Source organism: Gopherus flavomarginatus, chromosome 2 (assembly GCF_025201925.1).
Source record: "Gopherus flavomarginatus isolate rGopFla2 chromosome 2, rGopFla2.mat.asm, whole genome shotgun sequence".
Taxonomy (NCBI): Eukaryota; Metazoa; Chordata; order Testudines; family Testudinidae; genus Gopherus; species Gopherus flavomarginatus.
In genome coordinates, this window is record NC_066618.1 from 260,712,824 (window position 1) to 261,784,406 (window position 1,071,583).

General features: G+C 41.4%; 3 protein-coding genes across 20 annotated transcripts; 1 reads left to right on the forward strand and 2 right to left on the reverse strand.

The window, feature by feature from the left end:
- Positions 1-6,092: 6,092 nt before the first annotated feature.
- VPS13B (vacuolar protein sorting 13 homolog B) lies at positions 6,093-919,608 on the forward strand. Of its 12 annotated transcripts, none has more exons than XM_050940452.1 (62): positions 6,093-6,213; positions 7,840-8,017; positions 16,156-16,299; positions 87,153-87,273; positions 98,447-98,614; positions 100,806-100,987; positions 108,184-108,358; positions 167,931-168,199; positions 171,041-171,136; positions 171,499-171,621; positions 175,944-176,081; positions 181,212-181,299; positions 186,379-186,570; positions 188,584-188,753; positions 191,988-192,182; positions 195,822-195,946; positions 225,326-225,510; positions 322,259-322,393; positions 323,274-323,447; positions 421,906-422,015; positions 451,790-451,937; positions 506,538-506,665; positions 517,945-518,179; positions 531,221-531,441; positions 541,596-541,802; positions 575,008-575,179; positions 579,925-580,039; positions 581,431-581,497; positions 585,420-585,828; positions 591,550-591,667; positions 645,165-645,365; positions 676,976-677,102; positions 678,927-679,070; positions 719,145-719,847; positions 748,556-748,693; positions 766,998-767,405; positions 783,727-783,929; positions 792,283-792,490; positions 792,792-792,976; positions 820,258-820,454; positions 829,693-829,874; positions 831,810-832,159; positions 840,472-840,633; positions 865,417-865,572; positions 867,765-868,028; positions 868,496-868,579; positions 868,772-868,947; positions 869,388-869,558; positions 873,828-874,029; positions 875,252-875,440; positions 875,829-875,975; positions 876,919-877,202; positions 880,368-880,495; positions 881,491-881,690; positions 891,541-891,659; positions 892,415-893,238; positions 897,110-897,286; positions 898,165-898,335; positions 905,317-905,493; positions 908,502-908,604; positions 909,278-909,527; positions 917,268-919,608. In XM_050940452.1, the coding sequence occupies exons 2-62, from the start codon at positions 7,868-7,870 to the stop codon at positions 917,514-917,516; spliced, it is 12,039 nt and encodes a 4,012-aa protein (XP_050796409.1). In that variant the 5' UTR covers positions 6,093-6,213; positions 7,840-7,867; the 3' UTR covers positions 917,517-919,608. The 12 variants fall into 12 exon arrangements, 11 of the variants coding, with proteins under 11 accessions (XP_050796409.1, XP_050796406.1, XP_050796408.1 ...); XM_050940449.1 differs by lacking the exon at positions 581,431-581,497 and adding an exon at positions 582,086-582,227; XM_050940451.1 differs by lacking the exon at positions 581,431-581,497 and adding an exon at positions 582,086-582,227 and having other exon boundaries at positions 451,793-451,937.
- Positions 919,609-931,925: 12,317 nt separating this feature from the next.
- On the reverse strand, positions 931,926-940,856 carry LOC127045399 (cytochrome c oxidase subunit 6C). The gene is made up of 4 exons (XM_050941491.1): positions 940,756-940,856; positions 939,573-939,700; positions 935,758-935,896; positions 931,926-932,044 (listed from the first exon to the last, which is right to left on the reverse strand). The coding sequence occupies exons 2-3, from the start codon at positions 939,684-939,686 to the stop codon at positions 935,771-935,773; spliced, it is 240 nt and encodes a 79-aa protein (XP_050797448.1). The 5' UTR covers positions 939,687-939,700; positions 940,756-940,856; the 3' UTR covers positions 931,926-932,044; positions 935,758-935,770.
- A 21,529-nt stretch (positions 940,857-962,385) lies between these two features.
- On the reverse strand, positions 962,386-1,068,467 carry RGS22 (regulator of G protein signaling 22). 7 transcript variants are annotated; one of them, XM_050940589.1, is made up of 26 exons: positions 1,068,406-1,068,467; positions 1,058,565-1,058,786; positions 1,052,972-1,053,057; positions 1,051,548-1,051,713; positions 1,050,667-1,050,835; positions 1,047,607-1,047,690; positions 1,044,225-1,044,924; positions 1,027,849-1,028,010; positions 1,026,310-1,026,490; positions 1,023,828-1,023,991; positions 1,023,036-1,023,144; positions 1,017,270-1,017,395; positions 1,015,591-1,015,692; positions 1,001,688-1,001,882; positions 993,549-993,641; positions 992,709-992,875; positions 989,839-990,001; positions 987,007-987,165; positions 984,966-985,034; positions 981,322-981,483; positions 975,810-975,989; positions 974,093-974,254; positions 966,989-967,087; positions 965,400-965,502; positions 964,521-964,640; positions 962,386-963,016 (listed from the first exon to the last, which is right to left on the reverse strand). In XM_050940589.1, the coding sequence occupies exons 1-26, from the start codon at positions 1,068,442-1,068,444 to the stop codon at positions 963,000-963,002; spliced, it is 3,999 nt and encodes a 1,332-aa protein (XP_050796546.1). In that variant the 5' UTR covers positions 1,068,445-1,068,467; the 3' UTR covers positions 962,386-962,999. The 7 variants fall into 7 exon arrangements, with proteins under 7 accessions (XP_050796546.1, XP_050796548.1, XP_050796545.1 ...); XM_050940591.1 differs by lacking the exon at positions 964,521-964,640; XM_050940588.1 differs by lacking the exon at positions 962,386-963,016 and having other exon boundaries at positions 963,203-964,640; positions 984,966-985,028.
- Between the last annotated feature and the right edge of the window lie 3,116 nt (positions 1,068,468-1,071,583).

Here is a 1,071,583-nt window from a genome sequence, read left to right on the forward strand (position 1 = left end):
CAGTAGACGGTACAGAACGACTGATAACCATCTCTGCTGTCATGCAAAGGCAAATGAATGCTGCTGTGTAGCGCTGCAGTATCGCCTCTGTCAGCAGCATCCAGTACATATACAGTGACAGTAAAAAAAAAGCTGAACGGGCTCCATGGTTGCTGTGCTATGGCGTCTGCTAGGGCAATCCAGGGAAAAAGGGCGCGAAACGATTGTCTGCTGCTGCTTTCCCGGAGGAAGGAATGACTGATGACATTTACCCAGAACCACCTGCGACAATGATTTTTGCCCCATCAGGCACTGGGATCTCAACCCAGAATTCCAAGCAGCGGGGGAGACTGCGGGAACTATGGGATAGCTACGGATAGCTACCCACAGTGCAACGCTCCAGAAATCAACGCTAGCCTCGGACCATGGACGCACACTGCCGAATTAATGTGCTTAGTGTGGCCGCATGCACTCTACTTCATACAATCTGTTTTACAAAACCGGTTTATGTAAAATCGGAATACTCCCATACCATTAAATGAAGGAAGGATAGAAAGGGCAATCACCCCACTTTCCCTTAACACACTATCAGTGTTTCCCTTGTATCCAAACTAAGCTTCTGCCATCTTATCTTTATCTAAGGGTGTGTCCAGAGTGACCGAGACAAATTGGATTGGGCCAAAAGAAATCTGATAAGGTTCAACAAGGACAAGTGCAGAGTCCTGCACTTAGGATGGAAGAATCCCATGCACTGCTACAGGTTGAGGACCGACTGGATAAGCAGCAGTTCTGCAGAAAAGAACTTGGGGATTACAGAGGATGAGAAGCTGGATATGAGTCAGCAGTGTGCCCTTGTTGCCAAGAAAGCTAACGGCATATTGGGCTGCATTAGTAGGAGCATTGCCAGCAGATCGAGGGAAGTGATTATTCCACATCTGGAGTATTGCATCCAGTTTTGGGCCTCCCACTACAGAAGGGATGTGGACAAATTGGAGAGAGTCCAGTGGAGGGCAATACAAATGATTGGGGCTGGGGCACATCACTCATGAGGAGAGGCTGAGGGAACTGGGCTTGTTTAATCTGCAGAAGAGAAGAGTAAGCCGGGATTTGATAGCAGCCTTCAACTACCTGGAGGGAGGTTCCAAAGAGGATGGAGCTCGGCTCTTCTCAGTGGTGGCAGATGACAGAACAAGGAGCAATGGTCTCAAGTTGCAGTGGAGGAGATTTAGGTTGGATATTAGGAAACATTGTTTCACTAGGAGAGTGGTGAAGCACTGGAATGGGTTACCCAGGGAGGTGGTGAAATCTCCATCCTTAGAGGTTTTTAAGGCCCAGCTTGACAAAGGCCTGGCTGGGATGATTTAGTTGGTGTTGGTCCTGCTTTGAGCAGGGGGTTGGACTAGATGACCTCCTGAAGTCTCTTCCAACCCTAATCTTCTATGATTCTATGTCTTCACTACCAACGTTAAAGCGCTTTACTGTGGCTGTGTAGTCGCAGCACGAATGCTGGGAGAGAGCTCTCCCAGTGCTGTAAAAAAACTACCCCCATGAGGGGAGTAGCTACCAGCACTGGGAGTGTGGCTCCTAGACAGCTCTGTAATGCACCTAGACCGTTCATATCCATGACTGAACGTTTCCAAGGGAGTGGCATCTCTAAACAAAGGCTCTCTGATTGCACAAAACTCTGCTATCATCAGTGCAACCGCCAACTCCACATGGGGATTCGCACACATTCCACTAGAGCCCTATCAACCTCCACTGCTTTCCTGCACAATGTACCCATCATGGGCATTTGTAAAGCTGCTACCTGGGCCTCAGCCCATACCTTTACACAGCACTATGCCTTAGAGCAACAGGCAACATCGATACCTCATTTGGATGCTATATACTATCGTCTGTTACGACTTCTACTCTGAAGCTCCCCCTTCCATCGGTGGGCACTGCTCTGAAGTCACCTGAAGTGGAGCACCCACAGGGACAGAACTCAAAGAAGAGAAGGTTACTCACCTTGTGCAGTAGCTGAGGTTCTTTGAGATGTGTGTCCCTGTGGGTGCTCCACTACCCTCCCTCCTCTCCTCTACTTCAGCGTTTTCTTAATCAGTCTCTGCAGTAGAGAAGGAATGGAGTGGGGGTTGGTCACACAGCATCAGTTAACTGTCTGGAACAGCACGATACAGGGACCACGCATGTGCGACCCATCCAGGCACTGCTACCAAAAGTCCCCGACTATGAGTGCAGGGGCGCACAAACACCTAAAGTGGAGCACCCACAGGGACACACATCTTGAAGAACCTCAGTTACTGCACAAGGTGAGTAACCATCTCTTTTTGTGGCAACACTCTTATGCCCAAATAAATTTATTAGTCTCTAAGGTACCACAAGGATTCCTTGTTGTTTTTCCTTTAGCTTAGTTGTTCTCAAGCTGTGGTTCAGGACCTCAAAGTGGGTCGTGCCCCCATTTTAATGGGGTTACCAGGGCTGGCTTAGACTTGCTGGGGCCCAGGGCTGAAGCCCAAGCTCCACTGTTTGGGGCCAAAGCCGAAGCCCAAGGGCTTCAGTCCTCAGTGATGGGGCTCAGGTTACAGGCCCTCTGCCTGTGGCTGAAGTCATTAGGTTCAGGCAGGCTCAGGCTACCCTGCTGGGGTTATGTAGTGATTTTTGTTGTCAGAAGGGGGTTGTGGTGTAATTAAGTTTGAGAAACCCTGCTTTAGCTTAAATAGCTCTTCATGCTCTCTGGTGTTTACCCCCAATGTATTTATAGACATGAGTCATGACCCCTCTCAACCTTTGTTTTGCGAGTCTAAACAGGACAAGCCCTTCTAGTCTCCTCTCCTAAGACAGGCCCTCTATTCCCCGATCATCCTAGAAGCTCTCCTCTGCACCTGCTCCAGTCTGAATTCATCTTTCATCAATATGGGTGACCAGAATTATATACAGTATTCCAAATGAGCTCTTACTAGTGCTTTGTATAATGGCATTAATACTTGTCTATCTCTACAGGAAATGCCTTGCCTGATTCATCCTAGGATCGTATTTGCTTTTTTCACAGTCACCTCACACTGGTGGCACATAGTCATTCTATGATCCATAAGCACAGCAAGGACTTTCTCCTTTGTTGCTTCCAACTTGTAGCAGAAATTTTATTATTAGACTCAAAGTGCATGACCTTGCATTTTGTACTATTTCTAAATGTAGTAAATTTCATCCCATTTCTGTTACTCTAGCCTTCAAGTTCACCTAGATATTCCTATATAATATCCAGTCCTCCTCTGTAATGACCATGGCCACCAACTTTATATCATGTACTAAATTTAATTACCACATTCCTACTTTTTGTGTCATTAATAAAAATATTGAATGAGACTGGTCCCAAGACCAATCTCCACCAGTAACTTTCCTCCAGTCCAGTAATTCACCATTCAGTACAACCCAAGGCCTTCTTCCCTTTAGCCAGTTCTTTATTGACCTTACAGTTCTTATACTCATACCCATCTTTTCTAACTAATCGTTTCCTAGGTGGTACCATGTCAAATGCTTTCGTGAAGTCCAAGTATATTAGATTTACTATATTTCCCTTATCTAAAAAAATCAGTCATTTTCTCAAAAAGGAAATCAGATCAGTCTGGTATGATTTACCTTTTGTAAATCCATTTTGCATTACAACTCTTTTACTTCTATGAATTTAATTATTATTTCTTTCACAATTTGTTCTAAATATTTGCATACTGCTGAGGTCAGACTAATGGGTCTTTAATTGCCCAGATCACTTTTTCTCCTTTTTCTTAAATATAAACAACTTTAGCTATTCTCCAGTGATAGAGTACTACCCCTGAATGGACTGGTTTATTAAAAATCCTTGCTACTGGACTAGCAATCTCTTGTATCAATTCTTTTAGTATGCTACGACGGAAATAATCTGGCCACCCGATTTGAGCTCTTTTAAGTTTTTCTTCCATTTTAGATGTGGTAATTTCCATTTTTGTACACTCATTTCCATCAGTCATCCTGCCCTCATGCTGATATTTCACGTTATCTCCCTTACTGAAAAATGAGGCAAAATACTAAGTTAATTTTTGGGCCACATCGAGATTAACTTTAATCTCCTTCTTGTCCACACTGCATAGCAACCCAACCTCATCCTTCCTTATTCTCAATTACATAACTAAAAAACTCATATTTTAATTTCCTTGGCAAGAGCAATTCAGCATGACTTTTAGTAATTCTCACTTTATTTCTATATTTTCTAATCTCCAATATGTAGCTTTCTTTGCTGATTAATCCCCCTTTCCGTTCCTTATAGCTTTCTACATACTCTTAATAATCTTTTTGAGGTGGTGATTCATCCAGTTGTGTCTGGAGCCTTTCCTAATCAGTTTTTCCCCCTTGCTTGGGATGCAAAGTTCAGATAGTTTTTGTATAGCTGATTTAAAGAAATCCCAAGTCTTCGCCACATTTAAGTCCTTCAGTCCAGTGACTTCTTTAACTAGTAGATGCGCATGTAACTAGTCACACTTTGTTGCTTTCATAGGTTGATCAATTTGCACAACAGGAGCTCCTTGCATTCCTCCATTCCCCACTCCGTGTGCCATCCTCCCATCTCCCTCTGTATCAGGGACTCCCTACAACACCCTATCCCAAGCAGGGGCTGTGCGTGACCTCTATTCCCCCCTCCATCACATACCAGGAGCTTTGTGTCCTCCTTCCTATTCCCCCGCTTTTGCCACATGCTAGGGACTGTCTCATTGTTGTCCCACTCATACCATTTTCCTCTATTCTCCCCCTACATCCAATGCCAGGGCTATGTGTGCCCTATAATTCCCCCATATAAGGGTCCCTCATTCTTCCACTTATGGCAGGGGCTCTGGGTGCCTTTTACCCCTGCTATTTTTATTTCTTTTCTTTCTGGGAGATACATCAGTCAGAGTGTTAGCATTTTTAAATTGTACTGGGATGGGCAGAGCTGAGAGGGTAGTATTGTTATGCTGGAAGGTGTTAATGGCTGCTATCAACTGGTTCTTTGATTTATAGACAATTTAGAAGCAGCTGAAACTGCTGGCTCTGCTAAGCAGATGTAGGGGCTCTATATTCCTCATTCTCCTCTTGTCTTCCAGTTTTCATGAAGATGAAAAGGGTTCAGGTCATTGAGGCCTAGAATATTCCCTAAAATGTTGCAATTGATCAGATGCAGTGTTCAAAAGTTATCATGTTATGAAGGGACAGACAAACAAAGAAATGCCACTGAATTGAGTGTAAGACCCTCAGCAAGATCACAGGTGTGAATATAATACTGTACTGGTACTGTAGTTTCAATACTGCCCCATATTTAAAAATTACAGTAAAATTATCACTGTTTAGTCCACAATTTAAAATGAATCTATTACACATCATCCATAAAACTGAGGCTGGTTACTTCAATTATCTGTATTTTACAAATAAAATTACTGTATTTTAAATAAATTACACAGTGGGCTGAAAAAAGGAGGATCACCCTGCACCCCCAGTCCTCTTCCCTCATGGTGGAAGTCAGCAGAGTGCAACTTCCAGTCTCATTCACCATATGGGGAGACTCAGCACAGCAGTTGCAAACCCAGTCCCTCTCACAGCAGGTCCACCCCAACTCGCTTCTGCTCAAGGGTATCTGGCTTCTTTCTCCCTTCAGTTGGGCCCTGCTGTTGCTGTCCAGAACCCTCCCTCCTCGCAAGGCTCATAGAAATGAAGAGGCTCAGCCTACAACGGGGTTAAATAAAGAAGCCCATTCCAAGTTATATTACTACCTTCTCCACGTGTGTGGGGAGCGGAGAGGGGGAGTTTTTAGCCAGGCACAATTACCCCCATCTCTACCTGGGGGGCTTTCACCCCGGCACTATTTACCCTTCCCTCATCTCCACCCCGGGGGCTTTTACCTTCCCCTCATCTCTCCCCGGGGGCCTTTTACCGCGGCACGATTTACTTTCCCCCCATCTCTACCAGGGGGCTTTTACCCCGGCACCATTTAACCTCCTGCCCCAGCGATCGTCTCCCCGCTGAACCCCCAACACGCAACTGCCACACCGAGGCCAGGCAAGGCCCGCGCGGCGCTCCCGCCTCTCGGTGTCACCGCCCGATCCTTCCGGCCGGGCTGCGCGGCCGAGCCTGCGCCGAGAACGCGTGGGGGGCGCGTGAGGGGAGGACACCAACCGGGGAACCCGGAACTGCCCAGCCGAGCGGTAACGGCCGCGGCTGCCAGCCGTCACGGTGAGGCGCTGCGGGCAGCTTAGCGTGGGACCGGGGCTCAGGAGCTCGGCTGCTGGGGTCGGCGGGGAGCGGGCCTTGGGAACCGCGTTCAGTGCGATGGGTGCTGGGGGTGCGTGTTGGGAAGGTGGGGCGCCTGGCGGGGCGGCAGTAGCGTGAAGGGGTTGGTTGGTGGCAGGTAGTGGCGAGTGCAGCGCGGGGGGAGTGGGGGTGTGTGTGGCGGGTTGAGGGCAGGCGGGGGCGGGGTAGTGTGAGAGGGTTGGGGGCTTTTACTCTCCGCACAATTACCCCCATCTCTTCCTGGGGGGCCTTTACGCCGCACCATTTACCATTACCCAAGGGGAGGTTGGGTCAGTCAGCGTGAGGAGTGGGAGGGTGTTTGGGGGTACACGGGGCAAGGGATGGTGAGGGGCAAGTGGGAGGGTTGGGAGCAGGCAGAGGCACGGCTGGGTGGTGACAGCAGGGAGGGGTGAGGGGCGGGAATGTGGAAGGGCTGTGGGCTGGCGATGAGGAGGGCGAGTGGGAGGGTTTGGGGCAGCAGGGGTAGGTGTGGGGATTGGGGGCAAGTGGTGGTGAAGGGTGATAGTGAGGGTGGGAGCTTTGAAGGCAGGTGGTAGTGAGGGGTGGATGTCCTGATATAGGTGTGGAATGATTAGCAGCAGATTTTTATTGGTAAATGTCAGGAAATGTTAATGTCACAGTAGACAAACCTACAAAAAATTTCCTTCCACAATAATAGAAATTTACAGACAAGCAAAGTAAGAAAAATGCTGCTTGAGAATTTATTAGAGTCTGGTTTAAGGATGTTTACTGTGTATGTTTGACATGTGATGTTGAGAATTTGTTATTTATGGTTTATAAAGCTTTAACTCTTTGAATCTGAATGTCTACTTTCATTAAATAATTATTCTAACTCACCCCCCCATAATTTTGTACAACTGTGAAAATTAAAATAGATAACAATTGAGAAAAATGTTTAAAAATAAACCAATATTGTCCATCAAAATTATAAAAAAAATCAAATTCTGCCAAGCCTATTTATAGGATTTGAGTAGTACTGAAGTGGGCTAATATAAGATTGCATTATATGCTGGACAGTCATGAAAAGAAGATATGCATGTCTTGTGACTATCTGTGTCAGAAACTGTGCTGTGCCAAATGCAATTAGTACTTTGGTTTGCCAAGAGTGGTAGGAAATAGAACTTCACTCTTGATATCTAAAAATTGATCAAAACTCATTATAAGATCAGTGCCAGTTCAGTCCGAGCCAATGTTCTAATCTGTCTGTTGTCATCAGCAAAAGGTGAGTTTATAAATTGTCAGGATTTGTGTAGATCCAGAGATTATTTTCCTGTTAAGTGTTATGTAAGAATATGGCAAGCATGCTGTCCTGCAGATTTATTTTTTATATATTGTACAAGCTTACTACTGGTTCTAATGCAAATAGGTTGGAAATTCATGAATACAGATATTTAATATATGTACATTTTGTGTGTCAAATGTTTTCTTTAAGTATATATAACCCCTGTTTAGTAAGCAAAACTTGAAATACATTTTCATATTTTCATACATTGCATTAACTAATGCTGCTAATTTTTAATGTGGTCTCTTACTGATTTTTTTTTAAAGTGCTTGGTGTATAATCCAGAAATCTTCCATGATGCTAGAGTCCTATGTGACTCCTATTTTAATGAGTTATGTGAATCGCTACATTAAGAACTTGAAGCCCTCAGATCTACAGCTGTCACTATGGGGAGGAGATGTGGTTCTTAGCAAACTTGAATTGAAGCTGGATGTACTTGAACAGGTATGTTAACAGTAGCTACTATATATGTGGCTCAATTTAAAGTAAGTTCAGTAAAATGTTCAAGATGCTATCGGTATATCAGTATTCACTTACATCATTATTATTTTTGCTATCTGTTTTGTTCCCATCTAGACCTCTTTTTGGAGGTTTTTCCCCCTATTGGTTAGCTGCTCTGGGGATCACACATCCCCTGTTCTAGTGGATGAACATTTGCATTTCTGCAAATCACTGGACTTGAAGAGACTGCTGTCTCTTCATGAGCATATCCCTTCTTTCAGTGATCCATTATTTCACAGTACCAGCACTTAACTGAACTGCTTCTCTCTTTAAAAAATATTATCAATCTTTTATTTTACTATCTGAATTTAATGATGTTTAAAACCATTCAAAATGTTGTGAATCAAATTAAAATCCTCCTTTTAATCATTTAGATGCAGATTTTAACTTACGGGACTCATTGCAGAAAGGTTCCAACTTCTTCGGTAGCAGCTTTCCTCTTTCTGCTGGGTTGTGCATGGAAAAAATGTAGTTCTGTAGCAAATTCCCCTCCCTCACCAAGTGTCTAATACCTTTCGGTGATCTTGCAAGTCCAAGTCCAGCTGGGTATCCTTGCTTGTATCTGTTGTTTCTGGCATATCTAATTTCCTCAGGTTATTTGTCAGTTCATATGTGGTCTCTTCTACCCCTTTGCTGAGCCCTGACAGGTCATACTGATGTCTGGCTCCAAACTTCATATCAGAGTCTTGTACCAACTCAGTTTCTCTTTTTGTGGTTTAAGTTTTACAGCACCATTCAAGCTAGCAGCGAGAACACCCTCATCCCCAAACACTCTACTGTTCCTATCACCAACCATTCATTTGGGGTATGGTAAAATGAACTAAGAAAGTCTCCCAGGAAGTTTTTTCCTCAATGATAGTGGAACTTCTGAATTATTTTAGCCCCTGAACATTGGTTTCTTCCTTATCAGAGTTCCTGTAGGCTACAAATAGAGTGGAAATTTCCAGTTTTACCTAAATTCTGGCTCGATTCCTATGGCAGTGGCTGACTTCTAAGGTTGTCTGCACCCTCCTGAGTTTTCTCGCAGAGCAGTTTTTCAGTCCTTGAAGTCCTTGCTGCATCTAAGCTTTATTAGCAAGTTCTGTGTTGGTCAAAGCTTTCTGGTTTATTTCTATTTCTTGAAAAACTTTTTGGTCCATGGTAATTAAGTCAGTGGTCACCTGTTCAATCCAATTTGTCAGCACACACTAGGCGTTTTGTAGCTGGGTTTCAAAATCTGCCCTGACCCTTCATGTCGTCTTAATCAACAGAGGTTTTGTTTCCAGCTGATTATGTTAGATCTCTGCCTTTGGGCTATCTCTCACTTCTTTCTGAGAAGTTTCCAGAAACTATGTTAGGTCATCTTTTAATTTCTTCTGGTGTGCTTTGATTTCTGCTAGTGTCTCAGCTATTTGTTCCATTTTGGTTCAGCAGTAATACCAGCTCACTATCTCTCTCCTTGGAAAGTATCTCACTTTGATGACTACTCGTATTGCCTCTCCAATGAGTTATAGAGCCTTGTAGGTCAGTTTTCCTTTGAAGGAGAAATTGATAGTGTGGACTGTGGGTATTTTCTTTGGGTAACTTGTTTTTATCTACACCGTATGCTCTAGTCCTTGAGCAGGTGCATTCACAAACAGCATGTAGGCAATCCGCTCTTTAGGGAATCTCAGCCCACAAACTGCCTGGTTCCTAGGAGGCAGGTCTGCACCTAGAATTTACTTCAGTTAAATTTAAGGCAGAGAGCAAAACATCTTGTTGCTTTCTACGGCTCCCTCAAAAGGAAACTTCATCACAAAACAGTATTTCTTAGTGAAGATGCTACCTACATCGATGGGAGAGCTTCTAGATATAGGTACTCCTCTTCCCGGAGAGATGGTAGCTATGTCAGTCGGAGAAGTCCTCCTGTTGACATAGCGCTGTCAATGGAGTTCGGTTGATATAACGGCATCCCTCAAGAGTGTGAATTTTCCAAACTGCTGACCGAGATAGTTATACTGACATAAGTCGGTAGTGTACATCAAGTCCAAGAAAAGACTTAAAAAAAAAAACAACTTGATAATTTCCAGGAGGGATAGGTATGTTAATGATGCTACATGATACTCTGAATGTCGCCAGCCTCTGTTTGCCAGAAGCTGGGAATGGATGATGGGATGAACCTCTTGATTGTCTGTTCTGTTCATTTCCTTGGGGCACCTGGTATTGGCCACTGTCAGAGGACAGGATGCTAGGCTAGATGGACTGTTGGTCTGACTCAGTGTAGCCGTTCTGATGTACTTGTAAGATTGTTTAACAATCCCATCTGGTGATTCCTGCCATAACGTAATTACTTTTACTAAGTATAGTAAGTGGACATGTTTTTTTGAAGTAGTTGGATTGGAATAGAATCCCTTGAATTTAGGAAAGAAAGCATTGTTTTCTGGTGGTCCATGAAATCTGGGTTCATTTAATGGCTCCGCCATAAACTTTCTTTTTAACTGTGGGCAAGTTGTGTAGGCCCCCTCCTGCAAACATTTGCACCTGCAAATCTCATTGAGCTTTAGTGAGACTACTTATGTGTGCAAAATTGTTTCCTTGTGTATGTGTTTTCAAGACTGGGTCCTTAATCTGTATGTGCCACAATTCCCCACTGGTAGAATGGGATAATCATAGTAAGAAGGAGTGTGGTGAGGACATATTAATTATTGTCTGCAAAGTGCTCAGATACTATGATGTAGAAAATTCATGTAAGTATTGAGTTTAATATTTGGTATATGTATATATCTATGGGAAACAATGGAGTCTGTTGTCATTTTACTTATAGGTACTAATGTTGCCTCAGATACTTGCATGCAACTCTTATTGACTTAAATGAGAGTTGTGGATATATATCTGAAAGCAAAATTTATATCAATGAAAGCAAGTTTTTTAACACCTGTTAGTCTACATGAAATGAGTGATCTGGTGTTCTTAGTTTAGTTTTACATGGGTAGGTGCCCTCTTTAAAACAATAACTATAATTGACACTCTAGTTGGCAGCCTCATCAGAATTCAGAGAGTGAATGGGAATTGAAGATGGACCACATACCGCCTTATAGAGCAGAGGTTCTCAAACTGTGGTTCGTGGACCACCAGTTATCTGCGAGCTCCATTCAGGTGGTCCGTGGATAGTTCCTTCTAAGGTGCGCACCTGGGCAGCTGCACATGAGAGAATGAAGGGCAGCCCACCTAATTAGTGGAACCGTGCAGGCATGGCTCCACTAATTAGGAGCCTGGACCCTGGAGAAGATGCACATGTAAGGTGAGATGGTGGCCTTGGGAGGAATAGAGTGTAGGTGGGAGGGGCCAGGGCGGTGAAGTGGGGGAAATAGGGGGTAGGTGGGGGGCGGCAGTGGGGTGAAAAGAAGGGGTCGGGGGAATTTGGGATGTGCAAGGCTGTGGCTGCCAGAAAAAGAGGCAACTTGCTCCAGCTCCGGGGCTGCGGCTGCTGGGGAGAGATCCCTCTCCTTTCCAACCCCAGCTCGGTGGCTGCCATGGCAAGGAAGAGACTACTGATATTAAAATATGAGTTGTGTGCTTTTATTTATAGAACAAAAACATGTTTATTATTATTTAGTTTTTTTAATATAGCACTTTTATCCAAAGTACTTTACAATAGTTAGCTAATTATACAAACAACATTTGGAAGGATCATTAAGTGGTACACCAAGACCCTCAGCAATTTTCAAGGGGTCTGCGAAAGAAAAAGTTTGAGAACCATTGTTCTAGAGAAAGGCACTTCAAGCTGGGATGGAGGTACAGTACAAAAGCAACTAGAGGAAATGTGCTAAATCTATTCCGTCGATGCCAGGTTAGAGCCAGTACTCACTGAACTCAGTTGAAAGATTCTCATTGACTTCTAGGAAGGCTTAGAATGAGCCTAAAGAGTTTTTCAGTCTCCTGGGCTATCAGGCCACCCTCCTAAGGTTTTTTTAAAAAATAATTTGCAGAATTTTGTGTAAAGAATGCTAAGTGCATATAAATGAAATTTAACTTCTGTTAAATTTATCTCAAGAGCACATGTATTTTTTTTCTTTATTATGCAGGCACTGGTTGCAACTATGTAGTTGAGCCTAAGTTCCATTTTTCACTTAAAGGAAAGGTGCAGCATATTTGTTATGTATGAAAAATACATGCATCCTTATAAAAATGACAGCACCCACTCTTTGAGTACAGAATGAATTTTCTGAGAATTTACAAGTAGATCTTTGGAGTTTGAAGTTAATTAAAATGTGGTCCTTTAAGAAACTTTAGACATAAGTCTTTTCCTTGTCCCAAATGATCTTGAATGGAATAATGGAGACTCTTCAAAATTTTTATATAATTAAAATGAATTGAAATATTGTACATAGATTATAGTGGAAAAAATTGTATTGAAATTAAGTTATAAAGTATTTTGTATTACTATAGGCACTATAGAAAGCAATAGCTCAGGTAACTTTTAAGGGCAGGGGCATTGTGGTATCAGAAGAAACTCAACAAATCATCTTTCTCTTTACAGCTGTCTTGCATGCAATGTTTCTATTGGTTGAATGAGTCAGTAGTGTGAGGGAGACAGGATACATGTCAGGCATTCTCTCTGGTATTATTATTATTTGTATTACTACTACGAGCTCTACTCGAGGACCAGGACCCCTGTATGCTAGGCACTGTACAAACAGAACGAAAAGACTGTCCTTCATAGATTATTTGGCCTCTTTGCACTGTTGTTTAAAGGTTCTGTGGCTGCATTATGGCTGGGTGTCTGTGCTTAAAGTACTCTCAGCTGCGCTCAAGGTAGCGCTGCTGGGGAACTGAAGCAGAAATGCAGAGAGATCTCTAATCGCATACAAGCAATGGGACTTTGGGGCTGGACTGCTTCTACCTCTTTCTCATATTGCTGGTCTCAGTGAGACAGTTGTAGAAATCATTAAGTCACTTGCAAAGTAAAGGACAGATTCACCTTACATTTTGATAGTTTTACGCTGCTTTGGCAATGCAAAGCAGCAGTAAACCTCACTTAACTGGTCAATATACTCTGACTGCTTTGTGCTTCTCTGGTGTATTGGTGAATCTGCCCTTAAAAGTTAAAATAATGTTTTAAAGTTGTTGTATATTTTCAGATCATTAGAAGTATTGAAAATAGAGATGTAAAATATTAACTGGTTATCCAGTAAGTATTGGTCTTACCGTTAACCCACCCTAACTGTTAACCCCCATGCGTGAGTATCAGATTGGTTCTCCTGCCCCGGGCCGCGCTAGCTGGGAGCAGCCCTAGCAGGCCGTGGGAGCTTCGTGGGGGGTGACCAGCCGGACGGACAGGGGCTGCGGGTCGGTTGGGGGGGTAAAGTAGTCCCTGGCCTTCCCCTGTGCCACTGGGAGGGGAACGGTTGTGGAGGTAGATAGTGCGCTGGTCAGGGAAAGGAAGCTGCTGCTGGGGTGGGTAGCATGGAGCATCTACAGAGGCAGCATTGGGACAAACAAGGTAGTATACAGTCTGGACTCTGTGTGTGTATAATTACTGGTCTGAACTTTGTTCTGTTTGCACATTAGAAATCTGATCAAGTCATGATCACTTGTACTGAAGCTACCATTAATTTTTAGATCCGGTTAAGGTTACACTTAAGAGAAATCCAAACATGTTAAGGTAGAGAAATGCACGGTTAAAGCATCCAAACAACCTTATAGTGGTACAATGAAGGGAAAATATGAAAAAACTGTCTTTAAAAATTAGTTTAACCTAATCTTGGAACTGCAAACACAAAATGCCTTAATTATTATCTTATGGCTATTGTATGGCATCACTGTAATATATTATTTATAGAGCAGAGTCCTGAATGTGAGGAAGACAAGTTTTGATTTTAATGTGGAAGTAAAGGTAATAATACGTAACTTACCTACTTGTCCCACAGGGATATTGAGGGTTCATATATTTGAAGGCTAGAAGGGACCACTAAAATAATCTAGTCTGACCTCCTGCATAAACACACGCCAAAGAATCTAACCCAACAATTTCTGCATTGAACCTGTATCTTGTGTTAGAGCTACAGCATATATCTTTTAGTGTTTGTACAGTACTTCAAATACGTAAAACACTATGTAAGTGTTAAATATTAAACAAATGTAATCTAGTATAGTTCAACATTCCATGTAATACTTAGTTTAATGGGAAAAGATTCCATGAGAGTAGAAGGGGAATAAAAATAAGGCTTCTGTTATGTTCGTTAAATTAGTAAATGTGGCACACACGTTTGTTCTGTGTTGCCTCAATTATCATTCTTAAGTACCACAACAAAGAGTTTGCATTATATCACTGCAGAGACAATTATTTGTTCAATTAGGATAATGTCAGACAACATTTGTATCAACATTCCTTTGGCACAGAAAAGTTGATTTATCTTCTAAGTATATAGGCAACCTGTATCTCTCTGCATTTTGCTCAACTTCCTGCTTTCAGAAATGTGTGTTGTTTTTTTTGTTGTTGTTTTTTTCTTTCCCCCTTCAAAGCATTTTTCCATATCTTGTAGGAAGCTTTGGACACAAGTGGGACTTTGAGTTAAATCCATGTGGTAAATAATGGGAGAAAAATGCTATTTCAGAATGTCTTTTAAAGTAAACTTAGAATTCCCACATGTAAAGGCAAATCAGTGTCTAAATAAACATTGCTATACTGATGATTGGCATAGAAATTAAATATTTGAGAGACAAGAAGCCTAGCTTACTTCTACAACTCAATTAAATTGCAGCTCGTACTGGCCTGCTATCTTCTTCCTGTGTGAAAGCCTCATGTGTATGTTATACATTTTTTTTTTAATTTTGTCAGGCTGTTGGAGAGCGTAATGCTTCCTATTCTTACCTGCTTGTTTGGGCTGTTGGAAAGCTGGTGTAAAGTGATTGGTTCCATTTGTTATAGGCAGCAAAATGGCATATAACATTTTGAGTACAGAATGAATTTTCTGAGAATTTACAAGTAGATCTTTGTTTAGAGTTAAAGTGAATTAAAATGTGGTCCTTTGAGAAACTTTGGATGTCAGTCTTTTCCTTGTCTCAAATGATCTTGAATGGAATAATGGAGACTCTTCAAAATTTTTATATAGTTAAAATTAATTGAAATCTTGTGCATAGATTATAGTGGAAGAAACGTTTATATTAAAAAAAAATCTGAATGTATTTCATCCTGACCATGTTCAAAAGATTTGTTGTATATACAGTGTGTACAGAAACTCTCATCCGTATGTCAAATAAACTACAAAGTAAATCTTTCTTTGCTGTGTGGAGTGCAGCCTGATTAGATTAGTCTTCCCATGTTGACCTCCTTTCCTCCTGTTTAACTTGTTCCCTTCACCTCTAATATTGCGTTAACACTGGAGGAAAAGAGTACAAACTCAACTTTATATATTAAAAGGAACCAACAAGATACATGTGTAATAAAAACATCCCTCATATTCTTTTACCATAGCCCTCATTCTTTAAGTACCTGCTCCATCGTGTGTTCGTCATTTCTTGCTGTCTTTCATCTGATTTGAGCCTGTTCCTGAGAGATACTGAGCACTTGCAACTCCCATTGAAGTATTAAAAGGTTTTTGGAGCAGAGACCTCTTCTTTCCCCCTCTTCCCCCCTGCAGTTTTTAATATTAATCTGTAAGGCTCCATGCTCTCCACAGGCACTGTGGAAATAATACAGTATGCATATGAATATAATTAACTTTCATTGTTAATTGTTGTGAGTATGCTATAGTTATGTTTCTAGAGTAGTGATGCATTTCACTGTAGCTGCATATAAGAGAGACTGTGGTTTAAACCTTCCTTAATTATCAGGGACATAGTAGAATCCAGATGTTTCCTTTGAACACATAAGCACAATAAATGTGTGTGAGTAAATGCATGTGACCAATTATTAACTAAAGTGACAAGACTTATGCAATACATAACTGATGGTGGAAAAAAGAACTTTTGAGGATTTTTTTGGGGGGAGGGCGTGGGCGCGAGGTGGCTTTTAAGATTTTATTCTTAGTCTTTTGTAAAGTAGCAAACGTGTCCTTGACAATTTTGATTTTGTTTTTAATTAAGTTTTAATATCTAATTGGTTAATTCATATTTTTTAGGAGCTGAAACTACCATTTAGTTTTTTAAGTGGACATATTCATGAGTTACGAATCCATGTACCATGGACAAAACTAGGCTCAGAACCAGTTGTCATCACTATCAATACAATGGAGTGCATCTTGAAACTAAAGGATGGAGTCCAGGTAAAAAGCCTATGATGAGTTTGTATAAAATATAGTTGTTAAATTGAGAGTTTTTCAAAAAAATTGATAAAGTAGTTGATGTTGTATTACAGGAATGCTAATTTGTTTTGTCTGTCACGTCTGGCCAAAAGTCTTTATCTGCACTGAAGCAATAATCATGGTTAATATCACAAGAACTGTGATACCTTCTCTTCTTTCACTTTATTTGCTGTAGTGTTGTTCCTGCAGGTGTAAAAGCAGGTTAACGAATCTCTGCCAAAATTTTTCTTTGACTAGGCAGCAAATGAATCTTTAAGAGCAACATAGCAGCCTAAGTGCTTCCAGCTTTTACCACCCAAGAAGTTGTGTCCCACTGCTGGATTAAGTTATATAGAGCATCACTAGGCTGTGTCCTCAAGATATGAGTTATTGCTGTAGGAATGCTTTATTAAAGTTCCTATTATTTCAATATAGCTATCTTTTCTATTTTGATGTAAGAAGTTGTTTGCTTAAAATATAAAGTCGTCTTGGAAGACATTTTTTAGTGTCTTTTAAAAGCTTTTTATTTAGTTGTTTGTGACAGATGCATAACAACATTTCATGTCTATAAAATTTTAATTCCACCACATTGAAATCGGGTATAATACCAACAAGTGGATATTATTATATTTTGCATATATGAGTTTAAAAAAAAAAGTACAGAGCTTTGTGAAATATGCAGTAGCATCTTGCCATACTTCAGCATTCATTGTTAATCAACAATACGTTGGAACACTTTAACACTAAAGCATGTTTTAGTTCTAGGTTTCTTACTTTGTCTAAATATTTATTTCATTTCAATAGATACTTCAGTTATATTAGAGTCCTGGGAAATAAACATATGATTAAGCCATCTTCTATAGAACTTCCACAATTTGCTTAATGAACTGTTAATATTTGATACCAATATTTAGATATCTGAAAGTAATTACATTGGAGAACATTTCTGCATTACATTTATATGATAAATGTTCTGTAATGAAAGTCAATCTATTTCTGGAATTAGAGATTTTTGTTTTGTTTTGGAAAACCTGGTCCTAGTTATGCCACCCATGCAGTGTGCGCGCTCTCTTTCTGTCTCTTTCATGTATATCTATATATAAAAACAACACCCAGACACTAAGTATTTTTTCAATGGTAAGGTAGAGGTTTTAAGGCCAGATATCCCATAAGAAACATTTTAGAAGCAGCAAATTATAATTAATTATGGAAGCTGCGTAAAAAAGATATGTAACACATGACTTTGTGCAACCAAGAACTAATATTTAATATTGGACCACGCAGAGGGCTACTGCTGGTATGATCAGATTTCCTGCTTGCATGGTATTTGAAACTTAAATTTTGTGGTGCGTACAGCAAAAGGTCAGATGTCATGAATGTAAAGCACTCTCAAAACAAGTATTTGTTACAGATGTTTAAGATTCAGAGGCAAGAAAGGATTTTTGAAAATTACAACTGACATTTGAACAAATTATTCAGTGGTATGTACACCCTGGAGAGTAACATTTGGGTCTGTGCCAATGATAGCATTTATCTTTGAGTAATAAGAGTGCAAATGAAAACATTTTGTTGTTTTCTATGGGTATATTTTTAAGAGCCTATGGGTTTGATTTTATTTCATGAAAAAGTACTTGGATTAGAAATTAAGTGTTAAGAAAAATGAAAATGATATCTAATGACTTCCATGTCAAATTTATTTAAGTATTTTTAGGCTATTTTAATTTGCACTATATAATTGTAGATTGAATGGCTAGGACTAAGCCTTTTATCATCAAAATATTTGCTTGTTAGAAGCTGTTAAAATGTACACACATTGTAATAGGTAAAATGTCTTCTCAAAACACTGATGATGGAATCAGTGTTTAAATTTTTTTTTATTTTGAATTAACTATCAACTAAAACAATTGCACCAAAGAACTTCAAATCAGTAAAATAATAAGAAAACGTTGTATCCTGTTCCATGTTAGCGTAATCTTGCATTTCGTTCCTCAGGCAAAATGTCTGTTGGAATCATGAGTAGTTTGTTTGAGCAAAGTGTGTGCAGTCATTGACCCTAACTTACTACTATGAAAACCCATGGTGAAACTCGTGGAGAAGAGGTGAAGTTAGTTGGGTTTCTGATGAATCTTGCCTGGGTTTGCAAAGGAGGTAGTGGGGCATGGTTTTAAAAATGATGATCTTATGGGTATCCATGGAAAGGAAGTTCTGATCTTGTGTTCCAGCCCCTTTGCAATGCTTCCATATATGCATCAGCATAGGGATTATATACCTGCAACTCTTTAGGAGTTGTGCTGCTGCTGGTTCTTTGTCCATGCTTTGGCAATATCCCTTTCCCAAGTGGGGTGAAAGCACAGAGTGGAAGATGAGGCTGATTCTAGCAGCTTTAACTTCCACTAAACTTCTATGATGATGATTACCTTTTTGGAAGAGGAGAATGTTTGTTCCCTCTGAAGCATCTGGCATTGACCACTGTCAGAAGACAAGATACTAGGCTAGATGGATCATTGGTCTGACCCAGTATGTCTGTTTTTTTGTTCTAATGTAGTATACAGTGATGTGTTTCACCCACACATACTGTAAACCCACAGAGTAGAAGTAGAAGTACTTCTGTAAACTCTGGGGGATTAGGGGTGCATGGAGAAACTGCCTCTTCCACTTTTATGCTTCCCAATATATTTTTGCTCAGTTATGCTTTCTGTGATGAAGTGGGATTTCCTGTGACTGACTTGACTAGGGATTGCTATCCAGGGGTTCAGACGGGTTAAAATGCTTCTACAGCAAAGCAGGCAATGTGAGTTTGTTTGGGTCATATAACTGTCTGGGGTGGTAGGAATGGGTTGTTAAGGACTGGCTGAAACTTCCACCAGTGGAGGATCTGGAAGGACAACGGGAACTCTAGTGACAAAACAGTTGACACCTAATGGCTCAGCAGTGGTCCTTTGAGAGGATGACAGTAGAACTGGAGGTGAAAGGAGAATCAGAGCTTACTTTCTAGAATCAGAGCTTACTTTTTGAGAGACCAAGGAAGTTCTGACCTGAAGCTGACAGGAAAAGGGACAGCAACAGAGAGAAAGGAAACCAAAATGGTTTCTAGAGCAGTACGGCTCAAGGAAACCTTGGCTTTAGCCAGTATGGACTAATCTTAACCTTTGTTTCTCTGTGCTAACCTAAGGACTTCCCAATGCAGTATTCCAGTTGACTAATAAGTCCTACAGTTTTGAAAAGTTTTTCTGGTGTCTCTGCAAATACTTGCTGAGGTGCATTAATTCCTGAAGAGGGTGAAGATTTCTGTTCAGAGACTTATCTTGGTTGGACTTGCTGGGCAGAGCTCATGGTTAGAAGCAGCAGTACTGGAGCCCAGAGACTCTGTATCAGAGGTGTTGAGCCCATATGGCCTATATTTAAGGAGGTCTGGCACAGTAAGGAACTGTTTAAAAGCTGAGCATAGTACTGATCATGTGAATCCATGACCCTTTCTTCCTCCCACAGGTGAATGAGAGCCTTGAGGAAGTAAGCAAGACAGTTTACTAGCTAGAAAAATAGGTTGCTAAATGTGTTCTCTCTTTTGGAGAGGGAGTTTTTGAGTGAGCCATTCATAAGATGTACAGTTGAATATGAAGGCAGAATATATCTTGATTACAGTTTCTACAATACCACAGTGGTAGTTGCAGTAGAAATCAGGTGCCCATTCTTTCGCAATACCATTATTGCATGTATGATGACTCATAAAGTCAATAGAACTCCATGGAGATGTATAGGTCATCATGGTTGTCTTTCACAGTTGTGTGGCCTAAACATCAGTGTTTCTGATGTCAAGTTACGATAATACTCAGGTAAGCCAGTTACATAAGGTGTAAGACCCAAATAAGTGTGAGTCTAAAATGAGGGACACTTGGGAGGAATTTACTTTTAGTGATTACTTCCTGGATAAGTTGAAGATGTGCTGATCATGATTAGAGCTGAGTTGTTCAGTTCTACTGGACACTGTTAGAAAATTACCGTATACGCTCGTTCATAAGCTGAATATTTTTGGTAAAAAAGTGATGCATCAAAGAGCGGGGGTTGGCTTATAAATGTGTCTGCACCAAAATTTGATGATTTTAAACTCTATGGAATCATTGAATTGAATATTTAATACATTGTCATTTTGTTTATCTGGAGCGTTCACAGGCACGGAGCCCCTCAGCTCCCTGTGGCCACGGTTCGCTGTACCCTAGCACCATTTGTTGCACAACACATCCTGATACATCGCACATTTTAAGAGGCAGGGACCTTCATTAAATATGAAACAGTGTTTAATCATGTAATTAAAGACTGTATTATAATGCCTATTCACAAGGAAGTTTACATTTGTTTGTACAACCTTAACTGTCGTTTCTGGACTTTGAAGAAGATTCACTCAATCTCAAGTTTTCATATTGTATAAAATTTCCTCTTCTTTTATTTTTTTTTAAACAAGAAATAAATTCTATCATAGGTAATTATTTTCTAGACAGAGGTAGAATGCTCTATACAGCACACTATGTGTGATCAGTTGAGGTGAGGAACCTTGCCTCTGCCCATACAGAACCTTGCCTCTGCCCATACAGACTTTGATTTATGGAAACTGGCTGTACACTTTGAAGCCCTGTCTGTTTCTTTTAGTGTATAGCCTATTTTAATGTTAAAATAGATGTTCAGTTTACAAATCTAATTATAATATTAAGTTTTAATCTTTGTGTATGAATGTCAAATTTAAAAAGTGAGAGAGCCGCTCTCCAGGCAGAAGCCCAAACCATCTGGGCTGGCTGCCAGAGTTCCTTGAACTCAGACTCTAGGTTATCATTAAAGTGCTTTGTGTCTATGCACAAGTTTTTAAAAAAGTGAATTATTTGGGGTGTAAGGTCACAGTAATTAATCCTATTTGGAACTGGAATGACTCTACTTTATAGTGAGTTGATTAGGAATACATCATATGAATCATAAGCTAACTACTTTGCTTCTGACAATTCTCCCACTGCTATCCCAGACTGTATTGCTTCACAGTTTGATCAGCCTGTCTTTGAATCTGTGTGCCCTCCACTGCTCCAGTTTAATTTTGACTAGATGCCACCTCTCTTTTTGAACTGCTGGCATGCAGCCATATGTGTCCCTTTTTGATGCAAGGTAAGTTCATGCAATGAGACATATGCCCATTATAGCAGCCATGCCCCTTGTGCTTCCATGCTCACAGTTGCAGCGTTCCTGGATTTCATTGTCCTCTTTGGACTGCTGCACATCCAGTCCCATCTGGAGAAGTCACTGGAATGCAAACATCTACAAGACATTGTCATAGCGCTTCCAGACTTGTTCCCAGTGCTAAGTGAAAGCAAAGGAGGTATGGCAGAAGTAGCTGAAGACAAGGGTCAAGAACTGGACCTCTGGTAATGCTCCTCCTATCTGCCCATACTGTGAGCAACTGGACTGGATTTTTTGCAAGCAATGTCACCACCTAACCCACGAATGGTGAGGAGAGCAATTTTCCACAAAGCACACAAGACACCCAAGCACCTAAGACACCACAGAAAGCATCCTTGCCTTTATGTATAGCAGGGGTCAGCAACCTTTCAGAAGTAGTGTGCCGAGTATTCATTTAGTCACTCTAATTTAAGGTTTTGCGTGCCAGTAATACATTTTAACGTTTTTAGAAGGTCTCTTTCTATAAGTCTAGAATATATAACTAAACTATTGTTGTATTTAAAGTAAATAAGGTTTTTAAAATGTTTAAGAAGCTTCATTTAAAATTAAATTAAAATGCAGAGCCTCCTGGACCGATGCCAGGACCCGGGCAGTGTGAGTGCCACTGAAAATCAGCACACATGCCATAGGTTGCCTACCCCTGGTGTATAGCATAGAGTCTTACCAGAAGGAAATTCTTCAGGGGAAGCAGTAACTGTATGACCTGGCAGATTGCACAAGTACACCATGCAGGCAGTCATACGGAAACTGCTGTAGAGGAGAGCTCTCCCCATTCAGGCATCCAGTAAAAGGCTTCTTAAACAAGGGAAGCCGTCATAACTCTGTTAATGTCCATAGTAGTCTGAGGAGCAAAAATTCTCCTGCTCTTTCAAGCAATCATGCCTAAATTTGTAAAGATCCTGGCATCACGGTCCTTTTCAGACTGTCCCATGTGAATATTGGTGAGCCTTCCACCATGATCTACCAGGCCTTGCAGCACCATGGAGAAATATCCCTTCTTGTAGATGATAAAGGCATTGGCTTGGTGTGGGAGGCAGACAGTAGGTATCTGGGTCACATCAGTAATGCATATGCAGTTTGGGAGCCCCATCAATGCAAAGCTGTCAGTAACCTGTTCGTTGCCAAGTTTGCAACAGGACACAGCAGCACCCTCTTCATAGCTCTGCAAATCTCTTTAACAGTAGCCTCATCAGTTGATCTACCTATACCAAACTAGTAAACTGCTGATTGATAGCCCTCAAGAGGGGAGTTTCCAGATGGTAATGGCCAGACATTTCTCTCTGCTGTGGGGAACTCTCATGTCTGTGTTCTGCTGTAGTTCTGGTGACAGATCTGCATAGATCGTTAGGAAGGTAGTCTTCTGCATCCTGAAGTTCTGCAGCCACTGCTGGTCATCCCAGTTCTGTCTCACTATCCTATCTGACCAATCAGTGCTAGTTGATTACTTCTAGAGGTGATGCTCCACTGAGTAAAGTCCCTCCAAGTATATGTAGGTAGAAGTAATTGCTTGATTTCATCCTTCCGCTCCTCTTACCTGTAGTCCTATCACCACTGCATCTGAAGCTGCTGAGTCAAATGCAGTCAGCTGAACAACTGCAATAAATGTACACGTCCTGTGTGTACTAATTATTGTGATGATCACGGTGTTCAGCAGTATGTCTTCCACGCTGTCTGAAAGCAATTTGAAAATTGAATTGGTGCTGGCAAAATACAGATGAATTTATGGGTTTCCAAGACAGGAATCATGGGAATTTGTTAGTATGACCCTACATCCCAGAATTCCTGTGGCTTCTGGTAGGCATCTGTGATAAATAAAGTGGGGGGATAGCTCCCTTTGATGGACACCCAGCCAGCCAGTTAGCTGTAAAAACTCTCTTGGTAGCTGTTCTTTACTTGCTTTAGCTGTAAAGGGTTAAGAAAAAAAAAGTAAGGTATAGAAAAAAAAAAAAGTGGCACCTGACCAAAAGAGCCAATGGGAAGGCTAGAACTTTTTAAAATGGAGAAAGAAAGTTTCCCTTTGTCTGTTGTTCTCTGGGCTGCAGGGACACAGGGCAGCAATGCTATAAGCAGAAATGCTATGTAAGGTTTGAACTATGTATGAAAAAGTGTCTTCCATACCTTGAAAAAATAATTTGGGTAGGGAATGTTTAGTTAGACGCTATCAGATTTATTTCTTATTTCACCAATATTCACATGGGACAGTCTGAAAAGGACTGTGATGCCAGGATCTTTAGAAATTTAGGCATGTTTGCTTGAAAGAGCGGGAGAATTTTTGCTCCTCAGACTACTACGGACATTAACAGAGTTACGATGGCCTCTCCTCTGTGCTAACCCCTGATGCTTTTGTTTGCTTGTAACCTTTAAGCTGAACCCCCAAGAAAGCTATTTTGGGTGCTTAATTTTTGTAATTTTTTTTTTAAGATCTAGCAAAAAGTCTAAGTTCCAGATGTAATGTTTTCCTTTTTGTTTTTAATAAAATTTACCTTTTTTTAAGAACAAGATTGGATTTTTGGTTTGTGCATGTTGTTTGATTAGCTGGTGGCCACAGCTAATTTCCTTTGTTTTCTTTTTCAGCTCTTTCCCGGACTGGGGCTGGTGAGTGGGGAAGGGTGAAAGGGCTTGAGGGTACCCTACAGGGAGGAATTCCCAAATGCTCCTTCTTGGGTTCTAAGAGTGTTTTTTTTTTCCCATTTAGTTGCTGTCAGCGTTTACCAAGCCAAGGTCAGAGAAAAGCTGTAACCTTGGGAGTGTAATACAAGCCTGGAGTAGCAAGTATTAATTTTAAAAATCCTTGCAGGCCTCTACTTCCATCACTCAAAATGACAGAGTAGGGATTCAGCCTTGACAGCATCCCACAATACACCCCAAGAAAAATCCCAGAATATAGAGCTGAGAGGTGAATATTGCACCATGGGATGCATTCTGCGTGGTTAACTTGAAAAAGTGGATAGATGTGTAAAGGTTAATAAGGAAAGTGTCATAAAATGGGCAGAACAAAGCAACATGGATGCACATACTTTCACATCTGTCTGTACTCATCTGTTGTCTCTTGTCTTGGATTTAGATTGTAGTCCCTGTCCCAGAGTCTATCTTTTTTGTTCTGTGTTTGTACAGTGTCTAGCACAGTGGGATTCTGGTTTGTAACTAGGCTCCTATATGCTACAGTAATACAAATATGTAGTAACAATCCCTTAACCCAGCTCCTGGCAGGGCCGGTGCAAGGATGTTTTGGGCTCTAGGCGAAACTTCCACCTTGCACGCTCCCCCCCGAGGCGCTTCGCCCTGAGGCGCCCCCCCTTGCAGCAGCTCTCCACCCGCCTCCCTGAGGCACCCCCCCCAGCTCACCCCTGCTCCGCGCACAGGCACGAACACCCCAATCACGCCCTCACTGCTTCACTTCTCCCGCCTCCCAGGCTTGCGGCACCAATCAGCTTAGGCGCTGCAAGCCTGGGAGGTGGGAGAAGTGAAGCAGCCATGGTGTGCTCGGGGAGGAGGCGGGGCAGGGGTGAGCTGGGGTGGGGAGTTCTCCTCCCCCCCTTTCTTGCTGCAGGCGGCGCTCCCCTGCTCCAGCTCCCTCTGCCTAAATGCCGGCGGTGACTGGGGCGGCCGAAGATCCGGCTGCTGCGGTTGCTGTCAAAGAAAATGGTGGCTCCCAAATGCCAGTGCGGTCGCCTAAAAGGTTGCACCGGCCCTGGCTCCTGAAACTAGATTATCTAGGGGAATCCTTAAGCATATCACAAGGAAAGGTCTTTCATCAGATATCAGAGTAGCAGAGTTTCAGGACTAGATTTAAGTCCTAATTCAAAGGAAGTGCTTTTTGCCTGTCACTGCTATATTAATAGAATCTATGGCAGTCTGTCTGGAGTTAGTCCCATGGCTAACTTCTATATGATCTTTCCAGAGCCATGTGCTATATTTACAGCTGCAGGGCTATTCAACTCCAATCTCTTCCTTGCCAGAGGTAAAGACAGTATTAACTTAATGGTTGCACTTCTCCAAGGGAGTTCTTCTGGAGACCTCACAGTATCTGGTTGTAGTGCCTTGAGCACCATTTGGAAGTATATAGTCTTAATTTGCATTTATTTTATTATGTTGTTACAGTATCAGCCCATTGGACAAGTTGTTTCTTGAGGACTGATGCTTGGATATTCGTTCTATATTCATCTGCTTTTGTGCTGTTTTCATACCAAGTCCAACTTCTGAAAAATTAATCTTCAGATTTTTTCCTATTTAACTGCCTTCATTAAAACTCATTTGTAACAAGCATTTATTAAGGGTCATTATGGTTCTTTTTTAATCTCTAGTGTCTTGTTTCCATTGATCTTTTAGTGAGTTTTGAACTATGTATTACCTGTGTGATTCAAGAGAAAACATTGAAAGCTTATGGTTAAGCATTTTGGCTTTTGTCTCTAACCTCCGTTCTCCAGAAGCTGGGAATGGGCGACATGGAATGGATCACTTGATGATTACCTGTTCTTTTCATTCCCTCTGAGGCACCTGGCATTGGCCACTGTCAGAAGACAGGATATTGGGCTAGATGGACCTTTGGTCTGACCCAGTATGGCTGGTCTTATATTCTTATGTTTAACTGATGAACTCAATTATGGTTGTGTGATAATGCACTTCTCATTCAAAGGGTTAACACATATAAAGTATATGTAAGGGGTAGGCTTCTCTAGTCACCAGCTCTCTGGTTGGGCCCATTGAGTATCAGAAGACTCATAAACTCATAGAATTTAAGGTCAGAAGGGACCATTATGATCATCTAGTCTGACTTCCTGCACAATGCAGGCCACAGAATCTCACCCACCCACTCCTGTAACAAAGCCCTAACTTATATTTGAGTTATTGAAATCCTCAAATTGTGGTTTGAAGACCTCAAGCTGCAGAGAATTCTCCAGCAAGTGACCCGTGCCCTATGCTGCAGCGGAAGGCGAAAAACCTCTAGGGCCTCTGCCAGTCTGCCCTGGAGGAAAATTCCTTCCTGGCCCCAAATATGGCAGTCAGTTAAACCCTGAGCATATGGGCAAGACTCACCAGCCAGCACCCAGGAAAGAATTCTCTGTAGTAACTCAGATCCCACCCCATCTAACATCCCATCACAGATCACTGGGCATACCTACCTGCTGATAATCAAAGAACAGTTGCCAAAATTAGGCTATCCCATCATAGTATCCCCTCCATAAACTTATCTAGCTTAGTCTTAAAGCCAGATATGTCTTTTGCCCCCACTACTGCCCTTGGAAGGCTGTTCCAGAACTTCACTCCTCTAATGGTTAGAAACCTTGGTCTAATTTCAAGTCTAAACTTCCTGATAGCCAATTTATATCCATTTGTTCTTGTGTCTACATTGGTACTAAGCTTAAATAATTCCTCTCCCTCCCTAATATTTATCCCTCTGATATCTTTATAAAGAGCAATCATATCTCCCTTCAGCCTTCTTTTGGTTAGGCTAAACAAGCCAAGCTCTTTGTCTCCTTTCATAAGACAGGTTTTCCATTCCTCGGATCATCCTAGTAGCCCTTCTCTGTACCTGTTCCAGTTTGAATTCATCCTTCTTAAACATGGGAGACCAGAACTGCACACACTATTCCAGATGAGGTCTCACCAGTGCCTTGTATAATGGTACTAACACCTCTTTATCTTTGCTGGAAATACCTCGCCTGATGCATCCTAAAACCTTACCTTGTGCCCCATCTTACCTCTGTCTGCGCCTCTTCCCCAGAGCTGGGTCTGTGTTTGTGTGTGTATGCGGACAGGGGTAAGTGGGGTGATGCTGGGGCTACAGATGGGGTTGGGGCCAAGAGCATGGGGCTGGCAACCAAGACCAGAAGTTGGGGCCAGGAGCAGAGCTGGGTGGCATGCCCTCCCCACTCCCCATGGGGGCTGGCCCGGATCCCAGCTGTGTTCCCTCGAATGTTCCTCTGTGCCCTCGTTGTGGCGGGGTTGGGGTGGGGGAGAGGAGTTTGGGAGGCACCCCACAGTTTGGGGATCTCCGTACTACAGACTGGGTCACTAGAAAGGTGTTTTGTTTTTTTGTTTCTTTTAAGTATATAGTAGCTCTGTGATACCTAACTTCCGGAGATTATTCTTGGAAGAAAATATGAGTTAACAGGTATGCTATTCATCCTCTCTAGAACTAAATGTTTTCCTCCATGAAATGGTTTTATATGAAGAGCATGGATTGAAGGTCTGTCTTTCAAAGTAGTAAGAAGAGGAGAGTGAAGCTAGCGATAGTGAATTGTGGAGAAATGAGTAAAAGGATGAAGGAACAGAACAGAGGCGAAGGATAGTTGTGTAGAGAGGAAAGGGTGCTAAGTTAAGTATGTGGGAAAACAGTTTCCCTTTAACTTAATCATAAATTATTAATTGGTAGTATTAAAAAAAGCATATGACTGACAAATGGTTCTTTAATAATGTGCCCAAATTGTGTGGATGCCAGAGAGCAGTATTTGAAATTTGTTTACCTTCTGTATAGTACAGTAAAATTGCAGTTGGAAGGAGTGCATCTTGTCTCCTCATTTGCTCCTGACCTTCAATGACTTATGTACTTACTTTGAGTTAAATTTTAAGGTAATACTTAAAAAAAACCCAGATGATTAGGAGTACACTTTATCAGCACTTCCTATGTCTGTTTTAAAATGCATAATATTTCCTATTCTTTGAACTGAGGCATGTTTCTGTAAAATGCGCTTTGTTTTATGCCACACGTTTGCAATATCTTCATTTTGTTTGTAAACCCCATAACAATTGGGGAAAGACTTTTTTTTTTGTTTTCAGTTTTTTGCATTCCCCACTGCTTCTTTTGTTCTATTCTTGAATTTTCTTGTGCTGTGCTTTTTAAGCCCAGTATAAAGTCTTGAACACTGTTTTCTTAATTACCTGCTGAATCATTTCCTTCCTTCTCGTTTGGAACTTAATTTTAGAGGTCATTGTTCTTTTTCAGTGATCAGTAGAACTTAATCATATTCTTTATGTAACCTCTTCCCCCTTCTGATTTAGGTCTGTTCTTCCTCTCAGTCAGCGTTCCCAGGCTTTTATTCCTGAATACTAGAAAATATTATTTGTCAAAAATCTTAAATGTAATGTTTCACTGGTTCCCATAGGATTGTGAATACTGTACATTTTGAAAGAGAGAGGAGATGTTATAAAGTGAAAGAATATCTTGTCTCTGAGGATCTAAGCAGAAATAGGCAAGAAGTGGTTTGAATACTAAGGACCAAATAATTTTCCTATTTAAGCGAATGGGAAAATATCCAGCTGACTTAAATTTTTGGCCCTCTCCTGTTTAGAATAAAAGTCTGGTTTGGTAGTCCAGAGTGAAACAGTTTTAATGAAGGCAGTATAAAATCATGATTTAAATCACTTGATTTTTTAAAAAAGATTTAAATCAGGTTGTGGCTTTGTAAAATCTAATTGAAAACTTGTGCTATGTCAACTTTACACTAACAGTGACAATGAACTAAATTGTAAATGCTGTTTTTAAAAAAACAGATGCCAGTATTGGGGAAGTTATTTGAAGTTTACACAACTGCTCTAGGCAAAAAACAAAACTTGATAAAAAAGACCCTAATCTTGTAATCACTTAAGCAGGTACAACTTGACTCATATTATGGTCTGGAAACATTGTTGCTGGAGAGGGGAATTCTTTTGTTTGCTCTCCAGCAAAACTTTCCTTTGACTGATTTATATAGTGATGTTAATAGGCTAAAGAGTGAACCAGAATGAGCATGGAGTCCTTGGGAGTTGGAAGAGAGAAAAAATGAGGGTTCACAGGTAACTTACTCACTCCTCACACTGCTTTACAAACGGGTGAGAGAGATGTTTAAATGACATGAACGTTAGTGGGGAGTGAAAATCAACCACACTTCTTAAAATAATGGGGATACCAATTGCGAGTCCATAGTTAAAGTTGAGTTTTACATTTAAAACAGAGATTCAGTCTCTTTGTTATGTAGGAAGAGTGCAGTCTAACAGCATTTACTTTTTAAGTACAGAATGAATTTTGAGAATTTACAAGTAAATCTGCTAGTTTGACTTAATCTCAGAGTGCTGTTTAATTTTGTTTGTCCTGAATGACTTTAACAGAGTAACATCCTCTTCAAACATTTGATGTAGTTAACTTTTTGAAATCACATGCATAGACTATATTTGATGAAATTGGATGTAAGTAATGTTGGTAAATTACTAATGAATATTGTATTAAATTATGATTATATAGGCTGAACCAGATCATCAGTTTATGTCACACTGGTGCAGTTGTGACCTCATAGGTGTAACCAGTATTGCCACTCCAACTGCCCAAAAATCACAACTAAAGCCCTGCAAAAAACATGGTGTGGGGGGAGGGAAAGGGAACTTTTGGGGTTCTTTTTATTTGCCATTTTGTTTTTGAACCTTTAGGGTGCACTTAGGTTACCTTCTCAAGGTCTTTTCTGCAGCCGTAAGGACTAGAAACTTACTTGTTTTTAAATGAAAGCTGAGATTACCTCTTAATTACATGATTCCAGGAGTTCGGTATTTTTCTTGAAGCCCAAGTACTTCGAGAGTCATGATAAAATTACAAGAGTCAGTAATTCTGGGTAACTCAACCAATCATTGCCTTTCCTCTTAGGGTTGGCAAGAAAGTCAGTTGAATGGTCAGATAACATAAATTAGCTACCTACTATTTGGATGCGGTCAAATATTCCAGCAAGAATGCTGTAAGGTAGGCAGTGGCCTATCGTACTGTCTCTTAGCAAGCCTACTTAAATGTTTCGATTGCTCATTTTACTACATGCTAATACTGTTTGTTGGGGAAAAGTAACTAATTAAATGCTGAACATCTTGATAGGCTAGAGTCTTCTAGAACAATCGTATATATGTTTTGATCTGTATACCAGGCTGTCAGTGTGTGTGTAGGTTTACAAACCATGTTAAGACAAAACAAATTAAAAGACATGGTCCCTGTCCCAAAGAGCTCACAAGCTGAACTGACTAGACAAACATACTGAAACTAACACAGAAGGGAGCTGGGGAGGCAGAGGAGGGTTCAAGGTAATTAAATCTGCTCCCCCAACACAAAGAAAATAGATACACAGCCACATGGGAGGCAAGTTTGTAGAAATTTTGGTGGTGCCCAGAACCCACCCCCCAACTCTGCCCCCTCAAACTCTGCCTCCACCTGCCTAAGGCTCTGGGCGGGATTTCAGGGGGGAGGTCTGGCGTGCAAGTCCTGGGCTGGGGATTAGGGTACAGGAGGGGTGCAGGCTTTGGGAAGGAGTTTGGGTGCTGGGTGCAGGCTCCGGGCTGGGGCACAGAGTGGGTGTGCAGGAGGGGGTGAGGAGTGCAGGCTTTGGGACGGAGTTTGGGTGCAGGCTTGGCTGGGGGGGGTGTAGGAAGGGGGAGCTGGTGCATGCTGGGGCAGAGGATCAGGCTGCAGGGGAATGAGGGTTGGGGCTGAGGATGAGGGGTTCATGATGCGGGGGGACTCAGAGCTGGGGCAGAGGCTCAGGGTGCGGGGGTATGAGGGCTCTGGCTGGGGCAGAGGATTAGGGTGCAGGGGGATGAGGGCTCTGGCTGGGGCAGAGGATTAGGGTGCAGGGGGATGAGGGCTCTGGCTGGGAATGAGGAGTAGGGTGCAGGGGGATGAGGGCTCTGGCTGGGGCAGAGGATTAGGGTGCAGGGGGATGAGGGTTGGGGCTGAAGATGAGGGTTTGGGGCTTTGGAGAGGCTCAGGGCTAGGGCAGAAGAGCAGGGTAAGGGCAGCCTGCCCTGCCATTAGCAGATGGCAGGCGCTAGGACCCTGGGGCAGCAGACAGCAGTTCTGCCGGGAGCCGTTCTCTGGCAGCACGAGCAGAGCAGGCAGGGACACGGCGGAGGGGGGGACGCAGGGGGAGGGGTGGAAGGCGGAGACCGGGACCCGCTCCAGGCAGGGACGCGGCGGGGCAGTGTGGGGAGACCCGCGGGGGCCGGGACCCACTCCAGACAGGGACACGGCGAGGCGGTGTGGGGAGACCCGCGGGGGCCGGGACCGCTCCAGGCAGGGACGCGGCGGGGCAGTGGGGGGAGACCCGCCGGGGCCCGATCCAGGCAGGGCCAGGGGAGAGACCCAACTCCAAATATTGCTGGAGCAGGGCACCTGGCCCTGAATATTCCTGAAGCCCGGGCACCTTGAGCCCATATAACTCGCCGCCTATGCACAGCCATTAAGTTGCTTGAAGAGTTGATGGGATGCCTCCTAGCATAAGAGAGACAAGATGGGTGAGTGAAGAGCTCTGTGTAAGCTCGAAAGCTTGTCTCTCTCACTAACAGAAATTGGTCCAACAAAAGATATTACCTTTCCCACTTCTTTTATCTAATATCCTGGGATAAACACAGCTACAACACTTCTAATGGAACACAAGTGAATACATTTTTTCTTTTATAGTTGCTATGTGTTTGTTTTATTTTTGTTTAATTATTCTTTTGTTAATTCTTCAATCTTGAATAATAATCACATTTAAATGCTAACTAACATTGCTTTAAAATTACTTTCTTTTTTAAGAACTTCATTGTTTTACATTTTTCTGAGTTAAAATAACTCAGTTAAGTAACTAGGCATAAGGATCTAAGGCTAAGCCTGTTGAAGACCATCAAGTCTTACTATCTACTGTTTTTACTGTTCTATTAAATTAGTGCTTTTAAAATAAACGTAATTTTTTTTAGGTTATTTAACCATTCAGTTGACCAGTTATTTTTGGACGGGTCAGATGCTCAACCTTACTTCTGCTACAGCAAATGTTCATGCTAAAATTCTGTAGGTTGTAATGTGTCAGTGGTATGAGAGATTGGCTTCATGTATCAAGAGATGATATTTCATAGATGAAGTAACAGTTAGGACCAAGGCCTGGTCTAACCTACAGGGTTAGGTCAGTGTAAGCTGCCTTGTGCTGACCTAGCTGTTGCAGTGTCTTCTCTTAAATTTGTTTTCTGCCAACATAAGTTCTTTTCTATGCCGCTTTCATAACATCACATGCCAAAGTGGCATAGAGTCACGGTCAATGTAATTAGGTCGATGCGATAATAGTAAAGACACTGCATTGCTTATGTTGAGATTGTTAACTAGCTTTCAGGAGCTATCCCACAATGCATCACACTGACAATTCAATTGATATAAGTGCTTCTGGTGAGGACATGCACTGCCAACACAAGGAGCCAATTGTGTGCACAAGTGATTTAACAACTATGGTGGCTGTATGTTGATATAAGTTAGGTTGACATAATTTTGTAGTGTAGATGTACCCTAAATCTTTAAGGCTGACTTCCCTAGGAAGAAAGGTGTATTCTTAACTACAGTTGGTGCTATATACATATAATATATATATACAAAATGAACCTCATATTTAACTTAATTTGCCACTCGCAAGTTAAGTTCTAGTTAAAAAAATCAGGAAACATACCAAAAGCCAGCAAAACCTCTGGACCCCAAATGCACATATTTCTCATCAGTCATTCTCATGAAAACACATAAACTCATGCCAAATGCAAGCATTAACACTACATGCATTATTTATATAAACCCAAAACAAGTTCTTCCCTCTCCTTTATTTAAGAATGTCAGGCTACTTTCCCCTCGTGGGGTCCCAGAGCTTGGGCTTCAGCCTGATCCCAAACAGCTACATGACGCTTTTACAGTCCCGCAGCCTTAGCACTGTGAGCCTGAGTCAGGTGATACGGGCCAGTCAGAGATGATTGATTGCAGTTCCTTAGAGTACAGTATACTTGTGTTCTGAAAAGTGACTCTGTGTTTTAACATTTCATATTTGTGTATTAAGTATTTTAAGATCAAATCTGTTCAATTTAAAATTAAGTCTTTTTTGGTGTGTGTTTTGGGGATAACTGCAGGGCTGAATACTTGGAATCTGAATGAAAAGTTGAGGTCTTCGAGAGATGAAGCATCAACAATAAAGTTTCTGTTTTCAGTATTTAGTTAACGATTCTGTTCTGTACTTACTGGAATAGAATCCAGAACTCACTTTTCAAGAGCTGCAGTGACTTGAGGGCTAACAGGTAGAAAACAGGTATTTTAGCAAAGAGAAAGGATATGATGAATTAGACACAAGGAAAAGGTCTGTTGACAGAGAACCAATTTTTACATACATTTCAGAGAAGAACTTACAGTGAACTATCTTGTGGAACTCAGAATCATGGTGGCTTTGAATGTGAATACAATAGAATTATTTTTAGTTGACTTGTAAAATTTAATTGCTCTTATGTTTAAAAGGATTGTCAAAGTTTGATGGTCTCTTCTCACCTCAGACGTACCTTGCATTAACAATTGTTGTAGTTGTGTGCAACTAGATTTGAGATTAGATAAACTATGCACAATTTACATGAAAATTTAGCAGCCTGGATACAAACTAATTGCCCAGCCTGTACCACTGTGATGATGCTGCTAAATTAATATTTTACTTGCCTTGTGCAATTAGAATTTTGCAATACTGGATTAGACAATGTACAGTATTTTAGGATTTTTCTGTAACACCAATCGTTATAGTAAGTAAGTGCTTCTCAGTTAAATTAGAGCTGCATAGTGATGTCCCTAGTGGATTCTGTAGTCTTCTGCTCTTCACCCCGTCTGTAGAAGGCTCTGACTGGGTAGAAATATACATAATTTAAAAAATAAACGTACTTCTCTGATTATGCTGGGAAAACTTCCTGAAAGAGGGGAAGGGGGAATCTTTCAGTACACCTTAAAGATGTCTGAGCTGTGGGTTAGCCAGAGTTCTTGTGGGAGCTCATTCCATAGCTAGATCCCCTCGACCGATTAAAGCTTTATTTCTGTATCTCACGCATTTTTGTCTGGATTTTATAAGCTGCATTGTCCCAGAGGAGCACAGCTGTGTTGGCGAGTCATGGATGGAGATGTAGTTGCAGATGTAGCTGGATCCTAATTAGTATATTTTGAATAAAAGCTTGTGTAAATATGATTCTTATTTAGAGTTCTTATCATATGCTCCACTTATCTTAGAAAAAATTGGGTGATATTTTTTATCCTGATAAAAACAACCAATGAAATAATATTTTTCTCTTGTATTTCTGACATGTATAATAAGCTAGGTGGATACATGGATAGGCAGAACAATTTTCCTTTTGTTTACTTCCTTGCCCCCCAAATGTAGCAGTTTCCTTGTACATTAATCTCTGTTAAGTTTAAACCTTTGGATAAGCTTACCCAGGTCATTAAAAAAATATTAGTTTCCATTTACGAACATTTTTTTTCCACACTGAGATTCTTTTCTGAATTCATGGATTTGTGATTTTTATTTTTATTAGCTTACAGGAACCTGCCATCTTACATCTGTACAGCTTCATACATTGTATAGCGTACCTACAAGAAGTTCTTTGAGTAGTCTCCTTATGGATGCTCCATATTAGGATGTGTATGCATCTGTGCACTCTGTAGTGGGAATTTTTCATCAGCAACATCCGCGTGTCTGCATGTCCTCTCAACGTCCTTTTGCTCTGGCACAAGAGCACATAGGGAGGAATGGACTTGGCGCAGCTCAGTTCTTTCTCAGCTGCCTGAGGCTTGAGATAGCTCATCATGGTGTCTGCTAACATGTCTTGCTACCCCTCTTGTTAAAATGTCTTTTTTTCTTAGTATATTTTTCTTCGTGTTTTACACAATTGGTACTTTTAAAAAAGGTTTTTTCCTCCCTCCTCTTTTTTTGTCTGATTTGGGCCTTTGATCCATGGCCTTGAGTACGGGTTATCCCCAAGACCTTAGGCTTCAAACCTTTCCTGACCTGCCACAGGACTTCCCTCCTTGTCCACCGCCTCCGCTCCCAGCGATGAACATTCAAGCTGCCTCTGATGCTTTAGGGAGTCTTATGTCCCATCCAAATATAAGCTCTGCTCAGGGTTTAAGAGTAGATGCAGTAAACTGAGGGAGGATAGGCTCAAACTCCTGTTAATGCAATGCTTACTGAGATCTGTGGGGTTTGAGTCCCCTCTGTGCATCAGATTGGCAGAGACCTCTTGTGACTATCCCTACTGAGACTACAAATAGCTCTTTTTCTCTCCTGCTGATAATAGCTCACCTTAACTGATCACTCTCCTTATAGTGTGTATGGTAACACTCATTGTTTCATGGTGTGTGTGTGTGTGTGTGTGTGTGTGTGTGTGTGTGTGTGTCTTCCTACTGTGTTTTCCACTACATGCATCCGATGAAGTGGGCTGTAGCCCCTGAAAGCTTATGCTCAAATAAATTTGTTAGTTTCTAAGGTGCCACAAGCCTATGTTTGTTGGGGGTGTAGATGGTTCTAAGCCAGGCCTAAACACACTGGGAGTGGGTCCTTTTAGAGCAGACTTTTCAGCATTGTGGTGAGCAGAACAGAGATAGGATCTGCTGGTTGCTGTATGTGTTTCAAAAAATGGCTGACCTTTCAGGAGCCAATTGTCCAGATGGGGAAAAACTGTTATTTCCATTTGATGAAGATGGACTGTGGTGGCTGATAGAACTTGACTAAAGACCTTTGGAGCAGTGGAAAGACCAAAAGGTGGGATGTGATACTGGTAGTGGTCTCTACCCAGGATAAAATATTGTAAACATCTGTGCAAATGTTGCATGGCTGTATGGAAAATAAGCATCCTGGAGGTCAAGGGAGACCAACCATTTCCCAGGTCCAGAGAGGGAATTACTGCTAGGGTTATCATTCTGAATCATTGAGCTCAGACAAAGATGTTCAGTGTCCTGAGGTCTAGAATTGGTCTCCATCCTGGGGTCCAGGAAACACCTGGAACATAATCCTTTCACAACCAAGTCCATTGGGACAGGTTTGATCACCTCCACTGTTAGGAGGGATTGTACCTTTTTGCCTCAAGAGACTCTTGTGAGGGGAGTCCCTGAAGAAAGCAGTGGGGGGTGGGGATATGAGGGTGGAAGTGAGTTGAAACGGATGAAATAACCTGTAGATATCACTTTCAGGATTTGTCTGTCCAAGGGGATGAGTTCCTATCAAGGTAGAAAATGAATGAGATGGCCCTTATGGGGTGGAGGGAGGATATTTGCAGCATAAAATTTGGAGGAGGAGAGGTCAGCAGGTCAAAATGGTCATTTTGAGGATGTCACCATCTATGATTAATCGCAGTTTTAATCACACTGTTAAGCAATAGAATACCAATTGAAATTTATTAAATATTTTTGGATGTTTTTCTACATTTTCAAATATATTGATTTCAATTACAACACAGAATACAAAGTGTACAGTGTAATATCACTTTATATTATTTTTGGTTACTAATATTTGCACTGTAAAAATGATAAACGAAAGATAGTATTTTTCAGTTCACCTCATACAAGTACTATAGTGCAATCCCTTTATCGTGAAAGTGCAATTTACAAATGTAGATTTTTTTTTTGTTACATAACTGCACTCAAAACCAAACAATGTAAAATTTTAGAGCCTACAGGTCCACTCAGTCCTACTTCTTGTTCAGCCAATCGTGAAGACAAACAAGTTTCTTTACATTTGCGGGAGAAATGCTGCCTGCTTCTTATTTACAATGTCACCTGAAAGTGAGAACAGACATTCACACTTTTGTAGCTGACATTGCAGGGTATAAACATTTGTATGCCCCTTCATGCTTCGGTCACCATTCCAGAAGATACGCTTCCATGCTGATGATGCTCACGTGACATTACGTTCCATATTCTTTATGGAAATATGCTTATGATATAACTGAGATATATCTTACGCAAGATAGCCCATGTAAGATATCATTGGAAAGGTTACAACTTACTGAATGTGATTATCCAATTCTTATGCGTGCCAACACATTTAATGAGTCTGTGATGTTGCGGTCCATATGCTTTATGAAAATATGCTTATGAATCTGAAAATGATGTAACTGAAATATGCTTTATGCAAAAGGTCTCTTGTAAGGTATCATGACAAAGCTTATAATCTGAGTCTGTTCATCCTATTTGTATGCATGTATCGTTATATCTGAAGCTAGAAATATGAAGTATAAATCTGAGGTTCTATTGTAATTATGAAAACTGTTGGCCGTTAATGGTGGTTTAGAATCTTGATGTCTCCCATTGACTATGACAATTGGTTGTGGATGGTTTATTTACTTGCAAGCCTTCCTGTGTACGTGTGGGCCAGCCCATGGGTAATGAAGAATGAGGTCTTACAGTGACATGTGACCATGTCACCTGATAATGAAATCCATCTTAAATCTGGTACTTTTCCATTTAGAAGCAGGGGTGGGGACCCAGAAAGACAAGAGCCCTGCCTTGTGCCAAAGCTATAAAAGGGGGTGGAGCAGAACAAAAGAGCCTGCTAGTCATGACAGAGCCCCTGCTTTCCACTGAAGATGTCTGCTGGAAGTAATAAGTGTAGTAAGAGGAGGCCCTAAGATATAAACCTTGGTATTAGAGGTCCAGTATGAGGCCTGAGGCCTGAACTAAAGTAATGGTCAAGACTTTGCTAACATAAAGCAAAGTTAAGCTGTGAGCCAGAGGTAGACCCTGCTCACAGAAGCTGGCAAGGAAAGGGCTGATGCTGCAAAAAGAGACATACCTAAAAGGTACCGGACACCAGATATCAGAACATTCGCATACTTGTACACTCCACACAGATAACAAGGAACAGGCTGACCCATCCCAGTGACAGGGCCAAAAGGGTAGTATGATGGATCGAGTTGTTTTGTTCGAACCAACATGTACAAGGTGAGAGGCGGCACCTTACTACGTAGAGGGGTTGTATCTTGCTACGTAGAAGGGTTGCACCTCAATACGTCAGGAGTGATGTGTAACTTGTTTGTACCTGTGTATAAGAATGCATCCCTGGGGTGGTGTCTTTCTCCAGCCGAGGGGGCAGTGGAAAGTCCTGCCACTGACTGAGCTGAGTCGATTGCCAGGGGGCACATACTCGTAGTATGTCCTGTAGAGTAAAATCTAGAGGGAACTATCATTGTGCTTCGTTTGACAATAAACCTGGCCGAAGTGCCTTCATACCTTACTAGACTCTGTGGTCATTGGGGGTTTTCTTGGGATCTGCCGTGTCAGCTATCTGCGCAGAGCTGGGACAGCACACAGAGGGAACACACGCACGCAGCTGAGTGATATCAACATTAAAGAGAGCAAAGCACCACACCGGTAGCATCTGACAACAACAAGGATTGTACCAGGGGAAAGGAGTCTAGTCTTTGAAAGAAGCTTATTGGGACATCTCTGATGGTGAGATATTACCTGTAATCAGTTTCTCAATGTGTTAGGCTTAGACTTATGTGTTTTTCCTTTATTTTGCTTGGTGACATACTCTGTCTGTTATTACTTGAAACCATATAAATTCTACTTTTTATTCTTAATAAATTCACTTTTGTTTATTAATGAACCCAAAGTAAGTGATTTAATATCTGCGGGGTCAAGTTTGGAAAGCAAAGGATTCCCACCTTATGTAAACCTTATTTAAGGGTGGGGAGGAAGGCAAACGGGACTCCTCTCCATGACCTGTCTGCCCAAGAAGAAAGACTGCTAAAGACACTTGAAGGGAAGGTGAGGGGGGAGTTCAGACTGAGACGGGGTCCAGTCTGAAAAGAAATATAACTAGATCTCTAAACTACAGAAATTTTGCAACCTCCCTAAAATAACATTTAGAGTAAGAAATTACATTTTGTAGCCTGTTTCTAAGTATATTGAGCTAAGCTTGCGTATTTTGTTTTGTTTGCTCATTAATCTGCTTTATTCTGTCTATTCTCTTATATTCACTTAAAATAAGTTAATAAACTTATTGCTTGTTTATAATATAACCCTGTTTGTACAATTCTCTGTGTGTGTGTGTGTGGCATAAGAGACTGTGCATACCTTCCTCCACACTGAGAGAGGAGGCAGATTTCATAGTATACTTTTTGGGTCTGCACTCCAAGGGAGGCGGACACCTGAGTGCAGGGGCAAGTCTCTTAAGCTGAGTCTTCCCAGAACTGATCTCAGGGTCTGTGTCGTTCTTCAGTTGGGTGTGGTACTGCCTGTGTGTGTTCTGGAGGAGGCTTAATAGCCTTGCTCAACAAGATAGGTAAAAGGGTGTCCAAGATGGCATAACGGGTGTGCTCAGTGGTATCTCAGCACATCAGGTGGCATCCTAAGGAGAGCAACCTGTCACAGCTTGTTTAAAAAAATGTGTTAATTAAATTTGTGACTGAACTCAGGGGGGCGGGGGGAGAGGATTGTATGTCTCCTGCTGTGTTTTATCCACATTCTGCCAAATATTCCATGTTATAGCTGTCTCAGATGATGACCCAGCATGTTTGTTTTAAGAACACTTTCACTGCAGATTTGACAAAAGGCAGAGAAGATACTAGTGTGAGATTTCTAAAGAAGCTACAGCACTCAATTTAAGATTAAAGAATCTGAAGTGCCTCCCAAAATCTGAGGGGGTTGAGGTGTGGAGCATGCTTTCAGAAGTCTTAAAAGAACAGCACTCTGAAGCGAAAAGTGCAGAACTTGAACTACCAAAAAAGGAAATCTTCTGCTGGTGGCATCTGACTCAGATAATGAAAATGAACATGCGTTGGTCTGCACTGCTTTGGTTCATTATCGAGCAGAACCCATCATCAGTATGGACGCATATCCTCTGGAATGGTAGTTGAAGCATGCAGGGACATATGAATTTTAGGGAATTGGCACGTGAATATCTTGTGACACTCGCTACAACAGTGCCATGTGAATGCCTGTTTTCATTTTCAGGTGACATTGTAAATAAGAAGCAGGCAGCATTTCTCCCGCAAAGGTAAACAAACTTGTTTCTCTGAGTGATTGGCTTAACAAGAAGTAGGACTTGTAGCCGCTAAAGTTTTACTTTGTTTTATTTTTAATGCAGTTTTTTTGCACATAATTCTACATTTGTAAGTTCAACTTTCATGATAAAGAGATTGCACTACAGTACTTGCAATGGGGGAATTGAAAAATACTATTTCTTTTGTTTTTTACAGTGCAAATATTTGTAATAAAAATAAACTGTACACTGTATTCTGTGTTGTAATTGAAATCCATATATTTGAAAATGTAGAAAACAACCAAAAATATTTAAATAAATGGTATTTTATTATTGTTTAACAAAGCGATTAATCATGATATTAATTTTTTTTTAAATTTTTTGACAGCCCTACTTTTTACTGGAGCAAAGGTGGTCCAGTAAAAGATATTATTTCACTTATCTTTTGTCTCTAATATCCTGGAACCAGCATGGCTATATCAGTCCTCCTCCATCTGTCTCTTAAAACCTCATGTCTCATCATAGCCATTATTTTGGCCAGGAGGGTAGGGGAACTTGAAGCCCTTGTGGCTGACCCACCATACATGGTATTCTGTTGTAACAAGGTGACACTACCTCTGCACCCTCATGTCCTTCCTAAGGTTTCCTCAGAATTTCACATATCCCAAGCCTCAGTCTTCAAAAGACAAAATGAGCCTTCATTCACCAGATATAAGAAGAGCTCTTGCTTTTTACCTAGACAGGAAGGCTTACCAGATACTTCTTATCTCAATTGTAAAAGGACAGGTGATTTCCACTCAAAGACTGTTGATTGCAGGATGCATCTTAACCTGTTACAAAGTTGCAGGGATTTGACCCCCTCCAAGAGCTATTGCTCACTCCACCTCTGTTGCCCTGCTGAGAAACATACCTGTCCCAGACATTGGCACAGCAGCCACCTGGTCTAATATACACAAGTTCTCCCAGCACTGCACTTTTGTGAGTTCTTCCAGAGCTGATGCAGCTTTTGATGATGCTGTTCTACAATCTGTACTGGATCCACCTCCAAAGTGACAATATTGCTTGGGAGTCTCTTGATGTGGGACACCCATGGGGATACTACTAGAAAAAGTTAGAGGTTACTTACCCTTGTAGCTTAACTGAAATTCTTGGAGATGTTTCCCTTTTTGGGTGCTCTGCTACCCACCTTTCTTCCCCTCTGCCGCAGAGCCAGTCATTGGATTTCCATGGTCGAGAGGGAACTTAAATGGTGCCAGGTCCACTGCTCCCTATATGCTGTCATACTGGAGCACAAGTATGTGGACTTGTGGATGCTACTGATGAAAAGTTTCTGAGCCAGAGTGCACAGGTGCACACACATCCTGATGTGGAGCACTCTTAGGGGGATATATTTCAAAGAGCTCCAGTTACTATAAAAGGTAAGTAACTTCTTCTTCCTGATGGAAATTATATCAAAATAAGTGGGGATATGAGAGAACATCTTTTCACTTTCATAAAGTAATAAAAACGTGGAACATTGTAAAATGTATAAATACTGTGCACATGTATATAGATTAACATTTACACCACTGGTATAATACAACTGCAAGTTTTGGGAAAATGCAACCATACATTTTTCAAGAGAATCAAGAGCACAACACAAATATTGATCTGGTTCAGGAACTGCTTCCTTTTATTTCTAGGTGTGGTCCTGTTTAGAAGAATGACAAGATGAAAATGAGACCTTCATATTCAATAGATATGCTCCTTATAGTCATAATCTCTGTTGCTTGTTTCAGTGACAAAAATAAGTTTTAATACTTCACTGTACTGCTGAGCCAAAACAAATCTGGGAGTGGAATCTGGATTCTGTTATGGGTTAAGAACATAAGAATGGCCATACTGGGTCAGTCCAAAGGTCCATGATAGTCCAGTATCATCTCTTCAGACAGTGGCCAATTCCAGGTGCCCCAGAGGGCATGAACAGAACAGGTATTCATCAAGCGATCCATTCCCTGTCACTCATTCCCAGCTTCTGACTTGCACATAATTAAGTTCTAATTTCAAGGCCAAATTGTGCTCTCATTTACCCTGGTACATCGCTGTTTAAAAACAAGTGGGTTGCACCTGGTTGAGGACAGAATTGGATAAAAATCTTAATAGAGGTTGTGAGGCATGAGATAGAAAGAAGGGACCTTGACTCTTGGGTCCCATGCTAAATTTGGTGAATTTGTAGGGCTGATAGTTGGAGGTGGTGGTGGGAGAAGGGAACACTTTTGAAATTTTTTAACTGAACACATTTGTTATGGAAATCAATATACAAACACTGACCCCTCACAGTGCTATTTCTGTAGAATTGCTCATAGATCAGAACTTCATTTGAAGTGTATATAAGGGAGCATATATTTTATCCTCTTTCTTTTATGGAGTTGCTATTTCAAGTAGATGACTGAAAGGTTTCTCTCCCCCTCCCCCAGTAATTTCCTATATGGATGATTGTTTCTCAGCGTTTAAACTTATAAAATATTTTTGTGACTCAGAGTTATTCCTTTATTTTGTGTTCTAAGAATAGTCACGGTTTTTCATGATGTTTGCTTTAGTGCTTCTTGCTATTTTCTAGAATAAGACAAATTATTTCTATTTTTATAGTAATACATTACTTTACTTCTGAATTTGCCATAGTAATTTTGTTTGTTCATTTACAGAGCCAATGATTCTGATAGTTTAGGAATACATTTCTTATAGTAAATATAGAGAAAACATTCCTTTGGTGAATATAGGAAATTATTTTTGCAGTTTAATATAAAATATAAGTACTTATTGGTTCACAGTCAAGCTGGAAAGGCACATTGAATGATGTCCCACAGGGATTGGTCCTGAGTCCTGTTCTGTTCAGTATCTTCATAAATGATTTAGATAATGACACTTAGAGTACACTTACAAAGTTTACGGACAATACCAAGTTGGGAGGGGTTAGAAGTGTTTTGGAGTCCATGATAAAAATTCAAAATGATCTGCACGAACTGGAGAAATAGTCTGAAATAAATAGGAGGAAGTTCAGTAAGGATGAATGCAAAGTACTCCAATTGCATACATACAAAATGGGAAACGACTGCATAGGAAGGAGAATTATGGAAAGGGATCTGGGGGTTTCAATGGATCACAAGCGAAAAGTGGGTCAACAGTCTAACACTGTTGCAGACAAACCGAACATCATTCTGGGATGTATCAGCAGGAGTGTTACAAGCAACACATGAGAAGTAATTCTTCCACTCTACTCCACGCTGATAAGGCCTCAACTGAAGTATTGTGTTCATTTCTGGGTACTGCATTTCATGGAAGATGTGGACAATTTGGAGAAAGTCCAGAGAAGAGCAACAAAAAATGATTGATGTTATAGAAAACATGATCTGTGAGGAAAGATTGTAAAAACTGGGTTTGTTTAGTCTGGAGAAGAGAAGACTGAGAGGGGACATAACAGTTTTCATGTATGTAAAACAGTGATTCTCAAACTTTTGTACTGATGACCCCTTTCCCATAGCAAGCCTCTGAGTGAAACCCTCCCTTACAGATTAAAAACACTTTTTAAAATATATTTAACACCATTATAAATGCTGGAGGTAAAGAGGAGTTTGGGGTGGAGGTAGACAGCTCGCGACCCTCCAATGTAATAGCCTTGTGACCCCCTGAGGGGTCCCAACCCCCAGTTTGAGAGCCTCTGACATAAAAGGTTGTTACAAGGAAGAGGGGGAGAAAATTCTTCTCCTTAACCTCTGAGCAGAGGACAAGAAGCAGTGGTCTTAAATTGAAGCTAGGGAGATTTAGGTTGGACATTAGGAAAAAATTCCTAAATGTTAGGGTATTTAAGCACTGGAACAAGTTGCCAAGGGAGGTTGTGGAATCTCCATCATTGGAGGTTATTAAGAACAGGTGAAACGCCTGTCATGAATGATCTGGTTCTTATTTAGTCGTGTCTTGAGTGCAGGGGACTGGACTAGATGACCTCTCAAGGTACCTTCCAGCCCTACCCTTCTGTGACTCTGTCTTTCATTTTAGTGGATGCTAGTGAGACTTTTTTCTTAATATATTACAATAAGAAAATAAAATACCCATAATCAATTACTTTGTGTCCAAGAAGATTGTGAAGGGATTTATTTTCTCTACTTGGCATGTTTCCTCAAGTTTTAGGGCCAGATTCTCATCTCAATTATGCTGGTGTAGAGCTGAAATAACTTCATTGTTTTATATTAGTTATTCCAGATTTATACTCGTCCAGCTGAGATCAAAATCTGAGCAGTTTTGTGTCCAGTTTTGTTTCATGTAGTTGAGTGAATACGTTGGATTGGTATAATATAACAGGAAAAAGGTGAGGTAATGCTTTTAGCAATATTTCCTTAGAGAGGAAATAGTTTTTCCTCATTTGTTGGTAGATGAAAGCATAGCTAAATTAGTTGGAATGTATTTTTTAGCTCCTCATTATAGCAAAAGGTACTATTTCAGAATGGGTATAATCACAGATTTTGTAGTGGAAAAATTATGTAATGTGTCCTTTCTCTGGTAAAGGCTTTTAAAAATGTCTAAAGACAAAAGTTCTGTTAATTCTCTCAAGTAGAGAATTACACAGAGGCTATAACTTGCCCCCTTTTTTTTGGTTGGAGGGTCTGATACAATTTTGATAGTTTTATTTGATACCATGGTGATGGGCATAGGGTGACCAGATGTCCCGATTTTATAGAGACAGTCCTGATTTTTTGGGTCTTTTTCTTATATAGGCTCCTATTACCCCCCACCCTCTGTCCTGATTTTTCACATTTGCTGTCTGTCAGCTTAGATGGGCACTTCAGAAATAATATTGATAGATTTATTTATTACCTTTGACTTATCATGAAGTATCTTTTCTAAAGGAATTGCTTCTGTAAAATAATTTTAACATACACAATTTGTATGCATTATTTCATTTAGCAACTCACCCATAACAAAACAAAACAAAAGCGGCGAATGAGGCATATAGATGTAATGAAACATACCCCATTTATTTTGAAACTGAAACTTGCCACCACCACCACTCTGGTGGGGTGTTGCGGAGGTGGAGGAGGGGAGAGAAGCACTTATTTTTCGTAGAAATGGTAAATATGACCCATTTTCAAGTGTCCACCCATGTTCTCTCTTAACTAGAAATCTCACTATCCTACTTTGCCACTGATAGGGAAGAAGTTGGTGATCTGCTGTTATCAAAATGCGGAATCACCGAGTCTCCAATCACTTCAATTTTTGAACTCAAGCTATTAAGCAAATGAACGGTAAATGTTCACTTGTAGAGAACTTCTCTGAAGACAGCCAAATAATCTTGATCATTTTGTCAATAAATATGAAAATCTGGTCCTCTTTAGCTTTTTGGACTATTGCAGCTATTTTAAGTCTATAATATACTAAAATCATGGCTGGTTTTTGAAATAACATCTAAAAATATCTGTGACCTGATGCAATGTATAAATAACCAAGCAGTTTGTTTACACTCATGGTGAACATTAGGCCTATAGGTTGTTCAGTAAGTGGACACTCTAGGTAAATATTTAGCTGGCATCAGAGAAATCTGTTTTACCCAACAATGAGCTTTCTAATTCCCTTTACTAGCCTGCTTTACTAAGGAAGTATCTGGTGGACAGAATAGGTCAGTTTCTCAGTTGCATACAGTAGTGCTGTAGCTTCATTATCATCAACAGCCATGGTAAACTTTTGTTGAGACTTAATTTATACATAAATTAAATGACATTTCCTCCTTTATTGTGATGTCCTAGTTTTACTGGAGTTGTACAGAAAGTAAAGAAATATGAATTTATCATGTGAAAGTCAGAAGGAACAATGTGTAATGGAGTTACAGTGGAGGGTCCTTTTATAATAACTTACTTAAGTTACTTACTTAAGCTTGTATACAACAAACTTTTCTTCCTAAATATAAAGTTGCTAATAATAATGTACTATTTTATTTGGAAGCTACTTTCCCTCTTTAGAACCACAGAGGTGCTGATGTTATATCACGTCCTTTTTATGATGTAACTATGAATGTACTACTCACAACTGTGGCTAATAAAATTGTACTATATTAACCACATATAGATTATTGTAATCACTGCTGCTTTGTCCCACGATGATGATGATGATGATGATGATGATAATAATAATAATGAATAAAAATAGTAAACTTTCCAAGTGGCTGTTGTATGTTAAGAGATCCATTTCTCCATGAGTAGCTTTTTGTTAAGATGTGGTATTATCAACGGTTATGGTGTTATAATCAAAATCAGCTTGAGGAAAGAACCATGTGTGTTACATAGAGATGGTCAGGAATTTTCCATCTTTTTATTTTTTTAAATGTTTTTGCAAAATACAGATTTTTGCAAGGAAAATTATTTGATTTACCACTGAGAAAGTCAAAACAAAAAAATTCAATTTGCGTTGACCTGAATAAAACGATTTCAGTTCGTTGAACCAAATTGAAATGTTCAGTTTCTGGTCAGTTCAGCATTCATCTGTGTCTGATTTAGCTGCTTCAGTATATCCTGGGAATTGTAGGACAGGTGCCTGATGCCCCCATTCTCCTCTATGGGCTGGGCTTCTGGATGCATCTCTGAAGATACACCATGGTCCCCTTCTTGTTCAACTGCCCTGTGCACCATGGAAATCCATCGGGGAGCCTAACCCAGAGAGGATATTTGTAGCATGAGGCATTGCTGTAGCTCAGGTAATCAGATTAATGTTTAATCAAGCCAAAACATGTTTTGATTTCACAATATGAAAAGAAACATTTTGAATCAGGAGTGATGAAAAGTTTTTAGTTTTGAATGAAAATATCGAAATGAAATGTCTTGACATTTATGAACTATGGAGCTTCCCATTGAGTGAATAATTTTAATATTTCAGCTCTTCTTCCTGATGTAGGACAAACACAATTTGAAGGATAAGAATGTTTTATGGGATGAAAGTTCAGATTCTTGATGGATTCTTATGTTCCATGAGCTATTTCTGGGACAATATCTGGACTCCATGAGGAATGTTCTAACTTCAGAATCATTGTGTTAGATAAGGAACATCTTTCCTTTTGTGGTATCAGGGCTGGCATAAAGTATGAGCACTGTAGACTTGTGCCTCCACCCTGGCTCTTGAAATCATGTAATTAACATCAGAGTCTAAATTTTAATTAAAAAAAATTCAGCTAGCACATTTTAAAAATGCACCTTTTTATCTAAGTCTAAACAAGTCCTTAATAATGGGTTGTTAATACCAAGACCTACAGTGTACACAGCATAGTGTATTGATTTTTTTTTAAATCAGCAATTTTAAGCATGATTTAAATCAGCAAGCAGGAAGCCTGGATTTAAATAATTGATTTCATTCTTGTTTTGCATCTTTAATTTTTAGTGATTTCCTAATGTGAATGTATCTGTCTTTGGTAGGTAGAAATATTATAACATGTTAATTTGCAACTAAATATTGTCTTTACATTGCATTTGGTACTTTTTGCCAATCAGGAGTATACATTACATCTATATACATTTATTTAAACAGTTACATAGCACAGCATACATTTATTAAGATTATTGATTTTTACCTTTTTTATGTCAGAAATGGTGATACATTTTTATTTGCTAGATAATACTTTTTTACTTGTGATTTGTATCAGACTGCTTTTATATAGAAATTGGAATTTAATGTATAATGCATAATATTTTAAAATTGTTTTTATTAGTAAAACTGTCTTCAGTGTTTTGGATACACAAGGAGAAAAGTTTATGAAAACAAATTTTTAATTAAAAACTTATTTATTAAGTAAGTATTATTTGTATGTAGTGAATTGACAGATTACCTCTGATCACCATGGGCCGGATTTTCAAAGGTATATAAGTGTCTAAAGATAGCTTCCTGGTGCTTACTTAAGTAGGTTTGGTGCCTAACTGCCATTGAAATCGATTGGAGTTGAAATAAATGAAATCAGGTTAGGTGCCTATGCACTCTTGAAAATCCCTTGCATCTTTAGGCGCCTAAATACTTTTGAAAATCTGGCCTTAGGTCCTTCAAGTTTTTAGAATTAGTAGATCTCATCCTCTTCCATCTGGTTTTTATTTATAGACTGGGAGAGAGAAAACAAACTTCCAACTTTTTAAACTCCCAGTCAATTTCTTAAGTTGGAACTAGTACAAAAGAAGAAATTATTCTCTGCACTTGGTAGCTAAACTGAAACCAAAGTATAGTAATTAAGGCAAAAACTTTTGCCCACAACAGGAACTGAAAGCACAGTACATCTAGGTGGAAAATTTAAATTCCAGCATTCACTCAATTGTATTGAAAGAAAATAATGTAGATATTTCCTTAATACAGTACATGACATTGTAACATTTATAAAACTTGATTTTACCTTGAATTCTGTATATACCTAAAAAAAAAAATCATTTTTTTAACTTATTCAAATTTGAGGAGGGTTCATTGATAAGCATTTTTTTTAAGTTATTTAAATTATTTTAATGGCTTGGAGTAAGTTTAAGCCTTAACTACAGTTGTCATAATTTGAAATTTGATTATTAAAGGTTTATTTTAAAAAATAAAAAATGTATTTAAATAAAATAACTTTATTTTTTTTTTTACATTGTTATCCACCTTGCTACCAAATTCTAACACCACCACATGAGAGCACTCTGTGTGTGGCAAGAAGAATGCAGTGGGCCCAGTGCACTTTTACAAGCAGATACACTGTGGCTGCTATAGTAAGTATTGGTGGACCCCTGCTGCCTCCCCTACCTCTTCAGTGGAGAGAGGCACCTTCTTTTCCTGAAGGGAGGGACTACAACTGTGGAGGAAACCAAGGAGTGCTATACTTCTGTGTCATCTTCATTGGGAAGGAAGGCTGGTCTCCTGCCATCAGTAGGACCATGAAGCAGCAGTGGACCCAGCCTTGGGTGCCTATTACTCATTCATGAACCATGTGGACTCCTAGCCTAGGTACTATTACAAAAGAGAGAAGGGGCAAGCATGGTCCAATGGGATTGAGAAGCAGTTTTCTCTGATAGGAGTCCCCAGACTGCAGTGAGCCTTTTCTTCTCCTCCACCTCTGTTGTTGGAAATGGAGCAATGCCTAACTCATTTTTTGTCCTGTTACGCGCCTCCCCCTCCCCCCATGGCTATCAAATTTTGTTGTTGTTTTTTTTTTTCACCCCTTCCCCTCAGTTTGTCTGGGCTTGTTGGTGGTTGCTGATCTTGGATGTCGCCAAAAAAGAGATTTTTATATTCTGAATAATTTTGTATTCTTGAGAATCTGTAACTTGCATTTGAAATCTTAATCTTGAAGACAACGTCTTCATTGACATACACTGCCAGTTTGTGTTTCATATTGTTACTCTTAGTATCCATTATTTTAAGAACATTTCTTAGTTGTTGTCTTACGCCCTTATAATATTAAATGGAGCAAATCCTCTATTTTCAATGTTTGTCACTGCCTCAGGGGAGACATACTGTGCTGCCTTTTAACCCATTTCTTAAATAACCTCCTGAACACATCCAACACATAATAGTCCACAAAAATTTCTTTTGTACATAATGACATTTTCTTTAGCATTGAACATTATTGTAACAAGTCTGATTTTAAAAGTACGGTGTCAACTATGTTGGCCTGAATATTCCTTTATGCTGATTTCTTGTAGGAATTGAAATATTCTTGCTATTTTCTCTCTTTCACTCTCCCTCAAAAAAAAAAAATTACATTTTAGCTCCATACATATTTTATTTTGGGGTTGGTAAGGCATGGTGGTTTTGTTTTTCCAAGCGCAGGCCTCTCCTTCCTGCAGCTTAAGAATTAAACAGAAGTGCCTTCCTGATTAAACTATTGAGCCTTGTACTCAGGCTTCGGTGTATGCCATATCAAGTTTATTTCCAAACAAACAATAACTCAAAATCTTTATCCTCTCTTGCTTCTGGGTCTGCACACACAATGAGAAATATATGTATGTATTCTGATGTGTAGGTCTTCTGTCTGCGCAACAGTCCTTGCTTGGTTTACTGTACTCTGGCTTGACTCTGAGGCTAATAGATGTAGAACTGCAGTTTTGCACTGGTATTTCCCACAACAGATATATCACTACTGCAATTTCAAATAGTTTCTTGGAAATGCTGGGGGCAATGACATGATGACATGATCATGGAAGATCATGACATGGCCACTGTAAGGTGGGTTGTGTATGGAAGAGGTAGAGGTCCGCAATTTGTAAAAATGATTCTGATGTTTACAGCCTGAGACCTTTCATGTGCTTCAGCTTTGTATTCATGACTCTATTTCAGGTTGCCACTTTACCTGATCCCCTCCTCACTTACCAGCAGCTCTTTTATATTAATATTTTAATAATTTAGTTAATATTTAAAAATATAGGTTAATTAGCACTACTGCATGATCTGTTTTGTCTTATTTCCTAATTAAATTAATTATGAATAGTATGGTATTCATCATTAGAAAACCAAACCTTAGAGCTCTATATAGTTATCCTATATAAATTTCCATAAAGCTTTGCTTCATTCAGAATCGTGATTTAAAGCAAACTGGCAAATAAGAGGAGTAAGAGGACAAGGAGGTAACTCTCATGAACAAAATACTATGATGGCTGGAAAATAGTGTTTCCGATTTAAAGGTTTATAAAGCTGGGAAGCTTACCTGACACAATCATTAAACTGTGCTTATGTTTGAAATTATCAGAATTTTAAAAATATACTGGAGATAAATTTTTTTTATTTATTGCAGAATCTGAATCCTAAATAAAGTTATTTTAATGAGAATACAAATAATAAAAAAATCTTGCCTGCATTTCTTGCAAAATTTCCTGGAAGAGTTCTGAACTCTATTAGCACTGATTAAGTTAATATGAATGTAACTTCTTTGAGTGATTGCCCCTGTCATTTCCACTCCAGTGTATGCATGCCCAGTTCACCAAAGTGAGAGGAGATTCCCTTTGTGGTACCTGTCAGGGAAGCACATGCCATCTGCTTTCATTGTGCTGCTGCACAATGGTATAAAGAGTGGAGTCACCCTGATCCTCCTCAGTTCTTTCTTACCACCATAATCAATAGCAGCAGTGTGTTGACTTGCTGAGCAAGTGTCCTCCTTTTCTCTTTCTTTTTTTGTATATAGTTAATGTATTTGTCATAGTTAATTTGCAGCAATAATGAGCTTTACAACAAGTTTCATTTCTTGTTTTATTTTGTTTTTGTGTTACTTAAGAATGTTGGCTCCTGGGTTTTCTGGGTGCCAACTCCTGGTACAGGAGAAGCCTTGGTCTCTGGGTTTTAAGAGTTGTAAGAAATCGATGCCAATGAGTGATCCTCACTCAAGATGTCTGCAATGCCTCAGGGAGAGCCATGTTTGTGATGTGTGAGATCTGTAAAGACTTCAAGCCCCAGATTCAGAAGGACAGAATGGCGAGACTCTGTCACTGCCTCATGGAGGCAGTCTTGGATCTGCTCTCAGAGCCTTCCTGCTTGGGTTGGGAACCGAGCATTTCTATGTCAGTCAGAAGTGCCCCTATGGACGTTGCAGGGAGTTGGTGCCCTTCACCTTCCCCATTACAGAGAAAAAAACGTAAACATTATGCTTCCAAGGAGTCAGCATCATCCAGGAGATTAAGGTCCCTGATACAGTCTTCCAGCAGATAGCCAGGGGCACAAGAGAAAATGTCTTGGACAAGAGAAGCTACCCAGAACCAACATCATCTTGTACAGAGTCATTGACACTGACCAACCCCCTTCTGTGGTTACTGACCCCTTTGATGCAAAAACAGCAGCATCAGGGGAATGGGTTGGTTCTTACGATGCCGGAGACATATGCTGTGTTGTGGGGTCTCCTATGCTTCTCTGTATCGAGTTCTCCAGCAGTTCAGGATACAACTTGTCTGGTACTGATTGATATTCAAGCTTTGTTGGCGTTACCTGCAGGTATAATCCAACCACTTGTACTGTGGCCATGTTCAGACTGTCCAGCGCCTCCTTGCCCGGTGCCATCTCAAGGCAAACCCAACATTCTGTGTCTGATATTACGTCGCCAAAGATACAGCTCTGGTCCTCAGTATTGTGTGGTACCATGCTTTTCTGGTCAAGTGACTCAGGTTCTTCCTTGGAGTCACACGTTGCTCCTGTGCCTCTTGCCAGGGTAGAAGGCATCACTCACCTTCATCGAGAGGACTGCGCTCCTGGTACCGAGGTCCCACAGTGGTCCAAAGACCTAGATTCATGAACCAGTAGATGTTAGGAGTTCATGGCCTATCAGTGGCCATACTGGAACCTGTGGAAGGTCTTGTCTCACCACCATATCCTCATCGGTTCCTCTTCCCTCCCAATCCCCGAGCAGATATCAGTGCAGCCCTGGGGCAGAGACACAGGAAGTTACCCGTGGTACTGAGGTTCATATTGAATGCAAGCAACCTTATCTGCCAGAGCCTACCGCAGAAGAGGTTTAAAAGACTGCATTTCAGCCCCCTTTGCAATCCTCATCTTCATCACTGGGTGAGGCTGTAATGTCTGGGGTGTCTCCCCTTTCCTGGACAACTATATGGCATACCAGAACCTGTTAAAGAGGAATGCTTCCTTTCTGGGTGTCAATTTTGAGGTAATTGATTAGTCCTTCCATAGTCTGGTGGACATATTGTGATTTAGCAGGACCTTCTCATGTGGCTTTTCCTATTAATGAGGACACATTGATTCCCAGAAAGGCACTGTCTTTGTTGCCAACTGCTAAGACGACCGAGCAGAGGTACCACATTCCCTCCCTGGGATTTGAACATTTCTACACATATCTCTCTCTAGGTTCCTTGGTTTTGGCAGTAGAAGAATGTCCTTGATGCTTCCTTTCATTTTTTACCCCAAAGGCAAAGGAGGCAAAGAGATTAGACCTTTTCGGTAGAAAGCTTTATTCTACTTCTGGCTTGCAGTATCGTGAAACAGCAAACCTTACTGGCTGGATACAATTTCTCCCTCTGGGACAATGTCCTTTTTCATGGAGAAGTAGCCAGAGGATGCCAGGCAGGCATTTTAGTGAGTACTGGAAGAAGGTAAGCTGATGGCTAGGACCTCTCTTCAGGCCGCATTGGATAGCACAGATTTGGCAGCTAGCACCATGGCATCCACAATAACAATGTGCAGATGCTTTTGGCTTTAGTTGTTGGGTCTTCCACAAGAGGTCCAGCAGATGATACAGAATCTCCTCTTTGAGGATCCAACTTGTTTCTTGCAGCAGACTGATGAGAAACTTCACAGTCTCCAGGACTTGAGGACTATGGTGATATCTTTTGAAATTTACACTGTATTCCAGAAAAAAAACCCACTTCTGTCTTGTCAGTCCAACATTACTAGGTGTTTGTGCCTAGGCAGTTTGACCAGTCCAGAAAGAAGGGGAAGAATTATAGAAGACCTCCTCCTCCATATTTTTGTTCTGCTGCAACTGTTTCTTGGCAGCCAGGAAATACCAAGCAGTCTGTTTTCCTGCCAGGTCGAGGGCAGTTTACCAGTCTGAATTATACCAATTTCTCCTTTCCCAACAGGTTATCCCACTTCCTATTTGCTTGGTGCATATTACTGCAGATCAGTGGGTTTTAGGCACTGCAGAACTGGGATACACCCTTCCGTTTATTTCAGTCTGCCCTCCCACCCCCCTTCTCCATCTCCCTTCAGAGTCGACTCTCAAAAGACTGTCCTCCTCCAGAATGTCCAGTCTTTTCTCCATTTGGGACCTATAGAGGAGGTTCCTCCTCTCTACTTGGGAAAAGTGTTTTATTCACACTAATTCCTGATTCCAAAGGCAAAGGGAGGTCTCAGACTCATACTAGACCTGTGAGAGGTGAACAAATGTATAAAGAAAATGTCTTTCACGGTCATCTTTGCCTCCATTATCCCATTCCTGGATGCTGGTGACCTTGCTCTCGACTTCAGCAATGCATATTTTCATGTGACTGAAACCACAAAACCATGGGAGATTCCTAAGATTTCTAGTCAATACCGATTATCAGTTTACAGTCTTGTCCTTTGGCCCTGAGAATGTTTACAAAATGCATGGTGGTGGTGACTGGTTTCTAAGGGAACACAGGTATTTCTGTACCTGGATGACTGGCTGGTAAAGGGTTGGTCCAGGAGACAGGTAGGATGCAGTGTGGTTAATATCTGGTCCTTTTTCAAAGTTCTAGTTCTCCTGATCAACAAGGACAAGTCAGTCTTCTCCTCCAGTTCAGAAGATAGAATTAATAGGAGTGAGCCTAGTTTCTATGGTAGCCGTGGGGTTTCCTGTCTCAAACCAGATTTCAGACAATGTTAGCCATTTCTTCAGACCTAAAAAGCCCATCCTGCATGATGGGAAGACCTATCTGATACTTCTGGGGCATGTGCCTTCCTGCATGTATGTGATTTGGTGTGCTAGACTTCGTCTCAGAGTATTGTAGAGTTGGGTAAGCTCGGTATACTCCCCAACTCACCCACCACTAGCCATGCAGGTTTGAATGCCTGCAGGAATGCTAACTTCCTTGGAGTGGCGGATGGATCCAAACAATGTGTGTATGGCAGTTCCCGTTGCCCCTCACATATGTACATTGACACTGATTACAGACCCTCCTTCTCTAGGTTAGGGGGCTAGGGAACCTGAGGACTCAACATCTCTGGTCACATCAAGATTGAGCTCTCCACATAAATGTATGGGAGTTGAGGGCCATTCATCTGGCATGTCAGGCTTCCTTCCCCCACATCAAGGAAAAGACTCTACATGTCCCCAGGGTCAACACAGCAGCAGTGTTCTAAAACTACATGAACAGACAGGGAGGGACAAGGTAAGATTGCTTTTCAAGAGGTGATACAGCTTTGGGAGTTTTGTATCACCAAGACAGTTCACCTCAAAGAATCACACTCGTTGGGGATTCAGGGCAGTTTGGCAGACTGCTTGAGCAGATCTTTCAGCAGAGATCATGAGAGATCTTTCAAGCCAGATATATTAAGACTTATTTTCCAGGCATAGGGAGTTCCCTTTCTGTTTGCTTACCTGTTTGTTACATTCCACAACAGGAAGTACCAACTCTTCTAGTAAAGAGCAGGTCACAGTCAAGGATCTCTCACAGATGCCTTCCTCTTAGCCTAGCAAGACAAACTATTGTATGCTTGCCATCCTGTTATGCTCTTCCCTAGACTATTTCTCAGGATCATTCAGTCCTCATAGCACCAGCATGGCCTTGTCAGCTTTGCTTCTCTATAGACCCACTCCAGCAGGTCTTGCTTGACATTTCCTCCAGAACTGGACCTGATCTCAAAGGCCACAGTTGCCTGCTTCATACCAGCTCAAATGCTCTTTGTCTGATGGCCTGGCTGCTCCGTGGTTAATGCCTCAGGAGGCAGTCTGTTCAGAGAATGTGGATAAACGTTCTCTTGAATAGTATAAAGCCTTCTACTAGAAGACAGACTTGCCTGTTAAAGTGGAAGCCATTCTCCTCATGGTCTCAGAGAAAAGAGATTTTGCCTGTCCATGCTTTTATAGAGCATGTTCTGGATTATTTGTTCCATTTGAAACAGCAAGGCCTATCTGTTGATTCAGTCAGGGTTCACCTGGGAGTTACCTTGATGGGATCCCCGGGGTGCGGTCTGGGACCATGGGACTGCTGCACCCCCTTAACTCTCTCCAGCCTGGGCTCTCTCTCACAATGCCTTAATAGTGACAAGTAGCAAGCCCCTCCATGTGCTGTTATCACTCAGTACAACTGCATGTGGAGACCTACAGCCAGCTAGATTGCATGAATGCTCCCAGAGCCACTCCTGAATCACAGAGAGAAAGGTACCAAAACCAAATCCTTCCCAGCACTGTACCTCAGGAATATGCCGTCTTGCACTGCTCAAGATTGGCAGGGCAGATTTATTAATTGGTTCACCACTTCATCAATGGAAAGTGGACATAACCTGAGCAGATTACCAAACACATCAGGCAAACTCACTGGTAAAGATAAACAGTTACATTTGACTAGAAAAGATAGATTTTAAATGATAGGCAAAAAGTCAGAGTTAGTTACCAAAAGAAAAGAAAATATAAGCACGCAGTCTAAACTCTCAACCCTATTAGACTGGGCAACATCTGGATTAAGCAGTTTTTCTCACCCCATTGGATATTGCAGTCCTTAATATACTGGTTTGTCCCTTAAACCTGGGCCACTATCCTCTGTTGGAATCTTCAGTCTTCTTCTGAGTGTCTTGGTTGCTTGCGGCATAGATGGGGGCAGGAGAAAGGTCAAGCATGTGTTCTGTTTTATATGCACAGTCCCATGTGCTTGGGGAGTACAAGTCCAGGCATGTCTGGGGGGCACTGCTCAGTGTCCACGGAAGATTGAGCAATTCCCTTTGTGTGGCCTCATGCAGATGAGTCATTGAATTGTAGCTTCCTTGCTGGACAATGGCTGATGGGCTGTATGATACCCCATCCAGGCATTGGCTACTTTATATGCAATATCACAGTTATATGTAAATGAAGAATATGAGGGTCACAAGATCTTCCTCCCTCCCCCAAGGTATAGTATGTCACAATCTCCTCTTTCCATCCTTCAGTTGCGTGTCATTCACTATTTTCCAGTCCCTTGTCAATTAGGTTCTCAAGGGGCCTGGACAGATTAGATTCTGTCCCTCCCTGGGATTTGAATCTTGGGTTATCCAAGTTGATGGATCTTCCCTTTGAACCAATGGTTATCTTCTCTTTACTTCATCTATTTATGAAAGTAGTGTTTTTGCAAGCAATTACCTATGCAAGCAGGGTTGGAGGAGTTATGAGCCTTAGTTATGAGCCTCCGTACATAGTCTTTCATAAGGACAAAGTGTACTTATGCCTGCATCCAAAATTTTTGATTAACGTAGTACTGGAGTTCCACCTCAGTCAATTTACCAACTTTTTTTCCTAAGCCTCATTCTAATAAGGCTGAGGAAAGACTCCATCCCTTAGATGTCAGAAAGGCATTAACTTTTTACTTGTACAGGAATAGATTGCTTTAGTCCTCATCTCAACAGATTATGGCAGTTCCACAGAAGATGAAGGGCCTTCCAGTTTAGAGACAGAGGATCTTGTCATGGATTTCCTCCTGCATATGCATGTGCTATGACGTTGTCAGTATAACCCTGTCAAGCAAGATGATAGCACACTCAACAAGATCTCAAGCAACTGCAGCAGATTTTCTAGCTCTGGTGCCCAAAGCAGGCATTTACAAGGCTGCAGCTTGCTTGCTGGGTCATACCGTTATGATGCGTTATGCTATATCTCAGCATTCCAGAGACCATGCTAAATTTGGATGTGTAGTCTTTCAGTCATTGTTCAGGTAGACTCAGATCCTGCCTCTGGTTTGAACTGCTTGTGAGTCACTTGAAGTGGAATGGTGGACCTGTGCAATCACTTGAAAAAGAAAAAATGGTTACTAATCTGTCTTGTAACTGTTCTTGGAGATGTGTTGCACATGTCCATTCCTCGACCCACTCTCCTTTGTCTCTATTATGGATTCTCTCTGATTAAAAAATGAAGAGAGGAGTGTCAGGGGATGACTCTGCCATTTATGCCAGCAGTTCTCAAACTTTAGGAATCTGAGGACCCCCATTTTGATTTAATTTTTTTCATGGATCCCCAAGCTGACTTCTAATTTTTCCCTGGGAATATTCAACCCCCATTCAGTCCCAGGCCCCACCCCACCTCTTCCTGCCCCTACTGCAGCTCTTCCCTATTTCTTTCCTCCCTCTTCCCCGAGCCCACCCCATCCCTGCTCTTCCCCTGCCCTCCCAGCACCTCTAGCACACCACTGAACAACTGTTCTGCGGCATGCAGGAGGCACTGGGAGCGAGAGGGAGTTGATCAGCGGGGCCGGCAGCCCCGCACATGACTTGCGAATCCCCTGGAGGACCCCAGTTTAGGAATCACTGCTTTATACCATTGTGCAGCAGCATGAGGCAACAGAGGGTGCATGCACCACCCCAACTAGTACCGCTAAGGAAAAAAATCTCTGATTGGCGAATCTCCAACACTGGTTCACTGGGTGTGCAAATGTCTGAAGTGGAATGGACATGAGCAATACATCTTGAACAACAGCAAAGTTACAAGCAGATTAGTAACTGATTTTTCCTGTGCTTGATAATACTCAGTACCTAATATTTCTGATACAGATGCTATCATTTTCCAATGTTTATACTAGTAAAAATACAGCCAAGCTTTTGTACTATATCAGTTAGCTATTCATAAATCAGCTATAGAGAGTGCTGGTTGGCAATTTTCCATAAGAATGATTTTTTGAAAGAAAAATGGTTTCTATAAAATCAAAATGTAATTTTTTCCGGAAAACTTGGCCATTTCCCTAATGTGTCACATTGATTCACAGGAGCTGTAATTTGGACCCCAAATTCTTCTGTGGGCAGGGCTCCCTGGAGGACTAAATGTCCCAAGGTAAAGTGCAGATTCCCCTCTCACCAGTTACGTGGTGTATAATGAAATTTACATGAGTTCATATGTATCATGGGAGATGTAATCTGGACAGAGAGCCTGGCGTGTAGGGAGAACAGGAGCATTAGGTTCCCAAATACAACTTCCATTAGGCAGTACACCACAATAAGGAACTGTAGTTCAACAACTCGAAGCAAAACATTTCCATTTGGGAATGTTAAAGTGTTTCATTTACATCAAAAATGTTAAAGCACTTTAACATTTCTAAATCAACATTTTTTTTGAAATATTCTGCAAAAATTTTCAATATTTCAATGTTTCATCCCAAATTGGGATGAAACAAAGTTGAAATATCAAAATTTCCCACAGGATAGAAATTCCGAATTTTTCTCAACTCTAGTTGTTAAATATGTGAATAGCATTTCTTTATATTATTTCCTTTCAGTGTATATTATGCTGTTCCAAAAAAAAAAGTACCCATCCAAGATTCTTGGTGCCCTTGTTAGACTTTCGGATTCATTTACTGCTTTGGGGATTGTATTAAAGAAAGAGTCTTAAAATTATTCCATTCCCGCTGAATTATTTATTGTGTCAATGAAGGGTGTAGGACTCAGAATATTCCACGACCCCATATCTGATGGTTTATGTTTCTGCTATGGCATCTTCTTTGTAGAATGGAATTCTGCCTTTGCCAATAAAGTTTGCCTTTCTACCGCATAGGTGTTCCTTTGCTGTTTGGGTCTCATAGACTCATAGACTCTAGGACTGGAAGGGACCTCAAGAGGTCATCGAGTCCAGTCCCCTGCCCTCATGGCAGGACCAAATACTGTCTAAACCATCTCTGATAGACATTTATCTAACCTACTCTTAAATATCTCCAGAGATGGAGATTCCACAACTTCCCTAGGCAATCTATTCCAGTGTTTAACTACCCTGACAGTTAGGAACTTTTTCCTAATGTCCAACCTAAATCTCCCTTGCTGCAGTTTAAGCCCATTGCTTCTTGTTCTATCATTGGAGGCTAAGGTGAACAAGTTTTCTCCCTCCTCCTGATGACACCCTTTTAGATACCTGAAAACTGCTATCATGTCCCCTCTCAGTCTTCTCTTTTCCAAACTAAACAAACCCAATTCCTTCAGCCTTCCTTCATAGGTCATGTTCTCAAGACCTTTAATCATTCTTGTTGCTCTTCTCTGGACCCTCTCCAATTTCTCCACATCTTTCTTGAAATGCGGTGCCCAGAACTGGACACAATACTCCAGTTGAGGCCTAACCAGCGCAGAGTAAAGCGGAAGAATGACTTCTCTTGTCTTGTTTACAACACACCTGTTAATGCAGGGTCCTACACACATAGGTTGTGCAGCCTAGAGCTCAGGTTTCTGTATTGGGTTGCAATTTGGGGACGGGGGAGGGAGAGGAGGACACTTTATTTTTTCCTGTAAATTAGATGTGACACCATTATTGATTATCCCTCTCATATTTTCACTGTCTCCCATTCCCCATCCCTCCAAACCACCTTATATTAATTAGGAATCTTGTTTGCTTTTTTCATGTTAATTAGGACCTTTGTTCATGCTTTTTTCATGTTTGTTTGTTTGCTAGGGCCGTCAAGCCATTAAAAAAATTAATCAAAATTAATTGTTCTGTTAATAATAGAATACCATTGCTTTAAATATTTTTGGTGTTTTCTACATTTTTAAATATATTGATTTCAGTTACAGCACAGAATACAAAGTGTATAATGCCTCACTTTACATTTATTTTTTATTACAAATATTTGCACTGTAAAAATACAAAAGAAATAGTATATTTCAATTCACCTAATACCAGTACTGTAGTGCAATCTCTTCATCAAGAAAGTTGAACTTACAAATGTAGAACTATGTACAAAAAACCAGCATTCGAAAATAAAACAATGTAAAGTTCTAGAGCCCACAAGTCCACTCAGTCCTACTTCTTGTTCAGCCAATCACTCAGACAAACAACTTTGTTTACATTTGCAGGAGATAATGCTGCCTGCTTCTTCTTCACTGTGTCACCTGAAAGTGAGAACAGGGGTTCACATGGCACTGTTGTAGCCAGCATCACAAGATATTTGTTCCAAATACCCTAAAGATTCATATAGACTGTCAGAGTTGGAAGGGACCTCAGGAGGATATCTAGTCCAACCCCCTGCTCAACGCAGGACCAATCCCCAGCTAAATCCCCAGATGGCCCCCTCAAGAGTTGAACTCACAACCCTGGGTTTAGCAGGCCAATGCTCAAACCACTGAGCTATCCCTCCCTTCATGCTTCAACTATTATTCCAGAGGACATGCGTCCATGCTGATGATGGGTTCTGCTCAATAATAGTCCAAAGCAGTGCAGACTGACGCATGTTCATTTTCATTATCTGAGTCAGATGCCACCAGCAGAAGGTTGATTTTCTTTTTTGGTGGTTCGGGTTCTGTTGTTTCCGCATCAAAGTGTTGCTGTTTTAAGACTTCTGAAAGCATGCTCCACACCTCATCCCTCTCAGATTTTGGAAGGCACTTCAGATTTTTAAAACTTGCGTTGAGTGCGGTATCTGTCTTTAGAAATCTCACATTGGTACCTTCTTTGCGTTTTGTCAGATCTGCAGTGAAAGTGTTCTTAAAATCAACAACGTGCTGGGTCATCATCCGAGACTGCTATAACATGAAATATATGGCAGAATGCTGGTAATATAGACAGGGGACATAGAGTTCAGTCTCAAATTTAATTAATGCATTATTTTTTAACAAGTGTCATCAGCATGGAAGCATGTCCTCTGAAATGGTGGCCGAAGCATGAAGGGGCATACAAATGTTTAGCATATCTGGCGTGTAAATACCTTGCAGTGCCGGCTACAAAGGGGTCATGGTGCCAGAAGCCAGGTTTTCAGTTGATTTCTATTTTCAATAGAAGGCCCACATGTTAATGTTGGTTTTAAAGATAAAATACATTTATTCATTACTAGAGTGTAATGGTAGGTGTTATTTATCTCTCTATAAAACTTTGTTACAATTTTTAAATTAGTAGTTAAAGAAAAAGAGCCTGAATTTTTCGATATTTAATAATACTCTCTTCTCAAAATGCTTTTCTTCACAGATCTCAAAGCATTTTATAAAGAAGAGTAAGTATAATTAACTCAGTTTTACAGGTTGGGAAAGTGAGGAACAGAAAAGTATTTATGCATCAATTTTAGTTATGAATAGTACAATAACTTTTTTTCTTTACGACTTAATCACCTTCCTGATATGACTGTTTAAGTTTTGCAGAGTACTGTAACGTCTTAGTAGTATTATATTGTGTATGTTGGTGGACTAGACCATGAGATTTAAGCACTGGTTCTTTCTCTACATTTGTCAGAGGATAGGCTACTTAAACGTTTTATGTTTTCAAGTTACTGAACCTTGATGTGATCTGGTGTGAGTCCTAAACTATTCCACCCAGCTCATCATAGAACCAACTTCCTTGTAACAGCAGCCATAGCCAACTTACTCAACATATGATAAATTGCAGTAATTAGAAAATAAGAGATCACGGTAAAAATGACAATTTTTGATCATTTTAAAATTAGAATTTAGAGTACATATCTAGCTGAAGCTGATTTCAGTTTTTTATTATATTAATATACAATTAGTAACAAAGTAACGTGAAAGATGTAGTCTCTGCTTTATTGGAAATAGTCATTGGATGTGTTTGTTTTATACTATTTCTAGTGTTCAGTAAAGCATTTTACTGCCTACCTGACAATAAGTGCCTATTAAAAGGTTTGATGTTGTTTATAATATCTGCACAATATTTTTAAATTTTATTAGCTATTTGGAGTTAGTGACCTGCCTCCAGTTGCTTGTCTAGAACACTTGAACAGAATAACTTTGGCATTGTCAGAACGGCATTATTTTTGTACAGCCCTGTTTTACATCAGGAACAGCTGGATGCATCTGAAGTGAACGTTAGAGCCTGTTCTCTGAATGTTCTGCCATGAGGTATTCAGATGGTTGAAGAGTTAATCACCTAAACAAATGTAGGTCAATAAGGTAAAGGATATTTGTAATAACTATTATAAATAATACTGAATTTACATGTGACTATAGATATGATTAATTAGTGTGTAGGAGGCACATTGATTAATCAGACATAATTTTGTTTTTTGATGCTAAATTAAATTTTACTGTGAAAGCTGTTGTTTTTTGGCAGCTAACAGTACTAGAATTAAGATTTACTGCACTGTATATATTTCATCTTGGTATTTTGCAATTGTCTGAAGTATTGCCATGGGATGCTTGTGAGAGTTTTTTTCATACTCTTTGGTTTGGCTGTTGTTCAGAGAGCCATTTTCAGAAACTTCTTCCAAACTATTTTGGTAAATTTACAGGACTTGTGAGTAATGAGTCACTTAGTGAATTTTGGTGCACTCTGACCTTTAGAGAGACAACCACACATACTTAGGTTTCATTTCAGAAATTTGGCAAAAAGGGACAGCAATCTGCAAAGGAAAATATTAAGGATCATAATAGGTTTTGTCTCAGCTTGCATCAGGTGACCTGCCATCTGTTTCCTAAGATGGAACATGCTCTATTGAAGGCAGCATTAGTGGTGGTGGTTGTAGTGGGATAGTTCCCCCTCGCTCCCCTGTGTTGTTTCTGCCTCTCCACTTTTGTCTGCTGTTTTTCTTTTTCTCTCCTGTTTTTCTATATTTTATCATCCCACTACTTTACCATCTCCCATTTACAAGTCTCTTCTTTCTCTAACTAGCAGAAGTTCGGTCATCTAATGCTGATGCTAGGTGATGTACAGCAATAACTAGTAAATGTTGATGGTGCTTCCTAGCATTCTAGATTCATAGAGTTTATGGTCAGAAGGGACTCTTAAATCTAATTTGACTTCCTGTATAATCCGTACCATACAATTTCAATCAGTTACCCTGGTATTGAGTCCAGTAACTTGTTTAACTAAAGCACATGGTCTCAAAAAAAATCTTCTTAATTTGAAGAGATGGAGAGCCTGCCACTTCCCTTGAGAGTGTGTTTGAAAGGCAAATCACCCTCCTTGTTTAAAAAAAAAATTATACCTTATTTCCAGTTTAAATTTGTCTGGCTTCAGCTGTTGGATCTTGTTTTATCTTTCTGAACTATATTAGAGAGTCTCCTAGTGCATGGATATTGTCTCCGTATAATCCAGTTACCTCATGAGCTCCTTTTTGATAAACTCAACAGATTGAGCTCTTTAAATCTCTCACTACAAGGCATTTTTTCCCATCCATTGGATCATTTTTCATGGCTCTTTTCTGCATCTTTTCCATTTTTCAATAACTTTAAAAAAAGTTATTAGTTAATATAACTGTTGTTAATGTCTAATTCTAGGTGTGCCTGGCAAGATAATTAAAAATGCTAGTTACTGGCTTTAGAGGCTGTTGTGTCGACATGTGATATTTAGGGTCACTGCAGGTTTTATCCCACGACCTCCTACTATCCACACAGAATAACCTCTGACTTTGGTTTGGAGGTGTTTTAAGCCCAGGCTATCTTACTTGGCTGTGGTTATAAGTTAGAGCTCTGGTTCTCCTTTAAGTCAGGCTGAGCCCTGCTTATTTTGCAGTGAGGACACAAGGAAAATCACTCCAGTGCTGACAGTCCTCCAATACCCATCCCACAATTTCTCTTGAAGGACAAGCCAGTTCTCCCAGTGTTATCAGTAGTGAATGGGAAAAATCCTAGAGGGTCACAGAGAATCATGGGTTATGCCCTCAGACACCAATTGGCAAGTTCAGAAACAGTGAGGGCTTAGTAAAGATAGTAGGGCTTTGTTGTGGGAATGCTTGTACCTGGGCAAGGCTAACCTGGTTGTTCAGACTTGGGTGTCAATGCATCCAGGTTAATTGGGTAGTAAAGACCTACCCTTAATGATAGCAGTATTACTCACATCCAGAGCCTACTGTCATAAGGGATACAGTTTTTTTCATCATTGAATTGACATTGGACATTTAGGGTGCCTCTGTGACCAGTAATATATTTGACTTCTACAACTGGAAAGAGGAGATTAAAGTTGCCTGGTTCTTACTGATAATTTTGTTGTGGATTTGTGCATATGTTTATATTATTCAAAATATTGCTCAGCCAAATTTTAAAAATGTATTTTTGTCACTAACTCATTTAAAAAATATGAGCTAAAATGTTCTTACATGATTTAATAGAAAATCTCTTGCCAGAAGCAGGGAATGGGCGACAGGGGATGGATCACTTGATGTTTACCTGTTCTGTTCATTTTGTCTGGGACACCTGGCATTGACCAGTGTTGGAAGACAGGATACTGGGCTAGATGGACCTTTGGTCTGACCCCATATGGTCATTCTTATGTTCTTAAGAGCTTTCTGAAACACCTGCCAACACTTTCTCCCCCGACCCATGACAGGGCTGTACAGATTCTCATGGACATCTTGGTGACTCTGTTTTATGTAAACCGCCAAGGAGGGGCTGATATTATGCCCTCTGTTCGGAAACAGTCCACCTCTGGCAATGATGCATCTCCAACAACATAGACTTCATAGTATCTTACCTGCTTGGATGCCAGAATGCAACAGCGGATGACCTAAGCAGGAACTTTTCACTAACTCATTAATGGGAAATGGATCCTGGAATAATAAAAACTCTGTTCATAAAATGGTGATTCCCCTCAATAGATCTCTTTACAATGAAACACAATGCCAAGTGCCTGCAATACTGCTCACGAGCAGGATTGGGCCACAATTCTCTGGGAGCTACCTTCCTTATGAAATGGGAAATCCCACTAATGTATGCCTTTCCCCCAATCCCTCTGTTGCATTGTGTCCTCCAAAAGATCAAGCAAGACAGGTCCAGGGTCATCCTTATTGCACCAACATGGCCCAAACAAACATGGTTCCCATACCTGAAACAGATGGCAGTGAGACCAACTCGAATCCTTCCCCTTCTGCCTCATCTGGTGACACAGGACGCAGGATGCCTTCACCACCCCAACATCTCGATACTCCGTTTCAAGGCCTGGCTAATCCATGGATGACAGGACTTGAGGCTCACTATTAGAAGGAAGTGTAAGACATACTACTGAACAGTTGGCGATTGACCACACGACAGACATACTCCCACAAGTGGAAACAATTCTATATTTCATGCCAGAACAAGCAGATTACTCCATAGTTGGCCCCACTACCTCTAATTCTCGATTACCTATTGACCCTAGAACAACCAGGCCTATCTAGTAGCTCACTCAGCATGCATCTAGTGGCCATAATCTTCTTCCATTCTAAGGTGGACGGAGTAACCATCTTTGCTCACCCACTGATTAAATACTTCCTCAAGGGTATAGTGAACACTTATGCCACATTACGGGACCCAACCCCCATGTGTGACCTCAGTCTCGTTCTCTATGCCCTCATAAGCAAGCCCTTTGAGTTACTAGTGATCTGCTCGCTGTTGCATCTCTCCATGAAGGTTGTCTTCCTTGTGGCCATCACATCAGCAAGAAGGGTGGGAGAGCTTGGTGCACTAATGGCACACCCACCTTTTGCCATGTTCCTCGAAGTCATAAGATTACTTTGTCATCTCAAGTTCATACCCAAGGTTGCCTCTCCCTTCCACCTCAACCAGCCCATTTACTTAACCTGTATTTTCCCCCAAACCTCATGCTGACAGCAGGGAGGCCTCTCTCCACATGCTGGATGTCCACAGAGTGCTAGCATTCTATAAAGAAAGAACAAAAATGTTTAGTAAATCGACTCTTTCTATCCACAACAGGACATTCTCAGGGTCTCCAAGCAGAGGCTATCTCAATGGATATCTACATATTTCCAATTATGTTACCAAAATCATAATATGCATGCTCCCTCTGGACTTTGCACACACTCCACTAGGGCGCTATCCACATCTGTCGTATTTCTCAATAATGTACCCATTACGGACATTTGTAAAGCACCTACCTGGGCATCAGCCCATACCTTTACCAAACACTTTGTGGGATACCACCCGGAGGCCAGTACCGTCGATTTGCGGCCACACTAACCCTAATCTGACATGGCAATACTGATTTCAGTGCTACTCCTCTCGTCAGGGAGGAGTACAGAAACCGGTTTAAAGAGCCCTTTATGTTGATATTAAGGGCCTCTTTGTGTGGACAGGTGCAGCGTTAAATTGGTTTAACGCTGCTAAATTCGGTTTAAACGCGTAGTGTAGGCCAGGCCTAGGTCTGCAGCTAGAAGTGCTGATCCCATTAGTGGGAGTTCACAGAGGCCCTTGTAGAAGAATCCATGCTTACATGTGTTCTCCAGCCCCTTCTAGTAGCTGGACCACAAAGAGGCCAATGAGTTGGATACTGCTTTTGAGCTAACCACTGAGTCTTTTAGCTCAGGCAGCGAGAGTCTTTTTATTTTTATTTATTTATTTTTTTAAACGATCTAGACTTCTTGAGTTTAATTCCTTAGAGCTGATGACATCCCACCATGGATCAATGTGTTACATTTAGATACCACACTGTTGGGCATTATTAAATAAATTCTCTTAATTGGGTTGTATTACTTGGGAGATTTTATGTGGTCATGTAATTAAAGACTGTCTTGTAATTCATGCACATAATGTACAACCTATTTAGCATTTCTTTTTAAGTTCTTAACTATGAAATATTAATTTTAAAAATATTTTATGGACTATATCTACGTCATCTATGTTGCTCAATATTGTAAGGTCAAACTATAGCAAGTTTAGTTTAGGCACTTGTGATGTGAAAAAGTGACCAGTTTAGCTGATACAACCCAGCTTGATTGAGAGATCTGAGTGTTTGCCTTTCTTTTGGGGATATCATGAAAATGTAAGCAGAGGGTATTAAATTCATAGCTCTCGTTTGACTGTTTTCTGGATCATGATTTGGACTGCAAACTTGATTCCATAAGAGTGAATAATTTTGTACTGCAAGAGAGTAACTGCATAGATTAAATTAATTCCCTCTAGTGCTATTAAAACATTTAGAGGGGCATCTGCATTTTATTTTTTAACCATTACATGTTATGACAAAATTTGATCTCAATTTTGAAGTACAGTTTAATAGGGAAAACTATTATCTGTTCATTCTAAAACCTGTCAAAAATATAATAGATTTTAAAAAATGAGCACATACAGTATGTAGTGGGGTAACATAGTTTGTGGGAGATGTGCATATTTGTGTGTGCATAAAGGGTATATGGTGGGAATGAAGTTGATAGTAAAAGCAACGGCTATTGGGGAAATTATACAGTTATAAAAAGTTGTTGCTAATGATAAATGATTAAATCATACTTAATTTTAGAATAAAGGTAACTTTTGTGCTTTTTTCCTTCTAAAATTTGTAATTTGTTTGCTACATCTGGTGTCTGAAATGCAGACTTCTAAAAATTTGAGAAAATCATAACGAGGATATATAGGTAAAGAATATACCAATATTTAAATATCAGTGTATGATTATATGATAGCAATTATTGCAGCATGGAACACTACCATGGTTGTGTCTTATGGTAGCTTTCTGAACATGTATCATAATATATATATTTATGTGGGCCCCATAATAATATTTAAATCCTAGTTTTGATGCACATATAGATACCCAGACTTAAATGAGGATCTGCATATATTTATGTACCTATTTGAGGCATCCAAAAGTCTAATGGCTTAATTTTAGAGTTAAATCTGAAAAAACTATGTTAAAATATAAAATTCCCAGTATTTTGCCTGGGCTGTTCGCTGATGTTTTTATTCTGTTGATCAGTTAGGAGGATGATAGTTTAAATTTTCATTGCTGGCTATTAGCCAGTTTTAAACAGCAGTCCTTCAAATGACCTTTGAGCAGCCACTGCTGCCAGTCTCAAAACAAGAAGAAATTGCCTGAGCTGCTTACTGCAACCAGAGCTCCTCCTCTGTGAGTTTTATGTAAATATTGTTGTTTAAAAATCAGAGTATGCATATTCTGCAGTGTTTAGTCAAGGAAAATGGAATTGAGTATGTGAACTCATTCAGAATTGGAATGAACTGAAAAAATATTAACCTATAAAATAATTAACTTTTACATTGAATTGTTTAGTTTTATCTAATTGTTAAAGCGATAAGCATGGTAGAAATTCATAAATTAAAATTGTGTGGTGCCCTTTATTTTAATTCTAAAAATGATTTTAGTCTGAAAATGAAAAATTATTATTGCGTTATACCTTTGAGAGCTTGTGGAGGACAGGTGATGGGAAAGCATAGTATTTATCTTCAGAAATAAGCAAAAAGAAGACCCAGGGAATTATAGACCAGTTAACCTTACTTTGACACCTGGAAAGATTCTGGAACAAATTAAACAATTTTGTTCAAAACTGGAGGATAATAAGGTGATAAGTAATAGCCAAGAAGAATTTGTCAAAAACAAATCATGCCAAACTAATTTAATTTCCTTCTTTGACAGGATAACTGGCCTAGTGGCTGTGGGGAAACAATAGATGTGATATATCTTGATTTTAGTAAGGTTTTGACACTGTTCCACATGATAATCTCATAAGCAAACTAGGAGAATATGAAAGATCAAATTACTGTAAGATGGGTGCACAACTGGTTGAAAAACTGTACTTTGTAGTTATCAAAGGCTCGCAATCAAACTGAGAGGACATATCAAGTGGGGTCCAGTAATGGTCTGTCTTGGGTCCAGTACTATTCAATATTTGCATTAACAAGTGGGATGATGGAGTGCAGAGTTTGCTTATAAACCTTGAGGACAGCACCAAGTTGGGAGGTGTTGCAAGCACTTTAGAGGACAGGATTAAGAATTCAGAATTACCTTGATAAATTGGAGAACTGGTCTGAAATTGGTAAGATTAAATTCAATAAAGACCAGTTCAGTTAGGAAAAAAAAAATCAAATGCATAAATAAAAAATGGAAATAACTGATTAGGCAGCAGTCCTGCTGAAAAGAATATCGGGATTATAGTGGATCACAAATTGAATGTGAATCAACAATGTGATGCTCTGGTGAAAAAGGCAAGTGTCATTCTGATGTGTATCAACATGAGGGTTGTGTAAGACATGGGATGTAACTGTGTCATAAACAGATAGCTAAGGGTTAATGTCTCTTTCACCTATAAAGGGTTAACAAACAGTGACCTGCAAACACCTGACCAGAGGACCAATCAGGAGACGAGATACTTTCAAATCTCGTGGAGGGAAGCCTTTGTTTGTGGGTTTTGGGTTTGGCTTTGTTCTCTCTGGGTCCTGGATGGGGCTAGAGGTGCAACCAGGTTTCTGCCAATCTCCCTGCTACAGTCTCTTATCTATTCAGAATTGTAAGTAAGAAAAGGCGGTCATAGTCTTTTAATTTGTTTTTTTCTATTTGCATATGTGTACTTGCTGGAAGTAGCTTAAATTGTGTTTCTGCTGGAGAAAGTTTCTTTCTGTTGTTTATAAGTTGAAAGATCCTGTAACTGTTTACCATCTAAAGTGCAGCAATAAACCTTTTACTTTTTTTCTTTCTTTCTTATTAAAAGTTTTGCTTTTAAGACCTGTTGATTTTTCTCTCCTAATTAAGGCTCAAAGAAATTGAGTCTGTATATACCAGGGAATTGGTGGGAAGCAAGGAGAGAAAGGTAAATTTCCTCTTTGTGTTAGATTCAGGCAGCTTGAATCTGTATTGCCTCTGGGTGAGGGGGAGAGAGAAACTTGATCTCTCTGTGTTGTGTTTCAAGGAATTGATTCATGGTATCTCCTAGTGTACCCAGGCAGGAAAGATCAGGGAGGAGGTAAAGAGGTGGGAGGGAATGGTTTATTTCCCTTTTTGTGAGACTCAAGGAATCTGGGTCTTGGGGTCCCCTGGGAAGGTTTTGGGGGGACCAGAGGGTATCAGGCCCTAAAAATTCCTGATTGGTGGCAGCGCTACAGAATCTAAGCTGGTAATTAAGCTTAGAGGACTTTATGCTAGTACCCATATCCTGGACGCTAAGGTCCAGATTTGGGAATTATGCTATGACAAACTGTTCCACTCTGCTTGACACTAGTGACGTCTCTGATGGAATACTGTCCAGTTTTGGGCACCACACAAAGATGTGAACCAATTGGAAAGAGTTCAGAGGAGAGCAACAGAAATGATAAAAGGCTTAGAAAGCCTGAGCTATGTGGAAAGTTTGAAAGAATTGGGTATGTTTAGTCTAAGGAAGAGAAGACTGAAGGGCGATGTGGTAACAGTCTTCAAATATGTTAAGAACTGTTATAAAGAGGATCATGATCAATTGTTCTCCATCTCCACCAATGGTAAGATAATAGTAATCAGCTTAGTTTTGGAAGCAAGGGAAGTTCAGGTTACATATTGGGAAAAGTTTTCTAACAATGAGGATTGTTAAGTACTGAAACAGGTTACCTAGGAAGGTTATGGAATCCCTGTAATTGGAGATTAGGAACAAGTTAGACCTGTCAAGGATGGTCTAGATATACTTAATCTTGCCTCAGCACCAGGAAGGGAGGGCGGGGATGACCTCTCAAGGTTTCTTCTAGCCTTATGGCTAGAAGCTTCTGTGTATTATATACCTATACTGTGCAGCCCAGAGTAGCATATACAGCACTGGACTCAGAAGACCTCAGAAGGGTTCTATTTCTGGCTCTGCGAGTGGTCTGGTGGGTGACATTGGGCGAGTCACCTTGCACTCTCTGTGCCTTCATTTCTGTAAAATTTGGATAGTGATACTGACCTCTTCTGTGAAGTGTTTGAGATCTGTGAGCGTATGTAAGAGCTAGACGATATTATTTATTTATTTGTTACTTGGTTTAAGAACCCCCAAAACAAACAACATCTCTTCATCTATTTGGAAAAAGTTGTCTGTTAAATATGTCATTTAAATTTCATTTAGTTTTTTAAAAAGTGCAGTGCTTTTGAGGTTAATTTACAGTGACTGCATGCAGTTTCCTAAATTTACACAGAAAGCTGATTAAAAATATTTTCCTTGGACTGAAATACTGTTAGAGAAACTTGGATGACTTGGTGACTTACATACTGTTTATTTTTCATTTGATTAGAGTTGGGCAAATTAACAACCATGTCTATATTATGGTCACTATAGTGACGCAGCTACATCATAGTGCAGACACTTTCTACACTGATGGAAGGGCTTTTTCTGTTGTACTGATAATCCATGTCGCTTAGCCAGAGATTGGCTTAATTATGGTGTTCAAGGATATGAGGCTGAGCACTATAGCTATGTTAGCCTAACCTTAAAGTGTAGTTCAGGCCTAAGCTACAAAGGCAAACTTTATCAATATAATATGATCAGTTAAAACACTGAATTATAGAATAATCCTATATTTTTTTGTCAGTTTGACTCTAAATCTGCCATAAGCTATATAAACCACTTATTTTGTATTATTCAGTAAGACTGTTCCAAAGGTTATTTTGTGCTTTAATTTAAAATGAGATGCATTCTTTTCTCCTTACACACTAAATACTCCCTGAGCTATTCTGTTTGGCATTATATAAGATTAGAAGATGTTTCCAAATTTTTCATTTTCCCACACTCATATTTTTTTCCCAAGTTACTTTTAAATCTTGTTTTCTCCACCCTGTTGGCCAGTTTTAACCCTTACTTTTGCATATGTTCAGAGTACACAGTTGAACACCACACAGTAACAATCTTTTCCCGCTTTCAGAAATATTTATATATTTTGTTTTCCATGGGTATCTAGAATCCACTCAGTTCCATTTCTTGCTGACACTTACTTTCCTTCCTCTTATTAAATCTTTACTATTTCTTTCATTAAAAATTAGACCAGGGATGACAGAAGAATTAACTTCTCTTCCAGGAAAGACTAATAAAACGAGAGCTGCAGTCCTTATTTTTAGCTAGAAATATTCTGATCAGTCAGTAACAAAGAAAATAAGTTCAATTTGAAGAATTGCTCAGCAGTCTTCATGGGAGAAAAAATATTTGTCATGAATGTGGTCATTCGAAAGGATAATAAACCCTGTGTGTGTGCTATTAAAAAGTATCAACTATTTGAGACGAAACACATTGCTTTTTAAATTGATTCATGTGATAAGAATTTACACATTATGATGATACAATTACAGAGATCTTTTGTAAAGCTTTCTGACAGTTATAATGTGCAGTTGACATTTGCACTCTTTAATGTATAGAATTTTTGGAGGTTTAGGTGATGCATATCTAACAGGCCTGTTTTGGAAGATAAATAGTTAGTTTAGCATTTAGTTAATAGTTTGAAAGCCTTTCTTGGTATTTGAAAAGTGATGCCTTATACATAGTATTAAATTCTATGAAATAGTGTACACATCACAAAGATTGACATTTATATAAAAGAAATGATTGATTATAAGTAGAAATAAGTCTTAATTTAAATGTCTTGAATGAGTTATGCCTGTGTGTACTCTTGACATTTATTAACCAGAAAGCTTGTAGAGTGACCCAGCTACCTTTGCAATTTAATCCATTGGTTTTATTAGTCTGTTATCTGAGCACTTGGACTGTTTTAGTTCACTGATTACATTGGGTGAAAATTAATTTTTGGCCCTTATTGGTATATAACAGTAATTTAAAATACAACTAAGAGTATATCTACACTACCTGGATCGGCAGGTAGTGATCGCTCTATCAGGGATCCACGTATCGCATCTTGTCTAGACGCGATACATCAATCACCAAATGCGCTCCCCGTCGACTCCGGAACTCCACCAGGGCGAGAGGCAGAAGTGGAGTCGATAGGGGAATGGCGGCTGTCGATCCTGCGCCACGAGGACGTGAAGTAAGTCAGTCTAAGTTGATCTAAGATACGTCAACTTCAGCTGTGCTATTCCTGAATCTTTTATGGAAGGCTGTTTCAGTAAATCATGCCTGAAGACATTGTGTGAGTAGCTAGGTATAACTGGAACTCAGCACTAACTTGGCTTCTATGCTGGTAAGACTTTGACCAACTCGAAATGTACAAAGTTAACTAAAGTCATGGCTTAGGTAAATGATCCTCTTGCCAGGCAAAATATTTAAAAACTTGGCACTCTGTTACATTCAACTAACATGTTTAAGTTGTGGTATAGCCATCCTAAAAAGAGAGCTTGTTTTGAGTGTAGTAGCATACACGTGTGGGTAAAATGCAAAAAAAGTACATTAAAGAAATATAAATTTGTAGAGTAAAAATGAGTATTCTTTTCGTAACTAACATGACCTTGTTCCATGTACACAGTGTTCGTGTGTTCCTTGAGAAATGTATTTAATTTCCTTGCCTTTTTAAAAAAGAAAGGGAGGACAGGTTTTTTTACTTGATTGTATGTAAGTGGTTCTAATCTGCCCCCAAGAGATCACTATGCATGATGAGGTCTTAATTTTTGTGTGTGTGTGGGGGTGGGAGCAGGGGTTTGGAAACACCTTTGAATTAGCAGAATGCAGCAAAAATTGTGCAGATATTTAAATTTTATGTTCACACTTTATGCAGGATAAAGAATCTGGAGTGGTGTAAAGAATTCTGAAAAACCCAGTTCCAACTGGGAGCTAGGATACCCCTTGATGTAGGTACTGTGGAAGACAGCCGCAAGCACATTTTCTTCTTGTCATCTGGAAGAGAAACAAGTGCCATAATTTTATAGTGGAATTGTGAAGAGTGTGCGTAAGAACTGCTGTCAAGCTAACATTAAAATTAAATAGGGATCTTGGCAATGTAAGCACAATGAGGGTTCTGCTTGGCTAGACTGCACTAGTCTCAAACAGTGACCCATAAAGAAAAACTCTAGTAGATTGATAACCATGATCCCACCACATTTTTGTGTGTGTGCACGTCTTTTTATGAATGGGGGAAAATTTTTTGAGATGGAATTCCTTGTGGTTTAAGACTCTGGACTGGGACTTGGGAGATCTGGATTTAATTCCCAATTTTGTCAGAGACTTTCTGTGTGATTCTGGGTAGATCATTTAATCTCTCTCTGCCCTGCCTCCCTTTCTGTAAAACAAACATAACAATAATTCCCTACCTCACAAGAGTGTTGGGAGGGTATGTTCATTGTTGTGTGGGATCCATCCAAATATTCTACCATGAAAGTATCTAGATAGATGATTATTAGGAAGACTATAAAATAATGATTAACAGCAATAAATCCCCAAGAAGTTAGTTTGTCGTGAAGAAGGGTGAATCTCATCTTCTTGCAGTGGGCTTAGCTGGCTCAAGGAGGAGTAGTTTTTGCCTCCTTGTATCAACTTTGGCCCAGTGTTATGAATTATTTGTAAATATTCATTCATTCATTCATTCATTCCCATAATTGTTTGGACAATCAAAAATAAAGTCATGACTGGGAAAAGTTTGGGAACTCGTGTTCCAAAAAAAAGGGAAAGGTTTGGGCTAAAATAGTTTTGTTTTATACATTTCTATGTTGTTTAAGTGCCAGGTGGACTAGGAACAGACTTAAGTGCTCAGGGCACAAATGAACTTGCAAGTTCACTGGAGTAACTGGGGAGAGCTGGAGATACATGAATCACTTAGTTGTTCCATAGAAGCAAATCTGGGGCAGATGGAGAGGCTAGGTGCAGCAGGTGTACATCTGCACCGTTTGGGTACCTCTGGGCCAAGTCCTTTGCTCACTGAAATTCAATGGGAGTTTTGCCTGAGTAAGAACTGCAGGATTTGGCCCTTCATTATTAGTCACTTTTTTCAAACTTTTTCGAGTATTTACTGTAAAATGAACGCTATATGTCAAATTTGAAAGCTTACACATTTCTGTGTGTGTGTTTGGGGGTCAGGGGAAGAGGGAGTGTGATAGTGTCTTTTGTTTTAACAGTGTGAAAAGTCTCCCACCAAAAAACTGTCCTTAACTAACAAATTCTGAATGCATTCTTCAAAAGTTGCCCTAAAACAAACAAAATATCTTTCAGCACAGATCAAAAATGGAACATTTTAGGCTAAAAGCATTTTCAGAATGTGACATATATGAAAAAAAATATATACATACACCCCCCCCCCAATAATCTTAACATATTTAATTACATAGGATGTAATTCAAAGTATGCAATTTTGTGTTGTCATGGACCCTGGAACTGTTAATGAGTAATTCATTTTATTTTAGCAACATATTTAATCTATATATTCTGTATTAAAACAAAACAAATTTTCTAACTCCAAAAAATGCAATAGAGTTACTGAAATTTGTATAAGCATCTTAAAAATGCTCATATCAGCTAAAAAATATTACAATTTTTCATGGCTATTCACACTTCCTCTTGGTGCCTGGGATAAAAGATGCTATATACAATAATTTAGTGTGTGTTTTTACATTCATATGAAAGATGAAACATCTATTTAAAATATTATGCTGCTAGTCAGATATGTGTAATTATTATCATGGCACAGTAGCATCACTATCCTTTATGCACAGCTCACTTCTACTAAAAATCTCAGTTTTTTTCCTGTAAATGAGCTGATTACATTGCAGTTGGCACTTTCTGATTGTGATCTCGTTATTTCTCATAAGGTAAGCGAGGATCAGATCTGGTATGGGAGGCCCTCAAGAAATATTTAAATACTACAAAAATTGATGTTGGTGATGCAGTAGATGGAATTCTTCCTCTACCAGTACTGAACCTTGTGGCCTTAGAAATTAGGAAGACAGTCTGTGTCTGAACCAGCAGGGGAAGAAAACTATTAGCCCATTAGAGAATATGCAAGGTTCAGTGTTAGGTCTTGTCTTCATATGGAGCTCTTGCATTTTGAATTTGCACCATAGGCATTCAGTCGTCTTGTGATTTTGAGGAGGAGTGCTCTTGGCTGATCGGTGGGACACAGGGGTTCAGCAAAGCCTATTTGCTTCCATGCATTTTAATGAGAGGATTTATGAATCCTTCTTCCAGTCTAAGGGGCCATTCTGCACAGGAAGAAAAGCTTCCGTCTTGTGATTAGAGAAGGACCAGGTCTTTTGGGCCCTTGCTGATTGCATCATGCTAGCTGCCTTTGGGGCTAGGGAGGAAATTTTTCTCACTGCCAGATTGGCCTGGGAAAGGTGGGTTATTTCACCTTCCTCTTAGCTGCCCGGCACCTAGTGGGTATGTAAAATTCACTTTGTTGCAACTTGGTAGGTGCTCATTGCTGGTAATCCTTCAGTAGTGGGTTGATCCCTGATAAACTGGAATTGGAAATGGATTAGGAGAAGGTGTCTCCTAAAGAAGGTGGGGAATGGGGCTGAGGTCCTAATGTCTGGTACAGTGAGCAAGTAGCCTTGTTTTTCCCTCTCCCCTTAACCCTCAGATGAGGGAAGTGTTAAGGTCTCAACAGCGGTACTGGGACTAGGCTAATTGGACAAGTTACTGCTGTATAGTTCCCATAAGTGTTATTTAATTAAGCTTCAGCCTGGTTAAACCACATTCCTGGTATTTCACCTTTCTTCCTGTGGTGTTCAAGACAATGCCCTTGCTAAATACTGTAGGCACTGTGCTGCTGGAGATTCTCTTATTCATTTAATTTAAAAGAAGTGCTTTGAGTATTCATAGTTACTGAAGGTGGGTCATGAGACTTTTCACAGGAATTGGGATATTAATAACATTTGATGCAGTGTCTTTACAAAATCCTACTTATACAATAAATTACAATGGTCTCAGACTGCAAAGAGGCTGAAGGAACACAAAGGAAAGGACTGTGGGGTCATGAGAGAGAGTGTCTAGCAAGGTGTTGCAAGGTTCAGTGTTAGGTCTTGTCTTCATATGGAGCTCATGCGCTTTGAATTCTCACCGTTCCTTAATCTGAATTAATTTTAAGAGAGAAGACCCTGATGCTGATCTTATTTAAAATGTTAATGGTTGGGACGAGGGTGATCTTCTAACAATATCTTAGTATCTGTGAGTTTCATTAAATTGGAGGGTTCTCTGAACATCATTCAAGACAACGAAAAGGTACCTAAAAATCTCTCTAGGTTGTGAGCTCTGTGGGACCAGTAGTCAGTGTTTCCCTTTAGTGCTTACTACAGTGAGTTGATTGACTGGGGCTTCTAGGTGCTAGTGTAAGACACATAATTAATATTATGAATTTTTAAAAAGTGTTGCCTTTTTTTTTTAAAAGCTAAACATCAGAAAAAACTTCCTGAAACATTAGTAGTCTCCTAATGGGAGTTTTGGAAACCCTATATTTGGAGACATTAATTATTTTTATGTTTTTATTTTGATTTTTACAATTAAAAGGTACTTATCGCAAATTATAGGTGGCCTGATAATTTTTTTTTAAAAACACAGCAAATACAACAAATATTGCTACTCCAGTAGACGACCCAGCTCCCATATAATCAAATCTGAGTCAACAGGTTTACAATATAAATCACCCTCCCCCAAAAGAAAAATAACGTACAGGCAAGTCAACCTTATCAAAGAGCTGAGACAAATAAGTGGACTTTGACAAATTTTTAATATTGCTGACAAAAGTGAGGGATGAATTCAAAATTGAGGTCTCTAATGGAGTACTGCCCATGTTATCTATCTGTACTTTTGCGGACCTTATCACCATAGTTTTTGAGAAGCCAGCAGCTCCCTCTCTTGTAAACAAATAGATGTTGCACTCAGATATCTGTGCTAATGACAGCAGTAACAGCACTGAACATAGCAGTTGTTCTCCCCAGAAACCCATGGGCAGCCAGCACATTTCCCAGAGCACCAGCGGCATGTTTTCACTGCAAGCTACTTTACTTCCAGAGTGGGCTGCTCTGGCTGCATACGACATTGTCTTAAGCTTTCAAATAGATTTAAATTATAGCACCATTTAGAGCACATTGCTGTAAACTAATATAGAGGTAACAAAAACATGGATCATGATAGTGAATTCTAGAGTCAAGAATAATGGATTCAACCTCCTGATCCGATGCAGATGGTAAAAAGCCTTTCTGGTCATTATTGCCAAACACCCTCAATTAGATGACTTGATACAGTCTCTTCTAAAGCCTTTGGTGGTTTACCTCAGCCTGCCTTCCTAACTTATTCAGGCTGAGCCTTTGCCTCTCTACCCTCATTCATGCCACCAGTCTCAACAGACAATCATTAAGGTACCACACCAATTGGCTCTGATGAGAAAGAGAAAAAGACATGGATATCCTCATTGGACTAAAAGTACCTCAGATTGGGACTCCTTACTATCCATTCTAATAGTCTGATATGTATTTTGAATAAAAGAGACTATAAAATGAACCTTTGAGAAACTTCACATGAGAGCACTCTTGGAACCGAAATATAGTCCCTCAGAACAAGCTCCCCTGGGATCTCTTGGAGAGAAAAGCAGCCATTCACGAGTTACTTTGTCATTTCTGTTCTGGTCTTGCAGGTGAGTCAGCAACAACTCTTTATTAAAGGTAACTCAATAGCTCTAAAATCGGTATGGATACCTAAAACATCTACTGGAAGAGATTTAAAACTAGACTGGGTAAAAGTGCAAGAAAATATGTTGTCATAAACAATCTAACTCTGGCATTGGGATAAATATCTAATTCATTACTTCACAATAGTAATTTCCCAGTGGTCAAATTCCAGCCTGGATAAATATGTTCTATTTCCTTAAAGTTCCTCCTGCACTGTCAGTTAAAGATGTTCTCTATTTTCCCTTCAAAGAAACAGTTATTAAGGTTGTGTGCAAAACTGATGCCACATACAACTACTCTTGGGACAGAATTTCAGTGTTAGAGTACACTCTCTAAATCATTTTGGAACCCTTCAAGATAAAAGATGCTATATTTATTAGAATTTTGAAAGATGCAATATTTATTAGAGCTTTGAGTAACTTGAGCTCTTTTCCTTTCAGCTTAAATAATCCTAATTTTGGCACTATTATGTCATAAGTATTAAAGTCATAGGTATTGCCATCTCTTTAACCATATGATTGGTTTTGTAAATTTTGAAGTGCCTTTAGATACATTACATAACAATCATATTTCGTTCTATTATCTGTTTCCAATAGTCAGACTGCTGTTAAAGTTCCCAAGAGCCCAAGTTTTACAGCAGTTAAGTTTATATCAAACAGATCAAAGCAAATTAATTTTCTATATCCACTGTTTTTACTTGTTTATATTGCTCTTCATTAGAGCAGTAGTAAAATTGAGTCTACATTTTTCAAGGTTTAGTTTGACTTCAGTATCTATTCCCAATAAATCAGCTTTGTGAAATCTGTTTGCATGCTTTTTACGTTTGATAGGGGGAAATGCGATATTTTAGTCAAAGAAGTATACACCTTAGAAGAGCGGTCAGTTAGATTTTTGCAAGGGTGTAATAAAGTGCTCTATTAATGTATTTTTTGTATACATGCATCTACATTTTGATGCCTATCTGGTAGTATTCTGTAGGAGACAATACACATGCTATAGTTTTTTCTGCAGTGAAATCCTGCAGATCATAACCAGTTTGACATAGATTTGTAACAGATCTTGAAACGATTCTTTGCTCAACTTCCCATGGGTACGAATGTTTAATTTTAACATAGCCCTATCATTGGAAGTTATTTTGTGGCCCACCAACCTTCCTTCCATAAATAGGAAATGGTTCATCATTTTGGGTTTCTGCAAGTAGTCTGGACAGTAAATTAGGTTTATTTTTCTAGAAATAATAACTGGAAGAGTAGCAATAGGATGAGAGAGAAATTGGTTGGGGGGGGTGGATGGAAGTGGAGGAGAGAGAGTCAAAACACTAACTTGAAACAACCTACCCATGTAAGTATGCAAGAAAGTTTCTGTAAAGTAGCTAGTTAGACTGCATCAATATGATTTTGCAGTGTAATTCATAACTGGAATTGATTTTTTTTTTTACCATAACTCCCCCTATTTTAAAGAAACGACGTTTTTACTTGGTTTCTTGAGAGCATAGGCCAATATTTGCAGAAATAACCATATGATCCCCACAAGAAAACATTCTTCTCCCATGAAGTATTCTCACTAGACATCTTGGAAGTCTTGCAGATTAAACAAAGCTTGTGTTGTGAAGCATGTTTTAAAATGGAAAAAAATCTTCTAAAATTAATTAAAGCAAAAAAATTGTCTGTTTTATTTAAATAAAATATTTAATAGACTATTGGGAAAAGGTTATAGTAAAATTCAGAGCATGTATTCTGATGCTGTCAAATACGGTTTGTATGTGACAATATGGCAATAACCATTTTATTTATCAAATATTTCAAGTCAAATTTGACAGAACATTAATCTCATGGATATTTTACTTATTAATTACACAGCACTGGAGGTGCATGTGGTGCTTTACAAAACAGTAAAATGAGGTCCCTTCTCTGAAGAGTTTTGGGGTGGTTGCAGATTCTGCAAACATTTATGTATGTGAGTAACTTTACGCACATGAGGACTATATGCATGGGACTTGTAAGATCACCAGCCAATTTAGGACAAGAACAACATGAGTAGATTACGTACTCTGGTGCTTCAATGGAGGAGAAGATAGGAAATCATAATTTTCCATATATTTACTTTCTAATTATAGAAGTATGCCCAGTTTATTTTTTGTTTAGGAAGAAAATAGATATCTTCTTTATTTACGCTAAAGATGCTGCTTATTATGTCCAGTATTGAAAGCAAACCTAAATTATTGCTAAAGGCCAGCATTTTAAGTTATTGCATAGTTATTTCACAAAGTATTTTTAGTAAATAATCACTGTATTTCCCTGTAAAGATCAGCAGTGAAAATACAATTTTTTGTCTTTTTACAATTTAGATAGTTATTGTTATAACTGATACTTGCAGTCATTCCCATTATTAAAATATATATGCAGTTTACTAAACTTTTCAGCTAATGATATTTTAGAAATATATATTTTTGAAAAAGTGTTTCTTTAACTTTAAAATGTTTGTCATGTGGTGTGAGCTAGATTTATTAGACTGCAGTAGTTTTAGTGCATTTTGGCTGTGATGTTTATTATGACATCACTGTAATCTATATACAGTATGTGATTTCAGTTGGTTTCAGTGTTAAATATTTTCATAATTATGCTAGTTTTGGCAGTTCACTTGGAACGTTTTCTCTTTAATGAACGTGTTTTACTTCTGGGTATGAGAGACAGCCACATGTTTGAAAAATTAATAGCATGCTTTTAAAGTTAACGTTGAGCAGAAGTGTGTAACTACATAACTTTTTTTAATGTAAGTAGAACTTAATAGGAATCTAGTTCTTATAAGGTCATGGCCATAGTAATTGTCATCTAGTAATTAGAGTATGACATTTGTTTTATAAAATATCAGTAGCTGTTGTGAAAGAAAAAATGTGAATTAAAAAAAAATACTAGCAGAAACTGTTGGATAATTGCGTAGTTTAAGGAAACTAGTGCATATTAGCTAGCACTAAATATAGTAGTACTTTCAAACATTATTGTATCATGTTGAGCTCTTTTTAAGCTATAGCTAGATACATATTGTTACAAGTGTTCACATAGGTGGGAATAAAGTTGTAAGTCTTCTATTAGAATTTCCTTATTAATAGTAATGTATAGTTATGTTTCCCAGGGTGGTGTTTGTGTATTATTTTTGTCACCATCCTGAAGCATGTAAATATTATTTTGACAATCCTATTAGGTCCAACACACTAAACAAACTATTGCAGCCTCTTCCCCTCTCAGCAAAGACTAATTGCTCAAGTTATAAAGTTATAAAATTAAAAACAAATGCAATATAACAAAAATATAATAAAATCTTAGAATTCAAACAACAAATGAAGGGATCCATTTAAATAAAAAAAATTTGTAATTGGAGTTTATTCAGAAACAAAGGTATTTTTCTTTAAAAAACAAACCTTACAGATTGAAATAAACTTTATAGTGCTTTTTGTAAATGGAGAGGAATGAAATGAGACTGATTCAGGCATAAGCAAATTCTATGTTGTGTAGGAGTCATGTTGCAAAAGTGCAATCGCCAGCAGACTTTGCACATGCTAATGGGATCCTTGTATGACAGGTGGTTTGTGAGAGTGCATACTGGTTAGTACAAGGCTGAAAAAAATGTGAATGTAGCTAGGGTCAACACCATTAATGGTTTAAAAAGAGGTAATACTAATTTAAAGAGAATCTTTTTTTTTTTATTGGTAGCCAGCATAACTATCACAGGGCAAGCATAATATGATCGTAATGATTCATATCAGTAATGACAAAACATTCTGTGTAAATGGTAAGTGACAGTGGCTCTATGACAAGCTCAGGAAAGAGGGGATCATGCTTATTGAGCTGTGTGGTCACCAGGCCATCTGTTGCTTTGGCAAGATCAAAAGATAAATAAAAATGCAGTGATTCATCAGAAAAACACTTTTGTACAGAATCTGAAACACAGTTTTCTAAGGAAAGGGCATTGTCAAAATAATGCTAAAATTCTTAACTTGAAATCTATGAATAAATTCTCCTCAACAAGAGAAGGAGATGAGCAAGCGTCCTGTTATAAAAGATCTCTACCGAACAGCAAAACTTCTATCTTCTCAGTGTTGAGGATGTGAGAGGGCAAGTGTATCCAAGTGTCATTATTGCTCAGGTATCCTTCCAAATCAGAAATTTAATTTGCAAGGTCCATGGACGAGAACAATACTGTATTAATAAGATTCTATGATATGTTTAGAGGTGCTGAAAAACAGGTGTTAAAACAAAGTCTTGGTGAGATGCTGTATTATCCATAATCACCAACTGATTCCTATCTTCTGATTTTGTCCAGAATCGCTGGAACGTAGTCCCAGACAATACAAGCAACATTCCTTAGTTGTTTATATGATTGATCAGCCATTACTGAACAATTATATAAAAAGGTGAGAGAGGTCCCATATCACCCAAATGACCAGTTAATCCTAATTTAAGATCAACTGAAGATCACTTGTAATTTCTGCATGCACAATCTCAACTCCGAAGAAATCTGAAACTCAGCTGGGAGTAAATTCTGTATTTCCTGGAAACAAATGTGTCTTTTGCATTCCCCTTTGGTATCAGTTATTCATAAAAACCTGTGGAGGATTGAGAAAGACAGTCTTTGTCATCCTAGTTGGGCCATCATGGCTGCAATGAGTCTTGTACAAAAAACAGGATCCAGCTGCCATCAAGAGTTCTCTGCTTTCTCATTTTCTCAAAGCTATTAAGAGAAGTGCTGCATCGAGACCTGCCAAAACATCTGTAAAGTCTCACTCTGAAAAGCAGATAGTAGATCTTCAAATTGTGCACATTCCTAGTTTCCAGAAGGATTTGGGAAACTGTTTTCTTCACTGATAAAATGCTAGGAGGGTAGACACTATAGTGATCTCTAATTCTTCAGCAGAAAGTTTGAGATTTTGAAGAAATTGGGACCTTGCTCCTAGGCTTCTGATAGATCAAGTTTCTATCCTTTATAGGCCATGAGAAAGGTGCAAGGTAGTAGGGTCATATGCCGTATTAATAAGATTTGAGAACATTTGTTTTATTATTCTCTCCTACTTTCCCAGATTTAGAATATCTCTTTTGTTTTTGTGACACACACATCCATTGGTGCCAACTAGAAAACAGTTAACTACTAGGATGACCAGACAGCAAATGTGAAAAATCGGGATGGGAGTAGGGGGTAATAGGAGCCTATATAAGAAAAAGACCCCAAAATTGGGACTGTCCCTATAAAATCGGAACATCTTTTCACCCTGTTCACTACTCTGTTGAGATACAGAGGCCTGTTAGTGCCAGCTGGTAAAGGGTTCACTACTCTGGGTCAGCAACTCCTATCAGGCCTGACAAACTCACTGTACCCAACACATTGCTTTTGTTGTATGTATCCAAAAAGTGACCTATAAGGTATCAAATGAAAGCTGATGATACTGGTCATTAATATCACTGTGAAATGTATGTACTGACAATATATAAGAAAGTGCGTGTGTGTGTGTATATGTATATATGTATGTATGTATATATACACTGAAATTACGTTTTAAAGCCTGTAACTAGGCAGAGAGGACAAACAGCTCTTCTTCCAGACTCTTATCTCTGTCTCTGATGTAAATTAAGGATTGTAAGGCAACACAATGGAAGCCCTATTTGCATTTGGAGCCAACAGAAAAAACAGATTGACTGGGGGAGGAGTGAAGGGGTGTGTGTGTGAGGTGGGAATGTGAAACCTGCAGTGGGGAGCACACCAGAGGACCCGCCACAGTGGAGAAGAGTCTTATCTAGGAGTGCACTTCAAAAGGGATATTTCAAAGATTTATTAAACTATAAGAGGAAGGAACAAGGCCTCTTATCCTTCACCATGAAGTAAAGAGGACGGCACTTTTGGCATTCATTAAAATTGGGTCCTGGCCATGAGGGCTAGCGATGTTGGGGAGTTGCTTTAAAGAAACATTGCTTTAGACAAGGATTTAACTAAGCTTAGACCTTAAGGGAAGCATTTTATACCTTTTGTTTTACATGTAACCTGTTGTTTATTATCTTTGGTCACTAGCGCTTAAGTTTATTTACAAAGATGAAGATTTATGTGTTTTCACTATAAGTAGATTCCAGTGCTGTGTTGTTTTAGGGGACCTAATCCTTAGTTTTGCCAGTCAAGCTGTGTGTACACTGTCTCTTCAGAGCCAGGCGTACCTGGTTATTTCTGGGAGTATCCTGTGACAGGCTGGATATGACAGAGTCACACTGGCAGAGGGGCTCGGGGATTGGTGTGTGTCTGTCTCTAGTCTGCACAAGAGAGGGTGAGCTCTGTGGAGTCCTGGAAGACTGTACTTCTCTGTGACCAGATACTGATAGTTTCAGGGAGCTGAGCTAGAGTAGGCATCAGGCAAAACTGCTTTACTCTAGGAGCGGGTAGTGGTGAGGTGTCTCTCAGCCCTGACTACTCCTGGGGAGTGTCAGGGTGGTGTCTTAAGTTTTATTTGTTAATAGGCTTTTTCTTCTGCTGTTTTAGCATTTGGGATCCATTTTTTTCTATAAAAGGCATAGTCTTACCTATCCTCCTTATTTAGATGGGTCAGTATGTTAGTTGTTGATTTTATGTTTTGTCATTTATTTAGTCTTCTTCTAGACCAAGGTGTTGGTACATATTATCTCTGCCTTTCTTCCTGAAATGTTATCTCCATTTTATGTCAATCAGGAAAATTGACATAAATAGTTTTTCTCCCTCTTCCAAATATGAAATGGAAATTTTGTGGCATTCCCTTGAATGTCTTTACATCTCTTTAAGCTCTGTGTATATACAGACCTTTTCATAATTGTCTGAGGAAACCTTGAAAGGACAAGAAATTTGGAGTTAAGATCCCCTGGTAATTCTTACAAGAACATTAAACAAGTAATGTTAGAAAATCAGGAAATACAGATTGAAGATGCCACTTCTCACACAACACAACCATGCAATTTTAACTGTGTTGTAGCAGGAATGCCAAGAGGAACTAGGAATGTCTTCTCTCCATAAAACACTGCCACTTTTATTGCCCATTATAGTTTCATAACAGGACTTGTGTTCATACACTCCTGCAAACCCTTGTGATCTGGGCAACATTATGATCCAGGACATACTTGCTACTGGTAGGCTGAGTTCAGTTAAAAAGGTTTAAGAATGGGTAAGGTACCCTGATCTCCCTAAGGCAGGACAGGGATCATAGGTAGCAGAATTAAAGTGTGTGTTTTTTTTTTTTGTTTTTTTTTTAGTATTAATATTCTATGAGAAGGCATTAACTATAATGTATTGGTTTTCCAAACATGAGTTTTGATAATAAATGCACATTGTGGAAGGGCACAGGGAACGGAACACAACACAATAGTTGAGCCTTTGCAATCCTAACTCCACATAAACTATGTTTTGTGTGTGTGAATTTTCTATGTTGCAAGTATTTAACATTTAAGATACATTTTTAACTCAGTTATTTTATGAGTGAGCCATGTTTTCAGTTGCCAAAGTGCTGAAGGTAAATCAGTCATATAAAAGCTTAAAGATGAGCAGTTACTCCAGGTTTGTTTATCTATTTTAGGGCAGTATTTGCTGTTTTAAAGGTCTGAGAGAATGTCTTGCTTCATGAGGCAGCTTTAATTAACTGTGGTAGAAAGGACATGACTCTGACATGTTGGAACTGTTCAAGATTGTTTCATGAGCAAACACTTACGCTAATCCGATAAAGGTGGATAATGTTTCTCACATTTATTTTTATAGTCTGTAGAGTTTTTTCTTTGATTTTTTCAGGAATGTTTTGTCTGAATTGCAACTAATTATGGTCATCACTACAATGTGTGACTTTTGCTAAAACAAATCCAATCAAATACTGGATTGATACTCTTTTTTATTTGCATTTCAAATAATCTGTTTTTTACTTTCTAGTTAATCCCAAATTACTGTATAATTTATGGTTAATCACAAACTATAGGGTGCTAGGAACAATACTGGCAAAAATATTATATTTATCAAATCTAGCAATCATAAATCCCTTACATTCATCTGCTCTTCTGTTATTTGTTTCTTCTTTGAATAATTCAGATTAATATTTGTTTGATTTCCAGGAAGACCATGAAAGCAGTGGTTCCAGTTCAACAAACCGCAGTACCACAGAGAGTGCAAAATCATCAGTGAAATCACGAAGAATCCAGCAAACTGCTCCTTCTGATCCTGATTTACCGCCAGGTAATGTACAACATAGCTTTCATGAACTGGGTTGTATTTGTGTTTATTTGTATGCTTTATATGAATTTTATAAATAAACTAGGTTAAAGGTTTATTAACTTGGGCCCAAATTTTCAAATCTGTGCTTAAAGTTAGGTGCATTAAATATATTTAGGCACCTAATAGTAGCCTAATGTTTCAGAAGTGCCGACCATCTGCAAATCATGCTGAGATCAAAAGGATCTAGCAGCATTTCAAAACACAACTAAATTAAAATAAAACTTGAACTTAAAAAAGAAAAGACAAATTTTTTCCTGATAATTCCTTATAGGCCTTTGCACAAGGACTAGCGCACTCTAGTTTTTCCAGTAATTTTGGCTGATGACCCTGTAGTCTCAGATTCATGTAATAGTTTGAGGCATTACTCTAGTTTTAAGAATATTATATCTGAGGTTGCTTCATCCTTGAGTTGTCTGTCCATTGGTAGACACACTAGTCATTTGCTTTCTGCTGAAGGTTTTGACTCTGCTGAGCCTGAGGACGTTGGCTTGCCTTTTATGTATGTGTCTGCCTAGTTGAACTGAGGATGGTAGCTTTGTCTGTGATGTTTCGCTCTTTGTGTTTAGATGGAAGACAGTTATTTTTATGTGAAGTGTACATCTGTATGTTCAGGATGATAAACATTGAGAATCTTATCTCAATATTTTATCTTCTTTGTCTTACAAGGTTTTCAGTGTGTGTGAATATAAATTTAAGAAATCATCCTCTTTCTGTTCATAGCGTTGGATGTTTTCCTTGTGGTATTTTTCTTGCTGGCAAACTTCTTGATCTAGGTCTAGGGCACTCCTGTTTTTTAGGAGTTTTCTTGAACATTATTATTCTGGGCCTTCAGAATTTATTAGACCTTTCTCTACCTCTTCATAGCAGCAGAAGGCTCAAGTTAATAGTTGTCTCATTAATCTGACCTTGGGAGAGGACATTAAAGTTTGTGTGCAGAGCACTTTGTGTTAGGGAATATATTAAGGGATACAAGCCTAGACAGCTCAAGGATAATCCTGCCTTCGTGTGTAGAAATAGACTGGATGATCTCTTGAGGTCCCTTCCGGTGCTATATTTCTATGATTCTATTATATGTTGTTTTGGCTCACTTTGGTAAATTGACACCTGTGTTAGAGCCAAGGGTTTAAAGACTGCTTTGACTTGTTTGCCTTGATACATTGGTGTTGAAGGCAGTCTGGAACTTCAGTGACTCGGATATACAGGAGTTTTGGCACACATCTCATACCCGGGCAGCACTTCAGCTCGTTGGTAGTAGAGTTTGTCCATCTTGGCTCATTGTGTCCTGTCTCCACATCATGAGGTTCTGAGACCTAGTTGTCCTGACCCAACCCACAGAAGCCTTGTGCGGGAAATCATCAGTTCGTCAGTGATGGTTTCGGCACATTGGAATATTGGTTTCTATGAGAATCTTCAGAATATAGGTGCTCTGGATGCATGCTTTTTGGAACACAGGCATCTCCTGGAGTGTAGGCCCTCCAAAGAGGGCCATTCCTCCAAGAACAATTGCATCATGAAATGCACTTTTCCAGGCAGGGACCTGTAATTGCCCAAGGTGAGCATGTTACTGGGCATGTCAGTATCAACACCTGGTGGCTATCAGTTATCATGTTTTTCTCTTAGTGCTTCAGTAGTTACTTTGCTCTTGTGGATCTGACAGTACATTGTTACTTCGGGTCTGCAGGCACACTCTATGCATTCAGTGGTGTGGTGAAGGGACAGACATTCAGTATATCAGTGTGATAAGCTCAACAACTAGAACTGTTACCAGTGAGCATCAGTAAGAACTGATGTCTTTGGATAGACCATGGAGAACTTAGCTGCTCTGAAAGTCTGTCAAGTTCAGTTTTGTTTTTTTGATGCATCTAGCATCAGTCACCTTCCATGTCACTCAAATGTTCCATATAATATGCAGCATAGGAATCCCAATACTGTGTATCTTGTTCTATGATTTAGATGTCATGTCCTAGGTAGGCTTTAATCCACATACAGTAACTCCTGACTTAACATTGTAGTTATGTTCCTGAAAAATGTGACTTTAAGTGAAACGATAAGAAGAGAATCCAATTTCCTGATAAGAATTAATGTAAATGAGGGGGTTAAGTTCTGACCACACACACACACACACACACACACACACACACACACACACACAATTGGCTGAGCCCTCAAGGGTTAACTTTCACACTCTACAAGGCAGCAGGAATGGAGGGAGGGGAGACAGCATCGCAGACAGAGAGAGAGAGAGACACTGTGTGTGTGTGTGTGTGTGTGTGTGTGTGAGAGAGAGATGCGCATTTCCCCTTTAAGTACGCTGCCTTGTTAATTAGATCAGCTTGCTGAGACGCAGCCGCTGGCAGCAAGCTCCCTCCATCCTGAGCCCTGTCGTATGTCCCCTCCCGCTCTGTGGAAGATGAGGTAAGCGGGGTGCAGGAGCAGGGGGGAGGGGGACACCCTGACATTAGCCCTCTTCTTCCCCTCCCCTCCACGCAGCAAGCAAGAGTCTCGGAGAGCAGCTCCAAGGCAGAGGGCAGGAGTAGCACATGGCAGTGGGGGAAGGGACAGCTGCAATTGCTAGCCTGCTGGGCAGCTGCTGCACAGGGAACTTAAGAGAGCGGGGAGCTGATAGTGGGGCTGCCGGTCCACCCTGGTTCCAAGCCCCCATCAGCTAGCTGCAACGGGCTGCTCATCCTACAAGCAGTGGACAAAGCAGGCGACTGTCAAACAACGTTAGAAGAGAGCATTGCACAACTTTAAAGGAGCATGTTCCCTAACTGATCAGCAACGTAACAATGAAACAATGTTAACCGGGACGACTTTAAGTGAGGAGTTACTGTATCTCACTCTTATTAAAGTAGCATATCTCCCACTGTAAACAGGCTGCTTTTGGTGTTTAGCAAGCATCAAACCAGAATGGTGGAATCGCTCAATTCAACATGAGCTGTCCAAATGGCCCAAATATTTTCTCAGAAACAAGTATAATGTAGTGGAAGGAAGTGCTGCTTGATAGAGTTCAGCACACAATCTTCACATGTGGGACAAAATTCAGGGCTGTTAGTTTGCAGGGAAGCATCACCAGTTTGGCAGAAACAGTTTTGCAGGGTCAGCAGATCACTTTGAATGGTGGTGGTGATGGTGGCAACTGAGAGAGGCACAGGGGCTGCCTGGGTTTTTACAGGAATGCTCTGGGTTAGATATATGCATAATAGTTCACTGAACCATGGCATGTGAGGGTTCTACTGAGAGCCAGTAGCCCACGGGTCATTGTAATCATTGTAAAATGTATGTGTGGATAATATTTAAAGAGTTATATATTTATACTGAAAATTATGTTAAGGTCTTGGAGTTAAGGCAGGTCAGCAGGAGGTGACATGCCTCATCCATATTCCTTTCAGGCAGAAAGTAACATACACTTACCTCCCTGTCTGGTCATGCATATTGTACCCTTCACAGTGTATTTGAAATATTGTGAAATCTACAAGAGAAGAAATTCACAGGATGAAACAAACAGCAGGCAGTATCCTGTTAATGACTAATGACAAAGGATTGTTAGGGTATATCTGACGGTACAAGGAAATGCTCAGGGTCCTTCAGTGGGGGAGGCAAGCTGACCACGTACTTGTCTGATGAAAGGAGGATCACAGCCAAGTCTCATTATAGAGCTCTGCAAGAACTTTGGGTCAGCATTACTCTACAAGACATGAGAATACCTAGTTGAAGTGTAGGCTTTTAGAATGCTTCTATTTATTTTACTGTATATATAACCATTTGTTTCCAATACTTCTACTTGCTATTACTTGAATTTATTTTATTAAATAAACTTATACTTGATTTCACTATAAACATATCTAAGTGTTGTGTTTTAAGTCGAGTGGTGAGGTGAAACTGGTAAGCTGAGGAGTACAGTTTCTTTGGAAGCAGTGAATCTGTGAGTACTGTGAGTGCAAGAGGGGCTGAACATTCCTGGGAATTGCTTGGCGAGCTCAAGGTGGAGTATGCCTATTGCTAACCTGTAAAGAGACAGCGGGACATAGAGGGGAATGCTTGTATTGCCTGTGGCTGGTGGAGTTGGCAAGCTGCTCCTTGGCAAGCACAGTTAAGGCTTCCTCACACTAAGGGCAGGTGATAGCAAGATGCCTCACAATCCTGCCTAGCCCTGGAAAGCATCACACTCACCCAGACTGATCCTGTTTAGTTTGTGAGATCCAGTTCTTCCTTCTCATTATATTTGAGCAAAGTAATTACTGATGAAAGAGAAAGCAACTTGAGGGTTTTTTTTTTAACTTTAATTGTTTTGCACCAAAACTGTACAGGAAACTATTGATAGAACTCGTTTCCCAGCTTTTCATTCCCACAATCAGAGTTTTCTACAGCAGAAAATCTTACTATTTTGTGGTTTTGCAAACTATGGTGGATCACAGAGAGAGCATCACGGATGTCAAAACTGACTGGCTTTGAAAGGCTTATGAAGTCAGAATATTAAAGAATTTCCATTTGGACAGGTGGAGGGGATACTATTCGCTCCACAAAGCTGGAACACTACTGTTGTTTCTGTGCCAATTATGATACCTGGGGACTCTGTCTACCCTTTGCTGCCACAGTGGTGAAGCCATATTCAGATTTTTGAGGGTGCTGAAAAATAATAATTGAACTATTGCCTAAATCGTGCCAGAAAGTTGCCTTGTGGAGACTGAAGGGAAAATAGACATTCCTACTGAAGCAAAATTGCAGAAACCTGAAGTACATCCCTGCAGTAAGTGCTGCTTGCTGTATGGTCCATAACCTCTGAGAACAGATGGGATCATTGTGGGCTGGTCTACACTACAGCTGTAAGTCGACCTACGTTACGCTACTTCAGTTACGTAAGTTACATAACTGAAGTCCACGTAACTTGTGTCTACTTACAGCAGTGTCTACACCGCACTGTGTCGACAGGAGACACTCTCTCGCCAGCTTACCTTGCACTTCTCAGAGAGCTGGAGTACAGAAGTCAACGGGAGAGTGTCTGTCATCAACTTAGCTGGTCTTCGCCAGACCTGCTAAATCAACACCGCTTCATCAATTGCAGCAGTGCCAATCTAGCTGTAAATATAGACATGCCCTATAACTAAGATATTAGGAAAGAGGAAATCAGTATTTTTAAAAAAAATGAAATTGTATTCCATATACATTTTAAAAATTAAATTTATAAGCTTTCTACTCTCTGAATTGCCTCATGGTTCTTATAAATTTTGCCACAGTTTAGTGCATGCAGTTGTGAATATTTTCCCGCATATTTAGGAATTTAATATATTTTAGTCTATCATATCTTTATAATTCACCTAAAGCTTACAGGAGACTTAGCTGACTGAATAGCGTTGAAACTGTCGAAAGGCAATATTCTCGCCATAAGTGTCTGAATTATATATGAAACATTTAAATGATCATTATGTAAGTCTGATGAATAAATCAGAGAATTGAAAAAGTGTCAAACTCTTTTTTGCATTATTTTGAAATATAACAATACAACTAAAGATATATCGGGCTTTGAAATAAAAAAGCTTTGTTTTAAATGTTTTCAGAATTAAAAAAAAGTTAGAGCTCTCTTCATTTTATATTTAAATATGAGTGAAATCCTGAGCATACTGAAATCAATGGGAGTTTTGCTATTGATTTTAACAGGGTAAGGATTTCACTTGTTATGCTGAACCTGATTCTGTTTCTTTGATGCAAATCAAGAGTAACTCCATTTAATGTATTAAAGTTACATCAGAAGAAAACAGTGCAAGTTAGATCAGAATCAGACCATTTCAATTTTTACCATAAAATATAGTCTAACTGATATTTGTACTGTGCACATTGCAACTTTAAAAAAAGTCTAAATATGTTTGGGCCTGATTCCTATTTGCACTGAGGCCACTTCACACTGCTTTAATCATTTAATGTGGTTTTAATGTGGATGTAAGTATAATTTACTTCCACCTTTTTCTTTTACGCCTTCAGAGCAGTTTAAAGTGGTCTTAATGTAAGTAGGAATCAAGCACTTTATAATACTGCAAATCATTCTACAAATATTTTTAGTCTATATTCTAATCATCAAGGATGAATTGGTACATTTCACCCTTTCTCATCTTTTGAATTTCAATTACAAGCTTTTTTCAGCAAGTTTTATACTTCTACATGTTGATTTAAGCAGTTGGTTGACAGTAGGGCAAAAGGGCAGATTCAGTTAGTGAAAAGGTCATGTAAGGTTAGAGAACTTTAAGTTTCACAGCTTAATATTGACAACTTTCACTTGGCCTCCTGGATTCCATCTTGTTTCCTTACACATATCTCCAAAGAAATACTTCCCCTCCTTAATATCATATTTGTTATGCTTTAATACACTCATGATAGTGGCAAGATCATAGCATAATAGAAATGTCTAAAAATAAATAATTATGTGGGCGGTAAGCTTGTTCAAAATATTTTTAATATAATGAAAGATTCATTGCACATTGTGTGGTAAACCTTTCATATGAAATCTTTAAAAAAAACTCAGATATTGAATACCGTTGATTCTGAATATGTTCCAGGGAAATCTTAAAACCACATTTGGATATGTAAAATAACTGTTTTGAAACATGGCTAAGACTTCAGTTTGAGCCATTTTGAATTATGCAAATACAAATCATCTGATAAGAATGTATACAGGGGAAGTATGTGAATTTGTAGTTATATAACTTGAAAATGGCTAATGCATTTTGCTCAAATGTGGACCAAAAAGCACACACGCATTTTAGGATGAAATCAAACAAAGAAAATTGCAGCCCAAAATTTGTATGATAAACTGGAAAAAGGAGAGTTAGAATAGAAGTTGAATCTCAACTTTAATGCTAACTATCTCCAGCTGTCTGAAATTTTGGTCAAATTGCATACAGATCTATTAACATGGAGGGATGGTTGCTGATGTCCATTCTTAAATGACACACACTAAAACTACAGGAAATCCTAAATCAAGGATCTTTCACAAACTTAGAAATCACTTACTATTTTATACGTAATATTTCAATCAATACCTTCTTATGCAAGTGCAAATAAATCAAAATTCACATAGCAGCTTCAGCTCTGACCACAGTAAATTTGAATTAATTTTTCAGTACATATAATTAGGTATATTTATATGCTTTGAACTTTCTTAGGTCATTTCTGTACTCTTAGTTCTTAACAATTATAACCTTACAACTTTTCTCATATTTGTATTCAAACACATTTATGTAAAATAGTATTACACCAAAGTGATGCATATATTATAAAATATTTTCTCAATGTATATTACAACATAAAATTTATGAAACAGGAGGAAAAATTACAGAACTCTTCATAAAAATATTTTAAAACGTAATCCTGAGTTCTACTTGTTTCATAATCTTTAAAAATCACTTTATTTCAGATATTATTTCTCACATGTAGACATCTCATGTTCTAATACAAAATATTGCATTAATGTGGAGTAAACAGACATGTTAAGATAGCATTCTAGTACATCTTATATAAAAACTTCTAATTATACTTTAATGTATGATAATATGAGAAATGTGTGTGTGGTCAGGGTTAAGGTTGATCTTGGTGTCTTATTCACCTCGATCATAACTATGGAGTTGTGGCCAATACCTACAGAATTTGTACTTAAATGAGACCTTACTGACTGCAGTATTGTATCTGAAAGAGGAAGTAGTTCTAAAGTTTGTGAAAGGACCCCAACTTCAGGCTTTCCTTCATTTTTATATTTAGGAATGGACTTCAATTAGTCAATATTGAAATAGATTTTTTTGTGTTGAAACTTTGTTTTTGTTTTCTGGAGTGCAAATGAACAGTTATTAACACGTGCACAGGTTAAATGAGTTGATGAAGGAATAATTTTTATTAAGTAAATATTTTCAAATTCAAGTCTTTAAATTGTTATTCCAGGAAAAGTTTAAAAACAAACTCCCACCTAACTAAATGCCAAAATTATCCATTTTTACCAGCCAGTGATGATCCTGTAGGGAGGGAAAAGAGCAGGAGTATTTCCTCTGAGGCCTTGTCAACACATGGACACTCAGAAAGTTGAGATGAATTAATTAAATGTGTTTAATGAAAGCATATTAGTTAAAGTGTATTAGTCCCTGACGTAGATTCTGTCATTCAGAAGTAAAGTGGCCTTAGTTTGCTGTAATTTAGTCTCTGGGATTAATCTGTGTGTTCAGTGTGTTAACTCTGTATTTACAAAAACAATGGACATATTAATTCCCAAACACAATCCTTGGGATTAAGCACTAAGAGATGTTTTAGTACTAGTTCACCATCAGTTTCTATAAAGAGAAATTATCCTCAAATTCAAAATAATCTTTCTTTGTGAATTTAGTGCAGAGGGCAGATCCCACCTTAAATAAAGTGGATTAAGAAATGGAGCCCCACATTAGAAGCAATATTATCAGCTCTCGTTAATGTGATAATTGAACTCACTGAGAATGTGAAGTATCAGAGGGGTAGCCGTGTTAGTCTGGATCTGTAAAAGCAGCAAAGAATCCTGTGGCACCTTGTAGACTAACAGATGTTTTGGAGCATGAGCTTTCGTGGGTGAATACCCACTTCCTCAGATGCATGTAGTGGAAATTTCCAGGGGCAGGTATATATATGCTAGCAAGCAAGCTAGAGATAACGAGGTCAGTTCAATCAGGGAGGATGAGGCCCTGTTCTAGCAGTTGAGGTGTGAAAACCAAGAGAGGAGAAACTGGTTCTGTAGTTGGCAAGCCATTCACAGTCTTTGTTCAATCCTGAGCTGATGGAAGTTTCAGTTCCTAACAGCCAGAAATTTTCTGTTGTGAATGGATCCACTGACTTTCCTTTTGAAAGATCCAGTGTGGGGAGCTTAGAGAAGCTCTCAGATGGAGTAGTGCATCTTGAAGATGTACCTACTTGGCTGATTATGCTTCCTTTGCACAACATTAAGATGACAGCAACTACAGAACCAGTTTCTCCTCTCTTGGTTTTCGCACCTCAACTGCTAGAACAGGGCCTCATCCTCCCTGATTGAACTGACCTCGTTATCTCTAGCTTGCTTGCTAGCACACATATATATACCTGCCCCTGGAAATTTCCACTACATGCATCTGAGGAAGTGGGTATTCACCCACGAAAGCTCATGCTCCAAAACGTCTGTTAGTCTATAAGGTGCCACAGGATTCTTTGCTGAGAATGTGAAGGCTCTATTAAAGTGAATGTTGGCAATCTGTCTCCCAGTGATAATGCCCCATCCTGGGCAGATGGTACCAACTTGTAACAGGGACCTGAGTGTTGACTGTCTCTTGCACGTTGGCAAGACTTGTATTCTGTGACATGGCAGTGAGGTGGTATTAAAAAAAAAAAGAAATTTAGTAAGGGTATCTAGCTGGGCAAGAGATGAGGCATTATCAATAGAGGTGGTATGGGAGGCACAACAAAGGGGAGATGAGTTTTCTGGGAGCAAAGCATAGGGTTGCAGGAATGCTACATGTTTCGTTTCAAAGGGTGAGGCTGCTGCATGGTTCTGGGTCACAGAGAGTCCTGCTTTGACAGCTTGTTGAAGGCCCTATAAATCCTATCTGCAGCCCCAGTTTAAAAGCATCTTACCTTTGCTCTTGTTTAGTAAGAATCCCTTCACCGTCCATAGAAAATGGCACCTATCATCAAATGTCTTGACATTAGTGAGTGAAGTTATGGAGGTTATGTAAATAAATATTTAATTGTGCAAATATGACATTCTATGTGTACCCTATACATGAGACATTATTATTGGTACATATGGTATGTTTGAGTTTGCTCTGTTTTAACAACATTGTTTGAAAGCTGCCCAAAGAACTGTTAAAGATTGTGTATGGTTCTTCCCTCCTTTCCCCTTCCCACCCTCCAAAAAGGCCTTTTTAAAATGCCTCTCACTTAGCTGATTAAACACTAAAACACTTTAAAAAGTAGATCAGACCCCATTAATATGTGACATGAGTTTCTAAAGGCAATATTTTACTTTGTATAAGTGGAATAAGTTCTAAGTTTGACTGCCTTTTTTCAATCAGTTTAAACTATAGTGACCATCACTGTCTCCATAATATATAATGCATGTGTTTTTACATATTATATTGGTATATGGGTAGGTAATAACTTAAAATATAGTGATGTGCAAGTAATATAATTTTTAAATAGTTGTATCTGTTTCTTTTCTCTTAGCAGCATAAATTAATTCACATTTTTAATATATTCTGTATACAGGAAAAACTTCACCATGGATAGGATTGCATTTCTTTCCTGTATTGTTCAGATGAGAATTTTTACCCTCTACTGGGAAAGCATAAAAGAGTTAGTTTTTCCAACCATGTTATGGTTGAACAAATTTAAATAGGTTTCTTCCCAGTAGGCTTTATTGCAGGTGCTAACTGTGTGAGTTGTTGACAGAAATTGATTCTGTTATACCTAACAGAGTTCTTACTGAGGAGCACATGAATATATTGGTCATTAAAATTTAAATTGAGTAATAAAAGTACTAAGAAAGATGAATGATGTTCTGTGACTTCTTGTAAATGGATTCAGAGGGAAAAATATATGTAAAGGCATGTATATTTGAACTAGTATTCTAATAACTTTGTATATTCTTTCCAAGTCCATTTCTGTCTTTCTTTGAATATAGTTATTTTTGTACGTTCATATAAAATTTTTTAGTAGCAGTATTTTGTGATCTTCTCCTCTCCCCGCGCCCCTCCCCCTCCAAAATAAATTTTGCACTATCCTGAAAAATTAAATCTGAAGGTTAATTTTTGCCACCAGGTTTCAACATAACAATCTAACACCTACTACTGCATTAAAATCCTAATAGATGAGAATTTTTGTTTTTGTGTTTCCTCTGCCACACTTGCTGGAAGCTAATGCACTCAGTAGCACTGAATGCAGTTTTAAAGAAGTTATGTCCTTGGGCTTTTGGCTAGGGAAAGGTTAGTGTGATAATGATATTCTGATGACTGGGAATAGATTCACCTTGGAAATAATTTGTTTTATATTTTTGTAATTAACAAATTTGAGAGGAGAAATTAATAGTAGCATCTCTTCCTCATAGCGTCTGAGAACTCTGAGAATCATTCTGTTTTGTCTTTTTGTTTCCATTTGATAGGTTACGTGCAGAGTTTGATTAGGCGTGTTGTCAACAATGTCAACATTGTGATCAACAATCTCATATTAAAGTATGTGGAGGATGATATTGTTCTCTCAGTCAATATCACTTCTGCAGAATGCTATACAGTGGATGAATTTTGGGATCGTGCATTTATGGACATCTCTGGTGAGTAGATACTTTTGGGTCTTAGATTCTATAGTATTAGAGCTCTTATTCCTTAGATGAGAATTTAAATTTCATGCAAGTAGCTTTCCAAGTGTTGGAAGTGAAATTGCTTCCTATTATATTTTCAGTTTTCTTTTTTAACATAGTTGTTGTTTTTTCCATTACCTGTACCTTGCAGACCACATTATGGTAATTTTATATGTTGACTATTAAGTAGGTTGAATGGAAATGCAAACACATGCAATGTATTTTATGGGATAGAAAGACCGTCAGTTATTACATCAGTTAAGTGAAATAGTACATGCCGCATCACACATCAGTAGGGGAAAATATCAAGTTATCTGTTCATTTTAGGGTGGGGTGTGTATTCTCCAGGACCTTGGTATCTGAGTGCCTCACAATATTTAATCTATTTATCTTCACAATTCTCCTGTGAGGCCGGGAAGTCCTATTATCCTCATTTTACAGATGAGGAACTGAGGCATAAGAGAGACTTGCCCAGGGTCACAAAAGAAATATGTAGCAGAGCAGAGAATCGAACGTGAGTCTCTTGCATATTGTGCCATTACTCTAACGACTGGACAATCTTCTCTAGCTAAAATTTATAATAATTATGGTAATATTATAACATTACAAAATATATCTGAAGCCAAGATGATGATAAAATATTTTATTTTATTTTGCTTCAAAATAGCAAGATAAGATTTTATCTGATGAAAATGTGCATTTTTGGCGGGTTATCAAATAGACAAAACTCTCCTAGGGGGAAAGAAATGAATGGGCTGGTCTCATCCTTGTGCATAGCCTACAGTAGCTAGGAGTGTTTTTAAGGTGAGCACTGAGGTGCAAAGTGAATTGGGAAATTTGCACTGTGCATAGCTCTAGCCTGTATTGTTCTCATTTTTATAATCACCAAATTCACAAAAAAGACCATCTTTGAAATATGCATTCTATTGATTTAGTTGGGGATTGGTCCTGCTTGGAGCAAGGGGTTGGACTAGATGACTTCCTGAGGTCCCTTCCAACCCTGATATTCTGTGGTTCTTTGATAAAAAGTTAAACTGACCACAGCATGGAAAAACGAGTTAAGGCACGCTGCCCTTCTCAGCTGTCATTGGATTGCAGAGCAGGGGCTGGAGAGTGATCCATATGTCTTGGCTTCTCAGTTGGACTAGTCATCCTAGATAGAGTTCTTCTAAGAGGAAGGGTCTCAATGGATAATCCATTTGGCTGGGGCATAGGACAATTGATAAAAGGGCCAAGGAAGGAAAAAGAGGGACTCGCCCTGTTCTGCCTTTGGCTGCAAGATATAAAATTCTTCTTAAATGGGAAAATGTATATATTTTTTCCTCAGTAAAGACCATACAAGATCTTAAAAAGAAACTTCTCTTTTTGTGAGGTGATTTTGCATCTTGGGAGTTTTCGGCAACTCTGTTATTTCTAGCAAAATTGTGACTATAAGGAAAAATTAATATGTTTTTGGTTAATGATAGTGCAAGAATTTTTTTGTCCTCGCAGATTTATAATAAAGTATATGAAAATTGAGAGAGTATTTTGGTTACAAACTTCCATGTTCTCTGTTGCCTAATTTTTAACTATTGGCTTCAGCTGTCGTGTCTCCCCTCCCTCCCCCAGTAAAACTGAATGTAACCTTTGAGTGCATTATTGGAAGTGTAATGTTGTTTAGATTTATTAACTTCTTTCTTCCCCTTTCTTTCAAGATCAACACTCTTCCCCCTCCTCTCCTCTTTTCTGGATAATCATTATTCCTCAGGGATTTGAGGCATCTGCTGTGTTTGGGACAATAGTTTTTAATTGTGGGTGGGATCGTTATCTTTGTGGAAATGTTTTTGTTTTTAAAGTGCAAAACACACACTTTAAATGTGTGTTTAAATACAAAACATTTTAGTAAGCTGTAAAGATAAATATATTACCAAATACTTACTTAGCAAATGATTTTTCTTGCTAAAGCTCTTTATTTTAGCCATGTGAGCCGATAATATTTGTGGTAGCTTAAATAAAAGATAACACTGTTAACTACAGTGGCAGTCTCTTCTCTTTTTCTGTCAATCTATTTATTTTTTATTGATTATTATTGTTTGCTCATAGAATAGTATATTATGTATATTAAGTATTTGCTTCTTATTTTTTGTTTTAAACTGTCTTAATATTTTTTCTTATCTTTTTAAAGCAAATGATCTGGTACTAAGGAAAGCGGTTAATTTTTCTGACTGCACAGTATGTCTTGATAAGAGAAATGCTAGTGGAAAAATTGAATTTTACCAGGACCCTCTCCTTTACAAGTGTTCCTTCAAAACTCGTCTGCATTTTACTTATGATAACCTTAATTCCAAGATGCCATCTGTTATCAAAGTAGGTACCAAAGTGTTTTCTTTTGTTTCCTCAGAGCCATATGTATGAACTACTTTTCAGTAAGTGTGTAATTTGACATTCATAAGAAAAACGAAAGAACATGAACACTAACATAGTACATTAACTACTATGGAATTTTTGTGTCTTGGTTTATTAATAGACTGCATGTATTATGTATACTAACAGCTGTAAGAAAGAAAAGTCCTGTTCAATCCAGGCAGCTTTTTGCTTGAGCTTAAAAAATGATTGTAATTGTACCACAGAATAAAGATTTGAGAAGACAGAGGGGAAAAAGGGAAGCTTACAGTTAAGTTTGGAGACTGCATGATTTAGGAGATTAGTAATGGGACATAGAGCATTTTCAAATCTGACCCAGACACAGATAGGTATTAAGCAAAACTTAATATATTCTAATGACTGTTCAGTGATCTAGATGTAAAAAAATAGTGGTCCAAGTCCAGTTCTTAAGAAGCAAGTGTCCAATATCACGCCCACACACATCTGGTACTAAATGACAGGTTTATTGATAGTCAAAGCATAGAAATCAACATTTGAATGGGCACAGAGGTTGAATTACCTTTTCACCTTTAAAGACTCTTCCTTCAGTTCATGTTGTAGGTATGTTGGATAGTATGGGGGAAGCTTTTTGCTACTACCTGCTCTGTAAATGGTATTTTGCACTTACATAGCACTATTGATCTGAAGATACCAAAACTCTTTACAGATACTTGCTATTTTTAAGTGCATATCTAGAAATGTATTCATGTAAAATGCTGCATGGTATTTTTTTTTGCTTGTTTTGCACACGTGAACATCCAGTAGCATATGTGCAAAGCAGGCAATCTGCACCTCTCCTGATCATTAATTTAATTTTTGCTGATACACTCTAGTGATTTTTCCTATCAGATGTAGGTATCTTAGTACATAAAATACATCCTATTGTGCACTGGTCTTATATTTATACAGTACTTATACACAATGGGACCAGTTAATCCTGTGTTAATTTTTTTTGTAAATTCATTTATTTTGTGTGTGTTTTTGGTTTTTTTTTTAAGAAATGCGTAAAAGCTGAGTCTTTACGGATATTAGGATCTTTTAAACTAAATGGTCAATGATTTTAAAGTTTACATGGACTGTCCTGATATTAATGATTTATCATATGATTGGCTGTGACATACATATTAAGGCTTTTACCATTTGTGGTACTAGTAAAATTGGTGCATATGTGCAATAATACTGCATGCTAAAAATCCTGTATTTTTTCACTTAAAATCAGCAAAGTTATTCTTTTTAGTTTTGGAAAAATATTCAGTCACAGACTTGAGATCTTCTGTGCCAAGTTTTAACACGGAGCAAATTTTTAATGGCTGAATTATAAACCTCTGACAACAGATATTTATAGTGGAAACATTGACACGGTCTTCAGGATAGTGTCAAATGGCGCTGCTGTTTTAATAATGAATTCTTTACTTTATTTTACTTTATTACATAACATTTTTTTATGGGTCCTAGATTACCACAAAACACATGCCAGAGTACATGGAGCAAAGTTAGTGTAATTAAATTTATATTTATATGAAACCCACCTGTTTATCTCTGTTGGTGGTCAGTCATTCCCATCTTTTTACATATTTCAATTGTTCAAAGACTCATCTTACCGACTATTCATATTTTGTTGATTTTTGGTGATATTGTCCCTAGTTACCAATTGTTTTTCATTTTCAGTGTGTGATTTACAGATAAAATATCTTCACTTTGTACATTGTCCTTAGAGATGTCAATAAAAGATTAGAACATTTGGTTTTATGTTGCTGGATAAATGTTGAAGTCAATTGTCAGTTGTAAATGAAATAAGCCATATAGTAATGTTCCATGTCAATGTTCTTTTATACTATTCTAAAACTATTTTTATGCTGCTTGATTCCTATTCGTTTAAACACTGGGGCTATAATTATTGATTCAGTAGAGAAATATTTGCTTCATATATCATTATTAATTTGCTGCATTCTGATTGCTATAAACAAGATGGGTGCGTGCTCTAGTTGGAGAGCAGTTATAGAAAAAAATACCTTTTAAAAATACATATACTATTTTAAATGTTAGGTTTCTGAGTGGATATAAGTGTTCTTTAAATGTGCTCTTGTAATTTATACTAATGAAGTCTGTGCCAGCCAATCAGATCACTGGATGGCTGGCATTCATTCATGAAAACTTTAAAAATGTTAAACTTCGCTGTAAGTGAAATGAATTTATAGCTTCAACCATTTCCTCTAGTAGATAAGTGTATTTATCTCCCAAATCATCATTACTGCAGTTGTCACTAACTAGTTGACTGTCTTAGCAGAGAGGCTAGAGAGTGGAAAGGTCTGGGCCTTATCTCGGTAACATTAACTCAAATCCATAGCCAGTTCCCCTGGAACAGGTAAGAGGAAGGATGTCAGTTTGCATTAATGCTTCACGTACTGTACTTGTTCTGTAGGTAAATAGAGGGTGCAGTCTTTAGGAATGTTTGTTTCATTTCATGAGTTCCATTTACTTAAAAACAAAAATTTTTTTTTGTATACCTGGGGACTAGTGTATTCATAAATTATCTCTTTTTGGAAAAAAAAAACAACAAAAAAAACTCACAAAGACATTGGACTTCCACTCTATGATTCCTCCTTTATGGTTTCAATCCCACTGGCTTCTGTAAAATTACAGGAAACTTTTGAGATCCAACCCACTGATTCAGTCTGGGTTACCACTGGCAGCTCCGTCTTCTCCTGGCAGTGGACTGGATCTGACTGGTGCTCAAAATGGCTGCCAGTTTTGTACCCCTGACAGAACTCACTACTTATTGGTCAGAAGTGTCCAGCTTCTAATTAAGAGTGTATGTGTGTACATGCCGGACTGTCTGCCATTAATGAAGCCTTCCACATCAGCTTGAAAACCACTATTGAGCATGGTTGACATCCTGCACTCCTTTTAGTGTGCTGAAATAACTACTTGTTTGCAGTCACACAAATCTCTATGCTGCCACTTTGACTAGGAAGGTTTCCAAATCAACTCAGAGTAAGTAAAAGCTGCAACTGTAATTAACATAATAAATATTTTGGCTCAACACTAGAAAAGAAGAAGAAAAATGAAAAGAGGGTTACGTGTGTGGATGGCAAAGTTTTCCTTGTATTTTTCTACATTCTTGGATATCATCATGAGCATCTTGGACTATGTTTGTGATTTTATTTTCAGATGTCGGGTCAATAGCAATATGCAGAAGTGCATTTTGCCCTGTGTGGATACTTGGGACTATTATCAAGACACTTTTCACATTTCATGAACTATGTATTGCATTAATGTCAATATTGATCCTTTTTATTCTATTTAGTAGATCTATGAGTTTAAATCTGGCTGGCAGAAAATATCTAGGATGGTATGTAATTCATTATAATAGCTGATTTTGTGCTACACTGAAGATTATAAAAGAATGTAGCCACTTTTTTTATCCAGCTTGGGATTTTGCCTTTCAATTGTTTCTTCTTTAAGTGGTTCTGCATATTACCCTTTATGTGCAATCTCCTAACTTGTCTACCCTTCCCCATAGCATCTTTGAATGTTCTCAGGGCAATGTTATATAAGGAGGTGTTGCACTCTCTACTGCCTGTTTTCCTTCCAACTGCTTCTGCCAGATAGAAGTGAACTAATCTGGTCCTTCAGAGCTGGGTTTTTTAGATAATTGTTGTTGGTAGTTTGTAATGTTAGTTAAATTAGAGAGTTTTTAGTTATACTTAGTTTAATATAATTTTAGGTTTGGTTCTGTATGATGACAGAACCAAAGGTAAAAAAAAAAGCAGATATAAGAGGTGTGCTTTATGCCTAACTATCTTCCCAGTGTCGGATGACATTGTTAGGTGCCTTAAGAGCCTTGGAGAAGGCCACTCTCCTTTTGGATGTTCTGTTTGTCAGATTTTTACACTCAGAGCTCATAAGAAATGGCAGAATAGACTGCAACTGTTCCTGCTTAAAGAAGCTTTTGCTGTTAAGTCGTCTGCCTCCAGGAGATCATCAGATCCAAAGACTAAGAGGCCTGTTTTGGCTCTAACTTCCTCGTTTAGTAAGGCTAAGGTGCTTAAAATATTCTGTCTTCATTGGTTCCAGATGAAGTTCAGAAATTGCTTCTAATAGATGCTGAAAGAGGTAGCCTAGGGTCTGTGGGGTCAAGAGTTGTATTCAAGATATTTGCTGGTGTGGAAAAAAGAGGGGGTTTCTGACCAGTTTTAGATTTGAGGAAGTTGAACAGGTTTGTTTGGAAGTTTCGTTTTTGAATGTGAATTATAGCCCCCATAAATCCCTTACTTTCAATTATGGATTGGTTTACAACTTTGTATGTAAAATGTGTACTTCCATATTTCTATCTGCAAAATCATCACAAGTACCTATGTTTTGTGGTGGCACAAGGACGTTTTCAGTACAAAGTCCTGCTTTTTGGCCTTTCTACAGTCCAAGAGTCTTTACAATGTTACTTTCTATATTAGCAATGCATCTTAAAAGGCAGGACACTTCTGTTTACCCATATTTAGACAGTTGACTGCTGAAGTCTCCTTCACACAAATATCTGCTAGGCTACATCCAGTTTACTATCTCCCTTCCTACGGATTTATGATTGCTTCTGAATATTAAAAAGTCAAATCTATACTCCACTTAGACCCTATAAAATGGATCTTCTATCCTGGACTCTGTAGTAGGAAGAGCTTTTCTCCCTGAGGAAAACATTGTGAAGATAGTGCAATCGACTTTTGAGATACATCATTGTTGAACTCAGAATGTGATTTTTCTTTTTGGATCTTATGGCAGCAACTACTTACGTTACTCAATTTGCATATTTCAGAGTGAGGCAATGAAGCGCTGGTTGGCTTAGTTTACAAGCTGGACAGCCTTCACATGTTAATCACCATGCCTAAGAACATTTTAGATTCTTTGATGTAGTGGATAAGCAGAACTAATGTTCTCGAGGGGATCCTGTTCAGTCCCCGTTGCTGTTGATCATGATAACATCTGATGCATCAAATGATGGGGAGCTCAACTGGAATCTTTCATAATTCAAGATGACTGGGTGTCCCAGGAAATCTGTAAACCTGCTTTTTGGAAGTCAGTCTGTACATCTACTAAATTTGCTTTGGATTTGGCTTCGAGAGCAGATGCTAGATTTAGTAGAGCAGTGCTTCAATCATCATTTAATTAGAGCTCTGTTTCCTTCTGTGTTTTTCAGTACTGCTTGCCAAAGTACCCATAAGTGGGAATATGAAGAGCCACTTGAAGAAATGAAGGTTATTTACTTGTAACCAGAAAGGTTTTTTGAGGTGGCCCTGCATATTCACTCTTCCCATCTGTCTTCCCCATCTTTGTTAGAATCCTCTCTTGGTTTCTCTGGGCCGGTGGTAGCAGGAACTGAGATGGTAGAGGGTGCAGGGCCCCTTATATAGCCCCACTTTCAGAACGTTTGAGGATGCTGAAGGGAAGGGCAGGAGGGGGCTCAAATGTGCTCTAACAGGCAATGTTTGGAGAAGATTCTACTGCTGTATCAGTCAGCACATTACCCATAAGTGTGACTATGCAGAGTCATCTTGAAGAACTTCTGTTTTTATGGCATAATCACCAATTGATTTAAAAAAATTTTTTTTTTGAGTATCAGGAACAAATGGAGACTGATTTTGAATGATGCTGCTGAAGGGTTGCTGGAAGCCTTGAAACATAGACTTAAATTACCAACCTGGCTATGTTTTGATAACAATAGCAATTAAATGTCTCATTTGTGGGGTCATATACATCAGTGTTCTTTTCTTCTGCTTCAGCAAAGTTTCATGCTGTGGTATATTCAGTCATGAAGAACCCAAAGAAACTAGTTTTCAGTACTTTTAAATGGGCATGACTTTTCCTTTCTTGCTATGTAACAATGTTTATATTTTACTTTTGAAAAATTGTCTATTTTCATTAGTGCAGTTGCTTCTTTTCTACCACTTCCCTCAGCCTTAGGCATGTTGACAGATAAATTCATAAACTTCTGATGCTTAGTTATCATTAAACGCCAAGCATCCATTTGCAGTATTGATCAGCAACTTTCGATTTACAGAAGTTGAAATGAGAAACAGCCACCTACTGATTTCAACACTGTAAAGCAAGGGTAGCCAATTATTTTTTATCAAGGTCTCAAGGTGTAGTCAGGACCCAGACTCCAGAGGAAATATTTTTAAAAAACAGCAATAATGATGATAAATAAGATGATTTTGGGGTCCATTCAAAAGTGTCTGGTGGTCCAGATTTGGCCTGCTGTCCGCTTGTTGAGTACACCAGCTGTGAAGTCTGAAGACTGTTATAGATGAGCTAAACAGCTTTCCATAGGACACTTTCCAAAATTTTTCAGATTCTAGTAAATCAAGCCCCCTTCACAGTTCATACATCTACGCATTTTTTTCTTTTCAGCTTCCAGTGATTGTTAATTCCAACCACTGATCACACATCTCCCTTCAGTCACCTCTCTTCAGCCATTCTCTTATCTTCTCTGGACTTCTAGATGGTTTCCTTTTTTCCTAATAGATATAATCAGGCATAAAAGTATATAATTTGTTCTCATTTTGCTTTCACCTTTTTAGAATAAGTAGTTGTCATTCACAGATTGAAATTAGGAACTTGATGTTTCTAGGATCAAACTTTCAAATATATTGAAATATAATAGTTCAGAATACTTCAAAAAAAAAAAAAAAAAAGAAAAAACCTCCCCAAAACCTTCCAAAACACAACAGACTTACATCTTTCTGAAGAGTGGTGTGTTTTCCTCATTATTGCGAGAGTTTTTACAGCCCTGGAATGCTGTGATCATTTTGTCCTACATAGCAAAATGTGTTCAATCAGTTTCAGACACCCCAAACTTTAGTTTAGAATGCTCTCCTTTATTATAACGCAAGTTGTTATAAAAATGTAAATTAAAATATTTTTCATGCAAATCTCTCTGCCATTAATACAATAAAATGTTGTTTTTATTTAGGTTCCAAAGTGTGAATATTTTTGACTTAAAGATATAATAATATTGTGATATTGTTTTTGAAGAGAAAAAAATAGAATGTTCCTATATATAGTATGTATCATATCTTACGTTTTAAAACTTGATTTTAGTGAAGACAAAATTATATGATTTCTTTGTTTCTGTATTTTTTATACTGTAGATTCATACATTAGTTGAAAGTTTGAAGCTTTCCATCACTGATCAGCAGCTCCCTATGTTTATACGCATAATGCAGCTTGGGATTGCTCTTTACTATGGAGAATTGGGAAACTTTAAAGAAGGAGAAAATGAAGACCTGGTTTGTCATACTAAAGATATACTGGGAAACATCTCAGGTACATATAACTATTATTTCTCAATCAAAAATAATATTTAAAAAAATTGGGTTTTATTTTCTGATTTTTAAAAATGTGTGTGTTCAACATACAATTACAGTGTCTTGACAATCTATAATCTGTTAGAGCTAATACATTGTGCTATGTAAGTATGTAATACTCTTAACATTATTTGTGTTATGTTGAGAAAGCTATTTTGATGATCCTAGCTAAGCTGAGGTTGTTCTTTCTGGGCAAAATTTTGGATTTTGATGATCATCCAATGTAGCAGGAGACTTGGGGTTGTTAGATAGTTTTTGATATTTTTTAATTTAATTAAAATATTACTTTTTGATTTTGTTTTTGTGTTTTGACTTTGAAACTGTATTTTTTTTTTATTGTGAATAGAAATGTCAACACTTGTTCTTGTTCAAATGGTTGCACATGTGAATTTCATTCTTGGTGTCTGTGTACCCAGTGTATAGCCATCAGAAACTTTTTCCATCAGCCATACCCAGTGGGTGGCTTGAGTGCCGTCTGCTGTTATGTGCCACTGTGTGCAGGTATAAAAGGCAGAGCTGCCCACAGCCTCTTTGTTTCTCTGACCTTCTGCAACGGTTGTTGGAACTCCCTTTCGTTGCTAAAACAGTTTTCTCTAAGCCTTTATGTACATAGTCTAGTTGTAGTTAGTTAGTTTTAGTGGTTAAAAAAAGTTAAGCTTTTACAGTTTTTCCTTTTTTCAAGTTTCTATTGCCAACACCGTGTCATGTGTGGGTCACTGGGCTTTAAATCATGTGCTTCTTGCTCAAAACCTATGCCTGTGAGTGACCCATACACCATTTGTTACAAATGCCTGAGTGGGGCACATGTGAAGGGCCAGTGCCAGATTTGCCAGGACTTCAAGCATAGGGTGAAGAGCGATAGGGAGGCTAGGCTGAAGTTCCAGGTAATGGAGGTGGAGCTGAGATGACCCTCAGAGCTGTCCTGGTCTGTCTCTGTGCCAAGTGCTGCAGCTTCAGTCAAAAGTTTGCCTCCAAGAGTGTCAGAGTCCCGGCACTGGTCACTGTCACCTGTGCCTAGAAAGAAGCATAAGTCTTCCAGAGAGGCTCTGATCAGAGGAAGATCTCCATCCCCCAAGTCTGCAAAGCAGAGGGAAAGGGAGTCAAGTAGAGGGCAACTGAGATCTAATCACCCCTCCTCCAAATCAGTGCCTAAAACTGCACAGTTAGCTGCAGTGCCAGAATGGGCATTGTCGAGTCCTCTGCCAGAAATGGCACTATTAACTTCAGCAGCACTGCATCAGTCAGATATGATCTTGGTGATGAGTACTCTGGAGGCATTTGCAGCAGCGAGGAGTTTACTTTGTTGGTGCTGGTATTGTTGACGGTACAAGAATCAGCTCCCATGGTACTGTTAAATCGCCCTGTGCCAACATCTGTGGTGCAGCACCCCATCGTGCACCAGCTGCTTACTTTCTGGACAGTCTACCCATTTGTGCCATCTAAGAGGAAGCTGGCAACGATGGTGTCTCTAGCGTTCGCTTGGTTCTTGGCACCAGTCACTGGAATCAACTTGGATTGACCCTCCGTGGTCTGCAGAAGGGGATTCTTCTTCATTGGTCTCCGAGGTGGGTTCATATATCTGTCAGTCTTGGAGCAGCACCCACTGCTCCCCACATAGATTCTTCCTCTCTGGGTACCCTGTTGAACCCACAATGGGAGCTTCTGTGGGAACATGGTGAGGAGGTCATTGGGATCTGGTCCCTTATCAGTAGCCCTTTTGGAACCACTGGGATTTTCCCCCAACTTCTAGATCCTCCCCTCCTCATTCCTCCTCAGTGTCCTTGTCCAGGACGAGTGAGTCCTTGCACCAGGCTGCCCACCTGCAGTGTCTGGTTTTGGGCCCAATGCAGACAATCAGGAAGAGGTTCTGGAGGAGCCAGCCAAACATCTTGCAGCAGAAGTTCAACTACTTCTAGTCTTGGGTTCATCCTTGTCCTCTCTGGATGAGACGGTTTCCTTGGAGGCAACATCTCCCCCTCCTGACAACTACGAGACTTATCAGGAATTGTTAGATGGGTGCTTCAGACTGGGGATTCAAGTCAAGGAGGTCAGAGAGTCCTCTCTTCGCCTGATTGATGTATTATCTATGTCATGTCCCTCTAGAGTGCGCTGCCAATCAGTGAGTTGATTTTGGAGCCTATAAAGGCCCTATGGCAGACCTGATCTTCCTTGCCTCCTACCTCAAAGCATGTGGAGCACAAGTATTATTTGCCCTATGAAGAGTTTAGCTGTCTGTTCTCCCATCCTCCATCAGGGTTGCTAGTGGTTGCAGCAGCTAACAAAGGGATCACTGGAGGCTTCAAGCTCCCACCCCCAAATCAAGAGGCAAAGAAATGTGACTTATTTGGTATTGGGGGTATTGTAGCTTAGAATTGCGAACCAATGAATTCTGCTGAAATGTTCTGATTTTAATTTGTGGGGCTCTATGGAGAAATTCAGATGTCTGCTCCCTGAGAATGATAGGCAGGTGTTCTCTTCCCTGGTGAACAAGGGCAGATTAGTAGTGAGAATTTGGCTGAAAGCTGGGCTGCATGTGGTAGACTTGGTAGCTAAGATTATGGATTCTGTGGTCTCCATGTGGAGGTCTTCATGGCTGCAGTCTTCTGGTCTACCCTATGAAATCCAGAATATTATTCAGGACTTGCCTTTTGAGGGTCTTTCTCTGTTCTCAGAGCAGACAGACATCAAGCTCCCTGGCCTTAAGGCCTCAAGGGCCACCTTGAAGTCCTTGGGTTTGTATGCCTCTACCCTAGTCAGAAAGCACTATCAGACTCCACAGACTCAGCATTGTCCTGCTTTTCCCCTTCATCAAGACCTGAATAAAAAATCCCTGGGTTATAGGAACAGACCTCCCACTCCTCCTTCTTCAGTTCTAGCTCCTGGTCCTCCTGGACACCTTCTAAACAGTCATTCTGGTGGGTCAGTCAAGAACTCCATACCAGTCTCCATGTTTCCAGATCCTATCTCCTCAAAAATTTGCAAAGTATTTCCCGCTTCCTCAGTGCTTGGTCCAAAATTACTTCAGACCAGTGGGTCTTAAACACTATGAAAGTGGGGTATACCCTCCAATTTGTTTCTACCCCTTCCTGCCTCCCTCCCTCCCACCTTTCCTCTTCAGGCCATTCTCATGAGGAGCTCCTGCTCCAGGAGCTGCAATCTGTCCTTAAGAGAGGGTACAATAGAAGATGTTCCACAGTGTCACAGAGGGAAAGGGTTTCATTTCTATTTCCTAATCCAGAAAGTGAAGAGAGCTTTCAGACCAATTTTAGCACTGCGTCAACCCAACAAATTCTTAAAAAAGATAAAAGAACAGGAGCACATGTGTCACCTTAAAGACTAACATTTATTTGAGCATAAGCTTTCGTGGGCTACATCCCACTTCATCGGACACATAGAGTGGAACATATAATGGGGAGATATATGCAGAGAACATGAAAAGGTGGGAGTTGCCCAACCAACTCTAAGAGGTTAATTAATTAAGATGAACTGTTGTTAGCAGGACAAAGTCGCAAAGTTCAGCCACCAGGTTAGCCATGACATTATTGGGGATACTGTTCCTGAAGGCTTTTAGTCCATCTTTGTGTGGAATGTTGCTTTGCTACTTTGTCCTCACCCACAACTATTTTGCATTTGGGGACAATATATACCTTCAAGTCAGTGGCACTGCTATGGGTACCCGCATGGCCCCACAGTATGCCAACATTTTTATGGCTGACTTAGAACAACGCTTCCTTAGCTCTTGTCCCCTAATGCCCCTACTCTATTTGCGCTACATTGATGACATCTTCATCATCTGGACCCATGGAAAAGAAGCTCTTGAGGAATTCCACCATGATTTCTAGAATTTCCATCCCACCATCAACCTCAGCCTAGACCAATCCACACAAGCGGTCCATTTCCTTGACACTACTGTGCTAATAAGCGATGGTCATACAAACACCACCCTCTATCGGAAACCTGCTGACAGCTATACTTACCTACATGCCTCCAGCTTTCATCCAGGACATACCACATAATCCATTGTCTACAGCCAAGCTCTAAGATACAACCACATTTGCTCCAATCCCTCAGACAGAGACAAACACCTGCAAGATTTCTATGAAGCATTCTTAGAACTACAATATCCACATGCTGAAGTGAAAAAATAGATTGACAGAGCCAGTAGAGTACCCAGAAGTCACCTACTACAAGACAGGCCCAACAAAGAAAGTAACAGAATGCCACTATCCGTTACCTTCAGCCCCCAACTAAAATCTCTCCAGCGCATCATCAAAGATCTACAACCTATCTTGAAAGATGATTCCTCACTCTCACAGATCTTGGGAGACAGACCTTTCCTCACTTGCAGACAGCTCCCCATCCTGAAACAAATACTCACCAGTAACCACACACCACAGAACAAAAACACTAACCCAGGAACCTATCCCTGCAACAAAGCCCAATGCCCATCTATTCAAGTGACACCATCATAGGACCTAATCACATCAGCCACACCATCAGGGACTCATTCACCTGCACATCTACCAATGTGATATATGCCATCATGTTCCAGCAGTGCCCCTCTGCCACGTACATTGGCCAAACTGGGCAGTCTCTAAGTAGAAGAATAAATGGATGCAAATCTGACATCAGGAATCATAACATTCAAAAACCAGTAGGAGAACACTTCAACCTCTCTGGCCATTCAGTAACAGATTTAAAGGTGGAAATTTTGCAGCAGAAAAACTTCAAAAACAGACTCCAACGAGAAACTGCTAAACTTGAATTGATATGCAAACTAGATACCATCAAGTTAGGCTTAAATAGAGACTGGGAATGGCTGAGCCATTACCCACATTGAATCTGTTTCCCCCATGTTGAGTATCTTGTCAAACTGTCTTAAATGGGCTATCTTGATTTATCAGTACAAAAGTTTTTTTTTTTTTTATCCTGCTGTTAACAGTTCATCTTATTTAATTAGCCTCTTAGAGTTGGTTGGGCAACTCCCACCTTTTCATGTTCTCTGTATGTATATAATCTCCTCACTATATGTTCCATTCTATGTATCTGATGAAGTGGGCTGTAGCCCACGAAAGCTTATGCTCAAATAAATTTGTTAGTCTCTAAAGTACCACAAGTACTCCTGTTCTTTTTGCGGATACAGACTAACACCACTGCTACTCTGAAACCTTAAAAAAGATAGTTTCGTATGTTGACCCTAGCTTCTGTTATCCTGTCACTTGAGACTGATATGCCACCACTAACTTTAAAAAATGCCTGCTTCCATGTAGTGATCAGTCAAGCTCGTGGAAAGTATCTCATATCTTTGGCAAATCAAAATCATAACCAGTTCACCATATTAGCAGCTCCCAGAGTTTTTACAAAGGTTATGGCAATGATAGCTGCTTTCCTCAGAAGATTGGAAGTGGAAGTTTATCGCTCTCTGGATGACTGGCTTGTCAAAGGCCAATCCAGGGTGCAGATACTGTTAAGTGTATCTCTGATCCAGTCAGTGTTCAATGCTCTGGGACTTAGTGCAATGAAGTCTGTCCTCTCCCTGGTCCAAAGGATAGGGTTTATAGGAATAGTACTGGACTCGGCTTAAGCAAGAGCATTTCTTCCACACTTGAAGTTTCAGACAATTCAGTCAGTTGCTATAGATCTCAAAGCTTACTTGGTCACAACAATATGAAACTGTTGGGTGGGAGGGATAGCTCAGTGGTTTGAGCATTGGCCTGCTAAACCCAGGGTTGTGAGTTCAGTCCTTGAGGGGGCCACTTAAGGATCTGGGGCAAAATCAGTACTTGGTCCTGCTAGTGAAGGCAGGGGGCTGCACTTGATGACCTTTCAGGGTCCCTTCAAATTCTGAGATAGGTATATTTCCATATATTATTGAGGCTGCTGGGGCAAATGGCCTTCTTCACAGATGTGGCTCAGTATACCAGACTGTGCCTTGGAATTCTACAGGGTTAACTGGCCTTGGTCTACTCACAGTGCTGTCACCATCTAGACTTGGTAGTGATTATGTCCTCTCATGCTCTCGCCTCGCTAGATTGGTGGACAGATCTGGCCAATATATGTGTGGGCATTCTCTTTGCCCCCCTGCAATTGATCCTTCTGCCCTTGGCTGAGTAGCCTTGGGTTCTCTACAGACTCAGAGTCTATGATCTGCAGAGGACTTAACTTTAACATCAACATCAGTGTAAGAGAGCTGAAAGCTGTCAGGTTGGCCTGCCAAGCTTTTCTGCAGCAGATCAAGTGAAAAACCCTGTTAGTTCTCACAGACAACACAGCAGCAATGTTCTACCTCAACAAATAGGGAGGAGCCTGCTCTTCTCCACTCTGTCAAGAGGCAAGTCTGCTTTAGGAGTTCTGCATTGCCAGCTTGATAGATCTAGAAGCTTTTTACTTATCAGGGTCCCAAACCATCAGGCAGACCGACTGAACAGATCATTTGAGTTACTATGAGTGGTCTCTTTGCGCAGTTGTGGCCAGATACATCTTCCAATGGTGGAGGTCTCCTCAAATAAGCCTTTTTGCCACAAGGATCAACAGAAAGTACCTTCAGTTATGTTATCTGTGAAGTGGTCTCCTGGGTTCCCTGACAGATGCATTCATACTACCGTGGTCACACAGGCTCGTCTATGCTTTCCCACTAATTCATCTCATTCATAGGGTATTACTAAAGCTAAGATGGGACCAGGCCAGAATAATACTCATAACCCCAGCATGGACCTGTCAACACTGGTATTAGATTCTTTTTGCACTTTCAGTGAAACCTCCTATTTCACTTCCATTGAACTTGAACTTAATCTCCCAAGATCATGGAAGTCTACTCTACCTGAGCCTGCATAGACTCATAGACTCATAGATTCTAGGGTCAGAAGGGACCAATGTGATCATCTCGTCTGACCCCCTGCACAAAGCAGGCCACAGAACCTTACCCATCCACTTCTATAACAAACCCCTAACCTATGTCTGAGTTATTGAAGTCTTCAAATTGTGGTTTGAAGACCTCAAGCTGCAGAGAATCCTCCAGCAAGTGACCCATGCCCCACGCTGCAGAGGAAGGCGAAAAACCTCCAGGGCCTCTGCCAATCTGCCCCGGAGGAAAATTCCTTCCCGACCCCAAATATGGCGATCAGCTAAACGCTGAGCATGTGGGCGAGACTCACCAGCCAGCACTCAAAAGAATTCTCTGCAGTAACTCAGATCCCATCCCATCCAACATCCCATCACCGACCACTGGGCATACTTATCTGCTGATAATCAAAGATCAGTTGCCAAAATTAAGCTATCCCATTATACCATCCCTTCCATAAACTTATCAAGCTTAGTCTTAAAGCCAGATATGTCTTTTGCCCCCACCACTCCCCTTGGAAGGCTGCAATCTTTTCATTTAACTGTATGGATGCTCCATGGCTAGATGTTAGGGAGCACTCTTGCTCAAAAGGGTGCTGAACAGTAGAAAGCCACCTTCCAGGGCTACTTACCTCTATAAATGGAGATTTTTTTCCATCTGGTTGTGCCATTCTGGACTCTTGCTGTCCCACTCTTCAATTCAGTGCATACTAAATTACTACTTATACCTGAAACATCAAGGATTGGCTGATAGTTCTGTCAAGGTACATCTAGCAGCTATTTCAGCTTTCTATTCCAAGGTGGATAATTGGTCTATTTTTTCAAACCACATTTCAATAAGGTTTTTGAAAAGCCTAATCAAATTGTATCCTCAGGTACATGATCCTGTTCCCCTGTGGGATCTAAACTTAGTGTTGTCAAGGCTTATGGGGCTAACATTTGAGCCTTTATTCACTTGCTGTCTGCTACATCTATCAGTGAAAGTGGCATTTTTATTGCCGTTACCTCTTCCAGAAAGGTGAGATAGCTGTGTGCTGCATTAATGTCTGGGCTTCCCTATACTATCTTCTTTTAGGACAAAGTTTACGTGCACCCTCAGTCGATGTTTGTTGCGAAGGTAGTGTCCACTTTCCATTTCAACCAGCCTGCTTACATACCTGCATTCTTCCCAAAACTACATTTGAGCAGGGAAGAGGATGTTTGCACATGATGGACATCAGAAGAACTCTGGTGTTCTACCTTGACAGAACTAAGCAGTACTAAATCCTTTCAACTCTTCGTGGTGGTTGCAGATAGAATGAAAAAACCATCTGTCTCTTCTCAGAGAAATTCCTCTTGGATAATCTCATGTATACTCACGTACTATGACCTAGCTAATGTCACCCCACCAAGCAGAGTCACAACTCATTCGATGAGATCAGAATTTAACTGCAGCTTTTCTAGCACATATTACAATTCTGAATAGTTGTTGCAGTGTAACTGGTTCTCAGTCTGCACATTTGCTTCCCATTATGCCATTACTTAGGACTTGAGAGATGATGCTAGAGGTGGATGAGTTGTTCTCCAAACTTTATCCTATCTCCTGTTTCACAGCTTGTGGGTCACCAAGACTGTGAAGCACTCTAAACAGAAAAATGGTTATTAGCCTGTTCCATAACTGTTCTTCGCAAGGTGTTGCACACGTCTTTTCCACAACCTGCCTTTCTACGCCTCTGTACTGAAGTTCTGGCAAGAAGGAACTGAGTGAGTGCTGGGTGTGGCTCTACCCTTTTATATCTGCATGCAGTGGTGTGCGTCAGCAGAGGGCACTCAAATTGTCCAATGGGTATCATTCAGGGAAAAAGGTTCCTACGGCCATGCACTGGGTTCACATGCACAAACAACAAGAGCGAAACGAACATGTGCAACACATCTCAAAGAAAAAGTTATGGAATAGGTTAATAACCCTTTTTTTCTACTTAAGTGTTAAACTGCAAAGTATCTCCTAAATAAATGTTTTGCATGGTGTTTTCACTAGTGCTGTGTTTTGTTTTATTCTCTTTCTCCTTTTTCTGAGAGATGGTATATACCCTGTGTCTGATGTTTTATGATCCCTCACTTAATAATGGTTATTGTTTGTTGAAACAATAGATCAGCTGTGCAGCTTTAATGGTTTATTTTATCCTTCTGATAGTTATATCTTGCCTTGAATGTCAATATAAAATATCAAATAAGTAATTTTATATGTTAATAACTGGGTTTGAAAAAGCAGCAAAGAGTCCTGTGGCACCTTATAGACTAACAGACGTTTTGGAGCATGAGCTTTCGTGGGTGAATACTCACTTCATCAGATGCATGCAGTGAATATTCACCCACGAAAGCTCATGCTCCAAAACGTCCGTTAGTCTATACGGTGCCACAGGACTCTTTTCTGCTTTTACAGATCCAGACTAACATGGCTACCCCTCTGATACTTGGGTTTGAAAAGACTTTCAGAATTCAAAATGTCATGTCTGTCTTAATTAAAAACAATTAAGATACTGAGTATTCCACATGCTTATCAGAAAACTTTGTTTTGTAGTGGGGCATTGGGCAGAAGGAAGAGGGAGAGGAAGTATCATCTAAATTATGTAAATTTCTCATTTTTGATTTACATTTTTGGTGGAGGTGGGGAAATAATTTAGAGTTTTTGTTTTTATTTTCATCTTCTCAAGAAATAATCTGGCATAGGTCAGATGGGGTATTTTTGGGGGTCTGCTGAAAGGCGCCACCTGGGAGTGTCAAGGAGGGTCACCTCCCCAGATGCCTGGGTGGGAGGAGGGGCACATTCAGCCGGGAACTGCATCAGTGAAAGGAGCAGAACGTGGGGCCACTGCCCCCAACCCTTCCACGCAGCTGCGTCTCCTGGGGTCTTCGCAGCTGTGCTAGAGGACAGGGCTGGGGGCAGTACCGGTAAAGCCGTGCCGGAGGAGTTGCCAGCAACCTTCTGCTCCTTTCACCGCTGTGGTTCTTGGGAGAGCTCTGTGGTTCAGTTCAGCGCTGAACTGAAATGCAGGGCTCTGTTGGGAACCACAGTGGCAAAAAGAGCAGAATGTGGGCCCAACGCTCTCAGGAGCCAACACCCTGAGCTGGCAGCTCCTATGGCGTGGCTGTACCTGTACTGCCCCCAGCCCTGTCCTCCGGCAGGGCTGTGCTGACCTCAGGGGATGCAGTTATGTGGAAAAGCTGGGGGCAGTACAGCCGTACCAGAGGAGCTGCTGGCATGGGGTTGCCCTCCTTTCACCTGAAATCAGTATCTGGCATAGCGGGAGGACAACATTTCCCCCACCACCACCCCGGTAACATGGGATGTGGAGGGGATGGGAAGAAGCACCGGGGCCTGGGCTTGGGGCTGGATGGGGAGGAGTCATGTGGGGGTGGGGTTAAGTGGGGAGGTCATGTGCCCCCTTTAGCTGGTGCCCATCTTTGTGTCCCTCCCATGAGTCGCCAAGTCCACCACATCGCACTAGGTAACTGGCTGATCGGCTTCTTAAGCAACTATCTATAATGTGTAGACAAAAAACTGCATGATCCTGCAGTTTGAGTGATGTACTGCCAATATTAAAGCATCCTTAGAATTTCTTAATATTATAGATGATTTCTTAACTCAAAACCGATTGCATCTAACACAAGGGAATGCTATATTGTGCCTCATCTTGACCGATAAAGAGGAACTGATCACAGAACTAAAAATTAACAGTAGCTTAAGTATTAGTGATCATGACTTGATAAAATTTATAATTCAACGGCAAAAAAATTATGTTAATGCTGAGTTAAGGTTTCTGGGTGGTATTTCATCCCCTTGCAGCTGAAAACCAGGAAATGCATGATTAAGGTAGTTCATGCAGCCTTAACTCTGCACTCTTTCAGATACGCTTATCTTCTTTTTCTGGCTCTTCCTCACTTGATTTAACAAAAAGTTTGGTGAGACTGGCTGCTTACTATATTCTACTGTCTTCACAGTAAACCTCTGCATAAAATACAAATGTTATGTTGTAACAGAGACAACTTGTAGCAAGTAATATGAGTTATTAAATCTTTATTGCACAGGTCTGCAAGGATCAGATTAGTAACGTCAATGGCAGGGACAATGGTATTGGAAATTCCCTCAAACAACTCTAGGCAATCATAAAATGGCTGCATAGAAACCTTCTCATGTTTTTTTTTTTTTCTTTATTGGTGCGTGCACACTGTAATTGAGAGGTTTTCAAACTGGGAATCGGGGCCTCTGAGGGGGTCTTGTGGTTATTACATGGGGATTGCAAGCTGTCAGCCTCCACCCCAAACCCCGCTTTGCCTCCATTATTTATAATAGTGTTAAATATATTAAAAAGTGTTTTTAATTTATAAGGGGAGGGGTCACACTCAGTCACTTGCTATGTGAAAAGGGTCACCAGTACAAAGGTTTGAGAACCACTGCTGTAATCCTTCCAGACTGCACAACTACTTAAGTGAAGAAGTGAACATGTTCTTATATACTGTTTACAGTCTGGGTCTCCAAAGGTTTAGTGGGTGCCATACAGTACCTTGGCTAAAACTGGACAGTTTGAGACCATTTTGCCACACATTGCAACAATAGTTTGAGCTCTAGCTTGGAGCCAAAAAAAAAAAAAAGGCCACATGCAAACTTTTTGTACAAAGGCTATCTTTTTCAGAACTTGTATCTCCGTAACCACTAGTTCCAATTACCCCACATTAGGGTCACTAATCTTATTCTAGATCTTCCTGAGGCACATTAAATTTCAAAGGAATCTGACTAAGCATATCAGTTTTAGAGGACTTAGGCCAATTTTTAAAAGGTGCAAAGCAACCTTATTTATAGTGGAGCCATTGCTATAATGTCCAAACCAGTAAATTTTGTTTTCTTTTCTCTCTCTCTCTTTCTCTCTCTCACCCACACCCACCCATTATAAGACCAGTTTCTGAAAACAATTGTGAGCCGAATCAGCTAGAAGAAGGATTTAATCAGAAAAACGTGAATGATAATTGGAAATTGTTTAAGAACACTTCACTAGATTCTCAAAAAGCCACAATCCCACAAAATACTTGAACTGGTGTAGAGGGAAAAGTGAAGGCAGCTGTGAAAACTGTATTTTTTATATATATATATATATATATATATATATATATATATATATATATATATATATATATATATATATATATATATATATATATAAAAATAAATAAATAAAACTAATGGAAGAAGGGGGATATTGATAGTAATGAATATGAAATAGAAGCTATCAGTTGTAGAAAATTGATAAGGGAAGGAAAAAGACACAAGGAGAAGTCTATGGCCAGCATAGTTAAGGACAATAAGGAGAAGTTTAAGTATGTTAGAAACAAAAAGAATCCTAACAGTGTTATTCATCTATTATGGTTATTTCATTTAACAAAGGTAATTGAAATATTTATGAAGTCAGTTGAACTATTTCCAGTCCAACAGGTTAATCATTAATATTTGGAGGATTTTCCTGTCATGCTGTTTTAGGAGGAAAGTATCACCAGACAGACATACAATTGTTTTATTTAACTAAAACGATGTTTTTATTTAACTAAAACAACAACTAAAAGTGTCTGGGTTTTGTCTTCAACAGCAAACATATATTTTAACAAAGCGAGCATATTAATTTTTGAATTTAGTTAAACATTCACTATTTTAAAATCAGGTTTGTTTTTGTTAAAATTGTTTTTAACTAAAATAGTTAAATGAAATATTTAAAAAGAAAACGCAAAAATTAAATCGACTGTCAGCCAGGTCAACATGAGAAACTTAAAATATTGGCTTCTGCAGCTAACTCAGTTGTCTTCACCTTCATTTTCCTGTTTGTCCATAACCTGGAAAAGAAAAACAAGCTTTCCTGCTTTTTCAGGTCCAAAACGATTTCTCAATTTGGAATTAATTAGTCCAGAGTTGCTAAAAGCAATATGATCACGTCAACAGTCTCTAAATCCAAGTGCTTAAGTGACTCCCATCAGTTCACTGGTGTGACTATCTTTAAAACATCATCAGCAAACATATATTTCTTTAATGGTTCTTATTCCCAAACTGGGTCTCTTTTGTGGCCTGCTGCCATTATAGATTTTCCCTTCTAGTGAGAAAATGGTATGGTATTGTACACTCAGAAAGTCCTCAAGATTTCTGGAATATGCTGCTCAAACAGTTTCATTTTTGTTTCTGCTGCCTGTCCCTCCCTTCTCACATTTATCTCCAGACTTTTTCTCCTTGTCCAGATCTATTCAACCCCCAACAATCTTCTATTCATTGAACTTTTTGAAACTTTGCACTTTCAGACAGAGGTAAGGGATTGACTTTCTGTACACAAATTTGCAGAGGGACAATAAGGTTAAAGTCTGTTATTTCTCACCTCTCTATATTATTTATTTTAAAACATTTTTGTTGTTAACAAGCATGTTATCTCTGGAGACACAAATCCGCAGTCTGAGAACTGCAAAACTCTAAGCATCTCTGATGGTATCTTCTAGACTGAGCAGTGAGTCACATTGGGTAGATAGAAAGATTAACCTAAATCTATTCAGAAGCCCCTGTGACCCCATAAGATAGGTCCCTAAACCATGAACTATTAGTACTCATTTGCAAAACTTTTCTTAAACATTACATAACATAAGAACGGTCGTATTGGGTCAGACCAAAGGTCCATCTAGCCCAGTATCTGTCTACCGACAGTGCCCAATGCCAGGTGCCCGAGAGGGAGTGAACCTGACAGGCAATGATCAAGTGATCTCTCTCCTGCCATCCATCTCCACCCTCTGACGAACAGAGGCTAGGGACACCATTCTTTACCCATCCTGGCTAATAGCCATTTAGGGACTTTACCACCATGAATTTATCCAGTTCTCTTTTAAACACTGTTATAGTCCTAGCCTTCACAACCTCCTCAGGTAAGGAGTTCCACAAGTTGACTGTGTGCTGCGTGAAGAAGAACTTCCTTTTATTTGTTTTAAACCTGCTGCCTCTTAATTTCATTTGGTGACCCCTAGTTCTTGTATTATGGGAATAAGTAAATAACTTTTCCTTATCCACTTTCTCAACATCACTCATGATTTTATATACCTCTATCATATCCCCCCTTAGTCTCCTCTTTTCCAAGCTGAAGAGACCTCTTTAATCTTTCTTCGTATGAGACCCTCTCGAAACCCCTAATCATTTTAGTTGCCCTTTTCTGAACCCTTTCTAGTGCTAGAATACCTTTTTTGAGGTGAGGAGACCACATCTGTACACAGTATTCAAGATGTGGGCGTACCATGGATTTATATAAGGGCAATAATATATTCTCAGTCTTATTCTCTATCCCCTTTTTAATGATTCCTAACATCCTCTTTGCTTTTTTGACCGCTTCTGCACGCTGCGTGGACATCTTCAGAGAACTATCCACGATGACTTCAAGATCTCACTGTACCTTTTAACTTTTGTTTAACTAACCCCCTCATTTTTGTATAGTTCTCCCTTTTGAAATTAAATGCCACGGTGTTGGGCTGTTGAGATGTTCTTCCCATTACAGGGATGTTAAATGTTGTTATATTATGGTCACTATTTGCAAGCGGTCCTGCTATAGTTACCTCTTGGACCAGCTCCTGCGTTCCACTCAGGATTAAATCTAGAGTTGCCTCTCCCCTTGTGGGTTCCCGTACCAGCTGTTCCATGAAGCAGTCATTTAAAGTATTGAGAAATTTTATCTCTGCATTTCGTCCTGAAGTGAAATGTTCCTGGTCAATATGGCGATAATTGAAATCCCTCACTATTATTGGGTTCTGTATTTTGATAGCCTCTCTAATTTCCCTTAGCATTTCATCATCACTAGTACTGTCCTGGTCAGGTGGTCACTAGTAGATCCCTAATGTTATATTTTTATTAGAGCTTGACATTTCTATCCATAGAGATTCTGTGGAACATGTGGATTCACTGAAAATTTTTACGTCATTTGAATCTACATTTTCTTTCACAGATAGTGCCACTCCTCCCCCTGCATGACCTGTTCTGTCCTTCCGATATATTTTGTACCCCAGAATGATTGTGTCCCATTGATTGCTCTCGGTCCACCAGGTTTCTGTGATGCCTATTATATCAATATCCTCCTTTATCACAAGGCACTCTAGTTCACCCATCTTATTATTTAGACTTCTAGCATTTGTGTACAAGCACTTAAAAAACTTGTCCTTGTTTATTTGTCTGCCCTTTTTTGATGGGCCAGATTCTTTTTTATGTGACTGTTTACCATCTGATCTGGCCCTTACATTATCCTCTTCCGTCCTCTGCTCCTGACTATAATCTGGAGATTCTCTATCATCAGACTCTCCCCTAAGAGAAGTCTGTGTCCGATCCACATGCTCTTCTGGAGCAGTTGGCTTTCCCCCATCTATTAGTTTAAAAACTGCTCTACAATCTTTTTAATGTTTAGTGCCTGCAGTCTGGTTCCACTTTGGTTTAGGTGGAGCCCATCTCTCCTGTATAGGCTCCCCCCATCCCAAAAGTTTCTCTAGTTCCTAATGAACGTAAAATCCTCCTCTCTACACCATCATCTCATCCACGCATTGAGACTCTGAAGCTCTGCCTGCCTACCTGGCCCTGCGCGTGGAACTGGGAACATTTCTGAGAATGCCACCATAGAGGTCCTGGATTTCAGTCTCTTCCCTAGCAGCTTAAATTTGGCTTCCAGAACATCTCTCCTACCCTTCCCTGTGTCATTGGTACCTACATGTACCACGACCGCCGGCTTCTCCCCAGCACTACACATAAGTCTGTCTAGATGCCTCGAGAGATCCGCAACCTTCGCACCAGGCAGGCAAGTCACCATATGGTTCTCCCGATCATCAGAAACCCAGCTATCTACGTTTGTAATGATCGAATCTCCCATTACTAACTCCTGCCTTTTCCTAGAAACTGGAGTTCTTCTTCGAGTGATTGCTCACATCCATTCCAGTTAGGTGTGCGCGCCGTGCGTGCACGTTCGTCGGAAACTTTTTACCCTAGCAACTCCAGTGGGCCGGCAGGTCGCCCCCTAGAGTGGCGCCGCCATGGCGCCCGATATATACCCCTGCCGGCCCACCCGCTCCTCAGTTCCTTCTTACCGCCGTGTCGGTCGTTGGAACTGTGGAGCGCGGCATAGCTGTCCTCCACGTCCCTAGCTCTCCTTGTTAACTACCGTTATTGTTACAGTTGTTAGTTAGATCGTTAAGTATAGTTAGTTAATTAATTAGGTGTAAATAGTATTGTATATAGTTGTTCGCCGGTCTGGGCTGTAGCCCTTCCCGGCACCCGGCACCGGGCTCATGCCTGGTTCGCCGGGCTTTAAGCAGCGTGCGGCCTGTAAAAAAAGCCTATGCCGACCAGCGACCCCCACGACGCGTGTCTGAAGTGCCTGGGGGAATCGCACAGGTCGGACAAGTGCCGCATCTGCAAGGCTTTTAAGCCCAGGACAAAGAAGGAGAGAGACCAGAGACTCAGGACTCTCCTCATGGAGGCGGCACTTGACCCAGCAGCTTCACAGGCCGTGATCTCGGCGCCGGCACCGGATCGCACCGGCACCGGGAAGACTCCCCGGCACCGACCTTCCCCGGCACCGGATGCAGAGGTGAGACCGTCAACGTCTGCTACTCCAGCCAGGCAGACCCGAATGGAGCGCCCGGCATCGACATCGGCCGCGGCACTACCGGCACCGTCGACTCCGGGCCCGGTGGGTCTGTCGAGTCCGGTGCCGCCAAGCTCCCCCATAAGATCTGGGGTTGAGCTATTGGTCCCTTCCACACCGGAGACCTTCGCCTCGGCACGGGACCTTATCGCCCTAACTGAGTCTACTCAGCCGCCACCCCCGGTACCTCCGGTGCGGGTCGCATCTAGAGGCAAGCCCATGATGACGGCACCGTCTCGAGACTCGCACTCGCGATCCAGGTCCCGACGCCTCGGTCGCTCGAGATCCCGCCGCCGCTCGCAGTCCCGGCACCGCTCCCCTCGGCGGTACCGGTCGCACTCGCGGCACCGATCGACCTCCAGACGGTCGCGGTCTGACTCCAGCCGTCGATACCGGCACCGTGACTCGAGGAGCCAGTCTCGCCGTCACTCACCGCGCCGGTCGACCTCCCGGCACCGAGCTGGTGGTAGGTCCCGGTCCCGGTCGACCTCCCGGCACCGCGTTGGTGGCAGGTCCCGGTCTCGATCCCGGCACCGAAGCAGCGGCCGGTACCGTTCCAGATCCCGGCACCGAGACAGAACCCGGTCCCGATCCCGGCGCCGCTATGACTCCCGGTACCGATCCCCGGCACCGAGAAGATCTTCGGTGCCGACCCGCGCAGACCCTTACCAGCCGGGGTCGGCCCCGCCATGGCCTTCTAGGCAGCCGTCGGTGTCTTCCCAAGCAGACAGCATGTATGCGCTGGGCACCGACAGGCAGGCGGCATTGTTTCAAGATCCTCCGCAACAGGACCAGGGTCCGCAGCAGTGGGGGTTCTGGACCCCCTGGGCATACCATCAAGCCCAGGGCCCCCAACAGCTTCCTGCTAGGCCTGCAACGGCGGAGCACAGGGTGCCGGAGGCTTCGTTGTCTCGCCCCCCTCCCTCCCCGGATGGAGAGGAAGGATCCAAGCAGCAAGACCCTGCTCTTGCTCCTGAGACAGAGGCGAGGGCTGAGGGGGACCCCCCACTGGACACTTTTTTGCCGGGGGTCTCCTCATCTTCCTCCCCCGATGAAGCGGTGGCTGGCACCTCCTCCAGTAGCCCTCCCCCGCTGGATCTCAGGGCGCACCAAGACCTCCTTAGGCGAGTAGCTCAGAATCTGAGCCTGCAAGCCGTGGAGGTCTCTGATATCGAGGACCCTTGTAATAACCTTAGTCCCAGATTTGGACCTTAGCGTCCAAAATATGGGGGTTAGCATGAAAACCTCCAAGCTTAGTTACCAGCTTGGACCTGGTACCTGCTGCCACCACCCAAAAAATTAGAGTGTTTTGGGGCACTCTGGTCCCCCTGAAAAACCTTTCCTGGGGACCCCAAGACCCAAATCCCTTGAGTCTCACAACAAAGGGAAATAATCCTTTTTCCCTTCCCCCCTCCAGGTGCTCCTGGAGAGATACACAGACACAAGCTCTGTGAAACTACACAGAGAGACTCCCCCTCTCTGTTCCCAATCCTGAAAACAAAAAGTACTTTCCTATTCCCCCAGAGGGAATGCAAAATCAGGCTAGCGATCCAACACACAAATCTCCCCTTGATTTCTTCCTCCCACCAATTCCCTGGTGAGTACAGACTCAATTTCCCTGAAGTAAAGAAAAACTCCAACAGGTCTTAAAAGAAAGCTTTATATAAAAAGAAAGAAAAATAAGTACAAATGTTCTCTCTGTATTAGATGATACAACACAGGGTCAATTGCTTAAAAGAATATTGAATAAACAGCCTTATTCAAAAAGAATACAAATCAAAGCACTCCAGCACTTATATTCATGCAAATACCAAAGAAAAGAAACCATAGAACTTACTATCTGATCTCTTTGTCCTTACACTTAGAAACAGAAGACTAGAAAGTAGAACTACTTCTCCAAAGCTCAGAGAAAGCAGGCAGCCAGAAAACAAAGACAAAAACACTCAGTTCCCTCCACCCAAAGTTGAAAAAATCCTGTTTCCTGATTGGTCCTCTGGTCAGGTGCTTCAGGTGAAAGAGACATTAACCCTTAGCTATCTGTTTATGACACGCCCCCCAAATTGCAGACAGTGGGGAAGCTCACTGGCGGCGATTTCCTTCTAGAACTTGAAAATAAACAGATTAATACAACACATACACCTTTACATATACTCCTAAGTATATAACTAACAGACTTCTACATTTTAAGAACACTTTTTAACTACTGAATTATGGGAAACTCTCACGGGAGAGTGCATCAGCAACTTTATTAGAAGCTCCTGTGATGTGTTGAATTTCAAAATCAAAATCTTGGAGAGCTAAACTCCAACGAAGAAGTTTCTTGTTGTTCCCCTTGGCAGTATGAAGCCACTTTAGTGCAGCATGGTCAGTTTGTAGTTGGAACCGCCGTCCCCAAACATATGGGCGTAGCTTTTCCAGGGCGTACACAATGGCATAGCATTCCTTTTCACTGACTGACCAGTGACTTTCCCTCTCAGACAGTTTCTTACTGAGAAACACGACAGGATGGAAGTTGTGATCTGTTGCTTCCTGCATGAGCACTGCTCCTATACCACGCTCAGATGCATCTGTGGTTACTAGGAATGGCTTGTCAAAGTCCGGGGCCCTGAGCACAGGGTCAGACATGAGCGTTGCCTTAAGTTGGGTAAAGGCCTTTTGACACTCATCAGTCCACTTAACTGCATTTGGCTGGGTCTTTTTGGTCAGGTCGGTCAGTGGGGCAGCGATTTGGCTGTAGTGTGGTACAAATCGCCTGTAGTATCCGGCCAAGCCTAAGAAGGATTGGACCTGCTTCTTTGACTTTGGGACAGGCCACTTTTGGATAGCATCCACCTTGGCCTGTAGGGGGTTTATGGTTCCTCGACCCACCTGGTGCCCCAGGTAAGTCACTCTGTTTTGGCCTATTTGACACTTTTTGGCCTTAACAGTTAGTCCTGCCTGCCTGATGCGCTCAAAGACCTTTTTCAGGTGTAGTAGGTGTTCGGGCCAGGAGTCTGAAAAAATGGCCACATCATCGAGGTAGGCAACTGCAAATTCTCCCAGTCCAGCTAGTAGACCATCTACCAGCCTCTGGAAGGTGGCGGGTGCATTTCGAAGGCCGAAAGGAAGGACATTGAATTCATACCCCCCCGCATGGGTGACGAATGCTGACCTGTCCTTGGCAGGTTCATCTAGCGGTACTTGCCAGTACCCCTTGGTTAAGTCTATTGTAGAGATGAACTGGGCACGTCCCAACTTTTCCAATAGCTCATCGGTACGTGGCATTGGATAGTTGTCCGGACGAGTTACAGCATTTAGCTTACGGTAGTCCACGCAAAAGCGTATTTCCCCATCTGGTTTGGGTACCAGACCCACTGGAGATGCCCATGCACTGGTAGATGAGCGGATTATACCCATCTGTAGCATGTTCTGGATCTCCCGTTCTATAGCGGCTTGGGCATGAGGAGACACTCGGTAGGGTGGGGTTCTGATTGGGTGAGCATTACCTGTATCAATGGAGTGGTATGCCCGTTCAGTCCGTCCTGGGGTGGCTGAGAACAGTGGGGCGAAGCTAGTGCACAGCTCCTTGATTTGTTGCCGCTGCAGATGTTCCAGGGTGGTTGAGAGGTTGACCTCTTCCACGCCACCGTCTTTTTTCCCGTCGTAGTAGACACCGTCAGGCCACTCAACATCATCTCCCTGGACTGTAAACTGACAAACCTGTAAGTCTCTGGAATAGAAAGGCTTGAGAGAATTAACATGGTACACTTTAGGCTTTAGTGAGGAATTGGGAAATGCTATGAGGTAGTTTACAGCTCCCAGGCGCTCTTGGACCGTGAAGGGCCCTTCCCATGATGCTTCCATCTTATGGGCCTGTTGCGCCTTCAAGACCATAACCTGGTCTCCTACCTTGAAGGACCGATCTCTGGCATGTCTGTCATACCAGGCCTTTTGCTCTTCCTGAGCATCCTTTAGATTCTCTCTAGCAAGGGCTAAAGAGTGTCGGAGGGTGCTTTGTAGGTTGCTTACAAAGTCCAGAATGTTAGTTCCTGGAGAAGGCGTAAACCCCTCCCATTGCTGCTTTACCAACTGTAATGGCCCCTTAACCTCGTGACCATACACAAGTTCAAATGGTGAAAACCCTAAACTGGGATGTGGTACAGCCCTGTAGGCAAACAGCAACTGCTGCAACACTAGGTCCCAATTATTGGAGAATTCGTTGATGAATTTTCGTATCATGGCCCCCAAAGTTCCATTGAACCTTTCAACCAGGCCATTGGTTTGATGGTGGTACGGGGTGGCAACCAAGTGATTCACCCCATGAGTTTCCCACAGTTTTTCCATGGTCCCTGCCAGGAAATTAGACCCTGAATCTGTAAGGATGTCGGAGGGCCAACCTACCCTGGCAAAGATGTCTGTTAGGGCCAGGCACACAGTGTTAGCCCTGGTGTTGCCTAGAGCGACTGCTTCTGGCCATCGGGTAGCAAAGTCCACTAAAGTCAGTACGTACTGCTTTCCTCTGGGCGTCTTTTTTGGGAAAGGGCCCAGAATATCCACAGCTACTCGCTGAAATGGGACCTCAATTATGGGGAGTGGCTGGAGAGGGGCCTTGACCTGGTCTTGAGGCTTTCCCACTCTTTGGCATACCTCACAAGACCGGACATACTTGGCAACGTCCTTGCCCATCCCCTCCCAGTGGAAGGACTTCCCCAACCGGTCCTTGGTTCGGTTCACCCCAGCATGGCCACTGGGATGATCATGGGCTAAGCTTAAGAGCTTCCCCCGGTACTTAGTTGGAACCACCAACTGTTTTTGCGGCTGCCATTCTTCCCGGTGTCCACCAGAAAGAATTTCCTTGTATAAAAGTCCTTGGTCTATAACAAACCGGGATCGATTAGAAGAGCTGAGAGGCGGTGGGGTGCTCCGTGCCGCCGCCCACGCTTTCTGAAGGCTGTCATCCGCTTCCTGTTCAGTCTGGAACTGCTCCCTTGAGGCTGGGGTCACCAGTTCTTCCTCAGACTGTGGACTTGGGCTTGGTCCCTCTGGAAGCGATGTAGGTGATGGGGTTGTTTCCGTTGCTGGTGTACCGCTCTCCGCTGGTGCACCTGAGGGTATTTCAGGCTCTGGCTGAGCCTTTTGGGTATGGCTGTCTTGTGCTTCTGCCAGTTTTGGCTCGCTGGCGCCCTCTGGCGTTGAGTTTGAAGATGTAGTTGCACTTGCTGGTGCTGGTTGCTGTTCCAGTTCCGGGCCTGGGACTGGAGATGCTGTGGCTGTTTCAGTGGTAGGCATGGAATCCGGGTCCACTACCTCTGTCTGGGTCTCTGGTAACACAGACGGGGCCTCTGTGGACGGTTCAGGAACAGGAGTGGGTCTGGAATCTTGCCTGGTTTGGCTACGTGTAACCATTCCCACTCTCTTGGCCCGCCTCACCTGGTTGGCCAAGTCTTCCCCCAGTAGCATGGGGATAGGATAATTGTCATAGACTGCAAAAGTCCACATTCCTGACCAGCCTTTGTACTGGACAGGCAGTTGAGCTGTAGGCAAGTCTACAGCTTGTGACATGAAGGGGTAAATTGTAACTTTGGCCTTTGGGTTGATGAATTTGGGGTCAACGAAGGATTGGTGGATAGCTGACACTTGTGCCCCCGTGTCTCTCCACGCAGTAACCTTCTTTCCGCCCACTCTCAAATTTTCCCTTCGCTCCAAGGGTATTTGAGAGGCATCCGGGCCTGGGGATCTTTGGTGTGATGGTGGTGTAATGAATTGCACTCGCATGGTGTTCTTGGGACACTTGGCCTTGATATGTCCCAGTTCATTACACTTAAAGCATCTTCCATCTGATGGGTCACTGGGCCGAGGTGAGTTACTGGAGACTGGTGAGGTTGAAGGGTAGGGTATCTGTGGCTTTACTTGGGTGGTATGTGGGGTCTTTGGCTGTCCTCGGTTGTAGGGTTTATGGTCTGTGTGCCCCCTGGGGTAATCGTTCCCCTTGACAGTAGCTTTCTTGCTTTCTGCCAGTTCCATCCATTTGGCTCCAATCTCCCCCGGCTCAGCGATATTCTTGGGGTTTCCATCTTGTATGTACCGCGTGATGTCTTCAGGAACACCATCCAAGAACTGCTCCATTTGTATGAGGAGGTTCAGTTCTTCCAAGGTTTGAATGTTGTTTCCTGTTAGCCAGGCCTCATAGTTTTTTGCAATGTAGTAGGCGTGTTTGGGAAATGACACCTGTGGTTTCCACTTTTGGGTTCTGAAGCGCCGACGGGCATGATCTGGGGTTATCCCCATCCTGTATCTGGCCTTGGTTAGAAAAAGTTTATAGTCATTCATTTGGTGCTTAGGCATTTCAGCTGCCACCTCTGCTAAAGGTCCACTGAGCTGTGACCTCAATTCTACCATGTACTGGTCTTCGGGAATGCTGTACCCAAGACAGGCTCTTTCAAAATTTTCCAAGAAGGCCTCGGTGTCATCACCTGCCTTGTAGGTGGGAAATTTCCTGTGCTGTGGAGCAATATTTGGCGCTGGGTTGTTAGGGTTGGCTGGCACAGGCAGCCCAGCTTTTGCCAACTCCAGTTCATGTTTTCTCTGTTTTTCCTTCTCTTCATTCTCTTTTTGTTGCTTTTTCATTTCTCGGCGGTGGGCCAACTCTTCTTCTTCTTGTTTCCTTCGGTGGGCGAACTCTTCTTCTTCTAGTTTTCTTTTGTGTGCTGCCTGTTTGATTTGTTCTTCTCTTTCTTTTATCTCCATCTGTCGCCTGTGTTCAGCTTTTTTGATTTGTTCTTCGGCTGCAATTTTTGCCTTAGAAGTCATGATTCCTGTTTTCTGGTGTTGGGGTGCCCTCCGGTGTTTATCTTCTGAACTGCAGGTTCTCTGTTGCCTCCTGAAGTCTGCCTAGCAACAGTGCCTTTAGCTAATTTTCCTTTTCTCTCTCTAGCTAATGTTCAATGAAGGGAAACCAGAAAAACCACTTTATTTGCATGCCTATAAGTGCTGGTACTTGACTCCTAATGGGAGGGCTATTGCATGACAAAAGACCCTTAACATGCAAGCCACAAACTGCGAGAGAGAGCAGAAAAAAAAAATTCTCTCTGGTTCCCTTTTAAAACCAACTGCTTCTCTCTGCTAAAAAGCCCTTAGCAGAGAAAAGAAAAATATAATATTTCTACTGGCTTCTGGATTCTGTCTCCCACCAGCTGCCACTCATGTAATAACCTTAGTCCCAGATTTGGACCTTAGCGTCCAAAATATGGGGGTTAGCATGAAAACCTCCAAGCTTAGTTACCAGCTTGGACCTGGTACCTGCTGCCACCACCCAAAAAATTAGAGTGTTTTGGGGCACTCTGGTCCCCCTGAAAAACCTTTCCTGGGGACCCCAAGACCCAAATCCCTTGAGTCTCACAACAAAGGGAAATAATCCTTTTTCCCTTCCCCCCTCCAGGTGCTCCTGGAGAGATACACAGACACAAGCTCTGTGAAACTACACAGAGAGACTCCCCCTCTCTGTTCCCAATCCTGAAAACAAAAAGTACTTTCCTATTCCCCCAGAGGGAATGCAAAATCAGGCTAGCGATCCAACACACAAATCTCCCCTTGATTTCTTCCTCCCACCAATTCCCTGGTGAGTACAGACTCAATTTCCCTGAAGTAAAGAAAAACTCCAACAGGTCTTAAAAGAAAGCTTTATATAAAAAGAAAGAAAAATAAGTACAAATGTTCTCTCTGTATTAGATGATACAACACAGGGTCAATTGCTTAATAGAATATTGAATAAACAGCCTTATTCAAAAAGAATACAAATCAAAGCACTCCAGCACTTATATTCATGCAAATACCAAAGAAAAGAAACCATAGAACTTACTATCTGATCTCTTTGTCCTTACACTTAGAAACAGAAGACTAGAAAGTAGAACTACTTCTCCAAAGCTCAGAGAAAGCAGGCAGCCAGAAAACAAAGACAAAAACACTCAGTTCCCTCCACCCAAAGTTGAAAAAATCCGGTTTCCTGATTGGTCCTCTGGTCAGGTGCTTCAGGTGAAAGAGACATTAACCCTTAGCTATCTGTTTATGACAACCCTATCGTCACCATCCTCTCATCTGATGCTCCCACCAGGGTCGCCCTACCCTTCATTAGGACGATCCAGGCCAACGCCAATACAATCTGGCAGTCACCGGCCTCCATCCCCCCTACGGCGAGGGGCGTCGAGAGGAAGTACATGGCCCCCTCCAAGGGCTACGAGTACCTCCACGTCCACCCGACACCGTGTTCCCTGGTGGTGCAGTCGGTGAACGAGAGGGAGCGCCATGGACAGGAAGCTCCAGCCCCCAAATCCAAGGAGGCCAGACGTATGGACCTCCTCGGCCGCAAGGTCTATTCAGCTGGGGCCCTTCAGCTCAGGGTTTCAAATCAAAAGCCCTGCTCAGCAGATATGCCTTTAACTCGTGGGTGGCAGCGGACAAATTCAAAGAGCTGCTGCCACAGGAGGCCCGCCAAGAATTTGCGGCCATTTTAGACGAAGGCAAGAAGGTTGCACGAACCTCGTTGCAAGCTTCTTTGGACGCTGCAGACTCGGCTGCCCGCACCCTCGCCTCGGGGGTAACGATGCGCTGTATCTCCTGGCTTCAGGTCTCTGGCCTTCCACCGGAGCTCCAATATACCATCCAGGACCTCCCGTTCGAAGGCCAGGGCCTGTTTTCAGAAAAGACAGACCCCAGACTTAAGAGTCTCAAAGACAATCGGGTCATTATGCACTCCCTCGGGATGCACACGCCGGGAACGCAGCGCAGACCCTTCCGGCCACAGCAGCAACAACAGCGCAGGCCATACCCCCAGTTCCGCCAACGGCAGGACCTCAATAGGCGCCGTGGCAGGAATGGAAGGCGTAGGCATTCGGGGAACCAGGGGGGGCAGAATCAAAGCTCCTCTAAGCCCCCGCCTGGGCCCAAGCCTTCGTTTTGAAGGTGCGCCCGAGGGCGCAGTACCAGTTTCCCCCACGGATCCTTCCCCCCCGTTTTCCAACCGCCTTTCGTTTTTCCTCCCAGCGTGGACCCAGATAACATCGGACCGCTGGGTCCTACGCACGGTGCAGACGGGATACCGCCTGCAGTTTATATCATTTCCTCCTTCCCGCCCCCCTTCCTCGTCCCTCTTCAGGGACCCCTCTCACGAGCAATTCCTTCGACAGGAGGTACAGACGCTCCTCATCAAAGGAGCTATAGAGGCGGTTCCGGAAAACGAGAAAGGCAAGGGGTTTTATTCCCGCTACTTTCTGATCCCCAAGGCCAAGGGAGGCCTCAGGCCTATCCTCGACCTGCGAGAGCTCAACAAATACCTAGTGAAGTTGAATTTCCGCATGGTATCTCTGGGGACCATTATCCCATCCCTGGATCCGGGAGACTGGTACGCCGCCCTCGACATGCAGGACGCTTATTTTCACATTGCCATTTGGCCACACCACAGACGTTTCCTTCGATTCGTGGTGGGCCGCCTTCACTACCAATTTGCAGTCCTCCCATTTGGCCTTTCTACGGCCCCGAGGGTATTTACAAAATGCATGGCAGTCGTTGTGGCACATCTTCAGCGCAGTCGTATCCACGTGTTCCCTTACCTAGACGATTGGTTAATTCGGGGCACGTCGGAACTACAGATTTGCAGCCACGTCTGCAGGATCACCGGCCTGTTTGCTACCTTGGGCCTCATGATCAACATAGACAAATCCACCCTGCTCCCCACGCAGAGGGTGGAGTTCATCGGGGCCGTCCTGGACTCCATCGTGGCCAGGGCTCTTCTGCCGTTACCGAGGTTCCAGGCGTTGTCGGCGATCGTTCAGCGATTGCGGGCAGCCCCCTTGACATCAATACGGACATGTCTAACCCTGTTAGGCCACATGGCAGCATGCACATTTGTGACCGGTTACGCTCGGCTCCGCATGAGGCCCCTCCAGTTGTGGCTCATCGCACATTACCGGCCGGCAAGGCAACCGCTAGACATGCTGATCACAATCCCCCAGGGGGTGTTAGATTCTCTCGGCTGGTGGCTAGACCAGTCCGTAGTGTGTGCGGGGCTCCCTTTCCACCCACCTCAGCCTTCGGTGTCCCTAACAACGGATGCCTCAGATCTCGGCTGGGGGGCCCACCTGGGAACCCTGAGAACACAGGGCCTGTGGTCCCCGCAGGAGGTGAAGCTGCACATCAACATGCGGGAGTTGAGAGCGGTCCGCCTTGCTTGTCAAACGTTCTGTCACCAGCTTCGAGGTCGTTGTGTCGCGGTGTTTACCGACAACACGACGACCATGTACTATATCAACAAGCAGGGCGGCACCAGATCCTCTCCCCTATGTCACGAGGCGATGCGATTCTGGGACTTTTGTGTAGCCCACTCCATTCACCTCACAGCTTCCTTCCTCCCCGGAGTACGGAACACGCTGGCGGATCGCCTGAGCAGATCCTTCCTATCGCACGAGTGGTCCCTTCGCCTGGACGTCGCCCTCTCAATCTTCCAGAGGTGGGGTTATCCCCGTGTGGACCTCTTTGCGTCCGGGGGGAACAAGAAGTGCCAGGCGTTCTGCTCCTTTCAGGGCAGGTAGCCCGGGTCTATAGCGGATGCCTTCCTTATTCCGTGGACGACCCACTTGTACTACGCGTTTCCCCCGTTCCCACTGGTCCACAGGGTCCTTCTGAAGGTGCGCAGGGACAGGGCTCGCGTGATCATGGTAGCCCCGGCGTGGCCCAGGCAACATTGGTACCCCATGCTGCTGGACCTGGCCATAGCCGACCCAGTGCCCCTGCCCCTTCACCCGGACCTGATTACCCAGGAACACGGGACTCTCTGTCACCCGGACCTGCAGTCGCTGCACCTAGCGGCGTGGTTCCTGCGTGGCTGACCGGTTCTGAACTGCGCTGCTCCACCCCGGTACGGGAGGTACTTTTGGGCAGCAGGAAGCCTTCCACTAGAGCGACATACTCGACCAAGTGGAAGCGTTTCTCCTGTTGGTGCGTGGAGAAAGGTCTCCGCCCTATGGAAGTTTCGGTGGTCAATATCTTAGACTATGTTTGGTCCCTCAAACAACAGGGCCTGGCGATATCGTCTTTGCGGGTCCACCTGGCAGCTATCTCCACCTTTCACCCAGGTGGGGATGGCCGCTCCGTTTTTTCTCACCCCACGGTGACTAGATTCCTAAAGGGGCTGGAACGTTTATACCCTAACGTCCGTCTCCCTGCTCCAACCTGGGATCTTAACCTGGTGTTGTCTCGGCTCATGGGGCCCCCCTTCGAGCCGTTAGCTACTTGCTCCCTACTCTATCTCTCTTGGAAGACTGCCTTTCTAGTAGCTATCACCTCAGCTAGGCGGGTGTCGGAACTCCGGGCTCTCGTGGTAGACCCCCCGTATACAGTCTTCCACAAAGATAAGGTGCAGCTGAGGCCACACCCTGCCTTTCTCCCCAAGGTGGTCTCGACCTTCCACATCAACCAAGAGATATTCCTCCCGGTTTTTTTCCCGAAACCTCACTGTTCAGGCAGGGAGCAACAGCTCCATTCGCTTGACGTCCGTAGGGCTCTCGCGTTCTATGTGGAGAGGACCAAACCGTTCCGCAAATCCCCCCAACTTTTCGTGGCAGTAGCGGACCGCATGAAGGGGCTTCCTATCTCCTCGCAGAGATTATCCTCATGGGTAACGTCCTGTATCAGGACCTGCTATGAGCTGGCCCACGTTCCTACGGGCCGTGTGACTGCGCATTCTACTAGGGCGCAGGCGTCGTCGCTGGCTTTCCTCGCCCGTGTGCCCATCCAGGAAATCTGTCGGGCAGCGACCTGGTCATCGGTCCACACTTTCGCGTCCCACTACGCCCTGGTTCAGCAGTTAAGAGAGGATGCGGCCTTCGGATCTGCAGTGCTCCATGCCGCGACTTCTCACTCCGACCCCACCGCCTAGGTATGGCTTGGGATTCACCTAACTGGAATGGATGTGAGCAATCACTCGAAGAAGAAAAGACGGTTACTCACCTTTGTAACTGTTGTTCTTCGAGATGTGTTGCTCACATCCATTCCACACCCGCCCTCCTTCCCCACTGTCGGAGTAGCCGGCAAGAAGGAACTGAGGAGCGGGTGGGCCGGCAGGGGTATATATCGGGCGCCATGGCGGCGCCACTCTAGGGGGCGACCTGCTGGCCCACTGGAGTTGCTAGGGTAAAATGTTTCCGACGAACGTGCACGCGCGGCGCGCACACCTAACTGGAATGGATGTGAGCAACACATCTCGAAGAACAACAGTTACAAAGGTGAGTAACCGTCTTTTCCCTCCCCCGGGGAGGTAACCTCAGTGCGAGAGGCAACCCCAGCACCATCTGGAAGGAGGGTCCCAACTATGGGAACGTTTTCCTCTGCTCTCATTGACTGCTCTGATTCCCTCGGCCTTTCTTCCTCCTCAACAGTGCAGGGGCTGTCTGATCGGAGGTGGGACAATTCTACAGTATCCCAGAAAGCCTCATCAACATACCTCTCTGCCTCTCTTAGCTCCTCCAGTTCTGCCATTCTGGCCTCCAAAGTTTGTATGTGGTCTCTGAGGGCCAGGAGCTCCTTGCACCGACTGCACACATATGCCACCTGCCCACAGGGCAGGTAATCATACAAGCTATACTCAGCGCAATAAACTGGATAACTCCCATTCTGCTGCTGGGCTTCTGCCTGCATTGTTTCCTAGTTAATGAAAGGGTGGTTTAAAGAAAGAGGTTTTGGATGTAGTTTCGTTTATAGATTTTAAGGGGATTAAAGGGGCACAGATAGGACCGACAAGGGACCCACGCTCCCTTCCCACTCCCCTGCCAAACTCCCTTGCGAAACTCCCTGGTCGCTTGTGTGCGGCTTTATAAAGCTGACCTGAGTGAATGCACCGCCCACTGATTAAGGCTAAGGCTGTTACCAGAGTCTTCTAGCTTTCAAACCTTCCTTTGAAGCTGACAGCCTCCAACTGCCAGCCACAGCACACGATCCCCACAGATGCTGTATTCGCTCCTCCTTCACCTGGAGAACTCCCTTGCGAAACTCCCTGTTAGCAGCCTCTGTTCGCAAAAGAATATATTTATTATATACATGAATATATTGTCTCATACTATAGAATTAGAATTTATAATCCCTATTCCATGATGAGATATTGTTGAGCTTTAATGTATCTTAATTAAATCTATCTTTAGATAGGTTTTTTTTCCTCAAAAAGCATTTTATCTAAAAAATCTGATTTAAATAAAATATGATTTTTTATTATTTTTTTTTAAATTGTTGATTTTTATCCACCCTGATTGCTGCTCTGTTTTTTGGAAAACAGATGATGCATTCATATTGTATGATGATTAAATATTTTCTACTTCAGCAGTAGCCAACAAAGATGTTAAGCAGCTGCTACTAAAATTAGACAGTTACACCAGAGAGGGGCCATAATAATTGCATCTGAGAGTTTTAAAAGAGTGGGTTAAGGAGCTCATTGCACCATTTAAGATGATTTTCAATAAGTTTTGGATCAGTGGGGAAGTTCTTATAGACTGGAAGAAAGCTGATGTGCTAATATTTAAAAAGGGTAAATGAGATGACCCGTGTAATTGTAGGCCAGGTAGGCTGACATGAATCCCACACAAGTCAGTCTAGCAGAAAAGGTGTAACATGATTCAATGGCTTTAAGCTGAAGCTAGACAAATTCAGGCTGGAAATAAGGTGTAAATTTTTAATAGTGAGAGGAATTAACCCAAGGAACTCTTTACCATAGGTTATAGTAGATTCTTCATCATGGTAATTTTAAAGTCAAGAATGGATTTTTTTCTTAAAGGTATGTTCTAGGAATTATTTTCTGGAAGTTCTATGGTTTATGTTATGCAGCAGGTCAGATTAGCTAATTACAAAGGTCCCTTCTGACATGGAATCTATTAAAGCAATGAAAGTCAGCCAAAGGAAAGATATCCTAGAATAGGGGTTCTCAAACTGGGGGTTGGGAGGTCATTACATGGGGGTCATGAGCTGTCAATCGCCACCCTAATCCCCATTTGCCTCAAGCATTTATAATGGTGTTAAATATATTAAAAAGGGTGTTTTAATTTATTAGAGGGGGTCACACACAGAGGCTTGCAGTGTGAAAGATGTTGCCAGTAAAAAATGTTGTGACGCAGTGTCCTAGAGTTTTACAGAATGGCTTGAGGATCAAGACTAACTTGGAAAACACAAGAGTTTGCAACTGCAAGTGTATTGAACTGAAAGAAACAAAGGAGACTATCTAATTATCATGACATAACCAGATTCTTAAGTGCCACCATCTTTAGCTCTCTGATAATATGCAGATTGCCCTAATGAAACCTTCATAAAGCCAAAGTCCAAGCCTTCATAAAGCCACAATTCTAGTGTCCTCAGTCAGTAGCTGTTTACCTCTTCTCATTGAAAGTAACTTTTGTATTTGCTATAATTTTATTCAGACAGATTTCAGCATTTGGTAGACCCTCTGTTTCATGAAATGGTAGTTCTTGTGGTCGTCATTGCCAAGGTCAACACGATAACTTAGAGCAGTGGTTCTCAAAACTGGTCCGCCACTTGTTCAGGGAAAGCCCTTGGCAGGTCGGGCTGGTTTGTTTACCTGCCGTGTCCGCAGGTTTGGCTGATCGTGGCTCCCTCTGGCCGCAGTTCGCTGCTCCAGGCCAACGGGGGCTGTGGGAAGTGGTGCTGACTGAAGGATATGCTGGCCGCCCTTCCCGCAGCCCCCATTGGCCCTAAACAAGTGGCAGACTGGTTTTGAGAACCACTGTCTTAGAGAGGACAGAAGCAATATTCCTATCATTTTGACAAAATCTAGAACATCCTAAAGAAGTAGAATAGCGTAAGTTAGAAAGTGGTGATTTTATAGCTTTCTACACCCACTATTGAAATTATCATATTTGGAGGGTCCAGGTAATGGGAAATTTGGTTTTACTTGTGAAATTTTTTTCTTGGGTGCTCCATGTCTAAAAGCCTGACCCTTCCTTGGAGAATCACTCTTTGTGTCCAGAGTGTTTATGGCAATTACTTCCTTGTTAAGGAATTTTAAAAGGGTATAGTGTTTGATTTTCTTTTGTGAAATCCATTAACCTTTCTTTTCAATGGTTTGTTGTAAATTATTTGAACTGAATATTAGTTTTTAACTTTTATTATAGGCAGGGCTTATAGCACCAAGTATTACTAAGGTTGCCTGACATTTCCTGTTGTAAGATTTCAGGTGTTCATAACTTTGCCAAGTTTCAGTCATTTGGGATGAAATTTTCTACACTAGATGTCTGCTTCAGACTGAACTTTTTTTTTTGAAAATTTCAGACAAAAGTGTCATCCGTTTCCTAGAAGAAGGTTAAAGAAAAATTCTTGTCCTTTTTAGAAACACTGGCATTCCCGTGCTTTATGGTGGGGGTTCGAAAATTGGTATGGATGTGCTTTTTATCAGGCATATGCTTTTTGCCAGCTCTTTGAAAATCTGCCCAAATTTGACCAAGTTATAAGCCTTTTTAAAAAAAAAATCGCACTTCATACATGCTCAGTAAGATCTCACTAGAGCTTCACAGTTAGCATCTCCTAAGTTTCCATCCTCACTGAGTACACAGCAGTCCAGGGCTGAGCAGGACTTTCCCTGCAGTTTCAGCTCTGGGGTTTGGGCATCAGAACTGAAAGCAGGAAGACTGTCTCTCCTGTGATCTCATGGATGAATAAACTGTTTGATTTGAGTGCAGAGGGGACAGGAGCAGGATCTGGAGTAGAGGAGGGGAGTGGAGGAGTAGATTGAGACAATGGGATACTGGGAGGAATCACGAGCAGGAGAGCGCAAGAGGGGAGGACTCCTGTGTCATTCTGAGAAAGTGAGACAATCAGCGAGTTATCATAAGTGCGTAGACACAAATACAAGAAGCCTGGGAAACAAGCAGGGAGAACTGGAAGTCCTGGCACAGTCAAGGAACTATGGTGTGATTGGAATAACAGAGACTTGGTGATATAACTCACATGACTGGAGTACTGTCATTGATGGATATAAACTGTTCAGGAAGGACAGGCAGGGCAGAAAAGGTGGGGGAGTTGCATTGTATGTAAGATAACAATATGATTGCTCAGAGCTTTGGTATGAAACTGCAGAAAGACCTGAGAGTCTCTGGATTAAGTTTAGAAGTGTGAGCAGCAAGGGTGATGTCGTGGTGGCAGTCTGCTGTAGACTACTAGACCGGGGGATGAAGTGGACGAGGCTTTCTTCTGGCAACTAACAAAAGTTACTAGATCACAGACCCTGGTTCTCATGGGGGACTTCAATCACCCTGGTATCTGCTGGGAGAGCAATACAGTGGTGGACAAACAATCCAGGAAGTTTTTGGAAAGTGTAGGGGACAATTTCCTGGTGCAAGTGCTGGAGGAACCAACTAGGGGTGGAGCTCTTCTTGACCTGCTGCTCACAAACAGGGAAGAATTAGTAGGGGAAGCAAAAGTGGATGGGAACCTGGGAGGCAGTGACCATGAGATGGTTGAGTTCAGGATCCTGACACAAGGAAGAAAGGAGAGCAGCAGAATAGGGATCCTGGACTTCAGAAAAGCAGACTTTGACTCCCTCAGGGAACTGATGGGCAGGATCCCCTGGGAGAATAACATGAAGGGGAAAGGAGTTCAGGAGAGCTGGCTGTGTTTTAAAGAATCTTTATTGAGGTTGCAGGAAGAAACCATCCCGATACCTAGAAAGAATAATAAATATGGCAGGCAACCGGCTTGGCTTAACAGTGAAATCCTTGCTGATCTTAAAGACAAAAAAGAAGCTTACAAGAAGTGGAAGATTGGACAAATGATCAGGGAGGACTATAAAATATTGCTCAGGCATTCAGGAGTGAAATCAGGAAGGCCAAATCACACTTGAGGTACGTCCAGACTACCTGCCGTATTGGTGGGTAGCGATCGATTTATCGGTGATCAATATATCACTCCCTGTCAACTCCGGGATTCCACTGGAGTGAGCGGCGGTAGCGGATTCGATGGGTGAGCCGCGGCTGTTGATCCCGTGCCGTGAGGATGGGAGTTAAGTCGGAATAAGATACGTCGACTTCAGCTACGGTATTCCAGTAGCTGAAGTTGCGTATCTTACATCGACACTCCGCCCAGTGTAGACCAGGCCTTGTTGGAGTTGCAGCTAGCAAGAGATGTTAAGAGTAACAAGAAGGGTTTCTTCAGGTATGTTAGCAACAAGAAGAAAGTCAAGGAAAGTGTGGGCCCCTTACTGAATGAGGAAGGCAACCTGGTGACAGAGGATGTAGAAAAAGCTAATGCCTCAATGCTATTTTTTGCCTCTGTCTTCACAAACAAGGTCAGCTCCCAGACTGCTGCACTGGGCACCACAGCATGGAGAGGAGATGACCAGCCCTCTTTGGAGAAAGAAGTGGTTTGGGACTATTTAGAAAAGCTGGACAAGCACAAATCCATGGGATAGATGCGCTGCAACCGAGGGTGCTAAAGGAGTTGGCAGATGTGATTGCAGAGCCATTGGCCATTATCTTTGAAAACTCATGGCGATCGGGGGAGGTCTCAGATGACTGGAAAAAGGGAAGGAGGAGGATCTGGGGAACTACAGGCCAGTTAGCCTCACCTCAGTCCCTGGAAAAATCATGGAGCAGGTCCTCAAGGAATCAATTCTGAAACACTTAGAGGAGAGGAAAGTGATCAGGAACAGTCAGCATGGATTCACCAAGGGCAGGTCATGCCTGACTAACCTAATTGCCTTCTATGATGAGATAACTGGCTCTGTGGATGAGGGGAAAGCGGTGGACATGTTATTCCTTGACTTTAGCAAAGCTTTTGATATGGTCTCCCATAGTATTCTTGCTGGCAAGTTAAAGAAGTATGGGTTGGATGAATGGAATACAAGGTGGATAGATAGTTGGCTAGATCATCAGGCTCAATGGATAGTGATCAGTGGCTCCATGTCTAGTTGGCAGTAATGATTTGGAGGATGGCGTGGAAGGCACCCTCAGCAAGTTTGCTGATGACACTAAACTGGGAGAAGTGGTAGATATGTTGGATGGTAGGGATAGGATACAGAGGAACCTAGACAAATTAGAGGACTGGGCCAAAAGAAGCCTGTTGAGGTTCAACAAGGACAAGTGCAGAGTCCTGCACTTAGGACGGAAGAATCCCATGCACTTCTACAGACTAGAGAACGAATGGCTAGGCAACAGTTCTGCAGAAAAGGACCTAGGGGTTACAGTGGACAAGAAGCTGGATATGAGTCAACAGTGTGCTCTTGTTGCCAAGAAGGCTAACGGCATTTTGGGCTGTATAAGTAGGAGCCTTTCCAGCAGATCGAGAGATATGATCATTCCCCTCCATTCGACATTGGTGAGGCCTCATCTGGAGTACTATGTCCAGTTTTGGGCCCCACACTACAAGAAGGATGTGGAAAAATTGGAAAGAGTCCAGCGGAGGGCAGCAAAAATGATTAGGTGGCTGGAGCACATGCCTTCTGAGGAGAGGCTGAGGGAACTGGGATTATTTAGTCTGCAGAAGAGAAGAATGAGGGTGGATTTGATATCTGCTTCCAACTACCTGTAAGGAGGTTCCAAAGAGGATGGATCTAGACTGTTCTCAGTGGTAGCAGATGACAGAACAAGGAGTAATGGTCTCAAGTTGCAGTGGGGGAGGTTGAGGTTGGATATTAGGAAAAACTTTTTCAATAGGAGGATGGTGAAGCACTGGAATGACTTACCTAGGGAGGTGATGGAATCTCCTTCCTTTGAGGTTTTTAAGGTCAGGCTTGACAAAGTTGGGAATTGGTCCTGCTTTGAGCAGGGGATTGGACTAGACGATCTCCTGAGGTCCCTTCCAACCCTGATATTCTATGACAAGGAGGTTGAGGAATGGAGGAGAGACTAGGACTGGAGGCTGATAGTGTGGAGAGAGGCAATGTGATTTGAGATTAGGTAATAATTGGAGCTATACCAATCTCCTAGAACTGGAAGGGACCTCAAAAGGTCATTGAGTCCAGCCCCCTGCCTTCACTAGCAGGACCAAGTACTGATTTTTCCCCAGATCCTAAGTGGCCCCCTCAAGGATTGAACTTATAACCCTAGGTTTAGCAGGCCAATGCTCAAACCACTGCACTATCCCTCCCCCAATTATAGGTGGGGATAGAGACTTGGACTGGGTGGGCAGGAAGTCTCTGAGTTTGAGTTGGGGGTAGGAGACTGGAAGCAAGTGCTGGGGCACACTTTATGGGGTAGTCTTTCTGGGTGCCTGTCTTGAGACCCTAGATTCTGATTTGAAGAAATGTTGAGCAGTCATACTGCAACTGAAATCAATGGGAGCTGTTCTTTAAACACGTAAAGTACTTTATAATACCCAGTACTCTGAAAAATCAGGTCTTTAGTGTCTCAAATTGGACATCCAAAATTAATGAGTACTTTTGACCTGACCCTAATCTATGTCTCAGTTCCCCATCTTTAAAATGAGGATAATAATATCCCCTCATTGCAGAGGAGTGTTGTGAAAATAAATATGTTAGTATTTGTGTAGCACTCTGCTATTATAGTGATGAGCACCATAGAAAATTAATTAATTAATAATTTTGTCTTCCAAGATGGGTTAGAATAGTGTGCAGTAAATAAGGCATGGGGATCCACATTGAACTGTGAGGATAAAACTGAATATTGAATTGTTACTAAGTGAGTACTATCCTTTCTGTGCAGTGAATGAGATGAGTCCTGTTGAGAAAATAGTGTGGTAAGGTAATTAGACTGTATCATAATGCATACACTCTAGGGGCCGTGTACAGGCAACTTTAATGGCCCCTTAATGGCAACTTTAATGGTGGTGTAGAGACTGTTAGACATGTTGATTACCAGAAAACAACTCACAGGTGAATCCAGATTTTCTCTACTCAGTGTGTTGAGCACATATGTCAGACCTCTGGCATGGAATTATTAGCTGACATTAATTAGCTTTGCTCATTAATTTAAAGGAAACAAGAGTGTTTGTCTATCAGTGGACAAAACTGAATTGTTGAAGTTTTTGATTTTTTTCATCTACTTGGGATTCAGAGAGAAGGCTCCTGTTTCAGGAAATATTTTGAAAAATTGCTGTATGTCAGAAAACATTTTAATGTCAAAAGAAACTGGATTTACTTCACACTCTTGGTGATCTTTTTCTTCTTTTGTGTTTGTATTTTTCACTTTTGCTACTTTTAGGCCAGGTGATTCAAATCCTTTTGTATAGTGATCTTGAGTCCAGGAATATTGGCTCATAAAGCTTTGACGCTCTCTTCTAACAAGCAGCAAGCTGTATTAGTCTTTCGCAAAGAAGTTTCAGATCAAATAAATCTATTTGTTGTCAAGGGTCTGCGAATGTCCAAACCATCAGTTTCTGGCTTTTAAGGTGTATTAAACCATCTTCTGAACATGCAGATTGCACAGATGCTCTTGAGGAACTTGGAGGAGGGTCAAGGCACATTTCACCAGAAGTTTAGTCATTTCCTTAGTAGAGGTTGAGACACTGGCTGTTCATATTTGTAAGACTGTTGTTTGCATCAATCCCTACTCTTTTGAGGGCCATGACAAAGTTTCCAATTTTCTTAGCCAATATATAGTGCAGACTTAGCTCCAGAAACAGTTGTCTACATCCAACTCTTTCTTCAATACTTTGTCAAATGGAAGCCAAAAAAATTAGCAGCAGTTTTCCTTATATTTTCTTAGTTTTTCCTTCTTATGCTTGTTTTTTGGATGGCGAGTCAATCTTAAAAAGATTATAAATATCTAGTGTTGGCTTGTCGTTCTTTTTGAGGAGTAATTAAGCAGAACGGTCATACGGGAGACTTGCAAAATTATCTGTACCCTTACTTGTTAGTTAAGATTGCCTATATTTTAAAAAATCTTTTATGTTATGCCCGAGTGGGTGCTGGAAAACATTTTTCCTTAGTTCTTCATAGTGTATTAGTCATCCAGATTTCCAACTACAGATTTTAACTTTTCTGAGGAAAATTCAGTGTGCTGCTTTTTTCAAACAAGTCTACTAGCTGATTAACTAACATAATAAATAATATCTATTATGTATGGTGCTATACTGGCCACATGCTTTTCAACAGCAGCACTTACTGATTCTCAAAAGTAATTCCATTCAAGAATGTGCCTAAATTGTTTATGGTTTAATATTTGAAAGAACTACCTTGCAGATATCATATTTATAACTCTTTGAAACAGCTATTCATGTTCTCTTAAACTAAATATTTATTATAGTGAGTCTAGTACCATTGTGTATCATTAAGGTTGCCTGACATTTTCCATTATAAGACCCTGTTTTCAGTTGCTTATAACTGCCAAATGTTAACCATTTGGGTGAAGTTATCCATGCTGGGTATCTGAATCAAGCTAAATTTTTAAAGAAAACATCAACCAAAATGGTTCAATTGTTCTGAGAATGAGGCTGGTGAAAAGCAAGTTGTTTTGCCCATGTCGAAATATTCTTGTGACTTTGAAAATTTCTAGTGTCCCCCTGCTTGTGGGGGAGGAGGAGGGAGAAGTGGAAGCTCTGAAATTTGGCAGGGAGTTGGCCTTTGTATCAGAAATGCCCTCATAAATCTTCTCAGCTTCAGCTATATTCTAAGCATCTGAAAAATCCCAGGTCACACATGCTCAGCAGAGACTTGAAGATTCCATGTGTACTGAGTATGCTCTAGGCAGGGCTGAGCATGTCCTACAATACCAGCACTAGGCTGCTCTTTGCAGTGCTGGGTCTGAGTCTGGGCACCTGAAATGAAAGCAGAAAGCCAGTCTCTCCTGTGCTTGGCAACAGCATAGAGGAGGAAGTTGCCTAATCTGAATGCAGAAAAGACAAGAATCAGATGTGCAGTGGAAGGATGTGGGATTGCGAAAGGTATACAGGAGACTAATGAGGGAGTGGGAAGGAGATAGAAATTGGGAGTGGGGTGGCAGAGAGAATGGAACTGGCTGTACAAGGAGACTTACTGGGGGCTTGGGGAGACTGGGATGGAAAGTCCAGAGGGGTGAGTCTAGGGTTGTTTGGTAAGAAGAATAGGACTAGTCTGACAGCCAAGGATGGAAAAGAGATAGGACTGGGACTGAGACAGGTAGAGAGAAATGTTGTAGAGAGGGAATGGCCAGAATAGTTTGTACCCACTAGAGTACAGTCCTCTCTAAAATCTGGAATGGAAGGCAAGATTCCTGAGTCTCACCATTCCTTTGCTACCAGCAAGTATCTGGGAAACTCCCAGCAAAAGTGTGTGTGTCTCATCCCCCTTTAGTACCGGTCCCTACAGAGGATGGCTGTGATGGGTTCCCCCTGGGGTGCCATCTGGAACTGGGGTACCACTAAGCCCTCTGACCCACCAGCCTGGGCTCCCTTTCACACACACAGGGTGGGCAAACTTTTTGGCCTGAGAGCCACATCGGGGTTCTGAAACTGTATGGAGGGCTGGGTAGGGAAGGTTGTGCCTCCCTAAACAGATTGCCCCCACCCCCTCCCACTTTCCCGCCCCCTGACTGCTCCCCTCAGAACCCTCGACCTATCTAACCCCCCTTGCTCCTTGTCCCCTGACTGCCCTCTCCCAGGACCCCCTGCCCCTAACTACACCCCTGACACCATCCCCATCTAATCCCCCCTTCTCCCTGTCCCCCGGATGCCCCACCCCCTATCCACAGCCCCACCACCCTGACAGGCCCCATGGGACTCCCCCGTCTATCCAACCCCCTTTGTTCCCCGTCTGCTGACCGCCCCTCCCCAGAACCTTCACCCCATCCAACCGCCCCCTGCTCCTTGTCCCCTGACTGCCACTCGGGACCCTCTACCCCTTATCCAAGCCCCCTCCTCCCCACCTGCTTACCATGCCGCTCAGAGCACCAGGAATGACAGTCACACCGCCCGACCGGAGCCAGCCGCACTGCCAGGCAATCTAGAGCACTGGTGCAGGCCACTGACACTTGCAGCTGCGCTGCCTGGCAGGAGCTCGCAACCCCACCGCCCAGAGCACTGTTGGTGTGGCGAGCTGAGGCTTTGGGGGAGGGAGGACAGCAGGGGAGGGCCTCCCTGACGGGGAGCTCAAGGGCCTGGCAGGAGGGTCCTGCGAGCTGGATGTGGCTCGTAGGCCGCAGTTTGCCCACCTCTCCTTTAGCATATGGCGAGAACCCTTTGTTTCAAAACTTGGTTCCCAGACCAGTTTGTGGAAAAATACTGACATTCCAAGATGAAGTCCAGAATCATGTGGCCTGGTCACATGTCCTTCTAGAGTCATAGCAGCCATTATTTACAAGCTGTCTGTAGCCTTCTCAGAAGGCTTACCATGTGGAGGATAAACTTTTCCTAAGGCCTATTGTTTTTCCTAATGGCTCATTGTCCTGAATAGACCCTTCCCAACCAGCTATCTAGACTGAAAGCATCTTGTCTAGTTGGTCACCAATGTATAGAAAGGATGTGGAGAAACTGGAAAGGATCCAGAGGCGAGCGACAAGGATCATCAAAGGGATGGAATGTAAGCCATATGAGCAAAGGCTGAAGGAACTGGGGTATGTTTAGTTCAGAAAAGAGGAGATTAAGGGGGGACATAATAGCAGTCTTCAAATACTTCAAAAAAGATGAAGAAATGTTGTTCTCTCTTGCCACAGAAGGCAGGACAAAAGGTAATTGGTTCAAGATACAGCATAGCAGATTTAGATTAAATCTCAGGAACAGTAGGGCAATGGAACAGACTGCCTAGGGAGTTTTAGGAAACTCCTTCACTGGAGGTTTTCAAAAGGAGGTTGGATAGCCATCTGTCTTGGATGGTTCAGACCCAATAAATCTTGCATCTTGGCAGGAGGTTACAGTAGATGACCGTTGTGGTCCCTTCTAACCCTATGGTTCTATGATTCTAGTCCTTATGAGACCCAAACCTTTAAGATAGAAATAACTGCATGCTCAAGAGCTTCTTATAGAAAATTCAGGGAGAAGAAGTGTATTACCATGAGGAGATAAAACCAAAAGGATTAACAGTAGATCCAGAGAACTGCTTATATTTGAATTGGAGAGAGTTTGTCATGGAATCCCCTCCCAGCTAGCTGAAAAGAATTTGTGCAAGAAAACCTAGGGCAACTTTTGAAGTTGGAGAAGGGGAGATGAAACTCTGGAGTTTCATAGAAGGGTAAAAATGAACAAGCCAGAGTAGATTCACCTTACCCGAGAAAGACAGCTCTGTGCTTCAAGAACCAGGCAGCTTACACAGTCAATCCCAGTGAGTGGACAATGGCAACAACACTGATTTTCAGATACTTCTCAGTTAAGTGTTCCCTGCTGGGGTCTGAGTGCAAAGAGTGGTGGTATTTGAGAAAAATGACCTTTCTCTCTATTTTGACTGAAACCCTGCTGGATAAAGATGTAGAGATTGCCAGGCTTTCATAAAGGATGAAGCATTGTATGCTGGTATTTCAGCCTGTAAAGGGGCCAATGAGTGAATTTTTTTAGGCATCTTTGCACATTTTTGCTTTCTTTAGGTATTCAGATCCTATGGTGATGAGCATGGTACTAATGACATTGAAAAGGAATTTTTACTCAATGAACTTGATGTCCAAGGTCCAGGGTATCAAATATTCTATGGAGATAGCCAGAATCCATGAATTAGTCTGTGGGCTGAGGTATAAATTTAGGACCATGTACAGTGGGTCTTCCACTCATGTCTGAGTTTTTTGCAGAAATATCAATGGTAAAATATGGCCATTATACAGTAGTTCAACTTTTACTTATCGGTGTTTATTATTTGTTCTGTACCTTATTGTCACATTCAGCATCACTCAGTGGGGAAAATACACTCCCTTTTTCTTTAGATCTGTTGCAACTTTTGGTCTTTGTTTTCCTTTTCTAAGACAAGCAGCTGCAGCAGTTATAGCCACACAATGGGGTAGGGAAGCAGCCCCAAGCCCAGAACTGTGCAGAGGATGTGACCTCCCCCCCCGACCTCTCCCCCCAACCTCCCGAGGGATACCAGGCTCCATGCAGTTTTTCCCCCTTGCCTTCCCTTAACAAATAAAAATTAAAAATTGTGGAATTAATACTACATTTGCCAGGTATCACATTGATACTTTGCCAGTATGTTATCCCCCTACCTCACCATTTGTTTATCTTGTCTCTGTAGTGTATAAACTCTTTGGAGCAGGGACCGTCTCTTTCTCTGTAGTACCTAGCACAATGGAATTCTGATCTTGGTTGGTGCTGCTAGGCACTATAATGCCAAATAAATATGATACTCTATTTCTCTTTCTCTTATCTGTCTGTATGTTTTTTCACTGATTTTTTTCCTTGCAGCATTTCCTAATTCCTCCTCGTGTGGGCTTCATTTCCACTTACTCTCCCCATCCAGTGTGTTAGAGTGATCACCAAAGAAATAGTTAATTTTGAAGATTAAAGCTTCCTCAACAAATAAGCTTAATAGCATCAGTTTTGTTGCATCCTCTTACTTTAAAAAACTGTCATTTTAGTGGCAATAACTTTGCACAGAGTTTAGACTTTTTCTGTTGATGCATTGTACAGATCTATTCAGATTTTGTTTGGCATTTTCTCTCAAAGGGAATATTCCCCATCAGTGTCAGACTCCAAACTCTCTGATAGCTTTCTTGAATTTTGAGAGGTATAGGTTTGTCTCTCAGGTTTATTTGTTTTTATTAGTTTCTCATATAAAGCTAAATACTAATTCTTTCTCTAGCATTTTCTTTAAATTGGTTTTCTGTGGCTATGTAGCAGCCTTGTAGAGAGAAAAATTGAGGCTTTGTGTTTTGATTTCTGTAATGTAGCTATGCAGCCACCCTCATATGTTACCCATTTGCCTGAAAAGAAGATGGAAGTTGTTAGGTTGATATAATTGCAAAACGTAGGCAATTTTTGAGCGCTTCCTATCAGTGAAGCCTAATTGCTATTACTTGACTTAAATTGACCTACAGGAGTCAAAACAAACACATTATTGGTTCAGCACTTAACTGTAGTTGTGGCCTGGTTCCTTGATCAAATTGGTGGGTGAGTTTGGCATTCTGTTTAGCTAAACAGGATTTCCCTAAGAAGTTTGGATGATTATTTCCGCCCCCCCACCCCGGCCCACCTCCTTTTCTCTGTACTTGTTAGCTCTGGTTTTAGCTAATTTCAATTTATAATAAGACTGAGAGAGTTGAATGTGGATAGGGAGACTGTGTGGAAACACAATATAACAAATGGAAACAAGATTCCAATGTGGAGTGTCTCTTCAGACAGTGCACCTTGTGGAACAGAAACTGAAACTTCCCTATAGCAGAACACTTAAAGAGCATTCCATGTCTAGCAGGCGGTATGACAGCTCAGTAGTGAAAGAGAGTTATAATTTCTTCCTTTAAGAGCATTGTTTGCCTGGAAAGGCATCTTTTTGTCTGGCCTGGTAGCATCCAGATTAATCTGGATGCTATTGTTGACATGGGAATTAATAATAGACCCAAAATCCTACTATATTTCAGTGTTAGACCAAATGCTATTTGAGCCATGGATGACCTTTTTGTATAAAAAGAAGAAAATATTTGGAAACTTTAAGTAGGCATTCTCCACTGATGATGTGATTTTCTTATAACACTGCATTCATACTGCAATTATCATGGTGTCAGGTTTTCTAGAATGGAATTCTGTTTTTAGCAGGGGATGTAGAGAATGTCTTTCAGACTAGAATTTGGTCTATAGGATTTTGTTTTTTGGTGGTAGTGGTATCATGTCCAGTGACATAAAAATTGATGCATCAGCATTGTTTGCTGTCCACGTACATTTGTGGTGGCTAAAGGTCTGCATTCTTTGTTACATTTCACGTGGTAAGTGCATGTAAACACCTAAATTTGGAACTGCTGGCATAGTCGGTAATCATTACCAGTTACTCCGTGATACTTGAGTTTTTTGTCTTATGCCATGTGAATCCAAAAGATAGATCTTCTTTTGGACTAAGAACCTGTATAGTACCACTGCTATCTGATAACTATATGAAGCATATTGAGGAATTTGCTCAAAAAATGAATCTGGTAATTTCCCTGTACTGGCAATAATAAATAAATTTGGGATGGCGGAATGTTACAAGAAAAAAAGTGTGTGAGATGTTAAAAGGACTCCTGGTTAGAGTTAATAATTTGAAATTATTCAAGAACCCATTTGCTTACATAATGATTGTGCCTGTAGAACTGCCAAGGTCAGCGTCAAGCCTGCATTTTCAACCATGTAAATATTGATTGCCCAAGTTAGAGCTCGTTAGGGAATTTATTCCAGTAAATTTTATGTGTGAGAATTACTGTAAGTATTGTTTTATATTGGGTCCTTCCTTGTCTCTTCCTTCCATTTCCTTCTTTTTAAGTTGTTCACCCAATCTCTCCTTTGATATAAAACAATTGAAAAATCTATGTTGTTGTAAATTAGATAGGACTACTTTATCTATTTTGAATGATAAATTTAAGCTTTTTATGCAGCTTAATCTTCCTCAGGATAAGACACAGAATGTAAACAGTTAAAAGCTCAGTGTGAATGAAAAGTGAATTATAACAATATATTTAAATACTTTTTGATCAACTCTGTTTTTGCTCCCCAATGAATTCAATAAGTAAAAAGTCTTCAGATATGCTCCAGATGTAATTCTATAATATTACACTAACAGCTGTGTGTTTATAGCTTTTCCTTTCATAGTCTAAAACTAATAAAAGATCTGGCTGGCAAAACTCATCTCTTTATCCAATACTCAGAGCTACAGGAATAGATAATTGCTGCTTCACCCCGGAAGCTCTTACTCAGCCCCTCTAATCTAAAGCTTTCACTTTGCATCACTATTCAGCAGTTATATGTTCATAATCTCTAGCTTCACCATAGAAATCTGAACAGTTTCTAAACCACAAAACCCCTTTCTAAAAAGAGTAGTGGACTTACGTGGGCACAGAAACAATAAAACATAGGCACCATGATATGGTTAAATACAAAGGTAGAAACTTTATATAAAAACTGCTACCTAACTGTGGTAACCTTCCCAGACTACATGATAAGGGTTCCACTCTGGATCTCAACTGGCCCCAATGGCCTTGGTGGACTGGACTGTAAATCTGATGAGTGGGAAGAGCAGGCCCCCTGTATACCCTCAGACCTGTCAGTGGCCTTTGACTAGAAGCTAGAGTTCCAACCTGGTCCCACGCTGGAGATAGGCGAGAGAATATTAAAGGAACCACAAGATGCATGAGTCATAGAGGCATACCCAAGACCAGTGCTCAGACAGCACACTGGGTTACAATCACCTCACATCAGACCCCTTCTAACCTAGCACCTGCACTGGAACCTGCCAAAGTTGCAAAATTGTAACTTAAGCCCAAAAGACAGACCTCCAGGACACTGGGTGATGGTGGAAAAAAAACACGATTGCCAGTTTTCCTTTCAGGCCCAATCAGCCTAGCCCCTGGAATTGCCAGAGATCCAGCAACTAGGTTAAGAATGGGTCTGAAACAGGGAGCCCATAATGGCTACCTGGCCCAGGCAGCAAGCTGTATCAACCCCCTTCATGCTCCACGGCCACCACATGAGACTCAGTCACCTTGCCCAGCACCAGTTTCGCTGCTTGGTGACAGTGGAAGAGGGTGACACAGACCCCAGAGCTCAAGCCCAGATACACCATGTTACTCCCCTCTTCCCCATGCCTTGTAAAAGGAGGAAAGGGGAAGAAAGAAGCAAATCCCAGGTTCCAAAGGCAAATAGATAGTGAGAATCCAGGCTGACAGGATGGTGGGAGGGATGATTGTATCAGGGCCCTGAGGTGAGGGGGACCCCCAAAACATCTGTAACATCTGTATGACAAAAAGTGAAATGGAAGGGGTTGGATCCCAGGAAATATGATGTACCCAGGCCCCAAATTTCTTTTGCCAGCTTGGGGGGCGGGGGGGGGAGTAAAGGAGGAATGGTTACTTTGAATGCTGCCTCAGCTCTTCGCAGTTGAATGTTTCCTTCTCCTATCCCAGAGGCCATCTTCACTGCTCCTGAACCCACCCGTGCCTGTCTCTGGCTAGGAGGGTGAGCACTAGCTTGTCATCTTTTATAGTTTAATGCTTCTGATGGGAAAATATGAGTTTTTTTTTTAAACCTTCTAATATAGTAATTACTAAATATTTGCTGTTTCTTGTGGTTTGGAGAAAACTCCTATTGGGAAAGTATTTTAATGTATAAGAAGCTGGGCATTTGGCTAGGTATCCCTCTCATCCTCTTTTTAAATCAATATCATAGCCATCACCATTTCATCATCATTAGTTTGCCCCATTGTATGTGTCCCATGTGGCTCTAGTTGAGAACTTATTCATGTGCATGAGGTATTAACTTCAATCCAGTTATATTTTGAGGGATTTTTTAAAAGGAGAAAATGACTATGGCTTAAAATATTTATTTCCTCTGGTGGTGGTGAAGTAATTTTTGTGGGGGTTTTGACTGCTGTGCAGTATGTGTTGGGACAAAACAATCTCACTGTCAACGTATTTGGACACACACAGTCAAAACATAAGGTTGTTATTAGTATCTCTATAAAATTCTTACTAGTAAAAATACTAAACCAAAAGTAGACATTCGTTTTTTTGTTTTTGGAAGATTAGGATGTGATAAAAACATTACTTGAATTTTATATGCACTGGCTATCCTTTATAGTGGGTAACAGAGTATCTGAACAATCAGGAAAAAAAATCAATTTCAAAACTCAAGTTGAATTTCTATGTGACCAATGGTGTAGTTTTAAGATGTACAGAAAATCAATTTGGACAGAGATTTTCCCTCCCCTGTACTGATTCACACTGTCTTCTGCTCCCTCTGTGACAGTTGGGATTGGTAATGGAATGCAGACCCTTTTGTCTCTGGCTCACGGGTTCAGAGCTGGCTGAGATCCATATCAGAAATTTCCAGTTGCTGGCTTTCCTGTGGCCTATATGAAACCAATGGATAGCTTATGTCCAGTTCTTAGTGGATAAGTGTCTAAATTCCCTCCAAAAATACATCAGCTAAAACTGTTTGGATTTTCTTCAAGTAGTGACCCCAGGACTGCTCTATTTCACCTCATTTGCTTACACCCCATGCACTTTTGATCAATATTTTTGCTTCGTAGTGCCAGTTTAACCTGTGTATGAGCCCTAAGCATCCTCATGCCCTGCACCGAGGCTGTATAGGGCTGCATAGTCAAACCACCCTCAGTTCCTTCTCAGCAACCTTGGCCTTAGATGGAGCATTAGTGTGCCTTTCTGTTTGAAAGTACTCTATTACTCTGTCTTTCTCTTTCTGTCTCTTTCTTTCTCTGTCTTTTTCTTTCTTTCTTTCTTTTAGAGGGGTTGGTCTCAACCCCTTCACTCTTATGGTGGAGAACTTCCTCCTCAGATCACCATTGCTCTGGGGTAGGCCAGACTCTCTGGATTTCAAACAGTGCCTTTCTTGCTGGGAAGCTATCCGTGTCAGCGATGGGCATTCTCATTGTATCCTCTCCTTGTGGGAGTTGCATATTACTCAAAATGCTTTTAAGGGCAGGGCTAGAAAGAATCATGAGATAAGATTCAAACTCTTAATGATGGAGCATTCTCTTTATCTGGCCTCAGATCAGGCTAGGATGCCTCCTTCTCCACCAGACATCAGCCTGGCAGTGAGCACAGTGCGCCTTCGACTTCAGCATGTTCACCAGGATCTGCTCATGGTAAATCTTCAGTGAAGACCCGTAAGAAAAGAACATATTCTTCTCAAGAGGAGCCTACTTCAAAGAAGTCTGATTCCTCCAAGTAAGACCATTTCAGAGACCTTATGACTTGTTTAGGAACTGTTGAGGCTTCAAGTGCCATCGATACTGACCTCATGTCTGGTGCTCCCAACTCTTCTAAGAATGGAGGCACCAAACATCCTTCGGTATTGAGACTATACTGCAGAAGCAGAGCACTGCACCACAGGAGTCTAAGCACTCCTCTTCTAAAAAGGGAGTACCTACATGTCCTTTGGTGCCATTTGTACCAACATCATCGTCCTAGACATTCTTGATACCAGGTAAGTGCCGTGCCAATCATACAACCTCAGTCTCTCCTAAGACATCCTCATTGGTACAGACTATATTTACCAGGAGAGACCTGTTGGAACAGCTAATGTCCTCAGTGCCAACAATGGAAGTGGCTCTGTACCTCAGACTTGTGTGGCACGACAGGAATTCACATATTTCAGAGACCTCCTTTTTTCTGACAAAATTGAGTCTCCCTTGCTGGTCAGATGTTTAACCCCAACCTGAGGATTCTTCATTTCAAAGCTTGGCTCCTCAATGATTCATGGGAATAGAGACTTCTTGTTCTTAGGAGACACGAGAGGTATTAATGAATGATAGAAAGGAGTCCATGAGATGCATTATCTTTAGAAAAGATTCAGCATTTAGTGTATTTAGAGATGTTCTCCACCTGCTCAGTATCCGTCTCGACCATTTTGGGATTCCCTTCTAGAGTTGAAAAGACTGAATTATCTACTAGTTTCATCAGGGTATACCTAACGGTCATAAGTCTTTCATTCCTCAGTTGAGGGATTCTCAGTTTTTGCATATCCCACAGCAGTGAGGTTTCTCAGAGGATTAGGGAACCTTCTTCAAGTTAAGGAACCTGCTCCAATTTGGATGTATTTCTTTATGCCTTCTGAATTTTTCCTTTCAGCCAATGGTTACATCTTCCCTCATTCGCTTATCTATGCAGATAGCCTTTCTAGTGGCTATCACCTCTGCCTAAAGGCTTGGAGAAATAGGATCTCTAATGATGGAGCCTCTCTTTTTATAGAGTCTGTCCTATCTTGGGGCCTCTCCTTCTGCCTCACCATCCCCACGAACATGATACAGTTCTGCAGTGACCTGGAATCCTACTTTTGCCATCTCCAACTCAAGGAATATTTCCATCACACCACTGACCAGCACATTAACCCAGAGAAACCTTCCTACCAATGCTACAAGAAGGATTCTGCATGGACTCCTCCTGATGATTGAAACAACAGACCAGACTTCTACATAGAGTGCTTCTGCTGAAGTGCATGGGCTGAAATTGTGGAAAAGTAGCATCACTTGCCCCATAACCTCAGCCATGGAGAACACAAGGCCATCCACAGCCTCAGAAACAACTGACATTATAATAAAAAAGGCTGACAAAGTAGGTGCTGTAGTCATCATGAATACAGTCAGAGTATGAATAAGAAACTGCTAGGCAACTCCATGACACAACATTCTACAGGCCATTACCCTCTGATCCCACTGAGGGGTACCAAAGGAAACTGCACCATCTGCTCAAGAAACTCCCTGAAGAAGCACAGGAACAAATCTACACAGACACACTGCTAGAGTCCTGACCAGGGATATTCTATCTGCTACCCAACATCCATAAACCTGGTAATCCTGGATGCCCCATCATCTCAGGCATTGACACTCTGACAGCAGGATTGTCTGGCTATGTGGACTTTCTCTTCATGCCCTACGCTGCCAGCACTCCCAGCTATCTTTGAGACACTGCTGACTTCCTGAGGAAACTACAATCCATTGGTGATCTTCCAGAAAACACTATCCTAGCCACTATGGATGTAGAAGCTCTTTACACCAACATTCCACACAAAGATGGACTACAAGACATCAGGAACAGTATCCCCAACAATGTCACAGCAAACCTGGTGGCTGAGCTTTGTGACTTTGTCCTCACCCACAACTATTTCAGATTTGGGGGCGATTTATACCTTCAAGTCAGTGGCACTGCTATGGGTACCTGCATGTCCCCACACTATACCAACATTTTTATGGCTGAGTTAGAACAACAGCTCTCGTCCCCTAATGCCCCTACTCTTGCTGTACATTGATGACATCTTCATCATCTGGACCCACGGGAAGGAGGCCCTTGTGGAATTCCACCAGAATTTCAACAATTTCCACCCCACCATCAACCTTAGCCTGGACTAGTCCACACAAGAGATCCACCTCCTGGACACTACAGCGCAAATAAGCGATGGTCACATAAACAGTACCCTATTCCGGAAACCTACTGACCACTATACTTACCTAGATGCCTCCAGCTTTCATCTAGACTACATCACACAATCCATTGTCTACAGCAACGCCCTAAGATACAACCACATTTGCTCCAATTCCTCAGACAGAGACAAACACCTACAAGATCTCTATCAAGCGTTCTTAAAACTACAATACCCACCTGGGGAAATGAAGAAACAGATTGACAGCGCCACAAAGGTACCCAGAAGTCACCTACTACAGGACCGGCCCAACAAAGAAAGTAATAGAACGCCACTAGCCATCACCTACAGCCCCCAACTAAAATCTCTCCAGCGCATCATCAAGGATCTACAACCTATCCTAAAGGATGATCCCTCACTCTCCCAGACTTTGGGAGACAGGCCATTCCTTGCTTACAGACGTCCCCCCAACCTGAAGCAAATACTCACCAGCAACTACACACCACACAACAGAAACAGAAATCCAGGAACCAATCCCTTCAACAAACCCCATTGCCAACTCTGTCCGCATATCTATTCAAGGGACACTATCATGGACCTAAACACATCAGTACACCGTCAGGGGCTCATTCACCTACATATCTACCAATGTGATATATGCCATCATGAGCCAGCAATGCCCCTCTGCCATGTATATTGGCCAAACTGGACAGTCTCTATGCAAAAGAATGAATGGACACAAATCAGACATCAAGAATTGTAACGTTCAAAAACGAGTAAGAGAGCGCTTCAATCTCCCTGGACTGGACACTCAATAACAGACTTAAAAGTGGCCATTCTTCAACAAAAAAACTTCAAAAACAGACTTCAATGAGAAACTGCAGAACTGGAATTAATTTGCAAACTTGACAAATTAGGCCTGAATAAAGATTGGGAGTGGCTATGTCACTACAAAAAATAATTTCCCCTCTGATATTCACCCCTTCTTGTCAACTGTTGGGAATGGGCCACATACACCCTAACTGAATTGGCTTAATTAGCACTGACCCCGCACTTGATAAGGCAACTCCCATCTTTTCATGTGTTGTATATTTATACGTGTCTACTTTTTTTCACTCAATTCATCTGATGAAGTGGGTTATAGCCTATGAAAGCTTATGCCTAAATAAATTTGTTAGTCTCTAAGGTGCCACAAGGATTCCTCATTGTTCTTATAGTATTTTCGGCCATGGATGCTCCAGTATCTGCCCTCTTTCCCCTCTGCTTTGGAATGTCCTTTGGGGACTTTGCGATAGAGAACAAACGGAGGGAGGTTCAACTGCACAGTCCTATATAATCTTGGTGCAGGACACGAGGATTTGTAGGGGGCATGTGCGGGTCAAACAGGCACTGCTGCCAAAGGTACATGGGGTATAAGCGAACATGAAGTGGGGTACCCGTGGGGACACACATCTCAAAGAACTCCAGTTACTGCAAAAAGTGAGTAACCTCTCCTTTTCTTGTTGTCAGCCTCAGCAGAGAGGTAAAAACTGAATGGACATGGAGATTGAACAACATTATACCAAAAAATTCACCCTCCAGAATAAAGGGAGTTTACTTACCATTTTAGCTGGGGTGAGAACCCCTGGTTAATGTGCAGCACTCTTATAGCCCTCTTGAGAGTGATGGAGACAGCTTCCAGAGAGATGTGCCTCTGGCCCTATTTGGGTAGAGGGATGGCAATCACACAAATGTCACATCTATAGTTCTTTGAGTAGTTGCACATGTGCATTCTAGTCTTGGTGTATGTGCACCTTGTACACAGCTGGAAATTTTCCCCTCATCAGTACCTGTCAGAGCAGCTCAAGTGCCCTCTCCTGCCACTCTCCCTTGCTTGCAGAAATAAAGAGTGGAGTTCCCTTGTCCTCACTCAGTTCCTTCTTACCACCCATAACAGTTGTTGGAATCTGTTGTTCTTACATTAGAAAGATCTTTGCATGTTTATTTTTGTAGATTGTTACCTGTTGGTTCTTTGTTGTTATTAGTGGATAGTTACCCTGGTGGTCAGAGGAGGCTGATTTTTCATATTCTGACTCAGGGACTGGCTCCTATGTCTCACAAGCGCAAAGTGCATCTCGCTGCTTCCATTCTAGAGCTAACTGCTCAGGATACTTCTAGGACCCTGGAGCCTGTGCTGGTGAGAACACGTGGCTTGTAAGGCATTGGGGTCCAGTGCCTTTTTAGTGGCCTTGTGAGAACTCATGGGCATTTCCTCATATCTCCATGTCCTCCCAACACTACTCCTCTTTAGTTTCATTGATTAGGTGTGGGGAGTTTTCTTGTTGAGTTCATTGTGATCTCACACCCAGTACAGAGCAGTAAGTAACAGTTCAGGAGAATCCTGTGAGTCAGTTGCCGGAGGAGCCTCAGCCTCAACCTCTGTTTGCTCCATCCTCATCTTCCCCAGATGAAGCAGTATCCCTGGGAGTGTCCTAACGTACACTTGATAACACCAAGCCTTCTGTTACCTGGGTTCTTTCAACCCAAAGCTTTTGGTAACTTTTACTTTGTGCGAGGGTGATGTCAGGAAATAAATCAAGGCAGACACAGCCGTCCGACTGATAGATGGCTGGCACAAACAGGACAGCACAAGAGTACTTGCACTTAAAGCTAAACTTTACTTAGTCTCAAGCACTTACACATGTCCTCAGCAGGTTAATAAAACACCCCCAACCCTCAATAATTACCGAAGCTGAGCTTGGCTTTTGAGTGGCACTGTAACAGGCTTCTGCTGGCCAGGCTTCTGTCTGCCGGTGCAGACTCTAAAATGCATCCAGAGGGAATGTCCCTGAAGAGCCTCTTCTGAGTAGTCTGGTTACCTCAAACTTTTCCCACTTATTTATACATTAGTAACATGATGACATATCCCTTAAAGAAAACATGCTAAGCAAGCAGTTTTTTAAAGATCAAGCAGGAGATTTCCTTATGGTCATCAATTTACCAGATATGTTTTTTTCCCCCCTCCTCCCCAAAGTGTCCATGCCTTGGAGCCCTGACAAACATTCCCAGGGGCACATATAAACAGACTTCTTGTTTTTCTAAAATACATACATCAGCAGTTTCAACATTCTCAGCAGGAAGGGTGAGGGGTTAAGTTGCCCTGTCTGTGGCACCCAAAACCCTCTCTCCTCCTGTCTTGGTTATGTTGAGGCCCGCTGCATGACCAATTTACGACCTGCTGATTTGGCTACTTTTAGCAACACGCAATAGTGGTTCAGTATGGCCGGCTAATGTGGCTACTGTTAGCAACAAGCAATAGTGGTTTAGGCAGTTTACTGGTTTGCCAAAATCTCCCCTTACACTTACACCAAGAGCTCTTAAAAAGAGTTGCCTCAGCCTTGGATATCCAAGAGGAGGGAAGTTTGGGGAGTCATACCATAGACTTATTGACATTGTAACCACAGCTGGCCTGTCTTGTGTGGCCTTACCGATTAATGAGGCAATTTTAGAATCCACCTGTCAAAGCCCTGTGGCATACTCACTCCTCCTACACCCAAGAGGGTTGAGCCTCATTACTGTGTATGCCCCCAAGGCTTTGAGCAGTTTTATTCCCTCCCCCTTCTGGGGTTGGGGTTGGTGGTTGTCACAGCTGCCAGTGAGAGGGAATGCCGGGGTCAGCAGGCTGCTACCCCTAAATCAAAGGATGCCAAAAAACTCTACCTGTTTGGTAGAAAAATCTTTTGTACAGCTGGGTTACAACTTAGAATTCAACCCACAGGCTTTATTAGGGCATTATGACTTCAATATCTGGGACTCTATATTGAAGTTTAAGGATAAGTTGCTGAAGGATGCAAAACAAGAGTTTCACTGGTAGATGAAGGGAAGCTGGTAGCAAGAATATCACTACAGGCCAGTTTGTACGGTGCTAAAGGGCTGCTAGGATCATGGCCTCTGCCATCATCATGTGCGGGTGCTCATGGCTGCAGTCTTTGGACCTGCTCTAAGAAGTCCAGCAAACTGTTCAGGACCAGCCATTTGAAGGGTCATCCGTCTCTGTTAGAGATGGATGAGAAACTTCATGGTTTAAAGGACTCCAGGACAATGTTATGTTGTTGGGTGTATATATATATACATTAGCCCTGAAAAGAAAACACTTTCATCCTTAGCAGTCCCGCCGATATTCTATTCTGTGCTTCTCCAAGATCTGCGAAGGAAAAAGAGTAGAGGTTATAGGCGCAGACCATATACTCCTGCTACTGCAGCAGCTCCTGGTTCATCTACACACTCTGCGAGGGTGCTAAACAAACATTTTGATGGGTCGGTCAAGGATGCCATACCAGTCTCCAAAATTCTAGCCTCTCTTTGCTCTCTGTTTGCGAACAGTGTATCCTACTTCCTAGGTTCTTGGTCCCAAATTTCTTCAGACAAATGGGTCTTAAGCATTGTGGAAGTGGGATACACCCTTTCTAGCCCTCCTTCCCACCTTCTTTCTCTGTCCTTCTTCAGGGACCACTCTCATAAGGAAGTACTCTTCCAGGAATTACAATATCTCCTTCAGTTGGTAGCTGTAAAAGGGGTTCAGAAGTGTCACAGAAGGTTGGGATTTTATTCCCATTATTTCCTTACCCAAAAGCAAAGGGAAGTCTGAATGATTTTAGACCTGCCTCAACTCAACAGATATCTGAAAAATACGAAGTTTCTCATAGTCTTGCTGGTTTCCATTATTCCCTCCCTGGATCCTGGAGACTGGTAGGGTGCCCTCGACTTATAAGATGCAATCTTCTACTGAAGGAAATATTAAAGTTCTTGGTAAACCAATCTCAGTACGAGTTCATAATGCTCTCCTGTAGCCTGTTCACAGCTCCACAAGTTTCTAGAAAATTTGTGGCGTGGTAGCTGCATTTCTGAGGAAGTGTATCCCTACAGTTGGCTTGAGAGAGGCCAGTTCAGAGTTCAGGTACTATCCAGTCAACCTGCAATACAGTGGGACTATTAAACAACTCAGAGAAGTCTATCCTCTCCTTAGTTCAGAGGATAGAATTCATATGGGCAGTCCTGGAATTAACTCAAGCTAGAGCTTTCCTTCCACGGCCAAGATTTCAGACAATTTGATCCATCATTTTAGATCTCAAGGCTCACCTAACCACAAGAGCATGGAATTGTATGAGGCTTTTGGAGCACATGGCCTCTTGCATATACATAGTCTGTCATGCCAGTTTGCGCCTTAGGGAACTACAGATTTGGTTAGCCTCCGTATTCTCTGAGTTGTCACTCTGGAAGCTTTGTGGTGGGGATACCCTCTCAGGTTTTAGGCTCTCTGGATTGGTGGACAAACCCTGTAAACTTATGTGGTAGGTGTTCCCTTTGTCCTGCGTTAACATTCATTGATATTAGTGACGTACAGACAGCATCTGCTCTGGGTTTCAGGGGCTCATCTGGGTTCACTACAGAGGCAAGGGTAATGGTCCACAAAGAACTTGTTTGGACACACAAATATCAGGGAGTTAAGAACTAACCAACTCGTGTTTCCGGCTTTCCTAACCCATATCAAGGGGAAAGTCTGCTCATTCTCAAAGATAACACAGCAGTGATGTTCTACCTCAATGGGCAAGGAGGGGCCTGCTCGTCCTTGCTTTGCCAAGAGGCAATCCAACTCTGGGAATTTTACACTGCCATTTTGATCAATCTCCAAGTGTCTTACTTTCCAGAAGTGCAGAATGAGTTTGCAGTCTACGTATGCAGATCGTTTACATGTGAGCATGAATGATCTCTCCAGCTGGATGTAGGCAGTTCATTTTCCAAGTGTGATGGTCTACCCAGGTAGATTGGTTTGCAGTGAGCACCAAAAGGAAGTGCCAGCACTTTAGCTTCCTGCAAGGTAGCAGTCCTCATGGATGCTTTTCTGTTGCCTGGGACAGGCAAGCTTCTGTATGCTTTCCCACCAATCCCGCTGTTGAGAGTATTGCTAAAAATCAGACAGGAGCATGCTTGAATCATACTTATAGCTGCAACTTGGCCTTGGCAGCACTGGTTCTCCACTCTCCTGTCTCTTTTGGTGAAAGCTCTGATATCGCTTCCATTGGACTCAGGCCTAATTTCTCAAGATTACCATTACCTACTCCATCCAAATTAGCAGACACTTCATTTAACTGCCTGGATGCTCTATAGCTGGACCCTTGAGAAGAGTCTTATTGTAAAGAGGTTCAGGATGTGCTATTAAATAATAGGAAGCCATCTAGTAGATCTGTTTGGAAGCTATTCTCTGGTCCTAATAGTGACTGGATGACTGGAAAATTCTAATGTATTGCCCATCTTTAAAAAAGGGAAAGAGGAGGAACTACAGGCCAGTCAGCCTCACCTCAGTCCCTGGAAAAATCATGAAGAAGGTCCTCAAGGAATCAATTCTGAAGGACTTAGAGGAGAGGAAAGTGATCAGGAACAGTCAGCATGGATTCACCAAGTGCAAGTCATGCCTGACTAACCTAATTGCCTTCTATGATGAAATAACTGGCTTTGTGGATGAGGGGAAAGCAGTGGATGTGTTATTCCTTGACTTTAGCAAAGCTTTTGATAGGGTCTTCCGCAGTATTCTTGCTGGCAAGTTAAAGAAGTATGGGTTGGATGAATGGACTATAAGTTGAATAGAAAGCAGCTGGCTAGATCATCAGGCTCAATAGGTAGTGGTCAATGGCTCCATGTCTAGTTGTCAACCAGTATCAAGCAGAGTGCCCCAAGGTTCGGTCCTGGGGCCAGTTTTGTTCAATATCTTCATTAATGATCTGGAGGATGGTGTGGACAGCACCCTCAACAACTTTGCAGATGACATTAACTGGGAGGAGTGGTAGGTATGCTGGATGGGATAGGATACAGAGGGACCTAGACAAATTAGAGGATTATGCCAAAAGAAGTCTGATGAGGTTCAATAATGACAAGTGCAGAGTCTTGTACATAGGATGGAAGAATTCCATGCACTGCTACAGACTAGAGACCGAATGGCTAGGTGGCAGTTCTGCAGAAAAGGACCTAGGGGTTACAGTGGACGAGAAACTGGATATGAGTCGACAGTGTGCTCTTGTTGCCAAGAAGGCTAACGGCATTTTGGGCTGTATAAGTAAGGGCATTTCCAGCAGATCGAGAGACGTGATCATTCCCCTCTATTCGACATTGGTGAGGCCTTATCTGAGGTACTGTGTCCAGTTTTGGGCCCCACACTACAAGAAGGATGTGGAAAAATTGGAAAGAGTCCAGCGGAGGGCAGCAAAAATGATTAGGTGGCTGGAGCACATGCCTTCTGAGGAGAGGCTGAGGGAACTGGGATTATTTAGTCTGCAGAAGAGAAGAATGAGGGTGGATTTGGAGCTGCTTTTAGCTACCTGAAAGGAGGTTCCAAAGAGGATGGATCTAGGCTGTTCTCAGTGGTAGCAGATGACAGAACAAGGAGTAATGGTCTCAAGTTGCAGTAGGGGAGGTTGAGGTTGGATATTAGGAAAAACTTTTTCAATAGGAGGATGGTGAAGCACTGGAATGACTTACCTAGGGAGGTGATGGAATCTCCTTCCTTAGAGGTTTTTAAGGTTAGGCTTGATAAAGCCCTGGATAGGATGATTTAGTTGGGAATTGGTCCTGCTTTGAGCAGGGGGTTGGACTAGATGACCTACTGAGGTCTCTTCCAACCTTAATATTCTATGATTCTATGACTTTGAATCTTTTTCCACACAGGACTTAACTCCCTTGATCTCATCTTGATTAATTCTTCTTCACTTAATTTCTGCCCTTTTCCTTTTATCAAAGCTTGAAAAAAATGACTTAATATCCACTAACCAGGGAGAAAAAATCCCGTGCTGCCTTGTCCTCTCAAATCCACATTCTGCAATTTAATATGGATGAAACAGTTGTGTATGGTTTATAGTCCTGTCTATATTTAATTGTAAGTTATTATGAATGAACGTCATATTAAAACTTTGCAGTTGTAACTTACTACAGCTCTTGTTTTTGTATACCATGTTTCCCTTTTTGGCTTCCCTCTGCTCCTCTCCATCCCACCTCATCTTTTTTGAATACTTTGGAAGATAGCACTGCATTCATTTACATGGTACTCCTATTTGCAAGGTGATCTGCACAACCATAAGGATTAAAACCTTTTATTTAAATGGCAACTCAAATTTGCAGGAGTTGATGGTACTCAACTCTGAAAAGCTTTCTAATAACTTAAGAAGAGTGCTTTTTCCAGCCTTGCTTTTTATTATCTCTTTTCCTTCTACTCTTTGTTTTATTCCTACATTTCATGCTGTGTTGATTCCTTCCACTTTTCCCCCACTTATACCTTTCGTGATGTTGCCTCTTTCCCTCAAACCTGGAGAGTTCTCTTTCTTCCTAAAAATCAGGTCACTTGACATCTTTAGATTTTTTTTCAAAATTAACTTATTTTGTTATCTTTCTATTGCTGAGCTCTAATCCAGGGCCTTCTATTGATCTTTTTCCTTACTCTTTCTCAAAATAAATATCCAGACCCATAAGATACGTGAATATACAACATAAAAAAATCACAATAATTTGTTGTATCCCTTGCTCCTTGTCCTGTTCTCCTCTTTCTTTGGTCAATTATTTTAATTTCTTGTATGTCTAATTTAGATTTTCACTTGTTTTATGATAGTGACTGTTTCTCCCTCGCCATGAAGCAACATGCCCACATGTAGTGATAATATGTAGGCAACATTATACTGTAAATATATTCAGGCTGTTTGTCAGTAATTAAGATGGCCACCTCTGCTTCTCACTACGTGAGTTGTAACAGGGAAATTCCAAAATTTAGATTTGGTGGAGAGGAGGAAAGAGAATCCTACAGAAAAGAATGAAAATGGGTGTATGAAATGGGAAATTATTTCAAAATAAAAAAAAATTAAAAATACCTTTCAATTCATTTTCCTCCTTCACACTCAGTTCTATTCCACTGAAGTCACTGCATGAACATCGGTGGGAGTAAGATCATACCAATCTTATTTACTTTAATACCTGTTGTCTCTTCTCCCTCCTTTCTGGTCAACAGGGCTTTTATTTCTAGAATATATGACTTGTGTTGTTTAGTTTGTGTTTTTATTGTTTGTCAGAGAAGTCATCTCTCAATTCGTTTTGAAACAGCCATCAGCCGTTAACTTCAGTGTTTTTCCATGATGATGATGATTATTCTTTATTTGTATTTCTGTTGCTCCTTGAGTTCAGGGCCCTATTGAGTTAGGAGCTGTACAGACATGGAAAAATAGTAACCTTCTTGTCCCAAAGAGTTTACTATCTAAGTTTTTATCTCATAAACAGGAAGGACTCTCAAGTTGTCATTAAAATCATGCGTACCCTGAAGGGCAGAGAAAAAAGCAGTAAATAGAAAAATAATGTGATGCATTAAGCCCCGAATTAGGAGGAAAAGGGACCAAAATAAAGGCCAACATAATTCTTTGACATTAAGTTAAAAGTTGTTCTGTGCTAAAACTGGATGCTGTTTTTGAGTGTTGTGAATTATATGGTGGAGATGCAGTACACATCTCTGAAAATAAGGAGTTGTTGTATAATTGAGATAAAGTTTATTTATAGGGTAGCCGTCACCATAGTATACATGCATCAGCATACGACTGTGTTAAACTTTCATTAGTGGGGGTTTTAAAAACAAAGCTTTCCTCTGACTTTTTATAAAATTGAACTTTAAAGTTGTAAGATTGCCTTAATGATATTTGGTTTGAAACTTCAAGAATAGCCTCAATGAGGGAGGACTGAATGTGACTGAGAAACATGTACCATAGAGAAAAACACTTGAAGTCCATAGCATTTCTGTAATCATAAGGGAAAATATCGGTGAAAGTCATCAGAGCTCAGATTTGATACCTTAAAATCTAAAAATAAATATATATATATATATATATTTAGGAGCTTAGGAAGCCTTAGCAGGAAGCTTTTATTTATAAAAATGTGTATTGGTATTAATGAGACCAGAAACAACAGAATGGTGTGTGAAACTTACCCCAGATAACTGCTTACATATTATAATTGTGGACATTGCATAAAAGAAGAGCCTTTAATCATTGATGAGTTGAAATTTGATATATATTTTTGTATCAAAAGGTGTAGAAGATGAAACAGGTTCAGATATGCAATATTCTACCCAGTATATTAACCAAGAACCCTACATGCATCAAGATGATGATCAGCAGCAGGGATGGGTTTCCTGGGCCTGGTCTTTTGTTCCTGCTATTGTGAGTTATGATGATGGAGAGGATGACTATACTGGAACAGAAGGTGGAACAATACTTCATCAGCAGAAATCCCAGGCCCTTAAGGATCCTATTGTTTCTATTGGGTTTTACTGCACAAAGGCAACTGTGACTTTCAAGGTAAGTACATCTTTACATTATAGTTTAATAATTGTTTTGCTGAGCAATGAATTAATGTATTAGATTTCAGTGTATGGTTATTTGTCTTTTTAGTAAAGAGAGGAAAAGCTTACATTGCTGGAAATACGAAGCAATTGTTAAGTTTTATTCTTCATTAAACAATTTGCAGTAAACTTGGGTTTGTGAGATGACTGATACAAAATTTAATTCAGTGAAAAAAAAATCTAATTCTGAAGAGAAACCATTTTAATTTAGCACTAAATAGATAAAAAACTTGAAAGAAAGAAAAAGTTCTTAATACCAAAGAGTATCCATGAACATTTATTTTAGTATTGGCTTCTGAGTCTACGTGACGTTTTTGCAAATTCACTTGATTTCTTGTAAAAGTACTTTTGCTGATATAGCAATTTGATACTGGCTGGAGTTATTTTCTTTACTGTGTAATAATAGATAGAACTGGACCTGTTACTCTGGAACATCCAAGATTAAAGTAAATTTTAGTTGACATTGGGAGTCACCTTAGGAACAGTAAAGTAAGAAATCACACATGCGTGCGCGCACACACACATTGAGATTTGTATAATCTCAATAGATGAATAGATCTCTACTTATTCGTGTTATGCGTTTTCAGAAAGCAATACTGGGCAGTCATTGATTTTATGTAATTTTGTTAACTTAATTACTGATAAAACACTAAGATTTACTGACAGGAATTAACTTGATAAAAACCAGGGGCTAGTTTAGCAAAGTATTTAAACACATGCTGAATTTTATGTTCATGATTAGCCCGACCAAAGACTACTGATGAGTTTAGGCATATGTTGAATAAAGGCCAGAATGCTTTAGAGCAGGAAAAGAGAGGATGGTGGAGAATCTGCATTTTAAAAAGACATGTTGCTGAAAAGGGCTTAAAGTTTCAACCACTTCAACTCTGACAGTTGCTAATTATTTGACACTTTAATCTGATGTAAGAATGTAAATAATTTTATTTAAAGGATTTATTAGGTACTTGAAACATATCTTCATGTCTTCTGTTTAGTTAAAAATGTTAATTAATATGAATGAGGAAAATATGGAGCTTTCCCATGATTTTCACTTACCTTGTTTTGTTTAAAAGAATGGGAGTTGTAATTTTTAAAAAATCACAGTTGGAACTTAAACAGTTTTGCCTTGTTTTGTATTCCCATATGCAGTATTGAATCTTGGTTCTACAGCCCTTGCTCACATGAGAAATCCTACTGAAATCATTGGACCTATTTACATCAGTGGTTCTCAATCTTTCCAGCCTACTGTACCTCTTTCAGGAGCTTGATTGGTCTTGCGTACCCCAAGTTTCACCTCATTTAAAAGCTACTTGCTTCCCAAATTGGACATTAAAATACAAAAGTATCACAGCACACTATTAAAATTCAAAAGTGTCACAGCACACTATTACTGAAAAATTGCTTACTTTTTAATTTTGTCCATATGAAATTTTAATTTCTACTGACTTTGCTAGTGCTTTTTATGTAGCCAGTTGTAAAACTAGGCAAATTTGATGAGTTGGTGTCCCCCCAGAAGACTTCTGCATATCTTCATGGATATGCGTACCCCGGGTTGAGAACCACTGCTTTACGTGAGCAAGGGTTGAAGGATTGGGCCTCTTAATGTTGCGTTAATAGGCTTGTGCATTTAATCTTAGGATGTGGTAAAAATTACTTATGAATGCATCTTGCATTTTATATTTTTAGAATGTAAAGTGGTATATGAGAGCAGTATGGTGACATTTAGGAGGAAAACATTATAATCCATTGTTCTGCTTGCATGCAAAGAATGTATGGAATTAATTTGTGGTTCATATTTTGGTCAAAAAATAAGGTCAAGTTTCTGCATTAGCATTTAGAACAGTTGATACCATTCCAACTAAAAAATCATGCCAAATTAAATGTAGCATTTTTCTAATAATGTTGAAAATTGTTCTTGTAATGTCTGAGTTCTTTTAATCAATTAATTGCTTTTCCTCCACAATAATTGCACACAGCTGAACGGTGATCTTTTTAAAAAAATTTATGTATGTATTTATTTATTTATTTATTTTAAACCAATTTTACTTGAGCTTTTGGATTACAGAATTTTACTTAGAAATGGCAACCATTTCTACACACGCTTGCAAATAACTAAGTAATGAGAGCCGATGTGTATTATATAAAAATTAAAACTTGAATTATTAATTTCAGGAGATGAAACTATAAAAATGCAAAACAAAGAAAAGTTGTACTAAAACTTCATATAATAGTGTTTAACTTTTTCCATTGCATGATTTACAGTTTTAAAGTTTTGATAAGTATCTAAGTATTTAGAGCATAGAAAATATAATTTAATGGAGTTTTATTTTAAAATAACATGACAAAAAAGAAATGTAGGTGTGATTCAAGTTCACAAAATTTTCTTTAATGTTATTTATGCTGTGAATTATTTACTTCGCAGCATAAATGTTTTAATAAGTTTATGGATTTTTAGAGCAGTTTATAAACTGGCATGTGTATTGCAGCCGCATATCTGTTACTTGACTTTTTATACAATGTTAATATAAAAAGAGAAGCTAAATAAAAGTACTAAACTGTTTAAAACTTTCTTAGTTGTACTTGAGATTAAATTGGCATATTTCAGCTTGAAGTTCGTGTATTCTAATATGGATAATGTGTTACAGCTGTTTTTACTGCACCTGTTTCCTGCCTAATAATAAATTTTGGCCTATACTAATGTTTAATTTGTCTTCATCAATTCTTATAGTAATGACAGATTACTGCTATTTAATGCTAATATTGGCTAATATAAGGTGTTTATCATATTGTTTCATAGCTTACTGAAATGCAAGCTGAAAGTAGTTATTATAGCCCTCAGAAAGTAAAATCCAAAGAAGTTATACTTTGGGAGCAAGAAGGAACCACAGTTGAGGTAATGTTCCATTACGACTAAATTTTTCAGGTTATAGTAAATGTCTTGGCAAATTGATGTATAATAAATATTTTTCATCAGTTAAATATTTTGAAATGGCAGTTAATATTTGGTTTTACATTTCTATTTTTTAATAAAGTAATTCCTATTCTCTGTTACTACAAACTTAGAACACCATAGTATTAAGATTTGGTAAGAATGTACTTCTAAAAATTTGTTTATTGAATTAATTTCTTGATTAATTAAAAACTACACTTGTAAAGCTTACCATATAATATATTTAAATTTTCTCTACTTTTTCTATATTTTAATATCTTCAGTTGTATAGTACTTATTGTCATATAATGTTTTTCCTCCAACAGGCCCTTATGATGGGAGAGCCTTTCTTTGACTGCCAAATAGGTTTTGTTGGTTGCCAAGCTATGTGCCTTAAAGGAATTATGGGAATTAAAGACTTTGAAGAGAATGTGAACAGAAGTGATACAGTAAGTTTATTAGAAATACTGCTGATTGTTAAATACAGCAATGTTGTTGTGCTTTATTGATTTAAAATATTAAAAATATGTAATTTTCTTAGCTGTGGCGAAGAGTACAGTGTCACAGGAATCCAGTGTTTAATGGTATAGTATGTATAACTGACATGATTTTGGGGAACTGTCTCACTCAGAGAGAAAGGATGCTGTAAAGTTACTGAACCATAGAAGCTATACTCTTATTTCTTAGTAATGCAATTTCTTGTGCATTTATTTGCCAAGGGTTTCTGATTTAATAATCTTAAAGCTACTAATACATTGCAGCTACACAGCACCTTCCGTGTGAATATTTCTAAATGTTTTTCAGAGAGAGTTATTTTTCAACAATCATGCCATGTATGATTGTATTGAATCCTGGCTGCTACCCTCTGAACTCCCTAGCCTCCCTGCAACAGCCGTGGTTGTTCTTTGAGTGCTTGCTCATGTGCACAGTTGTCTGAGATTTTTGCCTTAGCGGTATCTGATGGGCTGGCTGTGGTGTCCTGTGTAGTACTGTGCTATGCCTTGGTATATTAGGTGCTGCTGACCCTACGCCCTCTCAGTTCCTTCTTACCACCCATGGCGGTTGGACGGAGCGTCTTTTTCCCTTGCCTAGCAGATGGTCAGCAGTTCTCTCCCTTTCTTCAAGTTTTTAGTGTCTTGTAAATAGTTCATTTACAGTAGTTAGTTAGTAAAGTAATTGTTAAGTTCTGTAATTAGTAAGTTAGAGTCCTGGTGAGGACTTTGCCCCAGGTGGGGCCTGCCTTGATCTCTGGGTTTTAAGCCCTGTTCTGACAGTAACGGGCCTATACCTATTAGTGACCCCCATAGCAGCTGCCTGAAGTGTTTGGGGGAATCACATGTGAAGGACAAGTGTTGCATCTGTAAGAACTTTCATCCCAGAATAAAGAAAGAGTGCAACATCCGTTTGAGGGCCCTTCTCATTGAGGCTGCCTTCTGCCCAGCCTTGGAGCGGTCCTGGCCGGACTTGACTCATACCACTTCAGCCTTGGTGCGCAGTGCTTCTCCAGCACTGCTGCACTTTGCTGGTGCCCAAAAAGAAGTCAAAGAAGCATGAGTCCCCGGCACTGGGCAAAAAAGGCCAAAGGGCATCGGGTAAAGGACCCAGTTTTGGTCACTCACCAACCCTGGAACTACATGGGGGTGCCTCCCTCATGGGGCCTCCTAGCTCCCCGAGAGAGCCGCCACTGACTCCAGGGAGTGGTAGGGGACAGATTCATAGCGGGACCAATGCCTTCCCAGGCCCTCCTGGTGCCCAGAGAGCAAAGGACTCTCCCAGTGCAGTCAGCACTGGATGCTGCAATGGACCCGGAAAAGGTTCCTCAGAAGAACAAGTTAACCATAATAACCCCACAGAGGGCAAGTGAACGCCCCTGGTCTCCAGAGCAGAGGCAGCGCTCCCTGTCGCTGCACCCCAGGTCTCCACAACAGTACTGGTCACCAGTTCTATGTTTAAGATATCAGACACCGCGCTCCCGATCTCCACCCTCTCAGTGAGGTTCATCCGGAGGGAGGCATTGATCACTGTATGGCTGGCACTGGTCATCCTCCCACCATCTGTCTCCACAACATGGGTTGCCATCACCTAGACCATGGGAATGTTCTCTGACACGATACCGATCTGCCTGCTCTGGGCATCAGTCTGCCTATTTGAGACATCGTTCACCCACAGTGATGGTAGGCTGCTGGACTCAGGCATTGGTGGCCCCACCGTGGTCACCAGAAGGGGATTCCTCTGGCCTGGTAAGGGAGTTCAGCCTATCACCAAGGCATCACCGGCGCGACTGGGCACCTGAGATGCATCAATGCCATCCTGGCAGCACGGAACAGTGACTATACTGGAATGCCTGGTGCATTGTGGTTATGCTGATGCTCCCTTTGCACCAGTCTTCAGTCGCCACTTTGGAAAAGCAACCGGTGGTGCCAGGCTCAGTGCATGAAATGCAATCGGACGCTGCGGTGGAGGAGTGAGTGCGAACCCTGATATCCTCTTTCCCCCATGGGGATCGATGACCCAGGCCCTCCCCTGGTGGTTCAGTCATTGTCATCCTCTCCAGGTGAAGCTGTGATGTGACCCTCTCAAGCTAGCCCATGGAGGATTTCAAGGAGCACTAGGGCCTGCTCTGAAGGGTGGCCACTGGAGTTTGAGGAGATGGTGGAGAAGTCGGACATCTTCCGGTGCAAGATGGGGTGTTGAAGATACCCAAAGCCCTCTTACAAACTCCACCTTCATTCCCGCTCACCTCCAAGAGAACTAAAAAGAAATATTTCGTCCAAGCCAAGGGGTTCGAATGCTTGTACACTCACCCGCCTCTAGGATCACTGGTTATTTCTGTGGCCAACGAGAAAGACAGATAGGGGCAAACCAATTCTACCCCCAATACTAAGGAGGCCAAGGCACAGGACCTTTTTGGAAGGAAAATGTATTCAACGGCCAGCCTTCAATTCAGGGTTGCAAACCACCAGGCTTCTTTGGGGAGATATAACTTCCTCCGTAAGTTCAAGGATTTCCTGCCCCAGGACTTGGCCCAAGAATTCAAGGCCCTAGTGAAGGAGGGTACAAGAGCGGCAAGATTCTCCCTCCAAATGATGTAGGATGTGGCCGTTTCAGTGGCTAGGATGGTTGCATTAGTGGTGGTCATGAGGTGCAGTTCCTTGCTTCAAACTGCGGGCTTGTTCCAGGAGATGCAGTCCTCCATCCGGGACCTCCTGTTTGATGGGAATGGTCTCTGCAGAACAAATGGATGCAAGGCTGCATGGACTAAAGTACTCTCAGGCTACCCTCTGCTTGCTGGGTCTGCATACACGTCAGTCGGCAAGGAAGCAGTTCCATCTGCCCCCCGCCTTCAAGGCCCTGGCAGCCTCAGCTAGAGAAGGAGAAGGGCTAGAGATATGAGTTTTAGCTGTCGATGCCCTTCCTTCTCCCACTCACCTGCGCAACCCGGCCCGACAAAGCATCATCGGGGCCAGAAGTGCTCATTTTTAGGGGCGCTTGAGAGTGAAGTCCCAGTCAACTTCCTGGATCCACCTCATTCTTTCCTCAACCGCCTACACCACTACTGTTCAGTCTGGTCATGGGTAACCTTGTACTTCTGGGATACACCCTGCAATTCTTGGCCACTTCCCCTTCCCCACCCTTTCTCCGTCTCCCTTCAGGGACCCTTCTCATAAGCATCTCCTCATTCAAGAGGTCAAGAACCTTCCGCAGCTAGGGGCAGTGTAGGAGGTCCCTTGGGAAATGAGAGGAAAAGGGTTCTACTTCCGTTATTTCCTAATCCTGAAAGCAAAAGGGGGCCTAAGACCCATCCTGGGACCTGCGGTGCCTCAACAAATCTCTCAGGAAGTTGAAGTTTTGCGTGGTCTCTCTAGCTTCCATTATCCTCTCCCTGGATTTGGGAGACTGCTACGTCTCCCTTGATTTGAAATATGCTTATTTCCATATCTCCATCTTCCAAGGATACAGACAGTTCCTCCTTTTTGTAATGGGCACTGCCCTTTGGACTCTTGTTGGCCCCAAGGATGTTCACAAAAAGTTTGGTGCCAGTGGCCACTTACCTGAGGTTTCGAGGTGTCCAGGTTTACCTGTACCTCAACGATTGGCTCATCGAAGGCAGATCTCAGGAACAGGTGCAACGAAGCCTTGATCTGGTATGTTCCACCTGCCATGAGCTGGGCCTATTGATAAACTAAAAGAAATCAACCTTAAAGCCAGTGTGATGGATGGATAGAGTTCATGGAGGAGGTCCTTGGCTCCACATGAGCCCGAGCCTTCCTTCTGAAGGCCTGCTTCCAGGCAATGTCGGACCTGATCTCCCATGTGAAGGACCACCCGTTCACCACTGCTCACTCTTGCCTGAGGTGGTTAGGCTACATGGAGGTGTGTACGTACGTGGTCCGTCATGCTCGACTCCATCTCCAGCCACTGCAAGCGTGGTTGGCATCGGTCTACATCCCCAACAGACGTGATCTGGAATGGGTAGCCAGTATTCTGGGCTAACAAACTACAGAATGGTAAAGTTCATTAGCCCAGGATATTTTTATTAACTTGTAAATAAGGAAAAGCTTTGAAGTTAATTAAATAATTGTTTTAATATCTTCAGCTATACCAGTGTTTTTGCTGAAAACTGAGGAGTGGATTTAAGGTGGCCTGTTTCAGGTTTTCATAAGAATTCATTGTATGAAGAAACAGCAAAAATGTTTGATCATACTAACCTGACTTTTTCTCATGTTTGCCCTCATCTATCTCTTGCTTTTTTTTTAAACCACCTTTTAAGGAGGCCTACTTCTTCAGTTGTGGAGAAAATCTGAGTACAAAAGGAATGACGTACCTTACCAATTCACTGTTTGATTACAGAAGTCCAGAAAATAATGGTATTCGTGCAGAATTTATTTTGGATGCAGCTCATCATAAGGTTAGAAAATAAATTTTGTTTTCTTTTTTTTTAATTTTTCGATGGATTTTAAAATCTATGTACTTTTTAAAGACCACATTCTGCCACCCTTTCTTATGTTGAATAGCATACTCTACAAATAGCCTTAATGCGCCCCCAAAAGGGCAAATTTTCAAAAGTGCTGAGCAAGCAGTAGCTGCATTAATTTCACAGTTTGAGCACTTGTAAAAGAAACCAGAAATTAAGGGGAGCACGAGCACCATGTATCCAAACAGTTCTTCATAGACCACCAGCAAGTGCTCATCCAATTCACCAGTGGTCTATGGATCACAGTTTGGGAACTGCTGTTTTAAAGAGCCCAAGTCTGGAAGAATGTTAATTGTGTTGTACTTGCATGCTATATCTATCTAATTGAAAGGTGTACTGCTAATTCTGCTTTTATCTTTGGTAAAGGTGCGGTTGTATATTTTGACAGCTATTGTGTTACTTAACATGGAACATTTGTTATCTCTTCAGTCAGATATCCATATACTGCTTCACTGTAAATTAGATTCTCTCTTATGTTCAGTAATAGGGTGTTTAGCAGTCATTTGTCCAGTATGTAATAATTTCTCATTCCCATTAGGAAACCCAATAATCTTAAATTGCTGGAACAGATGTCCTTTGGCAGTTCATTTTTACCATTATTGTTCTATACTGTTGGAGAGCAACATGCTGCTTCTCTTGCTATATCTGTCTGGGTTATTTGGGATTCAATAATTTTCCACATCACTTCACATTAGTTCTGTATTTGGGGCTGATCCTGTTTTATGAGATTATACACAGACTTTAAGCTGAATAATTTGAATATGGTATTCACATACAGGAGAAAAGGGCTATAACATTTAGTAGTTAACAAAATTCCTATGCTGTAGAATGTCTACAAATCAGAAATGGTTTAGAGAAAACTTGTGCAACATGGGGTACCAGACCCAACAAATTTCTGACAATTAGACGAGGCACAAAATTCTTTAGTGAATAAGATCATTTTTTTTAGCTAGAAGCGTTATCATTTCAAAAGTCAGGAAATTATCTTACACTGAGTCATTCTGCTAATGTATGCTTCATTCTCTGATTTGTAACGCTGGCTATATTCTCAAATACACACTTTGTCATTTTTGGACTTTAAATAAGCAATGTGTCAAGGGGTATTTTTGGAATGAGTCAAACAAGTCTCCTTTCTGTGTACGTTGTTAGAGTTCTCCCCATTTTGTTCTCATGCGTAGAGAGCACATCCACTATTGAATCAAATCTATGTGAGACTGCAGATTCTGGGTATAATTTTGAAAATCCTGAAGTCCCATTTTCAAAAGAGATTTAGGCACCTAGGAGGAGTCTGAGATCTGGTCTGCACTACAGAGTTTTCTGGCATTGCTACATTGCTGAGGAGTGTGCAAAAATCACACCTTCTAGCTGACATAGCTATGCTGGCAGAGCTCTCAGTAAAGCCCCAGCTATGCTAACAGAAGAGTGCCTCTGTTGCCATAGGATTGCTGGTGTAGCTATGCTGGCAGCAGAACTCCTTCTGTTGACATATGATGAATATGCACTAGTGTGCTCTACTGTAGTGTAAACAAGCCCTACCTTTTATTGTGTTTCAATGAGATATAGAGTACCTAAGTCACTTAGTCTCCTAGGTCACTGAGGGTATAGCTACACGGCAGTTAAAAACCCATGGGTGGCCCATGTCATTTGACTCAGCTGGAGCCTGAGCTCAAATGTCTATACTGCAATTAAACAGCCTCTTAGCCTGAGCCCTGTGAGCCTGAGTCAGCTGACATGGGCCAGCCGTAGATCTCTAATTGCAGTGTAGATATACCCTTAGGCACTTTTGAAAAAGTTATTCTACAAATATTGAAATTCTGAATCAGGTACATGTTGATAAGATCATACTCTGATTTTTTTTTAAATTATAAGTCTTACGATAGAGAGCTTTGGGTCGGTATTGTAAATATATATGTCATGTCTCTAGAACAAGAAACAGAAGTCTCCAAAACTCAAGATTTGGTAGGAATGGGTGATTTTAAGTACTCTGACATCTGTTGAAACAGTAATATAGCAAAACATAAAATTTCCAAGAAGTTCTTGGAAGGTGCTGGGGACAACTTCTTGTTTCATACGGAGGAGGCTGTAAGCAGATGGGAAGCCCATTATAAATGTGATTATAACTAACAGGGAAGAATTGTTTATGGGGATGAAAAAAAATGATGGTGATTATGAATTGATAGATTCTATGATCCTAAGTAAAGGAAGGAATGAGAGCATCAGAATCAAAACAATGGACTTCAAAAAACAGACTTTAATAAATTTAGGACTGGTAGTTAAGGTCTCTTGGGAAGGAAAAAGGAGTTCAGAAAAACTAGCAGTTTCTCAGAGGCAGTGTTTAAGGCACAGCAGCAGAATATGTGGATGTAAAGAAAAAATAGGAAGACTAGTATGAGGCCAATATGATTATACCAAGAGGTCTTTAATGAGCCAAATATAGAAAAGGAATCTTACCAAAAGTGGGAACATGGGTAAACTGCTATGGATTAGTACAAAAGAATAGTGCAAGCATATAGGAACAAAATCAGAAAGGCTTAGGCACAAAATGAATTGCACCTAACCAGGGATATGAAAGGCAATGTAAAAAGGTTCTTTAAATACATTAGGAGCAAGAGATAGATAAAGAAGAGCGTATGTCCTCTACTTAGCAGGGAATGAGAGCTAATAATGGATGACATCAAGAAGGCTGAGGTGTTGAATACCTGTTTTGCCTCAATCTTCATTGGAAAGGTAAATTGTAACCAGATACCTACCATGATTGATATTAAAAAAGGGGTAAGGAGCACAAACTAGAAGAGGGAAAGATCAGATTAAAGAATATTTAGATAAGTTAGATGTATTGAAGTTGATGATCTGACTAAATTCACTATAGGATACTTAAGGAACCAGCTGAGATAATCTTGGAACCATTAGCAATCATCTTGGAGAATTTATGGAGGATGGGTGAGGTCTGAGAGGACCGGAAAAGGGCAAACATCCTTTAAGAAGGATCCAGGAAATTATATACTAGTCAACCTAACTTCAATATGTGGAATTATTAACCAATCAATTTTTAAGCACCTAGAGGATACTAGGGTGATAAGGAAATAGCCAGCATGGTTTTGGTGAGAACAAATCACGCCAAGTCAGCCTAATTTCCTTCTTTGACTGAGTTGTTGGCCTTTTGCAGAGGTTCTCAAATGGGGGTGATGGTGGTGCGCCAAATATATTTTGATGGGGGGAGGGCATGAGAAGCTTTCGGGGAAAAAAACTTACTACGCACATTCAGAGCTGAGTGGCTGGAGAGCTGAGGGGCTGTGTGGGAGAATGTAAACTACTACAGACACAAAGAAAGGGTGTGTGTGCAATCAAGTACATTTGAGAACCACTGGCCTACTGGATATGGCAGAAGCTGTAGATGTGATATCTTGATTTTAGTAAAAGCGGCAAAGAATCCTGTGGCACCTTATAGACTAACAGACGTTTTGGAGCATGAGCTTTCGTGGGTGAATACCCACTTTGTATTCACCCACGAAAGCTCATGCTCATGCTCCAAAACGTCTGTTAGTCTATAAGGTGCCACAGGATTCTTTGCTGCTTTTGCAGGACCAGACTAACACGGCTACCCCTCTGATACTTGATTTTAGTAAGACTTTCTGCCATAATCCCACCTGAAATTCTCATAAGCAAACTAGGGAAATGCAGTCTAGATGAATTTACTGTAAAAGTTGGTTACACAACTGACCGAAAGACCATACTCAAACTAATTACCAATGGTTTGCTATTAAACTAGGAGGATGTATCTAGTGGGGTTTTTGAAGGATTCTGTCCTGTGTCTAGCATTAGTCAACATTTTCATTAATGACTTGGATAATGAAGTGGAGAGTATGCTTATAAAATTTGCAGATTACACCAAAGTGGGATAAGTTGTATGCACTTTGGAGGACAGGATTAGAATTCAAAATGACCGGGACAAATTGGAGAATTGGTTTGAAATCAACATGATGAAATTTAATAAAGATAAGTTCAAAATATTACACTTAAGGAAAAATCAAATACATGACTATAAAATGGAGACTAATTGAGTAGGCAGTAGTACTGCAGAAAAGGATAAAAAATGATAAAAGGTTTAGAAAACCTGATCTCTGAGGAAAGGTTAAAAAAACTGGGAATGTTTAATCTTGAGAAAAGAAGACAGAGAGGAGATCTGATAATTTTGCAAATATATTAAGGCTTTTATAAAGAGGAGAATGGTGATCATTTGTTCTCCTGAAGGTAGGAGAAGTAGTAATGGTCTTAATCTGCAGTAAAGGAGATTTAAGGTTAGATATTAGGAAAAGATTTCTAACTCTGAGGATAATTAAGTACTGGAATAGGCTTCCCACGAAGGTTGTGGAATCCCTGTCACTGGAGGTGTTTATGAACAGGTTGGACAAATACGTGTCAGGGATTGTCTGCGTATATTTGGCCCTGTTTCAGTAGGACGGGAGGATGGACTAGGTCACCTCTCAAGGTCCTTTCCAGCCCTACATTTCTACAATTCTATATACTGCTTAGAACACACACAAAAAAAAAGAGCAGTACAGTAGATATCAATCTAGAGATGCCACAACAGAGTGAAATTGGTAAAGTCCCAAACCCAAACATTTATGAATATCCTTTACTTCTCCTTAATTAAAAAATGCCCTTTCCTTGACAAGTTTTCTATGGTTTTCTTGCTTCTATGAATTACAGTATGAGATATTTTCTAAAAATCGTAATGATGTAGTGACTTAAGTTTTCAAAAGGCTAAAGATAAAATGCATTGTTTGGTTTTTAGAAATCAAAATATTTTAGAATTAACAAGCGTTAGTTTTAATTAGAAAGGTCTGCTGTGATGTGGGAGGTCTAGTGAAGAATATTTACTCCATTAAAGGTATTAATAAACTATATGTTATTGATAAAGCGGTCAAAATGTCAAGCAGAATTATGGATCTCCTTTTGTGTAGTGTGCAGTAGAAGTTAGATTACCTGTCTGACAGGTGAATTCTCTGAGATGACCTCTGTCCTTATACATCTTTTATTTTATTTGCTTTGTTTTGTTGGTAGGAGACATACTCAGAGATAGCTGGAATGCAGAGGTTTGGTGCCTTTTACATGGATTACTTGTACACAATGGAAAGCACCAGTGGCAAAGGTACTCCTTTTCTTTGTTTTTCCTCTTTTAAAAAACAGAAAGCAAAGGTTTTTTTGATGGCCACCTGGGCCTTGACCAGCTGTCCTCTACCTTACTTTAGATTTATTTTTGCAGTAGCTTGTTGGAACCGACATGTGTAAGTTTTCTTAGATTCTTGGTATTCTAACTTGTTTTTTTCCTCATAGATCAGTGTTTCCCAAACTTGGGACGCCCTTGTGTAGGGAAAGCCCCTGGCGGGCCGGGCTGGTTTGTTTACCTGCCCCGTCCGCAGGTTTGCTGCTCCAGGCCAATGGGAGCTGTGTGAAGCGGCAGCCAGTACTACGTCCCTTGGCCCGCGCCACTTCCAACTGCTCCCATTGGCCTGGAGCAGTGAACCGCGGCCAGTGAGAGCCGCCATCGGCCGCACCTGTGGATGGGGCAGATAAACACAAGCAGCATCCCAAGTTTGGGAATCACTGTCATAGGTGATTGGAAAGATATTTTTTATAGTCAGCAGCTAAACGTAAAGTAGTTTTCTACTAGTAGTACAGTCTAGTAGTGTACTAGATTAAATTTTGTGTAAAGTGTCACGTTTGAATGACTTTAAAAAAAACAAAAACCCTGATGCTGTAAAGAAAATTGAGAAATAATTCTAGTTTTAGAATATATTTTCTGTGATTTCTTATTTTATATATAGATGATTTATATGACAAGATCTTTGTTTCTTAAGAGTTAATCTGTTTTTGTTGCTTATTTTCTACTTGATGTCCTAGGGCCATATATTCCCCGGGAAAAAATGTTAAAAAGAAGACAGTTACAACACCCAAATTACATGGCTAAGTGTGTAGACTACCCTACACATTTATTATTTTGGGATAGTGGGATTAGCAAATGCACAGAAGATGGTGGGTTTATAGTACTTTTAATTATGCAGTTCGAGGATTTATGGGAAATATTGGTTCAAACCATGTGTATATATGGACTTCTGCACCAGTTATCAGCCTTTCTTGAGCTTTCTAATTTTGACAACATGTCTGGCTCATTTAAAAGTTATCATGTTTCTCTGAGGATAGCTAAAGCTACCCAAGATTAGTTAATACTTCAGTATGTAGCATTTTTTTTATATTATAATTTTTCTATAGGTAATTCAAGGTCATTTTCTCTGAGCGAATATCCTGTAGAGATTCTATTCCATAGCTCCACCCTATTGGGTAACTGCTTGTTTCCCCACCTTTATTTAAGGATGAACAAATACTATTGCCATGAGGGTTCTTTGGTACCTACTTGGGAGCTTCTGACCAAGCAGATGTATATGTGCCTGCTCCAAATCAGCTGTTTTCTGTACATATGCTTACCTCTGTGCTGTGGAACTCACAATTGTCTGTTGTAAAAACAATTTTCACATATATAGAATAGTGATGTTAGCTGGGGAATGGTGAACAGATGTACTATTAAAGAAAATATTTTGTTCTTATGCAAAGTCCTCAATTTAAAAAGACACAGTTAAGTTTAGTACCTCTAAAACTGGATTTTTTTCTTCAAATGTCCTGTGCATATTACCACTCTCAAGATGTTCTGAACTATTGCAGTCTGACCCTAGAGCTTTAACGAGCAGTAGTCATTAGGGTGCTCACGTTCCTCCCTCTCCCCTCCCCTCAGAGAATGTCAAATGTTCCAAGGCATGAGTATAAAAAGGGTGTAGCCCTCCAGCTACCTCTGTTCCTTTTAACTGTGATCAGCTGAACCTTTTGTGTGGAGCTCAGGTATCCTCTTGTATCCATGATTAGTTAGTTAAAGTCTTAATTGTTAGTAGCTATAGAGAGTTTAGTCTTATAGTTAGTAATAGTATAGATAGCTGTTGAAGGAACCAAAAAAGAAACATGGTTTCAAAAGATATGTATCCTGTCTCGAGATGTTCACAGCATCTGGTGCACATGCTGAGTGCCTGTCATGTTTAGGGGAAGGACACTCATCTGCCAAGTGCTCAGTTTGCTCTACATTTACCTTGAGAGCAAAGAAAGAAAGAAAACAGATAACAAGCAATCCTGTTGAAAGTAGCCTTGGCTGCAAAGTCCTCTGGAACTGAGAAGATGATCCATAGAGTGTCATCTGCCTGGATGGTTCTGTGGGTAAAAAAGATGTAATCTCTGTTGGACTGTAAGGTCTGGTGATAAGGCCCAGAAAAAGAGGAAAGCCTCTGAGATGTTGGCTTCTATGTCTAAAACCAGTCCTCTTGATAATGATTTATCTATGCAGGCAGATGTCAGTAATCAGTCCTCGACAGTGTCAGCCTCTCTTAAGAGAGCCAATCCGCAAGTGAAGGATTCCATTATGTACACTAAATATAAAGAACGATATACTGAGATGCAGCTGCATGGAAAAGTGAGGAAACCTTCTTCTGCTACCCTCAGATCTGGATGAGCCAGTTCCAAAAAGAGACTTAAGGAGCTAGTGAAGCAAGGACATATTGTGACACCAGTGACTGATACTATGGCACTACAGTGCGTAATTGTTCAGGTGTAGGTTTATAGTTTGGATTTGACCTCAGATCTGCCAGATACGGAGTCAGTTGTGTTATTGGAGCAAGGAGAAACCATACTCCTCAACAGTCTCAAATATGTCTGACTCCAGAAGGGAAAGGCTATGTAGAGGAGTGTGGGGGTTCTCCTCTTCCTTCAACTCCAAGGACATTTTCTGGATCCCTAGAAAAGAACTATTCTCCAGTTTACCTTGTTCAACCAAAATTATTATTGTCTCCAGTTTTGTTGGAACTGAGAGCAGTTTCATATTGGAGAAAGAATTTGATTTGTGGACAGGATCCGCAGAAGGAGTATTACTGGTAAATTTGCAAAGCTGCTGGCTTCTTCACTTTGCTGGTATGCGTGGTTGTTTCTGGTTACGAAAGTCAGTTTTGCTGGGCTTGCACCAGAGATTCACCAAAATCTGTCTATGCTTCGGTGACCATGAAGCAGTGCATTTTGCAAAAGACTTGTTCTGTTCTTTGCAAATGCAGAAGGCGCTCTGATGTGTTTGCAGCTTGGTGATCAGAAGACAATGGAAGGGTCAGTGCTGACTCAGTGAGCTGCTGCTGAACATCAAGGGGTGGGGTTGTTTCCATTTTCTTTGGAGTCGATTGGAGATTCTTTGGATAGGGCATAGGAATTTGGCCCGTGAAACTGTGAGATATTTTGGCTACTCCTAGAACCACTCAAGGGGGTGGAGGAGGGGCTGTGTCTACACTGCAAAGGATTAGAGCTCAAAACCTGGGTCATGGCTTGACTAGGGCTCACAGCCTGCAGCTCCACAAAGTCCTGGACCCCTGGGCGCAAGCCCTGGTTTAGCATAATTTGTGGATAGACGGAAGAGGGGTTAGGCTTTAACCGGAGTCTGAGCCCGACCTTACACTTCAGTGTAGACATACCTGCAGGGGAAATATCTAGGGAATCACTTAAGCAAGTATTAGTGTTCCCAAAGCCAGCTAAAGTGAAAGACATCATAGTTTCTACAAGACAGCTTGACCATTTAAGTCAAGGATTACGTTTTGGTGAGACAGGTGTCTGCAAGGGAAAGGTTTGGAAAACTCCAAAAAACAAAGATGAAACTCTAATCATCATTGCCTTACCAGATTCCCCACTAACAAGTTGTCCAGTAGCAGACAGTAATAAATGCTGTGCTGCAGGTTCTCATAAAACTGCCTTCCTAGCCCTCACAGACTGTCTCTATTTTTGTTTTGGTAAAAGTATGTTTCCTGTTTGGCACCACTTTGGTCAGATGGATTTTGGAGTTTGGTGTGTTATCAGTTATTCAGATAGCATCAAGATATGATACTACCTGGAATGGACTAGGTAGGCTCTCGTTGGTCATCCTTGACTCAGATTTTTCTTGTTTTTGTATGTTTGCTCTATTTTTTTGTGTGTGGTTAGAGAAATGGGCTGGAAGTCAGTTTGATCCTGGTTCTAGTTTTGTGTGACCTTCAGCAAGCCATTTGATATTTCAGCTCTACAAGGACACTATAAAAACTGCTGAATCACTGTAAAAAAAAATCAGTGAAAATGAAATGAGTCTGAATGGACCTTTCCTAAGTAAATATGCTCAGGAAAAGGTGAAGAAATCTTTTAATGAATAGTGTAAAAAAAGTTATAAAACCTAAATCATTAAAGTTAGAAGAATTTGGCTGATGTATTTTATTATGAAATAGTTTTATAATAATATAGTCACTACCATCTAATGGTTGTCCAGTGGCCTGTGCAATGAGTTGGTGTTTTCAATCCATTTCTTCCAAGTGCCTGTATCACAAGAAGTACCATCACATTTAGCTCTAATTGGTATACTTATTGGTGGTCTCAGCACAGAGGCCAAAGATCAATTGGAAATGGAGATTGAACAACCCTTTCATCCCTGGGGTGGTCCTTGAAAAATTGGACTGAAGTACATTGGTGAGGAAGTTTGCCTTCTCACTGCCTGTGCTGTACCTCATGTGTGGACGAACGAGAGAGATTTATCTCCTGGGGCTGGCAATCCAGTTTCTATTACAATAACTTAGAGTGAAAGTCTCAGTTCTGCTCAGGCCCCTTTATGCCAGGTAAAAGGGCTTTAAAAGCTCCAATTCCAACTTGGTGGGAATTCCCCTGATGCAGGAACTGAGGTCACATTAGAGTTTATTGAGATTGGGGCTGCAATGCCACATTGCAGAGATTATGAGCAGCACAGTTATCCGTAGGCAGCTGGTATCAGGCTTCTGTAATTTAGAGTTTCCTGAGACTGCCTAAATTATCTGGAAATGTTTTTGGCTTCCAAAAACATGGTATAAAGCCACCTTAGTGCCCCCTCCCCGAGTCTGCTGTTATATATTGCACAGCACAGAATCTCACCCTTCGTTTTCTCAACATGAAAAGGAATAAAAATTCTTAAATATAGATTAACCCTGTGTTAACAGAAGTGTTGCATTTACTTAATTATGTTTCCTGTGGAATTTTTTTTCTGATAATAAATCTGGGGTCATAAGAGCTGTATCAAAAAATAATTGACAAAATTAATACATCTATATTCCCAATTGTCGTCATTCATTTTACTGACTGAAAAAAATACACTTTTATTTAGTTTCTGGAAATCAACAAGAACTTTCTTCATCAAAGAGTGAAGATTTAATAAATGTGCAGGAGATGTCTACAAAAAGCCTCATTGTAGGTCCACTTAATCTTCGATTGGATAGCAGTGCAGTACACAGGATTATGAAAATGATAGTTTGTGCTATGGAACATGAATATGAGCCATATAACAAGCCCAAACCAGGTATGCTGCTTATTTAATTACGAATATGTTGTTTTTACAGACCAGATTCAGCACTGCTGAAAGGTGCAAACTGCAAATAGTGGAAGTGGAATGCAGAGAGGAAATTTAATCTCTGCCTGTGTCTTCATGGGAGTCACACCAGCGAAGGCTAGGAGGAGGGTAAAGTGAATTAGCATATGCCGTGGCAGTCTTAGCTATGCCATTCTCTGACCAGCACATACCATTTTTATGGCTGTGCCGTTTACCTACAAGTCCTGTGGTTGGTAGAGGCTTTGTATCATCACAACATCTACACTCCTGAGTGTACTTTCTCCTCTAAAGTCCCAGAAAATAAAAGGAAACCCTTAATGTGGGTTAATGTTTATGAAATTATGGGAGTAAACAGAAAAAGGGAGTGGACGCTAATTATGGCCAGCTATTAAGATTAACATTTTAGATAAAACAGAGAGCCAGTGTGTATTTTTCACTCTACAAGTGTGGATTTCCAAGTGAGGAAAGTAGTTTATTATTATTATATTTAGCATTAAGTAGAGCCTAATGTAAAAGGGATAATATTCCCAAATATATAGAGAGAAAGATAAAAAATTGCATCTTTTACTAATCCACAAAAAATACTATATTGGACGCTGGAGAAAATATTTACAGGTAATTTTAGGCCTGTCAGCTGGACATTGATACCAGGCAAGGTAATGGAGCAGCTGATAATAGGACTCGATTAATAAAGAACTAAAGGAGGGTAATGTAATTCAAATCAAATTAGCCTGGGTATATGGAAAATAGATCCTGTCAAACTAACTTTTTTAACTTTATCAACTAAAGCAAGACAATAGAGTTGATTTAATATACCTTACCAAAGTCTAAGTATTTGACTTGGTATTGCACAACATTTTGATTTAAAAAATTAGAAGGATATAAAATTAACACAGCACACCTTAAATGGATTAAAAACGGATAGATAGCGTAACTGTGAGCAGGGAATAGAAATCAGGTGGGTCTGTTTCCAGAGGGCCCTGCAGGAATCAATTTTTGGCTGTATGCTGTTGAACATTTTTATGAATTACCTGGAAGAAAATGTAAAATCATCACTAATAAAATTTACAGATGATACAAAAATTGGGGAATAGTTAATAATGAAGAGGACAGATCACTGATTCAGAGTGATCTGAGTAGCTCGGTAATATGGGTGCAAGCAAACAATGTGTTTTAATATGGCTAAATGTAAATGTATACATCTCGGAACAAATAATATAGGCCATATTTACAAGATAGGGGACTCTATCCTTGGAAGCAGAGACTCTGAAAAGGGTTTGGGGGTTGTGATGGATAATCAGCTGAACATGATCTCCCAGTACAATGCTGTGACCCAAGAAGGAATCTTGAGTAGGAGCAGATAAGTTATTTTACCTCCGTATTTGGCACTGGTGCGACCACAATTGAAATATTTTGTTCTGTTCTGGTGCCCACAATTCAAGAAGGATATTCATGAATTGGAGTTGGGGCCGAGAAGAGCCATGAGAATGATTAAACGGTTAGAAAAGATCATAAGAACATAAAATAAGAATATAATCTATTTAGATTAACAAAGAGAAGATGAATGGTGACTTAATTACAGTCTTTGAGTATCTATGTGGGGATACTAATGGGCTCTTCAAGCAGAGAAAGGTATAATTTGAACCCAGTGGCTGGAAGTTGAAGCTACACAAATTCAGATGACAAATAATAAAAGGCGTACATTTTTAACGGTGAGAGTAATTAACCATTGGAACAGTTTACTAAGGGTTGTGATGGATTCTCTGTTGCTGGAAATTTTTAAACCAAGATTGGATGGTTTTCTGAAAGATATGCTCCATAAATTATTTTTGGGAAATTCTGTGGCCTGTGTTATACAGGGAGTCAGGCTCGATGATCAAAATGGGTCTTTCTGGCCTTAGGATCTATGAATTTTAAGGTAACTCATTTACTTTTATTTTAATCGTATGATGAATTTATATGTGTAATCATGATTGATTTTAGATATTGTGGAAGGAAACAGAACTATGCCAAACTCAGAAGAAGTAGCATCTTTGGAGGAATACATTCCCACTCGACTCACAAGCTTTACCATTCTTAAATGCACTATTACAATCTCTATGGCTGAATTCAATTTACTGGGCCATTTGCTACCTATAATCATGGGACAGAAGGTAAGATATTTTTATCTACAGTAAATTTTATATATATTTGCTTAATTTGTGTGTGTATGTGTGTGTGTATGTATATATTACACACACACACACACATTTATCACACACACTTTAATCTTGGGTATTTTTAATTTTATATATATATAAAGTACATTAAGGTTGCATATTCAAGCATTCATTGTCATGGTTACAGGATTAACTACATCTGTATCCTCTTTTGGCTCTCTGAGTGCACTCCCTCAAGTCCTATGCCCATGCCTTTAGATTCGCCCTTTCTTAGACCAGGCCCTGGCTACTGTACTTTGTGTGTCAACTAATCTTACCCAGGAGGTCCAAATAGATTTAGAGTCTGTGGTTCTTCCCTTCAGGAGTTTGTGACCTATGGTGTATAGAGTAACCCAACAACCTTCTCAAAACCCAAGCATGATTTATCATAACAGTAGGAACAAAGTATTTGAAAAAAACAGCCAGTCTACATGCATGTCTGTCTTACCATTCCTTGATGGAAGTCACAAGTGGCCTAGTTTCTGTACACATGCAAGTGGGTACCTGTTTGTCTGCTCTCCCAGACAACTGCTGAACAGTCAACACCTCTCTCTATTGACAGTCCTTTTTAAAACTGCTATAGTACTTTGTTCTCTTCGGTTTCTGGCCATTGGCCTTGGTCATTAAAACTGGGTCTGCAAGTTGACTGAATCCAGGTGGTAGAATTTTTAAACCTAATAGTTTGGGTATTGTCTTTTACAACCCTGAAGTGTTTACTGTAGGTTAGCTTAGTTTGAGCCATAGTTTGCTTCCTGCTTGCTTTTCCTTACAGCCTATAATACCCCAATAACAGGGTCAACATACCGTATTCATAAATTATTACAGAGCAGTTCTTCTTCTGTCAAATTCATATGCTAGGAAATGCCAGAATTAAGCTTACCTATGCAAACTTGTCTCTTTGTGCCATATGCATTATGATACAGTGTTTAATTACATGATCACATACTACTTTTTCCATGGAATTCCTGCCTCGTTTATTGCACAGGATGAGAAGGTATTAAGTGAACCGTGTTGCTGTGCGGTATTTCTTTTTATCTCAGTCCTTGAGTATGTGGTCTCATGGCTGACTTACTACACATCATCCAATATTTACATTGAATGTGAATTTGTTTCTTCACAAGATTTCTGTTGCACTCATCACCATAGTTTTTGATCGCCTCATAAACATTAATTCATTAAGTCCTTCCTGCTTTAAAGACATTCTGCTAGTGATTTACAATTAGAAAAAATTGTAAATTTTAATTAGCTGGTAACTTTTCTATATCTTTTTGATGCTTTTGAACTCCGATTATTTGGTTTTTAGTATACTCCTCTTTAGTAAATCCATCTTTCAGTGGTGACATTGGGCATCATTCTAGATAAAGTAGTATACCATCTGCTCAGTGTGACTTGGGCTGTAATGGAATTTTTTTCCCCAAAATCATGGAGTAGGCACTGTAAATATAGTAAAAGTCCTGGGTTTTGTGATTTTTTATTAAAAAAATGATTTGGCAAATGAGGAGGAGCAGCGTTGGCGGAGGGGACTGTTTAAGGTGACAGACGGAGCCTGGAGGAGGAGCCTATTCTGCATTCACTCATCAGCAGTGGCTCCTGAGGCTCCTGTCCCATGGGGCTGGACCCAGTTCTTCACTCTGGGTGTTGTGACCAGCACACGGAGTCACAGCACTGCTCAGGTTTGAGCCAGCTGCCCTCAGTCATGAAGAACTTGTTGCGCATATATCCGCAGCTACATGTAGCTTTGCAGTGATCTGGCTAGTGAAACAGCATAGGGGCTGAGGTAAAGGCTCAGATAGACTTGGTATGATGCACGAGGTCTGTAGTAAGAGCCTTGGACAACACTGAAAGGTGATCATGCATTATGGCAGGGTGCCTGCTAACCTTGCAGGGTTGCATATTTCTCCTGTGTACTTAAGCAGATGGTGGCTCTGATGAACTGAGGCAGAGTCAAAGTTGCATGTACAACCTTAACCTTTGGTATTTCCTAATTTCTCAGGGTTTAAACTGAAAATATAACACTTTTAAAATTTATTCTATTTATAGAATTGTGTGTAATCATAGAGATGAGGAATTGAATTGCCAGAGCAAGCAACCTATCTGCCAGGAAATTACAGGCATGGCACATGGACTTATTAGCCATTTCAAAACTGGCAAAATTATAGCAGAATTGCACTGAGAGCATTATTTATAGCTTGTCTGTTTAATACAGGTCCATTGTGGTGCTGCAGAGATAGACTTGTTTTCCCTGGCTAAGCCAGGCTCTCATTACTCAGAAAGCAAAAAGAGAAAAATAGAAATCAGGTATGGAAGGAAAAATGACACCCTGTGGAGTGGATAGTACTGGTAACCTTAAGTTCACATCTCAGGTTTTGATTGAGATTTAATTGTGCTCAACATAGGTGTTGATGTTCTCTGATCTACTCCCCTTATATAGTCAGAATATTTTTCATGTTTAGGATAATGGAGGCCTAATGGTGTTGTAGTTTTAGTTCTCAGTAGGGGTGATGGCAGCCATGATGATGAAGCTTGCTTCCACTCCTGTAGTTAGATCCTTTGAAAGCTTCCTACAGTTAAAGCCAAGTTAAACAAGATGCCAGTTGACCACCAGAAAAGCAACATCCAGGTCAGGTAGCAAACTTCTCCATTAGAATGAACCAATAAAAACACATAACTGGAGTCCCTGAAGGAATATTTCCTGTCTTTCTCAGACAATCTTTGTTGTGTAAGATAGCAATTTTGTGGCTTCACCGGGGACCTTGAAAGACCCTGATCAGTTTTTACTTGAAATGTATGCAGTTCATACTAGATTTTATCTCCAACTTATACTTATTTCATACAAAATCTTTTTATGTAACACATTTTTGAAAATTAAATGCATTATTTTGTTATAATAGTTAAGATATCTGGCACATTTATAAACACTGAGATAGTACAGAGTGGTGTATAAGTTATATCATAATGAGTCTGGGGACATTTTGCTTTCAAGTGGTGAAGCAATGTGTAAATAACTTTTTTATAGACTAGCCACTGAACCTTCACATACTCTGTACATGAAAACTTGTTACAGGAAAATTATTTTAGAAATGTTTCAGACTCTTTAAAAATTTTTATTGATAGAGGTATGAGGTCCACCATAGGGTATTGCATAAAAGTTTGTCTTTAGAATACTTTTTCTTTTCTTTTTCTTTCTAGAGTTCAAGTGGTTTGTTAAATGCTGGAAGCTTCCAACCTTTACGACCTTTGCCTGCTATTAGAATATTGATGGACAAAATTAACCTGGAACATTCTGTGCCAATGTATGCTGAACAACTTGTGCAAACAGTCAGCAGCCTTAGCCAACCTTCTGATAACCTGCTTCATTACTGTTATGCACACTGCTACCTTAAGGTAAAAGAAAATATGAAGTGTATTTATTATTAAAGAACACTGAAAAGAATTAATACAAATACAGACAGTCCTAGATGTTAAGAGTTGTGATCTCCCAGAGCATGTTCAGTTTTGCCAAAGAGGGGTATAGCAAATATCAAGGGCTTGGTTTTGCACTCTTAACTTAGGCAAAATCTCCTATTACTTGAATGAGAATTCCACCTTTTTAAAGAGTACAGGCTGAAGCCCCAAGGAATTAATTTTTTATGATTGTTGTTCAAATTATTTGGCGAAAACCTTTGCAAAATTGCATATAATACTAATATAGTTAACACATTTGTAACAAATCATCTTTATACATTCTGTTATATGAACACGTTTAGTACAAAATTAGTAATATTTTGGTAATATGGTAATGTTTGCTCTTGATTACAATGACACACACATTTTAACATATTTTGTGCATAATATTAACTCCAGGGCTCCTGAGTGTGGGAGGAGAACCTCTAAACATTGTATTTTAATATCCTTTAGTGAGGAGGAGGCCCTTTTGCTAGGTTAAGAGTTTGCAAAAATCCTTAAAAAAAATCAATTTGAGAATGTGCAATGTGCTAAGATTATCAAAGAATCTGTTGAAACTCTGCCCCCTTTGGATCATCAGAAGAGTTAGTTTCCCTGCCAGGCCAAGTGCAGTGGTTTGAATCATTTGAAGGGTCTTTGGATACTACCATAATATAACAATTTACTATCATGACTACTGATATTACTACTAAGTTTTACTGACTCTTTTGAAAGACATACAGAAGCATGAGTTTCCACTGCACTGTCTACTCATACAGTTGTCTAAGCCAGGAAATTCTTAGAATGTCCTTGTAAAACAGTAATACTGTGTTGGCTAATTACTTGGCAAATTTTCATTTTTCTAGAATGAGACATTCACCTCATAACACATTTAAAATAATTGGGACAGCAATATCACATTCAACCCTCCTAAATATTTTTCAAGTTTTCCTTACTTTCCCCTCCCCCTCCCCAAGTTACTATATAAATGTTAAAGAAAACCCTTGATGTTTTCGGTACTGAAGGGTCCAGTTCTGTTCCCATGGAAGTTGATGGGAGCAGGATTAAGACCATTGTTTTATCTACCAGTTTTAATGTAAACATATGAATTGTACTCTTACAGGAAGTGTTGCAACATGTGTTGAAAAGATTCAGTTCCACAATAATTAATTTTCACATTAGTACAGAAAAAAATTAAAGAACAATTATAATATACTGTGTAGAATGTAATTTAAATTGTCACATTTTATTCAAAATAACAAAAAGGTTTGAAGAAAAGCTACTTTTGTCACTAAATCCCACTGTTTTTGTAAAAATATTACTCTAACTATGAAACAATGGATATCTGCATTTTGTTTAATTTGTATTAAGTATAAAGGCCTGGTTCAATTCTCCCACTCACTGAAAGGGCCATTGACTTCTCCTGATCTTCACCAATCTGTCACTTATCTTTCTGTTGCTGATTTCCTCCTCTCCGACCATCACATGGGTTCAACACCATCCATTAGCCTCCAACACCCCAAAATCACTCAGTCTTTCTGGACTTCAAGTTTATCAGTGTTTGATGACTTCTCATCTGCTCTCAGCCCTCTCCTCTCTTTCTGCCTTTCTCTTCCCCTTCCTCATCAATATGATTGTTGATTCTCTCCATTTCACGCTCTTTTATTTCTTACACCTTCACTCTTTGCTCCTCTCTCTCATCTCAAGGTCTGCCCTGCACCCCCCTGCACTGACTCATCACCAAAATCCATTTCCTCTGTCCCTATTCTTTTGCTGCAGAGAATCTGTGATGGAAATCCTGTGACCACCCTGACTTTCCTCCATTACAAATTTGTTCTCTCTCCTTTCATTTCAGCCATCTTCCTGGTTATGCAACTCTGTTTCTCCAACTTAATTGAATTTCATTTCTACCATCTCAGCCAGCTTTTATCACTTTTGAATCACTCCTCAAACACTCTCACTCTGCTGCCTTGCCTTATTTGCACAGGATCTTGCCATTTTCTTTCAAGAAAAAATGAGTTCTATATGAGCTAGCCTTCCCTTCTCCCTTTTCCTCCTACAACTCTCTTCCTCCTCCCTGACACAGATGCAGATATTTCTCATTTGCTCCTCCTCTCTAATCTCTCCACTTGCCCCAGTGGCCTCATGCATCTTATCTCCTGAAATCCCTCATGCCCACTCTCCATCTTCCTCCCTTACTTTCTCCTTAACCTCTCACTTTCCTCTAGCTTTTCCCCCTCACAATACAAAACCTGCTTTAGTCTCTCCCATCTTAAATCCTTTACCCCACTTGTCTAACTACTGCCCTGCTTTCGTTTTTAAGCTAATTGAGAACACTGTCTACAACTGCTGTCTGGAGTTCCTTTCTTCCATTTCCACCCTAGACTCTCTTCAATCTTGCATTCACCTCTTCCACTCAACTAAAACTGCTGTTGTCAAAGTCTCTATTGACCTCTTCCTAGCCAAAGCTTGGAACCATTACTCCTCCATCTTCATTCTTCGTAACCTGCAAGCCACCTTCAACACTGTTGACCATGCTCTGCTTCTAGAAATCTTATTCTCCCTTAGCTTCTGTGACTGTGTTCTCTCCTGGTTCTCCTACCTCTCTAACCACTCCTTCTACATGTCTTTCCCATTCATATCTATTCAGTATGCTGCTGCAAAGATGATTTTCCGGGCTCTCACTTTGAAAATGTCATTTATCTCTTTGTATTTCTCCACTGGTTCCCTCATCTGTAGTGTATCAACCATAAGCTACTTGTCTTCGCTTTCAGTGCCCTTCCCAACCTACCTCCACCTGACCTACACTCTCTAATTCAGTATAGAAAAGTTGACTCCCACTTCAGGTTAGCCCATGATGCCAGCCTCTATGCCCATTTGTTAAATTTTCAAACAGGCTCATTTCTGCTTTCTTCCTTCAAACCCTTCCTTCAAACTCTACTTTTCCGTGGTGCGTACAAAGAAATGTTGACAACAGTTTGGTTCCTTTTGTGCTGAGAATACAGCCTATCATGCTGACCAATATTGTCTCATTATTTCTTCGTACTCCCTGTCTGTCCGTATCCATTTGTTGTCTCTTGTCTTGTACTTAGACTGAAAGCTATTCTGGGCAGGGACTGTCTTTTTTTTTTTTTTTTTTTTTTTTTGTGTTTGTGCAATACCTACAACAGTGGGACCCTGGTCTATGATTTCCTAGCTGCTATGAAAATAAAAATAACAAATAACAATATGCTATTGTAAGGAAGCATGTGGGATGATGTTTACATCTTAATGGGTGAATTAAAATAAATTTAAAGTATTTTTTTCAACAGATATATTTCTCTTAAAATAAAACACTTGCACATTTTGTTTTTGGAGAGAACTTGGACATGAGGAATTTTCAGGTTATTTGTGTGTGCTGGGAAAGTATTCTCTAACTATCATAATTATTTATGTTTATCTAGTTTAATTTTAACAAGTTGAAATTTTGGGGAGTTAGATTGAAAACTGGAAAGAGTTTAGTGTACAGTTATTGTAAAGAAATTTGAAACTGTTAGATCTAATCTTATGCTTGTTAAATCTTATATCATTATATAATTTGACCTTTTTTTCTTGTTTCAGATATTTGGTTTTCAGGCAGGATTGACCTCTTTGGACATTAGAGGATCATACTGCTTACCTACTCCAATTATCCCCTCTTTTAGTACTGCTATTTATGGCAAACTGCTTAAGTTTCCCAAATATTGGTGAGTATTAAACTCACAATATGAAACAGTAACAGATAATCTTTCACTTCATTTTTGTGTTATACTGACATAGGTTAAAGATAAATTGAATTTTATTGAGTATAGTACCATATTTGTCTCTAGGCCTTTGTGTTTCTTGTAGACTATATTATCATATAAAGTCTATTGTCTGCAATAAAATTTAGGTGAGGATGTATCTGTTAATTGGTGTTGTAGACCCTTCTTTGGTTGAATGAACTAAAGGAACAAGCTACAAAAGCCTACAGCAAATGTTTTGCTTTTTAAAATGAATGGAAGTCTTATGGACCAGTTGTTCTTTGAGTGCTAGTCCCTTTGTGTGTTTCACACATTGATATTCATGCGCACCATGCACCTGAGATCAAAGATTTCTAGCAAGTAGTGTCCATTGGTCTGTGCCCAAACAGTTGTTTCCCTCATACGACAAGGGCATAGGGCATAGGGAGCAATATGGATCAACCCCTCTCCAGTTCCTTCTTGTTGCTGCATGGCCTGAGTTGGAATCCTGTGTCTGTAGATGTCTAAGTGGGTGACTCCAGTCAGGAGGTCCAGCCGGTAACTCTTTGGTCCATCTTCTGGCAGCGTTCGGAATCTGTCAACAAAGAAAAGTCAGCATTAACTCCCACAAAGATTATGGACTTTATAGGAGTGACCCTAGATTTGACCTCCGCAAGGGCCTGCTTCCCTACGGAAATATTTGAGACCGTGAACAATTTGATAAGACAAGTCTCTTTCAGACCACAAACTCTGTCAGTCTGCCTTTTCCTACAAGGCTACATGGCATCATGTACTTACGTAACACTGTTTGCCAGACTTCACCCACTCTGGTCCATTTACCCAGCAGACACAGACCACATAAACACCAGAATAACAATAGTCACCTTGCCTCTTGGATGAATCTGGAACAAGTACATGTGGGAATTCTTTTTACCATAACCACAGCAGACGTGACTGTTATTACGGAGGCATCCCTTCTTGGGCAGCCCACCTAGACAGTCAGACCACACAAGTAATTTGGACTCCTTGTGAGGCCAGAATACACATTAACCTCTGAGAAATGAGAGCAGGCCATCTAGCCTGCAATGTATTCTTCCCACTAGGATCCTGCCATGTCCAAATAATGTCAGACAACATGACAACTCTCTTTTACGTAAACAAGTTGGAGCACAATCCCTTCTCTGAAGCAATGAATTTATGGAATTGGTACATCAGAAACCACATAACTGTCTCAGCTGCATGCCTGCCAGGTGCACAGAATTATCTAGAAGACAGTCTCAGCAAGCACTTCTCCACAGAGAATGAGTGGAAGATACACAATTCTGTCCTGAATGATCCGTGCAGTGGGGAACACCTTCTTGGGATCTGTTTGCATCCCAAATGAGTATGTAATTCACCATTTACTGCTCCAGGCAGCTCTTGGCAATGTCTCCAGGGCATCGCCGTTCTGCTGTCCAGGATAGGCCAGCTCACATATGCCTTTCCTCCCATCCATTCGCTACCACAAGTTCTGTGGAAGATTTGCTGTGACCCATTCAATTCTGGTTTCTGGACCGTCTGCAAAGTCATTCCATCCTCCTATCAGTATCCATCACTCCCAGATTTACTAACTCAGAAGAACAGAAAGATCAGACATTCCAACCCAGCCCATCTTCATGATCTGGTATTCAGAGGGGGGACAGACCTAAAACATTCATGCTCAAAGGCTGTTCAGTCTTTTCTCAATCAAAGTAGGAAAGATTCGACCAGAAAATGTTTTCTGGCTAAATAGAGGTATTTCTCTATCTAGACATAACGTAATGATGCCGGCGCGGACCAACGCTGATCTCAGGTGCATGGTGTTCATGCTTACCCACATATGGAATTATCTCCAGACTCTGCAGATATCCTTGCTATTTTAGGTTGTCTCCTGTCCTTGAAAACTTCAAGGCTTTCCACTAGTTACTTGCAGATCCATCTAGCAGCAATCAGTGCCTTCCTTCTAGTAGAGGGATAGTGTGTTTTTGTTCAACAACTAGATTCCTGAAGTTCCTTGTTAGGACATTCCCACTGGTGGTGAAATCTGCACCACAATGCAACCTCAACCATGTGCTGCCAGTATTTACCAGACGACAGTTTGAACCACTGGCCACATGTTCTACAACTCACCTTTCCATGAAGATTGCATTTTGAGTTGCCATCACATCAGCCAGAAGGATGAGTGAATGGGAGCACCTGACCCGCCATACACTATTTTTAATACTTCTTCATCCGAAATTAATTCCTAAAGTAATTTCTGTGTTTCACATAAATCAACTTGTCCTGTATGCTTCCCAAAACTTCATGCTTCTAATGAGGAGAAAAGACTTCACTCTCTGGACATCAGATGAGCTCTGGCATTCTACCTGCAAAGGACAAAACCAATAAGAAAATCACAAAGACAATTTATCGTTACAGTGGGACAGTCGTGAGAGCAAACATTATCTGCTCAGTGACAGTCTACCTGGATCTCTGGCTGCATCATTCTGTGTTACCAGTTAGTATATATTCCTTCCCTGGATGGGGTAAGAGTCCATTCCACTAGGGCACAGGCAGCCTCAAGAGCATCTCTTTAAGAGAGATCTCTGCTGGACATATGTAAGGCGGCCACCTGGAACTCCATCAATACATTCACGAAGCATTACGCATTAGTCCAGTCTGCATCTGGAGAACTGTAGGAACTGTAATATTACAACCACCTATACCAACTGTATCCTTGCTAGTCCCCTCCTGTTTAAATATTGCTTATCACCCACATCTAGAATACACATAGGAACCAGCACTCGAAGAAGAAATGGAGGTTAATTACCTGTGACTGGAGGTTCTTCATGATGTGTGGTCCCTATCTGTATTCCGCTACCTGCTCTCCCTGCCCTCTGCTTCAGATCTTATCTGATTCGCGGTAAGAAGAGAAACTGGAGAGGCAGTTGGTGTGCACTGCTCCTTATGTACTTGGTTAGAATCACAAGGGGAGCAATGATGCCGGTGCGGACCAACGCTGATCTCAGGTGCATGGTGTTCATGCTTACCCACATATGGAATACATATCAAATATCTCAAAGACCCCATAGTTACAGGTTAGTTTAACTTCAATTTCTTCTTCGAGTAGTGTCCCTGTGGGTGCTCCGCTGTAGGTGTGTGTATGCCTTTGCGCTGTCGATTGGAGAATTTCAATAAGCAGTCTGTCCCACTCATGCATGCGAGGCTAGCCAGTGTGCACGGGCATTTCTCCCTCAGTTTCTCCTCAACTGCCCTAGGTTAGAGATGGAGCTGAGAGCCGTCCATTCACGGATTGTTAATTCCTGATAATTTAGCAAATTTTTGCTTCTTTTGAATCCCCTTTTCTTTTAGTACTTGTTTGTTTTTAGTTGACCATGGCAGATAAAAAGAAAAAGAACATAAAGTTGGGGGGACTCCCCGAACAAGTGTATGCCTGGCTCTCCAGGCTTCAAAAAGGTGTCTTAGCTGCAAAGAATCCATCCTAGTAATGGATGGCCACTTGCAATGTATTCGCTACTTTGTGGAGAAGCAGAATCCACAAAAGTGAAGTTGGTGCCAGCAGGTAAACCCAGGTCCAGGAGGCATAGAGAGTTAAGGCTAAAACTCCTGATCATTGAATTGGCCCTTCAGTCACCGAAGAAAAAGGGAGATTGGAGACCTATACTGGACTTCATAGCACTCAACAGATATGTCAAAGTGCAGAAATTCAAGATAGTCACGCTGGCAATGATTGTCCCAGCGTTAGAAGTGCAGGACTAGTTCTCAACCTTTGACCTTCAAGATACATACTTTCAGATCTCTGTCATAGAGGCACAGATGTTACCTCAGGTTCACGCTGTCCCAGAACCACTACCAGTATAGAGTACTCCCTTTCGGCCTCTCATGAGCCCCAGGGTGTTCTCTAGGGTCCTTTCTATAGTGGCCCCAATCTACATTTTACAGTTTTTCCCTATCTGCCTTCTCAGGGCATGATCCTTCGTAGAGGTCCCACTAGTCACTCAGACCACACGAGACCTTTTTCTGAGACTGGGCCTTCGGAGCAATGAACAAAAATCAACCTTAACATTGGTTCAGAAACTAAAGTTTATTGGAGTCAACCTCGTTTCTGTTCAGGGTGCGCTTGCCATATCACTGATTTCTCAGTCTCTCCTTGTTGATAGAGACAATGCAATCCAGTCCTCAGATCCCATCCAGATACTGCCTTAGCTCTGGGGCACATGGCTGCAGGCATGTCAGTCATTGCTTATGCCAGACTATGCATGAGGTGCCTTCAAGCATGGTTTGGTTCGGTGTACAGACCAAAGACAATATAAACAAGCTCCTATCGATCCCCACCTGAGTCTAGCAATCCTTAAACTGGTGGAAAGAGCCAGTGAACGTTTGCATGGGAATACTGTTCACTCAGTCCTCCCCATCCCTTCTCTTGACCACCAGTGCATCCCTCAGAGACTGGGGAGTACATCTCAATGGTCACACTGTACAGGGCAGATGGTCCCCGTCAGAGACATGTCTCCATGTCTAGTAGAGCTCAGAGCGGTCCAAACCGTGTGTGCTCACTTTCTCCCTCAATCAAGAACATGTATTCTACGGTTATAGCAGACAATATGAGCTGTATGTACTACATAAACTGGCAGGGAGGTGCCAGGTCTCATTCCTTATGCATAGAGCTCTGAAGCTATGGAGCTAGTGCATCTCCCAGAATGTCATAATATCAGTGGCCTACAAACTGGGAATACATAACATGACGACCGACAGTCTGAACCGCAAGTTCCAGCTCAGCCAGAAATAGGATGTAGAACCATCCATTCTGCACAATTGTAGCAAAGTAGTGTGGCCTCCCTCAGAGACTGACAGCAAAGGAGAGCCAGATACCCCCTGGTGAGTGGAGCCTGGAAGGTCTAGGCCTCCATGTTGGAAGTGGAAGGGTGGGACAGGAACCGGAAGTATAAGGTGCAGGCCCTGCAGCTCAGTTGGGCAGGCGCCACCGAGGGAGGCAGACACTTAAAGCCCACTGCTGGAGCTGGAACCTGTGGAAGACTTCTGCTGCCCTGAGGACACCTCTTAGGTACCAGGACTGTCAGACATGCCTGATGCGGAGGAGCTGCTGGGTTTGTCAGTGGCAGTATACCCTGGGGAGATGGAGGACAACCCTGGGGTTGAGGTATACCTGGAGGAGAGGGTAGGAAGGAGTCTGGAGATAGTCGACTGTAGTCTGTCTGCAGTGCCACTCGAGACATGATCAGTGTGTTGCGGCTGGATTCCCCACTGACTCAGTGGCAGACCATACTGTCACTTTTAGAGCCTTGGGTTGGGATGCAGTGGAGTCGGGTGGGCCTGTGTCCCCCTACCCCTGCCGCCCCACCCCTGGGGTAGCAGTACTCCCCCTTCTTCCAAGAGGCATGTGTTGGTCTGTTGCACACTGGATTCAAGACGACAGACTGGGGTGTTCCTGCCTGAACCCCATAGACTGCAGTTGGTGCTCACCATTACCTGAGCCCCATAGACAGCAATTGGTGCCCAACCCCAGCCGGCTCCCTAGATGGTTTGCTGGATGCTCAACTTTCTGCCGGTGCCCTAGACTGTTTGCTGGGGGCCCCGCCCTGGCTGAGGGTCTGTTATTGCACACGTGTGGCAGCAAAGGGAGGTGGCCTCTGCCGGAGATAACAGTGAGGGAGAGCCACCCACACCTAGGACTACATCGATATATTTCGACAATGGGGGGTGCCAGAGAGAGACTTGTTCGCCACTTACTAGAACAAGAGATGTCTGCAGTATTACTCCAGAGTAGGGATAGAATAACACTCCAGGAGAGATGCTCTTCTTCTTCCTTGGGGCAATGGCCTTCTTGACGCCTTTCCTCTATTCCCTCTGTTGCTGAAGGTCCTGTTGAAAATAAAAAGGAGAAAAACAAACATCGTCCTGATTGCCCCAGACATAGTACCCTTACCTGTCTAGGCCAGACAGACATAGTACCCTTACCTGTCTCAGCTGACTTTGTGTTCACCAATGACCCTATTGATCATTACTGTACTTCCTCTGAACAGTATGCCTCTATGGGCTGGAACCATGAAGGAGCCATATTTTGAGATGTAGGACCCATGGATTGAGGTGAAGGGTGTGACCCTTTTTCTGTGACAGGAGATATTGCACAGTAGGAAGGGTGCTACTCATTGCACCTTCCTTCAGAAATAGAAGAGATACCAGATATAGTGCCAGCCTAAGGATGTCACCCCTAATTCAGCCACCTTGCTGGTGATCCTGAACTACCTGTTATCTTCAAAGAAATCGGATCTCTCTATTCGCTTGCTGAAGGTTCACTTGGCAGCAATTGTAACTTCCCACCAGCAGGTAGAAGGCTACTGAGTCTTCACCACAACGATGAGGAGGTTTCTAAAAGGTATAGCAAACCTTTTCCCACAACACAGGATCCCCAGTCTGCAATGGAACCTTAATGTAGTGCTAAAGGGCCTGACTAGACCACCATTTTAACTCATGTCCACTTGTTCATTAAATCACCTTTCCATGAAGATGGCAGTGCTCATCTCCATCATTTCTGCCAGAAGGATAGGGGTGATAGTAGCTTTGATGGCACTTCTCATAAGAACATAAGCACAGCCATACTGGTTCAGACCAAAGGTCCATCTAGCCCAGTATCCTATCTTCCAACAGGTTTCAGAGTAGCAGCTGTGTTAGTCTGTATCCGCAAAAAGAACAGGAGTACTTAGGTGCCACAAGTACTCCTGTTCTTTTTGTCTTCCAACAGTGGCCAGTGCCAGGTGTTTCAGAGGGAATGAACAGATCAGGTAATCATCAAGTGATCCATTCCGACACCCATTCCCAGTTTTTGTTGAACAGAAGCTAGGGATACCATCCATTCTGGCTAATAGCCATTGTTGAACCTATTCTCCATGACTTTTATCTAGTTCTTTTTTTAACCTTGTTATAGTCTTAGCCTTAACAAACATCCTTTGGCAAAGGGTTTAACAGGTTGATTAGACCCCCTTTTACGGTGTTCTTCCTGGACAAAGTCTTGTCCAGACCACACCCAAAGTTCATTCCCAAAATAATTTCTGCATTTCACATGAATCAACTTATTCAACTCCCAACATTCTATCCAAAACCTCATACGGGTAACAGAGAGGCCATCCTCCATACGCTTGATGTGAGGAAAGCCTTGGCCTTGTATTTAGACAAGACAAAGACCTTCAGAAAATCTCCAGGACACTTCCTCTCAGTGGCAGATAGGTCAAAAGGTACAGCAGTTTCAGTTCAGAGACTCTCCAATTGTGTCTCTTGCTGTATTTAAACTCTGCTACCAATTGCATGGGATAACACCCTCATCTTCAGTATGCATGCATTCCACGAGGTCAGTGTCCTCATTGATCGCCATCTTCAAGGGTATCCCCAAATCAGAGATCTGCAGAGCAGCTACATGGGCATCTACACATACCTTCGCAGAACACTATACCATCCTGAGTGATTCGAATCCTGACGCCCAATTCCGGGCCTTAGTACTTTAATCTCTATCAGACTCAGTTCTGAAGTTCCAGCCTCCAGCAGTGGGTACTGCTCGGGAGTCACCTACAGTGGAGCACCAATAGGACACTACGTGAAGAAATAACCTTGTGCACCAACGATGGTTCTTTGAGATGTGTCCCCCTATGGGTGCTCCCTTCTTTCTTCTACTTCAGAGTTCTACTGGTTGACTCTGGTAGAGAAGGAACTGAGGGAGAAATGCCCATGCATGCTGACTAGACTCATGGCAGGTGGGGAGCCACACGTGCTCGGGGGACATGGACTGCTATTGAAATTCTCTGATTGACAGTGCAAGGGCGCGCACACCACACACCTACTGTGGAGCACCCATAGGGGGATACATCTTGAAGAACCATCGTTACTGCACAAGATGAGTAACTTCCTCCCATTTTTTCTTGAATGAATACCAAGAGTAGATGTCAACTGACAGATTTACATGTGTTTAACTGAAGAGCTGTGTTCTCACTTCAGTCAAACTCAGGGTTTGAAACAAAGTAGGGCAATAATCTACAACCTAGCTCCACAAGTAAGGTCTTGTGTTTAAAATAGTATGCTGCAGAAAAAAATTATTTTTGTTTTTTTTTTAAAAATTTTCAATTAAATATGGCATTTTGCTTGTCATAGCAGAAATTTTTAGGGTTTTCCCTTTGGTTCTAAAATATAATATATATATATATTTTGCTTGCATTGAATGAAAGTCTTCTCCTTGAGAAATATTATTAAAAAAAAAGCAGAAATCAGGGAGAAGAAAAGTTAGCATGTTAAAAATACTGTCCTCATATTTAATATTTTATATACATGAATGGGAAAATGTATTTTTGTCCTATTAATATTTATGAGCTATGCAAATACACTAGATTTATATATAATACTACACTGGAATATACTAAGTTGTTTACTACTGATAGTTGCACTTTGTTATCTTAATGGATAATAATATTTTAACACAGTCAGTACACCACCAGGTGGTAGTAGATTAATTTTTCTTGGTCATATTTTTCATTGATACGTCACAAAAACACCTAATACTTTATGTGAAATAGTGTGCTGATCTTTCATTTTTCTGATGAATTACTGACTTTATTATGGTATTTTAGAAGTGATGTAAATTGTCAACACTGGTGAAGAGTACTTTAGTCGTTAACATTAGGAGAAACAAACTTTTTTCACTCAGCGTTAATTTGCTGTACTTGTTAAGAAGTATTAGCATGTAAAAATGAATTAGATGTTTAAAACCTAAATATAAATTTTGGTTTTATATTATTTTGAAAAATTTGTGTACATGTGCGAAATGAAATTTTAAAATGATCTAATTCTTTTGAAGATGTTGGCACTGAAAATCTGTCAGTAGGCAAGCTACTTAGTAGTGTTTAGCAATGTTTGTCTCCGAGCATATTATGCCTTCTATCATTTTATTTTTTATTTGTAGACTGTAGGTTACTTTATGTGATGCAACATGATAAATTCCTGAGGCAGAAAAAACAACTCAATAGGCCACCAAGAAAAAAGAAAACTCGTAATTTAAGCAAAATATGGTGCTATCTTAAAATGAGAACATATATGTCAACTTTTGGGAACAGGATTTATAACCCGAATAGCATCTATAGCTTACTACGTTTCTAAATTATTTTAATAGCGAGTTTGATCATTTGTCTTCAGAGTATAACACTTTTGTAGTTTTTTAAAAAATGTAAATGTATTTCACAATCTTAATAAGATAAAACTAACTTATGCGAACAATTTATCTAAACCAAGCAATGCCAATTTGAGGGTAATAAAGTAGAAAAAATAAATGAGTACAGCAGCAGCCTGCTTAAATGAAGTGTAGTTTGAAGTGAATAAAACTCCAGATGAAATGCATCAAATAGCACTTGAACTAAATCGAAATCGGCATAAGGACTGAGAGCTTCATTGAAGTCATGCACTGAGTGAGAATTAGTCTGGTAGAATATCCTGGTAATGTCATTAAGCTTCAACTCATTTTTTTTCCTTCAAAATTATACCACCTGCTTTATTTGGATTTTTAGATTTCACATTCCAGAATTTCTTAAAGTACACACATCTGATGCTACATATGTTCTTCTATTTCTTGGGAGAAAATGTATACCACAGCCAGAGCTTTTAAAAACAAAGACATTTTATGAACTGTTATGGAATCCCTTAGGTAGTATGTTTTCGGTTAGCAGCGAAAATCTTAACTTTATTTCTGACATAAATCAACGGAATAGCTTTCATTTTTCTTGTTTCAAAATAAAAATTCCAAACTGTACATTAACTATATACAATATATGCTATAATTTGCTATATTTACATTTTTTAAGTGTAGTGGAGAAATGTAGGTAACATTTGATAGATGAAAGTAAATTAGTTCTCCCCCCATCTCCCATAAAGATGCTGGCAACTATTTTTATCATTTAAACAAATGATATTTGTTTTTGTTTACTAATTTGGTGTTTTAATACAAATGAATATGTGGGCTTAATGCCAAGAGATTTGCTCAGAGCAATTAGTTCAATGTGTTTCTGACTATATTTTAAATTGCTGTATATGTAACTTAATTCTATAATTAAAATAAAAAATACCTTCTGTGTCCTTGTTCACAGTGGCAGTAACCTACAAAATACAATTTTAATATTTGTGTTTTACAACTAATTCATGTAGTGTTGCATGCCAGGCTATTAAACAGCTTTCAAACCTTCCAGGCAGACATTTAAAAGCAACTGAAAAATTAGCAGAATATGGCTCGAAAAACATACTGACTAATAATAATAATGCAAAACAGAAATCTTGAGAGGAATTAACTTTTTTTCGTTTTTGGCTAGAATTTATTTTTCAGCAGATGAGGTAATTGAGTGTAGGACAGTTTAGTATTGTAACACAGTATCACCAGTAGAGTAGCACTTTGTTGTTCTGCAGATGAATATTTGTTAAGGTTCCTGTGGTACTAAAGATTAGATTCCTAAGAGAATTCTGTTTTTTGTTTTAAATATCTGGTCTGATACAGAAATGTTTCATGTATGTTTTATGAGGTAGATTTTGGTCCAGGTCTCATGTCATTTATATCATTATTTTCTCCTCTGCACATTCCCATGCTTGGGATGCATCATCAGTGCAGCCTGGATTAATGCAAATGGCTTGAAGCAGTGTCAGCTGGAATGTCCTCAAACTGCCTGTTTACTCCCCTGGGAAATCTGAATGTCTGGAGGGTGAGAACATAAAAGAGGACAGGTTGAATGAGCTACCTCAGTTCCTTCCAGCTGTGGTAGTAAGAGGCCAAGGATCTTCCCTGTCTTCACTTATTCAGTCTTTTTTGGAACAGTTGTTTCAGTTAATTCACTGTATTTTAGCTACATCTAGTTAGTGCAGTCCAGGTTAGTGTTAGTTTAGTGTTGTGTTTCATGTATTTCTTCTTTTGTCTGAGAGGATTGCGTTGCCCCGTCATGGGGTCCTTGGTTCTGCTAAGGAGGAACAAAAAGCGAAGAAACTGCTGTTCAAGAGTTCTGCCTCTGCCCCTGCTGTTTTCTTGTCCTTGGACACCCATGCTTGATGTGTGGCTTGCTGGGGGGATGCCATTCCACCAGACATTGTTCCATCCTTTATCCCAAGGGCTAAAAAAGAATGACAAAATAGACTCTAAGGCTAAGTAGTGCTGCTTCAGGAAACCTTAACATCAAAGCCTCCTGATTCTGACGGACAGGATTTCATAAATGCTTGGAGACCTGCTTCAGCTCCAAATCTCGAGGGAGATAAGGTTGCTTGGCCAATGCAAACCCTATAAAGTAAGGAAATAGAAGGGTATGTCTATACAGCAGGTTACTGCATGATAAGCTGGGTTGCTCCAGGAGGTTTGCACTAATTGTCCATGTGGATCCTGCTGTTACAGACTAAAAGTTCTGTAGTGTGCTTTGCATACTGCTTCAGTAGGTACTAACACGCTGTATAGACAAGCCCTATATTCAGGGCCGGTGCAAGGATGTTTTGCGCCCTAGGCGAAACTTTCACCTTGCACCCCCCCCCGCGCCCCCACTCTGAGGCACTCCCCCCACGGCAGCTCCCCCCCTCTGCCCTGAGGCGCCCCCCTTGCGGCAGTTCCCCACTCTCCGCTCTGAGGCACCCCTCCCCCCACCCCAGCTCACCCCTGCTCCGTGCACGAGCGCCCCAAGCATACTGTGGCCGCTTCACTTCTCCCACCTCCCAGGCCCTACAGAAGGCAATTATATTCTGAGTGTTCACAGCCAGATGACCTTGTACTGCCAGTGCACGGAGAGCTCTGTTGAACTGGCATGTTGGGTTCCCTCCCTGTCCTGAGAAGCCACAACTACAACACAGAGAATCCTGATCAGTAGCTTCTTGTGATTTGGGAGAGAGTGTCTAAGGATGCAGAAGACACTATCCAGCCAGCTCAAGGAGCAAATCCCGCAACAGACCTGGACCAGAGGGGGAAAACCCCTGAAGAGCATCAAAAACTGAACCCCTAGATACTGCAGTGGGTTCTCAGCTCCCTAGGGAAAGAAGTAGGGCTGCTAGACAACCCCCTTTCCTTCTCAGTGTACATCAGGGAATTCTCATGGTGCTCAGGTATAAGCCTTGCAAACCCTAGAGATTCTAGGTCCCAGAAAGGTAAAAGCAACCATCACCTTGGTAGTGCAATAATTAGTGTGATTAATAAGCAAGTGGTGAAAACCAGTGGTTAACCCCCTTCTTCTTTACTTAAGGGAGTGTTTGTTGGGGCCTTTCCTATACAGAGAGTATGTCTACACTACAAAAAAAACGTATGGCATTGAGTCTCAGGGCCCAGGTCAGTTGACTTGGGCTCTCAGGGCTTGGGCTGTTAGGCTTAAAAATAGCAGTGTTGATGTTTGGACTCAGACTGGAGCTTGACTCTGAAACCAAAGATCTCAGGTGGAGCCCAGTCTATTTTTAAGTCTGAGTCTGAGTCAGCTGACCTGGACGCTGAGACTCAATGCTGTGGGTTTTTCTTTGCGGTGTAGGCGTATCCCAGAGAAGTTCTTGCAGTGCTCTGTACCAAACTCATCATCCCCTCCCACCTCGCAGCATGTCTGGGCATACAGAGGATTCTGTCACTGTCCTGTGAAACTCTTCCTCGGGTTGCAGTGTAATGGGAATTGTGCCTGTCTGACTTTCAACCCAGGGACTTTTACTCTATCAGGGCATGGGGCTCAGATTCAGGCAGCAGCAGAATGGGATTTATGCCTTCTGGTCATCATCCATAAACTTTTGTTTTGTCAGGGAAAGGGGCTCTCTTTCCTTCTCTTTCCCTCATCATAGACAGGCCACGCTTTAAAATGTAAATAATCGGTAACCAGAACAAAGGCACACGAGGAGTCTACTTCCTAGAAACCTGCATCATCATGGCGTTACTGGGGAGGAGGGCAGGGGATGTGGAGATAAATACCTTCTCATGTTCAAAATGATCCTGATTTACTGATTAAAGTCCTGAGTGCAACTAGGTGACTTCTACTATTCTTACTTGGGTGCTAGACACCCTAGAGGGGCAAGCAGGCAGGCTTTCAGGCTCCTAGGGCATTTAGCAAGCATCTTCTACAGTTGAGGTATTTGCATGTTACCACAATGGTAAAAATTTGCAAAGGTCCTAAACTTTATTGCATCAAGGCATTTCCTAGCAGTGGTCATATTTACCAAATTATCTCCAGTGACTAAGATTGCTGGTGTCATTCATCAGCTTCGTCCATTGAGTGGGTTTCTTAAAATGTGCCTGCAGAATTTCCTTCTAATGACGTGGAACCACACACCTAATGGAATGCGAAAGTAGATGTTGTTCTCAAATCACATCCAATTGTCCCTTTATGGGCAGCTAACTACAAACAACACGCTCACTGCCAACCCAGTATTCACTCCAGACCTTGCATTATCGGTATGGAGGCAAGGATGGAGTAGCATACTTGGAATAAAGTCTCCAACATCTGAGAGTACATATCCATTTAGTTTATTCATGTCTGAACAAAAAAAAACCCTAACCCACAATTATGGCCCTAAGGGTTGGACCAGTGATCCATCAAATCCAATATCCTGTCTAGGTCAGTGGCCAGTACCAGCTGCTTCAGTGAAAGGTGCCAAGAAACCACATAGTGGGAAACCATGGTGCTCACAGGGGAAGTCTCCTTTTACCTCCTGTTAGAGATTGGCTTATGATAGAGGCACGAGTGTTTGGTTACTCACTAGTTTTGGAAGGGATATAGAGTTCTATTTTTTCCCTGGAAATATGAATTACATCCTGGGCAGAGAAGAGTCTGCCACCTTTCAAGGCAGTTCACATAAAGGATATAGCAAAGAGGAAAATGGAAATTGAAGTTGTCATGCTACTCTTCCGCTAATCTAGAAGGCACTTTGAATTTGCTAGACAGCCAAGGAACCCATTCTGGCACTTAAAGATTATACCTATAGGAAAGTACATAGGAGGAATGGTGATGCAGTACTTTGATTAGTGCATAAACCCCCTTATTTTTGCCCTAAAATCAAAGAGGTGGGCTTATCTTGCATGTCATGGATGAGTTGCAGGAACGTTTCTGCAACAAATGTTTCTCAGGGTAAGCCTGTAGAATTTACAATATACTGTGGCTGTCAAGTGATTAAAAAAATTAATTGTGATTAATCACATTATTGTTGTTAATAGAGTACTATTTATTTAAATATTTTTGGATGTTTTCTACATTTTCAAATAGATTTCAATTACAACACAGAATACAAAGTATGCAGTGCTCTATTTTTGATTACAAGTATTTGCACTGTAAAAAACACAAAAGAAATAGTAATTTTCAATTCACCTAATACAAGTACTGTAGTGCAATCTCTTTATTGTGAAAGTTGAACTTACAAATGTAGAATTATATACAAAATAACTACATTCAAAAATAAAACAATGTAAGATTTTAGAGCTTGTAAGTTCACTCAGTCCTACTTCTTGTTCAGCCAATCGCTCAGACAAACAAGTTTGTTTACATTTGCAGGAGATAATGCTGCACGCTTCTTGTTTACAATGTCACCTGAAAGTGAGGCCAGGCGTTTTCATGGTACGGTTGTAGCCGGCATCACAAGGTATTTATGAGTCATATGCGCTTAAGATTCATATGTCCCTTTATGCCTCAACCACCATCCCAGGGGACACGCATCTGTGCTGATGACTGGTTCTGCTCGATAACAATTCAAAGCAGTGCCGACTGACACGTGTTCATTTTCATTATCTGAGTCAGATGCCACCAGCAGAAAGTTGATTTTCTTTTTTGGTGGTTCCAGTTCTCTAGTTTTCTCATTGGAGTGGTGTTCTTTTAAGACTTCTGAAAGCATGCTCCACACCTTGTCCCCCTCAGATTTTGGAAGACACTTCAGATTCCTAAACCTTGGGTCAAGTGTTGTAGCTATCTTTAGAAATCTCACATTGGTACCTTCTTTGCATTTTGTGAAATCTGCCGTGAAAGTGTTCTTAAAATGAACAACATGTGCTGGGTCATCATCCGAAACTGCTATAACATAAAATATAGGACAGAATACGGGTAAAACTGAGCAGGGGATATACAATTCTCCCCCAAGGAGTTTAGTCACAAATTTAATAAACACACTTTTTTTAACGAGCATCGTCGGATGGAAGCATGTCCTCTGGAATGATGGCCGAAGCATGAAGGGACATATGAATGTTTATCATATCTGGCACGTAAATACCTTGCAATGCTGGCTACAAAAGTGCCATGCAAACACCTGTTCTCACTTTCTGGTGACATTGTAAATAAGAAGAGTGCAGAAACTTGTTTGTCTCAGCAACTAGGAGTCCTGGCACCTTAGAGACTAACAAATTTATTTGGACATAAGCTTTCGTGGGCTAGAACCCGCTTCATCGGATGCATGGAGTGGAAAATACAGGAACAGGTATAAATACATGAAAGAATGGGAGTTGCCTTACAAGTGTGAGGTCAGTCTAATGAGACAATTCACTTAACAGCAGGATACCAAGAGAGGAAAAATCTCTTATGTAGTGATAATGAGAGTGACCCATTTCAAACAGTTGACAAGAAGGTGTGAGTAAGAGTAGGGGGAAATTAGTATTGGGGAAATTAGGTTAGGTTTTGTAATGACCCAATCACTCCCAGTCTTTATTCAGGCCTAATCTGATGGTGTCCAGTTTGCAAATTAATTCCAGTTCTGCAGTTTCACATTAGAGTCTGTTTTTGAAGCTTTTTTGTTAGCGATTGGCTGAACAAGAATTAGGACTGAGTGGACTTGTACATTGTTTTATTTTTGAGTGCAGTTATGTTACAAAAAAGATCTACATTTGCAAGCTGCACTTTCATGATAAATGCACTACAGTACTTGTAAGAGGTGAATTGAAAAATATTATTTCTATTTATCGTTTTTATAGTGCAAATATTTACATTGGCAAAGATAATTTACATGTTGATTTCAATTGCAACACAAAATGCAATATGGATGAAAAATGTAGAAAAACATCCAAAATATTTAATAAATTTCAATTGGCATTCTGTTGTTCAACTGTGCAATTAAATCTGCGATTAATCATGAGTCATTTTTTAAATTGCAATTAATTTTTTGGTTAATCATGTAAGTTAACTGCAATTAATCGATAGGGTTACAATATACCTATATTGTAAGTTGTGTCTCCCACCTCATCATTTAGGTTGTATACATATTCTTTAAAAAAATCATTATAAATCAGTTGCCAGCGAACCAGTCAGTTAAGAAGGGATGGAAGGCAAAATTACATGAGAAATTTTGAAAGTTCTGACTCCAAGCTGGTTTTGACATTTTTTTATACTGTTTTAATATCTTGGATTTTCATTACTATGTAATTCAAAAACATCTCGACCAATTTCTCTCAAACTTACTCCCCCAACAACACCCACGCACTCAATTTTCTGGCCTGAAATGAATCATGAGAATTTACAGCCATATGTTTTTGTTTTTGTTTGTTTGATGAAGTCAGGGAAGCAGAGTTGTGAAGATAGGAAATTGTTCCTTTTCTGAATGTTTAAAAATAAGATGTTCAGTAGAACAGTAAACATTGTATAAGAAACAAGGACCCAGGAAACATGTTTGCCTAACATGGTTTTGGTATTTCTTTTGCAAGTCAAAGGATTTGCAAATGTTTTTATGAAGATGTATTTTAGGGTTTTTTTTTTAATATGAGGTGGTATTAACTTTTATAAGAATTTGAGTAAAGTACTTTATAGTTATATAAGACAAAGCACATTCTAGTGGCTAAAGAGCAAGACAAAAAGACTGGCTATCTGGGTTATTTATATGCATTAAATGTAACTTCAGTACTTTGCCAACTCCCCCCCCTCAAATAAGGTGGTTTCCAGTTGGCTGAAGCACAAATCTGTTCTTCAGTCAATCTTTTTAGGTGTGCAGTTGCAATGCAAAAATTGTATGGATGAAATCTGGGTCTCACTGAAGTCAATAGCGAGATTTCAACCTCTTTTTCTAGTTACTTATGGAATTACATCTCGCTGAGTGCTTAAAATGCATTCTTTGCAGTCTCCAATATACTGAAGTCATTTGGCATAACAGCAATGAAGTTATACTGGAATACTGTGTCAGACTGAAAGGCTCTTGCTTTGAAAATTAGTATATCAGTTATGTTCCAATATGTATTTTCCATAGATGTCTTGGCTTTGATTTTGCATTTATGTTACAGTGGGAGAATGTTATTCTGTGACATTTTATTATACTTACAGTATCTTTTTAAATATGTCTGTATCTGATTATTTTGATCGTCTTGAGACTCACCAGGGTTTGTGGAACTATTTAATGTTTAAATAATAGTAACAAGACACTTTCAAAGTTAGTAGGCTAAAACTAAACCCAACTTTTTTTCCCCTTATATGTCTGCAAAATCTTTTTGTGTGTTTAAAAACTGCTTCAAAGATTTTAGTATTTTTTAGAAAGAATTATATGGCAAACCTGGGGCTATTGCATTTAAATCTGAAATATAGTTTTTACTAAGGGCTAGTGTAGCTGTTGGAGAGAAATGAAACACATTTACTAGTATATAATTATTTACGTTTAATACAAGCAAGAAATTTTGAGTCATACCTGAAATACTTTAAAATATTTTTAAACAAAGTTATTAAGTAGTGAGACTGCCAATATAATCCTTCCTTTACAGCCTGCACACTCTTTCTGCTACTTGTACAGTGCATAATCGTGGAACATAAACATGAACTGTAACGTCTCCATCAGTGCAATGTTTCAGCTGGACTTTGACATTTACCCCGCCTCCCCTGCCTCACACACTCTCTCTCCCACACACACTAACACCCCCCACCCTTTTTAGTCTTTCTCCTCTGATCTTTTCTAGTGATGATTTCATAGGCTCAATCTACACTAGAAAAGGTTTGCTGGTATAGATATGCCTGTGGAGATGCAGTTTATGCTGGCAAAAGAGTTTCCTTGCCAGTATAGTTCATGCTGGTTTCCCAAGCGAAATACACTGTATCAGTGAAAGCACTTCTATAGTTGTAGAACTGCTTCTACATCAGCGTTATGCTGATGTAGAACTGTAAAAAGAAAAATCTCACCCTGGTCAACATTATTCTGCCAGCAAAAATTTCTAATATAGACTTTGGGTTAGTCTGTAGTGTCACCTAAAGAGTTGCATATCTTGTGAATCTTCTGAAAGAGAAATGGAACCAGTTTCTTAGTCCATAGCTAAGTCCCTACCTTAGAAAAAAAATCCCATCTATGAGTCCCTTTCGGTCAGCAGCAGTTATCCTCTGATAATGGTAACCTCATACATGCCAACATCTTTAAAGCAAAAAGCACCAGAGATGTAAATGTATTTGTTTGCTTGTTTTGCATACATTTTGATATATTATTCTAGGATTACTTAGAACTGAGGAGAGAGATGGAGTGCAAAAATAGAATAGAGAGAACAATAAAGAAAGGAGAGGAAAGAGTTGGACTCCAGCATTTAATTCTCTTCCCCTTCCCATCATCAGCATTTCATTCCACAGCCACCGTCCCCTTCTATCTCCACAAAGAAATTTCATTTTTCCTAACCCTCGCTTCCTCTTCCCAAGTACACACACTCACCACCCACCCTCATCTTCCAAGTATTTTCCCCACTCTTACACCCTCCTCTTCAAGCCTTTCAGCTTAACTACCTTGTCGTTACTTCATCATGTTATTTTGACACCTGTCTTCACCCCCAGATCTTCTCAATCTTCTCCCCTCAAAGGACTTCATTTGACTCCTCCCTTTTCATTAGAAACCTGGGAGAGGGGGTGTTGATGGGAGCCTATTCTTCCCCACTCCAAACCCTCCTCAGGTCAGGCTGGAATCAGTTGTGTGAGCATTCTGGCAGCTTTCCACCCCTTTCTGGCTTCCCCTGCTACACTGCCTCCACGCCAGGGGGGAGATGAAGACACTGGGCTTGTGGCCTGATTGAGAGCTCATAATGAGTGATGAAATCATTAGATTTCCACCACGTCTTCCAGGTGCTCCTGTTCAGGACACCTTTATCTTTGCCCCCACCAACAAGGTAGTTCTTGTCTGGGGCCCCTTCCTGCCTACCTGACCCTTTCCTCCTAGTCCTATGCTGGCTCCTACAAAGCCACCACTCCTTATCCCAGGACACAGATCCTCCCCTTTATCTCAGGAGTCTTCTGGGAGGACCCCATGGCTTCCCATATGTTTGCTTCAGGGAGTGTCCAAATGTCCACCTTCTTCAGTCTTTGAGGGCAGGAGGCAAACTAAATTGGAGCTCCATCTCTGTAATCTACAAATTTCCAAAGAGTTATAAGAAAAAATAATTAAAGTTGAAAGATTAACTACAAAACTTGGGATAGGGAGGGAGTTCACAGTCTTAAATTATGCATTGTGTTTTGGCAGACTTAAAAGTTAAGGTACATTTACTTTTTAAAATAATTTTTGACTTTTTTTCCCTTTGACCTCCCAGCTCCTGTTGTTCTCTGTTTCCCGTACAAGAGTTGATTGATATATAATAAATATAGACACACATGTATAAAATTTAACTGTTACTAATAATTCCCTCGATTGTTAAAACTGAGAGAATTTTAAAATTCTATAACACTTCCTACTCCTTCTCCTGAGCTTGGATTATGAAGATGGATTATTTAGTTTCACTTTTGTGTCTAGTCAGTTTTTAATCAGTTTAACTTTTAAGTTCTCATGCATGAGCATAATGCTACAATATTAGATTTACAAATACTATGAGGAATTTTTTTTCCCTAGCTTTAGTGGCTTTAGCCTGCTGCTGTCATTCATGACTAAAGCAGCTTCCTCAGCTAATAGTAGTCTGTGACATTTTGATAAAAACTAGAACAATACAAAATTTACACAGCAAACGTTAAATGGATTAGAAACTGGCTAAGTGACAGGACTCAAAATGTAATTGTAAATGTGGAATCGTCTTCAAGTGGGTGTGTTTCTGATGCGGGCCCACTGGGATTGGTTCTTGGCCCTATGCTATTTAACATTTTTATCAATGTTATATTCCTAAATTTAGAATTCCACACTTTAGACTTATTCTCTAAAGTATCTCTGAAGCTTGCATTTTTTTCTTTTTTCGAAAATTGTTTCTAGCAAAGGTTTGTCAGTCTTTTTCCAAAGACAATGTGTCCTCTGGCTCTTCACAAAACAGAAATGAAACTTCATTATTACCCAGCCAGACTCTTCTGCCTTTACATTAAACAGAAAAATCCTGGTTTGTGAATACCATAATTTAGTGGTTTCCCCATTCTGATGAATTGTCTGACTAGCATGCTTTATAGAGGTCAGATTGGAAAAATTAGTGGTACTCCCTGAAATTTCACCCATTTAAGAGACCAAAATGAGATGCCACACACTCAGTTATGCAGAACTTAATAAAGTAAGTAGAGGTGACCTCTAATGTGTCACACTTGAGGTTTTTTAATGGAGCAAAGTAATACATTTTTATTACACCTGCTAGTTTTATATTTTTATTTAATTTGTTTTACTGGCATTTCTGTAGCACTCATCACAGTAGTAATGTAGTGCCTCAAGAGTAAAGATACATCATTTATCTCTAGAAGACAGAATTTCCTCCTATAAGGAGAAAATGAGGGCCATAACTTGCATAGCATATCATAGTGACTGGAATTCAGTATCTTAAAAACATTTGTTAGTTGTCACTGGATTATTTTTCTCTTTTTTCTCTTCAGAGTTTTGGTATTCCTTATCAATTAAATGCCATATTTGTATAGTCATGGATTGGATTATCCAATAATTCTTGCTTAAAAGATGATAAATTAAAGGTTTAAAATTGTAATGTTGGCAATATAAATGACTTTATTCCTCAAGTTTTTGTCAGTTTAAATTGAGGATCAAAGAAATCAGTGATTGAATTACATGGGAGACATTGCATATACTGCAATTGAATCTTGTCCGTATTAAATAACTGAACATAAACATTATATATTGGTTATATAAAAACAAATTTGTTAGAATGTCTCCCAATATTATTTAGGCTTTTAAAGTACATTCACTAGGTTCTAGTAGCAGGTTACCCGATTTGTTATTTTGGAAAAAATGAACTAATCATATTTTACTGTACAGGATATGAGTAATAACAAAAATTAAATTTTTGGAAACAGTTTGCAGGTTCCAGTCTTGCATTTTGGGACTCTGTATAAACCTCTGGAGCCAGCTGTTCACCACTATATTCTTTCAATCACTATGAGGTGTTGATTTTAAAAGAATGGGTTGCTGTTCCTAAAGTCTGCACACTGCAAATATTTCATGGCAGACCTGTGAACTTGCATGGATTGGTTATATTAATGCCTATGCTTGGAGCATAATAAGGACCAATTCATGATTTCATTCAAAAACAGTGAAGAAAACTATTTTCTTTAATGATATGCCAGATTTATCCAAATATTTCAGCAAGTCTGTATTACAGTTTGTCAGCAAACTGGGTACAGCAAAGTGTATTTAAAAATCATTTAATTAGAACAGATTCATTTTCACTCCATGCCACTACACAGCAAGACTTGCTTGTTCCTATTTCCTTAAATTTATCCTGGAATTTTTCCAAGTTTAGCTTTAATGAGTTGCCTAACCCGCTAGTTACATTAGGATTTATTTTGCCCTGGAGAATAATATTTGAATTGATAGTTTTTTAACCTGTTTTGTTAAATGAACATATGTTCGGATCTGAACTTCAACTCTGGATATAAGAAAGATTTGAGAAATAATTATTTCTAGTATTGTTGTTAATAAGATTTTTAAATGGAATTTGATTAGAGCTTTTCAAAGTGTGGAAGCAATCAGCTATATAATTACAGTAAGTTTTAATATGATTAATTTTAGTATGAATTCAAATTCAGTTATTTCGTATGAACCAAAATGATCTACCAAAATATAACAAGACAAAGTTGAAATAAAGATCTGACGTGGTTCAATGAAAAAAATTTAGTTTTACTTGAATATTCGTTTATATTTATTTGTTTGAATATATCAGTTAGGTAATAAAAGCAGGTTAAATATAGCTCATTACATTTATTAATAGTGGGTATTTTGTGTTAACAGGTACAGCTTGGTAGCAAATATATATTATATAGTGCTTTTAAATGCACTGTTTGTACTTCAAAACCATTATAATAAAATTTGAATTATAAAATGCACTTTCATTGTTAGCCAGTCCTAGTTAAAATTTCCTTTAAGAAACATTTGCTGCACACATGGTATAGTAGAATTTTTTTTCCCTTTTTTGTTTCCTGCCTTTCTGTGTATAGAAGGATTTATTTTCTTCACCTTTTCTTTCTCTGAAAACGAATAATGTATTTTGTCCCTATGGTAGTATTAAAAACTACAGTAAGTTTAGAATTTGCATATTGTAAAAAAAGTTTGTATTTAATACACTATTACTACCCATCAGGGAATCTTTTACATGAAATCTGTAAGTGTAAAAGTCACTGTAGTTCAGTATAGTAGCTGCACTGAGCATTAAATGAATAGTCTTAGTTTTTAATATTAAGTTTTTCCAAGATGTTACACTGTAAGTCAGTATTGTTGCATCTCTCTGGATATCTCCTTTTCTCTGCAAGTACATTTATTAGTAATTAGAAAAGCCTTCCTATAGAGACATGCTTTGATAATTATATTAGTCCTATTTTTTGCTGAATAGGAGTTGTGTGCCATTACGTTTTACTGTCTTTCTTTGAAATGTATGTTATGAAACGTCCTCTGTCAGATTACATATTAAAGGAATTGGAAGCATTAAGTTTAAGGAGCCAGACATTAAAACTAAAGAAATCATACTGTGAAAACAAAAAGTAGAAGAGCATATTTTTAAGATACATAAAGGAAAATGGATCAATGACACTAATGCATTGAGATCCATGTTACAAAAGTGGGTATGGCTTGAGAGAAGGCCTGGTAGGAAGGACTCTGACAATTGATACTACCATAGTAGTACATCAATTTATGCTGGTTTGCCTTCAGGGAAATTTGGAGATTTTCTGTTAATGTCTGCCAAAGGCTCTGCTAACGTGTGTTTTTGGGCTCTGGCTTGTGACTGTTCTAACTTTGCACTTTTGCCCTTCACATGGCTAGTGGTGTCTTGTGTCATGTTAGAGAGAAGGGACTAGTAGTATGAGACTTGTGGCTCCCCTCTTTCTGCATAACGTTTTTGTCTTGAGTCTTGTACATTAATATATCTATTAATATTTATTTATATAAGTATTGCACAAATTCTTCTTCAACATAACATTTATTTTTGTAGTTTCCCATATGCACTGTTTGCAATGAGAGACTACATAACTTGGGTTTAAATAACGTTAGAGTAGCAGGCTCAGATTCTAGCATGAGGCACAGATAATAGAACAATTTTTCATGGGTTATCATAGCGCTGCACCAAAAGTGATTGGCACAGTGTGGGAAATATTGGCATCTCCATGATTCCCAGGGGATTCAGTGCCTCATCTGGGTATGCTCAATTAGTGTAGCTTCCGTAGTCGTATGTGCCCTTCCCTCGAGGCGGGGGGTGGGGGAGTGAGGGGAAGGGAAGGAAGAAGAAGGTTCTCTTGGCCTGAAGAGCTTCCAGTCTGTATTATTATTTTTTTTTTTTAGATGTAACATGACAAGTGAGGGTAGCAAACAAAAATGTTTATAGTAATTAATTTTTATGTATTCCCAGACCACCACCTTCATATAAAACTAGCCTATTCAACCACTTATTGTTGCTCTACTCTCCATCCCCCCACCCCTTTTTTTGGTTCCTGCACCCACTTATGTCTCATTTTACATTAGGCACCAGTCCTACAAAAGCGTATCATATGTTTAACTTTTCTCCTGTCAGTATTCCCATTGAAGTCTGTATGACTTCATGACCACATGACCGTTAAATCGTGGAAGTAAATGTCTGGCTGTGCAGATGGTGTCAGCGAGAGTGCTTTGGCTTCTTTGACAACGAGCTGATGTTCTAGGAAAGAGGATTACTGTTCTGGGATGGGTTTCATCTATCACATACTGGGAAGAGTGTCTTCTGATATAGTCGGGTAACATGATAAGAAGAGCTTTATACTAGGTCCTGTGGTGGACGGTCACAAAAATCCGGCCAGTGTACCTCTAGGCTCAAGTAACGAGGACAAGGGGAAAGGAGTAATTATGGGAGAAGGGTCTAGAAATTACAACTTCATTAAAAAGGCAAAAAGAAATGCAACAGGACAGTCTGCAGAAATCTTTCATGCCTTTACACAAATACAAAGAGTGTGGGAACAAACAGGATGTACTGGATGTCATGGTATATGAAGAAAATTATGACTTAATTGGCATCAGACAGACTTGGTGGCAAAACTCCCATGATTGAAGTACCAATATTGAGGGATATAGCTTGTTTGGAAAGGATAAGTATGGGAAAAAAGGAGGAGATGTTGCTCTGTATGTCAAGAATGTATACACTTCTTCCAAGGTCCAAGGGGAAGTGAGCAACAGACTTATTGTAAACCATAAAATCATGAAGAGGAAGTGAAGGAGTTATTCTATAAGCCTCTAACAAGATTAACTAATACAAATGAGCTGCCATTAATGGGTTTTGTTTTAACTTCCTTGATATCTTTTGGAGCACTATTGCAGTGAAACATAACATGTTCTGCAAATTCTTAGCATGTGTAGGGGATAGCTTTCTGATTCAGAAAGTTGATGAAACAGCGAGGGAGTCATCCATTTCGGATCTTGTTTTGACCAACAGGGATGAATTAGTAGTGAATGTGAAGGTGGTCTGGGACTTGCGAGGGAATTGATCATGATCTGATGGAATTCAAGATCCAATGGAAAGGAGGACATGAGAACAGCAAAACAAGGACGCTGGGCTTCAGAAAGGCAGATTTCAACCGACTCAGAGAAATAGTAGGCAAGGTCCTATGGAAAGACCAGTTAGGAAGAAAAGGAGTTGAAGGGGTTTGGCGGTTCTTAAAAGATGTAATACTAGAGGCTCAACATCAAACTAGTCTGATGGAGAAGAAAGAAAAGAAGAGCTAAAGGAGGCCAGTGTGCTGCACAAGATGCTTTTTAGCTAATCTAAAAACAAAAAGGGATACATACAGGAAATGGAAGGAAGAACATGTCACCAAGGAAGTATACCTGGAAATAGCATAAGCATGGAGGGACAAAATCAGGAAAACTAAGGTAGTAAATGAATTGCAGCTGTCAAGAAATGTTAGAAACAACAAGGAGGGGTTCTTCAAATATGTCAGACAAAAAAGAAAGATCAAGCGTGGTGAGGGTCTGCTGCTCAATGGAGAAGTTGAACTGGTAACAGAAGATGATAGGAAGGCAAAGCTGCTTCAGTCTTCTCACAAAAAATAACATGTGACCAGATGACTAATGAAGTTATCATAGAGAATAAACGGGAAAGGATGCAGATCAAGGTAAATAAAGAACATGTCAGAGATCTTCTGTCCAATTTGAATGAATTCAAATCAACAGGCTGGATGCTATTTGATGTTCAAAGGTCTGGAAGGAATTAGCTGAAGAAATCTCGGAACCACTGGTGGTAATATTAACAAACTCATAGATGACAGGAGAGGTCCCAGAAGACCGGAGAAGAGCTAATGTGCCCAACTTTATAAAGGAGGAGCCAAGGAACTATAGACCAGTCAGCCTGGCTTTGAGAACTGGGAAGCCACTAGAGCAAAGTATAAAACATTCAATTTGCAAATACTTGGAGGATGAAGGGATAATTGCTAGCAGCCAACATGGATTTACAAAGAACAAATTATGCCAAGCCAGCTTAATTTCCTTCTTTGACAGGGTAACTGATTTTGGTGGATAGGGGGAATGCGGTGGACATAATGTACTTGGACTTCAGCACAGCTTTTGACACTGTCCCACATGACATTCTGATGGGTGAGCTGGAGAATTGTGGGCTTGGTGGAATTACCACTGAGTGGATACATAATTGGTTAAACAACTGCAGACAAAGAGTAAATATTAATGGATGATGTCGGATTGGAGGGAGGTCTCAAGTGTGGTTCCACAGAGATCTTGTTCTGGATCCAGTGTTTAACATCCTTATTAATGACCTGGATATAGGTACAGAGAACATACTGATCAAATTTTCAGATGACACAAAGCTAGTGGGAGTTGTCAGTACTTTGCAGGATAAAGCTAAAATTCAGAGGAATCTTTATAAATTGAGGAATTGAACTGTAGATAAGAAAATTAAATTGAACAAAGGCAAATGTAAGGTGCTACACTTAAGAAAGAAAAACCAAATGCACAGAGTGAGAGAAAACTGGCTTGGTGGCAGCAGCAGCACAGCTGAGAAGGATCAGGGATATGGTGGATCACAACCTCGACATGAGTCAGCAATGTGATGCTGTTGCAAAAAACGAAAAAACAAAAAAACAGAGGCATAGCATGCAAGTCACAAAAGGTGATAGTACCAATCTACTTGGCATTGATTAGGCCTCAGCTGGCATACTGGGTCCAGTTTTGGTGGTCATATATAGAAAGGATCCAGAGGGAGTGACAAAGGTGATAAAAGGGATGGAATGAAAGCCATATGAGCAAAGGCTGAAGGCATTGGATATGTTTAGTTTGGAGAAGAGGTGATTAAGGGTGGATACAATAGCAGTCTTCAGATACTTGAAAGGCTGCCTTAAAGAAGATGGAGAAAAATTATTCTCTCGTGCCACAGAGGCCAGGACAAGAGGCAGTGGGTTCAAACTACAGCACAGCAGATTTAGATTAAATCTCAGGAAAAACTTCCTAACAGTAAAACAATGGAACAGACTGCCTCGGAATGTTGTTGAAGCTTCTTCACACGAAGTTTTCAAAAGGAGTCTGGATAGCCATGTTTCTTGTATGGTTTAGACCCAACAAATCCTGCATCTTGGCAGGGGATAGGGCTAGACAATCTTGTAACCTTTTGGTTCTGTGACAATTTGTGTGAGTAAACTTGAACATAAAAATATAAGTGTCTATGGGATGAGGGCGTTGAATTGTAAACTGTTTGGGACAGGGATCATGTCTTTGTTTATAAGCAGCTTCTTTTACAGTCTTGCTCCAATCTTGATTGAGACCTCTGGGCACCACCAAAATACAAGCAAATAATAAAAGGGGTGGGGAAGGGCATGGGTTAACATGATATTGTGGAGATACACAGATATATACTCATTGGCTTGGTGATATAAAATGTGTATTTACACACAATTAAAATCTTATTAATTAGCTTGCTAGTAGGCAACACAGGAAAAATGAGTTTATAGTAAAAATATGAATTAGGAGTGGGTAATGCCTTTGTGTGGAGGGATTGGGAGTATATACCATGCATAAGGAACAGTATCGGGGGGGGAAAAAGAGATCTGGAGAAAGAAGTTGGAGAAGGAAAGAAAGGGGGCATCAAAGCTGGTGTCACTGGCAGAGTAAGGGCTGGGATATGCAAAATTATTGAGATCAAGGAAGTGTGTTTGGTAAGTGTAGTGTAGTACCTTGAAAGTGAAGATAAATGAAATTTAATGTGTGGGGCACTGGGAAGCCAGTCAAAGGATTCTAAATGGATGATACCATAATCTAAATGATGGGTATGGAAAATAATTTTGGTGGCATTGATGGGATTTTGGACAGATTGCTGGGGACTGATGTGGATGTCAGGAAGAACTGATTACTGTGATCAAGGCAGATGATTACGTTAAGGACAAGAAAGTGTCAGTTTTCAGATATGTTTTGGAGTAAGAAACTGCAGGATGAAACTATTGGTATATTTCTGGTTTTCAGTGAATATGATACACTTACTTATTGTTTATAACATATAGATCTTACCTGAAGCTTAAAGAAAAATGTAACTCCTGACTACTGATGTAGAGTGCTACTTGCTTGCATTGTGTTCAGTGGGCTACAAATGTATTTTTGTGTCATTCCCAGAAGTGCTGTTGTTGGAAGCGGATGTGCTTGGAAATAAATTAAGATAATGCTGTGAAAAGGAATCAAATCTGAGTAAGAACTTGAAAACTGATAGTGGCTAAATAGAGTGCATATTCAGCAATTTCTAAGTATGAGGAGTGAGGAAAAGCTCATTTCAGTTACTTTTGTTTGCCAAGATACCGTCAGCGTGGCTGTTTTCAAATTATTTTCTTCTGGTAGTGCAACGTAACAGATGTTTCACTTGGTGACTCACTACATTTTTTTAAATAAAATATTTGCAAATGATTCAATTTATAAACACTTTCCTCCATTTTAGTAATGTTAAACAACTAAATTGCCAAATCTATAACTAATGTGAAACAAAAATAATTTTAAAATATTATGTATATTAATATTTCATATTTATATGTATATAATTGATATCCCTTTTACTACCTTTAGATGTAGTTAAGATCAGAAAAATGACTGTCAGGGGTTTTATGATGATAAATCCCTGAATACTTGGGAAATATTCAGATACTCTAGTGCTGGGTGGATCACAAATATATAAATAGATAATAGAACAGCTTGATCTGGTGGAGTGTTTAGGGGAAAGGTTCAGAAGCAGGGCAAGATATGCATAGCTAGAAAAGCAGTAGTGATAGGAGGATTGACCATGAATAAGGATCAACAGTGGAAGTGGGGGAGAATTTAAGGGAAGATCTGTAGTAGCAGTTTGGGGCATCTGAGGTTGGAAGATGGTGACAGTAGCAGATGTGGGAAAAGCAAAAGGTGAAGGCAGCATTAGTTGGAGTACAGAGGAAGCATGTGCCTTGATTCATATTTTATATTAAAAACCGCTCCAGAATATTTGAATTATGGAGATTATAACATTGAGGAGTTCTGAGGATTAGATTAACTATTTGAGCTTTGCTCTTGTGGTTTGTCATCAACAGTACTCGCCAATGGACTATAATCCCAGAGTGAATTTTCCTGTTTGTTCTGTATTTTATGCACACAGTATGGTTGCACACAGTACAGGCGCCCGGTGCTTAGATTTGCAAGAGTAAAAACACCAACTACTATTTTGGTGGAAACATATCAGTATGACAAGTTTTTTTAATTTAAATGTTTTAAAACTTTGAGATAATTGGGATGAAGGCATGCAAAGTCAGTTGTTCTTTCTAATAGTGCATGACATATTTTTTTTAGGCAGATAACAATGAGAAATGAAATTTCTTTTGATATCCAATCATATTTGTAATCTAGTGGTTTTTTGTAAATTATGAAATGCCACCAATAAAGTACAATTCATGCCTTAAAAGCCAGCTGCTTGCAGCCTCAGCTCTCATTATTACAGTTTTTTGGTATATTTGCCAGTACTGGACACTGAATTAATCACATTGTTTTGTTTTTCAATTTTTAAAACAGGACCAAGCAATCCCATGTTCCACTAACAGAATGCATATTTGAACTTCCAAATCTGACAGTTCAAGCAACTAGAGCCCAGACCCTTCTTCTACAAACTATTTATCAGAGCTGGTCTCATCATGTTGGAAATGTCAGTTCTGCAGTGGTAAATGAAGGTTTGCTGAATGAAGTCTTCCAAACTTTAGGTAAGGACATAATATTTCTGACAATTTGGTAGATTAAAATCTCTGCGGTAATATAGAGCACTGCTAGTAGCAAATGAATGCACATTCAGCTATTTTTAAATCCAGGGTTTAACGTACTGTAGTTAAATGACTGAATGTTTTTGTGTGCATATGGTATTTATAGCTTATGCTTAAAATCCAGGATGTAAGCTAAACCACCAAGCTTCTCTCCCTGGCACCGGTTTCTGGATGCATTTAATATTGCCATACAGGATAATTTTTCCATACTTCCTTCATCATTTGAGACATCCAGCCTTGCTGCCTTATACTGTGTAATGTAGTAACATAAGATCATTCAGAGGTGAAGTTGTTGAATGAAGTACAAAGCAGTAGGTTTAAGGGCTTTATTCATCAAGGACATTTTGTAGAATGCAGATATGGATTTGTTCAAAAGGGCTACCAATGTTCCTCATCTAAGCCAATTTAATCAATAACTGTTTCCTTGACTATTCTGAAGTAGCTACAGTGATGCAAATCCAAGACGTGGAAGAAATAAAGGAGCTGGCTACATGGATTCATAATGCAAAACATGGATGGTTTTCAGAAAAAAAGTTTGTGCAAATTAAAGACTGATTCTGCAAAGCTCTTGAGCACATGCGTATTATCCATCTTTACACAGCTATATACATGCTTTAAAATAAGCATGAACTTAAGTGTTTGGCTGAATCTGGGCCTCGCTTAGCCCATAGACAATTCAGGTTACCTTATTATTCAAGTTTATTTAAATCCAAGTACTCAGTGATATTGGCAAAATTATGAGTAATGGTTTTACTAAGGATGAACACTTTCTTCAATGTATTGGTTCAAACTCTCAGAGAAAGCCTGGCTTCTTTTTCTTCCTGTTTTCCCCCCATGAACAAATGTATTTATTTTGGCCAAAGACAGGGGAAAACAACAGTTTTATTTCCTCTTTTTCCCTAGTACAGCATACAAGGGCAGTGATTCAATGTACTATCATATGTTGACTCCATGGTGGGTATCTTTTTCAAGACTTTCATGTCATCCAAGATTATATGCTGGTACCTGAGGATTCAGAGCAGTGTCTAGAAGGACAGCAGCAGAGAGAGCATGGACGTGAGCTCCATCTCTAGAAGTAGACTATGGTGAAGTAGTTGTCTTAGGCCTGGTCTACACTGGGAGCATAGCGTAGCTGAAGTCGACGTATCTTAGATCAACTTAGAATCACTTACTTCACATCCTTGTGGCGGAGGATCTACGGTTGCAGCTCCCCTGTCAACTTTGCTTCTGCCTCTCACTGAGCTGGAGTTCAGCAGTCGATGGGAGAGTGATTGGGGATTGATTTATTGCGTCTACACTACATGCGATAAATCGATCCCCAGTAGCTTGCGATCGGTGGGTAGTGTAGACGTACCGTTAGTCTGTGTTACAAAACAGTGCTGATGATATCCATTTCTTTGAAAAAGGTGTAAAGCAATACAAGTAGTCCATTATGACACTGGACTGGCTCTTTCCAAGAGCAGAAAGGACTAAAAAAAAGTGGAGTTAGTTTGGTTGTTATTTGACCAACTAAAGCTGTATAAAGTGTTCATCTTGTCTAAGTGCAGCTAGAGAGGATGTTCACAGAACTGTCAGGCAGTTCCCAAATAAGAACTCTAGAGCGGATAGCTGGAAAAATTATCCTCCTGCTGCATTTTGTTACTATTTGTTTTTTATGATGATGATCAGTCCTGTTAAGACTATGGCCAGGGTCCTGTATGCTCCAGGGCCTCTGAATTTGTTATAGAATTGTGCTCCAGAATCTGTTTTCATTTTTAAAATAGTGTGTTTAGCCCATATGGTTGTGATAAAAACATAGAAAATGTAAACTAAGTGTAAACCAATGCAATATTGTCTTCCTGAGTCTGCAGAAGGCCTGAAATAATAGCTCTGAGAGAAATGAATTGTTCCATTCATCTCAGTGAAGGTCCTTGTGGATGCTGTGATTCTGTGGCCGCAAAAATTGACATTTTCTCAAGAAGCTGAAGAATTCAAAAGTTTTACAATGGAATTTACAATTCTTCTGCAACCAGGCACCCAGCATTTTGCTTTTAGTGTCCTTGAGTGGCCTGCACCTGCCTCTTGCTCACCAGCTTCTTCCGTAAGAGAAAGGTAGTTGGGCTACAGTGCATGCCTCCTATGTTATTTCAGGCAGCAGGAAGTCAGAGAGCCAGAGCTGGAGTCCAGCCTCTCGCCAGAGGGCAAGGAGAGCCAGAAGTGTAGGCTGACATCCTTTAATTCAGCTTGGAAGTTTCTTAAGCAAACTATAACAGAATTACAGAAAGTATGCATGCCCCTAAACAGTAAAGAAATCAGGAAGCAAAAAATCCAAAATTCTAGTATGGTTCAAAAGTTTCTTCAAGCCGAACAGATATATGATTCAGAAAATGGAAATCCAAACCAAGGGAAAATAGAATAAACTATAGTAGGTAAAATGTAAGCTGGAAATTCAGAGGTCTAAGGAATTTGAAGAGGATAACTAGCCAAAGGGATAAAAACAAAATAAAAAGAAATTACTTAAGTGTATTGGAAACCTATGGAATTCAAAGGTTCCAGTCTTTTCCCAGGGAGTAAAGGGAGTAATTTGAGAATAAGGACAGAGGAGTTAAATGATTTATTTACATCTGCCTTCACCGCAGAGAATATTTGAGGGGAGATGCCACATTGAGATTTTGCCCGATTCTGAAAAAAAATTCAGGGTGGTTTTTTTTTCTTCGGGGAAATTAAAAAATTAAATGAAACACAAAAGATTGTTGATTTATTTTGTAAGTATATTTATTAAAAAAAACATAAAAATGCATGCATGTTATTCACAATGGAAGATATTGCAATTCTGGTAGTAAAACAACAGAACACGGTAGTTGAGTTCTCCAGGCTACTAACTAGTTAGGTCTATCACTCTTCTGAATTTCCCCTTCAGTAATGATACCTTTTGACCCATTTATTTGTTTTTTGTGCACCTAGCTGATAAGAACTTATTTATTTTTATTTTTTTAATTTTTATTAAAGCTAATGTTAAAAAAATATATATAATACACAGGTTGAGCAAAGCGTGTACAGCTGGGTATAGTGCTTAGATTATCCACAAATACAAAGTTTGTTTTTAGAAGTCATATGATAAAGTACATAATCAGCAATAATCCAAATTTAGGTGAATAGATTTAACAATATAGTTTAGATATTAGAATCCAAATACTCGGGTGCATCGCTCATGAAAAGTTGTACAGAGATTTGGTTGCACAAAGTAAAATATATCAATGAGTTGAGATTGTCCCTCAGTAATTGAGAATTAGGTAGATTGTCCATTTAGAAAATACAATTCATGAGGAAAGTATTTTAGTTACTTTCCTAACTGCACTTCTCATCGACACTTCAGCTCATCCTTTGCCACATTAGCTGAGCGTAGCGTTGACCGATTCCGCATTCTCTCAGCACTTACTCATTACTGGGGTCTCATGCGCCCAAGGCTCTGTTGATCAATGCGTGTGTCTGAACCTGGTAGCCCTTAGCTCTCAAGGTTTCAGCCAGAGGGACGTATTTCTCTACTTTTTGAGCTCGGGCATTGTGGAAGGCCGAGATCCTGTTCCTGAAGGGCACTGTGACGTCCACCATGATGATCTTCTTCCAGTCCTCCTTGGCGATGAAGATGTCCGGTTCTGGGGATGGCAGAGTTTACAGCAACCTTCCCCATGGGTGGCCGGATGGCTCTGACTAGGCGATCTTGGATGGCGTTGTGTCACAGCTGCCAAGCTCTCCAATGGGGCTTGCAGCTACACAGGATGTGGGGCAACTACACAGGACGTGGGGCAGCATCTCATTGGTGTAGCCGCACTTCCTGGATTGCTTATCCCGATTCCCATGGTGGACTGCTACGTTTAGTGGGATGCAGTTGAGCTGGACCTTGTGGATGAACCTCCAGTCAGCAAATCGGGTGAAGCTGCCCCAGGGGAGGAAGTGCTTGCTGGTGTCCCACTTGCATGTCACTTCAAAGCCTGGTCCTGGTCTGGCTTCCTGTTTCAGGTTTTCCATGTATTGGCAGCAGATGACATCCTTCAGGGTCCTCTCCAGCTTGGTTCTGGCTCTCGGAATGATGATGGTGCACTCTGTGTTCTTCACTTGTGGCACCAGGACTCCCAGCTCTTGACATTCCTTGCACCACGTCCAGTGGCAGCCGATACGCTTCTCCAGTCGTTGCGTAGCATTGCAGGTACGAGTCCAGAGTGAAGCAAAGTCTCTCCCCTCTCTTCAAAATTCGCCTTCCAGTGAGCCGCTCAGGTAGGTGGTAACATCTTGGTTTGAGGGGATCCTGGTGATTTGCTTCTTGATGGCATCCTGCAGAGCACTCTCTGCAATGTTCCTCTCCATGGCATCCAGGCATGTCAGAAGGCAGAAAGCTTGAGTGATCACAGCAACATAGCACAGATCACCTATTCGAGGAATGTTGGCACTGCCCTGCTGGGTGAGATGTACACCAGTTCATTGCTGGCCCTCTGGGGAAGAAACATCCACTTCTTTACCAGATGCCTGATGGTGTTGTCTGCCTTGTTAAGAAGTACCTTCACCACAGCAGATCCTCTCAGGATGAATACAGGGGATTAGGAAAGTGTTCAAGGCATCGATCTTCTGGCACGGTGCCAGTAGGGAGGAGTCAATCCTGGCCACATCTTATAGGATCTCTGCAATTGTATCCTCAGGTGTCTGCTGGACGCGGAAACCTGTTGGCATGGCGAGACGTTGGTATGCTTGCCCATCCTTAAGGAGATCATGGGTTTGCCTGGATCTGGGATGACGTTTCCTGGGCCGAATCCCTTCTGCCATCGATATGCAGGGATGCACACTTCCTGGCATTGAAGTGGAATCCCATCCCATTGGCAGCCTGGCTGGTGATGTCAAGCATTTTTTGGAGACTCTCGGGGTTGTCTGCAATCAGGACCAGGTCATTTGCCTAAGCCAGGATATTCACTCTGTTGTCGTATAGATAAAAACTGCATAGACTGCTGGAGATCGCTCAAATGAGTGGCTCCATGGCTAAGTTGAAAACGATGGAGCTCAGGGGACAGCCTTGTTTCACGCTGCTATGGATAGGAATTTGAGGTATCTCTTCTTTCATGGAGCAGATGGTGGTGGTGCAGCCTTCATACAGTTCCCGGATCAGTTGCAGAAAGTTTTCAGAACTCTTGAAACATGTTGAAAATGTGCTGGTGGGGCATCGATCCAAAAACATTGGCCAGGTTGAGCCATGCTATGGCACATTGCCTCCATGCCCTCCTGACCGTGTGGATGGCAGTCTGAAGGACAAAGTTGTGTTCGTAGCAGCCTTCACATGACATGAAGCCTTTCTGGATGGAGCTGATGGCTCCTCTGTTCCCCAACCAGTCTGTGATCCTAGCCGTGTGACAGCTGGCATACAGTTTGTACATGGTGGAACTGAGAGAGATGCATCTCCAGGTGTTGGGGTTGTCTTGCATGCCTTTCTTGTAGACAAGCGCCATCATAGATTTCTTCCAGGATCTGGGAGTACGGCGGAACTGTTTGCATTTCTTGAAAATGGTAGTTAGTACCAGGCAACCAGGGTCTTTGTTTTTTCAGGAAGTTGTAGCGAATGCCATCTTTTCCTGGGGCTGTGTTTTTGGTCTTTGTAAGTCTGACCTACATTACTTCCCGTGATGTAAAGTCTTGTTCCAGGTCCTCTACATAGTCAACCCAGTGTAAAGATTGAAGGCACTCCCGACGCTGCGTGTCAGGGTCAAACACCCCCTTGAAGTATGAGATATTTAATATTTTTCATAAATTGAGTCACTACATTTAAAACTGATAAAAAAAAAGAATTGGAAATAAGGTGTCTCAGCCTCATGCTCTTTTCTTTAGATTAGTGCTACCTCATGTTTTTTCCAAAATATTTTCTAACGATTACAATATGTAAGCCTAGTAGTAGTATACTAAATACAGACGCTTCCCGACTTATGCAAGCGTTCCATTCCAGAATGCCTCACATACGTCGAATTTTGCACAAGTTGGGAACGTATACCTGACAATTACGCGGAAAAAAACAAGCACTAAAAACCCAAAACTTACGGAACTTTTCCCGTAAGTCCAGATTTGCGTAAATCGGGTTTGCGTAACATGGGGAGTATCTGTACACGTTTTAATTAACATACTATCCCAATAATGTGGCAGGCATATTTTATAATTCATGCAGTTTCAGTGGGAAAGGAAACTTGGGTCTGAAATGTTCATGTTGTCTGCATATGTACAAGAAAATGTTATTTATTATCATACTTGATTATAAACATACAAATATAGGAAATAGCTAAACATTGCAAAGCAGTAATTTCTTTAAAGAACTGTAGTATTATTAATCCTTTGGAGTTATTGTTACATATTTTTTCTGTTAGTGTGTACCTAAACCACTTAGTTTCTAACCATATCAGTCTGCCAAGAAAACACATATACAGTCACATATGGCTTTACTTTGCTCTGGAAAACTGGAACTTGCTACCACTTTTTCCTTGTCCAGTTCAGGTAGTTCATTATTTTGTTGACAGTCCAGTTCCATTAATCTGGCATATTTGGGAAAATTGCTTGCAGACCTTAAATTTCTCTGAAGGCGATCAAATAGGCATTGGAATCCCTCATGTAAATGATGTCTTAAAGTTAAAATAAAATCTACTTTCCAGAAAGTAACTGTAAAACTATTTTATGCAAGATTTCATGTGGGATACCTTAATGGTTGAATAATAAATTTTACCTCATAAAAATGAAATTCAATAATACAGTAGCTTTCTCAGCGCAGTAGCATCTGGTTGAATCTCATGAGAGCCAATATTTTCCAACTCATTAGGATCATGTCGTTCTGTATGTCGTCAACATTGACTTAGCCAAGCTACCTTTACTTACATAACCGCCAAACTATTAAATAGGTCTCTTGTGGAGTGAAGTCAAATATTCCTCTTATTTTGCTTTTGCCTGGGAAGAAGAGAAGAAAATGTGCATACTGTAACATTTAAACATCTGGTCTAAACCACATCAGGGTAGCGCTGAGGAAAGTAACAGGATTCAGTATTCTTCCCAGGTGTACATGTAAAAAGAGTTTTGGAGTTGCTGCATAGTTCTTTAACCACTTAGGAAAAAGATTGAAATATAGTGATTTGCTGTTCTAATCCCCCTGTTTTAAAACTACTTTCCCCCTCTTTACATTTCTAAGTTCAGTTGTAATGCAGTTTGAGCTGTAATCATTTCCTTGCAATGTACTGGCTTTGAATCTCTGTTTGTTCCACATAACATGGCCAAGGTTGGCATTCATTTTGAGGACTGAGAGTTAGACTTTCTGTTTAAAATCAAAGTGCAAGAGTGCATTCTCTTGAGTAATTGCTTGGGAGTGGCAGAGCACAGCTGTATGAAACTTGCACAGTATAAACATTTTGCTGTTTTTCATGGATGATTGTACCCACATGTATTCTGATCCATTATATAGGTTTCTGCATACAATGCATAAATAGTACTGGTTTTTATATACAGTTAACTTCTGTGCAAGTAATGCATTTGAAATTAGGTAGAAACTAATCATCTGCAAATAGTTTGGAAATACAGCTTAGCATCAAATTATGGTTAATTCAGATATGTTAATTGATTGGCGTATATATGATCATATCACCTTTAATTGTTATGATGAAGATTAATCTTCAAGAATATTTTAAAAACATGAAGATGTGGGTGCATTGCAGAGATAACAACATTGATCTCATCATGAATGTGACAGTGTGTTACTCTTACAATCACCATTGGTATTTAGATTATGAAGAAGCTTCTAGTGTCTTAGAGAAGTCTTCCTACTACAGCAGTGGTTCTGGAGTGACCCAGCACTGATGAGAAATTAACAGCATTTAAAAAAAAAAAAAAAAGAAAAGAAGAAAAGGAACTAACATATGAATTGTGTGTATAGAGCACAGTGGTTAAACAATTTTAATTAACAGTTTCAGACTTTTCTTATTAATTTTGTTGACATTCATGTTGTTCAGTCAAAATATGTACATTAAAGAGCTTTACAGTTGTAAGTTTGTTAACCTAGATAAAAATTCAAAGACAAAATTAAAGAATGTTACAAACACTAAAATAAACAGTAAGGAAATGTGCAATTAAGGCATTCAAACAACCTTAACTCCACCCTGTAAACGTGATAGGGGAAAAAAGAAAAACATATTTTAAAATAATTTTTAATCTACTTTGGGACCACAAATGAAATGGTCACATTTGCTGAAAATGCAAAAATGGGGTCTCAGTAATACAATGAAAAAAAAATATAAAAAGTCAGTAACATAGTGTCATGGGGGGCACTCATCTCCTGAGTGCCTCCTATTGGCAGAGTGTGGTGCTGCAATCTTTTTTTCTGCTCCTGTTGCCCCTTGCAGGTTGCCAGCCTCACTAGGCCGGTCTTCAGTTGCTCAACCCTCTGGCCAAGTCACACCATCAATATGGGTTAACCCTTCCAGTGTAGCAAAAGTCCATCAGAACTATCTGCCCTCACCAAGGTCTTCAGCCCAACGTCTGGGCCCTTTTAAATCCAGCCCTTTGCTTGGGGCTTAGGCCACTTTCCTAGTGGCCAGTGGGGTAACCCGGGCCTGCCTGTTACTCTGGGTCCCAATTCAGGGATGCTATGAACAGCAGCCACGTACTGCTTTCTTTGACTGGTTGCTGCCGTTTTCCCTGGGCTTCTTCCCACCTCATCCCTTTCCTTTCACCCTTTACTTAAGGTTATAGTTCTCAAGTCCTCTCTTCCACGCCCAGTAAAGGCAGCCCGTTAAGGTCCATTGGCCACAGCAGAGCACGCTTCCTTCCCCTCTAGTCCCAACCAGGAACTGCACTGCTCAGATCCAGCAGCTTTTTAAAATCTGAGCCTGCTGGGCTCTGACTGACTGCTTCTATGCTGCCTCTCTAAGCAGGCCTGGAACACCCACCTTCCCTGCTCCTTTCCTGGAATAGCGTGAGGTAGGACAGCAGGACCTCCAGCAAGTGGCCACGGAGGCCTGGTACAACCTCTCACACATGGAAAAGGAAAGGAATGATTAGCTTTTGGCCTAAAAGATGAGCACTACTGGATTAATACCACAGCCATTACCTTGAGTAGTGTTATATAGTTGTAGAAGGCACAGTTTAGCCTTGAGTCTGTGTGTTTTTAGGATAACATAGACTCCTGTGTATATAATGGTGGGCTACCAAGAGTAACAACAAGCCAAAGACAGGGCTTATTCTAAGAATTTGGTTAATTTGGACAAATAGTGGCCATGGAAGCACTGATGGCAATCAGACCACCTGTGTGACTTTGATCCCTGCCTTCCTAGATAGGAATTTTTTTTTTAAAGAAAGAGAATGCTGGGATCATGTCTAAAGGTGATTATTGACATCTCCTTTGATGGGAAAAATTTCCCACCCACCTTAATACATACAGTAGTCTAGCCATCACTTAATGAGAGTAATTGCTCAAACTACTGCCCAATGTCTAATATCTGCTTTCTAAGCATGTTTATCAAGAAACTAGCACAAATCAATTTTAATGAAAAGTCAGCTGCCAGTGTTCTGGGTCCCACTTAAGGAGGTTTTAGATCTGGTCATGGTATAGAGGCAGCACTTGTTCCTCCAATGAATGACCTCCTCTCTGTCCATAAATGAAGAAAGTAAATCTATACTTATCATGTGGTGACCCAGCTAGGCTATGTTAACTGTGAGGAGGGTCAGAGACAGGCAGAGACAATTTTAAATTTTTAGAACTTTATAAGCGAAAACACAAAAATTTTACAAGAAGCATAAATTATTTTGAATATTACCAAAGGCTTACTATTTATAATAATTATCTATAGTTTACCAATTCATTAACATTTGTAAGCTTATACATGCTGTGCAGCTAGTACCAAGTGCATTGTCACTAACAAAAACAAGAGATTATTCAACAATCACTACTTTGTGTCACTTCAGAGAAGATTCAGCTTTTCCTTTCCTTGGCTGTAAGGCCAGCTCCACTCTTGCTGTCCCATTCTTTCTTCTCTTCAGCTTGAAATGCTCCTTAGATTCAATGTTCCTGTGCCTGTACCTCTTTTCACTGAGTTTATCCGTAAGTGGGATTCTTCTTAGAGTGCTTGCACATGTACATTCCCACATAGTTATGTGCGCACTCCGAGCACAATTGCTGGAAATTTCCCCCTAGCAGTATCTGTCAGGTTGACTCTAGCACCCTCTGGTGCCATGTGCGTGCGGTGCCAGTATAAAGGGCCATGCTGATCCCGTTCCCCTTTAGATCCTTCTTACCACCTGTGACAGTTGGCTGGAATCCTTCATTGCTTAGGCAATTCTCTCCTAGTGTTTTTTTTTCATACAGGTTTAGTGTAAATAGTGGTTACAGTTAGAGTAGTTTTTAGTAGTTTGAGGTTTTAGCTGGGATGCCTCAACACTTAAGGTGCAGGGTTGTCTACCTTCCTGATGCTGGGGCATGCCTTGGTCTCTGGGTTTCAAGCCCTGCATTGCCTGCAGTACGCCTATACTCTTGAACGACCCCCACTCAAGCTGTCTCAAGTATCTGGGGGAAGCTCATAGGAAAGACTGCTGCCAAATCTGAGGGACTTCAGGTCCTGGACCAAGGAGGACTGAGAGGCCCCACTGAAAGTCCTTCTCATTGAGACAGCTTTAAGACCAGCTTTGGAGCCGCGCTCGGACTCAGCACCAAGCATCTCAGCTTTAGTGCAGAGTGCTCCTCCATTGACTCAGGACTCTAGGTGCTGATCGACCTCCCCGGTACCTAAGAAGAAGCACCTCAAGCCCCAAGAGAAGACCAGTTCTCTGGTGCCGAAATCAAAGGGAGACAGGGAAAGAGCAAGATCCGTGCCGGACCGCTTATCTTCCCCTGCACCACAACATAAGGTGTTGGCAACTCTGGTGCCACAGCAAGCTCCTTGGATACCTACAAAGTAACAGTCTTAGAGTTGGTGGTGCAATCAGCTCCTGAGGTGTTTGCAGCTGCTTGGGACCTTCTCATCCTACCAGTACCACAGTCCCCGGAGAGTAAGACTCAGCATCATTGACAGTGTTTCCTCTGACTTTTTTCCATCCGTGTGCAAAATGAATTTTATGTGCATCAGTATCGAGGTAATGTGTGCATGTGCGCCACCAGTAAAAACAAAAAACAGATATAATATATATATTTTTTAAAAGTTACCATAGGTATGGAAGAAGAAAAAGAATACTAAAACAACGGATAATTAACAAGGTGCATTGTTTAATATGTTTAATATGAAATCAAATAAAAAGAAAATTAACACTGCTAAATATTCAGTAGCCTTTCAGGAAGACACTGAGAAACCTGATGACACAGCCAAACATGACACTTCACTCCCTACTCATCTCTCACCTTTGTCACCAGCTGAAACAATAATGCCATCACCCCCTACTATGGGAGATGATTTCAGATCCTTTCAGGACCTCTTCAGAAGGGTTGCTGAGTCCCTAGACATTTCATTGGCTCACCTACTAGAAGCCCAACATAAGCTCATGGACATGCTCTAGGCATCCTCATCGGCAAAGATAGCCCTGGTGATAAATGAAGCTATTATGGAGCCTGCGAAAATCATCTGGCAGTCTCCAGCTACTGCATCACCCTTGTGTAAGAGGTCTGACAAAAAATATGATGTGCCAGCAAAAGGAGCTGAATTTTTATTCACACATCCTGCACCAAAGTCCTTAGTGATGGAGGCGATCAATCAAAGGGGGAAACAACACCAGTCTCGAATTACTCCATATAATAAGGATTGGAAAAGGCTCGACCTTTTTGGGATGAAAGCCTATTCCTCAGCTACTCTTCAGTTTTGCATTGGTAACTATTTGGCTCTTCTGGCTAAATATACACACAATCTGTTCTCTAAAATGTCAACCTTTATTGAAAATTTGCCAAAAAAGAACAGGACAAAGCAAACATTTCTGAAGGGTCTTTGATTGCCAGGACAGTTCTCTAGGTTTCCCTTGACTCTGCAGACATGGCAGCATGATCCATTGCCACATTCGTGGTCATGTGCGCCGTGCATCCTGGCTCCATCTCTCCAGATTCCCGAGGATTTACCCATTGAAGGACAGAAATTGTTTGCAGACAACACCAATGTTTTACTACACATCCTAAAGGACTCAAAGGCAACTTTGAAAACCCTTGGCATTTGTGTACCTGCAAACAAAAAGAAACAGAGCAGGTTTTACAATCAGAGATTTCCATCTACGCCATACTCCCAGCCCCAAAGATAATATGACCATTGGCATAAACAAAAACAGAACAGACATCGGCAGAACGAAGATCAACCTTCAATGTCTCAACTATCCACGTCCAGACAATAATTTTGAAGGTGTGGTGGAAGGTATGAGAGTGCCACACTCTCTGATTCTGGAACCAGAAACGGTCCTCCACCCATTCAAAAACTGTCTATCACCAGACTACCCAGCCTGGAACACCACCATGACAGACAAATGGGTTTCAAAGATTATTCAGAAGAGCTACTCTATCCCCTTTATTTGTCTCCCACCTACCCACCTCTCTTCCCCCTCCTTGTTTAGGGACATCTCTCATGAGCAACAGGAAATAAACCACTTTGTACAATTAGGTTCCATGGAACAAGTACCATCAGAACAGAGGAAAAGAGGTTTTTGTTCACATTACTTTCTAACTCAGAAAAAGACTGGCAGGTGGCGGCCCATCCTAGATTGAGGAGAACACAATATTTCAAAATGGTGACTCTAAACGCAATAATTCTGGCATTATAGAAGGGAAATTGCCTCTTGGCCAACGACTTTCAGGACACTTATTTTCATATTACCATTCACCAGTCACACAGAAGATTCCTGAGATTCACTCTAGGAAAACAGCATTTCCAATAGAGTACCACCCTCTGGCCTTTCCACTGCCCCAGGAGTTTTATTGAAGGTCCTCACTTTCATTGCAGCTCATCTCCGCAGACAAGGAGTGATGAAATTTCCAAACTTGGATGACTGCCTGATGAGGGCACCAACGCAGCAAGAAGCAAGAAACAACATGCAGAACACGATAATTCTGTTCACAGACCTAAGGTTACAAATAAATGTACAAAAGGCCACAAGTTGGAATTCATAGGAGCCTATCTTGATTGTCTCACAGAAACAGCAGTGTTACCTCAACAACGCTTTCTCACTCTAGTCAACCTAATTTCAACAGTGATGGACAGCCCACAAATATCCGCCAGAATATGTTAAAAACTCTTGGGGACAGGGAAAGAGCGAGATCCACACCAGACTGCTCGTCTCCCTCTGCACCACAACATCAGGTGTTGGCAACTCTGGTGCCACAGCAAGCTCCTTCCTTTGCCATGGGGAAGCACCTTTGGAATTGGTGCATCACCAACAACATAGAGATATCCACATCCTATCTGCGGGATGTCAGAATACAACAGCGGATCAACTAAGCAGGTATTTTTCAGAAACCCACGAGTGGGAGATGGATCCAGGAATTCTCAATGGATCCTGGGTGTCAGCCCATACGTTCACTAAACACTATGCTATAGAACAACAGTCAGCATCAGATGCTCGGTTTGGACTTAAGGTGTTATTCAGGAATTCTCAAATCTATATTCAAAATGTGGGAGTTCCCCACCGTAGATCTATTTGCAACAGCTCAGAATGTCAAATGCCCACAATATTGCTCCCAGGCCAGATTGGAACACCACTCCCCAGGGAACCCTCTCATAAAATGGGAGGAGCCACTGATGTATGCATTTTCCCCAACTCCACTTCTAAGCCAAGTCATTCACAAGATCAGACAGGACAAATCCAGGGTCATTCTCATTGCACCCACATGGCCCACACAAATGTGGTTCCTATACCAGCATCAGATGTCAGTGACACAACTACGAACCCTTCCTGTAATGCCTCACCTTCTACCACAAGATGCAGAACGTGTCCGTCACCCCAACCTCGTAGTACTCCACCTCAAGGCCTCATTACTCTATGGCTGACAGAGGTCGAGAAGGACTATTTTGAGGAGGTAAAAGATATATTACTGAACAGACAGAGACAGCACAAGAAAGACATATATCCATAAGTGGAAACAATTCTGTGCCTGGTGCTAGGATACACAGATCTTTCCACAGTTGCCCCCCCCCCCCAAGAATCCTCGATTATATACTGGGACTTTAAAAATTGGGGCTATCCACAGGCTTCATCAGAGTACACATGGCTGCCATTACCTACTTCCACAGCAAGGTGGGCAGAGTCACTGTGTTTGCTCACCCGATGATTAAATGCTTCCTTAAAGGCATAGAAAACACTTACATCACTCTAAGGCTAGGTCTGCGCTGGGGGTGGGGGTGCGGGGAACGGGGTCCACCTAAGATATGCAACTTCAGCTATGCGAACAGTGTAGCTGAAGTTGGCGTATCTTAAGCCAATTTACCTGGCTGTGAGGATGGCAGCGAGTCAACCGCTGCTGCTCCCCCGTCAACTCCGCTTCAGCCTCTCGCCACGATGGAGTTCCGGAGTCGACGGCAGAGCGATCGGGGATCGATTTTATCGTGTCTACACTGGACATAATAGATGGATCCCTGATAGATTGCTCACTACCCGCCGATCCGGCGGGTAGTGTAGACGTACCCTGAGAAACCCTATGCTCATGTGGGACCTCAACTTTGTTCTATGCAGACTCTTGGGAAAACTGTTTGATCCCATTGCAACTTGCTCTTTGTTGGATTTATCAATGAAGGTGGCTTTCCTCTTTGCTATCATATCCACGAGATGGGTGGGAGAATTAGATGCCCTAATGGCTCACCCATCTTTATGCAACATTCTTTAAGGATAATGTAATCATATGACCACATCCTAAGTTCATACCTAAGGTCGCTTCCCTTTTTAATTTAAATCAACCAATCTAATTACCTGTATTTTTACCAAAGCCGCATGCTAACGGGAGGGAGGCCTCACTCGACACACTACACATTCGCAGAGCATTAACTTTCTACACAGAACGAAAACATTCAGAAAATTACTTAGACTATTCGTTTCTATAACAGAACACGCAAGGGGCCAAACCATCTCAAAACAGAGACTGTCCAAATGGATATCTGGATGTATTCATTTGTGCTACCAAAACAGCAGTCTTCAACCTCCACCGGGAGTTTGCACATGCTCCACCAGAGCACTAGCAGCATCTGTGGCCTTTCTCAAGAATGTACCTATCCCTGACATTTGCAGAGCAGCTACCTGGGTGTCAGCCCATACGTTCACTAAACACTATGCTATAGAACAACAGTCAGCATCAGATGCTCGGTTTGGACTTAAGGTGTTATTCACCATCAATAGACCAACTCCGAAGCCTCTCCCCTCCACTGAGGGGCACTGCTCAACAGTCACCTAAAGTGGAGCACTCACAGGGACACTCCTCGAAGAAGAAAAGAAGGTTACTCAACTTGTGCAATAACTGAAGTTCTTCGAGATGGTTGTCCCTTTTGGTGCTCCACTACCTTCCCTCTTCCTCTCTATTCTGGAGTTTCACGCCTTTTCTCTGAAGTAGAGAAGGAACTGGGGGATGGTTGGCTGTGCACCAACCTGTAACCAGCAACAAGAGCAGCAACTGTACCACCTGCAACATCCTTTTGGGTGGTTTTTCCCTCCCCTCAGACAGCAAGATGACCCCAGAAAGGGGCATAGGTCCCAGAGGTGGAGGCATTGAGGTTTTGGGTTTGGCCAGTCCACACGCCCTCTCCCGGTACCTCTCCATCACCCATTTTGACTCATTGGTCCAGAGCAGTGGTCCAGTCATGACTTCTATTACCCCAGCCCCCTGTATGGGGACAGACTAGCTCATTTTCACAATGTTTGGGGTTCAATTGCCACCAACATTTGAGTCCTAAAGACTGTCAGATTGGGCTATGTTGTCCAGTTCTTCTCTCCCCTCTCTCCCTGTCCCTCTTCAGGGACCCCTCTCATGAGATATTGGTCCTTGAGCAGGTCCAGTCTCTTCTGGCTTTGGGAACAGTGTGGGAGGCTCCTCTGGAGCACCAAAGTCAAGTTACTCAGAATGACTGGTTTGCTTCTCTGGACCTTCAGAACACTTATTTCCATGTAGTGATTCTCCTGAGCCGTAAAAGATTTCTCCAGTTCATCGTGGCAAACAGTCATTTTCAGTAAAGGTCCTTCCTTTTCATCTGTCTTCTGCCCCTGTGGTGACAGCATGCCTCAGGAAGAAGGGAATCTATATCTTCCTATATCTGGATGACTGGCTATTAAGGGACAAGTCTAGAGAAGGAGTTCTTTCTTATGTTTTTATTACACTGTGCTTACTTGATCATCTGGGTCTCATCCCAAACATCAGAAAGTTAACATTTGTCCCCCTCCCCCCCTTCAGAAAGTCACATTTATTGGGGCCCTCTATGAGTGTGTGTGTGTTTCTGAAGACTGACCATCTCCAGACAATTGGTCACCTTTGTTTTGGTCAGCTGTCTCAACCTTCCAAGACATTTCGCATGTGCCTGAGGCTCTTGGGCTACATGTCTGCATGAACGCAAGAGGTTCAATTTGCAAGGGTGCGCCTTTGCCATCTGCAATGTTACTCAGTACAGTTTACTATCTGATCCTTCACTTCTTGGACAGGTTGGACTGCCTCCCTCCATTGATCCTGAACTCCTTGCACTGGTGAGTAGTTCCGGGGAATGTATGTCAAGGCATTCCCTTTGTCCAGCCTTTCCAACCAGGACTGTTGTCGCCAACGCCTCCCTGATAGGTTGCAGAGTGCATGTGGGGTCACTGAAGGTTCAGGGTCTATGGTTGGAGCAGGCAGCTTCACTGCATATCAGTGTCCTGGAGCTTTGGGTCATCTACAATGCCTGTCAAGCTTTCCTAGACCACATCAATTGTTCAGTGGTTCACATGCTTACCGTCGATATCACCATCAGGTATTATGTGAAGAGTGGAAGTATGCTTCAGGATGCTCTGCCAAGGCTGTGGCAGTTCTGCATTGAAGAGGGTATCATTCCAATAGTGGATCATTTGCCTTGGGTCCAGATTGATCTCCCAGACCATTTCAGCTGGAATTTTCCCCAGAATCACGAATGCTCCCTGAAGCCCAGTGTTTTGCGAGTCATCTTTGGGGCATGGGACATCCTGACGATTGACCTATTTACTACTGTAAATATTATGCATTCTGCTCTCAAGGGGGCCTCATTCTGGGGTTCCTGACTGACATCCTCCACCTCAGATGGCAGTTGACTCTCCTATATGGTTTTCCTCTGATCTTGATCATTTCACAGGTCATCTTCAAGATGAAAGGGGATCTGCTCAAGGTCATCCTCATTGCCCCAGCATGGCTGAGGCAGTGTTGGTTTTCTGAGTTTCTTGCGTTGTTGATTCAACCTTCCATATCCCTTCCTCTCCATCCTGACCTGCTCTCAAAGTATCATCATCTCACTTTGCATCCCACACTCAGCTTCCTGCATCTCACAGCATGGCTGCTCCATGGTTGAATGAGGAGGAAGAGCAATGTTTGTTGGATGTTTGACAAGTCCTATTCAGTAGTAGAAAACTCTCTGCCAGGATGGCCTACTCAGCAAAGTGAAGTGTTTTTCAATGTGGTCATTGGCCTGTTGAATTCAGCTAACTCTGGCTAGTATCCAAGACATCTTGGAGTGTTTGCTGCATTTTCAGTAGTTGGGCCTTATGTTTAGCTAATTGAGGATGCATCTAGCGGCGATATCACCTTTTCATCGATCCATTCATGGAAGATCAGTGTTTTCCAGTGCCATGGTGGTGAGATCCTTAAAAGGAATCAGGTTTCAGAGTGGTAGCCGTGTTAGCCTGTTTCAGCAAAAACAATGAGGAGTCCTTGTGACACCTTAGAGACTAACAAATGTATTTAGGCGTCAGCTTTCGTGGACTTAGAACCCGCTTCATCAGATGCATGAAGTGGAAAATACAGGAGCAGGTATAAATACATGAAAGGATGGGAGTTGCCTTAATAAGTGTGAGGTCAGCCTAATGAGGATTCACTTAACAGCAGGATACCAAGGGAGGAAAAATAACTTTTGAAATAGTAATGAGAGTGGCCCATTTCAGACAGTTGACAAGAAGATGTGAGTAACACTAGGTTTAGGTTTGGTAATGACCCAACCACTCCCAGTCTTTATTCAGGCCTAATCTGATGGTGTCCAGTTTGCAAATTAATTCCAGTTCTGCAGTTTCACGTTGAAGTCTGTTTTTGAAGTTTTTTTTGTTGAAGAATTGCCACTTTTAGGTTTGTTATTGAGTGACCAGAGAGATTGAAGTGTTCTCCTACTGGTTTTTGAATGTTATGATTCCTGATGTCAGATTTGTGTCCATTTATTCTTCTACTTAGAGACTTTCCGGTTTGGCCAATAAGGGTCCTTCCCTCCGGACTGTTCACAGCTACCCACGTGTTCTCAAAAACACTCGTGGTAGTAGCAGGACATTTACGACACAATGGAGTCATAATCTTCCCCTATTTGGAGGACTGCCTTCTCAAGGGTGCCATCTGACAAGAAGCGGCAGGCATGCTGTAGACCACAATAGACCTGTTTCACCAGCTTGGTCTACAGATAAATGAAATGAAATCCACGCTGGAACCAACCCAGCAATTGGAGTTTATCGGAGCTGACCTGGACTCCATACAAGCCAAGGCAGTATTGCCACCAAACCACAGATTCACTACATTGACCAATCTTATTTCCATGGTGACCATCAGCCCACAAACTTCAGTGGGGACATGCATTCATATTCTTGGACTAATGGCAGCTACCGCTTTCATAGTAAAATATGCCAGACTCAATATGCGCTGTCTACAGCACTGGTTGAGCATGGTCTGTGCACCCAGCAAGCACTCTTTCAACAGATGTGTGACACTGCCACCAAGGGTTATCCTCTTCCTACAATGGTGAACATAGCCAGGGAATGTATGTTCTGGGGTTTCCTTTCAACAAGACCTCCCCATCAGTGACTATTACAACAGGTGCCTCCCTGATAGGTTGGGGCGCTCACTTGTGTCACCATAGTGTACAAGGCAAGTGGTCTGCGATGGAAACCTGACTACATATCAATCTCCTGGAACTCTGTGTGGTACACAATGCATGCCGGCACTTCTTCACACTCATATGAGAAACCTCAATCTCTATTCTCACCGACAATGTGGCGTGCATGTTTTACATCAATTGCCAAGGAAGAGCCAGGTCTCACTCGCTATGCACAGAAGCCATGAATTTATGGAACTTCTGCATCCACAACAATATAAACATCCCAGCATCAAACCAGGGTGCCAAAACACTACAGCTGACAACCTCAGCAGGCACTTCTCACAGGAACATGAGTGGGAAATCCATGATAGTGTTCTTGACGCAATATTCAAAAAATGGTGTCATCCAGTAATTTTTTGCCTTTGACCTTTTTGCCTCAGCAACAAATCACAAATGTCCACTGTTTTGTTCCAGGGCATGCCTGGCACTGGGATCGTTAGGGGATGCCTTCCTCATCTCATGTACGCTTTCCTGCTGATACCACTGATCCCATGGGTCATCCGCAAGATACGACTAGACAAAGCATACATCAGTCTCATTGTCCCTACATGGCCCAGACAGACTTGGTTTCCATACCTCTCACTTCTAGCGATCTGTGCCCCACAACCGCTGCCTTTCTGGATGGACGTCCTACCCCAAAACAAGGGCCTGATGCTCTATCCAGACCCATCAAAACTCCATCTCAAAGCGTGGCTCCTCTCTGGTTCCAACATGGGGAATTGAACTGTTCAGAGAAAGTAAAACTGGTATTACTAAATATCCATTGCCTCACCACTAGAAATGCATACCACCACAAGTGGAGAAGATTCTCCCTTTGGTGTCAGCAAAAACAGCTGGACACAACCATCGTGCCTCTATCTATGATCCTAGACTACCTACTAGATCTGAAGGAAACGGGGTTAGCCATAAGCTCTATTAAAGCACATCTTGCTGCCATTACAGCGCTCCATGAATAGATAGAAGGGGCTTCAATATTGGCTCCCCCAATTACACAGCACTTTCTAGCAGGTATACAGAGCATGTACCCAGAAGTACGCCAACCTGCACCACCATGGGATCTCAATCTTGTGCTCAGATGTCTCACAGGACCACCCTTCGAGCCTCTAGCAACCTGCTTGCTCCTTCGTATGTCAATGAAGGTCGCATTCCTAGTGGCAATCATGTCTTCCAGACATATCAGTGAGATGGGAGCATTGATGGCTGAACCACCCTACACTGTATTTACCAAAGACAAAATCATGTTAGATCCTCACCCAAAATTCTTGCCCGAAGTGGCTACACATTTTCATATTAACCAAACCATACACTTACCTGCCTTCTATCCCAAGCCACAGAACGACTCTTGAGAAGCAACATGGCACATGCTAGATGTCAGACGGGCTGTAGCCTTTTACTTGGACAGAACTAAACCATTTTGCAAGTCACCAGGACTGTTCATCTCTACAGAAGAGCACTCCAAGGTCTCTACAATATCGACCCAGAGATTGTTTAAATGGGTCTCTATCTGTATTCAAACTTGCTACCACCTGCATCACAAAGAACCCCCCATGGGCATCTGATCCAACTCAACACGAGCCGTGATGACATTGATTGCATTCTTGAACAGTGTCCCCTTAATAGATATTTGTAGAGCTGCAGCCTGGACATCGGAGCACACTTTTCTAAAGCATTACACTATCACCTAAGGCCATGTCTCAGACTCTATTGTTGGCCTTACAGTGCTCTCATCACACACTTATATATAACTCCAAACCCCTACCACCGCTGGTTGGGTACTGCTCTACAAGCACCTAGAGTGGAGCACCCACAGGGACACCACTTGAAGAAGAAGTTATTCATCTTGTGCAGTAACGATAGTTCTTTGAGATGTGTGTCCCTGGGAGTGCTCCAGTACCCATCCTCCTCCCCTTTACTTCAGAGTTCACACAGCTGACCTCTGCGATAGAGAAGGAATGAAGGGGACAGTCGGGGGAGTGCACATTACAGGAGGTGCCAACAGCACTAGATGACTCCTATGCGCGTCCTTCCCCCAATCGAGCACTGCTGCAAGAAATCTCCAATCTCCGGCATAGGGAGGCACTAACACCTTGAGTGAAGCACCCACAGGAACACACATCTCGAAGAACCATTGTTACTGCACAAGGTGAGTAACTTCTTCTTTTGCGATGTCCAAAGACAGGAGGGAGTTCTGATTTTTGGAGATTATTTTTCCAAAACCTATGTTTGTTTGAAAATAGTTTTATGATGTTAGTTTTGTGTTTTCATAAAGATTTGTATGTGTGTTTGTGTATAATACATATATTTAGAAAAATCATAAAAATATAGAAAAAATCTGTACAGCTATCAATATCAGCAAGCAGCAATAGGTAGAAAACTTTAAAATGAAACATTAGAAGTTTCAGTTTGGTCATAAATTTGTAATTATTTGGGGGGAAAGTTACTAAGTGAGGAGAAGAGGTTATCATTCTACAGGAGTATAGGTTACTGCTATTCAGTAAAGAGTTTTTCTGTCTGTGTGAAATAAAATCTGAGGAGGAGAAAGAATAAGAGAGAAATCAAATGTTTCTTGCTTTTCCCAGACATCTCTTTGGCTTGACAAATATGCACCAGAAGATGCAAGCCCCTTTGTACTTCTGCCTGAAGTGCAGGGGCATCACAACAGAGAATATTCTGGGAAAGATGTACCCCAGAATTCTCTCCACTTTGATGTGTTGCTGTAACGCTTTTCAAACAAACGAAAAGAGTTGAACACTCTCTGGGGGTGTTATTGTGTGGTATAACACCAAAGAAGAATTGCAAGCTATGTCAGTGGATTCCATGTAGAAAGAAAACAAGTGGTCAACACCTGAGCTTTGTCTGACCAAAAGGATGATCTCTACATCTATCCAGCATCCTTTAACAACTTGATGTGGAACTGACATAGTACTGACTCAGAGGGAGGATGTCATCAACACTATTTCCTGAAACACCTTTGGAAGCCTCCTAAATAAGTACTGTCCCTAGCCTGAACTTACTTAGCTTCTTTCTTTTGAGACTATATCAGGAGGGCGGCAGATCATATCAAAAGCGTCTTACACTTTTCCTTTCCTTTTTTCTCTCTCTGACTTGGTGTTTTTTCTTTGTGTTGGGGGCAGCATGAGACACAAATCCAATCCTTAACTCTCCTTTTTGTGATGGTGACTGCTCCCAGTTTCCTGCTGCATCTGATCCTTAACCTTCCTTTTTTACTGTTGGCTGCTGCACCTGATCCAAGGGACATCCTACTACTTTGCCTTCTCTTTTCTTGGGCATCCTCATCTCTGATGTTTCCTCTCTCCACTTGTTGGCTGCCCTCTCTGTTCTAGTTTTCCTTAGTTAGTAACAGTGAGTTATTTACAGAGTTGGCTTTGATCTTCTCTTGGCACATAGACACTACTGAAGTTAACTCATCATTTGCTGTTGAATAGTTAAAGTAAAAACCATCTGGCAAGTGCCACTTTTTTTTTTAGATTTTTAAGCGTGCCACATTTTTAACATATAATGTTAAATGCTTTTGAAAATAAGGGTTAAATGAATATACTTGTAAATAACTAAATATTTGGTCTTACAAAAGATTCCCCATCCAAGAAGTGGTCTATAAAAGCCCAAGCTCTCTCTGAGATGGAAAAACAGCAGTGGAACAGCTGGAGAAAAAGTCTCTTTTTATCTCATTCCTTGGAGGTATTTTAAAGCTGGAGGTTCTGAATTCCTCCTCTTTCCCCTGAGCTAATGGCTTTTTAGGGCTACTTGTCTTATTTTCAAAATATAATTCCTGGATATTTCCCATTGTCACTGGTAGATTTGCTATAGCTCTCTTCACTCATCCACACCCAATATATTGTGTTCTCTTTTCTCTTGGGAGAAAGGAGGCCTAGAATTTTAAAGGCAATCCATTCTCTCTGCTGCAGGGCTAGTAACATTTGTTCCTCTTAGATGAATGTTCTTTGAGTTGCTACTTGACTTATTGAAGAAATGGTCCATGGAGAGGTAAGTCACCCCATCCTGGTCATGAAGTAGTTAAAATTTTTTTGTTGTAAAGACTTTCATATTTCGAGTCACCATGAGTAACTATTGTTATAGAGACCCACTTGATCTGATTGTATCAATTGCTTTCTAGCACTGTCATTACTTCCAGTTCAGTCTCAGGAACTCGTATTCCAGTCCTGTATTTTTCCCTTTGGTCTTTCCTTCCCCAGAGCTTATGCCTAGCTTATATCAGCTGTAGGAGCCCACCTCAGTAAGAAGGGATGGAGGGTGATAGTAATTCCCTGTCTCAGTTACTGACTCACTGGGGACAGTGTTCTGATTCCTAAACAGAAAAGCTCTCTGACCTCCACTTGGAATCTTAATCACCTGGGGATCCAGTCTGTCTGTAAAGGCTGATAAAATAACATTACCAGTCTGAGAGTTCTGTTCTCTACAGCTCTGTCCCTTTTATGAGCTGTTTTTTCCCCCTTGTGTCCTTCAATGAGGTTTTTCCTGGTGCTTCTTCTAGCTTTCAACCCTGCAACATTTCTTTTTGTGTACCCAAGCCAAATGGGAGCAGAACTTGGACAAAAGAAGCATCACTCTGTAACCCTTCTGCCAGGCAGAGCCAGCAGCAACCAGGGCCATATTCAATATCTAGGGGCTCCTTTCCATTGATACAACACAGAACTGGCTCAAGCCCCTACCCAGTAACCTGGAAAAATTACACACCACCCCTGGGTGCCTCTGAGAGGCATTATTTCCTCACTCACAAGTACGGAGTCTTAGTGTAGAAAATAAACTTTTATTAAAAGTAAAGAAGGACTCATTGTTAATTTGGGAAAACAGAGCAAACAGGATTTATAAACATAAACCATGAGCAAAAGACCCACCCACAAGTAAGTTGGACAGTGTCCTTTTCCTCTCTGGTTCATAAGTCCAGCAACCCAAAAATTGCTCTAACGTGTCCATCTCTTCTCTGCTCCCCACTCACAGTTGCTGTCCTTGGTCAGTGCAGACCCAGAGTTCAGAGGTGCATCTGCAGAATTCACCTCTCACCATGGGTGGAGGGAAAGAGGCTCCGTACTCGCTCCGCGGCCCCTCTCTGCCAGCTGCCCTGCTAGGTGCTCACTGCGCCTCTCTGCCTGCCTGCCAGCTGCTCGCTGTGCCACCTGGCTGCCCTACCAGCTGCTCATTTGCCAGCTGACTGTCAGTCACCTTCTGGTGCCACTTGTCTCTCTGTGTGACCTCTGCACATCAGTCTCTTACTGATTTTCAGATCTTTGGAGGTTGGGCAGAAACACTGCCCCATCTCAAGTGATTTCAGCTCTAGGTGGAACACAGTCCCACCACAACTGATTTTGAGCATTTAAAATAACAAAGAGGCTCCTAATGAAACCCATTTAGCTATTTCTTTAAACAGTGGGGAGGAATAGGTTAAACCAGTCCAGGGAGAACCCTTGGTGAGAGTGTGCAGCTTCCGAGTTGAGACATCTGTCCCCTCCCCTTCTTTTCACAAGGCTCTGGCATTCAAGCCCCTGGCTTAACGAGATCCTTTCAGCTGAAGGTGACCCCCCTCATTTGGGACAGGTTAAGCACAGTCCTGCTTCCTTGTATTCCTACAATAATTACAACATTTTGGTAACAGCATTTCACTACCCCTGCATTCAGTACTAAAGTAATTTGTACCCAGCAACAGCCAAAATTGATTACTTTGTCACTGTTCTATGTGCTGAATATCTAAGCGGAGCAGGAGCAAACTGTAATTACATAAACATACCCAGAGTGTCTCCCCCTCCCAGCTAGCTGTCAGGGAAGCGTTCATTCAGACCCGATTTACAATTCTTTGGATAAAATTCTCGTCTGAGTAGGCTTCAGATTTCTTACCTTTTGCAGGGAGAGGAAGCTCTTTCAGATTTTTGTTGGGCTTTTCTAATAGTTTAGTCTTTCCCTGTTGTTTTTCTAGAGGGTAGAATAAGGTGAATGTGTAGGGCATGGAAAGATGGTTCAGGGGAAATGCAGCTCTGAGTGAGTTCTAAAGAATTGTTTTACAATTAAGAATCATAAGGGCCATGTTTGTTTTGTGAGGACTCCTCAAATCCATCAGTTGTAGCTTATTTAATTAAGAAGGGGGAAAATGAGTCCTTAGTTTTTGTCAGTCAGCCTTGCCATTCCATTGGAAGGTGAAAAACGTTATTGTTCTAAGACCACTAAACAAGTTAAGAATTAAGTTAAGCATCTTAACATTGTATGAAAATAAAAATTGCCACAGTGACTCAGACCGCTGGTTCATCTAGATCTGTATCCTGTCTCTGATAGTGGTCAGTACCTAATGATTTGGAGGAATGTTCAAGAAATCCAACAGTGCACAATTATGGTTATGACACTGTCCTTTTTCTGGTTTCTCTGAGTACAGCCCCACATGTGTTAGACTTCTTGCCTTTACCCATCAGGAGATTAAAATCTCACAATTCTCCAATTCCTATACGGGGCTCTGGGTACAATTTCCCATCTATGTCAAATGCTAACCATCATAGAGACCTGATGGGTTCAGTCATCTGCTTGATCCTCTTTTTGGAGTCCTGTGACCAGTGATACAGTGACCAACAGCCTTCTTAAAACAAATATGTTTATTAGCAAATGGAACAAAGCACTAGAGAACATTATTTCAAAATAATTAACAGCCTGCACACATGTACTTTCATTTCAAGCTAAGTTAAGTGGGCTTCCTTCTAGAGTTTCAGAGAAAGAACAGAGCCTTCTTACACTCTGTAAGGAAGTGAAGGAGCTCCTGGGCCAGGCTTTGTCTCTGTGTGTCTATCCATTTGTTTCCATTTTTTCTCAGCCTTTTCTGAAAGATGCTATGTATGCGTGGGTGGAATTTCAATATTACTCAGTGGTCTTTGTTACAGGACCTGAGCATGAAGTCCTCTCTCTGCCTCAGGCTGTTTTTTTCCCAATTGACCAGGTTGGCCATTTAGGAAAATGCCTCCATGATGGCTGTTCACTGTTTGGCAGTTAGATTCATTCAGCTTTGCTGGCTTGCAATTACTGTCTGTTCCCTCTGACATTCCAACATGCCATCTCAAGAAATCCAATACATAAACCACATTTGGAGGGTACAAATAAATGCTCCTTACTAAGCACTCTTACATAGAAAAACTGATAATTTCTTCTAACACTAGTTATATTAATTAAATCACTTTCCTTTTCCTTTTCTAAAATGTTTCTATACTGAAATTTCCTCAATAAATTACTTAAGCCTAAATTAGACTCTTTGTCTAACCAGTTACATTCCAACAAGTTGTCTCATGCTTCCTAGTTTTAAAGCATATTTTTTAATTGTAGGTGCTTAGCAGTGATCATTTGCCAGTTGCTGTTCTGAAGCTTTATATTTGCTACTGAAAATATATTTATGGCCTGTTGTTTCCTGTATTTGAGTCTGTTCCAAATTCATTGCATATTGTTGGCAATAAAGGTCTGCAACTGTGGTATATTTAGAACACTGTAGTGTGAAGTGTAAAAATCCCATTCTGTGTATTATCTAACTTGTAAAATGTAAACGAAGGAGTTTAGTCATTTAACTAGGGCTTTTCTTTTTCTTTTAAAATGTGTCTCTCTCAATAGACTTATTCTCAAGTTCTTGAACTTTATTTAATGTAAGATTTAAAATAATGCTTTGTGACATTTACTCATCAGTGATTTCAACTGTATCTGGGCATTTATAGGAATGTCTAGGATCCAGTACATTTCAGCCTTTTAAAAGACTGAATTTTGTTTTGAGAATAGGATCTCAACTTTAGCTTCCTCTTGCAGCCCTAGAACTTATAAAGGTTTAGTTGTTGTTCTCAAAAAATACTTCCTCTAAAAAGAAGTCTATTTTTCTTGATTTGACAGTAGACAAGCTTATGTTCTCCCTCAATCTTGTTAATTTATAGTTTTAAAAAATTGTCAAGTCTCTGTAAAACTTCAGTTTTTTCAGATCTAATTGATAAACCATCCACATTGTCTTCTATACACTTAATGACACTAAAATAATTAAAGCTATCCCAGTGGAAGTGCTTCTCTACAGTGTTGTTTACCCTGTAAGAAATGATAGTCTAGGTTCAGGGTTGCTTTGTGGCTCTTTTTGTAAGTATAGCTGGCACAGAATTGTTCCAAAACAGCTGCATAAGCCCCCAGGGGAATAGTCCCAAACCAAGGAGCCCTCCATGGAGTCACAGAGCCAGCTGTGCACTTCTTCCCAGTGCAGTGTGGGGGCTGGAGAGGAAGTCACTTGTGTCCTCTGCCTTGCTGCAATGGCTTGTAAAGTGCTTTCTGCATTACTGACATTGCCTGCACCAGGGTACCAATCTGACTGCTGGCAGCTTCTGAATGGAGGAAGAAGCCAGCTGGTACTCCTCTATCCAGGGCCGGCTCCAGGCACCAGCGAAGAAAGCAGGTGCTTGGGGCAGCCAATGGAAAGGGGCAGCATATCCGGGTCTTCTGCGGCAATTTGGCGGCAGGTCCCTCAGTGCCTCTAGGAGCGAAGGACTCACTATCAAAGAATGAAGTGGCGCAGTAAAGTTGCAGCCGAAGTGCCACTGATCGTGGCTTTATATATATAATTCCCCCCCACCCCGCTTCGCTGCTTGGGGCAGCAAAAAAGCTGGAGCCAGACCTGCTTCTATCCATGTGCCAGCTGTAATAATTACCACCAGTAACTGTCTGAAAATGTAGAGCAATTGGCACCTACCATTGTTAGTTTCTTTGGATCGAAACCTATTTCACAGGGTACCAGGATGGTCTAATCCCACTGGAATAAACAAAAAATATCAACCAAGGGGCAATGAGCCAACATAAACTAGTGTTAAGATAGATGCTATCACTGAACAGCTTCAAAGAGATGCTGCCCCACAATCTTTTTATTGTTTCATGGTTTGCACATTCCTTCAAGATGTTCCTTCTTGCCCTTCCCCTTTCTTTTCACTCCCAACAAAATTAATTAGTTTTGCAATCCATTTTGGGCCATTAATAGGCAGGAGTTTAAACATACTTACAGAGATACAGTTGCATCATGAAGTGTTTGGTTAGGTTGGTTGTCAAACAAAGTTACAAGATGCTAAAACAAAAGCAAAAAAACCAAACCAAAGCTACTAATAATGCAATATTTATATTGAGGTTTGCTAGGTTTAATTGAACTTATAAAGAGATCATATAACGTTACAGAGCAATTCACAAAAAGTTTACAGATATGTTGAAAAGTAAGAGAAAAATTGTTGCTTTCTATTTAACATTGTGTACACCATTAGCTTTTGCTATACATTGAAGCCTCTTTCAAACATTCTGTATATTTCTTGCAAATGGGAGATAGCTCCTCCCAGGTGTTCACAAAATGCATCTTAGATTATTTCTTGCTGTAGTTTACTTTTGTTACTGGTTTCTTTAGTTAACTCTGAATTCCTTCTATTGGATTTAGATTAGGTGACTGTGATCACCAAGGTGCTAAGTGCTTGATCTTTCCTTAAGAACGTTTTTTATAAAGCCTGTTTTGAGGTGTGAAGCTACTTTTCAAGTGGTATAATTTTTATGCTACTATCTCATCATACATTGCGCTATCCAATATATTTCCAATAAAGCACAGCTTGCCAACACATTTAGAAGAGATGTGGTCTTCACCAAGACTGTGACTCTACCATGCTTGACAGTAGGAACCAACCATTTTTCTTTATTAAATTCATTTTTATTCATTTAGGTAGTTTGTTTATAAAATTCGAACCACTGAACCTCAGTGCACGCTTAAAAATCTAATAACATTACATTTTATCTTGATAACAATAAAAGGACCATCCCCAAATGAGAACAATCCAATAACAACCTTATTGTTATTACCCATATCCTTCCCTATTCCATCCTCTCCTAACTCTTTTGTCACCTTCACTTGTTGTACAACATGTACATTTAGATGGCAAACTCTTTGGGAACTGTCTTTATGACATGAATAAAGAACAATTCTAGCCCAGCCTCCTGAGGGTAAATGACTGACAGAAGAGCTAGGCCTTGCAATATGCTGTAAACATCAACACAGATGTGACCACTGTCAGACCAGGGAAGGAAACATTCCAGCACTTTCAAAAAAAGCATACTCCAACTCCTTCCACCAAGTATTAACTCAAATGCCTCAGTTGCTGTGGTTACATGTGCTGGAAGAGTTGGCCTCCTAGAAAAACAGGACTTAAGTTTCATATAGAGTTTTAAACACTGAGTTGCACACAGAAATGAAGAGGAAGATAGTGAGTTTCTGGAGAATTAGTGTAATGTGTTCTTATGGCTGCCACATTCTGAAGTAGCGATAGCTTCTGAATTGGCCTGCAAGTACTTAGCCCCATATAGAATGTCTAGGTTTTCTCCGTACCCGTGTACAGTATCTAGATATGTTCAGCATGATGGAACATGTGTATATATTTTATTATACCAGATAACTTTGCTCCAAAATTCTTCATCCTTTTGCAGATTGTCTTGAATACTTGGGGTTTTGTTGTTTCTTTCATACAGGGGCAGCTCCAGCCTCTTCCTGGTAGGGGTGCTAAGGTGAGCATAAAAATATATACAGACAGATCTGTTTTAAGCTTCATCTATGGCAGCTCACTGGTGTAACATTTATTTCACAATCAATAGAAAAAAAACCCTAAGCCTCTAAATAAATAAACTAATAATATTAATATTATTAACAATAATAACAAATGCAAACTCCTGGAAAAAATCACTGGTTAAATAATACTAATAGCTAATTACTTTAAATAGGAGAATGTACTGTATTATATTTTAAAATTAGCCATTTGCACACCCAAAGAAAACGAGACACAACACACACTATTATTTAAAGCAAAATAAACACCCGACGAAAACTAAATACACTTTTTTCCCTAGCTGATTGAGCCTATATTTCCATTCCAGTCAAATCAAAATCCAATTAAATACATATAATCTGAAAATTCAAAACATTTTTAAAGCTGGTGGGGTTTTTCAGGGGGAGGGGTGTCACTCTTCCTGTGACTGTTGTGGACCCACCTTGAGCCACAGTCTTTGTTACTTTAACAAAAGCAATTAATCTGTTAACTAAACCAAATGTCAGTTAATACAAAAAAAGCATAAAATAAATCACTTCCAATAAAGCACAAAACCAGCATTTGACAGGCAGCAAAAATCATATGTAAATATAAGTAATTTCTTAAACATACAATGTGGGGCAGGTATTTCTAAAGGTTGCTACTAAATCAGTGAAAAAACTGACATACCTTATAAAACAAAAAAAGGGGTGTACAAAGATTGAGCTGCTGCTTCCCACAGAGAAGAGGTTTAACTTAAGAATCTTGTTGTGATTTGCAGCAAAGGAATCAATGATTTTGTCAAATTTTAGTCCCTTTCCTCTCCTTGAATTTATAGAAAATAAGGTGAGGTTACTGGTTCGAAAGTCTCATAATTTTTCAGTTGTCATAGGCAGGAAAAGCTACGTTCACAGGCTGCTGAATTAACACCAATGCACACAAGTTTGTACAAATCAATAAGTGCATCTTGATATGGTAGGAGCATAGCCGAAAATGCAAGTGTAAAGTTAACATTTCCCCGTTGCTTTTTTCTTTCAAGAAGACATCGCAGTTGATGAAGTTTTGTGGCCAGATTGTCTTTGCAAATCTCACATTGGAGGACCAACGGCAGAACACAGTTTGTCCAGGAATGATTTATGTTGTGGAATTAGTGCGTTCACACCTTTCAGAATGTTGCAAGAGTCATGTGAAAAGTGCTGATTCAGTTAATTAACCAAGTTGTTTGTGCTTAGGTAGAAGCAGTGGTTTTGATAATCATCAGGTTTTGTCAATGAAATCCTGTACACGGCATGGTTGTGCTCATTTTCTCACCTGTTGATTCTGCTCTATATTAATCCCAGCTTGTTCATATAGATCATTTGCTCTGTTTTATATATCTTCCCATGTTTTTTTCGTTGTGCTTATCCTTAAGGGCAGATATGGCTGAGTGAACAAGATCAATTGCAGAGGCCAATTGCATGCCAGGGGACTGTAGATGATTGGACATCGTTTTTGTAAGACAGAGAACTTTCCATCATAGTGAGATTAACTGTAAATGACTGATCAATCAGTGTATTCAATGCTCTTGCCTCAGTTGCTGTGAGGGTTTAACTGGTTGATGATGTCTATAAACATTGCACTTATAGCTGGCAGTGCTTTTTGTATTGCCCAGCAAGGAGCATATTGGCAAGCCCATCGTGCGTCGGATAGTTTTTTCAGTTCAACGGGTTTTTTTTTTGTGGGCTCACATTCCTTCTGTTTTTGAATGAACAGTTCATGTACAATTGGTCCAGAAAAGAAGTTGTATACCATCTGAATTGTGGCAAAAATCTCAGTAGCTGTTTGCACATTGTGAACACAGTCAACTAAAACTAAATTGAGTTGATGAGTGTAGCAGTGTACATAAACTTCGTGTGGCACTTTCCAAAACTTATCCTGAACACCCTGGTGGCACCCATATATTACAGCAGCCCAATCATAGCACTGACCTATGCATGCATTCTTACCAGTGTTGTATTTGCATAGGATATGCTTTATTTTCTCCAGGAGGAAGTCGGCGTCAAGACCCTCTGCCTGGGTGAAGTGTAAAAAGTCCTCATGAATACTGTCGTCATTCAAGTAGCGCAAAACTACAAATATCTGTTCCTTCTTGCTGATATCTTTGCTTTGCAGGTATATGAATGCAAAGTGCTGTGTTGCCTTTCCCTCCTAATTTATTTGTTTTCTAATCTTTCTGTTTGCCTTGATATCCACAACTTAATTTGGTATGTCATGACGGACATATTTTGCATTTCCTGGATCATCTATCAAAATTACTTAGCAAATGTAAAAGTTCAAAGAACTTACCTCTATTGGTATATTGCTTGTTTTCCCTGTATACACGTTGTGGAATATTTTGACACCCGGTGAAATGAAGTGATTCTACTACTGCTCATATGAATATTTGTTCAGTGCAGTTGTGTGGTGGGTTTTCAGAGAGACATTTGCTTTCTTCCAGTTCTTGAAACTATCATGTGTAAAGGCAGTTTTGGTATAGACAAAATGTTGGCAAGCAAAACAAAACATGGTGTCCAATACAACTAAATACTCTAACCAAGAATATTGTTCATATCAGCTGTGATTGAAAAACCTGGCTTGCATTCCAAATATTTGTGATGGATATCTTTTAAGTTCAGGATGCTGTGGCCCTTCATCTGGAAGTTGACTGATATCATCAGACTCAAGGGGCTTTTTGTAGTATTAACGGCAGTAGCACTTTTTCTTTGTCATCTTCTACCTTATTTAAAATAGCAACACACTGTTCATCACTCTCATTGCTGCCAGTTGCAGTTACCTCTTCAGTAACTCCGTCATCCTCGTCCTTGATTTCAATGGTCTCGGCTAGGGCAGCAGTCTGTACTGGGTCCTCATCACTGGTTGACCGACAGTCACTTTTTTGTAGAATTAAGAAGCGATCCATAGTTAAAACGGATCCTGATGACCAACAAACTTAAACAACCTCAACCTTGCTGCTTCGCTCCTACTCTCACGGTGTTGACCTTCAACCTACATCATCATGCTTTGAGATTATGCTAATATTTATTGTTCACACAGTGCACAGGCGATAGCTCAGATTGACGGTTAGTCATGTAGGCCAGAGGTTCTCAAACTGGAGGGCATGGAATGTATTCGGAGTGGGGAAAGGGGATGGGCCACCCAGCTCTGAAGACAGAATGGAGAGCGGTGGCTGTTGGCTGGGTCCCCAGCTCTGAAGGCAGCATTGCTGTCAGCAGCAGCACAGAAGTAAGAGTAGAAGTGCAATACCATGCCACACTTACTTTTACATAGCATTTGACCTTTGCACTGGGAGGGGTACTTACAGGAGGAGGGCTAATGCAAATTTTGGGGTGTCTGTAGCCCCCACAAGCTTCCTCGGGTGCTGCTCCTGCTTTCATGCTACTTTTCCATTGAAACTCTTATTCATCATCACTATTTTCACTGTGTGTGAATATCAGCAGTATTACATTCTTTAATCCCCCATGTATGCCATCCTGTGCACTTCCTATTTTTCCAGGTGTTTCAGTATTGCTGTTTTGACTCTCATACATTTTGTTTCCTGTGTATTTTGCATTTTTGGTTTCCACAGTCCACTTACAGTACAGTATTTTATTAAAAACTCGCCTATGACCTTGTAAAATTCCGTAGTGTTTTACAAGGATAAGACATGTTTCTTACCCCAAAGAACTTGCAGTCTAAAGGACTGATTATTCCATTTACCCTGTGCGGATGGATTGTGCTCATGTGGTGACCCAGTGGGGTTCCACACAGGCTCAGTAGTCTACCTACATATTTTAAATTGCATAATCAGGGCCTATGATTGATAAGACAAACACAGGGTAACAATTTAGTACAGGGACTTTGTGATGAATGAAGAAAAGAAAGGAAGAGGAATTATTTGAGGAGATGGGATTTAAAAAGAAAAAGATCCTTGGTAGAGAGAGGGGGAGGTTTTTCCAGTTGAGTGGAACAATAATAGAAGAGACAAAAAGGGAATAGGAGAGGAAGGGAGCAGTAATATGAAAAGGTTAGTAAGAGTAGAGAAAGGGGAAATGAGTATACCTGTTGTTTTGGGTAGGGTTATATGAAGCTTTGTTGGGGAGGAGAGGGAGCTTGAATTCGATGTGGTAAAAGATGGTGTGCTAATGATAGGATCTAAGGCTTGTGGTGATTATTCTTGAAACTGTTGGCTTTTTTCAAGGAGAGAAGCCTCTTTGATGATATGGCAGTGGTGTCAAACACTTTTGGCCTGAGGGCTGACCATATTATTTCAAGAAGGTGTCAAGCTTAGATGTTCCTAAATTCAGACAGAGTAATTCAAGTTTCTGTTCTGTTAGACTGCCACAACCTAGCAGTGAAGCAGGCAGCAGAGAAGCCACCGATGCTCTCTCCTCCCTGCCTTTTCGCCTCCCTTGTGATGCAGCAGGTGCCCAGTTGGAGAGTATCAGCTGTGGGCAAATACCCCAGGTAAAATAAAGCCTTAAACTGTGATTCAGTCCAAAGTTCTTTGATCAGAAATGGCTTTATTAACAAAAAAGAAGCAAAACAGGAGCAAAGCAACTCCAAATGCTTGTTCATAGCCACCAGGGGCCTTTTCAGCTTTCAGTAAACTGGGAAGGTGTAGCCCCACTTTAGCTGCTTTCCCTGTGTTTTAAAATCCCACCTCAGATCACCCATGTGATAGGGGGTAGTACTGGCTTTCCTTAAAACCCCTTGTGCACTTGGGCTCAAGGTGTGCCTTTATACTTTGTTGCATGGAGCTTCTGAGCAGCTGCAGCTGGAAAACGACGGCAGGTGCTCCATATGCTCCTACCTCATGCCAGAGCTGCTCCTTTGGTTTCAGAGAAAGCAGTGCGTGGCAGCTGGTGAAACAGTGCCTCTATCTCTTAACTATACTGATAATATTTTAGTTTAAAAGTTACAGGGCTTGTTCAGGGAAACCTTTTTCAATTTTTAAGCAAATATAAATGTTCTTCCTAACACAGTTGCTCTTAAAAGCCAGCTTTTAGAGTCCCAAGAACCACAAGAGGCTTTTAGGCCACTGATAGAATGCCATTGTGTTACACCTTAGTGGTTGGAGCTGAGATCTTCTTGCTTGTGGTAACATGATACTTTTTCTTCTCTTTAAGTATTTAACATAATATATTTGTCTCACTAAACAGCTGGAAGATATCTATTTAAATAATGATTTACATTTTCTTTTTTCCTTTCAGTATGTATCTACACTAAACTGGATGTCTATATTCAGATGATGAATTTCACAAGGCCTTTACTGTTCTAATCATTTTTTGATGTAGATATTTTTTTATAAAGAGTTGATCAGTATTCTCAAACCACATGTGCAAACTTTTAAAACAAGATTATAAACCAAAATTAATTACAAAATAGCATAATGCTGACAAAGGATTATTCAAGCTTCAACAGTATATCAGGACTCGGAACTACCTCTCCCCAGGGAAAGCCTGGGAGAACAAACTGACACTGCAGGGTGCCCTGAAAGTCATTATATCTGGGTTCTAATAGACCACTATGGTCACTGGTCTCTTTAGCTGATATTTCCAGAGTTCTGTCTTTATATTCTATTAATCTTGTCCAAGCCCTGCCTTTAAAACAAGCTCCACCCATGCTAGTCACCAAAATGAGAGTATATATGTACTGCTGACAGTATACAATGTAAATGTTCAAAATATCACTGTATGCTCTCTGAGCCCTACTGTGGTCTTTGACCTTGGTACCCCTCAATGGGGTTGCATTATGCCCACAGCCTCTGCTGAGGTCCTTAGGCTTGGTTCCTTCCTAGTTTGGGAAAAATGAAAGTGGGCAGTATCTCCCAAACAGGACTTACTTGGGTCACCAGTGTGAAACCACAGAATACTGTGTGGATTTGTGATCATCCCTCTCTTTTCTTAGAGGATGGGTGAGGTAATTTAAATGACAAACTTTATTAACTATCATCATTGGGCATTTGAGTTAACACCTGACTGAGAAGAATAAGTCAGTTTACAACTCCATAAACAATTGTTCCAAGCTCTCTGGAGACTTCTGTAGATATTCCTTCATCAGTTGCAGTTGAGTCGCATATGTGTGGGTTACATCTCAAGCATAATAGCTAGAGACAGATTTTTTTTTTTTAGCTAAAAGCTGATGCTTTGGAGAAACAGATAAGAGTGGGAGGTCATGTACGGTATTCTCCCCTCCTCCCCTTTTTTAGGGATTAATAATTTTAATTATGTGCCTCATATCCAGACACTACAGTGACGGAACCATATAAATGGTCAAGAAGAACTGACACACACATTCATTAGATAAAATAGTTTAAGGTCAGTATTGCACAAACGCTCAGGGAATGAAGAGACCATAAATAGGCTCTCCTCTCCCTTTCAACTCTGCTTTGTAAGGGCTAAGGACAATGGGAATCCATGTGCTCAAGAATATGAGAACTTCACAGAGTAAGTGATGCTAACTTTCTAGCTCTCTACTTTCTTCTCTCCCGTCTTCCCACTCTGCTGACCACTCACAGCTGGAATTCTGCCGCCCTTCCAAGGTGGAAGAGGGTCCCTCTTGATCCAGTGCTGCTTGGTGCCCCAGGCAACATTATCCTTTTAAGTACAATTCCATCCAGATATCTGATTGGGGCATTGTTCCTATGCAGCACCCCCAACATCAGGCTGTGGCTATTAGCTATACTCAATCCCTTTAGTTTTTAGTGGTAGATGTTATCCAGTGTCTTTGTAAGACTATTTTTGTTCTATTTTTACTAAGATTTTATATTTGTGTCTTTTTTCTGACATTTAGTTTCTTTCAGTCTGAGATGTTTGTTCTTCCTGCTGAATGTTGAGCTAACTGAACACTTACGAGTATTGCATTTTTGATCAGTAGTAAAATGGTGGATGTATGATAAGCTTTTATTTTTGGTATCCTAACTTTGAGGATCAGAAAACCAAATGAGCCCACAATGCAAAACTTACAAAGCTTAGTGGCTGAGCCTCATTATAAGAAATATGAGTTTGGCTCTCATTTCTCTCATGTCCAGAGTTGAAATGCTTTACTGAATATATTTTTTTAATATAGCTGTTAAATTGGTTTAAAATAAGCTCATTAAAAATGACTTTATTGGTTAAATTAGATTGAAATAGTATTTCCTGATGGCAATTATTTTATTAATGAATAGAATCATTAGATGCTTTTACAAGAGAGAATAGAAATGTTGACTGTTAATGTACAGCTGTTCATAATAATGTCTTATAGTATTGGAATCTTTTTGTACATTACTTAGAGACCATCCAAGAAGCAACCATGTAATTTTAAAACTTGTACACATATTATCAATCCTTTAGAATTACATTGTAATTTTAGAAATTGAACCAGAATGAAGTTACCTTGTTTTACTGAAGATACAGTAGGTTTGTTTAGATTTATTTGACCACCTCAAACTTTAAAAATATTTTTGGCACTTTCTTTTAACAAAGAAAACGCTGTGGTTATAGAGGAAAAGATCCACCAGTCAAGGTAGGTTATAGAATGGGTGGGCATAGTCTTACCTGCCTCTAAAGGTTCCCCAAATTGCTTTTCATGCCAATTTTTTCTTTACCAAAAGTGAGAAGCATGTTTATTCAGAAGAAAGCTGGGTTTTTTCTTAGAGTGCTTGTTCATGTCAATTCCAATCAGGTGTGCACGCGCCACGTGCGCAGTTGCTGGACATTTTTCCCTGAGCAGCTTCCGTCTGGTCAGCTGTGGAGTCCCCTGGAGTGGAGACTTCATGGTGCTCGATATATGACCCTGCCAGCCTGGCCCCTCTTCAGTTCCTTCTTACAACCTGTGATGTTTGTTGGAACTGTGAGTGGCTTTCTTACAAGTTCTTCTCGCTTCCACTAGGTTTCTAGTGTTGTTTACCTTAGTAGTTTATAGTTCTAGTTTTATTAGTTCCTAGTAGTTCTGTTAGAAATGGGAGGTTTCCCCTCCAGTCCGACCTTTCCCCTTGGGAACCTCAGGGCATGCCTCGATCCCCAGGGTTCTAGCCCTGCAAGTCCTCCAATAAACCCATGCCAATGAGCGACCTCCACGGCACTTGTTTAAAGTGTCTGGAGAGGCTCACCAATCCGATAGGTGCAGGATTTGCGGGTTTTCGACACAGGACCAAAAAGGAGCGAGATTTCAGGTTGAAACAGCACCTCAAAGAGGTGGCTCTTAAACTGCAGCCCGCCTTGGCACAGCAGGACTCTACACTGAGCTCCTCAGTGCGGAGCGCGCCGGCATCAGTGACAGAATCAGCACAGTGGAAGATCTCCGAGCACAGAGATTCGTGGCAGTGCTGATCCCCCACGTCTATGACTGTGGGAACTACCCAGCACTGGTCCCTCTCTCTGGCATTGCAGAAGCAGCACACCAAGCAGGGTAGAAGTGGATCTCCTGTGAGACACTCCCCAGTGGTCTCAGCCAATGGAGTGCATCCCAGAGAGGAACACCCGGCCCCAAGACCCTTGGAGTTGCTCCGGGAACTTCAGAAACGCAAAGAGTATAGTTGAGCCCGGGACCATTGGACTCCCCAATACACGTGGTGGAGGAGGTGAGGCTGCCGTCCACTCTAGGACCTCATTTCCGTGACAGCACCACCGTCTTCCACTCTCTGTGACAAGCCCCTGGCACCACTGAGGGCTCTACTGTCCCACAGCAAGCCAACAATGATGTCCCTGCCCACATCGCCAGATCACCGGCACTGGAAAGGGGACATCGTCCTGATTCCTGGTGCCACTCAGAGTTCTGGCCCTGATCGAGCTCGCAGCTCCGATCGTCTTGGCACTGGTCCCTGGATCATTGGTGGTCTCGCTCCCGGCGCCAATCATCATTGTGTCGCCGATCTCCTGTATACAGATTGAAGTCTTGGCACTGCCTCCCTTCTGAGTGGCACCACCATGGCCTTCTACATCCCTGCCCCCATCCTCAGAATGAGACGCGGGGTCTAGGTACTCACACCAGAGGCGGCACCGGTTGACACATCGATGGGCCGACGTGGGTACAATACCATGGCTGCCCCAGTTGAAAGGACTGGCACAATGGCCTTTTTGAACTTTCTGGGCACATCACCAGTCCCAGGGTACCTTGTCCAAGGGCTCTCGGTCAGTGGCATCCAAGCCGAGGCTGCCAATGGTTTCGGTGAGCCGCCCCATGCTCAGAGGTGCTGAAGGGATTCTGGTTACAGCACCTTCACTGACACAGACCTCTGCCCCTATGGTGGAACAGGGGATTGTCAAGCAGCAGGTGCCCGTGGACCAACAGGCCCAGCATGACCTGGTTCCCCCGCCTGCGTCCTCGTCCTCCTCCCCGGATAAGGCGGTAGCGGGAAACTTCAGTCTCAGGACCGCCACCTGTAGATTTTTGAGTCCATCAAGACCTACTCTGCTTGGTGGCGCGCAACATGGGCTTGCAAGCCGAGGAAGTGGTGGAACAGGAGAACCCAATGGTGGACATTTTGGCCGCAGAAGGACCATCCCGAGTAGTGCTGCCACTCATTCGGACCATTGAAAACAACACCAAAACTGTGTGGCAGACCCCGGCTTCCATCCCGCTCACCCCCCAGTAGCCAGGGGAGTAGTTACAAGTATCTATACTCCGACCTGAAGTCCTGCTTTTTGGTGGTGTCTGCGGTTAATGAATATGAAAGGCAGGGGCAGTAGGGACCCCCACCTAAGTCCAAGGACTCTAATAAACTTGACCTTTTTGTTAGAAAGGTTTACTCCACAGGGGCCTACAGCTCAAGACTGCTAATCAGCTCGCAGTCCTGAGCAGATATAATTTTAACTCATGGAATTCCATGCTCAAATTTAAGGAGCTGATACCATCAGAGTCCAGGGATGAGTTTGGGGCCATTGTGGAGGAGAGCATGACAGTGGCACGGACCTCTTTACAGGCCTCACTGGATGCTGCTGACTCGGTGGCACGTACCTTGTCCTCTGGCATAGCCATGAGGAGAACCTCGTGGTTTCAAGTTTCAGGCCTACCCCCTCGAGGTTTAACAGACTCTGCAGGACCTTGCTTTTGATGGGACAGGATTATTTGTGGAGCAAACAGACTGCAGGCTACACAGCCTAAAAGATTTGAGGGTGACGATGAAGTCACTGGAGATGCATACCCCAGCTACTCAGCGAAAACACTGTAAACCTCAACATCCTTACCATCCTTGCCCTAGGCAAGACTTTTCTAGAAGGCGAGGTAGGAACGGCAGGCATAAGCCCGCCCCAGCCCTCATCATCACAGGGCCAAGCACGCACCTCCTCAGCCTCTAAGCAGGCCTTTTGAAGGTGCACCCAGGGACAACATGCCAGACCATATACCGGATCCTCAACCTTGCTTTCAGAATCGTCTGTCCCACTTCCACTGTGCCTGGTCCCAAATAACGTTGGACCCCTGGGTTCTCCGATCTTGGATGCTTTTTCGCTCCCCTGAGGAGACTGTCTCATGCATGCCTTTCTACCATTCCCACTTATGCACCAGAGTACTGCTGAAAATCCACAGAGACAGAGCTGTAGTAATTGTACTGGCCCCGGCATGGCCCTTCCAGCATTGGTATACCAGACTTCTGGAGCTGTCAGTGGACACTCCCATTGTGTTACCACTCTACCCCGATCTGGTCACTCAGGACCACGGTTGCCTTCACCACTCAGATCTCCAGTCCCTGCATCTTACGGCTTGGAAGCTTCATGGTTAAACCCAGTGGCACTCCTGTGCTCGGAACCAGTAAGAAAGGTCCTGCTCAGCAACAGAAAACCATCTGCCAAGGCCACTTATCTGGTCAAGTGGAAAAGGTTCACTTGCTGGTGTTCCCAACATCACACTCCTACACTCCAGGCATCTATACCACTCATCCTGGAGTACCTTCTGTACCTGAACCAGGAAGCCCTGGCAGCATCATCCATCAAGGTACACCTTGCTGCTATCTCGGCCTTCCATCCGGGAATGTCTGGCCGCTCCATATTTGCTAACCCTATGGTAAGATATTTCCTTAAGGGCCTGGAACGGCTATATCCTCGGGTTAGACAGTCTCTTCCTGCATAGGACCTTAATCTGTTCCTCTCCAGATTAATGGGATCCCCATTCAAACCACTGGCGACTTACTCCCTTCTCTACCTGTCATGGAAGGTAGCCTTCCTGGTCGCCATCATGTCAGTGAGGAGGGTGTCGGAGTTAAAGGCCCTTACCTCCAATCCACCGTACATGGTCTTCCACAAGGACTAGATACAACTCAGACCTCACCTGCCCTTTCTCCCTAAAGTAGTGTCACAATTCCATACTAGCCAAGACATTTTTCCACACAACAGTACTCAAGAGCAAAGGCTGCGTTCACTGGCTGTTCGGTGAGTATTAGCATTCTACATTGAATGCACAAAGTCATTCAGGAGGTCGAACCAGCTGTTTGTGGCAGTGGCAGACCGCATGAAAGGACTCCTGGTTTCATCTCAAAGATTATGTTCCTGGATCACGGCCTGCATCCACACATACTATGAGCTGGCCAAGGTCCCAGCCCTGCCTCTTAAGGCTCATTCCACAAGGGCATAGGCCTCATCAGCTGCATTTCTGACCCAGGTCCTGCTACAGGAAATCTGCTTGGCAGCTACTTGGTCCTCAGTGCATACGTTCACCTCTCACTATTCCATCATACAGCACTCCAGAGATATTTCAGGTTTCGGCAGAGCAGTACTCCAGTCAGCGATTCCTTGACTTCGACCCCACCTCCATAGTAGAGCTTGGGAGTCACCTGATTGGAAGGGACATGAGCAAGCACTCGAAGAAGAAAAAATGGTTACTCACTTTCTGGTAACTGTTTTTCTTCGAGTGGTGTTGTTCATGTTCATTCCAGTACCCGCCCTCCTACCCCTCTGTTGGAGTAGCTGGCAAGAAGGAACTGAGGAGGGCCTGGGTTGGCAGGGTCATATATTGAGTGCCATGAAGGCGCCATTCCAGGGGCTCCACAGCCTACCCAATGGGATCTGCCAGGGGAAAAATTTCTGGTAACTGATTGGAATGGACGTGAACAACACATCTTGAAGAACAACAGTTACAAGAAGGTGAGTAACCATTTTTTATCTGAGATAACCATATAGTGAGCAGCCTGTTGCCTGTGCAGGTTGACCATGCTGGGTGTGAACATGGAACTGGGAATCTGGAATCACTGCTTTTGCACTGATGCCTTTGACATAATTTGACAAATAATGTAACCTCCCCAGCTTGGTTTCCTCATTTGCAAACTGGGGCAGCCATCATTCTTGACCTTGGAATTCAGGTTCATCAGCTGAATTCTGTATGCCAGGGATTGGCAATGTTGTGCACATGGCCCATCAGGGAAATCCGCTGGTGGGTCGGGACTGTTCGTTTACCTGCAGTGTCCACAGGTTTGGCTGATCTCAGCTCCCACTGGCCACGGTTTGCCGTTCCAGCCCAGTGGGGGCTTTGGGAAGCGGTGCGGGCCAAGGGAGATACTCATGTCATTCTTGAACCCAAGTCTTCTCATTAGTGCACGGTGTCCTGCAATACTACTATTTTTGAAGACTTTTCTTAATTCTGCACCTGTTTTTCAGAAAAGTTTTACCCAATTTATAAGCACAACAGAGTTGTCTTTTAGATCATTCTCATCTGTGTTAAGAACTCTTTGATTTTTTTAAGTTGTAGGACTCTATTTCCAAACAAAAATCATGTGACATAAGCAGTGAGGTGCAGTAAGAGCTCTCTTAGGATTACTTTAAATAGAATGGAAGAATTTGGGTATATAAAGTTGTGTGGCCTTGAGTGTGATTTTTATTTGATATATGAGCTGTGACATAGCTATTGCATGACTGAGATGGGCCTGTAAGCGATGTAGTATACAGATGGAGTTTCTCTGAAACAAAGCCAGAGACTAAATCTGAATGTGTTCTTTTAGAGGGTAAAGAATACTTCATAAAACATATGGAAACATTTCGATGTTTTTTCATTAAATAACCTTCTTAGACTTTAAGCACATTTTTATGATTGATCATTTTAATGTGTCATTTACCTGAATCAAGACCACCTACATATGTGATTTAGTAAAAAAAGAGGAGGGGGAGAAAAGAGAGAGGAAGTATTGCTATAATGTTATGAAGTTTTTACAAAAATAATTTGAGACACTTACTTTTGTATTTTATTATTCCAAAAATTTTAGTGTATTCCAGTATTTAAAAGCTGAGAACAGTATGCTTCTACAGGGTCATTTCATTTGCTGAATGATTAATGCTGAAATCCATGATTTGTTTATAGTTTATGTAGAATGGTAAATAATGAGGAGGACAGGGCAATCATACAGAGTGATCTCGATTGCTTGGTAAGTGGGGCTTATTCAAATAAAATGTATTTTAGTACAACCAAATGCAAAGTTATAACTTTAGGAGCAGGGTAGGCCATGCATATAGAATGGGGTCCTGTATCCTGGAAGGCAGTGACTCTGAAAAGGACTGAGAGGTCATAGTGGACAAGCAACTCAGCATGAGTTCCCATGGCATTTATGTGGCAAAAAGGGCTAATGAAATCTTCCAGTGTATAACTAAGGAGTAGGTATAGGGAGGTGATTTTACCTCTGTCTGCAGCAGGGTTTCTCAAACTTCATTGCACTGCGACCCCTTTCTGACAACAAAAATTAATACATGATCCCAGAAAGGGGGACCGAAGCCTGACCATCACTGCTCCAGGCTGGGGGGCCAAAACTGAAGTCTGAGCCCCATCATCCCGAGTGGGGAGGAGGAGAGGGGCAAAGCGCTGAAGCCCGAGCCCCACCGCCCTGGGGTGGGGGCTGAAGCTGAAGCTTGAGGGCTTTAGCCCCAGGTAGGAGCTGTAATCTGAGCCCAGCTGCCTAGGGCTGAAGCCAAAGCCTGACCTCCCCGCCGCCCAGGGCTGAAGCCCTTGGGGTTTGGCTTCAGCCCTGGGCAGTGGGTCTCAGACTTTGGCTTCAGCCCCAGACGACAGCAAGTCTAAGCCAGCCCTGACAACCCCATTAAAACAGGGCCATGACCCACTTTGGGGTCCTGACCCACAGTTTGAGAACTGCTGGTACAGCATTGGTGAGAACCATACTAGAATACTGCATACAGTTCTGGTGTACCCATTTTTAAAAAGAGGTTGAAAAATTGGAGAGGATGCAGAGAAGAGCCACAAGAATAGTTTAAGGGCTAGAGAAAATGCCTTACATTGAGAGACTTAAGAGTCTGAGTGGTATGAAATGAAATTTTAATATTGTTTGAGGTGGTATATAATTGTTAGTATCTTCCAGTTTAAAAACTTTCACTAGATTGAATTGTCCAACTTGAATGAGATAACATATGCTGTTCAATATATGTGGGTGCACATGTACATGCACATATGCATACATATTTGTTTAATCGATATAGCAACAGTCCCATAGTTATTTCTCACCTTTACAATCAGAGACTATGGACTTTACTCTTCATTCTGTTACATTAGTGTAACTCCATCAAATTCTATGGAGTTTATACTAATATAAATGGAATGGAGAATAACTTTATATTTCAACTTTGTGTGGAAACTTGTCCACTAAAAGAAACTCAAAACAATGTTCACATCATTTTAATTGTTTGTATGCAAATGACTAAAATCAACTAGTGTCTAAGATTCACAGTCTGAGGATGATTCTTGATCCTCACCTGATCATGGATTTGCATGTAGCATTGGTGTCCAGAGGTGCCTATTTTTACCTGTCCAGCTAAATGAATGCATTATTCTTAATATAGACTGTGTCACAGCTGTGTGTGCTTTTAAGAGCTCCAGGTTTGATTAATAACACGTTTTCCTTGAAAGGTGAAGGAAGGTTTGTGAATAAAAGCTAAGACTAACAATTGGAAGTTCTGGACTCCAGTCCCAGCTCTGTGGGACATGCTGTGTGATATTGGCAAAGGCACTTAATATTGCCTTGTCTATTTGCTCATCTGTACAATGCAGGTAATATTACGACTTTGCTCTGTCTGTGGGGAATGGGAGTGTCAGAGCTCCTGGCTCAGCACAGACAGGAGAGGGAAGACCCCAACATCCTGACTGTTCCCCCTCCCTGCAGGGCAGCTGCTTGATCCCTGCTCCGCTCTTTGGTCCCCCTTCCCTCTCTGGAGCTGCTTGTGTTGAGGCACCTGGCCAGCATGCACTGTCAGGGCAGTGAGCGGGAGCCAGCTCTAAAACTTCCCCAAAGCCTCCTGGGGATCCCTTGTCCCCGCTTTCTGGGGGGCATCTAGCAGCAGCCAGGCTGGGGATGAGTGTGTTTTTCCTCTGAAACCTGCATCTTATGTCAAACTTCCAAACAAACAGACAAAAATAAATTAAAAAAACAAGCAACAAAAAACCCTTCATTGAACATCCCATTTTAAAAATTAAGAATTGCAAAATTTCATTATAATAGTTTGACAGCCCTGGAGAACAGAACAGGTACACGGGTATTTTCCTGCCAGTGTGTCTCAGCCCAATTCTCACTCTAGATGATAGTTCTGTATAAAGCCTTCTCAAACTACTGTCATTTTACTGAGAGAGCCCCAAAGGGGCTAATTATGCAGTTCATGCACTCGTGCTTCTTATGGGCAGCTGAGTTCCATCAGTAGCATTGTTATAGTTAGGAAGCAGAGTGGGCAATAGAGTTCTTCCACACTGCAACATATGCATAGGGCTAGAGTGTTGACACTGAGTGGGGACTCTGGGAACTTTGGGATATGGTAACTTCACTGCAGTGTCAGAAAAGTCCTTAGCCTAGGGTTAAAATGCAGTGTAGACACTCAAGTCCAGGGTTTCCTGACATGGGTCAGCTGACTTGAGTCTCACTAACCATAGGCAGACATTGCTGTGTAGACATACTCGGTGCTAAAGCAGGGCTCAGATACCTCAATATAAATAATATTTCTTGTCTCAGGAAGGATGTCAAGTTCTTCAACTAAAAGAAAAATCCCTTCACCTAAGCACTAGGTTCCTGGTTTATTACTAAAGAATTATTGCATTTGTGTGAGCAAGTCAGTTTTTCTTTTGGAATCATGAAAATCTTCCTCTAGGCTGTCAAGTGAAAACAGTTTCAGGCTTATTCACAGTTTGAAGTGGTGTTTGAGCTCTTCCTTTTTAGTAGTAATATCTTACCTATGATGGATTCAGTATTATTTTGTTCTCTGTGGTTAAAGCTTATATAGCAACCAGACTACCTGCCTTGTCCTTGCTCAATCTTTTCTTATTCCTTGCCAGAAAAGGTTCTTTAAGGCTCTGATGAATGATTATATTATGGTTTATAGACCTGGGAGATTGAGACTTACCAGAGGCTTCTAGCTTTCAAGCCTTCCCTTGAAGCTCACGGCCTCCAACTGCCAGCCACAGCACACGGTCCTTCAAACAAACAACCAACCAACCAAACGAACAAACAGACTGACAGACACAAGCTCAGCACACAGCACACAGCAAGTAACTCCCAAACACAAACACACACACACTACAGACAGTCACTTACCCCACAGATGCTGTATTTGCTCCTCCTTCACCTGGAGAACTCCCTTGCGAAACTCCCTGTTAGCAGCCCCTGTTCGCTGACCCTCCTTCCAGATGGTGCTGGGGTTGCCGCTCGCACTGCCTCTCGGGGGGGAGGGAACTCCAGTTGCTCGGAAAAGGCAGGTGTTAGTAATGGGAGATTCGATCATCAGAAACGTAGATAGCTGGGTTTGTGATGATCGGGAGAACCGTATGGTGACTTGCCTGCCTGGTGCGAAGGTTGCAGATCTCTCGAGGCATCTAGACAGACTTATATGTAGTGCTGTGGAGGAGCCGGTGGTCGTGGTACATGTAGGTATCAATGACATAGGGAAGGGTAGGAGAGATGTCCTGGAAGCCAAATTTAGGCTGCTAGGGAAGAGACTGAAATCCAGGACCTCTATGGTGGCATTCTCAGAAATGCTCCGAGTTCCACGTGCAGGACTAGGTAGGCAGGCAGAGCTTCAGAGTCTCAATGCGTGGATGAGACGATGGTGTAGAGAGGAGGGATTTATGTTCATTAGGAACTGGGGAAATTTTTGGGATGGGAGGAGCCTGTACAGGAGAGATGGGCTCCACCTAAATCAAAGTGGAACCAGGCTGCTGGCACTAAACATTGAAAAGGTTGTAGAGCAGTTTTTAAACTAGGAGATGGGGGAAAGCCGACTGCTGCAGAGGAACATGTAGATCGGACACAGACTTCTCTTAGGGGAGAGTCTGATGATAGAGAATCTCCAGATTATAGTCAGGAACAAAGGACGGACGAGGATAATGTAAGGGCTGGATCAGATGATAAACAGTCACATAAAAAAGAATCTGGCCCATCAAAAAAGGGCAGACAAATAAACAAGGACAAGTTTTTAAAGTGCTTGTACACAAATGCCGGAAGTCTAAATAATAAGATGGGTGAACTAGAGTGCCTTGTGATAAAGGAGGATATTGATATAATAGGCATCACAGAAACCTGGTGGACCGAGAGCAATCAATGGGACACAATCATTCTGGGGTACAAAATATATCGGAAGGACAGAACAGGTCATGCAGGGGGAGGAGTGGCACTATATGTGAAAGAAAATGTAGATTCAAATGAAGTAAAAATCTTAAGCGAATCAACATGTTCCATAGAATCGCTATGGATAGAAATTTCATGCTCTAATAAAAATATAACATTAGGGATCTATTATCGACCACCTGACCAGGACAGTAATAGTGATGTTGAAATGCTAAGGGAAATTAGAGATGCTATCAAAATTAAGAACCCAATAATAGTGGGAGATTTCAATTATCCCCATATTGACTAGGAACATTTCACTTCAGGACGAAATGCAGAGATGAAATTTCTCGATACTTTATATGACTGCTTCATGGAGCAGCTGGTACGGGAACCCACAAGGGGAGAGGCAACTTTAGATTTAATCCTGAGTGGAACGCAGGAGCTGGTCCAAGAGGTAACTATAGCAGGACCGCTTGGAAATAGTGACCATAATACAATAACATTCAACATCCCTGTGATGGGAAGAACACCTCAACAGCCCAACACTGTGGCATTTAATTTCAAAAGGGGGAACTATAAAAAAATGAGGAGGTTAGTTAAACAAAAGTTAAAAGGTACAGTGACTAAAGTGAAATCCCTGCAAGTTGCATGGGCCCTTTTCAAAGATACCATAATAGAGGCCCAACTTCAATGTATACCCCAAATTAAGAAACACAGTAAAAGAACTAAAAAAGAGCCACCGTGGCTTAACAACCGTGTAAAAGAAGCAGTGAAAGATAAAAAGACTTCCTTTAAAAAGTGGAAGTCAAACCCTAGTGAGGCAAATAGAAAGGAGCACAAACACTGCCAGCTTAAGTGCAAGAGTGTAATAAGAAAAGCCAAAGAGGAGTTTGAAGAATGGCTAGCCAAAAACTCCAAAGGTAATAACAAAATGTTTTTTAAGTACATCAGAAGCAGGAAGTCTGCTAAACAACTAGTGGGGCCCCTTGACGATCGAAATACAGAAGGTGCGCTTAAAGACAATAAAGACATAAATAAATAAATGGATTCTTTGCTTCGGTCTTCACGCCTGAGGATGTTAGGGAGGTTCCCAAACCTGAACTGGCTTTTGTAGGTGACAAATCTCAGGAACTGTCACAGATTGAAGTGTCACTAGAGGAGGTTTTGGAATTAATTGATAAACTCAATATTAACAAGTCACCGGGACCAGATGGCATTCACCCAAGAGTTCTGAAAGATCTCAAATGTGAAGTTGCGGAACTATTAACTAAGGTTTGTACCCTGTCCTTTAAATCGGCTTCGGTACCCAGTGACTGGAAGTTAGCTAATGTAATGCCAATATTTAAAAAGGGCTCTAGAGGTGATCCCGGCAATTACAGACCGGTAAGTCTAACGTCGGTACTGGGCAAATTAGTCGAAACAATAGTTAAGAATAAAATTGTCAGACACATAGAAAAACATAAACTGTTGAGCAATAGTCAACATGGTTTCTGTAAAGGGAAATCGTGTCTTATTAATCTATTAGAATTCTTTGAAAGGGTCAACAAACATGTGGACAAGGGGGATCCAGTGGACATAGTGTACTTAGATTTCCAGAAAGCCTTTGACAAGGTCCCTCACCAAAGGCTCTTATGTAAATTAAGCTGTCATGGGATAAAAGGGAAGGTCCTTTCATGGATTGAGAACTGGTTAAAAGACAGGGAACAAAAGGTAGGAATTAATGGTAAATTCTCAGAATGGAGAGGGGTAACTAGTGGTGTTCCCCAAGGGTCAGTCCTAGGACCAATCCTATTCAATTTATCCATAAATGATTTGGAGAAAGGGGTAAACAGTGAGGTGGCAAAGTTTGCAGATGATACTAAACTACTCAAGATAGTTAAGACCAAAGCAGATTGTGAAGAACTTCAAAAAGATCTCACAAAACTAACTGATTGGGCAACAAAATGGCAAATGAAATTTAATGTGGATAAATGTAAAGTAATGCACATTGGAAAAAATAACCCCAACTATACATACAATATGATGGGGGCTAATTTAGCTACAGCGAGTCAGGAAAAAGATCTTGGCGTCATCGTGGATAGTTCTCTGAAGATGTCCGCGCAGTGTGCAGAGGCGGTCAAAAAAGCAAACAAGATGTTAGGAATCATTAAAAAGGGGATAGAGAATAAGACTGAGAATGTATTATTGCCCTTATATAAATCAATGGTATGCCCACATCTCGAATACTGTGTACAGATGTGGTCTCCTCACCTCAAAAAAGATATTCTAGCACTTTAGAAAGGGTTCAGAAAAGGGCAACTAAAATGATTAGGGGTTTGGAGAGGGTCCCATACGAGGAAAGATTAAAGAGGCTAGGCCTCTTCAGCTTGGAAAAGAGGAGACTAAGGGGGGATATGACAGAAGTATATAAAATCACGGGTGAGGTGGAGAAAGTGGATAAGGAAAAGTTATTTACTTATTCCCATAATACAAGAACTAGGGGTCACCAAATGAAATGAATAGGTAGCAGGTTTAAAACAAATAAAAGGAAGTTCTTCTTCACACAGCGCACAGTCAACTTGTGGAACTCCTTACCTGAGGAGGTTGTGAAGACTGGGACTATAACAATGTTTAAAAGAGAACTGGATAAATTCATGGTGGTGAAGTCCATACATGGCTATTAGCCAGGATGGGTAAAGAATGGTGTCCCTAGCCTCTGTTCATCAGAGGATGGAGATGGATGGCAGGAGAGAGATCACTTGATCATTGCCTGTTAGCTTCACTCCCTCTGGGGCACCTGGCATTGGGCACTGTCGGTAGACAGATACTGGGCTAGATGGACCTTTGGTCTGACCCGGTACGGCCGTTCTTATGTTCTTATGAGACTTGTTTCTTGTCCTCACAAACTCTTAGATGCTATTTTAGAAGCCCCTGGTACCTGTTTCTTCTAGCATATATTGTTAGAGTTCTTTTTTTGTGGCTTTTCCATAAGCCAGGAGAGCTTCAGCAGCAGGCTTTGATGACAGATATTTCAAATGTTAATTTTTCATAAGGATAAGATAGTTTTAAGATCTCATCCAAAATATTTTACTTAGGCAATCTAATTTCATTTTAATTAGTCAGTTTCTTTGCTACCATTTTTTCTGAAAGCCTCATGATCTCCAAGGTGAAGCTTTGTTACATTCCTTGCATGTTTTAAAGGGTTATTCATTATAGCTAGTTCTAAACCCTTTATACATTGGACAAGGTTATTTGTGAGTCTTGCTTGAGACTAAAGGCCAAGCAATGTCAATCCAGAAGCCATCAACACGGATTAAATTGTGTATTTTGTTATGCTGTGACCTAACTGGAACTACTCTTTCAAAAGTTCCAGGTGTCCAATATTCAAAAGGGGAAATAGTCTCTACAATATTTTTTGCCAGTGCAGCTTTCTAATGCTCTGATTCCTGAAGTTCAATTAATATGTTTGCAAAGTAGTATTTTCTTAGTGCTGAACCCAGAGTGAATGTTCAGTTCAGCAAAACCATGCTTCAGTTTCTTTTTAATTAGTGATAGTACTATCTGTTCATCATCTTGAGGACTGTCATTTCAAATTAATTTTCTACGTTGGGTTATCTGCAGAGGCAACATCTTTTAGAAGAAGGAAAGGTTACTTGCCAGGAACTGGTGGTGTTTCAATGTATGGTCTCTACGGATCAATTCATCCTCCTGTGTACTTCAGAAATTTAAAAGGATTTATCCAGAGAGAAATGTAGGGTGGATATGGGGCACAGAGGCTTGTAGCTTTATGGATGGAGAATGCCACATCTGAAGGACATGCTTATAGAAACTGATGGATAACTCCTGAGACCTACAGTGTAGATCAGAAGTGGCAATATGTTCAGAGAACAAACAACTGATAAGTAACCTTTCTCTTAATTAATACGCACACCTTTCTCTCACTACATGCACTCACTGTTCTCTCACTAGACACACACAAACATACACGCACGTATATAAAATTTAAGCATTTATATCATGCACATCTTAGTATTCTTACAAATAATATTGTAAACGTACTAGGCTTGTGGTATGGTTTTCTCTTTTTTTATTGGAATCAGTTTCATTAGATAACATCGAAACAAATGTGGAGGTACATCAGTTCCTTTTTAGTCTTTGATTTTTATTATACTGGGTGTGTAACTAAGTATGATACTTCAGGTCTCGTGTGTGTTTCTTTATCTGAACTGTTGTCATTCTGGCATGTTTCATATGTCCTCCTTAATACGTGGATTATTACAGTATTTCCTTCAACACGATAGACATACAGGAACTCTTTGTATTTCTGCTTGTACTGTATACGGTTCCTGACTAGAGAAGGTAAATAAATTACCTCAACCCTTAATCAGCTCTCTGCTGCCACTGATGACCCAATATTTATGCTGCAATATTGCTGCTGTTGAAGCTCAAACAATCTCCGGGGGCTTTTTTGTAATGCAGTGCTTTTTACCGTGGTTTCATTTCCACTTTCATTTCCAATGGGAGTTTTATTTCCTTTGGAGGGTTAACCTTTCCTTCAACTGCCTGAATATTTAAATTGCCTGCCTGTTGTGTGAACAGCGTGTGGAATACAATAAATGGTTTTTCATAGTTTTTATCCTCTCCCCTTCACCATTTCCTTTCTCTTTAATATGTACTGTGTGATATGCGTATGCTAAATAACAACATAATTGCTGTATAACACGTGTGATTTCTTCAGATTGAAGTACTTTAAAAGATGTCTCTTTTTGACATTTTGTTTGTTTGTTTTTTTATACTACTTTTATTTCATGCATTACTAGTAGGAATGTCTTAGTTACATTTTCCAAAGGCTAGAATGGTACTAAGAACTGTCAGCTATGTGCAGTTGAAAAGTTTAATGAATTGTAAAGCTGTGCTGTCCACATTTTCTTTGTAACAAATGTATTATCTGTGAGGAAGTGGTTGGGATAATTCTAAATGAATAGGCTCTAAAACTGCTAGCAGTCTCCATTTTTAACATTGACAACTGTCTTTTAGAAAAATAAAATTTGATCACCAGAAAGATTATGCTTAATCTTTTTTATTAAAACATCTGGATAGTTTGGCCTGGCCCTACAGCGATGACATATTCTGCAGTAGAAATAAAATATGCATTCCACATTTGAGAAGTGACATCCTTAGATTTATAAGATGGCTTTCTTTCCTTCACACTGCACATTGTCTAATGTGTGTATTTTTTGTCTGTTAAAAGGGATTTGAATCTTAGCTTTGTGGAATGTATTATGATGGTACATACATATAATGTTGCTGCCATTTCTAGAGTTCTGCTTCTATCATTTTCTTAAGAGCCACTTTAGGTCACTACTTTTAGTATTAATTAAGTATAAGTAGCAAATTATATTAACATCTTTTGTTTCCTTTATTTTGAAGTATGTCCTATTGTAAATAGCTTACATATTTTACAAGTTCCTCCTTTGGAATATTTTATCTACTATTTCCATGAAATATTTTGGTGTTAGTCCAGCAATAATCAGCATCTTTTTGCATCAGCCATTATTTGCACAGGTTAGCACAGATGTAATCCATTTCATGTTTTTTCTTTTTTGATTGTATACTCAGTTGGTACTTCTATTGTTTGTCCCCCAACTCCTACTGTTTATACTCTGCTTAGAATAACAGGTAAACATTTAACTGAATTCCCTGTAGGATTTTTTTTTAGCATCTGCTTGATTATTAATTATGCATTATTATTATTTATTATTTTTATTATTGTAGTCCCTAGGAGACCTGCTTATGGACCAGGACCCCATTGTGCTAGGTGCTGTACAAACAGAACAAAAACAGTCCCTGCCCCAGAGAATTTACAATCTAAGTATTGGCCAGCATGTTGGAGAAGATTATTCACTATATGGGACAGAGGTTGTCTGAGGTCTTGAGAAATAGAATAAGTGTAATAACTTTAAATAATAAGTGTAGTGATTCATTGCATAACTGATTAACAGATATTTGCCATATATTTGGTTTGTAAATTGGTCAGAAGTTGCATAAACCCACAAAGAATTTTATCATTTCAGTACATACATTTATGGATATGTCTATACTAGTGTCTTGTCATGTAAACACAGATGTTTAGCATTAGGGTATTAACATTTTACTTATTTTAATATACCTACAAACAAAAACAGTTAGGGTTGCTTACATGTAACTCCGTCCCCCTGCAAATTCTTAAAAGCAGTGAAATAAGTTAAGAGAACCTTCTTTACTGTATACCCACACATCACATTAGCCATTCTCACTGATGAACTATGGGCATGTTAATTTACTTTGTAACTCAAGTGTTGCCCTAACTCAACTCCCATCCATCCACAAAAACCCGTCATTTGGGTGTGGTGGTGCTTTTAATTCAAGTTGGTTGGCATGAGAGGGGGCATAGGCTAGTGCAGAAGTAAAAGCGTCTTATCAGCTGCTAACAACCATTCTGCGGTGTGGATGGAAGCTATTGTCATTTCAGTACTGCTAGTTTTCCCACTGTTCATCTTGTGTGTTCAGAAAGGACAGACAATTGCTCTCATAATGCCTTGCAAACAAAATGCATAGTGAGCTAAAAATCATAGGATTTGCCCCCTGAATTCTGAGCGCCACGCATGAGCGAGAGCATGCTAGTGTGGTTGCAGTAGCTGACATGTTTCATAGTGTGGCTGCTCTCATTCAAGTGAGGCAAACTCAAGAGGAATAACTCAAGTGTAGATAATTTGTGTTTACTCTGCAGTGAAGACATAACCTGTACATTTAGAAAGATCTCTTCTAGCTCCACATTATAGTGCTTCTAGTGCAGGCATGCTCTGAGTTCCCCTAATTTTACATTCTAATGTAGAACCTTAACTTCTAACCTCTGTAACACTAACATATTTACTGTAGAAGTATGTATTGATCAAGTGTAAGATATTGTTTTTTCATGTGGAAAGTAGAAGGTAGGAAGTAATGTTCTGTTACTATGCAAGCTAGAGAAATTTAGGGTGTGTATATATTGTTTGTTTCTTTGTTGAAAGAGGTGGAAAGGAATTCCTGGGGAGGCAGTGTGTGCCAGCAGTGAAGTGTGGGCTTAAAGTATGGTAACAAGGTTCTCTTCTTTTTATTATTTTTATGGTTTTGTGAGGGTTGGTTTGCAGAAGGAAATATACAGTGTACTTTCTTAAAAGATGGTATAGCAGACCTATATGCCTGCTCTGTACCACCACTATTGTGGGTTTGTGCCTATAAGGCAGAAAGGACCCCTTGGAAATTATAATAAAAATGTCTATGGTTGCTTATTGTATTGCAAGCTTCGCATACTGTCATGGAGGAAGGGAGAGAGAAAAAACCCTTTTGCCTAGTGTGACACACGTAATGTTGAATTAATTTCCACAGGAATGTCTATTTCTCATTTTTAAGATGGTACTGTATTTAATGCATACTGGGCATATGAAAATGATTATGGAAATGAGGGTATGTGATCTGAGCTTCTCTGCCACTTTGATGCATAGCACAACGTCTGTTACAGACCACATTATTCAACACCTCTGCTAATAGAGATATTAACATGCCCTTTTAAGGGCAATGATCTGTTCTATCTTACTATATTTATGTATGGGATTTTTTTTAAATATGGAGGCTTGACTGCATTTAAGTTCCACTGTCAGTTTATTTTGACACCTTCCCTCCAATTTTTGATCTGTGTAAGTGATTTGTTTGAAAATATCTCTGTGATGTAAAGGGTAATGTTTGGTGGCTGTGGTGGGCTAGAGAGTGTCCAGAGCAGTAGGCAAGTGTGCATGGGTCGTCCAGTAGCTGGCAGGTCATTCCGTATCAGAGGCAGTGCAGGGCGGTGGTTGAGTTCTTGAAGGGACAGTAGCCAGACGATCCAGTCCAAGGGGCTGGGTAAGTTGGTTGGGAAGGCAAGGTTAGATAAGGCATCAAGGCAGCAGGGCAGGGTCAGAGGAAGCGGCAAGGCTGTCTGGAGAGCAGCTATCAGGCACTTGTCTGTTTCTCAGCTTCCTTTTCCTGTTGTAGCCTTTATATAAGCCAGGTTCTCAGTGAGAGTGCTGACTGTCCATCCAATCAGGGGCCTAGTGCATGGCTTTTGTGGGCCTGTAGGCCTTTAACACTAAGGCTGTTTAGTCAGGCCCTCTGCTTCAGTGTATTGCTGTGGCACAGTGGTTAAGGATGCTGCCTAAGGACCTTGTGGGCCTGGCTTCAATACCAGGGTCCTGGCATATAGGCTGGAAGAATTTTTTTCAGAAAACTTCCTAATTCTATGATATGTAGCTTTCCCATGCTGTTAAAAAACAAAAATCCAAACACCCACTGTAGGGAAAAAATGTTGTCCTCATGTCTTATCTGAATAGAGTAATTGGAAAACTTGTAGAATGCAGAAAATGTATATGAAAACATGCCCCTTGTGTACAGTTCACCTAATTTCACTGACTCCTATAACCTGTAGAATTGTGGCATGCCAGTTAATTGGAGAAGAATGGTGATGACTCATTAAGTTAACTTCTCTCACAGTGACACCACTTTAGAATGATCTGTTTTATTGATCTGGACCTTACTGTAATCATAGCAGATAGTTAGCTCAAGGGGTCTCAAACTTCATTGCATCGTGACCCCCTTCTGAGAACAAAGTTACTACGTGACCCCAGGTGGGGGTGGAGCCTGAGCCCCACCACTCTGGGTAGGGGTGGAGCTCAGGCTTCAGCTTCAGCTAGGGGTCCCAGCAAGTCTAAAGCTGACCCTGGCGACCCCATTAAAATGGGGTTGAGACTAGTGTTCTCTCTAATTTTTCTCACCCATGTGCGGAATGTGGCACATTACCTTCATATTGGTGCATATAACAAAATTCATGTGGTGGGGATGGGACTGAGGGGTTTGGAGTGTGGGAGGGGGCTCAGGGCTGAGGGAGAGAATTAGGATGCAGGGATGTGAGGACTCTGGCTGGGAGTGCGGGCTCTGGGGTTGGGCCGGGAATGAGCGGCTCAGGGCTGGGATGCAGGACTGTGATGACTCCAGCTGGGGGTGCGGGCTCTGGAGTGGGACTGGGGTGCAGGAGGGTGCTTCAGGGCTATGGCGGGGAGAGAAGACTCCCCCCAGCTCTCTCTTCCCACAGCAGCACCTGGGCTGGGGGGAAGGGGCACCCGTCCCCTTCCCTTTGCGGCAGCTCCGGGTCTGGGACTGCAGGATAGGTGCTCCTCCCTTGGCTCCTGGAGGTCCAGCTGGGGCTGGGTTCAGGGAGGGGTGCCCCATGAGAGGTCTGGGCCAGGCCACCCGAGTTCAGGCCAGGATGCCCCGGCTGTGGCTGGGTCCAACCTGCACCATGCTGCTGTGGCTGGGTCCAAGCAGGCTGCAGCTGGATCCGGGCTGTGCTGCCCCACCCCAGCCATGGCTGGGTCTGGCATGCACCGGGCTGCACTGCCCCAGCCATAGCTGGGTCTGAGTCATGCCGTGTTGTCCTGGCTGGCAGGTCCAAGCCCGGCATAGATAGGGCTAGGGGGCTGCCCTGGCTGCGGCAGGTTGGGGGCTGGGCTAGGTTGGAGCTGGGGGAGGGTCATGTGATGCTAAAGAGGCGTCTGCGCAGCATACAGGGAACTTAGGTCAAGACCCACTGTGGGGTCCTGACCCCACAGTTTGAGAACCACTGAGTTAGAGACAACAATCATTTATAACTTTGCTTGATTGCAACTTAATAGCTTCAAATACGCGTTGTAACTATGTGGACAGTTTGAATGGTTAATAAACTATTTGTTAGCTAGAGAGAAACGAGATGAGACTAATGGAAACATTTCTTAAAGGACTCATTTCAAATTATTTTTAACTTATCAACTATTAATTGTGAGTTCCCAGAAAATTCATTCTGTTCAGAGAGATGTAGTGCTGTAAGTGTGGGACGGATATAATATATAATTCGTACATAACAAGGAGTATGTCCTCACAGAAGGGTAAGCTTGGGCTTATAGCCAGGTGTTGCCCCAGTCCTCCCTCACGCCACATACAAAAACCTCTAACCTGGGTTTGAAGGTGCTTTAAAGTAGGATTAGCACAGCTAAGGGTATAGGTGTGAGCTCATGTTTTGATTCAGCACAGGCTGGCAACCCACCTACTTTACAGTGAGAAGGCAGGCTAATCAAGCCTAGGTGCTGTTAGTTCTCTGGTTCTATCCCAGAATGCCACCTGAGCTGTACTCTCTTGTCTGATACCTCCCTTCTTCTGCTCAGCAGTTTAACCCCATGGTTGCCTGTTCCATTTCTGTGGCACTTTCACAACATTTTAACGAAGATGCCGCCTAAGAAGTCTTCCTCCCATGCTGCCAGCATGTTAGATTCTGACACCAGCCTTCTGTTAAAGTGTGATATTAGCAAGACTCATACTTTGGGGAAAAGGATCCAAAATGACATTTTTGTGTTTAGTGGATAGGAAAGAAACCTAGAGGAAGATAAGTCAGTTGGGAGCTCTATGATTCACTTTGTGGTTTGCAAACTGAATTCCTAAATGACATTCTCATTGAAAGTTCCTGCTGCAAAATGCTGTTTGCTTTCGCCTACATGAATCTCTGTTGTTAATGAATAGCTCCACTTGGAAGTTATTTACATAAAGTACTGTTCTCACATCAGTACCACAGACTTCAGCTCCATACTACATGGGGAAGAGAGAGAAAGAACAACGAATAAATTCATAGAACAGCCCAGTTTAATGCATCACTGAGAACTGTGGGGTATCCCACCAGAAATCCATTCCAGCACATGGGCTTGTACAGCAGCATTGGGTATGCAAAGGGGGCTGGCAGAGGTAGCTGTTTGCAGTAGGGATGCTCCACTCATGCTAAGGGTATGTGTACACACAAACTGCTACAGCGGCACTGCTGCAGCTGTACCACTCTAGTGCTTCAGTGAAGACACCAACTGTGTTGACAGGAGGGGTTCTCCCTTTGGTGTAGGTACTGCACCTCCTGGAGAGGCAGTAGATATGTCAAGGGAAAAATTCTCCCATCAGCCTAGCACTGTCAACATGAAAGTTAAATCTGCTTAACTGTGTTGCTCACGGTTGTGAATTTTTGACAACCCTCAGCAATGTAGTTATAGCATCCTAATTTCCTAGTGTAAGATCAGTTTTAAGCTAGTGAAAATTCACCCAAAGAGGCTTAATCCCTATTGTAAGGAAAAATACTGAATTTGACCTTAACCATGGAATCATGACCAGTACCTAAATATTTTTAGAATTTCTAGAAGTCAATTTGTTGAACTAAAAACATCTGTTTTTGTCCTTCAGGACTTCCAGATAAAGGTGAATAGTTCTTATTTTAGTAAATTATTCAGCCAAGCATCGAGTGGGTTAACTATGTATGAAGGATATATTAAAAGTTCCAAAATCTACAAGACCAAAACAACTGCCCAAAGATTTTCTCTATCAAACTCCGTAAAATAAGTATTATCTTAAACCCACATTGCATGGACATGTAATGAAAGGAAACTACTTATCAACGGACATATACTGAGCAGATAATATGCAAATAATTGATCCCATTTTCCCCACTTTGATCTTTTCCCCATATCTTTGAATAATGGAGTAAATGAAATTATAACTATTAGTGTGGAAATAAAAAGAAAATATAACTATTTATTGAGATGCTTTGCCTTAAAATAGTATAATAAAATACAAAATAGTGGTGGTCATTTACTGATTTAATTACCAATAAATGTAAGATGTAGTATTTTTTTGGGGGGGAGGGGGGAATAAAAAGAGTAAAATCCCAAGGGTTACGCAGTTGTGTAGATTCCAAACAAGTAATACAGGACACATTTCAATAACATAAGAAATTATTTAATTTAATTAACTGTGGTCTAATATGTTGTGCATCCCACTCTTGGTAAACCACAGTGGCATTTACTGGCTATTGCTTCAAAGCACTACTGTTTTTCATCCATTTTCATTGGCCAAATGTGTCATAAGAACATTAACTAAAGTCTGGAAAACAGTTCTCATGGATTTTGCTTTAATGATAAATCTAACATCTAGTGCACTTGCTGATATAATCAAGTGAATGGAATTTCCAAAATCTTGACTTAATGTCTTTTAAGTATGAAGCAATAATGTTTTTATGAAGTAGCTTTTAAATGGCATTTGTTGAAGTGGAGAGCAGATGGATTAGAAAGATCTGTTTTTAACTGCAATCAGCAATGATCATAGTATCATATTACAATCACCCTATAAAATAGACTGTATTTTTTTAAAAAATGGAAAAAAATGCATGGTGATATGTGTTGCCCATAGGGGTCTGGAGCTGGTTACAGTTTGATAATGTTGCTTCAGCTGCTTTGGCTAACAATGCAGTTTTCAATCTGAAAATTCCTCTGTCAGTTAGGTTTTTGTCAAGTTTTCTGTTCAGTTTTGCATACACTTACGAGGTTTGGCTGAATATGGAAAGATGATATTTTTCTTTCTTTCTCTCTCTCTCCTCCCTCCCCAAGTACTATTCATGTGTTATACAGGTGTTTAGTTATAATGCTTGCCAGGCTGCTACTTAGTAAGAATTAAGGCTACAACCACAGCATGTTTGCCAGTTCTTTCCCTTCCCCCACACGTGAGAAAGTGGTAAATGCATATTCAAGCTCACCATCTCTGCTACTGCTGTGCTTGCAGATAGTTTAAAACAGAGTATTCCTCTAGGTCTTCGAACACATTTTTGTGTTGTCAGTTTGCTCAGATTATAAATTCTTTTTGGGCCAGCACAGTATTTTCTTCTGTGTCTTGTACAAACTAAACTCAAAAATGAATAATAATTAGGGCTGTCAAGCAATAAAAAAATTAATCGTGATCAATCAAGCAATTAAACATTAATCATGATTAATCGCACTGTTGAACAATAATAGAATACAGTTTAAATATATTTGGATGTTTTCTACGTTTTCAAATATATTAATTTCAATTACAATACAGAATACAAAATGTACAGTGCTCACTTTATATTCATTTTTGATTACAAACAAGTTTGTTTCAATTTGCAGGGAATAATGCTGCCTGCTTCTTGTTCACAATGCCACCTGAAAGTGAGAACAGGCATTCACATGGCACTGTTGTAGCTGGCATTGCAAGATATTTGCATGCCAGATCTTGATGCTTCAACCACCATTCCAGAGGACATGCGTCCATGCTGATAACGGGTTCTTTTCGATAACAATCCAAAGCAGTGCGGACCGACGCATGTTCATTTTCATCATCTGAGTCAGATGCCACCAGCAGAAGGTTGATTTTCTTTTTTTTGGTGGTTTGGGTTATGTAGTTTCCACATCAGATTTTGCTCTTTTAAGACTTCTGAAAGCCTCCTGAACACCTCATCCCTCTCAGATTTTTGGAAGGCACTTCCAGAATCTTAAATCTTGGGTCGAGTGCTGTAGCTATCTTTAGAAATTTCACATTGGTATCTTCTTTGCATTTTGTCAGATTTGCTGTGAGTTTGTTCATAAAATGAACAACGTGTGCTGGGTCATCATCCAAGACTGTTATGAAATACAGGGCCGGCTTTAGGCCGATTCGCCCGATTCCCAGGAATCGGGCCCCGCGCCTAAAAGGGCCCTGCACCTTAGACATTTTTTTTTTAAACTTACCCCGGGTCCCTGGCTGCAATCTGCTCAGGGGTCTTCCGTGGTCCCACTCCCTTGAGCGAAGCGCAGGCGGGAGCGCGGCAAGCCCCGCTCTCCTGGCTGGAGCCCCGGCCGGAGCGCGGCAAGCCCCGCTCTCCCGGCTGGAGCCCCGGCCGGAGCGCGGCAAGCCCCGCTCTCCCGGCTGGAGCCCCGGCCGGAGCGCGGCAAGCCCCGCTCTCCCGGCTGGAGCCCCGGCCGGAGCGCGGCAAGCCCCGCTCTCCCGGCTGGAGCCCCGGCCGGAGCGCGGCAAGCCCCGCTCTCCCGGCTGGAGCTCCGGCCAGAGTGCGGCAAGCCCCGAGGCCCTGGTCTCCCGGCTGGAGCTCCGAGCCTTTAAATAGCCTCCAGAGCCCTGGGGTAGTGAGGGGCTCTGGGGGCTATTTAAAGGGTCAGTGCTCCGGCTGCCTGCCTTTGCCACCCCGGTCCTTTAAATAGCCACCAGAGCCCCGCCACCACCATGCATTCCCAGGGCTCCCGTGGCTATTTAAAAGGTCCAGGGCAGGGTAGAAGCTGGGGAGCCGTGGGCCCTTTAAATAGCCCCCAAAGCCTTGGGATAGCAGGGAGCTTGGGGGCTATTTAAAGGGCTGGGTCTCCAGCTGCCTCTGCTGCACCTTCTGCCTTGCCCACACCAGCCCTGCTCCCCCTGCCTGCAGCCAGCTCTGCACCCCGTGCCCACAGCCAGTCCCTGTCAAACCCCCTGCCATGTCTCCAGTCAACCCCTGCCACACACCCGTGGCCCTGTCCAAAGCCAGCTAGCCCCACACACGCTGCTGCCCGCACCAGCCCTGCACACCCTGCCCTGTCTCCAACCAACTCCTGCTGCATCCCCCTGCCTGAAGCCAGCCAGTCTCTGCCTCTGTCTCCAGCCCCGCCAACCCCTGCTGCATCCCCCCGTGGCCCTGCCTGAAGCCAGCCTGCCCCACACACCCCCTATCTCCAACCAACCCCGCTCCCCTTGCCCTGCCTCCAGCCAGCCCCATGTCCACTGCTGCCCTGCAGTTCCAGGACAGTAACCCTGCACACCTGCTTCAATGAGGTGGGCAGAGAGCAGCTGGGACCCACACATCTGAAACAGCAGTCATTAATAACCAATCAACAGCATATATGATGCAATGTACATAATTCATAATTTTATTATTTATATAGTTATGGAAAGTAAATAATACATGAAAGAAATGAAAGGCTTTTTTTTCCACTTTTTTTTTTAAGTCATCCCTGCCAGGGTCCCGCCGAAAATGTTCGAATTGGGCCCTGCACTTCCTAAAGCCGGCCCTGGTGAAATATATGGCATAATGTGCATAAAACAGAGCAAGAGACATACAATTCTCCCCCAAGGAGTTCAGTCACAAATTTAATTAACACATTATTTTTTTAACATGCGTGATCAGCAGGAAAACATGTCCTCTGGAAAGATGGCCGAAAGGCTTCTACACCACCTTTCTGAATAAATCCTTCCTTCAGGGAACGAATCCCAGGGGTTCTCCTCTCTCGCTGGGTTTCCTCCTTTTCCTCTCTAATGCCCAGCGAGTGAATACAGGGTTCCACACTGCCACTTCTTTCTGCTGCCAGCTTTTTGCCTAATACCAGCCCCTCTTGCACCTGCTCAGCTTAGCTCCATCCTCAATTAGGGATTGTCTGTCAAGCCTAACTCTCCCTTAGGTGTGGCTTATCAGACTACTTAACCCCCTCTGAGCCACATTAACTCTTTCCGTACTAGTGTAGGATTAACACCCCATCACAAGATAATACCTAGAATGCTGTGTTCTGTTTGGAACTGGAGCACCTATGTATTAGAAACATATTTCAGACGTGGAAGACAGTCAATAAAATGAAGCAACAATGATTAACAGAGATGGGCCCAGTGAAAACTGTGGAGCAAGGACTTGAAGCTGTAGTGGTGGGAAGAAATAATGGTACTCTCCTAAATTGTGCGGTTCACAGTAGATACTACAGATGTTTCAAAATATAGTTAGTTCTGCTGGGCTCCGCAAGCAGGGTGGATTTGATTTAAATCAATTTGATTTAAATCACTAGTCAGGAAGACTTGATTTAATCATGAATTTCTACATAAAAGTGCATTCTTGTTGGTAGTTATAACCTTAATACATATTCTTCACAACTCAGAGATAGATGTAGGTTTCATTTTTAGAAGGTGCACACTATACATTTTAAAAGTGATTTATTTGGAAAACTTTTCAGATTAGGTTTACAGCTATATTAGAAAATGAATCTTTGGTCAAAGGTAATTGAGACAGATGTTTATGAAGTCATTGGGAGGTGAACTATCTCCAGTTTAACAGGTTAATCATTAATATTTGGAGGATTTTCTTGCCGTGCTGTATTAGGAAGAGAACATCGCCGAACAGGCATTTAAATTGTTTTATTTAACTAAAACAACAACTGGATTTTTTTTTTCAACAGCAAACATATCATATTTTAACAAAACAAGCATATGAATTTTTGAATTTAAACATTCAAGTTTTTTTAAAATCAGGTTTGTTTTTGTTAAAATTGTTTTTAACTAAAATAGTTAAATGAAATATTTAAAAAAAAACAAACCAAAAATTAAATTGACTATACAGCCAAGTCAACATGAGAAACTTAAAAGTATTGGCTTCTGTAGCTAACTCAGTCGTCTTCACCTTCATTTTGCTGTTTGTTCATAATCTGGAAAAGAAAAAAGGTTTCCTGCTTTTAGAGGTCCCAAACGATTTCTCAATTTGGAATGAATTAGTCCAAAGGAAGAAGCAGTAGCTTCTTTCTACACCGGCAGAAGAAGCTACTGCTGTTAAAATGAGATGATCATTTCAACAGTCTCTGAATCCAAGTGCTTAAGTAACTTCCACCAGTTCACTGGTGTGACTTTCTTTAAAACATCATCAGCAAACGTATATTTCTTGAATGGTTCACCCTTAGCTCTGAAGTTTATTATAGTTGGCATTATGGAGGGATGATTGCTGGATGTCCATGTCATAGCCATCTCCTCTTCTTCAACACTTAAGGTTTGACCCTGGTACCAAGTATTGAGAATATTTGCAAGAAAATGAGCTGGAGATAGTGCATGTCCCATTTGTGGGGTTTTTTAAATTTTTTTTTATGCTTGTAATTTAGCTCTGTCATTGCATATTTCTCTTTTTAAGATCTCAGTCAGTTCCTTCCAAATTTCAACAGCATGAGCAATAAAGCAGCTATTTCCCTGCATTTTGTTCAAGGCTACAGAAATAGGCTTCAAGGTACTCAGCATGTGTTCAACATTTCTCTTAAGCCCAATATTGAGAACTTCCTCTGTGACAGTGCCATCTATTTTTTCACAATTTTGTTCACAAATTGTCATCAGATTAGACCAGTTCTTGATATAATGCTCAAAACAGTCCACTACTGAGTTCCATCACACGTCTTGTGGGAGAGTTAGCTTGGTTCCTCCCACTTTTTTCAGAGCAGCTGCTGCAAAGTGGTTGTTATGGAAGTATTTTGCAGTTTCAACAACGTTAGCCTTTATTTCTGAAACACTGAAGTCTTTGGCTAGGAGGTGCATCAAATAAGCACTGCAACTGTATGTTGTTAGCTTGGGATTTTCTTCACTCTCTTCTAAATAATTTCTTCTAATCTTGGATACATTTGCAGCATTGTCTGTGACCAAGCTGTGTACTAGACATTTGAATTTTTTTTCAGTTTGTTATAGCTTTTACTGCTACTTCTTGTAAGTATTCTGCTTTGCATGAATTTTCTAATGTATCAATTGTTTCTGTAAGGAAAACATTCCCTTCTTCTGTTGTCACACAAGCACATATAACAGAATCATTGTGGACGTTGCTCCACCCATCAAGACTCAGGTTAACAATTTCACCCTCTAGACCTTTTGCACACAGCTCAATTTCTCTTTCATACACTTTATCCATCAATTTGCCTGTGACATCTGCTCTGTTCTTCTTCGAGTGATTGTTCATATCCATTCCAGTTAGGTGTGCGCACGCTGCGTGCATGTTCGTCGGAAGATTTTTACACTAGCAACATTCGGTAGGTCGGCTGGGCGCCCCCTGGAATCGCGCCGCTATGGCGCCGGATATATACCCTTTCCCCTCACCTGGTGCCGGGGCCCATTCCCGGTTCACCAGGTTTCAAACCGTGCTCGGCTTGTGACAAGCCGATGCCGACAGGAGATCCTCATGACTCCTGCCTTAAGTGCCTGGGGGAATCCCACCTCGCACACAAGTGCCGCATCTGCAAGGCCTTCAAGCCGGGACGAAAAAGGAGCGGGACTTTCGTCTCAAACAGCTCCTGATGGAGGCAGCTCTTACTCCTCTGCCCTCGGCACCGGGGGAGACAGTCCGCACCGGGGGAGAAGTGCATCTTCAGCACCAGAATGCACCGGCACCGTGAAGGCCCCTCGGCACCAACCATCACTGGCCCAGAAGCCTGCCCGGCACCGCTCTCTCTCTTCACAGGTCAAGAAGCACAAGACTCCTGCGACTCCCGTGCCTACATCGCAGTCAGAGCACCCACCTAAGTCTGACTGCCCGGCACTGACAACTGCCGCGACACCGAAAACTTCAGTGCAGTTGATTCCGGCCTCGCAAGAGCTGTCAAGTCCGGTGCCTGACAGCTCCCCGGCACGCACTGTGTTTGAGCTTATTGCTCCTTCCACGCCGGAGACATTCTCTACAGCAAGGGAGCTGATTGCCCTGACAGAACCTGCACTGCCTCAACTCCCGGCACCGCCGGTGCGGGTTATCCAAACAATAGGCAAGCCTGCCCTGCTTAGACCATCTTCGCTCGGCACCCGTCACGATCGAGGTCCCGCTGGCGTTCTCGGTCCCGTCACCGATCCCAGTCCCGACGCTGCTCGCAGTCCCGGTACCGCTCTCCATCTCGGTACCAGTCGTACTTGCGGCACCATTCGAGATCCCGCCGATCCAGCTCCCGGCACCGCTCCCGGCACCGCACCTCTCGCAGCTGCTCTCGACGTCGAGCTTCGAGTTCCCGGTCAACCTCCTGGCACCGCTCCGGTCGCAGGTCCCGGTCTCATTCCCGGTACCGGTATGGTGCCTGGTACCGTACTCTGGTGCCGCATGGAGACGGATCAACCAGACACATAGACCCTTCCCAAGTGGTTTCAGCTCTTCCGTGGCCATCTTGCCATACATCCGTATCGTCACACGCGGACAGTGCTTCCTACGCACGGGACCGTGATTCGGATACACACAGCCAAGTCTTCCAAGAGACCCACGGCCCAGACCAGGGACCTCATCAGTGGTCCTTCTGGACACCTTAGGCATATCATATTTTTTAATCAGTTACTTCTTTTTTGTAATCTGTTGGTTCTTATCCCAAATTTATCTATGGCTGTTTCTGGATGATGGAGATTTTTTTTCTCCTTTTGCTACAGGTGGTATATTGTGGCTATGTGACATACATGATGTGACTGAAACACTGTCATTGGCAGATAACTCTGAAACTATAGAAAATGATGGTGATCTTGAACGTGGATAGTCTTCAGAATCCTGTATGTTGAGGATGACTTCTCCTAAACAAACTAAGTCAATGCAGTTATTTAATTATTATGACCATACTGCTCATTTAGTATTACTCATAGCATTCACTGACACTCAGTACTACTTTAAAGGTAAACTTGTAAAAGGAAGATCTGCCTATTTCAGCTATTTATATTTTATCACAACTGAATCTAAAATGATAGTACCATAGAGTAACAACTATATTTTTTGTTCAAACATGAGAATTCAATCCTTGAGGGGGCTACTTAGGGATCTGGGGCAAAAATCAGTACTTGGTCCTGCTACTGAAGGCAGGGGGCTGGACTCGATGACCTTTCAAGGTCCTTTCCAATTCTAGGAGATAGGTATATCTCCAATCATTCTTATAAAAAAGAATAGTCCAGAAGGAAGACAGGCAGTCCTTAAGAAAGAAGTCTTAAATAAACAAGTTTACCAACCTGAAGTTCCTGCATGTTCAGACATGTTTCTTTCATCATCTTCAGTGCAGCTTCCTCCTGATAAGGAACATTTCCCCCTGCCTGCTCAGCTGCTTACTCAGCTGTTCGCTTCTCCCCTGTTGGTTGGAGGGCTGGACAAATGGAAGCCCCGGGCCGTAGTTTGGAGACACCTGTTCTAGACCAGGGGTGGACAAACTACGGCCTGGGGACCACTTCCGGCCCTTCGGACGTTTTAATCTGGCCCTCAAGCTCCCTCTGTGGAGCAGGGTCCAGGGCTTGCCATGCTCTAGTTCTCCAGATGGCAAGCAGAGTCGGGAGTTTGCCCTGCGCCGTGCATGCCGTGGCTCTTCCTGGCTTCCAGAAGCAGCAGCATGTCGCTCCTATGCGTAGTGGCAGCCAGGGGGCTCCGTGCATGGCCCTGGCCCCAAGTGCGGTCCCCGCAGCTCCTGGTGGCTGGGCATCGCACCCAATGGGAGCTGCAGGGGCAGCGCCTGTGGATGGGGCAACACATAGTCGTCTGGCCATGCCTCCACATAGGAGCCAGAGGGGGGACACGCTACTTCTTCAGGGAGCTGCTTGAGTTAAGCGCTGCCTGGAGCCTGCCCCGCTTCCCGAGCCCCAACTCCCTGCTCCAGCCCTGATCCCTCTTCTGCCCTCTGAACCCCTCCATCCTGGCCCGGAACACCCTCCTACACCACCCAACCCCTCATCCCCCCCCCCCCCACCTCAGAGCCCTCACCCCCAGCCAGAGCCATCACCCCCTCACACACCCTAACCCCTAATTTCATGAGCGTTCATGGCCTGCCATACAATTTCCATAACCAGATGTGGCCCTCGGGCCAAAAAGTTTCCCACCCCTTTTCTAGATTGAGCACTGAATCCCATTGGGTAGATAGAAAGATTAACCTAAATAATCTATACAGAAGCCCCTCCCTAATCCATGAACTATTGGAACTCATTTACAAAACTTTTCTTAAACATTACATGAATATATTGTCTCATATGATAGAATTAGAATTTATAATCCCTATTCCATGATGAGATATCTCTGAGCTATAATGTATCTTAATTAAAACTACCAGTATCTTTAGATAAGTTTTTTCGTCAGAAATCATTTTATCAAAAAAAATCCAATTAAAAAAAATCATTGATTTTTATTCACCTTTTCTGCAAGTTTGATTCCTCTCAGTGAGGTTTGGAAATAACCATGGGCAGGGCTGGATTAAGGCATAAACACAATAGTCATGTACCTAAATTCCCCATTTTCTAGAGTCAAGTGATGGTGTCAAGATTCTGAGCTTTCATTAGAAATGAATTATTTCTAGCACCCATTGTTGAAAAACCTTGAAATCATGAACTGATGCATTCAGCACTGGCTTAAGGTATAGGCATTAAATGTGTATGTATAAGGTGACAGCTCAATCAACTTGATTGAGTTCAGAATCTCAGTTTTCACTTTTTTTTTTTAAATAAGGTTATAGCACTCATGGTTGTGAAGAAAAGCTTGTTAAGGTGAGACCCAAGTGTAACCAGTGCAGTGGTGTCTGAGTCTGCAGACAGCCTAGTACAGTAGCTCTGTGAAGTGTGAAGTACTCCATGCATCTCTGTGGGGGGTTAATGTCATAACCTACTGCTGTAGGGACCCCCCACCACAGCACCCCAGCAGAGGGATCTGTGTGTGGCAGAAACATGCATTTGGCCTTGCCTATCAACTTATTCTGAATCAGCCCCCACTGCTGGGAAAAGTACTGCCTCTCCCTTCTGTCACCAAGAGTTGGACAGGGATATTTGCTCCTCCTAGGGAAAGAGTTCCTACTATTCTGGAGAGAGCCCCATTCCACTGCTTTTGACACAGCCATTCTAATTGTGGGACAGCCACAGCACAGGGATGGGGCTAAGGGAGGCTCTGGGTCCTGATGTGTCTAGGGTCCTGGATTGCCATAAATGTTTTTGGATGCACTGATATCTGTAAACACTGACTGCCAGGCCAGATGCCTACTGGATCTGGTCAGGGAGACAGGTCTTGTATTTATCACTGGGCTCTGTAGGGATTAGCTCCACCTTGATGAGCTCAATTGCCTCCAGGACTCTGCTCCTTCCCAATGGCCTTTTGTCCCCTGGCCTGGATCAAACTCAAAGAAAATCAGAAGTGTTGGGTCTCTCCCAGCACTACTCACTCAAAGTGAGTTGACACTCACAGTAGACTGTGCAGATCTTTATAATGTGATCATGTCTCTCCTTTCTTAATTATTTTGAATGATATTGAAATAGCTAACCTTTCATAAAAGATTGGATCTGAATAATCCTGGACTTTGTGGAAGTTCAGATCTGAACTTGATGGCATGGGTCCATCGCTCTGATTAAAAGATGGATAGGGATTGATTTATATAGAGAGATTTAAAGAGGTAAATACATATTAGGGCTAACATTTTCAAACGTGAGTATCTGAAGTAAGGCAACTAAATAAATAGCCTGACTTTTTTAAAGGTGCAGAGATCCTCTGAACTCTCATTGACTTCACTGGGAGCTACAGAGTCTTGCCACCTCTGGAAATCTTGCACATGTAGGTTTCTAACAAAGGTGGAATTGTACTCAGTACCTTTGGAGATAATTTATATCATTTTCTTAAAACAGGAGCCTTAAAAGGACAATCTCTTCTATAGGCTTCTCTGTGTACAAATTAAAATATCTATGTAATACTGGAAGCACTATAGTGGCTCCATAGTTAAGGTGTGTGGAGATTTATTTATGTAGTATTTTCCAAAGCACTATCAAAACATAAATTCTCTCCTGTGTGATAGCTTCCATTTTTCCTTTGGGGAAACAGGGACACAGAGAGATTTGTGATTTGCCTAAATCACAGAGCAAATCAGTTTCAAAACCAAGATTAGAACCCAAGTCTCTTGGCATTTAGGCCTATGCCTAGTCTGCTACACCACTGTGCCTCCTAGGAAAAAGTCATTTAACTGTCTTTTTTACCATAACATCCCTACCCTGGACACACCACATTGGCCCTATTGTCTGAGGCCACAGATTCAAGTGAGAAAGAACAGGTCACTCATCTAGGTCCCTTTGAACTTCTTCAAAGTTTTCTCTTATCTGGACTATATAATTTGGTTCCTCTGAAAATGTTGCTACCTCACTTGTTCTCCCACGTTCCGAGGTTAATAATATACATATTGAAATTTGGGGGACACAACTGCTAATAGTTTGAAAATTAGCAACTTATTGCTACCCTTTTATGCCACATAGCCAGTTTTTGATCTGTGATGGTATTTACCCCTATCACCTGATGGCTTACTATATTCAGTAGCATTTTGTTAAATACTTTTTCAGACGCTTTTTGGAAGTTCAAATACATTTTGATAAACTCTGATCAAATAATTTCTAGTAGATTAGAGTAGCACAATTTTCTTTTATGGAAGCCATGTTGTCTTGGCCTGATGGTATCATGGACATTTTAGTGTTTTGTAATGTTAATAATAGTGTCTAGTATCTACATGGGGAACAAATATTTTATAATGGGCTCTTCAGTCCAGCAGACAAAGATATAACACCATCCAGTAGTTGGAAGTTGAAGCTAGACAAATTCAGACTGGAAATAAGGTGTACATTTTTAACAGTGAATATAATTAACCATTGGAACAATTTACCAAGGGTGGTGGTGGATTCTCCATCACTGGTATTTATTAAATAAATTTTAGATTTTTTTAAAGATATGCTCTAGTTCAAAAGGAATTATTTTGAAGAAGTTCTGTGGTCTGTTTATACAGGAGGTCAGACTAGATGAACACAATGGTCTCTTTCAGTATTTGAATATGTAAGTGACTTCTTGGAGCATGAGGAATGGTTAGCCTTCTCTAGCTCTCTTTAAACATGTGTGGGGCATGTTGAAGAGAGTTTGGCTCTCTCTTTTTCCTTGTTTCGCTCCAGGCATGAAATGGGTTCCTCAGCAGAAGAACCTGGGCAGAGAGTTTTGAAATTGGGTTTATGTTACATTGTCTATATCTGCTGTCAAAAACTGGTCTCTTCTGGAAGAAAATGTGGGAGCTCATTTCTCCAAACGTGCATAACTGGCCTAATAACTGTCTCATCTTAAAAGTCTTATGTGCTCAATTTTGAAGTTGCCCCCCCCTCCCAATTGTCAGACATTGTTACTAAAATTAGTATAACTATGCTACTTTTAGAAAATTCTGCTTACTGGTAAGGTATTTTATTTTTGTGCGATTTCCCTACTATTTCAAAGTAAACACCATTGACAAATAACATTAAAGGATATGTTTCATTTATCAATGGAAAACTAAGATTTAGTATCTACTCAGTTTTGTAGATAGCTTTTGTATTTTGTCATCCTTACAAGTCAGTGATTATACCTATGAGAGATACTATAGTTTGAACATTGTGGAGAAGTATGCTGGACGTTTGCACAGAGGTGTTAGCTGTTTAGTTGATTGTTATTGCCTTTAACTTATTAAAATACCACCAGGTTTTTAGTGGAGACTTGAACAAAATAATTCTTTAAAACATTATCTTCACTGCTTCAGTAAAGTTATTTTAACACTTACGTGACTGAGAAGAGCTAAGCATGTGTCTTCCAAATGTGGTTTTGACAGGAGAAATCTCTCCTATTACATTTTAACACTGACATGATACTATTAAAAATAAACAAGATTGTCAGAATTATAAAAGATAAAGCAGATTTACTCTATGCTGTCCTTTTTCTCAGGTATACATATAATAGAGAATTCACCTGAGTTAAGCAGTTAATCATGGAGCTAAACAAATACAGATAGAAAAATGTTATATAATTACAATAAATGTGACAAAATATAATATATATAACTAGCAAGAAGTTTTATGATATACTAACTGTAATTGATTCCAGTGATTTGTCTGTTATTGCCAATGCAAATAATTGTAACATCTGTCAAAAACCAACCACTACTATGAAAACCTTTTAACGTTTTGCACATAATAAACTATTTTATACATAAACTACCTTATTGTTTATATTAAAAACTAAAAAATATTCAGTCTGTTCCAGCCATTCTAACAAAAACTTTAATAAGTAGACATTGCATAAAAATGACACAATCCAGCAGTTATTTGGTAAGGCAAGCACAATCATAAATTTACCATCCATGCTTTTCCAAAAATACTAACCCATATTGTTCTCTCTGGACCTGTTGCAGGGATGACTAATCCAGCTGCTGAGGTCTCCCTTTATGTGTTTGATGGAACACTTGGCTTGGTAGACTACAGCTGTGTGTTTATGTGCAGTGCACACCTGCAGGGGCCTGACAAATAGCTGTAGTATGCAGAGTATACAAAATTACCCTGGCAGTGCTGCAAATAAGGAAGTTTCTGTTTTGAAGTCCATATGTGTGTGAGCTTTAGATGCCAGCTGGGGTATTTATGTTGCATTGCACAGATGTAAAACTGCCAACTGGTTTTATACCAAATAAAGGCTAATCTTTTTATACATACTTGGTGTCAGAGTTATGAAGTGGTACGTAAGAATGTTCTCACGACTTAGCTCTTTTAAAATAAAAGCTGACATTAAAAATACCTTCTATTCATATTGTGAGTTCAAGCAAACTGACTGCATTTATTTACATATGTGCTGTACTATAGAATCTTAAAGGTTTTCTTATTAGTGATGTACACTTCAGTATAAATAATAAGGACTTGATTTATTGTGTGCGCATACAGTATGCTGCATATCCTTTTTTTCTCTAGATTGGTTTAGCTCTGTGTTGAATCCAGTTTATGGGTTCTGAAATGTTAAAGCCAAATTTATACAGCTACTTAACTTGAAAGCTTTGCCTTCCTATTTTCAAGTGTGTTTAATTTATAGCAGACTGAATTTTTTATCAAATAAAACACAGTTTGAACATTTTAGCATTGGAAAGAAATACTTTTTTTAAATGTAAGAATTTTTCCAAATGTGTGGGAAATAGAAATAGCAATGTTCATTTATTTGCTAAAATAAATAAAAGGTAGTGCAGATTTAGGGCTCTATTCTGTTACCACTAAAGTCTGTGACCATACTTTCAGTAGGAACAGGATTGGGGCCAATAGTGAAAAGAAAAGAAAAAATGAAATGATGAATTTATAATATTCTGTTTTCCCATATATCATTTATTTTTAATGCTTTAAAAACATAAAAAGTGGTAATTTTTGTCAAGGCATATAGTTTGAGTCTGTGTGTTTCTAATACACCCTCATACTTCTTAAAATCCGCACGCTAACTTCAGTTTTAGATTTGTTTCCCTATATCCCCAAAATATACCGTTTTGTCTATGACTTATCAAATTCTTTTTATGCTTGTGTTTTTGAAAAATTGCTATTTACTCCAAACTACTGATTGTTTGAAGGCATGCAAAGTTTTGCTTTTGGGTGTCCGTCTGTCAAATTATACATTTGAAACACATTTATCTAGAAGTGTACAAACAAATACACCATGCTGAAATGGGCACAGCTCCTATTAAAAATGGGAGGTACATCTGTGTATACTAGATTGAATTTTGTCCACAGAATTTAGAAATTTTTCTTTTCCCAAAGGCTGATGTACAACTTAGGCATTTTGTTGCCAGTGCTCACCTTTTTGTCGTAAATGGGACAAAAGGAGATAAATAACATATGAGACCAAGGCACTGATCCTGCAAAGTCTTAAGTGCATGTTTTAAACATTTGAACAAGTAGTGCTCCCAAAGATAGGCATGTGTGCAACTGTTTGCAGGATCTGTGTCTAGATCATATGTAAGTATGGCATCAGACCATATTTATTATAACTGTAAAACAATGTTTATAGAAGGTAAGCTGGCTAGCATATTTCCTGCCTAAATAAATAATGTTTTCTGTTTCTACAACATGACCTAGAATACGATTCTTTCACATTTTGTGTTGTGAAAAAAGATATTTAACAAAAATAAGTGACAAACATTATCCTGATTCAGAAATACAGCATTTTGTTTTTAATTTTGAGAGTTTAGGAACAAATCGGGGATCTTGGATTTGAGGGCAGAGTTTAGCTGAAGAGATGATATATTTAGTGCAGAAGGAAAAGAGAGGTTGGTGTTTAAGCTACACTGTTTCAAAAATATCGTCTTCCAACTGGCTGACCTATAGCGTAATTTTGAAATAAACATGGTCTTGTGATCCTCCAGCTCAAAGGAAGCTTTGTACTAGATATTATAACTGCTGAGAACAGAGCTATACAATAGAGAAAACTGAGAATTGAGAAGCACAAGTCAAACTGGAAAACAAAAACTTCAAAAGAGATTACTTTTGCTATATGGGATATAAGAAATCTTAATTATTGTTATATACCCTTATTTACCAAATACTTGTCAAATAAATGACTAAACCTAAATTATAAGACCAGAAAGACCGAACTCTTTATTACTCATGTGAGAGATTATGTTGCAAAGATGGCCTGGTTATTTAGTGTCAAGGCCAGCTCTCTTATAGAAGGATATTACTTCAAACAGTGCTGCCGCCACTGCAGGTTGCAAACATACAATTGAAGACTTCTAGTTCTCAGCTCATGCACAGATGTCTTTCCATAACTTTCTCCAGTAATTTCTTCAGATTGCTCAGTTTATCAGCAGCACATGTCATCAATCCTGGAGTGGTTGCTCAAGTCAAACTACAGAATCCTTAGCTTACAGATGCAGCTGCAAACAGGTGAACAGGCAGAAAGTAATTTGTGCAGCTTGGTGGTTGTCAGACGAAAGACAGACAATCTGTGTTCAAAACAGATTGCAGGCCTTGCATAAGCCAGACAAAAGGGTTTTCTACAACTGCAAATAATTCTAAGGTTAACATGTTTTCCTTTCTGCTATTAGGTGATTTGTTAAAATTGGAAACAATGAACATTATAATTCTACAGAGAAACTAGAGATAAGTTGAAAGAAAAAAACAGATCACAAATAAGTTTGTATCCTTCTGTAGAAAAGGATACAACCAGCATTCATATAAGCCTCCTTACAAATTAAGCCAAGTTATAAAATAATGCTTTGTAAGAAATAAAGATATGTCAGTACACATTTAATGTTATAGTAAAGACTTCTAATTGCCAAAAGAAATAATGTTGGAATAAGAATAAGTTCATAGTACTAAATCTTTACATTAAAATTTTGATTTTTTTTCACTAGTAAAAAGAAAAGCAAGAAAGGTGTATGTTTCCCAGTTTACAGATTGTTAGAATTTGCATTTGTTATGTCAGAAGTTCTACCAAAATATTTCTGTAGATTTTTGGCTGACATGCTGCAAACATGTATAAGGATTTCATTTGAACTTTGTCATTCCAGTGCTTCAAATGTTACAAGATATTACTTGCTAGATTTATAAAGTTTTACTTTACTAAAAAACTAAGAACATCAAAAGATTTTGGAAGTATTATAAAGAGATTAACTACAACACTAACCTAATTACGGTAGACATTTTAAAATTTGCCAGAGATACCAATTTATGCTTGCTTTCCTGATCATGAGTGTTAGGTGTACTATGTAGTAAAACAGAAGGCCTAATCCTTCCACTTCTCATGATTTATATAAACTTCCATTGACCTCACAACTTCTTTAGCAGTCTTCCAAAAGGTACTCATCAAGCTAATATAGCCCTTCTTCCTGTTTAGTTTAGTGGGTAAGTAGTTATGTAGACTAATATTGACAGGTAATGCTATGCTTGGTTCAAGTTGTTTTGGCAAAGTTTATCAGTTTAGAGATTTGTAGATGGAAAAAGGTCCACAGCCTAACTTTCTGCCATGAGTAAGAGAGTTTTCTGCAGATGCTTTCAATAGTTTTCATAGAATTATGTATCAAGAACTCTTATTTATACTAAACCAGGGGTCGGCAACCTTTCAGAAGTGGTGTGCCAAGTCTTCATTTACTCACTCTAATTTAAGGTTTTGCATGCCGGAAATGCATTTTAATGTTTTAGAAGGTCTCTCTCTATAAGTCTATAAACTATTGTTGTATGTAAAGTAAACAAGTTTTTTAAAATATTTAAGAAGCTTCATTTAAAATTAAATTAAAATGTAGATCTTATCAGTTTAGTGCAGTGGTTCTTAACCTGGGGTGCACGCACCCCGGGGCAGGGCCGGTGCAAGGATATTTTGCACCCTAGGCGAAACTTCCACCTTTCCCCCACCCCTTGCACATCGGTTATTTGAGGGGTAAATCCCAACGAGCCTTTATAGACCTCAGGGGCTAGCCGTGCCCAGGAGCTGCTCCCAAGACCAGGTTCCCCTTTCCCCGCCCCCTGAACTCCCCTGGAGAGTGCACAGCCCCACTGCAAGCCCTCCCCTCCTCACCACACCCTGGTGGCCCCTGCCCCAAGTCCACTCACAGGCGTTGCTGGGCTTGGGCCGCTGCAGCAGCTCAGCAGGGAGGAGCCTCCTTCCGGAGGCGTCGGAGAGCCAGAGCATCCCTCTTGCGGCAGCAGTGAACCCCAGCCATGGAGGAGCCAGCGCAGTGCAGGGGGGCAGCAGCCCTGCAAAGGTGTTGGCGCGCTAGTGGGGAGCATCCGCTAGCCCCTTCCTGTCCCTTGATTGCCCCAACCCTTATCCACACCTCTGCCCCCAGACAGACCCCTGGGACTCACACGACTCATCCAACCACTCCCTGCCTCCTGACAGGACTCCCAGAACTCCCGACCCATCCAACCCTCTCCCTGATCCCTGACTGCACCGCAGGACTCCCCTTTCCATGCCAGCCAGACGCTGGCTCCACGTGGAGGCAAAACACACTGACGGGTTGCTGTGTGGACAGCCCCTCCCCCACAGAGTGCTGAGGTAGTGGGAGGTGGGGAGTTGCGGGAGGGGCAGTGACTGCGGCAGCTCACACTTCCGGGAGCAGCAGAACCTAAGCGTGATGAGAGGGGAAGCCGGGGGCGCGCCAGCCTGGGCTGCTGCCCGGTGTCCCCCTGGGGGTGCTTTTGCAGCGGATGCATGCGGGCAGCAGTGTCCATGTATCCGGCAGCTCCCCCCTCGCCATGCTCGAGCTCTGCAGCTCCTGGGAGTATGAGCTGCTGCACCTCCCACAGCAGGCTTAGGGACTGCGCCCTGGCATCTCACTCTCCTGGGAGCCGCAGAACCCAAGCGTGGTGAGGGGGGAGTCAGGGGGCACACCTGCTGCCGGTCTGGGGTCCCGGACGCTGGCCCCGCTTAGCCTTCTGCTGGTCTGGGGTTCCGTTCATTCAGCTGGCAGCAGGCTGAGTGGGGCCGGCGGCCGGGACCCCGGCTCGTAGCCGTGTGCCAGGCAAAATCGGCTTATGTGCCACAGGTTGCAGACCCCTGTACTAAACAGTCAAAATCGCCATGATAATTTTTTAAGAAATTGAGGCTAAGATATTTTCCCTGCTTTATGAAAAAGTATTTAATACTTGTTGAGTTTTGGTTAATTATACTAAATTGCTACATGTGTATAATTGATTTTGCACTCTTCCTCCCACAAGTCCCAACTTTTCCAGTCAAATGTTCTAAAGGTACATTGTAGTAAAATGTAATATGTTCATCCTACCATAAAGTTAGGCATATAGTACATACTGCAATCCAATTATAATATTCTTGCAGTGGAATAAATACTTCTGAACTGTTGGAATGTTTGTTTTATAAAGTTAAACGTACATGTTAATGAATATAGATTAATGAATACTCCTATAGGGAGAGTTGTGCTGAGATTGAAATTAAGAACATGACATTTCTTGATAGCTGAGAAATGTAAGGCACTGTAGAGGCTTGTGTTTTATTATACATAGTGTTTTTCTTTATGAAATGCAAATTTCAGTGTCCTTGAAATCCATCGTATTTTTGAAACATTTTAGGTAATAAGATATTTTGAACCTTTGACAGAGGAATTATTTGAAATAAAGGATGTCTTCTAACTTGCTCTTATGTTACATTAAAAGAATATATATGATTTTAGTTATAGTTTAATTTTTTAAAGTACACATAGAGGATTTTTCTTTTAATCCATATCAAATCAGAGAGATTTTTAACATCTTGTTAATTAACAAGTATTCATAATTAAAGAGAATTGACATTATTCAGACAGTGAAGCCTAAGGTAAAAATTATTTTCCTGTTTTTATTCTGCTGCTAGCATGCCTTTTTTCATTTAGTTGTGCAGGGTAAATGTGCTTTTGTATTCTGTAGGTGTGATAGTGTACTGTACACACATACATAAAGTACCCATATATGTACTGTATATATTCACTGTGAAGGTGAGATCACCGTCTTGTAAAGGATGGTTTTAATTTGTCTTGGTGAATCAAGTGGATACTATATTTAGGGGAAAAAAATGCACTCATGCAGGTTGCTGTCTGCAGTCCAAATTGCTGATCAGAGAGTCTTTATACACATCAGTAATGTGCTGTGCAATATAAGCTGAAATACATTCCACAAGGGAGGAAAACGGAATAGGTTACATACGCTGTTCCTAAGTGCAATGAATATAAAAGTCCATTACTCACTTTAAGCAGGTGCTTTTTATATGAGGCTTTAAAGAAATATAAAACTGCTGGTGAAATGATTGGTTTGTACGGACACAACTCAACTTCCAGTGCTTTGACCAGATAAAAAGAGTCTAAAAATATTCCTAAAACATTTCTTTAATGGTTTTGGGGATTAAAGGTTAGTATCCTTCTGGTGTAAGAAACTGCCACTTCAGATGCTAAAGGTACTGTTTATTTTAACTACTCACTAATGATACATAATATTTTGGGGATAAATAAAAACATTTCTTACTCTTTTTTCCACTAAAATTAGAACACTCTGTAAGTTTAACTTAAACCATATATATTTGAATTATTAGGGCGAATTCTGTGATTTTTAACTGAAAAATTTGTAGATGTACACAAGATGATTTGAGTGGATTTGAATGCTACTGAAATTAGAAATAAAATACACGTTTTGATGTGTTGAAATTTTGGCCTCCCTGGCTACAGAAGGTTAGGAGTGAAGGTTCAGATTCAAATATTTGGGTTTTTGTTTTGTTTTTCTTGTTTAAGCAGCCAGTATTTCCCAAGAGAGAACAATGGTTGTTTTTAAATAATGTTGGTAAATAGCTGCTTAACATTTTCACATGTAATCCATACCACTTCTTACCTTTTCATTCCCTCAGGCTCCTATTGCAATCACTGTTGTTCTCCAACTGTCCCATTTCCCATCCAGTGACTGTTTTCAACAGCAACCTGCAATGCCACAGCACAATGTAGTGTATATCCCTATTGATGCTTCCCATTGGGTCCCCACCACCTCCGCTTATTCTGCCACTATACCTGCTGTTTTTAATGTTCAGCCTATTAATGAAAAATGTCTATTCTTACATGAGCACCTTGAGGACTAATTGGTGTCTTTGCCCGAGACTCAGAATTTGTGCTCTCACCTCTTCATTTTACTTGAAATATCTTTTCCCATCTCATTCATTTTGAACAGTTCTGTTTCTATACTTATAAAAGGCAAGTCTGTTACTGGCAAATTTGGATTTGTTTTCATCTCAATATACACTAACACTTCAAATACATAACTACCGTTCTTACATCTTATTCAGCATAGAAGTTCTTGATTTAACAGCTCTACATCCATAGTTTCTCTGGTTTCATGATGACAATAGGCCTTTTCTACTGTAATCATCACTTAACTGTCAATATCTCTGGTGACAGCCACTCTGACTCCCTTGCTTCTAGCTTCCTTTACCTCATAAAGGTAGGATAGTAATGATCTTTTACATTTTCACACCATTAACCTCTATACACTTTAAATTCTTCTCCCTTACTTTTTCTCATCCCGCCATTGAACTTATCTGTATTAGTTTGTATCTCCTCTTCCTCAGTGTCATGCATCACTGAGGAAACTAGTAACTCATTATCCTTGTTCCAGATTATTTTAAGTAATAAAATTTGCTTTGTCCTTCCCTCAGAACAGGAGTTCTCAAACTTCACTGAACCACAACCTCCTTCTGACAACAAAAAAGACTACATGATCCCAGGAGGGGGGACCGAAGCCTGAGCCTGCGCGAGCCCCAGTGCCCTGGGGAGGGGGCCAAAGCCAAAACCCGAACTCTGTCACCCAGAGCTGAAGCCCTTGGGCTTTGGCCCCAGGCAGTGGGACTTGAACTTTGGCTTTGTCCCTGAGCCCTGGGGCTTGGGTTTTGGCTCTGGGCCCCAGCAAGTCTAATGCCAACCCTGGTGACCCCATTTTGAGAACCGCTGCTTTAGAAGATTGAAAATATACCTGATCCTCTTATTATCTTAAGGGCAGTTGTCTGTTTCTATTCTTTATATGTTTGCAACCCCGAATCCACTTCCAGCCTTTTTTTTGCCTTATAAGATCAGCTATCATCCCTTGTGTCAACAATTCCATGTCCTCTAGTTCTTTCCCTGTCATACTGAAAATTTGCTCACCTTAATTTTGGTCTTAGTGATTAGTTAACTACTGCTCTCTCCAGTGCTCTTATCCTATTTTATTCAGGTTCTTACACTGTCCTTATCACTGTAGTATCTGAGCGAATTCCAGCAGTGCATTGAGCAGTATGGCCTAGAGCTTGTCTTCACTGCCGCACTCCATTGGTGATACTGCATGGTGAAGACGTGCTATGTCCATGGGAGAGCACTCTTCTGTCTATGTAATTACTCCATCTCAATGAGAGGCAGAAGCTATGTTGGTGGGGAGTTCACATCCCTGAGGGACATAGCTTACATCGACTTAAGCGGTAGTTTAGACAAGCTCCAACATCTGTCACATGTGGTTCATTTTCTTTCATCCTCTTCCATGGGGGAGAATTGTGCATGCTGTGTAGTGTTTTGTTTTGTTTTTGTTTTTTAAATATACATGTTGCTATATGTGTGTGAGAGAAGGCAAGGTCGAAAGAGTGTGCCATGCACTAGGAGCGGAAGGTGGTGAAGTTTGTAATGGGCTCCTGTATGACTTCATTCAGCTGTCTTAGACCAGTCCCCAAGAAACATTCTCTCGTGCATAGACTAGTATTCTCTTTATGGTAGTTTCATTCTGCCTGAGCAGTGGAGTTGTCAAACAAAGTCTTCATCCCAGAGTTTAAGATGTTCATTTAGATATTCTGAGGCCAGGCCATGGAGCAACTTGAAGATAAGGATTGAGGCCTTGAACTTGAGTCTATATTCTATGGAATAGTGGAGGCCAGGTTTTATGTGCTTATGGTACCTTGTGTTGATGAGGAGATATGCTGTAGTGTTCTGTTCCGATTGGAGTTTTGTAAGAATGACTGGCTTCCTGCCCATGTATATTAGATCACTGTAGTCCAGCTGAGAGGTGGTGAAGGTGTATATAATTGAGGCCAGGTCATCATCGTCCAGGGTTGGATGGAGTCTCCTGGCCTGGGAGGTGGTAGAGATCATTATTTGTAGATGCTGCTATGTGAAAGCTTGGTGTCAGCAAGGAAACCAGGAGCATTCCTAAACTACATACAGAATTGATTAATAATCACTGTGTACCTTGGCTGCATACCCTTCAAAGAGCTTTCCTCTTTTTCCCCAGCAACACCTCTGTCTTGTTCAGGTTCAGCTTCAATCAGATCTTCCAGTTACTGGACTATCTTGGTGGTAATGGTATGGTCATTTGTTGTAAGTAGAGCTGTATATTGCTGGCTCTTCAGTCTGTGTCATCCTACCAATTTACCTGTTGGCTGAATGTAGGTATTGATAGGTCCGGAGAGAGAATATATCCTTGTGGGACTCCACAAATGAGGTTTTTGGAGTGTTTCCCATCACTGGTCATTGGGTGCATCCCTTTAGGAGGAACTTAAGCCATTTTCACCACAATTGCCTGGGCCCCTATTGCTTCTCTTGGGTAGGACATGAGGATGAAAATGAAAGTCTTCCCTCTCTCCATTTACAGCAAGAGAGCATCCATCAATGCCACAAAAACTGTTTCCATCCCATGTCCTGGCTTGAGTCCATCAATTAGATGAGCTTGTAGTTAGCTTTTGTTTGAGCTTGCGTAGGAGTGGAAGGTTTAATACTGAGCAGTAATTGGCTAGAATCATATGTTCAGGGTTGGTTTCTTCATTGTTGGTTGCACTATTGCATGTTTGAAGGACAAAGGGAGTATTCTTTCCCTGAATGAGGCATTAGTATTTGCCACAAGAAGCACAAGTTGCTTATGACTCTTATTCCACCAACCAGGAAGGGCATGGGTTGGATTCATGTATCTTGGGTTGAGACGCCTTTTAGGGTGTCCAATATTTCTTCGTGAATGAATGTACTGAAAGCTAGGAATGCAGGCAAGCTGTTTGGTGCCTGGGTTGATGGAGTGGATCCATGGTGTTTGAGAAGCCTTCTCAAATGCACATGATCTTTTCAGTGAAGTAATTTTTTGCAGTGCTTTGTGCTGGTTTCAGTTATGGACTTTAGACACTCAGGACTGATGAAGTGGTTTACCACATTGCATAGCTACTTAGGATGGGATTTGGCATCTTCAGTGGAGGTTGATAGAAAGTTTTTCTTGGCCTGTAATACGACTTCAGAATAGTCTTTGTCATTCTCCAACCTGTTTATTTCAGCTTTCGTTTCTCGCCATAGGTGCTTGAGTTTCCAACCTCTCTGTCTCATCTGGTGCAGAGTATCAGAAAATCAAGGAGATATGTGTGAGTGAAGGGAAGGAATGAGCTGTATGGGGGTCAATTCATGGCTGCGGCTAGAGTATGATAGTGATTATTCACTAGATCATTGAAACCTTGTCCTGTGGTGGAATGTTGTTCTGCTTCAGCATGCTTTGAAATTTGATTAAGTCTGAGTCTTTGTGTTTGAATCAGGGTCATGTGACTTTCTTGTCATTTGGAATTGGACCAGTCTGTTTTTTGAGTTGTGGTGGGTGTGTTGGAAGCATGTTGGCATTACAACAGAAAGGATAATAGCAGCAACAATAATACTAAGTAGGCTGAGTCTAGGAAAAGGGGGATGTAAATGGCATCAGATGTCTCCTTGAAATAAGCTGTCTGTGGTCATGCTGCATCTGCTGCCTTTTTCTGCTTTGGGGGAGAGGGGTGAGAGGAAGCTAAATAGTTCTTACTATTGAACTGTAAAAATGTCCTCCTGGTTAGAAGAAGGTAGCAAAGGCTGAAGGAGCTGGAATGAGGCTAATGACTCCTTCTCCATAAGAGAAGTGTCTTCTGGGAGCCAAGTTCCTGGTGGCGGTTCTTGAGCTGGAGAAAGTGACTTGGAGAGTCATCACAACCTCATTTTCAAATTTTAGAAAATCTCTCTAATTTTTTCTTTTTTTTTTTTTGGAATTGAACAGTGGTCCCTTCCATGCTGCTATGTCCTCACTGGTGGAGGGAAAGAAAGAACAGCCAGAGAAGTGGGGACCCTGAACCCTTTAAGGGTAGTAAAGCTCCCCTGCTGCTGCTGTGACCCTACTGTTGGAACAGGACAAGTCCCCTTTATGGGTGCTCTGGCTCCTGAGCTACTTCCAGTTGGGCTGGTGGCATGTGGGGTTGGCTACATTTGGTTCCCATTGCTGCTGTGTCACTTCTGTGGGAAGGAGGGAAAGAAGCTCTGTCTCCAACTCTCTAACCAAGCTTTTTCACCTCTCTAACCAAGTGCAAAACAATCTTGTTAAAACTACAGTTCAACAAATCAGATAAGCATGTACTGAATTTCAAGCACATGAGTAGTCTCACTGAAGTCTTGTGGTTAGAGTTAAGCATGTTCTTATATGCATTACTGGATCAAGATGTAAGGGCCTGATCTAACGTTCTTTAAGACAGTGGGAATATTTCTATTGACTTCAAAGGACATTGTATTAGTCCCTAAATTTTCTTTCATTTAGGTAAAAACTACTTGCTCCCATTCACTAATCTGTCCCTTTTCACACAACTCTTAATCATTCTGATGTTTGTGTGCCAGTCTTCACTTTGTGTCCTGGCCATACCATCATTTCCTGCTACTGAATGCTTTAAATACTGAAGTCCTCTCTTTGAAGCCACCTCAAAAACGTTGCTAGAATCCATCTGGGGCCACTTCTGAAAATTTTAATCATGCCTTACTCATTTCCCATCTCATATTTTGCATTTCCCTCTTTTATGATCTTCCTAAATCATTTCTCTTTAAACTTAATGGGTGTTCAGATACTTAGTTCAGACTTTCTTGCCCTAAGTAGTAGTAATATATCACCTTTATCTTTCATTCCCTTCACTGATTTCCTGTATATCATAAAATTCAGTTCAAAACTACCCTCCTGATTTTACCACTAATCACTGCAAACTCATTACTTTACCAGTGCATTGGTAATGGATATAAAGGTTGCTAAGTTCACCAATTAAGATATAGATATTTAAAAAAATAATCTTAGGTTAAGTTAGGGCTCACAATAAGTATCAGATTGACAGCCTTGGTGATTGAAGTCTTTAATTTAGCCATAAAGTGCCAGATTGTGACTTGTTTTGCAGATGACATATGGAGGGGGAAGGTTGCAACCTTTGTACTCCTTCACATTTGAGGAGTACCCAGTAGGAATGTGAGGAGGCCAGGTCTTGGCCCCAATGGATAATGCTGCCTTACCTATAGAAACCTTACTACACCTTTCTAAGGGTAACACAGTTGCTATGCTCCCCGGGAGCTCTTAAGTAGCATGTCTCCTTGAGGCCTTTCTGTACATATCCTTGGAAAAGAACAGCTCTGTGCACTTCTGGAGACTAATAGAATGAACATTAAAGTGAGTTATTGTACCGTATAGGGAGTGTAAAATGTCAAGGCAGAGCTTTGGGAAATCTTTCAGCCAGTTTTCCAGTTCTGCAATATAGTGGAACAAAATTTCATGTATCTGGTGGTGGTATGTTTTACACTATGTGAAATATTCCAGTTCATCTAAAACAGAAAAGCTGCATGTGACATACTGAGAGAAGAGTTTGATTTTGCTGAAATCTGCTCCACAGAAAAGCAGGTATCTTCTACAAAAGCAATACAATCAGAAAAGAGTAATCTATCTCTGCGTTCTTACCTGAAGCAAATGTAAAATCTGCTTGAGTCATACTACATCTCAGTAGTCATGTATACTGACTATCTCCCTATAGTCTATGGTTACCATGTAGCTGAGATAAGAAAGAAATTAGCTAAAGAAATTTGTCAGTTGTGATGGAGAAAAAAACACATAATGAGCATGACTGCTCTCTCCTACTTTCTCTCAATGAATTTGTTGATGTTGAACAAGGGAGTGAAGTGAATCTCATAGCAATTCTATTGGAACATTGAGTTCTAGAGAGCAACATATTTTCTCCTCACATTTTTTCCCTGTAGTTTACTTGCAGAAATTCCAGGAATCAAAGGACAGCCCTGTATAGAACTTGCATATTGTACTACCATCTTAATGGCACATTTGAGGACAAAATTGCAGCTTTGGTACAAACTGCACTGTCTTCTTTGAAGAAGAGGATGTACTCATCCAAACGTTCTGTGTAGCGGAAAACAGGAAAAATTAACAGCAAAGGAGGTAATACTGCTACATAGATTCCAAGGCCAGAAGGAACCAATGTGATTATTTAGTCTGACTTCCTATATAATACAAGTCATAGAACTTCCCTGAATTAATTCCTGTTTGAACTAGTGCATATCTTTTAGGAAAAAAAAAGTCTTGTTTTTAAAATGACCAGTTATGGAGAAGCCACTGTAACCACTGATAAGTTGTTCCAGTGATTAATTATCCTCACTGTTAAAAGTGTGTGCCTTATTTCCCGTCTGAATTTATCTACCTCTACTTCCAGCCATTGACTCTGGTATATCTGTGTCTGCTATCTTGAAGAGTTCATATCAAATATTTGTTACCTATGTAGGTATTTATATACTGTGATCAAGTTATATCATATCCTTCTTTTTGTCAAACTAAATAGATGTGTTCCTTGAGTCTATCACTATACTGTATGTATATCCTTTAATCATTCTCATGGCATTTCTCTCAACCCTCTCCAATTTATCAGCATCCTTACTGAAATGTGGACATCAGAACTGAACACAGTAGTCTAGTAGTGGTTGTACCAGTGCCATATACTGAGGTAAAATAACTTCCTTGCTCCTGGAGATTCCTCTGTTTATGAATCCAAAGATTGCATTAGCTCTTTTGGCCATAGCATTGCACTAGAAGCTCGTGTTCAGCTAATTATCCACCACGACCCCTGTCACGCTGTTTGGAATGGCTCACAACCATGAATGCCAACCTCAGGGCAGACTACCAAGAAGCAGGGCAGAGACCCCAAACTGGCTGTATGTTCTATGTTTAATTTCACCAACCCAGTAACAAGTGTGAATTCCTAAAGCACTGTAACAGTCTTACTGTGGAATCACAGACCGTCCCCTTGAGGATTCCAGTCTATTTTGCCACCCAGGCAAACTGGACTTAGTGATAGATAGTTGCTGTACACTACAGATCACAAAATTCAGGTTGCTCCCAGTGCCAAGAGATCAGCCACTTACCCCAGGTTAATGTGTACATTAGATCTCATTCCAAAGACAACACTAGTAGCCAATCCTATACTAAGCTATCTAAAGATTTACTAAGAAAAGATGTGAGTTTTTTTACAAGGTTAAAGCAGCAAGCCTTTATACACAAATGAGTCACATTCTATAGTTCCAGAAAGTGACAGAGTTGTAGTGATATGTCTGCTCTGAATGTCTTTTAGGGCTATCCCAGGTCGACCCTGGGGATCTCTGTTTCATATACCCTGTGAAAGTTCAAACTTCAAAAGAGATGACAATTTTTTTTTTCTTGTCAGCTAATTTTATTTCTTTCTTCCAGAATTCAGGATGATGTGATGAACCCTTTTGCACGTAGCCTCTCCATGGGTGTAAGGGATAATTAGTAAAATCTTTGTATTGTGATGTCCCAGAAGGGTCCCTTTAGTTTTGGTGGCCCATCTGGGTTCACAGTTTCAGAGCAAACATGTTTTTAGTTACAAAGCAAAAATGTAAATATTTCCTTATAGCAGGTGATAAAGATATTATAAATGAGATTAATGCATGCAGCAATTTACAAACATTTAATAAAGTCTAAACACATTGTTCTAAATCCAATACTCATCTTAACAATACTAACACACATGTGAAACAGACTGGTTTCCAGCAGTGAATTTGTCAGTGTTCAGCTGAGGCCTAAAGCCTTGGCAAGAGTAGGCATCTGTTCTGTCAGAGTCACAACCCACAAGTCTTTTTCAGAGCCATTGCTTCCCAGGAAAGAGCTCGCCCATCTTGTACGTATGGCCACCATTCTTTGCTCCTCAATTTATACCTTTACATTTGTCCTTATTAAAACACATGCTGTTTTCTGTACTCAGTTTACCAAGAGGTTCAGATCACTCTGTTAGTAACCTGTCTTCATTATTTACTGCCTCTCTTGCATGTTTTGTCATCTTCAAATTTTATCAGTGATGATTTTATGCTTTCTCCAGGTGATTAATAAAATTGTTAAACCAAGTAGGGTCAAGAACCAATTCCTATGGGACTCCAGTAGAAATACACACACTTGATTATGTACATGCATCTGAGGAAGTGGGTATTCACCCACGAAAGCTCATGCTCCAAAACGTCTGTTAGTCTTTAAGGTGCCACAGGATTCTTTGCTGCTTTTACAGATCCAGACTAACACGGCTACCCCTCTGATACTTGATTATGATTGCCCATTTACAATTACATTTTGAGACTGAGCTATTAGCCAGTTTTTAATCCATTCAGTGTGTTACTATGTAAAAAGATCTGATCTGAGGCTGCAGGAAGAGTTTGTATTTTGTTTTCTTTAATGGCATAGTGTATAAATGATGTCTTCCCCCCCACCCCCTTTTATTTAAGTGAGCTACAACAAAATAATTTGTTACTAAAGTTCTATATCCAAATGTTGCTACACTAGTTTAAGCAGGAAATTAGCTTGATGCAGAAGTTTATATGCACTCCATTAAGCAGAAGGGGTTTCAGACCTTGCTCCTAGCATTTGTTCATGTATGCAACATAGTCTTGAATAAACATACTTTGGGTAGGAAACATCAAACTTTTGTAGTGTTGGCAATATTATTTTTGCAATGGTTTCAAAATTAGTGTTTTTTCTTCAGGTGTGCACTGAAACATTTTTTAAATCTTACAGAGCATTGTTTGGTTGATACTAGCCATTAAAATGTCATATACAGTGTAGTTGTAGCTGTGTTGGTCCCAGGATATGAGACACAAAGTGTGTGAGGTAATATCTTTTATTTTACCAACTTCTGTTTATAGAGACAAGGTGGGTGAATGTCATGTGTAAGACACAGGAAGTATTTGGCATATGATGACATCACGTCCTGCCCTCCTGCCTGTTTGATTAATGAAAAATTGTGTGTGTGTGAGAGAGAGGGTTAGATATATACAGCCTGAAATATCTCCATACAGCTGCTAGTTATGAGCAGGTGAGGTCACCTTGGAATGATGTGTATGACTTTTCCTTTGAGCAACATTGGCAGAGACTCAAAGAATTCTGAGGGGAGGGCAGGAGGAACTGCCAAAGGAGATGATGAAAGAGTCTTAGAGAAACAAGACACAGCTGTGGAAACCAATGGAGAACAAGATGCTGAGGAGGAGGGACTGATTTTCTTTGGCAAAAAGACCAAGATAAATGAGAATGAAGGAAGAGCCAACTGAGTTTCTTGAAGAGCGGTGCAAACGACTTTGGTTCTGTTATTACCAAGCTGAGCTAAACTGGTGACTTAGAGTTTTGCATCTCGTCATCAATCACTTGAACTTGCCCAGTGCTCTCTAAGTTGAAGGAAGTTATTTTTGGCTACTTTGAATGCTGAACGTTTTCTTTTAAGTTTGCACTTATAGTTCACTGAATTAACCTTAACTACTTATTTAAAGATGTACACCATTCATACCACACTTTAACTGTTCAATATATCAGGTGTCTTAGTGATACATATTTAGTTTACTAGCTGAACTACCCTTTTCTTAGATATGTGCATTATAACTTGCTGTTCAAGCCATTTCATCTAACGTCCTTATTTTTAAAACATCCTTCTCGAAATTTATGTCATATACCTCTAAGTATGATCTCGATGACAAGAATGTCACAATTATTTTGTAGAAAATGTTACTTAGTGGCTCAACCACACTTACTTCCTGAACCAACACCTGTGTGTAATTGAATACTAAATCACCAGTAGACTCCTATTCTTGTATGTTCCAGAATAAGCTGTTATACAAAACAATTATTTTGATATTAAGAAATTTTCTCCAAATGTGCTTTTCCACCAGTTTGGTTTTGGGAAATCGAATTTGGCCATTATTAGTGCACAGTAGTAGATATGGTTACCTCTTTAAATTCTCAACATTGAGTTTACTATCACTAGTCCAGTTAAAAGACTGGCAAGGATGCTTGTTGTCACCACATCTCTTTCTCCTCGTCATCAATTGGATTATGAAGACATTCACTTACGAGCGTAGGAACGGAATCCAGTGGACGTTGTGGACCCAGCTTGATGACCTGGACTTTGCTGACTAACTTGCACTGCTTTCGCACAGTAAACAGCAGATACAAGAGAAGACCAACGTAGTGGCAGCCACGTCATCACAGGTTGGCCTCAACATTCACAAGGACAAGACGAAGATCCTCAGGATTAACTCCACTAGCAATGACCCAGTCACACTGAATGGAAGCCCCCTGGAAGAAGTGCAGTCCTTCACCTACCTAGGTAGCATCATCGACCAGCAGAGTGGCACAGACGCAGACATCAAAGTAAGGATTGGTAAGGCAAGAGCAGCCTTCATACAGCTCAAGAACATCTGGAGCTCCAGAGAGCTGTCTTTGGCAATAAAAATTTGACTGTTCAACTCCAATGTGAAATCAGTCCTACTGTATGGAGCTGAAATCTGGAGGACAACCAAAACAACCATCAGGAAGATCCAGACCTTCATTAACAGTTGCTTCAGAAGGATTCTCCAGATCCGCTGGCCAGACACCATCAGTAACATCCACCTCTTGGAGAGGACCTGTCAACTCCCAGCAGAGGAAGAAATCAGAAGGAGAAGGTGGGGTTGGATAGGATATACACTACGTAAGCAGCCAACTAACATCACCAGACAGGCACTGCGGTGGAACCCCAAGGCAAGCGGAAAAGAGGCCTTCCAAGAAACACCTGGCGACGCGGCTTTCAGGCTGATAGCAAAAAAATGGCTATACCTGGAACCAGCTAGAGCAAATGTCCCAGGATAGAGGACTCTGGAGATCTGTGGTTGGCGGCCCATACCCCGATTGGGGTGACGGGCGTGAGTGAGTGAGTGAGTCCAGTTAAAACACTGGTAGTCTGTATATATTTGTGAGTTAGTGACTATGAATTAGTATTTTGATGTACGGATGTTACCTCTTCAGAAATATTCTTTGAACCATAGTTCTATAATTCTTTTCTATATACTACTTCCCAACCTCTATTGCCTAATGTTTTAAATATATTTTTATTGAAGGGAAACAAGGCATATCACAAAGATTTCTACTACAGCTATAAGGGCTTTGATTTCACAAACACAGTATATTATCATTGAAGAAGTGGTATAGTAGATTGGGAAATAACTTAAAAAAAGAAATCCTTGGCAAGAAAGAATGATATAAATAAGGCTTTTCACATGAGAATAAGAAGCAGGATTTGACCAACAGAATTTATTTTGGATGGGTCAGTGAAGACTGCTGCCCAATGGAGAGCATGTTTTGAAAAAAATGATTTAGAAGCATTTTAAAAAGATTAGAAAGTGATGGTAGAAAATATAACATATTAGAGTCATTCCCGGTGTAATTCAGTTTACTTGACTGATGTTACAGGAATGAATTTAGCCTCCTGACTGTTGAACAAATCAATGTGAGTTGAAATATGGTGTCTATCTTTTTCTTTGCCTTATCTTCAGAAATATATAACTGAGATTAAAAACTTCCAGAAGAGCACATAAAAGATAATTTGAGGAAATACATGTAATGACATTTGCAAGTGCTTGGATTATTTTTCTGAAGGACTCAGAATTCTGAATGCCAAAAAACCTATCAGACCTGCTTTTGATTGTTTCATATAAAACAAAAACAATGGAACTCTTGTTAACTTTGTAATGAAATGAAAATATCTACAGTTAAATTTGATAGAATTATTTACAGTGCTAAATTATTTGTGTTTATGCATGGGTGTACATAATTGTGTACAAGCATGTACAAATAAAGTACACTCAAAGAACATTAAGATTGCAAAGTCAAGCACTAAAATTAGGAAATGGCAGGTGTCCTGTGGAAAAAAGGTGAGATTGTGTAATTAAAGATTGTTTATGCATAAAAGGGCTAGATTAAGGTTGCACAGGCAACCTTAATCCTGGTATTCCTAATTTTTGAGTGCTTGACTTTGCAACCTTACAGATCTTTTAATGTAAGTTTTTTTTAATGTAAAAAAAAATCCTGAAAAAATAGAAATTACATTGCATTTAACCATACTGGCTCACATTAGTCATCAAGCAGGTTGGAACCTTTAGACCTACAATGCAGACCTTTACCACTTGAGCTGACCGAGTAACTGACAGCAGTAGTAGGCTGTCTCTTTGTGAGCCAGACACTTGGAAGTTAGGATACACACTGTTCAAATGGGTTTCACAGGTATTTGCTAGATGGCAGAGACATTTTGGGATTTAAGAATTCTGGGTTTTAGTCCATATTCTAGAGGAGAGTGTGCTATAAAGGTTATAAAGTGGAAAGAATCAAAGGTAGGAGACATTCTGCCTTACTTAAGAATGCTAATAGAACCAGGACCCTCGAATGGCGTGAGATCAGACCATGGGGATTGCTTTCAGGACTGTTTGTTGTTTTCCATGGGTTTGTAACTCTTGTGCTCTTAAAAAGATGTTTGTGATTAAGAAATTCTTCTGCTAAGCCTGTGTTCATTGCTTTATTGCCATGTTCTCCCTGAATAAAGTATCTAGGTGTGGAGAATGTGGGAGCTGTACAGTATTTTTATAAATATGATATATCCTTATGTCTTTCTGGTTATCATTTTGATATTAACCTGCCTGACTGCAAAGAGTTAAATCAAAGGAGGCTGTTAAAGGTGAAACCATGAGGAAAGACTAGACCGGGGTAGGCAACCTATGGCATGGGTGCCAAAGGCGGCACGCGAGCTGATTTTCAGTGGCACTCACACTGCCTGGGTCTGGGGGGCTCTGTATTTTAATTTAATTTTAAATGAAGCTGCTTAAACATTTTAAAAACCTTATTTACTTTACATACAACAATAGTTTAGTTATGTATTATAGACATATAAAGAGACCTTCCAAAACGTTAAAATGTATTACTGGCACGCAGAACTTTAAATTAGAGTGAATAAATGAAGACTCGGCACACCACTTCTGAAAGGTTGCTGACCCCTGGACTAGACAGTGACAAAGGTCAGGCTCACTGGGGAAAAAATATGGGAAGCTTCTGGTTTCAAGATAACTCCTGACTAGCTCTTACTAGTCTGGTAACTTTTATTCTTCCCAGATCCTAAACCTGAAAGATGCTAGCCTCAGGAACAAGGATGAGGGAGTGGGTTGTTATCAGTCTGAGGCTGACACTCAAACTGACTAAGGCTAGTGTACACTTACAGTGATGAGTAGAGTACAGACACTACACATGCAACTAGCATGCGTATAAATAGTAGTGTAGACAGTAAGACACAGCTTAGGTGAGTAGAGTACACAAGAGTGCTACATGCCTGAACCCCTAGGGTGAGACAGCTCTCTACATGCCCAAGCAGTGCTTCCCATGTCAACGTTGCTATTGTTAGCAGTGTAGCATCGCACGGCCACCCCCAATCAGAGTTTTTCTTCACCATAGTAAAAGACTCTGGCAGTGGGGAGCTACTAGAGCTTTTTACTGAGGTGTGTAGTTGCACATCACTGTGACAAGTGTGGAAACAGATTGCCTACGTGTGTAGTGCCTGTACTCTGCCATAAGTGTAGACTTGGCCTGATACTCGCAGACAGAGAAACACGGACTGTGGCAAACAGGCTGGGTCTCTCAACCAAAAGGTTAAGTTTAGGTAAGGACATGGGCATATAGGACTTTTTGTTGTGTTAACCCATTTTCCTAAATGCTATGTTCCCTTTGGCAATTAAATGCTACTTTTATTTAATGATGCTGTTTTTGAGTCATTGTAGTCAGCTGCTGCCACCAGTGCCTGAGAAAGAAAGTTTATAGGTGCCAGACCCAGTCAGACCTGTCAGATAAATGTGGTTGGTAAACGGGGGGCTGCAGCCCAAAGATCCAATCTAAGAGTGGTTAGACCGTGTGGTTCAGTTCACAGTGGGGTGTAGAAAGCCAGACCTGGCACTCGAGGGACTAATGGGGTGTAAGGCATGGCTCACCCAGTAACAGTGTCACTAAGAAACCAGAGCTCCCACAGCCAGGCAGACTCCTAGAGGTTGGGATGGGGGAATGTTTCTAAGCATCTGGGCACTCGAAAAGCATTTGGCATTGTTTCTGGGGTCTTGGTGGCTAGATGGTGGGCTCCCACTAACCAAGAAGGTTACCCAGACGTGTACCCAGAATCCTCCTACTGCAAGACAAACCCAAGAGAGAAACCAACAGGACTCCACTGGCCATCACATACAGCCCCCAGCTAAAACCCCTCCAACGCATCATCAAGGATCTACAACCCATCCTGGATAATGATCCCACACTTTCACAGGCCTTGGGTGGCAGGCCAATCCTTGCCCACAGACAACCTGCCAACCTGAAACATATTCTCACCAGTAACTGCACACCACACCATAATAATTCTAGCTCAGGAACCAATCCATGCAACAAACCTCGATGCCAACTCTGCCCACATATCTACACCAGCGACACCATCACAGGACCTAACCAGATCAGCCACACCATCACTGGTTCATTCACCTGCACATCAACCAATGTAATATACGCCATCATATGCCAGCAATGCCCATCTGCTATGTACATCGGCCAAACTGGACAGTCTCTACGGAAAAGGATAAATGGACACAAATCAGACATTAGGAATGGCAATATACAAAAACCTGTAGGAGAGCACTTCAACCTCCCTGGTCACACTATAGCAGATCTTAAGGTGGCCATCCTGCAGCAAAAAAACTTCAGGACCAGACTTCAAAGAGAAACTGCTGAGCTTCAGTTCATCTGCAAATTTGACACCATCAGCTCAGGATTGAACAAAGACTGTGAATGGCTTGCCAATTACAGAACCAGTTTCTCCTCTCTTGGTTTTCACACCTCAACTGCTAGAACAGGGCCTCATCCTCCCTGATTGAACTGACCTCGTTATCTCTAGCTTGCTTGCTAGCACACATATATATACCTGCCCCTGGATATTTCCATTACATGCATCTGAGGAAGTGGGTATTCACCCACGAAAGCTCATGCTCCAAAACGTCTGTTAGTCTATAAGGTGCCACAGGATTCTTTGCTGCTTTTACAGATCCAGACTAACACGGCTACCCTCTGATACTTAACCAAGAAGGGTGTCAGACGCAGAATCTGCTTCTAGGCGAGACTCAGAGCTAGGGAAACCCAGAGTTGGGAGCAGTAATCAGTCATTTTCCAGACCCAAAGTGGTTTAGAAGCACATGGCTTCAGTGGTTAGATTCAGTCACAACAGACTGGAGTCCATCCAGAGAGCAGCATGGGTCCAGATTGTGACAGAAATGGTTTTAATCATTGTCTGCTATAGGTATTCTTGAACTTTTTTCTCTGAAGAGTTTGGTACTGGACCAGATGGGCCACTAGTTTCATCTAATATTGCAGAGGAAGGATGTTCCAGTGGCTTGGGTGTTTGTTGGGACTTGGAGGACCTAGGTTAATTTATTGGCTCTGCCCCAGGCTTCCTATATTGGATGAGTCAGTCAGTCTCTCTGCCCCAATTCACCATCTTTAAAATGGAAATATGAGTACTTCCCTACCTCACAAAGGTCTTGTGAGATACATGTTACAAAATTGTGAGGCACTTAGGTACTATAGTGGGAGCCACATAAGTACCTAAGATAGATAGATAGATAGCTGTCACGGCTTATTCTGCACTCTGGCACTTTGAGTGCAGAAGTTGGGGGCCAGCAAGGATTTTAAAAATTAATACTGGCCACTCCAGGCTGTTATTAAACTCCCAAGATTACAGCTTCTCTCTGACCTTTTATTGGTAGATGCTGCCACCATCCAAGTGCAAAAAACACACACCCCCTTCTGAGAACCTAGGAAGGAGGACCTGGGAATTCCTTCCTGTGGGGTACCCTCAAGCCCTTTCACACACATCCCTCCCCCTTCCCCCCGGGAGGAAGAGCTGCTGTATAAATAACTTCACTGGTACGTAAGCTGTCCTTAGCAAATTTAATTGCTTTACATAAGGGACTTTGGTACTCTCCACTTTTTCCCATAGCTCCTAATTTAAATAATACTTCCAAAGTTTTCCCCAATACTACACCCCTTACATGAGTTGTCATTGTGTGAAAGTCCTAATAGGTTCATTTGGAATTCAGTGTTACCATTCATGGGATTGTGTTAATTGACTGTAGAGGGATTACTTGTGTAATTTAATTTTTAGTTTATTCCCAGGTACGGGTATATTGCAAAGGACTGAGCAGCATGATTATACATGCCCAACTGAATATGCTGTAGTATCTACACAATGAATTGTACTAAGCACAGAGTTTCAGACTTAATTTTGAATTTTCTGCCTATTGTCATTTTGTAAATTAAGTGCTGTGTATGTTTTTTCCTGTTTACTTAAAATAATCAAAAGAATAATCTTTAATGCAAGTGTCTTTGACAGCTAATCCAAGAAAATATAGTCTCTTAAGTATTTAGGGGACTTAAAATATATATTTATCCAGTTTCCCTAATGTCTCCATCTATCATGAAAATGTATATCAAAGTGCTTTAAAAAAAAGTATTTTTGCCTGATGGATCATAATAGTTTCTTTGTATATATATGGATTCTGGCAGAAATACTGTGTTAGCTATGCACAGTATTGATCCCCATAATTAGGCTAATCCTCGCATAATGAACAAAATGCTTGCCAAATCTAATTTTTGAATTCAATATCAGTTCTGTGTAGGGAAAAAATCATTTATAAAATGGTAACTTCAATTTCTCCCCTGCCACATGCTCTTTACAAGTGTCAAACTATTTTTTTAATATAATTTGTAAGTGTATGTAGTTTTTCTGATGGTGAAAGTCTATGGAATAATAGAGTTGACTTGAGCCATACATGGTGTGAGTGGGTGATATTGTGTAAGCTTCCCCATAGAACTCAGCTAGTGTACCTAAGTCCTGACCTGCAATATCCCCTGCTGTTACAGTTCTAGGCATCTCTTCAGAAGAAATTGCCAATAACAGTGATTTGTTCCAAACTGTGTCTTAGCTTTCTGTGTGCACAAATGGGGACTCAGAACAGACCACCAAACTTATTTAACGTGTGACCTAAAGCAAGGTTTGAACTCTGGTTTCCGTAGTGAAATGTCAAGTGCACTAACCTGCTGTGCTACTCAGCTGCATGTATTTAATGTTTTGATTTTGCTACTGAATGAAACCCTGTTTTCTAAGTGTCGTATGAAAACATTTTTAGTCATTTAAGATCCTCAGATTTAAGGGATTATAATAATAATGTTGATAGAGAGCAGTTTAAGTGTCATGGCTAAATTATAAAATGAAACAAAATTATCTGGATTTGTGTATATACATATTTATTCTAAAAGTTGTAAGTTGCCATATGTGTATGAAAATAACAAATAAATATTTTGTGCATTATTATATGTATATGTATAAAAGTATATAACAATATTCTCTCACTTCACAAAGTCAGCCATGAATAGCAAGAAAAATGCTATAAGAATATCTAACATGGATAATTAAAGTATAATTAAGTTTAAATACCTTGGTGAAGGAATATAAAAATATTTAAATTCAACAGGCTAGTACATTTGCAGTTTTCTTTTATTAGGTGTGAAATCTAAGAATCCCCTGCCAACTCTTGAGGGCTCAGTCCAGAATGTTGAATTGAAGTACTGCAGCACATCATTGGTCAAATGTGCCTCTGGGACCGTGGGATCAATAAAAATTTGTGCCAAAGCCCCAGGTATGTGCAGCTGGACCATGTAAAACTTTATTGCCTGTATAGGAGAATTGGCCTTGCTTTTTACAAGGAGAGTTACTGAAACAAGAATTTACTCATTGTTCATATGAATCAGAGAGGGGTTTTTTTGTCTTCTTTTTTTTTAAATTGTGCCAGGATGATATATATAGTAAATTTGATTTTGATGACAAATAAATAAAATTAAAACCTGTTGGATTTTGAACTCAAAAACCAGTGTCTAACAACATTGAAGAAAATGGATATGAAAACTGAACTTTCAAATCATATAGTACATTTGTGTTTTATCCCACTTTCTATATAATTATGAATGTATATTATGATTTTTTTAAATCTATCTCATCGTTTTCAAATAAGACAAAAGTAAAATTTTCAGTTGTGGAGATTTTAAGAGGTTTTGTGGTATAATAAATCTTTACTGCTTCTAGTGAAGAGAGGTGTATACAGTAAATATTTTCAACCCATACAAATACTTTATGTAGTCAGTGTTTAGAGTTTTTTCAACATAGTAATTTATAATTAAATGTGATTTAGGAATTCCCAGGTGATTGTTGAGATAAGTGAATATTTTATTAGTCAAGAGATAGTAATTTACAAATTATTTAATGACTTGATTGATTTATCTGGGAACATTATTTTAAATTAAATTTTAATTTAAATTCTTCTGCATATAAAGACATTTGCAAAATAACTTTATAAGGAAGTTGTTTACTACTAACAAGTTTATAAATGCTGTTCATTCTTTGTATTTTGTCACTTTGTTCTATACTTGTGTATTTAATAGCTGCCCTGCTCAAGCCAGTGAAAGTAAGTGTTGAATTACCTTGTTGTTAGAAAAGGTGTAAAGAGTTTAATCTTTATTTAGGTGATGGTGGAAAAGAGAAGCTGATTCCTTTAATTCAAGGCCCTTCTGACACCAGAGACCTACACAGCGGCAAATGGCTCAATGAAAGTAGAAAGCCAGAATCTCTCTTAGCGCCAGATATGGTAGCCTTTACAATCCAAAATCCACGGTATATGGACTATTGCCATAATTCTGGTAAGTGCAAAACTCTTGTTAAGCTGGTATCACATTACATGTTCATATCCAATGTAGTTTTCGAAAGGGGGATTTGATATAAAATGTGCCAAATGCCCAGAGTGTCTGTTTCACATACTGCACACACTATAGCTTCACCCTAGTTCACTCTGAAATTTAAAAACAAAATACACCATTGTAATATATATTCTCTTAGATAGTGCATGCCTAACTGACTTGGTTTGCTTTTTGAAAAAATTATATACTGTCTTCTGCCTACTTTTTTTTAGTTTGACAAAATCCATGTTGTAGATGTTCATTTTATTCTAGTTTCTTATCTAACTAGGGTTTGATATACAGAAGCAACAAGTTAGTTCTTGAGTTGACATTGGATTCAAAATGGCTCATGTAAATCTGTAGCATAAATAATTGCCATTAAAAATTTGTTAACCCACATAGTAAGAAGTGACAACTTTGGAAACAGTTCGTAAACTATACATTTAGCCTCATCTATCTTGCTACCGTGCTATAGATTTAAATGGTAAGCAAGTTTAGAGTCTCTGAATAGCTTGTATAGGAGTTGAAGGAAGTTGCTGATTTGAAAGGTTTGGCAATGCTTGCATAGGTATGAGCACTCATGTGGCATTCTCATGAGTTCTGTGATATTTAAACAAAACATTGACCACTAGTGGTCTGTTTAAATGGACCTTGTCAATTTGAAATCCAGTTCGTTAAAAACAATTATGTAAAAGCCGTTTCAGGTACTGTATTTGGTCTTACATCCCCCTGCTAATATGTGTTGATGTAGTTATCACATTTTCCTATTTTTAAAATATTGTTCTCACCCTTGACACTATTTTAAAGATCAAAACAAAGAATGTGGGAAGCTGACAAATATACTGATTTTACCAGAGAAACAATAAAATTAACTGCTCTCAAAACATTGCAAAACAAAAATAAACTTCTGAGAGCACAAAATACACGTGGAGGCTATACTAGGATCCGTTTGAATATCTTGTCCTATGTGTGCTGTATGTAGTCTGTATTTTTTGTTTTTGTTTGTTTTGTCTTCACTAAATTGTCTGTGCAATAGCTCTGCCCAGTCTGGTTTCAAATATTTATAGCAGGATTTTTATAATGATTATATTAGGTAGTCCAAGTACTGCAATGAACAACTGCCTGGAGCCATTAACTTTCAAACATCCCCTTTTCCTTCCTTTGAAAACCTTCTGAACATCTACCTATTCCTCACCAGTTTTCATAGCATTAGTTCATGACATTTATATTGTTTTGTACCTTTTTTGTCTTTTCTTCGTAAGTTTCTCAGTCTAAGGATCCCATGTTTGACTAGCACATATGACTCATTTTAAATGACTATATATACCTACCATCACTATATAAATTATTATTATTTAGAGTGTTTAAATATATTTTAGATCACCATGAAAGTAGTTCCATTTAATATTTGAGCTTTTAAAAACAAATTTAATTGATTTTTAGAAGAGGATGTTTGAGAGAATTGAAAACAAAAAACAAATATAGGGCCAGTATTGTGTAGGTGAATTCACAAGAATAATTAACAGATGTGTGAGTTTAAAATGCCATAAATCAAGTAGCCAGTTTTTCTTAGCAAATTGGAGAGTTTCAGAAAAGAGCTACAAGAATGATTGAAGGATTAGAAAACATGCTTTACAGCAATAGACTCAAGGAGTTCAATCTGTTTAGTTTAACAAAGGGAAGATTAAGGGGTGACTTGATCACACGTTACAAGTACTTGCACGAGGAACAAATATTTGATAATAGGCTATTCAATCTAGCAGAGAAAGGCATAACACAATCCAATGGCTTGAAGTTGAAGCTAGACAAATTCAGATCGCAATAAGATAACATTTTAACCATCAGGGTAATTAACCATTTGAACACTTTACCAAACATGGATGGATGCATACTCTATCACTGGCAATTTTAAAATCAGGATTAGGTGTTTTTCTAAAAGATATGCTCTAGGAAATATTTTGGAGAAGTTCTGTGGCTCGTGTTATATGGAAGGTCAGAGTTGATCACAACAGTCCATTCTGGACTTGGAATCCATGAATCTATAAAATTAAAAGGCTGCTAAAGAATGTGCAATGCTGAAAATGGACAATTTTTTATCCTTTCCTTTCCTTTTTTTGAATAAGGCCATGCCATCTACATATGCACAAAGTATTTGTTTTCCATTTATGAGTGTACAAAGGGTGTTGTGAGCAGGACCAGCTCTGGCTTTTTTGCCAACCCAAGCAAAACAAAAACAAAACAAAACAAAACCTGCAGGGCAGCTGGAGCAGCGAAGGGGGAAAAAAAAACCTGTGGGGTGGCCGGAGTGGCGAAAGGGGGGGAAAAAACAAACAAACCTGCGGGGCGGCCAGAGCAGTGAAGGAATGAAAAAAAAAACCTGTGGGGCAGCCGGAATGCGGGTGCAGGGCGACTCCCAGCCCCGCAGACGTGCCCCGGGCAGCGGAGTGCGTGCCCTGGCTAGTAAGGGGGAGAGAGAGAAGGGGGGCGGGCACGGAAGGACATGGGCTGCCCTGCTGGGCTTGCTACAGACCTGGCACCACTCTCAGCAGGGCGCTCCCCTCCTCCACGCTGCGGCCCCACAGTGCAGCTGGAGCAGTGAACCAAAAAGAAAAACACCTGCGGGGACGGCCAAAGGGGCAAAGCAAAAAAAAAAAAAGGATTTGAGGGAATGCCGCCCCTTGGAATCTGACTCCTCAAGCACGAACTTGCTCGGCTGGTGCCTGGAGCCAGCCCTGGTTGTGAGCATCATCTGAAGCCACTGACAGAAACCATTAAAGCTAAATTGGATAGTTTGAGAGCTATAATAGGTTTAAACTGAGTTGGGATGGATATGGAAAATGAAGGGGTATTGAAAGATTATGATGCAACCAATTTAGAAGAAGAATGGAAAAGATCCTATCAGAGGAGAAATTGAAACAATTGTTCTCTACTGATAATTTGATAGTGAAGAACATGGACCAGACAATATATGATCCAGATAAAGAGAAAAGGAAGCTGTGCTACCTTTCTGGGAATCCAGCCAAGAAATATGACCAGAAAGGCCAAGGATAGATTAATTCCAGATACGTTTCTCAGTGGCCTATATAGGAACTAGTGACACAAGAAATATTAATTAGAATAAAGGACAATTTTCCAGATCTTGGAAGAGAATTGAAAATATCTTGCAGATGAAATTATTACAGTTCCTTCTATTACAAGTATGAGTGAAGGAAGAATGACTAACTTAATTTTGCACCTATGGTGTAGACAGGAGGTTTTGGCATTGTACAGAACTGATTGCTTTCTGTAATGAGATGACTGGGTTATAAATCTCTACTTAGATTGGAAATCAACTTCTGATATGCACAACTAGTGGAGTGGTAGACTGGCTTTAAACTGGGTATAAATTGCTAGGAGGAGATTGTACAGAGTTAAAAAAACAAGTGTTAATATTCATTTGGAAGTACATGCCAAGAAAATTTTATCAAAAAGTGAATAATTAATTAACTAATTAATAAACCCTACATTAACATTTTTGTGTCTATTTTCAACTTAAGGAATTGATGGTGGAAGGAGTAAGATAATACAGTATTAATATTAAATTACAGTGATTGTAACCTAGTAGAGAAACCTGAATCTTGGTAAAATGAGTTTTTTCCTTTTTTCTGTTAAGACTTTTGTAAATGATATATAATAGCCCATGTATATTAACAGTTTCTTAACAAGGGCTCATACTTGTGGTAGTGTTTTTTGTTAACATTTGTGTGTTTACAAAAAAGTGTGGCAGCGGTATCCGTTTGCCTTGTGTAGATAGCAAAGTATTTTCCAATATAAAAATAACAGTTCATTATTGTCATAAACAGATAGCTAAGGGTTAATGTTCTTTTACCTGGAAAGGAGTAACCTGAAACACCTGACCAGAGGACCAATCAGGAAACAAGACTTTTTCAAATCTGGGTGGAGGGAAGTTTGTGTGTGAGTCCTTTGTTCTTGTCTTCTGCCTGTACTCTCTCGGCTATGAGAGGATTTTTCTGCCTCCTGCTTTTCTAATCTTCTGTTTCCGAGTTGTAAGTACAAAGATAGGAAGACCATAGGTTTGGTTTTTTGTATTTACATGTGTGTAGTTGCTGGAATGTGTTAAATTGTATTCTTTGTGGATAAGGCTGTTTATTCATATTTCTTTTAAGCAATTGACCCTGTATTTGTCACCTTAATACAGAGATACCATTTTTATGTATTTTTTCTTTCTTTTTACATAAAGCTTTCTTTTTAAGACCTGTTGGAGTTTTTTCTTTAGTGGGGAACTCCAGGGAATTGAGTCTGTAGCTCACCAGGGAATTGGTGGGAGGAAGAAGTCAGGGGGAAATCTGTGTGTGTTAGATTTACTAACTTGACTTTGCATTCCCTCTGGGTGAAGGAGGGGAGTGGGGGGGAGCTTGTCTCTCTCTCTCGGTACCTATTTCCAGGACTGGAAATAGGGAGGGTGGAATCCCTCTGTTTAGATTCACGGAGCTTGTTTCTGTGTATCTCTCCAGGAACCCAGGGAGGGAACACCTGGAAGGAGAGGGGGAAGGGAAATGGTTTATTCCCCTTTGTTGTGAGACTGAAGGAATTTGGGTCTTGGGGTCCCCAGGGAAGGTTGTTGGGGGGACCAGAGTGCCCGAAAACACTCTAATTTTTTGGGTGGTGGCAGCTTTACCAGGTCCAAGCTGGTAACTAAGCTTGGAGGTTTTCATGCTAACACCCATATTTTGGACGCTAAGGTCCAAATCTGGGATTATGTTATGACAATTATGATTTTGGTAACAGTAGTTCTGGCCCTTAAATGTAACTCTGTATGTTAACGCTCTTAATTCTGTCATCATTCATCTGTTTCAATAGATCGCTCAGTGGTTTTTTTAATAGTCTTTGGTCCCATGAATATCATTGTAGCATTAGTGCTCCCTCACCTTTGTCTAGATCACAGCATATATATAATATAATAGAGAGGGGATGACTGGCAGGATTTTCTTTGTTAAAGGACCTAAGGTTTGGTAATGCCCTCCTACCTCTATCTGAAAGTTTCAGCTGTCGTTTTAAGGCGGATGGGGGACTTTGAAGATGAATGGTAGTGCTATGCTGTGTCTACACTATCAGCTAAATTGGCACTGCTGCAGTCAATGCAGCAGTGTCGATTTAGTGGGTGCATGAAGACATGATAAGTTGATGGGAGAATGCTCTCCCATCAATGTCTGTACTCCACCTCCACGAGAGTCGGAATCTGTATTGACAGTAGAGCGTCTCCTGTTGACATTGTACAGTGTAAGACACTACTGTAAGTCAGCCTAAGTTACGGCGACTTCAGCTATGTCATTTATGTAACTGAAGTAGCATAACTTAGATTAATTTACAGCGTTAGTGTAGACCAGCGCTTTGTGTTGAATTATGAGATTCTACTGAAAAGATGGGGTGAGCTGATTAAACTGTTTTATTTTGTACTATTAAATAATTGGCAGGGCACTCAGAGTCTTTGTACAGGCAGTTTTTATTACTTAAATCAGAAGGAAATAAAATAAATATAATTAGTAAATGATCTTCTTTGAACTGAACTTAAATATTGAATACTAGAGTAGTGAAGCAAGGAAGTAAACAAAAGCAATCATGTTAATTTTGGGTTCGTTTGATATAAATTAGTGCATCCAGTAGACAACGACCAAATTGATGGTAAAAGATTTTTCTAGTTTTATGGGGGAATTAGTAACAGTGGAGAAGAAACATTTTCATACTATTTTAAATGTTAATCAGGGATTAGTAGTGCCCCATTAACTGAAAGTGACTTTCTTTTCTTTCTCTTCCTTTCCTTAGAGTGACTTTTCTTTCAAGCATTTTGAGACTCTTCTATTTAAAAGTATTGGAAATATATGCATAATTTCACAAATCTCTGAAAATAAATTACTCTGAAATTGAGTATTTATAACTGTATGAATATTTCTCAGCTTTCAAAAAAATCCTATGAAAAAGAGTGCACTGAGATTTACAAAAGTCTCATAAGTTATAACAGTAATAACAACGTTATCTGATATTTTTCCTACAATGCAAAGGTTAATTTTGTTCAGTAGGGTCAATTGGAAAGGAAAGGATGGGCTTAAAATCCAATTTTGCTTTTCTTTTTTTTTAAAAGCCCAAGGGTTAAAATGAAGTTATCAATGTTTATTATTTTTACATTTCACCATTCTGGTCTGGAATACTGTAAATTCTAGCAGAAGTTAGTTTTTTTAAGTTACAACAATGATGTTTTATACATTTTTCAGTTTGAATTTAGATGTATGTCTTTATGTTGTTAAAAATAGTAAAATCTCAATGAACTGCTTAAAGTACCTTTTAAAATATTTTTGACACGACAAGTAAGAAAGAATGCTTATATACTGTAGTGAATAAAGACCATTCACATTTGTGGTTTGGGCACAAATGCGTAAAAATTATACCCATCTATCTTATTACATTTCCTCTCCTATCCCTGAGGACTTCGCTATGTATTTTATCTACAATTGTTGCCAGTTTTCTATCATGTTCCCACTGGGCTTTTGGTGCAAAAAACCTTATCCTCTCGATGACAGAGCTTGCCCGAATGATTTCATGCTCTTAGCATTTTTGTTCATAGGAATTAGGAGCAAAATGTAACTACAGCTGAACATAGCATCTATTTTTGTAATTTTGAAGTTTAGACTCTGTTATTGGAACTAAATGAAGAGATGCAGGTGTTCTCCAGTTCAAGTCCTTTGGGATTTTTTGATGGTAGATGCTTGAAAAGAAAATGCATATGTTTCCAGAGTAAAACAGCAGCTGTGGACAAGGATTTATGTTTTTCTCAGAACTTTGGGATTTCAAATGTTACATTTAATCACATGCACAGAAAGGAGTGCAAATGTTAAAGATGTTACATATAAAACTACGGATCTGATCTCTTTACCATACCAACTAGTTGTGGGAATACAGGAACAAAGTGATCTTTTAATCTTAATATCAACAATTTCAAAAGGATTATGATAGTTGCCAGGACTCACTCTTTTGAGAACTCTGCAGTTGCAGCACAGAACATTTTTATCCTCTTAATTACTTTTAAAATATAATTTATTCTCATTATTTTGCCGTTAAAAAAATCCTGGTACCAGGTAATATATGTTTCTGAAAGCACAATGTTTTGTTAGAATGAGGTAAATTAGGTTTCAAGCACTTAGATATTCTATGATGAGTTCCATTAACTATTGCCTGTAGTTTTCAAAATTGGGTTGATAACAACAGTTAAAATACTTGGAGTGTGAGGCTAAAATTAGAAAAGTTCCCAAGTTACAAACCTTGCCAAGTGAATGTTTTACTGGTAATGAGTGTACTGTCAGATCTGTATATTTTAAGAATTTGAGATTTGTTAGTAAATGAAAAGTGCTGTCTGCAAACACGTCATCCATGAGGAGTAATCTTAATATATCTCATGTGTATAGTTTTTGAAAGTGGTGATTTTCTGTGTCTTAATTGTTCCTTCCTCATAAAAAAGTGACTTGCATAATGTGAGTAAACTTGATTACAAAACCTTTGAACACAGAACAATATAACTTTTTAGTAATGATATGTGACCCTAAATCACCAAAATGCTTATGTTCTTTAGTCAGGGCCTACAGCTGGCCTGTTTCTCTGCTTGCTTAACCTCCAGGCAGTCTAATGAGCACAGGTAGGCCCAAATTGAGCCTCCTGATTGGTATAACAGCCTGATTGGCTGAGGGGATCCACAGACTTGCTTTGAAGGCCAGCAGCAGGGTGCTGTCTGCTCAAAGTATTTCCCAGCAGCAGCACTTGGTTCCAGCCCTGCTCCTACCTTCCCTGACTCTGGATTTGACCTTTGGCTCCAATTCCTGTCTCTGACTATGGCTTGACCTTTGGCTCTGGCATCTACCTTCTGACACTGGTTCCGACCCTCAGCTCCTTTTTCTTGGCACCTGGCTTCTGCTCCCACCATTAGGCAGGACTGTCCACATCCCACTGCCTAATAGTTTGAGCAGCCTAAATGGAACCAATGAGGGGGAAAAGGGCCTTCTTTCCCACTGACATGGATCCCACCAAGACAAACGCCTCCCTGTTGGATATAGTGGGTGCTGTACACAATCTGTATACTCCGCAGGTGCAGAATGTGCCTCTTCAGGTGCAAGCTGCAGCTCCAACTTCATCTCCCTGCAAACCAAAGATTCCACTGCCAGGTGAGTACAATGGTGACTGAAGCAAATTCAATGGATTCCTGAGTCAATGTCAGCTTCTGTTGACACCATGGGCATTTCCCACCAATCAAGCCTGAGTAGGACTTATCATCAGTTTGGTAATGGGTAGACTCTGGCCTGGACTTTCCCACTCCTGGAGAAATCGAACCCACTCTAGGCTAGTATGCAAGCCATGGTGCCAATTTTCAATGATCCAAACCACACATGCACAGTACAGACTGAGCTCCAAGCATTGTGACAGAGGTGCCAATCAATATCCAAATAGCCATGGAATTTCAGAGCCTGGTAACAGATACCAAGTGGAATGAGGCTGACAGCGTTACTACCTCCAGCCTAGCCTCAGCAAAGAAATCAAGGATGAGCTGGCATGGGTGGAGTTCCCACCCGGCTTGGATAATTTAATTGAACCTGTGCATAAAGATTGATAGCTGTCTGACAGAGCAATGTGAAGAGCAAAGCTTAGCCTCCTGTGCCCCAGTGGTTTCTCTGGCCCCAGCTCTCCAGTCACCAGCTTTGTCCCTCTATATTGAGCCCATGCAAATTGACCAAACCCAGCCTTGCCTTTCAGATGCAGAGAAAAATGGACACCAAATGATGGGCTTATGCCTATACTGTGCAGAGCCTGGATACATCAAATCAGGCTGTCCTGAAAAGGTCCAACTTGCATCCCAGCTGGGAAACGCCAAGTCCCAGTCCCAACAGAGGAGTCTGGGCTGGGCTGGTATTCCTCCTGTTCCTCCAGTACACAACATCAATAAATGCCTGCTGGTACTATGGCAAAGGCTAACCAGAACCTGACACATCTCTGATTCCCCTTCCAACTTCAGCACCCCACTGTGATGGTTTTGATCACTGAGACCCCCTTGGGACTGTCATCTGACGTGCTGGAATTATCTCTGAGGCCATTTTCATTGCCAGCTTGGGACTCCAGAACACTGCCTTGTTTAGACAGACATGCTAGCCTGCTGCAGCACAGACCCACGTCTGGTCCACACCCCCAAAGTTGCGGACGTTAACAAAAAACTGCTCAGCAGGTTACCTGCCTCCAGCACTGAAACACCCACCTCCCAATGAGATCCAAATCCCAAATAAATCTGTTGTACTCTGTATAAAGCTCATACAGGGTAAACTCATATATTGTCCACCCTCTATAACACTGATAGAGAGAGATGCGCAGCTATTTGCTTCCCCAGGTATTAATCACTTACTCTGGGTTAATTAATAAACTAAAGTGATTTTATTAAGTATAAAAAGTAGGATTTAAGTGGTTTCAAGTAATAACAAACAGAACTAAGTAAGTCACCAAGCAAAATAAAGCAAAAACACGCAAGTCTACGCTTAAAACATTAGGAAACTGATTACAGATAATATTTCACCCTCAAAGATGTTTCAATAAGCTTCTTTCACAGGCTAGATTCCTTCCTAGTCTGAGCCCAATCCTTTCCCCTGCTACAGTGCTTGTTAGTTCCAGCTCAGGTGGTAACTAGGGGTTTTCTTATAATTAGCAATCCCCTTTGTTCTGTTCCACCCCCTTTTAGAGCTTTGGCACAAGGCGGGAATCTTTTGTCTCTCTGACGCCCCACCTCTCCTTCTGAATGGAAAAGCACCAGGCTTAAGATGGATTCCACCATTCTTCCTGGACTGGCTTACACGAACACCGGAAGGCTTGCAAGTAAACAGACATTTACAACTAATTGTTCTAGTCAGTGGGAGCCATCAAGATTCTAAACCATCATCAATGGCCCACACTTCGGATAATTACAATATTACCTCAGAGTTATACTTTATATTTCCAGCTTCAGATACAAAAATGATGCATACATACAAATAGGATGAACACACTCGGTAGATTATAGGCTTTGTAATGATACCTTACAAGAGACCTTTTCCATAAAGCATATACCAGTTACATTATATTCACACTTATAAGCATGTTTCCATAAAACATATGGAGTGCAACATCACACCCTCTATGACTGAAGTCCACAGGAAGCACTGGTGTATTTGAATGCCTCCAGTAATTTCATGGACTTGGACATTGTATGAGCTCATACTGTCCCCATCCACCATAACGCTCTCTGGACTTAGTGGAGTCTATTGACGAGTTGCTTCTCTCATCGTGCCTGGCTACACAACAGACTGTTCCTTTAGGTCATCACCCTCCAGGGTCATCGAGAAACCCTCTAATTCAGACTCATCCAAGGCCCTGCACTCTCCAGTTATGCTTGGCATGCTCTGGCTCACCACCCAACATCCTCATATCCGTTGGCCCGCAGGCACAGTACGTTTCAAGTCCCTGCACTGTTGACGTTCTTGTCTCCCAAAACTCAGATGTGGGCCAGAAGTCCTCTGCAACTTGGTCTGCCTTCTCTGAGAACCTGAGTCTGAGGCTGTTAGTTCACAAGAAATTTCAGCATCATCTGTGCTGCTTCTTACAATTTCAGCGATATCTGTTAAATACCAAGAATTTGTCAACATGTTCGTTAAGAAGAATACAGACACCTTGCTGCCCCTTCACAGTTATGACTGGCCCATTAACCTTCAGCTAGGAGCAGAGATCCCTTTCAGTCGCATCTACTGTCTCACTGAGAGTGTGCTATGGGTGCTCTGGAGCTACCTTTAAGAGGACTTTCATCCGTCAATCCATTCACATCTTCAGCTGGGGTGCAGATTTTCATTGTAAAGAAGGAGGATGGATCTCAGTGGCCCTATGTGGACTACAGGACACTAAACAAGATCACCATCCATAACTGGTACCCTTTTCCCCTCATCAATGAGGATTTTAAATGATTTTGCTCCACCAAACTCTTCACGAAATTGACATCCATGGAACATACAACTTCGTGAAGATTAGGAAGGGAGATGAGTGGAAGACTGCCTCCTGCCTTCCTTGACTCTGAGTAACCAAGTTCTGACCCTCAGCTCCAATTCCTGGCTCTGACTCTAACTTCAGTCTTGACTCTAGCTTTCGGACTCTTAACACTTTTCCTGACCTTCAGCTCCAATTCCTCACTCTGGCATCTGGCTTCTGACTCTGGTTCTGACCCTTAGCTTTTTATCCTGACTCCTGCTCTGACCACTAGACAAAACTACCCATGTCCCGGTCCCTCACAGTGCCTTGCTATATCTTGCAGACTAAAGATGCTTTTTTAGTACTATTGTATGTGTAAAAGAGTTATTTTCTTTGTTACTATGCACTTTCTCCATTTGCCAGCTCCCATAATGAAGTTGTAATGATCTGTTGTCATGGTACTTGTGATGTAACGAATTGAGCATTTAAATTTTTTTGCAGGTAGGAACAGCAGATGGGGATGCCAAAGAAAAAAGTTTAGTAATAAATATCCTTGCTAATTAGCAACAATGGTAGATTTATGTTTAAAATAATTTCTATTTGTAAGATTTAAAAGTCCTCTGTTTAGTTTATTTTATTAAGCTGTTTGTGCAATTGTAACAATAGCTACCTAAGAAATTAATGTATTTTGTGTCACAATTAAATAAATACTGAAGACTTTATCCAGCCCCACATCACCTTTACATCTGCCAGTTTATAAAGATCCTGCAATTTTCTTAGGCTATGAAATTTAGAAACCTGCTACTTGTACCGAGGGGGAAGTAATCCCTTTCTTGAGTACAGTCTGTTACTCTACTCACTATGATTGCATCCATCTCCTGGGAATAAAATCAGGGTGGGGTGTGCTGTTGTACTGTAACAACTAGATCAGTGTTACATCTAGTGAACTGCATAACCCCAGCAGTTGGTAAGGAAGATGATCTAATTCTATATAGGGAGTTGTATTGTACAGCAGGTAGGAAGTTCATTTCAGTGATCTGTCCTTTCCCACCAAATGGCACTGCAGTTTCCGGAAACATAGCTGTATTTTTTTTTCTTCTCCCTGTTTCTGCAGTGTCCTATTTTTCCCCTGGGTAAGACAGCCTGGTATGCAGCTTTTAGTGTTTTGTGTGACTTAGACAAACATGTATAATTTTTGCTAAATAAGTTCCTGAATTGTGTCAAATAAAATGGGAAAACTGCTTCTTTTTAACAAGAATAAAGAAAAAAATGAATATACTGTGTCAATGCAATTGTTATAGGGGCCGCTGGTAAAGACTCCTATAGGTTGTCTATCACTTTCCATTATTAAAAAAAACCCAAAAAAGTGTGCCTTTTTTTTTTTAGATGCACTAACATTTTTATTATTTGCAGCAGCATATTAAAATTTGGTTGAGGAAAACCCAGTGGCAAGAGAAATGTCTTTTCTTTGTGCCATTCTTTGAAAATAGCCATTTCTCTTACCTTGCTTGTATTGTTCAGGAAATATTTGGCAATAAGCCAAAATAATAACTAAACATAAATCTTTTAAGGTTGGATCCATGTGCTCAAGGTCCACCGCATTCATCTGAGAGTGGAATGATTTTACGAAGTAGAGACACGAGAGTTTTCTCTGGTAACAGATAAGATTTCCACTGGCATAAAGTGGTACAGTTCTGTTTGGCATGACCACACCTCCCTGGAGTGTTTCTACGTCAGTGTTTGCAGCATTAGTGAGATGAACCACCTCAGCTCATCATAACTGATGCAGAATCCATGTACCTATAGTATGTCAACTAAATTGTGAAACCCAAACTCATGGTGTAGCAGTGCAGCAAGACTAATATGCAGTGGTGTGATAATTTTGGAACTCTTAAATACTATGAACTCTGCAACTGAGAGGCACCTGGTTTGAATGTCTTCTGAAAGATGATACACATTGCTAGCTGAATTATATGCCTCTCTATCCGTCAACCAAAGGACAAACTCCTGCACCGGTTGGGGCACAAAAGTTGCTGACCTCTGTAAACTGATGTCACCGGCTTTGGAGATAATATTCAGACCCTTTCATTTTGGCTATTTCAGATGAGAGGATTGAAACACCATTAAACAAAACCACTTGTTCATTTGAAAGCTTATCATCAGGCTCACTTGCCAGAAGAACAGTCACAAAACATTTGGATTACTTAAATTTGTGCTTCAGACTACTGGCAATTTGCATTAGCATCAGCTACATGTTATTGTACTGTATTGAAAAATGGTAGACTCGTCTCGTTGATGCTGTGTATAGAATGAAACTGAAGAACTACAGTGTTTTTCTTATTTTGCCTATCATTTGCCACTGAAATAGCTTTCAGTTCTTCGAGTGCTTGCTCATATCAATTCCAATTAGGTGTGCGCGCACCGCGTGCATGATCATCGGAGAATTTTTACCTTAGCAGAACCCTGTGGTTCGGCTGTGGAGCCCCCTGGAGTGGTGCCTTCATGGCGCTGGATATATACCTCAGCCGACTCAGCGTCCACTCAGTTTCTTCTTGCCGTCCATGACGGTCGTTGGAACTGTGGAGCGCGGCATAGCTGTCTTCCACTCTCCCTAGCTTTGCCTACGGGTTTAGATAGTTGTTGTAGTTCTTGTAGTTATATAGTGATATAGTTGGTGTAGTATAGTAGTTTTGATGGTTTTAGAATTGGTTTGTAAATAAAGTTAGTGGGTTGGAAGGGGCTCTTTCCCCTTCCTCCCTGCATGCCTCCTGGGCTCATGCCCAAGGCTCCGAGGTTTAAGCTGTGCTCAGTCTGTTCAAAGCCTATGCCAATGGGAGACCCCCACGTCTCCTGTTTAAAGTGCCTTGGGGAGTCTCACCAGGCCGAAAAGTGTAAGATCTATAGGGCCTTCAGGCCTCGAACTAAAAAGGAGCGGGACTTTAGACTTAAGCAGCTCCTTCTGGAGATGGCCCTCAGCCCAGATCCTCCTTCGGCATGCCAGGTTCTGGCACCGAGTGCCTCGGTACGTAGTGCCCCAGCTGCACCTTTGAGTACTGCACCGCAGGGAAACTCTAATAGAGACTCACGGCACCGGTCCTTGTCGGCACCGTGTCCAGTGCAGGCACCTCGGCGCCATTCACTGTCCCTGGGACATAAGAGACCTTGCAAGCCGGACGGGGCTGCCTCTCGACAACAACATCAGGCGCCGGCACCCCATTTGTCAATTTCCGACTCGCGTCCGGCACCGGAGCGACCAAAGGTGTAAGCACCTTTATCGGCACCATTGACTCCGGTACTGAGGAAAGAGCCATTGAGTCCGGCGCGTACAGGCTCCCCAGGCCGCACTGTGTTTGAGCCGGACTTCCATTGACGCCAGAGACGTTTGCTACAGCAAGGGATCTCATTGCCCTTACAGAACCGGCACTGGCTCAGGCTCCGGCACTGTATCCTGCCCGTGTGATACAGTCTAAAGGCAAACCGGCCCTAATACGTCCACCAACTCCGAGCGTGAACACTCAGTACTGCTCCCAGTCTAGGAGCAGGTCCCGGCATTGCTCGCAGTCCCCGCGCCGTTCTCTATCACGGCACCGGTCGTACTCGCGGCCCAGACCTTACTCCCGGCACCGTTCTGCCTCAAGGCACCTCTCCGGACCTCAGTACTTCTCGGACTCCTGACACCGCTCCCGGCACCGGTCAGAGCGCCGATCCTATTCAAGGAGTCGCTCCCGGCACCGCTCCCGCAGGTGATCTTCATCGCGATCCAGGTCTGGACCCCAGTACCGACATGACCATCGGCACCGTTCTAGATCCCGGTACCACTCCCCAGCACTGCATTGGCACCGCTGCCCTGTGGTTTGACACCATTCTCAACAGAGTCGGCACAGGCACACTCTGCACTGCCCTGGCCCTCGTGCTCTGCCTCATACTCCTCGCAGTCGGACGGCGCATCCCACGTGGCCTATCCTGCACCAGACCAAGCAGAGGGTAACCTGGGTCAATGGCAGGATGAAGCTCAAGACCCTAGCCAGCAACTGCACAATGGTCCTTCTACGTCCCGAGGGAGTACTACTAAGCCCAAGGGGTACCATCCGCAGCCTCCCGATCAGCCCATTCAGAGCTCTGAGTACTGGAGGCCAACATCAGTCGACCCCCTCAAGGGGGTGTGGAGGCATCTGCACCCACCCCAACGCAGGCCCCAGACCCTGGCATAATGGATCCTGGGCATCAGGACCCCTCGCAGCTGGATCTACCACAAGATCAGTTAGCCCCTGTAGCCTCCTCCTCATCTTCTCCAGATGAGGCAGTGGCAGGGACGATGACCTCAGGTTCCCTTCCGATAGACCTACGTGCTCACCAAGATCTGCTACATTGGGTGGCACATGGACCTCCAAGCAGAGGAGATAATGGAGTTGGAGGACCTGGTGGTGGACATCCTTTCAGCTGATGCTCCATCACGAGTAGCATTACCCATTAGCCATATCATCCAGGCCAACGCCAAGACTATATGGCAGACCCCGGCCTCTATCCCACCTATGGCCAGAAGAGTAGAGAGAAAAAACTCTGTTCCCTCTAAGGAGTATGACTACCTGTATACTCACCCTCAGCCGTGTTCATTGATGGTGTCCTCAGTGAATGCAAGGGAGTGGCATGGTCAACAAGCTGCAGCATCCAAATCAAAGGACGCCAAGTGCCTCGATCTGTTTGGATGCAAAATTTACTCAGTGGGGGGCCTTTAGCTCAGAGTCGCAAACCAGCAAGCACTTCTGAGCCGTTATGATTATAACTTGTGGAGCTCCATGGGTAAATTCAAGGAGCTGATTCCATGAGAATCTAGGGATGAATTTGGAGGTTTAGTAGAAGAGGGCAAAAAGGTTGCTAGGACCTCCTTACAGGCCTCCTTTGACGTAGCTGACTCTGTGGCTAGCACCCTTGCGTCGGGCATCGCTGTGCGATGCTCCTCCTGGTTTCAGGTATCTGGCTTACCGCCAGAGTTGCAACAAACCCTGCGGGATCTACCATTTGATGGGAAGGGCCTATTCTTGGAGAAAATGAATTCTAGGTTACAGAGCCTAAAAGACTCCAGAACCATCATGTGCTCTCTGGGGATGGATGTCCCTGGTACCCAGCGCAAGCCTTTTAGACCACAGCCTCAAAGGTTCTACCCTCTCCCCATCGTCCAAGGCAGGACTTTTACAGGAGACGTGGTCGAGGCGGCAGAAAGAGATCCACCGTCCACCAGCCCAGTCAGAACCAAGGCCCTCCTAAACCATCATAGGAGCCTAGACAAAATTTTTGAAGGTGCGCCCAAGGACGGCGTACCACTCTCTATCCAGGATCCTTTTCCTCCATTTTGAGATCGTCTCTCCCATTTCCACCATGCTTGATCCCTTATAACTTCAGACCGATGGGTTCTTTGCACGATGTTTGATTCGCCCAGACATCATCCACTCCATCTTCCTGAGGTGGGGTTTCCCCAGGTCAACCTATTAGCCTCACGCAACAATCGGAAGTGCCAAGTGTTCTGTTCTCTACAGGGACATTCTCTGGGATCTCTATCGGACGCTTTCCTACTCCCATGGAAAGATCGGCTCTTCTACACATTCCTTCCATTCCCGCTAGTCCACAAGGTCCTGCTCAAGTTACGCAGGGACAAGGCACACGTGATTCTGGTCGCTCCAGCATGGCCCAGGCAGCACTGGTACACCACACTCCTGGAGCTATCGGTAGAGCCCCCAATCACACTCCCCCTGTGGCCAGACCTGATATCACAAGACCACAGTCGCCTCTATCATCCCGACCTGCAATCCCTTCACCTTACAGCGTGGGTGCTGCATGGCTAACTTGGTCAGAGTTACTCTGCTCTCAATCGGTGCAGCAAGTTCTATTAGGCAGTAGGAAACCCTCCGCTCGGGTTATGTATCTGGCCAAATGGAAGCGATTCTCCTGTTGGTGCAGGCAGTGTGCCATGCCTCCGTTATAGGCGTCAATTCCTTTCATCTTAGACTACCTCCTATTCCTGAAACAGCAAGGCCTGGCAACATCATCTCTCAGGGTGCACCTGGCAGCCATATTGGCTTTCCATCTGGGAGAATGTGCTTCCTTTGTCTTCTCCAACCTGATCATTGTTAGATTTCTGAAAGGTCTAGATTGTCTCTACCCACCAACACGACAACTGGTCTCAGCATGGGACCTAAACCTCGTCCTCTCTAGACACATGGGGCCCCCCTTTGAGCCGATGACCACCTGTTAGCTCCTTTATCCATCTTGGAAGACAGCCTTCCTTGTAGCCATCACTTCAGTGAGATGCGTATCTGAAATCAGAGCCCTCACATCTGAACCACCGTATACCTTCCTTCCCAAGGTGGTATCAGCTTTTCATGTGAACCAGGATATTTTCCTCCCGGTCTTTTATCCGAAGCCCCATGCCACTCGAAGTTCGTAGGGCCCTCACCTTTTATATCAAGTGCACAAAGCCATTTAGGAAAACAACCCAGCTTTTCGTTGCAGTGGCCAAATGGATGAAAGGCCTACCAGTCTCCTCACAGTGCATTTCCTCATGGATCACCTCTTGTATCCGCACTTGTTACAATTTGGCCGGTGTCCCAACCCCTCATCTCACAGCTCACTCCACGAGGGCCAAGGCCTCATCGGCCGATTTCCTAGCTCACATTCTGATTCAGGAGATCTGTAGAGCTGCGGTTTGGTCATCTGTACATACCTTCACCTCTCACTATGCATTAGTCCAGCAGTCTAGAGATGACGCTGCATTTGGTTCAGCGGTTCTACACTCAGCGATAGCTCACTCCATCCCCACTGCCTAGGTAAGGCTTGGGAGCCACCTAATTGGAATCGATATGAGCAAGCACTCGAAGAAAATACGGTTACTCACCTTTGTAAGTGTTGTCGTCGAGATGTGTTGCTCATATCCATTCCAAACCTGCCCTCCTTCCCCACTGTCAGAGTAGCCGGCAAGAAGGAACTGAGGGGGTGCTGGGTTGGCTGCGGTATATATCCAGTGCCATGAAGGCGCCACTCCAGGGGACTCCACAGCCGACCCAACCCAGCTGTTGCTAGGGTAAAAATTCTCTGACGATTGTGCACGCAGCGCATGCACACTTAATTGGAATGGATATGAGCAACACATCTCGAAGAACAACAGTTGCAAAGGAGAGTAATCGTCTTTTTCTACATCTGAGGGAAGAAGGGCTTAATATCTTCTCCAGCTTGGACAGGAGAAGAGCCTTCTTGTTGTGCATAAGATCACTGTCTGTCTCTTGGCATCTGATAAAATGCAATGTCATAAGATGACTATAGTTGCTGTGTAACTGGATGGTTTTGCTTTAATATTTGTTTTGCTCAAGTAGAAAGAAAGTCATGTTGAGTGATAAACTGCATCCTTAGCAATCAGGTCTTCCATAGATACTCTGTTCAATATGTCACCATCTCCTCTTTGAAGTGCTGCGTCCTTTAGGCTACTTGCTCTCTCAAAGGTTTCTGTTTTATAAAGTTTCTTATCTTGAGTGTTTTTCCTCAAGCAAATAATGTAAAAGGATCAATCACTGGAGGACACGATTGCTCTGATGGGTATAGAAGCAGGTGAACATGATGCTCTCTGATCAGGTTCAGAGTCTGTTTTATATCCTGGGTTCAATACAACTCTGATGTGCAAATTTGACTTGGTAGTGTATTTTTCAAAGCAACCCCTATGATAGAGTATTGGTGGCACATCATCTAAACAAGAAAACTCATCCAGTAGCTGTCAACACAATTAATCACTTCTGGCTGCTTCTTCCAGCATCACAGAATTGTGCACAACACTGGTGACTTTTGCATTTTTTTGGTTTCTTGACAAATAACACATATTTTCAAAGTTTGTGGAAAGTCATTTTCTTTTTGATGCAACCTTTAAGATGCTTACATCCTCCATGTTTTCAGATTTCGCATCTTCCCTGTAGAGGTAAAATTTCCAAAGTATATTGCTAACATTACCATCACTACTATCACCATTTTTCATTTTGTTTAAGTATACAAACTTGTGCTAACTTATATATAAATTAGATCTATCGGTTAGTATAAAAATGGCTATTTTTGCTTAGTGAGCACTTTGATTGAAGCCCATACGAAGCTGTGCATTGTGCATCTCTAACACTAATACTGACCTGTGCGTAAGGGTCACTGCGTTTAAAAGCTAGTTTCTAGCATATTTAAAAGGCTAGTACTGCATGCACAGGCAATTACAAATTTATAATCTTCTACCAGGCAGACTAGTTGTTGCATTGTATGTACAAAAGCTTACAAATGGCGAAGCATTACATTAAGAATTCACTTACATTTGTACCCACTGTGCAGTACAAACTGTGGGCATGCAATCTACTGCTACTGGTGCACAACCTTCAGTGTGAACTATTTGATCAGCAGATTTCAATTGAAAATGTGGAAAACGATTATCATTTGTGAGATACTTCGACAATTAAGAATGTGATGTGAAAACATTTCATGTTAGTATATTGCAAAATGTTGATATTTGCCATTTTTGCCACATGTTAAAGAGCTACATCATTTCTGAAGAAAAATTATTTGCCCATGCAAAACCAATAAAAATCTTTTAATACATTATTTAGTAGCTTTGATCAATAAACACCATAATAAGGTGTTGAAATTAACTGAAACAGTAAAAACTGTGGTTATAGTCATGTTGCAGTATTTTTGGAACTGTGCAAAAAAATGACACTTTCTCATTTTGGATTCCACTGTTTCACCTCACCTACAGGCTTACAGCACCATTTGGCAGCAACACATCATATGTCATCTAAATGCATATAAAATAAGCTTTTAAATGGTATATATGGGTATAAGCAGCAAAGAATCCTGTGGCACCTTATAGACTAACAGACGTTTTGGAGCATGAGCTTTCGTGGGTGAATACCCACTTCCTCAGATGCATGCATATATGGGTATGTGTAGGATGGGTACATTAAACTCCCAAAATATGGGTATTTCTGGAGAATTGCCATATACCTATGTGTAGTAGGGGGTTGGAGATAGTGTTACGCTGAGTTCCTCCCTAACCAGCAGTGCAAGTAGGCTGGTATTTATAGCCGGTACAGCATACTGGAAAGACACAGCAGCAGCCCCACAGGAGGAGAGGGCTGTGGGGTGGGGCTAGGGGTTCTGCTCCTTTCACCGCAAGGAGGGACAGCAGGGAAAGGAGCAGAATGCTGGCAGCTCTTCCGGCAGATTTACTTCCCCCAACCTCACTCCCCTTCTCCCTGTCGCAGGCAGGGGTACTGCTGTAGTATGAGGAAGGATGGAGACGCAACTCTGTGCCTGGAAGGGCAGGGGCGGGGCTGGGAGTTCTGCTACTTTCCCCGCTGCCCTTCCCAGCAGGGAAAAGAGCAGAACTCCCAGCCCTACTCTCTGCCCTTCCACAGAGCTGCATCTCCGTCTGTGTACCACAGCCCTGCCAGAGGAGAGGGCTAGGGGATGGGACTGGATGTGGGGAAGGACAGATAGAGCGTGGGGGCCCCAGGCTGGGAGTGGGGCAGTGAGAATTCACTTGAAGGGTCAGGTGGGAAGGTCACATGCCTACCTTAACTGGTGGCCCGCCCTGTATCGGTAAGACATGGATTTTACTTGCACCCCTGTCCCTAACCCATCTTCCTCTCCTCTGGATAACAGCTTTCCATTGACAACTAATGTAGTTAGTTTTGTAGCTGAAGTGGTAGAGGTCTGTGCTGCAGTGTTGGAGGTTTAGGGTTCAAACGCTGTTGATGATGCGTAATTTGGGAGGACTGTTAGTTGTACATAATAGAACTTATTTTCCTTTAAAAAGAGAAAAGCCTAGGAAATTTTGTACCAAAAATATGTTGTGTTGTTTAGGAGGTTTCAAAATTAAACATTTGAAAAATAGGAAATGCTAGATATAAGGTTACATGTGCAACTTTAATTCTGCCCCCTTGTGTATAAATATTACGATACAGTCCTTAATTATATGGTCACATATTATTGTTTTCTATAGGACTCCTGCCTCATTCAGTTCACTGGTTGGCAGAATTCAAGTTGCATAGGCACCATTAAATCTGGTGTCTGCTAATTGCAAGAGCTTGATTTAGCAACCTAAATAACAACTCTTAGGTGGTTTTTTTTGTATGTAATAAATTCTGTATGGGAGGCCAAACATAAGATTTTATTTCAGTAACAATATGGGCTAATACGTTTTTCTATAATATATTTGTATAAAGCAGCTTTCTCACTCAAGATACCTCAGAGCATTTTATTAAGCAAGGTGACTAGATGCTGCTTGTGCAGAAAGGTTTTGGAAACCTGATAGCCATTATACCCTCCAGAATTGGTGACACGCAGCTTTGGACACTAAAATCTGTTTTAATTGAGAGAGTATATGTTGGCCAAGATATCAGGATAGCTCCTACTCATTTTGAAAAATTGCCTTGGGATCTTTAACTTGCATCTGGGTGCTCACCAGAGATGGGTATAAAGGACCATGGCTGTTCACTTTCATGTAATGTTTAAAATTCTTCCAACTTTATAATTTAGTTAAATTGCTGCAACCATCCTTTTTTGGAGCCGACGCATATAATGTTGAATGAGAAAAATATTGCATTGAAAATAAATGCAATATGCATAAAACACAAATGTATTTCACATGTTGCTTATTTTTATGTTTTAGATTAATTATTCAATTTTCAAATGACACTGTTTTCTTCAAAAAGTGTAATAATAAATTAAATGTGAATATATTGTAACTGTTTTTTCTTTAAGGGTACTGTATTTTAATGCAGTGTAACCGTTATTAAATATTTCATATAAAGTTGTCATAAGTATGCACAAATAGTTGTGATTGTAATTTGAGTTTTAGTAATTGTTCTGAAACTCTGATTACTACCTAACACTCATACAATTATAATTTTATACCAATGGTTTTCAACCTTTTTTCATTTGTGGACCCCTACAAATTTTCAAAGGGAGGTGTAGACCACCTTGGAAATCTTAGACTTAGTCTGTGGACCTTGAGTGGACCACAGACCAAAGGTTGAAAATCACTGTTCTATGGTAACAACAACCTTCCATGGACTTGTTAACATTAACAAGTCACCGGGACTGGATGGCATCACGCAAGAGTTCTGAAAGAACTCAAATGTGAAGTTGTGTAACTATTAACCAGGGTTTGTAACCTGTCCTTTAAATCGGCCTCTGTGCCCAATGACTGGAAGATAGATAATGTAATGCCAATATTTTTAAAGGGCTCTATAGGTGATCCTGGCAATTACAGATCGGTAAGTCTTAACGTCAGTACCGGCCAAATTAGTTGAAACAATAGTAAAGTATAAAGTTGTCAGACACCTAGAAGAACATAAATTCTTGGGCAAAAGTCAACATGGAAATCATGTCTTACTAATCTACTGGAGTTCTTTGAAGGGGTCAACAAACATGTGGACAAGGGGGATCTGGTGGACATAGTGTACTTAGATTTCCAGAAAGCCTTTGACAATATCCCTCACCAAAGGCTCTTACGTAAATTAAGTTGTCATGGGGTAAGAGGGAAGGTCCTTTCATGGATTGAGAACTTGTTAAAAGACAGGGAACAAAGGATAGGAATTAATGGTAAATTCTCAGAATGGAGAGGGGTAACTAATGGTGTTCCCCACGGGTCAGTCCTTGGACCAATCCTATCCAACTTATTCACAAATGATCTGGAGAACGGGGTAAACAGTGAGGTGGCAAAGTTTGCAGATGATACTAAACTGCTCAAGATAGTTAAGACCAAAGCAGATTGTGAAGAACTTCAAAAAAATCTCACAAAACTAAGCGACTGGGCAACAAAATGGCAAATGAAATTTAATGTGGATAAATGTAAAGTAATGCACATTGGAAAAAATAACCCCAACTATACATACAATATGATGGGGGCTAATTTAGCTACAACGAGTCGGGAAAAAGATCTTGGCGTCATCGTGGATAGTTCTCTGAAGATGTCCACGCAGTGTGCAGAAGCGGTCAAAAAAGCAAAGAGGATGTTAGGAATCATTAAAAAGGGGATAGAGAATAAGAAGGAGAATGTATTATTGCCCTTATATAAATCAATGGTATGCCCACATCTTGAATACTGCATACAGATGTGGTCTCCTCATCTCAAAAAAGATATACTGGCACTAGAAAAGGTTCAGAGAAGGACAACTAAAATGATTAGGGGTTTGGAATGAGTCCCATATGAGGAGAAATTAAAGAGACTAGGACTTTTCAGCTTGGAAAAGAGGAGACTAAGGGGGGATATGATAGAGGTATATAAAATCGTGAGTGATGTGGAGAAAGTAGATAAGGAAAAGTTATTTACTTATTCCCATAATACGAGAACTAGGGGTCACCAAATGAAATTAATGGGCAGCAGGTTTAAAACAAATAAAAGGAAGTTCTTCTTCACACAGTGCACAGTCAACTTGTGGAGCTCCTTACCTGAGGAGGTTGTGAAGGCTAGGACTATAAAAGCGTTTAAAAGAGAACTGGATAAATTCATGGTGGTGAAGTCCATTAATGGCTATTAGCCAGGATGGGTAAGGAATGGTGTCCCTAGCCTCTGTTTGTCAGAGGATGGAGATGGATGGCAGGAAAGAGATCACTTGATCATTACCTGTTAGGTGCCCCAGAGCGAGTGAAGCTGGCATTGGCCACTGTCTGTAGACAGGATACTGGGCTAGATGGTCTGACCCTGTACGGCCATTCTTATGTTCTTATTACCCTTTAGACACAGTCTGCAGACTCCAGCTTGAAAACCACTGTTTTATACAGTTGAAATATTCTTTTTAATGAGATGGTTTGTTTTCAACTCTAAATATTTTCATCATGCTACTGCTTCTGTACTCCATTATTCACCACAGCCTAGCCTCTGTTGTAGATGAAGAGGGAATGTAGATTGCTCCACAAACATTTTCGGAAATGGTCACAGATTCAAAAGTTTTGATTGCACACATGCACAGAAGCTTATTGAAAATCTTTGATATACATGGTTTTTTATTAAAACCGAGGCTACTTGTTCTGAGACATAATCTCAAATCTGCAAAGCAATGAACATTTTCAGAACATTATCAATATCAATCAAGTGCCTCATTGATTTGAGGCTCATAGGATTTGCCATACCAGATTACAACTATCGTCACAAGATAAAATTACACAGTTACCATGTGACTAAAGAAATGTGGTGCCATGTGAGATGTGGAACAGATCAGAGCTCGGATTAGTCAATCCCAAAACTTCTTGGGATTTAATCAATAAACTAATTGTAATCCAGAAAGACAATGCCAGCGACAAACTGAGCTAAAACAATATTTTTGTATATCTAGAAAAGTTGACCAAGATTTTCAGAAGTGACTGGTGATTGTGGAAACCTCAGTTTTCACGTCAGAAACTCTAAAGAAGCGTATATTCAAAAAGTGCTGTGTACTCACCCTGTGAAAATCAGGCCCCCTTAAACTGGACATCCAAAAATTGAGACTTTCAAAATCACTACTCATTTTTGAAAATCTTGGCCATTAATCTTTTGTATACTGAATAAGTAACATCTGCATTTTTCTCCAAAGCATCTAAGTACAACTAGTTTGCACTAAATACCAATATGCCTGCCTGTATATAACAATATTGTATTAAATAGCTAGGCATTGTGGGTGCTTTAGAAGTATCTAAGATAGATATATTATTATGTAGAATAATAGTGGATATGCTGCATGTATATTACGTGGTCTTAGTTGTAAATATCTCCATAAAACAGTTTTTTAAAAAAACTTCAAACACAGGCACCATAAACATAGTAGAATATTTAATTTACATGCAATATAGTAATTTTAAATCTCATTTGAAATTCACTTTTGAAACACTTCCAACATTCTTATTACTTCCTGGCAAGCTAAATGTATTTGAAAAATACACTGATAAGATTATATAGTTTAATGAAATAACTACATTTTAAAAATTGTTACTTAACTTGAATTTGGTTTGTGGTTAAATTATTTTGAGGAGGATTGTAGAAGCAACACAGCAGGGCAGACAATATGCTTTACTGAAACAGTGGCTAAATTACAGATTACTATGTCTATAGCCCCAGTCCTGCAACTAAATCTATGCAGGCACTGGCATCTGCCTGAGCAGAAACAGCTGCAGGTTCAGAGCCTATGTTTGTACTCAAACAGGTATAAGGCTGCTAACTTACCAAAAATGACCAGGAGACAATCAAAACAGATTCAGAATTATATTTTCCAGGTCATGCAGGCAGATCTAAAACCCTTCTGGTTGTCATTTTCACTAGGAAACCTGGAAAAAGAATTCTATGCCTGTAGAATGAGAATAGCAATAATTTAAGGCTATACAATATGAAATTAATGGAAAGGTGTCAGGGTACGTGCCACAGTAATAGCTATTACTGAGGAAGTGGACAACGTAGTAATGACAGTTACAGATCTGGAGACTAAGGAACAGCATGGATGCCAACACAACAGCACTGCAAACACAGCAAATATCTATGCCATCTTCAAGAACCTGATAGGAGGAAAAATGAATATGTTTCTAAAATTATTATGGGCACTAAAAGATAACAAATGATACAACTGAAAGTTCTGAAGATCAGTTTATTACTCTCAGAATGATATTCTGAATCAGGTGATGCCTCTTTGTCTTGAAACACTACCCAAATATGTCCTCAGAGTACCGCAACGTAAGATCCGAGAGGATCTACTATCTCGCTAAATATATTTGTATCTCTAAAGATATAGTATAGCCACAAAACATTTTATTAAAATTCATCATTTTTGTGTATCCTGACATCCTACCCCCTTGAGGTGCATGTGAATTATGTATACTGGAATTTGTCTTTTTAATGTAATTGTATTAATGTTTGATTCTGTTTCCATTGAATCTATAAGCAATCACTATTATCTGTTTAGAGGGGCAAGTGAATTCTCCTCTCTCTCCCTTAATCCGTAGAGTATCTTACACAGGGCCTTTGGGTGGGGATAGAAAGAGGGAATTCCACTGTGTGTGTACCAACTCTGTGGCCAGTGAACTGAAAATTAATAAATACAAAGTTAGAAAAAATAACCATTATATTATTTGGAAAACATTTTAAATAGTTAAATTATGCTTTAAATATATGTACCAATATGGTTAACTCATAAACATTTCCTAAAATATATTTTCATGTTCAAAATGTATTGAAAATAGTTAACAGCTATTTTGTAAATGTTTAATTATAGAATCACTAAGTTACATTCTTAAGATGCACTAAATTACTCCTGAGGGCATTCTGTGCCAAAAAATGTAAAATTCTGAACACAATATTTTAAAATTCTACAAATGTTATTCATCAAATACATGTGGCGTCTGCAGCATGGCATTGGGGAGCACAGGCCATGGGCTACACAGAGATGGGAGATCAATGTGCAACCTCTCCACCCCCCGGACACAGACTCAGAGGTGAGGCTGCACCCAACCCTGACACAGTGCAAGGACCCGGTCTGCCCGAGAAACGCCTCAGGGCGCTGCCCCTCTGTGTGGGCAGGCAGGCTCAGCAAGACAGGATCCAAATGTGGAGGGGCTTAATGTGGGGGGATCTAGGTGTGAGTTGAGAAGGTTCTGTGTGAGGCAGTGTGGGTGCAGGCGGTTCAGGGGGGAATCTGGATGCACAGGGGCTTGTTTGGGGGTTCTGGGTGCAATGGTAATGGGACTCTGCAGGGGGGTCTAGGTCAATGTGGTTGGGACTCAGTGGCAGGAGGGGATATGGGTGTGGGAGGATAGAGCTCAGCAGAGGAGTCTGGGTGTGGGAGGCCCAGTGGGGGATCTAGATGCTGGAGGAGTTGTGCTCAGTGGTGGAGGTATTCAGGTGCAACTGGTTGGGACTTGATGGGGTGGGGATCTGCATGCAGTTGGCTCATCAGGTAGGTCCAGGGGCTGGGGAAGTGGGGATCATCAGGTGGGGTTCTGAGTGCAGGGAGGGGAGTGAGGCTCAGCGGGAGAGTCTGGGTATGAGGGGAGAGTTTTCAGAGCTTCCTACAGCCGGGGGAGAAATCTGGGGTTGGGTTTGACCCGGGCCTGGATGCTGTGCAGGGGAAGAGGAAGTCCCGTCCTCACCAGCCTTGCCAGGACTAGCAGCTGAGCTGATGCAGGGTAGAAGTCACCAGCCCAGTCTTCCTCTGTCCCACCTACTGCCCCACGGTGATTTATCTCTCTGCCAGCTCCCTTGGGCGCCCGAAACATACTGCTAGGGAGGGTTACAAGACCGCTCTTGTGGTTTCCCTTTGCTTCCTCGTGAAAGAGTCATTTTTCTGTGGGGAAGCAAAGAAATCTGTAAGGGATATAAATTCTGCGCATGTGCAGTGATGCAGAATTCCCCCCAGGAATAATTATGTTCTGTCAATTATATTAAAATGTCTGTATTTAAATCAGTTTTCTGAAGACTCATCTGTTGGCAGCGAAAAAATAGAACTTTTGATTCGTGTGCCAATATGATACACAAACTTTAATAAGTTGAACGTTCTGTAAACAAATTTATAGTTTAAATGGATGGTTAATACATTATAATGCTTGATTTTTAAGTAATGTGATACCACTTGAATTAAGACAGCAATCAGTGAATGAAATTATTTTTAATTCATTAGCCAAGAGTTAAATTCTTATGAAAATAAATGTCAAAGTTAATAATACTGCCTTATTTTTCGATGGTTACAAAACATGGCATAAGTAATCCTAATCAGCCTGTGAAAGGGATGACTTAACACAACTGTTGATGCACTTGGAGTGAAACATCTTTATCAAGTTAATACAAGAAGCAGTCATGCCCTACTTGAATTACTCATTTATAATAGCTGAGCAGCAGCCTGCATGTGGACTTTGAAATCCTGGGAAAATAAGATGCATGCATGCATTCAACTGTCTAAAGGCTTTACTCTAGAGCAGCTGGGAAATGTTGAAGTTAGTTGTCAGCTACTAGCTGTTGTCTACATTTTTGGTCTTCAGGGAGATGTGATCAGTTTAATTACTGACCAACTTCACTATTATTTTAATGGTCCTGGATTAATGCAACCTTTGGACTTTATAGTTTCAAGAGGCAGTCGACCACTTAGGAGTCAAGTTACAAAATGATCATCTACTTTTTGCACATTTTTTATGCATAAATTCAGCTGACCTAAAATGACATATTTTTAAAATGCATATGTGATAATTATAGATTTTTCTATATTTACAATACTGTAAATGTTCACCACAATGTAAAAAATTAAACACAGTCCTTTGGGTTTATAGGTGAAAAGAAGAGAGCTGAGTAAGGCATAAGTGTTGCAGAAGCGATTTCAAAGAGCATTATCTATCTGCTTGCTAGGGCTTGATTCTAGTCTCTTTGATAAAATGCATATCTTTTAAAAGGTATTTATTTACACTGAGGGCAACAGAATACAGTATATTACTCTGTTTTGGTAGATCACTTTTGTTGGATGTGCCCATGGGCAGGGTTTCCATAACCAAGCTCCCTGCATATGTAGTTGTTTAACCGATACCTTGCCTAAGCCATCTCGGATGTTTTTTTTTGCTTGTGTTTTTGTCTACCGTACACCTTGATTGGGTTGTCCAATCAAGGATAAGCTTCCTAACTCCCTGTTCTTCAAGTGCTGGTCCCTATGTGTATTGCACACATGAGTGCACATGCATGCTATGAGCCCAAGTTTGGAAATTCTAAAAATCAGTGTCTGTTGCACCGCAGATATAGTGAAGGTCTCCTTGTACTCCAGACCAAGGACATAAGAGGCAGTGTGGGCTGATGCCTCTCCACTTCTTTCTTACCGTGACATGGGCAGAGTTGGAATCACTGTGTCCACAGATTTCTCCAGCTTTTATCTTTGATAGCCTGTAAATAGATATTGTAGATAGCTTTTATAGTTTTTACATTGGTATTGTTAGAATTTTATAGTATAGTTGGTATTGCTAGTTCTTTCCCCCTGCGGTCTGGGACTATGCCCAGAATCCTGGGCTTCAAGAACTGTCTCTCTTGCCCTCGCTGCTTCTCCACAAGTGACAATCACCAATACTGTCTCTACTGCTTGCGGGAGCTGCATGTTGTTGGAATGTGCAGCATGTGCTGCTCATTTTCACTGCAAACATGCAAAGCTCATGAGCTTCAGTTAAGGAAACACAGTATGGAGAAGGCTCTGAGGCGTCACTTTGATCTGTGCCAGGGAGACTCCCCCTACAAACTGGCCCCATCAAATGAGCAGCGCCCCTCCAAGAACAAACTTAGGAGCAGAGTCTACAGCTGCTGAGTCCAAGAACTGTTCTTCCCAGGCTTCCTATGAGAGTAGGGGGTACTCTCATGGTTGAAAGGACAGATTCCCCATAAAAGAAGCCTGAATTTGTTTTCTCCCACCCTGGTGGTACAGGCAGTCATGGATAGAGCAAGATCACAGTGTCCCAAGAACACTCTGGTTGACAAGAGCTCAAAGAGGTTGGATCTCTTGAGAAGAAAGTCTTTTCCTCTGTGAGCCTGCAATTCTGTATAGCTAACTATCAGGCCTTGTTAACCAAGTATAATTTTAACAATTACTCCAGGGTGGCTGATTTTTAAGGACAAACTTCCCTCTGATAACAGAGCCCAATTTCAGTCCTTCAGAGGAGGGCAAGTTAGTGGCAAAGACATCCCTTCAAGCTGCAGTGGACACAGCATCCAGAGGCTTAGTCACTAGCATAGTGATGAGGGTTGAGTCTTGGCCTCACTCTTTGGGGTCCCCAGTGAGGTCCAGAACATCATATAGGACCTGCCTTTCAACGAGTCACATTTTTTTCAACAAGGAAATGTATGAGTCCCTAGACTGATTGAAAGACTCAAGGTCAACTCTATGGTCCCTGGGACTTTATACTCCCACCCCAATGAGACAACACCAGAGGCAAGTGTATTAGAACAAAGCCACTCTCTCCACAGACGTTCTACCACAAGTGTCCAGCTGAACCCTTGTGTAAATGTCAGAGGACTCAAGAGGCCTTGGTTTTCAGCCCCCTCTGCTGCCACGACCTTTACCCATTCCCAGCTGTACATTAAGGTCTACTTTTGACCCTTCAGTCAAGATCCGTCCACCTGTATTGATGCCATCCACCTCTACTCCCCTTATTTTTGTGGGCTGTCTCTCATTTTTCTCCCACAATTGGGCCTCTGTCACAACAGACACTTGGGTCTTAGAAGTTATACATCAAGAATATTCCATAGAGTTTCTCTCCCTCCTCCTTCTCAAACCCCCTTTCCTGACCCCCTTCAGGGGCCACTCTCACAGGTGATCCTTCAACAGGAGATGGACTCCCTCCTCCAGTGATGGGCAATTGAATGAGTGCCATCTCAGTATCAAGGGAGATGGTTCTGTTCCTCTTGTTTCTTAGTCCTTAAAAAAGATAGAGAGTATAGACCCATTCTGGACCTTCAACAACTGAACATCTTAATTTGAGAGTCAAAATTCAGGATGGTTACACAGGTGTCAATATCATGTGGTTCATGGCTGTCAGCATGAAGGACGCTTATTTTCATGTAGATATTCCTCCGTCCCACAGAAAGCTCCTTTAGTTTCTAGTTGGTTAGGAACATTTCCAGTTCAGAATCCTTCCGTTTGGACTAACAGCAGCACCCTGAGTATTCACAAAGGTCTCCTCAGTTACGGCAGCCTAAATCAGGGTTACACAGTTTTCCCATATCTTGATATCTTTTTAAGGCCCGGCTTGACAAAGCCCTGATTGGGATGATTTAGTTGGAGTTGGTCCCGCTTTGAGCAGGGGGTTGGACTAGATGAGCTCCTGAGGTCTCTTCCAACCCTAATCTTCTATGATTCTGTGATGATTGGCTCCTAGTAGGTTGCTCCAGCCATGAGGTCAGAGTGGTGACTTTGTTCCTGCTCCATCTTCTAGCAATACTGGGTACCTGTGTGAACAAAGAAAAGTAAATTTTAACACACACAAAGACGATAAACTTCATTGGAACGACACTGGGCTCCATTTCAGCAAGAACTTTCCTTCCCACATAAAGATTTCAGTTAATGAGCCAGCTGATAGCGCAGATTATTTGCAGACCAAGGACTACAGTCAAGGTATGCCTTTCTCTTCTAGGTCACATGGCCTCATGCATGTATGTTATATCATTTGCCAGACTTCATCTATGCTGCCTATAGGCCTGGCTCTGGTTGATCTACTCACCAGACAAGGATCACATCAACACTAGAGTGGACTGTTACCACCTTGGTCATCACCTGTTTTACCTGGTGGTCAAATCTGGATTGAGTCAATCTGTCCTCTTATCAGGATCCACCCCTTCCCTGATCTCCTTACTCAGGAAGGGGGCAGAATCAGACACCCCAATCCAGATCCATTCCACTTAAAGGTCTGGTGTTTGGATGGGCACTGGAACTAGAATGAATTTGCTTGACAGCCGTCCAGGCTGTTCTTACTCAAAGTAGGAAAGACTTGACTGGAAACTGCCTCCTAGCTAAATGGAGACATTTTGCTGGGTCTAGGATAAGCAGCCTTCTTCACGTTCTGCAGGTATCCTAGTCACTTTAAATTACCTCCTGTTTTAAAAAAAACTCAGGTCATTTCATTAGCTCACTGCAGGACCAGCTTACAGCAACCAGTGCCTTCCTTTCTTCAGTGAACAGGCCATCTTTACTTAGCCTATGACAGTGAAATTCATGGAAGGCTAGTCAGGACTTTTCCTCCAGTCATCAAACCTTCACCTCAGTGAGACCTCAGTGTCATCCTATCAGCACTCGGTAGGCCTCCATTTGAACCCTTGTCAACATGCTCCATATCCCACCCATCCATGAAGGTAACTAGAAAGGTGAACAAGATGCGAGCCCTCATGGAAGACCCACCGTATACTGTTTTTCAAAGGAAAATCTCCATTTGCCTTCGTTCTAAATTCCTGTCCAAGGTTATTTCTGAATTCCATGTCAATCAAACGATCCATATACCTGTTTTATTCCCCAAACATCGTACCTTCACTGAAGAAAGAAGACTTCATTTCCTTGATGTCAGATTTGTGTTGGCATTTGACCTGCAGAGGACCAAATCTATCAGAAAGTCACCAAGGTTATTTCTTGCCATAGCAGAAAGTTCAAAGAACAAACTATATCCTTTCAGAGAATCTCTTAATGGATTTCTGGGTTCACCATCAGATAGTATCAGTTAGTACATATCCCACTGCCTGTCGGATGAGCGCACACTCCACGAGAGCACAAGCTGCCTGTACAGCATGCCTGTAGGAAGTACCTACACTGGATCTATGCAGAGCAGCTACCTGGAGTTTCATGCACACAGTCACAAAGCATTATGTGCTGATTCAGGCCTCCACTGCAGATGCAGCAGTGGGAACTACAGTACTTCAAGCATCTTTGTTGCTGGCATCTTTGTTGCTGGCATTCTTGCACCCCCCCTCCAGTCTAAATACTACTTGTCAATCACCCATATGTGGAATACACATGGGGACCAGCACTTGAAGAAGAAATGGAGGATAACTTACGTGTAACTGGAAGTTCTTTGTTATATGTGCTCTATATCTGTATTCCGCTACCTGCTCTCCATCCCCTCTGCTTCAAACCCTGCTGGATTCACTTTAAGAGAAGGAGCTAGAGAGGCATCAGCCTCTTATGCCCCTGGTCTGGAGCATGAAGAGAACTACTGCGTATGTGCAGGCAAATGGACACTTTGTTAGAATTTCCAGACTCATGTTCATGGTGTCCATGTGTACCCATGTGTATAATACAGATAGGCACCACACATCTGAAAAAACTTCCTGTTACCGGTACGTAACCTCATTTTCCTTCACACAATGTGGATCAGAATAGTAACTAAGGGCTTACCTGCACTGTGCTGGCGAAGTGCACTAGAAGAGCGCTGTAAAGTAATCTGATGTGCTGTGCCCTAACTGTCCTGTGTAGACCCTGTTGGTGCACTCTAAAAGGTAGCTGGTTCACATTAACATAGTCTATTAATGCAAACTAAGTACCTTTTAGAGTATGCCAACAGAGTCCATTTGGGGCAGTTAGAATGCAGCATGTTAGAGCACTTTACAAATCACAACCCTCTGGCACGCTTTGCTGCACAATGTAGACAAGCCCTTAAATTGTTTATTTCTCATTAGGAGGCATCAATCACAACTCCATAAAATAGGTTGAGTTCTGTTTTGCATTTGAATCAGTGATTCAGCCTCTTTATGTATGAAAAATATAGCATATCTTCCCCAAACTTACAGCAGTTAGTTTAAGTACAAAATGTATTTTCTGAGAATTTACAAGTAAATCAATTGATTAGTTTGAGTTAAAATGAATGAAAAGCCATGTCCTTTAAGAAACTCAGGTGCTTTTTGTCCTAAATGAGCTCAGGAATAAAATAGCACAGATCATTCAATCTTTCCTTATAGATAAATTAATTTTGTTTGAAGAAATTAGGTTGCAATTCAGCTAAATTATTAACAGTTTTTGTACTTAATTGTTATGATTACATGGCTAAAGATAGGATAATTTCAACAGCACAGGTAACACTTAAGTGAGTCCATTGTGATGTCAAATACTGAATCAAACATCACCACTTCTCTACAGCTAACTTGCAGACAACAATTCTAATGGTTGTAGTGAGTCAGTGGTATGAGGGAGACTGATCACATGTATTGAGTTCTCACTGATAGATTCCTTGGTCCAACTGTCACTTCTTTTTAAAGGTTCCATGGCTATATGCTAGCTTCAGCTTCAGTGCTTGAAAGGTTCCTCTGGAAGTGGGCTCCCTTTACCCCTTTAACATTGCATCAGTCTCATGAACACTGCCCTTAGACTATAAATTAAAGGTCAGATTTATCCATATGATTTGGGGGTAATTACAATATATCTTTAAGTAAGCAAAGGAGGCACTACTCTGGGTTATGCAAAATGACCTCACTGTACATTAAGTGGTAGAGGCTGTTGTCTGACTTGTTGGAAAAGGTGTGTGCCCCTTTCAGGCTAGAGAGCAAGGGAGTGACTTTCTGCTGCAGCTGCAGACCAGGTTGGTGTGGAGGTGTTGACCCATCCCCCTCAGGTGACTGGAAGAGAGGGGAGACTATGTAAGTGCATGTCAGTGTAGGTAAAGCCATCTTTTGTTTGGACCAGAGGTAACAGCACCCACCTTCCCACACATGGAAGTGGTGGAATACTGGGTTTTGTCAGGATCTGCTGTGGGCATTATGCAAGTCACTCCTTTCTCAGGGGGCTGGGAAGTAATTTTTCTCTCACCACCAAGTATGCCAAGGCAAAGTGGGTTTTTTTGCCTTCCCCACAGCAGGTTTTGGGGGCTTAGTTGGGGCAAACATAAAACAGGAGTTAGGCTATGGTGTCGCAACTCATTACATAACTGTGAAGTGGATGTCCAGTGCAGGTACTCTGTATTGAAGGGATATAATGATTAGATAAAATGAATTGGTAAAGGATTTAAAGGAGATATTCTTTAAAGGAGAGGAAATGGGGGTGGGGAGGTTCAGGGCTCCTATGACTAATACAGGAGAGAGCCACACCCTCATCTTTTTTGTAACCCCTCCCCCAATCCTCATTTGAGGAGGGAATAGTGAGGTCCCAGCAGCAGTTGGCTGCGGACCAAGATGGGTAATGGGGAGGGTTGACAGAAGCCCCCTAGGTATATATTGAAATGATTATGGAATTATCTGCACTGTATCCTTTTATCTGCTGGGTACTCCCAGATTTTTAAGAATAAAGTTTTGTCCTATTTAAACCATATACAATGTTTCCTGTCCTCCTTCCGGCATAGCCAGACAATGGCTGTAAATTAGGTCTGTCAAGTGATTAAAAAAATTAGTCGCGATTAATCGCACTGTTAACAATACAATACCATTTATTTTAAGTATTTTTTGATGTTTACAATTTGCAGGAGATAATGCTAACTGTTTCTTGTTTACAATGTCACCTGAAAGTGAGAACAGGCATTCACGTGGCACTGTTGTAGCTGGCGTTACAAGTTATTCATGTACCAGATGTGCTAAAGATTCATATGTCCCTTCATGCTTCAACCACCATTCCAGAGGACATGCTTCCATGCTGATGATGGGTTCTGCCTGATAACCATCCAAAGCAGTATGTACTGACATGTTGATTTTCATTATCAAAGTCAGATGCCACCAGCAGAAGGTTCTTTTTCTGGGGGGGAGGGTTCTGTAGTTTCACATCAGAGTGTTTCTCTTTTAAGACTTCTGAAAGCATGCTGCACATCTCGTCCCTCTCAGATTTTGGATGGCATTTCAGATTCTTAAACATTGGGTTGAGTTCTGTAGGTATTTTTAGAAATCTCACATTGGTACTTTCTTTGCGTTTTGTGAAATCTGCAGTGAAAGTATTCTTAAAACGAACATGTGCTGGGTCATCATCCAAGACTGCTATAACATGAAATATATGCAGATTGCGGGTAAAACAGAGCAGGAGACATACGATTCTTCCCCTGAGGAATACAATCACAAATTTAAGTAATGCATTATTTTTTTAATGAGCATCATCAGCATGGAAGGCTGTCCTCTGGAATGGTGGCTGAAGCATGGACAAGGCATATGAATGTTTAGCATATCTGGCATGTAAATACCTTGTAACGCTGGCTACAAATGCTCTCTTGGCAGCTACAAGTGTGGAGCATGGAGAGAAAAAAGAGATGAAATTGAGTTGCATGAAGTAACAAAAAAAATCCATGGTATAATGCCCTGATATTGTATTATGATGATTGAATGATGATGATATATCCTTATTTTCTGAGTACACTGTCATAATAATTAAACATAGCACAAATGTCATGACACAATGTGAAGACTTCCCACAGTGATTATTCCACTTTCTGTAGAAGAAATGAGCCTTCAATATCTTTATCAGTGATTTAGAGTATGGCACAGAGACTACACTTATAAAGTTTGTGTATGAAACCAAGCTCGGAGGGGTTCCAAGTACTTTGGAAGATAGGATTAAAATTCAAAATGATCTGGACAAACTGGAGAAACGATCTGAAGTAAATAGGATGAAATTCAATACGAACTAATGCAAAGTACTCCACTTAGGAAGGAACAATCAGTTGCACGCATACAAAATATGACATGACTGCCTAGGAGGGAGTACTGCAGAAACAGATCTAGGGATCATAGTGGATTACAAGCCTAATATAAGTCAACACTGTTGCAAAAAAAGCAAACATCATTCTGGTACAGTATGTATTAGCAAGAGTGTTGTAAGACACGAGAAGTAATTCTTCTGCTCTACTCCGCATTGATTATGCCTCAGCTGGAGTATTGTGTCCAGTTCTGGGTGCCACTTTTCAGGAAAGATGTGGACAAATTGGAGAAAGTCCAGAAGAGAGCAAAAAAAAAAAAATGATTAAAGATCCAGAGGACATGACCTATGAGGGAAGAGTAAAAAAAATTGGCTTTGTTTAGTCTGGAGAAGAGAAGACTGAGGGCAGACATAACAGTTTTCAAGTACATAAAAGGTTGTTACAAGGAGGAGAGAGAAAAATTATTCTCATTAACCTCTGAGGATAGGACAAGAAGCAATGAGTTTAAATTGCAGCAAGGGATGTTTAGGTCGGACATTAGGAAAAACTTCCTGTCAGGAATAAATTGCTTAGGGAGGTTGTGGAATCTCCATCATTGGTGGTTTTTAAGAGCAGATTGTCAGGGATGGTCTAGATTATACTTAGTCCTGCCTTGAGTGCAGGGGACTGGACTAGAAGACATCCTGAGGTCCCTTCCAGTCCTACAATTCTATGATTCTGTGTCAGCCAGATGTTCAACATTTTGTTTTGCCTCCCTGATCTGCTGGGACCTGCCTGTAGTTGCAGTTTGTGTTGCCGTTTTCCGAGCAATGGGGAGTTAATTGGATTACAGTACAGCCAGGCAGTAGGGAGTCAAGGAGCCAGAGCTGGAGTTCAGATTCTAGACAGGGAGTAGGGGAAACCAGAAATTTAGATCGGTGAGCTGGGTTGCCTGCAGAACAGTGCAGCAGCTGTAGCCAAGAGCTGGGGAGATCAGGCATTGATTCCATTGCATCAAAACTTCCTCCTTCCCTGGTTCATATGGGGGAAGAAGATGCTGAGTCGGACTGCCTGGAAAACCTCAATGTGAGTGAAATTTGGCTGCCTGGAGAGCATAGTGAGGGGAAAAAACCTTCCTGTAAAATAATCATGCTTGATAATCCACAATGAATTTTATGATGATTAATTTCAAGCTTGAGCCTAGTATGTGTGGGTTTTTTTGTGGTGTTGGAAAATGGGAATAAAGGATATTTTTGATGATAGAAACCATTGGTATGGAATTTGGTGATGGATGTGATGGAATTTGGTCCCACTGTACAGAGAGTACACAGAACCCAGGCTAGTAGTTATTACAAATGATTTTTCCCACTGAAAATACTGATATATCCATGGAAATCGGCTTAAAATGCTACTTTGTTTAGCTTGCTCAGAATTGTCACAGTACATAAAGACCTTGAAAATGAGTCCACTGGCCAGGATATCTCAATTCATTGGTATAATAATAATGTATCTTTATCTAAATTGCAGTGAAAATGAGATTTAAGAACCTTTATGACATAAAGGGTGTATACACAGTGGATGCATAACTGTGTATATTTTAAAATAATTATTGAATTAACATAGTTTGCTGGTAGCACCAAGATGGTCAGTTGAAACAGATACATTATTCCTCTGCATAAACATCTTCTAATCTCAAAATATGTCTGTTTCATTTCTAGGATACACTTTATACCACAACAGTTGTACAGTGTTTTCTGCTGTAAAAAGCATGTCTGTAAGAAGCCCATTAATAGTACTATGTGGAACAAACATCAGTGAAGATTTTTCTAACTTAGACTTTTCTAGCACTTCAGATAGTAATTGGAAACCCTGCTCACTTTTCAAGTAATCTGTCTATTTTGGAAATTTGCTTTTCTGAGATATTAAGGTTCATGTCTATATAATGGGCTATTTCAATATATAACCTATATTTGACATAGTATAATATCAAGGGAACTGTTTTAGAGTGGTACACACTACATGGCATAGCAGTAATTTTCTCCTGCCACCTAATTAGTTCTGTAGCTCAAGTGGTAGAAGTCTGTGCAGAAACACTGAAGGTTTAGGGTTCAAACTGCTGAACTTGCATGATTGTGAGTGGAAGGGAATTCCGTACTTGTACATAATATAATTTATTTTTACCTTTTTCCTTAAAAAAAAAAAACTAGGAAAATAACCTTACGATCTTAATTTTACTCACTTGTGTGTGTGCATTCTTTTTCACTGTCTTTAATTCCATGGTCACATACTGTTTGTTTCAAAGGACCTTATAGGTGGAGAGATATGAAATACAGTATCAATAATAATCTTTTTAAAAAAAACCTAATGATATTCAATAATAGGTTTTCTATAAGAATATGGCATAATGCACAGGTGCATCATGATGTGGAATAAAGCTTTTATTGACATTTACTTGGAATGATTTATATCACTATTACTGTCCCTGCCAAACAGTGTGATCATACCAAACCTTTGCAAGTAAATTTTTTATGCCACATTTTCACATATTCTGTATATATTCACTCAAACTATCATGTAAATAGGAAGAACAAAGCATATAAGGTGAATAATTTGTGTTTTGGAAAGTGATCAATCTGAAAGTTTTTTTGTTTAAAATTTTATTATATATATATGCTTAAGGATTAATATATAAAATATACTCACTTTAGAGCTCAATCTAATATTTGGTTGTACTGTATAGCAAAATATCAAATGGGTATTTAAAAATTGTGCAGTTTCGTACTATATTTTCTTCTACTTGTAAGCTAAATTACCTTTTCAACTAAATCTATATTAAAGATACATAATGTTATCTGGCTGGAAATCCTAAACTATAAAAGACAAGTGTGGTAGCTGAAATTTGTAAAGAGTAGTTAGATTTTAAGTGTATTAATTAAACAATAATGCTCTGATATTGACTCATTTGGCCATAATGATTTGTCTTGCATGATAGTATACTGATTCAAATAGATGTTTAGAGTTTTCTAATTTTTTTTTGATTATTATATTTCTCCTACTAAGTGCAATTTAATACTTAGCTACTGATAGTGTTTATTATTACTGTTATGCTTTAGATCAAAAGAAAGATAACATAGTTTGTTACAAAGCATCAAATAATTTGATCTTTGTACCTTGGCAATAACTAAAAGTAGTGGACTGAAGTTCAGATTTATATAGTGAATGAGTCTAAGTAGTTTTCTGTGCCATTAGCGGAACAAATTAAACTTTCACTGGTTGAGTGCATATTTCTAAACAGTGTAGTGTGGGAGGATTATCAGCCAGTTAGTCTTATTGTTTTATTGGTAGCAGAGCAGTTTTAAACCAAATTTTCCCATGTCAGAGGTACTGTACTAAAAATCCCAGAAGTTCTGCTAAGAAATTTATGAAGTGGTATGAAAGTAAATTACTGAAGATCCATCAAAGCAAGTATGTTATTAATTGACAATTTATTGACTTCATCCTCAGTGCTAGTTTAAAAGAAAAAAAAAGATGAGGTTTCAGATTACACTTTGAAAGCTGTGTGAGGTCTTTTGTAAGATATTTCAGTTAAGCTGTAATTAATTAACTTAATTAAACAAATATTAGTAAAAGAGTAAAAACACACTTATTCTTATGGATCTATAAAAGTGGTAGTCATGGGCTTAATATAAATAGCTAACGGAAAGTGTGAATCTGGGTCTGTTTAGGACAGAATGCAACACTAGTTATCTTTGATCTTCTGAGAAATGTAGTTCTTTCTCAAGTAAATTTCCCATTGACATCATCGATTTATTGACTAAGAACTTACCCTCCAGGTTAAGGTTAGTAATATACTACTGTTCATCACACTAAACTATTGCAATATGTCTAAGTGGGTTTAATTCAAACAGCATTGTCATTTACTTTCATTGTTTATTACTTTACCTTACATTGTGTGGGCTGTGTATTACAGCAGAAAGATTCCATCCCATGATGTATTCTTGTCTCTTCCACTTACTTACTGACCTTGTCTGTTTCACCTAACTTCTTTTGTATATCAATTTATGTATAAAATGTGCTATTTCATAATCTACTTCAAAGGAGTGTTGTGAAACTTCAGAATCTCATTTGGAATGTACAACATGGAGTGTGGAATATTATAAATGAGTGTACTTGTGTCTTTAAGCATTAGTAAAACTTTGATATAAAAAATATTTATACACAATCCAAATGAGATTTTCAATAGTGGCTAAATAAGTGAAGCACCTAACTCATCCCACTGACTTTCAGTGGAAGTGGGGAACCTAACTGTGTTAGTCATTTTTGAAAAAATCCCATCTCCAGTCTTTTTGATTCATCTGTAATTTAAATATGTCATCTCTTGAATTTGTATGTATATGAAGATGCATTATAAATTTGTGCTCTGCAAATACATTTTCTTATTAGTAGAAATCCCCAAAGCCTACTTCACATAAGACCTGATCAAGTGCGTACAGAAGTCATTAAGAGTCTTACCACTGACTTGAATGGATGCTGTACTGGGGGGCTCCCAGCAGCTTGCAAGATGGGGCTGAGAGAGCTCATTGAGTATGACTCAAAGTGCAATTTCTTATGAAAATATTATGATAAATAAAAAAAATTAGAACAACAACTTTTAATACATTACAGCACTAATAATTCTGGAATAAAATCTCTTTTATCCTGGAATGGTGTCTCCATATGGGGATCAACTCCAGAATATCTGAAGCATGATATTTTATTCTGCTATGGTTATGCTACTCAATTTCCTTATAAAGACAAGCCCTTCAAGGTTTACCTAATCAGAAATATTGTTATTAGCATAGACAGTATCTAAAGGTATCCTTCCCTTTTTAGTTAGGGCCTCAGAGCAACCTTAAGCTGCTGCCTTAGTATTTTTTTAAGTCAGCAGTGATCTAAATATTTTCTTTACTAATGTCAGCTTTATCTCCTTTGCAATTTTGTATATGCTTTTCAAGTACTTTTCCATGTAAAAATCAACTTTTGAAATGCTTTGCTGACTTCTACAATTCAAAGATTTCCTAAATTAATTAGGGCTGTTGATTAATCACAGTTAACTCATGCAATTAACTCAAAAAATTAATCACAATTAAAAAATTAATCACAATTAATTGCAGTTTTAACTGAACTATTAAACAATAGAATACCAATTGAAATATATTAAATATTTTGGATGTTTTTTCTGCATTTTCATATATATTGTATTATGTAATTGGAACCAAAGTATATATTATTTTTATTATAAATATTTGCACTGTAAAAATAATAATCAAAAGAAATAGTATTTTTCAGATCACCTCATACAAGTACTGTAGTGCAGTCTCGTTGTCCTGAAATTGCTTTGTCCTGAAATTGCAAGTTACAAATGTAGATTTTTTTTGTTACATAGTGTTTTGTTCACTCAGTCCTACTTCTTGTTCAGCCAATCCCTAAGACAACCAAGTTTGTTTCCATTTACAGGAGATAATGTTGCACTCTTCTTATTTACACTGTCACCAGAAAGTGAGAACAGGCATTTGCATTGCACTTTTGTTGCCAACATTGCAAGGTATTTACATGCCAGATATGCTAAATGTTCGTATGCCCCTTCATGCTTTGGCCATCATTCCAGAGGACATGCTTCCATGCTGATGATGCTCATTAAAAAAAATGTTAATTAAATTTATGACTGAACTCCTTGGGGGAAAATTGTATATCCCCTGCTCAGTTTTGCCTGCATTCTGTCCTATATTTCATGTTATAGCAGTCTTGGATGATGACCCAGCACATGTTTTTCATTTTAAGAACACTTTCACGGCAGATTTCACAAAACGCATAGAAGGTACCAATGTAAGATTTCTAAAGATAGCTCCAGCACTTGACCCAAGGTTTAAGAATCTGAAGTGCCTTCCAAAATCTGAGAGGGACAAGGTGTAGAGCATGCTTTCAGAAGTCTTAAAAGAACACTCCAAATGCGGAAACTACAGAACCTGAATCACCAAAAAAGAAAATCAACCATGTGCTGGTGGCATCTGACTCAGATAATGAAAATGAACATGTGTCGGTCTGCACTGCTTTGGATTCTTATCGAGCAGAGCCCATCATCAGCATGGACTCATGTCCCCAGGAATCGTGGTTGAAGCATGAACAGACATATGAATCTTTAGTGCATCTGGCACATAAATATCTTGCAATGCTGGCTACAACGGTGCCATGAGAATGCCTGTTCTCACTGTCAGGTGACATTGTAAACAAGAACTGGGCAGGATTATCTCCTGCAAATGTAAACAAACTTGTTTGTCTGAGTGATTGGCTGAACAAGAAGTAGGACTGAGTGGACTTGCAGGCTCTAAAATTTTACATTGTTTTATTTTTAATGCAGGTTTTTTTGTCCATAATTCTACATTTGTAAGTTCAACTTTCATGATAAAGAGACTGCACGACAGTACTTGTAGGAGGTGAATTGAAAAATATTATTTCTGTTTTTTATAGTGCAAATACTTGTAATTAAAAATAAATATAAAGTGAGCACTGTATTCTGTGTTGTAATTGAAATCAATATATTTGAAAATGTAGAAAATATCCAAAAATATTTAAATAAATGGTTTTCTATTATTAACACTGCAATTAATTGGACAATTAATTTTTTTAATCGCTTAACAGCCTTAAAATTAATGCATTGCATAATATATAACTGAGTAAAGATATTTCTTCCACAGTATTTGCTATGTTGTATTTGCTCATGTTGCAAATATAAAAAAGGTTTTATATCTTAATAATTAAGCAATTAGCAACATTGCTGGACACAGGACAAAAAATTAGGAAGCTGTAGTTAATCTGTGTTATTTAATATTACAAGATTCTATTTTTCTAAACTGAAGGAACATTATACAATGTATTAATGGCAGTTTATTGTAGTTTGAAGTATGGTTCTCCATCTTGTAGTGCAAAACGTTTATTCAGTAAAAGCTCAGCTTGATTGTGTGTACCAGGGTTGGGCAAACTTTTTGGCCCAAGGATCACGTCAGGGTTGCAAAACTGTATGGAGGGCTAGGTAGGGAAGGCTGTGCCTCCCCAAACAGCTGGCCCCCACTCCCATCCAACCTCCTCCCACTTCCCACCACTTGACTGCTCCCCTCAGAACTCCCAACCCATCCAACCGCCCCACCCCCTGACTGCTCCCCTCAGAACTCCCAGCTCATCCAACCGCCCCCACCTTGTCCCCTGACTGCCCTCTCCTGAGACCCCCCCAACCCTAACTGTCCCCCAAGATCTCACTCCCTATCCAACCCGCCACTCTCTGTCTCCTGACTGCCCTGCCCCTATCCACACCCTGTCCCCTGACAGGCCCCCTGGGCCTCCCACTCCTATCCAACCCTCTCATTCCCTGTTCTCTGACTGCCCCCACCCCGAACCTCCACCCCATCCAACCGCTCCCTGTTCCCTGACTGCCCCCTTGGATCCCCTGTGCTATATCCAATGCCCTGGCCACCTTACCATGCCTTCCTGGCAGCCGCACCACCAGCCGGAACCAGACGTGCTGCCACACTTACCTGCAGGAGCTCACAGTCCCACCGCCCGGAGCGCTGCCCGCATGGCGGTGTGGCTGCGGGGAAGGGGGAATAGTAGGGGAGGGGCCAGGGTCTAGCCTCCGGGGCCAGGAGCTCAGGAGCTGGTCAGGATGGTCCTGCGGGCCGGATGTGGCCCACGGACGATAGTTTGCCCACCTCTGGTGTATACTGTGGTCTTGATTCACCAATGTGTTTCCACATTTATGCTGGGATACTCCATTAAAATGAATTAAATTACACCAGAAGAATACTGGAATAAGACTGAACAATGAATCAAGCCCTGTAGATCTTTGATAATTAATTTTATTTGCATATGTAAATAATTTAAAAAAGACATGAACTTTGTGAGAGCTCTTCTAGGCGCAGCTGAGGAGAAGGGTACCTCATCCTCTCCAGTCTCTTGGCTCTCAGCACCTTCTTGCCTCAAGATATCACATGAGGAAAATGCTTGAGAAACCATTGTGGGGTGAAATCTCTAACCCATCGACTCTTCTGTTAGTTTTGGCAAAATGGTAAGAGAACTTGCTTCCCTTTGCATCCTGCTTGAACCTTATTATTCACAGATTGGAGGCCTGCATGTGCTAGCCAACTCGGGCTTGGGCTGTGGGGCTATTTCACTGCTGTGTAAACTTCCAGGCTTGGGCAGGAGCCCAGGCTCTAGGACTTTGAGGGGTTGGAGGGTCCCAGTGCTCAGTCTCCAGCCCAAGCCCGGAAAGCTACATAGCAATGAAATACCCCTACAGCCCAAGCCCCGTGAACCCAAATTGGCTAGCACAGGCCAGCCATGTGTGTCTAGTTGCTGTGTAGACATGCCCTTTGAGTCTTAATAGCAAAGGGAGAAAATTCACCCAAGAAAGATACGTGTTGAGAATAAAATAAGATTTGGTGAAACTAAGTATATTTAAGTTAATATATGTTAACTAAAGCTGTGGGCTGAGAGATAAAGGAGTAAAATTTCATTGTATAGTAATAGGAATCTATAGTAGAATTTTTGTAGTTTATTATTGCTAAGGCTACATTTTAGTCACGGGTATTTTTAGTAAAAGTCATGGACAGGTCATGGGCAGTAAACAAAAAATCGCGGCCCGTGATTTGTCCATGACATTTACTAAAAATAATGGTGACTAAAACTTGAGAGGGGCTGCCGGGGGCCCTGTAGGTGCTGGGGTAGAGTGACCTGGGTGCTGGGGGAGGATGGCTGACAGCGGTGTGTGGCCCAGGATCCCTGCTGATGCTGGAGATTGGGAGGTTGGCGGAGCCGGTAGGCTCCCTACCTGGCTCCGTGCCTCTCCCCCCTCCAGTAGTAGAATTTGGGCATGGGAGGGGGCAGGGGATTGGGGCACAGGATGGGGTGAGGTGGGCTTTGGATGGGGAGCAGTGGGCCAATGGGAGCAGGGTTTGTGCCCTGGGCGGAGGCAGGACACAGTGCTGCCTGACCACAGCTCTGCTTAGCAACTGAGCTAGGGAAGTGTCACCGCTTGCAGGGAGCCACCCAGGTAAGTGCTGCCCAGAGCCTGCCTCACTCCTGTCCCATGCCCCAACCCCATGCTTCCTTCCCCTCCCACACCCAAACTCTTCTGCTGCGGGACAGGGGGGCGAGACTGCCTGAGCAGTCTGAGCCAGGTGTACTGGCCGCCAGAAAGTCACAGAATCCGTGAATTCTGTGACCTTTGCGACAAACTCACAGCCTGCAGTGAAAGTGACAGTCCTTAAAAGAAAAAATCTATTTAACTGGAGAAGCTACTTTTCTAACATTAATCGCCACATGCATCTGAGAGCAGGATGGAGCCACAGAATTCATTAGTAATATAAGAGCTCCTTTACACAGGTAAATTAAATTTCCATTGAAGGCAATAGAGATGCTGGGTGTACTTCCTGACAACAGAATCTAGTGCCCACAAAAGTTCCTTTAGAACCAATGTCAGTGCTTTGTAAATCACATGGTTCAGTATGTTGCCTGCCAGTAAATGTTACCATTGAAATTTTCATGATCTTTGAATCCTTGGCTATTAATTTCACACTCTGTTTCCCACCAAAGAGCATCCATGAGTTAATGGACAGTTGCACAGATTTTTCCAGATTCTGATGAGTGGGAGCTTCTTTCTGATAATATTTAAGTTTTCAGTGTGGCTGAGGGGAGGGACACATTGGGAATGCACATCTGAAAGGTCATATATCCACTCATACATGTTTACACAAACAAAATGTTACTTTTTGTCTTTAAGATTGTTTTATCTCCTTGAAAATATTACACCATTCTTTTTTCTTTGTAAAAGTCCAGACCAGAATTCTTTATTTCTTCTCTATTGTGTTTCCTTGTCAACTGCTCCTGGTGCAGTCTCTCTAGGGGTCTCAGCTTCCTTGTAACTGGTCCCCTTTAATTTGCTTACAATTAGACCAGTCTATAAACTCCTACCCTAAATTGAGTCAGTCAGCCCTTAAACTTCAGGGCTTGCAGTCTTCTTTTGTCTCCTTGTCAGTTTCTGAGAGTGAGCCTGGTGTGGGGCTGTTATCCTTTTGCTACCCTTTCTGCCTCACTTTTCCTCTTTGTCCTGTCTTATTTTCTTTATTGGACACAGGTGTGGGTGCAGCCTCCACAATTGGCAGTTCTGGCCTGTAATCAGGGAAGACTCTCCTTTCCCTTCTGCATGTGCTCAGTATGGGGTTTGTAGACCTCATTACATTCCTCTGTTTATTCTTTGTAATCTTTTTTACTCTGTTAGCTCTCTGTCCTCCCCTGTTTTACTGGTTGGATGTCTCTGGTTTCCCATGGCTTCCTACTTCTCTTGGTCACATGCCTCAGTGTTTCCATCCTATCTATTTTGGTTCCTTTCCATACCCCTCTAGTCCTTTGTGCTATCTCTGTTGGGAACCTGCAACATGAAACTTAATTCTTTGGTAAATTTTACTCTGGAGCCCATGGAACAGAGCAAATAGGCTATCAGCTGCTAAGTTCTGCTCTGTGGCTTTGCCCTATGTGGATGACAGGTTGATAAGTGAAACTTTAACAAATAATTAATTCCTTTTCAATTTGGATATCCACTGTGCTATGCATAACGAATGGGAACACAGAGCGGGTGAAAGAGGAAGTGATGCTAGTAGGATGTCAAAGTAAAGACATGGGCTTGCAGGCAGGGTACAGTGCTTCTTGCAGGAGAGCCAGCCAGATAAATTTCTGAACAGTTGTATGTAGATCCAAAGAAGTACTTAAAAAGTCCTTTTAAACTCCATTTACAATGTGGTATACTAATCCAGAAGAGATACTACCACACTCCATTTCTTCTCAAATGCCAAAATTCAGTATTTTATTTTGAATTGCACCATGTTTTAAGCACCAGAAACAAAAGCTGCACCACTTTTCTAGGTAAGTTAATAGTGTTAGAAGAAAGTACATTTATTATAACCACTACTTTCTTAGTGTATGTGCAATAAAAAAGTAAAGAAAACATAAACTACTGTTTAGTCAACGGGAACTGCTAGAGATAATGTTACCAGAAGATTAATAGCTTTCAGGGAGTTAAAAAATTTACAATACTGCACAGATTCATTAAATGTTTAGGGTTCTTTTGGTATTGTATATCTATTATTTGATTGATTTTTTTAAAACTAAATCAGCTGGCAGACAAAATTAAATAACAATGTGTGATGGGGGCTTTCTCATAAGATAGATACTCACATTTAGAAAGCAAGATGGGGGCAAAAAGATGTTTCCTCTTTTACTGAATTTCAAGTTTTGTAGCCAGAAAAGTAAAATGTGATATAAAACGATTAAATACAGTACAAATCAAATTAAGCCACCCAAGCTGGAGTCTCTAGACCACCCAAGTCTTAGATCACACAATGGACCAACAAGAGTCAGTTGCCTGGAAAAGATGGCCTTTCAGAAAAGGTTGAACAAATTGTGCTACAAACCTTGGAGATATTTAAAGTGATTTCTTCAGCTAGTAGGTCATCTGTTGGAGGTGGTCCTTATTGCAAATGTCTGTGTGAACATGTCCTCATTGCTGTGCAAGTGATCTTAATTCTACTATTGTTTCCTTTGGGAGTGAGAAAAAATTGGTACTTTTAGCAGAGTTTTTCCCAAACAGAGGTCCCAAGTCATGAAAAATGTGTGTGGTACCCTTTGTGTGTGAGATTTTGAATTGGAAATAATTGATGGATTTCATTTTCAAGACTTCAGGTGAGAAATCAAACCCAAACTCCCACAGACAAAAAACTTTATCTCTTTAGCTATCCAACTCCTTTCCCAGTTGTGAAAAATAAAGCATGAAATCCAGAGGAGCAATAGACTATCAGGCTACAAGACAGGACAGAGGGCATGGGAATTGTAGAGAGAGAAGCTAAATTATTTATTTTTTGCTTTGACTTAGAAAAAATGATTGCTTGTTTAAATGAGACACTATCAGATACATGAATTAGAAGAATGATGGAACAAATCAAGAAACTAAAGTTACAGGAAAACATCAAGGGCTCTACTTTCCAATTGCCGGATATAAATAACTACATCATCATAAGTTTTTAGATAATAAACATATTTTAACGGTAAAACATATCTAACAGTAAGTTCTTAATCTTTCTGAAGTCAGAATTAAGGTTGTTTGGACTTGAGCATGTTTTTGGGAAATGGGATGTGTGCATTTTAGATGGTTGAATATTGAAGTGGAAAGGGAGCTTCTTGAGAAATCTGAGAGCGTGTTCGGGTATTATGATGTTTGGATAATAGAGTCTGTGAATTGAGGTTAATCTGCATGTTAATGTTGGGTGCTTAACTATTGAGTTCCTAGAGTTTTAGTGATAGGAAATGCACATGAGTAACCTTAATTATAAGTTAATACTTTTTTTGGTTTTGGTTTTGGTTTTCAGCATTTTTTGTGGTGAAATATAAATGTAACTTCCAAGGCTTCCATTGTATAACTCACTGTTCCTGTGAAACGGTTGTGGGTGTCAGATTTGGGCTATTTTTATTTACCTGATGAAACATCTGAGGATAGGTATACACTGGTGTTAGTGTGCTGCAACTTATCTGTATGTTGAACATATGTACTTGCTGTTTGATTTAGGGAAGGTTGGGAATTCAGTAGCTGGAGCGAAATACAGAAGATCTTCAGAACAACTGAAATATTTTTTTCTTACTGCGCTTTTATCTCCTTCTCCTCTTTCTGTATTTCACTCTTTGTAATACTGTGGTGGTGATGCTGATGCTGATGAGGCAAAGCTTGGAATAAACTAGACTATCCATTTTTCTGTTGTTTGGCTATTAAGTATAGCAATCAAGTCTTTTATGTTTTTTTTTAAATCAACAAGATAGGTACTACTAAAATACTAATAGATTATTTGGTAATCCTGTGTGCAGCATATTTTGAGTATTTCACCCCCTTCATTAATTTTCACCTAGTTTCATATTGATGGTAATTCACTGAGAATCTATGTAAGCAGATTCTTGACAGGCAGTATATAAATGGGAAATTTCTGGCTGAGGGTTTTGTTAACCTGACATTTCATGGTTTCGCCTCATAAAACTGGCAAAGGACTCTCTGCACGGAATGTTAATGGGGTGAAGTAATGAATGCAGGATGGGATGTAAGACATGAGCAAGCATAAAGTCCATACTTCAAGGTTCTTGGGGGAGGTCCTTGCAGACAGTAGCTTTACTAATAGATAAAAGCAGTGGGAAGACTTTTAAAGCCAGCACTTGGATCCTCTCCTTCCCCTTCTCCCTCCTCCTTCCCCCATCCTCCTGCAACTCAGGCTTTGAACCTAAGTGGTGGGGGTGGTGTTATGAATATAGGAAAGTCTTTAAAGTAAAGCCATAGACATTTAATAATTTGGTCTTGCTGAAAGGAGCATAGTTGAAATAAACAGCCTTAACAGAATTTTATAGCTTAATCTTTTTCTTCAATGTGATAGTCTGTGAATGGGATTTTTTTTCAGTGGCATTTGTATGTCTTGATGACCATTAAATATTTTAAGAGAAAAATGTCATTTTCTTTTAATAAAAATGTTAGTGCCTTTACTTCCACTTTAAAAATACTATTTCAGAGAGCATCAGGAGCAGCTAATTTGAAACACATGAGTTTGTCTCTCTCTTTGGGGAGCATTTATTGAATACTTTTCCTTAGCATTCCCATACAACATATAACAGAGAATATTTAGGGTAGGTGCTCTTTGCACAAAAACACACGTGCTTTATTAATAATAATATGAAGATCTTAGGTTTTTTGCAAACCTCCCAATGCTCCTCTGAGTTAGAGACGTCATAATATACACATTTAACAAGTATACTGAGCTGTAGAAAAATTGAATTCTTAAGATGACACAGCTAGTCAGTATCAGAGGCAGGGGTAGATGCCAAGTTACTGATTTTCAAGAGAGTTTGGCAGCCAGGCAGATGAGTACAGCACCACATGGTCATGCAGTTGTCCCTGGTTCAGTATCCGATGCCTGATGGGAAGGACACCAAAATCAGGATACAAGAGGCAGGTTAGCAGGAGAGGTCCAGTAGATGGCATTCCTTGACCTAAGAAACAGAAGAAAGAACTTCGTACAGGTCTGAAATTGTTGCTGTTTACATTGGGTCGGAAGACTAAGAGATGGACTGTAGACCAGACTGGAAAGGAATATGTGAAGCAACTGATAATAGATAAAAATAAGTTAGTTAGAACTGGCATGACACATTTCTTTTTGGATATAATGATTTATATATTAGATAAATGGGACTGCAGTACGGTAGATAATACCTGATTTTTTTTTGTTAGCGCCTCCATTCTTCTAGGCATAATTCTGTGCTCTCAATGAATTAAAAACACATTTTCACAATTTTGTACTCTTAGTTAACTTATGCTTTTTCTTGACAATATTGGAAAGGGTATAATATTAAGGATCTTAATGTTTTCAGAATTTTGAGTAACATATAGTTAATAGGCATTGCCAGTTCCTTTGGAAATATTACTCTCTATGATGCTTCAGGAAAATGCAGTGACTAGGAAAATCAAGCTTTACTATAGATTCAACATGTTTGCCTGATATTGAAATCAGGCTTACTGGCTGTAATTGCCAGGATCACCCCTGGAGCCTGTTTTAAAAATTGGCATCACATTAGCTATCCTCTAATCATTTGGTATGGAAGCTGATTGAAATGATAGGTTACAGACTATAGTTAGTAGATCTGCAATTTCACATTTGAGTTACCAGGGGGGAGGGATAGCTCAGTGGTTTGAGAATTGGCCTGCTAAACCCAGAGTTGTGAGTTCAGTCCTTGAGGGAACCACTTAGGGATCTGGGGCAAAATCAGTACTTGGTCCTGCTAGTGAAGGCAGGGGGCTGGACTCAATGATCTTTTGGGGTCCCTTCCAGTTCTATGAGATAGGTATATCTCAAATTATTAAAACAATTAATTACTTCAGAACTCTTGGCTGAATACCATCTGGTCCTAGTGACTTATTACTGTTTAGTTTATCAGTTTGTTCCAAAACCTCCTCTAATCACATCTCAATCTGGGACAATTCCTCAAATTTTTCATCTAAATCTCCCTCACATCCTCACCCATGAAGACCGATGAAAATAAATCATTTAGTTTCTTCACAATGGCCTTATGGTCCTTGAGTGCTCCTTTAGCATCTCAATCGTCCAGTGTCCTCTCTGGTTGTCTAGCAGTTTTCCTGCTTCTGATGTACTTAAATTTTTTTTTGCTATTATTTTTTGAGTCTTTAGCTAGCTGTTCTTAAAATTCTTTTGTGGCCTTCCTAATTATATTTTTATACTTTATTTGCCAGAGTTCATGCTCCTTTCTATTTTCCTTCCTAGGATTTCACTTCCCCTTTTTAAAGGATGCCTTTTTGCTTCACACTGCTTCTTTTACTTTGTTGTTTAGCCAGGGTGGCACTTTTTTGGTTCTTTTCTATGTTTTTTAATTTTGGGTCTAGATTTAAGTTGAGCCTCTATTACGGTGTCTTTAAAAAGTTTCCATGCGGCTTGCAGGGATTTCACTTTTTGCACTGTATCTTTTAATTTCTGTTTAACTAACCTCCTCATTTTTGTGCAGTCCCCCTTTCTAAAATTAAATGCAACAGTGCTGGGCTGCTGTGGTATTTACCTCACCATAGGGATGTTAAATTTAATTATATTATGGTCGTTATTACCAAGCGGTCTAGCTATATTCACCTCATGGACCGGATTCTGTGCTCCATTTAGGATCAAATCAAAAATTGCCTCTTCTCTTGTGGACCTCTCCAGGACTAGCTGCTCCAAGAAGCAGTCATTTAAGGTGTAAAGAAACTTTATCTCTGCATCCCATCCTGTGGTGGCATGTGCCCAGTCAACATGGGGATAATTGAAATCTTCCATTATTATTGAGTTTTTTATTTTAATAGCCTCTCTAATTTCCCTGAGCATTTCACAGTCACTATCACCATCCAGGTCAGGTAATATATCCCTACTGCTATATTCTCATTATTGGAGCTTTCTTTCACACATATTCTCACATATTCTTTCACACATAGTACTTTGTTTCACATATAGTGCCACTCCCCCACCAGCATGACCTGTTTTGTCCTTCCAATATATTTTGTACACTGATATTACTGTGTCCCATTGGTGGTCCTCATTCTACCAAGTTTCTATGATGCTTATTATATCAATATCCTCATTTAATATGAGGCACTCTAGTTCGCCCATCTTATTTAGACTTTTAGTATTTGTATATAAGCACTTTAAAAACGTGTCACTTTTTAAATCCTCTCTTAAATCCTCTCCTCTCCTTTCCCTTCTTAAATCCTTCTTAAATCCTCTCCTCTTTAATAGAACACAGAGAATTTCCATTAATAGATTCTCCTCTAAGGGATGTCTCTGTCCAAACCACGTGCTCCTCTGCATCTGTTGGCTTTCCCCAGGCCTTCATTTAAAAACTACTCTGTGACCTTTTTAATTTTAAGTGCCAGCAATCTGGTTCCGTTTTGGTTTAGGTGGAGCTCATCCTTCCTGTATAGGCACTCCGTCCCAAAAGTTTCCCCAGTTCCTAATAAATCTAAACTCCTCCTCCCTATACCATTGTCTCATCCATGCATTGAGATCCTGCAATTCTGCCTGTCTAACTGGCCCTGCGCGTGGAACTGGGCGCATTTTAGAGAATGCTACCATGGAGCTCTTGGACTTCAATTTCTTACCTAGAAGCCTAAATTTGGCCTCCAGGACCTCTCTTCTGTCCTTACATATGTCATTGGTACCTACATGTACCATGACTAATGGCTCCTCCCCAGCACTACACATAAGTCTATTTAGATGTCTTGAAAGATCCACTACCTTAGCACCAGGCAGGCAAGTCTCTGTGTGGTTCTCCTGGTCATCTCAAACCCAGTTATCTATGTTTCTAATGATTGACTCGTCCATTACAATCATCCTTTTTATTCATTTCCAAAGGGTAAACTGCACTTCAGTTACTAAACTGTAATTTTAAAATGGAAGCTTAGACAATGAGACATTCCAAATATCTGAAACGACTGAATTTTGTTTTGTTCATTGCAGTTTCAATTGAACGGAAAAAATATTTTTGATCTGTAATATATAGAGAGCTTCACTTAATATGAACTTTCAGAATTGAAGGAAGCTAAAGCAAGTGTAATCTTTGTTCAGACTGACTGATAGGATTTATAAATTCTTGTGGGAGTAAAAGCCTGAAAATACAAGTTGATCTAAAATGGACTTCCAGTCATTAACAATTGTTAATCTGATTAAGTCTGAGATGAGTTGGAGTCATTTACTACTACAAGTGCTTGAGAAAGGTCTTCAAAGATTTGAGGGGAAGTTCTTACATATGGAACTCACTTATTAATTTGAATAGAAGCATGCAATCTGAAAATTTAATTTAGTACTGAAACTAGGGTAGTGGCCCTTTAAGGCTGGAGTAAATAGCCTGGGAGGCTAATTATATCATTCCAGGTGTCTGGAGAAGGTGAATGAAGGGCATAGGATTAATTGAAACAGACTTTGGATGAGAGGAAGATGGTCCTGAAGAATGTTAGTATCTGAGAAGAGGGAAGAGTAGGACAACCCAAGCCATTGTTCCTTTAAGGGCCTGGGACCAGGAACCTTGTAGCAGGTAGTACAAAGCTCCCCTTTGTCCTAGGGGTCAGACTGATGATTGGAGTTATTGAGAAGGGTCAAATGAACGGTCAGATGACTGAGTGGATGAATCAGAAAGGAGGCTCCAAGTCTAGTGAAGGAGAGCCTGCTGAGAGGAAGACTCATGCAGGTCACACAGCTCTAGGAGGGCTGTATAAACCAACTTTTGAACAGACCCCAACATCTTTTTTTATTTATTATTTATTTATTTATTATTATTGACTAAGAAATTTGGATCTTAACAAAAAATTGACTACTCCTGGAAACCCTAAAATTAAGGGGAGAGTTTATAGGTAGGGGAGTCCAGGACTGAAATCATGCAGTCTTGAGAAAGAGCACAGCAGAGCCCTGTACCTAAGGCAGACTCAAAAGAGGGTGTGGGTTTTTTTAGAAGCTGGCTATTGTTTAATAAATTAGACCCCAGAAGTGGCAGGGAATATTGTTTTAAAGACTCTGGGTGTGAGTAGAAGATTTCTGAAATTTAGAGGGAGATTGAGGCAGGGGATTGCAATGGAATACCATGTCACAAGAGTGCGCACTCTGTGGCTGCATCATGCCTACAAGTATATAGATTAATTGTTACATTGTCTATAAAAACATTATACTATTTTGAGCCTTAAGCAGCTTGGCAATTGCCACACACCACCACCCCTTGCAAATTTAGAAGGCTTATAAGGGAGTTCCCTGCATCCACAGGAATTGTGAGGCTTGTTTGGGCCTTCCCTGAGCTTTAGGAGGGTGATGGAGGTCTCCAAGCCTGCACAGCCCATGTGAGCTTTAGTAGTTACTGGGGCAAACTGTTACCTCTCTCCCCTGCCCCCAAGGTTTAAGAGCTTGTTCTTGTCTCATATATTAAAACTGGATAATCAACTATCAAACAAGCCTATCCAACAGTTTTGCAAAGATCCTTTTAGGCTCATCAAGGGGGCCGCTGTGTTGTGCTAAGCTTAATAAGTCTTTAGCTTGTTTGCTGCGAGGGATCCCATGATCCTACTAAGGCTTGAGGATAGAGGGAAGCCTATGAGCCGCTAAGATTAGTAGTAGGTGAGTAGGTGTCTTGCAGTAGGATGATGAATCTCACAGAGTGATGCACCCAATTCTTCTTCTCCTCTCCCCCTTCCCGCATTCTCTCTGTCTCTACTCTTCCCTGCATTTCTGCTCCCCCAGGCTCTATGCTTTCCCACATACTTCCTCACACATTCACCACATACACATTCTAAGATCTCCAGGAAGTGTGCACCTTGGGAGGGCTGAAGAAGAGTAGTATTTGGGCTAGCAAGGGAGTTGGGGTGGGGTCAGTACAGAAGGAACCTCTCCTTAAATGTGTGGACCAAATAAACTTAATTTAAAATCACTCCCATTTTCCATTCTCATGTTTGGAACATACAATAAAAGTGGTACAGGAATTCTAACTGGCGACCACCACTTTCTTTAATATGTCTTCATTTCAAGTTAAGAGAGTTATGCCTATATGCATCAGATTACCTGCTTTGTAATTTTCTTTTTTTATATGCACTCGTAAGTGAGAGTCTTTTGATGCCCTATCATATGATATTTCTATCAGATCAGTAAAATTGTCATTGTGCCATTATTATTTACAATCTTAAACTTTCAAAATAAAAATTTGACTAATTTCTTTCTGTGCAATAGATGTCTAGTAAACTACATTTAAATTCCTCTCCTTCTTTTAATGTTTTTTTAAATTGCAAATGACAAAGAAAAATATAAGGCCAATTTCTAATAAACATTTATTTTTAAGATGTCAGAACAGAGGAACCCATTGTCTAATGTACTTCAAATTTGGCACAAAATTCTACCTCAGCCCCAGTCCTAATTACCAATTTTGAGGTGCTTTTTCTCTGAATTTTTTAAGGGGAGCCAAAATGGGCTTAAAATGGAAACTCCTTAGTTGCTGCTACTCCATAATTTGAAGTATAATTAAATAGTAATGAGTTGGTTTCTTTACTTCCTTCATCTTTCGCAGTAAAAGTGGCTAATATCCTTATAAAGATGAACAGCTGTTTGGTTCCTACTGACTTTCTGGCTTTGTGATTTGATAAACCAAATCAGTAATAATTCTACTTCATTAAAATGTCAAAGGTCTAGATCTGTCTTTTGCATGATAGAGAGCAGACCTAAAGGCTTTAGAGCTGTCACTACTGTCTGATTGAATTATGCTGCTAATTTATGGACTTGTCTGTAGAAGAACTCTCTGGTGACACCAAATTCCATTGTTGACACCTTTCTTATCACATTCTTTTTCTCAACTACTTATTTATTTCTGTTTCTTCTCCTGTGGGGTCTGCTGAGGAGAAAGTAATGATAGATTTTCATATGCTGTGATGAACAATTTAACCAGTAGCTACAAGGATGACACTAGGAAGCTTAGGGCAATGCTTTAAAGTAGTATCAAATTAGTTTTTATTCTATTTTATTAGTGTAGTAGAGTGAGTAGTTTGTCATGCTTTGTTACTCAGTATGAAAAATTATCTTAGCCCTCCAGGTGGAGTACTGGCTTCTGTTGATTTTACTGTCTTCCTCAAAAGTTTTCAATGGGTTACTTTGTGGCATTGTTATATTTAAAATGTTTGTTTCTGCATGTTCTTGGTAAGATAGCGATGAAGTGAAAGCTATGCTTGTGGTGATGAAAATGGTTATCAAACAAATTACATTGAAAATGGGACAGTTTATTAAATTTCTGATGTCTTGTGACAATTTTTCTATTCTGAGTATATCATATGATAGAATTTGGTATCATTTTGCTTTTACTGTCTGCTAAGGAGACAGTGGTCAAATGATAAATAGCTTCTGTAATTGACAAATATTTTATTTATTTTGAAAAGTACCTACAGTCCTGTACTTCCATCCTAGAGCTCTTGTTTGTCAGACCTTTTCCTTTTCATTTACATACTAGTGAACCTACTAATATAAAATTACTAATTATAGTGAAAATGTGCACTCATCTCTAATATACACTGCTTTTACTGTTTTTGCAGTACTGGGTAATGATAATTTTAACATAGATATCCATCTGTATCACCAAGAATTGATTTTTAAATTTTCAATTCAGTTGTGCTTGTGGTAATTTTCTTTGGAAATTAATAGAGAGTTGTATTTTTATCTTTTATAAATATTTTAATAGGATTGTAACAAAAAGGTGCAAAAATTGATAAATGACTCTATATCACACATTGCTGATGTGACCAAATGGATTTTAATTTTTTTTAGTTGTGGGGGAGGAAGAGAAACCCAACCTAATTGCCTGGAAAATGTCTTTAATTCTTATGGCTGAGGCATAGACCCATGAGTTGAATACTTTAAGTGGAAATGAATACAGATTTTTAATGAGTGGAATTATGGAAAACATTGTAACATCCTGAAAAGTGATTTCATAGTTGTCATTGATATTTGTGATGAATTAATAATGAAATATTGACCTGTTCTGTTAGTACGTTGAAAAATAATGCATTGCAATTATATGAAATGTTAATTCATTTATTTAGAAGATTGGGCTTTACTTTGGGCCAAAACAAAAAGCTTCTCTATATAAAAAGTTGTATATAATGTGGAATATATGTAAACCCATCAAACTTTGATATAATAGTTGCCAAAAGGACAGTCAAATGGCAAAACAGAGTCATGCTTTCCTTTGAAATGGCAGAAATCAGCCTTCTTCCCAAGTCCGTTTGTTGTTTCCCATTCACATCTTCACTTTCCCCATGCTGTTCCTATGCATGGGACTCCTTCCCTCTGTTCATTGAAATTCGTTTTCAAAAAGTCATCTTCTGTGAGTGCTGTCATTTATAGAAATAAGCAAAGAGGATTGTTAGGTCATCCAGTCACTCTTGCTGCTGATAAAGCAAGAAGGGGTCAGCAGAGCAGGGAGGAATGTTTCTATGTTTCCTCTAATGCATTTTAAAATAATGACATGTCCAAAGTAAAGCCCAATACGGATCCTTTTTTTTTTCTGAGTAGTGCTCATGGGCCTGAGATGTTTCTGTATCCAAATCTTCAAACTTTTCAGTATGAATAAAGCTCTGGATTTAATACTAGATGGCTGAGACATAGAAAAGAAACCAAAGATGTGAGAATAAGGAATAAATATTAAAACTCCTATTGATAAGAGAGAAAATAACTGGGAAAGAGAGAGGCAAGAGAGTTTATGCAGTACTTGAAGCAATTGGAAGATTATCTGTCAATGACCTGAACTTCTCATGTAATCATACTAGAGCTTGAAGTGATGGACATCCTGATCATAAAGGTATCAGACTTAAAGTTCCCTGGAAGAAGAACAGATCCTCTAAAATGGTTTTTTTAAAGGATACATTTTTACTTAAAGGGAATAATAGATTTCATCATCAAGGGTGAGGTGTGTTCATTTGTTTCCCATTTAAGGAAAATGCTTTCTGAGAAAGAGGGAACTGATAACACTCAGCTGGCAAACTTATGTTAAGCACCATATGCTGAAAATGTTTATATATTTTGTTTGTGAAAAATATACTGAGCATATTGATAGTGTAGTACTGTGTTCAACTACAGTATAACCTCAGTTATGAACGTCTTGGGCCACGTCCAGACTAGGGGAGGAAAATCGATCTTAGATACGCAACTTCAGCTACGTGAATAACATAGCTGAAGTCGAATTTCTAAGATCGAGTTACTCACCCGTCCAGACGGCACGGGATCGATATCCGCGGCTCTCCGTGTCGATTCCGGAACTCCGTTCGGGTTGATGGAGTTCCGGAATCGATGTAAGCGCGCTCGGGGATCGATACATCGTGTCCAGACTAGACGCGATATATCGATCCCCGAGCAATCGATTTTAACCCGCCGATACAGCGAGTTAGTCTGGACGTGGGCTTGGGAATGGAGGGTGTTCTTAATTCTGAACAGAATATTTTGGTTGTTCTTTCAAAAGTTTACAAATGAACAAATTGACTCAATACAGCTTTGAAACTTTCCTATGCAGAAGAAAATATTGCTTTTAACAATCATATTTTAAATTAAGCAAACAGAGAAACAGTTTCCTTACTTTGTCAAATCTTTTTTAAAATTTTCCTTTTTTTAAAAGTAGTTTACATTTACACAGTACTGTACTGATTTGCCTTTTTAAATTTTTTTGTCTCTGCTGCTGCCTGATTCCGTACTTGAAGTTCCAAATTAGGTGTATGGCTGGTCAGTTCGTAACTCTGGGGTTCTACTGTAATGTCATTTGAAGGAGGACAAGGAAGATGGGTAAAGATGGGATAAGTCATCTCTGGCAGAGATGATTTGTAGCAGTCCCCAGAGACAGGGAATCAACTCAATTCCAGCTTGGCTGGGGAATTTTAATAAAGGTCTACAAATCTCTCCAGAGAGCCTACTCCAGTACGCCATTGAATTTTTTTATTGCAATATGCTTGCAATTATTTTAAAACAATGACTTTCTAATTAGAAAATAAAACTACCTATCACTGTTCAATAACTCCACTCTTTAATCCAAAGGGGTAAGTTCCACCTTCTCTCTGCACTCAGACAGTAGTCACCAATGATAATTTGAAAAACTGCCACACATGGAGGTGTCACATTTTTCTCTGGTTCAGAAAAAATACAATCTAGTCTTTGCCTTTGAGATTTGAAGAACGGTAATTTAGAGGCATTGTGTATTTTTACGAGGGTCTCCTTTCAGGTATAAACTTTATACTTGAAAGGAGACCCTCGTAAAAATACACAATGGGAGAATACGCCCAAACTCACTCTGAGATAGTGGAAGCAGGGATGATTCAAATCTGCTTTCCTGGAGCAAACTCATTCCAGGCTTCCTTCCTTCAGCAGAACGAGTCAGAGGAAAGACTGCTACAATCTAGATCACAGCTAAAGTGTGCATCTGAGAATTCCAACTGAGTGGGACAGAAGGTTGTGGGAGGAAAGAGTCCTATCTGATGCAATAGCTCTTTCAGTCTAGATCACTTTGGGATATCCTGATCAGAATTTCAGTTGAGACAGTTGTTAGTTTTCTCTGTTTTTTGGCTATACAGGTACTTAATGTTAACAATCAAGCTCCTTCTCAAATGGCCAGAGAAAATCCATCTGCCTACAGAGGAAACTCCCTATTAGTTCCAAATTATGAAGAAAACTGATCTCTTTTCAATCTTAAAACCAACTTCATGTGTAATACACCCTACAATTCCCTCTCGCTGTCGGCTGGGGTAATGGCTATCAACATAATCACCAGACATGCTCTGTGGCTTTGACCCTTTTCTGCCCTTTATATAGGGTAGTGTCTGTTCTGTGAGCTAATGATCAGACATTGATAATAAGGATTTCCTTTCCTTGCCCTGGAAATCCACATCAGGCTTGTCATTCTCTGCCCAGTAAAGTTGCTGTGTAGTCAAAATACTTCCCTCCATGCCTTGAAAGTAAGAGCTCTCCTCCCCATCACTTCTTTTGAAATGTGCAAGCCAAGCCTATGGAAGCACCAGCTTCTTCAGAACTTTTTAGAGGTGATTCCTATTTGTCTGCTTTCCTTTCAGAAGTACAAATATGGTTCCCATTAATAAAAAATTGTATTAGATAATGGGTTATTTCAGTTCAAGAGAGGCTATAGTTTCAATTTCTTCCTTCTATCCAAATATCTGATTTCTTAACTCATTCCTTCCAGTGCATAAAAAGATAGGCATCATTGTCCTGAGACAACTTCTTTCCACAATATTTAGTTGCCTAGTGCAACAAGAAGAGATTTGAAAGTTTGTACTGCCTCTGTTTCATACTTCTACATAGGTCACAGAAATCCCTACTGATCCATAGCAACAGCAACAACAAATGGCTGAATCAATGCTGATTATCATCAGCAAATGCAAAGTTCTTGTCATAAAAGTAAAATGAGCCATGATTTTCTCATGTGAGAAGATTGGAACTTGTGGTCTTTCCATGAATTTTAGAGACTTTGCTCAGAATTTTCAAAGTGCTGAAAGTTAGGCTTCTAACTCCTTATGTAGACCTAAATAAGTCGCCTGATTTTCTAAAGTTTTGAGCATCCAGCAGCTCCTGTTAAAGTGAAAAGTCAATGCAAACTGTTGGGTGTTCAACACTTCAAAATCTGGCTGCTTATCTGGGTCTTCAAAATACACCTATGAGCCTAGTTTAAAATCTTTCACTTCATGTTTATTTTTGACACAGTATTGCCAACCATTGTGATTTTTATCACAAGTGTCACTTCGGTGCAAGAATTCTCTCTTTTTCTGTGTTTATACAGTGCCCAGCACAATGGGGCTCTAATCCTGATTGGGACCTTTAGTCACTAACATAATATAAATATTTAATATTACCACGACTATAAGATTTTATTTGTTTCAAGTTTCACATGACCTCAGATTTGTAGCTTCAAAATGTGCAAAGTTTTCCATTATTCAAAATGCCCCCTTATCTCCCATTACTTTCAATGGGACTAAAGTCAAACTGCTCTCAGACATAGAATATTGTGAAGGGAAAATGGGACAATTGAATGTAGAGGGTCAGCTGAGGACACTTTTGTAACTACCAGTTGGGTGGGCTGTGGTGGTAGGGTATGGAGAAGGGCAGAAGACTGGATAGGGTAAGGAAGGGGGACAGAGAGGGGACGGAGACAAGATAGTGAAAGGGGAGGAGGATAGAATGGCAGCTAACCCACTTCAAGGTGATGAAAATCCCCCTCCGAGAAGCCAGTGGGGATGCCTGCATTTTAAAATATGCATTTCAGGAAGAATTTTGACCCTGAAATGCTTACATACAGTTTTGGGTGGGTGTCTTCCACCTAAAAGCTAAAAAAACTAGAAAGCAAATACCCTCCCAACCCCTCAAATTTATATTATTTTTAAATTGTTGTGATGAAGACAATTTAATGATTTTTAGAGGGCTGACTCAAGATTTTTGAAAACATGGAGTTGACAATACTGTTAATATTACAGAGAAAATGTAAAATGTATATGGTTAAGAGGATTAGCAGAATTATATGCCGTATATATTTGTTCATTAGCCCTTTCGTTTATAAGCCGACCTCCCAAGATGAATAAGTAAAAATAGCAAAAACTGATGAGCCTTTCATAAGCCGAACCTATATTTCAGGGGTTGGAAAACTTTGGCTCCCAGCCCATCAGGGTAAGCCGCTGGCGAGTTGGGACGTTTTGATTACCTGGAGCGTCTGCAAGCATGGAGCCCCTCAGCAGCCTGTGGCCATGGTTCGCCGTTCCCAGCCAATGGGAGCTGCAAACCGCGGCCATAGGGAGCTGAGGGACTCCATGCCTGCAGACGCTTCAGGTAAACAAAATAACAATGTATTAGATATTCAGTTCAATGATTCCATAGTGCAGGGATTGGCAACCTTTGGCACGTGGCTTGCCAAGGTAAGCACCCTGGTGGGCCAGGCCGGTTTGTTTACCTAACGTGTCCACAGGTTTGGCTGATTGTGGCTCCCACTGGGGGCGGTTCACCACTCCAAGCCAATGGGGCTGCGGGAAGCGGTGGCCAGCACATCCCTCGGCCTGCACTGCTTCCCGCAGCCCCCATTGGCCTGGAGCAGCGAACCGGCCAGTGGGAGCCACGATCAGATGAACCTGTGGATGCGGCAGGTAAACAGACTGGCCCGGCCCACCAGGGTGCTTACCCCAGCGAGCCGTGTGCCAAAGGTTGCCGGCCCCTGCCATAAAGTTTAAAATTATCAAATTTTGGTGTAGACCCATTTATAAGCCGACCCTTGCTCTTTGATGCGTCACTTTTTTACCAAAAATATTCGACTCATGAATGAGTATATATGGTAATTTCCAGTCACAATAAGCACAGTGATAACAGTGGTGTATGATTTTATTGATATGAATGACTTATAAAAAAATTATGGACTCTGCCATTGTATTATGTACAGAAAGTGGTGTTCATTTTGGACAAAAACTTTTTTTTCCTGGAATCTGTGTTGTTTTAAGATGGAGACACATTTTTTAATAATAAGTGCATTTCATTGGTCCTATTTTTAAGTGAAAGATTCATTATTATTTAGCGTGTACATTACAGGAGCATCCACATTGTGCGAAGCGCTTCCCAAATAGTGTACTTAAAAGACAAACAAAGGTTGGAGGGAAAGGATTCAAGGGAAGATATCAGAGTCATGGTGTCTTATTAGTTACATGTTTGTTTGCTTTTGTTAAACATACTAAATTCCCCTCCTTCCATAATTCAAACTTCTTATCTTTCACCTTTATCAATTCCCAGCTTCAGTTCCTGTGTCCTTACAATCTTTCTCCTCATCATTAAATCACCCTCTTACCTATAGGTTAACATTACATTCAGGAGATAGATAAATTAAATAGATGAGCTACATGACTTAATGAGCTAGTTTAATGTAGATGGCATGGAAGAACTGGATTTTCTGGATGAATGTAAATGAGGAGGATTAGTGCCTTTGCAGACTAGCTCTGGAAGGTGTTAAATGCACAGCGTGTGATATGAAAGAAAGCAGTGCTAGTTATGAGAGAAGCATTCTGCTTCAGAGCAGCTTCAGATCTGAGGAAGATACTCAGATATAGAAAACACAATGCAAGTTATTGAGAGGGAGCACTACATACAGTTATGCCAGGGAACTAGACACCGAGTGGCCTTAAATATGGTTTACTAGCAGTAGCATTTTAAAGGGAGTTGTTTGACATGCAATAGCCTTAATATTTTGTGTTATTTCTTTGGTGCTAATAGCTATATATGTTTAAAATTTCACTGATTGTGTTCAAGAAAGGTCTCTGTGAACGAATTAATTAGGGTAGCTATGATGGAGTTGTTATTTTCTTAAACATTACTGCCCCCACATGGACATAATAATAACGTGCAGTGACTTTAGGGAAAACATTTTGTATATTAAGTAGTTTTAAAAGCCAAATCAAAGTCAACTGTGCAGTTGCCTATTAAATTTCAAGTGGTTTTTTATTGTTTGGTAGTTAAACGAGGTTACAGAAGTGTGTGTAAGAAAAGTATATGGTACTGTATCACCCGATGCTGTGAAAATGATATTTTGAAGTGCAAGAAAACATTCTTTAATAATATTTTATTTATTAATATTTGCAAATGCACCTGCTGTCAACAAGATTTTTATAAAACCTTCCTATTTAGAAATTAAAGCATATATGCCTCATCTTCTTTATTTTGTAGATTAATTTTACCTAAGCGTGGAACATGTCTTAAATGAAAAACCCATAAAATTTATTTATAAGGTTATTTTATAAGATTTGGTAAGTATCCTCAACAGCTTTCTTACTGAGTGACATCCATCTCTCTTGGCTGTGAGCTAAAACTGAATTAGAGGTCTCTTTTTGCAAGTCCCTAAACAAATAAATCAAATGGAAGAAATGTGTCTTATCTTTGGAAATATCTGTGGCAACATCAATTAAGCTAAACTTGCTGACAGAATTCACTGGCTCACATGAGTAAGGAACAGCATGTGACTTATCTTTTTCCAATATTTGCCTGTGGTTCATTGGATCAGTACTACATTTCTAAGCCTGAACTGGTTGGATTCAAAAGATTATTTTTAACAAGCCCCATGTATTTGCAGGGAAATCCAAAAATAAGGAATTAATAAAGTTACGATTTACTGTTGCCACAGCAGATTTTTTTTTTAAATGGCTATTTCCTTGCAAGTAGGGGAACAGTTAAAACTCTTTTTAATCAGTTAAAGTGTTACAGACCAAGTCAAATGTTCTTTATTTATTCCGAGTAGCTCATTCAGTAAATTCTTTGAATGTCCCAAAGGGCTCAGTATGGAAAGGATGTTTATGAGTACAAAGTCAGTGTTATACTTACACTATATGCCTGTTTAACTCCATTTGTTTTTATACACATAACATAGGTTACCATTTGCTGCATAGAAGCACAAAGGCTTTATGTAGTCAGCAACATAGCAAAAATATAAAATTTAAAACACAAATTTCTGTCTAAAGTTTTCTTTTTAGTTTCTCCCCCATATTTTCACACTAACATATTTGTAAACAAAAAGTCCAGCTATAAAATTACAGCAAATTACTATATTCTGATGCCCTTTCAGTTTTGGGGAACAGCTTTCTCCCTCTGTAGTTGTGTTTGGCATAGTGCATTGTTTTACACCTGTATTGAAAAGAAAGCAAAAACATTTAGTCTGTTTTTCTACATTGTGGTGATCTAATGAAATGATACTGTTTAATTCCTTTCATAACAGAGGGAATGAATGATTCGGTAAGATTGATTTAGAATATTTCACAAATTAAGCAAACATTTTACTGCTTTTTGCTTGGAGAGAGAATATTTTCTGTTTTCAGAGTGTATACGTTTGGAACAGAACTTTTATGCCCCAGAAGAAATCTTCGTAAATATCAATAATGTATCCATTCTGTAATTCATATCTTCACTCTTCAAATTTACATTTAGATATTAGTAATCTATTTATAACAAAAATCAGACCAAGACCAAAATAACATGGAAAATGACCAAGAAAATGTTTTTGTTATCATATATATATTCTTAATTGTTTAGGTGCTGAAATAATAAAATGACCATGTCTGCATTAGAAATGGTTAACTATATCAGCATACTCTCCTAAAGGAGATGCAGCTTACACTGGCAAGAGTTCATTTGCCAATATAGTTTATACTGGTTTCATGGACAAAAAAAACTATATTGGTGATAGGACTTTCTTGCTGGTATAACTGCATATGTATTAAGGCTATTGCTTGTGTACCTATGTCAATTAGGAGAGAGAATTTTGTCACATTTTTAACCAAAATAGCTATACCAGCAAAACTGTTAATATATGGCCTGGTCTACACTTAAGTCTTCTCCTTTTACAATAGATCATAAAGGAGCAGAAGCCATTGTTGAGGTGCGGAAGGGGGAAAAGTAGCCCCACAACATATACTCTGTTCCACCATGTCATGTCTTCAAGTTAGGAATACCGTGTATTGGCAGGGGTTGTCTGATGGGCATTCCTCAGGTGCAGCCTGAAACTGAGATACCACTGAGCCCTCTGTTTCACCAGCCTGGGCTCCCTCTCACACTCTTCAGGGTGTAACAAGCTGCAGACCATTCCAGGTTTTGCACTCACACAAACATTCACAGGCAGGGACACGTGCAGCTGAGTTACACAAATGCTTTTGCCAGCCACTCATTAATCAACAATAGAGAGGCCTCAGTCAGTTCTCCCCAGCCTATCACCACCTCAGAACTGTACGGTCTTGCCCTGGTCAAAAGTCTGACCAATGTAAGTTTATTAACCAGTCCACCCCTCTCTCTATGTGGAAGGAATATGTACAAACTTTTTGTTAACTGAGCTACAATTTTTCATGCACATCACTCAAACCACACGTTTTTTAAGTAAAATATAAAACGGATTTATTAACTTCAAAAAGATATATTTTAAGTGATTGTAAGTAACAAGTGTACAGATCAAATTAGATTACCTAAGAACAGTTCCGTAACAAAGGCGAGGCGAGTGAGGCACTTGCCTTGGGCGCGCAAAGTGGAGGGATGCAGCTCTACCGCGATCAGTGGCAGTAGCTTCTTTGGCGGCAATTCGGTGGTGAGTCCTTCTCTCCAAGAGGGACTTAGGGACCTGCTACTGAAGAATGAATGCAGCAGCGGCGGCAATTCGATGGCAGATACTTCCCTCTGAGAGGGACTCAGGGACCCCCGCCAGAGAGTCTGGAGCTGGCCCTTGCCTCGGGCTCAAAAATTCCTTGTTACAGCTCTGCCTAAGAAATAAAACAAAATCGCAATCTGAGTTCTATTAACTAGACAGGATTTAAATCAAGCAGTGTCTCATCCTAATGGTAGAAACAGTTCACTGATCTTCCATACACTGGCTGGGATTCCTTCTTTCCCACCTGGGACCACCTCCCCAGTCCAGTCTTTGTTCCTGAGGTATTTCAAAGTGTTGAGTTGTGGAGAAAATGAGGCCAAGCGACGACATTACTTCCTCCTTTTATAGCTTCTTTCATGTGGAGAGAAGTTCATTGTTCCAAGCAAAGTCCCCAGCATGGTTTGTGGAAAACGACTGGCACAAGATGGAGTCCAGTATCACATGATCTAGCCACACACACTTGTATGCTTCTTAGAGTCATAGCAGCCATTATTCATATACTGGCTGAAGTATCCACAGGAAGACCCACTAGGTGGGGATAAGTTGCTTCTAAGGCATATTGTGTTACCTAATGGTCCATCTACTTGAATAATCCATCCACAATGTGCTGGCTAGACTGGATGTAAACTACCTTGTGGGTGTCACCCCAGGAGCAAACATATTTGAAATACTGGTACATAGTCAATATTCATAACTTCAGATACAATGGTTAAGCATACAATCTAACAGGATATTAACGTTCAACAGATCAAGACTTTTAGAATAATACCTTACAAGGCATAATCCAGATCGTTAATAAAGATGGTCAACAAAACTGGCCCCAGACCGGCTTGATACCGGTTGCCAACTAAACATCGAGCCGTTGATCGCTACCTGTTGAGCCTGACGACCTAGCCATCTTTCTACCCATCTTATAGTCCGAGACCTCCCCTGATCACCATGAGTTTTCAAAGATAATGGCCAATGGCTCTGCAATCACATCAGCCAACTCCCTCAGCACCCACGGATGCATTGCATCGGGCCCCATGGACTTGTGCATGTCCAGCTTTTCTAAATAGACCTTAATTTGTTCTTTCATCACTGGGGGTGCCATATGGGGGTGCCCAGGTGTTGCTTTGGAGTACAAAATGTCAAATTGACATAGGTGCATTTAAGGAAGAAGCCATATTAAAGTACTACCACATGCTTCCCTCTAAACCTGACATACTCAAGCAAGAATAAATGGCATGCTAAGCAGCACTAATTCCCATTGTACACATGTGACCCTTTAGAGAGAGCGTAGGAGCTAATGGCAAAATAAGTCCAGAAGAAACAGCTGTCATAGGTTGGGGGAAGGGAACAATCATCTAAATGGAAATGATTAGCATACAGAACTTCATCTTAGAGAAACCTGAACTCCAAAAAGTTTGTAGGCTGTGTGCTCTACTGCTTCTACAGTCCTACATCCTTCTTCCTCAAAGGCAGCATTGCAAGGAACCTCCATGAGGTGAGCCTTGTAGAGGATTATAGGCCTCTTGTCCCATTCCCACAGGTTTTACTGAAGGCAAGGTACAATATGGTTGTGACAGGATGTATAAATCCTCCACCAGTGGCAAAGGAGTTAACTGCTGTGTCTCCAGTGCTGTCAATCATGTAATGGGTGAAGTAAGATTTTAAAAGCAGGAAGATCCAGACAGTTGCTGGGCAGCTCTGGAAGAGAGAAGGCTACAGTTCTACAGCTCCCAAGAGGCACTCCTGGATAGCTTCAGAGAAACTGCCCTCAAGAAGATGACACACCAATCCTAAAGAAAACAGTAGAGTCCAGTATTCCTGCCAGGCAGTATAGGTTTGACAGTACCACGGCAAGCTGTTAAATGATTGACACTGCTATCCTCAAACCCTCGTAGAGTTAGGGAATCAAGGACTATACTGAAAGGACTTGGAGAATGGGACCCAGGAGCCTCATCCCCATCAAACGCAATCAAAGTACACCTCTATCTCAATATAACGTGACCCAATATGACATGAATTCGGATATAACGCAGTAAAGCAGCACTCTGGGGGGCGGGGGCAGCTGTGCACTCTGGTGGATCAAAGCAAGTTTGATATAACGCGGTTTCACCTATAACACAGTAAGATTTTTTGGCTCCCGAGGACAGTGTTATATCAAGGTATAGGTGTATTCAGCTCAATTTAGTATCACTGAGACTCCTGTGTATGTAGATGGGGATGTCCTAAAGGTTTTTCAGCACCTAGATAGCAGGACCTGCCTGTCAGTAACCTGAGAACTGTGACACATAGTGGAGAACACGGGCATTAGAACACCCCTGAGGTGAGGGAAGGCATAAAAAAAATGTTACTTATAGGTGGTCTAAGCAAAATGGACTTGGACAGGCTATTTCAATGGCTGAGAGAAAGATAACAGCAGTTGCTACAACAGTTATCTACGAAGCAGCAGCAGCAGCAACAACAACAGTAGCTGCTTCTGCGGGAGAATAATAATACCAGAGCAGCAGGACCAACAAAAACACTTGGTACAACAATGTTATCTTTTTTTTAAGCCAACTGGAGCAGCTCAGGGGCTCCATTGAGCCTAGCAAGTGTGATAATGGAAGACCCACCCATGCTGTGAAGTCTGTTGAAAATGGGTCCAGAGGATGAGTGACTCAAGCAACCCGGTGGCCTCAGGAACACTGGGCTGTCCTGCTTGCCTCTTTCCTTTACCAGATAAGCCAAGGCAGCATATTGAGAACTGGATGCAGTGGTTGCGCAGGATTACCTGAAAATGAAAATGGCTATCTTCGATTACTTAGATATTACAGAATAAACTAACTCTGGCACTTCCAAGAGGAGAAGTACCCCACCTTTTCTCCCCAGAGCATGATCCTGAGTGGTGGCTCAGTACTTGCTGAATTAAAGCCAGAAGCTGGGACAGGGATACAAGTAGCTGAACTTGGGTTGGTGGAACAGTTAACACTCATCCTGCCTGCTGGGAAAAAGGGCCTGGGTGTTAAAATACTGCCCAGAGATATTAGCAGAGACAGTTAGCCTTATGGAAAATTATGCAGTTGCTGATAGCCTACTGGCAGCACTGGGGAGTAGTATATGGGGAACCAGAGGAGGACCTGATCGAACAGAACCTGGGACCAGCTGGGGGGACAAACCTCACTTTGGGCCCCTAGAAACAAAGGTGAGTGTGGCGAGGAACACAAGAAAAAGGAACTAGGGCATGGTCTGGAGTTCCCAGGAAACTACAGTCCTCTAGAGAACGACTTCCTTGCACAAAACCAGAGGCCCATCAGACACATCAGGAAGACCAACTGGTGGTTCATAAAAGACTTTTTCAGAGAGAATTACAACCACCTAAAACAGAGCCCAGTGTGTCTGTAGCTCCAGGAGTATGCTTTTCATGTGGGCACCTGGGCTACTTCCACTAAGACTGCACCTACATGGAATGTAATTATGGGCAAGTATGGACACTCAAGGCCTGAGCTTGGAAGAGGAGGAAGGCCAAGCTAGTGGTGCACATACGAGTCAATGGCCTAGTAGACTATGGCTATGCACAAACCCTGGTAGATGAACAATTACTTGGACAGGAAAGTGAGGCTCAGGGGATGGTCGTTCTCCAGTATATATTTGTAGATGTGAAACCTTTCCAGACATAAACTATACAACTAATGATGGGTGCTGGATAGCAAATTTTCTCGTTGGGTTAGCTCCTGCCTTGACATATCCAGTTATATAAGGAAGAGATTAGAAGTATTTTCAAGAAACCATAGCAGAGTGTGGGAGAAAGCCCTGTGAGAAGGCTAGCTCCTCCTAAAAGCTGGAGACAATGGCCATATAAGATGATCTGGTTGAAATAGGCGAACAACTTGACACAGGGTAAGTTTCCTCAGGCGCAGGAGCTCACCACCCAAATCCGTGGGTCTCAATGAACTTATAGGAACCAATATTCACACCCAAAATACTGGTTTTTGTACAGAAACAGTGGGCCAACCCCATGCTTAGCTGGGTTGCCAGTCAGCTTGCTCTGGTAAATGGCGAATTGCTTGAAACCCAACTACTGAATCAGTGGCCTAGTTTCAAACTCTTGGATGAGCAGGTCTACGTCATCGAGAGAGACAAACATATGAGCAAGGTCATGCCTTATAGAGGAATGAGGTTGTGACGTTGCACCCTATATGATTTTATGAAACTATGCTAATGAGTATATATATGAGTATATAATGAGTGAATATAATGTAACTGGGGTATGCTTCATGCAAAAGGTGTCTTGTAAGGTATCATTATAAAGCTTATAATCTACTGAGTGTGTTCATCCTATTTATATGAATGTATCATTCTTGTAGCTAAACTAGAAATATGAAATATAACTCTGAGGGCCTATTGTAATTATGCAAAGTGTGGACCATTAATGGTGGTTCGGAATCTTGATGGCTCCCATTAACCAGGACAATTGACTGTAGATGGCTCTGTTTTACTTGCAAGTCTTCCTGTATACGTGTGTGCTGGCAAGTGGGTAATGAAGTCTTACAGTGACGTGATCGTGTCACCTGAACTGGAATCCATCTTTACCTGGTGCTTTTCCATTGAGAAGGAAGAGTGGGAATCCAGAGAGGGACAAAAGATTCCCTCCTTATGCAAAAGACATATAAGTGGGCGGAACAGAACAAAGGGGGCTGCAATCATGAGAAATCCCCTAGCTACCACCTGAGCTGGAATAAGGGCTGATTAGGGAAAGGACTATGCCCAGACTAGGAAGGCGTCCAGTCTGTGATAGAAGCTTATTGAAACATCTATGAGGGTGAGATTTTATCTGTATTCAGTTTTCTTACTGTATTAGCCTTAGACTTGTGTGTTTTATTTTATTGTACTTGGTAATTCACTTTGTTCTGTCTGTTACTAAAAAAAAAAACTAGAAAAAACAGTGGGGCCACTGGACAATCGAGATGCTAAAGGAGCACTCAAGGACAATAAGGTAATTGCGGAGAAACTAAATTAATTTTTTGCATCAGTCTTCATGGCTGAGGATGTGAGCCATTCTTTTTAGATGACAAATCTGAGGAACGTTCCCAGATGGTGTCATGAGTCAACCATTTTCTAGAGATGAATTCTGCGATGAAGACAAACGCTTCTGTTAAATATTTGATCTATTCTCTATAGATTATGCTTTGTTCTATGGAAGTGGTTTATTTTACCACCATTTTCTGTTCGATGAATGCTCTTACCCAAAGAAGGTAAAAGGAAGCATAATTCTGCATGTGGACTGGCTATAGAGCTGAGCCCTCTCTATTAGGGGCACTTTTTAAGCCTTCATTGGTGATCTTGGCAGAGAGGCTTTATCAAATAGAAAGGGGGATTTTACAGGAGTACATTCCTGCCAGTGAGTTACCAATGAGGAAACTATTGAAATATTCCCTTCAAGTCTGCTTTCTTACTACTGTAATAGTCTAACAAAAAACAAAAAAAGAAAGAAAGAAATGTTTTCCATCACTAGTCTTAACTATAAGAAGTTTGATGGTCCCACTATGAAGGCCATATTAACTTTACTGAGAATTATTGCCTCATGTTATATAAATTCTATTCAGTTTGGATGAAAGCTTTTGTACTTTTTTCAGCCAGAAATGTATGCTTAAGCAGGCCAAACACACTGTGTGCTCTTTGTGAGTTCAATTAGTCTATTTTTTTTTGTGCTTCTAAAGTTTGTGAGATTAGGCCATGGAAGTTAGTGAACCAAATAATCAAAGAATGCCACTTTTAGAACCTAATTTTATATGTACAGTATGTATGTGTGTACACACACATTATGAGCAATCTTTCCACAATAATAGGGGCTTGATAAAATGTTAGAGAAGGATAAAATTTGAGGGAAATATTTTAAATCAGTCGTTTTCAAACTGGGGTATGCATGCTCTTGTCAGAGGATATGCCAGAAAAATCCTGTAATGGCGGACAATGCATTTAATTTAGCAGAACTTGGCAATCTAATCTACTATTAATTTCCTTTCAGTTAAAACTACAACTACATTGGTGAACATTTCCTTTCTGCTGTGCGAAGTTAACGATATAAACACATATAAACACTATAAGAATGAGGCCAAAGACCTCATTAGTTAAATTAATGTTAATGAGAACTAATTGGCCTCATTCTTACAAGCCATTATTGATGTCTGATGTCAGAGTTAAAAGTTTTTATTCTTCAATTAAGTGAAAAAATATGGATTGTTGGCTCAAGACTGGTACATTAGCAAAGAGTGGAACACATAGGGATCAGCAGGATCTCAGTGCAACCACAGTTTCAGCTAATTCAACTACTACTGTTGGCTCTAGCGGTGCGAATGCAAAGGAAGCCACGCATGATTTGCAAGTTCAGCCTGGGAAGTGTGCGACAGGGCAAGAAAAGAAAGTGCATCAAAAAAATTCAAGTATGATTAAAGTTACATTGAACTTGGATTTACATGGACCGGGGACTCCGGATATTCTCAGCCACAGTGTGTCCTATAGTGTGAAGTTTTATCAAATAACAGTCTTAAACCATCCCTTCTTCCCCAGCATCTAGAAACTAAACACAATACATTTAAAAGACAAACCGGCTTCATTTTTCAGCTGCAAACTGAAACAGGTAAAAAGCAGTAAACAAATTCTGCAATTGAATTCTTGCATAGAAAACATAAATGCACTTCAAGCCTCATACCTTGTGAGTTAGAATCACTGAAAAAGGGAAACCACACACTGCTGCACAAGATTTAATTATACCTGCTGTTAAAGACAGGATAAAGTGCATTTTTGGTGAAAAGCAGAAAAAAAAACTTAATACCATACATTTCTCCAATAACGCTGTGTTGTGCTGCCTTGATGATAGGACTGAAAAAATTCTTTCTCAGCTTGTGAATCACATTAGAAACAGTGAATATTATTCTCTGCAACTAGATGAATTCACGGACTTAGTTAGCCTGGTTAATCTTTCGGTTTGTGTTTGTATATGTATGAAGGTACCATACATGAAGATTTTCTGTTTTGCTGTCCCCTGCCTACTGAAACAACAGAAGAGATTTTTTTTGTTTTTTTTACTGCTTGATAACTTCATGAGTGAGAATAGTATTGACTGGTCCTGCCTTGAAAGGATCTGTACTGATGAGGAAAAATCAATGACGGGAAAGCACGGTGGAGTTGTGGTTTGCATGAAGGCCTTTACAACAGAAGCCACATGGGTATACTGCAGCATCCACAGAGAGGTCCTTGCTTCCAAAAAAATGCCTGAAGACTTGACTGTATCAGACAATGTTGACGTTAAAATGGTTAAACTTGTTAAGGCATGGCCTTTAAATTCAAGAATTTTTGCTACCTTGTGTGATGAAATGGGAAGTGATTATTTGATGCAACTAATGCACCCTGAGGTTAACTGGCTGTCGTATGGCAAAGTACTGACACAACTCTTTGATTTGAGCAGCGAGCTTCACATTTTCCACAGTGACCACCCCCCACTTTGCATTGTCTTCTTGCTTGGAAGATGCTGCACCAGCGATTAATCTACTTGGTGGACATTTTTTCTTGCCTCAACGATCTCAATTTAGGTCTTCAGGGCTTAAGTGCACTATTTTCAAAACACAAGACAAAATTGAATCCATGATTAAGAAAATACTGTTTTGGAATAGCTTCTTAAAGAGAAATGTGATTGACTACTTTCCAATACTGTAAGAATTTCTCACAACAAATGACAACATGCAGTTTACACGAGAATGTGAAAGCTGATATTATGGAGCACGTGCAACAACTTAGCCTGAAAAAGGACAATGCAAATGTTTTGATATGCAATCCGTTTGAGGTGCCTGAATCTCTCCCAATCTCTTATCTCTCAGTGCATGCGCAGGAGGAACTTTTCGATTTCTGTTCTGACAGTGGGGCTAAATTAGTGTTTGCACGCAAATCTTTGGCAGAATTTTGGGCACAAAGAATGGAAGATTACCCAGACCTGTCAAAATAAGCTGTCAAGTTTCTGATGTCCTTCTCCATAATGTAACTTTCCTTGCCTGGATTCTCTGCCCTCACAGCAATCAAAACCAAGTACTGTCTGAGATTAAACACCAAAAATTACTTGGAACTGAAGCTCTCCCCAATTTTCCCTACCAGGAGTGATTTGTCTGATTAAAAAGTAGGAACATCCATTATATTGATAGATAACCATTTTATTATTATTATTTTCAATTAACATAGATAAGTATGATACATTAATCACCAAGAATTTAAAAATGCCAATAATATATTTTCGTATTATTCAGGTCAGCTGTAGGAATGTGTGGGTAGTAAGCTTTTCTTTTCCTCTTTTTCTGTATCTTTATCATCAACAAAAATACATGACTGGCATTTTTAAATGCTTAGTCACGACATAAGAATGGCCATATTGGGTCAGAGCAAAGGTCCATCTTGCCCAATATCCTGTCTTCCGACAGTGGCCAATGCCAGGTGCCCTAGAGGGAATGAACTGAACCGGTAATGATCAAGTGTTCCATGCCCTGTGGCCCATTCTCAGCTTCTGGCAAACAGAGTCTGGGGACACTATCGCTGCCCATCCTGGCTGATAGCCATATATGGACCTATCCTCAATGACAGGCTAGCATGGGATATGTCAGTTCTGAGTGAGACAGACCAGCACAGAGGCTTCATTCATTTTAATTGATTACAACAAAATGTCGCTGAAAACTTCCAATTTAATGTTTACAACAAGTAGAAACTTGTTTGAGGGATGGGCTATTTTTATTCAAAGCAAAAGTATATATAATTAAATTGTTTGTAATAATAATAATAAATTAATTGTATCCGTGACAACACACTTGAACATTGTGTTATCCTTTACATACCTTTCCCCTCGTTTTCATAGGTATATTATGACCCTATCTCAGATAGGGGTTCACAGTAGACTACGTTATTTGGAAAGGGATACGCAGCCTAAAAAGTTTGAAAGCCAGTGTTTTAAATCCATTGTCCTGCTCTTGCATAGACAAGTATATTCATATACAGAAAGATTGGTATGAGTTAGGTAGATCATTTAACAACATGCAGGTTTCTTATTTAGATTGTTTGCTTCTCATGACAAAGCTTGTCAACCTCCTTTAATTCACCTTCTACATATACAGTGTAAAGCAGATTATGATAATGCTTTTTTCTTTATGTAGGATAATTTTATGAATTATGTGGCATTGTGAAAATTTTTGCATTTGAGGCAATATAAACATGATCTAAAGAGTGTAGTTTTAGGCTGCTTGTTTATTTTGGTTTTCATGTATTTTGATTTCAACACACAGTATACAGATACCTACAGAAGGCTCTGGGTCCCTTAACAAATATTTCAAAACGCAGTACACAACAGAACAGCAGTGGTTGCTGAGTGGTCTTGTCCTATCCCAGCACAGAAAACAAGCTGTGGAAAAAAAGTAAACATCCCCACATTATTTACCACAAAAATCCTGAACCCATGCAGATTTCACATTCATCCCACCCACATAACCAATCCTGAATCCATTGACCCATATATCCCTGGCTGTTTGCACCTGTAGTGGTGTTGCACTGGGAGAGAGGCAGTCTCTCTAGTAGGTAGGTGCAAGATCAAAACCTGCACCACAAATTTAACCTGGAAATCTACATGTAGTTAGTGCATATTTTGGTATTGGTGTCATGTGCTCACTGTGAGATACTTTACTTAAGAAATAGAAAGGGTTTTTTTTGTTTGTTGTTTTTTGGGTGGTTTTTTTTTTGATAGCGACAGTTTCTGAAAGTATTTAAAATGTAATCTCATGTCCAGTTTATGGGAGTAATCTAATTTCAAGGTGAGTAGCAAGGTTCGCTATTGAAAGAAGCTGCTGCAACTTCTTGACCAGATACAAATGGAAAAAAGTAGTTTTGGTCCTGCTACTATATGATAATCCAAATAGCATCTAAGAACACCACAAAATCACAAATTTGAGGCAATTGATGGACACATACTTTTAATCAAAGGAGCAGATACAATCTTTCTCATCCTTCAGTTAATTCCCTCAGCTACTGTAACCACCAGTTTTATCTGGTGTGAGCTTTAACCATCTTACACTCATTCATGTGCCAATCTCTACCAAACACACCACAGTGCCTATTTTGGGCACTTCACTACTATCATGCAAATAATAATTCCACAAAGGCTTTCATCCACCAGGAAGGAAAAGGAAGCAAAACATATATTGTAGAATGAAGTTCTCCCAATGCATCCACAACCTCAGTTAACATCTCTGGTGAAACCATGTGCAAGCTTTTTAAATGGCCATGGCTTGTTGTTATCCTTCAGCTCAGATCGAAAATAGCTAAGAGCAAAGCTGAAGCATCATGAACTGAAATAGGCTGTCAGTTCATTCATTTGAGTGCTCTTTGCTGTCCAACTTTAGCTCCAGTTAGAAATAGATGAGCAGAGATTAATTCTGCAGAAGACCAAACAAAAAATCTAAATTTGACAAAGATTAAAATTAGTGTACTTTTTTTAAAAAAAGAACAAACTGCATAACACAACAGGAGTGAAAAAAAAAAGAGGAGGAGAGAGGTTTAAAAATCCTCTCTTGAAAGAGTAAGAAGGAGTGACTACTAGGGCTGTCAAGCAATCAAAAAAATTAATCACAATTAATCGCACTGTTAAACAATAATAGAATACCATTTATTTAAATGTTTTCTACATTTTCAAATATATTGATTTCAATTACAACACAGAATACAAAGTGTACAGTGCTCACTTTATATTTATTTTTATTACAAATATTTGCACTGTAAAGAACAAAAGAAATAATATATTTCAATTCACCTAATACAAGTACTGTAGTGCAGTCTCTTTATCATGAAAGTTGAACTTACAAATGTAGAATTATGTTCAAAAACCCCCCTGCATTCAAAAATAAAACAAGAGCCTACAAATCCCATCAGTCCTACGTCTTGTTCAGCAAATTGCTCAGAGAAACAATTTTTTTTACATTTGCAGTAGATAATGCTGCCTGCTTCTTGTTTACAATGTCACCTGAAAGTGAGAACAGGCATTTGCATGGTACTGTTGTAGCTGGCGTCACAAGATATTTACGTGCCAGATGCGCTAAAGATTCATATACCCCTTGATGCATCAACCACCTTTCTAGAGCACATGAATCCATGCTGATGACGGGTTCTGCTCGAGAATGATCTAAAGCAGTGCAGACTGACGCATGTTAATTTTCATCATCTGAGTCAAATGCCACCAGCAGAAGGTCGATTTTCTTTTTAAGTGTTTGGATTCTGCATCAGAATGTTGCTCTTTTAAGAGTTCTGAAAGCTTGCTGAACACCCCTCGTCCGTCTCAGATTTTGGAAGGCACTTCAGATTCTTAGATCTTGGGTTGAGTGCTGTAGCTATCTTTTAAAAACAACAAGGAGTCCTTTGGCACCCTAAAGGCTAATAGATTTATTTGGGCATAAGCTTTCGTGGGTTAAAAAAAACACTTCTTCAGATACATCTTTGCTGATGCTGCATCTGAAGAAGTGGGTTTTTTACCCATTAAAGCTTATGCCTGAATAAATCTGCCAGTCTTTAAGGTGCCACCAGACTCCTCGTTGTTTTTGTGGATACAGACTAACACAGCTACCCCTCTGATACTTGTAGTTGTCTTTAGTAATCTTGCATTAGTACCTTCTTTGCACCCACAGGGACAGCACTCGAAGAAGAAGGTGTTCTTAAAACGAACATGTGCTTGGTCACCATCAGAGACTGCTATAACATGAAATATATGGCAGAATGCAAGTAAAACAGAGCAAGAGACATACAAGTCTTCTCCTCCCCCCCCTCAAGGATTTCAGTCACAAATTTAATTAACACATTTTTTTAAAACGAGTATCATCAGCATAAAAGTATGTCTTCTGGAATGAAGGCCGAAGCATGAAGAGGCATACGAATCTTTAGTGCATCTGTCATGTGAATATCTTGTGACACCAGCTATAACAGTGCCATGCGAACATCTGCTCTCACTTTCAAGTGAAATTGTAATTAAGAAGTGGGCAGCATTATCTCCTGTAAATGTAAACAAACTTGTTTCTCTTAGTGATTGAACAAGAAATAGGACTGAGTGGACTTGTAGGCTCTTAAGTTTTACATTGTTTTGGTTTTGAGTGCAGTTATGTAATAAAAAAAACATTTGAAAGTTGAACTTTCATGATCAAGAGATTGCACTATAGTACTTGTATGAGGTGAATTGAAAAATACTATTTCTTTTTTTTATAATTTTTACAGTGCACTGTAAACTTTGTATTCTATATTGTAATTGAAATAGATATATTTGAAAAAGTAGAAAACCTCCAAAATATTTAATAAATTTCAATTGGTACTCTATTGATTAACAGTGTGATTAATCACAATTAATTTTTTGAGTTAATCATGTGAGTTAACTGCAATTAATCGACAGCCCTAGTGACTACATATAACCAAAAATAAAATTTCACTTGAATAGTGCTGCATGTTTGAAATACTTGTATAATAGTAACCACTATCAAAGAGTTGGAGCAGCAGCTGTTCAAAATCTTCCACCTGCACAAAAAAAAGCAAAGTTCTGTCCTTGAGGAGCTTATTTAGGGATCTGGGGCAAAAATCTGTCTGGGGCTTGGTCCTGCTTTGAGCAGGGGGTTGGACTAGATGACCTCCAGGGGTCCCTTCCAACCTTATGATTCTATGATCACAACTGAGTGCTGCTCCACTAAATACAGATTTAGTAACTGGGATGGGAAGAAGCAGCTGGCCAGCACCAGTTTTCCCCTACCACCAGAATGTGATGGGATCAGAGCCTCTAGCTTTGTGTCTCCTGCAGCTCCACTAACCACTCTGTAACGCAGCATGCATGTTGATATGTATATACCTGGTGTCTGGAACTAAACTTCCATTTTGGTTGAACACTGGAAGATTTGAACACATCCTTGTGATGCGTGGATTAGTCAACCATTTAATTACTACACTATAGCTAAATTGGAGAGCCCACACATCTGAACAGGAAATGTTATGGCATGAAATTGTAAATGTCCTTGGAGTATCAACACCATCAGGTATAATTCCATTATTTACAAATTGTCATTATTTCTTATGACAAACACTATTTGTAATATTTGACTGACTTATTTAAATCTCTTTCTAATGTTTTCCTTAACAGTTTTAGATATTTGATATTTGCTTCCTGGTTTAATAAATGAATGTAGAATTAATGTAAAATATGACCCAAGAACATACTACAGTTTCTGAAAGTACTGTAATGATGTCACGATAATTTTGCTAGCTTTCTGTAGGATTGTTTCCTTTGTAAATAAACTTGGTATTCCATAATGCTAATGCAGATGTTTTATACAGTTTACTTACAAACTTTTGCTGACATTTTTAAATGAAGTTGATAAAATTATAAAGCTAGTGTTAATTTTAAAGCCAACATAACTGTAAAGGATACTACTGTCTGTCGATTCTTAACATTTTTCTTAGAAGATGCTGTCAAGGACTTGAAAAGCTAGTTTCACTTAAAAATCAGTTTTTCAAGGCAGTATATTTAAATTTCTCACTGTGGTCTAAAGGCATGATTGCAGCTGTCTGTACTGCTAGTTGAGAGATGCAGGTTTATAGATTTATTTACCTGTAATTTCCCAAAATGTGTATTGGGGAAGGTGATACAGTTCTTTAGATCTAAGGGAATGTTGTCAAACAGTTTTGTTAGTGCCTGCCATAAAGGGAGTCCTCACTCAGGATCCAAAACAGAAAGTAAATATGCTGCTGATACTGTGATTCAGAAGTAGTTTTTGAAACTGATTTAACTGGGCAGTATTTTGGAGTTATTAAAATAACTGCACAAGATTAGATTAACTCTTTTTCAAAAGTTGGATATTTGTTAGTATTTTTAGTGGAAGTAATTAGAAGTTAAAAAAATTTACTTGGAAAATAGGTAAACAGTAATATGTGACAGATTATTGAATCCATATTACCCCTGTTAATTAAGAGATTTAGCCAATCTTCCACTGCTAAGGCACTGATCAGGTAATGGTGAGTGAAGAGAGAGTAATTATTGCTTGGTTTTAAGAAACTGTTAATTCCTTATTTTAGGTTTTCTCATTGGTAAACAATTGTGATAATTTTTTGTTGTCTAATATTTTAGGGTGAGTGTCCCTGAATTATGATGAATCTTGCAGTAAGATTCCAGACCATATGACAATAAGATGCCTCTCTCATAAGGCTATTCCAGAACATTAGAATCAGATATATTAATATCTGATTTTATTTGCCAGTTCAAAGGTTATAAAGTTGCAGGTTATAAAGAGGAGAATTTTTCTTTTTCAGCTGAACAATGCAACAGAGACAACTTAAAAAAACCCCGTGAACCCAAATATACCCATTGACATGTGCATTGCAGATATAAATGAATTGTACATGCTTTGGCTCAGTTGTAGTGAGTGTGCACTGATTTCTTATGTGAGCTAGTTAGAAGTTAATTTTCTGTCTGTTGCATTGATTAGTTGAAGAACTATATTAGAGGAGCTCTCCTTTTCGCATTTCAGATGTGCAAGAATAAAGCAATATTTATGGTCAACTAGCTTGGGAATCTAAATGTCTTTAAATAAATAAAGGAAGTCATATTTCACTTATTTTAAAATTACATTCTGAAATTTATACTTCACTCTGCCATAAAGATGTAAGTATCAGATTTAAATTAATCATTCAATTTTATGTCCTCATGAACTGTAAGGACATACTTTCATTATTCATCTCTCAATTGATGATTAGATAGCAGTCATTAAACTGTTGGCAAAGATATACCAAAACTGATTTCTCAGTTTTGTTCTGTATGCCTGAGAACTTTAAACTCATTGATCCAGATCAGGGGTGTCTTTATGGCTTGGCCCTGCGGCCAGATCACTATAGTCCTTCCCTTCCAGGGTATCAAAGTCTTTCTGGTGCCATTTCCCCAATGGCTGGTAGGGGAACCTGGCCCTACCCTACCCTCTTTTTTTGGTTCCAGCCCAGGGATCCTCTAATCAGCAGCCAAGCTCTGAGCCATCCTAAACTTTGCTACCTTTTCCTTGAGCCTTTTCTACATCTTCTGGTTTTGCTTCCTGTGGGTTTGTCAGCCCAAATTCCCTCCTCCCAGGGAATAATTGAAGATTAAAATTCCATAGGCCCAAACACACCTCCCTCCCTGCAGGGAGTGACTGCAGACTGCATCCCTGAAGCCCCTTCCTATTGCCAGCTTTATCCTAGCCAAGGCTGTTACTTCTCAGCCTGACTCCATCATCATTCAGGGGATTACTTAGGCCCCCTAATTCCCCTCAGCTGTGTCCTATCTGATTAACTGACCCCTTCTCAGCCACATTAACCCCTTTCAGGCTGGTGTGGGGTGAACACCCCGTCATACCATTTCATTCTGTCATTCGCGTGTACAAGTATTAGTACACTTCACATGCAAGTAACTCTGCGAAGTTTCACATTGAAAAGAGACTTGTGTCCCCTTAGATAATATGGCCCCTTTAAGTGTATAATATGTGAAAGTATTAAACTTCTATTTCTTTGGTACCATGTAACTCAAAAACTGTCAGATTTTTTTTCCAGAGTTTATCAGAAAACATTTGCTCTCAAACTGAGACCTCATATGCCAAGTTTCAGCTGGAGTGTGCTTGTAAAAAAAAGTTTATGGTGGAACTGCCTGCACAATCTTAACTACACTGTAGTGTCACAAATGTGATACTGTAATGAACTACAGATGGTTTTTTTTTCTGCCACCCTGTTAGAATAATAATCCTAGCTCAGAAAATGGTTGATTGATTGGCAAATATATTTATTTGTTATTTATTGCCGTTTTTAATTTCTGCAGTATTGCATGATGGGTTAGATCAGGGGTAGGCAACCTATGGCACAAGTGCTGAAGGCGGCATGTGAGCTGATTTTCAGTGGCACTCACACTGCCTGGGTCCTGGCCACCGGTCCAGGGGGCTCTGCGTTTTAATTTAATTTTAAATGAAGCTCCTTAAACATTTTAAAAACCTTATTTACTTTACATACAACAATAGTTTAGTTATATATTATAGACTTGTAGAAAGAGAACTTCTAAAAACGTTACAGTGTATTACTGGCACGCAAAACCTTAAATTAGAGTGAATAAATGAAGACTCGGCACACCACTTCTGAAAGGTTGCCAACCTCTGCATTAGATGAATTAATTGAGGTTTTCTATTTAGAATAAATGGTATACTTCAGGTTACCTTTCCTTTTCTTCTATTTATGTTTTTCTGTCCCCTATAGAAAAGGACAGTCAGAAATCCAGTCTGGTCTGTAAGAACTGTTTGCCCCTTAAAATTATTTTCTTATGCCTCAACTGCTCTGGTAATATATATTTTTATTGAGCACCTAAGAAAGTGTGTGAAATCTTCAGTATGTTTCCTGTTGCCTCTGGGGAACTATAATGTTTAAGAATAAAAGGAAATATAAGAGTTACAGCTGCATATTGTTCAAATTATTTTTAAGAGAAGGTTCATGAAGCATCTACTGGTAAAGTGATTTTAGGTTTGCATTTTTAAGTTCAAAACCCATTGGTATCCATAGTCACTATGCTACAAACATTCTACTGCTAGAGAAAGAAGGAAAATAGTTCCCTTGATGTACTGTTACCGTAGGGGGAAGAGAGATTTCTTGCAATTCACTGAGGAATACACCAGTAAGAAATTCCAAAATAACACTTCAGCAGATGATATGAGGTATTTACAGATACAGAAGCTACACTGTACTAGGCAACTTCCTGGCATTTATCAAAGTGTTGGCTGCTCCCATTTTAAGAGAGATGAAAAATAATATATGGTTGTAAAAATTATGTCAATAAATAATGTAAAAACCCCACCATAGTACAGACTGGTTCATGTCAACTCTTGTTTCTACTGGTAATACCACTATATTAGGAAAACTGATGTCATAATGAAGCTGTGAATATATTGCAGTTCACTCAAAATGACCCAGCATTCATTTTATCTAGGTCATTGGTTCCCAACCTTTTCCATATTGTGATCCTATGCTAACAACAGAAATAAGTTTTCTTATAAGTTTCCTCCCATATAGCCATAAATAAAAGAAGATGGGTTGCAACACCTAGGATAAGAACCTGTCATGTCGATAATTAAGCACAGCTAATTGTCTTGTAAATTATGGATTTCTTTTGACAAATAATTAACAGAATGTCATAAGAAAAGTAGGCCTACATAGTTCTTATAGAGAGAAGTACTATATTGAAGTGCTCAGATATTAGTTACAGCCATGATATAATAATCTAGATATAATCATGATGTAACAATCTAGAAGTCAAGGGGTTGTATTTCCATTTAGCCTTACCATATACTAGTTTACAGTTAGTATAAAAAAAATACGTTTCCTTTCCTATAGTGAAATTAAATATGTATCCCATTCTTCTTCCTCTAGCTTTCTAGTTTTATCCTCTTATTTATTGTCTTGTCTCAGCTGGGAACTATTATATTTATCTTACAGGGTAATATATGTATCCTGGGCTGGGTTTGTATTATCTGTTAACGATAATACAAACCCAGGATACTACAGGATACCCAGCCCAGGATACTACAGACTCCATCCATTATTTTCTTCTAATTTTAACTCCTTGTTCTTCACAAGTTTTGGAGACCTCCCTGTTACCACTAATGCATTTCACATTATTAGTGTTACATCAACAGATCTCATCTTTAGGATTAAACACCATTTATGAGAGATTAACCCATTCTGTGCTTCAGTTCATGTTCCATTATATCAGCATTGATCTCACTGCTCATGCCCAAGCTCTTGAGGCTTGTATTATCAAAACAGTATCCATTCCTTACTTGTATGCCTTCATTCAATCAGGATTCTCAGTACTATACTGAATCCCTGATTGGGTATTAGGTTTCTGTATTTCCTTACAATCTTTAAAATCTAGTGAAGTGGCTCCATCTTTCTGAGGAAGAAAGCGTGGTTTTACTGACATTAGTATTGAGAATCATTTTGATTACCTTTTGTATGTGTGTTAGTGAGTGTACTACTCCTGGGGGAATTCTGCAACACTGCATGTGCACAGAATTCATGTCCCCCGCAGATTTCTTTGCTTCCCCACAGAAAAATGACTTTCTGACAGGGAAGCAAAGGTAAGCTGCAAAAGCATCACGCACCACTCCCTAGCTGCAAAGGTACATAGTTTCAGGCATCCGGAGCAGCTGGCGGAGAGGTAAATCACTGCAGGACTCAGGAATACCCCCTACCCTGAGCCGGGATCAGTTGCTAGTCCTGGCTTGGCTGGAGGCACGAGGGAATGGGACTTCCTCTTCCTCTGCAAGAAGTATCTGGGGCTGTGTCAGACCTACCCCCAAAAACCTCCCCCAGCTGCGGGGAGCTCAGCATCCTCCCCTGCTTCCTGCCCCCATCACTCCTCAGCTGCAGAGGGGAGGGGTCACTGTATGGGGAGCTTCTCCCCTATCTGCCCAGCTCCCATGCATCTGGGCCTTCCATACCCAGACACCTCCATCAAGCCTCACCACATATACCCAGAACCCCCTATCCCTCCTTACATGAATCCCACGCCACTGAACCTCAGCCTCTGCATCTGGAGCCCCCTTTCACCCAGACCTCCTGCCTCTGGACAGCCACCCTGCACTGAGATCACCCCCCAGTGAGCTCCCTGCACTCAAACCTCAACCCTGATGAGCCCCACCTTCCTGCACCATCCTGAGCCCCCACATCCAGACCCCCATGCCACTGACCCTCAACTAGCTGCACCCAGATCCCCACTCCACCATGCCCCAATCCCCTGGCACCCAGACCCCCTGCTGAGACCTCCACATCCAGCCCCTTCTGCTGAGCCCCAACCACTTTCACTTGGAAGCTGCAGCAGAGTCCCATTGCCACTGCACCTGGAATTCTCCCCCACCCCCCGCAACAAGCCTCTGTGTATCCAAATCCCTCACACCTAGACTCCCTGCTGGGATGCTTGCACCCAGATTGTCCCACACCTAGATCCCCCCACACTGAGCCCCTTCACACTTGGATCCTACCTGGTTGAACCTGCCTGCCCAACACCTGGTGCATTTGGCGCAGGGCAGCAAGGCCTCTGGGTATTTCTGGGGCAGGGCCAGACCTTGTGCTGTGTCAAGGTCGGGTTCAGTCTTTCCAGTGAGTCTGTGTTCCAGGGGTTGGGGAGTTTCCAGTGGCCTGTGCTCCCCACTGCTATGCTGGAGCCTCTGCATTTATTTATTGACAAATGAAACTTGCAGAATTTTAAAATATTGTGCACAGAATTTTTTATATTTTGGCACAGAATGCACTCAGGAGTAGTATGCAGTGTTTGACCATTTGGGAAGGTCCAGTATATTTTTCCTGCAGGAGTACAAGAAAACCTGAGAACCCATTATGGGCAAGCTGAATCCTACCCTCCCCCCCACCCCTATTACAGCTACCAGAACTTCCATTCATGGAATCAGAATTTCTTCATTTGCTTTATTTTAGATTAGAATATCATCCAGAACTAATAAAGTACTCTTTGGTTCAAAGTAGCTCAGATCCTTATTAGTCAGAGATTGCTAGGGCTGGGATCGGGTTTCCATATTGCAGTTCCTGAGTAATGAGAAAAATGGGAACTCCAGTTTGTCATGCTCCTTCCATTTCCAGTCTTGGCCTCTTTAATAAGGTAGTAGTGTATGCTGCCTTCCTAAACTTCTTGCCCCCTAAGAATCCCCCAATAAACACTATATGGTCTCTCTTCACTTGGGAAGACACCAGCATTCAGTAGTTTGGCACAGCCCCAATCCCTCGAACCTCTTCCTTTACAAATGAGACTAGAAGCCCTCATGGACTAGAAGAGGGCCACAGTGTTTTGAGCCTCTTCTTTAAGAGGATTTGAAAGGTCTTGAGGTCTTGGTTAAATAAATAAAAAATGAAAACACGATTCCTGGCCCAATGAACACAATTTTTAATTTTTTTAAAAGTATGTACATTCTGTGCTTTGACCCAGAAAGAATTGAACAACTGGAAATTATCTTTTCTCTACAAGAGAAATTAACTAAAACGATCTCTCGTTTTAAACCAGTTTTGTAATTCTCATCTTGCCCCAGAAATAAACAAACTGGAAGGTCTCCTTTTTGTAATTCAAGGGAAGGCAGACCAACTAGTCTTTTTAAACAATCTGAAAACTTAGGCACTGTCTGGCAGCTTGACTGTTGATCCAATCACAGCAGCACTAGTATCTTCCTTTTTTACTTTTCCGAATTGAGTTTCGGACTCTAATGAGCCTCAGTTATTTCCGAACTCAGCCAGTGTTTGCCTCCCCATCCTTGTGCTGCCCAGCTGGCTAGGTACATGGCCATCCTGAACACATGAGCAGTTAACAGACTTCACACAAGGGCCTGTTCCAACAATCTAAGACTCCTAGATCACTTGTAGAATCCTATGAGTCCAAAGATGAATGAGCATGCTCAGATAGAAGCTTTTCAGATCTATTTATGAGATATTTTGGTAATGGATCCAAAGTTCTGAGGTTCTTTGTTTATCCAGAAAGTGCCCATAGGACCGGCATTGGCAGTAAAGAAGTCTATCATTTTATTTCTTTGATGGGACAAAGCCTGTTAAGAAATTCTCAAGATGGTTTATAGCTTTTGGTGGAAAGATAAAGGCCTGTCCATTTAAGTCCAGAGCTGATTTAAATGGATAGCCTGTCTGAATACTTAATTCTATATGTCCACTGAAATTCCTACACCAGAAGTACTTAACACTCTTTCTACTGTGGAAAGGAGGGGTTACCAGTTTATGCAGCATCTACTTGTCATATATCAGTTGTGCAGATCCTCAAAGCTCCTACCCAGGACTTGGTTGATATCTTTATGTAATATTATTCTCTTGCTGCTTAGTCCAGATTAGATTGGATTCTCCATTTAACTGTGTTTCATTCATTTTTGAATTAGCTGTACTCTTGAATCTTCTTTCAGATAGTTGTTACTATATTTAGTCTCTCTCAATGGGTACCTGGAGAGGCAGTGTCCTGAAGGATAAAATGAGGTCATTTACCAAAGTAACTTGCCTTACTATTCAAATACAAGTCTCATTCTTCCTTGTAGTATTACTGTGACATGATTGCTCACAGTTGGTGGTATAGTATTGTACATGTACAGTCAAGCCATGATACACTGAGTTAGCTATTATAGGGGAAGTGACAGTGACACCTATATTTAAGTTGCCTATCACTTTCCATTAAAAAAAGTTATTTTTAAGAGCTCTGAGATTTCAGTGGTTTTCAGCAAGACTTTGAAATTTGGCATGGTAATCATCTGACGGATGTGCTTCTTGCTGACACCCTGAAAATTCATTCAGATTTGGTCAAGTTATAAACTGATGAAAATCTGCTAAATATGAGGCTGCATGTCATGCTCCTTCATTTTCGTATCAAATGATAAATAATAGAAAGGTTATAGCTAAATAGACCTATCTAAAACAAGAATGTGGACATGAGAATGTTTCATAATAGCTTATAAAGAAATGATCCTTATGTTAAGAGCTACAATTTAGGGGAGGGAAGACTGTTCTGCTCAGCAGGGTAATAATAGCCATCTGTCACCATGTTTTCACACAGACAAATCAGAAATAACCAAAAAGAGAGCTGACACATATCATGCATGCTGCAGCTGCCCATCCATTTGCTAGTCATACTGAATAAGTGGTGTTTCTTCTTTAGCCAACTTTCCAACCCCACATCCCCGTACCCTCAGAAGTCAGTGTACATAGTTTTGTTCAGATGGAATAGACAAAACTAGGAAGCAATTAGTAGAAAAATACTTTGTATTTCAAAATTGTATACCATACAGGCTTAATATTAACGTTTTAGCAATTTTTGGTGAAAACTGGTTTAACTCAGATTGTCACATATGCAATAAACTGCATTTGTTTCTAAAATAAGATCCAAATTTTACCCTGTAATGAAGATATGGGTCTTAACTGACTTAGCTCCAATCTTAACGTCAGAAGGCAGAACTAGGCCCTGAGTTTTTACATGAATGATGAGTGCACGATGAGAACTATTCTTAACAGCTTGATTGCGTATTGTTCACTTTGGGGTCTGATTCTGATCACACTCTTTTTTTTTAACCACAGTGTAACTCCTTTCACTTCAGTGAAGTTGCACCTGATTTAAAGCAATAAGCAGCAGAACCTTTTGTGTTTAGCCAATGTGTTGAATGAATTTGTGTATTTTGATGCTGTATCTTCTTTAATTTCATCCCTTGTGGTTTGCATATGTTCAGGTGCATATATAGATGGCCATACATACTTCGATTTTCACAAACCCCTAACATTGTTTGTTAGAACATGTGCTTGAAAGTTGTGCCACCACAATTTATATATTTTTATGCAAAACAGGTCAAAACATTACATTTATATTATTTGCATGTTGTTTTCACTACTATGTACAATAGATGCTTAATTGCAGTACATAACATACAAGTGTTGACCATTAAACTATGAAATATTTCCTAAGACCAAAAGCTGTTACTTGGAAGGCAAATAGCATTAAAACATAATTAAATATTTAGGATTCTCTGTGTATGTTTGCGGGAACATGTGTATATGAGTGATCTGTGGAGAAACTGTATTTTAAAATGCCCGAGTTGAAGGGAAAAGCTGGTTTTAACATTTGTACTGAGGAAAATACTGTGGTTGTTACAAAAAGTATTTGAATATCAGCCTAAACAGCTAAACTTTTCAATTGTACTTGAGAGTTTTAAAACAAAAAGAAAACTTTACTAAAGTAACCATGGAACTCTGCAAATGTGTGTTCATTTTTCTTCAAGTTTCTGTGCATTGTCTATAACATAGCTTTCCCTAGTGAATATTTATGCCTTTAGGTAGCCTGTGTAATGTTAAATAAAGGTTTACGGTTTTTGTTTATTATTCTATAGGATTTTCAAACAATAGGAGAGAGTTGAGCTAAAATATATTTGACACTTTGACTGCTAACATTACATAAAAATGAAGTTTATAACAGTCAAACTGGGCCCGATCCTACTCCCATTGAAGTCAATTAGGGTTTTGTCAATGATTTTCATGGGATCATTACTTGCCCACATTGATCCTCCCACTCTCCTTAGGAACTAAGTACTCTTTCTTCCAAAACCCAGCCCATTTTGTTGTGTTTTTTCTCAGAGATAAAGTAACATTGTTTGTAAAATATTTGTCTTAAAGTTATTAGTGTCCCTAATTAGATCTTTTTAAAAAGCCACTCAAATAATCCTTAAATAGCGAGACTTGCAGACAGATATCTCAATGGGTAGACGATAAAAAGTTGTTGACTAACTGTAGCTGCCATAATGCAAAATATAAGTGTTCATAGTCACTTAAACTTTAATGTAGATTGATATGTCTGCTCTCCCTGTTTGGTTCAGTGATTCCAGATAAAATGCAGGACACTTTGTCCCTCAGATAAGTTGATATTTTACAAAGCAATCTTACTGGCTTGTCATATATGTTATAAAACTGACAAAAAAGTGTGCATGTTTAATTTTTATGCTGTGTAACTTCAGTCTCTAACCCCTGCTTCAGCTCTCATTCTTCACTTTGGGATGTAACTGAAAATGATTGTGGTGCCCTGGGATAGCTAATTGGTAAAGCCTGTTTGGAATGTGGCTAAGTGAACCATTTTGGCAGTAAGCAGAGTAGCAAAGCACATTTTTCCCTTACTTGTCTCTCAGGCTAAAATTAAACAGAGTTAGATATTTTCACTTTTAGTGATTTACAGTGGATCTGTTCTGAGTCAAGCCATCATAAAGAGCTAATTGCCTGCACACTCTTGTACAAAAGAACTCTTTATTTGTGTGTAATATGTAGGTCTGTGTCTAGTACAGTGTATTGGGGATCGAATAATCTGATGATGATAAATGAAAAATAAGACTTTTTTTCATTCCCCGTCCCCTTTGAAATAATTGGATATTAAATTTATGATGCTAAGTTAACCTGCATCAGCACCTGTTTAGCATTCATGGACTCCAAGACACCTCAGAGTCATGAGGTCATTTGGAAAAATTTATGATGCAGTTTATGTAGCATGCTGGTGTAATGTTTTCTTAAGCTACTTAGTTACTAAAAAATAGACAAAACTCGTCAGAATTAATGTTCATTACAGAACATTTTCATTAGTTTTGTCATCCCTCCCTCAAAAAAAATCCCAAATTTATTGTAACTAAAAAAGGTGTTGGTGTTTTTTTTTTTTTTAATAAAGGTGCTACTATTCTTTTCTCCAGAAAAATATTTAAAATCTTGAGAGAAAGAGTTTCATTTCTGAAGTTTTGCATTGGGAACAATTTAAATATTCATATTTTTAATTGAAAGGAGATTTCAGGAAGTGTTCCAACAGTAGAGCATTCTTTCTTTTCTTCCAGAGATTAAATATTTTAAGCAGCATCTCTGTCAGTCCTGTTCACAAAGTCTCAAGACTGCTTCTTATCTCAGATCATCCACAAAATTAGCTATATCACTGCTGTCATGTGCTCGCTGTTGAGTTAGAATAATAATTCCACTTACAGTTGGAATACCCCTGTCCATTTTAAACAATGGACTCATTTTGACAAAAAGATGAGAGAGACACAGACACTTAGAGTACTGGGAGCCCTTCCCTTCTAAGAACACCCCAGCAACAGAAGTCCACTTCTACACCTCTACAACCCAGGCTCTGCACACCTCTGCTCCCCAAACAATTTGCTTCCTCAAATCTCCAATCTTTCCTCTCAAAGCACTCCTTCTCCACCAATCATCTCTCTTTCACTCTCCACCCAGCAAACCCCTTCATTAGCCTCTCCTTCTCTCTCACCAAACTTCTCCTCTCTCCCACCAAACACCTTTTCTCCTCCACCTGCCCCAACTCCCCACAAATCTGTTATCCCAAGTCTTCTTCAAGCCTGTCTCCCTCCCTGCCACCACTTTCCTCCCAAGAGATTCCTCCTATAAGTCACAGCCCCCTCTCCCAAACTCTTCTCTCAGACACCAGTGCCATCCCCCAGAAATGTGACCAACCCCCTCTCCCATACCTGATCCTGCTTCTTGGGTGTGCAGCAGTGAAGGAATGACGAAGAGGGACTAGAGTTGGTGCTTCTTGGCAAAGGGGCTGATGGCTGAGTCGCACTGCCTATCAAGCTTGCGCACTCTCTGCTCTGTACTTAGAGCTGGAGGTGATGATGGCGGGTGGGGATGGGGGTGGAAGGGTTGGGTTGGGTTGGAAGGGAACAGAGAGAGCTGCCTGCCTATCAGGGAGACAGAGCTGATTCCTAGAGACAGAAGATTGCAACTTCTGATGCCTCCTCCCTGCCCAGCTCATTAGCTAGCTTATCCGTGGGGAAAGAGAGTTCTGAGTGCAGCTGTACTAGGTAACTTCAGACTACAGTAGAACCTCAGAGTTATGAATACCTCCAGAATGGAAGTTGTTCATAACTCTGAAATGTTCGTAACTCTGAACAAAATATTATAGTTCTTTCAAAAGTTTACAACTGAACATTGACTTAACACAACATTGAAACTTTACTATGCAAAAGAAAAATGCTACTTTCCCTTTATTTTTTTAGTTGTTGTTTTTCACAGTACTGTACTGTATTTGCCTTTTTATTTTTTGGTCTCTGCTACTGTCTGATCATGTACTTCCAGTTCCAAATGAGGTGTGTGGTTGACTGGTCAGTTCATAACTCTGGTGTTCGTAACTATGAGATTCTATTGTACTCTCTTCTCTCTTCTTTGTGCCTGGCCCCCCTCCCTCTGTCTTCTTCCTCCTCCAGGTTGGGGCTGAAAGTTGGGGGGAGAAACAAATTGTTTTTCACTCAAGCTGAAATTTTTTTGGGAGGAGGGAGGAGGGGAATGTACCCCCATATCTCCCTAAAATGTACACCATGACCCTAAGGTCTTCATATTCTCAAAGACTGCATAACAATTGTTATCAAGATTTATATTTTGTACTGGTTAACTAGAAAGGGGTATGAGATAAATATATGTGAACTGGGCTTTGAAAGTGAAACACAGTATGTCAGTAAGACCAGTTCTTCATTGAAACCTTAATTTAATTCAGTGAAAAAAGTGAGTGAAAAAAGTTCAGACCACTCCTAATGAAATTCAGGAAACTTTAGTGCTTTTTCCTGAAAAAGATAAAATAGTCATTAAAGAATCTTTAATTAAATATAAAACTTGCCTCAAAAGAATCTGTTTATGTCCTGATCCTGATGCCAATGGAGTCAATGAGAGACTTCTATGGCAGTTGGGTCAACCCTTAATTTTTGGCATTCTAGCTAAATTTAAAAGTAGCTGATTAAGTAGAATCTTTTGTGCTTGGATTTCTTGGGAGAGGTCCCATAAAAAGTATTTGTGTATTTTACATGTACATATAATATTTGTCCATCAACATAGAATCTAAGGCCATCTCTACAGTTACTGGGGGTCGATGCTGCTGCGATCGATGTAGCAGGGGTCAATTTACAGAGTCTAGTGAAGACCTGCTAAATTGACTGCAGAGCACTCTGCAGTTGACTCTCAGGACTCCATCAGAACTAGAAGATTAACATACGTCGATGGGAAAGCGTCTCCCGTCGATGCAGCGTGGTGTAGACATCGCAGTAAGTCAACCTAAACTATATCGTCTCCAGTTATGTTATTCACATAGCTGGAGTAGCATAACTTAGATCAGCTTATCATGGTAGTGTAGGCAAGGCCTAAGCAAAATATGCGGAAGTTAAATTTAATAAGTGATTAGTAGCAAGCTGAACTTACCTGCCACTCAAACTAAAAGGCAAAATAATTTAATTATTTATCTACTTGAACTGTTTTTCTGAGACTTAAGGGATGAACAGCTAAAGAGGTTTGAGAAACTAAACTACAGTGTCCTCCTCCACCTCATCTTTGAGCTTATGGAGCCATCATAACAACTCCATAGTTAAGATTGACAGTCAAAATCATGCTTTAACTTGAAATGATTTCCAACCTCCTAACAGTTTGAGCTGAGTTCTTTTTTTGCAGTACTAAATCATGTTACCTGCTAACACTATGTTTGTTGTTGTTTTGGGGGAATTTGTTATAAAAAACAAATGTCCGCTAATTTTTGTGCCTAGGCTGACTCCTCCCCAAATCCTGCCCCCCCAGGGAAGTCTGTCCAATTCGTATTTTTTATTTGACACATATAATGAATCTATCATTAAGGCTAGCTGACATCAGACAATATCTTTTAAAGATGCAGGAATCCCTCATAATTTTGGCGCCTAAAATGTTGATAAATGCTAATTATTGTAATATGCTCCATACCGACCTTCAAGCATTTTCTGTTTCCAGTCTCCAATCTGCTGAAGATCCTACTGCAAGGCTTATTTATCGTTGTTCGCATTGTACACATGTTACTCTTTTATTTTATGTCCTACCACTGGCTTCTCCTTAAATTGAAGATTTATTTTTAAGGTTTGTTACTGACATTTAAAACTATCAGATCACAAAGCCTCTTCTAGCTACAGGAGTTCCTCTGTGTGTGTTCCAGCTCAGAGCCTGTGCTATACTGATGATTTATCTTTGTGTATTTTTCAACTGTCTCTTGCACATTTGTACTCCTCAAGTCTTCCTCACTTAACCCCACTTTGATAGTATTTCCTGCCTTATAAAATTCAACAGATTTGCTCACTTTTTATGTAAAATACATTCAAATTTTAATATTTTAGCTTTTTTAAAAATGTTGTGAAGTATCTTGTATCACTGAATGGGATATTTTTTCTGTCTGTGTCCAAAGTGTGTTGATATAAATGAAAGGATTATATAAATTAAATTTAAAATACCATGCCATCTACTTATGAAATATCAAATACGATATTTGGAGAAATCACTCTTTTTGTTCTCCTTGAACAGTATTACTACTAAAAATATCTGGATTTTGTTGCCTCATCTTCCAATAATCAGCTGCTTTTTATGAACTGAATTTCATTTTTCATTGCAAAATTTCAAATCAGGTACATGGGTCTTCATCATTTCTCTTTGCATGACATTTATCCATTTGGTTTAAAATTTTGCACCTTTGCAGTTAAATAGCTGTAGTAATATAAATGCATATAAGTACATTCTAGTCCTGAATGCAGAATACTTGCTGCATTAACATGTGTTAGTGTAACTTTCAAAAAAAGTTAATTTTAATGTCCATGAAAATGCTCCATTGTCTGTATTTGAAGATCTTTAGATACAGAATAATTCCAATACACATGCAACAGCAGTTCACACTCCTCCACCCATACTACTAATGCATCTTCTCCAGGACTTGAAAGTTCCACCTTTGGGGCAGAGGGGATAGTACACTCAGTGTTGTACTATCCATAGTTTAATCCATAGTTCTCTGCCTAGACTGAAGTACTGCCAACCCCAAGCATACAAGAATCATGAGTCAGGCCCCAAATAATCATTAAATTGATTTCAAAATAATTAACTATTAAAATAATACATTTGGGTATTTTTTTATTTGCCATCTGTTTTTTTGAGCTTTGAGTCCCTTTCCAAGCTTTTCTCCATAACTGAAGCAAGAAACTCTTCTAAAAAATATAACTGAAATTATTGTATAACCTCGCAAACTGGTGTTTTAAGAAAAGCGCCAACTATTGTGAGGCTCATGATAAAATCATGAGGATTGGCAAAAGTTTAGACTGCTGACAATGGTAGTGTTTAAAAATGTATTTTAAGAAAAGAAAATATGTCCAAAATTTGATTGTAAAGCAAAAATGCAGTCTTAATACTGCAAGGATAAAGAATGTCATATTACATAAACAGATGCTAACTGTAATTGATACAAGAGACAGGTGCCCTGGTCTTGCTATTGGACAACTTGTGTGTGAAGTTGGATTTCAGTGGGATTCAGGCACCTACCTCCCAAAGATTGAAAATCCCATCTTAAGCCTTACTAATCATCATTTAAGACACCATAGTTAATCATAGTTGCTAAATGATTACATTTGTGGGAATTAAAATAAATTCATACTACATTGCTTATACTGAAGAAAATAAATGAAACTTATCAAGAACCTATTAAAATGTTAAACATAAATTTTGAACGGTGAGGAATTTTGTGCTAATTATGTTTTAACTAATAAAGTTTTAAGGAATTATTTGTATTTATAATTATTAGCTTTGCTTCTGTGCATAGCTCTAGTCTTTAAACTTCATGCTATTTTACGTTTAGGTGCCAGTAGTTAATTTCCTTGTGTGTGATGAACAGGGCCAGTGCAAGGAAGTTTCGCGCCCTAGTGAAACTTCCACCTTGCGCCACACACACCCCCAGCTAATCCCACCCCTCCGCTGCAGCTAACCCAGCCCTTCCCCCCTCGGGGGTCCGCCACCCCTTCCCGGGAGCCCCCCTCTGCAGCAGCTACTCCCCCCCCTGCGGCAGCTAACCCCGCCCGGGGAGACCCCCCCCCTGCGGCAGCTAACCCCACCCACAGAGACCCCCCCCATGGCAGCTAACCCCACCCAGAGAGCCCGCCTCCATGGCAGCTAACCCCGCCTGGGGAACCCCCCCCCCATGGCAGCTAATCTCGCATGGGGAGCCGCTCCCCCCCCGCGGCAGCTAACCCCACCTGGGGAGACCGCCCCACTTCACCTTGGCTCTACCTTCTCCGCTGAGCACACTGGCTCTTTATTCTCTTCCCCTCCCAGGCTTGCGGCGCCGACTGGAGGAGAATTAGAGTGGGGGCTGTGTGCTCAGCGGAGGAGGCAGAGTGGAGCGGTTCCGCTGTGCACCCCCCCCCCCCCGTTACTGCGGGCAGCCCTCCGCATGCCCCCCCCCGCCCCAGCTCACCTCCACTCCACCTCATCGCCTGAGCGGGCTTTTAGGCACCCCCAACCACTAGGCACCCTAGGCAGCCACCTCGTTTGCCTAACTGGTTGCACTGGCCCTGGTGATGAAAAAGTGTTTTCCAAGGGAGACCTCCTAAACTTTTTGTCCACAGCAGTAACTGATTCTAAGGATTTCATAAATTGAAGAGAACCCAAGCAGAAAAATTCCCCAGCATTTCTTATCTGCATGATCTTCTAAAACACTGGTTATAAAAGAAATGGGAATGCAAATGAATATTAATATTTAGACCATAACATTTTGAATACAAACTTTTCAGAAACAACTCATGGTTCGATTGTTTCCTTTTCATGGTGGCTCAGTTTCCTCTTTTCTCCATTCTAACTTTTTTCTTATCTTTTTTTTTTTTTAATCTTCTGGTCAGTCTTGTAGAAGAGCCTTTTGTGTGTATAATGTCTCCCTCTCTAGTGTTTTGCCTTGTAATCTCTAGTGGGTCAGTAGGGTATCTGACAACATCCATCCAAATAATGTTTTGCCCAGGATAGAGAGATAATTGAAGTCTGCTTTGGGCAGAGCACCAGCTGGAAGAATGCTCCAAGGCATCCCCCTCTGGCTCACTATAGAGAAAGTTGACCCCACCGACCGATTACAAGTGTTTTCTTTTTGAGGGGAAGAGTGGGTTACATTATTTTCTTTGGGCCTGGGGCTACAAGGCTCAATTCTAGCGTAGTGTTTCTGTTGGCTGAGAAAAGAGTCTAGGGAGAGAAGTTGTGAGCTTTGGGTTACATTCACAATTTTTTTGTGAAAACAGCTGTGTTTGCAGCACAAAAAAGAAAAAAAACGTACAAAAGCAAAACCAAGAAATGTTGTGCATTTTCTCCATTTTGTATTCTGCTTCCTTTTCCCCACACCATTTGCAAAGCAGCCAAGTTTCTCACTTTTGTGATATGATGAATAGGGGTTTATATGATATACACAGTTCTGCTGTCTTGTGATTTCCACTATCCACTAATCTTCACGATAAGTCTCTGCTGGACATTTGAGTTTGTTCTTTCTCCAACTGTTTTACTGCTCTGACTGTGAGGGAAACACAGAAGCCTCAGCAGTTGCTGGGAACAAAGAAGTGGTTATGAATTGTCAGACTGACAACTTGCTGGAAGCAAAAGGGACATGATTACAATTGAGAGGCCCCCATAAGTTGGGTGTCCCTGCTGGCAGTAAGAATGGTGGTCAGTTGCATTGGCCTTTGTGACACACTTCATTTTCCATGAGATCTTTGCAGTTTCCACTGTAAATAAGATGAGCTGTAACTGTGTGTCTGGAGTCCCTTCAACTTTTGAGGTTCACTGTTAGGGTTCATTTTAAATTTTCACGCAGTCTAGTGCATGGATGATGGAGTAAGGCCTGTCCTTCTCAATAAGGACAATTAGCAGAAACACGGATCCTAGTCAGACCTGGGTAGTCAAAGGTGAACAGAATTATTTCTTCAGGTTCTCCTATCCCCAATTTAGGGCAAGCCTCATGAAATGTAGGCGCTTAGAGGAGTTGATTGGCAGATTTTAAGAATCATGAAAGCCAAAAACAGTTGTGAAAGACTTCACCTAGAGGCTGTGAATAGTTTATGGTATCATTGACAATCAGAAATTAACAGCAGTCTTATGTAATGTCAAGGGGGCGTTTGTATGAGGAGGTGAACATTGTGCAGAACTATTTTCTTTCTTCTGTAAGATTCCTTGATTCTCCATTCTTCTTCCACCTTTCTTTTTCCACTTCTTTTATAAAGATATAGGGTCATATTTTGTGCTTAGAAATGTTTATCACTTTCAAAATTGCCATTTTACAAAAGCATTTATTTAAAATAAAGCAATATTGTATTATGATATACCATCAACAAAATAAAAAAATCCCATCCTAATCAAAAGAAAATGAAATTTACAGTACATCCAATGTTCACAATTAAAAAGTTACATCCATTTTAAAATATTCTGTCAGTTTATGTGGTACTTATTCTCCATTTTAACACTATCTCTAGAACTGGTAACATCTCTAAAACTGGACTGAACTTTTAAAGTGTAAAGTGTAATCACTGCACAATGGTAACTTTATTTTTCAAAAAGGATTTGTATCTACTAAAGAAAATATATATTTGTATGTATGTTTATATAGTTTATCTTTTTAATTTCATTTTCTCTTTATGCTATCTAGGTGCTGTACTTTTGGCCAGTCTGCAGGGATTAGCAGTCAATATTGATCCTGTCTTGTATACTTGGCTTATGTACCAACCTCAGAAACGAAGTAGTAGACACATCCAACAGGTAGGAATTCTTGAGAAATCATTTCTTTGGATATATAAAAATAACATTTTCCTATATCATATTCTCTCATTTAATATGAAAATTTTATGTTATATTACTCCAGACTACATTTATTATAAAGGATACTGTCACAACCTGTCCCTGTCCTGCACTCTGTTTTGATTGGCTCCAACCTCTGAATCCCATATGCTTTAAACTCCTGGGTCTAGATAATGGCTGATCACTAATCTGGAGGCATGTATACACAGCAGTTACGAGGTGTATACATTCCTTCCCAGTGTGAATACACATACATGAGCTAGCTGTGCTCAAGCTAGTGCACTAAAAATAGCAGTGTGGCCATGGTGGCACAGGTGACAGCTTTGATTAGCTACCTGAGTGCAATCCTGCCCGACTCCCATGGTGGTAGTACCCAGGTCCCTAGCCCAAAGCTGCAGCCCATGCCTCTAAGCCATATTGCTGTTTTCTGAATGCTAGCTCTCCCAGCTGCTGTGTAGACATACCTTGAGTGTATCATGTGCACTCCCGGGTACAGGCCTCCATCAGATACCCTTCTTAGGTGGTGGGATCCTAAAATCCAGCCACGAAGATCCCAGAACCAGTGCCACAGCTCTCCTGAGCCCCCAGTTGCTTAGACACATTCCTCACAGAGTCCACCCAGCTGTGGGAACTCGGGTATCTTAGTTACACCCTTCAGGGACAATGTGGCAGTAAAGCAAGGCAGCATAGGCTTATCACAGGAATATCTTGTCTCACACACTTTACTCTTAAAAAGCCCAAGAGAATTACAGATTCATGGAAAATAACAACCTTCTAAACACAAATTCCCTCAGTCTGACCTCTCCACCCAGTGAGTCGTGGTCTGAGACCTTAGGCCACGCAGCCCTTCTGGCCTTCTCAGCCTGGCCATCTTGGTCTCTTTGACTTAGAGAAGTAGTTCTTTTAAAACTGACTGTCTCCTCAGTGAGCTGGGGGTGGGAGCAGGTCCAGGCTCCAGGGCTCCCTACCAGTTGGCTTCTCTGTAGGAAAGCATTGAAAGTCAATGAACCTGCTCACAGAAAACCCATTATTTTGGTAGGAAACAGTCATTCATTATCGATCCCCCTTGATCGTTCTGTCACAGCTGCTCAGACAGTTTGTCTACTAGGTGTCAAGCCTCTGCTACAAAATCTGCACTGAAGGTTCTTCTTCAAGTGCTTGTACATGTGCATGCCATTCTTGATGTGTGCATGCTGCATGCCCAGTCATCAGAAAAAATTCCTTCAGTGGTATCCATCAGGGCAGCTTGAGTGCTCTCTGCTGTCGCCCGCTACTGCTGATATAAAAGGTCCAGCTGCCCCAGATTCCACTCAGTTCCTTCTTACCATCCATGATGGCCCTTGGACTTGCTTGGCTTGCTTTAGCAAGTGCTCTTAGAGTACTTTATGTAAATTTAATGTAAATAGTTTTCTAGTTGATCAGTACTTAGTTTGTAGTGTAGCCTTAAACTGTATAAGGCTCCTGGGACATAAAGTCTTGTGCACATACCAGATTATATCTCAGGGTTCTTCAGAGTTGGCTGGCCTCCATTTATTCACCAATTTGTCACCATCTGAACTCTCTGCTGAATGTGCTTTCTAGCATACTGAGATCTCTAGATTGGTGGACAGATTTGGTCAATCTATGTGCAGGCATTCCTTTGGACTGCTCTCAACCTTTGCTACCATTGGTGATGGATGTGGCTGCCTGGGAGTGGAGCTCATCTGGGTTCCCCTTACAAGCTCAGGGTTTATGGTCCTCGTGGGCTCCTCATGTCTCTACATATCAATGTCAGGGAGGTAAGGGCTGTCTGCCTAGCCTCTCAGGCTTTCCTGTTTCAGACAGGGAGGAACCCTCTGTTTTCCACTTTGTCAAGAGGCAGTTCACCTATAGAACTTTTGCATTGTCAATTCAATCAATCTCAAAGCCTCTTACATTCCAGGATTGTAGAATGAGCTTACAGACCACCTAAGCAGATCGTTTGAGTCACTGCAAATGGTCTCTCTGCCTGGATGTGCCCAGGTGCATTTTCCAGCAGTGTTCACAACCAAGGCCAAAAGGAAATGCCGTCAGTTTTGTTTCCTACAAGGTTTCAGTCCTGGTTCCATCATGAACACTTGCTTGCTGTCTTGGCTGACCAAGCTGTGCTACACTTTTCCTTAATTCCACTTCTACACCGAATGTTGCAGAAGATCAAACAAGACCATGCCCAGGTTATAGTAATAGTCCCCAGGAGGTCCTGGCAGCACTGGTTCTCCACTCTCCTCGATCTGTTGGTAGAGGCTCCAATTTCACTTCCTTTGGACCCAGACATAATTTTGCAGGACCTCTGTCAGGTGCTCCACCAGAACCTGATTTCATTTAACAGCCTGGAGGATCTATGGCTAAATCAAAAAGAGGAGTCTTGTTTGGAGCAAGTTTGCAATGTCTTGTTAAATAGTAGAAAACCCTTCACCAAGACTATTTACATTTTGAAGTGGAAGCATTTTTCCATCTGGTCTTGTCGATTTGGGGTTTCACCAATCCAGTACTCTATCCATCATATCCTGGACTATTTATTACACCTAAAACATTCATGGTTGATGATTAGTTCTGTCAATATTGATCTAGCAGCAATATTAACTTTCCATCCTTAATTGGACAGCCATTCTAAATTTGCTAATGATATGACAAGCAGATTATTGAAAGGCCTGGAAAGGTTGTACCCTCAGAGAAGGGAATCTATTCCTCCATGAGGCTTAAATTTAGTTTGAGCTGTTAGCAACGTGCTCTTTGCCAAACCTATCATTGAAGGTGGCTTTTTTTTAGTATGCATCACTTTGCCAGGAGTATGGCTGAGCTACGTGCTCTGATGTCTGAACCTCCTTATAAAATTTTCTTTAAGGACAAAGTATATTTCCTCATCCAAGATTTCTCTCTAAAGTGGTATCTAACTTTCCTATTAACAAGTCAATTTACTTACTTATGTTTTACCCCAAACCACACATCAATAGAGACGAGCAACCCCTGCACACCCTAGATGTTAGAAGGGCTTTGATGTTCTACACAGATAGTACTAAACAGTTCCAGTTTTCAACCCAACTATTTGTGGCCATCACAGACAGGATGCAGGGTCTCCCAGTCTCTTCACAGACAGTTCAATTGTGGACAGCATCCTGTATTCATGTATGTAGTGATCTGGCTGGCATTTCCCTGACAAGCAAAGTAACTGCTCATTCCACAAGATCTCAAGCAGTCTTGGTGGAATTTCTTGCACAAGTCCCCATCCAGGATACTTGTAGAGCAGCAACCTGGCTTCAGTCCACACCTTCGCATCCCATTATGCCAACACTCAGCATTCAAGAGACAATGCTAAATTTTGATGAGTTGTCCTCCAGTCTATGTTACATAGAATCAAACCCCTTCTCCTCCTTTATGGCTTATGAGTCACCAAGAGTGGAATCAAGTATCAGAGGGGTAGCCGTGTTAGTCTGGATCTGTAAAAGCAGCAAAGAGTCCTGTGGCACCTTATAGACTAACAGACGTTTTGGAGAATGAGCTTTCGTGGGTGAATACCCACTTTGTCGGATGCATGTAGTGGAAATTTCCAGGGGCAGGTATATATATGTAAGCAAGAAGCAGGCTAGAGATAACGAGGTTAGTTCAATCAGGGAGGATGAGGCCCTCTTGTAGCAGTTGAGGTGTGAAAACCAAGGGAAGAGAAACTGCTCTTGTAGTTGGCTAGCCATTCACAGTCTTTGTTTACTCCTGAGCTGATGATGTCAAATTTGCAGATGAACTGAAGCTCAGCAGTTTCTCTTTGAAGTCTGGTCCTGAAGTTTTTTTGCTGCAGGATGGCTACCTTTAGATCTGCTATTGTGTGTCCGTGGAGATTGAAGTGTTCTCCTACAGGTTTTTGTATATTACCATTCCTAATATCTGATTTGTGTCCGCTTATCCATTTCCATAGGGACTGTCCAGTTTGGCCGATGTAAGAGTGGAATGCTCATATGCAATCACTTGAAGAATAAAAAATGGTTACTAAACTTCTATAATTGTTCTTTAAGATGTGTTGCACACTTCCATACCATGATTCATCCTCCTGCCCCTCTGCATTGAAGTTGTCTGACAAGAAGGAATTGAGGGTGCTGTGGGCAGCTGGACCCTTTATATTGGGACACAGTGGCACATGACAGCAGAGGGAACTCAGGCTGCCCTGGTGGGTTTTTCTGAGGGAAAATTTTCTAACGACTGTGTGTGGAGCATATGCACACGAGGAGTGGAATGGATATGTGCAACACATCTTGAAGAACGGTTATGGAAGATTAGTACAATTTTTTAGTATTATAAATGGCAGGGCATTCATGGCATTCATAATTTGACACACATCTCCAACTGTCACAGCTCCGATACATAATCTGTAATTACATGTGTTCTAAATGTGTATTTGTATGTTATATACATAGAAGAGATACAGGAAACCAGTGTGTTTGTGTCCATCTGACAAGATATTCTCTGTGAAGGATTCTTATCTATAGCATTTGATTCCCCTTTTGTCTGGCAAAGCATGAATTTGCAGGTTTGTAGGATATGTTGCAAGGTTGGAGCCTTCTCCAGCAGGGTGCTGGATTGTTGGGCACTTTTGTTAACATGTTGATAGAATATGTCCTCAGGTTTTTGTGTCCTTTGAGTTATGATATTTTGTACAGTAATATTGGGTGCCACAATCAATGTATCTATCTTTTTTATTTTAAGTTTTGTATAAAATCCATCCTCAGTTCATATAAAGTAAAAAAGTAATCTCTCAAAAACAGCCTTCTAGACGGTTACGGAATAAGATTATGAAAGTCATCTGGTTTGACAGTTTGTTCCAAATTCAGATATTGGCCCAGATTCCTTGGTTCAATGCACGTTTTGGAAATCATCCAGGAATTTCAGGCTAGGGCTTAAACAAGCCAAGCTTTGCCTGATTTTGAATCTTCTTTTACTTGAGAAATCTCCTTCACTTTTTTTTATCTTCTGTGTTAGGCAGGCCAGTGGCCTGTTAACATTCTCATTGCTGATGTCTTGGTGGGGCAACAGTTCTAAGAGAACATTAAAATTGACATAATGGATCAGACCAGTGGTTTGTTAGTTTAGTTTCCTTCCTCACTGTGACCAGGACCAGATGGAAGAGATACCCATAATTACAGAATAAGCTGTCCATAGTGGAAGTTTGTTTGTCTAATCCTTATTTTTGACTCTTACTAAACTCTTGCTCCCATCGACATCTTGTGAAATTGAGTTCCACAGGTTAATTAGGTGTTGCGTAAAGATATTTCCTTTTAAATAGTTTTTCTTTCAATTTTATCAAGTGCTTCCTTGTCCTTGCGATATGAGAGGGAGAAATAGACATTCCTGATTTTTCTTCTCTTTCCTAGTCATAATTTTTTACCGTTTTGCCATGTCTCCTTTCTAAAATAAATGGTCCCAGTCTTTTCTTCATATGGAAGTATCTCCAGGCCTTTAATCGTTTTCATCAACCTTTTCTATTTCTTCTTTTTTTTTTTTTTTTTGAGATAAGTGAGCAGTAAGGCTTCTTCTTTCCTCTTCATTCTAAAGCGATCTGTCAGACATCATCGGGAACAGGTGACCTATCTGCCCACATTCTTGAGTGGTTGTATCAGAAAAGTTTCTACTAGTCCTATTACTGCTGGGCAGCTTTACCTTATTTTGGGACCTGAAATGCCCCAGAGCTAAAGAAGAAATGTGTAAGCTTGAAAGCTTGTCTCTTTCACCAACAAAAGATGGTCCAATAAGAGAGTCTCACCCACCTTGTCTCGCCCAGTGTTTACTGGGTCAGTTGACTATCCCCATGTATTTAATATTGAAGTTCATTCTATTGGGTGTGATATATGTAATATGTATTAACAGATTTGCATTTGGATACCCTTGTTTAGCTTTTATTTTGTTAATTATGTTAAATTGTGTTTTAATTTGTGTCATTATATTATATATACAGTATTATACAGCTCTTCAAGAATCTTGGAAAGGGGGTGCTTTATATATAAAATTATTGCCCCAGGTTTTCAAACCTAGGTACCTTCATCGAGGTTTAGACATATAAATAAAAAATGGCCTGATTTGTCAGAAGTGCTGAACACCTGCTGTTATTACTGACTTTAGTAGGATTTATGGTTGCTCCTCTGAAAATCAGACCACTTCCATCTAAATGTTTAAATATGGATTTAGGAACTTCTGTGTACGCATCCAACTTTGAACATTTTTGCTATTATTAACATTGTAGTTTTGCTTATAACTTGGATAAAATTATAAAAAATATCATTTTCTTTATGATGTCAGAAATGCATTTTCATTTAAAACTATCGCTGCTTATGCTGAAATAATCTTATCAAGGGAACGTTTTCCTTCAGATGATATCCATTCTGAACACATTCAAGGATTTAAAGTTTGAGTCTGTGCTAAAGCATTGACACCGTACGAGGTAAAATAATGTAGCCAAAGAGATGATCACGTATCTGTTTTATTGAAGAGAGGTACAGTTCATTATCTTAAGAACTGATTTGTATAAGAAAACAAAAACATTCTGCGACAACAACATGTATTTTTCCACAGTTTAGTGGTTTTTCCACAGTTTCCATACTTTCCCTTGTTTTGATTTCTTTTAATTTAATCTTAACTCTGGATTTCCAGAATTTGTAATGCTAGGTTTTGGGATAATTACAATATCCCTGTAATGTATTTTTACTTTAAATTATTCATGTGTACTTGTAACTGTAATTCTGTCTTAATGTAATTTTGTCTGGGTATATAAAGAGAGGTTGAAAAGATTGGAATCTGTGTAATTTAGATAACAGATTAATAAGGGGGGATATGACAGAAGCATGCAGAGTTGTGAGTAGTACAAAGGATAAACATGTGTGCTGTATTTACCTTCTTTCTCATACTACAAGAACAAGAAGACATTCAAATGCACTGACGGCATTAATTTTGATAAAAGAAAACACTTTTTAAACAAACTACATAATCAAACTATGGAACTGACAGTCACAAGATATAGTTGAAATGAAGATCTTAGTAAGATTCTTCCCTGTTTTTCATATAAGAAGCCTTAAATATATCGGTTCTACCTGCACTATTATCTGTAATGGGAGTCTTGTAGGTTCCCTGTTTATACATACACCAGGTTGAAATCTCTGTGCGTGTGTGTGTGATTTTTTTTTTTGGTGTTTTTTTTTTTTTTAAACAAGAGGATTTTCACATGCTGGTGAGGCAGAAAGTTTTATAAACTCACATTAATCTGCCAGAAGATCCAAAATAATAATGAGTAAGATTGAGTAATAGTTTTCAGTGACTCAAACTACTAATGATTTGGTTCAGAATGCTATTCTATGTCTTGTGTAAAATTAGTACAACTATGCATCTTTCTATGAGAATGTCATAGAAATAATTGTGTCTGTCCTTACTGAGAGTCCCGCCAGGAGGAGCGAATGCAGAAGGAACCAAACCAGGGCCAACAAACTTTCACAGAACTACAGTTTTGAATCTCTCTTCCCCTCCCTCCCAGTCTCTTCATCTGTATTTCACTCCACATTTACCCCTTTCCCCTTGCGTTAAATGTCCCCTCTCTCTTCATTTTTCTTTCCATTCAGTTTATCCCTAAGTAAACCCACCATAATAATAATAATAATTGTGGAATTGCCATGATGTTTGCTCCCATTATATTGTTCACTCTGTGTATTATATCTAAGGTTAAGATTTTGCCACCATTATTTTTAGTATAATTTGGAGCCAGGAACTGCCTATTACTCTGTGTTCGTGCTTGGTACTGTGCAATGGGGACCCATTCTTGGTTGGTCCTTAGACCTTACCATAATAAACATGATTAATAATAACAATAGACTAAAAAACATAGCCAATGTGTGCTATAGCAAATTCCACTTTGCATTAGTCATTAATTTCATGCAGTTGAAAAATTCACAAATGATTTAATTGTGAAGTGCATTAATAATAATAACCCATACCAAAAATTTAGGATTTTGAGAAGTCATTTATTTCTCAACTACACACATATCAACTGTGCTGTCCTGCTCACATTCAAGTTGCATACATCATTCTTGCTTTGACCTCCTTAAACTAGAAATGGAATAGTAGAGAGAAAGTTAGGAGCAGCATAACTCTGCTTGTAAGCTTCTGGCATAATTTTGGAGGAAGAATGGAATTTTGGGAGTCTGATGTTGTCAATGTATGGTTTAACAATGTATTAAGTTTATGTATTTTTTCCTCAGCATGTGAATGTACGTGCCAAAATGTGGCTGCTGTTACATATTTGAGTAAGGATCCATGTAGTTCCTGTTGTGACTATGTGGTCAGTGCTCTAGGGGTAAAGGGGGATGTTTTCCTATAATCATATTTGATTTCCACATGCATCTATCCATTTTTCATTTTAAATAAAATGAACAATGCGAACTTTGATTTAATATGTAAAAAAAAATCCATGACAAACTTTCTGAATGCCTGCATAAATCTGCATAATAGCTTTGAATTTCTTCATTGGATACTAGTGAAATATGGTACTGATTTTAAGCTTCTTTTGCTGAACTGCAAACTCTCAGGAGGGGAAGAACAGTCTGCATCTCCAGCCTTGTTATCTGCTTATCAGTGATTGGGCTGTAGTGTGATATAATCCCATACTAATGAACGGCTCTGGGATTTTGATTTTCAGTAGTAATGCCCCATAACTGTAAAATCTACATCTGGCTGAAATGAAAAACTGAACCATTTTTTGAAAATAATTAAAAACATTAAAAACATCCAATTTACAATTATAAACATATATCTTAGTAATATTTCTGGAGGAGTAGCTATAAAGCATATTTATTAAGGTATTTAGTATTATGATGTATAAATAAGCAGTAAAACATGCCACAGTATGCATTTGTCATGTGAAAGTTATGCACATTCACTTACTAGTGTGTTTTCTATTGATAAGATGGCTGTTTATATTTTTAAAAAGTAAATGGCTACTTTCACCAAAAAATGTATCAGTTGCAGAAATCTGTAGTAGGTGTGGGTATATGCACATGTACATGTACACATACATTATATATAAAACGGAAATTATACATAATTTCCTCCATAGGTCATTAGCTGGGTTTGAATACACAATCTTCATTTCCATTGTTCAGACCTCTTTCACTTCAGCTGTAAGAGTAAAGTTGGGCAGGAGATGGTTTTCCCATCCCATGAGACTTTTTGAGATTTCTGAAAGTTTTCCCATCCCATATTGGGATTAAAAAATCACAGAGATATTATCAGCAGTCTGTGGAAAAACTAGGACTAGAGCTCGTGGTGTCCTGGCTTGAGCTCAGTACGTTTTCCCATAAACTACAAAGCATTGTGTGGGAGTCTCTATCCCTCTTCCTCTGAAATCACATGACTGCAGGAGCTTATCACATATTTGCAAGCGCTTCTGCAGAAGGAGCCAAAATCACGTTACTTGCATAAATTCAGTAGCGGTGACAACACTAAAAGCTTTCAAAACTGATATTGATGGTCTTCACAGATAATCAGAGTAGCAAGTATTTCTTGTTGCTAGTTTTTTTTTTGTCTTTTTCTACAATATGTCATTAGTGCAAACCCTTGCAATATTCTATATAATTAAACAAATTAAGGTTGTTTTTCTAATTCTCATTACTCTGATGACCCACACTAATTTCAGAGACATATCCTCTTTTCACAGAAGTGCTTTACTGATTGGCTGGTGTCAAAAGTTTTGTCCAGTCTTCCTTGACTGATGTTGTCATATCGCAGAGGTCAGCAAGGTGGGTGGGGAAAATATTGCTCAGTTTTCCACTAGAAAGATGGAACTTAGTAATATATAATAATAATATGTAGCTCTTATATAATGGAAATACTAAGACAGGCTTAAAGATAGCAGAACTTTCAAGCATTATTCTAATGTTTGACACATTTGGGTTAATTTTCAAAGAATTGCATGGGGTTTTAGCCACATAACTTCTATCAAACTTTAATGGATATAAAACCCCATCCACAGCTTTGAAAATATATCCCATAGTGTTTTCTCTGTGGCTCTGTGTTCTGAAATGTAATGCATGAGGTGGAAAGCTAGTAAAAAAAATTAATTTTTGTGCATTGTATATAATCCTTATGACTGCTCAAAAGAAAAATTAGCATACACCAAGATACATTGTACTCTAGCCATCTGTTCTACATAAAAAACACATATTTTACATTATTTGGGTATTAAAAATAATCACATCTTTAGTTCTCAAGATTTGTTATACTTCTCTAAAATAGACTTATGTTACCATCATTTTTGTAGTGGCTGGCAATAAGCCACAGATGAAGGGCAGCAAATACAAAGGATATTTTCTGTAACCTTTTTGATCATTGATGAAACATTGTTAGAAAATAGTTGAGAATTTTTTTTCATTCAAATATTCCAGTATATGTGAGACTCTGACAGATAAAAACTATCAGTTTTTAAATTCTATTTATATTAAATATCTAGTTAAACTCAGCTAGATTTGGAGCAGGTTTAGTCATTTCTTTGTTAAGGTTGAAATTAGATCCCCATTTGACCAATGAGCCTGATTTTGAAAGCTCCTTCTCTTTCCCCCCTCAAGAAACCAACCTTTTTGAAATTTTGCATCCCATATCCTACCGCAGGATAGAGTTTTCTGAGAATTTGAGTAGAAATCAGGTAGTGTTTTAAACTTATGGTGTTTTGAAAAAATAGCTGTAGTTTACTGTTTTTATTATCTTGTAATTAGTTTGGTTGATTTTGCTGAGTAAAAGTTCCTTTTGGTATTTTGGGGCAGTTAGTTCAGGGCACAAGTTAAGAAGATATAAGCAGTTTTTAATTACATAAACAGAATGTAGTATAATTCTTGTTCCCTCATTACTACCTCATCTAAACATATGCCATCTACCACATATTAACATTACCTTCTTATAAAAAGATTACAAAGTCCCATTCTGTGTTCAAGGGTTCCATTTCCTATAATCATGATGTCATTTTGATCTCTGTTGCTTTCTCTCATATGTAAGCAAATTTGATAAGGTTGAACATAAGAATGGCCATACTGGGTCAGATCAAAGGTCCATCCAGCCCAGTATCCTGTCTGCCAACAGTGGCCAATGCCAGGTGCCCCAGAGGGAGTGAACCTAACAGATAATGATCAAGTGATCTCTTTTCTGCCATCCATCACCACCTTCTGACAAACAGAGGCTAGGGACACCATTCCTTACCCATGCTGGCTAATAGGCATTAATGGACTTAACCACCATGAATTTATCTAGTTCTCTTTTAAACTCTGTTATAGTCCTAGCCTTCACAACCTTCTCAGGCAAGGAGTTCCACAAGTTGACTGTGCGCTGTGTGAAGAACTTCCTTTTATTTGTTTTAAACCTGCTGCCCATTAATTTCATTTGGTGGCCCCTAGTTCTTGTATTATGAGAATAAGTAAATAACTTTTCCTTATCCACTTTGTCCACACCACTCATGATTTTATATACCTCTATCATATCCCCCCCTTAGTCTCCTCTTTTCCAAGCTGAAAAGTCCTAGTCTCTTTAATCTCTCCTCATATGGGACCCGTTCCAAACCCCTAATCATTTTAGTTGCCCTTCTCTGAACCTTTTCTAATGCCAGTATATCTTTTGTGAGATGAGGAGACCACATCTGTACGCAGTATTCAAGATGTGGGCATACCATGGATTTATATAAGGGCAATAAGATATTCTCTGTTTTATTCTCTATCCCTTTTTTGATGGTTCCTAACATCCTGTTTGTTTTTTTGACTGCCGCTGCAGACTGTGTGAATGTCTTCGGAGAACTATCCACACTTACTCCAAGATCTCTTTCCTGATTAGTTGTAGCTAAATTAGCCCCCATCATATTTTATGTATAGTTGAGGTTATTTTTTCCAATGTGCATTACTTTACATTTATCCACATTAAGTGCATTATTAAGTTTTAGTGGATAGTCTGTATTTATCTTAAACAAAAATAGCTCTACCAGTTGTTGTGTGTACTCTTGTGTTTCCTTTCATTACTCACATTTATATATTTTATATGTATATATAATACCTACATATTTAATTCATACACTATTGTTTGTTTCATGTTATGTTTAAACTTTAGTTTATACTCCTAATTTAGGTTTACATAGGGATACTTGAGTGTCTTGGCACAAAAATTGTAACTATATTTTGGTGTGCTATCTCCTCTGCAGACCTTGATATCTGGGTATCAGGTAGTCATCATTAAATTGTTTTTGGTGTTTTCATAGGAGATATATGAATCTGTGTGAGAAATCTCCGTTTTTAGGAAGTGCTCATCAGGTTCTAAACTCTTGACATTTGTCAATTTTCTAAGTGTTATTGGATTTTATTTTTATAATTGTTTCACAATTTGGAAATTTGATATTTTTACCAACATTGTTAGTTATGGAGGTGAGGGTGTGGACTGTATGTGTATGTTATGCCTAAACATTGTGTCTTCCTTTAAAATTATTTAGGAAAGAGAATGGCTGTAAAAACCTAAGTTCAGGATTGTCTGAAGCTGACATATACTGAAGGAGGGAGCGAACGGGGGTAGTGACTAAGGAATAACCTTTTTTACCTCTTCCAGATTCATCAGTGTCCATTGGCACCCTGTGCATGTTATCTTCCATTTCTGATTCTTGCAGTTTGCGCACCTTTCAGAAGAAAAATTTCTCATCTTGTTATTGCTCTGAAAGGGTCTTTCAAAATCTGTTGCAATGAAAACTGAGAACTACAGTATTTTTTTTTCTTCTCTTTAGGATAAAATCTTCAAGGTGTTTCAAATAATGCATGTGCATAGAGAGAAAGAAAACTTACATACTGATGGAGATTTGTTGGATCCAGTTAAAGACATCTGGGCCCAGCCTGCTTCATCCTTTTAGTTGTTAGCAGGCCTTGTAGGCTTTCTCTTTTTTCTCTCTCATCTTTTATTTGAAGCCTTTGTAGGGTTGATATAATAAGAATGGTCAACAGCTTTGAAGATGTATAGTGACTACCCTTAAACTTAGTTTGTTTAAATAGGAACAGAGGTAGAAAGGGTGATCTAATGGGTAGTGTACTGGACTGGGAATCAGGAGAGCTAGGTATAATTCCCAGCTTTACCATTACCATTCTGTATCCTTGAGCAAGTCATTTAATCTATATGCTGTGCTTTAGTTCCCATCTGTAAAACTTTGATAATGCCTTCCTACCTCAGAGAATATGGTGATGATAAAACTTATTAATTATTGTGGAGGTGCTCAGATATTCCAACAGTGAGGGCCATCATCTTTCTATCTGTCTAGACAGGCAGGTGACATTACCTCAGCATTTGCAACATTCCCTTATTCTAAGGTATCCAACTACCAAAAGCAAAAGTGGAAATTTTTGAGACTGACAGACCACTTTATTTTGCTTCCCTTGACAAGGAGTCAAGACATCTAGACCCATAAGAGGAAATCTTCTTCAGCCTTATGGAGGATGAACAACAATAATTAATATTTTATTTATATTCACCCTTCAAAAGGATACTTCCAATGTTTTTCAGTATGTGCATCATGCCCATTACTTACAGTAACACAAAAGTAGCTCATTTATGGCAAGTTTTCTGGGACAGTGACAATAAGGAACAAACTTTTTATCAGAGGAAATGTAAATAGTAACTTTTGTATTGAAGCTCCAAAGGGAAATATAAAGGGACAGTCGCTTGTCTGCCTCTATTGTTTGTTTTATCCTTTCACTGAGCATTTTCTTGACATGTATACTGCAGTATATGTCAGATTATTATAGTTGAGGTTAAAGTTGTAACTGTCTTTTAAATACATTTTCTGTATCAGATAATAAATTGGATATTTGGCATATTTCCACTTCTTTGTACACCAGGAAATATTTGGAATTTTATATCTCTGGATGGTTATTTTTGAGTTTGGTCTCTTTTTTATAATTCCTGTGCCTGCCTTTGATTTTACATGGTTCTTTATCAGTTCCAGAGTCATAATGACAATGTAGTATAATGAAAAATAAATGAATAAATAATGTGTCATTAATGGCTGAAACAATCTGAAATTGAAGATGTTTTGTTTCTGTTGGGGTTTAGGCTCCATTTAAAAAAAACCAAACCTAATTCTAACAATATAATTATATTGAAAAGAAAGTCACAAAATGCTCATTTTTAAGACCATGAGTTATTATTAATCTATCATAAAATTTGTTTTATCTATAATAATAATGTGTTGGTAAAACTGCACTCAGTAGTCAGGAGTGGTCAATTATCTCTGTTTCTGGGATCAAAGCAGCCTAAAACTATAGTATAAAACCCAGCTGATTGGTAGTTAATTCAGTACAGTACTTTAAATAAACCATGAAATCAGACCGGCTTTCTGATGTTAGTCAAACTCTATCATCTTCTGAAATATTTTTAATTACCATGAAAACATAGACATTCAAAGCAATCTTCATATAATAGAAGTCTACCACTGGTCATGTATTTTCATAATCTGAAGAGAAAGGTTATATTTTTTAATTATTGGGGTAGCTAGTAGTGACTGCTATATTTAGATTGTCTAGCACTTTTCATTATAAACGATCTTGTGACCTTTTTTGAGCAGTGCTAACTTCTCCATTGTTTCAAGTGTGCCTTTGAAATTCAGCAGGGAGAAAGCCTAGGGGCAGAGAAGTGCCTTTTCTTTGTCCCATGAAATTGTATTGGGTTTAGCCAATTTAAAAACGATTGAAAATTACCATTTACCTTCTATCATTTGCATTGTCCACAAAATGGTTTCAGCCTGCCAACATAATAACTGAACTTTAACATTCTAATCTAAATCCAGGTCCATATCGCTGTCAAACCACCATCAGCAGCAATACACGGTGAATGGGGAACCCTAGGAGCAGAGAGCATCTCGGGCAGAGAAGGGGATTCAGGCTCAGCTTCCCTCAACACCCTACCTAACACATGACCCTAGCGGCTTGCATTCCCATCTGGGGACATCATTTAGGGCAGTAACTTACCTCATCTCTTGAGAGAGGGAAGAGAGAGCTAAGCAAGGCTTTTCCAGGCCATGCTCTGAGTTGAGCACATTACCCTAATGTCAAGTGGTACCATCTCAGGCAGGAGCATCCCCTACTTCCTTGTGAGAATGAAAGAGCTGAGCCAGGCTTCCACGAACCATCTCCTGAACCCAGCACATATGGCTCAGTCTTCCATCTCCTCTCTGGGATAATAACCTTCTGCTTCTGCCAGCTAATGTAATTAATCCTTTAGCTCAAGTGATAGAAATCTGTGCTGCAATGCTTGAGCTTAATGGTTCAAACATGATAAATGGTGCACAATGAGAAACAGATTTCAGTTGCTCATTATAGAATTTATTTTTATCTTTTTCCTTAAAAATAAACAAAACCTAACCCTTAGGATATTTCACTGACAAAAAACATTATTAAGTTTGCAAAGTTGAGCACTCAAAACTTAGGAAATGACGGAATTAAGTTTTCCTGTGCAGTCTTTAATTACACGAGCACCTTATTTTTTTCCATGGGACCTCAGCTGCACTCAGTACACAGGATGGGAAGTATTCAGCGAATAGGCTGCTCTATAGTATTCCTGCCTCACTTGCTCTAAACATTTGGAAAGTGTATAGAGAATGAGACAGGAAAGGAAAGAATATTCTGTTGATTAAGGTAATTAATGCCTGCATAATCGTTACACACAGGAGCCAGATTAAGGGTGAACAGGCAACCTAATTTGTCGCATTTCCTGACTTCTGGGTGCTTGACTTTGCAACTCAAACAATATTCTGTTAACATGTTGTGTAGGTTGTTTTTGTTTTTAATTTCATAAATGACTTTGGAGGGGAGGCATCATGATGTAGTAGATAGCCTGGCTGCTGCATGGAGAGCTGGAGATCTGGTTTCCATTCCCAGGTCTGCCACTGAGTTGCTGTATGGCTTTTGACAAGTCATTTCACCTCTGTGCCTCTGCTCCCTCTCACCTTTCTATTGTCTGTGTAGACTGTAAGCTTCTCTGGGAAGGGTCTGTCTCTAATGATGTATTTTATACAGTGTCTAGTACAATGCAGCTCCAATCTTAGTTTGGGCCTCTAGGCACTACTCCAGTGAAAACTCTTTTAAAATTCTCACTTACATGCAGTTCTAATTACTGTGGTGAAGAACTACAAAGTATGGGGCTGATCCTGTCAATACATATGTGCACAGTGTTGCGAACCCCAAAGCTTAAAAAATCATGAATCCACCCCCCCCACAATGAGATTGGGAAAAGGAACAAAAAGGTGGGGGGTTGGGGTCTTCCAATTTTTGAACTCCCCCTGACATTCTCTATGTCTGTGTGATATAGCTGTCACAAGCTCTTGTAAACTTATATTGAGTAAGATAGTTTTGGACATCTATTTTAGGGGCTCTCAGTAGAGAACTCAACTGAGATTGGGTCATCATTTTGCTAGGCACTGTTCAAAAACATAGTAAGGGATAAATCCCTGCCATGAATATCTTACAATCTAGTGCAAAGTTTTTGATGTGGGAGCTGGAACTGGGACTCGCCAAATTCATTTTATTTGGGGGCTATCAAACATCCATTAGATGGTAACAACTTTTCCCACCTCCAGACATGGGCAGGATTCAAACTGGTGACCTATAATTTGGGAGCATAATATAGTAAAATCTCATTTTGAGGGCAAGTTAGTGATGTAAAGGTAAGGAAGGTGTCATTTCATTAGTAAAAACCTACAGAATCATAATTTCAGAGGTGGCACCCCCTACACCATGACACCATCCCAAATCCAAGTCCTCTGGTTGGTGTAAATTTTGATAATACAGTGTTTGTCAGAAAAGGGATAAGTTGGATATCATTTGAAAGCCCTTTCTCCTATGAACACAGTGATACCAAACATAACAGACCTAGAACAATTATGTAGCTGTATATTCAAAAAATGTTTAAAAATCAATGTTTTTAATTATATTTTAACACAGGAATGCATTGCTTGCATGAAAAAGAGATTGATTTTTGGTAATTGAAGGGAAGTTAGCCTTGACATATAGGACTTAAAACATTTGTTCATCTAAGTCATCATCAGTGACGTCTCCATTTAGGGCACCACTGCTAGACACGTCACAGTGATTCTCCTCTGTGACGCACTTGCACATATCAGTACAATGCAGGCTGCTGGGCAAACATTTGCAGGGTGGTGAGCATCTGGTCTTTCCATATAAGCAATTGATTAGCGGATGGATGATTCGGAAGTGCATTTCGTATCAGTCCATCCTGCATGACCCATCCATGCCTGATAGAGGAGGATTGTTTTGAATGTGCTCGCTCATCCCAGTCATTCCATTGCTTGATAATCCTCTTCTTGATAGAAGCTATACATGCACCTCTGGACGGTGGCAAGTTTTCTTAGTGAAATGAGCGATCATTGGGGCTAGCAGGTATGACTGGCAGGATGTATACACGGGTCATTAGTTGTCTGCTGCTGCTGTTGGAATGTATTTTTTCCCCAAAATGATGTATGATATGTCCTAGATTTCCAGATCATTTGAGAGTATGTCTTCTCCCTCTTCAGCTGAAGCCATACTCAATTATTTTTCACTTCTGGAGTGCATCCCACTTTTCCACAATAATGAAGTGAGGTCAAGGTTAGTGAATGCAGAAAGCTCTGCTTTAGTCAATTAAACCAATACTTTATTGAAAACTGAATTTTTGGCTTCAGAATTTTTGGACTTGTTAGAAAAGTATGTGTCATGAAGTCAAGAAGCACTTTCAAGGAACAGTTCTTTGCTGGTCCAGACAGCACCTGAGGCTGGGACTCGTCCCCATTAATATAGTCCTGATAGCAGACCATAACAGTAGCATGAAGAGTACCTGTGCCATCTGGTGTATCTTCAAGGAAGTCTAAGTTATTGGCAATACAAAAATATAGACCTTCCCTTGATGAGGTCTGGGGAATGTACAACCGTTCATTCAGTTCCATGCAGCTGAGAACATTGCTTGCTATTGCAGTCTCCAGGAAGAGTACTTTGTACTCAGTGGAGGAGGCAATGCTGTGCATAAGCTGCACAAGGAATTTGCTACAGGTTTTAGAATTAATTGTTAAACCAACAGCCATTTGTAGTGGTAAATTGTGCATATGCCTCACAGTTGTCATGCATGTGTTGAAAACCTGCCTTTCACTCAAGCACTCGTACATGAGGCTTTGTAATAAAATGGCAGCCTTGTGCTCCACTTGCTTACTGTCATGCTTGCTGGTACTGAAGTAACCATGATCAAAGATGCACCATTTAAAAAAAAAAGAAAAACAGGTCACTCTGTATTATTTTGTCAGATTTGGCATCAACTATGGATCCCTGAAACTCCCACATACTGCAGGACACAATACTTTTCCGTAAACATTTAGCATCTGGAAACAGTCTTCATATTACTGTTGACATCAACGCTTTGGATAGCGCCACGTCTTTTGCAGCTTATAAGTATATGTGCTGTGATTCGTTTCTGTGGATAGGATTGCTAAAAACTACATCCACATCCCACAGCTCATCTTCAGTATATGCTTTCAGAGCTTTTCTGCTAAGGATTTGTTCCTCTTCAATCCATTTCTCTGTACTAAGCCTTTGCATCACCCATCACCACCACTTTTCCATCCATTTGAGCCCTCTGTGAGGCAGTTTTTGAACTCCAGGTGAGTTGCACAGTTTAGAGTGGTAACATCAGTATTTGTTTCTATTGCTTTTACCGTTTGACACAATATATGTTATTGGTGTAGTACTTGATGTGATACACAATATCATATGCATGGGCATCTTTTGGGTCAATGCACTCACCTTTATTTTCCATGCAACATTCTTACTAAGAATGACTGCTTCATACAGTTTCACACCTGTCTTATGTGTCAAAACTGTGCTTAATGGATACTTTCGGGCTTCTGGAAAACTGCAGAAGAAGAGGTATTCTTCTCAAAACACATGCCAAGGGATCTAGGATAAGGTGACTCTTGCCCATGACTGGCAGTTGTCTTCGCATCTTGAACTTTTTCCTGATGCTCGATGTACATCTTCTCCAAGCTCGCCAAATTCAGTTTATGCGTGCATTTCTTCTAGCCTGTAAGGTGCTACCAAGCATTTAACTAGGACTTCCACAGTGATATTCTTCAAAGATTCATAGACTCATAGACTCATAGACTCATAGGTCAGAAGGGACCAATCTGATCATCCAGTCTGACCTCCTGCACAAGGCAGGCCACAGAACCCCACCCATCCAATTTTATACAACCCCTATCCCAGGACCGAGTTATTGAAATCCTCAAAAATGGTTTGAAGACCTCAAGCTGCAGAGACACCACCAGCAAGCGACCCGTGCCCCACGCTGCAGGGGAAGGCGAAAAACCTCCAGGGCCCCTGCCAATCCGCCCTGGAGGAAAATTCCTTCCCGACCCTAAATATGGCGATCAGCTAAACCCTGAGCATGTGGGCAAGACTCACCAGCCAGCACCCAAGAAGGAATTCTCTGCAGTAACTCAGTTCCCATCCCATCCAACATCTCCCCGCAGACCATTGAGCAGACCTATCTGGTGGTATCCAAGATCAATTGCCCAAATTAACGATCCTATCATAACATCCCCTCCATATACTTATCAAGCTTTGTCTTAAAGCCAGGAAAGTCTTTTGCCCCTACTACTTCCCTCGGAAGGCTATTCCAGAACTTCACTCCCCTAATGGTCAGAAACCTTCGTCTAATTTCAAGTCTAAACTTCCTAATATCCAGTTTATACCCATTCGTCCTCGTGGCTACATTAGTACTAAACTTAAATAATTCCTCTCCCTCCCTAACGTTAACCCCCTTGATATATTTATATAGGGCGAGCATATCCCCCCTCAGCCTTCTTTTGGCCAGGCTAAACAAGCCAAGCTCTTTAAGTCTCCTTTCATAAGGCAGTTTTTCCATTCCTCGGATCATCCTCGTAGCCCGTCTCTGAACCTGTTCCAGTTTGAATTCATCCTTCTTGAACATGGGACACCAGAACTGCACACAGTATTCCAGATGGGGTCTCACCAACGCCGTATACAACGGTACTAACACCTCCTTATCCTTGCAGGAAATACCCCGCCTGATGCATCCCAAAATCGCATTTGCTTTTTTAACAGCCGTATCACATTGGCGACTCATAGTCATCCTGCTATCAACCAGTACCCCAAGGTCCTTCTCTTCCTCCGTCGCTTCCAACTGATGCGCCCCCAACGTATATCCAAAATTCTTATTATTAATTCCTAAATGCATGACCTTGCACTTTTCACTATTGTATTTCATCCTATTTCTATTACTCCAGTTTACAAGGTGGTTCAGATCTTCTTGAATAGCATCCCTGTCCTTCTCCGTGTTAGCAATACCCCCCAGCTTCGTGTCATCCGCGAACTTTATTAGCACATTCCCGCTCTTTGTGCCAAGGTCAGTAATAAAAAGGTTAAATAAGATCGGTCCCAAGACCGATCCTTGAGGGACTCCACTGGTGACCTCCTTCCAGTCCGACAGTTCACCTTTCAATACGACCCTCTGGAGTCTCCCCTTTAACCAGTTCCTTATCCACCTTACAACTTTCATATTCACTCCCAGCTTCTCCAATTTAACTAACAGCTCCCCGTGCGGAACCGTGTCGAACGCCTTACTGAAATCTAGGTAAATTATATCTACCGCATTTCCTCTATCTAAGTAATCCGTCACCTTCTCAAAGAAGGAGATCAGATTGGTTTGGCACGATCTACCTTTAGTAAATCCGTGTTGCAGTTCGTCCCAATTACCATTGACCTCTATGTCCTTAACTACTTTCTCCCTTAAAATTTTTTCCAAGACCTTACATACTACAGACGTCAAGCTAACAGGCCTATAATTACCCCGGATCACTCTTTTTCCCTTTCTTAAAAATAGGAACTACATTAGCAATCCTCCAGTCATACGGCACAACACCCGAGATTATCGATCGCTTAAAAATTCTCGCTAACGGGCTCGCAATTTCACGCGCCAGTTCCTTTAATATCCTCGGGTGGAGATTGTCCGGGCCCTCCGACTTCGACCCATCAAGCTGTTCAAGTACGGCCTCTACCTCAGTTGCAGTAATATCCACTTCCACATCCACATTCCCGTTTATCATCCCTCCATCATCGCAAGGTTCCTCACTAGTCTTATTAAAAACCGAGGCAAAGTACTTGTTTAGATGTTGGGCCATGCCTAGGTTATCCTTAACCTCCATTCCATCCTCAGTGTATAGCGGCCCCACTTCTTCTTTCTTTGTTTTCTTCTTATTTATGTGGCTGTAGAACCTTTTACTATTGGTTTTGATTCCCTTTGCAAGTTCCAGTTCAATGCGGCTTTTAGCCTTCCTCACTTTATCCCTACATGTTCTGACCTCAGCAAGGTAGCTTTCCTTACTGATCCTGCCTTCCTTCCACTCCCTGTAAGCTTTCTGCTTTTGTCTAATCCCCAACTACTTCAGCTACTCCGTCTTTCCATTGATTCCTAAAAATGATCAAGATGAGAGTAAAAATGAAAAGATTGTAATAAATTATTTTGGGATTATAATTATGTTATGTAACTATGTGCATACCATTTGCGGATGGATTCCAGTAATTTCTGGCATGATGCTGATGTCTTCATCAGTGCCTCAGTACAACTCTTGGCATAGTAAATAAAGTTGATAATCAGTTCCACTGAAACAATTCTTTTTTTGCCGATGATGCCAAACCAACATGATGCATTCCTTTCTTTCATAGTAATCTGTAACATTAAAGAAATGAATCAGGTATCATGTTCTGAGACTGAACTGATCACGCAGTACTGTCAACTGAGGGCCACAATTTAACATTGTGAGGGCTGCATGTTTGACAAGACTTTTTTAAAGTATAATTTAAAAAAGTTTAAGCATTCTCTTGAATATATAGCTACATAGTTGTTCTGGGTTTGTCATGTTTGGTACCATTATGTTTGTGGGAGAAGGGCTTTTGAATGATATTCAACTTGACCCGTTTCTGACAATATTATCCAAATTTCCACCAGCTGGAGGAGTTGGAGGAGGGAGCCATGGCACGCAGGAAGCCTCATCTACCACGCTGCGAACAGTGACACTATTGAAATTATTATTCAGTCAGTTTTTACAAATCAGAAGACACCATTCCTATCTTTCTGTCATTAACTTGCCTACAGAATTACATATGCTCCCAGATTACTACAGGTGAAAGGCTCCATAGCTCCAAAGCAATGTTCTGAGACATCCAATCCCTGTTAATGTTATACTTTTATAATTATGTTTGCTTTCTGAAAAGATAATTTTATTAAATCAAGTTCTGTCCTTTTTGGACTGTATGTTGGCAGGGCTTCCTCTCCCTGGACACACTGCTAAAATCATCCACACATTGCTATTAGTCTGAAACACACTCTGCATCTCCCACACCCTATTCTTAAAAGGAAAGCTCCTATTAAACAAATACAAATAATACAAATGCAACAATAAAACAAATTATTAAACCAAGATGCACATTCACTTAAATAAATAAAATTTTTGCAATATAAAATTGTTCTAACAATTACTCTTGGGTCCACTAACTTTTGCTTACACGCACACACACACACAATTTGTCATATTCACATGGATCATCACCAGGTTTTGAACCCACGACCTTCAGACCTGCTATACAGATCCCTTACACTACAGCTCTAAGAGTAATGGGGAAGATATGTTGTTGTTCCCTTTGTGGACCAGCTCATGCAGGGTGCTAAAACACTCTCATTGCCAGTGGGTTAAGCAAGTATTTGTGAGACAGCAGTGCAATGCTGGGCATCAATATTTCTGGTTTCTATTTGTGGCTATGGGAATGGATTGTGATCCAGTGGTTACAGACAGCATCACTAAATGTAACAATGCCTTGCTTGGGTCATCTGTGTGTACTGAATCCAGTACCTCTGAATGTAAAAGTGGCCTCTTCCACTTGAGATAAAGAGCCAGATCTCTTAGCACAGGAATACTCACAGTCAGAAACCTCTGTATGTGTAGCTACTAGAGAGCGATGCTGTCATAAACAGATAGCTAAGGGTTACTGTTCTTTTACCTGGAAAGGAGTAACCTGAAACACCTGACCAGAGGACCAATCAGGAAACAAGACTTTTTCAAATCTGGGGGGAGGGAAGTTTGTGTGTGAGTCCTTTGTTCTTGGTCTTCTGCCTGTACTCTCTCGGCTATGAGAGGATTTTTCTGCCTCCTGCTTTTCTAATCTTCTGTTTCCCAGTTGTAAGTACAAAAGATAAGATAGTATCTCTCCAGGAACCCAGGGAGGGAACACCTGGAAGGGAGAAGGGGGGGGGGAAATGGTTTATTCCCCTTTGTTGTGAGACTCAAGGAATTTGGGTCTTGGGGTCCCCAGGGAAGGTTTTTGGGGGGGACCAGAGTGCCCCAAAACAATCTAATTTTTTGGGTGGTGGCAGAAGATGTTGGGAGGAGGCCATGGGGAAGTAGCCCAGGAAGTTGCAGCTGTCATGCAACTGTACCAGGAGGAACTCTAGACAGCTGCAGTCCACAGGGCCCTGGGCTGGAACCCGGAGTAGAGGGCGGGACCGGGTTCCCCCCAAACCTCCCAACTCCTGATCAGACACAGGAGGAATTGACCTGGTCTGTGGCTTCTGCCAGAGGGGAAGGTCTCTGGGCTGTTTCCCTACCCACAGGGTGAATCTGTGAGGCGAGCAAATCCTCCAATAAGCGCAGGACCCACCAAGGTAGAGGAGGAACTTTGTCACACTGGTTTCTATTCGGTTATCTGTAAAATGGTGAATGATAGTTACCCCCAACAAGATATGAAAGCCTGGCTCGTAGTATGATTTGTGAAGGGCACAGAAATATTAAGAGCAGTCAGTGGAAGAGAAAGGAGTAAAACTCATGGGCTCTTGGCTTGCTGTTTAGTGCACCTAACACTAGACTACAGAACTTTGTGTTCTTTCTCTTTCTCTGCCCCCTCGCCCGCTCCCCAATATATGTGAAGGCTGGAGTGAGGGCCAAAGTCACGTTATTTGTGAGAATTAATACTGCATACACATATAATTATCCCAGACGGACTCTCAGTGACTTCAGTGTGGCTCCCTGAGGAAATACGTAAACCTTCATGTGTAAGTGAAGTCCAATAACAAGAATAGAGTCAACATGAACTGCACTTTTGTAATGTTCATCTCAGCTTTTTTTAACTGAATGGTTTTAAAGTTAGCCATGTCCTTGCAGCTGGATTTTACTTCGTGATGTGACTGCAAAACAATTACAAAAATTAGAACAGCTTTTGGTGCATTTATTTTTCTTTTATGACAATGTTGTATGAAAGTCTGATCTCTATAGTTAAATCTTATAAGCTTTTCCAATCATAGACTCTGAACCTGGAAGCAGTTACTCATGAGCATATATTTATTCCTGCATGGAGTCCCATTGGAGTCAATGAATTTTGCAAATCACCTTTTAATTTTGTTTCCCCTCTTGCTATGGGAAAAACTTACAGAAACAAAAAGGGGAGATTATTTCTGGACGGCAAGCAAGGGAGCTGAATATAATCAAAGTACAATCTAATATACAAAGTTAACACACTGAAAAACATAGAGAACATGTTTTTTTCCCCTCAAATCTCTTTTAATTATTGAAACATTAGGAGTTACTTGTAACAATGTCAGCTTAAAAAATGTAAAGTGAAGTATGATTTTTTTTAAGTAGATAAAATGAACCTTTAAATCTAATCTATTATATATGCCCTGTTTTGATTTTCCAGACGAGTTCTTTAAAATTCTCCATGTGCTCATTTAGATTTAAGTGATGCTTATTGACAGCTACTTTCTTCCTGTCACGAATAGATGATTGGCCTTGAAAACTAAAACGAGCATTGCACGTATTTTAGTCTTGACAGTTGTTTTTCTGAGAACTTCCCCCTTAGTGTTCCCAGGTGAGCTAGCTGAAGTCATTGGTATAAAAGATAGGAATTATTCATGATATTATCAATTTTAGAAAGATATCGCTGAACAATTTGTGTATTAAATTGACCCTATGGAATTTTCTCTCTTACTGCAAAGGGGACATGAAGCGAGAGAAATTAAGACAAGAAGAAACCTTTTCGGCATTCAAAACTATTAAAATAGCACTATATAATGGGCACTATTTTTATATAGTTTCAGTAACTATTAAATATGCTTAGATAAATACAATTTTTGTTGAAGTATCTCAGGTCCTTCCAGGTTAATTAGATTAGAAATAATGAGGTTTCTGGTGGACTTCATGGAGTCTCTGGTTTTTCTCCCTTTCTGTGTTATAAAAAGTTCTACTTGGGGTAGTTTATTGGTTCTTTTCTTGGATGAGCTAGAGATGGGATGTCTGCTGTGAATGTCATTCTGGTTAAGATGGAAAAGCTTTATCCAAGAGATTTATGTAATATTTCCTAGAGGTCCTCAGACTTTGGATTAATACATGTCACAACCTGAGATTGGTTTTGTGATCTTCACTGTCCCAGAGAAATGCAGTTACTCCCTTATTAAAACACGTGAAAGGCTTACTGAAAAAAAGTTCAGTCTTGGTCATTTGTACCCCTTTTTCTGCTCATCACCTTCTTCTCTTTTTCCTATTTGCAAGAATAATTCCCTCTCTATCCCATACCTACCAATAACATCAGCAGTTCCCTAAGAAGCCCTTGTAAGGATAACTGCTATGGTTGTGTAGGTGGTGGTCTACAGACAGTTGTCCCTTATTCCCCACAAGCTAGCTATATGGGACTTCATGTGCTTTTCTCCAGGCTCTGTGCAACTTCTTCAAGTGTGTACTCCAACCAACAGAACATTTATAGTTGTCGGAAAGTGCAACACTGTTATATATTATATCACTGACTTGGGGAAGGACTTCTTACTACAACCAGGACAAAAGCAGGAAAAGCTAGAGGGGAGCCAAATACAATTTAAAATTAAACAAAAATCCATTTTAATTACATCAGTATGACTCTCTTATTCAGTAAGGCTGTAAACATTTTTATGACATTAGTTCACTGAGCATAAATACACTTCAAGTTCCCTGAACTTTGATTCATTTATTTCCAGACAATTTTTTTAAAACTTTTAAAGATCAGCAGAAAAATTGGTGTGGAATTAGATTTTTTTCCCCCTTTGTAACATATAAGATGTCCTGCCATCTGTCCTGTTTCAGTACAATGCCTCTTGTTACAGTGTCCTCTAGTGTGGTACAACTTTTTATAAAAAGCTGCTATAATTTTTCATAGCTATATTAAGTCTTCTGTATGTTTACCCTTACTATAACAACATCTACTAATAATCACAAGGTGGTTCTTAATTAGGTGTAGCAACAAATGTGCAGTAGAGTTTATCTCTAAATTTTTGATGTGATAAAATGTTGATGGTAACACTTGAGTGCGTCATTACCTTTCCCATCAGATTCATCATCTTCTGATACAGCTGTGGTGCTGTTGTCATCTTCTATTTCCTAAGCCACAATTTCCATGTCAGTTTGTGGCTAAACCCCAACATCTTGACAATCCCTTTTTATCCAGTTCAACATTGAACTTGCATTTACTGCTTACTTATAACTGGCATTTTTTGCCAAAAAACTGACAAGACTGTATTGGGCCTCATCAACAGCATCAGGCTTGCTTTTGGACAGCAAAGATGAAGCAGCTATTTCATTGTCCGCTACTTGTGCATTCAATATATGGCCCTATTTTTTTTCCATCTTTCTCTTAGTATTACAGTCTTGATGGTTTTCCCTACATGTCTAGTGGTGTTACATATACTTCTACGTTGTTGAGACAATGGTTCAGAAGTAGATTTTGTCTCTAAAGACAATTTATTTCCATCATACCACTTTCATAGAATCATAGACGATTAGGATTGGAAGAGACCTCAGAGGGTCATCTAGTCCAATCCCCTGCTCAAAGTAGGACCAACACCAACTAAATCATCTCAGCTAGGGCTTTGTCAAGCCAGGCCTTAAAAATCTCTAAGGATAGAGATTCAACCACCTCCATAGGTAACCCATTCCAGTGCTTCACCACCTTCCTAGTGAAATAGTGTTCCCTAATATCCAACCTATACCTCCCCCACTGCAACTTGAGACCATTGCTCCTTGTTCTGTCATCTGCCACCACTAAGAACAGCTGAGTTCCATCCTCTTTGGAAACCCCCTCCAGGTAGTTGAAGGCCGCTATCAAATCCCCCCTCACTCTTCTCTTCTGCAGACTAAACAAGCCCAGTTCCTTCAGCCTCTTCTCAGAAGTCATGTGCCCCAGCCCCCTAATCATTTTCGTTGCCCTCCACTGGATTTTCTCCAATTTCTCCACCTCCTTTCTGTAATGTGGGGCTCAAAACTGGATGCAATACTGCAGATGTGGCCTCACCAGTGCTGAACAGAGGAGAATAATCACTTCCCTCGATCTGCTGGCAATGTTCCTACTAATGCAGCCCAATATGCCGTTAGCCTTCTTGGCAACAAGAGTACATTGTTGACTCATATCCAGCTTCTCATCCACTGTAATCCCCAGGTCCTTTTCTGCGGAACTGCTGCTTAGGCAGTCAGTCTCCAGCCTGTAACTTCATTGTGTCTCATAGTCTCTGGTCATGTTCTCCAAGCCACTGCTTTAATTTGGCATGCCAGCACTCTTTGCCGTGTCATATCCAGAAATGCCAAATTGTAGAAGGAAAAGATTCTCAATGGTAGGCGGTATAGGGTGACCAGATGTCCCACTTTTATAGGGACAGTCCCGATTTTGGGGTCTTTTTCTTATATAGGTTCCTATTACCCCCACCACCGTCCCGATTTTTCACATTTGTTATCTGGTCACCCTAAGGCGGTAGGAAAGGTGCAATCATTTTTGCCATATAAAATAGTCATAGAAGGATAAGTGGCTAAATTTTCAAAAGAGAAATGTAGTATTACTAAATGTGTCTTGACAAAAGTGTGCTTGACACATTTTCTTTTGACCTACCTTTCCCTATGGAAAATAATTTTACGCCATAAACCTTATCTTGCTTTTCCAGTGCTGACTGAAAATTCCTTTTGCGTTGCTAGAATGACTTTTAGGGCTTTTTGGTGCATGGCGGGTGTTTGATGGGCATATCCTGGGGTGTTCTATTTGTCTACAGCAGTGGGGTTGCTCTTTTCTGTCTCACATCCCACTGTAGGTGCGTTCAAGTTGGCTTCTTTGGGGTATGATTAAAACATGCTATTTCCTCAGTAGATGCTGGATTTTTCTGATGAGCAGTTTGTTTTTCTTGCACTAACTTATTTTCCTAGTGGAGTTTCTAAGCATTATTAAAGGTGTTTAGCAGTCACTCGTCCATGGATGATATTTTGTGTGTGTGCACGATGCTTAATGCAGTAATCTGTTTTCCATTGGGGGAAATTTACAGGCACATAACCCCTGCCTGACACAAACTGTTTCCCACAAAGATTCCTCATGCAACGTGTGAGGTTTCTTTTTTCTCGTCTATATGAATTACATTATCACTCTAGTACCAACAAACTTAAACAACAACAAAAAACTTGATTAAAGTATGTGTAACCCTGTTGTATGGTCTTCACAGAAACTGTATCATCTGTAAACAATAAACAAAAGCAAAATCAGCATTGGGAATGTGTAATAGTTCTCTCCTACTAACAGTCAGGCTTTGGGGAAAAAAATCTCCTATTTCCCAGTGACTGTTGCCAGGTATGGTGTAGCTTCTAAAACAATTTGAAGGGCTGTTTACTTAAAGAGCCTAATGATCAATTGTGTAGCAGTGGCCCACAGTATTGTCATTTTGATTTTTTGTATAACATACATTAAAAAGAAAACATGTCTTGATGGCTTGAAGACATATCTTAGAGTCTAATCTCAGCACTGACACTGACTCACTGTTTGGCCTTGGGTAAATCATTTAATCTCTCTCGACCTATTTCTCCACTCCATAAATGGGAAAGTAACACTTACTTTAGGAATGGATTCTAATACCCTTACTCATATTAAGCAATATCTTACTTCATGTGTAGCGTCATTGATTTTACTCAGACTGCCAAAGAGATAAGATGATATTCAACATTAGTAACTGTAAGAAGGTGGTCCTTAGTATTTAAGGTATAGATTTCATCTTTTTTTTTTTTCCTATAAAGCACCTGGTATATACATGGCATTGTGTAAATAATAAAAATGTTTACTTCATCCAACATTTTGAGGCTTAATTAGGCAAAGTTTGTAAATTGCTTTGTATATAAAGGACTGTACAATTTATCATTATTATTATTTATTAAAATGTCTTAGAATTCATATCTCATACAAACATCTTTCAGTTTCTGGGAACCTCAGACGTCCAGACTTCAGTGTTTCTGTGGTCATTGTCATTTGTCCAGATTTATTCTTTAAGTTTTGGTTAGTTTACAGACAAAATATTACCATTTTTTGATATTTCAGAGCGTTTTCAGGAACAAAGAGTTACATGCAGAAATCTGGATCTAAAAATATTTAAGGATTTTAATCTATTTAATACATACTGAAGGAGTTCAGTGTGCAAATTTTTCACATTGTATGTGCTTGAATTATAATTTCAAGTTATTTTTCTAGGAGTTTTTTTGGGCGAAGTAACAGTTTATGATACGCTTTCTATGATGATGTAATGTTCTGTCATATATGTTAATTGTCTCTGAATTAGTCACCATATAGCACTTACTTTTTTCCTGTTTCTAGCAGCCCGTAGGAACTGTTCCACTTGGTATGCCAGTAACGAGAAAAAAAGAGGATGAGGTGTCAGTTGGAAGTGTGCCTTTGGCAAAGCAGCAGTCAAATCAAGCTTCTGAGTATGCCAGCAGCCCTGTCAAAACAAAAACTGTAACAGGTATGTTCTCTTTTTAATTGAATCTGGCCATTTTGTCTTCTCGCCAACACATAACACACAAGCATTTTTAGCGGTATTACATTTTTCAGACTTAAACAGTTCTTTTTAAAACGCTCATTTTATTTATAATTTATGTAATTAAAAATCATCAGATTTTTCATTGCTAAAACGTTTGAGTTGCCTCTTGTTTTGCTATAAGTATTGAGGTTCATGCTCTTTTACACAGTGCTCTTGCTAAGCTGGATGAAGCAGATGCACTTACAGTAGAATTTTAATTATTGTCTTGATATATAATGTCAATGGAACTACTCACATAGTCTCGTTCTAGCATGTTCAGAAGTCTTTGTAGTATCAGGGTCTTATGTTTAAATAAAGTACAATGCAGTATTTTCAAGACCACCTACTTAAGGAAAATGTATTAGCCACCACTTTGTTTTCTGTCTTTAACAAAAACTTAAATGCTGGTGTAGTTTGTGATCCTTAACAAATGTCTGTGCTTATGTTGTAGCGTGTTATTACTGATTGTCAATGGACATAATAATCTGTACATTTCTGGGCTATGATAGCGTGCTTTACTTATTATTATAAGACACAAGCCAAAAAATTGATTCTATCCATTTAAAAAGTGTAGTAATCCTTATAAAATACACAGATCCAAATTCTGCATTCGTTCACACTGGTGTATATTCCCACATAGAACTTATCATTGTCCTCATTGCTATGTTCTTCTGTCAGCGCTATATGATTGACATCTTTAGGAATCTGGTTTGGAATCTGGCAAAAACGATGCATGGATTAATAGGTTCCCAGTTGATGAGTGATTTTTCAGCAGAATCTGTTATAATGAGCATTACTGCCTCTGAGGGTTTGTTGTCACTACAACCTGAGTAAATGAGATGTTTTTTCTTTTGCTTAAAGTGCTTGTTTTCTGCACCTATCAGTCTGCTCTCATTGATACCCAGAATTTAAAGTTTATAGTTGTCCATCTCCCTCATGATTGCTGAGATCTTTTGTATTTGAAATGTTGTTCTCATGTTTCAGTAACCAACTCTGGAATGTTTTATTGTGATAGTGTCAGTTTTTTGGGTTCCTGGCTTCCGGCTTTCACAGGAGCTGTCATGCAGCATTAGGGGTCAGCATAGTTAATTTTTAACAGAATGGTAGCCTGATTCCATTTCTATAACCAGTAAGATGTTTCTACAAAGCCAAATGGTTAGCCCTGTGTTCAGCCCTCCCCGCTTTACCTGGGCTTGGGACCAGCAGTCACATGAGTGTGCAGCAGGTGGGCTTATGTTGTAGAGCTAGCAGCTGAAGCTGCTGCTATGATAGGGAATCACAGAGCTGTTTACCAAGTGACGAAAACTCTGTGTGAAAATTTCAAAACAGGACATGAGCCAATAAAAAGAAAAGATGGAAAAATGTTTACAACTGAGGTAGAACAGAAAAACAGATAGGCAGAGCATTTCAAAGAAGTACTCAGTAGACTCAGCCCCACCACAGCACCAGATCTGATGAAATGTGAATCTGATCAACTTGACACTAACATTGATCCAATAGAGATATCAGAAGCACAGGCTGAAGTAAAAAAGCTGAAAAATAACAAGGCAGTGGAGGATGATCAAATTACAGCAGCAATGCTAAAAGTACTTGCTACCCCCATCTAATGAAATTGACAGAATTGTTCAATGAAGTTTGGGGAAAAATTAGTCCTCTTCACCAGTGGAAACATGGAATCATCTGAAATATCACCAACTAGCAGCTCATTTGCACCAGAATCAGAAGGAAGTGCTGGAGATATTTGGGTCATATACTTTGGATGACAACACAGACTTCCACATGAAGCTTGTCAAGTGAATACCGACTGATTTAAGGAAATGAGGCTGCCTTAGAGCAGTGGTCCTCAAACTGTGGGGTGTGCCCTCCTAGGGGGACATGGAGGAACATTTAGGGGATGCAGCGGGGCCTGGGTTAGCCCCCCTGCTCTGCTCTGGCCCTGTCCCATCCCTGTCCCAGGCCCAGCTGTGGCTCTGCTCTCAGCCGTACCTCCGGCCCACAGCACCCCCGGCTCCCGCTTCCATCTCTGGTCCTACTCCTGGCCCTGGCTTCCAGGGGGGTGCAGCCTGCGTAAGGTGGGGGCATGGCCAAAAAAGTTTGGGGACCCTGCCTTAGAGAAACCTTAAAAAGAATCTTAGTCAGGAAAGGCAGAGTAGTTGAGCGAACACCACCGAGCAAATGGAAGTGGCAACAAATTACACAGATGAATGGAAGAGATGGTTTCCACCCTATATGCCAACATTGGTGTGGGAAGGATATAAAATGTGTGTATATGTATTTTTCCAGGTATTCAATAGAATTACTCAAGATTTTCACTGATGTAACTGAAATCAGAATCTGGTACTCTAATCCTAGTGCTTTTTTATTGCTATTTTGTTACTGAATTAAAGCATTTGAAAAGGAACAATGACAGAAAATATGTCTTTACAGTGGATATTACAGATATGGCTATGACATCATTAATAGTGAAAACATCTGAAAATTGTCCTAATAATACATGCGTGCTTTCAATGGTTAATATTGTTTGAGAAATTGTTCTATAACTAATTATGAAGCCACAATGTGTGTTCTGAAATTGATTATAATGTTATCATAAATATGTGACTGACTGAAATTATGTGAATATTTGTGAATATAATTTCAGTAATGAACTATTGATCAAAAAACAAAATAGAATAGAATGGTGACAGGAACCCAAGCTGAATACATCTGTATTTTTTTCATAAATAGAAGAGAAAATTTTGGGGAAAACATAGTCTTTATAAACACCATATTCATGTTAAATCAGAAGGGGGGATTACAAACTGGGATTTTCAAAGGGGAAATAGAAAAGGGAGTTGAGAATGATAAAGTAGGAAGGTAAAGTCTCTACCCTTTGCTTCTTTCAGATATTTCCTCAGAACCATTCTACAGTGATACCTATAAGAAATCAGTCAATTAAAGGTGGTTTGATGGACAAACAGGATGTCTATTGGCATTTTATGAATTTATCATTTTTAAATGATTATAAATGTGTATATGTACATTGTGAGAAAGCAGAGGGAGAGAGGGAACTGCATGCAGGAGCCTAGAAGCCTGGAGCAGGCTTGCTAAATGAGACAACCAGAGACATCTGGTGCAAGGAAGGAACCTCTAGCAACTGGTTCGTTATAAGAGAGCTATTGCTGCTCTGGAAAGAGGGGACTGACTCTGAGAAGCTGCAAGGGAGTCAGCTTGGTTAGGGCACCCACAAGCTGGTAAGAGAGACTGTGGAAGTAAACCTTTTCCTACTCCCTCTGTCACTGAGGTAAGAGTCATGCCCTGAGACATATTTCTGGGGACTCTGTAAGTGATTGGAGAAATTCATTTGTGTGTGTGTTTGTTTCTGTTTGCATTTTTGGAACTTTGTAAATAAAGAAACCAGACCCCAAGAAGGGTTGTGATTGAAGGAAAAAGACTATGGGGTGTATGTGTTGTTTAAAGACCTCTGAAGAAGGGGAAATGTGCGAGGCACTACAGAGGCACTTTTGCCGCCAGACATAAAAATGTATATATTAGACTATATTCCTCTTCCACTTTACCCTTCATATGCCTCTTATCTCATTATATTGTAGGCTCTTCAGGGAACAGACCTTGTCTTCATATGTGTTTGTTCAGAGTCTAGCAAAATGGGACTCATATTTTGATTGGGGTTTCTGGGTGCTGCCATAATTCCCCTTCTTCTTTTAGCCTTCATTCCATTTATGTGGGGTTGGCTCTTCGAATCCTTTTTCTCCATTTCAGTCTTTTTGACTCAGTTCCTTAGAAACTCCACAGCTAACCAGATCTCTTTGTATGACATCTATCCATCCAGTGTTGGATCTTTCAACTCTTTTCTTACCCTCCACTTTGAAGTTTAATATTCTGTTCTTATTTGAGTGATTGCATATGTGCATTCCTCTCTTGGTGTGTGCATGCTCCACAGTTGCTGTATTTTTTTCCTCAATCGTGCCCTTTGGTGCGGCTCGAGTACCCTCTACTGCCACACAATGTTGGTGCCAGTAAGAAGCACCCAGCCAGCCCTGTCCCATCTCAGTTCCTTCTTACCTCCTGTGACGGTCACTGGAACTGCTCTTCTTGCATTTGCAAGTTCTCTCTGTGGACTTTCCTCTGTATATTATAAATAGTATTAGTTAAGTAGTTAGATTTCAGTGTTTCATTTTTTGGCCAATTCCCAGTGATGCCTCGGTCATCACGCTTAAAGCCTGCATTTCCTGCAACAAGGCTATGCCTGGATGACCCACACACTAGTTACTTAAAGTGCCTGGGGGAAGCTTATACTGGGGACCATTGACAAATCTGCAAGGATTTTAAGCCTCACACAAAGATGGATTGGGAGGCCAGGCTAAAGTTTCTGCTCATGGAGGAGACACTGAGACCTTCATCTGAGTCAGGCCAGTCAGACTCAGCACCGAGTGCCGTGGCATTAGTAAGAAATGTTCCTCTGACTGAACCAGAATTCACATTACCAGTTGGCAGTGCTTGCATGTTCACAAAGTGTATAGCCATATTGGCAGCTTTCCTGAGGAGATTAAAGGTTCAGGTCTACCTTATCTGGATGATTGGATAGTCAAGGACTGGTCCATGGCTCAGGTTGTGTTCAGAGTTCAACTCAGCCAGTTGATGTTCATAGCATTAGGCCTTCTGATCAATGCAGACAAGTCTACCTTTTGTCTGGTACAGAGAATAGAGTTTATTGGGGCGTTGTTGAACTCTACCTCGGCCAGAGTGTTCGTCCCCAAGTTACAATTCCAATCAGTCCAATTGCTGGTGACACACTTCAAAGATCATCCAATCACAATAGCCTGACATGGTGTTGGGCTCCTAGGCCACATGGCCTCATGCATATATGTGATACAACACAGAAGATTGCATCTCAGACCTCTCCAGACATGGCTGGCCTCAGTATACTCGTCAAGCCATCTCCACCTTGACATTGTGCTCACAGTACGCTCACAGGTTCTCATCTCTTTGAATTGGTAGTTGGATCCTCTCAATGTTTGTGCAGGCGTTCCCCTTCATCCGCCACCAACTATCAATTACTCTGGTCTGAAACGCATTAACGCTAGGATGGGGAGCTCACCTGGGGCTCATCAGAACTCAGCGTCTTTGCTCTCTGGCAAACTCTCTTTTCATATCAATGTCATAGACTCAAGGCGGTTTGTCTTGCCTGTCAGATGGTCCTGCCTCATATCAGGGGCAGAAGCTTATTTGGAAACAACATTGCAGCCATGTTTTACATAAATAGGCAAGGAGAGAGAGCTCACTCTTCCCTCCTTTGTCAGGAAGCAGTTCACCTATGGGAATTTTGTACAGCCCATCAAGTCCTCTTAACTTCTGGAGCTGGCAGATCATGTGAGCAGGTCTTGCTCCTGTCTCAAGTGGTCTCTTTGCCCAGATGTAGTTAGAAGCATTTTCCAGCACTGGGAGACTCCCCAACTAGACCTGTTTGCAAACAAGGACAACAGACAGTGTAACCAATTCTGCTCCCTTCAAGGCCGCAGTCCAGATTCCATTATGAATGTCTTCCTGCTACCCTGGATGGGACAATTTTATTATGCTCTTCCCCCAATCCCACTCCTACACAGAGTGCCACTAAAGTTCAAGTGGGTTATATTTATAGCCCCACCAACATTGGTTCTCCACTTAGACCTCTCAGTAGCGACCCCAATCTCACTCCCATTGCACCTGGATCTGATCTCTCAGGACCATGACTGGTTGCTCCACACAAACCTGCGTTCCCTTCATTTAACAGTCTGGAAGCTGCATGGCTAAATCCCAAAGAACAGGCTTGCTCGGAGCAAGTTCGCCAGGTCTTACTAAGTAGTAGAAAGCCCTCCACCAGCATGGCCTACCCAACAAAATGGAAGCGGTTCTTGTTCTGGGATTCCCAAACCAGAGTCTCGCCAATGCATTCATCCATCCAAAATATACTCAACTATTTGTTGCACCTGTAACAGCAAGGCTTAGCAGGACCCTCTATCAGATCCACCTGGCAGCAATATGCGCTGTCCATCTCGGGTGGACAATCACTCTGTTTTTTCAAATCCCATGGCAGTCAGATTCCTCAAAGGCCTAAAAAGGTTGTACCCTGAAGTAAGGGAACCCGATCCTCCTTGGGATGTGAACCTGGTCTTCCCAAAACCTGTGGGACCACCGTTGAAGCTGTTAGCAACGTGCTCCTTACTATACCTCTCTTGAAAGGTGATATTTTTAATTGCCAGCATGTCTGTCAGAAGAGTTTCTGAACTGTATGCTCTCACCTTAGAGCTACCATACACAGTCTTTTTTAAAGATAAGGTGTATTTATGTCCTCACTTGAGTTTCCTCCAAAAAGTAGTTTAGCAATTTCATAGTAATAGAGCAATTTACCTACCTGTCTTTTCCAAAGCCTTGTGCAAATAAGAATGAACAATGACTACAGTTATTGGATTTTAGACACGCTCTAGAATTCTACATAGAAAAGACTAAACTGTTTCAGCATTCCACCTAATAGTTCATGGCTGTAGCAGACAAAATGAGAGGTCTCCCTGTGTCTGCACCGAATTTCATCCTTGATAACTTCATGTATCCACACTTGTTGTGATCAGGCAGGCGTTTATCCGCCAAGTAATCTGACTGCTCATTCCATGAGATTGCAAGCAACTTCAGCAGTGTTCTTAGCAGTGTTCTTAGCACAGACCCCTATCCAGGACATTTGTAAGGATATGTCTACACTATGAAATTATTCTGGTTGTACATAAGTCAATTTTTGGGAACAGATTGTATAAAGTCGAGTGTATGCATCCACACTAAGCACATTAATTCGGCGGTGTGTGTCCATAGAACCGTGGCAAGCGTCGACTTTCAGAGCGGTACACTGTGGTAGCTATTCCACAGTTCCTGCAGTCACTGCTGCCCATTGGAATTCTGGGTTGAACTCCCAATGCCTGATAGGGCCAAAAATTTGTTGCAGGTCGTTATGGGAAAATGTCATCAGTCAACCCTCACCCCCGCAACCTCCATGAAAGCAATGGCAGACAATCATTTCACACTCTTTTCTCTGGATTGCCCAAGCAGACGCCATAGCACGGCAAGCATGGAGCCCATTCAGCCTTTTTTCACTGTATGTCTACTGGATGCTGCTGACAGTGCTACACAGCAGCAGCTGCAGCTCCTTGCCTTTGCAAGTTAGCAAACACGGTTACCAGTGATACTGTACCATCTGCTGCTGTTACGGGTGCTCCTGGCCGGCCTCCGTGAGGTCGGTCGGGGGCACTTAGACAAAATGGGAATGACTCCCCAGGTCATCCTCGTCTTTAAGTTTTGTCTAATGGAGATTCAGTGCTGCCTAGAATATCAGGCAAGCCTACTAAAGAACCACAGATGCAAGCGGCCGCTCCGGGTTAGAGCCCCAGACGTCCCGCAGAAATTATGAGCTGCATGCCATCCTAGGGGGTGCCCGTACAACAACCCCACCTGTTGCTTCCCTCCTTCCCCACTCCTCCTGAGCTACCATGGCAGTTATCCCCCCATTTGTGTGATGAAGTAATAAAGAATGTATGAATTTGAAACAACACTGACTTTATTGCCTCTGCAAGCAGAGATCAAAGAGGGGAGGAGAGGACGGATGGCTTACAGGGAAGTAGAGTGAACTACCATTCTGCACTTGCTCAGCCTATAGCTGGACTGCGCCTTACTACTGTCCAGGCTTCATGAGCCATGAGAGCAAGGGGTAGGCGCAACTGTGTGGTGCTGCCAACTGGGAGAGCAGCCTGAGGCAGAAGCCTCCAGCTCACATGATATTCGAGGCAGGACTGAATCTCCATTACACAGAACTTAAAGAGAGAATGACCTGTAGTCATTCCCGTTTTTTTCCAGGCACACCCAACCGACCTTACCGAGGCCGGCCAGGAGCACCCATGTCTGCCCAAGCACCGCCTACTGACCTCACCGAGGCCAGCCAGGCGCACCCACAGGACGATGATGATAGATACCAATCATACTACACCATCTGCCGTCCGCAAGGCAAGGCAAGGGGATGCTGCTGTGTAGCACTGCAGTACCACTCTGCCAGCAGCATCCAGTAGACATACACTGACAATGAAAAAAGGCGAGAAACTATTTTTTCCTTTGCTTTCATGAAGGGGGGCGGGAGGGCTGATGACATATACCCAGAACCACCCGCGACAATGTTTTTGCCACATCAGGCATTGGGAGCTCAACCCAGAATTCAAATGGTTGGAGGAGACTGAGGGAACTGTGGGATAGCTACAGTTGTCAGTCGCCCCTCCCTCCGTGAGAGCAACTGCATACAATCATTTCGCGCCTTTTTTCCATGTAGATGCCATAACATGGCAAGCGTGGAGCCCGTTCAGCTCACCGCAGCAGTTATGAGCATTGTAACACCTCATGCAGTATCGTGCAGTTTATGCAGAAACAGAAGCTGAAAAACCAGGTGAGGAGTCGACGGCAGCACAGTGATGAGAGTGATGAGGACGTGGACACAGACTTCTCTCAAAGTGCAGGCCCTGGCAATATGGACATCATGGTGTTAATGGGACAGGTTCATGCCGTGGAACGCCGATTCTGGGCCCGAGAAACAAGCACAGATTGGTGGGACTGCATAGTGTTACAGGTCTGGGATGATTCCCAGTGGCTGCGAAACTTTTGCATGCATAAGGGCACTTCCATGGAACTTTGTGACTTGCTTTCCCCTGCCCTGAAGCGCAAGAATACCAAGATGAGAGCAGCCCTCACAGTTCACAAGCAAGTGGCAATAGCCCACTGGGAGCTTGCAACGCCAGACAGCTACCAGTCAGTCGGGAATCAATTTGGAGTGGGCAACTACTGTGGGGGTTGCTGTCATGCAAGTAGCCAAAGCAATCACTGAGGTGCTGCTATCAAAGGTAGTGACTCTGGGAAATGTGCTGGTCATAGTAGATCGCTTTGCTGCAATGGGATTCCCTAACTGTGGTGGGGCGATAGATGGAACGCATACCCCTATCTTGGGACCGGACCACCAAGGCAGCCAGTACATAAACCGCAAGGGGTACTTCTCAATGCTGCTGCAAGCACTGGTGGATCACAAGGGACGTTTCACCAACACAACGTGGGATGGCCAGGTAAGGTTCATGATGCTCACGTCTTCAGGAACTCTGGTCTGTTTAAATGACTGCAGGAAGGGATTTTCTTCCCAGACCAGAAAATAACTGTTGGGGATGTTGAAATGCCTATAGTTGTCCTTGGGGACCCAGCCTACCCCTTAATGCCCTGGCTCATGAAGCTGTACACAGGCACCCTGGACAGTAGTAAGGAGCTGTTCAACTATAGGCTGAGCAAGTGCAGAATGATGGTAGAGTGTACATTTGGATATTTGAAGGATCGCTGGCACAGTTTACTGACTCTCTCAGATCTCAGCAAAAGCAGTATCCCCATTGTTATTGCTGCTTGCTGTGTGCTCCACAATCTCTGTGAGAGTAAGGGGGAGACATTTATGGCGGGGTGGGAGGTTGAGGCAAATCGCCTGGCGGCCAATTACATGCTGCCAGACACCAGGGCGATTAGAAGAGCACATCAGGAAGCACTGTGCATCAGAGAAGCTTTGAAAATCATTTTCATGACTGGCCAGGGTACTGTGTGACAGTTCTTTTGTTTCTCCTTGACGAAAACCCACCCCCTTGGTTGACTCTAAAATTCCCTGTATGAAAACCACCCTCCCTCCTTCGATCACAGATTGGAAATTAAGTCACTATCATTTAAACACCATGTATTCTTTATTAATTGATTATAAAAATAGGGAGATAACTCACAAGGTCGACCAGGTGGGGCGGAAGAGGAGGGGAGGAGGGAAGAAAGAGGCCACTTCAAAACTTGTTGAATGACAGCCTTCTGTCCACTAGGGTGGAGTGATTGGGTGCCTGGAGCCTACCCCTCCACCCCCCGCGTTCTTGGGCGTCTGGGTGAGGAGGCGGCTATGGAACATGGGGAGGAGAGAGGGTGGTTATACTAGGGCTGCAGCGGAAGTCTCTCCAGCTGACGTTCCTGAACCTCCACCAGACGCCAGATCATGTCTGTTTGTTCCCGCAGTAGTGTTGCTTCGTGTATCCTCTGATCTTCCTGCTGGCACCTCTCTTCACGTTCAGTGGCTGCTTTCCTGTCCTGTGCTATTGTGTCCCTCCACCCTTTCTGCTGAGCTCTTTCAGTGTGGGTGGCCTGCATGAGCTCAGAGAACATTTCATCGCACATACATTTTTTTCGCCAATTTATCTGAGATAGCCTTTGGGACAGAGGAGGGAGGCTTGAAACATTTTCAGCTGCAGGAGGAAAAAAAGGGAGAGAAGTATTTAAAAAGATACATTTTACAGAACAGTGGGTATACTCTTTCATGGTGAACAAAACTATTCACATTATATAGCATATGTGATTTCAGTACAAACTAACCAGCCCATCCTTTTCTCTGGATGACTGCTTTAACCCTCCCCCCCACCGCACTGCGTGGCTGGTATCAGGGAAGATCCCAGCTAGCCAAACACAAACAGCTCAGTGCCAGTGCCTCCTCTGCCCCCCACCGCTTTGCTAACTGCGAGGAGGATTTCTTTTCAGCCACAGGCAAACAGCCCAGTAGGCCACCTATGAATGTCCCCATAATTAAATTCTCGTATTTCAACCAGGTTACCATGGACGATATCGCTCTCCTGAGGATAAAACAGAGAGATAAAGAACCGATGTTGCTTGAATGCCAGCATACACCAGGACCATATGCTGCCAGGCTTTGTCATGCAATGATACCAGAGTACTTGCTACTAGCATGGTGTGGTAAAGTGTCCTACCATGGAGGACAGAATAAGGCTGCTCTCCCCAGAAACCTCTGCAAAGGCTTTTAGAGTACCTCCAGGAAAGCTTCATGGAGGATTTCCGCTCCATCCCCAGACACGTTAACAGACTTTTCCAGTAGTTGTACAGGCCACAAATGCATCCCAAGTCCTCAGGGCAAATTAATCATTAAAAAACACTTGCTTTTAAACCATGTTTTATATTTACAAAGGTACACTCACCAGAGGGCCCTTCTCTGGCTTCATGGTCCAGGATATGACCTTGGGAGAGTATTTTAGTCAGGCTGAGAAAAAGATCCTGGCTGTTGGGGAGAACAGTGTGCTGTGTGGTCTCCTCAACCTCGTCGTCCTCATCTTCCCCGTCTGCAAAATCCTCAGGCATGGCAACTGAGAGTACCCCATCATCGGAGTCCACGGACAGGGGTGGGGTAGTGGTGGCGGCCCCCCCAGAATTGCCTGCAGCTCAGCATAGAAGTGGCATGTCTGCAGCTCTGTCGCAGAGCATCCATTTGATTCTTTGGCTTTCTGGTATGCTTGTCTCAGCTCCTTATGTTTCATGTCGTACTATGTTGAGTCCCTGTTGTGGCCTCTGTCCATCATGGCCTTGGAGATTTTTTCAAATGTTTTGGCATTCTGTCTTTTGGAACAGAGTTCTGATGGCACGGATTTGTCTCCCCATACACCGATCAGATCCAATACCTCCCGTATGGTCCATGCTGGAGCTCTTTTTCGATTCTGGGACTTCATGGTCACCTGTGCTGATGAGCTCTGCATGGTTACCTGTGCCGATCAACTTTCCACGCTGGGCAAACAGGAAATGAAATTCAAAAGTTCGCGGGCCTTTTCCTTCTACCTGGCCAGTGCATCCGAGTTCAGATTGCTGTCCAGAGCAGTCACAATGGTGCACTGTGGGATAGCTCCCAGAGGCCAATACCGTCCAATTGCATCCACCCTAACCCTAATTCAAACTGGCAATGTCGATTTCAGCACTACTCCACTCGTTAGGGAGGAGTACAGAAATCAATTTTAAGAGCCCTTTATGTCGACAAAAATGGCTTCATTGTGTGGATGAGTCTAGGGTTAATTTGATTTAATGCTGCTAAATTCAACCTAAACTCATAGTGTAGGCCAGGCCTAAAGTAGCAAGCTGGTCATCAGTGCACACTTTCTCCTCCCATTATGTCATCACCCATTACTGTAGGGACGATGCCAAATTTATTGAGCTGTGCTATGCTCTGCGTGTATGTAAACGCTGATTCATTTGCCTATATTACTGCCTGGAAGTCACCAAGAGTGGAATGCACCGTGCAATCACTCAAAGAAGAAAAAATGATTAGTCACCTTTTGCAACTGTTGTTCTTTGAGACGTGTTGTCATATGTCCATTCCAGAACCCGCCCTCCTGCTTCTCTACATCAGAGTTTCTAGAAAAAAGGAATTGAGATCGTCTGGGCACTTTATACTGATGCTAGTGGCCCAAGGGAGCAGAGGGCACTTGAGCAACCCCAATAGGTACCACTGAGGGGAAAATTTCGGATGACTGTGCGTGGGGCATGCATACACCAGAGTAAAATGGACATGTGCAACACATCTCGAAGAATAACAGTTACGAAAGGCTAGTAACCATTATTTTCCAATATAGTTTTCTGATCTTCTTTTCACATGTCCAAACCATCTAAGTGTGGATTCCCTCAGCTTTTCTGTAATTGATACCAACATCACATTTCTCCCAATTTGTTCGTTCTGAACATGGTCCATCCTTGTAACTCCAAGCATCCATGTTGTTGGGTTTAGTGTGTGAGTGTTGGATGTCATTGGTGGCCTGTGATATAAAAAGGAGGTCAAACTAGATGATCGAGTGGTCACTTCTGGCCTTAAACTCTATGACTCTATTAATATTTTAATTTCCACTGGATTCAGGACCTGCCTTTAAATAAATATTAAATAATAAATGAAGGTGCTGCCTTTAAATAAATATTAAATAATAACGTTTTGGGAGCCCTCATTTCCCATCCCACTCTTTTACTCTAAGTTTGTTTGCTCTTAGTGTTGATCCTCATATTTCTCTCAGGCTGGAAACTATTGGCTGAGGAGGAATACTTTTGCATGGAACTCAGGAACCCAGAGCAACTTCATAAGTGTGAAGCTAGTAGTTGGGAGAAAGCAAGTGGGAAGTATGAGTGCTAGAGCTGGGAAAATACCCTTTGGAAAGCCAGGGAAGTGAGTCTTCATGAAGTGAAGAAGAAGGGTTTACTCAGGAGTGGGAAGGGAGGTGGGCCTGCTACGTGGAAAAGTAAAAGTAAGAGGGAACTAGGATAAATTTATATTTGGCATTGAGGACTGGTTAATTTGCAATTATAGAATTTTTAATGGCTCTTCAATGTTGTTATGGAGGGAAGGAGTGAGGGTAGGGGCAAGTGTATATTTGTACCAAGTGAGTTTTTGAAACGTTGGATTCTGAATTACACCTACAAAAACTGCACAAACTTTCATTTTTGCACAGGTAATTGCTCATGCAAGTATTTACTTGCATGCACAAATGTAACATTAGTATATGGCAGTTGTCTGTTTATGCAAGCATCTACATTTTATCTGGACATAACTTTGGACCCGAGTTTTAAGAATTCGTCCCTATGGCTGGCTCATTCTCTTTTTCAGTTGTCTAGCTGATTCTGACCTTTGACCTTTGCTACTATCTTCTTTGTAAAGGAATTAGATTTCCCATTGCTGGTAATGGTCAAATCAGAAATTATTAGTCAAAAAGTCTGTTGTTCAAAATCTGGAGATGTCAAGAAAGGTGGTGATGTTGATTTTACAGACAACCTCTTTTTTTGGTAGCAAAAATTTTGTGGCAAAAAATTGATAAATGATAAAGGTAATGATAAAGACACACAACTATTTTCATGGGTCATCAAAGTACTCCTTAGTTTTCTAATGCAAAACTGCTGAATTTAAATTAAAAGTGGATGTTGAAAAGTCATCTTTTTAATTATTTAGCAAAATGGACATTACTGCAGCAAAAAAGAAAACTTCCTTGTTAGATTTCATTTATATTAGGAATCGCTCACTTTAATCACGTACTTTATCTCACTAGTTTAGACTAAATCCCATTCCTTTTATGATTAATCGGGTATTTAGTTTCATTGTAAAATAATTTCATGGCACAGAGTTTGACACTAATGAACAAAATATGATAGCTTTGTTTCTCTCAGGAGATAGAGTGGTTTGACTAAGTATTCTATTTTCCTTTTTGAATTAAAAGTAGTTAGTCTTTTGAAGAATGCATTATGTAATTTGGCATAGTTAACTCGTGCTTTAAGGACTTCCAAATTATGTGAAAGTGGGAAATATTATATATGACAAGCAAAGCTACAGCACAGCACTGTTTGTTTAAAAAAAGATCTCTTCAAAATTTGTTCTTTTATCTTTTTTAAGATTGCAATGTACATGAGAAAATGTTTGGTCCTAATCTTAGACCTCAACTTTTAAATATGTGCACAATTTTTGCATGCTCTGGAGTTGCAGGTATAGAATGCATGATGTACAGATGTAGATAGGAGTTGCATCTGCACACGGGTATGCAGATATCCGGCTTGCCTATGTAAATTTCGTGCACATGTTGTTTTATGTACAAATTTAAATTTAAGCCTCAATGTGTAAAAAGTAAAAGCTAAAACATTGTTGGTTAATAAAAGTGACTTACAGGGACATCATGTTCACCTAAAAGGGACCCCTAATGGTAAAGAGAGATAATAGGGTTCTGGAAATGTCACTCTTAGCCTCTGTACCTTCCTGTTTTTCATCAAAAGCTTGCTGGAAGTGGATGGGACAACAGATGTTTTATTTCTAGAGTTCATATTGTAGCCTATTGGGCAGAATTGGTTTCTGGTTAGAGGATTTAGGGAGGGAAGATCTGGCCTGTCAGTGAAGTTGAAGAACACTAGACTTGAACTTCCATTTCCTATAGTCTGTGATTTGACTAGCTAGAAAGACCTCTGTTGTGGATGTGAGGCCACAGGAGATGGTGGTTATGAGAATTTGGAAAGGTTCAGCTGTAGAAGGTGAGGTTTCCCCATCAAAAGAATTACAATTGACTCTTTACCCTTTCTTTCAGCTCCTCTTTTCTGCTAGAGATGTATAACATATATTGGAATATGGCTAAATTAATACGAAGTGTGCTAATCTTAAAATTGTATATCTGTGCCTTTATTCCATTTCTTTGTTCCCTTCATTCCCATCTCCTAGTTTAGTTGACTCTGTCTAACATATTTCCAATTTCATTTTACCTTTTTGTATCTAGAGTTTCTTCATCGAGTGGTGTCCCTGTGGGTGCTCCACTCTAGGTGTCAGTACATCCCTGCACTGGAGATCGGAGATTTCTCACAGCAGTATTTGGCAGGGGGAAGGGCGTGCACAGGCGTCATCTCATGCAACTGTTGGCACCTCCTGTAGTGTGCGCACCCCTGACTGTCCCCTCAGTTCCTTCTCAACCATCCTCAGCTGCAGATGGAGCTCCGTGGCAGTGCTCTCTTTGATACTTTCTGGAAAAAAAAGAGGTTACAAGTTACATAGGAACTTCTTTTTAGTCTATACTTAGTTACATTGTTTCCTTAGTTCCTCTTAGAAGTTTTTCTTCCCCCTCCCAAAAAAATAAGGTGAGGGGAGAGAAGAAAGAAAAAGGCTTTTTCTCTCCTTAACTCCCCTTTAGGAACAGTTTCTACAGTTTACCTTTACAATTAACTCCCACTCATGTCTCTTGAAAGGTTTTGTTCAATACCTTCATTAATGATCTGGAGGACGGTGTGGACTGCACTCTCAGCAAGTTTGCAGATTACACTAAACTGGGAGGAGTGGTAGATATGCTGCAGCGTAGGGATAGGATACAGAGGGACCTAGACAAATTAGAGGACTGGGCCAAAAGAAACCTGAAGAGGTTCAATAAGGACAAGTGCAGAGTTGTGCACTTAGGACGGAAGAATCCCATTCACTGTTACAGATTAAGGACTGAATGGCTAGGAAGCAGTTCTGCAGAAAAGGACTTAGGGGTTACAGTGGATGAGAAGCTGGATATGAGTCAACAGTGTGCCCTTGTTGCCAAGAAGGCTAACGGCATTTTAGGCTGTATAAGTAGGGGTATTGTCAGTAGATTGAGGGACGTGGTCATTCCCCTCTATTCGACATTGGTGAGGCCTCATCTGGAGTAGTGTGTCCAGTTTTGGGCCCCACACTACAAGAAGGATGTGGAAAAATTGGAAAGAGTCCAGCGGAGGGCAGCAAAAATGATTAGGGGCCTGGAGCACATGACCTACGAGGAGAGGCTGAGGGAACTGGGCTTGTTTAGTCTGCAGAAGAGAAGAATGAGGGGGGATTTGATAGCTGCTTTCAACTACCTGAAAGGGGGTTCCAGAGAGGATAGATCTAGACTGTTCTCAGTGGTACCTGATGACAGAACAAGGAGTAATGGTCTCAAGTTGCAGTGGGGGAGGTTTAGGTTGGATATTAGGAAAAACTTTTTCACTAGGGGGGTGGTGAAGCACTGGAATGAGTTATCTAGGGAGGTGGTGGAATCTTCTTCCTTAGAGGTTTTTAAGGTCAGGCTTGACAAAGGCCTAGGTGGGATGATTTAGTTGGGATTTGGTCCTGCTTTGAGCAGGGGGTTGGACTAGATGACCTCCTGAGGTCCCTTTCAACCCTGATATTCTATGACTCTGTGAAAGGCAGGAGAGGCTTAACTGCAGTCCTGCCAGGCTCAACAGGAGTTAAAAAGTGTGACTCCTGTAGTGAACTGATGCCAGTCTTTGACGGCCACACATCCTGCATTCTCTGTCTGGGAGAAATTCATATCCCAGAAATGCGCACTTTGCACAAACTTAACATCAAGGGCAAGACATGATAGGAATCTCCACTTGAAAATGCTTCTGCTGGAGAAATCCCTCCAACCTCTGCAAGAGACGTCCTCTGGGGAGTCTCACAGACCAAGATCCCTGAGCTCTAATAAGGCTCTGACTTTGAAAACTGTCAGGAAGCGAGCCTCAAGCTCTTCAGCAAGGGTCTCTCAGAAAAAGAGAACTTCCTCCTGTGAAGTCTTTACCCTCAGTGTTCCACTCATCCAGATTGAGCACTTACGAGGCACCTGGCTCTTCCGGCATCATCCCTCAGTGAGCCCCTGCTGAGCCCCAACGCGTGGCACCGGAGCTGAGACGTCAGGTCTCCTCCACGGCATCGACTACCCCAGTGCAGAACGTGGCACGGGCAGTGGCACCGCAATCAATTCTTCTGCTACTGGCACCGACCCAAGACTTGATGCCAGCTAACAAGCCAAACCCAGCACCGGTCAGCGCTCCAACGGTCGATTGCAACCCCAAGGCGGGACCAGCGCAACTCCTGTGTCCTGCTGACATAGCAGTTTCTTCAGCACCACAGTCACCACTGCTCGACACCGAACACTCCTCAAGCTACATAGCACGGTACCATCCTTCATCTCCTGCACCACCCTCCATGCATGATGGCGAGGATAAAGACATGCACGACATCTACTTCTCCTCTCAACATTCATAGGGGGGAGGGATAGCTCAGTGGCTTGAGCATAGGCTTGCTAAACCCAGGATTGTGAGTTCAGTCCTTGAGTGGGCCAATTAGGGACCTGGGGCAAAATCAGTACTTGGTCCTGCTAGTGAAGGTAGGGGGCTGGACTCAATTATCTTTCAGGATCCCTTCCAGCTGTATGAGATAGTTATATCTCCATCACATATAAGACTTACATGGAATGCTGTGAAGCCAGAGCCTCATCCCTCAGAGCATTCACAGTCCTGGTATGCACAGCACTGGCCTTACCGATTGTCACCTTATCCCATGCAATGGCCACAGTGGAGTCCTTGGCCCACATACCAGAACCCCTATTCTGGTCCCCCTTCCCCAGCAACAAGAGCTTCCAGAGTACATCTATCATTACCACACAGAGAAATCTCTGACCCCCCCGAGAGAGAAGAGGAAGAGAGAGATACTCTTTCAGGCCGACCTGGATAGTTCACCATCTGCCCCACACTCATCTTCTGTACCAAACGAAGCGGTGACGCCGTCTACCCCTACAACACCAGATGACCTGAAACAGTTCCAAGAACTCAGCAAAAGAGGAACAAACTGCCAAGAAATTGCCTTACATGAGATGCAGGAGAAACAACATAAGTTGTTACAAATCTTATGACCGGCATCATCGACCAAGATTGCCCTCCCCATAGATGAGGCTGTCATAGAGCCTGCAAAGGTAATATGGCAAACATCGGCATTGGCACCACCCACCAACAAAAGGACTGACGGGAAATACTTCATTCCAACCAAAGGCATGGAATTTTTGTTTTCACACCCACAAGCCTGCTGTCTGGTAGCAGAGTCTACTAATCAATGCAGTAAACAGCCTCATTTCTGCTCCTCACTGCACGATAAAGAACACAAGAGACTGGACCTCTTTGGGTGGAAAGTTTACTCTTCTACTTAGAGTTGATAACTGTTCTGCTCTACTAGCAAATCACAACTACTCTAACTATAGTAAAATACAAGAGCTTGTGGAGGACCTCCCCAAGCATAAACATCCTCAACTCACTGCCATTATCAACAAGGGTCAGTTAATAGCCCACACAGTGCTACAAGCCTCAATGGATGTAGCAGATACAGCTGTCCAAACAACTGCAACAGCTGTGGTTATGAGAAGAAACATCATGGTTGCAGGCTTCGGGAATTCCAAAAGAACTACAGCTAAAAGTGGAGGACCTCCCCTTCGATAGGCATAAACTATTCTGATCGCAAACAGACGATGTCCTCCATACCATGAAGGCCTCCCGAGCAACGCTGTGTACACTAGGTATACACCCAATGCCTGACAAACATCTTCGCTTTACACCCTACCAAAGGTCACGGGACACCTCATTTAACCGTCAACAACCACGATATTTCACTGAGAACAGACCCAAACAACGGGCTCGGAGACGACGAGGTCCACAGAACCAGACTTCGTCCACCCATCCATCTACATCTAAGCCACAATTTAGAAGTCTTGGTTGAGGGTATACAAGACCTCTCCACACCTCTAACGCCAACAGATACCCCATCCCACAATTCTGGTCACCGCCTATGTCGCTTTTACCATGCCTGGGCTGTGACAACCATAGATCAATGGGTTTTGGAGATCACACAATCTGACTACACCATTCCTTTCACAGCCATCCCCCTACCCTCCTCCCTTCCTTGTTCCTCTTCAGGAACCCTTCTCACAAGCACATTCTGCAACAAGAAGTAGACCACCTCCTACTGCTGGGTGCTGTAGAACCAGTACCACATCAATACCGAGGGAGGGGCTTTTTTTTCCAAATATTTCCTGACAGAGAAGAAAGGAGGGGGATGGAGACCAGTCTTAAATCTCCAAAAACTCAACAGGTTCGTATGTAACCACAGGTTCAAAATGGTCACTGTGGCCACAATAATCCCAGCTCTAGATGTGGGGAACTGGTTTGCAGCCCTCGACCTCCAAGACGCATGCTTTCATATTACAATATATCCTGCCTACAGACGGTTCCTGAGTTTCTCAGTAGGACCCAATCACTACCACTACAGGGACCTTACCTTAGGACTGTCCACTGCTCCCCAAGTATTCTCAAAAACACTCGCGGTACTAGCAGCACATTTACGATGCAATGGAGTCATCATCTTCCTGTATTTGGACAATTGCCTTCTTAAGGGTGCCATCCGACAAGAAACGGCAGGCATGCTGAAGACCACAATAGACCTGTTTCACCAACTAGGTCTACAGATAAATGAAAAAAAAATCCACCCTGGGACCAACCCAGTGATTGGAGTTTATCGGAACCAACCTAGACTCCATACACGCCAAGGCAATATTGCCAAACCATAGATTTACTACCTTGACTAATCTTATTTCCACGGTGACCATCAATCCACAAACTTCAGTGGGGACATGCCTTCAGATTCTGGGACATATGGCAGCTACCACTTTCATAGTAAAGTATGCCAGACTCCATATGCGCTGTCTGCAGCACTGGTTGAGCACAGTCTATGCACCCAGCAAACACTCTCTCAACCGACGTGTGACACTACCACCAAGGGTTATCCTCTCCTTACAATGCTGGACACAGCCAGGGAATGTATGCTCCGGGATTCCCTTTCAACAAGACCCTCCATCAGTGACAATTACAAAAGATGCCTCCCTGATAGGTTGGGGCGCCCGCTTGGGTCACCACAATGTACTAGGCAAGTAGTCTGCGACAGAAACCCTACTACATATCAATGTCCTGGACCTCTGCGTAGTACACAATGCATGCCGACACTTCCTCCCACTCATGCAAGAAACCTCAATCTCTATTCTCATCAAAAATGTATCATACATGTTTTACATCAATCGCCAAGGAGGAACCAGGTCTCACTTGCTATGCGTAGAAGCCAGGAATTTATGGAACTTCTGCATCTGCAACAATATAAACATCACAGCATCATACCTACCAAGGTGCCAAAACACTACAGCCAACAACCTCAGCAGGCACTTCTCACAGGAACACGAGTGGGAAATCAACAACAGTGTTCTCAACACAATATTCCAAAAATGGTGTCACCCAGTAATTGACCTTTTTGCCTCAGCAGCAAATCAGAAATGTCCACTATTTTGCTCCAGAGCAAACCTGGCACTGGGATTATTATGGGATGCCTGCCTCATCCCGTGGAATGTGTCACTCATATACGCCTTTCCGCCGATCCCACTGATCCCACAGGTCATCCGCAAGATACGACTAGACAGAGCATACATCATTCTCATTGTCCCCATATGGCCCAGTCAGACTTGGTTTCCATACCTCTCATGTCTAGTAGTCTGTGCCCTGCAACTGCTGCCTTTCCGGACAGACCTCCTGTCCTAGAGCAAGGGCCTGACACTCCATCCAGACCCAGCGAAACGCCGTCTCAAAGAGTGGTTCCTCTCTGGTTCCAACACGGGGAATTGAACTGTTTGAATAGCCGCTGCCTCACCACTAGAAATACTTACCGCCACAAGTGGAGAAGATTCTCCCTTTGGTGTCAGCAAAAACAGCTGGACGCAACCATGGTGCCTCTATCTATGATCCTAGACTACCTACTGGAACTGAAGGAAACGGGGTTAGCCATAAGCTCTATTAAAGTAAACCTCACTGCCATTACAGCCCTCCATGAACAGATAGAAGGGGCTTCAATATTGGCTCCCCCGATTACACAGCACTTTCTAGCAGGTATACAGAACATGTACCCAGAAGTACGCCAACCTGCACCACCCTGGGATCTCAATCTTGTGCTCAAATATCTCACAAGACCACCCTTCAAGCCTCTAGCAACCTGCTTACTCCTTCATATATCAATGAAGGTTGCATTCCTAGTGGCAATCACTTCTGCCAGACGTGTCGGTGAGAAGGGAGCATTGATGGCTGAACCACCCTACACTGTATTTTCCAAAGACAAAATCATGTTATGTCCTCACCCAAAATTCTTGCCCAAAGTGGCTACAAATTTTCATATTAACCAAACCATACACTTACCTGCCTTCTATCCCAAGGCACATAACGACTCTCGAGAAGCAAGGCTGCACATGCTGGATGTCAGACAGGCTGTATCCTTCTACTTGGACAGAATTAAACCATTTCGCAAGTCACCAGGACTATTAGTCTCTACAGCAGAGTGCTCCAAGGGCTCTACTATATCGACCCAGAGACTCTCTAAATGGGTCTCTACCTATATTCAAACTTGCTACTGCCTGCATCACAAAGAACCCTCTGTAGGCATCAGATCCCACTCAATGCAAGCCATGGCAACATTGATTGCATTCTTGAACAATGTCCCCTTAATAGATATTTGTAGAGCTGCGACCTGGACATCGGAGCACTCTTTTGCAAAGCATTATGCTATCACCCAAGGCCTTGTCTCAGACTCTATCATTGACCTTACAGTGCTCTCATCACACACTTATATATAATTCCGAACCCCTACCACCTCTGGTGGAGTGCTGCTCTACGAGCACCTAGAGCGGAGCACCCACAGGGACACCACTCGATGAAGAAGAAGAAATTACTCACCTTGTACAGTAATGATGGTTCTTCGAGATATGTCCCCTCGTGGGTGCTCCACTACCCACCCACCCTCCTCTCTTCTTCGGAGTTCACACAGCCAAGCTCTGCAGTAGAGAAGAAATAGAGGGGACGGTCAGGGGAGCGTGCGTTACAGGAGGTGCCAATGGCTGCATGAGACGACTTCTGGGCCCACCCTTCCCCCGGCTGAGTACTGCTGCGAGAAATCTCCAATCTCCGGCTCAGGGACTCACCAACACCTAGAGTGGAGCACCCACAGGGACACACATCTCGAAGAACTCAAGGTGAGTAACTTCTTCTTTCTCTTACCACTCCTCTTCCTCTCTCTCTTTTCTCCATAAAACAAGGAGCAAAAATCACACTAATTATAGGTCCAGGCTTTTGTTATATTCAGTGTCAGACCAGTTTAAAAGAAAAAAACACTTCTCAACAGAGAGATCAGTAATTATTTTAAGATTGGTATGTTGTTAGCCTTCGGGTCTAGCTATGTGTGGCTTAAATGGACAGAAAGCTGGGGGTCCTGCATTAGTGTAAGATGCATGTGTAGTCCTTGACAGTTGAGAGAGTTATTATCTTAAAATCATACAGTTCCATTAATTGTCTTGATCTTACCTGTTTCTTTTTCAGCATGCTCTTAGAAGCCAGACTCCTGAGACCAGCTAGAAACCAAGCTTATATATTAAATGACAGCAGCTTGGAATTGCTGTGACATAATTTAAAACATTGATCTCTAATTTTATCAGCGTGTGAGATAAAGGCTGCTGAAACCTTGCCAGAAATGAAGTTTGGTAAAAAAGCAAAATTGTTACTTTTATGGCACCTAAGTGCCCAGCAAATAAATAAGACAAGGCCCCTGCTCCAAGTGTCAAACTAATGTTATTATTTATCAAGCATCCAGCAATATCCTAGACACGTCACAAAATAAGAAAAAACAATAGAATGTACAGTCTAGAGTTAACATGTAATTAACAAGAAAGGAACAATGGAGAATGGTAGAGAAAAAGGACGGGGGTTACATTAAGTTCACACAGTTACTCAGTAAGGATGTAGGTGGTTGCCTGTCCTCCCATATTTATATGTTGTTTACTGGTCCTCTCTGTTGCTTCTTGGAGGTGAGATAGCACAGTGATGAAGCTGCAAAAATTATATTTGCCATTTGTCTTTTTCCATAGATTGTTGGTTTTTTCCCCTCTTTCTCCAACACACACACACTCTCACCATCTCTACATTGAAAGACTGGGACTGGGTTTAATAGACCTGTAGAAAAAGAAGTTAGTGTTACAGTGGTGAATGTGTTTTAAAGGTCCTATGACTGGACCAATGATGAGGAGAAAGCACATAGTTGCATAAAAAAAAATTAAATAACCCTTCCTCCCCACTTTAAAACATTCCTTCCCCTTTTCTCTTACTTTTAAATATCTTTTAGTTCTCTCCATTCCTGGTTTTCTGTGCTCTTTCTGTCTCCTCTCCGAGTTTTGCTCGATGTCTTTTCCCTTAATATTCTGTTTGCTCTATTTACTTCTTCCTCCTTTTATCTTTGGTTTATTCTCTTGCTTATCTAACCCATTACTGTATTTCTTGTCTTCACTCCATAGACTGACAGTCACCAGCTTGTTTTGTTTCACCCTTCTCTTCTCCCACTTCTAGATATTCATGTCTTTCTTGTAGGTGCTCTTCATCCATCCAAGCTCCAAAAAATCATTTCCAATCACTCCCACCTTCCCTCATCATCTTCTCTGATCTTTGTTCCCACTATTCAAAGTCCCCTAAATTTCCCTTTCTGCTTCCCAAGTGCACCATAATCTTTGCTTTCACACCTGAATTCCCTTTTGATATCGGTTCTTCCCTTCTTTGAGGCCCCATTTTAGCCTCTGCTCTTTAAATTCTCTAAACTGAAGCCCTATCAAGGAACAGAAAGGCCAGCTGAGTTCTTCTTTCAGCTCCGACAGCTACCCAGATCTTCTGCTCACATTCTCAGCAGCTATATTAGCTGAAAGAAAAGAAATAGAAGCTTGGCTGACTTGCAGCCAACTAGAGAAGGTATCCATCATCAGGCAGCCTTAGCAAAATATTCGTGTATATAATCTGTATGACACAGGTGGGTGAGAAAATATTATGGGTCACTGTAACAGGAAACACCAGCTGTGGGGAAACTTGAATGCCAGGACTTTCAAGCTTCCAGAAGTGCCAATATGTCAGATACCAACTATAATGTCAGCTGAATCTTTTGCAGTGTTCTATAAAAACTGTATTTGTTCATCTCTATTATTTTTTAAATTTTCAGTTATTTTTACTTTTTCACTGAGAACTGAATTACTTTAAAAAAAATTAAATTAAAATGTTTTAAACTTGCTTGTGAAATAGTAAGTTGTAACCCTGTGGCTGACATCTCAAGTGATACCTTACAAGACCCATCTTGCATAAAGTACATCTCAGTTATGGCATATTCATGTCATAAGCATATTTTCATAAAGAATAAGGAGTGAAACATCACGCCTTCCCCCGGAGATTACTGCCAGAGGATTGGTCACTGACCAATGTGGAGGCAGTATGCCTACAATCCCTTTATGGCTTTGGTTATACAATCCCCAAGTGTTACTAAACACTGTAATGTCATTCATAGATGCTTTTGCAAAGTTCTGAGTTTCTGTTCCCAGGTTGCTACAAAACATTTTGATGTGTAATATTGCAAACATAATGCAGATATCAATATCTTTTAAAGTATAGGTGCCTTGGCATTTAGCCACCAATGCCATGCGCTAGTGTGCCTCAGTTTCCCGTTCCACACAGCAGTATAGATTGGTTATGCTTTCTCTGCTGTGCCCAGCTTTAAGCCTGTTTATAGGTACTAGCTGAGAAGCAGTATTGTTATAGGACTTTCTTGTTACCGCTCCCAGTCTGTACCAAAGACTCTTCCAAAAATCATGCATGTTACACATTTTAAAAGTATTTACCATCAGTATCAAATTCTTTGTCTTAACCCATAGTGTGTGGAGTAAGAGATATTAAATTACTAGCAAATTGATGACAGAGCGGTGCTGCCAAATATGATTATCATACCGCACCTTCTGTCTAAACAGATCAGTTTGTTCAGCATTCATTGTATTTCTCATCCCCTCAATAAAGGTTCTTACTTTAAGTATGTCTTTGCGGTTTTGGCAAGAAAAGGGTGTAAGACCTTGTATGTTACTGGCCCACTCCCTGTGCAGTTGCATTTCCTCTCCAGGAATAAGCCCTTGGGAAGGAATCCAACCCCTCTCCTGAGATTCCTTTGTGTTGTTCACCCCCATCACTCAGTGTCTGATGCTTAGCTATGAGGATGGGTTTACCTGCCTGGGAAGTGGCTATCTCCACTCCTTCATCAGATGGATCATTAATATGTTCACTGACACCAAAATGCTTGGATGAAACTCCGCCCCCGATCACCATAAAGAGACAGAGTTAGTTTTCACAAGTACATCAGGAAAAACATTTTGGCCCCACATTTCCCTATGCATCTCGCTGTTCCCAAGAGGTCAGCTATATGGCTGCTCCTCTCAAGGAGGTCAGATAAACCGTTCCCCCTTAAAACCAGAGCCACAGGTGAGGTGCCTGGGATTACAGATGCAGATCCAGCAAATTTCTCCTGGGCAAAACCTTCCCTGTAATGAGAGTGGAGACACTACTGAACTCCCCCACATTCTTTCTTAACCTCTTTTTCTGGGCCCCCGCCAGGGCACACACCCCGTGCTCCCTGGAGGGTAATCTGTCCCCTATCCATCTGTGGGCTCACAGGTACCAGCCATGACAGACCCTTCACTGTCAAGCCCTATATCCTCCTCCATCTTTGAATTGGGCTGGCCTCCAGGTACAGAGCCCATGGAATCCTCATCCTCAGCAGTAGTTTCTCAGATCCCATCTTCCCCTTCTAGGGTTTCCTCCAGGACACATTTCCGTATGCATCCTAGAGCAGGATTTATCCCTTGCTTAACTGCAACTTCCTGGCAGCCAGTAACCTGGACAGTCTCCCTACCATCAGGCAAAACATTCCTCTCCCTTGAAACAACAGCCACCGGACAGGAGCTGGTTCTACCCACCCCTACCCCTACTCCTTGTTGCAAACTGCTATGCACTCCTGGAGAGGAATTAAAGAGACACTTTAATTCCTCAGCTATTTCTGTAGCTTTTCTCTTTCTCACTGGGGCTTCAGCACAAGATTTCTTCTCACTGCTGACAGAGGGCTTTGTAGCCCTAGCCACACTGAAAAAGTCATTTCCAGGGAGGTGTGTAGGATTTTGAGAAACTGCAGCCATGGTTAACTCATCTTGCAAATCCCCAGTGTCCATGTGTACTTCAGTGAAAGGCACAAGAATTTTGTGACCCCCTACTAACAGAAGCTCTGCCATCTGTCCTGGCAGTATGTCTTTCTCCTGAACCAGATCTCTCCTGACCGCATTGATTTCTGCACCAGTACCTCTCCATGCACGGAATTCTCTGCCATTTACTCTGGCAGCCTTTATGTGCTTACTGCCTGGCTGTGCAGTGGATACCTTTACAAATCCTGTGTGATAAGTGGCAACTGCCTGAGGTGCCTCTGTGCTCTGGGTAGCAGCATTTCCATGAGTTGCCTGCTGCCTGTTTCCACTCAGCACAGGACATTTATTCCTCAGTTGCTCAGTGGAATTACAATGATAGCACCTTCTGGGCTCTTCTGTTTTTACAGGAGATTTGGGAGGAAGACAAGAGGAATGGACTTGAGGAGGTGAGTGTCCAGCCACTGATCCACCCTCCTCCTTCCCAGGGTAAAACGGGGATTTTTGCTTCCCACCAAACTTGAACCCCTCTGCCTGTGATTTGTTCCTACTAGGTGCAAGTTCATCGATCGTTTTTATCTTTTTATCACAGAAACACTGTTTTAAATCGTCACTAGACATATTTAGGAACTGTTTCTGAGCAATCAAATCACACGTTCCTTCAAAGCTTATAATATCTTTTCCCTTCACCCGTTATCCAGTAAATCTTTCATTCGGTTCACATGAACCACATTACTTAATCCAGCCCCTCTCGTAAGGCTTCTAAATTTTACTCTATAAATTTCAGGTGTAATCTGAAACTGTTTCAAAACCAAGTCCTTAAATTTAACATAATTGGAAGCATCACCAAGTGGCATCTTATTGAATATGTCCAGAGCTCTCCCAGTTAACTTTGCAACCAAAGCGGTCATCTTCTGATCCTCAGGAATTGCATGGAGCATACACAGCCTCTCAAAGGTGATGAAATATTCAGCAATGTCACCTATGGTGGACACAACCACTCCACTTGTGGGTTTTTGGAGAGGTGGGGTCCCCTAGTGGGGGGTTCTGTCTCCTCCACTCCATTACAGCCAATTCATGTTTTGTCTCTTTTTCCATCTCCTCAAAGGGTATCCTGTGGCTCACCCTGGCCATCTCGTGGTCTGTTTTTGTCTGGCTGCTTGTGCCTCCAGCTTTCTCAGTTCTCAGGATTCCCCAGCCTCTAGCAGTTCTCAGGATTCCCCAGCCTCTAGCTGTCTCAGTTCATGGCTCTCTCATGAGCTAACTTCTCCCTGGCTGCTTCTGCTTCAATTTCCATCTGTTCCAATTCCATCTGTCCCTTTATGCATCCCCTCATTTTTTTCTACTAGCAGCCTATGGAGATCCAACTCTTTGGTAACTTCACTTTCACTCATTTTGCTGCTTTTCCTGTCCTGACTTCTCTTGCCCAAAATAAGCAAACCGAAAATAGCAAACCAATAACCACTTCGTCTGTTCTCTAACCACCACACTTAAAACTCACTTAAAATCACCACCAGTGTTTCAGGGCAATAAGCTGTGCACACTATTCTGCTCGACTACACAACTGTGATGTGTTGGGGTTTAACTGAGCCTCCCCTGCTCAATCAGCCAGGGTTCTCTCTTATTGAGTTGCTGGATTAGGCTCTCTGGCCTCTTGCAGCACACACACACAGATAGGACCACACCCTGTTGCACACACAGAATGAAGTCAGCTCTGTGTGAGAGGGCTCCCCAGCACTCACCTGCCACTCCTTTTAAGGGGTACAAACCCAAAGGTTTTATGAAATTCGCCCCTCCCTCAATGTGGAGGGAGGTGCAAAACTTCTTGTCCCCCCCCCAGTTAGAAATGACATAAACTGGGTTATATTATAAACAAGCAATAAGTTTATTAACTACAAAAGGTGAATTTTATGTGAATATAAGAGATAACAGACAGAACAAAGCACATTACTGACCAAATAAAGCAAAATACGCAAGTTAAGCTCAATATACTTAAGAAACAGGTTACAAAATGTAATTTCTTATCCTAAATGTTATTTTAGGCAGGTTGCAAAGTTTCTGCGATTCAGAGTACCAGTTTTATTTCTTTTCAGACTGGATTCCTGCCTCAGTCTGGAAGATTTATAAGCAAGATTTACCCAAAAGTAAGCCAGTCAGTGAAATAGCCAGAACAGAACACATAACTAATGAATATGTAGTTTAACAATTGTTCATAGGTAGGAACACTTTCTGTGGGCCATCAAGAGAAAGAAAATAGCTTTAAGGATTTTCCTAGTTGGGGCTCAGCCTACTTCATGCACTGGAGGAAAGCATAAGTCGGGCTGATTGGCTGGATAGAAAGGTTTAGCAGAAACCCATTGGCTCATGCATATCTGTGGGTGGAGAGCTTATCAACTCTTTCTCTTGCCCAAGGTGTCATTCTGTGCCTGGGAGCAATAGCTCCCTGTCTTCCTTGGAATTAGAATAGGATCAGGTTTCTGAGTCTTGCTGTTGGCATCATACTAGTCAGTTTTGGGGTCTAGGAAGGATTTTTTCCTTGTCCTGAGTGGTGTGGGTTTTTTCACCTTCTCCCAGCATCCCAGGGTCCGCTTGTTCGGGTAGGTCATAAAGATGTTCGTGTCACAACCCAACAAGTGTGCATTGCAGGTTCTTGTTTAATAAACAAAAACCAGCGCTGCACACTTCCCTAATAAACTGGAATTTGAATCAGGAATAGATGAGGAATTAGTTTGGGACTCCTAATATCTGGCATCAACTCCCTTTCCCCATAACCCTAACTCTTATATAAAGGAAAGGTGGTGGGACCCCAGGAGTGCTTCAGGGATCAAGTTAAAGGTTTGGAGGGTGGCAGAGCTGAGGTCAATCTTCCCCCAGCTGGTACAGATTACAGAAGAAAAATTGACCTGCACTGGAAGAGATACCTTTCCAAGATATGCTAATAACATTGTAGCCTAGCTAAAGCACATTCCTGATGTCTTGTCTTGTCTTCCTGTGGTGTCCAGGGCAATGCTAGTTATATATTTTATGTTTTAGTATTTAGTTCATACTAGTTTAAAATTCTGAAGTTTAAAATATTACAAAATAATCAAGTAAGCATGAATATAAGTATGTGTAAGTAACTGATTGTTACTTCTTCATTAATTGATTTCTCAAGGAAGACAGTTCTCCAGCTGCTATGTCCCCCTCCTTCTATATACTTATCTTTGGTCCAGTTTAGGAAGGTACTTAAAGCTTGTGTCTTTAAAGCTGTAAGTACCCAAATGGCTTCAATAGGCGTATTCTTCTGCCTAAAATTAGGCATGTGTTTAAATATCTTGGTGAATCAGGGACATTGTGCATTATCAGGTTCCTTAGAATACTCTGTACAGTTGTTGAGCCAACAGTACTTTTTTTTTAATGTCATAATTAAGATGGATATACTCTATATAACTGAAGTGGTTGTAAATGCTTCTCCACTATTCTGTATATTGGCTCTATTTCTAACTCATGTTCCTTCTCTTCCAAGTCAGCTCATATACTTCCATTGAGGTTGTTTTTCTTTCTGCTGATCTCTTTTTATGAAATTTCAATTTAAAAAGTTCTGACGTTAAAATCTTGCACCTCCTCTCTCACATATATAAATATGAGCTTAATCAGAAAAGAAGCCGTTCCTTCTAAAATACAAATTACACACATTCAATCAAAAATATTTTAAATATCTGAAAAGAATGGTGAAAAAGTTAAACTTGTCTGAGTAAGGTGTAGATGTGTGCTCTATTTATTTAGGATTTATGATGCTTATTTTACAGCTACTTAATAAATCAGTGAATTCATAACACCTACATACTGTAGCACTTTTCCTCTTCAGAGCATTTTGCAAACATTAACTAATTAATACCTAGCATAGCAAGCAACCACAGTTTCAGTAAATACAAGAAAAATATTTTCATTATTGGAAACATCCATGTCTCTGCTTACAATTTATTTTTTCACTAAGTTTCTATACAAGTATATATAAATCTACAGTTTAACTGTCTAGCTGTAAAAAATATACTTCAACATGTATACTGTATTACCTGCGCACTTCTATATCTAATTGAGTTCCTATTGTATAACTGCAACCCTTGCCTAAAAGTTTGAGTTCAAATGTAAACATTATAAATTTTTGTTTCCAGATGAAACGTAATGTATCATTTTCCTATTTTGCAAGAGTGACTTAGCAAAGTATACAGTTTCATATGCGATTACATGCACTTTTCAGGTGTCCAAAAGTTGTTATATCCAGAATGATAATAAGGGTGACAGTGATAATATGAAACTTAGCACACATCACTGCATCAGGTCTCAGACGACGTTTTTAGACTGCCTGTCTGAATTAAATAACAAATAACATAACTTCTGCAGAAAGTCTCTAGAGGCAGGAATATGGAGTTAGGAATCATGGACTCTTGTGTTGTAATACTCGCTCTACCATTGACTTACTGAGTGACCCGGGGTAAGACACTACATCTCTCAGCTTCAGTTTTCCCAGATATCAAATGTCATACCATTTACCTTGCCTACTAGACAGGATATGTGTGGTGAGAATCAAGTGTTCGCATAAGTGAAGATAATAATCACTTTTATCATAGTCATTAATAAGAATAAAGTAGAATGCAAAAACACTGAAAATGAATTAGAGGAACTGACGATCTATAGATTGTGTGTGTGCACGGTACTGCATCATGTTGATTGCTGGTAAATTTACCAAGACCTGGTATCAAAATAGACAGTATATTGGTAAACATAACCTTTAAAAGCTCTATTCTAAGGCAAACCAATGCAGAAGAGTTTAGGGGCAAACTTATCCATGAACAGGCAGTCATGCAAATCCCAAATTGCAAGTCGTATACCTGGGCTGACCAAACTTACTGGCTGCCTGAGTTGCATACAACAATCTTCAGAAGGTCGAGAGCCATGGTGTGTCTGCTGGGAATAGGGGCTTCAGTCCCTTGGGGTAGGGGATCTTGGTGCCTCAGTCCTACGAGAGGTGTCTGCTGGGGCTTGGGGCTTCAGCCCTGCTCCAGCTGAGGCCTTGAGCCATGGCAGGTGTGCCCTGCAGGCCTGAAGCCCCAAGATGTCCCTCCCTGCTGGGCAGAAGCCAGAGGTAGGATGACCAGGTGTCCAGTTTGGGACTGGAACACTCAGTCGAAAAGGGATCCTGGCGGTGCTGACCGGACCGTTGAATGTCTGGTTTGTGGCTCTGTGCAGCGGGGCTGGCAGGCTCTCTGCTAGCCACTGTGCCGCACAGTTCCCGGGTTGGGAAGCAGCCAGCATGTCTGGCTCCTAGCCTTAGGGGCTCCCCATGGGGGTCGGCATGCTGCCTGGCACCCCCTAGAGATGCGGCTCCCATTGGCTGGGTCAGGGCCAGGGAGTAACTAGCGCAACTCATGAGCTCTCAGCAGGCCGCTGTTGAGGAGTCACATGGAACGTGTCTCTCCCTCTGCTCCTTGCGCTCTTCTCCTTGTGCTCTTCGTGTGACTGGCCTCCAGCTGTGGTGTGTGCCCTGCGGCAAACTGCGGTCTCTCTCCCCATCGCTGGCACCCAGGAGTTAGAGGTATTTGTATCCCTGTCTCCGAGTGCTGGGAATGGGTCTGCACCCCCACCCTCCTCACTGCACCCCTTCCCATCCCAACCCCCCATGCCACCATTCCCCCATCCCTCTCACTGCATCCCTTCCCAGTCCCATCCTGTCCTGCCCCCCACACCTACCCATCCCAACCCTGTACCCCTTACAGCACTCTCCCACCCATCCTCTCCACCTCCCAGAGTTGCCACCCCCATGTGCCTCACCCCCCACACCCCTGCACCGCATTCACCTCCATACACTGCTGTACTCCCATTATGTCCGTATATATCCCTGTGCCCCCACGTCCTCATGTACCTGTAGCCTTCTGCCTCCCCCTGCATCCCCATCCACCCCATATACCACCACACCCCCTCCTCTCTCCTTCACCGCCCCCTCTCACCTCCACCCTGCTCTCATCCTTGGCCTCTGTCCCTCTCCATTCTCTCTCCTCCACCCCCCCATCTTTCCCCCTCCAGCCCACCCTCCTCCCTTCCTGGCTGTGTATCTTTGTGCAGGCAAGTGTGTGCATGCATACACTGTATGTGTGTAAGAAACTGTTTGTCTTTGTGTAGGGAGGTGCGTGTATTACTGCATGTGTGTATACCTGTGTGAATAAAGTTTGCACCCTAACTCTTTGACTTTTATTCTTTTTGCTGGCTTGTGCACAAAAAAATGGATGACCTAAAATATATGTGTATTCATTTCATAACAAGTTTTTAAAAGAGAAGGGAATTCTAAAAGAAATGTACTATTTCTTAAAAGTGAATGTTGTTGACTAGTAATCGCAGAAGAGCCAATGTATCACATACATTTTTCCCCACCTTTGTCTTGCTAAACTCTTTGTTGCAGACACTCTCTTTTTATGTGTATGTGCAGCATCTACCACCTTGGAGCTCTGATTGTAGTTGGGGTTTCTAGGCACTAACCAACAATTGTAATAATCAATAATGTGGAAGTATATGTGTTAGTGTATGCTAGATGTGTACACATGAATACACGTGTGTATCTGCATGTAGATATGGGAGTCGATTTCTACAGATTTATTTAGGTGTACATGGACACGTGCATTATTTATATAGGTGTACATGGACACTTGTGCATTTCTCTGGTTGTGCTGTATGAATTTGTATTTGGGCTTCAGGAGTGGGCCTTTAATGGACCCATTGCAGCTGTGATAATGTGCGGTCCTAATTCCACAAATAAAATTACAATAACTTTAGTGAACAAAAAATGGGAATTCAGGAGGGAAAGAATCATTAAAACCTTTGTGAAATTTCATTTTTTTTAAAAATGACCCTTTTTGACTATTTTACTGCCAGCTCTAGCATCCTATAAGAAATAAAACTTGAAATTAGGATAATACATCTGTCAAAAGAATAAATAACCTGTTTGGGTCTTGCAGTGAAAATAAGCACATAAGAAAGGGTGGGGGAGAGCAAGCCACAGAGGGAGGGCGGATGGAGTGAGCGGGCCTGGGGCCTCAGGGAAGGGGTCGGGCAGCGGGTGCGGCAAGGGCGTTTGGTTTTCTGGAATTAAAAAGTTGGCAACCCTAGCCAGAGGTGACATATGGGGAGGGGCGGGAGGCACATGGGGTCATGTCCTCCACCCCTCAATTTTTGGCAGAGTTTGCTGGTCCCACTCAGTCACATGGTGCCTTCAGGATCCCTCCCAGTATGGCAGGTGCTGGATAATGGGGGCCAGGGCTGGTGCAACCACTTAGGCAAACTAGGCGACTGCCTAGGGCGCCTAGTGGTTGAGGGCCCCTAAAATCCCGCTCAGATGAGGAGGTCGAGTGGAGGTGAGCTGGGGCAGGGGGGCACGGGGAGGGCCACCCGCAGTAATGGCAGGGGGAGAGCACAGGGGACCCGCTCCCCGCCCCAGATCACCTCCACTCTGCCTCCTCTGCTGAGCACACAGTCCCCACTCTAATTCTCCTCCAGTCGGCGCTGCAAGCCTGTGAAGGGAGGAGAATTAGAGCAGCGCCGGTGTGCTCAGCGGAGGAGAGCTGGGGCGGGCTCTCCAGGTGGGGTTAGCTGCCGCGGAGGGGGGCGTTGTTAGCTGCCGCGGAGGGGGGTGGGGTTAGCTGCTGCAGGGGGGGGGCTCCCCGGGCCGGGTTAGCTGCCGTGGAGCAGGAGGCTTGCGGACGGGGGTAGCTGCTGCAAGAGGGGGATCCCTGGGTGGGGGGAGGGCAGGTTAGCTGCTGCAGCGGGTGGGGTTAGCTGCTGTGGAGGGAGGGCTGGCAAGGGGGGGTAGCTGCTGCGAGGGGAGGGCTCCCTGGGTGGGGGGGGGTTAGCTGCCACGGGGGGGCTCTTCAGGTGGCTGGGGTGGGTGGGCGTGATTAACTGTCGGGGGGCGGTGGGTGGGGTTAGCTGGGTGGGGGGGTGACACAAGATGGAAGTTTTGCCTAGGGTGCAAAACTTCCTTGCACTGACCCTGATGGGGGCAGGGCACGGGGAGCTCTGTAAGCGGCACTTTAACTGTAAAAGAGCTGCATGTGGCCTGCGAGCCACAATTTGGCCACCTCGTATATACTTTCCTCAAGAAATCTTCAGCTATTCAAATGGTTCTAACAGTGGTAATCCAGCAGTAGCTGTTCATGTTGTGCCAGAGCAAAAATAGAAGGTTGGTGAATATTCTGTCTGCTTCTTAAACACCCTTGATTCTGCCGGGCGATGGTTCAGGTAAATGTAAATGCAGCTGTTCACGATACCCACCAAACAGTTGTACACATCATACCTTCTGGACAGAAATAAATTTCCATATATTGTTGCAACTTTGATGGGGCTAAACCTAGAGATACATGTTAAAAGAAATTAGCAGGACTAGGAGAGATGTGAGTGTATGGAACAGTGTATTGCAGGGTGTTTTCATTGTTGTTTAACAATACATCATGCAACAAAATCTTATCTGTTGCAACAGGATGTTGACCTCAGTGGGGCTGTACTCATATAAATGAGAGTAAAACTTTGCCCTTTAATTGTAAGCCACTTTATATACATAGACATGGGGGAGCTCTGATTTCATGCTCTACTGTGGTTACAAGGATATTATTTATTCTGCTCCCTTGTAATTAAAAAAAAAAAAGTCTAATTTAAGTGTGTAAGTGTAAAGCAGATGTCGGTGTGTCTAAATTGCTTCTGTATAATACATGTAACAGAACTCAGACCATTTTAGAAAAATGAAACGGGGGGGGAAGAGAAATGTTTTAGTCAGTTTTGAAAATATGAAGAGACCTACAGTAATTGAATGATATGATTTTCCTCAAGAAAATCTATGATCCATTCAGGTTTTTAATTTTTTTTAAAGGTATTTGGAGACTGAATTTTCCCCTTGACTGCCTTTAAATCACATTTCTAATCTCTTAGACCCCTTTATCAATTACTCAGTGGCTTATGTTTTATCAAACTCCTAGGTTTTATCATTTTTCTTCCTGATTAAAAGCCAGATGTATACAGTATCTTAATGCACACATAAACATAATTACATTAAGATCTCCAACGCAATTGCTTGTAACATTTTAAACTATTATAGGTGTAATGATGTGCACAGAAGGTTTAGAAAAGGTTTTTTAGATTGTAAACTCCTCAGGGCTGGGTCCTCCTTATGTTTGTAAAATACTTTGGATAAATTTGGCACTAGAAATAATAAATATTACTAGAAAAATGTTTCCAGGGTAGCTGAAAGATAAACTTATTTTTTTCAATTATGTTTTATTTGAAATATCTGTTTCTGTCAGTTTTTTTCATTGTCATGCCCATTTGATATTTGTGGATAGCTAGTACTATGAAAGAGCTAAGAAGTATTTATTTCTAATGCATTTTACCTGGTCCTATATTCAATTTAGCAGCTTACGATAGGCAACTTTCCACAAGTGGTGTCCAGCCCACCAGCAGTTCCTAGACCACATTTGGAGAGCCTCTGACCTAAAGTCCTAATGAGGACATTTCCATTCCTCCTTTCTGCCACAAACCTTGGAATTCCAAAAAAAGTTCTGCTCTATTCCTTGAATATTAATATATTCTTTTAAGAAGTCTTCTGTTTTTTATAACTCATAGACTCATAGACTCTAGAACTGGAAGGGACCTCGAGAGGTCATCGAGTCCAGTCCCCTGCCCTCATGGCAGGTCCAAATACTGTCTAGACCATCCCTAATAGACATTTATCTAACCTACTCTTAAATATCTCCAGAGATGGAGATTCCACAACTTCCCTAGGCAATCTATTCCAGTGTTTAACTACCCTGACAGTTAGGAACTTTTTCCTAATGTCCAACCTAAATCTCCCTTGCTGCAGTTTAAGCCCATTGCTTCTTGTTCTATCATTGAAGGCTAAGGTGAACAAGTTTTCTCCCTCCTCCTGATGACACCCTTTTAGATACCTGAAAACTGCTATCATGTCCCCTCTCAGTCTTCTCTTTTCCAAACTAAACAAACCCAATTCCTTCAGCCTTCCTTCATAGGTCATGTTCTCAAGACCTTTAATCATTCTTGTTGCTCTTCTCTGGACCCTCTCCAATTTCTCCACATCTTTCTTGAAATGCGGTGCCCAGAACTGGACACAATACTCCAGTTGAAGCCTAACCAGCGCAGAGTAAAGCGGAAGAATGACTTCTCGTGTCTTGTTTACAACACACCTGTTAATGCATCCCAGAATCATGTTTGCTTTTTTTGCAACAGTATCACACTGTTGACTCATATTAAGCTTGTGGTCTACTATGACCCCTAGATCGCTTTCTGCCATACTCCTTCCTAGACAGTCTCTTCCCATTCTGTATGTGTGAAACTGATTGTTCCTTCCTAAGTGGAGCACTTTGCATTTATCTTTATTGAACTTCATCCTGTTTACCTCAGACCATTTCTCCAATTTGTCCAGATCATTTTGAATTTTGACCCTGTCCTCCAAAGCAGTTGCAATCCCTCCCAGTTTGGTATCGTCCGCAAACTTAATAAGCGTACTTTCTATGCCAACATCTAAATCGTTGATGAAGATATTGAACAGAACCGGTCCCAAAACAGACCCCTGCAGAACCCCACTTGTTATACCTTTCCAGCAGGATTGGGAGCCATTAACAACTACTCTCTGAGTACGGTTATCCAGCCAGTTATGCACCCACCTTATAGTAGCCCCATCTAAATTGTACTTTCCTAGTTTATCTATAAGAATATCATGTGAGACCGTATCAAATGCCTTACTAAAGTCTAGGTATATCACATCCACCGCTTCTCCCTTATCCACAAGGCTCGTTATCCTATCAAAGAACGCTATCAGATTAGTTTGACACGATTTGTTCTTTACAAATCCATGCTGGCTATTCCCTATCACCTTACCACCTTCCAAGTGTTTGCAGATGATTTCTTTGATTACCTGCTCCATTATCTTCCCTGGCACAGAAGTTAAACTAACTGGTCTGTAGTTTCCTGGGTTGTTTTTATTTCCCTTTTTATAGATGGGCACTATATTTGCCCCCTTCCAGTCTTCTGGAATCTCCCCCGTCTCCCATGATTTCCCAAAGATAATAGCTAGAGGCTCAGATACCTCTTCTATTAACTCCTTGAGTATTCTAGGATGCATTTCATCAGGCCCTGGTGACTTGCAGGCATCTAACTTTTCTAAGTGATTTTTTACTTGCTCTTTCCTTATTTTCTCTTCTAAACCTACCCTCTTCCCGTAAGCATTCACTATGCTAGACATTCCTTCAGACTTCTCAGTGAAGACCGAAACAAAGAAGTCATTAAGCATCTCTGCCATTTCCAAGTCTCCCGTTACTGTTTCCCCCTCCTCATTGAGCAGTGGGCCTACCCTGTCCTTAGTCTTCCTCTTGCTTCTAATGTATTGATAAAAAGTCTTCTTGTTCCCCTTTATTCCCATAGCTAGTTTGAGTTCATTTTGTGCCTTTGCTTTTCTAATCTTGCCTCTGCATTCCTGTGTTATTTGCCTATATTCATCCTTCGTGATCTGACCTAGTTTCCATTTTTTATATGATGCCTTTTTATTTTGTAGGTTACGCAAGATCTCAAGAGTAAGCCAAGGTGGTCTTTTGCCACATTTTCTATCTTTCCTAACCATCGGAATAACTTGCTTTTGGGCCCTTAATAGCGTCCCTTTGAAAAACTGCCAACTTTCCTCAGTTGTTTTTCCCCTCAGTCTTAATTCCCATGGGACCTTGCCTATCAGCTCTCTGAGCTTACCAAAATCCGCCTTCCTGAAATCCATTGTCTCTATTCTGCTGTACTCCCTTCTACCCTTCCTTAGAATTGCAAATTCTATGATTTCATGATCACTTTCACCCAAGCTTCCTTCTACTTTCAAATTCTCAACAAGTTCCTCCCTATTTGTTAAAATCAAGTCTAGAACAGCTTCCCCCCTAGTAGCTTTTTCAACTTTCTGAAATAAAAAGTTGTCTGCAATGCAGTCCAGGAACTTATTGGATAGTCTGTGCCCCGCGGTGTTATTTTCCCAACATATATCTGGATAGTTGAAGTCCCCCATCACCACCAAATCTTGGGCTTTGGATGATTTTGTTAGTTGTTTGAAAAAAGCCTCGTAACCATCTTAAAAGATAAAGATTCTAAAACAACAGTGTCCCAGTGGATTAAAACTGCAGTTAAAGAGGAATATGTCAGTTTCAAAAGGACATCTGTTTCTGGATGTGTGCCTCTTATTCTTATTCAGCTGCATCTTTCTCAAGAGAGCAGAATTAGATGATGGCCTATTATGATTAATTTTGCAACACTGACACTTGGAGCCTTATTAAACACTAAAAAATAGGTGTCGTCCTTGGCAAAATCTTTTTTGCTCCGAATCCTGAAGTCCGTACATCTGTGGGGGTTTTATGTTTTGTTTGTTTTATAAGTCTCTGTCTCTGCGTGTCTCCCCTCTCTGTATATACTTTGCTGCTGTTTCTAAATTTGTTCTTTGGCTGGAAAGCTTTTGTTCTCTCCTGCTGTTTTCCCTGCTTTTCTTTTCTACTACTTCCTAATATCCTAATAGTATGTATAAATTGTCTCATGAGATAGTGGGACAATTTTGTCCTACATGTATATTGATTTTCTCTCAGGGTATGTCTACATTACCCGCTGGATCAGGTAAATTGACCCCTGAGCACTCTCCCATCGACTCCTATGCTCCACTGCCGTGAGAGGCGCAGGCAGAGTCGACGGGGGAATGGCAGCAGTCAACTCACCACAGTGAAGACACTGGAGCGAGTAGGTCTTAAGTATGTCGACTTCAGCTATGTTATTCATGTAGCTGAAGTTGCGTAACTTAGATCTATCCCCCCACCTAGTGTAGACCAGGCCTTAGACTCCAAGTCGGCCAACCTCTAGCAGGCCTTCTTTTCCTTCTTAATTTGTAAGGTTTTGTTTTAGCCAGGGAATTTTCCTATCAAGCCTTTGATGCCCAGCTGTTGCCCAAGACTGGTTTCACTGTGAAGAATAAATTTTGCTAGATTTTCACAAGGATGTGATCAAATCAACAGTAGCCATTGAGTGTCATAATTATCCTTAGAGATGTGCAACTTAGAATTGAGACAAAAAATTGAGCTGACCCGTGATAGCTGGCCTAGATTGCAGAGCTGGGAGGACAGGTCACACCACATTCCTGGCAATGTCACCACAACTGCCATCTAATAATAGTCCTCCCTTATTGGCAGGTTGCCCCTGACTCATCCCAGCACTTCTCTAGCATTGGGATTGTTCAGAGAGATATTTGGGTCTGTCCACACAATGCAATGCTGGACAGAAGGCTTCTTTCTGTTCCGCCCTTCAGTAGACACTCCGATCCCTACTTCTTCCTCTGGCACTGAAAAATCACTCTCTTTCCTACCTGTCCTTTCTTTCACATCTTGATTCTCCCAACTCACATAGTGAATTGGGACAGTACCCCCTGTTCTGAGTACCCGGCATCAATCTACTTGGATTTGCAAGGAAGTCCCAGCCTGTTGATTGCCTTTTGCAGAAGCCTGCAATGGGTTGTTGCAGCTTTCATTGGGCTTTGAAAGGGCTGCAGGCTTTGCTTAGGCCTTGGAATAATGTAGACCAGATAAGACCTCAGTTTTAAGAGGGCTGGGTTCGGCCTGAGACATGTCGGGATGCTCTTGATATAAATATTAATTTCCTGGAATGCTAGTGACAGCTCAGGATGGTTGATACTTTCCCCACTTTCATTGCTTCCTGGACTTTTAAGAGTTACAGTCAGACCCCTAATTTATGAACTATTTGTGGATTAAGGAGTTGATAAAATCAATATGTTTATAAAACTGATCTCAGAATTATTATGGGTAAGCTGCATTAATCATTCAGTGATAGTGTACATAATGAATAGTTAAAAATGTATACAGTGTGTCTGATTGTTCTTTAAGAGAAATGCATTATTTCTCTGCTACCAAATCTGTCTTTTCAAACCTGTATAGCTGCTTGAACATTGGCTGGGTAGCAACAAAAAGATTACTTTGGTGGCAGAAAAATGGTTCCTATGACTTATTGTTCAGTAAATCAGTCTTCTACTATACTATGTTTTAAGTGTGAAGTTGCAGTTCCTGAGCCAAAAGCTTCTAATCTATCTTTGTCTTTACTGGCCCATTTACAGTTATTCTGTTGCACAGGAATAGTTCCATATTGGAACAGCAAGAATGTTTCATATTAGGGTTTGCAAAATTTTGAGGGGAAGCTTGCTCAGAGCCCGTTGACATAATGCTTTATCATGATGATAGGATGATAGTTCATGTATGTTCCAAAACACACACACACAAAATCTCTACCAGACTCTCATTATCTTGTTGTAAGTGAAATGTATCCAGGTGGGTATTTTTTGAGTGCTTGCATATATCTGTTACACTGTAGGTATCTGTGTGTCTCATGCATCAGTGCTGGAGAGTTTCCCTAGTGGTACCCTTAGGGTCTGCTCCACCTATCTCTGGCTTCTCATGTTTGGGGAGGTGGGTAAAAAGGATGGAGCCACCCCACCTCTCCTTCAGGTCCGTTCCTTCTTATCATCTGTGGTCAGTAGTTAGAGCATTGTGTGTTCACAGCCTTATTCTGTTATAACGAAATTTGGGTACTTTAGTTCACTTTTTTGTCTACTGGTACTGTTTTTCATCCCTTGGACTCTCCCCTCCCCACCCCCCCTTTTGTTTTAATATTTTTCTTTTCCTATTCATTTTTTGAATCTGGCAGGCCTTGTCCAGTACCAGGGGGGCCATTGTCAAGGTTCCCAGGTTTCAAACCTTGTTCTGGTTGTTGAAAGTCAATTCCTGTTGATGAACCTCATTCTTACTATCTAAAGAGCTCAGTTGAGGGCCACATAAGAGGTGTTTGATTTGCTGGGGTTCAAGAGCAGAACAAAGAAACTGACAGAAGAGTGATATTACATATCGCTTCAGCGGGTGTCTGAACATGCTTGGTTGACAAAAGGGAGCGCAGTGATGACTCCTTCCCAGAGTGCTCCCCATTTTTGTCAGCACGCAGAAGCTTTAGAAGTTCCCTGTCACCTGGAAAGTCGTCTTTGGGGTCTAAGACATTAGAGGTATTCCAGCTTCAGAAATATAAGTCACCATTGAGTCCTTCTAAATCCAGGGTACGGTACTCCTCTGGAGAAGGTCACTCCAGTACCAATGATAGAGCACATCCTTCAGCTCCACTCCCCAGTAGTACCTCACACTGATAGACTTGAGCCGTTAACTGTGATACCTGTCAGGGACCATTAAGCATGGCTACTTCTTCAGCAATGACAATATATCAGTTATCTTTGATCATGGTGGGACAATCATCTGTATTGTACCAATAATGCCAGAGGCCTATGTGGCAGTGAGGGACATATTCTTCTTCGTGGTACTGCCATCTCTATTGATTCAGAGCAAAGACCTTATTCTGGCACTCTCACAGGCACGCCACTCGTTGGCTCTGCTACACTCTGCTGTGGACCCACTGACTTTAGGCCTGATACCACATTCACTGGCCTCTTCCATGTCCATTTCAAGACCTCTGGTACCAGCTCCATCTCATTTGCCTGGCCCCAGTAGCTAAGAAGCCTTCCATGCTTCATCTGGCACTGCATTCCTAGCATAGATTATGGTCACAGTCTTTGAGGACTTCTCTCAGTTGGGCACTGCCTTGGCTTTCCAGATACTCTGTTTCTTTGTTGGAGTCTGAGGCAGGCTGTTGAGTCTCACACTTCTGAGAGTCCAGAACTTTCTCCAGATCCTGTTCTCTTACTCAAGGAAGGAAATATGAGAAAAATAGAGCCAGAGTTTGGGAAGCCTGGTCCAGGCACAACCGAACCCCAGTACTATATCAGCCCCCTGATTAGGTGTATTGGATGCCTTGGGGGTTGCTCGCAGAATCAAAATCTACACTACCATTCCCCCTTAGTAGCAAATAACCTGGAAGAGAGACTTTTTCTGCTGCTATCGAGAGTACTTTTACACTGATCAACCTACTGGCACAGATTTAGCAGACCTGCCTGAACTTGCTTTGAAATACCAACCTATCTCAGCAGCACTGGACAACCTTGGGAGGCTTCTCCCTTGCATGTCATCAGTGCATCATCCTCATCATCAGATACCAGACAACTTTAAAGTATACCAAGAGCTCCTCAGGGGAATGGCTGCTTTCCTTGGTATTGCAAGGAAAGTTGTGGAGAAGAAAACCCACGAACTAATGGATATTTTGCGCCCAACTTATAAATGAGGCTACCATGCAGCCTATTAAGACGCTGTGGCAAATCCCTTTGTCCAGTGCACTGGCACTAAATGAATGGAATATAAAAACCAAGCGTAGTAGGAGTTTTACTCAAACCCTATGCTGGGCTCCCTAGGAGTAGCCTCTGTAAACAAGGCTAAAACAAGGCTAAAGTCCACTTCATCGGATGCATGCAGTGGAAAATACAGTAGGAAGATATATATACACAGAGAACATGAAAAAATAGGTGTTGCCATACCAACTATAATGAGAGTAATCAATTAAGGTGAGCTATTATCAGCAGGAAAAAAAAACTTTTGTAGTGATAATCAGGATGGCCCATTTCCAACAGTTGACGAGAAGGTGTGAGTAACAGTAGGGGGGGGAAATTAGCATGGGGAAATAGTTTTTACTTTGTGTAATGACCCATCCACTCCCAGTCTTTATTCAAGCCTAATTTAATGATGTCCAGTTTGCAAATGAATTCCAGTTCTGCAGTTTCTCATTGGAGTCTGTTTTTGAAGTTTTTTTGTTGGGCTATTATGACTTTGAGGTCTGTAATTGAGTGACCAGGGAGGTTGAAGCATTCTCCGACTGGTTTTTGAATGTTATAATTCTTGACGTCTGATTTGTGTCCATTTATTCTTTTGTGTAGAGACTGTCTGGTTTGGCCAATGTACATGGCAGAAGGGCACTGCTGGCACATGATGACATATATCATATTGGTAGATGTGCAGGTGAACGAGCCTCTGATGGTGTGGCTGATGTGATTAGGTCCCATGATGGTGTCCCTTGAATAGATATGTGGACAGAGTGCACTGCATGCATCCGATGAAATGGATTTTAGCCTACGAAAGCTTATGCCCAAATAAATTTATTAGTCTCTAAGGTGCTACAAGTACTCCTCGTTCTTCTAGCATCCTGAGTTATTCATTTTTAAGAAAATATCTAAAAGTCCATCAGATACAGTAAGTCTGTGGTGAAGACTCTTTTGTAATCAAACTTAGGTTTGCTAAGATTCAAGATGATTGTTTACTGCTCTGGAAAGTAAATTTTAACACTAGTTATTTTATTGTTTTGCTATTGTTTAAACAAATGCAGCCTTAAAATCAAAGTGTACCATATGATAGTTTTAAAATCTTGCCATATACTAAACTTTAATTCAGCAACTTTCAATTCAGTATTAATTTAAATCAGAAAGTAAATTTATTATTTCCAGCTGTTAAGTATATTTTCACAATATATTGTCCCCTCAGGAGTGTTCCGGTACAGCTGACTCATTTTGACACTCCTACTGACTGAAATGTGGAACTGTAATATTTTCATTTACATTGTACTTGTTTGTTCACCATTACCTTCCCCTTCACTGATTTCTCCTCATTGTCTCTCTGTCTGTCTCTCTCTCTTTCAGGAATACCTGTCTATGAAATTTCCTTGTAGTTAAGTTACTAGTCTCCCTGTTATCCAGATAGGCATCTCTATAGGGTCCATCAACTGTTCTATTTTTCCCCCCCTTCACATTTGGGCTCTTACCAAATCCTGATGCTTCCTTCTCTGTAATATCTCTAGTATTCATTTGGTTTTATTCTCTCCAACTCAACGGACAACATCCACTGCCCATGTTCTAGTTCTTCAAGTAGATGCAGACACGTATTTCAAGTAAGTGTGTGCACACCCCATGGCTCCGAGCCAGAGACTTTTGCCTAGCAGTACCCATTGAGGGGTGGCACTTGCCCCTCTTGTCTGTAGCCCCTCCCTGGGCTATATGAGGTGGCACCGCCCTGACCTTCATCAGTACTTTGTCACTGCCCATCAGTTAGAGTTGGAACTCTGTGTGGTTATTCCTTCACAACCTCGCAATTTGTCTCTTGGACTAGTTTTTGTTGTAAATAATTAAATCAGTTAGTGGTGTTAGTTAAGGGTTATAGTATATATTATAGTGGTAGTGCTCTCCAGTGATGCCCTCACTGAGATTTATGCATTGCCCTTTGTGTGGAGTGGCGATCCCTAACAGTGACCTACAGATGCATTGCTTGCTCTGCCTTGGTGAAGAGCTGTTCAATCTGCAGATCATTCAAGAAGAGGACTCAGGTGGCATGGGACCTTCATCTTAAACAGCACCTGCTTCAGCAGGCCATGAAGTCTGACCTGGTACCGAGGCCTTCCTTGGTCTGCAGATTGTCCTTCAGCTTGGAGAATGCTGCTGTCTCCCATTCGTTGCACAGACCTCTCCGAGGAGGTACAAGAGTTGTTCTCCATCATCAGCATCAAATCAGAGGTTGTGTAAGACCCATCAGGAGTGCTCCAGGTTCCAGGCTGATTCGTCTGCCTCTGCTAAGAAGAATACAGACCATTATGGTGCCATTTCTGGTATGTGGGATGGCATAGGTGAAACTGATCCTCCCTCGGTACAGGATAGGAAGTGTAACACCCTGTACCATCAACTCTGGTTCTGCCCCTCGGCCATTCACTGAGTCTGGTACTGATGGGAATGATATCAGGACCAACAGAGTCAGTGGTGTTGGTGTACCAGGTTGCGGTGGATCTACTCTGCCTTTTGGACTTGACCTTGCCGCTGGTGCCCGCAATGGCTCCTGAGTTGGAGTGTGCCCCTGAAGTCTCGGTATCGCACCATGAAGCACCCGTTCTGGGGGTAGGTTTGTATATGGTACCGGAGACAATACAAGGTTCTTGGGTACCAGGCCCTCCCTCAGCATCAATACATCAACACTGCAGATGGTTCCATGGCTGGTGTTGTTGCCCTCAATGTCAAGGCACGCGGGTGCTCTTGTACCATTGTTTACATTGGGATAGACCTTGCCTGTGGCACCAAGCTTTTCAGCACCAGTGAGTGCCAATCCCAACTTCATTCTTGGCTATGGATGAATGGGGTGACCTCTTGGTTCCCTGTGCAGTTGCCCCGCCACATCTACATGGTCCTGGGACTCTCGGGCTTCAGATTTGGGCTCCCCATCCAGAGATCACCAGTGGACCAATATGGCTACCAAGGTTGGCACGTGCCTCGAGGCCGAGATGGAGGCCCCTGGCCCAGTGCCTACTGGCCACCAATATCTTACCCATACCAGTGGCTGCCTGAGGCCCCGTGGGAAACTCCTTGCCCCCATAGGTCTCACTCATCATCAGAGTCAAGAGCAAGATCCCCTGCTCGTTCAACATTAGTGGCTGCAGAACAGCGCAGGTCCAGATGTCTGAGTTTCCTCCTTCCTGTGGAGTCACCGGAATGTCTTCATCTGGACACATTGCCCGAAGAGCAGGATATGCCTGTAATCCAGCCAACAGCTTATGCGGTGTTGCCTGGTTTGTCCTCTCCTTCAGTCCTAGAAGACGTCACAGCATACCAGGACTTATGTCAGGTTGTCTCATCACTGGATATTCAGGCAGACTTTCTCCAGGAGAATACCCATAAACTCACAGGTAAATAACTTCTGTGTAAACAAACTCCGATAAATGCAAGATAACTTCCTCAACTGGTCGGCTATGGCCAAATTTAAGGAGCAGTTGCCTGAGGTTTCCCGGGCTAAATTTCAGGCATTTGTTGTTGAGGGCTGCTTGGTGGCAAAAACCTCATTGCAGTCTTGCCGTTAATGTGGCTGGGCTATGGCCTTGGCAATTACTATGATCAGGGAGTCTTTGCTCCACAACTCAGGGATTGTATTGCATGTTGCAGTTTGATGGCAGAACTTTGTTTTCGAAGAAGAATAATGAAACCCTGCATTCCCTTAAGGATTTAAGGACTCCTTTAAGGTCTCTGGGGATATACATGCCACCCACACAGAGACGTCAATACGAGCACAGTAACAACAGCCACACGGACCACAGCATCCCTTTGTATAACCTTTCCCCCTGAGACAGCAGGACTGCCCGGGAAGAGGGATAGGTCTCACAAGAGGAAACACTGAAGCTCAGGGCCTGACTGCTCTGCACACCCTTCTTTCGCAGCTGCTAAGTGCCCATTTTGACTCAGTTCAGAGCTCTGTTACGATTGTTTTCCTTCCTCCCTCAGCATCCCCCCATTCCTTTGGGGATTGACTGGCTCATTTTTACAATGCCTGGATCTCAATAACATCTGGCAGCTGGGTCCTAGACACTGTGAAATTGGGCTACACCAGCCAGATCCTCTCCACACCCCACCTTCCCACCCCTCTTCAGGGACCCCTTTCATGAAATACTGCTATTCAAGCAGGCCTGCTCTCTGCTAGAATTGGGAGTGGTAGAGGAGATTCAGTGAGAACACTGCGATCATGGATTCTACTCCAAACATTTCCTGATACCAAAATCCAAGGGCAGGATAAGGCCCATGCATAACCTTCGCAATCAAATACCTGAGGTTCCACGTGGTCATTCTATCATGTATCGTCTCTGCTTTGTCTCAGAACAACTGGTTCGCTGCTCTGAACCTTTAAGATGCCTACTTCCATGTGACCATTCGGCCAACTGACAGGAAGTATCTTTGCTTCATGGTAGGAGACTGCCATTTCCAGTAAATAGTTATCCTGTATGGCCTCTCTTCTGGCCAGTGGGTCTTCATCTAAATGCATGGCAGTGGTCATGGCATACCTCAGGAGGAAGGAAATCCATATCTTCTCCCCACCTCAATGACTGGTTGCAGAAGGACAGCTCCAGAGAGATTCTTGCCACATCCACACCCCATTGTGCTTACTTGACCATTTGGGACTTTTTCTAAATACAGTAAAGTCAACCTTGGCCCCTACTCAGCAAATAGAGTTTATTGGGGTCCTGTTAGATTCTATTAAGTTGAGAGCATTCCAGGAGATTCAACAGGTGTGCCTCATTTTGCAATCACAACCATCCATGACTGTCTGTGTGTGCCTGAGCCTGTTGGACCACATGTCTGCTTGTACCCAGGTCATCTATCTTGCCAGGTTAAACCTTTATCCTCTTCACATGTGGTTTAGGACAGTTTGCCGCCCTGCCCTGCATTCTCTAGATAGGTTGGTTCACCTTTGTCCATCAGTCCTGGAGTCCTTACACTTGTGGGAGTCCCCATGCAATATGTTGCAGGAGGTCCCCTTCACTTGGCCCTCTCTGACCAAGTCATTGGTTACCAACGCATCTCTTCTGGGTTGGGGAGTGCCTCTGGACTTGCTCTGGAGGCGGAGTCTGTGGTCAGAACATGAGGCCACACTGCATATCAACCTGCGCGAACTTTGGGTCATCCACAATGCGTGTTGTGCATTCTGGGACTGCATCAGGCATTTGGTGGTTCATATAGTCATGGACAATACCACTGCAATGTACTATGTGAACAAACAATGAGGAGTTTGCTCCAGATTATTCTGCTTGGAGGTGATCAGCCTGTGGTTGTTCTGTATTGAAGAGGAAATCCCCCTGATAGCTGTCCACCTACAGGGGTCCAGCACCCGTCTTGTTGATCATCTCATCAGTTTTCTCTCTGAATGGTCCCTAAAGATGGAGGTGCTTCGGATGGTGTTCACAACGTGGGGAATCTCTATGATTGACCTCTTTGTAACAAAGGAAAACAGAAATTGTCACCGGTTCTGCTCTCAGGAAGGGTTCAGCCAGAGCTTTTCACTGCAGCTGGAAGTCGACTCTGCAGTATGCATTTCCTCCTATCCCGCTCTTTTCCCAGGTCATCACCAAGCTCGAGGCAGATCGAGCCAGACTCATTCTGATTGCCCCTGCATAGCTGAGGCAGCACTGGTTGTCAGATCTTGCTCTGTCCGTTCAGCCTTCCATGCCACTTCCTCTCCTTCCTGACCTTCTCACACAGGACTGCAGCTGCACTCTGCATCTGGCGATCAGCTCCCTGCACCTTACAGTGTGGCAGCTGCATGGCTGAATGAGGAGAGAGGGCATTTCATACAATTGTAGAATCATAGAAGATTAGAGTTGGAGGAGACCTCTGGACGTCATCTAGTCCAACTCCCTGCTCAAAGCAGGACCAACATGATCTAAAACATCCTAGCTAGGCCTTTGTCAAGCTTAGCCTTAAAACCTCTCTGGATGGAGAGTCCACCACCTCCCTAGGTAACCCATTCCAGTGCTTCACTACCCTCCTAATGAAATAGTTTTTCCTAATATCCAACCTAGACCTTCCCCCACTGCAACCTGAGACCATTGCTCCTTGTTCTGTCATCTGCCACCACTGAGAACAGCCGAGCTCCATCCTCTTTGGAACTCCCTTTCAGATAATTGAAGGCTGCTATCAAATCCCCCCCACTCTTTTTTTCTGCAAACTAAATAAGCCCAGTTATCTCAGGCTCTCCTCATAAGTTATGTTCCCAAGCCCCCTAATTATTTTGTTGCCCTCTGCTGGACTCTCGCCAATTTCTCCACATCCCTTCTGTAGTGTGGGGCCCAAAACTGGACACAGTACTCCAGACGTGACCTCATCAGTGCCGAATGGAGGGGAATAATCACTTCCCTCAATCTGCTGGCAATGCTCCTACTAATGCAGGCCAATATGCTGTTCGCCGTCTTGGCAACAAGGGCACACTGCTGACTCATACCCAGTTTCTCGTCCACTGTAATCCCCAGCTCCTTTTCTGCAGAACTTCTGCTTAGCCTGTCGGTCCCCGGTCTGTAGCAGTGCATGGGATTCTTCCATACTAAGTGCAGGACTCTGCAGTTGTCCTTGTTGAACCTCATCAGATTTCTTTTGGCCCAAACCTCCAATTTGTCTAGATCACTGGACAGTATGCCTACCCTCCAACGTATATACCTCTCCCCTCCAGCTTAGTGTCATCTGGGAACTTGCTAAGAGTGCAATCCATCACATCATCCAGATCATTAATGAAGATGTTGAACAAAACTGGCCCAGGATCGACTCGAGTTGTTGATCACTACCCGTTGAGGCCGACGATCTAGCCAGCTTTCTAGCTACCTTATAGTCCATTAATCCAATCCATAGTTTTTTAACTTGCTGACAAGAATACTGTGGGAAGCCATATCAAAAGCTTTGCTAAATTCAAAGTATATCACATCCACTGCTTTCCCAATATCCACAGAGCCAGTTATCTCATCATAGAAGGCAATCGGGTTGGTCAGGCATGACTTGCCCTTGCTGAATCCATGTTGACCTTTTCTGATCACCTTCTGATCTTCCAAGTTCTTCAAAATGGATTCCTTGAGGACCTACTCCATGATTTTTCCGGAGACTGAGATAAGGCTGATAGGTCTGTAGTTCCCCGGATTCTCCTTCTTTCCTTTTTTAAAGATGGGCACCATATTTGCCTTTTCCAATCATCCAGACCTCCCCCAATCATCACAAGTTTTCAGAGATAACGGCCAATGGCTCTGCAATCACATCAGCCAATTCCCTCAGCACCCTCGGATACATTGCATGTCCAATTTTTCTAAATAGTCTGTAACCTGTTCTTTCACCACTGAGGGCTGCTCACCTCCTCCCCATACTGTGCTGCCCAATGCAGCAGTCTGGGATCTGACCTTGTCTATGAAGACCAAGGCAAAAAAAGCATTGATTACCTCAGCTTTTTCCACATCATCTGTCACTGGGTTGCCTCATCCATTCAGTAAGAGTTGCACACTTTCCCTGACCATCTCCTTGTTGTGAACATACCTGTAGAAACTGTTCTTGTTACCTTTCACATCCCTTGCTAGCTGCAATTCCAAGTATGCTTTGGCCTTCCTAATTACATCCCTCCATGCTCGATCAATGTTTTTAGACTCTTCTCTAGTTTTCTGTCCACTTCTTATAAGCTTCCTTTTTGTGTTTAAGTTTGCAGAAGATTTCTCTGTTAAGCCAAGCTGGTTGCCTGCCATATTTGCTGTTCTTTCTGCACATCGGAATGATTTGTTCCTACACCCTCAATAAGGCTTCTTTAAGATACAGCAAGCTGTCTTGGACTCCTTTCCCCCTCATATTAGTCTCCCAGGGGATCCTGCCCATCAGTTCCCTCGGGGAGTCAAAATCTGCTTTTCTGAAGTCCAGGGTCCATATTCTGCTCCTCTCTTTTCTTCGTTTTGTCAGGATCCTGAATTCGACCATCTCATGATCATTGCTGCCCAGGTTGCCACCCACTTCTGCTTCCCCTACCAATTTTTCCCTGTTTTTGAGCAGCAGGTCAAGAGGAGCATGATCCCTAGTTGGTTCCTCCAGTACTTGCACAAGGATGTTGTCCCCAACACTCTCTAAAAACTTTCTCAGAGGTTGTCCAAGAGTTCCTGCTTAAGAATAGGAAGACTAGAATGGCCTAATTGGCTAAGTGGAAGAGGTTTTCCATGTAGTCCTTGGCCCATGGGAACCATCTGGTTGAGGCTTCCATGCAGGTTAACTTGGAGTACCTGTTACGCCTTCAGGAATCAGGCCTAGCACTCAGTTCTCTGAGAGCGCACTTGGCAGCAATATTGGCACTTTATCCCCCTGTCTAAGGAAAATTGGTTTTCTCCAATGACATCGTGACAAGATTTCAGAAAAAGCTCCTTCACCTGCATCTTCCAGTGTGAGAGCTAGTCCCCTTGTGGGACCTGAACACAGTTTTAGCGGCTCTAATGGGGCCACCATTCAAGCACCTTGTTTCCCATCCAGTGCTGCTCTTGTCTCAGAAAACTGCATTCTTGATAGCCATTACCTCTATCAGGAGGATATGTGATCTGCAGACCCTGATGGCTATGCCTCCTTCCATGCAGTTCTCCAGAGACAAGGTTACACTTTGGCCACACCTGAAGTTTCTATCCAGAATGGTCTCTCAGTTTCATTTGAACCAGGTGCTGTATTTGCTCGGAGCAGCACACTTCCATATGCTAGACATTAGACATTGTCTAGCCTTCTGTCGGAACAGAACTGAACAGTTTCATGCCTCGCCTCTTCTTGCCCTATGCGGACCCCATGAAGGGATAAGCAGTCTCTGCGCGGACCATCTCTAGATGGATAACATCTTGCATCAAGACTGATTATGAGATAGCGTCAGCTACGCCTTCTCTGCAGATATGTGGTCTGCACGTACATTTGCAGACCTTTAGGCAATTGCCGCTTCTTCCAGAGTTCATGCTAATGTCTGCAGAGCAGTCCTGTGATCCTTTACTCAGATAGACTCTGAACCCTGCCTCCAGATTGGGGTACTGCTCATTAATTCCCTACTTGGAATACACATCTGCATCTACTCAAAGAAGAAAAAATGGTAACTTACTGTAACTGTGGTTCTTCAAGATGTAATGCAGACATGTATTCCACAACTCACTCTCCATCCCCTCTCCAGAGTCTTACCCTGGATAGTCAATGTGAAGGAACTGAGGGGGTCAGGGCAGGGCTGCCTATTATAGCTAGGGAAGGGGCTACAGGCATGAGCGCCTCCCCTGTACAGGTACTGCTAAGCAAAAGTCTCTTGACTCCAGCGGGTGCACACACCTACCTGGAATACACTTGGAATGTCTGCATCACATCTCAAAGAACTACAGTTACAGTAAGTAACCATTTCTTACCTCCTTTCATCCTCACTACCACTGCAATGTCCTGCTCTATACTCTCCCATGTCTTTTTTTCTCGTTCTATTCCATTATAACCCAAATGCTGCAACCAAAATAATCTTTCCTTCCTGCTTTTCAGACCATCTCTTCACCTTTTCTTTATTTCCTTGCTTACTACATAAAATTCAGCTTTCTTTTTTTTTTCAAGGTAGGCCATAAACTACAATCTATCACATTTTTGAAACTGAGTTTTTAAGTGGATTTTGCCTAAATTATTAGCCAGCTGTAAGTTTTTTGGTTTTTTTACCCTCTCATAGCTTTTTACTGGAAAAAAAAATCACAGATTAATTTCTAAGAGAGCACGCTGTTGCCTCAGTCTCTCCCCCTCTCTTGCCCATGTCCCTTTTGGGGTGCTTTAGAATGCGATCTTTTGCCTTGTTCCTATATTTTCAAAGATGATTGAAATTGTCTAATGGCCAAACTTCTTTGAGAAGGGCATACAGTCAGATTTTGCCAGATTCAATTTTAAGATGCATATGGGACAGAAGGAGGCTGTTGGTTGGTTGTTTTTTGGCGGAGTGTATATGCTACAGACTGCTATAGGCATTAGAATTCTATTGATTTTAAATTCATTTTAAAATGAACTAGAAAGAATTCTTAATTTATGCCTGCCATTTTCTCTGCCCATTCATGGATGTGATAGAATAGAGAAGTTGAAGAAGCTGAACACATCAAAAGATAGTCCAAAATCTCAAAGCGATAATTTAATATGTGTTGTGGAAAATGCATATAATTGCTGCTCCTACTGAAAAAAATGTTATATGGTAGATCATTGTTGCAGGATGACTGCCTCATGAACCTAGAGTGGTTCTGCAGTGGCCTTGCCTCAGTTTCCTCTTGTGAGAGTTTGGCTGATCCAGTGACTTGGCCCCACAGCTAAGGCTTTAATGGAAGTTGCCCCATTCTGTAGTATACCAGTCAAAAAGACCAGTACAAAAAACCCAGAGTCTATGTCCCAGCCTCAAGCTGGGCACAGCCCCTGCATCCTGAGGGGTTGGTCTGTCTTCCACTCCAGACACTCTCCATAAAGCCCTTTGATTCAGTATTCAGCTATTTCCAGGCTCTGTTCAGTCTTTCCCTGTCAGCCCTTCCTGGGCTCCTTTGAGTCACTCCTTGCTCTTTTGCTGAGCAGCAGCTACCAGGGCTTCCTTCCTGAAGAGTTCCTCCTAATCTCTCCTCCACCCTATTCCGCCTCCGAGTAGGATTACCACATATCAAGGTGTTCCCGGATATGACCTCTTTTTTGTTTGTCCGATCTCTTTTCAGGTAGATTTTTTTATATATGAACAAATGTCCATGGTTTTCCTTGCTCATCCTGTTTCCAACATTGATTCCGGTAGGACTTCAGTTCCTGGCATGCCCTAATAGTGATGTGTGAGTTTACTGGATTTGCCATCCTTATTTCTGTGCTGCTGCCTTCGGACCTGGGCAGTTAGAGAGCAGCAGCAGCTGGCCAGGTGCCCAGCTCTGAAGAGAGTGCTGCCGCCATCAGCACAGAAGTAAGGGTGGTATGGTATGGTATTGCCATAGAAACTGTACCCACCCCTTCCAGATTCCCCTCCCACCAGCAGTATCCTCTATTTAGCAACTTGAAATATGGTAACCCTACCTCTGAGGAGTTTCTTCCCTAAGATACCTAAATGAGCCACATGACCCATAAGTCATATGATCATACGGGCTCTCACCATGCAGGGAGGTAAGCTAATTGTGTCACAAGTGAGGCTGAGACCCACCTCCTCTCAAAGGGCCAGACACTGTGACAGTCTGGTAGTTCGATTCTGCTGGCATACTTGTAAATGAATTCCTCATTTAAATCATTTTTATATTCACATATTTATAACTAAATTAAATGTATTATTAATATGGTATGAGGCAGTCATTTTTTGTTTTTTCCTTATTAGAAAATTTTATTTTTTCCAACATTTTGTGATTTTTTTGTGCATTTTAGAATTTTCTTAAGCCTGTTAGATTTTTTAAAGTTTAGGAACAACATTTAAATGATGATTTAATTTTCTTGAATATTTTGGCATGTTTGCTGAAAAACCTTTCCTTAAATTAATAATTAAAGATACCAAGTCAAAGACTGAATTTTGACATGGACACTGTCTTGCTCTTTGCATCAAGTTTACAGAACTAAATCTTGGTTTAGATTACTCAGGCAGCAAATTATGTGGAAAACTTATTACTAGTACATCATCAAATATGCCATCACACGTTGAAAACTGACTTTAATTGCTTAGGTCAAGCATTCTTCATAATATTTTTTAACAGCTTACGTTGGAAAAATTTAGGATGTCTCTAAATGCTGTTAAAATGTTGAATTTCTCATCACACTTAATTGATACTATTCCCTTTCCAAGCTTAAAGCTAGTAAATAAAACAATACTAGTCCACTCAAGTTTCTGCTATACAGTGTAAACACTGAAACATGCATTTTAAATTGGGAAGTGGAGACAAACTATTTATAGACTTTAAATAAAAAAATAATGTACTAGTAATCAATTACTGAGTGAAGGTACATATCATCCAAGTAACTAGTGTATGTTGTTTGCTTTAGAATCTAGGCCTTTGTCACTTCCATTGAAAGCCATGCTGACCTCATCTGAGAGCTGCAGAAGTCCTGAGGAGAGAATGAAAGAATTTATTGGGATAGTGTGGAATGCAGTTAAACGCCTTACACTTCAGGTAAGATGAAAAGAGAGTGAGAAAAGTTATGTCTTCCCACTTTTTATGCGCTTTAGCACTTTTAAAAAATCTCTATTAAAAAAAGCTTCCCCGTTTTATTATCGTATTTTACTTTAAAATTACTACAGACTGAAAATTAAAATATGGCTATTTGATAAATTCACCAAAGATTCATAGAATTTAAAATATTTGTATTCAATGGACTTATCTTTCTACTTAACTTTAAAAGGAGAAGAAAAACATTAAAAACATTACTTTTTTTATATCACACGTATGGAGGTCTTACACCAGCTGTAATTGGCCCCACAGAGCAGTTTTCTTTCTAAAAATAAACTATTTCCGTACTTTTAAGTATGGAAATAGTATGTGTAATTAATGCAGTCATAGTGGTAGCTCATTTACTTATATTTTTGCCTGTTTGTTGAGATAAGAAGTAGACCACTCAGACTAAACTGTACCATTCTGTTCTGCATAAATTTGAACTCAATGGAAGCAATGCTTTTTTATGACAATGTATATACACCTCTAACTCAATATAACTCTATCCTCAGGAGCCAAAAAATCTGACTGCGTTATAGGTGAAACTGCATTATATCGAACTTGCTTTGATTGGCCAGAGTGCACAGCGCCCCCCGCCCCCAGAGCACTGGTTTACCGCGTTATATCAGAATTTGTGTTATATCAGGTCGCGTTATATCGGGTCAGAGGTATATATACCACACAAACACACACAAATAAACTGTTAAAAGAACATTAGTAAGGTTGCAAAGGCAAGCATTCGGAAGTTATGAAATGCCTCAATTAAGGTTTCCTGTGTAACCTTAATTTGACTCCCTTGTGTGTGCACATTATGATACAGCCTTAAATTACATGATCACATGCTTTTCCCCCCTAGCCAGTCCCACTTCTCCCCCTGAGTCCTAGCTCTTTGTCAAATCTGTTTTTTCATCCCTATGTGTGCACACAGGCAAACGTGTATGTATATACATATGTGCACATGTGCGCACATGCAGACTGACACTCAGAAATTATGCAAAGTTAGCATAATATTTGTGGAATGCCTAACAGATTTTTTTCTTTATTGAGACCACTCAATGGTATAAAATATGATAGCAATGCATTTTTCATGTTAAACTTAAAAATTATTATTGGGGAAGCATGACCATTGGATCTTCCATGACCCCTTCTGCATATTAATTTATTCACTTGTTTATGGCCAAATACCAAAGCCTTCACTTTACTTATTCTGTACTCAGATAAAACTCTCATTGACTTCATTATAGCATAGAGTGTGAAAATTGGAGTTTTTCTGAGTAAGGGCTTCAGGATTGTGGCTTAATACAGAACCTCCTGAAGTTGATGAGATACTATCTTTTGATTGGGGTTTGAGTCAGGTCCTTGGTTCATAGTTTCTAAGCGGGTTTGTCTCTCCCCTCCCCAATGTCATTTTCACCACTGGGAAAGAGGACAGCTGGAAAAGAGGAGTCAGATATTTACTTGTAAGCAAAATATTTTTGTTATGTGTTTGTACAGTGTACAGCACAATGAGGCCCTGATCCTGGATTGAGGCATGAAGGTTCTATTGCAATACAAACAGATGAGGATGATGATGATAATAAAGGAGTGAGTTATGAATGAGAGAATTGGGTGGGGAAGGGCATGGGAGTTTAAGGGTGTTAATTGTCTCCTGTGCCCAAAATTTCTCCTGGTGACCTTCTCTGTTTTACCAATAACATTTCCGGCGTTTTGCAGCCAAAGCATCTGCCAGGAAAATGAAAAATTAGTTCATGTGTTGAGGTGTATGAAAGATATTGACCAGTTAAAATAAATACCCAGTTTTTCATATTTGCAAAGAAGTAAAAAATGTTGCAGTTATATTCTGTCTGGTTTTTTTGCAAAAATTAAAGGAGGTTGTACAAATAGATTTGTGCATTCTCAAAAAAAATTCTGGAAGTGAAGATAAACTGTTGTATAACACATGTATTAGCTCGATTCCTTGATGTTAGGATATTGGTAGATTTTTTTTAATGCTAGATCCACTTTTTATTTTTCAAATTTTTTTTATCTACAGTTTATAATTTTGGTTATATTTTTGTGAAACAATCAGATAGATACCTTCTGGTTTTAAGTGCCATGAATATGAAACTGTATTTTTTATCTATTTTAATACTGCAATAGTTCTGTAAAATCACAAAACACTTTACAAAAATAAAAAGGACACTGTTGTCCCAAAGGACTTAGCACCAGATTTTTAAATGTAGCTAGCTGCCTAAAAAATGTAGATAGATGCTTAGTGGGGTTTTCAAAGTATCTAGGCATCCAACTCCCTTTGTGACTTGGGGACCATTCTGAAAATCCCATTGGGAACCTCCTATCTGCATTTTTAGATGCCTAAATATCTCTTAAAAACTTGGCCCTTAGCGTCTAGGCTCCAATCCTGCAAAGACTCAAACATGCTTAATTTGCTGCCCTGCATAATACTCTGATTTGGTTCCAGACCTTAGACGTAGAATGCTCTCATGAGGTAAAAGACGTGTTGTTGTCAGCCAAAAGTTGACCGCTCAACATACTTACCTACAAAAATGGAAATGATTCCAAGTTTTGTGTCATTCTAAGCACACAGACCCAACCTCGTCTTCCATCTCTCTGATTTTAGACTACATTTTAGATCTTAAGAGGTAAAAACTCACTCAGCTTCCTTAAGCTACGTCTTGTGGACATAATGGCTTTCCCCATCAGGTCGATGGATACTTGGTGTTTGCTTACCTGCTGATGCAGAGATTCCTTAAGGGAATTGGAACTCTTCATGCATGTAAGACCACCCTCTCCAACCTGGGATCTTGACCTAATTCTCAGAGCTTTGACTAAACCTTCCTTTGAGCCCATGGCAACTTGCTCTCTCTTACAGCTGTCCATGAAGACAGCATTTTTAATTGCCATCATCTCAGCTAGGGGCATAGGAGAAATGGCACATCCACCATACATGGTCTTTTTTAAAGACAAAGTAACGCTGAGGCCTCATCCCAAGTTTCTCCCTAAAGTCGCCTCCACTTTCTATATGAATCAACAGATCCATCTTCCTGTTGTTTTCCCGAAAACCACATCATGAAAACAGGGAGGTGACTGTGCATATGCTAGATATTAGAAGAGCACTAGCATTCTACTTGAACAGGACTAAGGACTTCAGGAAGTCCTTGAATTTCATTAATCACTTATCAAGAGTACAACCTGTTGCCTCTTTCTGGAATCTGTACACACTCCATGAGGTCAATTTCTACATTGGTTGGATTCCTTAAAGATGCCGTATCTCAGAAATTTCCAGAGCAGCGACTTGGGCCTCTTATCCCATGACTGCCTACTTTGCTTAAGAACCTTTGATGAGGGACCTTGTCAAAAGCTTTCTGAAAGTTCAAGTACACTATATCAATTTGATCATCCTTGTCCATGCATTTGTTGACTTCCGTAAAATTGGTGAGTTATGATTTCCATTCACAAAAAACGTGTTGGCTCTTCCCCAACATATCATGTTCATCTACGTGTTGGTAATTCTTTGCCAGTTTCAACCAATTTGCTCCATACTGACGTTAGGCTTACTGGCCTTTATTTGCCCAAATTGCCTCTGGAGTCTTTTTAAAAATAGCTCTTACATTAGCTATCTTCCAGTCATATGGTACAGAAATTGATTTAAGCAATAGGTTACTACCATAGTTAGTAGTTCTGCAATTTCATATCCGAGTTCCTTCAGAACTTTTGGGTGAATGCCATCTGGTCCTTGTGTCGCACTACTTTTTAATTTATCAATTTGTTCCAAAACTCCTCTGTTGACACCTCGATTTGGGGCAGTTCCTCAGATTTGTTACCTAAAAAGAATGAATCGTGTGTGGGAATCTCCCATACATCCTCTACAGTGAAGACCCAATACAAAGAAGTAATTTAGCTTCTGTGCAACTACCATGTCTTCCTTGAATTCTCCTTTAGCACCTTGATTGTCCCTTGGCCTCCCACTAATTTTTTAGCTGGCCCCCTGCTGCTTTAAAAAATGATGTACTTTAAAAAAAATTGCTATTAGTTTTTGTGTTTGTTTCTAGTTGATCTTCAGATTGTTTTTTGGTCTGCCTAATTGTATTTTTTACACTTAACTTGCCAGAGCTTGTGCTTCTTTCTGTTTCCCTCAGTAAGATTTTACTTCCGGTTTTTAAAGGTGGTCTTTTTGGAAATGAAGCTTATAAACTGCAATATTTTAAAACAGAGAATGAGGTAAGGTGATTATTTTTATTGTTAGTGCTGAGTAACTTAGGGCATATCTACACTGACCCACAGTTTGAACTACAGGAGTTTGAATAGCAGTGTGCACCAAAGTGCTGTGCTGTTATTTCTCCGTATGGATGCTGCAGGCGCAAACTAAATGGTTCCTAGTTCACATTATTTTAGCTCTCTTCAAACAAGATTACATTACTGTGAGTAAAAACTGGTATTTCATACCTGTACATCCAGGGAGTGGAGTTACAGTGCAACACTTTGGTGTACACTGCTATTCACACTCCTGTAGTACAAACTGCAGAAGCAATGTAGACATGCCCTTAGAGTTGCTTAGGAAATATAGCTATTTGTATGCCCAACTTTTTAATAAACTTTCCATGTTTGTGTCCCTAAACCACATTACTTGCTCATTTGTCCTGGTTTCTCTTCCATTTTCCCTGTTTCTCCACTGCGTTTTAATCACCATACCATCTCAATTTACATAGTGAGATATATGGATAAATTTTGGTGAATATTTATTTTCTTTAACTTGCTGGAAAGAGGCACATTGAGAAGCCATCCAAAGAAAATTACATCAGCTCCCAATGAGAAACCACATATGTAATTTAAGAATAGATTTCTAACAATGACTTGGCATTATTTAGGGTTGCACATCCTGACGAAGTATAGAAGTTGAGTGTATTTCTTTGCAGGTGGTTTTCTTTCAGTTGTACAATATAAAAGTCTGCAGTTGGTCATTGGATAAAACAGAACTTGATAATTTAAAATCATCAAAGGATTTTTTTTTTAGTGAAAGTTTGAGTAAGTAAATGTGTTGAACCAAAGTCGTGGAAAGTTTGTTTTGGAGTTAAGACTGGTACTGGTTTAGCCCTGGCCCTTTTTGCTCATGATAGACCCTTGCATGAAGATATTGTGCATTGGACTTGTAAACTATTAGCATTTCAGTGAAAAAGACTTTCAATCTTAACTAAAAATAGTTTTTATTATTTAGTTGTGGGGTTTTATATGCAGCCTTGAAGTCTTTTGGCAGCTAGGCTGTGGGGGCGGTACTCACTTTTCACATGTTACTTGTATTAATAGTTGCTAAAATCATGAAGCGGCATAAACAATTATTTTAATTGGTTGTTAATGATGAGTTCTAGTGGGAATAATGAGGCATCTGTAGTAAAACCAAATTAATTGAAGAGCAATGTTACAATGAATGACAACCCAATAAGTGTACAATGATTATTTGTAATGTTCAGTAGATAACTCTGTGCTTTAAAATATGTTGAAAATTAAGCCTGTTTCCTGCAATTATTTGAAGTAATATTTTCTCTAAAGAGTATAATTTCCACTGAATTTTTTATTGTTTGAAAGAATAGAAATCTAATCAGGTTAACTTATATTCTTGTTCCTTGTGCAGGACACAGAGAGCTTTTGTAACATGTAACTTAGCAATAATATGCAGTAGGTATGGGAGGGAGAGAGACTATGAATTGACTCGTTATTTATCACACAGTGAGACTGATAGGATGATCCTGCTCATTTCCTGCTAACATCAGTAAGAGAGTTCCTAAAGTTTTCACAAGAATTTCTATAAAATGTTTCCATTTTGGAACATTTATCTACAAATTTAGTCTATCAGTTTTGATTTCTGTAGTTTCATGACCAAATAAAAATATGGTTTTAAATTTAGTGAACAGTGAACTGTGCATTGTTCAGAAGGTAGTAGGAAATCAATCAAATATTATCAGTTATGTTTTAAGATGTTTTTAACAAAGTTTTAAGTGTGAAATTCTGTCTCCCTTGCAACATACAAATAAGCAGAGCTTGTGTGGTACACCAGCAGAAAAGCTAGATAAATAAAATGCTATTACCCAACTTGGAAGTAGGAGTCAAGCACCTGTGCAGCTTTGCCACGGCAGCCCTCATTGTTAACCTCATCCCCACCCCCCCCACATGAGACTTCTGGCAAGTGGATCTCTTCAGTTTGTGGGACTCATTAGGGTGACCAGATGTCCCAATTTTATAGGGACAGTCCCGATTTTTGGGTATTTTTCTTATATAGGCTTCTATTACCCGTCACGTCCTGTTCCGACTTTTCACACTTGCTGTCTGGTCACCCTAGATCTCATATATGTGTACCCCCATCTTGTCCCCCCTCCAAACCCCCCAAAACAAAACAGACAAACACACACTAGCCTTTTTACAGCAGGAATACATTTGCAGGGCTGGGACTTAGAGGGGACAGAGGCCACACTGCTTAGAGATATCCTTACAAAGTTCCCCCATTGGGCGGTTTCTATCACCTATAGCAAGTAGTTGGATTGCCTGGGGCTGGCTATCAAGGGCTCAGCAGGGAAGGTGTGAATCTTTTAATTGTAGCATAAATGAAGCATAAGGGGCCGTAGATATCCCTCGCACATCTTCTCCACTCTCCTACACAGCAGTACCTCTGCTGCATTTTGGGCCTTTAGTGGCCACTCCACAGCCAGGATGATTTTTCCCTAGTACAGTACATATTTTACAATTCTCTCTACTGAACAACCTTCTCTTTTATGCAGTATATAATTTTAAAAATAGTATAAACTGCTTTAACAATTCTTGTGCCATCACTTACTTTAGTAAATTAATATTTTCCTTTTTAAATAGCTGAGATCTGGTGATCCACTCACCTTTCAATGTATATATGTTAGTAAAAACTTAAATACAATATGGTTCACTTAATTCTTTTTAATTAGAAGGCAAAACAGTTCTTTTGCCCTTAGTTTATCATTAGTATATGTTATAGCCCTTGACATAATAGAAATCAAAATAGGAGGTGATTCCATTTCAAGAATTTGTAATAATTCTTTCTCTTTAACACATGAATATGTTCAGTATTGGCACAAGAACATGTTGCTACCAAAACTGAAATAAGATCCTTGAAACAGAAAGGATGTTGCCATGGAAAAGTGAAGTAACACTCAGTACAGCTGCGATACATTAATGAATAGGATATTTTTTTAAAAGATCATTTGTGTTTGGTGTGGCTTGGAGGGTCCCAGCCAGATGGTTTCCATGAACAGGATCTGACCCCCAGCTTGAGGACTTCTTACTGGCAGATTACTTCATTTTCTTTCCCTTGGATTGTCAGATCCTTACATTAATGCAAGATTTACTGCTACAGATTTATATTCAGTTACATAGATCAGTCACATTTTACGTTAAAGTCGCAATTTTAGAAATACCATTTCACAATTATTTACAAAGGTAAAAAAGATTTATATGGTAGCTTTACTATATGCAATTTATATATCTTTAATTTTAAAATATTTTGATTACATATAATTTAAAGCACTTTCCATATCAATAAAATGATACATAACATATATTATTATTATTTAATCCAACATATAGTGCATCAATATTGGATGTGTTCTTCCCTCTCTTTACTAGAGCTTGCTGTAAGCCAAATCTCCCGAGTGGGATTGGGCAGGGGAGAGTGGGGGTGAGAGAGACAGATTCTGCTTTCAGATGCATGTGAAAATCCTGCTGAAACTTGCTGGAATTTCATGAGGGGAAAATTTGGCCCAATGAGAAATGTAACGTGTTCCTTAAGAAGCCACTGTTGAATGCTCTGCCAGGCATTTCCACATATAAACTGATAATTTCCTGTGACAGGTAGTAATTGCCTGATTTATACAGGAAAATTTGTGTTTTTAGAGGTTCATCCTTTGTGTCCTCCTTTGAAAACCTTAAACTGTATATTCCTCTCATTTAAGACCTCCTATATGATGCATTCATTTATTTATGCATGCTTTTTCATAAGAACATAAGAACAGCTGTACTGGGTCAGACCAAAGGTCCATCTAGCCCAGTATCCTGTCTACCGACAGTGACCAATGCCAGGTGCCCCAGAGGGAGTGAACCTAACAGGTAATGATCAAATGATCTCTCTCCTGCCATCCATCTCCACCCTCTGACAAACAGAGTCTAGGGACACCATTCCTTACCCATCGTGGCTAATAGCCATTAATGGACTTAACCTCCATGAATTTATCCAGTTCTCTTTTAAACGCTGTTATAGTCCTAGCCTTCACAACCTCCATAGGTAAGGAGTTCCACAAGTTGACTGTGCTCTGTGCGAAGAAGAACTTCCTTTTATTTGTTTTTAAACCTGCTGCCTATTAATTTCATTTGGTGACCCCTAGTTCTTGTATTATGGGAATAAGTAAATAACTTTTCCTTATCTACTTTCTCCACATCACTCATGATTTTATATACCTCTATCATATCCCCCCTTAGTCTCTTCTTTTCCAAGCTGAAAAGTCCTAGCCTCTTCAGTCTCTACTCATATGGGATCCTCTCCAAACCCTTAATCATTTTAGTTGCCCTTCTCTGAACCTTTTGTAGTGCCAGTATATCTTTTTTGAGATGAGGCGACCACATCTGTACACAGTATTCAAGATGTGGGCGTACCATCGATTTATATAAGGGCAATAATATATTCTCTGTCTTATTCTCTATCCCCTTTTTAATGATTCCTAACATCCTGTTTGCTTTTTTGACCGCCTCTGCACACTGCGTGGACATCTTCAGAGAACTATCCACGATGACTCCAAGATCATTTTCCTGATTTGTTGTAGCTAAATTAGCCCCCATCATATTGTATGCATAGTTGGGGTTATTTTTTCCAATGTTCATTACTTTACATTTATCCACGTTACATTTCATTTGCCATTTTGTTGCCCAATCACTTAGTTTTGTGATATCTTTTTGAAGCTCTTCACAGTCTGCTTTGGTCTTAACTATCTTGAGCAGTTCAGTATTATCTGCAGACTTTGTCACCACACTTTTTACCCCTTTCTCCAGATCATTTATTCACTTAAATTGGCTTGAATTTATATAGAAATGTATTACTATTATTACACATTTTGGACCAGATTTTACCACCCATTAGTCCATGAGCAGTCCCATTGAAATCAATGCGCCAACTCACATTAACTCAAGGTACTACTGAACATGAAAGGTGGTCTAATCGAGGCCTAAGTGAGTGATAGCTCCTTCTAAATAATATAAGGAGTGCTATAGTTGTGATTACACTTCAGTGTTCTTAATACGGTAAAAACAAATTAAACAGAGGAAAATAACCTGAGCAACTTGTATTCAATGCAATTTTGCAGATAAAGTGTAAAAAATCTTAGCATTTCCTGGTTCTGTATACTTGTAAAGTGAACTTTGTTAAACATCTATCGTAGACCCTTGCAGTGAGTAAACTGATACAACAGTGTATCTCTGAGTTTGTGGAATTTGTGGATTATTATAACCACATGTCTTGTATATTCTGGCAACATTTGATGTTAATCATCATAGAGATATATATTGGGTGATTTGTTATAAATTGCTTACTCAGTAAGTGCATTGATAAAAGAAAAGCTACTCTGATCATAAGTGCATTGCCTTTGTCATCTATTTATCACTGCCCACCAGTTGTCTTAACTTCAACTTATTGCTAATAGACCAGAAAATACTCTTATATGTCACCATAAAAATCTTTGAACATTGACAGAATAATTAATTTTTACAGAGTTTTTGAAAATCAAAATGTGTTACATTTGTAACAATACACAGTTGCTTCTTGTCTGGTATAAATAAAGTACATTCTAAACCTTGGATCAATAAATTACTTATCAAAGATGTAATTAACTTCATTTTATAGCTCAAATAACTCTAAAACTAGAAACAGACACAGACTTCATGTAATGTATTTATTTTTGTGAAATTCTACTTATATTTTTTGACAGTGAATTCTTGTCACTTTATCTCTGTTCACCAGGCTGGCAAATTATTCATGGTATTGAGGGATTCCAATCCTGTTACACATCATTATTGCTCTTGTGGGGGAATGTCAGCCTTTAGGGGAGTTATCGTACACTAAGTCTTCATTATCATTTGTAAGATATAGTTCCTTTAATTATATAAATTTATAGTATCTTGAAGCATTTATTGGACACTGCTACGTGAGTTAGAAAGCAGCAAACAAAAGTACTTTATCATGTCTTCAAATAACATCTTGCATCCAAAATATTGTGAAGAAACGGATTGAATCATAGTTTGTATTTGCTTAACAAAGCATTCAAGTGTGTAGGCTGTTATGGTTATTTGATATCCAGGTGCAGAATATTACTTGCAAGAGCCAAGTAAGACTAACAGTCTTTAGCGTACATTACCTTTGAATTAAGAAGTCATGATGAGTTCAGTCCTTGGTTTGGGCTTACTTAGCCTTGCTAGAAGTCTCTAAGGATATGGCAGAATTATCAAAACTGTTTCATAGCTGTCTAAGTAACTGTGCACTCATGGAAACAGAAGTTTCATATGAAATCACATGTTCTTGTTCTAATCTGAAAAGTGACAAGAAGAGACAAACCTGTTAGTTTCTAAACTTTATTAACGTTTTTCATTACGATATATATACTAATGAACATGTCGATATTTGGCTGAGGCTTTATTTATGTTTGACTGATTGAGCTTGACCTTTTTATGCACTTTAGTCTATGTTAAGTACAAAGTAAGGGAAGAATTCTCACTGAAATAAAACTTTTTTAGAAAGTAACAGCATATAAAATGTTAGTCAGCTCTAGAGCCTTAGCTAGTGATAACAAAAGCTAATGAACTGCAAAAGAAGGAGGATTTTGTCACCTTTTCTGCCCGCACAGTTTCTAACTCCATTATGTTTCCTGAAAACAGCTGTGGAAAGGCAAATGTATGTTCAACTTATGTGGCTACACCCTTTTGATCAAATTTATAGACCAAAATGGCACCTTTTCAGGTGTTATTTTCTATGTATGTAATTTATGAAAGTGTAAGCATTTGCCATTTTCTGTTGTCCTTTCTTTAATTCTGTTTAAGAATTTAGACAGGTTTTTAATGAACTGTGATATCGGTAATTCTGTGATATAGTCTTTGATGCTGTATTATAAATGAATAAATATGTTGGGAGAATGTTGAGATCTATTTCTGAGAATCCTGTCTTGGATTTGTTTTTGTTTTTCCAGCTTGAAGTGCAGTCCTGTTGCGTGTTCATTCCAAATGACAGCCTGCCTTCCCCAAGTACAATCGTGTCTGGTGACATTCCTGGAACTGTCCGAAGTTGGTACCATGGGCAGGCCGGTATGCCTGGTACACTAGTTCTTTGCTTGCCCCAGATAAAGATTATGAGTGCTGGACACAAATATATGGAACCGCTGCAAGAAATCCCCTTTGTTGTGCTAAGATCCATTCTTGAAGAAGGTACAGTATGAGAAATTTGGAAAGTTGTCCTGTTGTTATTTCAATGTATAATTCTGTTGTATGATCATTGTTTTATATTGCCAACATTTTTATATAAATCAGTCTTCTTACTAAAAGATTTCATATCCAAAATATGTGAGCTAAGTGCCACAGACACATTTGTATTCTTTAACCATGATCCATGAACCTGTACAACTATAGCAAAAATTTAAACTTTCTGGAACTTTCCATGTGCATTTAATTCATTACTCTAATCTTGAAACTATAAATTTTTTAGAGAGGTTTTGCTGTTTTTGTGTATTTGCATTAAAGTGAGCAGAGAAAATGGAGAACTTGTTAAAAGGTTTTCATAGGAGAATTTTGTACATAATATTTTTCTCTTTTTTTGCACACAAAGTTTACAAATGAAACTTACCAAAAAATTATAAAACACAGATTATGAAAAATGAAGTAAGAAGTATTTTCAAGTACTACATTTTCTCCTGAGTGTCTGCCAATTTTTGTGATTTTACAACTACATTTTCCTATATTTTTTTTATTGATTTTCCCCTCCCTTTTTGTTCTATAACAACCCCAGTCTCTCCTCCTCCACATGCACAACAGCAGAAACAGATTTTAGTGAATTTTTAAACGATGAAACTCTCTGTAATGGTACTGTTAAGTGCTGTCAAATGCACAAAGTAAACAAGAATAGAGAAATAAATGTTTCCTCTAATTTCTTTCAGGTAAAATAACCTTATTTGTTATAGTAACAAGAAAAGGTAAATATGTTTAAACAGAAATGTGATTTTTTTAAGTTGGTAGTGCCCTTTAAACCTTTTATGAAAGCAGACCATACTTAAATTTTCTCAGACTCAGAAAAGAAGGAGCAATCCGAGAAAGAGAGATGAATCCCCTTGTTTGGGATAAATCCTACTGTAAGGGATTTATTTGTGTGTGGCTTTGTGCTCTGGGAATAATGCCAAACAGAAGTTCTCACAATCTTGATATTTTTGATTCTCTAATGGAGCTGTTACTTTCTCCCATGCCAAAACTTCCCCTTAAACAGGCTAATAAAAAAATATTTTCAAAGCTTTTAAGTCGCCTTCTTTATTTTCTCCATGCAGAGGTAAGTACTTTTTATAGCCTTTTATTAGGGAGAGTCTAAATGACTATCTATATTTGAACTGGACTCCAGTGACGACATGTCATTCGTAAAACGTTACCTTCTCTGTGAAATCATATGCATGTAACCTTACTCTTCGTGAAAGCTATTTTGGAACTGTTCATTCTTTCGTAAAGAAGATCCAAGCAAATGTCCAATTTCGTACAGGACTATGTAGTTAGTCTGACTGCTATCTGCTCATTCACATGTTTTTCTTACTTCTTTAAAAGAAAAAACAGCACAATCATCCTGTCATCTAGGAATATTGCAACTTTGTCAGGAAGGCTTATTGACCTCCAAATGTCAATATACAACAAAAATAACTCCTACACTCAAATCTTTGTTTCCAGAGCTCTGACAAGAGGATTCCTCTGAGATAACTGTAAGCTGTAGGAATACTTTTGGTAATCACATTCAAAAGAGCATATTAAGCATGGCACTATAATTCAGAATTACTGTAACTTGGATAATATTACCAAGTAGCATGTGAAAAGGAGATGGATTTACACAGGCCATGTGTGTAATCATAGGTTCATCTTTGAGTGCTGGTCCCTGTGTGTATTCCACATGTGGACATGCATGTACCTAAGACGGGAAAATCTTTCAAGTAGTGTTCATTGGTCCATGCCTGCACCTTCCTCATGCTCCGCACTGAGGTTCTTAAGGGGAGGTATGGACAGACCACCTCTCCAGTTCCTTCTGACCACTTCATGGTTTGAGTTTGAATTCTGTGTCCAAAGTTATCTTCACACTGCCTTTCTTATCCGTAAATATAACTGTATATAGTTCTTAGTGTTTTAAGTAGTCTCTTTATAGTTAGTGTAGATTTGTTCTTCTCTGCCCCGGGGACCCTCTGCATTTCTGCACTAGGGAGAAGGTCTATGCCCAGAGTTCTAGGGTTTAAGAACTGTGTCTCCTGTCCTTGCTCCTTCTCAGTCAGCAATGACCACTAACATAGCCTTTATTGACATAGGGAGGCTCATATCTTCTTCAAGTACAGAATCTGCTGCTCCTTCCCTTCCCAGACCTGTGAGGGATGAGAGCTTCAAGTGAGGAAGTACCTCTTGGAGAAAGCCATAAGTCTCCAGTTGGATTCCAGGCCAGGGAGATCCCCACTGAACATCAGATTGAGCCTCTGAGCACGAGCTCTGGAGCAGGCCATAGCTAATAAAGCCAAAGTCCTGTTGTCTCAGTGTTCTCATGAGAGTAAGGAACACTCTCGCAGACACAGGAACAGGTATCCTTCCAGATCTTCTCCCAAGATAAAAGATCCCTCTCCATATCCTTCCAAATTGTGAGAGTCCTCACACTCGGGTCCTAAAGACTTAGGCCCACCTTAGCATTCCAGCCACAAGAGTAAAGCACACAGAAGCAAGGATCCAACAGTACCAACTCTGGTACCAGCCAGTAAGCTGAAGAATTGGCATTTGCCAGCACTGACTGAGGGCTCCAGGCAGGACTCTTCTTTGACGGCACCCATCATCCCATAAGGACCCACTCACCGTTAAGCCTGTGATATACCAGATCCAACTATACCGACTACCATGACCCCTCACATTGTGGGACAGACTGAGACTTATACCTCCTCTTGCCCTCCTGTGCTCATAATCTCATTTGCTTTTGGGTCATTCTGCCTGAGGGACATTTCCACACCAGAAGAAGAATCCACCTTGAGAAGAAAGAGCTGCTACTCTGCTCTGTCCATGATCTGAAGTCTCCATCCACTGGCACCAACGGTACCACTGATAAAACCAAATCCGACCTGCTCATGGGCTGAAACCAAAATCTGAGCTGAATCATCTAGACAGAGTTTCTAGACTGCCTTGAATCCATCCTCTGACCAGACAAGACCAACTTCTCAGGAACTGCTGGTACCCAGTGCGTAGGGGTCTCCCCAACCGGCCTCTTGAACCATCATGTTGGCCCTCTTGGGTTCCTTGAGATCCCTATGCAGAGCACCCTGGATCTGTGCAAGAGTCTGATTGGCCCTCTTCCCCTAGGCAACAACAACCAGCTCTGCCAGAGTATATGGAGAAGGAGGACATCAAGCCAGATCCACCGGTACCAGCAGTACCGACAGGAGTATAAACCTCCTCACCTGATGAGTTAGTCACTCCATCTTTGCCATTCCTGCATGATGACCACAAGCAGTACCAAGAACTACTGCAGAGGATGGCAACTGAACTTCAGATTCCACTTAAGGACATTCATGTGGCAGTATATGCTCTTTGATATACTACAGCCCACTGGACCCAATTGGGTAGCTCTCCCAGTGAATGAGGACCATGGAACCATCCAGGGTGAGAATCGTGGCACCATCCAGGGTGGTATGCAACACAGCTGCATGAAGCACCCATACGACCAAATAAACTGAGAAGGTGATATTTTGTCCCTGCAAAAGGGGCAGAATTTTTGTTCATCCATGGAAAGATCCAGGCAACAACACCCCAAGACCACCTCTGCAGACAAGGGCACTAAATATCGTGACTTTCTGGGGAGGCAAGTGTTTACATCCACTAGCCTTCAGTTTAGAATCACTAACTACCAGAACCTGTTGGCAAAGCCTGCTTCTGTGAATTACTGCAAGTTTTTGGAGTTTAAGAATAAACTTCCTCAGGACAGGGCCCAGTTCCAAGACCTTGTTGATGAGGGTAGATGCATGGCCAAAACTTCACTCCAAGCCACAGTCTATGTGGACAATACTACATCTAGTGCTATAGCAATGGAAATAGTGATGTGGCATAAATTGTGGCTCCACTCTTTGGGGTTCCCCAGAGAGGTCTAGTACACCATTGATGATTTTCCCTTGATTAAACTAATGTATTTAACAAAAATAAAGATCAGTCTTTGCACTAGTTAAGACTCCAGGACAACCCTCTGCTGCCTGGGTATTTATCCCCTGGCCCAAAGAGGAAACATCATAAACAGGTATATAAACCAAGGCCTCTTCCACATCCTTTCTGCCACCAATAACTATACAAACCACCATGCAAGTGCAGAAGGTGGAAACTTTAGACATTTTATTTGTTGATTTTGAGGCACATAAATGAAATAAGACTGCCTTCCAGTAGCTCTAGGTACCTTTAATGTTATGTGTATATGCAATTATAGCCAATAATAGCAGACAGTTACTGCTGAGCTTTTTTTTGGCCAGGACAGGAGGGAGGATTCCAAAGTCAAGGCATCCATATAATGAACTGTCACCTTCTCAGCTGTGTGCATACTCAAAAGGAGGCTTCAAACCAGAAGCAGCCAACGGAATAATGCCTTTTATTTTCGGTGACTGGAGGACACACTTGTGGAGGCCCAGTCTGTTATATTGAACCATAATCCAAGCATGTATAGGCAATCCCTGTAGTGGGGCCACCTGTGGTAGTTGGTCTCTGTGGATAGACTAAACCCAGCTCCCCAAGACAAGCAAGTGAGCCCAGTCCAGCTAATTAAAGAGGACCGGGCTACACCTGGGCCTATAAAGGGCTGCTAATAGGCAGCTGGAGGAAGGAAGAACTGAGACAGGCTGAGCCCTTGGGAGGGAAAGCCACACTGGAGTGCAGCTAGCTCCTGTGGAACAAGGACTCAGGAAGGGAGCAGAGCTGACTGAGGCTGGGAGGCTGCCAGGAGCTGGAGTGCCAGAGACCCCAGGGTGGGGTGTCCATGAAGCCTGTCACCAAGGATTGAGTTAAGACTGTGTTCTGTTTGTTGGTTAACCTCTATTATGAAAATAAACCTCCTTGACTAAGACTGGGTATGGCAGCACGTGCTTTGGAACTAGGCAGTGATGGCTTTGGTGACACTCAGGATGTAACAAAAGCATAGGTTTGTACACTGAATAGATCATCAACTGACTCCGGAAGTACTGGAAGATTAGGACCTTAAGTACATTTGTATGAGTGAGCTGTAAGTAAATATGTTGGCTGTAAGATCTTACTGTCTAACAGGTACAAGTGTTTAGATGCATAGTTCCAAATATAGCAATAATTCAGTTAATGCTTATGGCAGAACTATAGTACATTAGTCACTCTTAATAACTTGCTAATTTTGCCTTAGATAAACAAATATATTCACCTCAGCATTTGTTTAGTTGTGATCCTAAGAGCATCCCAGTACCAGATGGCAAGGGGTTCATCAGTATCATGTAATGAGTTTAAGCTTGCATGATCAGTTCAGTGTAACCTAACTCACTATGCTTATAATCTGTATCTAAAAAAGTGTCATGTAATATGTCATTGGAAAACTATAGTAAAAGCTAAAAGAGAGAGAGTTTGGGTGCAGGAGCAAGCTCGGGGCTGGGGTGCAGGAGGGGCTGTGGGACATGGGCTCTGGGAGGGAGGTAGGGGGCTTGGGGCAGGGTGTTTGGGTGTGGAAGGGGCTTTGAGGTGCCGGATCAGGGCGACACTCAGCTCAGATGGCTCCCTGCAAATGGTGACATGTCCGGAGAGGCACAGCCAGGCAGCTCTGCATGCTGCCTTTGCCTGCAGGTGACACCTCCACAGCTTCCATTGGCTGTGGTCCCCTGCCAATGGGATCTGCGGAGCCAGCACTTGGGACAGGGTGGAGGCAGTGCACAGAGCTCCGGTGGCTGTTTCTCCACTTAGGAGCATTGACTGCAGCCAGTAGGAGCTACAGGGGCAGCGCCTGCAGGTGGAGGCAGCAGACAGAGGTAAAGATACTTAGTTGAGACAACTTGTAAGTTTTTAATGCTGTCTACTGCTTGTGACATTTAAATATTGCAGGTCACTCATTTTTTACTAAGTACCATTTTCTATAAACTAAATTAATAACTATAATACTTAGCTGAAATATTACAGATAATCATTTTAGAAAATTAGAACCTGAACTGCCATTTTACTAACAGTCTTATTGTTGCATTAGAATGCTAGTGAGGGTTGCATTTAAATAACCCCTGTCACGTACAGAATTCTGGCTCTTGCTAGTATAGAATTTGATTCTGTAAGGTGCTGAGAACCCTGGCCCAGTCCAGCAAAGTGCTTAGAAGTATGTGCTTAATTTTGTAGTCAATGAAACTACTCGCTTAAAGTTAAATGTGCTGAAGAGCTTTGCTGGATTGGACATGAGTGTGCAGCATCTTGCATGTCTCAGCATAGGATTTTAAGAACCACAGACAATGATTGCTCAAATTAAAGAACCTTTAAAATGTGTCTTCTGTATTTGCACTGTAGATCAGAACTTACTGAGTCTCTTTATATTGCTATCTCTACCTCTGTCCTTTCCATCATAAAGTCTTGTCATCCCAGCTGCAATAAACAATTCTTACGTAAAACTAAAAATAATCTGTGCACATGGTTGATAAATTGGACCATTCTGTGGCCAAACTCTTTACCATTCCAAACACAGCAATTTAACGTTCTCAGAACTGTCACAACTGAAAGTGCATCAAAACCTGAAAATCTGGATAAAAGCAGAAATGCCTGGCTATATGGCCTTAAAACACTTAACTCCCTATGATTTAAACTTGGAAGAGAATACAGTATGTCTATTTAATATTTGAAGTGACTGGAATTAAATATAGCATACCATGGAACAACTATTCAAAGTCTCTAATTTTAAACAACTTGTTTGTTGTTTAATATCTTTTACTCCTTGACAAGGGAAAAGCCTAAGTATTTATAAAGTGCTTTCCTGGATTGTTGTTTCTGAAGGATTCTATCTCTCTACTGTAACTTTGTATGAATAATAATAAACATAAATGCTACTTTTCAACACTGGAAAGCCTTTATTCAAAAACAAATGTGGTGGAGTGAAGAAGCACAAATGATAAAAAATAAAGTTTAAACTCTGGCAAAGGAGTAGGAGCAAATGAAACCTGAAGGAATAGAAGGATGTGAAGAAAATGTCCAGGAATAGTTGTAAAAGCAGAAATCTTCAAGCAACTTTACACAAGACTTAGAACAAAAGGAGGGGGAAAAGAAGTGTATAGGCTAGCAAAATCATGGGTCAAAATTACCAGAGATATAAAGGAAGTGAGGTTCATCAACAATGAAATTGGTGTGGTGTTGACTGGTGATATCGTGTAAAGGATCGATGGAAAAGGTACCCAAGAGAACAATGCAATTTCAAAATGATGAACGTTGGTGTAGTGGAGCCTCTCATACCTGATGAAGTGGCAAACACTGTAAAAGCGATGAAAAATAATGAGGCCCAGATAGATCCTTATTGTGACATTGAAAAAGCTTGGAATAGAAGGCATCCATTTGCCGACATTTCTGTTCAATTTAATCATGAGATGGGAAAGGATACCAAATGAGTGGAGGAAAAGTATCTTGGTGCTGATATTCAAGGGAAAAAGTGACAATGGAAACTGCACAAATTAGAAAAGCATTAAGCTGATTAATCATACGATGAAACTGTGTGAGAGAATCATCGATAAAAGATTAAGTGAAGTGAATATTAGCACAAATCAGTATGTTTTCATGCCAGGAAGGTCGATAATTTTTGCACTTAGGGAGCTAGTGGAAAAATATATAGAGAAAAGGAAAAATATTCACATGGCATTCATGGATCTCAAAAAGGACTTTGGTTGAGTTCCAAGAGAATTCATCTGGTGGTGTATGAGGGAGAAAATGGTACCAGAACTTTCTGTGTCAACAGTCAGAACTTATGGTGATGAAACAGATGTACTATCGGTAAAGGTGGGAGTTCATCAGGAATCAGCACTAAGCCATTTCTTGTTTATTCTCATCCTGGATACCCTCAAGAGGAACATACAGAAGTAAGCATGCTATTTGCAGATAATATCATTCTATGCAGTGAGGGAAAAGATAGTCTTAAAAGAGAATCTTGATAAATGGAGAGATGTGGTATATGATATATAATTTCAGTAATGTGCACACTGAAGAATTATCTTTGAAACTAGGTGAACAAACAATACCAAAAATGCAAAGTTTCAATATCTGTGTTCCAAAATCTGGAGAAATGGAGGATAAAATTAGATGTAGGATAATAAATACCTGGCTCTGATGGAGAAAGAGAAGTGGAAAGTACCAGTAAGAATAAAAAGAAAAGTCTATAAAACGGTGTCCATCCAGTTTTAATGGGTGGCTCTGGGTGTTGGGCAACAAAGAAAGAACATGTGCGAGTGATCTCTTCCACGGAAATGTAAATGGTCAGATGGATGAGTGGTGTAAACAAGAAAAGATTGCATGAGGAATGTGTATATTAGAGACATGCTCAAAATAAAACCCATACATGAAAGAGTAAAAGAGTACAGGCTCAGATATTTGTTCATGTAAAGTGAAGTCCTGACAACTACATGGGTAAGAGAATCCAACAGATCAGGATTAAAGGCCAACCCAAGAAGTAATGGTGAGATGTCCTAAAGGAAGACATGTTAGTATGTGGTATAATAGAGGATATGGCATTGAACATAGCAATTTTGAGGGAGAGGACTCAGAGCAGACCCCATTTGATGAGATTACTGCAAGGAAGAAGACTTTTTATCTGAGAACTGAGTGCACTTAAAATCATTAATAACTCATAAGGCCTCATAGCACCTCTGTAAGGGTAAGTATTATCCCTTTCTTACAGAGGAGGAAACAGAAAGAATGTTTGAGAGACTTGTTGAAAATAACATAGAATGACTTTGGTAAAACTTGGAATAGAAACCAGATCGTCTGAATTCCAGTGCTGTAATCACAAGATTATTCTTCCTTTCCACTTACTTTTAATAAAAAAATAATTACACATCTGCTACAGGTTACAGGTAACTGTCATTACTGCAACAAGATCCTTTAGAAAAGGGAAACTAACAAATGCGAGGGCAAATGTATAACAAAAAAAATTAGTATTTTTACAATTTGATCAATATTTTACACAATGAGTAGGGGTAGATAAAAGGCATATTTAGCTCTGTTGCTCGCCAAAGAAACCAAAACTAGAACATCAGCAGCATGTTACAATGAACAGATAAACTCTAGAGAAGACTCTTTTTTATGATGTTTAGTGAAAACAGCTTTTATCACACACACGAGAGAATTCTTGTCAGGGAGCCCGAATGTAACAGATCAATGATTAATATTAAGGAGGGTACCCTGATGCCAAGGAGAAATTCTTTCCCTATCCTGAAAGTGGCATTTATAAACACAAGAAGTTGTTAAACCAGTTGAGTATAACTGTTACCATCTTTTGCATTAATTTTCAAGTCCACTAATAGTTCAAGTAACTGAGTTATAAATCATCTGTAAGAAGAAAAAGTAAGGATTTGTCAGACCTCAAGTTTGTGAGTAAAAGGGATTTTTAGCAACATTCTTGCCATATTGAGAAGCTGCAATGTCTATCTCATATTCTGGCTCAAAAAAGATCTAGGGTGAAATACTGACCTCATTGAAGGGCTATGACTCATATGAAGGGTCGGTTGGAAGGTTGTAGAGATTTCTTCTGCTCCTACTATTGTAAACCGTGGTACCTGGCTTCCCTTCAGATATACTAGTAAGTGGGTTTTGAAACAAATGTCTTTTGAATTACATTTCTTTTGAAGGGTAAACACTTTAAATAGTTTCTGAAGGTTTGTACGTTCACCCAACAATGAATATTGGCCACCAAAGTGTTTTTTTTTTAAAAAAAGGCAAAATTAAAGCACTAAAAACAACTGCAGAAAAAAATTCTCTAACACTTGGACAGTTTAAAGTAGATATCGTATGTGTGGTGGAATAATGTTATAGATACTATTTTTGGGTGATCTCTGACTAGTCACTGAAAAATATTCAATATTGAATTATTATGGTGATCACTGAGAAAAGAAAAATCATGTATTTTAATTAATAAATAAGCCATTAGAATCTACTTCAAGTTTTTGAACAGTTTTCCATCCTAAACAATCAATATTTTGTATTTCTTGGATGAATTAAATTTTTGGAGAATTTTAAATACGTATTCAGCAGTCTTTCCAAAATATTTTAAAGCAAGTCTAGCTGAATTTTATTTTGTACATAATTTGGAACCTTTCTTCAGTTTGTAAATAACTTCAGAATAAGTTCAAAGTTTTCAGTTCTTGTATGTTCTCATGCAGTGCTTTATGGCTATACTAGTGACTATAAATGAGTTATTGCTGGTGTCACCTCTGTAATCACCAATTAAACTCTTGCCAAAGTAGTATGGAGAAGACTTCTGGCTTCAACTTTATTCTAACTTCATATATTTTTGTAAAGTATAATTTAAATAGTTAACCATCAGTTAACTCAACACTTTATTTCTGGTGTCACTTAGTTGTATTGTTTGAAACCCTACTTGAACCTCAGGACTGCAGATTATTCCCAAGCAGCAAATCCCCAATGTAACTCTTCATTAATTAGAGAGTTGGACACACCAGTTAAGGTGCTTTATAACTGTGCACTGGAAAGGCTCAGTCCCATGTATTTAATTGCCATTACTTGCTATCATATGCTCACTTTCCCAAGCCTCACTTTGGGACATGAGACTAAGTTTTGTCTCTTCTTACCTTGTCTTTATTTGTCACCTGCTCAAAGTTGTGACAAATAGTCTCATCACCAGCCCAGCCCTCTGGATTTGTTGTAGGAAAGAGAATTTCACCTCATGTATCTCCTGAAAATTTAATAAGCCCTATTCAAATATAAGGATGTCACAGAGATGGTTGAGCTTTCACTTGTTGGACATTCACCAGGCTGCTTTGCTTAGATCCCAGCACTGGATGTATGTTCTTCTGAACTCCCATGTGTCACAGTATCTTTCCCCAATCTGAAACTTAGAGTCCAAAAGTTGGGGTACTAGCATGAATTCCTCTAAGCTTAATTACCTGCTTAGGTCTGATAAGCTGCCACCAATCAGGAATTCCAGTGCCTGATACACTCTGGTCCCCCCCAAAACCTTCCCAGAGAACCCCCAAGACCCAGACCCCCTGGATCTTAACACAAGGAAAGTAAACTCTTTCCCTCACCCGTGCCTCTCCTAGAATTTCCCTCCCTGGGTTACCCTGGAAGATTACCGTGATTCAAACTCCTTGAATCTTAAAACAGGGAGGAATGTCCCTTCCCCCCCTCCTTTCTCCCTCACCTAGAGGCAACACAGATTCAAGCTCCGTGAATCTAAAACAGGGATTCCCCCTTCCTCCTTCCTTCCCCTGCCCTGTTAAGTACAGACTCAATTCCCTTGAGCCTCAACAAGGGGAAAAAATCAAACAGGTCTTAAAAGCAAAACTTTTAATAAAAAAAAAAAGAATAAAGAAAATCACTGTAAATTCAAGATGGAATATTACAGGGTCTGTCAGCTTCTAGAAACTGGAGAAAAAGCCTCCTCCAGCAGAAATACAATTTAAAATACTTCCAGCCAAATACACATTAGACCTCTACCAGCCAGATGCACATTTGCAAATAAAGAAAACCAATTAAAAAGACTAAACAGCCTTTCTACTTGCACTTACTGCTTGAATAGAAAATTAGAGCCTGTAGTACGTCCAGTCACTCTCAGATCCCAGAGAGAACAAAGCCAAACCCAAAAAAACACAAAGAAAGGCTTCCCTCCACCGAGATTTGAAAGTATCTTGTCTCCTGATTCGTCCCCTGGTCAGGTGTTTGGTTCCCTCTTTGTTAACCCTTTACAGGTAAAAGAGACATTAACCCTTAACTATCTGTTTATGACACCATGAGCTCTAGGTACTGTCTCTTTTTTTGGCCTCTAGGCTCACTCTAGGCATGGACTTTCTATCTAGGATCCCATGGTCCAGCTTTCCTAGTCCCCAAGACCAATGCCAAACTCCCTGAGACTCCCCAATAGCATACACGCACCATCCCCAGAACTCCACCAGTCAGGGTCCTCTGGTTTGCAGTTTAATCCATGCAAAGTAGGCCACTGGTCCGGTATTGAATCCAGCAGTCCTGCTTTTCTAGGATTTCATCCCCATTCAGTACTCAGACAAAACTGAATATGGTTTTGTCCAGCATTGAATGGAGGTTGCCATTTTGAGAAGCATACTGCTCTGTCCCCACCCGCATGACCTTGCATGCAACGTGATGCCAGTGGGGGCTGCGTGATAACCTTTTCAAAATTGCACTCGGATTTGTCAGGAAATTGCACATGTGAATCCAAGTTCACCCTGGCAGGAGAGGGGTTATGCTGGCAAGAGCAAGTGCATACTGTTTCTGAACGTCCAGTATTCTGGGAATATGTGAGTGGCCACCCTAATGCAAAATAAGAAACACTTGTACACCATTCCCTGCCTGAGTTTTTCTCACCACTCGTGAGTGTTCTTTGGGGTTTGGTCAGTGTCCTTTAGGGTCCAAGGTCTCCTTTCCTGGATCTCAGTCCTTCAACTCACAATCTTCAATTTGTAAAATGGAATGCTCCATCATGACTCCTACTCACAGTAGTAGTTGTATGAAAAATTTCATCAACTGTAGGGTGTCTGTATGTGTGACTAAAGTCTGATTTTGCTACCTATAAACTGAAGTCACTGGCTCTGCTTGCAGAGCTGGATATTTTTCAAAGCGAGTAAGGTGACTGGTCTCTTAATTAAGGAAACTTCTTTGATACAAGGCAATACAAGACATTTACAGCAGACATATGCTCACTTAGTTTTAATATATTCAGATTGATTTTTAAAAACACAGTGCTGAAAAATCAAGTAAATCAACAAGATACTGTCCTTTAACATTGTTCTGCTAGATTTATTTGCAGTGTGAAATAAAAATTCAAATCAGATTTCTGTTTTTTATCTCCTGGCACCGTATCAAAGGATATTTTATTAGGATTTGAGACCTGGTCCAAGTGCCCATTGAAGACGTCCATTAACTTCTGTGTGTTTTGGATCAGGCCCATTCATTCTGAATTTCATTTAGCATTTACTATTTGAATAATGTTGAGAAAAATCATCACTTAACATTTAGAGGCATGTAGTTATAAAACTTTTTTTTCTCTTTAATCACCAGGTGATGCCTTCCCCTGGACAATCAGTCTGCATCATTTCAGCGTTTATACTCTTCTTGAACAACAAATGACACTTAATTTAGTGGAACCCATGGGCTGTACTTCTACTCTAGCTGTCACTTCACAAAAACTACTTGCCTCAGGGCCAGAATCCAGACACTCATTTGTTGTTTGCCTCCATGTCGACCTTGAGTCACTTGAAATAAAATGCTCGAACCCCCAGGTTGGTATATTTACTTGATTTATTAAAGGAAATTAATAATAACTTGAATTAAGTACAATTGTTCTCCATTTTGTTGAGGAGGTTCTCTTTTATTAAACATCTTATTTTTTATTTTTTTTAAACTGGGCCATCAAGATCAGGGTACTTAGATTAGATTTGCTTTGAAGCTCTCTCAAGTTTTGTAATTTAAACTCTTCTTAAAATGTAATAGCTACAGCATAAATGCATCTTTTGGCTGATGGAATGAAATCAGTTGCAGATGTACTGAAGCACTGCTCAACTGTCATTGTGAAAACAATTGTTGAAATGGTCTAATGTAATTTTTGATCAAATTCTCACACAGTCTCTCATTCAGCATGGAATGTTTTCAAACAAGCTATGATATCTTTTATTAAAAGGGAAAACTGAAAGGGAATTGTTTAAAAGAAAGCAGATTGTCACCATAAATTTATTCTTTAAAAGGTAGATATGTTACATACACTACTGAAAACTGCATTTTAATTGAGTTAGATCCAAGTTACTCTACAGTGGCCTGAAGTCACTCCAAATAGGAGAGAATTTCTGTTCAAATTTTCAGTGCACTGAACTGTGTCTTTAATAATGTTTTTGTTGTCAGTACATCTTAATTGTAGTTCTGATGAAGCTGGCACCTCTTGTTATTGATGTTTATAATTCAGGCGCCATCTGGGTGCTTGATATTGTACAAGACGCTGCATTCATACAATTTCTTCTTCAAAGAGCTAGCTATCAATGAGACAAGACAGAGAAAAGAGACACAATGGGGTAGCCCAGTGAAAACGATACTTGAATTTTTCAGCTATTACTGCTTAATAAAATGAAATAAAAGTATGTCATAAGAATGGCCATACTGGGTCAAACCAATGGTCCATCTAGCCCTGTGTCCTGACTTCTGCCAGTCCCAGATGCTTCAAAGGGAATGAACAGAACAGAGCAATCATCAAGTGATCCATCCCTTGTTGTTCATTCCCAGCCTCTGGCAGTCAGAGGTTTAGGCACATCCAAAGCATAGGGTTGCATCCCTGACCGTGTTGGCCAGTAGCCATTGATGGATCTATCCTCCATGAACTTATCTAATTCTTTAATGAACCCAGTTATACTTTTGGCCTTCACAACATTCCTTGGCAATGAATTCCATAAATTGACTATGCATGGTGTGAAGAAGTACTTCCGTTTGTATGTTTTAAACCTGCTGCATATCAGTTTCATGGGTGACCCCTAGTTCTTGTGTTATGTGAAGGGGTAAATCACACTTTCTTATTCACTTTCTCCATGCCATTCATGATTTTATAGACTTCTTTCATATCTCCACTTAGTCATCTGTTTTCTAATTTGAACAGTCCCAGTCTTGTTAACCTCTCCTCATACGGAAGATGGGCAGGTGGTTGGTAATATATTCTTACTGCTATACTCTTATTATTCAAGCATGGAATTTCTGTCCATGGAGAATCTATGGTACAGCTGGATTCACAGAATCACAGATTATCAGGGTTGGAAGGGACCTCAGGAGATCACCTAGTCCAACCCCCTACTCAAAGCAGGACCAATCCCCAGACAGATTTTCACCCCAGTTCCCTAAATGACTCCCTCAGGGATTGAACTCACAACCCTGGGTTTAGCAGGCCAATGCTCAAACCACTGAGCTATCCCTCCCCGAATTTTACTATATTTGACTCTATGCTTTCTTTCACATATAGTGCTGCTCCTCCACCTGCAAAACTTACTCTGTCATTCCTATATACGCCTCTACCCCACTATAATGTGACCCGATATAACACAGGTTCGCATATAGCGTGGTAGCAGTGGGGCTCCAGCAGCACTTTAAAGGGTCTGGGGCTCCGGCTGCTGGGAGCCCCGGGCCCCTTAAATCACTGCTGGAGCCCTGCTGCCGCTACCCCGGGGCTGGGCAGCAGGGCTCAGCGGGCGATTTAAAGGGCCCAGGCTCCCTGCAGTGGCCGGAGCCTGGAGCTGTTTAAATCACTGCCGGAGCCCTGCTGCTGCTACCCCGGGGCTGTGGCAGCAGGGCTCACTGGTGATTTAAAGCATCTGGGTCTCCCCGCGGCTGGAGCCCCAGGCTCTTTAAATCATCACTGCAGCCCTGCCACTGCTACCTTGATATAATGGCATTTCGCATATAATGCAGTAGGGATTTTTGGCTCCCCATGACTGCGTTATATCGGGATAGAGGTGTAATTACCATGTCCCATTGATTGCCATAATTCCACCAAGTTTCTGTGTTTCCTGTTGTATCAATATCCTTATTTGATAGCAGGCACTGAAGTTCACCCATCTTAGTATTTAGACTTCTTTCATTGCACTGTTTCTCTACCACAGAGGTCTTGGACATCAGTCTCTTACCTAGCAGCTTAAATTTGGTCTCCAGGGCCTCTCTTCTACCTTTCCCTATGTCCTTGGTGCCTATCTGTACCACAAACATCGGCTCCTATCCAGCACTGCACATGTCTGTTTAAATGTCTGTTTAGATGTCTTGAGAGATCTGCAAAATTTGCACCTGGCTGGCAATTCATCATGCAGTTCTCCCATCATGCAATTCTCCCAATCATCCGAACCAGCTATCTGTATTTCTAACAGTCAAATCCCCCATTATTATTACCATTCTCTTCCTAATAACTGGGATTCCTTCCCCCAGAGTGGTATCCTCAGTGTGAGAAGATACCATGACATATCTGGAAGGAGGGTCCCAACTATGGGATCGTTTCCCTCCACTCCAGTTTGATGTTCTCCTTCCCTGAAACTTTCATCCTCCTTGACAGCACAGAGGCTTTCAGACTGGAGGTGGGGCCACTTTACTGTGTTCCCAAAAGTATCATCTGTGTACCACTTTGTGTCCCTTGGCTTCTCCAGTTCAGCCTCTCTGGTCTCAAGAGCCCATACTCGGCCTTTGAGGGCCATGAGTTGCTTGCGCCTAATGCACACATAAGCCACCTACCCACAGGGCAAGTAATCTTACATGCTGCATTCAGTTCAATAAACTGTATAGCCCACCTCTGCTACTGGACTTCTGCCTGCATTCTCTTTACTTCTTCAGGTTTTTTTGCTTTGCCAAAGATTCTTCTTCAAGTAGGGGCCTCTGTGTATGTTCCCTTCATGGATTGCATGTGCCCCATGCACCTGAGACTGGAATTTTTCTGTTTACAATGTGTATTGCTTTTCAAATGCACCCTACTCTCCATACTCCCTGTCAAGAGTATAAGGTGCAGTGTGGACTGATCACCTCTCCAGTTCCTTTCTGCCACATGTGGTCTGAGATGGAACTTCTCTAGTGTCTGTAGCTTTACTTGGTGTTCTTTGTTTTATTAGTTGCAAATAGAACTTTCTTAGCTTAGTTTTGGTTTTAGCTAAGCTTCTTACAGAGCTGCGGGGTTGTCCTCCATCTCTGGGTACTGAGTACCTAGCACGCCCAAAGCCCCAGGTTTCAAGATCTGGGTCCTTTGTCTCTGGACCCTCATGGCCAGTTACTGCCCTGACATATATTTCTGTTGCCTCAGGAAAGCACATACTCCTTCCAATTGTAGCATCTGCCAGACTTTCAGTAGCCAAACTCATCAATCCTGTGAGTTCAGACTTCAGACATTCCTGATGGATTGCTTCATGAGACAAGAGTCCAACCCCAGCCTGTGCCCTTTCGAACACGATTGCCTCCAGCTCCAGGAACCCTGTAAGCAGAGTTAAGGACTCTAACAGAAAATGGGAATCATGAAGAGGATAAGAATGAACACCCTCACAACAACATACATAAGAAATCCACTTCTAAATCCTCATCTAAGAAAAGAACTTTTTCCCTGACCCACTCAGTCAAGTAAGATTATGCATTCGAGTATGAGTGTGTCAGGAGTTGAGAACTCATCTCTCAGCACTGAAAACTAAAAAGGTTCAGAGGCTTCTATTTACTGAAGTAGCAGCACTGGGACTGTCCTTGGGAAGGGAGTAATTGGATGCCTCCAGCACTTATGGTACCGACTCACCTGGAGAAGGAATCGCTGGTACTGAGAGCCAGTGCCTGACCAAAGCTAGGACCCTGCGAGGTGGGGAGAGTATATGAGACTTGCAGACAGTTTCTGCCACTTATCTAGTGCCTCCCACCTCACAGGGTTCTCAAGCTCAGGATCCAGCCTGAGCTGGGAAGTCTACACTGCGGGTTTTTAATTGCGGTGCAGGCATAACCTGAGACTGATCATGAAGGTATTATCAGTAGAGTCTCTGCAGCTGTGTCATGAGTTCCCTTACCTGGACAACTGGTTGCTCACAAGGAAGTCATACCAGGACGTTCAGGGAGCAACTCTATCCTTACTTGGCCTTTTACAATAATTAGGACTTTGAGTAAATGCAGAAAAGTCCACTATAACCTCAATACAGACTCTGGACTCTTATTGGAACAACTCTGCACTCAAATACTGCCAGGACATACCTACTGGTTCCAGGCTATGATGATGCTCATCATGTCAATGCTGAGGGAGCCCCCAAATAATAGTGAGATCCTGTCTCACCCTCCTAAGCCACATTTCCTCATGTACATATGAGAGACCTTGTGGGAAACCTTATCTTCAGTGTCTTCAGGTTTGGTTACAGACAACCTATGTCCCAGATAGACACAGTCTACATAAGTTGATTTTGCTCCCCCACAGGATACTAGCCTCACTCAACTACTGGAAAAACATGGAGACAGTATATGTAGGGATTCTGTTCATCTCTCTTCCACCCACCAAAAGTTGATTTACAGATGCCTCTCTGTTAGGTTGGGGGAGCTCATCTAGATGAGCACATATCCCGAGGTACTCTGTGACCAAATGCTATACAGCAAAATGAAAGATTTTCCACATGGTGTCAGCATCATCAGCGATCTCCAGAAGGTTTGGGGAGATCCCAACTATGTTGGACTATTTCCTTTCTCTGAAAATGTTGGGATTGTCATTCTGCTCCTTTCATGTACACTTAGCAGCTATTAGTGCCTTTCAGCCCTGGTGGACAACTATGCAATCATCACCCATCTGGTCTCCATGAGGTTATTTAAAGGCCTTTTCAGAGCCATTTCTCCAGTACTGAAACCAGCCCCAGTATGGGATGGCAATCTAGTCCTATTTGCATTAACAAATCCCCCGTTTAAACCTTTGTCCTCATTTGCTTTCAGTCATCCATCCATGAAAATTGCCTTTCTTATCACAATTATCTCAACATGGAAAGTGGAAGAACTAGGAGCCCTTATGGCAGATCCTCTATATAAAGTCTTCCATAAGGATAAAGTTTCCTTAAGATTACATCCCAAGTTTATTCCAAAGGTGAGCTCGAAGTTCCACCTGAACCATGTCATCCTCTTTACCTGTCTTATACCCAAAGCCACGTGTCAGAAGGAAGGACATGAAGCTTTACACTTTGGATGTCTGATGAGCCTGGACTTCCTACCTAGAGAGAACAAAATTCATCAGGAAATCCCCTAAACTATTTGTCTCCTTGGCTGAATGTATGGGAGGAGACTTTCTATGTGAATTTTGGGCTACATCTTGCTTTGCTATAAATTGACTGCAATCCTGCCCCACAAGGTGGAAGGGTACACTTCACTAGGCCCAGGCAGCCTCTGTAGCTTTCCTACAAGATGTCCCTGTTCTCAAGATATGTAGGGCAGCAGTGTTAGCTTTGAGAGACATTATGCCCTGGTGCAGGCTTCAAGAACAGGGGAGCCCTTTGGCAAAGTAGTTCTTCAGTCGGTGGGTACAGCCAAGCAGGGCCGGCTTTATGACCCACGGGGCCCGATTAGAATACTCGATGGCAGGCCTTCTGCTTTGGGTTTTCCATGTCACTGAAGGACCCCCCGCCGCTGAAATGCCGCCGAAGACCCCTGGAGTGGGGCCCTGCCACCGGGGAATCGGGTGAATCAGCTTCAAGCCGGCCCTGCTGCCAAGTTCCTTGTACCCTCCTTCTTAGTGAATACTGCTTATGAGTCATCTTGAGTGGAATACATGTAGTGACCATCACTTGAGAAAGAAAGAATGATTACTTACCTTGTACAATAATTGGAGTGCTTCGGGATGTGTGGTTCCTATGGGTATGTCTACACTGCAGCTGGGGTGAACCTCCCAGTCAGGGGAGACATTATTGGGCTTGTGCTAGTCCACTAAAAATAGCTGTGCGGATGTTGCTGTATCATCAGAGGCTCAGGCTAGCTGCCCAAGCTCAAGCCCATCCTACCCCCTAGGTCCAATCTTGGGTAGTTAGCTTGAGCCTCTATCAGTGATGCAAAGTCCACACTGCCATTTTTAGCATGCTAGGTTGAGTCCCACTAGCATGAGTCTGTTTACCCAAGCTGGGAGGCTTGCTCTGAACTGAAGTGTAGACATACCTTATGTGTATTCCACCACCACCTCTCCTTCCCTTGAGCTTTGGATCCTTATCCTTAGAATACTCCTGATAGAAGAGGAACTGGAGAGTGGTTGTCTGCACTGCCCTTAAATCCTCAGCTTGGAGCACGAGGAGTAGCCACTCCTAACAAAAAAATATTTTGGTCCCAGGCGCCACAGTTGCCACAGTTCCAACCTTGAGTGGAATAAACACAGACACCACTGATTGTGGAGAACTCCAGTTACTGTATAAGGTAGGTAACCATTCTTTATAAGTCTCCATCTCATAAACATTTACTCTCATATATATAAAGATTTGCCAGATCGGGGCCTAAATCTGGAAATGATAACGTTGTGGTTGCGGGGGTAATCTTTACATTGTCCCTTGTGCACATGCGTTACAATGTGTTCTTTAATTAAATGCTCTTCCCCCCTCCGCCTCATTCAGTGCACATATTGGATGATGGTCTGTATGTAAGGCAAATGTTCTGAATTTATTTATTTATTTTATCCTCAGTGTGTGGTCCCCTGCCCCATTCACTGCACATTCTCCAAGCCCACATTATAGACTCTGCCTCATTCGCTGCATGCCCTCCACTTTATGCAATGGATGAAACTAGGGTTCAAAGTGTAGGTTGGATGATGTGTGATGAAATGGGCAGGGGATTACACACTGAACAATGAGAATAAAAATTAAACATTGAACAGCTGCCACAATTCACCAAGATCCATCCAGGCTGCACAATCATTATGATCATGTTATAAAAGCATATTCAAAAAGAGACATAATAATGAAATGCAGACAACTTTAATTTTGGTATTTCAAGACTTTTGAGAGCTTCACTTTGCAACCTTAACAATATTTTTGCATGGAATAATATTGCACAATTTTACATCCTTTATAGCCTGCCTTATTCCGTATTCATCTTCATAATACTGACTTAAACAGAATTACACCCACTCACATAATGGTGATTGTGGCTCAGGCTTTCACGCAGCACTGACCTTCAGACTGTAAACCTTATAAGTCATAAATGATTCACAAAAGCCAGTGTAGTGTTAATTTCTTAATGTTCTTGCCATACATGCACCTAATATCCTAAAACAATGTTTTTTAAAGCAAATAATCTGGTCACTTCTAATTCCTTTTTCCTAAACTTTCAAAGGCTCTAATTGAGGAGTGGGCAAACTTTTTGGCCTGAGGGCCACATCTGGGTATAAAAATTGTATGGCAGGCCGTAAATGCCGACAGAATTGGTGGTTGGGGTGTGGGAGGGTGTGTCTGGCTGGGGTTCCAGGCTCTGAGGTGGGGCTGGGGATGAGGGGTTTGAGGTTTGGGGTGCCGGAGGTGCTCTGGACTGGGAACAAGGGGTTCTGGGGTGGGGCCAGAAATGAGAAGTTCAGGGTGTGGGAGGGGGTTTCCGGGCTGGGGCTGGGGTGCAGGGGCGGTGAGGGCTTTGGCTCGGGGTGCGGGCTCTGGGGTAGGGCTGAGGATGGGGGGCTTGGGGTCCAGGAGTGTGCTCTGGGCTGGTACCGAGCGGTTCAGAGGGAGGAGGGGGATCAGGACTGGGGCGCAGGGGGGTTGAGGGCTCCAGCTGGGCGTGCAGGCTCTGGGGTGGGACTGGGGATGAGGTGTTTGGGGTGCAGGAGAGTGCTGGGCAGGGGGGGCTGGGGGCGGGGCTCAAGGGTGCAGGTTCTGGGCAGTGCTTACCTCAAGCAGCTCCCGAAAGCAGCAGCATGTCCCTCCTCCAGCTCTTACGTGGAGGCGCAGCCAGGTGTCTCTGCACGTTGGCCCATCCACAGGCGCTGCCCTCGCAACTTCCATAAGCAGCAGCATGCCGCCTATGGCTCCTACATGGCAGCGCAGCTCCGGCATGCTGCTTTTTAATCTGAAAGATGTATTTCCTTCTGGCTTGGTCCCTAATTTTAGCAATTTTGTTCATTGTGACCCAGTCTCTGACTGCTGACATAGATGTCACCTGCTGAGATAGTTTTACGTACTTCCATCAACTAGTTCCATTTAAAATAATATCCCCTTAATATGGGAAAGAACTCTTAGCCTTAGTGAAAGTTGAAACTCTCTTTCCAACTTCTCAGCTCTGAGACACTCTGGTAACAAAATTCTTCACTGGATTATTTGTGATTGTGGACATGCACATGGCAGTGACACCATCCTTTCATGCTCTGTGCTTCCGCCTTTCTTATGAATAATGGGGTACTGAAATTGTCAGAAATCTTGCTTTTGTAGGGCACCATTTCCTTAAACTATCCACTAGTCTCTTGACCACCCTTTTTGAGTTTCCAGGAATGTACTGTTTGGGTCTTTCCAAGTAGCCCACTAAACTCCCAGAAATGTTTAAACTATCACTCATGTTATCAGATCATTCATTTTTTAAATTGGAAAGTTTTGTTGTTTCTTTGCTAGTGTAGAGTCAGCCCCAGTTAATAATATACAACTTAATCAGTCGGAAGTGTGTTATTCTCAATTATGTGGAAACTAGTATGGAAATCTGAATGTAGTAGTTTTTAAATAACACTGTTTAATTATTGTGGTTAGTTACAGTAATTAAAGTAATAATTAAATAACTATCACAGAATATCAAAGTATCAGGGACATAAGAGACTCTCTTAAACTTAATGAAAATACATTTCTGCTGTAGACAGAACAAATATCATTGTTTATTACTCAATGTGGGAAGACATAAATGCAATTCATCCACTCTTGACAAAACACCGTATGTCAAAAAGTTATATGACCTGCTCATTGTAAGTCTTGAATCTTCAAAAGAAAAACCCAAATGAATTAAGAAGCTTTTTATAAAACTCCAGCATTTCACCTCTTAAGAAGTGACTGTAGCATAATCTTTGAGACTTCATCACACATTCACACGCACAAAATCAAGTACTGTTTTATATCAAATATAGATTGACAACAATGTTTTCCTGCATCTGTTCTGCCCACATAAGAAGCCAGCTTCATAGCCTGGATGTGTCCTGAGGCTGAAACTTCTCATAAATATAAGAATTTTTTATAATGGCAGCTGGGTATGGTATCCAGCTGTGGATCTGCTTATGTATTGTTTGCAGTATTCTCTGGACTTGTTTTATATAGTATATGGCAATATGTTGTCATACAAATGTCATGATTAATGCTTATTTACGAAAGCTTGTGTAAATATCTAGGAACTGAGTCAAACAACGTGCAAGTTAAACAGTATGTTTTCTGAATATTGGAATGACATATCCCAGGAGGCTATTGAGTTGGATCGTGGATGTTCTTTCTGCGTATATAGAATAGTTTCATATGTAGCATGGAATCATTTTAATATTGTTAAAAAGGAGTCTCTCTTACATTGTTTATAACATAACAACATTCGTATTCCTTTCTTCATGTGAGTTTGCCTTTTCATAAGAATCAACTAAAACAGCAGTCAGTATCTCTCTGTGTGAGATAATCCAGAAGTTAGATAGTTTTTTTTATTGCTAAAACTTTTACTAATGAAAATTTTCCAAGACCAGATTTATGACATATTTTTATGAACTACGTATTGTAGTTTGATTTTCTACTATATGTTTAGACAAGCAATGCTTTCTGAGCAAAATCACTATGTTGTAATTGTTGTTAATTCATTTTATAGCAGCATAATCTCTTATTAGGATGTTATACACTGTAAAAGTATTGAGCTCTGATATGTAGTTTAAATCTCACTGGAGGATTTTGGTGGCTATGATGGATTTTCGTACACCTAATTATGAAGAACTCCATCTATTTTTCTTCTTTAGATACAGCTTCTGTATGAACTGACTGACATCATGAGCAAAGTCTGGAATAAGATTCAGAAGAGAGGTATGCTGTATCAATCTTCTGTCTACACGGAGTCCGTGACAGGGCCTGCTCCTCCTAGCTCTCCAATTAAAAGTAGTGTTGGGACAGCTCCAGCGGATACCAGCACATATAGCCCATCTGCTGACTTTGGAACCACTACAGAGGTAAGTGTTTCTGAAAAAAAAAATATCCTATGAAGAGCAATCTGCAAAATGTGGCAAGTGACCAATTAAGAATCACAAAGATAAAATAAGTAACAGTGTTCCTATATACTGTAGTTTTGACTATAATCCGCTAAACATGCAATACTGTAAATTTGAGGAAACCGGAGGAGGAAGGAAGGAAATAGTTACAATATTGCTGCCATATTAATTATATAACTAGCTCACTGCTATTAGAAAGGTATGAATGCTGATTCTTTTAAACTATAAGTAGGGCTCTACCAAATTCACGGTCCATTTCGGTTAATTTCACAGTTGTAGGATTTTAAAAATAGTAAATGTCATGATTTCAGATATTTGAATTTGAAGTTTCACGGTGTTGTAATTGTAGGGGTCCTGATACAAAAGGGAGTTGTGGGGGAGTCACAAGTTTATTGTGGGGGAGAGAGGGTTGCGGTACTGCTACTTGTACTTCTGCCCAGCTGCTGGTGGTGGCGCTGCCTTCAGAGCTGGGTAGTTGGAGAGTAGCGGCTGCTGGCAAGGAGCCCAGCTTGAAGGCAGAGGAGCAGCGCAGAAGTAAGGCTGGCATGGTATGGTATTGCCATCTTTACTTCTGTGTTGCTGCCTGCAGAGCTGGGCCCTCAGTCAGCAGCCGCTCCTCTCTAGCCACCCAGCTCTGAAGGCAGCACAGAAGTAAGGGTGGCAATACCACAACCCCCCTAAAATAAACTTGATGCCCCCCTCCCCCCTGCAACTCCCTTAAGAGTCAGGACCTCGAATTTGAGAAACACTGGTCTCCCCCATGAAATCTGTATAGTATAGGATAAATGCACACAAAAGACTAGATTTCATGGGGGGGGGAGACCAGATTTCACAGTCCGTGACGCATTTTTCATGGCCGTGAATTTGGTAGGGCCCTAACTATAAGTGTAAGAAAATTATTTTTAGGTGTTTTTAAAAACAGAATATGAAGGAGTTTTTCAGGTGCAAAATTATAAAGGTGATGGTGGCTGGCCTATATATTTTTGCTGGGGCTGGGGCCAGGTGAGTTTTTGTCTTTAGTTTACTGCCTGGTCTAAGTCTCTACAGCTTTCACAAGTTGTATTGATAGCCGTATTTGGGCATGGAGAAGAATTTTCTTCCCTACTGTACTGGCTGAATCAAGGCAATTTTTTCACCTTCCTGGATGCATCTGCTGAGCCTATTTTATCAATGTGGTGCCTTTCAGGCAGTTGTCGCTGAGCATAATAATGCTCGTGGCAACTGGACACTATGCACTATGAAAAGTCACGGGACATGTGACTTTGCATCAATGTGTTTGTTAAGGTCAGCTGGTTAAATTAATTAGCTGACCTGACACAAACCGAGCTCATGGGTATATTGATGGGTCAAGGAACTAGTGGTAAACGTATTGGGTGGGATAAGGATAGTACTGTGCCGTGCCGCATGTATGGAATGCCAGGTTCTTTCCACAGACATGAAAGTATCTATCCTCCTTTCCAATGTGGATTGCATCATCATGCAGGTCGATGATTTTAATGCTTGTATTTCAGTAAAGTTGCAGGTTGTGTTCAGTAAAAGTTTTGCTTTTGCATACCTCTGAAATTCTAATTCTGAGAGATCATGAGGCTATTGCAGTGGTAAACTAAATCTAATCTGTGAATTATCAGCGAAGCAAAAGTACACCTCTACTCCGATATAACGCTGTCCAAAAAATCTTACCATGTTATAGGTGAAACCGCGTGGTATCGAACTTGCTCTGATCCACTGGAGTGCACAGACACAACCCCCCGCCCTCCCCCTCCCCCAGAGCACTACTTTACCGCCTTTTATCTGAATTTGTGTTATATCGGGTCGTGTTATACTGGGGTAGAGGTGTATATCTATAGTATGTTAAAATAAATTTAAATGTATGTGTCAGAATGGCAGTGTATTACATTCAATCCTGTGACCTTAATCCTAGTTTATTGATAGTGATTCATAATAGAATACTTAATGTATACAGTACTTTCCAAAAAAGATCTCAAAGCACTTTACAAAGAAAAATATAATTGTGCTAGAGACTGTAGAAACACATTGTTAAAGGTAGGCCTTGCTGTAAGGAGTTTACCATCTACTGTAGCTGAAGTCGAAGTATCTTAATCCGATTTACCTCCCATCTTCACTGTGCGGGATCGATGTCCGCGGCTCCTCTGCTGACTTCGCTACCACCGCTCACTCCGGAGTAGTTCTGGAGTCGATGGGGAGCATGTTCGGGGATCGATATATCGCGTCTAGATGAGAGACGATATATCGATCCCCAGTAAATCGATCGCTACCCGCCGATACATACCCTAAGTTACCAGCAGGAACAAACTGAACTAGCATAAGGCCTGTTATGTCATCCAACTAGGTCTTGATGATGCAAACAAGGTCAAATGTATCAAGCATGGTATTAACAAGTCCTTGCCCATTAATAGGAAATAGTCACAGCTATTTAACGCCCAGATTTTACTTGGCTTAAAATTGTTATGATCTGGTGGGCAGTCTTCCCGATTCTACTTATTTTTCTTTTAATTTCCTCACATAATTTCTGAGATTTTACAATGAAGATAGCCACTATTTTGACATGACAGAGTGAAACCATGTGGGCTGCTATGCAGGAAGCAGCTTACCGCCCCCCCTCCAACTCCCCAACTATTCCTGGACCTACGTACTTTCCTCTTGACATCTTTGACATTGTAGGTGCACCGGGAGAGTTGTAAAGGAAATGGAGGCCATAGCGTTATTTCATAGGGGGAAAAGGTCAGTGTTGGCCAAATAGAGTATGACACAATAAAAAGAAAATAAACCTTATTCTCAAGTTTCTAATAGGCTATTGCTGACAGAGTAAATATAAAATTATAAATTAATTCTCTTGTGCAGTCGTCATTGGTTGTTTCAGAAATTATAGTGTATTGGCGGAGCATTTCCAAAAGTTAGAGTGCCAGTAAGGATTGATGTCATAATAACAGAGTTGCCGTCCCACCCTTTGGGGAAGGGATTGTCAACCCTTTAAAATCAAGTGTGGGAAGCAAGCATACAACAAACCTCTCCCAAAACAACTCAAGGCCATTTTCCGCCTGGGGGGCAATTAATCTCTCATAGATCCCTTTTTCAGCAAGGTGGCTTAATTAAAACAAACATACAAATAAAATTCCCCTATGGGTACAGTGGCCACCGAGTCCTTGTCCTCCCTTGAACTGAGAAGGATGGGATTAAGGAGAAAAGAGAAAATCTCCTGACTCCAGTTCCCTTCCCTCCACTTGGGATGAAGCTGGAAGCATCAAGGATTACCCCCATCCTCCTGAAAGCTTTATGCCCTGTTTAGACGGGGTTTATTTGCACCAGTGGAATTAAACCACTGCAAATCACCATTGTAGAAGCAATAGTGCAGTGAATTGACAATGGGGGTTTGTAGCTGTGTAGTTATACTACTACACTGCCCCCCCCCCACTTAACCAACAACAACAAAGCCTGTATATACAAGATCTGAGCTTCTTATGTCTGCCACTCTGTGAGGCACAGTTGTCAGCTCCACCTTTCACCTGCCCAAGGGGCGACAACCGTCAGCCCCTAAAACCAAGGCAGTTCTAACTGGCTAGGCTTTTCCTCTAAGCCCTGCATAAGGGTGCAATCCCTTCATGGTTTAGCCAAAGATGGGTTTTTGTATAGTAATCTTAAGAACTCTGGAAAGATCTGTCTCTGTAGAACTGAATTGCAGTTGCATGCCTACTGGAACCAAAACTAGCATTTTAAAGCCTTGCATTCATTGTTACACACATGTTGTAGTTAGTCCTTGCTAATCACTTTTTGGATGTCTGTTGAAATCTAAATTACTTTTTGCAAGTCCATAGCTGTCCCCTCTTTCACAGCCCCATGTGTGACAGTACTCCCCAATGCTTCCCCTTCAGGTTGTCTCAGACGAGTGGGAAGTGTGTGTGTGTGTGTTTGTATATGTATTTTATAGATAGATAGATAGATATAGATATATATTTCGGGGTGGGAGGGAGACAGAGACATATTATTTGCATCTCATAGAAGCAGTGAGAGAGCCTTTGGGAGATTGTTGAGGAAGTAAAGAACAGCCTCTTTCCACTTCTGGTCTAGGGTTGCCAACTTTCTAATTGCACAAAACCAAACACCCTTTCCCTGCACCCTGCCCTGCCCCTTCTCTGAAACCCTGCCCCCGCTCACTCCAGCCCCCCCTTCCTCTGTCGCTCACTCTCCCCCACCCTCCCTCACTTTCACTAGGCCGGGGCAGAGCATTGGGAGGGGATTTGGGGAACGGGGTCTGGCAGAGTGTTCTGACCTGGGGCTGGGAGTTTGGGTGCAGGTGGGGTGGGAGGTCTGGGAAGGAGTTAGGGTATGGAAGTAGGTTCCGACCTGGAGCAGAGGCTTCCCTAGGGGCCGCAGGGACATGCTGTTTGCTTCTGAGAGTTGCACGGAGCCAGAGAAGGCAGGGAGCCCACCTTAGCCGCGCTGTGTCGCCGACTGGATTTTTAATGGCCCGGTCAATGGAGGTGACCAGCGCTGCCAGGATCCCTTTTCAACCAGGTTTTCTGGTTGAAAACTGGATGCCTGGCAACCCTATTCTGCTCCTTGCTCCCTAGATTTGAGTCAGGCTGATTCCCCTTATTTTCCACACTGCCTCGATTTTAGCAGGGGGTGCGTTAAGAGCACAGGACAGAGAGCCTCCCTCCTGTCAATGCTGGTGCCCGGTGGCCAGGAGAATTAATTGCAGGAAACATTCTGCTTGATCCCTGAGCACTACTATATGCATGACACTTGGCAGGGCTGCAAGTTGTAAAAAACCTAATTTTAAAAAACATTTGGCCATTTCATTTTACCAAACGTTTGGGAAAATAGTACTTAATATAAAATTTCTAGATATACACATTTTGGTTTTTAAGGGTGGGATTTTCAAAAGCGCTCAGCATGGGCCTAGCTTTGCTCCCAGTGAAGTCAATGGGAGGTGATGTCAGCGGGAGCAAAAATAGGTTCACACTGGGTGCTTTTGAAAAATCCCATAATATATACTTAACTTTATTATTTTCTGTTCAATTCTGATAAAATTTATAGATCAAAATGTTTAGAATTTTGTGATACTAGAATTTTTTTAAAGATTGAGAAGATAATATATGAAAGTGGGTCATGTGAACCACCTTTGTCAAATTTAGCTCCCCAAAGCTAAGTATATGCAGTTTTTATACTTAGTGTTGCAAACAAACAACAACAATAATATAGGTAGACTCATTACACCACAGTATTTATTTCTACTGGTTTGACTTTGGATGTGGGTTTTTTAATTTCAAATATTTTAGCTACATGATTGGAGATTGGCATTGAAATTCACTATGGTATAACATTTCATTTACATATTTATATTATTACAATCTTTTGGGACCATTTTGAAATTACAGTGTCTGTTTTGTTTATATGTTTCTACAATTTACATTTAAAACGTTGACGATTGTCAAACAAAAATACCCCATGCCATCGGTCTGAATTTTTGAACTTTATACATTTTACAGTTAAAGCATTTCTCTATTCTGGTGGGGCCAAATGATTATTTTTAAAGGCTTTTTCAAGTGCAGTAGGCTTACTATAAATGAATTAAAAAAAAGTAAACTCTACAAATTGTTTATATTAAATAGCAAAAGAAGTATTTGTTTATAAGATCCACAGATTATTTATACTTTAAGCTGTGAGTAATTCATTTCATGCTGACAAGTTGATAGGGAGCACTGCACTCCTGTGCGGGTAAAGCTATCTAGCTTCCTGAATTTCAATCTGGGTGGTGGCAGAGGAAAAGCGTGAGTGAGAGGCTTAAGTACTGGGTCTTAGAAACAGTTAATCATTTTTACCACCCTGCATTAGAACAGCAAGAGCAAAGGTAGTGCATACTACAACAGGCCACTTGTTTCTGTTTACTTAAGTACAAACAGTGGTAGAAGTGTTTAGTCCTTGGGGAAGCTCTGTGATTGAACAAGAACGCAGAAGTTATTTTGATAAGGCATAGCAGTGGTGTGGCCAAAACTGTGATCATCCCTGAGCTCTAAGGCAGGCCAAGGATGAAGGCCTCATATGTTTGGTTCTTCCTGATGAACAAAGATAAATTCTGCTAAGAAAATAAACTCAGTATTTTGGTCAATTTGCAACAATTGGTGAAAGAATTAAATTGTATATTTTAGAACTTGGCATGAGGAGGTGTGGGAAAATAGTTCAGCATTGCTGATTCTGGCTTGATCTTTCTGTAGATCTGGAAGCAGAGCAGAAAATTAATGCATAAACATCTTTAACAATACCATGCTGGGTGCTGGAAATCCAAAATGAAAATTGAAACTGCATGAGGAATGAGAGCATGATCTCTCACTGCAGTTTCTAATGTTCCTAATTCAAAGCAACAAATTTCTAAGGATTTAAACATATTATACTTAAATGAAATAAAATTAGATTTCTTCATGCAATTGCCTCTGCAGATCCTCACTCTTTCAATTCTTGAGCTGTACACCAAGCTTTAGTGCAGTGGATCTCAACCTTTCCAGACTTCTGGACCCCTTTCAGGACTCTGATTTGTCTCATGTACCCCCAAGTTACACCACACTTTAAAAACTACTTGCTCACAAAATCACACATAAAAATACAAAAGTGTTACAGCTCACTATTACTGAAAAATTGCTTACTTTCTCATTTTTGCCATATAAATATAAAATAAATAATTTGGAATGATACATATTGTTGTTATATTTCACCGTATAGTATATAGAGCAGTATAAACAAGTCATTGTCTGTACGAAATTTTAGTTTGTACTGACTTTACTAGTGCTTTCTATGTAGCCTATTGTAAAATTAGTCAAGTATCTAGATGAGTTCATGTACTCCCTGGAAGACCTCTGCGTACTCCCAGAGGTACCGCGTATCCATGGTTGAGAACCACTGCTTTAATGGATACAGAGCCATTAAGAGTTAGATTGTATCTGACCCTGCAGTAGAAACTGCATCCCTCTAAGTCCCACTTTGCAATGGCCAGCCACGACAGCAGTTCTTACACTCTTGGGAGCACATGTATTTCTCCTGACTAGTGTCACTGAGGAGGAGAATGAACAAGTCCAACTGTCCAAGTTGTGCAAGAAATCAAGTAGGCAGACAGCTAAATGCTCTTGTTTGCAGCCATAATTAATTGTGTCCCCAATAAAATAAGGCACAAAAATGTCACTTTAAAAAATTGCCCCCAAATGTCAGAAGATGCATTAAAACAAACTGCCAGCTTTGTGTGTCTCCTATTGATACCCATCATAGATATATTGCAATGATGATATACACAAATATGTGGAAAAGGTATTTATTACCAATGTGTCATGCAGAGAACAGTTTATACCACTACTCTGTGCTGTGCACTGGCTGCTAGTAAGCTTCTATGCAGAGTTCAAAGTATTGTTGTTAATCTATGAGAGTTCTAAATGGTTTGATTACTTGAAAGATCAGTTCCCTGTACAATGTTGTCAAAGTTTCTGTGAGCACTGATGATCCATCTGGAGACCCCTCAGTTCAGACAAGAATGGGCTGCTGTCACGACATTCTTTCTCAAGATTTTCAACTTTGGAACTTGCATCCCTTTTTGGTTCACCAAAGCCAATATTTGTTAACCTTGCAGGCATACTGCAAAACCCTCTGTTTTTCACAGCCATTTGGAGAAGAAGAGGGTTGATGGGCTGACAAGGCTGGGGTGGAGTGGTTTAGCTGAGGGTTTAGAATGGTGTCTGTTTAATTAGTCCTGCTTAGCCCTTTGGTATTATATATATATTATATATATATATATATATAGATATTATTTTTAATTTTTGTGAAGCATAAAAATGGTAAAATTGATGCTATAAAGAAATATAAAATGCTTGAGATTTTTGGCGTAAGATAAAGTTAAGAGTTAATTTATCAATATGTCAGCCTTATTTTCTTCCTTCACTTCCAGTTATTCTTCACTGTACTTTTTCTTTCTGTATTTTTCCCATAAATGTGTTTTCCCACAGGCTATTTTTTTACACTGTTTTTTTCCTAAGTTCATCCCTCCCCCGCCTTCCCCTTCTCTTTGAGGCACTCTTTCTCAAATTCCATTCTCTTCCTGGTTTTCACGTTAGTATTTTTTTTTCTGTCTTTGTTTTATTTCTTAATTCTAAGGCTATATCTACACACAGAACTTCGTGGCTGTTCTTTATTGCTGGGAGAGAGCTCTCCTGGCAACAAAATAAAACCATCCCCAACGAGGGGCAGTAGCTTCATCGATAGGAACATAGTTCCTGCCTACAAAGTGCTGTCCACACCAGTGCTTTTTGCTGCTAAAACTTTTGTCATTTGTGGGGTGTTTTTTCATACCCCAGCAGTGTTCCCTCTAATGTGTGGAATGAATTTTGTTATGTGCACCAATATGGAGGTGATGTGTGACACATCACGTTCATATTGGTGCACATAACAAAATTCATGTGGTGGGGGAGGGGCTGAGGGGTTTGGAATGTGGAAGGGGGCTCAGGGCTAGGACTGAGGTTTGGGGGGATGACGGTTCTGGCTGGGGGTGCAGGCTCTGGGATGGGGATTGGAGTGCGGGAGGAGGCAGAGGACTCCCCTCCTCCCCAGCCCTCTCTCGCTGCAGCAACTCAGGGCTGAGGGAGAGGTGCCTCGCTCTGACTTTGGCAGCTCCCGCAGGGCTGGGCTGGGCCGAGCCGAGGAAGAGGCTCCTCTCCCCCGACTGTGGCAGGTCTGTTCTGGGGCCGACTGGGAGAGGCATATCTCCCTGCTGCAGCCCTGAGCCCCTGTGTGGGGCTTAGCAGGCAGCTGCTCGTCCGCGCAGCTTAGGGGGAACTTAGCCCTGAGTGACAAAAGTGCCAGTGTAGACATAGCCTTATTCTCCCTTTTTAGTTAAAGCTCTTATTCTTTTCCTGCTGCTCTAATACCTCTCTCCTACCCATTCATTTTTTCTTCCCTTCCCCTGCATAGACCCTCCATAATGTGCTCAGGCTGTAGAGCCCAGAAGTTTTTCTTCTCCTTGAGTTCTTTTGCATTCCCTAAGGTTGCAGATACCTGAAGACATTTTCTAACTTTCTGTTTGCTCCATGGCACTACACAAGACCATTACTGTGGAGAGCATTGCCTTGCATTGCTGCCTTCTGTAGGGTTTTTTCATGTGAAGCCCTGCATGTTTTGTTTTATTTTCTGTAAAGAGATGCCGTCAACTTAAATATGGCCCCAAATTTAAATTTTCTAAAGCAGCTTTTTATAAAACTTCTGAACAACACACATTTTCCATTTTTTTAGCACTCCAATACAAACAGTTGTTTTAAAACAAATAAACATCATTCTACAGAGAAGAACCTGAAAGCAAAACTGACCATAAAGAGAAATGAAAGTTGGCCTGGCTGAGTATCATTGTCTGAGTAAAAAGAAATGAAAAAAGTAAACAAAGAGCATGGATAGTAACAACTAGATTGTGGTCCTGATTAACCACTTACACTCTGGCTGCTTTATGCAGCAATGCAAAGCAGTCTAAGGATATGTCTTCACTATAGAGTGAACTGAGGCTCTTACTCAGGAGTTGCCCTTAATCCTCTTCCCCCTGTTTAGGGTTGTCACCCATCGAAGTTTAACTTGAGACAGTCCAGTTTTTGGCTTCTGTGTCCAGGTGCCATTTAGGGTTGCCAGGGGCCCAGTTTTTGACCAGAAAGTCCAGTTGATAAGGGGACCTGGCAACTGTCAATGGCACCCAAACCAAAAGTCCAGTTACTGCAGGGCATGGGGGAGGCACTAGATCAGGGGTGGGCAAACTTTTTGGCCCGAGGGCCGCATTGGGTTTCGGAAATTGTATGGAGGGCTGGTTAGGGGAGGGGGGCGTGGCCTGGACCCCACCCCCATCCGCCCCTGCCCCCCTGCTCCTGTCCCATCCAACCCCCACCGTTCCCTGATTGCTCCCCAGGACCCTGCCCCATCCACCACCCCCTGTCCACTGACCGCCTCCTGAACCCACACTCCTGACTGCCCCCCGCTGCCCCATGCAACCCCCCCTCTTCCTGACTTCCCCCCCCCGGACCGCTGCCCCATGCAACTCCCCCCAGTTCCCCGCCCTCTGACCACCCCGACCCCTATCCACACCCCTACCTCCTGACCACTACCCCGTACTCCCCTGCCCTCTATCCAACCTTCCCCCTCCCAGATCCCTGCCCCCTTACCGCGCTGCCTGGAGCACTGGTGGCTGGGGGTGCTACAGTGGTGCCATTGCGCAGCACAGGGCACTGAGTCAGGCCAGGCTCTTGCAGCGGCACTGCCCCAAGAGCTCACAGAGGGGAGGGGGAACAGCAGGGGAGGTGCTGGAGGCTAGCCTACCAGGCCAGGAGCTCAGGGGCTGGGCAGGAAGGTCCCATGGGTCGGATATGGCCCGCAGGCCATAGTTTGCCCACCTCTGCACTAGGTCATTAACTCACACTAGCCCTGTCTCAGCTGAGGCCATCTCCTACCTGCAGAGAGGCTCCTTGAGATGATCCAGCGAGCGACAGGCGGAGTGGGGGAGAGGAGTGAGCAATGGAGATAGGGTCTCAGGGGCAGAGTTGGAGCAGGAGCAGGGCTTGGGGGAAGAGGCAGCATAGGGGTGTGGTCTTGATGGAAGAGGTGGTGCAGGGCCTTGGGGGAAGGGGCGGGGCATGTGTGGGGCCTTGGGGATCCAATTACCAGGAATTAGGAAGGTGGCAACCCTATCCCTGGTTTCATCCACACACAAAACCCTCTCACTCCAGTTTGATGGTACTTTAAATTTAGGCTAGCCTGGGAGAATAGACCAGAGCTCGAGTGCCATGTTCACTCAAGCTGGTAATCTGCACACTTTGCAGTGAGGAGGACACAGGCTAAAGCACTGGGGTGCTGATAGTTCTCCAGCCTCTTACCATGATTCCCTCAGACTTCTCCTTCCCCCTCTGCCTCCTTCCCCATGTGCCCAGAAGAACAGTCAAGTTCTCGCCTACTGCAGCACAGAGAATCATAGGATATGCCCCTAGAAGGCCTAATTTCACAGAGTAGTCAGTGCAGTGCCAGTGAGGACACATTAACTCAGACACGGCTTTGCAGTGACGCTGCTCACACCTGGGCTTTGCTAACCTGCAGGCTGATGCTGGAATGTTGATCACCCACGTTAACTCAGCAGTGAAGACATATCCTGACTGTGCTGGTTAATCTGGTCCTGGAATTTTAATTTTATTTTGATTTTAAGAATCTCAATTATTAGGATTATAAGTAAAGAAATATATGTTTCTACAACATTATTCTTAAATTGGCAATGTCCTTTTGAGTTCTGGCAAACAGAGCATTGATTCTATTTTTTAAGTTCACTTCCAGACATGTACTGTCCATGCAGGCCTTCCTTGTATCATTGCTTTTTAACACAAAATTTCTATGTATTTTTTTTAAAGCCACTTCACACAGAAGAGAGATTATAGTATGCTCCTAGGAAACATCTGCAAATCAGGCAACACTGAGCATAAACATAGTTGGAATCATGCCAGTGCAAGTTTAACTCCAACAGTAGAGAAAACTCTGAACACTTTGGTATCTTTTCTAAGTCTATGTGCTTTTCCATTATTGTTATGTCAGCAGCAGTGTCTGTTCCACTTCATGGTGTATCCATGCAGACACCCAGGACTGAATTCTTGGTAGACTTTGGGTGTTAGATATTTGGTTGGTAATATTCACATTCCCTAAAACTCAGTATGCACTGCTTTCAAAATTTCATTGCACATTTCTCTGTCATTGCACATTTTATATGTCTTGGTTCATGCTAGATAAATGCATTTCTTCAAGGATCTCCCTAGTATTGCCACAAGGAAACGTGTGTCAAAATTATTAAAAAACAGATTCTTTGAGGAACATGATGCATCATTTAATATTTTCAGAAAAATCTGTTCTAAAAAACAATGGGAAAATTATTGCCTAAATGTTGTACAGCACAGAGTTATCTGTATCCTCAACCACTAAACAAAAACATAATTCAGTGGGGGTGGGGATTACATAACATAGGCTCAAACTCTGAAAAACATGAAACACCAGAATACATAAAATTGAAAAGAAAAAAATAAGAGATCTAATTCATAAAATGCAAATATTGCCAGAGTGGCAGTGTTTATTTTTTGTGAAAGGTGCCCACTAGTGTTTAATTTATTATTGTTTTGTTCTTTTTTTAAAAAAAATATGCAGAAATGGAGAGATCTGCCAATTTTTTAGAAAAAAATACAGTTCTTTGGGAAAGAGCATATACAATGGGAGAGGAAGGGGGGAAGAGGCTCCCAACCCCCAAAGTACGCAGTTTGTAAATTAGATTGGTAAAGTGAATGTGCCAGCACTAGAAAAAGAACTTCAAAAATTTTCCAACTGAAAAACAAGGAAAAATGCACTCTATAAAATAAAAAGAATAGAGACTAGAAAATCAATTCATACAGTATCTAAATTGGCTTGAATCTCAGTTTGAACTAAGCTTGAACATATTTTTAGGTTTAAATAAGTATTGTTTCTCTATTTCCTTGACCCTCAATTGGCCTCTACTTTTTTATATTTTGTGAAATCCATCTCAGGGTCTTAGCTACGGCAGCATGTCCTTGGCTGGCTGCTGCCTTCAGATCTCACAGGCTCCAGTGCTTCCCCTGTGTTCCAAAGTGCTTCTGAGTCAGGAGTCTCTAAAGCATATGAGGTTAGAATAAAACAGCCATCTCAGACCTGACTGAAGACTTCACAGTGAAAACATCTTACATGTGAGCCCGTTCAGAAGCCAATTATGGAAGTGTGGGAAATCTATTAGGAGATGAGGGCCATACTATGAAAGAACCATCTGGTAGGGTTGTCAGAGAGATATAGCAAAGATGCAAGTGTCCTTGCCATTGTTGGCAATGAAGTGGGAAGATGGTATTAGTATGCAGAAATTACTTTTTAGAAAGCAAAGAAACATCATCTATTTAGGAAGTGAGATTGAATCTCAGTGCTTTGATCTGAAAGTGCTGTCTGCTACCATGGTAGGATATTCATCTTTTCTGGTTCTCCTATTCAATTTTATATAGGCTTCTAAGTCAGAGAGTTCACTTTCTCATAGGGACAATATGTGGGTCCTGAAAGGAGCAGAGTTCTATGTAAAGATATGTAGGAAATCGGTGGAAGCATAGTTGGTGAGTAGGATTCAGGATGGGCATGAAGGTGAATTGGGCTGTGGGGAAACATGGGAATTTGAGCTGTTTGTGAAGGGCATGGGGAGAAATGGAATTGGAAGTCATAGGGATGTGGCAGGGAGAAGCAAGGGGGGGAAGATCTGCATGCTGACCAATCACCTTTGGCTTGGAATGGGTCTCTTCTTCTTCAATGCTTAGCCAAACAGTTGACCGTAGGGATCATTCACCATTTGGTCCTTTCCTGTGCAGCCGCAAGGGCTCAAAGGCCCAAGAGTCCAGCATCAGAATAGACTTGATGAATCCATTTAATAGGGAGTCTGCCTCTGGGCCATCTCTACTCCTCGATTGGTTTAATTTTATCTCCGATGTTATATGCCACCCGAAGAACGGCATTCCCTTGACAAAGCCTCCAGCTTTTCCCAACCTGGGCAGCAAAATGTCCATTTTTCACAACAGTAGGGAGAGGGTACAGATCGAATAGATTCTTAACTTGGTTGTCGTACTGAGATGATGTTGATTCCATATTTGTTATAAATGACCCATGTCAGATGCTGAGATGCCAGTCCGATGGAGAATCTCTGTGTGAGAGTTAGAGGAACTAGTGAGTATAGAAAACAAGTAGCAAAAGCTAGAGACTGCTTTAACAGTTTAATTATTCAAAGATTGGAGTCGTGGTCTTGGTCCTAGATTTTATATCTTTGTCTTTGACCATGAGACACAGAGACCAATCTTAACCAGCTCCTCCTCCATTTGCTGGAGTGCCTTGTGAAACCAGTCGGGGCTCTGTATTAGAAGAACAAGTCATCAGCATAGTCAAGGTCTGAAGGTGAGAGATCACTGATCTTAATGCCTATGGACCTGACAGAATGCTGTATTATGAAACCCCTTGCCCAATGAAAGAGTGCCGGGGCCAAGACAGAGCCCTGCCTGACACCAGATACTGATTTAAAAGGGCTGACATCCAGTTCCCCAGATGTACACAGGCAGTGGTTTCATTATGCAGCTCGCTAATTAAGTACAGAAGAGTGCTTGGATCACCTACACCCTTTAAGGCCTTCCATAGTGTGATTTGGTCAGCTGAATCAAATGCAGCCTTAAGTTCAACATACACTATGTACAGGGACTTCTTGAACTCATGATGTATCTCTGACAACAAGCAGAAGGCCAAAATGGTGGCTAATGTGGACCTGTTCCTCGTAAAGCCTGACTGTTGGAGGCGACACTTCTGATGTAGCAGGGGCTCCAAACGTGCTAGCAGATCATGCGCCAACACCTTCCCTGACATGGACAACAAGGTGATCGACCTGTAGCTCTTACATTCACTGCATGGTCCCTGGCCCTTATAAAGCGAGATCACAATACCATCCTTTTAGGCAGTTGCCAGGGTTCCAGTGGTCCACACCAGACAAAAGATGGCCAGAATTGATTCCGCTACAGGGTCAGTAGCAGTGTTTTTCAGTTTGCAGATGATGCACTTCCCTTCATCCAACGCTGGTGCATCAGTACAGGTATCTGGGTCTGGAACCACAGTGACTGCCAAATCATCCTGCTCTGAGCAAGTGACAGCTGGAGGTGTAGTTCAGGATGCTGTGATAATGTTCCACCCAGCATGAAAGGATGTCATCATCCCATGAGTCTCTGCTCTGACAAATCTCCTATAATTTGTGAGAGTATAGTGCATATCTTGCCTCTGCCTTCGCACTCCAACCGCTCCACCCCCTGCCCATATTTCCCTGCTTCCCCCTCTGCTCCCCACAGTGCAGTTGTATGGTGTTTTGGAGAAATCAAAACAGGGATGAATAGAGACATGAATGGAACCAAGGTAGCACCAAAGGGGTTAGTTGTGGGGGCCTGAGATTTGGTGGAGGGAAACTCATAGCCTCTACACCAAAGTATCTATTTGAAGGGCCCACTTGTGCTGCTGCTTTGGCTCCCATGTCCACCAAAGCAGCTGTGTTATGTGTATCCCTTGAGCTGCTATTGTCTCAACACAGAAACACTGGACACCATGCACCCAATTCCCATCTGCATATATCTCTGGACCCCCTTGTCCCTCCATAAGTTCTCTCACATCCCTTCTTCCAAGTGGTGAGCAGCTCTTTCAGGTAATGTGTAAGCAGATCTATAGGGGGTGTCCTATATTTGTACAGAGTCATTGGCTTTTCCCCACTGTTCTGCCCACAGAGCCTCAGTAACCCGCAACCAAATATCTGTTCTCCCGTAACACCCCCATCTCTCATACACTTGCATCCTGGAATACCCTTAGTGCCACCCTCAGGTAGCCTCTCTCTCTCTTTGCCAGGTGGAACATCTCAATGTGAGAGATCTGATGATGATTATTTATTATTTGTGTTATGGTAGTGTCTAAAGGCCCCAACCAAGATTGGGGCCCCATTATACTAGTCTCTATACAAAAAAGAGAGAAAGAAACAGTCCCTGCCACAAAGAGCTTACAATTTAAATGGAAAAGGCAGACAAAGATGGGGGTGGTGGAATATGATATAATATACAAGCAGCACAAATAATGTGATGATGGTTTAAATCAGGTTAATTTCATAATATGAGGCATGAGAAATTTGTTTTTAATTTTTGGGGTGTGATTTTGTTACAGAATTAGCTAAATGAAAAGACAAAGAAAGAAGTAGGGGACATTGAAGGGAGGAAGGGAAGGGTGATAGGGAATGGGAGCATGGTGGAGTGTGATTGAAGTTAACTGGGTAGCCCTTGGTGTGTTTCACCTCCCCCCATGGTGATGCTTTAGCTGCTGTTATCCTCATCAGATTTTTCAGCCAGGGATTGTAGCAGGGGACAGTTACAATGTCACAGGGAGGTGTGGGGGAAAAGGAAGAGTGTCATAAATTGGAGGGAGTTTACAATTACAGGTGGGGAAAGGTCATGGAGGTATCTAGGAAGAATAATTGGAGGGATCTTAATGACATCCCACCAATTCATCTCCAGTTGTCTTCCTCCTCCCCAAATATCTCACAAAATCTCACAAGGGACATACTGGCAACTGCTTCCAGCCTGAAGCAGCAAACCGCTACCACTGAGAGCTGTGATCGGCCGAACCTGCGGACGTGGCAGGTAAACAAACCAGCCTGGCCCACGAGGGGCTTTCCCTGCACCAATGGCAGAACAAGTTTGGGAACCCCTGCTCTAATCTGTTCTCTGTCATGAGTTATGAGCTGATTAAATGTCATTCTAGTTGCAACTGTCTTAGCATTGCCAGCAGTCAAGAAAAAGCTTACAAAAGAAAATGATGATTTTGGAACTTAGAATTATCCCTCACACTTAATAAAATGATTGGTTTATATTAAGTAGTTTAATCACACTTGATGTAAAACATTCATTTTATTAAGTGTGCAGGATAATTCTAAGTTCCAAAATCATCATGTTCTTTTGTAAGCTTTTTCTTGAAAGATAGCAATGCTAAGACTGTTTCAACTAGACTGTTTTCTGCTTACTTCCAAAGTTCTTAATTTGTCAAGTCAGTTTCCCCAACCAAGTGCATACAGGTAGGACCCAGTTAAGACAGTTTCCAGAAGGGAGTTCAGGAACCTGGATAAAATCTGAGAAAGCACCAGGAGTTGAGATTCGATAGGCTTCTCACCTATTAGAACCATAATGTAGATTTCTAGTTGTAGAAGATAAGAAAATCAAGGAAAAGGACAGACACCAAAATGCCATATGAACAAACTTGACCAAAATCTTCTCAGTTTATTTTGTCTTTCTATAACTGCACAGTGCATGGAAAAGTGCCATGTATGTTATAACTAATTCTTTCCCATAGTCATAGAATCATAGAAATGTAGGGTTGGAATGGACCTCAAGAGGTCATCAAGTCCATGCCCGCACTGAGTCGGAACCAAGTAAACCTAGACCATCCCAGGTAGGTGTTTGACTAACCTGTTCTTTAAAACCTCCAATGATAGGGATTCCACAACCTACCTTGGAATTCTATTCCAGAGTTTAACTACCCTTATAATTAGAAAGTTTTTCCTAATATCTAATTTACCGTAAATCTCTCTTGCTGCAGATTAAACCCACTACCTTTTATCCTCCCTTCAGTAGACATGGAGAACAACTGATCACCATCCTCTTTATGCAGCCCTTAATATATTTCTACACAGGTCAGGTTTTCTAACCTTTGTATCATTTTTGTGACTCTCCTCCGGGTTCTCTCCACTTTGTCCAGGGGTTAGACAAACACCTCTTTGGAATGGTCTAGATAATACTTAATCCTGCCTCAATGCAGGGAACTGGACTAGATAAGTTAGATGATTTATTTGATTCTTCCAGAAGTGTGGCACACAGAATTAGACACAGTACTGCAGCCGAGGCTAGCCAGCAATGACTGGAGCAGGACAGTTACCTCCCTTGTCTTATGTATGACACTCTGTTAATACACCCCAGAATGATATTAGCTTTTTTGCAACTGCATCATGTTGTTGGCTCATATTCAATTTGTGATCCTCTATAACCCCTGGATCCTTTTTAGCAGTACTACCACATAACTAGTGAATCCTCATTTTGTAGTTTTTCTTTGATTTTTCCTTCTCAAGTATAGCTCTTGTCTTTATTGAATTTCAACTTGTTGAATTCAAACCAATGCTCCAGTTTGTCAAGGTCATTTTAAATTCTAATCCTGCCCTCCAAAATGCTAGCAACCTCTCGTAGCTTGGCGTCATCTGCAAATTTTATAAGTATACTCTTCACTCCATTATCCAAGTCATTAATGAAAATATTGAATAGTCCCAGACCCAAAACTAATCCCTGCAGCCCCGTTAGAAACACCCTTCCAGTCTGACAGCGAATCATTAATAACTATTCTTTGAGTATAGTCTTTCAACGAGTTTTGCACCCACCCTATAGTCATTTCAACTGTATTTCCCTAGTTTATTTATGAGACTATCATGTGGGACTATATCAAAAGCCTTATTAAAATCAAGATGTATCGTGCCTACTGCTTCGCCCTATCAAATAGGCCAGTAACCCAGACAAAGAAGGAAATTAGGTTGTATTGACATGATTTATTTTTGACAAATCCATGTTGGCTATTCCATATGACCCTATTATCCTTTAGGTGCTTACAAATTCATTGGTTAATAATTTGTTCCAGTATCTTTCTAGATATCAAAGTTAAACTGACTGGTCTATAGTTCCCCAGATCCTCTTTATTCCTCATTTTAAAGATATGCATTATCTCACATCCTCTGAAAGCTCTCCTTCTTCTGTGAGTTCTCAAAGATAATAGCAGTTCTGCAGAAAAGGACCTAGGGGTTACAGTGGACGAGAAGCTGGATATGAGTCAACAGTGTGCCCTTGTTGCCAAGAAGGCTAATGGCATTTTAGGCTGTATAAGTAGGGGTATTGCCAGCAGATCGAGAGATGTGATCATTCACCTCTATTCAACATTGGTGAGGCCTCATCTGGAGTACTGTGTCCAGTTTTGGGCCCCACACTACAAGAAGGATGTGGAAAAATTGGAAAGAATCCAGCAGAGGGAAACAAAAATGATTAGGGGGCTGGTGCACATGACCTATGAGGAGAGGCTGAGGGAACTGGGATTGTTTAGTCAGCAGAAGAGAAGAATGAGGGGGGATTTGATAGCTGCTTTCAACTACCTGAAAGGGGATTCCAAAGAGGATGGATTTAGACTGTTCTCAGTGGTACCTGATGACAGAACAAGGAGTAATGGTCTGAAGTTGCAGTGAGGGAAGTTTAGGTTGGATATTAGGAAAAACTTTTTCACTAGAAGGGTGGTGAAGCACTGGAATGGGTTACCTAGGGAGGTAGTGGAATCTCCTTCCTTAGAGGTTTTTAAGGTCAGGCTTGACAAAGGCCTAGCTGGGATGAGTTAGTTGGGAATTGGTCCTGCTTTGAGCAGGGGGCTGGACTAGATGACCTCCTGATATTCTATGATTCTGTAATTACTAACAGTTCTGAGTTTGCTTCAGCTAGTTCCTTAAGAACCCTAGGATGAATTTCATCAGGCCCTGTCGGCTTGAATACATCTAATTTATCTAAATATTTTAACCTGTTTTTAACATATTTTGGCCTATGTTCCTTCCCCCTTATTGATAATATTAATTTTGTGAAGTATTTGGTCACAATTTACCTACATAGTAAAGCAGGGATCGGCAGTCTTTGGCATGCGGCCCATCAGGGAGATCCACTGGCAGGCCAGGACAATTTGTTTACTTGCAGCATCTGCAGGTTTGGCTGATTCCAGTTCCCACTGGCTACAGTTCACCATTCCAGGCCAATGGTGGCTGCGGGAAGTGGCGGTCAGCACATCCCTCGGCCCCCATTATCACTTTCACCCAAATTGCCTTACACCTTCAGATTTGTTACCAGTTGGTCACAATCAAGTCTAGAATAGCTATCCCTCACTCACTTTCTCAAACAAAAAATTGTCCCTAATATTCTAAGAATGTATTGAAATTTTGTGCTTTGCTGTATTACTTTTGCTGCAAATGTCTGGGTAGTTAAAATCCCCCATTACTACCAGGTCACGTGTTTTGGATATTTCTGTCATTTGTTCTAAAAATGCCTCATCCACCTGCTTTTCCTGATTTGGTGGTATATAGTAGACCCCTACCAAACATCATTTCTATTTGTTACCCCTTGTATCTTTACCCAGAAACTTTAAACTGACCAGCCTCTCATATCCTTCTGGACCTCACAACAAGTGTGTATACTCTCAATGTATAATGCAAAATCTTCTCCCTTTTTATGCTAAGTATCCTTCCTGAACAGGCTATACCCCTCCATACCAGTATTTCAGTCATGAAACTTATCCCACCAAATCTCTGTGATGCCAGTTAAGTCATAATTTAGCTTATGTCCTAATATGTCCGGTTCTTCCTGTTTATTCTGTTTACATACTGTACTCTTTGCATTTATGTATAGACATCTAAGATTGCGCAGCTTCCCTAACTAATTTTCTTCTTGCTGCTCCTATGACCCAATTATAATTATCCATGTCTCCTCTGTTAAGATTGTTATTTTTTTATGCTTACTTGTGGGCTTTTGTCACCTGCCCCCTTTGAACCTAATTTAAAGCCCTCGTCACTAGATTGGCTAATTAATATGTGAAGATGGTTTTCCCCTCCTCAGTCAAGTGGATCCTATCTCTTCCCAGAAGACCTTCCCAAAACAACATCCTGTGGCTGAAGAAGCCAAAGCTCTTCCTTTGACACCATCTGCACAGTCATGCATTCATCTTCAGGAAGCACTTGTCGCTGACTGGGCCCCTACTGTCAACCATGAGGATGGACAGGAACACAATATGCACCTATGACCCTTGCTCCTAGAACCCTGTAGTCACTGCTGATCTGCTTATGGTCATACCTAGCAATATCATTAGTTTCCATGTGGATGAGCAGCATGGGGTAGTAGTCAGAGGGATGGATGAGCCTCAGCAATCTTTCTGTATTGTCTCAGACACAGGTTCTAGGCAGGCAGCACACCTCCTGGGACATCCTGTGAGGTCAGAAGATGGATGTCTCTGTCCCCCTCAGAAAGGTGTTCCCAAGCACCAAAATCCTACCTCCTTCTCTTGGGTCCAGTGACTGTGAACCTCCCAGCTTTGAGGTCAGGTGGTTCCTCCTCCTCAGCATTGTGCTCTGCTCCTCACCTGTTGCCAGTACAGCATACAGGTTCTTCACATCAATAAAGACAGGACCTGGGTGGGGAGATGGAGCACAGTCTGCTGTTTGAGGTAGCCAGCAGGCAGTCTCCTTGCTGTAGAGCAGCTGGTTCTCCTTTCTTCTCTGGTGCTGTTGTAGTCATCTGTAGTTGGCTCACACCCTCCATCCCACATGTTTCCACATGGGTCTATGAAGTCTTTCCACTCTCAGATGCTGCACACCTCCTCCTACAGCTCTGTTACTTGCTTAATTGCTGAATCTCTTAACCTAAATAATTTTAATCTATAAGCAAAGCAAACTTGCATAAGAATATACCAACAAGGAGCCAGTCTGTGACATTACGCAGGGTACAATCTGGACTGATGAACAGCTGTGTCCCCTCAGTTCTCCAAGCTAGGGTGCTCCTTACAGTGCTTTGCTATCACTCCTGATCTGCTCATATCCAGCCTCCAGCATATAAATTGCCCCCAGTTATAGTATATGAGTGCTATAGCCAGCCACTCATGAATTACTCTGCAGAGAAACACCAGCAAATTCCCAGTCCCAGATTTTCTCCCAGAAATGTATGTCTTGTACTGCTAAGCCTTCTCTTAGACAATACAAGCTCATATAAAGTTTTTCATTTTATTAATAGAAAATGGTGTGCACAAATCCTGTTATCCCAAATGTAACTTCCCAAACACTCTGATCCAAATGCACTTGTTTAGATAAAACAATAAAACAAGTTTATTAACTACAGAAAGATAGATTTTAAATGACTACAAGTAATGAGGCATAAAAGTCATAATTGGTTACAAGTAAACAAAAAGTAAAATAAAACTAATACCAAACTTAACAAGCTATATAAATTTAAAGGAAAAAAAAGTCTCTCTTGCCACATGTTATAGGAGTCTTACTAGCTGAACTCTCTTCATTCAGGACCCCTCCCCAATCCAAAGATGCTTGTTTTGTCCTTCAAGTGTTGTTGATGCAGTGAGTAGAGATGAAGGGAGAGATGATTTGGGGCCTTGGTTCTTCCTCTTTATATTTTTCCTCCTCTTTTTGAGGATCTCTGCAGCAGAGTTTCAGAAGATAGAAAGTCCGTGTGGGTGGGAACCCCCAGCTGTTTCTTTGTCAAAATGTAAATCTTCATCCATATCTTTTCTCCTGCCAAAGAATGGCCATTTAACCAGGTAATAATCCATTTGATCTTGTTGACATCTGGCTGAGGCATTAGCTATCCTTTTGTCTCTGGGGAACTGGTTTGTGGCTGCTTTTAGTAATATCATACAGTAGAGTCTTATAAATTTACATACAATGTTGTCACAGACATTTTACGAGGACAATAATGATCAGCAAATTATGACTTTTCAAATAATACCTCACAAGGCTTACATTGTACAAGATTTATCATAGTCCTATGAAAGGGGTGAATATAGGGTATAAACTGTCACACAGTTATCAAAACAAATTTCCCTGCAAGCATTATATTCTTGCTAGCATAACATAAGTTAAATTATTTTAATAATTTTATAAGGGGAAAGTTCATACTTTAAATGCAATAAATCCATTACAGTCTCTCTGATATAGGTAGGTCATGTCACTTGGTTTCATTTTCACAAAAAGTCCATTACTCATGGTACTCAGGCCCATTTGATCAGATCTTCAAATCATGTCAAGTGGTATTTCAATAGAACAGCCCATTTGAAAAATCAGAGTCCATTGTAAGATTGAAACTTAATGAAAATTACTCAGGTTGAAGTTTTATTAATTTACAAAAGCAGCAAAGAATCCTGTGGCACTTGTTCATTCCACACAGTGTCTAGATATTATTTGTTACAAATAGTCTTTCTGGACACATCCAGTACAGATCTCTGACTTTTCTACACTTATTTCAATTAGGCAGTAGGTACTCATCAGGAGATTCTTCTTGATAAGCCACCATTGCATGGGGTTATCATTTTGACCTTGATAGAATCTTTTCAGGTGCCTATATTTAGAACTGACTTAAGTTTTAAATTTTCATCCATTTTTACAAGTTGGATTTGAAGAAGGAAGCCAGTTTCCTCATGAACAGTGGAATGATAATGAATAAATACTTTTCATTGCCTTATGTGGCAGCACAGATTATATTTTCATTATGCTTTCATAAGAACCCTTCCAACAACACTGAATTTTTTGTGGGCCTTTCTGTTTGTGGAGTTAGATAAAGTAAAATACCTTTGTTACCTGTCTGGTATTCCTTAGGTGAGGATTCCTTGGTTTAATTAGCTTTGTCTCCCTTTCCTGACCTTTGTAGGTTTAACTGGAACAAGGAAAAACCTGCCACCAAATGTTGCTTTAACTGAGAAAGGTACTGCTTAATGTTTAAAGCAGAGGTTCAGATTCTAGTGTTTGTCTGATACGAATCTGATAAGATAATTCTATTCTTCTCTCATTGATAAGTTCAAAGGTCCTAAAACCTGTTTGATGTGGATTGAACAGCCCAAAGACCTTATATGCAATGTATAACTTTTGTTTAATCCCCAGTTAATTCCCAGTTTTTTACACACATCTGCTGGTTTATCTGGCTCTGTACTCTAAGGTTTAGGTCTCTGTTTGAAAACCTGATTCATCAATACAAAAGTTTTGGTGTGAGCTATGTCATTTCTTGTGGGAATACATTTTACCCATTTAGAAAACAGATGGGTAACTGTAGCCATTTTCTTAATCCCTCTCTTGGTCTGTAGAATGGGCCTAAAAAGTAAAATTGTAAGTCTGACAACTGAAAAATAAACTTCTCTGGACTTTAGAGAACCTCTGAAATTTGCTTTGGTGGATTATAATGTACAGGAAGCGAGACGCTTTCACATAGTGATTTCCACAGTTAAAATGCATGGACCAATATGCTGTTTGCTTCCACGACTGGTAGATAACTGTGATTTCTGGATGACTTCTACATAAGCCATCATGCCATTTTAGACTTGATTCTGACTCGTGGACGAATTGGTTGCACTTCTCAAGACTGAAGGCAGTTTGGGTGATCATGAAATGATAGCTTTCATGATTCTAAGGAAAAGAAAATGTGAGAGCCACAGAAAAAGGAAAAAATACTTCAAAAAGGCAGGCATTAGTGACCTCAGAGAGTGGGTAGTTAAGGTTCCATGGGAAGAAAATCAAAGGGAGAAAGAAGTTCAAGAGAGCTACCCATCATGGTATTTGTCCATCATATTGATGTAAACAAGAAGTCCTTTAAAAAGATTGAACCATTGTTTTGCCGTATTATGATTTATAATTTCTTTATTACCCTTGCGGTCTTTCTGATTTGGAAATAAAGTATTTGTAGAGTGCCTTATATGCCTGTAAAGCTTAGAAATGACTTTGTTCTTGTAGTTGTGGCTTCACTAGCTCTGAGTCTGGTTTATCTCTAGTCAAAGTAATACCTTTGCCTTTGTCAGTTGTGCCTGAAGGAGTGGTGTCAGAGTAATCTGATTTGTAGCATAAGAAAACTCTTCTAGTAATTCCTATGTTTGCAGTATTTATGCTATTTACAATTGATTTAGTTATAGAAAATCCCCATGGAATTCTACTGTCATTGCCAATGTGATCACATCCAATTGAATGAGAGTGACTGCTTTATTCTAATGAGTAGTTGGGTTACATTAAAAAAAACACCTCTGATGAATTGCTGCAATCAGGTTTTTGTTTCAATTACTTTGGAGTCCTGGAACCTCAATGTTCCTCCAGATGGGAAAGTAAAACAAAAAGTTGTTTTGATTAGACTTGGAGTCTGCAAGTAAAATAAAATCAGTAATGCCTAATCTTTAAAATCATTTGCTGTACATATTGACATTTTGATTTTGTAACATTGCAGATTACATTTCTGAGATTTCTCTGATTTACAAAAGGAAAGATAGAATGCCCAGAGATGGGGTTACACTCTGTCAAAACACTCACTGGATACTTTCCCCTCAAATGGAACAAAGTCATGCCATATTGGTGTTATTCTTATACCAATTTCACTCAGTGCCAAGATGGTAGTAGTTTTAGGGGTGTTTTTCTGTAGCAAAACAAAAGCAATTGTTCCAGAAAAGTCAAGGAAATTTGCAACACTTTCTAGTTTAGTCCAAACTGAACATTTTCATTGGTGTAAACTAACATTTGATGAAAAGAACTTTGTCTTCCATCGACCTCTTCTGGGGGGATCCTCCTGGACAAGTATATGTCTGGCTCTCTGGGCTTCAAAAAGTGTCCCAGTTGCAAGGAATCTATCCCAGTGGCTGATGGACACTCACAGTGAGTTTGCTGCCTGGGACAGAAACACATTCCACAGAAGTGTGGTTTGTGTCAGCAGCTGAAGCCCAGATCCAGGAAGGACAGAGAACTGAGACTTAAACTCCTACTCATGGAGTCAGCCCTTCAACCTCCAGAGTCCCTGTGGGAGCCCTCACTTTGCAACTTCCACTTCTAAGGGAGCGATCTAAGAGAGACACCTACAAGCCACTCATTTAAGGCCTGTAAGAGAAGGTCTATGCGTCCTCAAAGTGAGCTCTGATTGAGCTAAAAAAAATCCCCTGCTCGGTCTGTGTCATCAGTAACAATGACACTGAAGCTATCTAAATTTGGTACCCAGGGCACAAGCAGTACCAAACCATCAGGGCAAGTCGGAATGCCTAAAGAGCTGATGGGCGCAAGCAAAGAAGCATCGGTACCGCAGGGCTGTAAGATCCACCCCAGGGGAAAGGCTCCATTGGTACAGTCATCAACATCAGTACCAATGACGGTACATCAGGCACAATGCACCCTGCTATCAGGTCTGTGTCTCTGACACTGTCGGTATAAGTCTCTTGGCATCAACAGCCTCCGCTGGTACTAACGCCCTCTGCACTGATGGATCTTTCAGTGTCCGACACACTAGACTCTCCTTTGCTCGGTACTGGGGCCCTGGTACCAAGTTCACCCAGAGCCCTTGGCTCACTGATGACCTCCTGCCATGCACCACCCTTTTTGTCATTGGAATCAGAAAGTGAACAAAAGAACCTAGCTTCCCAACGCTCTTCTCACCTGCGATACAGAGCCCAGTTTCACTATGGACCCCAGGCATAACACCCCTCTGACCCGTAGCCTCCCTAGTTTGGGCAACCATGGTACCAACCACCAGACCCCTTCCCATCACAATGGCCATACTGAGACCCTGGAAGGCCCAAAGGCAACAGGCCTCCATCACTGCTAGTATGGCCTGCCAACAGCTGAGGAAGTGCCCTCCTGCAGCCGCTGCCTCAAGCAAATTTCCTCTCAGCCTTCCACCTTGAAAAGACAGTATTGATGGATTAGTTGAGGTGCCCGTAGAGCGCTCTCCTCATTTCATGCTGAAAAACCACACTGATTTTTGTTAGAGATAGTATCTCCCCATTCCTCAGCACCTGGTAACAGATAACCTCCAAATAATGGGTGTTGGATATCATTCAAGATGGCTACTCCATCTTTTTATCCCTCCCCCTCCCCCAAATACCCTTCCCCATTTCTCTTCAGGGACCCTACTCACAAGAGCTTGTTACATCAGGAGATAAACCACCTCCTCAGTGTAGGAGCCATAGAGCCAGTGCCTGCACATCTAAGGAGCAGAGGCTTCTAAATTAGGGGTCTAAATTAGCTGTTACCACTCAAGAAAGAGATCTTGGAGTCATTGTGGATAGTTCTCTGAAAACATCCACTTAACATGCAGCGGCAGTCAAAAAAGTGAATAGAATGTTTGGAATTATTCAGAAAAGGATAGATAATAAGAAAGAAAATATCATATTGCCTCTGCATAAATCCATGGTATGCCTACATCTTGAATACTGCATTCAAATATGTTCCCCCCCCATCTCAAAAAAGATATATTGGAATTGGAAAGGTTCAGAAAAGGGCAACAAAAATGATTAGGAGTATGGAATGGCTTCTGTGTGAGGAGAGATTAATATGATTGGGACTTTTCAGCTTGGAAAAGAAACGACTAAGGAGGAATATGATAAAGGTCTATCAAATCATAACTGATGTAGAGAAAGTAAATAAGGAAGTGCTATTTACTCCTTCTTATAACATCAGGACTAGGATTCACCAAATGAAATTAATAGGCAGCAGATTTAAAACAAACAAAAGGAAGTATTTCTTCACACAACACACAATCAACCTATGGAACTCTTTGCCAGAGGATGTTGTGAAGGCCAAGAATTCTCAATGAAATTTGCACAGTTCCAGTTGTTTTTAATTTCTTGTTGGTGCCATGCAAGCATTCTTCCTGGCCCAGTCAGTTTGCATAAAATCTTTCTAAAATTGTAACATTCTTTTTCACTGATCTGAGCGGCTTCCAAATTTAATGCCAATTTTGAATTGAAACATTTATAGCCGTAGGATATCCAATTCATATCCAGACTTTGAAATCATAAAGACATCATGCAATAGTGTCTGCAGTGTTGCCAGCATCAAGCATTTAAAAATAATGAGTTGGGCCCAAAAACATCATGAGATTACAATAAATTTGTGGTTCTTTTCATTTCCCTTTTTGTTTTTCTGCCTTTAAAATACACTTAAGTCACATTTTCAAACTTTTCTCCACAACCATATGAGACAGGGTGCTATTTGCAGCACCCTGGTGACAGAGGTTGCTGCAGTACTGGGAAGACTGCAAACTTAATTGAAGTCAATTAACCAGTTTCTGTTGGGGATTACAGAGACTTGGGTGGCAGTTACTGGGTTAATGAGGGAATTGGCTCAGTGGTTGGAAGGATATATTGGTGAAGAATTGAGAAGTGCTCAGAGAGTGAATTGTGGGTAGGAGAGAAAGCTTTGTGAACACATTTGTCCTGCTGTAAACCTGTGGTTCCGTCTGTTATACTTTGAAACTGAAGATTAAAAAACAAATGTGATGAAAGGGAAACAGCCTGCATGTGTTTGTGGCTAGGAGACCGCGAGAACAGGCTAGGCAGCAGTCATGGGAGGCAAGTTTGTAAAAATTTTGGTGGTGCCCAGAACCCGCCCCCGCAACTCTGCCCCCCAACTCCGCCCCCTCAAACTCCGCCTCCACCTGCCTAAGGCTCTGGGCGGGGTTTCAGGGGGGAGGTCCGGGGTGCAGGTCCTGGGCTGGGGATTAGGGTGCAGGAGGGGTGCAGGCTTTGGGAAGGAGTTTGGGTGCTGGGTGCAGGCTCCGGGCTGGGGCACGGGGTGGGTGTGCAGGAGGGGGTGAGGGCTGCAGGCTTTGGGATGGAGTTTGGGTGCAGGCTCTGGGCTGGTGGTGGGGGTGTAGGAAGGGGTGAGGGGTGCAGGCTCTGGGAGGGAGTTTGGGTGCTAGGTGCAGGTTCTGGGCTAGGGCAGGGGGTGGGTGTGCAGGAGGGGTTGAGGAGTGCAGGCTTTGGGATGGAGTTTGAGTGCAGGCTCGGCTGGGGGTGGGGGTGTAGGAAGGGGAAGGTGGTGCATGCTGAGGCAGAGGATCAGGCTGCAGGGGAATGAAGGTTGGGGCTGAGGATGAGAGGTTCATGATGCGGGGGGACTCAGAGCTGGGGCAGAGGCTCAGGGTGCGGGGGGATGAGGGCTCTGGGTGGGGATGAGGATTAGGGTGCAGAGGGATGAGGGATCTGGCTGGGGCAGAGGATTAGGGTGCAGGGGAATGAGGGCTTTGGCTGGTGCAGAGGATTAGAGTGCAGCTGGATGAGGGCTCTGGCTGGGGATGAGGATTAGGGTGCAGGGGGATGAGGGCTCTGGCTGGGGATGAGGATTAGGGTGCAGGGGGATGAGGGCTCTGGCTGGGGCAGAGGATCAGGGTGCAGGGGGATGAGGGTTGGGGCTGGGGATGAGGGTTTGGGGTGTTGGAGAGGCTCAGGGCTAGGGCAGGGTAAGGGCAGCCTGCCTTGCCATTAGTGGATGGCAGGCACTAGGACTCTGGGGCAACAGACAGCAGTTCTGCCGGGAGCCGATCTCTGGCAGCGCGAACAGGCAAGGACATGGGGAAGGCGGGACACAGGGGGAGGGGTGGAAGGTGGAGGCCGGGACCCACTCCAGGCAGGGACGCCGAGGGGCGGGGCGGTGGGGGAAGACCCGCGGGGGCTGAGGCCGGGGCCTGATCCAGGCAGGGCCAGGGGAGAGACCCTGCTCCAAATATTGCTGGAGCAGGGCACCCGGCCCTGAATATTCATGGAGCACGAGTACCTCGAGCCCATATAACCCGCTGCCTATGGCAGCAGTACTCACAGGGTAGGTGAAGGAACGGCCTGTGACACCATGAAATTTGGAAACTAACTTTATTTTAATGACCACTCTGAGTATCTTATATGATCAGTTGACTTCAGGAGCTGAGGCCTTAAGAAAAGCATCAGATATTGCAGGAACTGGAAATACTGTGTTTGTTTTGGTCTCAGATTCACTGGCAAAACTGACAACTATCTCTTGTTCACAGTGAGAATTTGATGCATGTTAAAAAAACAACAACAACAAACATGCACACACACAACTGGGAAGAGAAAGATTTGTCCCACTATTTTCTGTGCTATCTGGTTACATCTGCATCTAGCTGAGACTTTACAATGTATTTTGAAATGGAAGTCTCTGCACTTTCAAGTGTTAAAATTAATGGCAATGGATTTTTCAAGCATGTTTGCCAAAAGCTTTTCCTTTTAGTCAGGTTTTCAAACTGGTGGATCAAGAGAGGGCAGGTCCCTTCTGTGAAGAGGGGTATAGAAGCAAGGAAAAGAACAGGAGGATTAGTCCCAGGCTTATGAGAACTGCAGTTTGGAGAAGCAACACTTCTGTCTGAATCTAGTAATTGATTTTAGTGGAGCACATGAATATTCTAGATCAGAGGTGGGCAAACTACGGCCCGCGGACCACATCCGGCCCGTGGGACTCTTCTGCCCAGCCCCTGAGCTCTTGGCTCAGGAGCTTAGCCCCTGGTCCCTCCCCTGCTGTTCCCCCATCCCCACAGCCTCAGCTCACGGCGCAATGCTTTGGGCAGCGGAGCTGTGACCTCCTGAGGCAGAGCCCGGCCTGAGCCGGTGCTCTGTGCTGCCTGGTGGTTTGGCTGGCTCCAGCCGGACGGCACAGCTGTAGTGCTGCCAGCCACCAGTGCTCCAGGCAGCGTGGTAAGGGGACAGGGGAGTTTGGGGTGGTGGTCAGGGGGCGGGGATGTGTATAGGGGGCAGGGTGGTTAGAGGGCAGGGAACAGGGTTGAATGGGAACAGGGGTCCCCAGGGGGCAGTCAGGAAGGAGAGAGGGGCTTGGATGGGAAGGCGGGAGGCAGTCAGGGACAGGGATTCTGGGGGCAGTCAGGGAGAAGGGGTGGTTGGATGGGGCAGGGGTCCCAGCGGGGCAGTCAGGAATGAGAGAAGGGGTTAGATGGGGCAGCGGGGGGAAGTCAGGGGCAGGAGTTCTGGGGGCTGTCGGGACAGGGAGCGGGGGGGTGGATGGGGCAGAGATCTTGGGGGGGCCATCAGGGATTGGGGGGGTTGGATGGGGCAGGAGTCCAGGGAGGCCATCAGGGGGCAAGAAGCAGGGGGAGTCAGATAGGGAGTGGGGCCAGGCCACGCTTAGCTGTTTGGAGAGGCACAGCTTCCCATAGCCGGCCCTCCATACCATTTTTGAAACTCGATGTGGCCCTCAGGCCAAAAAGTTTGCCCGCTCTGTTCTAAATTATAGGATACTCCTCTAAAATCTTATTCGGAGACAGTAGGTACTTGATCTATGTCCTGTGCTCCATATAGAAGGGGGAAATAGTATGGGTACGTCTAGAAAAGAAGCTCCACTCTGTCTGATCAACCATCATCCAAACAGGTTTTTCAATGTGGCTTTCATTTGTTTTGCTCTTTCTCAGAGAGCACTCATTTTTGTGGCCTTGTCTGTCAAGTCTTTACAATTTTAGGAAAGGAACAGAGTTTGCTGATGCAACAGAAGCTAAATTCTTCCCATAGGTGAGCACTTTTATCATAAGGACAGACCAGTCAAGGAACTCATCATGCTCTCAGCCAGCGTTTTGAGGAGCAAATACAAAACAGAACAAGTATATTCTGACTGCCTTTGTTTCATATTAGGGAGATAATGCATGCTGTGGGGAGGGGGAGGAGAGGAAAAAGGAGAAAACTCTTATTTAACACTTCTGTCCTGCATAACCATCAAAATAGTGGTGGTTATGAGTTAATTAGATACACCCTTCCACAGTAATAAAACAGTTAGTGGTCTATCCAATGCTTTAAGACTTTAACTCCTTAATAATCGTATGGTTGCTAGTATTGTCTGTTCGTACTGTTGTAGGTGCTAGAAGCCACAGTCAAGGATCGTGCCAGACATTATATATACATATTACAAAAAGACAAATGAAATCACTTAAATGTGCAAGAATATTGCAGGTTTCTTCATGAGCGATGGAAAAGGGGGAAAAATAGGTTCCTGTACTGTCAGATATGGATGGATTTTTGTAATGTTAGTTGAAGCTGAATATTTCCTTAGGCAGACAAAGTCCCATGCTTCATTGAAGATCAGTCTGGAACGTAATTAGAGGTGATGTCCAGTTTGTTGGTTGAAATTTACTCCTGGTGGCGGGAACCAGCTAAGAAAGCATCAGCCAAGCAGGCAAACACCAAATCAAAAAGACATTAAGGGATGTTGTTAAAACCTTAAAAAATCCGTGGCCTGACACCCAGTAAGTTTTGTACCCATTAAACCCACAACTTAAAACGAAAACTAAGAAAAGCAAAGGAGAGAATAGACATTGAAACTCCAGTGAAATAAAATCAACCACAAGCTGAGGAAATCCTTTTGATTTTTATAACTATATAGTCAATGGAAAATTACCCAGGTTCTTATGGCATTTATTTCCAATAGTGTCTTAACCCAATCTTATCTTGTAAACAAATCATCCTTGAACACAGTCAACAGTCCTCAGAACAAGGTTCCCCACATTAATTGTTTTCTTCTTAGCATGACTTTGAGTAAGTATTTTTGGCTTTTCTGAAAGTTCCAGGATAAAAGTCCAGAGTACAATGGTCTTAAATCTATAGGTTGGTCATGTCAGTTGGACACATTTGCTGACATTGTCCACAAATGTCCCTGCATCTGCCACTCTGACCAGCTGTGTGGTCTTCCCCATGGCAGCAGTGCCAAAATACTGATATATTCAAGTTACCCCTGGTTCTGCTTCCATGAGTCTCCCAGTGCATCTGTTATGGCAGTGTGAGGAACCATAGATGCCCAAGACACTGCTGCCTCATCCCAGCAGGCAGAAGTGCTATGGGTGAACCCCATCTGTATGGGCATACATATTGGGATCCACTCCTGCAGCACAGCCCCACTCTCACATCTCTTCCTCCTCTACTCCCTCATAGACCTAATCAAACCTTTCTTCCCTTCACAAAGCCCAGACTTCACCCTCTGTTATGCACATATACACTATCTTTCCCACCTCCACCCCAGAGTTCTCTGTTGGCCAGTGTTGATCCACCAGGGTTTTTGTGAAGAGAAGAGCTAATGAGGCAGGCTAGTGGTGTTGTAAAATGGAAGTAAGTGATAGAACTTGACAGTTTCATCATATAATCCGGGCAAAACTCCATTAGGTTTTCCTGAATAGGTGGACTAACTCTTCATGTGTCTAATTTTAAATATTCAAAAATGGCTTATGTCCAAGACATTATCAGAATGTGTGTGTGTGTGTGTGTGTGTGTGTGTTTGAAGTTTGGCAGTCTATAGTAGTTCAACTAGAAGAACCTTCAGAGGTGTGATGAACGTAGGAAAATTCAAAAGGAGAGGGTGTCTTGTGTATAATTTTCCCCTTGCAGATTTAAGAAAGACTTTGTCCAGAAAATACATCGAAAATTCAGTTGTCTTGTGGAGAATTATTGACCTACATTTGGAGACTAATTTCAGTCTAAAGAGATGAAAGACAGGGTTATCCATTCTGTGTTAAGAGCAAATCTCAATGCACCGTTAATTATGGAGTTGTTACCAATGCTTCCATAATCTGTGGTCCTTTTGCATTTTAAAAAGTATTTTTTTAAATTAACTGATATTTTGTCTTGAAAAAAATCCATCATATTGTATGTGGTGTAGATTTGACCATGTTTTTTATAGTGTTGACAACTAATTGAATAGTACTGATTAATTAAGTAATAGTTATTCTCTCAAGGTAATTATCTTATTGTGTAAGTGCTAGGAGGACAGGTATTATTTATTAACTTTGCTACTCAATAGAGCGATGAAATACTAATTTAGTGCCACACTGGAAGGCGGTTTACAAATGATCAGTGTATAAGCAAATTATATGCAGTATATGACCTGTTATAGTATTTTAGATATTCATGTGGAGTATTTCTAAATTATTATATAATCTGGTTGGTCATTGAGCCTTTTCAGTTAGTATTTCTCTTTTTCTAGGCTGATTCTGTACAAGGGGGAGATGATTCTCCATTCTCAGACTCTGTTACCTTGGAGCAAACAACAAGTAACATTGGAATATCAAGTGGACGTGTTAGCTTGTGGATGCAATGGATGTTGCCAAAAATTACTATAAAGCTGTTTGCACCAGATCCTGGAAGTAAAGGCACAGGTAGGGTACATAGAATTATCTATTTTAATTTAGTACTTTAAATGTGTAGTTATTTTAAGATAAAGCCAATTGCTGTTTATAGCATGTATTCATGAATTAAAACCTCTGATAATTATAAAAAGATGCACGTTTTTGTCCAGTGTTTTAGCATACTGCAATATGCTGTCGTGCATGGGATCAGACTTCAACATTGTCCTTTGCACCTGGATTGGCAGAGATTGGGAGCATTGTAAAGGCAGTCTTGGGGCTTAATTCTAGCCCACAAAGTGTTTTTTTTTAAATTTGAAAACAATTTGTTCACTTCTTTTGACTTACGCAAGTATGAAAACCTGTGTATTTTTTTTCTCATGTGAAGTTATTCTCTTGTTTTTCCCACTCAGACTTCAGAAAAAGGTGGCTATTAAAATTTAATTTGGCACATGGCTCATCCTCAAAAGGAATAGGACTATACTAAATCTGAATTAAAAGTTTGTTAGTCATTTTAAATGATACAGGACAAAAGTTTGTGCATAAGCAGTGTACATGTTTTATTAAGTTTTACTTGTGATGGTATGTTCCCAACTATGAGCCGCTATACACAATTTTGCATTTTTCTATCAACATTTAAAATTGTGTTGATTTTTAAATGACATTGGGACTGGAGTCCCAGTGGGGGCCAGCCAAGATCTCTCAATTAGGGTGAACTGCAAAGAATGGGGAAGACAAATCCCCATAAAGCTGGTGGATATTCCACTACTTAGATCTACCAAACCAGCATAAAGCAGCTTCTTTATTACCTAACTGGTTATTCAGAAGTCCAAACAACACAGTTCCCTTAAAGTGTTCCAGCCTCAGGCTTCTATCCAGGTACCCACATCAAATATGATGAACATTTCTGTAAATCTTATTTCATCATATAAAATAAAAGGTTCTACCAATCCCAAAGGATGGGGGACACATTACCTCCCAGATTAGTGAATGTTTCAGATCTTACCCAAATACACTCTACAGCCAATTCTTATTAACTAAACTAAAATTTATTTAAAAAAAAACAACAGAGAGTATGGTTAAAAGATCAGTATACATACAGACATGAGTTCAATTCGTTTAGGTGCATCGTCATAGCAGAGATGGTGAGCTTCGCAGTTGCAAAAAGTTATTTCAGAAATAGTTCATAGGTTATAGTCCAATGTCCAAATATCATATTCAGGTTGTACCAGCATGACTGGGACCTCAGTCTTGCGACTCAAACTTCCCCTGATGAAGCCTACATAGATCTGAGATGACAGAATCAGAACCCAAAGATATTTATACAATTTCATGTCCTCTTTGACAAGTTGGGATTTCCTCGGGGAACAAAAAGTCATTAGGATGACTTTGAAGGAGGTCAGTCACCGGAACTTAGCTACAGAATTAATATAAGGCAATTTGCTTGTTCCTCCACCATTCACAGTACATTTCAAAGAGAGATGAATACCGAGATATCCCGTGTTTACAATCATTTAAATGCTAGGATGTTCTTTTGATCTCTGAACTATCAGAATACTGCATAGACAGGGACTATTGATTACATTGTCCATCCTACTCATACATATGTAAATACACAAAAACACAAATGTTATCTCCCCTCAAATCTTTTGAAGGTTATTTATTTTGCAAGATGTTTAACCCTTTTTAGCCATGCGTCACAGACATAAATTTAACATCTATAATATTTTAAAAATAAGAAGGAATTTAATATGTTTCAGGTTACTTTATGTTGAAAATAAAAATATGGTTTAATGGCAGGTGGTACACAATTCTCTTCTTATTAACGTTTTTATTTGGGAAATACCATTTTTGCACTAATACTATTTATAAATAACTCATCACGCAGATTTTGTAAATCACTTATTATTGTATGAACTTAAATACATATTTTTCTTAGGATGCACACTTGACATCCTTGTTAACAAAATATACTGGTGCCCTGTTTTAGAAAATGAAGAAACTAATCTATCTGATTAAAGTTAATTTACAAAGAAATGCAGCAGAACATTGACAGCAGAAACTTAACAGAAAACAAATCTGAAAATTCAGTAGATATGATGATGATAAAAAAACTTGGCACTTGTAATGCACTTTGAAATGAAAAGCATTTTCTACTGATATTATCTAAATGACCGCCATCACCATGATGGTTATTAAGTAAGTATTATTGTGTAGTCAAGTATCAGAGGGGTAGCCGTGTTAGGCACCTTATAGACTAACAGACATATTGGAGCATGAGCTTTCGTGGGTGAATACCCACTTCGTCGGATGCATGATATCCATCCGATGAAGTGGGTATTCACCCACGAAAGCTCATGCTCCAATATGTCTGTTAGTCTATAAAGTGCCACAGGACTATTATTATGTACAGTTTTTATAAACAAGGATACCCGAGCAAAGAGGTTAGGTTAGGCAAAGAGGTTGTCCAAGCCCTAAATGTATTGTTTCTGCCAGAGCTGGGATTATTGCTCAAGAATTCCTAGCTCTCAGTCATGTTGTTACATCTCTAAATGAAGTCTTTTTTGTGCTGTTGTTTAATTTGAGTATCTCTATCCCAGTGGTGGGCAAGCCACATCCGGCCCTCCAGATGTTTTAATCTGGCCCTCGAGCTCCTGCTGGGAATTGGGGTCCAGGGCTTACCTCGCTCTGGCGCTCCAGCCAGGGAGTGGGTTTGGGGTCTGCCCCACTACACATGGCTCCCAGAAGCAGGGGCATGTCCCCACTCTGGCTCCTACGCATAGGGGCAGCCAGAAGGCTCCGCATGCTGCCCCTGCCCCAAGCGCTGCCCCTGCAGCTCCCATTGGCCGGCGACCACAGTCAATGGGAGCTGAACGGGCAATGCCTGCGGACAGGACTGTGCGCAGAGCTGCCTGGCCACATCTCCATGTAGGAGCCAGAGGGGGGACATTCAACTGTTTCTGGGATCTGCTTGAGGTAAGGTCCAACCAGAGCCTGCCTCCCTGAACCTCTCCCATGCCCCAACCCCCTACCCCAGCCTGATCCTCCTCCCACGCTCCAAACCCTTTGGTCCCAGCCCAGAGGACCCTCCTGCACCCCAAACCCCTCATCCCTATTCCCACCCCAGAGCCCGTACCTTCCGCCAGAGCCCTCTTGCCCTCCAGCCCCAAATTTTGTGGGCATTCATGGCCCGCCATACAATTTCCATACCTAGATGTGGCCTTCAGGCCAAAAAGTTTCCCTACCCCGATATAGCTTGTTTAATGGTAGCTAAGGCTATAGAGAAAGCTGTATACTGCTCTCTGTCCACAGAATTACCATTGATGTCAATATTAGCAGTTCACACAGATCAAGAGCAGTAAATGGTCCTGATTCTTTTTAATTAGTTTTCAAGCCAAAATGTACGGAACAAAAATCCTGAACTCAATTTATCCCCTAAATTTTGAAGGGAAGATGTTCTGTTGTTTCAATACAGTAGTTCAAAACAGTACATTTTTCTAGATTCATTTAATAGCCAAAATTGCGCAGTAACATACTGAAATCTGGAAGCACTCTTTACTTAATGGTGTGCTATTCTATTCTGAAGCTGAAAAGTAAAGTAACCCATCACTACTTGCAGTGGTTTACTGCGATGCTGTCCATTTGGAAAATGCAGTGAGAGCAAGCTATGCAGAAAATTTTTTTGAAAATATTTGACATCAACTGTCTCAGGTTTAATTTCTCAACTTTAGTTTGTAAACATTAACATTGCTTTTATGTTTTAATAAGAGTCAGAGTCTCAGTCTAATTTCTATCCCTTAGTAATGTCCTTTGCCCATTTTTATTACATAATCTGAGGAGTCTATTTAGCATTAAGTGAGGAGGAGTTATGTATTTATTAATCACATTTGTCTCTCTTCTAGTGGATCCTATCTTGCAGATATTGTATGTAAAGAGCCATGTATACTTATTGTGAATATAGATAATTATACACAGAAACAATGTTAAAAGAACTTTAAAGTTGGTTACAAAGTCAAGCACTCAACAGTTAGGAAATCCCAGAATTAAAGTTACCTCTGCAGCCTTAATTCACTTCCCTTTGTGCATGTGCCTTATGATAATCTTTAATTACTTGGTCACATACTATTTTTCCACAGAACTGTTATATCAAACAGACACCTAAAGTGACAAATTTTAGCTTGATCTTAGTAACAGGTTAAGTGGAGCAGGATTATCACAACTAGGAAAGACATGTTGCTCTGAGAAAACTATTTGTGTTTGACTTCTATTTAAGCAAAATGTGGAGGATTTGGTAAGAGATGTTTTCCATCTTTTAGTCAGTGGAAGTGGCTACTTAGATTGCAAAACATCTTTGAGAGCTGTTAAACTCTGGTCTGCCTAGAATTATCTTATCTATCCAGGTTTCTATACTGTATTCATCACTGTTGTATTGGATTGATTGGTATTTTTCCATTCTGAGTTATTTTGATGTTTTAGCTTTCTGTTGTATGCTTTACAGCAGAGTTGAGCCCAAATAAAAACAGTCTCAGCATTTTTAAGAGAGGTCTGGATTCTGAATCTGGATCTGAATTTTGTGACTAGCTCCTGTCTGTGTGATGTTTGAACAAAAATTCACTAAGTGAAAATCCCTGAACTTTGCAGGATGGGAATTAGAGATCCAAATACAAATTGTGGTGACGCAGGCACATTTCTGGTTTATGAACAGTGTTTTATTTATAACACAAACTTAGAGATTGTAATTCATAGATGTTCATTTTAATTATCACTGGTTATTGCAGAGATTTGTGTTGTCAGTGAATTAGAAGATCTCAGCGCCTCAGTAGATGTGCAAGATGTATACACCAAAGTCAAATGTAAAATAGAAAGCTTCAACATTGACCACTACAGAAACAGGTAATTACTGGAAGTCATGCTACATTAATTCCATTCTGAAAAAAGAAAGCAGTTGTCTCTTTTTCATTGACAGAATTATTATGTGACTTTTAATTAATATCATTGTGGAATATAGTGAAATAAGCCATAGCTATACTTTTTTAAACAATAAGCTCTGATAATCAGAATTTCCCTGAATTAGACTTGCTTGTAAACAGGATATACAAGCCATTTTAGTCTTTAAGGAGAAATAAATTTTGTGTGTGGGTGACACCATTAAAAATTGGTATTTGTTGAACTAAATGAGAAGCTGTTGTCCAAATACTTCCAATGGGAAATGCCTCAAATATTGTACTGTGATTAATTTTACTCTACCAAATAGTAAATGTCTAGGGTGTTTTTTGTCTCTCCTACTTGATAAGTTGTTTATTTTTAAGACGTCAGAAGGAAATTTTTAATAAAAGAGATGTTTTTGTTGTTGTGGAGTCGCTGCACTGTAATGCAGGAAACTGAGTTCATTACCTTTGTAGCAGGTGCTAGTCTAATACATAGAATAGCCTTGATAAAATCTGAGGGAGCCACATACAGTCTTCATCAGCTGAATGATAAGTTGTCATGAAGCAGAATCCATGGAGGTATGTGGGAGATGGTAATTAAGAGAAAATGGGACAATTCTCTAGTGTCTTTCCCTGGGAGAAGAATCAACAAATAAGCCATTAAAATGTTTTAAAATTTATTGTTAGGGTGAGACCTTTCAAAAGTGCCTAAGGGATTTAGGAGCATAATTCTTACTGACTTTCAGGGAGACTTGTACTCCTAAATCCCATAGGCATTTTTGAAAGTCTCTCATGAGAACAATAGGAAGGAAATTCAGTGTTAGCCTCTCATTCTGTCCTTAATTCAGTTATCAACTCATTTGAGACTTAGTACAATGAACAAACACTACAGGGTGTATACGAAAAGTAGAGCCGTTCTGAATTTTCTTTCTTTTCTCTGAATTAGAAATATATATTTGTTTGAACGTATTGTAAAAATGACTAATCAAACCTTACATTTTCTTTCTGGAAACTTCTGTTGCAGTCTATACCATGAAGCTTTTAGATATAGTGGCATACACCAAGCCCTCATACTATTAACAAGTTACTTTTCCCACAGGTTCTGTGAAAGGCTTGAGAGGTTCTTTGTTCTGAATAGTCTAAAGCGTCAAACTCTCCAAAGCTTCCTTCCAACTTAGTAGTGTTCTTTCTTTGCTAAAGTTTTATCAGGTTATTAAGTTACTCCACTTAACATAATTGCATTGTCAAATCCAGTTTCAATTCATAAACTATTCAAAGTACACTCTATATATGACTAAATTCTATGGACTCAAACCAAATGCAGAGAACATATAAGGTGACCATTCTGTTTTCCAGGCCAGGGGAAGGCTGGCAGTCAGGACATTCTGAAGGAATATTTCTGCAATGCAAAGAAAAACTTTTGGTGAGATTTTTGTAGTGGAATAAGATGCTTAACAAAATAACTCTGTTCTAAAACTTAATCAATATAATTTTTCTTTGTTCTCAGACATGTTCAGAAGAATGATTGCAAGAATAATAATACAAAACATAATTTTACCACTTCATAATCAATTTTGTGCTTATGAACAAGTACTCTAAATTTGAAATGTATTTGGATACTGTTTTCCTTTCTCAATTTTTTTGTTCTTGTAATCATCCTCTTTCACGCTAATAAAGCTTTCTGCTGAATTTTTAATTCTGATAAAATCAAGTGATAAGTATTTTGTGTGCAGAATTCTATTGGATTTTAATTCCATGACCTCTTTGTTGGATTGTCCTTTCCCATAAATTACAGTTTTTCAAATTAATATTTTTCATACCAGTTTTTCTTTTGATTTCCTTGAATTTGGGCATTTCAGAAGGTGTGTGCCACACATGCTATATCTCACAGCTGTGCAGAGCTATGCAAATTTCAGCATAATTTAAAATTCTAATTTTTTTTGGCTTATGGCTTTTGTTTTGTTTTGTTTTTCTTTTTGTCTTTTTCCTCCTCTCTGTTCATCACCTCAAGCCTTGGGGAAGACTGTTGGTCTCTGGGGCAATACGGAGGTGTATTCCTTTCCTGTACTGACAAGCTGAACAGACGTACCTTGTTGGTTCGACCCGTCAGCAAGCAGGACCCTTTCAGTAATTTCTCTGGCTTCTTTCCTCCTGTAAGAAATCCTTTTAAACTTATACTACAGAACTTCCATTAACAAACACAAGTAGGAGAAATATTATCTCAAATGTCATTAGTTTCTTCCCATTATTTGTCATTTATAAATTCTCTGTACTGAATATATTTATTATCTATTTTACTTCCTTTTTCTTCTTTGGCAACAATTGTCAAATTCCTTTACATGGGCCTGGGAAGCAGTGTCCTTTGTGTTTCTCTGAAATCTACAACACTGCTATTTGGTAAAGTGGCACAGCTAGAATGCCTCATTTAAAGTAACTAAGATCCTGATCGCACAATGCACTTAAGCACATACGTAAGCTTAAGCATGTGAGTAGTCCCATTGAAATCAGTGGGACTGCTCAAATACTTTGAAGATAAGCATATATGGAAGTGTTTGCTGGATTGAGGCCCAAATGTGTGAGCAAAAGCCAGTATTGTACATTGTACCTTGTTTGTGGTGGCTGTAATGATATTCTCAGTGCTTTTAATTACTTTACGTAACTGAGCTATGCCTTAAACTAATTTATTCACATATATTATTTACAATATATACAATAATTACAGCAAACCGTTCATGTGGTCACAATTCCTTGGAAGTCTCAGAACATTACAATTGTCTCAGCCAGCAAGTAATATGAGTTACTTAACTGTTTCTCTTCCATGGCCTTTTTCCTATTTGATTAATAGTCATGAGCAAGTACAAAACTTGAACTGGCCTAGAAGTAATTCCAAAAAAAGTAAAAAGGGCCAAAATGTTCTAACCTGGGTGCCTGTTAGGCTTGGCTCGGCTCTCTACTTTGAGCATTGCTACCTGGCTCCTGGTGCATGGGGTCGCAGTGCTGCTCAGGTTTGGCCCTATTCCCCTAAAGGGAGGTGGCCAGGCCAAATCTGAGTAAGTGATGTTGGAACTTGCGCACAGGCTCTCACAAATTTGGCCTAGCCTCACCACCATCCAGTGGACCAGGCCAAACCTGAACAATACTGCGATGCCCGGGGCCCAGTCATAACTCCTGGAGCAAGGAGCTGAGCCCAGCGAGCCCTGTGGGATAGGAGCTGCTTCAACCAGGACAGGGGTTTTGTGGGTTAAAGCAGACAGACCCACAAAACCCAGAACTACTGGAGTGCCTTACTGCACACCACACATATCTACACTTTTTTTGGCATATAGAGTACATGTAGTGACACTTCTCAGTAAAAAGCAGGCTGCATCCAGACTGCTGTGCGTAGCTACATACAGCAGTGAAAGGCTCTGGCAGGAGGGAGGCAGCAGGAAAAGGTTCTGGCGTGAGAGTCCTTCCCCATAGCCAGAGCCTTCCACTGCTGTGGAAAAGGCTCTGGCAGTGGGGAGGCAACAGGACAGTACACTGCTAAAAACAGCAGTGTAGAGATGGGAGTCACTGCTTGGGCACATGGACAGCCAGGTGGGGTACATGCCTTAAGGTTCTGGTGTGTCCTTACTCACCTAAGCAATGCTTCACCATCCACACTGAAATGTATATCTGTGCTGGGGGAACATGCAGTGTTTGTACTCTGCATGCCGCCATAAGTGTAATCATAGCCTAAAAGTGCTTTTAGGCAGTTTTGCTTAGTACGCTTCTGAACTGTATTAAGCTAATGTGCACAAAGGTACTCTTAGAGTGCAGTACAAATGTCCACATGGGGAATTAGTACAGAGTAGCTAGTGCGGGCTTTTCCCCAATGTAGACAAATCTTACGTATGTATTCAGTCTCTCATATTCACAGAAATGAAAAATTTTAAAAATTCAGTCATACCAATTTTTCTAGCAACTCCCATTGAAGTTAATGGGAGTAGAGACCTGAGCAGGTTACAGCACAGACCCTTTATCTTTAGTGGTGTGATAGATTATATGGAATATTTTTGTGTTAGTGGAAGTTCTGTTCCATTTGATTTATTTTCTGTCATGAATATGTCCATCATTCTTTTACTTATTCTAGTTGTTTAAATTTGTCCTAATAAGAGTGAAAGCTAACTTACTAATTTGTTACAATTCACTTAATGATATGCTCTTTCAGCTTCTCAGCATTTCAGATACTTACTACATTTATGTAAGAAGTTAGTGCTTACATTGATAAAAAATTTTAAAAATACATTAATTAGCGATTCTGAATAAATAAAATCTGAAAATGTTGAAAGAAGCATCTACTCTGTTTACAAAACGTAGTTGCTATACTTATGCTTGAGTGATTAAACACTGTTAACATAATTATATATATTATGTCAAAACCAATTTGATTTTATTTGCTTTCCTTTATTATTAAAATTATTTAATTTGTTTTATTAGTTTATTTTAAAATTCTCAACTTTTGCAGTAGTTCACTCAAGGTCAACTTTCAGTCAGAAATGAATGTTTCATCTAGATACTGGAGGAGATTTTTAAAAGGTACAGATGTCAGGAGCCTAATACACTCTGACAGTCAATGGGAGTTAGGCATCTAACTTCCAAACGTGCCTTTGAAAATCTTTCCCTCCGTGAACAGAAATCTTGCAAATTTCTGAAGAATAATGTAATACGTTTTAAAAGCTGTTTTTTATGTATTGAGATTAATTATTTAGTCTGCTGTGTATAGTAGTTAGTATTATGGGTGTTCTGCAGGAGAAATTTGAAGTACAAAGTTATCTTGCCACCACTGGTACAGTGATGGTTGGGCCCACAGAGGGAATGAAAGGGAATAAAAGCTATAATAAGCTCTCTAAAATGAAGAGGGAGTAATGGAATGTAAATAATTTTAAACTTATGCACAATTTTTAATAAATATTTTTTGGTAAATTTTGACTTTCTGAAGTGCAAGAAATATTTTAGGTAGTAGTATTTGAGGGATATTAAGCTACCAGGCTGAGTTCAATGTTTCATGTACAGCACAGATGAGCAGAAAAAAATGAATGTTTAGTGTCACTAAAATATTCAGCAGTTCTAGCTTACATTGGGGTGTTCTGTGATAACATTTGGTCATACTGTGAGGTAGATGGCCCTTCTAAAGATTTAAATAAACCTTTTCTTAAGTTGTTTGGAGAAAGTAAGAACCTCCCCCCCCCCCCCCCAAAAAAAACCGAACAAACCTGAAAAGACGAGCTAATAAAGAAATAATAGCAATTGCTCTCTGTTCAAGATGTGTAACCTGTTCTCTTTACAACAGTTTTCATTATTGTTTCTTTTTCCTGGAACAGACAACTGCAAAACTTTTAGATGGCTCACACCAACAACACGGATTTCTCTCTCTCACTTACACAAAGGCTGTGACAAAAAATGTCCGGCACAAGTTGATATCAAGAAATGAACGAAGAACTTTCCATAAGTTATCTGAAGGTCTCAATGATGGTTCTCCTCATTTTCTTCACGAGATCCTTCTTTCTGCACAAGCATTTGATGTTGTCCTATGTTTCCCTTTGCTTAATGCAATTGCAAGTATATTTCAAGCTAGGCTGCCAAGGAATCAAAAAGAGAAAAGCAAATCACCTGGCCAACCTATGAGGACTCACACTCTAACATCTCGGAATTTACCTCTGATTTATATCAACACAGGTGTAATCAGAGTCTTCTTTCCCAAAACTGAGGAAATGCAACATGATACAGGAGGTACTATGTACTGTATGAATATATTTATTATGTGAAATATTTACTTCCTCCACGTTCTTTGGTGAAGATTAAATGCCACAGGATGACACAGATCTCTTAAGCAGGTCTCTTTGCATTCTAGACAGGTGAATTATAGGGAAATCTAGTCTCTTTGACCAAAAGGTTCTATCTTAATTATCTCACTGCTTCTTGTGATAATGGCATATTTAGTATTGTCCCTGGGGCTGTCATACTACAAGGAAAGAGATGGAAAATGTAATTAATATGATACACACTACATTTCTTAAGAGTTATAGAAATAATTACTTTGGAGGCCTACCTTTGTCTGTCCATAGCGTTTGGGCTGCGAATGTGATTGTTAAAGGAGTTGGTCAGGAGTTGCATGGAGAGAACTTAAGACCTGAGTCTCCAATTAGATCTGCAAGAGTTGACTCTTGTACCAGCCGTGACCCCCTTTGAGGCCAATAGGTGTCCATGCTGGTACAAGAATTCACCTAGGTCAGATGGATCCATTTTCAGGAACAGGGCCTTATCGTAGGGAACTATTGAAAAACCTCAGGGCTTATCTACATGAACATTCAGTTCATAGCAAGCTAGAGTGTGAATCTATCCCAGAATTAGCCTGTTGCAGACTAACTGTCTGTGTGGACCCTGCTAATATGCACTAACAGTTTGTTAATGAGCCTTGATTTAGTTCCATTTCAAAGAGAACTAGATCAAAAATCATTAACAAATTGTTAATGCACATGAGCAGGGTCCATAGTCAGTCACTCTATGGCAGGCCAGGGCAAAGTAGATTCACATCTCAGCTTGCCACAAACTAAATGTTCATGTTAGACAAGCTTTCAGACAGCTGGGCAGATGGATGGATACTTAGAAAGATGGAAGGTGTAAAAGTCTTGTGCTCAGTTAAACCACTACTCTAAGTCTCTGCATTGCCCACCACAAAATATATTTATTATATTTATACTTATGCTTTTAATTCTTACATCTACATAGAAAGACATTAACATTAAAAGTACACCTACAGACAGCTAGAGACTATACCATTACAAGTACAGTACTCCCACTAGAAAGAACGAGGAGTACTTGTGTCAGCTTAGAGACTAACACATTTATTTGGATATAAATTTTCGTGGGCTAAAACCCACTTTGCTTATGTCCAAATAAATGTGTTAGTCTCTAAGGTGCCACAAGTACTCCTCATTCTTTTTGCTGATACAGACTAACACAGCTACCGCTCTGAAACCTGTACTTCCATTATCATCTACTCTTCTGAGAAATGAATAAAATGCATTACTGATATAATGCTATGTTTACATAAGTCATGTAGGTATGGTTTGTTACTATTATCTGCAATAATACACAGTCTAAACCCATGAGGGTAGAGTTTAAATTTTCACATAACCTAACAACAAGAGGTGCAGACAGAGAGAGTTTAGTTGGATTATTTTTTTGCCAACATCCTCTACAATTTTCCAACTGGGAATGGCAGAAATACAGTCAGATAAAATTAGAATGGCTTTGTTGGCAAGGAAGAGTTATCGTTCTTCTGGGAAGGGAGTCTGAGGCATGCTGTCAAGGAAATTTTTTAAAGAATATGTTTTTGCAACATCTGTAGCTTTGCACTTCATTAAAATTACATTTATAAAAAATGTTCTGGCTGGCTTAGAGAAAGAAAGACTGACCCTGTGCTAACCACGTTTTTAAGCAATTACAAATAGCAGAACTGCTGTGGGTAAGCTTGAATGAAGGTGGTAAACACACATGCATGTATAAAGAATGGCCAAAAAAGTTAAAACTTTATTGAAATAAAAACAGAACAAACTAACCCCAAAAACTAGAAGTTTTGGAGTTTCATGAAAATGTGAAGGACAGTGCCAGATCTTTTCCGTCTCTTCTTTCACCCCAACCCTTTCTAAACTCAGGTACTTCTGAATGAAGACATTGAGGTCTCTTTGCCCATGAAGTCTAGAGACTGTAACAAAGGCCAAGGCTTGAATATGACCAGCTGTTATTTTTAAATTAACAGTGGCCCTTTAAATATTAGGATTTTAACTGCTTTTGAAGGCCTCTGTACTATATAATCCATCTGCAAGAGGTATTCATATATTAGTTTCAGGTAATTACAGTATACCAAAAAAAGTTGCTATTTCAATATGACAACTTAAATTAATATGCTACATGGTACTATATTGGGGACATTTTCTCTAAATGTTTCATAAGTTAACTATTAAAATATATTTGATCTTTCCTTTGCCATCAGTTAGGACATCTATTAGTCACAGGCCTGTGGTAACCACTGATGCCTATTTGCTTTTTAAAAATTCAGTGTAACTTTTCTTTTCTTCAGCGCAAAATATTCCAAGTGTCATATGTTTCTCTGATAATATTTCACTAGCACAACCAGATCAGAGGTGTTTTCTAGCAAGTCTAATGCTGGACTTGGTGATCCCCAAGATGACATGCTGTAGCGTTGCACTTTTTATGTTGATCATAATTTTTTTCTCAATCCTCTATATCTAAGGACATGATTACACTGAAACAAATGTTGTACAAGATAATCTCTTTAATGCCAGAAAAGTTAAAGGTGTTACAAAAATGAATGTTGATGTTATATACTGTATTATAAATACTTACTATCTAGGGCCCTGATCCTGAAAACATGGCACAGCTTAACACTGAATTCAATAGGACTACTTACATTAATGAAGTTAATGCACATGTGTATGACTCTGCATTCTGGAGCTTACATAAATTATATAAACAAGTTTTATTTAATTGTGCCATTATTATTGAGGGTTAAATCTTTTTTTTCTACATAAAATGCCAAAAAAGCTTCACCAAGTGCAAGCATGGTGCTAAACAAAGAATTTAGCTCTTGAGGCTGTGTAACAGTTGGATTACATAAACATTTAAGAATTACTTCTAAAATATCTGTTTAAAGAATCCTAAAATATAACAATTGCAGTATGACACCTTACTTTATGTACTGTAACTTCTGTTTTCTACTTTTGCAGTATGTTTATAGTCATCTAATTTAATAAAAGAGCAAAATGAGTTTTTATGTACTCATGAAATATAGTTTAATACCTCTAACAGTCCATGTAAAGAATGAAACTAATTATTTAAAAAAACCTCATATGAAGGATACAAAAGTACAAGATTAGCTTTCCCATGTATTAGTCAAGTGAGTGCTTTGCCAGTAAGCTGGAGGTGTGCAGCACTTGGGGTAGATGAAAACAAAAGTGAATGTGAGGGGCCTTATAACATATATAGCTATAATAAATTTGTCCCAGGGTGCATTCATTATGTGTAATATATACATTCTGACTCAGAGCTTTAGAAATACATAAGCAGGCAACCCATGGTTTTATTCATTATAGTTTCCCTATAGAAGATTTCCCCTGAAAAGTTGAGAAGAGTATGTGTGGCAGAATATGACTTAAGAGGTATATTCTCCATCAGTAAATCAGGACATAAATCACCTCTGCCCCCAACACAGAAGCATCAAAATATTGATTAGTATGGTACTCTCTATATATGTTAAAGAGTTCATTTGTTAAACCATGTGACATTGAATTACTCTTTGGTACATTTTGTGGTAGGTAAGCTGTAAGTGTTGGATGTACTAATAGTATTGAATACATTTACATACTTTTGTTTCTTTTACCAAAATCCAAACCCTTGTTTTTTAAAAAAAAAAGAAGAAGAAGAAGACAGGAGACCTTTCTCAAGTGCTACCTTTTTTTGCCACTCTTGCTCACAAATAATGTCATGTTTTACAGCATAAGTGAGGTGGTGACCCAAGTAATATTGAGACTAATGAGCAGGGTTCTATTTATTGCCCCGTAATAAATGATCAAAGTGACAAATACTGGAAACAAGAGACTCAGAACCACTTTTCTTCAGTATTCTAAAACCCTTAGCATAAAAAGGATTTGGGTGAGAAAGGGAGAAAATGCAATACTTAGCCTGGGGATCTGCCACCCAAAGCCTTTAAAATAATATTTAAAACACACTTAATATACGTCCCTCTTCCCTCACAGACATTTTAAAGCCCATTATGTTAACTTAACAACAGCAGGAGGTAGTTTTAAATCTAATATTTAGACTTTGTTAAAAAAAACTGTTTGGTTTTGGTTAAAAATTATTGTGACAAAAAGTTTTTCATGGGCATTTAAAAATTCCCCCTTCAGTGCCTGCCACCAAAACAAATAAGCATCATTTTAGTCAGATTAAGGACTGAAGGATCTGGGCTCTGATTTTTGGGTAGACAGGTTTCCTTCAATCAAATCATTTGTGCTATCACTCGTTGGTTTACTTTGCTGCAACTTGCATTATGTTGTTTTTTGTGTATTACACAGAATTCTATGATCCCTGAGATCCATTCACAAAAATTATATGTCCAGACTACAGAGCATGGCCTCAGAATATGGCTGTCTGATTCACCAAGAAATGAATTGGTCTGTAGAAGCCATTCAAAAAAAACAAAAAAGCTGAGGTCTGACTAGTTCTTTCCACATCAAGCAATGCATTATTTAGTAGAATACTTCAGCTCTCTTCTGTGGCTGAACATTTAGTTTCAGAACAAGATATCTGAAGGATCTTACTGGGTGGCCACAGATGGTAAAATGGGTTGGGTTTAAGTACTTACATATTAAATGGATTGATATGTGTAATGTATGTAGTATGTATAATACTGAAGATGGAGTGGGAAACTCTATGAGCATGCTCGGTCATATACTTACGATATTACTGGCAGCTTCTCAATTGCCATAAAATCCTTCAAAGTGGGAGTGCTGCAAAATACCTAATGCGAGTCTTTGTAGCTGTTGAAATAGAACACAGTTTTGTTTTTTTTTAGTGATGATGCAAGAGAGCCATGAAATTTCAGTGTACTATGAGCAATAGAATCTAATTTTTTTCTCTCAAAAGAGCTCTGGTTTTATATCTAATACAGCATTCATTTAAAGTAAACCTTTTCTTCATCTGGATAAAATATAAAACCTAATTTAGACACAGTAAAAAGCAGAGGTTTTTCATTATAGCAGTTGAGAATGTCACCAAAGAGACTCTTCTTCACAGATGCATATCACATCTTTTTATTTTTTTCACAGTGTGTAGGGTATTATATACTGCGCTGAGCCCAATCTTGCTATCTTTGTGTTTATCATGTTTGTTGCAATCAGTAAGGTGTACTCCAGGGATAACTGTTGAAAGATCTGCTATTGTATGGTGAGATTGTAAAATCTAGCATTTTTTGAGTCATACCTTCCAAAGGGGCCCACAACATAAGGCTGAGTAATATTTTAACATTTTAGATATGCATATACTTAAGTAGGGTGTTCATGAGGAAGCAGCTGTAGAATATAAAAATCTGTTGGAATCAATATCCTTTTGAAAAGATATTTTTAAAATAAGATGGCTCAAGGTAGAGCAAGAGGTCACAGATTGATTTAAGTGCAAGACAGAACTTGATGGGGAAACTGGGCACCAAGTAACAACCTTCTCTGTTGTATATCATCATAGTAGTGCTATTGACTTCAGTGGAGTTATTTGCGCAAGTAGTAACTCTTGTGCATAAATTTTTGCTAGATTGAATCCTTAATACATAGTCTGATTCAGAGATTCTTTATAAGCAATTTTTATATATGTCTGCCATGTACCTCTGTGCACACATTCACTTATAAAAAAGATGCATGTTTTCTCTCGCCTTAGCTGAAGCTAATCAGGCAATAAAAGAAGACACTTTGATTATCAAGATTGGCTCCGTCTCTATGGCTCCCCAGGCTGACAACCCTCTTAGCAGAGCTGTACTCAGAAAAGATATTTACCAGTAAGTATTTTTCTTATATCTTAACTCACAAATATTTCATTTGTAGGGGAAGTTAATTGGTCAATAAAACTTGGTCCATGCAACCTGTTAAAATACTTTTGATATTCAAAACCAGGTTTTCTTTATTTTTTTCACTTGCAGGCTTTCAAATCCATTCAGATATATCAAGTATTTCTGTGATGTGTTGATGCATAATAGAATTTAAATGTCAAGTCATTATGAAAGTAAAAATCACAGATGAAAGCATTTTAAGAGACTTGGTTTTATGTAGCGAAAACTCAGATCACCTAAGAAGAAAAGGGACTGTTTGTGACTAGCATAGCTCTTAGTAGCAGTGTAGCGTGAAAGTGATAGATACTCAGAATGTAAATGGTAAACACACATTCAAAATGCAGGACTGTCGATGGCATGTGGATCAAAGCTGTAAAGGAGAGCAAACTTCTAAAGAGACATTTCACAGTAAGCACATTTTCTGCAAAAATGTCATGCTCTGGATTGTGTCATTGATTATGTGTAAACCTCACTAATCATATGTAGGCAGCAAAACTGGCAAACATATGTAATCAGCATGATAAAAAATAATGTATGATATTTAGTAGAGTTGGCTCTGATGCCAGACATGAAAGTATGGTTGCAAATAATACCAAGTGAGAAAAGTCACAGAAATACAGATGAACAAGTGTCTTATAGTTCCTTTTGATCTGATTCTCAGATGTGGCAATATTTTTGTTTGAAAAGTACTTCATACTGCACTTCAATAGAAGTTACAAACATCAAAATCCTTTCCCAGCCGTAAAACATTTACTGCCTAGAAAATGACAGCAATTTTACTTTGTCAAGTGTAGGAATTTTTAGGATGGCAGGAGACCATGACATTTCTCCAGCTCCTTGTCTCTTCTGTTCATCTAGAAGTTATAAGGCAAAGTCTTTTTTTCTCCAAATACTTGTCAAATTTCCATTTGAAAATATGTGAATTATTGTATTTGCTCATATGTTTGTCACTAGTAGCTTATTCCTTATATTAAATGGGCTGTGACTATTATCACGTTAGGATCCCTTCTGTGAAAGTTCTTTGTGTCCTGTTGCCAGTGACTGCTTTCGATGAGGAGGTCTGAACCAGTTCCCACTCTGCTCACAAATGTAATGGCTTCTGTCTCTGTGGTTCCTCCGCTCTCACAATTCTTTCCCTCCTCCCCCCACTAAATTAGTTTCTGCTTTGTGAGGAACAAAACCAAAACTACATCCTGCTGTCCTTCTCTTCCTCTGTTCCTATCTGGAATCTAAAAACTATTTTAAAACATTCTCCTAGCATAAATTTGAACCTGCAAGATCTAGTTTCAATAATGTAATCTCCAGTGCTGTCTGTTACAGGGGGTATGTGGCACTCCCTGCATAGACATTAGAGACTAAATGGGACAGATTTTCAGATAGCGTAAATTGGCATAACTCCATTGAAGTCAGTGGAGATACACCAATTTATACTAGCTGAGAATCTGGTCCAGTGCTCTTAATAATTAAAAAAAATTATAATTTTGAGATATACCTATCTCCTAGAACTGGAAGGGACCTTGAAAAGTTATTGAGTCCAGCCCCCTGCCTTCACTAGCGGGACCAAGTACTGATTTTTGCCCCAGATCCCTAAGTGGCCCCCTCCAGGATTGAACTCACAACCGTGGGTTTAACAGGCCAATGCTAAAGCCACTGAGCTATCCCTCCCCCCTCAGAGTCCATGGACTACAGGTTGAAAACCACTTTCTTTGTTAACAGGAACCTTTCACGTACCCCTTAGACATAGTCTAGACATAGCAGACCCCCAGAGGTTTGCAAACCACAGGTTGAAAACCACTGCACTAGACTAGCTTTTGGCAACATATATTTGGTTCTCTCAGTTCTACAGCCCAGAATGTTGTCTTTTGTTTTGTGCTGCTAAGTTTTTAGATACTTTTTTTTTAATATATTTTTTCTAACAAGGAAGTCATTAAAAAACCCATATACAACACAACAGACTAAGGGAATTTGAGGTAAAATTGGGTAGGATGGAAAGAAGTGTTGGATCACTGTCTGTCACTGATCAAATCATTGACCCTATACACAACATCACACTCCTCAGTGCAGTAATGTTCTCCTCAGCAATGTCTGCAGTCTCCAGCAGTTTTCCCGTATCTGCTTCATTCACTCACCATCTTATTTCACACCATAGGTGAAAGGCATATCTTTTCGCTCTTAACTATTATATTATTGACAACAATTTAAAAAAAAAATTTGGGACATACTTTTCGTGAAGGAAACAATGGGCAACAGGGGATGAATCACTCAATGATTACCTGTTCCGTTCATTCCCTCTGGGGCACCTGGCATTGGCCACTGTCGGAAGACAGGATACTGGGCTAGATGGACCTTTGGTCTGACCCAGTATGGCTGTTCTTATGTTCTTAAGGACATTTGGCAAAATTATAGCATATGATATTGCAATCCTACTTTTTTTTAAAAAAAATGTTTTGAACTGTTGAGGCATGCCATAGCAAATTTCACTCTATCAAAATAAGTAAAGTAATTTTTAGCATCAAGTTTTAGGGTGCCAACTTTGTGACACAATGGTAAATTTTCTACACTTCTAATTGGGAGTTCAGGATTCAAATCCAGGGTTCAGTCTGTGTTCCCATGCATGACATAGATTTGGGAGCACTGTGGCGAGGATATACTCAGTCTTCTTCGTTCAACAGTAGCAGCTGCTAGGCCAATAGAATTCAGAAGGGAGCTCATTTCAGAACTCTTGTTGGAAAGGAGAATAATACAAAGACTTTGTATAATTAGGGCATGGATGGAAGCTAGAAAAGAATAAAAGTAAGGCATTTGTGTTTGTTAGTTCAGCTTCAACACTCTGCTGCCCAGAGACTAGATTTCATTACTTGACCAGGATTCTCACTATCTGGAAGGTCCAAAGCCAGTGGGGGATAGTGTTAGATGACAACTGTGTGTGACTGGGGAATCCAAATGCTAGTCAGGGTTTGTCAAAAAGCAAATGAAAACAACAAGCCCATAAAACTTAACACACACATTTTGTTTAAAAATGGATCATAAATATCATTTGCAACATATGTAAAGTACTGTCCATTATAGAACATATAAAAATATAAAAAGTCTGTTGATTACTGGAGATTTATCTGCTGCAGTACTGTAATAATCCCAACATGGCTTCTTCCCCCCTCTTTCCATCCTTCCCCCTGCTTCTATTTATTACTACTGTTTTTAATAGAATGTCAGAAAATAAATCATTGTCTGAATTGCTGTCTTTACAGTGTTATGGGAGTGGGGACACCCAGCCTTTTAATTTGTGGTCTCACTTTGGTTTAAACGGTCTTCTGTTTAGGTCTGTGCTGTAACCACATGGAATTAGTGTCATTTTTTGTAGTGTTCCTCATGAAGAAGAATTTTTTCCTCACATTTAGAAACTCTCCGTATTGGAAAACAGCTTTCTTGTTTAACTTGGAGAGAAAACTAAATTCAAAAAGAGATCATGGAGAAGCAGCTCACCCTGAAAGTTTGGATGGAAACATTTCCCCATGTGAATATTGGCATTTAGCAAGGAACATAATTAACAAAATGACTCTATTTTTATTTTACCATTTTAAAATATTTAAATTGCATAAATGTAGGATTTAATTTCTTTTAAACCAATTAATGAGATACAACAAATAAGATAAATGTACTATAACACCAAAAAGAAGACTCGCTTAAAATAAGCATTATTATACCATTTTGCTGCCTCCTGTAAGGGGCAATACCTGCCCCTTCCTCTGAGATGGGGGGGACGCGCGGAAGGATGAGGTTTTTTTTGTTTTTTAAGATTTCTGATGAATTTCTGGTATCTGCATTCCAGCACATAAAGTTTTGCCCTTTAAGAAAATGGCCACCATCTACCATTCCTGTCAATGGGACTGAAGCTACAGGGTGCTCTAAGCTAGACAGCATGGCATAACCTTTATAGATGTCAGAAGAAATGAGGGAGAATGTATGTAGGCAATAAGTTGGGGGTGAGAGGACTGGGAGTGAGAATGTGAGTGCAACTGCTACCTATCCCATATGTGGAGAAGGAAAAACAGAGAGAGATTGGCAGCTCCCTACACCTTTAGGGAGTAGGACAGGGTAAGTGGAGATTCCTCTAATCAGTGAACAGGAAGGCCATATTTTTGTGCATATATTAAAGATTGAATTTTGACCTGTCTGATAACACAGTTTAGAGTGAGAGATTTTCCCCTGAAGATGAAAGGAATCCAAAGACTGTTGAAAAAAAATGTGATTTATTTATTTTTTAAAGACCACATCATTTACTGGGGTCCGACTCATGATTCTTGAATTCTTGGAATTAGCGACACTGACATGATCTTGTTACTCAGACTCTGTGGTGGGCTTAGGATGTGTTCCAAAATATTAGTATTTAATACTTTATGTTGGAATTTATTAAATACAAAATTGTGGGTGGTGATTATGACTACTACAAAAGGCTTTAGATCTACTTCACAATTACTTGTCATGTGGAGACTGATTTATTGAGAAAGCCTTTCTTATTGGGACTTTCCACTCTGAGTCCAACCAAGAGCACCAGTGCTAGAGGATCCCCCTCCTCTGCCAAATAGGCTAGGGGAAGCAGGGCAGGAGTTCTTGGAATGAAACCAGCTCTCAGGGCAGCAGGAATTTTCCTCACTCCCTTCTTCCAATTTACCCACCTTCTCTCCTCCTGCCATTTCTCCAGTCCCCACCTCTCTCCCATGAACAATACATATATTTTATGTTATGTTAAAAATGTTTTAAATAAATAGAAATAACAAGATATGTGCCTATTAGCACCTTCACCAATTTTCTGCCCCATTACATTCATTTTCTGTTTTTCATCTTTTTAGATTATAAGTTCTTGGGGCCAGGGGATTCAGTTTTCCTGTGTTTATGTGCAACACCTGGCACAACACAAATAACTTTCACCAGTTGAAACCCAGCATAAAAGAGAGCAGAAACTGAGAATCTCCCATTATTTTTTATTATTGTTAATTATTATATTATTATAACTGAACTTCTTTACAAGATGCACCATACCATGTCAGTTTATCTGCTGGCATGTAGGGGGAGGGGTACCATAGCTCTGTCTACTCCCTCTCCTCCATATCCTGCCTCTGTCCATCTGTTTATGGTAGAGAAATATCAGATACGCAGTGCCCTGCTCCCCCCAGCACCTGGTCCCAAGTTCCAAGTAGTGTGTACTGGGGAGCGGGACTTGGTGTTTTCGCATGATCACATGGGATCAGGGCATATTCTAGTTCTGAATCAGAATGTTGCTAGATGCTGCGCAAACACATACAAAGACCTTACAATTTAAGAAACTGTGACCCAGTCCTAGAATGAGTAGATTAAAACAATGTGATGCGCATGTAAATGTTTGATATTGCTCCATTAAATGACTTGTCAAGTCTAGAAAAGAAATAGTGACCAGGAGCATGGAGGGTACAGACTCTGAAAGCAACTGTGAAAAGGCCTGACATTTAAGGTGCCAAAGATCTCCTGTGAGACTATGAAGTAACTGGAAGTTTAGTGCACTCAGCACATCTAGGGGATCGTTAGGCCCATAGTTGGTCAACAGGGAATCCCCCATCATTTTCAAGATCAAGCTTCTTGTTCATACTATCATAACCTTAGTCCCAGATTTGGACCTTAGCGTCCAAAATATGGGGGTTAGCATGAAAACCTCCAAGCTTAGTTACCAGCTTGGACCTGGTACTTGCTGCCACCACCCAAAAAATTAGAGTGTTTTGGGGCACTCTGGTCCCTCTGAAAAAACCTTCCCTGGGGACCCCAAGACCCAAATCCCTTGAGTCTCACAACAAAGGGAAATAATCCTTTTTCCCTTCCCCCCTCCAGGTGCTCCTGGAGAGATACACAGACACAAGCTCTGTGAAAACTACACAGAGTGACTCCCCCTCTCTGTTTCCAGTCCTGGAAACAAAAAAAGTACTTTCCTATTCCCCCAGAGGGAATGCAAAATCAGGCTAGCAAATCCAACACACAGATCTCCCCGCTTCTTCCTCCCACCAATTCCCTGGTGAGTACAGACTCAATTTCCCTGAAGTAAAGAAAGAACTCCAACAGGTCTTAAAAGAAAGCTTTATATAAAAAGAAAGAAAAATACATACAAATGTTCTCTCTGTATTAAGATGATACAATACAGGGTCAATTGCTTAAAAGAATATTGAATAAACAGCCTTATTCAAAAAGAATACAAATCAAAGCACTCCAGCACTTATATTCATGCAAATACCAAAGAAAAGAAACCATAGAACTTACTATCTGATCTCTTTGTCCTTACACTTAGAAACAGAAGACTAGAAAGTAGAAACTACTTCTCCAAAGCTCAGAGAAAGCAGGCAGACAGACAAAAGACTCAGACACAAACTCCCTCCACCCAGAGTTGAAAAAATCCGGTTTCCTGATTGGTCCTCTGGTCAGGTGCTTCAGGTGGAAGAGACATTAACCCTTAGCTATCTGTTTATGACACGCCCCCCAAATTGCAGACAGTGGGGAAGCTCACTGGCGGCGATTTCCTTCTAGAACTTTAAAATAAACAGATTAATACAACACATGCACCTTTACATATACCCCTAAGTATATAACTAACAGACTTCTACATTTTAAGAACACTTTTTAACTACTGAATTCTGGGAAACTCTCACGGGAGAGTGCATCAGCTACTTTGTTAGAAGCTCCTGTGATGTGCTGAATTTCAAAATCAAAATCTTGGAGAGCTAAACTCCAACGAAGAAGTTTCTTGTTGTTCCCCTTGGCAGTATGAAGCCACTTTAGTGCAGCATGGTCAGTTTGTAGTTGGAACCGCCGTCCCCAAACATATGGGCGTAGCTTTTCCAGGGCGTACACAATGGCATAGCATTCCTTTTCACTGACTGACCAGTGACTTTCCCTCTCAGACAGTTTCTTGCTGAGAAACACGACAGGATGGAAGTTGTGATCTGTTGCTTCCTGCATGAGCACTGCGCCTATACCACGCTCAGATGCATCCGTGGTTACTAGGAATGGCTTGTCAAAGTCCGGGGCCCTGAGCACAGGGTCAGACATGAGCGTTGCCTTAAGTTGGGTAAAGGCCTTTTGACACTCATCAGTCCACTTAACTGCATTTGGCTGGGTCTTTTTGGTCAGGTCGGTCAGTGGGGCAGCGAGTTGGCTGTAGTGTGGTACAAATCGCCTGTAGTATCCGGCCAAGCCTAAGAAGGATTGGACCTGCTTCTTAGACTTTGGGACAGGCCACTTTTGGATAGCATCCACCTTGGCCTGTAGGGGGTTTATGGTTCCTTGACCCACCTGGTGCCCCAGGTAAGTCACTCTGTTTTGGCCTATTTGACACTTTTTGGCCTTAACAGTTAGTCCGGCCTGCCTGATGCGCTCAAAGACCTTTTCCAGGTGTAGTAGGTGTTCGGGCCAGGAGTCTGAAAAATGGCCACATCATCGAGGTAGGCAACTGCAAATTCTCCCAGTCCAGCTAGTAGACCATCTACCAGCCTCTGGAAGGTGGCGGGTGCATTTCGAAGGCCGAAAGGAAGGACATTGAATTCATACACCCCCGCATGGGTGACGAATGCTGACCTCTCCTTGGCAGGTTCATCTAGCGGTACTTGCCAGTACCCCTTGACAGTAGCTTTCTTGCTTTCTGCCAGTTCCATCCATTTGGCTCCAATTTCCCCCGCCTCAGCGATATCTTTGGGATTTCCATCTTGTATGTACCGTGTGATGTCTTCAGGAACACCATCCAAGAACTGCTCCATTTGTATGAGGAGGTGCAGTTCTTCCAAGGTTTTAATGTTGTTTCCTGTTAACCAGGCCTCATAGTTTTTTGCAATGTAGTAGGCGTGTTTGGGAAATGACACCTCTGGTTTCCACTTTTGGGTTCTGAAACGCCGACGGGCATGATCTGGGGTTATCCCCATTCTGTATCTGGCCTTGGTTTGAAAAAGTTTATAGTCATTCATTTGCTGCTTAGGCATTTCAGCTGCCACCTCTGCTAAAGGTCCACTGAGCTGTGACCTCAATTCTACCATGTACTGGTCTTCGGGAATGCTGTACCCAAGACAGGCTCTTTCAAAATTTTCCAAGAAGGCCTCGGTGTCATCTCCTGCCTTGTAGGTGGGAAATTTCCTGTGCTGTGGAGCAATAATGGGCGCCGGGTTGTTAGGGTTGGCTGGCACATGCAGCCCAGCTTTTGCCAACTCCAGTTCATGTTTTCTCTGTTTTTCCTTCTCTTCATTCTCTTTTTGTTGTTTTTCCATTTCTTTTTGGTGCTTTTCCATTCTCGGCGGTGGGCCAACTCTTCTTCTTCTTGTTTCCTTCGGTGGGCGAACTCTTCTTCCTCTAGTTTTCTTTTGTGTGCTGCCTGTTTGATTTGTTCTTCTCTTTCTTTCATCTCCATCTCTTTTTGTTTTATTTCCAGTTCCTGTTTGTGTTTTTCCATCTCTCGCCGGTGTTCAGCTTCTTTGATTTGTTCTTCGGCCTCAATTTTTGCCTTAGAAGTCATGGTTCCTGTTTTCTTGTGTTGGGGTGCCCTCCGGTGTTTATCTTCTGAACTGCAGGTTCTCTTGCCTCCTGAAGTCTGCCTAGCAACAGTGCCTTTAGCTAATCTTCAATGTTAAGTAAACCTGAAAAACCACTTTATTTGCATGCATATAGTGCTGGAACTTGCCTCCTAATGGGAGGGCTATTGCATGACAAAAGACCCTTAACAGTCTGGTAATGGCTTCTTGCTTAACATGCAAGCCACAAACTGCCAGAGAGAGCAGAAAAAAAAATTCTCTCTGGTTCCCTTTTAAAACCAACTGTTTCTCTCTGCTAAAAAGCCCTTAGCAGAGAAGAGAAAAATATAATATTCCTACTGGCTTCTGGATTCTGTCTATCCCTTAACCGCTGCACACCATATCATAACCTTAGTCCCAGATTTGGACCTTAGCGTCCAAAATATGGGGGTTAGCATGAAAACCTCCAAGCTTAGTTACCAGCTTGGACCTGGTACTTGCTGCCACCACCCAAAAAATTAGAGTGTTTTGGGGCACTCTGGTCCCTCTGAAAAAACCTTCCCTGGGGACCCCAAGACCCAAATCCCTTGAGTCTCACAACAAAGGGAAATAATCCTTTTTCCCTTCCCCCCTCCAGGTGCTCCTGGAGAGATACACAGACACAAGCTCTGTGAAACTACACAGAGTGACTCCCCCTCTCTGTTTCCAGTCCTGGAAACAAAAAAAGTACTTTCCTATTCCCCCAGAGGGAATGCAAAATCAGGCTAGCAAATCCAACACACAGATCTCCCCGCTTCTTCCTCCCACCAATTCCCTGGTGAGTACAGACTCAATTTCCCTGAAGTAAAGAAAGAACTCCAACAGGTCTTAAAAGAAAGCTTTATATAAAAAGAAAGAAAAATACATACAAATGTTCTCTCTGTATTAAGATGATACAATACAGGGTCAATTGCTTAAAAGAATATTGAATAAACAGCCTTATTCAAAGAGAATACAAATCAAAGCACTCCAGCACTTATATTCATGCAAATACCAAAGAAAAGAAACCATAGAACTTACTATCTGATCTCTTTGTCCTTACACTTAGAAACAGAAGACTAGAAAGTAGAAACTACTTCTCCAAAGCTCAGAGAAAGCAGGCAGACAGACAAAAGACTCAGACACAAACTCCCTCCACCCAGAGTTGAAAAAATCCGGCTTCCTGATTGGTCCTCTGGTCAGGTGCTTCAGGTGGAAGAGACATTAACCCTTAGCTATCTGTTTATGACAATACCATATGCTAATTTTAAAAAGAAATAGTATTTAAACTTCGTGTGTTTGCGCTGATAGTGCTGGAGTAATGAGGGGAAGAATGATAGATGGGTTTCTGACAGAAAGTAAATACATTGCCAAAAAAGCTGGATGGAAATCTGTTCTCTCTTTCAAATGTGGTTTGGAAAATGAAATGCATGTCTAATGTTTTCCAACAAGCACCCAAATTTCTAAGCATGTAGTCGTCAACTATATTATCTGGCTCAGTTTTGATACTACTATGGACTACATTTATATCATAAAATCATACCTGCTGATTAGGATTTGCAGAACACTCTTTCTTGTGACCACAATATGAGCAATAGTGAACCCTTGTAGCCTTTTATTTTTCAGTTTTTTGTAAGACCAATTAACACAGCTGAAATCATCTTTCTGATTTAAAAGTTTGGTATCAAATATCTGAATGTAACTTAGGGAATGCAATTGAGACACATAGTTCTTGCTTTAGTGGTTGATTATTTTATAAAAACTTCACCTTATTTTCCATTGAGCTCTAAAGTTTGGAATATTTAAATGAAAGTTTTTTGTAAGTGAACAAAGAATTTACCAAGCTCTAAAGAAGGATAAAGAAACAAACTGTTACACTACTGCTGGATGAACATTGAAATGCAATCATTTTAAATATATATACAAAAAGGATTCTTGGTGGAAACAGTATCAAGTCAGTAAAAATTCCCAGATCCTACCTCTAGTAGGAAAATGAAGTTTTCTAGTTAGGTCATTTTGTTTAGCTCTCTACTGCAGAGGTTAGGTTAGTGTTTTTTAAAGAAACATAAAGGTAAAAGATAGGTACAAAAACTAATCTTATTACATACTTTTTAAAATTATTTGTAGGGAAATATTTGATTTATAGCTTACAAGCAATTAAAACATGAGAGAGAGAGATTTGTTCTTTATTTTCTTCCCATTTTATAGTCGTAAATTGCTAAAGTGGATGTTTTGTACTCTTTAATTAGCCTCCTTTGTTAGTAGAATTTCAGATTTTTACTCAGTAATTTTTCTCTTAAAAATATTTTCAAGAAATTTCACTATAAATTTTAATCACAGTTGCAATAGCACAAATTCTAATTGTTTTGCAAAGCCTTAACTGATTTTTAAGATAATTAAATCAAATCAGTTATTTAAATTGTCTTAATTTCAGTAATTCCACCGTTATACCACTTGAATTTATGCTCGTTTATTAATAATTTTTATGAAAATCCTTCTTGTTCTTATTTTCTATAAAGGTTCATGATTATTCCCTCTTACAGCTGTTATGGATAGAAAAGTTGCCCTGCTCTTTTAGAGTCTTATAGTATCTCTTCATTTTCTGTACTAATTAGAGTGGTTCAAGATATCTGTCTCAGCCATTGTACCAGTAAAACATTCAAATATTTTGATAGCGTTACATGGAAACTCCCTCCTAATTACCACTGGCACTTCTGAGATCATTGCAAGAGTTATTCATTTAAAAACATCAGTGGAAATTAATTGTAAAATTAAAGCTAAACACTGCCCATTTTATTTCAGACATCTAGCTTATTCGTTTCCAATACCAAAAGCTATCCAGACCCACAGAATGAATTTCACTAAACGTAAACTGTATATTTCACTTTTATTTTGGACTTTGCTTTTTTAATTATGAAGTTGATTGGCGAATACAATACCATTTGTTTAATTGAACTAAATATAATAGAATAAATCTCCCCTTATCACTTTGTGACTAGTAGAAATAAAAAAAAATTCAGAAAGAGAAAATGATAGAAGTATTACTATCTCCTACTCGACCCCAAACACTTGCTTCAAAACTGTGAGTACCTTCTCCACAAATCATTTTTCTTTTAGTGGATTGAATTTTATTTGCAAATACTTACTGAGTGTGAATTTTAAATTTTCACTTGCAAATATTCATGGATAGTTAATTTTATATTTGCTTCATGTGAGTATTCCAGTCTGGGAACAAAAACATTGTTATGTGACTTATATGTCCAGTGGTTGCTAATCAGTGTTGCTCACAAGGAAGCCACATTAAACAAAAGTTGTGACTTTCTTTCAAATAGTTTTCAATTAATCAACAGTCTCCAAACAGAGAAAAGGTTACATTTGTCAATTATGTTATTTGTTGCAAATTGTTTGCTCAGCTCCCCTAGTAACTCTCCACCTAAGAATGTTTTTTATAAAACAATTGAAGAAGTTTACCCTTACCCTTACCTTACCCTAAAAAAAAAAGGAGAGAGAGAGAGAAAAGAAAAAGAACTTCAATAATTTATTATTGCTTTATTGTCTTTGGACTTCAAATTGCTTTTTTTAAATCCTCCTATGTCATGATATAAACCCCCACTCTGAACCTTAGCCTCCAAAAGATGGGGTACCAGCATGAATTCCTCTAAGCTTGATTACCAGCTTAGGACCTGTAGCACTGCCACCAACCAGGAATTCCAGTGCCTGGTACACTCTGGTCCCCCCAAAACCTTGCCCGGGGACCCCCAAGACCCAGACCCTCTGGATCTTAACACAAGGAAAGTAAACCCTTTCCCTCACAGTTGCCTCTCCCAGGCTTCTCCTCCCTGGGTTACTCTGGAAGATCACTGTGATTCAGACTCCTTGAATCTTAAAACAGAGAGGAAAATTCACCTTCCCCCCGCCCTCCTTCTCTCTCCCACTCCCAGACTCTCCCTGAGAGAGAAAGTAATCCTAACATAGAGAGAAATTAACCTTTCTCTCCCCCTTCCCTGCTTTCTCCCCACCAATTCCCTGGTGAATCCAGACCCAGTCCCTGGGGTCTCACCAGAATAAAAAAAAAACAATCAGGTTCTTAAACAAGAAACTTTTAATTAAAGAAAGAAAAAACAGTAAAAATTATCTTTGTAAATTTAAGATGGAATATATTACAGGGTCTTTCAGCTATAGACACTGGGAATACCCTCCCAGCCTAAGTATACAAGTACAAATTAAAATCCTTTTAGCAAAATACAAATTTGAACTCCTTCCAGCCAAATACACATTTGCAAATAAAGAAAACAAACATAAGCCTAACTCGCTTTATCTACCTCGTACTCACTATTCTGGACATATAAGAGACTGTATTAGGGAGATTAGAGAGAAACCTGGTTGCACGTCTGGTCACTCTGAGCCCCCAGGGTGAACAACAACCAAACACTAACAGCACACACAAAAACTTCCCTCCCTCAAGATTTGAAAGTATCCTGTCCCCTGATTGGTCCTCTGGTCAGGTGATAGCCAGGCTCACTGATCTTGTTAACCCTTTACAGGCAAAAGAGATATGAAGTACTTCTGTTCTATTAACTCTTACTTATCTGTTTATGACATCCTAGTTTCCATGTTAGATGTTATCTGCTATAGTTTGTTCCTGTCTGTTGGCTTCACTTGGTCAGGATTTCTGTTTTCTGACGGATACCTGTGCAGCTCAGATAACCTCTTGTATCTTTTCTTTTTTCTTTTCCTTTCATGGGCGGCTCCAGGCACCAGCACGCCAAGCACGTGCTTGGGGCAGCAAGCCACTGGGGGCACTCTGCTGGTCACCGCGAAGGAGGTCCGCCAAAGCCGCGGGACCAGCGGACCCTCCGCCAGCATGCCACCGAAGGCAACCTGCCTGCCGTGCTTGGGGCGGCAAAATGCCTAGAGCCGCCCCTGTTTCCTTTCTACCACCTTTTTTGTTTAGGGCCGTTTATGCCTTTTGTAACTGTATGTTTAAGTAGCCTTGGTGCAGAATCCGAGGATTTTAAAAAAATTCTAAATCTTCTAGGGTGAGAGTTTGTCCTGTGCTTCTAAGAAGTGTTGCACAGAACTCTCAACTCCAGGGGATGGAGGCTACGATTGCATTAAGCCACCATTTCATCCTTCTAATCCTGGGTTGTGCCAGCAAACACCAAGACTGTGTCTGGAATCTCTGCATCATTGTATTCTGTGTCCCACTCCCAACACACTCCCTCCCACTCTCGGCCCTGCCCTCCAGCACACTACATTTCTTTCTCTGGGGGAATCCTTCCCTGGATGGATATGGGGATTTTAGAGGCCTTTTATGCCACTCTGGCCCTTTTACTTGTCATAAAGGGAGTGGAGCAAGATGAAGCTCTCAACCCTGATGTTTAATGTACAGTGAGTATTTGGTGGCCCAGATGTAGCTTCCTGAACTAACACTTGTGGGTTGTTTAGGAATAAATCAGGAGCAGTCTCTCAACTTGCATGGTCTAGGACCAGCTATTCAAAGAAGCAATTGTTAAAAGTGGGTAAAATTTGCTCCTCTAAACCTTGTAGGCTACTGAGGTGACCTGTTATTTCAAGATTTAGTTGCTGAAAAAATGGTTATTTGAATTCTTCAAAATTAAATTTTCCATTGAATGGAACATTGCCTTTTGAAATGAAAGCAAATTACTGATGAGTTTGTTGATACTACAATTCAGACAACTTTGGTGTCATTAGCATAATTGAAAAATACGCTTGTGTAATTTATAGTAAAATGGCATAATAAAGTCTAACTCTCATTTCTGTTACTGATAAGTAAAGTTTACCACCATTTGATTGACAGTTTGTAATATTAAAGGTCAGACATAAATCACCAAAAGCACAGCAATTGCAAATGAAGGTTTCTGTAAGATAATTGCCTTTTTGTATAGTGCTTTTGTACTGCAATTTATATTATACTCTATAAAAAGGTCTCACAGCTGCTGGTGTTCTTACCTAGCATGTGTTCTCTAAAGCCTGCACAAAATCAGCAAGCTGACTTTAGAGTTTCCTTCCTTTTATGATTTTTATTTATGCCTGTAATACTATTTTAACGCAGTTATTCTGTATTTGATATACAGCATATATAAAACTTGATACATACATTTCATATCACTTCAGTTTTAAAATCAGTAATGTGTTTAAGTTGCTGCAGTGGGAGGGGGAAACAGGATTTGTTTTCTGTGTGCAGTGTCTGAGATGTAGTTTAACATAATTAAATGTTTTCTATTTCCTGACCAAAAAACTGCAATTTTGTTATAGTGAAGTCAATTATAGGGAAGCCAATTAAAATAAAATCAAAGAATCATTTGATTAGTTTTAATTTGTTTAAAATTTTCATGTTCTGACATTATAATTTTATATACTGAAATACTTAGTATTTTAAACTTTTGCCTTGATATATATTAACCCTTAGAACAATAAATACAAATAAATTTACTTGTCCCTAGTGTACTTTACTGAGGCAACAGATTTATTCCTGTTTTTCTCTTTCTCACCCTAGCAGGAGCAATGCCTCCTTCCCAGCAGCCAGGTGCATCAAACTATTTGTAAACCTTAACTCTGATGCAAGCCCTACCTCCCTTTTCAAAATACACAGTGTGTTCCATGCCATATATTCATGCCTTAGTTCCTGGTTCAACATGCCATTTAGGAGAGTCACTGCAGATATCAGAGGGGCTCCTGAGTAGACTTTCAACGCCCATTGAAAGTCAGTCCTCCGCCCACTTGAGTGATGTCTGGTGGTGGTTGGGCGGATGTAGGCTCCCAAGCCACTGGGGGAAGAATCCTGTTCCACATGAGTCCAGGGAGGATACTGGACCACAGAGCTTCCAGGTTGCCTTTACTGCTTCCGTCTCTCATAAGAACAGCCATATTGGATCAGACCAAAGGTCCATCTAGCCCAGTATCCTGTCTTTCAACAGTGACCAATGCCAGGTGCTTCAGAGAGAATGAATAGAATAGGTAATCCATCCCCTGTCGCCCATTCCCAGCTTCTGGCAAACAAAGGCTAGGAATGCCATCCTTGCCCATCCTGGCTAATAGCCTGTCATGGTATAATTCCCCACTCTGAACCTTAGCGTCCAAAAGATGGGGTACCAGCATGAATTCCTGTAAGCTTAATTACCAGCTTAGTACTTGTAGCGCTGCCACCAACCAGAAATTCCAGTGCCTGGTATACTCTGGTCCCCACAAAGCCTTGCCCAGGGACCCCCAAGACCCAGACCCTCTGGATCTTAACACAAGGAAAGTAAACCCTTCCTCTCACTGTTGCCTCTCCCAGGCTTCCCCTCCCTGGGTTACCCTGGAAGATCATTGTGATTCAAACTCCTTGAATCTTAAAACAGAGAGGAAAATCCCCCCTCCTTCTCTCTCCTCCTCCCAGACTCTACCTGAGAGAGAAAGTAATCCTAACGCAGAGAGAAAATTAACCTTTCTCTCCCCCTTCCCTCCCTTCTCCCCACCAATTTCCTGGTGGATCCAGACCCAGTCCCCTGGGGTCTCACCAGAATAAACAATCAGGTTCTTAAACAAGGAACTTGTAATTAAAGAGAGAAAAACAGTAAAAATTATCTTTGTAAATTTAAAATGGAATAGATACAGGGTCTTTCAGCTATAGACACTGGGAATACCCTCCCAGCCTAAGTATACAAGTACAAATTAAAATCCTTTCAGCAAAATATTAATTTGAACTCTTTCCAGCCAAATACACATTTGAACTCCTTCCAGCCAAATACACATTTGCAAATAAAGAAAACAAACATAAGCCTCACTCGCCTTATCACCTAGTACTTACTATTTTGAATCTATAAGAACCTGTATCAGGGAGATTGGAGAGAAAACTAGTTGCACGTCTGGACCCTCTGAGCCCCCAGAGTGAACAACAACCAAACACAGCACACACAAAAACTTCCCTCCCTCAAGATTTGAAAGTATCCTGTCCCCTGATTGGTCCTCTGGTCAGGTGACAGCCTGGCTCACTGATTTTGATAACCGTTTACAGGCAAAAGAGATATGAAGTACTTCTGTTCTATTAACTCCTACTATCTGTTTATGACATAGACATTGATGGATCTGTCCTCCATGGACTTACCTAGTTCTTTTTCGAACCCTGTTATAGTCTTGCCTTCACAACATCCTCTGGCAAAGAGTTGCACAGGTTGACTGTGCGTTGTGTGAAAGGCACATAACTTTCCTTAGGCTCCTTTGAAAATCCCATCCTCAGCCCCTAGCTCAGTTTATCGCCCTTTCCCACCTCCCTGACCAAACAACCATTCTCCCAACCACACAATACAGGTCATAGAGTCTGGAATTACTGATTTCATGTGGCTCCTGGGGCTGCAAAGGAGTGAGCTGCTGCTGCGAGAGGACTGCAGGGATGTGCCCCAAAGTTTTAGCAATAGAAGGAGAGGGCATCAGGGAAGGTTGGCTAGGCCATCCCCCAGTCACTTGGTGTGTTGGCAGAGGCAGCTAGGGCTCTCTTTGTGTGGAGGATACTAGCACCTTCTTAAAGGGCTACTTCCCCTGACAAATTCCATGAAGAGCACCAACCCAGATGGTTGCTCCAGAAGAGAGAATTTGCTGGGCCACATGACTTCCAAAGTCTTGGCTTTGCTGAGTTCTGTAACTGTTGCTACCACTATTGTAAGTTGCAGGTTTTGGAACATTACTGTAGAGTACTGTAATACTTGATAACAGAGGGCTGCATTAGTTGGACTAGGGGAAATACCTTACTTTAAGGGTTTAAATAGAGCAGCCATTATGGAAGTTACTTGTATTTAATAAATCCCAGTTGGGGGAATAGTTTACTTTCCATAAAATATTTCGCTGTTTGTCTGTCCTCTGGTTTCTTATAGTTGATTTTAAAAATATGTGCTTGAACACTCATTTAAAGGATACTTTGCTGTCATATATAGTTTAAATTGACATCCAAAGGTCTTGATTGTGGTAAGTAATTTGCTATAAAATAATTCAGAAAAGGTTTTTAAAAGCTTATTGTTACACTTTTTATATTAACTGTGAGTAAATATAATTCACATCATATTTGGTTTCAACAAATGTTTTGTTTGCTGAAAAGTATTTCACAGAATATTTAAAGCAGGTTTTTTTCTTTTGTAATATTTTTAATTATAACGGGATCTTAAGTTGAATATAATATGAGTGCTATGCTTCTGTTCCTGGGAGACCGATACCCCATTTGTAATGAGACATTTGTTAACTTCTGTATACAGCTTGTGGTTCATTCCATAAATGTTTGTGGGTTCTCTGATGTCCCTCACACGGTTTTATCTATGACAAATTTATGCCACAGTTCTTGAAGTGATTTGTGAATGGCTGGATTTTTTTTTTTCACAAAATAGTTTGCTAAAATCGTTGTGTTCTATGTACAACATTTTTGTAAGCATTTCTATTTTCAGTTTTATGGACATTCAGCTGAATGAAAATAATCACATTTACTTCTATGTTCATATATAATTTGATTATATTGAGAAACTTGCATAGACAGCCATATACTGATTTAGTCAAGAGAAGGAATTTGAACAAATTACTATTATTATTTGAGCACCATTCTTTTGTAGTAGCAAAAGTGCTCAATAATTTAGCATGGGTTTTTTATGTGAGTTGGGCACCTAACTCCTACTGAATTTAATTTGGGGTTGGGCTGCTATCTCCTGTAAATGCTTTTGAAAATCCCACACTTAATATTCTTCTAATGTTTCAGCTCTTATTCTTCACGCTGGTATCTTATCTCAGTGCACTGTTGATCACTTTGATTACACAGGACTAGGATATTGATTAAGTTAACATGCAGTATTTTTGCTGCATTTTAGAGACCATTTAAACTTTGTTTACAGGCAGAACTCTAGCCCAATTACAACTTCTAAATATATTTCATGTGCTTTCTGACTGGGCTGTTAGTTGTCAGTGAGTTTTCTGTTAAGAGTACAATGGGTGATACTCTTATTAATTACTGGCAGCCTCTGTTAGAGGATGGAAAAATACTGAGATAATAGCTAGCATCATTATGGGCCTATTTGGTTTGCTTTAGTCTGATGTCCTCATGACTTCCAGTGGCATGGCAGCTTGGATTAAATGGCAAAAGATATTACAACTATGAAGGTGGCATTGAACAGAACATTGCAGGAAAATGGATATGTACAGACGCAAACAGTGTTGCAGGCTAAGGAGAAGACAGTTCTTGGCTGACAATAATATCCAGATTTACTTAAACCCGAGGCTATTATTATTTTTAAATGTATTTGTTATTGGCTTTATTTTTCAAATGGCAGAAAAAGAGCGCAGGGCTTAGAAGTGTGGGGGAAGAGTCAGCTCAAAGGAAAAGCTAAGACGTTTCAGTTTCCCATTGTAATCAGATATAAGTATATAATGATTATCCAGCATAAATTAAAAAGTAGCTTTGTTATAATTTTTCTATAGGTTTCACTATCCTTATAGACATTTTTATTTTCCATAGACATTGTTCAGAGCTCTCAGCTTAATTATTTAAAACCTGGCATGTTATGTAAACAGATGCATCATTTAAAAAAAAAAACTTCAAAAAAAATCCAGAGATTATACCATGTTCAAAATGCAACTGATCGGAATTGTATAGATTTATGTTTATCCAACTGTGCTCAGAGAAGTCTGCTTTAAATAAATACAGCAGACAGAATTAATTGTGAAGTGTGTGTGTGTGTGTGTGTGTCTCTCTCTCTCTGTGTATATATATATATGTCATTGATTGCTCCCTGCACTATTTTACTTCTGACAGAAATGCAGGACACCAAACTGTCTTTATAACCACCACAATTTCTATATTTTGGGAGTTTGACAGATCTTGTTTAGACACGTGAAAATTTAATCCATAGTCCCAAAGGTCACTGTTGTCATGCAAGTGGGTATTCTAGCAAGTGTGGATTGGTTTATCTGGCAAAAAGTGCAACTGCAACTTACTTAAATGTGATATTTGAAAACATCTTTGGCAGGCTTTTCATACATACTGTATCATAGTGTTAAACTGATTTAGTGTGAAGGCTTTGTATTTAAATTTGGCATTCACAAAAGCAATAGTGTATTCTGGGGCTTCCTGTGGCAGGATGTAGGTTTCTAAGAATATGTTGCCTCTTGCTGCCAAAAACTACCTCAACGACAGTGTTCAAAAGGTCTGTGAGTCCTACTGCCTTTGAATTGTGCTGCTTTTATGATGATGTTAACCCTTTCCCCCTATGTTTCCCTTGTAGTTTTGCTTTACATTTTGTTGCCTTTTTGTTTTTTACTGTAAAAAAGAACTTTTGAGGTCAGCCTTCACACTGACTACAAAAAAACTTCAGGACTAGACTTCAAAGAGAAACTGCTGAGCTTCAGTTCATCTGCAAATTTTACACCATCAGCTCAGGATTGAACAAAGACTGTGAATGGCTTGCCAACTACAGAACCAGTTTCTCCTCTCTTGGTTTTCACACCTCAACTACTAGAACAGGGCCTCATCCTCCCTGATTGAACTGACCTCGTTATCTCTAGCTTGCTTGCTAGCATATATATACCTGCCCCTGGATATTTCCACCACATGCATCTGAAGAAGTGGGTATTCACCCACGAAAGCTCATGCTCCAAAACATCTGTTAGTCTATAAGGTGCCACAGGATTCTTTGCTGCTTTTACACACTGACTACGTTTGCTTAGATATTCACTTCAGAAAATGTCTTCTAAATATGTTGGAAAATCCTATCTATGATGTAAATATGTCAGTACGTCTGCTGCTAGTATCTACAGTTCTACAACAGATACATAGGTTTCAGAATAGCAGCTGTGTTAGTCTGTATCCGCAAAAAGAACAGGAGTACTTGTGGCACCTTAGAGACTAACAAATTTATTTGAGCATAAGCTTTCGTGGGCTACAGCCCACTTCATCGGATGCATAGAATGGAACATATAGTAAGGAGATATATATACATGCAGAGAACATGAAAAGGTGGGAGTTGCCCTACCAACTCTAAGAGGCTAATTAAGATGAGCAATTATCAGCAGGAGAAGAAAAACTTTTGTAATGATAATCAACATGACCCATTTCAGACAATTTGACAAGAAGGTGTGAGGATACTTAACATGGGGAAATAGATTCAGTATGTGTAATGGCTCAGCCATTCCCAGTCTCTATTTTAGCCTAAATTGATGGTATTTAGTTTGCATATTAATTCAAGTTCAGCAGTTTCTTGTTGGAGTCTGTTTTTGAAGCTTTTCTGTTGCAAGATTGCCGCCTTTAAGTCTGTTACTGAATGGCCAGAGAGATTGAAGTGTTCTCCTACTGGTTTTTGGATGTTATGATTCCTGATGTCAGATTTGTGTCCATTTATTCTTTTGCACAGAGACTGTCCAGTTTGGCCAATGTATATGGCAGAGGGGCATTGCTGGCACATGATGTCATATATCACGTTGGTAGATGTGCAGGTGAACAATCCCCTGATGGCGTAGCTGATGTGAATAGGTCCTGTGATGATGTCACTTGAATAGATACGTGGACAGGCCAACTCTGTCGAAAAAAATTATTGCAAAATTCTGCAAATTTAATTTGTCAAAATAACACTACATAATCATACCAGTTTCAATTATTTTGGTAATTTATTTCAAAATATCTGTCAGTGAGTATGTCTGTAACAATACAGAGACACAAAAATTCCTCCAGAAGTAGAGAGTTAAAGAAACCCCTGTGACAACCCAATTCCTGTTTCTCTGCCCCCTTCCTCCCCCTGGAGCTCAGCTGGAGGACCAGACACTCACAACCTCTTCCCCCCCAGAGCCCACCTGAAGGCCCTCCCACAGCCAATACATCCAAACCCCCTCCTTCCCAGAGTCCAACCACAGGGCCCCCCCAGCCCAGGCACCCACCCCCACCCACCCCCAGAGCACAACTGCAGGGTCTGCCCTTGCCCAGACATCCATCCCCCCTTGTCAAGGTTTTTCCCCCCACTTTGAACTTTTGAGTAAAAATGTGGGGGACCTGCGTGGACCCTTCTAAGCTTAATTCCTAGCTTAGATTTGGTAACACTGCCACCAGCCAAAAATATAGTGTTTGGCACACTTCCTGTTCCCCCAAAACCTTCCCTGGGGGAGCACAAATCCAAACCCCTTGGATCTGAACACAAGGAGAAATTAACCTTCCCACCCACCAATCCCTGGTGAGTTCAGATTCAATCCCTTGGATTTTAAAAAAAGGAAAAAATCAGTCAGGTTCTTACAAAAGAAAACTTTTAATCAAAGAAAGAAAAAGTAAAAATTATCTCTGTAAAATCAGGATGGAAAATGCTTTACAGGGTATTCAGATTCATATAGACTAGAGGGACCTGTCCCCCCCCCCCAGCCTTAGATTCAAAGTCACAGCAAACAGAGGTAAAAATCCTTTCAGCAAAAGGAAAAGCATTCACAAGTTGAAAGAAAACAAACGTAAGACTAATCCGCCTTGCCTGGCTATACTTACAATTTTGAAAATTGAAAGACTGATTCAGAAAGATTTGAAGAGCCTGGTTGTATGTCTGGTCCCTCTTTGTCCCAAGAGTGAACAACAAACAAAACAAACAACACAAACAAAGACTTCCCTCCACCAAGATTTGAAAATATCTTATCCCCCCATTGGTCCTCTGGTCAGTTGTCAGCCACGTTCACTGAGCTTCTTAACCCTTTACAGGTAAAAGAGACATTAACCCTTACCCATCTGTTTATGACACCCCTTCAAGCCCAGGGATCCAGAGGGAGAAATAACCTGATGCTTGGTCCCAGGCTTGCATGGAGTTTTCTGCACACTGCCCTCTCCCTTCCTCAAGGCATGCTGGGAACTGCAGCTGCCAGGAACCCTCTAGCTCCTGTCCCTCCCTCCCAATAGTGTCGTCTTTGTGCTACTCCTGAGGGCATTCTGTGCACAGTATTTTAAAATTCTGCAAGTTTTATTTTTCAGTAAATACATGCAGAGGCTCCAGCATGGCAGTGGGGAGCACAGGCCACTGGCTGCATGAAGGTGGGAGATCACCCTGCAGCCTCACTATCCCTCACCCCAGGGACATGGACTCAGTGGTGAGATTGCACCTGACCCTGACACAGCGCATGGCCTGGGCCTCCCCCAGAAACACACCGTGGTCCTGCCCGTTTGCACCTGGCACAACAGGTGTGGGTCAGGCAGGCTCAACCAGGCAGGATCCAAGTGTGGAGGGGGTCAGTGTGGGGGGATCCAGGTATGGGGTGGGAGGATTCTGTGTGTGACAATCTAGGTGCAGGCAGCTCAGTGGGGAGGTCTAGTTGTGGAGGGATCTGGATGCACAGAGTCTCATTGGGGAGGGGGTTCCAGGTTCAGGGGCAATGGGACTCTGCAGGTGCTTCCAGGTGAAAGTGGTTGGGGCTCAGCAGAGGGGTCTGGATGAGAGTGTCTCAGCAGGGGTCTGGATGCTGGGGGATTGGGGCTGGATGGGGTGGGGGTCTTGGTGCAGCTAGTTGGGGGTCAGTGGCTTGGGGGTCTGGATGTGGGGGCTCGGAGTAGTGTAGGGGGGATGGGGCTTGTCAGTGTGGGGGTTTGAGTGCAGGGAGCTTAGTGGGGGGGTCTCGAGGCAGGGGATCTGGGTGTAGGGGGCTCCGGATGCAGGGGTTGAGGTTCAATGGGATGGGGTTCAGGTATGGAGGGCTGGGGGGAACTGGGTGTATGGGGTGAGGCTTGGCAGGGGTGTCAGGGTATGGGAGGTCCGGATCCATGGGGTTTGGGTGGATGGAGGAGCAACTCCCCATACCCCTCTTCCACAGCTGAGGAGTGATGGGGGCAGGAAACAGGGGAGGATGGTGAACTTCCTATAGCTGAGAGAGGTTTCTGGTGGTGGGTCTGACACAGCCCCAGCCACTCCTTGCAGGGGAAGAGGAAATCCCATCCTCTCTTGCCTCCAGCCCAGCTGGGACTAGCAGCTGATCCTGGCTTAGGGTAGGAGCCACTCACTGGGGCATCCCCAGCCCTGCGGTGATTTACTTCTTTACTGGCTGCTCCGAGTGCCTTAAACGATGTACCTGCGCAATTAGGGAGTGGCGCATGACTGCTCTTGCATCTTCTCTTTGCTTTCCTGTCAGAAAGTCATTGTTCTGTGGGGAAGCAAAGAAATCTGCGGGGGACATGAATTCTGCACATATGCAGTGGTGCAGAAATCCCCCAGGAGTAACAATGTGCAGGCTGGACTCTGCCAAATCCAGTCAACCCTAGTGGTGGCGAGCAGTTCTGGAACAGCCTTCCAAGGGAAGTAGTGGGGGCAAAAGACATATCTGGCTTCAAGACTAAGCTTGATAAGTTTATGGAGGGGATACTATGATGGGATAGCTTAATTTTGGCAATTAATTGATCTTTGATTATTAGCAGATAAATGTGCCCAATAGTCTGTGATAGGATGTTAGACGGGGTGGGATCTGAGTTTCTACAGAGAATTTTTTCCTGGGTGCTGGCTGGTGAGTCTTGCGCACATGCTCGTTGTTTAACTGATTGCCATATTTGGGGTCGGGAAGGAATTTTCCTCCAGGGCAGATTAGCAGAGGCGCTGGAGGTTTTTTGCCTTCCTCTGCAGCATGGGGCATGGGTCACTTGCTGGAGGATTCTCTGCACCTTGAAGTCTTTAAACCACGATTTGAGGACTTCAGTAACTCAGACATAGGTTAGGGGTTTGTTACAGGAGTGGATGGGTGAGATTCTGTGGCCTGCATTGTGCCGGAGGTTGGACTAGATCAGGGGTCCCCAATGCAGTGCCTGTGGGCGCCATGGCGCCCGCTGGGCATCTAAATGCGCCTGCGTCCTGGCCGGCGGTGGAGCATCTGCCAAAATGCCTCCGAATTTCTGCGGCGTTTCGGCAGCGACGCCTCTCAATGACGTTGCTAGTCGGCAGCAGGTGACGTCATCGAGAGGCTTCGCCGCCTAAACGCCGCAGAAATTCAACGGCAACGCTTCTTGATGACGCCACTTGCCGCCGACAAGCAATGCCATCGAGAGGTGTCGCTGTCAAAATGCTGCCGAAATTTGGCGGCATTTCGGCGGGTGCTCCACCACTGCCACGGTCCTTCATCTGGTGCCCGCCAGACGAAAAGGTTAGGGACCACTGGACTAGATCATAATGGTCCCTTCTGACCTTAAAGTATATGAGTCTATGAGCCCATTTCTGTGGGGGAAAGGAAATTCTGCATGCACAGCCTTAATTTCTGCAAAATTCTGCATTGCACAGTAGTGCAGAATTCCCCCAGGAGTATATAGTGTCTAGAGAAATAAATTATCACTTTATCATTAACGACAGAAACAAAGAATGCAGAATCATTTTAGTCTCAAATAATTACTTGCAAATTTAAATTTCAGAATGGATTGCTGATAGAGGGGAAGAAGTGGTGGTCTTATGGTTAAGGTAGGAAAGGGGAGTTAAGAGACCCAGTTTATATTGGTGGCTTTGCTATAAATTTCCTGTGTGACCTTGAGCTTATTTTCTGATTTTCAGAGGTGCTCAGTACCCTCCTCTCTCTTTGCTTTAATTTTCTAAGTTGTAAAATTGGGATAGTAATAAATTATCAGCCAAGGTTAGAGTTGCAAGAATTTTGCCTAAATTATAATGTAAAAAAGCATTGATCTGAGTTGAGATAATGGGACATTTTCTTTTCAGAAGCAAGTAAATGCCCAAAGTCCATCCTTGTAAATGTTTCAAGAGTTCTTATTAGCAGGGTAAATCACAGTGAAGACTACAGACAAGAATCAATACCTTGCAAATTTGTTCTTAAACTTGGAGGCTTTTCTAAGTGGGTTCCAAGTATATTTTGTATTTTAAAATGTGATAAACCTTGCTGCATCTTTGCATATCTTTTGGTTGTTTAAATTGCTTCAGGGTTAGTTATATTGCATAATATATATATATATTTTCCTTCCAATCATGCCCAACAGTCCTCAAAGTGTTATTTTCTCTCCCTTCGACCCTCACCCTGCTGTAGACCCAGTTCAGGGAAGCTGGTGCTAGAACCACCTACTGGGAAAACACTTCCCAGGCCTCTAAGTGTGTTAGAACCCTTAACTTTCTACAACTTTTTCCTGCGGTCTTAAGTCAATGATTTAATACTGATGACAGTTTCTCTTTTGTTTTGTTAAAAAGGATAGGTTTGTCTATGGGAAAGCAAAGTCATTTCTGTCCCATTCAAACTACATCCTATTTGTTATTATGTACCTTGTGCTAAGAAGTGTGCTAGGTACTTTACAGATAAAAGAAGTGGTCCCTGCCCCAAAGAGAATACATTCTTATTTTAGTCATAATTTAGTGAGTGTTTGTCAGAAACAGTAGAAAGAATATGGAAAAGAGAAGTCCAGGGGATGAGTAATAATACACATTGAAGCTCTAACAGGAATCCCAGAAGAATCATTGATATATCCTCAAAGAAGAAATCATCTCCCAAACCAGAGGCCATAAAGGAAGAGCACTTACCTTCCTTTGTAGGACTTCCCTCTCAGAAAAGCCACAACAAAATGGAAAATGGAAAAAAATAGTTCCTGATTCCAAGGGAAAAATTCTGGTTTCATAATAATTAGAAAGGTTGAGGCGCAAAAGTTATTTTTTCTCTAGAAAAGCTATAGGGAAAATCCTAATTCTTTGGGTTATTCATGTACTTCATCCTTAGAATAGTAAAGAGGAAGAAAATTTAAATCCAGTAAGAAATGCAAAAAGAGGGAGTATAAGCATGTATTCTAGCATGTTTTCTCCTGAGGAAGGAGAAGTCTCAGACTTCAGACATGAAGAACAAGAGCAGGATCTCAGGTAAATTGCTCCCTACCTAGTACTTTGATAAAAATGGTTCAAAGGATAATTAGCACCTTGAATGTTCAAGTCCCAGAACCTAAGCAAAAGGAGAGAGAAGAAGAAGATAAAGAAGAAAAATCTGAAGAACTGCTGCCCAGGAAGTACATTCCCTTAAGAGCTAAAATAACTGTTCCTGCTCCTCCACCAAGCAGAGTGGAAATGTCCAACTGAATTTAAAAAAACGAAGAGAGTGATGAAAATTTTATTTACACTTTTAAAAAAATTTGTCCAAAAGACGGGTGCTGTGGGATGAATGAAACAGTCCTTTTGCTCTCAAGAAACTTCTTTTTTTAACAATGGAAAGTAGAATAATCACTTAGTCATAATTATGAGGCCTCAGTTCTTTTCCTGAAAGTTTAGTCAGCCTCCACCTGATTTGCAAGAGCTACACTGTCATGGATGCATGAACTGAAAGCTGCAATTCCTTCCAGAGAAAAATAACTAAAAGCTGTGGTTCTTAAGCTCTCACTAGCTTTTTTCAGTCGATTCCCTTAGTGTCTCAGTCCTCTCAGTGGCTTCCAGTGGTGTGCCTAGGGTGAAATCCTGGCCCGATTGAAGTCAATGATAGGTTTGCCAGGGACTTCAGTAGAGTTAGGATTTCAGCCCTGTTTTTGTTCCTCAAAAGGAGAGACAGGACAAACAGCTACTGAAAATACTCACTGGGGAAACTTTTTTGGTGAACCTGGGAATGGGCAATAGTTCAGATGGCTGATTTAAAAAAAGGCTCTGATGAAACAAGAAAGGGAAAATTCAGGCTTATAGGAGAAAGCAACTATTTTGAATACAGCAGATTTAAGATACCAATGAAAGAAAGAAAGAGATAGCTCAGTGGTTCAAGCATTGGCTTGCTAAACCCAGGGTTGTAAGTTCAATCCTTGCAGGGGCCACTTAGGGATCTGGGGCAAAATCAGTACTTGGTCCTCCTAGTGTAGGCAGGGGGCTGGACTCAATGACCTTTCAAGGTCCCTTCCAGTTTTAGGAGATAAATTTAATTTATATACTTCAGAGGAGAATATTCCACCAAGCCCAGCTCCACCCACAGAAAAACCCTTGGCTGGAACTCTGGTTTTTATTCATGGTTGTGTCACATATGAAGGGGAGACTGCAGCAATTTTGCAATCAATGGAAGTTAACAAATTCATAAGATATTCAGGAAGATCCAAAAAGGCAAATTCGTAGCAATTATACGCCTTCATTCTAGCCTCACTTCTATCTAAAGTTATAAAGAAGAAAGGAAAAAAAGTGGGACCACTGACCACAGTTTCATAACGTGTGATCTAGAAGGGTTTCAGATGAACCTTATTATTATGCTATCCACAGACAGGTTCTTAGGATCAGGGATATCCTTTGATACAATATCACTATCTCTTTTTGTAACAGTTTTCAGGAAATTTCACAACTATCAGATTGTAAGGCTTTCAGAACATCAGTTGCCAAATAGCTCAGCGCATGTATGAAAACATAGAAACAAGAGGGAGCTATTAGCTCAAAAAAGCCTTCAGACATTTTTCTTCAGGTTATGGTAATGAAAAGTATACCTCTTATTATCAGATTTGTAGGGTGACTATGTCAATTTTGGTCCACACATGTTTTGGAGCCTACAAGCTCATAAATTAGCATCCTCCAAAGATTCCTTTGGCAGAAAATGGTTAACTATCGTGTCTCATTAGCCCAGTCTTAATCCCTCATGGTTCAATTCTGCTTATACTGAAGTCAATAAAACCTCCATTCACTTCAGTAGGCACAGGATTGATACCTTAGAGTCTGGGGATACCTAAAATGTTCAATAAATAAAACTATTTCTTCTCTGGAGTAATTACCGCTTGTTACGTCCTAAATGAATAGCCCAAAAATCCAACCCATTTTAGGTAATTTTTCCTTACTCATAGATTCATTTGAACTCAGACATACTCTTAAAAACCACTTAAGGAGTTCTGTTCAAAAATATTTTTTTTAATGTTAATGTAAAGTTTTACTGTGTTTCACTTTTGGAAGACTGATTCTGGGATGAATTTTTTAAGGGGATTGTCTCCCAGATGGTGGTGAAGTAGAAGAAGCGATGGGAGGATAGAATAAAAATATTCAAAGATTAAATTTTCAAGAAAGGACAATTATCCATCCCCAAGGCTTCTTTAATATTAATGTTGAAGTATCTTTATCAACATAAAATCACTTCTAAAAGCTAACTGAAACCATTCTCAAATTCATACTTTGTATCTAATTTAATATTTTATCATTCTTTAATATGATTATTTCTAGCTTAACATTGTAAATGCAGTGATTCACAAAATGTGAACTCATACAGTAAGAGTTTTGATTTCTTTAGTTTTCATTTAACTTATTCATTATCAAAAACTGATGCAATGTACCACTGAGGAACTAGATACTTAATAATAAACCTTTTAAACTAATTTGTACCTGTTGTACAGTATATACTACTTATTATTATAAAATTATTTATTACTATATATACTATATAAGTTATTTAATGTGTATAAAAATGCAGTCTATATCATGTCTAAAATTTATTATTTTTTCCAGGCATGTTGTAGTGCTTTGTATAGGATTTGACTGATGTCTAGGTATAGGTTTGATAAACTGATACAACACTGAAAAGAACTCCTGTCCCACATCAGGTTATCAAACACACTATTGACAGTATATCTTTTATATTACTCACCATGCTGTTTAAATAAGTTCCATACAAGAATCACGAAGCCTGTGTTCAGTGAAACTCAATCTCAGTTTTTCCAGGTGAATTTATAGAACACCTGATAAGACTGAGATATTGTACCAGTAAATACAAAACAAAACACAGAATGAAAACAACTGTGGAATCACAAGGTTATTTGTCGCAGCTTTGTGGTAAGCCAAGTATTTATGAAATGTTTGGGAAAGTCAAAACTTAGTTTCCTATTACTGCCAAACAATGCTAAATTATGAGGCACAATTATTTCCACTGTAAAACAAGAGTAAAGAATTTCATTTATGTTCTTGCGTCTTGTTTTTCACCAATTCTCCCTTATCTCGCCACCTAACCCCTCCAAGTTTTTTCCTTCTCACTGAACCTTTAAACAGAAGTTGTATTCCACTTGTTTCTTGTGGAAATGTTTTGCCATCCAAAAATATCACTTATACCTTCATTTGGAATTATGCATATTTATCACTTTTATGGTCTGCCAACTGTACATTTACACTATGCTCTCCACGTTTTGGTGAACGCTTCAAAAATATGTCAAGATTCCTCAAGCTGTCTAAACATTGATCAGTGTAAAAATGAAAAACTAATCTCTAAATGTTCAGACTCTCTCAGACTGTAATTTTTGTTGAAGAATTTAAACAATAAAGTTACAAATCATTAAAAACAGATTACACCTATATAGATATCTGAAAGCATCAGCCCTCTTAAGTTTTATTTCATACTTTTCTACAGTTAGTCTAAAATTACACTGTATAGTTACCACACTGTATCTTGTCATCATTGGGTCATTCATTTCTGTGTTCCAGATATGGCTATAGAAGACAACTGTCATAAACAGATGGTTAAGGGTTAATGTCTCTTTTACCTGTAAAGGGTTAAGAAGCTCAGTAAACCTGGCTGACACCTGACCAGAGGACCAATAGGGGACAAGATACTTTCAGATCTTGGTGGAGGGAAGTCTTTGTTTGTGCTCTTTGTTTGGTTCGTTGTTTTCTCTCGGGACTGAAAGGGACGGGACATCATTCTAGGCTTTCCCAATCTTTCTGAATCAGTCTTTCATGTTTCAAAATTATAAGTAATAGCCAGGCAAGGCGGATCAGTCTTATGTTTGTTTTCTCAACTTGTAAATGTGCCTTTTTGCTGAAAGGATTTTTACCTCTGTTTGCTGTAACTTTGAATCTAAGGCTGGGGGGTGGTCCCTCTAGTCTATATGAATCTGAGTACCCTGTAAAGCATTTTCCATCCTGATTTTACAGAGATAACTTTTACTTTTTTCTTTCTTTAATTAAAAGCTTTCTTTTTAAGAACCTGATTGATTTTTCCTTGGTTTAAAATCCAAGGGATTGAGTCTGAACTCACCAGGGATTGGTGGGGGGAAAGGAGAGTGGATGGTTAATTCCTCCTTGTTTTAAGATCCAAGGAGTTTGGATCGATGTGAAGCCTCTCAAGGCAACCCAGGGAGGGGGAATGTCTGGGGGGAAAAGGAGGGGGATGGTTAATTTCTCCTTGTTTAAAGAGCCAAGGGGTTTGCGTCTGGGTTCCCCAGGGAAGGTTTTGGGGGAACAGAAAGTGTGCCAGACACTAAATTCTGGCTGGTGGCAGCATACCAAATTTAAGCTAGTAATTAAGCTTAAAAGTGTTCATGCAGGTCCCCACTTGTTGTACTCTAAAGTTCAAAGCGGGGAAAAAAACCTTGACAACAACTGTAATGCAAAAGTTCTTCTGCTTAGTTGTGGGAAATTATTGTACATGGAGCCTTTGGAACAAGGGACTACTTCTAAATGTCTAGTCACCTCACAGTATATGTAGAGCATTTCTTAGAAGAAGTAAGCACAAGGCCAAAATGTTTGATGTGTGATCCACTGTAATTCCTTTAATGTATTCAGTGGCTTTTATATGATGAATGCAGTGTGACCAATTCTGACCTTGGTGTGGGCCAGTGTATTTCAATTTGACCTTCCTATATGAATATTACAGTGGCACCCACCTGCCACCACTACTGTAATTAATATTTATTTAGTTCCTTAAAGATGTGCCATAGTGAGTCCCAAAGTCAGAGTAATTGAAATAATTAAACAGTATATTGAATATATTTGCGGGCCTTTAACTTTTATATACGATACAATATCTTTTCACTCAATCAGAGGATCTCAAAGTGCTTTTAAAAGAATTTATGAATGAAGTCTCACAACAGTACTCTAAGGTAGAGAAATATTATCTCTATTATACATATGAATAAACTGACAGACAAAGAAGTTAAGTTACCTCTCTAGGTCACAGTGGGAGAACAGGAATGAAATATAGGTCTCCTGATTTCTACTTCTATGTTGTAACCAGAACAGCACGCTCAGTTCCATAGGGAGGATTATTAGCAGAATGCAGGCTATGACAACCTCAAGAAGTGAATGCAAATCTCCTGACTTCTGCTCTTATGCATTCACCATAAAACCATCTTTCCTCTCTTTCTTTTTAACTTTTCTATGAAAATTATTCCTGTGAAAGAGATATGCAATTGAAAGGTAAATGGTGACTGATGTTTCCGCCACAATGGCTGATGGAATTGATCAAGAAAAGGTCACAAAGTAGTTAATTATACCTTTTGTTGGACCAATGGCTGCGCCATACCTTAAGCAAGGGTTAGGGGCATTGTCCGGCTTGTCAGAGTAGGATATAGCGCTTTACAGTGGAGTGGGAGGGGAGGGGTGAGAAAGAAGCACAGAAGCTTCTGCAAACCTAGAATGAGTCAGTATGGTTATGCTGACTCATCCCCCAGGGACTGGAAGGGCTGCGGAGTTGATAAAGGGCAAACATGGCGGGAGAAGCCCTTTTCTCCAGACCTAGGATTACCACCTTTGAAATGCAAAAATCCAACTAAAAGACAACTCTACAACTCCCCCTTCAACAGCCACTTATAGTATCTTGAGAGATAACTCATATAGATAAAATTGATAACATCACTGATAACAAACAGGCATTTGTTTTATCAGCACATTTTACCAGTTAGTCTTTCTAGTCTGTTTTGTTTAGCCAGTTGTCACTGAATGTACAGTTTCTGATGTGAGCTTTTATTTGGGGGGGAATGTAGTAGGATCACTTGCACCATCACCGTGTTCTTCCATTATTTAATATGCCTTGCACGTCTCCTCACTCTCGCGTGACCCACAGCCTCTCTAACTCATGCACGGTGCACTTGCATGTTGGTGGGCAGAGAGCTGCTTTATTTTCAACAGTTTGGATCTGTTATTGCTTACACCTGCGGAAGTGGGAACACTGCAGCATCTTTAGCTGGACACAAGAAACTTTTACCATTAAATATCCCAGTGTATTGTGATGATAATGCAAATCTTAGAGACCAACGTAAAAAAAATGGCAGATTATTTTTTTTTTTAGACAACTGGCAAATCCATAAAAATAAAACATCCAGGCTGGTCAAATACTGACCTAGTGGTAACCCTACCTGGATCAGATGGGGTAGCATCCACCCTCCCTCCCCTGGGAAGTGGCAAAAAAAAAAAACCAGGTTTGGTCGGGACTTGCTGCAGGCACTGCACTAGCTGCTCTTTTATCATGGGGCTGGGAAAGAATTTTTCCCTCACCACCAGATTGGCCAAGGTGGAATAGTGGGTTCGAGGGGCGGGGGAGGTTTGTTATGTTTAGTAGGGAAGGGAGTTAGACTATGATGTTGCAAGACATTATGTAAGTCTGAGGCAGATGTCCAGTGCAAGTGCTCCACAGGGGAAGTATACAGTGACCAGTTAAATGGCTTGGTAAAGGACATAAAGGAGATGCTTGTTAAAAGAGCAGAATGGGGGAGAGAAGGGATTTGGGGCTCCTATGATTGGCACAGCAAGGAGCCATCTCCACTTCCTTTATAGCCCACCTTAACCTTCATTCAAGCAGGGGGGCGGGTTGGGATGGTAAGATCCAAGCAATGGGTTGACTGGGGACCATGATAGAAAAAAGGTAGTTATTGAAATGATCATGGAGTTACTTCACTGTACACTTTTATTTGCTGGGTCGTCCTAGGCATCTAATAGTAAAGTTGCAGCCTGATTAAACGACAGCACTATCTCCTGTCCTTTCGGTATAACCAGATAATTCGTTTATAATGCACAAGCTTTCATCTGAAAACAGTCCCTCAGAGTAAATGAGATTTTTGCCTATCTTGTAAATATTTCTGTTCTGAAGAAACACCTTTCAGAACAATTGTATGGGAAAAAAAATGGACTGCACCAGCTGGGGTAAGAGTAGTGCTTGAAACACCCTTTAAAAACTGCTTGATCTCATCATTTCTCAGTACATAAATTTTATTTTCAGTGCTGTTACCTATACACAGCTGCTAAGGTGTCAAGGATTTCTTCCACTGCCAGTACTTGAATACGGTACAGGTCATTTTACTAGAAATTTGGTTATTGTAAGAGTTCCTGGTATGCCTTTTATTTTGAAACTCTTATTTTGAACTCTGTAAATTTGTTATCTGATAATGATGTTCTTTAGAAGTTCCTCTGCCATTTTTGTTTTGAGACATTACTGTCTCAAATCCCCATGTGTATACATTTTGTTTCCAAATGTTGGGGATAGGGAAGTGGGGAAGTTAAGGCAGTAAATGATCTAAAAGTTGTTTCAGGTACAACACTAGTCCTGCAGTCTCAATTTTTGTCACATATTCATCTTTTTAAAAATTATTTATCTTGCTGTTCAAATGTGAAAGACCCACATAAACAAAAGGTGAAGATGGCTAATATTAGGGGAAATCAGTAAAGCTGACTCTTAAAGAGTTTTCAAATGTACAAAGTTAAACACACTGTTTTCTCTAATCTTTCAGATGTTAGTAATCTTGTGCTACTTGTCACACTAGTCAGACCAAAATAATTCAGACAATATTATTTTTAGTTGACAGTGTCTGTCTAATATTTAAACATTTTAATAGTCCTAGAGGCATTTAGGACCTTAAATTTTAAGACCTAGCTTGGCATTTTCCTAAAACACACACATTTGTAATATGAAAATAAAACTATTCCAAGTTATATATATTGCAAAGTATTATATATACTGTTCATCTAGCTATCTTAGCTATTTCTGTAGGGCCTATCACAATAGTATGCATTGTTTTTTTGCAAATCAAACATGGGCACATGACTGGTTAGCCACATGCACTCCCAAATACCTGACCTGTATCTGTGAAGCTTTTTGATTCAAATTCAAGATTTTAAAATATTACATTAGCAGATATGGCAATGCTAATGTTATTCTGTAGTTGTGGAGCATATAATAGAGTATTATTATACTAATACAACATACTATTGCATATTAGAATTCTTCCAACTCCCTATCCTTTTTGACATAGTATATGTCAGACTTGTGAGTCACCTGCTTGGAATGGACATGAACACCCACTCAAAGAAGAAAAAACGGTTACCCACCTTTTAGTAACTGTTGTTCTTCGAGATGTGTTGTTCATGTCAATTCCAATACCCACTCTCCTGCCCCTCTGTCAGAGTGCCGGCAAGAAGGAACTGAGGGGATGGAGGGTTGGCGGGCCCCTATATAGGGTGCCATAGTGGCGCCACTCCAGGGGGCGCCGAGGCCAACCCTACGGACGCTGCTAGGGGAAAATCTTCCGGCTGGCATGCACGCGACATGCACACACCTGCTTGGAATGGACATGAACAACACATCTCGAAGAACAACAATTACTAAAAAGTGGGTAACCATTTTTTTCTTGGGTAAGATGGACTGCACAAAAACTTTCTTCTTTGAGTAATGTCCCTAAGGGTTCTCCACTGTAGATGTGCTTGCGTCCCTTCAGTAGCAGTGTCCATACACACGCTCTCTCTCCTCATGCCCTGCCATGAGGCTAATCATGTGCAGGCTAACCCCCCTCAGTCTCTTCTTAACCGCCTCTGGCTAGAGACAGAGCTAGTCGCAGTCCGTTATTATGATTGCTTTCAATTTTGCATTTCTATAGTTAGTTAACCTCTTAGTACCTATTGTAGTTATAGTTGTTGTTTTTTCCTGTTTTCTTTTTTCTCCTCAATTTTTTTTTTAAAGACTTAATTTCCCCCAGCCTTTTTCCTTGTTGGGGACCTTTCCTCCAGTGGGGTATGCCCAGTCCACTGGCCTTCAAGAAGTGCTTCTTTTGCAAAGAAGTGATCCCTGTCGCAGACAAACATTCCCAGTGCATTTGCTGCCTCGGGGAAGGCTACATTCAACAAAAGTGTGGTCTCTACCAGTAACTCAGGTCCTGGTCTCAAGGATAGAGAGGTCAGACAGAAGATAATCTTCATGGAGGCGGCTCTCCAACCCTCTCCAGACCCGCATCACGAGTCACCTGACAGACATGAGTCTTCCCCGCAAGCCTCAACATCTAAAGGTTGTGGGTCGAAGAAACAAGCTGCTCATCTCTCTTACAAATTGTTGAATAAAAGGAGTGGGAAGTCCCCACAGTGAGCACCAAGATACCCACAAGTGCTCTCTGGCATGTTTGGTATCCTTGGTACCTTTTGCACCGACACCTTCGCAGTCCAGTACCCCTGGCTCATGGAAATCCAAAGCTATATGTACCATCAACAAGCATATAGACCCAATGGGCACGGGCACTAAGTCAACGGTACCAGAGGACAAGGACAAGAATAAGCACTCCACTAAGAAGGCATTTCAGGTACACAATTCTACATCGGTACTGTCATCTATGCCTCATCCAGCACCAGAGCAACTGGTAGGGAGAACTTCTGAGTCCCTCCCAGTACTGCCAACGGCAGCGAGTTAGTCAGTACTGCCAGTATTCAGACACTTTGGGGACCTCTGTGTATCTGTTGTACTGGAGTCTCTTCTCAGTGCTGGGACCTCTGCACCAAATGTTTGCCCTGCATGGGAATCTTCTCTGCTGCCCTGTCACACTCTCCTGCTCTCTAGTGAGGGCTTGGATAGTAAACCCAAGAAGGTTGCATCAGAATACTCCTCCCAGACTACTTACGGTGTCCAATATCAACAGGGCCCTCAAGCATACCCTCAGATGGCCCCACTACGACCATCGTGATATAGCCACTCACGGGCACCGCGCCAGTGGCCATACTGGAACCCTTGGACTGCATATAGCCTACATGCCTCTTCAGCTTCTAGCCCCACCCAAGAACTCTTCAGCCACAGCGTCCAGAGCTTTGGAACTTCAGGAAGAAATTGTGGAGGAACAGGAGGGTGGTGCTGAGGAAGAAGTGATCCTGAAGACCATATCCATAGTTACTGCATAAGGTGAATAACTACTTGTTCACCGTCAAAACTGTACGCAACATAGTTGGTGTATCTGGAATATGCTAAAGGTAGGTTCTGCCAGTGCAAGAGGGTTTGTTGCTCAAAGTACCTGGTGTTAACCAAGAACCAAACTCCCTGTTCAAAGGTGGATTTTAAATAGATGATCTCTCCCGAATGCTTAACAATCCAGGCTTCGATACTAATTTGCTAAAAATACTGGGACCAGATTGCACAGAATAAAACTGAATTACCATCCAACCAGGTCTTAGTAACACCTAATAGACACCCCGCCCCCCCGCCCTGCTAAAAATCATATTCAAAACAGGAAATGGTTTAGTGACTTCACAGACTGGCAATGATCATCAGCATTTTCATGATGTCCTAATACACCCTAATCCCATAGTCAATACGTCCTTTGATCCAAAAGTATCAAAGGCTATGGTGTCTCCAGTGTCCGTCCACTTGAGTTGTGTAGAGGTCTTTACAACCTTTATATCATCTGATCCTCTCCCTTTTCTTGGAAACCTCCCCACAGAATCACTTGATTTTCATGGCAACACTACATGTGACTAGAAAGAGGCAAAGGCCATGGGGTTCACAGGAACTAGCATGGCCCTTTGCAGCATTAGTTTAAAAGACAATAAAATGTTAATGGAAAATGTTTAGAGTATAGATTTTTTTTAATGTTTTTAACTACATCAGTCATTTGAAACAATAAAGAATAACCAGGAATGAATTTTATTTACAACTCATTGGTGTATGTTTCAGTCACTGTTTGCCATTTATTTTCAACATACTAATTGCAAAAGTAATCCATCTCACGGTTGGTTTATAGGTCTATTCAAGAAGTTATAAACACCACAAATGATTATACAGTTATAAATGTGACCCTGGATGACTACATAAATTATTCATTGTGGATTCAGTTAATAACTTCTATATCAATTGTAGTATTCTAGTGTATCTACTATACTTTATGGAAAAGTTTAGAAATGGTAGATTAAGAATATTTTCATATTTTTGTGTGTTCACTGAGCTGACACTGATCACCTTTTGAGAATGAGGTTTTCTTTTACATGGGTCCTGCAAGTCAAAACTGAAATTGAAGCCAGGTGTCTCAACTTGTTGTTTCACTGATGTTGGTTCTGCTAGAATGGGTATCTGCTGTGACAGCAGTTTCCTGTGAAACACCAGGAGATACAGGACATCTCCTGCTATTTCCAGAGAAATAATTTTGCTAAATGTGGTGTATGGACCATGAACAATATCAGATAAGAGGAAATGTAGTTGTCATAGTTAAAATAAATGAATTAATTTAAAGGTGAAAAACAAGCTAAAATAAAAAATGAGTTAAAACGCTCTTATTAACACAGTGAGAAGCACTGAGCAAATAAATATGTTTTACTGTACCTTGTTTATAATATTTTATTCTCATAGTACTATGTGAGGTAAATGATTAGTTTGTAAAGCTCTTTGAAGAAGAAATGCACTGAGTGGTAAATAATATTTGTATTTGCTAGATGAGTGAACAGGTTAAAGTAATACATATTATGACATCCAGTCCCAAGAAATAGCGTGTGTTGAACCGGCAATAGAAACAAGTGAAGAAATTAAAGAAAAGCAAACTTGTGGTTACTTTGTGAAAGTAGATATGGAACTTTTCACATATGGCAAACTGTGCAGCAGAGGATTGTGGCTTACGAAAAGAACAAGAAAAATCCATTCACCCAGAACATTTTTCTTGGGTTAGGATTTTGATACTGAATACAAAAGACTAATTTTCCAGGACACCTTTGTTACAGAAAATCAGCATCCGCTTTAACAAGTTACAGATAAAATATATCATTATACTGTAGAAATTAAATTCAATGACCAATCTAGTTATTTCTGGGTAGTTGAACTAAAGTTTTGGGAAAGAAATTGCTAGCAGAGCCTTGAATTTGAATGGCAATATCAAAGTCTAGTATCATGGGAAATAAATGCATCTTGAATGTAAAAGAGGGACTGCCCCAGGGGTTTTTCAAAATATACATCATTGTAAATTGGGAATAATTTATTCCATTGTCTTTTCCTATGGTGTAATCTAGAATTAAATAAAACCAGTTACCTCTTTTCTTTGTACTAAGCAGGCTACAAACTCCACTAAAGAACCATTGTTACTGCAGAAAATGAGTAACTTCTTCTTCGAGTAGCATCCCTGTGGGTGCTCCTCTGTTGCTAACTCCAGAGCAGTCTCCTTATTGGCAGGTTGGGACTTCAGAGTCAGGTCAGTTACAGATGACAGTAGTGCTAAGCTGAAGGTAGCATCAGAGGCGGAATCCCCAGTGATCATATAGTGTTGTGTGAAGGTGTGAACTAATGCCCATGTTGCCACTGTATAGATTTCTGAAATAGGGACTTTCTTGAAGAAGGTGATGGAGGAGGAGCTCGACCTCATGGAGTGCATGTGAATAATGATTGAACTTACCTCGTTATCTCTAGCTTGCTTGCTAGCATATATATACCTGCCCCTGGAAATTTCCACTACATGCATCTGAGGAAGTGGGTATTCACCCACGAAAGCTCATGCTCCAAAACGTCTGTTAGTCTGTAAGGTGTCACAGGATTCTTTGCAGTGTTTAGAGGGGTCATATTGAGAACATTGTCTAATGCAGTTCGAGACCTATGTAGAGAAGCTCTGGGCCGATATAGCTGAGCCCTTGGATCTCTCCGCAACGGCAAGGAAAAGTCAAGGACACTTCCTGAAAGCCATTGTCCTATCCAGGTAGAAGGCTAGAGCTCTGATGATATCTAATGTGTGTAATATAGACTTCCTGTTATCTTCGTACGGGTTGGGGTGGAAGGCTGGAAGGTGAATCAACTGGTTCATGTGAAATGGAGAGGTCATCTTAAGAGGATTTTGGGTGGAGCCTGAGCATAATTTTGTTCTGAAAGAATACCATGTAGGGGGTATGTACCACCAGGAGCTGCTATTTCCCCTGTTCTCCTAGCCGAGGTAACTACTATCAGGAAGGCCGTTTTCTTTTAAAGGTATATAAGGGAACAGGTAGCCATGGGTTCAAAGGGAGGCCTAGTCAGTCCTTTCAATACCGGGTTTGGGTCCCATGTGGGAGTAGGAAGTTGAGGTTGTGTGAAGAGGTTTTCTGTACCCTTGAGGAACTTTTTAGTGGTCAGATGTGATAGTACTGAGTATCCCTCTACTGGTTGGTTTCAGCTGCTAGGTGAACTCAGATTGCTTAGAGATAGATAGTCCTGAGCTTTTTAGGGTCAGTTCATAGTTTAAGATATATGGAAGAGTCATGGATGTCGGGGATATTTTGTCGGGAAGTACAGCACATCTGAAACCTGGACAATTTTTGCAGGAAAGTACTGTACAGCACATCTGAAACCTGGACAATTTTTGCAGGAAAGGACTTTCTATTGTGTAACAATACCTCTTGTACCTCCTTTGAGCAGGAGCTTTCTAATGTTGGGACCAAGAAGGAGCCATGCCTTGCAGCAGAGAATCCCCATGTTGGGATATAGGGTATGTCCTCTGTTCGGTGAGAGGAGGTACAGAATGGCTGGGGGAGGGATCAGCAGGCAAGTCATGAGCTGTGATAGGTAAGGGTACCAGATCTGTCTCAGCCAAGTAGAAGTGATGAGTATGACATCCAGATAAGGGTAAATCATGTCCCTTTGGGAGCATAAATGTGCAGTTACTACTGAGAGAACCTTAGAAAATGCTCTCGGGGATGATCATAGCCCAAAGAGTAATTTCCTGTAGTGGTAGTGGTCTTGTCCTAGAGTGAATCTCAGAAATCATCTGTGAGTTGGGAGGATTGAAATATGAAAGAAGGTGTCCTGCAGGTCAAGGGCCGAAAACCAGTCTCCCTGTTCCAATGTGGGAATGATCATTGCTAGAGTGACCATCTTGAATTTTTGAGCTTTGACAAACTTGTTGAGAGCTTGGAGGTCTAGCATGAGTCTTCAATCTACCTTCCTCTTGGGTATTAGGAAATAGCTGGAGTAGAACCCTTTGCCTCATCGATGTTGAGGTATTGATTCTATGGCTCCTAACTGCAGGACACGATCTACTTCTTGTCAAAGTAAACTCTTGTGAGAAGGGTCCCTGAAGAGGGATGGGAAAAGGTGTTTTTGTGGGGGCAGGGAGGTAAAATGGATAAAGTATCCATTGTGAACAATCTCTAGGACCCATCAGTCTAATGTTGTGTGTTCCCAGGTGCTGCAGAACACTGACAACCGGTGGCCAAATGTGTTAATAATGGTGGTTGGGGGAGTTGGTCTAACCTCGCCTTGACGAACATATCAACATTGGTGCTTGGACGTAGACAGCTGAGACAAGAAAGATTGCGGGCCAGATGATTTACGCCTTGATAACTTATTTTTCTTCCTCTGTGGCTTGTGGTAACATTGAGCTGGGTATTGGGAGGTACACGGTTTGTGCGGGGGCTGCAGACAAAATTTCGTGTTTTGTCCTGGCGTGCAGATGCTCAGCAAATAGAGAGTGGCTAGAGAATCCATCAGGATGTGAAGAGAGGCCTCAGTCTTTTCCGTGAAGAGCTTAGTGCCTTCAAAGGGAAGGTCTTCAATGGTCAACTGTATCTCCTTCGGGAAACCCAACATATGGAGCCATGATGCTCGACACATCACTACTGCCGCGGAGATAGACCTGGCCGCTGAGTTGGCTTCATCAAGGACAGACTGTAGCATTGTCTTTGCTGCTAACTGACCCTCTTGGATAATGATGTTAAATTGGTCATAATATGATTCAGGCAGCTGCTTAATAAAATTGTTCAGTTTAGAATAATTTACTTAGCCATATTTTGCTGTTAGGGTTTAGTAATTGCCAATTTGAAACTGAAACGTGGCTGAAGAGAATGCATCCTTCCGAAAAGGCCCAAATGCTTCCAGTCCCTATCATAAAGAATAGACCTCATCTGGCGTTGATGGCTGCGGGTATTAATGGCATCCACCACAATGGAGTTGGGTGGAGGGTGGGAGAAAAGGAATTCCCTCTCCCTTGTTGTGACATAATATAGTTTGCCCACCCACTTGCAGGTAGGTGCTACCAATGTTGGTTTCTGCCAAATGGTTCTTGCCGGATCCAGAATGGCCTTGTTAATAGGTAGAGCAATCTTTGAGGATGAGGCTGAATGGAGTATGTCAAGAAGACAATGGAGGGTGTCTTTGACTTGTAGCGGTATTTGGAAAGTGTCTGCCACTCTGTTTGCTAGATTTCAGAAGAGGCAAAAGTCGTCAGCCAGAGACAGTGGGAAAGGTATGACGGCCTCATCTATAGAAGAGAAGGTTCTTCTAGATGTGTCCCCCTATGGGTGAGCCACTGAAGGTGTGCTTGCATCTCTGCAGAGCTAATTGGAGAACTACAGTAGCAATGTCTGTTCTGCCTGCTCATGTGCTGTTTCTCCTCATACCCTGCCACAAGGCTAGTCAGGGTACAAGGTCAACCTCCCTCAGTTCCTTCTCTACTGCAAAGTCATGGACAAGAACTCTGAAGTAGAGGAGAGGAAAGCAGGTTGTGGAGCACGCATACATTTTTGTCCTTGAGCAATCTTACATTTCATTATAATGAAAAGAGACAAATCCCTCACAGAACTGTGTGAGAGCAGACAATGGATGGCAATCACTTTTTAGAGAGATTACAGTGAGGATTTCAGGACTGTTTAAAGTATGGATTATGTACATTTTGTATTTAAGGACTTCAAAAAATGCATAGTATTGACAAGGCCTATTACAATATAGGGTATCGTGTAGATATGTGTCCAGGGAGTTTTAAATACATGTATTATTGTGCAGAATTGTCTTAGTTGTTGAACATTCACTTGAAATGCTTGAATCTTTCTTCCACTTCTAGCAATGATGGCATCCATAATCAATTAAGTTGTGAGGTATTGCTAACAATTATTTTGTTCAGAATTCTTAAATATAATAATTAAACTCAGGATGATGGATGAAACTAAAACTACTGCATTTGTTATTTTGTGGTACTCTGCATAAGCAGTACTCACAAACAAAATTGATTTTTGCCATGCTCATGCAATAACTAAGTATAATAATAAAATGAAAAAAGAGACATTACTGATATTTGAAAATCAGCTGTTGTAATTGTTACTCTAGGTATTCTGGGAACTTCTGCCCTCGAGGGAATCCCCTTACTGTGTCCTCCCCTGTCTCCCTTACCCCACTCCTTACCCCTCTCTTCTAGCTCTGAGAAGTGGATGCTGAGTTGTGCCATCTTGGGGGAGGGGCAGAAAAAGCCACCTACATCCTAATTTTGCAAGCGCTGCAGATTGCTCACCCCATTTGGGGTAACAGTTATCCTCTCTGCCCCTCCCTATCCTAGGATTTCCCCTGTCTGCCACTTTCTGGCAGCACCTATATCCCTTGCTTAATACCATCCCTGATTTTACATAGCTGCCTCTCTCCTTTCTATACCTCCACCTGTTTGTCCCCTGTGCATACAGTTTGCCTCCCTGCAAAAATTCAGCCCATCCTTCCCCTCTGATTTGCCCCTTCTGCACCCTTTTACTCCCTGTTAATAGTGTGGAACCTATTGTGATTCAAAGTGAGGGCAGAGTAAGTGTAGACATACCCTCACACACCCCACCCTGGATCAGACTGTGGTGGGGATGTTGGGGTCCTCCTCTCCCATTTCTGCTGCTTCCAACTGCTGACACTGCCAAAATTACCATTTCTCCTCTTTTGAACACCACTGCATCTGACTCTTCTCTCCTCTCTCCCTCCATGTTTATGTCATCTACCATCCACCCCAATCATCCCTCTCAGCCTTCCTCTCTTGTTTTGACACTTGGCTCTACCTCTTCTCTGCACAATCTCACCCTTGGTGACCAGCTTCCATGTTGTTGACCCATCTAGCCCCTTAGCTGCACATTTCCTCATTCTCACCTTTTCATTCAACTTGCAGCCCTAGTTCAACTCTACCACTCACCAAAGGGAACAGTCAGTTGGCTTGGTTTTTACCAAGCATTACTCTCTCTCTCTCTCTCTCTCTCTCTCTCTCTCCATGATTAACTGTTCTCCACTCTGGACTCTTTTGCCTCTCTCTCCCATTTCAGTCTCTGCCCTGCCAACCCCCAGCCCTGGCTCTTCCCCAGCATCTGCTGCCTCTTCACTGCTCTTATACCATAGAGCATCTCTTGTGACCAGGCTAATTTCTGCCATCTTCCTAGCTAAACAACTGTACTTCTCCAACTTAATTGAGTGCCACACTCACAATCCCAACTGTGTTTATTCCACCTTTTCCTCACTTCTCAAACCCTTCCTTTCTCCTGCTTCCACTTCTCCCTTCATACAGAATCTTTCTTACTTTTTCAAAGAGAAAATTAAAAAAATGTGATGTGACTTTCTCCTTCCACTTGGCTCACTTTTCCTTCTCCTACAACTCTCCTCATCATCACAGACACAGAAGTTTCTCACCTGCTCTCCATATCTAGCCACTCTTTTTTGTCAGTGATTCCCTTCCCCCCATCCCATCCCATTTCCTGATCTCCCTCACAGCCACTCTCATCTCCTCCCTTACTCTTCTCCTTTACCTCTCACTGTCCTCTGTTTCTTTCCCCCACACAATAGGAGCACACTTTAGCCTCTCCCATTTTTAAAAATCCCTCCTTTGATCCACTTGTGTCTCCAGCTACTGGTTCATCTCCCTTTCATTTGTAAGTTCATTGAATGTGCTGTCTACAAACACTGTCTTGAGTTCCTCTCCTTCAGTTACACCTTAGACCCACTCCAGTGCAGCTTCTGCCCCCTGCATTCCATTTCTCTCACAGAAGTCTCTTCTTAGTGAAAGCACAGAAGCAGGACTCCATCCTCATCCTTTTTTGACCTGTCAGCCACCTTCAGCACCAACTCTTCTTGAAATCTTGTCTTCCCTTGGCTTCTGTGAGCCTGTGTTCTCCTGGTTGTCCTCTTATCTATCTAATCTCTCCTTCAGAATGTCTTTTGGAAGTTCCTCCTTATCCCCCTTGTCGCTTCGTATGTTTGTAGGGGGGTTTCCACAGAGTTCTGTCTTTGGTCCCCTTCTCTTCTCCCTTGACACTTTATCTCTGGGTAATCTCACCCACAAATGCAAATGCAACTATCTTCTCTATGGATGATTCACAGATCTGTGTCTCTACTTCAGACCTGTCTCCTGTCCAAACTAAAATCTCAGCCTTTCTCTCTGATACCTCCTCATAGATGTCTAGCCATTAGATCAAGCACAACATGGCTAAAACAGATTATTATTATTACTATTTATTATTTTATTAATATTTATTTTGGTACTGCCTAAGGACCAACTAAGAACGGGACCCCACTGAGAAAACACAAGGTAGTAGATTGTCCTTGCCCCCAAAAAGCGTATAGCATAAAAACAATCTTAAACTACCCTCCAAGCCCTTCCCCCACTGCCTATCTTCCCAGTCACTGTGGACCATAACACCATCCTGCCTGTCACTCAAGCCCATAATTTAGGTGTCATTTTCAAGTCGGACCTCTCTCCTGGTCATGACATCCAGACTATGTCTAACTCTTGCCAGTTCTTCTACATAACATTGCTAAGCCTTTCCTGTCCATCCACATAGCTAAAAGTCTTGTCCAGGCTCTTACCATCTGGCCTCTCAAATACTGCAACATCCTTCTGTCTGGCTTTGACAAACACAATCTAGTCCCTCTCATATTTATTCAGAATGCTGTTGCAATTATCATTTTCTTAGCCTGTCGCTTTGACCATGTCCCTCCACTGGCTCCCCCTTCTCTATTGTATCAAAATATGAGCTACTGGTGTTCATTTTCAAGGCCCTTCACAGCCTGTTCCCACCCAACCTTTTATTTCTCATTCACTTTTGAGATGTCAGCTTAGTTACCAATCTCCATGCACTTGTTACATTTTTCCAACAAGCACCTTCATATTTTCTCCCCTGCTGTCCTGTATGCTTGGGAGGCGCTCTCCGTGAACATCCACATCATTATCCTCCTTCAGATCCCTCCTCAAAGAAACCTTCTTTGCTATGAAAAATTGGCAATAGTTAGGCAGCTGGTGCAGTGAGAGTATTGTCTGTCATGCTGACCAATATTGTCTCATTATTTCATTGTACTCCCGTTTGTATCCAGCTGGTGCAGGGCTGCCCAGAGTGGGGAGCAAGTGGGGCAATTTGCACCAGGCCCCGGGATCCACAGGGGCTCCCACGAGAATGGATGAGGCTCCAGCTCCGACCCGACCCCGTCTCCGCCCCTCTCCTGGAGCCTCAGCGCATCCAGGAGCTTCGCAGGACAGTGGTGCAGTGTGGCTCCAGTGGGGCCCCGAGCACCGCCCCGCTCAGAGCCATGTGATCAGGGGGCGGGGCTGCAAGCTCCACGCTGAGCGGAGGAAGCTGAGCTCAGCCTGGAGCTCCCAGCCCCGCCCCCTGACCACGTGGCTCTGAGCGGGGAGGGCCGCAGGCCCCGCCCCCTGACCACGCGGCTCTGAACGGGGTGGAGCTCAAGCGCTGCCAGAGCCATGCTGCAGCTGACGAGCAAAGCTCCTAGATGCACTGAGGCTCCGGGTGAGGGGGGGAGCCAGGGGTAAGGGAACGGGGGTTGGCTAAGGGGCAGGAAGTCCCGGGGACAGGGAGGGGGCAGAGGTTGGGGGGGCGGTCAGGGGACAGGGAACGGGGGGGTTGGATTGTGGGCATTCTGGGAGTCTGTCAGGACTCAGCGGGGGGTAATAGGGTTTGGGGCAGTCATGGGACAGGGAACGGGGTGGTGGTTGAGGGGAGTCTCTGGGGGACAGTGAGGGAACAAGGAGTAGGATGGATTGGGGATTCTGAGGGGGGCGGGAAGTTGGGCAGGACGTGGGTGGTAGCCGGATAGGGGGCAGGGCCAGGCTGTTTGGGAGGCACAGCCTTCCCTACCCTAAAGCTCATTCAGCAGTTTGAGGCTTGCAGAAGAGCCAAGCTGTTAGCTTTTCCATTAGGGCTACCATCCCTTTCACTTCTCAAATGCCAAATTATAGTCTATATTTTATTTCAGTGCCATAGGGAGATTCATGTCAGGGGAGGGTAGCTTCATTTAATATCAGCCACTGGGGAAGGGATCACATGAGAAGAGCAATATCCTTCCCAACCCTACCAAGGGAGACCCCCTTCCCTGCATTCCCTAAGGTTCTAGAGGGGTTAATTCAGTGGTTCTCAAACTTTTATACTGGTGACTCCTTTCACATAGCAAACCTCTGAGTGCGACACCCCCTCCTTATAAATTAAAAATACTTTTTTAGATATATTTAACACTATTATAAATGCTGAAGGCAAAGTGGAGTTTGAGGTGGAGGCTGACAGCTTGTGACCCCCCAGTAATAACCTCGTGACCCCCTGAGGGGTCCCGACTCCCAGCTTGAGAACTCCTGGGTTAATTTAATTTTAGCACCCTGTGTCCATTCACATGCATGTGCTATTTTGAGCATTTCAGTTTTCACAACATAGGTTCATCCTAGATTCTGGAACAAGCTTAAATGCTCAGTTCGTGGAGTATGTACATAAGCTATACTAAAGACAAACCCACAGTAACCGTCTCCAGTTTGTGAGGGACCCCGCGGAGCCAGTCTCTGGAAACAGATAAATGCATGGTGGTTAAGTCCATTAATGACAATTAGCCAGGATGGGTAAGGAATGGTGTCCCTAGCCTCTGTTTGTCAGAGGGTGGAGATGGGTGGCAGGAGAGAGATCACTTGATCATTACCTTTTAGGTTTACTCCCTCCGGGGCACTTGGCATTGGCCACTGTCAGCAGACAGGATACTGGGCTGGATGGACCTTTGGTTTGACCCGGTATGGCTGTTCTTATATTCTAACGTAAATAAACCCAAAGTTATGGAGACAGATATAAATCAAGGAAGCCAGCAGAGTATCAGAAACCTGGAAAAATCTCTGACTGAATGGGCTCAGGCATTTGGTCACAAGCTGAGGTGGTTCAAAAGTTTTGGATCTTTTTAAATAGAATTTTTTTATTGTTTCTTTAAACAATCAAACACAGCAAGCAGCAGATATTTGGCCACACGCTTCTGAAACTCCAAACCATATTCAGGTTTTAGCAGACTAATTTCAGCTTTTCAATTAAAAAAACCACAACAAATTTTGAAGGAAAGCAGACATTGTGATTTTTTTCTGCTTTTTAAAAACCCCTAATTTTCAGTCCAGAAGAAGTTTTGATGGAAAATATTTGTCCAATCCTTTTAATGAGCTTTAGTGCCTTTTAGCACTAGCTGGTGCTGGGAACCAGTGATACCTTGTAAAGAAGTTCTCTCAAAACTGGGTTTGTGCCGTGATGCAGGTTTATTTTTCCCAGGGCTGCCCCTGGGGGGTGGGGAGCCAGTGGGGCAATTTGCACTGGGCCCCGCAGGGGCCCCCATGAGAATATAGTATTTTGTAGTATTGCAATTTTTTTATGGAAGGGGCCCCTGAAATTGCTTTGCCCCAGATCCCCTGAATCCTCTGGGCGGCTCTGAGCTGGTGTGTCTCGTTTTACACTTAGATGGTAAGCTCTTTGGGACAGGGACTGGTTTTGTTCTGTGTTTGTACAGTGCTTAGCACAGTGGGGACTGAAGCACTACAGTAATACAAATAAATAATAACAATAATAATTAGCTTTTTTTCTTAGTTTCCTTGATATGGTCCATTGAGTAAGGAGTTTTCTGGCATGGTGTTTTGTTCATAGAACCTGTGTATTCTCCAAGACCAGTACTATCCCGATGAATGATGCCTTGCATTTGCCACATGCCAGTCTACCCTCCCCAACTGTTTCGTGGGAGCCATCAGAATCTCCTTCCAGGAGAGATTTCATAACACATAGTAGGATCTCTGGCCCAGTAAGCCATGGAATCATGGAGCTGAAAGAGAGAAAATGGGGAGTTCATGGAGTACAGTACTGCAGACACCCACTCCATGGCTGCCCCCTACCCTGATTCAGCCATTCCCCACTCATAGATCAGGGTTTCCACACTGCGTCTGGGATGGGCTATGTGGGTTAAGGTGAGGAATGAAACACTGTAGGGGTAGTAGCACTCCCCATTTCTGTGCCCAGATCTAAAAGGAGTTCACATCCACCACCCATAGAAGCAAAGGGAACAGTTTGACCTACCTGTACTGGGAGGCTCTTTCTTTTGGATTTAGAATAGGGAGACGCTGTCACCTTCAAAACACTGTCTTCAGTGTTCGTGGTTTGAACCAAATAGATTTGGGAAAGAGAAGAAATATGTGGATATATCCATTTAAACATTGACTGACTTTGATTATTGTAAAATATTTGAAAATCACAACATAGTTTATATGAATTTTAAAATGCCATTTTCTCTGGTTTATTTAGCATTTTGTAGATCTCAGCTGAGCCGTAAGTAACTTCTTTACCATGGGTCTCAGAATTATGCCTATTCGGCAGCAAGTAGTAACTGGTTCAACATGAGCTGTTTCTTGTATAAACATACAAAAGGCTTGACCTAGACTAAATCAATTTAAAAAGAAAAACATTAAATCTATGTTTCCTGTTACATGCTTAAGGTCTTCTTTGGTTTCTTACGATTTTACTGTATTAGTGACCAACTATCGTAGGCTTTAGTTTATCCTACACCACCAGCTGAACAGTTCAAATGGGATGGTGGAGTTATTTTCGAAAGGGCAAAACAATGACAATTATAACTCCTACATTGCATTTCAGCTGGTGAAGCAGGTTTTATGCTAGGGGTACGGAAGTCATATGAATCTTGGCTTACTCTTTTTCCTGATTTCAGTTGCTAGAAGGGTTTCAAAAGCAGCAAAATGAAAAAAGAGTGCAAAGTTCATAGAATTTGGAACCATGTATATTCAAGACAAAGTCAATTGTAATACATTTTAACTTATCTGGTCCATTCAGGAAGTATACTGAATAAAATCAGGGTGTTATTCATGTAAGTAATTGACAGAGAAACCCATGAGTTTTTATTTATAAATGTGTATGTATACATTTAGTTGGAAAAATTAGAAGCTATTTTTTTCCTCTTAGTATAAACCGACGCAGTTCACTTTCATATTGGTAATCAGTGATTAGCAAAATGTAACCAGCCATTAATGTGTTAGTTCTTCTGATTCTTTTATAAAAGTCCTTGAAAGTACACCTCATGTGGTTGTACTGTTTTAGTTGTAGCAAAGGTTGGGTATCTCAACTCACGTCATTTGCATGACTTACTTTCATAAGTGGTTTGCAAAAGCAATTTGGACTCATTCTTTGCATAGGCAGGTTAGGCTTTCTCAGCTACAAGAATGGAGTACTGTGCATATATGCTTTGAAAAGAGCCCTTAAATAACCCATCATGCAAAGCAATATAAGCTAGCAACCCTGGGGAAAAATAACCCCAAGCATACATAGTCATTGAGAAGGAAGTGCCTAGAAAGCTGAAATACTGAGATACCTCTCAAGATGATGATAGTGGACAGAAAGTTAGTTTACAGTGTGATATGACAGCAAAAAAACAAACAAAATTAGGGCTGCATACACAGAGGCACCATGCCATGAAATAGGGTGAGCATGCAGTGTTTTATATTGTAGTTCTGGTCTGAACACATCTGGGATATTATATATGCCTCTGGGCCCCACCTTAACAGAAAGTTATTAATCATCTGGAGGGGTTCAGAGAAAAGTAACAAAAGTAGAGGCTGGAAGGATTGATTTACAGTGTGAGAAGTGAGTTTTAAAAGAACTGCTTTTGTATGGAATGGTTAAGAAGTGAGAAAATTGGGAGGGTTGCAGAAACATAAGAATCTACTAATATTTCAAAGGTGCACATGTGAAGGATGGAAAGGAATTATTTAGGTTGTTACATGGGGTATTGCTAGGAGTAATAGGTTGCAATTAAGACAGAGAAAATGTAGCTTGAGTATCAGCATGATAGTGAGATATATTAGGGTGTGGAATAGTCTCCTGTGGGAAGTGGTACAAACATCATTGCTTAAGACTGAATTGAATGAAATGCTAGAAAAAAGGTAGTATGGGAACAATTTTGTATTGACGGTAGAACAGACTGGTTGTCCAATGGGTCTTTTTTCTATCTCTAGCTTGTTTGATTCTATGAATATTAGTCATGCCTGTTCATTGTACCAGGAGATAAATGCCAGGAAGTTAGTTAATTTTTATTTATATTGAGATAAGTAAATCTAGTCATAACACAAAATAAGGTCCAAATTCACCTTGGCCAGCACAATGAGGAGTTGCAGGGACACTTTCAGAATGCATCTATTGCTCCAATAATCCTGTTGGCCAGGAATGATTGTGCAGCACAAACTTGGGAAATGCAATGCTGAGTGTAGTTTACTCCTTTTCTGAAAAAAAGTAACTGCACTCTTAGCAGTTGTATGATACCAAGTGCCTCCGATTGAGGGGCTGAACTCTCTGTTAATCGACAGACCACATCTTGAATTCCTTTTCCTTCTGCTTTCTTAAGTGTTGGGAAAAGATCCTGTCCTCCTGCTTGCACTGCAAAAGGAAGAAAGTTTTCTACAACCTCCTTCCTGTTTTCCCCTCTGCAGCACAGGCATGGTCTAATCCTAAGGTTTTCTCACTTTATAATAATAAGCTAGGGAAGCAATTTGGAAAGCAAGCAAATAAATATATTCTGATCCTATATGAGGCGTTCAGGGGACATGATTTTTGTGAAGAACCCTTTTTAGTATCAAACTTCCTTCAGATGTTGCCTTGTGTTCTTTCTACTCTGTTTTCTCACTTATGCATCTAATTTATCTAGTGAGTGTTTTGAAATGAAGGACAATTGAAATAAAAATGGCCTTTAGCCCAAGCATGTCAAATCTTCATTAAATTTTTAGATCTTATACTTGCAGTTGCATAGAATCTTTCAGATGTGAAGTAATAAAGATGAGCTTTAGCTAAAGCACAAGTGTGTTGCTTAATAGTCCTCTAAAAATAGACAGCAGTAGCAAAAGAAGAAAAAATGTGTGGGAAATAATTTATTTTTGTTTAAATCTGTCTATAAATGAAAGATAATTAAAACACCATATTGTACTGTACTTTCTTTTTGCTCCTTTTTGCATTTTTCATTTCTTTTAACCTCCTGGTTGGAAATACAGAGCGCAAATGTTTTTTATCTGGTGTCTCTGGCGGTAAAAATAATGATTGAAAAATGTGCTTTTTGGAATTGGATTGCAGAGGAGGGGAGAAGAAGGATTTCACTATGCCAGTAAACTAAATTACCATATGTTGTATTTATAATTTTAGAGAAATCTAAACACATGGGCTTCACAGGATGTGTCTCTTGCTGCTTTTATTTTAGCTAATATTTCCCCAAATATAAGCTCCAGTCTTTATTTGGATTAAACAAAGCAAATAATCAAGTTATCATATGACCCAATGTCACTTGGTAATTTGTAATATGAATCATTGTACATATATTCATGAAACTGTGCCTTGCAAGAGAAATAAATTACATCATAGTTGTTATGGATTACACTTCTCAGGAGAGAGGGTTAACAAGAGCACTCTGAGTTTTAAAGATCACAGCATATTTATCTCTGGCGACATAGATTGTATGCAGTATACTTTTGCTTAAATTTTGAAGAAAAATATAGGACTACTGCACAGTGCCAGTGCATTGCATAAACATGAATGATTTGTCCAAAACAATAGGCCCTATGACCGTTCATATAGACACACATGTTTTGTCGTGTGTGTGTAAAACTTTAGTTTCTTAACACCAATGATTACGTATTTTTTAATTGATCAGTTATATGCGAAGATCAGAAACTATGTGAATGGGAAACTCTAGCTTAAAATATGTAATGGGTAAATTCATGAGGAAGAGATTACAAATTGGCATTGTGCCTTTTAAGGGAAAATTGTAGGAATATCCGATTCACCTTATTTTCTGGTGTATTTTAAAACTAGTATTAAATTCAGTTACACCTTTTTATTACATTATTAATGAACAGCTTCCATTACTCTATATAGTTTCAAGATAGAGTGGGCCAGCTGATTCCTCTAAAGATTCTCCACTGATCTTTAGGAGAAGTCTGAAGACAATTGGTAGTACAATTATTATCAGAGGATTACTGTATTGCCTTCATAATTGTCTCAGCTGCCTCCTCTGGCCCAGAAAACTCTGGAATGTGTTGCTGAACATGGGTTTCTTTACATATATTTAAAGTACTGAATAATAAACTGAAAAATACAACGCCGCAGAACCTTGCATTAGCCACACATTAAATAATTTGCTCAAAATGTTGCTCTTTGTTTCCTCATTTGTCAGCAAACTTTTAATAACAAAACATTTTAATGAAATCTCATATTACTATGATTAAATCATTTTTACACAAGAAGGCATATTATGGAAATTTTACTTGTACCTTTAGGGACTTATTAGCTAGTGCTGTGAATGGTTAAAGCTAAATGTGTCCAAATAAATTAACAAAATACATTTTGAAATGTCCTTACTACTTTTATTCTTTCATGGATGTGCTAAACTTGAACAGATTAGCTCATACTGGAGTTTCTTATAGTACTCTACTGCATTCTGGTTGCAGAACACTTTTGGGTGACTTTGATAGTATATTTGCAAAACACTCTGGCTGGAATTTTCAAAGGGGCCTAAGGAAGTTAAGCACCTAAGACTTTCCATAGGATTTGGGTACCTTGCTACTTTGGACTCCTTGGAAAATACCAGCTTCCCTTTTTTATAAGCTTCTAGTTCTGTATAGTCTTCTAAAAGTTTAAGTAAATAAGTATACACTTAATATATCTTCTTGCTATAGGGTCATATCCTGAAGTCCTTACTGAGAGCTTGATTCTGCCATCCTTACTCACATTTAATTTTTCCTTATTTCTACTGTTTTCAGTCAGGCTTCTCATACAGGCCCAATCCAAAGTGACTTCCCATTGACTTCAATGGCTCAGCCTATGATATGGTACTACTGAACATAAGAGTGGCAGAATTGAGCCCTCCTAACTTGTTGTGGGAAAATACCCGTTGAGGTTAATAGGAATTTTCCAGATGATGATTGTTAGTATTTAGACCACATTTATAGCACTGAACAGAGTGGCAACTTTCTTTAACTCGCAAAAATCTTTGTATCATTATAGGAGAGCACTGAATTTGGGAATTCTTCGAGACCCTGGATCAGAGGTTGAAGACAGACAATACCAAATAGATCTGCAGTCTGTCAACATTGGTACTGCGCAGTGGGGTCAGCTGAAACCAGAGAAGGACAATAGTAAAGGTGTACTGACAGAGAGTGAAAGAAATTCTCAAAACCCAGCGCTTGAATGGAATATGGCCAGTAGGTAAGGAAATAATTCAAAACTTTGTGTCTTTCAGACAAAAAACATTGAGGATCAAATCTAGAGTATGCCTGATCAAAGTATTTTTTCACTGTTTTTACTTTGCGTTGCAAATATTTTCTATGAAATAGAGTTTTGAATTGTATGTTTGAAACTGTTATTTGTGTTATTGTTACACTGTAATTATTGCATAGGTCTTTTGTGTGTCTATTTTCCTTAGAAATTCCTTTTTTTGAATGGCTTATTATATGGCCATAGAAAATAGCTCCAGGAGGAGACTTGGCATTCAAGTTCTTAGGCTAGGAACAATGGTTTGGGGTTTTTTGTTTCCTTTTGTATTTTTACCAAGTTTGAATAAAGCAGGTTAGACATTTCTAAGTTAGGAAAAGATAAAGTAGAATTTTTTCTATTGGCTCCTAAATGGTTTTTTTGCTTCTGTAAGGGAAAGCAACTGCATTTGTAGAATAACGCATTTCTGCTGATTTGTCCATAATGTAGACTTTAAGATATGCAAAAGAGACTTCCAGCTGAAATAGGTTTAGCACAGTTACTCCTGGATTGCCCATTGGGAGACTTCCATTTGGCTCACCTGCTAAAATTGCTTCCAGTGGACTTTAAGGATCTTGTTCTGGATCGTAATGAGTCCAGCATGAGATGGGAGACTTTGCTGTGGGTTAAATTTAAGGATATAATGTAGCTACACATAGTAGATACAGCATAAATACATTTGCTTGGTATTTAAAATTTAAAAAGAGATACCTTAATTACTATGAATTAATTAGTCATCACAGTTTTGTTGCATTCCATGTATTTGCATTATAATGGCTAATATACAATGCTTTTGAAATTCATACCGAGATGAATTTATTTTCTCATGAATGAGCATGTTACAATGCGTACTTTCATTATTCTATGATTCATGCAGCATCTACCCTCATGTGTTGCTCTTGTAACTCAATTGACTTCCATTGTGTTGTATACATGTAACTGAGGGTAGAATGTGAATATGATATTTGAGAATCTAAAGTTTGGAAATACCTGAAAACATATTGAAAAGAGGTACAGCAGAGAAAATGAAGAGATGAAATGGTTGATATTTATTGAGAAAGGGTTTGTTTGTTTGTCTGTCTATCTACTCAGACTTTTTATGCTTTTATTTCTAAACTGTAATTGAGATGAGGATTAAATCTTTTTGAAAACAACATGAAAATTATTAGAGAGACAAGAGGGTGAGGTAATATCTTTCAAAAACTTGTCTCTCTCCCCAAACGAAGTTGGTCCAATAAAAGATATTACCTCACCCACCTGTCTCTCTAATATCTTGGGACCAACACAGCTACAACATCACTGTAATAACTGTATACATGAAAATGATTAGATATACCAGAGATAGATTAATAGGCATTAGAATACTAGATAGGGAGAAGAGGAGAGACAAAGTGACAAAAGCACAGCATAATTCAAGCTCTACCTTCACTCCTACCAAGTTTTGCATGGATCTGAGAGTGCTGTGACAGACTGGTGGGAAAATCACCTTAGGATTTTACTCTGCCCCATAGGACCAATTACACCACAGCTGTATATAGCATTCTGGAATGCCTGTGATTAATTTTGAAGTTTTAAAACATATGAAAACTTTGTTTTACTTCTAAAATGCCTATTTAGTCATCTGAAAAACAGAGTGATGATTTTAGAACAGCCAAAGGTTTATGCTTCAGAGTGAAGGAAGTTGGTATGGTAGCCAGGAGCAAGTGCTCACAGCTCATTTTGAAGTGTTTGTACTTAAAAAGGCCTGTTTGTCCAAGTTCAAAGACAATTTTTTCAAGCAAAACCACATTTTTCAAATTTCTCTGGAACTTGTTCAATCCATATTCAGCACATGCATGGCTTTGTGGGTCCCAGAACTGAGGTTCTTCCCCAGTGGAGAGGGTGGTTTCTCAAAGACAATGAAGAGGGATTGGAGAAAAGATAGCAGTTCAGTTTTTGCCAAGAGGATGTCCAGAAAGATGATATACAAGCCATAGCAAATGGAGAGGGGTCAGGAATGGGCAGGCATATCTGAGTGTTATCAGCAGTGAAGTGATAAAAGACTACGGAAGTAGATGAGGCCACTCTGAGTGAGTGTAAGGGATAATCGTGGACAGATCCCTGGGGAACAGCAAAAAGATAGAGGGAGCAGAAAGAAGAAGGTCCACTGAAAGTAATGATGAAGGGGCAGGAACAGAATAGGGGAGGTGCAGTGATAACGTCTGCTAGTTATTCATTTATAAGGCATCATAGTTGGTTTCCTGTCTTTTGAAACATTAATTCTTCTTCGGGTGATTGTTCATGTCCATTCCAAGCAGGTGTGTGTGCACCACATGCACGCCAGCCGGAAGATTTTCCCTTAGCAGTGTCTGTAGGGTCGGCCTTGGTGACCCCTGGAGTGGCGCCTCCATGGCGCCCTATTCAGGGGCCTGCCGACCCTCCACGCCCTCAGTTCCTTCTTACCACCAGTGATGGCTAGCTGGAACTTTTGCTCACTCTTACAGCAAGCTGTAAGCAAGCTGAGAGGGAAGAAAACAAAGTAAGAGGGGATACAGCCGTGGACAGAAGAATTGACATAAGGAGGAAGGGTAGTGTAGATGCCAGTCTAACAGGTAATGCTGGTGATAGAATGTCTGTGCCTAACCGGGTAAAGAACGTCAGTGAAGCCAAACGGCAAAAATTAAGATGTCTGTACACTAATGTGAGGAGCTTAGGTAACAAAATGGAGGAACTAGAGCTACTGGTGCAGGAAGTGAAACCGGATATTATAGGGGTAACAGAAACATGATGTAATAGTAGTCATGACTGGAGTACAGGTATTGAAGGCTGTGTGCTGTTTAGGAAAGACAGAAATAAAGGCAAAGGTGGTGGAGTAGCATTGTATATCAATGATGAGGTTAACTGTAAAGAAATAAGAAATGATGGAATGGATAAGACAGAGTCTGTCTGGGCAAAAATCACACTGGGAAAGAAAGCTACTAGAGCCTCCCCTGAGATAGTGCTTGGGGTGTGCTGCAGACCGCTAGGATCTGATTTGGATATGAATAGAGACCTCTTTAATGTTTTTAATGAAGTAAACACTAATGGGAATTGTGTGATCATGGGAGACTTTAACTTCCCAGATATAGACTGGAGGACAAATGCTAGTAAGAATAATAGGGCTCAGATTTTTCTGGATGTGATAGCTGATGGATTTCTTCACCAAGTAGTTGAAGAACCAACAAGAGGGGATGCCATTTTAGAGTTGGTTTTAGTGAGTAGTGAGGACCTCATAGAAGAAATGGTTGTAGGGGACAACCTTGGTTCGAGTGATCATGAGCTAATTCAGTTCAAACTAGATGGAAGGATAAACAAAAATAGATCTGGGACTAGGGTTTTTTACTTCAAAAGGGCTAACTTTAAAGATTTAAGGCAATTAGTTAAGGAAGTGGATTGGACTGAAGAACTTGTGGATCTAAATGTGGAGGAGGCCTGGAATTACTTTAAGTTGAAGCTGCAGAAACTATCAGAAGCCTGCATCCCAAGAAAGGGGGGAAAAACCATAGGCAGGAGTTGTAGACCAAGCTGGATGAGCAAGCATCTCAGAGAGATGATTAAGAAAAAGCAGAAAGCCTACAAGGAGTGGAAGATGGGCAGGATTAGCAAGGAAAGCTACCTTAGTGAGGTCAGAACATGTAAGGATAAAGTGAGAAAGGCCAAAAGCCATGTAGAGTTGGACCTTGCAAAGGGAATTAAAACCAATAGTAAAAGGTTCTATAGCTATATAAATAAGAAGAAAACAAAGAAAGAAGAAGTGGGACCGCTAAACACTGAGGATGGAGTGGAGGTTAAGGATAACCTAGGCATGGCCCAATATCTAAATAAATACTTTGCCTCGGTCTTTAATAAGGCTAATGAGAAGCTTAGGGATAATGGAAGGATGACAAATGGGAATGAGGATATGGAGGTAGATATTACCACATCTGAGGTAGAAGCCAAAGTTGAACAGCTTAATGGGACAAAATTGGAGGGCCCAGATAACCTTCATCCAAGAATATTAAAGGAGCTAGCGCATGAAATTGCAAGCCCATTAGCAAGAATTTTTAATGAATCGGTAAACTCAGGGGTTGTACCGTATGACTGGAGAATTGCTAACATAGTTCCTATCTTTAAGAAAGGGGAAAAAAGTGATCTGAGTAACTATAGGCCTGTTAGTTTGACATCTGTAGTATGTAAGGTCTTGGAAAAAATTTTGAAGGAGAAAGTAGTTAAGGACATTGAGGTCAGTGGTAATTGGGACAAATTACAACATGGTTTTACAAAAGGTAGATCGTGCCAAACCAACCTAATCTCCTTCTTTGAGAAGGTGACAGATTATTGAGACAAAGGAAATGCAGTAGATCTAATTTACCTCGATTTCAGTAAGGCATTTGACATGGTTCCACATGGGGAATTATTAGTTATATTGGAAAAGATGGGGATCAATATAAAAATTGAAAGGTGGATAAGGAACTAGTTAAAGGGAAGACTACAGCGGGTCGTACTGAAGGGTGAACTGTCAGGCTGGAAGGAGGTTACTAGTGGAGTTCCTCAAGGATCAGTTTTGGGACCAATCTTATTTAACCTTTTTATTACTGACCTTGGCACAGAAAGCGGGAATGTGCTAGTAAAGTTTGCAGATGACACAAAACTGGGAGGTATTGCTAACACAGAGAAGGACTGGGATATCATACAGGAAGATCTGGATGACCTTGTAAACTGGAGTAATAGTAATAGGATGAAATTTAATAGTGAAAAGTACAAGGTCATGCATTTAGGGATTAATAATAAGAATTTTAGTTATAAATTGGGGACGCATCAGTTGGAAGCAACAGAGGAGGAGAAGGACCTTGGAGTACTGGTTGATCACAGGATGACTATGAGCCGCCAATGTGATATGGCCGTTAAAAAAGCTAATGCAGTTTTAGGATGCATTAGGCGAGGTATTTCCAGCAAAGATAAGAAGGTGTTAGTACCATTATATAAGGCACTGGTGAGACCTCATCTGGAATACTGTGTGCAGTTCTGTTCTCCCATGTTTAAGGAGGATGAATTCAAACTGGAACAGGTTCAGAGATGGGCTACTAGGATGATCCGAGGAATGGAAAACCTGTCTTCTAAAAGGAGACTGAAACAGCTTGGCTTTTTTAGCCTAACCAAAAAAAGGTTGAGGGGGGATATGCTTGCTCTTTATAAATATATCAGAGGGATTAATATTAGGGAGGGAGAGGAATTATTTAAGCTTAGTACCAATGTAGACACAAGAACAAATGGGTATAAACTGGACACTAGGAAAATTAGACTTGAAATTAGACAAAGGTTTCTAACCATTAGAGGAGTGAAGTTCTGGAACAGCCTTCCAAGGGGAATAGTGGGGGCAAAAGACATATCTGGCTTTAAGACTAAGCTTGATAAGTTTATGGAAGGGATGGTATGATGGGATAGCTTAATTTTGGGAATTGATCTTTGATTATCAGCAGGTAAGTATGCCTAGTGATCTGTGATGGGATGTTCGATGGGATGGGATCTGAGTTACTGCAGAGAATTCTTTCCTGAGTGCTGGCTGGTGAGTCTTGCCCACATGCTCAGGGTTTAGCTGATCACCATATTTGGGGTCTGGAAGGAATTTTCCTCCGGGGCAGATTGGTAGAGGCCCTGGAAGTTTTTTGCCTTCCTCTGCATCATGGGGCATGGGTCACTTGCTGGTGGATTCTCTGCAGCTTTGAGGTCTTCAAACCACAATTTGAAGACTTCAGTAACTCAGACATAGGTTAGGGGTTTGTTACAGAAGTGGATGGGTAGGATTCTGTGGCCTGCTTTGTGCAGGAGGTCAGACTAGATGATCATATTGGTCCGTTCTGACCCTAAAGTCTATGAGTCTAAGCATAATGTCCCGTTTAAGTGTATATAGTTATTCCCTCTCTCATAGTTTAGAGTTAGTGTTAGATAGTTAATAGCTTGGGGGGTTTTCCCCCAACATACTCGTCGCCCCACTGGGGCATGCCCAGGTCCCCAGCGTTTAAATTCTGCAAGGACTGTGGGAAGTTTATGCCAAAGAGTGACCTGCACTCTTCCTGCTTAAGGTGCCTTGGAGAGAGCCACCAGAGAGACTGGTGCAGTATCTGCAGGGGATTCCGTCCCAGGACTCTTAGGAACAGAGAGCAGAGACTCAAAGTGTTCCTGATGGAGGCAGCCTTACAGACACACTCGGACCCCGAGCTGCCCGACCCGGCGTCCAGCACCTCTTCCTCGGTGCGCAGCATCCCGGAATCGCTAGCAAGTCAGGAGGCCCAGTCTAAGACTTCTAAGTCCCGGCACCAGGGAGAAACGGACCATAGAAAATGGGCCTCCATGAGGCACCGATCACCATCTCCAGTGCCCACAAAGAAAAAGAGGCCGGTGGAGGGCCGATCACCCTATCAGGGCCTTAAAAGGCTGGCGACGTCCATGAGTGCAGTGGGACAAGCTGTGCCACATTTGCATCCTCCCATGGTTCCATCAGCTCCCGCCCTGGTGGGGGTGCGGTCAAGTCCGGACCACTCGAGGTCCCTGGACCTCAACGAGGATGTGTGTTTTCCAGCAATGCTGGAGGCGTTCGAGGTGGCCCCTGACTTATTAAGCTTCCCGGTGCTGGCCTCCCCGCACCGGTGGAAGGAGCCACAGAACATGGCCCGACCCCTGGGGCAAGCCAGCCATGATGTCGCCCCAGTTCCCACCCCACACTGCCCCTGTGGCGCCAGCACAAAGTGAGTTTTCAGCTATAGTGGAGGAGGGGAAGTTGGCAGCCCTGGATGCGGCGGACGCAACCTCCCCCACACTGGCAACCAGGCTGGTTATGCGACAGGGAGCCTGGCTTCAGGTCTCAGGTGTTCCACATAAGGTCCAGCAGACCATCCAGGACCTCCCTTTCGAGGGACCTAAAATCTTCTCTGAAAAGACGGACAAGAAGCTCCATAGCTTAAAGGACTCAAGGTCTACCCTACGCTTGCAGGGCTTACACACCCCAGCCACCCAACATAGGCAATTCAGGCCGCAGCCAGCCCCGTGACCTTAACAGCTCCAAAACTGCGCAGACGTCTCGTGTAGGCGGAGCAGAAATGGCAGAAGGAGGCAACAACAGCCCTCTGGCCAGTCGTCTGGCCAGCCGCAGCCCCCATCAGGGCCTAGATCCCAAATTTGATGGTGCTGTCGGGGACTACCTACCGGTCAGGACTCTGGATCCTACCAACCCTACCTTTTCGTCAAGTCTGTCCCCCTTCTATTGTGCCTGGTCCCGAATCACATCGGACAGTTGGGTGCTCCACGTGATAAAGAGGGGATATTCTATCCAGTTCTCCTCCCTCCTGCCCCACCAGCCCCGCTCCCCATCCCTCTTCAGGGACCTTTCTCACGAGCAACTTCTAATTCAGGAAGTGCAGTCCCTCCTCGTAGTAGGGGCAGTGGAGGAAGTTCCTCAGGAACTCAGGGGCAGGGGTTTCTACTCCCGGTATTTCCTAATATCCAAGGTGAAAGGGGGCCTCAGACCTATTCTGGACTTGCGGCATCTGAACAAGTTTGTAAAGAAGCTCAAGTTCCATATGGTCTCCTTGTCCTCCATCATTCCCTTCATGGATCCAGGGGACTGGTATGCCGCCCTCGACTTAAAAGATGCATATTTTCATATTGCAGTAGTTCCTCAGCACAGGCATTACCTCAGATTCGTCATGGGCAATGCCCATCTCCAGTTCATGGTCCTGCCTTTCGGCCTGTCAGCAACCCTAAGCGTCTTCACAAAATGCGTGGCAGTCGTGGCAGCCTACCTGCACAAGCATGGGATTCAAGTGTTCCCCTATCTGGACGATTGGCTCATCAAGGCCCACGCCAAGGCACAGGTGGAGGCTCAGGTAATCTTCATCAGATGGACCTTCCTCGAGCTCAGCCTCCTGCTGAACAAGGTCAAGTCCACCCTCTCTCCCATCCAGAGGATAGAATTTATAGAGGCAGTTCTGGACTCGACGCAAGTGAGAGCGTACCTACCGGAGGCCAGGTTCCGGGCCCTGTCTGACATCATTCTCAGTCTCCAATGTTGCCTGGCCACCACAGCAAGAAACTGCCTCAAGTTGATGGGTCATATGGCTGCGTGCACCTATGTGGTGAACCATGCCAGGCTCAGGCTGCGCTCTCTCCAATCCTGGTTAGGGACTGTGTACAGACCAGCCAGGGACGTGCTGGACTCTTTGGTGATGCTTCCCAGAACGGTGCTAGATTCCCTCCGGTGGTGGCTCGACCCACGGGAGGTCTGCGCAGGAGTACCCTTTATCAGCCCTCAGCCATCCCTGTCCTTGGTAACAGACATGTTGGATTTGGAGTGGAGAGCACATCTGGGGATCCTCAGGACTCAAGGCCTTTGGTCCCCAGCAGACCTCTCCCTGCACATCATTGTTAGGGAGCTACAGGCGGTGCATCTAGCCTGCCTGACCTTCAAATCTCACCTGGCAAGCAGGTGTGTTGCAGTCCTCACGGACGATACCTCGGCAATGTTCTATATCAACAGACAGCGGGGTGCATGCTCCTCTCCCCTGTGCCAGGAAACCTTCGCGTTATGGGATTTCCACGTACAGAATGCAATTCACCTGACGGCATCCTACCTCCCAGGGGTGCAGAACGGACTGGCGGGACACCCTCAGCTGCTCATTCCATGGTCACAAGTGGTCCCTTCGCCAAGATGTAGCACACACACTCTTCTGTCTCTGGAGCTATCCCTACATAGACCTGTTTGCCTCGATGTTTCTGCTCCCTCATGGGGCACAGTCCAGGGTCTCTGATGGACGCCTTCCTCATTCCATAGGAAAGCAGCCTGCTCTACACCTTCCCCCCGATTCCCATGGTTCACAGGGTACTCCTCAAGATCTGCAGGGATCACACTCATGTCATCCTGATAGTGCCGGCATGGCCGCGCCAACACTGGTAAACGTCACTGCGGCACATGTCCACATGGGCGCCCCTCTCATTGCCCCTGCTCCCAGACTTGATCTCACAGGATTGGAGCCATCTCCACCACCTGAACCTGGAATCGCTCCACCTCACAGCCTGGATGCTCCATGGCTAAACCATGTGGAGATGCAATGCTTTCAGCAGGTCAGGCAAGTCCTCCTCGGTAGTAGAAAACCCTCCATAAGAGCCACATACATGGCCAAGTGGAAACGCTTCTCCATCTGGGCCGAGCAGCAGGGTCAGGCTCCATTGCTCGCCCCAATCTCTCTCATACTGGATTATCTGCAGCATTTGAGACAGCTAGGACTTTCCCTCTCTTTGGTTCTGGTCCACTTGGCAGCCATCTCAGCATTCCATCCAGGAGCGGAAGGTGGTTCAGTTTTCTTGAACCCATTGGTTTGTCACTTCCCCAAGGGCCTGGACAGCTGTTCCCACATACTTGACAACCAGCCCCGGCTTGGAACCTCAATTTGGTCCATTCCACCCTCACAGGGCCCCCTTTGAGCCCGTGGCTCATATAAGGTCGCATTCCTAGTGACTGTCACCTCAGCCAGGAGGGTGTCAGAACTCAGAGCACTGACGTCTGAGCCTCCATACACTGTCTTCCACAAGGGCAAAGTCCAACTTAGGCTACACCCAGCACACCTTCCGAAGGTGGTCTCCCAATTCCACATGGGTCAAGACATTTTTCTCCCTGTGTTCTATCCTAAGCCACACTCCTCCAGCATGGAGCTTAGGCTGCATTCCCTGGACATTCGCAGTGCCCTGGCATTCTATATTGAAAGAACCAAACCATTCAGGAAACAGGGGTGGCTCCAGGCCCCAGCATGTCAAGCGCGTGCTTGAGGCCGCAAGCCTCGGGGGGCGCTCTGCCGGCGCCACGAGGGTCCCCTGCCTGCCGTTCTTGGGGCAGCAAAATTCCTAGAGCCGCCCCTGTCAGGAAATCAACCCAAGTCTTTGTTGCTATGGCCAAGAGGATGAAGGGACTCCCCATCTCATCACAGCCTATCTCCTCATGGATCGTGGCCTGCATCCGTGAATGCTAGAGTCGGGCTAAGGTGCCTGCCCCGCCAATCACGACCCACTCCTCAAGGGCACAGGCCTCCTCCGCAGTGTACCTGGCTCAGGTCCCAACACAGGAAATATGCAGAGCGGCCACGTGGTTCCCAGTCCACACATTTATATCTCACTATGCCATCATGCACCAGGCCAGAGACAATGCAGCTTTCGGCCGCACAGTGCTCCAATCCACGGTGAACTCCAACCCCACCGCCTAAACTCAGGCTTATGAGTCACCTGCTTGGAATGGACATGAACAATCATTCGAAGAAGAAAAAAACAGTTAGTTACTTACCTTTTTGTATCTTGTTCTTTGAGATGTGTTGTTCATGTCCATTCCAATACCCAACCACCTACCCCTCTGTCGGAGTGCCAGCAAGAAGGAACTGAGGGGGTGGAGGGTGGGCAGGCCCTTATATAGGCCGCCATGGAGACGTCACTCCAGGGGGCACCAAGAGCGACCCTACGGATGCTGCTAAGGGAAAATCTTCTGGCTGGCATGCACGCGATGCGCACACACCTGCTTGGAATGGACACGAACAACACATCTCGAAGAACAACAGTTACAAAAAGGTAAGTAACCTGGTTTTTTTTACTAGTAAAATACCACAGTGGTTTCTTATTTTAGATCCTTAGCTTGAAATAATTTGCCCAGACCTGGTTGGGGCTGTGATGTTAGAGCTATAGATAACTTGCCCGTCTCACAAAATGGTGCTGTCCAGTGGCACTTCTTGAAGGGCAAGATGGTATGGACCCCAACAGACCTTCTAGTTCAGTGGTCCCCAACCTTTTTGTGACCAGTAGCACATTCATGTTTTCAGAAGAGCGTGGCGGGCGCCAACAATTTTTCAAGGCTTAGTTTGTATTTGTACATTAAATAATACAAAAAAAACATATTTAATATTACATAATATATGAATCCAGAGAGAAGAGAGAAGCCGGAGAAAAGCCACGAGGACAGAGAACACCGGTGTGCAGAGCCCTGGAGTACTCTGTCCGCAGCAGGCACGGGGCCCCAGATTCTGTTCTCTGCTGGGCACTAGGTGGGCCCCGCACCTGCCAGGGACTGAGAACACCAGTGCCCGCAGCCTGCAGCCCCAGAGTTTTCTGTCCCTGTCAGGTGTGGGGCCACAGCTTCTCTCTCCTGCTGGGAGCCAGGCAGGCCCCGCACCTGCCAGGAACAGAGAACACCGCGCCCGCAGCCTGAGTTCTCTGTCCCCGGCAGGTCCCCTGCTCGGCACTAGGCGGGCACACATAAATGTCCCGGCGGGTGCCATGGTGCCCGTGGGCACCACGTGGGGGACCACTGTTCTAACTGGTCAGCCCAATGGCCAGACTGGCTTTTTCAAAGTGAGCCACATGAGGAAAATGCCATAGTTCTTCACACAACTGACTGGCATCAATATAATCAGCAGGATTTGGTCTGAGCCTTATGAGTACATTTTTTGACCATGATAGGAATTCCTAAAACAGTATTAAGATTACAGGATAAGGGAAGCAGCTGTTACAGCCAAGCTGCACATTCTCCTTGCATAATTGCTAGAACTTTCTTCCATCTTGAACAAAACTCTTGAGTATTTTTGTTTGAGCTTGTGTTCAATAACTGTGGTTTTTTTGCTTTGAAAGCATTTTAACAAATATTTAATGCTACATTTTAATTAGCTGGATTGACTTGTTCTTTGTGATATGCAATACTACTATTTTAATTTTATTCTGCATTTGTTTAATGCAGAGAGTAGCTGGTATGTGTGTTTGCTTGTCAGTTTGGTTTAATCTTATATACATGTACCACAGTTCATTTTCAGGATGTTCACATTTTTGCTGTTTACTTGGCAATCAGTTATGCTGCATGTGCATTTATTTTGTGATGTGCTGAGAACTGGAAGAACCTGTACTGATGTCTGCCATGTGCTAGGGTATTTCCAGCATGCACCAAGAGAATGACTGCATGGTGTTTTACATGGTGCTTAGTGTTTCCAGGGTGAAGTTTATCTTGAGATTTCCTGAGAATGTCACAGAGACTTTCTTTATTCTTTGTGTTAGTAGTGATACTATTTTCTTTCTTAATTCTTTGTAAGTTACATTGATATGTTTAGCATGGAACATATGGAATGGCTCTTTCTGAGGAACCCTTGGGTTAGTTTTATTGTTTTGGTTTTAATACATTTGTTTGATTTCACTTAGCTAGTCCCATACTCTGGTTTAGTAGGTCAATTTTTTTTTAAGGTTCCTCTTGTTGGATGTGTGTCTGTAGCAGTGTATCTTACTCGTTTCATTATTTTTGATGTTTAGCTGATACATGTGTGTTGAAGTATAGAATCAGATCTACGTCTTTTCCTCTGTGTAGCATTGTTTGATTACTAGGTTAACTTGTAGAAAAGAATTCCAGAAAAGCTACTGTTCTTTCATTTTCCAAGTGTATGTTACAGTTTCCAACACTCCAAGTACATTATTATAAATATACTGACCTTAGTAATTTTTAACAAAATCCTAAAACAGATGCTGCGAACACTGTCCATCCATACTGGAAGAACGATAGGCGGCCATGGATGTGGTTTAATTGGGCTGCAGCTTTATACACTTATAATATCTGGCGGTACCTGGCAACAAAGTTTACGGTATAGAGAGGAAGATGTCAGCTCCCTGCTGATCCAGACATAGGACCCCCCAATGCATTTCTTCAGGTCTCTTAATGGGGGCCAAGAAAAGGAGAGGGGGTCTGCTCCACACTGATGAGACATAGCAGCCCCAAACCCACCTTACTCAGCTCCCATAAGGGATGCTTTCCTTCAAATCCTTTTCCAAACCATTTTATCCAATAACCACATTCCTTCCACACCGAATACCTGCACTAGACATCTGCCACAAGTTTTATGTTTAAAGTTGCAACACTGTAATTTAACCCCTCAACTCCACCCCACCAGATCCCAGACCAGCTGTGGGGATGGTGAAAAAAACCCACCTTGCCCCTGCCAGTGACTCTGCCGGAAAAATTTCTTTTCAGCTAACCAAGGAAAAGGGGCAACTAGTATAATGCTCTCAGCATGTCAAAACGGAACTGATACTTTTCCCACTTTCAAGGAAGTTGTGTGGATGAGTGTTGCCAGTCTGATCCTGGTAAAGAGCTTGTCTCCGTGGCTGCATGGAGTTTAATTTTTGTTATAGTCCTAAGTGGTGCACAGGATCTAGTCCAAAAAGTGAACGTAGCTGAACCACTCAGTAATAGCAATCATAATGAAATGAAATTTAACATCCTCGTAGGAGGGGGAAATACCGAAGAAACCCACCATGATAGCATGTAACTTCAAAAAGGGGAACTATATAAAAAAATGAGAAGGGTAGTTAAACGGAAATTAAAAGGAACAGTCACAAGAGTAAAGTGCCTGCAAGCTGCATGGAAACTTTTTTAAAACAAGGCTCAACCTATATGTATACCCCAAATAAAGAAAAACAGTCAGTGGACCAAAATAAAATGCCACTGTGGCTAACCAGAGTAAAAAAGGAAGTTAGAAACAAAAAATATATCTTTAAAAAATTGTAAGTCAAACCCTACTGAGGAAAATAGAAAGGAACCTAAACTCCAGCAAGTCAACTGGAAAAATATAATTAGGCAGTCCAAAAAGAGTTTGAAGAGAAACTAGCAAAAAACACAAAAACTAACAGCAATTTTTTAAAAGTATATCAGGAGCAGGAAACCTATCAAACAATTAGTGGGGCCACTGGATGATCAAGGTGCTAAAGGAGCACTCAAGAATGACAAGGCCGTTGCAGAGAAGCTACATGATTTTTTTTTTTGCATTGGTCTACAACTGCAGAGCTGGTGAGGGATATTCCCACATATGAGTCATTCTTTTCAGGTAACAAATCAGAGGAACTACCCCCAATTGAGGTAGCCTCACTCAGAAATAGCTATCTAAATATTGTGGTGTACTGGGGATCAGGAATCATAACACTTCCAAATGTGAAATGTTTATACTTCATTATAGATGTTATAAAAAGTTCCCTAATGGGGCAATATATAAAAAGAATCCTGGAAACGGTCAGACAGTTCTAATAAGTTTATGTACGAATGAAACCTGTTCACATATATATACCCTTTGCCTAATAGCATGTAGGGAACTGGGAATACTTAACCAAAAAGAAGTTTTCTTGATTGAAAACTGCTTTTTCAGCTTGTAGCCCTTCTCTCTCTGCCTCCTTTCAGTGGAAAAAATAACAGCCCTGAAGGAAATAAAGAAATATACCCTCTCTTGAGACCTCGCCCCCATCCTCATGCAGTCCTTCTACAGCACCCAGCAGCAACTTGTGCTTCCTGCAGCCTGAATAAACTCTGTTTGAAAAACAATTGAGGTTATAGGCATTACTGCTGTGTGTGGTAATGAACTGAGTGTGGCAATGTACTGCATTTCAGTTTTGTCCTTAGCAGACCACCATCTGGAATGACTTCCTGGGACTCTCCACTAATATGTCAGGGAGCCAAGGATCTATGGTACCAAATAGAACAAAATGTCACTCACAGTTTGAGAGACCCCTCTGAGAAGGTTTTTGCATTATTTCTTTAGGCCTTACTTTCATGTAGTTTTGAAAAGCAAATATATAAAGTTTTACCCTCATAATGGATGATGCTTCAATAATAAATAAAAGAAAAAAAAACGTGGTCAGTAGACCTATGGTATGTGTATTAGAGATTACTTGTGTAACTCTTTGGCCAGGTGGAGCCGACAGCAGCCAGAGCCAGGGTCAATATCTAGGGGTTCCTTTTCAACAATACAACACAAAACCGCCAAGAGGCCCTATCCAGTAACCTGGGGAAATTACATACCACCCCTGGGCACCTCTGAGAGGCAATACTTCCGCACTCACAAGCACAAGGTCCGAGTGTAGAAAAGAAACTTTTAATGAAAGGAGGGAAGTCACCCAACATTAATTAGGGAAAATGCCGCAAGCAGGATTGATAATCATAAAACTGTGAGCAGGATGCCCACCCCAGTGTGTATGGGGTAGTGTCTGCTGCCTCATGTTCAGTCTCGGTACAGAGGATACCCATCCAGAAGAGTACCAAGCCAGCTGACGACTCCCTGCAGATCAGCCCCTCTTATCTCCAGTGATGAAGAAGAGGATGATGCAGTAATATACATTCCTCACTCAATCCAGGACCATTTTATCACCAACCACCTGTGGATATACAAGGATGGTATGGTCACCCATGGGCACCACCCCCCATACCATTCCCACCTAACTGGTCATACTGGGATCCATGGGCAATGTATAGGGCCCTAGCCTGCCTAGCTCCAGAACAGCCAGGTCCCCTTCATCAACTGTTCCAGAACTCTAAGAAACACAAGAGGAAGAGACCAAGGAACCTGAGGACACAGCCAAACATGATAATTCGCTGCCTACTCATCTCTCATATTTATCACCGGATGAAACCATAATGCCACCCCTCAACACACTATGGGGGATGATTTCAAATCCTTTCAGAACCTCTTCAAAAGGGTTGCTGAATCCCTAGACATTTCATTGGCACGACCCAGAAGCCCAACATAAAATGCTCCAGGCATCTTGTAACATTGCACTCCATATTCTTTATGGAAATATGCTTATGTTATGGATATGACATAATTAAGATGTACTTTATGCAAGATGGGTCTTGTAAGATATCATTGGAAAGGTTATAATTTACTAAATGTGATTATCCAATTTTTATACATGTGTCATTTCTGTATCTAAAGTTAGGAATATGGACTATGTAACAATCACAACTGGGTTTGTATTGGGAAGACATCCACCTGACAACAGGCCATCAGATTTGATGAGCCATCAGGAAGAGACAACAAAACCATGAAGATACTAATCTCTCCCCCTCCTGGGAGGCATCCAGGAATGTAACTGTGACACTACTAGGTCAGATGGTCTTGTCACCTGACACTAAACATTATCTGGGACTTCTTGTAACTTTCCACTGAGATTAAATTTGGGAAACAAAGGAGTCCTACCTTATGTAAATCCTATTTAAGAGTGGAGCTGAAGGCAAACGGGACTCCTCCTCCTCATAGCCTGTCTGCCTAGGAAGAAGGACTGCTAAAGCCACCTGAAGGGAAAGCAGGGGGGAGTCCAGACTGAGACAGGGATGCAGTCTGAAAAGAAATATAACTGGAACTCTGAACCACAGAAGCTTTGTAACCTGCCTAAAATGACATTTAGGGTAAGAAATTACATTTTGTAACCTGTTTCGTAAGTATATTGAGCTTAGTTTGCATACTTTGGTGTATTTGCTCAGTAATCTACTATGTTTTGTCTATTATCTCTTATATTCACTTAAAATTCACCTTTTGTAGTTAATAAACTTATTTCTTGTTTACCACATAACCCTGTGTGTACAATTCATAATTGAAGAGGGGGAAGGAAGAGGCTGTGCATACCTTCCTCCACATTGAGGGAGGAGGTGGATTTCATAATATATCTTTGGGTCTGCATTCCAAGGGAGGTGGACACCTGAGTGCTCAGGCAAGTCCCTTAATCTGAGCCTTCTCAGAATTGATCTCAGTGTCTGTCTTGTTCTGCAATTTGGGGTGGCCCTGTCTGTGTGTGTGCTGGAGGAAGCTTAATAGCTTGGCTCAGCAAGACAGGTAAAAAGGGTGCCTAGGTTGGCACAAAGGGCAGGCTCAGTGGTATCGTGGCACATCAGGTGACATCCAAAGGGGTGCCACCCCAACACATCCCCAGCAGCAAAGATAGCTTTGCCAATTAATGATGCTATTATGGAGTCTTCAAAAATAATCTGGCAGACATCTGCTACAGCACCACCTTCATGTAAGAGGTCTGACAAAAAATATTATATGCCAGAAAAAGAGGCTGAATTTTTATTCATATGCCTCACACCAAACTCCTTAGTGGTGGAGGCAGTCAATCAAAGGGGGAAACAACACCAGGCCCAAACAACCCCATATGATAAAGAGTGGAAAAGGCTAGATCTTTTCGGGATGAAAGTCTGTTCCTCAGCTACACTTCAGCTCCACATAGCCAACTATACAGCCCTGCTGGCTAAATATACACACAATATGTTATCCAAAATGTCAGAATTTATTGAAAATTTACCAGATGACAAAAAAGAACAATATAAGGAGAACATTTCCAAAGGGTCTCTCATCGTCAGGATGGTCCTACAGGCCTCCCTTGACTCTGTAGACTCAGCATAGACTCATAGACTCATAGACTCATAGGTCAGAAGGGACCAATCTGATCATCTAGTCTGACCTCCTGCACAAGGCAGGCCACAGAACCCCACCCATCCAATTTTCTAACAACCCCTATCCCAGGACCGAGTTATTGAAATCCTCAAAAATGGTTTGAAGACCTCAAGCTGCAGAGACACCACCAGCAAGCGACTCGTGCCCCACGCTGCAGGGGAAGGCGAAAAACCTCCAGGGCACCTGCCAATCCGCCCTGGAGGAAAATTCCTTCCCGACCCCAAATATGGCGATCAGCTAAACCCTGAGCATGTGGGCAAGAGTAACCAGCTAGCACCCAAGAAGGAATTCTCCGCAGCAACTCAGTACCCATCGCATGCAACATCTCCCCGCAGACCATTGAGCAGACCTGTCTGGTGGTAATTCAAGATCAATTGCCCAAAATTAACGATCCTATCATAACATCCCCTCCATATACTTATCAAGCTTTGTCTTAAAGCCAGGAAAGTCTTTTGCCCCTACTACTTCCCTCGGAAGGCTATTCCAGAACTTCACTCCCCTAATGGTCAGAAACCTTCGTCTAATTTCAAGTCTAAACTTCCTAATATCCAGTTTATACCCATTCGTCCTCGTGGCTACATTAGTACTAAACTTAAATAATTCCTCTCCCTCTCTAACGTTAACCCCCTTGATATATTTATATAGGGCGAGCATATCCCCCCTCAGCCTTCTTTTGGCCAGGCTAAACAAGCCAAGCTCTTTGAGTCTCCTTTCATAAGGCAGTTTTTCCATTCCTCGGATCATCCTCGTAGCCCGTCTCTGAACCTGTTCCAGTTTGAATTCATCCTTCTTGAACATGGGACACCAGAACTGCACACAGTATTCCAGATGGGGTCTCACCAACGCCGTATACAACGGTACTAACACCTCCTTATCCTTGCAGGAAATACCCCGCCTGATGCATCCCAAAATCGCATTTGCTTTTTTAACAGCCGTATCACATTGGCGACTCATAGTCATCCTGCTATCAACCAGTACCCCAAGGTCCTTCTCTTCCTCCGTCGCTTCCAACTGATGCGCCCCCAACGTATATCCAAAATTCTTATTATTAATTCCTAAATGCATGACCTTGCACTTTTCACTATTGTATTTCATCCTATTTCTATTACTCCAGTTTACAAGGTGGTTCAGATCTTCCTGAATAGTATCCCTGTCCTTCTCCGTGTTAGCAATACCCCCCAGCTTCGTGTCATCCGCAAACTTTAGTAGCACATTCCCGCTCTTTGTGCCAAGGTCAGTAATAAAAAGGTTAAATAAGATCGGTCCCAAAACCGATCCTTGAGGGACTCCACTGGTGACCTCCTTCCAGCCCGACAGTTCACCTTTCAATACGACCCTCTGGAGTCTCCCCTTTAACCAGTTCCTTATCCACCTTACAACTTTCATATTCACTCCCAGCTTTTCCAATTTAACTAACAGCTCCGTGTGCGGAACCGTGTCGAACGCCTTACTGAAATCTAGGTAAATTATATCTACCGCATTTCCTTTATCTAAGTAATCCGTCACCTTCTCAAAGAAGGAGATCAGATTGGTTTGGCACGATCTACCTTTAGTAAATCCGTGTTGCAATTCGTCACAATTACCATTGACCTCTATGTCCTTAACTATTTTCTCCCTTAAAATTTTTTCAAAGACCTTACATACTACAGACGTCAAGCTAACAGGCCTATAATTACCCGGATCGCTCTTATTCCCTTTCTTAAAAATAGGAACTACATTAGCAATCCTCCAGTCATACGGCACAACACCCGAGTTTATCGATTGCTTAAAAATTCTCGCTAACGGGCTCGCAATTTCACGCGCCAGTTCCTTTAATATCCTCGGGTGGAGATTGTCCGGGCCCTCCGACTTCGTCCCATCGAGCTGTTCAAGTATGGCCTCTACCTCAGTTGCGGTAATATCCACTTCCATATCCACATTCCCGTTTATCATCGCTCCATCATCGCAAGGTTCCTCACTAGTCTTATTAAAAACCGAGGCAAAGTACTTGTTTAGATGTTGGGCCATGCCTAGGTTATCCTTAACCTCCATTCCATCCTCAGTGTATAGCGGCCCCACTTCTTCTTTCTTTGTTTTCTTCTTATTTATGTGGCTGTAGAACCTTTTACTATTGGTTTTGATTCCCTTTGCAAGTTCCAGTTCAATGTGGCTTTTAGCCTTCCTCACTTTATCCCTACATGTTCTGACCTCAGCAAGGTAGCTTTCTTTACTGATCTTGCCTTCCTTCCACTCCCTGTAAGCTTTCTGCTTTTGTCTAATCCCCTCTCTGAGTTGCTTGCTCATCCAGTTTGGCCTACAACTCCTGCCCATGGTTCTTTTCCCCTTTCTCGGCATGATCCATCGTGACATCCATGGTCATGTGCCATGCATCCTGGCTCCAACTCTCCAGATTCCCAAGGGAGGTCCAGGCAACAGTTAAGGACCTCCTCTTTGAGGGTCAAAAACAGTTCACAGACAAAACCAATATATCTTTAAACACCCTAAGGACTCAAGGGCAACCTTAAAAACCCTGGACATCTACATACTTGCAAACAAAAAGGAACAAGGCAGATTTTACAACCAGAGATTCTGGTCTACGCTATACTATTAGCCCCAAAGACAGTGCGATCATTGGCGTAAACAAAGACAGAACACACGTCGGCAGAACCAAGATCAGCCTTCAGTGTCTCAACAATCCATCGCTAGACAATCATTTTAAAGGTATGGTCGAAGGCACAAGACCTCCACACTCTCTGATTCCGAAACCAGAAATAGTCCTCCGCCCATTCAGAGACCACCTGTCACCATACTACCCAGTTTGGAACATCATTATGACAGACAAATAGATTTTTGAAATTACCCATAAGGGCTACTCCATCCTCTTTAAATCTATCCCACCTATCCACCCCTCTTCCCTGTCCCTCTTCAGGGATCCCTTTCACAAGCACCTCTTAGAACAGGAAATAAACCACCTCATACAATTAGGTGCTGTGAAACCTGTACCATTGCAACACAGGGGGAAAGGTCTTTATTCACAGTACTTTCTAACTCAAAAAAAGATGAGTGGGTGGAGACCCATCTGGATTTATGCAAACTCATCAAATTCATGAGAACACAACATTTCAAAATGGTGAGACTAACCACAATAATTCCGGCATTAGAAAAGGGAGATTGGCTCTCAGCCTTCAACCTTCAGGACACTTATTTTCATATTACCATCTGCCATCACATCGAAGATTCCTGAGATTCACTCTAGGGAAACAGCATTTCCAATATGGAGTACTAACCTTTAGCCTGTCAACTGCCCCAACCATTTTTTCCAAGGTTCTCATTGTCATTGCAGCTCATTTCTGCAGACATGGAGTAATATTTCCATACTTGGTTGCTGCCTCATATGGGCACAAACACAGCAAGAAGCAATAAATGCCATGCCGAGCACAATAACCCTTTTCATGAACTTAGGATTGCAAATAAATGTGCAAAAGTCCAGACTGGTTCCTGTCCAAAAGTTGGAATTCATAGGAGCCTGTCTTGACTCTCTAACAGCAATGCTACCCCAACAGTGCTTCCTCACTCCAGTCAATCTAATTTCAACGGTAAAGGAAAGCCCACAGACATCCACCAAAATGTGTTTAAAACTCTTGGGGCACATGTTGGCAACTGCGCTTGTTGTCAAACATGCCAGACTCCACATGTGATGCTTGCAGGCCTGGCTTCGAACAGTGTATATACTGCACAGGCACTCTCTCAACAGATGCCTCACAATGCCACGCAGAAATTAAAAGACTTGTTAACATGGTGGACACAATCAAAGAACATCTGCTCAGGAATCCCTTTCCAACAAAGAACTCCAACTGTGACAATGACAACAGACGCTTCCATAATAGGTTGGGGGGCACACATTCTCAACAGTATGGTCCACGGCCGCTGGACCCCAGCGAAGTCCAACCTGTACATAAACTTACTGGAGCTAAGGGTAGTCCAAAATGCTTGCAACCATTTTCTCCCTCTAATCAAGAACTATGCCATCAAGATCCTCATGGACAGTATTGCATGCATGTTTTACATAAACCAACAAGGGGAAGCACGATCATACTCCCTATGTACAGAGGCAATATTACTTTGGAATTGGTGCATCACCAACAACATAGATATATCTGCATCCTATCTGCTGGGATGTCAGAATAGAGCAGCAGATATACTAAACAGGGACTTCTCACAAACCCACAAATGGGAGATGGATCCTGAAATTCTCAAATCCATATTCAAACGATGGGGGTTCCCCACCATAGATGTATTTTCAACAGCTCAGAATGCTAAGTGCCCACAATTTTGTTCCACGGAGGGACTGGGACACCACTCCCTAGGCAATGCTCTCCTCATAAAATGGGAGGTACCACTGATGTACGCATTTCCTCCAACTCCACTCCGAAGCTGAGTCATTCACAAAATCAAGCAGGATAAATCCAGGATTATTCTCATAGCACCCATACGGCTCAGAAAAACGTGGTTCCCATACCTGCATCAGATGGCAGTGAAGCCTCCTCAAACCCTTCCCCTAGTACCTCACCTTCTAGGACAAGGTGCGGGACACGTCCACCATCCCAACCTCACAGTCGTCCACCTCAAGGCCTGATTACTCCATGGCTAACAGGAGTCAAGGAGGCCTGTTCTGAGGAAGTAAAAGATATATTACTGAACAGCTGGAGACTAGGCACAAGAAAGACATATATCCATAAGTGGAAATGATTCTTTACCTGGTGCCAAGATAATCAGATCTTACCACAGTCGTCCCCATCCCCCATACAAAGGATTCTGGACTATATTCTAGGACTTAAAAAATCAGGGCTATCCACAAGTTCCATCAGAGTTACATTTGGCTGCTATTACCTCCTTCCACGGCCAGGTGGACAGGATCACTATATTTGCTCACTCAACAATTAAATGCTTCCTTAAAGGCATTGAAAACATTCATTCACCATAAGAAACCCTACACCTATGTGGGACCTCAACCTTGTTCTACGTGGACTAATGGGAAAGCCATGCAGACAGTGCAGCAATTAGAGCTGGGCAAATGATGGATTTTTTTTGTTCACTGGCAAGTTTGAAAATTTAACAAAAAATGTTTTGGGTCAAACCAAAAACAATTTTTTTCTGAATTCCTGGTGAATCAAAAAGTTAGAAGACATTTTGGGTCAGATCAAATGAAACATTTCATTTAACCCAACTCAAAAATTTTTGTTTTGATTTCAGGCATTTTAACGAAAGCAAAAGAGGACTAAATTCACAAAACAGCAGGAAGTGGTGATGCCCTCTTGATAACTTTTAGCCCAGTAGTTAAGGCGTTCATCTGGAATTGGGGGGAAGGAGGCTGAGGTTCAATTCCTGCCTGTGCTGGATGTGGAGAAGGGATTTGAAGTTAGGTCTCCCACATTGCAGGAGAATGCCTAACCACTGGGCTATGGGTTATTTTGGTGTGGAAATCTCCTGGGTTAAAGCTGTTCCACTTTATATGTATAAATAAATCATCACTGGAGCAGGGACTTGAACTTGGGTTTCCCACATCCTAGGTTAATGCCCTACCTCCATGCTTATACAGTCATTTTCTCTTTTTTCTCTCTGGACTATTCATTGTCATTATGAATGACTGCAAATTGCCACTGTGAATGCCAGAGTCTAAACAAAACAAAACATTTTGATTTTTCAGTTCAGACAAAACTTTTTGGTGAACTTGATGCGAATTTACAAATAGTTTCAGGTTGACCAAAACTGCATTTCTTGACCAATAAACTATTCCCTGAAAATATTTCACCTACCTGTCTAATAGTAATAGATTCAGGACATCCTGAAGTATGACCTAAATAGAAAGGAAAGCTAACAAGGTAATTAAAATGCGCAAGCAAATAATGTCAAGCACATGTAACTGAGGTAAAGGAACTAAAATGGGGACAGAACAAAGGAAATCAATAGACTGGGAAAGAACATAAGAGCAGAGAAAAAAAGGAAAAATAAAAAAGACTGAGAAATTCGGCTGACATAGCAAGCTTTTTGTTGTCACCTCTCTCTGCAGAAGGCTTGACAATACTTAGGCTCGTGCTGTGCTCATACAGCAGCCTATTATGTTGGTCAGTATTCTCATTGCTTCCTTATGCTCTCCTGCATCCATTTGTTGTCTCTTGTTTTATACTTACATTGTGAGCTCTATAGGGTGGGGACCACCTCTTTGTTCTGTGTCTGTGCATCACCTAGTTCAATGAAGTCCTGGTCCATGATTAGGGCTTCTAGGTATACTCAGGTATAGCCTTAGTTCAGCAGTTGGTGGCCAGCAATCAGTATAGGGCACTAGTGTACCTTACCACAAAAGTTTTATTGCCTCACAGCCTTATGTTAGCGTATGGTCTTTTAAGTGTACTGTACTTTTAAGTATAGATGATGGACTACTTTAATGTCTCTGAAAGTACTGGTTAAAAAAAAAGACATAAATATATAACAGATGCATAAGTGGACCTCGGATTAAATGTACTCTGGACATAGAACCATCATTACATCCTTCACAATCAAATTTTTTTCATGAGCTCATGTGGTGTACACCTGTGTTAAGTTAGATGCAGTGCTCTTAGATGCATGTGGAAGACTTAGTAATTCAAAGTGGAACTTGTTTCTTTGTTCATTTTTGATTGCCCCATTCCTTCTCTCCAAGTGTATTGTGTTTGGCTTTTGTTTACACTTACAGTTGTTTTGCTAATACTTGATTTGACGCTTTTTCAGATTTACCAACTAATATTAATTGATAAGCAAAGAAACTAATATTATTTGATAGGTAAATTAGTTCAAGTAAAGTAGTGCAGGCAGATGGTATAGGGCACGTAAAGAAAACATTAATCAGTCTTGAACCTGTTTTACATTTAAAAAAATCCTTTAAAATGCAGCACAGTGTCCACCTACTAAATCAACATATCACATTTAAGAAATGAGAATATTTATTGGCCAAAATTTATTTAAACAAAAATCAGGTTGGTGTTTTTGTGTCCACGTAATAATGCAGGTTTCTCTCTCTTTTGTCTTGCGTATACTTAAGTCATAATTGCCAGCAATCTTATATACATTAGGGCAGACAATTATCTAACACATAGCAGTATGCTCTTTCAGTGTCAGCAGTATGCCTGTGCCACTCAATTCTTATTTCCTTTTCACCAAAGACAAAAACGCTTACTTCCTTATTTTCCCATTGTGCTGTGGCAATAGGGACCTGTACGAAAGCCATTTGATTTAAACTTAATCTAGATAAGACTGACGAGATGCTGATTGGCAGGGAGAAGCATTTATGGAAGTGGCAAAATCGATGACCAGTTTCTCAATTGAGGGTGTCTGCCAACTGACTGTGAACGTGCTTTGTGATCCTGTGGTCTGACTAGATAGATTCATCATTGCTTATGGACTACCAATTAACATCACAGGCCAGACGGGCCTTTTTTCGTCTTTGAATGACCAAATATTCCAGGCGAGGCCAACCTGAACCTGAGAAGGAGCCAGAATTTACCAATGTACATTGCCAAAGAACCACAGTAATATGTCAGCAGCCCCCTATCAGCTCCCCCACCCTGATCCCAGCACCTCCCACCCACCAGCAGCCCTGCCAATCAGCACCTCTCGCTCCATCCCTGCACCTCCCAATCAGTGGTTCGTGGCATGAAGGAGGCTCTAGGGGTTAGGGGGAAGGAGTGAGGGCACGGCAGGCTCAGGGGAGGGGGCGGGAAGGGGTGGAGTGGGGGCAGGGCCTGTGGCAGAGCCAGAGATTGAGCAGTGAACACCTCCCAGCACACTGGAAAGTTGGCACCTGTAGTTCCAGCCCCGGAGTCGGCGCCTGTAGAAGGAGCCACATACTAACTTCTGAAGAGCTGCATGTGGCTCCAGAGCCACAGGTTGGCCACCCCTGAAATATTCCTTGCTTTTCCCTCAGATGCTGATCTTATCATAGTCATCCCTGTGGGACTAACCACAGACATGCAGAAGCCCACCATCTGAGCAAGAGTATATTATACCTGTGCTCAACGAATATTAAATCTGTATTCTGTACTGGCTGCCAATCAACTTGTGTGTAAAACTGAAGTTGCCCTAAATAATCTTAAATAGCCTAGGGCATAGCTAACTTGGAGACAGTATTCCTCTATAATTTACCACGCTTCCTGCACACATTACTTCTGAGAAATTCTGTGCCACTGTGCATGCAGAATTCATGTCCCATGCTGGTCCTTTTGCTTCCCCACAGAAAAATGTTGGTTTGGGTGCCTGGAGCAGCTGGCGAAGAGGTGAATCACTGTTGGGAGTGTGTGTGTGTGAGGGGGTGGGGGCTGGGGATGCCCTGGCCAGTGGCTCCTATCGTGCACTGTGCTCAGCTGCTAGTACTAGCTGGGCTGGGGGCAGGGGAGGACAGGACTTACTCTTCCCCTGCAAATAATGGCCGAGTCAGACCCTCCTCCAGCTGCAGGAAGCTCTGAACCCCTCCCCCCGGCTTCCTGCTCCCATTGTGCCTCAGCTGTGAGGGAGGGGTAACTGTACAGGGAGCTGCTCCCCCATCCGCACAACTCCCATGCATCTGGACTCCCCATTCCCATAGTCCCTTGCCAAACCTCACCCTCCCTGCACCCAAACCCCCATCCTGCTGAGCATCACTCCCTGCATCCAGACCCCCTACCAAGTCCCACCCCCGCACCCAGATCCCCACCCCTGCAGACAGACCAGGCCCCCACTGATCCCACCGTAATTGATCCCCCACCCCAAGGAGCCCCACCCACCTGCACCTGGATCCCCACCCCACTGAGCCCCAACCAGCTTCACACAGACCCTCACCCCACCAAGCCCCACTCCCCCAGCACCCAGAACCCCCTGCTGAACTCCCACACCCAGACCTCCCCTGCTGAGCCTCATCCCTCCCCACGCACACATTTACTGAGCCCCAGCCACCTTCACCTGGATCTCCATGCAGAGTCCCATAGCCTCTGCTTCCAGAACCCCCCAACAAGCCTGTATGCATCCACATCCCCCCTCACCTGGAACCCCCGCTGAGCTGTCTGCACTGAGATTGCCCCACAGAGAACCTTCTCACCCTACTCCTGGATCCCCCCATACTAAGACCCTCCACACTTGGATCCTGACAAGCTGACCCTGCCTTCCTGCGCCTGGTGCCGAGGGGCAGGGCCCCATGGTGTTTCTAGGGTAGGCCCAGCCCTTGCACTGCATCAGGGTCGGGTGCAACCTCACAGCCTAGTCCATGTCCCTGTGGGTGAGGGGTTCCAGGGTGATCATACAGCCAGTGGCCTGTGTTCCCCCCTGCTATACTGGAACCACCACATATATTTACTGACAAAATTCACAGAATTTTAAAATATTGTGTGCATTTTTTTTGGTGCAGAATTTTTAATTTTTTGGTGCAGAATTCCCTCAGGAGCAATACATCACATCCTGAGCATTTACGCTAATTGCCAGCAGAGTAAAATTCAAGGAACACGGAATTTGAAAGAGCAGGTCCTCTGTAATGTTTTGGGGTTCAACTCACACCAGTAAGGGGTTGTGTCATTGCCTGGCCTGCAACTCTGGATGCCTTAAATGCTGTGCTGCTGTGGCTCACAGCCCTGCCATCAACAGCCCACATACACCCTGGCTTCTAACACCCAATTGCTTTCTGCAGAGTGAACCTCCTACTCCTGAATTTTCCCAAAATCATCTGCATTTCTAGTGTCCTGTCCTCTCCTGGAACACGAATAGAAGTTAAGTTTGTTGCTCCTTTAAAGAGTCAATATATTGCAGCTCATAAATGTAACTAGTTTTTGACAAATATTATTTCAATTACAGCACTTAACTGGTTTATGATAAAAGTAAAACAAGTTTATTTAATCACAGAGAGGTTTTAAGTGAGTTCAGATATAAGGAATAAAGATAGAAAGGGTTACAAGCAAACCAAAATAAAAATATGCTTATAAGACTAAAACTTAATTTCAGCAAGTTACAATCTAAACTTAGCTTGCAGAGATTTCATTCTCCTTATCTGAAGGGACCAAATGTTCTGTGATTTCAAGAGCTGCAGTCTCATAGAATCCCCCAAGTGATGGACAACTATGGGGTTCTTTTCCCTTTATTTTTATAGTCCAGTAAACCTTGGAAATGTAGTCTTTGAAAAGTAAGTCCAGACAAAGTGGCTTTTCCTTGCTGGATGTGGATGCCATGCTGTTGGTGTAGACTCCATACTGTCTTCTCTCCCCCTGGTGATTCTTACAATGCAAATGATCGCTTCCTGCAACCTCACTTGGTTTGAGGTGTTAGCCTCTTTCCTTTGTCTGGAGAAAACCAGTTGATCAACTCCCCTGGACATGCCTGTTTAAATACAGTTTAGTCATGTATTTCCATCATATATTTATGTAACCCTTCTGCCAGGCCGAATTGATAGCAACAAGGGCCAGGTTCAATACATAGGGGTCCCTTCCCTACAACATAATGCAAAACCAGCTCAAGCCCCCACCCAGTGACCTGGGAAAATCTTACACACACCCCTGGGCACCTCGAAGAGGCAATATTTCCCTTCTCGCAAGCACCGAGTCTCGGTGTAGCAGAAAATGTTTAATAACGTGAGATAAACAACAAGCATTAAACTGGGAAAACACCTCAACTAGAGTTCATAGACCAAACCATGAGCAAAGACCCACCCCAGGAAATTTGGCCGTGTCCTCTTCCCTGGGCTCTTGAGTCTAGCAACCCCCAAATCACCCCAAGACTCCAAAGTCCAATACCCCAAATGTCCCTAGAGTCCAGCAACCCAAAGATCACCCACAGTCCCAAAAGTCCCACAACCCAAAAATCTCTGTCCTGGGTCAGTGCAGCCCCAGAGTTCAAGAGTCTATCTGCAGGGGTTTTCCCCCCGCCAGCCTGGGTAGAAAGGGGCACCTTACGTGGTCCATGGCCAACTGCCCTGCCTCGCCTTGGGATTCTGCTTCCGCCTTCCCCACGAACTGCTCAGCTCCGTTCCGCTCTCATAGACTCATAGATTCTAGGACTGGAAGGGACCTCGAGAGGTCATCGAGTCCAGTCCCCTGCCCTCATGGCAGGACCAAATACTGTCTAAACCATCCCTGATAGACATTTATCTAACCTACTCTTAAATATCTCCAGAGATGGAGATTCCACAACTTCCCTAGGCAATCTATTCCAGTGTTTAACTACCCTGACAGTTAGGAACTTTTTCCTAATGTCCAACCTAAATCTCCCTTGCTGCAGTTTAAGCCCATTGCTTCTTGTTCTATCATTGGAGGCTAAGGTGAACAAGTTTTCTCCCTCCTCCTGATGACACCCTTTTAGATACCTGAAAACTGCTATCATGTCCCCTCTCAGTCTTCTCTTTTCCAAACTAAACAAACCCAATTCCTTCAGCCTTCCTTCATAGGTCATGTTCTCAAGACCTTTAATCATTCTTGTTGCTCTTCTCTGGACCCTCTCCAATTTCTCCACATCTTTCTTGAAATGCGGTGCCCAGAACTGGACACAATACTCCAATTGAGGCCTAACCAGCGCAGAGTAAAGCGGAAGAATGACTTCTCGTGTCTTGTTTACAACACACCTGTTAATGCTCTGCTCCGCTCTGCCAACTGCTCTGCTCCTCCAGCCGTCCCGTGATCCACTGCAGCCATTCCTGCAAACTGCTCGGCTCCGCTCACTCCGTGGGCCGCTCCAACCGTCCCACAAACTGCTCTGCTCTGCCAGCTGCTCTGCTTCACCAGCCGTCTTGTGATCCCTTCCAGCAGTCCCTGCAAACTGCTCTGCTCTGCTTGCTCCATGGGCACTCCAACTGTCCCACAAACTGCTCCGCTCCACCAGCTGCTCTACTCCGCAATATAGCTTCAGGCTCCTCCACTAGTTAGCACAGCTCTTTAGTGATTTCAGCTCTTAGTGAGTTCAGCTCAGGAACCTGTAACTAAGATTCTTAAGGGAAACAAAAATCAGCTCTGGTATTCAACAGTGGAGAGAGGAGGAGGTGCAACTGATGCTTCTGGCTCACAAAAGGAGCCCACTCCCTTGTCTAGCGAGTGCCACTCAATTGATGGTGAGACTCCCTGTCACAAAGCAGTTTCACAATTCCTCATCCACACAATCAGGGTGACAACACTCCACTCCTCCCGCCCCAACAACAAAGAAACTGGGGATCCCACAGCTGCCAAAGCAACCATCCCAGGCTGCCGTAGGCTATGCTAGGCAGGATGCGTGTGCCTATGCAAACACGATCAGCCCCTGAAATTCTTTTCCACACTCACCATAATTCATCACCAGATGTCAAGGTAGAGCTAATCCTGACTCTGCTTACATTTATAAAGTCTTTTGTGGGTTTACCATACATACATTACACATGAATATTAATGATCAGTGACTTACTAGTTTTCCAGTGATATATTATGACATGTCATCTTTTGCATAAATGTCATGACAACAGGGGGTTAGGTGCAGTGAATATGTCAGGCCTGATGAGTTGCTGACACAGAATAGTGAGCTGCCAATAGGGCTCTGTGTCCCACTCTCATCTCTGGAGTTTGCTTCTGCTAGAAATATATATGTAAACCGGAGCCTAGCCACATTAAAGAATGATTGTGAAATCCTCTTACTTTTATCCTTTATGGCTCTGCTGATTACCATTGTGAGAGATTGTGTGTCCTGCAACAAAACCAGTTTCAAGGCTGTTTGCCATGGTAGAACGTGTATTCTAGCATTCTAGAGCTAAGGGTTTAAAAGCCCCTATGCCACAATTGTCTCTTAGTTTCTCTTTTTTATATGAGCCAGAGAAAATGCATAACCTGGGCATTTTGTTGGGATATATGTTAGAATAATTTGTATATTGTTTGAACTTATATTATTTGTTTACTAGCTTGTTCATAGTTAACTGTTTCTCATTTTCTGAATATGCAGAAATTGGTCTAATGAAAGTCATGTTCTAAGGGTTGTCAAGGTTTGCCTCTATGGAACCCAGTGATTAGCTTGTCTTTGTGAGAAGGGTAGGTAGTCTTCTAGCAGATGTGCTCAATGACCAGATCTCAAGGCAATGGGTAACCAGATACTACTACCCAGAGGACTCACATTACCCATGATCTTGTTGAGACTGAGGGCTATCTGATTTCATTGCAGGCTTTTCTCATTCAACTTTCCTCATTGGAAGAATGGCAGAGGAGGTGCTCATAGGCGACTGTGGCAAATTTATTTGAATTGACACAGAGATCCTAGTCTGGTATGTTGGGTCAACAAGGGCTATTGATAGATGCATCCAAAAAAGGGAAATGACTTCATCCTGCATGTTGGTAGCAGTGAAAAATAACCAGAAGATAATTTAAGTATCCAGTTTACTGACACAAATGTTCATGGAAAGTGAATGTCAGTATTCTGTTTAGAAGGAGCTAACGTACAGCATGCTCATCCAATCACAGAAAGGGATGCTGGAAGGCTGGCATTGCTTCACTATGAGGGCAGAATTTAGGCGTCTGTGTGTGGTCTATGATGTAAAGTACTTATGGTAATGGTGAAGTGTGAATGGTGGAGTAGAGGTTCTGTATCGTTAGATGGCTTAACTTTTCAAGGACTTGATTTTGTGATTTTTGTGCCACGTGTGTGTGGCAGCTTTAACTGTTTCATTACAAAGTATATTGTGCATGATGTAAATGTCTTGTTGGATATACAAGAACACCTATTTAAATATAAAGATTACTAACACATTTTGAAAATTATTTTATGTTGTTTGTAGGTCAAATGTGTGTGGCCTAAACTGCTTCACAGTGATTTAATTTTAAATGTATATTAATTCAGTAAAAGGAAAAAACAATAATACATCACTTTGTATCGTGTGTATACTGGTGGATTGCTTGCAGAGTAAAAGGTTTAGATATATTTTGGTTTCAAACATACTGAGGTCACAATGGGTTTGTGCAATATATTAATAGTTAACATTAGAAAAATGTGTAATTTTTGTCTTAATTGTGAGGTAATTCAAATAAATTATTGGCTCTGATCCTGCAGTTGGATCCATCTAGGCCGTACTCTGCATTGAGCTCCACTGATTTCAATGGTCCTGTCCATGGGGATAATGACCTGACAGCCAGATTGGGACCATTGTTATTAACAATTATTTATTATTTGTATTGTGGTTGCAACGAAAGGCCCCAATCAGAATTGAGGCCCCATTTTGGTAGGCCCTGTACACAGGAAGAACACAGGAAGATGTGGTCTCTGCCCTAAGCTGCTTACAATCTATTGTAATAATATTAATTTTTTTTCTTTTAGCATAAGGCGACATCAAGAACGGAGAGCAATTTTAACTCCAATTTTAACAGATTTCACAGTGCGAATAACTGCAGCTCCTGCAATCATTTTCACAAAAGTAATTTCACCAGAAAACTTGCACACAGAGGTTAGTACAAAATTTAAACAAAAATAACTGACTTTTTAACATGTACATTATTGTTCCCTTCACAAATTTTAATCTTGATAGAAAATACTATATTAAACAATATTAAAATAGTGTGTTTGTGGAAAAAGGAAAAAGTTTTTTTAAACAGTTCATAGAGCTGCTGTAATTTTGGTATTTAACTATGGCACCGTTATTGTTTATTATTTGCATTGTTTGAACAGTTATTTTTATTTAATTACATTATGATAGCACTCAAAGGCCTCATCATGACCATGATCTCATTGTGCCAGGTGCTGTACAAACACCCAGAAATAGTTTGTGTCCCAAAGAGCTTACCATCTCTTGTCAAAAACCAGATGAAAGGAAGGGAAACATGATTCAGCAGACTTATGAAGTGGTCAGATTTATGGTAGGCACACTGCAGAATTCTTAAAGGATTTATAACTAAAAGAGTTGAGAAGACATGATCCAGCACAATATTTAAGAAACACTATTTTCATGGGCCCCATAAAAGCAAACCTGAAAACTACATTATCTCTACAAGAATCAAATAAACGCAGTTTGCTACGGTCAAATTTCCAAAGGCGTGCTACTTTTCGTAGTAGGAGTAATAGGGATTCCTCAGGATATTCCAAATTGACTGTAAAGATTTAGCTGTAACTTTTACCAGTTTGTGGGTCAGCTCATTAGAGGAGCCTGTTGCACACAAGAGACTGTGGTTCATTTCTTGGCATTAGCACGTGGGTAGGGAATTTAAAACACATTATTTGGAGGGAGGTGCCAGTCATTGTTTGCCAGCTAGCAGGAGTGATTTTTCATAATAGCTACCTCCTGGGAAGGGCAAAACCGAGGTAGGAATGAAAATCATATTTGCACATTTGTAACAGGTGCAAGTTGGTGGAGAGGAACAGATGTTAATTACATGAGGGAAAGATTGCAGTGAGTTTGTGTTTCATGTAGAGTGCCATCACAAGTGTAGGAGGGAGAGAGTTTTAAATTAAAAGAAAATTCAGGGGATAGCTGTGAGATGCATGGAAAGGATTTAGAGAAAAGAAACATATGAACATTACTATTGCTCACATTCAGGAATTTAAATGTTTGGGCTAGTCAGATTCTCCTTGAATCTATTCCTTAGGGGACACTTAAGGTTGAAGGGTGGGGTCTACTATAGATTACCGAGAATATGAACATTGTTCACATGTCCTTCATGAGAAGGGGCAATGCTTTTGCTTATTAAGCAAACCTTATGGATTGATTCTGCTGTTCATCTCTGAATCACTTGCCAACAATGGTCAAGAGCTTTAGTTTTGTATAACTGTAATAGTGGTCATCCAGCTAACTCTGCTACGATATTAACAGTGGTTTACAGGCAAAGAGAAATCAAATAGGCTGGTTATCTTTGAGTTCCAACATATGATTTCAATATAAATCGAGCTGAGTTATGTATCTTCTTGGAAGGACAAGGCAAAGAAGAAATGTAGTCCATTGCCAAGCAAATGAAAAACAAAAATCTGACAATCTAGTGTTTGATATTACGAAGAAAAACAAGACCTCACACATGAAACACTTTACATACAAGATTTGAGTTAATGGTTACATATGCTGTTGAAAGAAAAGCAAGGTATTAAACACAAGTTCTTCACAAGAAGTCTTATGGCTGGCACACCATTCTTTGCTACTAAAAGAGAGAAATAGATTTAACAGTCCCAATTAACATTGTGTAAATGGCTTAAATTGGGTTTGACAGAGAATTGTGGTATACTTACCTTTAAAATGTAAATTACCTGCCTAGTAGCTAGTATCTGACATGCTTTTTCTCCACAGGAGATTTTAGTGTGCGGACATTCTTTGGAGGTGAATATGACCACAAACCTGGACTTCTTCCTCAGCGTAGCTCAAGTACAACTTCTACAGCAGCTAGTACAAGCCAATTTGGTTGGACTGGAGCCTTCCGACAAGAGCACTGAGGTAGGTTATATAACCTATTTTCTTTTAGAATTACTGTGGCTCACATCAGACATTTACATTATGTGTGGTGGTAGAAAACATGTGTAAGTAAATGAATTACACACATTATTGTTTATCAAGCTTTACTTACACTGTACTCCACTGTTATTTTGAAAATTAAGCTGTGCCTACTGCTTTGTTAATTACAAATACTCTTCAGGAAGTCACTCTGAGCCGGCTTTGTAAAAGCTTCCTCATGAGAACACATTGATCAGGAGACATGGGAGGATGAAAGGCACCGGGATGGATTTTAAGACAGAAGGCTGTAAGGTTATTAATGTTTAACTTTTATGGAAGACTCAACAACCTACTTCCCCCCAAGATATACCACTCATTTACTTGAATCCAATACAGTGTTAAATGACCTCCAGGCCAAACCAATATTCAGGGTTGATCCCCTTCACTCTAATCTCTAGGATTCAGCCCACCTTTCAATCATCTTATGTTCTCCCTGCAAGTGAAAAGGAGGATACACATAAAAGGTACCTCAGTCTATGAACACTTAACATCTTTCTTGTGACTAATAGGGTCCACCAGCCATCACTCGGGTCTTTCGTCCATGTTTACTTCCAGGTGCTAGCCCCTATCAGCCTGTCATTGGCAATGAACACCAGCCTCAAGTTGCAACAAAATTACAAACTTCCCACTTACTACATTTTGAACTTTTAAATTCTGTCTTTATTCATTAAAACTAGGCCTCCAACCAACAAGACACTTTGCCCCCTGGGAAAAAAATCCTTCCTGATCGACAAAATTGGAGATCTGATCAGACCTACAGCATCTTGGCAACACAGCTCAGATTATACCTCAGTTATAGGGCAGGGTGAGGCAGGGCAGCAGCAGCAACCTCAGTGGTATGACTGCTACATGTCCTAAGAACTTCATCGACAGCAGGCGGACGCATGAGACAGTCAAGTCTGTGTTTTCCTCCAAAAGTCTAGCAAATGGGTGGAAGAGAGAAGTACAGAAATCTCTCCTCTCCTCCCTGTACTTGCCCTCCTGCCCAGGCACAATCTCTACATGCATTCTGGGCTGGCAGGAGGGGGCAGTGCTCTGAAGAAGTTGAGCCTGCAGCTCCCTTTCCCTCTGCTCCCAGGACCCCAGGGGCTATCCCATCTTAAGTCTAATGAAAACTCACCCTCTGTTCCCTGTCCCTCACTGAGACTGGGGGGGCATTATTTCATTACACCTTTGAAACATTAACAATGTAATAAAAGAAATACACTATGTCTTTCTCTTCTTTGGATACTTTGCAGATCCACAGCCTCTTTTGGAAATGAATATTGTAAGTAGGTATACTATGGGAATATCTTCAATAAATAACGTACAGGGCACTGTTTTCCCATCCCCTGTGGAATGCACAGAATCATAAACATTGAACGGGTGCCCAGAACTTGAATTTTGAGCTGGTGCTGTGAAGAAGTTCTGCACTATTAGTGCTTAGTATGCAAACTTGCTGCAATAAAAGCCACTTACTAGATAATTTCAGAGTGCTTTTTCTATACTATATCTAGAGGTGCCCATTTGTTCTTCATCAGTTCTTTCTATACACACTGTAGATAATTAATAAAGGAAAACATTTCTAGTTCAAGTTATTATTCTTAGTTATGTCATAAATAATAAAACTATATCTGGATTAAGAACAGCGTAGGGTAATGATATGTTTTATTTCCATTACTCCTTTCTCCAGTTATTTTCTCTAAAATAACAAAGTGAAGCCAGCTTCACATCAGTGCCTCAATGTCTTTTCTCCACATGCCTTTCACCTCATGTTGCCTTCTTGAGTTTTCGGAGGGTGAAGTAATAGCTGATGTATGTGAACTGCCCTGCTCATATCAATGAGTTAAGTCTGAAATCTAGAAATGATAATTCATATGTCAACACTGTTAACTATTTGACTGCTAACCATTTTATTAGAAGCATCCAGCTATAATTATCCCACATTCCCCAGGGGGCCTGTCTAAGTTGTAGCAGCGTCCCTGGACTGCCCTGTGAGCTACAGTGCTGCCTGCAATCTGTGCTACAGCTTTGCCCCCAGCCCTGCCTCCAGCACACTCCTTATATCAGAGCTTCCCTGACAGTCTTCAGAGGGCAACACTACAGTTGTTTCACACAGTTCCTGAACCAGGGAATTTTCTCAGTTTCAGAGCTTTAAGGGTCTCTTTAAGCCACTTCATTCCTTTTACCTGGTATAACAGGGGAAGAGCAGGAATGAAGATTTCATCCTATCTTTATATAAGTGCTGACTGTGTTTGATACTGTACAGAACACAGAAAAAGAGGCAGTATATGCCCCCAGGAGCTTAGCTGCTAAACAGGCAGATAGTGTATAATGCATTGGGAGACCCAGAGGAAAGGCCCACATATGAAATCCTCATAGTGAGCTTGGCTTTGCTTCCAATACAAAATGTATAAGGCCTCTCTTCCAAATCTGAGACAAGATAATGTAGCAGTGATCTGCCAGGTTTTTAAAGTAACAGAAGTCTTTGATTGTATAACAGACATTATGATGCATTCTGGATGTAATTTTCATTCTGGAGAGAGTCCATGCATGAATTTCGAACACCAAAGATAAGCAGTCCTGCTGGTGCTTTAAGAAATACTCAGAGCTCCGCAGGCATATAATGTTGAAATGGACCAGGTGAAAGTCTGTCATTTCACACATTTTAATGATACACAGCATGAGGGAATTGGGAAACTTTTAGTTCATGGTCCTTGGTTAGCAATTTTGTTTCTCTTCAGAGACACCTGGATAGGTCACATGTAACCAAGAATAAACAGAGGTCACTAATAAAATATGCATTTGTGCATTCTCTAAAATGGAGGAGATGAGGGAATACCTTGAATTTCTTGAGGTTATGGCCTGTAAAAGAAATAAGTGTTTTACCTCCTGTTCATCCCCTGCTAAACACAATGGAAAGACTTGGCTTGAAACACATCTGACCGAGTTTTTGTTAAGAATCTGTCAAAGATAGTTTACCTTTAGCCTGCAACTGAGGGTGTAGAACACTGGAGTTTTCTAAGAATATGAGAACATAGTCTATAGCAATAAAAAGTTTTAATACTTCAGATTTCTCTGTATAGTGGTGCTTTTCTTGTGGATGGTGAATTCTTCAAGGGTCTCCAGGTGAAGATTTGAATACTTAAAGGTCTTCCTAGAAATATTGCATAATGGAATTGTTTAGGGGCAGATCATGGAACTTTGGGGCTTGGTGGGGACTAGATTTCCTGTAGTATGCAGTGTCCAGTTGACCATAAACTTTGTATGGGTAACATGGAGCCTGTCTCTTGTCTACTGTATGTTGAAAGAAGTGTTGGCCTGGAAGCAGGAATGGAAAAAGGAACACTGCAAGTAGAATGGAAAGACTAGAGAAAGATTAACATCAATCCATTCTTGCAGGACAGTGTTTAATAGCTGCTAGCAACTCCCTTTGTTTCTTAATATGTTTTTTTCAGCACTGTCAGATATATTAAGTAACAAATATTTTTCCAAATTTAGAAGTAAGTTAGGATTAAGTCTTCCCCTGCTATGCTTAAAATCTCCCAGAAATATGTTTACCTGGACATACAGTTCCACTTCACACTGAGGGCACAAGGCTGATTGGAATAAGTCAAGCTTATTTAAACTTTTGGAGTGAAATATGTCTTGTATTGACAATTAAATTAATTCATGCGTAGGCATGGAAAGGTTAGATTTTTATCAGTAAATGTCGGTAAAAGTCAATATCTCCATACACACACAAAGTGACAAAAAATATTTCTGTTGATGATAATCAAAATGTACAGGTAGGCAAAGTAAGAAAAATGCTGCTAAAGAACTTATTAGAGTTTGAGTTAAGGATATTAACTTTGTATATTTTGACATGTGATGTTGAATATTTGTGTTTTAATGCTTGTAAAGCTTTAATTTTTTGAATCTCAGCATCTGCAGTCATTAAATAATTGTCTGAACCTGCCTATTTTCTATCAACCCTCCAAATTTCCTACAACTGTGAACATTTAAACAGATAAAAATTGAAAAAAGTTTTAAAATAGACATCAATATTATCTGTCAAAATTATTTTTAAAAAAATTGAAATCTGCCAAGCCTATTCATATGGCAGCTATTAGACAATGACATTGACTTCACATGTTCATTCCCAGGCTTCCCGGTTTCCATGTTTAAACCTTTATTCAGTGCAGACCCTTTTTCATCATCTTGATCAAGTCTCTTTATGTGCTGATTGTAAATAAATTTTGGTTAGCAGAAACCTTAATTTTGTTAGGATTTTTAACATATCTTATGCATCTGGAGTAACAGTGCTTTACCACTACAAATGAGAAACTCACACTTTGCTAGTTGGCTTTCATACAGTTTTGGGTGTTCTTGAGATATTATGACCTGTGAGATGGACTGATTAAAGCTAGGAGATAAACACCGATCTCATTATTGATGAAGATTGCCACAGCTCTTGTTCAAGCTGTTATCTCACTCTTGACAGCTGAAATCTTCTCTCTGGCCTTGGGCCACCAACCTTTCCCTCCTCACATCAGTAGAAAAGCTGCTCATCTTGATGGTCCATTATTCTAATACCACCATCCTTGAATTGTCTTCCTTGCCTTGCCGCCGTGAGGACAGTAAGTTGAGCTAAGATACTTCAACTTCAGCTACGCGAATAGCGTAGCTGAAGTTGCATATCTTAGATCAATCCCCCCTTCCCAGTGTAGGCCTGCTCTGAGACTATTAATTTATGCAAACATTCTAGCCTTTGCTGTTATATTGTCCCCTGCTCCTGCCTGTTTGCTTATCCTCTTGTTGTGTCTGGTCATAATCCTAGATTGTGAGCTCCCTGGGACAGGGACTTGATTTGCTTTTCTTCTGGCACTATTGCAATATGAGTGCTCAGTAAGATAAGTACAATAAGATGATCATCTGGATTGCTCAGGTCAGCCACACTTAAATAAATGGTGTTTAGATTCCTCTTCAAGAAACATTTAACATCTTCCTTTTTTAGGAAAAGTTATCAAGAAGGTTGTAATGGACCATCTCAGATACACCTCAATTCCACATGTGTATTATTTTTTAGTCTGGGTTCAATTATGGTTATGGAATAGAGACCTCAGTGATTATATCAATTGCTGATTTCTTTCTATGATCACATAAGCCATAAGGTGGCCAACCTGATTCAGTTAAATTTATCAGTATCTTTTGACACTATTAAGGTATTGTTGCATCTGGATGATCTTGTTTGAATGAACAGAGTTCCACTTCAGCTCCTTCTGCCTCAAGAGATTCCAGAGGTAGAAATGGGCAATTGTTTATCTTCCCTAAGAGCCCTAACATTGAGATTTGCAGGATTCCATCTTATCATCCCTCCTGTTCAATGTGTATGTAAGCTACTTAGGGGAGACTGAGAGACATTTTGAGCTGCATTGTCATCAGTATAGTGCTGATACTTATTCACAAAGGACAAATACACTATTGATGCTACCTGATTGACTTTAGTGGAGGAGAACTAGTATATACCAGCAGTGAAAATTCGGTTTCATTTTATCAAACCTGGATCCAACAGTTTCTTTAATTTCCCAGTAACTCGCCATGAGAAGGATGTGGATGAGAGCAAACTGGCTATAACTAAAAACAGGAAGCAGTGCTTGTGGTAGGGAGAAGCATTTAGAGAAACAGGTGGGTCTTGAACTATTAGCTATTGCTCCCAAAGTTAATGTTATTTAACATGTTATCTTAATAAATTATTCAGAAAAGGGGGCTAACAGCATGTTTATGGACACTGTGGGTGATACTATATTGGGATGGTTGTAAGCACCAATGATGATTAGGAGTAATACTAAAGGATTTAGAGCGTTTCAAAATATGGGCAGAAAACAAAACAAAACATTTAAACTTGTTTAAATTCAAGCTAATAATTCTAGAATGAAATAATCCAAAGCAGAGATTCAGTGAATGGGAGATACTTGGAAAGCAGTAATACTAAAAGAGTCCTAGGGTAATAATGAACAATAAATCAGACATGAGTTTGCAATGAACTGTAGAAGCAAAAAAAGACTATTTGGTTTAGTGGTGCAAATGTAAAAATCACACTCTGGTACTGGGGGATAATGGTTCCACCCTGTAGGGCTCTGATGTAGCTGTATCTGGGATATTGCTTTTAGTCTCTTCTTAACCGCAGCACCCATTCCCACAAAGGGTTAATCGCTTGCTCTGTAGCTTTAGAGGCAGGGCCACACCTGTCAGTCACAGCTAGTAGGAAATTCTTCTGTCTACCTTTTTCGTTCCTTGTTAGTACATTGCTCCTCTTCAGAGCCACAGCTTTTCTCTGACTGAGGTGCATGCCAGAAGAGTAAGAAACATGACTCCAAAAAATGCCTCTCTTGCTATGCTCCCGTCTAGCCCCATTTAGAAGCTCCCCTGTGTTTCTTTCACCTGCAAGTGGGCCTCCTCTATCTGCTCCTGTTATCTAGGGATGAAGCAACCTCCCCCAGCATGGAGCCCTTTGAAGCATCTTACAAACTGGAATTTCAAAGAAAAATAAAGAAATGTTTAGGGGATTTGGGAATTGATTTATGAGGAAAGATTTTAGAGTGGAACATGCATAGTTTGGCTGAGAGGTGACAAAGGAGAAGAGTGAGGCTATAAATCTGCAAATATTTGAAGGGTGTAAGCACCAAGGAAAGAAGGGAATTATTTAGGGTTGTAGAATGGATTTGAAGTAGTAGTTATATCATGAAATAGAAGAAAGGGATTGTTTAGGATGACTATCAGGAAAAAAAACTTATGAAATCAATGTGTTAAGCTGTGAAAATGTCTCCCAAGAGAAGTGATGGAAGACATCATAACTTAGGATATCTAAAACTTGACTGAACCAAACACTTGAAAATAAACTATAGGAGATGATCCTGCCCTTGCAAGGAAATTGATTAGATGGTCCTAATAGAACTTTTTTATCTCCAATTTCTGTGTTCAATATTCAAGAAATTCCATCCACTTCACCTGAATTTCAAGCAACCATTTGCAGGACAGGTGAGATATTACCTACAAAGACAAAGTAAGGTGAGAATTAGTGATTTCCAGTCTCTGAAGGATAAAAATTATTAAACATCTAAATCTTTTTTTAAATGGACAAAATAAGGCTTGAGTGTATTAAGTCTGCCTGGTGCCTGTGGATTTAGCAGCAGTAATTAGTTCGTTATTCATGAATATCGAGTAATCATCATAGTAAACCCACTTACAAAAGTACCATATGTAAGGAATAACATATGTCTATTTTTTGAAAGCAGTGTTTAAGAGCAAGTTAAATGTTTATACTTTTTAACAAAATAAAAAACATGTTTTAAGGGGGCAGGGAAGAACCACATCATTAAGGAAATCAAACATGGCAGTGCTCTTTGATCTGTGTACTCTAGACAGCATCCTGGAGAAAAAACTTTAAATCATAAAACTAATTTAACATTCTTTCCTTCTCCCTATCTCTTAACTCATTTCCCCCTCACAAATTTCCATTCTTCTGCAGTCTTCTTCTCATTGCCTAATCCATATGTGTCTATCTTGCCTTTCAGTAGGCTTATTTTAGTCTTGATGTGTATATGCAGTTCCCCAGTGTTTTCATTTTGCACATTTGTTCTATAACAAATTAAAAAAGAAAAAAGTAGAGAAATTCTAATTTTGTGGAATTGCACTAGTTCTGTGAAATTATTAGAGTATTTGTCCTGTTTGTTCCCCCAGAATGTTAATCATTGTGTACATTCTTCAACTTTCTGCTCAATTAACAAAATACAGTGAAGGAAACAGATCTTTTCTATCAAGCCTGAAGATGTTCTTTGGTATTAATTAGTTTAGATGGCAGGGGAACTTTTCTCTTCTCTTTTTAATTATCTTTGATAACCTTTTGAAACACAGCTAGAGCTAAAAAGGTTCTATTTATGACTATAAATCTTGCTTCCGTTACCATGCCACTTGAATGCTCCTGTATTACTCATAGCCAAAAGGGACCATTGTGATCTAGTGTAATCTCCTGCATAACACAGGCCACAGAATTTCACATAGAGGGCTTATCTACAACCCCATAGGACAGACTAAAGCACTGGGTAGACAAACCCAGTGATTCCTATATCAAGATCATAACTTCTGATTGTGCTAGAGCACATCTTTTAGAAAAAAGAGATGGAATCTTGATTTAAAGACTTCAAGTAATGGAGAATCCATTCCATCCCTAGGTAAGTATCATTGACCGCTGAAGTGCAGTGAAGAGCACACTGCTTGGCAACTTTGGCAAACTTGTACTGAGAATTTACTCTTGTTTCAACAGTGTAATACCCAGGACCCCAGTGCGTCCATCTGGGTCTATAAAGAACCCCATTTAAGTAATGAGGGCTCAGCTTGGGTGCAAGATCTCTTTACCCATGATGCGCTAATTGCAGAATATGGTCCTGAAATCTTTTTTTAAAAATGATTTGATCATTTCTCCAGTTTCATCTACCTTTGTTAATTTTTCAGCAGCAGAGGGTCAGAATATTCAACTACAGGATTTGAAGCAAATGGCTATTGGATCTTCGGGTTTTAATTAAAAAGTTTTGATCAATCATTTGCTAGTATATGTATCAGTCCAAATATCTGTGTGGTGATAATATGTCCTTTTCTATTTAATTACTGCATCAAATGTTCTGGGAGATCTTGTATCTTTTGTTCAATATTAGGAACATTCTATTGATATAAACTCTCCATCTTTATTAGTAATTACACGTATTGCAGTTTGTGCACTAAGTTGGTAAGGTTGCCATTCCAAGTGAGAATTTGGGGTGGGAAGCTCCAGTCCACCAAGTTCTCTTGTATCTCATAAAGCAGCCACATATTACCACTGGAGAATTCCTCCTATATAGAGGAAATCTAAGTTGGCATAGACAGCTGCACCATCTCCTCCGCCAGAAACCCACTCTCCCAATATAAGTGGAAGAAAGGGACATGCTGAGGTATGCAGGAGAAGTGAAGGGAGAGATGGATCAAGGTGTTCCTTATGAATGGATTGAAAAACTAGGTTCTACCATCTTCTGGAGGGAGTTTTGTTCATTATGTATAGTATCTGGGCTATTTACTGTTGCCTTTGGATTTTTGGACCCACCTGTTCAGGGGCCAGGGTCAGCAGTGGGTCAGGTTGAGTTCTGGACTCTCTCCTGAAGTTCTCGCATCTTTTTTCCTGTTTCTTTTCCATTTTGAAAAAACAGTGCATTTTGATTTGGTGCATTAGGATAGTTTCACATATTATTTATTTTAAGTAACAGCTACAGTATGTAACTCTATCATGGATGGATATTATCTCTAAGAAATATATGAGTGTTTTACACTTTGACAACACGTATCCAGTGTGTTGTGCCAATAATATCGAACTGAAAAGTGTGGGAGGAGGGATTGACATTTCCCACTTGGTGCTTGATGCTGTAGGTATTTGTTAAAGGTTAGTACAGTTGTAGTATATCAAAGATAACAAAGTAATCTCTGAATTCTCACTATAATTGTAGTCTAGTTAATGTTTTCATTTGCTTTTGTTTGCTATGTAAATGAGGATGCCTTTGGGGAAGAGGTGGAAAAAGCCTTTCAAGAGATTTCATTTGAGCTGGACTAGATTGGAAGCAGGTGATCATCCAGATTCTGTCAAAATTTTGGCATATCATTCATTAAGAGGACCTATGCTACTGAAATTAATTCACGCCTAACAGATGTACAGTACCATGAAGGGATGTGACCTGCCTGACACCGATCACTGGAAAGAAAACGCATTTCTTTTGATGTTTTGAATTAGATTCTGTAGATATTACACATGTGTCTCACATGTTGACAACAGAAGTTCTTTTTCTTCTACAAGTTTTATACCTAAATGCACATTCATCTGTACGACTCTGCCCATATAATAAATATTTTCAAGACTAATAGTGGGATCTCCAAAACTGTCTGAATGACTTAGGAGCAGAAGTCCCATTGAAAGACAATGACACTTGTGCTCTTAAAACACTTTGCTGATTTTTGAAAATCGCACACCAAAGAATTAAATCTCAACTGAATGTAGTGGTAACTCAAGTACAGCAGTAAACTGATGCAGTACGTTTCCTCTTTCTTTCTCTCTTTCTTTCATCAGGTTTGTAGGAAAAGTCTATTTTGTCTCTGCAGCTAGCTGTTTACTGTGACCAGGTCTCTGAATGTTAAGAGCAGAAGTACAAACAATAAATGATGACATTAATTTATTCATAGGGGAATTCTGCGCCAAAACATTAAAAATTCAGTGCACAATATTTTAAAATTCTGCATATATTGTTTGTCAAAATAACACAATATAATCACGCCAGTTTCAATTCTTTTGGTCATTTATTTCAAAATACCTGTCAGCAAGTATGTCTGTAATAAGGCAGACCAAAAAAAAGATTCAGGAAATGTTTTTTTGACAAATAGATTCCTTAATAGACAAATGAATACGGAACTTTTAGTAATTCATTTAAACTACAATACAGAAATGTATTTCCTGCACCTGTGGGAAGCAGTGCAAAGGCTTAGGGTAATAGAGGAGCTGAGGGAGAGGAAAGGAACCAGAGAGTGAACCTGGAGGGTTGTTGGGTGTAGGTTGGAGAAATATGAGACAGGTTTTTTGGGGGAAGGGGGAGGGTGCCCCTCCCTGGTCTTTCACACTAGACTTCCCTCTAGACCTTCTGAATCCCTGTCGCTGATCCCCCAGCAGCTCTGCGTGCCCCACTCTGTCTGCCACCCCTCATATCCCATGCCTCCTAACCTGGCTCTGCCCGCAGGGTGCTCTGATGAATGCACGGTGCCCACTGTTACTGCCAGTCAGCTGCTGCTGTCTATTCTGTGACTACAGCGTCCTCTGGTGGGTGAAAGGCAGAACTGCAGCATTTTTCAGTCAGAATGCATTTTATGTGCAGAAAAAAAAATTCTATGCCAGACATGAATTCTCTGCATGCGCAGAATACCCCCATGAGTAATTAACTGTAATTTTTTAAATCAAGAATGGGTGCGGCTTTTTTTAACAATATGCTCTAGTTCAAAAGGAATTATTTTGAGGAAGTTCTAAGACCCGTATTACACCGAAGATCAGACAAGATGATCACAATGGTCCTGGCTGGCTTTGGAATCTATGAATAAATACATGTCTGTGATTGAGTAAAAAGAACTCCTATAAACGATAGAGAAGACCTCAGTTGTAATGAGTTTCCCTCAGTTTAGACATTAGCATTGTTCCTTGTTTTGTTACACATTGGGATTGTTTGAAGTATCCTGGGATTCAGGTGTTTGCAAGATGTCCTGGCAGTTTGGTTGTGTACCACTCTGAGTTGCAGCATTTGAGCTGAAATGAAAATTATACCTTAGTTATTTGGGATTGTCCTTTCTGTACACATGTACCTCATAATTGTATTTTATTTATTTGCCTGCTTACTCTAGTGGACAGTCCTTGTACATGGGTTACTTACAGGGTCAGATAATTAAGACATGTGGACTTTGTTTGCATTCTCTCTGTCATGATACAGGGGCTGTTTTCATGTTGATATACCACCCCCAACACCCGCAAGGCAAGGGAAAGAACCCAGTTAGTCATGCTCTGCCCCTGGACGTGAAGTGTAACTAAATGCTATCCTAGATAAAGGAGGTGGAGTTAAGCTATATAAGCTAACTGAGGGAACTCAGTTGGGGACAGATTGCTGACAAGACAGGTCTCTCTGACAGAGAGTCCTGAACTAGGGCTTAACAGGCGTAGGATACATTAAGGGAACTAGTGAAGCCTGAGAGTAGGGAAGGGCTATTAGATTGAAGACTTGTTTGAATCTTTATTTGGACTTATTTGTGCTACTCCAGAAGGGAGACTTTTATGTCACTTGACTGGAGGAAAGGGAAAAGGTGCAGGTGGAGAAAAGCCATTGCAAATCCAAGGGAGAGCCTTGCAAGGGGCGCTAAGTCAAGGACCCCATGCAACACTGTGACCAGAGACTAGTGGGCATCCAGAAGGTGAGCAAGGGCTCTTACAGAAACTTAGTACATATTTTATTATAAGAGAAATACAGCTTCCTGTAACAAGGTCTGTAGCGGCAAATCAATCATATAAAACAATGAAATCCTGGAAATCAATAATATATTTGTCTCTAAAGTGCAAGCATTTATAAAGAATTTTTGATGTGCATGTTGAAATGGCAATCTGTTGAGTACTGCAGTGTATATATCTGAAGCCTTTGAGCTGCTTCACATATTGAAAGTCAAAAACAGTTCCAGTAATTAAAAGAAAAAATAGAGGTTCTAAAAATTGTTATGCAAGTCTTAAAACATTTGGTGATCATTCGGTGCGTCTGTGGAACTGAAGATATGGGGCTATATCATCAGATTGTGAAGACTGGCATAGCTCCATTGAAGTCAGTGATGCTGTGCCAATTTACATCAGCTGAAGTTCTGGCACATTGACTTTTAATGATCTAGATGCTTCTGGTCTGTTTGTGGATACAAATTTCTGAGAATGAGTGAATACCCATATCTTCTGAGATTTAGCCAGCCAAGGAAGGGAAATTTTGCTGCTGAAAATCTTGTTACTTAAGAAAGTTATATTAAGACAGGGTGAAAAAAGTGTTGCCCCTGGACTATATGCCATGCCACTTCTTTAAGATGCAGATGAGGAGGAATATTTTGATATGTATTTTAATAATACTGTATATATTTTACAGGCTTTTAGTTGACCTATTGTAAATGAGTAGGAGTCCTCAGGACCTACATGGGATACAGTTTCAGCATGGAATATGTTTAAAGATTTCTTTCTTCCTTTCACTCTGGATGTGAAGTATCTACATTTTAGTAATGGGTGATGTGATCTCTGTATATAACATACACTCAGTAATCATTTTGTTGGGTGTTTAGGAATCTTTTCCTTTCTTTTTATTTGATGAAAGTCATTATACATTTCAGTTTTATTATGATTAATAAATCACCTAAATGATTATTCCGTGATCATTAATAACTGATATATGTATAATAATTTTAATTCAGACATCTCAAAATGCTTGAAAATGTTATCACAGACAACAAGCGGAGTATATTTGAGGATCCCTTTACCTATTAATAAAATGCAACTACATCAATGCAATGTGCCCTGTTGGAGTGTGGTGTGAAATGAGCCATTGGAGATTGTTGTTAGAAATGGATTATTCAATTTCTCTAACAGTCATCATGGTTAAAACAGATTTGTAAATTATAGTACGGCAGGTATTGCAAATATCAGAAAAACAACGAAAGAGGTTAAAAGTATGAATAGGAAATAAAAAAAATCAGTTCAGGAAAATGTAAACAAAACATTTGCAGGAAAATAGTGCAAAACCTGGTGATCAGTAGAAGTGAGATAACTGAATAGCATTACTGCTGAAAAAAATAGCCCCTGTACTTTGATATGCCTTTGCAAGTACAACTAAAAAAACACATCACAAGCTTATATTTTATTGACATTTCTCTATCACCTTGTTTCTTTCAACATCAGTGCTACTCAGTTATTGCATTCCCACTGATCACCAAGTCGTGGCAGAAATTCTCTTTCTCTTCTTTGTTTCATCCTGGCTAAGGTGCATATCACAAACAGAGTGCGCTCTTTATGTTGAATTCATGAAGCCATATATCTGTCACTCACTCTAAAAACTTCAATCAACAGCTTTCTCAGCTCTCCTCTAACAACCACCCTCAGCTCTTTTTGTCACACAGGTAGAAGAGTTTGCACTCAGTGGGTTCATTAGTACTTGATGGATTCATTTCTTTTTCTTTATGTGCCATTTTCTTGTTTTAGATTGTTATCTGCACTATGGTCTAACACTACTCCTCTTTTTCCTCTAAATTTTTCCCATTTTCATTATCCACAAACTTCTGTTGCCACCAGAATCCACATTATTTCCCCTCTTCAGCTGATGCCAAATCTATTTCCAGATAGTATCCTGTACTACTTGCACAAACTTCTCTGCCGTACTTCCTCTGAACTTAACTACTCTGGCTTGGATATGTGCTGGAAAAAAAAAATTTTTTTTCTGTCCACATTTGTGAAGAAAGGAGCGTTTTGAGCACTGAAGAAACTTTACTCTTTCCAAATGTCTCAGTGGGCCAAATTCTGACACTTGCTGAGCAGTAGCAATTGCCACTAATTCCAGTTAGAAGCTTCATTTCAATTGAAGTTGCAGATGATTAGAAGGACTAAGGATTTGTGCCACTATTTAAAAATAACACACATTGTGGTTCCATGTATTTATTTTTATTTACATAATTTTAGATAGTCAACGGAACAGTAATCACCTCTTTAAACTGTAAAGGGGCAAATTCCAAATCCATTATCTTTGATTTATAGGCTAATGTAGCGAAGATTGGTGTAGACACAATAATAAAGAGCAATGAATGTATGTTTAAATCAGATTTGTTACAAAAAATTTTAGTATTTTAATATATTATAGAGAATGTAGTGCCAGGTCTGCAGTGTTATGTTTTTAATTATTGTAAGCCTTTGCTGTATGCTCTCTTTTTATAAAACCATCTTTGATGTACAGTAGACCCATTGTATTGGCTTCATCATAAAGTGTACTCTGTTATCACAAAGAAGATTGCTTTGATCTGCTTGGCAGTCTTAGAGTGTGGACACACATGTGGTGTTTGATAAATTACCTGAAGGGCAAGGAATTTTTCTGTCTTTTCATAATTATTCACTTTTTTAAATTAATACATGCCAAAATCCTGCAAAAAGAAAAATATGTGCACGTGGAGAACAGAGATAGAGGTAGTGGCAGAAGGAACAGGGAGTGAAAGGATGAATGGCAATTAAAATGCTTTACTTCTTTGCTAATTCAGCTAAGCGGATAGCTACATAATTAGAGGGACTTCACTTTCTCTGCCTTAAGATTTTTGAAATGTTGTTAGAGTGTAAACCTTTAAAATATAAATGGTATGCAGTACTGTTGTTTTTCCATGATACAACAAGTGAGCCTTAGAGAACATCTTTCTTAGGTTTGCAAATCAGGTTTTTGATGTCCTTAGCATTACCACCCAACGTACATCTACCCAGGGATTAAAGACCAGCAGCACAGCTGCTACTGGTCCAGATCAGCTGACTCAGGTTGGAGGGCAAAAAATTGCTGTGAAGACATTCAGGTTCAGGCTAGAGACAGAGCTCTGGGACCCTGCAAGGGTGGAGGCTTGCTCAAAGCATGTACATCTGCCTAAACTGTAAATTACACTGCCTTGTGCAGTGTAAACATACCCTAAAGGATTTAGGCACCTAAGTCCCATTTTCAAAAATGTCTTAGGAGCCTAAGTCTCATTGAAAGTCACGTAGGTACTTTTGAAAAATTTACCATAGGTCATCATAAATTAATCTATAAATGTCTTTTTACTAGTCCTCAAACATCAAGATGAGCCCAGGAAACAGTGCCCTAATATACATTTCTACACCAAGTCACTTTTTAGTTATATTTGCCCCAATATTTATAGCTAATCAAATTCTACATTGATGTTGATAATAAACATACTTTGCATTCAGATAGCACCTTCCAGCCAATAATCTAAAATTCCTTTATAAGCATTTAATTTATCCTGACAATATCTCTGTGAGGTAAATATGTGGCGTTAACTCCATTTTGCACAGGGATTCAGTGATGTAGCCATTGTAAATCTTCAGCCTACTGTATTGTAAATCCTCAGTCTACTCTTCTTGGGTCACAGCCTTTGATGTGACAGGATGCAGGCCCTAACCAGTTTTGAAGCAGTATTAAGAAGCCTTTCAGAAATGCAGGAGGTTATTTATCGGATTTTTATGGAAATCTAAATTCAACTTTGGGAACTTTATGTAAACAGAAAATCAGAAAGGTCAGATATATTATTGCCTCGCTTTACAAGTTGCCTTTTGTAGCTGGAGACCAATTTTTCTAAGAGTTACTTAGAGAAAAACATCGGAGAGATCTTTCCATTTTGCAGTGGGTTGTAGAGTTATTGTCTCAGTGTATTGTATACTGGGGTTTGAAATTCCTAGTAAGTTTGGCATGTAGTTGAAAACCAAGTCATATTCCTGGGCCTGTGCTCCTAGTAGAACTCGCAGCACAAGACTGGCAAGAACTTCTGAAGTTAGCCCATTTTAGCTTTAGGGCGTAAGGTAACTAACCAACCTCACAGCACTTCTGAGGGTAATTTGGTGTAACTTGCCCAAAGGAGAGGCTAGAAGAAGGTATAACTTTAGATTTCCCTCTGAATTTGGCCCTGGAAAGGAAGAATTCTAAAAAGAGGACACTTAAGATATCCAGAAGTCACAGTAATTAGACTTGACATTCCAGTAATTCAAACCTCATCCATTCTGAACTGCTGCCAGTGACGTTAGCACCAAAGAGCATAGATCCATTTCTGATGGCAGGTTTTAGCATCCGAGAATGAGAAAGATACATAATTTTTTTTTATAACAACTGACACATAAGTCACTTTGTTTTACCATTTGGACTTGCTTAGCAGTTTATCCCCACCACAGATGATATATAAACTCCCCTTTAGAAATAGAGTGTTTCTGATCCAACCAGAAGGAGGAGGTACCAGAAGTCTTGCAATAAGCCTTTTCTTGCAAGATTTTTGTTTCAGATTTTTGGTTCAAAGAGGATTGGGTAAGATTCAAATAACTATCAAACTTTTGAATGATTATCCGGATTGAACCCCTCAATCTTTTTAGCATCACGTAATACTAATTTTCAACTGCTTATATTACATGCAATTTATTAAGTCCTAAAATTCCCGTGGTTAAATCTCTTCCATTTTATTCATATATTAATACATAAAAGCAGAGAAATTTCAGCAGATTTCTTTTCACAATAAAAATACTATTTTGCTTGTATTATAGGGCTTTATGGTGATATTAGATACAGTAACTCAGCAGTTTGATGGTGTATTCATGCCAACAGTAGCTCTAGGAAGCATTGTGATGTAGACACATCTCTGAGTTAAAATTCCTCACATATTTCTTTCTTGCTCCAGGGATAGTAATTTCCTATTGGTTAAACATAGCAATAAATTACCACACTCGGTGCTTTTTTGAAAACTGGGCCCATATATATTTCTGTGCAATGACAGTTAATTTTTAGTTATATTTATTTTAATTATAAACATCCAATCAGGTTCCACATAACATTTGTACTGGCTAGCAAGTCAGAGGTGGAACCTAGTTTCTGCCCATTCCTCTCCTGCTCTCCATCTGTCTGCTTCAGGAAGGTTGCATAGCCCAGTTTACTCCTGAATGCCTGGTTGACACTCTCAGTAGCCCATAAGTCCAAATCACAGTCTAGCCCATAGATTATAAATTCACTATGGTAGCTTATGTATTAGTAATAATTAGTGAAAAATAACTTAAGAACCTTCATTTTTGTCCGTTGTGCTGTTTTGTTTCATTCACAGCTTCTTTTAATGGTAGTGATAAATGCAGCATTTAACATTAAGTAGTTGCAAATGATGGAATAGTTGAATACCATTAAAGCAGAGATCAAAAATCTTTTCCACTTTGGATCTCCCTCAGATCTCTTTATTCCTTCAGCTTTCAGTTTCTTCTCCAATCCAAGCCTGAAGGATCAAGAAGAGCTAAATTTCCAGAATTCTTGGCATTTACTTGCAATAAGAGTAAATCTTTACATATCTTGTATTGACAGTTAAGAAATCCCTCATGAGAAACACTTTAAAGTCCTCTTGTTCTTTAATTCGGAAAGAAAGGAATTGTATTCACTGATATGATCAACAGAAAATTTCATTCTTTCTATGACATCTGCAGAGGGGCACAGGATTGTTGCAAGAGAATTCATAACACTTGTCTTTGCAGTAATATTTCTATTTTTGCCATTCCTGAATCAATATCCTATTGCTGTTTCTTAGTTACAACACAAAGGTTATAGTTCATCCAATCCAATAGGGAGATATAAAAATGTAAATACTGGGGATTTTATTTTCATATACTTATAATTTTAAGGGATTACTATCTCTTATATTTAGATAATTATATGTTTCCTTTTACCAGGACCTAATGGAGCCATTGGCATACAATCTTATCAGCAGTAAAGTTTCAGCACGCAAGCCCCCTGAGTTAAATGCAGATTCAACTGAAACTTTAGTTACAGTTACATAGTCACCTAGTAGAGAACCAAAATAAATCAGGCAATGTACTTATTGGTTAAAATAAACAGAATGCCCTTTTCCATTTGTATTTCATTAAAAATCATAAAACTGGTAACACGAGTTCCAGAGAATGTCTCAAGAAGCCAGGCAGCCTAAGTGTGAAGTGGCCGATGCACATGTTGTGCAGATGTTGTGTTGATCAGTTAGTATCCTATGGAAAAGTGGTGTAATTGTAAGTATTTTTAGTATATGTAAATTCTCCGAAGTTGGCATTCTAATTACCAGGCTTCTTTTGAGTGAGCTGTTCATCTTTTGTGCTTTTGATTCCTGAAGTCAAAAATAATCAGGGTTAGAACCAAATGGTCTCAATTGCTATAGTTTGTATAGGTCAGATAAATTGAGGTGTGTCTTCTGTAGTGGTGTGTGTTGGCACAGAAAAAGATAATGTTGGGTATAGGGTTACCAGGTGTCCGGTTTTCGACCGAAACACCCAGTCAAAAAGGAATCCTGGTGGCTCCAGTCAGTACCACTGGCTGTTGACTGTCCAGTTGGCAGCACTGTGCAGCGGGGTTGGCAGGCTCCCTGCTAGCCTCTGCACTGCATGGCTCCCAGAAGCAACGGTATGTCCCTGCTTCAGCTCCTATGCGGAGGGGCAGCCAGGGGTCTCCATGTGCTGCCCTGTCTGCAGGGGCAGCGCTTGGGGTGGGGGCAGCGTGCGGACACCCTGGCTGTCCCTATGTATAGGAGACAGAGGGGGGACATGCTGCTGCTTCCAGGAGCTGCTTGAGCTAAGCACTGCCTGGAGCCTTCACCCCAGAGGCCCCCACTCGCACCCCAACCTCCTGCCCCAGCCCTGATTCCCCTCCTGCACCCTGAACCCCTCATTTTTTACCCCACCCCAGAACCTGCATCCCCAGCCCAGAGCCTGTACCTCCTCCCACACCACAACCCCCTGCCTCAGCCCGGAGCCCCCTCCCATACTTCTAACCCCTTGGCTCCAACCCCCCAGCCTGGAGCCCCCTCCTGCACCCTAAACCCCTCATCCCTGGCCCCACCCCAGAGCCCACTACCCCAGCCAGAGCCCTAATTTCCTTTTGCATCCCAACCCACTGCTTCAGGCTGGAGCCCCCTCCTGCACTCTGAACTCCTCATTTCTGATCCTAGCCCCCTGAGCCAGCCCAGTGAAAATGAGTGTGTGAGTGAGAGTGGGGAGAGCGAGCGACAGAGGAAGGGGGGATGGGGTAAACAGGGACAGGGCCTTGACGAAGGGGTGGGGCGTGGTCAGGGTCTCGGAGGAGGGGCAGGGATAGAGTGTTTGGTTTTCTGCAAATAGAAAGTTGGCAATCCTAGTTGGGTAAAGAACAATTTGGGTGGGGAGCCACCTGCCTGCTGTGCTTGGGGCGGCAAAGAACATAGAGCCGCCTCTGGGCATGCCTACGTCCTCCCACTACTCAGGGGTGAGAGGCAGCCGGTGAAGGAGACATCTACGCTGGCAGAGAGTCTATACAGAGGGAATTCTCTACTGGCAATTCCATGTGTCCTAAATCCATTTTGTGCCTCTTACACAGCACAAAGTGGACTTAGAGGACTAGAGAAAGGTCATAGAAGATTTAAGACAGAGGAATAGTAGTTTCTTACAGATCTGGCTTACCATGTCTAGTGGTAAAAAAAAATAAGGCAAAAAAAACTGAGAACTGAGAAATATAGAGAATTTTGTTTTGCTGTAAAATATTTTCTGTCTGTACCATCCATCTGAATAATGTAGAGAACGAACAGAAATGATGAATGTTAAATATTTGTATTTGTATCAGCTCTTATGCCAAAAATAGCTACTGTACTATACTGAAATTTGCTATGTAACAATCATTTTTCCTAGTATCTGCACAAACTCTAAAAATATTAATAAAATGGTGAAATAAATAAACAAATGTAAGCTTTATGATCTACTGCGTGAGAAATTCCAAAACTGGGAATTAAGTTAAATTATAAGGGAATATTTAAAAAGAATTAGGAATGGCTTTATTTTTAAAAAATGAAAACAAGCAAAATGGGATCGCAATGAAGCTGATGAAGTTAAGTAGTATTAATATAGTCATGCAAAAATTAAATGACTGTATGTACTATTATAAATCCAAGAGATATTTGTTTTGTAGTAGTGAGTAATGACCATAGTTCATTTTTAACTAAATGGGATATGATTGTGGGAGGGTTTTGGTGGTGGTGGAGGCCATTGTTGTTAGTTTTTTTGTTTATTCTATCTACAGCAAAAAATGCATAAATGCATGCTGGAGTTGTTACCAAAATGCTTTAAACATGATGGGGGTGTGGCTTGTTTTTTGGCCATATTTTTCTTAATATTTTGCCACTAGTGAAATAAACTAGATGAAATATCTGCCTTGAATTAAGGTTGTAAGAATTTTAGTCATAGTGTGATTTGTCATGGATGTAATTAGGATATCTTTTCTTTTCTTTTCTTTTCTTTTCTTTTCTTTTCTTTTCTTTTCTTTTCACAAATGATAGTTTGGAAATAAAAATGGAATAATAGATATGACTCCAAATAGCTTTTGCTTGAACCCTGCAGAGTACACCCCTACATCTTCCAACTGTATTTTGTAATATTTGGAAAGGAAGAGGTTAAATGTTAAAGATCTGGTCCATGGTACTGTGCAATTTCATATTGATAAGGTTTAAAGAAAGATATTTTCTTTAACCATAATGAAACTAGCATGTTGGCACATGACCAGTAGAAATGTACCCCCAAAGCATGATTGTTTTCTCCTAGAAAAGCACCTAAAAATATACGTTGTAAAAATCTAAAAGTTTAATAACTATTAGTGGAGACAAAGAGGATTTTCAAGGGCTTTTTTTTTTCAATAAAACCTTTATCTTATTTGATAATTATTTTTATTTATTTTTCCAAGTGTTCGAGAGTGGAGCCTCATGAGCCACAGCAATTTTAACCTGAGTGTTAAGTGCGAGTTTGGGCTCAATCCAGCTTTTTTATTTTTTTAAGGTCTACTTTACTTGATTATCTAAAACAGACCTTCTTGCCTCTGCTGTTTGCATTACATTTCTTTTGTCTCATACTAACCTTTGTGTAATGGTCTAAAGAAGATGAATGTTCTAGCCAATGTCTCTATTAAATAGTATTACTTTCAACATTTGGACAATATTTTGTGGCTGTTGTTTGTCTGATCAATACTTTAAATAAATGTTACTGCACACTCTCACCAGCATTAGCATTATGTTGATAACTAAATGGAATGTTGTTAGTTTTAAAGTTTCCAGTAATTTCATATAGAAATAAAGAATATCTTATAGTTTTCATATCTACATTGAAAAGAAAATGAACAATATTAGCCCTCTGCTATTTCTGAAATGTAGCTTTATTTTCAAATTGTGCGAAGCTAGTGAAAATTCTGCATCGTTCAGGTGCACAGTAGTACTATTTACTTTACACAATAGTAAAGAAAGGCTAGATGGCTCTATAGTCTAACCCAGTATGGCCATTCTTATGTTCATGTTCTTTGTGGGAAGGATTCGGACATTTCTGTGGAATCTTTGTACAGGAGCTATCCCAGTCTTTTCTGTATTTTTAATGTATGTGATATCAAAGCAAGCACTAGACTTTGTTGTTTTTTTAAAGATATATCAGATCCACAGAAAAATAACTTTTTAGATGTTGCTTTTCAGATGTTAGTACATTTAACTCAACTTAAATGTTTTTTTATCGAAAAAATATACTGTTGGTGATGCTTCACCAAATATATCTTTGGTGATACTGTGCTTGTGTATTATTCTTTTGACACATTCTGTTGCCCAGATTCTCTGGTTCATCAAAAATTTGCTTCGCACAGCAGGAAGGGGACTGTCAAGGTTCTGGTTACTGTGCCCCAATTCTCTGGGCAGAATCTTGCACAAATAGGACGTGATCAAAATTTCATCAGCTGGAGTGCAGCGTATTCCAGCCATACCTGTTTCCCACCAGCTTTCTAGGGTCAGGAGGTGTCATAGAAGCAAATCTTGTCAGTTTTAGACCATTGGGGGAATCATTGAATGAAGTGGGTTCTAGCCCATGAAAGCTTATGCCCAAATAATTTGTTAGTCTCTAAAGTGCCACAAGGACTCCTCGCTTTTGCTGACACAGACTAACATGGCTACCACTCTGAAACCTCCACAGAAGAGATCTTCCCAGTAAGAGTTCATTTCCTAGGTATTTTTACTAAAATGAGTAGCATGATGTTGATACTCCGGTTGTCATCTTTAGAGTTGACTCATCAGCTGAAACCCTCTTATCTTTCCTAAGTCAGCCTTGTGACAGTATAGCAAATCTCATTAGGAACCACTTGGTTAAATACTGAAAGTAACTGAGCTCTTGCAGTTCATGAATTTCAGAATCATGCAGTTGCAACAAGACTTCTACCCAGTAGAGTACTACATGAAAGGCAGACGATAGGTGAAATCATTACCCGTTAAAGTCAATGGCAAAACTCTCATGGACTTCCATAAGGTCAGGATTTCACCTTAATACTGCATTGTCTCTTGTAGTAGATGTTACATTTTTACAGACTGCACAATAACTACCATATTTACTATTTCCTTTTCTGTATTTTTCTACCCAATTGTAGCCTATTTTCAAAATCAGGTAATGCTTCATCATCTTAGAGGGTTTTTAATGTGTCTGATAAAAGGCTAAGCACAGCAATTTGTGCTAGAGATCTTGGCAGGAGAAAATATAAGCATTTCTTCAAAATCTGATTAGTCTGGGATAGTTATAGCACAATTTGGAGTGAATTTCACACTTATCTAAAGTACACTAAGAATATGCATGCACTCAGTTTTTCCTCTTTTTCAATAACATTTACATTGAAGTGATGGTGGCAGTATATCTATGTAGTATCAAAGGGATTCAAAGCCATTCAGTAGGCATAAATCCATGATGTTTATTTTCAAAAAATGTATATTTCCCATTTCTTTTCAAGTGAATTTCAACACATTATTAGTGTCCCAGGGTCTTTCTGTATCATCACTTTTGTGTTGTACAGTATAGTTATGTTATAGTCATACTATTTTTTTGTTTCAATTTATACACTTTTTTTTTTTACTAAGTAGATATAAGACTTTTTTCATGGAGAAACTCCAAACCGTGTTCAGATTTTTTATTCATTAAAACTTTAAAAAACATTTTTGAAATCCCAGTTGAGTCAGCCTCTCCTTCCAAAAAACCACAAAGACCTGCACCCTCTAATACCATTGTAAAGTGATCTATGTGACCATGGCTTAAATACAGGCAAAAGAAAACTGTAAAATATGGAAAGGATATAAGATAATTTAAGAGGGAAATTTATGACTAAGCATCTTTTCCAAATGGGTCTGAGTAATATGCTGAAATTGAGTCCATTACATGAGCTAATCTTAGGTAAACATGTGCACAAAGCCAATGAGCCAAATTTATCCCTTGTATAATGTCATTTGTTTCAGTTGCTTCATTTCAGGAATGAATCCGACCCATTGTAATAGTGCCCTAAAATTGTACTGATATTTTTTATTACAAGATAGTCTGAATCTAATAGACTAAAAATCAAAACACTTCTGATGTCTAAATAATATAGGATCTCTGTCCTTTTAGGTGCCCATGTGTTTTTCTCCGTGAGGTTCTCAGCAGTTTTCTGTGTTGTACTACAAATTCAAACTACTATTTATCTCCTACAGAAAGGAAGTTCCTTTTAGTGTAGAAAGGCAATTTGACGTTTTCTTTGTTTTACCATTATACCTGGTACCTCCACGTCTTTTGTATGGCCACAGAAGCAATGGAACTTCTGCAGCTCCACTGCTGGGATACAGTATTGCAGTGTGTGAACAAAGGTTTTAGGCCATGTTAAGTCCTCACAGATCTACCCATAGAGCTAGCTCCAGTGTAAAGTCTTGGGACTGCTGTATTTCACACCCAACCAATAATGGACCCTTCTAGCCTTTCCAACAGCTTTTTATAGTACAACAGCTGTTAATTGCAGGACACAGAGATGTGCTGGACACCTGTCATGCACTAGAAGCCAGGGGATGATGTAAGAAGTCACTATGCCAGCCTTCTACCACCAGATAATTCCCGCAGTATGAGGCAGTTCTCTACTTGCCACTGAAGTTAGTTTTAATTCTGATTTGTTTCATTAGACAGTGCAAAGCAACCATAAACAAGGCTGAGGAACTAACCCAGGATGTGCTCACCCAATCCTGCACATCATAGAGCCTAGCTTTACTTAAGCTCCCTGCAGATTCCTATGGAGCAGGGTGTGGATGGTGGGGAAGGAGCAGGGATGAAGTTAGCATCAGTCATTGACCCTAAGGGTATGTCTACACAACTAGACACTCCAAGCTGGTCCATGCTGGCCAACTTGGGCTTACAGGTCTTGGGTTGCAAATCTGTTTCATTGCTGTGTAGACTACCGGGCTCTAGGACAGGGGAGAGCAAACTATGGCCCATGGGCCACAACCAGCCCACTAGTCGATTTAATCTGGCCCTCGAGCTGCCGCTGAGGAATGGGGTCTGGGGCTTCCCCCACTCCTGTGCTTCAGTCGGGCAGCGGGGTCAGTGGCCGCTCTGTGCACGCCTGCCATGTCTCCGAGCAGCTCCTGGAAGCAGTGTCATGTCCCCTCTCCAGCCCCTACATTTAGGGGAAGCCAGGGGACTCCTCGCGCTGCCCCCGCCCCAAGCGCAGGGAACTGTGGCCAATGGGAGCTGCATGCAGGGCACCATGCAGAGCCACCTGCCCTGTCTGCAGACGCCGCCAGCATGCAGAGCCTCCATGTAGGACCTGGAGGGGGGACATGCACTTCTTCCAGGAGCTGCTTGTGGCAAACACTGCCCGGAGCCTGCACCCCGAGCCTCCCCAACACCTCAACCCCCTGACCCAGCACTGATCCCCCTCCCGCCCTCCGAACCTCTCAATTCCAGTCTGGAGCACCCTCCCGTACCCCAAACCTCTCATCCCCAGCCCCACTCCAGAGCCTGCATCCCCAGCCAGAGCCTGACCCCTCCGCCCACACCCCAACACCTCATCCCAGCTCGGAGCCCCTTCCCACACCCTGAACTCCTCATTTCTGGCCCCACTCCAGAGCCCACATGCCCAGCCAGAGCCGTCATGCCTTCCTGTACCCCAACCCCAATTTTTTGAGCTTTCATGGCCCACCATACAATTTCCATACCCAGATGTGGCTCTCAGGCCAAAAAGTTTGCCCACCGCTGCTCTAGGAGCCTGCAAGGTGGGAGGGTCCCAGACCTCAGGCTTCTGCCCAAGTTCAGAAGTCTACACAACAGTGAACCAGCCCTGCAGCCAGAGCCCCGCAAGCCAGAGTGAGTTAGCAGGAGCTAGCCACGGGTGTCTAGTTGCTGTGTAGACATACCCTCAGAGAGCAAGATCATAAGAGTGCTAGGGGCATTTGTTTATGTGCATTTTGGTCATGCTCATCACCACAGTATCTGAGCATATCACACATTAATTAATTGATCCCTACAACACCCTGGGAAAGTAAGGAAGCAGGGCTGCCCAGAGGATTCAAGGGGCCTGGGGTCTTCGGCGGCAGGGGGCCCCCACCACCGAATTGCTGCCGGAGACCCGGCACTTTGGCGGTGGGTCCTGGGGTGGAAGGACCCCCCGCCACGGGTCTTCACAGCACTTCGATGGCAGGTCCTGGGTCAGAAGGACCCCCCGCCTCCGAATTGCCACCGAAGACTTGGAGCGGAAGAAGCTCCGGGGGCCTGGTCCTGTGAGAGTTTTCCGGGGCCCCGGAGCAAGTGAAGGACCCCACTCCAGGACCCGTGAAAAACTCTCATGGGGGCCTACGGCAAATTGCCTCACTTGCCCCTGCCCCCCCCCCGGGCGGCCCTGTAAGGAAGTACCGTATAACTAATCCCATTTTACAGATGGGGAGCCAAGACACAGGGTCATGAAATAGTTTGTACAAACTCAAGGTGCTAAATGTGGCCTGGAAGATCCAAGAAAAGATTCAGACCTCCTGAGTCCCAGTCCAATATTCCTGGGCTTCCATGGTGGCCATGGGATGGCTCTACCGCTTTTTTGAGGCCTTGGAGGGGACTCTTCCTTCCCTCTCCCCACAGAACACTTTGTCAAGCTGATACGCAAATGTATATTGTGGACGTAGGATTTAGCACAGTATGGCTTTACATTTGGGGAGACATGGGAACTCCAGTAGTATACAATACAGCAAAATCCTGTTTGAGTGGGCAACATAGATCTATGACCTTTTCATTTCAGAGTTCTGCTTTAATGTTTGTGCTGAATTAAGTCTTCATCATTACTTTGATACATTAACTTGTCAGTAATTTGGGTGAAGACAAATAAAGTTTTGCTGGCTCATGTATACGTGACTGTTGTTATGGTCAGTTTCTGTCCAGTTCTGCTTTTAATGCAATAATTTTAAGCTTTTGAATCACTCACTCTTTTGAAAGATAAATGAGATTAGATACTCATCTTTTGCATAATTTTAACCACTGGGTTATTTTGTTAATAAAATTTCAGAATTAGAGCAAGCTTGTAGCTTGATAGTATTGAAGAGAGTGCCAAAGTGTAACGTCTAGAGAATGCCAATGAAACCCCTGAGCTGGGGTAATACTGTAATACCTGAACAACACTTGCATCATTTTCCTGTTAGGTTTTACCCGTACTTGGCATCCAATTTGTAAATTTGTTTCCTGAAAATAAAGTGAACCTTGATTATTTTGCGGTACACTAACTATCAAAATAAATTTCTTGCCAGTACCTTGAGTCATCATCTTAACATCTTTCCATTGTTAGGAAGCTTTGCTTCATCATTTCATTTTATTTCCAAAAACATCAGTAATATATCTTTCAGTTAGACTGTACTGTACTTTTTAGATATTTCCTATAAGCAAATATTTTAATTCCAGTGGAAATCTAGATATAACTCTTGCGTTGGGAGAGAGGCTGAGCATTTATTTTGTTACTAAGTGAGACTATTTTAAGCAGAAATTTTATTTTTCAGCATACCAGAGGTCACCCATCAGTCTTATGGGTCCCTAATAGTCCAAAGTCTTTCCGACCCTTCCATAAGTGTTGAGGCCTCTCTTGGATAAAAAGTCCTGTCCAGACCTTCTTGATGCACCAGAATGAAGGCCTTGAGTCCATTTAAACTCAGCCTTTGCCAAAAGCCCTTTCTTTGTCTACTGGTCTCTATAGAATCCAGTTTGAACCAATACATGCAAGCCTTCCCTGGAGATGGTACCTCTCTAAAGGTGGTTACAACCTGAATAATTAACCTTAATCATCCCTCACTATTATTAGTTCCTGGTGGAGTAGTGGCAACACCCCATCTCACCTCCCCGGAGTTGCTTAAAATCCTTAGCCCACAATGAAACATAATACATACACTTAATACAGTATGGTCCCCAAAGATATTGCATGCAGTTGCAAGATCTGTAGGGAGCCTGGAGTAAGTGTGGGTATGTGCCAGTGGAGGTTAACATTACCCTCCAATACACCTGAACATATTAGACAAGGGGGAATGGAAATTGTATGATGGGCCATACATGCTCACGAAATTGGTGGTTGGGTGTGGGAGGGGGTGAGGGCTCCGACTGTGGGTGCGGGCTCTGGGGTGGGGCCAAAAATGAGTTCAAGGTGTGGGAGGGGACTCTGGGCTGGGGCAGGCAGTTGGGGTGTGGGAGGGGACGGGGGTGAGGCCTCTGGCTGGAGATGCAGGCTCTGGGATGGAGGTGAGTTGTTGGGGGTTCAAGAGAGTACTCTGGGCTGGGACCGAGGGGTTTGGAGGATGGGAGAGCGCTCTAGGGTGGGTCAGGGGGTTGGGGCGTGGGAGGGGGTCAGAGGTGCAGGCTTTGGGCGGCACTTACCTCAAGCAACTCCCAGAAGCAGCAGCGTGTCCCCTCTCCGGCTCCTACATGGAGGCGCGGCAAGGTGGCTCTGTGCACTGCCCTGTCCGCAGGCGCCGCCACTGCAGCTCCCATTGGTCATGGTTCCCAGCGAAGGGGAGCTGTGGGGGTGGCACTTGCGCAGGGGCACCATGTGAAGCCCCCTGGCTGCCCCTATGCATAGGAGCTGGAATGGAGACATGCCCCTGCTTCTGGGAGCCATGAACCCCACAGAGTGGGGCAAGCCCCCGACCCCACTCCGCAGCGGGAGCTCTATTAAATGTCTGAAGGATTAAAACATCTGAAGGGCTGGATACGGCCTCTGGGCCGTAGTTTGCCCACTCTTATATTAGACTAAAAAGATAATACAGCCCAAACTGTAATACATTTATTTCCACTGGGTTCCTAAGGCTTCCATTGACTGCAGAAGCCCTTGAAGCACAATTCCAATGGAACTGTGCTGTAATGGGAGGTATAGAACCAGTGTGGAACCTCGAGGCAGAGGTCTGTGGCCCACTTTTGATCCTCCAGGATACACAAGGTATGAGCGTGTCCCATGACTTATTCCACAATAGGGCAGGCCTCATTATGATGATGTAATCTGGGACAATTCCTCAGGAAAAAAAATGTATAGGGAGTTTTTCCTCTTAACACCACTCTTTTGGGTTTTTCTGTGACAGAGCGTGGTCAAATCCAATGTTGCTTGTGATTTCTCTGTAAATGGTAGAGTAGCTGTCATATTGATCAGGAGTGGCATTACAAAGTTTTTGTGATGAGTGTGGGGAGGATTAGGAAGCTGCAAAATATTGCCATTTGAACATCTCTATAATTAGTCCTGCTCTGATGCAGTTATGCTGCACTGTATCATATGGTGAAATCTTGGATTATAAATGTGATACTGGTCTGATCTAAGTCTTACATGTGATATTAATAACATAAGGTAAATTCAAGCCTATGGATCATTGGCCACTCATGCATCTCTAATATTTTTACTGTATCTCAAGTGGTACTGCCCTTCCTCCTGCTTCCTTATTTCTCCTCTTCCCCTCATTGTTTATTGGAGGGCTTCTCTATCTCATAATGAGTCTGCTATAAGGTATTGTGGTCCCGTTCTTGCATAAATTATGTTAGTATATCACCCTAATCTTTGATTTCCATGTTTCTGCCTTATTAGTATATTTGCTTAATAACTCTTTTACATTAGCAACTCTTTCTCATGTGTTGATGTGATGTTACCTGTTACTTGAAAATTGTTTCGTTCTGCTCCCACTAGAGTCCCAGGTTACTCTTTGTCAACTTGTATGAATCAAGATGGAAGCCTCAATCTTGACTCATGATTTGCTCTCCCACTAATTTCACCTGTCTCTGTCAACAAGAGAGTGATAAAGTTCATACTGTATCTTTTCCAGAAAGAAACTGAAGCGGTCACTTTTCAATGTATTTAAAAACAAGATATTTCGTAGCATGTAGGTTGTGAAAGAGAGCACCTATAAAACTAAAAGGATGTTAAACATTTAACTTCCCCTTTGTGTCCCATCTAAAAGTCTCATAAAGTTCATCTACTTCAGAAATAAAAAGGAAAATAAGATTTTTCACTGCTGTAAACAGGTATCTGTATATTTCCCTTATCTGTATATTTCCCTTGGTTGGGTCTCTTTCTCATAATCAGGATGTGTTTTCACAGTGAAATGTACCTCTTTCCGGCACGCCACCTGGAAACATGTCTCTTCCAGTCTCTGGGACCCAAATGACATAAGATAATCTCCCAGTCAGCTTCTCAGATGATGGGGTATAACACTCGCAAAATACATAGATACTGTATAGGAAAGATTCAAAAGCACACATGAGAGTTATGTACCTATGGGAGTCAATGAGAGATTGGCGCATAACCGCCTTTTGTGCCTTTGAAAATCTCCCGCTGTTTCATTAATATGCGTCCTGTCTAGTTATCAGCCATTTCCACTCATGTAAATGCACATTGCACAGTGACTGTTCGTTTTTTAGCCCTTCTATTTATTAGATCCCTGGCATTTGTGTAAAATTTTCTCCACAGGGATCTGAGTGCTGGTCTGGGTTAGGCACCTCATTGTCTGAGTTCCCAGATTCATCCCTGATGGAAGTTCATCAAAATCAATGGAGTTACACCAAAGATCAGTTTGGCCCAACTACTATAATAATAAAATGCAGAAAGTTAACTTGAATATGTTGCACTTCCTGCATCAGCAAGACTCCAGGTATTCCTCAGCAAGCTGCACTTAAATCTCCAGCAAAGTTCCTGGATTCTTCTGCACTCTGGTACAGCAAACTGGACATTTTGTAGCAGTTTCTTTAAACCTTAAAAAAATATATATTTTTAATGAATGAAAGCTAAAAATAATTCAATCAGTACAGTAGTTCCTATGTTGTTTATTTTGTTATTACATTAATTCATTTTATGCTTTCCCCACATTTTCTGTTTTCTTCAGGCCAAAGATGTTTGTACTGACATCTGATAGCTGTATCATAGGGAAAGCTGAAGGTTTTGGCAACTGAGTAGAGGGCTCTATCATGGATTTTGTCATATAAAGAGGCTTTGAAGGCAGGTGGGGATTGTGAGATACTGCTTAAAATATTGGGGCTGTCTGCAGATTCAAGCAGACAACACTGCAGGGGTTTACTCTTGCTTCACATTTTAAAGATTATTTCAGAAACCATATGGGCTAAAATCATATGTGTTTTACAAAATACAAATTTAGATTATGGTGCACTGTTCTGCAGAAAGGAGTGTATTATAGGGCAAATTCCATGGCAGCAGACTTACAGAATATGTGGAACCCTGGCTTTAAGGCAGGGCTTCATAAACCTTTTGATAGTGTGGACTGCACTTAAAAAAGACCAGCTAGACTTTTATAATTGGTGGGATATATATTTTATATATTGGCGGGACACTTGTAACTCAGAAAGGCAGAAGAGATTGTGCTCGGTTTTTATGCATACACACTTTGCCTTTGGACAGAGACCAATGAAACTCAGCCCAAAAGGTGAATGCTTCCATTCAGATTTGTTTCAGAGTTTCTGTTGAATGGCTCTGCTCCATTTTTTCAAGGAGAATGCAGACAGTAGTTTTGGGAAATTGTGTTTTGGCCCAGAGGACTCACTTTTGAAAGGCAGTGAGATAATGCCTATATTCCTTTGAAGCAACTCAAAGAGGTAGCTGAGATTATAGCAGTTCTCATGACTGAGCGAGTCATATGTTATTCAGGTTCTGAAACCTGTCTGTGGATTCTTTAGTGCTTCCATGTACCGATGTAATAGCAATTGCTAGGAGTGCTTTTTATCCTTTTGGTGTGGCAATAAGATGGGACCTTTTCTTTTGGATACAGACTTCTCCACACTTACCCGTGCCCTTGTCAGCCAAAGGTAGGATTGCTGCAATGCACTCTTTGGGGCTACAACTTCAGACTATTTGGAAATAGCAACAAATGCAGAATGTTGCTAGTTGCTTATTAACGTATGTTTCATACAGGAGTACATGTCAACTTGCCTCTTTATTTTGTAATGGCTGCCAACTGATTTTCCTGAAAAGTATAAGGTGTTGATTTTTATCGTGTAAAAGTCTATATGGTTTGGGTCCTGCCTACTTTGGAAACAGTCACTCTCCTTTTAGGATGCTGCAGTAGCTGGAGCCATGGCTGACTAGTTCAGTCGGTAAAGCATAAGGCTTCTACTCTCAGGGCTGTGGGTTCAAGTACTGCTTTGTATGGTTTAGTTCCCCAGGATGTGTTTCTGGAAGAAATGCTGTAGACAAACATAAGTTACCCTTAATCAACACAATTTATTGGGCTCAGTACAGGGGTAACTAGGTAAGATTGAATAGTCTGTGACAGGAGGTCAGAATAGATGATCTAATGATTCCTTCTTAAACACAAAGAATATATGAAAGCTGAAGTGTTAAAACTAACAGCTCTCTGATTTCAATGAGACAGGGTTGATTGCATGGCATTTCTAGTTGAGGAGACCTTAACTTTAGAATTATTTTTCCCCATTCCTTAGTCTGACATAGTGCAAATTTTCTGGTCTTCAGGGCATTCTATAAGGCTAACTTATTTTTCCAGGCTTTTGGGGTGGGAGGCAGGGCTGGCTCTAGCCATTTCGCCGCCCCAAGCATGGTGGCACGCCGTGGGGAGCGCTCTGCTGCTCGCCAGTCCGGCGGCTCCAGTGGACCTCCCGCAGGCGTGCCTGTGGACGCCTGCGGGAGTTCCACTGGAGCCGTGGGACCAGCAGACCCTCTGCAGGCACGCCTGTGAGAGGTCCACCAGAGCCACCTGCCGCCTTCCCGGCAACCTGAAGAGCGCCCCCCGCGGCATGCCGCCCCAAGCACGCGCTTGGCGCGCTGGGGCCTGGAGCCGGCCCTGGTGGGAGGAGACAGGTGGAGTTCATTTGCTTGGGCCAGGAGGCCTTTATTGTCATCTTTGATCTAGTAAGTTTCTGGTCATATTCTTAATTGATTGTATGATGCCCAAAACTGAGGTCAGGCACTTTTATGCACTGGAGACACTGATATGTTATGTGCTATTTGGGATACTGCACTAACAGTACACACTGCTTCAGTTAAGAGGCTGTCAGTAGACTTTTGTCTTGTGAAAATCATCTTAAAAGTTACTTGTATTTAATGCATTATGTAATTTAATTACATTTGATGCTAAAAGCTAACCTCATTGGTGGTAATCATTTTGTTCAGGAAAAACAGTCTCTGACTTTTCGTTCTATAGTTTAGATGAGTTCTGCTCTCAATCAAAGTCCTGGTAATGGGTGTCTGAATTTATTTAGTTAGTTCTGCATCTTTTCATTTTTCTCACGGTGCATTCAATGTTTATTAATTGGAAGTATTATCAGATAGTTACTTTTTATCTGTGGATGTCATTAAAGAGATCTATTTGTTATTTCCTTACCAAAAAAATTTTCCCTTTCCCAAGTTCATGATCAAATGAGAAGTTTTTTGACATAGTTATGCTGTTGTTCAAGAAAACACTGATTTTTAAATAGCAAAACTCTGTTAGTTCAGTATTGCAACACCTACAGAACAGAAATTACTTTAAATTACACAGTTCAGTTACATCATCAAATATACTGATCGTTTCACAGTTGATCCAGCCTTAATAGCACTTTCAGATAGTTTGATGGGACACAGTTGTTTCCAGTAAGATCGGTTCAACTCTAATGGACTATTCAATTCCATCCAATTCCATCTTAATGGAAATATACGTGAAAGAGTCATGAAACTAAGACTGATGCAATTGCAAAATTTTATGTGGGTTGTTAAAACCAAGAGGATCTCTCTGAAAGTTTGTCAGAAACCATGATAAAAAAAAGTTAAAGCTTTGATTGCATCATTTTGAAAAGTAGTAAAGTTGAATGTACAGCAGCCATTTTAAAAACAAAAACCTAAACCTCAGTCTTTTGACAACACACATACACAAACAACAATTTTGATCAAGGTTGAAGTATATGTAATTGTTTTCACCTAAGCCATGCTTTTCTTCCAAAAAACAAAGAAGCGAAAATAAAACTGAAATTAATTTCAGACAAAAAGTGTTAAAAACATGCAAAAAATGGCCAAACTTTTTATTTAGAATTTTAAATATACATTGCTCTTGGACTAAGACTTGTATGCTAAGTTTCATCCTGGAATTACCTTTTCTTTAATTGAAAGTATATATCTCTAAAAAGAGGCTTGTACAAGTCTCGATAGATTCTTAATATAGTATAGTAAACATGCTGTTTATAGTAAGAAAAAAACTATTCATTCTACCTGGGCTAGTAGGAATTTCCATATTTGGCTATAACCACATTACAGCTGGAACATTTAGCACAGCTTTCATATATAAATATTTGAACTGATATTTAACAGACAGTAGCCTCTTATTTGAATTTCAAAGAGCTGGAAAAATTATTTCATTAAGGAGGAAGCTGAAACTATAGTACTTACCATCCTATCAGTTATGTAATGATATATATAATTAGTTCTGCTCTTTTGTATTATTACTGTAATATTGTGAAAACTTCAGTTGCAGTCCAATTGGGAGCTATTATATGAAATCATAGATAATATTGTGCTCAGTGAAATGAACTTTTAAAATCGCCTTTGCTTTGCAGCAAGCTCTAGTGAAAACAACTTCTTCAAATGAGAGAGAAATTGAATGTTTGACTCTACATCTGTAGTCAAATGACCTAGATCCTCATCTTGCAATTGGATCCATGCAGGCACAGGCTGCCTGACAAGATCAATTGCAGAACTGAAGCCTTAGTTTAAAATTTAGCAAACTGCAAATACAGAACAGTGACATAATTTAAAATGATAGTTCAAAAATGTGTGTTTCTTAACGTTACTCATGGGAGTTTATATGTCAGATTGGAAAAAAAGTTTTCATAAGTGTCAGAATTATAATCTGTGTTCATTTGTATAAATAGTTTTTAAAGCAAAACAAGTAATTAGTTTTAATTGTTATGTTCATAAGAACAATGTGGTAAACTGTAGTTAACAAAGAAAAGGGTCTTTAAACTACAATGATAGTAGTCAAATAGGTTTGCATCTGTTTGGCTTAAGATGCTTTGCTAGATGAAGAACTTTAAAAAAAAAAAAAAAAGTTGAAATGAAACCACAATATTTTTTCTCTGTAATTCTAGTTTAAGGATAATATTAAAAAACTGGAACTAATTCTCTTTCTGTATTTGCTTTTATAGGATAGACAAGATGTTTATTTCCATGAAAATACTACTACTTTTTAGCAAGAGCAATAAAATTAGGTCAGATGTCACAATGATGTACCAGATGTGATTGGCACTTTGATTCTGTGGTTTCACACTTGTGACTTTTTCCATAATTTATATGATGTGAAGAATGATCTCATGATTGGCTGAAACTGTTTTGATCAGAGTTAGGGAATGACTGTTGTAAGCTGGAAATATTACTTCAATAGTGCCGTTATGTAACCATAATTAATATTAGAAACTGGAAAAAAATGCAGATGTATTTTAGAGCATTTCAAACGATTCTTTTGCTTACAATTATTCTATCATTGGACTATTATTCTCTGTAGTTAAAGTAGGGACTACTAGTAGAACCAGTCATATCTCTCAGACAGGTCGGAACTTTTTAAGTGCGACCATTGTATATATAGACACATGTTGCTGATCAAAATGATTGAAGAATCAAGAAAATGAAAACACAGTTGGTACAACAATGAAGTCGTCACTTGTTTTAAAATATTTCCCCTTTGTTTGAAAAATATGTTAATTATAGATCTAAACTACCATTTTCAAAGTTTATCTGGATAGTTTAATTTGCTCATTTTTAAAAAGTTGAGTTCTGAAGGATTTTAGGAAAAATCTCTCATATATAAACTTATCAAAATTGGCCACAAATAGATAAGAAAAGTTACCAGATTTAGTCTGTTCTAGACCATAAACAGAGCTGCTTACTCAATATTGTAATTTGGAAAGGCAATTCCATTTATTTACATTGGATTTTATGATGCACTGCACAGTGCATGTTCATGAGCACATGCTAATATCATACCTCTTCACTATATATATAGTATATATATACACACTGTATACACACACACACACTCACTCACTCACTGACTGTATGCCCTATTGAACTTAAGGGGTTAAGCTAGTAAAGTTACCTATCTCAACACATGAAAAGGAAGAATTAGCCACAGTTCCCTAGCTACTGGTGTAGCTTTCAACACCTTTTCCTTGGTGGTTAGTATTGATAAGCTATATAACTGTGAAAGGATGGGAAAATGCATTGAAGTCATATAAGATGTAAACTATCAACTTGACATGTTTTTCTAGCTATTGAAAACTTTTTCATATTGCAACTCATTCTGACAGTGAGACTGTAGAATTCCTCTGATTTAAGTACCATCTGGTTATGCTCAAAGCTTTAAAGCTATTTTCTCAGCATAAAATTTCAGAGTCCTAAACTTTTTTCTTCGCCAAACTATCCATTTTTAAGCCACAAATATTTTTCCAGTCCTTTCAGATTTTATCTAAAAGTATATTTTAACAGTATTTATATAGTTCTTAAACAATAACAATTTATCTTGATAGATGACATGCTGTGTTTTTTCATTTTATTTTAATTAGCCATTGTGGAACCAAATTCCCTTTTGTTTTATTCTTTTGAATACTGTTTAATTACAGTTATCATGCCAGATATCTTAAAGGTTATTGTACCAATACAGTTTCATTTAACATAAGCCATGTGGAATCAATAGTCCTGTTTCCTAAAGTGAATGCTTGGAAAATCTTACATTCATATGTTAAGAGTACACATCCTTTCCTCATTAGTTGGAAAGTACAGGGATTTTGGCACAGGTTCTGTGTGGAAGCATTGTGCAGCTTTTATATGGATTTTGTTTTTAGCCTTTGATGACACTGTTTAGAATAGGAAGTATCTAATAAGTAAAGCATTTTGTCTAATGTGCTGCCAGTGTGTTTAATATATGCCTGGAGGTCTGAAACATTATCTTCTCCACTACAGTAATATGCATTTAATTCTCTGAAAGCAGAAGGTCGAACTTTTAAAAGGGGCTCAAAGTACATTTTCAAGTAAATAATTTAAAACATATGGGATAGGGGACCAGAGTAATGTACAGTTGGTTTTTATGGTTTAATCATGATCATGTTAATGCACACCAGTAGCTAATTAAAGAAAACGTTTATTGTTCATTTTAAATGGGATATGTAAAGAGTAAGAGAACTGATATAATACAGCCCAATGATAAATGTTACCATTACATTTGCTAGCAGCAAGCTGCTTTTGCTGTTTTTGACGTCTTTAAAGTATTGGCCCATTTATTCCATAACAAGGCAAAACATCTCTTTTGAGTTTTTCCATTGGGAGTCCCCCACCGCCTCCCTTTTAAAGGAGTATTTAGTTGATGCCCAGTTTTATTACCAGGCATACTTTTAAAGTTAACTTCAAAACTTAACTGAGTAACTGGCCAAGAGTTCCATAAGAGACTGATATGCAAAGTTCCAGTGATACTCCTGCTACTTTTGTTCTGTACTCAAAAATCATATAATAAAACTGAGGAACTGTGTTGCAAATATTACTTGTTGTTCCAGTCTTTATAACAGCAATATAAGAAAATGTAAATATTAAAATTTCAGTGTGTAGCTAGGTGGTGTGACTGATAGGTAATGTAATACAATACCTTTCACCTTTGGGTCATTACTTCATGTTCCTCACTGCTTGGTAGGGATCAGAAGAAGTTACCATCTGACTGCTGTTCGGTGACATATATGAATTGATTGGTAGTCTCGGTAATGTTTCTATTAGTCAGATGTCCACATCAGAAGACACTCCACAGTTGGGACTAATTAGCACCTGTATTGGTAGTCTTAGCAAAAAGGCCAAGGACCAACTGGGAGTAGAGGAAGAGCTACCCTCTTACCCTCCTGCAGGTGTTTTGACTGGGTCAGTACATTTAACAAATATTAAATTTACTTGTTTTAAAATGAAAAGGAAGAAGAAGAACAAGAAAAATAGGTTTCTAAATCAAACAAAACCTATAAAAACCTAAGAAAATGTATTAATTTGAAAACTGGAAGTACTTGTAAAAAAATTTTCATTTGTAAAATAGATTATCCTTCCCTAACTGAAATTGCATTTTCATTTCTTATGACCAAATCCAGTTCACCATAAACATGGGGGAACTGTCATGATTCTGCTGCAAGTAGCAGAAGAATAGCAAACCACAGTGGCTGCACAGGAGAAGGCTGCGGCCTCCATCCATTGTTACCTGATGCCTCTCCTCACAGGGCTAAACAGGTGGCTATGGACCTGTTTGGAGATGCTGTGCTCCTATTTTGACCATGGCATCAATACAGTTGCTGGTGGCCCAAATGCCCCTCCACTGTGCTATGGAGAGTGCCAACCATGAAGTGCTGTTGCAGGGTTTCTCCACAACTGCCTCTTCTGTCCATGCAGAGATGTTGCAGCCATGTTGGTCCCAGGGTATTAGAGAGACAAGATAGGAGAGGTAATATCTTTTATTGGGCCAACTTCTGTTGTTGAGAGAGACAAGCACACCCACATAATGGAACTTCACCTGGCATTTCTAAAGCACCAATCTTCACAGGATCTAGGATAGGTAAATAATATTGCCAGTTTACAGATGATGAGAGTGAGGTAGAAAGGTTAATTGACTTGGCCACAGTATCAGATTGAGTCACTGGCTGAGGAATTCCGTGCTCATAGTCCAATGATTCATTAAGGCTGCTTCTAGTAAGTTATTTTTGTAAAGGCTACCTTAAAAGTGATGTGATATATTTATGAGCCAATGATATGAGTCTCTCATGGAAATCAGCCACAAGAATTTTATTGGTGATTTGAAAAATATGTACTGTATATGAGTGAAGCTGAAAATCTCAGCTAGTTAATGGTTCTGTTTAGGATTTCCATGGTAATACTTTTCTCTAGTATATTTACATTTTTAAGGAAATCTTTGCTTTTTTTCCCTTTGATTTAAAAAAAAGCATGATATAAAGGAATTCGAATAAAACCCCTTAGCTATTCTTAAAAATTCAAACCAAAACAAAAGAAACCTATTTCTTAGTATGTTATACAGTAGAAAGACTAAGGAGAAAAAAATCCAATACTTCAATGCCCTTCACTCCCATTATGTTGTATTGTGGATAATATTGTAAGTACATGTAATTCGCAATTATATTTTTTCTAATGGAAGATATTGTATATTTGGGATCAGGTTGTTTTTGTCCCTTCATGGGTACACAAGGTGTAAGGAGAAGGTGTAACAAGGAGACATCACCTTGCAACAGGTTCGAGGGCAGGGGCCAGAGACATTCCACTCTCTGCACCCAGAGGAGCTTGTGACTAGTGTAGGCAATGACTCTGTGCTCCTCAAAGGAGTAGGATAGGGTGAGCTCATGTCACTACTTCACTTCCAACCAGTCAATGGAGCTGGCTCTGAATCATCATTATTATTATTGTTGTTATGGAGTACACTCTACACCTTATAAAAGAGTATGTCTGTAGCTATGGTTGCTCTCCCCACCCTTCTCGGAGGACTTAAACTTTGCCTCAGGAGCAATGGCTCTTTGGGGCTTCTGCTTGGGTGGTGCACATCTTCAGTGCCCCCTGCTGAGGGTTCTGCCTTGAAGGCACAATCAAACTCTTGATTAGTAGTATTCGCTGTGACAACAGCTAAAATCTGTCTTTTTTAAGTGTTGCTCTAAGCAGTGATGTCTATCTAAACATTTCTATTTGATGAGATCCTATGAAGTCATAGCCAAATGCATAAAACTCTAGTGAGTAAATATACCACTTATGCCACCATAGTGCCAGGCTTTATAAGTAGCTGACATTTACCTGAGCAGTGAGCCATGTTATTTTATATAATGCAGCTGGTACTTGCGTGACTAAGAAAACATTCTTTCAAGTCCTACAACACAGTATTTATATCTTACAATTTCCATTTAGTCTTTTTTATGAATTTGAAATTAATTAGTACTTTTTTATTTTGTGTAAACATGCTAAAGCATTTTTAATGGTAAAGGGAATTTTTTTTATAAGTTTTAACACAGAAAACTTGGAAGAAATTCTGATTCTCAACCTTTTTCTAATTGTCAAATATAATATTGTTTCATAGGGGCACAATTTTGTTTTAACTCATGTATTTCTTTTGGATTCTTTAGACTATAAAGAATTAGTTGAAAAAGTGTAGTTTGAGCCTAGAAATCGTTATTCAATTTTTTTCCCTTCACATATTCCTTTGGCACTTTGTCAGATGTGAGTCATCATTTCTTCGGAATGGACACCTGCTGTGCTTTCATGAGTGATTACTCTGTTAAAAGTTAACTTGGCAGGTTTTTTATAATTCCGTTTTTTGAAATCATGTTTAAATAGTAATTGTTTGCTGCCACTGAAATGGAAATACTTGGGACATGGATATAATAAGATAATATAATATTTTCCTTCACAGGTTTCCAAACAAGAACAGAAAAAAATGGATATATCTGATGGAGGAACAGTTGAAACTTCTTCACGTTATAGTGGTGCCCAAGACAGTGGCATTGGCAGTGACAGCGTTAAAATCAGAATTATTCAAATAGAACAACATAGTGGCACCAGCCAACACCGCATTGCACGTCCTTCCCGACAGTCTTCCATTGTGAAGAACCTGAACTTCATTCCCTTTGATATTTTTATTACAGCAAGCCGGATCTCCTTGATGTCTTATTTGTGTACTCCTTTAGCTAAATCTATATCATTGCAAGATCAGAAAGATGGTGAGAAGATAAGCAAAAGTTCATTAAACCTTCCAGAAACAGAATCACATGGTAGCCAAGACACCAGAAAGCTCAGTCAGGCATGTATTTCATCGGTAACTGCAGATGATCTCTTGAACAGTAACAATTCTTTGCCCAATGGGAGAAAAACAGGTCAACTATCACTAGAAAGTCTTCATGCTTCCACAAGGTCATCTGCTCGACAAGCCCTTGGTATAACTATTGTTCGACAGCCTGGTCGCAGAGGAACTGGTGACCTCCGGTTAGAACCTTTTCTGCACCTTGTTGTATCCCAGCCTTCTGTACTCTTGAGCTGTCACCACAGAAAGCAGAGGGTGGAAATATCAGTGTTTGATGCTGTGCTTAAAGGAGTAACCTCAGACTACACGTGTACAGGTAAGATAATTTAAAGTCAGGAGGGTGTTAACAACTGCCATAACAATAAGGCTTCCTCAAAGTTTCAGAGATGATCAAACAGAAAAGAGCTGATAGACTAGACAAGACATATTAATTTAAAAAAAAAGTTAAGTTTATATTCCATACTTGAACCAAATTTAAGAATAGAAGATGATTGAAATGAATAAAGGTTTAACCTTCAAGAACCCAGTTCTTATTTATTCAATATTGTTTTCTCAGCCCCAGAAAAATAAGAGGTGCTGTCATAGTATTTTAATGTATCAGGAGTTTCTGAACCAATATGATAAGCAATGAGTTGTAAGTCATGTTTTTTTCATAAAGGGTATTTTTATAGCTGAAAACCATTATATTTTCCCATATTACTCCTCTGCTAAAATTAGAAGCAATACTTTCAGAAACACATGGTATTTTGATCATAAACTTTACAAAAATTATAGTAGTCTTCTAAATGATGTCTTAATAGTGTTAAATAAAACAGAGAGCAAGATGTGTAAAATCATTAAATTGAGAAAACTTTTAGCAAACTTTTTATAAAGAACTATTTAAATTGCAAATCAGCAACTTCATGACATACCTATCTACTACATACCACCTCCCCAGCAGGGTCTTTAAAACTCAGGATGGGGATTGGTAGTGGGAAGGTTTGACTTCAACTCACTGTAAGGAAGAGGAAGGAAGTAGCACCTGCCATGGGGGAGGGATGAAGAAGGAGCAGATCATTCTTATAATTTCTTCTCCTCTTGAATCAATGATGGACCACTGTCAGACATAATCACCAAAGATGGAGTAGAAGTGACTAATCCAGTCGTGGTACAGGGTGGGTACGATGCTTCCTCTTAAGTATTCGACTTCACACAGGTATTTGAAAAATTATTTCTCCTAAGCTAAATAGCAGAATTTCAGACATAATTCACCAAATTCCTATTTGTATCAGAATTTTTTTGTATAACTCTAATAAATGCTAACTTAGCAAATAATATATTTTAGGCTCTCCCTCAGCTAAGCAGTAAGGTATTATGAGAGTTTCCTTTCCCTAGATGAAGGCGGTCAATTGTTGGCTTTTCTGTAGATGTAATATTTGCTGTATTTCGTGTGAAGTATTTATAACAATGAAAAGTCACTTTTTTGATTAAAAATGTATTTGTCTGCCTATGAAATGTCAGGAAAGGGAGAGAAAATAAGACAGAAAATATCATATAGCCACTGTATAAATCCAGTGTATGCCCACACATTGCATACAGTTCTGGTTTCCACTTCCCCCCAAAAAGACGTTAGAATTGGAAAAAGTACAGAGAAGGGCAACAAAAATGATTAGGGTATGGAACAGCTTCCATATGAGGAGAGATTAATAAGACTGGGACTTTTCAGCTTGGAAAAGAGACAACTAAGAGGGGTTATGACAGAGGTCTATAAAATCATGAATGATATAGAAATGGTGAACAAGGAAGTGTTATTCACCTCTTCACATAACACAGGAACCAGGGGTTACCCAATGAAATTAGTAGGCATCAGGTTTAAAACAAACATAAGGAAGTTTTTCTTTATGCACAGTCAGCCTGTGGAGCTTGTTACAAGGGGATGTTGTGAAGACTAAAAATATGACTGGTTTCAAAAAGAAGTTAGATAAGTTCATGGAGAATAAGTCCATCCATGGCTATTAGTGAAGATGGTCAGGGATGCAACCCCATGCTCTGGATATCCCTAAACCTCTAACAGCCAGATGCTGAGACTGGACCACTTGATAAATTGCTTGTTCTGTTCATTCCTTCTGAAGCATATGGTACCAGACACTGTCAGAAGACAGAATACTGGGCTAGATGGACCATTGGTCTGACCCACTATGGCCAATCTTACATTCTTACTGTGAGTGGCATTGCAATTCTGCCCTCTACCAACCACCAGTGGGGCAAGAATGCCATGAGACATTCCATTAGCCCACTAGGATATTAGGGACCAAAATGTGGGCAAATCAGGACCCATACAGGTGAAGCAAGACTACCCAAAGAAACTTTTTCCAGGCCTAGACCTTGGGGAGATTATTGATCAGATGAGGTCTCTGGGTGACATCATTATGTCTTCTCTCACCAAATTTCATACAACACATTTAATTTTCAAATAGTTTAATAAAGAAAAAATACATTTTTACCCAGCTGCAATGAATAGTTACTGTGCAAAATAAGACCTAACTAGCATTTAAATGGTTGTTTGTGGAAGAGATTAACACAAGGAAGAAACAGCCATCGAATCTTCCTTTCTTTTCTTTACTAAGAGATTACGATAGAGGGAGAACGTAAGGAGGTAGAAGGTTCCCTGGTTCCCTATCTCCATCCTTATTTTCTCTTCTCTCTTTTGTTTTTCTAATTCCAATTCCCATTTTCCTCTCCTCTGCTTTTCCCATCTGTTGCTCTCCTTATCTCTTTACAAGAAATGCTGCCTCAGGACTTTTGCTGGGAGACTGGTGGTGATCTCCCTGTATATTTATTATATACTACCTGATATACTTGCAGGGGGTACTTATTATAATGCCCAAGTTGGTCCCAGCTGTGCCTGGTTGCTGGAACCATTTACAGGATAAGAACGTAAGAATGGCCATACTGGGTTAGACTAATGAACCATCTAGCCCAGTATCCGGTCTTTCAACAGTGACCGGTGCCAGATGCTTCAGATGGAATGAACAGAATAGGGCAATTATTGAATGATAAATCCCCTGTCGTCCAGTCCAAGCTTCTGGCAGTCAGCGGTTTAGAGATATCCAGAACAAGGGGTTGCACTCCTGGTCATCTTGGCTCATACCCATTGATGGACCTATCTTCCATGAACTTATCTATTTTTTTTAAATCCAGTTATATTTTTGTCCTTCACAATATCCCCTGGGAATAAGTCCCACTCTGCATTGTGTGAAGAAGTAATTTATTATGTTTGCTTTAAACTTGTTTCCTGTTAATTTAATTGGGTAATCCCTGGTTCTTGTGTTATGTGAAGGGGTAAATAACACTTCTTTATTCACTTTCTCTACACCATTCATGATTTTATAGACCTCTATCAGATCTCCCCTTAGTCATCTCTTTTCTAAGCTGAACAGTCCCAGTCTTTTTTCTCTCTCATATGAAAGCTGTTCCATATCCCTAATCATTTGTGGTGTTCTTCTCTGTACTTTTTCCAATTCTAATATATCTTTTTTGAGATGTAGCAACCAGAACTGCACATAGTATTCAATGTGTGGGCATACCATGGATTTATATAGCAGCATTGTGATATTTTCTGTCCTCTTCCTAGTGGTTCCTAACATTCTTTTTTGACAGCTGCTGCACATTGAGCAGATGTTTTCAGAGAACTATCCAGGATTACTCCAAGATCTCTTCCTTGAGTGGTAACAGTTAATTTAGAACCCATCATTTTGTATGTGTAGTTTTAATTATGTTTTCCAAAGAGCCTTACTTGCATTTATCAACATTGAGTTTCATCTACCATTTTGTCGCCAGTTGACCCTGTTTTGTGAGATCACTTTGTAATGCTTCACAATCAGCTTTGGACTTAACTATCTTTCCTAATCTTCTATCATTGGCAAACTTTGCCATGTCTCTGTTTCCCCCTTTTTCCAGATCATTTGTGAATATGTTGAACAGCACTGGTCCCAGTACAGATCCTTGGGAGACCCTGCTATTTACCTCTCTCCACTGTGAAAACTGACCATTTATTCCTATCCTTTGTTTTCTGTCTTTTAAACCAGATACTAATCCATCAGAGGACCTTGCCTCTTATGCCATGACTGCTTGGTTTGCTTAAGAGCCTTTGGTGAGGGACCTTGTCAAGGGGATTCTGAAAGTCCAAATACACTGTATCAACTGGATCACCCTTGTCTAAGGCTTGTTGACCCCCGCAAAGAATTCTATTAGATCATTGAGTCATGATTTCCCTTTACAAAAGCCATGTTGACTCTTCCCCAGCGTATTTTGTTCATCTACGTGTCTGATAATTCTGTTCTTTACTATAGTTTCAACCAATTTGTCTGGTACTGAAGTGAAGCTAACTGGCCTGTAGTGCCAGGATTGCCTCTGGAGCTCTTTTTAAAAAGTGGCAATCACATTGGCTGTCCACCAGTCATATGCCACAGAGGCAACATATCACACTTAGTAGTTCTTCAGTTTCATATTTGAGTTCCTTTAGAACTCTTTGGTGAATACCATCTGGTCCTGGTGACTTATTACTGTTTCATTTATCCATTTGTTCCACATCCACCTCTACTGATACCTCAGTCTGGGACAGTTCCTGAGATTTGTCACCTAAAAAGAATGGCTCAGGTGTGGGAATCTCCCTTACATTCTCTGCAGTGAAGAGCGATGCAAAGAATTTAATTTAGCTTCTCCTCAGTGGCCTTGTCTTCCTTGAGTGTTTCTTTTAGTATCTTAATTGCTCAGTGGCCCCACTCATTGTTTGGCAGGCTTTCTGCTTCAAATGTACTTGAAAATATTTTCGCTGTTAGCTTTTGTGTCTTTTGCCAGTTGCTCTTCAAATTTTGGCCTGCCTAATTATACTTGTACACCCTGCTGCCCTCCCCTCATGTGGGATGCAAGGGGGCTATAAAAGGAGAGTGAAGTTAGCCTCCGAATGTTCCAGGTGTAGGAACCCTCAGCCCTCTTTCCTCAGCTCCCTTAAAGGGGGCTAAAAAAAAGAAGAGAGTTGGCTCCACGCTGTACCAGATGCTTAGGAGCCCCAAACCCTGCTTCCTCAGCTTCCTTAAGGGATACTTTCCTTCAAATCCCTTTTCAGGCCATTTTATCTGCTAACAATATCCTTTCCAGAATGAGCACCTGCACTGGACATCTGCCACAAGTTTTAGATACTAAATTGTGATATTATAATCTAACTCCCCTACTTCATTCCCCTGGGCCCAGACCTTCTTTGGGGAGGGCAAATAAACTATCCCATCTTGTCCAAACTGACAGTGAGGGAAAAATTCCTTCCCAGACCCCAAGGAAAAGGGTGACTGGTGTAATGCCTGCAGCAGATCATGAGGAAACCCAGTACTTTTGCAAATTTCAGGGTGAGTGCTGCCTGCCCAATCCCAGTAAAAGAGGGTTTCTCTGGGGCTGCATAGAGTGTAAATACCCACAAGTTCTTCCAGTCAGCAGGAAGGGCTGGACTCAGCTGCTTTGTGCCCTTGCTGTCCATTCCTGTAAATTTCCCTCTCCTCCCTCTCTACCCCTGTTGTAAGGGTGCCCTTAAAGGGGCAACATCCCTTTTCTTCTGGACAGACAAGACCCCTTCCTCCCAGGGTAGCTGCGGTCAGCACATTGTAATAGTTAGTGCAAACATAGAGCCATCAATAAACAGGGTAATTTTGCTGCCTTGTTTGGCTTTTTTTAAAGTCTGCATTTTAAAAGCCATAATAATTTTAAAAGGCTTATTTAGAATTTTTAGTGACTTCTGCCAGTAAATGATAGTTCATCAATATAGTTTCAAAACCAAATACCATCTATAGAGATGTGGTTGACCAGAGGAAAGCAATCAAGAGAAATGTAGTAACTTCCTGCCTGTGTCAGGTTAATGGTTGAACTGTTTGAGGAAAGATAGGCCAAATACGATGAAGTGATAAAATTCAAACCCTTTATGAACAGATATTATTCTTCATCTCTTCATATCAAATTATATCAATACATTATTTAGATCTAAAACAGACCCTCAGATACTCATGTACCACTACCATTGACTTAATGAGAACTGTGCCTTTTTGATCAAGACATTCAGGTGAATGAAGATAGACATGGATGGAATTAAGAAGAAGGCCACAACTTTATTAATTATCACTATGGAATGATGCTATACACCCACCTTCCCTGTCTGTCATATACCAGGCACTTCGGTGGATCGAGTTTGGGAATACAGGGCTCCCACCTTATAACCAGTAACTCAGAGTAGACCCTCTTCAGCTTACTCCTAGAACATAGCTCACTTCTGAATTCTCTTTCCCTCCCTCAGGTAGAGATTACCAAGTGGGGACCTCAGTCTGCAAAGACTTGAGATCTCCCCTTTTCCCATAGGCAAAAGGTGCACCAGAAAAATCCCAGCTCTCCCTTTACCCCTGCAACCTGGTCCTTTTGGCCTTTATCTGTATTGGACACTGGCCACATGTTGCGATTCCTAACATTACAAATTTCTAATACTAATTTCTAAGTTCTACTACCTGTAACGAAACTGTTCCTCCACGATTCTGTGAGGAAGGTGAAAAAACCTACGTAGCCTCTGCCAGTTTGGCCCAATGGCAAAAATACCTTACTGATCCCCAAACAGGTGATTGATCAAATCCTCAGCATCCTAAAAACACTGTTCCTATACTATGAATACAGGAAGGGCAGCTAAAGGGAAGAAAAGCCCCCCAAACCCCAGTAAGAGGTTTAAGCTGATGAAGGATTGGGGAGCCAATTGGGCCAGTGAGTTCCCGCTTCCTCCTGGCAGGAGAATGGGAAGCAGGGAGAAGGAGGGATCAGACTTCATTCCCAGGAATGCACTCTCTCACTTCTTTATGAGCTGTCTTTTCCACTGCTGGTGCCATCAGTCTTCTTACCCAGTAGGGAGAGGGGGAGGTTGTGTCAGGGCAGAACATAGGACCTGATTCTGCACCAGTCAAGTCAATGTTAAAAGTTTCATTAATTTTAATGAAGAAGAATTGAGTCCTTCGTAGAGCTGGGGGAAAATTTTCAGGGAAAATCTTTTTTACACTGAAAATGCAGATTTGGGTTGACCATAACATTTCACAAATTTATGCTGATTTTGGCTAATTATTTTGGTGGAAGAAAATTTCTGAAACATCGAAGTGAGCTGTTTCAACATTGTCAGGCTAGATTCACAAGGAGATTGAGAGTGTCTACAGTGCAGTTAATAACCCATGGCTGGCCCATGCCAGCTGACTCAGCCTTGCAGGGATGGGGCTAAAGGGCTGTTTAATTACAGTGTAAATGTTTGCTCTTGGGCTGGAACCCGGGCTTTAGGACTCTATGAGGTTGGAAGGTCCCAGACTGAATGTCTACACTGCAATTAAACAGCCCCTTAGCCCAAGCCCCATGAGCCTGAGTCAGCAGTGTAGACATACCATTAGGCACCATTCACAAAAATTTGACAGCACGCACACACAAACCAGCCTAGTGGTTAGATCACTCACCTGGGATGTGGGAGATCTAGGTTTGATTCCGTGCTCTGGAGCAAGGACTTGCACACAGATCTCATGTATCCCAGGTAATTGGCCTGATCACCAGGCTGTAGGGTATTCTGGGGTGGGCTTTTCTCAATCTCTGCTGTTTGAGTGGTTCCGCTTTGTATAAATAATTAAGTATTGCTTGGAGCAGGGACTGGAATTGTGGTGTCCCCCTTCTCAAGGGAGTGCCATAACCACCAGCAAGTCATTCACTGTCTCTGGTCCAAATAATGTTTAATTATGTATAATTACAAAGTGGAATAGTTTGAAGAGGGGTGATTGAGAAAAACACACTCCAGAATAGTCAATAATTTTGTGATTAGGGCACTCACCTGGCTGTAGAAGACCTATGTTCAAGCTCTTGCTCCAGACAGGGATTCAAACCAGTCTCTCCCATGTCCTGTGTGAATGCCCTATCCACTGGACTATTAGAGCAGTATCAGTACCACTTTTTGCTCCTCCTCTTGAGTTTTGTGAATCTAATCCTTCATTTCCAAGTTTCCTTTGCTTTCATTTACAAATAAATAAAGATTAAAAATGCATGAAATTGGAAGAAAACATTTCAATCAACCCAAAATGATTTTTTCTGACTTTTCAATTTGCCAAAAATTCCAAAACGTTTTGGTTGCAGGTTGACTCAGAAGGAAAAGTTTTTTTCCATTTTTCAGAGCTACGAGCTAACTGATCGATCAGTTAGTGAAACAGCTCTGGTCCTTAGTGTCTAAAAGTAAAGGCTGGGATTTCCAAATGAGTATAAAAGAGTTAGGCACCCAAGTCCCAGTGCCTAATGGCCATAAATGATCTTGAAAATCCCAGCATAAAAGCATAAAAAGATACCAAAATAAAACCAGTATATGGCTTAAATAAAATAGGTGATAGTGCTGTGATATAAAGTTTGTAGTGCTTCTTCTTTGGGAAGACCTACCATATTCATAACTCATGGTTCCATCACTCATGATTAACACCATCATCCCAATGTGGTAACTTGGTGGTTTTTCAAATTATTTTTATTTCTGGGATCTACCACACATTTTTTGAGGGCAAATTGCCATGAACTACATTATTTATTGTGATAAAATATAGCATCGGGAGCTTTGCAACACATTTGTTAAACTGCTGCAGTCAGTCAGTATGATTGATATTCAGGCGAATTTCTTTGACATATTCTGACCACCTGCTAATAGTTTTGTCTGAAAGACATGCATGTATCTTCCAAATAGAAGAACAATATAAAGTTTATTGAAGGAAGCCAATTAGCTTCTGTTTTCTCTGTACAACCATTTACTGTATTCCTTCCTATATCTGGGATTATTGGAAAAGAAAACTAGTGTTTAAATTACATATTACAAACGAGTGCTGTTTTCATTAAATCTTTCTAGTGGAGGTACAGTTTATATCTGTGTATGTTATATACAGAGAGAAAGAGAAATGTGTGATGGTGTGCTATAAACTTTTACTTGGCACTCGTTTGCAGCGTCACCATTACTCACAACTGGCAGAATCATGAGTGAGTTATGCAGGCATCCCAAATAAATGCCAATAAAACCTTTATGCCCCCCCAAACTCATTATGCATTTCATATATACCATCTGTGTTACAGGAAACTATTTTAGGAATGTTTTGAAAGATTGGATTGAATATATTTTTGTGTCCCTATAAAGGCAGGCCCCTTAGTTACTGTTAATCCAACTGCACTGGACTCAGGTTTTATAAAAACCTATAAAATAATTTCTCTCTCTTCTATCGGGAAAAAAAAGAATACAGATTTAAAGTCCATCTCTTAGAACGTTGTAGGAGAGGAAGCCAGAGTAGGGTTCTATTATGAAGCTAGAAATCTCTCATTTCTCATGCAGTATAGCTCCTGAGACATGTTCATGTGTAGAAAAGTTGTTATAGTCCAAACCTGAATTTTGTCCATCCTCACTTGGGTGTAATTTTGTGGGATATCTCCATTTGTAGAACAACAAAGAAATGTTTCTTTTGCAGATTGATTTAGATAACAATGATGACTCAGGGGTTCAGAATGTTCTAAATCCCCAGGGAAATAAATTAAGACTAATAGTTGCCAGAGAACAATGAGGTGGTCATACATATATGATAAATTCATGTTCTACAATATATTACGTGGATATTACCTGTGCGTATGTGTTGTATATGGTATGGTATAAACACACATGCATACAAAGTCAAGTCATACTCATTGACTAGTTTATTTGATTAATTTTGTAGTCATACTGTTTATGGAATGGTACGAATAATTAGTGAATATGCTCAACTTTACAAACAATAAGAACATAAGAACAGCCATACTGGGTCTGACCAAAGGTCCACCTTGTTACCTCAGTTTCCCTAGAAACCAACCCAGGGTTACACTTATATTGTTTTTATTAAATGTGGCTGTTGGATCAAACAGAAAAGGGATGGGGCTTATTCATGCACGCACACATTCATTGTATTCATACCCTCATGCACCCACACACGCACACACAGGTGGAGAGTTATTAGAGACAGCAGAGGAAGCTGAGAAGCAGAAGCGTAGTAGATCTGGTGTGTCCGCCTGTGGTCATGGATCCAGGTCGGCGAGCAGGTCAAGAAGCAGGGAGCTTGTGTGCATGCCTTCTTCCTTTTTGGAACTGGGCTCCTGTCACATACACTGAGTTTCTCTTCTGTGTCCATCACTGAGAAACATTCCCAGGCCTTGTTCCTTTCATGCATTCCAGGTTCTTCTTTTCTTTACAGCACCCCACGATTGCCTTCTCAGGGCAGATTACATCAGACACACCTGTCTCATGTCTCCAGGCTCTATTCTCCTTGCAGTTCCTCTCCACCCAGTCCCACATACACTCCCTTGTTCACACTCCCTTATCTGCCTCACACACTCCCTTGTTCACACTTTCTCTGATTGCGTGATGGTGTATTGCAAAGGTTGGAGGTTTATACAAGTGGCAACTGAAAAGGTTACAAAGTTTGCAAGGGTTACAAAGCTTAAAAGGCTATGCTAACAATAACTAAAGTTACAAAGTTTGTAAAAGGTTACAGAACTTAATGATCCTCCTAGCGATGACTGAAAAGTTACAAATCTTACAATCGCATTCTGCTGGATTGAGCAGAGGCTTTACATAACATTTCCTGCCCCTTGGTCACCCAAATTGTGGTGACCATCCAAAGAGGGACTTGGTGCCTCCGCTCATCCATGCCAGTACTTCAATTGCCGGAAAAATTCCGGATTTTCATTATATGTAGCATGTCCACAATAACAGAAATACATATCAAAAAGTTGACTGGAGGATGTAACAATGAGTGTCAAACAGCCGTTATCATATACTACTTTTAGATGAAAATCAGAATATTCGGTGGAGAGGTCAACATCAGTAAAAAGGTAGTTATAAGCTTGATGTATCAGGCTTCTGGACGGAGGTGGCCACCATGGGGATAGGTGTGTGACTGACAATTTGGCAAGATGCGGAGGGGTAGGGAGAGGGAGGGGTCCGGTTAGAGTTAAAAAGGGCTGTAAGTATGGTATGTTGCTGTTCCCTGCCTGATGTGATATCTTCCCTTTTCCTAAACACCATATACCATAATGCTAGCAATTGGACAGGCGCTACAAGACAAATATAAAACTTGAAACACAAAAACACAGAACATAAGACAACATAGAGGTTTGTCGCGATGATGCACCATGGTATGTTTCAAATGTCCTTCAGCTTGTATCAGCTCTTTCTGGTGCTCAGAAAAACAGAAGCTGCCAAAAAAAAAAAAGAAACTTTGTCAACTGTAGGCTATCGTAGAGAGGAACATGGAGTTGGGGTGGTTCCCCCTACAGGCTTGAGCTGTCCCCGATGGACCCACTTCCCATTATCAGGATATCGTCCATGGGCCTGTGGCTGCAGCTACGGGAGCAGGAGCAGCAGCGATGGGAGCAGGAGCCTCAGCTCTGGGCTGACCAACCACTCTGGTGGCCTGTCACGCCACTTCCTGCCTCCACACTCGCATAGCCATCTGAACATCTTTGGGCAACATTGCTGCAATAAGCCTAAATTCGGCTGTTGGAACCACAATCTCAGGGTCCTGGAGATCACCCCCCCACGCATGGGCCAGATACCATCCAGTTAACAATCCCGCTAATACCAGTCTCTCCACAAAGATGTCAGGGTCCTCCCTGCATACTGGCGGCTGACCTCATGTAGTGCTTCTCCTTGAGCTAAATTGCAAACCAGCACAAATGGGAACTGCCACCGTCCGCCTGCCTGTGTCCACAGTGTGATTCTCATATTGCACCCCGGTACTGTGGATGCCATCCTCAACAGCTTCCTAACTTCCTCTGGGTTTAATCCCTGATTCTCTATTGCCATCAGAAACTGATACGTCCATTCCAAGAATGTGCTTGCCTGGGCTGACCCTAACCACTGAGCCAGAGAAGTTATCTCTGCAGGAGTCAAGGCTATTTCCTGCGTAGTTACCCCAGTTGCGGGTCCGGGGCTCCCTCCTTGGGCCGAGGGGCCATGTACAGCTGCTACCGGGGCTGGCTGAGCTCCCGGCCCATCTGGCGGCCATCCCAGGTCGGGATTGTGCCATATGTCCCCGTCGTAGTCTCCGGGGTCATATCAGAGCAGCGCCTTTGTCCCCGATCCCAGGGGGCCTGCTTCTCTCTCGCCCAGATGGGTCCCCTGCTCTAGCACCAATCCCCGCAGACACACCACCTGAACCTCCTGTTCAGCTCTCTCCGTCACTTTGACAGCGGAGATTGCTAGCTGTTGACAACTTGCCCCTGCCGCTCGTGCTTGTGGGATGAATGGGCTGGTTGAACAGCTGGAAGATCAGAAGAGCTTCCCTTACAATTGCATTCTGCTGGATTGAGCAGAGGCTTTACATAACACATCTAGCCCCGTGTCCTGTCTTCTGACAATGGCCATGCTAGGTGCCCCAGAGGGAATGAACAGAACAGATAATCATCAAGTGATTCATTAAACAAAATGTTAGCAAAAGTATTTTTCATTATTTATCAAGCTCAGTCCATATGATAAACTGGAAAGACATGATGAGTGCATTTATCAGGAACTGTTGGCCACCACACCTGTCCTGTGCCCATTAATCCAGCACCCCTGAAACAATTTATCAGATATCAGACTTTTGAACAGCTTCCCCAAAATGTAAACATTTTCTAACAAAATTTTTCATGTTGATAAGGCCTCAGCTGGAGTATTGTGTCAAACAAACAAACATTTTGCCCATGGTGAATTTGGAACCATATATCCAAATACCCAGGTTGCAAAGTAAGAGAATAATTACAGTTAATAGATTTTTGTGACACCTACAATCCATGCACAGAGTAGGTATGGCACAGACATCACTAGTGCAGACGTTCCAGTATTTCATTTCCAAGGTGAATTAATCCTGCTCTTGATGGAGCAAATCTACCATGTAGAGAGTAATTCAGGTGTCATGACTCTTCAACTCTTGGCTTTTCTGTTACAAATGCTGGCAAGGATGCTAATTAGTGCGATGTTATGTGGACTTTCATCATGTCACCCAGCAAAGCATTAAACTTATGCTTAAATGCTATGTTAAATCATCATTATTCATTAAGAGACAACCAATTCATTTGAAAGGAACTTTGGCCCAGTGCATAGGGCATTGGAGACTGAGTCTAGGGAACTGGGCTCTGTTCCTGGTTCTGCCCTGACTGGCTCTGTGATCTTCCCATCTCAGTTTTGCCATTTGTACTATGGAAAAAGAGGAAGAAATTCAGTATAGAAAAACTAAATATTATTGTAACTATTTTTATTTATATTATCATTTAACTTTGAGACAGAATGAAAGTAAGCCATTCAGTACAATTCTATCCATATGTCAGGCAATATATCTGTCCTATTTTCTGGTTTGCCTAGTGCTTACATGTACCTGATTGGCTACTTAATATGGGTCTCATGTTGAGTGGATTCTAATCTGAACAGGTTCAGTGCGAAACTGACAAAATCTAGATTCCAATTGCAGCCTGTTCCATGTGTAAAGGCCATGCAATAATTTTTAAAAACCTCCAAAAATAACTTTTCTTTACATCATAATGTAATGATTTGAAAGTCTAATATCACGTGTGCCAGAGCTAAGAGCAAAAGACTTATAGCACTGGGAAAGAGAGATTCCCAGTTCTGAAATGGGATAAAGCACCTGTTTCTAGCCATTACTGGTTGTGATGTCATACCTTAATCTTGTCACCAAATTACTAACACCGCAGACCAGTGTAAATTTTGGGTGGGGGAGGAGAGGCATAGGGAAGTCATTATATAGTTTTGGAGAAAGAAGGAAACATTTATGGTACAAGTTATTCATTTATTTTTATAGTGGCAGCTCTGTCATGTAGCAAGTGGAACTGTGACATTGTAGACATAAAATGTTATCATCATTAAATGTTTTCACCTTCAGTTTGTAAGCAAAATAGACATCTTGAGTCATTATTAGTCCAAAGAAATCCAGACTGACACAGTAAACCTTGTATATGTCTTAAATTTGTGAGAAGTATTGAGAAGCATTAGAATGCAGTAAGGCCAGAAAAGTCTATCCCGTCTTCTTTGCAGACAGCTAATTTTTAAAAGTGAAAGTGCAGATATTTCTCACAGGCAAGTTATAGTGGGAGAAGAAAGTAAGAAATGTGTGTGGATAGGGGAAAGTGAGTGAAATTTAGTGTCGGCATCTCTGATATTCACTGCAAAATCTTCTTCAGGATATATATTTTTCTTGTTTTTTATTCGTAAACATCTTTGCTGCTAAAGAAAAACAACTAGGAAAACAATATGTCCTTGTTTGTCTGAAAGGGTCATTACTGATTTTGTAGCGTCATGGGTATCCAAAGGAATGAGGTGAGACCACATAATGAAATATATCCAACATATGTTAATACAGCCAGAGCCCACCCACAGCAGTGCCTGCCTCGCCCAGAGCTAGCAACAGGTGGCCCACTCCCCAAAAGAACAATTCCCATTGCCCCAAGCCTCTCTCTGAAATCACACCCCCTGCAATCCAGCTAGTGGCAGAGGTGGTGCTTGTTACAGTGTCATAACTATGGGCATGTGGAATTGTGGTTGTGTATGGATATTCCACTATACATTTCTGCTTTGTCCAAGTTTTATTTTTGTAATTGTAAATCTTAATTACTGTGATGGTTCTGAGAGCCAGGATAGGAGTTTCATATAAAAATAAATATCCTAAAAAATAAATAATACTGACTGCTTAATACCTCCTGTTAAAGGTGATGGCTGCTTTGTGAGATGACCTGTGAGCTGGTTCCTATTTTAAATGTAAAAATAAAGCAACATTTTCATTGCACGCTCACCCTGCTTGGAACAAAATCTAAACAAAAGTTACATCTTCTGCCAGCACCTTTATTTCTCACAACTGCTTACTGGCCAACCCCATTTAAGAAGAAGTGTCAGCAGTTGTTTTTAACATAATATTACTAAATATGCTTATAAGTATTTTTAAATTCATATTTGTTTTGTTTTGGGTAATGCAGTCCAGATTTAGTAGCCTCGTTTCTTAAGCATGATTCCCAAGACATTTTTGAAAAATATATATTTTTTGTGTTTGTTTATATATTTCTGTTTGTTTTTAGAGAGATGAATGTGCCACCTGGTAATTTGTAAAGTAAAGAAATTTCCCAAGAAATATTTGTTATGCACAGAATGTCTCCAACTTCCTCCAAAGAACCATTTCAAAGACAGCTATTATAAGGCCATCTAAAGAGCAATCTTGATCATAGTGAATGCATTTTTTTTTCAGTCCAGCCTTCTAATGGCAAAAGGGTCCACTCAGAGTGAACTTAGAGGCTCATCCTTGCTTTAGTTGGCGGCCCAAGCAAAATAGGGTGGGGCTGGGGCCATGTCAGGCAGCTTCTCCAGGCAGCATCTGCTGGTGGACTCATGCGGTATACCAATAAGATTTTAAAATTCCATGCACTGGCAGAATCCTTGAAGAAATCCGTTGCAGTGCCACCTGGTTCCCTTAGAGTAAATTCACTTTCCAGCACAGCTGCATCTAAGGATATATATGGAAGCACAAATTGGACTACCTGGAACAGCACAGATTAAAGTTTGCTATAGATAACTGCATTCCTTAGTCTTTCAAAAAGTCTGTGAACTTCCTATCAAAAGGTATTCAATGAATGCTTTGGAAAAATATGTCCCAGAACTTAGCCGTAAGCTGACAGAAGCCCCAGTCATGGACTCGGACCCCATTATGCTATGTGCTTTATCAGGGCCGGCGCTTCCATTTAGGTGACCTAGGCGGTCACCTAGGGCACCAGGATTGCCGCCCTCGGCAGCAATTCAGCCGCGGGAGGGTCCATCCGCACTCTGGATCGTCATCGGCAATTCTGTGGCGGGTCCTTCACTCACTCCGGGACCCGCCGCCAAAGTGCCCTGAAGACCAGGAGCGCAGAAGGACCCCCCCCCCACCGCAGAATTGCCGCCAGCAACCGGGAGCGTGGAAGGACCCCTGCCTAAGGCACCAAAAACCCTGGCACCACTCCTGCGCTTTATAAACCCAGAACAAAAAGACAATCCCTGGCCCACAGAGTTTGCAATCTAAGTACAAGACAAGAGACAACAGATTGATACAGGCAGACCAACAGGAGAGTTCAAGAAAACAGTGAGGGTATATTAATCAGCACAATAGGCAGTGGTCTCAGAACACCAGCAGCCAAACCATTGTCAAGTTTTCTGGAGGCATCATGGCAAAGAGGTCTAAGGAGAGTTTTGAAGGAGCATGAAGAGACATGAATCTTTAGCGCATCTGGCATGTAAATATCTTGCGACGCTGGCTAAAACAGTGCCATGTGAATGCCTGTTCTCACTTTCAAGTGACATTGTAAACTCATAGACTTTAAGGTCAGAAGGGACCAATGTGATCATCTAGTGTGACCTCCTGCACAAAGCAGGCCACAGAACCCTACCCATCCACTTCTATAACAAACCCCTAACCTATGTCCGAGTTATTGAAGTCCTCAAATTGTGGTTTGAAGACCTCAAAGCTGCAGAGAATCCACCAGCAAGTGACCCATGCCCCACGCTGCAGGGGAAGGCGAAAAACCTCCAGGGCCTCTGCCAATCTGCCCTGGAGGAAAATTCCTTCCCGACCCCAAATATGGCGATCAGCTAAACCCTGAGCATGTGGGCAAGACTCACCAGCCAGCAGGAAAGAATTCTCTGCAGTAACTCAGATCCCATCCCATCGAACATCCCATCACCGCCCACTTATCTACTGATAACCAAAGATCAATTGCCAAAATTAAGCTATCCCATCATACCATCCCTTCCATAAACTTACCAAGCTTAGTCTTAAAGCCAGATATGTCTTTTGCCCCCACTACTCCCCTTGGAAGGCTGTTCCAGAACATCACTCCTCTAATGGTTAGAAACCTTCGTCTAATTTCAAGTCTAATCTTCCTAGTGTCCAGTTTATACCCATTTGTTCTTGTGTCTACATTGGTAATAAGCTTAAATAATTCCTCTCCCTCCCTAATATTAATCCCTCTGGTATATTTATAAAGAGCAAGCATATCCCCCCTCAGCCTTCTTTTGGCTAGACTAAACAAGCCAAACTCTTTGAGTCTCCTTTCATATGACAGGTTTTCCATTCCTTGGATCATCCTAGTAGCCTGTCTCTGAACCTGTTCCAGTTTGAATTCATCCTTCTTAAACATGGGAGACCAGAACTGCACACAGTATTCCAGGTGAGGTCTCACCAGTGCCTTATATAATGGTACTAACACCTCTTTATCTTTGCTGGAAATACCTCGCCTGATGCATCCTAAAACCGCATTAGCTTTTTTAATGGCCATATCACATTGGTGGCTCATAGTCATCCTGTGATCAACCAATACTCCAAGGTCCTTCTCCTCCTCTGTTGCTTCCAACTGATGCGTCCCCAATGTATATCTAAAATTCTTATTATTAATCCCTAAGTGCATGACCTTGCACTTTTCACTATTAAATTTCATTCTTTTACTATTACTCCAGTTTACAAGGTCATCCAGATCTTCCTGTATGATATCCCGGTCCTTCTCTGTGTTAGCAATACCCCCCAGCTTTGTGTCATCCGCAGACTTTATTAGCACATTCCCGCTTTTTGTGCCAAGATCAGTAATAAAAAGGTTAAACAGGATTGGTCCCAAAACCGATCCTTGAGGAACTCCACTAGTAACCTCCTTCCAGCCTGACAGTTCACCCTTCAGCACTACCGTTGTAGTCTCCCCTTTAACCAGTTCCTTATCCACCTTTCACTTTTCACATTGATCCCCATCTTTTCCAATTTAACTAATAATTCCCCATGTGGAACCGTGTCAAATATCTCCTGCAAATTGTAATCAAACTTGTTTGTCAGAGCGATTGGCTGAACAAGAAGTAGAACTGAGTGGACTTGTAGGCTCTAAAGTTTTACATTGTTTAATTTTTGAATGCAGTTTTTTTTTTTTACATTTGTAAGTTCAGTGATAAAGTGATTGCATTACAGTACTTGTATTAGGTGAATTGAAAAATACGATTTCCTTTGTTTTTTACAGTGCACATATTTGTAATCAAAAATAAATATAAAGAGCACTGTCCACCTTGTATTCTGTGTTGTAATTGAAATCATATATTTGAAAAATGTAGGAAACATCCAAAAAAATTTAAATAAATGGTATTCTCTTATTGTTTAACAGCACGATTGATCACATGATTAGTCACGATTTTTTTAAATTGCTTGACAGCCCTAATTATTCTTGTTTTATAGATAAGGAAAACAGTTCACAGAGAGGTTAAAAGACTTACCCAAAATCCCACTGAAAGATACTAATAAAGGTAGAATTTCTCTCCTACTAGAAACACATTTAAACCTACTTCTGGCCACATTTAGACCTTTATACTGCAAAGAGCTCCACGCAGGTGGGGCCATGTGCAGAGGAAGGACCTTAGAATACAGTGCAGGCTGTATTTCCTTTTTCCAGCTTTTCCACTGTGTGCATAGCCATTAATTTCCCATACACTCTTGAAAGGAGAATGCCATGGACAGTCTGTGAGGTCAATTTTATATTGTTTTTCCTCCTTAAACAGGTGTTTGTGTTGGAGAGTATGACAGGTCCCTTACAATTGAAAATATTCCAACCCATGTTTCTCTGTAAGATTAATGGCAGATGAACTTCTCATACGTCGTACAAAGCTCTAAATTAACAGTATCAATTTAGGAAAAGGACTTGGGCATCAGTGCAGACAACTCGGTGAAGACCTCTGCACAATGTGCAACTGCAGTCAAAAAAGCAAACAAAATATTAGAAGGTATAAACAATGAGACTGAGAGTAACACAGAAAACACTCTAATGCTATTATACAAATCAATGGCTTTCTCTAATCTGGAATACTGTGTGTAGTACTGGCCACCACACTTCAAAAAAGGATGTTGGAGCAATAGCTAAAGCTCCGAAATAGACAATGAGAATGATTAGGGGCATGGACAACTCTCGCATTCATAGATTCATTGATTCTAAGGCCAGAAGAGATCATTGTGATAATTTAGTCTGACTTCCTGTATAGCACATACCATAGAACTTCCACAAAATAATACCTACAGCATATAGAATCGTAGAATCATGGACTTTAAGGTCAGAAGGGACCATTATGATCATCTAAGTCTGACCTCCTGCGCAATACAGGCCACAGAATCTTAGAAAACACCCTATCTTGATTTAAAAATTGTCACTGATGGCAAATCCACCATGACTCTCGATAAATTGTTCCAATGGTTAATTATTCTCACTGTTAAAAATGTATGCCTTATTTCCAGTCTGAATTTGTCTAGCTTCAACTTCCAGACATTGGACTGTGTTATGCACCTTTTCCACTAGGCTGAAGAGCCTATTATTAAATTTTTGTTTCCCATGTATGTACTTTTATAGACTGTAGTCAAGTTACCCAGGAACCTTCTCTTTGGCAAGCTAAATAGATTAAGTTCCTTGAGTCTGTCATTGTAAGGCATGTTTTCTAATCCTTTAATCATTCTTGTGGCTCTTCTCTGAACCCTCTCTAATTTGTCAACATTCTTCTTGAATTGTGGGCACCAGAACTGGACACACTATTCTGGCAGTGGTTGCACCAGTGCCAAATACAGAGCTAAAATAACCTCTCTGCTCTTACAGAAGATTCCCCTGTTTATGCATCCCAGAATTCCATTAGCACATTTGGCCACAACATCACATTGGGAGCTCATGTTCAGCTGTTTATCCACCACAGCCTCCAGATTTTTTTTCAGAAACAATGCTTCCCAGGATAGTGTCCAATCCTGTCAGTATGGTTTACTTTCTTTGTTCACAGATGTATACATTTACATTTAGCTGTAATAAAATGCATATTGTTTGCTTGCATGCAGTTTACCAAGCAATCTAGATCACTGTGCATCAGTGATCTATCTTTTTCATTATTTACCATTCCCCCAATTTTTGTGTCATCTGCAAACTTTATCAGTGATGATTTTATGTTTTCTTCCAGGTCACTGATAAAATGTTAAATAGGGCCAAGAACTGACCCATGTGGGACCCAACGTGAAACAGACCCACTCAGTGATGATTCCTCATTTACAGTTAAAGATTGAGACCTATCAGTTAGCCAGAGAGAGACTGAAAAGATTTGGACAATTACCTTAGAAAGGAGATGAATAAGAAGGGATACAATAAAATAATCCAAAACGATGAATTTTATAGAGAAGATAGACCAAGAGTAGAGTTAGCAGGAGAAATACCGACAAACTGTTTTTTTTCCATGGGAATTTGCAGATTCATCAAAAGCAAAAAGAATAAGAGTACTTGTGGCACCTTAGAGACTAACAAATTTATTTGAGCACAAGCTTTCGTGGGCTACAGCCCACCTCTTCGGATGCAGCCGAAGAAGTGGGCTGTAGCCCACAAAAGCTTATGCTCAAATAAATTTGTTAGTGTCTACGGTGCCACAAGTACTCCTGTTCTTTTTGTGGATACAGACTAACAAGGCTACTACTCTGAAACCTATCAAAAGCAAAACGTTTTGTGGAGATAGTTCGATTTCACCAAAGTTACAACAAAAATATGCCTGATTTCCTGCCAGCTTGCGTATCCAGCTTCTTGGCAGCCTGCCTGGCAAGCTGATGGTGAGTCTGGAGGTCTTGAGTGTCCCAGCTGCCAAACTTCCAGGCTCAGGCTCCTTGGCAGTTCAGGCTCTGAGAGCTGAGGATCCTTTCCCTTTCACAAAGACTTTTGAAATATTTGGGTTTTGTCCCAAAATGAAACCAGTTTTAGAAATAGTTAAATCCTCCACAGAATAGAATTACCTTTTCCTGCCTACCTCTAATCAGGAGTTCCTATTTTTTACCTTTCTCATAGCACAAGAATTGGGGCATTCTGTGAAATCAAATGTCTGAACATTCAAAAGTGAAAAAAGCACAACAGAGTATTAGATGGTACGTGGTATCATTGCCAAGAATTTAGCGAGATTCAAAGAGGGGTTGGATTTATAGATAACATTATTGTTATCCATAATTAGTTAATTCTAAAATAAGAGTTTTGGAAAGGTTATAAAACCTCATGTGTCAGAATTTAAGCCCATTTCTAACAATTAGGTATCAGGATGAGTTTTTGATTGGGAACAGGATAACCACATTTATCTACTTCAGAGTTCACCTACCTCTGACGTATCTGGTACTGACCCCCATCAGACGGGATCCTGGACTATTTCCATACAAGGTTTGATCTACTATGGCAATTCCCATGTACCCAAGTTTCACACTCATTATGGTGAATCCTATATCAGATTTTTTCTATAGGAGGCAGCTTCTGGCAGAGACGTAATCCATTCATTTTCAGTTGACAGAGCCTCTGATTCTCAGTGTCTCAAAATTACCATCTTGGCTATCAGTACATAATAGTTATTCATATGCTTTTTATCTTTGATGCCACAGATTAATCTATCACATCATGCAGTAGATAACATGTCTGACTCTCTTCTCTCTTTTCCCTCTTTGTGTGTTTCCTCTTCTCCTGTCCACTTTTCAGCCCTTCCGCTTTCCCCCTACTCCCTGCCCCTGCTGGTTCCTCAGTAGTCCTCCTGCCCTCTCCTTTTTACTCACATTTCCATCCCTCTGACTTCCAAGGGCTTTTATTCAAACAAATAACTACAAATCCAAGTGTTGATTTTTGAGGGAATCATAGGAAATGAAGGTGGCAGTGAACTATTATAGTACTTCATCTTGCCTAGTTCCCTGCCAATGCATAATTGTTCCCTATTGTACATTTTATAGTGTTTTCTTCATTCTATTTTTAAACATTCTAAACCATAGTGTTTCCACCAGTTCCCTGAAGAGATTATTCCATATTCTAATAAATCTCACCATCAGGAAGTTCTTTAATATTCAGCCTAAATTTTCTCTCTTCTAAATTTCATTCCATTATTTCTGTGATAATTTATACCTTCTGTGGCATGCTGAATGATTTATTTCTTCCTTGGTGTTTAACCCTACAAATATTTGTACACTGTTTTCCTCCCTAGATTGAACCTCAGTCAAGCAAGTCGTATTTTACACCTTTTACCTTTCCTCATAAATTAATCTGTCCAGCCTCCTGGTAATTTTTGTTGTTCACTCCAGTTACTCAGTATTAGCATCTAAATAACCTAGTTATTTCCCACCCAATCTTAATTTTGCAGTCTTTCAATCATAGTTTTCTTTTCATTGCTTAAGAACTTCATTAATGATCCGGGTTTGGCATCATTTGGATCTTTTGGGTTATCGGTAGAATTAAAAATCCCCGATGATCATAAATAGTATCCTGCAGTTTCAAGCACCTCGAGCTGCATTTGTATATCTAATATGTAATCAAAGAGCTTTCCCATATGTTAACACTTTTCATCTATTTTGTTGGATATCTTCATATTTAAAGAGTTAGGCATTTTATAATATAAATACTTCTTTAGATGGATCATAGAAAAGTGCATATAAGTATTAAGCAATAGAAAAGGTGAACAAAATTTGCAGATTTTTTCTAGCAACAATACCTACCTGTCAGTTTATATAAATCAGTGACATACATTGCATTATATTCTGTAATATTTACAAGGCTTTCATTATGAGATAGCTGACATTTGTATGCTGTTAGTAACAGTATGATGGATAGTTAGTACAAAAAAATAAGACTTTGTGGTATGGAACCAAAACAAAAATGACAATGTTTAGAACAACAAGAGTATTTGGAAGTAACAGTAGTTCTTCTTCGAGTGATTGCTCACCTCCATTCCAGTTAGGTGTGCGCGCTGCGCGTGCACGCTTGTCGGAAACTTTTTACCCTAGCAACTCCAGTGGGCCAGCAGGTCGCCCCCTAGAGTGGCGCCGCCATGGCACCCGATATATACCCCTGCCGGCCCACCCGCTCCTCAGTTCCTTCTTACCGCCGTGTCGGTCGTTGGAACTGTGGAGCGCGGCATAGCTGTCCTCCACGACCCTAGCTCTCCTTGTTCTACAGTTAATAGTTAGTAGTTAAGTGTAGTTAGTTATATAGTTAATAGTGTAAATAATATTGTAGATAGTTGTTAGCTGGTTTGGGCCGTAGCCCTTCCCGGCACCCGGCACCGGGCTCATGCCTGGTTCGCCGGGCTTTAAGCAATGTGCGGCCTATAAGAAGCCTATGCCGACCAGCGACCCTCACAACGCGTGTCTAAAGTGCCTGGGGGAATCGCACAGGTCGGACAAGTGCCGCATTTGCAAGGCTTTTAAGCCCAGAACAAAGAAGGAGAGAGACCAGAGACTTAGGACTCTTCTCATGGAAGCGGCACTCGACCCGGCAGCTTCGCAGACCGTCATCTCGACACCGGCACCGGATCGCGCCGGCACCGGAAAGACTCCCCGGCACCGACCTTCCCCGGCACCGGGTGCAGAAGCAAGACCCTCGAAGTCTGCAACTCCATCCAGGCAGACTCGAGTGGAGCGCCCGGCATCGACATCTGCCGCGGCGCTACCGGCACCGTCGACTCCGGGCCCGGTGGGTCCGTCGAGTCCGGCGCTGCATCTCCTGGCTTCAGGTTTCTGGCCTTCCACCGGAGCTCCAATACACCATCCAGGACCTCCCGTTCGAAGGCCAGGGCCTGTTCTCGGAGAAGACAGACCCCAGACTGAAAAGTCTTAAGGACAATCGGGTCATTATGCTTGGGATGCACACGCCTGCGACGCAACGCAGACCCTTCCGGCCGCAGCAGCAGCAGCAGCGTCGGCCATACCCCCAGTTCCGCCAGCGGCAGGAACTTAATAGGCGCCGTGGCAGAAATGGCAGGCGCAGGCCATCGGGCAATCAAGGGGGGCAAAACCAAAGCTCCTCTAAAGTCCCACCTGGACCCAAACCTTCATTTTGAAGGTGCGCTAGAGGGCGTGATACCAGTATCCTACATGGATCCTTCCCCCCCGTTTTCCAACCGCCTTTCGTTTTTTATCCAGGCGTGGTCCCGGATAACATCCGACCGCTGGGTCTTACGCACGGTGCAGACGGGATACCGTCTGCAGTTTGTATCATTTCCTCCCTCCCGCCCCCCTTCCTCGTCCCTCTTCAGGGACCCCTCTCACGAGCAATTCCTTCGACAGGAGGTACAGACGCTCCTCAACAAAGGAGCTATAGAGGCGGTTCCGGAAAACGAGAAAAGCAAGGGGTTTTATTCCCGCTACTTTCTGATCCCCAAGGCCAAGGGAGGCCTCAGGCCTATCCTCGACCTGTGAGAGCTCAACAAATACCTAGTGAAGTTGAAGTTCCGCATGGTATCCCTGGGGACCATTATCCCATCCCTGGATCCGGGAGACTGGTATGCCGCCCTCGACATGCAGGACGCTTATTTTCATATTGCCATATGGCCACACCACAGACGTTTCCTTCGATTCGTGGTGGGCCGCCTTCACTACCAATTTGCAGTCCTCCCATTTGGCCTTTCTACGGCTCCGAGGGTATTCACAAAATGCATGGCCGTCGTTGTGGCACATCTTCGGCGCAGTCGCATTCATGTGTTCCCTTACCTCGACGATTGGTTAATTCGGGGCACGTCGGAGCTGCAGGTCTGCAGCCACGTCTGCAGGATCACCGGCCTGTTTGCTACCTTGGGCCTCATGATCAACGTGGACAAGTCCACCCTGCTCCCCTCGCAGAGGGTGGAGTTCATTGGGGCCGTCCTGGACTCCACCGTGGCCAGGGCCCTTCTGCCGTTGCCAAGGTTCCAGGCGTTGTCGGCGATCGTTCAGCGCTTGCTGACAACCCCCTTGACATCGATACGGACATGTCTAACCCTGTTAGGCCATGTGGCAGCCTGCACATTTGTGACCGGGTACGCACGGCTCCGCATGAGGCCCCTCCAGTCGTGGCTCATTGCACATTACCGGCCGGCAAGGCAACCACTAGACATGCTGATCACAATCCCCCAGGGGGTGTTGGATTCTCTCAGCTGGTGGCTAGACCAGTCCGTAGTGTGTGCGGGGCTCCCATTCCACCTGCCCCAGCCCTCGGTGTCCCTAACGACGGATGCCTCAGATCTCGGCTGGGGGGCCCACCTGGGAACCCTGAGAACACAGGGCCTGTGGTCCCCACAGGAGGTGAAGCTACACATCAACATGCGGGAGTTGAGAGCGGTCCGCCTTGCTTGTCAAACGTTCTGTCACCAGCTTCGGGGTCGTTGTGTCGCGGTATTTACCGACAACACGACGACCATGTACTATATCAACAAGCAGGGCGGCACCAGATCCTCTCCCCTATGTCACGAGGCGATGCGACTCTGGGACTTTTGTATAACCCACTCCATTCACCTCACGGCTTCCTTCCTCCCTGGAGTACGGAACACGCTGGCGGACCGCCTGAGCAGATCCTTCCTCTCGCATGAGTGGTCCCTTCGCCCGGACGTCGCCCTCTCGATCTTCCAGAGGTGGGGTTGTCCCCGCGTGGACCTCTTCGCGTCCAGGGGGAACAGGAAATGCCAGGCGTTCTGCTCCTTTCAGGGCCGGGAACCCGGGTCTATGGCGGACGCCTTCCTTATTCCGTGGACGACCCACTTGTTCTACGCGTTCCCCCCGTTCCCGCTGGTCCACAGGGTCCTTCTGAAGGTGCGCAGGGACAGGGCCCGCGTGATCATGGTAGCCCCGGCGTGGCCCAGACAGCATTGGTACCCCATGTTGCTGGACCTGGCCATAGCCGACCCAGTTCCCCTGCCCCTTCACCCGGACCTGATCACCCAGGACCACGGAACTCTCTGTCACCCGGACCTCCAGTCGCTGCACCTAGCAGCGTGGCTCCTGCGTGGCTGACCAGTTCTGAGTTGTGCTGCTCCACCCCGGTACGTGAGGTACTCTTGGGCAGCAGGAAGCCTTCCACTAGAGCGACATACTCGGCAAAGTGGAAGCGTTTCTCCTGTTGGTGCGTGGAGAAAGGTCTCCTCCCGATGGAAATTTCGGTGGCCAATATTTTGGACTATATTTGGTCCCTCAAACAACAGGGCTTGGCGATCTCCTCCCTGCGGGTCCACCTGGCAGCTATCTCCACCTTTCACCCGGGTGGGGATGGCCGCTCCGTTTTCTCTCACCCGACGGTGACTAGATTCCTGAAGGGGCTGGAACGTCTATACCCTAACGTCCGACCCCCTGCCCCGACCTGGGATCTTAACCTGGTGTTGTCTCGGCTCATGGGGCCCCCCTTCGAGCCGTTAGCTACTTGCTCCCTACTCTATCTTTCTTGGAAGACTGCCTTTCTAGTAGCTGTTACCTCAGCTAGACGGGTGTCAGAACTCCGGGCTCTCACGGTAGATCCCCCGTATACAGTCTTCCATAAAGATAAGGTGCAGCTGAGGCCGCACCCTGCCTTTCTCCCCAAGGTGGTCTCAGCCTTCCACGTCAACCAAGAGATATTCCTCCCGGTTTTTTTCCCGAAACCTCATTCTTCACGCAGGGAGCAACAACTCCACTCGCTTGATGTCCGTAGGGCTCTCGCGTTCTATGTGGAGAGGACCAAACCGTTCCGCAAATCCCCCCAGCTTTTCGTGGCAGTAGCGGACCGCATGAAGGGGCTTCCCATTTCCTCGCAGAGGTTATCCTCGTGGGTAACATCCTGTATCAGGACTTGCTATGAGCTGGCCCACGTTCCTACGGGCCGTGTGACTGCGCATTCTACCAGGGCGCAGGCGTCGTCGCTGGCTTTCCTCGCCCGTGTGCCCATCCAGGAAATCTGTTGGGCAGCGACCTGGTCATCGGTCCACACCTTTGCTTCCCACTACGCCCTGGTCCAGCAGTCCAGAGGGGACGCGGCTTTCGGATCTGCAGTGCTCCATGCCGCTACTTCTCTCTCCGACCCCACCGCCTAGGTATGGCTTGGGATTCACCTAACTGGAATGGATGTGAGCAATCACTCGAAGAAGAAAAGACGGTTACTCACCTTTGTAACTGTTGTTCTTCGAGATGTGTTGCTCATATCCATTCCACACCCGCCCTCCTTCCCCACTGTCGGAGTAGCCGGCAAGAAGGAACTGAGGAGCGGGTGGGCCGGCAGGGGTATATATCGGGTGCCATGGCGGCGCCACTCTAGGGGGCGACCTGCCGGCCCACTGGAGTTGCTAGGGTAAAAAGTTTCCGACGAGCGTGCACGCGCAGCGCGCACACCTAACTGGAATGGATGTGAGCAACACATCTCGAAGAACAACAGTTACAAAGGTGAGTAACCGTCTTTTTCTGCAGAAACAAATTGTTGTGAGTTCTTCTGAAGCTGTGCATTTAGAATAAGGAAATGAGAATATAAGAATGTAGCATAATTTATAAACTGTGACATACAAACCTAGATAGTAATAAAAAATCTGTTGTTATTTATTATTTGCATATTTGCATATTATTTGTATTATGCTAGGCACTGTTTAGATACAGAGAAAGACACACTCTTGCCCTGAAGAGCTAATAATATATGAAGGAATACACCATACCATACTCTTCAGCAAAATTAAAGAGGAAGTATAATAGCCATAGAAAATGCAGAAATATAAATGGACAAAGTACATGTATACTGTATGCAGTGATCAGGAATGAAGAGCTCTTAAAATAACTGTTGAGAAGTGACTTTATAAATGGATAATGTGAAGAATGTAAAGGAAAAAAAGTATTTTGTCTGTAATGTAAATACCACACAGTATATACACTGCTCTAAAGTCATTGCTTGCCTGAAAATTGATCAAATAAAAGCAGAAGAATGTGCTAACTTTTGATCTTTTCCATATAGATCTAAAGTCACGATCAATTGGTTTCCGTCTGTTCTTTGAAATCACATGAGGTTCATATGTGCCAAGTTTTATATGAATCACATGATAAGGTCAAGTAATACAAATTCCAAAGCTGACTTTCTATACCCAGGTCACATATGACTGTGATACTATATTACCATATGTTGACTATAATGGTGGGTATGTAAATGCTGATATTGAAAGAAATCCTATCAGTAGAACCCAAGATAAATAAAACTATAGTAACACTTTTCAAATTAACTAAAAATGAGAGGAACTTGATGGCAAAAAAAAAATTACAAAATAGAAAGGGGCAAAGGCCAGCATGGCATTCTGTGATCATAAAATCAGAGAGAGAAGCAGTCTTGGAATTAAAGAAAAACTGTGAATATTTAGACATTTTTTAAAAAAATCATGTAATGCGAAAATTCAGCAGTTACTTTTTAATAGAGTTATTTAAAAAAATGCTGGGGATTGCCAAAGATTAAAAATAATCTGGTGATGTTTTTGTCATCTATGGGAGCCAGAAAATAAAGGAATACATAGCACTGAGCAAAAGTTAATTTTGACCTTTTATTCATAATTGTGAATATTAAGGATTGACAAAAGCAATACCATTAAAGGATACCTGCAGGAGTAGCTACTGAAGTAAACTTCAAAAGCCTAGCAGTAAAAAGTGACTGCAGTGTCAGTGAAACTCTGAATAACTACATTGCATGCTTGAGCTTGTAATGTTCTGATCTTTTAGACTTCTGTATAATTTCTGCTTTCTGTTGTTTGTGTTTACTGTGATGCAAAGAAAACCTAGAAGTAGTAACTAGTTAAGGTTTCATTTCACTAATAGCAACTTTTAGCTCATACACTCATTTTAGGTAGAATAAGTAAAATGTTCCTTGCAGTTAAGCTAAACTGAACAGATACTAAGAACAGCCATGTCAATGTCTTTTTATATTTACTAATATAGTATTTGGCTTTTCTTGCACACATTACAAATTAAGTATAATTATTGTAATGTACTTTGTCATACATACATATGCACACACTAATGTACATGCAGCTATACTGGCTCTTTGTACATAACAACAAACACTGCATATAAAATAGTATATAAATGCTATCGTAATGTGCATATGCTTAACCTCATTTTGTTTTGCTTCCCCTATTCTATTTTGTCACACTACTAGCATATCATTAATAAATATGATGATTATCTTATCACCTGCAGATCCGGGAAAGACACTTCCAGAAGCTCTTGATTACTGCAAGGTTTGGCTGCAGACAGTAGCAGGAGAGAGAGATGCTAAAAGTGGCATTCCACCTCCTCTCATCACACTGCAAATTAAAGACTTTCTCAATGGGCCAGGTAAGTGGTGCACTTTTGATCAAAATGAATTTTCTAATGTAATCTGTGTGTGCATATAGAGCTATCATTTCTTTATAAATGAACATGCCAGAAAAATGTTTCCTTCTTTCTCCATAAATGTGGATTTTTTTTTAAATTAATTTTATTTATTTATTTTTGCCAAAAACTACACTGGAGAGAGTCAGAACAGAATTAAAGTGACAGATTTAAGGTCAGATAAATTTATCTTTCAGGACTAGACACTGGAGCCTTAAACCCCTGGAAATTTCAAATTTAAAGATTTCTAGTAGAACACAAAATACCTGCTTCTAGGCTTTGGAAAGCTCATGCTCTGTTTGTCTATAAGGTGCCACAGAACTCTTTGCTGCTAATTTAGAGACTTTCCTTAGAAATGGAGTTGAGCTTGCTGCTAAGCAAACCCAGGCAGTCTCTACTGGTGGGTTTTACTTTCCCGTGATGGAAGTGATTCCCCCAGGTGCTAAGTAGACAATAAATCTCCTACCTCCAAATATAATGGTGTGAACAGTGGCACTGGAACACTTTTTTAGAGTGGGAGTGCTACAACCCTCTTACCTCTGTCCACACCCCCTCACTGTCCTGTACAGCTGGGGGTGGGAGAAGGGTCATGGCTCCAGGATGGGAGAACATGGACAGAGCACGGGGCCAGCAGGTGGGTGTAGGGCTGGCAACTGGGACCGGGGCCACAAACTGGGACCAGGATTGGGCATTAGGCTAGCAGCTGGGACCAGGGCCAGGCGCATGGGCACAGAGCCGGGCATGGGGCCAGCAGCTGGGCACAGAGTAAAACCCTGTGCAAAACCTTAGTTCCCTCACCTATGGGTGTGAATAGGATGAGTCTCTGCTCTACCCTCAACAATATAGGCAGATACTGAGTCAGTGTTCAAATTTGCTCCTTCCTGGTCTTTGGCTTTATAGGCAACTCCAAAACAATAATGCAATATAAACCTCTGCATGTTTCCTTCTAGATCTTGGAGGTTTCCCTCCAAAACCTCTTTTGGCCTAAGACACATAGCTACATTCTTATCTCATGTCTGGTTCGTTGGACCCATTTCTAAGCATATCTCAGCAGTAATTGCCCTGAATCTTAACATAGAATTTTGGCTCAAGGTGATTCCAACAGAACATCCCAGCCTTCCAGTACAGGGTTTTATAACCTGATATAACTGAGAGCTTGGTCAAATAATTTAATCTTCTTTAAGTACCATTTCACAATGTTAGAGTTTTGATGAGATTGCCTTAAAACAAAGACCAGACTTGCATATGACCACACAACTGCAATAAGTGCTGTTTCAGACCTAGTGAAAAGAAAAGTTACAGTGGTTTAATTCAACAACATGCTAACATCAACAATACAATAAAAACCTCACAGTCAAGACTAATTCCAACACGTGGTTGGCAGGGGTGCTGGAACAATTTTTAGAGTGGGGGTGCTAAGAGCCATCGAACCAAACTGTAAACCCTGTTTATAGTGGAAAGCACTTCAAGCCAAGGGGGTACAGCAGCACCCCCATTCCCTCTAGTTTCAGCACCTATGGTAGTTCGGCATCTGAGAAGTAGCTGAACCCACCAGGAGTGAGAAGAATGGCTCCTTAGTGGTTCTGTGGTAAGCAGTTAGTTGGCCAGACACTGTCAGCCTGTGATTGTCTAGCAAGGGCAAGGACCTCAGCAGTCATCTTCAGAGAGCCTCAGCAAGGCAACCTAGGAACACATGATATTGGTGGCAGCAGGGGAAACCAATATATCATTACTGAATTGAATAAATACTCTGCTAAAAATTCATTTGCAGGTACTAGTGCATATATTGCAACATTCTGTCAATGTCAAATACTATAATGCTCATGTTCTTACTATATTAGTACTATAAATATTTTCTAAGGACTTCTTTATGTATATTTTATGTATTTATTTTACAATCAACTGATGTATAGACAAGTGCATTAGCTCTGGTCTACACTACGGGGTTAGGTCAAATTTAGCCACGTTAGTTCGATTTCAGTATGAACCAACCACATAACTCCATTCCGTCGACTTAAAGGGCTCTTAAAATCGACTTCTGTACTTCTCCCTGGTTAGGAAAGTAGTGCTAAATTTGACCTTGCTGGGTCGAATTTTGGGTAGTGTGGACGCAAATCGACAGTATTGGCCTCTAGGAGCAATCCCAGAGTGCTCCATTGTGACCGCTCTAGACAGCACTTTGAACTCCGATGTACTAGCCAGGTACACAGAAAAAGCCCCAGGAACTTTTGAATTTCATTTCCTGTTTGGTCAGTGTGACGATCTTAGCAGCACAGGTGACCGTGCAGTCCCCCCCAGAATCGTAGAGCGTAGAATGTTTCTACGCTTCCCCCATCATCTCCATCCCTGAAGTTATCACAGATTCGAAGGTGAGGAAAACGCGCTCGTGATGACATGTTTTCCAAGCTCATGCAGTCCCCGCACTGATAGGGCACAGCTTAGGCAGGACACGATGCTGAGGATAATGGGAGAGCATATGGACATGATGAACCGGTCTGTTGGGGGAGCAACGGACATGATGAAGCATCTGTTGGAGCTGCAGGAAATCCAACAAAAGCACAGACCCCCAACCGCCTACCCTCCTCCCCATGTTCCATAGCCTCTTCACCCCGATGCCCAAGAACACGGGGGGGAGGGGAGGCACCGGACACCCAGCCACTCCACTCCAGAGGATAGCCAAAGCAACAGAAGGCTGTTATTCAACCAGTTTGATTTTTAATGTGGCTGCAATAAGCAATGTGACCTTGTCCTTCCCTCCTCCCCCACCCACCTGGACTACCTTGTCCGTTATCTCATTTTTTTTAATTAATAAAGAAAGAACGCATAGGTTAAAAACAATAGTTGATTTACCAGGAATTAAAATCAACAAAGGGGGTGGGTTTGTATCAAAGAGAAACACACACAACTGTCACACCGAAGCCTGGCCAGTCATTAAACTGGTTTTCAAAGCCTCTCTGATGTGCAGCACGCCTTACTGTGCTCTTTTAATCACCCTTGTGTCTGGCTGCTCAAAACTGGACACTGGACGATTTGCCTCAACCTTCCACCCTGCCATAAACGTCTCCCCTTTACACTCACAGATATTATGGAGCACACAACAAGCAGCAATAACAATGGGAATGTTGGTTGCGCTGAAGTCTGACCTAGTCAGCAGACATCGCCAGAGAGCTTTTAAATGTTCAAAGGCACATTCTACCACCATTCTGCACTTACTCAGCCTATAGTTGAACTGCTCCTTACTACTGTCCAGGCTTCATGAGCCGTGGGAGAAGGGGTAGGCTGGGGTAGGTGCAACTGTGTGGTGCTACCCACTGGGAGAGCAGCCTGAGGCAGAAGCCTCCAGCTCACAAGATATTCCAGGCAGGACTGAATCTCCATGAGACGAAACTTAAAGAAGAAAATGACCTGGGGTCTCTGGCTCCCATTCGGTGCTCTAGGACAGAGGTTCTCAGACTTTTGTACTGGTGACCCCTCTTATACAGTAAGCCTCTGATTGCCACCCCCCCTTATGCATTAAAAACACTTTTTTATATATTTAACACCATTATAAATGCTGGAGGCAAAGCTGGGTTGGGATGGAGGGTGACAGCTCGCAATCCCCCATGTAATAATCTCCCGACCCCCAGCTTGAGAACCCCTGCTCTAGGAGGAAGATAGCCATATCTGTTCAGGCCTCACCAAGATCTGCCAGGAGCACCCAGGAGACAGAGAATGGCTATCAAGCCTCCTGCACCGTCTGCCGCGAAGGCAAGGAGCTGCTGCTGTGTAGCAATGCTGAACCACATCTGCCAGCAGCACCCAGGAGACGTACAGTGATGGTGAGCTGAGCAGGCTCCATGCTTGCCATGGTATGGCATCTGCACAGGTAACTCAGGAAAAAAGGCACGAAACAATCGTATGCCATTGCTTTCACAAGGGAGGGAGAAAGGAGGGCCTGATGACATGTACCCAAAACCACCTGTGACAATGTTTTTGCCCCACCAGGCATTGGGAGCTTAACCCAGAATTCCAATGGGCAGTGGAGACTGCGGGAACTGTGGGAGAGCTACCTACAGTGCACCGCTCTGTAAGTCGATGCTAGCCATGGTAGTGAGGACACACTCTGCCAACTTAATGCACTTAGTGTAAACATACACAATTGACTGTATAAAATCAGTTTCTAAAAATCGACTTCTGTAAAATTCACCTAATTTCGTAGTGCAGACATACCCTTAGATGATAGCCATTGAAGACAGCTGATCTGCTTTTCAGCACATTTGTCAAAGTTATACAAATACAGTCAGAAACCTGGATATAACTATTGCAATGACAACTGAATATGCCTCTATACATGTATCAGAGGTTCACTGTTTTTTAGTAAGTAAAACATTTTCACTAAGAAAAATAGTTTTGGAAAGGTGAGTTTGAAACAGCTCTACTAGTCCAAACATGTACATAACTTATGATACAGTATAGTAGTTAGAAAACAGTCTGTAAATGGTTCCCAGAATTTGCTATCTTAGATGAAACTTTAGTTATTGTAAACAGTTTGTCAGCTAAAGTAGATAAGTAGATGTTGTTCCATAGAAAAAAATTATTTTTTCACCACGCAGGAAGCTAGATTGTCACTCTATATTAACTTAGAGATAAAAAAAAACTACAGCTAGTAGCTAGACTTGGAAACCACCAATTAAAAGGGAATAACAGGATACATTAATACACTTCTTGCCACATGAGTGGATTATTTTGTACATTTTTGGCAACTAACGAAAAATGATATTTCTTCCAGATTTTAAGTAATAGGATCCTAGGAGAAATAAGCATACATCACTGAGCCAGTGGGAACAGGCCTCAACTTTACCCTCAAAAAACAAATTAAAGAACTATTCTTTCCTTTTCTACAGTAGCTAATTATCTACAATTTTTTTTTAATTCCTGCTAGATCAACGCGCACAACCATTGTTATAGTAAATCTAATACTAGACTTATATATTTAATACTTCACAGGCAGGATTACACTAGATACAGCTGAACTGATGATTATTTCTGGCCAGTTATCTTCTTGGACAAAGAATAAAGATGCCCTTGTTGTTTTACTACTAATTTACTTGCTATTCCTACCCATTAATTCTTACTTTAGAACAAAAATCCCACATATTTGTGCTGTATGTAATATATTACAAAAGGTTTCAACAATTTTTGAAATATAACTTGTCTTATAATTTGCCTTAAAAGTACAGATATAAGCAAAACACAAATTCTTCTGTGCCAAAATCCTCTTTCCCTAACATTTTCTTGGAAAGATGATAGTTTAAGTATGAAATTATTAAGCTTTTTGATTTTTTGCCATTTGGAATAATTTTCTGTAAAACATTTTATTCTGTCAAATTAAGAAATATGATGTAGTCCCTCTGCTGAATGATAAAACGGAGTTAAAGATTTTTCTTTTGAGTTTGCGTATTTGTCTTTCCCTTCCATTGCTTGTATGTTGTGATGAATACTGTGCTATAAAGCTATAAATGCTATATAAATATACTATATTTATACATTAAAAAAACCCCAAAACCCAAGTGTCATTTAAAAAAAAAATTCTACCTCCAAAGGCAACAATTGTACCCATTAGCAAGGTCAGTGATTTGGAGAAACATGGTAAATAGCACCTACCAGAAACCCACTAGAATAGTATCTCTAGCAGGTGATAGATTAGTTGGAACAAATTGGAACCATTGCACTTCGGCAATCCTGGTTTCTTTCAAACTGTTTTTAAAATGTCGTCATTTTAATACACAGTCTCAACCCTGTAGAACAGTCCACAGCAGGTTAATTTGAATCATATGATGTGTCACTGCCCTCAGCTGACATGAGCTCCGTTCCATGTGTGAAGCCATAATAAATCCATTCCCAACCAAAGCAAATTCCCTGTGAGAAGGTGAACTAATCCAGGCCTCACACTGGCATGTTAGCCCTCTGTAATTGAAAGCAGGGCCACCTGTTCCCAGCACAGTTAGCCTATAGAGAGAAAATTAGCATTAGATCAGATACTTAATATATTGAAAAATCATTCATACTTTTTGCAAGTTCAGCTGTGGGCTGCTTAACGTGACATCATATATAAACCTAGGAATGTGCCCACTTGATCCCATTTTAACAGTTTTGTTAACCATGGTGTTTGTTAACTTTGTAATGAGAATTTTTTGATTTAATGAGAGCAGACACGTGAGAAGGGGAACTGGCCAGGGTGCAGACTTTTCTAATTAACTCAGGGTCATTTGCAAAAACATTTGAGCTCTCTGGTATTTTTTTCATTGTTCTTTTACAAACAAGGTTTGAACCACTGACACCGTAGTCATGAAATGACATTTATTTTATTAAGAGGACAAACAGAAATATGCCAAATAAATATAGTAGTGTGCACATTATTTTTTATTGACACAGTTATTTTTATTAAAAATCACAATTCAAGGATTCAGTGAGGTGCAAAAATAGTGGAGATAACATTTTCAAAAGTGACTTACGTACTTAGCAGCCTAAGACCCACTGACTTTAAATGAAACACAGGCATTTAGCAGTCTGTCACTATTGAAAATGGGACTCAGGCTCTTAAGTCATATAGATGGTTTTGAAAATGTTACTCTATATCTTTTCCATCATTTTGAAGTGTCTTATGTGCTTTTAAAGTCTACTTTTACCTTTTGCTTATTTTTTTCTTCTCTTAGGATTTTTTCATCTCTATCTTTCATCTTATCATTTTTAATAATGATATGAACAGGGCTTTGGGCTTCTCTACTCTTAAAATGCTACAGTGGCGCAGCTGCACCTGTGCAGTTGTGCTGCTGTAGCGCTTCAGTGAAGACACTACCTACACCAACGGGAAGGTCTCCTATTGGTGGAGGTGCTCCATCTGCCTGAGATGTGGTAGGTAGGTTGATAGGAGAATTCTGCTATTGATCTAGTGCTGTCTACTCCAGGAGTTAAGTCAGTTTAACTGCATCGCTCAGGGGTGTAGATTTTTCACAGTGTAGACCAGGCCTCTGAGTCACAGGCTCTAGGATCCTTTCCAGGATCTTCCCCAGATTTGCTGGGTAACCTTAAGCAAATTACTAAACTTCTTTGTGCCTCAATTTCCACATCTGTAAAAAGGGAATATTAACACTTAACTACTGTTCGCCTTCCTGATGATGCCTCCATACACATCAGCTGTATTTGCTTAGTCACATAGCCCCTGAAACGTTTTTGAAAAGTAGTTGGTAGTTAGGGGCATGTACAATTCCCTCAGTATCAATATTCCATAGATCATCTATGTAGCCTCTGGAGTCCCTGCAGCACATGAATTACAGGCAGAAGAGAACTGAGAGAGAGAGACCAGGAATGTAGGCTTTTGTGGTGCTAATTAAAAATATATGGTTCCCTGAAGTCACAATCCACCTTATTGGTTCTGCTCTTGATTCTTCGGTCCCAGCAACAAGTAAGGGGGTGTTTCTGATACTGGTGCTAGTACTGGTTAGTATCAGGTTGGAGAGGGAAGGATCCTGAGCCTAGGGATGGATTTTCTATGTCTAGAGGGGTGTGTGTGCATGCACAATAGGTGTTCAGAATTAAGGGGGATGGTTCTGAGCTACTAAGGCTAGGTAAGAAGAGAAAGGGTTTTCCGCTTTGGGGACAGGTGTGTGTGGGAGGGTGTTTCTGTGCGGTTGGGCTGGAGAGAAGTGGGGAAATTCTGAGCCAGGAGTGGAATGGGTTGAGTTGCAGGGTTAAGGCAGGAGGGAATAAATTGGTGGTGTCAAGGTGATAAGAAGCAGATGTTAGGATAAAGCTAGACCGGAGGGGATGAGGTTCTGGGGCTGGGAAGGAACACTGAATGGATGACAGAGGGAATACATACTGTTTTCTCCTACCTTCATCTTTTCAGTCATGTGTCCCAATTTTTAAGTTATTTCTCTAAAAGGGGGAAGAGAGAAAAGGGTTCCCCCTTCTCCTCACAAATCTATCCCCCAAAGTGTCTCAGTTTTCCACTTTGTAAATATGATTGACTTGCAGAGAAGTGGAGGATGGGGGGAAGGTACTTGCTCCCTACAGCACCATCCACTGTTTTGAACACGTGCTGCCATTAGGCTGACAGTGCATTTCTCTTGCCTTGGAATATCCTTGTTTCAGATAGGCATAAAAATGCTCTTTATGCCTCAGGAAAAGGCTCTTAATGCCTATGATGACTACAAGGTCTTCTCAGAAAGGGCCCAAAATGATTATAAATATGACACTGCTTCACAGCATGCTCCTGCATTAAGTCCTGGGAGACCTTTTCCTAAAGAACTCCTGTGAGGCATGAAAAAACTCCTTAGGTGTGTGACTTCCAAGTCTTCCATAGATGCCATAGCCTGAATCGAAATCTGAGATTAAAAGAGGAGTCATTCTCTTGTAAAGGCATCCGATGATGAACCATCTAAACAATTTGATTGGCTAAAGATCTGAGTTCTATGTAGAAGAGAGCTGGCATGTTCAAGGGGGACACATGATTAAATAAAATGTAATGCTCTAGATGCCAGATTTGACCAGACCCTTGTGTGATTGACTTTTCGAGAGATTAGGAGCCCCTGGAAAAGGAGGGCTTCCTGGGATCCAAGTGGATCATGTGTGTCAAATATATATCAAATATATGTAGCCAAAGCATCAAGGAGCCAAAATGCCCTTTGAAGGCTCTGGTGAAATCTGAAATAAAACCCTAAGCCTAAGCATTATTTTTTTTCCTGTTTCACTGTTTGCTTGTCTCCTCTCCCTTCATGTTTATTTCAGTGGCTCTCCATGGAGAATTCCTCACTTCTTCCCCTCTTTTCTCTATTCTTCTTTCCATTCTCTCTCCTTACATTTTCCCCTCGTGTCCCTTTATCTTCATAGTGGGCCCTCTCCGTTGGTGATTGGAGACAGAGTAAACCTTTTGTTCTAGCTGGAGTATAGACCACCCATATTTCCCTCCATCCAAAGCAATGTGAACAGGTGGCTACAGACATCTCTTTGTGACAGGGTATTTTCAGGCATCTTAACTAAAACTTTTTCCTTACCCAGTTTTATTTGGAATATAGGATTTGTTGAAGAAAATCTGCAAATGTTTGGAACTTTGAGGTTGAGATTTTGTAATGTATTTTCCTGTCCCATCATCCTGCTGAGCCAAAGATAGCAGACAAGTAGAAGAAAGGGAAATCAAGGCCAAGAGATGCATTGTGTGCTCATATATATCCTGGCACAGAGGGCCTGGCTTGTTTATCCTTGTCACATGGTCCACTCACTGCAGGTGGCACCTCCTCCTGGCCTTTCTGGGGATTACCTCTTTCCAGGTCCGAGGCCCTCTTCTGCTGCTCGCTGCACACCCTGCTTCCTCTCTCTCTCTCTGTGACTCTGGGTGCTCCTTCTTTGTGACTTGACCTTTCGTTCAAGTCACTATACATATTTCCTTTTCTGGGGTATCAAAGTCTTTCCTTACCAGCAGTCATCTCACTCACTGTCCCTATGGTGCCACTTCCTCAGTGGCTGGTAGGGGAACCCAGGCCCACCCTCTACTCCGGCTTACAGCACAGGGACCATCTAGTCAGCAGCCCAGATCTGTTCCATCCTTGATCTTTACTGCCTTTTCCCTGAGCCTGTCCTTACCTTCTGGTTCTTCCTCCTTCTCTTGCCAGCCCCATAGCTCCCTCCTCTCAGGGAGCAATTGTAGGTTACTTGCTTCTACAGCTCCAAACACACCTCCCTTGTCCCAGAGAATGAATGCAGACTACTACCCTGCAGCCTCTTCTCTGCTGTCAACTTCCCATTTTTATAAACCCAGCCCAGCTCGTTCCTCCTCAGCTGGACTCCCTCATTATTTGCCCCAATCCCAATCAGAGGATTACTTAAGGCATCTGATTCCCCTTAGTTGTGGCCTATCTGGATAATTGGCCCTCTTCTAGGTCTACTGTGATATTGCAGTCTGTATGGTTTTATAAAAATCCCTGTCATTGAAGGTTTTTAAGGACAGGTTAGACCAGAGCTTGGCAACCTTTCAGAAGCAGTGTGCCAAGTCTTCATTTATTCACTCTAATTTAAGGTTTGCGTGCCAGTAATACATTTTAACGTTTTTAGAAGGTCTCTTTCTACAAGTCTATAATATATAATTAAACTATTGTTGTATATAAAGTAAATAAAGTTTTTTTAAATGTTTAAGAAGCTTCATTTAAAATTAAATTAAAATGCAGGGCCCCCTGGACCAGTGGCCAGGACCCGGGCAGTGCGAGTGCCACTGAAAATCAGCTCACGTGCCGCCTTCGGCATGCATGCCATAAGTTGCCTACCCCTGGGCAGGAATGGTCTAAGTATATTTAGTCCTGCTTCAGCACAGGGGGCTGGACTAGATGACCTCTCAAGGTCTCTTCCAGCTCTACATTTCTTTGATTTTATAAAAGACTGAGGCCATAGAATATCAGGGTTGGAAAGGACCTCAGGAGGTCATCTAGTCCAACCCCCTGCTCAAAGCAGGACCAATCCCCAACTAAATCATCCCAGCCAGGGCTTTTTCAAGCCTGATCTTGTCTACACTTACAGGCTTACAGTGGCACAACTATACCAATACAGCTGTGTCGCCATAAGAGTGCTTGTGTAGCCTCATTATACCGACTGGAGAGAGCTCTCCTTTTGACATAATAAAAGCAGCTCAATGATTGGCGGTAGCTGTGTCAGCGGGAGAGCATCTCCCACTGACATAGTGCTGTGTACACGAGCGCTTATGCTGGCAAAACTTACGTCCCTTGGGGGGGGTGTTTTTTCACACCCCTGAGCAACAAAAATTTTGTCAGCATAAGTGCTAGTGTCGGCTTATCCTAAAGCAGTTGTCTAGAAACAGACAGCTTGTGTCCATCAGTCTTCTAAGTTCTGAAGAAGAATATTCATCAGGAAGAGGATATGTAATAGATTGATCTGGATTTTCTTCCCCTGCCCAGACTACAATTCTGCAATATTTAACATCCCCAAATCCACAGCATGATTTGGGGGAACCCCATCCGAAGAAGGCAGTCCACATGAGAGGGCTCCTGCAGAGATGTGCGATTTGATAGAACTGATCCAGTACCTTGAAAGAAAGATGTTTGGCATCTCCAAAAGTAAAGAATTCAGGAAGGACAAACAAATAATCTCATATCTACTTCACATTTGGGCCACAGAATCTGTCCTATCGAATGACTGATCCTGTGGAAGCTACTCAATATTCTTTGTGATTCTGGAAAGGAATTACAAAATGCAAGCCATCTTGGATCTTGAATTGCTCAGTGTGTTCACCTGGACATCAAAATGCATTATGTAGTCTGAAAATAGAATCCCTACCCCTTCTGGATTCTTCTGTCATTAATAGATGCATGTCCCCTTGTCATTATGGTATATCATCATAAGTATATATACTTCTGAAACTACAAGAGGCACTTTCAGTCAGGACCCTGCCTCTCAGTCCATCACCCTCACAAGGAGTCTTTAATAATAGGCTTCCTAGAATGGGAGCCAGCCTCTACCCATTGCTCATCAAATCACCCTCAAGAAGGAAAAGGAGCCCAGTTATGGCAGCAGCTATAGAAGTATGGCTTTATGGCAAACAAAGAAAAAGTCACATTTTTCAAATACGAAGACTACAGCTTCTGCTGGGACATGTTAGATTGTCTTTATTCTGAAAGAGAAACTGAGGAAGATTACAAATTATTCATCTAGTATTGAAAACCCCACCGATTTGTCGGATTTCTAATGCATCTAGCTAGTAGTCATGCTGGTATCATGTGGAACCAAACACTTCCCGCAATATAACCCTCCATCAGATAACTATTTCTTTGAAGAGTTAAGGTGCTTCTCCAATCCTAATACTTGAAAGCTCTATTCCAGAGAGAGATCAGTTTTCTTTATAGTAGGATTAAATCTTGTGGTTATGAAGAAGTTTAGTATTTTACAGCTTTGGAAGGTGGTGTTCTGCAAAATACTCAGAAAGGATAGTCCTGTGTCCCAGCTGGGTAAAATGACTGGTTTTCTGCCAATCCTCTGGGAGAGAGGGGAAAATTCATTTAAGATCATGGGATACTCTGGATCTAAGAAAAGAAACTCTCAGCAAAGAACACATTTTCCTTTCTCCATGATTCCCTCTGGTTACCGGTCTGTGAAAAAATCCTATATGTATGAGATCTATGACTTTCTTTACACACATATTTTTCATTATGCCTTCTCATGAGGTTTCTTTTCTGATTCACCAAATTAAATGCACAGAGCCTAGCACACTGTAGGTACTATATAAATTAATAGAAATAGTGACCTATTATATTTTCAGTTCTGGCACATCTCAGGATCAAACCCATTGACTTCAACAGGAGCTTAGGGTACTTAGCACCTTGCAGGATGAGGCACTTTTTCCTATTCTAAATATAGAGAAACAATGTAGTACATTAGCTATAACTGTGTCATAACTGTGGCAAATGTAGACTTTGTAATGGTGAAACCTGTCTGTCAGATACCTAGGCATTACAAGTTAAAGTATATTGCCATCGTCTGCACAGTAACTGGTAAGGATACTACAACATGTATAAATATTAATATGTTCAAAACTGAAGTATGTAACTCATATATTTTCACTTTTAACATATATTTATATTTCATATCTACCAAAAGCAAATAGTCATGGTTCTCTCAGTTTCCCAGCATTTTCAAACAGTCATCCAGTAACTAACTTATCCATGTATTCTAGGTAAGGCTCTATTGGAAATGGCATACCTACTACTGAGAAAACTGACCCAAAAATCAATTTTTGAAATGCTAAGCAGGAGAAGTAGTACAATATTGCCTGGTATTATTTTAACAGATTGGTCCATGTATGTGTAGAATTTTTCATTCCACTTATTGGGGTTGACCAACACAACTTCATCATGGCTCTGCCACTTTTAAATTACACAGTCACCCCTAATTCATGGTGTAAAAAGACATCAACACAGAGTGTACACAAATATTTCAGAGAGAGAGAAAATAATCACAGTGCTGTAAGTCTGCACCTATTTTTGGTACACCTTTAATAATGAAGTGACAAAGGAAGAAATTGTTTCAGACAGAATTTTCAGAGCGCTGCTTATACATTTTCTTTTATAGATATTATGATTTCGTTAAAACAGGCCATATTGAATCCATTGGGTTTTTTGTAATAGATTTAAAAATACATAATAACTGTAAGTAATATGATGACTAATGGGTCAAGTGAAGTTGGAACATTTTAAATGAGAAAATAGCTGGAAATAATTTTCAGGAAACTATTCCAGTTGATTTTCAGTCCCCCACAAGGTATAGGTTAACATAAACTCCATAGAATCGCCTCTGGGATCTGAATTCCCTCTCTGATTTCATTATTGCAACGTGATTCTTTTCCTTTCACCGTTAAGTCATCTTCTGGTGTGGTGGGAGCATATAATAAGTGTAATTTATTTATGTTTGTCTAATTTCCTTTTAACTCAATAGTCATTTCATCATTCTGTTTCCTAGTAGCTGTTCAGAAAGTTGTGAATGGTAATTAGAAACTAATAACTGACAGACCTGGATTTACGTGGTAATCTAAAGATATGTGGCAAGGGAATGGAGAGAAAAGTACAGCAAACAGGAAAGCAGATTAATTAAGTGCACTTTTCACTGGAAGAAAATATTTTTCCATGAGATCCTCTAATACAGTTTATTCGTATGTAGTTATGTAATTTGGAATAGTCCACTTCACCCCAGTTCGTTAAGAATCCCTTTATTGTTTATTTGCAATGGAAGCGCCTCAAACAACGATGGGGTGAGAATTGCCTATCCTGTTGTGAAACTGATTCTGTGCTTCAGGAGAGAGCTAAGGTAGCTATAAGCCACCTTTGCTCCCTCCTGATTCTAGTGTAACTTAAATAGCTTTGAAGGACTGTCTACATTACTGCAGTCTGTGTGTCTGCTTGCCTGTGGACAGCAACACTGCCCAGAATATCTTCTGCACTACATGCCGTGGCCCTACGCCCTTCTCACCCATGTGCCATGGCTTGTGAAGGTGTCCTCAGAGGACAGTCTGCAGCTGTCTTTCTTAGTTCTTGTACCTGGGGAATTCTCTCCCACCTCTATCCATGTTTTTTGTGCCCCTTTATGATGCAATGGCCTTTTTACCTGGTGTGAAGGGGCCAAGTAAGGGGTTAAAAATTTCACCCATTATTATCTTTATCTGCTGCTGTAAGATGCCACCAATCTCCACTGATATATATTCTGTCCATCACTTAAACAAGTCTTTCTCAGAGTGAATGTTAATGTTCCCTTCACAATGTTAAGGAGAAAGTATAAAACAGGGCAAACAATAAAATCATGTAGATTGCTCAATTTTATTTTTATTTTTTGTGTTTTACTTAAAATGCCAAAGAATCTTGTTGCATAATCTTTGTCATTATGAGATTGTTAAAATATTTGCAATAAAGGTTCCAATGTTTTATTTTCTTCAATTATGCTCTTGGCTGACACACCAATGTCTGTGCCTGATTCACTGTATAATAATAACCTAATATAAAACTTTGTCATGTTATCAGGCATTACAACATTTTTTGCTGTGTGACATGTGCTGTTTCAGTGTGGAAAACAGGGAAGCCAACCACTTATCCTGGTTTGCGTTGCTCCTGTGTTTTAGTGCTAACTTTTTTTTTTAATTGCTTTTTGGATGAATTCAGGGTTTATGAAAACAAGTGACTAATAGCACTAATTAAATACAGACATAATGAGACAGGTGCTGTGCAAGTTTCCCTACTCAGCTCTGCAAGTGCACCTCAGTCCAATCTCTCCGACTAATCTATCCCTATATCTTTCTCTGTCTGAGAGATCCCAAGAGAGTACTACTGGGCAATTACTCATCTCTCCTTTAAGGCTCTCTCATGCAGAATGCTCTAGGATTTTATCTTATCACCTCTCCTGTGGAACATGTATATTAGGATGCATTTATTCTTGCTGTTTTCAGAAGTAGAATATACTGCTACAGGAAAGCATCGGTAGTCAAATATGCTCTTGAAAAATAAAGTGTCTCTCCTCCAGTTTAGTTTCTCACATGCTTAACTGTGAAGCAACACCAACAAATATTTTGAATCTGGTCCATAAGTGCAACTTCATTGATGTATAAAGATGATCTAACAGGGTATGATTTTCCAAAATATCTAGGTGGTTTAGGAACCCAAATCACAGTGGGACTTGGAAACGTAGGTGCTTTTGAAAATTTACTAATAGATTTTTTACTTTTAAAAAAAAAGAACAAGGAGTACTTGTGGCACCTTAAACTTACAAATTTATTTGGGCATAAGCTTTCATAGGCTAAAACTCACTTCATCCGATGCATGCAGTGGAAAATACAGTAGGAAGATATATATACACAGAGAACATGAAAAAACCGGTGTTGCCATACCAACTCTAACAAGAGTAATCAGTTAAGGTGGGCTATTATCAGCAGGAGAAAAAACACTTTTGTAGTGATAATCAGGATGGCCCATTTCAAATAGTTGACTGGCAGGTGTGAGTAACAGTAGGGGAAAAATTAGCATGGAGTAATAGTTTTTACTTTGTGTAATGACCTATCCACTCCCAGTCTTTATTCAAGCCTAATTTAATGGTGTCCAGTTTGCAAATTAATTCCAGTTCTGCAATTTCTCATTGGAGTCTGTTTTTGAAGTTTTTTTGTTGGAGAATTGCAACTTCTAGGCCTGTAATTCAGTGACCAGGGAGGTTGAGGTATTCTCTGACTGATTTTTGAATGTTATAATTCTTGATGTCTGATTAGTGTCCATTTATTCTTTTGTGTAGAGACTGTCCGGTTTGGCCAATGTACCTGGCAGAGGGGCATTGCTGGCACATGATGGCATATATCAATTTGTAGATGTGCAGGTGAACGAGCCTCTGAGGTGTGGCTGATGTGATTAGGTCCTATGCTGGTGTCCCTTGAATAGATATGCGGACAGAGTTGGCAACAGGCTTTGTTGGAAAGACACCAGCAACCACACACCACACAATAAAAACACTAACCCAGGAACCTGTCCTTGCAACAAAACCCGTAAGCATGTACTTAAGCCTGTTGAAATCAATGGGCTTAAGTGTGTGCTTACGTGATTTTCTGAATTGTGGTGTAAGGACCTAATCTTGCTGCCCTTTATCCTTGAGGTAAGAAGTTTCATATTGCCTGAGAAGCAGAAGAGCTGAGTTCATTTGGCTAAACCACAAATCTCAAATGATTTTGTCTTAAAAGAACAAGCTGGTCATTTCAAACTTGAAACTTGGCCCAACTTTGATTTAAAGGTTTATCAACCTATGTGAACCTTTCAACAAACTGTCTGCAACTTGAATTTGTAACAAAACCTAAAATCAGGCAGTTTTGTATTTTGTTGTGAACATTTCAGACAGCTGAGTTGCATGAGTGAAAGTGATCACGTTGTGCTCTGTAACTGAAAAGAACTGTACAGAGAAAAAAAGAACCTTTTTTCCTTAAAAGGGCAACTACAATTTTTCATTCTTCATTACTGAATAAAAGCTGAACTGCAAGGCAAAAATGTACTCACAGCAACTGTATTCAGTGGCTTCTTGTCTGGCTGACTGGATGAAAAGGGGCTCCCTCTACAATTGGTACAAAAGGGGAGGAAGGGGGAAAATTACCTAGATGGGCAGGGAGGAACAGGAATAGCTGGACCAGGTATGTGTGTGGAGACACTGCCCTTCCAGATGACCTGGAGGAGAGGGCTACTTATACCCCAGACAGTTGTGGAGAAGCCCTCTGTCACTGTGATCAGGCTGGCAAAGCCCACCCTCCCGCAGAGTGATTAGTAGAACCAGGTTGCCTCATGATCTGCTTTGGGCATTATGCTAGTTGCCTTTTTACCTGGGGGCTGGGAAGGAATTTTTCCATCACTGCCAGATGCCCAAGTTGGGGTGTATTTTTTTGCCTTCCCCACAGCAAGTCTGGGACATGGTGGGGTAGGGTAGAGGGGATAGGTTATCATGTCACAATGTAATAACTAAAAAATTTGGCAGATGCTCAGTGCAGATATATGGAAGGGATATAGTTATCAGAAAAAAAAACGGATTGGAAGGGGATTTAGAGGAAAGTATCTCTTAAAGGAGGTGAGGAAGTGGGTTCAGGGCTCCTAATGTCTAGTACAGTGGGGAGCCATCTCTCTTCTTTTTTCTAGCCCCCTTAATCATTATATGAGGGGAGGGCAGCAGGGTCCCAGCAATGGGCTATGTGGAACCAGGTTGGGTAGGGGGAGGGCTGAAAGTAAGGGGAAACAATTAAGGAAATTTTGATGGCCTGCACTATATGATTTGTTGTTGGGTATTCCCATATATTTTAAGTGGGTAAAGTTCTGTTTTAATTAAACCACATCCATTGCCCCCTGTCTTTCTTATAGTGTGGCCAGGACAATAAAAACAGAGATAAACCTCGATTCCTGTGCTCAAAACACCAAGTCACTGGCTCCGAGAAGTGTTCAGCAGAAGAAAAATAAGATTTAACTAACCAAAAAATTCTGCTGCCCGTCTACATAATCGTCTTGGTACTTCTTGGGAATATAACATCACAACTATTAGAAATGTCATTGCAACCCATGAAATTCATTTTATTGTGATTTCTCAAAATAATGCATTCTGAGATATTTTAATTAAACCAGGAAATATCAATATAATTTCACAGGAAGTACCAAGATTTCACAGAAGGGGCGAAATATTTATGAAAGGTTACATTATTTCTGTCCTGAATGTTTCCCCAAAGCAGAGATTAAGCTTAACTAATTTTTTAGGTTTGCTTTACAGTTCACATTTAAGTACAAAATACATTTAAAACAGTATGATATAACCACTGAGTAGAAAACCAAAAAAGTATACATATTATCCATCAATTTAAGTGTGATGAAAATTTCCACTGTCAGCTTTAGAGTTTATATACAGTACCACTAGAGTTGTTTGACATAAACTCAAGGGAATGAGGAATATATATTTTCAGTCTAATGCACACAGATTTATATATTTACCATCCTACACACTGCAGTTTATGTCTGTCTTTTCATGAGGCTGTGATGATTCCTGAACAGAAACAAGAAAATAAGATTGTGTTAGATTTCTTCCATTCAAACAGTTATCACTGTTTTAGTAATTTTATTCAAATGTCAAAATCAGCCAGAGAAATAATATTTTCCCTCCATACTTCAGATAAATGGTAATTATTTTTTCCATTAAATGAGTAATTGATAATGTTTTTGTCTCTCTCAAATCTTTTCTTCAGCTGACATAAATGTGGCTATATCAAAGCCTTTGAAAGCAAACCTGAGCTGTGTCAAACTTGATCAAATAAATCATTTCCTGAAGAAAATCATAAGGACGAATGACTATGAGACTAGCAAGGAGGCTGCTGCTTCAGCTGATAGCATTCCAATCAAGGATGACATATCAGCACCCAAATGTTCCAGTAGAAAGGATTCTTCACCTGCAGCAAGTGCTAATGGAGAGCAAATGGCTTCAGTCCAAGAAAATTTGTGGAGAGTTGTTTCCTGTTTTCAAAAGATTTCCATTGATACTGCTCAAATGGTTGTTTCTATGGAAACCATGCCACACCCGAATAAACCTTTCCTGTTAGCATCTCTATCAACCCTCAGTGGAAGTCTGAATGTCAAAGCTGGACATAAAACTACAGGTAAGAGCTTTTAACAATGAAAGTATCAGAGGGGTAGCCGTGTTAGTCTGGATCTGTAAAAGCAGCAAAGAATCCTGTGGCACCTTATAGACTAACAGACGTTTTGGAGCATGAGCTTTCGTGGCTGAATACCCACTTCCTCAGATGCATGTCATGCATCTGAGGAAGTGGGTATTCAGCCACGAAAGCTCATGCTCCAAAACGTCTGTTAGTCTATAAGGTGCCACAGGATTCTTTGCTGCTTTTAACAATGAAAGTTGCTATTTATTTGTATAAGTATCATTATGTTACACATTTTACCGCTTGGTAAAGTGAGATATAAAGATATGTGTTTGTTGCTCCAGGTAGCACAGTGGTTAGCAGCAGAACCAATTACTTTAATTCTCTACTCTGAGGTAGGAGCTGGGGTTTGATGTGGAGCTCAGTAAAGTGGTTGCAGTTTCCTGATTCAGGGCTGCCTGACCTGGAACAAGTTATGGCTACACAGGGGCATCTCTAATTTATGCTGCTAGCATAAGGTTCCCTGTGATAGTAGAGGATTCCCTATGTTACTAGAGCTCCACTCTGCCCATCTCCCTCCGCTTTTTATTCTGTCCTCCCCACCTCTCCCCCAGTCCCTTTAGCCCAGGGGGTGGGGAAGGCTGACACAGGAGGTAGCAGTGCTGTCTCCACCAGCGTTCTGTTGGCAGTGTGTGCTCCTGGAATTCTGCATTAGCTTTCTCCCTTCACTTTAAGTCACTTTGCACAGCTTACATAGCACGAATTGACTTTAGTGGATTGGAGAATCTAGCCCCAAGAATCCTGATTTCCAGTCTTTTACTGTAACCAGTAGACCACCAAAAAAAAGTCAGCCTTCCTCCCCAAACCCACTCAAACTCTGTAAATTGTAGAACTACAATTTTATACAGTAGTTCACCAGTATTAGAGAAGCCAAGCCTGCCCTCTCCTGTATTCTTTTTCGTATTGTGTGGTAATTAGAACTGTGGACTGGGATTCAGGATTATTGAGTACTATTTCTGGCTTTGCCTTGGACTCACTCTGTGTCCTTGAACCAATAAGCTAACCTGTCTCTACCTCTGTTTCTCCATTAGTAAATGTAGGGAATAGTTTCAGTACTTCCTGTACCTGTCAGGGATGTTGTATGGTTTAATGGTATTTGTAAAATGTTTGAGGGCCTGGGATAATTTGCAAAGTACTGTAACTATTGCTACTGTTTTATTATTAATTTGTCATAATTCTGGGTTGAATTCTGACTACATGGATATTGTAAGAAATGCTGCTAATGTGCTATGCATACAAGAGAGACAAATTAGAACTTCCCACAGTAGACACTAGAGACTTGATTTTTAAAGGTATTTAGATACCTAAAGATGCAGATAGACATGTGGTGGGATTTTCAAAAGTGCCTAGGCACCTAACTCCCACTGAAATCAATAAAATCAATGGGAATTAGGCATCTTAGACAGAAAAGTCACTGCTGTGAGACTTAAGGCATGTCTACACTACCGCTTATGTCGATAGAGTTTATGTCGCTCAAGGGTGTGAAAAAGCCACCTCACTGAGCGACGCAAATCCCAGAAGGACTCGAAGCGGTGGAGTAATTATGCTGATGGTATCAGAGGGTAGCCGTGTTAGTCTGGATCTGTAAAAGCAGCAAAGAATCCTGTGGCACCTTATAGACTAACAGAGGTTTTGGAGCATGAGCTTTCGTGGGTGAATACCCACTTCCTCAGATGCATCATATGCTGATGGGTGAGCTCTCTTCCATTGGCATAGAGCAGGGATTGGCAACCTCTGGCATGCGGCTCGCCAGGATAAGCATCCTGGCGGGCTGGGCTAGTTTGTTTACCAGCTGCATCGGCAGGTTTGGCAGATTGTGGCTCCCACTGGCGGTGGTTCGCCACTGCAGGCCAATGAGGGCGATGGGAAGCATGGCCAGCACATCCCTCAGCCTGCGCCGCTTCCCGCCACCCTCATTGGCCTGGAGCAGCAAACCGCAGCTCATGGGAGCCACGATCCGCCAAACCTGCCGACGTGGCAGATAAACCGCCCCGGCCCGGCCCGGCCCGCCAGGGTGCTTACTCTGGCGAGCTGCGTGCCAGAGGTTGCCGACCACTGGCATAGAGTGTCTGCATCAGACACACTACAGCACCACAGTTACTCTGATGTAGCACTTCTTGTGTAGACTGGCCTTAAAATGTGAGGAATTTCACACTGCAAGTAGAATTAGCAGAACACCAAACATAAATAGATTCCCTTTTGGTTTAAGGATTTTTGCACCACTTTATAAACTGTATTGGTTAGTCTCTTAGTAAAACTAATAAGATGGTGCATTTACATGATCTGGAAGTTAGCCAGATCTAGCCAGCTGGCAGTGTAGCTTAAAAAGCTAAAGAAAATGGTTTGTAGCTGAAAAGTATGAGTTGTAGGCCAAACTAGGTGATTTATTTCTTTTTCATCAGAAATATTCCTGCTCAGGCCAATAAACTTCAGTGCTTTTTTATTGTTTTAAAAGTTGAAAATGAAAAATTCAAGGTTCATAGAACTTGAAAGGCTATGAAAGTGCTAGAGACTGAAATTCTTGATTTATCCACAAATATATTGCAGTACAGACAGGAACAGTGAATGCATTCCCACGCTTTTCCAATCGTATCTCAATCCTCGTATGGAAAGAGCAGCAATTGAGTAGAGTAAAGGGCATTTTTAATATCCTTTACATAGTTTTAGCCTTCTCTGTGTGTTCTAATCCTCTTTCTTTCCATCACTTCCCTTCTGTCGTACTCGTACTTTATCCCTCCAATGGTAGATTATAGTGTCCACATAAACTTCTATATATCAAAGCCAAGCCTGTTCTGTCACTGTACTTTAAAGCAATTTGGCAAACTCAGCAGTGTATATCACTTCCCCCCGAGTTTTCATCCTCCCAGAAGAACTTACCTTGACTTGCACATTAAACCTCAGAAACTTTCTGCTCCAAAGTTGTATTTCTTAATCTTTCAGGCAGTGCCAGGAGACAGATTATGTTTGTTTTTTTTGAATGCGGTAAACTACACTCAACTCTCTAGTGTGTTTTTATTCTGGCAAGCACTTTTAAATAAAGCGATAGCAGAGCCGAATCTAATCAAAATGAAAGCTAATCATTTAATTTGAATAATTTCCCTAACTAGACAATAAAGTAAGATCAACAGACTCTCTTCACATTTCTCCTATTAAAATTAGTGTATCTTTCTGTTTTATAAGAAGAAAAACACATCACGTACACACAAGCTTTTGAATTCCAACACAGCAATGTGGGAAATTGTTTTTTAAGTTTCAATAACTGAAAAACACATTTCCAAAGAACTGCATTCAAAACTGCCTTATTCAATACATTTAAAGGTAACTTTAGGAAATAAGATAAAATATTGTGATGGGGCTTCAATTATATTTTTGTCTAAAAGATCTTCACAAGACACAAGAATACTGCAGTTACTAGCAAGAATTGTTTTATTAAGTGTAAAAAATATCATGCAAGTTAGCTAAATGGAAAAATGCAGTAGCTGTGTCAATCAGATTTTTGAGAGCTAGGACTATTTAAAATATGTCAGTTCAGAATTTTCTTTTTAAAAAATTTTATAGATGTACCTTTTTAGTTGAACAGGGTTAATGTCAGATATTTTATAGTATGAAACTAATACGCAAATACTTTACTGTGTCTTTGATTTTATAGTCATATAAGTATTGTGACCATCTGTAGCAGCTGCATTTTACGAATTATTTACTGAACCAAACTGAGCACAGTGACAAAAGTAGTCATCTCAGATGTACTGTTAAAACAGAGAAAGAAAAAGGAGCATTGCTTGCCTTTTATACAGTATGGCCATCTGTTGTACAGATGTTATTATATAGAATGACTTCAGATTCAATAATTGTAGGAAATTTTCATTAAAACCTCAACAATTTGCACTTGTTTACTTGAATCTGCATAACTCCCCAGTGAGACAACACAACACACTTGGGGTTTCTTTGGTTCTCACTAGCTTTCTCTTTGATCCTTTTTGATGTGCTGACTTTAATAAACATAGTTAAAAAAACAGTTCAAAAAACATCATGGAAAAAACTACAAAGGAACAATTATTTCAGTAGAAACTACTCTAATCCCTTACTTACGCAAGCTATTTTTAGTGAAAAATGTTTTTTTACACGTTTTATGTGACAGTGTTTTATAAACAGTATAAATGGCCCCATTTCCAGATGAGTTTTAATGTAAGAGATGAAGTTGGTTTGTGATGCTCGAGGACTCATATGTGCTAAGAATTATTTAGAAAAACACGGAAATGTGTTGTCGGCTTGTTTTCTCCCTTATGGGGGGAGGGAGGGAACAAAAGCTTATGACCTTGTATAATGACTGAAGTTTTTATTTTGTTTTGTTTTAAATTAACAAAGAAGCATGCCACATGTAATTTGTGAAAAATTATCTCCCCCCGCTCGCCCCGGACATTTAAAGTTAGTATCACTTTAACCATGCAAACTCAAAACCTTCTAATTTTTTTTTCATCCTGTTATTTAAGAAGAAAATTGAGAAGTACAATGGCTAATCAGTTGAATTATTTTTTTTCATTTTTTGATGGGATAAATTGCAATAGTTGATTGTACACATCACAACTGTGGATATTTGAGACCTACCAGTTATTACAAAAGCTCCATTCCACTTAGCCCGTTGCAATATTATACAACCCCAAGCCCCATTAGTGTTTCATGGGACTTCATTTTGTTGGACACTCTTCGGGTTCTAATACAACAGTGACTTTTAATCACGATTCCAATTTCTGCTAAAATACTTATACTCTGTAGTTATGGCAAAGTCCTGAGTGGTTTTAGTAATATAATATTATTATAGAATTTGATGTACTGTATTGCAGAAAACTCTATGACTAAGGTTATCGTTAACAGTAGTTTAGTAAAGACAACAGTTATAACTTTGTGACATATTCAAGGACAGTAGTTTAAATGTGAAGGTAAATGAATAATTTAATTGTAACCAATGTATGTACTTTAAAGACAGAAGTTAACATTTTGTTCCAGTTTTAGCTGGGTAAATTTGGAGCCACATCTTGAAATAGTGAATGCTGTGAGTTTGCTCAGGTAACTTGCAGGTACTTAATTTGTATTGTTGACCAGGAAGCCCAAGTTCACAAGCAATCTGAGGAATTACAATGGGCCTGATCCTTTGAGGTTCTGGCCATCTCTTACATGGTGCCTTGCACCCTTCATGTCTCACTGTAGTCAGTAGCTCTTGACGGTGCCTAGCACCTCACACAAGGCACAGAGCTCACTGTTGTGTAGTGCCTCATGTCATTAAAACTTGGATAACTCACAGAGATTCACCAATAAATTCTAGCAAGCAGGGTGAAAATATCTCCCACATGTCCCCCATTAGCTAATTTAGATTGATTTTGAAATTGGAGCCACCCACCTGGGTAAGATGTAGAAGTGAGATTGGGAACCATACTATCTCCAGAGTGAAAAAGAAGAAAGCTGTAGACTCCCTCAGGACCAGTTTCCTGTTCCAGGAGGGCACAAGAGAGAAGACTCTCTGCTTGATACCTGGGATGTTAGGATCTCATACCATGAAAAATCTAATGAATTGTTTTCTTGGTAAAAGAGTAACAGTTTAAATAATTTTCACTGCCCTTCCTCTATTATGCAGATATAATTATCTTAGCATGCAAAGAGGAGACGAAAGACCCCATTCAATTCTCATGTGAAAATTGCATTTATTTCTACTAGTCACAAATTAAAAATGTAATGGATTTAAGATCTTTTTTTATAAATATAAAAAATAAATGTGGATATTAATTGGTATAAACCAGATACAAAACTTTTCATTTCACAGTTAACTGGTCCTCTTGAGAAAACTTTGCTAAGGCATTGTCATAGCCTTTGGATGCTGCAGATATGCAAGTTAGCCTAAGGGGAAATAAAACATTAAATTAGATATGACTACCTAAAATAATATGCAGCAGTAACAAGCCATTTACAACACCCAGAAGACCTTTGTTACTTTTAGAAAGAAATATAAACTCTTTCCAACATTTGAACATAGGAAATGAATTCTTTGTCAGTAAAAGCCAGAGGACAAACTAAATATTTAAATGGCCACTGAGGATTGAAGTGGAAATGCAGCTTGTAGACAGCTATACAAATCACTAACAAACCTTAATGAATATTGGGTGTGGGCATCAGGGTCCTGTCAGTTTTGACACTATGTCCCAAGTAGCTTAAACCCAACACTCAAGAAAAGGTGGAGACCTCAGCAGGTCTCTAACATCTGGGATTTTATTTGTCATTATGGCATACCCTGCAAGCGCAAAAGAAAGAGTAAAAGGGGATTATCCTGACAATGAAATGAGTTACTGAATCTTGTGATAATGAAAAGCAGAAGAATTCTAATTCCTTTCTATAGTCCCTGAGGTGGAGGTGCGTTTATCGTTCTGCAGAAGTAAAAGGAGGGAAGAACAGATGGCCTAAAATCCATGAAACAAGACACCACCTAATCCCAGGACTGAGTACCACTATTAATCCTGGTCAGATTCCCTACTGTTACTTTATAACAGGGTTCTGAGTTGCTACTGATGAACTGGCATGTCTGTTTTTTTAAAAAATTGCAAACTAACTGTAGGTTGCTGATTTAAGAAAGAAAATGTGTTCTAAATGTGTGGGACCACCAATTAACATAGCTAAACCTCCAAAGAATGGATGACTTCCAAAAGGAACTGAATCAAACTATTTTATGTTCATTCACAACAAATAGCATTGTTTTCTCAATCTCTGTTACTACCTTCATAATGAAAGCAATCGCATATACTTAATATATGAGATGGGAATTTCATTTCTGGGTTTGTGGTTTGGGAATGTTTTGTTATGTGTTTTGTTGTATAGCTGCATATGCTATGTATAACAATAGTGGAAGCTCTGTTATTCTCATACTACAGTTTTTCATGGTGACTCCACAGAAGACTTGCATTAAGCAGAAAATGTATAATAGCTGAAGGGTTGTGCTTTGATTTTTTTTTTATTTTTGAACGTTCTGTATTTTTCTGTATAATGGCTACACTACAAACATGTTTTTATCTAATACACGGATCATTTGTTTCAGTAGAGCAGCTGGGACCTAGGTGAATCAAGCATATAGTGGGGAGTCAGGAGACCTAAACTCTAATCCCAACTCTCCCTTAGGGTAATTATTTAGGCCTACATTTTCAGAGCTGCCCACTAGTTTTGGCTACCTCCATTGTTGAGTGCCCAATTTAAGATGCCCACAGCCTGATTTTCAGTAGTTCTGAATACCCACAACTATTTCTGAAATCAATGGGAGCAGCAGTTCCAAGCACCTCTGAAAATCAACCCTTGAGAGAATGTCTACACCAGAGCTGGAGATGTAATTTACAGCCTACCCATTGTGGAGATGTAATTTAAACCTACCCATGCTAGCTTTTAATGAAGCTGTCATGTTAAATAGCTGCAGCAGGGCAAGCAGTGGGATGAGCTAGCTGCTCCAAGTACGTACCTAAGGTTTCAAATGGAATTGTACTCAAGGCAGCTAGCCTGTCCTGCCACCCATGCAGCCATGTGTACACTGGTATTTTTAGCATGCTTGCTCAATGACAGCTGATGTGGGCATGTCTACCCAAGCTAGAAATTACACCTCCCACTCCAGTGTTGAGCCCTTTTGGAGCCTGGAGGAGCAAGCACCCCAGATGGGGTAACAGATTTGGGGGGGCTACCTCTGATCTCCTCCAGGCTTCAGAGCCTGAGCTTCAGCCTGAGCTGCAACTCAAGGAAGCTAGCCTGTCCTGCCACCCATGCAGGGGGAGGGATAGCTCAGTGGTTTGAGTATTGGCCTGCTAAACCCAGGGTTGAGAGTTCAATCCTTCAGGGGGCCACTTAGGGATGTGGGGTAAAAATCAGTACTTGGTCCTGCTAGTGAAGACAGGGGCTGGACTCCATGATCTTTCAAGGTCCCTTTCAGTTCTATGAGATAGGTATATCTCCAATTATTATTAAATTAACTTCAAAGCACTGTCTACACAGCTATTTTTAGAGTGTTAACCTGAGTCTGTTAACCCGGGTTGGGATGCTTGCTCTTGCAGGCTCCAAAATGCTGTGTAGACATACCCTTAGTGTCTCAAGTTGAGCACCCAGAAATGGAGGCACCTAGATGTTAGTGGATGCTTTTAAAAGTGTGAGTTCAATTACCTCATCTGTAACATGGGGTTAAGAATGTTTAGCCACCTTTCTAAAAAGCTCTGACTTCTAAAGATGAAAAGTGCCATCATATGAAAGCTTACATATTATTATTACCTTCATGGTATTACCAGCTCATTGTCAGTCACAGTTAGGGTGACCAGATGTCCCAGTTTTATAGGGACAGTCCCGATATTTGGCGCTTTTTCTTATATAGACACCTATTACCCCCCACCACCTGTCCCAATGTTTCACATTTTCTATCTGGTCACCCTAGTCACAGTGGATGAAATCCATTGAAGTGATGGGAGTTTTGGCATTGATTTCAGGAAGGCCAGGATTTCACTCAATACCCATAACAACATGAATGAATACAAGCATTACATTTTTTTTATTATTCTACTACATATTTTTCTCTATTAGAATTATTGTTTCTTTGGTGTAACATAGTAGCATAATGATTTACAAATAAACTGTAAATCATTCTATACATATGACAATAATTGACCAAAAATTAAAGAGATTCTCTCTAGACCTAAATTAGTGCTGTAACCAGGCAACACAAATTCAGAAATTATCAGATCAACAATGGAGGTGTGATTTCCATGCTATTTAGCATTCAGTAGTGTTAGGAATGTTATGTACCTGCCTAGCCTTTCTTTAAGGGAGATGAGCTCATTTTAGATAGATAACCATCTCTGACTTTTCTTCTGATTCATCACTGACCTGAACTTCATTTGAACCTTGTTAGACACAAAACAAGCAGGATTCCTGGCCCAAGCTATAAAATATAATTAAGCCCTTTTGAAATGATGTGTAAAAGAACATTGCTCTACCCCCACTATAACCACTACCACCACCACAACCAATAAAGTTAAATCAAGCACTGCCTGTAATGGATTAAAATAATAAATGTTCCTGGATTTTAGTGTTTGAAGTACTTGAAGAAAACAGGCTCCCAACAGCCAGGGCTGCTGAATGCAGGGGGACATTTATTAATGACGAGTTCAAGGATTTGGCCTGTTTAAGATCATTACTTTCTGTTTACCAAGTGTTACATGTCTCATGTTTTTACAGAGCCCACGTGTGTCCCTATGCAATGCTGAAAAGCTCTCTTTCAGTGAAGAATTGTTAATCAGTAATGTGCAAATATTGTTCTCCTGGGGAGGAGGAACCATCATATGATTCTGTTCCATACTAATGGGAAATCCAGAGCAGTCCGTAGATTGTTAACTTAATCTCGCCTTGAAAATTGTCCCTAATTAAATGTCTCACCATTTTCTAGCTGCTGTGGTTAGTCACTATTCAACCTGGTGACTTTTACATTAACTGGAGTTTTTCCCCAATAGTTATTTGGTCCAGAACTGCTACCTCATTTTCTTTGCAGATGTTTGTTACAGAATGACAATAGAGAATACAGCAAAACTGCCTGACCCATTTATGACATGACATATCTGAAGTTTAACAAAGGAGGAGAAAGAAATTTACTATTCATTCTAGATATAACCAATATGCATATTAAAAAATACCTTCCAATTTCTCTGGCAAATGCAAAACAGATTCTGAAGATAGACACGGTGAATGCTAGCAACCAGATTTCACTGTTTGTCATCCCCTTTATAACATATCAAAATATGGATATGAAAGTAGTTAGAAAATGCTTAGTAAATAATTCTTCTTGGAGGGGGGTCAACTTTGTTGGTATAAATAAGTAATGAATACAGAAGCCTGACAAGTAACTTTATACCAACAATTCCATCTGCGTCACCTAAAAAAAGAAATAAAATCCCCACCTCCTCAAAGAGTGAAAAATATTTCCTCCTTCAGTTAAATTAATATAGAAAAGTGTATGGTAATTAATCTTCTAAGGCCCAGATCGTCCTGAGTGTCTACAGTAGAGGAAGCTGTCTTCACAAAACTGCTACTCCCCTCCTGCTTTGAGTAGGGAGCAGTTAGGAGCTTTTTCCACCCCCAAAGCATTGGCACACCAAGTGCTACTCTCCCCCACACACATACACATGCACACCCTAAACAAGTGGAAACAGAAGCAGATTGTGATTCTGACACAATCTCCTTCCCTGGTACCTCCTGGGGCAGCACAACAGTGCAGTGCCCTGTATGGCAAAGCCATGACTGACCTCAAGAATTTTTTTCCAAATATAGTCTGTCTAATGTTCAGTTCTGTTTATTTTATTGTACAAATAAATTGTCACCTGTTTGCTTTTTAAAAAAAAATGCTTCCCATATATACATCCACCAATCAAAACTCTGCTCTGAACTCTATCAGTGTGGCAGTGCAGTCAGATCAAATATCTTTCAGCTATTTCCTGGGAAACTAATGACATGCAGAAATCCAGTACGCATAGTAGAAGGGAAGAAACATCCTGTAGAGTTTTCACTTCTTTCAATACTTGGGAATTATTAAAACTGTTATCAAATTATCAATATTTTAAAATACTGTGGAATACAATGACTGTGCAATTCGTTTGAGTTATAGTCACTTCCTTCATTTGTGACCCAGCAGGACTAAAGGAACTATATTCTCTTGTCACTTGTTGTGTATATTCTAATACCTAAAATGATCATTAATGAAAAGGGAGGTTCTTGATTTGTTTGTTTTTCTGTTGCATTTGTTAGAATTTTTGTCTGCCTTTTTACAACCATTGCAGTGATAATAGACGAGGTCAGGCTCCTTATCTGGGCCCCTTCTCTCACCCGTGCACAGCCTGACCACTGCAGAATCTTCTAATACTGATAATAGTAAATTCTCATATCTTTATTTTAGCATATTTGGGTCCATATATATGACCCTGTCAAGTGTCCTTGTAGTGTCTGTGTTAGTATGAATCAAGTCAGTGACATTAAATATTTAAAGATGATATAATTGAACATCAAAAGCTTTCTCTGTCTTTATAGGAAGTTTTCTTATACTCAGTGTTCTTTTTTAATAGTATTCATACTTTTTAATAGTCTTAACTGTTATGCAAATCAGTTTCTGGAGAGTATCTAACACATGCGTGCAGTTTTTCAAGTAGTCATAGATTATTTCCAGCTGTATAAAAAATACCTGGATATGCCCTTCTAGCATATGTCATCATAGTATAATTTTTTATAATGACATACAGAAGCCTGATTTAAATTTCATTTCGCTCAGTCAGTATGGCAGTCCTTTGCAATGCTATTAAGGGTCTGAGTGGAGCCTGACAATGGAGAGTTGGCCACATTTGGTAAACATTGTCCAAAGCAAGTGGTTCACATTTATTAGTCTCCTGAAGATGTATTTTAAAAGTCATGAAACTAATTGTTCCTAGAGCTAAATTATTGCACTCACTGAAAAGTATGTTGGTGTTCAGCAAGCAATAATCCAAACAGAGCAAGTTAACTTCTGCATTTCACAACAATCGTTTATGAAGATATATTACTTCTGTATGTTGCCATATCAAGTTCACTTGAAATGGTGACCATGATTTAATCTGTTTAAACCGAAGGCAGAATTCTACACAAGATGTTTGAGAGAGATCCATGAAAGAGCTGGCTGAAAGCAGTGTGTGGGAGGGGAGCACAGAAGAGGAGAATTAGTTTTTTTACTTTTCCAAGATGACTTACTCAGTCAGAGGAAAGGAGCTTCATAAGCTCAGTTCATGGTCTGTATTTCAATATGGTGTTTAGAAATCCTAAAATAAGACCCCTGTGCATACTGATGTTACAATGGAATTTCTTCACTCCCTTTCCCTTAGAACGTGAGTACACTTCTCCCCTAATGTCAGCCTACTGGGATTTCTACGGCAGTGATATTCCAGTGAAAGAAGCGTCCCTAAAGCTCATACATCTCTTCACTCAGTTGTTTTTGCAGTTTCTACCTATCTGCCAGTCTTCATCTGTTTTCTTTAAGTACTTATTCTCTTAGTTATCTCAAGACTGCCCTTTGTGCAAGTTTATCTGACTATTCTTTGTATTTTTTTTCATTACGTGCATATTGATTTATATAATAAGATTCATTTCTTCCCAAAGAGGTCATTTATAACTGCTGTGAAATAGGATATGATGTCTTGCCTATAAAGAGAGAAATTCTGGTTCCTTATAAGAAAAATTAAATAAAACTGTGGCCCAAGTCCCTGAAATTCCTCTAGTATTTGTAGTACGTAACCCATGCAGTTGCTTTGCACTACATAAATTACCCTGTTTGAAATTCATCAACATATCTTTTTCTTTATTAATGATTGTGTTTCAGTTTTTCACTGCGATATATATCAGTTAGATTGATTGATTCCTCTTTCCATCTATTATCATACAGATAATTACAATATTCTGTAGGCACTGAACCACATGAAGTAACTCTTCAGCATGAGTGTTTTAAAACTGTGAAAAGGTCTACAAATATTTCACATCTGTCTTCAACTCATGAATTCGATATCAACCCTGAAGTTTCATGTTTAGTTCATTCTATTGTGCATACATTATGTATATGATATAGTCATCTATCAGAGGAACCTAATAGTGCTGTGTGATCTCACATAACATATCAACTGCAATACTTAGGCCCAATGGAGTGAGTTAAGGATGGTGTTTCTATCTTACAACTGACCAGCAATTATTTTTAAATCGCTGAGTCAGATTCATTGCTACGCTTTGGTTGCAAAGTGCTAGTCCAGCTACACAAGCACTCATAAATCCAGGTGAACTGGAAACACAAAGCAGCCAGAGCATACCAGTGAATCTGGACCAGTAAACATTGGGTTATGTGTTGAGTGGTTAGTATAATTTACATTTTATATTTTGTGAAACTGTTCTGTAATTTAAAAAACAATCTGCGTAATCCTTGTAAATCGACTCTACGTTCCAGCCAGGTTTTGTAATGGCTTTTACATCACTGTCACATGACTTGAGCATTCTTGTCTATGAGTCAGAACAGCAGGCAAGTCTAATGGTCAGAGCGATAATCAGGCCTAGTGGTTAGGACAGGAGTTGGTAGCGAAGAATCGGAGCCCAGGCTCAGAGCTGGTTAGAGGTCAGATGCCAGAGGCAAGGGTCACAGCCGAAGTCAGAGGCCAGGAATTGGAGGTGTGGGGACAGAGCTGGGTTACCTGGAATGAGGCAAGGCTGGGACCAATGTAGAAGCAGGGCTGGGAGCAAGGCTACAGGCAGGCACAGGAGCTGTCATAGCTGTGGGCGAATGCTTTGAGCAGCCACTGAATTGCTGCTGCTGCTGCTGCTGCTGGACTTAAGAGCTGATCTGCTAGTGCTGATTCTTCCAACCAGACAGGTGGAATAGCCCATCAGGCAGCCTACTATAGGCCAGCTGCACTTACCTGGAGACTGGCTCTGCTGTGGGCCCTGGTTCATGATAATCACCAGCATAGTGCATGCTGCAATGTGTCACACTACAACATCTGACAATAGGTAATTCCGAATGATCAGTGGGGTAAAAAATGTAGCTAAAACATCTTACATGCTAAAAGTCTTTCTTCCCTTTGCTGTCTGGGGCACTCAACACATAACCCGACATATCATTCATATTAAGAACAAAAACAAAAAAATCCTTGAACTTGCAGGTCACTCCTGCCATATTACAAATTGTGAGAATAATCTACACAAAAGTATATTTCTGTGTTTTAGAACCAAATATCATAAGACAAGTGCAAAAAATTTTTTAAATCATTAAATATTTTGATTTTGGTGCTCCTTAAAATAACTAAATTAACAAAAGAACCAAAGACACTATTTTCTTGGGCTAACAGCTTTTATATTGTATACTGTATGTTGTTGTCAATCCACTGTTCTACTGAATATGCTGTGCTTATTATCAAAAACAGTAACAAAAGGAGAAGATGTAGTTTATTGATACTATAAACATACTTATTCAGGTTTACTCTCCTGTTAATTATTTAATCTTGAATGAACCTAACCAAATTGGGCCAAATTCTTGTCTTGATGTTCACACATAGGGCCAAATCCAAGGATCCAGCACTAAGATTGAGTTATCCAGAGACAAAGTCTGATATTCTGGCCTTGTTGTAACCATTGGCAACTCTCCTGTTCACTGCGATAGGGCTAGGATTCCATCTCAGAACTTTAAGTAATAATCCCCTAGAGTGCAAAGTAGTTCCATGGAGAGTACTTCCGCCCAACTGCCGAAATAGCTCTCTTTGGTCCCTGTGCACCTCTGCCACAGTAAGGTTCCCATCCAGTCCTACCCTGTCTTTGCATGCCTCCTGCATTCTGCACCATATGGAACTCTGCAGAGATGGGCTCCATGCTGCCCAGAGGATGCATACCTCTAGTGTGTGACCCACTCTTCTCCCATTCAAAACACACACACAGTACAATGGCACCTCTGAAGCTATGGAGTTAAGATTGGATTTTTCTAGTATTTCTACTGGAATTGACAGAAGCTGTGAACATGCATCTGAGAAAAGAATTGGGTCCATTATGTGTTTTCTTTCATAATTCAAATCACGTTCTTAAAAAACTATAGATCATTACATTATAAAATTATTCTTGGCATTATAGTTTAAAGTCTCAGGACATAGACAGATTTTTCCCGGATTTTGAAAGAGGTTCGTCAGAGAAGTTTAAACCTCCCCACATATTTAAACCAGGCATGTTTACATTGTACACAGAATAGAATTCCATTTTAATGGGATATTTCTTCTAGCAAAGGTTTGAAAATTCAAAATAGTACAGTCCTTTGAAACATCTGTATGCTGTAGGCCTCGAGTATATTTTAATCTTTCATCTTTTGTAAGTGTCAAATTTCATTAGAAAAATCAGCTATAGGCATTGTGAACTAAGAATGGTGAAATTCAGTATTCACAATGACAAATCCAAAAATGAGCAGCAAAAGAGAAAAATGTATCCTAGCCTCTAGTGTAGTGCTTTGCATCTAAATATCCTAAAGAGTAGAGAGATTTTAGGTACTGTTTGTTTTATTAAATTGTTTTCAGAGAATCACAGAAGTTTAGGGTTGAAAGAGACCTCAGGAGGTCAGCTAGTCCAACTCCCTGCTCAAAGCAGGACCAACCCCAACTAAATTATCCCAGCCAGGGCTTTGTCAAGCCAGGCCTTAAAAACCTCTAAGGATAGAGATTCCACCACCTCCCTAGGTAACCCATTCCAGTGCTTCACCACCCTCCTAGTGAAATAGTTTTTCCTAATATCCAACCTAGACCTCCCCCACTACAACTTGAGACCATTGCTCCTTGTTCTGGCATCTGCCACCACTAAAAACAGCCTAGCTCCCTGCTCTTTGGAAACCCACTTCAGGTAGTTGAAGGCTGCTACACAAGGATTTTTGATTTGCACTAGGTTAAATTCACAAGAGAACTTAAATTTTTAGGTGATGTTCCTTTTCTAAAACTGTTTATTGTTAATGAGAATACATAGCTGATATTATGAATCTAACCTGTCTTTAACTTTTTAAAGGTTGTATTATACTCTATCCACTATGAATGGTTATGATGTGATTTTTTTAGTAAACACGTTACGTATTTTGAGTTACTGTGATTATTTTGAGTTGTTGAATTCAAGCAAAAACCTTATTCCTGTTAAGAACTCTAGACTCTATCCAGGCAATATATTGTACTGAGAAATCAGAATGAAAGGAGAGAGAATAATTCAAAATGGCGATTTCCTATCAGTTTAGAATATAAGTGTAGCAGCTGTTCTTATTCTTAATATAATCTTGAAAAGATTGCATAGTTTAATGAAAACTGTCTCTATTCATAAAACTTAAAATACTCACACATGTAAAAAGTTATAACGTTTTGGCAAATAGTACTTTGTAAGGAATGTGCATGAAACATACCTGCTCCATAACTAGAACTCAATCTAAACTGTATTCAAATATGTTGGAAAAGCAAAATGAAAACAAACCAAAAGCAATGTGGCCAGATTGTGAACGCCTTAATTACATTGGTGAGGCATTTACTCTCACAAATAGTTCTACTGAAGTTAATGGGACTATGTGTGTGAATAATTGCTCACCAATAAGAGTAAAGGATTCACAATCTGGCCTTGAGACATTTCTAGAGAATATATATCTTGGGAGAACACACACACCACTAAGCTAAATGATATATTTTTCCTTTTTCTTCAGGTGTAATTCATGGATCATCATTTGTTCTTGACATAAATGATTTTCTCCTTAAAACAAGTTTCAAAGAAAGAAGCAGAGCTCTGATAGGCCCCTTCTGTTGTTCCGTCAATGTGGAAGCTAAGTGGTGTAAGCACAGTGGCAATCCTGGTCCAGAGCAATCCATTCCAAAAATACATATTGACTTCAGAGGAGGGCTTATACAGGTCTGTATATGTTTTTGATGTATATGTTTGTGATGTTGTGAAGGCCAAGACTATAAGAGGGTTCAAAAAATAACTAGATAAATTCATGGAGGATAGGTCCATCAATGGCTATTAGCCAGGATGGGCAAGGATGGTGTCCCTAGCCCAGGGGCAGCTCTAGGGATTTTGCCGCCCCAAGCACGCCAGGCAGGCTGCCTCCGGCGATTTGCCTGCGGAGGGTCCGCTAGTCCCGCGGCTTCGGTGGACCCGCCGCAGGCATGCCTGCGGGAGGTCCTCTGAAGCCATGGGACCAGCGGACCCTCCGCAGGCAAACCACCGGAGGCAGCCTGCCTGCCGCCCTCACGGCGCCGGCAGAGTGCCCTCCGTGGCTTGCCGCCCCAAGCATGCGCTTGGCATGCTGGGGCCTGGAGCTGCCCCTGCCCTAGCCTCTGTTTGCCAGAAGCTGGGAATGGGTGACGGGATGGATCACTTGATGATTACATGTTTTGTTCATTTCCTCTGGGGAACCTGGCATTGGCCACTGTTGGAAGACAGGATACTGGGCTAGATGGACCTTTGGTCTGAACGTTAGTATGGCCGTTCTTATGTTTTTATGGTTCTGATATATAACTGAATTTGCCTTGAATTTTGATTCTCTGTCTAAACTGCACAAAAAACTTGTAAAGTTTTGCATCATGAGACAGTTCACCACATTTGAAAATTTTTACATTTTCAAAGAAGTGGGTGTTTATGCCAAACTACTGATTAGGCAAAACTGCACAGAGTATTGACAAGAACTGTTCAGGCCATTTTACTATAGTGTAGCTGTATGTGTGTGTTCCCTTAAAAGTACTGTATCAGGTTACTAACACTTAACATTTGGGGGCCTGTTCTGTTTTGTGTGTGCATGCATGCGTAATGCCTTGGGGCAGCTCTCACAAATGCACTTTAGTTTTTTTAAATGTACAAAAAATTCTCAGGGGAGTAATTGATAATTGTTGTTTGTGGCAATTAACACTCAGTTTTACATGCCATCCTCCCCTTCAGTTAAATGTGTCCGTAACTTGAAAAACAGTCCAAGAAACATGGGAGTTTTTGAAATGAAGAATTCTGATTCTGTATAGCTTAAGCAAGAGGGTTGTAATATAATTAGAACAAGATACACACCTATTTACAGTAAGATTTATAAGCACCAATGTTAAAAATAAATAAACTCCAGCACATAAACCGTTCATTAAAGATTTATAAAAAAAAATGTTTGCAGAAAACTGGATCCGTTTGTAAATGTTGATGAAATGAAAAAGGACTATATTTATAATTAATCATTCACAACAAATAATTTGACCAGCTCTAAATATAACCTCATGTATCACCATTACTAATGTGTATTATGGTAGTGCCTAAAAGTCCAAAATGATATTGGTGTCTCTGTGCTTGGTTCTGTATCTACATATAGAAAGAGAGTCCCTACCCTGAAGATCTTTCAGTCTATATAGACAAGACAGATAAAGAGTGGGAGAGAGGAATTGTTTATCCCCACTTCACAGATGAAGAACTGAGGCACAGTTAGGTTACCTATGCAGCCTTGGACAAATCACTTAATTTGTGGCAGAGCCAAGAATTAAACCAAGTCTTTTGTGTCCCAGTCCAGTGCCTTAACAACAAGACCATCCTTCCTCACTACCACACCACAGTGAGGCAAAAAAGTCTATTGCCCGTTTTGACTGTCAGGCACTCTCCTCCTCTTTGCAGTATGAGCATTATATGTTACTACTGAATCCTCCAGACCATTCCATCAGGTATCTCTGTTTTTAGTCTTTGTTTCCCTCTCCTGTATGCTTACAGTTCATAGTTGTAGGTTACTTCCTGTTCAGGACCATTTGCCATTCTACTTCCACAAGGCTGTGCTTTCTCCCACAATTTATGTATGGCTGCAGAGGAAGGGAAAACATGGTTCTCAGCCAGGTTTACTGCAAGTTTTTTTAGGTCTCTTCAGACTTCCTGCTTCTGTACTCATAGTGAAAAGATCTTTTGTCTCTGGACAAGTTAACACTCTGTTCCTTCCACCCACCAACTGCAGACTTTTGACCTACCATCTGGTGGTTTCATCCTGTGATGAAATCAATAGATAAGCTTGCTTCTGTTTTTCTCTCTCTGCCTCTAGGTACACTTCTGCACTGAGAATCATTGGTGATCACCTCATTGTGTCAGACAAATAGTTGAGATACTGCATTCTAGATAGTCTACTTGTTTTTGGTGTCTTGATATTCCACTGGGTCCAACACTGGAATTCCAAGGACCAGGGCTCAATTAAATTTTGAGTGATGTGCTGTGGATTAGACCAGCTATGTCTTTAAGTTAGATGCAGAGGGGTTCTGGGAATACGTTAGGGCAATTGTTTAAAAATTACTTTGTCATCAATTTCTCACTGGTTTGTCCAAACCTGCAGGATTGCTGCAGACAACAGTGTGAATGAAGAAATGCAGCACTGCTTGGCAAGGCGAAAGGGAACGGTTCATTAATTTCTCTCTCAGCCAGGAAAGACTGATCCATTCGTTCCCCAGTGCACTCGCTGCCTGCCGAAAGCACCCAGATAAGATTAGACATATTAGTGTTCAAATACCTGGGAATACAAATCATTCATGGTTATATGATTCACCATGCAGAGCCAGTTAACATGTAACAAACATTGCAGAAATCTTTTCAACGTTTTTTTTAAATCTTGTTAATTCCCTTTTTTTCACCTCTCTGCTTTTCTCTTCCTTTCTCCTGAAAAGGTTTATGTATCTTCAGAATGTTTTAAGTCTATTTTCCTCATTTTTTTCCTACACACCTGAATGTTTTGATTAAGGATGGCCTGAACTGGAACCCTGGACATGCACCTCCCTAAAATTTGGGAACATCTAACTGAGATCTCATCCAAATTCAAACTTTGCTCAAATCAACAACAGTGCTTTCTGAAGATGGGCCCTCCCCCATGGAAGTGTGGATCTAGATACTAATCTATCCTTTCCCCAAACTCAAAATTGTTGGGATTCAGGGTTATGGTATGTCTGTCTTTCTAAAGTATTGATACCATAGTATCAGAGCAACTCAACATTGTTATGTTTAAAATAAATTTAAAGTATATTTACCCTTATGAGTCCATTATAACAAGAGTCCTGAGCTGCAAAGATTGGATCTAAGTCTGAATCTCAATTAAAACACATGGTAGCATGTACATTAAAGACAAAGAAACGAAAATCCCTACCATAATAAAACACTGCACTTAAACACACACACTGTTTCCTGTCTGGGGAGAGGATGAGAGAAAGAACAAGGAGATGGGAAGACAAGGATTTGGGTCTAGGGTTTTGACTATTATTTCATCACCTATTTTTGCCATACTGTATCTCTGCTTCCCCTATGTTCTCTCACTTTCACTACTCCTCCCTGTTTTCTCTACGCTTCTCTTCTTTCCTTTTCTCATGATGTCACTCCCACCTTATTATTCTGGGTTTTTTTTCCATTACTGTTCTGCCACACTACTTTCTCTTTTGATGGTTTTATGGGTGAGAAGAGAACTGGATTACCTTCCAAAGAAACCAAATAACAGGAATAAGATACTCATAACTGTTATGTGGTTTCTTGCTTGGGCAACATATCCAGATCTTTCTCTCCCAAGAAATATTGTGAAATTTACTTCATGCTGCTATTCTTTATCCTCTGTGTTAGATTTATTAGACATTTTTAATTAGCACATGCTCATGAATTGTAGGATAGTGAGGGACTACTGTGTCAATAACCGCATGATTCAGAACCCGCACTTCCCCAGGCCCAAAATAGTCTGAATCTGATTGTCTTCCAGGCTTGCTGGAGAATTGTTGGAGAGTGAAGGGGATTTGAGCTTTAAAGTTGCTTAGTTTGCTGGCAGTGAGTTATACTGAATTTTACTGCTGAACTTTTAGGGTATTATTTGTGATGTGTTTTTAAGATATGTCAAGGATGGCTGCAGACTATGGAAAGGCATATCTTGTGTGTTTGCATAAATCTAAATAATAAATAGATAAATATGAAGTAACCTCTGTTCACTGGCATCTCTTTAAGGCACACTGTTCCACATTTTCAGTTTTTACCAATTTTTACCAATAAATGACCAGTTTTTGTAATTAAAGGTGTTCTGTTTTTGCAGACTTATTAATCCACTCAATATTTTTTCAGGTACATATTTTTGTTAGACTCTAACGCTTTATATGATTATTGAGTCCTGCAGCTCTAAGATTGAAGCAGTTCTGCAGAGTAAAGCACCAAACACACACAGTGGAGGTTGGAAAATCAAACAATGTTAATATCATGCTATGATTGGCTCACAAGGAAATGCTACCCACCTATTTCTTTGCGTCCATTTATTATGGAGCTCAATTTAAAAAATCAATCCCCCACAGATAAAGATAGATAAGGTAAAGAAAAGGTAAACATGGGGCAAAAATGCAGATCTATGCCTGAATACCAACAAAAAAATCAATGCTTAGACATTTTCAAGAAAAGTAAAGACAAGAGTGAAGAGGATTCATTGTGCTGCAAGTACTGCAGTATTGAAGTCAGTGCTCACGCGACTGAATAAAGGAGCATGTCGAAAGCAAGCAACACAGGAACTTTAAGGAAGAAAGTGAGTTTTGGGGATATACAATCAGTATCAGGCGCTTTCACCAGGGCTTTAATTAAGGAGAGGACACAGCACGATTATGTCAATGAATTTGTGAGTGCTCTTTGTTTTGCCAGACAGCCACTGTTAATTGCAGAGGGGACGACTGGTGACTTTGTGAGACAATACTCTCTTGCAGCAAAAACCCTTCCTAATGCAGACAACCTCACTTGTATGTATCTGAAAGAAAATTATGTTGCTTTAGTATCTAAACTGATGGAATGAATTGATGGAAATGTGGTGTCTAGTATGATTTTTGATGAGTCTCTTGATGTTTTGGACCATCTGATTCTTGGCCTTTAGTTTTCATATTGTTATTTCAAAGCGAATAAACCTGCATTGTTTTGTGCTGATGTGATATTCATCCACTCTGCTGATAGCTGTTTTGTTGAGGCAGCAACAACTGACATGATTGAGATGTACGAACTACTTTGGGAAAATACGGCCACAACTAACACAGATTCTGCTTCCTACGTGGCTAAGTTTTCATGGCAGATTAAACTCAATTAGAAACCAGAGCCACTATGTATTACCTGTCCTGCTCATCTGATTAACATTGCACTGTCAGCTACTGTTACAGAAGAAATGAAAGACGTAAAATCTTGCATCATTGGATTTGGGGCCGTTTTCAAGCATGTGAACAAGCTAAGGCTTTGTTTTACACAGTGCAAGACAAATGCAGAGCCGACTGTCTTTTTTACCTACCCCTGTTGTGCAACATTGGTGGATGAGCTTATACTATGCTGCCTGTCATGTAAATAACGTGTGGACTGTGTTAATGCCTCTCCTAGATCACCTTGAGTTGTTTGGTTCTAAAGTAGATACTCTGAAGAGACTGTCAAATAACCAAAATGGCTGCCTATTCTGTGCACCACGGTAATGTTCATTGCTGAAAACTTGGGATCACTGTGTGACATACAGAAAACACTGGAGTTTTCTCCGACAAGTGCCAGCACATTTGCCAATACAGACATTTACTGGATCCTGACAACCAAAATTTTAGCTGAATTGAGCACAAAAGCTGCAGGAGAAACATACGGTGAGAAAACCCAGCTGTTTCTGAATATCCTTCCAACTCCAGAACGCGAGAAAATCAAAAAAACCATTCATGACCATGGCCTGTAATCTGAACCCCAAAGTGCTTGGTGCCAAAGATTCTTTTTGCAATGTCATCTAGGTGTTGCACCCCTTACTCAAAGTGAATTTTGCAGCAACTACGACAGTTATGCCAGAGTGTTTCAACCATTTGCCACTAAAGATGAAATTTCAAATCTGAAAGGGGAACTTACTACATACATGAACACACCTAATCATGACAATGTGAAACTGGATGTGCTCTCTTTTTAGTAAAGTCATCAAAATGCACTTCCCAACTTCAGCAAAGTGGCACGGCAAACTTTGAGTGTACCTCCTAAGGGTAACGCACTTGGAGCTAGGGTTAGGGTTACTATAGGTAGAGCTTCCCACCCTAGGGTTAGAGTTCCTATAGGCAGGGTGCCCCGCCCTAGGGTTAGGGGCCCTATGGGTTGGGCACTTGGAGCTAGGCTTAGGGTTCCTATGGGTAAGGCGCCCCGCCCTAGGGTTAGGGTTCCTATGGATTGGGCACTTGGAGCTCGGGTTAGGGTTCCTATGGGTAGGGCACCGTGCCCAAGGGTTAGGGTTCCTATGGGTAGGGCACTTGGAGCTAGGGTTAGGGTTCTTATGGGTAGGGCCCCCAGCCCCAGGGTTAGGGTTCCTAAGGGTGGGGCACTTGGAGCTAGGGTTAGGGTTCCTATGGGTAGGGCGCCCCGCCCTAGGGTTAAGGTTCCTATGGACTGGGCACTCTGAGCTAGGGTTAGGGTTCCTATGGGTAGGGCGCCCCGCCCTAGGGTTATGGTTCCTAAGGGTAGGGCACTTGGAGCAAGGGTTAGGGTTCCTATGGGTAGGGCTTCCCGCCCTACGGTTAGGGATCCTATGGGTAGGGCACTTGGAGCTTGATTTAGGGTTCCTATGGGTAGGACTTCCCACCCTAGAGTTAGGGTTCCTATGGGTAGAGCACTTGGAGCTAGGGTTAGAGTTCCTATGGGTAGGGCTTCCCGCCCTAGGATTATGGTTCCTAAGGGTAGGGCACTTGGAGCAAGGGTTAGGGTTCCTATGGGTAGGGCACTTGGAGCTAGGGTTATGGGTCCTATGATTACGGCACCCCGCTCTAGAGTTAGGGTTCCTAACTTAGGGCCGGCTTTAGCCCAATTCCACCAATTTCCCCGAATCGGGCCCCACATTTAAGAGGGCCCCGTGCCCAGTGAGAATCTCTTCACGGCTAGAGGCACCTTTTTAATTTTTACTCACCTGGTGGTGCTCCAGGTCTTTGGCAGCACTTCAGCCGTGGATCCTTCGCTTATTCTGGGTCTTCGGTGGCACTCAGTGGTGGGTCCTTCAGTGCCGCCGAAGATCTGGAGCGAGTGAAGGACCTGCTGCCAAAGTGCCGCCGAAGACTCGGAGCACCACCCGGTGAGCACAAGCCCCACGTGTTTTTTTACATGATTTTTTTTTTCTGGGTCTTCCCTGCCGAGGCCTCGTCGAAACTATTCGAATTGGGCCCCGCACTTCCTAAAGCCAGCCCTAACCCCTTCGATCTATTGATGCAGATTGCTTATTTTCAAAGTTGGACTACCTCCAAGACAGCAAGAGGCTCAACATGAGTGAGGATATTTTGAAGAAAATTATGTGAGTGTATGCAAACCAGGATTTCTGGAAAAACTACTATCTCTGAAAAACAAAAAATAGCTTTGTACATTTAAAAAAAAAACAAAAAAAACCCTTTTAAATTATACTGCAGTAAAATGTGTTTATTATGAAAGTTTTTTTGTTTTTCTTTTTTCCATTTTTCTTATTTAATTTTTAACCATTTTTCATACTCGTTTTAATGTTTGGAAAATAAACACTGAAAAATTCCCAGAATTTTTTTTTTTAACAAATAAAAACTGAAAATGTGGAACATTAAATATATATAAGGAGGGTTCATCTTATTCTCTGCACTGTTCCTTCCTAATTTCCTTCTCTTGTCCACCAATTTTAAGTGTAGTGAAAAAATATAAATGTAGTTGAAGGTTTAAGAAAACCCATAAAAACACTAACTAAAAGATCTACCATGGAAACTTATTGCCAAACATACATATAACTCGAAGACAATTTCAATGAACCAGACTTAATGTTCTCCAAAGAATCACCTTCCTAAGTGCCCCATTTTATAACACTATGCTCTGAACAATTGAAACATTAAAATTACTTTCTTCATAAGCTTATCCAAAAACCTGACTCAGTGGGACTACTCCCAGCACTAAGCAATATGCCCCACAGTAAGTGAAGAGCAGGCCTTTAGATTCTAAACACTTCGCTCAGTGCCTGTCTATTTTATATATATGTGAGATGCATAGTGTGCTTAGAGTAATAAATAATAATAAATGCTTTCCTTAGACTTGAGTAAAAGACAAATTTGTCAAAAGGCATGCTAGAATCTTTTTGCCATTTAGCAGGTTTGCAGAAAGTTACAGTATATGAAGAGTATGTAGCAAAAAAAGATGTATGTTTTTATTTTTATTTATTGATTTATTTACTTATTTTGTTACTTTGTTTAAAATAATTACGTATTTTAAAGCAACATTTTTGTCATCTGTTTTGTTTTTTTTCTTTTCTTTATATTTTAATCAGGTCTTCTGGGGTCAAGAACATTTGAATTGTTTAGTTCTTCTCCATGAACTTCTGCAAGGGTACCTTACTGAACAAGGCAAAATGGAGACACTGATCTCTGATCAAACAAACCAGACTCAGTCTCCTATGGAAAGGAATCAGACCTCAAAAACGGAACATACCTCAGATGATCTGAGAACAGGCTTGTTCCAGTACATACAAGATGCAGGTAGGAAGATTATTATATTTTATTTTAAATTACAAAGTTCAGTAGTAACCTTTTAAAGATCACTTACCTATGACGAAGTTCTTTACCTTTTTTGGTAAAGCAATTGAAAACATCTGTTGCATCAATGTCTTTTTGATTTCTTTCCATTTAGCTGCAATCTTTTAAAAGTCAGGGAAATTGCTTTTTTATTTTCTCTCCTTTTGATCCTAAGAGATTTGTTTTTAAATACTTTTGTCTCGTAAACCAGCCTGTTCCTCTTTAGAAATTACATAACAGATTATAGCTTTCTTTCATTTGACAGAAGCGCAGAAACTGCCGAGTGCCTATGAAGTTGTGTTTTACAATGAAACTGAGGATAGTCCAGGAATAATGTTATGGAGATATCCAGAACCCAGAGTGCTTACCCTTGTAAGAATAACTCCTGTTCCTTTTAATACAACTGAAGATCCAGATATTAGTACTGCAGACCTTGGAGATGTTCTTCAGGTTAGTAATTGGGAATTCCTACTTTCATTAGCAAAAGAGAAGGTTGTTATTATGAAGTTTATTCATTGTTTTAGAAATTGCTGTTAGTAGAAGTTGTGCATAAAACAAACAATAGAGGCCTAATGAAGTCAATGGGAGGTGAATTTTGCAGCTTGAACACATTGCTAATTTAAAATGAATCAAACAGTGTTTCCTACCATTTACCTGTGAAGGCTTTTCCACAGCATCATAAACTACAGCAAACCTCAGCAGTTCTGGTTTTACCATCTTCTTGCTGTGGGAGGCTGATAAGTGCAGTCCAATCCTATTGCCCCAGTCCATGGATCTCCTCTTCAGGAGCACTGTCTGACTCCCTCTGCTCAGCTGGAGTGTGTATCTATACCCTAGTAGTGTTCCTGCATCTGCCAACTGCATTGCTCTTTCATTATTTAGTAGGTCTGTTGTTCCCCAAAATACATTATTAGGAATTTTGTACTCTCTACTGTAATCCATCTTTATTATTTCCCTTATTCCCTGGATTTCTGTATAGATATTTATTCAACTGTGAATTCATTAATATTTTTAATTCTTACTTTTCACCTCTTTCTGCAGGCCATCTTCCGTGTCTTTCAGGTCTGCTTATTATTCAGCTTTGAAATAGTATTGCAAATTATATTAAATAAAATGTCCCCCTCCTTTGCAAGTTAGTGAGAGGTATTAAATTTTATTTTTTTATTTTATAACTGTAATGGAAGAGTTTCTGTTTTACGAATTGAATTATGCACCAGTATGCATTAACTTATGGATCAGGTTAATTTCCCACAGAAATGTGATATACTATCATTATACTGCACGAAGTGTTAGTGAGATCATTTAGGTGTCCTGCTAATTTCTTTGCCCTCTAGACAGGCAAGTTTCAACTCCCTTAAACTGTATGAAGGTTAAGAACTAAATTGAACAAATCAACTAAGCTTGGCCTGAGGTCTCATCAAAGATCAAAATAGTGTTATCATGCACTAGCCTGAGGACTCCGTTCAGTCCATGTGAAAACCTGCAAATTGCAGACCTTAAAGACTATATTTTCAAAGCAATGTGCAACAAGTCTGCTGCATAAACCCCATTATAGTTAACAGGCTTTGTGGGCAAAATTCCACATGTACCACTTTAAAAATTTAGCCCTATATAGTAATGTAGGTTCTCCATTGAGTACGTCAGTGTGGTTCCCACTGTAGTTGTGCTTATCCCTCATGCATGCAAGACTGGAGGTTTTTTGAAAAGCAGTGTCTGTTGGGGCTGTATATGTAACCCACACCTTTTTAAACTGGATGTGGTATTCTGTCCCATCTAGTGGCACTGAGACCACTTAAAGAGAAAAAATGAGTCTGCTCTGCAGCCTTAAGTCCCTGGTTTGATCCCACCCACCGATGCCCAGGGTCTGTCGACGTTAGAAGTCGGGGCTCGTCCAGGGCCGCCCAGAGGATTCAGGCAACCTGAGGTCTTCGGCGGTGGGGGGGGCCCCCGCCGTCGAATTGCCACCAAAGACCCGGCTCTTTGGTAGCAGGTCCCAGGAAGGGATAGCTCAGTGGTTTGAGCATTGGCCTGCTAAATCCAGGGTTGTGAGTTCAATCCTTGAGGAGGCCTTTTAGGGATCTGGGGCAAAAATCTGTCTGGGGATTGGTCCTGCTTTGAGCAGGGGGTTGTACTAGATGACCTCCTGAGGTCCCTTCCAAACCTGCTATTCTATGATTCTATTCTAGGGAGTGAAAGACACTGCTCCAGGGGCGCCAAAAAACTCTTGTGGGGGTCTGGGGCCCACCACCTAACTTGGTGGCCCTGGGATCTTCCTGGATTTCAACTGGGAAGACTGAAGCTCGGGACATGCTTCCTCAGCTAGGAGAAGTATGTAACCCACACACTTACTGGGTGTGGTGTTCTGTCCCATCTAGTGGCATTGAGACCACTTAAAGAGAGAGATAAAATGAGTGTGCTCTACAGCCTTAGCTAACAGCAAGTTGGCTTTTAGTTCATGTGGTAGAGGTTCATTCATTAAGCTCCAGAGGTCCCCGGTTCGATCCCACCTGCCGATGACCAGGGTCTGTCAGAGTTACACATATACACTCTGTGCCGTCTCATGTTCCCATATAAGGGCAAGGTGTCTGCAGCCCTCCCTCAGTTCAACCCACTAGTTCTTAGCTTTTGCTAAACTTTTATAGATCTTTGGGAAAATCTTCAGAACTACTTCTCATCTTCTGCATTGACTGCCATGAACTGTTTCCATCCATTTGAACCAAACTGGTTAGAACCCTTGTACAGCATCCTTTGACATGTCAAGATTTAAGCCCTGTCCATCCTGTGATGGACTAATCCCTCTAGAAGAAGGAAATAGCAGGTTTCTCTCCTGTGTGGGGACATCTCCTATACCGAGCAGATTCTCTGCCAGTTTATCATTCTCCATGAGAATGTGTAAGCTGCAAATTGCAAAGCTAAACTTCCATCTTCTGGGACACTCCATGAAGGTGTCATCAGACCCTGAGATCAGTTCTCAAGCTGTGCTTTCAGACAACCAGCTTCATTTAGCACCCCATCTAGCAGAAAAGCAACACCAAAGACAAGTACAGAGAAGATGGCACTGCTACCCAGTTCCAGTACCAATATTGATACCATCGGTTCCAAAGCTGTTCTCAGCAGTCAAAAATGGTGCACCTCTTCTGGCATTTACAGCTGGCTCCAAAAAGAGCCACTCCAAACAGAAGCAGAGATTCCAGACTCAGTGTCCTCCCATAAGGACAGATACTGTATGGTCGCTGAAGATAAATCTATCATGTACCTCATAGCATCGAGAGTTGGGGGAAAGGAATAGCTTACAGTGCAGCAGACTCCTCCAGCATGAACCCCTGCTCTGATGATGCACCCATCAGTGTTCATGCCCACCAGGGAGGATGAGCCCAGAGGACCAAGATCACCATTGGTACCGGCAAACCTACTTGCACCAGTAAAGACTCAGATACTGAGAATGCAGTATATTTTGGCACTACAGAAGAGGTCTACTCCTCCTCACCATCACTGTGGCATACATTCTTCCCAACATCCAGTAGAGACCCGCCTTCTCTGAGGTCAGTGATCAATACCATAGAGATACCTAACACCTTACCCTACAGGACTCAGCCACCACCCGTCCATCAGGAATAACCCTGAACTGACCAATAACCAACAAGCCAGCTTTATTCCTACAGCATGACACCATAGCCCTACTGGGTTACCGGGCAGCCCACTAACTCAGGCATCAAGAAGCTGATTTTCACCACACTCAAAGAAGAGGAAAAGACTACCCTCCAGTCAGCATTCCTGGCTGGATCACCTATGCCACAGTACCAGGAAGTACCTATGCCAGATCCAGGGACAGAGCAGCACCAGCCACCTGTATTACCACCATAGGACCTTTCATCTTTGTGACTTGATGAAATGATATCGACACTCGATGACTTTAAAGTGTTCCAGGAACTCCTTGCGATGATTGTCAAGACATTGGGATTTGAAACATCAGTCATATTGAAGAAATCCATAAGCTATGTGATGTCGGTCAGCTTCTTGTCCTGCTGCAAAATGGTGAGAAGTGGTACCAGACAACTGCCACAGGATTTGAGTGCTTCTACACCCACATCAGCCTGGGCTCCTTAGTTGTGTCAATAGTACAATAAAAGTTAAAGTCGAGTAAAAGTAGCCGCAAGGACAAGGACCCCAAAAGGCTTGACCTATTGTGAGAAAGCCACACTCCATTGCTTCCCTGCAGGGGCTAATGGCCAGTCCTTCCTGGCCAAATATTATCAGGACATGGTGAAAGTGGTTGAACAGAAGAAAGGACTGTACCGCCCATAGTTCCAGGGCATTGATATGCATTCTGGACTCTCAAGATGTCCACACTCCTTGAGTTGGTCCCGGTAATGGAGTGTATATCCCCAGAGAGCACAAGGTGGCTTTTGAATCCTTCAGTGAGTACAGAGCACAGTCTGTCCTCTGGCTGAACAGCTCTGAGCCCTTGATCATGGTCTGTGTCTTTCTCAGGATGCTGGATGCCTGGGGCCATAATGCTTCCAAGCAAACAGCAAATGTGTCATGTATTGCTCCAGAGGAGCCTTACGCTACAGCTCCCAGGGTGATAGTCTCCTCCTTACTTGGTCAGACCAGTTCAACTATGCCTTTCCTCCGCTGCCACTTCTACCACGAGTACTAGACAAGATCCAGCAGGATAGTACAACAGTCATCCTGATTGCCCCTTTCTGGCCCAGACAGTTCTGGTTCCCCAACATCCTGTGCATGTCATCTCTCCTGCCGATTACCTTCCTGACACTCCCTGAGCTCCTAAACCAGTGCAAGGGCAAGATCAAACACCTCAATGTACAACCACTCCACCTCACAGAGTAGTATATGGATGGGCATCATTCCTAGAACATGCATGCTCCTCAGCTATATGAGGCATTCTCTCTAATAGCAGAAAGAACTCTACTAGAAAATGTTACCTAGCTAAATGGCAATGCTTCTTGTCCTGGTCACAGCAAAGAGGCGTTCAGTCCAAAGCTACGGATATTCCTCTCATCCTAGACTATATCCTACCTTTGAAGACATTGGGTCTATCCCTCAGCTCATTGTGAGTCCACTTAGTGGTGGTCAGTGCACACCATCCACCTGATCAGGGCTACTCCATTTTCACACATCCACTAACCAACAGATTCAGAAGATTGTGCCCCATTGGGACCTGAATCTTGTTCTTTTGGTACTAACCAGGCTCTCCCTTTGAGCCTTTAGCTACTTGCTCCATGTCCCTCCTCACCGTGAAAAGTGCCCTTGTAGCTATCACATCAGCAACAAGGGTCAGTGAGCTGGAAGCAATGACAGCAGACCCTCCATATACGGTGTTCCATAAAGATAAAGCTTCTTTACACCTATACCCCAAATTTTATCCCTAAAATAGTTTTGGAATTTCACCTTAACCAAAACTGCATGCATCTGCAGAAGAATGTAGGCTCCACTCCCACGATGTTCAACAAGCTTTGGCCTTTTACCTGCAGAGAACAAGACCAATCAGGAAGTCTCCGAGACTGTTTGTCGCTATAGCAGAAAGAGTAAGAGGGCATGCTATCACCACTCAGAGAATTTCCAAATGGATACACTGCTCTACAGCCAAAATGCTTCTGAAATAAATGTAGTCCAACTTTACTAATTCTGGGTCACTGAGAATGAAAATGATGCTTAAAATTGTTGATTGGCTCTAGTTTTCAAGATATCCTATTGGGTCAGTATATACGACCCTTGACTTGGGAATGGCGGAGGATAAGTGAGTTATAAAGGGAAGGGATCTCAATTTAAACCAGAAATGACTAAAATACATCTTTGACTGGATCTATGAATAAATCTATGACTGGGTTTGGACAGTACTTGCTTTTTAGGCAAAACAATGAATGATGCAATCTGAAGCTAGTATTGCATCATACATAATATGAATTGCATCATGTTATTCCTAGAAGTCATGGATGATGCAATCATAACGAAGCTTACATCACTCTGCTGAACAAATTGCCCTATATCAGCTCTAGAAATCATACAGTGTCATGCTCTCTTATTTGTCAGTGTATGATTTTGCAAAGGGACACATTTCTGTTTAGCTAAAGTGAGCAGAGATGCCTCGTACTTGTGTGAACAGTGCAGATAACTTCTGCTATGTTTGTGGTGAAGTGACTTTTGCATCACAAAAGCGCAGTATAACCACTATGGTTAAGAAAGCCTATCACCTTTATTTTGTCTGCAAAATTGGAGATCAGGACAAGAGGTGGGCCCCACACATATGCTGCAACACTTGTGCAACAAATCTTTGCCAGTGGTTGAACAGGAAAAGGAAATCTATGCCTTTTGCAGTGCCAATGATTTGGAGAGAGCCAACAGATCATACCAGCAGTTGTTACTTCTGCATGGTGCCTCCAGTTGGGAAAGGTGTGTCAAAGAAGGAAAAGTGGACTGTGCATTATCCAAACATTCCATCAGCTATACGCCCAGTACCCCACGGAGAAGGACTGCCGGCTCCTGATGCACCAGAATCATTCTCACTTGAGTCAGAGCAGGAAGAGGAAGAGGATGAAACTTCTGGTCCTGAACCATCAATGTCACAGGACCCACATTTTCTCCCATCCTCCTCCTCTGAACCACACCTCATAACACAAGGTGAACTGAATGACCTTGTCAGGGATTTGGAACTACCCAAGAGTAAGGCAGAGCTGTTGGGCTTCAGACTACAGCAGTGGAATCTCCTGGCAGGCTATCAGGGCAAATGGGGCCCATCAATGCTTGCAGACTATTGCTGGACAGTGACAAGAGATGCTCCATTTAATGAATACAAGAGACAAGCCAAGAAGCGCCGAGTAGACACTGAATAGGACTAAACTATGTACATAATAGTTTTTTGCCTTTTGTTTCATAATAAATTTTATTGATATAACCCTTTTGCTGATTTTTAAAGTATTACATAAACAGGACAGGTGAAATATCATGTAAAGCAACCATAAACACATGAAAAGACCTAGGTTTACAATTTATGATTAAAACTCTACTATCTACACAATATACATAGACATAAAATGTAAAAACTTAAATATCTTAGAAACAGTCGCCAATCAGTTGTTTTAATTGTCATATTTGAATTCAGCACATCAAAATACATAATAAATATCACATTTTATCTCTGAAGCAGACGACTTCTCAAAAATTGTAGACCAGTGATATCCAGCAGCATTCTATTCTGCTGTCAGCTCTCAAACCTCCCTCCCCCTACAGATGTAAGAGTTCGCTCCACTAGAGCCCAAGCAATAACCATAGTGTGTCTTCATGACGTATCCCTCCTTGACATTTGTAAAGCGGCAATGTGGAGTTCCATTCACATTTGCAAGGCATTATGCCCTGGTGCAGGCCTGGGCTGCCGATGCCTCCTTTGGGACAGAGGTTCTCTGCTGAGCCCTACCATCTTCATCCTTGCATCCTCCTACTACTTAGGTACTGCTTGTCAATCACCCACAATGGATTACCATATACTTCTGGGGCAATTCTGCATGCAAATTAATAAGCCGTGCATATTTTTAATTTTTTGCGCAGAAAACAGCTGTAGTTCTGCCTTTTGCTCACCAGAGGGCTCTGTGTGAATAGAACAGAGCAGCAGTACCCAGCCAGCTAGGGAAGAGAAAATAGTCTGCCTTCTTCACATTACCTGTTGGGCCAAGTCAGGAGACAGGGGCTATGGGGAGACAGACAGCGTGGGGCTGCTGGAGGGTCACAGACAGGGGCTCATAAAGGCTAGTGTGGGAGGACAGACTGCGGCAGGGGCTGAATGGGAGTGGAGGTGCAGGGTCACATGGGGACAGAGGATAGGGTGCAGAACCACACAGGAACAGGGGATGTCTGAGGGGGGGTGGAGGGACACATGTGCACAGGGGTAGATGTACCTAGCTGAATGGGAGAGGCTAGGAATAAAGGGAAAATAAAAGAAAAAAATTTATTTTAATTCACTTGTGGTGAAACACTACAAAGGCTTCAGCATATTTGTGAACAAGGTAATTATGATTAGCATATTTAGAAAGGGAACCAAAAAAGTTTTAAATACAGTAATGATACAAAAGTGCATAGAAATCATATTGCAGCTTTCCCAGTAGGGAGCATATCTTGAAATACTATGTGGTCCCATACTGTAACCAGCTGTGATACCAGTAAGGACTCAGTTCTATACTGTCAGATAAATTCAGTGTAAGGTTCACGTGTGTAATTTCACTTATATTTAACATTTAAAATTTTCCAGTTGTATGTTCATCTTTTAAAGTAAATCATTGTGACATTTCATCTGGCTTTCTGGCTCTACTTAACTCTTTTATGGCACATCTTTTTAATCATCATGAATAAATGTTGGAAGCCTCTTTGTTTCTATAACTTCTTCAGATTATTAGAATTTATGAAAACTTCACTGTAAACAGACCTTTGTTAGATATCAGAATTCATTACATGCTGGCTGCAATTTGACTGTAACCTCAGGGTAGACTAACTGCTTCAGATCAATAAGAACTGATCTGAACCATGATGTGTCTCTCAAATCAAATTTTAATGTAGGTTCAAAAGTATTCCAATAGCTTGTTTTCTCACTTTTATTCCACTGTAGCCTGATCTATAGATTATGTACAAGAACCCTCAGTTATCACTTTGAGGTTTGACAGGTTCTTGTCCGAAGATCAGGCCCAGTATTATTAAAATTACTGTGTAGTTTGGAACCCCAATTTGCACAGTTGCAACACTCATACTATAGGAACTTTCCTATGTTTACAAATAATTTATTAATACATCTAGCACAGTCACAAACACTAACTCAGTAAGGTAGATAGAGAGAATAAGAAAGTACATCTGAACAGCCATATTCACACCATCCTTTGCAGAACAACCTGAAATGTTAGCCATTATCTTCCTCATCACCATCATCTTCTTCATCTTCACCAGTGGCCATCATTCTGGCACCTCCCAAGAGCTACATCTCTCTCTCTCCTCCTGGGATACCACTTTTATAATATGTTATGCTGATGTTACCATGTCTAATGCATATTCAGTAGGGTTTTCTCCCCTCTTCCTTATTTGTATTTCCTCGCCTTATTAATGTTGAGGTATCCTTCTTCTATAGGTTAGTATATTAATAATTTCAACCTATCATATATGTCAATTCGTTGCCATGGCACTCTTGTGGTTGGATGTTTTTTCCAAAAACTTTCACAAGCTGGTGTTAGCTCATGTTTCTGTGGTTCGTTGATGTCATTATGGACAAAATTCCCCCTTACACTATTTCTAGTTCCCCAAAATTTAGGGATTATCATTGGGCCGTTTATCTATGCCAATGTTCATAGACCTCAAGACTCACGCTAACTACTGAAATCAATGTCTTGCAGGATACAAGCCTGTAGGTTCCTTGCATTACTGCTGAAAATAATGAAGGCAAGGCAGTGAATATAGTAAAGGCAAGCCAGCCGTATGGGCTACACCACTGAGTGTAAACATTTGTCTTAGTCAAATTACTTAGATTGATTTTTTTTATATACACCTCTACCTCAATGTAACACTGTTCTCGGGAGCCAAAAAATCTTACCGCATTATAGGTGAAACCACATTATATCGAACTTGCTTTGATCCATTGGAGTGCGCAGCCCCCTCTCCCCCTTCGAGAGCTGCTTTTCCTTGTTATATCCGAATTCATGTTATATTCAGTCGTGTTATATTGGGGTAGAGGTGTGTATATATATTTCTTACTTTGCTTCCTTTTTCTGTTGGAGGAAAGCAAGCTTTTCATATGTGATTTTGTTAAAAATGTTTAGTTTTGTGTTTGGAGGAAGAGGGGAGAAACCATCCCCAGCTTGGTTACAGCCATGAGAATCCCCATGCTGCCTGTTTTTACATCCTACAAACACTGTTCTGGCTCCTCATGGATCATCATCTTTCTGGCCAAAAAAGACTTCATTATACTCATTTAGAACTTGCCAATATCTCTTCTTAATTTGTTAGATGAGCCGCTGTTCAGTGATATGAGGTATTTCCTCTTCCCACATGCTGAAACCAATACCTCTGCAGCATACCCATTTCTGTTGACCCAGACAGCAAGAAACCAGGACCAGAAATATTATTTTTCTGGCTCTTCTACATAGTGGTTCTCTGGCAGGTCAGGTCCTAACTTATCCCCACCATGCTCCAAATTGTTTCCCTGGCTCTGCATAGCATCTGTTATTGGCAACAGAAATCTACACGTTCCTTGCAAAGCACATAAGAAAACTTCTTATACCCCATTCTTGAAGTTAGCCTCAAAATGTAGACAATGACAATATTATACTGGTTTCAGTGTAAGATTTGGTCTATGCCAAAAAAAGCATTGTTAGACCCAAGGACTGATAATTGTAAAGTTCAATATCTGGAGCATCATGGCTAGAAATATATGCCTTATATCATTAGAAACTGAGTGATCTTAAAGAAAAGTTCTGGCATTTAATTAGCACACAAAGATGTTGCATATCATTTACAGGAGACACTTGTTCCCTCTAGACTTGACTTTTCCAAAAATTTAACTGAGCAAAGGTAAGTATTTTTCATATTATTCAACTTTGGTTACTTACCACTACCTGTAATCTTGAATCATCACTGAGATCTTCTCTAGAGCTACCTTCCCCTATTTTCAGGGCTTATATACTAATTTAGGTCCATTTCCTGCACAAACTTTCACATGTTTAACTTTAAGTACTCATATGGCCCATTAAATTAAAGTTAAGCATTAAAGTTAAGCACGTATATATTTTCAGGATTGGGGCCTTATTAATGAAAAAGGATGTGTGATAGAATACTTTGGAAACACAAACACAGTGCCTTAAGAAAGAAGGTTTTGCAAACTCCCCACTTCCAGTGTCACCCTATCCCTCTCCCATGCTCAACCCAGCTTTTTCTGAAAAGGCTCCATAGCATCACAGCTTTCTATAGGACTCTTGTGTCTACCTGTTACAGTCTAACCTGTGATCAGTTTAACCATATTTTATCTGTATATTGTGTTGAATAAAGATATATTGCAGTCTAGACATTAGAAAGCCCGGATAGTAAATGAGATTGTTGAATCAAAAAACAGAAAATCATTTGAAATGCTAACATTCCATATCCTTTAAAAATGTGGAAAATCTATTTTAGAATAATGTACATGTTTAACAAATTAAAAACACTTGTCAACTGGAAAAATACTAACCATCTTAAACCATTTTAAACCATATCTGGGAAAGTTGAGGATTGCTAACAGTTATTTATTAGTTTGTTTCATTTTTCCATACAAATCTACTTAATTTTATTCTGGAAACTATCTCTGTTTCTCCACTATGCTCAGCCATTAAATAGTATTGATCTCTGAGCAATAAAGCCTTTTGTTTTTTCTTGATGTCATGGTGGAAGTGATGAGTTTCAACAGACATTTTATCTAACCCTGCCTTTCTTCTACAACTCTTGAAGTGGAGACAGAATACAGAGCAAGCTCACTGCTGTGTAGCTATTGTCTGTTAATGATCAGTATCATGTTAATATTCAAAATCACTAGGAAATTTTAAGATCTATTTTTCCTCCCCTACAAACAACTTTTCTCATTACTCAGAATGAATGATACTGATCCCCATCAGCCAGCAAATTTATAATCCAGCATAACCTGCAAATTTTTGTTTGGGTACAAGTTCATTTTGAAAATAAAAGTGAAAGTGAAAAATCTGTTACAAATTCCTCAAAGTAAGTGTGTGTGTATGTGTGTTGAAGAAAAATTGAACAATCCCAAGTGGTTTTAGGCATAGCCACCAGGTGTTTGAATGTGTGTGTTCCAGTGTATGGTTGTGTCCTCAAATGCACATTTTATAGAGCCTAATGGGTCGTGGAGCAACTCATATCTTGGTTCAGTACTTTAAGGAGGGGCTATTAAAAGCTATTAAAATGTTTATTAATATATTTCCTATCATATTAATTTATAAAGCCCTGATTCTTTTACTATAAAAATAATATAAAATATTTATCAGTATATATAGTATATACTTTTCACTTTTATAGTACTTTTCATCCAAATATCTCAAAGCACTTTACAAGGGTGGCTAAGCACTGTTATTTACATTTTGCAATCAGTCCAAGCATCTGTGATGACAACAGTAAAAAGAGGGACCAGAAGGTTCCAAGAGTGCTAATTTGAATAAATTCAAGAAATGAAAAACAATTTGGGAGTGTAAATGCCCATGGTTTGCTCATGCAAATTGTGGATGCAGCTTTGAGTGGCCATTTGAAAATGTGACTCTATATCAAGAAAGGTGTGATATGAATACAACAAAAAGTCCAGAAACTCCCGAATGAATCTTCTACAGTACACCAACATGTTCCTCTGTCACCCTGAACAAATCAGTCTCTCTACTTCTGTTTCAATATCCTTAAAACGGTGTTAATAATGCTTGCCTATCCACATCTCTGGTGTGAGATTTCCTTGATTAGTATTTGTAAAGTGCTTTGAAGATTAAAATCCCTATATATGAGCTAGATATTTTAATAAAAGTCATTGTGGGAGGAAGGGAAGGGACACATACTGGAGTGGCAGTTTGATGTGCTTAGAGGAATAAATCTAACAGCACATATATTATTCCTTGTCCATGTGATATAGTACATAGTGACTCTAAACCACAGCTAGTATACCCTTTATGTAAAGGGGAAACCACTAAAGATCCTATTAGACAGTAGGAAATTCAAATGTTACTAAATGCATAGAAGTTCAATCTAGACTACAGCTAATATGGTCAAACATACATGGAGAAGAAAAAGCATATCCCACTGACAATTTGACTTAGTGGAAGACAACATATATTTCCTGAGAGTGGAGTTAATCCCAGAGCTGTCTCCATCTAGAGTGATTTTAGACAAGGGCAATCCATTATTGCTCCAGTTGGTGAGGGCAAAAACGAACAGGAAGTCAGTGCTGTAGTGAGGATCATACTTATAGTTTGAAAGAAGGAAAAAGGCCAAAGTATGGAAATCTTTTAGGGAATTGATCCAAAGGATAAAAATGAAGACCAAGACAGAGGTAAAAATATCACTTTTTTCATATGTTAAAGATTGGTGTTAGCCAGAAGGGATTCCTTGAGACTTTTCCAAGTTTTAACTCTCAGATGAAACATTTACACCAGCATGTCAAAAAAGTGACTAGAGTGAAGGTAGAGGATAATTTTTGGTGGTTGAAGATACATAGATAGGTTTTTAAAAAGATCATTCTTTATTATGTACAAATGAAAAAACAGCTATTAGTGGTCTGAGTTTTGAGAGGTTTGTATTACATTTTAGGGCACTATCTTGTGCTAGCAATTTCTGAAGTGAAAAGACTAGGGAAAAGAAGTTTTTGTCCTTACTTTCTCTGTTTTTACCTACCAACTATTCACACGAGATTTGCAAAAATGGTGAAATTTTGCCATTTTAAAGAATAGTGTAATGGTTAAAAGGCAGGACTGGGAGTCAGAAAATCAAGGTTCTATCCGACCACTACCAGAAGCTAGCATTATGATTTTGATAAAGTCACTTAACCGTTCTGTGCCTCAGTTTCTCCATCTAACTGTAAATTGTTCTCTATAAGGCAAATGTAGGGCCAAACTGGATTTGTAGGTCAGCATGGTTTTGATCTGGCCTGTGACATCAACTGTTTAGTAGTAAAATTTGAGTAATCAGCTAGTGGTGTAGAGCAGTGCATTCAGCACTTGTGACTACATATACACAATGTGTCAGGTCCTCAGCTGAGGACCTAGCCCAAGAAATGTTGCCCTGTTTCTGAGAACAGTTTCAGTGCAAAATATATGCCGTTCAAAATAACAAAAACAAAACCCAATCAGGACGCTAACATGGGAAGATGTTTATTGGTGAAAGGACAAAAAAGAAAAAAAGGTGTTATTCTGTGAAACAAAACAAAAAATCAATTAATTTACCAGTTAGCACATCCCTGGGCAGCTGTACTCCCGATCAGTAGATCCTACTGGTCCAGCTAGAACATTCATGCTCAGCTGTCATTTCAGAGTGGTCCCTGCAGGGCTGTCCCTAGCCATTCTGGGGCTCTACATAGCCTCCCCCCATGGGGGGGAGGGCCCAGGCCTCCACGTGGTGGGGGAGGCTGGCCCCAGGCTTCTGCCGGGGGGGGCGCTGGCTTGAGGAGTAGAGGGAGAACTGCCCCCCAGCACTCACTGGTGAAGCGGGCTGGAACTGAGTCGCTGCACTTCCCGCTGCCAGTGAGTGCAGGCCCAACCCTGCTGCAGTCCTCAGGAGACTAGGGGCAGGGCCGGGGTGGAGCAGGGCCGGGGGCTTTGGGGAAGGGGTGGAGTGGGGGCAGGGCTGGGCAGAGCAAGGGCAGGGGCCATGGGGAAGAGGTGGAGCAGGGGCTGGAGCAGCATGCAGCTGCATAGGACACCAGGAAATTTGGGGCACCAAATTTCCTGGTGCCCTATGCCTATTGGTAAGGACAACCCTGGGTCCCTGTTCCATTAGCAAAGAGAGTAGCTTAATATATGTTAAGTTGAACAACTGGAATTTAATTGAATCCTGTGTACTGCTTCCAGCCTAACTCCACCTGCTCCCTGTACCCTTGGTGTCTCTCAATAATGGTCCCTCCGAGGAACATGGTTCCTCTAACTCCACTTCCACGGATTATGACACATCTTCCCTATTATACAAACTTTTTACTACAAATAAAACAAATACTTGAAGCCAAGCCTTCAACAACCTGTCCCTTCAGCCAGAGGTTGCTAGCACATAGCTGAGTTGAAGTCTTGTCTTTATCACAAAATTCAGCTGATTATGTAGTCTTCGAGATAGTTTGATATCCTCAACAGACAGCCACACTGGGACTAACCTCTCTGTGTCTTCATTTCATCTATCTTCAAGTCTAGCAAACAATGTTTCTAGAGTATCCTCCTTCCTTGTGGGGCTGGCTTCTGGATAGTTCTTTGTCTCTCTGTTCTGTGATGATCTGTGTAACTGTAGGACAGGGGTGGGCAAACTTTTTGGCCTGAGGGCCACATCCGGGTTCTGAAACTGTATGGAGGGCAGGTAGGGAAGGCTATGTATCCACCCCCTCCCACTTCCTGCCCTGTGACTGCTGCCCTCAGAACCTCTGACCCATCCAACCCCCCTTGCTCCTTGTCTCCTGACCGCCCCCTCCCAGGAACCCCTGCCCCGATCGCCCCCTGGATCCCACCCCTTATCGAACACCCCCGCTCCCTGTCCCCTGACTGCCCTGACCCCTATCCACACCCATGCCCTCTGACAGGCCCCTCAGGATTCCCACACCTATGCAGCCACCTCCTGCTCCCTGTCCCCTGACTGCACCCTGGGACCCCCTACCCCTTATCCAACCCACCCACTCCCCGCCACCTTACCATACTGCTCAGAGCACCAGGACTGGCAGCCGCGCTACCTGGCCGGAGCCAGCCACACCGCCGCGTAGTCTAGAGCACCGGGGCAGGATGGCGGCTCTTGCAGCCGCACTGCCTGGCAGGAGCTCGCAGCCCTGCTGCCCAGAGCACTGGCGGCACAGCAAGCTGAGGTTGCAGGGGCGGGGGGACAGCAGGGGAGGGGCCAAGGGCTACCCACCCTGGCTGGGCAGGACAGTCCCATGGGCCGAATGTGGCTCGCGGGCCATAGTTTGCCCACCTCTGCCGTAGGTTCTCTGAGTCTTGTATCTTCTGCTTGTAAGTGTCTCCTTTGCCTTTGGATCACTTATCCCTCTTCTGTAGTTACCTTGTATGATCTCGGTTCAACCGGGCTCGAGGCAGAGTGGACCCCTCTGCCTGGTTCCCGAATATGGCAAAATAAGTGTTTTATTTTCCTGCTGTTGTACTCCTGTATGGTCAGATCTGTGTACAAATGGAACTCCTCCTTCCACTTGGTCCATTGCTGGGCTAGATTTGTGTCTGCAAAATCCAGGGCTCTAGGACAGTGGTTCCCAAACTTGATCCGCCGCCACTTGTGCAAGGAAAGCCCCTGGTGGGCCGGGCCGGTTTGTGTACCTGCAGCATCTGGGCCCACTTCCAGCAGCTCCCATTGGCCCGGAGCAGCGAACCGCAGCCACTGGGAGATGCAATCGGCCAAACCTGCGGATGCAGCAGGTACACAAACCGGCCCGGCCCACCAGCGGCTTTCTCTGCACAAGTGGCAGAACAAGTTTGGGAACCACTGCTCCAGGAGCTTCAGACTGAGTTCCATGGCTCACCCTGCCAGCTGATACACTTCAGAGAACTCACCGTTCCAGTGCTGCCACCGTATTTCATTAGCAGAGAGTAAAGCTGAATGCAGGCTAAGTTGAACAAGTGGAACTTTATTAAATGCTGAGCTCTGTTTTAGATGAGTTGTTTCCAGCCTAACTCCTCACATTCCTCCCTCCGGGAGCTGGACTCTCTGTGTCCAGTTCCACTGATCATGATACATTCCCCTGTTTTTTGGGCCTAGTGCTGGCAGATGGAAAGGACTGGAAATAGCATACAGTGGATCAGGAGCAGCTTAAATTTTTTTCAAGACTCCTAGATAAATTGTAACAAAATAAGCTGAGTCCATCACAGGAATTCTGTGCTGAAATTTCAGTCTATTTCAGCTTAATACAAAACAAAATCCAGTGATGAGGCTGTTCTTCCCTTAAGGTTTCTCTGAACCTATTTAAACAAATAGACAAGGGATGTAAGGGTATCCCCCTGGGGTATTCATAACAGCCGTATCTCAGGAACATGCTAGGCAGCCCACAAGGAGGCAATCTGAGGTGTAGAGGAAAGACTTCCAGGGCTGAGCCTTTTCTTCTCTCAGCATCTTTTCAGCACATGAAAAGATGGGAGTTGCCTTACCAAGTGGGGGGTCAGTGCTAACGAGGCCAATTCAATTAAGGTGGAAGTGGCCTTCCTCCTTTGATATTCACCCCTTCTTGTCAACTGTTGAGAATCGACCACTTCCACCTTAATTGAATTAGCCTCGTTAGCACTGACCCCCCCGACTTGGTAAGGCAACTCCCATCTTTTCATGTGCTGAATATATTTATACTGCTTTCTGTATTTTTCACTCCATGCATCTGATAAAGTGGGTTTTAGACCACAAAAGCTTATGCCCAAATAAATTATAGTCTCTAAGGTGCCACAAGAACTCCTCGTTCTTTTAACCATCTTCAGTTAATTTCTGAGGTACCTTGCACTGTCACTTGGATTTGCAGATCTCTCTTCTTGTAGTATTTTGGATTCTCAATCATGTTTGCTGTGTCAGACCATGGTCCACTCTCCATAAGTTTCAGTCTGGATTGTGTAACTTCTGTTGCTTAGGAAATTCTACATGCTTTGTGAAGGGGTTAATTTTATAGTAGTCATTCTTTGAGTTTTTTTGTTCCAGATTCTAATCACAATCCAGTCTTTTTATCAGGGACTCATTTAACCTCCTCCCCCCCCCCCAGAATTGCAAGATTGGCTCTTCAGCCTCACATAAATCACCATTTGTAACCTCAGATTAAAACATATCATTCGTATCTTTCATTTTTACATGGGTACAGTATTCTTTAAATTTCTGAACTACAATTTCATAGTTAGCAGTATCCCCAAGCTCAAGTGTTCAAAAATTGAGTCATGCCACAGAAATCATGAGACTGTCTTTAAAAATCTTTAAGCATGATCAATTTTATGTTCTTTTTATTTACCTGTTGGGTTTTGAGCCTTTAAGTGGCACTCATGTCATGTTTTCAATCTTTACTCCTCAACCAAGAGAGATAGAAACATATTCTTTTTTCAGATGAAAGTTGACATATTTACCTAAGCACACAGTGCCAGGAGCTAGGGCTTTAAGAAAATCACCAAATGTCATGAAACACATGATAAAATTAATTGATATCACTGAGTTAGGCTGTTCTGTGTGAATTAACTGAAAATGTTAAACATAGCAAGTGCTTCAGAACCACCCATTGCCAAAAATAAGGTATGTCTTCCTTTTGACCAACACCCATTGCTAGCAAATGAAGAGTGAAGTGCTGTTTGAAATTCCTCCAGTCTTCTTCCAAGTTCCCAGTGAGTTTCAGCTGTGAAGGAGCTTTTAGCTGCTCCATTTCTTCACTCAGGTTATTTTCTGAATCTCTTTTTATTTCTGGTAGTGTGTGGTATTCTGTAATAACTCAGAGAAAAGGTGCTTGACAGAGAGAAGCTTCATTCAGTATCTCGGTTCCAACTGCCGCTGCATTACTTAACATGATCTCTTAAAGGCACAGTTCCCCATACCTAACATATGTTCAGCCAGAAGGAGAAGGAGGGGTTCTGACTACACAAGGAGGTGTTTATTTTTCTGTTTTCTTTAGGCCCGTACCTATGATGTCAGTAATCCGTACTGGGAACAAGTTTTCACCAAGAAAAGCTATTTGTGTAGCATGGAAAATATTCTGCCTGTGTGTGTGTGCGTGCATGCGTGCACACACAAACAAGCTTGTGAACAGGATTGCAACAAGAAATTTCTTGCACAGCTTTTTACTTGGGGAGTCTCTTCAAAGGTGTTTGTTCTCTGCTATTCCTTTCTGTATCCTATCTCTCCAGCAAAGAATATCACTGGCACTACCCTGTACTTCCTAAAAGCCTACTCATTGTCACTGAACTGTTAACACAAGTGGCCACTGAATAACAGATTGTATAATCAAATATAAACTGTTTTATATTTTTGCTGTTTATGATTATATCAAGTGGTACTCTAAATTCTGATCCCTAAGATCTACGCAGGCCTCTTTCACAGCAAAGACCTTAATACAATTTTCTCTTGAATTGCTATCCAGAGAGATAGTCCAGGTAAATCATGAACTCTGTTGAGAGAATATTTTAGGCTGTTAAAAGGTATAGGGGAACTAAGACAAAAGGAGCATAATCTATGGCTCTTATTCATTGCTGCATATGAAGTTAAAATAAAACATCTATCAAGCTGTAATGCACAAACAATTTTGAGTATGTGTGTTTCCCTTGAGTACCAGCTGGTATTTTGATTGCATGCAAGTGCAGTCAGTTTTAAGAGTTGATGACAATATTATTGTGTGCTGGGGCATCTTTTTTTGCCCTTTTACCTTAACACAGTCTCTTTGTAAACAGGGTGAAAAAGCCCACTCTCTTGGTCTAGAGAGTGGTAGTTAATTCAGCTTGATCTCACAGACAGCAGAAAAAAGCAGAGGAGTAAATAGTTTTGAGATTGCACGGGCTTAGCTTGGATTTAATTAGGGAAAAGACCAGGTAAGTAACCCAGCTCTGGAAGCTTTCCTTTGTAAATTCTCTGAGGTGAAGAAAGCTCCTTTAAGACAATATAAATGTCTGCAACATCTGGGAAAGTTGAGGATTTAAGAGAATTATCTGTTACATCACATTAATCGCCTACAGGATTTAAAGAAAACATTTGTAAACTACAAAACCTTGGGCTTGATGTTTTCAACACTATGCTAACGTAGAAACAGACACATTTGCTAACACCTAGTGGCTGCTTAAACAGTGGCTCAAGGAAGAATGAGCTTTAGAATGATTGGCATTAGACCTACTATAAGTCATAACTCCAGGAAAGATTTGACATGACAGTCAACAAGAAGAGAATTATGATCAATGTCAAAGGCATTCATTTTTCCCTTTAATGAAGAATACCTCATTTTTGGCTGACTCTGTTTCCTTTTTGCTTTGTATTCCCCATTGGGGCTACAGTGTTGAGCTGGGCATTTGAAAGAGCTGGGAAAAGAGGTTTTGGGGAAACCACAAATTTTACTCATGTTTGGTTCACTTCTCACATTTCAGAAGCAAGTATTTTGGAAATCCAATAATTTGTGTTTGGCAGGTTAGTGATTTAGGTTTGTGGTATTATTAGTTAAGATGCTGTAAAGTTCATCCACACTTATCAACAGCATGGACTGAAATTTTGAATATTTTAAAGTCTGTAATTATACTTAACGCTTGTGCCTTAATTGGTCAGACTTTTCTAAAGTGTGTTAAAATATGTTGTCCAATTATTTTAGTTAGTGCAGAGAGCAAGCCGAATTTGTTGTATTGTCAGGGATCTTGCCTTTTATAGCTGTCATTTGTTGTTTTAAGTAATCCTTTTAAATTAAGTTACTAGTATATATTATTTCCTTTTTATTCATTTATCTGATATTTGGACAGATTAAACAAGCATAAAATGAAAGATTAGTCTTTTATTCTAAAAATTATATTTGACTTATAATACTACACCCTTCCAAAAATTCCCCTAATCCTAGTGTCTGAAATTTCTTTCCTAGACCCACATTTTCAGAAATGTACATGTGCAAAAATGAACGCGCATAATTTGTGTGTATAATTGTAGTATTGCCAAGGATTGGAGACTTGCATGTGCTAGTAACTAATTAGACTTCAAATGATCTAACTGGTCATTGGTGTGCACAGGCATAATGACATGTACAATTTTGCAAACCTATTTCTGAACTTTAGGACTTAATTATTTAAAACTCATTTTAAGACTGAGATAGATATTGAGTATTATCTTCAATCTGCTTCATGGAGGGGAAACAGAGGCAGAAAAAGTTATTGACTACAGTTGCACAATGAGTCTGAGGCAGATGAAGAAACAGCCAATTTTTTTTTAGGTATTGTAGATTTAAACATTTGTGAATTATCTTGCTTTGAGGGACTTTACTATCCTGTTAATGTATTTGTGAGTTATTAAAATTTTTTGTTGTGTGTTCTGCATGTTATATGCAAAACTTTCTGTATATCAAGAAGGGAGACTGTATCCTTTAGGGGTACATTTTCAATAAACTGTGCATGGAGTTAGGCGTAACTTCTTGGGAATGTTAATGGTCATTGTGCATAATTTACCAGTGCCTCACACTTTTATCCCTTGAGCCAGTGAAGACTCTGCCTGATGCCAGAAGACTGACAAAACCATTGGAGTATTTTAATGACAGATTTATACTCTGGTTGAGTTCTGTCCTTTTCAGACTTCATATCTCTGATTTATGAAACTTTAGAAACTGATGTTCTCTCTACTACAACTGGATGCTGAAGACCCTGTGCCACTTTTTGTTAGAATAAGGGTTTGTTCATGTATCCTTGGCCAAATATCTCATCAGTCCACTATTGTGCAATATATACTATGCACTAGTAAGCTGCTGGCTGCAATCCCAGAGGTGACTGCATTTCAGTGGTGCTATATACATATTATTTGTGAAGTGCTTTGGATCCTTCAAGATGAAAATCACTATATAAATGTGGACTATTTTTACTCTATCAGAAAAAATAGAACTATTTGAAAAACACTGTAATGGGTAGATGAGGTTATATACCAAGAGCTTTTTTTGATAACTTGTTTCTGAGGATTTGCAAGGTTCAATAGAGAAACTAGACAAAAAGAATCCAAATAAATTCTACAGCATTGTACCGTTTCTTACTACTTTTTCAGTAGGAAGTGTAAGTGACTCCACGTGTACTCAATGTAAAGATGAATGACATATGAAACTGTTTCTCTACTTAAGAGATGTATATATCTTTCTTTCTTTTTTTAAAGATCCTTCTGAAGTTCTTTCACATACAGCTTAGTACTGCTCTGCTGTCTCTGTTTTAACAAAAGCTATTTTGTATGTTTAGATTAATTTCTCTTTAATGAGAAAAAACTCAGTCTGTGACAGATTGCTTTCTATCATGCACACCTGCATTTGCTCTGAACTTGGTAGCTTGATAAATTGATAAGATAAGTTGGTCACATGTTTTTTTAAAAAACACAAAACATAGGCCTTAATAAGAGAATGCTACATATTTCTTCTAAAAGGTTAAAAAGTATTTCTCAGGGCTCTTAAATTACCATATTCTGATACCAAGGGAAAATAAAACCTGGGCTTAGAGTCTTGTTTGTACTTAGAGGGCTTTCCGGACAGGAAGGCAATCTTGATGCAATGCAGTAAGCCACAATACCAGTGGGGCATTACAGGTGAAAAATTTGCAGCTGTGCCCCTCACCACAATGTATTACAACTGTACAGTGGAATATTTCCTGTACAGAAATAGGGCTTGGTTAACTTTGTTTCCCAAGAGTAGATCACATTAAAATGTTATAAAATCATGATTTCCTGCATTTGAATACTTGTGGTTTCTCAACTGGTTCCAATATTACAAAGGCTTTTTTATGGCTTCTATTAGTTGAAGATGTATAGAAGCTTTTTTTCAAACTCAGCTAAAAGGCATTTAGGTATTTTTTTTAAAACAGATTTTTTTTTCAGAAAAGATATTTTTCTTTGACATCTCTGCATTATAATTGATAGGGGTTTATTTTATATTCTGTAGTACTGATTTAAGTGTAAGTAGAATAAATACCACATAACTAATAGCAGTGGCAGACTACCATAAATATATTTGATTTAACATAGATAGAAGGTTTGAGATGCTATTCTTTATTTTTAAAAAAAAGTATATTCCCCTTTTACCTAAAGATTTCCAAGTCCTTTGGAAAGCTGAGTAAATATTATTATCCTCATTTTACAGATGAAAAACCTGAAATTAAAACACACACACAGAGGCATATTTACAATTGAACTAAATAACTGTGACTTTTAGACAGGCATTATTAAACCCAATTCAAATCAGGATCCAAAAGCTCTCTGTGAAGAAAAGGTAATGTATAGTTTCTTAAAGTTTTTCCAATTGCAGTATCTGCTTATCACTGTTAAGCACTGAGCAGGTGCTGTTGAGGAAGAATTTTCAGTGCCCAAAGTCTAAGGATATAGCAAAATAGTGTGAATAGCAAAAATAGTGTGAATAACAAAGATGAAGACGAAATTTGAAAAAGGCATAACATAATTTCCTTTGTGCAGCTATAATTTATTGGATTATATAAAAACTGAAACATTGTTATGCTGTATCTGACTTTGAATCACCTCCATTTTTTATTTGGATCCACATCAAAAGTCTAATGGAGTGAATTTCCAGAACATAGATATGCCAGAAGAAGTTATTTTCCACAGTGATGAGATATAATCTTAGTGCCTTGAGAAGGAGGTAAGAAATGTTATCCAACTCCTAGAAGGCAACTTGCTCTGTACGATGAGTTCACAACACTCAGTTGCATAGGAAGCTAGTCGGGCAGGTGTGTATTGAAATGTTCTGAAATTGTAGAGTTATTCTAGAGGTCAGTTTAAATTATTTATTAGCAATGTACATAGGCACATTTAATTTTTTATATCTGTTTATACTTAGTTTTCTTTTGAATTCACCTTCCCTGTAATACACTTTTCAACTAACATTACTTTTGCAATTTTGATGCAAATCACTGTTAACCATAAAGTTAAAAATACAGATTGCTGGGTAACATTGCCAAGAATTTTCTTCCTATAGTAATGTGGACAAGAGTTTTTATTTTACTTCTGCTACTTTTTCAGTTCACCTAAACGGAGAGTTGTATTTTCAAGGCATTTGGCTGTAGAACAGAAAAATATCCTAATACCAGGATAGCCGTATTATGGAGCAATCAGTTATTCATGCAGGAAGCTTGGGTTAAAATCGCAGCATGGGTTGGCGTCTAACACAAAGTACAAGATTGTTTTGTATTCCACTTCTCTTTCACTTAGGTGGCCCTGTTAGGAGATAATAAAACACACACATGCTTCCTGTCTTCTGTGTGCATTTTGTTGTACAGTAGTTGTTTCTGGAACAAGAGTGACTTCATCTCCAAGGGGAAGTACCACCATGTGAGGGATAGTACTTCAAGAAGTGAACATTTAATCTTTAGAAGCCTTCATTCAAACAAAAAAAATGAAACAGTACATAAATAAAAGGCCATAATTGCATCTCTGAGGGCAATACATGAACACATTAGTCTGTAACCCAGCTGTTCCCTTCTTTAACTCTTTCTCAAAGAGAGAAGAAAGCTTTCAGTGCATGTATTTCTCTGCACTGCAGTATTCCTACATGGAGAGAGGCTGCTGCCTCTTCTATGTAAGGTATTCATGTACTAAAATATATAGCAGCCATATTGCAAAGTTGAGTTTAAGGATTCTGAGTTCAGTCTGATTCTATGGGTGCTTAAATAATACCTTTGCACTCCAGGTAACAAGTGAGATTGGGAGATACAAGCTAAACTCGGTGTTCTTTTTCTGTTTTGATGATGAGCATGATCACAGCCATAGACCTTTTTGATAACTAGGAAAAAAAAAGGAAACTTTTGTCAGCAGAGGTGCTAGATAAAGAATGGTGGGTTCTTGTATGTGTGTGTTGTTTAATAGTGGAGTCTAGTGGCTAGCCTTGTAGCTGTGGTGTTTACCCTAGTTTTCTAGAGGAAATCACAGTGGTCACATTCTAAGAGGTAACAATTATTTGAATCGTATCTAGAGTGTTACTCACACATTTCAAGATAATAGAACCATATTTAATTTTACACATGGGGCATTTTTTAGTGCATCTAATTCACTCATTCCCACTGCCAGTGACTCAGTTTTGAGAATATAGCCTATTTTCAGTCTTTCACAACTATTGTTTTTGGCAGCTAATGCTGCCCAGAGCACCCATCATCCCTTAAATTTATCCAGATCAGGCATTAGCAATAAGCCCCCTAGGATGAATAAATCTAGATGTTTAGGCACAGAGGATTCTAAATCAAGTAAGTCTTTTGCATTCTTCAGCCCAATATGCTTAGAGTTTGGGACAGTCCCAAAGCATATGAGCTGTAGTTAGTTTAGGGAGATCACATAAACTGCATATTTGACCTTCTAGTTTATAACCTATAAATGATATCTTGAATCCTAATATATCTGTCTAAACTACATTTCTTATGTACGGTACATATTAAAATACAGCTAGGGAAAAATACTGTGCATACAAATGAGTCGCTTTTCAAATTTTAAAACGTTTTTTTTCTCATTTTTATCAGTATACAATGTGTTTTTCCTCATTAGTCACACACCCTATTCCTTTGGTCATTTTTGTGGCTTCCCCTGAATTCTTTCCAGTTTCTATATGTTTCTGTTAATGGGGACCGAAAAATAAGTACACTCTTTCAGATCACAGTGGGGACTAAAAAGGACTTTGATTTCTACCCTTTGATATTAAGTCTCTACTAATGCAGTCTAAAATTGCATTGCCCTTTTTCACTGCGTATTCTGTTACACGCTCATCTAATTTTTATGTCTTGCAGTTACTGTTTTCCAGCTTTCTTCCATTTATTGAATACCTATGTTTCCAAAAAAATTCCTTCCAGTATGCTGTATATTAGCTTGCATTTCTGCAAAATCAGTCTTGTGTCATTGTTTTCTATCTATCTGTATTTCTGACTTCTCCGGGTCCCATTGTACAATGTGTCCAGATTGTAGTATCATTTGTAAATTTCTTTGTGCTGTTAACTTGTGCTTTCAACTCAATCGGAGTGAAATTTGCAGGCTCCTCCTAACGAAGGAGGCCTTTTTCAAAATGGCTACCATCTACTGTTGTTCCCAATAGAAATGAAACCTGGCTGCCTTTAGAGAAGATGGTCATTGCCATTGAGGAGATGGTAGCCATTTTGAAAGAGAGCAATTCTTCATGAAATTTCCTATAGAAGAACACTGTTTTTCAGCCCCTATTAAAGAAGAAACTTTCAGTTATGAAGAATTAACCTACAAAAAAGACCATTAATACTAAACAATCACTTTAAAAAACTTAGTTGCAGCAGAGCTACTCAACAGCAAGGGCAAGAGGAAATAACTTAGTGGGTGTGGCATGTGGAAGAATGTGGGGGACAGGAGCAAGGGGGATACTGGTGTCTGTGTGTACCAGCACAAAGGAATGCAGTATTGTCGACCCCAAGAGTTCAAAAATCATATTGGCTTAAATATCCTGAGGTGTTGTTTTTTTAAATAATATATTTGGGGTTCTTTTTATTTGGCATTTGAGCCTTTATGGTACATTTAGGTCATGTTGTCAAGATTTTCTCTGCAACCATGAGGGCTACGGACTTTTTATTTTAAATGAAAACTAAGAAACTCATGTGATCACATAATTCTAGGAGCACCAGATATTCAAATCTCACAATAAAATCACAAGAGTATAGGGGGCAAGAGAAATGGGGAAACTTGTATGTGTGTGCAAAGTGTTGTGAAAGTCAGGCACTGGGGGAAATTGGCAACTAGGCTGCTTTGCACTGCTCTAGAATGGAACAATGCAGTCAAAGCACACCGGTGAACCTGACCCTAAAAGTTAAAATTAAGTAATGTAAGCTACATATCTTTTAATTATTAGCAATATCACGTGGTAACATTCTCTTTGGGTTTCCTGTTTAGTGTTCGTATATGAACATTTTTATTATTTTTAAAAAATCAAGGACATTTTAAAATAAAAACTACATTGAACTGGGAGTAAGGTTGAGTATATCTCAGTAATTTAGGGGTAAAAACATTTCAGAGATGATGTAATTATGCCAGAAACAAAAATTAAAAGCTCACAGAATTCAGAGTGAAGGGTAAACTTAAAAGAAGTACTCACGTTATGGTGCCCAAGTATACTTGGCCCTGTAATGATACCATAAGAAAAGGAAAAAATTGAATGTATCTTTTAAAAGCATTTTAATTTAATCTAGGATTAAAAACACAATTATACACTAATCGTAATTGTGTGGTTATTGCAAAGGATCATTACAGAGTGGAATTAAGGTTGTTTGGGTGCCTTCACTGTGCATTCCATGTATTACTAGGTTTAGATTTATTTTAAGTTTAACCCCTCTCATATTCTCAGTTACTTTCTTGTTATCAATTAAAAGTAGATGTGAGATAGTTTCTTCTGTTTTCAGAATCTCTTGCTTTCTAGATTACACATTTGTTTTCTACATGCTTGAGAATTTTCTTTGATGACATTCTCCCCAATTCAACAAGGTATTTAACCACATGCCTAACATTAAGCATCTGAGTAGTTCCATTCACAATGATTGGTCTAATCATATACTTAAAATTAGGTATATGTTTAAGTAACTTGCTGAATCAAGTCCACGATATGACTTTCTTTGTAACCACACAGATATCTGGACAGTTAGTACATTCCATAAGAGAAGCTGTTCTTTTTTTTAAAGTACTTTCAGAGTTGGATCAGGATTTTTTTTAAAAATATACAATTTTCTAGTAATTTGTAGCAGAGGCTCACACTACTTTCCCCTTTATAGCTTCACTAATTTAATGTGCATATTTTAACACTATATTAAATGTTTTAAAGACATTAATTCAAATACAATTAAGCAGAGTTTTGTGGGGATTATTATTAATCATTTGTATTGCTGTAGCACTCTAATTATGAACAAGGACCCCAGTGTGCTAGTCACTATACAAACACAGAACAAAAAGTTGGCCCTGACCCATGGAGCTTACAATATAAGCATAAGACAAGAGACAACAGATGTATACAAATAGACTGATGGAGGAGTAGAGTACTCTATATTATAGTCACATCCAATGGATCTTTTGACTACCTAATGTGAATATGGGATTTTTTGTATTGTCTTTGTCATGCAGTGTAAATAACTATTTCTTTTCCCAATACATAGGAGGATGTTTTAAGTAACATCTTCATAGAAAGGTCTAAGAATAATGTAGCTTAACTATATGGAGGTAGAATAGGGTACATAATAAGATTTTAAAATTCTCTTGGTCATTTGGCAATTATTTTAGTTTAATTTTATCATTATAAAGTGTACTGTAGATACCTGTTTTGTGTACTTGTATAGAAGTACAGAGTAACTGAGATTTCTTTAATGTCGCAGGTTCCTTGTAGCTTGGAGTACTGGGATGAGCTCCAGAAATCATTCATTGCATTCCGGGAATTCAGTCTATCAGAAAGCAAAGTTTGTGAGCTGCAGCTGCCCAGTATCAGCCTTGTGAATGATCAGAAGGAGCTTGTAGCCTCAGACTTCTGGAGGATTGTCCTGAACAGCAATCAGAATGGAGCTGATGACCAAAGGTAATCTTTAAACAAGGGAAAGGTATACTATTCCCTGGAGAGAACTGGTTCAAGAAACTTAGTGAAACTGATGTCCTTTCACTTATGCTAGTAGTAATTGCTCCTAACTGATCTTCAGATTGTGATTGACCCTCACACAGGTCCATGGAGTGTGGAAAGAAACCTTCTTCTCTCCCTGCAGATTCATAAGTTAACTGTCAACCTTGCAATCTGTGGAGACTCTGAACACAAAGATTATTAAAAAGGGGAAAGAGATCATCAGACCATGGCCAATCCCCACCCACCTGCACCAGGCAGCAAAACTGACTCGTTAAGGAAGGGATGATGTGTCACAACTCATTGAGTGGTGTAGTAGGAGACATGCTTCCCCTGTACACCTGGTAGCTACCACCAGAGTTGTGCATCTTTGCACTGCCCTCGGTGTGAGCCCAGGGACGGATTAACTCTCCTGTGGGCCTGGGGCTTTTAGATTTTGTGGGGCCCCTATATACAAGGAGGTGGTTGGGGCAGGGGATTGGGTGCAGGAGGGAGTGCGGGTGCAAGAGGGGGATTCTGATCTGGGGCAGGGGTTTGAGGTAGAGGAGGGAGTGCGAAGTGCAGGTTCTGGCTGGGAGGCGCTTACCGCAGGCAGCTCTTGGCTGCAGCATGCCATGACACCAATCTGCTCCAGGAAGCAGCTGGCTGTTAGCACATCTCTGCAGCCCCTGGGAAGAGGGGGGACAGCGTGACTCCATGTACTGCCCACACCTGCAAGCACCACCCCTGTAGCTCCCATTGGCCGGGAATACACCAATGGGAGCTACAAGGACAGTGCTGGGGGCAGGGGCAGTGTGTGGAGCCACCTCCCTGCCAGGTGCCGCAGAGATGTGCTAGCAGCTAGCGCTTCCAGGAGCAGCGTGGGGCCACAACATGCAGGCAGCTTGCCTGAGCGCCCCGCTCCGCCATGAGACTTTTAGCGGCCCAGAGTTGATTGCTGCCTGTGATTTATTTTTGCGGATTCCCCCTTGAGCCTGGGCCATGGGCTGCAGCCCCTAAAGCCTCTGCCTTAATCCGGCCCTGTGTGAGCCAGAACCTGAAAGGCACAATTCAGTTGTGAGTGCATATCTCAATAATGTTAATTATAATCTTTGTGATGCTTTATGGTCATTATGTATCAATCACATTGTGTTCTTACTATGCTAGCAAATGGAAATTTACCATCAGGAGATTTCAGAAACACTTCAGAAGATAAATGTTTTCATTTCTTCACATCTGGAAGCTTCGTAAATGGTTAACTGTGAAAGAAGTGCACTGAGAGTCAAAGTTTGGATTTTGTTGATGAGTTTTTTGATTACCTAACAGAGTTTGAAAAAACTATTGGGGTGCACTATTGTATCTGATATTCAGAAATAACAATGCAAGTGATGTCAAACTGCTCTCCTTCTTGTCCTTTTAGTAAATTATACTGGATGGATTGGGAGATTGCCTACTACAACCATGTGTTGGTTGTTACTGCCGTGTGTGTGAGAGAGAGGGAGAACCCATAGAATTCAGGGGGAGTCAGGAACAAAATCAATAAAAAATTAAACATCTGGTTTCCATTAATAATATCAGGTTGGAAATGATTTCTTGATGTTAATTGTGAAGGAATGCATTTTCATCATTGAGAAGTTAAGTGTTTTAGACAAGGTTAATTCCTCTGAATGTGGGACCTTTGCAAAATTACCTTTGTGGTCAACTTAGCACCATAGAAATGTGAACTCTGTGGGAATTGGAAATAAAGCTAGTGAAATTCAGTAGATTTTTTTCATCAAAGCATTTGACATTGCTGTCACAGCTATTGTTTTCTACTCAAATGGGATTTATCATTGTATCTAATATTTCACAGAGTTCTATTAAAAAGTTTTGTAAGCAACGACCACTAGGAACAACACTAGTGTTTAAAGGAAATGCAAATAACTTTAAAATCTAATAGAGTAAACCAGTTTAACCCAGAAAATGGTGATGAGCATAAGAAACATTTCATAGCAGAATACAAATTCACACATGCAAAATATATTAATCTGTGGTTTTCAACCTCTGGTTGCAGCACCTGGTGGGTGGTCATAGGTCCAACGTGGAGTCATGACCACTTTCCCTTTCTTTGTAGCTAGATTGGGGCAAGTTTTTCTGTTATAACATGGGGTCATAATATGGAAAATGTCAAGAACCGCTGTATTAAATAAATATATCTGTAGAAAAATTAGTGGTACAGTGACATGAAACTTTTAATCTACCATGATTATTTTCAGTCTACTCATCCAGCTGCTTTCCACAATTTTGTGAGCGTAGGAAAAGCAAAAAAAGCCTTTTTTAGATATTAGCTCACACCAGGAGATCTAGATTCAGGAGCATGTTTGAGTCTCTAAAGGGGCCAGAAAGAAGTGTAAACCAGTGCAAATTATAGTGTTACTTAGATTCATTTCTAGCTCTTATGAGGAAGCAGGGACGAAGTAATATGGAGAGTAAAGAGAGACAAAATGAATGCCTGATGGTGGATACTCTTTAAGATCTCCATTTAGACCAAATAGTATCTTGAACTGCTTCATTGGCCATCCCAATCAGGACTGATGGGGTGAAAATGAGAGAACCTACACCTAGATACCTGTATCACTCCACTCTCAACTCCATAATTAAAAAAGAAAAATAGATATAAGTATCAATCATATTTTTGTGCAGATATGTTTAGTATTATTACTTCGTATTTACATAGCATTTGATATTTTTAAGTGATGTAATAACACGTGATTAATTAGTTGATTAATTTTTAAAACATCTAATATAGAATTGTCCTACAAAAAGGAATTACTCCTATAAAGTCCTTAACTTGGCTGGAGTATATTTTCTGTATTTTATTTTTATATTTTGGATCAGACTCCCACACTACCAATAACTTTCTTTAAAAACAAACAAACCAAAAAACACCCAAAAAAACCTACGGGTTTTTGTTGTGACCCCTCTGATATGGTAATAACTAGTACTAAAGGGCTAATCCCTTGTGTTTTAAGTACTTTACTATTGATTCCTAAAATCGAAATAAAGGGTGAAATTTGTATGTCTCATCATGTTTGGTGACAAGAAAACTGCAGATTTTGTGGGAAGAAATGAATTCAGCTTACATGCTGAGTATTAGATGACAGGCTGTGGTAACGTCGGCCGTGATGGCTATTATGCTATCCAAAGATGATGATGTCCAAAATCCATGGCATACTCACTATTTGCAAAATTGATTAGGGAGTGATTATTAATACAGAAATGGATAATCTAGGGGCTGAGTGGCTTAATTTATAAAGAACTATTATTTCACTCATAAGGCCATTCCTTGTTCAAATCCAGTTTGAAGTCCTGTATGAAATAATTGTAGTGGTCTTTAAAGTAATACAGGAGTGGGCAAACTTTTTGGCCTGAGGGCCGCCTTGGGTTTCGTAAATTGTATGGAGGGCTGGTTAGGGAAGGGGGTTGCCTCATCCAACCTCCCCTGTTTCCTGACGGCCCCCCCGGGATCCCTGCCCCATCCACACACCCCTGCTCCCTGTCCTCTGACCGCCCCCAGACCCCTGCCGCCCCATCCAACCCCTCTTCTCATTCCTGATGGCTCCTTGGGACCCCTGCCCCATCCAACCACCCCTTCTCCCTGTCCCCTGACTGCCCCCTGCGAGCTGAGGCTGCAGGGAAGGGGGAACAGTGGTGGCGGGGCCAGGGCTAGCCTCCCGGGCCAGGAGCTTGGGGGCCAGGCAGGAGGGTCCTGCGATCTGGATGTGGCCTGTGGGCCATAGTTTACCTACCTCTGCTTTAGTGGATAGTCCACAACAGAAACACCACCACGTAATACGGGATAATTGGTAATTGCAGCTCATGAGCAGTCCTGAAAGAGGGTATAGGAGCAGAATTATGTTCTTACATGAGAATAAATTGCCTTTGTAGGTAAAGGTTTCATGGGGCAGGGATGGAAAGCTCTCATTACAGAGACTTCAGTGTATTGTACGAGGCCTAAGTAGAAAAAGACTTGAGGGGCAGGGAGGCTCCATCAATTTCTATTCATACTGGTTATCATAGTAAATGCTTTAAAGGCTGTTGTATATATTTTATGTACTGAATAACAGCATTTCTATAATTATGATTTGTAATTTGTCAGTATTCCCTTAAAAATGAAAAATGCCTTAGCAGAAACATCTTCATATCTAAGATATCATAAAACCAAGTGCAAACAAATTGCAATATGCCTTTGACATCTACTTTTTAAAAAATTCGTATGGGAAAACACAATTGTGTTTCTAGTTAATTGTTTTGGGTTAGATTCAAAGTAGTTTGATATAGTGGACTTAGACCTCTAGAGACCTGTGTTCTAACCACGAGTTAAGTGGTTTCTTTCTTCTCCAGGTGGATATTTTTCCTTGTCACAATTTGTCACAAATGGCAGTTTTGCTTTAAAGAATTCCACTGTTGGACTAGTAGGAATAGTGCAGGTCAGGATTAGTCATTGTTCCCAGTCATCACACATTTAGCCAGAGCATTTCTGGGTTTGTAAGATGTGAAATTATAATTTTTGAGTATATCTTATCTGTATTGCAGAAGATGCCCATTTTATAAACTCTGACACTTCATGTGAATCTTTGGAAATCATTCTACGATATTAGATTCAATTTTGTTTGTACTTATATTTTCTCTGTTTCTATTGCTCTGTTTTCCAGTACAATCACACCTCAATATACAATGCCATACTTGGAGCTGTATAAGCTAACTCTGTTTTTTATTACTAGTGGGGAAGTTGCAGACACTTTGCTACCTTTGTGCCTCTGGAGCAAGCCAGAGAATCTTGCCCACTCTCATATGTTTGTGAATCACAATTGTTTGTTATCACAATCAGGGGCTTATTTAATGTACTTCTGCAAAGTTAAAACACCTACTTTTACTTCAACAGGACTCAACAGAAGGAGTGTTTCTGGACTATCAAATAATTCTGTTTTATTACCAGACTGCATGTGACATATAATGGGCAGTAGAATGAAAGATAGAAAATTCGGGGCTCGAATTCTCATTGCTTACACTTTAAGACTAAAGCAGTGTTGAAGGTCAATCTGAAGTCTGCTCAGACAAAGAATCAGATTGCAATCACAGTATATCAAGTAATTTGAATAGGAAAAGCTCTAAATTACTTCTCAGAACTGTGGTCTCCTTTTAAAAATAGATATTTACTGATAGCTTTACAAAATAGTATCTGAAATACTGCAGTTCTTTTCTGAATGGGGTGATATTGTGGTATCCCAGATGCCACTGAAGTAACTGTTAGCAAATATTGATATTTGTTTAATGCTGACTCCTTTATTGTACTTATTATTTTAAATACCAATATGGGAAGTAGTGACCCTGGAAGTGGTTTCTGGGAATAAGAACAATGGACTCTCTCACTCATAATAGTATCATTTCCCCAGCCGTGACCAAACAGCTATGAAAATGAAGAACCCCAGAAACTCTTCAGATATGAGAGAAATAAACAAAGAATCCTAATTTTCTTTTGCCTCAAATGATTTTCAGGGGACACTGATTTTCTCACAATAGCAGGAGGTCCTCTTCAGGGGCTTAAATTTAACCTCTGTGTTGTGAAGGCCAAGACACTAACAGTGTTAAAAAAAAAAAATCCTAAATAAATTCATGGAGAATAGGTCCATCAATGGCTATTAGCCAGGATGGGCAGGGATGGTGTCTCTAGCCTCTGTTTGCCAGAAACTGGGAATGGGCGATGGAACAGATCACTTGATGATTACCTGTTCTGTTCATTCCCTCTGAAGCACTTGGCATTGGCCTTTGTGGGAAGACAGGATACTGGGCTAGATGGACCTTTGGTCTGACACAGTATGCTCGTTCTTATGTTCTATGTTACCTCTGTTCTCCTGTTTCTCCCCTTCCTTCCTACCGGGAAAGATACTCAGCTTCACTAATGTGCAACAGTTTTATGCTCATTTTGTTGCAGAAAAAACATAGTTCTACTCAAGCTTGCTATTTAACTCTAGATTACTGGACATAATTGCATCAAGCATTTTGTAAGTGGGGGGCTTGCTATTTCAAGTTTCTCTTGGAGTTGATCTCAGCAGTTGGTTCAGGAACCAGTGATATGGTGGTCCTTTTTCAAACTAAAGTTTCTCCACGTGAATAAATGAAAGTAGTTTAGAGTCTTTAAAGATCTTTTTGAGTGCCTGATGTTTTGAGTGCCCAGCTATTATACTCACCTGGTATATTGTTTGTAGAGCAAGGCGATCACAGTAAAGTATGGATAAATGCCTTAAATTACTTTCTAGAAGTGAAGCTTCTGACACATGTCCTTCTGCATCAACCATGTCATGCTGCCCCACAATCATTATTATGATTAGAGGTGGGAAATAAAGGCCCTAGCACACTAGGACTCTGTAAATAAAAATACGTAAGAAGCCAATTATATTAAGTCTGAAGAAACAAGGAGTTTGGTTTTTATGAAAATATCCTTGTAATATTAAATGAGGAAAGAAGAACTGAGAGTCACTGGTACAATGGTTTCTGAATAGAAAAATGTTTGAGTTTAAAGAAAATTTGAGATGCTCTTAACGGCTTCATACTACTTTGCTCTGTTTTTTATGACAATGAATAATTACTTTGGAGAGTTCATTTCTGGGAGGTTATTATGAACAGGGATAAATGAATCAATTTGGATAAATTCAAAGCTGACTCAAAGAAAAAAATGAAAATTAAATCTTTGTTAAGGTTCTAAAAAGTTAGATTAACCTTTCTTTCCCCTACTTCTCTTTTTCATTTTTTTGTGTCTCTGTCTCTGGACAGAACAGGAAGCACTGAAATATCATGGGAAAGGCTGCTCTTACAGTATTGCCAGTTCTTCTGAGATTACTAACCGGTTTTGCAAACTGAAAAGCACTCAATGATCCAGATAACCATTTACATTTCAGCGGGTTATCGGAATTGGTTATTTTTTTAAGCTTTGCCCATCCCTCCTTGAGACTACTATAATAATCACAGAATCGTAGGACTGGAAGGGATATTGAAAGGTCAACTAGTCCAGTCCCCTGCACTCCTGGCAATACTAAGTATTATCTAGTTCTTATAATTAGTTATTGCATAATGTTTTTCATCTGTATATCTGCAAATATTTTACAGAGGAGAGTAAAGCATAATTGTTTCTGTCTTACATATGTGGAAATAGAGGCAGAGTGTAGAACCAAGATTAGAACATAGATCTCCCAGTCCAATTCCCTAACCATTAACCCAAGCCATCTCGAAGAATTATTTATTTCCAGAGATACCAATTGGCAGAGATCAGCTGTACTGCAGAGAGAGTTATAAACATAGGCAATGGAAGTGACAATGATGGATGGCCTATGACTTTGGCCATTTTCAAAGTAATAGGGGACAAGTGAAAGAGGGAAAAGGAAGCATTAGAAATCAACTATAAATCTAGTATGCAGTGATGTTGTAGCTGTGTTAGGCCCAGGATATTAGAAAGACAAAGTGGCTGAGGTAATATCTTTTATTGGACCAACTTCTGTAGGTGAAAGAGACTAGCATTCAAGTTACACAGAGCTGGGCTTCCAGACCTGAGGCAGATCTCTGTGTAGCTCGAAAGCTTGTCTCTCTCACCAACAGAAGTTAGTCCAATAAAAGATATTACCTCAGCCACCTTGTCTCTCTATAAATCCAGTGGCAGATCTCTCTCTCCTCCTTCACTATCTCTGTACATTACATCTTTTCTTTTTCCTTTGATAATGAACACATCTTGAATTGTTTATTGTTAAACATATATAGCACTTGTTAGTCTAACATTTTCATGAATCGCAAAAACTCATCATGTCCACAAGCCCAAAATGTACTCTAAGCTCTTTGAAGATAAATATCATGCTAGTTATTTATTATAACACATGATGATCAAATTAGGTGTGTGACATAAACATTAGGAAATTAAAGTGTTTGTGCATGAAAATTATGGGCGCACATATATTTATTCATAATTTTGCAGATTCACATGTGGAAATTGAAGATAAATTGAAGGGCTGAAAATTTTCCCTCAATGTACAAAGCATATTGGTTACATTTTTGGAATTTTTAATCCAGATCTGCTCCAAATTTTATACGTCTTTGTTATTTACTGAATTTAGGCTCGCATAATATATGTAATATTTGGTTACAATTGAACACAAAACCAGTATTTAACTGTGGACAAAAACTTGGAGTTTATTGGTCTCAAACAAAACCTGGGATTTTTAACCTCAGAACTCTAAAATTGCAAAATAGCTAAGGTAGTGGGAGTGAGGAGCATTAATGATTGATTTGGCTTAAATTAGAAAGTTTATTTGTACTGCTGTGATGTCTTAGCAACTTATAGGCTTGCGAGGCAGTTTTAGCTGTTCTCAAGAGAACTTCAGGATAAGTCTTGGAAATATTCATAGTGTCAGGAGTTGTCATTAGCAAGAGAAAATTCAACTGTGGTGGCATTTTTAAATTATTCAGTTACTGTTTCATAATAAATTTTATACGACTGCATGCTGAGCTTATAACAGAGGTTTGTCTAAGACATTTTTCTAAAATTCTGACTATACAGTGGCAGAGGACAATAAGAGGCTTGCAGGGAGGGATTCAAATGTGGAAAAGATAGCTACAGTATATAAATTATGGAGTACTTTCTTTTAAAAAATCCTTTTTTGTCTCGGTAAAGTGAGTTTTCAAATCTTTCTTATGGCCTGTGCAGTGTCAACATAGTTGACCACTACATTTTAACAAGCATTAAAACATAACTACCATTTTTCATTAATTTGTAAAAGTTTAATTTCTTCATTTTTTCTTCACATATTTCAGTAAGTAAATTGAATACACTCTACTGTAATAACAAAGTTCTTTGATTGAAATATTGTCTACCAACTTCAGTTTAAAAACAAATTGTATGCCAGTATTGTATGCAGTGTTGTTTTAGCCATGTCAGTCCCAGGATACTAGAGAGGCGAGGGGAGTGAGGTAATATCTTTTGTTGAACCTACTTCTGTTGGTGAGGAGAGACAAGCTTTTGAGCTTACACAGAGCTCTTCCTTGTCCCTCCTTTGTGCCAGTATTAACAGTTAAACATAAAATAAAATGGTTGTTTTGGCTATGTCAGAAAAACAGCATAGCAAATGCTCAAATCCTGTTATAAAGTGATAAAGACCTGGACTTGCTGAGCTACTGCTTCATTATATATTTTCCACAGCTCTGAAAGTGAATCTGGCTCACAAAGTGCATGTGATCAGCTTGTGACTCCTACAGCATTAGCAGCCTGTACCAGAGTTGACTCCTGTTTTACCCCTTGGTTTGTGCCTTCACTTGGCGTTTCAGTCCATTTTGCTCATTTGGAACTCCATCTCTGCCATCATCTTGATCAGCTGGGCACAGGTTCGTACCTCTTAACTCATAATAATAAAAACATTTAATTATGATTTACTATCATTTTGCCTTCTATAGTCCCAGTTTCTTATTCAGGCAGCAAACTATGAAAAATCACTACTAGGAAAGGCCATTGGTAATCACTTCAGTGCAAACTCACAACTTCTGTTCTCTGTCGATTGATAGAGTACATTCCAAAAGCAGTGTGACTGACTGATCAGCTTCACTTTGTCCCTTGGGTTTGAGTGATTGTATGTAGAAGCAGTTCAGTTTTCTTAGCTAGTGATAGCAGGTGCCAGTTCACTCTCGAGCCAATTTATAGAACCAATTCAACTTTTAAACTTTCCAACATATTTACATTATTGTTGAAATATTTGACAATTTTGCAACCTCTTCAGTATGGATGCCTTGATAAAGGAACTGCAAATATAATTGTTATTCCAATTATGATCGTTTTTAGAAAGATTAATCTGTTTTTGTTCTGGGCTCTCTATCAGTGCATTAAAGGCAAATACCTTCCAAGAGATCTTTAGATTGTTTGATTTCAAATGCCAACAATGCTTTCCTTGGAACATGAACAAATACCTAAGATACCTTTTAAAGGAACTGCTTTTTTCATTTGTAGTTCTGGGTTTTTCTGCAAAATTAAAATATATCCATTATCAAATTTTACTAACATTAATGCTAGTAAAATCTAGTAAATTAATTGTACACCAGCTAGCCCTGTACAGTACTTAAACTTTTGGTGCTATTATACTCCAATTCCAGTTGCTGGAGCTGTGGAATTGCACATAATGGAAAAAGCAACAATCAGATTAAAATCAAACACAGCTGTTTCATTTTTCAGCAGCAATTGAGTTTATGCTGATGCTGTTATCTTTACTGCACCTAAAAGTCCCAGTCAGTATTGGGGTCTTTTGTGCTAGGTGCTGTACAAATAGAGTACAAAACTTACTGAATCAGTTACATTTTTGAACATTTTTTAAAGATAATAGGGCTTGAATGTGCAAATGGCTGAGCATTTTGGTTCCAGTGCAACAAAATATTTAAGCATATGCTAATTTTGAGCATGTGAATAGTCCTGGTGACATGAATCATAACAAATTCAACATGTCTACTCACATGCTTAATATTAGACAAGTGTTAGGTGCTTTGCTGAATCTGGACCAGGATCAAGACTTTAATGAAGCACATGAAAACCTTGCATATTTCTCAATTTCGAAGTTTCAGGATTATGTTTTGGTTTAAGTTTTTGAGTGATGATGTTACTTGTGAAAGGGGAGCACACTTGTGGTTTTTGAATACTCTGCTAATCAGAGCAAGTATAGAAATTTCATTATAAAAGCTGTTAGTCTGCAGAATGGCAGTTCAACAAGTATGACAGTGTTACTGGTATTCATTATTTATACAGGCTTATAAATATGTATGGCATGTTATATACATATTCCCCCTACACAAACAGAACTGACAACAATATGGTCGCTACTCCAAATAAGTTTACAATGTAAGGCCCCAATTCTGCATTGTGTAGTGTGCTGGTACAGGAATCTTCCTGCACTCCACAAAATGCAGGAATGGTGCCTAACATTGGATTTAACAGACAAAAAGTGAGAGATAAAGCTAGGACCAAAAGTAACGTATACAAGGTACTTTGGTCACTTAAATTTATGGATATATCTGGATAGATTTTATTTTTACGTACATTGTGTTTGCAGTGTGTAAGGTTATGTTAATTATAGTTGTGTCTTTGTTTATTAAATACTGTACACTATCACCAATAATTTTAAGTTTCAGACATTTAAGCTATCCTATGTATTTTACACATTTAGAACAGATGAAAAGCGTCTCCAAATAAAAAAAAAATTGGGAAAGCAAAGACGTTCTTGAATCTTGACTGCCTTATTGATATCCAATTTTAATTCTATCTATTCTTTAATTTAACAGCACCAGCAAGGTCCCTTCAACCATTTACCTCTGATAAAAATGTTCCATCTGAACTAGAATACATGATAGTTTCCTTCAAAGAGCCCCACACATATCTCCGGCAGTGGAATGATGAATCAATCTTCAAGGAGATCCAGTTTTCTACATGGACTGGCTGTAAACTTTTGGAGTGCCGAAATGTTACTATGCAGAATTTCGTGAAGCCTTTCAAAATCTGGGGGCAGACTGCCATTTCAAGCAGTGCAACAGAAAGGTTACTGGACTGCACTATGATGGTGGACCCTATATTCGTAAACTTTGGGCAGCATGCAGTTCATTCTCTGAATACAGCATTTCAAGCTTGGCAACAGGTATGCAAATATGATAGCATGAAAGAAGTTACATTCTGGCTATTTGGATTCACCTAAAATCAAAGTTGGTGGTAACTAAATTTATTAACAATAGTCAAAGATGTAAAAGACTTTTACAGTAGAAGTCTTTCTAGTATTTAGCATTAATTCAGACACAGCTGTGAAAATTAGTAGATAATGGACAACATTCTGCTCTGTTACACTTGAGTAAATCCAGACTAACTGCCTGAACTTCAGTGGAGTGACAGTGATTTATACTGGTATAACTGTGATCAGATTCTAACCCAGTGGGTCTTTGAAATACAAAATAGTCAGTTAATATGTGAATGATGTATGATATGCAAGACTAGTTCATTCTTAGTAATATGACATTTTGTTTCCAACAGCTACTGCTTTTATTCTTCTTGAAGTTCAGTACTAGTGTCATATTGCATTCTGGATATGCAGCATAAATCGGCAAGACCAATTCTGGTGCAAAGAACATTGCTTCTGCAGTGAACTTTCAAAGATCTATAATGCTCTCACCTCAATACAGCCCTGAACGCAAATAATTTTCTTTATCTACCTACAGACCCAGGGCCGGCGCTACCGTTTAGGCGACCTACGCAATGGCCTAGAGCGCCAGAATTTTTTGGGGGGCACTATTTGGCCGGGGGGGGCGGCACGCAGGTCCGGTGGACCTACCGCAGTCATGCCTGCAGCAGGTCCACCGGAGCCTTTCCAGCAGCGGACCGTCCGCCAGCATGACTGCGGTAGGTCCACCGGGGCCGCGAGGGGTGGCAAAATGGCCGTCCGCCTAGGGCGTCAAAAACCCTGGCACTGCTCCTGTACAGACCAATATGTTTCTTGTGAATTAATTACCTGTAATGGTACTACAATAGCAAAGTAAAAAAAAAGATAAAACATCTGTTTTATATTAAAAAAAAAACTTTTTTAAGGGCACTCCATGGTTTGCTTGTTGCAAAAGGGCATTCATAAAACAAGATCTAGTGTGATTTAAATCTTTACAGCTGGTTCAAATATCACTGTGAACAAAGATCTTTGTAGCTCCAATTTCTATATATTGTCATATTTTGAACAATGCATTTAATAAAAAACAAACATAGAAAAAAGATGAGATTCCTTGTTAGCGCAGTTAAGCCCAGAATATTTCTATTTTAGAACCAGAGCCTCATCTGAGATATGTGTGGCAACTACTGAAACATGGCCTTCAGAAAGATTAGTTTCCTCTTAGGATAAAAAGGTCTCACACACAGTTATACATCTAAGTAAAATATCGTGCGTAAATATTTAAATGTTTTAAACCACATCAGAGTGTAAATGGCTGACTGACTACACAGTGCCTTGAAGGAACATTCCAAGTTGAAAAAATGGACTTGTATATTTGATTAAGTAGAGCCATATGTTGTATAGTATATTGCTGACAGGTACATTCTATGAATAGTTGGTTCTGATTTATACATGGCTTTGGCAATGTTAACATGATCCACAGGAGGATATACTTCTGTAATTGTTGCTGTAATTTTCTCGTTTCCTCTCATGTCAAGGGTACTTGCCACCATGTTCTGATGTGGTGGTTATCTAGCCCTGAGTATTCTAGATTAAAAACTTGCACTACTTTGAAATTAGGGGACATTTGACACAGAAGTGGGTTCAAAACTGCTTATTAAATAAATTGCTACCAAGCTGTTATGTATGTGGTTTTACCTCCACAAGGGGGGAAAATGAATTTCCCAGTTGTAAGTATTGTTTGATGTACGGTGTTCACATCGAATACAGAGTAAATGCTGCCAACAAGAAACATGTATTTAATAAGCAGGAAAAATAATTCTCCACATATTTTTTACTGGATTAATATATGGCATAAGTAATTTTATATTCCATGTGGATGGGACAGACAGATGAAGCATGAAACAATTTGGCCTTGCACCTTTAGGTCAAGAGTTCAAGTTTAACAGAAGCCTTTGTCAGTGTCTTTGTTTCCTAGATGTGGATTGATTTAGTAATGATGAAAGTTTTAAAAGTAGATTAGGCCTAAAAAACACCAATACACATTTTGCTTTATACTTCTAGGTCACATGCTGAAAACCGGAGGGAATTAGCTCTTTTTTAAAAAACAATTTCCCTTATTGACTTTGTGTTTCACTGTCTAATCTTTTATAATATGAAATGCCTGTTCACATACAAGCTGTAACAATCTAATGCACAACTGAATGCAAAGCTGAAGTAAATAAGGGTTTAATTATAAAAGTAATGTATAGGGAACATTAAGGAGTAATTATTTAATAATGGAGTATATGCTGAAACAGAAAATGCATGCTTCACTTGAATAACGATGCAATTTTTTTTACTGTATTTGAACATTTAAATCATTCCAAATTGTTTTAACTCTTTAGTGTTTCACTGAATTTCATAGGCCAAGGGTCAGTTGATAAAATAGCTCCCCAAATACGTACTATGGGAGTATATTTTAGAAAAATGTAAACATCCCCTTTGGGGCCTAAATGTTTTTCTGAACCCTTTAGAATTTATTAAACATCACTTTTTAAAGATGAGGAAACCAATTCATTTTTTTCCCCTTAAGGCCGTGTGGTGCTTAACCTCTCTGTTACTAGCAGATTGATCCCAGTTCATTAAGAAAACTCAGTCTGATTTCCAAGATATCTTCTTGTCAAGCAGATATCTGTGATCACAGCAGCTTCCTTGTATCTCTGCTACAAGGACTGGAAGAAGGAATGGTGTATACATATAGCTGGTATTTACATTTCAGTTGATAATGCCAAAACGCAGCAGTCATGTCATACCTTAGGTTTTGACTGTAACAATTATCCAAGATTGCTGTTCTGCCTTAGAAAAACAGTTGGAAAGGATATGTGAAATTACTAAAGTCCTCTCAGCAGAACAGCCACATTAAGTAATATATGCAAAACTCTTCTACAAGTGTACAGTAGCTTGCAAAACACTCAGAAGATAACCCCATGCACAGGGGCAACTCATTTATGATTCATTCCCAAACCCAGCACTGCTTTGAAATAAGTTTGAGCTGGAAGATCTTTCTGGCTATGGTCATTCAAATGAGCACAGAGCCCTGAGACCAGGGAAAGCTTGAGGACCAGCAGTATATAGAGAAGGGGGTTTCCTCTCTGAATTGAGTTCACAAATTATTTGAAAACCCTGTGAACAAGAGAGACTTTCCAGGCCTCCCTGAAGGAACAGAAAGACTTAGGAACAGACTAGAGAGGGCAGGGAGTTGTCCCCCAGGAATTGACCTTTGTCTATACCCAGTTCAGGGTGTTGATCTTTTGTCAAATCCTTTGATTGTTATTTTGATTCAAGAGAGCATTTTCCCCTAACCCAGTCTTAGGCATGTTTTTTGTTTGCAACTCTTTTAGTGGCCAGTCAGTCCTCTGCCACTGACTCCTGCACAGTGCCTCAGTTTTTGTTTGTTTTCTTTCTTTGGGTCTGCAGATTAGATCCTCCCCTTTAACTATTATTCCTATCCTCTCCTTTGCCAGTCTACACTTCTTCCTCTCCTCCTTTTGCCTCTTTTCTCCATTTCAAAACCCTCCCACCCAGGCATTTCTAGTACAGTAATTCGTCACTTAAAGTCATCCCAGTTAACATTGTTTCATTGTTAGGTTGCTGATTAATTAGGGAACATGCTCATTTAAAGTTGTGCAATGCTTGCTTCTAATGGCGTCATTTGGCAGCCACCTGCTTTGTTCACTGCTTACAGGAAGTGCAGCCCATTGGAGCTAGCTGGTGGGGGCTTGTAATCAGGGTGGACTGGCAGCCCCCCATCAGCTCCCCACACCCCTAAGTTCCCTGTGGTGCAGCTGCCCAGCAGGCTAACAATTGCCGGCATTGAGCTGTCCCTCGCCCACTGCCATGTACTACTCCTGCCCTCTGCCTCGGAGTTGCTCCCAGAGACTCCTGCTTGCTGTACAAGGGGAGGGGGGAAGTGAGAGGCTAATGTCAGGGTGTCCCTCTCCTCCTGCTCCTGCACCCCGCTTACCCCATTTCCATAGAGCGGAAGGACACACCAGGATTGAGGGAGCTTCCAGACAGCAGCTGCATCTCAGCAAGCTGATCTAATTAACAAAGCAGTGTACTTAAGACTGGGGTTAGCTATTTAAAGGAGAAATGTGCATCTCTCGCTCTCATGTCTCTGTCTGCTATGCTCTGTCCCCTCCCTCCATGCCTGCTGCCCTGTACATTAACAACCAGTTAATCCTTGAGGGCTCAACCAAACGCTAGTTCATCATTTAGCAGTAAGGCATTCCCTGGGAAATATCCCAGCCTCTGACTTCACCACCTCAACCCAGCTTCACAATCATCATCGCTGTGTACCAGTATTAAATTGTTTGTTTAAAACTGATACTGTGTGTGTGTGTGTGTGTGTGTGTGTGTGTGTGTGTGTGTGTGTGTGTGTGTGTGTGTGTGTGTGTGTGTGTGTGTGTGTGTATATACACACATAGTCTTGTCTGGTGAAAAAAAATATTTCCCTGGAACCTCACCCCTCTCATTTACATGAAATCTTATGGGGAAATTGGATTCGCTTAACATCGTTTTGCTTAAAGTCACATTTTTCAGGAACATAACTACAACATTAAGTGAGGAGCTCCTGCACTAGACATTAGCAGCAGCTTTTGGGCTAAATTCACCCACTGTGCCTCAGAGGGTGCTAACATCCAGGGAGAGTAGGCAGTGTTTTGCTGGAGAAAGATATCTTTCAACAATAATGTGAGATATGGAGGAACCCACTAGCAAAGACTCCATGAGCGATGTGCTGAATTAGCACATCCACAAGTCACTCTTGACATCCCCTTTGTTTTCCTTTGGGGCATCAGTGACCACCTCTAAGCCCCTCTTCCCCAGCAAGTGATTGGTATCTTGTGCCACTGCAACTACCTTCAGGTAAACTTTCCTCTACTGGGGGCCCTGTGACCTGAGTTATGTGAATAGAATCCAGTATGACCTAGAGCTTAAAGTACCACTTGTATCTAAGTCTTAGAAACGCTGTTGCTAAAGACAATAGATGCCGGTAATACTTCGAGCATATAATGCTAGTAACTGCTATCAGTATTTGACATTAAATGTGGTTAGTGCAGTTAGTATAGTCTGATGGAACAGTGCTGCATGCTGCCCTTGGAGGTAATGAGAGGAAGGATGATCTAATGGTTAGGGCACTAGCCTGGATTTGGAAGAGACAGGTTCAGGTCCCTGCTCCACACAGACTTTCTGTGTGACTTCAGGCAAGTCACTGAGCCTCAGTAATCTATGTATAAAATGGAATAATAGCTCTTCCCTACCTCACAGCAGCGTTGTGACGATGAATACATTGAAAATTGGCGGCGGGGCTCAGATACCACATTGATGGAAACCATCTGTGGACTTCAGATACATACATACAATGTTAGATCAGGGTCACACACCAAAGCTGTGCAATCCCATAGTCTGTAAAGCATCTATTCTGGCATCTTAAATGCAAACTTGTTGCCCCAGGTGCCAATCATTAATTGTACATATGCACTGGCGCAAAATTAAAATTAGGCTTGGCCTATTGAATTATTTTTGCATGTCAGTAAATGCATGAAGTTACTCTTCATGGTAATTGAGCTTCATATTAATACTCCAAGAAGCTCAAACTCCTTGTGGTGCTATTGTTTCAGGCTTTATGGCTGCAGAACCAAGAAGGCAAATCCAGTGGCTGTTTCCTTGGAGAAAAGAAGTTGTATTAAATTCACTAAGGTCTGAGTTAGGTTTGACTATTATGAAATACTGAGTTCCTTAGCTTTTAAATCCTGTCTTTACAAAAGAACATTTTATAAAGCTGTTACAAGAAAATATATGTTTGTGGTAGATATATGGGTATGGCAGTTTGACAATAAGAAGTCATAGATCCATCACTAGAGAGTGCCAAAATAAATACTGCTCTCTGAAGTGGCACTGTATATGTCAGCATCTAGTATACCCAGATCAGCTGCTGAATACAATTAATGCAGATGCTCTGTAATGAGTTTTACTCCTTACAAAAAGGGAGACTTTGACTAGTGTTAGCTTAGTTGACTAATTTTTCATGGAAGATATGCAGCATAGTGAAGAGAAATTCATGACAAAGGGCCAGATTTTCAGAAGTTAAGTGTCCAGTTACACACTTAATTGCTCTCACAAACTAGATAATTTAGTACACAAATGCACTTAATTAGTCATTTTAATGCTAAGTTACCTAAATTGTGCATGGAGTCACCATAGGGGCTAAATTTTACCTTTTGATTTGCACACAAAGCTCACACTGAATTCAATAATAGCCAGGCACTCATATCCAAAGGCACAATTTGGCATAATTTAAGTTTAAATTTGGCACACATATTTGCACACCTAACTTTCTGAAAATCTGACCCACAGTGACAAGAGCAGGTACCAAACTGTGTTCATGGACCATTAGTGGTCTGTAGAGAGCTGTCTGGTCTTATGTTCCTGGCTCTCTCCCTTGCTTCCAGGTGCTTTTTTCAGGTTTCCGGGCACATTGTTGTCAGAGACCTTGGGAAGCGTGTGAAAGTATCTTATGGTAGGAACCAACCTCACTTTTTCTACAAGGGAACTCTGCTACATAAGACAGAGAGTAGAGGAAATAGAATTAGCTCTCAAAGATTGAAGCTACCTGTGAGCCTGGAGCTGCCTGCCAGCAGAAGAAAAATATCCTAGGAAGGAGAGATGGGAATGGAGCAACTAGACAATATGTTGAGGGGAGAAGGCAACCAAGCAACAGAGAGAGAGAAGAAGAGAACAAGTGATAGAGAAGCATGTGCAGGGAAAGATGGGTGGAAAATAAATGAAAACCAAAAGTAAATAATGTGATAATTTATATATGCTATATACATAAAATTGCATAAATAGCATTCTAGTATTACTTCCTCATGTAAGCAATTGCTCCCATTTGCCACAAGGATGTTATGTGATAGCAAGTGGAAAAGGAGAGAGTTGGCACAATTATGATGTGGGTGTGGGAGAGGAATCTGTGAGATGATTTCTCCGTGAAAATGTTTGAGAGCACTGTGTTACCGAAACCTGCCATTTAAGGAGTGAAAGGATTACTTCGTTAGGCGACACCTTGTTTCAGCTGAGCTAAACAGTGTGCCCTGATCAGTCTCAGGCTCAAACATCCCAGTTGCAGAAAGTTCGCCTGAAAAAAGACAATGGGACCAGTTTGGCATAACTGTGAAAGCAACCCAGAAAGTGGGTGAGGATATGGGAGGGGGTGGCCCAAGTGGGAAGGCTATGGTACTCATCACATCCCCCAGGCAGTTTCCATTGGCAGAGTTGCTTTGCAAGCCTTGAGTATACTTTTCAGCGGCTCCATCCTGACAAAACCCTCCCTGGGGGAGGGCGGCAGTATTGCTTCCAATTCTCCCTTGGCAGTGAATGCTTCTCCTGGTGCAGAAGATTGCAGTTTATGCCTGCAGGCATGAGTAAAGCCCTGCTGCTTGATAATTTATATTGACTGTCATGGAGTCCCATCATGCAAATATAATAAATGGTGGAAAGATGCCCAGAATGCTCTTTGCTCTGCTGCGATACCTCAGAACTGAAAAGGAACCAGATACAAAGAGTGGAGGAGGGACTGCTGCATTGAGCAGGGAGTGTTTCTACTAAGTTAAAATGATGTTATGAAAATGTATTAGACAGTTTAATATTTTGCATGTTGAGCCATTAAATTGCATGATGTATTTCAAAAAAGCCTGTGGATTTGTGGAAGTAGTCCCTGAGTTGCAGCCCTAGCGGTCCTGCTACTTTGAAGTGTTGCAGCATCACAAGAGAAAGCCTTCTGAGAGGAAATATTTGCTCCAGAATGTTCCACAGCAGCATTTCAAAGTAAAAGAAGCAGCTGGGGAGCAGGACATGTGTCCTGTTAGCCTTGTAGATCTTTTATCAAGCTTGGAGGAACAATAGAATTGTTTTATATTCAGCCTCCAGTATATTGTCTGCACCATAGAACACATTATTTCCTACATATGTTAATTTTGCACTAGTCATTTCTAAAAGTTGGGAGATTTCATTTTCCTTCTAGCTTTGAATGTTTATGATTTACAGTAGAAGAGCAAAAATACATTCTTGGGATACACATTTTAGACCCCAGCACTTGTTCGTGCTTATGCTAGCAATATAGAATACTTTATAACCAAAGCTAATGACAACAGATCTTACAGCATTTCTGTGTTGTAACAATCACCACTGGGCAGACAGCTGCCAAACATCTTGCAATTAAGCTGATGCTTGTTGGCTTTCATATTCTTTTTTTTTTTTTTCAGAACCAATGCCCGGAGGCAGAGGAGTTGGTCTTTAGCCATTTTGTGATCTGTAATGACACACAGGAGACATTGCGGTTTGGCCAGGTGGATACTGACGAAAATGTTGTGCTGGCTAGTCTCCACAGTCACCAGTACAGCTGGCGCTCTCACAAGTCCCCACAGGTATGTCAGAAACAGCATTACAAATGCAGCAATTGTTAAAGTTGGCTGGAGTTTTTATTCATTGATTCTATGTTTTTATTTATGTGCTCAGCTATCTTTAGCTTTCCAGTTCCATCAGGAGCCACATGCTGAACCTACATCAGACATAAGAGATAAATAAAGGGATGAGGAAATCCAGAAGTGTTTACATGTGATTCAGATTTAGAACTGGGCATGCACACACCCTTCCCAAAGAAAAATCATGTTCATAAAAATTCAAGCTTCTGAACCAAAGCAAAAAAATTAATTTGCCAGGTTCTTGAAATTGATTTTCTCAGTGCATAATTTTTTGGGATATGTTCTTCATGTGGTATTCACACAACAGAGGAAGCCATATACCATTAAAAGCCTATTTCCACCCTGTTTGTCAGTCTGTATTTCTGTAGCCAAACATCTGGGCTCATATTTTTAAAGAAACCAAAGAGAAATTCAGTGGAAACTGGGTGCCTAATTCTCTTGGGCACCTTGAAAATTCCAATCTTGATGTGTAAGATAGGGATAATGTTTAGGGGGACAATTATCATGGATGTGGCTGAGATCTAAAAGTCAAATTCAGAGGTGATAAGGTTTAGGTTGATTAGGAATAGGGTGACCAGACAGCAAGTGTGAAAAATTGGAGAGGGGGTAATAGGTGCCTATATAAGAAAAAGCTCAAAATATCGGGACTGTCCCTATAAAATCGGGACATCTGGTCACCCTAATTAGGAAACAGATGTAGGTGGCAAACTGACTGTAAGTTGTGCTGAAGTGGCAGTCAGTGGGTGTGCAAAACAAGCATATACCTTACATTGACATGGTAACTTGGGTGGACCAAACTCAGCCCTATAGTAAGTTGTTGCAGATGCCTTGCCAGTCAGCAGAATGCGACTACTTATTTCAAGGCTGAATTAAGCTTCAAAGATGTTGGAGATTGTGTAGGCATACATTAAAGTGGGGGAGGGGGCTGTTGTGCTAATAAGGGATATCTTGAGCCCAGCAAGGGATAAGATAATGTTAGGGCTTTTCTACCTGCTTTCTTAATGTGCAGCAAGCCGGGATACAAATCTAGTGCTCTAGCCGGCCATGCACTAAGTGCTGATGCAAACCCTGAACTACAAATTCTGTTTAGTATCAGAGGGGTAGCCGGGTTAGTCTGGATCTGTAAAAAGCGACAGAGTCCTGTGGCACCTTATAGACAAACAGACGTATTGGAGCATAAGCTTTCATGGCTAGTCTGTTTGTCTATAAGGTGCCACAGGACTCTTCGTTGCTTTTTACAAATTCTGTGTAATTAGTTTTTCTAATTGGCCATTAAAATCAACCAGATAAAACACATTTTGATTATTTCAATTATGAACATTTCCTCCCATTTCTAGAATCTTCCAGATCATTGGCATGCCAATCTATGACATTATGAGGAACCCTGAAGACCCCTTTATTGCAGTTCTTTTAACCTGAACAATCCAGTTTGTACTAGGCTTTCTGTCTTTAACTTGTGCTTATTTTTATAAACAATTTTATGTAATGAACAGAGCAGCACCTTTGTTACCTTGGACAACTTGCGGTACAGGACTATGTACAACAGGACCTACTTTGTCTCTCATCCTCCTATTAGTGCTGCTGCTGCTGCTATACCATTTCCTTCTTTCAACTCCCGTAGCAGATGCCCAAGATACCCGGTTTATTTATTTTGAGAGTGGATGGTAAATACCAAGAGAAAGGGGGGACATTGTGAAAAATTGTTTTCGTAGCTGGTGCCCATACGCAAATCCTTTCTGGGTTCACAGAATGATGTTTGGTAAGTAATGGCAACAATAAAGGCCGAACCCTTTATCAGTGAAGACCATGGGAGTTTTGCCATTGACTTCATTGAGAGCAGGAATAGGCACAGAGTGGGGAACTTTCTACTACAGAGTGTGGCTGACCATAAAGCCTTCAAAATTCTGAAGGTCTACACAGTAATAATCAAGATCAGGGCTGTGTTACACTCAATATGTACAAATACATAAGTTGGCATGGTCCTTTTCCCAAACAGTTTACAATCGAAGGGTCAAATTCTTCTATCCTCACACTGAATAGTAGCTAGTTTTGTGGGTAATACCGTAGTTTTCAGTTAGTGTACTTGTGAAATAAGGTACTTCTCAACCTGAGTGCAGATGGCAGAACTGGATCCTAAGAAATTAGATTACTTCAGGATTTAATTAATGTATATTAAATTATTAACCAATAGACACCCAAAATCTGTGGTTTGAGAGGCAACATTGTGGAGAGAAAGCCAGGCAAGGCTTAACATTTATCTTCTGTAGTTCTGCCAGCCACCTTGGGTGAGGCACTGCATTGTGCACTAGTTACATGTGAGGAAGAAACAGTGCAGAGCTGGCAGAAGGACAGGGAGTGGAAAGAAAAGGCAGGCCTTGAAGAGGAGGGAGAAGGAAAGGCAAGCCAAGACAGAGCTAGAGATCTCACTGAGGAGAGCAGGCCTAACATAAGAACAGGACAGCAATCCCTAGTTCTTTGAGCTAGTGCACACCAGAATGAAAAGGTCAACAATACAAGGGTGGCATCAAATTTTAGAGCCTTTCAGCGCTTCCTGGGCTGACACTAGATTGTTATGTTGAAGCTATCCCAACCCACTGCAATAGTCTCTGGAATGTTATTGTTCTGTTACCGTTTTCACTACCCTTCCCATGACAGCAAGTTTAAGGATTGAAACTGGGAACTGAGGCAGCTTCACTGATGATGCATGGAAGCATAGGTTTTCCATACACTATTCAATTATAAGCTGATTTTCTTCAGAAAATATTCAGAACCTTTGCATCCAAATGTAAATTTAGTTCATGTGATAAATTTTAGACAGGAATCATTGTAAATGGTATTCGCATTAGAAAAATGGTTCATCTTAACTGTCAACAACATAATATTTAGCCATTTTAGGTCACACAAGCCATGTTTATTAAGAATATTGCAAATATTATCATGTGTAAAATGTTTTATTTTTTAAAGTGAGATATTCATTCAAGTCTGTTGGTAATGAAAACAGCAACTTGATTAAGGCTTCATGTTGTATCTGTAATGTTGTAGCACTTTTCTAATTGTTCCAGGCTGAACTGGATATTGAACACAACCTATTATTTAAAGGTCAGAATAATGCCCAAGCCTGGACAAGCCCTGTGAGTGTCAGATTTATGGAATGCTAGATGACTTCATAGTTATGAAATTATTTCATTTCTCATGATAATTCCTGACTTGCCAAGTTAGTGAATTTTAAGAACTCTGAGAGCAGATTGTAAGATAAATGGGAAATAATCCATACTTCTGGAGTCAGGGACTTCCCTCCAGGCATTAGTTCATACTTGACTTACACTTGGGGATAAAATGAGTTAGGACAAGGTCTTAGATACCACATTCTCTTACTGGGAAAGAAAACCAACTTGCACAACTTTGGCTGGCTCATGTTTCTTGTTACACAGGCACTGAGCAGCAGCGGTTGCCATGAAATACTTTATTTAACCTTTGTAAAAATGTTTTTTTTAATATGGCAAGGCAGTTCAGTTAAATGAAAATAAATAGTTTTTAAAGGATTGTATTTCTTTTACATTAATACCAATAAGATTCTCCATTTTTCTTTTGCTAATTGAAACTAGGAGGAAGTACTGTAATTGGCTAATCAAAATTTTGAACAAAAATAAATGAAATAAGTGTATAAAACATGTTGTTTAAAATAGAGGCATATAGATAAAACATTGCAAGTGTTTTATTTTAGTTCTGAATGAATTTTACTGGATTAAGGATGCTACAGTGGATTATAGTTATTTAACATTTTAATATAAAAAATGCATTGGTATGGCATTTCAGATGATCAGTTATTGGTGATTACTCTGAAAAGGTTTGGTCCTGTTACGTAAGCAGGCTTATCTTAATGTATCTGAACATTCTGAGAAATCCTTCCTCCTTTCCATTTCTTCTTCTAGTTCAACCCCTCTACATTTCAGTCAACCTAACCCTTCTCTTCCTCTGCCCTTCAGTTTACTCTCTGATTCCTAGAAGCCTTTCTAACTTGGTTAATATTTCATTGGAAAGTCTTATGTCTGACACTGATTCTGCTGGGCTCCAGCCAGTCATTTTCTTTAAATTTCATGAGTTCTTGACCTTTCTTGGGTCCAAGGCATTCCCAAATGTATTGTCCCTCTCTGACTTTGAGGAAGTCCAGAACTCATAAAAACGGGCATACTGGGTCAGACCAGTGTAGCCCAGTATTCTGTCTTCTGGTAGTGGCCAGTGCCAAATGCTTCACAGAGAATGAACAGAGCAGTGCAATTTTGTATGGTCCTTCCCCTCTCATCCAGTGCCAGCTTCTGTCAGTTGGACATTTATGGAACTTGGAGCACGGGGATGTGTCTCTGACCATAATAGCTATTGATGGACCTATCCTCCATGAACTTAGCTAACTCCTTTTTGAATCCAGTTGTATTTTTGACCTTCATGACACCCCATGGAAACAAGTTCCACAGGGTGACTGTGTCTTGAGTGAAGAAGCACTTCCTTTTGTTTGTTTTAAACCTTCTGGCTATTGATTTCATTGGGTGACTCTGGTTATTGTATTATGAGAAGGGGTAAATAACACTTCCTTATTCACTTTCTCCACACCAGTCATGCTTTTATAGACCTCTATCATGTTCTTCCTAGTCGTCATCTTTTGTAAGCTGAACAGTCCCAGTCTTTTTAATTTCTCCTCATATGGAAGCTTTTCCATATACCTAATCATTGTTATTGCTCTTCTCTGTACTTTTTCCAATTCTATTATATCTTTTTTTCAACATGGGACGACCAGAACTGCACACCATATTCAAGGTGTGGGCATACCATGAATTTATGTGGTGGCATTGTGATATTTTCTGTCCTATTTTGTATCCCTTTCCTAATGGTTTCTAACATTCTGTTAGCTTTTATGACTGCCACTGCATGTTGAGTGTATGTTTTCAGGGAACTATCCACAATGACTCCAAAATTTCTTCCTTGAGTGGTATCAGCTAATTTAAACCCCATCATTTTGCATGTATAGTTGCGATTACTTTTTCTAATGTTCATTACTTTGCACTTATCAGCACTGAATTTCATCTGCCATTTTTTCATTCTATACAAGCCCCACACTGGGATGGAAGGGGTTAAAGGATTATACTGGGCCCAGCTAGCTCCACCCCTCCAACCTGGCAGAAAATACTCCAGCTGGACACAGGGTGGAAAAGAAAGCAACCCAGTGCAGAAGTGGGTGGCTGAGGAGGAGTGCAGATGTACCCTGAAGGCTCTTGCCAAAAGGGGCTGGAGAAGGCGCCCTGAAGGAACAGGACTGTGTGTGGAGTTCAGCTGGGGTGGTAGTTTGGTTTCCTTTTTCCTTTCTCCTTATCTGGAACCAGAAGCTGAGAGAAGGAAGCAACCAGGGAAGGTAGCCAGGGTTGCCAACTTTCTAGTTGCACGTAACCGAACACCTTAGCCCCACCCTTTCCCCAAGGCCCCATCCCCTGCTCACTACATTCCCCCTTCCTCTGTGGCTCGCTCTCTCCCACCCTCACTCACTTTCACTAGGGTAGGGCAGAGGGTTGGGGTGTGGAAGGGGATAAGGGCTCTTACTGGGCTTGTGGGCTCTGGGGTGGGGCCATAAATATGGGATTCCGGGTGCGGGAGGGCTGGGGCAGAGGGTTGGGGTGTAGGAAGGAGTGAGCGCTCCTTCTGAGGGTGCAGCTCTAGGGTGGGCCTGAGGAATGAGGGATTTGGGATGCAGGAGGGGGCTACAGGCTGGGGGATGGGGCTGAGGGATTTGAAGTGTGGGAGGGATCTGCGGGTTGAGGCAGGGGGTTGGAGTGAGGAAGAGGGTGAGGGTTCTGCGCTGGGGGTGCTGGCTCTGGGGTGGGGCCAGGGATGAGGAGTTTGGGGTTCAGGAGGGGTCTCTGAGTTTGGGGGGGCTCAGGGCTGGGGCAAGGGGTTGGGGCTCAAGGTTGGGGCATGGATTTACCTCAGGCAGCTCCCGGTCAGCAGTGCTACAGTGGGGCTAAGGCAGGCTGCCTGCCTGTCCTGGCACCCAGTGGTGCTGGAAAATTTTATTAGTGGGGGTGCTGAAAGCCAGCCCCCTTATCCCTGTCTGCCCCCCATGCCCCGAGGCTGGGAGCAGGGCGGTGTCTCTGGGAGGAGGAACACTGACAGGGGTAAGGGGGCCGAGGCCACAGCTAGGGGAGGGTATGAGACCAGGAGCAGAGCCCTGGGCAGGGGCCAGCAGCCAGGACCCCAACTGTGGGGTCAGGTGCAGGGCCCCGGGCATGAGGCCAGCAGCTATGGTCCCAGGAGCAGAGGCCTGGGCGCGGGGCCAGCAGATCCTGCGAGTGGGGGCCTGGGAGCGGGGCTCGGCCAGTGAAGGGCCCACGGCCAGCAGCCGAGACCAGAACCCAGCCCCAGGTGAGGAGAGGGTTTGGGGGACAGATGGCTGGGAACAGGGCATAGGCACGGGAAGCATCCCCTTCACCCCTACTTCCCGCACCTATGCTGGCACCGCTCTGTGCGCGCCCCCAAAACAGCAAACAACAAGCAGATCCAGCTCCTAGGCGGGGGGAAAGGAAGAGGGCAGGAGGCTCCACATGCTGCTCTCGCCCGCAGGCACCACCACCCTGCCAGCCAATGGGAGCGCGGGGCCAATGCTTGGGATTGGGGCAGCACATTGGTCCCCATACCCCCCTGCAACTCCCCACCTAGGAGCTGGACCTGCTGGCCACTTCCGGGGTGCAGCACAGTGCCAGCCAGGACAGGTAGAGACTAACCTGCCTTAGCGGCGCAGCACCGCTACCTCGCCTTTTAACGGTCCAGTTGGCAGTGCTCACTGGAGCCACCAGGGTTCCTTTTGAACCAGGTGTTCCAGTCGAAACCCAGACATCTGGTCACCCTTTAAAGGTAGCTCAGAGGGCCCCTCCTGGAGGCTGAACACTGCTAACCTTCCTAGGGCCCTGGATCAGAACCTGTGGAGTGGGTGGGCCCAGGCTCCCCTACGACCCAGGCTCCCCTCGGCCAACTGAGAACCCCATTACAGTCACCCACTTTAGTGAGATCCCTTTGTAACTCTTCACAGTCAGCTTTGGACTTAATTGTCTTGAGTAATTTTATATCAACTATACATTTTTCCACCTTACTGTTCACCTCTTTTTCTAGATCATTTATGAATGAATATGTTGAACAGCACAGGTTCTAGCACAGATCTTTGGGGGACCCTGCTATTTATGTCTCAACATTGTGAAAACTGACCATTTATTCCTACCCTTTATTTCCTATCCAGTTACTCATCCATGAGAGAACCTTCCCTCCTATCACATAACTGCTTAGTTTGCTTAGGAGCTTTTGGTGATGGACTTAGTCAAAGGCTTTCTGATAGTCCATGTACACTGTATCGACTGTACCACGCTTGTCCACATGCTTTCTGACCCCCTCAGAGAATTTAATAGATTGATGAGGCATGATTTCCATTTACAAAAGCTGTGTATTATAAAGCTGTCAGAAATCCTGGCAAAGATTGCCAAACCTTGTTAGATCTGATGTGGATTTTAGTGAAAGTAAGAGGTCTGTTAGGGGTCAGTAAAAGGGATGGGCCGCTACATTTCTGCAGTGGCTCTGCATGCTACACTGGATCTACTTCAAGGTCCTTATCTTGATCTTCAAGCCCAGTACTGGGATAGGCCCCAGTTATCTCAGAAGCCCTATTTGTCTCCAAGACTGCCATGTTCCTTAGGAATACTGGAGCATATGGTATTTATCATAAGCACTGGTGACAGGTTCTTCTCAGCAGCTGGCTCACAGTTATGGAATTCTGTCTTGCAAGACAGTAGACTTACCAAGGAACTCACTGCTTTCACAAGTGTAAAACCCATGTGGTTACATTAGATTCCCTGAATTGCTTCCCTGAAAACTATTTGTTTGCAAGTAATCACCCAAAACTGTCTATAACATACTCTTTCTCAGCACTGCGCAAGGCAAGGGGACACTGACTGTGTGAGTGCAGCGAAAATTTAAAAAGCAAACTTCAGTGGGGATCCATAATAAATTAATGTGAAGAAAGGGATTTTTTCCAAATTTCTGGCATAATTTGAAGTTTGTTATTATCAACTTAGCTTTAACCATTTATTTTTAATACTTAACACTCCTCTCACTAACTTTCCTTATTATGAATCTACTGCTAAAGACAACGGACTGGATTTTAATGTTAGTTACACTGCTTCAAATCTAATAAAACTCCATTGAATTCAGTAGAATTAATTCAGTGTTTTGTTAGTGTGACAGAGATCAGAACATGCCCCATATGTTCTTCACCTTTCATAAGCCATAGTTGGGTTTAGCTAAGTATGTCTCTATTTTTCTTTTCCTTCCTCATTTCAAAATGGAGCCGATCCCAAGCACAGCACACTCAGTCCCTCTTCATGTCTGTCTGTAATACTATAATGTTAAGCTTTAACAGTCCTGGGACTGCCACATGCCTCCCCTGCCCATATTATTAATGGCGATTGTTGTTTGAAAGAGATCAATAAGTTTATATGATATTTGTTTTTAGGGGGGAGAAGGGAGAAAGAGAGTCTCTATTGTAAAGCGTTTACCATCTGAAGCCCTGATCCTACAAGCATTAGTTTACATAAGTAGTTACACATGTGGGCAGTCCCATTCAGTTCATTAGGAATGCTCGTATGCATAAATGTTTGCACATTCAGGCTAAATTAAACAAACAAAGGAAATGATGACACCAGACATAGGATGGGACAGAGAAGAATGAGCAGTGATGAGCTGCCAAAATCTTAACAACCGGGTCCCTACCAGGTCTTTGGCAGCACTTCGGCAGCGGGTCCTTCAGTGCCGCAAAGACCTAGAGTGAATGAAGGACTGCCGCCAAAGTGCTGCCGAAGACTCAGAGCACCACCCGGTGAGTACAAGCCCCACATGGTTTTTTATGTGGTTTTTTTAGTCATCCCTGACGGGGCCCCATCGACACTGTTCGAATCAGGCCAGCACTTCCTAAAGCCGGCCCTGCACATCGGGGTTGCAAAATTGTATTGCCGGCTGGGTAGAGAAGGCTGTGCCTCCCAAAACAGCCTGTCCCCTCGCCATCTGACCCCCACCCATGTCCTGCCCCCGACTGCTGCCCTCAGAACCCACAAGGGCCGCAAGCAACCCATCAACCCCTCTCTACTCCTTGTCCCCTGACTACCCCCTCCAAAGACCCCCCCCACTCTAACTGCCCCCCAGGATCCCTCCCCACCCCCTACCCAACTTGCCCTGTCCCCTGATTCCCCCGACCCCATCCACTACCACCCCAAAAGACACCTGGAACTCATGCCTACCCAAACCTCTCCGGTCCCCATCTCCTGACGGCCCCCTCCAACTGCCCCCTCCAACCACTCCCTGCCCAGCCCAGCCCCTGCCTTCTCCAACCCCTCCTCCCACCCCCAGCCTGGCCCCCTTACCATGCTGCTCAGGGCAGCATGTAAGGATGCCACACAACCCACTGGAGCTCACAGCCCCCACCCCTTGCCACTCAAAGTGGCAGGAGCTGCAGAGCTGCCCAGAGTGCTGGCGCCGGCTGCTCGGCATGCTGTGGCTCTGGGGGCGCCGGGGGAGAAGCAGGAGAGGGGCCGGGGGAGCCTCCCCAGCTGGGAGCTCACACGGGCCAGAGACAGGACGGTCCCACGGGCCAGAAGTGGCCCGCAGACTGCAGTTGTTTGCCCACCCACCTGCCCCTTTAACAGCCGGTTCTACACCGGCTTCTAAATTTAACAACGGGTTCTTGTGAGCCAGTGGGAACTGGCTGCAGCTCACCACTGAGGATGAGGCAAGTTCTATAAAAATGAAAATGTTGATTAACATTGTGTTGCATCTGAAGCTGTAATTACTGATGTATTATTGTTATTTAAATTTGAGAATAAGGTAGGGCACAGAGTAAGGAATAGGTAGCACAAGAGAAGAGGGCCGAGTGTAAAGCTAGCTAAAGAAAGTGGGTTTTGAGAAAGGCTTTGAAGTAGAGAAGGGGGATATTTGGTGTGCTGAAAGAAGATGTTTTTTTCCAGGCATAAGGAGCAGCATGAAAAAGGATATGAAGGTTTGAGTGATGGAAGAAGACAAGGAGGAGCAACAAGGCAAGAAGAGGGTGCAGAGAATAGGGTATAAGACTAGGAGTAGAAAGAAATAGCCTGAGGTGGAGGTGTAATTTTCAGCACCCTGAAAGTGAGAAAGAAGAGCTTGATGTGGAAGAGATGGGGAGTAAGTGAGAGAGATTCTAGGAGGGGGTGACATGGTCAGAGCTGTAGGAAAGGAAGGTTTTTTTTTGTTTTGTTTTGTTTTTAGCTGCAACATGATGTACATGTTGAAGAAAGGATGAGCTGAGAATCAGGATGGCTAAATAATCTGTAAGTACTTACATGGGGAGATTTCTGGTAGTAGGGGTTCTACAAGTTAGCAAACAAAGGCATATTAAGATCCAGTGGCTAAAACTTAAAGCTAGATAAGTTCTAAACTGGAAACAAGGCACGTATTTTTAACAGTGAGCGTGATTAACATTGGAGCAGCTTACCTTGGGAAGTGACGGGTTGGCCCTCATTCTGATGTCTTTAAATCAACATTGAATGTCGTTCTAAAAGATTACATGGTCTAGTTCAACCAGAAGTTATGGGACTGATGCAGGAATTATGGGGTTGAAGTTCTGTGGTCTATGTTATGCAACTGGTCAGACTAAATGGTCATAATGTTCCCTTCTGCCCTTAACACCTATGAAAAATAAGGAGGTTACAGTAAACCAGGCAATCAAGAACCGTGATATGAACCATTGTAGGTAGGGATGGATCTCATGTTCTGTTGATCTGTGTGGCAACATTATGTCTTGAACCTGAATTACTATGCAGGTTAGCAGTTTATGTAGTTCTAGAATACTTATAAATGTTGATAAATAAGAACTACAACTTTGAATTTCTTTTCTTGTATGCATTTATAATATCAACCATAAGGCTGAATTGATGCAGTCTGCATTTAAGGACTTGATCACATGATCACTGAAATCAATACATATTTTGCCATTGACTTCAAGGAGAGAACAGTCAGGCCTTTGATTATTGGTAATATGTGTATATTTTTCATTAAAATATTGTAGTTTAACATTCCTAAATGAACCATATATAATTTAAATGACTATTACTATATGATTTTGATTTGGTATTCACATGGTTTGCATGATGTTTCAGTGAATATACCATATAAAGTATTGTACCTATCTACACAAATTTTAGTAACACTTTCAGTTTAATACTGGAATAAATATAAAGTTTCTTTTCTTCTTCCTTCTTTAGATAGTGTGTTCGCAAAACAAACCTTGAGCTGTAACTTTATAAATGACTTTTTTTAAAAGGTATTTGTAGATTTGGAAAGTTCTGTTAAGAACCTCCTCCTCTTTCCCCAAAGAAGAAAAATGAAGCCAAAATGTAACTTATGCTTCTTCTCCAACAAGATAATAATTTATCATTACTTATTTCCAAGTTGGTATTCTTTCAGGTACTAGGTTATGTCCCATAAAGTCTAAGAGGATATACAGTACTCTGTGGGTTCCAACATATAGAAACTGTGACTTCAAACATCAGTCACTATCTGGAAATTTTCCTGTTTAATTGCTTAGGGATGTTACAGATTCTCTGAACAACCTTTGGTACTTAACATAATCCTCCCCAGACCATTTACAGAACAACAGCAGGCAAAATAAAGCTTTATTTTATTTTTGCACTATTTACGTACTGTGAAATGTATTGTCAATTCCACTTGGGGTTTCACATTCCAAATTAATGATTTAACTGGATTATATTTAATTTACTTTCTAGATAATATCTTGGACAGATAACGATTTTTATTACCCAAGAAACGTATGGCTCATCATAATTTTGTTCATGTTTCTTGTTCTTAACACTCTTCTAATCTAGAAATGTGGGGTTAGATTGAGTTTGGTAGGCACAAGCTGTGTGGAGCCAAACAATGCCTCCTGGAGCTCTCTGGTGCACAGGAGGAGTGTGCCTGCTGAGCCAACACTAAGGAAAGTTCTACCTATACTCCAGTGTCCAGCTTGAAGGGGATGGGTCCATGGTCCCATTCTCCTCACCTCTATCAGAGTAATTTGCACCACTAGTGATGCTAGCAAGAAACTGTTGCTGTGTTGTGGGATCCATAAAGAAAGAAAAAATCAGTCAATCTGCATTTCTGATGCAATGCTCACTGGAAAAAAATAATCTCAACTATACATAAAAAATGACGGGTTCTAAATTAGGTGATACCACTCAAGAAAGAGACCATGAAGTCATTGTAGATAGTTCCTTTAAAATATCTACTCGATGTGCAGTTGCAGTCAAAAATCTTGACAGAATGGTAGGAACCAATAGGAAAGGGTAAATAAAACAGAAAATATCATATTCCCTCTATGTAAATCCCATGGTACTCCCACATCTTGAATACTGCATGCAGATCTGGTTGCCCCATCTTAAAAAAGATATATTGAAATTGAAAAATATACAGAAAAGAGCAACAAAAATGATTAGGGGTGTGGAACAGCATACATATGAGGAGAGATGAATAAGATTGGGACTTTTCAGCTTGGAAAAGAGACGACTAGGGGAATATATAGAGGTCTATAAAATCGTGACTAATGTGGAGAAAGTAAATAAGGAAGTATCATTTACGCCTTCTCATAACTCAAGAACTAGGGGGTCACCAAATGAAATTAATAGGCAGCAGGTTTGAAAGAAACAAAAGGAAGTATTTCTTCACACAACTTACAGCCAACCTGTGGAATTCTTTGCCAGAGGATGTTGTGAAGGCCAAGTCTATAATGGTTCAAAAAAGAACTAGATAAGTTCATGGAGGATAGGTCCATCAATGGCTATTAGCCAGGATGGGCAGGGATGCAAAACCATTCTCTGAAGTGTCCCTAGTCTCTGTTTGCCAGAATCTGGGAATGGGTGACAAGGGATGGATCGCTTGATGATTATCTGTTCTGTTCATTCCCTCTGAAGCACCTGGCACTGGTCTCTATCAGAAGACAGAATACTGGGCTAGATGGACCATTCATCTGTATCAGTATGGTAGTTTTTATGTTCTTAAGTTAGAAATTCTACTGTTGCTGCAGCATTTGATTCACTCCTTACATTTCACCTTCCTTCAGTTTTAGTTTTTCAGTGAGAAATATTAGTTTTACTTCAGGTTCCTAGAACCCAGCTCTCCTCTTAGTCTTTACACTTTTCACCTGTTTCTGTGGGACCACAGCTTTTATTTTATCAGCAACACCTCTTGGAATTTACACCTTTTCCCATGCCACTGAACAAGTCATTACTTCCCTTGTGCAGCTCACAAGAGGTCAAAAATTCATTTACTACCCATTGGGATTGACTCACAATAAGTATCCTAACAAATGGCTCATAAGTCAAATTATCGTTCAAAAGCAAGTTTAGTTATTTAAACTAGAAAATAGAGAAAATATTCAAATAAACTGAAACAGAATAAACTTGACCACATCTACAAGCTATGCAAAAATCTAGTTTACAATCTCTAGGTTACAAGCATTAAATTATACCTACTTGCAGTCTGGAACATGCTGGCTGGGCAAAGCTGCTTCAGCAATACCCCTTCCTTAGCCATGTTTCTCATCACTTTCCTTGGTCTCTACACCTGGTCATGTAACTGCTTTATTTATCTAAATCTCACCCATCTCCCTCATTACTGGCTGAAAACCCGTAGCAAATTGAGACAGAAGAGGCGGTGGAGGGAAAATGAGGGGATGGGGGATTGTAAGAAACCTCTGAGCAGAAAAGTGGTAAAGATAGGAAGTCCAGAGATGACAAAGGGGCAATAAATACGAGTAGTTCTCACATGGTCTCTTGGACTACATAGAGGCCACCGAACACATTATGTGCCTCCTTGATTTTCTGTCTTGAGACAAATCTGACATGTTACATGATAGAATGTTTGTGAGGGGCAGGTGTCCGTTGATGCCATCAAACCATCTTGTTTTGTGTCTTCCATGTGGTCTTTTCCATCCTGCTGTCATTGGGTCAAAGCCAAAGATGATTCTTGTAGGGAAGTTGGTAGGTGTTCAGAGCAGGTTTTAGACCACCTTAAAGCGGGTGACTGTTTGAGAGGGTGGGACGTGTTCAGTTAGGAAACTGATGTCTTCATTTGACTTGAATATGTACTATTTGATGTTTTTGATTACTCAGAGATGCTTCATTTGAATGGTGTTCAATTTCTTTTCAGTCTTGAGAGTAAGGGGCCATGTTTCATTTCCAGAGGTCAGATATTGACCACTGAAGCATTATGTATCCTGAGCTTCATCTCTCTATTTATCTATTTAACACTTTCTTGATGATATTTTTGCCATGTGAGCTTCAAGTTCTTTCTCGCAAAAAGAACTAAGGTGAAATAACTGACAAGCTTGATTGGGTGGTTATCCACTAAGATGGCAAAGCCTGCAGCATGTTCAAAATTGACAAGAAGAAGAATTGTGCTTTTGCCCCAATTAATTTTCAGGCCAACTTCTGCCATTGAGCTGTCCAGGGCTGTAAAAGCCACAACCAGCTCGTCCATTGATTCAGTGACCAGCTCTATGTTGTCAGTAAAATTGACATGGTAAGGTTTTTATAATCAAAATGAATGCCTAAAATGTGTTTATTATTGTCTCTGACAACACTGAGGAGTTCGGGAGCGGCAACACCTGCTTGTTAATGCCTAATCTGATTAGAAAGAAAGCAGTTATTTTCCCATTTACAAGAAAGTTGCTTGAGGAGTCATCATATAAAAGAAATAACATTCTAAAGAGCTTGTTGGGGAGGCCAGCAAGTTTCAAGATCAGACAAAATGACTCCATGTCAACAGTCAGATGTAGCCTTGATATCCACAAATGTAATGTGAATGGAGCACTTGAATTCTTCTGAATTCTCGATAAACTGGCACGCTCTGAAAATTAGCTCCATCATTGAACAGCCAGAAGTGAAGCCAGTTTGTTGTGATCTTCTTTTGTTTCTTAAGATATCAGTGGCTTTGGCCAACAAGACAGAAGCAAAAACCTTCCCCGAGATAGATAGAAGTGTAATGCTGCGATAACTGCAACAATCTCATTAGTGCTTTTATGTTTATTTTTGAATAAATATGGGTAGTTAGAAACTCCTTTTGAGCCTTATCCTTGATCAAAGGAGAAGGGAAGGAAGGAAAGCTCTGAGGAGACAGGGAGAAAAGCCCTTAGGAAAGCATTAGAGGAAGGAAGACAGTCCCAATAGCCTGAGCAGCAGGAGGGCAGAATTGGATAAGGAAAAGGAGGGGAAAGATGCAGAAAGAGGTCAGGAAGCAAAAACATGTTCTTCTTCAAGTGATTGCTCATATCCATTCCAGTTAGGTGTGCGTGCCGCGCGTGCATGTTCGTCGGAAGATTTTTACCCTAGCAACTCCAGTGGGTCGGCAGGTCGCCCCCTGGAGTGGCGCCGCTATGGCGCCTGATATATACCCCTGCCGGCCCGTCCGCTCCTCAGTTCCTTCTTACTGCCGTGTCGGTCGTTGGAACTGTGGAGCGCGGCATAGCTGCCCTCCACGTACCTAGCTTCTCCTTGTTCACTCGTTATATATAGTTATCGTTAGTGTATAGAGTAATTAGTTCATAGTTGTCAATCAGTTATTGTGTATAGTTTAGCGGGTTCGGGCTCTAGCCCTTCCCCACACCCCGTGCCCGGGCTCATGCCCGGTTCACCGGGATTCAAGCCGTGCTCGGCCTGTAAAAAGCCGATGCCCACGAGCGATCCCCACGACGCCTGCCTAAAGTGCCTGGGGGAATCGCACATATCTGAGAAGTGCCGCATTTGTAAGGCCTTCAAGCCACGGACCAGGAAGGAGAGAGCCCATCGTTTAAAGACTCTCCTTATGGAGGCAGCTCTTAACCCTCCTTCCTTGGCACCGAGTGCCGACACCACTCCGGCACCGGGCCGCGCCGGCACCGCAAAGACACCTCGGGACCGGCCTTCCCCGGCGCAGGGTCCTGACCGAAGAACATCGGCTTCCTCTACTCCTGCGAAGCAGGCTCGTGCGAACCACCCGGCACCGACTCCTGCCACGGCCCCGACGCCAGTGATACCGTCGACTCTAGCCCCGAGAGGTCCATCGAGTCCGGTCTTGGAGAGCTCCCCAGTGAGACCCGTGGTCGAGCTGACAGTCCCCTCTACGCCAGAAACATTCTCTTCGGCCAGGGACCTTATTGCAATGACCGAGTCTGCTCTGCCTCAACCCCCAGCACCGCCGGTGCGGGTTCTTCAGTCTAGAGGCAAGCCTGCAGCCATGAGACCTCTGTCCCTGGAGTCGGCGAGCCAGCACCGATCTCCACCTAGGTCCCGGCACCGCTCCAGGTCCCGTGGAAGATCTTGATCGAGGCGCCGCTCGCAGTCCCGGCACCGCTCACCACGGCGGTACCAGTTGTACTCACGGCGCAGATCGACCTCCCGGTACTCTCGGCACCGCTCCAGTTCTAGTCATCACTACCGGCACCGAGACTCCCGCAGCCGCTCGCACTGTCAGCGTTCCCGATCGACCTCCCGGCACCAAACTGGTGGCAGGTCCCGGTCGCGATCTCGGCACCGTTATGATTCCTGGTACCAGTCTCCGGCACCGAGGAGGTCTCGACCAACGGGGACGAGGGACCCATACCAGCCTCGTTCGGCACCCCCCAACCGTCCCGCCAGCCGTCTGTGTCCTCTCAGGCGGATAGCCTATATGCCCTGGACACAGACATACCTGCTACCTTGTTCCACGAACCCCAGCCTCAAGAGCATGGACCACAGCAGGGGGGGTTCTGGACGCCTTGGGCGTACCATCAAGCCCAAGGCCTTCAGCTGGGTCCCTCATGTTCCAATGTCTCGGAGCACAGGGTTCCTGAGGCCATGATTTCCCGTCCTCCTTCCCTTTCCACGGAGGAAAGGCTGTCCCAGCCTCAGGACCCCAAACCCCCTGCGGAGTCGGACGCAGTTCTTCAGGCAGAGCCCTCCGCAGACCCGCTCCTCCCAGGTCTCTCTTCTTCATCCTCCCCAGACGAGGCTGTGGCTGGAACATCATCTACCAGCCCACCTCCACTTGACCTTAGGGCGCACCAGGACCTCCTCAGGCGTGTTGCACAGAACATGAACCTGCAGGCCGAGGAGGTCTCGGAGATACAAGATCCAGTGGTGGACATATTGTCAGCGGATGCCCCCACTAGGGTTGCCCTTCCGTTTATTAAAACCATTCAAGCTAACACCACTACCATCTGGCAGTCTCCGGCTTCTGTTCCCCCCGCTTCGCGAGGGGTGGAACGTAAATACATGGTCCCCTCAAAGGGGTATGAATACTTGTATGTCCACCCTCCCCCCTCTTCCCTCGTCATCCAATCTGTGAACGAGAGGGAGTGACATGGTCAGCAGGCCCCGGCCCCAAAATCCAAGGAGGCGAGACGCATGGACTTACTCGGCCGAAAGGTCTACTCTGCGGAGGCCCTCCAGTTCCGCGTCTCCAATCAGCAGGCCCTCCTTAGCCGCTACAGCTATAACACCTGGGCCACCGCGGACAAATTTAAGGAGCTGCTCCCTCAGGAAGCACATCAGGAGTTCTCCGCGATCCTCGACGAGGGCAAAAAGGTCACGAGAACTTCCCTGCAGGCTTCCCTAGACGCCGCGGACTCAGCTGCACGTACTCTGGCATCTGGCGTTACTATGCGCTGTATCTCGTGGTTGCAGGTGTCCGGCCTCCTCCCGGAACTCCAGTATACCATTCAAGACCTCCCATTTGAAGGCCAAGGCCTGTTTTCCGACAAAACTTCGCAGCCTAAAAGACAATAGGGTTATTATGCGCTCCTTAGGAATGCATACACCCGTAACCCAGCGCAGACCCTTCCGGCCACAGCAACAACAGTGGCCTTGCCCCCAACCCCGGCGGAGGCAAGACTTTGTCAGACGGCGAGGCAGGAATAGTCGCCGCAGACAATCCGGCAACCAAGGAGGCCAGAACCAGAACCCCTCCAAGCCTTCTTCCGGGCCGAAACCTTCCTTTTGAAGGTGTGCCTGAGGGCGTTGTACCAGTTTCATTGATGGATCCGTCCCCTCCTTTTTCCCACCGTCTTTCCCTTTTCCTCCCTGCGTGGTCCCAGCTAACATCGGACCGCTGGGTCTTACGCATGTTGGAACTTGGATACCACCTACAATTTGTTTCAAACCCTCCCTCGTCCCTCTTCAGGGACCCCTCTGACGAGCAACTCCTCCTGCAGGAGGTGCGAGCGCTCCTCGCCAAAGGAGCCATAGAGGAGGTTCCCGAGCTCGAGTGGGGCAAGGGGTTTTATTCCTGCTACTTTCTAATCTCCAAGGCGAAGGGAGGTCTCAGACCTATTCTCGATCTGAGGGAACTCAACAGATACCTAGTAAAGTTGAAGTTCCGTATGGTATCCCTGGGGACCATTATCCCATCCCTGGATCCTGGAGACTGGTACGCCGCCCTCGACATGCAAGATGCCTACTTCCATATAGCCATCTTCCCACCCCACAGGAGGTTCCTCCAGTTTGTGGTCAACCGGCAACATTTCCAATTCGCGGTCCTCCCATTCGGCCTATCTACAGCCCCAAGAGTGTTCACCAAGTGTATGGCTGTAGTCGTCGCCCACCTTCGCCGCAGTCGTATACACGTATTCCCATACCTAGACGACTGGCTTATCCGGGGGACTTCCAAGGCACAAGTCCTCAGTCATGTCCACATTGTCAAGAACCTTTTCTTAAGCCTTGGTCTAATGATCAATGTGGAGAAATCGATGCTAATCTCCACACAGAGGGTAGAGTTTATTGGTGCCACCCTGGACTCCACTCTTGCCAAGGCCTCTCTGCCTCTGTCGAAGTTCCAAACTCCAGCCATCATACGGAGACTGCAAGCAGCGCCCCTGACCTCGGTGCGCACCTGCCTTACCCTCCTGGGCCACATGGCGGCCTACACGTTCGTAACGAACTATGCAAGACTCCGCCTAAGACCCCTCCAGTCCTGGCTCAACGCACAATACCGTCCGGCCAGAGATTCTATCGACATGGTTGTCACCATTCCCCAGGACGTCTTAGACTCCCTCCAGTGGTGGCTGGACCCTTCCGTGGTGTGTGCGGGGCTCCCGTTCCATCCGCCCCAACCCTTGGTGTCCCTGACAACAGATGCCTCCTTCCTGGGTTGAGAGGCTCACCTCGGGCTCCTGCAAACCCAAAGCCTGTGGTCACCTCGCCAGCCAGCCCTCCACATCAACGTCCGGGAGTTGAGAGCTGTCCGCTGCTTGTCAGGCATTCCGTCAGCATCTGCAGGGCTGTTGTGTCTCGGTATTCACCGACAACACGACGACCACGTATTATATAAACAAGCAGGGCGGCATGAGATCCTCTCCCATGTGTCAAGAGACCTTACAGCTCTGGGACTTCTGTATAGCCCATTCTAGTCAGCTCATCGCATCCTTTCTCCCGGGGGTTCGGAACACACTGGCGAATCATCTCAGCAGGTCCTTCCTTTCCGACGAATGGTCCCTTCACCCAGACATTGCTCTTTTGCTCTTCCGGAGGTGGGAGTTTCCCTGAATGGACCTCTTCGCATCCCGCGGGAACAGGAAATGCCAGGTGTTCTGCTCCTTTCAAGGCCTCTCACCGGGTTCGGTGGCGAACGCCTTCCTTGTTCCGTGAACGACGCACCTGCTCTATACCTTTCCACCGTTTCCGCTCGTCCACAAGGTCCTATTGAAGGTGCACAGGGACAAGGCCCGCTTGATCATGATAGCTCCAGCGTGGCCCCGGAAGCACTGGTACTCCATGCTGCTGGACCTTTCCATAGCCAACCCTGTCCCTCTGCCCCTTCATGTGGACCTGATCACTCAGGACCACGGCAAGCTCCGTCACCCGGACCTTCAATCGCTCCACCTCACGGCGTGGCTCCTGAGTGGCTGACCCGGTCTGAGCTCCGTTGCTCTATCCCATTGCGGCAGGTGCTCCTGGGCAGCAGGAAGCCTTCCACTAGAGTGACGTATTCAGCCAAATGGAAGCGTTTCACCTGCTGGTGCGCGGAACGGAACTTCCTTCCCACCGAGGTCTCCATTGCTAATATCTTAGACTACATCTGGTCCCTCAAGCAACAGGGCCTAGCGATATCATCTCTCCGGGTTCACCTGGCGGCCATCTCCACCTTTCACTCAGGGGGGGATAGCTGCTCGGTGTTCTCTTACCCTATGGTGACTAGATTCCTTAAGGGCTTGGAGCGTCTCTACCCATAGGTTCGCCGCCCTGCCCCTACCTGGGACCTTAACCTGGTTCTGACCCGGCTCATGTCCCCTCCATTTGAACCATTAGCGACTTGCTCCCTTCTCAACCTCTCATGGAAAACCGCTTTCCTGGTGGCCATCACATCAGCGAGATGGGTCTCGGAGCTTCGGGCCCTCACGGTAGATCCCTCATATACTGTGTTCCACAGGGACAAGGTGCAGCTGAGACCGCACCCAGCCTTTCTCCCCAAGGTGGTATCGGTTTTCCATGTTAACCAGGAGATCTTCCTACCTGTCTTCTTCCCAAAACCCCATTCAACTTGCAGGGAGCAGCAGCTACACTCACTGGATGTCCGTAGGGCGCTCGCCTTTTACATAGAGCGAACTCAGCCATTCCGCAAAACCCCCCAACTGTTTGTTGCGGTGGCTGAATGTGTGAAGGGGTTACCCGTCTCCTCACAGAGGATTTCCTCGTGGGTAATGTCCTGCATCCGCGCCTGTTATGACTTGGCGCACGCCCCCCCGGGCCACGTGACTGCGCACTCCACCAGGGCTCAAGCCTCATCGGCTGCTTTTCTTGCTCACGTGCCCATTCAGGAAATCTGCCGGGCAGCAACCTGGTCTTCTGTCCATACCTTCGCTTCCCACTATGCCCTGGTTCAGCAATCTAGGGATGACGCAGCCTTCAGCTCCACTGTGTTGCACTCTGCGACATCTCTCTCCGACCCCACCACCTAGGTAAGGCTTGGGAATCACCTAACTGGAATGGATATGAGCAATCACTCGAAGAAGAAAAGGCGGTTACTCACCTTTGTAACTGTTGTCCTTCGAGATGTGTTGCTCATATCCATTCCACACCCGCCCTCCTTCCCCACTGTCGGAGTAGCCGGCAAGAAGGAACTGAGGAGTGGACGGGCCGGCAGGGGTATATATCAGGCGCCATAGCGGCGCCAGTCCAGGGGGCGACCTGCCAACCCACCAGAATTGCTAGGGTAAAAATCTTCCAATGAACGTGCACGCGCGGCGCGCATACCTAACTGGAATGGATATGAGCAACACATCTCGAAGAACAACAGTTACAAAGATGAGTAACCGTCTTTTATAAACGGTCTTTAAAATTTCTAGTCTCTGACTTTTCAGCTCTTTGATTTATTTGATCCATTGTTTTGTTTAATGTTGTGATGAGATAACATGTTGTACTCAAAAAGATTTCTGAACTTTACAGTAATGATGATCAATCTACTGACATATGACTGTTTTACCCAATAACATCTAATATTTTAAGAACATTTTCTAATTCTCATTAAAAAGACCAGAACAGAAACCATTTCAAAAAAGAGGATAATGGTATTTCTACTCCTGTCAAGTGATATTGTCCAACTCTCGTTTAGTGTATTTTATGGGTTCATTCAGTCTCTTTAGAAATTTTACCATCACAATTAAGAGTTCAGTTCAAATGGAATGTCCAATTTGTGCCCTTACGTTATTTGGCTTTCTTTATGCCCATGATGACTCTCATTTGCCCTTCTGTAGCACTGATTTGGACGGCGAATGCAGCCTTCTCTATGCCACTTACCTAGCACAAACAGCTTACTCTGCCTTCCCAATATCAGTTTCATTTGTTTTTGAAGCAGCAGGCAGTAATGGCTACAAAATTAATAGTCCAGTACCCCAGTACAGGTCAGTCTAAGCGAAAAACAGTATTTATCAACATATTAGATAGTAGAGAAAAAGCACAGATGTCAAAAGGATGATAAGTTCATGCACATTTGAATAAATACAACAAAATATCTTAGATTGGCTCTAAACTTTGAATTACAGAAGGATTACTTTAGTCAAACATCTTTGAACTCTGGTCATCATGTTCCTGCCGACACTTGTTTTCCCTTTTAGTAGCAAAACCTCTTTTCTCAGAATGTCTCTCTGCTACTTCTCTATCTGCTTTTATAAACCCCTTCGTTCTTAAACAGAATTGCCAAAGTACACTTCGCATTTGCTTATATCTTGGTGGGTGAAGGGAGTTGTCTGGTAATTATTCTGCCAATACACCTTTAGGTCAGTTTATTAAGATTAGGACAGAGCATGTACTAAGTGTCTAATTAAACATCCTTTCTGATATTGGCTTATGCTAAAATAATGTTTATTCCTGATTACTTGATTTTCCAAAATTGCATCAGTCTCTGTTTCCATCATTTTACATACATAGCACTAGAGGCCTTCATATTTTGAAAATGATTCCAGATCTTGCTTATCAAAGAACCTCATGAACAAGATTTTAAAAGTAGACAGACATATAATACAAACTACTAGTATTAATAAGTCATGAAGACAGATATATTAGGTAAAAATTAAAATAAAATACCTGGGTTATTCCATGTCTCTTGGTAGTATTCACAAATATATGAGTGATTTGGCTTGAGGAAAAGTTACTATGTAATTAGAAGGATAATACACCAGTCTGTTCCTCACTTTTCTTAATTTTTTTTTTCTGAACCATAGAATCAAATGCACATAAATCTTTGTGATACACAGAAAATTACTAAGTTAACATTCTGTGAACTAATGACTGCTAAATGACAACTGACAGCATATTCCTTGGTGACATTCAGTTAATGAACAAGTTACTTATACAGGACAGGAGTCATCTTAAAGTTGGGGTTATAAGCAAATGCTAATTATTAATTACATCTTTATGTCTGGCATCTGTATTTGGCATGTATTTTGAGTATATTCTAACTGGGACTGACTCTTTAGTACCTTTTTTCATTATTTTGTTATCATTTCCAGCTACTAGTCTCTCCAAAGTAAACAGCTTGCTTGTTTCTTTTAGTTTTTATATGCCCAGCTGCTTCTGTAAGAAACTGAAATGGTTCCAGCCACTACAATTGTTTTTCTTTTTCTGTAACTACTATTTAAATATCAAAGCTACCAAGAGCTTTTATGTCATGGAGTACACTTTGCCTCAAGGTACTTTTTTTTTTTTTAAAGCCATTAAGCCTTCTTCTAAGGTGAAGTAATTTGAATGGGAATGCAGCAGTCATTTCTTGAGTGATTCAGAAGCCACTCACTGTATGGATGTTTTTGTTTTTGTGTGTAATCTTGTGCTGAGGACACCACAAATTATGAAAAGGCTACTGAGTTGTAAAGTCTTAGAAGGCGGTTACTGTGGCTGCTTCCTAAAGGTCAAAGTAGAAAGCAGTCCTAAGACACTGCAAAAGAATATCTGGACAATCATTCAGCCAACAACCCTGACCTATAGACTTCACAATCTCCCTTTTTCAATTGTTTTTTAAACATGTCAGGACATAATATTTACAGCTTTTATTTTTCATTGGTGCAAGTAATTATACTATGGGCCTGCTCCTGCTTCCAATTAATTAATGACAGAACTCTCATTGACTTCCGGCCCCAGATGCCCAAATACAAAGTGCAATTCAACCTCGCACAGAGACTTTTCATAAAGCCTTTGCACAACTATTTTAAGGGCTTAAGTGGGTGCTTAGACTGTGTGCCGGCCCTCTGCAAAGAAATACTTATTGCTTTAATTGTGTATATGTAAACTCACATTCTTAACTTTGAACAGCCATAAATCATCTATATAAAGCTAAATGGCCAGCTCCTCAGCTGGAGTAAAAAGGTCCATGTAGAGGGTTAGTACACAACATGCTTGTGTGCACTAGAATTTACACCCATATAGTGCATAGTGATGTACCAGGTAGACAAGCCCTGCGTTGCCTTAGAACCGGTTTAAGCTAACCAGAAAAAGGCATTCCTATTCCAGAATAAGTGTGACTACACGGGGACTGATACTGGTATAACTATATAATTATAATGGTATAATTATGCCTGCAAAAGCCACTTGTCACCACTTTGATTCAATTGAGATGTTCCCCATTTCTAAGCAACATATTTAAATACTGATACATTTGATATACTTATGAGCTCAAGTGGGCCGCCCCCCCCTCCCCAGATGGATTGGTTTGGAGGATTTTTGGGTGGGGGTAAGGGGTTTGTATTCATGAATGACACCTTAAAGATTTTTTTTAAATGGCTTGTATCTGAATTACCTGCTAACCGTAAAGAGAGTGAATTTCCAGAGCAGTAAAGGAACTCTCTTATTTTCCTTGGCCTGACCTATAGTGTGCAGGGCCTCTTCTTAGCAAGTGTTGTGCTAGATCTTTATCATTCAAGAACGTAAATTATTTGCAGTAGACAGTATGGAAATTTATTGTGGAAATACTGTAATATAATCATTCAGAGTGTTACATTATTCTTTGTGCAGTCAGCAATTCTGAAAAATGAGTGTTATACAGATTTCAATGAAAATATCTCCTTGGCATTTTTAAGTTTTATGGATAGAAACATTTCCCAATATTGGAACTCATATTCTAGTGCAAGCCTTTTTTTGCAGTTCTGCATTGAAGGAATTATTGTTTCCTTTCCAGCTGTTACACATCTGCATTGAAGGTTGGGGAAACTGGCGCTGGTCTGAGCCATTCACTGTGGACAGTGCAGGGACCTTTATCAGAACCATTCAGTACAAAGGCAGGACAGCATCACTTATCATCAAGATTCAACAGCTCAGTGGAGTGCAAAAACAAGTAAGTGCTCTTGTGTACAGTATAGGGGAACCATTTTTAATCTGAGTAAATTAGATTATGCTTTTTACATAAATAATGAATAATCCATTTTTAAATTATAATATTTCCCTGTAATTGTAATGGTGCTCACTAATGCCATAATATTTAATGAGACTAGCAGGACTTACATTATAGAGATTATTTCAGGAGTTAATACAACTCTGCTGTAAGAATTCACTCTGGTATGAATCTTGGCACACAAAATCTTAGTCCTCGGCACATTTTTTACACATTTTGTAAAACGTCCTTTTGCCTGGGTTTTAATTTCTAACAATGCAAAGTTATATAATTTCTGGCACATTTTTGTGCTCTTGAAAAGTAGGAATGTGTTTTGTTTTTTAAAAAGACGTTATTTATGTTTTTATTCAGTAGTGTGCCTCAGGCCCTTAGGTTATTGAAAAAGAGGGGGAGAAGAAATGACCGAATTAAAATTTCAGAAGGAGTGTTGTCCCTTTAAGGGCCAGAGAGCCAAAGAGTTACTTGCTATGGCAGCTTCATACCAGGTCAGCCTGGGGATACTGACCCATTTCCCCCTCTTCCCCTGTCCTGGACCAGGCAGAGCAGCACCTATCCTCTCACCCACAAAAGTAGTTAAACTACTAGATTTAGTCATGATCTGCTGTGGGTATTACACTAGTCACTCCTTTCTCAATGGCTGGGAATGAATTTTTTCCCTCACCACCAAATTGGCCAAGGTGAGGTGGGTTTTTTGCCTTCCTCACCTAAAGCTCAGTTGGGGCAAAAAATAAAATGGGGGTTAAGCTATGATGGCACAACTCTTTAGATAAGCGTAGCAGGATGTCCAGTGCAGGTACTCTGTGGGGAAGAGATACGGTGATCAGCTCAAATGGATTGGTAAAGGATACAGAGGACGTATTCTTTAAAGGAATGGAAAGAGGAAGGATTCAGCGCTCCTGTGACTTGTACAGCAGGGAAACAACCCCTTCTCCTTTATGGCCCCTTTCCCCTCATTCAAGGGGGATGCAGCTAGATCCCAGCAGCGGGCTGGCTGGGGAACAGGATGGGTAAAAGTGGAAAGCTGACAGCAGCACCGCCACCCAGGAATATATAAATGATTATGGAATTACCTGCACTCTACAGTTTTATCTGCTGGGTACTCGCGAACATTTAGGAATAAAGTTGCAGCCTAATTAAACCATATCCACTGACTCCTGTTCTCCTTCTTGCATAGCCACACAATGAGCTACTGTACAGATGTTCTACTATAACATGTTAATATATCTGTAATAATATTGTAATAGTTGTGCCTCAATTGGCAGAAGCCAGGGCATATGGTGCACATAACACATTCAGTCCACAGACATAGGAGAGCACCTTGTGTTACTCAGTAGTGATTCATCTGATTTGGACAGTAGTAACTCAACCCATTTGGCCGATTTTTAGGTAGACATGTTTAATACGCATAATGTGGAAGGCCTCAGAGCTGGTTGAAGCTTTGTTTTTTATTTTTATGTTTAAATGGGTGTTTAATTGCAGGGTAAGCTTTAAACCTGTAAACATACTGCAGAGACTTGCTCCTTTGAGAAAGTGAACCCTAGATAGTGACCAGGATTTGGGGTTTCAATGGAATCCTTCAAAAGCCGTTGCGGCTACAACTCAAAACATCCATAGCGATGACACCATATGCTAAGAGAACTGCAATATATAGGAACATCGGGGAAGACAAAGACATAACTACAGCCACAGAGTGCAATCCTTTAAAGTGCTCGATAGGAGTTGAGTACACTAACACCATACAGGTCCTTACCTGAATTTTTTGCATAATATCTATTTACATCAAATCCATATGTTATTTTAGCATTGTTTGGGGTATCTTAATAATTATGTTTCTCTGGAATTATCAATGCATTTGGCTAGTCAGAAGAATATTGTTCTTTATAAATCAACGCACTGGTGGAGTATCTAAAGAGCCCACTCTCCATCATTTTCAGCAACTCTCAGAAACAAAACATTGCTTGGGTTTTTTTCCACTGTAGATTATTCTTATAAAATTACTCAAGAGCAATTTAAGAACAATACAGTTCTAAGGTATTTGAAGAATCTTGTATCTTAAATTTAATTCCACAGTGACACCCTTTGAGTTTTCTTTTCAGAAATTGGTGATGCAGCAGTTGTCTATTTTTATGTTTTAGATCATAATCTGTGGAAGACAGATGGTCTGTAGTTATCTGGCTGACAGCATTGAATTGAAAGTGGTTCAGCACTACATTGGTCAAGATGGGCAGGCAGTTGTTAAAGAACATTTTGACTGCCTTGCAGCCACACAAAAGCTGCCTTCCTATGTTCTAGAAAATGATGAGCTGACCGAGTTGAGTGTGAAAGCTAAAGGAGATGAAGACTGGTCAAGAGATGTATGTCTCAGTTCCAAACACACAGAATATAGCACAGTCATTCAGGTATGAAGATAAACAGATGTTTGAGTATAGCATTTATAAACTTCCACCTAAAACTTCCAGGCTCCTTTGCAAATTCCAGCTTAGAGTACCTGGTGGAAACCTCACAGCCTGATTATCCATGTACATTCATTGGAATGGCACTTTCTTCTGGTCCAAACTACCTTCCCTCCTCTCATCAGTAGCAGATAGCTGATAGGGGAACTTCTGATTGCATCCTTAATTATATTAGTCCTATTTGATCCCATTAGAGTAAAAATATATGGTATTACATACCTTAAATATGTCACATGTTTATGATCCTATGTAAATTTAACGAAAGAGAGCGAGCATGTTACTCTAAGTGGTGAAGTGTTCTCTACTTTCTGACTTACAGTAACTCAGAGTTCTAACTGATGTGATCAGATGTCCAGCTTTATAAGCTGAAAATAATCTTACTTAATGCTGTCTATTCATCTCTCTGTGTGCAGGTGCCATCTTCAAACAGTTCAATTACTTATGTGTGGTGCACAGTTTTGACAGTAGAACCCAACACTCAAGTACAACAACGACTAGTGAGTGCATTCGCCATTCTCCAAATTCTGTATGGCTCTGTGGCCTTTTCATGTTCTGAAATAAATTAAGGTCAGAATGACCCTGAGCAAAGATTTATTAACAGCTTGTTTCAGCAGCTGGAATAGAATTAACATTAAGTTAGTGTGTTGTTTTTTGTTTGTTTTCAGTTTTGCTTTTGTTTTTCTTTGTAGATTGTTTTCAGCCCTCTTTTTATCATGAGGAGTCATCTTCCAGATCCAATTATCATACATTTGGAGAAAAGAAGTCTGGGGTTGAGTGAAACACAAATGATTCCAGGAAAAGGACAGGAGAAATCATTGCAAAATATAGAGCCTGATCTTACCCATCACTTGACATTTCAAGCCAGGTATAACTTGTGCATTTTCCTGAAAATGCCTACAATAAAGGAGTCGTCATCATTTGTCATTTAACTTTCAGTGCAGTACTTCCAAGAATATTCCCTTGCATTGCATGTATAGAACAGATAATTGCATGGGCTGCTGAAAATGATACGATGGAATATTGTAAACTGTGCAGTTCCTCTTAGTGCACCCATATCTGTTTATGTTGAGCGTGCGCTAGTTTTGGCATTTTGATAAAAAAAAGTTCCTACCATCTCCTGTAATGCCATATTCTACCACGTTTTGGGAGTCCATTTTCTGTTATATGTCTGATTACTTTAATCCTGGTTACGTATGAGATCATTCAGGTTTCAGAGTGCACTCATAATGCTGCACTAAAGAAAATGTTAACCATAGTTTGGACCTAGTGCTGCAATTGATTTCTGTTTCTGTTTTCATTTGACAGGGAAGAGGATGATCCATCAGAGTGTGCAGTTCCTATCTCAACAGCACTTATTAAACAGATAGCTACTAAATCCCATACAGGTGGCACTGTGAATCAGATACTCTCTGAGTTCTATGGGATTAATAGCTCTCCCCAGCCTGTGTGGCCATATAATAGAAAGGATTCAGAGAGGTAATATAGACTTTGCTAAGTGTTGCCCACTGAGGTTGCATTGTCATGAAATTAAAGAAATATATATGCAAATAAGGCAGTATGTTAAAAGACCCTACATATTTCAATTGTAATAAATGATCTAAAAGCCTTTAATTTTGTTCATGCTTGTCTAACTGGCTGATAATTTTATAAATATTTTTCTGTAGATAGGAGCTTCATAAATCATTGCAAATAACCTAATGATAATTTTTTTACCAATTTTTCACCAAAATATCTTTTTCTGGTGAGCCTGTCTAGGTGTGTTATACACCATTAAAAAGTACATAGATTAGAGTGTGACAACTTGGATCACAGAAACCCCCTTGGGAACTGCCACCCAATGTGCCAAGACTACTTCTACCCCTGCTTTCCCTGCCAGTTCAGGACTCCAGCACCCTATCTTGCTGAGCCAGACACACCTGTCTGCTCCAGCGCAGACCCAGGGTCTGAATTACTTGACCCAAAGCTGCAGGTTTACCTGAAAGCAGCTAACAGAAGTGTTCCTGTCTTTAACACTCAAATGCCCAACTCCCAATGGGATCTAAACCCAAATACATCCATTTTACCCTGTATAAAGCTTATACAGGGTAAACTCATAAATTGTTCACCCTCTATAACGCTGATCGAGAGATATGCATGGCTGTTTGCTCTCCCAGGTATTAATACATACTCTGGGTCAATTAATAAGTAAAAAGTGATTTTATTAAATACAGAAAGTAGGATTTAAGTGGTTCCAAGTAGTAACAGACAGAACAAAGTAAGTCACCAAGCAAAATAAAATAAAATGCGCAAATCTATGTTTAATCAAACTGACTACAGATAAGAGCCTCACCAGTTCCAGAATGCTCCCTTTTACAGGCTAATCTCCTTTTAGCCTGGGTCCAGCAATCACTCACTCCCCTTGCAGTTGCTGCTCTTTGTTCCAGTTTCTTCCAAGTATCCTGGGGGGTGGAGATGCTCTCTCTTTAGCCAGCTGAAGACAAAATGGAGGGGTCTCCCAAGGGTTTAAACAGACTTTCTCTTGTGGATGGAGACCCCCCTCCTCACTCCTATGCAAAGTCCAGCTCCAAGATGGAGTTTAGGAGTCATCTGGGCAAATCACACATCCATGCATGACTCACAGTTTTTAAAGGTAGCATCCATTATTTACATGCTACCTTGAATGTCCTCAAGTAGACTTCTCATGTGGATTGGAGCATTCCAAGATCCATTGTCCTTTGAGGGCTTGTCTACATCAGAAAGTTGCAGCGCTGGTGAGGGAGTTACAGCGCTGCAACTTAGGAGGTGTACACATCTGCAGGGCACCACCAGCGCTGCAACTCCCTGTTTGCAGCGCTGGCCGTACTCCCGTTTTGTCTCGGGTGTAGAGGATCCAGCGCTGGTGATCCAGCGCTGGTAATCAAGTATAGACACTTACCAGCGCTTTTCTTGACCTCCGTGGAATAAGCAGGTATCCCAGCATACCTGAGGAAGCCTCTGGTAATCAAGCTGGTCTCCTTCCCCGGCTTGCTCTCGCGTTCCCTGAACCCCGAGCAAGCAGGTCTCCGTCCCTGCGGTTTGCAGGGTGGTTCCGGGAACGCGAGAGCAAACCGGGGAAGGAGACCAGCTTCGCCGCGGTTTGCTCTCGCGTTCCGCGAACCACCCTGCAAACCGCAGGGAAGGAGACCTGCTTGCTCGGCGGTTCGGGGAACGCGAGAGCAAACCGGGGAAGGAGACCAGCTTCGCCGCGGTTTGCTCTCGCGTTCCCCGAACAAGCAGGTCTCCTTCCCTGCGGTTTGCACGGTGGTTCGCGGAACGCGAGAGCAAACCGCGGCGAAGCTGGTCTCCTTTCCCGGTTTGCTCTCGCGTTCCCCGAACCCGAGCAAGCAGGTCTCCTTCCCTGCGGTTTGCAGGGTGGTTCGCGGAACGCGAGAGCAAACCGCGGCGAAGCTGGTCTCCTTTCCCGGTTTGCTCTCGCGTTCCCCGAACCCGAGCAAGCAGGTCTCCTTCCCTGCGGTTTGCAGGGTGGTTCGCGGAACGCGAGAGCAAACCGCGGCGAAGCTGGTCTCCTTTCCCGGTTTGCTCTCGCGTTCCCCGAACCCGAGCAAGCAGGTCTCCTTCCCTGCGGTTTGCAGGGTGGTTCGCGGAACGCGAGAGCGAACCGCGGCGAAGCTGGTCTCCTTCCCCGGTTTGCTCTCGCGTTCCCCGAAACCCCTTGAAGCCGCCCAACAGCGCTGCAGTGTGGCCACATCTAACACCACTTGCAGCGCTGGTTGCTGTAAGTGTGGCCACTCTGCAGCGCTGGCCCTATACAGCTGTACTAATACAGCTGTAACAACCAGCGCTGCAAAATTTTAGATGTAGACATGGCCTAAGTGTTTCTTGATTAGGTACTTAACTCCAACGTTCCTTTCTCCAGGAACTGACCAAATGCTCTACTCAGGGTATGGCTACATTTGGAATTTCAAAGCGCTGCCGCGGCAGCGCTTTGAAGTGTGAGTGTAGTCAGAGCGGCAGCGCTGGGAGAGAGCTCTCCCAGCACTGCATGTAAACCACATCCCTTACGGGTGTAGCGTGCCAGCGCTGCTGCCCTGATTACACTGACGCTTTACAGCGCTGTATCTTGCAGCGCTCAGGGGGGTGTTTTTTCACACCCCAGTTGCAGCGCTGTAGAGTATGAGTGTAGCCAAGCCAGTACACAGCCAACATTCATAACTTCGAATAAAAAAATGATACATGCCTACAAATAGGATTAATACATTCAGTAGATTCAGTAGATCATAACCTTTATGAAGATATGTTACATGGCATATGTAGCATAAAACACATTCTAAGCATATTTCCATAAAGCCATATAGGAGGTACCATCACACAGAGCAGTTAGCAAAAGTAGCTTTGGGGTTTTTTTGAGCTAACCAACCAGTGAGCAAACAGCACAACTGACACATGTGGATTTATGACTAGAAAGGCAATTTGTTCATTAGTCAAGCTTTCCTCAAATGCAAGTGGTATTTAGCCAGTGGATCATTTTACTGATTTCCTTTATTTAATTTCCTTCTTCCTGTGGTTGTGCATGCCAAGAGAAAATTTTATTTCAGTTATTATGCGCCTAGAATAACTATTCTTCACTTGATACTGAGGAGGGACTGGTAGTAGAACAACAAAAAAATGTAAATGGTCTAACAGTCAGAACACTGAAATGTAGTTATGTGACTTGTCCTACACAATAACCACAGCTGATACATGGCTCAGGCCCTGATCCTGCAAAAAACGTACATACTTAACTTTAAGGACTTAAACAGTCTCTTTGAAATCCATAGGACTAATCACATGCTTAAAGTTAATAACTGCTCGTGTTCCTTGTAGGATCAGGGCCTGATTGAATACATCACTTCATAACAAGGGCCCTCAGTTCGCTAAGAACTAATCTTAGTCATCTAAAAATTGTTGCCTATGGCTTGTAGGGTTTTTCAGTGTTAATGCAGTTATCCTAAAACCTCATTTTTAATCTGTTCTGATTTCTGTTATAACTATCTAGAGTTTTGTCCAGCTTTGAATCTTTGAATCTTTACTGTTAAGCTACTCATTTGGAAGTAACAAAAACATAGAAGCAGCTGTCTTTACAGTACTTTATTTACTAGAGAAAGTTAGTGAGGATCACTTTCCTTTTTTTGTGTATGTATAGCCAGATTTGTGAAACCAAGTTGTAAGGACTATATCTAGTTTAAGTCATAGGTGATATTCAAACATATATTTACCTATGTTTGAATACCATATATGACATCTGTACTGATTTTTTAAACTAACAACAGAGTTTAAATAGTGTAGATCAGCTCAGAAACTGCTCAAAACTACACTGTAGGGGCCATATCAGCCTTGTTTGCCCCCAGAATTGAGGCGTCTCAATCATTTTTTGTGGTTCCAACACCTCTACTGTGACCAGCAGAGACTGTTGTTTATGCAAATGTGATTTTACAGCCACTAAAATTGGCAGGAAGTAGTCAGAGCAGGTGTAGTCGGGATACTATTTTTAATGTTTTTTTTTTAATTGATCAGATTTCAGATTGATTGTCCCTTTAACAAATTCCTGCTTTTACAACCTACAGTTAGGGCCAGCTTGTTCCTGACAGTACCTCTACGCATTTCAGAGTGATAGGTCATGATGAAGTATTGTAAAATAATTTCTGAGTAGCTAGAATGATTAATGCAATTTTAACATTGAATTAATAATTTTATTTTCTTTTTCTTTTGATATGTTATTTGGAACAGTAATGAACAGCTCACTCAGTGGGATAGCCCAATGCGGGTGAAGTTGTCAGTCTGGAAGCCCTGTGTTAAAACTCTGCTGATAGAACTCCTGCCCTGGGCTCTGCTTAACAATCAGTCCAAATGGGATCTCTGGCTATTTGAAGGAGAGAAAATAGTTCTGCAGATACCTACCGGGAAAACAATTATACCTCCAAATTTCCAGGTAGACATACTGTTCAAGTTAACATGCACAAGTTTTCTAAACATTCAAACCTTATTTCAATCCACATGGTCCACATGTTCTTGCTGCATTCTAGTCCATATGTGTACCAGTAGTATGGTTATGATCCGGGTATAAATATGAGCTGGAATCTGCCATGTTGATTGGACAAAATAAACAGATGTAGTCCAAGGCACTTTGGCAGGATATGGTGCAATACAGTGATTGACAAGTTAAGGTTGCTGAGCAAGATGGCTCACAGATGCCCATGAAAAAATCTGCTTTGGGAGTATAGAGCAGATCTTGCATGCTAGGTGAGCTACTCCCCTAACCTATGCACAGACCGATTGCATTCTTCACTGTTTCCTTCTGGGTATCTGTAGTGCCTACTTGATCCTTTTATGTGTCATCAATACTTGGGAGAATCTGGCTCTGCCATCCACGTAACCAGTAGTGGGTGTTGACCACAATGGAAGATTTCACCGCTATCTTCCCACTGTCCCAGTAGCCAGCTGCACAGCTACCTTCCTAATTGCACAATGCCGGGTGCAAAGGCTGCTTTGTCCCTTATGGATATTCATTTGCTTAGGTGGCGCAGCTGATGGCCTGGGAAGAATGTTTGTCTTGCGAGTAATTTTTTTCATGACTTGTGCTGTGTATGTAGTTTATGTGCTTCCAAGAACGTTGATGGTGTCTGTTGTGATAAAGATGGATTTCAAATGGGGAAGATAGGAGGACTGCTCAAGTATACATCCTCCAACTTGAATTTGGATCACAAAATACATTTAGTTGGATTTTCCCTTTGACGGGCCTTCTTTTTGGCCACCCATACACTTTTCTTATCACAACTCCCAACCTGTTATCTGAGTTTAAGCAGAATTAAACTTAATTTGCATGTCTACTAGTGCCTCATCACTGCAAGTTGTACAACTTTGTGGCATATACGTGTTTTCCAGATATATTGCTTTGGTTGACTAGCTACACCACCTTGTATTTGCCACTAAATTTTGCCAATCATTTTTAAGATATTTATACAGTAGCATCAGCATGTCCCTTATAAAATGTATACTGTATAGAGAGAATTAAAGGGGGGAAATATAGGTCTGCACAAAAACAATAAAGGAAGTTGGTTGTAGGTATATGCATACTTGACAATTACTGTTAACTGTAGTATGAGTTTAAAAGTTAGCAGAAAGTTCTAAATATGGTTATTTTCCATTTACAGGAAGCTTTTCAAATTGGAATATACTGGGCAAACACTAATACTGTGCACAAATCAGTGGCAATCAAACTAGTTCATAACATAACATCTCCAAAATGGAAGGATGCAGACAACGGGGAAATGGTAACACTGGATGAAGAAGGGTTTGTTGAAGCTGAAATAAAACTTGGTGCCTTCCCAGGTCATAAAAAGGTTAGGAAGACATTGTGACAATTTATAACTTTATCATTTCAAACAGAGAATAATCAAACAGCAGATGAAAGCTGTCAAATACATAACAATGCACAGACTTTGCTCAAAAATATGGTAATAGATTCAAAAGCACAATGCAAAGATAAATAAAGGATCAAATGTAATTAAAAAACTTAGATCATCTATAAAATGCACAACATCACTTTAAGCAAATTAAAATTATGGATTCTCAGTCTTAGCTGAAAAATGTTGACTGATGCAGCTAACAAGAATTCTGCTTAGAAATTTGATGCACATCAGGTTATAATGTAGAGGAATTAAGACAGGGTCTCCAGCCTAAAATATTGTTTTCTTACTTGTTAACATATTCTTTTAAATTATCCTGCAGTTGTGTCAGTTCTGCATTTCCTCTATGGTTCAGCATGGTATTCAAATTCTACAGATTGAAGATAAGACAACAGTAATCAACAATACATCATACCATATCTATTGTATACCACAGCTGTCTGTTTCAAGGCCTCGGTCAGGAGAAGAGGTACAGTATTTTGGATATTATTTTTCTTTGGCTTCTGCAATAGGTAGGCATTGATATTTGTTTAAAGTCTCAAATTTGTCTTGCAAAAATTGAACAGAAAAAAGTAAAAAGTTAAGAGTTAATAAAGATAAGTAATTTCATATTGTTTTAATTAAAAACGGGGAAGCTATGGTAAATTCAGCTACGGTAATTAACTGTGATAGATATCTGTGCAAAGTGGCAGATCCCTACACATTGCAGGATTAGTTCTGCCTGGTTTCCATCTGTTCAGAGAATAAAGACCATTGCTGTAATATAGGCAGTATAATCCATAATAGCTGTTGAAGTACTTCTGAGAATTTGTACTAAGTTCACATGTAGAAGAAGTGCATCTGCTTTGCAGGATGAAATATTTGAGGTACCCTTTTTAGATGACTCCAGTACCTGATCATAAGCCATGGATCTGTAGATATTCCCTAAGTTTATGTGTTTCAAGGAATGAAATATTCATTCATTAATTTAAGTTTTCTGTGACAGCACTGTATATTTAGGAAAGAAGCGTATAGTAAGCAGAATGCATGCAGGCACAAATATATTTTTAATCAGTCATTTATGCATTGATTAGGGCATGCAGGTAAATGAACAACAGACATATGGAAGGTATTTAAGGGGCAGGCTGCAACTTTATTAATTTAACACTGGGGAGGGGCACTACATGCCCACCCTCTGCTCTCACATACCAGGCAGAACCGAATTTAACTCACTGACTTAAATTTGATAGCATGGGTGTAATGGGACAGAATATGTCTGAATATCTGTGGAATCCTGCAGCCCCATTGATGTTGAACTTTTAGTTACAGTTTTCTAATTGGGCAGTTATAACTGTTCACAGTAAAAGTTAAATATCAATGGACTTTTGTTATGTCCCAACATTGTCTTTGCATTATCTTTTTTTTCTTTCCAGTGTTTACACATACCAGACAGTACCGCATTCAGCATCTGCCCAGCTGGGGAGCCACCTACTGAAAAACTGAGCTCTGTTCCGTGCTGGGACCTGATGTCGGACATCAGTCAGTCAACTTCAGAAGTGTCCCTTTTTCAAAAGCACATATTGCTAAGTTTCAGTCCAGTTGTGTGTGCTGACAGCTCACGGTGCTGGAGCCTGCCAGCTGTGATTAGACCGGAGTTTCCTAGACAGAGTGTGTCAGTACCCATTGGAGTTTGTAATGAAAGTGGATTTTGTACCAGGTAAATTGAATAAATGTGAATGACCTTCTTCTTTGACTGTCAGTATAAAGCTTTATCTAGAAACAAAGCATAAGAGATTAATAGAAAAGTTAAAATAACAACATATGTCCACCATATGTAAAGTCGGATCTCACTTTAATTTAAAAAAACTGTTAATGTTTGATGTTTTAGACACTTTTAATAAATGGTTGAATGTTATGATCATGTACAACTTGTACTATTTTACTATTTACATGGCTCCTCCTTTAAGATGTATAATACTATACAGAATAAGAGAGAATGAAAAGAAGTCTTTTCAGCATTTTTGAAAATTTGCATGAAATAATACAAATTAAGAGTTGGAGGTACAATATTAAGTAATATAATTCCAAACTATAGGTTTTGTTTTTAAAGGAGTTAACAAAACCAAATATTATAGAAATGCTTTCAGAATTATCTTCTGTCAATGAAAACAATTTTTAGTTTGGATTTCAACAATTCTGTGTAGTGTTTGAAACCCAAATATTGCGACATTAAGAGCCAGGAAATGAAACTGACTGAGAGGGATTTTATTGTCCCGGTTGAATAAAATGCAAAAAGTAAGCAAATGGAGTAAATGGTGAAAAATATAATTGGTTTAAAAATCATTTCAGTTTTAGTAATCTAAGTTGTTAGTAGCACAGGAAAGAAAAATTGTTTTTTTATTTTTAATACATGATTTTTAACTTTATAGTAGCCCTCTAAGAAACATGCTGAAAAATAAATAATGAAGTAGAATTGGAAACATTTTTGTACTTTTTCTCTCTCCAAATATTTCTAGAAATCCTAAGAGAGAACTTGAGAAGATGTTTTCTTTGTTCAGAGATTTTGTGATCCACTATATTTTAACCATGTAATTTTTTATTTGTTTAACCATTTTAATTTTTAATCTAGCAATTTGGGGAAGTATTTTTGAAAGCTATGTAAAAGTGCACAATAACATTTTATAAGAAGAGTAAGAGAGAAGAGCAGGAAAAGCAACATTGGGGATAAACTGTTTTGAGAATGTAGCTAGAAAAGATCTCCAAGTTTTAAAGCTTGCTATATCCAAATATGTATTCTCCTTTCGAAACAAGAAATGCCTCCAGCAAGTGAAAAATAAAACTCTTGCCATATAGGAGACCTGACTTTCATTTCCAGACCTGAGGTCTGATTCTGCTCTCACTTATGCAGGTGTAAATTTGAAATAAATTCACTAAAATCAGTGATGCCACATCACTGTGAGTGAGTCATATAGTCTTTCTTTCACTTGTCCAGCAGAGGTGGGAGAGGTTTTGGAGGCAACATGCTCACTCTATATGGAGTAAGGTGGGAATACCTCATATCATTCAATTACTCAACAGCAATTCTTCTAGATAATTTAGAAGTGATATTGGTGGATTCCAGAGATACCCATGCAGACTTCAGGTGGAATGATGCTAGCAAAAATAGGGTTCCTAAGAGTGAGGAAGAATAATGTGAGTTCCTCAGGGTTTTGATGAGGACAAAGGAGCCATACCACTCCCTTTCAAAAACTGACATAGTCATATTTTAGACCTGTTATTTCATAAAAATCACTTTAAAGAAGCAGATTTTCAGAAGTGGCCATTAAAATTGCACATTCAAGCAAGCAGTTGTGTGTGCAAATCAGGAAACAATACCTTTTATTCACTAATGATGATCCACAATTAATTGATTTTCTTTTTTAAATGGCAGCAGTAGTGATCCAAAATGCTAGAATTTAAAATACTGATATTGTTATGGATCATTACTGCAAAGTATTGTGGTGGTGTGTTTTTCAAATATTTACATGTACAAAACATTTTTTTTAAAATAGCATTTACATGTATGTTCAAATTTTCCTGTGCTGTCTCAGAAGTCAGTTTTCAAAATTTGGCCCTGAAATTCTCATTGTTTTCAGTTCCTATAAGTCTGCAGTTTAAGGCTGTGTCCCTGCAAGCATGCAGGTGCTTAATTTTGAACACAGGAGTAGTCCATTAAAGTCAGTTTGTCCTCTAATGTTGTCCTATTTTTCTCTTGCCTTTCTTTTAAAATGTATTGTCAGTAGGACTTCTCACATGCTTAATCGTAGGACTGAAAGGGACCTCGAGAGGTCATCTATTCCAGTCCCCTGCACTCATGGCAGGACTAAGTATTATTTAGACCTTTCTTGACAGGTGTTTGTCTAACCTGCTCTTAAAAATCTCCAATGATGGAGATTCCACAACCTCCCTGGGCAATTTATTCCAATGCTTAACCACCCTGACAGTTAGGAAGTTTTTCCTAATGTCCAACCTAAACCTCCCTTGCTGCAATTTAAGCCCATTGCTTCTTGTCCTGTCCTCAGAGGATAAGAAGAACAATTCTTCTCCCTTCTCCTTGTAACAACCTTTTATGTACTTGAAAACTGTTATCATAGCCCCTCTTGGTCTTCTCTTCTCCAGACTAAACAAATCCAATTTTTTCAATCTTCCCTCATAAGTCATGTTTTCCTAGACCTTTAATTGTTTTTGTTGCTCTTCTCTGGACTTTCTCCAATTTATCTGCATCTTTCCTGAAATGTGGCACCCAGAACTAGACACAATACTCCAGTTGAGGCCTAATCAGCGTAGAATAGAGCAGAAGAATTACTTCTTGTGTCTTGCTTACAACACTCCTGCTAATACATCCCAGAATGATGTTCGCTTTTTTTGCAACAGTGTTACACTGTTGACTCATATTTAGCTTGTGGTCCACTATGACCCCCAGATCCCTTTTCACAGTACAGCTTCCTAGACTGTCATTTTCTATTTTGTATGTGTGCAACTGATTGTTCCCTCCTAAGTGGAGTACTTCGCATTTGTCCTTATTGAATTTCGTCCTATTTACTTCAGACCATTTCTCCAATTTGTCCAGATCATTTTGAATTATAATCCCATTCTCCAAAACACTTGCAACCCCTCCCAGCTTATTATCGTCCAAAAACTTTATAAGTGTAGTCTTTATGCCATTATCTAAATCATTGATGAAGATATTGAACAGAACCAGACCCAGAACTGATCCCTGCATAAGTGTCTGCAGAATTGGGCCTAAGAATGAAAAATCTTACAAAGGGGGTGTTAATAATAGTAAATTTGAAATTCATCCAAAGAATTATATAATCACACATATAATCTTTTTCTGTTGTAGAGCCATAGCGCTAACTTATCAAGAGCATCTTGGGGTGACATACTTAACTCTTAAGGAAGACCCTAGTCCTCGCATAATTATCCATAACAGGTGTTCTGTCTCATTGCTTATAAAGGAGAACATCAAAGGTATGGAATTTATGTTACAACATAGTAATCAGAAACAAAGCATTGTCATAATAAAATTATTATACTCTTTATCTCTACTGTTAGTTTTAAGTCTGTAGGTGCTATAGTTATAACCATCACTGAGTGGAGAATGGTAATTCCATTTTGCTGAGGATCGATGCCCAGATTTTTAAAGCTATCTAAGCATTGTGGTACTCAGCATTGCAATGCCTACCTGATTTAGGAGCTTCCATCTCATTTTCAAAACAATCAGGTGCTTGGGAGCCTAATTCCCATTAGAATGAGACATAGGCTTCTAAATCAGATAGGCATTGCAATGCTGTGTGCTGCAACACCTAAATGCCTTTAAAAATTTGAGCCTTAGTGATATCAAACTACTGGTTCATTTCGATTCAGAACGAGAACCTAAAATTTGAAATTCTCCACAAAATGGAATTACCATTCTCTGCCCTGCTTTACAGGGAGTCCCAGCTTTGGGGCAGTCCACCTGGCAGGCTGTCCGGGAGCCGGGGAGCCTACAAGCCTTGGGAGCCTGAGCAGTCAAGAAGTCAGGCATCTGAGCTGCCAAGGAGCTGCAAGCCTGGTAGCCAAGGCATCCAGCTTCAGAGGAGCCAGGAGCATGGAAGCTCAGGTTCCTCAGTAGCCCATCTGATGAGCCGGGTGGGTAGACTGGCAGGAAACTGGGCAGGTTTCAATGGAATTTATTGAAATTGACATATCCCCACAGAACATTTGGATTTTGACCAATTGACAAATTCTGACAAAAAAAATGTGTTGAATAATTTTCAGTCAGCTCTAGCTATGACAAATTATTGTACTGAAAAACAAAAGTTGCTGGGGAAAAAATGTTTAAAAACAAAAACCAAACATAAAAGACAAAGGTGAGCTTTCTTTGTAGTAGAGAAATCTCTTCTACGTATAAACATGTGGGTTTGGGTTCTGCTGTAAGAACGAACAGGTGGAGAGCCTAATCTAGACATTTTGTAAAATTTCAGACACACCAAAGTTTGAAGTTTATTGCAAGAAAATTCCAGCTGAATGTTCTATTCATCATGAGCTTTATCATCAAGTCTCCGGCTACCCAGATTGCAAAACCAAGGATCTGCTGCCCAGCATTCTTCTGAAAGTGATATCAACAGATGAACTAACAAATGAATGGAGTGATTTTGTGGACATTAATAATCAAGGAACACAGGTAAATCATTAAAAAATATTTCTCAGCTTAGAAGGTAAATGTCTTTCAAATATGCGATAAATGGCCTAAACTAGGTGCACAGTAGTAAGTAGGCATCTCCACATGCAAAGACAAATTCACAGGGAAATGTATTTTTTTCCATCATGTCAGACCTTGAAAGATCAATATTTCTAGGAGTTTTGCACAGAACACTGCCCAGATGAGTACAGTCATTTTGCTTTTGAAATTTACAATGGTAGAACTATATTCTGCATCTGCCCATAATCAAACTACATGCTAAACATGTAATTACCTTTTTGGTGCATGGCCCTGGTAGTTGTGTTTTCTGTTTAAGTCCTAGGAGCCCCTCCAACCGTGTATCTGTTGAAATTTTAGATCCTGCCTCAGTTCAGGGGACTGGATTAGATGGCCTATCGAGGGCCCTTCCAGTCTTACATTTCTATGCTTTTCTGATTATTGTTTACCTTCTCATAAGCAAACTAAGGAAATATGGACAATATGAAATTAGTAAAAGGTGGATGTACATCAGTTGAATAACCACACTCAGAGAGAATTTATCACTGGTTTGCTGTCAAATTGGAAGGATGTATCTAGTGGAATCCTGTTGGGGTCTGTCCTGGGTCTAGTACTTTTCAACATTTTCATTAGTGACTTTGATAATGGAGTGGAGATTATGCTTATAAAATTTGTGCATGACAGCAAGCTGGGAGGGCTTGCAAGAACTTTGAAAAATAGTATTAGAATTAAAAATTACCTTGACAAATTGGAGAATTGGTCTGAAGTCAACAAGATGAAATTCAGTAAAGACCAGTGCAAACTACTGCATTTAGAAAGAAAAAATCAAATGTACAAATACAAAATGGGGAGTAACTGGATAGGCAGTAGTACTGCAGAAAGGATCTGGGGGTTATAGTGGATCACAAATGGAACATGAACCAACAATACGATGAAGTTGTGAAAAAAGCCAATATCCATCTGGGGTGTATTAACAGAAGTGTTGTATGTAAGATGAGGTATATGATTAGTCTACTTGGCACTGTCAGGGCCTCAGCTGGAGTACTGTGTCCGGGTTTGAGTGCCTCATTTTAACAAAGATCTGGACAAACTAGAGAGAGTCTCGAGGAGAGCAACAAAAATAATAAAAGGTTTAGAAAATCTGACCTTTGAGGAACGGTTTAAAAACTGGGCATGTTTAGTCTAGAGAAGAGAAAACTGAGATGGCAAGTCTTCAAATATGTTAAGGGCTGTTATAAAGAGGACAATGATCAGTTGTTCTCCAGGTCCACATAAGGTAGGACAAGAGAATGAGCTTTATCTGCAGCAAAGGAAATATAGGTTAGATATTAGGGAAAGCTTTCTGACTTAAGAACTGGAAAAAGTTATCAAAGAAGGTTGTGGAATCCCTGTCATTGGAAATTTTAAAGAACATGTTAAATAAATACCTATCAGGGATGGTCTAGGTTTATTTGGTCCTGTGTCACTATGGGGGAATGAATTCATTAGATGACCTCTTGAGGGACATTCCAGTCCTACATTTCTATGATTCTGTTATTCATGCATGGCTATTTTTATGACAAATAATACAAATTTTCCAGTTTTAAATTATGTCGCTCCTTTTTCATACTACCAGATGCCTTGTTGTGAAAATTACTTGGTCTAGACACATCAGTCTTGAGGAACTCTGGCCTCATGAAGCAAATATATGCAAGACCCACGGAGTAAATTTCTCTCATTTAGTAACTTCACTATTCCAGCTTCCTTATCCCTCCAAATCCCACAAGACCCATCATTGTCATTCTCCCTCTGTTTCTCCATGGGAATGAAGTTTATGTTTATACGAAAGGGGAGTTATTTTATTCTTCAATTGTTTTTTCTCCTGTTTTGAGGTAAATTAAAACTTCCTTGCCTGGGATAGTGAGGGGTTTTGTTTGTTTGTTTGGTTGGTTGATTGGTTTTTTAACAGAAATTTGTCCATCTTTAAAGTAATTAGCATACACGGAATCAAGACAAACAGCTTTGCCACTTAAAAAAACATAGCAATTTCAGATGTTTTCCTTTGGGACCACTCACAAAATGTTCCTGATTATTAACTAGTATGTTAATTAGCAAGTAGTTCAGTTGAGTTCAGCAAGCCAGTCAGGCAACGTAAGGTTTCAAATTCTAGTCATTGATATTATGCCAATCCAGTGTTCTTTATAGAAATCAGGCTGAAAGAAGGAATTAGATGCTTTGAAAGCATTTGAGGATCTTATCCTAGTGGAGGAATTCTCTCCAATTAAAAATTCTAATACTTCAGACCCTCAGCTTGTTTAACTTAAGCTTTAAAAATCCCTTTGACTTACTTGTACAAAACATCTCAATTTCTTGGACTTTCTGAACCCAGGGCATTGAGGCTAATAACAAAACTTTCTTTGCTCAATGATGAAGTGTTACTTGAGTAAGCAGAATTTAAAAAAAAATCAATCCAAGGTTACACTTTGCAATTGTTTATGTACTATGTTGGTATTTTGTGTGCATACTGTTATTACTCCACCTTAATGATCTGCCTTAAAAGAAAGAGATGGCTGCAGCGATCTTAATTCTGTCTCTCTATAGGAAAATACTAGATGTTGTTGCAGGTATGTTCTTAAATTATGTGATAATTTAAGTTTCAGACATAACAGCAACTAACACAAGTCTGCATATACTTTACATTATATGCAAAGATATTTGTTGGTTGTTTGGTCCAATGATAGTTTGTACCTTGGTGGTGTTGTCTAATTCACTGAGTGGTTATTGATTATTGGTTATTGCTTACATTGATTGTTAAGGACTTCCATTTAATCAGTGATTGAACCTCTAGATTTGAAACGTTCTAGTACCTGAATCAGGCACATCAGAATTAAGTTTAGTGTCTGGTTGGGAACCCCAAACTTACACAATGACAACATTCACATTGAGGGAAAAGCTTTAAATACTTGTATTAGTATAATTAATAAAAACACAAATGTTCCAAACCAAATGAGAATGCAGCTGTAACATAAAATTAAGGTGCTGTCCCACACCATACCTTACACATACTTACCCCTTCTTGTGGAAACTTAGTGGTAAGAGGCAGGCAGTCATCCATGGTATGCCATACAAGTCTGATGGTCACAATCTCAAGGCCTACGTGGTGACTGGGCCTATTATAGGTCCTGGTGACGGCTATGAATATTCATGTAGATGCCCAACTTTCTTTATCCATAACTGACTTCCTCACCATAATAATGTTGAGGTGTCCTTATCCTATAGGTTAATATATTAATGATCTCCACTTAGCATATACATCAATTCATTGCGAAGGCAAGTTTGTGTTTGTACTTTTTTCAGATGTTCCTATCCTAAAATATCCAAAGCTGATCTTAGTTCATATTCCTGTGGTTGCCTGGTACAAAAAAAATCTTCTAAGCATGATATTCCCTGTTCCCCAATAACTCAGAGTCACTTTTGGGTAACTCACTTATGCTAAGGTTCATAGGCTTCAAAGCCTTAAGCTAAATACTTAAGGTAAACATATTAGGTGTAGGCCTGTAGGTTTCTTGCATTAGTGTGATATAAAATATCTTTAAACTAGCTCTGTGGGCTACAGCGATTCCTTCAGAATATCTAAGGGCTTATCTGAACAGCAAGGTACTGCACGGCAAGTCAGGGTGTGAATCTACAGCTCAAGATCTTGCCATGCCTAAAAGTCCCATGTGCACACTGTTACAGTGCACTGAAAGTCCTGGAGTGCAATTTGGCATTACTACTACTTCAGGGGTGGCCAACCTGTGGCTCCGGAGCTACATGCGGCTCTTCAGAAGTTAATATGCTGCTCCTTATATAGATACTGACTCCGGGCTGAAGCTACAGGTGCCAACTTTCCAGTGTGCTCAACCCCTGACTCTGCCACAGGCCCTGACCCCACTCCACCCCTTCCCACCCCCTCCCCTGAGCCTGCAGTGCCCTCACTCCTCCCGCTCCGAGCCTCCTGCACACCACGAAACAGCTGATAGGGAGGGACGTGGAGGCGCTGATCGACGGGGCTGCTGGTGGGAAGGAGGCGCTGGGACCAGGGGGGAGCTGATGGGGACCTGCTGATGTATTACTGTGGCTCTTTGGCAATGTACATTAGTAAATTCTGGCTCCTTCTGAGGCTCAGGTTGGCCACCCTTATACTACTTGAAAGTGTAGAATGGCAAGCCACACTCTGAACTTGCACTGCATTGAAGCAGTGCTCACACAGCTGTAGATTCACACACAGGCTTTCCGTACTCTAAATTGACATGTAGAAAAGCCATAAATCTCACAGTTTTATCATGAGTCTTGTGATATTTGGTGTTCCTATTAAGGGTCAAGTGATTATGTGAAAATCACAGATTTCATTAAAGAAAATACATTTCTAGACCTCATGTTTATGGGGAAAAGCATGAAAACATGACCAGAGCAAACCCTAAAGGTTCAAAATCCAGAAAGCAAACAAAATGCATTCCAAAAATATATGATGCTTTTAGAAATCTCATGATTTTTAATCCCATTTCATTATTCTGTGTGGGTCTGACTCAAGATTTTTGAACATTTTGGGTTGGCAGTACTGTTCCTTTGACCCACCAGAGCATGCTAGACCTTCAACAGTCATTTAAAAGATTGGTTGCATCAGGTTTTAGACTTTTTAAAAGTGTGTCAAAGTCCCAGTTGGAGGGTTACATTGATTGTTTCCTCCATCATACAGCCTTTATAGATATGAATGCTCCAAAGCTGAGAGAGAGAACCTTATTCAAACTCCCTTGCTATCTCTGTTTGGAGCCCAAAAAAGTCCTGCTTTACATCCTGTTTTGAAAGAACAATCATTCAGAATTCTTACAGATAACACCTCAGTGATATGCTATATAAATTATCAGGAAAGGAGTCTGCATTCTCTGATGAAAAGAAGCAATTTACGTGGGAGACTGAGAGGAAGTAAGTTTTTACTGGAGGATATTTCCATCAGCTATTAATCTGAAGGACGTGAACTGCAGAGTAGCTTGAACAGTTTCATTTACAATCCCCACGAATAATCTGTTATATGAAGAACATTTGTCCCACTTTTGACATGTAGGTACTTCCTGAATCCAGCTGGAAAGTTATTGCACTGCAAAGATGCAGAAATTCTAAGTGGCAGGTACTTTTAAAACATTCTAATTAAGACTTCTTGTCTGTCTCTTCCAGTGTCATTAGGAAGGTTCATTTTAAAGCAGCAAGGAATCTGAAAACCTCATCCACTATCTATGCTTAGAACCTTTCCATTGTCACTTAACTCTGTCTCACAAATAGGATCAAGCAGGTATACTCGCAGGTGATCTGCATATTGTGTCAGTGGCCTAGATATTGAAATTCTAGGGTGTACAAATAGTGATTTTTCTTTCAAGAGGCCTTGCAGTCCTCTTCAAAGACAACACTTGCTACTAGAAAAATACTAGTACCTGAAATAAGTGCTGAGTATGCTATTCAGCAACTAGGCATGTTCCTTTTGTGTACCACCCAAGTCTGGATCCTGAAGTTTCTTGAGATTTACAGGGTCACAGATCATTTCCTTTCTTTATGGCCAATCAAGTACAAAGTACAAACAGGCACAGTCTATTCCTCTAGAAAGAAAGTGCTTTACTAATTTACTAAAAGAATTAGTCACATCTAGCATCCATTATCAGAGCCAGCTGAGATTGGAATTAAAAGGACACTTGATTGAGACGTATAGAATACTGAAAGTATAGTGAAAACTCACCAGACACATCTGTTTCTTCTATTCCATAATGCAAGAATAAGAGGACCTTAGCTGAAAGTGAGAGGCTGTACATTTAAAGCTGCTAAATGGCAATCCTTTTTATGTAGTATACAGTAAACCTGTGAATTCATTGCCTCAGAAAATCTTTAAAACAAATAATTTAGCAAGGTATTTTAACGCATTTGACAATTGTGTGATCATAAATAACATTTGTAAGCTAAGATAATGGTAGAAGAAATTAATATTCATGCTTCCAGGCATAAACTGATCATGTCTGGGGCTTGAAAAGAAATCCATCCCTCACAGTCAGTGAGCTAGGGACATTCTAGGATTATGTACTTTCCTCAGACATAACAAGAATTGGTTACTGCTAGAGGCACAATACTGGAGTAGATAGACCAACAGTATGATCTGATTTGGCACAATAGCTACAGTATAAATAACTACAGTAACTGTGGGACCTAAACTTACTCGAGGGGCAACTAATAATGATGAAAATACCATGACAGTGATTTAAATGTATACATAGTACCATCCAGGAGAATCCAGAAGTGCTGTATAAATGTTACAAACTGTGGGCTAGATTGTGGACTTTAAAGCCAAAGGGTGCTTAAGAGGCAGTACAGGGGCGGAGAGAATGTCAGTAGGGGCAAAGGAGAAGAAGCCACTTCTATAAGGGAATGCAGTCTTCTCCCCCTCCCTCCCTCCCTCCAGTTTAGGTCCATCAGCTGGTGTGTCGAGGCGAGCACCACCCTTTTCAAGTTGTAGGGAATCATGGACTTGTGCACAAGGGACTGGTAAAGAGTCTTTATTGTTCTCTTCCTGCACTCTTTCACAGCCATGAAGAATGGCCAGAATCTGTCCTTGGGAATAATGTCACCCAAAACAGAGATGCAATCGCAATGGAAATGTTGCCAAAAAAAAGTGTACAACACTACACAAGAGTTTAGGACAGGAGGCTAAGAATACTGTATCCAACTGAAAGGATGGGGGAATTTTAGATTAGTAGAATGTACAGTGATTCCTGAATTAAAATTAGACTGTGATACACGGCTAGCACTCCTATTCTTGCAAAATGTGCCATAGGATTTTATGTCTATAAATGGTCAAGACTTCAGTTTTACATCCCATTTAAAAAAACACCACCTCTAGCATAGATACTCTGTTCAGATACCACTGTGTTGCATTCAGATAACTGGATAGCAGAACCATGATACAGTGGTTGGGCATTGGTTAGGAACTCAGAATGAAGAGCACCACCTATAGAATTACCAACACAGCGTTACTCCCTTCAGCACTTACTTTCACTTTAGAGCTCTCTCATCCAACATCTGACCATAGCTCATGTGGTGAGTTGAGATCACAACCTGAGGCTGTATGGCTGCAAATAATGTCCATTCATTATAGTTCTGCTATTGTTCAATTTTTTGTTCCATAAAAAAAAAAATTTGTACTTGTAATGTGGAAAACATAAAACAAATTACAGCTATAATAACATCCAACTATTATCATTCTTATCTTGAATCCAACAATCACACATAAAATTGGATTCCTTATGAACTACTGGATTTTATTTAATGTTCTCACAGTTGGTTTGTCAACAATCAAGTCATCTCTTCATCAGAACTGGATACTGAGTTTCCTGTGTTTGTTTCTTAGTTTTGCCTAGCCAATTCTCTGTATTTGTATTCCTTTCCTTTGTACTTTACCTAGAGTTTTGAAGAACAGAAGAATCTCGTCTGTGTTCCCATCAGTAAATGTCCTTGTTTATGCAGAGCAACTTTCTGCATTTGGCTTACCCTACAGATCTCAAGTCTGGAAACTTGTTTCTCCATGTGTTATATACCTCTCTTATTTCAAGCTACCAACATGATTTTTCCTTTGTCTCTTAAAAGTAATTCTTTTAATATGGCATTCTGGAATTCCATGTTTATTATCTTTCAGTGGGTAGCCATTATCTTTAAATTAGGCTTTCAATTTGAAACAGGTGTAAATGATAGGCCATGGAATTAAAATTTAGTTAACAATTCTGTTGGCCATGTATAAGACAGTATAGAATGCAGCTTGCTGTCTCTTCTGCAGGCCTAACCAAGTTTGTTGTGCTTTTTCCAAACCTGAAAAACATACTCTCTTTTTTTCTGGAACAACATGAAAATCTGTGAAGGTTTCATGAAATTAAGTACAAAACACATGCTATATATGAGTCACTTCATGAGCACATTTACTTCTCAAGCACACATTGCAAATCTGCAAGCAAAACACAGCAGTACAATCATCAAATCCTCAGGCTACTGACTAGTTAGGCCTTCCGTACTTTTGTAGCTGTCCTTAGATCGGGGTGTGCAACCTCTGGCATGCGGCTCGCCAGGGCAAGCACCCTGGCAGGCCGGGCCAGTTTGTTTACCTGCCACGTCGACAGGTTCAGCCAACTGTGGCTCCTACTGGCCGTGGTTCGCTGTCCCAGGCCAATGGAGGCGGTGGGAGGCGGCGAGGGATGTGCTGGCTGCGGCTTTCCACCGCCCCCATTGGCCTGGGATGGCGAACCGCAGCAAATGGGAGCTGTGGTCGGCCAAACCTGCCGACACAGCAGGTAAACAAACTGGCCTGGCCCGCCAGGGTGCTTACCCTGGCTAGCCACGTGCCAGAGGTTGCCAACTCCTGCCTTAGATACTGAGATGCTTTTACCACTTCTTTGCTGCTTAGGACATTTAAGTGAATGAAAGGCAGACACTGAAATGGTTTTTAAGGGGGCAAGCTGCAACTTTATTGACTTAGCACCACCGCCACCCATCACATACCAGGCGTTTAACGGGGTCTGGTGCAGAGTTACATGGCTGCCATCATAAAACCAATAACTCAGGTTAGACCTCATTACCTTTACTCCCTAGGACACAGCTCATTTCTGAATCCTTTAGCCTTCCCTTGCTGGGAGGAGTTGAGAGGACCAAAGGGAACTTCGGTATTTGAAGATTTCAGGCCCCCATACAGGCACAACATCCACCAGCTAAAATCCTAGGTCTCATTTATCTATAGAAGGAGCTGGCCCTTTTAGTCTTTGTCCACACTGGACACCAGCTGCAAGTTTTGGCAACTGCATGTTCCTATATTTTCTTTTAAAGTTCTGTTTTGAAATCCTAGTATTGGTTACCCCAACTTTGCCTCCACATTGCTGCAAGGAAGGCAAACAAAAATGCTATTGAGGGCAGGGAATGTATTCCAGCACTCTTACCTACTATAACGTTTTAACTGAACCAATCTGAATATGCTAACAACAAGCTCAGTTGATGCTGACCTGGCTGGTTAGACGTGTGCAGCTTTGAAAAGTTGACAGCATTTAGAAATTATCTATCTTGTGTGAGTTTACTTCCACGTTTCCCACCATTTTGATACAGCTGACATAGCTCTCTCTCATACCCACAGATTTGGGTAGAAAACAGGATCTTCAATTTTAATTGCTTGAAAACCGGACAGAATTTGGGATTCAATTCAAATATAACATGCATGTTTGTAAAAGCATACTTACACTGGACTGGCTTGTTTTTGAATAAATTGGCTACACCTCCAGTGAGGCACAGCATAGTTTCTCTCATTGCATCAAAGGAGTTCTTATTTGTAAAGAGTCTTGTTGATGCAGCTTAGTTCTGATTTTTGGGGGGTGTTCTGAAGAGCTCCAGGGAGATTCTTTGCTCGGTGATCTGAAATCCAAGAGTTTGAAAGTCATTTTTTTTTTTTAGCATTTAAACTGTTTTTCCCTCCCACATCCAGGTTAGATTCTAGGAAGCTCCGCCCTTTTAAAATGTATTTATCAGTTCTTGGAAGTAAAGGATGAGGAGCTAATTTTCTCTCTCATTTATTATATTCTTCTCTATTAACCTTACAGATGGAATATTTAAAAATCTGGATTTAATCTTATTTTTTTTTCTTTTGAAAGCAAACTGTTTCTGCCTCTCAACAGAAAGTATGATTTGAGATGAAAAATTGCAACTCGAAAGTGGTAATAGCATTGAATCAAATTGTACTAGAGTAAAATCAGCAATTTCAGTAAAATTTTATATATGTCTAATTAGTTTTTTAAATGTTCTTTTCTAGATTGTGTTCTTAACTGGTTTTGGCTATGTTTATGTGGACATTGCTCATCGCTGTGGTACAATAATAATAACTTTGGCACCAGAAGGAAGACCAGGACCTGTCCAGATCAACCTGAACAGGTATATAAAGCACATGGAAGATCATAAAAAATGTTGGTAAATTTAAAAACTTATCCAGGGAAGTCATTAAGCCCTGTAAGTGTGAAGTGACTTATGAAATCTGGCATAACTGTTTGTTTTGTCTAATCCCACTGCATACTCAGTGGCATAAGTTTAGAGCACATATTATGTTTTGTATATCACAGTAAAACATGACAATCTAACATCTGAGGTCATGTCACTCTAGGATAAACACTCAATGTCTGGTATAATAAACAGTACTGAACTGTTCATTTTAAAGAATTAAAAATAGTTTCCGTTGTAATTTTGAGTGTATTCACAAGTTTAAAGTTTATGTGGCCAGTTCCTGCGGTCCTTACTCTTGCAAAATTCCCACTGAAATTGGTGGGAGTTTTCTTCAGTAACGGCTGCAGGAATGGCCTTATACACAGTAGTTAACTGTGCACTCCATCATCTTTATAACACTCTTCCTTAGAAGACTGTCTCCCACTGTTAGAGCATTGCTAGAACTTGGCTCTCAAATCCATTCAACTCTAATTATAACATCACCTATTTATAACACTCAGAATTCTCGGCTTCCAGAGATGTTACAACAAGAGAGGAATGTGTGTTTGCAGAGTTTTTATTTGAGCTATAATTAAGGATTAATCTCTGAGAAATTGATCACCCAGCAGCACTAGCTTTTTTGGGAAAACAAGATTCCAGGTCAAATCAAGTAAAATTACAAACTCATGTTTTCCTTTCCTCCTATCTAGAACTCAGGAGCAGACCATTATATTTAAAATGTTCATCAGCCAGGCAAGTCTTGCAGTGTTTGATGAAATAACAAATCATAAAATGTCGTCTGAACTTCTGCGGCTTACAGTGGACAACCTTTTCCTTAACATGGCACCAATGGCCAGCTACTTGAGATCCCTGTCTCATGAATTCCAGGGAGAGACCTCCGAAGGTCTTCTTCAGTTTTATAGTCTCCAAATATATTGTGGAGACTTGCAATTGGACAACCAGCTGTATAATAAATCCAGTTTCCATTTTGCAGTCCTGCTGTGCCAGGGAGAGAAAAATGAAACCATGCGGTGGTCCAAAGTGAACAACCTCATTTTATCCAACAAAGATTTGGACGAATATAAGGAAAACTGTTTCATAAAACTCTGCATCACTTTATCAGAGGAACAGAATTTCTTGTTTTGCGTTAATGACCTCAACTTCGAACTGAAACCAGCGAGGCTGTATGTGGAAGACACATTTGTTTATTACATTAAGACCTTATTTGATACATATCTTCCAGACAGCAAAGTGATTGGTCATTGCATGAAAACCTCAACTATTACCCAGATACTGCCTGAACAAGTGAGACAGCATGCTAAAGCTTTAGTCAACCCAGTGAAGTTAAGGAAGTTAGCAATACAACCAGTTAACCTGTTGGTCAGTATCCATGCTTCACTAAAGCTGTATATAGCTTCAGATCACACCCCTCTCTCCTTCTCCATGTTTGAAAGAGGACCCATCTACACCACTGCAAGACAGCTCATCCATGCCTTGGCCATGCATTATGCTGCGGGGGCACTGTTCAGAGCAGGTCAGTATTTTTTCCTTACGCTTAGAATTGTAACATTTTCATTATGTACCAGTATCCAGTAATTCTCTCACAAGCTACTTACTACAGTAGCTCACAAGCTACTTACTACAGTCAGATCTGTTGTTTTGTGCTTTAGATGGTCTTGCAAAATTACTATAATAATCTAAGAAACATTTGATTTTCTGCAATATGATGGGGGTCAAATAAAATGGTGGGACTGAAATTGATGTACATTTAAAGCTGTGGTGAATGTTAGTTGGCACCTGAAGACTTTTCCAAAGCCCTGTAAAAACTATTGTAATGTATTCTGTCCATTTTGGTTTTTGTCGTCTCATATTATAAATACAATCAGAATCAAACTACGAATTCCCAACATGAACTCACAAAAAATAATTTATTTAAGCAAATTATTCAATAAGTTGCAATGCATTCAGAGCAAATTATACCACTGTACGTTGTTTTCTTGTTAAACCTTTTGGCTGCTCTTTATGGTTAGGAATCTGTCTTTCTTCATAAAGCCTTCATGCTAAACTGGCACACAGATGTTTATTGTCCTTTGATCCATGAAGTATGTAGTTTGCTGTACTGACTTTTTCCCACACAGAATCGATAGTGAGCAATTAGCCTCTTAGATTAATGGATGCATTCTTAAAATTCTGTCTCCCATAAATTCATAATAAAGTGTCTCAGTCTCTTCTACACCTTAATAGGCCTGGGAATTTGTAAATGATCACACACAGTTAATAGTAGAACTTATTGCAACATCATATTTATTTTCCTAAGTCTCTAGAGTCAGATTTTCCAAAATCTTATTTTTTCCGCTTTTGCTACATACACAAAGTGTGTACACAATTATGTACCACATTTTCATGCACAATTACCATGATTGTGCATGTGTATCAGGTATTTATAGATGAATATAGCCAATGAGATGTCTAACTGGCCTTTCCCATGTGCAAATATCTGATTTGTAGAGTTGATCCTGCCATAATGGTACACTTGCATGTAAACATTTTTTTTAAATCAGGCCCCTGTAGTACTAAAGGAGAGATTTGGCTTCCTGCTAAATTAAGAGCCAAATTACAGTCCAACTAATGCAGTGGCACAAGATGCCCATTACCTCCATGCACCAGCTATCCATATCACAGGTAGCAATGTAGTAGGGGAAGCTTATGGACTGGAATGGTCACCTTTGGGATTTGGAGTTAGCCATCCCACATCCTCCAAATAATTAACCGGAAATGACAACTTTGGTGGCTTGGGCTGTGTTTGAAGGGAATGTTGGTTAAAAATGTTTAACACTGTCACATTGCATTAGCAAAAGTCATATGGAAATTTTGAATTTTATTAGCCAAAATGTATCCCAATAGGTTGCCTATTAAGAGAATATGGTGGATCTTTGCTAAGACGTTGTAGTAATAGTTATTTCATGTTAGTAGATATAAATACTAAGTGCCTTCTGATGTGTAGTAGAATAAGGCTTATGAAACATTGTGAAATTTTAATATAGAATTTGTGAATTTGGTGGATTCTGCTCAGTTCCTCATTTCTCCCCATATACACAAACTTCCTCCCACACTTACCTCCTTCATTAAAAGGGCTTGAGTCATGGTGATCTGACCTCTAGGCAAGATGCTGGATAAAGGTCCATTGAGAGCCCATCAGCTTCACTCCAGTGTATGGGCCAGAAAAGGTCGCTCATGATGCAAAATACCTCTATTTCTCTCTCCCTCTCTCTCACTCCAAGGTGAATTTGCTGCCTTCCCAGCCTTGCCAGAACCAACAGCTCATTATTCAAAGCCAAACTGTAGTGCACAGTCACTGGAATGCCAGGTTGTCCCAGAACTTTGTATTTAAACAGTTTCAGCCCTGTCTATCCGTAATAGTTGAAAAAGCTGATTGGCAGTGTGTGAGCAGAGTTCAGGCAAGCTCAGTACCCCACACCTCAGACTGGCAGGGTCCGTCAGTTTTGTGGAGAGGGTACATGCTCTACCCTCTGTGGGATGGACCATCTTGGGTCATTCACAAACAAACTGTGGTCAGTGATCAGATCAGCACTGATCATTTCTCGGGGATCTGCATCCATTCTTCATCACCTGGAGAACCATTGTTTTGATGATGGGGGGGGGTCTCTGAGGGATAAGCAGCTCCTGGAAGGGCTCCATTTCCTAAAACATTCGAAAAAACCTGAAATGCACAAATATGGTATATGTAAATGATCAGTGCAACATTACTGATCAGAAAGGATCCTGAGCAGATGGCGCATACATTCCATCTGTACACCACTGCCAGCCTCATCCTGTTTTCCATCACTTTATACAGTGGCAAATACTTTTTTATAGAAATATTACACTGAAGCAAGATAGCAAGCCCATGCTGGAGCAATAAGAGCTCCCAATAAGAGAGGGCTGCCAGTGAGACACCTCTGTAGGGCAGCAACTGCAGGACTTTTGCCAACGTCCGAAGGTTTTCATTCCAGATCTTCTCCTGGAGTTGCCAGTTGACTGTACTTGGGTTGTGGTTTTTTTGGTTTTTGGTTTGGTTTTTTACCCATCCCAGCCTCTCCCTCATGTCCACTATGATCCCTGCTTTTTATCTGTAGTGTACTGTACCTCTCAACTGACAAAGCTGAAATGGGGGACAGATTCTGCAAGAATAATAGATTTTCCAGGAGCTTAAAATGATAGCACGAGATTCATTTCTTTCATATGAGTAACGTTTTCTCTCTGCTCAGTTTCATGATTCAGCTTTACTTAGGAATGGCTGTGAGGAGTAACGAAGAAAGAATCTGGAGAACAGGAACCCACAATGATGGGGTGGGAATAAGGAGACCAAAGCAGTTTCACGGCCCTCATTAGAAAGACAAGAAGCAGTTCAGTCCCTCTTTTACTCTTCTGTCCCTATTATGTATCATGTAACTCTGGCAACCCTAACTGAAATCTGTGATTGTGAGACTGGCAGAGCAGGCAGTTTCCAATGAGTCTATATTGTTGTTTCTGAAATAGTCTTGATGGGCTGCTGAAAACAACAGTTATGGCAGCACCATCTCTTTAATAACCTCCTGCCAATCCACCAACCTGAAAAAGAAGAGACCTGCAAAGCAGATTTACAATAAGACTCACAACAGAGCACTATACAGTGGCCATCAGACTGGCCTCTGGCAACCCTGTATTTATATAGGAAACCAGATCTCCAGATACCTCTCCTGGGATATTCATAAGGAATACTCCCTTATGAGTAATCTAATCAGCATGTATATGTCATTGCTGTTTACACAACTGTACTGAGAAAAAGACATTTATCTGGCTAGAACTAGGCTCAAGAAGAAAGTGGTCAGCTCAGAAGGGTTGGGGTGGATGAAAAATAACTTCTCATGCACTTGTCAAAAATCTGCATCCCCGTTTCCAACACCCCATCAAGCAATTGACCTCCATGCTCCCATAAGTCTGTACATTGAATCGCTGTAAACTGGCTGTCATGATTCTCTCACATAAGGATGAGAAATCACTATGTTGCCTACAAAACAAGCTAAGCCTCCAGTACTGTTGCTCCTAGTTGTTAGAATCTAGCCTCCATCTCTCCACGCACACATTTAGCAGAAATACAGGAGGCTCGTGGAAGGAAGTCATTCCAAAGCTATTTGTGAGTTTGCCAAAGGGATTTCTTTGATTTACAAAGTATGAAAGATTGCCATTTCTGAATTCATAGTGGATGAGTTATTTCCCGTGTTTTGCTCAGAGGAAGTTCATAATGTGGTGAATTCTAGTGTAAAAAAAAAAGTGTGTGTGGGGGGAATTAAGGAATAACTTTTTCACAACTGCTGCTTCCACAATTTTAGTGAATGTAACATTTGTCTTGTTTCTCCTCACAGGCTGGGTTGTCGGATCTTTAGAAATTCTCGGAAGCCCAGCTAGCTTGGTGCGAAGTATAGGGAATGGCATAGCTGACTTCTTTAGGCTCCCATATGAGGGGCTAACCAGAGGCCCAGGAGCATTTGTCAGTGGAGTTTCCAGAGGAACAACATCATTTGTTAAACACATTTCCAAAGGTAGATCTTTCACTTCATTGCTCCTATTTCTGCCATGTTGTCATGCATTGTTAAAGAATGTGTTAAAGTTTAAAATGAAATTGCCTGCAGCTTTGTTTGCCTTGTTAGATTGCAAAGAAATGCAGGGAGGATAACAAAGCTCATACATAATGTCTTATGTATTAAACAGATCACTTCTTGACTACAGTATGCTAGAATGTTTCAGAAACTTCAGAATTTTAAACCTCCCATTGGGGAAACCAAGATTGGCTTGGCCATTATTCCATATGATAACTACAGAAATATTAAAAGTGTTCAGTACTTCTGCTAAACATAAGAAATTCTACACTACGTTGCCTCATCATATTTATTGTTTCTAAAAAAAATGTAGATGCAGTTGTCATAACTTTTGTAAGTACATTTTGACGTGAAGGCAGATCTGAATTTAAAGCACAGCCAGCTTTTCTTTTACAAGGATACATAAACAGTGCCATCTTGTGGCTTAACAAGGTCAGCAACAGAAAATGAAGTATTAGCTGTTTGCTAGCAATTCAGATTCATACAAGAGAAGCTCTTATAGGATCATTTTATGAATCTTGGTTGACCTTTTCATCCATCCCCGTTATGCTCATGTCAGATTTGTAATAGTTTGGGAACCAGGGAAGAATATGTGGATGAGCTGTACTTGTCGCTAGTAAGGCTGGCCTGGTGAAGGGCAATGTAAAAGGTCTGATGTGCACTAATGAAGCACATTGATGTTGCTTAACAAATAATAATAAATGTATGTTACACATGGGCAACTTATTCAGTTGAATTGCTGTTCTGTTGGTAAGGATATTTCAGTGGGACTTAGACTAAAACAGTCTGATCCACATTCAAACATATAACTGTGTTTTTAGGTACACTGACATCAATTACCAATCTTGCAACAAGTCTTGCTCGGAATATGGATCGTCTGTCACTGGATGAGGAGCATTATAACAGACAAGAAGAATGGCGAAGGCAGCTTCCAGAGAATTTGGGAGAAGGACTGAGACAGGGGCTTTCCCGCTTAGGCATCAGCCTTTTAGGTAACGTATTGTTACCAATTTACTATAGTTGTACTGGATATTTATGAACTACTCATCAGTCTTTTGTACAGTTGCATGCAGGTTAGCGACACAAAGGCCAAAACTTTCTTAAATGGCCACAGAGTTACTTATATGAGATATTGTTTCTGTTTATCCAGAATTAAGGTGAGTTTAAATACTGTTTTTCCTGTTAATAATAATTGCAGATATAGAATAAATTCATATTCTCATGCTGTTCTTGTGAAACACTTCTATTGGTACATGATATATAAGTCAAAATGAAAGAATAATTCTGTATTGGGCATGCTGGCTTGTAGGCAAGTCAGCACAAAGACGTCATCATTCTGATATTTACTTTCCAGTGAGTAATAGGAAAACTTTCTAAAACTGATTGTGTTTTCTATTGCACAATAGATATCAGAGATGCTTGTTTTTGTTTGAAAACCACTTGAGCGTAGTGCAAATGTCAAGTAAACTTTGATGAACAATTCTACTTTTGCAAAGAAAGCCAGATTGGCCTGACTCGGTATAATTATATTAGTCAAGCAGCCAAATGGTTTGGTCAGAGGTGAAGATCACTATGGATATTTCAAAATATTACATAAAAGTTTGAAAACTAAACCACTCTGGAAAATCTCTGAAAGGAAGTTTTCTAGTTAAAGCATTCAGGAACTGGATTTTGTAGGGTATTTCTATTTGTCACACTAGCAAAGGAATGCCAAATTGTATTCTTTGGCAAGGTGCCTTAGTGCATATGAAGGAGTATGAATCCCTTAGAGATCAAAGTGACCGAAAAACAGTCCAGAGCAAAAGGTTAGAAGAGATGAGCTTGACAGGATTTGTCCTTGTTCCTAATCGTCAGGACTATACGCAACTCCTAAATTTACAAGCACAACCCTGAAAGCCCCAAAGAGGAAGTGGTAAAATGTTACAAGTTCAGGTTAAGTTACTGAAAATTATTTTAAACAAAAACAGTAGATGATATGAAGCCCTGTCATTTGATAATGCCTGTAACCTGGCAAGCTAGTGTCCTGAGAGAAGATGTGCATGAAGCAGCAATTTCATATATTAGTAGCCATTACCCAATAGTAAACTGGTACAGATATTGCAAATCATAGGCAGTTTAGAGGAGGTTTTTTTATTGGGCTGGGGGCAGTCATGTTGAGTAGCTGGATAAGAACATAAGAACATAACAGAAGAACATAAGATTTCACTTTGCGTCAGTCTAGTATTGGATGCTGGTGAGAAATAGTTTGGTGATCTTAGCTCAGTCACAAATAAGACCACAGGCCAATGTGATGGCCACCCTTTTGGCCAACACAGAGGTGATTGAACTGGGGAACTGCAGAGCTAAAAGCATGAGCTGCTACAACTTGAGCTAAAGAGCCAGCACTCTGTCCTTGGGTGCTGTAACAACTAATATCCTCTGTGGATTGGCTCATACAGGCGGCCTGTAAGACACACATACCAGTGGATTACACCACACTTGTCACAAACATCCAGGCACAGTGCACTAAGTAGCCTAATATCTTTTTGAAAGGCTGCAGTGGTTATGTGGATACTTCTGGGTTTATGAAAATAGCAGGAACTAGAATACTGGAGCCTACTTGATTACCCAAGAACTCAAACATTATGTTGGAAATATGAGGTTATTAATTTTGCACTTAAACAGTATTCCTCTAAATACCAAATAACGTCTTGCTTTTAATTGCTGCTGTTCCTCAAAATACGGAAGAAGAGCAGCAGTTTACATGTTGGCTTAGACTGCAGTTGCAGCGCTGTTTTATTTTAAAATTTCAACGGTCCCAGGAATAAGGAACTTGTACTCTCTGTCTCCATGGTTCTGTTTACAAATTCTTCACTGCTAAAGTAATACCTACTATTCTTAGCAACAGAAATAATTAACCTCCCAAATAAATACCTGTGGTTACTCTAGGGGAATTGACAAGTATGAATCTTGTCAGTATCAATGAGGAATCAGCAGACATCACAATTGTATCAGACACAAATCTTGATTTTTTCTTGATAACATCAAAAAGACTGATTCTCCTATTAAGTATACAAACACTAGGCATCTAAGTTATGTGCATAATACACATAAATTCCAGCTGCTACAGATACATCATAATGACATTTCTCCCCTGACCATTCAGTTTTAGGGATTTTAGAAATCTCTCCAAAACAGATTTGGTTGGAGTAAAGTGCTGCAGCGCTGGTTTGCTTTTCCAGCACATTTATAGAACGCTTAAAAAAATACCTCCAGTGTCTTTCTTGTACAGTGAAGTGAAATGAAGTGGTGCTGCTGTGTTCTTTTCTCTCGCAAGCAGGAAGCATTCAGAATGAATCTAAAGATAGGGATTTCTAGGTCCTTCGTAGAAATAATTTTGATGATTGCATAGATTAATAGAAATGAAAAAAACATGGAAAAGACCTATAGGATGAGATGATCAAAGCAGCATAATATGTGTTCCAGTCACCCCAAATGTGCAGACCGTTTGGGTAATTGCATATGCAAATAGCCAGTTTTAGTCATATGTGTGCACAATTATCTGATTTACATATGTATTTGTGGTAATTGCACAGAAAAAAATGAGTGCACATTTGCACACCTAGCTTGCTTGACAATCTAGCTCATTATGGCCCCAATTCAGCAAAGCACTTAAGCACGTGCTTAAGTGCTTTGCTGAATCAGGGCCAAAGTCATGTACTCTGTCTCCTTCTCAGTGCAAGTTGTTCCCCACAGTGCATTCTTAAGTGCTTCGTTCTGTCTAGTTTTAAATGACTCAAGCACTGCCAGGGTGTTGTTTGATTTGATTGTTATCTCTGGCTCGCAATTTTCTTATTTTCTAGTTACAAGGAGACTGCTGGGTGTTTTCTGTTATATTTTTGATATCAAAAGAGTCTAGGCATTTTTTCTGTTATAGATCTCAATATAAAAGTGTATGAAATAGAAAAGTGTAGATTGTGGTGTTTGGATTATAAACTCCTCAGTGCAGGGGGCCATGTCATCTTTTGCGTTTTGTGTAGCATTCATCACACTATCATGCATTAAATAAAAACTAATAATTATGTGAGAGAGAATATTGATGCTATGGGATCAGTTTCAAAAATGTTGGCTCTGGTGAAAGACACTGTATTGAATCAGCTCCTTTTTATGAAATGGAACATTTTTGAGTAATTGAACAGCTGTCTAACCCTAGCGAAACAGACTTTTCAGAAAAACTGAAGGAGGACTGTACACTCCACTCACGCTATACTTCATGCTAGCAAGCAATCTTGTTTAGTAGTATTAGTAGACTGTAGCATGAACAAACTAATAATTTTGTAGTTAGACAATGTGTAAAACCTGGCTTTTGGAAGCTGTGATTTCCATTACAGACAACCCAGATTTGAAGAAGAGCTCTGTGTAAGCTCAAAAGCTCATCTCTTTCACAAAAAGAAGTTCATCCAATAAACAATATTACCTCACCCACCTTGTCTCTCTAAACTTTATTATTCACCATAATAGCGGTAGTATTACAGTTGCATCCATTGGGATCAGGGCTCCATTATGTTTGGCTTTGTACCTACAAGAAAGTAAGAGACAGTCCCTATCCTGAAGATCTTGCCATCTAAAATCCTAATCCAGCAAATATTTATGCACATGCTTAACCGTATTCACAAGCTGGCCTGTTCATTTCAGTAAAAAAGCACATGTTGTTTGCAGCAAGGCAACCACTTTCTGACATGTTTTCAGAAACCAGAACACTTGTGTCACACAACTGACAAAAGTACGCTTATGTCTGTACTGCCAGCTTTTGACTCAGTAGCGACACATGCATTGTTTTCATAGTGGAGGATTTTTTCCTGTACCATATTGATCTAAATGAATGTATCTTGAATGAAACACAGAACAAGTGGCATTAACATTCACTATGAGCAAAAGAACAGTTTACATAGATTCTATGCCGTTTGACTTTTCTCTTCACTCCAAACACTGTTCATCACTCTGAGCATTCGTTCCACTGGAATGTTCTGTTTGTTCCTGGCAAGGAACTTCGACTTGCCCTGAACACACATTTTGTAGTTATAAAAATACCACTTTTTTTTTCAGTCAGCAGGGATACAGTATAAAAGCAGAGTAATCAGGTTGATGGTTGGCAGATGTCATAGCGGTTGTGCAATTTTTTTGGTGTGGTAAAGAAGGGAAATGGGGTTTGCTTTTATTGTATTGGGAGTACAGGAGAGTGGCCTGGCAATGAAGGGCCTGTGAAAGAGAACAGGAGGCAGTTGGAATGAACAGACAATAAATGGGGGCCAGGGATGTCCAAGGTACAAACTACAGAGGTCGTAGTTCTGATGACCTCACCATTGTCCAGGAGCTGTAATGGAGACCCTAACTGAACCTCTGCTTCCTCCATGCTCCTGCTGGTAAAAAATCTGTGCTCCTGGGCTGGTTCCACCCTGGAAGCTGCTGCTTTTGCCAACCACATATGAATGGGGAGGGATAGAGCCACATAGGGCCAGCTGCCCTCAGAGGATAGTCTTCTCTGCACATTTCCAGGTACTAGGAGATTTGGAGAGACCTAGACAGGCTTCATGTGTGCATCTCTAGCCGTGTTGCTGATTCTGGCTTCTGCTTGAGGCAAGTCTCTGCTCCTGGGCTTGCTGTGCCCTGGGAACTTCTTCCTTTCCTGAGACCACATGATTGAGGGAGGATGGGAGCTGCATGGGTCCACCTGCCCCATGGAAGTGGGAGTACCCCCAAAAGGAAGTCTCCCCTACATTTCTCTGGGGAAGCTTGATGAGACCCAACCACAGGTACCAAAAGTCAGTTAGATGTGAGTACTGTTGTTTATTATATGGATTGTGGTAGTATTGTCTTGGGCACGATATAAATAATAATTTTATGTATCATAGTCAAAGCAGTTTCCATTCTGCTGTCTTGTCCTCTGGGCCTGATTTCATCAGAGAAGTGTGTGCAGCACACCACAAGTTCTTTGGAGTAAGCTCTTATTCATTATTACCTTATAACATTGCTCAAGTGTATTACAGTAATTAATTTACTAGTGCAAGGATTTAGGTGGATTACATTTAATAAGGCAGTAACTTCTGTTCTGAGCGTGCAGTTGCAGTGCATGACCTCTGTAGGTTGGGTGAAAGAGGTCATGAAGTCACATAATACTGGAACTTAGTACTACACAAAGAATTATTTTGTTTCTTCCGATGTGTTAACAGTTGTACAAGAGCAAAGAATGGAAGAACAGCTCCTGTATATGCAGTGGGGTGTTGGTGTATTTTGAAGTCAACAAGCATGAGCAGCTGTTAAGGATTAATGAAATGGAACTGAATTGAAAAGTACATCTCTTCCACAGCATATAGTTAAGGAAGCTTCATAGCCTGGCATTATAATACAAAGAGTTAAAAATGTGACTGAAATGAAAGATATGATGAGTGTTCACAACAGTGGGCAGGTCTCTTACAAACAAGGAGGCAGCAATACAAACACATTTTTCTGGGAAATGAAGTACAGATAAAAGGTGGAAGAAGTGTGTGTAACTGGAGGAAGGTTTACAGTGCTTTCATATTACATGCATTTTGGGGATACAGTGTTTTAGAGAACAAGAATAGGGGAAAATTTGAACGTTCTTTTTCCCCAGTCTCATTTGTTATTTGGAAAATACACCAGTTCTCATCATTCAAAATCAGCAGCTCCTTCATTAATCCAGTGGCCATTTCTTAAGATCATTTAAAAACCAGTTAGGGGCTAGCTAGCATAGGTCAGTCTGGTAAACATATTGGGTCAGATGCACCCCTGATATAACTCCATTGAAATCAGTAGAATTATTCCTGAGTGCATTTGCCCCCATGTGAATGCTGCAAACATTTATTATTCACTAAGATTAAATTACAGTATAATGAAAAAAAAATGTGCACACTTAGTGCCAGATACAAAGTGAGATCTTCAGAGTTTTCCATGCTCTAGGAGAAATGCATGGCTATAAGGGTAACACTTCCAGTCAATTTCTTAGTCTTTAAGTGGCTGCTTTATCTTCATATTTGCAGAAGGAACTGCAAACTGAGAGCTATCTGAGGGATCTGCAAACTTGCACCCGGGTGAATTGCTTTGCAGCGAGCAAAGGACTTTAGATCAGGCAGCCCATTCTCTAATTGATGTTATCTAACTAGCACCCTGTCACTTTGTCCAATCATTGTACTCTTAGTGATTTCCAAATAGCTTATCTATCAAAATTACAATAACTAGAGACATGTCTGTGGTAAGTGGCTTGAGTAAACTCAAGATCAAAGAAATGTACCACCTCACATACCTGTTTACATTTAGGAAGATTTAAGTTGGAGTCCTCTGTTGATACTAAAAGCTGGAGAGGTCATTGTGTCACTTGTAAAAGTTTGAACCACGCACATTAAAGTAAAATATGGTAGTTTTAACAAAAGAGTAACAAAAAGTCCAAAAGTCTAATTCTACTAATCTTAGTAGTATATCAAAAGTTGCATTAGCTTATGAACATTTCTGGCAGTGGAAGAGAATATAAAAATGATCTATTGAATGCAAGCAGTTTTTATTCTCCTGAAGTCAATCGCAGGCTTACATGAAAATCTCAATTCTATAACTGCTAAAAGTCTTTCAAAACTAGTAGATATTTATTCCACTCCCAATATTTCCAGAAGCCACATATAGAGTGAACTACATTATATCAAGTCAGCAAAGGCATTTAATAAAAAGTAGTTGAAAGACAAGAACATATTATGAAGTTAAGTGATTTAAAGGTTTAAAGAGTGAGACATGTGAGGGGGAAGCAGAGGTTTAGTCTAAACGAAGCGAAGATACTGTTTAGATAACTGGTAAATGTATGCTAAATAGCTGTAGCAGAGGGTGGAGTGCAATGTTTAGTCCAAACAAAGCTATTTTCCAATGTTCAGATTTGATCTTCCTCTGGGATTTTAATCTTCATTAAATATTGGCAACTCTTGTTTTTGCAGGAGCAATTGCTGGTATTGTAGATCAGCCAATGCAGAATTTTCAGAAAATATCTGAGGCCCAAGCTTCGGCAGGGCACAAGGCCAAAGGTGTTATCTCTGGTGTAGGAAAAGGAATTATGGGAGTGTTTACTAAGCCAATTGGAGGAGCAGCTGAACTTGTCTCCCAGACAGGCTATGGTGAGTTTCAATAATTTTGAGATCTCAGTATTAACTTTAAAGAATATTCTTAAGATTTGGTCATGAAATACAGCCTGCCGTGTCTGTTTATATGAATCAGTAGCTATTTTCCTTGCAAAAAGATTTAAAATACTACAGTTAAATTGCTGTAAATGTTGTCTTTCTCCCTTAAAAGTCATCCTGTCATGCTCTCTTGCATTGAGATCACAGTCTTGTGTGGCACCAGAAACATAGAATGTACTATGAAGTAATTTTTGGAAGCCAGGGGAATTAGTTACAGAAACATATGTGCTGCAAGAGACATTTCAACAGTAAATGTAATGCAGCAATAATAGATTGAATTAGAGCATTTTTTTGTGGGTGCTTGATCTGTTACAGAAAACAGAGAGTTATGTTTTCTTTAAATAAAGAATCTGAGAGGAAAAAAAAATTATGTAGTGGGAATATCCCATTTAAATTGTAGTGCTTCCGGGTAGGGAATTGAATTCTGGTTTTGAATATACTGGTAACCCCAACTTTATGATAGAGGGATAGGCATGCGAAGTAGATTAAGCACTAGCAGTAGTTATGGCAAATCCTTTCAAATCTAGCTAAATGCACTTTGGGCCAGTAAAATATGTGAAAGAGTACCATGAAATGATCTAAACTTGCTAATAGCATTTCCTTCTGGTGTCATGAATCCTTAGCTCCAAAACTAAAGGGTTAAAAAAAGGGAACAAGATACACATTGACGACAAATCAGTCATTAAGTTAACCTCAAGCAATTTTTAAATGATTTTTTTGACTTTTGGAGTGGTTCTTTTAATCCGAGCGCATTCTCCTCTTTTTCTTGATATACTGATTCATTAAGCCAGCAGTTCTCAAACTGTGAGTTGAGACCTCGAAGTGTGTTGCGAGTCCTTTTTAATGAGGTCACCAGGGCTGGCGTTTGACTTGCTGGGCCTGGGGCAGAAGCTGAAGTCTGAGCCTCACCACCCAAGGCCCAAGCCCAAATTGAAGTCCCACCACTCAGGCCCAAAGCCTAAAGACTTGAGCCCTGGGTGGTGGGGCTCAGGTTACAGGCGTCCTGTCTGGGGCTGAAGTCCTTGAGCTTCAGTCTCCCCACCAGGGGTGGTGGGATGCAGGCTTTGGCTTTGCTGCCACACCCCTTTTCCCCCTCCTCCCCCATATACCCCAGCCAGGGCAGTGGGGCTCAGGCTAAGGTCCCCCCTCTTGGGGTCGTGTAGTAATTTTTGCTGTCAGAAGAGGGTCACGGCGCAATGAAGTCTGAGAACTCCTGCATTAAGCCAAAGTTATTCATGAGTGGAATATGAGGAGTTACCTTAGAGTCGAAATTTTGAAAAATTATCTCCACACTTCTCTTTACACACAGAACACCTCCCTGACCTAATCTGGAGATAGTAAATAATTAAATGACAAGCAAACATGCTTGGTAATCTTTTTTATATCCAGTTGGTAAAAAGGCTTGTGTACAGCTCAATCTCTTCTTCAATGGTTTTACAATATTGTGAGCCTGATTTTCTCTCTCTTACACTAGTTTGGCTCTGGAGTAATTCCTCTGAAATCTGCATTCCACAAGTGTAAAACTGATGTCAGTGAAATCAGAATCTGGCCCTAAGTTGTGGGAATAATGTTCTTTTTGTTAACTGTAGAATCATTGTTTCTAGGTTACTTTAAGCCCAGAGTACAATCATTATCAAACTACAAGAAATCCATAACTGCAGAGGGACAGTTTTCACTGCAGATATTGTATACAACACATCATGTTTTCCATGAACATATGACAGAAAGAGTTAGCCAGGGAAAGACATAAAAACTATATCAATAATAAATGGCAGTGCGTGAGAGAGAAACACACAACAGTTAGAATAACTCTCAGCCACAACTGGATTGGAAGTTGGGTCTGTGCCTCTTGGGAGGGACCCTGGGGTGGGGGACCACACAGAAATAAACACATGTTCTCTCTCCATCTGTAAATGACATTTTCACTTGCATAATGCTGAGAACTTGGGTAAGCCAATTGTTACAAGTGGGAAGCTTCTTTTAAGTATTAGCATCAACATGTGTGTTAAAAATTAAAGTATTTTTCAAATACTGATGTTTTGTTTAAATTATTATCCATTTTATGTTTAAATTATTGTCCATTTTATAAAAAGGAATATAAGTTACTGACACCCCTATGTAAAAATGCTATTGCTTTATTGGTGTGCTTAATTTAACAAAATCATTTTCCTCTGTTGTTTGAAGGGCTCAGCACTATACCTTGTTACACTGCTCCTCAACTCTTAACCTAGTTTCTGTCACTCTTGTTAAAGAATTTATTATATCAATGAAGTTTTTACAAACAAGTAATTCTTGGTCTAATGACAATACCTCATTTATAAAAATTTACAAGCCACCAGAAAGCACACATGCTGTATCATCTTCTGCTCTGGAGAGTCTACTTGGAGACCTGTTTAACTGCTTCTTGTAGTCTTCGTTCTGTGCTGGCACTAAGAAGAACTTATAATAAAAGCAGATGCCCCAGGAGATCTCATAAATGTATATTGATCCATGTTTAACAGCTGGATTAAGTAACTTAACATTTAAATGCTGTACCTAGGCAAACTTTTCTTCTAATTTTTACCAATCGTGGCACATATGTGTAAGTATTTTAATTCTAAACAAGAAAGTTAATGGTGGTCTTGGCTTTTTATATGTAAATTGTAAATGATGTGTCTTAGCCCATTTTGGAATGATGGCTCTCAAGGGCATTATGTTTCTCTGAATTGCTAGTGTGTGACTGACCTTTAGTACGTTCATTTTTGTTGTTGTTTCTTGCTAAGGGTTAAATGCACAGCTATTGCATTGTAATGGTCAATGAATTATCTTTATTACAACTTCCAAAAATGTGACATCAGTTTGTATCTGCACTGTTTTATGAACCGCTCTAAACAGATGACATCACTGCAACATGTAACTGTTTTCCAGAAAATAACTAGTAAAAATCTAAAATTCTCTTACCACAGGTATTTTGCATGGAGCTGGACTTTCTCAGCTTCCCAAACAGCGCTATCATCCAAAGGATCAAAATGTTGAGCAGGCTGCAAACAGCCACGTCAAATATGTCTGGTAAAATTATTTAGACACTTGCTCATTTTTACATCCACATTGTTTATTAATAGGTTCTGGCTCTTGGTCAACTTAACAGGCTTCTTCCCTAGGAAAGGCTGAGTTACAGCAGTTTATTTAGGAATGTTAAACATAAAGGTACTGCATAGAAACCCAATCTGGAAATGATGGACTGCTGATCTGCTTCCAGCTTTAGAACTGCAGAGCTAATCTTTATTTGATGACATTCAGTAAGTTTTTACTTATTTATCATTGCACTGAGCCCAAGAAAAATACTGCACATCTCCAGAAATAGCTGTCACTGAAGATAGGTTTACTTTCTGCACTGGATTTGGATCCAGCTTCTCAGGGTGATTTCTCTATTGGGATAAGAAATTGGTTGACCTAGGTGAATGTAATTATGAATAGCCATGAAGTTATTACGTCAGTTTTGCAGCAAATCATTAAGGAGTTATGATAAACTCTACAGAATAAATATGAAACCTTGGTATTTAAATCTTACACATGAGTATTGCAGGAAATGTGGTATTAGTGATTTTAACGAAAACAAACCGAAGCTTATCTTGTATTTTTAGGTGGCAGGCAGCTACAATCTTAAGTGAAAACCTGGAAGAACAAAAGTGAGTTACTACTTCACACATCCAATTTCTAATACCGACTTATTTTTAAACAGGAAAATGCTTCAGTCTCTAGGAAGGCCAGAGGTCCATATGGCACTGGACGTGATTATTGTGAGTGGATCAGGCCAGGAGCATGAAGGATGCTTGCTGCTTACATCAGAGGTGCTATTTGTGGTCAGTGTCAGTGAAGACACACAGCAGCAGGCATTCCCTGTGACTGAAATTGAGTGTGTAGAAGACCATCAACAAAAAAATCTGCTGAAGGTGCAGCTCAAACAACAAAGAGTGCCTTGTGATTTGGAGGTAAAGACATTTAGTAGTATCCTCATTTAAAGATAAAGTTGCATTGGTGAGTTTGTCAAGAGTATCAGTAGGGATCAGTTGGTGGCATGCTCATGTCTGGGTCAGGAGGTCAGAGATTAAGGTCCCACAACAGCCAGTGGTATTTTTAATCTTCTTAGTAGTAAAGGTGCTATCATTCCCTTCTGCCTTCTTCAGTCATTATCCAGATTAAATTTCAGTATCCACCACAAGGCTTTTCTGGAATAAACTGGGTAATTTAGCCAACATTAACTCTCTGAATAAGAGGTTCTAATGTCTGAAGCTATGTATGTGTATTTATTGCTCAGAACATTAGGGCTGCTCCTGCAAATTTACACTGAAAAAAATTAAACCAAATTCTATTAGATGCTTAACATAGCAGTTCAGCAATTAAATGCACATTGTTAGGGCATGGTTCATCTATTAATCCTAACCCTAACAAGCCACTTTCACTTAAGAATATTTGAGCAGCATGGTTTTATTAGGTTGCTTTTATCCTCTTGTACTCAATCTTGCAACTCCCTTCTCTTTTTCCTGCAAATCATCACTTAAACTGAGCAAGTTCTGCCTGACCATCAAGTCTCATCATCCAATTCTTGAATGAGAGGCATTGTCAGAATCAAACATGGATATCAGTATTGTTATTTATATTGCACCAACAAGTAATTCATAGACCCATATAAAGACAAGCTCCCTGCCCCAAAGAGCTCACAATCCCAACAGAGAGTGTATACACAAAGGAAGGGGAAACTGAATACACTGAAAAAGCAGAGAATAGTGAAGCTGAGCACCATGGGTGACAACTTGACCCAAATGAAGTCAATAGGAGTTTGGGGAGTGATTCCAGTTGGACTGGGATTTCATTCTTGTTAGTTCCATGGTTTTTGTAAGATACTTTTTTTACTTGATGAAGTGACAGTGCACTTGGTGAAAGTCTTGGATAAGAGAGGCATAAAATGGATGAGCAGAGTGATTAAAGCTGTATGGCAGGCAAGAGACTCCCCAGAGATTGGTGCAAGTCTATCTTGGTCCCAATACATAAGGGCAGGATACATGACTGTGGAAACTATCAAGCGATAAAGTTACTGTTGCATGGAGTGAAAATACTGGAACACATCTTGGACGCTAGGATTAGACGAATGGTGGAAGAACTCCTCAAACAAGAACAGTTTTGCTTTAAGAAAGGATGAGGAGCCACTGATGCCATGTTTGTAATTCAGCAAACAACAGAGCAGCAGCTAGAGTACCAATAGGATAGCTTCTTGGCTTTTATAGACACAAACAAGGTGTACGATAATGTGGACAGAAGGATGCTTACAACCGTGCTGACGAAATATGGAGTGTTTGAGGATATAAAAACTATAGTGAATGCACTATATAGAGTGTACTATATACTCCACCTGAAACAAAGATCTGAACATATTTTGGAACAAGCCCCTCTGAACAGGGCCGGCTCCATCTTTTTTGCTGCACCAAGCAGCAAAAAAATCCAAACAGTTGAGCTCCCGCCAAAGTGCCACCGAAGAAGAAGAGACGGAGTGAAGGACCCACCGCCGAAGTGCTGCCGAAGACCCGGACGTGCCACCCCAATACTAGATGGAATGCCGCTCCTTTCTATTAGCCGCCCCAGGCACCTGCTTCCTTCGCTGGTGCCTGGAGCTGGCCCTGCCTGTGAAATGAAAGCTGGACTGCATCAGGAATTGGCCCTCAGTCTGCTGCTGTTTAGTACTGATTGACTACACCTGCTGGAAGAAGATCCCAATGGGAAAAGGTGAGAAGCTGCTATATGCAGATGACATAGCAATAAGAACAACGAGGAGTCTGGTGGCACCTTAAAGACTAACAGATTTATTTGGGCCTAAGCTTTCGTGGGTAAATCCCCCCACTTCTTCAGGTTGTTTTTGTGGCTACCGAATAACACGGCTACCACTCTGATACTTGGTACCATAGCAATAAGGGCATCCTCAAAAGAAGACCTAAAGGACATAGTGAAATCAGTGGTATGATCAGCTGAGCAGGCATGAGATGAAAATCACTACGACTGACAGGGCCGGTTCCAGGCACCAGCTTATCAAGCAGGTGCTTGGGACGGCAACTCCGGAGCGGGGCAGCACTTTAAGGTATTTGGCGGAGGCTGCCTCACTCCTGCTCAGAGCGAAGGACCTACCGCTGAATTGGCGCAAATCGTGATGGCGGCTTTTTTTTTTTTCTTTTTTTTGGCTGCTTGGGCCGGCAAAACCCCTGGAGCTGACCCTGACAACTGAGCTCATATGGGTCAGTAGAGGTACTGCAGGAAAACTGGATATAGAAATTAATGGAGTAAAATTCAACCAGATTGATCAGTTCAAGTTCCCTTGTGGGTGGGTTACAGAAGACGGCAAGCTTGAATGTGAGGTACAGTCCAGACTGAGGAGTGCTGAAAGAGTGTGGAATAACTTCTCAGCATTGTGTATGACAAACATATGTGTAAGGGAGTGGACTCACCCCTGCGGCACCTCCTGCTGGTGGTCTCAGGGAATTAGCTCTCCAGCCATTGGGGCGCCCTCTCCAGGTTGGTGTCCCACTACCGCTTGGCCCCTGTGTCGCTCCCAGACCTGGTGCCCTGTTATCTGGGGCGCTGCCCCCTGGCAGTAACCCCTCAGTCTTAGGGTCTTCCCTCCCTGGGGAACCCCCACCCACTATCCCCACTTCGCCTCAGTCTTGGCTACTGCCAGTCATCACTTAGCCCCCATTCACTGGGGCAGACTGCAGTGCATCAGCCACTCATCACAGGCAAAGGGACCTGCTGCCTCTGCCTACCCATGGGCTGCCCCTTTGCAACTCCAGTACCCAGATGGCCTTACCCTAGGCCTGCAGCCTGGGGGGTTTCCAGGCCAGAGCTCCCCAGCTCCTCTTGCCTTCCACCTTAGGTACCCAGGTACACTCCCTAGCAGTCAGGCCCTTCTCCCTCTAAAGACAGAGAGAAAGTGTTTGCTTGAGCTCTTGGCTCAAGCTTCTATAGGGCCAGCTGGGCCCTAATTGAGGGGTGGCAGCAGCTAAGCATGCTTCCCACTCAGCCTGGGCTGTTCTCCTCACCCTCCAACTCTCTCCCAGGGCTGGTTTTAACCCTGCCAGGGCTGGAGCAGGTAACCACCCCACTACAGTATGTCATTGGGACTGAAAGCGTAACTGTATAGAACAGTGGTACAACCTGCAGTGCTGTATGGGGCAGAAGTATCTGATATTGTCTCAAATGTGCCAGCTGAGCTTTTGGTCATATGAGAAAGAGGGTGTTTTGAAGATTGTGACATTAGAATTAAAACCAAACTTCTGGTTTATAAAGCTGTTGTGCTCTCCACCTTATTCTATGGGGCTGAAATGTGGACTACATAAGAGATATCTTATGGCACTGGAGAAGTGTCATCAATGCCGTATGCCTAAGATTCTTCAAATTAAATGAGCTGATAGATGCATTAACATTAACATCCTCTCGTAAGCGAATATCACAAGCATCGAGGTGATGATTATCATCAACTTCGCTGGGTAGGGATGTAGTTCAGATGCCCAATTCTAGACTGCCAAAACAAATTTTCTCTTCTCAACTCAGCCAAGGCAAACATGCTAGAAGAGGGCAGAAAACATGCTATAGAGCTGTCTTGAAGGCTAATTTGAGAAAATGCAACGTTGACATTAACTTGTAGGAATGTATAGCCCAGGACTGACAACAATGGAGGAATTTCTTGAAGCAGGGAACTCAGCACTTTGAGAACCAGATTCAACTACATGTAACAGAAAAACAGGAGCAACAGAGAAAGCACACTATGCTTCGAACCAATATCTCAGATTCACCCATCCTGCTCAGAAATACGTGTCTGCAATGTGGCAGAAGCTGTGGCCCATCTGTGGACCCATAGATAACTTGAAATGGATAATCCATGAATTATATCATCCTTGACCTTGAGGAATCGCCTATGATGAGATCTTTAGTGCTCTTGTATATCCTCACACCTTTTCAGTAGGCTGCCATGGCTCTGAACAGAATGGGGGGAGGATCACTTCCTGTGAAGCATGCAAAGAGGAATTCACCTTTGGTAAGAAAGTTTCCAGAATCTTTAGAACCACTTTGTCATCATGGCACACACAAGGTGGTTTCGATATGGATGGACCTGCTAATTATGAGACTCATCCAGCATGTATCGTAGCAACTAAGAAGCAGGTGTAGACAGGTAGGTAGGTAGAAAGAAAGGCATGACCACTGTAAATGGTCAGAGGGGTGAGTGGTTAGGGCTTCTAGTACAAGTAGTTAGATCCCCCTTAGGAACATTGGTCTACTGCAGGTTTAGACAATTTTATTGCTCTGAGAACTCTTGAGACTTGAAGATTTTTGGCTAAAGAGCCCAAGGTTTTGGAATGTAAGACACTACTTATGGGTGATGATGTATGTGCTATGTTGCTGTGCTATAGTCCCTTTCCATAATGTCCTTTAGAAAATCCAGAATAGCTGAAATTCCAGCTTGGGGTATCTGTTTTTTTTCTTGATAGCATGAGGTAAACCATGATTAGCTGGAGAAGTAGGCCATTAGTGTTGAAGTCCATCTGGAGGCCAGTGTAGTCCTAATCACTTTGAAGAATAATCCAAGTGCAGTTAATGCTTTCCCATGTGAGTTGTCAAGCTTTGAGCTCCCCACTGGTTGCTGATGTACTCCCCAGTGGTGGTGATGGTTGTCCAATTGGACTAGGATGTGATTGCCCATGAGAGGGCTCTGGAATATTCCTAGGGCTAGCTTCACTGCTCTGACCTCCAAGAGGTTGAGGCTCTCATTCCTATCTATGGAGTGCCACATTTCCTGCACTGTTCTTTGTCCAAAGTGTGCTCCCCACCCCAATAGGCTGACATCTTCTTGAGTACTTGAGGCTTTGTGGAGCAGATAGGAAGACCCATGTGGACATTTCTTGGAATTGTCCGTCATCTGAAGGATTCAGTACCTAGTTTAGGACCAGCACTTCAGCTTGCATGTGTTCCAGTGACTATGAGGCTCAGCTAGCAGCTATCATAGCCACTCCTGAGTACCCTGCACTCAAACTCTCACCCCAACGAGCCCTCCCGAATCTGGACCACCTCTATGAGCTCCCTGGACCTGGAACCCCCACCCCACTGAGCCCCAACCACCTACACCCAGATCCACATCCCACCAAGCCTCACGCACCCAGAATCCCCTGCTGAGACCCCCACACCAATACCCCACCACCATCTTCATCCTCCCACACCCAGACCCCCCTCGCAGAGTCCCATTCCCCCTGCACCTGGAAACCCCCAACAAGCCCCTGTGCATCCAGATCCGCCCCCATATCTGGACCCCTCATCGAGTTGCCCACACTGAACCTTTCACCCCACACTAAGTCCCTCAGGGGCCAGGGCTGGGTGTGCATGTGAGACTGTCCCTCTTGCTCACTATCTTGGTGCACCTGGCATGGAGGGGCAGGGTCCTGTGGTGTTTCTGAGGTAGGCCAGGCCCTTGCGCTGTGTCAGGATCAGGTGCAGCCTCACCGCTGAGTGCATATCCTAGGAAGCGGCTGTGGGATGATCTCCCACATCCGTGCAGACAGTGGTCTATGTTCCCCTCTGCCATGCTGGACCCTCCACATTTATTTATTTACAAATAAAATACACAGAATTGTGCAGAATTTAAAATATTGTGTGCAGAATTTTTATTTTTTGGTGCAGAATTTTTTGGCACTGAGTTCCCTCAGGAGTACTGATTGTATTGCTCCGATATCCTGGGGTGAGAGCCCATTCAGTATCAACTCGTGTTTGATGGGACTGCTTGACATGGGTGATTGGAGGAAGAAGGTATGAGGTGGTGTCCTTAGTTTGAGGGGGCAACTGAAACTCACTACTACTTTCACCAATTAGTCCACTTTCATCCATTTCACCTTCTCTTGCTGATATTTCACCCATTCTGCAGCTCAGTGTCTCCCTGTGATGTATAGGCTGTGCCCCTCTTCTGCAGTTCAGTGTCCCTCTTCTCCAGCTTCCTACCAGAACTTCTGAGAAGGAGGATAGTTTGCTTCCTACATTCAAATCAAGGTGGAGGCACAGTCTTTATGGTCATAGTGAGTTTGTAGAGGTATTGCTGCCACCTCTGATTTTGCTACTGGATCTGCAGTTCCAAGGTTTGTGCCTGAAATATGTGCTATCTTACTTCTGGGATGACGGTGAGCAAAAGGAGCATTTCTACCTGTTGTTGGGCTTGTAGTCCCTTCTCAAGGCACTCCGTGGAGACAGAAGGGACTGCTTGGGCATGGATGTGCTCTCTGCTACTATCTTACCCGTTTTCTCCAAACAGGAGACAGTCTCTGAATTTGAATGAGCACAAGATTTGTTTGGAATGGGCATCTGCATTGCAGAGATGCAATCAGATGGGATCATGGGACGTATCCGTTTTGATGAAAATTTCATCAAAAAGGTTTCTTATGTCCAGGATGGAACTTCTTGCCACGACCAGAGAGAGAGAGACATTCCAGTGGTTAGGGGGCAGTCTCTTAGGATGTAGGAGACCCAGATTCATGTCCCTGCTTCAGAATCAGGTAGACTTGAACCTGGGTTTTCTGCATCCTAGGTAAGTGCCAAACCACTGTGCTACAGAGTAAATCAATAAATAAATTAGTTATATGAAGATGAACTGCTCCAACTGGGTTGGGGAGTCAGCGAGAGAGATGGTTAGGGCATTCACCTGGAATGCTCTGAATCAGGCAGAGTAGGAACTGGAACCATCCCACACATCCCAGGTACATACATAAGCACTGCGTTGTTGGCTGTTTGTGTGTTTGTCTGTCTCTCTCATTTTTCGAAAGTTCTCATTTTCATTCTGCATTGGAACAAAAACCAATTTTGAAACCTTGAAATTTTTTGCAAAACAGAATTGTTTACTGGCCAGCATGGGAGCTGAGAACCCAGTTCAGTATCTTTATGTAGGAGATGAGTTTGGATCTTTTAAAGGGTTTTTCCTTCTGGCTGGGGTCTTATGTGGGACTTACCCCTTGAGCTGGCCAGATAGCTTTCTCTGCATCCTTCTTCCCTGAAATGCTCAGAAGCTCCTGATTGGAGTCACAGCTCTTTGGAGAGGGCATGTCCTGAGTCCCGTGCCCTGCCTGTGTGATGGTCGGCAGGCTGGGAATAGGCAAGACATAATTTACCCTCTGAAAAGTCTGTGAATGCTGCCGCATATATAGAACCCCACTTGGATTTAGTCTGATGTTTGCTGGACAGTTCTGCACAGCCTGAGGGGGGACTTGGGAGTCCCATAGTAGAGACACTACAACAACTGATCTGGGTGGCTAACACCACCGTGCTGCCAGATACCTGATCCGTGTGGGGCAGCAGAGGAGGAAAGATTATAAATTGTTCATTACTGCCCAGAAAATGAATTAAAAGTCAAGTTGGCAACAGAAATAGTTGGGGCAAACCTAACTGCTGCCACAGAGGCAGAAGTTCTGGTGGGAAGCTGAAGAAAGGGGACATTGAACTGCCACCAGAACTGTAGAAGAGGGAAGCAGCTCACATGTCACAGAAATGTGGGAGATAGTGAGCTGCAGAAAGGATGAAACGTCACCAACATTACAGATCTATGATAGGAAGCCTTTGCTTGATAACAAACTAATGCAGAAGTATGTTTGCTGGGTATGAACAGTAAGTGAAGGTACTTTAAATTCCAATAATAACGTTGATTTATCTGATTTTAGGTGGATGGAGTTAGAGAGAGACTCTCTGAACAACAATACAACCGGCTGGTGGATTTTGTCACAAAAACATCCTACCACCTTGCTCCAGGCCACTCTTCTGTACAAACAGCATCACAAGTTGTAGCTGCAGAGCCCCTTCCAAGCACAATTAAGACATATCAGTACCTAGTTGATCCAAATTTTGCTCAGGTATTCATTAGTAAATTCACTATGGTAAAAAATAAAGCCTTGCGGAAGGGATTTAGTTAAGAACAAATTATGGCAAGCATGATTATGCATTACCATTTTGAAAGTCATGCTTTCTATGCAGTCACCTAATGTGAACTTTTCTAATGTCAGTTTTGTGGGGTGGTGGGTGATAGAAAAATTAAAAGCTGCCTTTTCTGACCTAACTACAAAGACAACTTTGGGATGCCTGGTCTCTATGCAAGATGTTAGCACTAGGAGGAAAGCAGAGTTGGTGCATAAAATAACCACCCTAACAAACAGATATTCAACCAAAGGGAAAGGTGGTAACTGAATGAAAATCCTTTGTTCTTTCTCTTAGCAGAAATAAGAGGAAAGAAGACAAGGGAAATCTTATTCATTGAGACATTTTTTGCACACACCAAAAATAGATATTTGTGCCCACTATATCATATTTTAGGGTCTGCCAGTCCCTGGTATAAGCAAGGCTTATAACTCAGTTGTAAAAACTTCCTGAAGGCTGAAACTTTTTCCACCCCAATGTCTACATACTGAAGCAAAACATATTCCCCTACTAAATCTGATAGACCTGGTGTGACCGTTTTAAGTTACTAGCAACAGCTGGGTTTTAGCACCACTCTAACCTTAAAATAGCTTCCTTTATTTGACTGAAATTTTGCAGGACATTAGTCCTTAATGTAAACTAGTGCCTTTGTGTGGTTTGAAGAACAAAATGGAAACGATAATATTAATTTACTTTTGAAACTGTCTGTATACAGAAAACTTATTTTATCCACCAATCAAAATGTCATAAGCATTTTTGATATATATACCATTGGGGATTAGTTGGTAATATGTAATTATGTCAGGGAAACAGGAGCAGTTATAATTTTGAGTCCAGTAATGTGCATTTTAAAAAGCTTTAGGAGCTGTGTTTATTCTCATTAATATGTACCAAAAATTCATTAGCACCTTGCTCCTTTTAAACCCAAGTGCTAAGCTTTATCCGTAGCTCACCTTGATAGGCTCTACTATTTCTGGACTCTCCAAACCATACCCACAGCACTTCCTTACTTTGGCCAGCTGTAATTCATTTTTTGCTTATCACTCTAAAATGTCAGAAACCAGGAAATTCAGAATCAGGACTGAGAAGTCATGTATTACATCAGACCATACAGAACTACGTGTGCCTAGAAATTATACCTTATTTTGCACAGCAGAGCAACTGGAAAATTCTTGGAGTTAGACTCATTTCTCAATTCATGTAACAACTGTGAAATAGGTCGAAAGACAGAGTTGTATGAAAACTGCAGTATTGGAGCCCGGTGCAAACCACTATCTGTCAGCAAGATGGCTACTGCCAGCAGCAGGCTTACAAAGGGCAATAGCAATATCAATGACATCAGTGTTAGATGGCACTTGTAACAATATTAGGTAAAAAGCTTTTAGACAGAAATGTGCTTTTCAAGTTGTTCTTTACCCTTTATTTTCAAATCTGTGTTATAGTTTGTACTGCTGTCATCACAGAGCAAACACACCTACAGCAATTTTCATTTTAAATAGGAAAAGCTGACGTGACTCAGTTTCTTGGCTTTTGTGAGCTTCTACTTTAAACTCTGCCCATGACTCTTCTCCTTCTGACCATGAATTTCAGCACAGGAACTAACTTATTGTGTGGGGATTCCTGATGTACCTGAATACAACCAACAACTAAAACAGGAGTCAAGTCAGATCATTGCCCTTAGTGTTCAGTAAATGCCATTTACTTATGTTAGCATCTCCTATACATCACTTATATGACCAAATGGACATACAATAAGAATGTATTATTTGCTATGCATTTCTCATGAGTTCTGCTTTGTTGAAGCTACTCCTGGAATTCATGTCTCTTGTGTACTAATAAGGAAGAAGCCCGGGATTTGAATAGCCCTTTGCTGAATGTGAAATGAACCCATCCATTATTAACATTTCATACAGTCAGCTAGCTACTTGGTCATTGTTTGCCTTTAAATGACACTATTTAAAAATGTAAATAAATAGATTGTTCATTCCTGAATCTTTTATGGGAAATAGTTTACTACTGCTAATTTTACATACTGATGCATAAATTATAATATAACAGGATTGTTTAAAGTTAATAAAGCTATTCCTACAATACTTGGTTTCTGTGTGCTACACAAGTCACGTGATTACAATCTAATGAACAGAACATTGACTATAATAGTGACACTGAATCTCTGTGTGATCAACCCCCAGTAAGATAATGGGCTTTGCTGTACCCCAGAAAATGCAGCCAACCATGAAACACAGTTTGAAATTCACATTAATATTTTTTGAAGTAAAGACTGATGACTAGAGCTGGCAAAAACAGGTGCTACAGAATTTTATGACTCTATGTACTGATTCAAAACTGCGTCATAGTCACAACCCAAACTAGAATAAGCTGTTCACCTAGTAGAACATTGGCTGAATATCAAAAACATGCAAAACACACCTGTAAAACATATGGGAGGAGACAGCGGTTTTTTTGAAGTGTCAAACCAATATTGGTGGGATTATGCTGACATTTTCTTCCTGAATTATGCTCATCCTCTGGCAAATATATTTATATTGCACACTCATCTACAATGAAAGAAGCTAGTGTATGTATTGCATTTGGCAGAAGGTTGTTTCTCCCCCTTCTGTGAAGGCAGGTACGGAAACATATGTGGTAACTTCACATAAATCAGCCTCTCCTACGTATGATGTGTGTGAATGGCGAAAACAAAACTGTCCATGGAGCAGATGCCTAACAACTGTGCTTGGCGGGCTGAAGCTCTCCAACTTGTGCTTTTAGAAATATACCTGGGCTCATTCTTTGAGGCTGGAGAGCCCAAAATCTCCAATCCATCTCTTTTTTAGTTTGTCTTGTTCAAGATTTTGGCTTGCTAGCTTTATTCTGGGGTGTTCAAGGAATGCTTGTTTGCTCTGGGAGAACATTGTGGTGGAATCTTCTCAGGAAAGAACTTGTATGGTTCCCTTCTACATCTTATTTCACCTGGCCATCACAGACAAGCATGATCAGCTAGTGGGGACAGTCTCATAAAATCACCTTAACCATTAGCACAATAGCTGGTTTCTGAGGCAATAATGCCTAGAAACAGCAATCCAGAGGAGCAGTGAGGACCTAGTTAAGGTACATCTCAGCAGGCAAGGGGAGCGAGAAATCAACTATATGCATTTGGGGCATATATTATACTTCTGAAAAGGAACATACTGGGGGTCTGTTTGACCATGGCTGGCAAGAGGAGAAAAACAAATTCAGGAGGTGTGTGGCTCACCTTATTTGTCAAAAAGAAAGAATCCAGCTCAAAAGGACTCTGAGCCAGAGACAAAGGACAGATGTTAGGACAACATCCACTTAGTATGAGGAGCTTAGTGCACTATACAGCAAACATGCTGTTGGTTTGAACAAAACAACTCTATCCATCTATGAAAACTGTCTGCCAGTCATACGAGGGGATGTGCAGACTAAACAGACAGATGGGGCATGAGTGTATGGATGGTAAAATAAGGTAACCACATTGTCATAAACAGATAGCTAAGGGTTAATGTCTCTTTCACCTGAAGCACCTGACCAGAGGACCAATCAGGAAACCGGATTTTTTCAACTTTGGGTGGAGGGAATTGTGTGTCTGAGTCTTTTGTCTGCCTGCCTGCTTTCTCTGAGCTTTGGAGAAGTAGTTTCTACTTTCTAGTCTTCTGTTTCTAAGTGTAAGAACAAAAAGATCAGATAGTAAGTTATATGGTTTCTTTTCTTTGGTATTTGCATGAATATAAGTGCTGGAGTGCTTTGATTTGTATTTTTTTTAAATAAGGCTGTTTATTCAATATTTTTTTAAGCAATTGACCCTGTATTGTATCATTTTAATACAGAGAGACCATTGGTATGTATTTTTCTTTCTTTTTATATAAAGCTTTTTTTTAAGACCTGTTGGAGTTTTTCTTTACTTCAGGGAAATTGAGTCTGTACTCACCAGGGAATTGGTGGGAGGAAGAAATCAAGGGGAGATCTGTGTGTTGAATTGCTAGCCTGATTTTGCATTCCCTCTGGGGGAATAGAGAAGTACTTTTTGTTTCCAGGACTGGGAACAGAGAGGGGGGGAAGGGAAAAAGGATTATTTCCCGTTGTTGTGAGACTCAAGGGATTTGGGTCTTGGGGTCCCCAGGGAAGGTTTTTCAGGGGGACCAGAGTGCCCCAAAACACTCTAATTTTTTGGGTGGTGGCAGCCGGTACCAGGTCCAAGCTAGTAACTAAGCTTGGAGGTTTTCATGCTAACCCCCATATTTTGGACGCTAAGGTCCAAATCTGGGACTAAGGTTATGATATGGTGGCAGTGGTGGGATATAGACAGAATCCAGAAGCCAGTAGGAATATTATATTTTTCTTTTCTCTGCTAAGGGCTTTTTAGCAGAGAGAGAAACAGTTGGTTTTAAAAGGGAACCAGAGAGAATTTTTTTTCTGCTCTCTCTGGCAGTTTGTGGCTTGCATGTTAAGCAAGAAGCCATTACCAGACTGTTAAGGGTCTTTTGTCATGCAATAGCCCTCCCATTAGGAGGCAAGTTCCAGCACTATATGCATGCAAATAAAGTGGTTTTTCAGGTTTACTTAACATTGAAGATTAGCTAAAGGCACTGTTGCTAGGCAGACTTCAGGAGGCAACAGAGCCTGCAGTGCAGAAGATAAACACCGGAGGGCACCCCAACCCAAGAAAACAAGAACCATGACTTCTAAGGCAAAAATTGAGGCCGAAGAACAATTCAGAGAAGCTGAACACAGGCGACAACTGGAAATAAAACAAAAAGAGATGGAGATGAAAGAAAGAGAAGAACAAATCAAACAGGCAGCACACAAAAGAAAACTAGAGGAAGAAGAGTTCGCCCACCGAAGGAAACAAGAAGAAGAAGAGTTGGCCCACCGCCGAGAAATGGAAAAACAACAAAAAGAGAATGAAGAGAAGGAAAAACAGAGAAAACATGAACTGGAGTTGGCAAAAGCTGGGCTGCCTGTGCCAGCCAACCCTAACAACCCGGCGCCAAATATTGCTCCACAGCACAGGAAATTTCCCACCTACAAGGCAGGGGATGACACCGAGGCCTTCTTGGAAAATTTTGAAAGAGCCTGTCTTGGGTACAGCATTCCCAAAGACCAGTACATGGTAGAATTAAGGTCACAGCTCAGTGGACGCCAGTGAGCTTCCCCACTGTCTGCAATTTGGGGGGCGTGTCATAAACAGATAGCTAAGGGTTAATGTCTCTTTCACCTGAAGCACCTGACCAGAGGACCAATCAGGAAACCGGATTTTTTCAACTTTGGGTGGAGGGAATTGTGTGTCTGAGTCTTTTGTCTGTCTGCCTGCTTTCTCTGAGCTTTGGAGAAGTAGTTTCTACTTTCTAGTCTTCTGTTTCTAAGTGTAAGAACAAAAAGATCAGATAGTAAGTTATATGGTTTCTTTTCTTTGGTATTTGCATGAATATAAGTGCTGGAGTGCTTTGATTTGTATTCTTTTTAAATAAGGCTGTTTATTCAATATTCTTTTAAGCAATTGACCCTGTATTGTATCATCTTAATACAGAGAGACCATTGGTATGTATTTTTCTTTCTTTTTTATATAAAGCTTTCTTTTAAGACCTGTTGGAGTTTTTCTTTACTTCAGGGAAATTGAGTCTGTACTCACCAGGGAATTGGTGGGAGGAAGAAATCAAGGGGAGATCTGTGTGTTGAATTGCTAGCCTGATTTTGCATTCCCTCTGGGGGAATAGAGAAGTACTTTTTGTTTCCAGGACTGGGAACAGAGAGGGGGGGAAGGGAAAAAGGATTATTTCCCTTTGTTGTGAGACTCAAGGGATTTGGGTCTTGGGGTCCCCAGGGAAGGTTTTTCAGGGGGACCAGAGTGCCCCAAAACACTCTAATTTTTTGGGTGGTGGCAGCAGGTACCAGGTCCAAGCTAGTAACTAAGCTTGGAGGTTTTCATGCTAACCCCCATATTTTGGACGCTAAGGTCCAAATCTGGGACTAAGGTTATGATACATATAACAGTGTTTAGCCCACTGGGTTATCTTCAGTCCATGCATTATGCTTTTCCGGGACGATGGGTAAACATCCTCCCCATAAAAAAATGGAGGAATGTAGTAAGAGGAGGCACTAAGATATAAACCTTGGTATCAAAGGCCCGGTATGAGGCCTGAGGCCTGAACTAAAGTAATGGTCAAGACTTTGCTAACATAAAGCAAAGTTTAAGCTGTGAGCTAGAGGCAAGCCCTGCTCACAGAAGCTGGCACGAAAAGGACTAATGCTGCAGAAAGAGACATAGCTAAAATGTACTGGACACCAGATATCAGAACATTTGCTTACTTGTACACTCCACACAGATAACAAGGAACAGACTAACCCATCCCAATGACTAGCAAAAGGGTAATATGATGTACATGTTGGTTTGAACAAAACAACTCTATCGAAGGTGAGAGGCGGCACCTTACTACGTAGAGGGGTTGTACCTTGCTACGTAGAGGGGTTGCACCTCATACGTCAGGAGTGATGTGTGGCTTGTTTGTACCTGTGTATAAGAATGCATCCCTGAGGCGGTGACTTTGTCCAGCCGAGGAGGCAGGGAAAGTCCCGCCACTAACTAAGCTGAGTCCATTGCCAGGGGGCACATACTCGTAGTATGTCCTGTAGAGTAAAAATCTAGAGGGAACTATTATTGTGCTTCGTTTGACAATAAACCTGGCCGAAGTGCCTCTGTACCTTACTAGACTCTGTGGTCACTGGGGGTTCTCTTCGGGTCTGCTGTGTCAGCTATCTTTGAAGAGCTGGGACAGCACACAGAGGGAACACATGCACACAGCCGAGTGATATCAACATTGAACAGAGCAGAGCACCACACCGGTAGCATCTGACAACACATGCATACTCACTGACCGAAATTGCCCCATGACATAGGGCTGAGTCTATTTCCTCCTTGACAGTTGAGTTTTGAATCTTTTAACTAGCACAGCAGGCGCTCACCACTCCATTTTGCAAAGGCCAACAAAAACCGTAAGGTAATATCTATTGATCGGTCAGTATTAGCCATTTCCTTCTCACCTTTGTTTTGCCTATGCTGAGCACAAAAAAGATGCACACTAGTGCTGTTCAGTGATTAAAACAACACTGGATGTGAAAGTTCTGGTCCAAAATACATCAGACCATATTCATTACCTTTTTTAAAAACCCTTGACTCTTGATGTAAAGCAATGGACTTTTGCTTAGCTATGTTTAAAAAGTAGTAACTATCATGGATGATTTTGAAATAGCTACTGTAATATTTAGTATGTAGGGTTGCCAGGTATCTGGTTTTCAACCAGAACGCCTGGTCAAAAAGGGACCCTCGTGGCTCCAGTCAGCACCCCTAACCAGTCTGTTACAAGTCCGGTCGGCAGCACAGTGGGGCTAAGGCAGGCTCCCTGCCTGTCCTGGCACCGCACAGCTCCCAGAAGCATGTCCCTGCGGCCACTAGGAGCAGCTGAGATCAGGGAAGCTCTGCACTCTTCCCCTATCCCTGAGCGCTGCCTCTGCAGCTCCCATTGGCTGGGAACCACAGCCAATGGGAGCTGCAGGGGCAGGCAGCACAAAGCCATCATGCCATGCCTCTGCCTAGGGGCTGGACATGGTGGTTGCTTCCAGGAGTATCGCAAAGCCAGGGCAACCAGGGAGCCTGCCTTAGTCCCATTGTGCCGCCAACCAGGAGCCCTGAAATTCCTAACCGCCCCTCCCCAGGTCAGAAGCCCCTCCTGCACCCAAACTCCCTCCCGAAGCCCGCACCCCAAGCCCTCTCCTTCACTCCAACCTCCTGCCCCAGCCCAGAGCCCTCTCCCGCACCCTGAACCCCTTATTTCTGGCCCCACCCTGAATCCCGCACCCCCCCAGCTGGAGCCCTCACCCCCCTTTCCACATCCTAACCCCCCATCCCAGCACAGTGAAAGGGGGGGGCAGGGCCTAAGAGAAGGGGCAGGGCCTCATGGAAGAGGCAAGGCAGTTTTGTGCGATTTGAATGTTGGCAACCCTACTAGTATGTGCACTGTTTTTCCTTCTTCGACAGGCTTATTAGCCTACTGGATAGTAGAAATGGGGGCATCTGTTGGCAAAGTACTGTAGCAAAACAAAAAATAGGGCATAGGCATGTATTGGAGACAACTTTTTGTTTCAGAAGGTGGAGGAAATAAACAGGCAGACAGCCATTTTTTTTACATTTGCTTCTGCCCAAGAGCGAGGCATTGGTTGCGATGCTGCAGGGGAAAGGAAATTCGAGCGAAAGTGATAATATAAATATAGCTTTCCTGACGCTAAGGCTAGAAAGGTGTGAGGGCGGCAGCATACAAATGCTGGCATTCAAAAAAAAAAAGGCAGATTTTTAACCCACAGCACTGGTAGGTATGGCCTGAAACTCTGAGAGAAAGACATTCAGCAGAGCTGCAGGAACTAATATTAAAGGCACAACTGCAAACGCCCACAAGGCAGCATAGTAAGAGGCTACTTGTGTCAAGCGTGTTACTGAGCTGACAAAGCAAACGGTGGCAACATGGACAAATTGCTAAGGAGACGTACAGAAGAATAGCACAAATATGTAGGCATAAAATCAAAATGGGTTACTCCAAGTAAGGGACATAACGTTGTTCTTTAACTCCATTAGGAACAAGCAAAGGAAAGGGCAAGTTGTCTCCTTAGTGGGAACGCTGCTCTAATAACTTGCGCTATCAAGACAGAGATGGTTAATGCTTATTTGGCGTCAGGCTTAATGGTGGCCAGCTACAAGGGAGACGGACTGCAACCCCCAATAAGGCGAGATCAGATTCAAGAATATTTGGAACAGCTCAGTGATTTGAGCATTGGCTTGCTAAACCCAGGGTTGTGAGTTCAATCCTTGAGGGGGCTACTTAGGAATCTGGGGCAAAAATCAGTACTTGGTCCTGCTAGTGAAGGCAGGAGGCTGGACTCAATGACCTTTTGGTCCCTTCCAGGTCTATGAGGTAATCTCCATGTGTTAGCTGTTTTCAAGGTGCCAGGGCCTAATGAACAGCCCAGGGCAGTGGTTCTCAAACTTTTATTTTCGGCGGACCACTTGAAAATTGCTGAGGGTCTCGGCAGACCACTTAATGATCTTTCCAAATGTTCCTTGTACTGTTATCTAACCACTGTAAAGCACTATATTTAAAAAAAACTAATAATAAATGGGGGGGGTTTGTTCTACAAATAAAAGCACACAACTCATATTTTAATATCAGTAGTCTTAATGCAATGGATGTGCCCTCTCTTCCCTCATCACGGCAGTCCCTGAGCTGAGGCTGGGAAGGAGGAGGCTCTCTCCAGCAGCTGCAGCTCAGGAGCTGGGGAAGGTTGCCTCATTTCTGGCAACAGCCCTGCACATCACGAATTCTGCCCGCCCGCCCGCACGCACACCCCACTGCCCCTCCCCAAAGGCCACCACCTCACTTTACATGTGTGGCTTCTCCACGGTCCAAATTAGTGAGGGCGACTATAGTCCTTATCTTGAAAAAAGGGTGACAAAGGGCCTGATAGACCCGTCAGCCCCAACTAGAAAGATACTGGAACAACTTAATCAAGTTGTAAACACCTGGAGGAAACTAGGAATAGGGTTATAAGTAAAGCTTAGCTTAGAGTTGTGTTATTTTTAGTAAAAGTCAGGGACAGGTCACAGGCAATAATTAAAAATGGGAAGCCTGGTGGATGGCAGAGAGGAGGCTGGGAGCTCCCACCACCCCTGGGGGCTCGGAGCGCCAGGGTCCTCCTCCACTGGCAGCTCTATGTGACGAGGGTCCTCCCATGGCAGCTGGGAGCTATGGGGGGGGTCCCCCCCCACCTGCTGTCTGCAGCGGTGGAACGTTCTGGGGGGGGGTTCCCCCTCCCCAGCCGCCTTGGTGGCAGGGAGCTGCGGGGTACTCGCACTGCCTACGGTGGCAGGGGTACCTTGCAGCTCCCTGCCTCCGCAAGCAGTAGGGGATGCTGCACCTCCCAGCCAGCACTGACTGAAGTTATGGAGGACTTTGGTGGTCACAGATTCCATGCCTTCTGATACTAAATCACAGCCTTAGTTATAAGTAATAGCCAGAATGGCTTTGTTAAAGACAAATCATGCCAAACCAACCTATTTGTCCTTCTTTAACAGGCTTATTGGCCTACTGCATGGGTTGGCAACCTTTCAGAAGTGGTGTGCTGAATCTTCATTTATTCACTCTAATTTAAGGGTTCATGTGCCAGTAGTACATTTTAATGTTTTTAGATGGTCGCTTTTTCTAAGTCTATAATATATAACTAAACTATTGTTGTATATAAAGTAAATAAGGTTTTTAAAATGTTTAAGAAGCATCATTTAAAATTAAATTAAAATGCAACATCCCCCTCTCCCCCCAGAGCAGTGGCCAGGCGCCAGGCAGTGTGAGTGCCACTGAAAAATCAGCTCGCGTGCCACCTTCAGCACGTATGCCATAGGTTGTCTACCCTGGCCTACTGGGTGGTTGGGAGCGGGGACATAGAGCTATAACTTGAGTTTGGTAAAGCTGTCTGGCATGACAGCAAATATCCATTTCATATGCAAACTAGGAACCTGTGGTCTAGGTGAAATTACTGTCTGGTGGATGTCCAGCTGGTCAAAAGCCCCATAGTAGTTCTCAATGGTTGCTGTCAAACTGCATATGTGGTTTTGTTTTTTTCCTGGGTTCAGTACAATTCACTATTTTCATTAATGCCTTAGATAAAGTGATGGCACCTATGCTGACCAAATTTGAAGATGACAACACACTTTGTAGGAGTAACAAGCACTTTGGAGGCTAGGCTTAGCATTCAAAATGCCCTTGGCAAGTTAGAAACTTGGTCTGAAAGCAAGATGAAATTCAAATGCAAAGTACTTTGGAAGGAAAATCAAATCAAATGCACCCCTACAAAATGGGGACTAGCTGGCTAGGCTGTAATACTGCTGAAAAGGCTCTGGGGATTATAGTGGATCAAGAATTGACAATCAGTCAACATGATTCAGGTTAGAAAAAGGCTAATCTTCTGGGGTGCATTGACAGTAGTTTTATATGTAAGGCATGGGGGCAGGAGGGGCAAGTGTCCCACAGCCTTGGGGAGACCTCAGGTGGAGTACTGATTCCAATTTAGGTGCCATCCTTTAGGAATGATAGGGACAAATTGTAGCATGCCCAGAAGAGCGCAACAAAAATGATAAAAGGTTTAGAAAACCAAACCTAGGGGCATGTTTAGTCTTATGAAAGATGACCAAGGGGGAGAAACTAATAATACTTGAAGTTTAAGGGCTGATGAGGTTGATGTATTGTTCTCCATGTCCACTGGTGGTTGAACAAGAAGTAATCTGCTTCATCTGCAGCAAGGCTAGGTATTAGGAAAAAAACTTTCCAACTCTAAAGATGGAAACCTATTCAAGAATTTAACTAAGGAAGGTTGTGGAAGCCTCCCTGGTGGTTAGTAAATACAGGTCGGACAAACACCTGTCACACATGCTCTGGATTTACTTAGTCGTGCCTCAGCACAGAGTGCTGGACAAGTTGATGCCTCCAGCTCTCTCCCAACCCTATATTTCTTTAAGAAAGGCACATTTCTTCTCCAGCTGCTGCAAGAGTAGACAGGATAGGCAGTTTTGTTTTTTTCTCCATGTAGTCTGCCTTTTTGAAGCAGTCTTCACTGCAACAATAGAACTTGGTAGAAGAAAAGTCAGACTTCAAAAGCAAAATGATTTAAAAAGCTAAATTTGCAGAAAGGCATGACAAAAATATATGTTTGTGTATATAGTGGCCTGCACAAGAAATTGACTTCACTAGCCTGCATCTGCCATTAACAAATTATAGTGCCACCAAAGCTGTGTGGATAAAAAAATTGTACCATTAGAACCTATAAATGTGCTTGAGACAGCACTAGTCAGAAGAAATGGTTGCTGCACATGTTTAACAGGCTGGGATAGTTACAGCTTTGAGAGATTAAGTATTGTCTTTTTCTATCATGCTATAATATTCAGTTTATATTTACAGGAGAAAGTGTTTCCCTAACACCTCTAATATTATCTACCTGAAGCACAAATAAAAGTGTATTCCCTATTTCACAGCAAAACCTATATGGATGGGATTTTCTTCAGACCTTCTGTTACTGCATTAGTGTTTTGAATCAACTAAAAGTTACACAAGGAGTTTCTTTAATGTTTCTACATGGTCCACGCTGAATGTTGAAAAGTTAATGGGCTATTTGAAATAATAAAAGCTATGCCAACTGGATTTGAACTTTAGCTATCTGTATTATATTTGGAAAGGTCTTAATTTGCTGTGCTTCTTCATGGGAAGACTTTACTGTCTGCTTATGAGAGAGATGGAGTCTATGTTCTCTGAACAGTAGGTATTACAAGGAAAATTACTTTAAAGACACTATTATTGAGCAACTCTAGAATCTTATGTGTCAAGTCAAAAACACTCTGAAGCAGTTTCCTGCATTCTAGCTATAAATGTGACACTGATTCACATTATTTGAGGCTAATGTGTTCTGTTTAATGTAAGAACAAGAATGTTTTAATTACTTGTAACAGGCCATCTTGTCCAAGTTTGAGACTGTACAGGATAGCTTGACCTAAATTCAGTATGGAGGGTAGGTTGAAACACCAGGGTGACTGAGGCTAAGCCTCACTCTATATTCCTAGACCATATCTATGATAAAATGGAATTACAGTTAAGAGCATGCATCATTACCTTAAAACATATTGCAGTTGCTTTAGTTGTCCCAGAACCAAACATAAACCCAAGAAATTCAAGGCTAGGCTTCAGGGGGCAAGGATCGCTCAGTGGTTTGAGCATTGGCCTGGTAAACCCAGGGTTGAGAGCTCAATCCTTGAGGGGACCAATTAGGGATCTGGGGCAAAGTCAGTACTTGATCCTGCTAGTGAAAGCAGAGGGCTGGACTCAATGACCTTTCAGGGTCCCTTCCAGCTCTATGAGATAATATATGGAGATATACCTTACGCTTTAAAAAGAATCCAAGCACATTAAGGGAAGAAATGCAAGTAAGGTATCCAACTCACCTTTAATGGCCCTGTATTGATGTCATGCAGTAACCATTAATTACAATGGACATTTTAATGTTTGCAGTCCCAGAGCAAATTAAACTGACTTGTACAGAACATTTTCCCTCTCATGTCATCACCACAGCACAAATGAAAGTTTATGTAACTTAAACATGCATTTTCTTACTTCAGTATGTTTGCATCTAAGTGCCTTTGGCTGCCACTAGGTGCTCTTGCCCTCATCTTCTCTAGACCCTCTCCTGGCCCCCAGTGTCTGAGGTACAGGCATACACCTAGGATTTGGGGCCTTAAGCCAATTGCTATGCACTTCTGCCTATACCCAAAGGTAGGGTGCTGGTGCCAGCCCCAGGAGTCACATTCCAGCACTATTGGGGAAGAGGGTTAGGGGGGCACACAAGAAGAAAAAAAGAAGGCATTTTCAGCAGAAAGGGGAATAAGTAGGGGCCTTGCAGCAGGAACAGTGACAGTTCAAACTTCTGGAATGGGTTGGAGATAGAGAGGACTGCAGGATAAAGGGGAAGAAAGAAAGTACTCCTAAGAAGGAAAAAGGAAGTGAGCCAAAGACTATAATGGAGGAGAGGGGAAAACCCACAGAGAACTCAAGAGTAGTGAGTCTAGGAACAGAAAGGAGAAGACGACAAGACAGCAAGCAAACAGACAACTTGATGGGAGAAGTATAAAAATACATGGGGGGGGAGGAAGAGAGATGTCATACTGTTTTCTCACCTTTCCCCTTCCCTGTGTCTTGTTTCTTCTCCCTTACCCCCAATGAATAGGAATGTGATAGGGAAAGAAGTGCTACTGACTCAAAACTCTCCCGTGCACACCTCCCTTTCAACCCACAACCCCTTAAAAGGTCATTTTATTTAAGAGTTCTAAAAGTCAAAAATTTGGAACTGCCAGATTAAGGTTGCATGGGCAATATTAATTGCAACCCCTTTTATGTATTAATTAGGATGCTGTCTTTAATTACATGATCACGTTTTCAAGAGGATCCTTGCCTCATTCAGTAGTACAGGTTCAACTTTGAAGGGGGAGGAGGGAAATTATGTGGCCCTGGAAACTTTAATTCTGGTACATTTTAACTTTGTATCCTAAGCAAAAAAAGCTTTCAATTTTTTATAAATACTGTATATAGGAATCCTCTGCAAGTGCTGTCCAAGCAGCTGTTGCCTATTGAACACTTTAGGCCAGGAAGCAAACAATACTGTCTTTATTTTAGTAACCACAAGGGTTCAGGATCTCTATTTCTCTCTCACCTAGTCTTTAGCATTATATTAAGAGTACCACCTGAATTTCCACCCCTTCCCTCAGCATCTAAACAGTCACGGTCATCAGTTAAGATAAATAAAGCTTCATTAAGTATTTAGTTTATTGAATTACACTACAGCATGCCCACCACTGAAGTGTATTACACATTTTACAGTTGACTGAAGAAACAAGTTTAAGCTGTCAAGTCTCCTTGAAGATGATCTGCAAAATAAGAAAAACATGAGTTAATATATTTGGACAATCCTAGCTCTCAGAAGTAACTACATTAGTATGTATGAATTCAAACAGAGAGGGAAAGTGTTTATGCCAGTAGTTTAGTCTAGAGGAATTTCCCACCACTATTTCCTCATCGCTTATTATGACATTGCATGAGGTAAATAAAATTGAAACACGGAACAAATCAAGAGTTACGCAGTAAGATCTGGAACAGCCTTCACAATTCACTATATACACATTGATAAATGCACAAGTGTATGATGGATTCCACCTGGTAGCAACACACCCAAAAGTCAAGCATTGCAAGACTCAGCACTGCAGTGCCTAAAGCCCTTTGAAATGCTAGTCCTACCTACTTGCCCTGTGCCACACACAAGTTTATAGCGGAGCAGGGAATTGAACCTCAGTCTCTACAGTCCCATGCTAATATGCTAACTACTGACCTACTTCCTCTTCGGTAACTGCAAGAAACATTCCAAAACAGCAGGTTAAAAGAAGTAGTGTTAACCCTAAAATTAGGGAGAAGGGAACAGGAGGGCGGGGGTGAGAGAAAAGGATTTTCAGAGTCTATTTTTGAGTTAGTCCAAACCACTGACTTGCTGCAGTATTAGATATAGTCTAACAGATCTTCAGCATGGGTCAGGAAAGCCTATGACAAATTTCTATTTAGTTATCCAGACCTTCAACAGGTTGGTATTAGTACAGTTTCTACAAGACAGGTGTCCATAGCAAAAACAGCATCAAAACTGAACCTCCATCCAGTTTCACATGTATATTTGGAGGGGAAGGGAGATTTCCCCATTCACTTTATAGACAGAAAGCACAGGTGCAATCTTCCACAGATGGCGGAAGCAGCAATGATAAGTTGTATCTCCTCTTTCCCACTCCTTCCGATTTACCTGGACCAGTGGTTCTCAAACTTTTGTACTGGTGACCCCTTTCAAATAGCAAGCCTCTGAGCGCGACCCCCTTACACATATAAAAAAGTGTTTTTAATGTATAACACCATTATAAATGCTGGAGGCAAGCAGGGTTTGTGGTGGAGGCTGACAGTTTGTGACCCCCCCCCCATGTAATTAACCTCCTGACGCCCTGAGGGGTTCCAACCACCATTTTGAGAACTGCTGACCTAGGCAGTCATATGCACCCTACAATCACTGCAGGTCCCCACCAGCTTCTCTCCTACTGCAGAAGCTGAGGATATTTTTGCACTGCACCTCCACATCTGTTGATAATTCTTCTAATGCACTACCTAAACAGAGTTACAGATTAAGATTATTCTATCTGTGCCACTCTCTCTCAATTAATGCCACTGGGTAAATGATGAAGAAAGGATAATCTCAAAATCCCTTTAAAGCCTTGAGCTAGTTAATGTGTCACAGTTCTAACGAACAGGTGCACTCAACCTGGTCAGAGAAAGACTTTTCTACATTGCTTGCAAACTGGAAAGCTTACAGCCTCTCGGTGTAATCAAGTGTTTCTTTTGGCTGTGTTTGCACAGCAAAGCTCGATTCTCAGTTTCAATTAAAGAGTTTTAAACTTGCATCTTTGTTGGCAGTATTGTTTCAGTTGATTTTCCTCCCATACTCAGATCTGACATTCTTGCCAAATAGCCTTTCAAAACATCCTGAAGAAGGCCACCTGACCAAAGCACTGGTGATGTAAGTGCCAGAGAAAGTTAGTTTACATAAACATATGTTAGCAGTATTCTTTATTATGATCTTAAACTGGAGGTAGAAGTATGACTGTGCAAAGGTAAAGTGATCCCTTTGTTATTTACCACACTCTTACATGTTGCTTAAAAAAAAAAAAAGAATTTCCAATGGGAGGAAGAATAAAAGGATGGTCAATAATCCCATTATTAGTTTATGATACTCTGTTTTGCATTTGTACTTTACAACTATATGAGGAGCATCCATCATCCATTTTTTTGTTATACTGGAACCAGCTGCTATCTGATGTTATGTTTGTGTGTGGAAGCAAGAAACATTAACACCATCAAGTCCAGTACTGAAGCGTTTACTTAACAAGTAACAAAACTGAATGAAACTAAAAGTCAAACTCTAGCTGGCCAGGATAATTAGGCAAGACAAATCATCATGTGTTGATCACAATAAACATTCCTGAGCACCGGAAGACTGGAGAAGTCCTTGCCCCTGATCAGTCTTTGAAGAAGTAGTTTTAAGAGAAGTGGAAGAAAGTGATCAATGAAGAAATCAATATCAGTTTCATATGTAGCCCCCCCCAATCAGGACTAGGGTTGGAGCAGCTTTTTTTTAAAAAAAAAAAAGCTCTTATGCCAAGTTACAGCTTACTTTAACACTGATGTTTCTAATCACAGCATCTGGAAGAGAGGAGGCAGAGTTCTGGGGATGTTTAAGAGCAAAGTTATTAGCTGTTTGGTATTTTTTGTTCAAAAAACCCTTTGTAGTTATATCGAGGGAACAGTACAGTCTATTAAGGGGAAAAATCAAATGCTACTATTTACAAAATATGTGAGAAGGCATGAACTCCCACGTTCCCTTGTACAACTTTTTTTTTTTAAATATGGAAATTCAGCTTGTGGCCAGTTATCTTCCCTTTTCCTCAAGCTCTGGAGAAAGCAGGACGTATTGGAAGCTGCTTCTATGACCCATGAACATGCACTGTTTCTCTCCATCCCCAAAAGAAGTGATCTTTTGGTTTTCTTCCTCTCCTTTATCGTCAAAGGAAACCAGGAATTGCCATAATCAATAAGACCCATGGCCAATCTAGTCCACATTTCCCCCCCCCCCCCCCCATCAGCCAGAACTAAACATTGCAGAGTAAGGTGCAAGAAACTCTGCAGCAGGCATAGGTGAAACAACCTGCCCTCAGCTTGATTAAGCCAATCTTCAAACAAACCATGGAACATGAGGGTTTATATATCCCTATCAAGTCTTAATTTTTTCAACTAACTCTCATGATTGAATATATTTGTAGTATGTGCCCCATCCTTCTTTCAATCTTGTGAAGGTTTTGGCCTCAGTATCCTATGGCAAAGAGTGCCACAGACTAAACAGCTGTTTTTTTCATACATTTCCTTTTCAGTTCTGAATTTGTCATTTTCACTGGATGTCTCCTTGTTCTTGTATTACAAGACAGAAAAAAAAATCTCCCTATCTTCCCTATACTATTGTTTTGTATACTTTTATCATGTTTTATAAAGGTAAAATCTCCCGTATCCAAATTCTTCATGTAAGAGTCTCTTCCTTTTTGAGATAGGGTTATCATAACTGCACAATATTGCAAGTTAGTGTGAACCACTGATTTATATAATGGCAATATTTCTGTATTTTCTATTCTTTATGCATTTTAACACATTATCGCCGCATGATGAGCTGTTGTCAAAGTAATGATGCAAAGTCCTTTCCTTAAGTTAACACTTAATTTATTACCCCCAACGGATGCATAAGTAGTTCAATTTTTTCCCTTCAACATGCAATACTTTGCATTTATCATCATGGGCCCTGCAGATTTAGGAACAAAAGGAATGTTATCTGTAGTTCCCACTGAGACCCTTTTTCCTTTTCTAAACTTCAGGAACTCTCACCTCCATTTAACTGGATGGCAATTTAAGGGTAGAATTTGATCAAAAACATCAAAATGGGACGTTTCCAGTGTATCAATATAAACAGTAGTTAGTGAGATCAGTTTGATGTAAGGCATCTTGCAATTACCTATATATGCTGCTTATGAGTCTTTTGGTTGTACACTTTCAAAAACACCAGCTTCCCTCATGGCCTCAAAGTCCTTCATGGAATCATAGTTTTTATAGAAGTCTGCATATGCTCGTTTCCTGGGCTCAGCCACGACATACTGAAATGCAAAAGGTAGAGAATTAAAGTTTTAAGAGTAGAAAAATTTGTATAAGATGCAGAAAGCCTGTAATTCACTTGGTGGTGCCATATCACCTGATATAACACTACTTCAGTCTCAAAAAGCTGTTTTTAGTTCAACACAGAACAGTTAGATATTAGAGGGTTACAGCAATACTTCTACTCAGATTTAGATCCTGAACTATTTAATGGATTGGAAAACAAATGTTTTGTGTTGCTTCATCTAAAAATTGGAACCAGATTTACAAACAGCATTATTAAATTTTCAGGAATAAGTTAATTCTTCCTTGTCAGATAATGTGCACAAGTCCAAGTGATCATTTTCTGCCAAAAAACTGTCACCACCTGCCAATTGTTCTACACTTAAAGGATTTACAAATATACTTTTAATATGCCCATGGACAATCACATGGTTAAGTGGTTTAGGGATGCCATTTTATCTATCATTCCTACTAAAACTGAGTTACAGTTAGAGCAATTCTGTAAGGTTACAAAAGGAGGAAAGGGGACTGCCAAAGCAAATAGCCAAAGTGACGCACCCACTTTGGCCACATCTACACTAAGAAAAAGGAGGGTTCATACTCATTAATTAACACACAATTAAATCCTAGGGAAGACAAGAAGTTTAATATTAACCTGGTACTTAACCTAACACATGTGAACACTACAAACTGCTTTGTCTTCACTAAGATTTTACCTTGTGCTAGTTGCCATGTGTTCACACATAAAGAACATCCCCCATCTTTTTCCTAGTATGAACACACTTCATACACTTGGGCTCCATGCTGTGGTTCATTTGTTTTGATAGAATCTTTTAGTCAACTGAATAGCCATATAAATCTGGGAGCCCTTCAAGAATCATAGACTTTAGGGTCAGAAGGGACCAATGTCATCATCTAGTCTGACCTCCTGCACAAAGCAGGCCACAGAACCCTTCCCATCCACTTCTGTAACAAACCCCTAACCTACGTCCGAGTTACCGAAGTCTTCAAATTGTGGTTTGAAGACCTCAAGCTGCAGAGAATCCACCAGCAAGTGACCCCTGCCCCATGCTGCAGAGGTTACCTAGGGAGGTGGTGGAATCTCCATCTGTCATAAATAGATAGTTAAGGGTTAATGTCTCTTTCACCTGTAAAGGGTTAACCAACAGTGAACCTGGAACACCTGACCAGAGGACCAATCAGGAGACAAGATACTTTCAAATCATCTGATTGGGCACTGCAGTGGCAAAGGGCAAGATACCACACATGAATTTCTTTACCCACCTCCACCTTTCTCAAATTGCATACCAGCTGTGAGCATAGCTGGCTAGGAAATAAGACAATTGACAATATTCCCAGACCGGGGCACATTTTACATTAGTTTAAAATACATGCAGATCTAGACGAATGCCAGAGGTCAATGGAGTTATATACATGTACATTTTCAGGATTTGGCCACGTGTGTGCATAATTAAGGGAACAGTGGATGAAGATCAGTCTTCCTACACATACCCCTTCAGTTCAACAAAGTTCAGGCAAGATACAACAGTGAAGGAAACTAACTGCTCTTACGTGAGGAGCTTGGCTCTTCAAACACAAGCCCCAGGCAGAAAAGGCACAAAACAGATTTATGCCATATCTGCATTCCCAGTTTTTGTGTTGTGCTCTTTGTACATACCCAAGAATCTGACCCTTTATTTTTTAAAGAGTTGCCCCACCACAGGTGCGCCAGGTTTAAAAAAAATTGTAGTGATTAAAGATACATCAAGTGTCAGTTTAGCTATGTCCTGGTAAGTTGCTCCTTTACTTTAATGGACTTTTTTCAAATCTCCAATAGGAGCTGAAGCCTCTGACTGTGCTAGTAACAGAGCTAGGCTTTACTGATGAATAACAGTAATTAAACCTTAATATTTACAGCTGTCTTCAGCTAGAGCTTTCTGAAAATGTAAATATTGCAAGTGACAAGAAGGAAGTTTAGTAAAGGACTGGAGGCTCAGTTATTCCATATATTTAGAAATGAGTTGCTGAGTGTGTGTGTTTTGATTGCTTAGGAAATCAATTCTGAGTGAAACTTTTTAACAAGATATCACCCCTCAGAAACCTAGCAAACATTTAGTAATAAAGGCAATCAAGCCATCCTAAGACATAAAAAGTGATGGTTATTCAGCGTATTAAAGGTATTTAAGTGTTTAACTACTGCTATTCTGTCTGCACGGCTCTTTAGTGTCCCAGAAAGCAAAGCTCATGTGGCCTTGCCCTAATCCTTTAAAAAAAAAGTCTTCAACCTCACACTTATGCCACAGTTCTATTTTTTCACCATGTTGTCCTTATCCCTCCAGAGATATTTGTGTCCTCCTTGCCCACTATACCTTATCAGATAGATTGCCAACAATAATGATAGACACTCCACTGAGCACATGGGTAGTCTTCTGACCAAAGCAGGATATCAAGGCTGATTAACAATTCTCCAGCTTTCAATGGTGGCTAAAGTTAGTTGAAAAGGTGGCTCTCAGCAGACAGCATTTTTATTGTATTCATTATTGCTTCTATTGCAGTAGCATCCATAGTGCGTTAAGCACTTTGCAAACACAGAGGAAGATCTCATCTTAAAGAGACCAGTCTCTAGATATTTATTTTATACTCTACAACAACTTTACGAAATACTCAGATGCCAATGCACATGCCAAAAAGGGTTAACCCTTCTAAGAAACCAGAAATGGCTGAGAGATGTTTGACTCTCCTAAATCAAATTAAGTTACAGAGGGCAGAGAGTTTGCCCATCTTGCTTAGCTAAGCATTTCAAAGGCCATCATTCTGTGGATAACTTAGTAAGTGGGACCCTCCTCAGGGACTCTCTCTCTCCCCTCTTCCCCTCAATAAATATCCTACATTAAACATAGGCAAGTCCATGGACCAGTCCGAGCACCATCAATTTTAAATTTTTTAGGCTGAGCCACCATGAGCTATACATAGCACTAGGGATATGTCTGAACTGCACAAGTAACCTGGGTGACTGGCATCCATGTTAGCCTACCCTGGGTGTGGACATCCCCATAGCAAACCTCTACCTGTATTACTGTGTCCTCATTCACTCATGTGTCTGCAGGCATATCTCACTGTTCTTAGTGGTGAGATGCTCTAGGATTCTTTCCCACTCAACTGCAGGAACACTTGATGTCCTTCAGGAAAAACTGTGGGAAGGCATTGGAGGATTATCTCCTCACGGAAAAGCAGTCTGAATTAAAGTGGAGCCTGTATTCTAACCCCCATCTCCACCAGATAAGATAACCCAGGCTTAAAGCACTTCCAAACCTGGGTCAGATTTTTTTCTCTCCCTGTATGAACCAGGTGGGCTAAAAGCTCGGTAAGAGTTCATGTTAACTGGGCAGTATAGACACGAATTGTGCAACGTGTGGCTCCTAGGGTTAGTCCAAGGCTCGCCAACAGCTATGTGGCCTCGGCCAGGTCACTCAGAAACTATCGGAGGCTATCTGTAAAATAGGAACTCTTCCTCCTCTCAGAGAAGCACCAAAAGGTTTTATACAGCACTCTGGAGACATACTCATGAGAAATCCATCACAGCAGTTTTCTGATAAACCAAGTCAAAGTCCTGAACCAGAAGGCTATATAGATTGGTCGAGATGAACTGGGCTCACAGCTATTATAAGACCTCACCTTGTACAAAACTGCACTTCCCAGGGATACAATCAATGCCCCTACAATATGGAATCTCAGACGTTTGCCCAGGAGGCCCCTCATCTGTGGTTTGGGCAACAGAGTAGATGACATGGTGATGATTTCTCCTAGGAAAGTAATACATTAGAAATTTATTAAGAGATGTACACAGGAAGTTCCTGTCCTAATTAATGCATTTTGTTTTCTATGTATATAATGGACTTGTTAAACTAAACATTTCACAAGAGGATACTAGATTAGCTTTACAACATATGCAAAATCATTCCCTCCATTAAAATACCTCCTTACAACATTTGAGATGCCCTTTGAAGGAAACCTATTTGTGAGGGGAAACTATCAAAACACAACAGACTTTAAATACATATAATAGACTAGTTCATGGAGTGTTTCTTTTCTACTGTTTACTGTGTCTTAGCCACACAATACTCCTCCCTCTCCTATGAAGTCTACTGCCATTTTATATTCCTGAAACAAGTCATACTCAGAGTTTTTAGGCCAGGAACCATATTTTTATTAACCTAGACAACATCATGTATGACTAATGCACTATATTAAAAAAATTAAGATGGCAGACAACTGTACTGTGTAATAATATGTCTCTGCAAAGGGGTTTTATTGTGCCATGTACACAGTAGTGCAGCAGACTATGCACACAGTCGTATGAGACACACAGGACTGAGTGTCAGTCTATACACTGTCTATACAAGAGTTTTGCCAGTGTAGCTGTGCCAGCAAAGCCCTCCACGTGCAGATGCAGTTATGCTCGATGAAAGTGCTGTGCCGAAAACACTCGGTGTGTCCCTCGCTGCCTGCCGTCTCCTGGCAGGGCCGCAAGGCAGCGGCAGTCTGCGGTCTGCAGGTCACACCGCTCTGGTCACAGACCCAACACTGCTGTCCAACTTCACACACACCCCGGGGATCAGACGCAGAGGACTAGGCCGGGTGCTTAGTCCGCAAACACCAACCGAGCGACAAACTGGAGACAAGAGTCACACGGCCCAGGCGCGCCCGGGTCAGCGCCGGACCCAGAGCGACCGAGCCCCCCGCGCTCCTGGTAGCGGCCTCAGGGACACGGAGGTCAGGGGGGCCGCGGGGCGGGGCCGGGAAGGAGGGGACGCCGGACTAGCTCCAGGCCAGTGGGGCGGGGGAGGCCTCTACTCACCTCAGCAAAGCACCAAGGTCCTTCCGCACTGACTACAGCCGGGCACAGACTACGGGACTGCAGCCGCGCATGCGCAACACACTGACTAGGCTACGGCAAGCCGCCCGGCTCAAACCGCGAGCCACAAAATCCGTATGGAGGTGGGGCTAAGCAACACAGCTGGGGAGCACCATGGCGGAGGGGGCGGAAGGAGGGAGTGAGGGCAAAGGAAAAGCAGAGGGAAGGGGGAGGACAAGCACCCCGGCTGTGGCTCTGGCTACCCCACCCCCATCTCTCTCTAGGCCAGGGTATGACAGGAGCACCACCCCACCCCCACCCCATACTGCTCCTTCTGTAGCAGCCTTCAGTGTGGCAGCCTCATCCCGGGCCAGATTAACTTTTTGTGGGCCCCCATGGGGCAAGGTGCAGGGGGGTGGGATGGTCAGTCTCCAGCGGGAAGGGCGGGCTGGGGGCAATGAGGCGTGGTGCGGCGGGAGCAGCACCGCTCTGCGCAGCGCAGAAGGCGAGCGCTGTTTACAAACCTGCAGCTGCCAGATGCACAATGGTCTTGCCAGCCCTGTGCTGGCCGCATGTCCCTTCCCCCTGAGGGCGGGCCCGCACCACACTGCCCCCCTGCCCCGTACCTCATCCTTATGCCCAGTGCTCCCTCCCCAGAGATCTTCACCACAGAGCTCTATGCCCAGCCCCCACCGCTCCCAGAGACCTCCCCTCCTGGCTTCCCACCACAGCTGCACAGCACCCTGCACACCACACCACTCACCCAGCACCCGCCACCCACAGACCACTGCCCACCACCTTCCTCACAGTCCCACCCTCACAGCTGCACAGCACCCCATATTCCTGAGGGGATTCTGCACCAAAAAAATTGAAAATTTTGCTCACAATATTTTAAAATTCTGCAAATTTTGTCAGTAAATAAATGTGCAGGCTCCAACATGGCAGTGGGGAGCACAGGCCACTGGTTGCATGGAGGTGGGAGATCACTCTGCAGCCTCCCCCCACCCCACCCTGTGACAGGGACTTGGCAGTGAGGCTGCACCTGACCCTGACAGTCCAGGTGTGGGTGAGCAGGCTGAGCCCGGCGGCAGGATCCAAGTGCAGAGGGACTTAGTGTGGGGGGATCCAGGTAGGGGTAAGAGAGTTCTCTGTGGGGCAATCTGGGTGCGGGTGGCTCAGTGGGAGATCTGGATTCACAGAAGCTCATTGGGAGGTTCCAGGGGCGATGGGACTGTAGGGGATCCAGGTGAAGGTGTTTGGGGCTCAACTGGAGAGGTGGGGTTCATTTGGGTGGGGGTCCAGGTGCAGGTGGTTGGGGCTCAGTGGGGGTGATACAGATGCAGGGGAGATGGGGCTTGTCAGGGTGAGGGTTTGATGGGCCTGCTTAACAGGGGAGCCCCAGCTTCTGCCAAGGGGATGCTGCATGCTTGGCTCCAGTTTCCCCCTGCCCCCGCTTCCCGCATCCCATGCCCCTTCCCTACCACTCCATCTCCTCCTCATCCCCCCCTTCCTTTCCCACTGCCTCTTTCCCTACCCCTGCTTTCCCTACCCCCTTCTCTTCCCCACCCCATGCCCCTTGCCCACCACTTCGTCTCCTCCCCCTTCCTTCCCCCCTGCCCCCGCTTCCCCATCCCATGCCCCTTCCCCACTGCTCCATCTCCTTCCCACCCCACCCCCTCCTTCCCCACTGCCTCTTCCCCCTAGTCCCAGCCTGCCCCTGCCCTTCCCCACCATAGGCACTCACTGTTGTACAGAAAACAGGAGGCTCCCAGCACACAGAAGGGGAGCTCAACCAGCACCAGGACCCAGAAAGTGGCATCTTCTGAGCAGCACCCTCTTTTTTCAGCCAGCAGCTCTGTGCTTGCAGAAAGTGGGGGAGGCAGTGACATGTGACTCTGTGTGCCCCCACACCTCGCCTCTGTTTGGGGGCACTGCCCCCAAACTAAGCCTATGGGCATTTCAGCTGCCACCCCCCTCCCTTTGCTTCTCGATCACTTTTGAAAGGGAAGCAAAGAAATCTTCAGGGGATCTGTTTTCATTCCCCCAAGAGTACCCCAAACAGAACCCCCAGTGTCCCCCCACAGACTCTCCAGAGACCCATTCCCCCACACCCTTCCTGCCCACAGCCACACTCACCGGCCTGCTGCAAGTGACTATGTCCATGCACGGGCTAAGCCTGCAGCACTGCTGTGGCCGGTCAGGGATCCCTCTGGCCCCTTGGAAGTGGCACAACCAGCCAAACAGAGCAGGAGCCACTGGCACCATGGTAAACTCATGTACTGGCCTCATCGCTGCATGCCCACTGCAGTGAGCAACAGTGTCCTGTCCCACCCTGAATCATAGAATATCAGAGTTGAAAGGGACCTCAGGAGGTCATCTAGTCCAACCCCCTGCTCAAAGCAGGACCAATCCCCAACTAAATCATCCCAGCCAGGGAATCTCTAAGAACTAGGGCCTGTGATCTAGTAACTACTGTTAGTTGCTGGAAGAAAGCCTCATCCACCTCATCCCCCTGGTCTGATGGTCTATAGCAGACTCCCACCACGACATCACCCTTGTTCCTCACACTTCTGAACTTAATCCAGAGACTCAGGTATTTCTGCAGTTTCATACTGCTCTCTCACAAACAATGCAACTCCCCCACCTTTTCTGCCCTGCCTGTCCTTCCTGAACAGTTTATATCCATCCATGACAGTACTCCAGTCATGTGAGTTATCCCACCAAGTCTCTGTTATTCCAATCATAATTCCTTGACTATGCCAGGACTTCCAGTTCTCCCTGCTTTTTTCCCAGGCTTCTTGTATTTGTGTCTAGGCACTTAGGATAACTCGCTGATTGGCCTGCTTACTCAGTATGAGGCAGGAGTCCTCCCCTCTTGCACAGCTCGTGCTTCCTCCTGGTATCCCACTTCCCCACTTACCTCTGGGCTTTGGTCTCCTTCCCCCAGTGAACCTAGTTTAAAGCCCTCCACACTAGGTTAGCCAGCCTCCTTGTGAAGATGCTCTTTCCTCTTTTTGTTAGGTGGAGCCCATCTCTGCCTAGCATGCCTTCTTGGAACACCATCCCATGGTCAAAGAATCCAAAGCCTTCTCTTAGACACCACCTGCGTAGCCATTCATTGACTTCCACGATTCGACCGACAACCGCTCTGCCCCGACTGACCGAGGGCGCCTTCACCCCAACCTGCTCAGACCCACCAACAACAGCAACACCCTGACCAACCAAGGACAGCCACACCCTGACCAGCTCTGACTGACTGATGACAGGCCCGCCCTACTCCAACTAACCGAAAACAGCCCTGCCCAACTTGCTCCAATCAACTGACAACAGCCCTGCCACAACCAACCAAGGACAGCCCTTCCTCATCCTGCTCCAACTGAAAGATGACAGGCCAGTTCCAATCAACTGATGACAGCCCCACCCCTTCTGACTGATGACAGCCCTGCCCAGACTGACCACAATCCCATCCCAACTGATCCATGACAGCCTCACCCACCCTGACCAACAATAGCCCTTCTCCGACCCATGACATTCCAACCCAACTGACTGACGACAGCCCCACCCCGAGTGACCGATGACAGCCACCCCGACCAACGAATGACACCTCACCCGAACCGACAGCCCCACCCTGCCCCAACTGACAACAGCTCCATCCTAATCGATTACAGGCCCATCTCAGTCGATGACAGCCCCATCCCAACTGACTGACTGACTGAATACAGCGCTGCTCCAACTGACTGATAACAGCCCCTGTTGCTACCAAGCAATGATGGCCTTGCCCTGTCCCGACTGAAGACAGCCCTGTCCCAATTGAATGACGACAGCCCTGGCCTCCCCCCTTACACTGAGGGAGGGGCCTTCAGATGTGGGTGGGCTTGCACCCATCCGCTTCACAGACTTCAATAGGTGCCCTCACCATTGATAGCCCCACCCTACTCCAACCCGACAGACAGCAGCCCTGCTTTGACCAACCAACAATAGCCCCACCCTGACCAGTGACAGCCCTGCTCCAATCGATGACAGCCCTACCCTGCTTTGACCGACAACAGCCTCACCCTGACCAATGCAACCTATGACAGCCCCACCTTACCCTGACTAATGATAGCTCTGCCCCACCCCGACTGACAACAGCCCCATCCCGCCTTGGCCGACTACAGCCCCACCATGCCCCAACTGATCAACAATCTCTCCAGCCAACCAAAGACAGCACCACATCGCCCTGCTCTGACTAACCAATGACAGCTCCGTCCTGACCAATGACAGCCTCATCACAATGAACTGATGACAGCCCACGTGCCCCAACCAACAACAGCTCTGCCTCACCTTAACTGGTGACAAACAACCCCACTGTGACCAACTGATGACAGTCTTGCCCTGGCCTACGACAGTTCCATCCCGCCCCAACCAACCAACAACAGCCCTGTCCTGCCCTGAATGATTCTCACACGTCTTCAGAATTGGTGCAAGAGCAGATGATAGATAAAATGACATGATTTAGTTCACTGATAAGCACGACTGGTCCAGTCTGTAAATAAAACAAGCACATTGTTGACCTTTAGCAACTAATCAGAAGATTTTTGTACCTCACTTTAAAATAAGGTGATGATTTGCCCATGTTTCCCTTCTAATTACTACCTTAGTCTTCTTTTATGGTCAGCCTAAGTAAAGGAGATTTCTTGTCATTACAGGTTTGTATATTTTTTACCTAAAATCTTCCAGCACAACATTTCACCTTGGTCCTGTCAGCAATAACATCATTTTTAAGCAAATCAGCAATTCTATGTAAAAGGAGAATTAGTTAAATGACACTCATGTTGGCCTGAATGTTACCTCACCTAAATTCATTCACTATCCATAATTGTAAATTAAAGTGTAACTAACAAAGCTCTTAAGCGTAACCATTTAGCAATTCTTTATATTTCAATATCATAATTAGGTTTGTGTGTATTATCATACCCCCTTAATCCATATGGGGGCAGAGGATTAAAGAGCACTTTGACTCTAAAATATTGTCAATAGTTTCTTTATCTTCTTTTAGCATGGATGTCCAGGAACTCTTTTTCATGCACAGTCCACCCTTATGGTTGCAAATCATTACAAAAAGCTTCGTTAGTAATTTTCCCTGTGTTGCATTTTGAGGGGAGTCAATATTTTAGGGCCTTAATAATTGTTTGTGTTGTCCCTTCACCTATTGTTGGTGGCGGCTGCTGCAGAGTCTAACATATCAGGTGTTAGGAATGCTCAGATCATGCACAAGGACTGGGCCCCTCTGGTGAGATACGTGTTTCCCTACTTAGTTTAAAAATCCCACTGCAGGGCCTTGGCTTGAGCTAAAGCTCCGAGCAGCTTGTTATCTGTGGAGCAGCGTCAGAGCTAAGGCAGCTTTGACAATGTTGACTGGTGGAAACTTAGGTGCCCAGGGGGCTTAGGCACCTAGGAGGGTTAAGTAGTGCCTGAGCTGTGGCTGTGAAAATGGCAGTGGCACCTCCTGATGGTCTTAGGTGCCTATCTGCCTGTTTAGGTGTCTAAATCCCTTTAAAAATCTGGCCTTAAAGATCTAGTTTGTTTGCTTGAGTTTTTAATTTATTTGTAAAGAAAAGTTGCCAGATTTACAACTCTGGAGACAAATCTCTGTTCATCCCCAGGATAGTGTAGCACTTGCAGGAACTGAAGCACCCTGGTGCCCTTTGGCATAAAGAGATCACTTCTACAGGCAGGAAGGAGGTAGTTAAAGCTCATTTATTGCCTGTTCCTGCTCCTAAGTTTTCCACTGACTTCCATGGGAACAGGATAGGGCCCTGAATCCCCGGCTTTGGTACTGAGACGGCCAGAAAAGGTACCCATTATCATAGCGGTTTTTGTGACGTGGACAATGGTCCACTAGCAGCAACACTGTCATAACCAATTATTTTTACACAGGCTACGAAACAGTCATTTGATGGCAATAATTGTCAGCCAACCTGGATCAAATTAGAACAAATACTCTAGTGGAAAAAGGCTGTATGTCACAATAGTAATCATCCAAGCCTGCCACATTCCTAATTTGTTTGTTATAAAATCTACTACTCTATCACCAAGAAAGCCTTTTTTAAAAATAAAAACAACACTAGCTGTGAGCTTTGTGCCACAAACAAAAACATTTGTGCTCTTCACGCTGTCTCTGAGCCAGAAATTAACTAATTAAAGACTTCTTTTCTCAGAAATGTGTTGGCATCAATCAGAGACACTGGGGCACAAACACAGATGCTATGATATGATAAGGCATTTTACAAAATTGAAGTGGCTGTTAAATAAAACAGCTGTATAAATCTCAGCTGTATTCAGACTATCAGGGACGGGGCAAATCAATGATTCCTAAGTGGAAAGAATACAGAATTGGTAGGGGAAAATAATCATTTTCAAACTTCTAAAAGGGTATCCCGAACAATGGAGAAAAAAAGCAAACATTAAAATCCAAATAAACTCAGTGGATGGAGATTTCATGAGCCTTTTGTTGATTTCATAAACTGTTTTTAGCGTTTTAAAATCTCACTTCACAATTTTTTAACTTTGTTGAACTTTTTAAAGGGCCAGATTCTGACACCTGTCCTCATGTGGAACAGTTCCTTATTCCATGAATGACCCCCATTGATTGTCCAGCACATGGTACCATGATGAATCATATTATCAAACAGGAGACTCAACTATGTCTCAAAATAGACACGTCATAACTACAAGGTTAAGTGCACCTGTGGCCCCTTTCTGGTACCTCTGAGGGCATGTCTTCAGGTGTTAGGCCTTATGCCTTTACTTGTCTGAAGCTGGAATTTGGCAATTCTCCCACTTCTAGACTGAGCCCTGTATATCAACCGTTCTCACTCTGATAGTCCAACTGAGTTCAGGCACCTCCAGTTCTTCCCTTCGAGAGTCTGTGACCATGGAATACAGTAATCAGGCTGCCTTCTTAAAACAAAAGTATTGTTTACTTTAGCTGTAAGAACAAAGCTTGTAGATAAATAGGACTTTAAATCAACATCATACATACGTCTATCTTACCTAAACGTTTACCATCCCTTGATGCTAACTTAGGCAGGGCTAGCTTCTTCAGACACCCCCAGTGGGGTCCTGTTTCTCAGACTATCTCCCCTGAATGGTCACTGCCTCTCTCTTGAGAGAAGGTCTTTTAACCCTGTCAAAGTTCTTTTGTCCTTCTGTGTTTGAGTGTCTTTTCCTGTTCTGATCCAAACAAGTGTTGTAGGTTTGCTGGAGAATAGGCAAAATAAAAGCTAATAGTTCTGGCCTTGTCCTGTATCAACTCTTAAATGTTTGCTTATCTAGAGCTATTTTTTCCTTGCTACCTGTTTTTCTAGACAGACTCCTGTTGAGTTAAATCAATATAGTCATACAGGAAACACACCAATAACTAGGCCAACATAAAATATTCATAAATCCTAATTTCACCTGAAAATCAGGACGTGTCTAACTGCCAACATTTCTTCAAGGAATTAATTCTGCCTGCAAAATTGCATCTGCAATTAATTGCAGGCACAAAATTCTGAGTGCAATTTTGGACGCTGGCTTTAAATGTCAGCTTCCTGGTGTCAGGTAACACCTATTTTCCACACAGGAGAGCCTCACTTTTTCCTTCTGTGGGGTGTATATTTGAGATGGACAATGAGACGGCTGCTGGCTTACAGTATATTCTTGAGGCTCCCCTGCACTTCTTTTTAATAAAGAAGTCTGAGTATGTGTAGCTTGTTCAAGTATAAAAACTTCGCATATGTGTAAGCTGAAGTTACTGGCAACTGCAGCCTTTTACACAAAACTTTCTTACCCCTCCTGTTTTAGTGGCTTTTAATTCCTGTTGAGATGCTGATATGACAAGTCTTACAAGATCATTGCAAGTAACTTCAGAATAATTTTGATGCCTGGCAGCTTAGACATATGCGAAGTTTATTTCTAATGGAGAAAGTGCAGTTTTGATGGAGCTAAATGTCCCACATTATGTTATTGTAGTGACATGTCAGATAAATGAAGTCCACCATTTGTGAAATAAGAGTTCATGAACAGTCATGACTGCTGCTTTCCAGTACAATGTAGACCGACACCCATGATGGATATAATACACTAGGTCTCCAAGAGCAAATTGACAAGCAGCCGGTGAGTCATTTTCTTTTTTGATGGCTATCCAGCAACAGCCATCATTGGAAGAGGAGGTAAACAGGACCACAGCAGACTTGACAGACAAGTCCACTGGAACAAATTCGCCCTCAGCTAGCACAATGTTTGAGCCAGAACCACTCCTCCCTGATTTCGAGATACTGTCAAAATATGTTTCGTTCTCTGTAATGTTTTGGATGGGTTATGACAGGCACTGGCCATAATGTATCCACCTCTACAATCTCAGCTCTGACACTGACTCCCTCATGGCTGTGGGAAAAATGCTTAATATCTCTGTTTCAGTTTCTCTATCGATAAAATGGGGATAATAACTGAACTACCTCATAGCTCTGTGGTGAGGCTTAATTAGCTAATGTCAGTGAGGCTGTTTGAGGATGAAAAATGATAGGTGTTTATTATGATCTATGTATGTATTAGGCAGGCCAGGCAGATTATTGAAAGGGACACAGTTAGGAAAACATTTTGCCATTCAGCAAACAAATTACCTGCATTCTAAACCAATCATCCTCTCATGATCAGATAGCGCTGTGGATACCCCGATGTTTTTAAGCAGTCTGATTTTGCTGTTAGTATCATCTCATGCATCTGAAAGAACACTGGGAAAACTTTATAGTTTAAAGCTTTGTTTTTTTCTCCTGCAGCCGGCATGTTCTCTCATCACACCAAACAAATAATAACAATAATTTAAAAAAACTTAGGCAGAAACAAAACACTACAAACTACTAACTGTAAAATAATATCAAATAAAACTTAACATTTCCATAGCCCTTTCCCAGGGAGGATATCAAAGGGAAGGATAAGTATTATCCCCATTTTAAAGGTGGGGAAACTGAGGCACCAGGAATGGAATTGATTTATCCAAAGCCCCACACACAGAGCAAGATTGTGAACCCCTTTGTCACTAGATATGTCTTCACTGCAGAGTTAATGCTGATGATCAGCATCCAGGTCTGAGCAACCAGGTTAACCTAGGTATGAGCAGCCACACTGCAAAGCTACACTTGAGTTACTCTGTCCTCACTGGTGCTGCGCTCATCCATGTGTATGTGTCACCAGGATTTCTGAAAGCCTATTCCATGGTTCTTTGTGAAGCATTAAGCTGAGCTGGAAATTGTGGGCAAACTTGTCTCTCCTTCTGGGCACACAGGGAGAAGTGTGGGAAGGCACTGGAGGGCTTTCAGCATGCAAGTGATTCAGCCTGCTTCTTTACTACAAAGTAGGCAGGTTACCAGCCTAAGTGAAAGTTTCACTCAGGCTTTAGCCTATAGTCCCAGACAAGCTAGCTAGCCTGGGGCCAAAGCACCACTGAACTCTGGTCAAAGGTTTTTCTGTGTGGACGGAGGGGGCTTAGGGGAAACACTCAAGTAAAAGCCTGGCTTAACTCAGCATTGCAGACATACCCAGTGGGACTACTCCTGGGAGAAACTGCTCACAACGAGAATAAGGAGGTCACAATCTGGCCCATCGACTGCCAGTGGCAGTCTGAAACAGAATCCAACTTTCCTGTCTCACAGCCTCTGCTCTCTCCACTAGAGTACATCGCACAGCACATATCAGACTAATTAAAATATTCTGTCTGGGATATTGTTTGTAGTGTAAGAATGACAGCACAGTTAAAGTATTATTATCTCATTTGAACCACTTTGCATTTCTTCTTGGGTCTGTAACCCTTGCCGCTTGCAAGGCAACTCTCTTCTAACGAAAGCATTCTTCCATGGTCCTGGTCTCAGACTGAGTGGAAGGCCATTTCTCTCACCCCAAGACCTGCTTTTTCCATGATACCTACAAAAAGGTATAGGTTGAGGAACAGATGGGTATAGCTGAGGTGTTTATGTTCATTATTTAAAAAATATGAAAGTACATAATTTGCATATGAATGTTGCATACTTTGATTGTATCCCTCTCCCTTACACTGTGTACACTGCTTGTCATCTTAGAATGTCAGTTCTTTGAGTCAGAGACCATTTCTGCCTCTTCCTCGTACAGCACCACACAATCGGGTGCCCAGTGCAGGGACCTCTGGCACCACTGCAATACAAATAATAAGAAAAATAAGGACTCTTTTATTCATTTGGATTCATTTATAATGTGTGAGGGACCATCAACTTAAAAGAGCGCCATGCTCGACTGCTAAGCTGTATGCCTATGCTGGTAATGTCATTTGAAGTTCAGGATTTTATAAATAAAACTGATTTTATTTATGATCCTGATGTTAACAAGGTTTTCATCCTACTAGTTAGTGATTCAAGTTAATTGCTGCCATCATTCTGCAGACAAGATTCTTAATGAAGCTAAAATCAATGTCACGATATGGTCCCAAGTTTCAAAGATTAGACAAGATAATAAAATGGGGCTTTCAGAAAATCACAGAATTATCTATTTTTATTTTTTAGCTAAACTATTGAAGGCATTCAACATTTTTTTTTAAATCATAAAATGGCCTGGTTTTACTTTATTGTTGTGTTTGAAAAGAATCTAATTAGGAAATTGTAGATCTCATGTTTTGACCACATTGAAATGTTTGAGCTTTGTGATTAACAGAACTGGCAATAGATAACAGTGTGAACAATCCTGGCTAAATGTATTTTGATTAAATGAATTTAGAGTACATTTTCTTAAGACACATTTGGCCATGTTCTGTCTGGTGCTAGATGTATATGGGTGGAAAAATTGCAGCATTTTTCCAAGCAGGAGGCATGAGATTGCTACAAGCCATAGCCTCCACCATGGTATTAATTAGTGTGTCTCACCAACCAGAGCTGTAATATTTGTAAATGAAATTCTAGAAAGGCATCAGCAAAGAACAGGGCGATGAAGCCAAATGGAAAACATAAACCAGTAAAAGGCTTAGCTAGCTAGAAGTGCAAGCTCAGCCTTTGAAGTCAGTTCAAGTACTGCATGCTTTAATTTTGGTGTAATTTTGTGATGAAGGGTACAAACAAGAACTCAGAAACAGCTTTTGTAACTTTTGGCCCACTTGTAGATGAATCAGTTTGTTGATGGTTACCAGTGATTGTGCAGCCAACAAAACTGTGGTCTTCATTAAGTTAGATTTGAATAATTGGCTTCAGTGGAAGTTTTGGGCGCAGAGGGAGTGCAGTGTCATGCCCCAAATCGTACTTTAAAAGAGGATGAGCATTTGAATTCAGAGGCAGTTGTATATCTCAGTAACGTGGAAACCCAGATATTTCTTTATATCTCTGTATTGGTGGTTTTCCTTTGCTCTTTTTCTGTTGGCCTCAGCAGTAGAGCTGAGGTGGCACAGGATCTAGTACTGTCCTGGCATTTCAGTACCTGGATGGTGGATAAAGAATGGAAAGACCATCTGGGTTACATTGCTCTGGCCCTATGGATAGCTTTCTTAGGACCTGCTACTGCCAGATGCTGAGCATCAACAAAGATATCAATGAGGTCAGTGGGAACTGAGGTTGCTCAGAACTTGCCAGATCAGGCAGCCAGGCATTAAGTGGGCCCAGGAATGGCCTAAACACAAATACCATTACTGGGAGATACACACACACACTTATTTTTATGTCAGATATTAGTTATTATTTCTCCAGCCTGAAAACAGTAACTCATTAGTTTGAAAGTCTGTGGCCAGCAGTTAGCCATCTGCTGTTAATTGCTACTCAGTGAAACTTATGTACCTGTTTTGGGAGGAAAGACTAAAGAGAGAGTTACTCTTTTCTCTTGTAGCTGTTTCACTTAAAGCAGGAGTGCATTTCCTTTCCTCAGATGGTGATACATGAGTACAGAGCAGTTAAGGAGGAATAACCCTGGACCAAGGTAGTATTATATCTGCATCCTCTGAGATGCAAATGGGTAAAGAACCAAACACTTTCACCCAGTGGTCCCCAAACTTTTCACAGTCATGCCCCCCCCCCTTATGCCTGTCCATGCCTAGCCCCCTGGGAGCTGGAGCCAGGAGTGGGGCCCCAGCTGGGAGGGAAGTGTGGACAGGGGTAAGAGGGCCAAGGCTGAGGCTGCAGTATGGGGTGGGTTTGGGGCCAGGTTGGGGAATAGAGCTGTGGCTGGGAGATGTGGCTGGGGGCGGGAGTGGAACTGCAGCTGAGGGCCGAGGCTGGTGGTGGGGCTGTGGCTGGGAGTGGGCAAGGGTGGGAGCCATGGCCCTGGCTGGGGGTGAAGCTGAAACAGGGCTGGGTGGCACTCCCTCCCTGCCCTCTATAGGAGCTGGCCCGGATCCCATCATGACCCCCTCAACGTTCCTCCATGCCCCCCAAGAGGGGCACATTCCACAGCTTGGGGAGCTCTGCTTTAAGCAGATACCAAAGTTTGAACAATAATATGGAAGAAAATGGCTGGAAAATTATTAGGGAAGGTGATGTATACTGAACTTAAACGCCTATTGATTGCAACACAAGACAATTTAATGTTTCATAGATTTTAAATTTGAATATATTTCTCAAGCAGCAAAGTTCTAAATTCTCAAAGAAATGTGCCAGGTTTGTTTCACAATCTACTTGATCATGCATGAATGGTATTCAAGTCCACCAGGATCTTTTATTTGCAAGACTTGACCACCATATCCTTGGGGGGAACAAATGCATACGGGTAAAGAGTACTAATGAAGACTGAACAATGGTTAGAAAGCTAATTGTTTAATAGATTCACTTACATGGCTTTGTGTATTTCAGACTAGAGTTGTTTGTATAACTGAAATTAAATCTCTTTATTTGCTTGCCTTGACAGCTACTGTGTTATGTATAAGCCATTATGTGCAGGTGCATTCCTGAAGTCTGACAAAGGTGTTTTTTTTTAACTTGTTTGTGCTATTGTTTGTTTCATTGAACTTCCTTGCCGAGGACTAGAAGCGCTTTTCTTTGTACAAGAATCCTTTTCTGAGAAGTGATAATTCCTTTAAAAAAATCTTGTTAACAAAAGACATTCAAACAGATATTGCACAAAATAGTTATAAGGGAGAAAAGAAAAACCCCAAATTTACATCAACATTTTTAGTTTCTTTAAAAAAATAAACATTTTTTTATTCAATAATTTAAAAAAATAGTAGCAAATCCAACATAAAAGCATGTGCATTAGAGAGGTTAAAAACCTTGGCTAACTGATTATTTAAAATAGAAACAAAACCTTATATTTATACCTAGAATATCCATATCATGTTTTGGCAAACCCAATAAACCTCTGCATATCCCTATCCTTCTCTAGTATCTGGGCAGTGTGGGAAAATATTTGGCACTAAAGCAATTCAGTGTATTGTGTATTCGTTTTCTAGTTACATTATTATATTGCCCGTGCAAATTGCGAAGTATGAGTACATTTGTTTGAAGGTAGAAAATGTATATTTTTATGTTTCATATCAGTCCAATTCAGTGATGGAATTTTGTTGCAAGATTTGTTTTCATATTAAAGAAAAATCAATTCTGTCTGGTTTCTAGTTTGGGGACTACAAACTTAAAATATTAGATATGAGTCTGTTCCAATACTGCACATTCAAACAGCCTTGTACATGGGGGTTCAAAATACAGATCTAAATATGAATTTCCCTGATCCTGGGAGTGTTCTGAATCAGGTCATTAGAGATAGGTGCAAATGGTGAGCTCAGATCCAAACCCAGACACAGATCTGGAATTTTGGTGCAGACCCATCTCTAAAAATATTTACAGAACCTACCAGAACCACCAACAGTCTGCAGACATTTTGATTACAAAGTTTAAAAGCTCTAACTAACCTTTCTTAGCTATAGTCTGAAATGATTTACAGTTGTTAACTGAGATCAATGTAATCAAAAGGTGAAAAAACATATTGACCAATGAACTATATAGCAGAGCAATTTTAAACCTTGGTCAAGTTCATCTTGGTGTAACACCACTGGCTTCCATATATTTACAGCAGGGCTGAATTATGTCACATTATTTAATATTGGATACAAAAATTATTTCAGGAGTTGTATTAATTATGGGGTGAAATCTTGAAGGACTTTGGTTTCAAACAATTTTTACTCAAGCAAAACATCCATTGCAATCAATAGTTTGAATAAAAACAAAGGGCTAGATTGTGTCTGTCCTTTTCTAAAGGTTGCAAGTGGGGAGGGCACCAAGAGCCTTTCTCTTGCCTTGCACCCCTGTGTGCACTAGCTGTTATGGTTGTATAAGGATGAGGGTTTGTAGCTGATAGCCTCCATTTTGGCAGGCAGGGTTCTGGACTGCAGGAAGCTGAGGGCTGCAGTCAACACTAGCTTCTGATTTCAAAATTTGATAGTTAAATACAAGTTCTCCATGCCTTAATAAGAACAACACAATCCCCAGCACAGGGACTATAAGACTACTCCCAGCTAGTAGCCTCTCGAGCGTGGCTACTAGAGGTGATGCGAGGGGAGGGGGCATGTGGGGTCACATGTCCCCCCAGATTGCTTGGTCACATGGTGCAGATGCCACCTCCCCGTGGAGCAGCTGAGCCAGCAGGAAACGGAAAGCAATAGCTGGGAGCTGCTCAGAGGCGCTGCTGCTTTAACTATGCTGTGAGAGGCAGAGGAACAGGTGGGAGCTGCACAAAGGGGTGGCTGCTTTCCTGGTGGGGGGGAAGGGCTGCTGAGAGGGTGCTTTCTGGAAGGGGAAGGGCTGCTTGGAGGGTGGGGTATGTGACTGTAGTTCAGGAGTGGGCAAACTTTTGTGCTTGCCCCATTCCATGCCCTTGGGCCACATTAGGTATGAAAATTGTATGGCAAGCCACGAATGCTCACGAAATTGGGTATGGGAGGGGGTGAGGGCTATGGCTGGGGGTGTGGGCTCTGGGTTGGGGCCAGAAATGAGGATTTCAGGGTGTGTGTGGGGGGGCTCTGGGCTCGGGCATGGGGTTAGGGTGTGGAGGTGGGGCTGGGGTTGGTGCAGGGGGTGCTCCGGGCTGGGACAGACGGGTTTGGAGGGTGGGAAGGGGATCAGGGCTGGGGAAGGGGGTTTGGGTGCAGGAGTGGTCAGGGGTACAGGTTCTGGGCGTTGCTTAACACAAACAGCTCCCAGAAGCAGCGGCATGTCCCTTCTCTGGCTCCTATGCAGAGCCATAGCTAGGCGACTCTGTGTGCTGCCCTGTCTGTAGGTGCTGCCCCTGCAGCTCCCATTGGCTGCAGGTCTCAGTCAATGGGAGCTGCGGGGGCAGCGTTTGGGGTAAGGGCGGTCTGTGGAGTGCCCTGGCTGCCCCTACATGTAGGAGCCAAAGGCGGCACGTGCCGCTCCTTCTGGGAGCTGCACGGAGTGGGGCAAGCCCCCAACCTGCTCCCTGGCTAAAGTGCCGGAGAGGGGCAAGCCCTGGATCCTGCTGCCCGGCGGGAGCTCAAGTGCCAGATTAAAATGACTGGAGGGCTGGATGCAGCCCTCAGGCCATACTTTGCTCACCCGTGGGGTTGTGCCCCCTCCCATTGTCTGCAGGCATGTATCATCTCTGAATGACGGCCACCCCCAAAGGGATCAGAATGTAGAAAAGGCAATGGCCAGCAGCACTGGCTGCATACACTAGGAAGATCATTCTGCTCCCCTTTAAAGGGTGGTGCAGCGGCCAATCCTGCCTGCATATCAGGGAGCTAATATGGATCTATGCCTTACCATCACAATCGAGACCTATGTATTTCAGCTGTAGCATCTTGCATGTAACTTGTTGTGAGGAGCATGGGTTGCAGGAGGGAAGAGTTTAGGTGAGGCAACAGGAAGTCAATCTGTGTGCGCATGGCTGGAATGCTAGCTGCAATTATGAAATCTCTGTTAAGTCTGTAAATAATCCTTTTAATAAAGAGTCAGTTTAGCTTTAGAAACACAGAGTTCTCTCCTGTTATTAATCAGCATATGGTATATGAAACATCAGCCATTCATCACACAGTTTTATGGCTTGTGTCATAGATTGGCAGGTTTGCAGGCTGAGATATTTGTATAGGGCCTGATCCTGAAGCAGGGACAACAGATTCTTCCTAAAAGTGTGGAGGAGGATGAGGCCCCACCCTCCCTGTAGCCCTGCCCCCACGTCCTCTTCCCCCCAACCCTCCGCACTCCAGCCATGCCGGAAGTCAGAGCTAGGTCTAGGACTCCGGGCAGGTGAAGGATCTTCAGCTACCCATAGCTGCCTGCGCAGCTATTACTCTGACCCGGCTCCAGCTCCAGCTTCCTGCCTGGCCAATGTGGGGCCTCGGGGGCCAAAGAGACACAGCCAGGCATGTTAAGAGCCGCCCGGACAGCTGTGGGGAGCCGTGGGCCCTCTCTCTGCCCTGGGTGGGAGGCTCAGGAGACGTGGATGAGGGCCAGGGGCTGCTCTTGGGCTCACTCCACCCCAGACAAGTGGAGGGTCCACAGCTCCCCACAGCAGCACAGGCTCCCCAGGCTGGGCTTCAGCTTCTGGCCTGGCCAGGAAGCAGGGTCTCAAGGGGAAGAGCAGAGCTTCAAGAGGAGGAGGAGGGGCTGATGAAAAGTGGACAGGCCAGGCCCATCTGCTTTCAAAAGTGGGAGGGCCTTGCCCTCACTCCATTTTGATGCTGCTGTCCTGAAATCCTTATTCAGTCAAAACTTCTTTTGAAATCAAGGGGAGTTTTGAATGAATAATTTCATGGCTGGACTTTTAAAAATAAACTGTCCACTCTAGGAAAAGAATACAGATGATTTGCATAAAAAATGCCAGATTTGATGAAAGAAATGTGAAGTAATACGGTAAAGGTACTTAGTATTAATACCTATATATTCAAAATGGCAATTAAGAAAATTCCAAACAGTTTCAATATATTTAGGCTTGGAAAAGTTCATTTTTTACTGGTAAATGTCAGTGAACATTGATTACACCCACAAATATATGAAAACATATTTCCATCAATAATAATTGAAATTTACAGATAGACACAGAAAAATGCTGCTTGAGAACTTATTAGAGTTTGATTTAAGGATATTTACTTTTAATATTTTGACAAATGTTTACAATTTGTGTGTTAATAGCTCTGAAGCTTAAAGTTTTTGAATCTGTGTCTACTGCCATTAAATAATAATTGCCTGACCCACCCACTCCAAAATTTCCCACAGTTGTGAAAATTTCAGTTGATAAACATTGGAAAAAATGCTTATTGATATTATCCTTCAAAATGATAAAAAAATAAAAATCAAATTCTGCTAAGCCTAAATATATTGTATCCCATGGCACTAAACAAAAAAAGGATATGTTCAAAGAAGTGTAATTAGCCTCTGTGTTTTGATCACCTCTAGAGCAGAATAATCACCAGTCAGGTTGGAATGGTTTCTGATATTGCATCTTGCCAAATAACAGGAATTTTTTCCTCAAGCTGTAGCAACAAACTCCATATAAACCTGTTGTTCTGATAGAAACCTACAGTTTTCTAAAAGGCACATTTGATAGAAGCCAAGGTACCCATGGTTGAAGCTAATGGAAATGAAATGTGATTTGACAAAAGGGAGAGATCTTAAACATACATAATGCACCTTTTTTACTTCTTTAAAAAAATATTGACTGCATGTAGTGCTGAAGAAAAGTGCTGGATCGGCAGCCCTAGCACTGATTTATGCATAGAACAGGGAAAGCCAAAGGCAGTGCTGACATTCCTATTTATAGAGTGATCTAGAGCAGTGATTCTCAAACTAGGGCCGCCTCTTGTTCAGGGAAAGCCCCTGGTGGGCCAGGCCAGTTTGTTTACCTGCCATGTCCGCAGGTTTGGCTGATCGCTGCTCCCACTGGCCACAGTTTGCCGCTCCAAGCCAATGGGGGCTGCAGGAAGGGCGGTGGTATTTGGTGGTTTTAATAACATATGAGCCTCATCAGATGTGTACTCAACAGGAAACTGGCTACATGTGATTTTTTTTATATAACAGAGAAATTCAAATGTGAAATGGACTGAGGAACATCAGAGAGACGAGGTGGGCGAGGTAAGATCTTTTATAGGACCAACTTTTGTTGGTGAGAGAGACACGCTTTTGAGCCACACAGAGCTCTTCTTCAGGTCTGGGAAAGGTACTCCAAGTGTCCCAGCTAAATGCAAGGTGGAACAGATTATTTAGCATAAGTAGTTAGTACATATTGTAAGCGACCATTCAAGGTAGAATGACCCATTAACTCCTCTGAGTCATAGGACAAAAAGTGGGGGTTAGTGGTTTCAGATTGTTGTAATAAGCCATACATTCAGTGTCTCTGTTCCGGCCATGATTTTAGTGTCTAGCAGAATTATGAATTTAAGCTCCCAGGCTCATCATTTGGAAGTGTCATGCAGGTTTCTTTTGAGGATGACTGATAGGTCAGATATAGAGTGATTGCCGTGTGATGCTCTCTGGGGGAACTTTGGGTTCATAAAGCAATGAATGGATTGTACCAGCTTTGCAAAATTCTAATCACTCACTGAGAGAAGTATTTTTTTTTTAAATTGGCAAGTAAGGTAATTTTTTCGTCATCATCATTGTCATGGTAATGGGTGGGAGACTAGTTTTTGTGCGTGGGCTGGTAAATGTTCGTGGCAATATTGCAAGGCTGGAATACATTCATGTGGAGTTTTATCATCTGTGACATATATCTGGATAATAGGCTTCATTTAATAAGTAATCCAAGTATGACTCAAGTAAAAAGCTATTAATGAAAGATAAACATTGTCTTCATGCTATTTAACTGTTTCAAAATACCATGTAGGCGAGAATACAACAAATGAGAAACAGACCATCAGTCTGCAACATTTCACAGCATGCCACACACTTCCCAGAATACAGGTAGAGTCACTCACTGACTTTTAGACTAAGACATGCCACTACCTTGGCAGAATGGCACAACTCTCCTTTGCCTTTCACTTTAATGAGAGGTAGGCCACATGCCCCTGCATGTGCTCTGCTAGCTGCAAACTGTTGCAAGGAGTGCTGTCCAGGTGTACAAATGCAGAAATAATAGAACCAAAAGTCTATCTGAACTGTAGGAAGTTTTGTGTGTAAGCAGAGTCAGGATAAGCTCTACCCTGACATCTGGTGGAAAGAATTTCAGAGAGTGTATTTGCATAGGCACGCCTACCCTATCCCAGACTCCCAAGCTGTGGGACTGCTTGGTGACAAATGACTCACCCTCAGTTGGGTGGTACTTGCTAGACAAGGGACATGGGTTCCAAAACCCAGTGAAGTAGAGAGGCTGGGGACAGGTATCTGTGCCTGGTGGTGCAGTCTCCTTGTGGAGTCAGAAGCACCAGTTGCACCCCCTCCTCTCTCCACTGTGGAATGTCAGAGTTGATTTTTTATTCCCTCAAGAATCTAAATACAGGTGACTGAGCTGAACTCACTTTGGGCTAATGGTGCACTAGCACTGGGGCTCCCTCACTAAGAGTTGAAATCACAAAAAAGCTGAAATGACTGAGCTGAGAGCACTGAGTACTGTGCTAACTAGTGGGGGAGCCTGAAGATATGCTGTGGAACAGAGCAGCTGGCGGAGTGGAGCAGTTGCGGGGACGGCTGGAGCGGATCACGGGACAGCTGGTGGCAGCAGAGCGGCTGGCAGAGCGGAGTAGCTGTGGGACGGGTGGAGCGGCCCACAGAGTGAGCGGAGCTGAGCAGTTTTGCAGAGCAGCTCATGGAGCAGAGCAGCTGGTGGAGCGGAGCAGTTCCTGAGGACGGCTGGAGGAGCAGAGTGGAACAGCTGGTAAAGCGGAGCAGTTTGTGGAGAAGACGGAAGCAGAACCCACGGAGAGGCAGGGCAGTTGGCCCTGGACCACGTAAGGTGCCCCTTTCTACCCAGGCTGGGGGAGGGACCTCTACAGATAGACTCTCGAACTTTGGGGTGGCATTGACCAGAGACTTTTGGGTTGTTGGACTTTGGGGTGATTGGACTTAAAACCCTAAGCGGAAAAAGGACAGTGCCAAACGTACTTGGAGGTGGGTTTTTGTTTATGGTTTGTGTTATAACCCTGTTTGTGGTGTTTCTCCAATGGGATGCCGCATTGATTCCTTCTTTTATTAAAAAAGATTTTGCTACACTCAGACTCTGTGCTTGCGAGAGGGGAAGTATTGCCTCCTAGAGGCGCCCAGGGGGGTGTGGTATGTGAGTGTCCCAGGTCACTGGGTGGGGGCTCGAGCCGGTTATGCATTGTGTTACTGAAACGGAACCCCTGGATACTGAACCCAGCCCTTGTTGCTGCCAACTAGAGGGGCAGAAGGGTTACATGTGTATATGTGATGGGTGGGCCTGAAACCACGAAAGTGAGGTTGTTCTCTCTTTGCCCTCAACCCTGCAGAATCCCTTTCATAGGAGCTCCATATGATTCCAGCTCCCTGAGCTTAAGAAAGAAAAAGGGGCTCCTGATTCTCCCCTCGCAGCCCACATGCTGCATTAATTTCCCACAGCCTCTCTCTCTGTGCTGTGGAATGAATCTTTTATGGGGAGGGCCTCTAGGAATAGCAGAGGGCAAGGATGTTCTTGGTAGGCTGGCTACATGGGAGTACAGTGGATAGTCTGGTCTCTGGCAGATCTCTGAGATTCACATGGATCCTTGCCTTCTTCCACTGGGCATGGGGAGAGAAAAACCCCATCCTATAATTGGAATAATTCCTAGGAATCGCCACAAACTGGAACTCAGTGAATTTATTTTCCCATACCTGGGTTATGCCCATGTACAGCAGAAGCCACTAACTTTGTGGCTTGGAATCATATTGACTGAACAACAGGGCTAGGGTTTGGTTTTGACAGCTCTAAATCTCATGAAACATTGTCAGTCAATAGGAGTTGCATGCGAGTATATAAAGGTGGAATTGGGGTCATAATACACAAAACCACGCTGCTTGACAATTATAGAATCAAAGACAGGGGGATCCTTTAGCACAGGGGTGGGCAAACTTTTTGGGCTACACTGGGGTTGCAAAACTGTATGGAGGGCCGGGTAGGGAAGGCTGTGCCTCCACAAACAGCCTGGCCCCCGCCCCCATCCAACCCCTCCCACTTCTCCACCCTGACTGCCCCCCTCGGAACCCCTGACCCATCCAAGCCCCCCTGCTCCTTGTCCCCTAACCGCCCCCTCCCGGGACCAGGGCCGCCCAGAGGATTCAGGGGGCCTGGGGCAATGCGGGGGAGCTGCGACGCTTGTACTCACCCGGCGGCGATCCTGGTCTTTGGCGGCATTTCAGCGGCGGGGGGCCCTTCAGTCACTCCACGTCTTCAGCAGCACTGAAGGACCCCTGCTGTCAAAGACCTGGACCGCTGCCGGGTCAGGGCTCGCGGGGACCCTGCGGGGCCCAGGGCCTGGGGCAAATTGCCCTCCCCCCGGGTGGCCCTGCTCAGGACCCCCCTCCCCTAACCACCCCTGGGATCCCACCCCCTATCCAACACCCCCTGCTCCCAGTCCCCTGACTGCTCTGACCCTATCCTCACCCCCCATTGACAGGCCCCCTGGGACTCCCACACTTATCCAATCCCCCCATCCCCTGACCGCCCCTCAGAACCTCCACCCCATCCAACCGCGCCCTACTCCCTGTCTCCTGACTGCCCCTCAGGACCCTCGCCCCTTATCCAACAGCCCCGGCCCCCTTACCATGCTGCTCAGAGCAGCATGTTTGGCAGCCGCGCTGCCCAGCTGGAGCCAGACACACTGCCGCGCTGCTCTGCAGAAGTGCACAACCCCGCCGCCCAGAGCACTGTCCACATGGCGGCGTGGCTGCGAGGGAGCTCAAGGGCTGGTCAGGACAGTCCCATGGGCCGGATGTGGTCCATGGGCTGTAGTTTGCCCACCTCTGCTTTAGCAAATGCATTGTGCTGTATTTAAGATGGTGTAGCACTTATTCACTAACTCAGGCACTGAAGAAGCTGAATCCAATTGTAAGATCTTTGGGGCAGAAACCACATCTACCTGTGTGTTTATATGTGTGATTGTACCTAATCCTGACGGCAGCCTCTTGGCAGCACCCAGCATAAATAAGAACAACATTATATTGCTATTGAGTATGTTGGAGGACTTTCCTCTGTTATCTTGATTCTAGCATCTGTTGGCTTTTAAATATCCCAACTGATTATCTGTGCTCTGAAAACATGAGTGCAAAACTAACCACACATTATTTATTTTGACTGCTAGCTCATCCCAAGGCCGCCATAATTCATTATCTCAGTGTTCTGTTCTTCATTTAGGTTTTAAATCCTCCTGCAAAGGGTAATAGAATACCATTAGCAAGGTGGCAGCCATGGGAAAGGGATGAAACTTGCAATCACCAAGGTATGAAGAGGCTTTAGTTCATATCTAGGCAGTAATGAGATGTGCTGCTCTTTGGTAATACAAGAAGGAGAGGAGCAGTGCTAAGAGTGAGCTGCGTTCCTGTGTCACAGGCAGTCATATCACAATCAGAGTCTCACGGCCATCCTAAGGCAGCCAAAACCCTTGGTTGTTTGTGGGGAAAAGGAAAGGATGGAAAAGGAGATGGAGTACTAAGGAAGTTGGTGCGGCAACGGAAGTTAGCAAGGAAATGGGATGGGATGAGAGGAAGAGAGGAATGGGGACTGCGAGGGACCAAAGGTGTGGGAGTGATTTAGAGAACATAATGGAGGACAGAGTTGTGAAAGGAGGGGTTGAACAGGCCGAAAAACCATGGGAAAGAAAGAAAGAATTTGAAACAGAAATGAAGAAAATCTAGCCTGTTGCATATTGCTCCTTCTGCTGGTCACAGACAAAAGTACTGCCTCAAGAAGGGCCCATCCAGGCACTGCGAAGTGCAGTAGCAATAGGGAAGGGTTGAGTCCACCTTGCCTAAAGTAGGAAAATTAAAGCAATAAAAGATTAAGGGAAAACTGAGGGCTTGTTTACAGTTACTGGGGGATTGATATGTGGTGATCAATGCATCAGCGGTCGATTTAGCGGGTCTAGTGAAGACCTGCTAAATTGACCGCAGATTACTCTCCCATCAACTCCTATACCTCACCTGAATGGGAAGCACAAGGGGAGTCGATGAGAGAGCGTCTCCCATCGACATAGTGTAGTGTGGACCTGCGATAAGTAGATCTAAGTACGTCGACTTCAGCTACGTTATTCACGTAGCTGAAGTTATGTAACTTAGATCAGTCTCCCCCTGTAGCATAGACAAGGCCTGAGAGGGAATGGAGGCATGTTTCCATAGACATTATAGTAATTCTAGACTTCATCACTTTAAAAAAAATTCAAGAGAGGCACTGTAGGTTCAGCCTAGCATGAAGGAAGCCAGGGGACTCTTAATCTGGGGATTCAAAATGTAGCAAAATCTGTTTTTTTCCTTTGACATCTCTTTCATTCTCTCTCCTCTACCCTTTTTTATTCTGTTATAGCTGCAGTGGCAGAGGCCTGGTCCACACTGGCGGGGGGGGAGGGGGTCGATCTAAGTTACACAACTTCAGCTACATGAATAACATAGCTGAAATTGACGTACTTAGACTGACTTAACCTGGTGTCTTCACTGCGGTGAGTTGACTGCTGCTGCTCACCTGAGAGCACTCGGGGACTGCGATAAATCGACCCCCACTGGCTTGATCGCTGCCCGCCGATCCGGCAGGTAGTGCAGACATGCCCAGAGTTAGTCTCTAGCTAGCTCTGAGTCATAATCTGATAATTTCAGAATCCAAGGATGTAATTCAACTATGAATACCAAACAGAAGCAAATTATTAACTATTTGGGACTCACTTCCCACATCTTTGGGAAGATTGGACTGTTTCTCCCAAATCAGACTAGTGTTTGATGAAGTGATGGATTTCTCTGGATTTGCAGTGAAGTCTGGCTTCAAATAGGTTGTGGATGAGAAACCTGTATAAAGAAAGCAATTTGAAATTAAGGGAAACTGTGCTTTTGCTTAGGAGAAGTGCCTATTTTATGGTCAGATACAATCTCCAAAAAATGAATGGAACACCACAGTTGATTGTATAGTTTTGGGGCATGGACTATGAGGACGTTAAATTAAATGCAGATATGAGCTGCTGCACCTCCCAGTACCTTCATGGAGAGAACACTGACAGTGTAATAGAATGTTTATTCTTATTTTGGCCACATAAAGTTCAAGTGGCTGTAGTGCAAGGAACTGGGGAAGTGAAATGCAGCCTACAGCCTACAGAGCTGAAATGCACGGCTGTAGAGTACTCCCCCTTGGCTGCTGTGTCAGTGCACAGTCTGAAACAGTGTGCATTCTTCTCTGTGCTACACGTCCCTAGGGTGACCAGATGTCCTGATTTTATAGGGACAGTCATGATATTTGTTTTGTTTTTTTGAAATATGGCTCCTATTACCACCCACCCCCATCATGATTTTTCACACTTGCTATCTGGTCACACTACATGTGCACTGCAGTGGTAACACTGGATCCCATGGCCGCTCCCAACACGACCCTCGTCACTGAGCTATATGGGTGTGAACAGCCACTCCACAGCACACAGGGTAGTGGAGGTGAGGCCCACCCACACAGTCCTAAAGCAGAACAAACGAGGAGAGCCTCATGCTGTGTGACTTTCACCGTATAATGTTTAGTAGTCAGAACACTGTCCTCCTAAACCACAGAACATGATTAATAACCTGTGGAAAATAATGATGTCCTTTTCTCCAGATCGTCTTGTATTTTAAGGAGTACTCTCTCCCGCTCGAGGGCTTCTATGTACTTGGAATAAGACCAGGAAACCTGCAAGAACCATGTTCAAACATCAGCCTCTGTACCCTGTGACTGGTAGTTGATGGTCTATTTCAGCAGCAGGAGGGCTTGTTTATGTTAATACTATACCAGCTTTCTCAAAGCTGAAGAAGTTATCGACAGGGGAGTTGTGCCATTAAATACTGAAATTGTGAAACAATTCACTAGCAAGAAGTGAATCACAATGCACTGGGAGGGGCAATACAGAAAAGTCTGACAGATTGGATGCTCATCCTAATTTATTCAACTCTCCATTTTCTTTTACTCTTCCCTTCTCCATGTCACATTTTTCTTCTTTTCCTCTTCCTAAAACATTACAGAATCTTACCCCTGCCAAAATTTCATTCTTTTTGTTCCTTTGAACACCCAAAAGTGCCCACTCCCTCTGACCCACCATGAGCCTCTCTACCTGCTAGCTACCCCACCCAGATCCCAGCTGGTCATATGAAATCTCCCAATTCTTCCTGCCCAAACTTGGCAGCACCTTTCTACAACATGGTACCTTCTCTCCTGCAGTAAAGAAAAAATGCTGCTCTTTAAATTTTAATGTACCCAGTCAGGTTCAAAGTAAGCTTTAGGCCGCTCACCCAAACATTATGTGACTGTACCTCTGTTTGGTTTAAGGCATAACCCTAGTCAGGAATGTTCTGTATCAGCCTTTTTTCCTGAAATGTTGAAAGTCTGAGGCCAATTTTAGATTTGGTGGTTCAGTCTGAGGAACTCTAATTCACTTCCCACAGTAGCACAGGATTTGAAGGCAGAAGCTGGTTCAGCAGAGATTACCAGACTCCTAGAAATTCTGAAGCTGCTCCACCCTGGCCTGTCTGTGCAGGATAGCATCCTGGCTTCAGAATCAGCCAGTCGAGACTTTTCCAGCAGAAAAGCAAAGGTAAAAGGCTTGTTTGAGTGAGAGGACTGTGTGGGGGAGAGTGTGCTTAACTTCACTGAACCTAAAAACATGGTTTGGATTTTGGTTGGTTTGAGATTTTGGATGACATTCAAGCTGGTCTATATTCCAAACTATATTCCACCCATCCATTTTACACTATAAACCATCGCTTAGTGTTCAGAAGTTGCTGTGCTCATTCCTTCCGTTATTTTAAAGAAAAAAATTACTATTCCCCTGGCATTATAGACCCCCAGTCTTCAGGAAAGCTCTGATATGAATCTGAAACTCCATTGCCTTGGTCTTATCTCAAGTGTAAATCACTGCTGCCCTCACTTATAAACTCAAAAGACCTCAAGTTGTTAGAAATACTCCCCAGCATCTAAAAATGAAAGAACCTCAGAAGAGGCAGAGCAGGCTTTTAACCTGAAAAGTTAATGTATCGAGAATGAGCAGTTCTCTAAGAACCCTGCAACAGAGGCATTAGTAGCCAATCCTCCACTTTTGCTTTACATCAGCACCTTGCCTTACTTCTCTTCATTGATGTAGGTGGGGGTGTGGATATCTGTAGCAAGATATTTTATTACTCACCTGTCGTCCATATCCAGTTACAGATGAAGGTGTTCCTCTACCCATACTGGTGTCATCCACAGAAATACTTTCTGATAAGCTGACAACTTTTTTCACTTGCTGTTACCAATAGAAACAATTCTTTGATTAGTTGCAAATAATTGAGCTGGGGTGAAGAATAAAGTCAGAGAAGATGGTATTGTTGCATTTCAACTGACCCACGTGCAATATCACATAGCACTCCAAGCATATTTTGTACAGAATTTTCTAATGCCCAGTTTTGTAGTTTATCATTCTTGCATACTAATAAGATTTGGGGTTTTATAGGTGTTTCTTTGCCCAATTCAATGTTTCCACCGCTCTAAATTTCTGCCAACCATTTTCATTGTGAACAGTTCCCATCCACCCTCTTGGACCCTAAATGGCACAATGAACCAGCAATGGAATACATTTCCATCAGGCTTGTCTACATAATCATTTAATTTGCAGCCCACTGGGATGTGAAACTACCCTGCTGTGGACTAACTGTCTGTGTGGACCCTGCTAATGCACATTAACAGTTTGTTAATGCACTTTGATCTAGTCCTCTTTGAAATAGGAGTAGATCAAAGCTCATTAACAAATGGGTAATGTATGTCAGCAGAGTTCAGTGGATAGTTAGTTTACAACAGGATAGCGCAGAGTAGATTTTCACCCCAACTTGCCACAAACTAAATGTTTGTGTAGACAAACTCATATAATCTAGATTTTTAAGGCCAGAAGAGACTGTTGTGATGATCTAGTCTGACCACGTGCATAAACAGGTCACAAGACTTCCCTGAATAATTCCTGCTTCAAGTCCAATAGCTCTGGGTGAACTAGAGCAGATTCTTTAGAAAAACATCCAATCTCAATTTTGTTGATTACAGATTGCTCTCGCCCCTCGCTCCACCGATATGGCCACCAGGTGCCCGTTATCTACCGGGTAATGAGCGTTGGAATAGGGCGGAGGTTCGATCACTGGATGCCCTGGGGGGGGGGTGACAAGTGCCCAAGGGTAGTGACGGGGATAACGCAAGCAATCAGTCGTAGTGTTAAAGATTGAGGATTTATTAAATGAGTCACAGATAAGGATAAGGGACCACACGATTAGTTACAACTTGGGCTTACAATATAATACTAGAACAAATAACACAAACACTACAATTACAAATAGAAGCTGGCCCTGGTATTTTTCTAAGTCCCAGTAATTATTCAGGTCGTCCCAGGGGTTAGTAAAAGTGATATTGGTGCTATTAGTAATCATAAATGCAGCAACTAATCTTATTAAACACAAATTGCGAGGCTCAACTGGTCCCCCTTGCGTTCAAGGTTTCCTGGTCAACGGGTTTCCCCTAGCAGGAGCCTTGGGGCGGCTGGAACCAGTCTTTGCCTCTTATCTAGCAGCACAGATATACAGATATCCTTAACAGCTAATTCTACTTACACATACAAACCACAAAAGTTTCATTACGGCCGGCAAGCTGTCAGGCTTCAGGAAACGCGTGAGCCTGGGAGAGACTGCAGGGTGATCAGGCCTGGATACGGTTCGACGGGGATTCGTGTTCTCTCCACCCGTCCCCGGGAGGGGGCCGACAATATATAACGAATTTTTCGTCATAATTTATGATAAGCCAATTGCGGGGTCGCGAGTGGCTCATGCCCATACAAGGGAGGCAATCGGGCCCCAGCATCTCTACCCAGGAAGCGACTGTCGTGGGGGAACTTCCCCTCCTCAGGTCGGCCGACCGCAAGGTGCTGTTTCCTGTTACAAGTTCTGCTTTCTGAGCAGCTATGTGATCAGTGGCAGTTCTGGGGGCTGGGGGAAAATTCCGTTGGGGGGTGGAGGCCGGAGTACCTGTTGTCTGGCCCTGGGGCCCAACTTGGGGGTCTAACAAATTTAAACCTTTTCAGTGATGGAGAATCTACCACAACCCTTGGTAAATTCTTCTAGTGGTTAATTGCTCTCACTGTGAATGTTATTTTGATGTCATAATAATGCTTTGTGTTTGAACCTTCCGTCTGAGGAACTCAAAGTCCTTTACAAACATTGATTAATTAACTCTCACAACAACCCTGTGAGGCAGGTGTTACCCCCATTTTGCAGATGGCACAACTGAGCAAGAGAGGTTAAATGGCTTGCCCATGGTCACACAGCAGAGATGATAGAGCTGGCAAAAGAACCAAGATCTTCCAATTCCCTGCCACAGAAGAGCATCTTTCTTCTATATTTCTCTCATTCTCCTCGCCCTCCGACTGAGCACAGCTCCTGAAACACTGTCCAAGGTGCTCCTCAGCTGCTCCTCCAGCATGAATTTTATCTTCCATCCCAAAACAGGCCCTCTGACCCCTCAAACTCTCCATTGATAGGACAGAGACATAGTACAACCTTGAGAACAAATTTTATACTTACTATTCTTTAAACTGGGAATGGGGGATTTGTGAGAGTTTTTGGATGATGTCATCTCATGCTGTGCTAGATCATGACACAATATCATGTACAATAGCATCGCATCACCCTCAACAAATATGTTTGGTGATGTCAGCAGAATAAAACCTTGAAGAAAATTTGAAAAGTGCTTCTGCTTTTATAGTTTATCTTTAATGCAGGAAAATGTAAGTCAATAGAGAAGCCTGATCAGGCAGGAGAGACAAGAGCTTGGGAGAAGAATCACAAGCCTCGCAGCTGAAGCAGGAGTTTGGCAAATACAGACATTACTTAGCCAACAGAGGACACTGGTTCAATAGCAGAAATCCCTCAAGGCCCTGCTAATTGTTGGCGGTGTTGGAGGAAATTCAGGACTCATTTTCAGATTCTGCACCATGCTAGTCTAACTCACTAATGACTGTATGTTGCACTGGCACAAAGCAGTACCACTTGGTCAACAAGTCAACCCACTGTAGAATTTTAAAGTAGAAATTGGTTAAACATTAGCAATCCATTCACGTAATAGATCTTCTCTGCCTCTAACCTTGGATTTTCTGTTTTCTAAATTTCTTGGAATTTTCATAACATTTTATTTATCTTCCTCCCCTAATTGTCCTAACATACCATAAAATCCTGGACATGAAAGTTAAGTAATTTTCCTATCTACCAAAGAACTGCAAGGTTTTATAAAATGGTGACTGACTAACATACATCTTCCAAGAAATTGCTTTTAAAAATAGTTAAAGCTTTATGGTCTAAAATTTAAAGATCCTGTTTCTGCTAGACAGTGAACACCATCAACTTCCATGGATAAGAGAAGCTTAGCGCTTAGCAGGATCTAGCCCAAATTGTTTAGTAACCTATATTTGTGCCATGAGGCTAAAGAGAAGAAGGAAAAGTCAAACCCAGGCATGGGGGATTGTCCTCTCTTGGTGGAGGGGGAGGGAAGGATGAGCACAGATTTAAAACTAATTGCAACTTTTCAGTCAGGCTTTGGGTGTTTTTCTGGTTAAGATTTCAAAAATTCTTTTTGTAAGTGAAGTGTAACTGCTTATGCAGAAATATTGGCATAAGAGCAATTTATAGAGTGACTAATGCAAATAGGAATAAGGAATGTAGCATGTACAGCCTAATGCCTTACCCAGGAGCAAATTCATAGCTCAAAGCCCAGGATTAATTGCTGGCTTTGGCCACGGGCCGATGTGCAGAAAGGGAGGAGGTAAAGCAGCCTCCCTCAAGCTTGCAACTTTCACAACAACTGCTTCACCCAATAGCTGAAATATCGGCATGTGAGTGAATCCTCTGGCCCTGGTATGGCCTGCCTTCACCCCCCCCCACACACACAACCCTGCACATCAGCACCCAGTGACTATGCATAGAGCTGGACTCTGAACTGGACACAGATGATGCAACCCAAGTATAGCTCCCCTATGTCCAGCCCCTCTACATTGGATTCACTGCCAGAGGGCCATCAACAGCCACAGATGAAGGAGCTAGATTTGCCCCTACTGCTGAGTGGCACATACACAGAATATTAAAATATTCACATAATGTAAAGAAAAGATTTTGCACAGGCGTCAGCTTTTCCTTGCTCCATAACAATCTCCCCTTCTACACAGTACTTTCTTTGTGCTATATAAGGGCTAGGGAGTTTCAGCTTTGTTGCTCCAAACTCCATCCAAACAATAGTCTTTAAAAAAAAAAAGAAAGAAAGAAATTAGAGAGAAGGAAAAGTCTGTTTTGACTGAGGTGAAGACACAAACATGCACTACCCATAAATATTGTACTCTTTATGCATGCCCATGCTCTGGCATTTCAGTAGGGAGGCAGTGTTCTCTGGAGGAATGAGCGTGAGTTGGGGGTTTCAGTCTTGGCTTGACACTGATAGCTGTGTGGCCTTGGGAAAGTCACAGCATCTCTCTGTGCCTCTGTTTCCCCCTCTATAAAGGGGATAATAATAGTTACATGATCTCCCAGGTTGTTATAAGGATTTATTAGTTAATGTCTCTATCTGTCTAGATACTCATATAGTTCATATCACTACAGTATCTGAGCACCTGTTAGTACGGTACTTTGAATATGTACAGTGCTATATAAATGCTAATTAGAAGGCTTGCAGGTGTAATAGTTTATTTGCTCTTAAAGGGACACACAGAGATCACATTTGGCCCAACGTTCAGATTTTGTAAACGCAACCTTTCATCAAACAAAATATCAACAGAAACTTTTCCATATTTTAAAAACAAAATTTCAAGAGAAACAGCTTCACAAACATTCCCTTGTAGTAGCTGCATCCCAAACACAGCCTACTTCCACTACTTCTCTACTCAGACCCTATGCCACCAGCACTCCCAGCTTTCTCCGTGACACCACTGATTTCCTGAGGAAACTACAATGCATTGGTCACCTCCCAGAAAACACCATCCTAGCCACCATGGATGTAGAGGCTCTCTACACAAACATCCCACACACAGATGGAATACAAGCTGTCAGGAACACTATCCCTGATGATGCCACAGCACAACTGGCTGCTGAGCTCTGTGCCTTTATACTTACACACAACTATTTCAAATTTGATGACAATATATATCTCCAGATCAGTGGCACTGCTATGGGCACCCGCATGGCCCCACAATATGCCAATATCTTTATGGCCGACCTGGAACAACGCTTCCTCAGCTCTCGTCCACTCACGCCCCTTCTCTACCTACGCTACATTGATGACATCTTCATCATCTGGACCCATGGGAAGGAGACTCTGGAAAAATTCCACCACGATTTCAACAGCGTCCACCCCACCATCAACCTCAGCCTGGACCAATCTACACGGGAGGTCCACTTTCTTGACACCTCGGTTCAAATAAGTGATGGTCACATTAACACCACCCTATATCGAAAACCTACCGACCGCTATGCCTACCTTCATGCCTCCAGCTTCCATCCCAGACACATCACACGATCCATTGTCTACAGCCAAGCACTGAGGTACAACCGCATCTGCTCTAACCCCTCAGACAGAGACCAACACCTACAAAATCTCCACCAAGCATTCTCAAAACTACAATACCCACACGAGGAAATAAGGAAACAGATCAACAGAGCCAGACGTGTACCCAGAAGCCTCCTACTGCAAGACAAACCCAAGAAAGAAACCAACAGGACTCCACTGGCCATCACATACAGCCCCCAGCTAAAACCCCTCCAACGCATCATCAAGGATCTACAACCCATCCTGGACAATGATCCCACACTTTCACAGGCCTTGGGTGGCAGGCCAGTCCTTGCCCACAGACAACTTGCCAACCTGAAACATATTCTCACCAGTAACTGCACACCGCACCATAATAACTCTAGCTCAGGAACCAATCCATGCAACAAACCTCGATGCCAACTCTGCCCACATATCTACACCAGCGACACCATCACAGGACCTAACCAGATCAGCCACACCATCACTGGTTCATTCACCTGCACATCCACCAATGTAATATACGCCATCATATGCCAGCAATGCCCCTCTGCTATGTACATCAGCCAAACTGGACAGTCTCTATGGAAAAGGATAAATGGACACAAATCAGACATTAGGAATGGCAATATACAAAAACCTGTAGGAGAGCACTTCAACCTCCCTGGCCACACTATAGCAGACCTTAAGGTGGCCATCCTGCAGCAAAAAAACTTCAGGACCAGACTTCAAAGAGAAACTGCTGAGCTTCAGTTCACCTGCAAATTTGACACCATCAGCTCAGGATTGAACAAAGACTGTGAATGGCTTGCCAACTACAGAACCAGTTTCTCCTCTCTTGGTTTTCACACCTCAACTGCTAGAACAGGGCCTCATCCTCCCTGATTGAACTGACCTCGTTATCTCTAGCTTGCTTGCTAGCATATATATACCTGCCCCTGGACATTTCCACTACATGCATCTGAGGAAGTGGGTATTCACCCACGAAAGCTCATGCTCCAAAACGTCTGTTAGTCTATAAGGTGCCACAGGATTCTTTGCTGCTTTTACTTCCACTAGTGCATTAACAACTAACAACTCAGATTAGAAACTGCTCACTAACAAAAGTCAAAGTGCGTAGCCTAATAATTTCATTATCAGTGCTGAGGGAAATGCAAAAAATAAACAAAGAGGATAAAGAGTGAATCCTGCATCAGCATTTCAAAATCTTTGTTTGAAAGGAAATGTGTTGATTTTAAATATAATTTGTGACCTGATAGTAAACAGCTAAACATGGTCTACTGACAATGCCAGCATGTTCTAGTGCAATTCCATGTGCAATTGTCAGTTTTACACATGCAGCACATGCAGATCTATTTGAAAATGTAGGCCCTTCATGTTTTTACTTTCTCCCTCACCACAAGAGATGAACAAATATATTTCCACCCTATTTAAAATGAGAGGGAGGATAAATGCCCCAATTGCAAACACTTACCCATGGGCTTATCTTTAAGCACACAATTTAAGCATATGCGTGAGTGTTTACAGATTGGAGCCTAATTCTCCAAGGACTGAATTGTACCTGAAGCCTGTATTCTAACAAAAGACATTTAGGGCCTGATTTGAAGCCAACTGAAGTAAATGGGAGTCTTCTCATGGCCCATAGGGGGAATATTTGAATGTTTTACTCTTGTTCGCAGAAAAATGTGTTTATGGTATTTCAGCTTCTCACCTTTACAAGTGCGAGTCTTTCCTCTGTTGTTTTTCTTTTAAAATTTTGTCTCTTCTTTTCCTTTTTTCTCTCCAAAGTAGGCAAAATTTTCTCATCTGCCAAATTGCTTCGAAATTCACAAAATTTTGGCCAAAATTTAAACAGAAGAGCAAAAATAGTCATCTGAGCAGAAAGAAAAGGAAGTGTAACACGACTATGTTAAGAAAACAGAGTGTACTGTAAAAAGTAAATGGAGTTGACCATAACAATGCAATAACTATTCCTTTTTAGTGCACAGCACGTTTCCTCCCACGTATTGTCTCCTGACATTTCAGTCCAGCTTTGCTCTGCACATGCTTCTCATCAGTATGTTTGTTACTGGTGAGAAATACTCCTAAAATGCAGTTAAAAGGCCCTCTTTTTTTATATTTCCCTAAACAATTGTTTGCATTAATGAAAACATCCATCATTTTTTACAAGTATTCTTTATAAAGTATTCACCACTTGGATTGCTTTTTATACCACTCTTCTGCTTAAATATTCCAAATATTCTGTTCATCAGGGAGACAGCTTTGTTTTTTTTCCCTCCTTAAGAGAGAGGAAATTTTTTTTGTTGCCTCTGGAAAAGCTCTTAAACCACATTAGAGATCTATGAGTAAATCTTGGATAATTTTTAAATGATATAATCTCTCATGGGGTCTTTTTTGAACGGGAATAAGAAAAACAATAAAAAAAAGCAATCAGAAAGCAATGCATTCTACTAACACATTGTATTAAGGCATGATATTGCTGAAAGTCCTGTATTGTCACTTGACTTCAGTGGGAGTTGAGGGCGCTCACCATGTCACAAAATTGAGGCCAATGTGCTTAATAGTGATATTTGATAAGAATGTCAGTCTTATCGTGCCAAATTCTTCCATTAGTCCCACGCTGTATTTCTGGAGTTTGCTGTATTCTATACAAGCTGAGTCCTTAAATCAGCATCTTCCCTTATCTTATGATCTGTATGAATCCTCCTGTCTTCCAAATCATTTACCTGATGATCTGAATGTTTTGTGGATTTGCATTAATAGATCTTCAAAAAAGGGGTGGGACAATTTGGTGGGAAAAGGGGGAAGACACAGCTTCATGTTTTTGAGGAACAGAAGTATAAAAGGTAATGACCATAGAAGGTAAAAAGTGTGGGTTTACAATGGACCTTATTTGGTTCTGTGCAGCAGAATAAGCAGAGAGAGAAAAAACCTGTTCACAGCCTGTTCCTATTACACAGACCTTCTGAAGAAAAGGAAAAAGAAAAGGCAGCATTTTCGGTAAGTTAGAAGCTGCTTGAGTGTTTTGCTAACGTCTACAACATTTTTTATATCTACTTAAATGGTTCCTCAAACTACAAAAGTTGGTCGCTACAGTTTAACTATTCACATCAAGCAACTCAGGAAAATGGAGTACTAGGTCTAAAGCAAGAACTCCTAATGCAGGGCTGATCACCCCTTTCCTTGGTAAAACCAGCTGAAAAAGATCATACAGTGTACTGGCGATTAACAGTATTCAGAGATCTATCCCACATCTTGATCCCTTAATTTTCAGGATAATAATTAGTTAAATAGGTGCAGCTTTGTGCCCACAATGATTTATGGGACCAAAATTGTGCCCATAATATCAGAGACCATCTCTAATAACCAGGCACAATATCTCTAACCAAATCTGATACTTTTCTCCGCACCCATCCCCATCATCTTACCTGTGCCTCTCTAAATACATATGGCCCTAGTTCTCTCCTGTGCTCGATAATCTTCTGAGCTTGCTCTTGTGGAATGTCAATTTGCAGAGCCGGTGGGATGGTGGAATTAATAAAGCAGTTGATGATAGCTGTGATCTTATTCTGTATAGTGGCATCATCACAGTGAGAATGGCACAAATCCTAAACAGTGGAAAATGCAGCATACAGTGAATATATTAGTTATCAGTAACTAGCCATTCGGTCCTTTACAAAAGCTAAGTGATCTGACTAACATCAGTTATATGCAAATAATTATGACACACAGTGGTGCAAGTAGATATTAACTCTTACCAGTATGGCGACTCATGGGAGGGACACAAAGTGGGGCACCAGCTAAAGGGGGGCACGTGACCTCCCCACGTGACCCCTCCCTGCCCTGCTCTCAGCCCCCACACTGTCCCTGTCTCCTCCCCATCCCACATTACCTGGGAGGAGAGCTCTGTCCTCCCACTGCACTGGCTCCCCCTATCATTTGGCTGCTCTTCCTGGCAGCCAGGCCCCAGAACTACTCCTGGATGCTGCCTGGTGCAGCACAGCAACTGCCTGGAAGAGTGCCTGGCTCTCCCAGGCAGCTGCTGTGCTGCACCAGGCAGCATCCCAGGCAGCATGGCTGGAAGAGGAGAGGTGCTGGCCTTCTGGCTCTTGCCCTACCCCTTCCTCTCTCCCGCCCCAGGCTGCCGGGGATATTTGAGCCTGGGGAGGGTTACTTGACCCTTTGTGCCCCTCCCACCAGTCACCTGCACCTCACAAAAAATGTTCTATGACTAGAGCCCTGCATGGATACAAATTCATACTTGCAGATGTGGATATCTGTGGATAGAAATCGGTATCTGCTGAACTGTGCGGCTCTCTCAGGAACTATAGTGACAAAAGGAGCAGAACATGGGGCCACCAGGTGACTGCACGCCGGCAGCTCCTACAGTGAGCAGTATCACCCCCGTCCCTGTCCCCATCCCTGTCCTCCAGCAGCGCTGTACAGACTCCAGAAAGGAGATGCAGCTGCGTGGAAGACCTGGGGTGGGGCTGGGGACGGTTCTGCTCCTTTCGCCACTGTGGTTCCTGGGAGAGCCCTGCAGCGTTCAGCAGATACCAAATGTGTCTTTCCGGTATGGTGTATCGGCAATAAATTTCTTAATGGTACAGTGCACACACACACACACACCCCTCCTTAACTAAGATGCAACAGAATTCTTGCATCGACTTTCTTAACAAAAAATAGCACCAAAAAAGGAAAAAAGGCCAATGACATACAAAGGCCATCATAGTCATGGAGCAGATGCAATAGTCCCTCTATGTGCTTTTGGTGAGACTGTGCACTTGATATTCTAGGTTCAATGTGAGCATGTTGTTGACAAAAGTAAGGCAGTTCCAAACACAAATGAAAGTGTGAGAAGGACTGATTTCCAAAAGAGACTAAGCTAACTATGGATAGCATGGTGAGTCATAACTAAAGGGGACAAGGAGACTGCCTACAAGTAATGAGATAAGAATGATTTAAGATGGTATAAGGAGCTATAACCAGGAGTAATGGCATGAAATTAAGAAAGGGAACAATTTAGGCTACCAGTGAAACCTTCCTGATATTGAGATCTACTGGATTGTGTTATAGTTTCCCAAAGCTCCATGGCTTGGGATTATTAAAAGTAGAGTGGACCCAGCACTAAAACATGGACAACAGGAATTCAGTTGCAAGGGTCTCATTCCTATGATCCTATAACTCTGATAAAACCTGTGACAGAAGGCAAGTGCTGCATAGTCAAGCTCTGATGAAGTGCAGTGGCAGCATTAACCTATGAGAAAATGTTGTGAAGAACTGTTATCAAATCCTTTCATATGTAGTTTCCTTCTATGCAGAAATCCTAACTTTCCATCGTATTATATTTTTATCACAGTTCCTTAAATATCTCTATTAAGATACAGTGAGCATGCTAGAGAACCTGTGGGAGCAGATCTGCCTGAGCTCAAGAATTTGGGTTAACTTTTGATAGAAGAAATTGTATTGCAACTTGATCTTTAATCTGAAAGGAAATTAAACCCCATGGTTTTTAAAAGATATTTCATAATTCAGAGAACTGTTTTGTTTTTATTATTAATACTTTTTTAATGGTGTGAAGGGAAAAATGATAAAAATTACAATGAGAAAAGATGAACACATGTTTGAAAGGACAATAGAAAACCATATTCAGCATATCATAAAATAATATTATGCCTTTTCTTATTAATTTAGGATGTAAAAAAATTCAAATAAATCATAGAGGAAAGAGGAACAAGCCATAGGATATAAGAGGAAAGATGAGAGGCAGAACATAGTGTAGCAGACAGAAAAAAAAATCCTACAGTCTAATATTTATCCATATTTGTTTTAAAAGTCATTTCTTCTTATTTATTATCTTTCAGTTGCCCGAAAACATCCTACCAATCTGCCAGGTGGTAAGGAATACTGCAGATGTCAAGTCCCACAGGGAGTTCTGTTTGAAAACCAATGGTGCAATATGATTCAGACACTGCAGGAAGGCACTAGGCAAAGTTCTGCACACAGCTTTTTGGCAATGGTCCTATGGTACATCCTGACCTGCAACACGCCTGCTCGTCTAGTCCTTGGCATCTATGAAGAGCAGCAGCTGCCAACCCTGCCAAATTGTGTGCAGGTATAATTATGGTCAGATTGTACTTTTCCTTGTTAGATAGGAAAACAAATAAAATTAACATAAATGGAGGGTAAAACAATGGCTTTTTCTTCATAGAATATGTCCATAAAGAAAACACTTCAAATTGGAGCCCACTTTTCTCCATAATGTAGTTTGGGAGAGCCACAAACCAACAGAAACCTCAGACATTTGTGTGTGTGTTTTGGCCTCGCAGCTACTCCCAGTTCTGGAGTAACAAGTGAATCACCATCTCATAGCCTTAGCTAGAGTCTCAGTTCTGCTGTGCCTTCTGAACCAGCTGGCTTTGGGAAGTGCTTAGGGTTCAGTAATTTCAAAGCCTGATGAGCCAGCTCTGCTTTTCTGTGGTGGCGGCATTATTCATGTGCTAACTTATATTTCTGATGGCTAAGCAGGTGGCCAGCAGTGATTACTGGTATCATTAGTATCTCATTTATTTATAACTATTATTTATTTTTTAAATAAAAACTTGAAACATGCAAATTATCTCATAGCTTGCCCAAGCAATCACATATTCTTACACTATTATCCTCATCCTCCCTCCTGCCAGTCCTTCTGTTTGTTTGTTACTCCTACCTGGGACTGTCTTTAGTGTGTGTGTTCATACAATGCCTGGCACAATTGGGCCCCAATCCTGACTGAGGTCTTCAGTGGTTACTGCAATATGGTATGAATGATAAATAATAATAATCATTGATCATATTAACTGATCACAGCAGCCTCCCCCCTCTCTGCAGCCTGTATGTAGGGGCCAGGCATTGTCGTAGTCATAAGAAAGGCCATATTGGGTCAGACCAAAGGTCCATCTAGCCCAGCATCTTGTTTTCTTACCAGTGGCTAATGCCAGGTGCCCCAGAAGGAATGAACAGCACAGGTAATCACCAAGTGATCCATCCCCTGTCGCCCATTCCCAGTTTCTGGTAAACAGAGGCTAGGGATACCATCGTTGCCCATCCTGGCTAATAGTCACTGATGGACCTATCCTCCATGAACTTATCTAGTTCTTTTTTGAACGCTGTTATAGTCTTGGCCTTCACAACATCCTCTAGCAAACAGTTCCACAGATTGACTGTACTTTGTGACTGTACTTTTGTGAAGAAATACTTCCTTTTGTTTGTTTTAAACCTGCTGCCTATTAATTTTATTTGGTGACCCCCTAGTTATTGTGTTATGAGGAGTAAATAACATCTCCTTATTGTCTCTCTCCATACCATTCATGATTTTATAGACATCTATCATATCCCCCCTTAGTCATCTCTTTTCCAAGCTGAAAAGTCCCAGTCTTATTAATCTTTCCTCATACAGAAGCTGTTTCATACCCCTAATCATTTTTGTTGCCCTTTTCTGAACCTTTCCAATTCCAGTCTATCTTTTTTGAGATGGGGTGACCACATCTGCATCCAAGATGTGAGTGAACCATGGATTTATACAGAGGCAATATGATATTTTCTGTCTTACTATCTATCCCTTTCTTAATGATTCCCAACATTCTGTTTGCTTTTTTGACTGCAACTGCACACTGAGTGAATGTTTTCAGAGAACTATCCACAATGACTCCAAGATCTCTTTCTTGAGCGGGAACAGCTAATTTAGCCCCCATAATTTTATATGTATAGTTGGGATTATGTTTTCCAATGTGCATTACTTTGCATTTATCAACATTGAATTTCATCTGCTATTTTGTTGCCCAGTCACCCAGTTTTGTGAGATCCCTTTGTAGCTCTCCACGGTCTGCTTTGGACTTCACTATCTTGAGTAGTTTTGTATCATCTGCAAATTTTGCTGCCTCACGGTTTACCCCTTTTTCCAGATCACTTATGAATATGTTGAATAGGACTGGTCCTGGTACAGACGCCTGGGGGACACCACTATTTACCTCTCTCCGTTCTGAAAACTGACCATTTATTCCTACCCTTTGTTTCCTATGTTTTAACCAGTTACCAATCCATGAGAGGAACTTCCCTCTTATCCCATGACAACTCACTTTACCTAAGAGCCTTTGGTGAGGGTCAAAGGCTTGTCAAAGGCTTTCTGAAAATCTAAGTACCCTATATCCACTGGATCCCCCTGTCCACATGCTTGTTGACCCCCTCAAAGAATTCTAGTAAATTGGTGAGGCATGATTTCCCTTTACAAAAACCATGTTGACTCTTCCACAACAAGTCCTTGTGTTCTCCTGAACACAGGCATGACTTACTTCCTGCTAGTACTTTGGTGTAACTCCATTAAAGTCAATAGAGCTATGCTGATCTACTGCAACGGCAGACATGGCCTAAAGGAGACATAACTAGTTTGGGAGAATCAGAGGATGATGACAACTCAGATTGCATCTTTCCTGAACACTTACCCTTTGTAAAATTGTGTACATATTGTATATATAATAGTATTTTCTTTACTTACAATGGTTAATACTACTGGAATGCCTCCATAACCCGAATAAACATTTTAAGAATGCCCACTATGTTTTGTACAGCACAGTGCACATCAATGCTCAACATATAAATAATAATAAAATTTTGGACATGAGTTAATTGACAATATCCCTATAAAGGTCCATATCATTCTAGAGTGTATATAAGCACAAAGGAATGTGGGTATGAAATTCTTAATTAATTTAAAATATTTTCTCTAAGGAATGGAGGAGGATCTGCATGGAGGAAAGAACAATAAGGCAGTGAAGTGGCTGGCATTGATGTTGACAGTAAATTGCATCAAGGCAATATAGTTAAAAGTATCCTGAAGTATGTTAATAGATATATACTTTAAAATCTGCATGATACTCCCTTGCTCACATTATAGCACCATACCTTATATTTCTGAACCTCTTGCCAGAAGAGCACTCCGTTCTCCAGTAAATCTCCTTTCAAAGACACAAAGCGCTGAAACTGTAATGCTGTCACTGGATTCAGCAGCGCTTTACGGAACATGATTATTTCTCTAGATGAAGAAACCCACTTATTGTCCACATGCTGTCAAAAGGAAAAAAATTCACTGAATAAACTGTTTCAAAAAGCAATAACAAAAGCATTAGTTAGGGTAAACTGTCTGATTCTTATCTTTGCACTGACCCTAACTTTCAGTAGTTTATGACAGGGATACAATAGAACTTGGCAATCTTTCTTTCTTTCTTTTTTTCTTTCTGTGGTTGATTGGTACAACATTTTTTGGAAAGGATGGATGAGAGAGGAAATGGAAACAGCCACTGCTATTATTTATGGCAACAAGCTATGTTTTAGGGAACAGTTTGAGTTTTGTACAAACAAACAACAGCAACAAAGAGAAAGGAACAGACAAACCACATTGCTAAAAACTCCAAAATGCTTTTGACATGGACCTCACTAACAAAACCAGTTTTGAAAAGTGTTGCCATGATCACCAACAGAAGCTGGAGAGTTTGCTGTTTCTGGAATGAATTCTACAAATAGTAAAATGTGATTTAAAGTCATCAAGACATTTTGGGAATCTTCATGCTTCAAAATAGACAGTGAAACAGAACACATGAAAGGATGAGTGAAAAGTGAAGCCAGAGGGGTAGAGAAAGAAAGACAATTTATGCAGAAGTTCATTTGACATGAAGTTTAGAATGGAAATCAACCCTCAGTCCTTCTTTACTGAGCTCACAATTCTCATGCTTTGCTATTATTCCTTGAACAGTAAGCCAACCAATTCCTCGCTGTTATCAGATGGATGACTGAAAATTACCCTATAACATCAGTATACAATCCATGAGGACCTAAAGGAAGGGAGTCATGTCCAATGGCTAGCAAGCAAGGGGTGGAGGAGTATTTTTTGTTGCAGATAGCCTTGGAAATGTAACATGAGAGCTGGAGCTGAAAGTCTGTCAATGGTTTCTCCTAACAGTAAAATAAAACCACAGGTTATACATAGTCCCCTGCTACAGTCACCCAGCGTAACTTCTGGTCACTGTGGGAACTATGACAAGCCCCTCAATGTTTCAGAAAGCTACAGGCAGAATCATGGCTGGGAATGCTGCCTAGGCTGCTACTGGTGATGTTAGTGCAATTGCAAGCTCCCTCCTGGGTGCCAGCCATCTGGGTGCCATTGAGTTGGTTCCTCTGCTGAGCAGCCAGCGTGTCTTCTGGCCACCAAGAGGGCAGTTTAATAGAATCAGAGGCAGCACAATTTAGTGAACTAAGGACAGGACTGAGAGCAAGGGACTTTCACTTGCTAATATTGTATTTGATACAGAATCTGACTTTCTGCCTAAGTTTCCCCATCTGTAGACTGTTGATGTTACTGTTATGGGCTGGGCTTGATTCTAGTTAAATAACTGTATAAAAACCCCAGAGCAAACAGGAGAAAAAAAAACCCAACTCATCAGGATGATGAGTAGCTTCAACTCTTTTGACACCTCTGCACATGAGGTTTTGTAGCTTAACTGCAGCCATAAAAAGGATGGTTGGGGCTGCTCCTGGGACTGGCTTCATTGTAACACTGATGAGCACTCACAGTTAGTGGGGCAATTGCTCCTCAACCATGAAGTTCTGCAAGATTCCAGCTTGTCACCCCTCTTGTTTAACCTGTGTATGAGGTTCTAGGAGGGTTAGTAAGGAAGCAAGGACTGTGGTGCCTTACATGCACTGATGATACCTCGCTGTATTTCTCCATGCCTTCTGACCTGTCCAAAACTGCTACATGCATTACTTTGGGTTTGTCTACACTACCAGGGTAAGTCGACCTAAGTTACACTACTCTAGCTACGTGAATAATGTAGCTGAAGTCAACATAGCTTAGGTCAACTTACAGCAGTGTCTTCACTGTGCTGTGTCGATGGGAAACACTTTCTGGTCGACTTATCTTACTCTTCTCGGGGAGCTGGAGTACTGGAGTTGTCTGGAGAGCGCTCTGCTGTTGATTTATTGGGTTTTCACCAGACCTGCTAAATCGACAACCACTGTGAAGACAAGCCCTCAGTGTCTGGGGAGATGGGCCATGGCTGAGGGCAATCTGAGTGAGTCTTAATCCAGATAAGACTGAGGGGATTCATAGATTTTAAGGCCAGAGAGGACTATTATGATCATTTAGCCTGATCTCCTATATAACACAGACAAAATGATGTTGGTTGGGGAAAGGAACTGGAAGATATAGCAGGAGTAATATCAACTCCTCAGACTGAGATGATGTACTCCTCTCTGGCTGACTGGATTCATAGTCTGGACTTCTGGTTTGCTTCTCAACTGCTACTAGAATATTTAGGACAGCAGCAACTAAACTGGCTTTTTCTCATCCTCAGCTCAGAAGGAGGCTGCAACCATCTCTTCTGGATGCCAACTTTGTGACCACCATCCATGCTGTGGTCAGCTAAGGGCTGATATACCATATTGCATTCCTCATGCAGTAGCTATACACAATCCACAGCACAAGCAGCTGGGCTATACTTCTCTTGCAGTGGAGATGAGTAGTGGCAACCCAAAATTCAATTTGCTTAAAGAGAAATTTAGTTTAATATTACTCAAAAGAATAATCTTACTATAGTCCTCCCTCAAATACTAAAGCCGCTTCCATTCAGGGTGGTGTGACCACTGTGATCAGGATTTGGTTAAGTGTTGGGAGATAGGCGTGAAAAAATAATCAAATGCATTCTGCTTATATGATGAGATGTGACAAAAGCACAGCCCTAAATGAGATGCTGCAAATAATTATTTCCCTAAACACAGGTACCAGGGAAAACCCAGTTAACGGAATCCATCTACACTTTGGATTTCTTTCTATCTAGTGGTTTGCAGCACTAATGGTGACCTGGTCTCTAGTTTGAATTCAACAGACAATAAAATTTAAACTGAATAAATGTATACAACTTGCACATTGGCAACCACAAAGAGTTCACTGCTCTTCAAGGGGAAAAAAACTGGCAAATGTCTCCTGAAATGTCATATGACTGAGGTTTAAGATGTTTAAAATCGATATTATCTTAGCGCTGTAAGGTTAAAATACAATTCTAAATGAAACAGATACTGTGTGATATGATTAAACTTGCCCATTCTGCTGCATACTTCACATTCTCTTTTGTGTCTGCATGTAATCCACTCTCAGTAATAAATAAACTACCAGATGCTGGAATGAACAGCTTGTCCCAATAAGCCCACTGCATGGGAAATACAGATGAATGTGCATTAAAGATCCAGTACCAATTATGAGTCTCAGAGGAGTTCAGACTGCTGCACAATCCCTGGGGAGAGACTTGACTTGCTCCAGAGTGACCCCTCTGGCCAGTACAATTATTGCTGGAAGTCCCATCCAGTTGGCGGCCAAATTAACCATTAATGTCAGCAAGTACAACTCCACTGGTATCAGTGTAATTACACCCACTGATGCCAGCAGTGAACTTGGGCCTAGATATGTAAAGCAGGGAAACAATGAAGAAATCTCTAGGCTTCAACAGGGAAACAGAGGAATACCAGGGAAAAGAGACATAACATACTTTACTTGCCTTCCAGGACCCAATCTTTTTCTCATTTCTCTGGATTAGGAGATCTTCAGCTATGTCCCTTATCTGTGGCTGAACACAAGATTATCAGTATGCTCATATGCCAAGTACTAAACTCTTCTTGTTTAATGTACAGGCTATAATGGGTTTGGATACGAAATACTCCCAGCTTTTAAGTCATCTGCTTCAGAAAAGGTAGACTTGATCAGGCAGCCCCTTTGCAGCCAAAACACCCACCTAAATCAAGGGAAGATTGTCTGAATAAGAGCTGCATGGTCAAACCCAGTATATTTGGTCACCCTGAATTATGAAGATGGATGGAGAATGTAATCTGGTTCACTTCCACTAAATAAACTCTAAAGCAGCTGTTCTCAACCAGATTCGAAAGCCCCGAGCCCAGCGTCTCCTATGGGGCTGAAGCAGGGAGTGGGGCTAAAGCCCTAACCCTGATGCCCTCCACAGGGCTGAAGTCTGGAACAGAGTTGCAGGACTGAAGACAAGCCCTGGCGCCTCCACGGGGCTGAAACCAGGAGAGGAGCCACAGGTAGTCCTGAGCCTCAGCACCCTCTGTGGGTCTGAAGCCAGGAGCAGAGCTATGAGGCTGAAGCCCAGAGCCTCAGCACCTGAAACTGGGTGCAGAGCAACAGGGCAAAAGCCCCAAGCTGTCCCCTCTCCCACGGCTGAAACTCCAGCCCCCCCTCCCAACCCAGGGCTGAGGTCCTGAGGCCAGAGCCCCCTCCCCTGCCATGGCTGAAGCCCTGAGCCCCTCAGGGCTAAAGTTCTGAGGCCCCACACCCGGTGGCTGAAGCCAGGAGACCTGAAACCCCTGCCTCCCACTGGGCCTTGGAGTTTTTATAGTAAGTTGGGGTACGTGGGCCTCAGAAAGAAAAAGATTGAGACTCTCTGCTTCAAAGGGCCTTTTCATCCCCTCACTTTGTGGTAAGATAGGGAACATAGTAAGGAAACATAAATGGAGATAAAAAAAATACCAAAAGCCCCTATGATTGTTACAAATCATAGTCTTGCAAATAAAATAATTTGGCTTACTTAAAAACCTACAAAATACTGATTTGTGAAAAGTGTCCAGTGCTCTAAATCAACAAATAGAGAGATGGACTATCCAATCTGCCCACATTTTTGTAAGCCCTTTGAACTCTCTTTATGTTAAAAAAGAATTAAAACTAAGTTACGTGTCTGATTTGAAAGAATTCAGTGCCTGGTTGGAAATGGCAGGTTTTTCCTCAATCAGTACAATACAAATTCTCTGTTCAGTTTGTGTGTGTGTCTGCTAAAAACAGGATTTTTTGCTAGTCTCAGCAGCAGTATAATTCCTCCTACCCCCCACATAGATCCCATCCTGGCTACACTGCCATAAAAGTCAGTGAGGTAGAAGCTATGCCCATAGCAAAAAAGCTAATGTATGATGTGCCAGCAGGAGCAAAGCTCTCCCTACTCAGAACACTCATGTGTAATGTAACTGATCATTCTTTAATGTAACCAGTCAGAAGCCAGGCCTGTAGCCAGCCAGTCTTCCCACTTGGCAGCTCTGTAGGAGGCCTGGAGTAGCTCCTGGAGGCGATACAGCTTCAGGTGGGAGGACATGGGCAGCGTGAGAAACAGGAGTAGCAGAGTGTGGGAAGCCAGCTCATTTGCTTGTGCTCTTGTCTCCCTGAGCATCTCTGCAACTCTTTTCTGTGGAGCTGGATTTCTTTTGGGTGTGACTACGTGGGGGGTATAGAGGGTGAACTCTGCTGCAAAGGTCCAACTTTTCCCCACACTGGCTGACTGTGAAGGCAGCATCAACTGCCTTCTTCAGCTTCAGTGGCTAACAAGGCCATCAGCAGGATTGGGCTATTAGAGGAAAAAAACCTCATCCACTGGCATCAGCGTAACACGGTAAACTGTATGCACAAGTCACTTCCCTGGGGTTTAAATTCACTATGAGCTATGATTGACTGTCATTTTTCTGCACCATCTTACCCTAACAGTAAGCTACATCTCAGCATGAAAACACTACTGGGATGGGCCATATTTGAAACATTACCTTTGTTTTTCTACGTGCCCCAGATTGTTCTTTTGCCAGGAACAGTGGCAGCCACCTTTTTTCTAGCCTCATCTGGACGTATTTTTGAATTTCTAGCAGAACTGCTGAGGAAAGTCGATCATGAAGTATATGTCCCCAGCCTCCACCTGACTGCATTAGCTAAACAATCCAAATACAACAACAGGTTAGAGAAGCTCTTTTGTGTATGGGCAAAAGTCACTTATCCCTTGAGACAGATGCAATACTATGGAACCATGGAATATTCAAAGACTATTGTGTTAGCCTCATAAATATTAAGTGTATCTTTATGGGCTGGCTAATGACTGCATTCCTGGCTAAACGGGTCAGATAAGGAATGGTTCCTGCAGGAACTAATGTCAATTGGAGAAATTAATGCAAATTCCCAATAATGAAACAATGCACGTAGCAAGTCTTTTTCAAGTTTTAACCCCTGAGGAATAGCCTAGACTGGCCTGACCTGGTTCAAAGGCCTTGGCGCACGAATGATTTGAAACTGTATAAAATACCTTCCCTGAGTTGAGGAGGGTCTCGCACACATCACCCAAAAACTGACAGGCAGGATGCTGTGTCCAGCAGAATCAGGCCTGCGAGAATATGTTAGACCTATCTGCAAGTGGGAGATGGAAGACCCACCTGGTAAGGTAGGCATATGTACAAGCTGTTTATTATTTTTAAAGATGTGTTTTCTCTGAAATTCTTTTGTTCTGAATAAATAGCACTTTGCTTTATGAGAGTTGGATGGTCACTGAATAACACTGTCATTGCCCCAGAGAAAGCATAAACTGCAGGTGCTGATGTGAAGTCAGATCTGCTGAGGCAATCAGAGTGAATTGCAGGAGCAATGTACTTTAACACAAGCATAACTTTAACCAAAGCATGCTTAACCAAAGATCACAAGTAATTTTCATAAAATGGAGCAGATTGCAGTTGGCCCTATCACAGAGAGGTATGGTCCACAGAGACTACAGGTTGCAGCATAAAGTCCTCCATCCTGATCGAAGCAAATGTTACAAGCATCAAGTTAGAACACAACACTACATGCTTTAGACATGCTGTTACCTACAGTTGGTTTTACCTGCATACTAAAGATGAGAGCCGGAACAGACCACTTTGGCGTAAAGCCACTTTTTGAATGCTTCTTTCTGAGCTGTACTGTGCATTACTGGTCTGAAGCCTAGTGAGATCTGAGCCAAGGGGTGTAAATTAATTAGGCACTGGGGAACTTTTGAGGATGAGAGAGCCTATACCAAAGAGATGGAGTACACCTTATCCAAAATGGAACCAGACTGCTGGAGTGGAAATTGACAAGGTTTTAGGAGGTTTGTTTAAATGCAGAACTGAGGAAAAGCTGATGAGTGCTGAGGAGCACTTAGGTTAGACACAGGTATCTGCTAGGGTTACCAAAAATGCAAAAGTAAATAGAAATTAAATAATCTGTTAGAAAAATAAACTGGGTATGTATCAAATGGCAGCTAATTAAAATGGACGCCTCTCAGTCAACACAAGTTCTGCTGGAATACATACATGTATCTGCATTATTGTTATTGTGACAATTTGGGGAATCTGCAGACAGCTGATGAATTCTATTTAAAGCTGAAGTCTCTGTGTATCTGGGTCAGACTGCAAACTCCATTTTGAATGTGGGACTTCTTTGCCTTATCTTCTGTCTTTTGCCTCATATTGAATTAACACCCGCAAGAGGTGACAGGAGACATTCTTGCACCTGGCACTGGGCTAACAATAAAGGGTTGTTGAACTCTGGTGATCATCCATTTAAATGGCATACCTGTGGACAAAGATGACTACTGCCCAGGGCAAACCAGTTTTTCCATGTCTGAGCTCCTGGGGGGGGGGGGAGTAAACAGTCAACCCCTGTTTGATGACTTTGATGACCTGACAAAGAGGACTGGAAATTATAAGATAAAGGGTCTGTCAACAGCCACTGTAGAGAGCAAAAGAGCATTGTCTGAAGGGTCAGAGGGAGACTCAGTTTTCAGAGGAGAAGCCAGAAGAAGAATCCTGGACACCCAAGATGACTCTGACCTAAGCCCAAAGAACATTCAAGATTGGTGAGTAAACTGAGGCAGGGAAATGTGTAAAGGCATTTTATTGATTTGTCTAGAACTGTATAATTCTTTAGCTATCTACAGTAAAGAGTGATTATGTTTGAACCTCTCAAGGTCTGTTTCAGAGTGGTAGCCGTGTTAGTCTGTATCAGCAAAAAAGAACAAGGGGTCCTTGTGGCACCTTAGAGACTAACAAATTTATCTGGGCATAAACTTTCGTGAGCTAGAACCCATTTCATCAGATGCATGGAGTGGAAAATCCATGCATCTGATTAAGTGGGTTCTAGTCCACGAAAGCTTATGCCCAAATAAATTTGTTAGTCTCTAAGGTGCCACAAGGACTCCTTGTTGTTTTTTCAAGGTCAGTGTGTCTGTCTGCTTCCACCATCACGAGTCCCTAAGGAGGTGAACTGTAAGCTTGAGGGCCCACAAAGTGGATCTCTGGGCAAGAGTGTGTGTAAGCAACTGGGGTGTCTATGGGGGCTCAGCATTGGTCCTAGGGATCTCGGGCAGCTGGACTCTGAAGTCCTATTTATGCAAAAGGGTAACACACAGAGAGCTTGCCCAGAAAATGTGCCAGAGAGGCACAAAGAGATGGTGGAGGAGCCTATTCAGACTCAGGAAGCTTAAAGCCTTTATGCCCAGTATGTGGGACCCAACCACAGCAGCCTGGAGCATGTCCAGCAGGGGGAGCTCTGCCAGAACTGTGACAGCTATGTATAAATATTGTTCTATATACTGATACCTGGTCTTGTTGTTCTTTTGTAGCTGGACTATTGGGTCCAAAGAAGTATTTTTTATTTAGATACTTGTTTTTAATAGCTTTAGATTTTTCCTCTCTTTTTTCTTTTTCCTTGTGGAGCATCCTTCTGAATTGTTCAATGTCTAGCCAGCACATGAGATCCATGCTACAAACAAATCAAGGAGAATATTCTTCATTATTCCATGTTGATGTCATTTTTATCAGAATTCTAATAAGTTATTATTTTAATTACAATTAACAGAAGTGGAATCAAGTGTCCAGATCTTGCATGCTATGTCAGGGGAAATACTTTTTGCCTCAGTTGTTCCTTACTAGATTAGAAATAAGCTAACATGAGAATGAGTATGTCACTAGTTCAACACTCAGAAGTAGAAGTGGAATGCCTTTAAATCCCAGTCTACAGTAGACCAGACCAAATAATTTATTTGATGAATTTGTCTCTTTTTGAATAATCTATTAATAAATTCCTATTTCCTCAAATATTTTATTATCCATATTAAAAGATGAATAATTTCTCCATAAAACTCCTGGTCTGTAAATTGCTTATAATCAGTTCAACATGAGTATTCAATATTAAAAATGCCAGCTTTTTAATGGGATAATCTTGATTGGACACACAGGTTACATGATACTGGGTTTGTTCCTTAATTGGAGAAGAAAAATATTTAGAATACTCACACTTCCAAGTTCACTTTCTATGATTATTTTCTATTAAAATTTAATGTTTCTGTGAACATTCCTGACAATAAACTTGTTTGCTAGAATTTTTGCAGAAAGTGAAACATGCAGAGGCAGATCCAGCCAAACCACTTTAATTTCTTGTTCTAATAAATATTTTCAGACTTTTATTTTGTTTTTTGAGGTATTAGCTCATGGGTAAAATTTACAAAAGTATCTAATTGATTTAAAAACTGAAGGCCCATTTTCAAAAGTCTCTTGGGTACTTTGGAGTTTAAGTCCTACTAGGACTTATTCTCCTAAGTAGAGCTAGTTGGAAAAATTCTAACAACGTTTAATTGGAATTTGCCGATTTGTCCAAATTGGAATGTATAACGGGGACAGTTCAGTTTCAAAAAAGTTCAGCTGGAACACTGCCTCGTTTCCTAGCAGTTCACCCACTCAGTTCCGTGGCAGCCCACTATACAGACTGCCTTAGAGTTGGGGGGACCACAGAGCTTCCAGGATCTGCGGCTATGGGGCAGCTTGCTAGGTAGACTTCCTCAGAGCCAGGAGCCCTAAAGCTTCCAAATCAGAACAAAACCATAATTTAAAATCTCAGAATCCTCCATGAAACGGAATGCCTTTTCTCCACAAAGCTCTACTCCTGTCACTTAGGCACTTTTGACTCTTTTGCTCCATGCTAGTTTATAATTATATTACCGTTTACCCTGGACCAGTAAACAACATCATCAGCATTAGTTTAGGGCTGGGGTGAGTAAACTATGGTCCAGGGGACACATCCAGCCTTTCAGATGTTTTAATCCGGCCCTCGAGTTCCAGCTGGGGAGCAGGGTCCAGGGCTTGCCCTGCTCCGCATGGCTCCTGGAAGCAGCGGCATGTCCCTGCTCCGGCTCCTACATGTAGGAGCAGCCAGGGGGCTCTGCACGCTGTCCCCACCCCAAGCACTGCCTCCGCAGCTCCCACTGGACAGGAACTGCAGCCAATGGGAGCTGCCGGGGCAATGCCTGCAGATAGGGCAGCGTGCAAAGCCACCTGGCCATGCCTCCATGTAGGAGCTGGAGGGGGGACATGCAGCTGCTTGAGGTAAGCGCTGCCTGGAGCCTACACCTGACCCCCTCCTGAGCCCCAACCCCCAGCCCTAGCCCTGATCCCCCTCCTGCCCTCTGAGCCCCTTAGTCTCATCCCAGAGCACCCTCCTACATCCCCAATCCCTCATCCTCAACCCCACCCCAGAGCCTGCACCACCAGCTGGAGCCCTCACCCTCCCCACACCCCTGCCTCAGTCCAGAGCCCCCTCCCACAGCTTGAACTCATTTCTGGCCCCACCCCAGAACCCTCAACCCCTCCTGCACCCCAGCCCCCAATTTTGTGAGTATTCATGGCCCGCCATACAATTTCCATAGCCAGATGTGGCCCTTGGGCCAAAAAATGTGCCCACCCCTGGTTTAGGGAAACCTAATTTAAAGAAACAGATGGGTGTAAAAAGGGATTGGAAGGCTGAAAAAGGAAATATTTTAACTATTTTGAGCAGTTACCTAAGAACTGAGTACTTCTGCAATTTTCTGGAATGTTAAAAATATGGGGACTAATGTAGGAAGATATAGAGAAGTTAGGGACAAAACTCACATTTACTTCTGTTGAAACGTCTGCTTAAATCTTTATTTTACATGTTTAGGCTCAAATTTTGGAAATTGTGTGTGTGCATAAATTACACATGCAGTTACTGTGATGGTTACTTAACTGTGTTAACTGCATGAACCAAAACTGCAGTTGCTTACACACTTACGATAGCTGTGTGCCCACATTCTGTGTATATATTTGTAATTCTGAGCCTTCAATTTGAAAAAAAAAAAACAGGTTCAAATTGTGCTACCAAAAGCAAGTTTTATTCATTATAGATCAAATTCTGTGTTGGGTGCATGTCTTTAAATGGCCCTGGGACACATGCAGGAAGAATTTGACCACAAATGATTTCATAACAGGAGATTTATTTCTAACAAACAGCTGAGACTGCCATTCTGATGTTTGAACAAAATTCTCATTTTAGTGCATACATATCATTCTCAAAAAAATGGATAGATTGCAATCCTGTAATCTTTACATAGCCAAAACTCCCATAAAAGACAATGGGCATTTTGAGTGCAGAAATGACTGAAGAACAACAAACATACACTGCAGAATGCTCTTCAAGAAAGAGTCGGAACTGTTCTAACTCCAGTCCATTGTGGATCAGGTCGTGAAGGCTACAACCTCTGTATTCCTCAGGGACTTCACTTAAGAGCTGTGCTTCTCTGAGAACATCAGGCTGAAGTAGGGGACTGATTTCAGGAGCAATACTCTAACAGAAGAAACAATTTCAATTATATAAAGAAATCTTCTGCCTCTTATAACCTGGACAATCTAATAATCCTCCATTAATCCTTCTTTATTGTTTTTAATTCCTTCTCTTCTGTTGTTGCTAATTGCTGCCATGAAGTCACTTTTTCTCCTGTTACAGGAAACAATGCTCTGTCATGACCAAGCAGACAAGGAACGATGCTGCTACACAGAAATTATTACCATTGCTGAAGAGGAGCAGAATCTGTCTTGATATAAAAACTTCCCGATTCCTAAGGAAATAAGCTGCATATATCAGTAAGGTATGTTATCAGCTTTATTTTAAACACATTGGGCCAGATTTAATCCTTAAATAAACCAGTCACTTAACTGAATTCAAGGGATTTCCTCAATATTTAGGGTCCAATCCACCTCCCACTAAAGTCAGTAGAAGTCAGACCATTGACTTCAATGGAGCTTGGATCAGGCCCAAATACTGATGTAACTGAGAGCAGAATTGGAACCATAATTAAAACAGTGATGGCTGTCAAGCATTCATCTGAAAATTAATACTAATCAACAGCACTGTTAGTCAATCAAACCTGTTCACAGTTTCCTTTCATTGCTGATCCATAAAGTGTTAAGCCTCTCAGATAGAAATCAAGTTTGTTTTTGTTAGTAGGTGCTTGTCTTACCTCATCCTTCTTGGAAACACTCTCTTGATGCAAAGCCTGTAGCTTTCTAAAGTACACTGAGTCCAGCTGTCGACTTTCTTCCACCAGCTCCACCTAATAAAAATAATATCTTATGTAATCCCAACAGTATATATTATAGAAAGCTGGAGAGCTGGGCAGGCAACTTGCCAATGACAGTGGGTAGAAAAGAAACATCCTTGCCAATAACGAGACAGATGTTTAGAAGAAGAAAAAATCACTGCAAGTTGCATCCCTATGAGAGCCACTGAGAAGCAGCAATCCAGTTCTTAGAACTATAGTGCTCACTAGGAAATGATGTTCACCACCAATTTTGAAACATGAGCACCTCAATAGAGAATCCAACCAATAAATATGAAAGCTATAAGACAACTATTCTGTGCTTTTCCTGTTTTGTTCCATATTGTGCCAGTTGGTGGCTTTAGACTATAAATTGTTCAGGGCAAGGACTTGAGTGATATTTTTTAATCTGTGTAACACCATGCACATATATGGTGCTTAACAACAACAGTAATCTTGCATTTGTATGCTCAGATCAGCAGTTAGGTGCATAAGTAACTGTTTTTTACATCTATATATTGGTTGGAATATTCAAATGTGGGAACTGGACATTTATGAAACTTGGACCTACATGTTGTAGTGGTGCAGTAATCCATCACAGACAGACTTCCCACACCATGGTCTTAATTATGCAAGAGCTTATATGAAAGAGAAAAGACAATATTTCCAAATTAACATCTACCTAGACACTAATATCATACTCAGCATCATATATCTGAATGTCCACAGACCACAATCTAACTCTCTTCTACTGCTGCACAACCTTTTTTTGTTTCTTCATTGTTGGGAGTTTTTTGAGAAATAATATGTATTTTTAAAACAAGCAGGAAAATAATTTCAGACCATTTTGTACAAAGATTAAATCAGAGAATTGATAGAAGTTGAGACACCATAATGAAAAAGGTTTGATCTGGTGTTTGGGTTTTTATAAAAGATATTTTGACCATGCGTCAAATGTATGATTTAAGCCTCTCCTTTATTGCTGGTTGAAATAGCTTGTTTTCTGTGGAATAAATGTACCTGTTCTGTGTTGCCAAGCAAGTGGGGAAAGAGGACACAGGGAGTCTCCTCTCCCTAAACAAGTAGCAAAGCTGGATCTTTCCTAGAAGGAGAACTAAGTTGCTGAACAGTGCATTGCATCAAGAGGGCATAGTCTGAGAGGAGCAGCACAGGGCTTTCCAGAGCATGTGCTGTTCGGTCCACCCTAAGGAATACGTCTTCTCCTTTTTGCTGGACCCAACAGGCTCAGGCCCTATATTTTTTTACGCATCTGCCCAGGTCTCTTCTGTTATTAGAGTATTGTCATTTGAAAAGTTTATGCACAACCATACAACAGCAAAGCAAAGTACCACCTGATAAAAGTTTCTCATTATATCACTAACAGACATTGTAGGCTACATGCATGAAATTAACATAAAGCAATCATAGAAGGTTTTAGATTTGTCACTAGACAAGATTAAAATGATATGTTAAAAGAATGTTCAGAAAATGTCATCCCTCTTTTAATAAAAAAAATTAAGAATTATGCTTTACAGTGAAACCACTTGGTCAGAGGAACTGCTATTCTCAGTATATGTGAAGTGTTACTAATGTTTGCAAAAGGTGTAATGCTTAGTATAACATTAGTCTGGCAAAGTCTAAATGGAATTTCATACTAATGAAAGGGTTAGCCAATTACAGCATTGTTTTTGTGGATGCAGACTAACACGGCTATACCGCTGATACTTGACAGCATATTCTGCAGATCACTAAGAACATAGTTGAAATATCTTTCTCATGACAATGCTTGGAAAGAGAAGAGATTATGGCGTAAAATGTACGTCATGGCAAGATTCTGTTCTCAGGCCTGTCAGTCCTCAACCTTGATATCCTGGTCTTCCAATATATGTGGCATCCTCATAGCTGTTCATGCATGTAGAGCAGAGGTGGGCAAACTACCGCCCATGGACCACATCCGGCCTGCGGGACCATCCTGCCCGGCCCTTGAGCTCCTGGCCATGGAGGCTAGCCCCCGGACCCTCCCCTGCTGACCCCACTCCCCAGCAGCCTCAGCACACCATGACGCCAGCGCTCTGGGCAGCGCAGCTGCGGGGCTGGCTGCAGCTGGGCGGCGCGGCTGTCAGTCCTGGTGTTCTGAGTGGTATAGTAAGGGGGCAGGGAGGTTGGATAAAGGGCAGGGGGCTCCAGGGGGCAGTCAGGGGACAGGGAGCAGGGGGCAGTTGGACGGGGCGGAGGTTCTGGTGGGGCGGTCAGGGGATGAGAAACAGGGGAGGGTTGGATAGGCTTGGGAGTCCTGGGGGTCTGTCAGGGGGCGGGGGTGTGGATAGGGATCAGGGCAGTCAGAGAACAGGGAGCAGGCGGGGTTGGATAGGGAGTGAGGGTTCTGAGGGGGGCAGTCAGGGGGCAGGAAGTGGGATGGGGCGCATAGGGGGCGGAGGCCAGGCTGTTTGGGAAGGCACAGCCTTCCCTACCTGACCCTCCATACAGTTTTGGAAACCTGATGTGGCCCTCACGCCAAAAAGTTTGCCTACCCCGATATAGAGAGAATATAATAATAGTAATAATAATAATTAATTAATACTTTGCACTGCTGTAGAGATTTCCAGTAAAAGATCTCAAAGTGCTTTACAACTATTAACAAATATACTCTCATCTATGGAGGTGTTATTATGTAATTCTCCTTTCTTTACATATAAGAAAAGAAAGCCACTTAAACCAAGGTCATAGTGAAACTACTTGGATCAGAACCCAGGTTTCCAGATTCTCATTCCTGTTAAACAAATCTCTGTCCCGCCCCACCTAATCCACAGATACACTTTATGAATCTGAGAGCAGATTTGTCCTAACTTTTGTAATCACTTGTGAGCAGTCACATTTCCAAACATACTATTAAACAAAGTTCACATACAGAATACAGTCAGAACACACAGTCTTGCCTAATTACTTCTTATTCTGATTTTTATGGAAGCAGCAAAACTGGAATTTCCAAGTTTCTCTTCTGGCTTTGCTGCTCTTATAGTTTTTCTCTCAGGATTGCTCAGCCCTTATTTTAGATCCTCTGTCTAGAGAGCCACTCCCACCTCATATCTGGATGGGACACTGGGCAACCTGCTTCAGTAAGCGTGCAGAATACACTTAATTCTTTCACAGCAGGCTCACCACCTGCTTACATGGTAGAGTGTTTGGCCTGGTCTGCACTACACGTTTAAACAGATTTTAGCAGCTTTAAACCGATTTAACGCTGCACCCGTCCACACAATGAGGCCCTTTATATTGATATAAAGGGCTCTTTAAACCGGTTTTGTACTCCTCCCCAACGAGAGGAGTAGTGCTGAAATTGGTATTACCATATCGGATTAGGGTTAGTGTGGCCACAAATCGATGGTATTGGCCTCCGGGCGGTATCCCACAGTGCACCATTGTGACTGCTCTGGACAGCAATCCGAATTCGGATGCACTGGCCAGGTAAACAGGAAAAGTCCCGCGAACTTTTGAATTTCATTTCCTGTTTGCCCAGCGTGGAGCTCTGATCAGCACGGGTGGCAATGCAGTCCCAAATCCAAAAAGAGCTCCAGCATGGACCATACAGGAGATACTGGATCTGATCGCTGTATGGGGAGACAAATCTGTTCTATCACAGCTCCGTTACAAAACACGAAATGAGAAAGCATTTGAAAAAATCTCTGGGCTATGATAGACAGAGGCACAGTGCTGTGTGACAAGCATAAAGGAAAGCCAAAGAATCAAATGGATGCTCATGGAGGGCGGGAGGGGGTACTGAGGACTCCAGCTATCCCACAGTCCCCGCAGTCTCTGAAAAGTATTTGCATTCTTGGCTCCCAGTGCCTGTAGGGTCAAACACATTGTCCGGGGTGTTTCAGGGTATATGTCGTCAATTTACACCCCCCCCACCGCCCCCATGAAAGAAAAAGGAAAAAAAATCGTTTCTTGACTTTTTTATATGTCACCCTATGTCTACTGCATGCTGCTGGTAGACGCAGTGCTGCGGCAATGAATAGCAGCATCCTCTCCCCTCCCCTCCCCGGTGGCAGACGGTACAATATGACTGCTATCCATCACCATCATCAGCCCGTGAGTGCTCCTGGCTGGCCTCCCGGTCACTCCCAGTAGATGGTACAGAACGGCTGGTAACCGTTCTCATCATAGTAACTGGGGGCTGAGTTCCATCAGCCCCCACCCTTTCATGTCTAAAGAAAAGATTCTGTACGGCCTGGACTATCATAGCAGCGGGATGCTGGGCTCCTCCCCCCCCCCCACCGTTTAATGTCCTGCCTGGACTGTCATAGCAGCTGGAGGCTGCCTCCCTCTCATTTTATCTCACTAAAAAGTCAGTGTTTCTTATTCCTCCATTCTTTATTACTTCGTCACACAAATGGGGGACACTGCCACGGTAGCCCAGAAAGGTTGGGGGAGAAGGGAATCAATGGGTGGGGTTGTTGCAGGGGCACCCCCCGTGAATGACATGCAGCTCATCATTTCTGCGGGATCTGACACAGAGTGGCTGTTGTTATAAACAGATAGCTAAGGGTTAATGTTTCTTTCACCTGGAAAGGAGTAACCTGAAACACCTGACCAGAGGACCAATCGGGAAACAAGGCAAATCTGGGTGGAGGGAAGTTTTGTGTGTGAGTTCTTTGTTCTTTGTCTTGTGTCTATGCCCTCTCGGCTCTGAGAGTGATTTTTCTCTCTTCTGCCTTTCTAATCTTTTGTTTTTAAGTTGTAAGTACAAAGATAGTTAGACAATATGTTTATATTGTTTTTAAGACCTGTTGGAGTTTTTCTTTAGTGGGGACTTCAGGGAATTGAGTCTGCAGCTCACCAGGGAATTGGTGGGAGGAAGAAGTCAGGGGGAAAATCTCTTTGTGTTAGATTTACTAGCCTGACTTTACATACCCTCTGGGTGAGGGAGGAAGAGGAGAGATTAGCTCTCTCTCGGTACTTGTGTTTTCCAGGACTGGAAACAGGGAGGGTGGAGTCCCTCTGTTTAGATTCACAGAGCTTGCTTCTGTATATCTCTCCAGGAACCCAGGGAGGGAACACCTGGAGGGGAGGAGGGGGAAGGGAGAGGGTTTATTCCCCTTTGTTGTGAGACTGAAGGAATCTGAGTCTTGGGGTCCCCCAGGGAAGGTTTTGGGGAGACCACAGTGAGCTAGGCACTGTATAATTCCTGGCTGGTGGCAGCTTTACCAGGTCCAAACTGGTAACTAAGCTTGGAGGTTTTCATGCTAACACCCATATTTTGGACGCTAAGGTCCAGATCTGGGAAAAATGTTATGACATGGTGGCACAGCGGTGTGGATAGATAGAAGAATCCAGAAGCCAGTAGAAATATTATTTTCCTTTTCTCTGCTAGGGGCTTTTAAGCAGAGAGAAACAGTTTGGTTTTAAAAGGAACCAGAGAGAATTTTTTTTCTGCTCTCTCTTGCAGTTTTTGGCTTGCATATTAAGCAAGGAACCATTAAGGAACTATTAAGGGTCTTTTGTGAGACAATAGCACTCCCATTGAGAGTCAAATACCAGCACAATACACATGCAAATAAAGTGGTTTTTCTGGTTTACTTTACATTTAAAAGATTAGCTAGAGGAAGAAAGGGAAAAAGGCATTGTTGCTAGGCAGACCCCAGGAGGCAACAGAGAAACTGCAATTCAGACAATAAACACCAGAGGGCGCCTCAGCACAAGAAAGCAGAAAACATGAGTTCCAAAGAAAGCCTAAGGCAGGAGCGAGCACGGCAACAAGCCATAAACAAAGAGAATGAACATAAGAGACAGATAGAACTAATTAATGCAGAACTAGCCAAGGAAGAGGCAGCCCACAAAAGAAAACAACAAGAAGAAGAGGCAGCTCACAGAAGGAAACAAGAAGAAGAAGAAGAGGTGGCTCACAGAAGGAAACAAGAAGAAGATGATGCAGCCCACAGAAGACAGAACTCCAGAGGGAGACCCACCGACAGGCCATGGAATTAGAAAAGGCTAAGCAACAGGCTCCAGCCAATCCTAACAACACTTCACCAATTATGGTTCCACATCCCAAGAAATTTCCCACCTACAAGGCAGGTGATGACACTGAGGCCTTCTTGGAAAATTTTGAAAGAGCCTGTCTTGAGTACAGCATCCCTGAAGACCAGTACATGGTTGAATTGAGGCCACAGCTCAGTGGACCTTTAGCAGAGGTGGCGGCTGAAATGCCTAAGGAGAAAATGAACAATTATAAACTTTTTCAAACCAAGGCCAGATACAGAATGGGGATAACCCCGGATCATGCCCGTCAGCGTTTCAGAACCCAAAAGTGGAAACCAGATGTGTCATTTTCCAAACACGCCTACTACGTTGGAAAAAATTATGAGGCCTGGATATCAGGAAACAATGTTAAATCCATAGACGAACTGCACCTCCTCATACAAATGGAGCAGTTCTTGGATGGTGTTCCTGAGGACATAACACGGTACATACAAGGTGGAAAACCCAAAAATCTCACCGAGGCGGGGGAGATTGGAGCCAGATGAATGAAAGTGGCAGAAAGCAAGAAAGCTACTGTCAAGGGGAGCGAATACCCCAGAGGGCACAAACACAAGGCAAAGAACAAAGAACTCACACACAAAACTTCCCTCCACCCAGATTTGTCTTGTTTCCTGATTGGTCCTCTGGTCAGGTGTTTCAGGTTACTCCTTTCCAGGTGAAAGAGACATTAACCCTTAGCTATCTGTTTATGACACGCCTCCCCCGACAGCTGTGCTCTCTGGTTCTCTGATACACTGGTTCTCTAGTACACTTGCCCCATATTCTAGGCAGGACTGACTCTATTTTTAGATAAACCATAAAGGAGGGATTGACTCGGGGAGTCATTCCCATTTTTGTCTTTGCGCCCTTGGCTGACCTCAGCTAAGGCCAGCCAGGAGCACCCATGACAGCAGCAGACGGTACAGAACAACTGATAACTGTCATCTCATTGCCAATTTACAATGGCACAGCAGACGGTACAGAACGGCTGGTAACCATCTCTGCTACCTTGCAATGGCAAATGAATGCTGCTGTGTAGCACTGCAGTACCGCCTCTGTCAGCGGCATCCAGTACTCATACGGTGACAGTGACAAAAGGCAAAATGGGCTCCATGGTTGCCATGCTATGGCGTCTGCCAAGGCAATCCAGGGAAAAAGGGTGCGAAATGATTGTCTGCCGTTGCTTTCACAGAGGAAGGAATGAGTGACGACATTTACCCAGAATCACCCGCGACACTGTTTTTGCACCATCATGCATTGGAATCTCAACCCAGAATTCCAATGGGCGGGGGAGACTGTGGGAACTATGGGATAGCTACGGGGTAGCTACCCACAGTGCAACACTCCGGAAATCAACGCTAGCCTCGGTACATGGATGCACACTGCCGAATTAATGTGCTTAGTGTGGCTGCGTGCACTCGACTTTATACAATCTGTTTTACAAAACCGGTTTATGTGAAATTGGAATAATCCCGTAGGGTAGACATACCCTTTCAGGCAAACATTGCTTGTCTGTTGTACAATATTTCCTCTTATTGTAGCATTAGCCACAACTTAATTCTAAGCACTAAGGCATGTTTGAGACAGTTAGTCTTGACTTAGGGTCATTATAATGACACTCTGACACCACTGCTTATTATCTCTTTATGGTAAAAAAATGACTCTTTGGCCATTCATGCTAAGTAAAATCATAGGTGTGGCCTTTAGTCAATGATGTGATTATGCGATAGCACAGAGCACACCATCCCATAGGGAAAGCCTGTGCCTCAGGAAGTTACATTACCTCCCAGAGCAGAGTAGTCCAGTTCATTAGAGAACAGTGCAGGTTGCATCTTCAGAATGGTGTAGCCTGCTCTCCACAATGTGTCCTACTCATTGCATTGGTCAGTGCAGAGGGGAACTGTGGCTATGGCCCCATTTTTTCCCTTATGAGGAACACTGAGGGAGCAGTACCTGCACTCACTCAAGCCCAGTGACTTGAATGGGGATGATCAAGGGATAGAATAAGGGCCCCTCACTAGATGGCCCTATGTAAGTTACCTTTCCATAAATGGATTTGTCTACTTCCACCATTTTCATCCATGGTACCAGCAGAAGGGTGAGGATATATTCTTCTGCTGGGTCAAAAAGATCCTCATAAGGTGGCTTAATTTTCTGATAAATCTCATTTTTCTTATCCTGTTGCAGTCCAATATCCATGCTGGCAGAAGGAGCAATGTAAGCGGCATAAAGGAACTATATTAAAAGAGAAGACAACAGTTTTTTAACCACCATCCATTCTAATGGCCACAGTAAATAAGTTAGTTAAAGATGAGGGTGGTAGCAAACTGTTTTTTATTATCCTAGTTACATTCTCGGTCACATAATCTTTCCTCCCCTTCCTCTATTCCCTTGATGCTACTAAGTTTTCCAAAATACAGTTTCTGCCACAGCTCCCTGACTTCCTTACTCCTACATTTTCTGCTTATTAAAAGCTTCTTTGATGACAAAATCATGCATAATGGTGATGGTAATGCTTACACAGATACATTTTGCTGATCCTTAGTTGCAATCACCATAACAACAACAAATGCAGATCTTCATCTTTGAGTTACACGCTGTTATTACTTTAAACATTTAACTGTAATACGATGCACTGTTCTATAATACAATAAACCATTTTGTGAAAGATGGTTACTTCTTGCTTTTTAGAAACCAAACCAAGCAAGATTTTGGAATTTTAATGTAAAATTGAAAATCCTAAATACCAAGAAGACTGCAGTCCTGGTTCGGGATCTACTAGCATGGACTTCTGTGCATATGCAGACCCTCACTGATTTCACTGGGACTCTGCCACAGGACAGGAGCCCGCTTCAGCATATCCCAATGGAGAGCTGGGGCCTAAAACTTCTCCGAAGCAAACATCTATGAGGCTATGATAAAATTTATATAGTTTTAAACATTCTTTACTTTTGTTGTTAGCACTGTGTATCATTAAAATTGTAAGAATATTCAAAGATATAATGCAACTTTTGGGACAGATTCTAAGCTGGGGTAAATCAGCATCGTTCACTGACTTGAATGGAGCTACACTAATATACACCAGCTGAGAAAATAGCCTTCCTTGTTTTGTCTCACTCAGCTTAGACAGTGAAGTGAGGCTGGTCAGTTTTACTTTCTGGTTCTCATGCACTAATAAAATACTATTGTGTTTCAGTGTGTAGCACAGCAGAGGAATGTTTGAATAGTTAAAAAATAACTTCTCTTTTCTTTATTTAGCATATCAAGTTATGTCAAACTTCAACCATAAAACAAACCCAAAATGGTTACTAACCTTTCTATAACTGTTGGTCTTCGACATGTGTTGCACATGTCCATTCCAATGTAGGTGTGTGTGCACCCCAGGCACAGTTGCATTAATTTTTTCCCCTCAAGGTATCCCTTGGGTCAGTTCCAGTGCCCACTGATGCCTGCCAGCCCCACCCTCCTCAGTTTATTTTAACTGAGTGACTCCAATAAGAGATGGAGGGTGGGTTTTAGAATGGACATGTGCAAGAGATCTTGAAGAACAACATTTACAGAACGATTAGTACCTGTTTTTTCTTCTTTGAGTGCTTGTACATGTCCATTCCAATGTAAGTGACTCACAAGCAGTTGTGCAGAAGGTAGACTTGGAGTTCAGTGACAAGCTGACTGCAAGACTGCATTGCTGAAGTTAGCATGGTCTCTAGTCTGCTGGGTGATGAAATAGTGTGTTGAGAGCGTGTGCACTGATGACCAGGTTGCTGTTCTGCAGATGTCCTGAATAGGGACTTGTCCTAGAAAGGCGGCCAAGGAGGTGTGGAATGAGCAGTCGGATTAGCTGGAGGTAAAATGCCCACGAGTTCGTAGCATGTCCGGATGCATAAAGTAATCCAGGATGAAATTCTCTGGGCAGAGATGGGGAGGCCCTTTCTTCTCTGCTATCACGATGAACAGCTGAGTTGATCTGCGGAATGGTTTGGTCCTTTGTATATGGAGAACCAGATCCTGCCTAACACCTAAAGAGTGCAGGTACTGCTCCTCTCTGTTCGCATAGGGTAGAATACCAGCAGGAAGATTGCTTGATTGAGTGGAACTGTGAAACCACCTTTGGGAGGAACAACATGTGTGGATGCAGCTGAACCTTATGCTGAAGAAGATTGTATATGGGGGCTCCGATGTAAGGGCCTGGATCTCTGATACCCTTCTGGGTGAAGTGATGGCCACTAAGGAGGCCAGTTTCCAGGAAAGGTATAACAATGAGCATGTTGCTAGCCACTCAAATGGTGAGCCCATGAGCTCTGACAAGACAAGGTTTAGATCCTAGGGAGGAATGGGTTCTCTAACCTGGGGGTATACCCTCTCCAAGTCTTGGAAAAAACGGATCATGATCGTGTGAAAAAACAGATTGGTTGTTGACCTTGGGATGGAAGGCTGAGATGGTCACTAGGTGGATCTTGACTGAAGAGAGGGCCAGACCTTGTTGTTTCAGCAGCAGATGGTACTACAAAATAAGCTGCAGAGTGGACTGCATAGATTGAATTCCCCATTGGGAGGACTAGATGGAAAACCACTTCCATTTTGCAAGGTAGGTGGCCTTCTATTGCCCAGTAGGACTCTACGGACCTGCTCTGAGCAAACCTGCTCCTCAGAGGTCAGCCATAGAGCTTCCAGGCTGTTAGATGAAGGGAACTGAGGTTTTGGTGGAGCAGCCAACTGTGGTCTCAAGAGATCAGGTCTGGGTGTAGCAGAAGCAGTAATGGAATCTCCACTGAAAGGCCTAAGAGGGTGGTGAACCAATGTTGCCTGGGCCATGCTGGGGCTATGAGAATGACTGATGCTCAGTTCTGCTTGATCTTCATCAGAACCTTGTGACTCAGTGGGGTAGGTGAAAATGTATAATACAGATGTTTTGTCCATGACAATAGCAATGTGTCTGTGAGCGACCCTGGGCAGTGGCCTCACAGGGAATAGAATTGATGTCATTTCCTGTTGTTGCAGGTAGCAAACAGATCTATAAAGGGAGTCCCCCCCCCCATTGGAAGATGTCCCTCATGATATCCAGTCAGAGGGATCATTCATGGTTAGAGGAGAAAGACCTACTGAGGTGATTGTCCAGCTGGTTCTGTGTTCCCAGAAGATAGGACACTTCTAGACTGATTGAGTGAGTAATGCAGAGCTCCTACAGCTGGATTGCTTACTGACACAGGGGGAAGATTGCGCCACTCCCTGTCTGTTTATGTAGAACATGGCCATTGTGTTGTCTGTGAGAACCGAAATAGTCTTGTTTGTAATGTGGGGTAGGAACACCTGGCAGGCTAGGTACTCCCCCTGGTCCCCCAAGCTTCCTGACACTGATATGAAGGGAAAGCTCCTCTTGACAGGGTTACCAGGCATTCAGTTTTCCACCAGAACACCTGGTCGAAAAGGGGCCCTGGAAGCTCCAGTCGGCACCACTGACTGGACCATTAAAAGTCTGATCAGCAGCGCAGCAGGAGCCCAGGGCTAAGGCAAGCTCCCTACCTGCCCTGGCTCTGGGCGGCTCCCAGAAGCAGCTGCTAGTCTCTGTGGTCCCTAGGCACATGGGTAGCCAGGAAGGCTAAGCGCACTGACCCCGTCCTGAGTGGTGGCTCTATAGTTCCCATTGGCCAGGAACCATGATGAGTGGGAGCTGCAGGGGGCGATGCCTGTGAGCATGAAGACAGCACATACTGTGCAGAGCTGCCTGGCCACCCATGCACCTAGAGGCCACAAGGACCTGGTGGCCACTTCCTTGGAGCCGTAGTAAGTGCTGATGGGACAACACACATCCCCCTGTACCCCAACCCTCTGGCCCAGCCCAGAGCCCCCTCCTGCACCCCAAAGCCCTCATCACTAGTCCCACCCCAGAGCCCACATCCCCAGCCAGAACCCTCACCCCCCACACCCCAACCCTCTGCCCTAGCCTGGAGTGCCCTCCTGCACCCCAAAGCCCTCATCCCTAGTCCCACCCCAGAGCCTGCACCCCCAGCCCAGAGCCCTTCCCATACCCCAACCCCCAGCCCCAGCCCAGAGTCCTCACCCACTCTTGAACCCCAACCCCCTGCCCCAGCCCTGTGAAAGTAAGTGAGGGTGGGGAAGAGTGAGCAACAGAGGAAAGGAGGATCGAGCAAGCAGGGCAGGGCCGGGGCCAGTGGGGAGGGGCTCGGAGAAGGAGCCAAGCAGGAGGTGGGGCAGGGGTGTTCGGTTTTGCGTGGTTAGAAAGTTGGCAACCCTACTTCTTGAGACCAGAGGCCCTGAGTTCTGAGAGATCCTAGGTGGGTTCCCCAGCTGAGGGCTGATGCATCAGATACTAGACACAGACAATTAAGGCCTTGAAAAGGGTACTTCTGCATGTTCCACGTGGTGGTTCAGCCACCATGTCAGTGAATCGAGGATCTGAGCTGGAACAGTGACCACTGAGTCCAGATGATGACATAAAGGAGAGTATACCATGGCCAGCCAGGCTTGGAGAGGTCTGAGATGTAGCCTCGTGTGTTGCACTACATACGTGCATGAAGCCATGTGGCCCAGAAGACTTAGACAATTTCATGTAGTCTTGGTCAGATGAGACTGGAGGGACCTTATTAGGGATGTAATTGAATGAAAACAATTGTCCGGAAGTAGGTCCATCACTTGCATAGAGTTGAGAACGGCACCAATGAGCAGAGATAAGAGTGGATTTCTGGATGTTTATCAGTAGACCTAGTGCCCTGAAGGTCGATTGGATAAGATGGATGTCAGATTCCTCTTGAGCTCTGGACCAGTCTCTTACCAGCCAGTCGTAGAGGGACGGGAACACATGAACTCCCTTTTTTCTGAGAAAGGCTGCCACCACTGCCATGCATTTGGTGAAGATCTATGGAGCAGCCGACAGGCCGAATGGAAGGACCACAAACTGATAATGAACTTGTTCATAACAAATCTTAGGAATCGTCTGTGGCCTCTTCCACAGCTCCCACCTGAAGGATGGATTGGACTTCTTCTTCCAACAGTTGCTCATGAGAAGGGTCCCTGAGGAAGGACAGGTGGGGGGGGCTAGGAGGGTGGGGTAGACAAAAATTGGATGGGGTAATACACTTCTACCGTGCTTAGAACCCAGAGATCTGAGGTAATGTGGACCCAGGCACTGAGGAAGTGGAGGAGCTGGTAGGAAAAAGAAGGGGTAGCTGGATCCGGTGTTGAGGGGATTGTAATGTTGACCTTGAGTATCTCATCAAAATGAGTGCTTTGAGTCTGCACAGGGCCTTCTAAGGAGGGTTGCAAAGGGGGCTTATGCCTGAACCCCCTGCTCTTCCTCCTCTGTTGATCTTGCCTGACTGATTGGGCAAAGTAGTGGCCAGTCTGTTGGGATCTGTAGTACCCTCTGGATACTGCCAGGATATACAGACCCAGAGATTTCAAGGTCTCTTTAGAGTGCTTGAGGCCATGTAGTCTAGTGTCCATTTGCTCCAAAAAGAGCTATGACCCTTCAAAAGCAGAGTTTGGTGCACCTCATGTGGAAACCCTGAGGACTGCAACCATGAGCTCCTGCACATGGTTACACCTGTGGCCATTGATCTGGCCATGGAATCAGCAGCATTCAGATCCTTTAAAGGGAGGCCCATGCCACGGTCTTCCCTTCCTCAACTAAGGATGAGATCTCTTGTCTAGAGTCCTGGGGGAGCAATTCCTTAAATTTTAGCATGGACTCCCAAATATTAAAATCATAGCAGCCTAGCAAGGCTTGCTGGTTCACTATGGAGAGCAGTAGGCCCCCCTATAGAGTAGGCCTTCCAGCCAAACAGGTCCAATTTCTTTGAATCTTTTCCCTTGGATATGGATCCCACTTGACCTTGAAGATCCCTTTCATTGGCAGCCGCCACAACCAGGGACCCCGGGGGAGAGTGCGAGAATAGGAACTCATATCCTTTAGCTGATACAAAGTATTTGCATTCTGTACACTTCACTGTAGAAGTGAGGGAGGCAGGAGTTTGCCACAGTGCCTTGACTGGGTCCATAATGGCCTCACTGAGTGGTAGAGCCACTCTAAAAGGGCTCACTGCTGACAAAATGTCTAAGAGATTATGTGATGTCTCCTTAACCACATCTCCTATAAGTTTGAGGTTACCCTCTTTAACAAGTCCTGGTATTCCTTGTGGTCATCTTGCAGTGGAGACACCCTGCTGCCACCACTGCCTCATCTGGAGAGAAGGATGAGGAGACTATAACCAGCTGAGGAGCCTCCATCACTTCCTCAGTCTCCACAGAGGCCTGCAGGATTTCCCCCTGAGGCTTGGTGTTGGGTTCGGTACTGGAGTCTGAGTGAGAGGTCTCTCGGTGCAGTACCAGGGGCATCATACTTTCCAAGGCCACTGAGTATGATTGCCTTGAGAAGCTGCCCTGAGGGCGCATGCCCCATGGGTTCCTAAACAGTCATTGCATAACTGCCAGGACCATGGGGACCGGTGCCTAAGTGTTCAGTGGCACCCCTGTACTTGGGGCAACAATAAAAAAGGAATGGCCCGGGGAGCAGTGCGGGCGGCTGTGTCAATGGAGGGAGTTAGGACCCCACTTCTGACTCTGATGATGAACTGCAGCATGGAGAACAAGGCAATGCCATTCCTTTCAGTGCCAATGATCAGTGTCATGGCAAAGATCACGTGGAGGCTGCCAAAGGGATTTTCCCTTAGAGGGCAGACACGGTACTGGGCGAAGTCTGAGCAACAGTTCTCTGCTGCTCAGTGGTACCAGTGGTGCTGAGTCCTGTACCTCCGGGTTCAAGGGAACTGGGCTTGTTTAGTCTGCAGAAGAGAAGAATGCAGGGGGATTTGATAGCAGCCTTAAACTACTTTAAGGGAGGTTCCAAAGAGGATGGAGTTCGGCTGTTTTCAGTCGTGGCAGATGACAGAACAAGGAACAATGGTCTCAGGTTGTAGTGGGGGAGGTCTAGGTTGGATATTAGGAAGCACAAGGGTGGGTTACCTAGGGAGGTGGTGGAATCTCTATCCTTAGAGGTTTTTAAGGCCCGGCTTGACAAAGCCCTGGCTGGGATAAGTTGGGGGTGGTCCTGCTTTGAGCAGGGGTTTGGACTAGATGACTTCCTGAGGTCCCTTCCAACCTTGATATTCTATGATTCTATGACCCACTCCCCCATGTAATAACCTTGAGACCTCCTGAGGGATCACAACCCCCAGTTTGAGAACCCTTGCACTAGGAGGGAAAATTCAAGCAACTTTGCTCAGGGCACACACACCCTTACACTGGAAAAGGCATGTGCAAGCACTCCAGGAAGAACCAACACTTTGGGTCTAAACACTTGACAGTGGCTCTTTCAACTCTGCAAAAGCCAAGTCACCAAACACATGGATCCCTTTACAACTGTCATCCTTAGAATTTTTAATGACTAGCATCTTTAACAACCATGCAGGATTCCACCCATTTTCTACACAGATGTAAGCACCTAAAAAGCAAGACGGGTTTGTTTTTAGCACGGCCTATACATTGTTAGCCAAGATAAAGATTCCCATGTGTAGGGGTGAGACTAAGAAACTAACAAATCCATAGGTAAAGCTAAGCTGAAGAACTCAACCAAATTTATCAGATCAGTGTACACCCCAGGCTAATTATAAAATAAACTGAAATTTTGCAGATACAGCACTAATTAGACTCACAGTGATGTCAAACCTTGGAAGTTACTTAAAACTAATAAAGTTACAATTACATCATATTTTAATCTGATCCAACACATTTCACATGTAAAAAAGCCAAGTTATAAAAAGACAGTCCAGTCATATAAAGATGTGATATCTATAAAAATAACCATCTCGTAAAGGGGTTAGACATTTTATTCAAGTCAAATTAGACAGCAATAGGACTAAGTTGGTCGACTCGTAAAACCACACATGGGAGCTCTGAATTAGCAAAGACCCCAGTGTATTAGATTTAACCTGGTCATTTAAATGGCTAACCTTCCTGTAACGTGGCTTTTTAAAACCCAAAACACAACTTTCTTTGATGGAACTGTTCTCTCTCTAAATAGAATTTTTTATATACTAAATCTTTGCATTCAAATGGCCTTCTGTTTGTTTTGGTTTAGAAATTGGAAAAGTTGGAAAAACTAATCTATAATTACCTTGATAGACAATGTCATAAATTATTAACAGGCTTTGCACTCACTACCTTTGCAACATCAGGGCCTGCTACTGCAGCTGCTCCACATGTGGAACTGCTAGTGACATCACTTCCATTTCACCTGTGGAGATGCTACAGAATGAGCTCCTACATAAAGGCAGACATTATATCCATTAGGCTATATATGGTTACTTCCATCCGCACACAGATCAGTCTGAGCCAGGTCAGCAAGCACTCAGCACCTGGATCTTGGGACCCTGCTACAGGGTGTGTCACAGCCTGTGACTTGGGTCCAAACCCTGCCATTTTGCAATGTGGATGCACTTCAACTCGCAGAACTGAGTCAGAAGGTCTGCATAGTGCAGTGTGGATGCGTTAGCATGGCTGTGAGACCAGGGTCCAGCAACTGTAAACCCAGATTTACAATTCAGTGTGGACACTCAGGTTTACAGTGCAGCATAGACATATACCCTAAGGGCCAGATCCTCAGCTGCTCTAGACTGATGTAATTCTGTTGACTTCAAGAGAGATGCACAGATTTAGGACATCTGAGGAGCTGGCCCACAACCTACCTTTCTATCAAGATTTTTATAGTATGCTCATCATTGTAATATCCGAGCCCCCAAGCGGAAATATAGGGCCAGATTGTGACTAAGTGCTTGTGCTGATGCATGATGGGAGAGGTGACAAGGAACCTTCCACCACCTTGTGTTCCCGGCACAGGGGTCAGTCACAACTGCACAGCTTTCCCTGGCCTGAATGCAAGGAGTAAATGGGATGTTACTGCAAATTGTGCTGGTCATCACAAACAAGTGGAGAAGTGATGTCCATGGCTTTCTCCTTCTGAATTATTGAATGAAGCCAGTCAGTTTCAGAGGGAAGAACACATTACATGCTCTTAAAGCAGGGGTGGGCAAACTAAGGCCTGTGGGCCGGATCCAGCCCCTCAGGGCTTTGGATCTGGCCCACAGGATTGCCCCCTGTGGTGCCGCGGGCCCCGCACCGCTCTCAGAAGCGGCCGGCACCACTTCACTGCAGCCCCAAGGTGGGTAAGCAGAGGGCTCCATGCATTACCCTTGCCTCCAGGCACCGCCCCCCCCAAAGCTCCCATTGGCCGGGAATGGGGAACCGCAGCCAATGGGAGCTTTGGGGGAGATACCTGGAGGCGTGGCAAGGATAGCGCATATGGCGCCCTCCGCACCCCCCCGCCCAGGGGCAGCAGTGCTTCCTGGAGCGGCGCAGCTTGGGGCCAGGGCAGGCATGCAGGGAGCCTGCCTTGGCACCGGTGCACGTCGCTGCTACCCCGGAGCTGCTTTAGGTAAGTGGTGCCAGACCAGAGCCTGAACTCCGCCTGCACCCCACCTCCCAACTCCCTGCCCTAAGCCCTCTGCCTGCACCCTGTACTCCTCCTTCACCCCAGCCTGCCGCCTAGAGCCCCCTCTTGCAGTCTGCACCCCTCCTGCACCCCTGCCCTGAGCTCCCTCCTGCAGTTCCCACCCCTCCTGCATCCCAACCCCTTCCCTGAGCCCCCTCATATACCCTGCACCCCTCCTCTGCCCCAATCCCTTGCCCTGAGCCCCTTCCTGCACACCGCACCCCTCCCACACCCTGCACTCCCTCCCTCCCGCATCCCAATCCCCTGCCTTGCATACAATTTCCCCACCCAGATATGGCCCTCGGCTGAAAAGGTTGGCCCACTCCTGTCTTAAAGAATGTATCCAGGAGCACCCCTAGGGTGGAAAACATTTTTGGTGCTTATCTCCATTCTTTGAGCAGCCGAGACCAAAAAAAGCGAGCTGCTCAGAAGTTTGGCTCCTCTTGGAAGCTGGTGTCCAGGGTGACTGCCCTGCTCAACTACTCAGGTGTATCAGTGGCCATGCTTCTGCTCCATGCCAGGGAACTATAAGAAGTACTGTGCTTCCAGATTTTCACTGGGGCTGTGAAACTCCTGAATGGTCCCTATGGGAGCTTGTGCACTAAGGACTTCATAGAGCATTATATTGTGTATTTCAATAAACTCAGTTTAAATTAAATGATTATAAGGCTGTAAAATTCAAATAAAGACCTTTGAGCGTGTAAAATCTCAGGCTCATCAGATTTAATTCATTCAATGTTTGGCAACTTCAGTAAAACATACAAAGAATTTTCCTACCTTCCAGCTATATATTTTTCTATAAAAGTATTAAAGTTAGTGATGGGTCCAAACCAAAACTGTGATCTGGAGTCTGATCAGAGTTTGCATCTTGAAGTTATTTATAATGGACCAAATGCAAATATACGAAACTTCTGGGAAAATCAGATTATGATTCACGTCTGGATTATGAACTCCCAAATTTGGGAGTGTTCAGATCTGGGGTTTTGGTTAAACTCATCCCTAAATGTAAAGATTTTCAGTATGTAATCTCAGAATGCTTAGGTTTATGCAAAAACACAAAAAATGCTTAGTATTGTTCCCCAACAAGTCCATGATAATAATAACTCTTCATCTGAATTGGCTCTAGTATTAAAATATTATATTTCCAATAATGGTATTAAATTTGTCTAACCCTAAATACTATTTTTCATTGCAGATTGCAACTTGTGTTTCTTTATTATTTTTCCTTTCCAATTAATTTTACACTCCAGCATGTATGTTTATAGTGAAATAACCCATTCATTCCTGGATTATTACTGTCACTCATCTTTTTTCTAGTGCATCACATTTCATCCTCACTTGAGTTTCTTTTACTATACACACTGACATATTAAGGAAACACATGCCAGGGTATATCATAAAGCTTAGATAAAACACTGTCCAGAAAAATACAATGATCAAAGAAAGTTTCTTCTTACTTCTAACTGTGTTATGTACAGAAAATTGTATAAAACACTCAATCTCTCTCAGTCGTAAATAGTAAAATATATGACAATCTGCTATTAGAAATCTGATTGACATTAGGAGTAGCTGGAATAACTATCTCATTGTTTCAAAGGTGAGTGCAGAATTCGAGAAGGCATCTTTTCCAGAAGCAGGCCCTTTTGATTGGATACAGCTTGACTCTCATCTATGTTCCAATGAAAACAAGAATAATTTGTGTGCAGCCTTAAAAGGCAAACTTGAGAATGATACCAAATGTTTCAGCACATGTGTTGATTTGTTATGTTTCATTTCAGCTGTGATGCTAATGGAACAGTTTCACATATTTCGTTCTGATGTATTTACTTTAATGGTCATGTGTATGTAGCTTTCTGTGATTGCCTAATAACACTGATTGTCTGATGTTTTGCTGTCACCACCAGGCCGGGGCTGGAAATAAGATAAGACAAGACTAAAGGCTTGCTTTTCAGTCATGCAGCCTTTTAGTCCAGGGCAAAGTAAGAAATAAACATGACCAGATCAGAACGTCAGTGTTTCATAGGCACTTTGCATCGGTGCAAATGACTGCACCATGTGCAATGCAATGGAGACTCAGGCCCAGGAGCTAAAAATTTCAAACATAAATTTGACTCCTAAATCCATATTAAGACAGCTAAATAAAAATTGCCTGAGTTTTCAATGATCCTATGTACCTGCAGCTCCCTTTAATAAATATGTGTTCTGTGGGCACTCAAGTCAGGCCACTTACATATTTAGATGCCTAAATATGAATTTAGATGTCAAACTTTAGGCACCTAAGTTGGACATTTTTGTTTTAAGGCTGAGATTGACACATACAATTTATAATGTGTCCTCCTGAATTTTAGGAAAAAGAGAAAAACTCAACATTGTGACTGCTTCGAGCGTTTGTTATCCCTGAGTTATTGTGGCATTTCCTTTATTGCCCAGGAGCAAGAACGTTTAGATCAGGGCACACAGAAGAATGAAGACACAGAACTGGAGGTGGAATTAAAAAAGCAGGCTGCAACTTTATTAACTTTTAACATGCTGCCCAACCCCCCTCTCACCTCTTCAGATTACCGGGCATTAATTGGCTCCAGTATGAAATTAACCAGCCTTAAGCATTAAAATCCCAGTGAGTGAGGGGTGACTCCTTTAGCCTAGCCCTCCCTAACTGAAAATAGGATTCACTCTTGCTACGCTCCCACTCTGAAGGAGAGTGAGGGTACAGACAAAGGGTGTCTTATTCTTCATGCACCTTAAAACATCCATATGCTCAACAGGCTATTGAGGCCCAGGACAAAGTCCCTCAGGCCTCTGTGGACATTGAGGGAGTGACTCAGCCAGTTATAGCTTCCACATCCTCCTCCTCAGACAAGGCCATGGTGGCAGCAGGGGTGACTCCACTACAGAAACTCCTGGGTCTCAGGCTTTGGTTTAGCCCAGAAGCTGGTCTCTAAAGCCTCTTATGTGTACTAGACACAAGTATTGACAATAATTACTCTGTTTTATTACCCCTTACTAATTTCTATTGTTTGTTTTAATTATGATCTCTTTTCCTTAATTTCCTACATTACCAGGCTTCTAGGACTCTGCAAGTACAGGAAAAAATCCTCCACAGCCCCACAAAGCAAGCCCAGAAACCCAGCTATGACAACTGCAAAGAAAGGGTAGGGGTAGCCAATGCAGCACTTGTGGGTCTAAGATGGCTCAAAGAGGGCCATAAGCAATGGTGGCGGAGAGGGTCCCTGTCTCCAGTGAGCCTGCCAATGGGAGACAGAAGTAAGTTGAAACTCCCCAGCTCCCAATGCCCACACATGGACTCCATGTGTTTCTGGGCAGGTGTGAGAGCATTGAGTAGGAGGTGCCTCCTTCTCCTTCTCTCCCTGACAAGGATCCCAAGGAGTAGCCATCCCCCTGCCAGTTCAATCAATGCCCACAACCAGCCACTGACCCATGCACACTCAGTGCTATGGAAAAGCCATGGAGGGAGAGTTACAACTGCTCAGTACAGCAATAACTTAAAATGAAAATTACATTGAAATTTAAATTATTCTGGTTCTGTAAAATGCCATTCCTCTCTCTACAGACATAAGCTTTATGGACATGGGAAGTGGTGCTCCCTAAGCGATACGTGGGTCTGCTCTCTTTGGAGCAACAGACACATATTTAAAGGCACAGGATAATTTAGAAAGGAAAAGGAAACCCAAGTTTCTCAAAATGGCCGTAAAAACTGCATGGCATACTTAAAATGGCCGTAACCGTCTCCTCCATCCGCCTCCAACAGTCTTATAGGACATGGGTCTCAGTTATCGACACTACTGGTCAGTGGGAAAATAATTAACTTTTTCACTGCACCTGAACTTACAGTGTAAAGCCAGTGAAGAACTCTCACGGGTAAGCAATCTCATTAGCACTTAAAAAATCTATGAAGTAGCTTAACACCAAGAAGCGAGAGTAATTGTATAATCAGGAGTAATAATGGGCTGAAATTAAGAAAAGGAAAAGCTATAAGACTGACAACTGGAAGATCCACTTCTATGACTAAAGTCAATATCCTAAGCTTAGGCTTCAGGATTTGAAATTCTAACCCTCATGAGAGATGGTAACAACTGATTTACACATACATACACAAAAAGAATGATCAGCATTAACAATAGCTATTTCCAAATAAGAGATAACACTGGCAGTGAGTAGCAAAGGGGAGACTATGCAAACTGAATATTAATAGATAAAGCTGGGAATGGAATTGATCCTAGGAAACAAATTGTGCATGGCTAACATTTAAGTAAAGCAATTCCATGGTAACAATTTAAAGCTGGATTTATTGACCACAACCTCAAATTTCCTTTGCTTGGGGTTGGGGAGACTTGGAAACCCTTTCAGTTCTTCTGTCTTTTTTAAACAGTCTTACAAAAAAGATATTACTGAAGGGAAAACACATTTATAACTTACTTGAGCTTGCTTGCATAGTTTAAAAGGCTGAAGGGTTTCTTGGTAGAAAAGTTGATGATAAGCCTGTAGGTCAAACCAAAAGTACGCACTGTTCTTCCACAGCTACAGATGGAAAAAGAATATAAGTTATTACTACCCAATTATCAGGGCTTTATAAAAGCTTGGGTTTCCAATCCAAGTAATTGTTTAGCTCCTTGGGGTCATCATAAATCAAGCTCAATTTAAGATGGTTTTAATCTTCTGTTGCATACTGGCAACAGGACAACATGTTTAATGGCATTGTCACTGCGATATTATATCTTTTATTGTATCCTTTGCATATAATTGGCCATTAAAATTGTTAACGTTACAGTTAACATTTGAAGAGTAACCACATTTTGATGGCGTGAAGCCAGCACTTAAGAAATGTTGATAATGTACGTGCAGAACTTGTGCCATGGTGGTGATAGCATTTTGCAGCAATAAACCAGACAATTAAAGGTTTTATGCTGGGCATATGTTATTGTGACTATAATACATTGTTGTTATATTTGTTTCTAAGGTACCATATCTTGGTCTCCGTTTCATTGAGTCAAACAAAATATCAAACATCTTTCAGAAGAAGGAGCTAGCTCTTCCCCCCTCCCCCCACCTCTCTCTTCTAGCCTTTCACTTATGGGGGTTGGGTCTTGGTGAGTATCCCAAAAGCACATCTGGGGCTAGCTGCTTCATGAGACTGACAGTTAAAGGAATACCTGCCAAAGAGGGGAGTTTTGCTCCATAACCTGTTGGTTCCAAGACTTGTTTCAGTCAGAGGTCAGGCTGAACATAAGTTCCACAGCGGAAGACACTTAATACAAATGGCTTGATTTTTGGAAGGGAGTGATCATCACAGATCCCATTTACTTCTGTGGGATTTATGGATGCTCATCCTCTTTGAAAAATCACACCAATTTTGTGTCGGTGGCTAAATGTAAATTTAGGATTCTAACTTAAGGCACCCAGGTTTGAAAAATTGTGGTTGCTGTCTCCTGGAGAGCCAAGGCAGAAGAAAGCATTTCTGGCCACTGCTGCTGCATTCTAAACATCTGTGAGAAATCTATAACCCTGCCAATGGATGGAATGACCACGGCCTACATCCTCATCTTTTTCAAATCCTTCCTAAAGATTCACTGCTTCTACAAAGCCCACACGCTGACTAGCTCCAACCCATTCTCCCTCTATATCCTGCAGCAAGTAGAGGCTTTGCAGATAGCAGAGAAGAAATATAATTGTGTTTCCCAGAAGTTCATGGAGCTTCAGTGAACACTAAAGAACTTTATGCAAATGCTAGATACTTCTGGACATAACTGACACCACAGGGAAGGAGATGGAAAACTAGCATGTGAAAGAGATTATATTCTAGTAGATATTCTTCTTTTTCCCCTTTTTAAAATCTTTCTGAAGGCCAGGATCTCATATTGTTTTTCTGCCAGATGGAAAAGGCAGTTATTCACAATGAATAGTCCCTTTCATCCCTGATGGAACTCTCAGACTTCAAATAGGTTTGGGATAGTCAGGTTAAGGCCCATCTTTAGTTTCAAAATATGCATGAACACCACCCCTTTCACCAATTATTTTTTCAGCCTGGCTGCCCTCTGTAGCTCTGTGTTCAGTCAGTTGTGGAATAAATTATCACAGGGTAAGAAAATACCTCATACCTCATTCCCTGACTTCTCACAGAAGTGTGTGAAGAAGTAGCCTGCTCTGTTCTCCACATAAAGAGACTGTAGCATACATTCCATTTTAGAACTCCCTAGGACAACACTCTCTGTAGGACTTTTACCCTAGATTAACAGAACAGCAAGAAATAAAGGTGATTAATTTTTCTTAGATGTCAATGAGTTGAAATGGGGTGTCACGCAGACTGTTCAGCTGACATCTTCACTCCAGTCAACCAGATTTTACATTGTATTATACATACAATTGGTGCATAGAGGTCATCTAAGTCCATCCCCTTGGGCTGAGGCAGGACTCACAATACCTAGGCCATTACTGATTGGTGTTTGTCTAACAAGTTCTTAAAAATCTCCAATGAGGGGGTTTCCACAACCTTCCTTTGTACTTAAATATTCTTAAAGTTAAAATGTTTTTCCTAATATCTGATCTAATTCTCCCTTGCTGCAAATTAGGCTGATTACTTCTTATTCTTCCTTCAAGGATGTGGAGAACAATTGATCATCCTCTTTATAACAGCCCTTAATAGATTTGCAGTCTTATTGGATCCCCCTCCATGTTCTTTTCTCAAGTTTTTTAAATTTTTCCCCATAGATCAGGTTTTCTAAATCTTTCATCATTTTTATTGCTCTCCTCTGAACTCTCTTCCCAATTTGTCTCATCTTTCTTAAAGTGTAGTGCCCAAAACTGGACACAATACTCCAGTTGAGGCCTCAGTGCCAAGTAGAGTGGGACAATTACCTCCTGTGTCTTGCATATAACACTTCTGTTAATACATCCCAGAATGATATTCGCTTTTTTTTTTGCAACTGCATCACAGTTTTGACTCATTCACTTTGTAAGCTACTACAACTGCCATCTCCTTTTTCAGCAGTACTACCATCTAGCTAGTTATTCCCCATTTTGTAGTTGTGCATTTGATTTTTCTTTCCTAAATGTAGCACTGTGCACTTGTCTTTATTGAATTTGTGTTGATTTCAGACCAATTCATGAAGATTGTTTTGAATTCTAATCCTGTCCTCCAAACTGCTTGCAACCCCTCCCAATTTAGTGTCATCCACAAATTTTATAAGCATATTCTCCACTCCATTATCCAAGTAATTAATGAAAATGTTGAAGCATTCCAGACTGAGGACAGACTCCCCCACTCTCCCCCCCGGGTCCCATTTGCTCCATTTGATAGCAAACCATTGATAACAACTCTCAGTACAGTCTTTCAACAAGTTGTGCATTCACCTTATAGTAATTTCATCTAGACAGCATTTCCCTAGTTTGTTTATGAAAATGTCAGGTGCGATTGTGTCAAAAGCCTTACTAAAAATTAAGGAAAATCACTTGTTTCCCCCTATCCACTAGGCAAGTAACCCTGTCAAAGAAGGAAATTAGATAGGTTTGGCATTCCAGGTGCTTACAAATTGATTCTTTATTAACTTGTTCCAGTAACTTTCTAGGTATCAAAGTATCCAGGAGTATTGAGTAGGACAGGAGAGATTTAAGGGGGTCTATTTTGACACCTCCCTCCCCACCCTCCTGCAAAGAATCCCAAGGAAAATGCAGGCCAGTGAGCTGATCCCTGAAAAGCTGAGGAGATGTGTAGCAGACTGGTCACATCCTGTGAGGACACTGGGAGTGGATGAAGGAGTGGGGATGGGAGGACAATAGGTTTCTCTCCAAAGATTGCTCAAGAGCAGGTAGGGAAGAAAGAGCAGGGCCTTTTGAGAGAAGGTCTTGTGAGAAAGCAGTCACAGTGAGAAGCCTAAGGGTATGGAATAGTTAGAATCCTTGATACTCAGCATATGCACAGTGGGCCCAGCCATTTGATGGCATCATCATCAGCTGTGTGATGCGCCAGGTGGCAACATCAGTGATCCCTTGAGGTCAAGGATGATCTCTTCCACAAATTTTAATTTTTATGGGTCTTTTGGTGACTGAATCCTTGAGCCACAAACTTGTTGGCAGACATTGCAGGTGATGTTGGAAGGCAGGGTTGAGCCATGATTTCTGTATGACAGTCATCTGTCCTTTCTTTTCTGGGATTTTTCTGCAACCAGGGCAAGGCAATTTTCCTCAAAAGTGATCTTTCCTTCTCTGACAAGTCTTCACCAGTTATCCCTGTCCTGGACCACTATGTACCAGTGTGTGGTATTGATGCCACATCTCTTAATCTTTGTCTTGACGGTGTCTTTGAAGTGTTTCTTTTGGCCTCCCCATTTCCCTTCTCTTTTGGTGAGTTGGGCATACAGTAATTGTTTTGGTAGGCGTGCGTCAGGCATGCACACACAGTGCTCGCTCCACCTCAGCTGGTGCTGGATAATCATCCAATACTGAAGGTGTTGGCCTCCGTGAGAACACTGATGTTAGGGTGATGATCCTTCCACTTTATGTTGAAGATCTTCTGGAGAAAGTGCTAGCGCTAGTGCTGGCTTTCCAGGTGTTTTCTGTAGGTCACCCAAGTCTTGCCAGAATGAGGAGAGTTGAGATTACCACCGCTTTATAAACTAAAAGTCTGGTGTGTGTTCTGATGTTGTGGTTGTTGAATACCCGTTGAGACAGTCTGCCAAAGAGAAGGCTGGCACAGCAGATTCTGTGCTGAATCTTGACATCTCTGTCTGCCCTCTGTGAGAGACGGCGGCCAAGGTAGGAAAGGTGTTCTAAATTTTCCATTCTTCTCTGTCAATCTAGAACTTCCTTGCTGGGTTTGATGATTGACCAGGAGCTGGCTGGTGGAGAACTTTTGTTTTGCCAATGTTCAGGGTTAGTCTTAGACTTTTGTAAGCCTCAGAGAAGCAGGTAAGGGCTGTTTATAGATCCTCCTTTGAGTGTGCAACTATAGCACGATCATCTGCATACTGGAGTTCACTCACCATTGAAGTAAGTCATTGGGCACTCATCAAGAATATGCAACGTAGTCTGAAGTTGACTATATCTACATCATGGGTCATTAGAGAAATCCCATTTGAAGAGTGACAGGCCACATAATTGCCCTATCCTATTCAAAACTGGTTCAGGGATGGCCACAGGTGCCTTGGCAGGTCAAAACCTGGTGGGCAGATGGTGGGGTTGGTGATGAGAGAGTGATTAATGACTATTATCGCTGACCACCCATTACGCCAAGCATCATCATCCACCATCATGTCCAGTGGTGGCATAAGTGACCATAGGGCCCTTCATAGCCTCCATGGATAACCAAGTGGAGAATAAATGGCTGGGCCTCTCTTCCCCTAAGCCAGAGATAGACTCCTCCAGACAAAAGACAAGGATGTACAAATAGAGATATTTAGTAGTGTGAATATTTCCTGAATATTTGGTTCCACAATATAAATTTCACTTAACCGCAAACATCAGCCTGTTCCCCCAGCCCTTCTGTTAACTAAACAAGAATACCTTCAGCAAAGGAATAAACAAGAGTACTAGCCTAATGAAAATAAACAGTCTATTAACAGATTAAGGAACTCAATGCACATGTGAAAGGTCCAACCATTACAGTTTATTTCCTGAATTGGGCCAGCAGTGCCAACAATCCCTATGAAAGAGCAGGACACCTTTGGAATGTTCAATGAACATGAAGAGTTTGGGATTTATAGCTGTGCCTGTGGCATTATTTATTAATTCTTGGACTTCAAGAAGCAGGAAGCCCCCAAAGCCTCCATCATTTCAGCAAAAATTAAGGAAACATTCTTCTGTGCATTGGATTCAGGAAGTTGCTTTTGGAGGCAGTAATTTTACAAGCCATACAATAAAGTGTAGAAGTGATGAAAAAAATTAGAACTGGAACATGTTCCTGCTGTATATTTTACTGTTTTCATCACTGCATATTTTAGGGCCATATTCAAGCTCTCACTTCCACCGGTCACTAAAATATTGCCCAAAACTGTACTAAGGTGTGGGAATGTCTCTATTGAAGCATTTATCCATTAACTCACACATAATAATCCTTTTTACTATCACATAAAGAACATTATCATGATTAAAACATAATCATTTATTAGTCGTTACCATACCACAGTATGAGAGTTACCACCATTATTTCCGATTCTAAGAATAAAGAAATAGAATGGACAAATGGATACCATAGTGCGGTAATTATGGATGAATGCTGGCTTTCTAATAGGGCTGTCAAGTGATTAAAAAGATGAATCAAGATTAATTGTGTGATTAATCGCACTGTTAAACAATAGAATACTATTTATTTAAATATTTTTGATGTTTTCTACATTTTCAAATATGTTGATTTCAATTACAACACAGAATACAAAGTGTACAGTGTTCACTTTATATTTATTTTTGATTACGAGTGTTTGCACTGTAAAAAGACAAAAGAAATAGTATTTTTCAATTAACCTAATACAAGTACTGTAATGTAATTTCTTTATCATGAAAATTGAACTTGCAAATATAGAATTATGTACAAAAACTACATGCAAAAATAGAACAATGTAAAATTTTAAAGCTTGCAAGTCCGCTCAGTCCTACTTCTTGTTCAGCCAATCACTCAGACAAACAAGTTTGGTTACATTTGCAGGAGATAATGCTGCTCGCTTCTTATTTACAATGTCACCTGAAAGTGAGAACAGGCGTTCTCATGGCACTGTTGCAGCCGGCGTCTCAAGATATTTACGTGCCAGATGTGCTAAAGATTCATATGTCCCTTCATGCTTCAACCTCCATTCCAGGGGACATGCATTCATGCTGATGACGGGTTCTGCTTGAAAACCATCTAAAGCAGTGCGGACGAACGCATGTTAATTTTCATCATCTGAGTCAGATGCCACCAGCAGAAGGTTGATTTTCTTTTTTGGTGGTTCAGGTTCTGTAGTTTCCGCAAGACTTCTGAAAGCATTCTCCCTACCTCGTCCCTCTCAGATTTTGGAAGGCACTTCAGATTCTTAAGTCTTGGGTCGAATGCTGTAGCTCTCTTTACAAATCTCACATTGGTACCTTCTTTGTGTTTTGTTAAATCTGCAGTGAAAGTGTTCTTAAAAAGAGCAACAAGATATGCTGGGTAATCATCCAAGACTGCCATAACATGAAATATATGGCAGAATACGGGTAAAACAGAGCAGGGGATGTACAGTTCTTGCAATGCCAGCTAAAAAAGTTCCATGCGAACGCCTGTTCTCACTTTCTGGTGGCATTGTAAATAAGAGGACAGCAATATCTCCTGTAAACATAAACAAACTTGTTTGTTTTAGTGATTAACTGAACAAGAAGTAGGACTGAGTGGACTTGCAGGCTCTGAAATTTTACATGGTTTTGTTTTTGAGAGCAGTTATGTAACAAAAAAAATCTACATTTGTAAGTTGCACTTTCAGGACAAAGAGATTGCACTACAGTACTTGTATGAGGTTAATTGAAAAATACTATTTCTTCTGTTTATCATTTTTACAATGCAAATCTTTGTAATCAAAATATACACTTTGATTTCAATTACAACACAGAATACAAGATATATATGAAAATGTAGAAAAACATCCAAAGTATTTAATAACTTCAATTGGTATTGTCTTGTTTAACAGTGCGATTAAAACTGCAATTAATTGCGATTAATTTTTTTAATCACGATTAATCGTGTGAGTTAACTGTGATTAATCGACAGCCCTACTTTCTCATTAAAACACTGCACAAGGCAAAGATATCATCTGTAAAATCAAACACATTTTCCAAAATCACTGGGTATATCCCCTTTGATTGTTTTTACTGTAGATTCAACCACAGATTCAGGGAAGCCAGCTTCTTCCAGGGCTACTTACTGGGAGCAGCTCAGCATAGGTGTATTTTCTATCTGTCTGGGACTTCAGGCATTTTGTATCATCAGTAACAGCAGAGAGACGAATCATGTTGCTTCCCACTGATTTTGGCCTGGACTCACAAACAAACAAAAATGTTTGATAACTGCTTAAGAAAAGATTAGGAATGTTTAGTTTAGAGAAGAAACAAATAAGAAGGAACATGATGTAGGTGTAACAAAATAGTGAATGGTATGGAGAAGATAAATTGAGCATTACTATTTAGTTTGTCTTCTTATAGAAGGAGCAAATAAACATTCAATGAAACTGAAAGGCAACAGATTTAAAACTAAGTTAGAGGAAATATTTTTTTTTTACATAACACATAATTAACCTGTGGAACTCATTCCCACAGGTTATCATGGAAGCCAAGTGCTTAGAAGGATTAAAAAAAGATATGTATGTGCCCAGTCAGAACACTGACAGTTACATCAGAAAGAATAATAAATGTTGCTCATCTAAATAAACCTGCTCATCTAGGCTTCCATCAGCCCCTGCATACTTCCCTGGACAAAGCCCTCATGCTCCTGGTCATAAGCATACCACTAACAGCTAGAGGTTAGGAAGAAATTTCCACCACAGGCAGATTAAATCAAAACTGTGCTCTTGTGAGCAGATTATTGTATTAAATTAGTGGGCAATAGAAAAGTTGCATTCCATGAAAACAATGAGTATCTTACGATTTTTGTAAAACCATGTTAAATAGTTGAGAAGAATGGGATTTATAGATGATACACAAGAGATTTTTGCACCTACCTTTTTCTGCTAACATCAGGTTTACTGGTTACGCTGTAGAAATCAGCCTTTGTGATGGTTCCACTTGATGGCAGGGTAGCTGACAATAATCTGGTAGCTCTCTTAGAAGATAAATTCGTCACATTTGTTTTTAATAAGGTTGGGGGTGAGCTGGTTTCATTTCTCTAAAGGAATAGAAAAATAGAACAACTCAGAAACAAATTTCCCCACCTTTGTTCTTTCTGATGCTCTCCAGTTAAAGGTTTCTATTGACATTAGGGACTTTCTTTCCAATCACAATATGTACAGAAGATCCAAGCTTTTTTCATCATCCTTTAATAACTACAAAGCATTAAAAATTGATAGCAGAGGGCAATATTTCACCCTCCGTCTTTACATAAAATTCCAATTAACATCAGTAAGATTTCTGCAAATGGAATGAAGGTACAGGAGAATATGGCATATCTTGTTTAACATGACCCATATTAAACAAATAACCTAAACAATCAAGATCCTGCAATTTTAATGTAACCTTTTTTGTCTTTGTAGCTCCTGATTCCAGATTTGATCCAAAAGACACGGAAACTCCAAAACATAGCAGATAGACATTGCACAGGGAAGCAGACAACTTATGTAGAGGGAAGCTGCACATTATTATACTATTCACCATAAGGGGAAAATGTGGGCATACCCGGGGTATGGCCAGTAGATTCATACACACAGTGCAGATGCAATCTACTAGTCCTTTCTTTTCCCAGTGGTGGCACCTGCTCATCTAGATTTCCATCAGCCCCTGCATACTTTCCCGGACAAAGCCCTTTTGCTCAAACTTTGCTCACAGGACCAGGATTTGTTCCTTAATGAACTCTAAGGATGCCGATGAAGATGAATGGCAGCAGATGAATGTCCTCTAGTTTACAAATCAGTTGAGATGTTCAGAGGATAACTTAGAATTATGAACGTTTTGCAAAGCTCTCACAAAACCTGAGACCACACAAAGCTCACCTAGTTTCACGCTTTCCTATAAACTCAGTTATCTGAAGCCAGGTTCACAGAAAGTTTTGCTAAAATGCAAAACACTTCCAAGTAAATCTGGGCCAGTATAGGGCTATGCAATGAAACTTCACTATCTATGAGTTTGAAATGAAAACAGGTGAAAATTTGTTCATTTCCATTAAGACTGTGAGTTCATTCAAAATCCAGACTCAGTGAGTATCTCAAAAGATCCAATCCCATGTCATTAAAAACAACAACCAGAAAAATGTTTGCATAAATCCCTATAAAGTGAAATCTAGAAGTTTCTTTAAATTTTAATTAAACAGCTGAAGCCGTTTGCAGTAACATCAGGCCACCAAGATTAATTTAGACCATAGTGAACCATCCATTTCCATTAATTACTTAATCTTTTAATACATATAGATATTAAAACTGCATTCTAACAATTATTTCAATAAAAATATTAGAGATGGGTTTGAACTCAGTCCCTGAATCAAAACATCCCTTATCCTTGGGAGTATTTGAAATCTGAACTGTGATCTGGATTCACAATGTGTAAATAGCTCCTATCTTGAGACCTGATCCTGAATGTTGCTGAGTACATGCAAATTCCGTTGAAGTGACCTCTCATCTTCAGGCCCTTTGTGATGAGGTGAGTCAAGAACCCTGATCTTGCAATGTACAAATTCTAGTATATTAAAAATCCATATCTAGATCTGAGTTTTGTAGCTTGAGACCATCCCTAGAAAAATATCACAGCTGGCTGTTCTGACTAAACAATTATAATTTGAGAGACAGTGGGCCAGATTCTGCTCTCCGTAACACTAGTAAGTGTGTATCCAAAGTAACTTAATTGAAACCAAAGGAATTACTCCAGATTTATACCAGGATACTAGAGGGCAGAATCTTGCCCTCTAGCTGTTATGTAACTCAATGAAATTTGAAATTTTCAGCTAAAATCTGCTCTCGGGTATATCCATGTGGCCCACTCAGGGGCAGCTCCAGGCCCCAGCATGCCAAGCATGTGCTTGGGGCGGCATGCCACGGGAGGCACTCTGCCGGTCGCCGGGAGGGCAGCAGGCAGGGTGCCTTTGGCAGCATGCCTGTGGAGGGTCCTCTGGTCCAGCGGCTTTGGTGGACTTCCTGCAGGCATGCCTGCGGGAGGTTCACCGGAGCCGTGGGACCGGCGACTGGCAGAGCACCCCTCGCAGCATGATGATGTGCTTGGGGCAGCAAAATCTCTAGAGCCGCCCCTGGGCCCACTGACATCAATGGAGTTGTCAGAGTGTAACTGTGAACAGAAATTGGCCTGCAGTTTGTATTGGAGCTACTGTACAAAACCCAGTAGCATTCTACTGCATTTTATACATAGATTTTAGATGAAACAAGCTTAGACTAACTAGATCTGACTCTATAAACTGACTCAAGGAATGAGGACCTAATCCATGTCCCTTTTACTTCAATAGAACTTCTGCCGTTAACTTCTAAGGGTTCTTGTCATGCCTACCTGAGGATGGGAAGGTGCTATCCTTGGAATGCAAGATTTAGCTCTCAGTGGTAACAATGTCACCATTTGTGGGTAAGGATCAATATCCGTTCTTGGTCTCTCGTGAGAGGTGTGCCACTGCTTCAACTTTGCACTGGCAGTTTGTACTGCAGCTGTATGAGTGACACAAAATCTGGGACCCCTGGAGGGGGGGAAATACATACAAGTAGAATTTGTTCAAAACACAAACTATTGGACTAATGTGACATTTACTACATCAATGTATGGTTCTATTAATAACCAGAGTGAAAGACCAGTCAACAGAAAAGATAAATTTACCTCTAAAAACTCTAAATATATAAGTGACCTATTGCCTAAATACGTTAGAGTTCTAAATGGCATACTATAATACAGCTGCTTTTGTTTATGAGACTGCAATTTACATTCAATCTAGCATGCTATGCCTAGTCTGTAAAAGACAATGGAGCCATGAGACACCCAAACTACAACTCCCATGAGGCACTGTGGTAGCACGAAGTAATTTGGTAGCTTTAGCTCATGGGTGCAGAGATTCACTTTTTGGGGGGGGTTGGAGGAAGGGGGAAATGAAAAAAAATGACTAATTATACTTTGCAAACTAGATTAGAATCTGCATAATCTACTACAGCAGAAGGAGAACAATTAATATGAAGACATATGATTTACTGTGAAGTCCTTGAGAGAACAGCCTTTGTAAATCAAAGCTAAATAAATAATAGTATTCAGCTCTATATAACACTTTTAATTCTCAAATCTACAGTAGAGGCAAATATAATTATCCACATTTAAACTTTTAACAGCAGTGCAGTAAGCAGGCTTTCAAAGTTACAGCAAGACAGCTATTAATATTCTGTATAACAGAGGTTCAAGCAGGACCGGCGGTTGCATTTAGGCGGCTTAGGCAATCGCCTAGGGCACCAGCATTATTAGGAGGTGGCATTTTGCTGGAGGGGGCGGCAGGCGGCTCCGGTGGAGCTGCCGCAGTGGTGCCAGCGGAGGGTCCGCTGGTCCGCGGCTCTGGTGGAGCTGCTGCAGTCATGCCTGTGGACGGTCGGCTGCTCACGCGGCTGCAGTAGACCTCCCATAGGCACGACTGCAGCAGCTCCACTGGAGCCGCGGGAGCAGCCGACCATCTGCAGGCAGGACTGCGGAGCTGGGGGACCAGCGTGCAGGGCGGCGAAATGGCCGTGAGCCTAGGGTGCTCAAACCCCTAGCGCCGGTCCTGGGTCCAACAGTAAATTGTCAGGGTCACACTCTGCATAGATTTATATCATGTGCAACACCAACGATTTTAGATGGGCTGTACAGGATGTAGCTTAATATGGAGCTTGACCCTGAGTCTCAGATCTCTCAAACAAAAATTTGCAGGGCCAAGATCTGCTATCACTTATGCTAACACCAGCTCCATGGGGTTGTACCAGAGTAAAGGAGGTTAGAATTTCCCCCACAACTTTAGCAGTAGTAAAGGGAGTAAACATTACAAAAACAATGACTTCAGAGTTCATCTTCAGTTATCCCTACCAGTAAAGAAGTAAAGGTTTCACTACTTCAGGCTGAATCCATTTTAAGTGTCTTGTATTCCACTGGTCTCCAAGTAGCAGGTCCAGTTTGAATAAGACTTCTGAGTTGAGAAAATAATCGCCACTGCTCACTAGATAGAGTTTTTTCATTTTATCAAGCTGTCTTGAGTCAAAGAAAATAGATACATATATTACATCCTGCACATATATTAATAGATTCCAAAGCCAGAAGGGACCACTGTGATAATCTAGTCTGATCTTCTGTATAGCACAGGCCATAAAACTTCCCCAGAATGATTCCCAGAGGACATCTGTTAGAAAAACATCGAATCTTGATTTAAAAATTGTCAGTATTGGAGAATTTACCACAATCCTTGTTAAATTTTCCAATGGTTAATTACCATCACTGTTAAAAATTTAAACCTTATTTCCAGTCTGAATTTGTCTACCTTCAACTTCCACCCATTGGCTCATGTTATACTTTTCTCTGCTAGACTGAAGAGCCCATTATTAAAATTTGTTTCCCCATGTAGGTACTTATAAGGTACATCTACACTTACAGTAGCATGTAAGTACAGACACTGCACACCCACATAGCATGGGTATATAGGTGCTGGAACAAAATTTATAGTGGGGTGCTGGGAGCCATTGAACCAAACTGTAAACCCTGTATATGACGGAAACCACTTCAAGCCAGGAGGTGCTACTGCACCCCTAGTTCCAGCATCTCTGCATGGGTATAAATAGCAGTGTAGACAGTGAGCCATAGCTTAGCCAAGCAGAGTAGAGAAGAGTGCCCTACATGTCTGAACTCCCAGAGGATATACCCTACTCATCTCTCTATATGCCCAAGCAGAGCCTCCCATGTCTATTCCGCTATTTGTATCAGTGTAGTGTCCTGCTGCCTACTCGCTGCTGGAGTCTTTCCCCACCACAGTGAAAGGCGCCAGCACTGGCGAAAGGTTCTGGCAGCTCCCTGATGCCAAAGCCTTTCTCCAGGTGTAGCTACATACCACAGTGACAAGTATGGATGCAGCTTGCCTTTCACTGTGGCATGTAGCCCCACTTGTAGTACCTGTGTTCTGCATGCTGCCATAATCAAGTCACACCTTAACCATCTCTTTGTTAAACTAAATAGATTGATCTCCTCAAGTGTAACAATAAAAGGCATGTTTTCTAATCCATTAATCATTTTCTTGGCTCTCCTCTGAATCCCTTCCAATTTATCAACATCCTTCTTGAATTATTGACACCAGAACTGGACACTATTCCAGGGGTGGTCACACCAGGGTCAAATACAGAGTTAAAATAACCTCTTTATTCTGTGACAGTCTATACTGTTATACTTACCACTTTTACAAGACGGTGATAAATTTTGTACAACTATGCCTTGTGAGGTATCATTTGAAAACTCATAACCTGCTGAACACAATTGACATGGTAAAATATAACTATTTATCAGTGTTGATGTACATAAGTTTCTACTACATAACATTACTGTGACATACTCCAAGTTTAGGAAAAGTAGTCCCAAACCAGTACCAACACCCCAGCCAGGTGCTAAAGAGCTATCACCTACATAAGCAGCCATCCTCCGGCAGGTGTGAATAAGAAATGTATATTTCATAACAGGGACGGTTCAAACCTCAAGTCCGCAAGAAACTGTTTGTCATCTGCACCCCAGCTGGGGGTAATCCTCAAAGAGGGGAGAGTGGTATAAGAATGAGAGACAGTGGCCTCCACATCACCCCTCTCTTTTCCCATCTCTGCTCCCAGCAGCTACAATGCTTGAAAGACAAAGGAAACATCTTTGAATTGGGAGAGGGGCCCTGGCTGGAAGGCTTTTCAGCCAGTACAGACTGCTGTATATGGTGAGACAAAACCCCTTTGCTTTTAAGTTCACTTAGCTTGTTAAATTAAGTATTAGCTTGCTTTTTATTCTTTTATTTTCTTTTTATAACCAATCCTGATTTAATGCATCACCACTTGTAGTCCCTTAAAAATCCATCTTCCTGTAGTTAATAAATTTATCTTATTGTTTTATCTTAACCAGTGTTTTTGGATTAAAGTGTGTGGGAAATTCCATTTGGGATAACAAGGATGGTGCATTATCATTTTCCTTCGATGAAATGACAGACTTTCTATGAGCCTGTACTGTTCAGAAGGTACTGAGCAGCACAGGCGCTGACTTTTGTTTTTGGCGGTGAGTGCTTGCTCCTCTCCACCTTTTGTGTGAGCGGTGGGCAGGACTTCATGGTGGAAGAGGCCGAGTGGGAGCAGGGCCAACAAAAGATTAATCCAGCCCTGCAGGTGCAGAGTACCACCTACTTTTTTCTGTGGGTGCTTGAGCCCCGGAGCACCCACAGAGTTGGCTCCTATGCTGAGCAGTATAAGACACACATTTCGGGGGGGGGACAGGGCTGGGACTAGGAATTTGTGGATATTGCCCTGTATGTAATTCATGAGTGACAGGTCTGAATGCTCATATATTTAGCTGGGGGTGAATTTGCATGTTGAAGAACATAAGAACGGCCATACCGGGTCAGACCAAAGGTCCATCTAGCCCAGTATCTATCTACCGACAGTGGCCAATGCCAGGTGCCCCAGAGGGAGTGAAGCTAACAGGCAGTGATCAAGTGATCTCTCTCCTGCCATCCACCTTCCATCCTCTGATGAACAGAGGCTAGGGACACCATTCTTTACCCTTCCTGGCTAATAGTCATTTATGGACTTAGCCACCATGAATTTATCCAGTTCCCTTTTAAACATTGTTATAGTCCCAGCCTTCACAACCTCCTCAGGTAAGGAGTTCCACAAGTTGACTGTGCACTGCGTGAAGAAGAACTTCTTTTATTTGTTTTAAACCTGCTACCTATTCATTTCATGTGGTGACCCCCTAGTTCTGGTATTATGGGAATAAGTAAATAACTTTTCCTTATACACTTTCTCCACATCACTCATGATTTTATATACCTCTATCATATTCCCCCTTAGTCTCCTCTTTTCCAAGCTGAAGAGGCCTAGCCTCTTTAATCTTTCCTCATATGGGACCCTCTCCAAACCCCTAATCATTTTAGTTGCCCTTTTCTGAACCTTTTCTAGTGCTAGAATATCTTTTTTGAGGTGAGGAGACCACATCTGTACACAGTATTCGAGATGTGGGTGAACCATGGATTTATATAAGGGCAATAATATATTCTCAGTCTTATTCTCTATCCCCTTTTTAATGATTCCTAACATCCTGTTTGCTTTTTTGACCGCCTCTGTGCACTGCATGAACATCTTCACAAAACTATCCACGATGATGCCAAGATCTTTTTCCTGACTCATTGTAGCTAAATTAGCCCCCATCATATTGTATGTATAGTTTGGGTTATTTTTTCCAATGTGTGTTACTTTATATTTATCCACATTAAATTTCATTTGCCATTTTGTTGCCCAATCACTTAGTTTTGTGAGATCTTTTTGAAGTTCTTCACAATCTGCTTTGGTCTTAACTATCTTGAGTAGTTTAGTATCATCTACAAACTTTGCCACCTCACTGTTTACCCCCTTTCTCCAGATCATTTATGAATAAATTGAATAGAATTGGTCCTAGGACTGACCCTTGGGGAACACCACTAGTTACCCCTCTCCATTCTGAGAATTTACCATTAATTCCTACCCTTTGTTCTCTGTCTTTTAACCAGTTCTCAGTCCATGAAAGGACCTTCCCTTTTATCCCATGACAGCTTAATTTATGTAAGAGCCTTTGGTGAGGGACCTTGTCAAAGGCTTTCTGGAAATCTAAGTTCACTATGTCCACTGGATCCCCCTTGTCCACATGTTTGTTGACCCCTGCAAAGAACTCTAATAGATTAGTAAGACACGATTTCCCTTTACAGAAACTATGTTAACTATTGCTCAACAGTTTGTTTTTCTATGTGTCTGACAATTTTATTCTTAACTATTGTTTCGACTAATTTGCCTGGTACCAATGTTAGACTTACCGGTCTGTAATTGCCGGGATCACCTCTAGAGCCCTTTTTAAATATTGGCATTACATTAGCTAACTTCCAGTCATTGGGTACCGAAGCTGATTTAAAGGACAGATTACAAACCATAGTTAATAGTTCCGCAACTTCACATTTGAGTTCTTTCAGAACTCTTGGGTGAATGCCATCTGGTCCCGGTGACTTGTTAATGTTGAGTTTATCAATTAATTCCAAAACCTCCTCTAGTGACACTTCAATCTGTGACAGTTCCTCAGATTTGTCACCTACAAAAGCCGACTCAGGTTTGGGAATCTCCCTAGGCTGTAGGAACAGTCCAGGAGTGGATATTCTGACACCAAAGCAGTGTAAAAAGGATGCCAGGCTAGAAAATTAATGGGACACAGCTGTGCAATGGCCCAGATTGTACCCTAGGTAATGTCACATACACTTACTCAAGATTCTCCTGTTTACACCACCAAGAAGTACATTAGCCATATTGGCCACAGCATCATGCTGGGAGCTCATGTTCAGCTGACTATCCATCACAACCCCCAAATCATTGTTTACTTGCAGCCTGCTTACCAAGCGATCCAGATTGCTCTGTATTAGTGATCTGTCCATTTCATTATTTACCACTCCCCCAATTTTTGGGTCATCTGCAAACTTTATCAGTGATGATTTTATGTTTTCTTCTAGGTCACTGATAAAAATGTTAAATAGCATAGGACCAAGAACCAATCCCTATAGGATGCCACTAGAAACACACCTGCTTGTATGATGATTTTACGTTAACAGTTAAATTTTGAGACTTATCAGTTGCCCCGTTTTAATCCAGTTAATGTGTGTCATATTAATTTTATATGTTTCCATTTTTTTAATCAAAATATCATGTCATACCAAGTCCAATGTCACACAGAAGTCTATATTGCATCAACATTATTACCTTTATCAACCAAATTCATAATCTCATCAAAATATCAAGTTAGTTTGCCAGAATCTATTTTCCATAAACCTATGTTGACTGGCATTAATTAATAACCCTCCTTTAATTCTTTATTAATTGAGACCCAAAGCAGCCACGGCGTTATCTTGCCTGGGATTGATGTCAGACTGATAGCCCTATAATTATCCAGGTCATCCCATTTACTCTTTGTAAATATTGGCACAATACTAGCTTTCTTTCAGTCTTCTGAAACTCCCCCAATGTTTCAAGACATATTGAAGGTCAACACTAATGGTCCAGTGAGTATCTTAGCCAGCTCTTTTAAAACCATTGGATGCAAGTTGTCTAGACCTGCTGATTTAAAAATCTCTAACTTTAAAAACTTCTGTTTAACATCCTCCTAAGATACTAGTGCAATGGAAAGAATGTTATCATTATATGATGAGACTACATCATCTGTTTTTCCCTGAATACAGAACAGAAATATTTATGCACACTTCTGCCTTTTCCACATTATTATTATTGATAATTCTACCATTTCCATCTAGTAATGGATCAAAATCATTATCAGGATTCCTTTTGTTCCTACAAAATTTTAAAATCTCACTCTTATTGACCTTAACTCTTTAAGCCGTGATTTCTCCTATTGTCACTTTGCTTATCAGTTTTCCACAATTCCTGTATTCTGATTTATATTCATTACTATCAACTTCCCATTTATTATATATTATTTTTTAAAGTTTCCTTCATGTCCCCTCTAAACCAGATCAGTTTTTAACTGTACAGTGTCAGGACCACAGAATGGGTGGCCTGGTGTAGGGGTTTACATAAGATGCATGCAGAGGGTCCAGTTACCAGAAATCAGACCTGTTTGGAATGTCAGAAGATCAGAATCAAGAGACAAACCAGAGAGCAGAGACCAAGAATCAGTTACTATGAGTCAGGCCACCAGGAGATCAGGTTTAGTCAATGGAACCAGAGGGCAGAACCAATTACCAAGAGTCAGACTAGGTCAGGATACCAAGATCTTGTGCACAACACAGTCCTCATGGCCTTGTATGCGCACTGGTTGGGGATGCTATTAGGTCCTGTGTGGAAAAGAATTCTTGGTACAGGGTTTCAGGAAAGATATGTGAAATACGAGGTGGACATTGAGAGACTGGGGTAGGTGTAGTTCAGTGGTGACCAGGTTAAGTTGTTGATGGATTCAGTCAAGGCTAAGGAACTGAAAGTCCAATTTACATAAGAGTCTATTTGAGCAGAGGTGCTTCCTTGAGATCCACACTATTTGTCCCACAGAATAAGTGGGGCCTGACTGATGATGTTTGTCTGCATGTCACTTCTAGTGGGCTTTCACTTTTCCAGGTGACCCCTTCCTTCTTCCTGCACCAAGTCCAATTTGATTGGGTTAGAAGTCATAGGTAACTGTAAGTGGAATCAGAGGTGGTACTCATAGATGGCAAAAAAGGGACTTTTTACTGTGGAAGCATGTTCTGTGTTATTGTATGCAAACCCTACGTAAGATAATAGTGAGGACCAGTAATCTTGATGGTGGTTAATATAACATCATAGCTATTGCTCTAAAATCTGATTGACTCTTTCTGTCTGGTCAGTGGACTGAGGGTGGTGGGGTAAGAAAGGTGTGGCTGGATCCCCAGAAGACATAGGGCCTCGCACCAGAATTGGGCTGTAAATTGTGATCCCTCATCAGAGGTGATGTGATCTAGTAGGCCATGTGTGGTCACCAGCAAAGAAAGGGGCTGTATTGCAGCTGGTTAGGTGCAGTGCTAATAACCCTTACTAGGAAACAAGGTAATACGGCCTAGTGGCTGGAGTCAATAAAGTTGCCCTTCTACACAGGGCTGCATGGCCCAATGGTTCGAGTCAGTAAAGTGGCCCTTCAGCTCAGGACAGCATGGCCTAATGGCCAGCATCAATAAAATGACCCTTCTACTCAGAGCAATGCAGCCTAATGACCAGAGTCAATAATGTGGCCCTTCCACTCAGGGCAGTGTGGCCTAATGGCCAGTGTCAATAACGCAGCTCCTTCTGTTCAGGGCAGTGTGGCCTGATGGCTGGAGTCCATAAAGCAACTCTTCTAGCCAGGGCAGTGTGGCCTAATGGTCAGTCAATAAAGTCGCATCCCTCTGTGGGGTTGTGTGGCCTATTGGCCCACTGGGGAAGTGAGTTGCCACTCAGGGATGTGTGGCATCCTGAGTAGGGAGACTCGGGCCCTCCCTGCTGCTCCGAGCCCCAGCCCAGGGCCCTGGTTACTCGCCACCGAGTTAGCAGGGATCCTCCTGAAACACACTGACTGGGTTTCTGGTTCACCCAGCAGAGGCGAAGGGGAGTGGCTTCCTCAGCCTGCAATGCACAGTTAACCCCTGCAGAGCTAGGGTGAGGTAGGTACACCCTGTCACACCATGACTAATCCATAGTTTGCCTGTCTCTTCAGTAGACTAATACAGGGCATTTTGGTGAAGTGGTCTGTACCATAGAGATCATTATGAACCTGTTAGACTCTGGTAGCTTCACAACAAAATCCAATGTAATAGTGGCCCAGGGTCCAGATGGAGAGTCTAGAGGTTGGAGTAGACTGCAGGGTTTGTGGAGCAACATCTTGGCTTGAGTACACACATTGCAGGATACTATGAAAGCCTGTATTATGGGGTGCATTTGGGGCCACCATCAAAGATGAGTCAACAATTGCTGAGTTTTAAAGTGGCCCAGGTGTCCCGTCAGGGGGAAGTCATGGCATAGCTGTAAGGCTTCCACTCTCATCTTATCTGGGGGAACATAACTGCATTTATTCATGAACACGACCCCCTCCGGAATGTCATGTGGTTCCCTGTCAATGGCAGCTAGCTTGTGAGGTGGAATTTTTGAGGCAGAATGAATCAGTGTGACCAGATTCTGGCAAAAAGTTGCAGGGCTCGAGGATGTGGGCCAGTTCCAGGCTAGGTCCATGTGGTTCAGAATCAAAGCTCTGCAACATGGCATCGGATTGGCAATCTCTTGTTCTGGGGCAGTATGTGATGGTGAAGATGAACTATGAAAAGAATAGAGCCCACTTGAGTAAACCGGAGCTGTCATTGGTATGTGGCACCCTGGGTTGGGGGACTCGGGCCCTCCCTGCTCCTTTGAGCCCCAGCCCAGAGCCCTGGCAGTGGCAGGGTTACTCACCACCAAGTCAGCAGGTATCCTCCCAAAACATGCTGACTGGTTCCCCAGTCCACCCACTGAAACAAAGTCTGAGCCCCCTGGACTGCTTCATATCCTAGGGATGGTCCTTCCTATGCAATGGTCCACAGTTCCTGTGGATCTCTGGGGTCCTCAGGCGGTGTAGCTCCTCATGACACAGCCTCCTCTCTGGGTTAATCAATCAGTCTGGAATCTGTCTAGGGCTCTGTGTGCCTTGGCTTTGGGATCAGGACCAGTAGCAGCTCCCTGGAGAAGGCCTGCCGGTTGCGTCCTTTTCCTTCAGCAGCCTGCCCAGACTGAACTAGGCTGCTTCCTTTTATATCTTGCCTCCAGGCTGAGCATGCCCAGCAGAGGTGAAGGGGTGTGGCTTCCTCAGCCTGCAATGCACAATTAACCCTTGCTGTGCCAGGGTGAGGTAAGTACACCCATCACAGTGTCTTTGGGAGAGTACGGCCCTGATTGCCATACTAGAGGCATCGGCTTCTACTAGAAAACTCATGTTGTATCCAGGTGGGCCAGTATGGGTGCAGTGGTAAAGGCAAGTTTCAGCTGATCGAATGCATGCTGGGTTTCAGGGGAACCACTGGAACTGGGCATTCTTTCAGAGCAGAACAATGAGGGGCCCAATTTATTCTGAGACATGTAAGATAAACAGCTGACAAAAATTCACAAACCCTAAAGCATTGCAAATCACAGGTCATGTGAGGGTGATCCAATCATGAACAGCCTGGACCTTGTGTGGGTCCCAGGGCTGGCTCCAGGGGTTTTGCTGCACCAAGCAGCCAAAAAAAAAAAAAAAAAAAAAAGCCGCGATCGCTATCGCGATCTGCAGCAATTCAGCGGGAGGTCCTTCGCTCTGAGCAGGAGTGAGGGACCCTCCGCCGAATTGCCGCTGAATACTTGAAAGTGCTTCCCCAGTCCGGAGTGGCCGCCCCAAGCACCTGCTTGATAAGCTGGTGCCTGGAGCCGGCCCTGGTGGGTCCATATTGATTCCTGTGGGGGATCAGGATATTCTATGATAGCCCAGAAATTCTGTGGAAATCTGGTCAAACACATACTTCTGAAGCTTAGTCTAGAGTCTGTGCTACTGTAAATGCTCCAGGACCACTCAAATGTGATTAGTGTGCTGCTCAGGGCTGTCTGAGAAGACCAGGATATTGTCTAGATAAACCACTATATATTGGTCCAGCACATTCCAGAACATATTGCTGATAAACTACTGGACGGTAGCCAGGGCATTAGGCTGAACAGCATCACCAGATATTCAAAATGATCATAGCACATTTGGAAGGCAGTCTTCCATTTATCACTTTCCCTAACACATATGAGGTTATAGGCTCCCTGGAGGTCCAGCGTAGTAAATATAGGGACAGCCCACATGCGATTCAGTAACTCAAGAATCAGGAGCAGAGGGTATTGGTTCCTTGTTGTAATTTGATTCACGATGTGACAGTCAACACAGAGTCGGAGACTGCTGTCTTCTTTTCTGTCTAAGGGGACTGGGGCACCAGCTGGTGATGTTGATTTGTCAATAAACCCTTGGGCCAGACTCTCCTGAAGGTATTCCAGGAGTGTGGTCAATTCAGGTTCAGGTGTGGTGTAAATCTGCCTGAACAGCAATTTTGCCCCCAGGTGTAATTCTATGGGGCAGTTGTAGGCCTGATGTGGGGGAAGGTTTTTCACATTCCTCTTTTCAAACACATTTTTCATAATTCTAGTATTTATGGGGAAGTTCCGATGTAGCTCAAGGGGGTGCCTCTGCCAGGGCCATCACCTTTGCCTCCACTCCACTGGCAGGTCCAAATGCTGGGACTGAATTTGCCTGCCACTGATAGTGCTGTTAACAAAATGCAGAAGAGAAGATGATTTCTTGTTTTTGCCAGTGAATTAGGGGATTATGATGGGTCAGCCAGGGAATTCCAAGGATCAGGGGGAAGTGTGGAGAATTAATTGAATTGTGTTATGCAGGGGCGGCTCTAGGTATTTTGCCGCCCCAAGCACTGCAGGCAGGCTGCCTTCGGCAGCTTGCCTGTGGGAGGTCCCTGGTCCTGCGGATTTGGCAGCGCTCTTGCGGGAGGTCCGCCGAAGCCAGGGGACCAGCGGACCCTCCGCAGGCATGCCGCCAAAGGCAGCCTGACTGCTGCCCTTGCGGCGACTGGCAGAGCGCCCCCCGTGGCTTGCCGCCCCAGGCACGCGCTTGGTGTGCTGGTACCTAGAGCTGCCCCTGGTGTTATGGTACCCCTAAATGCCTGTTTTCAGAAAGGCTTTTTCCTCAGTCACAGAGACTGAAGAAAGAGGCAACCCATCAGTAGTTTCTATGAGGTCTGCAACTAACTTGTATTGCAAAGTGATTTGTAGAAACCAGGCAGTTGTGACATCTATGAAGTTGTCAGCAACTCCTGAATTGACAAGAGCCCATTGGACTGGAATCCATTGTTCTACCTTGGGAATGTGCAACTGAACAGGTACTTGAAAGTGAGGGACATCCTGACATGGTGCACAATGTGTCCCAGTCAGACTGAGATGGGGGGGGAACTTCTTTCCTTTAGTGCCCAGGCCCACCCCCTTAGCATGGGCCACCTCTTTTCCCAGACCCTTCAGGGCTTGTGTGAGACAGTTAAAAATAGAGTGGCCCGATTTTTCACAATAGAAGCATATATGGTGCCAACAATGACATATTCTGTCCTTGTGGGTGAGCCACCAATGGGCAATATCCACCTGCGTCTGTTTGGTGCAAAGTGCAGGCATCAAGGGAACAACATGCAGACAGAGATGTTGCAGGGAGCCCCTTTTTTCTTCCCTTCTTTCACACAGCTGGTTATCTATATGAATGGTGAGATCCATGAAGGCATTTAAACTCATGGACATCTCTACATGGGCAATCTCATCTTTTATTACTTCCCACAGACCCCACCAAAACTGATACAGTTGCACTGCCTCATTCTATTCAGTATCTGCTGTGAAAGTGCACTGTATAGGTAGCCGCTGTATCCTTCCCCTGCCAGAATTTCCTCAGAGCAGTCTTGACTATTCAAGCTTGGTGCAGATCATCCAATATTACTGACATGGACTGGAGGAAAGCATTTCTGTTAAAAAGAATCAGGCTATCATTCTCCAGCAGCGGGGAGGCCCAGTCTAGTACTTCTCTCATTAGCAGGCTGATAGGCAAGCTCACACTGGACAAATCAGAGTTGTAGGTCTGGGGACATGTCAAAAACAAGTGACGACATTGGTTAATGAAGCTCCAGAACTGCTGGCAGGACCCATCAAAATATTCTGGAAGGCGAACCTTAGGACCCTGTTCAGGGCAGGGCTCTTCAAGGAGTGCACAAGTGTGGCATTTTCTCCACACAACTGGTCTACTTGTACCTGGAGTAGTTGGTTCACCATGTCAGCTTTATGACCTGATCCTGGAGGGCTCGATTAGCCACCTGAAGGCGTGTGGCTCACTCAGGTGAGTCCAGTGCTTCCAGAGGCAGTGACTGGGCTGCTGAATCCCTTCCTCTCACATTGGGCCCACTCCTGTGGGTTATACTGGTCTGTAAAAGCAGTCAGGGCTGCAGCATGGGCAGTCTGGTCTATGGATTAGAGCTGAGTGCGGGCCAAGGGCCAGGAGCCAGTTACCAGGAATCAGGCCTTGTTGGAATGCCAGGAGATCAGAATTGTGAGAGAAACCAGAAAGCATGGATCAAGAGTCAATTACCAAGAGTCAGGTTGAGTCAGGACACCAGGAGGTCAGGTTAGGGTGACAGAACCAGAAGGCAGGAAACAGGAAGCAGTACCAAGAGTCAAGCCAAGTCAGGATACCAGGAGATCAGGATCAGATGATGAAACTGGAAGGCAGGAACCAGGAGGCAGTTACTAAGAGTCAGGCTAAGTCAGAATTTCAGGAGGTCATTATCAGAGGGCTGGAGCAGCTAAACACCAGACCAGCAGCCCACAGACAACTTCCTGTTTCCTCCTCTGTCTTCAATAGGCCTATAAAAGCAACCAAGCAGTCAGCCAGTGGCACAGGAGCTGTAGCACAAGTGCAGCAAACAAAGCTGTAAACAAGGGAGTTTGGGGATGGGAGTGCAGGGTTCTGGTTTTGTTTTGGTGTTGTTGGTTTTTTGTTTGTTTTTCCCCTTGACAGGAATTTACGCAGTAAAGGTACAGAGGCAGCAGTAGTAATGACCAAAGCCATGGAAGAATCATAGAATCATAGAATATCAGGGTTGGAAGGGTCCTCAGGAGGTCATCTAGTCCAACTCCCTGCTCAAAGCAGGACCTAACCCCCGACTAAATCATCCCAGCGAGGGCTTTGTCAAACCTAACCTTAAAAACCTCTAAGAGAGGAGATTCCACCACCTCCCTAGGCAACCCATTCCAGTGCTTCACCACCCTCCTAGTGAAAAAGTTTTTCCTAATATCCAACCTAAACCTCCCACACTGCAACTTGAGACCAATACTTTTTGTTTTATCAGCTGGTACCACTGAGAACAGTCTAGATCCATCCTCTTTGGAACCCCCTTTCAGATAGTTGAAAGCAGCTATCAAATCCCCCCCTCATTCTTTTCTTCTGTAGACTAAACAATCCCAGTTCCCTCAGCCTCTCCTCATAAGTCATGTGCTCCAGACTCCTAATCATTTTTGTTGCCCTCTGCTGGACTTCTTCCAATTTTTCCACATCCTTCTTGTACTGTGGGGCCCAAAACTGGACACAGTACCCCAGATGAGGCCTAACCAATGTTGAATAGAGGGGAATGATCACATCCCTCAATCTGATGGCAATGGTCCTACTTATACAGCCCAAAATGCCGTTAGCCTTCGTGGCAACAAGGGCACACTGTTGACTCATATCCAGCTTCTCGTCCACTGTAACCCCTAGTTTCTGCAGAACTGCTGCATAGCCACTCAGTCTCTAGTCTGTAGCAGTGCATGGGATTCTTCCACCCTAAGTGCAGGACTCTGCACTTGTCCTTGTTGAACTTCATCAGTTTTCTTTTGGCCCAATCCTCTAATTTGTCTAGGTCTCTCTGTATCCTATCTCTACCCTCCAGAGTATCTATCAATCCTCCCAGTTTAGTATCATCTGCAAACTTGCTGAAGGTGCAGTCCACGCCACTCTCCAGTTCATTAATGAAGATATTGAACAAAACCAGCCCCAGGACCGATCCTTGGGGGGACTCCGCTTGATACCAGCTGCCAACTAGACATGGAGCCATTGACCAATACCCATTGAGCCTGACAATCTAGCCAGCTTTCTATCCACTTTATAATCCAATGAAGATGACCAGATGTGGAAGCTGCAGGATATACATGATGCTAAAGCAGGTACCTGAAAAGAACTTAATTTGTACGCAGTGCCACTTGATAGAGCTGATGAAAGAGAAGATCCGAGGCTTGGAGATGCAGATGGAAACTATGGTTTAGTTTTGAGGAGGGGGTTGAGCAGATGATGGAGCAAAGGCAAGAGGAGGCTGAAGGAAAAAGTCAAGACTTGCAAATGCAAACTGGACTGAAGAACTCTGAGGGGAGACTGCTGGGTGAGGAAAGTGGCCAGAGGAAGCATGTGACTACAAGAGGAAAAGACCAGCTAGTGAAGGAGAAATAGAGCTCAGGAACAGGTTTGCTGAGCTGGAAAATGAAGAAGGGTGTGGCAGGCATTAACTGATGGTGGGAGGGCAAGGAAGAATAGAAATGTGGCTAGTCCTATAAGAAGAGGGGAAGAGTCAATGGAGATACCCAGAGTTCAGAGCCTCAGGAGGATACAGGATAACTTGCAGAAGACCGCAAGGGAGAATAAAACACAAAAGGATTTGCAGCCAGAAAGAACAGGCAGATGGCTGGAGAATGACATCATCACCAGGAAAAGGCAGGTTTACATGACTGGTGACTCTTACTAAGAACAGACAGGCCTGTCACCAGAACAGATTCGGAGAACAGAAGGGTGACTTATCTGTTGGGAGCTAAGATACGGGATGTGGACCTGAGGCTGAAGAGGATCCTCATGTGAGCAGGAAAGAATCTACTGATTATCCTTCATGTGGGAACAAATGACACAGCTAGATTCTTGCTGGAACATATCCATGGAGACTATGCCAGCCTGGGGAAGACACTTAAGGAAATAGAGGCTTAGGTGATCTTCACTGGGATTTTGCCTGTCCCTAGAGGAGGAGAACGAATGTGAGACAAGATTATGATGATCAACAGATGGCTCAGGCAGTGGTGCTACAAGGAGGGCTTTGAGATGCTTGACCACTGGGAGGCATTCATGGATAGAGGACTGTTCTCGTGGGATTGACTCATCCTGGGTAGGGAGGGAAACAGACTTCATGGATGGAGGTTGGCACAATTCATTACAAGAGCTGTAAACTAGGAACTCAGGGGAGACCGTTGGGAGATGCTCATGTAATCTCCATGCCTGATTTTAAGATTGAGAGGGAGGAAAATCAAGTAAGAAAGGATATAGCAATGAAGAAAGGAACAGCAGTGGGTAGGAGCATGGGTATTAAGAGAAAGGATAGTGCTGATACCAGTCAGGTAGGTGATATTGGCAGTAATATGACTGTACCCAATTGGGCGAGGAATGTGGGTGAAGCCAAGATGCAATAGTTAAGAAGTTTGTACACTAGTGCAAGGAGCCTGGGTAACAAAATGGAGGAACTAGAACTACTGGTATAGGAAGTGAAACCAGATATTACAGGGATAACAGAAACATGGTGGAATAGTAGTTATGACTGGAGTACTGGTATTGAAGGGTCCTTGCTGCTCAGGAAAGACAGAAATAAAGGAAAAGGTGTTGGAGTAGCATTTTATATTAATGATAAGGTAGACTGTAAAGAAATTAGAAGTGATGGAATGGATAAGGCAGCCTGTTTGGGCCAAAATCACTTTGAGGAAGAAAGCTACTAGAGGTTCCCCTAATATAGTGCCTGGGGTGTGCTACAGACCACCAGGATCCAGTTTGGATATGGACCTCTTTAATGTTTTTAATTAAATAAACACTACTGGGAATTGTCTGATTCTGGGAGACTTTAACTTCCCATGTGTAGATTGGAGGACAAGTGCTACTAATAACAGTAGGGCCCAGATTTTCCTGGGTGTGATAGCTGACAGATTTCATCACCAAATAATTGCTGAAACAACACCTTTCCTGCACTCCAACCCCTTTCTCTGAGCCCCCTCCTGCACCCAAACCCCTTGCCCTGAGCCCCCTAACCCCCTGTCCTGAGCCCCTGCCATGCCCCACACCCCTCCTACACCCCAACCCCCTGCACTGAGCCCCCTCCCACACTCTGCACCCCTTCCTGCACCGCACTCCCTGCTCTGTGCCTCCTCCTGCATCCCATACTCCTCCTGCAACCTGCACCCCTCCCGCATCCCAGCCCCCTGCCCCAGCCCTACATTCATGGCCCTGCATACAATTTCCCCACCCAGATGTGGCCCTTGGGCCAAAAAGTTTGCCCACTCCTGGACTAGATGATCACAATGACCTTAAAGTTTATGAGCTGATTATCCCATTCCCTAGTGAGATTTGGAGATCTGTAGCAGATACCAACTAATACCACATCTTGTGCTTTATCAGTTAGGATACTGTTCTATAAGCAGTCAAGATCATGTTCTTTCAAATAATCAGTGACTCAGAAATACGCACTACCGTTTTTTACATAAAGTGCCACTCCCCTTTCCCTTTTGCCCACTCAGTCTTTCCTAAATAAGCTATAGTCATTGATATTAACATTGAATCATAATAGGCATGATTCATTCCATTGAGCAAACAGCTGTCATTTTGGAAATACATTTTCAAACATTTCTAAATAGCAGAAGCCAAAACATTTCTATTACCATTAAACCCAAGTTTTGTACAGAATAAATGTCCCTACTGGTTTAGGGCAGGTGACCTAAATTTAATAAAGCTTAGGGAAGTGTGTCATACTGTATGCCCTGCTTGTGACTTTAAAATCTTACATTTATAGAGTATCTTTCATTCTGTTTTCATTAAGACATTTATTCATATTCAGTTTTATAAAAAAAAAACATTTTGTATAAAGCTTTAATTTTCACCCTGATTCTGAACTCACACTAGTTTTGCAAACATATAACTCAGCCAACTTCAGTGGTTATTCCTGAATTACCCTTGTATTAGTGAAATAATCAGAATTAGAATCATTGTGTCTGCATTATTCACTCATATCCATTATGCATGGGTAATTCTAAATGCTCATAAACAACATTTATCTAGCCTTCTTTATAAGCATTAAAAACAATGGGAAATACCTTAGCTGCCTTCTAGTGTCCTTAAGGACCTTTAGTCTTTCAATGTCCATCCAGAGCCACCAGTACCTTTCACCCAAAGTTCCTTTTATGAACTTCTTGAATCTTTCAAACTCATTTCTGTTTCCAATATCATAAGTTCTGTGACTGGTACACCAGGCAGCCCGACTGTCTGTGACATCACTTTCAGACCTTGAACTTGAACTCACTTCTTCAGTCTCCTGTTTTATGCAATGTCCTTTGGAGTCTAACTTGTTGGACGGAGAGATATGCTGAGAAGTAGGTGGCGCTGCAGCAGTAGCAGAAAGTTGATTATTTGATAACTCATGTATAAATACTTTGGACAGTTTACTGAAGTTCATATCAGTCTTGTTCTTAGTGGCTGGTTGTCCTGTCAGTTTTGAAACTGATTCATTCACTATATACTGAATATAAGCTGATGTAAACTCTTCTAATGTTTGAAAAGCTGCCATTTCCTGTCTACCATCGTATTCCAGATTTTCTTTCTCCTCAGGACCATTCTCCCATTTCTGATTTAGGTATACTCTTAACATAGCGTGGAAAGGAGTGTCAGCAATGGATACAGAAGTGTCAACCTCTGCACTTTTGGATCTCCCTCTAACATTGCTAGTTTTTGCAGTTTCTGTCCTCTGGGGGAGGGGTAGACTCCTTTGGCTGTATTCCATATCCAGGGAATCCACTCCTGCATTAAATCAAAAGAGATCATTGAAAACGCTCTCAGATTCAAAACTGTTCTCCTGGCAAACAGAAACAAGTTTTCAAGTTACAAAAATTGGAACGTATTTGCATATTATTGTTGACAGCAATGGAAAGTACCATACTGCCACAGTTGGGATCAGCAAATGTGCTTGAGCTGCAGCTACCTTGCAATGAACAGGAGGGGTCTTCTGCCATAACGTTCTCTGCGAGAGCCCCTTGAGTCTGTGAAACTCACTCCTCACTCTGGTCCACCAGATCCCTGCATTCTCAACCGTCCGACCCCAACACATTCCAAGGCAACCTACCTTGCCAGCAGGCAGCACCCCACCAACTGGCATCCCAACCCATAGGCATCTCCACCCCCAGGGCACCTATTAAATATCTGGTCATGCTGCTAGGCCCATCTTTTCTCCCATGCCTGTGGCAAAGTGGTAGTTTGAGGTGGGAGGTGTTTTTTATTTAGGAGCAAGAGGGAATAATAAATGGTAGCTGTTTATTTACCTATGATGGAATGGAAAGTGTATTACTTGTCATATTGGAAAATGGCATGAGTTTATTGATTTTAACTGTTGTCAGGGTGCTCAGAGCATTGGACAGGCGCCTGTCAATGGCATAACACCTTTTTATACATGGAAAGAGTAAATATACAAGAATATGTCTGGGACCTTGGATCCTAGGACCCTATGATCATAAGAATGGCCGTACTGGGTCAGACCAAAGGTCCATCCAGCCCGGTATCCTGTCCTCCAACTGTGGCCAATGTCTCGTGGCCCAGAGGGAATAAACAGAATGGGTAATCATCAAGTGATCCATCTCTCGTTGCCCATTCCCAGCTTCTGGCAAACAAAGGATAGGGACACTATCCCTAACTATCCTGTGTAATACTCATCGATGAACATATCCTCCATGAATTTATCTATTTCTTTTTTGTACCCTGTTTTAGTCTTGGCTTTCACAACATCCTCTGGCAAAGAGTTACACAGGTTGACTGTGCTTTGTGGGAAGAAATACTTCCTTTTCTTTGTTTTAAATCTGCTGTCCATTAATTTCATTTGGTGACCTCTAGTTCTTGTGTTATGAGAAGGAGTAAATAACACTTCCTTATTTACTTTCTCCGCCATGGTCATGATTTTATGGACCTCTATCATATCCCCTCTTAGTCATCTCTTTTCCAAGTTGAAAGTTCCAGTCTTATTAATCTCTCCTCGTACAGAAGCTGTTCCATACCCTTAATATTTTTGTTGCCCTTTTCTGAACCTTTTCCAATTCCAATATATCTTTTTTGAGATGAAGTGACTACATCTGCATGCAGTATTCAAGATGCAGGTGAACCATGGTTTTATATAGAAGCAACATGATATTTTCTGTCTTATTATCTATCCCTTTCTTAATGATGCCCGACATTCTGTTTGCTTTTTTGACTGCCACTGCACACTGAGTGGATGTTTTCAGAGAACTATCCACAAAGACTCCAAAATTCCTTTCTTAAATGGGAACAGCTAAATTAACTCCCATCATTTTATATGTACAGTTGGGATTATGTGTTCCAGTGTGCATTAGTTTGCATTTATCAACATTGAATTTCATCTGCCATTTTGTTGCCCAGCCACCCAGTTTTGTGAGTCCCTTTGTAGTCTGCTTTGAACTTCACTATCTTGAGTAGTTTTGTATCATTTGCAAATTTTGCTACCTCACTCTTTACCCCTTTTTCCAGATCATTTATGAATATGTTGAATAGAACTGGTCCCAGTACAGATCCCTGGGGAACACTACTATTTACCTCTCCCCATCCTGAAAACCAACCTTTTATTTCTACCCTTTGTTTCCTATCTTTTAACCAGTTACTGATCCATAAGAGGACCTTCCCTTTTATCCCATGACAGCTCACTTTGCCTAAGAGCCTTTGGTGAGGGACATTGTTAGAGGCTTTTTTTAAATCAAAGTACTCTGTATCCACTGGATTCCCCCTTGTCCACCTGATTGTTGACTCCCTCAAAGAATGACAGTAGATTGGTGAGGCATGATTTCCCTTTACAAAAAACATATTGACTCTTCCCCAATAAATTATATTCATCTATAAGTGCAACGATTCTGTTCTTTACTACAGTTTCAACCAGTTTGCCCGGTACTGAAGTCAGGCTTATTGGCCTGTAATTGCCAGGATCACCTCTGGAGTCCTTTTTAAAAATTGATATCGTATTAACTATCCTCCAGTCACCTGGTACAGAAGCTTATTTAAATGATAGGTTACAAACCAGTTAGTTAGTAGTTCTGCAATTTCACATTTGAGTTCCTACAGATCAAATCTTTAACTCAAAAAGGAATCAGTTCTGTTCACAAGAGTTTCATTAATAATGTGTTTAGGTGAATAACCAGCTCCCTTCTCTCTCTCCCCCTGTACCATTGAGGCAGCTCATTTCTTTTTGCTACACTCTCACTCATCCCCTTTAGCCATCCTCCCTTTGATTGGCAGGTCAGTGCAGATGTTCTCATGTTACTAAACTGGCCTCCAGCCTCCCCTGTTGTTCTTAACTGCTGAGCAGGAAACCTGACACTTTTACTTGCCCAGATTCCTTCTGCATATCCCAGGCTTCTGGGCAATAGGATTTTTCCAGTCCAGATAGTAGTTGGCATAAGTGACCATTTATCTATAAATATTGCTTACCTAGATTACTGCTGCTACTGCTGTATAAATCAGCTGTGTAAGACTGAGCAGAAAAACTACATGCACCTTGAGAAGGAACAGAATCTAAATAAAAAGCAAGAAAAAACAAAGTCATAATTCTACTATTGCTATACAGCATCTTGTTTTTAATTTGTTTTTTAAATTTGAGGGTTAACCGAATTCCATCCATATTCCTGTAACCATTCAGCACAACAGGAGATATAAGTGTCCATGTGTCAGTGCATAAGACATCCATTACTAATCAGAGTTTAGGATGGGCAGATTATTCCATAATTTTCCATTATGGTATTTCTTGTAACTTCCTGTGAATTAGGTAGCGGTGGCCAATCTCACAGGCAGAATACTGAATGGAATGGATCACTGGTCAGATCTGGTATAGAAATTCCTATGTTCCATACTCACACTATTCCACATTTTAAAAATATTTTTAAATTTAAAAAATCCACCAGTTTTCATAATACTGAATCTAATTTACTCTAATTATTAATCTACATTGATGAAGGAATAATTCAAATATTATTTTATTACATAACAGATTAAAAATATCACAAGTGGCAAAAAACATCAGGCTAACCAATTGTCCTGATCCCCCAGTGGCATAAATTCCAACTAGAGGTGTGTGTCAGGAATCCCAACCTTCAGCAGAGCTAGTCTCTAGGCAACCTCATCAGTACAGTTGGTCTGCAGCAGGCTGTTTGATTAGCCAAGCAACTGATTGCCCACAGCAGCTCTCTGGCTTTTCAATGCTCATGCTCATTGCTGTGCCTGCTCCTGCTCTGAACCCATCCTTGTCTGCCACCCTGCTTGCAGTTCCTGCCCTCTGGTTTGACCCTCAGCTCTGGCTCCTGACTATAGTCTCCAGCTTGACCCTTTGCTCTGGTACCAAGCGTCATAAACAGATTGTTAAGGGTTAATGTCTCTTGTACCTGTAAAGGGTTACAAGCAGGGAACGGGACACCTGACCAGAAGACCAATCAGAAGACAAGATACTTTTAAATTTGGGCTAAGGGAAGCTTTTGTGTGTGTTCTTTGTCCATTGTGGGTTCTTCTCTCAGAGGGTCTGAGAGAGACCAGACATTACTACAGGCTCTCTAAGTTTCTTTTCATATAGTAAGTAAAAACAGGCGGTTTAGGCTTTTTAATTGTTTTACTCTATTTGCAATTGTGGATCTGGCTGGTTAACTTTTATATGTGCAGTTGCTGGGAATATTTTGATTTGTATTGGTACTGGGGGGAAAGTCTCTTTCTGGTGTCTGTAAGCTATAGGACCCTGTATATTTACATCTTGAAATTACAGAGATAATTCTTTACTTTTTCCTTTCTTTTATTAAAATATTTCTTTTTTTAGAGAATCTGATTGATTTTTTCCCCTCGTTTCCCTTGTGTTATTCCAGGGGATTGGGATAACTCACCAGGACGGGTGGGGGGAGACGGGAGGGGGAGAGATAGAATCTCTCTTTGTTTTCCTTGAATCTGTTTGCCTCTTTGTGGAAGGGAAGGGAGATGCTTCTCTGTATGGTGATTTAAGAGGTTGGATCAGTATCTCTCAGGATTGCCCAGGGAGGGAAATTCTGAGAGGGGGAAAGGTGGGGGGAATGGTTTATTTCTCCTTGTTTTAAGAACCCAAGGGATCTGGGTTCTTGGGGTCCCCAGGGAAGGTTGGGGAGGTCAGAGTGCCCCAAAACACTATATTTTTGGGTGGTGGCAGTGCTATCAGATCTAAGCTGGTAATTAAGCTTAGAGGATTCAGGTGCTAGTATCTCATTTCCTGAACTCTAAAGTTCAGATCTGAGAAAGATTGCTATGACACCAAGTTTTTGCCTTCCAGTTTTACCCTTGGCTTTGGCTCCCAATGACTGACTACAGCTCTGACTCTAGGCACTAGGCTAGACTGCCCTCATCCTGGTTGGCTGACACTGCTATCTGACCATGCCCTGCATCTCATATTCCAAGGATGTTCCCATGAAATAACTATGCTGCAACCAAACCTCACCTGTGCCCATTCTTTGACTCTGCCCCCAGTCCATCGAGGTTAAGGAAGGGAAGTACTGTGCATGCATAATGCGTTTTAGAGTGAAGGAGCAGCAGATTTTGCATGACAGAGTAATAGCCAGACGCAGATGAAAAACAGAGCTCCACACTAGAAGACAAAGCTCTCAGGCAGGAGAGCTAATAGATCCATAGGGTGAAAACTCACTGATTATTGGACAACTAAAGGGAGGATCAAGAAGAAAGACTGTCCACATGGCTACTGGCAACCCTCACTAAGGAAAAAGTGAGTGTGTTAGGATATGAGGGTGTATTGCTAAGGGACTCACTGAAGTGTCATGGTTATATGTTCTTGCAAATTTAGATTATGCTAAAACACTTTGTGGCTTCCCCAACATCTGAAGCCACTATACTCTGAGCAGAAAAACGTAACAGCAAAGTGGACCTCCCGCTGGTTCCCATTCCTACCCAGTCCCAGCCCAATGCAATACAGATCCTGCAAGTACTGTGCAATCTTGACCTGGCTGCTTGCAGCGCTGCATAAACTAACGATTAAGTCATGACTGAAATATTAGTGCAACCCCCGTACATTAATAATTAATGCATGAGCATATTTTACAACGATAAGTTTCCAGAGCAATAATGTCCTGAGGAGTTATCATACCACCCCATCCATGTTTTGGATCCACATGGCCCTCATAAGGCAATTCTCAAATACAACAGCTTCTGTGTTCTCACAGGACTGGAGAGAGACATAGTTCCTACACTTTCCCATGTGTTTGGGCTTTTCTGATCCATTTTGCTTCCCTCTGCTCTACATAGCAGAGGAGAGATTCTGGGCCACTTATAGTAAGCAGCATTTAACACTGCGGGAGTAGAGAGGAAAATACATCTATTCTCTTCCCCAATCCAAGTTCCTAGGTATTGTACTGTAGGCCACAGAACAATGATAAGCAGATATAGCAGCATTACCCAAACTCTAGAACAGCTTTGATTTCAATCTTGTCATATTTGTTATCTAAATAACATGGTTGCACCATTACTACTTACCTGGGCTGACATTGTGGTTGTATGCAACAGTTCTCTGAGGGCCTGTAGACCAATACTGTGGGCCTTGAATTTGAGTGGAAACTAAAGGATGAGTAATTGTATCTGTAGTTGTTGTTTGCTGATTTTTTTTGGCTAGTGTAAACCAATCCTTTGTCTGAGTAACTGTAGCCTATGAAAAGCAACATTAAAGAAGTTCATTTTGTAGCTTATACAATAATTCAATTTTATCTATTTGTTGCAGGGCTTCTCAGAGAGAGGTCTTATTGTCTGTGGTTATTCTGTGCTCTCTCACCATGTAGGTTTTGTTATCATGATGGTTCACAATGGATGTAGAAATATTGAGGGAAACCTGCCAGGATTAAAGTATGGCCCCTGAACTAAGGGAAGGAGTTTGAGACCAGGGCCAGGAAGAGACGTGGGGAGAGGTCTCTCCAGAGAGGCCACAGTGGTGTGAATCTGGAAGCTGGGAAGGCAGCCAAGAGTGAAACACAGCTTTATGGAAGAAGGGCTGCTTGTGGGTATTCTAACCCAAGGGAGAATAAGTTGGAGCCCAGAATTCAGGGCTAGGCAGAAATCTGAAGGAAAAGACTCTCCAGAGAGGCCGGGGCCTGGAGTGGGAACATCAGAGCTCCCCCTGCACTTAGAGGAAACTAGAATTGTTGTGATAAATGGGCCTACAAATTTACCCTCATTGTGAACTTAACTGAAAAGTGAGTGAAAGTTTGTAAAATGTCATAGTAACATATAACACCAAATGTTAATGGGAAAAGATGCAAGAGGAAGACAGACAGACTAAATTAGTACAAAGGGTCTTAGCCCATTGTGCTCAGTCCAGCACAAAATTGCTGCCATTGCCTGCCTATATGTTGTGCTGATTTTACCTTGCCAAGTGAAACATAGAACTTTCTCATAATTAGTTCCTCTTCATCTTCCTCAAGAAAAGGAGGTGTCAGCTCTCTTTTCATAATCCAGGGATAATACGTTGTATCTATAATGAAGTTAATACCAGTTCTGCTCCATTCTACCTGCGAAAGCAGTTTAGCTAACCTACAGTTAAATATATCAGGAGACAAATGAGTAGTTCAGTTTAAGCATTCATCAAGACATTTGTTTGATTTATCTTTACAACTGACAGTAAGAAACGTTAACACATCTCAAAATAAATTCTAAAGGGGAACTTCCTGTTCTACTTATCTTCAATTTTACCCCCTTGACCATATTTACATATGTGAAGAATGACAGCCATTTTACAGCTCATAGAGACAGAGAGGAATTCCTCCTAAAGCTAGGCATGGTATACGTTAGGCTTGGGCCTGGAGTTTATATCTGAATCCAGCTCCAAATCCAAACTTGACCAGAGATGCGAGGGAAGGGGGAGGGGAGGAGTGTTCGGATCTGGTGTTCTGGGTCAGATTTGGTCTCTTTTTCCCTCCCATCTGTGCTCACTTTGGCCCTGATTCAGGAAGGTCCTTAAGCATGTGTTTAGTTCTAAATACTAACTTCAGTGGGAATTAATTACATGATTAGAGCTCATTTTATATAATTTTATTTTGTTTAATGAAGAAAGTGGTTTGACACAACAGAAAACTCTTAGGCACGTCCATTTATTGCCTGAAGGGAAAATACATCATTTCTCTAGGATTTGTTATCCTTTGTAAATTTTCTCTCCAATGTAAGCATAGTCTTCAGTATATTGAATATTGTTACAGTTACTGCAAACATTTAAAAATATTTTTATGCAGCACTCAGTGCCCAAAGAACTGGTCAATTTCTGCAATAAAAAGGGGACTTGGTAAGCCAGGATACCAGGCAGCCACTCTTAGGGACTCACCAGCACAGCTGTGATCATCCTGTATACTACAACTGACAGAACCCAGACATGAACTTTAGCGATCTGGAGGAAGGGCCTTCCCCAGTAGGTCCAAGGCTCTGGGACATCCTCTCAAAGGAGGTCAGGAAGAATACAACAAGTACATCAGGTCATGCTACAAGACTCACCATTTTGCCTTAGCATTCCTCAAAGAACCTGGGCAGAGGAAAATCTAGCAGACATAGCAGCTTTATCCTAATTCTAGAATAGCTTTTATTTCAATCTTGTCATTTTATGGACAAGGGAAATTAGAGTCAAGAGGAAGTAGAGAAAAAGCATCAGCCTCATTTTAATTTATCCAAATCACTGAAATTATGTCAGTTACATGGGGCAAAAGATCTGAGAAAATGTTGTAAGAGTTATGACAAAACAAACTAAATAGAGGAGATAAATTAACAAATTTAAAACTTGATATGACATTAGAGTGGGCAATACCTGTATTCAAAGTAACAATCACTTTTTAGAAAGGCTGGGAGTCTTTCTTTCTTAATCCACTGAATTCCCTGTTCTCGCTCAAGACGCTGTTAAAACAAAAAAACCATCAAATATCTGTTAATGTTTCACTTCATCAAGTTTTATTTGCCACATAATTAATTGATAGGTTACCTTGCAGTAATTCCCGCAAAGTAAACAACTTTCCCCCTCAAACATAGTCTAACCAGACAAGTGAATTACTTTACCTTCCTATAACACCTGAGGGTCTGATTCTGATCTTTCTTAAAACTGCATACATGGAAACTTAAACCATTGGAATTTCCCTGTTCCAAACTAGTGCAAGTGACAGAGGAATGCAAATCAGAGTACCAACTGCAATATGAAAGAGGTAACTTTGCTGACGATACTTATTTTAAAAATAATAACAGTTAGTGTTTTCATCAATATTTCGAGGGCTGAGGAAACTTTCAAACGGTCTTAACAAAAGCCTCAAAGCAGGAGAACTGTGGATATTTTTTAAAAACCCACAGTTTTCACCTACATCCATATGATGTATTGCAAGGTACCACTTTAAGTGTGTGTGAGAAGTAGGGGCTGTTTCCTGGTCCTGCTTTCAGGCTAGGGAGCTCTGTAGCAAAGCATGCAATCCACATCTGTCTGCAAAGAGCCATCTTAAAGCAAAGGAGGATGAAGTGTGCCTCTCTGCCTTAGGGAGCAGCCTGTAGGTTCTTGGGTGTTACAGTTCTGAATTCTAAGAAATAAAGTAGTGGTACATTGCAAGCTTCCAGCAAGAATATTTATGTTTTTATCTAATTTTTCTGTGTGTATGCCATGAACATAATAAACAGTTATATTCTGACATCAGTGGAATTATTACTGATTTACACCAGCATACATGAGAGGAGAAGCAGTCTCATAGTATCTCTCTATTGGCTAATAAGAAATAAACCTAAGATTTGGCACCTTTTTACATCCTGAAGAGTCTAGCTTTTTCACTTCTCTCAGGTGTATTTCTCTGTTCTTAGATTGTATTTTAGTGACTTGATTGCTGGTGAAATTGATGGCCTGGAAGAATGAAATCCACAACTTGTCCACAGGTGTAGTATAGGCAGGGACAAAATGATGGATGTTTAGCAGTTTGCTACCTCAATTAATCAGTACTGGGCTAGGTCCTGAATTATCTTTCTGTGAGCTAATATTTCATAAGGGACAAGGGTTATTTCTGCTCCATAAATATCCCCAGGGGAGTTAAAATATATAAATTACTTTGAAAAGTAGGTGGTTTCTTTTAAATAAAAGAAAATATATCAAAACATGGAAGGCTTATGTTGGCTGTGGGTCATGTCCTTTGTGGAGATGAAGAATAATTATTTTCATCCCTATAATGTATGCCTCTTTTTGGTAACTGATAAAGTTTTTGGAAATACAGAAGGTTGTCTCTTTATTTTGGTCAATCTCCCTGGATGTAAGAAAAACATTTGTAACATTTATATACCAGTTGAATCAAATCCTGGTGTTTTATTTGAGTTATTTATAGCATGTTTAATTCCCCTTTTGAGTGGATGATATGCAAAATTATATTTATCATCTGAAGGAAAGCGTTCTCAGAAAAAGAGTTCTAAATTTAATACAGTAGATTTTGTAACTAGGTCCAGCTTTAGGCATTGTGGGACCCAATCCAGCATAGTTTTGAAGCATGTGTTTAACTTTAGGCATGTGAATGGTCTCATAGACTGCTCAGGTCTTATTTAAGTGCTTTGCTGGAACCTATGTGAAATAAGATATGCAGAACCTCTACCAGTTTCCTTCTCTACTTGTTAATAGTTCTTCCCATTACTGCATATGCCTTTCCTTCATATATTTCACCCTCGACTGATTCTTGACTGACCTCCGATCAATGTATACATACCCCACATCTGTAATAAACCAACACATGTACCGTTTTCCTGTTCATAAGTCTAAACAGGCTGAGAGGGAGATGAGGACTGAGAAAGAGAACACAAGATGTATTATCACTGTTGGCAGGATACAACAGCTGTGGCTGATTTTTTCTACTTTGTGTAGCTGCTGTACTGATTTTTGGCATGCTGGTATGCCCCAGCAGCTTCTGAATTCATGCCTGTTAGTCATAGGTACCATACAAAAGTAGAGGGGGCATACAAATCACCCATCCAGGATTCCAAAAGGAAGAACAGAGGTGCAACATGCCAAAAAAAAAAAGTGTCAGGAATGCCCTGAAGAATATTTTTCTTTATAAAGGTCACAATATTTCCCTTATGTGAAAATTCCCATGGAGGGTCAATTATTCTTAGAAACAATGCAGCACTGTCCCCTTCTCCCAACCTATGTGAGAGGCGTTAGTGGTGGTGAAGAAGAGGCAGGATATTCAGAGAAACCCAGCAAAAACCCTGCAGATCTTAGGAAGAAATATATCTCCTTTATGCAACACCACTGAAATCAATGCAGTTGCTTATTTCAAGGCTGAATTTGTCCTAGAGCAGTGGTTCATAACCATTTTTGGTACCTTATCTGGACCTTGGATGTTGAACCTGCTTATACTGTGGTCACTATTACTTAGTGACTTCGATACCGTCGCTTCTTGAATTTTCTCCTGTGGGTTACTTAAGACTAAGTCAACCACAGCTTCACTTCTCGTGAGCTCTATAACTTGCTGCTCCAAGAAGCAGACATTTATAATGTCAAGAAATTGTTTCTCAAACTTTGTCCCATTGTGCCATTGGACTTGTGTATATGTGAGCAGTTGAAGGCCGTCAGTACTATACTTTAGTTAGATTTTGCTGCCTCTTTGACCTCTCTTAACATTGTGCATTCAATTTTGTTTTCTTATCTGGAGGCCGATATAGTGCTGCTGCCCCATTTCTTCAGCCTAGGCTGTCTTTCCTGTTTAGTTTGCCACCAAATATTGTGGTACTGCAGATATTTTTCTCATTCTATTGTGAGCCAGAATCTCTGCTTCACCGAGTTTATGCTCAGCAAAGCAGAGAGGCAGCCAGTTAGAGCTCTCTGATTCTCTAACTGGCCTCCAGCCCTGGCATAAGATAGAGCAGCCTCATTCCTAATTTTTATAGGGCATTAGAACTAGGGCTGTCAAAATTAATTGCAATTAAAAAAATTGATTGCGATTAATCGTGCTGTTAAACAATAATAGAATACCATTTATTTAAATATTTTTGGATGTTTTCTACATTTTCAAATATATTGATTTCAATTACAACACAGAATACAAAGTGTACAGTGTTCACTTTATATTTATTTTTATTATAAATAATTGCACTGTAAAAAACAAAAGAAATAGTATTTTTCAATTCACCTAATACAAGTACTGTAGTGCAATCTTTCTGTAATGAAAGTTGAACTTACAAATGTAGAATTATGTACAAAAAATAACTGCATTCAAAAAGAAAACAAGTCCTACAAGTCCACTCAGTCCTACTTCAGCCAATCGTTCAGACAAATAACTTTGGTTACAATTTGCAGGACATAATGCTGCTTATGTCTTGTTTACAATGTAATCCGAAAGTGAGAACAGGCATTTGCATGGCTCTGTTGTAACTGGCTTCACAAGATATTTACATGCCAGATGCGCTAAAGATTCATAAGTCCTTTCATTCTTCAACCACCATTCCAGAAGACATGTGTCAATGCTCATGATGGGTTCTGCTCGATAACTATCCAAAGCAAAGCGGACTGATACCTGTTCATTTTCATCATCTGAGTCAGATGCCACCAGCAGAAGGTTGATTTTTTTTTTTGGTGGTTCAGGTTCTATAGTTTCTGCATCCGAGTGTTGCTCTTTTAAGACATCTGAAAGCATGCTCCACACCTCATCCCTCTCAGATTTTGGAAGGCATTTTAGATTCTTAAACCTTGGGTCGAGTGCTGTATCTATCCTTAGAAATCTCACATTGGTACGTTCTTTGCGTTTTGTCAAATTGCTGTGAAAGTGTTCTTAAAATCAAACGTGCTTGGTCATCATCTGAGACTGCTATAACATGAAATATATGGCAGAATTCAGGTAAAACAAAACAGGAGACATACAATTCTCCCCCAAGGAGTTCAGTCACAAATTTAATTAACACATTATTTTGTTAAAGAGCCTCATCAGCATGGAAGCATGTCCTCTGGAATGCTGGCTGAAGCATGAAGAGGCGTATGAATGTTTAGCATACCTGGCACGAAAAATACCTTGCAACGCTGGCTACAAAAGTGCCATGTGATGCCTGTTCTCACTTTCAGGTGACACTGTAAATAAGAAGCAGTCAGCGATATCTCCCATAAATGTAAACAAACTTGTTTGTCTTAGCAATTGGCTGAACAAGAAGTAGGACTGAGTGGACTTGTAGGCTCTAAAGTTTTACATTGTTTTGTTTTTGAGTGCAGTTATGTAACAAAAAAAATCTACATTTGTAAGCAGGGCCGGCTCTACTGTTTTTGCCACCCCAAACAGCGAGCCGAATTGCCGCCGCAGACGGCGGGGGCAGTCCATGTGCCATTAGGGCGGCACACGCATTTCCATGGCAGCGGCAATTTGGTGGCAGCTTCTGTCTTCGGCTGGAAGACAGAAGTCGCCAAATTGCCATCGTGGGCCGCTGAACATAGAAGCTGCTGGGCCACCGCAGAAACACATTTGCTGCCCTAACTGCAGACGAACTGCCCCCACTGTTCGTGGCAATTTGGCGCCCTGCTTGGAGCTGCAAAAACACACAGACTGCTGCCCCTTGCAGATTGTCACCCCAAGCACCTGCTTGGAATGCTGGTGCCTGGAGCAGGCCCTGTTTGTAAGTTACACTTTCACAATAAAGAGATTGCACTACAGTACTTCTATGAGGTGAATTGAAAAATACTATTTCTTTTGTTTATTCATTTTTACAGTGCAAATATTTGTAATAAAGAATAAGTGAGCATTGTACACTTTGTATTCTGTGTTGTAATAGAAATCAATATATTTGAAAATGTAGAAAAACATCCACAAATATTTAATAAATTTAAATTGGTATTATATTGTTTAACAGTGCGATTACTTGTGATTACATTTTTTAATCCCCAGGTCATTTTTTTGAGTTAATCGCATGAGTTAACTGCAATTAACCAACAGCCCTAATTAGAATAGCCTTGAATGAAAGAAACTAGAGTTACATAATTTACTCCAGTATAATATAAGCAACAATGGGAATAAACCAAGTTTCCCAGTATACTGAATGTTATTATCTTCCTATACTGCTTTGGCAGTATAGCTGCATCTATACTAGGAATGCCTTGTCAGTAGAGTACTGTGGTATGCTTATACTAGTAAAGTGCTCCCAGTGTAGACATGGCTTAACTTTTGTCTTTATATTAGTGAGCATTCAGACCACTGAAATAAATTCTACTTTACAGGATGCACATGTGTAGTTCAATTCACTTGAATGGAAGACCTATGTGCATCTCAAGACATAATTTGGCCCATCATACTGTTTTCCTAACACACAAACTAACATTTTTCCCAAGATAACAAGCCAAACACAACAGTAACTGCTGTCAGTATCAATATAATTGGATTTAAATATAAAGTCACTGGACACAACATGCTTACCATAATACTGTAATTTGGGTCAACACTGAAGTCTGGAAAAATGCTGCTCTTTTTGGAAAGCTGCCCATCATTCTTTGCCTTCCTTGTAGCATCATAAATGGGACTGGGAGGTTTCTGATTATGTAGAATTTTTTTCATCTGGCTTTCCAGACATTGTGGGGTATCATTAACTACTTCAAAAATGCCAAAATCAGGATTAAACTTAACTGGCTCTGCAAAGGTCTGCAAAAGAAATTGTAATAAGAGAAACCTTTCATATAAAAATTCCTGTTTCTGCAGTAGGGAAGCACCCTACAGAATGCAAGATAGTATCATTAGACATTTTCCTTCTTCGTTCCATGGCTTTTGCTAGGCATTGCAATAGTCAATCTGCATGCTTGCCACTTTTCCTGCTCATTGTAAGGTTTTCCAATAAATTATTACCACAGCTCTCAACTATATCTAATTACAAACTATGTCATTCATTTCAGACCCTAATTCACCTTCTTCCCATGCAGATATAGGCCGCAATACAGCAAATGCTTGCTCACACACGTAACTCCCATTGTCTTTATTAACAGTTCTGCAAGCAGCTCACTTACAGGATCAGGTCCCTGCTTCCCTGTTTATACCATAAATTATTGAATCCCATATCCAGTGAAGCTTCTTGCTCTACTGTTTTGGGGGATGGATCATTCTGAGTGTTTGGCATATATAGTAAAGTCTTATGCCTCGTATTTAGATATAGTAGGTCAACAGCCTACCAAAAGTCAAAACCAAGAAACTTACCATGTACTGCCAATTCAATCAGGTACTGTGTAGTATATAGGATGGGCCAAATCCCACCTTCATCTATGCATATGCAACTTTTGTCAGCTCCAAGGGCTGTCTGAGCAATACCCAAAAGGAGAGTATAGTCATCATTAGTTTGTTGAGTGCTGTGGATACCAGATTTTCCACTGCCATTTTTCTTATAAACCCAAACTAATGCTACCTCTCAATTTTTACATTCAGCAGAAATGTTGGGGGAAATTATAGATAGATCTGATAAAAAATCTTGGATGATGCCCCAAAAAATTGTGAAATTGAGGTTCTGTAAAAGCAGAACATACAAGTAGCCCACAATCAAACTGTAGGACAACAAACATTTTACATTAAGAAGAATTTCATAAAAATTAGAAAGTGAAATCCTGGTCATATTCCACTCATTGGAAAAACTCCCTTTGGTTTCATACAGTAGGGTCAGGATTTCACACAGAGTTTGTAAAATTGGTGTTTTACCTACATTGGAGAATAAGATTATTTTCTTTCACTTGGCATATTTTTCATTTCATTTAGCTTCTTGTTTTTTTTATAAGAATGCATACTGTCCCTGCCTGCAGGTATATGGGATCTTGGGGAACAATTACCACACAGGTGGGGTGCCAATTAATTTCTTTATTAAAGGGAAAAGGAAGTGGTGGGAATTTAACAATGAAATGCGATGGGATGGGGTGTATAAGATGTTTACAATAGACAATGATTGGGGGGGTTCTTCTTATTGAACAGTGTAGGGAGTTTTAACAGTGGGGTACAGTAAGTGGGGTTCATCACAATGGGATAAAGTACAGTCAATAAGCAACTTAACCTTATATAGGAACAACTCTAGATACAGCGTGGAATGCAAAACGTACCCAAAAGAAAATGCAAAATAAAATGGTAGCTTCTATATAAAAATGGTATACAAAGTATATTAGAAAAATGGAGGCAACTAATGGGGTGTCATAACCACAAGTAAAATGTGAGTCACAGTGCAATAATACAATATGGGTGATAAGTGAAATTATGCAATGTAGAAAATTACTGACTTAATTTGTGAGGCTGTGATAGCAAGAGTGTACCTAAAAGCTGGGTCAAGAAACAGGAGGGGGGAGAGGAGTGAGTGATTAGTGGTATCTGATGAGAGGAGAGTGCAGTTGCAAGCAGCGAGAGACTCTGAAGCCCAGAGCAGCAGTCTTCAGGAGCCTGTGGGCTGGAGGTACTGGAGACAAGAGCAGCTGGAGCGCACTTAAGGGGAGTCTGGGAGCAGCAAGAGTGGAGGGCGCTGAACGTGTAAGCGATGAGAAGGCACGTGGAGAATGGGGGAGACGGCTGAGGGAAGAAACAGGCTGCAGCAGCTGAGAGCACCTCAGGGAAGAAACAGGCTGCAGCAGCGGAGAGCACTTCAGGAAGTTGCGGAGCAGCGGGGTGAAGACAAACGGAGCAGTGTGATGGTGATCTTCGGTATGGGAGGGGCAGTGGAGGAGCGGGGGCACGAACACAGGGGATACAGGGAGAGGCAGCACAGAGGTGTAAAGAAGGGCTAGAGGGACACCCAAAGAAAAAAAGAAAGAAGTGGCAAAGAGTTTGGGAAGTTACACGGCGGGGGGGGAAGCAGCAGGGGGTTACAACAGGGAGACATGGAGAAGTACACAAAGAGGATGATTGGAGCGGGGGAAAAACAGACATGGGAAAGTTCAGGGAGAGATTGAGACAGCGGGAAGACAAATTCAAGCAGTAAAAACCTTATCTATCCTCTAACTTAATCAAACTTATATAAATTACAAGCAGCTTATACAAAGTAATAAAACGGGTACAGAATACAACCAGGCAATGGCTTTTTTAACTCTATCTTAATCAACGACTAGGCAAAACAACAAATATTACAATTCTAGGCAAACCATAACAAGCAACTATACAGAGCAACAAAACAGCAAACTATAACAAGGCGGGTGAAACTTACAAGCTCTACAATCTTAGCAAACTATGACTTATTAAACTAAAAAGCAAAACCTATGGTCCACCTTATGCTATGGGGAAGTTACAGAGGGCACAGTGGTATGTGCCCAGGATACAACTCCCAAGGCAGCCCCCAAGGAAGCCAAGGGATGGTGGCTGCAGCAGTGGATGCAGCTGAAAGCAGGGAGCAGAACTTAGCAGCGGCACAAGCTTATTTTTAGCAGCAAAGCGCCAGGGAGTTTAAGAGAGGTTTTAAGACACAGACCAAGTTTTAGCTTGAGTCTGTGTGCTAGGGAAACAGAGCCAGCAGCTAAAGTAATAAAATAAAAGTATGGAAAGTTTCACAGAGGGATTCTTACCAGTCCCCAAGGCAGCAGCAAAGGCAGAAGCAGCAGCAACATCAGAAGAAGCAAGGAGGGCTCGGTAGGGTCTTGATAATCAGGAGATCTCTCAGGCAGCAATTCGTTCTTCGTGGAGGGGGGGTTAAAAACCAGGGGTATGCTCAAAAATAAAACGAGAGCCAAGAAAGGACCCCTCAAAACCCCTGGCTGATCAGACCAGGCAGCAATGCACGAACCTTTCTGATGTTTGTTTCAAAAATGTCTGTTTTTAAAGGCAAACTTAAGGCAGTTTCCCGCCAGGATTCCTGATAGGCTCCCTCTGTCACAGGGGAGGAGGCACAGGGAAAAACTGCAGGTGAGCACAGAGACATGCCTGGGCAGAGTCCTGTGCAATAGATGACTCAAAAGCACATGAGGCCTATGATTCATGCCCAGGATCTTAAAAACACAATAGGTCTTGCAGCTCTGGACATTGCCTGCCCTACACCAAGCCCAGGTTCAACAAGGTGATAACAGGACTAACCCTTTGAACAGGGCAGTGATCCCACTTAGCACGCAGCACAAGTGGCCATCCCTTTGAGAAGGGCAATGGCTCTTGGTAAACAACTTAAGGGGCCCTCCCTTTGAGAAGGGCAGTGGCCCTGGTGAACAACTTAACAGCCAGGGAAGGGCGGCCACAAGAGGAGAACAAAAACAAAATGGAGTATGGGGACAGCTGTAAGAAACAAAATAGAATAGGGGGATAGCTGTAACAGTCACATACCATAGGCCAGATTCTGTTCTCTGTTGCACCGGTTTAAATCCAAAGTAATCACATTGAACTTCTTCCAATTTGTCAATATCTTTCTGGTAATGAGTTGCCAGATTTGAACACAATATCTTAGGCTACAGCAGAACCATGGAAATGGTCTGTTACGTTCCCTTCACATCATATAATTCCTCTACCTGTAGGCCCTGATTCAGCAAAGCATTTAAACACATTCCTAACTTCAAGCATGTGAGTAGTCTCCATGCTGTCAGTAGGACCATTCACATGCTTAAAGTTAAGCATATGCTTAAAGGCTTTATTGGGTCAGGACCATACTGCCCACAACTACAGTGGTATGTTTCACAGCCATATCACTCTACAATGGCACATCTAATGTTCTGTTCACCCGTGAATCTCTTTTGACTCTGTTATTTTCCCGGTTTCTTTGTGGCTTCGATTCTTTTTCTCCAGATTTATTAGCCTGCATTTTAAAGTGGTTCTGTTGTTGTTTTGTATTGTTTCTGTTTGTTTGTGTCCAGAACTCCCCCCAACTTAATATCTGCAAATTTCTTATATATTTAACCTTAATTTGGGCATTTTCTGATTTTTGAGTGATTGTGCAATCTTAATACTGCCTGAACATAATTTTTATTATTTCATTTCCTATTATTTTTAAAAAGAGGGCGAGAAGGGAGGAAAAAACCCCAAAATTTCCCAAGCTTTGATGTGTTCTCCCTTGCAGAGAAATGCAAACAAGGCATAGAAATTCCATAATCTGGAACTATTTGAGTAGACATCACCAGATTATTTTAGTTCTATGGTATTTAAATTGAAAACTAACCAAGGACAACATTAATTTATCACTCATATCTACTTTTACTCAATCTCTAGTATTTGATTCGTAGGCTGGATTTTTCATTGTGCATTCTAATTAACTGAACAGAAAACATCTGGCAATGTTAATGTAGTGAAACAGATGCCAATTACAACTTTTTAAGTACAAATTGTGTTGTCATTTTGGATGTTTGACAACAAATCATTTATAAGACATATACACTAATGGAATGAAAAAAGTAAGACTTCAAATAATGTGCATGAGACCAAATCAGCATCAAAGATGTAGTTTTCTTTCACCAGGCTTAGTATGTGCACACATACACACGAGCTAAAACTCTACCAGATAGAGAATATCATCAGTGCCTCAAATAGAAACACCCTTAAAACAGTTAAAACCTTTATGGGGAAGGAAGCATTTACGTCACTGCTTAAGAAAAAAACAATAAACATTTCTTGTTATGATGATGATGATAATAATTTTATATCTCTGGTAAAATATACAGTAAATCCAGGACCCTCAAAAGTGTTATGATAAAATCTGAAAGGCAAAAATCAACTTAGTTTTGCCTGGTGGCAAAACACCCCCTCCTGCTTTTGAAAGTCATAAATGCCAGCCGTATCCTAAACATCCAGTATGTAGGACATCAACTCAGTTTCACAAAAGTCACTAAGCCAAAAAAAACAAAAACAAAAAAAGGAGAAATTTTAATAAACAAACAATCATACACAAACAGTCGAAAGCAAATAAACCTCTCAGATATCAAATGCAAACACAATAGCTGAATATGTTCTTGACTGAAGAACAAACTGAATGCACAGTTCTGAGTTGTAAAGCCTTATAATTAATTGTACTGATGGCAACTGTCCTTTATTCCTCCCAAAACATCAACCACCACCGTACACCCAGGACATCAGATGTATCCATCTCTATTGCCTCAGCTTTTACAGCTGTCAAAAATATTTAACTTCAGCTGAGGTTCCTAATATGTAACTATGCTCACCAAACCCCACCCACAGTCTCATAGCCTAAACCCAAGAGAAAATGAATGACAACAGCTCAGCATCTCTTAGGATGAGAATCTGAACAGGCAGAAAATGAACTAAGTCCTAATAAATCAGACAATATCTTTTTGACTTTGCCAAAAGTCCCTTAAGATATGTACTCTACATAAATGTCAATGAAAGTACAAATCATAAAAAGTGATTATGCAGCTTTAGGAGTCCAGGGTGAAATCCTAGGTGAAGATAAGTCAATGGCAAAACTCCCACTAACGTCAGTGGGGCCAGGATTTCACTCCCAATGCTGAATAATGAGCAAATCACAGGCAATTAGTAAAGATCTTATTAATGGAGAAGAAATTTTTGTCAATCAGTCAATCTAGTGTCAGTAAGGAGAGAAATAAGGACAACTTCTTCTGATGATCTAGATCAGTGGTTCTCAAACTTTGGCAACCTGAGGACCCCCATTTTGATTTAAAAAATTTCCCAGACCCCCCAAGCCTCCCTGCTCAGCCCCAGGCTCCACCCCCACTCCACCCCTTCCTCCACGGCCCCACCCCATCTCTTCCTACCCCTACTCCACCCCTTTCTTTCCTCTTCCCCCTTCCCGAGCTCTTTCTGCCCCTTGCCCAATGTGTGCCCTGTTCCCACTCCTTCTCCTCCCTCCCAGTGCCTCCGACATGCTAGGGAATAGCTGTTCCCCGGCATGCAGGAGGCGCCAGGAGGTAGGGGGAGAAGTTGATCAGCGGGGCCCAAGGACCCTACTGGAGTATCTTCATGGACCCCCAAGGAGTCCGTGGAACCCAGTTTGAGAAACAGTGGTCTAGATTACTTGTAGAAGGCTTTCATTTAGGTTTAGTCCTAGGGTAGGCCAGTTTCTGGCAACATAACCTAGGGTGCAGGGACTCAGTGGTGAAAAAGCCACTTGGAGACAGATTGTAGTGGTACCAAGGCACATGCAAATTTCCTCTGTGCAGCCTGGAAATTATGGGGATCTACTGACCATGACATGGTGCTTCCAAAGAGGTTTAGAGTCTTAAAAATGGGGAATACTCTAACTTTTCTCAGCCATCTGACTTGCTTTCTCCCACCCATCCACACTCTGATTTTGCTCCAGTAACACCAGTTTTAAACCACTGTACTCCTGATTTAAACTGGTATAAGTAAGAGGGCAATCAGATCCATAGTGTCTATTTTCTAAAAGTGCAATTAGCCTAAACATTATTTTATTTTTTTTGTTCATTTTATTTTCAGGATAATTTCAATGGGCCAAATCCTAGAGTTCTTCTTTACTCAGGCAAAACTCCCATGGAAGTTTTGCCTGCATAAAGATTCCAGATCCCTACCTAGACTGTGTGTCTAGGTATTTCTTCTGCAGCCATCACCATCATACCTGGGTGCCAATAAAACCATGTAACAAAGTAATAATCAATCTGCAGGGCTATATTCGTCTTCCTCTCCACATTACACCATTAATATGTCTCTGTGTATGTTTGTGCTCACCAAAGAGAGAGGAAAATATATCTATTTTTAATACCATAGAAGTGTTGAAATATTTTTATCTCCAGAGAAGTAACATTGTCCATTCTTTAGGGCTTTTATAGTGGAAAGGCTTTTGAAAAGAAGCAGGTCTTAAAATCTGAAGTTGGTAAAATCCATGATCATCCTGATTTCTGATGTAAGGGAATTCCACAGCCAAGGGCATACCACCAAGAATGCCCACTCCCTGTGAGTTTCAAGCTGGGTACTGTCAGCTCCCGTGTCCCTGATTAATGCAGATATTGTGGTAAGTCACAAAGAAAAGGACAGTCCCTTAGATAACCAGAACCCAGCCCAGTGAATGCTTTGAAAAGGACTTTAAAAGGGATCTGAAATGCAATGGGAAGCCAGTGTGGCTTGCAGCATGCAGGAGAAATGTATTTCCATTCAGCAGTGTTACTGAGTAGATGAGCCTGTATACACTGAAGCAGATGTATCTATCTTGTGTCCTTAACTGTCATGCTCTGGTAAACTATATTCCTGGAGGTGATGAATGCATAGTTTACAGTGCCCAGGTCCATATCCAACAAAGAAGGTGTAGCTACCTGGCCGACTGGAGATGGAAATATGCTTATTACAATATTTCTGTTTTAAGTATTTTATAAAGGACCATTGTTCTTAAATTAATCACTGAGATAGATGTAAACTGTTTTTATGTCATGTAATCACTTTCTAACTTTCTCAAATCACTGCACCTCAGACCAAAAGAAAAGTGTCCTTTTGGTTATTCTGTATAATTTTATCTTTCAAAAAGTTTGATCTGACAACTTCATTAAAGTATACATCATTTGATGTCAGAATGTACTGAATAGTAGTATGATAACCTAATTGTTTAAAGAATGTACTGTAAACTACAATAGAGTATTGCTCTGCGCTGTACAGAGTCACTCGTGCTATACCATCAGAGTCACTGATGGTATATTCTAAATCAAAAGAGCGAGTCTCTCAACGTAAACATTTGCTGCCTCTGATTTGTTGCATCAAGTCACATGATATTTCTTCAGTTTAAGTAGTTGCCTAAATACTAACAGACCTGGGTAATTATGTTTCTAGGCAACAGCTATATCAGCATAACAAAGTCAAAATGACAGAATTTTCAGTGGAGTGCTTTGGACAAGAATGTTACACTATCTCAGAGTCAATCTTCTGGAAGAGGAGGGAAGTTGGGAATATAAAATATTCAGGCTACAGTATTCCAGATAATAAAGGAACTTAATCCTGAAGAGAGAACCCCCTCAACAGAAATCAAAGAGAAAATAAAGGTGATGAGACCACTATTAATAAAAAGGTCCAATAAATATTAGTTTCCATTAAAATACTTTGGATAAGTGTATAAGAGAGACTTTGTGGCATTGTTCCTCCAGAAACCCTCAGGGGTTACCTGTGTAAAACAATACTTGCTTAGTCAGCATTGCCAGTGTGAGTTGTCTTCTATAGATTTCAGGGACCGCTGCAAGTGCTCAGACCATGGAAGCATGGCTCAGGGTCTGTGCTGCCATAGAGGCAAGATGATGGACTAAGCACTGTGGAAACACAGATGACTTCTGACAGACAGCCCAGCCCTGAACTAGGTGTCTTCAGATTTGTGCAGGGTAGGTCCAAGGACATCAATGGGTTTAGGGAAGCAGATTCCATCTCCACCATTCTTTGTGATGGAATGATCTGGAGGAAAGTCAAATGGAAACTCAGTTTCCAAACAAACATGGGGTAGAGGGGTATTTTTGTGATGAGGAAAATCTGACCCATTTAAGATTAAAAATTGCTACATCACAGAACAGTCCAGCTTTCTCAATAGATGGCCTAGGCTTAAAGAACATCAGGTTTAGGTTTGGATTCACACATACTAAAGCAGCTGGAAAGAGAACTCCCATGTTCTTCTTACAGTGCCTTCATTGTTTAGTTGAGAGAGTTTCCCAGGAAACTTGCAGTGAGAGGTACTATATAGTATATAGGGAGAGAGCTCCTGTGAGAAGACAGTGTCATCACTATGGGCCATACCCACACTCCGATATATTTCTTTGCATGCTCACAAATTGTATTTAAAAATAAAAAGCTGGTTTTTAGAATCCAATTCTACCGTCTTCACCAAGGCAAAATTCCCACTGAAATCAGGGAAATTTACTTTCAGACAGAATCAATAATGATGTATGTTGGGGGGGAGGTGCACCTCTAAATTAAATCAGTGGAGATGCACCACTGCTGAATTTGGTCCTTGGCCTCAATGACCAAGAGATGAACTAGGACTAATATTTGCAAACCTGAATGCCTTAAATTAGACACCTAAATAAAACTGGCCTGATTTTCAAAGGTATTTTAACATAAGCACTAAATATGTCTTCTTCACTTCTAATCTATAATATTTTGATAAACCGCAAGTTACATATATAGATTGACCTGAAACAAGAGAAATTATATCCCAAGAAGTCTATATACTATGTTGTATTTTATAGATATTGGCAAAGCTTTACTGATGATAACATCTTAAAACATTAGATGTTACCATTAAAATATAGAAGCCCTTCAAAAGAACTGGAAAATGAACAGAACACTTTAGTATGCATTGCCAAGCCAGTTTGCTTTAGTACTAATCGCAATAAAGTTTGTTCTTTGGTTTAGGAAGAAATTAATATAACATACTTACTGGAAGATTCAAGAATTCATTAAAGTAGTCCACAAGCATATCATCTGTCGCTAAATAATCTTCCTATGGGAACATGAAAACACAATACAATGTTTAAAGTAATCTATGTTGATGTGTATTTGCATATATGATAGTCTTTTATACTATGGTTTCTCTTAAAGCAGATCAGAATTTTTGCACAAAAGTAGACTTTTCACTGTGTCATTGTGTTAAGAACATAAAAACATAACATAACATTCATAACATTCATTGTACATGTAAGCAGAGTCAGACTGAGCTCTACCCTGACATCTGGTGGTGAGTTGTGAAAAAGGACTTCAGAGGCTGACATTGTTTGCATGGGCACACCCACCCCGCCTTGCATGAAGGGACTGCTTGCCCAAATGATCACTTCGGCTGCTGTGGGATCTCTTTGTTACTGTGGCAGGAGTAATAAAGTGTTGTTATCCTGGTTATGTGAATCAAGGACAGTAGAATTGTACTTAACATTTTATGACAGAGGGACTTGCCCTCACCTATTTAGCACTCGCTAGGCAAGGGACATGGGTTCCAAAGCCCAGTGAATTGAGAGAGTCTGGGGACAGGTATGTGTGCTTGGTAGTGTGGGCCCCAAACACCATGTTGACTCGTCCTCTCTCTGCTGTGTAATAACAGAGCTAATTTTGATTCTATTAGTAATCTTGTTATGTGCTGATTCTTAGGGACAGTGGTTCTGAGTGTGCCAGCAATGTCCCCCCCCCAACAGCTGAAATCACTGAGAGTTGTGCTAAGTGTGTGGAGGGGGGCTGAAGACATGTTGTTGAGCAGCTACCAGGGTGGCTAGCAGAGAGGAGGGGAAAGGCACTAGTAGGATGGCAAGCAGAGAGGAGGAGAAAGGCATGGTTAGTGGAGAGGAGCGGCTAGCTGGACAGCTGGCGGTGAAGACTGCAGCAGAACCCCATGGTGAGGCATGGCAATTGGCCGTCAACCTGAGCAGTGGAGCATGTAAGATGCCCCCATATCTCCCTCCCATTTCCACCCAGACTGGGAGGTAAACTCTTCAGATGAACTTCTGAACTCTAGGGGCTGCACTGACTAAGGACAGAAACTGTGGGAGAGGTGACTTTTGGGTTGATGGACTCAAGAACCACTCTGGGGCTGCACTGACCAAGGACAGAAACTATGGGTGGGGTGCCTGTTGGGTTTCTGAACTTAAGAACCTGAGGGGAAAAGGACACTGCCAGACTTACTTGGTGGTGGGTCTTTTGCTTATGGTTTGTGTTATGAATCCTGTTTGTGGTCTTTCCCCAACATAATGCCACATTGTTTCCCTCCTTTACTAAAAGGCTTTTGCTACACTCAGACTCTGTGCTTGCGAGAGGGGAAGTATTGTCTATTAGAGGTGCCCGGGGGTGGTATGTAATTGTTCCCGGTCACTAGGTGAGGGCTCGAGCCAGTTTTCCATTCTGTTGTTGAAACGGAACCCCTAGATACTGAACCCAGCCCTTGTTGCTGCCAACTCTGATGGGCAGAAGGGTTACATACACCGGTGATGTGCTCAATATCATACAAAACACACAAAGACAGTTCATGTGTCAAAGAACTTATAGATAAAACACCTGTAAACCTAAAATCTAGTAAAAGTGGGAAATTTGCAAATTTACTTCTGAAAAAAAAAGATATGCAAGTAGCCTACATATTCCTGACTTGTTCCACGCCTTTCCACCCATCTGCACCTGGGAAAGAGGAATGTAGCTGCTTCCATCCCCAATGGGGTAGCCACCAAAGGTGAATGAGAGGGTGCTAACCAGATCAGAATTTGGCCCACCATATCAAGCAGTAGTATGCCATAGTTGGGGCTGGCCCAAACTGGGAATTTCCCCCCTGTCTTAACTGCTAAAATCAATGGCAAAACTCCTTCTCATGTCAATGAGAGAAGAAACAAGCCAGCATAGAATATATTCTCTGTTGGCTTTTTAAAAATATGTCAGCTTTATGAAAGAGAATCCTGTCTAGTTTTTAATAATGTCAATTATTAATGGGCCAAATACCTTGAGACAACCTGCAACAATAAGAAATAAGCCCCCTCCAACCACACACCCCTACTTGTCAACTATACCACATACTGGAACTCATACGGGGTATATCCTCAAACAACTACAACCAATAGTCAATGGGCACCCCCTGCCGAAAGAAATTGTTCCTGAACCCCCTTTTCTGGCCTTCAAGCAACCCCCCAACCTCTCCAGGCTCATCATCAGAAGCAAGCTCCCTACAGACCAGGACACCAACTCAAAGCGGCACCAGACCCTATCAGAACAACAGATGCAAAACTTGCAGACATAACTCCACTGCTACAATGATCAACACACCTCCAACACACCTCTCAAGATCCCTGAGTCCTACACGTGTATCACAACATGTGTTGTACCTCATCCAGTGCACTAAATGCCCCAATAGCAACTACGTGGATGAAACCAGACACTCACTGTGCTCACGAATGAACTCACACAGGAAAATGAAAAAGAACATATCACCTGTGGGTGAACACTTTTCGCAGAGCAATGACTCTATAGCTGATTAGTCCTCATCCTCAAAGGAAACCTGCACAACACTTTCAAAAGACAAGTCTGGGAACTTAAATTCATAACTTTGCTAGACCAAAATCATGATCTTAATGAAGACACTAGATTTATGGTTTATTACAACAATCTGTAACTCACTTTTTGGCCTAGGACTGCAGGGTGTTAATGGGCCGCTTCACCTAAGAATATGAGCTATTGATGTTAAACTAATCTTTTATTCAGCTGTGACACTCTGAGCACCTTTTCCAGACCTGAAGAAGAGCTCTGTGTAGCTCAAAAGTTCGTCTCTCTCACCAAAAGAAGTCAGTCCAATAGAAGATATTATCTCACGCACCTTGTCTCTCTAATATCCTGGGGTTGACACAGCTTCAACAACACTGCATACAATTTCTCGAACACTTTATTATTTCTGAGCATAAAAACTGTCTTAGTCTAAATCTATCTAATGGGGCTGTTAAAGTTCTTAAGAGGTCAAATCCTGACGCTTCCTCCATAGTGATTAAGTGCAACTATGCACATGGGGGACAATATTTGATAAGGCATATATGGCATGAACATTCCTAGAACTACTGTGTCAAGCTCAGCTCCACAGTGGCTTGCTGTGTACCAGCACT

Excerpts from the sequence above, each read along its gene's own strand:
- LOC127045399 (XM_050941491.1), bottom strand. The coding sequence starts at position 939,686 with ATGTCATCTACTCTGTTGCCCAAACCACAGATGAGGGGCCTCCTGGGC. Across the intron at positions 935,897-939,572 it reads GAAGTGCAGTTTTGTACAAG|TATGTCGTGGCTGAGCCCAG; the intron begins GTGAGGTCTTAT and ends TTTGCATTTCAG.
- VPS13B (XM_050940449.1), top strand. The coding sequence starts at position 7,868 with ATGATGCTAGAGTCCTATGTGACTCCTATTTTAATGAGTTATGTGAAT. Across the intron at positions 541,803-575,007 it reads ACTTTGGAACCACTACAGAG|GCTGATTCTGTACAAGGGGG; the intron begins GTAAGTGTTTCT and ends CTCTTTTTCTAG. Across the intron at positions 575,180-579,924 it reads TCCTGGAAGTAAAGGCACAG|AGATTTGTGTTGTCAGTGAA; the intron begins GTAGGGTACATA and ends TGGTTATTGCAG.
- RGS22 (XM_050940586.1), bottom strand. The coding sequence starts at position 1,068,444 with ATGCTTGTGGACTACTTTAATGAATTCTTGAATCTTCCA. Across the intron at positions 975,990-981,321 it reads AAGAGGTTCAGAAATATAAG|GATTTGTGCCATTCTCACTG; the intron begins GTATGGTGCTAT and ends TCCACTGTTTAG. Across the intron at positions 967,088-974,092 it reads AAAGACTCGCACTTGTAAAG|CAAGTGAAAAAAGTTGTCAG; the intron begins GTGAGAAGCTGA and ends TATTGGTAACAG.